Raw genomic sequence first — 1,153,433 nt, forward strand, 5'->3', positions numbered from 1 at the left:
TGCAGAGCTAAATGACATTTAGTGCGAATCTGGACGATGTTTTTTCAGTGATCATGATTGTTATTAGTAACAATTTCAAGCCATGTGCTTGCATCTTTTCTGCATGAAGAAGTTTATAAGAAAATAATCTAAGTTTTGTACGACGGTTAAGTTATTTTGAAGCGAAGCATCACAGCACCATCTTAATGTGCTGGATGCATTCTGAAGGACAGTTTGTCTGTTTATAGGACGAATGAACAAAGGGAAATTCAAGGGAAGAATTCTACACAACTATATGATACTGTACGCTAAACCAATCTGTGTCAGAATATTTATATTCGTGTGAAGAAGGTGCTAATGTTCGCCACCAATTTTGTCTCGCAGAGTGAGTCACGCGAAAGATAAACACCGGTCCTATTTGCATGCAGCACTAAGTGTGTACTAATGCATCGAGTGTTTATTAAATGATAAAGTTGTTCTGTTCTTGAATAAAATTAATGCAGAATAGAAAAATTCTGAGAAGTAACTTTGAAGAGAACGTTATTGACGTTTTCAAACTGCAAAGTATTTCGAATAAAGAATACAGAAAATTTTAAAATGGTCCTCTCAAACGAATAAAATAGGGCAGAAAATATAATTTAACTTTGCATATACTAATCAGGATAACACAGAAGCTAGGTAAAAATTGAATGAAGAACTCAAATCCAAAAATAAGAAAACAATTGAACATTAAAGAGACTATAGAAAAGCAGTCGCAGATGAAAAGAGTATCATCATAATTTAAAAGTCGCTCTGGATGAAAATAAAACATAGAACAAATGGATGTATTATCAACCGAGGCTATATTGTGCCATGTATAAAATGTCAGTAAATTGCGTGTTCTGTGGTAGAAGAAAAACCAAAGTTTCTGGGAGAAAAAAGCCATGCTACCCTGGCCTGAGATCGGCTAACTCAGCCACGTTGTGAAAAAGACCCAAAAAAATGTTTGTTGCGTCATTGACGGAATTCAAACTCAGGTCTTTTCCACCGTGTGAGGAAGACGGTTATAATTCCAACCGTGGTAGCCACTAGGGCACACTCAAGGTGGTGGAGAATGTAAAAGACTTAGGGATAGTTGTACAGTGCGAGATGAATTCTGAGCAATGCAAACGGGTCTCTTGGACAGCTCATGAGCTTTATCAATAATGTACAGGAGTTTTGCCGACAGGGGCAAGGAAGCGATTATGCCATTGTATAAGGCAATGGTTAGGCTGCATTTTGAGTAATGTATACAGGTCTTTACGCGTGAGTTTAAAAAGGATGTAGATCTACTGTAACGTGTGCAGATAAAAAAAAAAAAAAGCTTAGACTATCTCAATAGGATGCAACTTATTAAAAATCTTTGAGAAATCTATAATTAAACAATTAATGTTTCGGCCACCGTCTATCGTATCTTCACTCAGTCATCGAAAACAGATCAACTATAACAAACCTATTAGAGACAAGTTACAGGATCCAAACCGCCCTGAACAATAAAAGCCAGATGAATATCCTCTTTGTGGACATTAAAGCCGCTTTTGACAGGATAGCAATTCAACCTCTCCTCCATTCCTTGGAACCTCACCGTCGCATTGCAGGAAACTTATTCACTCTCCTTCAGGAGTTCCTTACAGAGAGGCACATTATTATTAAACATAAAGACTTAGCATCAATTACACACTAAATATAGGGGTTCCCCAAGGGGAGCTTTCTCTGTGACACTTTTCGCTACAGCCCTGGATCTGTTCCTCTAAACCTGCAGTAACATCCTAACCTACGCGGACGACATGAAAATTTTCTTTCCGTCCAGCAAAATTGTTAGCGAGCATAAAGTTGCTCTACAAGGCCCACAGCAGTTAACTAACCTAGCCAATTTCCTGGCTTCCACTGGTCTTGAAATAAACCCTCCCAAAATGGCCCAGATGTTCTTCTCCCGAAAGCATAACACTATACTCTTAAATGGTCAACCCATACAGAGAGTCGAATATCACAAGGATCTAGGAATTACCTGGGACAACAAGTTATATTTCGGGAAGAATTTTACTGCCAGAAAGGAAAAAACCCTTGCCTCCATCTGGCTCTCAAGAGAGGAATTAACTGGGGTCCATAATGTTCAACTGGTGAAAGAATACATTGTTAGTGCGTTGCTCCTGTTGCCTTATACGCTTCGGCCATTTGGTCATCAGCTCCAGAAACATATGTTAAAATCTTCCCAAGCATGGAATATTGGCTTCTTAGGGGTTAAATCGCATCTCCCAATTTCCGTTCACTGTATCAAGAGGCATTCTGTATGCAAATATGGAGTGGACACCCTGAATGTTTATTGTTATCAGGACATATATATATATATCCTAGCGAAGTTATTGACACGTAGATATGACCCGCCAGTCTTCTCCATCATCATCTCGCACCCACGATGTCTGAGGCAATCATGCAGTCTCTAAATCAAGCCACTTCGCTCCAAACTAATCTCCTTGAAAAGTATTAACAGAATGTTAATACTTTCTGCTAATGTTCTGCGTTAACAGAATGTTAATTCAGAATGTAGTACAATGGAAATCCTGAACCAGTTTCAAGTAAACTGTGAAAAATGCTCCAGTAAGAGCTATAGAACGACAATCTTTCAAGAAACAACTGAATCACATCAGAACTAACTGGAACAGTTAGTACTGATAATGTGTATACTCCTCGTTGGAGATACACAGCACGATGGACTTTTTTTTACTAAAAACTGTCAATATTTATGTAAATTTATTCTCTGTGTTGTAAATTTTTTATCCCCTCTGGCTTGCACTGTTAAAGGGGCGATTGTAACCAGCAATCAATTGAATAAATAAATAGTCTAGTCAGTGGCACAAACCGGTAGTATTACGAGACGCAGACTGTCCAAGGTTTTCAATCAGTTTATGGTATGGGATAAAACTAGCTACGAGAAGAACAAATTCAGAAGAAAAACGTACTCCACGATCAGATATAAAACTGCAGATAAATAGTGTTTTGGGACCAATATATACAAAAATGCAGAATAGAGAAAGTGTTACAGACTGTCATCAAAACTTCAGAACCGGATGACAGGAACATTTTTCCAGTAGTGTAGCACATAGGGAGTCGGATTCTATGCTACTGAACGACAGTTCGGAAGGAAAAAATATGAAAAATCGCTGGACGCGTGGATCTAATCTAGAAACTAGGGTACCATCTGGAAAACCGCACCTCACATGAGCTCAGCAACCAATGAATCTGATGGATGGAAGGCCATGCATGACTGGAATAACAACAGCAGGCGTCTGTTCACAACTAGTCGAATCCAGCTATTAAATAACCTGTATCTTCTATAATGCCTGCGCGGAGGTACAAAAGTTATAATCTCCGTCCTCCCCGCATTAGTAGGGTATATGATGCAAGAAAGCAAGCTTATGCAGCATCAGCCAGAAACAAAAAAAAAAAAATAAATAAATAACAAACATTTCCATTTCACCCCTCGGTTCATTCGAAATACCTGTCTAGCTGAGCCTTAAACTTATTTAGGCTATCAACTTCCACAACAAGGGATGGAAGTCTGTTCCACCAAACAACTACCCGCTGGCTAAAGGTAAATTTCCGCACATCTGTCTTTCCTCAATCTGAATTTATACCCTCTCAGGTGATTATTCTGAGCAAGAGGAAGAATCCCATCGGCATTGCTCAAACCATTCAAGGCTTTGTACCCCTCTATCAGATCACCTCGCCGGTGCCCAGTCTCCAGACACTGTTATTTGCAAAACTTAAGCCTTTCTTCGTAAGAGCAACACTTTGTTCCATTCACTAATCTTGTTGCCCTTCTCTCTACTGGTTCCAGGAACTCTACATCCTTCTTGAAATGAAGCCACCAGACCTGTATATAGAACTCAAGATGTGGTCTGGCCATTGCCTTATACAAGGGAATAATCACCTCTTTATCCATGCTAGAAAAATTCCTGTACATCATTGACAAGAGGCTATGAGCCTCTTGTCAATGATCCCACTGTATGATCCCACTGAGCAGTGCAGACTGCACTGCTCAGAGAACTTCATATCTGACTGCACAATTACCCCCATGTCCTTTTCATTCTCTACCACTGTCAGAGTAGTACCGCAGAGTTGATACGTTGCTCTGAGGTTACTGTTTCCCATATGTAGTGCTTTACATTTGTCGATGTTAAACTTCATTTGACACCTCTCAGCCCATCTGCTCAACCTTTCCAGATCCTTTTGCAGCAGCATAGCGTCAGTAGTGTCCTTAACAACCCTGCCAACCTTTGTAGCGTCTGAAAACTTGTACATTAAGTTTTATATACCATCATCAATATCATTTATAAATACAGAATACAATAATGGACCAAACACTGAACCCTGAGGGACTCCACTAATACACTAGTTCACGACGAGCAGTGTCCATTGATTACCAATCTCTGTCTTCTCCCCCTCAGCCATCCCTTTATCCATAGCAGCAATTTGCTTCTAATGCCACACTGCTCCAATTTGTGCAGCAGTCTTCCATGCGCAACAGTATCAAAAACCTTTCTAAGGTCCAAATATATAATATCAAAGTTATTCCCTGCATCCAGTTCTTTTCTGACTGCATCATAGTATCCAATCAAATTGGTCAGGCAAGAGTTTCCCTTAACAAAACCATGCTCTGTGCGAGCTATAACTGAAGTCTTGTCTAGATGATCCTACAGTGCTTCTTTAACCAGTGCCTCAATTAATTTTCCTGGAACAGAAGTTAAACTCACAGGTCTATAATTACTTCTGTCAGCCTTTGATCCTCCTTTGTGAATTGGGGTCACATTTGCACATCTCCAGTCTATGGGTACCTCCCCTGAATCCAAAGAAGAAGCTCTCGTAATTATGGCTAAGTGTTTGCTTACTTCTTTTGCTGCCTCCTTTAATAGAACTGGATAGATCCCATCCACCCCAGGTGCCTTTTTTATGCTTATCCTCAACAATTTCTCCTCCACTTTCCACTCAGTTATTACAAAATCATCTAGGTTACTGACAGAGTTCACTTCACCTCTGGCATTCCCCTTCCTGAATAACTCCTCACGTGTGAATGTAGAAGCAAAATACTCGTTTAATTTGTTAGCCACCTGAGCAGGATCCTCAACTGTTGAACCATCAATATCCAGTGGACCAATGTGATTCATCCCTTTCCTTCTAGAGTTTCCATTGGTAAAGAACTCTTTTCTGTTTTTCTTTGCATCCTTTGCCAATGATTTCTCATAATCTGCCTTTATCTGCCTAATCTCCTTTGTGACTTGGTTACAGATATCTTATATTTATCATAGGCTTCCATGTCACCCATTAATTTATATGTATCTCATGCATTTTTCTTCTCTTCCATATGCCTCATTAGTTCATCAGACATCGATTTAGGCCTAAACCTTGAACAATATTTCTTAGTTGGTATGTAAAGCCTAGTAGCTTCCAAGATAAGTTCTTCGAATGCTTCCCATTTTGAATTTGCTGTTCTAACATCATCAGTCGGTCCCACTGTATAGAATTTAAATACTGTCTCAAAGATTTAAATACTGTTTCGTAAAGGCGACTGCCTTTACGAAAGCAAAAACCCTTCCCTTTACCCCTGATGGTAGTTACCTCTTTGAGTAAATCCCACTTCAGCACACTGTGAACACCGCCACCTAGTGGTTCATTTATCTGCAGATTCTTAATGCACGAAGAATCACTACTGATAATCTAATCAAGAGTATTACTTCATCTAGTTGCCTCCCAAACATGCTGATGTAGAAAACAATCATCCAATAAATCCATAAAAGCTTTGCTAGTGTGTTAGTGACCAACCCACAAATTCCAGTCAATATCTGGGAAATTAAAATCTCCCATTATAAGACTCTCTGATTTTCTGGCCCACACTATTTCCCTGTACAGTTTCTTATTATACTCATCAGAGTCATTAGGCCTATTCTCCTACTCTCAATTTTGATCTCCTAATGCTTATGTCACACCAAACTGACTCGACACTGCACTGCCCAGCGATGTCGACTTGCTTCACTTCCTTGGATTTTATGTATTTCTTAACTAATACCATAACCCCTCCTCCCTCCCTTCCTATCCTTTCTGTACACATTGTACTCCCCAAATTCCAGTTATGCATTCCTTATATCTCTGTGACACCACGTCTCTGATATCCCAACAATATCCGCCTTTGATGCTTTCAGCAATACCTCAAATTCATCAAATTTATTTACTAAACTTCTAGCATTGGTTTACACGCAAGTATACATGCACCTGTTCCTATTCTTAGCTACCCCAACACAACCCATGTGCTTACTTGTACCGCAATGACTCCCAGCAGGCTCTGAAATACCTTGCATCTTGTTTTCCAGGCTGCTGCTCATTCCAATAGAAGCAGTGCAAGAATCACTTTCACCTCTGCCAGTGGCTACTATTAAACTATTAGCATTAGCATTAGTAGAGGCATATGATGCAAGAAAGCAAGCTTATTCAGCATCAGCCAAAAAAAAAAAAAACCCTCTCCCATTTCACCCCTCCGTTCGTTCGAAATACCTGTCCAGTTGAGCTTTAAATTTGTTTAGGCTATCAACTTCAATAACAAGTGATGGAAGTCGGTTCCACCAACCAACCACCCGCTGGCCAAAGGCAAATTTCCGCACATCTATCCGACATCCGTCCTTCCTCAATTTGAATTTATGCCCTCTGAGGTGATTATTCTGAGAAAGATGAAGAATCCCATTGGCATTGAGCATGCTCAAACCATTCAAAGCCTTATACACCTCTATCAGATCACCTCGCCGGTGCCTAGTCTCCAGACTCTGTAATTTGCAAAATTTAAGCCTTTCTTCGTAAGAGCAACCCTTTGTTCCATTTACTAATCTTGTTGCCCTTCTCTGCACCCGTTCCATCAGCTGTACATCCTTCTTGAAATGCGGCCTCCAGACCTGTATACAGTACTCAAGATGTGGCCGAACCATTGCCTTATACAAGGGAATAATCACCTCCTTATCCCTGCTAGAAAAATTCCTGTATATCATTGACAAGACACCATGAGCTACTCTTGCAGCTCGTCTGCACTGCTCAGAAAACTTCATATCTGCCTGCACAATTACCCCCAGGTTCTTTTCATTCTCCACCACTGTCAGTGTAGTACCGCAGAGTTGATACATTGCTCTGGGGTTACTGTTTCCCATATGTAGTACTTTACATTTGTCAATGTTAAACTTCATTTGCCACCTCTCAGCCCATCTGTTCAACCTTTCCAGATCCTGTTGCAGCAGCATAGCGTCAGTAGTGTCCTTAACGACCCTGCCAACCTTTGTATCATCTGCAAACGTAGACATTAAACTTGATATCCCATCATCAATATCATTCATAAACACCGAAAACAACAATGGACCCAACACTGACCATTGAGGAACTCCACTAATAACATTAGTCCACGTTGAGCAGTGTCCATTGATTACCACTCTCTGTCTTCTGCCACTCAACCATCCCCTTATCCATAGCAGCAATTTGCCTCCAATGCCACACTGCTCCAATTTGTGCAGCAGTCTTCCATGTGCAACAGTATCAAAAGCCTTTCTAAGATCCAAATATATAATATCAAAGTTATTCCCTGCATCCAGTTCTTTTGTGACTACATCATAGTATCCAATCAAATTGGTCAGGCAAGACCTGCCCTTAACAAAACCATGCTGCGTCTGAGCTATAAATGAATTCTTGTCTAGATGATCCTGCAGTGCTTCTTTAACCAGTGCCTCCATTAATTTACCTGGAACAGAAGTTAAACTAACAGGTCTATAATTACTTGTGTCAGCCTTTGATCCTCCTTTGTGAATTGGGGTTACATTTGCACATCTCCAGTCTATGGGTACCTCCCCTGAGTCCAAAGAAGCTCTCATAATCATGGCTAGGGGTTTGCATACTTCCTTTGCTGCCTCCTTTAATATAACTGGATAGATCCCATCCACCCCAGGTGCCTTTTTTATGTTTATCCTCAACAATCTCTCCTCCACTTTCCTCTCAGTTATTACAAAATCATCCAGCTCACTGCCAATGTTTACTTTACCTACATCATTCTCCTTCCTGAATAACTCCTCATGCGTGAATGTAGATGCAAAATACTCGTTTAGATTGTTAGCCACCTGAGCAGGATCCTCAACTGTTGAACCATCAATATCCAGTGGACCAATCTGATTCATCCCTTTCCTTCTCGAGTTCAAGTATGTAAAGAACTCTTTTCTGTTTCTTTGCCAAGGATTTTTCGTAGTCTGCCTTTGCCTGCCTAATCTCCTTTGTGACTTGGTTACAGACCAACTTATATCTATCATAGGCTTCCATGTCACCCATTAATTTGTATGTATCCCATGCATTTTTCTTCTCTGCCACATGTCTCATTAGTTCATCTGACAACCATTTAGGCCTAAACCTTGAACAATATTTCTTAGTTGGTATGTAAAGCCTGGTAGCCTCCAAGATTAGTTCCTTGAATGCTTCCCATTTTGAGTTTGCTGTTGGTAACATCATCAGTTGGTCCCACTGTATAGAATTTAAATACTGTCTCAGACCATCGTAGTCGCCTTTACGAAAACAAAAACCCTTCCCTTTACCTTTGATGGTAGTTACCTCCTTGAGTAAATCCCACTTCAACACACTGTGAATACTGCCACCTAGTGGTTCATTTATCTGCAGGTTCTTAATGCATGAAGAATCACTACTGATAATCAGATCAAGAGTATTGCTCCCTCTTGTTGCCTCACGAACATGCTGATGTAGAAAACAATCATCCAATAAATCCACAAAAGCCTTGCTAGTGTGTGAGTGACCAACCCACAAATTCCAGTCAATATCTGGGAAATTAAAATCCCCCATTATAAGACTCTCTGATTTACTGGCCCACTCTATTTCCCTGTACAATATATTATTATACTCATCAGTGTCATTAGGCCTATAGCACACTCCTACTCTCAATTTTGATTTCCCTATGCTTATGTCACACCAAACTGACTCGACACTGCCCTGTCCATCGATGTCGACTGGCTTCACTTCCTTGGACTTTATGTGTTTCTTAATTAATAGCATAACCCCTCCTCCCCTCCTGTCCTGTCTATCCTTTCTATACACATTGTATTCCTCAAATTCCAGTTCCGCATTACTTATATCTGTGTGACACCACGTCTCTGATATCCCAACAATATCTGCCTTTGATGTTTTGAGCAATACCTCAAATTCATCAAATTTATTTACCAAACTCCTAGCATTGGTGTACACGCAGGTATACATGCACCTGTTTCTATTCTTAGCTACCCTAACACAACCCATGTGTTTACTTGTACCGCAATGACTACCAGCAGTCTCTGAAATATCCTGCATTTTGTTTTTCAGACCTCTGCTCATTTGAATGGAAGCAGTGCAAGAATCACTTCCACCTCTGCCAGTCCTTTGTATCCTTGTATTAGTCCTTGTATCCTCCCCAAGCTAGCAGTTTTCCGACCCACCTAACACTGCCTCGATAGCATCAGCAAATATTTTTGCACCCTTTCTATTTAAGTGTATCCCATCCCTGTAGAAGCAATCTCTCCTGTTAACAAGTACAGACCAGGCTGAAAAAAAATTCTACCCCTTGAGCCTCGCACAGTCTTTCAAGGGCCGAATTGATCGACAAGGCTCTCATCATATACTCCCTCCTATCGTGTCTGGGCAGAATTGCAGACACTTTCAAATTCAACCCTAATTCACGGCTTTTTTTCAACAGTGACCTGTACTTGTTAAGTAATTCCGCCGGTCTCCTACTCTTAATATCATTAGTGCCAACGTGTACAACTATATCACCTTTTGTGCCCTTAAAAGATGATATTCGCTCTACAACGTCATCAACCTTTGCCCCTGGCAGACATACCCTGGTCCTGTTCCACGTATCATTTTTACATAGCATGGTCCCCGTTTTCCTGACAATAGAGTCACCAACAACTACTAGTTCCTGTGGGACCAGCGCATTCTGCCGTGGGGGTTGCCGCTGTGTTGCGTGATGACCAACATTGGATGGAGAAGTCTCACGTATGAATCCTGTGAATGATCCGAGGAAATTGCGGGCATTTTCACTCCGTGGCTGAGTTAGTCGGTCTCAGGCTGTACAGCAAGGTTTTTCTCCCGCACTCTCTCTCAATTTTTTTCGTCCAGCAAAACAGAAAAATCGCGCAGAGAACACCCGCAATATATGGAAATAATACACTTGCGCGGATGAGAGCATTCTCGAGTGGCCCGCTTTGTACCTTACTTAATATTTTAAGTATTAGCTATGTATAGTGCAAGGAAACCATAGGGTTTCGCTGCATTGGCCAAAAATTAAATAAATAAATTAATATAATAATAATATTAATAATAATACAATGCAATGCAATACAATTTATTCAGATTTTTTCATATTCATTATACCAATCGATTGGATTAGGCTTGGATTAGTTCGCATTGGATATTCAATAAAATGCAATAAAATAAAAATAATATTTTTATAAAAATAATAAAATAAAATGCAATAAAAATTCCTCGTGTCGTCGACAGGATTTGACCTTTCAGTCATTTTTTCACCCAGCGTGAGAGATTGCGATTATATCCACTTGCTACCCATGAGGGCAAAAACTTGACATAATGATTTAACCGAGAGATAAAAACTGTACAATTCTATCGTTTACTGTCAATAGATGGAACGAATAAATTAGGCAGACAGAGAGAGAGAGAGATGTGGTCTCAACTACATCAGGTCTCCGGAATTGAATATTTGGGGAATAATCTTAGACAGACAGCAGAGAGGAAAAGCTGTTGATAAAATAAATGATGAACGTGAATATGACTGACGGATGATAATTGATTTTCCTACGTTTCTGTACAATGGTCGCTAATGGTTTTGGTGGCATGTTGCAGTGAGTAGCTGTTGCAGCATTCAACATAATGTTGTAGTTTGTGAGTATTAAGTACATAAAGTATGAATAATAATTTCATTTAAGGAATAAACAAAGTAATAAGCAATGCAAAATTCCAAAACGATAAGACAATTTGTTCTCGTAAAATGTGTCAGGTGTTTTTTTTAAACTACTGTATTTTTTAAAAACAAAGCCTCCATAACACAAAGTACATAACGGGTGTTTACGACATCAGATTAATTCTCATATTTTTGTCAGCTTGGAGGTACATTCAGATATTAACATACAATTCCTGTTTATCCGAAAATAACCTTTTTACAGGAAAACTAATAACGTGTTCTGAAACCTTTAGCCTTCTTGAAAGCCTCTAGTCTCTCTGGAAAGCTTTCCAGCATTTTCTTTAAATGTCGTCCTATATCTTCCATCATTCGGCCATCAAAGCAGTAACCAATTCAGACACAACAGTCAAACTGGTAAACTACGTACCGCTACTCGTCAATCCAAAGCGCAGTTTTTCATTGGACTACAGTCCGATAGGTCTTTACACCAAGCAAGTCACGTACAGACCGATTAGTGCCTTGTGGGTAGTTACACGAACGTACTAACACATATCATGCAGCGTCCTGCGCACTCTGCTAGTGCTGACAGATGTTCCAATCGCCTCATCCAGGGCCTGTGTGCGCGCACGCGTGTGTTTGTGTGTACGTGTACTTTGCGACAACGTCAACCTGCGTTCCGCGCGGACAATTCTTTGCAGGCTCTTCTCTCGTATTCCGTCATTTTCTTGGTCGTTTCTAGACCAGCACCACTCCGCTTCCATTTGTAGATCACATCAGCAGTCGTTGACCTAGTGATCCTTAATGTCGTTTAAATGTCACGTACAGACTGCTTATGTAGGATCATTATCAACCCACGCTGGAAATCCGATAACTCCGTTATTTGTGACATCTTGCATTCACAATCACACTACTGTCTTCTATACGAGCATATTTATATTTGTGTGTGATGCGGTGCTTGGGCAGGACTTGACCATCTATGAACGGAAGGGTGTCCGGATATTAATGGTAGGGCAGTGCATTAAAAAGAAACTAAAATAACTAATAAGCTCAGACACAGTCAGATAAAAGAGATACCAGCTTTTTTTTTTTTTTCCTTTGCGAAGCCCTTAAAGGTTCGGCAACCACCAGTTACAAAAAGCTAGTGTAAAGAATAAAATTACATCCTAGAACTACTATTTGGCGTCTTAACTATTCTATTAAAATTTAGAAAATGACCTTACTTTCTATTATTCGCACTTATCCGTAAAGCAACATATTCTTTTATAAAAAAAAAATCCATTTAACAAAAGAGACAGCGTAGTTTGACGAAGATTTTTTTGGGTTCACTGTTAAAAATCGGGTATCCAATTGTCCACTTTAGAAATTGGCGATTATTAAACACAAGATCGCTTCAAAACATAATGTTTGCACCCTTACAATACTGCATTCCTTCTGCCTTTCTTTAAAATCGTGCAAGAGCAGCTGAAGTTCCCGGTTGAAGTTGAATCATTAATGACTTCGCTCGCTAAATGTTTAAAAAATGCCATTATCTTTTCGCTCCTTTGAAAACGCAATTTTCCTCTAAAGAAATAGAAAAAAAGAAAATAAAAAAGCATAACATTAACTGCAAAGAGAAATTAAGCCTTCTTCTGCTTCCTGCTAATGGTTAATGCACAAAGAGCTACCTCAAATTCACTGTATTTGTTTACTTCTAAATATTCCGGGAATCTTAGTGCGTGACAACTTAATGCCAGAACAATGACCTTTGATTTATCTTTGATTTTCTAATTGTTTTGTCTTGGTAATGGAAGAGGGCTGGCTGAAGGAACAAGAAAATGTTCATTATCCCCGCTCCTTTACAAGGAGAGAGCATCCATTAGGATTATTGCTATTGATTTTGGCAAGGGCCAACATGCGTGAATGTTAACACAATGGCTGTAGACAACTTTACGGTTCCCCCTGTTCGCCACGTCTTACTTAGAAGGTGACTGGCTCGAGCGTTAATGGAAAACGCAAGACCTTACTGTGGTATATTATATCGGCAAGTTCCTAAAATTATGTCTCTCTGTCTTCGATTGATACACTCCCTTGTCGGTATAATGGTTTTCTCGTTCGCAGTGTCCAGACAGCGAACAGCATAAAAAACACACGCGCTTCCCTTGTTCTATTTGCGATGGTAAGAATTCGTTTTGAATGGGGGTGTTTTGGACCACAGAAAAGGAAACGCAGGCATTATCCCCGCTCAAATTCTGTCTTCCACCTCAACTTGCGCTTTTATAGCATGCCCCAAAACCTGGAGAAGGATCCACTTCTCTTATCACAAGAATTTGCTTTAAGGATCTTACTCGTTATCAGATAAATCGCAAGTTGATTGCGGAGCAGGAGGCAGAAGGTCGGTTACCCTTCAGATTGGGATAACCTTAGAAGTTTTGGGGGTGTGATTCCCTCAAGGATGCATATACTTTTACCGCTGTTATTTCTGATTTTCTTAAATGACATCATCGAAAAGATACAGGGTGTCATGTGAAGACCGGAATAGCGGTTTCAAGAAACTTGTTTAAATGCAACAAAATGTAAGTTCTTATGCTTGGGGAATAGCAACCCACAAATAACTTAAACAGTTGGTGGTGTCGAATTAAAAACAGTAGAGAAAGAAAGGAACGTATCTTGGAGTTACAATATAGGCAGACATTGGGTGTGGTGTGGTGACATTTTGTTAGGGTTGGGGCGCCATCGGTCCCACAACTGCGCCGCTGTTTTTCATGTTTCTCATGAACAGAGCTCTGTAAATGCCAGAAGTGTGTGTAGAGTGAACGTGTGGTTTTGAAAGGAGTGGCGCCTAGATAGTCTATTCAATTCCGCCTCGTATTTCTGTGAATGACAGTACCACTGAAAAAGGGCCAGAAATTTGAGTGGTGTGGGTTTATGTGTATTGTGTGTGTGTCTGTTGTTCTGTTCTGGGCACTTGGCTACCCAGAAGCATTAGTCGCCCGGATAGATGATTCTGGGTCCACATCACGGGAAGGTGGGCCAGTCCTAGTAATGCACCTCCTGTCTGAAAAGAGACTCTAACCCGCCTGTGTTGCCAGAATGTGTGCCAGGATCTTCTGGGACCCATTCCAAAGTAAAAAAAAAAAAAAAAAAGGAGAAAAGGAACCCGTGGTGCAGGTTATGAGAAAAAAAGATAAAAACGAAAAAAAAAAAAAAAAAACAACTATTTTTTTAATAATATAAAAAGAAAAGAAAAATAAGAAAACAAAAAATGTAGATAATGATAAAAATATAAAAAAATAGAAATTAAAAACTAGTAAAAGTGCTAGTAAAAAAAAAAACTTTAATTGCTGTTTTGCAGTGAATGAGCACATCTATCGGTATATAAAAAAGGGAGAAAAAAACTGTGCGCGCGCGTGGTATCGCTGGTGGCTCCTAGGCATTGGCCCATCTCCACCTTGTTCATCTGTGGTAGTGCAGAACCTCTGCAGATCGGGTCCAAAAAAGTGTTGGCGCTCGTGTAAGTCTAATGTGTTGGGTTCACTATCACCTGCATCTATCTATACACCAGCGTGATCAGCGCGTGTAGCACAGTAGTATCGTCACCGGGTGGAAAAGGACCGGGTTCGAATCCCTTTGATGACGCGAGGAACTTTAGTGGGCTTTTTTCACTCTGTGGCTGAGTTACTCGGTCTCAGGCGTAGATAGCAAGGTTTTTCTCCCCAGAAACTGGGTTTTTTTTCGTCCAGCAAAACAGGCAAATCGACCATATGTAAAAGCGGAAATTAACAACACTCTCACTGGAGTCACATCTTACCTCTGCCACTTTGGGCTCAAGATCAATCCTTCTATCCGAATTCATGGTGTATTCACTGAAGCAAACTCCTTCTTCTCTCCAGCCTTCGGTCGGCAACACCCTCATCCCAATTGTGTCCAGCCATCGTGATCTGGGCGTTGTATTGGACTCCAAACTTCGATTCAACGCCCACATAGACATACTCCTCACAAGTGCTTCAAGATTCCGGTGGATAGCAAAACAGCATCGCCTTCATATCAGAGATAAAAAGACAACCGTGAGGTACATAAGAACATTTATCTTTCCACCTTTATTCTATGCTGCTGAAATTTAGGCGTCAGCGTCACCGTCAATAAAGAAACCACTCTTTGCCACAGAATTCTGGCTCCTAAATTGGGGCAACAGGAAGCACAACCTTCCAGCTCTGATTCGCACCACGCAGTTTGCCTACTCTCTCGGGATTCGACGGCTTCCCACCTTAGTCGACAACCAACGCCTCCTAGCAACAGAAAAGATGATAACAGGCATAATCGCAACACCTTCATTCTGGGATACCTGTGGCTGGAGGATTCCCCCTGCTGCGCTTGGGGCCAATCCCGAGCTCTACTCGCATTCAGCACGACTCCATTCAGCATAACCCCTGGCTTTTAGCCGTGAAGGGTATTGTGTACGGCATGTGCGTTTTGTATGCAATAAAGAGTTCTTCTTCCATCTCTCGGACAGGTTCCTCCCTCAGCAAATGCTCAAGCAAACCCAGGCACTTGACGCCGACCTGAACCAATTCGCTGTTGACCGGACTTCCGTAAAAAATTATGACTAGCAGGACTAATCAGCAATGACTGATGTGTACCTTGCATCTGTTCCTGTCTGATTGAGCTGGTGCTCTTATCTCGATGTTAAGCCAGCTCAATGAGACTTAACTCTCGTAAGGAGTTCTTTCCTTTGTATTAAAATATGTATTCATTTGTAAAATTATCTTTTTTTGTAAATAATTGTTCGATTTTCCCGGAAATATCGGGAGGCTGTAAACCCCTGGCTTTGTGGCCGTGAAGGGCAATAAACATTTTCTCTCTCTCTCTCTCTCTCATAGAACACACGCAATTTGCAGACACTAATACGGGTTAATGTATTCAATTACGGGCAACCCTAAAATAATAATTTGATTTTTTAAACATCAGCGTAGGTCTCACACGTCTAAATTTTATCACGCAAAACTGAACCGCGATCAACGATATTTGGCTTTCCAATCTTTTTTTTTTTTACATAGGCCCTATTCACTGAAATCTCAGGAAACTAGGTGGCAGGGCCTGCCATAGTAATATATGGGGGGAGACAAAGACCAATAGATTGACAGAAGCCACTGGCAGAGGTAATAGAGATTCTTGCACTGCTTCTATTAGAATGAGCAGAAGCCTGAAAAACAAGGTGCATGGTATTTCAGAGACTGCTGGGAGCCATTGCGGTACAAGTAAACACATGGGTTGTGTTAGGGTAGCTAAGAATAGAAACAGGTGCAGGTATACTTGCGTGTACACCAATGCTAGGAGTTTAGTAAATAAATTTGATGAATTTGAGGTATTGCTCAAAACATCAAAGGCAGATATTGTTGGGATATCAGAGACGTGGTGTCACACAGATATAAGGGATGCGGAACTGCAATTTGGGGAGTACAACGTCTACAGAAAGGATAGACAGGATAGGAAGGGGGGAGGGGTTATGTTATTAATTAAAAAACACATAAAGTCAAAGGAAGTGAAGCCAGTTGACATCGATGGACAGGGCAGTGTTGAGTCGGTTTGGTGTGACATAAACATTGGGAGATCAAAATTGAGAGTAGGAGTGTGCTATAGGCCTAATGACTCTGATGAGTATAATAAGGAACTGTACAGGGAAATAGAGTGGGCCAGTAAATCAGAGTGTCTTATAATGGGAGATTTTAATTTCCCAGATATTGACTGGAATTTGGGGGCGGTCACTTACACACTAGCAAGGCTTCTGTGGATTTATTGGATGATTGTTTTCTACATCAGCATGTTCGGGAGGCAACTAGAGGGAGTAATACTCTTGATTTGATTATCAGCAGTGATTCTTCATGCATTAAGAATCTGCAGATAAATGAACCACCAGGTGGCAGTGATCACAGTGTGCTGAAGTGGGATTTACTCAAAGAGGTAACTACCATTATGGGTAAAGGGAAGGGTTATTGCTTCCGTAAAGGCGACTACGATGGACTGAGACAGTATTTAAATTCTATACAGTGGGACCAACTGATGATGTTACCAACAGCAAATTCAAAATGGGAAGCATTCAAAGAACTTATCTTGGAAGCTACTAGGCTTTACATACCAACTAAGAAATATTGTTCAAGGTTTAGGCCAAAATGGATGTCAGATGAACTAATGAGGCATATGGCAGAGAAGAAAAATGCATGGGATACTTACAAATTAACACATGACACAGAAGCCTATGATAGATACAAGTTGATATGCAACCAAGTTACAAAGGAGGTTAGGCAGGCGAAGGCAGATTACGAGAAATCCTTGGCAAGGGATGGAAAGAAAAACAGCAAAGAGTTCTTTACTTATGTAAACTCTAGAAGAAGGGGATGAATCAGATTGGTCCACTTGATATTGATGGGTCAACTGTTGATGATCCTGCTCAGGTAGCTAACAAACTAAATGAATATTTTGCATCGACATTCACACATGAGGAGTTATTCAGCGAGGGGAATGCCAGAGGTGTATTCAACTCTAGCAGTAAGCTACAGAATCTTGAAATAACTGGGAGTAAAGTGGAGGAGAAATTGTTGAAGATAAACACAAGAAAGGCACCCGGGGTGGATGGGATCTATCCAGTTATATTAAAGGAGGCAGCAAAGGAAGTAAGCAAACCCTTAGCCATAATTATGAGAGCTTCCTTGGACTCAGGGGAGGTACCCATAGACTGGAAATGTGCAAATGTGACGCCAATTCACAAAGGAGGATCAAAGGCTGACACAAGTAATTATAGACCTGTGAGCTTAACTTCTGTTCCAGGAAAATTAATGGAGGCACTGGTTAAAGAAGCACTGCAGGATCATTTAGACAAGACTTCAGTTATAGCTCAGACACAGCATGGTTTTGTTAAGGGGAAGTCTTGCCTGACCAACTTGATTGGATACTATGATGCAGTCACAAAAGAACTGGATGCAGGAAATAACTTTGATATTATATACTTGGATCTTAGAAAGGCTTTTGATACTGTTGCACATGGAAGACTGCTACACAAATTGGAACAGTGTGACATTGGAGGCAAATTGCTGCTATGGATAAAGGGGTGGTTGAGGGGGAGAAGACAGAGAGTGGTAATCAATGGACACTGCTCATCGTGGACTGATGTTATTAGTGGAGTCCCTCAGGGCTCAGTGTTGGGTCCATTATTGTTTTCTGTATTTATAAATGATATTGATTATGGTATATCGGGCTTAATGTCCAGGTTTGCAGACGATACAAAGGTTGGCAGGGTTGTCAAGGACACTACTGACACTATGCTGCTGCAACAGGATCTGGAAAGGTTGAGCAGATGGGCTGAGAGGTGGCAAATGAAGTTTAACATTGACAAATGTAAAGTACTACACATGGGAAACAGCAACCCCAGAACAACGTATCAACTCTGTGGTACTACACTGACAGTGGTAGAGAATGAAAGGGACTTGGGGGTGGTTGTGCAGGCAGATATGAAGTTCTCTGAGCAGTACAGACGGGCTGCAAGAGTAGCTCATGGAGTATTGTCAATGATATACAGGAATTTTTCCAGCAGGGATAAGGAGGTGATTATTCCATTGTATAAGGCGATGGTCAGGCCACACCTAGAGTACTGTATACAGGTCTGGAGTCCTCATTTCAAGAAGGATGTAGAGCTGCTGGAACGAGTACAGAGAAGGGCAACAAGATTAGTGAATGGAACAAAGGGGTGCTCTTACGAAGAAAGGCTTAAGTTTTGCAAATTACAGTGTCTGGAGACTAGGCACCAGCGAGGTGATCTGATAGAGGTGTATAAAGCCTTGAATGGTTTAAGCATGCTCAATGCTGATGGGATTCTTCCTCTAGCTCAGAAAAATCACGTGAGAGGGCATAAATTCAAATTGAGGAAAGACAGATGTAGGATAGACGTGCGGAAATTTGCCTTTAGCCAGCGGGTGGTTGGTTGGTGGAACAGACTTCCATCCCTTGTGGTGGAGGTTGATAGCCTAAATAAGTTTAAGGCTCAGCTGGACAGGTATTTTGAACGAACAGAGGGGTGAAGTGGAAGTGGGTTTTTTTTTTTTTTTTTGGCTGATGCTGCATAAGCTTGCTTTCTTGCATCAAATGCCTCTACTAATGCTAATGCTAATGCTAATATGGAGCTACTGGGTATCTGGTCTGCCTCCACGCGGCCAAGTGTGAACAACGTTGGGTCTTCCATCAGGGACTCAGCGGCTAAATGGCCCAAAGACAACGGTACACAACATTACACATATACATGATCATATTTTGAAATCTCTGACCTTTACAGTGAACTGTTACACCTACAATAAAAGCAACGCAGAGATGAGGGACAACCCTGGTGTCCTTTGACACTAAATACACTTTACCGGTTCGCGATTTGCCCAGGACTTGGTCTCCAGAAGAAGAACACTATTAGCGATTCACGGACCAGACTAATTATAACAAGATAATGAACACCTTATAACTTGGATGCTAGGCTGACTCCATCCTTAGACCTCCCACGACTTTACTAAGACCGCAGCTCTGCTGCCACCACCAAAGAACCAAGAACGTCATCTCCTGAACACAGAAGTTGAGCACGCATCCTTCAGCCGATACGAGCAAAATGCCTGCAGTTGAAGAATTGAAATTGTCTTCCACAATGACCGACAAACTAGGACATTGACTTGACATGACCAAAACTGAAAGGAACAAGAAAAAATCCAAATTGATGAGGAAAACATACCCGCTTAAATGGACCAAGAACGAGCGAGAGTGAAAATCCACTAGGACAACTGTGAACAGAGGATATCATCAGATGATGATGGACGGAGTGCAAACTCCAATCCTCCGAGTTGCACCCTGGGACGCAGGGTTCGACCCAGGCTCATATGTTGGGACTCATATCTAGAACTGAAATAACCGGACTTGACCCTGAAACAGACTGAAATAACCTTAGAGAAAACGAAACATAAGACAACCAAGTGGTTGGAAACCAAAACATCACAACTGAACTGAACTGAACAGCAGCAATTGTTGCCACATGCCCTATTGGCGACCTGTGCTGGGCTCTAGCCCAACACACTTTCATTCCCTTCCCTGGAGGGGGGAGGCGACAGTGCTCCTGTCCCCTCCCCTCCTCGCCACTCCTATTTCTTCCCTTGGTGGGGCACGGGCATGCGCCACTGTTCTGCCTTGGGATATCACATAAAACACTGTTTCTGTATTAAGACAATATTCCTTCCTATAACTACGTACGCTGCCGGAGCCTGGTTCCATACAGTTAAAATAGCTACGTTTCGGGCTAAACTAAATTCCATACAACGCATCATGCTTCTTGGTATACTAAGAGTGTGCAGAACGTTGTGTCCACTACCGCGCTGGAGGTGTTGGCCCGAGCGCTACCCTTGGATTTACATTTGTTCTATCGTGGTTTTTGCTACCGTATTAAGTGGGAAATTCCTACAGAACTTTTTGGTATAGAGATCAATATTCACTCTGACTGTAGAGGCGAAAAGAAAAGATATATGAATGAAATAATCAATTTATGGCAGAAAAGATGGGATACCATACCTACTGGAAGAGTGACCAACTTGTTTATCCCGAATGTGACTTTTCTCAATGATAAAAAAAAGTTCACAATTGGTTTACACCTAGTTTGCAGTAGTCATTTTTGTTAGCATGGACCTTTTTTTGCAGGGCCATGGAAGGCTGTCAGCACATACTATATGATTGTCGAATATATGACAATGCCAGGTCAGCGATACGTGAAATTCTTGAGAGTATAGCTCCCGAAGAAGAAGCTGTATTTTTAAGAGACCCTAGAAAGTTTCTGATGTTCCAGGTATTTGTTAAAGAAGTGTTTGAACTAAGGAAAAGTATGATACCAGTGATTCGAGGTTGATAAATACATCTGGCTGGAGGCAGCGATGTGTTTTGATGCTGTCATTCTTAATGGTTGCACAACTGGAAAATCTACTCTTCTTTTCTTTATCTCTCTCTCTCTTTTTTCCCTTTCGGTTTTTATTATTATTTTCTTTATTTTTTTTTTCTTTTCTTTCTCTTCCTTTCGGGTTCTCCTCCCCCTTCTGGAATGGGTCGCAGAGAAGAAATGTTTTTATTTCATTTTTTTTTGTCTCATAGTCTGAGACCATAAGTGTCCCATCTACTGGAACTGGCCCACCTTCCCGTGGTGTGGATGAGTACTCAGAATCATCTATCCAGGTGACTGATGCTTCTGGGTAGCCAAGAGGATAGAACAGAACACACACATAATACACACAAACCTACGTCACACACATATCTGGCCCATTTGTAGTGCTGCTACTGTTCTTCACAGGGTACGTGGCGGAGTTGAACTGATGTTCTAGGAGCCGCCCCTTACATAAACACATATCCACATGTTCTGCCTTGGGGTCGCCTTCTCTATCGTCCCCATACTTCTGTCTTTCCCCCCAATCTTCAGTCTCCCTCCCTGTTCTGCCTATATCGCCAGCGAACGCCCTACACAATGAAAAAATGTAAGTGTCCAAATTCTCACCGCATACGTGAAACTCTGTCGTCCTAACTAGATTCTAGCGTCCATCACTCCCTACTTTTTTTTTCTCTACCATAAGCCCTAGCCACTGAAATCTCAGGAAACTAGGTGGAAGGGCCTTCCAGAGTAAATAATTTATCAATACTGGTGTAACTGGTCTGCCTCCACGGGGCCAAGTGTGGGCAACGTTGGGCTCCAGCAGGGGCCTAGTGGCTAAATGGCCAGAAGAACAACGGTACACGACAGTACACATTTACAACATCCATACACTTTTAAATCTCTGGCCTTCCCAGCGAACTGGTTAACCTACAATGTGAGCAACGCAGAGATGGGGGAAACCCCCCCAAGTGCCGTTTGATACTAAATATACGCTCCATTCAATGCCTCCTGTGATCTTCCATCAAAAGGATTTTGACGAATCTTGATGCTAAGAAAGCTCCAGGTCCCGAATGATTATTTCCTATATTCAATACAGCCTAAATTGCAGATTTCTTCTCTTCCCCACTAGAGAAATCTGCAATTTAGGCTGTATTGAAGATAGGAAATAATCATTGGGGACCTGGAGCTTTCTTAGCATAAAGATTCGTCAAAATCCTTCTCACATCCTTTTAAAGGCCAGAGATTTGAAAATATGATCATGTATATGTGTAATGTTGTGTACCGTTGTCTTCTGGCCATTTAGCAGCTGAGTCCCTGATGGGAGACCCAACGTTGCTCACAGTTGGCCTCGTGGAGGCAGACCAGGTACCCAGTAGCTCCATATATTACTCTGGCAGGCCCTGCCACCTAGTTTCCTGAGATTTCAGTGACTAGGGCCTATGTAAAAAAAAAAAAAAAAAGATTGGAAAGCCAAATATCGTTGATCGCGGTTCAGTTTTGCGTGATTAAATTTAGACGTGTGAGACCTAGGCTGATGTATAAAAAATCAAAGACCACTAGTATTGACAATATTCTCGTCACAACCTCAACAGGCATTCCTCAAGGAGCCGTTCTCTCCAGTACGATATTTTAGCATCTCTTCAACCACTTATACAAGAAAATCCCAATCTACTGGCATATGCCGATGATTTAAAGTTATTTATGATCTCCAAAGCCAGAGATGATATTCGCAAAGTTATCAATGATGCGAATTAACAGATTTGTGAAATCATCAAGTACCTGAAAGATCTCAATCTGAATATAAATGCAAGCAAATCTGCTCAAATTACTTATTCCCTTCAGAAACAACCCAACCACAGAGAAATAAAAATTGCAGATGTCCCAGTCCCAAATGTATATGGTCCCAAATGTATATGCTCACAAAGACCTTGGAGTTGTTTTTGATAAAAATCTCTCCTTTAATGCCCACTATTTATATGTTGCTCGAAAAATTCAAAAAGCAAAATGATTAATCAAACAAGAAGCAGCAGCGATTCAAGACAGAAAAACAGTCATTAAGCATGTTCAAAGATGCATCTTTCCCATTCTGTTCTATGCGTCCGAAATCTGGTCTGGTGCTCCTCACATGAGGAGCACCAGACCAGATTTCAAGAAATTATATATTGTGTTCTTAGATGGCTCAATAGTAAGCTTCGTTTTCCCCATAAAATTTCGCTCGTCCTTGGCATAAAGGTCTTCTAAACAAGCTCCCATCTTATGGTTTGCCAACTGATTTTTGTAATTGGTTATGCAGTTTTCTCTCTGATCGCTCACTGAGGGTGATGATAAATGGCTCTGTCTTCTAACTTCTCCACTAATGCTGGTGTCCCCAAAGGTTCAGTTCTTTCCCCCACTCTTTTCTTCTTGTATATTAATGACCTTCTTCCATTGACTACAAATCCTATCCATAGTTTTTCCGAGGATAGCATATTGCATTCCACTGTCCATTTTGAGAAACCTTGCCCTACTTAATCAGCTTCAACTTCTCGAATTCTCCTACTAATTCTTTAAATGCCGATCTCCAGGTAATTCTCCAGTGGGGCAAAGCCAACTTAGTTGATTTAAATCCTTCTAAAACTCAGTCTTGTCTTATATCTCTCAAAAAGGATGTTTTGCTCCTATGCTTATGTTTAGTGACTCCCATTTCTAGGCAAAATGATATATCTCTTTTGGAAATTACCCTGACTTCTAATCTCTTTTGGCACAAGCACATTACAGATATTGCTCCCTCTGCATCTAAAAAACCGTGTTTTCTCTTTCGCTCTCGGTGTCACTTTTCTTCCAAACAGCTGCTCACTCTGTATAAATCGCAAATCCGCCCTACCATGGAATATTGTTCCCACATCTGGAGTGGAGCCCCCAGATCTCTCAGGCTTCTTGATTCCGTTCAGAAGAGGGCAGTTAGGTTAATTAATGACTCCCCTCTAACATAGTCTCTCTGGCGCATTATAGCCTTAGTTGCTAATGCGCCAATAAAACCCAAAAACCAACCAACAGAGTCTCTCCATTTGCTGTGTCATAGGCGTACTGTTTCTGCTGCATACCTTTTCTACAGATACTTCCATGGGCACTGTTCTTCTGAATTTTCTTCTATAATTCCTGCTTTCTCTTTCAAAACAGTCCGAACACGTGCCGCCACCAGCCAACATCCATTTACTGTCCAACTTCAAACTTACAAAACCAACTTTTCATCTTCCTCGTTTATTCATTCAACTGCCGTTTTCTGGAACAACCTTCCTTCATACGTATTTCCTGAAAATTACAGTCTACAGAAGTTCAAGTGTAATATCAACTTCTCAACCTCCAACTCAAGAACGGTACTAAGTACTATAGGTTCTAATACCTCTCGTGTTTGGGATTTTCATAAAAAAAAAAGTTCCATTGTAAGAAAGTAAGCGTTATCTGGGTTTAAAAGAGCCCTCCATTTGTTTTCGAAGTACAGAACGTTTGTATCGCTCAAATTTACCTTTCCCCTTCTTTGGGATATGATTTCCCTGTATCCATCTCCTCATCAGTGAACAGTTCTAAAACCTGTTCGTCTTGGTTTGAATTATCTTCTGAATCCATGTGTTCTGTTTGGTTTGAGTCAGGAGTAGTAGATACGGTAGCATTCTGTTGTTGAATGGCATCTGGCTGTACTGTGATTGGCGTATTTATAGCTTTGCTTTGTTTGGTGTGTTGGTACTAGGGAGAGTGTTGACCTTGCCCATTCAGCTAGTGATTTGCTTGGTGATATAGTTACCTCCGTTTGGATAGCAGTTGGTGTGTGCTTTTTTTGGTTATAAGTTGGGCTGTTAGTATTCTGAACTAGTAAAGATATTTTAGCCTCTTGGTAGGTTACATTATGTTCGGTCTTTTATCGCTGTATGTTTTTTTTTTTTAAGTTTCCAAAGGTCGAATACGCCGGATGAACTTCTTTACAGTTAGGACAGTTCGGTTTTGCGGCTGTACAGTCTGTACTAGTGTGTGTGTAGTGGAGCCACATTTCTCACAGGCAGCTGCTCCTCTGCAGACTGTCTGTGAGTGCCCAAACTTCTGGCACTTATAGCAGCGTAATGGATTTGGGATGTAAGGTTTGACACTGCAGTTAAAGTAACCTGCTTTCGTCATTGTTGGTGGTTTCGTATTGTCAAATGTGAGGATTATGTTCCGAGTAAAATATAGTACATCGTACTTCTTTGTTAGAATCCGCCTTACATTGATCACACCTTCATCTCGCAATTCTTGTTTAAGTTCTTCATCTGACAAATTTATGAAGTCCCATTCAGTAATGATACCTCTTGACGTGTTCAAAGAAACGTGCGGTGAAATGGTGACAGAGGTTCCGCCGAAAATTTTTAGTTTTTGTAGTTGCTCGGACTGTCGAGCAGTGGCAAATTCAACCAGTAGGTCTCCTGATCTTAAACGACGAACTATCTTGGGAGCACCTATTGTGCTTTTTAGTCATTTCTGCATAGTTTTCCAATCGGTTGTTCTTCAGTGGAATGTATAATTAGGAAAGTGGAGTTCGGATTCTGTCTACGTCAGTCTTTTGACGTTTTGCTGCGACAGAACCAGATCCTCTTGTCTTTTCAGAGTTTCTTCTGTGTACCCAGTGGTTTTCTGGGTTTTGGGAACTGTTTGCTCCATTTCGCCCTGGAGAGGAGACCTTTTCCCCTCCAGGTTACTGGCCCCGCCATATGGAGGCGGGAGGAGTGCCACCTTTGTGACCAAGCGGTAGTGGGTCAGTAATAATATTCAAATAAAAGGGAAAGAAGAAAGAAGGTTATTTCTCCTCCTCATCAAGTAAAGTGATTTCTTTACTGAAGATTATTTAACTGATTGTTAGTGTAACGCTAAATAAAGAAGACGATTTTATTTATTTAAGAGAACGCGCTAATTCACTGGCAAAGACACTTGGATCATAAAATCGCTTGGCACTTGGGGCCAGGCTAGGTTGTAGGAAGTTTACTTTTAGCCACCGAGTCGTTTATTACTGGAACAAATGGCCTACGCACGTAGTTGAGGCTAATTGTTTGAATGAATCAAAGGTCAACTGGATACCTAGGTGAGTAAGGAAGCGCATAATTTGTATTTTCTTATCTACTTTTATTTTTTTGGCCGGTTCAACAAAAGACTGTGGCTTCCTTGAACTATATGGCTGATACTAACACTAAATCAACTAAGGCCGTGAGGCATCCGCATTCATTGTGTCGGCAAATTGCAGGTATTACGTGGCCGATTTTCTGGACAAAAAATCGAGCTTTCGGAAGATAAAACCGAAACCATTCAACCTTCACCTAACTGGGCCACATTATGAAAAAAGCCGACAAAAATCCTTCGCTTTATTGACGGGATTCGGTGCGGGAATCCAGGTCCGAGAGGAGGAGGAGGAAGAGGGTGAATATATCCACTGGGGTACCCCATGAGGGACCCTAGGCAGATACTTTCTCTTGGAAGTGACAGAGGCATAAGGTGAGGCATGGGTCATGTCGATAATTATCGAAAATTTCCTTTTAGAGATAGGGTGCCATTGTCCCATTGCACAAGGTAACTGTCGTTCGCACTTGGACAGCACTGTGTCCACCTATGGAGACCACACTTAACAGATGACATCCACTTTTTAACAGCGTCCGAAATTGAGCAACGTACCAGGTAAGATTGGCAAAAGAATGTCCGTATAAGTTTGGTATCTGGGTTCCTTAGAGGAGATCTCATTGACGTCTAGACGGCTCGGAGAGGGTATAGTAAAATGGATTAAAATAAAATGCTCACGGTTATGAACGATACTACAACATTTTTTAAATTACGCAAGATTTAGTGTTCATTGTGTGAAGTATCTTTTAATCAACAAGGTTTTAATTAATGGAATAAATTATCGCCTTGAGTAATTGAGGACGAAAGCATGGAGAAACCCGAAATTCAGCTGGATCAGCACCTATGTGAGGAGGGAAATAATAGGTAGGTTATTTTTTTTGGCTGGTGCATTAAAAGCCTGGAGCTTCCTTCTACCACATGACCCGCTTAAGTTTGAAAATGCCTCCATAAATTTCTTCGTGACTTAACGGTATTCGATTCATTTTAGGTGGCAGGGGATGAAACTATAATTACCATCCTGCCACCAAATTATATCTAATGGGAATTTACGGAAAACACACTCTGAGTTCTCGTGTTTTGCTTTGAATCAAACATCAGCTCATCTTGACATATGACCACTGTTACTCTTTACTTCTTTCGTGACCCCAGATAATTCTCAAGGCAGTGCAATGACTCTTTCCACCACGCATTTCTACAGCTCAGCATCCACCCAGCTGCTGTGGCATCATAAAAATAGAATATGCGGTGTGTGTTGAGGTTTCATCTATAATTTTTTATAGCCGCAATCATAACGAGTAATGTGCCCCTGTTTGTATTTTATTTCACCAGTGATTTAGATGTTAGACTCAATAAAATATTTTTTGGCCTTTTCTACCAAGTCTATTTGAGTTTAAATATCTACCGCTAAATAATTGTGACGTGTGGAATGGCCACAATAACTCCAATAGTCGAGCTGTCCAATACACAACGAGGGATTTATACGTTGCCATTAACGCGGGGTCTATTTCCACCAAATGCTTGGGGGAGGGGTGGGAATAACTCAGAGAAACCGCATAGAAACTATAATTTTAGGACATAGCTTTTCCATTACATATAAGAATAACGCCTCCTGCTTTCAAGAAACATGCCACTCCATATGGTTCGACTGCCAGTATTCGCTTTAAAATCGATGTCCGCTCCTTCAGGTCCCTGTGACTGACCATACGACACACGGGAAATGGATAGGCTCTGTCACACGACATTCTGGCAGAAGTCAAAGTGAAAATTCCCATATGATTACTTTTTTCCCCTCTTCTTCTTTCTCCAAGACCTTTTCTATGTGTCCAATATTCCTAGTTGATTCCACGAGGGAATCTTCGCAGAATGAAGCGGCTCAAACGCCTTTTTTTCACCATTTTTAACAACAAAAATGATCCCAAATGCAGCATTTACAGAAGCGTAGCAGCGGGTTACCTTCCAGTGTGAATGGTCAAAAGAAAGTAGTGAAAAATCTGAAATTATCTCGCAAATATTTGGAAAGAATTTTTGTTTTTATATAGATAAAATAAATTTGGAAATTCAAAATAAGAAATAGATAAAATAAAATTGTAAATTATAAACATGGAGAAAATTAATTTAATTTCCTACATTGTTAAGGATTTCTAATTTTCCAAATTACAATAAAAATGGAGAAACGTTTTGTTTAGAGAAATCATGCACATGTATAGAATATATTATTTAATTCATTTTGCATTCAGCGTGCGGTGATTACAGCAACGGAGGGAAAAAGGCGATTAATTTGAAGAAAATTGGCTAATAAACTGCAGATTTACTTTGCGAAGCAACACAGATACTGCCAATTAAAGTAAATGGAATCAGAAAGCAGAAAATAATATAAAGCATCCCATACGATAAACCAGATTTTATGTTTTTCTTTCACTTTAAACCACGTAGTGAGACTGCACCATAATTAGATAAATCATTGGTGTGTTTGATAGCGCCAGGACCTGCTCATCTTATCACATTTTCTTCACTAAAACTACACCCTTTATCATGATTAGGAGAGAACCACGGAAACCAAAGATGTTTATTCGCTTACTAAAGAGCTGCCGAGAGAGCCTTTCCCTCATTGGATGAGTAACAGGACGTCTTGTAGGGAAGGTTCGCAGCTCTGTTCCAAGTGCACAGGTAAGTCTTGATTAAGTTTGCACAAGAGGATGGCTGGAAAGCTAATGTTTACCGAGATTCCCGGCAGACATACAATATCTGTACACCAACAGAGAAAGGGTTATAAAAAGGGAGTGATGAGATCAGTGGCTGCCATTACTGCAGACTAACAGCAAACGTGAGAGTAAACAGATTTTTAGTTGGGCACATTACAATCATTGAACCAACTGTCAGCAATATTTGCCAGCACTTCGTGGTTTTAATTTGTAGTCAACAGACCCGTGCAGCGTTAAAACAGCAGGAATAAGCGTAAGACAGAAAGAATAGAGATTTATTTCACTTATATATTCAGTCTTTTTTTGAATAGAAATTATTTATTTAGGCTGTGTAAATAATAGGCATAGGAGCTGAATGATTTCAGCTTTTATGTAAAATAATTCTCAGAGAAGAAGTAGAGTAAATGGGGCGCCATTAGCCCAGTGGTTAAGAAGCGGTACCACCAATGCGATGTACACAAGTTAAAATTCAGACGCAAAGACAAAAATCGCGAAAGTCGCTTCATAGGACCTACCTACTTACCCAAAAGTCGAAGTGACGACTGAAGCAGAGATTCACGCCATCAGATGTCTCTCCAAATAACTACCACCCACCACTGGATGCAAAAGCCAAAGCTAAACAGTTCCATCTCTATAGCTGAATGAAGATGAGAAGCAGAAATATTGAACCTGCTACATCGAGTGTGGCGCAGGATAAAATCACTCGCGTATGGTTACAACAAGGAAACGGCAAGACCATGCAGCTCAACCATCAGAAGTGCTTCCTTAGCAACTGCGCTAGCGACCAGCTAGGAAGTAAGAAAAAGCCAACGCATGAAGTGGGGCATCGAAATGAACGCATTCATCATGCGAGCATACTAAGAAGCATCGATGGTAGAGACAGACATGGTATTTCTAAGATTACAGGAGCTATTAGGAAGAACCTAATATCTCCTGTAATCTTGTAAAAAAATCAAGCAGGAGGCGAGCGACCAACTACAAAGAACACGGACACAACGGAACCAGAACCGGAGGAGGAACAGCAAGTACAAGAACTACAACCTGGAGCAGCCACAAGAGCAACAGACGAGGTCGCCCTATCCAGGACAGAAGAAGAGTGAAAGAAAGTCGTATATCGAGATGCCGAACTTCGGGACGTTCTTCTGTCCAGCTGGTCCAGGATACATACCTCTATTTCATATATTAACAACTTAATCCCATACGTGCCATATGGGCCTAGGCCCATATGTGTACCGAGGCAGAGACCAAACAGAAACCTATGGCAAGACACAGGCCACCTCAGTCTGCGAATAATACCGGATTACCTCAACAACAACAACGAAGTGACACTAGAAACCATCAGCACAGCCATAATTAATTTTAATTTTATTCTGTTATTATTATAATAGTGTCTGCGCTGGTAGCACAATGGTCACGTCCTCCCACACCGGGTGGAAAAGGCCCGGGTTCGAATCCTGTCGATGATGCGAGGAACTTTAATGGGCTTTTTTTTTTTCACTCCGTAGCTGAGTTAGTCGGTCTCAGGCATAGACAGCAAGGTTTTTCACCCCCGGCAACTCGGGTTTTTCGTCCAACAAAACAGACAGGCAAATCGACAAGAGAACAGACGCAATTTACGGAAATAATACACACAGCACGGCAGATGAATCTAAATATTCGGGTGGCCTAAAAATAATAGGTTTTTTTTTTATTATTATTATAACAGACAATACCTAATCTAACAAATATAACAGTATAGATATTGGTGTTAAATTATGGTGTATTTGTTCGTAGATGTGTGTTCACAGGCCGATTTGTGCTGACTAAAAAACTCGAAATAGTTCATGGGGGACCCTACATCCCTCCCCCCCGCCTGAAATCGGTGAATCAGAGTCTCGAATTAAGATGACTTCTAGAAATTCCTCCAGCCGTCTATGGGAAGTTTGTTTTCTAATAATCATTTGCCATTTATTACGGTAATCCAAACGCAAAGTATTGGAATCGATTACTTCCTCTTTAGCAACCACACATTTATGTCATTCCTGAAAGTAGGTTTCGGCCATCATCTTAAGTGCAGTCGTAGCATTATGTTATAGCTCCTGTGAGTAGCATCGCTGTCTTTTAGAGACAGGTTTCCTTCTTTAAGTTGCTGAAATCATCGATATCGGCAATGTAACCATATTGATTGGATGTTGTAACCAATGGAAATTTATCGATTGAACAATAGTTACATTGTCCAATTGATAAAGTTACAACGATATGGGCACTGATATCCTCATTACATGCTGCCACCACACTGCCAATTAAATGACATCGAAGCTTATTTCATCTAAAGATTCAAGGAGGAAACGCCATCAAAAATGACAATAATAAGATGGGAACGTAAGCTGGTTTCCACGAGCAGTAGAAACCAGCTTACGTGAATAAGCAAAGGCTTGGATTTGCAAATTGCTGAGGTCGTTATTTTCGTTGAAAGATCTCCAGTAAAATCTCCCTCCACAAAAGGAGGGAGAACTCGATATTCCCGCAGTGATCAGTTTTGATCTTCGAACAAAAGCCCTCAAACCTATGTTTGTTTTGTCAACGAGTTGAATGACAGTGATTTTCAAAATGTGAGATGAAGCGTGTGTGTTTAAAGTATTCATGACGTTGTATGGACGTCATAAAATGGCATTTACCATCGGAGGAGAAGATACCAATTCTTGTGTATTCTAACCAAAAAACATTAAAATTGTTCGCAAAAAAAAAGATAATAATATGAGGAATAATATATAAGTATAGTAAACTCTGTAAAATCCGGCGCTTTAAAATCGAGAATTTTTTAAAATTAATTGAAAAATTTGGGCATTCTTTTAGAGAATCCCTCTCCCTTGATCTCCGTAACTCAAATATTGAGGGAAACTAGCAAAAAGTTAGTTGTCTTATAAAAGAGTTAGAAGAGGTTTTAATCAGTTAGCATTACTTATGTTTCTTTACAAAATTTATCTTAGGGATTACCAGTCCTAGAATATGCCTCACAGATCTGATCTATCCACGCAGCGTATCAAAAATTAGAAACAAAAAATATTCAAAAAGAGATAACTACGATACGTTTGTTTTAAAAGTGGATTACAGTATAATGAGGAATCTTATCAAGAGTGGGGCAAATTCTTGGAGCTTGAAACGCTGGAAGAAGACATTAAAGCCGATTTAATATTATTTAAAAAGCTGTTTAATGGGACTATTAATAGCCCCAACTTAGTCTCAAAAATAAACTTCAATGCACTGACGCACTGATCAGAGCTTTAAGAAATTGCAAAAAATAGTACTATTAAGGACAAATCAGCACTATAACAGGGTGGACTATTAGTCAACAAGGCAATTTGTAGATAAGTAATGCCCCTGGACACTTCAAGAAGCAAGTTACATCACGCATCTGTTTATATGAGCTTTAATATTTATTTTAATTTTGCATATTTCTAATGTAAATGAAGAAATTCAATCGCACACTTTTATTCCTCTGTGTTCACATCAGTTACACTGATCCCTTCTTTTCTTTTAAAATTTTATATTGCCATATAACTTGCAACAGCTACAAACGAAACGAGATAATCATTTTTATGCCCTCATTTTATTAAGGCAGTAGTAATAGAGTAGTAATAGAGGCATATGATGCAAGAAAGCAAGCTTATGTAGCATCAGCCAAAAAAAAAAAAAAAAAAAAAATCACATATCCATTCCCTCTAAAAGTTTGTCTAGTTCCTCCCTGAATTTATTTAAGCTATCAACTTCCACGAGATATGGAAGTTCGTTCCTGCAGTCAACTACCCACTGGATAAAGGCGAATTTCCGCACATCTATTCTACAACTGTATTTCCTCAAATTGAATTTATGCCCCCTCAGGTTTGTAATCTGAGCAAGAGGAAGAATCCCATCAGAATTGAGCCGGCTAAATCCGTTCAAGACCTTATATACCTCAATCAGATCACCTCGCAAGTGCCTAGTCTCCAGACGCTGCAATTTGCAGAACTTTACCCTTTTCTTGGTGAGAGGATACCTTCGTACCCCTCGCCAATCTTGTTGTCCTTCTCTGTGCTCGCTCAAGGAGCTCTACATCCTGCCTAAAATGAGGCCTCCAGACCGGTACGCAGTACTCAAGCGTGGCCTGACCATTGCCTTATGCAAAGGGACAATCATTTCCTTTTCCCTACTAGCAAAATTCCTGTATATCATTGACAACAACGCAGGACCTGCTCTGGCAGCCTGTCTGTATTGCTCTGAAAACTTCATATCTGACTGCACAATTTCTCCCAGGTCTTTTTCATTTTCTACCACCCTAAGTGCGGCGGTGCCACTCAGTAGTAGTAGTAGTAGTAGTAGTAGTAGTAGTAGTGGCACATGATGCAAGAAAGCAAGTGTAGGAGCTTATGCAGCATCAGCCAAAAAAAAAAAAAATCACACCATTCCCTCCAAATGCCTGTCCAGTTCCTCCTTAAATTTATTTAACCTATCAACTTCTACAACGACAGATGGAAGTTTGTTCCAGCAATTAACCACCCGCTGGCTAAAGGCAAATTTCCGCACATCTATTCTACATCTGTCCTTTCTTAATTTGAACTTATGTCCCCGTAGGTTGGTAATCTGAACAAGTGGAAGGATCCCATCAGAATTCAGCGTGCTGAACCCATTCAAGGCCTTATAGACCTCAATCAGATCACCGCGCAGGTACCTAGTCTCCAGCCACTGCAATTTGCAGAACTTAAGCCTCTCTTGGTAAGAGAATCCCTTCATTCCCCTCACCAATCGTGTTGCTCTTCTCTGTACACGGTCAAGCAAATCTACATTCTTCCTAAAATGAGGCCTCCAGACCTGTACGCAGTACTCAAGGCGTGGCCTGACCATTGCCTTATACAGAGGGACAATCACCTCCTTTTCCCTGCTAGCAAAATTCCTATATATCATTGACAAAACCCCATGACCCGCCCTAGCAGCCTGTCTGCACTGCTCAGAAAACTTCATATCTGACTGCACAATTACTCCCAGGTCTTTTTCATTTTCTACCACCTTAAGTGTACTACCACACAGTTGGTACGTTTCTCTGGGGTTACTTCTACCCATATGCAGTACTTTGCATTTGTCAAGGTTGAACTTCAGTTGCCACTTCTTAGCCCATCTGCCCAAATTATCTAGATCCTGTTGCAGTAGCACACTGCCATTAACAACCCTGCCAACCTTTGTGTCATCTGCAAACTTCGACATTAAGCCTGATATACCTTCATCAATATCATTGATAAATACACAAAACAACAGTGGACCCAACACCGAACCCTGTGGGACTCCACTAATAACATTAGTCCACGAAGAGCAGCACCCATTGATTACCACCCTCTGTCTTCTCCCACTTAACCATCCTTTTATCCATTGTAGCAACTTACCCTTAATACCATTCTGCTCCAATTTGTACAGTAATCTTCCATGCGCAACAGTGTCAAAAGCTTTCCTGAAATCCATCCAAGTATATGATATCAAAATTATTTTTTGCATCCAGTTCCTTTGTGACCACATCATAATAACCAATCAAATTTGTCAGACAAGACTTTCCCTTAACAAACCCATGCTGTGTTTGAATTATTGCTGCAGTCTTGTCTAGATGATCCTGCAATGCATCTTTAACCAGCGACTCCATTATTTTACCCGGAACAGAAGTTAAACTAACTGGTCTGTAATTACTCGTGTCACCCTTCGATCCACCTTTGTGAATTAGGGACACATTTGCACATCTCCAGTCCGTGGGAACCTCCCCTGAGTCCAAGGATGCTCTCATAATTATGGCTAAGGGTTTGCTTAGTTGCTTTGCCGCCTCCTTTAAAATAACTGGATAGATCCCATCCACCCCAGGTGCCTTTCTTATGTTTAACTTCAACAATTTCTCCTCCACTTTGCTCTCAGTTATTACAAAATCATTAAGCACACTGCTACAATTTGATAACCTTCTTCCATTTTCAAATTGTAATAATTCCTCACGTGTGAATGTAGATGCAAAATACTCATTCAGTTTGTATGCTATCTGAGCAGGATCATCAACAGTCGAACCATCGATGTCAAGTGGACCAATCAGATTCATCCCCTTCCTTTTAGAGTTTTTATAAGTAAAGAAATCCTTGCTGTTTTTCTTAGCATCTTTTGCCAAAGATTTCTCGTAATCTGCCTTCGCCTGCCGAACCTCCTTTGTGACCTGATTACAGACTAGCTTGTATCTGCCACAGGCTTCTGCGTCACCTGATAATTTATATGCATCCCATGCATTTTTCTTCTCTGTCACGAGTCTCATTAGTTCATTTGATAACCATTTAGGCCTAAACCTTGAACGATATTTCTTAATCGGTATATAAAGTCTAGTAGCTTCCACGATTAATTCTTTGAATGCTTCCCACTTAGAATTTACTGTTTGTAACATCGTCAGTTGATCCCACTATACAGAATTTAAAAACTGTCTGAGACCACTGTACTCCCCTTTACGGAAGCAAAAACCCTTTCCTTTACCTCTGACGGTAGTTACCTCTTTGAGTAAATCCCACTTCAGCACACTGTGATCACTGCCACCTAGTGGTTCCTTTATCTGCAAATTCTTAATACACGAATGATCACTGCTGATAACCAGATCAAGAGTGTTACTTTCTCTGGTTGCCTCTCGAACATGCTGCTGCAGAAAACAATCATCCAATAACTCCACAAAAGTCTGACTAGTGTGTAAGTGACCAACCCACAAGTTCCAGTCAATATCTGGGAAGTTAAAATCCCACATTATACGACATTCTGATTTACTGGCCCACTCTATTTCTCTGTACAATTGTTCATTGTACTCATTCAAGTCATTAGGCCTATAACACACTCCTACTCTTATTTTACCTTTCGCAGTGCTTATCTCACACCAAACTGACTCAACAGAGCACTGTTCATCCATATTAACTGGGTGCACTTCCTTTGATTTTATGTTTTTCTTAATTAACAGCATAACACCCCCTCCCTTTCTGTCCTGTCTATCCTTTCTGTACCCATTGTACTCCCCAAATTCCAGTTCTGCATTCCTTATATCTTTGTGACACCACGTCTCTGCTATCCCAACAATATCCGCCTTTGATGTCTTGACCAACACTTCAAATTCATCAAATTTATTTACTATACTTCTAGCATTGGTATACATGCAAGCATACATGCTCCTATGCCTATTCCTTGTTACCCTAACACATCCCATATACCCAACTATTCCATGATGACTGCCATCCGTCCCTGAAACCCCCAACACCCCTCGCTCCAGGTCGCTTCTTATTCTAATAGAAGTTGTGCAAGAATCACCTTCACCTCTGCCTGCGGTTACTGTTAAACTATTAGTCTTTGTATCCCCCCAAACTAGCAGTTTTCCGACCCACCTAACACTGCCTCGATAGCATCAGCAAATATTCTTGCACCCTTTCTATTTAAGTGTATCCATCTCTGTAGAAGCAATCTCTCCTGTTAACAAGTACAGTCCAGGCTGAAAAAAATTCTACCCCTTGAGCCTTGCACAATCTTTCCAGGGCCGAATTGATCGACAAGGCTCTCATCATATACTCCCTCCTATCGTGTCTGGGCAGAATTGCAGACACTTTCAAATTCAACCCTATTTCACGGCTTTTTTTCAACAGTGACCTGTACTTGTTGAGTAATTCCGCCGGTCTCCTACTCTTAATATCATTAGTGCCAACGTGTACAACTATATCACCTTTTGTGTCCTTGAAAGATGATATCCGCTCTACAACGTCATCAACCTTTGCCCCTGGCAGACATACCCTGGTCCTGTTCCACCTATCCTTTTTACAAAATATATTCCCCGTCTCCCTGACAATAGAGTCACCAACAATAACTAGTTCCTTTGGGACCAGCGCATTCTGCTTTGGAGATTGCCGCTGTGTTGCCTGATGCCTGGGGGCTTAGAGGGGAACAGGTATCCTGTGTGCTATCAGACACTCAGCCTAAAACACTGATGGATCCAATATCTCTCTATTACAGAAGATTTAGGAGAAGTCCGGTTGGCCTGCCTCCCTAAAATCCACTCATGCACACCTTCTCGATGGTAAGCCCTGTTACGTCACTTAGGTGGCAACGAACGTGTAGAGTGGTTCTCTTCAAGGTGCCTGGTCAGCATGAAGAGGAAAAGACCAACCCCTCCAGCAATATGAAAGCACGACGAAACAAATGGCCCTCAGTCCCCAGCAGCTTTCACTCTCCCTCTTACGGCAGCGAGAGGATTAGAGTGGAAGCAGAGGGTGCTAAGAATCTCTGGGTACGACCAGGCTGCCATGCACGGAAACTGAACTTGGCCTGTTATAACGTAAGAACACTCATCGGTGAAGACAGGATATTAGAGCGGGAAAAGGAATTAGAAAATGTGAATTGGAATATCATCGGTTTGGCTGAAACAAGAAGAAGAAATGAATCACTTATAAGTTTATCAAGTGGAAATCTGCTGTACACCAATGGAAACAGTGAAAGGAGTGAAGGTGGAATTGGGTTTCTGGTCCATAAAGATTTTAAAAACAACATTTTGGAATTCAAAAGTACATCACCAAGGGTGTCAAGACTAATACTCAAGATTTCTAAGAGATACAAGCTAAAGATTATAATGATTTATGCACCAACATCGAGCCATGATGATGAAGAGGTTGAAGAAATGTACACTGAAATTGAGAGTCTTCTAGATGAGCAGAAAACCCACTACACTATTATTATGGGAGACTTCAATGCTAAGGTTGGAAAAAGACAAAACAGCACAGAAAGGGGAACTATAGGAAATTTTGGAATTGGTGAAAGAAATGAAAGAGGTGAAAGACTTGTGGAATTTGCAGAATCTCAAGGACTGTCAGTAATGAACACTTTTTTCAAGAAAAGGGTGAACAGAAAGTGGACATGGAAGAGTCCAAATTTATTAACAACTAATGAAATCGACTTCATCCTCACTAACAGAAGATATATTGTGAATGATGTTACCGTCCTGAATAAGGTAAATGTTGGAAGTGATCACAGAATGGTAAGATGTACACTTGATATAGATGTAGGAAAGGAAAGGAAAAAACTGACTCGAGTAAATAATACAAAGGTCTTTAAAATAACAGAGGAGGAGAAAAAGCAGTATGTACTGGAACTTAAGAACAAGTTTGAGCTTCTGCAGACAGCTGAGGACCAAGATATCGACGAGGAATATTACAACTTTTTGAAAGTGATAAAGCCCAAGAAACCTTTAGGGAAAAAGAAATCCAAAGAAGAAAAAATTAGTCAAGAAACACTTGTCATGATGAACCGAAGACGACAAATGAAAAGCAAGAAAAACACTGACAGGGAGAAAATTGAGTATACTGAGTTATGCAAAGCCATTAGAAAGAGACTCAGAGAGGACATAAGAAGATTTAACACAAGAAAAGTAGAACAAGCATTAAGGGAAAACAAAGGATTTAAATCAGCAGCCATGAACAGTAATACAGAAAGACAAATAATACTGAAACTGAAGAATAGCGATGGTGTACTTATAAACAGCAGAGAAGGCATAATTCAAATAGCAGAAGACTACTATAGAGAATTATACAAGGAGCAGGGGAATGATGCCAGCAGTGGGGAAGATGGATTGCAAAGTAGCAACACATACGACATACCCAATATTCTTCCTGATGAGGTAGAGCATGCATTGAAGAAAATGAAGAATCAGAACGCCCCGGGGGAAGATGAAGTTACTGTAGAGTTGTTAAAATTGGGAGGAAGAGACATAACACAAAAACTGGCAAGGCTCTTCACAAAGTGCATTAGAAAAGGTGTGACGCCTAAGCAGTGGAATAATGCAATCATAGTTTTGCTGCATAAGAAAGGAGATAAATCAGAAATTGGAAATTATAGACCAATTAGCTTGTTATCCCACATCTACGAGTTGTTCACAAGGGTCATTACTAACAGATTAGAAAGAATACTGGATGAGAATCAACCGAAAGAGCAAGCTGGCTTTAGGACAGGATTCTCAACTATGGATCACCTTCATGTAATATCACAGCTAATGGAGAAAGCAAATGAATATAAAACACCATTATGCCTGGCATTTGTGGATTATGAAAAGGCATTTGACTCCATACAGCATAAGGCAATGTTTCGGGCACTGGAAAGACAAGGCATTGATACCCCATATATTATGATTTTGAAGAAAATATACGAGAGTGCTACCTCCTTTATTAGACTAGACAAAGACAGTAGGAAATTTAAAATTGAGAAAGGAGTTCGACAAGGAGACACAATATCTCCGAAGCTATTTACTGCTGCCCTTGAGGAAGCTTTCAGAAGATTAGACTGGTAGCAGAAAGGAGTCAATGTGAATGGAGAGTACCTAAACCATTTACGATTTGCAGATGACATTGTGGTCATAAGCCATGATCCCAAAGAATTAGAGGAAAATCTTAATCAGTTATGCACAGCTAGTAAGGATTTTGGACTAAAGATGAATATGGCTAAAACAAAAGTAATGATGAACAAGTATGCCACAGAAAGGGAAATAATGCTTGAAGGAGCAGTAATTGAAAAGGTGGAGTCATATACTTATCTGGGACAAGTTATTAGCTGTAATAATGATAAATGGCTGGAAGTCAAGAGAAGAATAAATTTTGGATGGATAGCATTCAGGAAATATAGTCACATACTGAAGAGCAATATCCCAGTTTGTCTGAAACGTAAAATAATGGACCAATGTATACTCCCCATCATGACTTATGGAAGTGAAACTTGGGCACTCACCAAAAGAATGGAAGAGAAGCTGAGAACTACACAGCGAAGAATGGAACGAATCATATTGGGAATCAGACTGTTAGATAAGAAGAGAAACACATGGATTAGGCAACAAACTCAAGTAAAGGACATTCTTATCAAAACTAAAGAACTAAAATGGTCTTGGGCAGGACACATAGCTCGAAGACATGATGACAGATGGACTAAGAAAATGACAGAATGGTATCCAAGAGGAGCTAGAAGAAAACCTGGAAGACAAAGGCGGAGATGGATAGATGAAATTCATGAGTTTGTGGGTAGTAAATGGATGTCCAGTGCTCAAAACAGAAGGAACTGGAAAGTTGCTGGAGAGGCCTTCATCCTGCAGTGGATTGAAAATGGCTGATGATGATGATGATGCCTGATGCCCAGGAGTGAGCTCTGGCGTTGAGTTGGGCAGCTGAGAGCCTGATGGGCCCCTCAATTTAGATCTTTCGAGGGCATCCACCCTGTCCTTCAAACTCTCATATAGGCCCATAACAACGCTGAGTTGTCGCCTGATTTCCTTACACTCCTTACATCGCGCACACACAAAGACATCCCCCATGGCAATATCATGTTCCGTTCCAGAGAGTTCGGCAAACATTGCACAAGTTGCACATTTTTTTAGGCTGTGATGCGTTGGAGAATTGCCCCCCTCAGTTCTCCCCCGATTCACAGCACTCCTGCCACTTTGTGCCCGTTGCTTTGCTGCTCTAGTCTGGGGCAAGGTAGTTTAAATTAATAAAATCAATAAATTAAATATCAATAGTATTTGAATAGAAACTATTAAATAGAAACAGTGAAGCGTATTACTATATAATTATGCGTTAGAGCTACCTAGCTACCTCAATTAAAAAATTTGAATTCCCTACCACTATATCCAAAAACAATGGCTACAAAATGGAACGAAATAACGGTTTTACCTATCGTAAGTAAAATCCACAAAAACTCTTTATCTAAATTAAAAATAAAAAATAACCAGCGTAACTATAACTATATGACTACGTATTAAGTACAATATAAAATAACAATCATGTAAATCAGTTGATACGTTACTCTGCGGTTACTTCTACCCATATGCAGTACCTTGAATTTGCCAATGTTAAACTTCAGTTTCCACCTCTCAGCCCATCTACCCAAATTTTATAGATCGTACTGCAGTAGCAACACTGCCATTACTGCAATCACGGTGTGTGGGCAGGTCCTGCCCGCTACCGATGAGTAAACCAACAAGCTCAGAAACGCGTCTGAGTGGTGGTGCCAACTGAGAATAAATAACAGTGGTCTCCTCTACTAGAGAGCGTTATTTATTCAGAGTGATGCAATACCTGGTATCTCGTTGTGAAGGTAGCCACAATATGAGATAAAATCAAACGATGCCGTTATACATTACTTATGTAGTTAAATTTATGGGTAAACTATGGTGTATTTATAGGTGATATTATATAGCTAATTTCAACCCCTAATATATTAGGGGTTGAAATTGTGCATCTAGTCCACAAAAATTATTAGTCGTATACGGTGCAAAGAAGCCCGAGGCATTTGCGGGCACTGGCTAAATAAAATAAAAAAAAAAAAAAAAAAAAAACTCCTACGACAACCAATTCTTTGGGAACTCTCCAGCTTATATCGGTCCAGCCTGAAGAAAAACTGTGAATCACAGATTTCTACCTCTTTCCCTGCAGCCCCTCTAAGAATTTTCTCTGTATTCCAACGTGTTCAGCTTATCGAATAACATTCCATGTGGGACCAAGTCAAAACCTTGCTTATATCTAAGTAATCCTAAATAAGTAATCTAAGATAACTTGTTGATATCGAAAATGTTCCCTACATCTACTTAATGAGCGACTCTCTGTTAAAAGTAGCTGACCAAGTTGGTTAAACATGATTTTCCTTTACAAAATCGTGCTATGTTTTTGAGACTTTGGCAGTCTGTAGGTAGCAAACCATAAATGTTCCACATATGAAATTTAGAAGAGACCGTGTGTTGACCAGAAGTGCCCAACTGAAACTCAGTAGATGATCAGTGGTCTTCACGTGATAGCTTCGTGGACCGCAGGATTAACAGCAGCGGAGTAATGGTAAGCGCTATTTTATAATTTAAAACACAGTCGCTTCCTTACTTTTCTTGCGGTTTACGATTTCGAATTCCGTCGCAAATGGACAAATAAATAGATTGCGCAAAATGATGACGAAATTTGAGAAATGGGATCATTCTTTTCGAGGAAATTTGAGAACGTTGTCCCGAAACTTATAAGGTTAAGGGTGAGCTTTATTGTGGTCTTCTGCGAAACCGCATAATTCCTACACTTCAAGATGGGAGATATTTGGGACACAACTGCTCTGATGCAGAATGGATCTCCACCACACATTTCTGGACTCGTGAAACAGTTGCTTCGAACAACATCTGGGAAATACCACATCGTCGACAAATTATATCTCTGTCGAGCAATTTATCTTCACAATCTGTCGCTTCTTCGTAATGTACTGTAACTTCATTAAATTGTGCTTTTTTTGTCTGTTGGAAACGTCTAAAAGCAGCTTTAAACCGCGTCTGGCATCTCTCTTTGAAGTACTTTGCTCTGAAGTATTTTTTTTTCTCTGCTTTATATATATATATATATGAATGTGTTTCGTTTCGACCTACTATGGACACTGTCTGTTCCAACTTTTATATCTGTACGATTCATGGTCCGTTAGTTACAGTGACCCCCTTTAATTATAAGCAACTTGAACTTATGCGATTGCAGATTATGGCCGGAATTTGTAAAAATCTGTAAAAATTATATAATCACGTATGTACTCGTATATGTGCTTTCGTTCATACATTTCAATTTATTTTTGCAATTATTTTAATAAACTGCGCAAGTTGGAGCTTACAATAATTAAGATTCTTCAATAAATTATATTAATAGTAGTTTTGCAAAGTTGGAGCCGTCGCTGTGCCTTGAAAATGTTCTGCAAATCATCTCGGAATCCCACTCAGACGTCATGTTGTTTCGTCAAAGTTGAACTTACCAAAACCTTCGGCAGTAAATATGGTTCTCTCACACCAATCAGAAAAAATGCCCAAGTTCGAATTCCGTCATTGAAGGCAGGAATCTGTATGTACTTTTTTCACGACGTGGCTAAGTTAGTCGGTCTCAGGAGAGAGCTGCATTTTTAATTTAATTTCCTATTTTTGTACACTGGAGAATGCACACAATTACAGACAATATACTGACGCCCCATCACCACCAGGACGTTCGTATTGCTTCTGGTGCGTTCAAGACATCCCCTATCCAAAGTCTATATGTCAGAGCAAATCAACCATCGCTTCCAAGAAAACAGTTGTCTCTACAGTATGCTTTTAAGCTGACCTCCCTACCAGATCACCCCACGTGGATATCCATTTTTGAGTTATAATGGGAAAATCTTTATAACCCTCGTCGGACTGCCAACCATCCATTCCGAATACGTGTCCAAGAGCTACTCAGAGAGCTTAACATCAGGGTAAACAGGGCTGCGCTATCATAAGCAGCCCCTTCCACCTTGGCATACTAAAATACCAGCATGCGACTTCTCCCTTCAGAATTGGATGAAGCTTGATACCGCATCTTCGATCTATCTTCAGCTCTGTTGTGGAATCTACTGCTGTCTTTTCAGACCATGCTATATCTGAATAGATTCTCCTGAATGCAGCATATACACTGCAGAGCCACACGCTCTGTAGCTAGCCCTGGATTACATAAGAACTCGCCAACACCATCGGTTTATTATATGTACCGATTCTTTGAGTTCACTGCAGGCTCTATCAGCGATGAGATAAACCACTCATCCCACAATATCCCGGGTTCAGCGGATGATATGTACTCTTTATGAAGGTGGATTCTATATCCGCTCTGGATCTCTCAGCCATATCAGCATTACCGAAAACTATTTGACCGATACTGCAACCAAATAAGCAGCCCAACGAATAATCTTCGCCTGTCAGTCCCCTACACAGACTACAGGGCTATACAGACTAAAATAATCCGTAATAAGATATATTCACAGTGGCAAGTTCGTGGTATGGGCAGCTAACCGATTCGCTCAGATTAAACCTGTAATCAAACCATAGCTGTGTAATCTGCGCAGGGGTCGTAAGGTTGTTTGTTCTTGCTGGACTCCACATAGAACGTAGTCATCTGCCTCATTCCTTTCTGTTGAGGCCCTACGACACTCCTACGTGCGAGCAATGTAATAATAATAATATTATTTGTTAATAAATCGTATACATTAGTGATTCCTCACACAGAAAGCCAGAGGAATCTTACAAAATACACTGTTTTTATACAAGTGAAGAAACAAGGAGATACAGAGTTAAGCCACATTGAGAAGTTGCATAAAATAACAAATAAAGATGAAAAAACAAAAAAGTAATAATAATTAAAACGAAGAAGGACTACAGTCTGAGCAGAACATAAAATGACAGCGGCTAACTAGGACCGGCACTTGCAAAATTTTCCTTTACAAACAGAAAGGTAGGCCAAGATGTCATCGCAATACGCTTTGTCAATACACCACAGGTCGATGTTGATCTTGAGCGAGTTGAGTGTCCAGAATCACATTTTGAAAATATCTCTTGAAATTCTGTAACCCCTGTAGCCTTGAGTACAAGGAGGGGATAGTGTGGAGATGTCTTTCTGGCAAACGCCAACCAACCAATCAACTGTGTCCCAGATGTTGATGTGATCATGCTTAGATGAACACAGATGAAGGAATGCCTTTATTTTTAGCACATGGGCTCTGCGGACTGTGGGCGTGTATTGCACCGTTTAATCTTGTAAGCATGTTTTACCCAAATGTACCAATTTTAGAAATGCACATTTTACCGCGTTTAACCATCTGACTAAGCTTCGTACAGTCAGTCAGATTTTATCCGACAATACGTCAACAGTTCTAATTTTTTACAAGCTATTAATATGTGTGCACTTATATAATATAGACAATTTGTTTTTACTCTTATACCGCGTTTCATTTATTTTTAAGTTACCAAAATCTTGATCTTTTTTTAAAATTTAACTGACGTGGTGCGCTATAACGCTACTCTTTTTGGACCATTAAAAAAAAAAAACGACGCCTCACAGTTGTAAAACCAATTTTACACTTCCGAAAATTATGTTTTAGACGAATATTCAACAATATCTTAATCCATCCAACGAATAATCTTCTCCATAAACTTTATTCCTTTTATTTATGATCGCCTTCCGGTAAGATGGGTGGCAGCATATTTCTCTATTGAAGAAAGTCTCTGAGTTCATTTGTTCTGCAGTAATTACGTCTTTTACATTGCATTTGGCAACTCCAAACTCGTTAGTGATTTGTGGATATTTTGTTGTGATTGTTATTAACGTCTTGCCAATGAGAAATGTTGGAAATTTGCCTGGCAGGCCAAGGTAAATTATGAATGCAGTCACGAGGACACCGATACAGTAGACAGAGAGATGTGATTGATACTCTCCTGAGACAAGAATAGCACTTGTGTTCCGGAAGCAAAGACGGTCTTCCCGTATTTTTCATTTTGTGAGTAACTGCTTCTGACAGCCATACGGAAAATGGGGAGGGCCGAAAGATCTTTCTCTATACGGAGATGTCGTTTGGCTCCATCCGAAAGAGCACTTTTCCATCTGTATTAATGATTTTATTAAATATGCCAATGGCAAGGGCACGGGATGATTCCCCATAATAGCCTTTATTTGCTCATTTGTCCAGGGTTGTTTGCAATCATTTAATCAGACAGGTTCATTCTGTATATGGTTTGATTATGTCAATAAATCTACAAGGGGTGTATTAACGTCAGTAAATCCTGAGGATGTGGACTGAATTAGAATGGTTCATAAAGTTAAGTTTATCATTTGTTTGTTCATTTGCAATAACTTCCGATAGAAGTTAGCACAGGTAAGAGAGTGATTAATTCTCCACGATGGCTTACTTCTGTGATCAATAACAGCCTCTACGACTGAATTAATCGGTCTCAAATGGAGATGTAGGGTGTGGGGGTGGGGTTTGACTGATTGAAAAAATCTATCTCTATTTATCCCTAGCTGGGTCGCCAATTGTGGGGGTGGGGTTTCTTCTTATATATACTTTTATATTACTTTTTATTTTGTTATTATTTGTTATTTATATTCCCCACTTTGCATCTGACTGGTTATCTCACAGAAGAATTCCGGTTCTGAGGGAGTTTCTATATTAGTGCACTCCTCCTTTGGGTTTTGCTGTGTGTTCAGAAATGACCAAACTCCATTTTCATTAAGTGAAATACAATCAGTTTATTATACATACTTACAAATAAAAGATAAGACAAATCATTACACATTATTCACTTCATATATAGGTACAGGGCATGGATCACGTTCCTGGTCATTAGGCTCCCCCATCCATCATCTTCTTACTATAGGCCCACTAACATCTCGTACAATCAGTTTAATTTGACTCTTTCTTAATTACAATTGACATTTATTATTTATCTATTTATATCTTTCTTTTTCATACCTATCTAGCACAATCCTACATTCTTCTTCATGGTTGATACAATTCTTCTTCTGGAATTTAATGTCCACTTTACAAGCTATTCTATTCTATTCTCTCCCCAGCACTTTAAAGTTACATGTTAATGAAATATACATGTGATTATTTATTTCTTCATTCCCTCAGGTAAACTCCAGCATTTAGCGACTAATTTCTCTACATCAGTGACCTTATATAAGTAACATACAACTGTACCTGCTCTATAGGCTAACCCGTCCAAAATTATTACTTTTACTCCATTAATTGATCGGTAAATAGACCACAACTGTAAACCATCCTTCATTAAACTATTTCTATGATATTTCCTTACTTATCTATACAACATGCATTTAATTAACTGTATGTTTCGCTAAATCTCACTTAATATTTATCTATCTTCCCTGCAGTCCTTTGCAATTACATAGAGGTAAATTCGTTGTTTAACCACTTACTTCTGGGGATTTGGATCTTACCGCTAATACAACGTGTGGCCTGTGACTTTCTGCTCTGCATCGGGTCCTCCATTGGTTTGGGAACGTTCATCTGGAATGCTAAACTCTGCCAGGGACACTTTTCGCTTTGCCGATCATCCTGGTCTCGTATCCTTCTTTGCTGCGCCGGATCATTCAGTAGGGGTCGCTTCCCATCGCTTTATTTCCACAGGACGGTACGGTGTTCTTCTCGCTGTCCTCCTTTCAAATATATCTCTCGGTGGACGCTTTCGGACTTCTGTGATTCGTCTCGAGAAAGTTCCCCTTTCTGTAACTCATCTATGCTTCATTAAAACTATCAGAATTTAGTGAACTCACCATAACTGGTTCTACTGGTGGATCGCTTCCGGGGACTGTTTCCTGGGCCTATCTTTCCAAAAAATCACTCTCGAAGAAAACTTTATCATCTTCCGAAAAACTTTATTATCTCCAAAAAAACTTTATCACATCTCGAAAAATCATCTCCGAAAAACTTCATCACATATCTAAAACATCTTATCACACATTTTCACACCCTTCTGCACGCGCTCTTCCCCTTTTATTTCCCAAAACCTAGTAACGCCCCTCCTTTCCTCGACCAATCATTTCTATCTGACCATCATCGTCCCCTTCCGGTGTAGAGATAACTTCCGTTTCTAGAGAATTCTCGAATATTCTGGAAATGACCAGAATTTTCTGGAGCTCGGTACCCATCCGGAAATCATCTGCGTCCATTTTCTTGATTCGTCTCGCCTTATTATAAAATGACCACACCTGCTCTGTTTGCAGTAAACAAGAGCGCCCCCGCTGGTACCCCTATTGTCATCTCTGGACCAAACCGTCCCTTGCCATACTATCAGTTGACCCCCCACTGTTCCGTCTTGCTATCTTCGCTTGCTATTTCCGGTGTGGGCACTGATCGTATATCTGTTTCTAATGTTTTTCTTCAAGGTATATTTGCTTGTACATTAAATTTAACCTTCTCTTAAATTAATTCCATTAGCGCGAGACCCATTATCTTAAACAATATTAGTGACTTTAAGTGTTTTCTTTTGTGGTTTACAATATCACTATCTAGCGTTCTTTCTTAAATTATATTTAAATTTAACTTGTAAGACTTTGTGTCTTACAAGGGTTTTGCATCCCGTAAAAATAATATCTGCTTAGATTTTTTCTAAACTTATTTATCTTATGAATTCTGCACATATTTTGTCGTATTTTTTGGAGTAAGGTTTATGCAGAGTATTATCACTTTTATTGGATTTGGTTGGAAGAAAGATAACAAAAAAAAAAATCAAATTATTATTTTAGGGTTGCCCGTAATTAAAATACATTAACCCGTATGTATGTGTGTAAATTGCGTATGTTCTATGGTCTTTCATTTGCCTGTTTTTGCTGGACGAAAAAACCCCAGTTACTGGGGAGAAAAACCTTGCTATCTACGCCTGAGACCGACTAACTCAGCCACGGAGTGAATAGGAAGAAAGATAACAATCACAGTTATAAATGCGGTGCAATCTTAGGGGTTAAAGGTAACCAAAACAGTTATGTTTTTAAAAAGATGTTTTACTTCCATTCACCGTTGGGCTGTTCGCTTAGACACATTATTCACAGTTTGGCATTATGTTCTAATGGCAGGATGATAAATTGCATCCACCAAGGTAAGGTACTGCAAAAGATCTAGAAAAAACTAGGGAAATAGATTGACAAATAGCAGTTAAAGTTTAACATTGGCAAATGTATGGTGCCAGTAATCCCAGATTAACGCCAGCTTTACGCAGCTGGCGTTAATAGAGTACTAGGCTCAGCGTATTAGAAAATGAAGACTTCGGGGGTAATTGTGCAATCAGATATGAAGTTCTCGGAGCAGTGTAGACAGTCTGCCAGGACAGCTCACGTGGTTTTGAATAATATATAGGAACTTTGCTAGTAGGGATAAGGAGGTAATTATCCGGTTGTACAAGAAAGGCAATGGTTAGGCCGCATCTTGAGTACTGCATACAGCTCTGGAGGCCTCATTATACAGTGGTGTGCAAAATTTAAGGACCAGTCAGGTTTTCATAGGAGTGGCCTGGATATGGGAAAAGCATACCAAAGGAACCTTGTGAGGTAAAGAAATGATGAAGGAAACAACACCGACACAACAACGGAAACAAAACGGTACAGAGGGACTTTATTCAAAAATGGCAACATAGCACTGGCTGCCATGATACAGATGCATCACTGCCAAAGATGGAACAAAGGAAAGAGGTGGTCCTCAGTAGGAGATATGGCCACCCCTAATGTCGATGCAGGCGTTCCACCGCCTGTCCATACTTAGAACAATGTTGTTGATAAGTTCTTGCGGTAACATCATCCATTCCTCTGTCAGTGCCATCTTCAGCTGGTGAACATTTTCTGGTGGGTGTGGATGTGCCGCTAGGCGTCTACCCAGAGCGTCCCATATGTGTTCGATGGGATTTAGATCGGTAGAACGGGCAGCCCAATCCATTCGAACAATGTCCTCACTTTCCAAAAGCATATCAACAGCTGCAGTGCGATGGAGTGTGGCGTTATCATCCATAAACACGACCTCGGGTCAATGGCACCTCGGAACAGACGCACATAAGGAAGGATTACCTCAATACAGTAGCGTTCATCGGTTACAGTACCGCCTTCCAGTATCTGCAGTTGTGTACGTTTATCCAGATAATGCCTCCCCAGATGAGAACACCTCGACCGCCATATCGATCTCTTTCAGTGATGTTTGCGGGGTGATACCGGGTGCTAACCTCTCGCCAGATTAGCTGACGTCCAGAATCGCTGCTGAGACTGAATATACTCTAATCAGCTAGATTGGTGTATTGAAAAAAAAAAAAAAAAACTGTGATCTTACTAAAGAATTGCTTCAGTCTGCAAATTGCAGCGTACGAAGACTAGGCACCTGCGAGGCGATTTGACTTAGGCCTTTAATGTCTTGAATGGATTGAGTAAGTTCAATTCTGATGGCCTTCTCCAATTTGCTCAGACTACAGATATGAGAGAGCATAAATTCAAATTGAGAAAGGTTGGTTGCAGGTTTGATGTGCGAAAGTTTGCCTCCAGCCTGAGGTGGTCGATTATTGGAAACTTCCATCTGTTGTTGTGGAAGTGGTTAATTTGGATAAATCAAAGAAGAACTATACAAATTATTTGAGGGGATGGAGGGGTAACGTGAGAAGTTTTCTTTTTTTTATTGGCTGATGCTTTATAAGCTTGTGGTCTTACATTGTTTGCCACTACTAATACTAACATAGATCACCCCAAGATGACAAGAGGTTAGTGAGCGTTGAAACAGCTGTTCTGGAGAAGTGTCAGAATTTTAAACTCATAGGGATTCACCTATTCTGGTGATTCTATACAATTTAAAAACATGTCAGAAACTTAAATGGAATAATAGATAGTATTTATCTCTAAATGAACTCGGATTGAGCTTAAATGAGAGCAGAAAGTCTTTGTACGATCGAAGTCGAAAGCGCATGAATTTTGATTTTATTTCAGCTACTGCAGCGATATACCTCTGCAATCCTATAGTCATAGATTACATACGCACCGTAAAACACTTTTGGGAAAGTGATGTTTTTGTTTAATCTGTATTATGTTATGTTCTATCTGCGCGAGACGTCCTCCCCACACCGGGTGGAAAAGGCCCAGGTTCGAATCCGGTCGATGACGGGAGGAACTATAGTGGGCTTTTTTCACTCCGTGGCTGAGTTAGTCGGGCTCAGGCGTTGATAGCAAGGTTTTTTTTTCCCAGAAACTGGGATTTTTTTTCGTCCAGCAAAACAGGCAAATCGACTAGAGAACACACGCAATTTACAGACACAAATATAGGTTTATGTAAAAATTTACGGGTGACCTTAATATAATAATTTGAATAATTATGTTATATTCTACAATCGAGGGCGCTATTGTAGTCAACTATGATAGATAATTTTGTGTTCAGTTTTAAACGTTAAATTAGTTATTTTTAATGGCTCTGAAAGAGAAGATGGCTAGTTGGATCGGAGAGAGGAATTCTACTTGGAGAGATAATTTTGTATTATACTGGGTAAGTATATAGTGAATAAGAGTGAAAATTGTGACTAGACGGTTAGAATAATCTAAAGCCATTTTTAAGACTTAAATGGCTTCCTGTGCTATAGAATAGAAAGCGGCCGTTAAAACCTCATTGGTAATTATTTGAATTACGGAGCTTCTTCCTATGGGAAATTTATTCCATGACGTGGGGAAGCATATGTGAACGATACATAAAACCATATGGGGCAATAAATTACCTGATTTGAAGTAATTACAATAATTACCTACCAATTTGAATGGCTTAGGGAAGAAGTCACTGGCGCCACCTGATTAGATGTGCAAAACTAAACAAATTATTCAACTATTATATGTGAACGAGGATAATAATTATGATTACTGCTTAAGAAATAAGGAAATATTAGAAATTGGTTAATTTCTCCTCTGCCATTTTATTTGCTTACTGAAAAGTTATTCAATGCCAGCTGGAATTTGAACAGCGAACTCCGGTTATTGGTAATTTGGCAACACCTGTTTTGATCTAGATGCATTAATCTATAGTGGGAGTGAGACAAATCACGGGAAAATGGAGACTGCGTTAGGGCAATTGACTATGGGTACTGCTTGCCAAAAAGATGAAAAAGCTGTAGAGCAACATGTAAATAGCAAGCACGCAGAGAGAAGTGCGGAAGGGATCAGGAAAATGGGGTCAAAAAATGAAAAATCAAAGAGAAAATTGGAGTACAAATGGAAGGAAGATTTCAGGAATACAAGTTCAGTGGGGAAAAAAAGGCGGTCAATTAGGAAACATACTGGAGCTAAATGCTGATATTGAAATGCGAGTGTATAAAGATTTGGAGGAAGTAGTCTCTGGGGCTGATCTGAAGGATATCCCATTGTCTATTCAAGATAGAACCTATGTTGACTTTCAGGAATTTACTTCAAAAAAAGGAAAAACATGTTGGACAGGGCACTTCAGTGGGAACTCCTGATACCGGCGAGGTCAAGTCAGAAGTGGTTGGGGAAAAGAGGTTGAAAAATAAAAAAATGAAAAAAACAAGGAGAAAATTGGAGTACAAACATAAGGAAGATTTCGAGAATAGCGATTCAGTGGAAAAAAGTTGGCCGTCTATCAGGAAACAAATCGGAGTTCAGTGCTGACATCGAAGTGCAAGTATTAGATAAAGTTTAAGGGGAAGTAGTCTCTGGGACTGTCCTGGATGATAGTCCATCGACTTTTCAACCCTACGATGATAACGTAGATTCTCAGGGATTGACTTCTAAGAAGGGAAATAAACTAGTGAATGTGGAACAGGACAATTTGGTGGGAACTTCTGATATGAGTGAGAATAAGTTACATGGGATAAAGAGGAATACAAGTAGCATAACTAGAAAAAGTATGTATCATGCACATGTGACTGGCTCACTTGAAAGGGTGAAACAAAATATAGCTTTAGATCTTACTTTAATGAATGGTGATCAGTATTTAATCAGCAATATTAACTTAGAGAAAGTAAGCGGTGTGAAGAGTCTTGTATCCTCGATCCAGATGTCTCCTCAAATTGAGGATCAAAACAAAATTTTCAGCCCAGATTTTGAGCCTGGAGAAAAATGAGTTTGAGGAGACTAGACAGGAATTAGAGTGTGAAGGAAAATATGATACTTCGCCAGAAAAATCTGATCAAGCATACTTATGTCCATCCACGAAATTCACTAGTTCGCTTAGAAGTAATCTGCAAGAATTCCTCTTAAGTGAAGACATTGGCGTAAACAGAACTGTGATAGCAGAAATTCTGTTGAGATGGGGTACATTAGAAAATGCGGCCATAGAACTGAGTGTCCAAAATGTATAATTTTGAAGAAACGGGTGTTTTTCTGCAAAAGATGGTTATGATGTACGAAGGACAGGTGCGTGACTTGCAAAAAATACCATTTCATAAGGCAGTGGGGAGTGAGAATTTGCAAGTAGGTAAAAGTCTGTAAGGCGATGTGGTTCAAGGAGAAGGGAAGTATATGTATCAAAAAAGTAATAAAAACCTAAAGAAACACATGCAAGTGGAGGCCATGTTGCTTTAGCAAAAGAAGATTCGAGCCAAAAAAGCAGTAAGGATGTTCAACTGGCTGTTGGTATAGCAATGTCAGGAATGCTGAAAACTGTAAGACTTCGGAACTTACGACAAATAGTGAAAATAGTTATTATACTGGAGTTGGAGGCTGAAAAGGATATAGATGAGATAAAGAAAAATGAACGGATTCGGCATTTGAATGTTTCATTTTCGAAGCCTAAAAAACTGAGTCCGAAAATAATTATCTATGATGTTGATGAAGGAATAAACATAGAGGAGGTTTTGAATGATATATATGAGAGAAACTTGAATTATATGAATGTAAACAGAACAGAGATAGAGGTTCCTTTTGGTTCATTTCGGAAGTACAAACAAAACAAAAACTGGTAGAAACTGGAGAATTGAGGTGTCCAGTTTATATATAAATATTTGATAAATCAGGGAAGAGTTTATATAGGAATGATGTTCTATCGGCTAAATGCATTTCATTTGGTCACCAGATGTTAAAATTGCCAGTCATTTGGCCACACTACAAAAACTTGCAGGCGGCAAGAGCCTGCTTGCAGCCACTGTGCAAATAGTGGGCATACATATCGCACATGTCCGGATATTCATAAGCAAGTTATGTGCGTGAACTGTTTAAATCGAGGAAATAAAGCAGATCATTCAGTTAGGGACAGGAAATGTCCAGAATTTGAAAGAGCACGGAAATTAATATTTGAAAGAACGGATATATCTGATATATTGAATGGAACAAAACGATAGCCAAAGAAGTTCAGATCAGAATTACTGTAAATATGGGAAGGGTACATGCAGCAATCGTGACGAACAGATTAATGGTAAAAGTAACATAAAAATTATCCAGCTGAATGCACAACAGTCAAAAGCTGTAGCAGCTGAGCTGAGAATAGCATGCAATCGTGAACAGGTTAATCTGGCGTGCATTCAGAAACCTTAAGAAGGTGGTGGAAAACTCATGGGGTTCTCTCTGTCTATAAAAACTGTGTCGTGCAATGAGCGTAATCTGTGGGCCGAAATCATTATATTCAATCATAACTTAGAGGTGACAAGACTGTATTTGTTTTGTAATTCTCATGCTGTATGTGTCTGGGTTGAAAGTGAGGACGTAAAATTTTACTTAGCGTCGATATACAGCATGGCGCAGATATTGAACCACACTTAGATTACATGGAACGCCTGTTAGAATATCTGAAAGGGCAAACAGTAATTTTGTGCTTGGACTCCAATTCCAAAAATACTTCGTGGTATAGCTGGTATACTGATAAGAGAGGACGTTTATTGGAAAAAATAATCAATCGAAATAATCTTGTAATCCATAAACAGAGGCCGGAGCATAGCACATTTTGGAGAGTTAATTGGAAATTGAATATTGATATCACACTCAAAAATAAGAGGGTCCAAGCATATAACAAGCTGAAACGTTGAGCTTGACTGGGTCTCCAGTGATCATAGAGTGATCAGGGTTTCTTCTGAGATCACTCGTCAAAATGGGTATATGCAGGGCCAATTGCGACGATTGTCTGTACGTACTGCTAACTGGAATCTGTTTGAAGAAGAATTGCGCAAACAGAAGCTGCAGTGTCAGCATTTGTGTTAAACGATTTGGGTAGTCCTCCACAGTTCAGCTGGTGCAAGGTTGGTTATACAATGCCTCTGCAGTTGCAATGAGGCGTTGTCCAACTAAACGTATGCCTGTTAAGTGGTGGACTCCACAGTTAACAACGCTACGCAAAGAAACCAATAAAGCTAGGAAGATATACCAAAGAAGTAAACGTCGTGGTGAAAAAGATAAAATGCTTTTAAGGAATGAGGATCAACGACAGAGAAGAAGATACACACGTCTGATCGCAAAAGAAAAATTTAATTCGTGGAAAGAACTTTTGAGGATATGTGGTAACAGTGACCCTTGGGGGCCTAATTCACAAATTACGTACTATATTATATTCTACAATATAAGGTGGTAGATGACTTTCATCAACCGGTGAAATACCACCACTTTGCTTATTGGAGGCTTGAAGTGGTGAAACCCATGTTTAGTCTCTAGAGCAAAGTTTCCGGCATCCCCCTCTCCCCATACTTCTCCTTCAACCCATGCACTTTACCCAAGCACGGTACTAAGTACTATAGGTTCTAATACCTCTCGTGTTTGGGGTTCACATAAAAAAAAAGCACGTAATATACTGGTTCACTGGATGATGAAATTGAGATTTGCATAAATTTGCTAAACAAAATAGTTCGACTCTGAGAATGTATCCTCACCAAGATAAAAGTGCAGAAAATATTAAAAGGATAAGAGAAAATTTGTGCTCGATATGTACATATGTCACGAAAAGCATTAGAATGAAAAAGAAAGACACGGGTGGATTTTAGAGCAGAATTTTAATACTGGAGGTCAAATTTTTTTGTAATATGTGTGTATGATATTAATACATGCCTATGGAAATATTTGTGCTTTCCTCCAGCAGAGCACTTAGTAATTGTCAAATAATCTTGGCCCCCATACAGTACTCACATATCTTTCCCATTCTTGATTACATCGCACATCCAGATTTGTGATTCTTGATTACATCGTATATCCATCTCTTGAAAAACGTAAAATTTGTATGCAATGTGTTATTTAGTTGTCTCAATACTTTTAGTATTACAGTGTACACGAATGGTGCGCAGTAAACTTCAGATCACTTTTAGAAAGCTTGACGAAGTCAGGTAGAGAAGCAAAATGCAGGCATCTGAAATATTACTAATAGTTTATGCGATTCGTTTAGAATTGGGCCAACGTTCCCACTTAGTGAAAACAACAATCCAAAGTGGAGAACCCAATTGCGAATACATTTTGGCCGTTAGAAACGAGCATTTATTTCTGTTAGCGTTGACTTCAGTCCTCTGTTTACACTGCACTTTAAGGTTTCCCGGAAATAGACGTGAGAACAAAACACAATCAGCAAGCCGTAGGTAGTGCCCTACAGTCCAGCAGGGTGTCTCTCATTGTGTGGAAGGTAAATTATACGTTGTGTGCGTACCCTTTGCCATTCGGAGCTCCATCCAACAACGCAATGAAAACGATGTCATATGCGGTATATATAAATGGAAGGAATATGGCAGCTTGATTAATATTTATTCAAGAAGGTCGACAGGGATAATATCTTATAAAGGCGAGGATGCCTCCTAGCGGCGCGTTGTTTGTCTGTCGGGAAAATAGAAACGCAGCAGAGGATAGTTTTGGAAGCCATCCAATTCTCGCTCTGACAGAAACTTATCTTCCTCGATAATATAAAATCTGCACGACTTTCCATCCCTTGATTCTGATAAGCTCTCTCTCTGCTCAGAGCGTGAATGTATTGTGCATAAAACAAAGCAACAAAAAATCATGAAAATTTTAAAAGCATTTCCTGCAACGTTGGACTCGAAATAAATGTTTCCGTTGCTGGCCAGAGAACATAACTTAGCCTGATTACTGCGGGACAGTTTCTCATAATGAAGTGCGGTTTCTCATTGTGTTCTCCGAATGGGGTGGCTTCAAAGTGATGGAGAATCGAGAGCTTTCAGACGATGTAGTTTCGTAAATGTGCTACGGACGGTTTTGGCAGATATTTACAACTATCAAAAGAAAGTCGCGCTTTTTTTTCTTTCCTTTATTTTGATAATGGAATAAAAAAATTAAAAATAACAGATATTTCCTTATCGAAATTAGAGATTCACTCTTCGTACCGCTCTAGTCGTTTCCAGATCTTTCTATCTGATTTTGATGCCTTTTTATAGACAAAGTTTCAACTGCATTTAGTGTAAACTTGCTTCCTTTATTTCTGTCCTTCTTTCTTTACCATTTTCTTTATTTTTATCTTCGCCTTCTTCTTTCCAATATTTTATATTATCTTTTCCGCTTTTCTCCATTTATTTTTGTCTTTTATCTTTTCCTTATCTTTTTCTTTTTCCTCATTCCATCTATTCCTCTCTGTTGGCTCCAATTTTTCTTCCTTCTCTCTCTCTCTCTTTCTTTCTCTGTTCCATTCCTTTAATCAAAGCGTATTCATATCTTTAAATTGTAGGGTTTACCATATCGCATCTACATAACATATCTCTAAATTGCGATTCCCTTTTGGAAAAAATACGCAGATTGGCGTCGATTCATCAAAGTTGATGAAATAAACACTTGAAAGATTAAACATCGATTACCCGAAGGATTAAAATTAAATTAATAATTAAAGGAAATTATCGTTTAATTTTAATTGAAATTAAAAATTTTAAAAATTGGAAATCGACTACTGGATGTGTTTAAATCAAAACTAAATTAATTTCAGACAAGTTGATGAAGGGGGCAAATAGTACACACCTCCCAAAAGGGCATCTTTTCAAATTTAACATCAAATTACTCTTCATCGAACTATCGGGTATAGGGCCGACCGGGCTAGCCGAGTGGGTAAAGTACCTGCCCGGCAACCCAAAGGTCGCGGGTTCGATTCGCGCCTCGGGCTTGGATCAAAGTACTGCAAAAACCTTGGGAGGTGCAATATGGCCACAGAAGCCGATGCGCCAACAACTACCAAATCAAAAAAAAAAAAAAAAAAAAATCGGGTATAGGCTACCTCACCACCCTCTGTATTTTTTTTTTTTTTATCTTTGTCTCTTCTTCTTTCCAGAGAACTTTCAACAGGAATACATATAAAGTGATGGCAGCTTCCTCCTAGTTGCGCAATCTTTACAGACCGGGAGTAATGGCCATTGTAATGTTTGGACATGAAAATGTTCGTCGGGGAAGCCAAGATTTTTTCTTTGAAAGTCAGAGAAAACTCCGAGTACACAACTGAGTGGGTTGTCATCCAGTTTTGACGAGTAAGTATAAAAATAATTTTTGGAGGTTGGGTAGGGAATTCCTCCTTCTCCATTGCTTCACAATCCGTCCTGTTATTAAAAGAAGATCACAGATTTCACACGAGAAGATCACACGAGGTATTCACTGCTTTGTTGGCTCCGCTTTCTTTGCAGAAACATCCCTAATGTAACGTTTCCACAGGTTTCGAAATTGGTTAATGCTCTAGTTCAAAAGGAAGCTTAATTTTAAGACACGCTTCTTCAGTTATGAACTACTGATTCCCAATAGGACGAGTAAGCGGTTAAAAACATCGAGGAAAGCTGTCAGTGGCAGGACAAATTGAACACAGACCGTTTGTGGGATTATCTTCAAAGGAGCGCAATTATCACCGCAGAATATTTACTTACGTTTCTGGAACGCAGAAGAAAAAAATTGCTCGATCAGGATCAGACGCCATCTAGAGGCCCGATTGAATGTCCCGTGAAGCGACTGAGTGAGAAACCCCAAACATTTTCTAGTTGTATTCTATTGTAATTGATGAATCGTGCACAATGAAAGGACGAAGGTGGAAGAAAGGAGAGGATTGAGGTGTTCACGACTGCGCAGCTCTCTTTTTAGCAGTTAAACACGAAGGAAAAAAAGTTATTTCACGATTAGCGAGTGCAGCTACTGATTGATTTGCTGAAAATGCTCTTATCTCATACGAGAACGGATGCTGCAGCCATACACAACTTCATCTTTGTCAAAGTGTTGGATGGTTGGCGTTCGTCCTGTCCTCGCGCAAAGTCACAGTATCTGCTATGGCCTCAGGATATGGGAAACTCGGCCTCTATTATTTACACAAAGCAGTGGCATCTTAAAAGAGGCGATATATCTTCGTGGCAAGAGCGGAAATGACACATTCCTCCACGTGACGTCGTAAGACTTAAACAGCCCCGAGTGAACAGAAGCTCGGAAATTTGTCTCTTTTGCTGCAGCTTCCAAGATTGATATTCGTACACCCGGATGTTTTCGGGTTTACACTGGACGCAGCCGACTATAATCCTTGCTTGTCGCCGCTGCACGTACGAACGAGATTAAAACTGTCCGTCCGAACGTGCGACCCACATCCAACAAACCGAGTGATCCTTTTGAATCGCGCGCAGAAAGAAAGTTGCTCGCCGTGGAATTCCGCATAGCCACCGTAGGAACAACTTTCCGTAAATCTACTTGTGCTTCATCGCCTTTGACCTGCAGGTAGTGTCCTGCATATATACCCAATTAAACTTCAACTAAAGCGCGGCTGACTCACCTTAGACCGGAACATAATCATTGTGACGTTCAAAACCTACAAGGATGAGCAAGAGAAATGTAATCAGAACACACTTGGTATTTAATGCTCGATGGTTCACTGTATTCATCATGCTGTACGTTACTTCTAACTTAGTTCTCGTACGTGTAATGAAAATGAATGTCCTCACAGAGCTCCCAAGTGAACCAATATCTGCGGGGGAGGGAGGTATAGGCAATATAAATGGTGATAGATTCCAAGGCATCAATAAAGTTGAGCATGCCAGGGATGCCCTTGGCAATATTGTTGGCAACTCCGCAAGACTGTGAATTGATACCTCCAGTACTAATTAACAGTTTCGTTCTCACTAGGATCAACGTCAAGCCAGAACTGCAGCTTACGGAGTTGACACGCCTTATCGATTAAATCAATAATCAGCAGTGGTACCATTATAAGTTCATGAACAGCCGGATATAATGTAACTTAACGGCATTAGATTTGTTTCCATTCTCAGTTTATTCCTGGTTTTCGCACTCCACTGTATTATTCTTGATTAATAGTAGTAATTACTACATAGTGGTCTGGAAGGCTAATTTAGAAAAGGGTGTGGATTTCTTGGAACGGGAGCAGAGAAAGCAACGAGATTAGTGAGGGAAACAAAGGGTGGTCTTATCAGGAAACGCTTCAGTTCTGTAAATTGCAGCGCCTGGAGATTAGAGACCTTCGAAATCTCCTTGAGGTGTTTAAGGCTTTGAATTGATTGAGCAAGCTTATATCTGATGGAAGTCTTCATCTTGCTCAGAGTACACAGATGAAGAGTATACATTGAAATTGAGAACGGATGGCTGGAGGTCCGATTTACGGAAATTTGCCTTCAGCCAGCGGTTAGTTGACCGATGGAACAACTTCCATCTGGTGTTGTGGAAGTACGTAGTGTGAACAAATTCAAGAAAGAACTAGTGGAAATTTTAGAGGGGATGGATAGGTAATATGGGAAGTATTGTTTTTTTTTAGTCTAATGCTGTATACAGTAAGCTTTCTTTCTCGCATCGTATGCCACTACTAATACCATCGTCAATGCTAAATCGGGAATGGAAATCTGAAATCCATATTAAAATAACAAGTTTAGGGAAACCGAGGTCATTAATCATCCTATGGAAGCGATCAACTTGATGAAATTCAAGCAATTAACATGTCTGAGGCTACTAAATAACAAGTCTAAAGTCAAAATAAGCTCCCATCGTAGGAGCCTACATGTTTTTCGCCATTGGGTATCCAGTTTTCAATCTCATTGTGGGTGAAGGTATACTGTTTATCTTTTAACTCCTCCACTGATGCGGTGTTCCCCAAGCTTCAGTTCTTTCTTCTACTTCTTTCCTCCTGTATATTAATGACTTTCCACTGACTGTAAATCATATCCACTGTCTTACTGATAACACTACACATTCCACATTTCAGTTTAAGAAACCTTGTCCAGCGCAAAGAGCCTCAACTTTCCGAATATCCACCGAAAATTCTTTAAATGCTGATCTCCAAGTAATTGCCCTCGTGCGTAGCACAACTAGTATAATCACCGTTCTCCCTACATCAGGCGGAAGAGACTCGAATTCGAATCTCGTCAATTATCCGATGATTTTTTATGAGTCTTTTTCAAAGTGGCTGAGTTTGTCGGTCTCAGCAGAGGAGAGCATGGTTTTTTCTCACTGAAACTTAGGTCTGCAAACAGGAATTCGACCACAGAATACACGCAATGTACAGACATATATACGGTACCCCGCAGCCGAATGGTCAGGGGCGGGAGTGCAATAGCACACGCTCTTTGAGTAGAACAGAGTTCAAGTCCCTGACTGCTAAATACGGTCGATCTGCCAACGCTCACCGGACCAGTGGCAGAGATATGGTCCATTCTCGACATGATTTCAGGAGGTCTCCATCCTGGAGTCGATTGACAATGGCTGCAGATTTATTATTATTATTAGTTTTATGGCCTAAGTTGCTAATAGGCCTAAAACCTTGCAAGAACAAAAACCAATCCTGGAAAATTTCCAATAGGGCGAAAAAAATGTGGTTAACTTTAATCGTTTTAATACTCACTTCTGTCTTATTTCTCTCAAAATGAGTCTGCTGCAACTATCTTCAACGATATTGACAGTTACAGACATGATCGCATATAAAATATCAAAAAATCTTTCTATTTGAGCCTTTAAACAAATCGAAGAAGTAGCAAGAAGTAATTATGATGCGAACATTTTTAATTATGAATAATCTGCTATCGCAAATTTAGTATCATGGTCGGAAGAATAAGTGTGTTTTAATTAATTAAGGGTAGTACAAAATGGGAAACCTACAATAACATCAGAATTTTAATATTTTTAATTAGTACCAAAATAAATTAGTGTAAAACTTGAAATTTAATTACTTTTCAGGAGACAGTTGAAAAATATTTCAGGAAACAAAAACTTACATTAATTTTAAAGGAGCAGCAGGTAAAAAATAATCGAGGTCTTGAACACTGTTTTCTAATAAGTATTATCAGATTAATCTACTCTGCTAGGAACCACGTACGGGATAATTCACAGATGTATTCTAATTACTATGTCGTTTTATGGTAGTTTTAAAATTCCTGATGAATACATCAGCCTTCGGGAATGGTCTTGACATTCAAGCAATGATTTTAAGCGGATTATTCTGTAGTGAATACATTTTTTTGCGATTCGATGGAGTTAGTTTGAGGCAAAGATGAATTATGGATAAAAGGAAATTATGGTAAAATTAGCTTAATACATTTCATCCTGCTTGGATCATCGCCAGCCATAGAAACATTGCAATCATCCTTCGGTCTGATGGCATCTCCGCCCTAGAAAGGGAAGCAAGGTTAAATTTTCAAATGAAACCATTTAATGATATCCAACTGTGCGAGGGAGGAAAAACGGAATAACTGAACTACTTCCTTTAAGAATTCAATATCCTTTTTTTGGCTCCTGGGATTCGTAGAAATTACAGCTCGAGACCGTCTTGGAAAACATTTTTGTACATTTGTGTTGAGCCCATACGAAACGAGTCGTTCTTGTAATCGTAATGTGTAATGGGATTTGCAAAATGCAAATCGTAATTTGAAAATATCGTCATATTCCACGCACTGGTAAAGCATAATAAGTGGACATTTTGGAAACAGTGATTTGTCTCCAGATGCTGTATTAAATCGTAGAGTAGAAATATGCCCGAAGATAAGCACTAATAATTTTAAAATTTTGATAATTTATTTTTTTTTAGCGCTGAGATTTTATCTGTTTTTGGGAAGTACAGTCATCAAGATGGAAAATATACGGATTTTGATGCTTTAGGACGTACAGATGCCAAAGTGTGAGAGATTTCCGAAAATACGAATCGTTAGGAGAATTTATTTTTAAGAAATCCTTTTGGTCCCCTTGAAGAGGATGTCGCAGCTCCCTCCACACCTAATCTCGATGAAATCAGAAAGCGAAATACTTCTCAGGTCTGTCTCGCGCCTCGCACTTTTACGGACTGTTCAAATAATTTAGAGGACACCGGTTCGCAGGCGTGCGCGCGCGCGAACACACACGCGTTTCTAACCACAATTAACCTTTTCGTGTCACTTCTACCTGGAGGAGAAAAAAAAGGAGATTGTAAGCAAGAGTTCCAAGAAAACGATCCGTCCCTAGATGGCTAACTTCCATTACTTATTCAAAGTTCCTCCGAGTTACAATGGCTTGCAGTTGTAGTTAATTCCACACTTCGCAACATATCAGTCATTCTGGCAACTCGAGAAGAAAACAAGTTAATTATTTAAATCAGAGGGGAAAGAATTGTGCAGTCTGTCTCTGCGTTTCGACCCCTCTTTCTTTAACTCGTTCGAGTTCACTTTCCTCTCTGACGCTGTTCCACTGAGGACCCCACAGTTTACATTCTTATTCGGAATTACCTGTAATAACAGAATTAAACAGAAGTCACATCGCATTTCAAACGAATTACTTATGAGGACAGACATACACAAGAGGCTGTTCAGATTCTCTCTCTCTCTGCTCGTACCGCAGAGAACAAATCGAACACAGATGGTTTTTTCCCCCCACTTATAGAGCTACATTTTTAATATTAACATTTTTAAAAGCATTTCTTCTATCAGCATTGCCTTTTTATCGATACAGTAACTTGCAATACTTGAAGATTTCGACGGAAACCTCAAGTAGTGCTTCTCAATTAGGGAATGTGCAGTTCTCAAAGTGTCTTTTCCAGTGTTGCTATCTGCAACGTGAAGCTCTATGCCATTATTTCTTTAATTTTAATTAATTATTTCCTAATTAATTTTTTTATCTCTCCCGGTAAGCTATTTAGCATTTAAAAATGTGAAACTGTTGCGCAGATCTATTAAACATAAATATAAAAAAAACATAAAAAAGTAAAACATAATTAAGCATTAAAAAAAGGTTGTGTTTAGTTTACTTTCCAGTAATCTAAATCCGTTTGATTTAGAGATAACTTATCAGCGAGTCTCTAATAAGTTTAGTGTTTACAGTCCGATTCAAAGCACATTACTCAATGGGAGAGTCAGATGGGTGTTCTTCTTGTTCCGCCAACTTGAAAATTGAGAACATCCATTAGTCACTGTGTTTAAAGAATTGGAGAGTAGGCCCTGGTATTTCTACAGTATGAGGATATCCACTTTTGTAGCTTATAAATAATTATATTTGTTAATTGATCGATGAATTAATTGATAAGCGGTCCTCCACGTGATCTTATCAAATCAGATGTCGCTACCCCCGGCAATGTGGGAGTTATAATAGTTTTATTACAGTTAAAGATGCAGCAGATTCGGTATGACGGAAGTAAAAAAAAAATAATAATAATAAGTCGCCTTTTTTTTTTTTAATTCTATACAAGGCGATCCCATAAGCTTTATGTATTTTCAAATTTTGAATTTAAAAATAAAATTCATTTAGTTTTTGTCAATTCTCGCAAATGAGAAATCATACCATACAAAGCAACTAGCCACTAAGTTGAAGAAAAAGAATACGACAGAAGTTTTTGTAGGGTTTTAAGCGCATCAGGGGTTTCTGGGATCAAAAACCATGCTACCTCGCTTGAGACCGACTAACTCAGCCACGTTGTGAAAAAGACCCATAAAAATTCCTTGCATTATTGACGGGATTCGAACTCGCGTCTCCTTCACCAGATGTGTGATTATACAACTGTAATACTCACGAGGGCAATATCATAATTCTTGCCATTTATTTCTCCCGTGTATCCACCAACTTAGGAAGATGAAGAGAAATAGGTTTAAAGGTTGACAGGCAGAATTTAATTGTGTTTTCCTTTCTATTTTCAAAAGCATTTTTCACTATTAAAGATTCATTATTTCGTAATTTGTTTTCTTGTCCTCTTTTGTCATCTGAAATTGAAGATAAAGTGGAATATATTTCATGTTTTATTAATCTTAAATATGCTAGTGGCCTCAGTCATTTTTTTTTTATATTCAGAGGACATCGTTTTTATATTCAATATTTCTAATTTTAGTATTTTTTATGATATTTTAACTCTTTTACTATAACAATCACAGTTACAAAGAAATTTCATCACGTGTGTTGATTTTTCTGTGATGAGTTACTCGAAAGAGTGTAAATTTGACTTACACCACTCTGATTCTCACCGACTCAGTAATAAACATATAAAAGCAGATCCCGCAACCGTGTGGATCATAAAGCAAAGATTTCGTAAGCCTGTGAAATCGGAAACAAATAAACTCATACATTCTAAAATGGCTTTTGCCAATTGCATTGTATGCCTTTGTTACCTGATCTTCTCCGCTGTCCAATCAGAAAAAAAAAAAATAAATAAATAAATAATCTTGCAGGACTCCTATGCAGGTATCCGGATATTAAGATTGGGGCAGTGTATTCAGGTGCCTTCACTGAGCACAAGAATAAATAGTAGTCACATCTGGTGACGATTCTACATAGGCCTCATATGTAACAGGCGACTCATGCACTCTAACACCCCACTTTTTGATAACAACAACTTGTATATGTAAACTACTGTATTTCTCCTTATCACAGAAAAGCAAGAAGCTTGATTCAATACATAACCTCCTTGCTAGTGTCCCTGTTCCAATCCGTCATAAATTAATGTACGGCTAAACATATTCTCGATGTTTCGAGCATAGTCTAAATAATCCTTCAGATATGAAAAATAATGACCTCAAGGGGAGAAGAGGAAGATCTGAAATCACCTTGGATAGCTTTGCTTCCATTGAGTGAGAATGATGACCTCAAATTCTTCATAAAGAAAAATTCAAGACTCCCTAATGTATGGATTCCATTCAGGCTGAATAAGCCAATGACTTATAGCATCATTGTAAATAATATATTTTCTAGAAGGCAAGGTAACTTTTGCCACCTGTGTGCTAGTTAAATTGATTCGTTCTAGCTCAATCAGGTATATGCATTTTAAAGTTACCCCAGTACTTGAGACCTCTACTCACGAACTAAACTGGGGCCGCGCCATAATAACGGACAAAACGATCCCACACAACTGACCAGACATAACCCTCGTCGATAAGAAGAAAAAGGCTACCTACCTCCTACATATTGGCGCCCAACACCAGCAACCTCCAGAAAACTTACGAGGAAAAGATCAAGAAGTACACAGACCTAAGACGGGAAGCCAAAGAAATATGGCATATGAGACAAGTAATAACCATCCTGATCACCATGTCAACTATCGGCATGGTGCCAAAAAGCCTCCAAATGAACCTAGCTGCAAAAGTCCTTCCAGAGAACGCATACATTATTATTATTAAAATCCGTTTATTAAAAATAGCAAGTGTTTGCCTTCACCCCTTATACACAGCCAACCGGCTAGAAGGGTGTACAAAATGCAAGAATTGCAATTATATACAATATAAGAAGGGTGTACAAAGAGCAAAAATTACAATTATTTACAGTATTTACAATATAAGAAGAGTGTACAAAAATGCACGAATACAATTATTTACAATATTTATACAAATTGTTTACAAATTCACTCATTGTCAAGATTATAGTTGAAGTAAGCTGTGCGCTTCTGAGATGCTCTTCACTCTGTACTTCTTGCTTTCGGAGTATTTCACAGCGTCTATTGTCAATGAGTTGAAAAGGTTCACTGCGTTGTTTGGGAAGAAGTTCTTCAGACAGCACAGGTTGGATAGTGTAGAATGCAACGGTAGGTAGGGGTTGTCAATACTGCGTCCAGCACGTGGAGTAGAGATAAGTCCTCGAAGACTGGGGGCGTCAATCACTCCGGTAAGCATCTGAGAAAGAAGAAGAATATTCCTGGATGCAATGTGAACTCTCCAGGGGGTGATATTTAAGTTGGTATATAACACAGCCCTGGAGATGGTGAAAGCATTGCCCGTGACCCTGTTCATCCATCGCATTACCCAGTACTCGACTGCGAGGAATCTATTTATGTACGACGTCGGGGCAGAAGACCAGATTGGTGATGCATACAATGCGATAGGTTGTAGGCACCGCTGGACGTATCCTCCGACTATATCTACGTTCAGTAACCCCGTCAGCTCTTGTCGAATTGCCCACATCGCCGAGAAAGTCTTCGTTTTCATGGTCGAGAAATGGTTCTGAAAAGTGAGGCCCTCGTCCCAAGTCAAGCCGAGGTCGGTGTGAGACTTCACTTTCCTTATCTGCACTCCATTGTGATAGGCTGTGATATCATTTTTTATTCTCTTTTTTGTAAAGGTAAGTTGAGCTGATTTTGAAGCATTTATTTCCAGACCTATTTGCAGTAGATATGCTACAAGGTTGTCGATCAGAACGGAGACTCGCTGATTAGTCAGATGAGTTTGCTCAGCTTCTTTAGACGTTATGTATAATTTGAGGTCGTCTGCATACGATGAGAAATCAGTATACCTTGCGAGGAAGGGTTCAAGGGCAGCAGCGAACAGTACACAGGATAGGACACCTCCCTGTGGTACTCCTCTCGTTATAATGCACTCCTGATGGAAGGATTTATAGCTGATTATGAGTTGTCTTGGCGTAAGGATGCGGTTGATGGTTTTTAGCAGGCGTACATGGTACTTTCTGCTTTCTGGAGTACATGATACTCCAGAAAGCAGCGATCCTAAACACTTGTAGGGTACTCAGAGAGTCCCTCACCAATAATACTAACCAACCGTAACAATCATCCACGCACGTGGTAAAGAACCGTGGCGAGATGGGAAAAATTCCATCAGGAGAAAAAGAGATAATAACAATCAAAAAATAATAATATTGAATTCAATGTGTTCTTGAATATCAATTGTTTTCAGAACTGCGCCCAAGCTATATAGAAGTAGGAAGGAAATGTAGTCTGTTGACCAAAATAAAAACAAACACGTACAATTTTCGATTTAAACTCATCTTTATAAACTGTGCGCCGTGTAAGATCGTGTCATTTTTATCTCTGCTCTGAGAGGAAACGTCAGCAAAAATGTAAATCATTTAAGATATAATGAAATGTTTCCCTCTGGAAGTTATTTTCTATTCGTAGCAATGGCTAATCTGCATAGAGAGCGAAGATAAATTTATTCAACGTGTGTTCACTGATGGTTTTAGAATCTTTGTCTAAATAACAGACACTCCTCGCGTTATTTATTTGCGTATAACACTAAAGGAACTTCCTCCAGAGTCTGTGATGAGTTCTCGAACACGAAATAATAAAATCCCTAAGGTTCGCATTTGCTTTGATTGTCTCAAGTTTTGCATCACAGCTCCGAAGAATAATGGAACTCTGATCATATGAAATATCGTAGCAAACGAAAATATTCGGACTAAAAATCCAAGGCACTCCTCATACTCGTCATTTCGGTTTTCGAAAAAAAGTCGAAAAAGGAGAAAAACTGAAAAATAAGACCGTTTGAGTTGCACAAAGTCCAATGGACTATTTAAACAATCCGTACATCTGTGCGTGTGTCTGTGGATCTCACCGCCTGCACAATGTCTTGATTGCTGTCTTTCAATTGCAGTAAGCAAGCAAAGTGTATCGCCAGCAGCTCGCACGAGGCGAAAAGTCTTTTCAAACTATACCTAATATAGCGGGTCTTTATAAGACTTAGTGATGACGTCAGAGAGTGATAGCGACTTGTGCTACGGTGTTATTCAAGAGCATCGAAGAGAAAGAGTGAGAGAGAAAGAAGGAAGCCAGCACAACGGAACTGCTTATAGCAGTTCGTCTTATTAGCCGTCAACGGCAATTCGCCCCTCAGATAGAGGGGGAACGGGGGAGGACGTAAGAGCCAGAAGGGCTGTATTTACTTTCCTCCATGAGCGAAATCACAGTGCAGGCGAAAAGATTTTCATTCATTTACTGCAAAGGGACTCTACCTCTAAGGGGCTATTGAAGTGCTCGAGCGAGATTAGAGTTTCCTTTTTACACACACACGGGCATTGGCATCCTTTCTAGTTTGGAGAATAAAACCCGAACAATGAATTTATATATGAGGTTGACGAACAGTTCCCCGGAGCTAGAAAGGAGTAACGGGAGAAATGGAAAACATTCCCAGCGGAATTAAAACGTCTTCAGACTGATTCTTCGAAAAGTTAAAAATCTTTTAAAGTGCCTTCGGAAATCCAAGAATTAAACGCCTTGGGTTTTTGCTACTCATTAGTACGGTTGGACCTTCGTATTACTTTGCATTATACACCCGAATCTTAATGGATTAAGTTATCACTTGATGCGATTTATTCACAAAGCGATCTCCTCAATTTGCAAATCCATCACGGAGTACAGGAAAGTTTCTTAATGCATCAACGCTCCCCTTCACTCGACAGGGGAAGGTGAATAAAATTCTATGGCGTAATTACTTGCCACCTCTGTCTTTGTCTTATCACAAATTTAGTTGGCGAACATCAAAATCGGCTGCCAGATTTGATTAAATTGATCTCTGTGGCTTTAGCACAGAGATTATAACCACCGTCCTCCTCCTCCTCCACATATACTAGAAAAAATAGACTTTGCTGGGGCGTTTGACACTTTATGGTGGCCAAGCGTCCTAGCCCGACTCCGGAAAGCCAACCTACTATCAAATCTGTATCAAGTCATCAAATCCTACCTGTCGAATAGGTTCGTGACAGTCAGAGCACCATATTGTTCAGTAACAAGAGAAGTATTCAGAGGATGCCCACAGGGCTCAATCCTGGGCCCACTCCTATGGAACTTGGTTCTAGATGGCTTTTTGAACCTGGAACTCGGCGACGTCGTTCCCCTAGCCTATGCGGCTGATGTGGTTCTGATGCTGCCTGGGGGATCTAGGGCGCAACTGGAGAACACCGCCAACAGAGCAATAGAAACTCTAGAGGACTGGGCTAACAACAATAACTTGAAGATCTCATCCTCGAAGACAAGATCTATATTATTAAAAGGAGCCCTAGACACCAGACGACCCCCTCAAATCAAGATACAAGGTAACACAATCAAGCTTACCACCGAATTAAAGCACCTCGGAGTCGTACTAGACAAAAACCTGAGCTTTACACCACATATAGTGCACTTACGGAAGAAAATTAGAGGATACTCCGCACTTTTTGCGCGAATCACACGCAAGGAATGGGGTTTGAGGCGGAAAACCCTCAGCCTCTACTATAAAGCTATTTTCCTGCCAGCGATTACATATGCTTCTGGAATATGGTATCGCAAGGCTACCACTGCAGTGAACCGGAAAAAATTGGAGACTACACAGCGACACATACTCTTAACCATCTCGAGAGCACGTAACACTGTAAGTACCCACGCAATCCAGGCTCTAACGGGATCCCTCCCTCTGGACCTGGAGATTGTTAAGCATGGGCTACTCTATCACCCGACCAAAGGGAGAACGGCAACATGCCTCGACTACACCATAGCTCTGTCAAATGATCCCAAAGTAGAAAGGAAACGTCTCTCCGCTTACCTCCAACAAACTTGGCAGGCCCGCTGGGAGACCTCCAGCAAAGGTGCAATAACTAGAAAATTTCTACCCAACATACGGCTGGTATACCCGAATTATCCACCGTGGCTCTCACCAGGACTCTACACCACCTACCTGCTGACGGGACACGGGGCCATTAGAGACAAACTACAAGGATTTGGACTGAGTGATACACCGTTCTGCCTCTGTGGTGAACGTGAAACGTGGGAGCACCTAATGTACAGTTGCCCACTATATGAGGACCTCTATTGCAGGTTCATTACTAGAACACAGCTTAACCTCCGTAATCAAGAAGACCTCGCCATAACTGAAGTTGACACATACAAGGCATTCGCGCAGCTGGCCCAGGACCTCTTCACAAGGAGAAGGACGCTCCCACAGCCTCAACCACTGCAGTAAACAACCATGCCGTGCAGGCCAGCAGAATGTCTACACAACCACGGAAACCTTCCCAGATACTACCATGCAAGGGCTCAGAGAAATGATTGCAGCACATTGCTGCCACCTAGCCATATGGCGATCTGGGCTGGCAACCTTGACCAGCCTGCTTTCACTCCTATTCCTTGGCGGGGGGGGGAAGATGGCTGGCTGTCTTCTCCTCCTCCTGCCATCCCCCTTTCCCTCTGGTGGGGCATGGGCATGCCCCACTGACTGCAGGGGCCATCTACCCTATCGGCCCCTTACTTCTGTTTCTTCCCCCCAGCCTTCAGTCTCCCTACCCTTCTCTTTGACTATACACCGCGAAAGCCCCACGCATCCAAATTTAAATTAGCACCAAAATTATTGCCCGCCCCATTAGGCCTCTAGAACTTGTCATTTTAGCGTACAATCCCATGGTAATTTCGGGGAACAAACCCCACATACTAATTTAATATCTTTTTTTTTTTTTTTTTTTTTATAGGACCCAGCCGCTGAAATCCCAGGAAATTAGGCGGCGGGACCTGCCAGAGTATAATAAATTTCAAGGTACACCTGGCCAGCCTCCTCGTTGGCATAGTACGGACAACGTCGGGGCACAACATACTACACAACACATGATCCACACACTTTTAAATCTCTGGTCTTGACAGAGTACTGTCCCTCGATACAGCGAACACTCGCGGAGATGGGAGAAATTCCTGGTGCCGTTTGACTCTCAGCATACTTTGTACTTGTACATATACTAGAAAAGACCCCGGTTCGAATCCCATAAATGACGCAAAGAATTTTTGTGCGCTTTTTCATGTTTTTTTTTCTTTTTAAACAAAAGTCGAGTTTTGCTGAGGTGTAAATAATTTTACGATAACAACCGTTAATCTAAGTACACTTTAAAGTTCCAAGATTGTAGTACACCGAAATCCTAATAGATTAAGGTGATCAGAGTTTTAAAACGCAAAATACTGGTCGTATTTACTGGCAGTATGGTCATGTATAGGCTGCATTAAGGAAGAATGCTCTCAATACATCTTTAATTTTCGTTTGCCTTATACGAGGGGTTTCCGAAAAGTAAGGTAACACATTTTTTTCTCTCGACGATGTTTAATAATACGAAGTTGAAATTACTCACCAAGAAATAAGTGAACATGCACTACTTCTCCACAAAATGTCCAGTTTTATTGATGGACTTGTCCCAACGATGGATTAATTTATCAATACGAGTACTGAAGAAATCCATGCCCTCACGCAATAACCAACATCGCACCACTTCATGATGAACTTCCTCATCTGTGATGAAATGCCTGAAAGGTCTTTCTTCAGAGGGACGAACAAATGGAAGTCTGAAGGCGCTAAGTCTAGGCTGTAGGTGGGATGTGACAGTTTCCCAACGATTACGGCGCAACCACTCACGAGTGGTGTAGAGTTGCGTTGTCGTGCAAAACAAAATCACGCCGCTTGTCAGGAGTCCTGGTCGTTTGCGTCCAATGTTGGCTTCCAGTTTTTCCAACGTTGCACAGTAAAGCTGTGCATTGATTTTTCCTCCCTTCGGCAAGAAATTCACCAACAGAACGCCTTGGCGATCCCAGAACACTGTGGCTATGATGTCGATCTTCAATGTCAACACAGCCCGCTTTAAATTCGTTACACCAAAAGCTTCTTTGTCATCACCTTTTTTCCATACACAGCAACCAGTTCACGGTGAATGTCACTTGGTGAAGATCCTTTTGCTTGCAAAAAGCGAATAACTTCACGAACACCTGTTTTGGACCACACTCGCACGGTAGCCGCCAATTTTAAACTGGAATTTGCTGTGAGGCAACATTACAGCAACACTGCACTGGTGCTCTTTCTGAACGTTATTAACGGGTCTATCTGTCCACCGCGTTTCATCTAATTCCCTTTCACCATTATTAAGAAAAAAAAAAGTGTTATCTTACTTTTCGGAAACCCATCGTACGAGTAGATTTCGGACTACATGGCTCAATTCTTCTTTGCCGAAAGACGGAAAGTCTAAAAAGCCATAAACTTTTCAAATGATGTTGCTTTCTTGCATCATTTCTGAGGGCAGAAATGATGAGTATAGTGGTTTCGCTATTTCGAGAGGTATAGGTTCGATACCAATCGACGACTGCAGGAATTTCTAAAGTCTTCAATCGAGGTTGTTATAGTTAGCTGATCTCAGCAAAAGAGAGTTTCGTTTTTCCTCGTGAGTTCCATCTTTTCCACCAGCACAACAATATATTCAAAATAAGTCCTCTTCAATCGGGGTTTTAGAATCCTCTTCAAGACGACTTTAAGAATTCTTTCAGTCAAAATTATAGTATTATTATTATCGTCTGTTTATTCACCTTAGGTACACCCCCCTGAACAGCCAGGGTGCTAGGAGGGTGTACAAATACTCATATATATATATATATATAATTTTTTTTATATTTTTGCAGCATACAATTTTATCGAAAATTTCGATATTTAAAATAATGAGCAACGATTAACTTTGAGTTAAAATTGATATTAAAATAATATTATAATTATATATGCAAGTTGACGTAAATATTTCTTCTGTAGTTGTCATTACAATTTGCTTAGCTTTTACAATATATTTTACATTAAATTATTTACATTTCTGATATAAATAAAGCTCAGATTTTATAGCAGTTCTGGTGATTTGGTCCTTAATTTGGCTTCTTTATGTTTTATTTTCTCCGAACTTATTTGGATCCAGGGAGAAGGTTTTGGATCATGTTACACGGGAACATTCATTTAAGGAGTCCAGGTTAGTGGGCTTCATCCTAAGTGGAGGATGCTGGCTCTGGTGGTTTCTATTCCTTGCTTTCGGGAGTGGGATAATGTCTTCTATTGACAGGGCGTCAATCTGTCGGGTTAGCAGCTTAGTGAGTGTGGACAGATTTTTTTTTTTTTTTTTTTTTTGAGAACAGTGAGCTTCCAGGGAGGAAACTCCCTGTCTAGGTTGACTAGAAGAATAGATTTCGAGATGGTTAACGGGTTCTCTCCCAGACGGTTCACCCACCGCAGAATCCAGTATTCCCTCATCAGCAATCTGTTACACTGAGAGGCATGTGAGGAAGACCAGATTTCAGAGGCAAATAGAGGTATAGGAGTGAGACGCCTATCAGTGCACTGACAAATCAATTTGATGTTGTGGCAGCCTACGAGCCCAGAATACAGTATAGGTCTTCTTTGTCATGAGGAAGTGATCTTTGAAATTTAAGTGTTCATCCCACGTTAGCCCTAGGTCAGCATGCAATGAAACCTTTGGAAGATCTCTCTCTAAATGACGGACATGTGGAAAGCACACTATTAGCATTAGCATTAGTAGAGGCATTTGATGCAAGAAAGCAAGCTTATGCAGCATCAGCCAAAAAAAAAAAAAATCCACTTCCACTTCACCCCTCTGTTCGTTCAAAATACCTGTCCAGTTGAGCCTTAAACTTATTTAGGCTATCAACCTCCACCACAAGGGATGGCAGTCTGTTCCACCAACCAACCACCCGCTGGCTAAAGGCAAATTTCCGCACGTCTATCCTACATCTGCCTTTCCTCAATTTGAATTTATGCCCTCTCAGGTGATTTTTCTGAGCTAGAGGAAGAATCCCATCAGCATTGAGCATGCTTAAACCATTCAAGGCTTTATACACCTCTATCAGATCACCTCGCTGGTGCCTAGTCTCCAGACACTCTAATTTGCAAAACTTAAGCCTTTCTTCGTAAGAGCACCCCTTTGTTCCATTCACTAATCTTGTTGCCCTTCTCTGTACTCATTCCAGCAGCTCTACATCCTTCTTGAAACGAGGCCTCCAGACCTGTATACAGTACTCAAGGTGTGGCCTGACCATTGCCTTATACAAGGGAATAATCACCTCCTTATCCCTGCTAGAAAAATTCCTGTATATCATTGACAATACTCCATAAGCTACTCTTGCAGCCCGTCTGCACTGCTCAGAGAAGTTCATATCTGCCTGCACAACCACCCCCAAGTCCCTTTCATTCTTTACCACTGTCAGTGTAGTACCACAGAGTTGATACGTTGCTCTGGGGTTGCTGTTTCCCATGTGTAGTACTTTACATTTGTCAATGTTAAACTTCATTTGCCACCTCTCAGCCCATCTGATCAACCTTTCCAGATCCTGTTGCAGCAGCATAGTGTCAGTAGTGTCCTTGACAACCCTGCCAACCTTTGTATCGTCTGCAAATTTGGACATTAAGCTTGATATACCATCATCAATATCATTTATAAATACAGAAAACAATAATGGATCCAACACTGAGCCCTGAGGGACTCCACTAATAACATTAGTCCACGATAAGCAGTGTCCATTGATTACCACTCTCTGTCTTCTCCCCCTCAACCACCCCTTTATCCATAGCAGCAATTTGCCTCCAATGTCACACTGCTCCAATTTGTGTAGTAGTCTTCCATGTGCAACAGTATCAAAAGCCTTTCTAAGATCCAAGTATATAATATCAAAGTTAATCCCTGCATCCAGTTCTTTTGTGACTGCATCATAGTATCCAATCAAGTTGGTCAGGCAAGACTTCCCCTTAACAAAACCATGCTGTGTCTGAGCTATAACTGAAGTCTTGTCTAAATGATCCTGCAGTGCTTCTTTAACCAGTGCCTCCATTAATTTTCCTGGAACAGAAGTTAAGCTCACAGGTCTATAATTACTTGTGTCAGCCTTTGATCCTCCTTTGTGAATTGGCGTCACATTTGCACATTTCCAGTCTATGGGTACCTCCCCTGAGTCCAAGGAAGCTCTCATAATTATGGCTAAGGGTTTGCTTACTTCCTTTGCTGCCTCCTTTAATATAACTGGATAGATCCGATCCACCCCGGGTGCCTTTCTTGTGTTTATCTTCAACAGTTTCTCTTCCACTTTACCCCCAGTTATTTCAAGATTCTGTAGCTTACTGCTAGAGTTGAATACACCTCTGGCATTCCCCTTGCTGAATAACTCCTCGTGTGAATGTCGATGCAAAATATTCATTTAGTTTGTTAGCTACCTGAGCAGGATCATCAACAGTTGACCCATCAATATCAAGTGGACCAATCTGATTCATCCCCTTCCTTCTAGAGTTTACATAAGTAAAGAACTCTTTGCTGTTTTTCTTTGCATCCCTTGTCAAGGATTTCTCGTAATCTGCCTTTGCCTGCCTAATCTCCTTTGTAACTTGGTTGCATATCAACTTGTATCTATCATAGGCTTCTGTGTTATGTGTTAATTTGTAAGTATCTCATGCATTTTTCTTCTCTGCCATATGCCTCATTAGTTCATCTGACATCCACTTTGACCTAAACCTTGAAAAATATTTCTTAGTTGGTATGTAAAGCCTAGTAGCTTCCAAGATAAGTTCTTTGAATGCTTCCCATTTTGAATTTGCTGTTGGTAACATAATCAGTTGGTCCCACTGTATAGAATTTAAATACTGTCTCAGTCCATCATAGTCGCCTTTACGGAAGCAATAACCCTTCCCTTTAACCCTAACGGTAGTTAACTCTTTGAGTAAATCCCACTTCAGCACACTGTGATCACTGCCACCTAGTGGTTCATTTATCTGCAGATTCTTAATGCATGAAGAATCACTGCTGATAATCAAATCAAGAGTATTACTCCCTCTAATTGCCTCCCGAACATGCTGATGTAGAAAACAATCATCCAATAAATCCACAAAAGCCCTGCTAGTGTGTGAGTAACCAGCCCCCAAATTCCAGTCAACATCTGGTAAATTAAAATCTCCCATTATAAGACTCTCTGATTTACTGGCCCACTATTTCCCTGTACAGTTCCTTATTATACTCATCAGAGTCATTAGGCCTATAGCACACTCCTACTCTCAATTTTGATCTCCCAATGCTTATGTCACACCAAACTGACTCAACACTGCACTGTCCAGCGATGTCGACTGGCTTCACTTCCTTGGTTTTTATGTGTTTCTTAACTAATAGCATAACCCCTCCCCCCTTCCTATCCTGTCTATCCTTTCTGTAGACGTTGTACTCCCCAAATTGCAGTTCTGCATCCCTTATATCTGTGTGACACCACGTCTCTGATATCCCAACAATATCTGCCTTTGATGTTTTGAGCAATACCTCAAATTCATCAAATTTATTTACTAAACTCCTAGCATTGGTGTACACACAAGTATACCTGCACCTGTTTCTATTCTTAGCTACCCTAACACAACCCATGTGTTTACTTGTACCGCAATGGCTCCCAGCAGTCTCTGAAATACCATGCATCTTGTTTTTCAGGCTTCTGCTCATTCTAATAGAAGCAGTGGAAGAACCTTTTTCACCTCTGCCAGTGGCTACTGTCAATCTACTGTCTATAATGCCATGACGAAGTTCTGGAGGCGTAATGAAGCAGTTGTTAGTTTACATTACCTGGAGTTGCACAAACAGAATTTTCGTGGACAAACTTCGAGAAAAAAACTTTTATCACGAAAGTTAATGCAATGAATGTCATGCATGGAAGAATCAGATGGAAGACATTTAGGTGTAGGAGCAACCCAGAGAAGGATTTGAAATGGATTGCCATCTACCCTACCACAATGCAATACGGTGGCAGCCTCGTGGTTTGGTCCTGTTTTTCGCAGTATCGTGTTGGACCTAAGGATTTTGTGGGTGCTACATTGGAGACGGAGTGCTACGTTACATTTCTGTGCACAGTTATTCAAAAGCACAAAGCTTTCTTGTCATAAAGATTGATATGGTTTATTTTCTGACGAACTAGCCCGCAAAGCTGCAATCTGAGTTCGACAGAGACACTGTAGGAAAGCCTTTCTCAACCTTTCTACCCTGCAGGAACCCTTGAAATAATTTTTATGTCTTATGAAACCGCTGTATAAAAATTATTATATCTGCAGCTAGCGTGATCAGTAAGTTGTAGATACAGAGCGTCTCAAAAAAAAAAAAATAATAATAAAATTGTATACATATTTTTACAGCCCACAAATAATTTTTTTTTCTTTTTTAGCTGTAACCAATTAAAACGAAACTAAACTTTGAAGAAAGGAAATTCATTCTAAAGTGCTACTGGAATTGCGAGAACGTAGTGGAAGTGCAAAGATGTTTCAGAAGGGAGTTTGAAAGTGATCCACCAACGCGCCTCACCATTGCTCGCATTAGGGATAAATTTGAAGCAGAAGGAACTGTTCAAGACGTCCAGAAGCATTTCCGGAAGACCGCGGACGTCCACAAGCCCTGTAACTGGCCCGCCGACCGGGCTAGCCGGGTAGGTAAAGTGCATGCCTGGCAACCAAAAGGTAAGTGTAAGTGTGTGTTGTTGTCTTACGGCACCAGGGGTTTCCCCCATCTCCGCATTGCTTTCATTGTGGTGAACCAGTTCACTGGGAAATGCCAGAGATTTAAAAGTGTGTGGGAATTGTTCATGTGTTGTGTTCTGTACCGTTTTTCATCTGTTCATTTAGCCGTTGGACCACTATTGAGGCCCAACGTTGTCCCACTTACGCCCCATTGAGGCAGATCAGGAACCCAGTAGCTGTAGATTCACTCTGGCAGGTCCTGCTGCTTAATTTCCTGGGATTTCGGCGGCTAGGACCTTAAAAAAAAATAATAAATAAATAAGTAAAATTTTTAAAAAATATATAAATAAATAAATAAAATAAAAAATAAATAAAATACAAAATAAAAAATGTATAAAAATAAAATAAATAAATAAAGAAAAAATATGAATAAGTGAAAAATCTGCGATATCGTAGGGGTAATATCGCTTTGGTTTGCTAGGCCGAGTTTTGGACCAAAGGTCGCGGGTTCGATTCCCGCCTCGGGCTTGGATCACAGTAAAATGCAAAAACTTTGGGAGGTGCATTATGGCCATAGAAGCTGATGCGCCAACAACTAACAAGAAAAATAAAAGTAACTGGCTCTGCAACACTGTAACTGGTGCCGTTTATTTGAACCTGCTGCAGGATTCCGTCATGACACGCATTCGCGAGATGTTTGCGGATGAAGGATGGAGCAGCAGGATGGAGCCCCTCCCCACTACCATCGTGATGTAAGTACCTTTCTCGATGAAAATTTGCCGAACAGATGGATTGGGCGAAGAGGTAGCATTGAATATCCCCCTCATTGACGCCATTGAACTTTTTCTTATGGGAATACCTAAAAGAAAATGTTGATCGCGAAAACCGGCAACAATCGATGAAATGAAAGCAGCCATTGAAAGAGAATGTTCCCATATACCAATGAACTGTTTCATGATGCTTGCAACTCTGTAGAACTACGTTGTCATCAGTGTCTGCACCAGAATGGCTACCAGTTTGAATACTTGCGATAGCTCAAAATAATTACACATCTGTCCTCTTTAATTTAAATTATAAATCTTGGATGTATCTGAATTGAAACTGTATTAATAAATATTCAAAGTGTGTATACAATTTTTTGAGACGCCCTATATAATAATCCAATAATAATGGTCAGGGCTCTTTGGAGTAGAGAATGATACTTTTCTATGGGATCTGTTTATTTTGGCCAACTTATTAGCCTACTCTTTTTGTGTGGTTCCCCCTCCCCACAAAAGTTATCAACTCTAATGCAAGTCAGTAGTGTAGGTAGAGGAAACTTTAGTTTTTCCTTTTTTTTCTTAATTTCCTACTTGATTTTTATTCCTTATCCCATTAGGCCTAAAAGTATTATCACACATTTCTGCTATACAAAATGCTAATGAGGTATAATATGTGCAAGAGTAGTTTTTCTTCGCTATTTAAACTAAAAATGACTTTTTAGCCAACCTTTCTTTAAAAAAAACAACAAAAAAACAGGTAGTTAAGCTTAGCTTTCCTTTCTTGAAATTAATCTTTCTTTCTTTCCTTTTCATAAATTTTAAAAACTCATAAGGCAAACATAATAAATTTCTCGATGGTAAGCCCTGTTACGTCACCTAGGTGGCAACGAACGTGCAGAGTGGTTCTCTTCAAGACGTGAAGAGGAAAAGACCAAACCCTCCAGCAATGAGAACACAACAATACAAATGGCCCTCAGTCCCCAGCAGCTTTCACTCTCCCTCTTACGGCAGCGAGAGGATCAGAATGGAAGCAGAGGGTGCTAAGAATCTCTGGGTACGACCAGGCTGCCATGCACGGAAATTGAACTTGGCCTGTTATAACGTACGATCACTCATCGGTGAAGACAGGATATTAGAGCTGGAAAAGGAATTAGAAAATGTGAATTGGAATATCATCGGTTTGGCTGAAACAAGAAGAAGAAATGAATCACTTATAAGTTTATCAAGTGGAAATCTGCTGTACACCAATGGAAACAGTGAAAGGAGTGAAGGTGGAGTTGGGTTGCTGGTCCATAAAGATTTTAAAAACAACATTTTGGAATTCAAAAGTACATCACCAAGGGTGTCGAGACTAATACTCAAGATTTCTAAGAGGTACAAGCTAAAGATTGTAATGATTTATGCACCAACATCGAGCCACGATGATGAACAGATTGAAGACATGTACACTGGAATTGAGAGTCTTCTAGATGAGCAGAAAACCCACTACACTATTATTATGGGGGACTTCAATGCTAAGGTTGGAAAAAGGCAAAACAGCGCAGAAAGAGGAACTATAGGAAATTTTGGAATTGGTGAAAGAAATAAAAGAGGTGAAAGACTTGTGGAATTTGCAGAATCTCCAGGAATGTCAGTAATGAACACTTTTTTCAAGAAAAGGGTGAACAGAAAGTGGACATGGAAGAGTCCAAATGGATTAACAACTAATGAAATCGACTTCATCCTCACTAACAGAAGATATATTGTGAATGATGTTACCGTCCTGAATAAGGTAAATGTAGGAAGTGATCACAGAATGGTAAGATGTACACTTGATATAGATGTAGGAAAGGAAAGGAAAAAACTGACTCGAGTAAATAATACAAAGGTCTTTGAAATAACAGAGGAGGAGAAAAAGCAGTATGTACTGGAACTTAAGAACAAGTTTCAGCTTGTGCAGACTGCTCAGGACCAAGATATCGACGAGGAATATTACAACTTTCTGAAAGTGATAAAGCCCAAGAAACCTATAGGGAAACAGAAATCCAAAGAAGAAAAAATTAGTCAAGAAACACTTGTCATGATGAACCAAAGACGACAAATGAAGAGCAAGAAAAACACTGCCAGGGAGAAAATTGAATATACTGAGTTATGCAAAGCCATTAGAAAGAGACTCAGAGAGGACATAAGAAGATTTAACACAAGAAAAGTAGAACAAGCATTAAGGGAAAACAAAGGATTTAAATCAGCAGCCATGAGCAGTAATACAGAAAGACAAATGATACTGAAACTGAAGAATAGCAATGGTGTATTTATAAACAGCAGAGAAGGCATAATTCAAATAGCAGAAGACTACTATAGAGAATTATACAAGGAGCAAGGGAATGATACCATAAGTGGGGAAGATGGATTGCAAGGTAGCAACACATACGACATACCCGATATTCTTCCTGATGAGGTAGAACATGCATTGAAGAAAATGAAGAATCGGAAAGCCCCGGGGGAAGATGAAGTTACTGTAGAGTTGTTAAAATTGGGAGGAAGAGACATAACACAAAAACTGGCAAGGCTCTTCACAAAGTGCATTAGAAAAGGTGTGATGCCTAAGCAGTGGAATAATGCAATCATAGTTTTGCTGCATAAGAAAGGAGATAAATCAGAAATTGGAAATTATAGACCAATTAGCTTGTTATCCCATATCTACAAGTTGTTCACAAGGGTCATTACTAAGAGATTAGAAAGAATACTTGATGAGAATCAACCGAAAGAGCAAGCTGGCTTTAGGACAGGATTCTCAACTATGGATCACCTTCACGTAATATCACAGCTAATGGAGAAAGCAAATGAATATAAAACACCATTATGCCTGGCATTTGTGGATTATGAAAAGGCATTTGACTCCATACAGCATAAGGCAATGTTTCGGGCACTGGAAAGACAAGGCATAGATACTCCATATATTATGATTTTGAAGAAAATATATGAGAGTGCTACATCCTTTATTAGACTAGACAAAGACAGTAGCAAATTTAAAATCGAGAAAGGAGTTCGACAAGGAGACACAATATCTCCGAAGCTGTTTACTGCTGCCCTTGAGGAAGCTTTCAGAAGATTAGACTGGTCGCAGAAAGGAGTCAATGTGAACGGAGAGTACCTAAACCATTTACGATTTGCAGATGACATTGTGGTCATAAGCCACGATCCCAAAGAATTAGAGGAAAATCTTAATCAGTTATGCACAGTTAGTAAGGATTTTGGACTAAAGATGAATATGGCTAAAACAAAAGTAATGATGAACAAGTATGCCACGGAAAGGGAAATAATGATTGAAGGAGCAGTAATTGAAAAGGTGGAGTCATATACTTATCTGGGACAAGTTATTAGCTGTAATAATGATAAATGGCTGGAAGTCAAGAGAAGAATAAATTTTGGATGGATAGCATTCAGGAAATATAGTCACATACTGAAGAGCAATATCCCAGTTTGTCTGAAACGTAAAATAATGAATCAATGTATACTCCCCACCATGACTTATGGAAGTGAAACTTGGGCACTCACCAAAAGAATGGAAGAGAAGCTAAGAACTACACAGCGAAGAATGGAACGAATTATATTGGGAATTAGAATGTTAGATAAGAAGAGAAACACATGGGTTAGGCAGCAAACTCAAGTAAAGGACATTCTTATCAAAACTAAAGAACTAAAATGGTCTTGGGCAGGACACATAGCTCGAAGACATGATGACAGATGGACTAAGAAAATAACAGAATGGTACCCAAAAGGAGCTAGAAGAAAACCTGGAAGACAAAGGCGGAGATGGATAGATGAAATTCATGAGTTTTTGAGTAGTAAATGGATGGCCAGTGCTCAAAACAGAAGGAACTGGAAAGTTGCTGGAGAGGCCTTCATCCTGCAGTGGATTGAAAATGGCTGATGATGATGATGAATAAATTTCTGTTAAATATCTGGCTTAGGCCAAAATGGGGTTTAATTTTTATAAAGATAGGCTCGGCAGATTTAATTTTAATAGAGGCTCTAAAGATGCTTTTAATTATTGTTATTTACAATGTTGAACAGTAAAGCCCCTGAAACCATAAGCCAAAGCAATATGAATAAAACTACCGCCAAAGACAATTTTTTACAGTACTTTGAAAAAACATTTTCTTAGTGAGTGTAATGATCAGGCTCAAATATAGGCCTAGCCATTACAAAATTATTATACACGTCCTGGTTTCTTGATGTCTTTTATAGGCCTATATGCAAAAAAGTGTTATTTTTGAAACTAAAAAATAAACAATGAAATTTAGCTCTTTAATGTGAAACTTGTGCTTGTTTTTTGCTGCACAAATAGTCAATTCTGGGTCGAACTTGAGATAAGCACAGAATTATTTCATCTTCCACTGAAATGACACGATTTCTGTCTTTGTTTGTTTTTGATGCTTGATGAACAAGAAAAAGCTTGCTCACGTATGTAAGAAGTTGAAAACTCCATCAAAATGTTCATTGCTCTCCTATGAATGGCAGGATACTCTTCTTTCAAAGAAATCCAGAGCTTGTCTAGGGGCAGATCAGTAAATCTCACCTTGAGTGTACGAATCAGACTGTAGCTCGCAAAGTTCTTCCTCTTCTCTCAAAGTCAGTTCTAGCCCTCGTGGGTAGTACAGTTGGTAGGATCGCCGTCCTCCCTACACAGGGTGGAAAAGACATGAGTTAGAATTCTGTCTATGACGGGAGGAATTTTTATGGTTAATTTTCACAACATGGCTGAGTTAGTCAGTCTCAGGTGAGGGTAGCATGGTCTTTTGTTCCGGAAACTTGGGTTTTTCATCCAGCAAACATAAAAGCAACCTCAAAAAAACACGTAATTCACAGACCGTATAAAAACGGAACTACATGGCCTTAGTCGCCTATACTCCTAAAACTCAACAATAACAATGAAAACTCAAGTTCTCAGGCTGATCAGAAGATTGAGAATGGGTCCCTCACCCAGTCATACACTTCTGTTGAAAGGGAGGGAAAATACTGTTCAATTTTGTTCTGCATTTCTTCCAGGTGGTGTTCAATAAGACTTGAGAGTTGCTGATATCCTTTCTCACTCTTAAGCCCAAGGAGCAGTGGAAACGTTTCAAGATTTCCTTTTGAAACATGATTTTTCCAAAGATTCAGTTTCCTTTAAAATTCAAGAATCTTGTTACTTCAAGTCAAAACAGGACTTGCATAGACTTGTTCAACTGGTTCATGTGGTGAAAAATGTCTGCTGACTAGGCTAATTTCTGTAGTCATTCTTTATCTTCAAAAGCACTCAGCAAAATCTGGCCTACTATTTTCTTGAAAGTACTCCTGAAATTCACCTTTCAGCTCAAACACCCTGTTGAGAACTCTTCCTCTGCTAAGCCACCGGATTTCTGTATGTAACAGGAGATTTATGTGCTCCTTGTCCAGGTTTTCACACAATTTTTTTAAACATTCTCGAGTGAACTGATCTTTATTTAATAAAATTAACCAATTTTGTAGCATCATCCAGAACTTTTTTCATTTCATCTCCAAGAGTTTTTGACACCAGCCTCTCTGCGAAGAAAGCAGTATGTTGTGACAAAGTCAGGATTTTCTCTTTTACAAGAGAGATGAAATCTCTCATGGAGCCAACCATTGATGGAGCACTATCAGTACAGATGCTAACACAGTTCCTACAAGACAAACCTTTTGTTTCCAGATATGAAGACAAAACATTAAATATATCTTGGCCTTTGCTTGTTTCGGGCAGCTCTTTGCAACAGACAGAAAAACAGTTTTCTTGAATTTAAGCATCATTTAAAAATCTTACAAATGCTACAGCATGACATTTATTGGTGAAATCTGTTGCTTCATCAACCTGGATAGGGAAGCTGTTGTTTTGCAGTTTATTACACAAAATATCTTCAGCATCTCGTGACATGTCACCAATACGTCGAGTTATCGTACGTACTGTTTGAGAGCGAAACCTTTTCAATTTCTCGTACTGCAGCTTGTCTTAGCATTTTACTCACTGGCATTATTAGGTTCCTTTCTGGGCAATAAGTTCTGCTACTAAATAACTCAATATAGTTCATTGTAAAGACGGACGTTTTGTGCCCCCTTGTTGCACTAGTGCAGTGGAAAGACCCAGAAGATTGTAATTCGTCATCACTAACCTAATCAGAATTGTGCGTAGGCCGTGACTCTTTCTCTTCCCTTTCACCCCTCGTCTACAAAATTCTCCACATTGGACAGTCAGACATATTTGTAAAACACAAACGCTAATAAAATATAAAACAGAAGGGCATAATAAATAACTAGCATCGCTCGGTGCACGAAGTTCGAAAAATGATTTTTTTTTTTTTTCAATCACGATCTCTCGCGGAACCCCTAGCTACATCTTGCGGCACCCTAGGGTTCGGCGGTACCCCCGGTTGAGAAACCCTGTTCTAGGGCTAACTAAAATTACTTCAGAGAGCTCTCTCATGGAAGCCAACATCATTTTCCCAATTAAAGTTATTCTTGAAGAATAGAGAAATATTCCATCCCGATGTATTATAAATATTAGAAAGGTTCTGTGCTGTATTACTAGCCGTAGAAGGATCCAGACAACGTTAAAATCTTATCTGACACCGTTACTTTCATTTCTCTTGGTGTCCCAATACTTTTGCTAATAGAGTATTTTCATTTTCATCAAAAATTTTTCTTAATGCTAGAAGAAGCGTGTCAGAAAATTTCAATTTTGAAAGAAACATACAAATACAAAGCGGCAAATCTTCCACCCCGTTTAACTTCCAAGAAAGAGAGGGGCGGAGATAAAATGGACTGTCATCTTTTCTGTACTATTGCCAATTATGAAATGCGACTTTGCGGGTCACCCTTGTTAACTAGAGTGGGTCTACCGTCAGTGTAGCTAAGTTTCCATGGTTATTGCTAATTAGAGCAGAGAATTTGTGCCAGTTAATTATAAAATGCGAATGGGGAATAACCCTCTTTATTGTGAAAGATAAAATCATGAATGGCGTATTACAATCTTTCATATTAAAACAAAAAAAAAAAGAAGTAATAGAAATCAGAAGGATCGGTAAGGTTTAGTTTTCAAGGTTAAATAAATGTTTTCTATTTATAGGGCAGCCAAACAGGGTGTCAGTGGAGCTTATAAACTACAGATTATAAAGATTACTACTACCATATTTTGCTATATCCGTGGATCTGAACAAGTGGCACGTGCAACTCTGTACTTTTTAGGCTGATCACTGGATTATGAAATGCCTCTGAAGTTTGTAAATTTGTTTTCGGCTACACATTTGTAAAAAAGCATAGCCGAAAATAATTGAACGTACAACAGAGAGCAACGACAACAGAGTAGGGAGTCTGTCAAACCTAATCCGTGATTTGGATGGCCTTCAATTCCAGCAAATATAGGAAGTGGACAAAATAATGGGAACATCTGTGATAAGAATTATAGGTAAGCACTAATATGGTATCGGACCATCCTTTGGTTTTAAAAAAGCTTGTATTATACATGGAATAGATTCAAATAAAATTTGGACTGGCTTAAGAGGAAAATTAGACCATTCATCATAAAGGACTGTTTCAAGCTCATTCAGTGATGAAGGTGGAGGAAATCTGCTTCTCCCTCTCCTTTCCAAATATTAGCATTAGCATTAGTAGAGGCATTTGATGAAAGAAAGCAAGCTTATGCAGCATCAGCCAAAAAAAAATAATAAAGTAAAATAAATAAATAAAAAATAACCACTTCACCCCTCTGTTCGTTCGAAATACCTGTCCAGCTGAGCCTTAAACTTATTTAGGCTATCAACTTCCACGACAAGGGATGGAAGTCTGTTCCACCTACCAACCACCCGCTGGCTAAAGGCAAATTTCCGCACATCTATCCTACATCTGTCTTTCCTCAATTTCAATTTATGCCCTGTCAGGTGATTATTCTGAGCAAGAGGAAGAATCCCATCAGCATTGAGCATGCTCAAACCATTCAAGGCTTTGTACACCTATCAGATCACCTCGCTGGCGCCTAGTCTCCAGACACTGTAATTCGCAAAACTTAAGCCTTTCTTCGTAAGAGCACCCCTTTGTTCCATTCACTAATCTTGTTGCCCTTCTTTGTACTCGTTCCAGCAGCTCTACATCCTTCTTGAAATGAGGCCTCCAGGCCCGTATACAGTACTCTAGGTGTGGCCTGACCATTGCCTTATACAAGGGAATAATCACAAAATATGTCTCCAGTGGCTCAATAACTTAAGTAATGTGATTGTACAGACGGCAGAAGATCCTTAGCCTCAGTTTCATGCTCCTCAAACTAAGATTGGACAAATCTGGCTGTATGAATTGGAGCAAGCATTAGCATATTTAAACTTAGAATAGTTTGTGGGAAACAATGTTTGCACCAAGGGAGACGTGATAACTCAGAATATCAAACGAACCATTGGCAGTAATTCACAGTTCATGATGATTATAGGACGTAAAGAATACCAAGGTATTGCTATCCAAACCATCGTTGATTTGAAGACAGTCCGAATGATGCTCGTTCTTTGGAATTCGTCAAACAGACACTCCCTAATGTTGGAAAAAGTATGAAATGATTCTTCTGAAAACATGATATGTCTCCAATCATCAAGTGTACAGGTTATGTGCTCCTTACACAACTGCATTCTCTTTCTAGCATTATCGTTAGTAAAGATTGGCCTGGTAATAGCGGCTTTATAAAGTTCTTGCTGGACTGGTTTTGCTAGAAGATGGATTGCTGAAACTCATGTTAAGTTTTGCAGTTATTTTTGAGTTAGAAGTAGCAGTTTTAGGTATTCGGGCTACAATCCATTTTAGTGTACAGCGGTCACTAAAATGGATTGTCACTAAAAGATTGCTTGGTTCATCACGACAAAATCCATCGCAGTCGTTGCTACTCGCACAGCTTTTTATTTGACTGAACCCAGAATCGCTCAGGTCCAGTAAACCCGTTTCTACTAGATCATGTCTCCACATGATATGTTTTTTTTTTTTTTTCCTAAAATGAAAACAATGATATGTAACCATATTAGTATTATTAATGGCAAATTATGCAAAAGCAAACTTAAACAGCATCAGGCAAAAATAAGAAAAGAAAAAATCTCCCACCATCACCTGCAACAATTTGTCTAGATTTTTGATTTATTCAAACCATCCACTTCCACAAGAACAGCTGAAAATTTGTTCCAACAATCAACCACCCACTGACTGAAGGTACACTTCCGGACATCTGTCCTGTAACTGTAATTTGTCAGTTTCGACTTTTGCCCCCTAGTGTGTGTGGTCTGAGCAAAAGGAAGAATACTGTCAGCGCTCAGCTTGCTCAATCCATTCAAAGCCTTAAACATCTCAGTCAGATCACTTTGCAGGTGCCCAGTCTCCAGACTCTGCAATTTGCAGACCTGCAGCCTGTCTTAGTGACTAAAACTAGCCTTTTGTACCCTTCACCAACCTCGTTGCCCTTCTCTGTGCTCGTTCCATCAGTTCAATATCCTTCCTAAAATGAAGCCTCCAGACCTGTATGCACTCGATATGGGGCCTAACTATTGTCTTGTATAAGGGAATAATCACCTCCTTATCCCCGCTAGCAAAATGCCTGTATATCATTGACAAGACCCCCATGAGCTATCCTAGCAGGCCTTCTGTACTGCTCAGAGACTTCATGTCAAACTGCACAGTTACTCCAAGTCTTTTTCATTCTTTTCTGCCCTCAGTGTACTACTACTGATGGTAGTGGATGAGAGAAAGCTGTGGTGTACTGCATTCAGGAAAAAATGAAAAAAAGTTATTATATAATTCCATTCGCTTTTAGAATGTTTAGGGAGGAGGTTATATCCTCACCAACAGAAAATTGGATAATTACGTTTCTGATTCTTGAGAACACGTTTCACTTATTTTTAACGTTGAATAAAAATTTGTCGTTTTAAATTCACTATTCAGTTTTAATTAATTAATTAAACCGGCAGCAGTTAAATTTACATGTTATCATTTATAAATAAATAAAATAATTAATGTTAAATGGGTTGGATTCCACCGCCTATCCAATGTAAATTGTATTTTCTTGCGAATTTTAACAAATAAATGAAACGCTGCTGGTGTTCAGCGGTTCTGTGGAGCGCTTCCCTTTCTAAGTTACAATTCACATGATTATCCAGAGAGAGAGATCGAGAGCAGATGGCGCATCTGAATAAAAAAATTTAAAAAAAAGATAAAAATTACATATTAGAAAAATTTCTAAAAGAAAACTTAAGGAGTATTATTGATGATCGAAATCGGACTCTTCATTCAAAACGAAGTCATGCAACGTATCAGGCCCCGAAAGTGTCTTCAACAACTTCCCCCATCCCTTATCTTCCCTTGTGTTGATCACGAGACAAGCCTGACACACATGATGCGTGCGAGACAGATTATGACGTCTGCACGGACTCCGTCAGCCACTTTGTGGTCACCAGATTCCCAGTGATGCGCGTGGCAGAAATGATTGATGGCTTGTCGCGCCACCTAGACAAATAGCGAAGTGCCAGATGATGGGGGCCAACCAAGCAGTGATCGATGGGTGGATGAGCGTCCGAAAGCGTGTAATCCCTTAATTCTGCCATCCTTCAAACGGCGACTCCATACTTTTCTACAAATGCTCGGAGATTAAAACGATAAATTCAGCCAATCCTGTTTCTAGAGACAAGTTTCGGAGATCACCTTACAATATGCTGTCGCCGCAATGCGATTGGGAACCGCTTTAGTGAGCCAACTGGCATATATGCTGGTCCGGAGATAGTCCGATAGCGCGCGCTACTCTCGATATTTGCCAGCAGCTACTACCAGCTAATAAATATTTTATGTTTGTGGTGCTTGATGTAATGGAAATTGGTTTGCACCACCATCATCGTAATGGATGTTTTAAGTCCCTGCACATTGTTCAAGAGGAAACGCCAATGCTTTTTGGAACCCGTCCGAGTAATGAACAAATATTTGTAGACATTAATTGGCAGACAGCGAGGAATTAACCTCCTGCGGTCGTAAACTCAATTATTTCAGCCTGTCTTTCAACTCCCAGCTGAATAAAATGCACAAAAAATATCTCGGAGACCATATTTAAAACGATAGCTCCGGGCGCCCATTTATAATCTGGAATGCCGCTCTTCCGTGATAATCATTCGAAATTAATCTGCCATTTCGAAGTCATCTACTTCGAAATCGGTAATTCACGTCCGTCACACAACCTGCTAACCACCTATTTTCAGTGTGGGATGAAAATCGATTTATTGACCGGGTCTCCTTGAAGTCAGTGGTCAACTTTGTTATCAGCGTTCTTGTCTATTAAACGTGTCCCAGTTCGTTGTGTGGATATCTGAGATCGGGTCTCTCGAGCAGACAGCAACTTTTATCGTTCACAACTGAGCTGATCGAGACAAGGTCGAATCTCGCCGACCTTTGGTGACATAAGGACAACTGAAACCACACCACCATGATCACGTTCGGATACATCCAGTGTATTTTGGGAATAAAATATTACCTCCCACCATCCGATGGAAGTCCGGGGGGGGGGAGACTGAAGGATGAGGAGTGACCTCTGTAACTAACTGCGTGGGTCCAATAACTCATTTTGTAACACCGTCTTGCTAAAAATAAATGGTTTCTATGGTTTATTAGTATTGATATCTGCAGAATGATACAAGGAATAAAGGTTATGTAACACCAGCCAAAATATATACAAATAAAATAAAAAAATAAAGTGACCAATTTTCCGCCTTTACTATTTCTTTCAAGTATTTCGATAAACTTCAAATCTCCACAACACTATATGTTATCATTCCAATAGTCAATCACTCTTTGACTAAACAAATTTGAACATCAAATGTATAAATCTTCCCCCCTCTCAATTTAAGTTTATGCTTCCTTCGTGTATGTCACATGACTAGGTGTAAAAATTCAGTTCATCAAACACCTTCCCGGTCAGGTCTTCCCGCAGCGCAGATGCCTTATTTTAAAACACTAACTTAAAAAGGTCATCTTTTTTATAAAAACATCTTTGTAACCTTAGAATTACTTCATTCTATTTTGGAAAAAAAAAGAAAAAAAGTTATTTTTCTTCCCGATATTTTAATTGGCTCTTGTGAAAAAATACAAGTTTCCATTAATTCAAAAATTTTAATCCAAACTCGATTAATTCGAATACACGTTAAATCTATTTTTTTTAAATAAGATTTCGCTTGTGAATTAATGTAAAATTTTATTTCGTAGTTGTTACGATCAAATATATTCAGAAAAGTTTTTATTTTATTTCTAAGATGGCACTTCTAAGGTGTAACTACAATCGGTGCCATAATTAACTTTGGCTTATTAGTTTTGCTGAATAAGAGTCGCATCTAATGCATGCCGAGTATTCACTTTTACAGGGGAGTGGGCACCAACTGTAAGCATGCTGTTTCTCTTTTCCCTTTCTGCACGGGGAAATCTGAAATAAGTTTTGTATTTAGTATTAGCCATATGGTGCAAGGAAGACTTATGCTTTGCGGCACTCGCTAAAAATAAAATAAAAACACTTAAAACCAAAGAACCTAACTTCTCAGTTTTATTCGTGTCGTGCGATTTTTCAACCCGAAGACAACTCATAAGATGCTCCACTAGAAATGTATACTATATGATCAAAATATTCCACATGCGGTACTTGCCAAAAAGCTTTTAATTTAAACCTCATACGCAGGGGTATCTTTGGCTTCTATGATAGTATGAACCTTCTGGGACACCTACCAACTTCCGGTAGGTGTCGGTCCGAATTCGACTGCATCCTTTCTTCCTGAGCCCATTCAAAACGTTGTTATGACTGCAGCCTTATCGGACGCTGCAATTAGTCCCACAGTGGGGTTGTAGTCTGAGCTGTGAGTCAGAAAATTCAACTTTAACCTGTTGCTGTGCTGATACAGGGGTATCTTTGGCCACACTGTAACAGTAAGGTCCTTAGTGGACTTTACCACTACAGTGTAGAATTAAAGTCCATTTTGAGTTTTCCAAATAGGTCATGGACTTACTGTTTCTGGCACTACCACTTCATTTATGGTAGAGACGATATACTCCGAGAAATCTCCATTCCAAAACACGTCCATACGAACGAAATGTTTAGAGAGATTCTGTTTATACGCAGGCATGACGACTAGGTCAGTAAAATTTACAATTAATAATTTCGGCAATGAATAAAACCGTTAACAATCATGTTGGCTTCAACTACAGTCCAATAAATCCTTGTGCTTCTACACTCTCGCGTTCCATCACTCGGATACCTCCATTGCACCTTTTACCACTAGTCTACAACAGGTGAACGACACCACACCAAACTCTGTTTCGCTGTGTTTAGTGACCGTGAACTAGCAATGTGAATCTACCATCGAATTCTTCCTTTTATTCGATGCGGTATCTTCTTTGAACAACATTCACCACAATGGATTTTGGGAAGCACAGATGAGTTGCGGGAGGAGAAAGGTTACATAAAACTATCATCCCATTGAAAATGTGTCACTTCCGATGAACTACCTAAAACTCTTTTCTACGGGGTCTGTCTGTGCATACTGCTAAGCACATTTATATTGGTATGTCCGAGCCGATGTATATGCGTAGTATTCGTACTTTCAGTCGCGCATTGTATATCCAACTTGTTTATATGTGATTCCTGTATCATTTACATGTAACAGTAAAAGGGTTTCGAACAACTCCCAATCTGGACACGAATGCTCATTCAGCTTTGGAGATGGTAAATGGAAAATTATAAAAAGATAAATATTACTCTAATAATTATAATATTATTGTAATTATTGTAAAGAAACTTTACATCTTTCCTGGATCTTAGTTTTATCTAGACACAAAAATCAACGCTTGATAAACGAGGGACAGAGTCAGAATTTGTGGTAATGCTGACTTTACCACGTATCATATAATAAAATAAAATTCTTGCCATACCGACTAAGCAGATTAGTTAAAACTTATTTAGTAGTAAAATTGAAATAAAATGCCATATTATCATTAAAACCGTCTGTATTTAAATAGGGAATAATAAATCGTCAGTGGCCAAAACGCATTCGGCAAGCCATCAGAAAAGCACGCAAAAATCAAAAGAAGTCATGACAGGCGAATTATGGATATATTTATTTTCTGCTTACAGGGGTCGCACTAGTGGAAGGAATTTTCCGAAGTAGCGAAATTCCCAAGACAAACACTTCCGTTCGTAAGAGATGTTAGTAAAATAAAGCGAGTATTCGATAAGCTACCACTTATTCAAATTTCCGTGCAAGATAGATGACTTTGTGTAATGTTCGACCATCTTCACAGACGTGAGCTGCCCGCAGGTGCGTGGCATAACGAACTTGGCTGGCCTCGGGAAAAGCCTTGCTGTACGAAGCAAGTAAAAAGCAGAATAGAATTAAGTACAATCACTGAGTGCAGCGTAGATATCTGCATTCCTCCGTGGGATTCTGAATTAAGCTAGAGGATAGCAAGCAGCGCTCGACCGGCCTGCTGTTAATGCAAATGAGAAGAGTGAAACTAGATTTAGGGAAATTTTGAATAGATAATAACCTCATCCTCTGGTCCGCTCCCTCACATATTTATTCAAATTATGTCGAAGCCCAAGAAAGCCACGGCAATCGGAATATTCGCAGACCCTTAAAGCAAAGTAATCTGTCTCTTCAGATAGCCTTTGTTGGGCAACAAGATCCATCAAACGATGACTTTGCTGCACGAGAATCACCTCCAGCGTTCTTTGCCGAACTGGATAATTAATGTTGGAACAACGGGCCTTCCAGTGGAACTTTTAAAAGAGTCTGAGTTGGAGCAGGTTAATCCCGATTAAAGAACCCCGGTACAGATCTCGTTATCCGAGCCATTGTGATCACGACTTCCCAAGTCTTCTAATGATGCTGCGTTGTACAGTTGGGCCAACGAGCACCGTGTAGCTTGTTTTCCAGAATGACTGAAAAAATATGCGCAAAAACCAATCGTACGTTTTGTACGTTGAGCTTTAAATGCGACAGACTAACTTTAAATTGTATCAATCAAAATTAACAATTCTTTATTTTTATTAACTGCACTTTATATATAAAGTTTTATACAGATTTACAAACACAACTGAAAGCATGTTTACATTTTTTTCTTCTCTCTTTCTTCTTCGATACATATTGGTTCTTATTGTCACCTTATCGGTAGGAGGACAGGTACCGAATTATATAAAAAAAGGGTGATATTACATAATAACTTATATTATTATATAATAAATATATTTTCGATTTCTTACTCTTTTAATGCCATTAAAAGAGTAAGAAACTTTAAAAAAGTAAGAAAATTAAAAGTATCTCCAAAGATAAGCATAGGAGCAGAAGAATCCTTTTTGGGAGATATAAGACAAGACTGAGTTTTAAAAGAATTGAAATCAACTAAGTTATCTTTGCCCCACTGGAGAAATACCTGGAGTTCGGCATTTAAGGAATTGATAGCAGAAGTTGAAGCTGATCGAGCAGGGAAAGGTTTCTGAAAGTGGAAAGCAATGTGCTATCATCGGCAAAACTATGGATAGGATTTGTAATCAATGGAAGAAGGTCATTAATATACAAGACGAAAAGAGTGGAGGAAAGAACTGAACCTTGGGGGACTCCAGCATTAGTGGAGAAGTTAGAAGACAGAGAGCCATCTACCATCACCCTTACGTGTCTTGAAGCCCTGTGGTAAGGGTTGTGAAACTGCCATTGTGATAATTCGATACCATTTTCCCAAAATTTAGTTGCTCTTATTTGACTACTGTAAAAAGATCGACTTCAGCTCTTTTTAATTACAAATACGAAAACCTGCAGAAACTAAAAGGTACATAATTTTGATAAAACTCGTTTGAGTCCTCGTCTGGCATTTGTTAGAAATCAGCTTTTATATATATTAGTATCACATCTCGCAATCTCTGATGACCTGCAGCTCTTCCAGCTACGTTTCCTCAAAAAGAAATAAAAACTGAACGAAAAATGGTTACGTAATCTGTCGTGGGACTGTTGTCACCCTTGGAGATGTTTTGAAGAGAGTGAGGTGACCTCCCTTTGAACGCAATGCGTATTTTTACGACCAAAGCGGCAGGATTTAGATATAAACACCAATTCAGGTGAACCAGATGACGATGAATGGCGGAAGGTTACAAATATCAAGGTGCGTTTCTCTCCTTGGTGATGAATCATCTCCTAGCGAAGGGCACGTGTCGTCACGAAATCCCCAAGCGGTTATATTTCTCTCTGCTAAGCACCTCGTGGAAATATCACTGGACGCAGGTAGTAGGGTCGCATTTATTCGCGCGTAACTCTCCTTTCGCAGTGAGGAATTATTTCTGAGCGTCGAAGGTGTATTTTATGATGTCGGGCCTCTTTTTTTTTTTCTTTTCGGGCCATTATATTTTGAGAACAACTAAAAATACTTCGCCGCGAAGCTAATTATCACTAACGACTCTCGGCCATTAGGCCTAATGTCACGTTGACGACCACGCTACAACAAATCTGGAACTATCCAAAAGAGAGGGTGAGAGAAAGAAAAGAAAGGGGAAAAAAAGATAATTACAAAAAATTAAAAGAAAAAAACAACCTGACGTCGGTTTTTTGCATAAAACAGGGAAGAAAAAAGAGAGCGTTTCGTTCTAATATCTAACCATCAACTGCTAAGTGTTAGCAAACATTCAAAGTTAAAGTTTTGTTTTTCGGTGGACAATGGCCAGTAGGTGGCGTGCTAATGCCCAAATTAAAAGAAAGCATGGACGGCAAACAACTTTCCACTACGTACAATTAAAAGTGCAAAATTCTTTTGTAGTGGAAGGAAAACAAAATAAAAACATTACAAAACTGTTCTGAAAAAGAAATAAAGACCGTTTTTAATAACAAAATGTCTGTCTATTTTAAAAATGTTTTTAATTTAGCTAAAGCTACACCTGACCAAACTACATCCATTACTTTAAACACGTTATTGTAGAATAAATTATTACCTATGAAATCGTAATTTTCTTTATGAAAGGTATCACACAACGAAATGGCAGACAGGGTACGACTAAGCTACAGGCAAGGACATATTTTGTTTTGATTTCTTAAACCCAGCTAACTTTTCAGTTAGATATTTAATTAGTATCTAAAATTCAGTTATCTAATTAAGGAAGAAGAGACCGCGGATAATCAGGAAAGAGAGGGGAGACCAATCTCATCTTTAGAGCTGGGAGCAGGAATATTCAAGCCTAAACCTTAAACTGTTAAAACAAGACATCTAATTAAAAGTTCAAAGTCGCTGAAATTATAAGGTTTAAAATATTTATGTATCAAAATCCATTACAAACTGTAACTGCTATTTTGAGAACGTTATCCTGCCGGTACATGTAAAAATAAAATAAAAAGTATTTTTATTTATATGCACTGTTTTCGTAAATAAAAATTCAATTTTGGGTACGCTAACCAGTAATTCTCCTGGTGCAGAGACCTAGGGCGGGTTCTGCATTTTCAAACAAACTTTATACAGCATGTACAGGAGGTGCCTAATTAGTTACACTTTTCATTATATAATGTTTTTAGCATACCGGAATAAAAATATATGTACTGTATTTTGAAGTAGGTCACAGCTGTAATGAAAGATGCTTTCAAAAGCTGGTTGAGATCTGGGGGCAGTACTTAATCAGCATATGAAATTAAAATACATATTCCTCTGGTCCCCTGTTGAACGGGATTCACCACTTCATCAGGCATTTGCAGTTTTGTTATCCAAAATGAGACAGATCATTTAATATGTCTGATAAGAACACAATACGAATTCATATTTAACAAGAAAGTACAATAAATAATAACAAAATAAGTACAAACGTTTGATTATCTTACAAAACATCTAAAATAATCATCTTAAAAATAAAAAAGAGGTTTGTGAATGAATTTGCATTTAATAGCTGTTAAGAGAAGATAAACTTACGTTTCATTCTCTCTCAATCAACTGAAGGATTTTTTTTTTTTTAATTAAAATTCATTCCATAATGAAGGGTGCCATCAATGCATTTTCACCATAACATCGTCTGCAGAAAATGAAAACGACAGGAAGACACGCGGAGTGCAACAGTCGACAATATTAATAAGCAGACGCACTAAACGTCACTTAGGAATCGTTTGGAATCAGATGTAAAGGTACTGAATCTATTTTTCAAATTCCAATAATGCAAAATCCCAAATGTTCTTTTGTTCAAGAATAGTTGCAGAGTTTACCAAAAAAAGTTTGCGAAAAGTTCGCTATTTGGGAGACCAACTATGAAAATTTTAAGAAACGGCATAGTGATTAAGAACAGAGAGAAAAATAGAGTATAAAAAAAAAAAAAAAAAAAAAAAGCTAAAAAAAAAAACTAAATGAAGAAAAGAAGCGTAAGAAAGCTGCTCTGATAATTACCTCCAGTGTTCAAAAACCATCTCTCAATTTGAGGTAAAAAGAAGGCAAACATCAATGTTCTTTCCGAATGCCGCAACTTCCTGCGCGCGCTACATTTGCCTCCCGACGCTTAGAACAGTGGGCGAAGAAAATTAGATTCGGCAGCAGCGGACCATAAATCCTGCTTTTCTTGCAGCGGCACCTTTCCTTTGCATCAGTGACATGTGAAAGGACACACACACACACTGCCGTGAGGTGCCGCTTTCCTCGAGACAGTGGTGGAGCGAACTAGTCAGCTTGCAGGCTCTAAGTTTAAGCTTTGGGGTGAAGGGTACGCACAGCGAAGACGGCCAATCCCTTGGAGACCCGTACAACTATAGCGAAGGATTAAAGATGTAAAAAAAGTGAAAGGAAAGCTTGAGGACTGGGCTTTGCTGCTTAAGTGGTAAGGTTCGTGCGTAGCTCCAAAGCGACAGGCTTGACATACACCTGGGGAGGAGTGACAAGGAGGGATGCACCACTTCTACTATTTTTTTTTTTTCCTTAGGATTCGACACACATTTTGGTTATTTCCTGTTCAAATTTGTACCAGAATTAGTACTTTTGCAACAGATTTGGGATTAGTCCTTTCTCAGAGGATTATGGGAGATAAGGAAAGCCACACGAATGAGTAGATGATTTATCGAATCTTCACAAAAGACTTGGAACGACCCGAAAATGCGGAATATTTGTCGAAGACGTTGTTTGCGGCCGAGATGTCTGATAGGTGGCAAGCAGATCACCTGAAGTCCATCATTAACTTAAACCGTTGTCTGAGAATATTTATAATGTTCTAACTGAGACGTACACATACGGTCAAAAAAACACACACTTTTAGAGAATAAAAGAAAAGAAAAAGTGGTTTCCTTGGATTTGAAAACGCGATCTGTATAACATTATACAGATCGTATTTAATTATTTACTGACGTCAATTTCAAAGGTTTTTAATTTTTTGGCCACTGAGTGCATATTTTTTAATGATATTAATCTAAGTATTTAATTTCGTTTAAGTCTGCCAATGACACAAATATGAGCAGGGCGGTTAATGACAGCAATCGGGGTTTGCCACTTCAAAGAAATTATAATTTGGATTGGTTGAGAAAAGGCTGTGGTGGAAAACGCAAAATCTTGCATCTAGACAGCAGTAACCTTACCACCAATTCAAGATTTTAGATAATGAAAAGGATTTGGGAATAATTATGCAGTCTGATTTTAAGTTCTCCGGAACGTACAGATAGCTCGAGGTTTCTATCATGTTTTACTTTCCCATATGCAGTACCTTTTCCAGTAGAGATCAAAATACAATTACATTATTCATTGAGTTTACTTTCATTAGTGCCATCTCTCTAATACTTCATATGGCTACCTTTTTGCTCATAATAAACTTACAAAATAAACTGCAATGCACCGACCAGGTAAGAAACTATCCACTGTTAAAACCATCCTATGCTTTATGGGTATTAAACTACTATAACAGGATGGCAAGATTAATTAACGAAGCAAATTTAGAGATATTTGATGGCCTGGACATTTCAAGAAGCAACTTAAATCGCTAAATGCATCTGTTACCTGAGCTTTGAAATGCATTTTATTTTATTAATATATTTTTCTAATGTGAGTGAAGAAATTCAACTGTTCACTTTTATTTCTCTGTGTATATATGTATATATCAGTCAGACTGACTGATCCCTCCTTTTCTTTTAAGACTATTCATTAATTATGTCTTTATTTTTTATAATTTTTACCTTTTTTATGATTTTCATTCCAAGTTTCTCTATGGATCTGCTCTGTAATTATGTAATTATTTTATGCAGCTGCATTTTGATATATGTGCGATTATTGTTTCGTAACTGCAAAAAAATATAATAAAAATAATAATAAAATAAATACCGTATGTATACGTGTTAGCATGGACTCGACACGTTGGCAAATGGTATCTTGTTGTACTACTACCCAAGAAATGCTCGCACATTGTCAAGAGGATGGTCATAGCAACGAATTCCTTTTTCCAGTAGGTCCCAAATGTAGTCAATTGGGTTGAAATCAAAGTATGTTGGATGGCCATGGGAGGACGGAAAATTCACTGTAACGTAACGTTCCTGGAACCAGTTAGAAACCTACCGGGCCTTGAGGCATGATGCATTATCTTGCTCATAGATGCCAGAGTTGTCTGGATATGTTGCGTCCATGAATGGGATTACACTTGGCTGGGGACGATAGGCGCTCCTATCGAGCCGTTGACTGGCGGTGATCAGAGGACCCAGGACATGCCACGAAAACACTGCCGAAACCATAACACCACCGCCTGCAGCCTGACGAACACCAAATGTGTATCCGCGTACCATGGCCCCATGTTGTTGCTTTCTCCAAATGCAGATACACCCACCGGTATGATAGAGATGAAAATGGGATTCACCAGAACAGACGACAGATTTCCACACGTCAGTGGTCCAATATTGTTGCTAACGTTCCCATGCAAAGAGGCAGTTTCTTGTGTCTTGCCGCGAGCATGGATACCCGTGACGACCGTCAACTGCCTCAGCCTATACGAGCTAATGTCTGGCACGTAGCCCAGATATTTGTCTTGCTGTTCTTATATTGTACTCAGTGGTTAGCTCGGCCACTATGTTGCGTCGCTGCCATGTTAGGAGGAACTAGACACACGAAGTTACTCGTGGCTGTCCCATGTAACCTTTGGAACAGTGTTCGACCGTTGTTCAGCCAATCACGGTAGACTCGTGACACCACACAACAGGAGCACTTAACCATGTTGGCTATTGTCTGGATACCGGCACCTGCATTGTCTTATCCTACAATCATTCCAAATTCAAAGTCAGAAAGATCTCGAAGCCAACCCATTCTTCCTCACAGACATTGAAAAACTCAATATATAAAGGCCACATCTTGAATATTGTGCATAGGCTTGGCGACACATTTAAAAAAAAAAAAAATGACTTTTACAGGGTGGGTAAAAGAGAAAGTCCTATTAGGTACAGTTGCGGGATCCCGGGCGTTTGAGGAATAACCCGGTTCAAGGCTTTAAAAAAGGTTGAATAAAACTCTGGCGATAGATTTGCAATAAATTATGTAACATATACAAGGAATGTAGATTTATGTAATTTGAGAGAGGGCCAATTGTATCATAGATGTCCGAAAATTTTCCTTTTGTGAAAGAGCGACTAACAGTTGCAATGAAACAAAGATAAGTTTAGACTGGAGAAATTCCCGTTAAATAATAATCATACTGTACAAATATCAAAGTTATAGTAATTAATTTTGTATGCAATATCCTGTAAAATTGGGAGTTTATTACTGGTCCGTGGTGCCATCTAGAGGAATATTTCAGAAGGATTCGGGGGAAACTGAGTGGGAAACTTTGGGATTCATTTTCAAGTTTCTAGGAGGTCCCTTTTTAATGATCTTGCATTATTCCTATTGCTTGGTGGCAAAGAATATGGCATTCTCTACTAAATGCTATGTATTGATTTACGAAAGAAAAGCTAAAAATCAATCTCTTTAGAAAGAAATTACGCGGAGGTATTCGAGAAAATAAGGTAGTTTTCCGCTTATCCTTCTTTGGTTACAATTACTGTAAGTGGAATATACTGTATACAATATCTGGATAAGTTCATTAACATGGTTTTAACAATTAGTTTGTGTAAGCAATTAACACAGAGTATCATTTCGTAGACATTAATCCAATATGGTAATTAGAGGTAATACTGAACATACCGTACAATGGCTTAAGTAAGGTGATGTTATCCAAGAACTAATTATCACAGTTTAATATGCTAATCACCATTTATCACGCATTAATCCAATGAAGTAATCATCGTACTTTGTTGTAAGCGTGATTTACCGCAGCTCGTTCCATAATTTATTAAACGATTTATTGTAATTTTCTCGATATATCAATGATCACATTACGCTCTTTGGAGTGAACGTTAGTGGAGGAACGAACTGTTGGAAAAGCTCCGGAAAGCAAGGTATAACTGCCTCGAGTCTTCTCCAAGACAGTGTTCCGTGATATCGTCTTGTTCTTTCTTCATCGGTTCGGCGTTGTGCAGTAGGGGAATGAAGTGCCGTAGCAACCAGCGGTGAAGTAATTTTCATCAATAAAGAAGATCTATTACTCGGGGCACTTTCAGGAAACTACGTCCCTTGGAACAGCCTTGCGGAGGCCACGCACTGCTGGCCACGTCTGCCTCCCCTGCTACTGGAAGCGTTTATTAAACGCAAACACATGTAGTGCAGACGCCCCCTGTTTCCTGGTGCTCTTACTAATTACCTCTCCCCAAAATGGCTGCGGTCGCAGAGACGAGGTAAATTTCATGGCTCGCTGGCTGTTGGATGGAGAAGTGATGCTTCGTCCGAAACTTGATATCAGCTTCTGTGTGTGTGTGTGTGTGTGTGTGTATTCCCCCCCCCCCGGAGCGACACGATGCCGCAGTGCACTGGAGCTTGGGACATTTTTTGCCTGACAGACCGTGACTTATGTCGCATTAAACATTCGATGGTAGTAAAGAACGGAAAAATCGCAATTTGTCCTTAACGTCCAACTTCGATACACCTCGTGAACGTTCACAATCTTCCCCTCATTGTGTCACTGTCGACTCGATTTTATATCCACTTTCAATGGACTCCAGTAATTTAAAGTTGACATTGGATTCTTTATTGTAGACTGTATATGACCCACTCTGCACCCATTTGCTGATTCCGTATGGTAATGTATTTCGGAATGGTTACGATCGGAGGGTGAATATTGGAATCCGAATAACAGCACGAATCTAGCCATGTTATCGTTTAGTAAAATATTTGTTATCGGGTTTAGGTCCGAATACCTGGCTGCGTTTATGTATGGCTGACTTATTTATTATGATCTTCCAGCCATTTCATGCTGGCTTCGGCTGTGTGAAAAGAGACAACCATTCTGCTTAAAGATGCAATCCCCCCCGATAAATGACGCATACTAGGGAATACGTTATTTATCGACGATAGCAATTTCTGCTGACAATTCCCTGGACGTCCGTTCCATATCGTGACACTAACTGGATGCTTCAGTGTGCAGTTGTGTATTACGGTAACACAAATTGTCAGGTCGTTGAAGCACGTTTGATACGATAACTGGCAAATGTGGAAATATGTCTCCAATTTACTGGTTGATGCCTCTATTTTTCATTTTGAAAGGTTATTTCTCGTTTTTCTCGCCTACAAACCAATTTTTCATTCATCCCCCCCCCCCCTAATTGTTCTGTTGACAATGTTCAATCCAGCTTTATTTAAAATTTCTGCAACCTTGTAGATTGATAATTTTTTTCTTAAATCTGAGACGTATTATTTTTTAGGTGTTCGTCTCGTTCTTGAGGGATATGTATGGTGCCAAAACGGGCAGTTTTAGTATTAGTATTAGTAACGGCCGCATGGTGCAAGAAAGCCTATGGCTTATGCTGCACCAGCCACAAAAAAAAAAAAAAAAAATCCGAACAAAACAATGATAAAAACAAAAAATAAATAAATAAATAAAATAAATAACTAAATAATAATAATTAATAAATAAAAAATAAATAAAAAGGAAATTAAACCTATCATCCTATGCGCTTCACTTACCCGAAAGTACTATCCAGATGACCTTTGAATTTCCCCAAACTGTCGGCCTCTACCACCCATGAAGGCAACTTATTCCAGTAATTTATAACTCGCTGGCTAAAATAAAACTTCCTGCAGTCCAATCTATGCAAGAGATGCGCAAGAGAGTCCAAGGATGCTCTCATAATTATGGCTAAGGGTTTGATTAGTTCATTCGCCACCTCCTTTAATATAACTGGATAGATCCTATCCATCACCCCATGTGCCTTTCTTATGTTTAGCTTTAACAATTTCTCCTCCACTCTGCTCTCAGTTATTACAAAATCATTAAGCACCCAGTTACAGTTTGATAAACTTCTGGCATTTTCCTCCTTTAATAACTGCTCATGTGTGAATGCAGATGCAAAATACTCATTCGGTTTGTTAGCTATCTAAGCAGGATCATCAACAGTCGAACCACTGATATCAAGTGGACCAATCTGATTCATCCCCTTTCTTTTAGAGTTTATATAAATAAAGAAGTCCTTGTTGTTTTTCTTAGCATCCTTTGCCAAAGATTTCTCATAATCTGCCTTCGCTTGCCTAATCTCCTTTGTGACTTGGTTACAGACTAGCTTATAATAGGCTTCTGTGTTGCCTGATATTTTATATACATCCCATGCACTTTTCTTCTCTGCCACGAGTCTCATTAGTTCATTTGACAACCATTTAGGCCTAAACCTTGAACAATATTTCTGAATTGGTATGAAAAGCCTAGTAGCTTCCACGATTAATTCCTTGAATGCTTCCCAATTAGAATTTAGGTGCCTCCGTAGCCAAGTTGGAAGGAGCAGCAGTTTGGTACGCTCAGAAGGCGACCAGAGAATGATGTACATTTTGTAAACGTAACACGTGTACATATACCACATTTTATGAGGAAAGAGAGGATTTTTAGAATATTATCCATTCAAAATTCCAGACTAACTCAAAAAGTATATTCTTCTTGATCTTCCCACACTAGAATATTCCTGTCCTCCTTAAATTTAATAAATGAAATTTAAAAAAAATTGAAATACGAATTATAAAATACATACTAAGACAGGGTGATAGCACTGCTTATCAAAATCACAAATATTACTCTTATCTGGACAAATAAAAAAAATGAAGAATTTAGTTTTTAGAAGATATACTCAAGGATTTGGATTTGTTCACAAAGTTATTCATTAATAAATGTTTAAATAGCACTATTTCATCAGGAATTAAATTTTCATATTCCTAGAAAAACTACACGTTTTCATAAAAACTTTTCTATTGAAATTTAGAACAGCTATCAGGAGGATATTCAGTTCCATTATGCCCTTCTTTATCATTATAACTTAGTCTTGTGGGCACAAAAAATCCTGGAAGTTCGAATTTTTCATCCAGCAAACAGGAAAATGGGCCACAGAATTCACGCAATTACAGACACAATACATTAACACCTCGTAGACTTAGTTGCTTTGCAGCCCACACACACACGCACGGACTCAAGTTGTGATGTCGTTCGAGAAAGAATAAGGAGATCAGCATTAGTTTACTTAGATCTTAAACACCTCAATCAGGTCTCTTCGCAAGTGCTTAGCTTTCAGACGCTGCAATTTACAGAACCGAAAGCCTTTCGCAATAGGAGTGCCCTTTTGTGCCACTGAGTAATTCTGTTGTTTTTTTCTGTATCCATTACAACAGATTTAAATTAGGCTTCTAATGCTGACTCAAGATGCTGCTTTATACAACGGTTTGACAGCATATTACTCCTAAATTTGCATTTTCTGCATATGAAAATTACTATATATCTTTGAGAGCCCCAATAAGTTATCTTAGTATCCTGTCTTTACTGCTCAGAGAACTTGATGTTAGCCCGATGAAGACAATAACTTCCCTCCAAGGCCACCACCAGCTGTTTTCCATTCTCTACAACATCGAGTGGTACTACACAGCTAGTTTATTGTTTTGGTTTGCTACTCAAATAAAGCACCTTGCAGATATACCCCAAATGCCACTTTTGTAAACTTTTCAGCCTATCTGCTTAATTTATGCAAGTCCAATTGGAGCACAACCCTTATTACTATCATTAACCATCCTGTCAAATTTTATGCTTCTGAAAATTCATGAGATTAAGTTTGATATGTCTTCGTTAATAAATATCGAAAACCATAAGGGTCCAGCACCGAATCTTGAGGGACTACACCAATAACATTCCAAGAAGAGCAGTGCCCATAACCATTCTTTTTTCCACTCAACTATTCCCTTGTCGATAGGAGAAACTTGCCCTTAATGCTCCAATTTATACAGAAGTCTTTCCTGCAACATATCAGAAATTTTCCTGAAATCTAAATATATGATATATATGATATCAAAATCATTTTTTGCGTGCAGTCCTTTTGTTACTGCATCATAGCAGTAACTCCATTATTTACACTGCTTATTACGTGCATTATTTATTTTTTTGTACATAAGTGAAGGCCCTCGTGGGTAGCACCCACAGTTGGTAGGATCATCTTCCTCCTCACACCAAGTGGAAAGGATCTCAGTTGGAATCCCGTCGGTGGTGGAATTTTTATGGGTCTTCTTCATAACGTGGCGGCGTTATGCAGTCTCAGGCGAGGGTAGCATGGTTTTTTCTCCCCGAAACTCGGGTTTGATTGCAACAAACAGAAAATCGACCTCAGACTACAAATTTAAATACAATATACACGAAGAAACATGGCCTTAGTTGCCAATGCTCCTAAAATCCAACAGCAGAAGTGAAGCTTACCTGGTAAAAATTGTTCTCTTACAATGAGATGATTAAACTCCTGATCATAAATTTATAAAATAGCTATAATTATTATGTAAAAATTAATTATATAACGGAGTTCTTGATTTCGTAGGATAACGTATTGTTCTATAAATATGAGAGTACATTACCTTTTCAATAAGCATAATGTAACACTATTTCTTATGACAATAGATAAATCCAACTTAATAGATAAATTCACTCTTCTTCTAACAGTAGGTAAAGAACATTGTTCTTGCTGTATCAATAAATAAGAGAACTGCTGTGTTTTAACCACTATAACAGTGAAGTGCCTATTATTCTGGTAATTTGAGAAGTTGTCTTCGACATGCAGACAGTCGCTGCATGTCGACAGTTCTGCAGACAGTCGCTCTAAACAAAAATCTGGTGCGATTTTGCAGACTACTTCAGTGACAGTTTATTGCGAGAGAAGAAAAGAACCTTTTAATATCTTTTTATCTTATAGTTCTCATCAAACTTGTGAGCGCTTCTTTACTCCAGTAAGTTTTCATCCACAGTAAAACTACTTCGGCTGCAAAGATTTTATTTACAAACTTCCCTCAGATTAATAACCGGTACGCGTTCTTCGGTACCCATGACAACAGAAAGCTTGCAACCGCCTTTTTCAGTTTTTGTTTCTGCTTTACACAAAATACTGATTTCCTTCCGAATGGGAAAATAAATTAATTTTAACCATAGGCAATTTTTCAGTGTCTAGATTTCACCATCTGTCTTACTGTTCCGTTTTCAAGTTCTCTTGATTAATTTGTCTCCGAGGACAAATATTTGGAGGATTTCCCATGCCATATTTTGTTTTAGGTTTTTGGCATTAGATGCCCAGAAAAGATGGCCTTTTCTTATTGCGATTTTTTTGTAGTGATTCTGCTCTTTGAGCAATAAAAGTCGTTTTTATCTGTACATTATTCTCTAAAGAACTATGTTTTGATTCTCACGCTGTTCTACATTTTCTTACATCTTTCTTCTCTGATTCACACGTTTACTGTTTCCTCACCAAAGTTGACATAAGAGGCTACCTAGAAACAGAAAACACTTTAGAGAGAACTTATTCACTTCGTTTGACAATCCTTTCGGGTTTTTTTCCTCTCTCTCTCCATCTGAGAAAAATTCTTGATAGAGCTGAGTGATGCCTAAGAGAAAGTTCTTTCAGGAATTTATGGAACCTTTTTAAGAAAATGCTGTTCTACCAAGCCAATATCCAAGTAAATATGATTTACGAAAAACTAATTAAATAGTGTCTGAAGCTAACTGTTATTGCTGAAGCAACCCCGTCTCATCAGTAAAATTCGCTCTCAATAAAGACGAAATTTTCTTTTCTCTCTTCAAATTAAATTTTCTACACTCCCAAGATATGTTAACAAAGCCAGCCATTTCCCTTCTCAGCAAAAAAATGGACAATACAGGAAGTTGTTTCTTTACACATTGTTCAAAATTGAATTAAGCCAAGATATATTACCTCGTCAGTCGGCCTTACGGCTTGCTTTATCCAATTATACCTATCACGGGGTACTGAGTTATGGCTTTCTTTTTTCGCTCCACTGTTTTCTTTTCTAACTAAGATTTATCTGCGTTTTTGTCAGCGGTTAGTCGCTTGAAGATCTTTGAGCATCTGTAAATATTTCTTATACAATCTTGTCCAATTTCTGATTGCTTCTTTTTTATTTGAAAAAAAAAAAAAAAAAGAAAACTTTTTATCCGCTACTAGCAACACAGTTTCTAGAGGAAATAATTGGCTATTTTTCCACTTTAGTTAAGATTGATGAAGGACCCTGACGATACTAATTTGGTCATGAAAAATCGCGGAACGTTCAGAAATAATCTTTCCCTTTTCATCTCGGAGATTTCAAAGATTCAACACAAAACTTCCCAAACTCCGATTCTCCAAATGTCTTGATTTGAAGATAATCTTAATTAACCTCGACGTCCTATTGTAAATCACGCATATTTCTTCCAAATTATGATTTGTTGCTGGGTAACGTCATCAGATCTCCAATGGACGCCTCCTAGCACGGGAATTCGGAACACTTAATGATTTCAGTTTAGAAACTTGGTTTTATTGCGTTTGATGAAAAGCCTCACCTTTAGGGCATCTTTGTGAGGCCAGCTTATACAAACAAAGTCCAAAAATTTATATTCCAAATATTTCACCGATATATGTGCAGTGTTCCTTGAAGATTCTCTCACTAGTTTCCTCGTTACTGTAGTCAGCTTATTACTATACTTGCTGCATTCATCGCGTGCTGAAGCGGCTGTTATAAATGGCACAAAGACGAGGAAAAGGGGTCACTGGCCTTATTGTTAATGGAATTCCCCTTAATCCACTAACAAAAAGATTTGGATGTATTACAGAGCAAAAAGGAGAGACCATTCTTTGGGAATGACTTAAAGACATCGTTGCACTCTCTGTCTGGGAGGTGACACCTTATTTTCCTAATGCACTGCGCTTTTCAACAGATGACTGCAATAATGGGAATGGATTTAGCTCCGTCCTACGGTGCCCAGCGTTACATGACTTTGTAAGAAGAACGTCCTTCTCTCTCCTTACCATCTGTCAACTGTATAACGAACAATGGAAGCATTTTCACACATCCTTGTAGGCTTCTTTCTATGATCCAAACTGCTGAAGTATTTACTAAATGATTATAATTAAACTAATATCCAACGTTGGTTATAATTAAATGAATTAACACGATAAGCGCCGTTGCACTTTTAATCTAATGAAATAACAATTAGGAAATTTGTATTAAAGAAACATAATACATTTAATTATATTAATGAAACGCTATGTTTCTTTAATACAAATTATTTGTTTGTATGTATATGTATTAGTTGTATATGCATATATTAGGATTCGTATGTGTTTATATGTCTCTACATTTTGCTTGTGTCACTTTATACATATAGGCACCTTCCTAGCTGAAGGCCGTTCAGGGGTGAAGCATATGCAATAAATTGAATAAATAAAAACACGATTTCGAGATGTTTCTTAGCATTTATGGCTTTTTGGATTGCCCAGATGGTCATTAAGAGATTAGACAATGTGGACCTTCTAGGAATAACAGCATGGAGATGCTGTGGTCGTCCGTTGTTGTAGCAGTGTTCGACTAAGATGGGTTGGATCGTTTTTTCTAAAACTTTTAGCAGCCCACAGGGTATGGAGTTTGCTCTGTAGCCTTTTAGGCCATTCGGTTTGTTAGTTTTTGGTACTGGTAGGGAATGATAGACATTCCACATTGTTGGTGCGAAACCAGACTGGATAATGCGGTTGAAGATGTTATGCAAAAGGTTGATCGCGTAGACACTGCAAATTTTCAGAATAAAGAGTGGAAATCCATCGGGACCAACTGTAGGTTTATTGGGTAGGCTGTTAATCGTATTCATTATTGTATCTCTCGAGATCTTAACACGAGAAAGTGAGGACCCGGCTGTATCTGTGGTGACCACTACAGGGAGGGGGAGGATGTTGTTCCAGATCAGGGCGGAAGGTTGACTGTGCCCACGTTTTGAAAGTTTCTTCATTCACTACGACCTGACGTCCACGTGTGGTAGCAATGCTTTTAGAATGCCTGAGCCTTCTTTGGATATGCAGAAGATGGGGTCCCTCCTCCTTACGCGCAGGAAATTCGCTCTTTGTTTGTTGAAGTTCTGAAGCATTTTTTGTTTTAGGTTGAAAGCATGTTTTGCCTCAGTGCTAAACCACCACTTGGTTTGTGAGGAGATTTTAAATACCTTCGACACACCAATGAGAGCAATGCGTTTCAATTCATTAAAAAGGGCATTTATTGCTTCGTTCACAGGTTTGGAGTAGAGGTTGTTCCAATTGAAAGCTTTAAGTTCAGTAAGGATAACATTTGGCTTGATCAGGTCAGTTGAGAACGTAGTTACAATACGGACCGAGTCCGCGGATTTGCTCAATGAGACTGAGGTTTCCGATACCTGTGCAGATTCAGAAACTATTGGAATGTGGTCCGATTTGAACTTGGAATTATAGAGGATGATTTGAATTTTCTGGAAATTGTGAAAGACACTCTCAAGGAACTGATTACCCCTGATCGGTGGAGTAAGCCCCAAGGTCAGCATGGTATCTTTCATGTCTCGTCTTGCCTCCTCAAACCTTAGCAAACGCGTGTTAAAATCCCGTAAAACGGTTGTTTGGATTTCGGGGCAAAGATGGGAAGATATCCATGCAAAAAGGTCTTCTCTGATTGATGGGGTGTGTCCTGGGGGGGGGGAGATACACGAGACCAATTTGGATCCTTTTGCCATTCTTGCGGAAAATTGCAATGACTGCTTCGTAGTGTGGTGTTTACTACTGTGATCATGTAACTGCCTGAAAGAGGTCTTGAAGCAGATGACAACACCGCCTCCTCTCTTATCTTTTCTGGAGTTTGCTAGATAGTAATAACGGGTGAATGAGAGGAGCACCCCGAGGTGTTTCCCCTCATCAACCCATGATTCTGAGATGCAGATAAAATCAATGTCTTCCTGGAGGAGCAGGGCTTGCAAGGTAACTTGTTATCGAGATTCCTAACATTTAGTAGAAAGAAAGTTAATGACATTTGGGAAACATCCATTTGTCTCCTGAAAACTGATTGCTATTGGTGTATAATAGGGGCCTTGCGGTTGGGGTTATTTTTGTTTCAATAAATGGCTTAATTAAGGCACCTGTCTGCCAGACTGCTGGGTTAAGAACCTCGTGGAGATGCGCCCTGGGGCAAGAGAGCACAAAAGGAGAATATGACGGGAATTTGATTTTGATGGCTCTAATCTACCTTAATGCCGAGCTCTCTGTCTAGGAAGCTTTTTATAGCAGTGGCCTGGGTAGTAGGCCCCAGCCTAGTGATGAATAGCTTGGCTCGGTAGTCATAACTGTAACGTTGTAGGTTTCACAAACATGCCTGGTCAGGAGAGTTTCACTGGGAGTTTCCATCCTCTGAGTGCGCTTATTGATTGATTCCATTACCTTCGATAAGTCTGGATTCAACATGCTACTTGTGATAGATCTACTCCTAAGAAAAAGGTTTGTGTTGGCAGCTGCTCTCTGAACGACTTTTGCAACGATCTATAGTCGCTCTAGTGGGTACTTGGGGATCAATCTTAGGTTCGTGTACAGTTCTCTCAGAGGGAAACGAGGTGGTTGAGTTTGATTCTCAGCTGTTAGAGTCGTAGGATGGTCCGAGATCTGTGGAAGGGGTAGTTGTAAAAGGGAAGCTGAGAGGTCCTAATTGGTCTCCTTGTGAATGGTTGTTGAGGGAGCGAGAGAACGGAGGAGCCCGAGTGTGTGGTATCTCGGTGCCGTGGTTTTGCCGGGCTTCCATAGGTTGGTTGGCAGGGCTTATTGGACATTGTGAGATTCCATTAGTTCAATTCTCTCAGCATCGGCTTTGGACTTATATAGCTTGACAAGTTCCTGTGATGAAAGGATGTTGGTAATGACCGAGCCTCATTTGGAGAGCTCTGAAAGGTTAACTAAGTCGGTGACTAGGAATGTTAGGTCCTTAATTTGTTCTCTGAGCAGTAACAGTTCATCTCTAATCTCAGTGTTTTGAATTTTGCGTCGATAGTTATCGCTAAGTAGTTTTGCCAGATTCTTTTTCATTGGTTTCACCATCTCTTCAAGACTGTGCCGTTCAGGAAGCATATCAATATTGTGAGATGGAGGATTCTCGTAGGTTATTTCCTGCGTGGGGGGAGCAGTTGTTTTAGTGGATGCGGGAGGGAGATCGATTGGGACAGTTTGCTCCATTTCATTCACATAAGGAGTTTGGATGTCATCTAGTTTTCGGTCATCGGCTTGTTGATACTCAACTTTTCCATTTGTTCCTAGGCAAGCTTCTATATCTGAGTTTGATATTTCACTTGGAACATCTAGACTCACCCTATTCTGTATTTGGTTATATTCATTTACCTTTTCAATACTCTTCCCACTGTTAGAACCAGCATCAGCCATGGTTTCATTATAATGCTGTTTGGAATATAGTATGCTTTTACTAGTACACTGCCGTCTACAACCATTTCTGTAGAGTTGCGTTCTGGTGACAACTGGCTTACTGGAGGCTGCAATATTTCCATTAACATTACAGCTCTCATTTACGGACGACTGTATCTCGATATCAAAATTCCTGCAATTAGTGCAGAAACGGCGGGTGTATTATGTTCGCCTGAGATTTTGGCATTCTTATAACCTTTAGGTGTTTTCTGCAGCATCAGGCCGCATATCATCCGATCTAGCTTTAAACCTTGGGCTTGGTGTCTAATGTATAAAGATTTCATGTATATTTAAGTAAACAGGAGTAGTCTCTATTGCTATCATAGTTTGGAATGCCAACTTGACGTAATCTGTATCTTTTAAAGTTTTATTTTATTAAACCATTTCAGTATAAGAATCAGAAGAGAAAGAGTTAGTGGCCAGAGTCGAATTACTTAGTTGAAGAAAACAATTTCATAAATTCAATTTTCTGGATGCGCTGTTTATTAAATTATCAACATGAATGAGAAAAGAGCAGCGATCTGTAAAAATATGGTCAAAAGCAGAAACAGAATTTACTCTAGCCATAAGTAATTTCACTATTTGAATCATATTAAATTATAATTTTCTGAGCATTCCTAAACGATACCATCTTACATTTGTTTGTATTTGTATAAACGTTTCTTACAGGTACTGAAGCTTTTCAAAGATGCATTGATTTACTGAACAGGATGATCGAGATGATCGAAAAGTCTCTCCGCGGTAGTACTGGACATAGAATATTTACTTGACAAACATTTTACATAATATTTCCGAAAACTACGTACACTACGTTTAGAGTAAATGCTGAAACGGCATTTACTCTAAACAGAAAATTGAAAACACCGACCAATATTATGTAAAATGTTTGCCAATAGCTACTGCGGAGTGACTTTTCGATCACCCTGTGAATATATTATATAAATTGCATACCGTCCACATAGAAATGCATTTTTGCTTTCTCAGGGCAGTGACGTATGCGATACTTGTTTATCCGGATAGACCCAAAATGGACTTTGAAAACAAGAGACCAATGTATAACTGCCCTCCAATTTTTTGGAGGGTACGTATAGATAGATCTCCCTTCTCGTAGAAACAATATATACACCTATATATATATATATATATAGTTTCAGCTTTCATTCTTTTTACGGTTGTACTTGATGACAGATCGACTTGGAATCTACAAAATCCCCTTTTTGTAAAGTGCGCGAGTTTTAGTATTAGAAGAAGAAAGAAGAAGAAATCTTTATTGTATACAAAATGCATATGCCGTACACAATACCCTTCACGGCTAGAAGCCAGGGGTTTACAGTAAAGGTTAACACAAGGTAAAAGTCTAATATAAAGGTTACAAAGGCTAATACACTGCAATAAACAAGGATGAGATAGGAGAAAAAATAATCTTATTACTAATTATACAAGTATAATGAAATGAAAGCAAATGGAAAATTTACATATGAACGTAAATACACAACAGCATGTTAACATGCTAATTTATCCTCCAGGGAGCAGTCCTCTTACAGTGTTGGAGTCATCTGAGCAGGCGCAGAAAGTTGGAGCAATGTAGTGAGGGATCCATGGGAGTGATGGACAGGTCCTTGGGAGCAGGTTCTAATGCCCTGTGACATGGTCCTGAGAAGGAAGTCGATGGAGTAAGTTCTGCCTGTATTTTTTATCCAATGCGAACTTGTAGAGGTCGCCATCCAAGGAGTATACGTACTGCAGCATTTGCACGGGTATGAAGCGATCGGATAACTATTAGTAATGTGAAACGATGTGCAAGAAAGCAAACTTATACAGCATCAGCAAAAAAAATTCCAACATCACCTGTCCATCCTTTCCAATAGCTTGTCTAGTTCTTCCTTGAATTTATTCAGATTTGACACTTCCACAACAACGGATGGAAGTGTCATCAATCTGTTGTTGTGGAAGTGTCCATACAGTGGGCTTCCAGACCTGTATGAAGAAGAGAATATTTATTGCAACCTAAGAAAAAGATGGTCACAGAGAACTGAATGTTGCAACCGACCTGTCACGGCACGCAGGCTAGGGGTTAACAATGTCAAGACATGCAAAGTGAAGATAAACTAAAAAAAAAAAAAAAGAAGCTCAGTCAAACTGATGTCATTGCAAGGAAAGCACCTTCTTTCGATATCTTTTATCACATGCGAATTTGTTAAGATCAGCATCAAGTTTGCAGACCTGGGAGAGCATCTGAAAAGGGAGGAATCTATCTGTCAGGAAAAGTCTCGAATTCCGGGCGGCCAGTCTAGTAGTAGTCCGCAAGGCAGAAAGGGGGATTTTCCAGCAACATGTATACCCTGTGGATGGCTCGGAAATATGCAATACTCAAGACAATCCGTGGCCTGATATTTCCTTATCAAACGGTATAATCACCTCCTCATCCGCCGATTGGAAAATTATCACTGACAAACCCCATGAGCTTTCCTGTGCACTGCTCAGTGAATTCATCTGACTGCACAATTACCCCCACCTCTTTTTTGATCCTCCATTACCCTGAATGTGGTACCAAATAGTTTGTATGTTATTCTAGGATTCCTGTTACCCATGTTTACTGTTACTCAAGGTTAAGCTCATCTGCCTAATTTTTCTAGATTTTGTTGAAGTATCATACTTTGATTTTTATCATTGACTACCCTGCTAACCTCTGTATTATCTGAAAACTTGGACATTAAGCCTGATATACCTTCGTCAATATCATTAAAAATACAGAAAACAAGAATAATGCAATGGATTCTGGGAGAATCTAATAATAACTTTAATCCAAAAACAGCAGTGTCCATTAATAACCTTCCTTTTATCCGTAGCACTAACTTGTCTTTAATGCCACACTACTCCAATTTGTATAGCAATCTTTCGGTATCATAATAATTTCTAAAATCTAAGTATATGATGTCAAAATTAATTTTGCATTCAGTTCCTTTGTGACTGTATCAGAGTATCCAATCAAAGTAACCAGACAAGATCGCCCCTTAACAAATTATTTTGTGACTGCAGCATAACTGCACTCCTGTCTAGATGGTACTAAAGTGATAAAAATTTAATACTGCATACTCAATGCGTTTCAGCGACCTTTGGCTAACTGTACTAATTAAAAGTCTATTACGAATGTATTCAATAAAAAAATATTTCATACTGTTATGCGATTAATTACGATCAGGTGATTCGAATTTATCAAATACTGCCGAGAATTTTCTTTTGCCTTTCAAGTAACTCTTAATAGGGCTGAAGATCCATTTATGGTATGCGGAATATTTTATATTTGGCTAGGGAGTCGTGGCAAAGACCTTTTTATCTTATCTGAACGTCCGTAGACAGTAAAACCATGTTTCCTTAATGGCATTTAAGATAAGCCGAAAAGACGTTACGCCGGGCCGTGTACACCCGCTGTAGTAAGTAAAAGGAGAGCCAAGAATTAAATCCAACTTAGTATATTCTGCGCCCAATCGATATCGTATTTGTGGCTAATGTGTGCGGCTCTGCTGAGTACAATCTCTTTAACTGTTCCTCAAGATCCGAGGCTGTTCGTCCAGTGATGGAGGGGCCTTTATTTTCCTAATGACCTCAGACGCAGGTAGCGGCATTTTCATAACGAGCTCCGCTTGTTAGGATGATTATGTGACAACTAATGTTAATATCAGATCGTTTTCTGGGGCGTTAAACTCCCACTTCTGATTCCCGGTTCTAATAAACAAGACGAGCAATTCCCAAAATCTGGCACCGGACATGTTTAGTGAAGAAATATTTCTCGGCTGTGGTGTGAAACGGAGACATCTGTTTTGATGCTTTTAATTAAAACGGAATATAATGATTAAAATTAAATAAGCCTCTTCAAAGATCACACTGTATGGAATAATTTTATGACTGAAATCGTGAAAAAATGATTATATTGGCTTTATTTGTCTGATGAATTGAATCCCCGGGCCTATATTTACTTTGAACCACTCTAACTTACTGTGACTCCATGACTTCAGCTCCCCAAATGCATACCCTTAAATTTAGAAGCATTATTAAATATTAGTTACCATTTTTCAGGCCATATATGCAACAGATCGAAACATTTTTGGAGCAACATGACTTCGATCGAATTGTTAAATCGTTAGGAAACTTTGACAGTTTATATAAAATGAGTCTTATAAAAGTATAAAAAAAATCTTAACTTTATGAACATTACTCATTAATATTGGGGTAACCTGTTTTAGAGAAGGCAATACACACAAAATGAGTTGCGAATTTGCTTTTCACTTGAACGATATTTATTTATTTTCTAATAATATAGTAATATCTGTGCGCAGTTTCCTATTTGTGCCCTTTCTAATGCAAAAATTATTCTGGCGAAGTTTTGCATTTTCATATTTGGAGTTTATGTTCGAATATGAATATTTACACTTCCCTGCGCATTCCGGATGGCCTTACCCTAGATGATGATCTTCACACTCGAATTAGATTATAAATTTCTATGTACAATCCTGACGAGACAATTCTCAGTGGAAGAATTAGAAACAGCCATTGAAGAGGTCAATGTTTCTAAATGTCTTGGCAGTGACCTTATTAAAAATATTTTCATCATCAGAGTTGTAAAAACTTTTCCCAATATTATGTTGCTAATGTTTAACAAATGTCTCTCGGAGGGAATTTTCCCAGTATCTTCGAAAATAGCTTTGCTGCATATAATTTACAGACCTGACGAACTGTTCTGTGACCCAAAAGCCCACAGACCGATTGCATTACTCGCCAACATGGGAAAATTGCTTGAACGATTAATATCTCTTAGAATCAACAAACTCTTTTACGACAAACAGATATTATCAAACGAACATTGTGAATTTTTTTTCCGGGATATTCGTGTGAAGACACCGTAGTGGACTTAATACAACGTATCAACTCCTCAACAGCCAAATATGAATTGGCCATTTAATTTAAATTGACTTTGAGGGCGCTTTCGATTCCCTTTGGTGGAAGAACGCCCTATAATGATTAAGAACAGCAAACTGAAGCTCCCAACTCTTCCCTTTAGCTCGTAACTATTTCCAGGATGACAAGTTTTAATAAAATCTAAACATCAATCTATTATCAGAGCTATCTACAGAGGATGCCCCCAGGTTTCCATTTTGGGACCTCTGATATGGAATCCGGTTTTAAACGACTGGCTACTTAGGAATTTCTCAAACACATTTAATTGCGTATGAAAACGATGATAGTATTATTATTAGTGGAAGATCAAGGGGAATACCTGAATAGAACGCCAAATCTGTTCTATACGATCTTAAAATTTGCGCTAAACGGAACAGGTTAAATATCAAACCACTTAAAACTAAAATGCTTCTGCTGAAAGGTAAATTAGATCACTATATATCCCACGGATAAAAACTAATTTACAATTACTTTTAATAACAGAAACGAAATACTTGGGTTTTATTCGGGATGAAAAATTAAAAATCAATGCCCATCTCTCTCATCTGCTGAGCGACTGAATTTAAAAATTTCTCCAGAGCACTCATACGTCTTACTCGAGGAAATCTAAATCTATATTACTCAGCAGCATTGATCCCTATGGTAATCTTCAGCGCTGGATCCTGGTGTCACAGGTTACAAAATAAAATAAATAAATAAATAAAGTAATTTCTATACAGAGAAGCATATTGCTTGCCATGGCGGGTGCCTGCGTACAGTCTCGTCAGCTTGTCTTCAAGTTCTAACAGGATCTGTTCCACTAGATCTTCACGTAGCTTACAGAGTGCAGCTTCTGTTGGTGTTCTCTGCTGGTTTTGGTAGCCGTTTATAAACACTGAACTTTGGGCCGACATGTATAATCAACTCCTTAATAACCTCGAAGGCGTAATTCTTTACAAAAAAGGGCGGTTATTTCGTGTACGCTGTCGCAGTGCTCCCTATGGCTTCGCTAATAGTTATTCATTTGCGTAATTAAATAGTGCAGAGAATGCTGAAGGTGCTCCCGTGGAGGCGAATGGAAGTCATTATTGGACGAAGGCATGCAAAACATTAAGTTATGTCTATTTTTCACCGACGAGAGTATGTCTGTTATTCAACAACCTCCTCGTATTACGAAATATGCTTGCCACACGGGTGACATCTCCGATTCATTCTCACTATTTGCCCGCGCGATAAATAACTGTTCCTGCACAGATTTTCCGAATGCCGCTCCGAATAATTTGGTAACATTAAGCAGCGGCAGAGCGCCATTCGCCTGTTGGATGCTGTCCTCAAGACAAATATCCCTCGACGTTTCTTGCACATCTTCGTCTTCTCACAAGTCACAGTCTCGCATTCTCTTAATATACTATCTCTGAAGTTTTCTTTCTTTGCATCGTGCATCACCTATCCTTTATCTTTTTTTTTTTCGGACGAATCCTTTTATCTCTGTGTTACATTTTCTTATTTCTTCCTCCCTCTCTTTCGTTCTTTCTCTTTTGCCATCCTCCTCATTTCTGTCCCATTATAATTAATCTTTCCCTTCTTCTCTCCTGCTTTCTAATCTGCTCTCGCTCTCTCTCTTTTTTTTTTTAAATACTTTTCTCCTCATTCCGCTTCCTTTCTCTCTCTCTCTCTCTTCATTGCTCTTCCTTACTTCTCTCCCTCTCCCCATTCCGCTTCCTTTCTTCTCTCCCTCTCTTCATTCCGCTTCCTTTCTTCTCTCCCTCTCTTCATTCTGCTTCCCCCCTCTTCTCTCTCTCCCCATTCCGCTTACTTTCTCTCTCTTTTTGTTTCTGTGATATTTCTGCTCTGGCAACCTTTCGAACTTAACTCTCGCTCTATCATTCTCTCTCTTCTCACGCGCTCTTTCTATCTCATACACGTGACTTGAAGTGAAAGTATTTTGTGTCTGTTGCGAAGTAAGCGTATCATTCTCACTTTTGTTACACAAACCCTGTACAGACTCTGTGAAAACATTCGCTGCCTTTCTCACTATATCGGCTAAATTCTTGAAGTAGATTCTGGGGGACTTCTTCAGAAATCTGCTGACTTGAACAAACTGAAGGTCTATAGGCAGATATTTTCCTGACAAGAATCCTCTTGCCCCCACCCCGTTCCCCCGTGAATTGATCGATCTGAGGAGGAAGTATGTGTTTCCAGTTTGAACATCCTGGAGTCGCTGTATTTGAAGAGCTATACAAACAGAGAAACGAGGCGTCAGCAAATCCGGAGCGTTATCCCTCCCCCCTCCAGTCTCTCTCTCTCTCTTTCCCTCACTTCAGCCGTCCAAGGGGTAATCTCTTCCCAATCAGAGGCAAAATTTTCTTGTCAGCCGATTCCGAAAATTTCTAACAAGGCAAATAAGAACACCTGCATATTTCTGCTCTAAACTTTTGTCGTAAATGACTACGGGGCATTAATTTCCACGAGAGAGTGTGGAAGAGTGTCTTTGATGACATATCTTGCAGTTTTCGCAGAGAACTTGCTTAAAAGACAGAAAAACTTCCCTAAACTTGTTCCCTTGAAACGTCAGTTTTGCTTTTATCGAAGTACAATGACCTGAGAATGGGCACTGTACACTGTTGGAGTACAATCATATCTCAGCATCTCTAAAAACAAACAAACAAACAAACGAACGAATGAATGAATTGGAATTGACAGAATGCTATTTATTTGCTAAAGTTGAATTTCTGTTTGTTTCTATTAATTTTTCAGACGCTATCAGAAGATGCTAGATTAATCATATAACAACAGTACCAGCAATAAATTAGACTTTTTCCGACTAGTTCTTGATCGAATTGGGGAAGCCTGGTAAGTTTTAACATTTGTAATTCATTTGTTTATTGTGAAGCGATTAACAATCAAATTGTGAAGAAATCTTAATGCAAGAAAGTTTATTCTCTTGTGATTAAATATAAAGACACCAGAGACAAAAAAAAAAAAAGGTCATTTTTGGTATTTAGGGCATATCGCAGATTGAACAAGTCTATCCTCTGTGCGTGTTTACTTACAGTCATACTAGATGTGTCTGAAGAAGCAATGGTTTCATCCAAGAAAGACTGGGCGCAGAAAAGATGGGTTTGTGGTAAAAAAGGAGTGTTAGCATCCGGCAAGCGTAAAGGACATTGTGTTAAAGAGCAGCAGAAAATGTTTGTTTTTCAGAAAGAACAGGAATTTTTAAAGAACGATGCGAGTCGAAATTTATCAGAAATCAGAGGCAAAATTATGGTCTAAATTCTTTGATAAGTGATCGTATTCGGCAACGAATATCGTATACAAAAAATGAAAAACGTTTTCAAACAAGACGAGAACTGCTGAAAATTTAACCAACCACAGTCGATTTCTCAGAGAAGAAGAGAGAATTTCATAACATGGGTATGTGAAGTAGGGTTCCCCAGAAAAGAAAAAAAAAAAAAAAAAAAGATCAGCAGTAACGGCTGGCATAAAAAAGCCAGACTAATATGGGCTAAAAGGCAGGAAAAAATCCAAAAACTTTTTCTGCGCTCTAATGATGCCCATCAGCGAGTTCATAGAAGAGGCAATGAGGCATTTCATTCAGACTGTGTGCAAGTTGTCAAACGCTGCTGGTGTGTCAGTGATGCTTTACGGATGATTTAACAAATATGAAGTGGGTCCCCTACTTTAAATACCAACCAGCATGAATCAAGCTGGCTACACAAATATTTCGGAAGATCAGTTTGCGCCTTGTGCTGAGCGTTTGAGGAACATACGAAACTCCTGTATTCTAGGATGAAAACTGTCCGATTCACGGGACCTCTACTGTTTTGAACTACCACAAAGAGCACGAAAGAATGGTAAGGCATTTAAATTGCCAGTCCAGTTGCCATATTTAAATCGTAAGGAGAACGTATGGGTCTATCTTGAAAGAAAATTGAATGAATGAATTACGGGATCAAGCGTTTTCAAAATGACCTGATACCGATATAACTGTTTGAGGTGTCTAGTTGAATCCGCACCAACCAGAATCCATCAAGTGATTGGTACTAAAAGAGAGACATTAATTGAAAAATTACACCGGTGACTAATTTTTTGTCCGATGACTGTACCTTTAAAATAACTGTAGCGTTCATATTATTAAATCTGTTTATTTCTCTGCTCAAGAGCCATCACGTGGACAACAGTAAGCTAGGGGGTTGATATTTGCATTCAGAGGTTAAAGCATGGACATGTGTCGTGAGTTACATGGAGCACATGTATGCTTAGCAGGAGGTACAGAATTTACAGTTTTTTTTTTTTTTATATTTTACATACTTGAAAATTGCGGAATACCGAAGTATCCCAAATTAAGAAGGATATTATTTTATCAAAAAGTGCTGTACTAAAACATGAGAAATAGGTACAAAAATATAAAGGATTGAAGAAGTCCATCACCAGTTGTGCCCGTGGCATCTCTTCAATCTATATAATTAATCTTATTGTATTTCAATCTATAGTTTATGTTTATTATTTTATTTAATAAATATTTTTCAACAAAATTGCATTGTTACAATTTTTTCAAATAAGCGTCAATTGCAACGTTAATATTGGTCAATTTAAACACATATAAACTAGCCGAAAAATTAATACAATAACATACATTTTTCTAGTAGAATTGTTTTATTCTTCAAACCAGTATACAATTTTTGCATCATAAAAAGTAAAAATATATCTACTGTAGGATGGAAGCCTCCTCAACAAGTCACATTGAGAGAAATGGTCCATAATCTGCCCCGCTGGTCGAGTTCGGGTTGGCAAATCGATCGTATTTAGCAGTGAGGGGCTTGAACCCCGGTCTACTCAAAGAGCATGTGCTACTACACTCCCACTCCTAACCACTCGGCTATGGGGGACCGTCATTTGCATTATAATCACCATTATAATTTTACTCAATGCAAAGTTAAATAATATGTTGTTCATTCTCCTCTAACTTTCCGTCTGATACGTATTTCTTTGCTGAATCTGCGTTGTCGTAGAAGGTGAGACTTTAGATCTTTTACTGCGTCACACATTGTTCCAAAAATTCTCATTTTAACCGTCATTTGTTTCTGCTACATCTAAGTGATTTGTAGTCTATATACCTCTATCATCGAGAGACAAATCTTCACTGATGATCTGCAGCTTTACAAAGTTCTTAATTCATTCTCTGATAACGCTGAGCCTGGTTCATTCTCCACTCTCTCTTGCCTTTCTGAAACTTTCTTCCTATAATTTCTCATTTCAAAAGATGAAAAAGTGAAGCTCAAAAGAAAGAGATATGACGGATGTCTTGGAAATTCAGCATAAATCACAAGAGACAGTTAATAGAATATATGTACAAATAGTTTCAGATAATACTTCAAACGGTGGAATAATTTCTAGGATCGATGTATTAAGTCCTCCTGAGAGTATTTTGAATGCGACATGATTCCAATTTAGTCAAGTTCAGCGAATCTTTGTTTTTAAATACATTCTCACGCTTTTTGGACAGCATCTCGTAATTATGCTAGTAAAAGTAAAGGTAAACTGCAGCTATTATCAACCCATTGCAGGATGGAAGCCACCTCAGCAATTCATTTTGAGGGAAATGGACCATAATCTGCCACGCTGGTCCAGTGCGTGTTGGCAGATCAACCGTATTTAGCAGTCAGGGGCTTGAACTCCGGTCTACTCAAGGAGCGTGTGCTACTGCACTCCGGCTCCTGACCACTCGGCTACGATTGTGCTAGTAGGACAGTTCTAAATATTCTCTAAAAAGGTTGTTCCAATAGTATCGGACACGAAGTACTGGAACCTCTCTCAAGCTGTTCTCTCCGATGGCAGTAGAAGCAAATCGTGATGACGTTGCAGTTGTTAATGGTTTACATCTGTCACATTCCTGAGAGATAAAAACTAAGGAACATTCAGCTTACAAACACAAATAACCCTCGAGTCTGATTGCAATTAGGCATAAACACTCCCGTTTAACACTAATTGCGTAATTGGAGAAAAATCTTTTTTTATTTTTTCTCTCTTTACACTTTTTCTTGAAGCTAGACACGCGAGGGTCCGTATATAATTACGGACTATAATTAGCGCTGTTTCACAATTACTTCGTTGTCATGTAAGGCAATTTAGGTCTTGTTTTTGTTCCTCAGTTTTAATTAAACACTGACACAAACGCACAAGTCTCCAAGTTAGCGAACTGACGCGTCTTTTGCACTTTTCTTCATAAATTGTCACCGAGAGTTGCACGTCACTTTCGCGAAAACTTAATACGAGGTGGCTGCAACCCCTGAATGTAATAAAATAAGATGTGTATCATTAAAAGCTAATTAGAGAAATCCGCAGCATTTAAATTATTTATCAACGTAATTAGTGACTTTCTAGTTATGGTTGACAGTGCAAAAGGAGGTTTTATTTTTTTCCTCGAGCCCAAAAAGAGTCCTCTGTAGTAAAGACATTTACAAACTAATTATGTAAGAGAAAAGACAGCTTATTCTGTAGCGAAAAATAACTCTTATTTACTCTGTATGTTCGGGGTGACATCGTAAACTTGGTCTTTGAGTGATTTTCACCAAAATGTCGTCAAATCTAATTTTCAAAATTATTTTTGTTAATGAGTATAGTTAATGTTCAGCAAGATAATCAAAAATAAATGAATACGTAATTAATTCTGTCACATGTCCAGTTTTTACTGTACGCCTTACAAAAGCGCTATCTATCTGGTATTCGCAACGCGACCCATTTTGGCAAACGGTGATTATAACCACCGTTCTCCACGAAAGAGAGAAAGAATAAAGACCCCAGCTGAAAGTATTTGCCCATAGTATTTAGAGGTGCAATAAAGATTTGTTATATCATAATCTGATAAACATAAAGTGTCACCCCTCAAACTAAATTCCAGTCAGACAACAACCAAATATGTTGTGAAATTTCCATATCCAATAGTGCAGGTGAGCAACGCATCGATGAGCAAAATCGTTAAACCAAGAAGATATACTCTCTTAAGTTCATGAGACATGAAATTATTTTAAAACATCTCAAGATCTACAACTGGAATATTCTATATAATAAACCGATGGAAAAAGCGATCAACTTGATTGAGAAAGAACTCTTATTTATTGCTGACCTGGGTGCCTCAAAAGAGGTAAAGGTTACTGACAAAACTAAACTGTGGTTCAACAAGTATTTAAAACAGGTGTTTGTGGCCAAGCAAAAGGCCTATAGGAAATAGAAAAATTCAGTATTTAATTAAGACCTCACGGACTACAAGAAAAGAAGAGCCATTTTCTTGAAAAAGGAACGACATGCACGCTAGGAAGATGTCATTAGAAAGCTTCGACATTCAAAAAGAATTGTAAGCAAAAAGGCTACTAAATTTGAAATGGTAGAAACCACATTAAGACACTGGGATAAGAAGTGCTTTGAAAAGCTGTCAGTTGCAGTTAAAGCAAAAAAATTGTCAAAGGATATCAGCTGGAGGATATGGCACAACATATTTTTGTGAGAGGAGAGATTTGTGGGAATGTTTTATCCGCAGTCACTATTTCTAGAGATCTCATCAATGCTATTAATTCCATGCCTAACAAATCCGTGATCGGTCCTGAAGGGTTCCCTATCTTTATTTTTAAAATATACAGCGCATATATTGTTGATGTGTTGTTGCACATATTCCAAAACATCCTGAAAGGTGGGGTCCTCCCCCGAGATATAATCACTACAGTCTTTGTGAGGGCGGTACCAAAAAAAGAAGACCCCCTAAGGCCTCTTCAAACTTTCGAACTATATCCATCAGTTTTTCTCTTTTCCAAACATTTGTTATTGGTGCAAATATTAGTTATTGGTGCCATATGGGCACCAAGACAAGAGATAACTGGGATTCGAAACCAGCAACTAGTGACCCAATATATATCCAAAGATGTATCGTTCCTGTATCCTTATATGCTTCGACAATTTGGTCCTCTGCCCCAAATACTTATATCAGGAAATTTCTCAGCCTGGAATATTGGTTGCTCAGTGGTTAAATAGGATTGCCGGGAAGCCCTTCACAATTTCAAAATCCATACTGTATGCAAACTTTAACATAGCTCCGTGGATTCAGATGGTCATATTACGTAACATCTGCACTCTAGCACAACTTCTGACTGGGAGTTTTGATGCCCCTCAAATTCAAAATCTTGTGGTCAGGCCCGCCCTGAAGCCCACCTCCACTATCCTCATAGTCTCCGTAGCGCTCTCCATAACACGAACGGATTAAGGCTGTTGCCATGAAAAAATTTACAGGAATAATTTTATGGCAACCGCAGTGGATGCCATGAAAGCAGCAGATCTGTAAACGAAACTACAAATATAATGATGAGTGCAATTCAAGAAAGACTTCAAGAGCCCTTGAACTCATAAAATCCTGAAATGAACGATTTATAGTGTCTTCAAAAGACCTGTTTAAGACCTGTTTATTCAACAGAATGACTATCAGAATCAATTCATAGTGTAAATGACTATGTAATATTTCTATATACGTATAATATTTTGTAATTTTTCTATGTACATACGATTTCTGTATCTAATTTTTCCTCTGTATTAGTTTATTTATTTATTTACAGGCAGTTCTCACTATACGAGTTCCTGGGTTTACTATACAATATATATATATTTTTTTTCAAGTGTCAAATATCAACAAAATCCAAAATATGAAAACATTAATTGCAAAAAATGAATGTTAAACATTCATAAATACCGCATTTCAAACCACGCGTGTAGCTATACAATACAATGTACCCCGCTTTACTATATTAATCGGTTACCATCGTATCGCGAAAATATCGTAATGTGATCCCAATAACGCATTACTTTTTGGTAATTCATTCCACGACCTCGAAAGTTCAAATTTTTGCTATATAGCTCCTTAAAAGGTCGTTTATACGGTGTAAATTGTATTAGTTACCAATTCAAATCACCACACTTTCATCGCACTATACATTCATCGTTATCATATGTTATAAGAACCAAATTTTGAACAGCTTTGTGATATTTTTTCTAAAGCACACTGGAAATCACGACCATAAAACAATAAAAACAATTTGCACTTTCCGGTTTATTGGGTTTTTCTATTACTGCAAGCAATTATAAACGGTAGTAAACGCAATGTTATTACATTTGTGAAAATACCGATAGCTGGAATTGTATGGGTTTTTACGTTATTATGGTGAAATGTGTTTGCCCTTTACTGAAATCTTCAATCGTATAAAAAACAAAAAAAAATTCAGAATCTTCTCTTCATTCCATTTTTTTAAAGCTTCGTAAACTTGTTACTCCGTGCAAATCGTGTTAGTTGCAATTTGTGCGTTCCATTAAAAATTGCTTACGCATTCTATTGAAATTTAAAGGATTTCTGAAGAAAGCGACTCCTTGTGCAACAAACCAACGAGTTCCGAGCCAATAATGAGTGATCAACGAGTGTGCATTTAATCGATGATGAAGAAGAATAAACAATCTTCAAAAAATTTGTAAGTCATAAATAAATTCTCTATTGTTATAATTTGCTTGATTTTACAAGCTACGTTTTCATTTCTTTGGATAAATCAATCATTGTTTAAACATAAACTAATTAGCTAACTAATTTCATTGTTGATAACGTAACCCTTATTTTTAACATAATGTCTATGGGAAATAAATTCCCGCTTTACGAGCGCGCGCTAGGAACGAATTAACTCGCAAAGTCGAGAACTACCTTTATTTTATGCATTTTCTGAGCCACTCTCCTATGTTTGTTAAATAAATAGATGATAATAATAATAAATCTGCTCATTCCAGTGTCATCGGCTAATTGCTGGAAGGTTAGGCTCCGTTTTCCTCTTGCATGGATAAGCTGTTTGCGATTACAGGATTGCCATTGCCTGTATGTTATTTGGTTATTGGATCATTCTGGACACATCCGAGACTCTATCCTAAGTTAAAACTTCACAGCGTTGGCGTTTTCGAGGTATCGGATCATACCGACGACTTTGGACTCAACCACCATCCCATATTCAAAGTTACTTCAATCTTTCGACTTGTCCATTCTTACACTGAACTGCACACGTACAGAATTCCAAGGTATCTGCCGCCTGCAGATAAATATATCTGATAAATGAAATAACGTTGCAACGTAAACTGTACATAGTTTCATTTTTATTTTAATGCCTCAATAAAGATGTGATTTATATCGCACGGTACAAACATGTAATGTTCTCACTGAACGAGCACTCTATTTAATGAAAAGAGTAGGTGTACCTGATAAAGTGGCCACTCAGTGCATTTGCTAATGCCCGTTTCCTTTCCTTCCTTCTCTATCAGGCCTGCCCCGTAAATTCCCTACTGAATTGGGCAGGGAGTTTACAGGAAACTCTTCGCAGTAAGCTTCACATCCCCGTGATTTTCGAACTGTCTTTAAAAATATCCATCCACTGCCGGTAAAAGGCATTATCATTTATTGCTTAATAATTATACATTTTCTTTGCGATCACTCTAAATATCTCCAACCCTTTTGTACTCCATCTTAAACAAGGTTTTTAGCGATTTGGACTTCCAAATAAAAAATATATATATATATTCATCCGGCGTCTCCCTCCTAGTAAATCGATTTTGTTGAATTAAGTTTTACTGTGCACTGTGCAGTTATTTTCAACTACTGCGACCCAATGTCTCTACGGGAATCGAAGACATCTAATTCCTCTGGGATAACTTCGGAACAGATCTAAAAGCCGGAAATCCTGAACTAGCTGGTATTTCATATTCCTCCACATCAAGCAGGTAAATATCCCCAGAGTCTAAATGGACACAGAAAGCATACTCTCTCATTAGAACTGCATACTCAGTGAACAACAACATTTGTCTAGAAACTTAGGTCCACACTCGATATTTCCTTTACATTTCCTGCTGAGATCTGGTCAGCTGATCCACATACACTTCGATGTATTTTAGTAGGCAAGCAAGCTATGTCAGTTGATCTATATCAAAGTACGGTTGTTGATTGGAGCTTGTTCAAACAATTGGCAATTTTTTTGTGGCTAACAGTATCCGTGTCATTCACAGACAATACCTTGAAAGTAACAACTATTTATCAGGTTTATTAACTAGTACAGAGAAATATATTTCAAAATAAAAGCCAGAAAGACGAAATAGAAATCACATGACACAGTCAGAGGTAAGCACTTAGATTCAACGAACCATGAAAATATCCTATCCAGAGAGCCCTATTAAAGTCTTTATCGTCCAAAGCGAAATTCAAGTCATACTTGTTAGTAAATTCCATAGTTATTTTAAAGGACTTCTATTTTCTTTTTTCTTTTCTTCATTTTTCTCTTATCTTTGGAACAACCTACCTTCCAAAGCTCCATATTCAGTTTCAGGTAGCTCCAGTTCAACTTTTGTTTAGTCTTGATGTAGCCGAATGGTTAATGCGAAATTACAATAGTACACGTGTTTTAGGTAACCGTACTTTGAATGTACACAACTGCCAAATACGGATAATAATATTCTTATCATAACTAGTTGCAAATTCCCATGCCTGGAGCATACGCAGAACTTTTATTTATTTATTTTTCTTTTTGCTTGGAACTTTCCAATCTACAGAAATTCAAATCACAATTATCTCCGGTCTTCTCAGTTTCATTCAATTTCCATTTGCGCATTATGACTAATATGCTAAACTCTAATTGTCCAATCATTAAATATCTCAATATGTTTTATGGTCATCTATATTCACTTAAAATCTCAGAGGAGTTCAGCGTTTAGATTCAGTTATTTCTCCATCAGCCTTCTCTATACAAGCAATAAGTGGTTTTTGGTCTCCTCAGAGACTGAAAAAAAAACCAGATCGTTATCTGAGAAAGGATTAGCTGTATAGCAGCGTCCTTCCACAGTTTTTTCCCTTAATGTTATTTGTCTTCCCTACTTCCGTCGACCCTTCCCCTGCATGATGGATCACTGGAGTTTTTGCCTTTCTGGTCAGAGCAGAAGAAAATTGCAAGTTTCATCACTGATGACAGAAAATTAGCTAATCACTCTTCAAACATTGAGGAAAAGAGTACTTACCTCGGTATTTTTTAAGCCATACTTCCGCTGTGATTCATCGTAAGGGCGGAAAAGGCTATTTTATGCAAGAGATATAATTCAAATCCAAGATCACTTTGTTTTAATATAGGTGATTGCTTTATGAGAGCGTCCATAAGTGAGCTTAATTATTTTCAGTACGGAAAGTATTTATAAACGCAAATCGAGTATTATATAGTTCGGGATATGTTTAAGAAAGATTTATTTTATTTGTTCTAACCGAGAAGATCGCGGGCTCATTTGTCTTGTCATAATTTAGTCACTGATCGCGCATTACGAAAACTTTTACAACTTTAATTTAGTAATTGTTCACAGTATGATCATTGATGATGCATTTTCTTAGAATCTTTCGCATTTATTTTTATTATTTTGCAAATACGATAACGTAACCAGCCTACGGTCCTTTTCGATGGTTATTTTAAGGAGTTCGTTGATCGGTCTTCCATTTCCGGTGATAAAAAGGCAGACATTACCCTCGATGTGGCTGGCTCCTACACGCATACATAAAATCGATTACATTACAAATTTAATATTTTGTTTTCGACTGAGTACGTTCAGTTTCATCTCCCTGTCCCCATTCTGGCTTTGGGGTTTATTATAACGGCAGTAATATGTTACAGAGTATGATGGGAGTGGATGTATTGGTTTCATTTTCAAACAGACGACTACATCATCTTCGTTTCTTTAATGGAGATCAATAGAGTGTATTCAGGCATCGATTGGCTCCTAATGGCTTTTTTTCATACTGACAGAGATGCGGCCCGTGGTTTTTTCTTATCGAAAAGGTTTCACTAGTTCGACCTGTGAATGAGAAAAATTTCGATTTCACTTTTAGAATGAAACTAATGAATTTCTCCACGTTTTCTCTGAACACAGTTAAGTTAATGGACTGAAATGGAAGACCCAGCAAAGCGAGAGGAATTTGTTCAATAATTACAGTATTTGTTTCCTGCTGAATTATAGCGTCGAGGACGATTTAAAACAGTGAAATTATGGACGAATATCTCACCCACCCCTACCCACCTGGTGAACTTTTCCATTTTGTTTGATAGTTACCATGGAGATGGTGTAATTCTTCATTACTTTGTCTTTAGGCTTCCGAAATGGATTTTAAAAAGTCAATAATGTTTTATCCTACAGCGGGAGAGTGAGTTTGCCTATCACACAGGCGAATAATCTGTTTACCGCGTTCGCTATTCAGTCAATCCTTTCGTTGTTTTGCCTATACGTGGCTCATAACCTCAAAGAGTCATAATAGTTCAAGGCTACTTTGTCGAAGCACTAAATGAGATTGCGTGTGGGCGTATGCATGTTACTTAGAAATATGATGTGTGCACACTTTTACTAGTTTAAAAACATCCATCAGTTTCCCATGGAGACGCACACATAATCCGTTCCGCTACACCAAAATAGATTCAATAAACTACGGTTCACCTCCCTCTCTTTGTTCAGGTGCTCTTTTAATGAAATAATGGATGCGGTTTTTTTTGGTACGAACATTATTAAACAATTTGGTCATGGGACGGAAATGCCGCGAGTGATATTCAACATTATCAAATACTTTGTAAGAAAATTACGACAGATTCCATTTTTCATGACACCATAAACGAAAACACTGACCAACAAAGCATTTATTTTGCGTAATAAAGTGAATGAGGTGTTTAGGGGACATTCATAATAAAAAAAAGAGAGAATTAACTGATTTTGACGTTTTTAATTTTGATACGTTGTTTACGATGTTTATTTCAATACGTCGTCCTTCCTAATCCCCCATCTTGTTGTCATAGCAACCGGCCATCTAATGTAATTATTTGATCAAACACACTTTTATTATTTTTTTGTCCACATCTTATCGCAGAAAGCTTTTTGATGGAAAAGAAGAAGAAAAAAAAAAGATACCTCATTAGAGCTACCAAAAGGTGCACATCTTCATCGAATATGATCGATTAGTAATCCCACTTCAAAAGTTAATCACCTTTATCTCAGAAAGTAGCAACTCTTCAGAGTGCCAGTCACAGCCACCTAAAAATATCTCTTATTTTCTTCCTGCAATGCCACACATAATTATGAACGACCTCTCTTAGAAGAGATGGGAGAGAGAGAAAGAAAGAAAGAAAGAAAGAAAAAACACGTTTGATTAAGTTAACAGAAGATTGAAATTCAATCCAATCGGATTATAGACAAAAGCAGAAGGGAAAATTGAACAACGTCATGAAAAAGCTTAAAGGGGAGGGCTAATATGTACGGGCAGCTTGCAAACAACATGATTGGTTATGAAGTAAAGTAATAGGCGAAAAGGCAGAATGAAGGTATCCAAGGGATAGCTATGCACAAAAGAGAGCAACGTAATTGATGACATCAGTAAACAGCAGGAACATAATGAATGTGTTTCGCTAATATTGTTAGCGAAAGATCAAAACACACACAATTCCGAACTATAATCTCAAAAAAAATTAAACAGAATAATGGAAAGTTTAAACAGAATAATGGAAAGTTTACCATATATTTTTGCGCTATTAATTAAAATAAAAATTAATTAAAACAAACAAAAATAATAATCACTACCCTCCAGTCGATAATGCTATTCCAGAGTGACAACGCACCTACCATTGAGTACACCAGTGTCGGTGAATGTTTGATGGAATTAACACCCAATGCTGTGCATTCTGTTCCATTATTTTAATGGATTCAAAAGCATCACTCAGTCTGTTAGACCAGTGGTATAATCTTCCTGTAATCATTACAATCTTTTTTTCGGCAACATAAGATTTACTTTTATGTCATATTTAAAAAATAAAAGTAAATTAGTGATTCATCATCTCATGGAGCATTACGAAAATTAATGTAGTATACTTGATGGATGTAATGCACAAAGAAGAATTCTTTCAAAAATACGATAACGTCTATTATTGTTTCCCAAGTATATCTGAAAAGAATATCCGCTTTTCTATTTGTTTATGGGTGCTCACAGTCTTCTTGCACATCTAAGAAGCATTCGAAAAAGGGAACACTCCTAGTTTAAAAATAGGCTAAATTGTTCAAATCAAAGTTTTGAGTTGTTTGGTTTTTAGAAGCATTAACAACTAAGGCCATATTGCTCCAGGAATATGCGGTGATCATTCCCTGACCCTTCCGCATCCTCCGTATGCTTTCATTATGACAACCAATTAATATGTAAGCTCATATATACGCTAGGTTGGCTTCTCAATAGCAACATCTGCCTAATACCGAGAGAGGCCACCTATTGTCATAATACAGACCTTAGACATCATGGCATGGACTCCACAAGGTGCTGCAGAATGTTCTGTGGTAATAGTACTACTGATGCGTTGCACAATGCGTCCAGTAATGTCAACATATTATCAAGTGGATGGTTGTAGCATCGATTGTACTAGGTCCCAAACATGCTCAGTTGGGTTGATATCTCTTAAGCTGGGTGGCCATGGGAGGACGGAGAATTCACTGTAACATTCCTGGAACCACTTAGAAACCTGCGGGCCTTGTGGCATGGTGCGTTTTCTTATTGATAGACACCGGATTAGTCTGGATACACTGTCATCGTGAAGTGGTGTACTTGGTTGGCATGGCACTCTTGGTCAGAGGACCAATTGCATACCACGAAAACAGTCTGCAAACCATAATACCACCGCCTCCAGCCTACCGAACACCCACAGCTCATCCAGGGTGCCATGGGTTCATGTTGTTTTCTTCAAATGCAGATACGCCATTCAACATGATTAAGTTGGAAACGGGATTCATCAGACCAGGCGCCAAATTTTTACACTTCGGCGGTCCAGTGTTGGTGCTGATGTGCCCATGTAAGGCGCAGTTTCTTGTGTCTCGCAATAAGCATGGGTTCACGTGACGGTCGTCGACTGCCATATCCTACACGAGCTAATGTCCAGCGCATAGTCCATCTCTTGCAAAAAAATATCCTCTTCAAGGGTACCTTAAATATCAGAAAGCCTACAGTGATCAAGATCAGGGCCACACCAATCGGCCTTATGACTTAGGTTAGATACCTTGGCATCATCATTGATACTAAACTCACTTTCAACACTTAGCAACAAAGATCAGGAAATTCATAGCCCTAGAAGTATTACTCAAGATGACTGGAGCTGCCTGGGCGCACCGTTACACTGCTCTACAAAGCCATATTTCTTCCGGTCATCTGTTATGGTGCATACCGAGAGCCATACTTAGCAAGAATTCGTTGAAAATCCAAGCATCTAACTAATTATGCTGGTGTGTTGTGTGGTTAGTACTCCGGTCCTCCAGGTCCTTGCAGATCACATTACCTTGGATTCGAAGTCAACTGCACAGGACTTAAATACAAATTCGAGCAGCATGAAATTTCTGCCAGCATCCTAAATCTAGCTAGAAAAACACGCTACAGAAAAAGGCGCCATAACTAATAAATGTTTACCCCAAGACAATTACCAGCCCAAAGCTTCTTCCCTGTTATTCTCCTTCCTTCTTACGGAACATTGACCTTTCAACTCAAAAGTAACCAGTACAGTCATAACCAATGATCCACTCTGTCTGTGTGGCTCGCGTGAGGATTGGGATCACGTCTTCTACCACTGTTCCCTGTATGATCAACTCAGGACAAAGCCCATTACTATTGTCCACATCCATGCGTTACATCATGAAATAGAACACGAATTTCTGCTTGATCAGGATAACTACCTCGCCTTTTCTACCTTCGCTCAGGTAGGCTTCAGTCTGCGCAGAATATTTGACCGCGATATTCAGACTAGAAAAGCTGCTGCTGTTACAATTGCCATAGCCCAGGAATGATAGCTCACACACTTGCTTCAACCTCCCTTAGTTCGAATTCTTACGTGCTTGCCAGAATTGTTCTCCGTAGCATCAGGCCCCTGCCGACAATACTTTCTTGCTGACATCGCTCTTTCTCGATGTGGGATCTCCCACTCTCTTTATGGGGACTGCTGACATTTATCTATCAATGTGCGATTGCCAGTATCTTCTGAACACAGGATGACAATTGGACATCTCATAGGTGGCCCTGTTCCTATGATTATCACGTGGGACTTTCTACTCACCCTCTGTAACCCTTTTCAAGTTTTACTTCGATGTGGCCAGCTCCTTCGGGTATCCGCATTCTCTACGACTTCCCCTTTTCCCCTAACTTTTACCCCTTCTCTCACAATACCTTTGTGCTCACCCCAAAAAAAAATTATTTTTTTAGTCTTCCCACCATGGAAAGCTAATGGGACTCTGTGGCGGACTAGCCAGAGTTTGCCGGCTGCTTGGCCTGCCTCCACGAGGTGGTGACTGGCAAAGTACAGTCAGAGTAGGGGCCTTGCTGTTAAAAGGCCAGAAGAACAACACAACACAACGCCACTACCACAAACCACACTTTACTCACCTTCTGGCCCTTATCAAGTTCTGTACGCTTCATAGAGAAAAAAAATGCGGAAATGTGGGTGAGTAGTCAGTGCCGCTAGTCATTCAACACCATGTCACTTTGGTTCGTGTGGATATTGATCTTGATATTCTCACCTTGTACTGGCTGATCAGCTGAGTTAGCGGTAACCAATAAAATAACATGACAGAGCTGGTACTACACTCACGGTGATAGAGAACTTAAGAAAGATGTGGGATCTCACATACTTCTTAAGAGAGAAAGGGCAACCAAATTACTCAAGGACACAAAGGGGTACCAGTCTTTCGTGGTACTCTTACCACGAAGACTGGTACTGAAAATTTTTAGTGCATAGAAACTAGGCTCTTGAGAAGAGAGCTGTTTGGCATCTTTAAGTTTAAGATTACTCAATCCATTTAAATCCTGATTTTTTAATGGATTGACTAAACCTAATGATGACGGTATTCTAACTCTTTTTGGGACAACATGCACAAGGGCACGTGTTGTTGTTGTTGTAGTAGTAGTAGGATTTTACGAGCATCAGCGACTAAGCCATATTGCTCCGTGTATATTGTCTGTGCTCTGTGGTCGTTTTTCTGTTTGCTGGACGAAAACCCGAGTTCCCGGGAGAAACCACCATGCCAACTTCGCCTGAGACCAACTAAGTCGGCCACGTTTTGAAAAAGTCCAATAAAGAATTCCTCCCATTATGGAGTGCCTCGAACTCAGGCCTTTTCCACCCGGTGTAGAGGACGGCGATTCTACCAACTGTGCTACCCACGAGGTCAAGAGGATGCAAACTTAAATTAAAAAGGAAGGCTGCAGGATAGATGTGCGAAAATTTGCTTTCAGCCAGAAAGAAATTTTGCCTGTCGGAAGAAACTAGCATTTGGTGTTGTGGATATTTATAGTATTAATAAATTTAAGGATTAATTAGGCAAATTATTAGAGTGGATTGGCAGATGAGGTGGGTAACTTCTTATTTTTATTTTATATTTTTTTGGTGGTGCTGTATCAACTTACTTCCTTGCACTACTAACAGTAATAATGTAACCTTGCTAATTAATCGAAATAGGTGTCGAATCTGTAATCCTCCTAGCGGAACCGTGTGCAGAGTTCAGCCAAATAAATTAATGAAATGCTATTTGAAGTACTGCAATAGCCAGGCAACATATCATGAAGTATGAGAAATCAAAAGAGATTAAAATTTGTGTTTCTTTTCTAATGCGAGCCTTGGTTTATTTGAATTAGTGCAATACCGAGTACACTCGCTGTGATGGTGAAGGCGAACCTGTCGATAACTCCTTTCTAGAGAGAGATGGACTGGCAATTAATTGGATAACTATTTCGTACATTCAAAACTGAGTAAACAGGATGGATACTCCTACTTACTACTTATTTAGCAAGAAATTCCTCTTGAATAAAAATTAATTAGTTGTATTTATATCTACAAAATAAAAATGCCGGTAAATCGCTAGGTCTTCACAATAACTCATAATTCTCACTATTTCAGTCACGTGTTGAATTCATAAAAATGAAATTACTATCACTAATGACTTTATATGAGAATTCTTTCACCGTGCTGTAAGGAACCCGTTGTTAAAGAATAGGAATAGTAGAAATTCTTTCTGTAGCCACCATTGCGAATGGCGTTAATGGTTCTAAGTTAGTTTTCTTCCGCTGTCTAATGAGTTAATTTGTAGGACGTCCAATATTAATGACACGAACATTTCATAAATTTAATTAAGATATCCTATTCCTGAAAAAAACAAATTTAAATAGCATCTGTATTTTAATATTATGACTATCTTAAAGATGTTGATAAGTTCCTTACATCAGTAATTTAATTCACGGTTGTAATTAGGTTCATAATTACGTTTTCCACCAATCTTCATTTACTGCCATACGTATTAATGTATGTGTGGTAGCCCAAGAGGTTTATTATCTACGGCTGACTTCATTAAATATTCTCGAATAACTTGGCATTCTTTCTGGAAAATTGCACAGCCAAAGACCAACGAAACAATTCTGACAAATTAAAAAAAATTGTATATATACTTATTAACATTTTAATCTGCTTCTATACTGAGATGCATCTTCACATTTAGAAACATGAAATTAAATTTTTGTCTCCTTATTTTCTTGATATTCTTGGTATCTAACGATTATTATTCAAAGGTCATGTTTTCAGCACGAGAATGGGTTGAGATATAATTAATGAAAGTAATACAGTTAAACATAATTAATTCAAGACTTTGTTATAAAATATATTCCACTAAATAGAGCCATAATACCAGAGAATTCAATTTTTTATTAAATATTTAGCGCAGGCTAACTTCATGTCTTAATAAATTTATAACCAATTAAAATAGAGGGTTTTATTTTAAATTAGCACCCATGAAAATGCAAATAGCTTCGAGTAAAATAGTGCTAGAGACAGGAAGTTTACAAGTAACATTCTCTGGCATCACTTAATTTGTCACAAAAAGCTTGGAAATTATTATCATTGAGATCACAGTATAACTAAGCACGACGATGTCGTGTTCGGTTAGGAATAACGTTGGACATAATGTTCGATATGCTGTTTTTCAATTCTTCCAGAATGTGTGGATTGTTGTACGCATTGTCTTTGACACAGCCCACAAAATGAAGTCTAATGATCACAAATCTGGAGAATGTGGTGGCCATAATCGTCTGAATTATGCGACCTTCGAACAAAAAGGACTGCTTAGCCATAGGCGCACTTGAAATGTTACTTGTTGCACTATCTTGCTGCAACTATGCGTTAACAGTATCCTTGGTGAGGTGCGACAAGAATTCTTGGATTATGCCTCGGAAGTTATGTTAAAACGATGGGCTCAATAATTCTGCTGCAGGTTATTTCACACCACCTCCGATGTTCACAGCATGTAAGAGTTCCACAGGTGTTTTCCATAAGCCACTGACGAGTATCCTGAGAGTTTACATATCCAAGTAGACGACAATAGGCTTCCTCGGAGGAGATAGTACAATCTAACATCTGAGGGCGCTGATCCACTCTTTCCAGTAACTATTAACAGAAATGGCTTCATTTTTCGCAGTCTGGTTTTAAGAGATTACCAGTGATACCAATGTTGCTGCATGACATGCAACTGCACGGAAACCATGATTGCTTCAGTTTTAATTTCCTCACCTGTGCAGGACAACTGCCGTACGAAATTCTCCTTTCTTGTGCAAGCTTCCGCTGCAAATTGCGTGGACATACTGTCAGGATTTGCTAAATGGTCAAGTGCAAATATAGACAAAATGCAAATTGAGGGCTACGCACGCCTTATGTTGGAATTCAACTTATGTTACAAACTTTCTTTAAAATCACTGTCTTGTGAACATCTGACTTAGTGGCCGTGCCGGAACTTATTTTTATTTATTAACAACTATTAAATTTATTATTTTAATACAGTTTAATTTTGGCTTGCAAGCCCCATATCTTTTGAAGCAGCAATGTTTTAATCCAAACGCTACGCTCTCTCAGAATTTCTGACTATTTCTTAACAAATGCACTAAATAGACAATTTATTTGGCATACTGAACTAAAGTACTTCATTCAGACCACAGAATAGCCTCATGTCTTCGGTGCATGGGGCCCCACAAAGTACCTAAAAATTTCTACAGAGATACCATTTATCATCTTATATTTTACCTCGGATTGAACTTCGGAGGATCCAACCTGCGGATGGATCAATCCACCTTATCCCGCAGATACTCAGTCAGGTTGAGATTCGCTGAGTGAAAAAGCCAACGAACTGTGATGTATCGAATTATCCTGCTGAAAATAACCCTTACCCACCAGAGGACGTGGCCGGCAGAAATGTTCAATTTGGCTGTGGAATTCAGAAATTTATAACTGGTGAACCAGTATTAGAGGTTCTGTGTCGCAAAAGACTCCTGACACCATTATTTCCGCCACTAGCCTGAGACTGCTGTTAGGTTTGAATGTGGGGTCGAGTGTCGGAGGTGTCCCTTGCCTGGTGTGAGGTCTTGATGTGAACAATGAGTGATGACTTTCGATGATGGGAGTTGTGGAATATTATTGTCAAGAACGATGTACTATGAACTTGAGATAATTCGTAGTTATTTTTTATATAATTTAAAGGAATTGTTATTAAGTTTGTTATTTTCGGCAATTTCTATCTGATAGAAATTGCCGAGTTTTATATTGAAGAGGGCGAGTCTCTTCTCCTACTTAGCTTGGGTTTGGTTCTTCAGTAGGGCTGGGGTGACGGATGCTCGCTCCAACTGCTCAGAAAAGGTGGATAGAGTGTTAAAATTTTTAGTTGATCGATCGATTAGGCAAAGGTTTCCTAGATGGGGCGATCTATCTCCTCCTGGTGGGAACGGTAATTCCAAAGGTCGTTGCTTCATTGTCCTTGAGTTATGTTGTTTTGTTGAACTTTGATATACTAACCATGAAAGATTAAGATACAGTTAAAGCTGAAAACTAGCGGCATATGGGTGGAAGCCCAGGTGGCAGTTAGAGGTTCATACAAATGACCAGCCTGAAGTATTGATATATACAATTTGTTCATTGATTACTGGAGTGGAACCTGACGACCAATTTCCACTCCTCAGATGTCCAGTCGGTGTTTCTGTGCCCAGTGTACCCGTGGCTGCTTGTGTTTTAGCTGACAAAAGGTGTAACCTGGTGAGGTCGTCGGCCAATAACTCCGTCCGGGACAGGATCAAATGCATCGTGCAAACCTATATTCTCCGATTCTCACCAATTGTGGACTTCTGTCATTTGAACTTGCGACTTGTACGTCAGACTGTCTTTCTACCTTTCATCAGCCATCACATCAGGAAGCTATGAATTTCAACGGAACTGGCGTTGGCTGGAGATTTTCTAGAGTGTTGAACCTTCTCGGTACAATCTATATGCTATTATGGGTTAAGGCCTAGCAGGGAAGTAGTTTCCATGGCTTGTGCCGACATATCAAACACTGGCAATCATATCAGTGCAAATTGCATACACGTTGGTTGACGCGCGTAGCCTAATGGATGGAATCTATCGTTATCAGAATTCTTGTAAACGTATTCCTCGGATGAATATTCGTAATGAAGTGGCTACTTAGAATATATTAAAATAACCGTCAAGGTGTTAAAACTTATCAAAATAATCAGGAACAATATCTTAATTTATGCGCTAAATAAACAAACATTTCCCTAGCAAAAATTGCATTCACTTGGTAAAATAAGCCTCGCATTCTGTTATTTTAATTTTTAATACTTCAAAATTCGCCGTGAATGATAATCTTGACTTTCGCAATGAATAACACGCGAAGAATTCTCAACAAAACACATTTGTTCGTTTAAGTTAATTGCCGAGGATGGTAATAGAATATTTAAAAGATGGAACTTTTCAGATTTGTGCAATGAGAAGAGAGCAATCTGAGAAAGAGTGTGTCAAGTAAAGAAGACATGTTTTTTCACCGAAGTTGTACATCATCAGTCATGATGTTAATTAGAAAAGAGTGTTCTGACAGACAGGGTAATTGAATTTTATCTACATGCTAACAGAAAGAGGAAGCATTGCTATATCCACAAAGCCTCACTTTTAATTAAACTCAAATTGCAAAGGTACATTTGCACGATACCAAAGGTTCGTAGGGAAGGAATATAATTGATGAAGGAAACTTCCCAGCACAAACCTACTGATAACAACCTATCTAAAATTAATAAGGATTTTTTGACAAAACTTTTTTTCCAATGCGGCGAATTAGTATAAAATTAATTTTTCTATTACCGCTATCGCTACAAGTGTCTTTCCTAAAACAATCTGTCTGTGGTGTTGTAAGGGATGCGTTTTCTTTTTTTTTTTTTAGAAGCATTTGGAAACCGATATCCAGAAATGATTCAAACACTTCGTACATCACTACGATAAAGAAAACAATTACCGTTGGAGGATAAAAAACGCATTTGAAGATCTGCTTGCTTTTATTATGGGGCGAAATTAATTACAGAAAATTTGAAAGGGATATAAATGGCAATTGGCGCATTTTATCGGGAGTCTGTTCCAAATCACCACGCAACCATTTAAAAAAGCGAAGAAATCAAGCACAGTTCGAGTTTATTCTTGTTCCTGTATAATACTTAAAAATAATGTAATGACACAGTACAGTGAACTCATACTTACTTACTTTGTAATGTTAAGAAATAGTAGTAGCAGTAATGGCAAATGATACAAGAATGCAAGCTTATATAGCATCAGCCAAAAAGCAAACAAAAAAAAAAAAAAAAAAAAAAAACAGTTATCCATCCGTATCCTCTAGGAATTTATCTGGTTCTCTTCTCCTTTAAATTTATTCAACCGATCCACTTCCAAATGAACAGATGGAAGCATGTTTCAATAATCAACCACCCGCTGGCTGAACAGATGCCTGGTCTCGAGACGCTGCAATTTGTAAAACTGAAGCCTTTCTAGGTGAGAGCACCCTTGTGTTCCTTTCATCAATCTGTTTGCCCTTCTCTGCACCTTTTCCAACAGACCTACTTCCTGTCTAAAGTGAAGCCTCCAGACCTGTATGCAATACTCAAGATGCGGCCTAATCATGGCCTTATACAAAGGGTTAATCACGTCCTTCTCCATGCTAGCAAAGTTCCTATATATCATTGACAAAACCCAATGAGCTGTCCTGGCAGCATCTGCACTGCTCAAAGAAATTCATATCTGACTACACAATTATTATTATTATTAAATCAGTTTATTGACCCGATAAATATAGTCTGAACCCCACACCCGGCTTTTTAGCCAAGAGGGCGATAATCCAAGTCTTTTTCATTCTCCACTATCCTGAGTGTAGTACTACGCAGTTGATAAGTTACTTTGGGGTTACCGCTACCCAAGTGCCGTATCTTGCACTTGTCAATGTTAAGCTTCGCTCACTATTTCTCAGCCCATCCACCCAATTTTTCTAGATCTTGTTGCAGTAGCTCACTCTGATGACTGTCGCTAAGAGCCCTGCCATCCTTTGTATCATTTGCAAACTTAGACGTCAAGTCTGATTTACCTTCATCAATACCACTGAGAAATATTGAAAACAACAATCGGCCCAGCTCTAGGGAACTCCACTAATAACATTAGTCCACAAAGAGCAATGTACATTAATAATCATTCTCTGTGTTCTTCCACTTAACCATCCGTTTATCCTTAGCAGTAGCTTGTCCTGTATCAATAACCTTTCTGAAATACAAATACATGATACTAAAATTATTTTTTTCTATCCAGCTCCTTGGTCACTGCATCATAGTAACCTATCAAATCGTCATAGCAAAGTAATAAAATGTGTAAAATCTCATTAATCTTCAATCCAATTAACAATCAATCTGCAGATGACTTGGAAATCGCACCTTTGTTTGGCAATTTTAACACGAATCGATATGTCGGACATTTATTAAAAATATGTTTGTTTGTGCATAGCTAAAGAATCTGAAACAAACACATGAAGTGTTTAAAACATTTACAAGAGGAGCAGTGTTAAGAATAAGAGTATTTGAGTTTTATAAAAGATCAAGGCGTGCAAGACCTCCATCGTAATGCACTAAGCAGTCACCATTCATTCACAGGAATGAAAATTTTGGAAAGATCGGAGAGTTCTTTTTCAGGATAGGCGATTAGTTGCGAGAAAGTGATGGTAAAAAAAGTTTAGATTAATTTAAACAGAACAAAGATTTATCTTGGAAAAAAAAAAACTTCAATGGTATGAAAATTTCTTCTAAGGTTATACCACGCATTTTAAGCGTTGAACAGAAACAGAAATCAATCACCATTTTTTCTGATCTTTTAAGTGAAACCGGGCAGAACACAATCGTGTAGAACTGATCCGAAGAAGTCAATCAGTCAATCAGGCTTAGGATGTAGAAATACTGAAAATGGCAGCGTCTGCATGACCCAAAACGTCTTGTGGCCCAGTGATTTGTTTCCTAACCGTGATAATGTTTCTATTTCCAGTGCACTTTCAATGAAACTCTTATAATTACAAACTCCATTATTCGTGTTGCTAATCCACCTTATTCGACAGATGTGGCACTGAATGACTTCTGACTAGTTTCAATAACTAAATCCGCCTTCAAAAATTAAGATTTCTACTAGTCGCGAGCTATACCTTCATGGGGCTCAAGGAAAAATGGAATAGCTTGGAATGGAACTTGGGGCCCATCTAAAGATGGGCCCGCCCCAAGTTCCATTCCAAGGTAGTCTTTATTTTTTTTTTAAATTAACTCAACTATTTAAGGAAGAACTATACATAAAAGTTCATCAAAATCGGTAAAACCACTTTTGAAAAAAAAAAAAAAAAAAAAAGTTATTTTCAAATTAAACTTCAAGTAAAGTTTATTGACCTTGGCAGGTAGAAAGTTCAGTTTCCGATAAAAATCACTTAAAGAAATATTAGTAAAAAACAGCAATGAGTTTCTGAAACAGTAATTTTGGGTCCACCTCTGATGGGGGCCCTAGGCAGATGTGTTTTTTGCGTATAGGATAACGCGTCACTGTTGGCTACAATTGATGATATTCAAAGGGATGCGGATCTCTGATGTCAGTTCTTAAGGAGGTATTCCAAAATTGAATCGATGTGCCCGAGGTAATAAAAAAAAATCTTTTCCTTTACGTCACAGTCACAAATTGCCCATCTTTACTTCTTGAATCTCAGTTTGATGTTTTAAGAGGGTATATATGACAGGTGGTACTTTTTGATAGTTATTGTAGGTATCAAAGTTTGTATTTTGCCAAAGACATCAACAACTGGTCTCTTATTTTATTTCTTTCCTCCTGTCCCCTCCTCTCTCTGGGGCTAGGAAAAATATAAAGAATTTTTCCTCTTCTAAGACAGTCTTAGAGAGCTATCTAGGAAGTAAAAGTTGACCGAGGGGTGAACTTGAAAACGTAATGATAATTGCACTCCTTTTTCGGGCAGTTACGATCATTCACTTTAGTATCTCTTTTCGGAGTTCTACTCAGATTGAAAAGTTCCAAGCGGTAGTCTAGATAAAATACCACTACAGTTTTTACGGAGTGGATATCTTACAGAAATAGAGAATCCGCTTTCTTTATACTAATTGGGTTCTTTATCTTAATCTTTCCATCCCTTTTCTGTCATTTCTTTTGAATTATCACCGTGCCACCAAAATTCAACTCCAAATCGATTTTGTTGTTTATCTACCATCCTCAGCCAATTTATTTATATATTTCCGACCATCTAGATTTATATATTAATACCCGGAGAACTATCTATATTTATCTCTAAATATATAATAGAGAGCGTTGGATATATATACATATAAGAAGAATATTGCTATTTAGAGAGCACTGATCGATTGTTCTTAAGAAATATAATTATTGGTGATCCGGATGAGAAAATGAAAATATTGATCATTCTGTCCTGGTTGTTAATTATTTTTTTGAAAGCGTTCCAGTAATCAAAAATTTCCTATTGAAAGGAACAGCCCTTTGTCTTGGTACATGAATTTTGCATGGAGTTGCAGACTCATTATTCCATCATCTTCCTTACAAAATGCAGATTTTGAAAAATTAACGTTTGGCATTTAATTTAGCTTAGCCGTTTAATCGATTGCATCAAGTTCAGAAAAAGATGAAAAAGCGATGCATCTTGGTAAGTCTGAGAAGCCTTCATTGTTTAAATTTTGGGCCTGTGAATAATTGAAACTTCAATCAATTTGAGGTTCCCTTGATTGCTTTAAAATTTGCAAGAAAGTTTAAGCGAGACACAATAGTGCCGAAACACTTTTTGTCTTGCAGTTTACTTCGCATTTTTCCCAGTAGTTAAGTAAATTACTTCGATACAAATTATATATGCCTATGTCCACTATCTTCCAAGACGTATTGGGACATCTCAACCCTGAGAACTGATGGGTACTTTCAAAGGCCACGTATATTCGCCAGATAAGAATAAGGATAAAGTGCCCAAAAAAGCTGTTCTACACATCGTTACGCCAACTGAATACAAAAAATAAAGCAACCATTCATTTCAAACTAGCACTAATGACTTAGAAAGGTCAGCAGTTAAACGGGCAGTGAGAGGAAGTGGGAACCGACTCCCAGCGGTGCATGCTACTTCTCGTTCTGGTGCAGAAAAACGAAAGGAATGGACATTATAACAGAAGTGGAGCATGATGTGAAGTGATGAATCATGCTACACAGTCCATTCTCCTGTTTGTCCGTCCGCATGTAACAACTAGACTCCCGATTTACGGATTTTCATGAAATTTTATATTTGGTTATTATAAAGAGATTTATTCAACCAGTTAGAATTTCATTAAAATAGGATACATAGAAATCTGGAAATTATTACTGTTTTTCTTTTTTTTTTTATAATTTGTATGGAAAAAATGAAATTTAGAGATTAAAATGTAGTTTAATGCATTACTGTTAACTTCAGACAGTCCATGCATGCTTTGCACACGTGTGTGCACGAGTGTTATTTTTAAAGATTCGTGAACGTGGTGTCGCTAAACAGGTACTTAAAATACCTGTTACAGCTACAAAACTTAAAGTATATGGGAAAAGAGTAATACATATTTTGCGGCTGTAATTACACTGAACGGCTAAGTTTCGAGAATAAAACTATAAAGATTTATTAAGTGTTCTATAATGTTAATATTTGTTATTAATTGATAAGAAGAATACTCTCAGAAAAAGAAAAAAAATCCATTAATTTTTCAGAAAAGGCAGTGCTTTTAATTAGTTTGGTGAACTTGTCATTTACAGCTCCAAAACTTGATACGAATTCGCACTAAGCATGCGGGATTATTTTGGAACAACAGCTAAAAACTAGAAAAAAAAAGTCCTAGTTCAAGAAACACTAGGACAACTCAATTAACTGTAGTCTGATTGGAATTAAGAAAGATTCTCGTTTACAGATAAGTATCAAAAACTTATGGAAAATGCTACTGATGTGACCGAATCCAATAAAAAAAAAGGAAACTCTTCCTCCCTCCCTGATCTAAATACTCGATATTAATATGTAGTTAGTTTTTCTAATTGTTTTTTTCATTTAGTGCCCCAATTCATGTAGGACGATAGTGTAGGTGCGCGCGACACACACACACAATCGTCCTACATTCTATGTACACACACACACACACACACACACACACACACACACACACACACACACACACACACACACACACACACACACACACAAAGTTTTCAAGTGCAATTGACAAAATCACTGATAACCTTCTCTATGCTAAATTTAAAGTCTTATGGTATCTACGTTTCACTTCTATTGGCCTAAAAGTGATCCCTTTTAATAAGTTCACTCAGTCATCATTAATATGCTCTAAATCATTCAACCAAGTAATTTTCATCAGGATTCTTTCCTCGGGCCACAGCTCTTTAATACACTGAGTGATCACTGAGGTGTCAGTGGTTCAGTAGATAGTAAAATTCCGAGCGTGATGGGTAAAAGGAAGGATTTATCGGACTTTGATAAAGGACAGATTGTGGTGCTCGACGAGCTGGTGCCTCGATTTACCAAAGGGCTGAACTGGTGAGGTATTCGAGAGCCGCCATAGTTAAAATGTACCAGGACTGGCGTCAAAATGGTCAAACAACGACCCAACGGCAAAACTGCAAAGGTCAGCAAAAGGTTGATGTTAGAGGTGAGCGCCGGGTCCGATGACTCGTCAGGCGAACAGGCACAGCACTGTTGAAGAGTTGACTGCCTACTACAATATGGGCCAACCCGGAATAATATCTGGCATGACCATGCGTCGCACGTATGGTCTATATCAGCAGACGATCTCTACGGGCTCCTCTCCTAACCAAGGTTCATCGGCGTAAAAGACTCGCCTGGTGCAAAGAGCATGCAAGTTGGACTTTAGAAAACTGGAAGCAGGTGTGCTAGTCGGATGAGTCACGTTATTTACTCCACACCGTGGATGGTCGTGTACGGATTTGGCGTCAACAATATGAGGCTCTTGATCCATCATGCATGGTATCAAAAGTGCAGGCCGGTGGAGGTGGTTGTATGGTGTGGGGCATGTTTCACTGGCAGGAACTTGGATCCCCTGGTGCATGTGGAACTACGTATCAGTGGTCTCCGCTATCGTCAACTGCTTGCCGACTGTGTACACCCTGCTACGTTACACTTTTTCCCATAAGGCGACGATGTCTTCCAAGATGACAATGCGCCAAGCTATCGGGCACTTTGTGCAGGGATGGTTTGAGGAATACAGTTCTGACTTCCAGCATACCGAATGGCCTCCGAACTCCCCGATATCAATCTCACAGAGCACTTGTGGGACACTATGGAAAGACGTATCAGGCGTCTGGATACACCAATCACCTACATACCTGCATTGCTGACCGCATTACACACAGCTTGGTTGGCCATACCTACCGAACGCTTCCGACATCTTGTTAATCAATGTCACTTCGGATAGCTGCTGTACTGAGCACAAAAGGAGGACCTACGACATATTAGGCAGGTGGTTATAATTCAGTGATCACTCAGTGTATGTCATCAATAGCACCTTATATATTACCGAAATGGGCGAATCCAACTATGGCGCACAAAAGGCACATCCCATCCCGCCCACTCCACTGTCTTTACGAAACAAATTCGTGGCGATGGGAATAAGATTACTATAATGGTGTGCCGATATTTTTTTCAATCCTGAGAACCTAATAACCAAAAGTAATTTTAGGAAAAACGTACACAGGAAAACAGTGTTTGCTATCCTGTTTGATGTAACTAACATATATGTTCTTGCTTCCGTAATCCTGGATCCACTTTTGCACTTAAGGAACTCAATTTCAAATTGCTGCTTGACCATGATGGCAAGATATACGCTGCCAGCTCAAACCAATACCTACAACTGAGAATTATCAACAAATTAACGTGCGAGCGAGTTGCCCCTACCACTGTAACACTCATTACCTCCTTCAAGGGGATTCGTAGACACCAAGTTTTAATCTGAATGAGACTATCAGTGTCATTTTTATCCTGCTGATAATTAAAAAATCTTTCAAACATGCTGGTCCAATAAAAAGGAATACATACAGATTCTTCAGTCACAGACGTGCAACCGCCTTTAAAAATCAACGTACTCCGCATTTTGGGCTATGCTTCAGTCATTTTAAATCTTTTTTTTAGGAAGTTCGAGCTCCACAAAATCGAAACTGTTCAGAAAAACTTCAGTTTTCTTACTGGTTTCGCTAATTTCTTGCATTATTTATGATGTTATGTATACACTTTGACTGGCTGCACCAGTACATATTTTATTGAGTGTTTCGGCTCTCGCGCGCGGAATTCACAAAGGAGGATCAAAGGCTGACACAAGTAATTATAGACCTGTGAGTTTAACTTCTGTTCCAGGAAAATTAATGGAGGCACTGGTTAAAGAAGCACTGCAGGATCATCTAGACAAGACTTCTGTTATAGCTCGGACACAGCATGGTTTTGTTAAGGGGAAGTCTTGCCTGACCAATTTGATTGGATACTATGATGCAGTCACAAAGGAACTGGATGCAGGGAATAACTTTGATATTATATACTTGGATTTTAGACGGCCTCCGTAGCCGAGTGGGCAGGAGCGGGAGTGCAGTAGCACACGCGCTTTGAGTAGACCGGGGTTCAAGCCCTGACTGCTGAATACGGTCGATCTGCCAACCCGCCCTGGACCAGCGTGGCAGATCATGGTCCATTTTCCCTCAGCATGAATTGTTGAGGAGGCTTTTATCCTGCAGTGGGTTGATAATGGCTGCTTTTTACTTTTACTTGGATCTTAGAAAGGCTTTTGATACTGTTGCACATGAAAGACTGCTGCACATATTGGAGCAGTGTGGCATTGGAGACAAATTGCTGCTATGGATAAAGGGGTGGTTGAGGGGAAGAAGACAGAGAGTGATAATCAATGGACACTGCTCATCGTGGACTAATGTTATCAGTGGAGTCCCTCAGGGTTCAGTGTTGGGTCCATTATTGTTTTCTGTATTTATAAATGATATTGATGATGGTATATCAAGCTTAATATCCAAGTTTGCAAATGATACGAAGGTTGACAGGGTTGTCAAGGACACTACTGACACTATGCTGCTTCAACAGGATCTGGAAAGGATGAGCAGATGGGCTGAGAGGTGGCAAATGAAGTTTAACATTGACAAATGTAAAGTATTACATATGGGAAACAGCAACCCCAGAGCAACGTATCAACTCTGTGTTACTATACTGACAGTGGTAGAGAATGAAAGAGACCTGGGGTGGTTGTGCAGGCAGATATGAAGTTCTCTGAGCAGTGCAGACGGGCTGCAAGAGCAACTCATGGTATATTGTCAATGATATATAGGACTTTTTCTAGCAAGGATAAGGAGGTGATTATTCCCTTGTATAAGGCAATGGTCAGGCCAAACCTAGAGTACTGTATACATGTCTGGAAGCCTCATTTCAAGGAGGATGTAGACCTGCTGGAACGAATACAGAGAAGGGCAACGAGGTTAATGAATGGAACAAAGGGGTGCTGTTACGAAGAAAGGCTTAAATTTTGCAAATTACAGTGTCTGGAGACTAGGCACACGTGCGAGGTGATCTGATAGAGGTGTATAAAGCCTTGAATGGTCTGAGCATGCTCAATGCTGATGGAAATCTTCCTCTTGCTCAAAAAAATCACCTGAGAGGGCATAAATTCAAATTGAGGAAAGACAGATGTAGGATAGACGTGCGGAAATTTGCCTTTAGCCAGCGGGTGGTTGGTTGGTGGAACAGACTTCCATCCCTTGTGGTGGAGGTTGATAGCCTAAATAAGTTTAAGGCTCAGCTGGACAGGTATTTCGAATGAACAGAGGAGTGAAGTGGAAGTGTTTTTTTTTTTTTTTTTTTTGTTTTGGCTGATGTTGCATAAGCTTGCTTTCTTGCATCAAATGCCTCTACTAATGCTAATGCTAATTACAAGTACAATAAACTGATGTCTCATAGCCTTAGTTACTTTGGCACTTAACACACGCCTGTTCCTTTGCACAGTTTATCCGTTGGAAATCTGACATTGTGCACAAATCTGCATCGCTTTGGTATGATTGGCAGCTTTAGACAGAGCGATTTGACCGTGCGTGCTCAGGTTGATTATGCACGGATACCAAGCAACGTTCATGGATACTAAATTTCATTGGCTTCCATCAATTAAATTGATAAGTTTTAAAATAGTTAGCAGTAACTTTAATTTTTGTTATTTATAACTAAACTTTTGTCCATCTGTGTACTTGTTAATGTCAGTAACGTACATTACCATGAAATTTAAATTCATCATTAAATATTCATTGTTGTCTTATGAAAAAGAAAAATTATTAAATTATTTTAATGGTGTTCATTGAAATTCTGAAAAAAACATCGGGCATCTATCACCGATTCATATTAATGCACAGTCGAAATAAGCAGGAATTCCACTGGGATGTTCAAATATCTAAAATCGATATCTGTAAAGCTTTCTTCTTTGAAGTTCACAGGAAATTTCTGTATTTTAAACTGTTTACATCAAAAGAAATGTACAGTAGTTTCTGTTTCCGTTGTTTATATTTATTCCCAATGTTCAGTGTAAATCCTCTTTACAACCGTACCTCCTAATCTTTCCAGGAATTCTGCTTGAGTCTTCAAAGGCTACTTATGTAATGCAGACTTAAACCAACATTTTCCAACTATGGAGAATAGGGTTTATTTATAAAGTAAACCAAAAGCTTACGCTGTTAATAGAATAGCCTCTAAAAGCATATTTTGTGAGACGAAAAAGCTTCTTTGTGTGTTTTCTTTGCGAATTTCCTTGAACAAAACTTCATTTATTTCTTTTCTTTCTCTCTTTATAATGACAAGATGTTTTGCAACTGGACACTTTACAAAGTTAACATTCAGTCTCGATAGTCTAAAAATATAAATTCAAATAAAGGGAATTTTCGTGAAGTTGGGTAGAAAAGTTTAAAATGAAATTTTGCATGCTGCCGATTTTAATACAATGAAACCAGGGAGCTCTGTAACTCAGCGATCTCTCATATCCCCTTGATATAATATGTTCCCTCGTGTATATTGTCCGAGAAACGGTTAGAATACATGATTAAATTTACAGCCTCAAACACTTAAATCAGGTCTCGTCGCAACTGATCTTTGCCGAGAGCTGGAATTTGCAGAACCAGATGTCAAGCTTACCTCTGTGTTCTTCACTAGCTCTTCCTGCATCCATTTTCTGTAGTTCCACATCTTTCGTAAAATGAGGCTTCCTGACCTATATGCAATACTCAACTGTGGTCTAACAATGGGATGATCAATTCCGTGTCCTTGCTGGAAAAGTTAATATACATCATTGCGCTGTTCTAGCGTCCTGTCTGAATTGCTCAGCGAGCTCTGTGTCGGACTTTACAATTACCCCCAGGGCTTTTTCGTTTTTCACTACCTTGAGTATGACATACCTAAAAGTAGTTATTCTGGGATTACTGCTAGCAATATGCAGTATCTTGTGTTTATCATTTTAAACCTGAGTTGCCACTTCTCAGCTCATCTCCATAATATTTCTAGATCTTGCTGCAGTAGTACATTGAGTGGACAGAAATCATGGATAACTACCTAGTATTTGTGATTGCCCTTATTATTCACCTATCGCTGGATAATAAGGGCAATCACACGGCGAGGCACTGAGTCAACTAGTTCACAAATGCATTCCACAGACGGTTTCATCCACGGTTGCTGCACCGCTGTACATATTTACGTCACATTCCTGGGTGGAGAATCCAAAACGGAACTTTCCACAGCATCCCAAAAGATGCTCCACAGGGTTCATTTCCGGTGAACGGGGAGGCCATTCCATGGTGGTAAAATTTTCGGACTGCTCTTTGAACTATGTTCTAATCACCACGGCTTTGTGGGGAAGTGCGTTGTCCTGCTGGAAGAGTTTATTGCCTTGTGGGTGCACGGTGACCATGAAGGGATGCAGATAGTTTGCAAGCATGGACATCTAACCTCGACCGTTCAGAGATGCGTCTAGACGTACCAGAGGTCCCAACGTGTGCAGCTGAATACGCTCCAGACCATTACCGACCGTCCACCTGCCAGAACAGCTCCTTGTTGACATGACGGGTGTATAGCGTTGTGCGGTTCCCCCAGATCGCATCCTCCCGTCCGCTCGGAATAACTGGACACGGGATTCATCGGACCAGAGACCTGTCTCCAATTATACAAGGTCCAGTGCCGATGTTGAGGCGTAGAGTCCTGTGTCGTAGTGTTAGCATTGGGACTTCTGGTGGGTCGGCGGCTCCCATAACCTATTGCGGCTAATGATCGCCCGGTTGTCTTGGTGGAGACGTTTCTGGCACCTCCCTCGTTGAAGTTGGCGGTGATTTGTGCCTCTGTCACTCTCCGGTTAGCTGCAACAATGCGAGACAGACGTCGACACCCAAGTTCATTCAACACCTTTCTCCGAACACAGCGCTGCCCAAAATGAGATGTTATTCCGGAAATGGCGTATTCCCGATCCACCTTTTATACTGTCGAACGGGGATAGTGCAATTTCTGTACCACCTCCCCGATAGAATGACCCATGCGTCGGGCACCCACTGTCATCCCTCTTTTAAAGTCGGTTAGCTCACGATATCCATACTCACATTAAATTATTGTCTACGTGAATGCAGTGATGCAGCGTACCTATATGCCTGCCAAGCGGGGGGTTCGTCCACTAGCGAGATGGGTTATAGCATCGCGTTGCCCAGGAACTAGGTATCCTATGAATTCTTTCCTTTCAACATATGTCTTGATATCTGTCATCATTCACCCTCCCAATTTTGTGTGGTCTGTAACCTTAGACAATAAGCTCGATATGGTAATTAGAATCGTTAATACTGTAAATAGTAAGGTGCTGGGCACTGAACCCCGAGGGACTATACTAGCAACATTAGTCAAAGAAGGGCAAAGCCCATTTATAACTACGGTAGTTATAAAGTATCTGTGGGTTGAAGACAGTGACAGAAGAGAAAGAGTCTGTCATCTGCCACTCAGTCTCATCCCTTTATCCATACCAGTGCTTTGCTCCCACTGTACAGCAGACTTTCTTTCTTGTGGGATAATATGAAAAGCTTTACTGAAATCTAAATATATGATGTAAAAATTATTCTTTGCATCCATTTCCTTTATTACTGTGTAATAGCAGTCAGTCGTCGGATTGGTCAGACAGTGTCTCCCCCCCTCTTAAAAAACCCATGCTATTTTCTCTAAGTTGGCCACATTTCATTGGAACTGCATATGTCCAACGTGATAGGCTTCACTGGATGCTTTGATTTGTATATTTACAATAAACATATATTTTTGTGATAATACTAAAATTAGATAACACTAAAACGTGTGAAAATAAAGTAAGTATCGATTTTAAAAGAACAAAATTCTTTAGTTTTCTTAGTTTTAAATGTAGAGTTATCGAAAAGTATGTTTTAAGTTTACTATTTACATTGGAGCTATTTTCGGCAGGTCGTGTTGTGTCAGCACATTGAAATCAAAACTCCATTTTGCAACGAAGTTTATTTTACAACATATAGCCCTTAAACATAAACAGAATCATGTGGATCTGAATAAACCATGGCTATTTTAACGATTATTAAGCGATTCGCCTTTTTTTTTTCATTAAATCATCTTCGTCTTTAACTACTACTGGGTGAATGTTGCCCCTAAAAATGCAAAGTGCAAGATATGCCATATTTATTCTTTTAATCATATACTCTGAGATCGCCCAATGTCAGGGAGAAGTCGACAGCTTCGTGGAAAACCCCCGAGGCAAGAACCGAAAATGGCCAATTCAGTATTTAGAGAAACGCCCAAGGGAAAAGATTCGCCTTAAAGACCCCAGATGGTGTTGAATCCCCGTCTCTCACTGCGCAAACAAATGCTCACTTCACTCAATTACAGGTTTTAATTAATTCGCAGATCTCCTAAATTGAATTGTATATAGCTACACATGGCTCAGGGACCGCAGTGAATGCTTTCATTAGCCCCAAGCTCCATGAAATTTCGCAAAGTCTGTTTTGCTTTTGTCTGTGAAAGCAAGATGCTGCACAAACTCGTTTCCCCTGTTATAATGATAAGCTGCGTCTGATTTTTGGCTGCACACAAATAGAATTATATTTAAATATTGCCTTCCACTTCGTAGCTTCTTATTTTATTGTATTTCTCCTGAATAAATCAAGTCTGTAAATCAATCTTCGTACTAGAAACCATTTCAGCACCAGATTCGCTATACGAATCACCTCTATTGGCGTGGTCCCATAAGAGGTTTTTAACGATGCTTTACTGTAATCAGGTGGTGGTCGTTTTCTTCTTTGAGTTCGCTTAAGAAACCATTATTGTACATAGTTTTAATTGCTGTTTGTAACATCCAAAGATATAGCAGCAAAGCGGATGCTTAACAGTTAAAAAATAATACCAAAATATGGGCTTAAATTTATATCTCAGCTTTACCTATTTGCCGCTCTATTGAGAAGCGTGTGGTGAAGTCATTCTTCTTGCATTTCTATAAATCGTTGACTTACTTTCATTTTTTTAAAGTGTTACGTCCTCTATTTCCTTTCAATCAGCAAGGTCGAATCAGAGCAGGAATCCTTAAATAAACAGACATCTCGTTTAATATTTTCTAAAATTCTGTTGAGTTCTACCGATTATTTTGGCTTCTACAGTACTCACTCCGTTAGTGGTCCTTTTTGCTTGGAGTAAGCATAGGGGAAGATCGTAAACAGCGATTTTTCTTTGGTTCTGTAAGAATCCGTACGTTTTGAATAAATACACCTAAGAAATCTGTAGCGAAACTTTCTAAACATAACCTCCTCGTTTCGAAACCTTTAGAAACATCTGCTCCCTGTTTTTTCCCTCTTGTCTTCCTGTGTTACAGACGGTATCCACAAGAGCCTTAACCTATCTGAGACTTAAGAAACAAAGTTTGTGAGCAATATCTGATAAAAAGGACAAGAAAATCTGCATACTTCTCCCTAAGAATATTGATTTATCTTCCTTATGTTTTTTCCCCCTTCTTCCTTTGACCATGTGTTCTACCAACTTTTTGCTTATAAGACTTCCTCAGATATTCTTTCAAGAAAGAAAAATCCCAGAACACTTCAAGAGGAGCGAACCACTGGACCGAAGCACTCCAAAAATGAGAATCATTGATTTTCTTCCTATAATCGATTGATTATCCTGTTGATAATATCGTGTTTCTCTAACATTATTTGAACGATTTGACATACGAGTTATTTTGTTTACAGTTATTTAACTTCTTAAAACAAAACTCCATTGTATTCACTATTTTTATTGAGTTATATATATATACATATATACATATATAACTCAATATACGCACTTCTAATCTACTTTTTTTTTGTAGGTCACATGGCACAGTTTTCTTATACCGACATATCAATATATTTTTGAGATTTTTTTTTTTTTTTTTAATAGCGGCAGTTTGTGAGGAAGATTTTTTCTTCAAAGTTTTGTATTTTTATTTTGGAGTATTTTCATTTTTTATGCTAGATGAAAATTTAAAGGCAAACAGAAACCAGTGGAGTTAGATTTCGTACCATACCACAGAGGTGGACTCCACGAAATACACTGTAAGGACATAATTCATGGGATACCTAGTTCTTGGCAGAACGACGCTGTCACCTCTCTCGCTAGCGGACGAACCCACCGCTTGGCAGATATATAGATACACTGCATCCACGCAGACGGCAATTCGATGTCAGTATGGATAAACATTGTGAGTTAACCGACTTTGAAAGAGGCGTGATAGTGGCTGCTTGACACATGGGTCACTATCGCTAAGGTGGTACAGAAATTGCACTATCCTCTGGTATGTCTAGACGCACCTCTGAACCGTCCAGGTTACGTGCGTTCATCCATGCAGATCATCTGCATCCCTTCGTGGTCATCGTGCACCCACAGAACAATGAACTGTTCCAGCAGGACAATGCTTCCCCCATTACATCCGTGGTGACTAGGACATGGTTCGAAGAGCATTACGCAGATTTTATCACCATGAAATGGCCTCCCCGTACACCGGACGTGAACCCTGTGGAGCATCTTTGGGATGCTGTGGAAAGGTCCATTCGAGCTTTGGATCCTCCACCCAGGAATGCCACGGAATTATGGACAGCAGTGCAGCAAGAATGGATGGAAATACCTGTGGAACGCTTTTGTGCACTAGTGGACTCAATGTCTCGCCGTGTGACTGCCTTTATCCGGGCGAAAGGTAGGCCTATCCGTTACTACAGTGGCGGACAAAAGAACTGCATCACCTTAAAAAAAAAAAGTAACATTTATAGTGAAGCGTATAAGATTGTTTGATTACAATCATTTTGTTTGTCGCAAAGCAGAAGATATTGCGTCAGATAACGCTTCTATTGCATCAGACAGTACTTGGAAGATATTGCATCAGCCGTTTCTATAAATACGGCGTTGGATGGGTATATACGCTCATTTGTATCCTGTTTTGCCAAGGTATAAAAGCATGGCTCCATATAAATAAGATCTTTATTGTACAGTTCACCGGTACACGCAGGTACCACGACCATACAATACCCTTCACGGCACCATGCCAGGGGTTAACAAACGACAGAGATAATAAAGGAATTGTAAAGATTAATTATAAGCAAATTATATAATAAAAAAAAAAAAGTACTCATACCAGATAATATTGACTTGAAAGGAAAACTAATACAAAATAACAAAAATAACAAATTGTGATAACAAAAGCTTTTCCTCAAGTCCAGTTTTCTGAGAGTCTCTTGCCCCGCCATAACGATCTGAGATCAGTCGGTAGTTCTGGAGACCACGTGCAGGTCTAGGATGATCCGTCTATACTTTTTATCATCTATGATTTTAAATAAGTCAGCATCCAGGGATTGAACCAAGTGGAGCTTCTGATAAGGGAGGAACCGATCTTTCAAATGTAGTCTCGAAGGAAGAGCAAGAAGCTTGGGAGTGGAGCGGAGACCTGGTTGGGGAATCCGCCAGCACACGGTGTCCCAAATTTTGGGTGCTGAGACTCTCCCGGCAATCATTTTTACGGTGAAGATGAGTCTTCTCTCGTGCATTAATGCTGAAAACCTGGTTAAATTCAGCGCGTTGGCCATCGGTGTTGTGCGCTGCTGTGGTGGGAGATGACACTTCCAGGTTGCCCACTTCAGGAGCCAGTATTCAGCGGCTTTTAATGGTTTAATTGTGGTGTCTGCAGCTGAGCCCCACAACTCTACTCCATACAGTACACTTCCAAAAATCATCATCCTGATATACATTTTTATCAGGTTTCCGTTGTGAATGTGTAGCAAGTGCTGCTTGGCAACCCACCGTTTCTTGTTGAATTTAGCACAGAGTTCTTCTATATGGTGATGGGATCGTAATTTCCTGTCGAAGATTACACCCAGATCTCTTTGCTTTTCAACGCAGGGGATCGGGACTCCGTCAATCACAGGCTGAATTATGGTTGGTATGGGTTTAAGAGAGAATACCATGATGGCAGATTTCTCAGGGTTCACTTGCAGGTCAAAATTCTTGAGGTACTGCTGTACTTCTGATAAGGTCTTGTTGATGGTTACTGTGGCGTTTTTAGCTTCATCGGTCAAATTTATTTTTGTGAAGATCTTTAAATCATCTGCATATGATATCATATCTGTTCTATATGTTCAGTTGATCCCAAGAAAAAAAGTGTAGATGTCGCTCTGTCCCAGGAAGGGCTTTCTACGCGTGCTATCGCTGATAAAATAGGCTGCCACCAGTCAACAGTATCCCGGGTGCTGAAATTAAAGCTTAAACCGGTGATGTGAGAAGACCTGGATCGGGCCGTAAGAGAGTGACTACACCTTCCTAATATCGATATTTGAAACGGCTATGCCTTTGTAATTGCCATGCTAGTGCTCTTCATCTAAAACTGGACTTTGAGATGGTGTCGAAACAAATGCGCAAACTATGCAAAGTCAGCTTTCGGAATGTGGTCTGCATGCCTATCGGCCCAAAAAGAAGCCTTTGTTGGCCCAACAAATGAGGAGGAAGCGACGTACTTGGGCTAAAACGCATGTTTCATGGACAAAAGAGCAATAAGACACTTCCATCTTTTCTGACGAATAGAAATTCAACCTGCATGGTTCGGATGGGAAGCGATATGTCAGAAGACGAAAATCGAAGGCATACCATCCTGATTGCATAACACCGAGTGTAAAGTCCCCCCCCCCCCGTCACATGGTCTGGAGATGCATAACAAGCAAAGGGGTGGAGCAAAGTAAGTTTATTAACAGAACGGTGAATGCAGAAACCTACACTGCTATCTTGGAGGAGTGCCTGGAACCCGTGTTAGGGATCACCATACAGACGTCCAAAACTGCATTTTTCAACAGGACTCAGCACCTTGCCACTCAGCAAAATTGGTAAATTTTATGCTATTTAGATTTAGTGATGAGTTTGTGTTCTTGTCTCACACGGCTTAAAACATACGTATTCACTCGTTTTTCTCCCTTAATGGGCAGTCATACCTCAGAAATGCTGGCATTGCAGTGTTGGACTGGCCCGGCAACAGTCGAGATTTGAACCCTATTGAAAATTGCTGGTACATAATGTCGTCTAAAATTGCTCAGAAGAAGCCAACAAGTAAGATTCAGCTGCAGGAGAACTTTGTAAGGGTGTGGTACCACTAAATTGGGCAACCATATATCCAGAAGTTGATTAACTCTATGCCAGATCGTTGCAAGGCTGTAATTGCAGCTCGAGGAGGAACAACAAAATATTGAGGACTTTTTTTGTTGATTTACAGTACATAATACTATTAAGTTAACTTGTCATTTCAGTTTGTACACGTAAATGCAATAAAATGTATGTTTGGTTGTCGTGATTTCCACTTGCATGAGTTCTCATATTTCCATTAATTACCCATTTTACCCTTTGGGAATATATTTATGGCAATTAGGTATATCAGGTGGAGTCTCCTTATTGGATTTCATTCACAAAGATATATATCAAATCTAACAAATGGATTTTGAACGTTTCTGCAACCCACAATGGGTTGCAGAAATTGCATCACTTGTGAATGTAAAATTCACAAGTGATGCAGCTTTTTTGCCCGCCATTGTAGGTAGGTATCTTATGATTTCTGTCCACTCAGTGGAATTACCTGGTGACGTTAATATTTAGCTTTATAATAATGTACTTACAAGTTATCATAAATATATTAATATCTATGATAACTTGGAAGAAGAAATATTTTGACCTCCACAGAGTGATCACTTTTTCACAGGGTCTATATGTTCCTTTACAATACTCACTTTCTTCGCAATGAAATAATCGTGACCTTATTTGTTTAGAGTGCCCTTCTTCCATTTAGCACTGTGCTTATTTTAATACACAAATTTTCGAGCTGGGGAAAAGACCCAGTTCCAGTCCTGTCGATGGCGAGTGGAATTGTTTGGTCCTTTTTCACATCGTGGCTGAGTTAGTCGGTCTCAGGCGATGGTAGCATGGTTTTCTCCCAGAAACTAGGATTTTTCGTCCAGAAAATAGAAAATCTATCTCAGAACACAAGCAATTTACAGAAAGTGTATAGCGTTAGTTGCTTCTGCTCCTACAACAAAAACACCCCTTTGTATCGTATTTTAGCGTTCTAAATTTCGATTTGATTAAAATACATATCAGTTAAAAATCGTAGAAAATTCATCAAATGTAAATTTTAAGTAGGGTGTTTATAAATCAAGAAACCTGGTACTAAATTAGATGAGCACTGTGTTCGCTGTTTCAATTTTTGTTTATACTCCGCGATGACCACAAAAGATCAAAATTGTTCAAAGGATAGAGAGAATTTATTTAACAGTCACGCAGGCTTAAATCACAGTCATGCAAAATGCGTGCACTTTTGTACCTTCCAGCTTAACCACGTGGATACTTAACCCCTTTCAAATGGCTACCAATTGAAGAACGTGTTACTCTGTTCATCTGGCTAACACGTTCCCTATATAAAAACCGGTCTTTTACCCCGGGATGCCTTAAAGCTTATAAAAGAGAAAGGAGAATAAAGAAGAGTATTGGTTCATGCTCAGCAAAAGATGCCATCGCTGTCTTGAAAAATTTTGAAGTATGCGTTATGCTCCCTACAAGTTACAAGACACCAACATCTGATGAGATAGCTGGCAATATATTCTAATACGCGGTGTAGGCATTTTCGGTGTCAGGGAAGTCGTTCTACCCCTGACTATTCCACACAGAACGGTTTTAAAAGCAATGAAGCAAATTTAAATCTTTAACGTACGTAAGAAATGTGGTAAAGATAGTATTTACCCACAACCCAGACTGAAATTAGTAGGATTGAAATAAGCAACTGAAAGATGATTTTCAATATTGATCCACAGCGCTTCTAAAACTATGCAAGTAATTTTGTTTCTCGACTATTCATAAAAAGAAAATTTCAGGGGACACTACGAACAAGTAAATGACGGATACTTTCCCACCACAAGAATTTTTTGTTAATATTTTGTGTTTCTGAGTAATAAATAAATATCCGATTATAAAATTTGAATTCGTTATAAGAAGTTATTTGCGTTCATCCTGTATTTCGATTTATCGAAGCAATTTCTGTTACACAGGAATAAACAGAAATGAGTATATTTAGAAAAGGAAACAAGGAGCTAAAAGTTAAACTTCAGCTTCCTAATGGTTAGACCTTGTCGCCATCCTTCAACAAGGCCTAATTATTCATTCACTCTTCGCTTTCCTAATATATCCTGTTTTCTTTCCTTTTCTAACTAGACAAAGTTTGAATGCTTCTTTTATATTTGTAAAACTCATTCAACTGAATGAAACTTGTCATAGTTTTCATTTGTTGAAAAACAAATTCCAGCTGTTTTCTCGCGGATTGCACACTGACTGTTTGTTTGCTTCTTTGTTGTTAATCGCGAAAGCAACTAAGGCTGTGAGGCTTTGTTGCTTATTTTGCCGATTTGCTGTGTTCTGGATTAAAAATAGCCTCTAGAAAGAAGAATCTTTCTCCCGAGGATTCGACTTCCCATACATATCGTTCAAGGTTTAGGCCTAAATGGTTATCAAATGAACTAATGAGACTCGTGACAGAGAAGAAAAATGCATGAGATGCATATAAATTATCAAGCGATTCAGAAGCCTATGGCAGATATAAGCTAGTCTGTAATCAGGTCACAAAGGAGGTTAGACAGGCGAAGGCAGATTACGAGAAATCCTTGGCAAAAGATGCTAAGAAAAACAACAAGGATATCTTTACTTATATAAACTCTAAAAGGAAGGGTGCGAAACTGTTGGTCCACTTGACATCGATGGTTCGACTGTTGATGATCCTGCTCAGTTAGCAAACAATCTCAATGAGTATTTTGCATCTACATTCACACATGAGGAATTATTAAGGTTTGAAAATGGCAGAAGTTATCAAATTGTAGCAGGATACTTAATGATTTTGTAATAACTGAGAGCAAAGTGGAGGAGAAATTGTTGAAGTTAAACATAAGAAAAGCACCTGGGGTGAATGGGATCTATCCAGTTATATTACAGGAGGCGGCAAAGCAACTAAGCAAACCCTTAGCCATAATTATGAGAGCATCCTGGACTCAGGGGAGGTTCCCACGGACTGGAGACGTGCAAATGTATCCCCAATTCACAAAGGGGATTTCGAAGGGTGACACGAGTAATTACAGACCAGTTAGTTTAACTTCTGTTCCGGGTAAAATAATGGAGTCACTGGTTAAAGATGCATTGCAGGATCATCTAGACAAGACTGCAGCAATAATTCAGACACAGCATGGGTTTGTTAAGGGAAAGTCTTGTCTGACAAATTTGATTGGTTATTATGATGTGGTTACAAAGGAACTGGATGCAAAAAATAATTTTGATGTCATATATTTGGATTTCAGGAAAGCTTTTGACACTGTTGCGCATGGAAGACTATTGTACAAATTGGAGCAGAATGGTATTAAGGGTAAGTTGCTACAATGCATAAAAGGATGGTTAAGTGGGAGAAGACAGAGGGTGGTAATCGATGGGTGCTGCTCTTCTTGGACTAATGTTATTAGTGGAGTCCCACAGGGTTCGGTGTTGGGTCCACTGTTGTTTTGTATATTTATCAATGATATTGATGAAGGTATATCAAGCTTAGTGTCGAATTTGCAGGTGACAGTAATGGCAGTGTGCTACTGCAACAGGATCTAGATAATTTGGGCAGATGGGCTAAGTGGCAAGTCAAGTTTACCTTGACAAATGCAAAGTACTGCATATGGTACAAGTAATCACAGAGAAACGTACCAACTGTGTGGTACTACACATTAAGTGTAGAAAATAGTAGAAAATGAAAAAGACCTGGGAGTAATTGTGCAGTCAGATATGAAGTTTTCTAAGCAATGCAGACAGGCAGCCAGGGCAGGTCATGGGGTTTTGTCAATGATATATAAGAATTTTGCTAGCAGGGAAAAGGAGGTGATTATCCCTCTGTATAAGGCAATGATCAGGCCACGCCTTGAGTACTGCGTACAGGTCTGGAGGCCTCATTTTAGGAAGGATGTAGATTTACTTGAGCGTGTACAGAGAAGGGCAATAAGAGAGGCTTAAGTTCTGAAAATTGCAGTGGCTGGAGACTAGGCACCTGCGCGGTGATCTGATTGAGATGTATAAGGCCTTGAATGGGTTGAGCACGCTGAATTCTGCTGGGATCCTTCCACTTGTTCAGATTAAGAACCTAAGGGGGCATAAATTCCAATTAGGAAAAGACAGATGTAGAATAGATGTGTGGAAATTTGCCTTTAGCCAGCGGGTGGTTAATTGCTGGAACAAACTTCCATTTGTCGTTGTGGAAGTTGATAGGTTGAATAAATTTAAGGAGGAACTGGACAGGCATTTGGAGGGAATGGTGTGATTTTTTTTTTTTTTTGGCTGATGCTGCATAAGCTCATACACTTGCTTTCTTGCACCACATGCCACCACTACTACTACATCCAATTATAGAAATTAATATCACATGTGACAGTTAAGATAGTTGGACACTAATAACCTCTTCTCCCAAAGACCATGATACGGGAACATTGCAAAGTCCGAGATTTAAATTATAAGAATCATTATAGGCTCCTTTCGTTTTCCTGCATCTCATTAAATTGCTTCTAAAAAACTCTCCTAAATATTCATTCTACCATATCCCCTCATGTTTGTAACCTTCCTTAACGACATTAATGAGCGTATAGAGGAGAAAGCTGTCCGAGTTGTGCTGATGATTTGAAAGGTGGTTAATGATCAAAACCAGGCTGTGATCCTTCAGAATGACTTGGATCTGTTACAGGTATAGTCTAAAAATGGTAACTGCAACTTAATATCTTCGAAATATAAGGTTTTCCACTAAATATTTTCTTTATATTCCGGGACGACCACACAAGATAGAAAGAATTCAAGATACAGCAGCGCGTTTAGTAGTCTCGGGCTTGAATCCCGGTCACTCAATGCACGTGTACTTACGTACCCTCGCAATTGACCATTCGGCTACCGAAGCCATTATGTGCTGCCATAAATACTGTCACAAAAGTAAGAGTCCCGTAAAAATAGGAAAAATTATATCACAGAGCTTTAAGTTTTGCATCACGTGTAGTAGTAATGTATGGTTTTCTTTAACAGGTATCATCAACTAGTAAAGGAAGCCAGTTAAAATGGAATGGAGAGATAAAGAAAACAGGACTACTGTCATAGGTCTTCATAAGGCAGGACATGATACAGCTACAATTTTCAATCTTCTGAAACCACTTGGAATAAGCCGAAGATATGTCTATAGGGCAATCGATAGGTACAAGGAACAACAGAGATTTGATGACAGGCCCTGGTCCCGCCGCCCAAAAACTGTAAGAACCCCTGCAGCTATGAAGGTGGTGGAGAACAGAATTTGTAAGAATCCCCACGAAAACAGAAAATCATGTCCAGAGAAATGAGAATATCACCAAGATCGATGTCACGCATAATCAAAAGTGATCTAGGGATGAGTGCCTACCGCAGGAGAACAGGACAGTTCCTAACTCCAGCTCTGATGGAACGAAGGCAAAAAAAGATCAGAGGCACTGCAGAGTCGGTAGGCGAATGGTAAGCATTGACAGATACTCTTCACAGATGAAAATATTTTTACTATTGAGGAGAGTTACAATCGTAAATATGACAAGGTGTTGCCCATAGCTCTGCAGAGGCATACCAGGCCGTAAAAAGAGTTGAAAGGGGTCATCATCATCCAGCATCAGTGATGGTTTGGTGGGGAGCCTCCTACGAAAGTGTAACAAAGATGAATTTTTGTGTTCAGGGGGTGAGAACCAGTGCAAGGGTGTATACGAATGATATTCTGGAACCTCATGTCAGACCCCTCAATCAGACTCTCTTGAATTGTCAGCACTGGATCTTCCAAGGACTCAGCGCCTGCCCACAAGGCAAAGATCACCCAAACATGGCTGACAGAGAATGTGCCTAAGTTCATCAAGCATGATGAATGGCCTCCTGCCAGCCCAGATCTTAATCCGCTTGCTTACCGTTATCTGTGGTAAAAGGGATGCCACATTGGATAGCTTGAAGAGATCACTGGAGCATGCTGTGGCCAATTTCCCGCTGAATTTTGTGCACACTTCTATTGATGAATGGCTGGAACGTTTGAGGTCTTGTGTAAAAAATAAGGGTGTGGGGCATTTTGAATGTGTTGTGTTGCTTTATTTGTTGGTGTTCAAGAAACCCACATAGTTTTGAGTTCCTGTGTCTTTTTATTTTGTGGCTACATGCAATAACACATGTGACAGTATATATGACAGTGCTGTGTATATATGTAATAGAGTTATGCATAAGCTATGGGGAGAGGAGATGAAAGTTGTTCAGAAAAAAAGAATTCGGGGTTATTACTGTGTTATAATAGAAAATGATGCAAAAAAGCAGACTTTTTCTGCGTCTTCCAAAAATCTTATCAGCGTCTTATACAAATGGATTAAGACATCCTTTTCCCCACTTGCAGAAGTCATGTTATAATCATAGACGAGATAAAGCGCCATCTTTGTTTTTTTTTTTTTTTTCTGAAAATACCAAACATGAGAGGTATTAGAATCTATAGTACTTAGTACCGTGCTTGGTTTTTTTTTTTTTTTTTTGATTTGGTAGTTGTTGGCGCATCGGCTTCTGTGGCCATATTGCACCTCCCAAGGTTTTTGCAGTACTTTGATCCAAGCCCGAGGCGGGAATCGAACCCGCGACCTTTGGGTTGCCGGGCAGGTACTTTACCCACTCGGCTAGCCCGGTCGGCACCGTGCTTGGGTTGGAGGTTGAGAAGACAAAAGAAGATATTTGTTGCCATTGGATTTGAACTTCTGTAGACTGTAATTTTCAGGAAATACGTAGGAAGGAAAAGGGTGTTCCAGAAAACGGCAGTTGAATGAACAAACGAAGAAGATGAAAAGTTGGTTCTGTGAGTCTAAAGTTGGACAGTAAATGGATATTGGTGGCATGTGTTCGGACTGTTTTGAAAGAGCGAGCGGGAATTATAGAAGCTAATTCAGAAGAACAGTGCCCATGGAAGTAACTGTAGAAGAAGCATGCAGCAGAAACAGTACGTCTATGAGACAGCGAGTGGAGAGACTGTTAGAAATTAGTCATTAATTAACCTGGCTGCCCTCTTCTGAATGGAATCAAGAAGCCTGAGAGAGGTTTTGGAGGCACCACCCCAGATGTGGGAACAATATTCCATGGCAGGGCGGATTTGTGATTTGTAGAGTCAACAGCTGTTTTGAAGAAAAGTAAAGCGAGAGCGAAAGAAAACACCAAGTTTTTTAGATGCAGAGGGAGCAATATTTGTAATGTGATTGTGCCAAAAGAGATTAGAAGTCAGGGTAATCCCCAAAAGAGATATTTTGCCTAGAAATTGGAATGTCACCAAAGATAAGAATAGGAGCAGAAGAATCCTTTTTGCGAGATATAAGACAAGACTGAGTTTTAGAAGGGTTGAAATCAACTAAGTTGCCTTTGCCCCACTGGAGAATTACATTACCTAGACATCAGCATTTAAGGAATTGGTAGCGGATATTCGAGAAGTTGAAGCTGATTGAGTAGGGCATCATCATCATCATCACGCGCAGCCTGCGCGAAATTCATTGCATGCTGCTGCCGAAAAAATCCGACGAATGGGCAAGGGAGCCCTTTCCACTCAGCCCTGGGTTCCCCTCCCAAACTGCTGCTTTGACTCCCACTTGACGCTGCCTTGCCCATTGCAGATTAGTAGAAGGCGGCATGTCAGTGACATGCTAGGTGTATTCCACCGAGCTTAATAAACGAAGCCATGCTGAAGCTGCTACTAACATAGGAGAGCATACTAATAATCCCTTGACAAGACAGAGAAACAGCAGCCCTTGTGCTACTCAACCGGACCAGTCCATCACGGGTGAACTAGACTTTATCATGTCTATACCAGTGGCTGCTTCCATCCTGAAGTCCCTTGCTAATGCTCCACCTGCATCAACTCCAGTTTTTTAGTTCCCACACGCAACACCAGCTCCCTCGGCTACTACAGCTATCTCCTCCAGCTTAAACACTGCCAATCCAGTCCAACGTGCGCCGTCTGCTGCAAATGAATCCTTGACAGATATGTGCAGGCCTCTCCTGCTACTCCAGCTTGCTCTCTCCTAGCTCCCACTACTGACAAAAATACTCTGTTAGATCAAGTCTCTGTACTTCGAACCAAGCTGGAAAATATAATGAAAGACAACAACAATAGGATCACTACGGCCGTCAGAGGAGACATAATAATCCCTTGGAACAAACTAGAAACCATCGTAATGAACGAACACCTTCAACAAGAAAAGACGAAAGCTAAGCTTGAAGCTTTCATGGAAGGGAGAGAAAAGCAAATGCCACAGCGCTCTCTATCTTACTCTGCTGCGCTGAGGACACCCGCCGCTCCCTCTCCCTCGGCAGATGTAGCACAAACAAAAAAGAAACCACCTATCCCGCGGCCAAATTTGGTCATCCTAAGACCGAAGGAGAGTGAACCAGCAATCACCAGTGAGGAAATTAAAACTAAAATAATGGAATCAAGACAACACGATCAATTCAATAAGGAAGATAAGAAGTACTGGAATAGTGATAGAAACTGAGACGAGAGAAGAAATACAAGGAATAATAGGGAATCCTTAAATCGCTACTTTAGGCTTAACTGCAGAGCTGCCAAAGAGAAGGGGACCAACTGCCATTATATTTGACGTTGGAAAGAATATTACCCCACAACAACTAACAGAGGAGATCTATACAAGGAACCTTCAGGATCGGCTCCCCGACCAAAACCCGCAAAAGTCAGTAATTCCAAAATATGCGACCAAGCCTAAAGACAGAAACGCCAGTAACTGGATTGTGGAGTTCTCCCCGGAGGCCTGGCGAGCGTTAAAAACCCAAACGACAATATATATCGGGTGGAGCTGTCACCACTTCAGGGAACATACGATTGTTCCCAAATGCTTTAAATGCTGCAGGTTCGGCCACACTTCCCACACCTGTCTTTAAACAACAACGACATGCTCCGACAAAGGGCACAACTTTAATAGCTGCCCAAACAAGTCCAAAGAACCCGTCTGTGCGAACTGCAAGGCAGAGAAAATGAATAGCAATCATTCCATAAAAGATCCTAAGTGCCCGTCGTACCAGAGTAGAACTGATTATGGGAACTAGGCCAAAACAGTTCAATACCACTGTTTTGGCCAAAAATGAAATCAGTCTTTCAGCACAACGCACAACCGGCCAGAGTAGTGGCTTCCCAGCTCACAGTGAAGGCTGACGAGGAAAATGACGATATAATTATTGTCCAAGAGCCATATTCCAACGCAAAACAGGTAAAGGGGTACCCTTTTACTTGCAAGACCATTCAGTGTGATGAAGACACTCCCTGGGTGGCAGTGCTCATCAGGAGTCCTAATATAACAGCTACCAAAGTGACGCAGTTATGTACGACCTGGGCGACTTGCGCCCACGTAATCACACCCATAGGATCCTTCTATGTGGTCTCCTTATATTGTAGACCGGGGGTAGAAATCACTTTTGCCATAAACTACTTTCAACACCTCTTGAATGTCCTTCCAAACCAGAAAATCATCGTCGGAGCAGATGTCAATTGCCGATCGCCTACCTAGCATAGTGCAACCGAAGCGAGGAGAGGAACAAATAATGACCAGCTCTTGGAAAACTTCCTTGAGGCGTCACCCCTATAGCCATACTCAACCAGCCGCACCAACTCCCCACCTTTTGCAATACGCTGTGGGAGGCAACGATTGATATCTCACTTGCATCCACCAACACGGCCGCCCACTCTCCGACTGGAGGGTGGAAAACTTCTGGACAACCTCCGATCACAATGTCATCACGCTGAAAATATCTAGGACACTAACTATAACTCCGATCTCAAAACAACTGGACAACCGATATGCAATAAACAAGGTAGACTGGAATCTGTTTGCTGAGAAGCTCCTCACAGCGGTAAATGCTGGACAGCAGGACCTGGTGCTGGAAGAGGATCCGGACCTCCTTCAACGAAAGATTAAGGAACTCATCACTAAAGTAAGCAAGATAGCAATTAAGAAGAAAATTCCATCCCCAGGAGCAGTGTCTTGGTGGAATCGGGATGCTAGCTGCAGTCACTGCGGAAGGAGGTCATCATGCGCAGGAAAGAATTTCAAAGAGCCCGGCGCTCTTGGCCGGAAGCTGAAGTAGAAGTCTTGAGACAGCGTTACAAGGATGCCAGAAACCTGTATACGGACTCGATCAGAAGAAGCAAACGAAACTCCTAGGAGCAACTCGTCTCCAACATTGGAAACACTGACCCCTGAAGGGGGGGTAGTATATAAAGTTACCACCAACAAACTCCCCGGGGGGGGAGTCCTTACTAATACCAGAACACAGCAGGAACTGCTTACAGCATCGTGGGAGCAGTAGATTGAAAACATCCTCAACTCTATCTTCAAGGAACATTTTTACCCGCAGTCCCAAGCACAACGCAGGCTTTGTAAAGAAAACGATGACTACGCCACTGACAACCAGGAACAGCCGTTCATTCAGGGAGAGCTTCAGAGCGCTGCCGCGCAGATAAAAACTAGGAAATGCCCGGGTAAGGATATGCTTGAATCAGAAATCATAAAGCGTGTTGTGGATTTAACACCAGGATTCCTACTTCGACTTTATAACCGCTGTCTGAAACAGGGATACTTCCCCAAAGACTGGAAAATTACCAATACTAAATTAATCCTAACAGGAACCCAACACTTTCGACTTCCTATCGGCCCATTGCTTTACTGTCGGTCTTGAGCAAGCTCTATGAAAGACTTTCATGCAAGCGGATCCAACAGTACTACTCCACAGCAAACCTCGAAGCAGCAAACCAATATGGCTTCAGGCCGGGACTGTCAACAGTCGAAGCCATCAGAAACCTTATAAATACTGCCAATGCATGCCAAAGTAAATACTTTGATGATCGCTGTGGATTTTGCTAGGGCGGTCGACTCCCTCTTGTGGCCGAGCGTCCTTGGCAGACTGCGCAAAGCGCATGCTCCCATAAACCTTTACAATACTATCAAAGCATACCTGTCCCAAAGAAGAATTGAAGCCATAGCGCCCTTCCAAAGAATAACAAGAAATAACCATAGTGGATGCCCGCAGGGATCCGTTCTTGGCCCCCTGCTTTGAAATACAGTCTTTGACGACTTCCTTGACACCAACTTGGGGGAAAAAAAAGTGTCAAGCCTTCGCAGATGACCTTGCACTGATGGTTGCGGCAGACTCCAGGGGCCAGCTGGAGATACAGGCAAACCATGCCCTAGAGATCCTACAACAATGGGCAGAAGAAAACCTCCTCAAATTGAACCCACAAAAACAACGTCGATCTTTCTCAAAGGATCATTAAATATCAAAAGACCTCCGCAAATTAAAATAAAAGGAAAAACGATAAAGTTTACCACTCAAATGAAATATCTAGGTGTCATCCTTGACAACAATCTCTCCTTCCAACCTCACCTCAAGCAACTAAGAATAAAAATTAGAAACTACTCTGCACTAGTTGCCCATGTTACAAATGTTACAAAGAGCGACTGGGGCCTGAAAAAGCGAACACTCTCTCTACTATAAGGCTACATTTATACCAGAAATCTCATATGCTGCTCCAATCTGGTTCCACAAGGCAGCTATGGTCGTAAATAAAAGAATTCTTGATTCAATCCAGAGATCAATCCTTCTAACAATAACCCGCGCATGCAGGACTGTCAGTATGGAGGTGCTCCAGGTGCTGGCAGGGGTTCTCTCGCTGGACCTGGAGATTGTCAGGTGTGGCCTGTCATACTACCTATCTAAAGGGATGCCCGTCACATTCATGGGGTACACCATCGAACCTACAAATGATAGAAAGACCGAAAAGACCCGATTATTGGGGCATCTGAAGCAAGAATGGCAAATCCGCTGGACAAACAGCACCAAAGGAGAAGTGACAAGGAAATTTCTTCCGGACGTACACAAAGTTTACCCTAAATCACTGCGTTGGTTCCACCCAGGTCTGCACTCCACTTACCTCCTGACGGGTCATGGACCTTTCAATTAAAAACTTGCAGCCTTTCAGCTCATGGAAGACTCACATTGTCCATGTGGGGAAGCGAGAGCTGGCAACATTTTATGTACCAATGCCCGCTGTACGACGACCTACGTGGAATCCTAATCACCAGACTAACTTACTTACCTCAGGACCGGGAACATCATCTCCTGGACAACTTCGATGAATATAGTGCGCTCACCAAATTTGCACAAAACTTATTTGCAAGAATGAGAACACAAATTGCAATAAATGATGTACCCCATTAGCCCCGGGGCTCCCTGTACATGAGCATCCAAACTGAACCAGACTATGATCGTTATGGTGGGATCTCACTCTCTCTCTCCCAGGATTGAATATTCATCTCAAAGGATAGACGATGCGTCACCATCTATGCGGACTCCACTAGACAATGATCTCTCTGGATGGGACTCTTTCTTCCATGTGCGACGCAACGACTGGTCATGACCACAGCAGCTCTGCTGCAGCAGGCCACCTGGCATTCTGAACTGGGCACCCTTGCCCAGTCTTTTAAAACCCCATCCCTAGGCAGGGAGAGGGAAGAGATGGCCTCTGTCTCATCCCCTCCCCTGCCTCCCCCTTCTTCCCCTGGTGGGGCTTGATCCACTGGCACTCCTGGAATCGTTTTCTCTTTCATGCTTCTACCTGTTCCCCCCAATCTTCAGTCTTCCTCCCCACTCTACCGACCGTGAATGTCCGAACTGCAAGCTGCTAAACTTCGATGTGAAAAATGAAAAATTAACCTAACCTTAATTTAAAACCTATCTCGGCCTTATCTAAACCTCTAGCGTCCACCCCATTTTTTTTTTAACATATGCCCTAGCCACTGAAATCTCAGGAAATTAGGTGGCAGGGCAGTTTGACAATTCATGGTGTATTCGATAGTAAGAAAAAAGATGGGGAGGGGTGACATGCTGTATGAAATAATGAAATTTTTGAATATGGCATACACATGGTAAGAATATACCCAGATCCTTGACATAATGTGGCCTCGACAATGCCCCCCGCATACCCACACTACTCGGACTCCCTCCAGTCACTATCTGGTAGAGTAGAAATAGCAAGATTATACACTAGCTTATCCGGAAATCTCCTAGAGAGTTACTAATAGGTTCGGTCCGGTGTACTAACTAGCAGCCGACCTGCGAATACCGTTTTAGAGCTGTACCCTCGAAATGTAAGGAAGATTGGATATCGCCATGCTGTTCAACATAACCTCAAAAGTTGTCAGTCATACTGCATGATGGAAGAGATGGGGAAATGTTGACGGGAACTTAGCTCTAGAGACTAAACATGGGTTCCACCATGTCAAGCCTTCAATAAGCAAAGTGGTGGTATTTCACCGGTTGATGAGAGTCATCTACCACCTCGTAACACAGAGTGGTGGCATTCCTCCATGTGGTGTGGGCGTTACACCTCGATCCCTGCTTATGTTGGTTCACACCTGGGTGGTCACCCACAATGTGCATGTGCATGAAGGTTATACGCAGTGTTACTAACAGTCCCACCATTGTGAAGGTGCTAGCATCTGCTGTTCCATTAGCCTGTTTACCCTGCTTGGACAATTTATATCTAAGCGAATCGTAATCACTGTCTTGTTCGTCCTGGACCACTCTTAACTCAATAACAACAAACTACTCGCATAACACATAGTACCCACATCGAATGGGTTTGCAAGTTGTGCATCATCATAGAGTATTTAAAGCGGATTTGTGGGAAACTACAGGAACTGCCTAACAAATACACTATATCTACTATGAATGTCTGAGCACTAGCAAGTTCACTTCAAGATCATTATTTTGACACTTTAGAAATAGTTTCTTAATGGAGAAGACAGCCGTTATTGGAGATCAGAAGCAGTGGAGAATATTTGTTCTGAAATTTAAAATTCAGAATTATTGCACAAAATTTCATTTCCACAAGATATTTCACTACGCTTATTCTCTATTCCTGTGCAAAACTAGCTCGCCATTAGTTTCCCAAATATTTGGGATGGCAGATGTATCAATTGAGTTGCCAGCAAAAGTCCATTTTAATCCAGTTATTTTATTTTTTTGAGCTGCATCAAAGAATTTTTTTTTTTTTTTTGAGAAAACCAAGCACTGTTTATCAATTGCAGGAAATTATCAGTGAAGGGACTAGAAGTGGTCAGTGAAAAAAAATGTAATAGTCAGATTGACGATAGTACTCTTTTCAAGCAACAAACTGATTTTGAATGACTGACAACGCTGATGCCTACGTTAAAATATTAATAAATATAAAGTAAATAGTTTAAAATTGGCTTCCGAAATTTCTTGATTAAATCTTTTATGTCCCTTTGTACTCCAACAGTAAATTTACGAGGGTGGTTCAATAAAGAATCGCCCTCACCTACTTGCACATATCGCATAGTCATGGTATTTTGTGGGTAGCATCATACATATCTCTGTACTAAATATGTAAAAGTTCAGCCATTTGTCTTAATTTATTTTTCTCTTACAGAGCTGAACGTGTGACGAAGTAGCATCATGGACAAAGTTGAAGCCAGAGCTGTAATCCAGTATCTGCTCTTGAAGGGGAAATCTCCTAAAGAAATCCACGAGGAGATGACTGCTGTATATAAGGATGAAACCCCGATCTATGGCATTGTGCAGCACTGGCATAGACAGTTTAGGTGTGGTCGGAAATCGGTAGAATCTGAGCCCATCCAGCCATTGATGACAGCACAATCAGAAAATTGGAGCCATTAATCATTGATGATCCCCGGATATATGTGCGTGAATTTTCCCAGAAGGTGAAGATTAGTGTGAGCTCTGTTGAAACAGTCCTTCATGACCAACTCCATTTACGGAAATGGAGTGTAAGATGGATTCCCTGATTATTGACTGGTTTCCAGAAGGCCGATCGACAACAGAAATCACAAGAGTTGTTAACTCTGTGCCAAAAATAAATGAGGAAGACTTTTTCTCTCGTCTAATCACTCAGGATGAAATTTGGATACACCGTTTTGACCCTGAAAGTTAAAAGCAGTCCATGGAATGGCGACATCATGGTTCCCCACCCCCTAAGAAGGCAGGAGTCAAAGCCTCATCAGCAAAGTTCTTGCTGACAGTGTTTTGGATGAGAAATGCGTAATAATGACTGATTACCTGCCGAAAGGTAGAACAATTACAGGTGCCTACTATGTCAAATTAGTCACAAAATTACGGGAGAAAATCAAAATATGTAGGTGTGGCATGCTGTCCAAAGGTGTGAGAACGCTTCAAGACAATACCCCAATTCACACTTCTGAAACTGCAACAACACACGCGGCCACTTGTGGATATGAAATACTGCCCCATCCAGCCTACTCATCCGATCTTGTACCATCGGACTTCTTGTTTCCTTCCCTCAAACCATTTATTCGAGGGACCCACTTCCCTGACGACGAAACACTCATTTCTGCACTAGAGTCATGGTTCAAAGGCCAACCTCACCACTTGTATAAAAACGGTATCCGTAGTCTCATCCATCGATGGGAAAAAATGTGTAAATCTGCACGGTGGCTATGTAGAGAAGGACTAAAACCTGTGCCAAGAATCAACAAGCTAGCACCTCTGCAGTTAGGTCAGGGCGATTCTTTATTGAACCACCCTCGTACCTTTAAAAATGGATAATGACTTTGAAGTCACTCGGTACAGTACGCAATTAAGATGTTTAATTAAAACCGCTGTGACCATAAGGAAATTGAATAGTTTCAGTGAAGATCGCGCTCATTAAAAAAAAAAAAGCAAACGAATTAAAACATTGTGCTATTTTCTACACTTCTTTTTGTTTAAATAAAGAATTATTATTACTGATCGTGGTCTACGGATCCTTAAACTACAATGTTTATTACAGAAGTAATAAACATTGTAGTTTAAGGTTACGCATAAACAGAAAGGATGAGAAGCATTTCTGTCATTTTAATATGCAACATAAAGTTGTTTTCACTGGAGTTAATAAGCTGCATTATTTTTTTATTTTCTTTGGCCCATGATAATCAAATAAATGGTCTCTGCTCTAGATTTACTCGAAGAAAACCTCGTATTATTTTCGCTCTTTCAGTTCCCTGCAGTGTCAATTTTCTCCATATTATTCGTCTATCACCAATCCTTCCGCATTGTACTCCGCTCTGCAGCAATGGTTCCATCCTGCAGCTCTCTCATTTACCGAATTAGTTGATTGTGTTTGGTTTATTGAAACCGAACTCCAACTGCAATTTGGTATTTTCGAATTGTGCAGAGGTAATCGAATGCCGTAACCGAAGCTGTTAGTGATTAAATCAGATTGATTAATACACCTCACATTAAACGAGCAGTAAGCCAGTTTCTGGTTATCTATAATTGAAAGACCTTCCACCGGCACATGCATTGGGCTCACTCCGTCAACCAGGGAGGTTTAATTTAACTAATGCCACCGATAGCCTTAAAATCTAATTATTAATCCTTTCGTGTCCTGAGCATACTGGAGCCCAAACAGATTACTCGATACGCTCCTCCAACGCGAGATAAGAACATATTTAAGCCAAGACCTTATCTATTGCTTTCAGAAACGATGAAAGTAAATACCTCCTTAATATCGCGAGGTGTAAGCTTAAATAATAGAAGGAATTATCCCTCTCATCCCAGAAAACTTAAAATGGAAACCCTCGAATTCCATTCAGAGAATCGTATGGGCCAGAAAGGGTTTTGTAACATCTTCAATAAACAAAGAGAACATCGCTGGCAAACAAATGGATTTTCTGGTCGTTTAATCTACTCAAATATAAACACACTTCGACATAAAAACTCTGATTGCGGACCGCGATTCTAATGAAATCTCTTCCATCATTTCATGCAAAAAAAAAAAAAAAAAAAGATCTTTCCGAGTCCATTGTTTGTATTCGAAATACGCCGTCCTTCGTTTTATAAATGAGGCACTGAAAGTAATAGTTTCACTGAGTAATTTTTAAAAACATAGGTGCATGGTGGGACTATCGTGTAATTGGATAATATTGAAAGAACATCTCTTTCGCTAGGGACGTTTCGATTCAAGATCTTAAAAAAAAATAATCGTACTTTCTGTAGAGAAAATGCAGTAATCTTAGAAAAATTCTGCAATAAAAGCATCTCTAGAAAAACTTATATAAATTAAAATTAGATTGAAGCAATGTTTTCTTGAACTTCCTACCCGACCACAATATATAAAACATGTTCTTTTGTTTCGATAAACTCAAATCCGCCAGGGAAAACACTGCACAAGACGATACATAATTATTTTATTCTTTTGCGAAGAGAACTTTTCTTATGGATGCTGCCTAAGCAGTGATGCTAAGCATTAGTAGTAATGTATTAATAGATACTCTTTTTTTCAAAATGGATTATATGCCGTTTCTAAGTCAAAAAAATAAATCCAATGCTGAAAATATTGAAATTAGCAGCGAGGTGAGGATGGCTAATTGGTTGAACAGATAATTGTTAGACGATTATCTTTCATTTGGGTTTGAACAGACAAATGTTGACGAATAAGTCAATCGGATATTATAATTTTTATCTGTCTACCGAGCACGAATTGAAAATTCCCCATAAGGATCGAGCTGAGACAGTGGTAAAAGAAGATTGTTGGATCCTAAAGAAGAGCAATACAAGCGTCAAGAAAATTTTAGAATATCGAAAATAAACTTTTTTTAGCAAAATACTCCAAATAAATTTTCGTAATTTGGCAGTTACATCTCACTTACCTTTGTTCTGTATGGTTTTCAATTTTACGGGAACAGTCCCGTAAAAGTATGGGCTTCTTAGTGAAGCACATTTCTCCACCACGATATTTGTGTCTTTGGTACGGTTATTCATATTGTATCTCGGGTCAGATCATGGAGGGAAGTCTATTCGTGAGAATAGTGCAGCATGTATCTCTATCTCTTGATTAAGACTGTTTTTACAAAAATTTCCTTTGGTATTCCAGAGAAAATTATCCTCTGTTGATACCATGCATTTCAAAGTTTTCAATTTGCTGCAATGTCACTTTTGGTTGTAGAAAATTTTACCCCGTTGGCTAAGGCTACAGATGAATAAGGGGTATAAATCTAACCTTTAGCTTCCGATACGAATTATGTTCGCAGTAGTCTTTGTGATTTATCTACGGATAATGAATTGGATTTATGAAGTTTTGTTAGTTTGGAAGTACCTCGTGAACTTACATAACGAGCTAATGTGTGCTTGTGATTCGTCGGTACCTTGGCCCAGAACGAAACGTATTTACTTATCGAGCATTCAACCTTACACCAATTTGTTCCAAAATCTAGAATCTATATTTGCAAGAAAGAGAAATATGGAAGGGTGCTAGCTACTGCATTTCAGCAGCAAGTAATCATTGCCTAAGAATTTATTGAGATGTAAATATGGAGCACATAAACAAATTAGTGAGGCATATATATCGGTACGAGGCTCTTTTGTCTATGCTCATATTTTATGAGACGTTTCTGGCACTTTGCGTGAGTTAACTTGTGGCGGATTAATCGCATAGCTGCTATAGTCCTTTGTCCTGGAGTTGACGAAATGTTGGAGAAAGTCCCTCATCCCATTTGAGGCTTAGTTGTATCTGATATTTAATGCCTACTATTGCTACACTAATTGTGCCATTATTTAATTCATTTGTTTAAGCAGATTCTAACGGTATGGTTTAGGGCTAAAGCCTCAGGTTATGTAGGCAGTTTAACTAATGTACAAGTTAGTGCAATTGCATCATTTCAGTACATAGCCAACTACTTAAGTAGTTATAAATTGGTATTATTAAGTATATCTCATATTGTGATACACCTTCGCAACGAGTTGCCACGATATTGCACTACCCCGAATAAGTAACGCTTCCCCATAGGAGAAGACTATTGTTACTTATTCTCAGCGGATAACATCACCCATACGGCACCGTTTCGGAACTGCTTTATAACCACAGAGTTGTTAAAATTAAAGTATCCCGGAGTAGAGGGCTCTGTAGTGAGTTCTAAGGATCGTACTGAAGAGATATGTGGACAACGGGTACAATAAAGAATGCTCTCGCCATTTATTGGGAAAAAAAATAGTTACAAAATTTATCACAAAATGGCTGTGGAAATACAAATCATTTGAACAGCGCTACAATTGTTCAGTGTGTCCTCCATTTTGGTCAACAACAGTTTCCATTCAAAGAACAGCATTTTCTACAGCAGAACGTAACATGTCAACTGGAATAGCCAGCACATGACGCCTAATGCTGTCCTTCAGATCTGCCAGAGTTTGACATCCTTCCCGATACACCTGGTTCTTCAAAAAACCACACAACCTGAAGTCGCATGGAGTGAAGTCCAGTGATCGGGGTGGACAAGATGTCTGGAAACAACGGCTGATAACCCGTTTGTCTGCAGAGTGTGCCTTAGCAATCTTTGAACACAAGGGTGGATGTGGGGTGGCGCACCATCTTGAATGAATATGGTATCCTGAAGGCGCCCACGTTGTTGCAGCTCTGGTATTGCGAAATTTTCCAACATTTCATAATATCGCTGTCCAGTGATGGAACAGGTGCGGGGTACAGTCGGTGTTACCTGTTCAAAAAATATATGACCCAATCATGAATGTAGCCGTAAATCCACACTACACTCACTTTTGGAGGATGAAACGGGACCTCTTGGATAACTCGAGGGTTTTCTGTTGCCGAATGCGACAGTTGTGCGTATTCACTCGTCCATTCAAGCAGAAGTGGGCTTGATCACTCCAAAGGATGTTCCATGGCCAAGTGATATATCCAGTGACAGAAACTGAAGTGCGTATGTGAAACGAATATCTGCATCACCATGCTTTAGCTGCTGTAGCATGTGCACCTTGTAAGGATAGTACCGCAACACCTGACGCATTACTAGCCTTACAGTGGAATACAGCATGTCCACTTCACGAGAAACAGCTGGCACACTTTCGCTACCACATGGTGATTGACTTGATGAATCCACGCCAGCCATAGCCACATCTTCAACACTATAGGAGTCCACTCGTTTTCGACCTCTGCATGGTTGAACACCAAGATGTCCTGTCGCTTCAATTTCGAAATCATTTTGCGGACAGCACAAACAGTCATAGGTTCACGTGGGCCTTATGCGCTTCTGACGCCGGAATTCTCTGATAGTCGCAGCTGCAACGTTGCTGTTCTGATAGTACAGCTTCACTAATAGCGCATTTTCCTGCAACGTTGTTGGCTTTGCTGCTGTAGTGCAGGCAAACATCTATTGTATGATTTTGAAGCAACTGCTTTGGTTTTATACAGTACAGTAGAGCTGAGTGGTAGCTCTATGGCAATAACTTACGATTATGCAGATAATCGTAAGTTATTTTCATAATCGTAACTAAGATAGTTACCCGCCATACAGCGACACAGCGCCATACAGTGATACATTTTGTAACTATTTTTTTTTTCCAATGGCGAGCGCATTCGTTATTGTACCTGTAGTCCAAATTTCTCTTCAGTACGCGCCTTAGAACTCGCTCCAGAGCCCTCTACATAAGGATACTTTAATTTTAACAACCCTGTACTTATGTAGTTGGCTATGTGCTGAAATGATGCAATTGCACTTTTTTTTTTTTCTTTTGATTTTTAGGAGCATTAGCAACTAAGGCCATATTGCTCCGGTGTGGTGGTCATTCCCTGACCTTTCCGCATGCTCCGTATTTGGTGGTGACGGGCTCGAACCCCCGGTCTAATCAAGAAACTTGTGCTACGCACTGCTGCTCCTTCCCACCTGGCTACGTAGGCGCTGCAATTGCACTAACCTGTACATTAGTTAAACTCTCCACATAGCCTGAGGCTTTAGTCCTAAATCATACCATAATCTAAATGACTCCACACCATCAAGCATCTCTCATATTGTGGATATATACTTCGTAACTGGGTTGTCATCATTGCAGCACCAGGGTACCTGCTCACCCACCGAAGAGAAGCCAACAAGCTTGGAAACAGTGCCGTCTATGGGGCCTGATGGCCACTGAGTTTCCTCGAATAGGTAACAACATTTTCTCTACTGGGGAAGCGTTGCCTATTAGAGGAATATATGAGCTTTGTGTGTGAGTTGAAGGAGTAACTGCCCCTTTTTTATTTCGACGGAATTTCTTCCTCTCCTACTATCACCTTCCTAGATGTTTTTTGCTTTCCTTAGTCTAATAGGGATAGTACGAGGATAACAGAGATCTTTGTCCCATGCCATATTTCAAACGGTGCCGAATAGGTGATGGTATCTGCTGAGAATAAATAACATTAGTCTTCTCCTATGGTGAAGCGTTACTTATTCGAGGTAGTGCAATATCTTGGCAACTCGTTGTGAAGGTGTATCACAATATGAGATATTTAATAATACCAATTTATAATTACTTAAGTAGTCTGCTGTTGTTGGTTTAGGGATTTATTAGGCGCATCGGCAACTATGGCCATAGTGCGCCAAAGTAGTTGGCTATGTACTGAAATGATGAAATTGCACTGACTTGTACAGTATATTAACTTCATTGAGGTGAGCCTTAAATTGAACATTACTTATGAACCGTTGCTCTATCGTTTTTCCATTTTAATGCTAACTTCCTATGTACGAAAGAGGTGGTAGCTCTTATCGCTACCGATTGATCCCCAAAATTTCTGCACAAGTGGGCACATTGAGTGGTCAAATGTGAGCAGAGGACCGCAACTCAAAATAGAAGTGAACATACTCAACTTACTAACCTAGCCACCAAATTAGAAAATTTAATAATAGTTGAAAATCCATTAGAAAATGTAATAAGTTAGATTTGCAGGTAACCCGGAAATTATTTCTTAGTCTCTCTAAGTCTCGTTTTAATTTGAAATTTTAATTATTATTTTTAAATTCTGATAATTATGAATTCGAGTTTTTTGAAAAACATTCTTCAATACTGTTTTCAATTTTGCTGGATTCATTTTATGTGCTTTTAATTTGATATCTTATTTGCCATTTCGCTTTTTTTTTTTACTGCAGAATGAACTATTCAACGGATTTGTGTTGAGAAGAAAGATGTTATTGACTAGAATGTGCGTAAGTTGCGTCCATGCACAGTATTATGGCTTTCAGTAGAAAACAAATCAAGCAGAAATTTCTGTTGTCAACCGATTTCGTGATTGAATGAATGCAAATTTCATTTACGAAAATATTTGCTCGCATGAATAGCTTTGAAACAAATGTAATTTTCTTAATAAAAGAAAATTCTGGTGGAAATGACGTCCGACAAGAAGGAAGAACATTAAGATGATTGCCTTCTTTCTCTTTTATCTTTCTTTCCTGTAGTTTGTGTGTATTATTATTAGCTTTATTTATTTTAATTTTTTTTTTTTTTGAATTTGTCGTTTCAAAGATGAAGTTCTAAAATCAATTAATTACATTTTAAACTACGAGAAATTCAAAATATTTATGCTCAAGAATATTCTTAGTAATTTCTACTGGTTGAATTGCGATACTAGACTTTTTTCTCAGCTCTTGTGAGTTGAGGAAAAAAAAAAAAAAAAAGCAGTTTTCTTGATTCCATTTGAAATCTTAAACGCTTCAATCAGATCTCATAGCAAGCCCGAGGTTTCTCGCAACAACTTACAGAACTGTAGTTATTATTATTATTATTTATTTTTTTTTTATTTTATTTTAGCTTCCTCGCTAATCCCCTTTGCTCTTTCTGCACCTGTTGAAACAGATCCAGGTCCTGAAATAAGGCTTCCATACCCGTATGCAGTACTCAAGATCCAGCGTTACCGCTGCCTTATACAATGGTATAATCATATACTTGTTCTTACTGGTAAAATTCCTGAATATCGTTGATAGAACCCCTTGAGCTGTTCTAGCAGCTTGTCTGCACGCTGCTCAGAGAACACGTCGGCCTGTACAGTTACCACCACGTCTATCATTCTACTCTACCTGCAGTGTGGTGCCACCTAATTGGTATGTTATTCTGGGATTACTACTGTTCATATGCAGTACCTAGCATTTATCGATGTTAATCCTCAATTGTCTCTGCACCCCTGATTCTAAACATTAGGGACCAGCCTCACTTGGATCATCTTTGCCCTGAAGCAAATGGTAGAAAATTTGAATATCAACTCTGTTTCACTATTTATCCAAACTACGCTTCTGTATACATCCAATAATAATAATAATAATAATAATAAAGTACAGTTTATGAGGCTTCTAATTAAGTTTATTTATTTCCAAACATGTATGCACATCTCATTGAAATACTCTAAGATCATAAGCATCTAATGTAAACTTTACACGAAGAAATTCTTTTCCCCTTTCAAGTTTCTCACGGCAGTGACTTCATCACCAGGTTCACTACCTGTGTACAAGTATCTACTTTGAACGCCAATTTTGACTCTTTGAAAACCAAAAATATGGTTGATCTGCGATAAAACTACTGCAACAGTTAGTATTCCTTAATTTATGCAACAAAGCGCGAGTACATAAATTATACATGCTTCGCTTCATATTTTAATTCAGTAATCGCAAACTGCTGATTTTCATACCAGTGGAACACGTGCGAAGAAACCGAGTGAGATCAATACCGATTCTGAGATCCCGCTGTATTCAGATTCAGTTCTTGATCCAAATTACACTACTTGTCATTGAAATTACTCCACCTAGAAGGAATGAACGGATTCACGTTTGCCAACATCATTGTGACTTATAAGGACGTAAATGATTAGGATATCAAGCATACAGGCGCAACAGAACTTGCAATTAATGTCTGTTCTCCCTCCTCACTTAGGGCAAGCTAAAGGTGTTATGTAAACTTTAGCCATTCCATCGTTATTAGTGTCAAAAGTGGTGCAGTGAGAGAGAGCTTCGTGAGGGCAATAAAAGGTATTGTGTCTCATTAGTGAAGAATCATTTCTGTGTAGAATCCAGTGACAGCCATATGCGAGCCTGGAAGCGTGCTGAGGACAGAGTAAAATATAGGTAAACTACTTATGAATGACATACAACATTTGAAAGTTATTCGATTACAATTCACAGTAATCGAGTAGGACATTGTTCTTCACTATCCTTCACTGGATACCCCGATTAGAATTCACAGGGTGTTCTTCACTGTCCTACTAGTTATCTAAAGGCTGGATACTCTACCTTATGCCGATGACTTAATGATACTTCACTAATCAAAGTTAATTAAAATTCTTGTCAAGTTACACAAGAACATATCTTTTCATCCATATGCAGTTAATTAAAAAAAAAAATTGCACTGCTTGCAAATCCAGAGATATCAGATATACTCTTCTCATCAGAACAGCTGAAAAAAAAAGAGTGTCTGGAAAGGAGGCGTCGCCTTACTTGTTATAAGGGATACTGACGTAGCAGACTGTGTTGCTGGAAGTTTAAATTATTTTGTCAATAACTGAAACTACTAGCAATACGACCACAGTCAGATACATTAAATTATTCCTCTGTCTTCCAGTATTCTATACGGCAGGGCATCGACAGTTCTCTCACCATCAAATCAGTGTTTGGTTCCTCAACTAAGTCATCCGCGAACTAAATTTATCAGCTTTCCCATCTCAGACTCGCAGAAAACTTGACAAATTGATTATTGGAGTGCTTATCATAATTGATACGCTGCTTGAGGCTCGACATCTGTAATTGTCAGCCACGACAACACTCAATTAACGTTTCTTTTCTTCTCTCATTTCATTATTCTATTATCATATAATAGTATCCCTCATTTATATATATATTTTTTCGTTTTAATGGATATTATTTACTCTTCCAACCTATTTATAAAACTATAAATGTGAAGAAACGCCACGTTATCATTGTAGAGTGTCTGAAATAGCTCTATTTCTGTAAAATGTACACCAGTTCGAACTGACTGATAGGTGATAAACTTATCAGTTCGAATTGGTGTTACATTTTTCATTACTTCTTTTTAGGTGAAAAACTTTTAAATTGTTAATATTATGAGTTAATTTCGTCTTGCTCGCGTTCCTTTATTCCTCTCTTTCCGCTCCAAATCACTAACACGATTCACATATCATGTTTTATTATCGATCCACAATATGTGATTTTCAAATACTTCCATTGAAACTTGAGGTCCTAAGAAAATCAAATATTCATATTTAGAGTTGCATAAGTATTTCCGCTCGTTCAATCAAAGAGAAGAGCAGGGAGTTAAAAATATTTGCTCGCATCAGACTTCAAGTTTTCGCTTGACTTACTCGTCGTTCAAATGTGTCTCTCTTCGTTCATTGACCCCCACTTTGTAAATCGTTCAACAAACCTCTTATATATCCGTTTGTGTACTAACTAATCTCACCTCCCCGCCTACCTCCAAATATACACCAAGCAACCAAATGTATAAAATTTTATTCCACAACTTTGGACTGGAAAACACGCTTTTCTGTCCCGAGTGATCTTTGTTGTCTTAGTGATCTGAAACTTTTTGTTCAGAAGAACGAAAAGATGCTTCACCAACTTCTCTATTCAGTGGTGCAAATAGAACATTCGTGGAAAGTTTGACTTGTCAAACATTTAATGGCGAATGAACTAAAGTTGATCTTTGTAGTGTGTTTCGAGCAAATGTGAACACTGAAATTTCAAACAGTCTTCACTACCTGTTTGTTTAATTATGGTCCAGAGAATTTGCATCTCTTCAAAGTCTCATTCATTGCCGAAATTCAGAGTTTATTCAATAAAGGCCGTGTTTGCTGTTTCTCTCCGTTTCGAAGCAACAGTCAAGAAATTTCCAAAAGGACTTGTGTAAACTGCTTTTGAAACGGCAAGGCAACTCCGTTCATGTGGCAACGCACACCAAACGGAACACCTTTACTCAGCTAGTGAAGCCAGTAACTTTTGACTTGCTTAATTCTACATCTCTTTGTAAAATTCACTGTCGCGAAAGGGTGAGTCATGCTTGTTCCCAACCGGTAATACGATTGTTTCCAGTTGCAGCTCCCACAGGACCTACTGAATCGTCCCTGGGCTCCAATACTACAACTATACGCCATAAAAATAACCCTGAAAAAGTATTCGGAATCTCCCTGAAACTAGAAGGGTGCAGTTGCAGGGCCAATATAATTTCTAGACACTTTCTTCTCCACCAAACTAGTATTAAGCAGTAATTGAAGTTAAGATGTGACTATAACGTTTTTGGCTCAATCGTAATGAATAGGAAAGCGTGCATGTGAACAGTAAGAATATACGTTACCATTTCTTGATTAATGTTAGATATTCATCCGACAACAAAGTATTTATATTTGTTATAAGATTCATGAAAAATACGAGTATATAAATTAAACATCTAAATTAGGAAAGGGAACTAATTCTTGGTGTCGCCTTTTTTAATTAAACTGCAACATAAATTTAAATTAATTCGTTTATATGATCTGCGAAACTGCAGGTTGAATGATAACTCTATGCAGAGTTGTCAGATTAACAGCGACGAATTCCAATCCTGTCCAAATTCCCTCACTCAGGCTTCAAAAATAGCACAGTTATAAAGTTGCTGAAATGTAAAATATCTCTCTTCCATTGCAATCTCTCAGTTCACCCTTTAGACACTTGACTTGTCATTTTAATGGAAAATGTTTTAATACTGATACATTTAAAGACTCTCTCAGTAGGTGTGTTTTTATTTTATTTATTTTTTTTTTTTTTTCGATCTAATCTCCAACTCTTTCTTGCCACAGAGATCTCAGATTTCCAAATTTGCTTGTTTAATCAAGAAATTTTCCTCGACTTATACTTCCGGCTTTTCATTATTGTGATATCATCTGGTTCCGATTTCAAACCGAATTCATTAAATTCGTATGCTTAAATCATCTTCTCGTTCCGCCCTGTGGGAGAAAAATGTATGAATAATATTTCCATCACGTGTATCTAGAGGAATATGTTTAGAATTATTGCGGTCAGCTAAGAATCCTGCCTAAAGCCCATCGAACACCTTTTGGAGGGTGGTTTTTTTTTTTTTTAGAAGGCTGTTTTTCTTTTAGAATGTAAACAATAAGCCCCACCTCCACTGACCAGCAGATAATTGCCTCGACGGGGTATAGGAAAACTGTCATCTGTCTACCACGGTATTTTGGTAAAAAGTACTCTCACAAAGGACCTTTATATAATATTATAATAAAAAATAAAGTGAAATCTGGAGCAAGCGTTATTAATTTTCAAAAAGTAAATGGGGACCCAATATTTTTCAGAGTACAGCGAGTGTCTCTCTCCAAAGTATAGTCCTCGACAGGAATATCCAGATAGCACGATGGCACGGCGCTTTATCGTCTTGGAAGATCCCGTTTCTATGGGAAAAAATATAACCTGGCATGGTGCACATGATCTACTAAGAGCTGCCGGTAGACTGATGACCCAAATTGCACTTGTGGCGAGAGTGAAGACTGGGCACACATTCTAAATGAATGTATAATTTATGACACCCTCAGAACACAGCTAATAGCACATATTGTCCCCCTACCAAGGGGAGAAGAACATCTGTTCATTATAGAAGAGGAAAATTATATAGCCTTAACAATCTTCACACAAAGTATTCGAAATGCCCAGATCTATCCTGAGAATGGCAATTCGGTCCTCCCAGAAATTAAACAATAATCAATAGTTAAAATTGCCCACGTCTCCCACCACGCCCAGACGATAACCTAATAACTGTCAGGACAGCAGTATTTTGCACCCTGATACGACAAAACCGGATTGATCTGGGTACCCCCAGGACTACCTCCCATTTGCCGATCCCCAGGAACCTGGGGGCCCCACACCAAATAAGTAACCGTGTGAGGGAGGAAGATGTACAGGCAGCCAGGGAAGCAGATTAATTGAAAAATATCAGTAAGCTAGTAACAAGGGAATGCAATATAGAATGAAAGAAGAATGAAAGACAATGAATAGGCTGATCACTGAGTGAAAGAGTGAATTAGAAATTATGGAAAAAGGGAATAAATGTCAGTTTTGGTGGAAAAAAAAAGAGTGACTCAGCAGGATGGAAGTAGAGTGAATGAATGTTATGGTGAATGGGAATGAGTGGAAGAACAAATGTAATTGGCTGAAAGAGTACAAAGTTAATAATAACTTATATTACTTTATAAATAATAACAAACATTTACTAACAACACAAACACTATCATTGCATTCTCCCCTGGTAGTAAGAAACTTGCGGCTTGGCCTGCACCACAACTGAAGTATAACAGTAAGTCGAGGTGCTCAGAGAGGGCAGTGCAGAAAGAAACAGTCGAACAAATGAAATGAAAGCCAGAAGAATAAATGAAAGTGTAAGTGTGTGAGAAAAAGAACACAAACCATAAATGTTACAGTTAAGTATACACTAACCTGAGTTTTAATCTTTTATATCCTTTCTTATTTAGCTTAATTATTAAGCATTAGTGAGTAATTACAATGCACCATTGCATCCTCGCTGGTTTGTGAGAAAGAGATGAATGAGTGAGTGAAAAAAAAAAAAATATATATATATAACCTAACAGGGAAAAAATATTATAAACTATAAGAAAAAAGTATAAAAATAGAATGCAAGCAGAGTGAGAATGCGGATTATGAATGAAGTAAATGTGTCTCTCTCACAACCCTCGCCTAGTGGGTTCCTCACTGCTAGCTATATCCCACCGCCAGAGCAGGATGGGCAGTTTGACTTTCTTACCGAATTCAGACCTAAAATGGACCTTGGGGCCAACATGCCATTTGCCGATCTGAACTGGGTAATCTAACCCAGTTCCTTTTAAAACTCCATCCATAGGCAGGGGAGGAAAGAAACGAGTCTGTCTCCTCTCCTTCCTGCCTTCCCAATACTTCGCCTCGTCCCCACTGACATCTTTGGGGATGCCTACTCTATTGTCCCCATCCTTCTACCTGTTTCCCCCAATCTCTAGTCTCCCCCCCCCACTAACTAAACCGACCGAGCACGCCCCTCACAATGCCACCAATTTCTAATCAACGTCGAAAAACTCAACCGCTTTCTCATAAACCTCTTTCGGCCTTTCCAAATTCTAGTGTTCCCCCACTCCCGTTTTTTTTTTTTTTTTTTTTTAAATAGGTCTTGCCAATGAAATCCTCGGAAAATAGGTGACGGGGCCTGCCAGAGTATTTAAATAATCTACTGGGCGCCTGACTTGCCTCCTCGTGGCAAACGTCTGTGCAACGGTGGATCCCAATAGGGGCCCAATGACTAAATATTCAGAGAAACAACAGAAAATAACATTACACAATAAACCACTCCCCACACACACACACAAACACACACACACACACACACACTTTTTAAATCTCTGGCCTCCACAGAGTTCTGTGTCACCTACAAATAATACAACGTGGAGATAGGGGAAACCTCCGGTGCCGTCAGACAATTAACACGCTTTACATTTTACTTTACCCATCACTGAAATGTCGATCCATACGGACCACGGGTCCCAGTACTTTCCAGCAAAGCATGCCGCACATTAAGCGCCCACCGCCACCTGCCTGGATGGTGGACACACCCGGTACGACGGGTCAGTGGACTCGTGTTGCATTTGCTACAAAAAGACGTCTATCGGCGTGTTGGCACCAGGTATTTAGATTCATCGGACCAGCAGACTCGTCTGCAGCCTTCTGGTGTCCAACCAACATGTTGTAGACATCACAGCATTCGTCATCAACGATCATCAGCGGTGAGCAGAGGGTGTCTCTTGGGTCGTCTGCTGTAGAATTCCCTAAGTCTGATTGGGAGGCGCTTCATTATTTGGGATATTGCTCTTGCAATTGCCATATTGTATTGCGATGTTAACATTCGCAAAGTGACTTGCCGTTGAGCCCGTAAAATGCGCTGTACCCTTCGCTCCCCACAAACATCCAGCTTGCGTAATCTTTTACAGTTCTGTCGGCGGCAGGTGATTTAACCCATTCGACACCTCTTCGACCTTTTATAGTATAAGCTACGCGTCATAGTCCATTACGAATGGGGTAGTCACAATTCAGTGATAATAACTGCTGTTATAATTAATAATCCTGATTTAGAGGTGACTGTTATCTGGTTGGTTGATTGGGGATTTTTTGGCGCATCAGCATCTGTGGCCATAGTGCGCCCTGTGTTATCTGGCATGTGTACTCAATGTGCTACTTGTGTTTATATTAATGTGGGAGTTATATCCTTTTATTGTCCTCCAAATCATGATAATCATGAGTCACTTCAATATTTGGTGAACTTGATGACCAATATAGGTAACAGTAATCTGATTTTAGCTATAGATACTAATGCTAAATCTAAATTATGGTATAGTATAGTTGTGGATAGTAGGGGTATCTTTTTTTGAATAATTTCTGTTAGGTTATAATCTAAATGTACTGAACTTGCTAGACCTTGTACATTTGATAATGTACATGGCTGTTCAAATATAGATGTAACTATTGCTTCTCAGCGGTTTGCTAGAAGGGTTTATAATTGGGATGTTTTAACAGACTGTACTAATAGTGACCACCGAGCTATTAGATTTGATATTAAGGTTAACTTGTGTCTCGTTACAGATCAATCTGTGGATGATCTTAAGACATTCAATTATAAGAAAATTAAATGGAATTAATTTAATAATTACATTAAAAGTTGTTTTCTTGAGAAAATGCTTAGTAACCTAAATAGCTTGAATGCCTCAGAGTATGCTTTTTATGTTCAGGAGTTCACTATTTAGGGCCCTGAAATTCGCAGCCATAAGGGGAAAAAAATGTGTTAGGAAAGTCCCATGGTGAACTGATAGGTTTAAGGAGGGAAGTTTTTTATTTAAGAAAAGTTTATAAAAGGTTTAGGAGGTGGGGATCAATCAAAGTATTCATATATAAAGAATTGTTAAGGATAAAAAGGAAGCTTTATCATAAATGAATTTATGAGTCAAATTTAAAATCGTGGAAGGAATTAGTTGTTAACTCTGAACCTTGGGGTTTGCTGTTTAGGTTGACACACGTAATAAATTAAATATTAACAATGTGTTAAGTACTGTGGTAGTTAATAATATCGAAGCAAATGATTGGTATACTACCATCAAGACTGATAGTTTGTTTTTGGATGATGTAGCTTATACGGATAACTATGAACAAAGTAGATACGGGAGGTTAACAGGTTTTATTTAGGTCCAGATAATATGGATTTATTTACAGAAAGTGAACTTTTAGCTGTATGCGACAAGATTAATACAAATAAAAACCCCGGAATAGATTTAGTAGAAAATAATTGTATTTTGAAGTTTGTTCAGATGTTCCCTAAAATTGCTCTTTCTATGTGTAATAATGTCTGTTGGAGGGAGTATTTCCCGGGTACTGGAAGACGGCATTATTAAAATGATTACATAAACCTGATAAACCATTAACCAATCCTACAGCATATAGGCCGATTTCACTCTTGGCAAATCTTGGAAAATTGTTTGAGAGACTACCGTTGTTAAGGTTGAATTCTTTATTTAATGAACATACACTACTTTTTGAACATCAATATGGTTTTAAGAAAAATCTGTCTGCTGAGGATGCCATGCATGATTTGATTACTTTTTGTCAACAATCTACTGAGAAGTATGTCTTAGCTCTCTTCATCGATTTTGAGGGAGCTTTCGACGGTTTGATACAAGAGTGTTCTATGCTCATTAAGACAGCTTCGGTGTCCTAATTTTCAGTACAAAACGATCAGAAGTTATCTTGATGAAAGGAAAATTATGGTAAAAGCAATGTGGGGGTGGCGTTTTAATGATGAAACAATCTATCTCTATTTATCCCTGGCTGGGTCGCCAATTGTGGGGGTGGGGTTTCTATCTTATATATATTTTTATATTACCTTTTATTTTGTTATTATTTGTTATTTATATTCCCCACTTTGCATCTGACTTGTTTGTTCTCAGAAGATTACCTGACTCGTAGAGGACCTTAATTACTTTAAGTATTTCTCCACAGGATTGGCTGAGTTTCGGAATGACAGACTCCAACACATGAATGTAAAATAAAACAATGTTTATTAACATATCATACAGAAACTAATAATAGTGACTTGTTATTTCATTAACCTTTATATGTGTAAATATCTTGTTCAAACTCAAATGTTTCATCATCAGATATCCTATTCTAATACACATTATTATTTATTATGCTATGGTGTCTCTTCATGTTCTTCACAGGGACTTCGATAGGTCGTGGCATACACTTTACATAGATTCTTCCCACTCTTCTTCTGAACAGTCTGTATAATACACCAACAATTACCAGCCAATGAACTGGCTTACAAAAACCTTCAGAGTTCGTGTCTCAATTTGTAAGAAAATTGCATTCATTCAATTAGACACCTTTACTGCAATCAGGTTAACAGGAAATATTAATCAATTCAATTTAACATTACCCTTCAGGAACGTTAATCCTCTATACCTTTATACATATCACTTTTAAGTAGCCCCTACTCAAATCAGAAATACTCTCCACAAATCAACTCATTATAAATCAAAATTTCAACCTTTAACTTCATATATAATATAAAGAAACTTTCCCAACCTTAAACAATTCTCAGTTATCTATTATACCCTCTCCTTCCATCAAGCATTATTATGAGGAGCTTCACTTCAAATTATAGGCTACGTCCGTCTTAAATACATTACACTTTTATACATATATTCATTGCTTAAATCCCCCTCTTTAATTATATATACATATTTCTCCTAAAGTCCTCTCCTTAATAAATTAGGTACACCTATTTCGGTAAACTCTATAGCACTTACATGTTTGGCCTGGAACTTTCCTCTCTGCTCGGCTTCCTTTCATATCGGTCATTCAGGTACTGGAATGCGGGGGCGCTCATTTGGGGATCTCGGTGATTTATGGTGTCTCCCTACCGGATACTGCACGGCTGGAATCAATCAGGGTCGTATATTCTTTACCGGTCAGCATTTCTTCTTCCGTGGATAGAGGAGTTGTCTAGTAGGTCAATGGTTCGACCACTCATTCGACTGGCTTTGCCTACATAATTTTCAGGATGTGATTCTTCCTTGCTACGGCTTCCATGCTTACAGGTGAACATTCCTACGGGCTGTCGGGATACGCAGAATTTCTATCATTGCTTCCATCTACCTCAGGGCTGCAGCTATCACCCAAATTAGACTACTGCTCTGCTTTGTATCGTTCTCCAACTCATTCAAATCATTCTCCAGACCGCTTCGAGAACTTCTTCCGACTCCTCCGAAAACTTCTTCCGAATGCCCCGAAACTTCTTCCGAATGCCACGAAAGCTTCTCCCTGAATGCCACGAAAACTTCTTCCTAATCTCCCTCTCAAAATTCCCTCCACTTTCTTCCTGGCCAATAGGAGATCTGCGCATCCCTTTTCCTGTGCTCTCATTTGTCTCCTCTCATCTTCCGTGGGCGGGTCTTCTTCCCAACTTCCGTGGCCTAGAATATACGAGAACCATCTAGAACGAGAGGCGGAAGTTCAGGTTAACTGAGAAACGTCACAGCTCTTCCCGTGACCTCACGCGCGCACACCTGGTGACGTCGCCCACCTCTAATGGCGTTTCACCGTGAAATTTCTAAGAGAGCCAACTTAAGTGCTCTTGGCCCTTACTATGGTGCATCTGCCTCTGTCTTAATGGGGATTTGTCACGGTTATTTACTTTTACTGACTCGTCAAAGAATTTCCATACAAACAAACTACAACTAAACAGGGAGTGACTGGAAGGTATTTTTGAATTCCAGTGCTACTTAACTGATGTTGTTTTTACCAGAAAACCACTATTCATATTACAGTTAAATTCTCATAATATTTAACAATTTTTATTAATTAATGTAAGGACGGGTCCTTACATAGCATTCCTCTTCCCCTAAAAAAAATTTATATTCCATATATAAATTTTTTTCTTTTCTGTCCTCAGACGGATATTCCTTTATCCCAGATCCACTTTATCGACAGCCAATCTCCTCTAATTGCCTTTCTATATTTTCTAATTACACTTATATACCAGACATTACTTAAACTTATATTAAGCTTCATTAACTACTCCCATCCCATATTTTCGTCGAATACTGCTCCTAGATACATTTGCTGCATCCTGTTTATTTCCTTTAGTTTGTGTGCCTTCTCCTCACTGGAAGCTTCAGTTCTGTAATTTCCTAATCCTTCGATTCCTTTAATTTCTGTTGCTCCATTTAATTTACGATCCTTCTCATCACAGCCATTCTCTCCCCCTTCATGTGTTTTCTCTCCCGAATGTAAACCGACCCTTTCTCTCGTTTCCAAAATTCCTACGTGTAACACCCTCCCCTTCTCTTGGCACCTTCCCTCATTATTCCTATTTGTTTTGGTGTTCTTATTTAATTTCCATTTGTTTTGTGTAACCAGAACTTTATTATCTGTGCTTGCCTTACACCCTTCTAATTCTTCCCCACTAGCTTCCTTTGGAGTTTCCCCTTTCTCTGGCTCATACTGGGCTCCGACGCCTGCCTTTCGCCTCCTGTCTACCTTTGGACTCGCCTGGGTATTACTGCCGAAGGTAATGCGGCCATTTCTCACATCTATCTTGGCTCTTAACTTCCTTAGGAGGTCCGTGCCTAGTATTGCGTCGTGTCGACGACTGTTTATTCTGTTTGCCACAAAATATGAATGGGCCACCAAGTTATCACACCCCTGTATTCTTACCTTGTCTCTGACAATGTAATCGGTGTGAATTTCTCCAGCACCTACCCCCTCCACAAGAAAATCGCGGCAACATCTTATATCTCCCTTACTCGGCCTTTTGCAGTATTTAATGAGGTAGTCCCACATTAAAATAGACCTCGAGGCTCCTGTGTCCACCATAAACTTACCTGGTACCCCTCCTAAGCTGCCTCTCACATATAATAGGTCGTTTCTACTGCCATTATCACTTACCGCACCTAAAGATATGGTTTTTCCTTTGGCGGTGTTTGAGTGTAATGATGGCCTCCCGCAGCGGGCATGTCTAAAAGATCCATGTCTCTTGACTACGGCATTGTTGATGCGCTCTTGTTCATTCCGATACCCCCCTTGTTTTGCGCAATGCCTTTCCTCCCTGTGCTTGTCCATGTTTCTGGGGTTTTTTACGTGTGGGTACCTGTCTCGTTCCCAATACTCTTCTCTTTCCCAGCTTTCTTTAGCACCCTGTTTCACTTTGCAGTAGCGGGTCCAATGGTCTGAGTCCTGGCACTTATAACACCATTTACGACCGCTATCCTTGTCTCCCCCCTCGTATGTTCGTGAAACTGTACCCAATCTTTGTTTCACTTCCGTTTGTTGCTGATTTTCTCTAGCATCATTGCTTAAAGAGAGCCTTTCCATCATCCACTCCATCTTTCTTTCGATGCTATTTAAATGTTTAGCTAACCCTTCGATTTCGCTTCTCCCAAAATTTTCGCAGTCCTCGCCGCGTTTCCTACCCTTTCTTGGCATTTTTTTATTTTATATCTATTAATCTCTAGCTATCAACTTTAACTAATCAATATGTCTGCCGATTAATCTTTCTACAATTCTTTAACTATATTAGATAATCCAATTCAATCTATCATTAACATTTACCTGATTGGTCAATAATCAATTAGTAAAAGTTCAACACCCAATAATTATAAAACTCCTTAAGTTTTACCTATCTATCCTTGAAGTTTCCCTGTTCGGTCTCACTAATTAATTCAATTGTACATAAATAATAATTTCCAGTTCAACACTAAATCAATACTTGCCTCTAAAATCCACCATTATTTACTTGTTCAATCTAAATTCATTCAACAATAATCAACTCAGTAATACATATATAATTCTAACTTACGCTTTCTGGCTCGCCAGCTGAATTTTACAGTTTCAGCAACTGATTATAATGAATCTTTGTTTTGTCATTTCTAAACACAGCCTTCCATTGAGGAGTTATCCTGGCTGGCTCGCCAATTGTGGGGGTGGCGTTTTAATGATGAAACAATCTATCTCTATTTATCCCTGGCTGGGTCGCCAATTGTGGGGGTGGGGTTTCTATCTTATATATATTTTTATATTACCTTTTATTTTGTTATTATTTGTTATTTATATTCCCCACTTTGCATCTGACTTGTTTGTTCTCAGAAGATTACCTGACTCGTAGAGGACCTTAATTACTTTAAGTATTTCTCCACAGGATTGGCTGAGTTTCGGAATGACAGACTCCAACACATGAATGTAAAATAAAACAATGTTTATTAACATATCATACAGAAACTAATAATAGTGACTTGTTATTTCATTAACCTTTATATGTGTAAATATCTTGTTCAAACTCAAATGTTTCATCATCAGATATCCTATTCTAATACACATTATTATTTATTATGCTATGGTGTCTCTTCATGTTCTTCACAGGGACTTCGATAGGTCGTGGCATACACTTTACATAGATTCTTCCCACTCTTCTTCTGAACAGTCTGTATAATACACCAACAATTACCAGCCAATGAACTGGCTTACAAAAACCTTCAGAGTTCGTGTCTCAATTTGTAAGAAAATTGCATTCATTCAATTAGACACCTTTACTGCAATCAGGTTAACAGGAAATATTAATCAATTCAATTTAACATTACCCTTCAGGAACGTTAATCCTCTATACCTTTATACATATCACTTTTAAGTAGCCCCTACTCAAATCAGAAATACTCTCCACAAATCAACTCATTATAAATCAAAATTTCAACCTTTAACTTCATATATAATATAAAGAAACTTTCCCAACCTTAAACAATTCTCAGTTATCTATTATACCCTCTCCTTCCATCAAGCATTATTATGAGGAGCTTCACTTCAAATTATAGGCTACGTCCGTCTTAAATACATTACACTTTTATACATATATTCATTGCTTAAATCCCCCTCTTTAATTATATATACATATTTCTCCTAAAGTCCTCTCCTTAATAAATTAGGTACACCTATTTCGGTAAACTCTATAGCACTTACATGTTTGGCCTGGAACTTTCCTCTCTGCTCGGCTTCCTTTCATATCGGTCATTCAGGTACTGGAATGCGGGGGCGCTCATTTGGGGATCTCGGTGATTTATGGTGTCTCCCTACCGGATACTGCACGGCTGGAATCAATCAGGGTCGTATATTCTTTACCGGTCAGCATTTCTTCTTCCGTGGATAGAGGAGTTGTCTAGTAGGTCAATGGTTCGACCACTCATTCGACTGGCTTTGCCTACATAATTTTCAGGATGTGATTCTTCCTTGCTACGGCTTCCATGCTTACAGGTGAACATTCCTACGGGCTGTCGGGATACGCAGAATTTCTATCATTGCTTCCATCTACCTCAGGGCTGCAGCTATCACCCAAATTAGACTACTGCTCTGCTTTGTATCGTTCTCCAACTCATTCAAATCATTCTCCAGACCGCTTCGAGAACTTCTTCCGACTCCTCCGAAAACTTCTTCCGAATGCCCCGAAACTTCTTCCGAATGCCACGAAAGCTTCTCCCTGAATGCCACGAAAACTTCTTCCTAATCTCCCTCTCAAAATTCCCTCCACTTTCTTCCTGGCCAATAGGAGATCTGCGCATCCCTTTTCCTGTGCTCTCATTTGTCTCCTCTCATCTTCCGTGGGCGGGTCTTCTTCCCAACTTCCGTGGCCTAGAATATACGAGAACCATCTAGAACGAGAGGCGGAAGTTCAGGTTAACTGAGAAACGTCACAGCTCTTCCCGTGACCTCACGCGCGCACACCTGGTGACGTCGCCCACCTCTAATGGCGTTTCACCGTGAAATTTCTAAGAGAGCCAACTTAAGTGCTCTTGGCCCTTACTATGGTGCATCTGCCTCTGTCTTAATGGGGATTTGTCACGGTTATTTACTTTTACTGACTCGTCAAAGAATTTCCATACAAACAAACTACAACTAAACAGGGAGTGACTGGAAGGTATTTTTGAATTCCAGTGCTACTTAACTGATGTTGTTTTTACCAGAAAACCACTATTCATATTACAGTTAAATTCTCATAATATTTAACAATTTTTATTAATTAATGTAAGGACGGGTCCTTACAGCAAATTACTCTGTTTTTAACAGGGGTATTAACTGGGGTTGCCCACAAGGATCAGTTCTAGGACCTGTGTTCTGGAATCTGATTCTTAATCAGTGGTTGATCAGACACGTACCTCACTTCCACAGGGTGGCTTATGCAGATGATTTAGTGCTATGCACAGATGGAAAATCGAGCCAGGTTCTAGAAGACAGATTAAGTTATAGTGAATAACTTTGAAAAATTGACTGCTTTTCATAACCCCAATTTCTGAAAATCGAACAGTCATGATGCTAATGAAGGGGAAGTTGAATTATGACAGACCGCCACGATTGCTAATTAACAATAAACAGATACCTTTGGTTTCTAGGGTGCAGTATTTAGGTGTACTTTTAGATGACAAATTACAATTTTTTGCACACTTGGATTACTTAAGTTTCAAGGTAAAAAGGTTTGCTGCCTCTATGATTCGTATTACTAGGTCAGATTGGGGGCTTGGAAAGCGAGTTCTCATTGTATATTATAAAGCTATCTTTTTACCTATTGTTACTTATGTTGCATCTATTTCGTATAAACGCATAGAAAATGTTAAGTTTTGTAAAAGAGTAATTTCCCTTTAAAGCTAGTGACAATAGTAAGAGTTTGTAAAACTGTATCTACTAATGCTGTGTAGGCTATTGCCAGGACTTTGCCCTTGGATTTGTGTGTTGCATTTCCGTCTTTTTGTTATTTAATAAGAAAGATAGACAAATATAGTTTATGGGTTTATATTATGATTGTACTGGACATAGTAAAAAGGAGAAGAGTAATATATTTAAGAGATTAGCATAGGCATATGATGCAAGAAAGCAAGCTTATGCAGCATCAGCCAAAAAAAAAAAAAAAAAACGCTCCCATTTCACCCCTCCATTCGATCCAAATACCTGTCCAGCTCAGCCTTAAATTTATTTAGGCTATCAACTTCCACAACAAAGGATGGAAGTCTATTCCACCAACCAACTACCGGCTGGCTAAAGGCAAACTTCCGCACAGCTATCCTACATCTGTCTTTCCTCAATTTAAATCTATGCCATCTCAGGTGATTATTCTGAGCAAGAGGAAGAATCCCATCAGCATTGAGCATACTCAAACCATTCATGACTTTATACACCTCAATCAGATCACCTCGCAGGTGCCCAGTCTCCAGACACTGTAATTTGCAAAACTTAAGCCTTTCTTCGTAAGAGGAACCCTTTGTTCCATTCACTAATCTTGTTGCCCTTCTCTGTACTCGTTCCAACAGCTCTACATTCTTCTTAAAATGAGGCCTCCAAACCTGTATACAGTACTCAAGATGTGGCCTGACCATTCCCTTATACAAGGGGATAATCACCTCCTTTATCCCTGCTAGAAATATTCCTGTACATCATTGACAAGAGGCCATGAGCTACTTTTGCAGACCGTCTGCACTGCTCAGAAAACTTCATTTCTGCCTGCACAATTACCCCCTCGTCCTTTTCGTTCTCTACCACTGTCAGTGTGGTACCAAAGAGTTGATACGTTACTCTCGGGTTACTGCTTCCCATATTTAGTACTTTACATTTGTCAAGGTTAAAATTCATTTACCAACTCTCATCCCATCTGCTCAACTTTTCTAGATCCTGTTGCAGCAGCGTACTGTCATTAGTGTCCTTAACAATCCTGCCAACCTTCGAATCGTCTGCAGACTTGGACATTAAGCTTAATATACCATCCTATGATTTTTAGCGTTTCTCACCAACCATTGAAGTAAAAACGAAAACCAAAATCTTAAAAAGCTTTCTATTTAAATTTAAAATAAATTTACAGTAGGAAGAAGGCAGAAGCCTTTGAAAGCTTCAGTTATTTTAGCGCTTTTAATCTAGTATATTTTATTGCATTTTAATTCAGTATTTTATTATCATTTTATTTGTACATTCACTGTAAACTACATTTGTTTTATTCTATCTTAATTCAGTATTTTATTATCAGTAATATTTTATTTGTATAATCACATTTATTTTGTTTGATCTACTGTAAATTTATTGTAAATTTAAATATAAAGCTTTTTGTTTTCGTTTTTACTTCAATGGTTGGTGAGAAACGCTAAAAATCATAATATGAATATACCCAACCCCAGAGGTCTATTTGAAGAATTAATATACCATCATCAGTGTCATTTATAAATAGAGAAAACAACAATGGACCCAACTTTGAACCCTGAGGGACTCCAATAATAACATTAGTCCACGATGAGCAGTGTCCATTGATTACCACTCTCTGTCTTCTCCCACTCAACTATCCATAGTAGCAATTTGCCTCCAATGCCACACTGCTTCAATTTATTAACTTCCATGTTCAACAGTATCAAAAGCCTTTCTAAGATCCAGATATATGATATCAAAGTTATTCTCTGCATCCAGTTCCTTTGCGACCACATCATAGTATCCAATTAAATTGGTCAGGCAAGAATTTCCCTTAACAAAACCATTCTGTGCCCGAGCTATAACTGAAGTCTTATCTAGATGATCCTGCAGTGCTTCTTTAACCAGTGCCTCCATTAATTTTCCAGGAACAGAAGTTAAACTAACAGGTCTATAATTACTTGTGTCGCCCTTTGATCCTCCTTTGTGAATTGGGGTCACATTTGCACATCTCCAGTCCATGGGTACCTCTCCTGACTCCAAAGAAGCTCTCATAATTATGGCTAAGGGTTTGCGTACTTCCTTTGCTGCCTCCTTTAATATAACTGAATAGATCCCATCCACCACAGGTGCCTTTTTTATATTTATCTTCAACAATTTCTCCTCCGCTTTACTCTCAGTTATTAAAAAATCATCTAGCTCACTGTCAGAGTTTAATTCACAAGATTACTTGACTTGTGACAAGAACGTTGGAAATCAAGTACCACAGGTGAAGTGACTAGACTTTTTTTACCTGATGTTTTATTTAACATTGATAATAAACTGAACAAGTGGTTTTATTTATCAATGGAAACCTCCTATTTAGCAACGGGTCATGGATCCCTTAACTTCAAACTGTTTAAATTTGGTTTGGCAGATCAGCCATATTGCAGGTGTACTTTAATTGATTCTTGGGACCATGTGTTTTATGATTGTTCCTTGTATATGGAATATAGACAAAAATTGAAGGAGATGATTCCAAATTTGGAAGAGGTTGTGAATATGTTTGTTTACAATCAGTTGTTATTTTGATAGCTTTACAGGAGTTTGCCAGATTGGTGTTCGTGAAAAGAAGTCGATTGTCTTCATTGACTGTTAGCATTAATTAAGTCTATTTTTATGACTCGTTGTCAATAATTGATGTTTAAAGTTTGTTTGATAGCTATACTGAGTTTTTTTTTTTTTTGCTGGCATCAGCTTAGTTTGCTGATGCGGGATTAATTTATTTATTTATTAAATTTGTTTTTGTTAAATTTATTTATTTATTTTTTTGCTGGCCCTCAGGTCTGGGCAGCCTTGGAGTGGGATTGCTGGCAGCCACCAATATGCATTACTTAGCTATTGATATGTGCAACAGCTGGTTTGCTGGATCTGCTGAAGGTTTCCACTTGCAGTACCGTTTCTAATTCATTGTAAATGAATTCCAGATGGCTGACGTGCTCATTAGAGCTGCACTCACCTGGTGAAAAATGTCGCAATTTTTAATATTTAGTCACGTACGAACCGGTAGGTTTTTTCTAAAAATGTTCGCTTCTTTTGAACGAGGAATGTACTGAATTTTGCGTGACGATCTTCCTAATAAATAATGGGCTTTCATAGATTTCATTTGAGCGGATTAAAATACTTTAAACGAGTGTTTGACTTCACCAGAACACACGCGGCTAAAACTTTTAATTAGGGAAAGTTGTTTATTTCGAAAGAGAGTCACGTGAAAAGTGAAATTCCGCTCCGTAATTATAATTTCGCTTCATCTCATTCAGCAAGTGCGTGTTTCTTTCCCTTTTCCATTATCGAAACGAATTCATATGGAAATGATTTCGATTTTTTAAATGCCCATCACACCAGAACTTTTTCTATTTAAATTTTACCGTATAATGAGCAAATGAATTGGCTATCAGAAGAAGAAGCAGGGAATACCAGCCACAAAAATGGTTTTGACTCTCTCTCCCATTGTAAAATTTATCACATAATTCACTAAATAGTCTTAATTTTTCTCTCAGGTTAGGCCTCAAATAATGAAATTGAAATTTTCAAAAACTGATGAACACTTTTTCTCTTCCACTAGAGTCTAATTTATTGAAAAATTAATATTTCTAGCCCTGCCACAGTCGAGACGTCAAATGATAACACGGGTGTCACAACTTTATTCCCGGTCCTTCTTTACACGCGGTGTCAATCAACTCTCTCTATGGTTTAGTCGAAGCTGTATCTTCCAAAATGTCGCCAAAACGTAATTAATGGTCCTAAGAAATCCCAAGATACAGTATTCTCAGAAGAATTGCTACATCGTACGTCACTTTCTGCCTCCCTCGTGTTAATACTCATTACTTCGTAAGCTGCACTTCGCCGATTTCTCGTTTAAGTACATTGGTATTTGAAAGGACTTTGGCTTAAGAGAACAAGTGTCTATTCGTTCATAATGGTAGTATGTGTAGCGAGAGGAGCCCAAATCAGTCATATCGTTTTACAATACAGACTTCTTGGTTACCCACCGAGGACTGCAAACACACGTTTCTCCATTAAGAGCTTTTTAAATGTCTATTAAATTAATCTTTAACAGTTTTATGATGCCTGTGTATCGGTATAGCTAGCAAATCGAACTTGTTAGAGCCTTTACTCTTTTAATACATAATTCTGAAATCAAAATATAAATTTAACTTGATATTTTTGTTGTAGTAGGGTTTTAGGAGCATCAGGGACTAGGACCACATTTCTCCGTGTACACATCTGTAAATTGCATGTGTTGTCTGGTCGATTTTCTGTTTGCTGGACGAAACACCCGAGTATCCGAGAGAAAAAGCCATGCTACCCTCGCCTGAGTAGCTCAGGCGGGGGTAGCATGGCTTTTTCAAACTTAGCCTAACTCAGCCACATTGTGAAAAAGGCCCATAAAAATTACTCACATCATGAACGGGACTGTAAATCAGGTTTTTCCTTCCCAGTGCGGGGAGGGTGGCGATTCTACCAACTGTGCTACTCACGGGAGCTTTAACTTGATGTAATAAACTTATGAAATTATCTAATTTCACTTATACCAGGTGTGAAAAATTATAAGTAACTGAAACAAATTATACTTGCTTAATATAAAAGTTTAATATTTTCACTTTATGTTTAATTATAATAAAAAAATGAAGCTTCAGATTCAACGCGTGTTGATTCTGAGGAAACAGTATTCACCCAGGAAGAAGGAATAGTAGAATGGAATCCTGCAAGGGCGAGGCGCAACTGTTGTCCGGAATAACACCAGGAAACCTCACCGATGCAGTAATCCCATAAAAGAATGACAACATTTCCTAATATATTAAAAAAAAAAGGGAAAACCACAAATTTCTCCCAATATTTAAATCGCAATTAAAAAAAAATGCTTTAAGTTTATGTAGCGCAGGTAATTCACCTTAACTGAGTTTTTTCAAATATGATATATTTTTAAAAAATCCAGAAATATTATAAAATTTAAATTATAATTTAGTAAACATTCTCCCTACGTTTCTCAATTACGTCAGGGATGAAGAGCTAGAGAAATGTTTCTGCTGTATTCCCGAATCGTTCGTTTGTGCTAGTAACAGTTTTTCTGTGGGAGATGAACGGAAAATATTTCGCCAGTGTCCTGAGACCAGCTAAATTAGTTATGAATGGAAGTTCCCCTCGGGACAGAGACAAAAATCAAACGACGATCTCCTAGTCTGCAATAGAACGTCTTTGATCCCAAGGATTTTCGATGAGCTTACGACAGCAAACAGCGAATATTTCGTTCCATTCCTCCTCCAGGTAATAAAGATTTATTTAGAATTGAAATGGATCTTAAAGGTGCCCTTTGCACGATGTTTGCCACAGAGGGAAATGTAAATGGGTGCTGTTACAGTTACTCTTGGTATGCATGGGCAATATTGCGTGCGCTATACTTCTGTAGTCTGTTCATGGAATTTCGGTTTAAATGTGATATACTATGCATGTTCATATTGTCTTACAGGAGCTAATCCCCTCCTCCGTCCCACACCACCAAGGAAGTCACTCTACGTTCATGAGTCAATGCTGTATGACTACGTCAACACATTTCAACTTATGATGACATTTCAATTTGTGTATGTGTGCGCACGCGTGCGTAGAGAGAGAGAGAGAGAGAGAGATGTGAGCGAAGCATTTGTCATGTTGGTGTCCCGGATCTGAGGTTGGAAACGCACTATTAACGACTTTCTGTTTCCTGTTTGAATGAGCGCAACTAGTTCGCTCTTCCTGCACACCGAGCAACTGTTTGACGCTTGTGGTTATTAGCACGAGCTTCGCTTCCCATGAAAACAGCGGAATTGTCTTCGTCACGCCAGAGATGCGATTAACACGTCCTTCAAGGTGGCCAGCCTGCTGCATCTCACTTGTTAGCCACGCTTTACCGGTTGCCAAGTAACAGTGCGTGAACCAGTTTCGAGTGGCAGCAATGAGAAGGCAAAGGCAATCGGACACATTCGTCTCATTACAAAAATGGAGCCACTTTGCGATTTTCCCACCAATTCAGGAATCAATTAGCAAAATTATTCCGCTGAAGAACAAAGCTCGTACATTTAAGCAGACAATTATGCAAACATTCAAATGCTCAGAATCTCTTTGGCAGCCGTTAGTGATGGCTTGGAAATATTTGATTTGAATAGATAAATCAAACCATTTCTTTTTACTCCTAGCAGCCAGAGGGGATCAAAAGAAGTATAACTTAATTGTTATGGCACTCAAAACAACAATTCTCAATTAACAGTGAACTTATTTTCAGTGTAAAGATTCGAACGTGCAAAATGCCTGTGAATGTGTAAGGTATAACTCCTACACTTATGCCTAAAGATTATTTCCTTTTTATTATTGATTACAATAGGCGTTTAAGTTACAAGGTCTCAATTTATTTCTCATAAAATACACAAAAGAAACATGCCATTTTTCAATATAATCTCCTGGATGGAACACACACAGTTGTCACACCTTCTCTTCTAATGCCAACTTTCCAAAGCAACAGTTATCGGAAAGGAAATTTTCTGCCGCGAAGTACTCTTCGTGGTATGGAGTATGGAGAATGTGGGAAAACCTCAATTTTGGGCGAAGCATTGTCCAGATAGAATTAAATGTATTTCAGTCTGTGTGGACATTTCTGAAATGCTGGGAGAAGCTTTTTCATCACAATATTTTCATATGAGTTTCTTTCCTTTCACTCTAATCTTTATCTTTTGATGCTATTGAGGAAGTGTTAGGTTGGTCGGAAAACTGCTAGCTTGCGGGGGGTATAGCCGCAGGCAGAGGGTAAAGCGATCTGTGCAGTGCTTCTTGGAACGAAGCAGCAGCTTGGAAAGCAAGGTGCCAAAGACTGGTGGGAGTCATGGAACAAGTAAATACATGAACTTGTGTGAGGGTAACTAAGATTAAGAGCGGGTGCATATGTACTTGCATGTACACCAATGCTGAGAATATAGTAAATAACGTTGATGAATTTGAAGGGCTAGTGAAGACATGAAATTCGGGCATTGTTAGAATATCAGAGACGTGGGGTCACACAGATATAAGCAGTGCAGAATTGGAATTTGAGGAGTACAATGTGTACGGAAAGGACAGGCAGGATAGGAAGATAGGAGGAGGAGGTTTATGTTGGTAGTTATGAAACAAAATCTAAGGCAGTGCACATGGGTGACGGGCGCAATGTTAAGCCAGTTTGGTGTGATATAAACACCGGGAAAACCAAAATGAGAGTTGGTGTCGTTATAGGCCTAATGACTCTGATGAGTACAGAGAGCAACTGTACAAAAAAAAGAGTTGGTCAGTAAATCAGAATGTCTTATAATGGGGGATTTTAACTTCCCGAATATTGACTGGAACCTGTGGGTTAGTCACTCAGACTAGCAAAACTTTTATAGATTTATTGGAATATTGTTTTTTCCTCAGCCTTAGATGGGATAACCAATCCACTTTAAGAATTCTGTTTCTATCAAATTTTGGGTATATTTGTGTAAGTATTGATTAATTGTATTGTCTGCGTACTGAGTGTACCTTCGTAGCGTAACGGCAGTCAGATGGATGTGATCACCAACCCATAAAAATATCACTCACAATAATAAGTAATAAATAAATACAGTATATATAAAATTGATTGTTAGCCACCATACATATATGCTGTATTACTTCAGAGTTTGTATATAATTTTAGATATAACTTCTCCACCAGATTTGAACCTACACATAAGTGGGTTCAAATCCACTGGACAAGTGGAGAAGTCCCAGCCGTGTAGAGGTCATATGTTTACAATACGATCAAACTCGATGTTCCCTTACTTGGAATGTCGTTTTCGAGTATGGAGACCGCAGCAACAAGATATCGAGCTTCTTGAAAAGTTCCAAAGACGGGCAAAGCGCCTAGTGAGATTAGTTAAAGGGTGCCCTTATGAGGAAATACTTCGAATATGTGGGCTGCAGAGCTTTATACCATGACAAAAGAATTAGAAATATCAAGCTGAAGTTTCTCCAAATCTTTCCGTTGAATTTGTCCAATTACAGGTAATATAAGCCAATGCATGTACAATTGTTGTTGCGTTTTAGGAGCATTGGCGACTAAGGTCATATTTCTCCGTGTATGCTGTCTGTAAATTGCGTGTTCTGTGATCAATTTTCTGTTTGCTGGACGAAAACCATGCTACCCTTGCCTGAGACAGACTGACTCAACCACGTTGTGAAAAAGGCCCATAAAAATTTCTCACGCCATCGACGAAACTCGAAATCAGGTCTTTTTCGCCTGGTGTGGGGAAGACAGCGATTGACCAGGGCGTATCTTCAGTGGTTCCATATCGGCGATCATTGATCAAATGGAAGGTTTCAAGGTGGTTTTGGAGTTGGCGGTTAATGGATTTCTCCGTTACTCTGGAAAGATTATGGGTATGTACAATGGGACGATAATTGATATTTATTGGCCGGTGCCGGCATGTTGCTTGCTTGCAGCCTACAGCAAAATACCAATACCTCCACGTTGGTGGTTATAACAGGCCCTAGGGTGTTCTGAAGTCGAAATCAGATGTTTTCTACTCGGTGTGGGAAGGATGGGGATTATCCAACCTACCCGCGAGGGTTTATAGCCCAAGCATAGATCCCATTATTCAGCATGGTAAAAGAAGCAGTGTAGGTTCTATAATTCTGTCGGGACTTCCTTTCGTACCTTATTCTTATTGGATATCCAGCATTTATTTATAGAATAGTTGAAGACTATTTAGAAAGATTGTGAATCAGATCAGATACCTGCAGGGGCGTGCAAATTGTCATAATTCGAAGTCAGACAACACGAAGTCGCATTAGGCGAGCACAATTCGAATTTATCAAAATGACTTCGTGATGTAAGTTTCATTTAAAGAAACTCAAGGACATTATTAAAATCGGTTGCACTTAGGATATTCCTAGTATGCGAAGTGCATCCATTCGTGACACTCACTGTATCACTTTTACCCCCATTCTCTTTGTCCTGTACGTCATCTCGTGTCTGTTTACCTAGAAATGTATCGATTTCGATTTTGCTACGATTAAGTTTCACTCAACACTTAGCGCAGTCAGAAGCTGGCACCGTGCATGATAATAATACGTAATGGAAAAATAGTAAAAAAAAAATATCGATTATGAAGACACAGCTGAATGGTACAGTAGCAGAAAGTGATACTTAAGGTTTTTATTGATTTCAGCAAACAAAAGGGGGAGTGATTTATTAATTTAAATCGGAAAAGCATAACCAAAATGGGCAGGTCTACTTCGACAATCATCAGTAAAGAAGAAACTCGCACTACTCGGTTAGAAAAACTAATTACTTATCAAAATTATAATGATTTGTTACAGAAACTGTAACGTTCTCCAACTGATTGCACTCATCTTTAAGCTAGAACTGTTTTGCTTTTCCCACGACAAATCTCTTTAGATGAAAGTTTCGACCGCACTGAGTACTTTGAATCACCAGTCGATATTTCCAACAAGATCAAAAGACATTGGCAAGTTTATAGACTTCTGATGAATTGTCAGTGGATTAGATTCGGAGGATTCATCAGTCGCGCTATTAATTGAGTTTTAATGTCGCATGATTCTCAATTTGTTACGGAAATTGCGCATATGTTGGAATGGCTTCCTGAGCTATGGTTAGCGAAGAACTCTGAATTATTTTAACCACCAGCGTTGAAAGAAATGAAAAAGCTTTTCGAATAAAACCATGTCTATGATTTCAGGAAATAAATAACCGGAACAGCAAATAGTAACGGAAAAAGAAAATAGAAAGAAAGAGCACCAAAAAAAGGAAGCTGATCGAACCATTCCAAATTACGTTGCTGAGATTTTATTGAAATTTCACACCCTAATATTTTGTGACAATAAAAGATCGGAGGTTTTTACTGCCTCTCACGTGCCTTTCCGTATGTTTAGAGGGCACGTGCACAATGCTTGATTTCTCCTTTTGGGGGGAGTGTGTGAGGGGATTGTATAAAAAGAAATGATGCTAGGGCCGGCCGCCACTACCTTTATCGTGTGTTTCTTTTCTCTTTTTTTTTTTTTTTTTTTTTTTTTGTTTTGAGGGGAGGAGGTTCAGTGTACCGTTGAAGGTTTTTCGTGCTGTTTACCGCCAGTCTGAAACTTTAATGGCATCGAGTAGCTTTCGCTTGGTCAGGTTTAGAGCAATCCGCATTGAAAAAAAAAAGTTTTGTTGTGTTTCAGAAGCTGCCATATATTTAAATGTTCAAACATAAAACTGTCCACGTGACTTGAGGCTTTGAAAGCCGGCTGTGAGAGGCTTTTATAGCGGTTACAGTTAGACGAATAAAATTCGATGTACCATTCCTGTTTTGGAAATGGCGCATAGTTGACCACAGCTTCCCGACAAACGTTTGAATACACACAGAGCAATGAACATCCAGAAATCAAAAGTTTTATACCGGAAACAGAAGCAAGTATAAGTAATGTTCATGAACCAAACAAATTTACAAGTTTTTTCTTAAAACATTTCTTCTAATTTCACCAAGAAGAAATGCTTAATAATTAAATTTCACTCCTTAGTGAACTTTTCAACGAAGTCTGAAGATTTGCCATTTTTGAATCCTATCGTTGAATATGAAAAAGAAAAAAAAAGAAGTCTTTCTTTTCCTCGTGGCATCCTTCATTCTTTCTCCCAGATACTTCTCTATCTGATAAAAAGATAAGTTGAAAAGAAAATAGGGTACAGAGTCTATTTTATCCACAAAGCCAAAGCTCAATGGAAGTAGGTCGCTTCACTTCAAGCTATTACAAAGAGCAGTCCTTTCTTTATAGATACACAGCGCTCTGCTAGAGACTCACCCATTCATTCTAAACTTGAACAAATTTTCCATATTTATACATTCCTTCAATGGAGAATCCTCCCTTTATTCATATTTCCGTTCAATAATCGGCCATAATAAAGGACAAAAAAAAAAATTGGTTGCCTTTATCCTCTATAAGGCTAGTGCTAAGGCAAATCCAGCTAGAGAACGCTGAGCACAGACCTGCCTCTGGGGAGGCGGAGAATCTATTTAAAACAGTGTGAAAATGTATGAATGAAGATAAAGGAATTTAGATAAAACTTCATCCATCATACATGCCTAAATTTCATCGACAGAAATATATCCTACCGATAAGTGCTGTTCAAGGTATAATCATACCTTGTGCGAAGCTGCTAATGTCGCAGTGAAGAACATCTATATTTCTGATGGTTTAATGCAGCGTGCTTTTTCGTCAAACGATGGGTTAATTTAAACACCTAAATATTTAATATAAGAATGTGTTGCCATTCAACTTCCCATTACACTGTCTCTATAGGAGACAGTTTAATCATATCAGCGTATGTTCCAACTGTATGAGGCCCACCGTACCTACCCAAGTTCCACCTTGAACTTTATCAGACACTGCCTGAACTACTACTGTCCTTTTACCAGGAAAAATTGGAAAATCGTCCACGCTACACTTGAATAGTCATTAAGTCATTACGACCAAAAGTGGGCGAACACGTTACTTATCTATTTGAATAAATGCACAATTGTTTTTATTTTTTTTTTCATGACGAAGAATTGTATTATCCTGGAGACATTAGCGATCTCACAAGAGAAAAATTATCTCCTTAGGCAGCGGAAGCATTGTTGCAGGTTTCTTTTCCATGGCTGTGGGACACAGCCTGCAACATCAAAAAGCCAAATCGAAAGAAATATTCCATGATTTGGATAGCACATGGCCAACATGTACATAAAAACTGTAAGGTATTAATTACAACCAATCATTATTACCCTTAACATTAAACGATGAGAACGTGATTCCCAGCACAACACGCTGGGAGCGGAGGACAATGGGTTTGTGCAGCTGCGTGACAATCAGCAAGCCTCTCGTTGTGATCGCGTAAATATCGGTAGTACACTGGAAATATATAACGTGATCAGACGAATAAGGGTGCATTCAGCAGAATGCCATGAATGATGGTTGTTTGTGGCCCTCACATAAATCCCATTGAGAACCTGTGGGATCATCTGAAAAAATGGGGATCAGCAATCAAGGAATCTGGCGGATCTGAAGGTCATCATCTAATGGTTACTGTTCCAATGTCAGTAAAGCTTGGTCATCATTTAGTAGTTCGATGACGATCCAAAGATTCCTTGGCTGCTGATGTCTATTTTTCCAGATGATCCCACAGATCATGTTACGATCAGACGAAAAATTACGCAATGCACGCTTTTACCGTCCCAACGTAATTTTTGGTCTTTTTTTTTCAATTAATTACCCAATAATGCACTTCCTACTTATGCGAAAAATAATTTGCTCTGAGTTAATCATTCATTACAATAATGAACTAAATTCATAATTAGAGTTTACAACTGCTTTTTTACACTAATTATAATATATATTTCGTTATTTTTCCATGTTATATCACTACGTTAATCATAAAATAGGTTGCAGAGAATATGCTATTTTTAAAATTTTGGGATCTTATACCAGTATAATGCACAAGGGCGTGCAGTCCTACTCCCAAACATATATCCTTTATATATGTATACAACGGTGTAATATATGCATTCGTCGGATGGAATCTAGCAATGTTTTCACCGGTTCCCTCAACGTTGAAACATTAAAACGCATCAATGTATAAAACATTATTCAAAGTTCGCATACTGCGGCGGCCAAACAATCATGACAAAGGCAAAATAAAGTTGAAGCAATTTAAGCGAAATCCAAACAGCATTAGAATAAAGAGATAACCAATATCTTCTTCCATTCTTTTGATGGCTACTTGCGTATTAAGAAACATATGCATGACGTAGCCATTAGTCACAAGGTTCCCCCAACAAAGAAAGAGCAAGAGTACATCTCATTAATGTGAGATTAACTGTAATATGTTTAGCCGTATTAGGTTGCAGGGATGGTAGGAAATGAACCGTGACCAGGCCCGTAGGATTATAAAGGGATGATGAATATTTATTAAGGAAGATATCTTTGTAATGAAAACGTTTGGAAGCAGATGGTTGGATCGAATGCGGCAAGAACAGATGCACGAAAAACAACAAAAGAAGTATTATGTATGTTAAAATTTACATGCAAACGCAAATTTATCTAGAACACTAAGCTTTTAAGATACTCCTTTTTAAGTTTCACAATGGAAAGAAAAGAGCAAAAACAGTTTCTAGAACGATGGAAGCTGACTCGATGCAAACTCAGAAACCCAAAGAGGTATTCCTTAAAAAACAAGGTTTCTCCAGTCATTATTAATTATACGTAAAAGTGGAAGGCTTTATTATAAATAAGATATTTTTCATATAAACATTCATAAAGCTCGAACTATCCATTGCTCCATTTGGTTGTCCTACCTATGATATCCACAGTTGTGAACGGGTAAAAACAATTTGATCGCGTTTACCATTTCACAACAATAATAAAAAAAAAAAACTTAATTAATTTTAGAGATTTTCATATTTTTCCTTTGTTCTTCGAATCTCCTCTTTTTTTTTTTTTTTTTTGCTTTTATTTGCAGAATAGCATCAAAATTGTGCAAAAAAGAAACCAATTTTCATTATTTTGAAGCTAATCATTTTCAACGCTTGTAAATATATATATATATTTTATTTTTTATTTTTTTTTCTCTTTTTCCTAAAAATCATAGAACAAATTTAACAACAAAAAATGGCTTCGATAAAATGAGAGAGAGAGAGAGAGAGAGAGAGAGAGAGAAATCGTTATAACATTAAGATTAAATATCAATAGATATAGCGACCAGTCAGATATGGCGTAATATGCTGAGAATTCAATCTTGTAGTAGTCCTGAAAGCTGGGGCAGGAAATCTCAAACAGGCATCCCGTATAGATGGTGTAGAGGTTAACTGCACAACCATTTTTGTTCCGATGACTAGTCTGAGAGTCAATGTAGGAAAGGCGTGTAATTGCACTTTGTAATGCTGCTATTCTGATTTCATGAGGCAGAATGGATTTCCAGTTGACCCACTTAAGCAGCCAATATCCAGGTGTAATGAGTCTTTTTGATCGTAAGGAAGCTGATATCCATACTTTAGATGTGTACATGAATAGTGAATAAATAATGTTCTCATGTATTTCTTGATGATAATAATTATCGAATAAATATTTATTATATTATTCGTATAATTTGAATTCCATTTATTATCCCCATAATAAATATAAGTTAAGCATGGGTCTGTGTTTCCCGAGTGCGAAACCTTAGGCTCTAAATATTAGCTGCTTTAAATTTAGACCTGTTACAAGCAGGGTTTGTAACTGGTGGAAATAATTTGGATGCACAAGGCCTGATTTTGTCATTACCATCCTCTTGAACTTCAAGTTATCAAGAAATGATATTTTGAAGGTGGAGGGATCCTTGCACTGATCTCTGAGTGGCTTCATTCACTACCTAGGCCCACCCTCAAGAATTGCTACTCTATCTCCTATCTCTTTGCAAAGTTCTTTATTATTTGTATATAGGAAAGATACCTCGTCCACGTTCACAGTTCTCTTTGAAGGCGATATTTTACATTTAGTTTCCAACTGCCTCCTATCACTGCTTTTGTAATAAAATATGCTTTTAGCTGACATAAAAAAAAAGAGTATCGTGCAGTCATCTATAACTATCCGTTTTTTTTTTTTTTTTTCCCTTGTCCTCAGTTAAATCTTTCAGCAGGCTTGTCACCAGTCAGTACTTTCTCTCTCATGCTGAAATAATTCATCTTGTAGTTCAAAATCGGATCCCACTTGGTGTATTGCCGGTTTGTGATTTCTCCAGTGGAGTTCATCACGAACTTGGTTCCTGGTGCTAACCTTAGTTTATTGGTCTGATGGTCATTTTTCTCTTTTCCTTTTGGGCCTTTCCCCCCGAGCTCTGAGTCCCAGTACATCTGGCATAGAATGACACGCCACTGCATTTCCCGTCAATAATAAGTAAATTAAAGTCTCTCACAATGATACTTATTTTTTTCATTCCAGTTGCCTAAAGAAATTTTATTATACTACTCGAAGTTGGTTGACCTCTATATGCCCACTCATCTTTCCTTTAGCACTAGTGTTAAAGGAAAGGTTTAGAAATATCCCTGAGGATAAGTATAAAAGCAACGTTAAGGAAAACTTTAGGGTGTTTTCAATGCATTTTGTGAAGACTTTGTAATGGGATCAGCAACTGTGTACAAGTTCGTATATGCCCTTGCACACGGTTAGATATTGGAATTCAAGGTATATCAATTCTGGGTGAAGTTGTAATGGTATCTGAATGAATTCTTGTTTCCAAAGTTAATATATACAGAGGGTTGAAATCTATATACAACTGGAATCATAATAGTTTGGCATTGCCTTCAGGCTTATTTCCCAATCCCAGTGAGTTTTCTTTGAATAGATTACTAGAGGAATAAACCGCGCCATAATGTGATAAGTTTGTGACGATATCACCAGCAATGGAGAGCGCGGATATGGTGGGGGTAAGGTGATATCAAAGATGGTCCATTGCTTTGTCTCTTAAAACATCTTCAAAAAAGAAGCTCAGTTTCAGAAGACCACGAATTCGCTCAATGGAATTGGTTTTCATGTATGAATGAAAGATATCTCCAGAACGCGTATTATTAATTTCTTTTAACAATTCTCCAGAGTATATTGACAACGATTTTTTTTTCCCAGCAATAGACTAACTCAATTCTGTGCAGGGATGTCTCCTAGCTTCTCCCCGTGGTGACAACAAAAGGAGAATCGAAAACGTACGGTATTTCCTCATTTAGCCAGTGGCGGCGCTTTAGCCTGTGTCAATCCATATCCGCATCTATCTGTCCTTATTTTATTCTATCTATTCATGTAGGTGACGCGATCACCGCATTCGTATTCAGAACGTCAGGATCTTGCGCACATATTGCTGCCCTATTGTGGCAATGGTTATCGAGTCATTTCAACTGCACGCGCCATTACACGATGTGCAGCAAAAGAATTGGCTGGTGAGTAATTGCGGCGATTTAGTTTGGAGTTGTTTCTGGTTAGAGTAGGCATTAGAACCGTAAACAATGACGGCGCCTATCTGCTTAAAGCAACCCATTACTGCTTAATTGAATTCTTAATTGAATTTTTAATATGTTAATTAAACTTTTACATCATTTGCTTTTATTTATATTTGACTCTACCCACGCTAAAATGAAATTTACTTATTTACCAGCTGTTCTCGTTAAGATATGTGGAGCATATCGTCGAATCTTTGCTTGTCTCGGGACTAATTTAAAATGGCTACCAAAAGAACTCGTGCACCTCGGAAGCTCTCCAATGATAGACTGCTCTGATATTCTACTCTAAGATATTTCCAATGGAAAGTTTGTAATCGGAGAATAAAAAAATAAATGAGTGAATGGTAATGAATTAGCCTTACTTTTCTACCCAAAAGAATTAAGGAGATATCATGAGATTGATTTTATTACATGATGAATTCGATGTTGTTGCTCCTAAGCTCTATAACAGGTAATTTTTAGTTTATGGAGGGGGGGGGGACTGGGGAGCGAAAACAAACGCATTCTAATAAACGAAAGCTTAGAAATATATAAATTGGTAATCCGTGCACCTCACGTAGACGTTAAAAACGAGAATCGAGTTGGTTTGTGGGTGCATTACACGCATCGTTCAATTGGATTAAAACCAGAATAATGGCTCAGGGAAGAACTATTAGTTTCACAATCCCAAAGCGGAAGGCACGCTTAGATACTCACACAAAACGATGCCGATTCTACAGCAATAAGTGGTTGTCATCTTAAAAACCAGATACTTGTTGAGAATCACGTTTCAAGATAAATTTCGATCTAGTAAATAGAACGTTGGATGCATTATTTACCAATTAATGCAAGCTATTGGCCAGCTGGCTTAAAGTCCTCTTCGAATAAGGCTATTTCATGTACTGTGAATTTCTATTCATGTTTTTTTTTTTTTTTTTTTTTTTTTTTACCAATAGTCACAGATAATTAATAATTCTGTTCAGCTCCAAGGCAGCTAAAACTAAACAGCGGTTGTCTCTTGACAAAAGAAATGGGGGAAGGCAGGACAGTGCCATGATGTTGTGTAGTATAGATGTATGACTAGCTTTGGCAACTCCGTCTTTTGTTTTAAAAAATTAACAAAAGTCTCCATTCTGTGAAGAGGTCTGGTTGTTTTACGTCCACTATCCTCCTTTTGTAGGGGGGGGGGGGGTCCCTGGTACAAGACCTTATCCTAGTATCTAGTGTTTTAATCTTTAGGAATCAACTGCAAAATTTAGTGATAGCACTTCACTACTTTTATTTTATTCCTATATTTTACCTATTTTTTTCGATGTTTCAAGGAAAGGTACCCCCTTTCCCCAAAACTGGTTTCCTCCACTGTACGCACGTATTATCTTATACACTAATTATTTTTGGCAACGTATTTAGGTTAAAACATCGACTTGTGTAACACGTTCCAGTTCTATGTACACAGGAACCAAGCAGATCTTTCGACTGGGATTGCTCTCTCTCTCTCTCTCTCTCTCTCTCTCTCTCTCTCTCTCTCTCTCTCTCAATTCTTTTTATATCTCCCCACTCCACCCTCCTGATTCCGTTTTATCTTTCTCGGAATGTTGACATTCTAATCTCGTCAGAAATCTCCATTACTCCCTTCCAGTAGGGAAACAAAGAATAGAGAGGTTAATCTCAGACTACTCTTCTTTTCATTTTGTCTTTTTCTTCAACTCATATTTCCTGATTTCTACTCCTTCCCTTTTGTGGAGTCTTCTGATTTCTACCAGTTGATTATTCTGTCAATTAGGCGGGAGATTTCTCGTTCCATAGCAAACAAGGATGTGCGAACAGGATTTACCTATCAGCCTGTCCTTTGTGTTGTCGATAGAACTGACACCGGGCGATCTTGAAGGCAACTTAATACTGGCTTCGGTGTCAAACAAGCGCTAATCATTGCCCGGATACGAGGCTATCCTACATCCTTTAATCTTTCAAAGGCGTCGGTAAATTTCATATGTGACAAAGAATACTCTGGGGGGACACGATCTGTGATGAATCTGACAAAAGCAAGTGGTGGCCATCAGTATGATTGATGAATAATTAAGGTAGAGGGCAGATTTGATTCATTGAAATGAAACCAACTGCTTTAGTGCATAACTGCTCTATGTAATAAATTAGATTTTATATAAACCACAATTGTTTTTCTACATTTTTTTTATTCTCATTTAATTACAAATGATTTTGTTATTGAAAAAAAAAATGGTATTTAATAACTGAAACATACAAGGACTGTTCAAAAAATAGCGGTAAATCAAACAGACAGTCATTATAACGGTTGCTACAAGCATTTCAGGTTTTTTTTTTTTTTTTTTTTTTATGAATCCCCAAATCAGGATAGCTAGAAGAACTTACAGTACTTGGTACCGTGCATGGTTTGAAAGTTTAAGAAGATGAAAGAATGTACTTGTTCACATTAGACTTGAATTTCGGTAGATTGTAACTATCAGGAAATATTTATGAAAGGAGGTTGTTCCAGTAAACATAAGTTAAAGGGTCATTACTAACAGATTAGAAAGAATACTTGATGAGAATCAACCGAAAGAGCAAGCTGGCTTTACGACAGGATTCTCAACTATGGATCACCTTCACGTAATATCACAGCTAATGGAGAAAGCAAATGAATATACAAACACCATTAGGCCTGGCATTTGTGGATTATGAAAAGGCATTTGACTCCACACAGCATAAGGCTAGAGGAAAATCTTAATCCGTTATGCACAGCTAGTAAGGATTTTGGACTAAAAACGAATATGGCTAAAACAAAAAGTAATGATGAACAAGTATGCCACAGAAAGGGAAATAATGATTGAAGGAGCAGTAATTGAAAAGGTGGAGTCATATACTTATCTGGGACAAGTTATTAACTGTAATAATGATAAATGGCTGGAAGTCAAGAGAAGAATAAATTTTGGATGGATAGCACTCAGGAAATATAGTCACATACTGAAGAGCAATATCCCAGTTTGTCTGAAACGTAAAATGATGAACCAATGTATACTCCCCACCATGACTTATGGAAGTGAAACTTGGACACTCACCAAAAGAACGAAAGAGAAGCTGAGAACTACACAGCGAAGAATGGAACGAATTAGTAATCAGACTGTTAGATAAGAAGAGAAACACATGGATTAGGCAGCAAACTCAAGTAAAGGACATTCTTATCAAAACTAAAGAACTAAAATGGTCTTGGGCAGGACACATAGCTCGAAGACATGACAGATGGACTAAGAAAATAACAGAATGGTATCCAAGAGGATCTAGAAGAAAACCTGGAAGACAAAGGCGGAGATGGATAGATGAAATTCATGAGTTTGTGGGTAGTAAATGGATGGCCATTGCACAAAACAGAAGGAACTGGAAAGTTGCTGGAGAGTTGCCTTCATCCTGCAGTGGATTGAAAATGGCTGATGATGACTGTTTGTAAATTGCGTTTGTTCTGTGGACTGTGTGCTGGACGAAAAACGTAAGTTTCCGGGAGAAAAAACCATGTTACTCTAGCCTGAGACCTTACCCTAACTCAGCCATGCTGTGAAAAAGGCCTATAAAAATTCCTTACCTCATCGACATGACTCGAACTCAGGTATTTTCCGCCATGTGTGAGGAGGATGGCTATTTTGCCAACTATACAACTATACAGAGCTGTTCACACTGCAGGAATATAGCCAAATCCTTGACATAACATGGCCTCAGCAATGCCCTCCCATACACACTACTCAGACTCCGTGCAGTTACTATCTGGCAGATCAGTGGCAAAGCGAGATTACATTCCTTTGAAGTAATCTGTAGCTTCCTAGATACTTTCCAATCACAGTGGCGTTGCCCTGACTAACTTAGTAGTGACGTAGGAGATAAAGTACCACACACATTATTTTTATATCGGCAAGAACGAAGTATTGAAAGACTGGTAAAACAACATATTGTAGGATAAAGGATGGATATACTATACAAGTCTGAGTCATTTGTTTATCCTGTGGAATGGATCAATATAAAAAAATACAGCAAAAAATATAATACAAAAAAATTTACATGACACAATTTGAAGTCAGTGCATGGTATGGTAGACTATGCGCGATACATAATGTATCTTATTGACAGAATCCCGATGCGGCTGGAAAATACCAGTTTGAAATGCATCAATGACCAAAAATATTTTTGAGTCTTTTCACAAAGTGGCTGAGTTAGTTGGGCTCAGGCGAGAATAGCATTGATTTATCCTCCCCGAAAATCAAATGTTTCGTCAACCAAATTTTTCATCCACGACCAGAGAACACACGCAATTCACAGACATTATATATGGTGCAATAAGGTCTAAGTTTCTTAACCACCTAAAACAGCCAACTAACCATCCTAAAAATTCATGTTTTCGACTATAAAAATAAATTTAGAACAAAATTTACTTCAGTTTATTGACGCTGCATTTATATACAGCCTTGACCGCGAGACACTGAGAACTCAACTGAGTGTGCCTGAGAAATCAGAAAAACAGTTATTTCTAAACTGATCTTGGATACTTCAATTACTAATCTGCATATCTGTATCTGCATACAGATTGTGCTCTGCAAATATTTTAAAAATCATATTCATTTTTCGATATGCATCGGCATTGCCATTAAAATATGATCCCCTAATCAAAACCTTGTCTTATCGTTTAAATTTTTCCTCGAGATGAAATTAAGAATGAGGAATAATAGTGACCAGAAATCCGAAAAGATATATAAAAATACTGACATTTTCAAGATAAACATCAGTAAAGATAAACAACACAATTTCATTGTTGTTTATCTTTACTTTCGAAATTAAACGAAGAAGGTTCTTAAAATGTCCAGCAGAGTGCAGTCTTATCCAGCTTGTTAATGAAAAAAAAAATACGAAGCACAGCTGATACCTCGGTCTTTATTTCAAAATCAATATTTTCAGAAATGTTGATGATCTAAACTGAAAATCCTGCTGTCTTCAAGCCAGCCCTCTGGATCTATTCAAGTCATCAGGGCTGTCCGCCTGTGAAAATTACGGAAAATTCAGTTTCCATTAGAAGGATGAAACCACACCTACTGGCCTATTTCTATTGCTCATCGAGGCCAACTGATTATCCGAATACACATTTATATTTCAGTACTTTTTGCAAGCAGGTCATTTGGCGATTTTTTCCATTCCAGTGTATTGATTAATTTAGCAGTAATTTTTTTTTTTAATTGTTTTTCTCCGAAATACACAATTCTTAATGTTAATATTCTTTCGAAGCAGTCATACCGAAGCGCACTCAAACTTTGCTTCTAATTTTTTAAGCAGAAATTTATCAGGAAAACTTGAAGACAGCACGCAACTTGGTAGCCGAGTGCTATTTCAGGTTTTCCTAATAAATTTTCCTACAGTACAAGTTGAGTTCAAACTTGTTAATCAGTATTCAGCATCCTTTCAGTATCGAAGTCGAGATTCACAGAATTTGGACTTCGACATAATTGGAATAACATCTATGGAATAACCTGTCTTCACATTTTTGCTGCCTGAAAATTCTAGTCTACCTAAATTCAAGTGTAATTTGGATAAGTGTCTTCTCTTAACTCAGACTTCAACCCATGCATGGTATTAAGTACTATTTGTTCTAATATCTTTAGTGTTTGGTACTTTAAGTTGTTAATCAGCATGCAAGAGATTGATTGTAGGGTTTCAGCCGCATCAGCAACTTAGGCTATATTGTGAACTGTAAATTAGATGTGTTCTGTGGTCAATTTGCTTTTTATTGTACGAAAAATTGACGGGATTCGAACTCTGTTCTTTTCCACACGGTACAGGGATGGCGATTGTGCCACCCACAAAGTCACAAGAGATTTTAACATTTCCTTTATCATTAATTAAGTGGCGCACTATAGCCACAGATGCCGATGCGCCTAATAAATCCCCAAACAACAATCATTAATTAAGTGTACTACAACTGAAATGTATGAAAATTGTGTTATATGTATGGAGATTCTGCCTTATGATCGTATTGAAACTTGTAATCATACACCTTTTAATTGGATCTTAATCTGTAAGGGGTATTTGATTATAATTGGAGAGTGGTAGGAGAAAAATCGAAATATTTTTCCCCATTATGGGCTTAGAATTTTGAATATCTGGACTGCAAAATAAAGCCATGTTTCTGACAAAGTGAGAAAGAAAATTCTTTATTGCAAAATTAAGATAAAATTCTGTACCAGGTGCATAATGTGTTCTGCCGCTAACATATTTAACGTATTTTACAAATAAGAGTCATCGGCATACGTTTTAATTATTATTAAATACGTTATTTATATTTATTTATTTATTTATATTTAAATAATTTATTTATTTATTTATATTTAAAACGTTATTAAATACGTTTTAATTTTCAGATATTAATAAAATTCATGGATATTAATATATTACATTACATATCGGTTACTGAAAGTACTGATCTGTGATGACTAAAGTAGGATATATAATTTTTACATTGAAGAGTTCGACTAAATACACCATCTATAGTTGTATTTATGTGTAGTATTTATCGAAAGATGTGATGGCATGTCTAAGGTGAAGAATGTTTTCATAAATGCGCAGAACTCTTTCCCAGCCTCACAGTTTAATTGTAAAGAAAAAAAATTACATTCAATCTGAAAACACCAGGTGACTTGAAACCAGATGCGTTTTTGAATTAACGCATTTCCCAAAGTTTTTTATATCTTAAAACTAATATTTCTGTTTCTAAATTCCTTAGCTTTCCAACGATATGCTAATGTCGACATTATTTCGTTTATTACGTGAGAAAATTTCCTTGATCGCATTTTACCTTATCCTGGAAAATCTATTGCAATTTTCAGAGGTTTGGAAGTTTTTTCTCTAGTATAGAGCTAAGATGAAGCTCCGTGAAAAATTTCATTAAATTTGGTCCAGTGAAGATAAATTATTGTTGCCGTCATACAAGTATGACTGCAACAATACAAGTTACAATAATTCGCTTCTGGCGGAAGTTGAAGATGACGTCACTTCCGTAACTCTTCGCATGACGATTTTTCGTTACAAAATCGTTTGGAATAACGCCAGTAAAAACGTTTTTAACGCCAGTAAAAACGTTTTTAACGCCAAAATATAAATACTGTATATACAATATTTCGAAAACTACCCATCACGATAGCATGTCAGGAGGATGGGTGTATAAGAAGTCAGTCTTACAAATATGGAAATTTAGTGGTTATGGGGAATTTTTGTAATTTGGGAAAAAATTAATCTTTGATACGGAAAGGAATTTGAAATTTAAGAGAAGAATACATGGGAGAAATACTACATTTAGAAAATAAGCGATTTCAGATGTGCAAACTGAATAGCAGTTAAATGGAACAGAAAGTAACATATAAATGTAGATCCTTGAGAAAAAGGGGTGAACTGACAGTAAACAAAGAACAGACACCCATACTAGGTATGGAGTGGTCATTAGTGAACGAGCAGAAAAGGGTTACTGGAAACAGAACAATGGGTCGGTGAAATGCAGGTAATTAAGACGTATCTGATCTATGCGACATCTGAACATAAGTCCCGATGGGCTAGTCTTTGGGTCGAAAAATGACCAGGTCACTGTTGTTGCTTTTTGGTAATTTGTCAACATTTTCCCAAATGTAAAAAGACGAAAATGGCTACCCTGGGAGACAACGGCAGACATGAAAGGATTGTGCTACCCTGAGAACTAAACAAGGAAATTAAGAAAAAGGCTTGGTTTGCACATGGTACAAAGTAATTATGGTGAATTCTTTAACGAATAGAAAAGTCGGACGATTAGGTGAATTCCTGGGATGGGTGGAGAGGATGGGGAAGGAGGTTCAAACGGTGGAGAAAAAGTTGCGGTCGTCAGGATGAAGAGAAACAGTGTGAGGAAGACAGACGTATCAAATGTAAGAGGGAGTGTGGCTAAAGGGGGATAGCAGAGACAGAGTGAGAAAGGTAAGTCGGGCAGTGCAGAAATGTAGGGAGTGCAGAAAGAGCCCTAGACAGAAAGGGGAAAATAGTTAAGAGTAGAAAAGTAACGGGAAGGCTAAGGATGATAAGCAAAGGGTTAGGGAAGACAGTTAAGTGAACTAGGAAAGGTAACGACCTCTTGGAGAAAGATACATCTCAATGATCCGTAGTAAAGGAGGAGTTGTGTATTTAAGGCAGGAGAAAGGAGGCTAGACCCATGCAGCCAAGAAAATCATCTGAAGTAGATTCAGGAGAAAGCAGATGAAGGAAAGCGTTACAAGATAGCCTGGAGAGCCTAAGATGGAAGCCTGAAACCTCCCTGGAAAACAAAAGAAAAAGATAGAAGTAGGTGAGCAATATATTAAGTACACTAAGTTAGCAAGAAGGACTGTTAGTGAAATAGTATAGTAATTAATGAAAAGGGAGTAGCACTAGAGAGTAAAGCGAAAGATAGTATATCTACTTCAGAGATAATTTACTAGAGTTTATTATGTTAAAAAGGGTTTGTGTATAATGCAAGGGAAACTACATGCAAGGGATGAAATTATTATAAATAGATATAATATGTTAGAAGGATAGTAAAGATTATAAAGAAGGATTCTGAATATGTTTGAAAGTTATAGATAATTAAGTTACATGAGCAACTCTGAATTTAGTGTTTTAGTTGATGAAGATTTGTTGGTTTATCTGAATGACTAATAACAAGTAGGGACTTTAGGATACTGAAGATTGGTTAATTAACAACTATATTGTAACAGTGTGGTGAGAACACAGAGCTGAATGATAAATGTAGCATATTTGAATTATTGTTAATATAAGAAACAGAGAGGGTTTCTTATATTAACAATATAAGAAACCCTCTCTCTATAAGAAACAGATCCAGGAGTAGATGAAATAAGTATAGTGAATGTACAAGTGTTAGAAGTTAGTTAGGGCAAGAAGAATGAATCAGGTGTTTTCATATAATGGTCAACTCAGTTTAGCTAGTGAATGGAAAAATTGTAATTAGAATAATATATAAATAAATAAATAAATTTTCTGTTTATACTCCGGGACGACCAAACGGTCAGAGGAGTTTTTACAAGATACACAGAATACAAGAAACAGCACCGTATTCAGCAGTCACGGGCTTGAACCCCGGTCACTCAAGGCACGTGTACTTATGCACGCGCGCCTGACCACTAGGCTACGGCGGCCTCTTTAAGAAATAACGGCGGCCTGCATTAAGAAATATGCAAGGTATCTCTGACTCGACTTTGTATATTAGGACTGTATGTTTTTTAATGCAATTGTACATTATGTTGTACATGTGTATGTAATAAATTTCATGTTTTGTTTTCACTTTGAGTCCTGTTATTCTAAGTAACACACGTCTTACTTGCTTAGTTAAGAGTTCGCTCTCCCACAATTTAGTGAGAGAATCCTGGTCTCTGATTAAGGGAAATCAAAAGAAATTACCCTCAAGATCTTGAGGGTCTTCTGTGATATATACAGAGTATAGCAGTCAGGTGGGGCTTTGTAGGTGTGAGGGCACCTAAGGTAAATAAATAAAAAAAAAGATAATAAATAACATTAAAATAATCTCCCACCCACAGGTGGGTTCATATATTAAGCCACGATATAACGAAAACAATACAGCTGATGTACAATGGTCCGGTGTAAGTAGCAGCTAGATAACTATCCAGACAGTACGTTCTGATCAGAATGATATTACAAACAAATGGAATATCATCTTTATCATATAATTGTGGATAGATTTTCAAATTGTATGCGCGGTCCATGTCTTTAAGACTTTGTTGCGAGGCTTCGATCCTATTTATTTACGTAAGATAATGAAGATATATTTTTTATTAGATATATAACTTTGCAAAGAAATTTAATGAACCTGTAGGAAATTTGTAACCACGAAACTTTCCTAGCTGAAGAACAAATCTGGAGCTTATTTAACAGCTTAGAAGTTTGAAAGATTCCAACAACATACTTTTCTTTCTAAATGCTGTACACAAACATTATACCATTTCTCTTTGTGGTGAATTTTATAATAAATTATACCCTCCACCACCTGCTTGCGTTTTAATGAAGTCGTCAAGAATGCTAACTTAGCGTCTAATTAAAGATATTTATAATATATATATAAAAAAAAGTGGTCATAAATGCGAACTCAATTTCCTTTCACTCCCGTGTGTGAATTGGTTGTAGCCTCCATCTGGCTAAACCTGTTCGTATTCACCAAACAACAAGGGGTGGGGGAAGGAGAAATAGCGTATAAAATTGAGTTGTCCTCGGAATGCATCGCTTTTCGAGTTCTCATTTGTTGGCCTAAATTACCCCCGGTTGGGCTCCATGCCAAAATGAACAACACACATTGTCCTCATCGAAATGCAAATTACTTTTTACACTTGATTATATTTAGTCGTTCATTCACGTGCAGATGGGACGAACTGAAGGGCAACAAAGACGCCGCCTGGAAGACTGGCGAGAAGGGGACAGTAGAGGGGGAAGCATTAAAGACAATTTTCCCTTTTTTTCCCTTAAAAATGGACCTAATGGTAGCCTTAATGAGCGCACGTGAGATCCGACAACACAATGACATCGACGTCACCAGTGTGCAAGGAGTAAACATTTGCCTTCGCGAGCGTGGACGAGAGTCTGCCTTAACCGCACAGTCGTTAATAATGTCGTGTTCTAGTTAGACCTCCGTGACCCCCACCCATTCACTTAATGCGAAGGAGGGGGGGCAAGCGAGTCTCTCCGATTAGAAGGTCGTATTGAAGAAAAGAGAACACAAATCGTCTCTCCCCTCATTATTTTATGCAACTTTGATGCAATGGAGAGTAATTGATTGCCTGCCACGAGGGTTGTTATTTATCTCGAGCTCTTGGCAACGAGAATAGGCACGTGGGACCTGCCACCAGTCAAGAACGGTTTCTTTAAGTGATAAACAGAGCGAAAAAGTCAAACTAACTTTCTATTTTCTTTGTTGAATATTTTAAAGTTGGCTTTTCACGACAGGGACAATTTTCTTTTTGTGGTGCTCTCTCCTCCTGCTTCCTTCGTCTGTTCCAAATTGTAAACAACCAAAGTCGATTCGTTGTCACGCTTTGCTGGGCGTTTGACAGGGCTACTGAATTCGCTTGAGAGTGAACTTTATTTTAAGCAGTCCGATGTTACCGAGAACTTGTCTCTCCAGATAATTCTCTTCCTGTAACAGTCCGCATCTTCGGTTAATTCTTTCTGGCTGACATATAAAACCAAAGTAGTTTTTTTTTGTTTTAAAAAAAAATTCCTTTTTTTCCCCACTGACATGTCTTAACTGATTCTCCTCACCTGTTTGTTTACCGATTCCTTCGGCAGCAGTAATCGTATTAGCAAAGTGGTCTGAAGACAACTTTTTTTCTCTTCCTCCCACCCTTTCCCTTCTAAACTAAGAAAATAAACTAGAAAAAAATATTTTTTCGGAGCATGGTTCTGAAAGCAAAGAAACAGAAGTTTTTATAATTTAAATTTTCTTAAAAACGCGAGAAGTGCATCATGCTTCTCGAATATGAAGAACCATTTTTGTACGGGATGAAAAATCTGAGATGGAGAAAAAGAATTGTGTAATATTCGGAGATCAACGAACTTGGCCTTGATGTCTAAAAAGACTAAAATTATTCTCATACAATTATTTCATAAAAGTCGACATAATCGAGAGTACTGTATATGATAATTTAAATCTAAGTATTATGTATGAGAGTATTTTAACTATATAATATCGGTGTAAATACACCATAGTTAACCCATAGATTTGAGCTACGATTGTAGCATAGAAGGCATCGTTTTAATTGTATCTCATAATGTGGTTGCCTTCACAACAAGATAGCTACTATTGAATTACTTCAAATAAATAACGCTTCTCTAGTAGAGAAGGCTACTGTTATTTATTTTCAGCGTACCACCACCCAGACGATCGTTTCGAAGCTTTTTGGCTTCGTCATCAGTGGGCGGGCAGGTAATACAATAAGCCATCTCAGTTGCGAAGTTATATCCACATTATGAGAGATGCCAGAAGGGTGTGGTGGTAATGTATTTGGAAAATTAAATGCACTAGGCATAATCCTTATGGGTTTTGATAATTAACTATATAATATCGGTGTAAATACACCATAGTTAACCCATAGATTTGAGCTACGATTATTTGAACGATTACTTGGCATATGAAACATGTGTGAGAGTATTTTAAATAAATAAGAGGTAATGTAGTGGCGCTATAAAAGAAAAAAAAATGGATTAAGTGTACATGAGAAGCATGAACTGAACAGAGCTGTTTTGGACAAACTGGAGAAATTTGAGAATTTGAAAGGCAGGTAAATGAAAGAAATTTGTGTTATGTAATTAATTAGTTGATTAAAGAACGTAAACCGTATTACAAGTACGACCCCAGGCTGTACTAGAGACCCCTACTCACAGACAATACTGGAACCGTGTCATAATAACGGACAAGACGATCCCGCACTGCAGATCAGGCATAACTCTCATCGACAAGAAGGAAATGGCTACCTCTACTTGATTGACAACACTAGCAACCTTCAACGTCTTTTCCTATGAGTAAAAGATCAGGAGGTATACCAACCCCAACCTGAGACAGGAAGCGAAAGAAACTTGGCATATGAAACATGTGATGACCATCCGATCACCATATGAATCATCGCCATGGTTCCAAAGAGCCTCCATAAGAACCTAGCAACAATAGGTCTCCCAGGGAACACTTACATGGAACTTCAGAAAACTGCATTCCTGAACACTTGTAGGATAGTCATAGAGTTCCTCGACCAATAATAGTCACCGGAGATTACAACTACCCAACGCAACTGGTACCAGTAACCATAGCGGGTTGGAAAAAAATCCATTAGTAGGAGAAAGAGATAATAATAATCAAATTCTGTAATTCACTGTAGTGAGCGTAACCACGAGTCCTAAAAGAAAGCTATTCTGAGAAATTTTAAAGGATGAATTTCAAAGAAATATATGCAATTAAAGTTGAAATAAAAAAAAATTCAAAATGATACCACTTAGCCTTATTAAAAGAAAAAAAAAATACACACACACACACACACACACACACACACACACGGTGGTCATTGTTTATTACCCCAGTCTTCTAGATATTGCTCAAAACTATTTATGGACTGTCAATGACGACATAGATAAAGAGCCTTTCATTTCTCCAGAGTCTGTTGAGGGGCTCTTGCATAATTCTAATCGGAGTTCTGGTGAATTTTAACTTATTATTTCCCAAATGACGTGTCTCTTCAGTTTAAAAGAGTGCCGAAAACTGCCTAGATCTGTAACTGGGATTAATATAGTTAGATTTATCTGAATTGAGTTAGAGTCCAAGAAATGTTGGCATTCGAAGACCTCCTTGGGTTATTCAGAGTATATGCAACATTATGATTGTTCTGCCATTATCCGGAAAGTTTCAAATCAGTGCCATCAACAAATGAAATAAATATCAACAGAGAATCCCAGCGAGGCAGAATTCCCTCCCCACCCTCTTTTTCTACACGCACATCCGTACATAAATTTATGTATTCATGCATTACGTATAGAATTATTATTTAGCATTGGAATAAACAAAAACATTACGCCAAAATAAAAAGAAATATGCAAATAAATGCGGTTTGGCTAATTATTTGAAAATGTTAGCTGGTTAATATTATGTGATAGCCGCAGCCTCATTCGTCTTGTTCGTTCGTGTAGTTATTCTTTACTGATCTACTTCCAGCCTATAAAACTGAATAAATGTCTTAACCCTATTAAAATAAAACATTCATTCCTGTCTCCGATGTTTGAAAAGTTGCCAAAACACGACGAGACCTCGTAAAGACGTTTGTTGCATGACCTAATGATGGCGAGGAACATTACTTTCCGGATGCTTGATTTCCATCCATTCATTTGCAAAATGTCCGCACTCTTTTGCTCCGTGAAACGAAACTAAAACTCGTTCACCGACTGCATTTACTACACTTGACTAAAACGTGCAAATAGTCCACCGCTATGTCTGGTTACGTCTTATAAAAGTGCGTTTTCCATTAGACAGAAGCGATCGAAGGGAAGAAATGAGAACCCCCGGTATCCTCCCACTGTGATTGATAGAAGGGATGAGGAAGTGAACGTATGAATGAAACATTATCCCAATAGTGCGATCCCGTGTTATTTGTCATGCCATCCACGCGAAGAAAGCAACAATGAAAGAATGCTATTGGCTAAAAGGAACACGGATGTCATAAATGGGCATCCTCATCTTGATTAGCTACCCTTTTAGTGTCACAGCGATGGCAACCATTAACCAGCGCGCGCTTCGGATGTCTGCGAAAGTTGGAGGTATTTCCGCGAATTTTTCGTTGCTTCATCTGGCGATCTGCGATGGTGAATACACGTCCGCGTTAATGCCGTTACCATGGAAACGATTTATTTTATCAAATCCTAATTATTAACGTAACTTCTTCTAAGTGGGTTGGAAGATTACCGACTTCTTTTTTTTCCCTTTTATTTTTTTTCAGAATATTTATACTAATTGCGTAATTTCGAAACTGGTTGCAGATATGTTTAGCCGGCCTCTGTTTAAAAATATGCTGAAAATCCGATTATTAACGCCAGAAAAGAAATCGAACTCTTTTGGAAAACATACTGTGTTCTACCAGGCAAAGAAAAATGTCGTCTAAACTAAATTGATTCTTAGACACGTCAGGAATATTTTAATCAATGGAGTAAAAATTTTATGCACCGAATACGGTTTTAACGAAAATGTTTTTGTCCCAGTCGACTTTCCTTTTTATTATGGCTTTCTAACACGTTTGAACGAAATAATTCTGCCAAAAAATTCATTAAGACGAATTATTTCCAAAGTACAAGGAAAAACTTTAATGAAAATTTATGATTAAAACTGAAGCGTATATTGTAAATATTTGCCACAGTTCTATTAAAAAAAAAAAATAAAAGATTATTATCACATTATTTATAGATTTTCTATTATTTGAATGATCACTTTCTTTCTCCTGGTACCTATATTTTCGCGTGCACTAATTCGAATTTTGTTGTTAATGCGATGGAAATAAAATTAACTCATTGAAAACAAAATTTACATGTCAAATATTTGAAAATTAACAATAACTTGGCTACTGGACTTTATTTCCGAATGCCTGGCATAAAATATACTTTCGAAACGATACTTACTCGATAAAAGCGATTTTGTAATACACAGACCCCTGATTTTATTTATTAATTTTAAAATCTATATTTAAGTAAAATGAAGCAGAGATTGATGTTTAATACTGTACTGTATTATAAAATACAGTACAGTATAAACATATACTGTATTATAAAATGCAGCAGAATTTATTTATGCAAATATTGATTCTTTTGAAATCAATTTTAATTATTTATTTAGAACGATATTTCGGTACAACCAAATAATTTCTGCCCTCCCCTGAAAGAAATTCGTTGTAACGCGATTTTACTATCTTAAATTATTAACAACTATATAAATTACTTATTTACATTATATTTTAATGCAGCGAAGAATTTTTATATTTGTATTAATAAGTTTATTTATGCGTTTTCCAAAAGTAAGTTACAGCTACATTTTTTTCTGAAAGCTAATTTCTGCAGCTTCAGACATATTTCTTCTTCTCACTCTCATAACATGACGTCAGTAATGCAAATGGCGCCTCCTAGAGAAGAATAAAAAAAACATCGATAAACGTGAGATATTTTAAAAGCAGCAAACCACATCGTGCTATCTGATTTCATTCATTTTTTATTGTACTTTGGATTCGGGAATGTAATTTGAACACGGTGTACATCAGAACTCGTTGTTCAAATGATTCTCCTGAAGATAAGAAAGTGCTGTTTCTTTATTTACACAATATAAATTTACTTTTCATCACCATCCTAATGATTTCTCGGTTCATTTAAATCCCTCAACTCATCAATCTATACTTTTTAAATCTCCCGTACTCCATTCTTTTTTCCTTGAGAATAGATAATGATTTTCTTGCTACTAAGGATTCTCATTCGGTGTAAGGATCTTTTTTCTTTCTCTTATATCGGGGAGAAGTGTTTAAGCTTGAAGTGCCGAGAACAAATCGAATGATCGATCAATATTAGTCTGATGTTTCCCTCAGCAGTTTCTGACGGACAGAGGCAGGAATAGAAATTGAAATCTGTATCTAAATACTAACACTAAACGGGATGTTAATAGACACTTGGCGCAGAAACTCGTACTAAAGAGAAATCGATCCTCGCTGTTTTCAAATGCTCTACCTTCATTACTAGTTCACATCACTATTTTTCGTTGAAATGGGGGGTGCTAAAAGAATTGAGGGAAGTGGAGGCGAAAGCCCGCACATAGTCAGTTACAATTTCATAAAGAGTTGAAAGAACGTTACAATATAGGCTTGGTAAGAAAGAGAACATTTTAATTGGAACGACGGGCTTCAAAGATGATTATACTCGTCTCTCAGAGTGCTGTTATCATCAGTTGAGTACACAACATCAATTTATTAATGCGTTTTGGCTCTTTTCATAAAAAGCAATATAAATGCTAATTATGAACAGACTATGGACTAATTACATGACTAACTTCAAGTTTACACCTCGTTTTCAGACTCCACTCTTTTTTTTTTTTGTTTTTAAAGAAAAGTGCATAATGTTTGTTTAATTATTTAAAATAGTTTGTTCAATAATTTTACACGATGACATTTACTTGGAAAAAAAATAAAAATACTAGGGAGTGCATCAACAAAAAATATAAGAGTTTATATAACTATTCATTTTCTTTTACTGATGGTAATAATTACTCATCAAACTGAAGTTGAATATGAAGCCTTCAGCTTCCAGTTTGCAATTTAAATATCGTTTAGGTCATGCATGCGTATACCGTTCCATGTAAAGCAGTAATAAACAGATACTGCAACTAATAATAATATATTTATCGGATTTAAACATATTTATAATAGTACAGTCGAGCTCAAGAAATACTGCAAGGTTTAGTTCCCAAAACTGTTAGATTTTTCGACTGTATTGACCAGAGCTCGAAATGGAATGTGAAAATGAAACGTCTTGAATAGACAAAAATAGATCTAAAGTCCACAAAACTTCGAATCTTTGAACTCACCTGATCTTGAAATTTTGCGGTAATTGTAAACCAAGACATATATTATCTCTCTAATCGTATATAGTGGGATAGTCCATTATATACGATTAGAAATGTAATATAATCCAATGGGATTTACACTACATGTGATTTACACTATTCCCATTTACAATATGAGTTCAACATGTCCACCCTGACTCTCCACGCATTTTCCCAGTCGGAGTACCGTGTTTGTTTTGGATTCTTCTCAGCATATTTCCTTTTCTTTTCTTTTTTCAGAATGTCCTGCACCGTGCTCTTGGGCACTCCGATTTCATCTCTGGTCCGTCTGACGGATTTCTGTGGGCTGACATGAAATTAGCAATCACTCCAATTCGAGCTTCTTCACTTACAGAAGGGCGACCACATCGAGGCTTATCGGAGACAGATCTAGTCTCTTTAAATTTCTTCACCACTTTCCCAAATGCTCTATGCGTTATTGGATTCATTTCAGGATGTCTAGCATTAACTGGTCCGCCACTTCCCTTTGGGTCCATCCCTGATGACGACTGCCATTTTTCGCCTGTAAATACAAACATATTTTTGCCTTTGGTTCCATACTCTTCAGACACCCTGTACAATAAATTTAAAATGCGTCAGGGCGAAATCGATTTAAATGCGTAATAATCTAGGATTAAAGAATGAAGAATTTTAAGCGAATAATGAAATCTATTTTGATGCCCATACTATTTATTTTAATAATAATTTTATTTTTCATGACTCTAATTTGGAATAATTTTTATGCATAATTTTATGCGAGAATGGTAATTCTTCAAAATTTTTTTACAGAAGCTATAATTTTTTTTTTGTTTGCAAATTGGTCAATATTTTGATATGCATGGCTATAATTTGCCGTTTGATTAGTAACACTGATGTCTTTGAAATAATGTGCAGAACATTTCAACAGTACATATGGTGAACCGCTTACCCTACAGGGGCAAAAAAAAAAAAAAAAAACAGAAAAGAAAATACAAATTATGCGCTTCCCTCCTCATGCAGATAACTATTATTATCATCATCATCATCATTATATTCACTAAGGTTATATTGCTCCGCGTATCCTGTCTGTAGATTACGTGTATTGTTGTAGTTGATTTTTTGTTTGTTGGATGAAAACCCCTATTTTTTTCGGGATAAAACCATGACAACCTCGCCTGAGGCAAACTAACTCAGCCACATTGTGAAAAAGGCCAAAAAAAAAAAAAAAAAAAAAATTACCGTCTTCGACAGAACTCGAAATCAGGTCTTTTTCACTCGGTGTGGGGATCCCAACAAGGATCGCAGTCTTCTCCAAAATTGGAGGAAAAGACCTAGTGCACTGAAAAAGTACGATACTGTTTAAAATTGTGCTACCCATAAGGGCTTTATTACAGAGCACGACTGCAAAGTGTATTAGTTGGCTGACGGCACCAGGGGTTACCCCAATCTCTGCGTTGTGTACTCTGTGCACGCCAAAGATTTTAAACGTGTGTGAAGAGTGGAAAGATGTGTAGTGTTGTGTACCGTTGTTCTTCTGACCATTTAGCAGTTGGACTCCATGTGGGAACCATTGCTACTGCATTTGGCAGCAGGTCAGGTACCCAGTTGATTTTATTTTGTACTGTGGCAGGACCGGCCACCTAGTTTCCGAAGATTTCAGTGGCAAGGGCCTATGTGGAAGAAAAAAAAGGTGGGGGGTAAACTCTAGAATATAAAAAGGCCGAGAGAGGTTTATGTAAGCGCGATTTAAATTTGGATGTTATTAATTTGATAAATTCTGTGGGGCGTGCACTGGCGAGTTAGAGTATGGGAGAGGCTGAAAGTTGAGTGGAAAGACAGAGGTATGGGGACGATAGAGAAGGCGACCCCAGAAAGTCGGTGAGACAGGCCCGTGCCTCATCGACTTTCTGGGGTCGCCTTCTCTAGGGGCGGAAGGGGGAGGAGACAGGTACCCATCCGCTACCCCGGTCGACGAAGGGAATAAAAGAAAACCAGGCGAGACTGCTCGGTTTAATTGCCAATATAGCTTGTGGCAGAGAAGCTGATGGTGACTACAATATCTGGGTTTGGAGTCTTGCGGGGGATCAGGCCCCGTCCGGGATTTGGGGTCACTTCCTTGTTTCTTCTAGTTATGGTGACAATTCGGTGGATTGGGTTTCATGGGACTGAGTCTCGTCCATGGTTGTTCTTCTTTTACATTGTCGCGTATTCACAATCCAGCCGTGTTGATATACTTGGGACAGAGTCCCATCCAGGATTTGTCGTCACTTCCCTGTTATCTCATCGCATTGTCTTTCCTGGGACATAGTCCCGTCCGTGATCGTTTGTCTTATGCTTTGTGGGATTTTAGCGATCCAGCTGCCTGACGATTTAGAAGTCGTGCGACAAGCAAGAGTTATCGATTGTTATCTCAGTCGGTATGAATTTTCATTATGGCTTTGGTTAGTTATACTAACAGAGGTTTTGGGGATGTCGATAGAGGCATCCTCAAAGAAACAATGAAAATGAATCCATCAGGTGAGTTTGGTCTGAGGATTGGGGGTAAAAGTCACGACTACAATGTTGTCCTAACCAATTATGTTCAAACTAAATTCCAGAAGTGCAACCTGTCCAGGCCTTAAATAACATCTTAGAGAGTGCCACCTTCTCTACTTCCAAGTATATATGTGCAATTTTCACCGATATCCAAGGTACTCTCGACTATCTGGTGAGCCAGTGTTAACCCGGATCGCAAACGAAGCTAGCTGTTCTACAGAGCTGTATCACTGTCTCCAGAGTTATTTCTCCAACAGGAAAATGACCATTTCGACCCGATTTTGCATCATTTCCAGACCCATCACCAGGGGCTGTTCCCATGGTTCGATTTTTGAACCATAGAACATGGTCCTTAATGAGTGGATTGTTCGCTAATCCCATAATGTGGCCATTACCTCTTATGCTTATGACCTGGTCATCGTTTGTGAATGGACCTTCTACAGCGGCCTTCTTTATGGTGTTATCTGCAGTGGTTTACATTGCAGATAACACCATAAAAGGCCGCTGTAGAAGGTCCATTCACAAACGATGACCAGGTCATAAGCATAAGAGGTAATGGACCTCTTAAGCTTAGTGTGTACAGATCTCCCATGACGTCTCTCCGAAACCTGTCAAACTTCTTGGCATTACCGTGGATAACAAGCTCACCTTCAATTCCACATGTCCAGCACCTCAGAACAAAATTGAAGTACACTACTGTTCTCGCCAAATTACAAGAAGGGATTGGAATTTTAAGGGCAGAGCTCTTCATTTGATGTATGACGCCGTTTTCATTCCTGTTGCATGTACGGAGCAGCGGTTTGGTTCCACATTATTATTATGTCTAAGGTGGCACCTAGACTTCCGTCTATCTCCACCTGATTAAGTTGACTTTGTGCAGAACCTCTGCAAAATAGACCTGTATGGAAGGTCTCTTCGCCATCAGGGAGAAGCTGTCACCTGCACACAGCCGCTCCCCGTTGGCGAATAGACCCTAATGGCCGCCCATATTCACTTGGTGCTGGGCCTGGTCTTCTATTTTAATTATTGTGGTTTGGTTCCACAGCGCACATAAACCCCTGTAGCTAAACAACTTCTTTACATGCAAAGAATCATCCTTCAACTTTCCATGGCGTGTCGAACAACATCCGCCGTCGCACTTCAAGTCTCTACAGGGGAATTCCCCCTTGACCTACACTTCGCCTATTGCGGTCTCTCTTAAGCCGTTAAACACAATCAAAGTGCAGAGAGCTTCAATATCATAACCAACACAGGTATCGATATCCGTCGCGAAAACAAATGTATATGGGAGAATCTTGTCAGTCGGTGGCAGAACAGCCAGCCGAAAAGGCTCCACATCCTGTGATTTTCTTTTCACAGGATATGGAGCCTTTAACAGTAAATTGAGTGATCTGGGAATCCAGGAAGATGCACTATGTTCTAGTGGGGATGAGGAATTGGCACGACGTTACGAACATTCGTCCAATCCATCTTGACCTTAGAATGAACATACTGCAAGAGCTGGGTATCGCAACATTGCAACTAGCACATCAGCTTATTGCATCCAAAGAATCCTTCCAAGTCTTGATCTCCTACGCTAAAACTATCTTCTAACGCCGCACCTTTCACAGACAAAGACTACATCCACATTCGATGCTTAGCGTCTGCTTACACCTTACCCAGTGCAATATTCCATCTGCAGTCCATGCCTCTTACCACAGGCGCTCGTGTTCTCACCACCGTCCGTCGGCTTTGCTTCTTTTTGTTGGTTTGAGACACCCGGATTGGTCTCTTGTGCCTAGCACTTCTGCTGCTGCTTCGCTCGGCTGGTGCTCTTGCTGTACACCTCTGCTGTCTTGGCCTCCTACCTGCTGACGGATTACTTCCCTCCTGGTTCCTCCACTTCGCTCGGGTCCCTTAGACCATTCCTGTGTGGTGTTCGATGATTTCCCTGCAAACACCATGGCTTTCTCTACCTTTTTTTTTTCTTCTTTTTACTTTTCTTGGTACCTGTTCAAATAATCTCTCCACTTCCGATTCTACAATTGAGATATACAGACCAAACGTTCCTGAAACTGCTCTGTCTCTCGTCGCATCTGCTCGCATACTCCTTGAAGTAAAGATGGCACTGATCTGAAAGCACCGTAATACACACTCTTCCAGCTAACCAGGGAATATCCTGGTGGGATTTTAAGTCCTTCTGACGGTCGACGTCTCTTCTGCTGCACCACCCTGATCATTCAATCAGAAAAGTCTCCTCCAACAGTGAATCAACTCTTCGATAGACAAATTCAACCGATACCCCAACTTTCCAGATGACTTCCGCAGCAGGCAGAACTTCTACTCACGCTTTGCAATTTCGCTTTCCTTCCCCATTCCACGCCGTTCTCTAGGGACATCGTCTTGCACCAAGCATTTTCCTCACCGCTGTTTTCGCTTTGGGATTGTCTTCAGCACTGCTGCCGCCATATGCCTTCGTCTTTTCTGTAAAATGCTCCTTTCTGCTGGCTCCCTTCATTCTCGCTATTGCACGAATGCAGGCAGCCCGACAAGCGTTTTTCTACAGTTCCTGTCGAGCTCCCCATACCGTCGAGAGGCTGGGAGGTCCTTTTCTGTGATCGTGCCTTCCGGTAAATGAGACGAGTCGAACAACACACTACTCACATTACCCACACCGATGGCTTCGCAAAGTTGTGCATCACAGAATATTTAAAGCGGATATATTCAAATTTAATTACAATACTCCTAGTATTAGTGTACATGCAAGCATACATGTTCTTACTCTTAGTTACCCTAATACAGCTCATGTATTTATTTGTTCCGTGACAACCCCAGCAGGGCTTGAAATCCCCGACACCTTGCTGCACGTTCCAAAAGACGAAAACTTCACAGCATTTACAGCATGTTCCAATCGAAATAGAGCTTTCAACTCTGCCTGCACCTCTAGTTAATCTATTAGTTTGTATCCCCCCCACCAGGCTAGCAGTTTTCCGACCGGCTTATCCTTGCCTCGATTGCAAGAGAAAATATTCTTGCACCTCCTTCTATTTAAGTTAATCCCATACATGTAAAAACATGCCCCTGTTAAAAAGAACAGACCACTGTAAGCAAAATTCTACCCCATTAGCCTTGCACATCTTCTCAGGGTCGAATTGATGAGAATTCTTTCAACACGTACTCCCACCTATCATGTCTAGGCCGAATTGAAACATGTTCAAATTCAGTCGTAACTCGTGACATTTTCCCAACATTCCCCTGTACTTGTTAAGTCAGTCAGTCTTCAACTCTACGCTTAATAATATTAGTGCCAACTCAAATGACACACAACATCACCTTTTGTGCCATTAAAGAGTATATCCACGCTGTTTATTTTAAATCTGGAAGACAAACCCTGGTACTATTACACCTATCCTTCTTGAACAATATATATTTCCCGTTTCCCTGACAATTGAGTCACCAACAATATAAGTACCTCTTTTGAGACCAGCGCATTGTGCCTTGGAGATTGCCGCTGTGTTGCCTGATGCTTTAGTGAGAGCTCAATGCCCCCACCACCGTTTTAATTCCTTCTAGGGAGTCCATCCTACTCTAAGTTTTCATAAACACCCGTCAGAACGCTGCGTTGACGCTTAATTCCTTCACAATAAGAGTAGGAGTGTGTTATAGGCCTAATGACTTGAATGAGTACAATGAACAATTGTACAGAGAAATAGAGTGGGCTGGTAAATCGGAATGTCTTATAATGGGGGATTTTAACTTCCCAGATATTGACTGGAACTTGTGGGTTGGTCACTCACACACTAGTCAGACTTTTGTGGATTTATTGGATGATTGTTTTCTGCAGCAGCATGTTCGAGAGGCAACCAGAGAAAGTAATACTCTTGATCTGGTTATCAGCAGTGATCATTCGTGTATTAAGAATTTGCAGATAAAGGAACCACTAGGTGGCAGTGATCACAGTGTGCTGAAGTGGGATTTACTCAAAGAGGTAACTACCATCAGGGGTAAAGGAAATGGTTTTTGCTTCCGTAAAGGGGAGTACAGTGGTCTCCGACAGTTTTTAAATTCTGTACAGTGGGATCAACTGACGATGTTAGAAACAGTAAATTCTAAGTGGGAAGCATTCAAGGAATTAATCGTGGAAGCTACTAGACTTTATATACCGATTAAGAAATATCGTTCAAGGTTTAGGCCTAAATGGTTATCAAATGAACTAATGAGACTCGTGACAGAGAAGAAAAATGTATGGGATGCATATAAATTATCAGGTGACGCAGAAGCCTGTGGCAGATATAAGCTAGTCTGTAATCAGGTCACAAAGGAGGTTCGGCAGGCGAAGGCAGATTACGAGAAATCTTTGGCAAAAGATGCTAAGAAAAACAGCAAGGATTTCTTTACTAATATAAACTCTAAAAGGAAGGGGATTAATATGATTGGTCCACTTGACATCATTGGTTCGACTGTTGATGATCCTGCTCAGATAGCAAACAAACTGAATGAGTATTTTGCATCTACATTCACACGTGAGGAATTATTACAGTTTGAAAATGGAAGAAGGTTATCAAATTGTAGCAGTGTGCTTAATGATTTTGTAATAACTGAGAGCAAAGTGGAGGAGAAATTGTTGAAGTTAAACATAAGAAAGGCACCTGGGGTAGTAGTAGTAGTAGTAGTAGTGGCACTTGATGCAAGAAAGCAAGTGTAGGAGCTTATGCAGCATCAGCCGAAAAAAAAAAAAAAAAAAAAAAAAAAAAAAAAAATATCACACCATACCCTCCAATTGCCTGTCCAGTTCCTCCTTAAATTTATTTAACCTATCAACTTCCACAACGACAGATGGAAGTTTGTTCCAGCAATTAACCACCCGCTGGCTAAAGGCAAATTTCCGCACATCTATTCTACATCTATCCTTTCTTAATTTGAACTTATGTCCCCGTAGGTTCGTATTCTGAACAAGTGGGAGGATCCCATCAGAATTCAGCGTGCTCAACCCATTCAAGGCCTTATAGACCTCAATCAGATCACCGCGCAGGTGCCTAGTCTCCAGCCACTGCAATTTGCAGAACTTAAGCCTCTCTTGGTAAGAGGATCCCTTCATTCCCCTCACCAATCGTGTTGCTCTTCTCTGTACACGCTCAAGCAAATCTACATCCTTCCTAAAATGAGGCCTCCAGACCTGTACGCAGTACTCAAGGCGTGGCCTGACCATTGCCTTATACAGAGGGACAATCACCTCCTTTTCCCTGCTAGCAAAATTCCTATATATCATTGACAAAACCCCATGACCTGCCCTAGCAGCCTGTCTACATTGCTCAGAAAACTTCATATCTGACTGCACAATTACTCCCAGGTCTTTTTCATTTTCTACCACCTTAAGTGTAGTACCACACAGTTGGTACGTTTCTCTGGGGTTACTTCTACCCATATGCAGTACTTTGCATTTGTCAAGGTTAAACTTCAGTTGCCACTTCTTAGCCCATCTGCCCAAATTATCTAGATCCTGTTGCAGTAGCACACTGCCATTACTGTCATTAACAACCCTGCCAACCTTCGTGTCATCTGCAAACTTCGACATTAAGCCTGATATAACCTTCATCAATATCATTGATAAATATACAAAACAACAGTGGACCCAACACCGAACCCTGTGGGACTCCACTAATAACATTAGTCCACGAAGAGCAGCACCCATTGATTACCACCCTCTGTCTTCTCCCACTTAACCATCCTTTTATCCATTGTAGCAACTTACCCTTACTACCATTCTGCTCCAATTTGTACAGTAGTCTTCCATGCGCAACAGTGTCAAAAGCTTTCCTGAAATCCAAGTATATGATATCAAAATTATTTTTTGCATCCAGTTCCTTTGTGACCACATCATAATAACCAATCAAATTTGTCAGACAAGACTTTCCCTTTAAAAAACCCATGCTGTGTCTGAATTATTGCTGCAGTCTTGTCTAGATGATCCTGCAATGCATCTTTAACCAGTGACTCCATTATTTTACCCGGAACAGAAGTTAAACTAACTGGTCTGTAATTATTCGTGTCACCCTTCGAACCTCCTTTGTGAATTGGGGACACATTTGCACATCTCCAGTCCGTGGGAATCTCCCCTGAATCCAAAGATGCTCTCATAATTATGGCTAAGGGTTTGCTTAGTTGCTTTGCCGCCTCCTTTAATATAAGTGGATAGATCCCATCCGCCCCAGGTGCCTTTCTTATGTTTAACTTCAACAATTTCTCCTCCACTTTGCTCTCAGTTATTACAAAATCATTAAGCACACTGCTACAATTTGATAACCTTCTTCCATTTTCAAACTGTAATGGGGTGGATGGGATCTATCCAGTTATTTTAAAGGAGGCGGCAAAGCAACTAAGCAAACCCTTAGCCATAATTATGAGAGCATCCTTGGACTCAGGGGAGGTTCCCACGGACTGGAGATGTGCAAATGTGTCCCCAATTCACAAAGGTGGATCAAAGGGTGACACGAGTAATTACAGACCAGTTAGTTTAACTTCTGTTCGGGGTAAAATAATGGAGTCACTGGTTAAAGATGCATTGCAGGATCATCTAGACAAGACTGCAGCAATAATTCAAACACAGCATGGGTTTGTTAAGGGAAAGTCTTGTCTGACAAATTTAATTGGTTATTATGATGTGGTCACAAAGGAACTGGATGCAAAAAATTATTTTGATATCATATACTTGGATTTCAGGAAAGCTTTTGACACTGTTGCGCATGGAAGACTACTGTACAAATTGGAGCAGAATGGTATTAAGGGTAAGTTGCTACAATGGATAAAAGGATGGTTAAGTGGGAGAAGACAGAGGGTGGTAATCAATGGGTGCTGCTCTTCGTGGACTAATGTTATTAGTGGAGTCCCACAGGGTTCGGTGTTGGGTCCACTGTTGTTTTGTGTATTTATCAATGATATTGTTTCGAATATTGCATATTTTATATTTTGCATTTAATGTTTCATCTTACCTTGCATATTTAATTTTCATTTTAATATAAAAAAGAAATTTATTGTTTTTACTGTTAATTACAATGGCTCCGCAAGTGCAAATTATTTGCCATATGTGTAAAAAGAAATGCAAATACTTCCTCCAGTGCAATGCGGAATGCGGTCTTGTGTACTGTATAAAATGCATAGATTTGTCAACCGTAAACTGGAAAAAGATGTCACAGGCAGCTATCGACTCGTGGAAAGGTCCCTGTTGCATAAATTACAGGCAGACGAAGAAAAAACAGACGAAAAATGAAAATAACTCAGGATCAACCCCAACGGATCTTTTAAGTCTTTCCGACGGCGAATCTCAGTGTTTCACCTCATCGTCAAATGGCACTCAACAGAGTGGGCCATCCGAGGACATACCTCATGACGTGATATCAGAGCAGACAAATTGCTCCTTCTCTCACCTTCTTAACCACGAAGTCTCACAAGTTGAAAAGCCAAATGAGATGACCACGAAAATGATTTTTCAAATCCTGGGCACTCAAAAATTCATGATGGCTTCTCTTCTTGACGAAACTAAAAAAATCAGGTCAGAAAACGCCCAACTTCGCGAAATAAATTATATCTTACTACAAAAAATTTTGGATTTAACAAATCTTATCCAAAACTCCAGTAGACTTATTCAAAACTCCAGTCCTACAAGAAACTTGGCGAAATCTATGGCAAATCCCACATTTCAACCGACTCCTATAGCAGAAGCCACTTATGCATCTATTGTAAAGGAACCTCCACATACTCCAGTATATGGTCCAGTTACTAGTCACTCTCAGAAAGCGTGTAAATATGGCAATAGATCTGTCAATCCACTCCTAGAAGATGTCATTTTCTCCAGGAGGCAGGCAGATAACATCAGAGGACAACGGAATCAATCTGCCTATAATCAGGCAGGAAGACATCGACACACCCCTGCTGTTGTGGGAACAGCTACCAACTCTTCAATCAGAGCAGTCCCAAGAACTAAAAGTTCAACCAAGAGTATTTTCGTCTCGCGACTCGAACCCCAACTGTGCGGTATAGAAGTAGAGCAGCATATCAGAACTCAACTGCAGATAGAAGTAAACGTAATAAAAATGAATTCCAAACACGATTCGTACAGCTCTTTCTATATTCAGTGTCAACAAACGGATTTTGATCTATTACTAAAGGATCACTGCTGGCCTGAGGGAGCCATTATTCGGCCTTTCTATGGACGCCCCCCTCTTCCTCGTACTGGGGCATCAGCCAGTGACTTAGCAATCGAAACTAGTCAACGGGAATGACATATCGAGCATTTTTCAGATATTCTGGAATCTCAACTGGGAAGAACTTCTATAAATGATTCATCTATCTCTTCATCCTACCAAAATTTGAATGACTCTAACTCTTGTGAAAATACCTTTCTGCCATGTCACTTGCCAACAATTGAACCAAATAACTTATGCCTTACTACAGCATCAAAAGATGCAATTACTGTATTCTATATGAACGCACGCAGTCTTGTAAAACATAATGATGAAATCCTCGCGCAACTGACATCATGGAATCTCCATCCAGACCTGATGGTTTTTACTGAGACCTGGTTCTCCCCTGAAGTTTCAGTCCGATTTCAAGACTATGCTCTCTTTCACAGTTGCAGATGTGATTCTAAAGGGGGTGGAGTTGCTATTTACGTTCACAATCATCTGCGATGCTCTGCCTTTCCTATCACAAATCTGCCTGATCAAGCTTGTGAAATCACTTTTATCCGCATTGCTTCTCTGGTGATTGGGTGTCTATACCGACCTCCCTCAGCTTCAGTCAACAGTTTCCTTGTAACTCTTGACAATATTCTATCTCACTTCACAAGCAAATCCCTTAGTCTTCTGCTGATGGGAGACTTTAATATTAACATACTTCAAAGCTCTTCCTCTCAAGTGCTAGACCTCCTAGATGTCATTTCTTCCAATGGTTTTTCTCTTCTGACTGACGGAATTATCCCGACTAGAATGGGAGAGTCCCACAATTCCCTTCTTGACTTCGCAATTGGGGAATGCTCACTAACCTATGCAGTACTGGATGCAACCATTTCTGATCATCGTCCCATCTTAATGGTAATTGAAAATGAGGAAATTGTGGAAGAGATCATGCACACTTACAGATCTGTGACTCCAGGCTCTCTCAATCAGCTCTGTTATGATCTCCAGCAGTCTTCGTGGGATGGAGTGGCTGCTACAGATGATCCTGAAATTGCGACGAACTTCTTCTTTGAGCATATCCTAAATAGTTACGAAAAATGCGCGTCATACATCAGGATCCCAGGGAATAAAAAGACCACTAGGCCAAGATGGAAAATTATGCCCATTTATGTCAAACAAAATTTGTAACATGCTAAAGAAAAGGGACAAACTTGCAAGAATTGCTAGAGAAACAGGAAAGGAAGAGGATAAAAACAAATACACAACGTACAGAAACAAAGTCACCGACAGTATTAGGTCAGAGAAAAGGAAATATTATAGTTCCCAACTTAAAGGCGTCATTACAAGCAAGGAAAAGTGGGCAGTCTTGGACAAGCTACTACCTGGAAGAAAAACGAAACCACAGAGCTACGTTGGAGATGTAGTTGAGAACGAGGTACTCATTTCGGATGACCAGGAAAAAGCCGAAGCATTCCGTAATCACTTTATCTCAAGCGTGAATAACCTTTTTAAAGACGAAGTTGACTCTAGAGATAATGCAACGAAAGAATCTGTCAAGCACTCAATGAGGAGCTCTTTTTTCCTCGCTCCGCTCTCAGATCAAGAGATTTTAGAAGCAGGACATCAATTAAAAGAAAAGGGAGCCCCTGGCTTTGATGAAATATCTCCTGCTCTGCTGAAAAAGGTCCTCAACTCAATTCTAACACCACTGAAGTATATTTACAATCTTTCCTTTCAATCTGGTAAATTCCCGTCTCAATTCAAAAAAGCAGTCATTGTTCCTGTTCCTAAAGGGAAAAATTGTAACTCTATCAACAATTTTCGTCCAATAGCTCTACTCTCAGTTTTTGCAAAATTATTCGAAAAAATTCTTCACGGCAGACTCATGGGCTTCCTGGAAGTCAATCAGCTTATCCATCAACAACAGTACGCTTATCGTTCAAAAAGATCCACTGACCTGGCAATTGTTGACTTCTGCTCCAGGATCACGGACTGTCTTGAAAAGGGTCACTATGCAATAGCACTGTTTCTAGACCTATCAAAAGCTTTTGACTGCATAAATCATAATATCCTACTCAACAAGCTCAACAATCTTGGCTTGAGAGGAAAAATTAACCTTCTCCTTGAAGACTACCTTAGTGATAGGCCATTTGTCGTTAAAACAAACCAGTCTTTTTCAGACATTTCTTATTTCTCTAGGGGAGTACCTCAAGGCTCACTTCTCGGACCGATACTATTTGTTCTTTACATTAATGAATTCCTCTCTCATCTTCCATCTTCCCACCTAGTAGCGTATGCCGATGACATTTCTATTCTAATCACTGATAAAGACCCTAACCAACTTCAATGCAAGATCTCTGCCCTGCTCTCTGAAATGCATAGTTGGCTTCAAAAGAATCAGCTGATACTAAACCCAGAAAAATCCAAATATATGGTGTTTAGGACGAAAAATAAACCATTGAATATTGATTTCGAAATAACATACAAAGGAAAACAACTGGAAAGGGTGAATGATACCAAGTTTCTAGGAATCTGGCTAGATGACAAGCTGAGTTGGGATAAACAAATGATCACCTTACGAAAGAAAACTTCGTCACTAGCAGGAATACTCGCCCGAGCCTCTGCCTGGGTACCTACTTCCCTTCTCAGACTAGTATTCCTTTCCTTAATACAGCCTCACCTCACATATGGAATTATCTCATGGGGTACGACCAGTCAATATAACCTTACGAGAATCAATTCAATTGTCAATCGATGTGTTCGTTCAGTTTTGGGCCTTCCCTGGAATGCATCGGTGACTTCGAGATATAAGGAAGCGAGACTCTTAAGCATCTACCAACTGATTCAAAAAGCTGAAGCGGTCTTTGTCTACAATGCTTTGAAAACACCAAACTTTCCTCCTCTCTTCAGATCCTTTTTTATAACAATAGAAGAAGAAGGAATAAGATATAATTTAAGAAATGAAGCGAACCTGAAGGTTCCGCTTTTCAGAAAAGCCATAGGCCAGAAAAATATAAAATACAGAGGCGCAAAAAACCTGGAATAATCTTCCTGAAAACATCAAAAATGCCATTTCACTAAACAAGTTCAAGAAGCTCCTGACTGAACACATCACCAGGGAGGTCTGATCTAAATCACCTTCCACTCAACTCCTGAACTTTCCATAATGCATACCAGTTTGGAAATTGTGTAAACAAGTTGAAGGAATAGCTGTCATAAATTGTAACATTCTATGCAATTATTTCATAATTTTTCTTTCATACTTGTTATTATAAAAGTACTCATAATGTAATTATAAGTACTGTTGTTAACCACGCGACATGTGTGGTTGGTTTACGTAGTCTCGGTAATGGAATGTAGAAACATGTCCGATTCATGATGTATCTGTTTTTATTGTTATCTTTTTTAAAGGGAACACCCCCTAAAAAGCCTCTGGCTTATGTGTTCTCCCTCCCTTCTTGCTGTTATCTCCCAACAATTGTAACACAAAATAGGGATAAATAAATTATTATTATTATTATTATTATTATATTGATGAAGGTATATCAGGCTTAATGTCGAAGTTTGCAGATGACACAAAGGTTGGCAGGGTTGTTAATGACAGTAATGGCAGTGTGCTACTGCAACAGGATCTAGATAATTTGGGCAGATGGGCTAAGAAGTGGCAACTGAAGTTCAACCTTGACAAATGCAAAGTACTGCATATGGGGAGAAGTAACCCCAGAGAAACGTACCAACTATGTGGTACTACACTTAAGGTGGTAGAAAATGAAAAAGACCTGGGAGTAATTGTGCAGTCAGATATGAAGTTTTCTGAGCAGTGCAGACAGGCTGCTAGGGCGGGTCATGGGGTTTTGTCAATGATATATAGGAATTTTGCTAGCAGGGAAAAGGAGGTGATTGTCCCACTGTATAAGGCAATGGTCAGGCCACGCCTTGAGTACTGCGTACAGGTCTGGAAGCCTCATTTTAGGAAGGATGTAGATTTGCTTGAGCGTGTACAGAGAAGAGCAACACGATTGGTGAAGGGAATGAAGGGATTCTCTTACCAAGAGAGGCTTAAGTTCTGCAAATTGCAGTGGCTGGAGACTAGGCACCTGCGCGGTGATCTGGTTGAGGTCTATAAGGCCTTGAATGGGTTGAGCACGCTGAATTCTGATGGGATCCTTCCACTTGTTCAGATTACCAACCTACGGGGACATAAGTTCAAATTAAGAAAGGATAGATGTAGAATAGATGTGCGGAAATTTGCCTTTAGCCAGCGGGTGGTTAATTGCTGGAACAAACTTCCATCTGTCGTTGTGGAAGTTGATAGGTTAAATAAATTTAAGGAGGAACTGGACAGGTATTTGGAGGGAATGGTGTGATTTTTTTTTTTTTTTTTTTGGCTGATGCTGCATAAGCTCCTACACTTGCTTTCTTGCAACATGTGCCACTACTACTACTACTACAATCTCTGCAATGAACACGTATGCCATGTCTTGTTACAGAAATCCGCAAATATTGCACATTTCCGTGATTCATAGGAAAATCGCCCCCTTCAGTTCTTCTTCATGCCACTGCAATTCCACTGTTCTGAGCCTGTTCCTTTGCCGCTCTAGTTTGTGGCAAGATTTCCGTTTAAATTCAATTAAATTTCATTTTCAAATCAAGAAAATTTAATTATTCAGTTTCAACAGTTATTCAAGCATTTAATTCAGTTTAATTTTACTTGGATATAATATTCCAAATGCGGACTTATACAATAGGATTATGACCTCGCTATTCCTCCAGGATATTGATCGATAAGTCAGCGACATGATGCCATGGCATTTCCTGGCCTTCTGTTCACTCTTCAGAAAACTTCATGCCTGTATTATAACCCTTAGATCCTTTCTTCCTCTACGATTTTTAATTTTGCCCTGCAAGTGTATCAGTTTTTTTGGAGGTTGCTATTCTGCTGCATTAAAACGTAGCTTTCACTTTTCTGACCATTTTTTAAGTCTGTGCAAGGAATACCTTAGATCATTCTGAAGGAGTGCTGCTTAGCACTGATCATTAATGACTATCCCAAACTTTACGTTTGCTGCAAATTTTGACATCATGCCCTCAATCCTTTCGTCGGTGTCTTTTATGAAAATCAGAAACAACAAATGGTACAAAAACCACTCCTTGGGGGTCACACTTCTGATGTTACACCAATCTGACGAATATCCATTAATCGCCGCTATCTGTCTTCTGCTGTGCAGCCATTCAACAAACCACACAATATTTTTCCAGTAATCCCAACGTGTTCCAGCTTATCCGGTAACCTCCCACGAGGGACTGATTCAAATGCCTTGTTAAAATCCAAATAAACTATGTCGAAATTGTTCCCTACATCTTGCTCATGAGTAACTGTATAAAAATAGCCTGTCAAATTAGTCAAACATATGCCCTCGTGGATAGCACCACAGTTGGAAGGATCATCATCCTCTCCACACTGGGTGGAAAAGACCCGAGTTGGAACTCAGTCGATGACGGGAGGAATTTTCATTTTTTCACAACGTGGCTGAGTGAGTCTGTCTCGAGCGAGGGAAGCATGGTTTTTTATCCCGAAAACTGGGGTTTTTCGTCCAGCAACAGAAAATGCCTCAGAACACACAATTTACAGACAATATACACGAAGCAACATGGCCTTAGTTGCCGATGCTCCTTAAATCCTGTAACAACATGGTTAAACCAGGTTGTGTTTCCCTTAGAAACAAGTTATGTGTCCTTCAGAATGTAATATTTATCTATATTTCCTTGCACTGCGCTTTTAATCATTGCCTTTAAGATTTTACCTATCACTGAAGTCAGGCTAACCGCTCTGTAGTTACTGACTTTACTCTTAGAACCTTCTTTACTTCTTGGCGATACGGTGGTACTTCTCCAATCCGTAGGATTCTCTGCAGAGTCCAATGATGCCTTCATCATCGATCTTCGAATTATAGCTAGAATAGAAGGGATGAAATTACTTTGGAATATCCTGCGAGCCGGCAATGAGCATTTCCAGTTCATTGGCAATGTACATAGTTTTCTCTGGAAACTAAGTACTTTTTTTTTTTTTTTTTTTTTAACTCCGTAATGATAATTCCAGTGAGATTCTGGAAGACAAAAGCATACAGAAAATAAAATGGTGAGGGAAATTTATGTATACATCCTGTATAGAGATCTTCAGTAAACACAAGAATGCCCACCACTAGATGAAAACGAGACTATAAATCATTGTCTTGAATAGCGAAGTCTTGACCATGCTACTTACATCGCCTGAGCTGACCTAAATAATTCAGGATTTTATCTCATTATGAACTACTCCAATCCAGATTGAAATGAACAAATGACTTTTAGCACGTTGTAAAATACATCCTGAAACGCAAAGTAGCCTTTGCCACCTGTGTGGTCAGTTCGATATGCTTTGTTTTAACTCGGTGAGGTAAACTGTAACCATTATCAACCCACTGCAAGATTGAAGCCTCCTCAACAATTCATGCTGTGACAACAATTCACCTCAGTGAGGTACGTACATTCAAAATTATGTAATTTATTCTCTCTTTTTCTCATTAATATCTGCACATCTTCCTAGCAGAGATACATGTCCGACCTGAGGTTTTGTAGGCAAATATTGCCTACAAAACGAAATAAATAATATCAATGGGAACCTTTTCATTCAGCGAGGACAAGCAGCACTTTCTTCTTTTATTCGGACCATTAAAAGTTTTAAAAGACTGCAAATTTCTTATTTGAATCATAGCCTGGCTCATCAAATTCCAGATCATGTTACTTTTGTTGTGGGGTTAACTCAAGGACAGAATTCATTCCAGGTAAGCCTATCGACTATGCTTTCATCTTCAGATTTTTATAATTTATTCCAGGTATTTTTCGAATAAACTTTGTATAAATACATTTGAAACATCAACACTGCACACTAAATGGCAGGTTTCAATAGAAGAGTAATATAATGTAAACCAAGAGTATCATTCTGGAATCCTCAGTTCATCACACTCGACAAAAATATTGGAAAATAAAAAACTCAAGTTTCATAAAACCGTCATACACGTTAGTGTTCATTAAAATCTTTAAAAACTCTTAAAATAAAACTACGTAGACCCATGCAACATCTTCATAGCACCTGCCACGATGAAAGAAGAAACTTTAATGACTTTCTCTACAAACTGATAAATGCCAAGGTAGATTGTCCCTTACTGCTCATATCTGTCAACATTAATGCATCTCACTCTGGCATCCAACATTGCTCAACCTTCCGGCCGGCCATCTATCGTACCAATTATGGACGATACAGTCCGTTAACTCGCTTGATGTGGGAGGCGAACTCTATGAAGCTTGACTTCTTCGAAGAAGGAAGGCTCTTATTTCAAGAGAACTCTTAGATATCAGGTTACACATGTTCTTATGCTTAATATCTGCACATCTGTTTAAAGATCTTTATAATCTTTAAAAAGATTATGAAAACCTATATCTCTGCTATACAATGCGCCTCATTAATTACATTAAATATGATGATGGTATGCTCTGTGTGCTCAGATGGACTTGATTTGCCCAGGAACATGTTCTCTTTGCCATGGGTCATAAAGATTACCGGGACCACCACAAGGCGCCTAGGTGTTGACATTAGAAGCCACAAGCGTTCGTAAAATTATTCAAGAATTTTACAACCGCATTTTGTACAATTTGACAACATCAGCATTCGTAAAATTCTAGAAGAATTTTACAAATGCTTATGGCATTTTGATCCCTAAAGGAATCCTTACCTTTCTACACTGCTCAATAAAAATAAGAGAACAAAAGGTTTTTCATGAATATTTCATTGTCAACAGTGTCGCCTAAGGCGAATATTTGATATAATAGCCATTCTAGCATGCAAATTCCGAGTATCCAATAGAAATCGTTCAACCACCTTACAGAGCCACGCATTATATGCAAATTATTCATGCCCATAAAAACACAGGTTGCGGGATAGCCACATCTCCAGTACTCAGCATGGCACGGCAAGTAATCGTTGTTTACGAGATTCTTTGATATGGCAGGCCGTTGGACGATTTGAAGCCGGGCATTTGCAGTGGCATGTTGACATAATGTTTCACGCAGTGTCGTCTCGGCACTGTGGAAACAATTTCAGGAGACAACCATTACAAGAAGAGGTAGACAAGGTCACAACGAGGTCTACGTCAACCAGAACGGACAGCTATCTCGCTCTGACAGCAAGGCGGAACCTTACTATATTCTGTGGTTGCAGCAATCTCTGTTGAGGTTTGCTGCGGTCACAGGTGAAAACATTTCCAACTGGAATGTGAACACTACGCAAGGAAGCCAGTGGTTTATATCCCATTAACCCCAAATCATCGCACAGCTCGTCGAAACTGATGGCAAGAACATATGACTTGGAGCCCTGACAAATGGGTACTGTTGTATTTTCTGACGAGTTCTGTTTTAGCCTAAAAACAGATTCTAGACGTTATTTCATCTGGAGGCAACGAGGAATGCCCTACCATCCCTCCAACATCAGAAAAAGGAACACCTACGGTGGAGGCGGTGTTCTCGTGTGGGGCCGAATAATGATCAACGGCTGCACCCCTCTTCAAGTTTTTTATAGGGGTTACCATAACTGCACAGAGGTACTGAGAACAGATCCTCGAATTCTATGTGCGACTCTTTAGGGTGCGATTGGCAGAGATTTTCTTTTCGTGCATGACAACGTCATCGCACATAGAGGTCAAGTGCTGGAGGAATACTTTGAAACTGAAGGTATCCAACAACTGCCTTGGCCGGCACGATCAGCAACATTAAACCTGATCGAACATGCATGGGGAACCCTTGGGTGTCGCAATGCACGCCGACAGCCAACTCTTCGGTAACTCGTTGAGCTAAGGTCTGCACTGGTGGAAGCATGGGATTTGTTGCCACAGAATATTATAGATACCTTTATATCGAGCCCGGTTCACCGCTGTCAAGTCTGTTTAGCCGTTGGAGGGGACCACATGCCGTACTGATGTGATGTGATTATATTTTTGAGCATCTTGTATCGACATCTGTAATGTGACATTTTTTGGTAATTCTTATACAACCCATATAAGTGCCCCTAATACCTGTCTGAAGTTTCTTGCTCTCTCCTCGTTTTATCATTATTCTATGGTACACTACCATACTAAATTTTGTACAGCTTCATTGCAAGCTGCACGAGTCACTCCATAGTTTCTACGTGTTGTGCTAATTTTTCGTGCACTGTATATGAACGCTTATGGAATCCTTAAAGGAATCTTTCCCAATCTATGTGAACAGAAGAGAAAGGAGCATTAGCTAACCATGCATCAAAGAAATTATCTGCAAATTTCCATGAATTCAGCATAGGTGAATAAAGCAATTTGGAGACAAATACAGCGGCATCATGCACATAATTGCCTGCGCCCTTATAATAAACAACCCAATTTTCTGCTCTGTATAATATTTATTATATATATGCTGACTTGATTTTGTAAGTTGTTCAGATTACACTGTTTAAGAAACTAACTTCGTTTGGGAAATAAATTGACTTTCGCTTTCAATTTCGTCCCTACAATTAACTCCTATTCACAATTGCATATCCAACTGCTACTTCTCCCAAAGGAGAGAACTGTAATGAAGGAAGAGAAGCAAATTTTAGGCAAAATGGAAAGAAGACAAAGAAAATTTACTGCGCTTTAGTCTTTAAGAACTAAGATTTCATTATTTAAGACATCTTAACTTGCTCCCGAGCAGTTAAGAGTAACATAATTTTATTATCTCCCTGCATGTTTGGCTCTCTCTCTCTGGTATTTTTTCAATACATCTTTGCTGTATTGAATTGATTATCCACCGCTAGATGGCATTAGACTCTTAATTATTTCTATTTCATTAAATCAACTGTGCGCCGAGCACAATATTAGAAAAGCAAAAGTAAAATAAAAAATAAAAAAACCTGAGACCTTCATTAACAGAAGAACGCATTTATGCAATTTAAACATTCGTTTTACTGAAAGAAAATAAGAGAATTAAAGCAGATGCGAATTTAAGAAAAAAAAACAATTATAATTATCCGCAATATACTTATGTTCACAGGGTTCGTTAGTCCAACTCAGTTATTAGGAATTCGCAGTCAAATAACAAATATGGGGGAGTCATAATGAACTGCTAACAGTTCCTCACAGATCACCGATTCTTAGCGTAACTATCGGATCCCTGAGCCATTAAAACAGAGCAGTTCGTTCCAGGACATTCTTATTTCTTTTCTTTCCCCCTCCCCTCTCCTCTCCTCTCCCAACCCCAGTCTCTCTTTCAGCACCGCAGTGCTCTGAACATTCCTCATTAAGGAACAAAATAGCTGTTTCCTTTTTCAGACTCGGGCACAAGTTAAAAGATCAGGTGGGCTTTTGATGTATATTGGACCTCATTAGAGAGCCACTCTTCCATAACAATGGTCGCAATCACAAAGATTTTGGTGGACCTTCTGTATGTATAATAGGCAGACTTTTCTTTTCTAACTAGATTTTCTTTCCTCAAAGAGGATGAAAGGTCTGCACTAATGTCCAATGGGGTGTTTCAAAGAGTTCTTCAACGAAGCTGATCCTTTACCGTTTTCTCTTCACATAATTTAGTTATTCGAGACCGTTAAAGACAATGGCATCTCTTCTGTTTCAGGGCGCAAAAGAAAAATTGTAGAACGAAAAGAAATGTTCAGATCATTCTACGGAAGTTGTATCGTGTACAAACTTATTTCGTTGCAAAACCCTTCAGACAAAATAAAATAAAAATTATGCTATTTTATATATTCTTTTATTTAAAAATGTTTTAATAAAGAAATAAGCTTAATGGCATGGTCGTTCTGTACGTATATTAGTTAAAACTTTGAAAAATGGGAGGTTAATCCCCTCCAAAATAAATTCCTTCAGCACTTAGACATACATACATTTTCCAGCATTTGTGCGAGTGCTGAAATCGCATTTAAAACTCAATTTTAGAAATCGTAAAAAAGCTACCTTTCAACATTTTTCCAAAGACACGCACACAAGCGCGCATGGCATTAAGCTAGGTATAGTAGCCCGAGTATATTTCTGTCTCCTTCGGCGGTAGAGGATATGCTCAGGAGTCAGCGAAAACCTCTTTTCTTCCTGGAAAGAAAATGCCAGCCCTGGCTTGAAAGAAGGGCCATTTAGATGGCACCCAAATACGTTGTTCCAATTCACTCCATTGGTATTCAATGGCATTAAGGTTCGAGCTGAGCTTGCCATCTTTCCGACGACATTGTCTACAAATGTGTGACTCTGCTCGTTGCCGTTCTGATGTTAAGAGAGCCTGTTTTCATTTACTGTTACACTGTAGGTAGCGCGTAATTGTTCGAAATGTCTAGGTGGATCAGGAAATTCATGGTTTCAGGCTAAAGTAAAATATTAAACCGATGGATCAAGTCCAAATAAGCTCAACCCTTAGATACCCCCAAACTTCATGGAGGAGACGGTACTTCAATAGGATGCGCTCGCTGGGCAAATCTGATCACCCAAACACGTCTGTTAGAATGAAACATTTCGTAGTGAGATTGGTCACACCATAATACCTGCTGGAACTGTTTTAAAGTCATGAACATTGGGTACACCCCCCACCACAAGCACAGTTTTCAAACTCACAGAACCAACTTTTCATCTTCCTCATTTATTCATTCAACTTCCGTTTTCTGGAACAACCTTCCTTCGTACGTATTTCCTGAAAATAGCACTCTACACAAGTTGAAGTCCAATATCAACAAATATCTTCTTTCGTCTTCTCAACATCCAACCCAAGCACGGTACTAAGTACTATAGGTTCTAATACCTCTCGTGTTTGGGGTTTTCATAAAAAAGAAAAGAAATATTTCACATGGTGGCCGTGATATTAGGCTAGTGCGCAAGTCCCTATGGATGCGTGTCGGACTGGCAGATATTCCTGTGGCTGTTTGTCCTTACTGTTTGATATTTTCCCGCAGATGACATACGTGAGGTACGAGCTACCATAGCATGTACCTCACGTATGTCATCTGCGGGAAAAATGTGAGGTACGAGCTACCATATTATGGATTGTCGAACTGCATTGGGATATAGGTTTAGGGTTATATTTTGTATTGGAATTTTATTGAACTTGAATGGAAATCATGACACAGACCAGAGCAGCAAAGCAAAAGGCTCAAACTAGTGGAAGTGCTGTGGCTCAGGGGAGAACTGAGGGGGCGGTTGTCCTATGAATCAGTCTATAGAAATGCACTGCTTGTTTGATGTTTGTGGGTAATCAGGAACGGGACATGATATTGCCAAGGGGAATGTCTGTGTGTGCGCGACGTAAGGAGTACGAAGAAATCAGGCGCCAACTCGACATTGTTATGGGCTTATACGAGAGCTTGAATACGACAGGGTGGATGCCTTCGAAGGATTTAAATCGAGGGGCCCATCAAGCTCTCAGCTGCCCACATAAATGCCAGAGCTTGCACTTGTACATCACGCAACACAGCGTCCCAAAGGAACTAGTTGTTGTTAGTGACTATTGTCAGGGAAACATTGTGCAAAAATGATAGATCGAACAGGACCAGGGTATGTCTGCCAGGGGCAAAAGTTGATGACGTAGGGTAGATATCATCCTTTAAGGGCACAAAGGGAGATATTGTTGTACACGTTGGCACTAATGATATTAAGAGTAGGAGACCGGCAGAATTACTTAACAAGTATAAGACAATGCTGAAAAAAAGCCGTGAGTTAGGGTTGAATTTGAAAGTGTCTGCAATTTTGCCCAGACACGACAGGAGGGAGTATATGATGAGAGCCTTGTCGATCAATTCTGCCCTGGAGAGATTGAGCCTTGCACAAAGAGTAGAATTTTTCTCACAGCCTGGTCTGTGCTTGTTAACAGGATAGACTGCTTCTACAGGGATGGGATAATAATAGAAAAGGTGCAAGAACATTTACTTATGTTATCGAGGCAGAGTTAGACGGGTCGGAAAACTTGGGGGAATACACGGACTAATAGAATAACAGTAGCTGCTGGCAGAGGTAAAAGCGATTCTTGCACTACTTCTATTGAAATGCAATTGAACAGCAGCCTGGAAAGCAAGGCAATGGGAATTTCCAGGACTGTTAGGAGTCATAGTGGAACAAGTAAATACATGGGCTGTCTTAGGGTAACTAAGAGTAGAAATAGGTGCATGTGTACTTATATATACACCAATGCTAGGAATATAGTTAATAAATTCGATGAGCTTGAAGTGCTAATCAAGACATCAAAGGTAGATATTGTTGGGATATCAGAGACATGGTGTCACACAGACATGGTGTGTTGTATCAAGGCTGGGCCCCTCGACCACCACGATCCCTCTTTCCGAGTTTCCATGGGTCACGACGCGCGGCTGCACACGCCGGATTCGAATGATGTAACCCTGGAACCAAGGTATGGCCGTTGTATCCCAGTAGCATCACTGGGAGGTCTCCTCACCGCGTACAGGTACCCACGTCGAGGGGCCCACTACTCGGCATCAGAATCTATATTACTTTGTACCGTTCATGGGTTCAAGGCTAAGTTCATCAGCGGTTTATTTATAAAAGACAATGCGAATAGGTAAAAAATATACATATACACATAAATAATAAAAAAAAAAAAAAAAAAAAAATACGAGTAAATAGGCAATTCTGGCGTAAATCTGATATAAGAAAAGTCTTCTGTTTGAACGAGAGCCAAGTTTCTCTGTTTTGTGCTATTTGGAAAATGTCAGGAGGAGATAACTGTGCAGGTTTATTAAGGATTTTGCTGATGTATTGCCAGAATTGAATTTCAGTTCTCCCTCGTTCCCGTTTGTTTGTTTGTAGAGAGCAAGCGGAATGAAGTGGGCTGCTGGTGGATGTCTAGGTTGGTGTCCCATTTGGCTTTTTTAGAGAGTCGTCTCCAAAGGCACGCACATGCAGGCTTTCTCCTAAAATTGTTGCATTGGTAACATGGTCCCTCCAGGAGTAATCTAATAAAGTTCTAAGGCAGGAAGTCAAAAACAACTGATGATATTAGAAGGTTTTTAGTACAAACGTTCCAGATTTGTGCGCCATATAGGAATAATGACAAACTAGTTCTTTTATATAATCTTATTTTTGTGTCTGTAGTAATTAGAGGGGATTTCCATATAGTGTTTAAAGTTGAATGAAATTGCAAAGTCTTATGCTGTTTTGACGATGGCATTTACGAATGCACCTATGCATTGAAATTACTTCTTGTAGTCAACATTTCATTTAATTGAATGAATCCTTCTAATTGGTTTATAAGAATTTTTGTTTTGCTACCATTGATTTTTAGTTCAAAGGTTTCTGCCATTTGGCAAAGCGTGTCAAAAATTTTGTGCCGACGTAATGCTGTCGTCAATAAGCACGATATCGCTGCAAAATTCAGATCATGTAAAGGAATCTGTAGAATCCTCTAAGATGATCCCGAATTCATCCCCTGTTAGCCTTAAAATATAATCTAGGGTTATTATAAAGAGAAAAGTAGCTAAGGTATCTCCTTGTAGAAATCCAGTTGTGATGGGATATTTGTTTTTTCACCGTTAATGAGGACTCCAGAAAAATAATCTTGGTAGGGTGTTGCTATTACTTTAGCAATTTTATTCAGGAATTCCATAAAATTTTAATGATTCATACATCCTTGACCCATTTAACTGAGTTAAATGCTTTGGAGAAATTTACAAAATTTAAAATCAATGGAAGATTTTTGTCTTTGGCTCCAAGTAATCTTCTAATCCAGTGAATATGTTCAAGATTGCTGCAGTTTAAGAAATGCAGTTGATTCGTGCAGATAGTGGACTAATATGAGATTATATTGTATAGGCTGAGTTAACAATGAATTACAGATGAATTGGAATAACAGATGCCAATTCAGAACAGTGCCCATGAAAGTAACTAGAGAAAAGGCACCCAGCAGAAACTGATCATCCATGAGACAGAGTGTAAAGAAACGTTGTAAGAGATGGGTCGTTAATTCGCCTGATAAACCTTATTTCAATGCAGTCAAGAAGCATGAGAGAGAGAATTATGGGGTTCATTCTAGGTACAATATTTCATGTACCTACTACATGAAAACAACTACTCTATTTTGAAAAATCGAGTAGAGAAAGATTGTTAATCCCTAATAGAGATATATTATTGTGAAAGAAAAAGAACTGAACCTTTGTAGATCACTAGTATTAGTGGATAAGTTAAACGACAGTGTTGTCTAACATCGCGTAGTGAACGGTCAGAGGGAAAATTACTAAAAACAGTTAGCAGGCCACCTGATGGAAGGGTGTTCAGAAGAACTTTATGCCAAGCAGGATGGAAACATTCGGAATATCAAGAGCAACTGCTCGAGGTTTCACCAAACTTTTCCATCGAATTTATCCAAAGATGTAAACATAAGTCAATATTTCACCAGTTGGTTGACATGGACAGAATCCATACTGGTGCTCACTGATCAGATGGAAGGTTTTCAAATGTTTTAAGAGTTATATCCATTCTTGTTGAATCGATATGCACAGTCTTTGGATTACATACAAGGATTGTTGTTATTGTTATTTGGTTTTAAGGAGCATTAGCAACTAAGGCCATATTGCTCCGAGATATGCGGTGATCATTCCCTGACCTTTCCGCTTCCTCCGTATTTGGTGGTGACGGGCTCGAACCCCGGCCTAATCAAGAAGCATGTGCTACGCAGTGCTGCTCCTCCCACCCGGCTACGGAGGCGCCTACATACAAGGAGTAAAATACACAGCCCAAAAATGATTCAAAAACTTAAATTAGGGTCACTTGATGACATTTTGTGAGAAATGACCGACCGGCATTGATGACGACACACAGAAGTCCGCCATTTTTATATCGGATTCAATCCAAACATTCTTGAAGAATGATTTAAAGTGATGAAACCATTAGTATTAATTGGAATCGACTAGGAAAGGCAAACAAACTGAGCAAACTCTGGAATTTGTTTGAACAAACTCCAGAGACACTTAGTTTGCTTTCGTGTCACAATAATGAGCTATGTTGGAGCAATTCTAAGGAAAACCGACATATGTCAGCAAGATAAAACGCTTATCACTACTTATCATCCTCTGAACCCGTGCCGCCTAAATCGAACTCTCGCTTTAACAACAAAAATTTGTCTGGTGGAATACATCACTTCATCCACTTCGAGGTTCTATTCATCTGGTAAAATAAATAAATAAATAAATTCTTTATTGCTAATAAGTACAGGACATGTACTAGAGACAATAATACTCAACACGGCGACATGGCCAGGAGTTTTACATTATAAATGAAATTATAAATGAAATTAATTGGCAAAAAGGAAAAAAATTACCGTTACATGTAAATTATGAGTTACAAACATGTAAAATGATCAATAGAACACAATAGGTTTAATTTTTTTTTACGTATGCTTTATTTTTTCCTAGAAATGTCCATGAACTGTTTTCATCAGCAGAACAAAAATGTTGCTTATCAGCAGAATGTAGTTTGTAACTATTCTCGTGCCATCGCTGCTTCGATGGACTGCGTAGAAGATTTTCTCATTTAGAAAAACCGAGTCAATTTCAGAACATGTGTGGACTCTCTTTTTAGATTTTTTTTTCTTTGCTTTTAAAAGCTTACAAGTTGTCTTTAACTCCTTAAATATCCCTCGCTTGTACTCAAATGGATACGAGCGAAGATACGTACAGAGCCTATCTCTGTTGTGGCGAAGCACCATCCATAAAGTTCAAGCAATGCGTGACTTAGAAAAATATTTTTCGATGGAGTAACGACGCTTAATATTTTCTTCAATCGGTCTTATTATTTGTGAATTTCCACATCAATTAAAGCTTTAATCGCCCGAGAAGAACCAAGATATGTATTCGAAATCGAATATACGTCTTAGTGCCTTCTGGCGCAGCAAAATATTTAGAGAGTCAGACTCTTCGGTAAGTTTACTTTATGATAATTGCTAAAAAGTGCTTATTTTCATTTCGAAAAAAAAATCAGATATTATTAATATCGTTCTCCCATAATTTGGAACTTTTCATTTAAATGAAAAAAGTTCGAAATCATGGTTGAACGACATTAATAATGATCGATTTACGACATAAGCGTTATCCAAGCACTTTTAAAACAAACGCCGTAGGACATACACCAGGTATAACTTTCCCCTCCCGCTGTCTTCTACAGGATCGAAAATTTTAGCCAAGTTTCTATACTGTGAAAATTTTCAGCAATCCTTCCAACTATGCTACTCACGAAGGCACCGAGCGCGGGGAACCATAAAGATAAAGCCAAAATAAGAAATTTGCATAAAATTCCTTTTCACCAGCGCCTATTCTCGTAATGATACGCCACTGGATAAATACTCCCCTTGCAGAAGTCTAAAAGATATCTTCTCCATCTTCTGCAGAAAAGCGCACTGGCTGGGATTCATGATGAAGAGCATATTTCAGAGTTTTATTATATTTGTATGGACTACCACTTCTGTTTAGCATTAGCATTAGTAGAGGCATTTGATGCAAGAAAGCAAGCTTATGCAGCATCAGCCAAAAAAAAAAATAAATAAATAAAAAATAACCACTTCCACTTCACCCCCCTGTTCGTTCGAAATACCTGTCCAGCTGAGTCTTAAACTTATTTAGGCTATCAACTTCCACGACAAGGGATGGAAGTCTGTTCCACCAACCAACCACCCGCTGGCTAAAGGCAAATTTCCGCACGTCTATCCTACATCTGTCTTTCCTCAATTTGAATTTATGCCCTCTCAGGTGATTTTTCTGAGCTAGAGGAAGAATCCCATCAGCATTGAGCATGCTTAAACCATTCAAGGCTTTATACACCTCTATCAGATCACCTCGCTGGTGCCTAGTCTCCAGACACTGTAATTTGCAAAACTTAAGCCTTTCTTCGTAAGAGCACCCCTTTGTTCCATTCACTAATCTTGTTGCCCTTCTCTGTACTCGTTCCAGCAGCTCTACATCCTTCTTGAAATGAGGCCTCCAGACCTGTATACAGTACTCTAGGTGTGGCCTGACCATTGCCTTATACAATGGAATAATCACCTCCTTATCCCTGCTGGAAAAATTCCTGTATATCATTGACAATACTCCATGAGCTACTCTTGCAGCCCGTCTGCACTGCTCAGAGAACTTCATATCTGCCTGCACAATCACCCCCAAGTCCCTTTCATTCTCTACCACTGTCAGTGTAGTACCACAGAGTTGATACGTTTCTCTGGGGTTGCTTTTTCCCATGTGTAGTACTTTACATTTGTCAATGTTAAACTTCATTTGCCACCTCTCAGCCCATCTGCTCAACCTTTCCAGATCCTGTTGCAGCAGCATAGTGTCAGTGGTGTCCTTGACAACCCTGCCAACCTTTGTATCATCTGCAAACTTGGACATTAAGCTTGATATACCATCATCAATATCATTTATAAATACAGAAAACAATAATGGACCCAACACTAAGCCCTGAGGGACTCCACTAATAACATTAGTCCACGATGAGCAGTGTCCATTGATTACCACTCTCTGTCTTCTCCCCCTCAACCACCCCTTTATCCATAGCAGCAATTTGCCTCCAATGTCACACTGCTCCAATTTGTGTAGCAGTCTTCCATGTGCAACAGTATCAAAAGCCTTTCTAAGATCCAAGTATATAATATCAAAGTTATTCCCTGCATCCAGTTCTTTTGTGACTGCATCATAGTATCCAATCAAGTTGGTCAGGCAAGACTTCCCCTTAACAAAACCATGCTGTGTCTGAGCTATAACTGAAGTCTTGTCTAAATGATCCTGCAGTGCTTCTTTAACCAGTGCCTCCATTAATTTTCCTGGAACAGAAGTTAAGCTCACAGGTCTATAATTACTTATGTCAGCCTTTGATCCTCCTTTGTGAATTGGGGTCACATTTGCACATTTCCAGTCTATGGGTACCTCCCCTGAGTCCAAGGAAGCTCTCATAATTATGGCTAAGGGTTTGCTTACTTCCTTTGCTGCCTCCTTTAATATAACTGGATAGATCCCATCCACCCCGGGTGCCTTTCTTGTGTTTATCTTCAACAGTTTCTCCTCCACTTTACTCCCAGTTATTTCAAGATTCTGTAGCTTACTGCTAGAGTTGAATACACCTCTGGCATTCCCCTTGCTGAATAACTCCTCATGTGTGAATGTCGATGCAAAATATTCATTTAGTTTGTTAGCTACCTGAGCAGGATCATCAACAGTTGACCCATCAATATCAAGTGGACCAATCTGATTCATCCCCTTCCTTCTAGAGTTTACATAAGTAAAGAACTCTTTGCTGTTTTTCTTTGCATCCCTTGCCAAGGATTTCTCGTAATCTGCCTTCGCCTGCCTAACCACCTTTGTAACTTGGTTGCATATCAACTTGTATCTATCATAGGCTTCTGTGTCATGTGTTAATTTGTAAGTATCCCATGCATTTTTCTTCTCTGCCATATGCCTCATTAGTTCATCTGACATCCATTTTGGCCTAAACCTTGAACAATATTTCTTAGTTGGTATGTAAAGCCTAGTAGCTTCCAAGATAAGTTCTTTGAATGCTTCCCATTTTGAATTTGCTGTTGGTAACATCATCAGTTGGTCCCACTGTATAGAATTTAAATACTGTCTCAGTCCATCGTAGTCGCCTTTACGGAAGCAATAACCCTTTCCTTTACCCTTATTGGTAGTTACCTCTTTCAGTAAATCCCACTTCAGCACACTGTGATCACTGCCACCTAGTGGTTCATTTATCTGCAGATTCTTAATGCATGAAGAATCACTGCTGATAATCAAATCAAGAGTATTACTCCCTCTAGTTGCCTCCCGAACATGGTGATGTAGAAAACAATCATCCAATAAATCCAAAAAAGCCCTGCTAGTGTGTGAGTAACCAGCCCCCAAATTCCAGTCAATATCTGGGAAATTAAAATCTCCCATTATAAGACTCTCTGATTTACTGGCCCACTCTATTTCCCTGTACAGTTCCTTATTATACTCATCAGAGTCATTAGGCCTATAGCACACTCCTACTCTCAATTTTGATCTCCCAATGCTTATGTCACACCAAACTGACTCAACACTGCACTGTCCAGCGATGTCGACTGGCTTCACTTCCTTGGTTTTTATGTGTTTCTTAACTAATAGCATAACCCCTCCCCCCTTCCTATCCTGTCTATCCTTTCTGTAGACGTTGTACTCCCCAAATTGCATTTCTGCATCCCTTATATCTGTGTGACACCACGTCTCTGATATCCCAACAATATCTGCCTTTGATGTTTTGAGCAATACCTCAAATTCATCAAATTTATTTACTAAACTCCTAGCATTGGTGTACACGCAAGTATACCTGCACCTGTTTCTATTCTTAGCTACCCTAACACAACCCATGTGTTTACTTGTACCGCAATGGCTCCCAGCAGTCTCTGAAATACCATGCATCTTGTTTTTCAGGCTTCTGCTCATTCTAATAGAAGCAGTGCAAGAATCTCTTTCACCTCTGCCAGTGGCTACTGTCAATCTATTGGTCTTTGTCTCCCCCCAAGCTAGCAGTTTTCCGACCCACCTAACACTGCCTCGATAGCATCAGCAAATATTCTTGCACCCTTTCTATTTAAGTGTATCCCATCCCTGTAGAAGCAATCTCTGTTAAGAAGTACAGTCCAGGCTGAAAAAAATTCTACCCCTTGAGCCTTGCACAATCTTTCCAGAGCCAAATTGATCGACAAGGCTCTCATCATATACTCCCTCCTATCGTGTCTGGGCAGAATTGCAGACACTTTCAAATTCAATCCTAATTCTCGGCTTTTGTTCAACAGTGACCTGTACTTGTTAAGTAATTCTGCCGGTCTCCTACTCTTAATATCGTTAGTGCCAACGTGTACAACTATATCACCTTTTGTGCCCTTAAAAGATGATATTCGCTCTACAACGTCATCAACCTTTGCCCCTGGCAGACATACCCTGGTCCTGTTCCACCTATCTTTTTTACAAAGCATGTTCCCCGTTTCCCTGACAATAGTCACCAACAACTACTAGTTCCTTCGGGACCAGCGCATTCTGCCTTGGGGGTTGTCTCTGTGTCACGCGATGCCCAAGTGCAAGCTCTGGCGTTGATGTGGGCAGCTGAGAGCTTGATGGGCCCCTCAATTTAGTTTCTTCGAGGGCATCCACCCTGTCCTTCAAGCTCTCATATAGGCCCACAAGAACGCCGAGTTGTTGCCTGATATCGATACACTCCTTGCATCGCGCACACACAAAGACATCCCCCTTGGCAGTATCATGTCCCGTACCCGATTGATCTGCAAACATCAAGCAAACAGTGCATTTTATAAGGCTGTGAGTCAGAGGAAAACTGCCCCCCTCAGTTCTGCTCTGAGCCACAGCGCTTCCATTAGCTTGAGCCTTTTGCTTTGCTGCTCTGGTCTGAGTCATGATTCTATTAATTTATTAATTAATTATGTTATGTTATTAATTATGTTAAATATAATTAATTATATTACGTTTGTAATCTAAGTCGTTATATGTATTTATTTAAACGTACAATTTAACTCCTAACGAAGTTCAACTAACGCTATCTAGTACGGCATACAACTATCGTATCACAATGGCGGGAAAATTACCAATATTTGAGTCTTCAAAGGTGTTAAGTTAATTAATTAATTTTAAGTAATTTTTCTCAAACCCCATAATGGTTCTTGGAAACTTGTATCTCTGGAGGTATATACAGAGAATCTGTATAAGGAGTACGAATGAGGAAAAATGGAATAAGACCTCTGATTTGGGATGAAATTGTCCATGAGATGAAGTCATGAGTAATGAATGGAGCCAGGGAAGTGGGAAATTGGAGGGGAATATTCTGATGGCTCTCTCAAGACCCGTGGCCTGAGAGATATAGAGACATTACAATAGTTGTTTTAAGGTATGTGGTGGCAGCTGTGATAAAGCTGGTGATAATTTTGTTAGTTTTTATCCTAGGTCTCTTATATGATGTTTTTGTTTGTCTTGGGATCTTTCAAATAGCATGAGTATTTACCAACGATATTACGTTACTGCGTAATTCTTTTTTTTGGATAGAATTCCATTTTCAGAATTTTAAAATCCATATAATATCTTTCCATAATTATAAAAAAAGTGAACTGTTGCCATTTTGACTATCGGCCTCAACTCTGAGCATTTAATTTTTCGGTATTTTGATTGTCGGTAATTTGAACAAAACCATGCCTAAAATTCTTCAATAAATCTAAATATGTAAATTACCGCTTAATCTATGGTCACGATTTAAAAATCTCTAAACGGGCTAAGTAAACTTGATGATGATGATGATGATGATAAAAGAGGATAAATTATTATGAGCAAATGAAATGGGAATTTTTGCTAATTAATGCTTATACAGCAAAATTCTTCCCTGCATAATTTTGCCAATGTTTAATATGATTTAATGGAATTTTTTTTAATCAAATCATACTTAAATTAGGCAAATTATTGAGATGCAGTAGAATTTTGTAGGCGGTCAATTGTTAGAAAAGATTTTTTGTAGTAAGAATAAAAACTTGAATCTGCGAGGTTTTGATCGAAAAGTATTGAGTTCTCTTGTTGTGCTCTGGCGCCCTGCAGCCAAAGTCCAGAACACAACAGAACCCAACATAATACTATTCACATACCACACACAACACTTTTTTCTGGCGTTTTTAGTGTACTGTATAATTCACAAGAGTAAATACGTATGATGCAGTTGCGGGAAACCATCGGTGGCGCCCTTCCCCAAATACCATGTACTCCACCAAGATCAGCAATCACTTCATTCTGACTTACACAATGAAGGTCTGGATGCCACATATTTGTTCCTTGTTTTTGGTGCCTAAAATAAGCAATGCCATCGATATAAATACTGCAAGTAGCAAGTTTCTATGAACTTTCCTTACTTTCTTCCCCAATGCGCATCGCCAATTTCAAGTAAAAGTTATAGAAGGAACACATTTCTTCAACCATTTTTATTAGATGCCGAAAAGAATCGTTATGAACATACATTCTGACCTTTACAGAAAATGAAAATACTGCAAAAGAAATAATTGGTAACAACCTGGAACTCGCCATCCTCTTATTAACGTGCCTTGGTTTGCATGGCATATTAGTAATCGTAGCCAGAAATAAGGGAGATGATGTATTTTGTCTAATGTAAATCTAAGAAAATTTGAAAAAGGGAACGATTCATATTTAGTGTATCAGCTGTTGCTAATGCATTCACTAAAGCAGGGATAGAGAAAGAGAGTGCGTGTTAAGCCCGAAGGAAAAATCAAATTGGAAGTGAATGCGTCCTCTGGAATTTCATCGCATGCTTGGAGGTTGGCGCTGGCAATTAATTATTCCACTTTCAAATAACGTACTACACAAGCGTTGCTAATTAACATTCCTGTTCAATGTTCATGGATTCCTCTCTAAAAAGAAGACACGGATGACTTACTGGGTTTGCCGCAATAAGAGTAGAAAATTATCTACAATTATTGCTTAGGGAGCTGCCAAGAAAAATAGCAAGAAAATCTGCAGTAACGATTTGTTTATGGAGCTCAAAAATTTTAATTATTTCACTTTGAATCTGAATTTATTACTGTCGTTCCGCATAAATTCATTTGGAATAATTCAGTTAAAATGAAGAATAGACGAATTTCAACTGTGAAAAGCAGTTAGCCCCTTTACTAGCAAATGTAGAAGTTTGGTCCAAGTTCCGAGAATTAGGAAGATCCGACAGTCGTAGAAATGGAAAATTTTACATTTTGTTTAGCCAGTTTTTAAGTCTTCAGCTTTTAAAGATTTGCCTTCTCACAATCTAAAGATAAAGATCCGGATATTTACAAGCTCAAAAATATAGTTAGCCTATTTTTTACTAAAAGGGAGGACATACTTGAATTGACTGAATTCACATTATTGAATTTGCAAGTTTTGGTTGCTCTTAACCAAGAAACGAGCTGTAATGGGGCAGAAATGTAAACGGGTTCTATTTTATTAAACAATGAGAACCAATTTACTAAAAATACAAGCAATTATCTTTTTCCCGACTGATCTGGACTGAGTTTATTAAAAAATCTTTATTGTAACAACAGCAGACACAACAAGAGAGAATCTTCAATATGACCCATCAGGACAGGGGGTTAATGTGATATGAATTAAGATAACTTCCATGACAGAGTCACATCTTTTAATCTCAATGGACGTAGAGATAATCCTAAATATATCTTCTAAACGAAAAATAGCAAAGTAATGAAACCAAACTGTAATGAAGTTTAAACGTATACTGTCTTCTTCGTCGAAGTAATCTTTAATGCACGCGAAGTCCAAATTAAACGTTAAGTCTGTAAATTTTTGAAAGGTTCTTCGTGTATCTCAGTCATGTACAATAACTTAACGCTAATGCTGCTTATGCCAGTGAAAAATCAGCGAACTTACTCTATTTCATGTAGCCACTAAAATAGAGGCCACCATCAGGATAGCCAATCTAGTAATGGTAAAAATGATATTTTTTACATGCTTTTGGTAGAGTGATGTTCTAGAGTGAATCCTCTTGACACTTAGTTAATAGCCTGGCAATCCATGTGACTAACTAGCAAGTAGCTAAAACGAGGCTCAGAAGACTTCGAGCGGGGCGGTCTTCTGAAGAAATATTTTTTCTACCCTGGGCGTAGCACAGTCGTTATAATCACCGCCCTCCTACACAGAGTGTAGTTTGTTTCAGGCGACGGTCACACGTTTTTTGCCGAAGGATACAGGCAATTACAAACAGTATACTGAGCCTTCATAGCACTAGTTGCTTTTATGCTTAACACTGACCTAACCTGAGAAATGAACACTGAATCGTGGAAGTTTCTTATTTAGCGGACATCACGTTAAAGTTAGTTACGGTAGTATTTAACACCTTCGGTTCTGATGCGATTATGAAGGCAAAACAGGGCTCCTGGGGTAGATGGTACTTACCCAATTATTTAAAAGCTTTCGACTAAATCCTGCACAATAAATTGCTGATAAAGTGGAATGGTATCTGGAATGGAATGGAATGCTGATAAAGTGGAATGGTTGTCATTAAAAGTTAATCTTCGGAATGGGCTAGAATTAGAAGTGGGCCCCTCAGAGAGGAGACGCTCAAACTTATCCATTCGTATTTTTTTTAAAATTATATTGATGAAGGAATACAGGGAGTGATATTAATTGTGAATGACGTGAAGATCGGAGAATGTTAAAAGACCAGTGCCAATCAACAATTGGCACTGGCCTCATCATTTCCTTTAAAATTCAAATGTTACTTTTGGGAAATAACTCCTAAATTAATTTGCACACTTGGAGGGTTCGATTTAAAAACGGTAAAGACAGAATGGGATTTTAGGTGTTTTGATTCAAACAGATAAATTTTTCCGTTTAATGCGGACAGGGCTGTAAGATGTGCCCTTAGTAGTGTACGACGATTTCCCGAACAAATGCTTGTAAAGATAGTTTGCGATAATTCAACTGTAACAGGCAATGCTGAGTGCACATTTTGGAATGCTGTATCCAAATTGTACCTAAAAAAACAGAAAGTTTCTTTATTCCCGGTGATATTAACTAGTCTCTTAAGTCCTAGTAACATTACCCGGAAGACGCCCATAAGAGGAAAAACTCGAACGTACGGGCTCCCGAGTTTGGTAACTAGATACCTTAGAGAAGATCTGATTGAGGTTAAATGGGCTCTGAGAGCAAATAGTAAAATAAATTACGATGACATATTCACGGTATTAAATAATCCTAAACTAAGGGGCATAAATTCAAACTGAGTTGAAGTTTCCGTTTAGCCAAAGAGTGGTTAAGCCTAAGAGTAAGTTATTTCTGAGGATTTAGCTTTCAATGGCTTGATCGACTTTACGTTTTACCAAGGGAAAAGTTCAAACGCCAGCTGAGAAAAGGCTATTATATGTTTTTTTTTTTTTTTTTCTTTATTTGGCTGATGCAACGAAAACTTGATTGTATTAATACTTTAGTTTTGGCTCATTCACTCGGCGATTCAAAACTCAGGAACAAATCAAATATAGAACATTTGAACGTGCTGTGTCCGAATTATTCAGAGATAGCATGGGTTTGTAAAGGGAAAGTCTTGTCTAACAAATTTGATTGGTTATTATGATGTGGTTACAAAGGAACTGGATGAAAAAAAAAATTGAAAACATATACTTGGATTTCAGGAAAGATTTTGATACTGTTGCGCATGGAAGACTACTGTACAAATTGGAGAAGTATGGTATTACGGGTAAGTTGGTACGATGGATAAAAGGATGGTTGAGTGGGAGAAGACAGAATGGTAACCAATGGATGCTGCTCTTCGTGGACTAACGTTATTAGTGGAGTCCCACAGGGTTCGGTGCTGGCTCTTTTGTTTTGTATATTTATCAATGATATTGATGAAGGTATATCAGCCTTAATGTCGAAGTTTGCAGATGATACAAAAGGTTGGCAGGGTTGTTAATGGCAGTGTGCTACTGCAACAGGATCTAGAAAATTTGGGCAGATGGGCTGAGAAGTGACAACTGAAGTTTAACATTGGCAAATGCAAAGTCATGCATATGGGCAGATGTAACCCCAGAGAAACGTATCAACTGTGAGGAACTATACATAGGGCGGTAGAAAATTAAAAAATATCTGGGCGTAATTCTGCAGTCAAATATGAAGTTTTCTGAGCAATGCAGACAGGCTGCCAGAGCAGGTCATGGGATAGTGTCAATGATATATAGGAATTTTGCTAGTAGGGAAAAGGAGGTGATTATCCCTTTGTATAAAGCAATGGTCAGGTCACGCTTCTAGTACTGCGTACAGGTCTGATGGCCTCATTTTAGACAGGATGTAGAGTTGGTTGAGCGTGTACAGAGAAGGACGACAAAATTAGTGAGGGGAACGAATGGGGTTTACTTACGAAGAAAGGCTTAAGTTCTGCAAATTGCAGCGGCTGGAAACTAGTCACCTGTGAGGTGATCTGATTGAGCGGTATAAGGCCTTGAATGGGTTGAGCACGCTGAAATCTGATGGGATTCTTCCGCTTGCTCAGATTGCGAACCTGAGGGGCCATAAATTGAAATTGAAGAAAGACAGTTGTAAAATAGATATGCGGAAATTTTCTTTAAGCCAGCGGATGATTAATTGCTAGAACAGACTTCCATCTGTCGTTGTGGAAGTTGATAGCTTAAATCAGTTCAATGAGGAACTGGACAAACTTTTAGAGGTAATGGATGTGTGAATTTTTTTTTTTTTTTGACTGATGCCACAATCTCATAAGTTTGCTTTCTTGCATCAAATGCCTCCATTACTATTACAAATATTTCTCTAAAATGAGAAACTCATTACTTGTGTTCATTCGGTAGTGTATGTTGTTAGGAAGAGCTTCACGAGAACTGAATTACAAATTATATTCCTTAAATAAATCAATAAGAAATTATTTGAAAAATTCAGAATAGATCGAAAAAAATAACCGATCGAAACTACATTTTGCTCAGCCAATTCGTGTTTCAGAAACCTTTTCAGTTTTCTAAATGGGAAAACGCTGGCACATCTGTTTGACTGAATATTTTTGTATATGCTGGTATTGCTTTTGCATAAGACAGTTGAACAGTACCTTTCAACGAGAAAACAACGCTGCTTCAAAATCATTGCCACTGTGTTGACCTCTTATTACTAATGCACAGTTGGCTAAGAACACCATGCCACCTGTTATTGGACATAACAGCTAGCATGGTGTGCCACCTGTTATCAAGAGTGTTCTTCATCTTCTGTGTTAAAGTTATGAGGCGTCCTTATTTTGCATCTGTATTTGGGTGTATTCTTTAGACGGTTTGCTGAAACAAAAAAGCAAAGTTTTTTTCTTGGAGAAAAACCATGCAATCCTCGCCTCAGAGCGCTGACTTAGCAACGTTATGGAAACATGCCATAAAAATTTCTCGCGTCATTGACGGGATTTGAATTTCAGTGCGAACTCGAAGGCTCGTGTCGCATACAATAAACAAAACATTTGGCATCCCTGATTTTTGAATCGTCTTGTATGTATCCATTAAATCAAGTAATAACTTCTAATGACTTTTCGTTTTGTTTATTATCAGATTAATCGTAAAATTTATCAAGGTTTATACAATGGCAGTTTCCGTCAAATTCCTTTTGTATACTGCTCGAAGCAGCTTAACCTATCGTAGATTATCTCCTTTTTTTAAGAATGGTGGTCATTTAGACCTAATTCAATCTACTAAATTTATCAAAAACAAAACAAAACTAGTAATTCTGAAAAGTTATTATTAAGATGCCAGCGTGTTCTTAGTTGTAAAATCTCAGAGTACGTTTCTATCGACATTTTTATTAGCGTTTTCAGCTTCTCCTTCTGCTACGTTAAACTGCAATGTCGTTAATCTTAATTTTCAGCAAATGTAATGCCCTAATGAACATATATGACTTACAGGAGGTTGGCTGTTAATAGAATGGACACCGAAGTCAAAATCAGAGAGAAAGAGAGAGATTTGGGGAACGCAACTGGATATTAAAGGTCGTTCTTTGTGAACAAATTAATGACCATTAAGGACATTAATTAAAATATTAAAGAAGTCATTTTACAGCTATGAATGGGTTTGTGTAATTAAGAAATTAATCTATTCAGACGTCTTTGAACAGCAATACTCTAATTAGTTCCATCATGAATTCATCTGTCTTACAGAGCATGTCGGCAACCTTTGTACACAGAAAATATCACGAATGTTTTAAACTATTCCTATGCCATTAAAAAGGATCTGAACTTCCAGAACGCCAACTAATTAGTTTGCTTGGAATAATTGTTAAATAAACATTTACCTTTCCAACACTGTGCCATTCAGGAGTTAATAACAGTTTCGTTTCCTAATCTTCCGAAGATGGCGCTGGGAAACATTGAAAATATGGTTGGACAGCGCTGTTTGAATTGAAGACAGGGAAATGTAGTCCAGGAAACTTGGTTTTATTATTTCATGTGGTGGGATTGGCCTAAAAATGGATGCACAATTGTGTTAAACTTCACAGAACATAAATATATTTTGTACACTCAAGTAATAATAAGTACTCGCTAGTACAGAGTTCGTCGGTTACCATCAAAGGAGTCTCCTTTTTGGAAACCTCGGGTTCTTCATTCACCAAGATGGAAAAAAGAAGAGTGCTGTCGTTCTCGGAAAATTTTGTGGTCGATTATTCTTGTGATGGTGCGACATCTCTTAATTAGATTTTTGTATATTCGCGGATTGATTTGCATGTTGTATGGACCAAAAAAAAACTCACTATAAGTCCAATTCTCATAACCTATGATCTGAGAAGCGAATACTCAAAAGGAGAGGAATTGATTTAAAAATGGCTATTTACAAAACAGATAAAATAAAATTTTCCTTCGGTAAAAGAGTAACTGGCTACAAAAATATCCTTACATAACTGGAAAACATGTGAAAATTTGAATATTGATTGTATAAATACCAAGATGAACTTAATAAATGAAAAGAAGGATGCTTTTTAATGTCTAATGCCACATCTGCTTTTGTTTCTTCCATACAAATTTTAACCCGAACAGAAATCACAAAACTTAAAATGCAATTTTTTTTAAATGTTTCGTAAGCTTTCTGCGAACTACATTTTTTTAAATATTGCTACTGAAAAACTCTTAAAAACTTTGGCTGCTCTGTGGTGATTGTAGAAGGCGATACACAAAAGCACCTTCAGATTCTGAGTGGATTTTTTTCTAACTATAGATAAAATACCTGTAGTTAGAAAAAATCCATTTTGTACATAATTCTCTGAAGTATGAGAATGCTTGTTTAATCCAGGAGGGAGGCGGGATATATTGAAATTAAAACCACTGAGATCTATAGAACCAGCTCATTTCAGTTCATTGACCAGATAAACATCGAAAAAATCGATGTGGATATTATTTTCCATTACTAAGTAGAGGCAAGTCGGAGTACAAATAAAAGTAAAAAGATTTTTAGTTAAATAATAAAAGGATTTTATTATTTTCAAGTAACTGCATTTTAAAAAGGACATAAGCCTTTTTACAAAGTGGTAACAAAACACTCCAAAGTATGAAGTCCACAGAAATTGTACTAGAATGAAATTGAATTTTTTCTTTGGCAGATACACTTTTTAGTGTATTTGTTGTGAGAAAAATGCAGAAACAGCTCTAAAAGTTGCATTGATGTCTTCTCTTCCATTGATGAAAGAGAAGTGAATCACGAACACCAACCTTCCGCTTTCTTGTTTCTCTGTGTTCTTGAAGTGAGGAACTATTTAATGCTCACCTTCTTGATTACAAATGAACGCTAACAGCTCAAGGTCTTGGCTAGCCCCCACTCCATCTCCCCTCAACTTCCGGTTAGTGGTGAAAGCTGTTACATCAGAAAGTGGAAAGCGCTGTAAGACACAACCTCAAGGAACAGTCGGGGTACGCAGAAGAATCGAAAGCAGCTTGCCGATCACTGTAACGCTCTTATTTCTATGGCAACCGCGTCTGTAGAGTTACGGAATCAATGCGTGTATGTCAGTGCAAATTGTGACGCTTGGTGATGACTCCGTAGAAATCACTTAGTTCGGCTGACCTCCATCAAGATCGATGAAAGACCAGACAACTCCGTCTCTCGCATCCCCAAAAGCATCCTAATGAAGGGGGAAATTCCTTTTGAAGAGAGCGTGATTATAAAAAAAAAATTTACCGAGTAACAAGTTTGGATTGCTGGCATGCACAATTACCCCAATGAAAGAGAATATCTTGAAAACAACAAAGAATCGGCTAAACCGAATGGGATCGATTTCTAACATCCATACCGGGATGTGGTGAGGAATTTATGCAATGTCTTGAACTGGATGCCAAAATAAAAAAAAAAAAACACATCTTTAAAAAGCAAATTAATGATTTGAATTCCTCAAGTCTCCGGCTGCTCAGTGAAGAAGTATTCTGCAAGATCACATAAATAGTCCCAAGATTAAGTGATACTTTGTGGTTCTTCTAATAGTAAAAAAATATATATAACCGGCCATTGGGTTTTCGGAATTTACTGATTCTTCTTAAATAATAAGTGATATTAATATTTTGCATTATCTATGATGGTTCTTGTTTTGCTTTTCCCCAAAGGAAAAGAAGGCCATGTGGTGTCAGTGTAGTGTCTGAAAATTTAGCGTGTTCTTTGGCTGGCTTTTTGTTTGTTGGATGGTTACTCCACATTTCCGGGAATTCTCATACAAAACTTCGCCTGTTGATTAATTAAAAATAAAAAAAAAAAACAAATAAATAAAAAAAATAAAAAAAACTAAACTGTAAAGGTTCCTGCCTTTAGTTTTTTTCTACATGGTATGGAAGGTTGGGAATCATATCCACTGTGGTAGCCGCGAGTTCTTCTATAAGTTTTACCTCGGGAGTTCTTGTCAGCTGAAGCCAAACATGAAAAGATAGCTGCTGATCCTTCAAAGCTTGGAAAGGCAAAAATTCGTCATGACTACTTATCAAGCGAAGTGGACATTTAATCGAGTGACTTTACTGAAAAACGTCAACATTAATTGAATTTATCAAGTGTTTATTGCGCATTAAAGAGATCAAAGGAACCCGGTATATGTATATAATACAGTACTGGCCACGGAGAGTTGCCAGGAGCTTACAGCAGCAGATATAAAAGAGCATGCAGACATCTTGACTACGATGTACCTTCTGAAAATCTAATAATATGGAGATAAATGACTGCTGTTCACTGTTATTTAAAGCAGATCATACCTTAATGAAGATAAATTCAATTCATTTTAGTTGAACGTCTTAAAATGTAACATTTCAGGTTCGTTAGTAGGACTTCATTTTTATAAATGACCTATCCAAACTATACATCAGACAAAGAGTTCATATTCTGAGGTTCACTGATGACATGAAGTTTTTTTAATGTCAAGAAGCTAGTCAGAAGACACCATCGACTTTCAAGACAAATTCTCTTCTTGGACTAAACCAAACAACTTAGAAGTAAATATGCATAAAACATTTTCCTTTGCAAATCAAAGAGGGAAAAAGATACTCGAATCACTATTTTATGACACAAAATTATGTCACACTGGTAACCCTGAAGTGGTAACGCTAATAGTCAAGCCATACCATGAGTACTGCATACTGGCCTGGAGAACTCATTTTAGGAAAGATGTTTAGCTACCAGAACGAGTACAGAGAAGGGCAACGAGACTAGTGAATGGAACAAAGGGTTGCTGTTACCAAGATAGGCTTAAGTTCTGCGAATTGCAGCGTCTGGAGATTAGGCACCTGCAAGGTGATCTGATTGAGATGCATAAGGTCTTGAATTGTTGAGCAAGCTCACTGCTGATGAAATTCTTCCTTAGATGTGTGAAATTTGCCTTTAGCCAGCAGTTGGTTGATAGTTGGAACAAACTTCCATCTGTCGTTGTGGAAGTTGGCGGGTTAATATTTTCAAGGCTGAACTTTTGGAGTGAATGGATGGGTGAAACGGAAAGTTTTTTTTTTTTTTTTTTTTTTTTGGCTGATGCTATATAAGCTTGTTTTCTTGCACCATATACCCCTACTAATGCTAACACAAGCAACTGATATAAGGATTACATTGCACTTTTGTTGTGTTTTAGGCGAATCAGCGACAAAGGCCATAATACGCCGTATATACTGCCTAAGTTTGTGAAACGTCCAAAGATGTCCCGCACATGTTCGATCGTATTTAAGTCTGCTAATCGTGCTGGCTACGGCAGTCATTGGATATCTTGTTTCAAAATATAACTCCACTACTTGAACTATGTGCAGTGGCGTTGTACGGGATGAAAAGCCTGGGCCAACCGCACCCCAACAAACTCGCACATGTTCGAGGATCTATATTTTCGGTACCTGTGCAGTTATGATATCCCTGTCAAAACACGAAGAGGGGTGCGGCCGTTGATCATTGTTCCGCCCCGTGCGACAACACCGTCTTCATAGTAAATGTTCCTTTCTCTGATGTTGGACGGATGGTACTTCATTCCTCACTGTCTCCAGATGAAATGACGGCTAGAATCTATGTGTAGGCTAAAATGAGATTCATCAGAGAACAGAACTGTACCCCACGTGTCGGGCTCCAAGTCACATGCTCACGGCACCCGTTGCAACGAGATCTCCTGTGGTTTTGGGCTAATGGGATACAAACCACTGGCTTCCTTGCATAAAGTCCAATTGAATTGAGCCTGCTTAACACAGTCCGGTTGGAAATGTTTTCACCTGTGGCTGCAGCAACCTCAAGAGACTGTTGATGGCAGGCCATCGTACGGTTTCATCTTGCTGTTACAGCCCGACAGCGGTCTGTGTACGTAGCCCTCGGGTGACCTTTGCCATTGGGAGTATCTGATTCGGGAGAAATTTGCTGAAGGCAGAAAGAGACTACTGAAACATGGATGTGAGATTGGATTTTCAAGAAGAGCGTGTTTGGAAATCCTCCAGACGTGCACATTCCAAAAGTTCGGAGAATGATCTCTCTGTAAACATTCTTACAAAAAGAGCATTCTTCTGCACATTACGACTCTATTCTTTTGGCATTAAGGTGGGCATGATATGTTAGCGAAGGTCCCAGTGGAGCTAGTACTCTTCAATGAAACCTCTTTTAGCTATTGATACAGCTGAGGCCTATATCTCTGCGCTCTACAGAACATGTGGGCAAATGCAGGACATTTTTTTTTTTGACAAGTTCACCGCCGTTTGAATAGGAGGTCTACATATCGTTGGAAGATCAGTTGAGTCGAACCAAGATAGTAGTGTGATGACACAATCTTCCTGTCGATATTTCGATGATTGAGACAAGAGTAAAAAGAATTTTTTTCTATGAAAATATCTGCTTTGATTTCTTTGGATTGATGGGCAGGCTAAAGGTAAAAATAATTCATGAAATGAGCCAGCCTGTGTTAACGCGGATTTGAATTTTAAGTGGGTTCTAATTAAATTGATTAGCTTTACATCCTGAGCATTGCTCAGGATGTAAATCAGGATATAAGGCACCAAACAACCCCTGGTTGCATCTGACTTGAATGCAAAATCCCCTTCTGGCACAGTGCGATTGCCGATGGCCATGGCCAGCTTCTTGAGGACTTAGTCTTCAGCCAAAATCTTATTACCCATAACCAGCCTAGACAGTTCACTACTTGCTCTAGCTCCACTGGTGAATCTAATATTGACTTAACCCTCTACAAAGGACCTACGTCAGTCAGTTAACTAGCTGCTGGGAGATAACTCCGGATCTGACTGTTAGCGACCATAAAGCCATACTGTTCCATCTTGACTTGGTTTCACCGAGAAACAACAACGGAGCAAGGGCAAGTGACTTCATCAGATTTTCTTCGAGAAACGTCAATTAGGAAGCATATGACAGCTCCATAGAACTGGACTTTCCAACTACAGACCCTTCACAGATGGACTCGCTAAATGCAGAGGATTTGACCACATTTATCCGGGACTCCATACTCAGAGCCTCATACAGGTCCCTCAAGGAAGAAAGTGTTCCTCTGTAAGAACCCAATTCTTACACTTATCCTAGGGAATGTTATGTTATAAATATTATAACATAACAAGAAAATATATGTATATATTAAATAATATTATTTACATAGGATGATTTTCAGCTTAGATTGCGATCGCTCTGTACCGTACAGTTAAGTAGGGGAAGATTAGCGTAACAACGGGGGGTAGCTGGACAGGGCACAAAAGTACAATGGGAGCACTGTAAGGGCAGTTCAAGTTGCTATAAACAGGAAGTGGGCAGCTCTTTGGAAAAAAAGAACAAGGGAACCGACTCCCCCTTGTGGAGAGGAAGAATTTTAAAGACTAAGAGGGTGGAGGGAACCCTGGATGCGGCATATACCGTGTGGAAATAGCTAGCCGCTAGATAAAACTAACCGACTTCTTGAGCACTTACTGATTTCAAGGACGGTAGAGAAAAAACAGAGTGGACTAATAAGGGGTAAGTGCATCGGAATGATCACAAGGAAATATCTAGAAATTTCTAGACGTCCGGAAGTTCATCGAAGCTTCTAGAAATTCGAGAAGTCGGATGTTTCCCAGGAAAGGGAAGGGCCAAGAAAACGACGAAAGTGGGAGAGAGCGAATGAGAATAAAGGGATGATGAAGAACGAACTACGATTGGATCAGAATAGAAGGGGTGGCTGAAGCAAAAAGGAGATGGAACAGGAGGAAAGGGGGACAGTTACAGTTTTTTGGACAGTTTGTGCAGTTTTTGGAAGTTTTGAGAGTTCCTGTGGGTGTGCCTGAGTGATGTGCGGCTGGAAAGAAATCCCGAGAAGTGCCGGGAGAATCGCTGGAGAGTAGCGGACAGAGAAATTAATTTAAGGGAGTTTTTGCAGTGAGAGAGTGAGTTTTCTGGAGTTGTAGGAAGTTTTGAAGAAGGTAGGAGTTCTTGTTGTTGTTATTGTTATTTTGGATTTTAGGAGCATTAGCAACTAAGGCCATATTGCTCCGGGATATGCGGTGGTCATTCCCTGACCTTTCCGCATCCTCCGTATTTGGTGGTGACGGGCTCGAACTCCGGTCTAATCAAGAAGCGTGTGCTACGCACTGCTGCTCCTTCCCACCTGGCTACGGAGGCGCCCAGGAGTTCTTGTGAATTGCTGGAATGTGGTAGTGGGAATTGAAGCAGTTTGTCGCAAAGACAATTCGTTAGGCAAGTTCTGGGAGAGGTCAGTCGCAACATAGAAATAGGAAGGAGATGTCCAATGAAAGATGGAAACACATGCTGGAGCTGAGTGATAAGGATCGAAGAGTCTCGGTATAGAAAGATAAGGAAGAGTTATACAGTCTGGCTTTTCGATAAAGCAGTAAGGAGAGTCTTGATAATTTTATTATGCACCCCAGTATCGTCGAGCTGATCAGACGCCCAAAGCGGGCCAGAGCAACACATTTATGGAGAAAAGAGTGAGTTCCTGAACGAAGAAGAATTCCTGTAGATGAGCAGCAGTTCCTTAGCCGATGACTAATTCCAGTAGGAGCCTGATGATGCCCTATATTGATGATGATGGCCGCCCCTGAGCTGAGAAAAAGGTGTGTAAAGAGTGATCCCCTAAGCTGTTATGTAAGTACCAGATAATAGTTAAGCTTGAATTGAAGGAAAGGACTCTAAGGAATGTTTTAGATTAGTTGATAGTTGATTTGATATTGTTTAGCATAAAGGGAAGGAGAAAGTTCATAAGATATAGATATATGTACTTCACCACAAAGATAAGTTAATAAGCAAGGAAGATTTAGATATATGTACTCGAGACTAGTATGTTTTAAGTTGAGACTAAAGAGTGTTCTAAGCACATGTAATTATTTTGGAAGGGATAATTATGTTCTATGCACATGTAATTATTTTGGAAGGGATAATTAAAGAAAGATTATAGAGGGGATTTATAAATCTAGGAAAATATACATATAGGTGTTATGCTCACTGCTGTAATCCCGGTTGGGAAGTTTAAATTGTTAGAAGACAAGAGAATGTTATGAGATGTAACCTAAACCAGAAGGAGAAAAGGCAGAAGACATGAAGAGGCATGATATATGAGTTGTGGTTATCTTTACGTCTTAGCACACATATAATGCTATTAATTAACATAATACCAATTGACGATGTATGATATATTCTTTTAATGTATATACTGTGAATAAACAATATTGTATATGTTTATCAAGTGTAGTATAAGTCATTCTGAATATTCAGCCAGTCCAGAGGAGACATACACGAACTTCTATTCCCCCAGAATCTGTGATCTTCTGTGCAGTATACAAATCAGGTGTTAATGTGGAGGGGGTAAATTAGGGGGAAAATAAACTGGAAAATACCAAGTTAAGAGAGGTGGGTCTGAAAGTTTAGCGAGATTTATTAATTACAGGAATTATAGTAATAATAAAAGGTATACATATAATAATAAAAGTTTTTCCATCTCCCCCCGCCCCCACACCGCCTAGCAATCTGCCCGTGGTGGACCCGGGAACTTAGCCACTTCGCAAGTCAGTCGACACTGCACGCATGAACTACCAGCGACACTGTGATTGGCCAGCTCCTAATGTCGAATGCCTTCATAGGGATTATATCGCCAAAAGGAATGAGTATACCAAGGCAATTGCAGCCAGAAAGAGAGAAACTTCAGCAAATTTCGTAAAAGAAACACCGTACAAATCCATGGGGCCTGGCATATAAGATCTTGAGATAGAAAACCTTCTCCCCGGAAATATTCAACGCTGTTTCAGTAGACGCTCAGGAAACTAAGTGTTGGCAGAATTCTGCTAACCTTGTTCTAGACAAATTGTTTCCAGCTGATGACATCTGAGGATCACACAGAACATTCAGCAATTAGAGCTGCCAACAGTAATTATATAGCAAAAGAGCAAGCCAATCCATTCACACTAGAAGAACTGGAAGCAGTCTTTAAAAACATTAATATCAAAAAGTGTCCGGGCCTTGATCAAATAGAGTACATCTTCATCATCCGCTTTCACAAACTGCTGCCCCACCATCTACTCCTTTTCAATAAATGCTTGGATGAAGGATGCTTCCCAAAAGAATGGAAGCTGGCCTTCCTGCGCCTTATCAAGAAGCCTCACAAACCACCAACAGACCCCTACAGCTTCTGGCCTATTGCCCTGCTGGCTAACCTTGGTAAGATAGTTGAGCGACTCATGGCTCTCAGGGTTGGTTGTCTCCCTGCTACAGATGCATGATTTGGTTTCACCATGCCAGTATGGCAACACCAGTGGAAGGTCGTGTGAAGAAGGTCTTTTCGATTTGGTCTTACATATTGTCTGAAGAAAAATTCGATTTGGTCATCTTCATAGACTTCGAGGGAGCCTTTGACACCGTCTGGTGTGATAGTGCCTTGGCACGCCTTCGAACTGCCGCTTGCCCCCGGAAATTATACAGCCTCTTCCAGAATTATTTTTCAGACTGAGCAGTCATTCGTAAGTCAAAATTCCAGCAGTTGTCCCCAAGGGTCAGTCCTGGGACCCCTCATTTGGAATATAGTGCTCCAAGACTGGCTCTCCCGCACCTTCACGAATGCGAAAATTGTGGCTTTCGCTGATGATCTCACAGTGGTGATGTCAGGGCATTCACGGAAGGCCATCAAAGAAAACGCAAACCAGGTTCTCGACGATCTCTTAACTTGGGCCGCATTTAATAAGTTGCACATCAACCCAACAAAAACTAAAATGATGCTATTCAAGAATAGACTGGATCCTAGGCGCCAACCGCAGGTAAAGATATTTAATGCTGAACTGCCAATCGTCACCGAAACCAAGGTACTCGGTGTGATTATTGACTACAAACTCAGCTTTTTCCCACATCTTGTTCATCTAAGAAACAAAGTTAAGAGATTCTCAGGAACCATCATACACATCTCTAAAAATGATTGGGGACTCTCCAAGAAGTCCCTGCGGTTGTATTACAAAGCAGTATTTTTACCAATTGTGACCTATGCAGCCAGAGCCTGGTTCCATCGGGTAACTCTTGTAAAGATGCGAGACAAGTTTGGAACCATCGAGAGGTGAATGTTAATGGCAATCGGCTGAGAGTGTAGAACGGTCTCCACTCCTGCCATTCAGGTCATCGCGGGAGCACTTCCGCTCGATCTATAGGTCATCTTTCGTGGGTTGTGCTTCCGCATTACGAGAAATATCCCAACAAGGATCCTCGACATTGAGATTAACCTGAATGCTGACCGCAAGGCTGAGATGACCCGTTGCTACAACGAACTCTTCAACATTTGGCAAACTCGATGGATAACTCAACACAGGGCATTGTCACAAGAAGATTTCTACCTGATGTAACCTACGCAGCCACTAAATCTGTACAGTGTTGGTTTACCCCTTCACTAGAAACGTCGTACATAATTGCCGGGCACGGATCCATGAATGAAAAATTACACCATTGGGTCTCCACTCAATAGATCTCTGCCATTGTGGAGCCAAAGAACTAGTGGCACATACTATTCGAGTGCATTACGTACCCATCTCTTAAAAATGATTGGGGCACCATCCCGCCTGGCCCACCTTCCCGTACGCGGATCTGAGACACAACCTTGTCGGCTGAACACAGATCTCTGGCGATCATCTAGAGCTCTCCCTACAGAACCCTAGCAACCTCCTTGGAACTGAAAACCTACTCATCTGAAGTCTTTAAGCGCACACTGAGGATTAACAGGCCCCCCAGTGGCCAACATCGATGACCTAGCAGTGAACTGAAACCGACCATGTATTTTGAACCCCCCCCCCCCTTGTCCTGCTACATGGGCTTTGGAGCTTATTTCTGCGACCTGTGTGTAGGACTAAAATCGCTATCTCTTTATTTATTTATTTTTTTTTTGTTTTTTATTTCTTCCCATGTCTTCTTTTTTCTTCGCGTTCTTCAGTGTGGCAGTCACATCGTTTTTTTTTTTCTTCCCACTCTTTTCTTTTTGCGTTCTTAAGGGTTGCCGTCACACTGTTTTTTTTACTTATTTTTAATTTTTATATTATTTTCTATTTAATTATTTTATTTATTATTATTTATTTTTTTTGTTTTGTTGTTTCGCGCTCTACAGTGATATCTTTTTTTTTTTTTGCACCACGAAAAATTTTATTTCTCTCTCTCTCTCTCTCTCTCTCTCTCTCTCTCTCTCTCTCTCTCTCTCTCTCTCTCTCTCTCTCTGGAGTGGACCCCTAGAGGAATCTGGCCCACCTTTTGACAACATCAGGTGGGTCAGAGTCTCGTATTGAGACAGTACGTGTTCCATTGGGACTGGCCCATCTTCCCGTGGTGTGGACGAGTACCAGAATCATCTGTCCGAGTGACTGATGCTTCTGGGTAGCCAAGCGGCCAGACAGAACAGAACACACAAACCTATCACACACATATCTGGCCCATTTGTATTGATACTGTTCTTCACAGAGATACGAGGAGGAGTTTAACTAACGTTCTAGGAGCCGCCCCTTACAAAAACATGTCCACATGGATAGAAAAGACTTGAACTTGAACGAGTCCCATCGATAACGTCAGAAATTTTTATGGGCCTTTTTCGCAACGTGGCTGAGTTAGACGGTCTCAGGCGAAGGAAACACGGGTTTTTCGTCCAACAAACAAATTCGACCACCATCAATTTACAGACAGTATACACCGAGCAATATGGCCTTAGTATCTGATGCCCCTAAAATCATACAAGAAAAACACCAGTTGATGGAGTCAACTGTGCTAAGAGATTTAGCTCATTCATTTGACGGAGCCAAGTCTCTTATTAATGGAAGGAACTAAGGCAGCCATGAACAAAATCGGCGACATGACACCGGTATTAATGTCCTTTTTATTATATTTTGAAATGTGATCAGTGAATGTTTTCAACCAATGATTATCTACAATGGACCACACGGTTGATTTAGCGCATATTTGATATATATAAAAACATAGAAAAGAAGGAAATCAAGTTGCTGCTTTGAATATTTACCATGAGGCATTTGTTGGGTATGGTTAGCTTCATTTCTGACTGCTGATTATAGAGTGCCGATCGCTTTGTCTTCAAACTAGCTAATATCGGAGTGTTCACAGCTCTCTTTTCCTACTCCCCGGCTTTTTTGGATCAACTTTCCTCATTTGCCTGAAAATATTATCCACAGTTTTGTTGATGATCGTACAGCACATCTAACTTTTCAGCGTGAAGGTTTTTTTCTGGTGGTGGTTTATGTAGTTTGCATAAACAAAAGGGTATTTGGCTTTCGATTTCATTACCAGCACAATGGCCAATTCGATTGTCCGGGACAATATAGGTTCGTCTAAACAGCGACCTGTTGTCATTTAAGGAGAGTCTAAATATGTTTTAAGCTTTCCTAAATCAACAAAAAAGCTGATAAAGCCAGAGTTGGCCCCGATTTCAACACTTCCATGTTTGGATTACTATTAGTAAATAAAAATAAAGAAATAATAAGCGTATTAAATAATAAGCCTACCCTTATTTGTAACAAGGTGTTCGTTTCCTGTACTTAAATATTCGCCCCAAGTAGTAGACCATCTTCCCGTATTTTCCTCGCATACACAACCTTTAAATCGTCTCACGCTTTAAACTATACGCATTTGCAGGCACACTCGTGCCCTGGTTTACGGTTCTGTGAACCGCAGGCGGCAGCGACCACAGTCGTATGTAAATACGAGGATTTAAGGAGAAGTGTAAATATTTATAGGGCAAGCAAGGAATTTATTTCCTGTTTACTCTAAACAACACGAACCGGATGCTAATACGGTGCTGACTTTCTGCTTTATTGTGACAACACATCCCCATGTGTGCGTTTAGATATGTAGTCGGGTCCTCCGCTATAATCTCTCCAAACACACCGCTCAGTAACAGATTTCCCTCACAAGGGTATGAACTCCTCGACAAACGAAAGAAAATAACATGGAAACAGACGCGCTCACATTGAGTGAGTGAGTGAGTGAGAGAGAGGGAGAGAGAGAGAGAGTTCTAGGTACGCAGTAAGCAAGCAGGCCTTCTGTGACCAGCAATTCAATCAGGACCAGATCGTGATTATTTGTGCACTGTAGTGGAACAGCATATGATTTAGAATGCTAGGAAACATTAATAGGGTATCAGTTATTGGTACTTGTGTATAAGTGTAAGGATTAAATTCAATTTTCTTTGTTTGCAATGTTTATTCTAAATTTTAGAGATCTTAACTTGAGCATACAAACTCAAAAAGTTTGTATGTGTATATACCCGTGAAAAAAGCTTATGTTATCCGATACTTGTCAAATATTTCAGAAACAATATTTGCGTGATTAATCAAATTAAAATTATGTGAGTTTCATATTGGAGCTAAGAGGGCTTTTTTGAAAAGTAAGATGACACGTTTTTTTTATAGAGAAGTAGTGCCTTGCATGGTAGTGAAGCGTTGCACGAAAGAAAGCACAATTTTTCAGTTATTCTATTAGCCTACATCCCTTTTTGATGTTAGGTGACTCTGAGAACTAAACAAAAATGGCTGTGATTACTGTTGTGTTTTAGCGACACTAGTTAGTGTTCCGGATGAGATGTACTTTTGCATCCAACCCAATTCCGACTTTGCCTCTTTTGACTGTTTGGGTCTTTGAAAAAAATAAAAAGAAACTGCCAGGGGAACCAATGATCCGGTGACTATGGAGTTAAATGATATTTAAAAACGGTTGAAGGGCCCTTAATTTTACAACAAAGGTACGGCTGCACTATTCACACGATGGGTTACGAACCAGCAGCCCTCCTCAAATTCAATGTCTGAATGGGAGGGGGGACTTTTATGCACCGTTTCATTTATGAAGAAAAACGTATATTGAGAAAATGTTTTCTTGACACACATCCGGGGATATATATATATATATATATATATATATATACACACACACACACACTCCAGGATGTCTTTAAGAATTACTCTTGCCGGACAATATGGCAGCTGTTAGAAATCATTATAGTTAGTCCGACCAATTTTCCAATTGTTGGGTGTAATTTTTTTCACTTGGATATTCTTGGTGGGTTGCAGTTGATCCATGAAAGCGAGTCCACTAACCGATTGATTCTGGAAAAGTCACCCTTTTTGCGAAGCAGAGAATAAAATGGCAAGTTTTAGACGGTTTCTCAACAAGAGCCCCCACCCATTTCGGCAGCCAGGCAAGTTCCAACTAAGTTCTACGTATATAGCTAGTTAAAAAAAAAAAAAAAAAAATTCCTTTTGGTCTCTAGATGGCAGGCCAGAAGAGTTTGCAAATGCCTCATAATTGCATACATATTGAATTATTACAGAAGCTGGACTTTTTTCACCAAAGTGACAAGGGCCGTATTTTTTTTCCTTTTGGAAACGTACTAGCTGAAAACCACAATTCCTTAATTGTGGCCGTGCACCTTAACCACTGAACCACGGCGAGCCATCTCAGCAGAGTTTGTGTGGGTGCTCGTTTATAAGATACCCTTTTTTAAATGAAAGCATCTTTGAATTGAGGTAAACGCAATGTGTAGTTATTGAAATTCACTGTGGAAGATGCATCCAGGATCACTGCCATGCTCCAGGAAACAAGAGTCAGTCCAGGGAATTTCATCATATCATCTCCACGTTAAAAAATGAAATAAATAACATCAAAGTATTATCAGCCGACTGTTTCTTGGGAATGTCACCTTTTTGGTAAAAAGAAAGCACAATTAATTCAATTGGTACGTTCAGCCATGGGCTAGTTCAAAAAAAGTATATATTAATAAAACAAGTAGCAACGTTGCTTCGACACGAAACCGCAAACAATCAATGCAACCGTTCAACACCGGCAAGAGTTTGGTCGCTGGAAGCTGAAGTTGTTCAACACCCCCCCCCCTATAATCCACACGTTTGGCCTCAATCGACAACTTTATTCCCAAAGCTTTAAGTTTTAGGAATAAAAAAGGGAACATTTCCCCCCCCCCCCCCCAAGGCAACAGTTACGACCAGCCTGATGGATTTAAAGTAGCCATGAAGAAATCATAGCCAAAATGGTGTCTTTGCCAATATAATTATATTTGAACGGATACAAAATATGTTAAGCACTGGTGAAACGTGCCCAGTTAAGTGGGACGTATGAATAAAAAATGCTGTAAATCAAATTAAATACAAGAATTTTCCTTGTTTGCAGGTGCGTTTTTGTTTTCTTCTTTTTTGGTTAGATGAATCGTAGCACCGAATATCCTTTTCCCCTAGGTCACAAATACGTTCATTGGTTAAGTGGTTAGTTGGGCGGCCACGGAAGGGCCGAGAATTCATTGTCATGTTCCTGAAACAGTTAAGCAACACGTCAGGCTTTGTTGATAGATAACGGAGTTATTTGGATACGCTGTCACCGTCAAGGGGTTTACTTGGTTGGCGACGACAGAAAGGTAGGCGTTTCTATCGAGTCGTTGATTAACGGTGATCACAGGATCCAGTGCATGCCACAAAAACAATCCCCAAACCATAATACCACCACTTTCAGCTTAACGAACACCCATTGTATCCAGGTGCAATAGTTTCATTTTGCTTTCTCCAAGTGCGGATGCGCCCAACAGCCTGAAGTTGGAAAATGGGATTCATCAGACCAGGTGACAAATTTAAACATATCTGAAGATCCAGTGTAGGTGCTGACGAGCCTATGAAAGACGTAGTTCCTTGGCATCGAGATCTTTCCGACTTCGAACGTGGAATGACTGAGGGGCAAGAGGAGCAGGTGCTCGACAATAGCCAACATGGTTAAGCGGTATCGCCACTCTACCGTGACTGACTTAACTACAGTTGACCAACCAGGCTTCACACTTGGAACAGACCTGGATACTGACCCATTCTTTCTCGCAGACTCTTAAACTAATTGTCAAGTGTAAGAATTACAATATTATATATCAATTTGGTTGCTGTTGCCGAATCTGAGCCTTCACCAGTGTCAGAGATCAGTCCATTCACAGTAGGGAGGGGAGAGGCTGATAATGCAAAGCAACCTCAGTGTTTGTGTAATCAATTTATTTATACTTACTCAAAAAAAAAAAAAAAAAAAAATCAAACTGTAAAACGAGAAAAAAAGGCGTGGAAAAAAGTATGCATTTTTAATTTAACTAAATGATGATATGCGAGGTTCTTCTATTAATATCGTTATTAGTGAGGAAACATTTATACAGATGTCTGTTTGCATCTGAAGACAAGTGTAACTGAAAACATCGCGCTTATGCCGCTAAATAAACATCATTTAAACAAATTGCCTAAAGTAGAGAAGAATATAATATTAACTGAATGGAGAAAGTTGGAAAATGTATGGTCATCATTAATTTTAATAATTTTCAGCTAAGAGAAAAGCACGTTAATAATGCCTCATTTGAAATGAAGTGACAAAGAAGTCGATATTATTCTCAGGTCGCTCAATTATCAAGAGACACAAAAAAGCCTCACGGATAAACTAAAGATCCTCTAAAAATCCCAACAGAAATTTTAGCATTTTAAGACGCTTTTTGATCGAGAAATTCAAGGAAATTTGGCTCAATCTATCTTCATAAAACTTCCCAACTTGCATTAGGCATCAACCTTGAAAACGGGGAGCTGGTGCTTCAAATAAGGAATGCCACTTAATATGTACGGAGATCATTTGGCGCGTTTAAACTTCGCTAATTTCGCAAAAACCTTAACACGCGTTTCCCTCGAGGATTCAACATCCATCTCGGGGCAACTTCCTTCATTTCCGCTCGGAATTCATTAACAATGAGTCTCCGCTGCATTTTCCTCTCAAAAAAGAAAAAGAAACGCGGAATTAAAGATTATTCTACTTTTCGTATCCGCTCCACTTTCCGTCGATCGTCCCGACCGCGCACGAGGTGTAAATCGTCTGCAGCCGCAGCGTCTAAAGAGCTTCGTTCACGGTGCATTGGTAAGTAAGTGATGCAGAACTCCTAGTTTATCATATTGCTATTCGCTCCACACACAGACACGTGGGTCGATAGTAGACTCATTATCACAGTCCGTTTTCTCGCGCAGCTAAATTTCTTATGTCCTGGTCGCTGGAGAAATCGCTGGTCTGGAGAAATTTGGTGAGGTATTTGGACGCGAAGTGGTAAAGTAGGAGTTGCATATAATGGCATCCACTGTAGGAGCTAAGGATGCGTATTCAGGTATGAAAGTCGAAGAATATATTTTAGCGATAGGAAATAGTTCGATAAATGGTCGAGCACAGATTAAAAAGAATGGAGTTTACTCTATCCTCTCAAGAGCTTCCTCACCACGCATGCAAAAGGAGACGACAGTATTGCCATCTATTGGCCGAGATTAAATCTAATGCATCTGGATTTGCTGTGAAAATCTTTATAATAAGTGGACACATCTTCTGATCGAGCTAATCGGTTGTTAAATATCGCTTTAACACCAAACCACACCTAGCTATGTTAGAATTTGACAAAAAAAAAAAAAAAAAAAAAAAAAAAAAAATTTCCTTTAGAAAATGGCTATTTCCTAAACGAAATTTTCGTCTATACCGCATGAAAGGCGGTGACCTCTATCGGTTTAGAATTTAAGATCCAGTGGCATTTTAAAGTCTATTTTATGTGGTTGATCTCTGTGGAATTCAATCTAATAGAATATGCAAAAGAAAGTGAATAATATAAGATGATTCATTTAAACGTTTCTGTTCACCCTCGCTGAGAAGTTCTAATGCTACAATTTTGCAGGATTAGAAATTCTAAATAGAATTGAGTTGATAGGTTTCCCTTTTCTACAAAGTAAATAAAACTATGGGCGTCAGTGTTATGATTTCTTGCACTTTATAATCAGTTTCCTTGGATGAAAAAAAATAATAAAAAAGACTTTCTTGGATCAAGAACCGTGCAACCTGGTCCAAGGACCACCTGGTCACCTGGACCAAGTAACTTAGCAGTGATAAGAAAGACTCCTGTCTTGATAATAACGCACTGCAGTTATTGTACTGTTTTTAAAAATAAATTATGCACAAAGACTAGCCGCAACTATTGGAATATGTACCAACAGTTCTTTTTAAGTTGATCTCCGTTAGAAAATATCTTAGTACAAATCATCACAAATACCCTCCTATGCAATAAACAGACTGGCTTTTCTCTTTTGCTCCTGCATTTATATCTTCTGAGATTATGTTAATATATAAATTTTGAATATTATAGTATATAACTGTACGCAAATTTTAAGTTCTTCCCATGGAATTCTCCTCCTAAAATTCCTAAAAACCCAAACTCTTTGCAAAAGAGAACAATCGGTTCAATCATTGATACCCCAATCATTACACCATAAATTTAAGAGTTAGTGTGTTTTTGAAATAAATTAAAAATATCGGGTAACACGGTTCAAATAATTGCCAAACTTGGGATCACTAAAGCAGCAACACATTGGGTTCATTCACGCTCAAGCAGCAATTCCAGTAACTTGAGGTTTAACAAAATGAAAAATGATCAGCGTCTTCAGAACGAAGCTCTCTTTATGGGGGAATGCATGCTTACAGATATAGCTACTGTCAAGGGTAAAGGGAAGGTATTTTGCTTTTGAAAAAGGTAACTACGAACAATTGGTCTTAGTTTTCAAATTATTTTCAGTGGAACAAATCAATTTTAACAACAACTGCAAATTCTAAACGGCAAATTAAGGGAAATAATGATAGGAGCTAGTAAGTTTTTTCTATCAACTAAGAGATATTATTCAAGGTATTGTTTAGACCTAAATGGATGCCAGATGAACTGATGAAACTATTAAAAAAATGCAATGGTATTCAAGATTATCAGGGGACACAAAAGCATGTCAGTCTTTGGCTAAGTATGCAAAGAGAAGTAACAACGATTACTTTCCCTATGTTAAACTCAAAATGAAAGGACTAAACCACATTGGTACAGAAGATATTAGCATTAGTTGAGGCATATGATACAAGAAAGAAGCTTATACAGCATTAGCCAAAAAACCCTCATTTCTAACATCCGGTCACTGCAAATGTTTGTCTACTTCAGTCTTAAATTTATTTAACCTATCAATTTCCACAGCAATATATAGAAGTCTGTTCCACCAATCACCAACACGCTGGTTAAAGGCAAACTTCGGCATATCTATCCTACAACTGTCTTCCCTCAATTTAAATGTATGATCCCTCAGGTTCTTAATCTGAGCAAGATGAAGTATCCCATCAGCATTGAACCTGCTCAAACCATTGAATGCCTTATACACCTCAATGAGATCATCCCGAAAGTGCCTAGTCTCCAGATGCTGCAACTTGCAGAACTTAGACTTTCCTCATAAACGCACTCCTTTGTTCCTCTCACCAATCTTGTTGCCCTTCTCTGTACTCGTTCTAACAACTATATATCCTTCCTAAAATGGGACCTCCAGACTTGTAAGCGGTATTCACGGTGTGGCCTGACCATTGTCTTATACAAAGGGATAATCAGCTCTGTCTCTGCTAGCAAAATGCCTATATATCATTAACAATACTCCATGACCTGCTCTGGCAGCCCGTTACACATTTCTGACTGCACAATTACACATTTCCCCCAGGTCTTTTTTTTTTTTCATTCTCCACCTCCCTGAGTGTAGTACCACACTGTTGATACGATTTTCTTGGGTTACTGCTACCTATAGGCAGTACTTTTCATTTGCCAATGTTAAACTTCAGTTGCCACTTCTCAGCCCATCTGCCTAACTTTTCTAGATCCTGTTGGAGTAGCATACTGTCATTAACAACCCTGCCAACCTTTATCATCTGCAAACTTGGATATTACGCCTGATATACCTTCATCGATGTCATTGATAAATACACAAAACAACAATGGGCCCAGCACCGATCCCTGGAGGATTCCACTAATAACATTAGTCCACGTAGAGCAGTGTCCATTTATTACCATTCTCTGCCGCCTCCATCCCACCATCCCTTTATCCATTGCAACAACTTACCCTTAATACCATTCTGCTCCAATATGTACGGTAGTCTTCCATGTGCAACAGTATCAAAAGCTTTCCTGAAATCCAAGTATATGATATCAAAATTAATTTTTGCATCCAGTTCCTTTGTGACCACATCGTAGTATCCAATCAAATTGGTCAAACAAGACTTCCCCTTACCAAACCCATGCTGTATCTGATGTATTACTGCAGTCTTGTTTAGGTGATCCTGTATCACCTCTTTAACCAGTGACTCCATTATTTTCCCCGGAACAGATGTCAAACTAACAGGTCTATAATTATTTGTCACCCTTTGCACCCCCCTTTGTGAATTTGGATACATTTGTGCATCTCCAATCCGTGGGGAGCTCCCATAATTATGGCTAAGGGTTTGCTTGCTTCCCTTGCTGCCTCCTTCATTATAACTGGATAGATTCCTTCTGCTACAAGTGCCTTTTTTTATGTTTAACTTCAACAATTTCTCTTCCACTTTGCTCTCAGTTACTACAAAATCACTTAGCTCCCTGTTAAAGTTTGATAAACTTCTGGTACTCCTCTCATTGAATAACTCCTCATGTGTGAATGTAGATCAAAATACTGATTCTGTTTATCAGTTATTTGAGCGGGATCATCAATGGTCGAACCATCTTTGTTAAGCGGATCAATCGCATGACTGTTGATGACAAACTAAACAGCCTCATTCGTGCTTGAAAAAGACTTTAATCATTCTTCTTGGGCTAATGAAACTCAAATTATACTAAAAGTATCAGCAAAAGAGGCAAGAAAACCTCTAACCATAACTCTCAGAGCATCCATTCTCAGTGGATATGATTCAGACTAAGTCTGCAAATACCTCTTCTACTCAAAAGAGGGAGATCAAAGAGCGAAGTGAGTAATTAGAGACATGTAAGCTTGACTTATGTCAGAAGTAATATAATTAGCATTAGTAATCACAAATAATGCAAGAAAGCAAGCTCATACAGCATCAGCCGAAAAAAAAATATATATATAATAAAAATACTTCCCATTTCACTGATCCATTCCCTCCATTTAAATGGAAAAACTGAATTTAAAAACTAAATTCAAAACCACTGTAGGCTTCTTTACGAAAGAAAGAAAAAAAAAAAAAAAAAAACACCTCTCCTTTACCCTCGATGGTAGATCTTGAAATAAATCCAAATCAATACACTTGATCCCCGCCACCTCGTGGCTCTTTTTGTCTTCAGATTTTTTAATATATGAAGAATCACCGCTCATAACCAGATCAAGAGTATTGCTCTCTCTCCTTCTCCCTCTGTAACATGCTGCTGTAGAAAAATGTCATCCAATAAGTCCAAAAAAGTCTTACTAGTGTGCGAGTTATCAATCCAGAGGTTACAGTTAACACGTATCTGGAAATTTAAAATCCCCCATTATAAGACATTCTGATTTACTGGCCCACTATTTCTTTGCACAGTTGTTCGTTGTACTCATCGGAGTCATTAAGCCTATAACACACTCCACTCCTACTCTCATTTTTGCTTTCCCAGTGCTCATGTCACACCAACCTTACTCAACATTGCACTAGCCACCAGTTTCAGCTAAATGCACTGTCTTAGATTTTATGTGCTTCTTAACTAACAACATCACTCCTCCTACCCCTTCTATCGTATCTATCCTTTCTGCACACACATTGTACTGAATTCCAAATTCCAATTCTTCATTCCTTATCTGTGTTTGACATTATGTTTCTGATATACCAACGATGTTTGCATTTGATATCTTGACCAGTACGTTAGATTGATCATTCAAGAAGTTTATTTGCTGTGCTTCTAGCATTCATCTACTTGTAAGTTGTGTGTAATGCCGTCAGCAATGCAGGTAATTATGACTCTGCACTTTTAATACCATGCATGATGGGTCAAGAGCCTCATGTTGTTGACGCCAAATCCGTACACGACCATCCACGGTGTGAACTAGATAACGTGATTCATCCCACCAGCACATCTTCTTCCAGTCTTCTAACGTCCAACTTGCATGCTCTTTGCACCAGGCGAGTCTGTTACGCCGATGAACCTTGATTAGGAGAGAATGCCGTAGGGGTTGTCTGCTGGTATTTTTTTTTTTTTTTTTATAGCCATACGTGCGAGCGTGCGACGCATGGCTATGCCATGCGTCGCACGCTCGCACGTATTGGGGTTGGTCCATGTTGTATTGGAGAGTCAACTCTTGAACAGTGCTGCGCCTGTTCGAGTCGTCGGACCCGGCGCTCACCTCTAACATTAACCTTTCGCTGACCTTTGCAGTTTCGCCGTCGGGTCGTTGTTTGACCATTTGACGTCAGTCCTGGTACACTTTAAGTACGGCGGCTCTCGAACACCCCACCAGTTCAGCCGTTTGGAAAATCGAGGCAAGAGCTCGTTGAGCACCCACAATCTGTCCTTTATAAAAGTCCGATAAATTCTTCCTTTTACCCGTCACGCTCGGAATTTTACTACCTACTGAACCACTGACACCTTATCTATGCTACGTAGGTCAATTAACTCCGCACCTTACGTGGTCAACGGGTCGCATTCATATTTCATAGGGGTGGTCATAATTCAGTGATCGCTCAGTGTTTATTAGTTTATGTATCTCCCCAAGCTAGAAGTTTTCCAACCCACCTAACATTGTCTTGACAGCATCAGCAATCAAAATAATGACGCCAATGGTCAAAGGAGTGGTTCAGGATCATCTTGACAAGAATGTAGACAACAATCACAGCATGGATTTTTTTTAGTTTTTAGGGGTGAACTTGTCTGACTAATTCGATTAGCTACTGTGACGTAGAAACAAAGGAACCGGATGCAAAAAAATAATTCGACGTCGTATACGTCGGAGTTATTTTTGATGTTAGAGTTCACTCGAGCTGATATCGTTTTTCATCAAAGACTGTTTTACAAGTTGGAATAATGTAGCATAAGAAGCAAGTTACTATTGCTAAAGAGATGGTAAAGTGCCAGTTGTCGTAGAGTTTTATGCGCACCAGCCCCTGAGACCATATTGCGCCAGTGTCATGTCTTACAACAGCGTGTCCATCCGGCCAATTTGCATAAAACCAAAACTGGATCTTGTCTCCCTCAGCCTGAGGTCGGCGAACTGCATCCTCGATTGAAGAAAACTTTATAAACTCCTCCAGTTACAGACGCGTATCTAACCCAGATTACTCGAAACGAGTGACGAAACCACTATATTTTCTAGCAGGACGCTGATTGCGCGGAGTCTGTTAATAGTCACTGGTCTTCATGTTATTGGTAAAAGCCCTCGGGGTTCAGTTGGTGTCGGGAATCGAGGCATGAAAAAAAGAGCTACACAAATAGTGGCAATTGACGTTTATCATTTATAAATACAAGGCATTGCATTTGGGTAGCAAAATGCCAGACTAGCGTACCAGTTGTGTGGTATGATTACGCATACAACACAATTGGTATGTGTAAATGGAAACTGTCATGGTAGAATGGAAATGACCTAAGAGAATTGGGCAGTCCGACATTAAGTTTTCTTAATAGCGCAGACAGACTGCTAGAACAGCTCATTGGCTTCTCTCAATGATTTGCAGAAATTTTGCCGCCAGCGACAAAGATGGTGGTTATCCCATTGCTTAAGCCATGTTACAAGTTAGGCACATCCTCTATGTACGCAGCTATGAGCTTAAGGACTACATGCAGGTCTGAAAACCTCGCTTTAGGAAGGATGTGGATCCGTTGGACTGGATTCACAGAAGAGCAAAGAGATTAAATTTGGGACAAAAGAGGTTATTCCCATCCGGAAATACTTTACTTCTGCAAATCACAACGTCTGTAAACTAGGCACCTGCAAAGAGACCTGTCTAAGGTTTTTAAGGCTTTGAATGGATTGAGTAACCTGATGGAATCTATTTTCTTGCTTAGACCACGCTCAAAGGGGACACATTTAAATTGAGGAAAGATGATTGCAAGACAGATGTGCGAAAATTTGCTTTCAGCCAGAGTGATTGATTTTTGAAGCAAATTTCCATTTGGTGTTTTCGAAGTGGATAATTTTAATAAATTTAAGGAAGAATTAAACAAATTATTAGATTACTTTGTTTGACGCTGTATTAAATTTGAAAATAAATTTATATTCATAAATATTTATAAATAGCAAGTTTTCTGCGCACGTTGTCAATAGCAATGTTTAACATGACGAGCCTGAAGCATTTCGAGGCCAAAGTATTTTGACAGATATCATCTGAATCTGACGATATTCCTGATTATTAATTAAATTGCAATACGGTTAATATTTGTTTGGTTGTCTTTCGAAGATCCAAATAGCATGAAAGCTAAAGTTACTGAAGATTAAAATGCGTTATTTATATTCCTCTTCTTAAAATTGAAATTCTTACTTTTTTTTATACTTCTTGATGAGCCTTGCAGAACTGCGAGAACTAGGCACATGTTTATTATTCGCTCCATAATAGCGACTAAGATAACAAAAATACAGCTGGAATGACGTTGAAGATCAAAAACTAGATAAGATTTTAAATTATGAAAAATAAGACATTTTAAACGAAATTAGGTTAGCACAAACAACAAAGAAATTGTTGACAGCTGGTTGTTCAGTACAAAAACTCTGGGATAAACAACTGCTCATATCTTTCAAATTTTTCAGTTTACACTTCAGCTTACATTCTAACGTTAATGTAACAACTCCAATCTGAATCTTTAAATCTAATTAATTGCGCAAGTCTGCACAGATTTAGACGTTCCCACAAAATTGACAGGTATAGCGTGGTTAGACTTGTCGAAACCTGCAAGTCAGGTAATTTCATAAACTTAAGTGTTTCTTCCGCATTCAGTTGTTTTCTGGTGGTCATGCTAACTGGTGTCTGCTTCTAACGTGGTTTTCACATTTAGTGTCTTTGGCACTGGAACCCAGTTATGTGAGCAGTCCAAATATATTTTGTTACATTTCTAGTAACCATATTGCAGCAAAAAAGGCAGGATATGACACCATTGTGGAAAATGAATATGCCGCATATTTTGTAATTAAATTGGGTGAACAAGATAAAAGTTCGTCTCCCCTCATAAGGTGTTCCGTAAATATGTGGAGATCTTGTGATTGTGGAAATTGTGGTAAAAAGAAAGATTATGTTTGCCATTCCAATCGTGTGAAGGGAATCTCGAAATCATATGCCCTCGCGGGTAGCCTATTTAGTATAATCACCGTCGTCCCCGCACTGGCGGGAAAAAGACCAGAGTTCGAATCCACTCAATGAGGCGAGGAATTTTCATGGCCTCTTTTACAATGTAGCGAGTTACTCAGTCTCAGGTGAGGACAAATGGTTTTTCCTCCTGAAAACTTGAGTATTTCGTCCAGAAAACGGACCACAGAACATCCGCAATTTACAGACATTATTATAGTGAGCAATATGGCCTAATTTGCTAATGCGCCTTTAAAAAAAAAAAAAAAAGAAAAACCCTAAAATATCAGATCATTAATGACTGCTCTTTTGTTCCTTAAATGTAGCATCTCATAACGAAGAACAAGCACAAGATTGTGTACCCAACGATATTATTCCACATGTAAAGCCAGTAACCCCATAGACCTAAACTATCAGGACTACCTCAACCACTTGTTTCTTAAAGATACGCAATCAGATCTCGAATCTGTCATCTAGAGGATGATATAGGCTACTGTGACGATGAAATTCACAACTGTGGATAAATCTACCTGAAGGGTCTGCCGAGCTTTTAGGTCAAGACTAAAATCCAAGAACCTGCTGGCCCCAAGAATACTGTTCTCGTGGTATGGAAATCGTGAATTGGTTTCATGGTATAGAAATCGTGAAAAAGAATTGGTTCCTTAATGCTGTTGCAATATATCATTGAGCCTTCCGAAGAAAGATCAATAATATATTTGCATCAATATTCCTGTAATTATGAACTTTTTTTTTTTATTTTCTACCAACCAGAGTGGTGGCTATTTATTGACTCGTCGTAGCAGACCCTCAAAGGGAGGGGGGGGGGGGTTCTCCTTCATAATGGAAACAAGTATGCATATATTCCTATAACCCATTTAGCATACTTAATAAAATGTTAAACGCTTTTTTTGTAAAGAATTCGTTTCAATTCAGGATCATAGTTGGATCGTCGTATTAATGACTACTTCTAATGTCAGAACATTAACTCAACAACATTACTTCAGCTTACAGGTTTGCTACTCGGCTAACAACGTCTTTGCACAAAAATCCCATGCTTTCTGTGCTAGTGGGACAGTCAAGCACTAAGTGAACGTTGTGAAAAGGAAATTATGACACCAATTTCAAAGAACATAAACAAGAGCCACTAGTAGATCGAAACAAAGTACTGTTACCATCTCTGCATATAAAGCTAGGATTAATGAAACAGTTCTTAAAAACCCTGAATAAAGAAGAAAATTATTTCAAGTAAGCTTGGTCTAAATTCACATCGCTTGCATACGAAAAATCCAAGCAGGAATTTTTGTTGGACTTCAAAAAAGGCAAGCTGATGCTAGACTTTGTATTTAAAGAGTCCATGAACTATTCTGAAAGAGACGCTTGAACTGGCTTTAAAAAATATGGTATGCAATTTTCGCGGAAACAAACAGCCAGACTACGAGATTACATGAAATGTATCGACAGTCACATGCTGGAGAAGTTCAGTTAACTAGGCTGTAATATCGTTGTTAAGGTACACTTCTTGCACGCTCATCTTAACTATTTCCTAGAAATTTAGGGACTTTAAATAATTTAGGTACATAAAATTCAGATCGATGTTTCTGATATGATGACAACTGTGACGTAATAGTATTGCACATAAGAATAAACATATTCTTATGTGCACTACTGTCAAAAGACCTAACAGGACACTTCCGAATGCAAGGAGTTGTATTATTTTGATCTATAAAAAGGTGATGATGTTTACGGCGGAAACAAATGCATACCATCGATTGGTTGGGTGCTAGGCTGGCAACATACCGAACCTGGACTGTCGATCAATATAAATCGGTCCAAGTGAGCAACGAGTGGCACTACTGGATGTACTTTGGTGTGGATGGAAGATGTATTCACCCAACTGTGAAGTGGCAGGAGGAAGTGACGCTGGTTAGTGGTGTTTCTCATGGTCCTGATTAATTTCAAGCTCCGAGTCATGAATACTGCGGCTGTGTTCTTTTTTCCAAATAGTTTTGTGCCCAGTACTGTGGCTGTTTTATGTTGAGTGTCCTTATACGTTTAATGTGACGGAACATGAACTGTGCGCCAAACAATATCATTCAATTAAAAATACGATTGATTTAAGAGAATAATATCGGAACATTGCAATGACCATCACAGAGAACCGGCCTCATTCCAGCTGAAAATATTTATAATGAATTAGAAAGCAGAATTAAGGAAAGACTAAGAGGCACTCTTCGGTAGGAGAGGTCACGAATACTTTAAAGAGTAGACTATATAATAACGGTGTAAATACACCATAGTTTAACTACATAAGTAGTGTACTAAATTTAACTACATAAGTAGTGTACTTATGTAGTTAAATTTATGGGTAAACTATGGTGTATTTACACCGTTATTATATAGTTAATTTCAACCCATAACATATTATGCCTTGTTCATTTAGTCTTCAAAATATTATCTATAAAGAGTAGAGTACAAAACCACTAGCTGTCTCCCAGAAATTATAAAAAGTCTTCTATTGCATATTGGAGCAAATTGTTACCACCAAGGTAGGTCAGCATGCTATTTTCTTTGAACAAATACATGATCTGTTCTTAAATACAACTTCTGAGAGCACGGTATATATTTAAAACCCAGTATCATGCTAACGTTTGAATCTGCTGAATAATATGGGGTGATTCTATTCTATACTCAACACAAAAGACAATGATAATTATTGGTGAATTATGTGACCTTTGTGTTTCCTCGTTGAATGAGTTGTACATGTGGAAGGGTTTGGGGTTTTTATGTTCTCAGTGCAGACGATGTGAGATCGGCAAAAAATTTCATCAGAAGTTTCTGCTGACTAATGAAGTTGTCATGGAGAAATAATATTTGCTGCGTGGCGCGGCGATGGATTCTTATCTTCCACAGCCGAAGGAATGGGGCCATTCGCTGCCAAATGAACCTCTGAAATCGGCAGCAATTTATGTTGTTATTGCCTGCGATTATGTTCCACGTGTGTTTCCGATGAACGTCGAAAGAACGCTGGCCTGTTACCAAGTACATAATTTCCTGGTGTGTCGTGGGGGAAGGCAGACCAGCGCGTAGTCAGTCGGCAGTAAATTACGCTAACTGCCGGATGTCTTTTCGCTTTTTAGTTGTTAGCATACAGACGACTGTCCTCGTGCGACTTTTGTCTTCCGCAGTGGAAAGCAGCAAACGCCGACTGCAGACGGCGCTATGGACGCAGAGGGCATCGCAAAAGCGCGGTAACATCCGCCTAGGAAATAACCATCCCGAAGTTGTCGGCAGAAAAATGTAAAACACGAAGTACCGCGAAGGTGGTGTCCTCATGCGTGCACAGTGATGACCACATCGGAAGGCTATTAATTAGCGAATACTCAGACACTAAAGAAACCGTTTGGAGGAGGCTTGCGTTATTGGGATCCATTTAGATTTGCTCTGATAACACAAAGAACAGAGAAGTAGTAAAATTCCGAGGACCTGTTTAAGGAAATAGACACAGAGTAAAATTATATACATTTCGATGACATCCTCACTAATAATTACTAATTCTATAAGTACTATTAATCACCAGGAGACTACAGTTGTTGAGAGAGAAATGCCACATTGTGGAGTCTTCTCTGGTCTTCTGTTTTAGCCGTATTGAAGCCATTTCTAGTAGTACAATTTTGTTCTTATGCAGACGACCTCATGATGTACATTAACTCGAATGACGCACGGGACAGAGAATCCTTAAATCGAATTAATAAATAAGCGCAACCATTCTAAATCTTGAGAATGGACCGTCTACACATAGCCCTTGATCTCAGTGAGAACAAGTCTGCCCACATTTTTTTTTACAAAAAGAAGAATAAAGTTGGCCATCAAGGTCATGTGAAATGGAACTGGGTTCAGAAGGTGGGATCTCATACTGACTTGTGGCTCTAGGAATATAACTCACATTTAAAAACACTTTTGCAATGGCGAAGAAAAAACACTTTTGAATCCATTTGGATGATATGGCAGAAAGTCGCCAATAAAGAACTCTTAACTAAGTATATACAAATGTACAGCATTGTCTTTTGCCAATTCCCAGGTATGCTTTAGCAATATGATCATCTGCTTCCCTGACATACATCGACATCTTTCTATCGGTAGAACACTGGATACCGAGGTGAATGAATACAGTTGCTATAAATCCTTTCACAATCGCCAGGGTAACCTCGATACCAACTTTAATATGAAATCCTGGAAAAAGAAGGGTAATAAACAATACATAATATACTTAGTGGCTGAACTGATTTTAAACCAAATTGACTCGTCCTCTGTAATTAGAATCATCACTACTCCGACAGCAGGCAGGAGCCAGGGCAACCCATACCTGGCTCAATGTCCCACGCTTTACAACTTATCCACTCTTAATAATATGTTCCCTAATAATACAATTAATCTTTTTAATTCCCTCCACATAGATCCAAATAAATTTAACAGCGAGGCGTACAGAGTGGAATGACAGTCAGGATGGAATACAAACTGTCTGCGGCATTTCTTCCTTTTGGAGCTGCATTATCGTTTCGGCTTCCACTCATTGTATATTTTTCAGAGAATTACTTTTGATACGCCATTGAATGACCTTCTTTGTTTTCTCAATTTTGGTTCCTGTTAAACGTGCTCCAATAACAACATTCTGAAAATCAGAAAGATCAGCTGTCTTGCCCATGACCAGAACGACTAATTTGCATACAGTACCTTTATCACTTGACGCCAATTGAAAACTTTCTTTGGCCAGTGAAATTATGTTATAATAGTATTAACCTAATATTATTTTGCAATTATGTCACGACGTACTATGTAATACATAAATGAGTTATATTCATACGTTTTGAATAGTATATAATATTCTATTTAATTATGGGCCATATTTTTAAAACACTCCTAACCAGATAATTGTACTTGGGGCACACCTTACAGGCAATAAACAGATTTAATAAACAAAACATTTTGAATATGTTGATCGGCTGGATTATCACAGGAGTTTTGTGGCGAAGGAACACCGTTGAATGTCCAGAGGTTATTTAAAGGTTATACGATTATGGTTTATGAAGAATTGACACCATTTGTCGTAGAAGCTTTAATGCAAAGTTCCATTGAGAATGCAAAGGGGATATTTCTTAAATCTGTTAATTCTTTAAAAATGGTTTACAGCAACACCTCAGAGTTATTTTTTAATAATATTGTCATCCAGAACTTAAATATCTCATGCCTCTCCCCCCACTCCAGTAAGTTATACATCCACAAAAGGCAAGTCTACTCTTCGAGAAAAATGTTTGGAATATTTTCCCCAAAGAGTAAACATACTGACACACAAAAAAAAGGAGGAAAAAAGTTGAAGAGCGACGTACCTACACATTCATTTAGTCATTGAAACATACACTCAGTGATCAGCGAAGAATGGTCAAGCCATCTCCAGCCGAGAGAACTGTGTGTGTTATGGAGATTTAATGGCGCATAAGCTTCTGGGGCTATAGTGCGCCTGCCGAGAGAACTGTAAATGATTATGCTGTATTCACTTCTAGACTAGCTAGACTTGCGGAACTCAAAATAGAACAACGTACCACCCCTGCGAACTCTAACTGGGGTAGGATAATACAAGCACCCTGGGTGCAGGATTTCACTGACACTAGAAGTTAATACAGCTGTGGCGTGTTATGGCTAGGTATGTGGCCTCTTCCTGTAGTCAAGTCGACTCCTGATTGAGTGGGTTTTCTTGTATCTCTGTGAGGAATTGATGTCTGCCAAAAAAAAAAAAAAAAAAAAAAAATGCAACATAGCAGGGTGCACATGGCCTCCTAAGTGCCGTCGGTATGTTGAATGTTTTGACAGAAACGGGATCTTCCAAGATGGTGATGCGTCCTGTCATCGGGCCCGCACTGCGCACGAGTATTTCGAGGAACACAGTGAAGATATCGCCAATCTTGATTGGCATTCAAATTCGCCAGATCTCAACCCAATTGAACACTAGTGGGATGATTTGGTACTAGAAATGAGGCGTATGGATATGCGACCGTCATCAATCCGACACTGTGGAAAGTCACGCAGGCAGCATGGCTCGAGATCCCTATGGACATGTAGTAAAGTCGATGCCTAGACAAATAGCGGTTGTTATCCTCGCGAATGGTGGCCCACCACAGTATTACGAAGGTGGTCATAATGCGATGATCACTGAGTGCATATTAAATATATTTTACGTAATTAAACTTTTCACGGGCCATCTCAAATTCCTTCATGGCCCATTAGTTAAAGGAACATTAGTTTACAGGATACTGGCTCTGAAAAGTAATCTTTCTAATTTATCGCAGACAAAGCATTTTTTTCTTAATCAATATTTTTAATATTGATTAAAAATATTGATTAAGAAAAATTCTTTTAGTATAACCTGTGTGCATCTTTAAGTGACGCAAAGATGCGAGAATCTACAAAAAAAAAAGAAGAGCAAAATGAGAACTGTATGGCATATGCAATAGGTCTAAACTTGGGCTTCCTTAAACTAAGTCCCGGTGACGGATTCCAATGTTCCTTGGACAAAACTGAAGAGACGAGCACTGATGGCGCAATACCAGTTGTTTCAACCAAAACTTCATGCCACTTGAAAACGTTTTCGTAGATAAAAATAAAAGAAAAATGAATCCCCATACTTTCCCCTTAAATAAATAAGAATTGTTTTATGGTAGACAGTACTTATTAAAGAGCGATTGATATTTTGATGGGAAGGGGTTACCAATATTTCTAGCCGTGTTGCAAATACCACAAGGGCACTTTAAGACGATAACTATTGATGTCAATCTCCCGAAAATGTTGACTATATTTTCTCTAGAATGTTCGGAGCATCCCTTATAACACAGTAAACATCCATGTTTCCCTGAAAATCTCTTCACACTTTTAAGACGGCGATCTTTCCGAAGGGCAACCAAAAACCCACTACTCCTCTGTTAATAGACCGCTTCGATGGACGATTTCTCATTTATAGCAACATTGCGAGTTCCTGTGATCGCTTGGCCTTATGGTAATTTCACGGACACATGAGCGGCATCTGGTTCGTATACTCAAGTGGACAGAAGACCAATTTCACCCCGTGTTACTTTTTAAAAGTTCTTTCATGTATTTCATTTCCCCAATTTCGAAATTGTCATTTTTGTGCACCGAACCGTTTTCAGCCCGAATGTAACCAAAGTACCGCAGTTAACCTAAACAACTCTGTGTATAATCGATATTTATGTCCTCGAACCACGGAAATTCTACTTATTTCTTTACTTTCGCACTGTACTACGCTAAATTTTTGGTGATGAATTGCATTCCTCAATCTAAATTCATTTAGAAAGTCCGATTAAAGCTGTCACAAAGACTATTCGTATATTTGGTTACGAGATGGTATTAGTTACAATACACCAAAAATTAAAAAAAGTACAAAGCATTGATGTCACAATAAAGGGAAAATTGATGTTTCCTCCAAGACAATTCTTCTAACAACCTCATCTATCAGCAGAAGAAACCGATGCATGCTGTATCGTGAACAACTCTCTTTATTAGTTAATATAGTAAAATCGCTATTTTATTTTTCTGCAACTCAGTTTAAAATAAAGATACGGCTTTATCATTCCTTTTTGAAAATTTAAATATTAAAAACCTCTGCGCACACCAAGTTTTTATACCGATATATTTTGACTAAAAACTTAATTTTTATTTTTGTGTGTGACCTTAGGCCTCTTCAGACTGCTGATTATTAAATGCGCGCGCACACACACACAATGGCCACATCAGAAGTACACCTACCTAATAGTGAGTGGAATTCATCGTAGAATGGACAAAAGGAGATATCGAAAAGAACCCATTGTCACAGATGGATTCACTGAAGCCATAAAAAGATGGAATTCCCAGATATCCTGTGGTATCCGGTATCCACATGTTATTCCACATGTGAAGCAGTCACAATGTGAAACATGAAAACTTCCCTCCACTATACCTCTGCTTGGATGGATCCATGCTGTTTTGGCCATATTGTCCACGTCCGTTAGAGTGAAACAGCAGGAAATGAGATACTTCCGTATTGTATACTGGAAATATCTCTTTGGTCACTGCTGTACTGGGTTGTAATTTGATACGCTACCATTTCTGTTACCTTGTCCAAGTCTTGTCAGTCTTTGTTGACCTCTCGCGGTAACGAGCTGTTACCAACTGCAATATCCCCATTGACTGGGTATTATTGGACCAATCTTGATACGCCCAAGGTACAGTTATTGGTGAAAATGCCTGCAAGGTTGTATTTTCTGAGTTACTCGTAGAGACGCATCCGGCACCGACTAACATGCCATAAATCACTTAAATTTTGTCTCTCGATTATCGCACAACTACAGATCTGAATTCCAATGATCTGTTCACTGCTTTATATCGCATGGTTTAAACACAATGATGTTACTGAAGAAGCACTCCATTTTTGAAAGCCAGGCGTATCTAATAAAGTAACCATTGAACTACTTAAGACATGTTTTTTTTTTTTGCTGAACCGAAAAGAATTGTGGGCCTTTCAAAGCCACTGGAATTCGAGAACAGCTTGTGAGTAACAAAGAAATGAATGCGAACACAAACATATAGACTTGTATAAGTAACAAATGAGCACTGAATTGGCAAAAGAAACGCTTCCTTTATTTTTACCGCTTACCTGATAATAATGCTTAATCGGCCGCATGTGGCAAGCTTCACATAAAGTCAAACATCCCCTATAGATTCCACAGGCGAGTGTTCTTAGGAATAGCCACACTCGTGAATACTCACACGAAGTCGAACTCATCAGAACGTGCACAATTAATTTGTAACATACTAGAATTAAAACGGACGTTGCACCAATAAAATGACATGGTCCTGATAGTTTCCAGAGTCCAACACCAGGAGAATCGATGCATTTACTTCAGAAGAGATGCGCCACCTGACGACGAAAATGAAAGGAGTGGATAGTGAAGACTATGAATATAGGGGGGAAGATGGTGTAGCAAAAGTCTTCACAGTGCGAATGCTGCTGATAAAAGTGACCATCAGCTTTACGTACGTTACTCTAGTATGAAGTACGTCATTTATTTTTGAAGTTTAATATTAACAAGTCCTCTCAAAGATTTCGAGTCACATCCCGATTTTGACACCAAAAAAAAAAAAAAAAAAAAAATTAAATGAGGCACAAAAACATGAGGAATAATTTGAACGTGTATTTTATTTAACATATTCTTTTTTTAGGTCTTTTTAAGCAGTTCACTGATTATTGAGGAAAATTCACTTGAAAAACTATTCCAGCCCTTTTGAGCTTGAGAGCCCAGTCCTATTTACTCCACCGATTGGCCTTGACTACTATTTATAATGGCAAACTGATGGAACAGGTCTTATTCAACTTAGAGATTAAGAAGGTTACATTTACATCGAGTTATTTGTCTTTAACTTTGCATAAGCGTTCTAGCTTTACAAGATTAAGTGGAAACTTCTTCCAAACAATAAGGACCCTTTGACTAAAAGAGAATTTCCTCATATCAGTCTCTAACCTACTTCCATTTAAGTGAAAGTTTATGATGCCAGCGAAAGAAAGAAAAGAAAAGATATAACTCTATTATTTAATTTACCCAACCCTTTCAAAGCCTCAAATACCTTGACTAAGTTCTCACGAAGATGTTTCATCTTGATATGTTGTTTGACAAACATATTAAAATTAGTTAGAACATACCTATAATGTATTGAGGCCTAGAAGCGTGGTTATATTACCTGACGTGAACGCAAAGTCTAATTTGTGGTCGGTAGACATTTGGATGCTCGAGGAAAATTATTAGATTTCATAATGAACTATGATTTAGTTGTATTAAATAGACTTGATTATCTCAGCATTTATTAAAGTCACTTTGGGAAAACTAATATTGATATAGCTGTTTCTAATCATGCCTTTGCAGAACATATTAAGGATTGGAATGTGGTTTCAAACTGTACTTCCTGAGATCAAAGAGTTAACTTTTTCTAAAGTGAATCCCTGGATTCTGAATTAACTTCAACTCCCTATCAATTTGGGATTAATTAAATTACTACAAAAGTCATTAAGTAAAGCGTCATATAAGGCATTCAAAAAAGAAGAAAATTAGGAGGATCTGCTCATAGTGGTCTCAAGATCTTACTTATATACCATCTAGACAGGTATAATAAGCACTCGGAAAATTCCAACGGCATCGTAATTGGCCTCCTGAAGAGGTACAAAGATATTACAGTCAATATAGTCAAGAAGCAATGCGACAATGCAATTGCTACTAGTAAGAGAGAGTCTTGAATCGGCTTTGTTCAAATCTACGGTAACAAAGACCCGTGGGGAGGGGGGAGTCAAGGAATGAGGTATATACTTCCAATTACATTGGTATAATAATTGATAACTCTGCATAGATTGGGAAGATACCGTTAATACTATTTTGGATAAGCTGTTTCTAGATGATCAAATTGATTCTGATTCTGAATATCATTCACAGGTAAGAGAGAAAACTTACAGTGAACAAACTTACAGTGAACGTCCAGTTTGAATGTTTCTCCTTTCCTAATGGACTAGCTTACACAGGTTGCAGGTAAAGTTTACTAAAGGTGACCAGGCGTAGATCTTATTGAGAATATTTTCATCCTAAGTACAAGGCTAATTGAAATAAGACCAAAAGTAGTTTTGCTTTTGGTCTTCTTTTAATTCAATAATTCAATATTCAATTCAATACTGAAGTATTCAATAAGTTTCTTTCTGAGGGAGTTTTCGCGAACATATGGAAGACTTCATTGTTAAAGTTAATAAGAAAGCCAAATAAGCTAGCAATTGAACTGAAATCATACAAGACAATTGCTCTCTTAGCAAATCTGGGGAAAACCCTAAAAGGTCTTAGTTCATCAAATTATTAACTATGCATCATATCCAGTTTAAATTCACCAGATCAGTACGGTTTAACTGCGGGGGGATCCTGCGAAGACGCCCTTGCTGAATTTATGCTTTATAATTTGGCCTTATTAAACTAGAAACCATATTAGGGCCAAAGCCTCAGAAGAGGCTTTAGCCCTAAGAAGTTACCTGATGTTCAAATTACAAGTTAGTACAAGTTAATGCAAAGGCATCATTTTGCACTAACTTGTCCGTCAATTTGGCCTTATTCATTGACTTCGAGGTCGCTTTCGATTCCCTTTGGTGGTAAAGTGCCCTCGAAAGACTCAGACAAACTGAGTTCTTCGGAAATTCTCTCTCTTTAGAATTAAATTTAGTGGTCATTCCAACTGTACTAACCACGAGGGTTATTAATTTTAGTGACCGAAGAGTAACAGTTAGTCAAATCCAAACGCATGCTAGTTTCTAGACAAATCGATCGGGATGTCTCCAGGCATCTGCCCCTAGCCACCATATATGAAACTTTGTATTGCAAGATTGGCTATCCAGAACACTCGAAAATATAAATGTAATAGCTTATGCAGATGATCTAACAATCTTGATGAATGGGGGACCTTTAAATCTTCATTATAAAGCTCTCTCAACTGAGCTATTTCGGCTTTTTTTTATTAATGGAAGTTCCCGTCAAGCTCTTCAAAACACAGCTAACAGGTTCTAGCTGACCCTGTATAGTGATCATACGCTAACAAATTAATCATAAGTCCTACGAAGGCTAGAATGATGATATTTGGTTCAAAACTTGAAGTCAATCGACTTCCGCAAATAAATTAATATTACTCAGCTTCCTTTAGTGACTGAAATAAAATATCGAGGCCTTACGATAGATAATAAGCTCAATTTTACTTTCAACATAAATCAGTTATCTATAGTGGTGTGCAAAACTTAAGGACCGGTCAGGTTTTCACCTGTAGCTTCTCATACCAGTGGCCTGGATATGGGAAAAAGCTTACCAAAGGAAACTCGTGAGGTATAGAAATGATGAAGGAAAAAACACCGACACAACAACGGAAACAAAACGGTACAGAGGGACTTTATTCGAAAATGGCAACATACAAATTTGTAGCATTGGCTGCCATGATACAGATGCACCACTGCCAAAGATGGAAAAGAGGGAAGAGGTGATCCTCAGTAGGAGATATAGCCACCCTCAATGTCGATGCAGCCTGTCCATACTTAGAACAATGTTGTTGATAAGTTCTTTCGGTAACATCATCCATTTCTCTCTCAGCGCCATCTTCAACTGGTGAACATTTCCTGGTGGGTGTGGACGTGCCTCTAGGCGTCTCTGCAGAGAGTCTCATATGTGTGTTCGATTGGATTTAGATCGGCGGAACGGGCAGACCAATCCATACGAACAATGTCCTTACTTTCCAAAAGCATATCGACAGCTGCAGTGCGATGGGGTGTGGCGTTATCATCCATAAACACGAACTCGGGGCCAATGGCACCTCGGAAGAGACACACATGGGGAAGGATTACCTCAGTACAGTAGCGTGCACCGGTTATAGTACCGCCTTCCAGTATCTGGAGTTGTGTACCTCCATCCAAGATAACGCCTTCCCACACGAGAACACCTCGACCGCCATATCGATCCCTTTCAGTGATGTTTGCGGGGTGATACCGTGTGCCAACCTCTTCCCAGGTTAGCTGACGTTCAGAATCGCTGCTGAGACTGAATCTACTCTCATCAGTAAACAGTACCTTAAGTAAAGGTTTTGTGGTTTTAACCTTTATAAATAGTGTTGGTGCTTAAGTTTTGCACACCAGTATATTAAGATCAAAAGATTTACAGGAGCTTATCATACCTTGATACTCTATATCTATAACTGGATACTCTATATATCTTATATATCTTGATACTCTATATATCTTATATATCTTGATATTCTATATATCTTATATATCTTGATACTCTATATCTATAACTGGATACTCTATATCTATAACTGGATACTCTATATATCTTATATATCTTGATACTCTATATCAAGAGCGACGCTATGTCACAGGAGCATGGTTCCATAGGGTATTCATATTCATGATTCTGTTGTATCGTACCAACTTCACCCAGCAGTGCTTCCTATTGGCAATGGATTAGTTCAGGACAACAGCGCAAATATCCACCGTACAAGAATTTTATCTGAATGGTTCGAGGAACATTCCCAAGGTTTCCAATATAAATCCTCGCTGCCTAATTTTCCAACTAAATATTTTGGATATGTTTGAAAGAGCAGTTTGTCTTCTCAGTTCTCTGTTGACCACAGTACAGCAGTTGACAAATAACCGGATGGAATAATGAAATATATCGAGCTAGACTTCTTCACCTAGTGGAATCCATGCCACAACGTGTACGGGCTGATTCGGGTGGCACTAGTAGATGTTAAATAAATGTTTCTAATTTCTTGGCCAGTGAGTGAATAAATATTTATGATGGAAATGAGAGATCAGACGCATACTGTTGGATGCCACATTTGGTTATAATACATGTGTTCCTACACTGAGTGTAAATCGGCTGTGTTGGAATTCTTCAGGACAGGAAAATTTGGTTGGGCCTGTTTCAGGTGGCCGAGTTAATCAATCTTGTGTGTGAGAGGTTTTATGAAAAATTGTACTTTTTCATCAAGAAAGGCTGAACAGATTTTGAATACCGTTATTGAACGTTGCTAATCGTAGAAGGAAGAATTTTCCAGAAGAATACGTTTGCATGAATGAAAAGATGAAGACAAAAGATAAGCCAACTCCTCGTTTTTTCTTAGATTAGCAAATTTAGCAATTTTTTTAGGATACTTGTTGAATACATCGGTGATATTGCGTCAAAGGTATTGCAAACTTTAAGAACAAAACATGGAAGTTTTTATTACTAGAAATATTAGCAAGCAGAACTTTTTTTATAACCCTTTCATAATAAGAAGTGAGTCAAGCGAGATAACTTCAATATTATTTGTAATCTAATGAGGAACAAATACAAATTAAGAGGATTAATGTCTAGTAATATGTAGAAAACATTTTTAATGGCCTAATGAAAAACATTTCTTATTTTAGGATAGCTTCACTTTTTTAGAAAAATATTCATTGTTCTTATTTAGATAGAAAGATAAAGAGGACTCCTGCCTCTTAACATTCATCTGGCATCTCATTATAAGGATTTTTATATTTCTTTCTAAACTGCTCCTGTTTTAACACATAAAGGCGGCATTAAGATTTTTATCCCACTAAGACATAAAGAAAAGGTCAGGTAGAACCTGTAGAAAACTTGCCCAAGGCCAAAGATCTGAAAGACGCGAAAGAACCCGTTTTATTTAAGAACGTTGAAAGCGGAAGACAAAAAAAAAAAAAAAAAAAAAAAAAAGTCTTTTTTTTTTTTTTTTTCTTTAATAATAGGATTAATTCGGTTCAGAAGCCGTTGCAAACATTCTACTTCAAATGATTTCAGAAAAGATATTTCGAAGATTTGAATGTAGACAGAGGTCCTTCAGTCTTGGCTATGATTGTTGGCTAGGAAATTTGAAGATGCAATAGCCAAAGATTAAATTCATTACCATGTTCAGAATAAATATTTATTTGAGTGAAATTGATATGTCTCAAAGATTCAGGATTCATAATAAGAAGTCTGTACTCTGAGTGGACAGAAATCATAAGATATCTACCTAGTAAAGGGTAGGCCCAACTTTCGCCCAGATAAAGGCGGTCACACGGCAAGGCATTGAGTCCACCAGTTCACGAAAGCGTTCCACAAGTATTTTCATCTATGCTTGCTGCATCGCTGTCCATAATTTCGTCGCATTCCTGGGTGGAGGATCCAAAGTGGAAATGGACCTTTACACAGAATCCCAAAGATGCTCCAAACGGTTCATTTCTGGTGAACGGGGAGACCATTCCATGGTGTTAAAATCTGCGGTATGCTCTTCGAACTATGTTCTAGTCACTACAGCCGTGTGGGGAGGCGCATTGTCCTGCGGGAAGAGGTAATTGCCCTGTGGGTACACGATGACCATGAAGGGATGCGGATGGTCTGCAAGGATGGACACGTAACCTGGGCCGTTCAGAGATGCGTCTAGACATACCAGAGGTCGGTCCCAACGTGTGCCAGTTGAATACGCCCCAGACCATTACTGACCGTCTACCTGCATGAACAGTTCCTTGTTGACCTTACGGGTGCATAGCTTCATCCGGTTTCCGCGAGCTACGTACCCTCCCGTCCTCTCGAAATAACTGGACTCCGGACCAGGAGACCCATCTTTAATCACCCAAGGTCCACTGCCGATGTTCTTTCGCCCAGTTGAGACGTAGAGTCCTGTGTAGTGGTGTCAGCAATGGGACTCTGGCGGCTCCCATAACTTATTACGGCTCTTCCAGGATTCTTACCGAAATATGAATCGGCTGCAAAGTAGTAGTAATGGCATGTGATGCAAGAAAGCAAGTGTATGAGCTTATGCAGCATCAGCCAAAAAATAAAAATAAAAAAAATAAACAAAATAAAAATTCACACAACCATTCCCGCCAAATGCCTGTCCAATTCCTCCTTAAATTTATTTAACCTATCAATTTCCACAACGACAGATGGAAGTTGGTTCCAGCAATTAACCACTCGCTGGCTAAAGGCAAATTTCCGCACATCTATTCTACGTCGATCTTTCCTTAATTTTAATTTATGCACACATAGGTTCGTAATCTGAACAAGTGGAAGAATCCCATCAGAATTCAGCGTGCTGAACCCATTCAAGGCCTTATACTCCTCAATTAGATCACCGCGCAGGTGCTTAGTCTTCAGCCACTGCAATTTGCAGAACTTAAGCCTCTCTTGGTAAGAGGATCCCTTTATTCCCCTCACTAATCTTGTTGCCCTTCTCTGTACACACTCAAGCAAATCTACATCATTCCTAAAATGAGTCCTCCAGACCTGTATGCAGTACCAAGGCGTGGCCTGACCATTGCTTTATACAGAGGGACAATCACCTCCTTTTCCCTGCCAGCAAATTTCCTATATATCATTGATAAAACCCCATGACCTGCCCTGGCAGCCTGTCTGCATTGCTCAGAAAACTTTATATCTGACTGCACAATTACTCCCAGGTCTTTTTAATTTTCTACCACCTTAAGTGTAGTACCACACAGTTGGTACGTTTCTCTGTTGTTACTTCTACCCATATGCAGTACTTTGCATTTGTCAAGGTTAAACTTCAGTTGCCACTTCTCAGCCCATCTGCCCAAATTTTCTAGCTCCTGTTGCAGTAGCACACTGCGATTACTGTTATTAACAACCATGCCAATATTTGTATCGTCTGCAAACTTCGACACTAAGCCTGATATAACTTCATCATTATCATTGATAAATATACAAAACAACAGTGGACCCAACACCGAACCATGTGGGACTCCACTAATAACATTATTCCACGAAGAGCAGCACCCATTGATTACCACCCCTGTTCTTCTCCCACTCAACCATCGTTTTATATATTGTAGCAAGTTACCCTTAACACCATTCTTCTCCAATTTGTACGGTAGTCTTCCATGCGCAACGGTGTCCAAAGCTTTCCTAAAATCCAAGTATATGATATTATTTTTTGCATCCAGTTCCTTTGTAACCACATCATAATATCCTATCAAATTTGTCAGACAAGACTTTCCCTTAACAAACCCATGCTGTGTCTGAATTATTGCTGCAGTCTTGGCTAAATGATCCTGCAATGCATCTTTAACCAGTGACTCCATTATTTTACCCGGAACAGAAGTTAAACTAACTGGTCTGTAATTACTCATGTCACCTTTCGAACCCCTTTGTGAATTGGGGCTACATTTGCACATCTCCAGTCCGTGGGGACCTCCCCTGAGTCCAAGGGTGCACTCATAATTATGGCTATGGGTTTGCTTACTTCCTTTGCCGCCTCCTTTAATATAACTGGAGAGATCCCATCCATCCCAGGTGCCTTTCTTATGTTTAACTTCAACAATTTCTCCTCCACTTTGCTCTCAGTTATTACAAAATCATTGGGCGCCTTCGCAGCCAGGTGGGCAGGAGCAGCAGTGCGTAGCACACTCTTCTTGATTAGACCGGGGTTCTAGCCCATGACCACCAAATACGGAGGATGTGGAAAGGTCAGGGAATGACCACCGCATATCCCCGGAGCAATATGGCCTTAGTTGTTAATGCTCCTAAAAACGAAATAACAAACATAACAAACAAAATCATTAAGCACCCTGCTGCAATTTTATAACCTTCTGGCATTTTCAAACCTTAATAACTCGTCATGTGTGAATGTAGATGCAAAATACTCATTCACTTTGTTTGCTATCTGAGCAGGATTATCAACAGTCGAACCATCGATATCAAGTGGACTAATCAGATTCATTCCCTTCCTTTTTAGAGTTTATATATAAATAAAGAAATCCTTTCTGTTTTTCTTAGCATCCATTGCCAAAGATTTCTCATAATCTGCCTTCGACTGCCGAACCTCCTTTGTTTCTTGATTACAGATTAGCTTTTATCTGCCATAGGCTTCTGTGTCGCCTGATAATTTATATGCATCCCATGCATTTTTCTTCTCTGCCTCGAGTCTCATTAGTTCATTTAATAACCATTTAGGCCTAAACCTTGAACAATCTTTCTTAATAGGTATAAAACTTTTAGTAGCATCCACGATTAATTCCTTGAATGCTTCCCACTTAGAATTTGCTGTTGGTAACATCATCAGTTGATCCCACTGTACAGAATTTAAAAACTGTCGGAGACCACTGTACTCACCTTTACGGAAGCAAAACCCTTTCCTTTACCGCTGATGGTAATTATAACTTTAAGTAAATCCCACATCAGTACACTGTGATCACTGCCACCTAGTGGTTCCTTTATCTGAAAATTCTTAATACACGAATGATCACTGCTGATAACCAGATCAAGAGTATTACTTTCTCTGGTTGCCTCTCGAACATGCTGCTGCTGCAGAAAACAATCATCCAATAAATCCACAAAAGTCTTATTAGTGTGTGAGTGACCAACCCACAAGTTCCAGTCAATATCTGGGAAGTTAAATTCCCCCAATATAAGACGTTCTGATTTACTAGCCCTCTCTATTTCTCTGTACAATTGTTCATTGTACTCATTCAAGTCATTAGGCCATTAACAGACTCCTCCTCTTATTTTTGCGTTCGCAGTGCTTATGCCACACCAAACTGACTCAACAGTGCACTGTCCATCTATATCAGCTGGATGCATTTCTTTTCATTTTATGTTTTTCTAAATTAACAGCATAACCCCTCCTCCCTTCCTATTCTGTCTATGCTTTCTGTACACATTGTACTCCCCAAATTCCAGTTCAGCATTCCTTATATTTGTGTGACACCAAGTCTCTGATATCCCAACATATCCGCCTTTGATGTCTTGACCAACACTTCAAATTCATCAAATTTATTTACTATACTTCTAGCATTGCACCTATCGTTATTCTTATTCTTAGTTACCCTAACACATCCCATATACCCACCTGTTTCACGATGACTGCCATCAGTCCCTGAAACCCCCAGCAACCCTCGCTTCAGGCCGCTGCTTATTCTAATAGAAGTAGTTCAAGAATCACCTTCACCTCTGCCTGCAGCTACTTTTAACCTTTTAGTCTGTGAATCCCCCAAAGCTAGTAGTTTTCCGACCCACCTAACAGTGCCTCGATAGCATCAGCCAATATTGTTGCACCCTTTCTAATTAAGTGTATCCCATCCCTGTAGAAGCAGTTAACAAGCACAGTCCAGGCTGAAAAAAATGTTACCCCTTGAGCCTTGCACAGTATTTCCAGGGTTGGATTGATCGACAAGGCTCTCATCATGTATTCCCACCTATCGTGTCTGGGCAGAGTTGCAGACACTTTCAAATTTAACCCTAACTCACGACTTTTTTGCAACATTGACCTGTACTTGTTAAATCTGCAGATCTCCTACTCTTAATGTCATTGGTGCCAACGTGTACAACAATTTCACCTTTTGTGCCCTTAAAAGATGATATTTGCTTTACAACGTCATCAACTTTTGCCCCTGGCAGACATACCCTGGTCCTATTCCATTTTTCCTTTTTACACAATATATTCCCCGTCTCCCTGACAATAGAGACAACGTACCAAAGAAATGTGAGTAAAACCGAAACTTTCTGCTCTAAGAACAATAATAATTTGGTCAGCTATTGACTGGTAAAATATACCTTCCCTAACAGTTGTGTAAATGTATAAGTAATATTTGGAACTATTGCAAATATATGATTTGTTGTAAATATATGATTGTAAATATTGTAAATATATGATTTTTATAATGTATGTACACAATCATTAATGTGTAAATACTGTATTAAATATAAAATGTGTATATAATATTTCGGGACGAGACTACGTGTGCAGTATATGTAACCCACTGCCCGTAGTATCTCGTACCCTGACATGTACTTAGCACCCTCCTGGCACTTTGCCGTCCCGGGGTGATTTCCTTTTGTGGAAGAAACAGATAATGATAATAAAATAATAATGATCGCCTGATGGTCTTGGTGGAGACGTTTTTGGCACCTCTCTCGTTGAAGTCGGCGGTGATTTGTGCCACTTGCACTCTCCGCTTGGCTGAAACAATGCGAGACAGACGTCGACGCCACGTTCATCTACGAACTTTCTCCGGCCACAGCGCTGTCCACGATGAGATTTTATTCCCGAACTGGCATATTCCCGATACACTCTTGATACTGTCGAACGAGGATAGTGCAATTTCTCTACCACCTCCGCGGTAGAGGGACCCATGCGTCCTGCACCCACTATCATCCCTCTTTCAAAGTCGGTTAACTCACGACGTTTATCTATACTGATATTGAAATACCGTCTACGTGAATGTAGTTTACCTATATCTGCCAAGCGGTGGATTCGTCTACAGCGTAGCGTTTCCCAGGAACTAGGTATCCCATGAAGTCTGTTCTTTCAGTGTATATAAATAAATAAATAAATTTCCTGGGAACAGTGGAGCCATTTTCTGACTGTTTGGTCGTCCCGGAGTATAAACAGAAAATGTATTTATTTATTTTTGCTAAGTGTAATGATTCCGTCTGGTCATCTATTACAGTGATTCGGTACTTTAGGGATATATACATAATCTTTATTAGAAGAAGAAGAAGAAATGCATACAAAAGAGATATATATAAATATACCTATCACAGCAGCAGCAGTGCCAAGTGTTTTGCATTAACTTTGGGGAACAGGGCCCACATCGAGATTCCGGTTCATCCTCCTGCGCCAACAACAGAACCAGTTTCAGATTATTTGCAATAAATATTTTTAAAGATATTATACTTTTGACATTATTTGCAATATACAGTATTAGACATTATTATCCTTTCCGTGTAAAAATGTGAAATTTGCCTGGTTGAGATTAGGCTCTTAACGATCGGTCTCCGGTATTTCCGATCCTTCGCAAACTTGTAGAGGTCGCCGTCGATTGCTTTTACTGTGGGGAGCATCTGCTTGGGTAGGAAGCGGTCACTAAGGGCAAGTCTGTTAGAGCCCTAAGCGTGGGAGCTGACCTCAGTGTGCGTTGAGGGATTCTGCAGCCGCACAGTTCCCAGGTATTTGGCTCCGAGATTATTGGGGTAGTCATTTTGGCAGTGAGGACGAGGTGTCTTTCCCTTACATGATTTGGCAGTCGGGCAAAGTTTGGTGAGTTCGCCATCGCAGTTGTTCTTTGCTGGGGTGGACGACGATGTCTATGTGTAATCCAACGAAGGAGCAAGTATTGGGAGGAGTACACGCGCTTGATGTTAATGGAGACAGCAGACCCCCAAATTTCTGAGGCATGTAACACGACTTTGTATGCAGAAGTGTATACGTACCGACGAGTCACATCCAGATCCATAACGTGGTGCAGTTGTTGTTTGGTAGTCCAGCGTATTTGGCAGAATTTCATTATAAGCTTGTCAATGTGGGGGTTGAACTCAGTTTATAGTCGAAGATAACTCTGAAGTCCGTATGCATCTTGACCACTCGAAAGGGAATACCGTCTAGATAAGCTTGGACTTTAGTGGGTTGGTGCGCGAGAGAAAAGATAATTTAGGCTGATCTAGCAGGGTTAATCAGGAGGCCAAATTGTTAGAGATAGGATCCTAAGTCGTGTTACATTTCATTGATGTTTCTATTAATGTTTGAGATACGTTCGTTGTGATTAATCTGAGTATACATGGTGTATCAAAAGTAATGGTCAATAATTGTAGTCTGTACAGGTGAACTGTACAGACTACAATATGCAAAAAAAGCCTAGTAAACATGGGTCCTTAAGTGAATCGTTTTTGAAATATTGCACATTTCTAGTTGGGATCCACCACTGACTTGTTTGTTTAGGTTAGGTTATGTTCATTCTCTCTCTTTCCCTTCTCTCAATGCTCTGGGACGTAGCAGGCATACTAGTACTTGTCAAAGGATAGTCAACGTGGAAAGTGGTTACAGCAACGAAGAATATGCGGACATGCACTTCACGTACGGTAAAGCCAACGGCAGTGCACTCGAGACTGCACGTTTATACCAAGAAGCGTTTCCTCGCCGAAGGCAGCGCAATAGGCGCACATTCATCAGGGTACATCAAAGCCTTAGAGAACATGGGAGCTTCGCACATGGAGTACGAGCAGGTAGGCCCAGAAGTATAACACCTGATGTTGAGGAAAGGCTGTTAGAAAGAATACAACAAAATCCAGGAATTTTGACAAGGAGGGTTGCTCTACAAGAGCGTGTACTGAGTCATAGCAGTGTGCGGCGAATTTTGCATCGCCAATTAGTGTACCCCTACCATTTCCAGCGTGTACAAGGTCTCAGCAATACAGACTACCCTCCCAGATGCTCCCATAGTCAGTGGCGGATCGTAACCGACAATATGCATTATCTTGAAAACGGCTCATTTGCAGCCCGATGTTCACTGGGACTTTTTTGCTTATTTTAGTTTGTACTTTTCACCTGTCTGCGCGCGTAGCACAGTGGTATCATCACTGTCTTCCCCACACCGGATGGAAAAGGCCCGTGTTCGATTCTTGTCGATGACGCGAGGAACTTTAATGGACTTTTTTTCATTCCGGGGCTGAGTTAGTCGATCTCAGGCGTAGATAGCAAGGATTTTAACCCCAGAAATTGGGGTTTTTGTGGCCCAGCAAAACAGGCAAATCGACCATGAACACACGCAATTTAGACACAAATACGGGTTAATGTATTCATTACGCGCAACCCTAAAATAATAATTTGTACTTTTCACCTTTAAATTATTGACCATTATTTTTGAAAACCCTGTATTGCTGAATATCATCGGCATAGCAGAGTATGTCTTTTCTCTGTTGCACAAACGGAATAATAACTGCAGTGAATAATGCTCCGGAGAGGAATCCACCTTGGCGCAGTTATCTTTCTCGAGATTGATTGGCTGTAAGAAGTATGGTTCTGTTGGAAAGCAGGGTTGTGATAAACCACATGTTACATTTTATGTAGAAGAAATATTCTAGGAGGTGAACAAGAGAGGGGATGCTAATTATGTCGAAGGCAGCTTCCAAGTCGACGTATGTGACGGCAAGTTTTGCTTTAGCTTCTAGTGCTCTCAGAATGGTGCTGGTTATGGATGTTAAATTGGTGACTGTGGATCTTCCGGGAAAGGCATAGTGAATCTGTGGGGATTTTTGAGTCATGATTGGATTGGTGATGGTTGAAAGTAATGTCTTCTCCATGAGTTTCAAAGGCTGGAAGAATGAGAGATTGGCCTGAACCTGTTTAATGAAGATTGAAGATTGCCATTTAGGATGTGGACTCTCAGCGTTCCAGAGAGGGGGAAAGTAGTGTTGCGTTAAGACACAGTTAAAATTGATAGTAGAGGATCGATGATAAAGGTGCTGAGGCATTTCATCAGGAATTTTGGCACACGGTTGGGACATGCAGTTGCAGTGGGTGGCAATTCATTTATAGCATTATAAGCTGCTTCCTAGTGATGCGAACGGTGGCGAGGATAGTTGGACCTGACAGCAAAACTAGTTCCGATCATTAGTCAAGTGATCATTAGCCAGGCGTAATAGCCAAATTACGACAAGAAAATTCGGACAGGTATAAGGGACAAAAACATGAAGAGGAGTACGTCTGTCGATCATTATTCCACCCCACATGCGAACACACCGATTTTCCGTAATTATCCCTTTCTCTGACGTTGGAGGGACGGTACCGCATTCCTCGTTGTCTCCAGATGAAATGACGCCCAGAATCTGTTTGTAAGCTAAAACGGAACTCTTCAGAGAACAGAAATGTACCTCATTTTCATGATTCCAAGTCACATGCTCATGGCACCAGTTTCGACGAGCTCTGCGGGGTTTCGGGATTAATGGGATACAAACCATTCTTCCTTGCGTAGAGACCACTTGAATAGAGCCTTCTTAACCCAATCCAGTTGAAAATGTTTTCACTTGTGGCCGAAGCAACCTCAAGAGACAGTTGATGGCAGGTCATTGTACTCCGTCTTGCTGTTAGAGCCAAATAGCAGTCTCTTCTGGTAGACTTAGTCCTCTGGCGACCTTGACCAGCTCTTCTGGTAATAGTTCTTGTCTCCTGAATCTGCTTTCATAGTGCCAAGACGACACTGCGTGACACATTAAACCAACCTGCTGAATCCTCTTGCGAATTCAAGTCGTTCCTGGATTTTGTCTAATTTTGTCGAGCAGTGTACTTACTAAATCAAAATGTGTGGAGGTTGAAAATTCCTATTCTAATACTCTGTCCATTTTTGTAAAGAGTGAGACGGAAAAGAAAGAGTGCAATTCGTAAATGCTTTTATGCAATACGAAGAATATCACTGTTGCATGGCAACGCACGGCCTCATACAGCAAGCGTGACTGATGAGACCACTTATGATATGGAGTGGGTACTTCTGATGTTTCTCTGCAGCCCTGACCTTGCCATTAATGACTTCCATTTGATTTGTACACTTAAGCAACAGCTCGGTGGAAAGGTTCTTCTGGCGATGCAGAGGTTGAAAATGGTGTATATCACTGGTTACTACAGCAACCGATTTTTTATATTATTATTATTTATTTAATTATTAATTAGTGGGTTTTTAGAATTTGCTAAAACGATGGAACAAGCGAATAAATGCTTTTGGTAATTAGGCTTAAAAATAAATACTATGGCTAGACTAATTTGCAACCTTACTGAATACTCTCACTTTCGTTTGTGACTGTTCTCTCGTGGATTGTTTCAGTGTTTTTATGTATATATTGTGTTAACAAACATATTAATTTTGTAAGTAAGCGTCTACAGTCTGCACCTGAAACAAAAACGTCGGAGTATGAATGTACCCTAAGATGATTCGAGAGTTTTTTTTTTTTTTTCTGTGCAGCTTTGTTAATTTTAAACGCCTATTGAGATCACCAGTTGAGAAACTTTCTGATCCGGCAATAGTAAAAATTTCGCCAACTTCTTTAGGATGTGAACAAAATTACCATCGTAATAAAATTATTTTGTTACGATGTTAATATTACTTAATAACTGCTCTCTGTTGCTCACATTCTGGGAGTCACCACTCAATGTAATGAAACTTTTTGATGCCTATAATCTAGAAAAAAAAAAGAGAGAAAAAAAAGCATTTCATTCAAAATTACTGGTTTCGTACTAATGCTCTTTGGGAAACTTTATATTGCAAATTAATATTTTAGTGTTACATTTAACCTTTCGTATGCTTCAATTCCAGTAGTGCAATCGAAATATACGAAGAAAATACAAGTTTGAAATTGTGGGTAATTGCAAATTAAGACGAATACGAACATACATATTTCAGGAACGTGCAGCCACTCTCACTGCGCCTGTTCCTGTCTGGAAAACAGCTGGGTGAAGTACGTTCATGAAGCTTTTGGATACATTATGTTGCTGAAAAAAGATCCATTGAGGATTAATATGGGTAAGAATAGTTGGTAAGTATAAAATAGTCACCACTGTTGTTACTACACATTGGGGAAGGCGTAACATATACAAAAGTATTCACAGTAGATGTCTGTAGATATCTTTTAGGAAAGTTCGGATTATTCAGTCAGTTTAATCAACGAGCATAGACCTAACGAATCCGAGTGGTTAGATTAGGGCGAGAGAATGATAGTAGAAGCGTAATATTCTTGTGTTCTCTCTTAACCCCCGCTCTATGTAGCCATCTCGAAGTTTTTTTTTTTTTTTTTTTTTTGTCCTCATTTTTTCCCATTATATATGAGGTCAGCGTTTTTATTGTTTTGGCATGAAATTTTTGCGGCCGGATGCCCTTCCTGACGCCAACCCTCACCCTCTATCCGGGCTGGGGAATACAGTGGTCATTTCCTGATCTTTCCGCATCCTCCGCATTTGATGGTCACGGGCTTGAACCCCGGTCTAATCAAGAAGCGTGTGCTACGCACTACTGCTCCTGCCCACCTGGCTACGGAGGCGCCATGTAGCCATCTTGAAGTATAAACAGAAAATTTATTTACTTATTAGCATTAGTAGAGGCATTTGATGCAAGAAAGCAAGCTTATGCAGCATCAGCCAAAAAAAAATAAATAAATAAATAAAATAAAATAAATAAATAAAATAAAATAAATAAAATAAAATAAATAAATAAATAAAAAAATAATAACGACTTCCACTTCACCCCTCTGTTCGTTCGAAATACCTGTCCAGCTGAGCCTTAAACTTATTTAGGCTATCAACTTCCACGACAAGGGATGGAAGTCTGTTCCACCAACCAACCACCCGCTGGCTAAAGGCAAATTTCCGCACGTCTATCCTAAATCTGTCTTTCCTCAATTTCAATTTATGCCCTCTCAGCTGATTATTCTGAGCAAGAGGGAGAATCCCATCAGCATTGAGCATGCTCAAACCATTCAAGGCTTTATACACCTCTATCAGATCACCTCGCTAGCGCCTAGTCTCCAGACACTGTAATTTGCAAAACGTAATTTACCTTTCTTAACTTGCCTTTTTTCGTAAGAGCACCCCTTTGTTAAATTCACTACTCTTGTTGCCCTTCTCTTTACTCGTTCCAGCAGCTCTACATCCTTCTTGAAATGAGGCCTCCAGACCTGTATACAGTACTCTAGGTGTGGCCTGACCATTGCCTTATACAAGGGAATAATCACCTCCTTGTCCCTGCTAGAAAAATTCCTATATATCATTGACAATACACCATGAGCTATTCTTGCAGCCCGTCTGCACTGCTCAGAGAACTTCATATCTGCCTGCACAACCACCCCCAGGTCCCTTTCATTCTCTACAACTGTCAGTGTAGTACCACAGAGTTGATACGTTGCTCTGGGGTTGCTGTTTCCCATATGTATGTTTCCCATACATTTGTCAATGTTAAACTTCATTTGCCACCTCTCAGCCCATCTGCTCAACCTTTCTAGATCCTGTTGCAGCTTGACAACCCTGCCAACCTTCGTATCGTCTGCAAACTTGGACATTAAGCTTGATATACCATCATCAATATCATTCATAAAATACAAAAAACAATAATGGACCCAATACTGAACCCTGAGGGACTCCACTAATAACATTAGTCCATGATGAGCAGTGTCCATTGATTACCACTGTCTGGCTTCTCCCCCTCAACCACCCCTTTATCAATAGCAGCAATTTTCCTCCAATTCCACACTGCTCCAATTTGTGCAGCAGTCTTCCATGTGCAACAGTATCAAAAGCCTTTCTAAGATCCAAATATATAATACCAAAGTTATTCCCTGCATCCAGTTCTTTTGTGACTGCATCATAGTATCCAATCAAATTGGTCAGGCAAGGATTTCCCCTTAACAAAACCATGTTGTGTTCGAGCTATAACTGAAGTCTTGTCTAGATGATTCTGCAGTGCTTCTTTAACCAGTGCCTCCATTAATTTTCCTGGAACAGAAGTTACACTCACAGGTCTATAATTACTTGTGTGTCAGCTTTTGATCCTCCTTTGTGAATTGGGGTCACATTTGCACATCTCCAGTCCACGGGTACCTCCCCTGAGTCCACGGAAGATCTGATAATTATGGCTAAGGGTTTGCTTAGTTCCTTTTCTGCCTCCTTAAATATAACTGGATAGATCCCATCCACCCCAGGTGCCTTTTTTGTGTTTATCTTCAACAATTTCTCCTCCACTTTACTCTCAGAAATTACAAGATTCTCTAGCTTACTGCCAGAGTTGAATACACCTCTAGTATTCCCCTCGCTGAATAACTCCTCATGTGTGAATATCGATGCAAAATATTCATTTAGTTTGTTAGCTACCTGAGCAGGATCATCAACAGTTGACCCATCGATATCCAGTGGACCAATCTGATTCATCCCCTTCCTTCTAGAGTTTACATAAGTAAAGAACTCTTTGCTGTTTTTCTTTGCACCCCTTGCCAAAGATTTCTCGTAATCTGCCTTCGCCTGCCTAACCTCCTTTGTAACTTGGTTACAGATCAACTTGTATCTATCATAGGCTTTTGTGTCACGTGTTAATTTGTATGTATCCCATGCATTTTCTTCTCTTCCATATGTCTCATTAGCTCATCTGTCATCCACTTAGGCCTAAACCTTGAACAATATTTCTTAGTTGGTATGTAAAGCCTTGTAGCTTACAAGATAAGTTCCTTGAATGCTTCCCATTTTGAATTTTCTGTTGGTCCCACTGTATAGAATTTAAATACTGTCTCAGTCCATCGTAGTCGCCTTTACGAAAGCAATAACCCTTCCCTTTACCCTTAATGGTAGTTACCTCTTTGAATAAATCCCACTTCAGCACACTGTGATCACTGCCACCTAGTGGTTCATTTATCTGCAGATTCTTAATGCATGAAGAATTATGTTATGAGAACTTTCCAGATAATTCGTCACCAGGGCTGCTCAAAAAAGTAGTGGCATCCCTGGCTCGCGTATGTACTAACGAATGAGATACTGTACTGAGCAAATGTCCTCCTCTATTTGTCTGCGCATAAAAGAAGACCGTACATTAGAGTTGCACAGCACAGCAGTTTTGCAAGTGACTGTGATTGGGAAAGTTGCTTCGCTGCACGGGAAATTGTAAGTTTTGCTGTTGTAATTGCTGTCGCTGCTTTGAGTTATGCGTACGAAGCAAGATCAGCCCTCCCTTTGGATAAAGACTGAAGTCGTACAGGAGTGAAAAGCAAATAAATGTTCCGCCTTTTTTCTATTGTCTTATTATACTGTGATCTCATGGGTAAAATCGTTTCGATAAGAAGAGCTGTGTACAATTTTATGTGAATATTACTATGAAGGTGGCCCAGCGTCCTTAGCCAGATCTCATCGAAACTCTACATTTGCCTCAGCGACTACCTAACCAATAGAAGAATTCAAATCATCCTACTTACAACAGTGTGACGAGTGACGACACTGCCAGTGTCACTCGTCAGGTCCACAGCAGGTATCCCCAGGGCTCTCTTCTGGATTCCTTCCTGTGGAACATCATGATTGACGAGTTACTCAATGTGGATCTGGATCTAGTCACAGAGCAAGCCTATGCTGATAACCTTATCCTGGCCCTCGATGCCGATTCCAGATCATCACTCGAAGCCTGCCTCAGAACAGCGCCCTACAACAAATTTAGGACTGGAGGGATCTATATATGCCCTCAATTTTCTCAACAAATCCAGAATCAGCAATTTTAAAACGCACCCTGCTGATCACAAAACCTTCAAATCAAATTAACGGAGAAAAGGATCAAACTTAACACAGAAGTGAAGCATCTTGGCATTGTCCTGGACTCTAAACTGAAGTTACAACCCTATCTTGTTATTAATAAAATAAAATAAAAATATAGATTTTTATTTTATTTTATTGTGTTAGATTTGGGATAATTAGGGGGATGCTGTCATATACGACGGGTTTCCGAAAAGTAAGATAACACATTTTTTCTCTCGATGATGTTTAATAATACGAAGTTGAAATTACACACCAAGAAATAAGTGAACATGCACTACTTCTCCACAAAGTCTCCAGTTTTATTGATGCACCTGATCCAACGATGAATCAGTTTATCAATACCAGTACTGAAGAAGTCCGTGTCCACACGCAGTAACCAGCATTGCATCGCTTTATGAACTTCCTCATCTGTGGTGAAATGCTTTCCTGAAAAGTGTTTTTTCAGAGGCCCAAACAGATGGAAGTCTGATGGTGCTAAGTCTTGGCTGTAGGTGATATGACAGTTTCCCAACGATTACGGCGCAACCACTCACGAGTGGTGTGGGCAGTGTGTGTAGTTGCGTTGTCGAGCAGAAAAATCACGCTGCTTGTCAGGAGTCCTGGTCGTTTGCGTCGAATGTTGGCGTTCAGTATTTCCAAAGTTGCACAGTAAAGCTGTGCGTTGATTGTTCCTCCCTTCGGTAAGAAATCCACCAACCGAACGCTCTGGCCATGCCAGAACACTGTGGCCATGACTTTCGGACACTGGGAACAGTTTTGAATTTTTTGCGCACAGGAGATTGTGGATGTTTCCAGGTCATGGAGTCGTGTTTGCTCTCTGGGGTAAAGTGATGAACCCACGTTTCGTCTGCTGTGACTATGCGAGCGAGAAAATCCTCGCCTTCGTAGCTGTATCGCAATAGGCTCTCCAGACACATCCTCGTGCGTTTTGCTTTGTCCTCCTCTGACAATTGTCGGGGTAACCAGCGGTAGCACACTTTCGAAAGCCAAGGACATCGTGAACAGTCGACTTACTCACGTTCATTATTTGTGCAATTTCACTCTCCTGTTTTCAAGAACGATACCTTTAATACGCGAAATGTTGTCTTCTGTCTTGGTCGATGAAGGCCTGCCCGCCCGATGTCGATCTTCAATGTCAACACGGCCCGCTTTGAATTCATTGCACCAAAACCACACCTGCTTCTTTGTCATCAACACAGCAACCAGTTCACAGTGAATGTCACTTGGTGAAAATCCTTTTGCGTGCTAAAAGCGAATAATTTCACGAACACCTGTTCTGGACCACACTCGCACGGTAGCTGCCATTTCGAAACTGGAATCTGCTGTGAGGCGACAGTACCGCAACACTGCACTGGCGGTCTTTTTGAACATTATTAACGGGTCTATCTGTCCACCGCGTTTCATCTCATTCCCTTTCGCGAATATTAAGAAAAAAAATATGTTACCTTACTTTACGGAAACCCCTCGTATATCCATCACCCTAACCCTTTTCATCCCTCTCTCTGCGTACACACTGTACTCCTCCAACACACTACTTTTTTTTTAAACTTGGTCTCCGTCTAGGAAGCGTAGGTAACCATGACGGTGTAAGAATAAATCTTACAAATAAAATTGAAATATTTGTTTTGCTAAAATAAATTCAGGAAGGCGATGGAAAGGGGGTATTTAGTTTTAAAAGTAGTAAGTGTTAAGATTGAATATTTAGTTTGAATGTAATAAAGGTTAAAGTTGAATAAACACTGGATTTGAGGATGGGGAAGTTATAGACGTATTTGTTAAATAGCGGCTAAATGGAACCAAGTAATTTCGAGTAATATAACAGAGCAAACGAGGAAGCGGTCAGCACTAGGTGGCTGATATTTGGGTAAGTTCGAAATATTTAGCAGAGAAGGTGTGAACACAAAACTGGGTGCTTTGGAGGTGACCAGCATACGTGAAAGGGCCATACTGCCGTGTGAAAAAAATAAGAAATTTCTAGAGAAGGGTTGGTTTGTGCGCAAGGAAGACGGCTGTGCTCCGATGTTTTAGTAAATATAAAGGAGTGGTAAATTAAGCAGAGAATCGGGATTGGTTGCGAGTCCTGTGGAGGCGTTCCAAAATTCAGAGAAGAAAAGGTGCGAAAGGGGAGTTAAGTGTGGTAGAGAGAGTGTTGTTTTTTTTTTTTTTTTGTTTTTTTTTTGAGGTACATGGGTAAGAGTGGAGAGTGATGTTTTTTGGCAAGTGCGCAGGACAGAGTTAGATAGACGAGCTTATAATGTAGGACTTGTAAAAAAGGACTGAAGAGTAACTCGGGTAGGGAACTGCTCATGGGTTCTATCTCCGACCCGTAGAGAATGAGCCAAGCATGTACACACGGGCATATATAGCCTACATGAGAAAGTGCGTCCTGTCACGAGACCTGTAGGAAATCAGCGTGCCCAAGAAATGAATGTACGCCTGTCCTCCCAGAGTGCCACATAACTGGAGTATGCCTGTCAGCCTCGAAGGAAACCCAGAGTGCCCCAGAAGTGAACGTAAGCCTGTCTGCCCGAAGGAAACCTGAGAGCAAGGAATGTGGAAGTAAGGGCAAATCCAGAAAAGTAAGTCTGTTCCTGTTTTTTTTTTTTTTTTTTTTTTGTCGAATCCTGAACTCAAGGACTCATAATCTAGCTCTGCAAGGAATTGAGTGATAGTCCTTTTAAAGAAGAACATTTCTGTTGTATTGGGCAAGTTAATTACTGAAGTTGAGATAAATGGTAATAGATTTTATTGCTCATGGGTAACGAAAGGTTGGTACATGGGTAAATAAAGGGAAAGTAATTAGTAAAAAAATTATATTTATAGTGGTAGTACTGTAAGGATATATTAACCTATATCATTAAGTTAGGGCAGGTGCCAACACAAGACAACGTACCAGATGAGGTGTAAAGAGAAAGAAATCTTATTAATAGAGAAACCTCATGAGTAAATAGGGATGACTAAGATGGTAACTAGAGAGTAAATAAGGTAGAATGAGTGATTTATAGTGAATATTACTGAGGTAAGAGGACATCAGTTGCAATACACTTCATGTGTTAAAGGTTAGAAAATATAATATATAGAAAGAGTTGAAATGAGTTTTACTGATGTAAGTGATAAAAATTGGTAATGGAAGAGAATGATTGAGTAATCATTGATGATTCATTTTAAGTAAGATTCAACTGATGTTAATAATTTGTAAATTGAGAGTAGTTGATGAGAAAGAGAGATAGTGTAGTGTACTGTAGTATGGTTCAAATATATGGAAATTGGTATGCTCGTATGTATTTATTTGTTTTTTATGTAAATGCTGTATATAATGTTCATTAAAGGTTTCAGATTTTTATTGAATAAATGTGTGTCTTTAATGTTCTGCTAACCACCGCTTTACACACCCTGGATCTAGAATTTTCTGTGAATTGCAGTTATATGTGCGTTTTGTGGGCTGTTTGAAACTTCAATAGAGTGGAGGTCTAAGAAAAGGGTAACAAAAAACAGAACCCCCACAACTGTGACCAGCCAGGGAATAATGGGCAGCCTGGTTTACTTCCTAGCAGTGTGTGCGGCCAACCTGGGGTTTGATCAGATCAGGGCCCTGCTGCCAAAAGTCAGAGCACAACATCAGAACCCAAGATAATGCTATTCACTCACAATACTCAGAAAAGTGTTTGGCTTTTACAGAGTACTGTATACTGTACTAAGAATACTTATGGCTCAGCTGTGGGAAACCACCGGTGGTGCCCCCCCCCACAAAAAAAACACTGTGTACCCTATTACTGTGAAGGCGTTACTGCAGCGTCAGCAATGGGGAATCCTTGTGCTTCCATTCTTCGGACAAATTATGTAACCTTGATTCGTTTCACAAGATGAAGAAGCTAATCAGAGGTCAAGGTTGTCGTACTATATACAACAGATGTTGCGAGCAGTAGGTCGGTCCTTCGTACCTCAAAACTTGGCTGCTAATAGTATCAGATGCCCTCGCATGTTTGGAATTAAAGTTGTAGATGAGATTACCTTCAGGGAATATAAAAAAGAAAGTCTGTAAATGCCGTTTTGACGCATTCGAATGACCCTTGCATGACCCTTTTCGAATGATCCTTGCATGTTCGAATTTATTGACTTGGGTATACAAAAATGTTTTGATATAAGAAGGAGAATTTGCTGTCGTTCTATCACGGAAAACTGTAGATTCTGCTTTATAAAACAGGAAGCATCTGGCTATACAAGTAATTTGTGCTTTCTTTTTATTTCCTCTTAAGATTTGCAAACTTCTGATAATTAGGTGTCAAGTAAACATGACACCTCATTATCAGGTGTAATCGTAAACTTAGAAGACAAGCCGCTTTAAGTTACTAACTAAGCACATCATCTTGGCGTCTTCATTATAGTACGTTCCCACTCTTGTGTTTTTCTTATTTTAATTCTCGCACTTTTTCCGTATTCCGTCAATATTTGTGTAGCTGATGCACACGACACGGATGTGCAAAGAAACACTCAAAAATAATTTTACAAGAATCAAAGCTTGTTTGGCTCATCCACTTACGAAAAGCGCATAAAGTAAATATTTGTGTCCTTCACATCAATACACTTGCAAAGGGACCGCATAATGAGAAAATCACAGGGGCCAAGTAACTCTAAGGAACTGGAAACAGCAACGAATGAGGCTAGTGATAAATTCCCGGACCACTCAAGAAACGTTTCGCAAACTGTCTTTCCCAGATAAGCACAAAATTAAACAAACAAATAAGGGGGAACTTTAGAGAATTTATCTTTACAGTAATATTTCTTAAAGGCCAAAGAGTGCGAAACAAGTATAAAGAAACATAACATAAGATAAGCAATTCAACCGAAACAGAACATGCTCAAAAAGATAAAAGATTTTCAATATTCAAAAGATTTTCAATATCTGTTTGCGAAGAAATTGTAAAATCATAAGCAAATAGCTGAATTTATTAATTTTAAGCAGGCAAAACTACAAAATTTTAAAAGGTTCTCTGACTTAATGGAAATTCGTCAAAGTTTATTCTTAGATGTTCATATTTAGGTAAGTGTGGAAATAAGTTCACGCCCTACCAATTTGCTGAGAATCCACCTTTCTAATATCGGCATGTTTTTCGCTGTCGGCAAAAACTATCATATTATGGCCCCTCGAGAATAACTTCATCCATCCACGTATATTATTATTATTATTATGTGGAAATAAGTGTTTTGTCAAAGTCGCCACCGGTGGTTTCCCACATCTGTGTCATGGTACTTTGTGAAGAAGCACAAAATCTCTGTAAAGGCCAGAAAAAGTGTAATGTCTGGTTTATGTAGCATTGTGCTTTGTTCTGTTGTGTCTCTGGCCGCTTGGCCGCAGAGCCCCTAGTGGGACACCCACGTTGCCCGCCACCACCACTGGGAGTTGAGCCAGGCTGCTCATCATACTCTGACTGGCCTTTGCCAGGGTTGCCTTAGTTTCCTCACATAGGCCAAGTTAAAAAAAAAAAAAGAAAAGAAAAGAAAAAGAAACATATAACGGGGGGGGGTACAGGTAAGAAGGGACAGAAAGAGGGGAAAGGAGGGCGGACTGAAAGTTGAGGAAAAGTCTGCTCTTTTTGAGGCGAAAATAGGGATGTGGGAGTGGGAAGTTTCAGGGAACAGGAGTCCCTGCATGATCACCAGAGGCCAGTGGACTCTATATCCCGCACTTAGAGAGTGCCAATAATCCCGCACTTGTACCCTTTTGGGTTGGAGTCTAAATCTCGCACTCTGGAGAACTCTTAAGTGCGGGATTTAGGAACTATAGTGGTACCTAGACTTCCATCTATCTCCACCTGAAAAACTCAATTTACGCAGAACTTCTGCAAAACGAGCCTGTATGGAAGAGGCCTCTGCGCCACCGGGGAGCAGCCAGTACCCGGACATTCAACCTCCGATGGCTGTCCTGGAAGCCAGCAAAAAAAAAAAAAATAAATAAATAATAATATATATATATATATATATATATATACATATAGGTCCCATCTATAAAGTGCGTGTGTTTTCTGGTCGATTTGCCTGCTTTCTCTACGAAAAACCCAGAATATACTCGCATGAGCAATGATTCAGCCGCAGAGTGAAAAAAGCCCATAAAAGTTCTCCTTGTTGGCAGGATTAGAATCCGGGCTTTTCTATTCTATGTGAGGACGATGGTGATTATAATCAGTGCTTCCCTCGAGACCAGTGCCATGGGGGCTCTGTCATATTAGGGGCGCCCAAGAACTAAAATATATGCCCATAAATTGCGGTCGAGTTGCGTATTTCACTTGACCAAAAACCCGACTTTCCGAAGGGATGGGGGAGAACCTTGCCATCCATGCCTAAGACCGACTAGTTTAGCAAAATTTGTCACGACATTGATGGTATTCGAGCTTGGGCCTTTGATTATAACCACTCTGTGTTTATTATAGCCACTGTCTTTGGTTAAAATTTATAAACATAATTTACTTTTTTATAATTATAACCACTGTGCTGCGATTATATCCACAGACCACCGCGCAGGCACAGTACCATGGAAAAGACAGGCGTCACCAAAGCCCACACGTGATACATGATCGTAAGTGTTTGTGCAATGAGAGCATTTCTAAGTCCACATTGTATCGACACTGACTGTCTAGGTTTTCAATCAATAGCTACTGTGGTATAGAACAAAAACAAGTAAAAGTACCGTCAGTGGGAGATACACCATGGCCACAGACGTGTGACCCATTATATATGAAAAAAAATCGCACAACACCATTGGAAACAATCGCCAAACAATCTGCGAAGTAAACTGGAACAATGCATCCCAGAATGGATTTAAAGGTTCTCGAGCAGGAGTGGACTAATATTACCAAAGGAAACCTGTGTAAGCCTAGCAGAATCCATGCCACTTAGGAATGCCGGTTTCATTTCCCCTAAAAGTGGATCTCTGTTTTATTTAGTCCGCATTATAATATAATAGTAGTGTAGTGCATAAGCTATTCGAAATCGGGGGTACAGGTATGTAAATAGGAAATTCTCCTGAGTTCACTGGCAGATAATAGTCCATGTGCAATAGTAATTAGTGACAGAAAAATATTCTGTGACTTTTTGCGGTATACGACTGGTGGGGATGTCGAAATAAAGAACGTAAATCTGAGGCAAACAGTTCGAGACGCAAGTCTGTGATAGGAGTAAAAGCTAGCAACAGGATATAGAATTCAAAGTGCATTTCATAATTAAAATTTTCATCAAAGAAGAATAATAATCGGAATGGAATTATACTGGGTTTTTATTATGTTATTATTTTTATGTTGTATTCTGAGCTGTCTTGATTTTAAGTTTGAGCCAAGTAATAATACTTGTATAAAATTCGAAGGTTTTCTTTTGGATATATTCAATATAGAAGTGCACAGACTTCAGCACTCCGAATAAAACTGCAGCCAAGTTTTGCAGAGGGATGTCCTGGTTTCCTCGAGGATTATTTGACGAATAACTTGCAAAATCCGATTCCGATTTTGCGCATCAATCTCATCATTGCAATACATGCAAGCGATTATGCTCCCCCCCCCCTTATATAACTGTACATAATAATTGTAGGGTATTCGCGTTAACCGGAAATTTGAATGGGGGAGCTTTGTCTCGCTTATTTTAAGGTTTGGGCTATTTGTCATAATCAGGGCGATATTTTTAAATTTTATGTCAAAATTGGACTAAGTGTTTGGATTTTATCGTTTCTGAATTTAAATATTTTGTCCACTCAGCTGTCTTTGTTTTTTTTTTTTTTTTTTCAATGAGAAGATTGTTCCCAATTAACGGTTTCGTTTAAAAACGCCATCCAATGTAAAATCCGATTTTATTTGAGAAAATGAAACATAACAACACATTTGGGTTCCTTACGTGGTCGGTCGCTGTTCGGTACTTTTCATTTTAAAAGGGTAGATATGTAGCGTCTCCTCATGCTTAAAACTATCGTGTTATTCTTTCCCTCAAATAAGCTTGACTTACGTTCATTCCAGAAGGAACGATGACCTTTTTTAAAATAAATCGAGGAAGGGGAACAATTTTCCCGTTCAGTAAAAAAAATCAACTGATTAGGCAAATCCTACGTTTAAAACTCGTAAATTCTAAACGGCAATACGTAGTCCAATTCTAACATCAAATTAAAACATTTCAGATCAAATATGATAAAAATCTCTAGAAGAAAAATCACATAAACATAAAAACAAACGAGGTAACCCCGATATCTCCACTATTCGTTCAGGTTTTCTTATGACTCGTGCAGCATTTTTATCAATACTATATGAATAAGTTTTCATATAAGCTCAGTTTTATGATAAAGTATTTACCAAATTTATATTATTTTAATAATTATTAAAATTAAATAAATAATTATAATATTATAATTTTTGCGTTTGCTAAAACTATAATATCATATACTGTGCACATTTCGGTAAATAAAATATTAACGGAAACTTATCTTCAAGTGTATGCAAAGACTAGTTGACACCATCGTTGGACCGTTAGTGGTCTGCTCTTTGGTCGTGAATATTTGGACGTCGCTGGACGTTGAGGAGAATTCTATCGTGGAGTGTAGTATCGGTCACAGGTCCTGAACTCATTAAAAATGAAGTCTGGCTGAACTTTTTAACGTAACTGGTTTTCCTTAGTTTATGGTAGCATCACACTCCCATTGGTAATTTGCGTCCTTTCTGAATACATGTTTTTCAATTTTTTTGTTAAATATGCAGTAGATCTTATGTATTAGTGGGGGTTATTAAAATGTAATTCTTCATTTCAGTAGATTCGTCATCGCATTTATTAGCAAAGTTGCGACAAAAGAGCTGCGTTTCCCAACCTCCCAGATTCCGGTTAGTTCTCTAAATAAAGCAAGCCCCTTTTTTTGAAGAAGGTTTTATTAATTCAATTTTCAAGCAACACTTGATTTAATACACCACACACGATTGCTTGTACAATCATTCAGTCCTATCGTGTGAACTTCCTTTTTAATCAACGTTACAGAAATAAAATCTTCGATCGAAGAAATGTCTATGATATTACAAAGATGGCAGTAGACAGCTGAAATGGTGTTCGCTCTCTGCCCTTAACATGTATTCTATTTAATCTACCCCAGCATTGCGCATCTTCTCTGACACATTCAGTATTTGTTCACATCAGAAAATAGGCATTTTTTTTTTTAGAAAATAAGTCTAATATGTAGAAGGGATTACAAACAGAGAATGCTAGCAAATTATATTCGTCTATGAGAATGGGATTACATCGAAATTCAGTAGGAATCCACACTGTGTACAATGTTAATATGAAAAAAAAAATAATAATAAATTTGAATGTAACAGTGCTCAAATTTCTGTAATCTTCAGTAAAGAAGATATCCCAATTGAGTCTTATAAACTTTGTAAATAATTTCGAAATTAGTGCAGACTAGAAACATGACTTAGATTAATAGTTAAGAAAACAAGATACTCACTTTCTCAGATAAGAAACACAAATATACAAAGAAACATAAAGAATATCATAAAATTACACAAAAATTGTGGATAACTGTAGATGATAAAATAAGATGATTCATAAGTACTCGTATGGATCTTTTATTTTTATTCATGTTATTTGGCATACTTGAAAAGCGGGTGATTGTCAGGACTATGCTGAAGACTAAAATTAATCGAATATTAAGCAGTGTGTACATTTACAGTTTGGGAAGTGAAAACTAATCATGCAAAACCATAACGATTTTAATATCAGCTTGCAACTGTAGTTTTGTGTCTGAGCTATTCACATGGCTAGGACAAAATTACATACTTAAACATATCTGCATGTTTTATACAACTGTACAATAAAACTGGCCACACTGGCTTATATTTCCTAGTTGGTATATATTTTTGGTATTTTTTTTACAAAAGCATAAGTTTTATGAGTTTATCTCTCAATATTTGAAGCGTTGGTGAACAAGATATGATATAATCGACAGAAAAGCAGTCAGCATGTCTCGAGATAAAACTGCAAACACATACACACGCAAACATATCTATATGAATGTCTGTTGTCAACAGTGTCTTTGTTCACCGAAAATAACTGTAGCTCTTTGAATAAATTTTGGTGGGAAAAGTTGACTAGAGAGAGAGATAGAGTTAGAGAAGAGATGGCTGAAGTCTATAGTTGGAAAGAGTCGATATGTAGTGATCAAAATCTACTTCGCCAATCACAATGTCGGTTTTGTCTATCTCTTTCTTCACTGGTCGACACAGTTCTACTCTTTGTTCTTTCACTCTCTCTCTTCGGCATTTTCCGCTTGAGTCTTCTTGAAGTGGAGATACACTGAATTCCCAAAAGTCTTCATCATAACTATAAGAAACAGTGGAAAAATGTCAAATTGAATTCTTTATCTACTAGATCATTAATCTTTGTTTAACTATTCTTTATTCTTCAGATTATTCAATTAAATAAAGCCTAATATATGCATTGCTGTGAAGGTATTAATTATAAGTTGGAACAAGGACATCATGTGGGCTGCCGTCTTAAAGATTAAAATAAAATAATAAAACTGCAAGGTTGTACCACGTGAAAAAAGATTAATTTTCATTGATCATTTTAATTAAAGTTAATCAGCTTCAATACATAATCTTAAGGCCCTCGTGGGTAGCACAGTTAGTAGAATCGCCGTCCTATGCAGAACCGGTAGAAAAGGCCCGAATTCACGTCCCGTCGATGATGTGAGGGATTTTTATGGGTTTTTTTTCACAACGTGGCTCAGTTAGTCGGTCTCAGTCGAGGGTGACATGGTTGTTTCTCCAGGAAACTCGAGTTTTTCGTCAAGCAAAGAGAAAATCGACTACAAAACAAACGCAAAACAATCTCCGGTTTTTCATCCAGAAAACAGGCAAACCGACTACAGAACACACTCCATTAATGCATACGGCTCAATATGTGCTAAGTCGCTGATGTGCAAACAAGAATATGTATAGAGAATGTTTCTTTAAAAAAATTCTTAATCTCTTTTACGTGGTATAGGCGTGCGTTTTTATTATTATTATCTTATTATAAATAAAATTTTATTAAATTTTTATTATCTTATAACTAGTCAATTTTCAGGATCCACCCTGAAGAGTGACCATTTATACAAGTAGAGTCTCAGGAAGTGGTTTTGGATCCCATCCTATTTCTAATTTTCATAAATGCCACTGACGAAATTATCCAAGTGTCGCTGTTAAATTTTTTTGATGATTTGCAGGTGAGAGCTTCAATCAGACTAGAATTTTTAGAATTAAGAGCGGCTGTGAAATTCTGCGGAATGTTTTATTATAATATAGCTAAAAAGTATTAAAATACTTCAAATGTATTAATAGAATTAACATATAAACTGATCGCATAAATATAAAATACTTCAAATGTATTAATATAATTAATAACATATAAACTGATAAATATTTCATTAATTTTATATTATAATATATACAGTACTCGATAAATCATTAAACTATGCCATTCTACAATTCTATATTAAACCAAAATATTTGTCAGTATATTTGTATATTGTTTGCATATTAAAATCAGGCTATTCCCATTATTTTTCCTTATACTGCATTGAAACTCACTGTGCTGTGAGATTCAATGCCTGTTCACGTACTCAAAGAAATAAATTTAGTTTAGTTTTAAATATATAATGACAATCATACGCAATTAAGTACGCTGGCGGTATTTCGATGTACTTTTAGAAAGTGGCTACTTCCTCCGAAGCAGTTCTATAGGCCTAATGGTGTTTATACGATCTTCATGATACCGCTTACCACAGTGGTGTATTGATCGCATAATTTGATAACATGGCACGAGTGAATTCAATAGCGTATTTCATCCATCTTTCTGCTTACTTGTATGCAAGAGAAACGATGAAATCTCTATAACAAATTACTCTGAAAACTAATGCGAGTCAGGCTAACCGTTATTAACGGAAAAATAAGGCAAAGCGCACTGTCTACATTATATGTCCGCTCGGAGTGGAATCCACTGAATGGATCGAACTGCAAACCCATTTCCCCACGAGGAATGTGTGCTGTTGTGGCGTTGGAATTGATGGTTTTTAGAAACGTACCAGAGAGCCAGAGAGGCATTCGAAATCAAGAATCGAAAACATGCATAAGAAAGAGCAAAAGGAGATTAGGTGGGTATTAAGTAAAGATGTTATTGACCTCCGCTGGAGAAAAGGGCTTTAAATTTAATCCCAGGAAACCTTCCGCTAAAGTATGCTTATTCTTTGGGTATCCAAATAAAGTGGAAAAATATAAACATCTTACCGTAATGCAACACACAGGGAGAAGTCATCAGTATCAGGGCCATCAGCGAAGCTTCTTGGGATATCTTCGGACAGCCATTCAAGTAATACGGATGCTGACCAATATCTACATCAAAGATAAAACGAGAAAAAAATGTCAGTAACGAATTTACGCTTTACACGACTACCATCGATCGACTGGGGAAAGCTCCTCCATAAATATTTATCAGAGCAGAGCGTTAGGTGTAATGATTGGAAAGCATGCATGATTCATGAGACGAATAATATCTGCCATTCATAAGAAGCCTTAAGAAAATGATCAATTATAGGCGGCAAGTCAGTACGAGCGTTAATGTAATGGCTCCAGGCTATAATCAAGGTGTCGGCACACCCGACAGTAAAATGACTTTTCATTGTGAGATGCAAATACCTGTTTAACTCGTTATTTGAGGATGCACACAGGACAACCGACATCATATGACGGAAGGAATCCACGATCATGTAAGACTAATGGAAGCGTTCTTAAACCAGCCCCATTTACCCCTCCCTCAAGTCAATTCTATAGAACGGCAGTGTTTTTCATAGGCAAAAATCCTCCAATATAGCGCTGGTGGTCATGAATCTTGGATCTCAACCCGACTATAACACAAGATTACTGAATGTTGGGAGAACTCAATTAGAATATGAATGTGACAGTTGCTTACCATATTATACTTCCAAAATTTAAATTTCAGTTTAGCTAAAACAAGATCTAAAACGTCAGTGTATTAATAATAAATATTCCACATGCGTCTGTCTTCAGAATGTTGCCATAAAGGCTTTGCTACGATAACAAATATGCCTGATGATTTTTGACTGATTCTGATTTAATTTTTAATCATCCGTTAGTTCATTTAGATCTATTACTTATGAAGGTACAAGGTACCATGAATACTTGCTTGGAGGGGATTCGCAGACAAATAGATTAACAGCAGCTGCAGGCAGAGGTGGAAATGATTCTTTCTCTGCTTCTATTGGAATGAGCAGCAGCCCGGAAAGGCAGTTGCTGGGTATTTCAGGAACTGCTGGGAATCATCATGGAACAAATAAATACATGGGCTGTCTTATAGCAACTAAGAGTAAGAACAGGTACATGTATACTTGCATGCACACCAATGTTAGGAGTATAGTAAATAAATTTGATGAATTTGAAGTGCTGGTTAAGACGTCCAAGGCGGATATCGTTGGGACATCAGAGACGTGGTGACACTCAGACATAAGGGATGCAGAATTTAGATTTTGGGGAGTACAATGTCAGGATAGGAAGGGAGGATGTGTTATGCTGTTAGTTAAGAAACACATAAAATCTAAGGAAGTGCATCCAGTTGACACAGTTTGGTGTGACATAAGCACTGGGAAAGCAAAAATAATCAGTGTCTTAAATGGAGGACTGTAACTTCCCAGATATAGATTGGAAGGTGTGGGTTGGTAATTTGCACACTAGCACGGCTTTTGTGGATTTATTGGATGACTGTTTTCTACAGCAGCATGTTAGAAAGGCAAAAACAGGGAGTAACATCCTTGATCTGATTATCAGCAGTGATTATTCATGCATTAAGAATTTACAGATAAAGCAGATAAAGGAACCACTACGGGGCAGTGATCACAGTGTACTGATGTGGGATTTACTTAAAGATCCATGGGGGATAAAGGGAAGGGTTTTTGCTTTCGTGAAGCGACTACCGTGGTCTCAGAGATTTTTTTTATACAGTGGGAGGGACCAACTGATGATGTTACCAACAGCAAATTCTAAATGGGAAGTATTCAAGGAAGTAATTTTGGAAGCTACTAGGCTTTTTGTTCCAACTAAGAAATACTGCTCTAGGTATAGGCCTAAATGGATGTCAGATAAACTAATAGGCCTGACGTAGCCCAGTGGTCAGGAGCGAGAGTGCATAGCACGCGTTCCTTGAGTGGACCGGGGCTCAAGCCCGTGACTACTAAATACGATAAATATTTGTATTGACGATTTATTGTAAACTCTACTGACTTGGTTGTCGTGTCGGCGTATAAACAGAAAATTTATTTAATGGGACTCATCGCAGAGAAGAAAATGCATGGGATGCACATCAATTGTCAGGCAACATAGAAGCCTATGGTAGATACAATAATGGAGCCACTGGTTAAAGAGGCGATACAGGATCACCTAGACAACACAGCAGTAATAGCTCAGACCAGACACAACATGGGTTTGTTAAGGGGAAGTCTTTTCTGACCAATTTGATTGGATATTATGATGTGGTCACAATGGAACTAGATGTGAAAAAATAATTTTGATATCATTAACTTGGATTTCAGGAAAGCTTTTGATACTGTTGCACATGGAAGACTGCTGTACAAATTGGAGCAGTATGGCATTAAGGGCAAGTTGCTATAATGTATAAAAGGATAGTTGAGTAGGAGAAGACAGAGAGTGGTAATCAATGTGTACTGTTCTATGTGGTCTAATGTTATTAGTGGTGTCCCTCAGGGTTGGGTGTTGGGCTCATTGTTGTTTTGTATATTTATCTTTTTTAATGGATATATCGACAAATAAGTGGTTCTCTATGAGCATGTTCAGCTCTTATATTCTTCGTTAAATGATAAACTAAAAACTATAAAACTATAAATCGGAACCATTGCAATACACCTCTCTGTTTTTGTGTTGAAGCCCAGAGTTGGAGCTATGTTTTATATGACGCTCCACAATATTTGGACATAGTGGCATAGTGTTTTGTGAAAGGCGCCACCTGTGGTTTCCCACATCTGCACCCAGCAGGACAGAATTCGAAACTGCTGTGGGAACAATTTTTCCTGGTAAAGAGACTCACCTTATTGAAACTCCCTGTAATCTAAATGCGCTGAATGGGTTCGCCAATCAGGTGAAATTTTCGCCAAAAGGCGAAAATTTCTGCTGATACGAATGGCTTTGGATAGGTCCAGAGTGTTGTAAAATTTGACTGCATAACTAATAATTTTTATTAAGAATAATAATCTATAGTACAAATACTTTATGAAGACAGTGCATAAGAGTTCAGCAAAGGGAAGTGTTATTAAGTTCTATTTTTTTTCTCTCTTTCATTTTTTCCCTTTTTTTCCTTTTTTTTTTAATTCTCTTTTCTTTTCTTTTTTTTCAATTCCCCTTTTTTCTTTTTTTTTAATTCCCCTTTCTTTTCTTTTTTTCCTCTTTCTTTTTTTTTTTTTTCCTTCCCCCCACCTCTGGAGTGGACTCCCAGAGGTATGTTATTTTTTCTCATAAACTGAGATCCTAAGCGTCCTACCTACTGGAACTGGCCCACCTTCCTGTGGCGTGGAGGAGTACTCAGGAGCAGCAATCAACAAAACACGCGCTAACTACACAACCCTTACATTACTACATGTCTGGCCCATTTTTACAATCTGTAAAATTACAGTGATACGAGTGTGGCTTTGAACTAACGTTCTAGGAGTCACCCTTAACAATAACACATCTCCTTTCCGGGCTTTGTTCAGTTTCTCAATGGCCTACTTCGGGTAGTGTTAGAGGCTCTTGGTCATCATTATCCTAGTCGATCTTATAATCTAAACCACCTCAGTATTGGTCCAATATATAATCTCGAAGGAGTTTTGTTAAAACTGGGCCTTCGTAAATGTTTGCGACCCTGATCATGGTCCCATAATTGAGCTTTGCTTTCACAGGTCTCTGATCGTATTTCTTAGTCAGACGGCCTTTGCTCCGCTTGTGTTCTCGATGTGGAACCTACATGGTCCTCAGATATTTGTAGATCTCTCTTCTCATGCCTTCAATCTCTTTACCGGTCTGTAGCTCGTAGTTTAGCCGACTGTATTTCACTCATCCAATCCATGGGTCTTGCATTTGTCTAGGCCAAATTGCATACTGATGTAACTCTTCGGTGATTCGAAGTAGCTACTGGAGTTGATTCTCTGTTGCTGGATAGAGTTTGATATCGTCCAAGTACACCAACTGAGAGAGGGAATACAGATTCTTCCTCCCTTCTTTTAGGGTATATCCGTACTTGCTGTTGTTGAGCATGGTGAACAGTGGGTTGGTGCTAGACACAAGCACAGTGGGCTCAGGGTATCTCCCTGGAAGACTCCTCATCTGATGGGAATCAGTCTGGTCGCGATTTTTTGACCTTATTTGTGGTCCTCCATTTCGCTACTGTTTCGTGAAGTGTGTCAGAGTCAAGGTGACTTTGTAGATCTTCAGCGTCTCTATCAGCTAGCTAGGCTTTTTAGATCTTCAGCGTTTCTATCAGCTAGCTCTGCTTTGTAGATCTTCAGCGTTTCTATCAGCTAGCTATGCGGCTCGGAATCGAAGGCTTTGCGTAATCAGTGTAGGTCATGTACAGGATGCGATTCTCCTTGAGGCTTGTTCCATAAATGCCGCGTCAACGTTTAACTGCTCATTGCGTCCTTTGCTGAGTATCCTGCATCATTCCTACAGGAAATCTGGCAGGAGGATGCTCCTTTTTTATGATAAACTGATCATCATATTTATCTTGTTCGGTCCAACATCGGAAATGTTGCAGTGCTATATCTGTATGAATTGGTAAATGATCTTGAATGCGTCTCTCCTACAGCTGTTCTCTTTGTAAAAACTGTAGGGCTCTATGGAAAGCACCGAGAGACTAATTGTGTTGGATGTGAACATGTTTATGAGACAGACTAAATTGTTAGTCTGTCTCATAAAAAGACAGCATATTGTACAAGACTCCCTTTCTTGTACAATATGATGTCTTCACAGTTGGGTTGAATCATGCCGAAATATGGGGGGAGAGATTTAGACCACCTTGTATGCTGTGTCAATAGTCACCTGCCTTAGTTTTTCAGTGAGGCAATGTCATATCTCATTAGCTACCTGAGAATTATTAATAGAAAAAAATTTGTTTGGGCGATTTTAACTCGTTTTTCGAATTCGTTTTCTAACTAGAAAACACCTGCCAAAAGGAGAATGTCTGACTGGAACTTACTAACAGTAGACCTTAATTTAATCTCTTGGAGAGTGTGGAAGATTAGGTCAAGAGACTGACGTCGGTCATAAGTGAGAGGGTCTTTAGTCAGCCCTTTTTAGTCCCTAAACAGGGACTAAAAAAGTGAAATCTAAAAATAATTAAATTGGAGCAATTACGTTTCAGAGTGTTCGCCATCTGTGTGATTAATTCTATTCTTCAGTGTGGTCAGGTGATATTTAAACTCTATAAATCTGAATGGACAGGTTAGCCTTTTCAAACATAGTATATCAGGTACATTACGAAAGATAATACCCTCCCCCCCCAAATGATTTTTTTCTTATTGCTTTCTCGAAAATCCAAAGTGTACTTGGTCTGGCAGGACTCCAAATCTGGGACTTGGAAAAAAAAACCCTTCTTTTATTGGTCTCACAACCAATAATTTACATCAGAAAATTTCTGAATTAAGGTGGGGTGTTTTTTCTTTTTTTTTCAGTTTTCGGAACAACTTTAAGTTAATTTTAGATATATCTTGCCAATAAGAGGTGTTTAATCAATCAATTCAAATCGAGCATTTTTATTCGATTTGATTAGATTACATAAAGGTGCCTTAGTTTAGAAAACAATTTTAAGACGATAATTTATTACAGATAAATTCGTTAGTAGTAAAAATACGAACTCCTTGGTTCGATAAATGATTATTGGCGAACAACTCAAAAACACCTATCTGGGTGAGAAAAGGAAACAGTCATTTTAAGCTTTCAACAAGTGATTTTCTCAACTTTCTAAATCGAAATTATTTAAATCAATCAAAATTCATTTATTGCTATTGTTATGCATATACATAACAATAGCAATAGGCAAAAATTCAAATCTAACACACGGAAAACTTCCCGAAAGCTACATAACACTATATTCACCAGATGGAGTAAATCCCTTCCTTCCTCACACTCTATTTCAGAAAAAAAAACATGTTTACGACAAGTAATCTATGTAAATAATTTCATTCTCTACAAAATGCGATCCAACTCTTTAATCTACACGATGCTGTCCCCTGTCTCATGCAGGTCCTGCTACTGTCTTTACGTAGTTAAATGAGCAAGTTCCAAAGAAATATTGGTTCTACCAGAGATGTAATTAAGTTAAACGAATCAGTGCTACCAGAGCCATTAAGAATCCTCCCCCTCCCCAAACAGACCAGATACCTGCAACCGTGAAAGATATCGATAGATTTTTGAAGGCTCTTTAAATTACCCCAGCCAAGTACGGAGATGGTTAAACATTAAGAGCACCAGAATATATCCTAAGGGTAGGGTGGATAAAGTTAGAATAATTTCCGTCGACCGATTGATCTAGCTGGGGCCCGCACTTAATCACATTATCAGATGTGGGGCAGTAGCAAGAGTTCTCTGGGCATTAAAGGAGAGAAAGAAGGGCAGAATAGAAGACGATGCAATCTCCGATATAATTAACTTTCCAATTCCTTCAGAAGACGACAAAAATCACGCATGCGTACTTTTCAAGGATCCCAATCAAATTCAGGTAACAAAAACTTACGTCCATACATCGAGGCAGTAATTAAAAAAATACTCAAAAAACCAAACTTCAAAACACGAGAGACACCAATTTTCTGTAGAAATTACAAGCACACTTGAATTCTTTCTTTTCGCACACTCACTTTGTTTGAATATTTACAATCAACGAAAGGAACTTTGAATCATGCCATTGAGAGGGATAACGAAGCAGAAACGTTTTTTGAACTCTAATTTTAGCAAAAAATGAATCAAAACAAAGAGCGCAATCAGGGATAGCGATGCTCTCATTCTTAAAATCCTTTCGGTCGCTTTATGTATTAATAATTATGATGGTCAAAGTCCATAAAATTTAATCCAAGTATTTTCATAACGAATGTTAGTTTACAGAGTTAGAATTTTGAAACTAAGGGCAGGCATCAGTTCATCGAATCTTTAAATAAACCTTGCCCTGGATCAACTAACTCAACCACGGTATTATAAATTCCTACACCAAAACTAGTTGTTCTCCTCCAATATACTGTTAAACGTCAATTAAAAATAGCAAATAAAAGTAATGTTCCATTATTTTATTTGTAAACAACACGAGCGGTGGTTTTCTAATATTTAGGTAAGTGTATGCTTCTCAATATGACCGTACGATCATGCAGAGAAGCATTTTTTAAAATCGAAATAATCTGCCCGTTGGTTAACATCAGCTAATAGTTTAGCTTCCATTTTCAATATGACCAGCTGCAAGTTTTCAGATGAAATTGATGAAACAGTTCTCTAAGGAAACAATCGTCAAATACTTCAATTTTCTTCTTATATAGCGAGGACACATCCAGGAGACTTACTTTATAGTGTTCACGTTGGCCTAGTTCGATGCACGACGAAATGCCAATATTTATTTTACGATCGTTAGACGCGAGACTTATGAAAAATGTATACCCCCTAGTTACTTATTTATTTATCGGTTCTCCTCGTAGCTGATCCGTGACATTGCACACCCAGAGAGGAAATCGAACGGGATCATAAAGAATGATGGAGATCTACGAAGGCACTTTCCGATAAGTTTAGTTAATATTTAAGGCTTTCGTAGCATTCGATTAGTATTTAGAAGCTCAAAAACATATCGATGGGAGGGCTTCTTAGATCTATAGCCAAGTTTGTGCATAGTAAATGAAGACGTGGTTTTAATAAATATTCTCAAGATGAATTTAAGATTCAATACTTTAAACTTGCGACAGGTGGGGAATCGGTTGACTTTCAGCGAGCTACTGCAGTTTAGCTAAATCTACACTGATGATTTTCGAAAACATGTACTGTATGTATAATACATAACATCCGTTATGCTTGAAAGTAGACTAATATGAGCTCTATAAAGGCTAAAAGAAGTGCTCCTGGTATCTAAGTTATAATAAACTGAAAGTAGTCGAATATTGTTTCCTTGAAGAAATTTTAATCGACCACTGGAACCAGAAACTAAGAAGAATGGTTCCTTTAAGGACATTTAAGATATTAAATATTGAATCTCAAAGCTGCTTCTCTGTATCATACAAGGCTTTTATAAAGTCTTTTTCCCATTGTTATCATTTAATACCTCAAAAACTACAGGTTGTATCAATAAACGGTGTTTTGGATCAGCATATGCGAAATATTTTCAAATAATAGAAAAATTAGTTCGGAATTTCGCCGCAGAGCGGCGTAGAGTGTTTCATTTAGAAAAACAACAGAAAGGAAAATTTTTCATCAATCTTTACTGATTATCAATTTCCGCCTATCCAATATTGTTTTCTTATAAACAATCATAAAGGTAAAGTGTTCACCAGAGCTGCCTTCAAAATTTGCGATGGATCGTTCAATAATTCCAGACAGATTGAGTCCTTCACATCTTAAAGAGCTGAAAGGAAATCTCAGTAATTATTACTTCAGATATATTCTCTGATGGAGTTATGTTGGGATCTTGCAGGCCAAGGATGTAGAAAATGGAGACTGATATTTCGTTCTTCCATGAAGGTTTCTCGTAGGAGATGACAGATATTATTGTCAATATTAGTCGTAGCACCATCCTCAATAAAATTTATGCTTTCATGTAAAAAACGTTCGTAATCTCTGGGATAATTTTGTTCCTCAACAGGCTAATATATTGTACAACTTTAATTGTGCATATCTCAAATATGCTTTCGAATATTAATGTTTCAAGTAAAAGAAAAATGTTGTTTATTGTTTATTGTTTTGTTAAAGTTAATAAATTATATTGAAAACTCTTAGCCTCAGCTGCTTGTCGCTTAACACGCACACGCATCTAACATAACTACTTATGGGCTGTACGTTAAGAAAACAAAAGATATTTGTTAGCCTTCAGTTTCTGTAGCTTGTAATTTTCTGGAAGCACATTTGAAGGGAGGTCGTCCCAAAGAACAGAAGAGATAAATAATGAAAAGAAAAAGATTCTAGGTGTTTTTGAACACTGCACAGTCCGCTATCACAGTCAACTATCCGAAATGCATTTCGACTATCTGAGGAACACGTTCGAACTGGAATTCATGATTGTAATCCAGAAGAACAGTGTTTTGGAAATATCTACACAATATTCCACGATAGGAAGATAACGATTTTTACAGAATCAGGATCCTTTTAGAAGAAAAGTAACGGCGAGAACGTAAAAGAAAATCTTTGTTTTTTGATGAAAAGAAAATGACATTTATAATATGCTTCACACCAAAAAAGATCAAGTCAGGATTATCTACATTAAAAACATAATGTTGTTCAAAAATCTGAGTTATTAAAGATGAGGGCGGGAACAGTGCCCTCTTTTTGGAGAAATAACAAAAGACTGATAAAAATTGGTACTAACTGCACTCTTTGCATCATGATAAAATCACTTATTACTCAGTACTCAGCATAAATAAATAAATAAATATTCATTTATTGCAACTACAGCAAGCCCATCACAGCACTAGGCTAAGGGGGCATAAATTCAGTACAAAGAAGACAAATATATATATATATAAAAATACATAGGATATTCTGTATATACATTAACAACGAATATGAATTATAATGATCAAAAATATAAATTGCAGAACATCACATGTGGCTCTCGGATGTAGTTACTGGGTTGCAGGCAGGCAGGCAGGCAGGCAGCTGTTTGTATTTCTCATAATTTGTTTGGAAATGAGACTCCTGTAGGCTTCAGAGTTGAGCAACCTCTTACAATCAATGTTGTGATAATTTATGAGGTGAAGGAATGCATTGGGGAACATCCTGTCCATTTGTTTTAGTCTGGAGAGTTTGGATTTGAATTGCTGTTGGTTTCTTGAGTTTTCTCTGTTGTTGGGAGCTATTATGTTGGCTAGGTTTGGTGAATTGGTTGCAAAAGTAATTAACTTTGCAAGAAGCATGACTCCAGACTCGTTGATCATCTGTAGCAGAGGCTTTGTTTTTAAGTTTTTATAAAGCTGTTGCCTGGATATTGTACGGGGAAAACGAAGTTTATTGTTCAGCCCTCTAAGAACCCAATACTCTAGGGCAAGAAATCGGTAACTTGAGGAGCGCCAGACCAGATTTATTTAAGCCTTGCTCACTTGCAAACTGGATTAAACGCAAATATTCGTATAATTCTCCAAAGAGGCCTATGATGTGTAAGAAGAATCTCTAACTCAGTGTCCAATTTCTCAACTGCTTTTTAACTGGTTAAAATTTCCTAAACCTCTACCCTGTTTGCCATCTCTCCCTACGCATCGCAGAATTCTTTGGGGAATTATATTTACGTTTACCTGGCTTTTAACCGGTTTTCAAGTTATTGAGACTCTGGTAAATGTGCTGTAAAGCACTGCTGCATAATAAATGAATTTATTGTGGCGTCAAGAGTGTAAGTAACTAGTATCGAAGAAAAGACGTGGATCAAACTGGATTAGGATAAGAATGAGTTTTATAGAAGGACTGAAGTTAACTAAATTTTCTTTGCGCCATTGGCGGTCGACATTTGAGGTGTACGCATTCTGTGCTCGATATGTCACTTTTTCTGGATGAAACACCTGGCGTTTTGAGAGGAGGGGAGGATGTCGTCACTCCTCCCACCTCGAAGGAATTTAAAGCCAGCTTTTCCAACGAGATGTGGAAGGACCACGATTGCATAATCACTGTGCACAGAGATCTAAAGTTGGAAGGCAATCTTTATACTTAAAACTTAAACGATTATATAGAAATATTTTGCACTGACTGAAATAGAAAACAAAAGAACATTGCTTTTATTCTTTGCTGAATAATCAGTTCTGCTATTTCAAAATGTGTGTCTCCTCTTATAGCAGTGAATGTATCCATCCAATATCAAGCAGCACAAATTCAGCATCATAAGTGTGTTTTGTTTTGTTTTTTTTATTCGACTGCAGTCGGGTGAAAAACACAATTAAAAATTCAATACAATACTCCAAAAATGTTTCATCTCATTAGTTATTAAGTTAATTATATCTCACACCCTATTTATACTTGACTGCTTTCGTAAAATGAGAGGTCATTTTTCCTTTTTGCTTGTAATCACACCAAAGGGTAAACACGTCCTCTATAATGCATTCTAGATGTAGTCTGGACTTTCAGCTGACTCATCAATATGTAAACATCCCCCTCAGATCGATACAGTAACATTGAGCCAGTAACAGGATTGTGAGGTACACAACAGGCCCTTGGCATGTAGGAAGATTGCATCTCTCCAGAACATGGTGTTTCTCCAGATTTGGTGCTTAAAACTGTTCCGATTCAATCCTATTTGACTAAACAGCACAAGCCTGTGGCGGAAAAAATAAATCTCTGAGAAGTGCAAAAGAGTGATAATGGTTGGGAGCACCGTAGCGGTGAGGATTACAATAACTGCATCCCTGTTCAAAAGATAATCTTGTTTACCCGCGGACCCATTCCTATTTAAATAGTTGGAAGTCGAATGCAATTTTACACAGACTCGCCATCTGTTCAGTAATGTTGCTACTTAATATAAAAGGAGAAGATTGTCCACGGAGCCAATCCTGCTTAAAATATCACTGAAACGAAAGTAAATAGACGCCTCGATGCTTAAATTCTACTCGCATTGCTTATTGCAATGCTTTAGTTGGTTTTGGTTTTCTATTTACATTCCTGCGTTCACTACACTAAGAACAAACCACTTTCAACTTCCAACAATTTAGTAGACTGAGGGACTTGATGTTTACTTTTAAAAATCTTTAAATCAATAAATAAGTTTTATAAACATTATAAAAATCTTTACTGAAATGTTTCTTTGTTATAAATGATCTATCAGTCCTCAAGAAGACCATTAGCAAGCGACCTTATGAATGCTTATCAAAATTCTTTGTTCCTCTGCGTCTCCCATTTTTTCCACTTTATGTGGTTCATTAGGAAGGCAGCGCACAATTCTGTCATCTGTTCTGAGATGAAGCATTCGCAATGACCATCACAAGCCTATCAGTACACGACCGCTTCTGGTATTATTATAAGTTCTGCCCTGTGTAGTCAACGGTGACGCGTTTAAGTAATGGGGAGTAATGCAATGAATGGATTGTGGGGCAAATGGAATAGGGAAGACAAAATGATCCTCCCCAAATGTAAGCATTTTGAGGAGCTAAGTGATATTTGCCATTTGTCACAGATAATGGCCACCTGCTATCCATCAAAAGTATTTCTGCTGGAAGTGAAGAATTCTCAGAGGTCCAGGGAACTGGCCGGAAATTTCGCATTAAAGAATTGTCTACGATCTTAAGGTAGTTTGAGGAAGGCACTACGAACTTAAGGGAAGTGGATTGTCCGTACGCCTAATGCATGTGCTGAAATATTTTATTGTTTTATTTTATATGGATTATTTTCTGTACGTATAAACGTTTTTTGTTATATATTATGTGTGTATATTAATATGTATTCATGGGAACGCTACTTCCTTCCCCCACCGAGATAGTTATCCTATCTTGGTGGTGGGGGGTTAGCTGTTTTAACCCAGAGGCCACAGTCTTCGCCGCGATTAGAATTCAAGACTTCTCGAAACGAAGGCTTCTTGAAGCCACTCTCACCGATTCTTCAAACTGCTCTCGAGATGTTTAACTTTGTGCGTTGCACAGTAAATGCTGGGTGTGGAGGAACAGAGGGATCAATATCTATAGAGTGGAGAGTATATATGAATAAGAATTGTGAAGAATTCTCTAGGGATTTCTTTCAGTGGGCACTTAATTTCGACTTATTTTTGTGTAAATCTCCACGTACTTGTCTCATGTAAAACTGACTTTAGTTCTAAACATTTATTCAAACACAATGAGCAGATTGTGGTATATTTTTTTTTATGTCAGTGACCAATTTTGGGCACCCGTTTACTCATAGGATGAGTGTAGGGCTTTGGACGTTGGGCTAATTTCACAAAGATATCCATCCACAAAACTCTGATTTCGTTGGTTATCGCCGACGTTCACAAGAGCGAGTATTTGATCATGTCATCCCCGATTTATCGTGAGGAGAACCTTTTCCTTAAATGAAGCAAAATGATCGAGCAGTACACCCATATTCAGAAACGCCAGAGAATCGAGGAAGAAACTTTGCTTTGCTCCTTATCAATACTTGTAGTCCACCTCTCTTTATCAGTCCTTGTAGTCCAGGGACTGCATGGCTGATTATCCGTTTTCTCCCCTTACATTAGTTCAGGGCAAGTTCACTATAAAACAAAAGAACAGCAAGCCACGTAATTATTATTATTATTGTTAACAGTTACAAAACAGCAAACAAACGTACGTGCCTGAGGGTGCAGCTACAAGGCATTATTACGCAGCTTCAAAGCAGAAGCTTGGAGTATACATTTACCAAAGTAAAGAAAAAAGTAAATGTACAGATAAAATAAAACTAAGTAAAAGTAGGACTCATCCGTCCTATTTAAGTGAACAGGTAGGAGTAAGGCAGAGCACTGGCATTTCTTCACACACATTACACAATCAGAGTCTTTGAACTTGCAAGAAGAGTCCATTTTAAGTCAGGTACCGGATGAGGTTAGCAATTTCAGTTGCCTCTTGACGTGTCCGGGGGTGTCAAATATCTCAATATTTGTTTTGTTCATTGATCTTGCAGTCCTGTTGTAGAAGTTGTAGTATCCATAATTTGTTCTCGCATAGGATGGTTTCTTATCGCTCTTGTCGGAGCGTTGAAATTTATTTGTGAGACGAGATGAGGGCAATTCAGGATACCATTTAACAGCTGGTTAAGAAGGAGTAAGTCGGCTTTATCTCTTCTTTTTTCAAGCGTTTCGAGTCCAAAGAATACACACCACTCTTGGTAGGATTTCTCATTGTATTCAAGGCCACTTTTAAAGCAAATGTATTGGATTGTTCTTTTTTGAATATTTTCAATTTCTAATTTTTGATAAGCAACATGTGGGTACCAGACCTGTGAGGCAAATTCTAGGGCTGGCCTAACATAGATTTTGTAAAGAAAGATGAAAAGTGCCAACTGATTGAAGTCTCGGTTAATTCTTTTCAGGAAACCTAGTTTTTTGCTAGCTGCCTTCACAATTAGAGACAAGGAAAATGATTCTTTAATAAAAATACCTAAATTTTTTGGCTGTACTAACATTTTTGATTGCCTTGTTGTTGATACAATAAGAAAAATTAAGTTTGTTTTTCTTGTGTGCATTAGCAAAGCTCATCAGCTCACACTTGTTTTCATTGACTGCCATTTTGTTCGGCTTCAGCCACTGAATAACTCGTTGAAGAGCTTCGTTTAGGATGTTGCAGTCATTGGTACTGCGAATTGATTTATAGATTTTTATGTCGTCTGCAAATATGTTGATTTTGATTTGGTAGTCTCCAAGGGTGCTTGGCAGGTCACTGATGTAGATAAGAAATAATAGCGGGCCTAAGGATGAACCCTGTGGGACACCAATTTCAGGACTGAAAGGATATGAGGTTTTACCTTTAAATGTCACGGACATTTCTCTACCTTCCAAGTAGTTTTCAATCCAGTTTAGTGCTCGTCCTCTGAGACCATAGTGATGCAGTTTGTTGATTAGTCTCTGATGGACTACCTTGTCGAAGGCTTTGCTTAAATCAAGGAAGATGGAGTCGACTTGTTTTCCTTCGTCAAGCGCCTGGGATATGTTCGAAACAAAAGAGATCATATCTGTGCAGGTGGAACGACCCTTGATAAATCCGTGAGAGTAATCTGACAAATTAAGTTTCATAAAGTTAAATAGCTGCTTCATTACAATGGATTCAATTATCTTTGAGAGTGTATTCAATTGACAAACTGGTCTGTAATTGTTGGGTGAGGATGGGTCTCCTTTTTTAAAGAGTGGTAACAAAGGCCTTTTTCAATTGAGCTGGATAGATTCCACTCTCAAATACCAATTTTATTACTCAAACAGTAGCGAAACTACAAATTCTCTCCCACCCGCGAAATTTTCAACTGCCCTAAGCGAAAGGGGTTGACAACATCAAAACTTCAAACAGTGATGCAAAGCAAACATTCTTTGATTTTCTGGGAAGATTTCTGCATTTGGGTCGCAATGCTTAGTATTTTTGCTTCACTTAAGTAATAACTTCATCCTAAAGAAGTTTAAAATAAATCGGAGATGACATAAACCTGTACTGCCATTTCAGGTATTCACGATATTATATTAAATAATGCTTAGATTTCCCTGAGCTTAGCAATCTAAGTATTATTTGGTACTCAGGGTGAATAAATCTATAAATCAGTCCTGGGTGAACTTCTTACTCTGAAATGGCAGGTGCGTTTTATCACCGCATTTTGGTGAATATGCTCTCCGAAAAAAGGGGGAAACATATGATGTTATTATTCTAAGCTTGTTCCTGCGATTTATTTAATTTTATATTTTTTTACTGTTAAACCCAATTATATCTGACAAACAGTTTCCCTGGGGTGAACGGCCGCTTTAAGAGCAAGAATTTTCAAGGGCCCGAAATCATTATATCAAAGAAAAGCACTGAAATGTATTAAAATGATCGTTTAATAATAAAAAATTACTTTTGGTTTTGTGTACGTTTTCTTGTTACTCAATTCATAAAATGTTTTATTTTATTTGCAATACAATATTGTATTGCAATAACATAATACAATGTTATCAATAAAGAGAGCTACACTGAGTGATCTGAATTATGGGCCTTCATGGGCAACAGAGTTGGTAGAATCGACGGCTCCCCACAATGGGTGGAAAAGACCTGAGTTCAAGTTCCATCGATGATGTGAAGAATTGTTATGGACTTTTTCACAACGTGGCTGGTTTAGTCGGTCTCAGCCGAGGGCAGCATGGTTTCTTTCTCCCGGAAATACGTGTTTTTCGTCCAGCAAATAGAAAATCGACCACAGAACACACGCAATTTGCAGACAGTATACACAAAGCAATATGGCATTAGTCGCTATGCTAATGCTCCTAAAACCAAACTACAACAATTGGATTATGACAAACTACTTAATACCGTGTTGGGCCACCGTTTGCACTGATAATAACCGCTATTCGCCTAAGCATTAACTTCACTAGACATACAAACACGTCCCTAGGAACCTACAGCCATGATACCTGCAAGCACAGTGACGGTTGCGTGTCCATACGCTTCACTTTCCGTTCCAAATACCACAGGTATTCAGTTGGATTGAGGCCAATCAATCCAATTGATTGGACTCAATTGGATTGATTGGGTACACATGGTCTCCTGTCGGTAGATTTCACTAGTTAAACGTTGGTCCATACGCACCAGGGGTCCTAGTTCCTCGCGCATTATAGCCTTAGTAGCTAATGCGCCAATAAAATCAAAACCAAACCAAACCAATCCTAGTTCCTGTCGGAAAAACATACCGCATATTAAGAAACCACCGGCACCATGCACGATGGGTCCATGAACTCCTGTTGTTTGCTCCAAACACCAAGGTGTCCGTCGGCGTGTCTAGAAACGAGCACGCTTGTTTCCAGTCCTCCTGTGCCCAACCAGCGTGTTCTTGACAGCACAACATTTGCCGTCGACGATTATCAGCAATAAGTAGAGAATGTTTCTTGGGCGTCTTGCTGTCGAACCCCATACTTCTTAGTGTATGCGGCGCATTGTCAAATTGGAATATTGTTCTTGCATTGTCCATGTTGTGTTGAGATATCAGCTGTCGTAGAGTGATGTATCCTCTTACAACGTGCTGCACTCTTCGCTTACCACCAATATCCACCTTGCATAATCATTTAGAGTTCTGTCGGTGGTTTCACCCGTTCGACACCATTCTTTGTATACTTTACGCACAGTGGGCTGCGAGCAACCGACAAGGAGTGCAGTTTCCGATATGGAAGCGCTCAACGCACGAGTGAAACTCCGTAATATCTTTAGTAGGTTTCGTAACTGCTACTTTATCACTTTGACTTGCACGGTCAGATGTATATTACCACTGCTCTAGCGTAGGAAGCTGTTTTGCGTTTTATATTGCGATATGTGCGCTATAATCCATCACGGAGAGGGTAGTGATAATTCAGTGACCTCTGAGTGTAAGTACACAAGCGTCAATATGCTAACTTCAGTTAGTAAGCTCAATATTAACTGCGGCCTGTCCCTAAATCATTCTACGCTTAAAACAAAGTTAGGAAAGGAAGGCAAGAACTGGAACTTAAAAAAAGGAAAAGAGAGAGAGAGAGAGAGAGAGAGAGAGAGAGAGGCTAGTGAGGGTGGGGAGAAAGACAAGGACATGAAGAAAAAAAGCGGAAAAGAGAGCAGGAAGGATGAAAGGGGAAAGGGAGAGCATGCTCGGCAACACGCTATTGGAAGTGTACATTATTAAAATATTGAAGACAGTTGACTGAAAAAGCCGGGGCAATACCACCGACAAATGATCCATTTGGCAGCTGAAAAATAGCATGTCTTCCCTCCTCGAGTCTTAAGCAGAGAGACGCCAAGTCGCATTAAATATTTTCAAGTTGATTCTCGGGAACCACACCCCAGAGAGCATTTGTGGGGAAGACGTGTGGCGTGGTAGCCATCTTTTGAACTGCATTAATGGAGTCCACGCGAAAGAAGAAATGGTAGCGTATTGAATTAAGAGTCTGCAATACAGTGTGTCTATCGCTCTTCCAGGGGAAGAAAGTAGACACTTTGTTTCGGGAGAAACGAGCGGAGGCGCCTCCTGCAAAGTGACTTCGCCTAACACGCGGACGGCAAATGATAAAATATAAAACATCGCTTTGTCGTACCAAGTTCGCCAGCGAAGTACATTTGGAGAAATATTTTAAAACAAGTCTTACAGAGTTGAGAAAGTGCACCTACAGTAGTTCCCCCCCCCCCCGACGCATACCTCGGAGAAGGTAGTATTATGATCAAATAGAGAGATTGAAAAAAAAAGAAACTTCTCGCGCTGAAGAAATGCCTTCATTTTTCAGACTTTATTTTATGAGGTATTTCGATATGGGAAAAGAGCACGCGGGTGCACATCTCTGAAGATCAAAACACGTAGAAACAGAGGGAAAAGAGAATATTCCTAGCAGCCAGCGCAGTCACGCAAGAGGAAGTTGTAAAAGGTTCCAAATTGCGGAGCAGTGCTGATGCACCCCCCACAGTGTCGTCGTGCTTTAACAGTCCATGCTGGGAGATTCGAATTCCGTTACACGAGTCTCTTTGGCGCACCGAAACTGCAAGTGAGAATATCTCGAAAGGTAAGTTTGTTTTATTTGGGAGGAAGGCAGCAGAGATTACCGTGTGGCCAAACTTTGATCTCTACAGAAATAAACATGGACTCCTTGTTTTGAAATGAATCTCTAAATTCTGTAAAATCATTTTATATTTATAATTATTATTTAAATGGAAAGTTCTCTCTTCAATTTAGGTTGTATTCGGTATTCCCAGAAAAATCTGAAAGTCCATTTTAAGTTACAGAGAAGCTTGAAAAACGACATCACTTTCTATTAAAATATATTTATATCCTAATTGCTATTATAAATGAATTAGGGTGGAAAGCAAGCAATGATTTTTACGTTTGTTTTACTAAAAACAAACAGTTACCAACTATTATCTTTCCTTCCATGAATCGAAAGACTTTAGTAAATAGTAATCTGATAGTTGAAGGTCAAGAGAATATGATGGGAGAGACCATTTCTCATTTTCGGATCGCAAATATCCTGGCATTATGTGAATCGAAGTTATCCTAAAGGAATTATACATATTTGTACACACAAAGATTTATTAAAGGATCATTAGAATTTTTTCCTGACCCGTAAAAAATCCCAGTTCCAGTAACAGCTAAAATAACTGAAGGATTAATTATAAAGAGTTGTATTTAAACTTTATTTCTACGACAATACGAATAAAAAAACATTAACTCTAAACTTATTTATTATTTAAAACGTTCAGTTCTAAATTATGTGAATTCTGATAGTTATGGAAGGACGTGACGTGGGTGTTTTCCCATTAAGATTATTACTAAATATAATATCACTCCTATACCACGTGAAATTAATAATACATTTTATTAAGCTATTCACCTAAACTGCTATACATTAATGTAACATTTCAGGCATCCTACCGATACCCATCATCAGACCATGCTGTTTGGGGAAGAAAAATAGAAAGGGTTACAAATTTGAATACACAAATTTGAATGAAAGGGTTACAAATTTAAAGTGTATTCAAATTTGTAAAAATAGAAAGGGTTAAAAAATTTTTGTTCTCCCACAGCATGGTCTGATGATGGAGGTCGGTAAGATACCTGAAACGTTATCTTAATGTATAGCAGTTTAGGTGAATAGCTTAATAAACCATATTATTAATTTCAAGTGGTATAAGAGTGGTATTATATATAGTAATAATCCTATGTGAATTCTTTTAAAGAATTAAATTGTAAAGGCAAGCCGCTTTCGTGCCCATTAAAATGATATACGATAATACCAATTCTAAAAAAAAAAATAATAAAATACGCCCCTATTCCACAAAATTCGATCAAAAAAAGTTAGTTGACATTCTCTGACACTCCGTGAGGAAGCTTTTATGTGCGCAATTTATACCAGCGGAGTAGTGTACGTCACTAACGCCATCTTTTGACAGATTTTTATCTTCAACGGCTTAAACGACTTGTTTCTCGAACACCCTAATAGCTGGCATGGCGTATTTTTATTGTGTTCGCTGGCGATTCTCTTTAAAACGGGAAGCGAGAATGTCTCTTTAGGAAATGGAGCGCCTAAAACATCCCATCTAGTGTAGAGTGTTTCGGTGTTCCCTGACAGAAGCGAAATGAACGCAGGCTCGCATGAAAACCAACACAGATTACATCTTCAAACTTTCCGTCCGTCCACATTTCCTGAAAGCACTCTTTTCCAAAAGGCGATATCCAGAGATGAAACACGTTAGATAAATATGCAAATGACCGCGTACAAAGGGAGCCTAAATGGACCCTATTTGGCACTGGCAGGGGATATTAATTTTGTTTCCAAATGCGCGAATTTATTTCTCAGAATTAGCGTCACAAAAGTAGCGAGAATAAAAGAATAAAGCAGGTTTATATATTTTTAAATTCTCTTTCATTACATATTCGTCTTAGCTGAATCTCAAGGACGAAATATGGTTAATGACTGTATTCTTGTAAAAATGATGAGTCGTAATCTCTGACCTGACATTTGTCGTTTTGAATATCAGATTGTCAGGTGATGTTAATTGGATGCCTGTCCTCCTACCGATGAGTGCCAACAATCATCGAAACGGTAATAAGTATAGTATTGGTGCAGCCTTAGGCGAATTAGCATTATATGAAAAGTGCTTTAAAATAATACGGTACGTAATGGCAATATTCAAATAATTATTCAAACAGATAGCAATGGCTTGGGTAATTTAAAGTGTTTGTCAGTTTGCATTAGCCTGTTCAGTTTGTTTTGTAAATTCAACTTAAAGCCTAATTTGTTCAGGAATTTGAATTTTTTTGTGTTTAGAGCAAAGCGAATGGCTCTATATCATACAAAAGACCCGCAATATTGATTTGCAACTTTCTATTAAATAAAAAAGTCATAAATCATAACAGATTACAGGAATCCTTTCCCAACTGTGAGTTTGCCAACGGTGGATTTCAGATACGATTTTATAATTGTATCAAAACCTTATAATCGTCCTTTTTCTTGGAGCATCTTCTAAATACGGTCTCATCATCGTCTTATATAAGTACTGTACAATGATATTCTTTTCTCTACTTGCAAAGCCGATGGTGAGACAGATCGGTTTTACGTATGGTCTGAAAATGCCAGCTGGAATTTGTGCTTCTAAATGCTTTACACCCGAGGAACAAAAATGCAGGCTTTGCTTCTTCACCTGGCTTATAGCCAGGTGAAGAAGCAAAGCCTGCATTTCTTCACCCTGGCTTATAGCCAGGTGAAGAAATGCAGGCTTTGCAGATAGAGTACACTGCATGGTAAATTACATATCAGATTGTACCATAAGTAAAAGCCTTTTTAAATGAACCACTTTTAACTCTCTCCCTTAGCTTATAATAACTGTTTCCCAGGAGCAAAGCCCTTCATTTAGAAGAATTAAACCACACTTGCCCATTTTCATCCCATATGTGCAACCAACTGAAGTCATGTTTTAGCAAACTGGCCTAAATCTAGTAATTAACCAACCTTCTTCCTATCTCTAACTTGTCAGCAAATTTTAACAACTTCTCATCCACTCCTTAATCAACATCATTAAGGAAAATTAAAAACAAGGCGGTTCCTAACACCGATCTCTATGGAATTCCACTTTTTTTCACCAATCCACCCTAAAGCATATCTAATTTACGATCTCTCTCTCTCTCTCTCTCTCACTCTCTCTCTCTCACTCTCTCTCTTGCTTTTAGTCACCTCATCATCCAACAAAGGATTTTACTAGTAATCGAAATTTGCTCCAGTTTATATATCGCTTGGTTCAGGCCATACCATGTTGTATATAATAGCATTCAGTTGAGTTGGAGAACAGAACCATATTAAAAGCTTTGTAGAAGTCAAATAAGTAATGTCAAAAGTAAGTTCTTTTTGCATCGAACGTTTTATGACTTTTTCATAATAATTAGTTAGATTGTCCCGGAAAAACTTCACCGTCACGAACTGTACTCGATTAAGTGCTGTAAGCTATTAAGGATCCCAACCTAATCATAAACACTATCATCTTTCTTACTAATGAAGTCGCATTCAATGGTCTATAATTGCCCACCAAATCATTGGCACCTGTTTTGTGGATTAAGAAAACATTATCGTTCAACTATCCACGAGGATCGCTCGGAATATAATAATCATCTCATTAAATTCCTCAACGGGATGGCGCACCGCACTCACCTGCCCCCTCTTTAGCGTAACAAGATTTATACCGTCTCGTGGAGCCTTACCTTTTCTCAGCTGCATTAGTCTTCCCCTCACAGTGCCGTCCTACATAAGATACTATACATGTCTACATGTCTACATTCCCCTCACAGATTCTTCTGCAAGACTGAAATATTACTTAAATTACATCAGTGACTCCTTGTCGCTGTTCCTTCGTGGTTCGAGTGGTATTTCAATATAATAATTGAGTTTGTCTGCGCAGATTTCTATGACTCTTCCACTTCGATTAAGTAGTAAGCCTGCCTAATTTATTCTCTTCTCTTTTTGTATTAATCTATGAAAAGAACACTTTGCTCTTTTTATCTCGATATATAGCTTGTCTTGCTAGTGATTTCTCGTATTCATCTTTTGCCCATCGTTCTTATCCGTCATTGGTTTTGCTACATTTATTCATATAAATCAGTATCTCGCGATAGTCCCCTTAAGTTCCCATGCTATATTATTTTGTTCATTTAAACCCTTAAACTGTCTTGTCATCCGCTTTGGCATTTTTCTTTTGCGAAATTTGAAGATTTCAACAAAGATGTTTGTGGTTTCCAGGATAAATCCCTTGAATACTTACCAAAATCAACTGGTATCCAACAGCGTATAGACGTCTCTCCAGCTAACAGAGCCAAAGAAATACCTAAACCCACTATAATCCCCTATCTTGAAATTGAGCTCTCACCCTCTCATAGGAAAAGGCTTCGCTTCTACTTGTTCAGGCCATACCCTGTTGACAGAACTCCGAATATACAATTTTCCATTTACTTCGAGAGAGTAGGGTGAATATACCTCGTATATTCACTCTACACTACCGTTCTAGCACTGCCGGACTTCTTCCTCTTTATCAAGGTGGAAATTGCCCTCGAAGGAAAGAGATTTCCGGATGTTGAGGACATAAAGAAAAACCGCCGAACTGAACATCATCTCTTTGGATGGCTTCACTGACTCTTTTCAGAAGCTTTTAGAACGATGTAATAAGTACATTCACTAAGGTAGTGATTACTTTGAATAAAAATAAAACCATTTTTGAGTTCCTTAACTTTATTTTCTTTTTATTTCAGCAATCCTAGACCATTTCGTTTATTCGCACATCCGTCATATTTACCACTCATTCCTCTAATCGGCACACGGAAACAAACATAATATCCAATGTTTCAGCACAACATCAGTATATGAATAGTCAATGTGATATTTATGCAAAAAAAATAATAATTTCCGCATTTCTGTTGGTTTGATTTAGTGAATTTAGAATGGCTCAATAAGTCGTTTTAGAAGATCAAAATATAAAATTTTAATGGCGTCAATCCAGTGAGAGTACAGTTATTATATGCAGATGGATGGGCAAAGAAAAATAATAATTGCCGAATTCCTGTTAGTCAGATTTTAATGAAATTTAGGAGGGCTCAACAAATCTTTCTGAAAGAGCCAAGTATGCAATTTTATGAATTTTATTAAACTCCATACACTAGAAGTTCAGTTATTGCATGCGGAAGGATGGACAGACATGGCAAAGACATCTGTGTATGCCCCCCTCCTGTGGTCATTTCAAGTAGAAGTAGTAGTGTACTGTAACCCTAGCTGAAAACTGTTGACCTTGACCGATCACAGACTACATCATGCCCTTTTTAAAGGAACTTATTCACGGGGCAATGTCGCTAATTGCAAATGGACATGAGTGCTGCAGTGAATTGTGATCGGAAGAGGAGAGAGCCAGGGGAAGGGAGAGTAGAGAAAATAAAAGAGGCAGCGAATGAGAGACAGAAAGTAGCGAGAGAGAGAAAAGGTAAAAAAAAAACACAAGGAAACAGAAAGATAAATGTAGTGAAACATAAGGGCAAAGAAAAAGAGAAAGAAAGAGAAAATCAGAGGAAAAGTTCGAAATATACAGAGAAAAGAGGGAAAATGATAAACAAAATCAGAACAACATAAAAAGAAAAGTTAAGAAAACGAAAAAGAGATAGAAAGGAGAAATGAGAGGCAGCGAGGAAAAAAATAGATAGGAGCACAGAGAGCAGAAAAGTAAACAGAGAGGAAAAGGACAAATTGAGAGAGAAAGACAGAAAATATCACAGGGATAGAGAGAGAGAGAGAGAGAGAGAGAGAGAGAGAGAGAGAGAGAGAGAGAGAGAGAGAGAGAGAGAGAAGGGGGACAAAACCAAAAGGACGTCAGAGGAAAATGGAGCAAAATCTAACACAATTTTCTAATCATTTGAAAGCATTCTTTCAAAAATGTTGAGGTTTGGGACATTCCAGATCCATTTCTCCAAGTTTCACTCGCTTTGCTGTCGTTTCTTGGTGTCGCCTTGCAATTCCTTGCCACTCTATTTAATTTCGTTCTCTCCATTCATCCGTCCATCCATCTACGTCATCCACTAGGCCTAACATGTTACGTTGCAAAAATTCAATTGTGCCGCATGTGGGAGCACACACTTTCCCATCGCCGGACCAGCTCTTAATGTGTGCCTCAGTGCTCGTGCTTATTAGTGATGCTACTAGAGGGAGGGGGGGGACAGCGAAGGGATCCCTTCCTTAGTGTGCATGACTGCTTGTATCAGAGATGTTCCAAATTCAATTTGCAGCGCGCCCGCCTTGTGTTTGTCGTGAAGTTAAAATGGCAGACTTCGGTCGGGAAGCATTATTGATCCGTGATTGTTGAAGGAGTGACCCCCTAATGATAGATAACAAGGGGTCACCGAGAAGAAGCGGACATCTCTGCACAACCAGCTTTTAAAGGAAGAGCGCGTAATTCTTTCGCGGTAATTAAATGATATTTTTCATCGTTTTGGTGCAGTTAATTTAAAAATAAAAAAAACATAAATAAATAAATAAGCTTCCAAGCGTAATGAGAAGTCCTTGAAAGTGAATATTAAGATCGAACCAAGATTACTGAAGATCGAGTTATGGCAGAAGGTGGGAAATACCATTAAAATGCAATTTAATATTTCTTGAAAATTTCTTTAAAAGCACATACAGATGAAGCAGATCAATAGAGAGAGAGAAAACAAAGAATAATTTGAGAAACAGAGTGACACACAGGGGAGAGAGAGAGAGAGAGAGAGAGAGAGAGAGAGAGAGAGAGAGAGAGAGAGAGAGAGAGAGAGAGAGAGAGAGAGAGAGAGAGAGAGAGAGAATAATCAGGATTTTTTGAAAGGAAAAGAAAATTCTCTATTTAAACCCTTTATTATGAAAATTAAGTTTATTTCACACCTCCTCCCAACCAAGGCATAAAAATCTGGACTACTGGAGATCCTTTTAGAAACTACTGAATTGGTCCAGATCAATCTAGATCAGTCTTCATAATTAGTAAGGTCATTTATGTAAAAAGGTAATTAGAAAACTTAGAGAATTACATAATTTTTACGTTATTATTCAGAAAATAATTTACTGAATTTTTAAACCTCTTATTTTAAATTTCGATTTGCATGATTATTTATATATTATATTAAAATCATTAATATAATATACAAATAATCACTTGAATGTCTGCTATATTTCAATGACTTGAACTATGCTAAATCAGAAATGACCACACACTGCAGAGTGCTTCAAATGTCTGCTATATCATTTCTGGCTTAGAAAGGGGAAATTTTTCACTCTACAAAATATGATGACTCACTAATTAAAACTGTCAAACGGTCTATTAGTAATCCTGGAGTTCGCTGACACTTGTGAAAAGACATACAGCATAATTGGCACAGAACATCACGCCTGATGAATATTAAAGTTTATAATCAGACATACGATTAAGTTTTAAGCAGAATGAGTATTGGAGCCAAATCCATAGAACCTTCTTCCCTCAAACAAGACAGAGGATCAATAACAAGACTGTCAGTAACTTTATGTATTATATTTCTTCATATGTGAAATGATATATGTGCGAAATTTTTATAATAAAAATCGATAACCACTTTGAAAATGCAGTATGACGTTAAGCAGAGGTCGCGGGGAAAGGACAAATTTAAAACTCGATGTGAACAGCAGAACTAGGGGGGGGGATCCTGCGATCTCAGAGTCACAGCGGGTCTCCTTGAGATTTCCCGAAATGATGGAGAAAGAATGACAACAGCGAACCTGAACGGGACTACTTAATCTACTCATCCCCACGAGATGTTTCTGAAAACACACGCTAAAAGGAAATCAATTAACACGGAATATTCGTGCCCACCGAATCGGGACTTCTTCAGCAAATACTCTCACAATTAACAAAAGCCAGTTCAATATTTGTCGTAATCATTAACATACTTAGCGGCTGTGTAGTCTTCGCATTGGGCATTTTCTCCCTCTCTGTTCAGCTCAACTCTTTCCTGCGAGTAATGCCCGCTCTCGCTAATCAATACCCCTTCCCCCAACACGTACGACATCATCCCTCGGCACTCCTCCCCTCTTTTCAGCTAAGGCGAACAGTGCTGAGATATTCTTCATTTTCGGGCCACAGATTGTGTCTTGCCTTACGGCGACCTCTTCGATCCCTCGCATCTAATCCTTCTGCCCAGCCTCCTTCGTCTTCAGAAAAATCGCTCGGCGAGGAAACCCACAATGCACGGAGATCTAATGCGACCAGAAATTCCCGAGATATGAGTAAAGCGGAACGTAAGGAGAGCCCCGGAGGTGAGGGAAGAACGGCGAAAAGAAGTTGCGGAGAAAAAACAGGGAGTGTGGGAGATCAGGGCTGAGAGACAACGTCTTTTTGGTGAATCTCTCAAGGCAGTTCTGTTGGGGTAAAGTTCTAACGGTTTGAAGTTTTCCAACGTTCACACTTAAACGGAGCTCTCCACAAGAAGTATTTATTCCTTTCTCCACGTAGGTCCACCAATAATATCCAAAACACGAGAACTGTCATTCAGCTTTCGATTCGGTTTCGATCTTCGTTCTGGAAATCAGGTTGCAAGATCACAAACTTTTCGTTTAACAGTCACAAATTACTAAAAGTTTTATAGAAAGGGTTAAATAGGAGAGAGGGTTAAAGTAGTTGGTCTGTGTCGAGAGAATCGGAAATCATAAATTCTTGCAGCACAACATCGGATGTTAAAGTTTCGTATTCTTAATAGAAAGTGGAGAATGTTCGAGTAGCACCACTCATAAATATTTACAAATGTTAATGTTTTTGGGGTTTGCTTATTTAACAGCCACACACGTGAAACGTAGGACATATCAACCGAAAATTTTCAGTGCAGTTCACACGACTGTTTGCTTTGTATCCCTGAGGAACAAGAACCAGAAAAGTTGTTGGAAACTATTAACAAAAACTATGTATGCGCGAAGGGCAACTTTTCAAATATTAAAAAAAAAGCAGCAGCCGTCAGTATATACAATAAACAAAGGAAAAATATAAAGACATTTTGCTGTTATTGTACATAAGTACGATAACAGCAAAATTAGTGAAGCGTACGAACACGTTTTCATAATAAAATGTGACTTGTTCAATTCCTGCTCCATGAAACCACTTTTATTAGATACGAAAGAATTAAATTGGCACAACACGCCAAAATAATTTTAAAAAAAGGGGAGTATTAGGAAAAAAGTTTTACAGTCTTTTTTAGAGTTTTAAAAACTCTAAAAAAGACTGTAAAACTTTTTTAGAGTTTTAAAAACTCTAAAAAAGACTACTGAGATGTCAAAGTACAGACCAAGCAATGAAATCGGTTAATTTTGGTGACTGCATTGATTCGTGCAATATTTCTACAAGGTGTTCTTTTTTATAAAAGTGTGAATATTGACTTCATATAAGAATCTGCAGTTACAAATCTAAGAATTCATCGGATACGAGTATCTTGTTTCAAATCACCTAAAAGCTTTGTTAATTTTTGGAAGAAGGTAATCGATATTATGTATTTCTAATTTTCATACGAATATTTAAAAGATTCCGGAAGAATTGCAAAAAAAAAACATTGAAGAACTGCAGGTCTGAAGAACTGGAAGAAGTTGAAAGATACGTTTACATTGGACTAGAAATTTCAACAGATGGAATTTCGGCGCATAAAATTGGGATAGCATTTGGATAGCTTAATATTGTCTTGAAGACAAACTTTCCACTGTATGAAACGAAAAGTTTTCGATCAATATATCCTCCCTGTTCTAACATATGTTTGTGAAGGATGGACACTAAATGCCAAAGCTATACAAAGACTGAGGGTCACACAAAGAAGTGTGGAGAGCCGAATTTTGAACATAAACAAAAGAGACCGAAAAACATGTGCATGGATTCGCTAACAAACCAAGGGCTGTGAAATCATTGAAAGAATAAAGAGCTTAAAATGGAAATGGGCAGATCACATATCAAGAAAAACTGACGATAGATGGACCAAACGGATTTTGGAATGGATACCACTGACTGTAAACGCCCAAGGAACAGACTAAAGATGAGGTGGATGGATGAATTTGTTAAATTCGCTGGTGTACAATGGCAACAGAAAGCACAAGACCGCAGTTGCTGGAAACTTGTTTCGGAGGCCTTCATCCTGAAGTGAATCGACAATGGCAGAAGATGATGATGAGTTAGAAAAATATTTGTTCCTAACTTCTAGAAAAAAAAAAAAAAAACAGATGTGTAAATCTTTAGTCATATGTTTAACAATATTTAAGAATAAACGGCTTCAGTTTTTCAAAATAAAATCAATGAAATATCAAAATAAAATGGCAAATTAAATGTTTTTATTTTTTCCAATATAAAACCAGTTTAATTCATAAGCGAAATGTAGTCTCTTTTTTACGTTCACCAAAAGAGGGAAAGCTTTTGCTTATAGTTTTTTTTTAAATGTCTATTATTAGCAGTGGTGCAAGAACTGAATGATGCAAGAACGCAAGCTTATATAGAATCAGCCAAAAAAAAACCAACCCTCCCAGATCACCTGTCCGTCCGTTCCAATAATTTGTCTAGCCTTTTCTTTAATTTATTCAAACTTCCCACTTCCACAACAACAGATGGAAGTTTGTTTCGACAATCAGCCATCCGCTGGCTGAAGGCAAACATCCGCACATCTATCCTGCAACTATCCTCCCTCAATTTGAATTTATGCCCCCCCCCCTTTATACGTGTGGTCTGAGCAAGAAGAAGAATGCAATCATATTGACCTACAGTGTTTCAAAAATTCAGTTATTTCTACAAGAAATCGTAGTATATTCATTCATAAAAGTAAAACAAGCAATTTCTCATATTAACAAACCCTTCAATAAGCTTCTTAAAACAAATTCTCGCTTGATGGTGTAACAACCTCTTATTTTTATTTAACTTCTAAAAGATCCCAGCTCGATCCAAAAGAGAGAAATCAGGTTAATTACCGATCTTCTCTCTTCCATTCAGTCAAATATCAACAAATTTATTTTGACATCCAATCTTTACGGTAAATTTCAAAGAGATTAGGGGAATACCAACGCTAAAGGCATTTCAGATGTTTATAGTGTGCTAGAGCTTTTCAAGACGAGTTGAAGCTCAATTATCTTCAAGCCAAAGCATTCTAAGGTATGGTTGTCAGTTTTCGAGATCAAACGAGAAAGTTCTGCAATTCAGCCAACGACTAAACACTTACCAACTGCTGGTTTCTAAAGATAATCTCTCAGAAGAAATAATGGTAACGTTACCACTGAAATAAGTTGAACAAACTGATGTCGGTTCCTGATAAGACGTCACAAAATGAAATCAGCTGATTTTGGCGCGAGTGTTTCTTCCCCGAAGATTAGTATTCCACCTCAGCTACTGCATTTCATTATCATTATTGAACGAAAGAAAATCTCAAACCTATATTCGATCTTATGTTCCAACAGTGAAACTATACATAATTAAAAGTGTTATGACATTTGTTTCTTAAACAATTCGAATGCTTCCAATGTGTGTTGGTGACTCATAAAAATAAACAAAAGAACAGTCGGTTGTATCGAATGAATCTTCCCTCCCTCATCTTTGTCTCGGTAAGGTATCTACCTAATTTCCATCCCGCGATGATTCCAGCACTCCTTTCGTCACTATTGTTCTCATGAAAATGAATGGAAACTGAAGTTTTCAGACAAACGCCAAGAAAAAGAAGAAACTGTTATTGTGTTAGAGAAGAGAGTAATCTTGAAGCCGAACAGGTTCAAGGACCTCGAACTTCTTTCTTGCCTTTAATGTTCTATTATCTTTATGATGTACGGGCTTCCGTTTTCAAAATCAGATCAGTGAAGTATCAAAAACGCATTTATTCTCATTAAAATCAGTTTGCTTCTGGCCCACTAATATCCATGGTCACTATTAATGCCTTGATAGCTACCTTCAAACTATCGTTCTGCTCAAAGACCATTACTTTTCGTTTCATTTTATCTAGATGGAAGCCTCATTTAGAACGCGAGTCCATTAATCCTCATTTTCTATATCCGGCTGAGTCTCATTTCAAGGGTGAAGATAAGACTTGTGTTGCAGTACTCTTCTTATCAACACCAGGTTGCTGTCGATCTTCGAACGAGGCTAAGGCATCGGCTAGAAATGTGCTGCCATCTTTCATCGCCAACGGGCACTAAACGACTTCGGATGGAACAGCTCTGAGAAGCTTTTGTGCAGGAGTTTACAGACCGATGTTTATGATTTTTAATTAAGGAAAAATCAGATGCGTCGATGATTTTCTTTTAGTTCTTACCGTCTTGCATCTTTAGCTGCAAACACGGTTTAAAAAAAGCGACTGTCTTTATTTTTAAATTTCCAAAATGTTGCGAATTTAAGTCGGTGTGCGAAAACAAATGAAGAATGATCATGAATAACCCCGAGTTTGGCCCTGAAGTGATTAAACATTTACGGAACATTAGCCCCGTCATCTTGGGTTCTCTGGAACTGAAGACTACGCAAGTAACTGTTCAGTTTTTTTGTTAATCGGAAATTCAAATTTCTCAGGAGACTTTTGGCAATAATCTAGCAGAAAGAGACAAATGATGTTTAGTATAAGTTACCTTTCCCCCGATCTGCTGTTGTTTCTTGATCCGAGAAGCAACGAAATGAATTAAAGACCTTTTATAGCGTAGTAACGAAGCGCTGCTGCGATGGTAAACTCGAATGTGCTATGCCACGTGCATTAGAATGACTCCTGAAAGAGTCTGATCTCATAATCACATATAAATCATGTCATACGAGAGGGAATTTTCGATATTTGCATTTGTTCTACACCTTCAACGTGTTTTCTCTAACTTTATTATGTTTGTCTTTGATAATTGAAACACGATTTCCCTGCCCGATCCTTAGCGTGCGTACATCGCAGAGACACGCAAGAAAATGTAGAAAAAAAGAGCCCAACAAATCGGAGTCATAACTTGCGTGCGGATAAGAGTTAGGTGGCATGCGATGTTCATAACAAGTTGAGCGGGATGGTAGACAACGCTTGGATCTGTGTACTTTGCAATTAAATCGCAGTAATGGAGGGAAAATGTGGTATCGTGCTGGAAACTCTATCAAAACTTTACAAAACCTGCGGTACTTTTAATTCCGGGTGATCGCAGCGTTAATGGCCCCACCTAAGAAATCTTAAATTTCTTATGGCAGTGTGGATGAAAGGATTCGACTGTTTGTCTGTTCTTTGTACGATTATTCTCGCAGTCACGCATCAGTGACTATTTTTTCTGATAAATTTAACATTTCTTAAAAAACAAATTTTCTTATTAAAAGAAAACAAGAGTTTTATTTATATGCGGGGACGGCCAGACAAGAAGAGGATTAGGATTAGTATCCGTACACTGAGTTCAGTGTATGGATTCTAATACCAGTCCTAATTCAGTTGCAGCATATTTTTATAACTTGGTGCGGATTTGAACAACTCTCATAAATGCAAACAGTTATATTTGATCAGGTCTAAAGACAGCACAAAAAGAATCAGACAAATAATAACCCAAAGTGTGCATGGCTATGCTAAGAGTAAAGGAAACTAAGGCTGTGAGATATCAAAATACGTAATGTGTCTGTAAATTTTGTGTATTCTGTAGCAGAATAACCAAGGTTTTTCTGGACGAAAAACCTTGGTTTTCTAGATAGAATTTAAGTAATACTCGCCTGAGACCAGCCAACTTGTAAAAAAGCTCATAAAAATCCTTGCGTTATTGACCAGATTCGAAACCAGTCCTTTTCTGGGTGGGAGACCAGCGATTATAACCAAGTACAGATAATTAAAGTGAGGTTAATGCTGACTAGCCTCATCAGTACTCATATATTACTCAATTTGCAAAAGTAATTTAGAAAAAGAAGGGAAAAACCGATATGGGGAAGGAAATTGAAAAGTGGAGTTGAAATCAACTCCAAAAAGAGTTGGTATTCAACTCTGCAATTGTTTGAAACACATGCCTAGATATTAGGATGGTGCGTCATTTGAAAAAAAAAAAAAAATCAACAATTCCAATTTAAGTAGCGAGCATTGAATTCTGGAAAGATGAGGTCTTTAAAACTTTGATGCAGTTATAAAAAAAGAAAACAATGGGAACCATTTCAGTACTCGTTCGCGAAAATAAACTCCTCTTTAACAATAGAAAGTTAACCAATCCCGCGGAATAATATTCTTTGGGTTCCTATAATGTGGCTCTTTGTAATCTGCCACCCCTCTGAGATACGAAAACAACAAAACAGCGATGCCGATACGCGGCCCCAACGCAGCTGGCTCTTCTCTATCATCTCTGTCAGCACATCGAGTTCTGCGTGTATCCACTCATATCTGCAGGATGTCGTCTTGTTAAACGTTTCCACAGATGTTCAGCATTCCGAAGATGCCGAACGTTGGTTGTAGTTGAAGGGAATGCGTGCTAACTCAGGGTGCCGCTACATCAGGGCAATGAAAAACAGTTTCAGTCTACAAAAAACACGAGAGCAAAGACGGAGTCGTGTTTGGTGGCGCCATCTCTCGGCTGAAGTGTTTACTATATTTGTAAAGTGCATGCGGTCTTTTTTCTTTTTTTTCCCTTCTTTTTTTTGCACTAGAGGGTTCTCTCTTTCATGACATATTTGTGTACATATAGTGGTTGGTTTTTTTTTTGTTTCTTGCAGATGTCTATTTAGAGATGATATAAAAAGATAGATGAAGAAGATGACGGACCTGTCTGAATTCTAAAGAAGCCAAATTGTTGGTTCACATTTAACAGGGATATCGGCTAAAACAACGGAGTTTTTTTAACTTGTTGTCCATCGAAATAGTAATAGAATTAATATCGAAAGTGATGCTTGCATTCATACAGAAAAATAAAATCTGATACGACAAATTGTAGCAGAAAATCGGAGCTGGCTGAAAGAGACCTCCGCACTCTGAAAAATGATCGTAGCCTGAAAACAAAGCTACTGCCTCAAAAGTAACTGCATAAATTAATGTTTTAGCAATCCAGATTCTAATAAGACAGTTCTGCGAGAATTTGATAAAGCTGAAATTTATAGCAGAGACGCCAATGCCAAGAGTTTAGAAATTGTGTAAGGAACACAAAAACTGGATAATTGGAAACGTCATATTTTCAGACGGAATCATCATTCGCACTTTTTACAACATCAGGGAGGGAGAGCTTACGATTTTCGAATATCAAAGGAGACGCGTCATTCAGACTGTGTTATTCCGACGGTTAAACATGGAGAATGGTCAACAATAGTTTGGGTGTTCTTTAAGTCCTATCATCACCATGAACGGGCGAATTACTGCCATCAAATAACCTTGATATTCCGAGTTACTGTGTTCATCCCATTGTACAAACAATGCATTGTTCTCACAAACGATGCCATGCTTCAAGATGATAAATGCGCACACAATACAAACACAGCTAGATGTGTCTAATTTTGGTTTTAGGATCGTGAAACTGAAGTTAAGAACCTCCCATGGCATGCAGAATCGACAGGCGTAAACATTAGCGAGCTTCATCACCCAAGGAACTTGAAACGTTGTGCCATTAAGAATGATCCAATATTCCTCTGAAAACAGTTCAAGATTTATTTGAATCTTTTCCACCTAGAATACAAGCTGTTTTAAAAGAAAAGGATGGTCCAACATCATATCAGTGCACACCTATAAATATTATCCCAGGTGCTCCCATTATTTTGTCCATCCTTATATATAGTAATTCTTTCATTTGATACATATATTAAACGCAAGAATCTAAGATTATCGTCTCTTTCCCAGCGAACCTTTATTAAAAAAGGCATTCGTTTAATGTATATTCCTCACATTCTTCTTTAAAAAATTAAAATTAGATTTTCACCACCCTTGCAAGAAAAAAAATAGCAGAGAGGCGCAAGTATATACATGTCATAGTCAGAATGCCACATTAACCATCTCGTAGCGCAACCTGTCTACACTGCTCCGATAAAATATTTCCTCGAGAGAGCGGGCATAGCTTGAGTAAAGGGAGAGGCAAGAAAAACGTGCTGAGCGAGTAATGTTCACTAATGCGATATGTACACTGTTTTTTTTAAAGAATCATCGCTTAAAGCCGAAAAAAATATGCAAACGCTGTAAATGAATATCTTTAGGGGTAACAAAAAAAAACAATAAATGAATAAAAAATTACAAATTATAGCATATTACACAGAGTGGCGTGTTTTATTTATTGAACAACTGAATGTAACAGCTCTTTATTTATTTAATTGCTGACCCATTAATGCACCAGTGCAATTTATTCACCAAACTGATGACCAACTAATCTATTACCGGAAACAAGTGTTTGGCCAGTGAGTTAACTGTTCATTGGCACACTAAAGAATTCCTTTTAATAGTCAGTTAATTTTAGCCAAATCGCAGAGAAAAATTATGTCGAACATCTAACAGATGAATTCAATAATAGATGAACATAATCCGGGGATTTTTGTGCATTCTTTCATAGATATCATGGAGCTGTTCTAGACCTGAAAGGAGATAAAAATGAATGGCCGCAGATAGAATACCTGGCTCATGTAGCCAATCCGCTGCTTTCATCTATATTAAGATAAATGACTCGTCACACGCACAAGACGCCGTTTTCTGGGGAGAAGGGGGGAAGAAGAAAATGGGTACTCTTTGGAGCGGCAAAAAAGTGGCCAATAACGTTGATTTGAGCGCGATGTCACGTCCAAGTTTTCTATATATCACCATCTTTGCTGTCGCATTTCCAGGTGAGGTGTCGTGCGAGAAATTCTGCTTCTGTACCTAGCAACAGCACGCGACTTATGAGAGGAGATTTTTTCAAGCGCACTTGAATTGCGAGAGTAATGGGGCGTTCTGAGATAGGGGCCAGGACGGAGAGTGGCCGTGGGGAAGAAGGGGTGGATCTTGAAAATTTTATTACATTTCATATAGGAATGACAAATCATCGATGCGCTGCAGCGAGCTTATATAATTAAGTCGTCTTGAGAGACAAGCGTAGGAATATGGATGGGGCACGTACACTTAGCTGACAGTGAGAAACAGGACAGCCGCACACAAACGGGACTTTTCTGGAGCATCTTTATCATGCCGTCATGCGGAAAACACTAAGCAGGACATATCTTCTGGCTGCAGCCCTTCAAAGAGCCGTTCGAATGAGACATATCGCATTCTTCACAGACTTCCCTACGTCTTCCTCGTGCGCAGAAGATTCCTCTGAAACTGGTGAATTTCGTCATGGATGCGTCCCTCCCATTACAATCCATAAATTACAGCATCACATCTGAGTAATAGGGGGAGTCTACATTACCTTGCTTTCCTCCTCATCTGACTATCCCGTGTCTGATTTGATCTCATTTATTTATTCCTAACTATATACTCCTAGGATTTTCATATAATTAAGAATCACGAACAGCAACATCTCTCTGACATCTGGTTTTATCAAGATAAAAATTAATCCAATTCTTTACCGCTTGATGTTGTTTATTTATACCAGCTTCTATTTAATTTGGGTAAATATTTACAGAAGAAAACGCAAAGTTAGCCCTCAAAGACAACTCAAAAATTGGGGAACTTTACACGAAATACAAACTATCCTCATTTGCTGATTCATTAAGATTAGTTTGGTTTTTAAAATAAATAATCAAAATTATGTATTCTCTTAACAGTAAACTAAAACTAAAATATTGCATACGTGAGGTGTTCATGAAGTGAATTGATTCACTTTTCTTGAAAAATACAATAGATAAACAAAGGGATAGTTGATTTACTAAGCAGCCTGCAGGATATCATAGAATTCCGAGAGAAGTGATGGTTGGGTGAGGAGAAATGAGAAAAGACAGTTGAAGTTAGCTGATTTCTTGAACATCAAAACAGGGGGTACTGAGCTTCGTTTTAATATTTCGCATCACAGCTGCCAAAATACCAACAGAATTTTGTGTCACGTCACAGAGTAAAGAACAACCGGAATCGGTGATCCCTTTCTCTTTTCTTGTCGAAGTGTCACAAACTTCGTTTACGGACCACCTGCCACACAAACTTTAACAGCATAATAACCCTCGCCCATTGGTAAATTCGCGACTCCTTGATGCGCGGGCTTTTACGTTAGGTAGATGGCACCGTATCCAGCCCAGTTCATCACCCGAAACGACCAAGCGAGACAGATAGGAGTGGTGAACCCTATTCAGGCTCCTGTCATCGGAGACCGCAGAGAGTCTTCTGTGTCACTGCACATGACATTTTTAGCCCATCCTTAGGGTGGCGCGCGATGCGTTGGCATACGAGAGAACATATAACCTATATTTACTTACGTATTATGTCTATTATCGAGTGACAGCATCTTTTCACGCGGGTTTTATGTCAGTACCAGGAAAGGGAGGAATCCAAAACAACGATGGAATCTTTCGGATAAAACAATGACCTCTAGAAATATTTTAGAAAGGCAAAACTCCTTTAAAAGTGTGTTTGTGTCAAAGCTGCCTATATAGTTGTAAAAAGGTTACCAATATGTTTAGTAATGTAAAGATTATGGCTCTGTAGGAATTTTTTTCCCATTATCCCAACGTCTTCAAAAGTACGATAACTGAAATTACAAATCAACATCAGCTATGATCTGAAAAAAATATATTTCGGTCTTATTAACCTAACAAATCGCGAGTGGGATTCACCCAAGCCCCGATATATGCATAATTTTCATCCCTCTCCGTTATATTTTAATCACAAATAAATATATAAAAAATGAAAAATATATTTATGTTATCTGTCGATAGATGGAGCCACTAACACACCCGCGCAGCCATGCAGGCGTTTACTAAGATCTCGCTTGAACTAGTACTCCCCAACACCGCACGCGCTATTTTTTATCGTAGATAGTTTCTATATTTGTCTTAGAATTGTTTAACGATAATTACAGATATATGAATGGCCCCGAAATAGGCTCTCCCTTGCAAAATTTGTGCGCAATATTTCTCCGCATAGGAGTGATTTTATTACTTCACGCTTTAATATTTTTTTATCTCCAGTGCCAGCTGGCACATTACGGCACCAAGAAGAAGATCAAAACGAACGTGACTTGAATATATGATAGCGGCGTCCCTGCTTCGGTGGGAAAAGTTATTTGAATGTTAAACTCTCCGTCTGGCGATAAGTTTTCTTTCCACGCTTCTTGTAGCACCCCCTGGCCTGCCCGTGATCGTAAATCTTAATCTGTTCTCTCTCAGCGACGAATTTTATTTATACGATTAAACGGTGTTTCAGGTGGTAGACATTTGCATTTTTATTGTACGCCCACGTGTATTATTGCCTTTCATATTGCCTTGTCAATTCTCTTTCTTTTCGGTTTAGAAAAAAGAATCGAAATTAGCCGCTGATGGCTTCGCTGGAAACAATAAAATGAAGATGGTGAACGGGAGCTTACGCGGAGACAATAGTTTGGGATGAATCCATGCTGGAAGGCAATATTTCTTACTTATTTGCATGTAAAATGTGGGTATGAAGTGGTTGCTGACTACTTTTCGAGAAATCTGAAAGGTGATTAAATGCTCCGACGACCTCAAATCTCCGTGCAGAAGAGTGGCAGAAGATTTGCGTTTTTACAGCACAGATTGACCAATTCTCTGTGCATTATTAAGTATTGCCTTGATGTATCTTCTTCAATAAAAGATCTGAAATCAAACGCAAAACGCTGGGTATGATTTTTCACCACAATACCATCAACTATCTAGAGATCTCGTTGTCAATATACGGCACCTCCCTAGTGGATGTTCAGCGTGACACATTTCCTTCCCTTCCATTTATATAGGTTCCAAATGGGGGATCTGCGAAATGCCACAAAGCTTATAAATCCACTTCTAATTCCTTTCTGTGGCAGTCCATCACTTGTCCATGTTGAAATCCGCTAAGCTAGTTTTATAGTGGAAATTTGAAAGCAAATAAATCTACCTGTGACATCATTTATATCTATGTGTCCTCTCCAATATTTGCATCATCAGAAACTTTACATAATGTTGTGTATTTCCAATAATTTTGGTAAGTGTATATAATATTTTTGGTAGGCTGTATAAATATGTAATCCTGTACTGATTGGTCCCATAACCAAATAATCCTTCATTATCTGAAAATGCGATAATTTTACATTTGATCTCATCCGTTTTGGTTTCCTTAGAAAATCTGGAACTTAAAATGGATTATGTCCAATCCTTCCTTAGTTTCAAATGCAATTTATTAAGTTGCGCAAAAGTTATACTGACCATATTATCCTTTTATGTCTATAATAAACACGGGCATTACAATTATCGATAAGTTTATCCACGCGTATGACTATCAACCAAAATTCACTCAACTAAGTTTAAGAAAGGATTTGGTTCGAGATAAAATTGAGATTTTTTTTTAGAAACGAACTGATTTCCTGCGGTATAATATAGCCATCCACAAAATGTATTCAAACAAATTCGAATGGATGGGTCGCTCTTGACTTTCCTATTTCAATCTCGGGTTTTGTTTGAGTAGAAAGGAGTGGAAAGAAGTGATCTGGAAGTTCCAAAATTTCTTTGGTATGAACGTCTGTTGATGCGCATCAAGGAATTGTTTGTGTCAGAGAGGCTGGGTAGAAGAAGAAGAATGAACGTTATGATAGATGTGCAAAGAAGTGGAATATTTGCAGAGATAGGTGGGGACTTCGAATGTCAAAGGGGACGAAGGATGTCCTAAGGGAGTCGTTTGAAGTGCCGAACAGGGAGGAAGAATAAAAACACGCGGAGTTTGCCATCTGCGGAGATTTCGTTCAGCAACTAGAGAGGAAAATCTTAGCAGTCGCACGAGGCGTATTGCAAGCCTATATCAGGGGGAATACCTGCTCCCTCTGTAGGAAAAATAAAATTTAGGTCTAGCATGTTAAACCGTTTAACTAAATTAACAATATTAGATGGTATTAGGGTATCTCACGGTTTTATTATTCAGGCAACAAACTGAGTACAGATTTCATGTAGGTTTTTAGCTAGAAGTCATGCCTTCCCCAATAGTGACATAACGCTTCAATAAAGTACATATGTAATGTTTCTTTTCTTTTTGTCACAGGATATACACCTTTCTTGACATTGAATCAAATCAAAATGGTTTCTCTACAAGAAACAGGCAAAAAAAGAAGAAATGTACTGAGTTATCCGCTTTCCGCACACAAAGAGACTGAACCGAAAGTATTTTATCAGCAACCGCTAATGTATGGTCGGAAAGCCATGTCCAAGAATCAAGACAGGTTTTTTTGTGTAATCAGCTAAATTAAGGTTGGCACTACCAATCCATCACACAGTCTCGACCTTTTTCTTTTAGACAAACATCTGCTGTATTTTTTATTAATAAAATGATTAGTATTATTAAGATACATTTAGTCCCTCTCTCATCTCATCAGACAGATTCCACCCATTGGCATTATACAAAATTATGATGTCCAAACACATTAAATTTGACCAAACGAACTAAATTGGTATAAAATGTTTGGAAGATTTTATGACCAGTAAGACTAGTGTATAGTGTAATTTAGGTATAGCCTAGTGTAATAAAAATTACACTAGGCTATAGTGTAATTTTTATATATTATATTAAAATTCAAGTATCCTTATGTAGAGGGGCTCTGGAGCGAGTTCTAAGGCTCGTACTGAAGACAAATTTGGACAACAGGTTCAATAAAGAATGCGCTCGCCATTTAAAAAAAAAAAAAAAATAGTTACAGAATTTGTGACTATATGGTGCCGTGGAAATATAAATCACTTGAACAGCGCGACAATTGTTCAATGTGTCCTCCATTTTGGTCAACAACAGTGTTATTTCATGTGAAAAAGCGAGTTCTGCCTTTAATTCACCGACAAACTTCCTATTGGGAACTCGATCAGTGAACTGGGAAGAAAAACAATTACCTGCCGCCATGGGTGGAGGTTAGTTGTTGTTGTAAGGATTTAAGCGCTTGAGCAATTTAGGCCATATTGGACCGTATGATATACACTGATGAGCCTAAACATCATCATGACCACCTACCTAATATGATGTTGGTCCTCCACGTGAAGCCAAAACAGCTCATACCCGGCGAGTCATGGACGCTACAAGATTTCTAAATGTGCCTTGTGGTATCTGGTACCAACCAACAGATCCTTTAACTCCTGTGAGGTCGTGGTTGAAACGCCGCAGATCGGAGTTGCGGTTCCAACACAAACCACAAATGCTCGATGGGATTGATGTCTGTGGAATTTGGAGGCCAGGGCAATACCTCGAAGTCTTCCTCATGTTCCGCGAACCAATCTCTAACAATACGGGGGGGTGTGGCATGGCGCATTATCCTGCTGAAAGAAGGCACCAGCAGAGGGGAAGACCGTTGCCATGAAAGGGTGTACCTGGTCAGCAATAATGTTTAGGTAGGTGGTTGACGTCCTAGTGCTCGACACAAGGATGACTGGACCCAGGGTATCCCAGCAGAACACCGGTTTGTTTTCGTCCCACGGTGTATCCAGGCGCCATCACTTCTCCAGGTAAACGACACACGTACCCAGCTGTCCACATGGTGCAACAGAAAACGTAATTCATCGGACCAGACGACCTTCTTCCAATCACTCAAGGTCCAGTTTCGCTCGCTCATTGTAGCTTGCCCATTCTAGGCGCTGTCGCCGGTGAGCCGTGGTTTGCATGGGAACTCGGAGCGGCCTGCGGCTACGCAGCCCCATTTTCATCAGGGTTCGATGTACTGTGTATTTTGACACATTACTCCCGTCACCAGGGTTCCAATTACCGGCGAGTTGCGCCACAGTCGCCCCTTCTGTTGCAATGTACCATACGGGAGAGCCTTCGCTCACCTCGAGCATCGATGAGCCGTGGTCGTCCAACACCTCGCCGGAGGTTCGTGGATTCCCTTCCTCGGACCACTTTCTGTAGTTACTAACCACGACAAACCGTGAGCATCCCATTATTCATGCCGTTTCGGATATGCTCTAACCCAGTCGTCTGGCCATTACCATTTGGCCTTTGTCAAACTCGCTTAAGTCCAATGCCTTTCCCATCTGAAGATACAGAGTAACACTTAGTATTAGTATTAGTATTTAGTATTAGTAACGGCCGTATGGTGCAAGAAAGCCTATGGCTTATGCCGCACCAGCCAAAAAAAAAAAAAAAAAAAAAATCCGAACACTTTTTTTTTAATACCGTGTCCCGACCCGCGCATGCGCCGTAGTTCACCTGCAGTTGCTTCGATTTGTATAACGACTCGCTGGTCATAATTTTTGGGCTCATTGGTGTATGTATGTGTGTTCTGTGGTCGATTTGCTGTTTCTCTGGACAAAAGAACCAGAGTTTCCGGGAGGAAAAATCATGCAACCCACATCTGAGACCGACTTACTCTGCCACGTTGCAAAAAGAGCCACAAAAATTCCTTGCATCATAACAGGATACGAATTCATGCCTTTTTTTCATTCGGTATGTGGAGAATGGTGATTATACCAACTGCGCTATCCACGAATGAAATTGGTAGAGAAAAGGAAGTCAGTTATGCAAGAAATGACTTGAGATGTAAATATTAAATCTGCAAAAGAGAAAACGCATCCCACCACACACAAACTGGCCGTCTGCTGTGATACCTTTCTGTTAGGCATATGTGACATCAGCAGGGTGCATCCCGTAATTGATTTAAGACATTCATCGCGTAAATTCCCCTCGCCGTACGTGTCAAATCGTGCCCCTTGATCAATGAAGACATCCAATAAAACCCAAACGAGCTGTACCACTAACGCAGTTAGCGTTCGGATTTCTGTATGCAGACTCGTGTGACAGTCTTCAGGGTCAATACGGCATCGTTTAGAGACGTACCGCAGTGTCATATGACGGCAATTCATCAGTCGCACTGCCATTTGGGATTACGAACTTCACAGGAACGAAACATGACTTGTCAAAGAAATGAGATTAGTAAAGATTAAGCCAGAAGGCGCAATGAATTTCTATTATTTATTTATGAATACGTATGAAAAATTCTATCTTTCGTAAGTTAATATATTTAATATAAAATAATTATTATTTTTGTGTAAAGTTTTATTCTTGATTACTAGTTTCATTTGACCAGTGTGGTCTGATTGTTGTCATGTAAATATCTAAATGTTGTCATATAAATATCTATTGTATATTTTATTTATTCATTTAATAAATCAAAGCCTCAGCACTTCCTAGATCAGGGAACTTAATCTAAATCGATTCATAGCCACACCAAATATACAATCAGCAGATTAAAATTTGGTTTAAGTATAGATGACGCCACGGATGCGGTTAGAATTCTGTAGCGGCGGTAACTTTTACTTCTATAAAAAGTAAAACGACAGAAATGAAAAAAACGAGAGAGAGAGAGAGAGAGAGAAAATACAAAGCCTGAAGGCCAGGTAGCGCAGCTTGAGAGCATCTCGATTCTCTTCTCAACGACTCTGGCGTGAAGGAAAACTGTTAACAAGTAGGACCAATCAAACTCCTAACCTATTCTTTACAACTTGGACGTGCAACATAGAGAGCATAAGCAAGTTTTCGATCGCACTACAAAAGATTTGTAAAAGGACACGACCAAATTCCGGTTTAACGGAAACCAATTTTTCAAAGGAAAATGGCATGACTACAGGAGACTGAAAGGAACCGGAGACCAAACGCTATTTTGCAAAATAAAAAGAAACCGTCTAAGTTTTGCTTCAAAGAAAACTCGAAGGAACAAACCCAACTGGATCTTAAACCAAAACAGTTATGAAAAGAACAGTTCAAAGAAACAAGTGAGTACTACAGATTTTACTATAAAAACTTCCAAACCATCAAGAAAAATCTTTAATAATAATCTTTAACAAAATTATAAAAATAGACAAAGAGTGGTTATCAACGGGCACTGCTCTTCGTCGTGGATTTATTGCTATTAGTGGATTCCTCCAGGGTTCAGTGCGAGGCCCATTGTCGTTTTTGTTTTATATTTATTATATTGATGAAGGCATTCAGGCATAATGCCTAAGTTTTCAGATGGCACGAAGGTTGGCAGGGTGGTAATTGGAAATAATTACAGGAGCGGCCTCCGTAGCCGAGTGGTCAATAGTAGCATATGCTCTTTGAATAGACCGGGGTACAACCCCCTAATTGCTAAATATGGTCGATCTGCCAACCCGCAATGGACCAGATTGTGGCCCATTTTACTCAACATGAATCGTTGAGGAGGATTATATCTGCCTCTGTGAAGTGGAGTTGAAATTTAAGGTTGGCAAATGCAAAGTACTGCATGGAGGTAGTAGCAATCTCACAATAGCATACCAATTGTGCGGCACCGCACTCAGTCAGGGTAGTGGAGAATGAAAAAGGCCGAGGAAAGAGGGTTAATGAATTTTTCTGCCTCTGCAGAAAAAACTCTTTCATTTTATTCACATGGCCAGAACCTCAAGAAGGAAACAGGAATTGGTTAAAAGTGCCTCAAGGAAGAATTGGTTAGGCTCTTTTATTCTTAAGATTTATTATACTGTTATGCCCTAAGATTTACAGGTGTGCCCTCTGGTTCGTACCTCACTCACCAGTGATAATATTCTCCTCTCATTCAGCTTGCTAATCTTCTCACAGCCACTTCAGTCAAGTGTGTCTAATATTCTAATAGATGCCTAATAGTTAAATTTTGGGAAACACATCTTGCAAGCTGTTCCTCTTAAGGATAACCTTATCACGCCTTACTAATATAACTGGCACTTTTTGCAACGTCTCTAGAAGTTCCATATCTTTAGATGCGACCTATAATCCTCGATATAATATTCAAAGCTTGGTGTCATCGTCGTCTTATAGAGGGGAATAATTGCCTCCTTTTCTCTAATTACAGAATTTTAATTACTCATTACAATGCCATGAATTGTATCCGCCTCCTGGTTAAACTGCGTGTGAAACTTCTTTTCTTTCTGTATCATAATCTCCAAGTCTTTGGTCATGCTGAATATCTTTTGATTCCTTCCTTGGCCCCTCGTCTATAACCTGCTCCCGGATTTCTGGCATTTGGTAGCGTTAAACTTCGATTCCCATTTTTAAAATCAAATTACCATTTTTTTTTTTTCAACCAAACCAAAGAATTTGGCCAATTGAAAGAAACTGGCCCAAATTCGAAGCGTCATAACCTGGTACCGATCGTCAAATATCCTTCCAACCATTAAGCAGTCGTCAGCAAAGGTTCATAGAGTCCCAGAGATTTCCTCGTCGATATAATTTCTAAGATTAGAACAAGAGAAATTCGAGAATTGATCCTTGAGTGAAACCCACTTGCTGTTCCAATCCACTCTGAAGGATGCCCATTTACAACCAGCCCTTGTTTCCTGTCCTTCAACCAAATCCTAATCCTTGCATCCTTAACCAGTGTTTCTATAATCTTACCAAATACAGAAATCAGACTGCGTGGTCTTTAATTGTTCATCTCTTGTGTATCTCTTCCCTTATGTATTGAGCCCCCTTGTACTATTAAACAACATATTAAGCAACCACAACGAATTTGTATTGAACAGGAAAATAAACTCTGAAACTAATGATAATCTCATTATCACTAATAATGATTGGATGCAATCATTTTCTGTCTTTTTCAATATAAATGGATGCATACAATCCTTACATCTATCGTTACGTCTCAAAAGTTTTTCAAATAGATGATTCCCTGATATCATTATGTCCCTTATTTTACAGTGGTTCAACTCGACTTCACTATTACACATGGTAACAATATGATTTTAGCAGTAAATATCATTGCGGTTGGTTGTGTGTGTGTGTGTGTGTGTGTGTGTGTGTGTGTGTGTGTGTGTGTGTGTGTGTGTGTGTGTGTGTGTGTGTGTTCCCCAAAGAAAACAAGGCTTTAGTATGGGGCGTTCGTATATTGTACATGTATCTGTATTATTGCTTGGTCAGTTTGCCTAAGGGTGGAAAAAACCAACAACCCCTGTCCAGAGACCGATTATCTCAGAAAAGTTGTAAAAAAACCTTATCGTACACCGATGTACGAGAAAGGTGATTATAATCACTGTTCTATCTGCAAGGACAAGATCTTTTCAAAACACATATTCAGTAGGGTAACCATTTTGGCCATATTGTCGGAACAGCTAATGAATTTTTCTAGTAAGTGATCTGTCCAATTTGCTCTCCGCTTCTTTTTATCCCCATTAATATTTGATATAATCTCATCGTGTCCTTAGCTCTCTTTGCAAGCAGTTGTTCATACATAGCTCGTCTCACCCGGTCAACGATTTTATTACAAATATGCTTCTTATCGGTATCCTATAAAGCACCATCGCGCGAGAGCATTAACTATAATAAAATATTTTCTTCTGCTCAATCAAATATTTCAGCCCTCTTTTTATCCGTTCTAGCATATTCTTTCAGAATACTTTTCAACTGGAACAAAGCTATTTATGGTGTCCAACATTAGTAATAAACGAGAATAGTTTCAGCTAATATATCATCAAGGAATACATATATCCGAATTGGAAGGAAGAGAGCGAATAAGATATGTCCAATCGAACTGGAAAGGCGTAAATACATTCAATACGTACTTTTCAGCAATCTTTACAATTAAAAGACCATTTCAATCTCAAGGAATCATTAAACACCAGGGAAATCCCCAGTAACTGGAGAGCACCGATGTCTCCCCAACCCACAAAGGAAGTAAAAAGACATGACGGGTACTAGAGACTAGCGGGTTTAACTTTAGTGACGAGTAAGATAATCGAATCAATGGTATGTTCAATGGATCGCAGATGGGTTCTTGAAGAGGAATCTTGCCTGACCGATCTAAATATTCAGTATGAGGAAGTCATAAAACAGTTGGATGCAAGAAACAACTTTCAATTATTTGTCTTGACTTCAGCAAAGCTTTTGATATGGTTCCACGAAACTGGAACAAATTGGGATTAATCAGCATTAGCATTATCATTAGTTGACGCATATGATGCAAGAAAGCAAGCTTATTCAGGGTAATCCAAAAAAAAAAAAAACACTTTCCTATTTCACCCATCCATTCGCTTCAAACATTTGTCTGCTTCTTCCTTGAATTTATTTAAGCTATTAACTTCCTCAACGATAGATGGAAGTTTGTTCCAGCAATCAACTACTCGCTGGCTAAAGGCAAACCTCCACACATCTATTCAACAACCGTCTTTCCTCAATTTCAGTTTATACTCCGTCAGGTTTGCAATGTGAATAAGAGAAAGAATTCCTTCAACATTGAGCCTGCTCAAACCATTCATACTCTCTCTCTCTCTCTCTCTCTCTCTCTCTCTAGATTGGTGCTTACCAAGCTGTGGTCCGCGAGATTTGACAACAAAACAGAGCTATTTTTGCGGTGGCTAACAATCCAATTACAATAATAGGAGATATAGGTATTTCTCTAAAAACCTCAAGTACACTGCCTTTCATTAATATCTGAACAAATCTACAAATAACTTTCATTTACAGGAAAACTAGTAACCTGTTCTCCAACATTTAGCTTTTAAGACAGCCTCTAGTCTCCTTACCACCAGTTCTTTTAAATTTCCTCCCTTAAAAATAAAAACAAGCATAAAAAAGATCGTAAAATCATCTCACGAAATCTCACAAAACCTCGACAAACTCTGATGTAACCTAATTTGAAAAACATATGCTTTAGAGGAAACGGTTCCAATACATTTGGTTATACAGTGTATATAAAGACAAATGACTGTTGTTAGAGCTGATTAAAATTATATGTTATTCTCAAACATTTCAGTGACTTAACCGAACAATAATTCCTTTATTAATAGAGTTAATCCAAATTATATACACGTCTAGAATCCATCATTTAGTTCCCTCCCTCATTATCGCGAGAATCCACCCCTTTCCTTCAAGCCAACGAATTTCGATCGCTGTGAATGAGAAATAGTCAATACATGTTAAACCATCATTAGTTCTTTAACTAAAATAAAGTTTAAAAATTCGATAATTAAATCTTCCTTTTAGTGGAAGACATGATGGATTGAAACCATCAAAACCCAGATAAAAATTAAGGTAAGACGGCATTTTCCGTAAATATTCTACTTGCCTTGTTAAACCAGAAGGCGAAAGCAACTTACTGTCTGTAATCCTCCACAGGAAAAGATTAATGCATTTTAAACGCACTTGTTTAAGACAGAAAGAAACAATAATTTCAGACAGTAAGAGTGGTGCACTTTTATCTCAATGTCGTTCTAGACATCTTGGTGTGTATCTGAAGGAATTACTGAAAATATCTTCCTTTTCTTAATCGCATTGGGAATGACTTTCTTTCGATTTCAATAAAGATGTTCTCAAACTTCGAAACGGAGTCTTAATTATCAGAGATGCCCGTCTCTCTGCTGAGGGCAGTCTTTATTTGCCTGGCGATGTTGCGTCACTACAATGATCGCAAAGCTAACGGAAACCACCCAACCGAATCACTTGATCACAAAATACGTACTTAAATCTTTATCAGTGTCACGCGTTGTTTGTCCGCTGTGACAAATGGTACCTCTCATTTTTCTTCCAGCGCTGATTCGGTGTGGGCTCCATCACCTGGTTGATCTAATATGAGAGCCAGCGTAGCGCGATCGGCCGCTGTGCAAGCCGGGAAGTGTTTGCTCTCAATATTGTGTAACTCGATTAGATTCGCATTTGTAGATTAAGCGATGGATTAGTCGCTTCTGGTTCCTCTTTCGAAGTTCTCGTAGAAACGTTATTACTTGGCGAACATTAATCTTGAATGCACAGCGAGGGAAAGTAAAATGAATGGCTCTGCCTAAGGAGTTGTACGAAGCCTTTTCTACAAAGTTATTATAAAGTGAAATTCAAATTTAATTAATTCTAGATTTAATCAACGAACGTTTCTAATTTGCTTGGGAATAATGCGATGTGGGAGGGACAGTAGATGCTACCTGAACATAATGGAGTTCGCGATTGTTTTGGATTAGTGCCAAGGGTACTGGAGTTCACGAGACGTCACTCTACGCTGTCTGTAAACTGTGTTCTAAGGCCCCTTTATTTGTGCTAAAAAAAGAAAGAAAGACTCTGAAAAAAATCTAAATCTAAGAAGAATAACTGTGCACCTTCGAACCGCACGATTCATCCATTTGAAAAGGACATTAATTCCCAATAAGGTGATGGAATTCAAACCTTGACCTTTTAAAACTGATGGATAATGATGAATTTATTCGGTCACGGAAGCACTGCATGAGTTAGTGGCTGTCTATGCTCTGGTATTTTATATTGCCTACACAAGCTGCGGTGTGCTTGACAGTAAGATGCACGTTACGAAATTTGATCCGCTGGTCAATTTAACAATCTAATTTTCCGTACAGCACGTTCTGGTCATGACCATCGGGCAATATTCAGGTAACGGGGGCATTAATTTATTGTGCCAGGCAGCTTTTGCAATTTTTACCACTTGACATTTCACCATAAAATGTCAGGTTTCCACAAAATTGCATCAATAAATTAAGACTCACTTCCAACTCTAAAAAAAAAGTTGCTATCACATAGAAATGAATTTGGTTTTCATCTGGTATGAGCGGCGTGTCAAACCGTCAATGTTATGAACTATACACGGAGTGGCCACTTTATTAGATATATCTAAAATAGGGCCTAGATCCTTCTTCAGCCCTCAGAACAGCTTGAATTCATCGTGGCACATGGACTCAACAAGTAGCGGAAATTGTGCCACAGAGATGGTGTCCCATACTGAGCCAACTGCTTCTCAGAGTTATTGCAAACTGGATGGTTGCAATCCTGTTCTACCCACTTCATCTCAAAGGTACGCAGTTAGACTGAGGAAGCCGCCGCAGTAAGTTGAATTCATTTTCATATTGCCGGATCCAGTTCTGTACAATCCTGCCCTTGTGACGCTGCGCATTGTCCTGTTGGAAGAACTCATTAGCAGATAATGGGATTTCTCCATATTACTCACACTATCTCCCTTGCGCTCCTTTCCTATAAAAAAAAAATATTTATATATTATTTTTCTTGGGCCTTCTCTGGCAAGCTTAGGCGAAGCCAGGGTTCACACAACCAGAGCCTTTATCTCTACTACCTGACCCACCTCCCTGTGGCGCTTTACGGTAACTTGGGGCGGGTGTTGTTCCATAGGCCCTAAGGCCAGAAGAACAAAAGCATACAAACACAACCTAACATTAACACTACACAAACATTCATTAATCCATACAATCTAGCCTTCACAGAATTTATACCCGGAGTTGGGTGGAGGGAATCCCATGTGCCGCACTACTCTATACACTGTAACAGTACCTTCTTGTTTTTTGCTGACAGGATCCACTTCAGTCGTTAGGTGCAATACCCGATACGTGACAAGTTGGGCATTTGCTATTTCCAGTAAATTGTGCGTTTCGAAAAGGATCTTTGGTTAGCTTTGTCGTACTGGGTTGTCATTTGACTGGCTGTAACCTTGCTATTAGCTGAACGAGACTTGTTAGCCTCCGTGTTATTTTTTTTTTTAAAGAGTTCCATGGAATTGAAAATTGAGATCAAATATACAAAAAAATGTTACATGTCACTGCCACTTTATACACTTCTATACATTCCAATTCTCGATATACCTACCACGCGCTCTATTTCAATTAAATATATATATATATATTTTTATAGGGTACTCTGCCCCTATGATTTTCACTTTCATTCGTATCCTAGGTTCTTCCCTAAAACCACAATCGCCATCCCCTATTTCTATTCTTCGCCTGGTGGGTGCCTCTTTCTCTTATCTAAACCTTAACCTTCCAACCCTACTCTTACCCCTCCTTGCGCCCTGTTTCAATAAAAAAATATCACTAATTTAGTAAATATGCACACACCCACACTTTCATTTATGTATTATTATTTCAAAGCGTGAAACGTATAATTATTCATTTACAATGCAATGATCATTTTAACTGTTTTTAATTTCAGACACATTTTGAGTGTACGTTTTTGGAATTATAAATTATTTTGGCTTCATCTGTATGGACAATTAATTGAATTGGTTCCTGCTGGTTTTCAAGAACGTGCCTTGGTTCAGGGTTGATCTCTAAATTTTATTTTATTATTTAATTTTTTTTTTCAAATTTATGCCAATAAAATATTATCTGTATGTGAAGTTTAATCTGCACTTAATGAATTAATTTTTTATTTAATCTATGGATTCGTCTCCCGATAAAGGGAGAAGAAACTGTAAAAATAAAAAAAGATATTTATTTTATTGTTAGTACAATTTAATAATAAATTAAATCAGATAAGTTGACAGGAGAGGTAACGATTTTGTAGATGAGGACTCTGTAAAACGCCTTGTTTTCAATGGAAACAAGTGTGCCAGGATTCATTCATATTTTTTTAGAAGCTTTTACAATATTATCACCTTCATTTTATTAGTATTAGCAATGGCCACATGGTGCAAGGAGGCATATGGCTTATGCTGTACCAGCCAAAAAAATAAAAAATAAATAATAATAATAAATAATAAGAATAAGAAAAAAAATCAATAAAAGAAAATGAAATAGACAACTTATGCGTTTCTCTCCACCCGTAGGTCCAACTGATCATTGAATTTCCCCAAACTGTCAGCCTCTACCACCCATGTAGCTTATTCCAATAATTTATAACTCGTTGGCTAAAATAAAATTTCCTGCAATCCACTCTAAACATCTCCCCCCGTAACTTGAAATTATGGCCCCTAGTCCTAGAATTATTTATAACTGTGAAAATTTCGTCCTTATTCATTTTACTAATCCCTCTCAGAGCCTTAAACACCTCAATCAAGTCTCCTATAAGGTGCCTAGTTTCCAAGCTCTGCAACCCACATATTCGAAGTCTTTCCTCATATGGACGACCTTTTCCGACCATCTTTGGACCCTGTCAACAAGCACAATGTCTTTCTTTAGGTGCGGTCTCCATACTTTAACAGTATTCCAAGTAACTTGCAATTAATGTCCAATAACTTGCAAACAGTAATCTACATTAATAGCCCTTTGCTCCAATTCTACATTAATAGCCCTTTGCTCGGCATCTGAGAAGGCCTCTGTCATATTTTCACGAGTATAAAATTGCAACACCATACACCACTTATATACATTTATGATTGTCACAAATACACATCACTGTACGGAGCTTTAAGTCCTGATAAAATTTTCGACTAATTTCATGTTTTAATATGACCAAAATTTATAACAATAAACTGCGAAACAAGATTATTTGAACCACCCTCTTATATATAAGAAATCCTGGGTTTTAGCTGGAGAGTATTTTATCAGATGATATTCAGAGCTATTTGGTGACTAGCACTAATTTGGTTGCACTCTGCTCACTTGTTCGAGACCCAGGAGAGCAAAAGGAACGTACTGACCTGGCTCTTGAACCCCAAATTGTGTTCAGGTATATAACACTCAACCTAGAACAATTTGAATAGTAACGAATAGGCCTGGGGTCCATGGTTGAGAAAAATAGATACGTATAATGATAACCCAGTTTATCATTATACGTATCTATTTTTCTCAACAATTTGAATGTTTTTTTTTCCGAGAAATATTTTCAACTTTATAAAACAGAGCTCCAGCTACGATCAGACGCGAATGCTCTCTGAGGCAGCCATGAAATTCTTTCTTTGGTGCGTGCGTGTTTTCTTTTTCGTGTTGTGCAAAAAGAACCGTTGTCAAGCTATTAACTCTATTTTACCTCGAAGACGTACCTTTCTAATTCTCTCTCCAACGCCATTTTCCTGAGCCCAAATTACCAGGCGTACATAATTTGTGGCGTATTGTAAAATCCACGAAGCTGATAAGCCACTGATTTGGAGTCGTGAAGCTCTGACAAAAGCACTTCCTTCTTTGCACGTCGGCTTCTTATTAATAAATAATAAAGAGAGAGAGAGAGGGTCGCGCAGGCATGCGATTCCGAACGAGCTGCGGTTTCGCTTAATTTTAACTTTAATGGCGAAGTGGGCTGGAAAAAGGACAAGATAGGATCTGTTTATTTGCGCGAACAAAAGAGTCTGCTACGTAACTTCGATCCCAGCGGTGCGGGGTGTCCTACAGTGTGGACAATGCATACATCGACTGAATACCACATAAGACCAGGGAGAATAGTGATTGTTTTGGGGGAGTTGTTAGGGTACTGTTGTCGGTGTGATTCGACCGTGTGGGAACGAAAGTGAAAATTAATTAAACAAGACCAACATAATCTCGCTATCCTTTTGTGACACTCATAATCTCTAACTCAAAATTATTCGAAGTAGTAGAGGGCCCTGAATGTATCGTTTTAAATATTTCGTACGATTTCCACGTCTTCCCTAAATATTTTAAGAATCGAAAAAGAGGACTTAACCCTAATACCTTTCTTTATTGCATCGCTCAAATGAGCTATATTTTAGATGATAATTGCCTTCTGGAGCTATAAAGAAGCTTAGCAAACAATCCTGTTTTGTCGGACCAGAAGGGACTTCAGTCTACAAGTATTTCATCGTTCAGTGGCAAACTGGCAAGTCCTGCATTTACCGAGGTAATGTCTTCTCCGATAATTGCTGTAACAGAGCCAATTAGGAACTGCCATTTTCAGTCTATCGACCAGAAGGTGTAACTATTTGCAGCATTAGAAACAATACCGCACTAATTTAGCAGGACTCAATTTTTGCAAGTGTTAGTACTTAGCAGTCTATGATAAGGCAAGAACATACTTCGCATGACACTGGCATATACTTCTTTCGAATAACTTATCCAGGATTCGCTGACAATGTACATAATCAAATGTACGCATGTGATTATTACACATTTCCTTCAATTAAAATTATAAAAGGAAATTTTAAACGAATGTTTCGACAGAAATCCCTTAATGGAAAAAAAATAATAAAAATAAATTAGATAAATTGTAAACGTCTGCGAAGTTTATCCTTCTTTAATTTCAGGATATCAAGAAAAAGGTGCGACCTATTATATGACTACCAAGGATGAACGAATGTGTTCCAGCTATTGTAAATAATACGGCACATCTCAGTTGTTTAAAACTTCGTCTCCCAAAATGAGACGAACCAAGCGTTTCCCATTCAAGATCTCTGGAGAAACTTCTGAGTGGGTCGCGAGAAAAATGTTTAATAATGACACTTTTTTTTACTCCTCTATTTTTGCAATTATTTATTAGTTTTGTTCTTTCTTGATTTACAAGAAAGAAGAAAAAATAATTAATAATTGAAAAAATAGGGGAGTAAAAAAAAGCCATCATTATTAAATATTTATTAAGTATTTTTGTCATTATTAAGTATTTTGAAGGACGCACGAGACCTGAAACCTTGGGATAGTGAGTACTAATGAAGGTCAAAAGGAAAGAAAGGGCTACCGAAAAGTAATTTTTTTATTTATGTATTTTATTTTATTTTATTTTTTTTTACTGGATGTTAGGCAGGTTTTCGAAGAGGCTGGAACTATCCGAGATTTTTCTTCGTATATCTTTCCACTCGAACCGGGAAGATTTGGAGAAAAAGAATAATCAAAAATAATATTAGTACTAATATTATTAGTATATGTCGTAATTTGCAAGGAACTTCTGGGCTTTATTTGCAACGACCTATAAAAATAATAATAAACCATCTATTTAATCGCTATCTATTAACTGGGCTATGAATTTTCCCAAGCTGTTAGCGTCAACAACCCTTGGAGGCAACTTATTTCAATAATTAACAACTGATTGGCTAAAAGAAAACTTCCAGCCTAATCCTATTCTCCCGTAATCTGAATTTATGACCCCTAGTTCTGGAATCACTTATAACAGTAAAAATTTCATACCGCTCACTTTACTTTCACCTCTTAGACACTTATACACCTCGATAAAATCTCCTCTAAGGTGTCTAGTTTCCAAACTCTGCATCCCACATATTCGATGCCTTTCCTCAAATGGACGCCAATTTGATGATCTAACAAGGTGTATTGCCCGTCTTTGGACCGTGTTGTCTTACAGTTGCTTTATGCAGAGTATCATGACCTCCCTATCTTCACAAGCAGATGTTCGATAAGACAACCAAAGGCCCACCTTGCCGGCTGCCCACACTACTCAGAGAACCTCATATCCGACCGTATCGTAACTCCAAAATCTCTTTCTTCCTGTACTGTTTTAATTCACCCCCACTAAGTGCAAAGTTATTTTTTGGGGGTGCTATTCTCCAGGTACTCTTCTCTTGCAGTTTGCTGCATTAAACAATGGCTGCAACTTTTCGATCATTTTGTAAATCTCTCTAAGATGCCCTGAAGAGCTGGGCTTGGCGCTGATGATCAATATAATTTAGAGGGATATTGTAGAATAATTGAATCTACATTTTTAAACGACTGAGAAATTCATAGTCTATTTATTGAATATATATATATATATATTTTTTTTATTTATTTATTATTATTTATTTATTATTTATTTTTTTTTTTTGTTTGGGCACGCGCGTGCAGTGTAAGGTTGTCTGTAAAGTGAGCCCTTCATACAATATGCAATTTTAAAGTGATTCTTATTTTCCCAACCAAGTATGAAATTTATATCAGATGGTCCGCCTCATCGTCGTTGATCCGATGGTCACGTCCACTGAACTTGATAGTTACCAGCTAGCCTTTTATATTAATTTTATTTAAGACTGTTGCTAAGCATATAGAAGCTGCTGTATTGCGTTGGTCTATAGCAGGAGTGGCCAACTTAATTTGTGATGCGATCTACTTTTTTCCTTCAAAATTGCCGCGATCTACCATCGCAAAAGTTTCATTGCACAAGGTGCACAAATCGAGGGATGACTGTATACAGTATTTAAAATTCGTCGTGATCGACCGAAATTAAATCCGCGATCGACTCGTTGGCCTCCCCTGGTCTATAGCACAACGTCAAGCTGACACCTTCTCTGTACGCTGGAAGAACAAGCTCTAAGTTGTGACTAATACACTAATTCCCAAGGATAACCTGCTAAAAGGAAGTAAAGTTAATCTTCGCCTCCAGCTCACTTAACGGAACACTCCCTTGATTTGGCTAAACCTATCTTCGATCATACTCTTTGTGGAAACTGAACGTAAATCTTTGGAAACAGAACACAACAAAATGACGAACAATGAAAGCATCTGCTCAATTTGTAAGGCAAAATCAGCTGTATTTCTCAGTTTCCTTTTGTACAAGAGGTGTTTTTGTACGCCGTGTATCCCCACAGTGTTATGGAAACTGAATAAAGAAAGGTGAAAAATGTGGACATGCGATTTTTGTAATGGAAAGAGTGTAATCAATGCAGATAATGAATCTGTAAATCCACGGAAAGAAGACGGCAGCGTCCCACCCAATGACCACGATAAATCCCCATCACTGACGTCATTACAGCCTGTCCAACCTCCTCATGACTCTGTTACTAATGAAAATGAAATGGAACCGAGATTACGTCTCATGAATCCAGCACACAAACCATTATGCTCGAAAGCCCGACGGTCAATATAAACGAATAGTCATCAATGACGTAGCCGAGTGGTCATGAGCGAGAGTGCATAGTACGCGTTCCTTGAGTGCAACAGGGTTCAAGCCCGTGACTACTAAATACGATAAATATTTGTATTGACGATTTATTGTAAGCTCTACTGACTTGGTTGCGCCTGACCGCCGTATTCGAGCGGTCAGGCACGCGGGTGCATAAGTACCCGGGTTCAAGCCCGTGACTGCTGAATACGGTGCTGTTTCTTGTATTCTCTCCACCTTGTGAACTTCTCTGCCGTGTGTTCGTCCCGGAGTATAAACAGAAAATTTATTTTTATCTAAAATCCTCACTGAGCATACGAGAACTATCACAGCCCTACAAACAGATAATGCAAGGGTCATATTAGGTAAGATGGAAAGAATTTCTGAATGCATCACTGACCTCTTCACTGAAAACCAGTTCCTACGGTCGCGTAACGTAGAGATACTGCAAGAAGTCCCAACTGAAAAGTCGACTTGAAGAATTTAAGAACACGACTATGAATTGTACCCCTTTGAAATCTGGACGATAATATAGGACTCCCGTTTGCCTCTTCTCTGCCAAACAATGAAATGAACAAAACCTCACCACTCAGTTACAGCGGCAGTCCAATAATAACCCCAGTCAATCAGAATGGGATTACACTTAAGGAAGGTAATGTACCTGAACACACTGACAAAGAACTCAACGCGGAATTGTAAATAAACCAATGAGGAACCAACTGATAAAAGTAATGTTGAGAGTGAAAATCCCTCTGCTTTTTCTGCAACAGGTCTAACACGCGCACCTCGCCAAATCGACACACGCCTTGGATGGATCTATGATAACACCTACTAGTCATCCCAATTATGTAATTAATAATTATCAGGAAATCCATACGGAAGCTAATCGTCATACTCACTCTGGCCCCCCCAGTCCTGTGCTGAGGTTGTTGCTTCTCCGTCCCGTCAAGTATCCAAAGGGAAAACAACTAAGGAAAACTGCAAAACCAACGATGCAAGAACAGTACCGCAGAGTCGAATAAACAAGACGTTCACATATAACTGGGACAGCGCCTACTACCTGTCTCCAGTTCAGAGGGAAAGCCGTACATGTCGACCAACAACCCACTCGCAGAAGCCTGTTCATTTCACGATTAGCTCCACACACAACCTCGAAGCAGGTTAAAATGGTATAAAAGATAATCTGAACCTATCTTGATGTATATCAATTAGCAACAAAATGGCCTTTCTATACATCTTTCAGATTAGATTGTGACGTAACCCAATATAAAATCTTAATTAAACTATCCACCTGGCCTCCTCATCAAACCCTATTTTCAATCCTTCACCTCAAGACCTCAGCAGCACAACCAAATACTGCACAATCACATTGAGTCCATTAAGAGTTAACCCTACTAGCTGAATTAGCACGGATATCTTGGATGGAAGACAATACGCAGCAATTTCTGTGAGGATATCTCCAAGAGACATTTCCAGAATAGACAGAAACAGACCACAGAGACTAAATATACTCTGTGGTCTGTTTCTGTCTATTCTGGAACAGACCACAGAGGCTGAATATACTAAGGAAGATCCCAAGACATAAAAGCCTACCTATCTCTAATCAGATTACCTGTAGCATCCGTAATAAGCTCGAAACTGTAGAAGAGTTTTTACTTTCACACAATTATGATGTTCTTTGCATAACAGAAACGTGGCTTGACCATAATGAAGAGGACTTTCCATTTTCAGTGTCGGCTGGTTATAATGTAATTCTTTGCTCCCGACAGGATAAAAGAGAGAATGCAGTGGGACTCTTGTATAAAACATCACACATGTTTGTAACTAAGAATTATAAAAGCCATTCCACTACGTTCGAAGGTCTAATTGCGTCATGACAATTTAAATCAGCCCACATTGATATTGCAGCTATCTACACCCCCCCCCCACTCCACCAGGACCTGATGCTGAACCCATCGATAAGATAACTAATTGGCTCATTCATGGGGTTCATCCTTCGGCAAGGCATGTAATCTGTGGAGATTTCAATTAATCCCCTCAACTTGGGCATCTTCAGTCCAGAATGCTAAATAACCTTCATCCGTTAGCAATCTATCTAGTACGTAATCTCCCGATAAAGGGTGACATCCGTCTTGATCGTGTGCTATCATCAAGCGACTCTGAACTTGATTCAACAGCAGAAATGGCCTTTAAATCTGACCATATGGCAATTTTCATTAACATGTCTTTACCGATTACAAATGACAATGTCTCGACTCGACTTAGTCCACACTAAGGTAATAACAAGCCCGAAATTAATCAACATTAATAAATGCCTTGAAGCAGCAACTGCAATCCCTTGGAATGCACTTGAGCAGTGTGATAATCAACTTGTCTTTTCTAAATTTTTAACTTTGCAGTCTCAAATAAAATAAGGATCTTCGAACGCACGAGAGGATGGTGAACCCCTGAGCTGAACAACAGCTTTAAGCTTAAACAGCAACTTTACAAACAATAGAAAAGGACAGAGCAAACTCAAGACCGAATTGCATACTCCAAAGCACGAGCAAGCTTCAATCACCTAAAGCCTCAAGCTATAAAACATAACGCCGAATCTACACTTTGTAAGGGCGCCGTATCATTCCGACAGAAATACTGCGAACTCTCCTCACAGATCCTGAAGTTTGGATGGACTTTATTGCACGATTTCATCAAGGTCACCACGATTCCAGTGATATTTTCATGTTTTATGATGATGATGATGTTCCCAGAGATGCACTTGCAACCATCTTAATCACAAGACATGATCGCATATCTGCGATTAATCAATTGCCTGCAACTAGTACTTCAGGGAATGACAAAGTTCCACAATTTATCATTAAATGTTTGAGCCCATATCTAATTGATCCTCTCTTAATCATTTTAACACCATATTAAAAGGAGAATTTTTCTCTCCAACATGGAATATGTATTCTTTTAAGCCACTCCCAAAAGTTTGCCAGCCAACTGAAGCCAAGCATTTTAGACTCATCTCACGCTCCTCGTGTTTACTGAAGTTGCTTGAGAAAACGGTGCTGAAAACATTTACTAAGCACATCCTTCCTCACAGGCCTTAACAAATTCATTATGCTCTGCAAGATAGATCGACGGTTAGTAATCTACTTATGACTACCAATGCCATCCTTGAATCGTTTGAGGAGAAAGAAGAAATTGCAATCACTTATCTAGATCTACAAGCTGCTTTCGATAGTGTTAACATCCCAGCCTTGCTTAAGCTCCATAAAAATTATTTTCACATCACAGCAAATTATTGAAGTTTCCTACATCCCTTCTTCAAAATAGAACCATCCAATTGTCCATAGGAAAGCAGGAGTGCCACAAGTGGGAGTCCTGTTTGGCATTCTTTTTACAGTTATAATTAACCTATTAATACACAACAGAACAGATGTATTATCATATGCGATGACTTGAAGCTCTTAACAAAAATAAAATCGGCCGACGGAGCAGTAGACACTATAGCAACCATCAATAAGATCTTCTCAGAAATACAGCAGTACCTCACGAGATTTAACTTGCAAATTAACCCTGAGAAATTCGCTATCTTGGTCTTCTCACTGAAACTCACACCAACAATAATTCAGCCGGCGATTGAAGGAGTTTTGATACCCCGCGTCGAAAAGCAAAGAAATCTTGGTGTGATCTTTGACCGAAAACTAAAATTCCATCTTAATATATGGAGAAGGGAGACTCTTTGCAGCGGCAGTGTATCTCTGCCGCTTCTTGTTAACCCCTGGCTTAGTGCCGTGAAGGGTTTGAAAAGTTAGCGTACCTGCGTGTATCTATCGACCTTACAATAAAGATCATATTTATTTATTTATATATTTTTTGCAAACTTTACAGAGATGAGATAAGATACGTTTTACCTAATACCTGTAAATTTACTGACGATTGCTAATCCTGCTGCACATTTAACTGCAAACTAATGACAAAGATCAGAATTCAAATTTTGTTGTAAATGAATTACAGTGTGTGTTAGTGAATCTTTATTTTTTTATTTATAAGATATTCATTACGTTTAAAAAGATATTTTGCTTTAAAATTTATTACTTGTTAAAAGTTATTCGCTGGGTTAACTACTATTATCCAAGGAGACTTCAAAGAGAATCACTGACCAATACCAATTATGATGAGCGATCAATAACATGTCAAGAACAGCGGAAAACAAAATAATCCGAATTCCTGCAGAGACCTAAAATGCATTTAAATCTAGAACAGACACTTGTACTAAGCTGGGTAACATACTATTGCCCGGGAAACGAGCCCGGGGAATCAATAATACCATCAAACGTCTTAGCTAACAAAGAAATTTTTAAGCTACTTAATCCTCGTATCTAAGATATTGAAGATAAGAGAGTTGTAAAAGTGTAATCCGCTTCAAAATTTTATATTGAGTATAAATCAATATACGTTCTGTAGTAAAGCATATAAGGATTAACAAGGTACCGCAGGGGACCAAAAATGGAACATTAATTTAATCAGGATTCCAGTTGAAGCCAACAGAAAGAGCTTTATATTTTAAAGTGCTATTCCAGATCAATGCAAGGTTTTTGATGAAATAATTCTATTTTTTTAAAAAAGAATTTTAAAAAAAATTAAACTACTTCGGCATACTCCAAAAATGAAAGCTAATCTCGGATCTCTTACAGCGGAGAAGTGGAATTGCAATACATCAAGAACTAAATTCACTCAATAAATATATTTCTTTCTTGTGTAATATCTTGAGTTATTGGTTACGATCGCTGACTTTCGACCATGGGGAGAAAGCTTGGATTCAAATCTGATTGAGAAAGGATGAATTTTTATGTTTTTTTTTTTTTTTTTTTTTTTTTTTAATACAGTGGCCGATTTAGTCGGTCTTGATCAAGGCTTTCATCCCAGAAAATTGGTTTTGTTGAATAAGGATAATTTGAAATAGCACTTCTGAAATCTTTTTTTGCTTTAAATATTTGCAAAAAGGTATTGCAAAAAAAAAAAATAAAATAATAAATAATAAATAAATAAATAATAAACACCGAAGATCCTACACGTAATACAGGGTAATCAGTTTAAGTGCTCAAGGAACTGTGAATAATTTCGCCTAAAAAGAGTCTTAGATTGATAATATTTACAAATAACGTTCATTATTCTTTGCATGGTGGCCATCTATCGATAACTCATAAAAGTTAAAAATTGTGCATGCGCAGTTCAAGCAGCAAGATATGGTCATGGTATTAATCCTAAAAAAGCGTGTATTTATGGCGGAACATTACCTCAAGACAAAGTTCTTTACAACTACTCAACGTGATTTTTACAGTCAATTTCTCTGTCGTAAGGCACGCCATCAAAATCTGCGATATGGAAGCTGGCGAAATCATCAGGGAGACTGGGAAGTGTATATTCTGATCCGCTTGCACACGAATTTGGTGATTCAGGAACGTTTAGCAGAGGGCCCATAACTACTCAGCGACATACTGGCATAGTACACGAATTCCTGGAACACTTCACTGAGGAGAAGGGGATTTTTAAAGGGTGGCTTCAGCACGACAGGCATAAAATAATAATAGATATTTGTATATTAACAGCTCCAAGCGTGCGCCCACAGCCCTAAGCGTATTATATTGCTCAACTTACAGAACTTCTAATGGAGAAATTCAGGTAATATTTTTTTCAATTTGTTAAATTTGCGTGCTAAAAACAAAGTCTCTCTCTTCTCCATGACGTTGCTTAGTCAGGTTCTCCTATTAGCGGTTTTTTAATGCATTAATGGAGTTGGATCTTTGTCGGAGTCACACCCTAGGGCTGTTACAAACCCCCTTCACTTTCTCGTGGTGGACAAGCTATACGACTAGTTGTTCGTTGTCAGACCAACAGTAGTGAAGCAGAAAAGCTAATTGTCATTTATTTTTTTCATTTCTACTATGGATAAATAATCTTAAGGGAGGCGGCAAGCGAGTGCATTGAACCATTGAGGCTAATTATGCGAGCATCACTAGACTCTGGGGAGATTCCCTTGGATTGGAAAAGTGCAAATGTATCTCCCATACATAAGGGTGGCTCTAAAAGTGAAGTTGGAAATTATCGACCTGTCAGTCTGACTTCAGCAGTAGGGAAAATCATGGAGGCAATGATCAAGGGTGGAATTCAGGATCATTTGGATCGAATTGAAATTCTCAAGGATACTCAGCATGGTTTTGTAAAGGGAAAATCATGTTTAACAAATCTGGTTCGCTATTTCGAAAGGGTCACTCACGAGCTGGATTTAGGAAATAATTTCGACATTGTTTATTTAGATTTCAGCAAAGCTTTTGACTCAGTCCCACATGAGCGGTTGCTTTATAAGCTGAAACAGGTTGGAATCACTGGGAAAATCCTTAGATGGATAGAACGATGGCTTCAGGGCAGGAGGCAGAGGGGTTGTGATAAATGGCTATTCCTCAGATTGGGTTGATGTAAGAAGTGGGGTTCCCCAAGGATCAGTATTAGGACCACTGTTGTTTTTAATTTTCATAAACGACATTGATGAAGGGATAGATGGCGTGATGTCTAAATTTGCAGATGATGTTAAAATTGGTAGAGTAGTTAATGATCACTGTCAAGCTGAGCTTCTTCAGAGAGACCTAGATAGACTTCAAGAATGGTCAGAAAAATGGCAGCTGTGCTTTAATCCAACAAAGTGTAAGGTATTACACCTGGGAAACAGTAATCCCAAAAAAAAACTTATTCACTTGGTGGAGTTCAACTAAACCCAGTACTGGAGGAAAGGGACTTGGGTGTTACGATACAGTCAGACATGAAATTCTCTGAGCATTGTAAACAGGTTGCAAGGAAGGCCCATGGTGTCCTATCGATGATCTATCGAACTTTTGCAAGTAGAGATTGAGACGTGATAATCCCATTATATAAGGCTTATGTTAGACCACACTTGGAATACTGTGTTCAAGTATGGAGACCGCACCTAAAGAAAGACATCAAGCTTCTTGAAAGGGTGCAAAGAAGGGTAACTCGCCTGGTGAGATCGGCAAAAGGGCGTCCTTATGAAGAAAGACTTCGAATATGTGGATTGCAGAGTTTGGAAACTAGGCACCTTAGAGGAGCTTGATTGAGGTGTTTAAGGCTCTGAGAGGCATCAGTAAAATGAATGAGGACGAAATTTTCAAGATTATAAATGATGCTAGAACTAGGGGACATAAATTCAAGTTACGGGGGGAAATGTTTAGATTGGACTGCATGAAGTTTTATTTTAGCCAGCGAGTTATAAATTACTGGAATAAGTTGCCTTCATGGGTGGTAGAGGCCGACAGTTTGGGGAAATTCAAAGGTCATCTGGATAGTACTTTCGGGTAAGGGAAGCGCATAGGATGATAGGTTTAATTTCCTTTTTATTTATATTTTATTTATTTTTTTTTATTTTTTATTTATTAATTATTATTATTTAGTTATTTATTTTTTGTTTTTATCATTGTTTTGTTCGGATTTTTTTTTTTTGGCTGGTGCAGCATAAGCCATAGGCTTTCTTGCACCATGCGGCCGTTACTAATACTAAATACTAAATAAATCACTTGTCTTAGCTGTTTGCAATAACCAAGTTGACTATGCACTCTAGTGTACATCCTGTCATGTCTATTATTGTGAATCATGATCTGAAAAAAAAAAAAAAAAAACTCGTGATGAAAAAAAAAAAAAAAAGATATATACATTTAATATATTCGAATAAGATTAGTGAAAACACAGAGCTGCAAGGATCAATAACTTCTACGTTGTTACAATATATTTAAAAGATTAAGAGATTACCTCAGACTTTTGCGTAGAATGTGTTTCGGGGTCTGGTGGGGGCTCTCGGCTTTCGATTCCGATGCGCGTCGAATCGGTCATATCTCTATGAGTGAAAGAATTTATCAAATTATTTTATCCGTTTATTTTATTTTATTTTATTCGTTACATTTGGAGAGCATTGACTGGAAGCATTCTACGCAAAAGATTGAGGTAATCTCTTACTCTTTTAATTTAATATATTGAAAATGTCAGCTATGTAAGAGTGGCAGTAATTTTAATGACTCCGTAAATGATGCAGATATCAACACAAGCCTTCTCTCACTGAACTTGGAAAACATACAGCGTGAGTGATGGCGAACTCTTAGCACAGATTAAAATTTCGAGAAATTCAATTTTTACAAGTATAAAGCAACTCTCAAATGAGTTCCTTCTCTTTAAGAAAGAACACACAAATAAATCAGATATTGTGGCTAATAATCTCAATGAACTCCTTGACTTGACTAAATAAGGACGGTGTGACTACTGACAGAATCCCAAAGATAGCTCTCAGTTCTTGTAATCAGAAACAAAAATAGAGGAAACCCTGACTTCTAATCTCTCTTGGCACAAGCACATTACAAACATTGCTTCCTCTGCATCTAAAAAACTTTGTTTTCTCTTTCGCTCTCGGCGTTACTTTTCTTCCAAACAGCTGCTCACTCTGTATAAATCACAAATCCGCCCTGCCATGGAACATTGTTCCCACATCTGGGGTGGTGCCCCCAAAACCTCTCTCAGGCTTCTTGATTCCATTCAGAAGAGGGCAGTTAGGGTAATTAATGACTCATCTCTAACAGAGTCTCTCCACTCGCTTTCTCATAGACGTACTGTTTCTGCTGCATGCCTCGTCTACAGATACTTCCATGGGCACTGTTCTTCTGAATTGGCTTCTATAATTGCCGCTCTCTCTTTCAAAACAGTCCGAACACGTGCAGCGAACATTCATTTACTGTCCAACTTCAAACCCACAGAACCAACTTTTCATCTTCCTCGTTTATTCATTCAACTGCCGTTTTCTGGAACAACCTTCCTTCATACGTATTTCCTGAAAATTACAGTCTACAGAAGTTCAAGTCCAATATCAACAAATATCTTCTTTTCATCTTCTCAATCTCCAACCCAAGCGCGGTACTAAGTACCATAGGCTCTAATACCTCTCGTGTTTGGGGTTTACATAAAAAAAAAAAAAAAAAAAAAACTAAGAAGATCTCTGAAGACAGGTATGCTGATGCTTTTGCTAATCTTGAACAAGAAAGCATTCTCCTTAAAGAGCAGCTACAAGAGATGAGGGAATATTTCACGGTCCTGCATAGGAAAAATAAGAAGATTAAGCTTATCATCCAGGATATATTTAACAACATAGAAATAAGAAATCCCGACGATCCTGCTAATCTAACGAACTTCTTAACTCAACCGAGCTTGTATAATTTTATAAAAGCTATTTTAAATCCACCGTAGTTTCAAGTCGTCCTCACTGCACACGAAATCAGTTGATAGCCACTCCTCTCTTGTTGTCGGAGGGCTGACAAAGTTAATGAATGCCCACTTCAGCATTCCTCTGACTTCTTGAAGCAAAATGGACAATAAATCTGTTAAAAAAGCTACCGCCTCAGCACTGCGAAGAAAGAATCCAATAATAAATCAGAAAAAAAAAAAAAAAAAAACACGACGGATTAGCTCAATTAATAAGAAAAACATCTGCAATACTGTGCTTGCTGGAGACAGAAGACCAGGCCCTATGACAAGCAAAGAAATTTCGAAAATTAAAGAATCGTATGAGGAAGTCGTAAATGCAGATAATAAAAATGGCAATACAATGCAAAAAAATACATATATAAATAGGCATAAAATGATCTTCATCCCCAATTTCTGGGTGGCACCGCGTTCTGTTATCCCTATTATATCAGCATTAGTTGATATAATAGGAACAAAAATTCTTGATAATACTTTAAAGTTATTTCTTCCTTGGTTATGACGTTAGCAGCAGCCGTTGAAAATTATCAGCATGTAAAGTATAGTGTGGAGTTCCCCTTTGGCCATTGTGACTCACCCTAGCTTCTTAGGAAGGCTTTCCACTAACGAAGGATAGAGAACAGCTGATGAAGTTCTGCATTCCTCCTGTAGAAGAATGACCAGACGAGCTAATGATGCGGTGGGTATAGGTTTGGCTCTGACCCGATGTTTCCTTTCATTCCATTTCCACAGAGTTTCTGTGGGGACTTTGCACCGGCCATTTCAAATTTTGCACATTCATGGAAACTGACATAATGCAATACGGTGGTATGGCATTATGTCATGAAAGGTAATAATGCCATACATATAGAGATGTATGCCATACACTGGTCATCTCTACATGTCATGACCAGAACAACTAACTTGTGCGATTTATACCCCTTTCTTATATACCGGTCTGAATCCTTTCTTTATTCGGGAGAGCACAATGATCTATAAAAAGAGGGGTTCCGGATACTTTTTAGGAGGCAGTATGGTAAATGTAAGAACAGAAGCACGACATTGTTTAGTGAAATTGTATCATGACTACATAGTTGAATATTAAGACGAACCGAATTTTGTACTTTAGACATCATTATTATAAGATCTTCACAGCGAGTTCTCTTCCTCTTATACTTTAAGAAATAACACTTTCCTAATAGAAGAGCTGTTACTGCTGCTACTTAACTAATAATTAAACTAATTTTTAAATTAAACTAATTATTAGTTAAGTAACTCCACCCACATGGCACCTTGTCGAAGCAGCTCGCATTCGTGGGCGGATAGGTGATGAAAGATATAAGACACGACTCACTTCTGACTTATTTGCACAACACGAGAGCTGCCAAAAGGTAGAATAGAAGGAAAGAAAACAGAAATATAATGAGGAAGAGTAATTATTGTTTCTTTGATCGAAAAGATCTGTTTTGTTAAAATTTACACCGATATTTGTTTGGGTAAGCATAAGTCTCGCATATTACTGTCTTGGTACACTTTTAAGCCAACAAATTCGTAAAATATGCAAAGAAATTGTCTCCACTTTACAGCCTACAAAGACACTGTAAGAGGTGCTTTTGACATCGGCTTCTTGAATTAAATTGGTACGCAAGGTACGCCAGCAATCCCTTCCCACGCCTCTGATATTTGCAATTAACTTCATGACCGTAATAACGGTTTATTTACAGCCCCACAAAATGTTTCCACACATCCCTCTTACGGGCTTCCTGAGAAGAATAGGGAGCTAACCAGGGGAATGGTTGGTGGTTCGATCTATCTTCGTTCCCACTGGTATCCGAAATATAACACTATAAAAATTTAATACGCTATAAATTAAGAGTAAATGTCCACATGAAGCATTAATGTTCCATAAGGGGTAGCGATTTTCAGGGTAGCAGATGGTAAAAGTGATTAGGACTGCAAATTCAGCCATTCTGGCAGAATCTGGTGTCTGAGTAAAAGCTGGATTTTAATTCCTTGGGAGATTTTCATGACAGATTGATTGTCGAGAGAACAATCAGAATAAAGTTGAAAGTGTGTTAGATTTTATACGTTTACAATGAAATATTAAATGTCAGCAGCTATTTCCAGTCTGGAATCTCCCTGCGGTTTATTTTAAACTTTCAAGGTTGATCAACCGCATGGAATGCTTTGAAGCGTACTAATCTGAATAGGAACACCCTTGAGATGATAAAGTAATTGTGTTATGCACTAAGCGATATCGCAAATACATCTGTTTTTAATTATGGAGAGCTGTTGTGCATCCTTCCGTCTTTATCCTTACTGTCTTCCGAACAAATTAACAAAAAGGGCACTTAAGAACGAAATAAGAATGCTGCTGTAACCGAGTGCTCAGCGCGAGGATGCATAAGTACACATGCTTTAAGTGACCGGGTTTCAAGCCCGTTGCTGCTAAATGCGGTACTGTTTCTTGTATTCTCTCTATCTTGTGAACTCCTCTGCCCTTGTATAAACCCCGAGTATAAACAGAAAATGCTCGTTGCTTGACGAGAAGATATTTCTGAATTTACTGTATTCAGTTCGTCTGTCTGTCTGTCCGGCTCTTTATAGGTATGCACAGAGACACAGATATTGACTTGGTGACTCATGAAAACCATGCTATTTATTTATTTTTAACAGCTTAATGATCAGACTAGCGCATGAGTCCTCAACCTAATTTTAATTGAACGAATTATCCATAAAATATCTGCTTGGACCGGGGATAACGGATTTCTCAAGTAGAAACTTGATATTCCAATAATTCATGTGTACATATTCCTGGTGTATTACTTTGGGCCTTAAATTAAAAACAGCCACGAGCAACCTGCAAAATGAAAGGTCATTATCAAAACCAAAATGGCGACGAAATTATGAGTTTTATAAACAGTTAACTCGCTGCGAACGGGTATTTTTTAATTCGCTGCCACCATTTTTGACAGCTTTTCATCCTTGATACTGATAAACTTCGATCCCATCTACATTTAATTAAAATGCTTATTCGGACTTGGCAGCTACTTTTTTAATGGAGAAAAAATCTTCTTTTATACCGTGTGGGTTGATTGAAAGAATTTTTAATGAAACACCGATCGAGACAATTTTTCTAAAAAGATAACAGTATCTCTGGAGAGCTCTTAAAGGGGAATCGGACAGAAATACACCAAGACACTGTTACCTTTTTTTAAATTAATTACACACGATGCACTTACCTAATTAAGGAGTTCCAATCCATTTTTTTTTCGATATAATTGATCCAAAGAGAAAAAAATAATAAATTAGTCACTTTCAATCTTTTATCTGTCCGGTAGGACCCACTTGCCCTTTTCGCACCAGATCGGAAGAGTAGTTCCATTTATACTCTACCCTATCAAAAAATGAGGATACCTCTCTCAATGAAGTGAATGTTTACAAAGCAGGAACAGGCTGAGAGGTGCAGAATCAGAAATATCACAAAGAAGCAGAACAGTTGCGGCAAAGACCCTTTTAAATTGTTACAATGAGGTTTAATCGTCGGATGTCACATAAATAATTCGTCACTGGCATGCACAACATCGCAAAATCAACCCTACATGATATACCGAAAAGATAGAAGAAGGTATGCGATACAAGTGTGCTCAGTTAGTCTTGTTGGGCAAGAAAGTAAAAAGAAAACCTAGGAACGACGTCCATGGAAAACGTAGCTCCTGATGTTCACAGTAAGTGCGTCCATGGTGGGCAGGGGGCTTTTCACATAACCTCTATCAGAACAACGACTGCCAGACGTGCCCTCACAGATAGCACTGTGCATACAATGACTATCCTTCCCACAAGGGATAGAAAAGGCCCAGAATGGAATCCCGTCAATGACGCAAGGAATTTTTAAAGGCTTTTTCACATCATGAGTGAGTTAGTCACTCTTAGGCGAGGATTGCATGTATTTTTCTCCCAGAAAGTCCAGTTCTTTGTCCAACGAACAGGTAAATATACCACATCATTTCGTTTCTTTATTTACTTGGACTTCATATTCATTCATCCATTTATTAATAACACACAATAATATACAGTCTCAAGATTATGTACATCAAAGTATATACATGATTTATATACCAGATATATTCACATATAATTATATGCCCTGTACATATCATTAAACACTCGTGTAAGTGTGTTCTTTAATCAGGGTAGCTCCCAGCATAAGTCCAACTCTACCTTGAGAATTTGTAAATATATAGTCTTTACAAAGCAGTCCTGGAAAAGTATGTTGAATTACCTGGGTCTGATTTTACTGTAGCGCAATTCGCGAATGAAATCCAGCACCCACTGGAGGTAGTGCAATACCAGTGAGTGCCAGCAATACCGTCCCCGGGTTGCCCATACCAGGGAGCCGAGTGTGGTACAGCAAAACGACGCTTGCAGTCAATAGGAGAACTCTGGATATGATACAAAGACCATTTTATCAACAATCACACGAGCATGCAGAACAGTTGTAAGATTAAAAATCTTACAGAATAAAAATAATAATAAGTTGGTTTTTATTACTTAAGAAATAGGAGTTCTTGTTGCTAGTGAATACGAAAGTAATATCGTCTGATTTCAATAAATAGGATTTTTCAGCATGGAATATCAATTTAATGGGTAGTAAAAGTAATAAAAGCAGAGCCATTAGCCATCAACTTCCGTTATAAGCAGGGAAACTACTGTAAAGCGGCATGGGTCCAAACAACAACAGACAAATTAAGCTTTATGCGGGGTCGAACCTAGTAGGTCGTAAACAGGCAGTGGTTTCTTGACCAGCACATAAGTTTCCAAATATAGGTGCTGTGATTTTCGTGGTTTTAGAACGCTACGGGGACAAAGGCGTTATATGACAGGGGAAGAGTTGTTTTTTGGATAATCGGCAAACAGTATGGGAGAAAATCTGGTAGAATTGTAAAAAGTGGGTGTATGGTAACACGTGCTACTGGGCAGGCTGAGTATAGGCCTTCTAACAAATCAAATGAGAAGAATTCGTAAATGAATATAGGATTGGAAGGAGTCACTGAGAACAGGCGTGGAGAAATCGGGAGTAAGATGAAGGAAAAAGGCAGTGAAAGGATTGAAAGGAGACAAAGTTGAGATTTTGGCGGTGTGAGTTAAAATGGTTTAGGAGGCACAAAGTTGAGATTTTTGTCGGTGTGAGTGAAATGGTTTAGTCGGTCAGAGTTGAGCAAGTGCTGACCAGTTTAAGATGGTATAGTCAGTCAGTGTCAATAAGTTGAGTAGTTCTAGTATAAATTAGTGTTGGAGAGAAGAAAGGGGATCAAGTTAAGATGTAGCAGTTAGTCAATCCGTCAGCCAGTAGCAGACACAGTTTTGTTTCAGTAAAGAGAGTTCAGAGTTTTTTAGAAAGTTCAGTAAAGAGCAGAAGGGAACTAAAATAGTTGAGAATACGGCGAAGTTAGCTCATTGTAGGATAAACAAGATGTCTGATGCCCAGGAGATAATGGAGCGAAGCTGGTAGAATCCGGAGCCGCCGACCGGGCTAGCCAGGTGGGTAAGGTGCCTGCCTGGCAACCCAAAGGTCGCGGGTTCGAATCCCGCCTCGGGCTTGGATCAAAGTACTGCAAAAACCTTGGGAGGTGCACTATGGCCACAGAAGCCGATGCACAAACAACTATCAAAAAAAAAAAAAAAAAAAATCCGGAGCCGGACCGAAGGGAGAACAAACGTGCTGACCAGATGAAATGAATGGTTTTTTTTTAGGAGCAAAGGTACTCGAAACCCAAGAAGCAAACCCGAAAACTCCTGTCGAACTCTCCAAAGTTTGTAAGATGCGTTCCAGATGGAATTGGCCTGCTGTTCACTGCGAGAAAGATGAAGGACATGCCGCAGAGCCCTCGAGATAACTAAGTAAGTGGCTAGTTACATAAGTATTCTCATACACACTAAGAACTGTAGGAACCCCGAAATTTAAGTAGCAGGACTTTTAAAAGATACTGTGTATAAGAATTACTCAGTTGTAAGGATAGGTTATTTTAGGATATGTGCTGAAGGACATTAGCCAGGGCAAGTTAATAGATATATAAATAATTTTGGAAGGGAATACACATATATAAAATATTTGAAGTAATTGATGCCTTATTTATAATTGCTTGATAGGCTACAATTAAATATGTTTTGGATGAGAATTAGAAGTGAGTGATACCTGTTAATAATTATTGTGATAAGTAAATGAATACGTATTGAATTATGTAAGAAATAATAGAAGGAGAATTGATATTTTGTTATTAATGGTTTTAATTGATGCATGATCAATATATGTAGGAAATAATAGAAAGGGATCGATTTTTTGTTATTGATGGTTTTAAATGATGCAGGAGTGAATGTATACAGAAGGGAATTGAACGGGATTGGTATTGTTATTAATGGTTTTAACCGATGCGTGATTAAGATATATGTATATAAGAAGATGAGACTAGATCATGTTGTCAAATGTTTGGGTTTAATCATTTTGGTTTTGAAGTATTCATGTAAATATGTACAATAAACTGAATTTTATATATAACCTTTGTGTGTTTTTTTTGTTGTTCTGAGTACCAGCCTATCCGAAGGGAATTAAATACATCTCAGAGCTTTTCCCCTTGAACCTAGAATTTTCTGTGAAGTTAATAGTCAGATGCGCAAGTGGGGAGTTATTGTAAAGGGGAACTAATCACAAGGGGATAGATAAAAATATATAAGAAAAAGGATATACAAATATAAATTAAATAAAGGAAATATAAAATATATGTAATAAATAAGCTTCGTAAAACCCCACCCCCACAAGTAAGCACACCGGCGTTTCAGGTGCTTGCTGGAGCGCTCCCCCTCGATTTGGAGGCTGTAAAAACTGGCTTGCTGTTCCTGCACGCCACGGGGGTCCCTGCCACCTTCCAGAATTTCATAATTGACCCAGCGATTAGTACAAAAACAGAAAAAGTCCGATTACAGGCCTACCTATTTCAGGAGTGGCAACAAAGATGGACCGATACAACAAAAGGAGAAACCACACGAAATTTCCTCCTCGACCTCAGCAAAATATACCCTAAGCAACTGGCCTGGTACTTTCCGGGGAAGCACTTGACTTCGTTGCTTACTGGTAATAGCCCCTTTAAGGAGAAGTTTCTCGGGTTCGGCCTTGTTGAGGACCCCAAATGCATGTGTGGGGAAGTCGAGAACTGGAACCACTTGGTCTACGACTGCCCAGAATACGAAGATCTCAGAGGCATCCTGATCACAAAGATACATTACCTTCCGACAGGACTGGAATATCATATCATTGACACAGAAGAGGAATACAGAGCACTTTCTCAATATGCGCAGGACCTCTTCGAGAGGAACTAATTACGATAAATCGTGTCTGACGATAAATCGTCAGACACGATTAGCAGTTTTCACTGAGATAAGAAAGTGAAAAACACAAGGACGGGGCTTAACCCATGAGCGACTCGACACTGAACAAAAGAGACTTAACGCAGCGCAGCTGCCAAATGCCATTTGGCGACTTGAAGAGGGCGCCCTAGCCTCCTTCATCTTTAATACCCCTATCCCCGGTGGGGGGAGACGGTCTCACTATCTCCCCCCCCCTCCTCGCCGTTACCAGTTTCCCTTCTGGTCGGGCATGGGCATGCCCCACTGTGACTTGGGGTCGCCTCCTCTCTCTCGACTCCATACTTCTGTCTTTTCCCCCAGACTTCAGTCTCTCCACCCACTCTACCTACACATACGCAAGCGAATGCCCTACAGGTCGGAATTGATTTAATCATCTCCAAATTATGTTTTTCGCCCATACACTCGGCCTTTCAAAAATTTAGCGTTATTCCTCATCGAATTTATCAAAATAAATAAATATATATATTTTTTTTTCTCTATCTTTTTTTTTTTTTTGGTCCTAGCCGCCGAAATCTCAGGAAATTAAGCGGCAGGACCTGCCAGAGTACATCTTAGTCTACTGGTGTTTCCTGGTCTGCCTCCACGGGGCGAAAGCGGGGCAACGTTGGGCCTCATTAGGGATTCAGCGGCTAAACGACCAGATGAACAGCGGTACATGACACTACACATACAATGTCCATACACTTTTAGATCTTTGGCATTTCCCTGCGAACTGGTTCACCCACAATGAAAATAACGCGGAGATGGGGGAAACCCCTGGTGCCGTTTGACCCTAAACACACTTTACACTTTAGCAGGGAGCCAGCAAGAACAAAATATACGGACTAGATCACACGCAAATAACAGAATAATACATAAGACATACGTAATAAGGTCTAAGTTTCGGCCGCACCTAAAAAACCTATAAAAATAACCGCCAGAGATTGTTTACAGCGGTGTCAAATTTATCGTTTTTGGACAACAGAACAGTGAAAACGGATCCTGTGAAGCGATGAATTATTTTACTGTCTTCAGATCAGCGACGACTGTAGTTGCTAAGAATGCCTGGGGAACATCATTTACTATATAGCATTGCCATTGTGTTATTGATGAAGTTTGGAGGAGGTGGGACTGTGTTCTAGTGCTTCGGATGGGATTCTCGTTTGAGGTACCTAAAATCATCAATTCCGAGCTGTACACTGACATCTTGGACAATTCTATGGAAACAGATACCCTCACATTCCAACACGACATTTCTTTATCCATAATCTCCTCTTCCTCCTCCCAAATTTCCTTTCATCCATACAACTAAGCACGTAAAAAACTGGTTTGAGGAAAACAAAATCTAACCACTCTCAAATTTTCTCTACATTCCAGTTCTTCGAGATTACCTACAAGTTAGTGCAAATGCATCATATTAGTACACAGCTGAACTGTGAATTAGCAATTTTTTTGCAAAGGCGGCATCGTTTAAGATACATCTCATATTGCACTACTTCGAATAAGTAACGCTTCGCCAAATGAGAAGACTGTTGTTATTTATTCTCAGCGGTTACCACCACCCAGATGACACCGTTTCAGGGCTATTTTGTATAGGGGGTGGGATAATAACTCGACTATCCAGTTGTCCCTATTAGACTTAGAAAAGCAAAAAAGTAGAGGGGAAGTAATAGTAGGAGTGAAAGAGGAAAAGAAACGGTGTAGAAGAATGAAAGGGACAGTAACTCCTTCAACTCGCACCACTCAAAAACTCATAACCTCCTCGAATAGGCAACGCTTCCCTGTTGTTACCTATTTTCGAAAATTCCGGACATCATCAGGCTCCCCCTGGTGCCGTTTTAGGGCTATTTGGCCCTTCTTCTGTGGGTGGGTAGGTACCCTAGTGACGTAATGATGGCAACAGATATGAAGTATAACTCCACAATATGAGAGATGCCTGATGATGTATAAGATGAATTAAGACTAAGATGCATCAAGGCATCTTAGTCTTAATGACATCTTGGTCTGAATATAATAGGCTTCTTGTGCAAGATAACCTTGTTTAATTTATTAATTAATATTTTATATTTACTTCAAATTTACTCTTTTTTACATTTTACATTCCATATACAAAGAATTAAGATTTCACTTCTCATTTTGTTTTAAATTTTTAAATTACAATTAAATATACGATTTTATTTGTCATTTAGTTTTAAAAATATATTTTTGGATTTTGTTACATATTATGTGCATAAATATTTTGGGTTATTTCTGTTTATTTATCATGTAAAATATACACGCCTACTGCAACGGGGATCGTCACCTGTAATGCGCAAATAAAAGAAAATATATAATAAATAAATAAAATATCTGAGAAAATGAGAGCATATATCCAATTCTGAGAAATGTAACTTGTATAGAATTAATTGTGCTGAAATACTTGCCGAACTTATACACTTCTGGACTACACAGTACTAAATTATAAACATTAATCGCATCCTTCTTACTGGAAATGATACCAGGTGAAGCAGAATGTCCCCGTATTCTAATGACCAAAAACAAAATCATGTTATTTAGAAGAATTTATTATTAAGAAGGCCCAAATGAAATTCCTTCACATATATTGATAATTTAGGTTTGTATGAAGTTGTTACTAGGACCTGTTTTTTTTATTTTTTATTTTTTGTTTTTTTTATCATTTTAATGACTGGCCCATCCGCTTCAATGCTTTAGTAACTGTAGTGAATAAAAGTAGTATATTTTTATTCATGGAAGAAAATGTGATCACTGCAACACTCTGGAATCCACTAAATAATATCCATTAAATTACAAGTAACTTGGCATATTTCGGGGCAAAGTTCTGAATTAGTTTGACACCTAACTGAGAATATTTTCTAGTTCTTTATCAGTCAGATAGGTCGCATTAATCCATCAATGTTGATGGGGTTGACGGTATCAACATCAGGTACAATAATATACCCTTAAATCCATAAATGAAGGCACGTTCAATTCTTTCGAGTTTCTGGAGAGTTTAACATGTATATGTTAAAACTTTCCAGAAACTCGTCCGGCAAAGCAAGTAAGTTTATGAGGCTTCAATATACTGTTTGCTTTCTGTGGTGGATTTTTCTGTTTTCTGGACGAAAAACTTGAGTTTCCGGAACCAAAAAGACCATGTAACCCCCCCCTCCCCCTACAGAGACCGACTAACCCGGCCATGTTGTGGAACAGTCCATAGAAATTTCTCGCGTCATTCACATGATTCGAACCTGGGCATTTGCAACCCCGTACGGTAATTATATCCACTATACCATCCGAGAGGGCTCTGGAGAAGGGAAAGAGAAAGTTTTTTTGAGTTGTTTGTACAATCATGGCTGCATATGCTTGCTATCCTGAAGGGTATAAAATATATCTTCATGAGAAGATATTGACAAGTTCCTATTGCTCACACCTGTCTTCTTTTAATGTTAATAACAGCGAGCCAAAGATAAATAGGTTAGCTCAAAATATACAGTTGCGAGTAGAAGCCTGACGTGAATCTTTTAATATTCATGCGGCAGAGATTAGAAGACGCCATAAAGTGAAAAGTAAATTATCTCACCGTATTACAGGAGACTATTAATTAAGGCAAACACACTGCCCAACTACCACATGGCTCTTTTCTCACTATCAATAACGTGAGAATAGACTTGTATAATTGCGCTAAAGGAATGAATCTAATGAGACGATGAACTTCGATTAGCTAATCCTAATGTCTTAAATTGTTTAATTTTTTTTCAAAAATTCGTCTAAATTAAATATTTTATTCTATAAATTTATTTTTATTTGTGATATTCAGTTGACACCTAATTCAGGGCAGGTGCTGTAGACAAAATCAAGCACAATACCTTGGGCGTTAAGATGTACCCCTTCACTAAGTGCTGCATGCCTACATGCATTTCGGAGGGAGTCCCTTTGACTACTGATAAAATCGATCATAGACACGTTGCAGCACTTCAGTGCATCTGTCACAATGGAGAATATATGGAAATCGCAGAGTAATAGAGTCGAGTTAGAGGGAGGCTACTCCGACACATTCCATCGAATTCCACGAAATGTTAGGGTTTAGGACCTGGGATACTACAAAATATTTATCTAATGGTGGTTGTTCTTTGCGGGGAGGAGCACTTGTCTAACCCAAGTCTTCACTAGTAGCATAATGGTTATAATCACCGTTCTCGCCAGGGTAGAAAAGGTTCTGGTTCGAATTCTGTGAATGACGCAAAGTAACTTATGTTTGCTTTGTTTTTATTCCCCCCCCACACACTCCGTTGCTGAGTTAGTCGGAACCCCTTAAACTATAGTTTCTTGTCCAGCAAAAAGGCAAACGGACCAAAGAACACACACAATATACAAACATCATACACGCGAATAGATGAGGTAATTTAGAGTTTTGGCTCTAATATGACAGGTTTTTTTTTTTTTTTTTCTTTGGACTATGCAAAATTGATGAGGAAAATTGATGAGTTGGCATATTAAAATTACCAGGGAACAACCGCATCAACCCATATGTATTAAAGTTGCGTGCCTTCTCTGGTTAGTTTCCTGTTTTTCTGGACGAAAAAAATCACTTGAAAACCTTGTTCTCCTCGCTCGAAACCGACTGACTCCTCCACCAGTGGAAAAAGCGTCACTGATGAGATTCCAACCCAGAGGTTTTCCGCTCAGTGTGGGGAAGAAGTGATTATGACCACTGTGCAATGCGCACAGACTAAATGTATATGGCGTAAATTTTTGATTGCCAACGTGTCATACATTTAATCCCTGATCTGAGGCACGTCACATGATACGCAGCCGTCTAAATTGCTAATGAAAGCATGGTGTGGGATGATGCTTTATGTTGAATGCCCAGCTATAATAGATTTCTATTAAACTTAAGTTCTTGTTATGTTTCATTTAAGTTTCGCATTCAGTAAAGGAGAATTTCTAATCATTTCTGCATGTACTCGTACATGATTAAGTCTCACTCGATTGCTCTCGGAGCTAGCATAGTGGTTATGATCTCCACTCTTCCATGCAGTGTATAAGAGGAGGCCTAAGTTCGCCGTCCAGACAGGAGCAATTTTATGGGTTTACTGCACTTCACCCCGAACCTTATTCAACGTTTTTAAGGATAATGAAGCATTTACATGCCCATTTCTTCAAACCAAGTCAATACAGGCTGTAAAGTATGACATGGTGCGATACTGTAAACAGAGATTCTCCACCCCATACTGCTGCCACAGTGTAGGAACAGCGAATTGTCAAATTTGTCAATGTACCATATGGCATTCCAGGAACGACAACCAATGGTGCAACTCCAAACGGTAACAGTATCTCCGCCAAAACCTAACCGATGGGATGACACACCACTAGTATACAGGGTGTCTCAAAAATACACGGCATAACTTCAGGAATGACTTCCTCATATGTAGACAATAAAAATATTTTATATCAACATAGTTCAGGAAATGTTTGGTTTCCTAGTTTTGAAGGTCTGTCTATGACACTTAACTGTTCGCATCATCTTATAGTAATTGTTCAAAATGTCCACCTTCTGCCTGAATACAGGCCTCACATCGACGTCTCATGGACTCCTGAAGACGATGCCAAATTTCTGGCATGTTTCGTATTGTCTCACAACCTACCACAATTCGATTGCGGAGAGTTTCCACATCAGCTACCGGAGTCCAATACACCAATGACTTTAAATGGCCCCACAAGAAGAAATCTAGTGGTTCTAAATCAGATGAACCTTTCGTGGTACAAACGACGAGCCTCCAGAGCATTGTTGCCCACCAAACCGTACATAAAGTGCATATCCGCTTGCTCCTGATTTGAGTACATGGTCCGAATGGAAAAACCACCAGATTCTGTCAGTACCTTGTGATGAAGAAAATCACCTGTGGGAGAGAAGACATTCCGGTTAATAACTCGGGAACCAAGCATTTCCGGAACTATGTTGATATAAAATATTTTTATTGTCTACATATGAGGAACTCATTCCTGAAGTTATGCCGTGTATTTTTGAGATACCTTGTATAACCTTCTGTCATCAGCCAGATACAAATGCGGCCATTAGATGGGAAAAATGTGTATCGTAATTGATCACACTGTCCCTGGAAGTTCCTGGGGAGGTGAATATGTGTTAAGTCCAACAACTAAGCCTATGAGGCGAAAGTATATTGGATTTGTAAATTACGTGTATTCTATGGTCGATTTGCTTGTTAGGACGAAATGCCCGGATAGTCTAGGAGAAAAACCTTGCAACCCTGGCCTGACACCTGACGAATTAATCTGTTATTTTGTGGAAAAAAGCTCATCAAAATTCCTCGTTATTGACAGGATTAGAACTCAGGCATTTTCACATGGTGATTATATCCACTCTGTTACCAACGAGGACGCCAAGGGAACAGATAGAATGAGTTGTGAACGAAGCAGGTCAACACTGTATATTGCATACCTTGATTTCGCTTGTAGATCATTTCTAAAATCCGAAGGTGTACAGCTCTAAGTTTCTTCCTTATATTAATATCAGTTCCGGTGGCCTCCGTGAAAATTTGTCGACATTATTAGATGAGCACTAAACGAACCTGAGTAAAACTCTTCTGTTCAACGCCCCTGTCTCTTTCCTTAATTTCTGCGGTGTACCCGAATGTTTTCTGGTTGTGATAGCACCAGGAAGTTTCTATTTGGTAATTACGTTAGCCACCATTGATCTAGGGTGTGGCAATTTTACTTCAATGGCAAGACCAGATTGATTGCTATGTAAAATGGCATCCTATTCTGACTCCCCCTGCTCTCGCGGGTGGCACAGTTGTTATAATCACCGCCCTTCGTACACTGGATGGAAAAGACCTGAGTTCGAATCCCATCAATGACGTGAAAATTTTAGGGGTCTTTTTCGCGTGGCTGAGTCATTCTGTCTCAGACGAAGCCAGCATGGTTTTTTCTCCCGAAAACTCGGGTTTTTGTTCAGAAAACCACAAATCGATCACACAATTTACAGACATATGTACAACGTAATAGGCCTGAGTTGCTGTTGCGCCTAAACTCTTATTACAACAACAACAGCAACTGACTCTCTTAGAAGTCGCTAGGCTCAATTCCCTAGCCGATGTTTTGTACTGTATTTCGTAAATATTTTTACAATGGTATAAGAATGGGGGATGTGGTTCATTTTTCCCAAATTACTTTTGTCAATATGGTGTATATCCTCAATGGAAATTAAAAAAGAAACAGAATATTTTGAAAATTTTAAAATATGATCACATATCCAGATAATGCTTATATAATGCAAATGATTTAACTCTAAAGCAAACAACCAGTTATCATTGGTTGTTTGCTCTAGAAGAAAATTAAAGTTAGTACTCGTATCTTTAGTATTTAAGCTATTGATGAAAGTGCAGTTCTTCGAAAGTGCAGTTCTCCGCCATAAAATTTAACCCGTGTAGGTTCAACTTCATTCCTGATTTATTCATTCTCTGTTTATTAGGATAAATAGAAGCCATTATCGATCCATATTTAAAGTGACTTAACCGAAATCTATCCACATCGAACCAATAAGGTTCTCATGTATAAACAAGCGAATTTTGCATAGCTCTGCACTCTGACTAAACAAAAAATCCAACGGCACGTTTCAGAGGCATTTAAACGAAACCATATTTATATTTGCCCATTCCAACTTCTATTTAGTTCACCCATTGCATGTGGAGTAGCTAAAATGATAATAAATAAAATGTGTATAAGGAGTTCCACATTTTTCGTGTCTTCTACTTGGCTGCTAACTTCTGAATAAAATATTGGCACGCTCAACCTCATGTCACTAGCGTATGTAAGAAAAACCACGCAAAAACGAAGTAATATCTCTTAAGGCTCATGATGCAATGCTAAGATTGCGGGACACTTTCTCTGAAGGAACCACTGCATAAGAGTAAAGAGCAGTTGCTATTGCCAGGCCAAATTTACCTAAGCTGCTACTCCCACTGCTACGAGTCCCCCGATGCACGCTTTGCTTTATGGACTCTATTTACAGATCCACTACGGCCATTTTATGATTATGGTTTACATAGGTGGCGCACTATTTGCGCCGTATTAATAGGTCGGTTGGGATTTCTCACATCTTTGCAATACGTGCGAAAAGCAAAGCAGTAAGGAATGTGAAATGTACTCCATTAATAAGTACCAAGAAGCTTTTCAAACGCGAGGTGGTATTAGGCCATCGTGACTGTATTAAAGCAATGTGACGCCCTGCTTAGTTCTTTAAGCTACACTCGGTAAAGAAAACGATAAAAACTAAATTTTACTAAGATCTGAAAACGTAGGTTGAAGGATAAAACTACTCCTTAAACAAAAATGCAAAGAGGGGCAAAGAAAAATCTTATTTTTGGACAATGTATACTGCTCGCAATTGAAATTGAAATGAAAAACCGAACTAAAAGAGGTACTATACATGTATTGAGATCAAAAGCGAAGTGACGCAAACACGAACGTAAACAAGAAATAATTAAGTTTGTGTATCAATTCAGCAGATAAAATATCTGCTGAATTGATACACAAATCAGGTCACACAGAAGCCTATGGCAGGTATAAACTAGTCTGTAATCAAATCACAAAGGAGGTTAGGCAGGTGAAAGCAGATTACAAGAAATCTTAGGCAAAGGATGCAAAGAAAAGCAGCAAAGAGTTCTTTACTTATGTAAACTCTAGAAGGAAAGGGATGAATCAGATTGGTCCACTTAACAGATGGGTTGACTTTTCATGATCATGCTCAGGTAGCTGATAAACTGAATTAGTATTTTGCATCTACATTCACACATGAGGAGTTATTCAATGATGGGAGTGCCAGAAGTTTATCAAATTCTAACAGGGAGCTAAGTGATTTTGTAGTAACTTGAGGAGAAATTGTTGAAGTTAAACATAAGGAAGGTACCTGTGGTGGACGGGATATATCCAGATTTATTAAAGGAAGCAAGCAAACCCCTTCGCCATAATTATGAGAACTTCCTTGGATTCAGGAGAAAGGACTGGAGGTGTGCAAATGTATCACCAATTCACAAAGGGGGTTCGAATGGTGACATAAGTAATTATAGACCAGTTCGTTTTAACTTGTGTTCCGGGGAAAATAATGGAATCCTGGTTAAATAAGCATTGCAGGATCATCTAGACAAGACTGCAGTAATAGTTAAGACACAGAATGGGTTTGTTAAAGGGAGGTCTTGTCTGACCAATTTGATTGGATTCTATGATGTGGTCACAAAGGAACTGAATGCCAAAAATAATTTTGATATCATATACTTGGATTTCAGGAAAGCTTTTGATACTGTTGCATATGGAAGACTGCTGTACAAATTGGAGAGTTATGGCATTAAGCGTAAGTTGCTAAGGATAAAAATAGCGAAATGCTTAAAGTATACTGTTGAGATCCTATTGTAAGTGTATGCCATTTCTTGATGTGTCGTTGTTCTACATTATGGATGGCTGCGTTAATGCGTATATCATTAAAATTGGAGTACTCTGTCCAGATTTGGGTAGACATTTCCCTTTTAAGATGAAATCTTAATTGATGTATACTGTACTCTGTCCAGGTTTGGGTTGACATTTCCCTTTTAAGATGAAATCCCAATTGATGTATACCGTAAGTTGCACAATGGATAAAGGGATGGTTGAGTGGGAGACGGCAGAGAGTTGTAATCAATAGACACTGCTCTTCGTGGACAAATGTTATTAGTGGAGTTCCCCAAGGTTTGGTGTTGGGTCCATTGTTTTTTACAGAATTTACCAATGATATCGATGAAGGTATATCAGGTTTAATGTCCAAGTTTGCATATGATACAAAGGTTGGCAGGGTTGTTAACAACAGTAAAGACAGTATGCCACTCCAACTGGATCTAGATAAGTTGGGAAAATGGGCTGAAAAGTGGCAACTGAAGTTTAACATTGACAAATGCAAAGTACTATATATGGGTAGCAATAACCGAAGAGAAACGTACCAACTGTGTGATACTACACTCAGGGAAGTGGAAAGTGACAAAGACCTGGGGGTAATTGTGCAGTCAAATATGAAGTTCGCTGAGCAGTGCAGACGGGCTGCCAGGGCAGGTCATAGAGTCTTGTCAATGATGTATAGGAATTTTGCTAGTAGGGAGAGGGAGGTTGTTATCTCGTTATACAAGGCAATGGTCAGGCCACACCTAGAGTACTGTGTACAGATTTGAGGCCTCATTTTAGGAAGGAAGTAGTGTTGCTAGAACGAGTAAAAAGAAGGGCAACAAGATTGGTGAGGGGGAACAAATGGGTGATCTTATGAAGAAAGGCTTAAATTCTGAAAATCGCAACGCCTGGAGAGTAGGCACCTGCGAGGGGATCTGATTGAGGTGTATAAGGCCTTGAATGGGTTGAGCAAGCTGAATGCTGATGGGATTCTTCCTCTTGCTCAGATTAAGAACCTGAGGGGGCACAGTTTCAAATTGAGGAAAGATAGTTGTAGAATAGATGTGCGGAAATTTGCCTTTAGCCAGCGGGTAGTTGATTGATGGAATAGGCTTCCACCTTTGTTGTAGAAGTTAATAGCCTAAATAAATTTAAGGCTGAACTGGACAGGCATTTGGAACGAATGGAGGGGTGAAATGGGAAGGGGTTTTTTTTTTTTTTTTTTGGCTGATGCTGCATAAGCTTGCTTTCTTTCATCGTATGCCTCTACTAATGCCAATGTATGTTAGTCCGTAAAAAGCTGTATACAATTCTAATGGGAGGCATCCGAGAATTACTAGCAGTACTGGGGTCTATGTCGTTCTACACTTTCTAGTCATCAAATGTAGAAAGAGTGCTGCACTTGGTTGAGCTAGTTAGCGAACGTCACTTTGGCAATGCTTTGGTAACACACTGGGGCCCCATAGGAGATTATGGAGAGGAACACTGCCTTGTAAATCAGCCGAAGAACGTTCTCTTTAAGACCCCAGTTAGTCCTAGTGACACGGACAAGCATTAAGGTGTATACTTTGATCTTTTCTATCACGTATTTTAGATCCCTTGATTAGAAACATCTTGGTTGTTGTTGAGACAACTGTTGAATAACTGTGAGCTTGTTAGTTTTGATCCAGTCAGAGAAATAAGAAAGAACTAAATTTGCTTGCCTCTCCATGGTGTACCGCGTCGGTCCTCCAACCAAGAGGACCAGATCATCCCATTGTAATAGGAAGTTGATGGATAATCGTTATCCAACACTGTGTTCCACACAGCTCAGCCTAGGATGGAACCCTGTGGGAAGAGCCTCTAGATATATTCCTAGTGATATGGATGGTTAGTTTCCTGTTTGTCAAGTAATCTTCTCATTAGGAGCTTCAATGAAGCTCCTGATGAAAAGTTCCTAGCTGTTTGACTCGTCTGATGACACTAGGCCAACAGACGGATTCAACAGTACCTTCGAAATTTATGAAGATTCCAACGACATATTTTGTGCTGGGAATTGGCAGCAGTTAGTCCTTTGTCTTGTTATGTGGTATGGAAGTTTGCAGAAGTCTTCCAGAAGTTTACCCAGAATGGAAAGAAGTGTAATAGGGTGGTATAATAGGAGTAGTAACGGTTGTAGAGATCTTTGGAAGTAACCTTAGATTAGCGTGCTTCCACTCACTTGGGAAGACCCATCACAAAGACATGAGTCGTACAGTCCTTTTAATATTTCCGGGGCAATAGCGCACATCCGCCTCATGGTTTCCTCTTCAATCCAGTCGAGCCCAGGAGTACATCACCTGATATACATTGGGATCAATATATGATATTACATTTAGACCTCTGTCGCCTACCTGACGAGATCAGATGCAGAATAATAATGCGTTTACTCTCCATTCTGAATGACACTACTTGTCATTCGTAATCCCCTACCAGACCTCACCAGGCAGGTGAGGTCGAGTGGGGTTACGAGAGAGAGATCACATAGCAGTTACACAGGGATCAAAAGATTCCTTTGTAACTGATGTGATCCATGTGGATTTCTTGGACTAGCAAATGTATCCCTTTGAATAAATATATGTATATATATATATTGTGTGTGTGTGTGTGTGTGTGTGTGTGTGTGTGTGTGAAAATGTTCGGAAATTTGCCTTCAGCCATCGCGGTGTTATGGAGGTAAAGGAAGGAGCATACAAACTATTGAAGCGAAATGAACAGGTAATATGGGGAATGTTCTTTTTTGTTTTATTTTTTATTTTCGCTGATGGTGTATAAGCTTGTGTTCTTACAACATACTAATGCTAAGCTTTTCAACTATAAAATCGTTTTACATGTTGCGATCGCTCCCACTTACCTGTTAGGTGTGTGTATTATAGTGTAGTCGAATCTAACGGCACTAGGGGGTTCCCCCATCTCCGCGTAATATGCGTTGACATGCGAAACAATACTCTGTTGAGGCTAGAGATTTAAGAGTTTGTGGGCTTTGGGAGATGTGGTGTTGTGTACATCTGGCCATTTAGCCGTGGAACCCACTAATGGGACCCACCGTTGCTCACACTAAACCCCGTGGAGGCAGACCAGGTACACAGTAGCTCTATATTTTACTTTGGCAGGCCCTGCCACCTAGTTTTCTGAGATTTCAGTAGCTAGCGCCAAAAAAAAAAAAAAAAAAAATCATGGTGATGTGGGCGAGCGCTAGAAAACTGAGAACGCGATTTAGTTTTGATGTAATTAGATTTTGCAGTGTTGGGCGTACGTTGGCGAAAAATCTAACTACATCCAAATTAAATCGCGTTCTCAATTTGTGTGTGTGTGTTAAGCGCCAAAGCAACTAGGGCTATGAAGCATCAGTCTATTATGTCTGTAAATTGCGTGTAGGATCGATTTCCCTGTGTGATGGTTGAAGAACTCGAATATTCAGGAGAAAAATAAGTCATGCGCCCTTCACCAGACACCGACTAACTCGGCCTCTCTGAAAACAAAATCCCATAAAAACTCTTCACGTCATTGACGAGATTCGAACTCGCGCCTTTTCCGCCCGAAGTGAGAAGGACGGTGATTATATTATTATATCGACTTCGGTGATTGTATCAATTGCCAGATGGTGATTATATCATTTTTTTTTTTTTGTTAGTTATTGGCGCATCAGCTTCTGTGGCCATAATGCACCTCCCAAAGTTTTTGCATTTTTACTGTGATCCAAGCCCAAGGCGGGAATCGAACCCGCGACCTTTGGATTGCCATGCAGGCACTTTACCCAGCTGGCTAGCCCGGTCGGCATTATATTAAATGCCAAAATGACTATAATGTTTTCCACAACATATCATGAGACTCTTCCATAGGAATATCTGCTCCTAAATGTTCGGGTAACAAACAAACCTCCCTCGTTGAAGAGAATTATGCACAATTTAGGAGATGCATACCACATGGAAGTGAACTTTGCCTAATTTATGCAACAAAGCAGGAAAATGTTTTTAAGTGAGGCAACAGAAAAACACACATTGTCGTGCAAACTCCTTTTATGAGAGGTATGTATGCCAAAAAAGTTCCTTTCTGATGGCAATAACATTAACGGATCGCGTCTTATAAAGTTTTGATATCAACGTCGTAGTAATGCACAAGAGGCTTTGCCAACCTACCCTTCACTTAAAGCACTCTGTGGATGTCAGCTTTCGTCTAATGGACTGTCGCAACTTCGTCGCTATTTGTAGCGAAAGGATCACGGGAGGTTTAAGAGTAGAAGGGGTCGAAAGGAGGCTGTTGAAATCTTCATTAAAGAAATCAGAGCACGCTGTAGCAGCCCAACAGGAAATGATAGATAATGCGTGTAGTACTTGGAATGTACACTTATACAACAAGTTGACGTGTTCTTATCTATCGTTGTCTTCAAATATTTTGTTTCTCCAGTGAACAGTTTACAATGTATAACTGCTGAAGAACACTGTCCCGTTTACTTTTACCACTCCGCTACATATATCCTAAGAATAGTTTTTCTGTAAACGGAAACCCAGAGACCCCAGAAAAAAATCGGATTACCACGGAATGATAATGATGAACAAACGACTGAAAATCATAATAATAATAATAAAATAAATAAATAATAATAATAAATAATTTATGCAGGATTCTCAGTGCGATTATCGAAGTCCTAATTCCACGCGGGTCACAGTAAGGCAGTTCATATGGTCATTTATCGTGTAATATTTCTATAGAGATGGGCTTATTTTTGTGCAAAGCAGCTGAAAAGACGAATATGGGTCCTCGTGGTTGGCACAGTTGGTAGAATCGCTATCCTCCCCACACCGGCTAGAAAAGACCCGAGTTCGAGTCCCATCGATGACGTGAGGGATTTTTATGAGCCTTTTTCACAACGTGGATGAATTAGTTTGTCTCAGGCATGAGTAGCATGGTTTTTTTCTCCCGGAAACTCGAGTTTGTGATCCATCAAACAGAAAATCGACAACAAAACACATGCAATTATACAGAGAGCAATATTACCTTAATTGCTGATCCTACTAAAGCAACACAAACCGTATTTTCCTAAATAAACTTACAATGGACAGCACAAAACTAGAACACAATTGCGAGCACCGTGATTCATAATCAATGCAATACAAATCAGTCAGAATCGCAAAGAATGAGTGAGAAAATACTTTTATAATGCTGTCTGCTCTTCCATATCAACCAGAGTTGTCTTCATCGAGTTCGCATTAAAGGCTGCAGTTTGTATGCTACGTACTTTTTTCTTTCTTTCTTTCTTTTTTTTTTTTTTTTTTTCTGCATGAAATTCGAAGATCCATTGATAAGAGAAACTATCTCTCTTTCTCTCTCTCTCCGGTCCGCATTTGCTGCAGATCAAACAGGGCGGGAGGAAGACCGTTGTTTACAATCAAACACAACTTAGACAGTCTCTTATAACTGTCACAAAGCGTCACTTAGGGAGATTTATGTGCTTGTTTTAGTTTTGTTTCCGCAAGTGCCTCGCTGTTCTGTTTTTCCTAATTCAGAGCCAACGTAACAGGAAGCAGTTAGGGGCTTCTGTAATAGATATCGACTTTGAGCTTTGGATACAAATATCGGTTGCGGAAGCTGGAATCGATTACGTCAGCTTCTATATCTTACGCCTTTCAGAAACAATCGATTTATCTAGATACTTAAAAGATGAACACAAGATGGCGCCACAAGCAACTTGCTTAAATTTCTCGACAATAATTGTTTTTATTTTTCGCGAATGCGTTATTATTATATTTTTAAATTATAATATTAATTAGATTAATGGCCTATTTAATAAATGGCTTTAGAGTAAACAGGATTATCAATTTTTATTTAATATCGAATCACTTAAAACCACGAAGAAAATAAATTAACAAGAAATTAATTTAGAGATACAGTAATAAGTGAGAAAACAGCCTGTATTTAGAAACCATAGCGGAAAATGAGCTTTCAATTGTATACCATGAAAATAGGATGTAAGCTCTTTTTCAATTTTTTAAATTAAATATATATTATTAAATACATAGTGCACAAACTACGAGATCTTCAAATTTGCATAATTAATTAATTTTTAAAGGCAATTACTACTCGTAATTTGCTTCGTTATAACGTTATTCTTTTACTGTAGTTCGCGTCTAATTCCAAAGGCAATGAATTTAATAATTCATTGACTTTCGCTTCACGATTGTGCTAGTAAATGATCCATTAAATTTGTCACGTGTGGGCCTCTTTTTTCTAACTCCAACTTATTATTGTGATGTTTACGGCCATAAATAATAGAGAATTTAATCCTTCTTTTCAACACCGACTTTACCTCAATTCCCTTTCTTGCGGACGATTAACGTTTAAACAATAATCCTAAAATAATAAATCGTATTAAGCAAGGATAACAGCATAAAGTTAAGGATATCTGTTGTACTTTCACTAAGCAAGGATAATAGTATAAATTTAAGCGTATCTTTTGTTCTCTTATGTGTGTATACCTACACACATAAAAGAACAACGCAGCCGCTTAACTTAATATTAAACATTAATCATTCGGAAGGCCAGACTTTTGGGGTAAAGTCGGTATTGAAAAGGATTAAATTCTCGACTATTTACTTCTAAGAAGGTAAAGATCACAATAATAAGCTGGAGTTTATAAAAAAGTTAAGTACCTGTTGTTCTTAGTATTATAGGAATGTTATTAAGTAGAATTCGATTAACAGGAGAGTGTGCATCCATTTCCCTCCATAATCCTATTATGCAGGGCCAACCTAGATGTGCTACTCCACAACTGGGGGAATCTTAGACAAAGATTATTTCCAACAAGATGCTAGTCTCACCACTGCTTTTTTTTTTTTTTTTTTGAGTGCATTAGAGAGGATCCATTTCATTGCTGCCATATCAAATGAGCAGATAACAGAAGACAGGGTAAAGTTGGTGATTCGTAAATAAATATATAAAATAATCTATGGCTTAGTATAAAACAGTAAAACAATTGGGACCCTTCGCAACATGTAAGTAAGTAAAATTAAGTAGTTAGTAAAATTAACTAACTTTTGATTCTGATGTAACGAACAACTACTGAATATTTTTCATTAATTGGCACATACATATAAAAAGAGATACTTTTTTTTAGTTCGGAGGGGTCACAACTCCGAAACACAGTAATCTTTTTGATGATGATAGATGAGGTCTGGTGGGAGTTATGACTGACCATCGATATCATCCAGTATATACTGTAACTGCTCTGCTATTCTGCGCCTTTAGCTATTTTCCGATGCATACCTATTCATGTCCACCCTGTGAACTTTAATCATGTGGAGCACTTATGCTGGTACGAATCGGTCGCATTGTTTTGTTCTATGCATCCTCGAAAGCAGTGTGGGGCTGTTCTTAGTCCGCGATGGGTGTGTGATGTGCGCAGATATCTCAGAAGTAAGGGGAGAAGATAACACCTGCTAACAGTTTCAGTGCAGTTTTGATCCTCATACTATTAATGGTTCTTACAGCTTTGATACATTCACTAGCGTGGCTATTTGAGTGGTCTTCGCACGTGAAAGTAGATGATGCTTGTATGTTATCCATTTCAGGAACCAATACGCTTCTGTAAACTTTTTTCTTTAGTGTCGGGACAAAAGACGCCCAAATTTCAGCTACAAATAACACAGAGGGTAGATAAAGGTCTGCATATATTTATTCGTGATTTGTGAGTCATTAACATAAAGAAGATATTGTTTGGCATGCCATCTGAGGCTTCTCATTTTACTTACAAGACTTCTATGTGGTTATGGAAACGAAGTTTGGGGTCGAAAATGAATTCCAAGTCCCTTTATCAATGGAACAGGGTCACCTGAAGAGATTGCAGAATCTTAGTTGGCTTTTGTTTTCATGAGAACAGCCTTATTGCCGATTTATTTGGGTGTGTCTTTAGTCCAAAGTTTTGCAGGTAGTCTGCGCATTGTTTGATCTTGTTTTTTAAGATGGATGTCATCGCTTCAGGTTCGGCTTCGGGTGGAATGGAAGTAAATAGCTTAATATCATTTGTGTACATCAGTATATCTCGTCTGCCCACTATAAATGGCATTGGCGTGCCTACAAATAATATTCCCGACAGCATACCTCCTTACGGCAGCTCAGCATTTATTCTTCTTATGTAGGTTAGGTTGTATTTAAGGAAAACAACGCTTAAAGATTAAAAAGGCCTGCATATTACTCTTGATATGGAAACATCTCTCAAGCTATTTCCATATCAAGCTCTCAAATATAGTATGTGTGAGTTATGATTTCTTCAAATTTGCATAACTAATTATTTTTTTAAAGTTAAGTCCCTGTATGAACTAATAAAAATTTTATTACGGTACGTTAGCGGCGTCCTCAAATGCTACCAGCCCTTTTCGTAATTTTGAATATCTTCTCACAGTACGAGCAAAGAAAGATGCCTACAAGGAAATTTCTTAATGGTTACAAATCGGGGCTGCACCTTACTCCCGCAAAAACTTCTCCTATTTTACCCGGGTGAGTACAAAATACAAATTTCAGATCGCAACTAAATTTTCATGCTTAATTTCAGTGGAATCCCCATATTATGGATCTACTTAAAGGTGACGTCAGCGGACAAGAGAAACACGTCCTCTCAGATTTCTACCAGCTTTTATGGAAATAATGCCCCACAAGAGTTTCATTTTTGATTTTACTTTCTACAATTTATTATAACTTTTACCCTCTTATATCATTATTTTTCAAGTATATCAGATGTAAACAATTTGTTTTCCTTAAGTTAAAAATGAACTTTTAATTAAAATGATACTGTTCTCTTCGAGCATTTTTTATGATTCATTGTCAAAGATAAAGTTTAATAAGTTCCCTCTTCATCCTGACATAACAGGTTGGAAAAATAGAGAAAGAGAGAGATTGGTCTGTAATTGCTAAATGCCAGTCTTGCTTCAAATTAATCACGTTAAACCGAGATGACGAAATGTTTCTGTAACTACAGAAATATTTCTTATCTCTAAAGAGATTCTTAATTAAGAATGAGGGTAACTCAAAAAAAAAAGGTAATAATTGTAAAGAAAAGAAGTAAAAGATTTGATCTGAAGCAAAGTTGATAGACACACATTTCGGTTTTTATGAGCATTTCTAATTGTGTAATTTCGTTCGAATTCCCTAAAAAATTACCGTTTGCGGGTTGAAACTCTTTCTTCTTTGGTAATGATCGCTAACAAGACACATTCGAGCTACTGGCACTCATAAAAAACACTTTTCTACCAAAGACTATTTAACTTGCCATGAATCCAAACTCAGTTAGTTGTTAAAAGGCTTTTTTTCATCCGCAATCCACTAGGAATGATCCGTTACCTTCAATTGGAACAGATCATTACTGTAATGAGATATACTTAGTTACATCCACAACTAAGCCCCGAAACACGATTCTTCAGAAGTGTGTGTAATGGCGCGCAGTAAAAACACCTACGGTTTGCACACCTTTTTAATGTCGAATGATTGTGTTTTTTTCCCTCCTAAGTGCGCCACAGGGAAGTTTCTAAAAAGAAAACGTCCTGAAGAAAGTACACCAATACTCAAGAGAATCCGCGTAATTTTCAATTAAAAACAAGCTGTGTTTTTTCAGTGGATTAGCCTACCTTTTCGAAAGATTGTTTAACAGTGTAACCATTAACTAATTGGATAATTTTCTTATTGGCGTAGTAAATATTTAAAATATCCTCTAGGATTTTTAAATTTTTTGGCGAATCTTAAATTAAAGAAGGGGAGTAAATTCTATTTTTTACACATTTTTGAATCTAATTCTGCATCTAGTTGCTTAAACCTGAAAAAGTTCAGGCTCAAAATATCCGTGCTTGATCTATTCGTGGGCGAGCAGGTACATCTGCTTAGAAAAACTATTCGTCTAGCGAAGAAACCCATAACATCTCCACCCCCCCTCCCCCACGAAGTAAACCTGGCGTTTCTACACAAGTCCTATAGGTGCGTGCGGCTCTTTGGATGGTAGCGGAGGTACAGTTCGTGATTTGGCTGCAAAGTTTACAAAACAGTCTCCGTAAGCCATCTGGCACCTTGCGGAGCTACGGCAGTGAGGGTTCGCGTGTCAGGACGGAGAATGTGACGGAGCTAACTTCAGCCTTCCCGTGACAGCTGAAATTTGTCACCTGAGCACCCAGAACAGCGCATGCATCACGCGTTCTCTCGACCTTAGCCACGCTCGCATAGAAACCCCTCAAAACTTTCTGTAAAGTTGAAGAAAACAATTTTGAGAATTTCTGTGAGCTCCTTAAAAAACAAACTCTAATTCGGCTGGTCTTGTTGAGCAAACCCGTAACCTCCGTACGTGGTCAGAATGAATCCTAGCTCTTAGCGTTAGATATATGTAAGCATCTGCATTTTCCAAGTTTTCTGCCAAAATATTTATCGGAGTAGATGTTGCGATACTTCTTTTAGTTCGTGTTTTTTTTTTTTCTCATTCCTCCAGGACTGGGTTTGTCCCATGTGAAATCATTCGAAAGGATGAGCCTAGGCCCATATGAAACCATTTGAAAGGATGAGCTTGGTCCCATTTCAAGTCAAAGAAATATGTTTCCATTATTTCGATGCTAGTATCTAAGACCTTTAAGCTTACTTTTCAGTTATTTATATGTTTTTAATGTTTATATTTATTTATTTTTTTTTTATTTTGATATTCAAGTTTAAAAAAAAGAAGTTAAAGAAGGAGAGGGAACTAAAATTTCTGAACAAAACTTTTAAGATCACATACAAGTGACCACTGGACAGCAATTATTTACGTAATGAAGTGATCATAACTTTATAAATAAAATCGATGATCACATAAATTGATATTAATAATACGACACCAATTAATTCTCAGTAAAATTTATTTCCTACCACAACCAGAAGGCGATGCATTTGCCTTCAAAATAGCCCAAATTTCAAGAGCATACTTCTTTCACAAATACGAAAACCGAATACCAAATTATTTTGCGATTATATTTCGCATGGATAGATTTTAGATGCTCGTACTTGTTCAGTTAAATCTAACGAGAATAGATTCTTTTCCTTCTGACATGAATAATAAATTTCCAGATAGTCCAATAGTTATATAATATAAGCAAGAAAATTTGCAGCCTTCGAAAACTACCAGGCATAATTTATTTATGACACTATTACTCTAGTCCTCGGCATTTCAGATCCGTTGACCGAAAACGAAATTTAAACGCCAGGTACATGTAATAATAGTTATCATAAAAAATAAACTTTTTCCGATAGGTGTCGCTTCAGTGTCATTGATATCAGAGAAGGAAGAGTCAATATCGATGGGAAGCAAGAACTGAATAGGATGCAGTTAGAAATAGGACAGTCCTTTGTCATTTCAGTACGGGACAAAGCGACAGAAAGCATTGATCACTTGTTAACACCCTCGAAGGGAAAAGTTCCGCGTTGTTCGGATATGGAACTACAACTGGAATAGATGAAATCCATTCCCGAAACGAATAAATCCCTCAAAATATAATGATGAAGTACAGGGGTTGTACTTCTGATGATTCTCCACCTATCTAAACAAGCCCATGCAAAATAAGAAACTTTTCTGACATTTGGAGACGTGAGCAGTAGCCTATGCGTGAATTGAATCTGTGTTTGGTATTAAATAGTATCAATGCACCTTTTCCAAAGTAAATTAAGACGGACATTTGTTGTCCTCAATTTGAACTTCTGTAGGTCAAATCTCCAGTGATCTGATTCGAAATCTAAAAGGAGAATTCGATCATTTCTATAGAGAACGATGAATTATAGCTAAAATGCAATAAAGCTGGGGATGTTATTAGTATACTTGGCGAACATAAAGAAAGAGAAAGACTACCGAACTACGTCGAATGATACGTGTACTCGGAATATTCTCGACTATCGTATTATTGGAACCAAACAGAATGCTTCAAAGGAAAATTCGAGTAATAAACATGAGCAGGCGAATTTGGATTATATGGAGAACTTTTGACAATTTCATCTTTGAATAAATTATTTAGAAAATGCATGCAAATCAAACATTCGCAGCGTTTGAATCAATCTAAATTTTAATTTCAGAAACGTGGGTTACTACCCGTCAAAATAAACCTTCGATTCTCTAAAATCGATTTGCTGGATAGGCGACCTCTAGCGAAAGATTTATTAACGACTGGAAGAATAAAAGATGGTCCGTAATTTGCAGTAAAAAATTATTTTCTTCTGAGATTTTAATCGCAGAGCGCTTTATCCAGATATTTAGAAATTTAATTTGTTCTCGAAAGAGATTATTTCTTTCCCGCTTGTACTAAGAAGGAGAGCAAAAGTGCAGACGTGATGTATTTTCAAGATTCGAACCCCTGGAAGCGTGGGTCCATTTCAATTCATCACCGAAAAGCCCCATCCTCTTATCCGGTGATAGGATGTTTTCCAGAATATATTTTGGCATCGTACTGCATTGGATTTGTGGCTATTCGCAGGAAAGTGTGGCTTTAATTTGAAGAGTGTCCTCTATCTGAAGGTTTGACGTTTGCCGAAGATATCCAGACACTTTCATTTTTCCCTTCTCGATGCTCAGCTCACGTCCGTGGGCACGCTGAGCGCATTTAGCAGATGTATTTTATCAAATGGTGCAAGCTGCGCGATTGGCTGCATCACACCATGTACGTTACGGCTAATCAGAGGTAGAGGATGAGGATAGCAAGATCACTAGGTTTGATCTTCGATGACGTGACTGAAAATCTTAAATTACTCTCGCCCTCAAGGCATCGCGACACAACTGTAGAGTCGTAATTAAACTTTCACTAGAAATTCCGCTTTTTTTAGTCTCTTAGCAACCTCTCTCGATCTCTTCCATTACTTTCTAAATGTCACCAGATAAACTCCTTTCTCGAGTTTTAAGAACGAAGGGATGCGGAATTCATACCAAATTAAGAGTCACTCGTGAAATGAAGGTATAATGAAAGTATGAACATTAAAGCGGCTGACTGCCTTCCGAATCCTACCCAAATCGAAAAGTAACTACTGCGGAATTCTCTTCAAATCCCTTTCCCCCCTCCCTGCTCTCACACACAAAATACTGAACTAAATTTTAGCAGAAAATTATCATGCCAACTATGTATCAACGACATACTCTGCTTTAACCGCTCATATCCTAAAAGCAGATATTTTATTCATTGTTCGTGAAATGCTATAATAAATTTTAGATTAAAATTATTTGAAATGTAGTCTTTTATTATCTCTGAGATCACGCTTGTTGCACGATGGATAAAATCTCCATTCTTCCTACACTGGATGGAAGAAGGCCTGGGTCTTAATTCCAACAATGATGCGAGGAATTTTTATGGATTTTTTTACAAAGCGACTGAATTATTCAGGGAGGAGAGGGTTGCATATGTTTTTAGACAACGTTTCGGATTTCAAAACCAGTCTTTAGGCCTAATGAAATGCTATAAAGGGAAAACGGTGGCAGGAACTAGACTTCAAACAGGGACTCGTTGAAATACAGAAAGGGATGGGGTGTTAACAGCAAAAACCAAATAACCGAGACTGAGCTCTTTCTCCAACTGAAATTAATGCTCAATTGAGAGCATATCAACAAAAAGTTTTTTTCAGTCCAAGTTGACTAACAGTGTAATTTTTTTTTTAATTTCCACTTCTTAGAGTGATGAGATGGATATCATCCTTTTGTTAGAGTGATGAGTGGAGACTCGTGAGAAGTGATTGGCCAGATCTGAAGAGTTCTGATCAACTTAAAACAAATCTGAACAAACGGATTTTCATTGAGTTTTCAAAAAGGTACTTCAGTTACTGTTTGTTAAGGGATGGGATATCAGTTATGTGGGAAGTATCAAATAACAAGCTTTGGAGAGTGAAGCAAACGACTGATATTTTGAGATTGATAAAATAAGAAAGTCAGATTAATGATAGAGAGAAAAATAAAATGTTAGATAAATAGAAGACATAATGATGAATACGCAGACAGATGAGTGAGGGTATGTCTACCAAGGTTGTTTCTCAAGATTCATTGCATGTTTTCCCTTTATAAATTCCTCAAATATTTAGATATTTCGAAATAAAGCCATTTCTGGAAGATTCAACCCAGAGGATTTCTAAGTTTACGTGGACATCCAACGAGCTGGGACTTCCTGTAATTAGCAAGGTTTTGAAATGATCTTTCTTTATGCATGTCCGTACGTGTGTGTGCAGGAAACCTGCTAACGAACGTCGTATTAATTAATATTTAATTAGCGCAATGGCAGAGATATCCACACACTGAGGGGATAATTTGTCCCGTCCTTTTGAAATTCATTATCTGCTCGTGCAAGCCATTTGCAAGGGTGAGTCTACGGCACGTAGTGCACAAGAACACAATAAGAGGTCGGCAGTTATCACAGAGAGTTTGTCAAATTAATTTGCCCATTGCGGAGGCTGAAGCAAAATGCAGAGGAAGTGTTGGCGAGATTAATGATGGCGTTTGAGTGAATGTCCTGTGACGTAGTTGCATGTAGTGGCTTGCACTAGTAATTAATTACTCGATAGTTGAGTAATCTAAACCCATATTTAATTATAACAAAAACAAACACTGTTCACCTGCTATTAATCACGTGGAGCACATAACTACCCTGTTAATTAGCCTAACTCCATTAGTTTTCCAATAGCCACGCGCCAAAGACCTTCCTAACTTAACTTCCCTCAGTTATTTATTCGTCGTTTAGGCATCCTATTCATTACGTTATATCAGTGTTACGTACAAGACCATTACTTGCACCAAGTTAAAGCAACCCCACAGTTTAAATTATGCAAGCCATAAACGAAATTTCTAAGACTTGCAATTCATTATCTTAAAGATGGTAATTAACTGCATAAACGAAAACGGTGGATCCGCGATCTAATTATGCAGCGTATGAGCCTTGAACTCAATTAGACTGCACACCATAGTTTCGGTGACATGGTGACTATCTGTGTCTCTTTCCGTTTGTCTCCTTCCTTCTCCCAGATCACTTCTTCAATCTCTCTCTCTCCTCCCCATACGCAGCGATAAAACAATTGATAACATTCTTGCTTTGGTTTCAGAAAGAGTTGACAATGCGACAACATCGTCGACTGTGCTCATCTTTAAGCTTGCGCATGCGGGGACATGTCCGGATAATCAATGAATGTTTCTACATTGAATGTTCATTCATGCTCTTCAGTAATGCATGCCCAAGTCCGCCCTCGCGGGTAACACAATGGTTGCAACCATGGAATCCAGGCTTCTTCCTTCCACTGTGGGTCGAAAAGGCATGAGTTTGAATCGCGTCAAAGATGCGAGGATGCTTCCATGGGCTTTTTATTCATAAGGGTTGGCCGAATTAGTCGATTTCGGATAAGGATTGCACGATTTTTCCTCCAGCGAAAGAGCAAATCGACAGAAGAAATATATGCACAATATATTGACGCCTCAGAGTCTTAATTGATAACGCATCAATGCCAGAAATAATCGCTGATTGCATCTTTCGGCTGCGTTTAAAAAAAAAAATCCGAACGTTTTGATTCTACCAGGCATCTCGGATCACTTCTTGGGTGTCCATGATAATTTCATTAAATACTTTAATAAAATCGATAAAAACTGCTATTTTCAATTATCATTACATATATAAATTTTAATTGCCATTTTCCCAAAATTATAAATTTTAATGTTTGCTGTTTTTAAATATCTTTAAAAATTGAATTCATTAAAAATAGCAACACTTTTTCTACAAAATTAATTTTTAAATGAATCGTGCAACACCTCCTAAAGTGTACAATGTACTAATATCCAAGTTTTGCTTTATTTTTGTCCAGTGCAGCAAAAGCCTGTGGCTTCCTCGCACCGCATTGCTGATACTAAGTTGAGCGTGGTTCAGCGTGGCCTTTAAAATCTTATATCTCTTTTTTTAATAAAAATATCCAGTGCGTGTTCTCTTTCCTATATTCTATTGCCTCTGTTAAAAAAAAAGCCGATTCTCTGTCTGTTCTTCCTACAACTGCCTGAACATATATTTATATGTATATTTTTTATTTGTTTTTTTTTTTTTTTTCCATTTTTTAAGAGAGTCTAACTTAGATGTGCGCGTTTGAAGCTCGCATTGAGTTTCTCGTTTTCGTCCGTAGATTCTGCAACGAGCGTTGTATCTCTCTGCATGCGCCGAGGCGTCGTCGACCTATTGCATAACACCAATAAGGATGGGCTTTTAAAGAGGAAGCAATTCAGACCCAAATTACATAATTGCATCTCGGTCAGCGACACGACTCAGAGGGAACGGTCGCGATGATTAATCGCCGCTTCGGGAATGGACCATGAGGAGGGTGGTGTGAACCACGGGACTGGCAGCGAATTCTCACTGCAAAAACATTTATTAGTTTCGAGTTAGGACAACGGATGACACGCGGAGAATACATAATTGAACTCCTCGTGCGCAACGAAAAAAAAAAAGTAAGCACGTGATATGAACGCTGGTGTCAAAAAACATGTCGCGCGATGATCATTTTCCAACATTGGAGAATTGCAGTTTAAAGGGAAAATCGCCACTTTTTTTTTTCTTCGGATCATCGGTGTACATAGAAGGGTAAATACAAAATGAACGCCATCAGGAGCGTTAACAATCCCGATATTGAACGCTCACTGGCTACGTATTTTTCATTAAATAATCCTTAAGTCATTAGTCTGTCCATTCATGCTATGTTTATCGTAAGTCGATGTACAAAAGTAACCTGTATTACAGATTACTTTTTGAATCAAAAAGTACCAGTTTAGGTCTTTCTTTCGGATAGTGAAGTTAATAAGGTTTTTTTAAACCTAATGTGAGTGTTACTACTACAGTGGTAAAAAAGTGCTGCCGTAGACTAGTGGTCAGGCGCGCGGATGCATAAGTACACGTGCCTTGAGTGACCGGGGTTCAAGCCCGTGACTGCTGAATACGGTGCTGTTTATTGTATTCTGTCTATCTTGTGAACTCCTCTGATCATTTGGTCGTCCCGGAGTATAAACAGAAAATTTATTTATTTTTATTATATCATACTTCGGTTCTGACCCTAGCTGATATAGAATTGGTCAACTTTAGTGTCTTGTCTGGTTTCGACTTGAATAAAACTCATCATTTTCCCCTTATTAATATTCCAGGCAATTATGATTCATTTGAAAATTATGTAATCAAAACTATTTGAAGACTATTTTATTATTATTATTATTATTATTATTATTATTATCTGTTTATTTCACAAAAGGAACCATCCCGAGACGGCTAAGTGCCAAGAGGGGGCTAATTACATAGCAGGCAAAGAGGCACCTTTACAAATCAGTAATTCCATATATAAATCACATATGTACCAAATATTATTTTTCTTAAAATAGAAACTTTCACTTATGATGCATTAAACACAGTTTCATTTAGTCGCAACTCTTTAGTATGTTCTCACATTACAGCTGATTCATATTTCGGTAAGCTCTGATAGATCTATTTCCGGAATGTTGCATCCTCACAGAGTTTTTCGGCATCTATCTGCAGAGAGTCAAATATTTTTGTTGTTTTTGATGGGAAGAATCTTCTTACGCTACCAAGATTGTTCAAGATTGGGAAAACTGCCTACACCAAAGCTCGCAACAATTGTAAAGCAGTTATTAATCAGTCCAAACTAGAGTTTGAACAGGCTAAGAGCAGAAAACTTGTTTCTTGCCCTAATGGTAGCCGAGCATTCTGGTCTCTTGCCAAAGCTACTGGCCGCAACTTTTGCCCATCTCTGCTCCCACCTCTGTCCAAACCAGATGGTTCTGTTCTCACTTCAGCCAAGGATAAAGCTGACCTGTTAGCGTCCCATTTTTCATCCAACTCATGTATTAATGATCTTGGTAAAACACCTCCCACCATTCCCAACACGCTCCACTCAATGCCTCCTGTGGTCTTCCGTCAAAAGGATGTCAGAAGGATTTTGACGAATCTTAATGCTAAGAAAGCTCCAGGTCCCGATGGCATTTCTCCACTTGTTCTCAAAACATCTGCTCCTGAACTTACTCCTATTTTTTGCCGCCTTTTTTCACTTTCTTATTCCAAAGGTATTTTTCTTTCTTCTTGGAAATTTGCTCATATCCAGCCAGTTCCTAAAAGGGTGACAAATCCCTCCCATCCAATTATCGTCCCATTGCAATTACTTCTACTCTTTCTAAAGTAATAGAGAAATCAATATACGCCAACTCTTAAACTACCTAGAAACCTTCCGTCTGATCAACGATCGTCAGTATGGATTCCGTCAGTGTCGATCCACTGGTGATATTCTGGCTTATTTTACCCATTTATGGACTAATTCAATGGAAAGGTTCGGTGAAACACAAGTAGTTGCTCGTGACATCTCAAAGGCTTTCGATCGTGTTTGGCATAAAGGTCTTCTAAACAAGCTTCCATCTTATGGTTTGCCAACTGTTTTTAGTAATTGGTTATCCAGTTTTCTCTCTGATCGCTCACTGAGGGTGATGGTAGATGATGGCTCTCTATCTTCTAACTTCTCCACTAATGCCGGTGTCCCCCAAGGTTCAGTTCTTTCCCCCACTCTTTTCCTCTTGTATATCAATGACCTTCTTCCATTGACTGGAAATCCTATCCATAGTTTTGCCGATGATAGCACATTGCATTCCACGTTCCATTTTGAGAAACCTTGTCCTGCTCAATCAGCTTCAACCTCTCGAAAATCTGCCACCAATTCCTTAAATGCCGATCTTCAGATAATTCTCCAGTGGGGCAAAGACAACTTAGTTGATTCCAACCCTTCTAAAACTCAGTCTTCTCTTATATCTCACAAAAAGGATTCTTCTGCTCCTATGCTTATCTTTAGTGACACTCCGATTTCTAGGCAAAATGATATCTCTTGTGGGGATTACCCTGACTTCTAATCTCTCTTGGCACAAGCACATTACAAATATTGCTTCCTCTGCATCTAAAAAACTTGGTTTTGTCTTTCGCTCTCGGCGATACTTTTCTTCGAAACAGCTGCTCACTCTGTATAAATCGCAAATCCGCCCTGCCATGAAATATTGTTCCCACATCTGGGGTGGTGCCCCCAAAATCTCCCTCAGGCTTCTTGATTCTATTCAGAAGAGGGCAGTTAGGTTAATTAATGATTCATCTCTAACAGAGTCTCTCCACTCACTGTCTCATAGACGTAGTTTCTGCTGCATGCCTCTTCTACAGATACTGTTCTTCTGAATTGGCTTCTATAATTCCCGCTCTCACTTTCAAAACTGTCCGAACACGTGCCGCCACCAGCCAACATCCATTTACTGTCCAACTTCAAACTCACAGAACCAACTTTTCATCTTCCTCGTTTATTCATTCAACTGCCGTTTTCTGGAACAACCTTCCTTCATACGTATTTGCTGAAAATTACAGTCTACAGAAGTTCAAGTCCAATGTCAACAAATATCTTCTTTCGTATTCTCAACCTCCAACCCAAGCACGGTACTAAAGGTTCTATAGTACCTATAGTAACTAAAGTACTATAGGTTCTAATACCTCTCGTGTTTGGGGTTTACATAAAAAAAAAAAAAAAAAAAACTGGGAGATTTACTCCTCCACAGTGTCTAGTGGTGGCGCGCGGTTTGGCTGGAACATTAACCATGGCCAGCACGTTCAACCTGCCTGTGAGCATTTGTGCGAGAGTGAGTATATTCCTGTTGATTGTCCGCTGCATCCAGATTGTGAAGCTAAGGTTTGAGTAAAGAATGGCCCTTGAGATAGTAAAATGATGACCATCAACCCTATTAAGCCATCTCAAGATTCTGTACTCGATCCCAAGGACGGACTTATAATGTGAACCAGGAGCTGAGGACCAAATTTGAGCTGCATATATTCGAACTGGAAGGACATACTTTAAAATGTACTTGGTCGCTAGTTTGAGAGTCTAAATTCCTACAAGTTCTTGTCTGGTAGCCCATAAAGCAGCGTATATATTTGTCTTCATGTGAGCGAAGTGCTGAGCAAAGGTGGATCTTTCGTCCCACTTAAGACCCAGGTCCAGGTGAGAGTGCACTTTTGTCAAACTAGCCCGTTCACAAAGATCGAGATGTCATTTTTCTTCTGCTTGTAAATTACAGTCATTTGGGTATTTATTTTGATTGCAGTACAAATTCGGAAATGTACCAGCACTTAAAATCATTATGTGGCTTTTCCGTTATTATTTTATGAAACATAAAAAAATATAATCTAAGAAATACATGAAATATCCTTCCACGTCAACAGATCAAGATTAGAAGTTTATAATAAGACCCTTTTTAAAAGAAAAATGCCGATTGTGGATGAGTTTGATCAGCATTTATTATTGAACAGCAAGGAATTTAATAGGACTTTTTGGGTTTCGTTATCTTGACTGACTGCTGTTGTGAAAGTGTGCAGTGAATTTACCTGTGTTGGGCGATTTTTGATGCATCTCTGCCTTTCTTAATTGGGGATTACATATCTTTCAAACAACAAAATTAGGATTTACAAACTTAGTAAATAAGACTGAGCTGTTCTTGAAGTTTAAAAACCACGAAACCCTCAACTGAGACAGACCAGACAAAATAATGGTGTGGAAAGCCAATGAGTTCCTCCTATTGAAACAAGATTCGAAGCGAAGCGTCCACACTTTTTCATCTGGATATATTCAACGCTCTAGAAGTGAGAACGAGTGTAATACGATTATGGGGCCGACTCCATAGGTGTATGCAGTTCAATTAATACTAGAATCGCAAGGATTAAATGTAACGAGACCGCACTGGTTCAAATACATGGAATTTGGCTTATAATGACAATTGGGTTTAGGGTTACTGAACAGGAAGAATATCAGGTTATTTCAGGTGTTTCTTTTTATTCTTTTGATAAACCTTTAAATTTGTTTGTTTTATATTGCTAAAAAGCAAGCTTCTGTGTTATTGAGGGATTTATCTTTTAGAAAATATCGGTAATACCGAAAATACTCCATATACAGCTGTCAAGAAACACGAGAAGTCACTTACGTCTTACATCGTCGGTTGCAATCGGAAAATATGAAAGTACCCATTCAAGCGGCTGCTGTTCTTAAGTTTTGTCTCGCGTGTCTTGTGCAACTTTGGACGAACTTTGGGATGCTTCTACTTCTGTAGGAAAAGCTTCAGAGAGTTCATAATAGACTGCACAGATTTAGCTTCCTTTTCTTATTTAATTCAATGTCGAAGAGATTTTATTCTTTAGACGAATGAAAAGCTCGTGGTGGTTTCTAATTTAACTAGATAGCGGTCTACAGACTATCAGAAAGTTATATCTAAACTTTCCGTGGATAAAGCAATCTCTCCTTTTAATAGGATCGAAATGAAATGTAAACCCATTTAATGACAGAAACTAAACACTGTAAATGAGATAACTTTTTCATAGAATTGATAAAATTGTAGAAAAAAATTACCTAAAATTTACTTTACTCTCGTTGAAATACTTACTCTTGTTTACTTGTTTAGGTTTAGATCGTGTATTATAATGATTGGTTCTCTTTTTTGGTTCCACTAAGGAGGAAATACTGTATTTGGTAAACACGATAAATAATTATGCATCCTATTTTAAACGTTTGTTTTATCTTTAATTTAAGTAACTGAAACATGTGGAAATAAAAAAAAAATAAAAAAAAAAAAAACATGTGAGATGATGATGATATAGTTAAATCTGAAATATAAACTCCTAGATCCGTTCCAAACTTGTCAAGAATCATGACTTCAAAGTGATGGCAGAAAGACCAAGAGATCAGTTTTTTTTTTAAAAATATATTCTTAACTTTAAAACCGATATACTTTTTAGATATGTCGTTTTAATGTTTAGACCCAATACACACATTCTCTGTATCAGATAAATTTTCAAACTGTAAAAAAAGGGTCTTTCATCCGGCAACCAGAATAGACTATAAGAAATTTTACAGACCCAATCTGTGAAACTATCGCCTCATGGCCTTAATTTCTTAGGCTCAAAAACAAAAAGGTGATTGCTGTTTTGAAGTCTAGGCAACTTCAATTTAACATCTTTATAATATCCGACTTTTTAGTATAAACTACTCTTTGTTATTTTTAAAAAAAAAAAAAAACAATCTTTGTTTTTTTTTTTTTTTTTAGAATTTACCAGAATAAATATTTCCTATTTATTCTATCTTGGATCTGTTTTAAAGTTCAGCAGTTGTTTGTTGACGTTGTTCTGCAGAATGTTTTCATTTTCCGCAGTTTTATTTAATAAGAAACTCTGGAGTCGTTCGGCTGTTCTGAGTGTCTAAGCTTAGCTACGTGCTTATGGGCATTTTGCACGAAGCCAACTCTCTCAGAACACCTCGCTGACAATTGCTGGTGCACATGTGGATGTGTGTATGTGAGTGGAGGACTACTGTTCCATTCTGTTACCAAGTCCTTAACTACCTGTGTTTGCAACAAGTCAGTTGCACGCTTCGGTGGCAACAAAGTTGTAGCACAACCCCAGTGCGGCTCGGTGGTAATTTAACTTGCGAGTTAAGATTAATTTGCATACATCAAGGTGCTCACTGCTCGTGACAGGGCTGGGAAACTGTGGCCAAGAAATGAATGAAAGTTCAATGACCTTGTACGAAGGTTACGAACTGTGAGAGGTATCTTTTAAGCTATCATAAATACACGTGTTGCTCAATTAGAATGGGAAACTGCTACGGATTAATTCAAATTATATATATATATCTCTTTTTATATCAAATAAAATCCTACAGCAGATCTGATATATCGATTGTGAAACGTTCAGAAATATTGGTTGAGATAAAAAAGAGCATAAGGAAATTTCAAAAATGAACAAATAACCAGATGCCGTTTGACTGGGAGGTTTAATTAATCATAGATACACTGACTTCCTTTGATATTGCTTCGTACGGTAGTCTCTTGGATTTAATGGCTGCCTAAATCAAGAGTTTTTTACGCAGTACATTTAATGTTGCTGAATACCGTTTAAGTTTCCTAAATCTAATACACATTATCAAAATCTTTCTCGAATCGACTGTTTGTTCACGATATTGGTACACGACAAAGATAATCATTTACAAAGATAAACCGTATATCATTTGAAAAGTCGCAATTAGAAATCTCATTTATGATATTAAACCTGCTTTAAGAAGGTTTGAACCAATAGCATAACAGCAGATATACTACTGGTTCAAAACTTAAACAGTTCAGTGCATGTTTTATAATGTGGAATTTTATTCAGTGAAAAGTTCCTCTCAACCATTTATAAGTCTTTTACCTTTGCGCCTGTAGGAGTGTGCCATATGGTGATTCTGTATTTTAGAGACATGGTGGGGTATGACCAAAGAAGTCGCATTACGGGCGACATCCCCATCTTCCCAATAACAGACAAGAAAAAACGAAAATCAATTTTGTCAATGGAGCGAGTGCCAGAGATACCAATAACGGTCATGTCATTTTTTTTTTGAAATTTTCTCCTCTGTCACTGCTGCCAATTTCCTAGTATATAATTTTAATGAGCCAATTCGAAATCTCTACATCATGTATTAGCAATGAGGAATCTTTCGCTAGTTTTTTGTGTCAGCGGGTGTTCCGTCCCCTTCTTCCCTCTGTGATTAAGCCTCACTTGGATTAAGTTGGTAACAAAAGACTGGAATGAGAATCGTGTTTGTGTCTGGTGATTGGCATATCTGACAGTCACAACGTCATGTGAATGTCAAAGGGAAGACAAGTAGATGTAACACGTGGCGTGCCAGGCGAGGGAATCCAGTAAATTGAAGGTGGAGAAGAGAAGAGTGTCACTGAGCTCCTTTAACAAACCCTGGCAATAAACGATCCCATCGATTGGAATGTTGAGATGGATCGATGCGTTCCCAATTATCTCCGGTCTGTGTTTGCAGCGAAGGGCAAAAGGATAACCAGGCTTAAACAAGAGTGTGATTGGTCAGAAATGGAAACAAATTATTTGAGCTCACAACACACAGGCAAAAACCATCCTAAGTAAGCTCCAATGACGTTCCCAAGCCCTTTTGTTTTTTGTCATTGCGCTGCTCTTGAATTACTAATTTGGACGTCTCCACTTTTTTTCTTCTTCTTTTTTTTTTTTTTTTTTGTTTTTGTATTTCACCCTTCACACTCCTAGTTTCGCAATTTCGTTCTTCCATCTTTCTGTTTTTTTATTCCTGCTTGTTCCGGTTTCCATTTATGCGTTCCCTTTTTTATGGTTTAAGTTCGTCAGTTTCTCCTGTTTGTGATTTTCTCTTCCCGTTTTTGTTCTTTCTCCTCTCCATTTCTACTTATCCTGTTCAATCTTTCTTTTTTGCTCGAGGTTTTCCTGTTTTGTGACTTTTTTGTAGTTTTAGTTTTACAGACACCGAGTTATAGCCATTAGCCAAAGATATATATTCTGTGGCACAATAATTCTAATATATATTCTCCCTCTCTCTGCAATCACAGATGCCACGTAGCCTCTTAAACCATCATAATCCCTTTTTTCTGAAATTAAAACCCGCACCTTTACCTTTAACTACTTCAATACCTTCCTTTATCTTCCAACTAAATAGTGATCGCTACCTTGTTTTTCTTTACTGTAAGGCATGCGATGTCATCTGATTGGTGAATAATGATGCGGTCTAGAATATATTTACCCCAGTACATATTTTCTCTAACATGCTGATAAAAAAAAATAATCATCTAGTAATTCTAGCTAATTTAAAAATTCTGTTCCCTCACACTTATTCCAGTCATTTAGGGACAAATTCACACTTGATCGCCCATTCCGTTTTCATGTAGAAAATCTCGTCATACGCTTCACAAACTTCTGGTCCGTAGATTTCTCCCACTCTCATTATACTTTTGCTTCCAAATAACTCACACCACACAGATTCCATGCTAGCTAGCAGTCGTAATTTCAGACTCTGTTTAAAGCCCTTTTCGCACTCAGGCTGCTTGGATAAGAAGCATGATTCCACCACTCCTTCTATCTTCCCTATTCTTCCTGAATATATTGCACATAACATGGTGGGTGAAACTCATCATCCACGATTTCCGTGACACTACATTTCCGTTAGACCTTCTATATTAGTATTAATTATCCTAAACAAGAGTTCGAATCCATTCATTTTATTGGCAACACTCCTGACATTACTGTAAGCAGAAAAAAAAAAAAAAGCTTACCACCCTGACACACTCGTCGAAGTGTTTAGACTGTTTCCGTAAATTTATCTTCCTGCTCTTTTGAAACGTTCCCCCCCCCCAAAAAAAAAACATCTTGCCAACATCGGCTTGTGCGGCTAGAAACAAGGTTTCTTGAGGTGCACTTTGATCCATGTTATCACACAAACGCGTGTCTATATTACCCTTCTTCCCTCTAACTAGCAGTTTTCCTGAACCCTTAAGGCAAATCTCGTGGATAGTGTTTACCAGAACCCTTAAGGCAGACCTCGTGGGTAATCACCGTGTCCCACACACGGTGGAAGAGACCCGAGTTCAAATTCTGTCAAACGGGAGGAATTTTTATGGGTATTTTTCAAAACGTAGCTGAGTTATTCGGTTTCAAGAGAGGGTAGCATGGTTTTTTTCTCCCGAAAAACTCAGGGTTTTCGTCCAACGAACAGCAAATCAACCACACGCAGTTTACAGACATATTATATACGGCGCAATATGGCCTAAGTTGCTGATTCGCCTGAAACCCTACAACAAATAATCAACTACCCTTTAAGTGTCCTCAGTGATGCTGCCAAAATCCCTTTTGCCCCAGCTTCAAATGAATACCGTCCTTACAAAACAGATTACTTCTACCTTCAATCGAGTAGTATATGAATTAATTTAGATGGTGTTTAGCTTTTATACACTTCTTATTAATAATAGCAAGAAATGTATAAAAACATCTAAAGATATTTTTAAAAAGATATTAAACATCTAAAGATATTAAAAGTGAAAAACACATCGGTATTTAGAAATGCTTCACAAAATGTTGTCATAGGCGCCACCAAAGTAATAAGAACAAGAAGCAATATCATGGAAAGAACAGAAAACTTTTAGACAACTGAATTAAGGATATAAATCGACATGCGCCTATATTAGCATGAGGATAATTATGGGCAAGGCACCGAGTTTATATACGCTTGTAGAGCAAAAATTTGGCGAAAGTGCGAAGGAAGAAGCTTTATACGCTAGTCATGGATCGTTTGAGCGCTTTAAATGCAATTTCCTGTTACAAAGAACTTGAGGAAAAGAAAGAAAAGGAAATAAAACAACCAAAATTCAGTTCTTTCTTTAAATTAGGTAGCAGTACTTTCATCTTTGCAGAAATAAAGTGGTGACTTCTTTCGTTTACTTATAGTTTGCATTACGTGAAGTTTATACTAAGGGGAGAAACAGTTGCCCACTTGAGAACGCGAATTATGTGAAATAATTTATTAATTTAGTATTTCCCCCATTTAATTCTATTTTATTCTTGTCCTTGAATTTTCTTGTTTTATCTACGTTCTTCGGTTGTTCCATATAAAAGTATCGGAAAATCGATTCGGAACTTCTGTTAAAACGAGCCTTCTGTGGAAGGGTGTGGGAAAATATTCTCTTCGAGTAATCGCATACATTTTTTTTGTTAAAGACTTAATAGTGAGCTGTTGTTGCATCAACGCAAAGCAACGTTTTGGACAACGTAACGCACGCGCGAACCTTTCAAATCACAAACTTGTTCTACAGAGTTTACCTGAGTAGGCAACATAATGAATAGCTGCACATGGCTGCTTTCTTCTGCTAACAAACACTTCACTTAATAATTAATCCATTACTATTACTCTAGAGTACTAGTAATGGAATTTTATTTTCATCACTGTAAAACACATAATGAGGTAACGTCCATTTAGGTACACGCGCAAATTAAGGTCTACCCGCCCAACTGAGAGGATGCGCTGGCAGCATGTTTTACGTATTCATAGAGTGAACGCCTCACGCATAAGAGAAAAGCTTCCATTCATTGAGCAGAGTGGAACTCCCCCTCCCCCAGCGAATAAAACATTGCTCCTGTTCCAATTGGCATATTTATTCAGTCCAGAACTATCCTGCCGTCAATTTGACTTCAAATAATTTATCTGCAACAGATCCAAGCAGGAGGTCTGTGTCCGAGCGTACCATTACACTTATTCGAAGGGCTGAGGCTGTCATGTATCGTTAAACATTTATGGGCGCTGCCCATTTATTGTTCATATGAAAATTAAAGGTCCCCGCCCAATTACCATAGCGTTGAGTTTAGCCAGTGTTTAAGATAATTTCTGTTGCTGTCCTTCCTATTTATCATTTGATCAACCAGACCATTACTTATGTAAAAGCCTCTTCCGTGAAGCGTCACAAAAACTTCACCATTAGTCATCTGTTAGCTTAAAAACATGTCATCGAAACTTAAAAGGGGGTGATAATCAGCGAATTCAGTTTCTTTTTATAAGGAAAACGGCGATGACTATATCAAATCGGAGGCCTCTCAAGTGACACGGTGGTTATAATCACTGTCCATCCTCATCAAGGGTGGAAAAAGTCCCAGTTCTAATTAGGATCAATGATGTGTGGATTTATTTATTATTTTTTATCAATGTATGGAAGATACTGGGTACTTATATAGTGCATTGCATTTCAACAAGACATCAGCAGTAATGAGTTAGGGAATTGACAGATAAGTTACAAATTATAAGCTAAAATTTTGGCTTCCTGATGGTATTTAAACCTCAGTTTTAACAAAATTACCTGAGATATTCTTTGAGATTTAAATTCTCTTTGAGATTTTAAGTTCTATCTATACTTGTGTCCTACAACAGGTTTTAGTTGTGAAGAAAACCCGAAGAATACAACTGCATTGAGTTCTTTAATTTATAAAAATGTAACCCCCCCCCACTAGCATTATCTGCCTTGAAGGAGATATGCCCTCTACAAAACTGTAATAGTTAAGGTAAAGGCAAATAAAGATGTATTTGATAATCAGCCTTACAGTTCCTGGGACCGACTAACATTACCAAAGCAGAAAAGCCGTAATCCTCCCTCCGCTCAGCAAACAACACACTTACAGTTAATCTTCAGATTAATGTCCTAAACTGCAGTACTCACACTTGAGTGGCCTAAGGATTCTTTTCTTATTTTATAAATTGCTAATAATAGATCGTGTTTTGTGATACAACCCTGGCAGTATCAAGTAAAGACGTTAATATAGCTAAACACAAAAGGTATTGAATGTTTAATTGCCAGGAATAGACCGGATTTCTTTCGTATTACCAATTATTAAACAATAATGCTCAATTTTTAAGATAATTAATTTCTTTTTTTATTTATTATAAGTTTATCAAATTTCATCATTTATGCATTTATTAATTGACAAAAGACGTCCTCTAAAATTTTTAGACGCGTTAACATAAGTTCCCCATGTTCGTCCGCCATCCATGTAGTAACTTGGTTCCTAGTGGATGAAATCTAATATCTGGGCCTTTTAAAAAGTTTTTACAAGCAATCCGAAAATTCATTAAAATTGGACCAAAGAGAAATACGGAAATTATTATTTATGTATTTATTTCAAAATGCCTGACTAGACTGAATGTAATAATCGACTAGGAGTCGATTATTACATTCAGTTTAGTCGTATTTTCATGAAAATTATTTTTGGGCAGGCTTTTATAAAGATTTTCAATCTATCCCAATTTTCAATAACACTGGACCAATAGAAATTCCACAGTCATTTCTTTGCGACCGTCTTTGACAGTATTGAGCTTGCTCAATCCATTCAAACCCTTAAACATCTCAATCAGATCACCTCGCAGGTGCCTAGTCTCCAGAAGCTGTAATTTGCAGAACAGGAAAGCCTTTCTTGATGAACGGAACTCTTTGTCCTCTTCACCAACCTTGTTGCCCTTCTCTGTACTCGTTCCAACAGCTCTACATCCTTCCTAAAATGAGTCCTCGAGACTTGTATGCAGACTCAACATGTGACCTGACCATTGCCTTATACAACGGGAACCTTCTTATTCTTGCATAAGCAATAATATGTATACATGTTCATTTCCTCTGTTGGTGTCCTCGTGGGTAGCGCAGTTGGTAGAATCGCCGTTCTCCCACACTCAGTGGGAAATACCTGACTTTGAATACCGTAAATGTCACGAGGAATTTTTATTGGTGTTTTTTATAACATGGTTGAGTTACTCGGTCTCAAGCGAGGGTACAGTGGTTTCTTCTCCCGAAAACTCAAATTATTATATTAAGGTCACCCTAAATTATTACATAAGCCTGTATTTGTATATGTTAATTGCATGTGTTCTCTGGTCTATTTTGCTGGACGGAAAAACTCCAGTTTCTGGGGGGAAAAACTTTGCTATCTACTCATGAGACCGACTAACTCAGCCACGGAGTGAAAAAATGCCCATTAAAGTCATCGACGGGATTCGAATCCGGGCCTTTTCCACCCAGTGTGGGGAGGACGGTGGCGATACCACGGTGCTAACCGCGCAGACATCCCGGAAACTCAAGTTTTCCTCCAGCAAAGAGAAAACGGACCACATGATACACGGAATTTACAATTACAATCAAAACCTATAATTATAAAATAACCTTTGTTGGTTATCTTCTAATTAATTCGACTTTAGTAGCTCAGTATAATCAAATGTTGTAATCAACTGAGTTAAGTAACGTTTTCTTTATATTATCAATAATTATAAAGTAGGCTGACAATTTTCTAAAAAGTGGAAGGTAAATTATAGTCACAGTACAAATTTGCGATATTTAAATTAAAATTACAGACAAATCAGAAAAATTGCACCTTCCTTCAAGTAGCCGAAATGTTTCATCTAAAATGCAAACCAAATGTTATCACAAATTGTACTAGATCCCAATTAGAAGTTCTTCAATAGGGCTGAAGAAGCATGGGCGCTCATTTTGGCTGGTGGGCAGCAGCTTTAGTCTTCATCAGTAGGATAGGAAGGCAGAACACGCACAGACAACGAGTGTCATCTGATGCGTTGATCCATTTATACATTGAATAAATCGAGGACTTTCTTGTGATTCGGCGTCTATATCTGAATGGGTTGCAAATTTATGCATACCCTCCCACCTGATTGCGATATTTGAATGGCTGGTAGTGACTGCCCAGGTGTGAATCCGTCGTTCAGTTTAAGTCTGTAATTTTATCAGCAGCGTTCAGGTTGACCTCAAGGATTCTTCAGGGGTACGTCGGGTATAGAAATCCCAGAGATTTTGGGATGAAATTACGCTACTTAGCAGTCTAGTAGAAGTTGTGAATCATCTGCTGTTTCTCTCTCGCCATTTGGGTCATCCGTACTGAAGAATCTAATGTTTGCGAAGGGTCACCTGAGTAGCCAGTTCTCTTCGGCACAGTTTTTTCTTTACTGTCGGGGGTGCTGATGTCCAAATATTTCTGCTGCACAGAGCACTGAAGGTTAAAGTCTGGATATATTTTTCTTTGCTGTTTTCAAGTCAGTACCATAGGGAATGTTTCAAGGAACCTGCTCAATTTCCTGATGTAAAAGGCTTGCTTCTCTTACCGTATTATTATTATTTTTTTTAAGTCTCCCCTCAAAGCTGTTCCTCTCACTATACCTGGGCAAATTTGACAAATTTGTAATTTTTGTTCTGTTCTAACTCATTGTACACGTGAACAAGAACTTAGTAACCTGATACTCATGCATTAAAATATTTATCGTTAGAAAGTTTATTTCTTGATGGATCACCCGCGAAGAACACGTCTCATTCCACCCCGTTAGGTGTAAAGCGCTGTAATTACTACTATGCCGGAAGCCAGGAAAGGGATTTAACTACCCCTTTAATCCCTGAGGCTAGCAGAGTGGATGCAATCATAGTCAGTGTGTCTCAAAGATTAAATAGGCGGGGTCCTTCAGCATGACAGTGTTTACGGCACTTTCCATTTATCTGGTGAGGTATGACGGACAAATCCGTCAAATATTGACAATCACATCTCTGTATCCTTGGCATTAATTCTAAATAATCAAACACTGCCCCACTCTGCTAAATTCAATCAAGGATTCCTTTTTCATTGTTTGGCTACCAAAATGGATTACTGGATTATTATTCGAGTTATACTGGATTATATTCGACTGAAAATAATCCAATCTAACTGGAACATAACCAGTACCATCAATGGTTTTTAGCAATACTTAAAATGGCGACACCAATTTTTCCTTGCGTAACTACAGAGAAGTGTTTGATTATCTTGCCTCCAAGTCATGACATGCACTCAGTACTGCCCGTAGCGTGCATTCCAGCCTCTCTTAAATCAATAATTATAGCATCGCTACAAGAAAAAAAAAAAAAAAAAAAGTCCACCATCTAATTCTCCCTCACAATCAAGTGCTTAGTGTGTAATTTACGGGGCCTCCCATTAACGTATCTTAATTAACATTATGCTTCACCGAATTAAGTTGGTCGGCACGTATCGTGTTTCGTTACCTGCGCCTTCTTTAAGACTCGGTCCCTGCAGGTGCAGACCGATCAAAACAGTCTAGTGATTAGTGTGTGCTCCGCTTTTAAGCTGCCATTGACTAAGTTTTCAGTGCAAAAAGCCAATTAAGAAATCAGGAAAAGTTTAAATGATTTAATAGGACTCTTAGCTCGTTCTTCAACATGCTGCGCTGAAGTCAGTGTTCGTAGTTGGGAGAAATAAATACAACACCAAATATGATCATTGCAGCATTGTTAATTAACAAAAAGCATCGCTATGCCCAAGGGTAAAGAGGAATAGTTATTCAATATGATGAGTGCCTATAGTGGAAGTGGGGAAAGATGGTTAGATGGACTGTTTGATACGGAAAAAGTTTTATTAAAATGTTTTGGATAGATGAGCACAAAAGGCACAAATGTTTGCAACTCTTATCATAAATGTTTCTCCAGGTCATCGGACTGGAGCTAATTCGCCTGCAAGAACGGGGTGGAGGGAACACCCTTTATTGACCACCCTGGGTTTGGGAAAATGAACCACACCCTGGAACAAATTTATCATTGGACAGTCGTATTTTAATCTCAAAGCAGCCACTTCTGGTAAAAATGAAGCAATACAGCGCATATGCAATTCTTATAACTCACACATTCCGAGAAGAACTACTGAAGTCCAAAATTTACAAATTTTCATATTACATATAATAATAAATAAATTTTCTGTTTGTACTCCGGGACGACCAAACGGTCAGAGGAGTTCACAAGATAGACAGATTACAAGAAACAGCACCGTATTCAGTAGTCACGGGCTTGAACCACGGTCACTCAAGGCACGTGTACTTATGCACCCGCGTTTGTGAAAAGTGTAAATTATTGTTTGGTAATTTCAATTATGAGCAACCACAAAAAAATATGTCTACGTATGAATAGTATTAATCCGGAAAGGGAGAAAAAAAGATGAAGATTTTTTACTTGGACATTTTGTATATCGATTGTAGTAGGGTTTTAGGAGCATCAGCGAATTAGGCCATATTGTGTCATATATAGGGTGTCTCAAAAATAATGGTACAAACGTTTAGGGGAGGTAGGTAACATCTAAAGGAATGTGAATCGCAAGGAACCATAACCGGAAACGTCACGGGAAAGTAGTAGCAGAGGCACAAGAAGCAGAAATGACACAAGACAGTAATTAGTGGCAAACATTTATTTCACATAATATTAACAATGGACTACGACATAGATGCATTTCATGATGTTACAACAGATGCTCCAAGGTTCCACCATGAGACGCGATGCATGCGTGACACCGACGCAGCATGGATTGGCGGACACGGTCGAACACACCTGGAGTTTCTTTGACAGTAGCAGCAGCGCAGACGAGTCTCGCCACGACATCCATTTCCGTCTCCACAGGCGATTCATACACGATAGATTTGAGGACCCCACATAAAGAAATCAAGGCTCGATAAATCAGGTGAGCGTGAGGACCAGGCAACGGGTTCACCAGGGCCAATCCATCCACGCCCAAAACGCCTGTTCAAATGGCCACGAACACACCTTCCATAATGGGCAGGCGCCCCGTCATGTTGAAACCAAACGTTGCGTCTCACATTTGCTGGAACATCGTCAAGTAACCCTGGTAGAACTTGTTCAAGAAAGATCCGATATTTTGCGGAGTTCATGCGGGATGATAACAGGTATGGGCCGACTAAGCAGTCACCGACCATACCTGCCCACATATTTATTGCAAAGCGATGTTGTGCCGCATGGGGGCGCACACCGTGTGGGTTATCGTGAGCTCACACATGAGCATTGTGCTGATTGAATAAGCCTTCCCGATTGAAATAAGCCTCATCCATGACCAAAATATAGGCTGGAAAATTCAGATCTTGAACACTTTCTTGGAGAAACCACTGCGCAAAAGCCACACGTGCAGGATGATCTTGGGGGAGCACTGACTGAACCCTTTGGAGATGAAAGGGGTGTAAGGAATCGTCGTGCCAGATACGCTGTACACTGCAACGAGACACTCCTAAGGTAGAGGGAACGGCACGTGTGCTGGTAGTAGGATTATTCTGGACAGCATTCAACACGCTTTCTTCCATGGCGGGAGTTTGCGTCGATCGTACTACTCCTGGTACCTCTAAACGACCCATAATCGCACAAATTTTGATGCATACGCGAAAACAAACGGTGGTCCGGTACAGGTCTGTCTGGGAAGCGTTCTCCATAAATTCGTTGAGCGGATCGTCCATTGCTCTCTGCTAATCCATACACTAGGTGCATGTCTGCCAGCTCACAGTTCGTATATCGATGCATGCTCTTCGTGCAGCGACTACTGCTTGAATGAGTAAACCAGAAATTTTCCCTCTCGCGAACTGATGAACAGCGCCGTGTAACGACTTACGGTGACGTTTCCGGTTATGGGTTCCTATGCGATTCACATTCCTTTAGATGTTACCTACCTCCCCTAACCGTTTGTACCAATATTTTTGAGACACCCTGTATATTATATCTGTAAATTGCACTTGTTCGGTTGTCGATTTGCAAGGTTGCTGTACGAAAAAATAGAGCTTCTGGGAGGGAAAAAAAACAAACAAAAAACATGGCGCCCTGTTCTGAGACCAACTAACTCAGCCACGTTGTGAAAAAGGCCCGTAAAAATTCCTCACGTCATCGACGGGATTCGAACTCAGGTCTTCTCCCGGAAGTGTGGGGAGGGCAGAAATTATGTGAATCTATGCTATCCGCGAGGGCCCTTGGACATTGGTGCCTTTAGAAACAACAGAGAAACCTTGTAGTAGTTCTGCTCTCTCTAGAAATAAAAATATTTGCTAAAGGTGTTACAAACGAGTACAACAGTTTGAAATCAGCAAACTGGTTATCACAGCTATTCATATAAATTAATAATTAAGGGTCATATCTAAAATTCCATTCATTCTGTCATTGAAATGAACAAGAAGACATTAAGGCTGGAACCATCCATACATGATCAATATGTTTCTTTAATCAGAGCTGCAAGGAGTTTTGGGATTTAAAAAAAAAATTGTGCCCAAATGTTTCCAAGAATTCCAACCAAGAAGAAGTGAAGCTTGCAGATATAACAATAATTAGCGTGGAGAAGACAAAGCTGTATACATTTGTTTATAAAACTTCATACGACGAAAACTAAATATTTTAAGAAGTACCAATCAGTAGACACCACTGCAAAATAAACGAATTACCATTAACGAATATTAAAAGGGAAAAAAAAAAATTGCCAGACCTTCTCAACACTAACTATTACAACAATTTTAACTATACAACTTACCTTAATCATTTATACTTTTCTATGATTAAACAATTAAAATGTTCCTAAATATAAGTTACAGAAATAAAAACTAGCTTTTATTATGTTCCTAAGAGTTTATTGTCATTTTATGTCACAAGTCTGAAAACTATTTATCATGCACGAAACACGTAAAAATATTTATCATGCACGAAACACGTAAAAATATTTATCATGCACGAAACACGTAAAAATATTTATCATGCACAACTCAAATATCATTTGTAACTTTTCGTATTTAGGGGAAGAATTAAGATAAAATGAAGAGGACGAAGATGTGCAAGTTTATGCTATTGCGAATCTCTATGTCATAATTATAAACTAAACCCAATACTCATTATAACACTTATCCTGTTAGTTAGAAGAGGGCCACATGAGAATTATCTCATATGCTGGTGTATATTATGCCCATAAATTGCACGTTCTCTGGAGCATCAGCGACTAAGGCCATATTGCTCCGTGTATACTGTCTGAAAATTGAGTGTGTTCTGAGACCGACTAATTCAACCCCGATGTGAAAAAAGCCCATAAAAATTCCTCACGTCATCGAGGAGACTCGAACTCAGGTCTTTTCCACCCGCTGTGGCGAGGACAGTGATCCTACCAGTTGTGCTATTCACGAGGGCGAAAAAAAACCAATTCAATCAGTTCCTATATCGTATTCTATAATCCGTTATAACAACTATCTAACAATCATAGATGCCACACAAATTTTACCGACTTTGCTATTCTGTATTACTCGTACTCTCTCTCTCTTTAGGAAGATGTCTGCACTGATTGATCTGCTTTATAAATCTCGGACGTGTCGCAAAGTGTAATAATTCTGCCGTTCCAGACAAAAGCTTATCAAGTTTAATTTGAATCACAGATAAGCTCATTTAATAACCAAATTATCATTTGTGGATATTTAAGATTACTCAGAAGGCATTGCTAGAACCAGTGTTGTAGTGTATGGTCCAGCATCAGCCAAGGGCTAAAGCGATGTGTCTGCCAGTGAGACCATTTCATTCGTAGTGCAGTAATTGCGCGCATCGATCGCAGCTCAAATGTAAAACTTATTGATTACCTGTACACTTAAGCCTACTTAAGATGAAGAGGTGATTCTTTTCGAGGAATATTCAAACATCTCATTTGACCTCAGCTGCAACTAATGTGGTAGGATTAGTGTCAGGTCCAGGACACGATATAAATCAGTCGCTCAAACTACGCATATTTTGTTTCGGCAATTCATGATGAAACTCTAGGAAGATTAAACCAATGGGTATATAAGGATAGCACACGCAATATAAGGAATGATAGAAAAAAAAAAAAAATAGTGTTTTCAGTTGTGAATGAGATATAAATCTGCAAAACCCTTCATTAAAGAAAAGACTCCGCTGTCTTTAAAAATCTTGCGATCTTCATTTATTCATTTAGATAATCGATATGAAAAGCTGAGTCTCAAACATTGATTATTTATCGCATCTATAAGCAATGGGGGAAAATGGAAACATGAACGGATTTGGACGTGCAACTTACGTGCCAAGTATGGGGTTCCGTAACGCCTGACAACGTCCATTTGTGGACTCAGTGGTGCATTAAACATAGACCACAGACTGTCAAGTAGGATTCAAGTACAGCAACAGGCTAAGAAGCACTAAGAGCGCGATTTCTTGGTCCCAGTGGCGAAATGTTTTAGCAGTTCCATAATGCAGCAAATTTATTTTAGGGCTATGAACGGAGAGCACTCATTTCGCTAAAAGTTTATGCAGCGCTGTATGTATACTTTTTAAAATATTTATTTATGTTTCTCGCCCACAGCACAACCCGCCTCTAAAATTTGGAAGCAAAGTGCAGAAAATACATGGGAATTTAGACATTCCCACCTAAAAATTTGGTATCACAGAGAATGGCAACAGTTTTTCTTTTTTTTGAATGAGCATGAACTATGACAATATAAAGTTCAATATTAAAAAAAAAACGCAATACAAAGAATGTTAAGATTTTTATTAAGAATTGAAAATTTTACAGTAAAAAATATTGACATGATTAATATTAACAATTAACAACTATACTGATTTTTCGTCAAAAAACATCCTCAAAGATTTTATCACATTTTGGCGATTAATTTTATAATATTGTCTTGACTAATATTATTCTAAGCGATCTGTAAGGTTTCTCATACATTTTGTGAAGTTGATCGGATCTAACAGTCTACATGATCCCGTACAAGCTCTATTGGGTTTGAGTAAAGCGATTGGGGTGGCTATACCATAATTTGCAATATTCCCTCCTGTTCTTTAGTTTTTAGAAAATCCCTGAACAGCTTACATCATGCTTCGGGTCATTGTTTTGTTGTAATATAAAACTTCTTCCACAAAGTCCTGAGGCAGAGTAATTAAATCAATTAGCCATGAGTAACTTTGTCTAAACTTTCTCATGTACATTCTTAGAGTCCATTAAAGAACCAGTGTTACAGTGCTGAAAGCTTTTGAAACATATTAGGCAGCACTAGACAAGAAGGGGAAGCATATAGGATATAATAAAGTAGTAAATTATTAACATTTGAGAGATGAGTTGAATCTGTTTAATCAGTCAAACAGGTTGTGAATTTCGACAGAAGAGAATCTCTGTATAACTAAGAACTAGAAACACTATTGGAGGTTATGGAGGCGATGTGAGAAGGTTTTTTTTTTTTTTTTTTCTCTGGATTGGTTGACATCGTCACCCACTCCAGAAAAACAGAAGCAACCCCCAGATCATGATGGAACCAAAACGGTGCTTGACTGTAAGCACTAAACAATGTGGCACCATTTTTTTTCTTTAGTTGATCGTCTCACATAAACTCTAGTCGATCCAAAAATTTCAAACTTAGATTCATCCGCTCACAGTGCGTTTTTCTATTCTTGAACTGTCCAATATTGATGGCTTCCGTAGCCAAGTGGCCAGGAGCGGGAGAGCAGTAGCACACGCTCTTTGAGTAGACCGAAGTTCAAGCCCCTACGGTCAATCTGCCAACCCGCACTGGACCAACGTGGCAGATTATGGTCCATTTAACTCAACATGAATCGTTGAGGCGGCTTCCATCCTGCAGTGGATTGATAATGGCTGTAGTTTACTTTTAATGAGGCCTCCGTAGCCGAGTGGTCGGGAGCGGGAGTGCAGTAGCATATGCTCTTTCAGTAGACCGGGGTTCAAGCCCCTGACTGCTAAATACGGTCGATCTGCCAACCCGCACTGAACCAACGTGGCACATTATGGTCCATTTCCCTCAACATGAATTGTTGAGGGAATTGTTCCATCTGCAGTGGGTTGATAATGGCTGCATTTACCTTTACCTTTTAGTTACCCCAAACCAAACCTTTCTTTCGATTTCCGATTTTCATAAGAGGAAGTTTTACAGCAGATGTAGACACGGGAGTTTCTCTGTTCCTATTGAACTCGGCTCAGATTTCAGGTGAAGTAAGTCGTCAATTGTGTTTAGAAATCAGTGTTACGGTCTTGTCTTGTGCTTTCTGTGTCCTGATCGTGGTCTGTCCTTTAAACTGCCAGCCTCCTTGAATTGCCGAATGAACAACTTTTTTTATACAGAGTTATAATAGCACGTCTTTTTTCAACACTAAGTTCTTTATTTTTTGTCATGTTTATCACGAAACACACAAAATGTACACGAAACACTATTTCTAAATAATGAAGGGTATCCAATTTTATAAGTTACAGTTCTTACTCCTCAATTTATATCATTGCCAAACACTCTAGAATAATTTACAATATTCTATAGTATTTAGAATAATTTACAATCTTCTATAGTATTTAGAATAATTTACAATCTTCTATAGTACTGAAACAATACTCTTAATTTCTAGAATTTCTGCCACATTCGCGAATCTTTTACACCTTTCTGGAATTTAGAATATTCTAGAAAATTTCTTAAATATCATTTCACTTTTTGATTATTGTACATAATAGAAAATATTTTAATAAAAATTGATAAACGAGATAGTCCTAAGCGTATTTCCTTACAGGTAAACATCGATTTCATGTTCATTTAGTACCTGAAAGAAAAGGAACAAACGATTAACAAGTAAATGATGGGTACGAATAACAAGCACTAAGAAAGATATCTGTTGCAGAAGAAACGTAGAATCAATAATAGGGTGTATAATATTGTTAACCCAAGTGATCTACGGAGTTGTCGTATAGGGCAATTAGGAGCTATTCTAAAACAGTGGAAAAGCGATTCAAAGTTTCGTTGGTCAAAGACCAGAAGACTTCGAAGGGTTATAAATTTGAGGAGTATCCTTTTACCATCTCAAACCAATTCAGAGTAACCTTAAACCTCAAGTCATAAAGCTTAGCAATAAAGAACCTAATATCGCTCCTCTTGCTAAACTGATCCCTGAAAAAATCAATTTCCTTAACGAGGGAGGATGGAAGATACACCACTGTACAGAACTCGCCTCACCAGACTGCAGAAAATAAATAGATTATTTTCCAGTTCAGTGTTACATGTAATCAATTCCTCAAAGTTGACTGCCAGCAATGTATACATAACAAAAGTTGCTGAAAAACCATTTAAATGGACAGCGCTACCAAATCTGAGGAATTAAAAATCATGATCCAAGCCGTACACTTCTGATATGTGTTGAACTATTCTCATACTTGCATTTTAATCTTGCTTTAATGCATCTTAATTGTATCACAATCTTTTACTAGTCCGTAGTAATTTTAAAATTGCTAGTTTTGGATGTACATTAATGAAAATAAATTATTTAGTTATTGTTTAATTTACAGTCCTGAGGGATCTTGATAGAGCGCGTGTCCATTTGGAACAAAACTGAGATAGCAGTTTCAAATCTTAGTTGCTTCACGCCACGTCCTGAAGGCAGCTAACGTCACACTGAGTGATATTCTGGCGCTATTTTTTTCCCATGTTTTTGTCTAGTACGTGCATATCAACTCAGTGCTGTTCTCCCATCCACAAAACAGTGGGTATGTGGAGAAATACCAGCGCTGCACTCAGATGGCGCTACGCAGAAACAGAACCCTGCTGCGATTTGCAAGCTCATTCCCAACGAAACATCATAAATAATCTGTTGAAGGCAATTTTCAAACAAGCGTAAAGCAGCGTAAGAGAAAATATTCTAAAATAATTCTGATTTATGGGAACGCTGCCGAAAATCACGTTCCAATATATTTTTGCATTCATTTGTGGCCTTTACATTGCTACTATTTTGATTACGAAAAACTCTCTCGATGTTTAAATCAAAACTGAAAGCACCAATAAAGATCCGAGAAAGAGTGGGTATCGGATACAGGGAGAGGCTATGAGCACGTCAGACAGTCAGCGTTTTCCATTGAAATGTTGAACTGCAGCATCCATCCATAAACATTGAAAGCAACATATGGATGGACGTTTATAGAAGAGAAACACGGAAATAAATGATGCTGCATTCAGAATCTTTCTCCTCCATTGGTGGCGCCATCTGTTGTGTCAATAGCTGTAAACGATCGCTCTCCGAAATAGCGCGTAGTGACATCGAGAGGAAACCATTTTCATCCTTTGCATCGAGCAACAGTAGCTTCATCTCGATGGTTTACCGTAGTGCTGTAGCACGTCTCGAGCGTGCTGTGGAACCCTGGAGTAAAAATTTTTAGTGGAATACTTTATTTATGAATTTATCATTCAAAAAGGTCGAAGAAACCGTAAAACCAGATGAAAGCGTCCTTTTTCTGCCTTCGAATGATATTTCTGTCGTCCGTTATTGCCTGTCTGTGCTTTCTGCGATTATTCAGACTGGGTCATCCAGTGGGTTCGCATTCCGATTACAGTGGTGTATTAATAACCATCTACAAGGAGCAAGCAACAGCATCCCAATACAAGACTGCTATATGGTATTCTGCTTAGCCTAAATTTACAAAACCTCGATGGAAGATGCAACACGGGAAACCAGAAAAAAGATCAAGAGGTTATTTTTTCTCCATCGAATCTTCCTAAAATTAGATCGTCCGCTTCAGCTTCTTGATGAATGAAATGGGCCTGGTCTTTGAATAGAAACCTTTACTGCATCACTGAAACATTTTAGAGGAAAAGTTTAGGAAAAATGCAGAGAATGAAAAACACAAGAAGGATTGGACAATATCTTGTATCTTCGTAAAATCGCTAATAAAGTGGTATATATATATATATACAGGGTGTTTCAGTTAAACGTTTCAGAACTTCTAAGAGGGGTAGGGTACATCCTGACAACTCGAAATCATATAGCAATGTGGGGTCGGAAATGCTTTCCTGAAGCGGTGTTGTACACAGAAGCACCATAAAGAAAAGAGACCGTAAGTGAGAAATCGTTCTAATAATACATGAAAAGAAGCAAAAGGTACATGGATTAAAGTAAGTGTTCGAAGTTTCTTCCACGGGCTACAATGCACGCCTCACATCTCCGACGCATGGACATCCGAACATTCTGGAATACTCCAGGCGAATTTCGAATTTCTTCGGCAGCTACTGCGATTCTTGCAACCAGCTCCTCAGCATTGTCAACAGGGGTGTCATAAACTAGCGATTTCATATGACCCCAGAAATAAAAATCAAGACATGATAGGTCGGGTGACCGAGCAGGCCAACGCACGGGACCACCACGTCCCGTGCGTTGGCCTGCGAGATCACCTCATCGGACCTTACCTGTTACCGTGTCGTCTAACCGGACCTATATACTTGATCTTTCTCCAGCAAGTATTGCCACAACTTTTGAGAGATGAACAGATTTCTGCATCGACGCAACAGACAATGTGGTTCCAACACGATGGAGCCCCTGCCCATTATAGCGGAGATGTTCGTAACTACCTGGATGTCACATTTGGTCAACAGTGGATCGGACGTGGTGGTCCCGTGCGTTGGCCTGCTCGGTCACCCGACCTATCATGTCTTGATTTTTATTTCTGGGGTCATATGAAAGCCCTAGTTTATGACACCCCTGTTGACAATGCTGAGGAGCTGGTTGCAAGAATCGCAGTAGCTGCCGAAGAAATTCGAAATTCGCCTGGAGTATTCCAGAATGTTCGGATGTCCATGCGTCGGAGATGTGAGGCGTGCATTGTAGCCCGTGGAAGAAACTTCCAACACTTACTTTAATCCATGTACCTTTTGCTTCTTTTCATGTATTATTAAAACGATTTCTCACTTACGGTCTCTTTTCTTTATGGTGCTTCTGTGTACAACACCGCTTCAGGAAAGCATTTCCGACCCCACATTGCTATATGATTTCGAGTTGTCAGGATGTACCCTACCCCTCTTAGAAGTTCTGAAACGTTTAACTGAAACACCCTGTATATAAATAAACGAAACAGACCTGCACGAGCAGAACTATCTTTGGTTCTTACACCGAGAAATTCAGATCGTGAGGCATTAACTGTACCGTTTTAACAAAAATTGGAGAGAAAAAAATGTAGGTTTGTCTGGGATTGGATAACTCAGCTAAAGGTTTATTTTATTTATTTTTAGGTTTTTCCCATATTTATTGTTAACCCCTGACCAAAGTAGGGTGATGGACTATTGAACAAGCAATGTTTGTTTGTATCCTTTCCTTTTATAGACACCATAAGTAACATTAATCACACCTGGGCTAAATGGAGTTCTCTAACGTCCAATTTCATTAGATAACTTAGGATCAATCTGAAAGAATGTTTTGCCATATTCCTCAAGAACGCCGAAAAATCGGTTTAGATGGGATATTTTAAATTACGTGACGGTGTAACGTAATGAAATGTTTGTCCTTTCAAGGATTCCATTTTTTCTATCCATGTTGTTGGTGGTGGTGGTGGTGGTATTGGGTTTAACGACACAAGGGCTACTAAGGCTAAATTATGTCTGTTCATCGTTTATACACAAGGAGAATATCGTTAGAGATGTTAAATTATATGCTTCTATACAAGCCAATGTTTTAGATACAATAAAAGTTCTTCAATATTTGCATAATTTCCTAAGAAATGAGATAAATCAGGTGATATATTCAATGTGGAGAGTGACTGAAAATGTTTGACCGTATGGTTGAATGTAAGGGACAGTCAACCAGAAAATGACGAACTGTGTTGTAACCATGTGAATCTTTTATCTAATTCACTGCGTTATCTTTGCAGATATGGAATTTGCGACTAGAAGGATCTGTACAGGCGTAAAGTAACAATGCTGCAGATTAAAAGTAGCTTCTTAAAAAAATTTAGAAGAATTATTCTTGGCGAATTATTGTGGAAACTTTAATGAATTACAAAAATAATTCTCCACAACAGTGGACAAGTTAATTCCACCTGACCATGACTACTCGGAAGGGTAGTACACAAAACAGACAAATCGACCACAGAGCCCACGCAATTAACAGACAGCACTGCATATGAAGTTGAATATTCGGTGGCCTAATATAATAGTTTGGTTGGGTAGTACGATAATCTCGCCAGGTCTCCCTGAAAAACATTAACCAGGAGTATAGAGCACCAAGAAGGGGTTCAGATTTCTATCAATATTTACGGACTGTGCTCAAGAGCCTCGGTTTTCATTGGAGACAGCGGCGGCGCATAAACTGAACATCACCAACCGCAATCATATGCAACAGCTGTAGAAGTTTGTAACGCTGTAATTTGTTTAAAAAAAACAATGGAAATCGGTTTTATGGAGTGACGAATCTCACTACACACTATTCCAGAGAATGGGCAAGTGTGAGGGTGGAGGATGACTGGAGACTATGGTGTGTGTGTGTGTGTGTTAAGCTGAAAAGCAACTAAGGTTATGAGGCGACACTGTACTGTGTATGTAAATTTCGGTTGTCGGAGTCATTGTGCGAATAAGGAGGTGGAAGTTACTGCGTGCGGCTGTTTCTCATGGTATGGCCTAAGATCGTTGGTGTTTATGCGGGAACAATGAACTCCGACGCCTACCTAAAATTTTGACAATTCCATACCTCTGTTGCTGTTTGAGAATACTTCATGGGCATGGATATACAAAAGTTGGAATGATCCTGCAGAGTTCCAATTTGAACTCTATGGAACGTCCTTTGAGAGTCAGACCAACACGTTCATCGGTAACTCAATTGGTTACCGTTCTCTAGGAGGAATAGAGGGTTGTGCCCCTTGCTGTCCATCTTTCGTTGTAGAAAGTCTATTCAGGAAGGTGGGGTACATCATTCGGGAGACTGACAGGCTATTGAAGTGAGCAGTTATGATGTCAATGTGAAACCTAGGTGGGTCCGGATACTTTTTTGGCGGGTAACTTATAATAGAGTGCCCAGACACTTCAGTTAATGAAGGCAAGCTTCTGGATCCGTTGCACGCATGTAGAGTATGCTCAAATAGGTTCAGAACACGGCCGGTGGGTCTCCAGAAAGATATTTTCTCCGTCGTTTCTTCAGCCACATAAGATATTCTGAGGCAACGTAAAAACCCAATAAATCAGTCAATTGCGCAACAGTTCCTTCCGAATCTCGTTAAGTGCGCATAATATTAAATTTTCTTGGGCTTGAGCAAGACGTAATGCAGGGGTTCTTAGTCATTAAAGTGTCGTTAAGGAGTGTAAGATACACGTAAAGACGGAGATAGCTGGTAATTATATTTTGATGTTGTCTTAGACCTTTCGCAGGAAGATAATTTGCAGCGAAGGAAGAAGAATTGCCACAAGTACACCGTTATCACATACGAGTTGCATTATCTTTATTTCCAGTTTCACAATGCATAAATCATTAAAGAATGTCCGGACGCCACTGGTGTGGCTGGTTCACATCTCCTCTCGTTCCAAATTAACGCTTACTTCAAATGCCTGATGATATCAACCCCTCCTTTAAACACCCAAGTATTCGGAGACTTTTCCCAAGATTCAAAACAAGTTATTTAAGAATTCTTTTTGTTCAATGATTGCACGGCGATAACAATGCCACCTTGTGGTCATTTAATTATAACCTAATAGTAGTTCCGACAGCCATTGAAATATGCTCCGAGGATAGCAATACCCCGTAGTCATCTAAATACGTCCAATCGCAGATCACCTGGTGGTAATCCGAAAAATCCTTTGAGCGCAGTGCCTCCTAGCTACTATTTAAATACAATTTAAAAATCATGCGCCGAGCCATCGGGCACCTGATGACAATGCGCCGATGGCTCGGCGCATTGTCATCTTGGAAGACACCATCGCCATGTTAGGGGAAACGTTCGGGAAAAAGTGTAACAGCGGGGTGTACACAGTCAGAAAGCAGTTGACGATAGCGGAGACCACTATACGTTGTTCCACAATCAATATCTTATCAGCTCTATGAGTCATTTAAATATATTCTGAGGGAAACTTGCGTCTGGTAGGTAACGATTTTAATCAGATATTAGCAACAATTTTACCTTAATGGGCATTTTTTTTGTGATACCATGAGGTTTTAAACATCCTGGAGTAACACTGTGATTACCATTGCTATCGTTCTATACTGTGTGTAAAATGCCAAGGTTTGAAGCATGGGAGGATTTCTTTCATCCAAAAAAGTCGAGTTTTTTATTCCAGCAAAAACAAACAGATCACAGAATATATCTTGCTTATAGCCGGTATACACTGACGCATCCAGAATTAGCTGACTTCTTGTGTAAACTAAGGTGTATAAAGTACACTGTATTAGAATTAGTAGTGAAAAATGATGCAAGAGAGTAAACGAATACATAATCATGTAAAAAAATAAATAACAAATAACTTCCCGTCACTTTTCCATTTCCTCTAATCTAGTTCTCTTTCCTTGAATTTAATCAAACTCCTTACTTCCCCTACACCAGATTGAAGTTCGTTCCTATAATCAACTAACCGCTAGCTGAAGAAACATTTCCACATATCTATCCTATTTTAATTTGAATTTATGCTCCCTCACCTGTGGCTAGTCTGAGCAAGAGGAAGGATGCCATCAGCATCGAGCTTACTCAATCCATGGAAGATCTTAAACACTTAAATCGGTCTCTTTGTATGTGTCTAGTGTCCAGACGCTGCTATTTGCAGAACTGAAGCTTTACTGATAGGAGTACCTTCTTGTTTCCTTCACCAATGTCGCTGCCCTTCTCTGAACTCGTTCCAATAGATTCATATCTTTCCTAAGATGAGGTTTCCAGATCTGTCTGCAGTACTAAAGATGTGGCCCAACCATTACCCTACAGAACGGGGTAATCGCCTCCTTATGTCTGCTGGAAAAATTCCTGTATATCACTGACAATACCACATGAGCCGTCCTGGAAGCTTGTCTGCACTGCTCAAAGAACTTTACATCTAAACGCACAATTATTTCTTTTTCATTCTCCACTATCCTGTACCCGATAGCTTGTAAAGATCTCTATCTCTTTTAAAGATCTCTATCTGGTAGGTAATTTCTACATGGCCTGATTCAGACCATGTAGATATTACCTGGTTGTTATTAAAATGTAATTTGAGAACTTCATGTATATACACTGAGTGATCACTGAATTCTGACCACCTACCTAATACTTCGTAGGTACTCCTTTTGCCCTCAGTACAGCAGCTATCGGACGTGGCATTGATTCAACAAGATGTCGGAAGCGTTCGGGAGATATGGTCAACCAAGCTGTGTGTAATTCGGTCAGCAATGCAGGTATGGAGGTGATTGGTGTATCCAGACGCCTGATATGCCTGTCCATAGTGTCCCACAAGTGCTCTGTGGGATTGATATCGGTGCAGTTCGGAGGCCAATCAATATGCTGGAAGTCAGAACTGTGTTCCTCAAATCATTCTTGCACATCAAGTGCCCGATGGCTCGGCGCATTGTCATCTTGGAAGACACCATCGCCATGTTGGGGGAAACGTTCAGGAAAAAGTGTAACATAGCGGGGTGTACACAGTCAGAAAGCAGTTGACGATAGCGGAGACCACTATACGTTGTTCCACATGCACCAGGGGTCTAAGTTCTTGTCAGTGAAACATTCTCCACACCATACAACCGCCTCCACCAGCCTGCACTTTTGATACCATGCATGATAGATGAAGAGCCTCATATTGTTGACGCCAAATGTACACGTATGGACACGACCACCCACGGTGTGGAGTAAATAACGTGACTCATCCGACCAGCACACCTTCTTCCAGTCTTCTAACCAACTAGCATGCTCTTTGCACCAGGCGAGTCTTTTACGCCGATGAACCTTGGTCAGGAAAGGATGCAGTAGAGGTCGTCTGCTGGTATAGTCCATATGTGCGAGCGTGCGACGTGGTCATGCAAGATATTGGTCCATGTTGTATTGAGTAGTCAACTCTTGAACAGTGTTGTGCCTGTACGAGTCATGGGATCCGGCACTCACCTCTAACATCAACCTTTCGCTGAGCTTTGCAGTTTTGCCGTCGGGTCGTTGTTTGACCATTTTGACGCCAGCCCTGGTACACTTTAACTACGGCGGCTCTCCAATACCCCAACAGTTCAGCCTTTTGGGAAATTGAGGCACTAGCTTGTCGAACATCCACAATCTGCCCTTTATCGGTGCCTCCGTAGCCAGATGGGCAGGAGCAGCAATGCGTAGCACACGCTTCTCGATTAGACCGGGGTTCGAGCCCGTGATCACCAAATACGGAGGATGCGGAAAGGTCAGGGAATGATCACCACATATCCCCAGAGCTAATGCTCCTAAAAACCAAATAACAACTGTCCTTTATCAAAGTCCGATAAATCCTTCCTTTTACCCATCACGCTCGGAATTTTACTACCTACTGGACCACTGACACCTTATCTATGCTATCACACCTTATCTATACTAGGTCGATTAACTCCGCACTTTCGTACTTCACGTGGTCAACGGGTCGCATTCAGTTTTCATAGGGCTGATCATAATTCAGTGAACTCTCAGTGTATGTGTGTGTTTTTTCGGTTGTTATTTCCTTGTATCGATTCAAGCCATTACCATAACGATTCAAAGGTACTGGCCAAATTTACAAAAAATGTAACCACTTAAGTGCACCCTGACGTCACCTACCTGACATAGTTTTTGACTTTTTCCTTTATTAAGAAATGCGATTTTAAACTGTTAGAAATATTTTTGAAGGAAAATGGAAAGAATGCACGTTTCCTTAAATTTATTAAGTGAGAAAATCCATGATTTCCGGGAGTATTCTCTGTTCATTCTACTCGTTAACTCGAAGTTTCTTGGACATCCTTTTATGGAACAATGCTACACGTGAAGAGTGATATCCCTGTCCCTCCCTTCTTCCCCCTTTGCAAGTTGAAGCACACTGGTTGATATTTCCATGCAAGTCCTGTCTAAGTCATGATGACAGCCGAGTGAACAAATCGCTATCATTTCTTCCCGTTGAATGGACTGATTTCCTTTGTCGGTAGCTACTTATTGAAGTAATAAATAGCGTCTGTTAAGCCACAGTGCGATGGCCCACAAGAACAGAAGACATTCAGTGCTATGCAAAGGTCGAGAGTGTCATTAATATTGCGATAATTAATCACCAATTGAAGCGCGCACAGAACAACATTGCGCTCTGCTGCCTCTCAGATAGAGGCCTTTGTGTCTCATCGATGATGCAGTAGAAACGATAAAAAGACTGCCTCTGTATCTTAGCTCCTCCTTAGCTTTTTGTCTATTAAGAGACGTGACATGCTGCCCTATAGACAAGACAAATGGCAGATGGCCAGATATTAACGTATGTTATCCTGATAGCTCACTCAGCGACATTCGTGGACAGATAGCGAGAGAAAAATTGGACCTTATCGTTGCCAGCGATAGAGTGAGAACCTTTTGTCGTTATTCCTAAATATCTTATATTTCTGATTTCTTTACTCTAATGACTTAACCTTTTCATGAAAGATGTATCAGCACTGTCAATGGAACAGTGGCTAACTTTGAAAGTATTATGGAGGTTTTCAATTCATCTTTCATTTAAAAAAAAAAAAAGTTTACCTAAGTACAAAATGTCCCTCTCATGAAAAATTTACACTTTGGATAGTTAAGAAAGAATCTTCAATATTTCAAAACTTTTAATTTCTTTAATGTTCAGAGGAGCGACGCTTAAGCATGTTATCTGAGACTGGTAATTAACAGTAAAACAATACAGGGTAGGTTTATTGGCCGCTATATTTAAATTGCAAAGTCTATTACTAGGAGGTGTTACAGCAGTACAATCACAATGGCGACTTTAAATGGCCACCATTGTTAGGTGCAGAAAGAGCTCACTGTTTTGGATGTAGAGGTATAACTCGCATAGCGTGTAATTTTAAAACGTTTTTTCTTTTGTTGTTATTTGTTTTGGGTACCGCATAAACTGGCTGTTGGTTGAATCACGCGAAGAACGATGGCAGAACAACGGATAACGAAAAAAGCTTCGAAATTGGGGGAATTATTCTGACTATACTCCATTCAGATCAACTTATTAAGTCTATACCTCACAAACAACAATCTTGAGAATGGAAAAGTCTATTCTTCAAGTTGTATAGCTGAAAGTGGTCACCTTCTGTCTGAATTGCAAAGTTGATAAACGCAGGATAAGATTCTGGGGCTTTTTGAACCCGTCATGACAGTTTTAAATATAAAGAGTACCAGGATCAAAGAGACCGTTTGTGATGTCACACTTGAAATGTTGTCACCGGTGTGGATGCAGATGCACGGGTGGAATCAGTATTGCATCACTGGTGGACGTCAGCACACAATCAAATTCACCGTTTTATACAAAAAAATTCGAACCTTTTTCGCCTTTATCGCATACGTATGTTTAAGTTGGATACTTAAACATACGTATATCGAGTGCTTCTGTTTATGTTTACTGCTTTTGTATATATCAGAGTTTGAAAGAGGCGCAGGGATTTTCTATCTATACATATATATATATATATATATATATATATATATATATATATATATATATATATATATATATATATTATCCACAGACAGATGAACAGCTTTGGAACACACGAAGTGTAGAGAAATGACAACCCGACAGAGCTTACGTTGCCTTGGCGATAATTCAGACGCAGCAAAGCAGCTTATTTTGCTGACACACTGTATATATTTCTATAAATCGATCCAAGCATTTGCGCGCTGAACGCTAATAAATAATGGAATAAAAATAGACTATCCCTGTCATCTCGATGTTTTCTTCGCATCAGTCTGGAGTTTTAATTTCCTGATTGTTTGGAACTATTAAACACTTTCTCCAGTGGGTCTCCAGCACCTTCAAATTAATACCTTCGCAAAGTGCAGGTCAATTTCTAAACACCTCCTCATGGGAATTTTATCGAGCTCGCTCTACAATGTTCCAGCTTAAGCGGATGACAGTGAAATTCATTATAATGCAATGCAAATTTATGTTCTGTACGAATATGAAATTTCGGCCTCTTTACACAGAAGAGAGAACATCTATTTGCCTAGCGCGCGCGCTGTTGGAAACTGCACTCTATTTACAGGATCGATGCTGCATGTTCTTGCTTACCTTCCACAATGTTTATAAAGTTCTTAACGTTATTTTTCTTATCTGTTTTGTATCAAGAATCTTTTGTACTCTTGAGCAGATGCGAAAAAGATTTCATTACATTTCTTGCTCTAAGGGATAACTGTATGCCTTTACGGGCATCTATCCATCAATCTATTCATTAAACCGGTACTATGTATATAGGTGCTGTGCATCCATCAATCTCTCTATCTAAATATTTATTCATTTTGCGATCTGTGTGTCTGTTCATCCATTTGTTTATCGATTTCTAGTCAACTTATTCCACCTTCCTCCAGATTCTGATTAGGCTTCCCAGAATAATTCTTTGTTTTTAAGATGATATCCTTAGTGTTTTTATTTAAATTGTTATTTGAGTCGATTCCTTTGATTATCCAAGAGAATCAAGGTACTGGAAGAAGGTGTAACTCATGCGTATTAGTTTATTTTTTATTCATCAGAATATTTTAATGATAAAACAAAATTTACCTTAAAGCTACTGAAAATGTTCCGCTTCTAAGTTTAGCAATATCAGGTAGCAAATTAAAATGAGAAATACTTCTATCTACTTTTAAGATCAGCAGCTTCATCCGTGGTAGCTCAAAAATATCTAAAAAATCGTATCGTGTAGAAACAATGAATTTCATGTAATTGAAGAAAATTTATTACTAATTTGCAATTTCGATTACAAAAAAAAGGGGGAGAGTCATTTTAAAACTGACTTCTTGCTAACTAGTCGATAACCAATTAGATCAGATAACTGAGCAAATATTACTTATGTGTCATAATTTGTATAACAGAAATCTTGAAATTTTAATTTCAGCTATCATGCTTCATTAGTTTATGAATATGTTTAGAATACATCCAACTTTTATAATTTTTACCTGCGCTTCTATGTTCTGGTTAAAGAAAATAAAACATCGAATTCATGTTGACGGAGAAAAAATGTATTTACTGGTATGTATTTGAAAGAAAGTCAGACTAAAGTATGTTTTAACCAAACAGCCCCCACCATGAACGTTTATAATTAAACTACTGTAATTTATGTAAAACAACGAATGGATATGCATAAAAATAAACTACCGCATTTTCAAATTTAATCTTATAAGAATTGCGGCCGTGTATGGTTAACTGGAAGTCTGGGATCATAATTCGGTTGTAGAATAAACAGATTCTACACAAAATTTGTGCAGACAGTCGACATTTCCTTTATAAGGCAAAGAAGTTGTGGGGTTTTACTCTTTTTTTTCTTATTACGTTGGAAATCTGACTTAGATTTTTTTAGGCACCCTCGCACCTCCATGTACCACGTTTTTCCACCTGACTGACACTGTATATCTCACGGAAGATTCTCAGGATCATGAGGGCAATTTCTTTTGTTTTCTTTAATCAGTTTCAAGGATCGTCTCGGCAAATTGTGGGAAAGCAAATTTTAACTAAGCTAGCAAGGCGTGTGTCACTCAGAATAACAAGATCCGAAATGGAAATAAAACATGAAATTTATTACATACATATACGGGGAGTCTCGAAAATATTGGTACAAACGTTTAGGGGAGGTAGACTAAAGGAATGTGAATCGCATAGGAACCCATAACCGGAAACATCACCGTAAGTCGGTACACGGTGCTGTTCATCAGTTCGCGAGAGGGAAAAATTCTGGTTTACTCATTCAAGCAGTAGTCGCCGCACGAAGGGCATGCATCGATATACGAACTGTGAGCTGACAGACATGCACCTAGTGGATGGATTAGCAGAGGGCCATGGACGAGCCGCTCAACGAATTTATGGAGAACGCTTCCCAGACAGACAGACCTGTACCAGACCACCGTTTCCTTGGGCGTGTGCATCAAAATTTGTGCGATTATGGGTCATTTACAGGTACCAGGAGTAGTGCGGGCAGACCACGATCGACGCAAACTCCCGCTATGGAAGAAAGTGTGTTGAATGCCGTCCAGAATAATCCTACTACCAGCACACGTGCCGTTGCCTCTGCCTTAGGAGTGTCTCGTTGCAGTGCACAGCGTGTCTGGCACGACGATTCCTTACACCCCTTTCATCTCCAAAGGGTTCAGTTACTGCTCCCCCAAGATCATCCTGCATGTGTGGCTTTTGCGCAGTGGTTTCTCCAAGAAAGTGTTCAAGACTTGAATTTTCCAGCCTATGTTTTGGTCACGGATGAGGCTTATTTCACTCGGGAAGGCTTATTCAATCAGCACAATGCTCATGTGTGGGCTTACGATAACCCCCATAGTGTGCGCCCCATGCGGCACAACATCGCTTCGCAATAAATGTGTGGGCAGGTATGGTCGGTGACTGCTTAATCGGCCCACACCTGTTACAATCCCGCATGAACTCCGCTAAATATCGGATTTTCTTGAACAAGTTCTACCAGGGTTACTTGACGATGTTCCAGCAAATGTGAGACGCAACATTTGATTTCAACATGACGGGGCGCCTGCCCATTATGGAAGGTGTGTTCGTGACCATTTGAACAGGCGTTTTGGGCGTCGATGGATTGCCCGTGGTGGACCCGATGCCTGACCCCCACGCTCACCTAATTTATCGAGCCTTGATTTCTTTCTGTGGGCCCTCAAATATATCGTGTATGAATCGCCTGTGGAGACGGAAATGGATGTCGTGGCGAGACTCGTCTACGCTGCTGCTACTGTCAAAGAAACTCCAGGTGTGTTCGACCCTGTCCGCCAATCCATGCTGCGTCGATGTGACGCATGCATCGCGTCTCATGGTGGAACCTTGGAGCATCTGTTGTAACATCATGAAATGCATCTATGTCGTAGTCCATTGTTAATATTATGTGAAATAAATGTTTGCCACTAATTACTGTCTTGTGTCATTTCTGCTTCTTGTGCCTCTGCTACTACTTTCCCGTGACGTTTCCGGTTACGGGTTCCTATGCGATTCACATTCCTCTAGATGTTACCTACCTCTTCTAAACGTTTGTACCAATATTTTTGAGACACCCTATATATACAACGTAATATACAACTAAACCAGATATCATATAATCATGACATACAAACTTAAATCAGAGATACCTTGCATATATTAGTCTTATTACAGTTACCCTTCACTAGTTAATCTGATTAGACAATTATATAAAATATGATTCATTCTTCTTGACTTGTTTCTTAATTAACTCCTAACACATACATTCACTTTACCTCTTTTTCTTTACTCCTTGATACGCCGACCGGGCTAGCCGGGTGGGTAAAGTGCCTGCCTGACAACCCAAAGGTCGCGGGTTCGAATCCCACCTCGGGCTTAAATCAAAATACTACAAAAACCTTGGGAGGTGCATTATGGCCACAGAAGCCGATGCGCCAAGAAGAAAAAAAAAACTCCTTGATACAATACTGTTTCATATACTAATATTCAAAATGCTGCATTCATCATTCAACTTTTTATTTTCAATATACTTGTAGACAAATCTTCAGTATCCTAACTTCCCTCCTTGTTACTAATCATCCAAATACACTACTTGTACACAAGTAGTGTATTTGGATTATATACTAATCATTTATAATAGTATAATTAGTATATAATACCTTGCATTATATACTAATCCCTTCTAACATAATAAATTCCGTTAGTATATCTACCTCAGAGATAAATTATCTTTCAAACTTTACTTTATAGTACTTCCTCCTTTCGTTAATTACCCGTTTATTTTACTAACAGTCCTTCTTGTTAACTTAGAATATAGTTAATATATCTCCTACTTACTTCTATATTCTTCTCCAGGGAAGTTTCAGGCTCTCATCGTAGGCTCTCCAGGCTGTCTCTGCTTCACATAATTTTCCAGAACTCTTGGCTGCTTAGGTCTGGCATCCTTGATCTCCTGGTCTTTCTGCTTTGACAACTCATTTACTACGGATCCCACAGATGTATTTTTCACAAAGAGGTCGTTACCATTCCTTGTTCACTTAGCCATCTTTCCTTATCGTACTTAGCCTTCTCTTTTCTTTGCTATTCTTAACTATTTTTCCCCTTACTGACTCGGGCCCCTTTTCACTCCCTACATTTCTGCACTTTCCGATTTACTTTTTCCACTCTGGCTTCACGATCACTTTTTCAGCCACCTCTCCCTTCCATTCCACACTGACCACCCCAACCTTTTCTCCGTCATTTGAACCTCCTCCCACAGGACTCTCTACCAATCCGAAGAATTCACCTAACCTTCTTTCCTATTTGTTAAAAAAATTACGACGTACCATATCCCTTTTCCCCCGTGTTCAAACCAAGCCTTTTTTCCCTGTAATTTTCTTGTTTATTTCACAGGGCAGCATAAACCTTTTATATCTGTCGATCGCCTCCAAAGATAGCTATTTTCGTGTTTTCACATTTGCGAAATGTCGTCAACTTACCAAAACGTCCGTCACAGTGGCCCGGTCTTTTCAGACACAAACGCCAGCTCGTGGGGACCTATGTTCAGATGCCTCATACATCAAACGTTTCTTAATCACCCGCATTTTACTGTCCCATCGTTCTCACCCGTTCGCAAATGAATACTCCTTCCCTAGGTACGGGCCACTATTTTTGTTTACTCTCAGTTCACTTCTTTTCCACGCATCTGCATTTACAGTACTAATTACTTCTCTTCCTGGTATTCAATATACACATCTACAAGCTCTTATTTCTAAATACAGTATCTCCAAACGCTATCATATCATATGAACATTTATTATATTCAAACTAAATATTGAACCTTAATATTTACCATTATATTTGCAGGATCTATGTCTTACAAAGTGTACTAGACGAATCTTTTTAGGTTAAAAAGCTTAAGGTACCATGAATATTAATGGTATCATTTCTGGTACCTTTAATCGTAATAAAATACTATTAATAACAAGCATGCATCCAGAAAAGCTTTTATATTAGTTTGAATAATTCAATGGAAAAACAGAGACCTGACCTAAACCATTTATAAAGTTCACATCATACTGTTTCTATGGTGACAGTTCATGCATACTTAACAGGTCTTCATCATCCATCTTTACCTGGATGATTGATAAATGTCTCTCTAGATGCTTCTACGTCTCCTTCATGCGGTTTATAAAATACTGAGGTTCTTTTCATCGAGATTTTAGTGTTTCGATGTTTTTATTGGAATTCTTAGGAGCATTAGCGACTAAGGCCATATTGCTCCGTATATACTGCATGTAAATTGCGTGCGTTAGATTTTCTGTTTTCTGGACAAAAAACCATAGTTTCCGGGAGAAAAATTCATGCTACACTCGCCTGAGACGGACTAACTCAGCCATGTGAAAAATGCCCATAAAAATTCCTCTCGCCATCGAACCCAGGTCTTTTGCACCCAGTGTGGGGTGGATAGCGATCCTACCAACTGTGCTACCTACGAGGGCATGTTTCTTTGCAATATTTTCCTACTTTCTGAATATACAAATCAATTTTTAATTTTGAATATATCAAGCTGCCAGGAACTGTTGTTCTGACAATCGGGAATATCGCCTTATACCTTCCGCCTATAGTAAAAAGATACAATTAACTCATTTTCCATATTTATAAATTAGTTAAATTAGTTTTTATCAATATTATCTCGTTAAAAACGGTGGACATTAAAAATGCGTCTACAATGACAAATATTTTTACAGACAGTTTCATTTTCGAGTCAGTTTAAAAGCCATGGCCAAATAGCTTCCCTTATGTGAAGCGGCCTCAGCCACATTTTCAGGAGCTAATTATCGGAAAATTTTCCCATAAAATTCAATTGCATGGATTTTAAACTAATTATTTCTCCATTGTTGTATGTAATTACTGCAGCTAGTGGAATTTTTTTTTTTTCTCTTTAGGGTTGTTACTTTTTCTTTTTGATAAAAATTAGAATCCGGTTGTCGTAGCAACGAGTAAAAATATGTTTACAATTAAAATACAATTTTCTTAGAACTTTTCAGCTTGAAAATGCTGCAAAGGAATTTCTGGCGTATAACGACGCATTGGGAGAACCGGGAAGGGAAGATAGTGGGAGAAAAAGCCAGCCAGCAATGAACATGTTATCTACAAAACTAGACAAGGCAATAATTAATTCCACTATAAAGACGAGACAGAAAAAAGCTAATTTGAACTTTTTTCTCCTTGTTTTTTTTTAGAATGTTCTTGTAGGAAGGAATAATTAGTGTGTATACTTTCTGTTCTTCTTACAAAAACTTCACCCCTTTCACAAGAAGACTTTTCTTTAGCGAACGCTTCCTTACCACAGTTCTAAGACAACTCGCCTTAATTTCATGCGGGATAATAACAGCACTTTCCTGGGGAAGGAAGATCAGTCTGTGTACTACAATATAGATCAGTAATTAGGTTTTTCTGCGGAGATGTCTTTAAAAGAACGCTTCGGTGGGACGGCTTACAATTAGGCTAATTGTAATTAATTTCTGTCAGCTACATTGGTACTGAGATCGGCAAAAAGATCAAGAATTTCTCTCCCTCTGGCATAAATATGGCACACAAGCACAAAAAAGAGAATAAGAAAGATCCGGCGAACCTTCTTTCTAATTTACCTTCTGCAAAGGAAAAAAAAAAAGCTATTTTTCTTGTTCCCGTACGTACCAAATTTCCGGGTTAAGAATCGTGCCTCTAAGACACGAAGAAGTTCTTAAAAATTACTTACTGGACGTTAATCAAGTAACTGCCCTGTTTTTCTGAACCTCGAAAACGATTATTGTGCTATAGTTTATATAAAGTTAATTGGAATTATTGGGTAGTCACGACAGCGGGGTGCCTTGATTACTAAATGTCTAAGTGGGCGCTTTATCTTAAATAATTGAAATATATTCTGAGACACTGCAACCCAAATTGTTGGTTTTCAAAATAGAAAACTTAGAAACGTTTGTAGAAACCGTCAGGGGGTGGCATAATGGACGGCTTCGATCTTTCATCAATGTGGAAAAGATATCAGTTCGTTGAGAAATATTCCTGTTGAGAAGCAGAGAACTTTTCATGGACTCTTTTTTTTTTATATCCGAATTAGTCACATTCGATAATGGTGCAGCATGATTTTTCAGTTTTTTCATCCAGGAAACATATAAAGAATCAGAGTATTGCAAGCAGTGGTGTTTCTGTGCGAGTTGTATGCGATAGATGAAACTGCTCACAGTCCTGCGCTTAGAAATGTCTCGCAAAAAAGCCTGACAATTTCAAACTATGAGAGTGGAATGAAAAGATTTAGAGCAAAAGCCATGAGAGTTTATTTCTTTGCAATTTGTATTTTAAAGCTTTTATTATGACTGGTGCAAAAAGTTCATTTAAACTAATTTTATACGTATTTGGAACAATAACTCATGTACACGACTTACGAATAAATCTCTGTGTTACATAAGATGATTTCGTGGTTTATAAATCGATTAATTCTCCCTCCCTTATTTTTCTCTACTTCTGTATTCGTAAACGACTAAATGCTATCGTACAAACCAGAGATCAATAAAATATTTATTGGCAGTGGATGGTATTTCTCAACTTGTTCTCAAAACCTGTACTCACTCCTGTTCTGCGTCAGCGAAATTATTCTTGTAGGGATGGAAACCTTTATTCCACACGTTACCTCAAAACCTTGTCTTTTATCTAAACCCAGGTTTTCCAATAAATGTGGTAAAGGCAAGATCATATCTCTCCAGTGGGGATTACCCTGACTTCTAATCTCTCATGGCATAAGCTTATTACAAATATTGCTTCCTCTGCATCTAAAGAACTGGATTTTCTCTTTCGCTCTCGGCGTTACTTTTCTTCCAAACAGCTGTTCACTTTGTACAAATTGCAAATCCGCTCTACAATCGAATATCCGCGGTGGTGCCCCCAAAACCTCTCTCAGGCTTCTAGATTCTATTCAAAAGAGGACAATTAAGTTAATTAATGACTCATCTCTAACAGAGTCTTTCCACTCTCTGTCTCATAGACGTACTGTTTCTGCTGCATGCCTTTTCTACAGATACTTCCATTGGCACTGTTCTTCTGAATTGGCTTCTATAATTCCCGCTCTCTCTTTCAAAGCAGTCCGAAGGCGTGCCGCAACCAGCCAAGATCCTTCTACTGTCCAAATTCAAACTCACAGAACCAACATTTCGTCTTCCTCATTAATTCGTTCAACTTCCGTTTTCTGGAATAACCTTCCTTCATACTTATCTCCTGAAAAGTACAATCTACAGAAGTTCAAGTGTAATATCAACAAATATCTTCTTTCCTCTTCTCAACCTCCAACCCATTCACGGTACTAAGTAATATAGGTTATAAAACCTCTCGTTTTTGAGGCTTTCATAAAAAAATATTTAAAAAAATAAAAATAACGTATAACGTTGTAAAATAAAGAAAAGAATCAGCATGAAACATCAGCGAATCAAAATGGACTGAGTCCGCGTCATCGATATAATCTAAGTACCCTAAGTTTCTTGGTGGGAAAAAACATGCAACACTGGCTGAAACTAATTAACTCAGGCATGATATGAAACTGTTCATCAAAGGCTTTTCTGGTTGTAGACTCTGGTATGAATTAGGCGTGTGCGTTAAGAACCAAAGCTACTAAGGCTGTGAAGCAAGCGTATATCAAAAAACGCTTGGCTTTTTGCTGGACAAAAAGTCATGCATTTTCTGTCCAGAAAAATCATATGGTTTCACGCAGCCCTCACGTGAGCACGGGTAACTCAGCTGCGCTTTGAAAAAATGCAGTAAAAATTGTTCCCGTAATTGAAGGAATTCGAACCCAGATATTTTCCACACAGCATGAGAAGACGGTGATCATAACCACTGTGCTACTATGAGGGCGACAGCAGCCAAAGAAGTAGTAGTAAAAGCGTTAATTTTAAACATATTGGTATAAATAAATTACTAGATTAAGTAACAAGAACTTAGTACGGTAACAAGGAATTTTACAAAATAATTTTACGATTTCGAACAGCAAACAAAGGAAGAAATGTGAGTGAGCGAGAGTGAGTGAGAGAGAGAGAGAGAGAGAGCTGTTTTATAAATAAAGAATAGGCACTACTCCGTATATTACCTTCCTAGTGCCCAAGGGAACAAACAGAACTTTCTGGAAAGGCTCACATAATCTCTACGATGGTATACAATAAACAATATCTTTATTGGTACTGGAATGACACGCAATAGCGCAATACGCCTCGGTACAACATCAAGACTGTGATGGGAATTATCTCCCTGCCTGGTTTCACATTAAAATAAAAAGCAAACGAAAATAAAGACATTTCCTGAAGAAACATTAAAAACTTTGTAAATAGTTGAGAAATTAAACTAAAAAAAATGGTTATATATAAATATATGATATAAAACGGCAGAACTTAGGTTAGGAGATATTTCAAACCAGGTTATTCTTTACCAACCAAGAAACGATTAAATTGAAGCCTGTCAAGCATGTATTCATACACATACAAGCGTATATCATTACACACTTTTTTAATATAAATATACAGTATATGTAGAAGTGTGCATTCACGAGCCAGTTTGCACGATTTGGGGGATGAAAATCCCAGAACAACTGACGAGGAAAACTATGTGCATCCTTCTGAAATTGGATAATCACAGTCCGTGATGAAAAATACTTTCAGAAGGGACCGTAATTAGAAACTGTTCTTCCACTTCTTCTGTGGTTCGTCGTTATATAGATAAATAGATCATTGGAAAATGCACTGCGATACTCATCAGTAGATCTTTGGACAATTTCATATATTTGGGTCAATGGATCCTTTGAAAAGCACATTGTTCTTAAATCAAAGCTCTTTAAAATGATCTGAATCAGTCATCGAATACCATTCTTTACTTCTGACATGGATGAATCTATCTCCCTCGCAATATGCACCAGCTAAAAATAATAAAATAACAAGAATCTTATATAGAGTAATTTGTAATGTTATAACGGTTTCAATAACAGCTCAAAATCGTTTGGGAATTGCCATGTTCAAATATCACCACAATTATGGGTCTTCATGGTGGCTTCACTCGGGGTTTTATTTGGCCAATGCGCGAATAAATTATTATTGTAGAGATCGATGCTTCAAGCACAGGTTGCTGATTCATGGGTCAGTGCACCGTTAAACAATTTGCTCTCGTCATCACGTAGATCAATTCTTTGTAAGTTGTATAGGCTCTCGTGTGCATCACAGTTGGTAGAATCGCCCGTAGTTCGAGTCCCATCGATGAAGTGAGGAATTTTTATGGGCCTTTTTTACAACGTGGCTAAGTTAGCAGGTCTCAGGCGAGCATGGTATTTTCATCCAGCAAACAGAAAATTGACCACCGAACACAGGCAATATACCTTAGTCGCTTATGCTCCTAAAATCCCACAACAACAACGTTGTATACGAAGCTTTTGATTTTTTTAAAGCATCACATTTCTTTACAGAGATATTAGATATCTTCAAGACAAAAGATCCAGTTTATTCAACAGAAATTATGAACGACAGAGGAACCAAATTTGCATATATCTGTTGCGCCTTCGTTCCCAAGCCCTGAAGAGAAGCATTCTTTTAGAGATGTGTTTAGCGCAATGGCACTAGATGTTGCTGATTGTCTTGTAAACAATCTCACACAAAGCAAAATTTTCGTTGTCAGAACTACCACAAATCTCTTGGGTATGAGGTTCAGTTAGTATGGAGTGCTCAATTTTGTTTTCCATAACACCCCTTGAAGATTTCTCGGGCAGGACTGTTGTTCTCTATCGCGGTGCCCATAGGAATACACTGAGTGAGGAAGATTCCACCGCCGACTGGGCTAGCCGGGTGGATAAAGTGCCTGCCTAGCAACCCAAACGTCGCTGGTTGGAATCCCGCCTCGGGCTTGGATCAAGTACTGCAAAAACCTTGGGAGGAGCATTATGGCCACAGAAGCCGATGCGCCAACAACTAACTAAAAAAAAAAGAAGATTCCACCAGTATACTATAAAATTACGACTATCATTTTGCACTGCACTTGTATCAGCACGAAACTTCTTCGTTAAATCAATGTTTCCATCGGGCAAGATGGCACTTGATTTTCGAAATTAAAGGAATAATACGCGTGAGAATCTATATAGTGACAAGTGCGGAGAAGAAAAAATAATTGCAGCATCTCGCGTAAGCATCACTTGGAACATGTTGAAACTTTTTTTTTTTTTCTGTTTCTGTGTTAATAAAGTTTTAATCAGTGGGAACACAATGATTAAAACAATTAATTTGACAGACTCTTGAAAAATTGTATGCGGATAGTACATAAGTATGATTAACAGCGCTACAAGTCCATCAAGTTCATGTATATCGTTTGATCTACATAACTTTTGCCCCAATACGGGCAATGTCTTGAAATAATAAGCTCGATGTCTCGATTGACATGTTTCGTTTTCATCCTATTCTCGACCATCGGGGGAGCTTATGCTCCCAACTTCTTACATTCCCCATCTGTCAGACCTTCAGTACATTTACCAATGAATATTATTATGATTTTTCTTATTCAGATGGAAACATTTGATAACATATTGGTTTTTGAAAGGAAAATGAAGCTGTTTCAATGACCACACATACTTCCACTGGAGTGGTGGTCAACAAGTTTCCGTGATTTACATCGTGCTGTAATATAATAGGAAATACCAAAAATAATTAATCAACATTATAACAGCGATGGCATCATATTCATTAATACATTTTTGAAATATAATTTGAGGCTTTATATTAAATATAAATTGAACACCTTGTACTAAAGATATCCTGGGCAGGAGTGTTGCCTACTGGTAGCAAAAATATTAGGAAAATAAAATTGAAATTGAAAGTTTAGGGGAGTGAGAAAACTTAGTGGTTCTTCCTTGACTTAGTGGGAATATTGGGGGCTTATGGGGAAAAATAATTTAGACAAATTAAGCCTAAAGCGAAAACCTATTTACGAATGCCTCCTACTTGTGATAAATGGCTATTCCTCAGATTGGGTTGATGTAAGAAGTGGGGTTCCCCAAGGATCAGTATTAGGACCACTGTTGTTTTTAATTTTCATAAACGACATTGATGAAGGGATAGAGGGCGTGATGTCTAAATTTGCAGATGATGTTAAAATTGGTAGAGTAGTTAATGATCACTGTCAAGCTGAGCTTCTTCAGAGAGACCTAGATAGACTTCAAGAATGGTCAGAAAAATGGCAGCTGTGCTTTAATCCAACAAAGTGTAAGGTATTACACCTGGGAAACAGTAATCCCAAAATAACTTATTCACTTGGTGGAGTTCAACTAAACCCAGTACTGGAGGAAAGGGACTTGGGTGTTACGATACGGTCAGACATGAAATTCTCTGAGCATTGTAAACAGGTTGCAAGGAAGGCCCATGGTGTCCTATCGATGATCTATCGAACTTTTGCAAGTAGAGATAGGGACGTGATAATCCCATTATATAAGGCCTATGTTAGACCACACTTGGAATACTGTGTTCAAGTATGGAGACCGCACCTAAAGAAAGACATCGAGCTTCTTGAAAGGGTGCAAAGAAGGGTAACTCGCCTGGTGAGATCGGCAAAAGGGCGTCCGTATGAAGAAAGACTTCGAATATGTGGGTTGCAGAGTTTGGAAACTAGACACCTTAGGGGAGATTTGATTGAGGTGTTTAAGGCTCTGAGAGGCATCAGTAAAATGAATGAGGACAAAATTTTCAAGATTATAAATGATGCTAGAACTAGGGGACATAAATTCAAGTTACGCGGGGAAATGTTTAGATTGGACTGCAGGAAGTTTTATTTTAGCCAGCGAGTTATAAATTACTGGAATAAGTTGCCTTCATGGGTGGTAGAGGCCGACAGTTTGGGGAAATTCAAAGGTCATCTGGATAGTACTTTCGGGTAAGGGAAGCGCATAGGATGATAGGATTAATTTCCTTTTTATTTAATTTTTAATTTCATTTTATTATTTTTATTTATTTATTAATTATTATTATTTATTTATTTATTTAATTTTTGTTTTTATCATTGTTTTGTTCGGATTTTTTTTTTTTTTTTTTTTTTTTTTTTTTGGCTGGTGCAGCATAAGCCATAGGCTTTCTTGCACCATACGGCCGTTACTAATACTAATACTTAGTTATTCACCTCTAACGATCCAGCAGAAAATTTGGGGATGAGGGTACCTCTGCGTTAAAGAAAGACATTCTAAAAGAAATGCACTAAAATTACCCTGTGGAATTTGTGCGTTCTACCTGTATGTACAGCATAAAGTATAGCGGGCTTCTGAATAAATAAAAATCCGGAATGTTTTCTTTTCATAAGTCCTTGTACGGATAAAGCTAAGGGTCAAACGTAACCGCATCGCGAATGAACTAAGAAAAAACAAGTTTCTCTTCTCCAATGAAATTAAAGTTTCTTGGAAGAAATTTTATTTTCTACCACTTTTCCCTTGTGTGCGAGTTAAACGAGATACAATTAGTGGCGGAAAAACGTTGCGTTGTTCAGTTAACGAGGTCAACAAGCTGACACCCTCTCGACGTCCATTACAAAATGTCCCGAGGTGTGAAGAAAAAAAAGAAACCCAAAACCTCTCGGTATTTACAATGTTTCCAGAAGACAAATCAATAGCATGCCAGAGCATGTGTGTATGTGTGTGGGCGCGCGAGTGTGTGTCTCTCATTCTCTCCAATGGATCTCTTAAGAGGCTAAGACGTTGCACATGACTGTCATAATACTTAATCATTTCCGGTCCCTGCTGCATGTCTTTGCATAAATTCCGAGACAATGACTTGACTTGGAGACTTGCTTTTCCCTGGGCGAGGATTAGCGCAGTTCCCGGCTGGAAGTTTCTTGTGTTGGGAGCGCCATAAATTGTGGCTGGCTTTGGGAATGCAGACAAGAACGAGCCAAAAACAGAAAAGGGGAAAAAAAAGTACTTTGCGTTATGGCACAGCGTTGACTTAAAGACTATAAATGCAAAGACACACGCGTATCAATTCTCGGTGCCAGATGTTATGTGGTGTGAAATACAGGATGTTACCAGACACTCTCATTTCGAGGAACGACTTAAAAATAATACAGATCTATGATTCGTTTGGACAGAGGAGGCAAATCCTCTCTATGAATATGTAATAGCCCCGCTCTCTTGTTTAGATCTGCCTCGAGAAGATTAAACAACCGACGTTTGCTCGGCAGTTATTTCTCGCTTTGCTGGGGCGACAGAGACTCGATTCTCTGTCGCCCCAGCAACTCGTAAACATATCTGTTGTTTTATTTTCAGCGAGAATAAGTTAAGAAATAATTGCATCAGTATTTTTCTTTTATCAAAATCTCTTCGCCAGAGCGGATAGGCTAAAAAGACGACATCACGCGCATCATTCGGCCGGGAGCTTACAGTTCAAATAAAGTACTCCGAAGGCAAAGTCTCTGAAGTGCCAATAAAAGGCAAAGAGTTGCAATAACTCCAAGATTGTCTGCTCTGTGATTATCTTGCTCCCACCTAACCCAGATTCCTCCAACTCGTACGCCTTACAGATCTCTCTCTCTCACTCTCTCTAGTATATGTTATCGATAAGTCAAATGTTTCAATAGTCAAGATGCACCTGCTTGCGAACTGATTGACTGGTCACAAACCGTCATCAATATCTGTTCGTTCTTCATCTTATATTTTAATGTACGAATCAGAAGTGGGTGATTTCGCATCAACGGACCTTAGTACATATTTTAAATCAAGAGTTATTTTAACGAATAAGAGTACAGATAAGAATAAAGAGTATAAAAGTAAAGTTTGCATAACTATGTATATAATTATCAAGCATAAAACAAGCATTATGTGATAATTATTCAACATAAAACAATCATCACCTGATAATTATCCAAAATAAAACAAGCATCATGCGATAACTGTATACAACATAAAAGTCTTTCATAAAAATTAGTGATTTCAAACACTTCAAACAAAACATTTCAAAACGAAGTTGTACAAATATTTCCATGGTATTTGTCCAAACGTGAATGCAATAAGCCAAGGGATCTCTGTAGATCCACACAGATGGAATTTACACTGCCGACATGTAACAAGAACAAAACATAAAACAGCTTATCTTTTGCAAGGTATAATTAGATGATTAGAATTCATTAGCCCTGAATCTATAAAGGTTACCAGATGGAGAATAATATGGAGTTCGATATATAAAGAATTACTGGTAGAGGTTTAGAATGTTTTGCTTTCAGAGCAGGACCAAGTTTGTAGAAATTAAATGTGGGGCGGAACCTACTACTACCAGCAAATCTAGAGACAGAGTTTCCAATATCCAAAATATGTAAACTTGATGTAAGGAGAGAAACGTGAGCGAGTTAATGCAGCTTGAGCCAATACGATTGATTTAGAAGACAGAGGAAGATTCTTAATGAAACTGAAGTAAACTACTAGCCACTAGCAACTATTTATTCGAAATAAAATGGATATCTAAGGTAAAGCACATTAAAAATCAAGAACACATCAGTTACACATAAATGGTACATAATATTCGTAGTCCAAGAAGATATCGAATGGGATGGGTTGTACTTAGGAGGCCCTTTATACATATTAATTCTTATTACTTGAACATGTTTAGAGCAGGTTTTAAAACAAAAAATTGCTTGCTGCGATCGGCCTTCTAACGCATTTTATTTAAATTATAAATTGGAACCCGACATTGTTGGCAAATGTTACCCGTTAGAGGCTCGTAATTTTTTGTGCCACTCTTCCAATAAATTAGGTAACTTTTTTGTTACCTCGCTTCGCAAATTACTGGGAACTGAATGGTCTGCGAACCTCAATGAAAAGCTGATGCTTACTGCAGGCTTCCCTTATGAGTTTGAGAAACCTAGTCTGAAAAATTTGCCCGCGATTTTTCAACCATTTCCATGGTATTTGTCCAAACTTGAATGAGATAACCCAAGGGATCTCTGCTGATCCATACTGATGGAATCTACACTGTTGATCACCAAAAATCTGAAATAAAGAATCAGAGGGCTTAAATTTGACTCCTGCCTTAGGAATTAACTGGGTCTAGATAAATTTCTATACAGCTGTTAAGGACCAAAACACCTCAGGCTAATATTAATGAAGTTAAGGCATATTTATTCCCATCTCTTTTGCAACCATGGTAAAAAAAAATACAGGAAATAAGGATATTAGGAATATTTAATATTAATCTTGACTTTAATAATGATTTGTTTGTAATTACTTGGGAGCTTTAGAACAGAAACGAAAGTGGAGATTTATAATATGCTTCATTTACTTGAGATGGTCTTACAAGTAGTAAAGCAATAGGAATTTTCTAAATCACGAGTAAATGTGTAGGAGAAGAACTTTCCTTTTGTAACGGTGTTGAATAGTTAAAGTGGCATCATTACGTTCGTATCATCAAGAAACATTGCACCCTGCATAAGTGGATGTAGTTTATGATTTTGGTTCTTTTTAAAGCTCTATACAGGCCAGCTTAGAAAAATAACTCGTTAAAAGAAAGTTCTGAAAGGTCGGAATGCACGCTGGAATATATTTAGGAGAAGAGGAGCTCGTTAATATAGCTAATACGAAAAGAAACTGGGACGGATTTTAACAAGATAATTGGAGCGATTTTAAGAACGAACAACGGTAGTACTTGAAAGCGCAAGGTCATGTACAAGAACCATAGGCGCACATGATATATGAACGCTACGATGATGATCATGAAGCTAATAATCAACTACAAACTAGGAAAGAATTAAAAAGGCTGAAAGAAGCGAATACTGCAGTGTAATAAACATGCAGAATGGATTAGTTTAGATGTTGTTTGAGGTCTGTAATGAGGTTAGGGAACTCGCATACCTGATGGGAGCAATGCCTTCTAAGGGATAATTTGGTGGTTAGAATAATTTCCAAGTGATGTCAGCTTTCATAGCGCCATCTATTAACAACTTTGCAAAAGGTCTGACCGCTTCATTTTGGTAATAATTAATAAATGCAAAAAGATTCTAGAAGTGCAACGGAAAATTTGTACATTCAAACCGTATAAAAATACGTTTCCAAAAACGCGTTTCTTTAAATATTTCATGTAGAGTTTCCGATTTTCCAATTTTAGGTGCTTACCGTGGCAATCTATTTCGAAGGACAACGTATAAATTTAGGCCACAATCCAAATAAGAATCCTCCTTCAAAGTACTCTGCACTTAAGCGGCATAAAAAAATTGTCGCGACGTTCTGTTGTTCGAGTCACGCGAAGAAAAGTGGCAGTTCAAGAGTTAGTGATGAAGCAGTCGAAATTATAAAAGAGGCATTTTTCCGGCGTCCACAAATCGACTTCTTGCGCTAGACGAGACTTTGAAATGCCATAGACAAGAACCAGAGAGTTTCAAGGAAAAAACTTTTATCTTTCAAGCATTCAAGAAACTATAAATGTCGCCAAAGCCAATGATAAGGTGCTGTTGTCAGTAGTTCTGTACGTGCAGCCACCCTCGATGTAAAAAAGGAAACGAAGGACTCGTCCGAAGTATTAGTTTTAGTACTGAGCGCACCTTTCATAAGAGTGACAAAGTTCATAAACATAATGTAAGGGTTTGGAACTCTGAGGAGCTACATATGATCGAAAAGCATGTTTACAGTTTTCAAGCCAATAGATATGCGCAATAAGAAACAGCAAACGTTATAGTCTGTGTTCTCTTTTAACAAAAAGTGGTGGAGGTCGGTTCGATTCCCAGACCTCTCTAAACGGAGAGGAAAGGTCTAGGAATGGGAGGAATAACACTCTCTTGAATTGATGCTGTAATTAGCCAATCTCAGGAGAAGAGCGTTATAGTTCCTCTATAAGTGTGTGTGTGTGTGTGTGTGTGTGTGTGTGTGTGTGTGTGTGTGTGTGTGTGTGTGTGTGTGTGTGTGTGTGTGTGTGTGTGTGTGCGCGTGCGCGCGCGCGCTCAGATATGAGCCACAAGCTCCAGTGCTGTAAAATAATAGCATTACATTTATCTGAACGTAGACTTACTTTTTTTTTTTCACTGAAAAATGCCATTGTTTTATAGTCTTACAATTATTTATGGCCTACATTTTCCAAGAGAGAAAACTTTATTTTTCTTGAACTTTGTCCATCTTTGCGTTGTTGTTGCTTTTAAAGCATTTTCGTGTCCTTGTGTAGTTCCTTTAAGGTAGAGAAGAAACTTCCCTTTGCGAACAACATTCTCAAAGGTACTGCACTCGTAGGGCAATCCCGGTAAAAACTAAACTCTTATTGGTTTAAATATGGTTCCGCTGAGAGAGCCAACGTGAGTTTCTCTGCCAAAATCAGTTCAAAAATTTAAACACTGCCAGCGCGTGTTTATTGTGAGGATCCTTCCTGCTCACGAGAACTGGTTGACGAAATCTCCAGGGGCATCCATTCGGTTGCAGCATCGCTGTGTGATGGAGTCTCGCTACTACCGTCGGCATTACCCATAATGCACTTGGTTCCATAGAAAATCTGACGCAAATGGCTACTTCTTGTGAGGAGCTATCATTACCAGAACTGCCGTTCCTTCCGCACCCACGCCCGTGGACGATTAACCTTTAGTCTATTGCCTAAAAATACCTAGAAGAACTTTTTCCGGTGTGAACTGTCCGTGAGCAAAAGGTGCAATATGCCTGGTCAGCTGAAGCCAACCGCTACTCGATCTGGGAAGGTAATGACCGCCTGATAACAGACAAAATGTTCCAAACCGATTTTCCACTTTTAGGCTAAAATAACAAGTCTCGATCTCGAACTGGTAGCGCCATGCAGTTCGCACTGCTGATTTGGCTTGGCTACCACAACAGGAAATTCGATGTAGCAGGATAGGCAGACAGATTTACTTTATAATAGGTTTTGTTGGTTTTTCAGTGAGCAGTATTTTCACTTAAATCGGAGCACAATTGAAATGCCCTCACTGAACTGCCCCATTCCACATAAACAGCAAATGCAGAACCCGGCAGAAATCTCGGAGATAAGAAAATTGCAAATAAAATATTTTTCAAACTGGTTTAGCACGACAGAATATGTCCACATATAATAACAGAATTTGTGAGGAACCCAAACTTTCGGGACATGATAATCTTGGTTGATAATTTGAAACACTGCGGATAACGAAAATAAAAAGACAGATCTTCGAAAGAAAGTTAAAATATACAGAATTAGAATAGCAAATGTATCAAAGATCAGAGGGAATGGAATAAACAATTCGCAGGGGATATTAAGTAATAATGTGCAAGTCAAATTAGATCTCCACGCCTCCATTTTCCTACTTGCGATTACTAATACGCATTAAAGAAAATCTATCAGACCACGAGGATTTTTTTACACTTTCTTGGGAGTTTCAGCTTGCTTAGTACAGTTCGGGTTCGAGCGTCCCCTATTTTTGAGGCATAAAAATCTGGTAACGGCAATTTGAAATTTTAAATTAAGGCTACCAGAGGTTATAGACATTTATTGCGTTTCTTTCAAAGCGGTTCATGTGTTTCTCTGGGATTTCCGCCTAAATATCTTTCGAGCAAGAATTGTATTTAAATGAGCTTCTGATTCCTCATGATATAAAATTCCTCTGTCTGTTTTATGATTAAAATTAACATTATCCATCTATTGACCTCTCACATTTGCCGTTTAAATGCATTGTATTGGTTTTCAAGAGGTGAATGTCGTCAATAGAAAGAAGGCAAAGACTCATGAAACGGCTGCAGTGTGGAAAGTCGCATTGCATTAATAATAAGCAACAGATTCACTTCTTTGAGAAGAATTGTCTATTAGGTTGCAGCATATAGCAATAATATCGCATCATGTGAAAAAACTCAGTGACATCAGAATGATTCCATTTATAGTTTTTTTTAGCAATTTGTTCGCTTCTCTTGGAGTACTGCATAAATAATGTTTTCGCAAACTTTAATTGAAATACACCGTATAGCCTCGGCGGAAGAAGTTTGATGGTTATTATTTTATTAAAATTAGTGAAAAAATGATCTTGATTGTTGTCCATATTGGAAACTTTCCGGTGTGATTAAGGGGAGAGGGAAAATTATAAATTTATGTCCAGAGACTACAGTACTGTCTTGCGATATTGCTTTCCAAACATCCAGTATTTTTATCTATCTTCTTTTATTCCTTACACAACCATCAACAGTTAATTTTGATTAAAATTTCCTCATCACTCAATTTTAGCACGATTCCAGCGTGCTTTCTTCTCGCACCAACAACCCATCACTCATTCCCAGACTCCACCATCTTCTTGCAAGTAACGATTCAAGCCCTAATGTGACATCCAGCATAAGCACAAAAGTGCACTTATTTAATAACAACGAACTTGCTGAAGCCCTTCACTACTAATTTCCAACTCGATTCTTCACTTTACTTTTTATGCGTAGCTAATGAAATAAAAATATGTAATCTTGGAAACGTCTTCGTCTTTTCTCCTGTAGCTATCCACCCGTTAATTGACAACTACACAGAAACAATCGTCTTCACTTGAGCCTTCCAAGTATTTTTTTTTATCTTTAAAAAAAAGATAAAAAAACAAAACAATTGTACAGATTATACTTTACTTTTATCACGCCTTGATGGAATAAACATACCACTATTTACAACAGACAGATCCTTGTTCGTAATGAATTAATGTTTAATCCAGAAAAAGACGGGAATTATTTAATTTTAAACTTTTTCAAACTATAATTGAATTATTAAAAGCGAATTATTTAAATTATAACTAGTAAATTATTATTTAATTATTTCAATTATAACTAGTAAATTAAAGTATTCGTTATAATATTTTTGTACACAATAAAATTCACATGACAATTCACTGTTAATTAATATGAAATATTATTCAAATTTCATATTAATTACTACTTTTAATTACTAAATTTCATTTTATTTAATAATTAAATTAACATTAAATAATTTCTATATTTTTTAAATAAGTTACCTAATTCTAGTGCAAGAGAAATATTTTTATTTATGTAATTATTTAGTTTAATTAAATGATTTTAAATTCTTTTAATTAATTTGACTATTGAATAAATTAACAGTTCATAAATTATTTACATAAGCAAATGATTTCATTAAATTGAACACTTAATTATAGTAACTTAAAAATAAGATTCAAGATTCTGAACGGTTTCACGGAACATGGAACTATAGCAGTTTGAATTTTTAAAAAAAAATTCCTATATAGTTTTGAGCAGTACAAAAAATAACACGAATTAATTATTTTATTACTTTTACTCGGACATATAGTAATATGAACTTTCACGCGTAGAATCAATCATTCGAGGAATTCCTGAAGTATGGTAGATTCCTCTTTGGTCACACTCCGTATAATGCTATTTATTCCTTAATGTCCATTGGCCCATAAGAATTCTGATCTGTATGCAATAAAAAAGCAGAATTTAAACTTGAATTAAAAATATAAATGAAAGGTTGGGATGGTTTGATCATGCTGAAAGATTGGTACACACGAGCTGCATAGTGCGTCACCTCCTGCGCAAAAGAACTTGGCGATGTGCGAGTTCCAGAGAAACACACATACAAAGGTCACCTTAAACAAAAAAGAAATGTCCCATCGTTTTTTCGTCTCACGTATTTCACATTTGATCTTTAGGAGTACGCGGAACTGTGGCAAAAATGACAGGACAGCGGAACACGAAACCCATCAAAAGGTGGCGCATTTCTTCGTGGCAGTAAACGTCCACAGTCCTTTTGTTTGCATTTTATTTATAATTCTTAAATGTTTGTTCAGAACTCTCTCGGCGTGCAAATATTGCATTGGATCGTCGGTGCACGGCAGCCGCTTGTTTCTGAACAACGCGAGCGGAAGAAAACCTGAGCGCCACAAACAGTTAGAAATCCAGATGCAGACATCACGCATTGAGAAATGTTTTACACGCCTCTTTTCTTAATTTCTACTACACTCATCTACTTAACAACTACAACAAAAAACAAACATATATTTCAGTGAGAGACAGTTGCCTCACAAAAGTATAAAATTCAGAAGAGAGAAACACAAACTGACGCATTAGCGAAGCCCAACTAATTTATTGATGTCCCCAAGAAATGACAACGCAATGGAAATATGACATAGGGAGAGTTGCAGAAAAGAGAAGACAGACAGATAGGAGATAAAGAATGCAAAATAAAAACGAAATCTCAGCACGATTATATTCCGTGTAATGCATCTTTTGAATTCCTTCGTACGATTTAAAAATGACCTCAGAAAAAATGTGAACATAGGAACTAAAATCTGACTTCCATGGAGAGTATTTAATACGAATAAACATTCCAAACTACAAGATTTCAACTCGATCCCAGCTCGTTAGTTTAACATCTGTCATGTCTACAGGTAATGGTATTTTATTTGTTCTCGGACAGATTCATGTTCTTAGGCAGATTGGTGCAATATAAAAGACACGAAATGGACCCAGTGGAGCGTCTTTTTGTGACGTCACCAGTCACAATTCCAAGAGGAAAATCATTTCCCTAATAAACACGACCAATAAAACCTTTTCCATCTCCTTCCCAGATGCATAGCGGTGTGTTGGCGAATAGTATTTTCTTGAACGCCTCATCTCGTGACACTTACATCCCTTTGAAGAGGACACCACCAGCACGAGAAATAAAATCAATCGATTATTCTTCTTGCTGTTCGTCCGTTTTGGTGGAATATTTCGATAACGAGATGCTCGCTTTTCTCCAAAAGCAAATCACCGTCTTCTTGATGCTTTTATGGAAAATTAACTCCACTACGATAGGGTAGAGCGGAAATAAAATAGGGGATTGATTGTCGGTCATAGGCAAAACACACTGAAAGCTGGTTGACGTTGGTTCTCAAATTAGATGCCCAAAAGAGAAACGTTTGTTGACACTAACGGTCTTGTCTAACTCACTAAAAGCAAGAAAAGAAATTAACGTGATTCCGAGTTCCTAGAAGTTCCGACTTTACGATGATGTAAACGAAAGTCACCATCGCCTTTCAACCAACACACACTAATGACCGTAAAGATACGAAATAGCTGGTCTATTCGCTGGAATATATTTTTTCACTGATATTTTATACACTTGTTAGCGAGAGACAGCTCCTCCTCTAATATAAGAAACCTGACTCTAATCTCAGTTACAGGTAGGACTCGTTAGTGGTTTTAACGAATCACAACCGTGTGCGAAAAATCTTATAACTCTAAACAACGTTCATTTCAGATACAACAGTAACATTTTTTGAAAGAGTCAAATAAAATTTTGATTCCACACTGAATAGAAAAGCATCACGTTATTTTTGTAAATTGGACGTTTTCTTCTTGTTCGTTTATTTCTAATTTATAGTTGAACGCACATCTTCGAAGTCTGCGTTCAGGTTTCCTTATCACTCAATTAATTGAATATTATATTTTGCAAAGTTTTTATTTGAATACTGTAGTTTCAAACTAACCTTTGTAACTAAGCAATTGACTTTTGTAACTTTAGAAAAAAACTTGAAATAAAGTTGCTTTTAAAGTTCATTTAAAAATTGCGATTGGGCCCTTAGAAATTATTCCGATTGTCGACAGGAATCGAACCCACACCTCTCCACACTAATGGCAGACAGCGATGTATCGTGCGACTTGGCTGTTACGGAGGGCTACTTCTCAACATAATGCACACTGCTACATGAATATAAGTATTAACCATTTGCTTTCAAAGTAAAATTATAGTCTTTAAGTTTCTCCTCTTTTCAATAACCACCTCCTTTTGTTCGTTTCTTTTCAAAATTCCGAAACTCCTGAATGTTCTGAAAATTTCCTCCACGGGCTGGTTGTTTAAGGATCTATAAATAGTGGAAGACAGGTTAGCTGATATCAGGACTGAAGGGGGGATGTGGAAGAACCACTCATCCATATTTTTCCAAGAGCGTAGCGACAATTGTTCAATGAGGATAAGGTCACTATGCAATTCAGTTCGATTCTTTCAAAATTTTTGGCATATCTTGTTTTGAATAAATTTAATGTAGTAGGCAGACAAAACATATTCTGTGAGATACTGTATTTTTCGCTGGGATGTAGTCACAGGCTTCTTTACGTCTGATCGCTGTCGAAGGCACATTTTCGGACAAGGCGGCAAATGATCTTTCCACTGCATGAACTGAGAACTGAGTTCTAGTTTCAAATCTCAAAATACAATAATGTTACCACACGTAAAACGAGTTTTACGTATGGTAACAATAGTTTCTACAAATTCCTTCAACTTCATAACAATAACTGTTGCACAAACTGTTCAAATGTCATTAGTAATCATCTTAAGGTAAATGAACACAAGGCATATTAATTTATTAACATGCCATATGTTAACCTGCAGTATATCCAAATAGTTGGTAAGGATTTTAATGTGTGTGCGCATCGAATATTTTGATCATAATGGACCAAAAAGTTCGTGCGGTCTTCGTCCTGTATTATGCCTGTGGGACTGTGTTCCTTGGGAAATTTGCATATTATGAGAGCTGCAAAAAGTCAGAATAGCGCAGGATAAAACCTAAGATGAACGAATTCAATTTTTTTGAAGAGGGGGCTTTTTAGAATTGAACCAATATAATGTTATGGAGGACTTTCCAAAATGGTGGGTTACACGATAGCCACTGATGTCTTTTCCGTTCATGGGAATGGCCTACTACATTTTTTTTTTAGTCTGCAATGCTTCTGTGAACTTTTCGATATACTGGATTTGAAACAAAACAAGAAACCACTGATTGCATCAAACGTTACCAATTTATGCTGTTCTTTTCACACAGAATTTCAATTTTAATGGACAATTTCTCATCATCAAGCGATGAACAGCGGTTATCCTTACCGAATTACTTATCCAATTATCCTTGACGAAATACTTTCCTCCACCATTTCGTGGAGGATAGATTTTTGGTAAAGATAATGCCCTGGTGGGTGATGTAGTTAGTATAATCACCGTCTTTCTCACACCGTGAGGAAAAGACGCGAGTTTGAATCCCGTCAATGACGCCACGAATTTTTATTGTTCTTTTTTACAATGTGGCTGATTTGGTTTGTCTCAGGCGTGAGCAACATGATTCTTTCTCCCGGAAACCGGGTTTTTTGTCCAGCAAGAAGCAATTCGATCATAGAATAAAAGACTTACAGACATTATATGCAGTGCAATATAGCCTACGTTGCTGATGAGCCTGAAACCATACAACAACAACAAACCACCATAAATTACCATGCAAGAAGAAAATGTACGAAAGAATCTGCTCACTCGTATATACACAGAGAACACACTTTATTGGAGTTACCTAAATAATACCTTCCCCTTTAGCTCTCAGAACAGCCTGATTCAGCATAGCATACATACAACCGGGTGTCGAAGTGTCAATGTTGCCATGTTGACTCAATTGTGTCTCACGATTACTTCAAATTAGATCCTCTACTTCGAAGTGCTCGTTCCACCTTTACAGGTGCTGAAATGAATTCAGATCTAATGATTGGGGAGTTTCCGCTCTGTCATGTTCCCGGAACAACTTGTGTGCAAATCTGGCCTTACGACATGGAAGGACCCATTCTCATATGGATTATCTTGTTGGAAGGACCCATTTTCATATGGATACACCACGGCTGTGGAGGGATGCGCCTGGTGAGAAACGCAGAATGCACACCAGTAAAACAGTTTACACATTATCACACCGCTACCACTAGCTTGAATTTTTGACATTTAGCAGGATGTTTTGCTTATGCTATTTTCTGGTCCCCAATATACCTGAAACAGTAGAATATGGATACGTCAGATCAAGCAGTGTTTATGCAGTCCACGACACAGTCCCCTGCTGGTTGTTGAGCCCACTATAACCGTACTTCCTTTTTTTTTTTTTTTTTTTTTTTGATAATAGGGGTAAAAACCGAATCAACAGTCAGTTGCGATACTTCATCTATAATAAGGTACTTGTTTGTGATATGAAATGTTTCTTTTGTAAGCAACCAAGGATAACAGTGGCAACAAAAGAAGCATTTCATAAGGTACGTATTTGCCTTTTTGTCACACTGCATTGCAGAATTTTTGTCAGCCTCCTTTGTCCTCTCGCATCAACGAGCTGTTTCCGATCACAGGATCGACGTTGGTTAGATGTTATCTGGTCACTGAATCAGTCTCGATACATCGGAGACGGTCGTACGTGAAAACCCAGCAGGGTTGCAATTTTGGCGCCGAATATCACGATACGTTCAAAGTAACTTCGTCTTGTCTATTCTCTCACTGAATTGAAAGAGTGGGCAGAACCTGCTTTACAAAGCAACTTATAAAGCACATCGCCTAATTTATATATGCGGTAATAAAGCACTTGGATATCTGCCCCATCTTCTTTGTATCGTATGGTACGAAAACGTGATGCTGTTATTGAAGGGGTCTCCATTTCATGAAAAGACTAGGTGCAGCTAATAAAGTAACCACTCAGTGTAGGATAAATGAATTAAACACCATGCAAAAAGTGCTGAACTGAGAACAACCAAAAATAGCGTATCCAAGGTCAATTTATAACGACCAGCCTATCTACCCCAAATTAATGTATTCTGGAAATATCTTTCTAAAAAACTGCACGCCCGATTTAGTTTTAATTTCAGTTCGTTGTCAGATGAGTAACAATACTGCTTTGTCCAATGTTGGATATCTTGAGTATTTTCGACTCTTTTACTCATAGTCTGGCATGAAGTGAGAGCCCTCTGTATTCTTGAAAAGAAAATAAAGTTATCACCATAAGCAATGTTTTTTGTTCTTTTTAATTCTCACCACCGAAATGCATTCTGTCCCGCACGGGCTTATTTGTTTATTGAAAAAGTATAAATAACTTAACTGGCAAGGAGCGATAATGAAGTTTAAACAGTGACAGATGCAAATAGCGCATTTGCACGTTATTACTCTCTCTTGAATCGTTGATAGATTAAAACGGAGAGTGGGGGACTAAGTGAGTTCCCACTAGAAAAATGGAAGAAGGTAATTTAATTACGACGGCTCTTTTGGAACCGATTTCTGCTAAGTCTTTCTCTTATCTAAAATGACATCGCTGAAAAGTGACGTCATCGCTGGTTATCTGGCAATGTTGCGAGAGGGATAAGGTGTTCTATTATCTTTATGAAGCCGTTAAATTGGCTGGGCTTAACGAGATCATATTAGACGCCTCTGCCTTACTTCAACTGCTTGAAAGCATTACGATGTTTTAAACTGAACTCGCACGAAAAAAGTGATTTTAAACACTTTCATTTTTTTCAGTGGGTTATCAAGTTTTCATTTCTACTGCGCAATCATCGCGGAATTGAACAAAATATTACGAGCCAGTTTTTGCGAAAACAGCGAGCGCTGGGTTTATCGAACTATCTTATACTGGATCTTGGGTGTCATTTCCATTAAGAATTTGGATTCGGAATACTTTTGGCCATCAACTCAGGGATCTATCAGTGTGCGCCTTGTTCCACGTTGCTATATTTTTAAATTGCAAGGGCGCCTCCTTGCTGGATGGATATTGCTGCAATCTGATGTCCTAAATTAAATTCATCATCCATGGTTTTTTTTTTTTTTTTTGTTTTTTTATACATTTAGTATATTGTTCAATGCCACGTTATATTATACGAGGGCTTCTTCAAAAAATTAATTGAACACGGCTATTACAAAACAGCATGAACTTTATTTACAAGTATTTAAAGTTGGAGATTACTTTTAGGGTATGTAAACTCTCCATCAAAGTAATCTGCTGTCCCCTGTATAACTCGATCCCAAATACCCGGAAGGAAGCTGTGTATGTCTGAAAGTCTTAGTAATCAAAGTAATTTAAAATCAGTATTACTCCTATTAATCTCCTTGGAAGTAAAATATAATAATTATATATAGATTCAAAAGAAATGGTTATAATTTGCTGATTAGTGGTCTGTCTAAAAGTTCAGTGAACCCCTGCCGTTCTCGTTCATTGAAAGAGGGGCAGCTGTAAATAAGCTTTTTTTTTTTACTTTACAGTGAAAAAAAACATTGCTATCTTCGTCTAAAACCGACTAACTCATCCACAGAGTGAAAAATGCCTATAAAAGATCCTCGCTGCATTGACGGGAGAATCTTTCATCGGGTGGAAAAGGACCAGGATTCGAACTAGGGCCCATTTGAAGCCGGTGTGCGAGGAGACTAATTATAATCATTGTGCTACCAGCGAACAGAAGAGTATCAAGACAGACCAATCTGCGAATATTTGCATTTTCGTATTTAAAGCACCTTCGGGGGGGGGGATAGTATGTAACTCATGGCCTTATTGGGCAGTGAAGGTAACCAGCTAAAGGTAATTATGGGCTGAAAGTATGGATATCATTTGTACTGGGGACTAGATTCCAATCCGTACTAACAAATGTTCGTTTTAAAGGTGCCACTCTTTGTAATTTTATTTCAGAACAGGTTTCTTCTTTTCTGAACTAAACAGCTAGGCATCGGTTCAGTACTTGGACTCTCTCCACCCAGCACGGAGTGCAAATGGACGCCAAACTATCCAGCAAGAAATAAATGCACACGGAAGTGGGACGCAGGATATCTAATCACCATACCCACATCTTCGCCAACCTGAAGCATGAGCGTAGGGGTGGTGGCACCGACACTTTTGGCCATTGAAGGTCAACCCACTATCCGATTTACAGTGGGCAAGCAATCCCAGGAACTATTATTGAAGTATGATCCAGAAGCTCTTGTTGAAGTGATCCAGAAGCTCTTGTTGAAGTGATCCAGGAACTGTTGTTGAACACGGAGTAAAGTGGTGTCTTGAAGTTAGATTTTTCAACCATTACTTTTCCCTTTATCCTTTTATCTATTTTATTATCTTTATGACCTCATATGGAATATCTTTTTTATTTTCGAGGATTTCGTTAAAAACGAAGTGCTTTTTTTCTTATTATACATTTAACTCAGGTTTTCTTAGATTCCCTCACACCTACAAGACCCCACTCTTTGCCACCTGACTGCTATGCTCTGCAAATATCACAGAAGATTCTCAACCTCTTGAGGGTAATTTCCATTGTTTCCCCTTAATCAGAGACCAGGACTATCTCGCCTAATTGCGGGAGAGCAAGCTCTTAACTAGGTAAGCAACGCGTGTGTTGATTAGACTAACAGGACTCAAGTGAAAACAAAACATGAAATTTATTACATACACATGTACAAAATTATATACAATTGAATAAAAGAAAACATACATTCCTAATATACTAAGTCGACTCAGAGATACCTTGCATAATCATTCTAATTACAGTTTTCCCATTATATGAAAACACCTGATTCATTCTTCTTGCTCTAATTAACCCCTTGCTCTAATAACACTTATACATTCACTATACTCATTTCATTACTCCTGGATACAATTCCGTTTCTTATATTAACAATAAAATATACTACTTTCATCATTATGCTCTGTAGTCTCACCACTCTGTTAAAATATACTTGTAGACCAGTCTTATCTTTCCTAAAGTCTCTACTTGTCACTAGTCATTCAATAAAACATTACATTCAGAGTTTCTCATACGACTTACTTGTCTATAACTTTAACACATATTTAGAATCTTTCTTTATAAGATTACTACCCTTCCTAACACATTATATCTGTTAAATCAATCTCATCTGCTATTCATTCCTTAGTTTCCTTTCCATTATACACTAACCCCTTTTAACATAATAAACCCTGTTAGTATTTCTACTTCAGAGATAAATTTTCTTTCTCTTTACTTTCTAGTACTACCCCCTTTTCATTAATTATTATACTATCTCACTAACAGTCCTTCTTGCTAACTTAGTGTACTTAATAATATTGCTCACCTACTTCTATCTTTTTCTTTCCTTTCCAGGGAGGTTTCAGGCTTCCATCTTAGGCTATCTTCCATGGCTCTCCTTCATCTGCTTCAGATAAATTTCCGGAACTCTTGGCTGCATGGGTCTGGCGTCCCTTCTCCGTTTTGAATGCGCAACTCCTCCCTTACTAAAGATCATTCTGATGCATCTTGTTCCAAGAGGTCGTTACCTTTCCTGGCATACTTACTGCCTTTCATAATCCCGTTTTCTTATCATCCTTGGCCTTCCCGTTACGTCTACTCTTAACTATTTTTTTTTTCATTACAGTCTAGGCCCCTTTCTATCACTCCCTACATTTCTACACTTTCCGACTTACTTTATCTCTCCTCCGACCTTTTCTTCTCCCCCCCCCCGAAAACTCCTTCTTTCTTGTGTTTCGAGAGAGGACTGCTCTTGTTTTTCCGAGAGAGGACTCTTCTTATTTTTGTTCCCCTGAATTCCATACCGCCCATTTTTACTGACCCACCTCTGTTCGGGACTTCAACTAATCTTCCCCTTTCTATTTAAATTTACATTCCGTTTCATTCGCTAATATCATTTTCCCATGCTGTCCCTTTAGCGCGTGATCCAACCTCCTTTTTGAATAACTTTACTTTCTTCCCAGGCCGTATGCCCCTTTGATAGTTATTCTCACGCTTACCTCATCCCTTCATTAAATTTTCTCGTGATTTAATTTCACCTTGCGAAAAGCCCACTATCTTTATTTTATTAAATTTGTAACATTTTTTCATCTTTCAATATCACTATATCTAACGTTTTTTTTTTCTAATTAATCTCTTAGTTTGCGAAAGACAACCCAGCTTTCGTTATTTAAATTAACTTGTAAGACCTTATATATTACAAGCTAAATTAGTTTAATTTAAAAATAGCAATGAAACGATTTACGTCCTCGACAAAAGTTTGTATTCATATCAAACATGTATGCCAGCATTCATTTTATTAATTATTTAATATTTTTTTTCATTCTTGTTATCCGCTTTAGATTTGGTACACCCAGTTTGATCCCCACTCTAGAAATTCATTATTTTGGAAGAATTCAAAACACATTTATAAAATTTGCACTAAGAATAGACGATCAAATATTATTTCACTATCGGTTTTATCCCCAGGATCTAAGACGTTTTAAATGAATAACTTTGAGAAATTGTCGTACTTACAATGAATCTGCTCCTTAATTTGTTTACACACCCCTTCTAAGTAAACACGACTAGTACACTGACTAAAGATAGTCGTCTCACTCTAAATTATAGCCCTCGCGGCTAGCAAAGCTGTTCTTCCAGATAGTGTAGGAAATGCTTGGATCTTTATTTCGTCCGCAGTTGATAAATATTTCACTTCAGAATAGAGAACAGTGGAAATGCGAAACCCAACAGTAGAATAAACATGGTTTCTGCTTTTACTTTCAATTCATATGCCCTTTGAAGCCGTGTACATACCGTTATTACAGCTGCATAAAACATCTCTAATCCAGCCGAAAAGCGGGTGCTAAATCTAAATTGAATCAATTAAATTAACTTAATGAGGTGACGAATGAAGATAATTACTTATGACTCAATGAAGCCCTTCCTAAATGCGCCTAATTCAGTAGAGGAATTTGTAGAAAGATGGCCGTATGCAAATGGCCCATTTCTCTTGCGAGTAACCCATTACCCAAAGCAGCGTAATGCAATAATCAGTTTTGTTTATGCATCTTTTGAAATAATATCAGTGAATAAGGCAGCAGGATGTCTTTCAATGTTAGCACTCGCTGGCAAGTACCTTTAATAAAGACTTTGGTTTGTGACCTACAAGAAGACTCGAAATCGGCTGTGGGGAGATGGGAGAGATAATTGCTATGTAATTACCTTTGTGAATCTGCTACCTCAACCACGCCTATCTGCCAAGTGATAAATTTGTTTCGTGCGAATGAAAGTTGTGTCCCAAGAGATGCAGATAATAACAGGGATGGTGGATTGTTTCAGAATGCACGTGGGGTAGGTGATCTGTTGGATCTAATTGGGCACACAGTAACTCCCTTCTTTCGAAAGGAAGCACGGGGCAATTATAAGCATTCTCTATATTAGGCGAAAGAACTTAATGTCTCTAATTTATCTAAACTTAATGCCGAACACGAGAACTTCATTTTTCGATTCTCTATATGTGTGTGTGTGTGTGTGTGTGTGTGTGTGTGTGTGTGTGTGTGTGTGTGTGTGTGTGTGTGTGTGTGTGTGTGTGAGAGAGAGAGCCTGGAATTAAATTTTTAGTTTGTCCTACATTGAAAAGGAAAAAACAAAATATATCGCTGGTCATTTACATTAGTGGTAACTCCATTTTCGAACGAAAAAACCATTGCGAATTCTTAAATTAGCAAATATAAAAAAAAAAAAAAAAAAAAAATATATATATATATATATACAATTAGTTTTGAGAATTACTTTGCGATGCATTTGGTATGCTACAAAAACGAGAAAATCTGAAAACCGCGAAACCACGGCGAAATATGGAGGATGCCCCCATCGTTATTAATCAGTTTTAATCTTGCACATCTTACAGCTTTACTCATCGTCCACAAGGCTTCGTGTATTGCGAGGAAGGATTGATCCATATTCAACTATCAAGGAATAATAAAGCAGGACAGCGAGAAATTTAATGACCGAGTCCTGATCTATATGGTACATGAAAATGACGTAGGCTCAAACATTAAAAAAATCACGAAGGATGGGATCTCCTACAAGTTTCATAAAAAATTCGAGCATTCAGAGATCGGAAGCAACAAGTCTCGAGATTATATAGGGCTTTTATTGTTCATTATTTCTTTGGAGTAGCTTTCTGGTAGGGATGCTGGAATGGACTCATATGGGCATTGATTTAGGTCGCAGATCCCTTCTAGACTTCTTAGGTAGTTTAGAAGGGCTCTGTGAAAAAGGAGTTATAAGAACTTAGATGAACTGTAGTTCGATTTTTCCAAATCAGCCACTTTCTATATGAATAATGATCCACAGTTTTGAGTCATTTTTTTTCCAGTAAACCATTTAACTAGATAAATCTCATCAAACCAGAGGTGATAGCGAATTTCACTAAAGAAACAGAAAAGAGAATTCGTTCAACTTGGGCGAGATGTTCCATTCCTGCTATGTAGCAACGTTTGCCATTCAAAAGGATAACAGCTGCATAGTTAAATCAGAAAACAAGACGGAGAAAAAACATATCATATAACCCAAAGAATACATCATCTTCATCGGTCTCAATACCACCACTGATAAAACGAACAAGTTTAAATTCCAACATACAGTCCACTGTTAACGCTAAAATAAATGCGAATGCAGTAACAAAGAAAGGGGTTGTATTGAAGCGAGGTCGTTGTTTTTTATATTTTAAAAGAAAATCACAGCCTCTTTCAACCCTTGTTGAAATACATCAGAAAAATGACGAGTGGTGAAGGAATTCAGAAGGAACTGTATAGAATGCTCAATTACTATAACATAAAATCGCAGGAAGAGCAGAACCTCAAATCACGCCAGGAAAAATTGTGGGGTAAGTACTATTATAGAGTTGATTTATCTTATCGTTGCGAATAATGTTCTGAGAAACTGCAATGGATTACGATATATCTTTGTTTTGGATGAATTCTGATAGTTGCTATGTTTGTGTATGTTCTTGAACTGAATATAAAGCTATCTACTGTATTTCAATAAATGAAAAATTCAAGGAACGATCAAAAACGCAAGCGGTTTAACATACACACAAAAATTTATAATGCATAATTTTAAAATATATACAGTATATATTATTCTGAAGAAAATCCCTGAAAATAATTGAAGAAACAGTTCTCCTTTCTAAATCGGAGCTTGTGCATGACTTGACAGTATTTGAACCTTCTGACTCGAAGGTAAATACAGACACAACTAACCCTTTTAAATCACGCACTAAATTGATGGCCTCGAGGTAAGCCAAATAGATGGCCTACCACAAAAACAATGTTTATTGAAGACTGCGAAATAATCCCATCTTGACTTTTATCTTCTCCTTAGTAAGGAACCGAAGGTCAGAAAAGAAAAAGTCACCGCGGCAGGCGCACATACCCCAATAAATTTCCACCGACTCTTTCCTCTAAGATGTTTTCTGACCTCAAAAAACGCGAAGATCGCGATATAAAAAGCTTTTCTACCACTCAAATACTCTGGCAGTGTACAGCAGCTAAGGTGGCGCACCGCCCGAAGAAACAAGCCACCACGAAACAGAACTAACTGTTAGCGCCTCATTTATTTATCGGAGATATGCAATTTAGGCCGCGGCAAACCAATGTTATCGACTGTTTAATAAAAAAAATAAAACAAATATTCTTCGCTTTGCTCTGTTTCCATTACGCATTTGCAAACAAGTGGGCTTTGATTATTATTGTTCAATGCGAGTTCTTCTTTCTTCGCAGTCGCGTGAAGCATTAGTCTCTCAACATGTGATTATCTACACTTTACTGTGCGCAGTGGAGCTACGTTTGTGGAGAAAATGCCTTGGTAAGCCATTTTGCAAGATCAGAAAATGAGATTGTCGAAGTGGTTCGATACTGTTGTTCCAAATTAGGCACTTAGTATTCTCCGGATAATTACGTCCTATTACACCATAGTGCCAGACCTCTTTCACGCCTAATTTGAATGCATATAGTTCGCTCGATCGCTGGATGCTGTTTTTGGAAAGTAAGGACTTTAAGAATGGCTAACATACAGAACGTGCTTTGCTTAACAAATCTGCTCGTTCGTTTCCGCTCAACCGAGCTTGTTACTCGCCTTACAACGAAACGAATGGATTTATTCCCTCTTAAAAGTTATTTAAACGCATATTCCAATAAATTATAAACTGTATTAACCTTCGGTTTTCAAAGCATTTATTTTTAATCTGGTTGTTGTTAAGAGAGGGCCGGTTAGTTGAAATGTAAGTCGCGAGTCTCCTCCATTTATTTGTCAGCCCGTTCTGCTCGTAATAAATAGAAACCCACGCTTCGTCTGGCACGAACAAATCCCATTGGATTATTATAATGTCATTCATGCAAAGAGTGTTTCTTCCCTGTAATTTCTAAAAACCACAAATACAATTTGGGAATAAAATTACGCCGTTTCTTGTGTTTATATATATGTTCGTGTAGATAGCAGCTAGATAATATGCGTATTACATGAATTGCGCTAAACGTAAACTGGGAAAGCCATTTACAAGCTTTCTCATGAATTTCCTAGTTAGAAAATCAAACAGTGAATAACAAAGTAGGTTTTTTAGAGCCTATAAATGTCAAGCAAGTTTTGATTTACAGTTTCAATTTCACGTAAATCAAAGCTATCAATTCAAATTCAAAAGTACCCACGTTTCTTTCTTTTATTTATTTATTTTTTGCAGTCCCTTAATCAAGACTTCCCATAAAAAAGTTTATCGTTTTCTACAAAAGACGGTATATGATTAAATCTCAAACTTCAGACTGCGCAAAATAAAACTGAAGTCTATTCTATCCAATACAAAATTGTCTTTGAATAATCTTTGCATTCTTGATCAGGGACATTTGACGATATGCAAATATCAACGCTAAAATTCTTCAGATAAAAATAGGAAATTCTTAATCAAATTATACGCAGACCATAGAAACGGCGCTTGAACCAAAGGATATTTATAGTTATCTATCTCCAGCTTAAATGACTTTCTTTGTTCCTTCCCTATGAAATCAACTTTACTACACCCACTGATTCGGTGCAGGTTGCTTATATATAAAAAAAAAAATAAAAAAAAGCGAATCACTCCAGACTTCATTCGTTTCCAGACCCTCCATCAGATATCCACCGTGGATAGATTAAGCACCGAAAGAGAGATGCCTGACATGAATGCCCACACATATAACCAACTTTTCTTCTTTTCCCAATAATCTCCCCATCAACGGTTCTCCTGTCCTACCCCATTCACCGCAGACGAAAATCAATGGTGCCCAAGTGGGGAATAAAATTTTTCGTACTGCAATTCAAATAAATGTCTTATCGATGCTCTGTAAGCCTTGGTTCAAGTAGAAGTTTTAAAGACTATTAACGGTTTCCTAGAGGAGTCTCATTGGTAAGTGAAGTGGGGGAAGGAGGGGGAGTTATCGTTTTCCATCTCCAGCACAATTATCTTATCCCCATCATTTCTGGAGCATAATGTTCAGAGCCGGACATATGGCTTCATTTCTTGCAGCACACTGTCCGGCGAGAGAGGAATTCAACTTTCATTTAACTCATCGAGAGGCTCATTTCTGGGACAAGGTAGAGTTATTTCTATTACCTTTACAGACAGGGCACCACGAAAAATTCCAGTTCACATACGATGGCGGCATACCTCCCATAGCTTGATCAAAGATAACACATCTGGAGCATGTGGGGACCTATAGAATGGCTCGTCATCCGACCACTTTCATTAAGTAAACTTTTTATGGACCAATGAAGGCGAACAAAAAGAAAATAGGCCGCAAATACCAATAAATACAAGAAATATTTAAGGGGCATGGAAAGGAAGCCAGGTATTTGATCTATGGCAGTTCATTTAGTTTTGGTTTATTTGCTGTGACGTATTTTTATTTTCATAATCCATTTTAGGTGGAGTATATTGACTAAAACATGAATTTAAATCCACTTCAGTGCAGTCCGAGGACAGTATTTTAATATAATTTTTTTATGAAATTCCCCGAAACGAGATGTATTAGAATGTAGTGGTATGCAAGTTTTGAAGATTAAGAAGATAACTGTTGAAATTAGACTTGGATTTCTGCAGATTGTAATTTTCGGGTAACACAATTATGTCTGTAAATTGCATGTTGTTCTGTGGTCGACTGCACCGCGAGAGTGCAAGTGAAAGAAGATTGTTCCGAAAATCAGAAGCAGAAGAGAAAGAGAAAAATAGGTTCTGTGAGTTTGGAGTGGACAGTGAACAGTCGTTGACTCTTTGCAGTACATACTTTTGGATTGATTTGGAAGAGAGTAGTGGGATTACAGATGCCAATTCGGAAAAACAGTGTCAATAGAAGTATCTATTGCAAACATATATAGTGGAAACTGGACGCCTATGAGACAGGATGAAGAGAGTTTGTAAGAGACGGATCATTAATTCATCTCACTGTCCTCTTTTAAATAGCCTAAGAGCTTCAGAGAGATTTCGGCAGTACAAAAACAGATGTGAAAACAATAATCCATGATAGGGTGGATTCATGATTTGTATGGTCAGTAGCTGTTTAAAAGAAAAATAAAGCGGAGAGGAAAAAAAGAAAATCCCGTATTTTAGATGTAGACGAAACAATATTTGAAATTAACTTATGCCAAAAGAAATTGAAAGTTAGGATAATTCCTACAATACTTGCCTAGAAATCTAACTGGAATCAAATAAGAGCAATGATATTTTTGCAAGAAATAAGACAGGACTGAGTATTAAAAGGATCGAAGTTAATATTTAAGGTTTCTTCGCCACATTGGAGAATTACCCAGAGACCGGCATTTAAGAGGAACTGGTGGTGGATATCAGGCTGAATGTGTAGGAAATGGTTTCTCTAACTAGATGGTGGAATGTGCTGTCATCAGGGAAACTATGGAGAGGATTTATAGTCAGTGGAAGAAAGTAGTTGATATACAAGAGGTTAGGTTAGTTGTGAATTAAACTAAGGCTATGAGACATACGTTAGAATATCGTGTCTGCAAATGTGTGTGTATTTTTCAGGTAGTTTGCTGATTGTTGGACGAAATGTTTGAGCTTTGGGAGCAAAATTATGCAAACCTCTCCTGAGACCGACCAGCTCAGCCAGTTATGAAAACGTCCATACAAATTCCTCGAGTTGGTGATGGGATTCAAACTCAGGCCTTTTCCAGACGGTATGGGAGGAATATGAAACTAATAGTGCGTACAGATGCTCCCTTGCAGAAATGATATCTGGAATGGGTAATCCATAATGTGTATATTCTAAGAGTGACATCAGTAATATTTCTCTGTGCAATGTATGTGCGAACTATTCAGTGCATATTTTTCTCAAATTTAAAACTTTAAACTCCCTATAATAACTGAAATCCCAAGTATACCAGACTAAGGAGTTGCAAGAATATTAATATGTTTGTGTTTTTTACCTTCGGTATTAAATTCTTAACTTCTGGCTGACAGGCTGTGTCAGGCAGCAGTTAAAATCTAGATATAGGTGCCAATCTGTAAATATTTCTATTTCCTTTTACTCCTAACAAATCAGTCACGAGAGTACGTTGCAAACTGTATTCCTATTTCTGAAATACAGAAATTTAGAAATTAATAATCCCAAGCCCACCATTAGCCTTAAGGGCAATTATACTTGTTTCGGAAACAATTTCATTGATTTCGACATTTTTTTTTTTTTATTTTACTCCTCCTTTAAATCAATTTTTACTTGCCCAATTGACTATTTCGGGGTGTTATTGTGTTGCATATGCACCATCTGTTCTGTAGATAATGCATGCACCAAAATGCCATTGGATACGGGTTGTAGCTCCTACAACCAACAGTTACAGTAAAAACTATGAGAAGCAAACCCACACCACAACACGTTTATTATTGAGAAATGTCTGGCCAAGTGTCAATTTCCTCACAACCTACCGAAAAATTCGAATCCACACTCAACCATTTGACACCAGCGGTGAGTGAATACAAATTGTGAAGTTGTATATCACCCTATGATATACAATTACCGTCATTACAGAATCCAAACACGATGGCAAAAAATGACTCCACGTAATGTTTATTGCACGTTGGCATTTGATTTTTGAGAACTACTACCATGCAAAACAAGCATGTGCAACTCAACGAGGGTTGTAATTATTATTCACTATAAGGTGATGGTGAGGCTACATCTAAAAGAGGACGAAGAGCATCTGAAAGATGTAGTATAAAATATTAAGGAGCGCAGCAGACTTAATCTCATGAATTTTACCATCGGACAGCGTTCTGTAGATCATCGCAATAAATTACTTCCCAAGGTCGTCAAGGTATTGGGAAAGATTATTATTTTTATTGGGATATGAATGATTTGGAAAGTTTACTTTTATTTTATTTATTCTTGGAAGAAAAACCACGGAGCCCTCACTGAACTAATTTAGCTACGGTATTGGGTATGTTTGTTTGTTTGGTTGGTTTTTAGGAGCGTTAGCAACTAAGGCCATATTGCTCAGGGAATATGCGGTGGTCATTCCCTGACCTTTCCACATCCTCCGTATTTGGTAGTGACGGGCTCGAACCCCGGTCTAAATCAAGAAGCGTGTGCTACGCACTGCTGTTCCTTCCCACCTGGCTACGGAGGCGCCATTGGGTATGTTGAGGGTCTAACGGATCCTGGGATTTCTCCCATCTCCGCGTACGTTCTCTGTAACGAGTGACAGTGCCCTATCAATGCCAGAGGTTTCACAGTGTGTGTGGGTCATGTAGAATGTAGTACGTTGTGCCCATTGTTCATCCGGCCTGTCAGCCGAAGGGCCCCGACGTTACCATACCCAGCAACGGGGACGCCGACCGGGTGCACCAATAAGACTAATTATACTCTGGCAGGCCCTGCCACCTACTTTCCTGAGATTTCAGTGGCTAGGACCTTAAAAAAAAAGAAAAAAATATATTTGCGGTTTGCTTAATAATACAATTTGTTTAAACATTGAGTGGGGTTTTCGCTGAATGAGTTTCTCTAGAGGTCTAATAGTTCGGGCAGTAATTTTGGTGCAGGAAACGTTTTGGGAGGGGAGGCACCAGACTGGGGTTTAGAAGTAGAAGGAAAGGACTACGTTTAGGCCTAAATGGTTATCAAATGAACTAATGAGACTCGTGACAGAGAAGAAAAATGCATGGGATGCATATAAATTATCAAGCGACTCAGAAGCCTATGGCAGATATAAGCTAGTCTGTAATCAGGTCACAAAGGAGGTTAGGCAGGTGAAGGCAGATTACGAGAAATCCTTGGCAAAAGATGCTAAGAAAAACAGCAATGATTTCTTTACTTATATAAACTCTAAAAGGAAGGGGACGAATCTGATTGGTCCAATTGACATCGATGGTTCGACTATCGATGATCCTGCTCAGATAGCAAACAAACAGAATGAGTATTTTGCATCTACATTCACACGTGAGGAATTATTAAGGTTTGAAAATGGCAGAAGGTTATCAAATTGTAGCAGGATACTGAATGATTTTGTAATAACTGAGAGCAAAGTGGAGGAGAATTTGTTGAAGTTAAACATAAGAAAAGCACCTGGAGTGGATGGGATCTATCCAGTTATATTAAAGGAGGCGGTAAAGCAACTTAGCAAACCCTTAGCCATAATTATGAGAGCATCCTTGGACTCAGGGGAGGTTCCCACGGACTGAAGATGTGCAAATGTATCCCCAATTCACAAAGGAGGTTCGAAGGGTGACACGAGTAATTACAGACCAGTTAGTTTAACTTCTGTTCCGGGTAAAATAATGGAGTCACTGGTTAAAGATGCATTGCAGGATCATCTAGACAAGACTGCAACAATAATTCAGACACAGCATGGGTTTGTTAAGGGAAAGTCTTGTCTTACAAATTTGATTTGTTATTATGATGTGGTGACAAAGGAACTGGATGCAAAAAAATTATTTTGATATTATATATTTGGATTTCAGGAAAGCTTTTGACACTGTTGCGCATGGAAGACTATTGTACAAATTGGAGCAGAATGATATTAAGGGTAAGTTGCTACAATGGATAAAAGGATGGTTAAGTGGGAGAATACAGTGGGTGGTAATCAATGGGTGCTGTTCTTCGTGGACTAATGTTATTAGTGGAGTCCCACGGGGTTCGGTGTTGGGTCCACTGTTGTTTTGTATATTTATCAATGATATTGATGAAGGTATATCAGACTTAATGTCGAAGTTTGCAGATGATACAAAGGTTGGCAGGATTGTTAATGACAGTAAAGGCAGTGTGCTACTGCAACAGGATCTAGATAATTTGGGCAGATCGGCTTAGAAGTGGCAACTGAAGTTTAACCTTAACAAATGCAAAGTACTGCATATGGGTAGAAGTAACCCCAGAGAAATGTACCAACTGTGTGGTACTACACTTAAGCTGGTAGAAAATGAAAAAGACCTGGGAGTAATTGTGCAGGCAGATATGAAGTTTTCTGAGCAATGCAGACAGGCTGCCAGGCAGGTCATGGTGTTTTGTCAATGATATATTGGAATTTTGCTAGCAGGGAAAAGGAGGTGATTATCCCTCTGTATAAGGCAATGGTCAGGCCACGCCTTGAGTATTGCGTACAGGTCTGGAGGCCTCATTTTAGGAAGGATGTAGATTTACTTGAGCGTGTACAGAGAAGGGCAACAAGATTGGTGAGGGGAATGAAGGGATATCCTCTTATCAAGAGAGGCTTAAGTTCTGCAAATTGCAGTGGCTGGAGACTAGGCACCTGCGCGGTGATCTGATTGAGGTGTATAAGGCCTTGAATGGGTTGAGCACGCTGAATTCTGATGGGATCCTTCCACTTGTTCAGATTACGAACCTAAGGGGACATAAATTCAAATTAAGAAAAGGCAGATGTAGAATAGATGTGCGGAAATTTACCTTTAGCCAGCGGGTGGTTAATTGCTGGAACAAACTTCCATCTGTCGTTGTGGAAGTTGATAGGTTGAATAAATTTGAGGAACTGGACAGGTATTTGGAGGGAATGGTGTGATTTTTTTTTTTTTTTGGGTGATGCTGCATAAGCTCAACACTTGGTTTCTTGCATCACATGCCACTACTACTACTAATAGGGAAGGTAGTCCCTCATTTTTCAGCGGGCATGCCACACCAGAAGAAAAAGTGGGGTGGCAGGAGGGGAGTAAACAGCGAAAGCGTCTCCCTCCCTAGCCTGGGAAAGGGGGAAAAAGCAGGCTGGAACGGATGTTCAGCCCCGTTTGCCAGATGGCCTTACTTGGCTTTCAGGGGAGCCGTCCAAGGTTCAGAGTATGTCCATTCCAGTCCTTGTATTTAGGTAGTCCTTTCAGGAGTCACCACACCCCGGAGCACTCAGTGGTGCACGGGGAAAGAGACGGTTTGTCGTTTTCATTTAGTAATTGCGGTTTTCTCGTTTTGTCTAGGCCGGTTTTCTGGTTGTTGTCTTGTCTGGCTTCACCTTGGGAGGATTGATGAGAGCGTAGGAATTTTGTTGTGTTGTTCTTTATCACCATTTTTATGTCACTCTGTGTAAGGCGATGAGTGTTTTTCGCCTGGTGAAGAGCTGCTGAACAAAGTTTGTTAGTGCTCCATATTCTTCACTCGAGTCCAGCAAGTGTGATTCCATACTTTTTGGGAAATACTTTATTGTAGTCATTAACCTACATCGCAGGTCTTCATAGTTTGGGCAGTTATACATGACGTGTGTCCAACTCTCCGCTTCACCACACGCTCATCTCGGGTCTTCTTCAAATCCCATCTGGGCCAGCTTTTCTTTGAAGACTCCATGGCCTGTCAGTACATATGATGTGTGAAGTCCTGGTTTCAACCAAGTGGGCGTTTGCGGGAATATTTTCCCCAGGTCTGGGATGAATTTTTTGGTGATACAGCCTTTGGTGGTTTCAGTCCAACGACGTTGCCAGATCCGGGTGAGGTGGTTTTGAAGCCTATTCTTTTCCTATTTGCATGGCGTGCTGTTGTTAACCGTGTAATCTAGGAAGGTGCAGGGAAGTCCCTTCACAATATGGTATTTGATTCCACCGTTTGCAATTTCCAAGTCTAGGGGTAGGACCCCCGCCAGGACCTGCAGGGCGTTAGTGCTTTTGGTGCTACAAGCTCTCGTGATAGTGGGCAGCACAGTTCTTTGAATTGCGTCCAGGGTCCTCCGATTTACAACCATTGCTGTTTTGGTGTACCAAGCCGGAGCTGCGTACAAGATGGCTGGGAGGAAAACTATGTGAAAAGTTACTAAAAGTTCCTTCTGTGGATACGTGATTCTAACACAGTCCTTTTCCACACGACAATAAAGAACAGTGATCGCCGCTAGTGTGGTAGCCCCATCTACTTAGGATTCCCACATACGCCTACCTTGTATTTCGGGATCCTAAGTCGGAGTTTGGGAATCCTTACACTTCCAACTTTGTAAAACTAACGTTCTTACTTTAATTAATACGACATTTTCACTGCAGAAAAGGAAAACAATGATGTTACTCTCACAGGCTTATCAAATTCTGTAATTTTAATTACTATGCCCGGATCGTTGTCGATGAACTGTGTGAAACTATTGATACAGCATTCCTGTAGCGAACTTACAGCAGTTTTCCATTGTTCGAGCTAGTTCAGAACATTACAGAGGCCGTTCATCGATCCCAAAACACATTTGCATCTGTTCACGTTTCAGAATTTCTTTTATTATTAATTAACAGTTTGTAGAACTCGTAAATGTCAGGTGATTTTGCCAGACATTTACGAGTACGAACAATTCCGGATCAGTTTATTGGGAACGCATCGCAATTTAATACGTATTTAGAGTTTTAGTCGAATGAACCCAGTTTCTGCACTGTTTCATTAATATCAACGATGTTAAAAGCCCTTTCGTGAATGGAACTCCTCACAAATATCTCGAAAAGGAAAATTGATTGAATGGCTCAATGGACAAGCGCCCTATGGTTCAACATAAACCTCAAACTGCAAATTAAACGTCTTTATTGTCCCATTTCTTTTCACCTTACTTATTTAGTACTTGAAAACAAAACTTGCTAAAGTCACTTTATTCGATATATCATACTTGGAACATGGTATTCTGGAAAGAAAGGTTTTCTGGACTGTAGTGTATCTATACGATTCTTCGATTTACTGGGTCACTGAATGAAAAATAAAAACATCTGATTGAAAATATAAATATATACACACACGCAGTTCTGCATCGAGACCTTGTTTCGCTCCTATGGCTAGTTCTCAACTGTTGGTCAAAACATCCCAGAAGTATTAGATGCAATTCAGATATGACCTCTTTCCAAAGAATTACCAAAATATAGGCAAGCCAGAATTGTCCAGAATAACACAATGGACAGTTGAATTTATGATTCCACTGATAGTCATCAGTGGACCAAGCACAATCCACGCAATACAGTCTCTTACTATAACACTGAAACCTCCAGATTTCACTGTTGGTGAAATACAATCTGGATGAAACCGTTCTTTGGGCATATGCCACACCCAGGTGAGTCCATCTAATGCTTGGACTATGTAAGGTAAGGTGCAGCCATTATCAACCCACTGCAGGATGGAAGCCTCCTCAACAATTCATGGTGAGGGAAATGGACCATAATCTACCACGCTGGTCCAGTGCGGATTGGCAGATCGACCGTATTCAGCAGTCAGGGGCTTGAACCCCGGTCTACTCAAAGAGCGTGTGCTACTGCACTCCCGCTCCTGACCACTCGGCTACGGAGTTCATAATTCTGTATCACGTTATGTCAACGTCGTAATGTCCTTACCAATTTTTGCTCTCTGCACCAAAATAAGGGGTGACACGTATAGCTGGAAGACAGCTTACGATCATCTGCGCAAACATGATGGTCCCCTTATACAAAGCGTTTTTCTGTTGGGTCTGCTCTTATCTCAGTTCTATCAACCGTCTCCGGAATCAGCTCACTAAAGCGCCTTTACGATTTGCTCTCGCTATCTGTTCGAACTGTCAACGTACTGTGGGATCATTAATAATGATGGCAGCGTACTGATCTTTAATCAGGGTTGCTTCGGCGGTATCGTTAATGCTTCGCTATGATAAATGCGGAAGATATCAACGTGTTCATGATAAGTATGATTGTCGTGTCCGTGAAGTGGAAACAATCTTAAAGGGCGACAGTGGACATGATATATGTATTAGTACAGTCGATATAAGGGTCTATACTGTGTCAGTGAATGAAGATATGCAGGTGTGCGGCCACATGACTCATTAAGTCCAGAAAGTCATCTGTCCAGCCTTCTAGTAGTTGCTTTCCGGTTTGAAGGAAGATTTCGTAGTTAGGGGCTGGTTCTTTTTTCATCCTTGAGGTTTTTGCCAAAGCATTATCGGAATCCAATTCCTTCTAAATTATTGACATCGGGCCCATATAATAATGGAATGTTCCAGGAAGACAATTCAACTGCGCAAAGTACAAGGATTGTGTAATGATGGTTTGAATACAATTCCTAATATGCGTGGTATTCGTCTCAACAGGCCCCCACGTTTGAATCCAATGGAGATCCTGCTGAATCGTATGGAAATATGCATTGAGGGAACTAAAGAGTGTACACTTCAAGGAATAGATGTTATGCATGTTTTGTACATTGAATGACATGGTAGCCTGAAAAAGTTGGGAGTAGGAGCTAATATCACTTTCTAACCTTAAACTTACAACTACAAATTTATCTACTCGGTTTAGACTGATTTTAAACTAATCAAGTCACGCTCATAATTAATGTTGTTTCTTTCCTAGAAAGTGAGGTCCAGAAATTTCTTTCAGCTTTCTGGTGCGCCTTTAGTTACCACAAGCGAAACAATCTTCTTAATGGATCTGAGCCCTGTGTGTGTTTACCTGTAACTAATTTAATATTATTGTTCTTAAACACGGCACCTCCCGAGTACTTCCTTACGTGGCTAGAACTGAATTACTTCCAGGTGATCAAGCGAGAACCGCTTTTGATTCGAAATAGGCCACACAGTGATACCAGCTTCTTTTTTCACACGTGACTCTTTTCCTAAACATAAAGGATTTTCAATCAATAAATATTGTCCAAAATTATTTCAATAAATATTGTCATTTCTTTTTCTGGTGATAAAAATGTCTTTAATAGAGAGCATTAAACACAGAGAGGGAAGATGCATAATCTTTACTGAAGAGCATTAATGAGACACCTTCCCTCTCTCTTCGTACTTGATCCGAAACAAAGAAGGTTGCGTTCCATTACAGTTACTGTCTACTTAAAGATAAGAACAGAATGGGCCGAGATGTTAATTAATATCTAACTTTTGGCTGGGGATGTCCAATTACTTTTGGTATGTGCCTATTGTGTCGGCATAAAAGAAATCGGAAGGAAAGTACTGCTTTAATGTATCTTTTAGATTGTGCATGTGTGTCATATTGACTAAATTTCGTAAAGATGAAGAATATACCTGAAATGCTGAACAGTCCTCGAAATTTGAAGTTTGGTGTATGGATCTCATGTATGGAGACGGTTCGTACATGGTCAGACAGATGGGACGCTCACACGCTGCGTTATCTGTTTCAATTCCTTTTTACACTTTTTTCTTTTCTTTTTAATAGAGGCAATGACTGTTAGCATGAGGCAAATCTCTTCATTGAAGAAATATATTCATATACTGTACATTGAGTAGTGTTCGAATTAGCACCATCTCCATAATACTTCATAGGACAGCTTTTTCCCATAATACAGCACGTACACGTCTTAGCATGGACTCGAGAAGGTTTCCTCGTGGGTAGCACAGTTGGTAGACTCGCCATCCTCCCCACACCGGGTGGAAAAGCCCTGAGTGCTTGTTCCGTCGATCGTAAGGATTTTTTATGGGGCTTTTTCACAACGTGGCTGAGTTAGTCGGTTTCAGGTGGGGGGATAGCATGGTTTTTTTCTCCAGAAACCTTGGGTTTTTCGTCCAGCAAAACATAAAATCATAATTTACAGACAGTATACACGGAGCGATATGGCCTTAGTCGCTGATACTCCTGAAACCCTACTAATACTCCAGAAGGTATTGCAGAGTGTCCTGTGGTACTGCTACCCAACCGTTGCACAACGTGTCCAGTAATTTTCGCACGTCACTCAGATGGTCGTAGCATCGAATATTATTCCATTACAATAGATCCTAAACATGCTGAACTGGGTTGAGATCGTGTTAGTTGGGCGGTCATGGGACTGCAAAAATTCATTATCATGTTCCTGAAACCATTTAGCAACCTACCTGATCATGTGGCTTGGCGCATTTGCTAATTGATAGACGCCGGAGTTGTCTGGATACACTGTCATCATAAAGGGGTCTACTTGGTCGGGACGACAGAAAGGTAGGCGCCCCCATCGAGCCGTTCATTAACGGTGATCAGAGGACCAAGGGCATTCCACGAAAAGTCCCCAAACGATAATACCACCGCCTCCAGCATACAGAACATCAGCAGTGCATGGCGTCATTTACCAGGTACCATGGCGTCATTTGCTTACGCTGAATATCATGGAGTTGGAAAGGGGATTCATCAGACTAGATGGCAGATTTCCACATGTTGTTGGTCCAGTGTTGGTGCAAAGGCAAACTGACGGCCCTGGGAACCTGTGGTGGAACTGGGAACTTGTACCTGTGGTGGAACTGAGAGTTTGTCCCACCTCATGTACGACTGCCCACTGTATGAGGATCTCCGATGCACCTTCATCACTTCCTTGACCTACATATCCAAAGATATAGAAACATACCTGCTTTATAGTAGGGAGGAATATACAGCTTTTACGCGTTTCGCACAACAGCTGAAGTGGAACTGTACCAGCACCACAACGGTCCCAAGGAAGACAAGAGACGGTTTGAGACCACAATGGGCTACTATAGAGACTAGACACCCATGAATTTGATCGTAACACCATTAAACGGGCAACTATCAGACGATTGGAGTTTGATAGCTACCATTGGATTGACTTAAACCCCTGGATTGGACACCATCCGGACTTGACAGAGGCGCCAAATGGCGATCCTATCTGTGTTCTGTATTTCTTCACAATGTATATATGACGCAGATGTGGGAAACCACAGGTAGCGCCCGACCCTAACACTATTCACACTGTGTTGGTACTGACGTGTCCATCAAGATGCAGTTTTTTTGTGTCTCGCACTGAGCATGGGTGGACACTCGAGACGGCCATCGATTGCCATAGCCTATACGAACTAATGTCCTCGGCATAGTCCAAGTGGATATTGGTCTTACTATTCCTACGTTTAATGGGTGGCAATCTGGTCACTGTGTTGTCCCACATGTGACCTTTGGCTGGTTGTTCGTCCACTTTTGAGTCAGTCACAGCAGACTGGTGACACCACAGAAAAGGAGCATTTAACCATGTTGGCTGTTATTAAGGTTCTGGCACCTGCACGTCTTGCCCCCACAATCAATCTCGGAAGTGAAAAATCTCGAAGCCGACCCATTCTTCCTCGTTCGGTACATTCGTCTTCGTAGACACTCAAAAACTGATCACGCGAGCGAACTAAAATCTTATATCAGTCCCGAATTTGAAACTTCACCAGCATCTAAGACCAGTCCATTCCTACATAAAGGGGGTTGGGATGTTGCTAACGCAAAGCTTTCTCAGTATAAGCTCAAAATGCAAAATCAATTTACTTCATTTTAAAAAGAGGAATCTACTTAATTTTTGCAATAAAATTTTAGAGTAAGATAATAATTTTATAATGAATTTAGCAAAACTAAAAATAGAACAGAATAAAGTACAATAATAAATTAAAATAAAGTAGAATGTTGTTTTTTTGCAATAAAATTATTGAAAATAAATATTTTATTTCATTTTATTCCTAGATATACTTCAGTACAAGTACAAATGAAATTAATACAATAAATGTAATTGTCAGAAGAAAAGTGAGGTGCAGAAATAAAGTTCCCGCACTGGTGAAATAAAAAGAACACAAAATGAAGGAGCTCAAAGTTTTAATCAAATTAATCACTACCTGACAACGGTACACGACACTACACATGTATAAAATTCATACACTTTTAAACCTCTGACATTGACAGTGTTCTGTTTCACACCCACAATATATAGTATGCGGAGATGGGGGGGGGGGGAAGCCCCTGGTGCCATTTGACACTAAACATACTTTATCTGATTGAATGCACTTATTACACCGTTCTAAAAGTTTCTGAAAAGAGATGATCAGTCGCCATTTAAGCTTTTCTTTATTTCCTCAACGTTCTGAAATATCTTTTCTATGAGGTCAATTTAAACTTGGGAAAGAGGAAGAAGTCCGCTGGTGCTAGATCGGAAGATTAGGGTGGATGGTTGATCTGTACAACGCCCTCTTTTGTCAGAGATGTCTCAACAACAAGTGTAGAATGTGTTACTTGCAACTTGTCAGCCTACTGGACAATCTTTATACCACTATCTGTTGGAGGAATTAACAAAAAAAAAAAAAATACCACTTCCGTTTATTTTCAAACTCATCGAACATGACCGCACCAGCACCAGTCCGGGACCTTTATTACTATACATCGTAAATTCTTGAATTTAGCAGAATCTACAAATAGCTGAATATTCTATTTGCATTCAAAATCTGTGTGGATTTTGTCTCAAGTAAGAGGCACTGATTGCGCTAATTGCTTAGTAGATTACATCGAGTGAAAAGTGACAATATTGAAGCTATAAGCTTCAGTATGGATGAAGAGAACAGCCAATGAAGAATCCCAATTGCAAACGGCTGCTGTGGAAAAATACATAGCAATAGTTTACAATCATGATTATAGTCTACACTTTCAGTCCTACCCCAGTTTCCATAGCAGCAGCTATGGAAAAACTGAGACTTGTAGCTCATATAAAGAGAGAGAAATAGGGATACCCCCATAAAAGGGTAAAAATGGAGAACATGTGGTAGACTTGATAGAGAAAGGTAGCATTGCTTTTCTTGTGATATAATAGGAAATTCTGAAGACAATATTCGAGGTAAGCTTTAATTAACGTTTTGAAAAATAAATGGAATTCATTTTGAACAGAAACCTATTTGGAGGAAAAAGTGTGCTCTAAGAAATACCGAAGACATTGGACTTTCTGAATCCTAGCTCTCGGGACCAGAGCATCTCAGTCCCCATATTCTCAAAAATCTGCAAGGGGTCTTGATTTCCTTTCTCTCAGTTTCTATACAAATATCTGATGAATTGCCTTTGCTTTCTGATAATCATAAACGTATAGTTGTATTTGGCGTGGTAATGAATTGGCACTTGGGGTCGTAAGCACAAGGATTGTCGTTTCTTAATCAACATCTGCATACACGTAGCGTGCATCCACGGCACTTTGGCATCACCGTCTTCTCCACATCGGGTGGAAAAGATTTGAGTTCGAATCCCATGAATGGTGCGAGGAATGTTTATGGGGCTTTTTCAAAAAGTGGTTGAGTTAGTTGGACTCAGTCAAAGATAGCATGGCATTTTTCTCCAGGAAACTAGGTTTTTTTCGTCCAGCAAACAGACCATAGATCATACATATTATATACGGGGCAATACGGCCTAAGTTTCTGATGCCTAAAGCCGTACAACAACAATAATATCCTATGACAGAGCGATAAATGCAGTCAATAAAATTCATTGTGTTAGTGTAATTGGTAGTAAATTAGATAATTAAGCATAATTATCTAATTACGATTAAATCCAAAGATCACTATTACATTTTAGTTATACAAAGCATATAAAATATATGAATGCTAAATGACAGATAGATGGAACAACACGCGACTAAAAAGGGACAAAGAGAGTTGCCTTCACAAGAGGTGCAATAGTAGGTTGTCAGATGGCATGCATGTCTGCTCGTCAGAGAGAGAATGAGTAGGATACCCAACAAAAGATAACGTGACCATTCATCTCAGGTCAAGTAGATCACCATTAATGACTGCCTATTATGCTTAGAGACCGCAAGATGTACTTGCCTGTCGCTATGCTTGATCAAAGCCTCCCTTGTTTAAAACTAAGAATAATGTACAGCGTCTACGCAACAAAATAGTTCAGTTATATTATAAACACGAGAATACATAAAAATAAAACTTGCACTGCCTTCTCAAGGCACGAGCCACAGATTTATAGTATTAGTTCCGCAAACACGGGGTAAAGAGAAATTTCATTTATTATTCGTGATCCACACATGTACGGCTGTATTACTTCTGCTGGTTCTCCATTAACAGACCCAGCTAAGGCTACTGTCTCTTCCTGCAGTGCTCATCCCGAAGTTGTTTCACCTACTTTCCGACATCTGTTAATAGCCTCGCAAACTCCGCTAATTCAGCTATTTCGCTTGAACGATGACAACAACTGAAACAAAACCTAGCAACGCAGACAGTCCTGTCTACGCATCTCGAGTGTTACACGCCGTCTCCTAGGATTGCGGAGATGTCAGACAGTTCACTTTGCTGTAAACGGGAAGGCCTGAACCCCGTCCAAATGCGACATTCAATCTCCCAGTCTAGAGTAACAGGTAATGCTGCAGTTTGTTGCGTCGAGGCTGAATTACACCCCGCTAATGACCGCATGGAGAGGAGACAAGGCGGATGCAAGCAACAGCACATCTATTAAGGTCCATTTCAGCCTAATCACGAAATGTACTTCCGCGCGGCCTCCTTCTACGGATTGATAATAAGATCCGAACTTTCCATTACCAGCCAGAAATTAATGCTTTGTTTCCGCCTGGACATTAGCAGACACGTTGGCCGGAAGTGTTTCCTCAAATGACACGCGTGTCCTTTATCCTCCTCTTGTTTATTCTTTCGGCAGTAAACTGTGGCTTGCACGAGGTTTAATATCGCGCGTGTTCTTAATGACCTTGGTTCTAGTCGCGATCGATTGTCACGATGAGGTAGACGGGATGACGCTTGAAGAATACGGTCGGTGTGTTAAGATGTAACGACATTCATCCACTCCACACACATGTCACGATTGTTTAGTTAATCTCACCTTTGACTCAACACCTCATACGAGCGACATGCGATGCCCATCGAAAATAACTTCGAGCAGCAAGACATGACATCGGATATGATCTCACTACACTGAATTACTGTTTCGAGCCCTGTTTGAACAAAAGAATGATTCAACTAAATACCAACATTCTGTTCGTTAAAAGGGTACAAAGCAAGGGATGTGTCGGACATTAGAATATTTACAACAGACGATCCTTAAATTCATTTTGGGGTTAATTTGTTTACGTGTTTGAATCTTCAAGAAACATTAAGAAAAGAAATCCAAATAAGCATGGAGCAACAAAATATACACTGAAAGTTTTGGACCAACGATCTGACTGTTCCTTCTCGAGTAATACTAGAACATTCAAAACTAATATACATTTGTGTGGGATCTCTCGAGCCAGAATTGATTCTAAGATCTACCTTCGAAGACACTAACAGAGCATAATGTGAAATTTTTCTATCGATCTAACTGTTTCTTATTGAATTACTCCCGAAATAAACTTCCCTTTAAGGACTATACTCTCGCTGAAAGTTTGTAATCACATTTCATTTTTCTTAATTTTAAAAGTTTTTTTATTAAAATAGGACCAACTTATTTACCAATTTTTATTAAAATATTTTCTGTTATGTATAATAATACAAAAAATTAAATAAATTTAAAAGATTTCTACAATATTCGATAATATTTCAGAAAGGTGTAGAAGATTCCTCAATATGGTACAGTAGTACCTTGTAGAGGATTCTAGAATATTCTAGAAAGTGGGAACATTGTTTCACTACTTTAGTAGATCTCAGATGATTTTAGAAAGAATGTTCGGTGTGTTTCATGATAAACATGGCAAGGAATAAGTCACTGAGTGTTGAAAAAATAAGTGCTATTATAAATCTGTATAGAGAAAGTTATTCCATGAAAAATATTGGCAAAAAAACTAACTGTTTTAGTTAAAGGAGTACAAACTACCATTCGAAGATTCAAGGAGACCGGCAGTTTAAAGGAAAAAGCACAATCCGGGCTAGCCGGGTGGGTAAAGTGCCTGCCAGGCAACCCAAAGGTCGCGGGTTCGATTCCCGCCTCGGGCTTGGATCAAAGTACTGCAAAAACCTTGGGAGGTGCATTATGGCCACAGAAGCCTATGCGCCAACTACCAAAAAAAAAAAAAAAAAAAAAAAAAAAAAGGGAGCCTCAGATAAGACCATAAATACTGATTTCTAAACGAAATCGACGATTTACTGCACCTGAAATCCTAGCTGAGTTCAATAGGAAGAGAGAAACTCCCGTGTCTACACCCACAGAACACCTTCGTCTTCAAAACCAGGACTTCAAGATGGCATGCATGTCCATTCGTCAGATAGTAGAATGAGTAGGATACCCAACAAAATATAACGTGACCATTCAAAAATCAAAAGTAAAGGTTGGCTTTGGGTAAGAGCCATCACCATTGGACAATTCAGGAGTGGAAAATCATACTGCGGATGGATGAATCCAAATTTGAAAATTTTGGTTCCAAGATAAGAGTTTATGTGAGACGAACTGAAAAAAAAAATGGTGCCACATTATTTAGTACTCACAGTCAAGCACGGTGGTGGTTCTGTCACGATCTGGGGTTGCCTCTGCTTTTCTGGAGTGGCTGACATTGTCAGAATTGAAGGAATTTTCAGAAAAGAAGGCTACAAAAACATTCTTGAACATAATACAATATCCTATTGACTTTGAAATTGTACTTTGTGGAAGAAATTTTATAGACTGAGACACAAAAACAACTATAAGCTGTGCAGGGAATTTTTAACAGTAAACAAGAGGAGGGGGTATTATGGTATGGTCATACCCAACCAAGACTTAAACCCAATAGAGCTTTTATGAATCATCCAGATAAGGGGTTCACAAACTACTGCCCGCAGCCGTTTTTATGATGTTATGAATAAATGTGAAGAAAATCTTTATTCAAATTTTATAGAATCAAGACTTTTGTACTAACTACATTGGAAACCGGTTAATACGGAAAGCGCAGGACTTTCACAAATATTTCCTGATGACTGATTCCAATTATGGAGAAAAACGGAAGCAACTGAGCATATAAGTGGGGATTGGCTGCAGAAAATAATTAGTTGATCAGTACCGCGAAAATCCCAACTATTACAGACGCCATAGAACGATGCACCTGCAAATCCATCTCTTTCCAACCTTTCATGCGAGGATGGTAGTGATATCACAGCATTAACCCGCTATACGGCCTACCCACAATTTATATCGTCGTATTTTCATCTATTTAAACCCAGGGGCTCACATTTGGTGAGTATGGACTTGACAAACCCAGGGTCTTGAGGTGTATATTATCATTCTTTTCTTTCTTGGTGATTCCACTCTCTCTCTCTCTCTCTCTCTCTCTCTCTCTCTCTCTCTCTCTCTCTCTCTGGGTAACTCGGGAATTTTTTTTTTTTTGGCTGGTGCAGCATAAGCCTCAAGCTTCCTTGTACCATATGGCTAATAATAATATTGGTCCGATGAGGGAAAAGTTTGAGAGCCTCTGATATAATCCATCAAGTCCATGAACACATCTTCACAAAATTTATGGGAAAACTTGGAGATCGCTTAGAATATTGCTTTCTTATAATAAAATTGACAGAATGGCGCATCTGTGTAAGACATATTTTGACGGAAAATCAGTACAGTTAGTAATATTAATCATTTCAATATTTTTTGCTGAAAATTTTTCAGTACTCAATAATATATTTTAAAATTATTTGTAGTGTGCTTTTTTATATTAAACTTTACATTGTCATATATAATTTAAAAATAATAATAACGAAAACTGCTGTCGTAAACTGTTTCCTTTCCACAGTAGTTATTCAAAAATACTGGATGAAAATCGGAGTGTCTTAATCATAACACATGTAGAAAAAATCTGTAGTTTATTTGATCACATGGAAAAACCAATTTTTGGAAAACTATTATGCAAAAATAAATAAATCAAAATAATCCGAAGTCCAGAAAAAGCGAAACTCGTGGAAATTTGAGTCAAATATTGCAGAAATTAATATTTATTTTTGCAGAATGAAATTAGCTCAGAAATGACCTCCAATTTCGTGAAAGGCGCATTTTAATGAGGTCCGCAGAATGGCAGATGTCAATCGTTCGTTTAAAAAGTTAGTCCGCTTGGAAACTGCCGCTATCGGGTTTTACGTTTCGCACACACGTGAACGTTCCAAGATCCGGCAACTTCCGGTTTACGAAACGCCTTCGTTTCAGCGTTGCTTCTAGATAAGGCTCCGCACCGTTTTTGTTGGTTCTGTCATATCAGACGTGTTCGCTAAAGAGCACAATGGGACTGAGCCATTTCTGGATAATATGTGTCGCATCTGCACAATACAGAATGCGTCCTTATCTAACGGTTATGGACCTATCGGATCTCCCTGGAAATCAGAAACCTTAGCAATAACAGAAGGAACGTTTTTTTCTGTTTTGTTTTTTCTTTTTTCTTCCTCGCAAATAAGGGATTTGAGTTCCGCTCGTTATTTTTCTCTCTTTAAAGCTCAGGTGGCGCTGCACGCAATAGCTATTATGTTTGTTTCGGTAATACAGCGGCTCGCGCTTTATCGGTCATTCGATAACGGCGATTGTGAGCCCCCTCCGTTCGCTGTTAGGAAACAGAAGCGCAACAGCAAATTGCTACAGAATTTCCTCCGGTTTCGCAGTTACACAGTGTCAGGTTATCGCAAAATTAAGTTGATAATTGAGTGATAATTTCAAATTACATTTAATTTTGGCCGTTCAATACTGTCGTCTTTCAATTTATGTCGTCCGGCTGTTACGGGGAGGTGACAGTGATAGGTAATTATTGGAATTCCGGGGAATAAACACGAGAGCAGTAATGTGGATAAGCGGGAAATGATTTTTTTTTTTTTTTTTTTTCCGTGAAGTTAAAATTTTCTAACACCGAGCATCTATCGCAATGCGATTTTCAATAAATTAATGGAATGGCAAAATAAATGCGATCTTTTATTTGGAACGGCTTCTTCGTATTTTATTCGAGTGGAAGCTTTACACTGAGTGGACAGAAATCATGGGCTACCTACCTAGTAACGGGTAGGCCCACCTTCCGCCCGGATAAGGGCAGTCACACGGCGAGGCATTGAGTCCACTACTTCATGAAAGCGTTCCACAGATATTTTCATCCAAGCATGCTGTACCGCTGTCCATACTTGCGTCGCATTCCTGGGTGGAGGATCCAAAGCTCGAACGGACCTTTCCACAGCATCCCAAATTATATTCCACAGGGTTTATATCCGGTGAACGGGGCGGTCACTCCATGATGGTGAAATTTGTGGAATGCTCTTCGAACCGTGTTCTAGTCACCACTGCTCTTTAGGGAGGTGCACTGTCCTGCTGGAAGGTCTGCAAGGATGGACACGTAACATGGACCGTTCAGATGTGGCTCTAGACGTACGGGAGGTCCCAACTTGTGCCACTTGAACACGCCCCGGACCATTACCAACCGTCCACTTGCCTGAACAGTTCCTCATTGACATGACGGGTGCACAGCTTCGTGCGGTTTCCGCCAGATACGCACCGTCCCGCCCGCTCGAAATAACTGGAAAGGGATGTGTCTGGTCTGTTGTGGAGGAGGCCCGTCTCCAATCATCCAAGGTCCAGTGCCGATGTTCTTTCGCCCAGTTCAGGCGTAGAGCCCTGTGTCGTGGTGTTAGCAATGGGATTCTGGTGGGTCGGCGGCTCCCATAACTTATTGGAGCTAATGATCGCCTGATGGTCTTGGTGAAGATATTTCTGGCACCTCCCTAGTTGAAGTCGTCAGTGATTTGTGCCACTGTCGCTCTCTAGTTGGCTGAAACAATGAGAGACAGACGTGGACGGCCATGTTCACCCACCACCTTTCTCCGCCCACAGCGCTGTCCACGATGTTATTCAGGAAATGACGTGTTCCCGATACACTCTCCATACTGTGGAAGTGGATTAGTCGGGCACCCACAATCATCTCTTTCAAAGTTAGTCAACTCACGAAGTTTACCATACTGACATCGTATTACCGTTTACGTAAATGCAGTGTTCATACCTGCCAAGCGGTGGGTTGGTTTCACTACAGACATGGGTGATAGCGTCATGTTGTCCAGGAACCAGGTATCCCATGAATTCTGTCCGTTCAGTGTATTCTGAAGATGTTTTTGACCACCAAACCTACTTTTCTTCGGCAGCCCGATATGTTTGTACTCTCTCAGGGTGGCCAGCAACACAGCCGTTGCACAGCGGACGAGATTGCAGAAATAACAGAACAAAAATTGTTTTTAATTTTTTTTCCTTTTTTTCTTAATTCCCATTTTCTTAATTACGGTTTATTAATTTTATTAAGCATTTTCTTAATTATTTGATTAAGAAATAGTTGCTGTTTGTTAGTTTTACGAGACATAAAAAAGTAACCACCATTTTTATTTTATTTTCTCTGCTCCAATGGGTGTTTTCCCAACCGCGACGGGTATTGGTACAAGGTATGTGGGGTGGTTGTTTATTATTATTGGTCCAGGAACTCTCTGACTATCCTACAGATATTCAGAATCGAGGATTTCTTGAGTTCCATGTAAGTGTTCTCTCGGAGGTTCTTATGGATGCTATTTGGCACCGTGCCGGTAGTTGACACGATGATCGTTACTTGTTGCATATGTTACATCTCTTTGATCTCCTGTTTTAGGTCCGTGTACTTCCTGATCTTTTCCTCGTGGGTTTTGCTAGTGTTGGGCACCGCTATGTTGATCAGACAGGTTGCCTTTTCCTTCTTGTGGACAACGGTTATGTCTGGTCTATTGTGGAGAATTGTCTTGTCTGTTGTTATGGAGCGATCCCAGTACAGCTTGTGGGTTTGGGTCTGTAGTACGGTGCACTTTCTTTGATCAATTGGCATTTCCTTGCTAGTTTCTGATGTCTATCTGGTCATGTCTACGAATGTACTCTGAGTGATCACTTTGCATCCTGGAGTGATGTTTTGGATCGTTTCTGAGGCCAAATGGCACTGTCGACATGTGTCATCGGACACTCCGGGTTCTTTGCAATGTATTTGCTATAGTTTCTGGCATTGATTACCTGGTCATGGATGGCGAGCCTGAATCCTTCTGTCTCGGGAAAGAGTGTCCTCCTCGTGACTTGGAGCTCATTGTAGTGTCTACCATGGAGTATCTTTTTTGTCCATCTTTCTAGCTTCAGTTGTTCCGCTTGGGCGGGAGGAGTCTCCTCGCTTAGGTTGAGTGGGGTATGCCGTTTGTCTATCTTCTTTATGGCCTGGTTCAGCGACGGAGAGACCAATAATAGTTCGGAAAGGAGGAGGACTAAACTATTTACAATCATATCTCTACTATATTGGGATGATGGGTTCCTTCATCAGCTGACATTAATATACAAAAAAAAACGTGACAATTGATCATCAAATGATGCCGTCATTTATTAAACAGTGAAGCACATGTACGAGGTCGGTGAACGTTAAATGGAAGGAACGCAAATAGGCTACTGGGCAAAATTAGACACCTGCCGTTGACAATGTAGAGCGCGTACATGGGGTACATCCCAACGTTTGTCGCATTGCAAAACAACTGCCACCATAATGGTTTTGTAAAGGGAAAATCATGTTTAACAAATCTGGTTCGCTATTTCGAAAGGGTCACTCACGAGCTGGATTTAGGGAATAATTTCGACATTGTTTATTTAGATTTCAGCAAAGCTTTTGACTCAGTCCCACATGAGCGGTTGCTTTATAAGCTGGAACAGGTTGGAATCACTGGGAAAATCCTTAGATGGATAGAAGGATGGCTTCAGGGCAGGAGGCAGAGGGTTGTGATAAATGGCTATTCCTCAGATTGGGTTGATGTAAGAAGTGGGGTTCCCCAAGGATCAGTATTAGGACCACTGTTGTTTTTAATTTTCATAAACGACATTGATGAAGGGATAGAGGGCGTGATGTCTAAATTTGCAGATGATGTTAAAATTGGTAGAGTAGTTAATGATCACTGTCAAGCTGAGCTTCTTCAGCGAGACCTAGATAGACTTCAAGAATGGTCAGAAAAATGGCAGCTGTGCTTTAATCCAACAAAGTGTAAGGTATTACACCTGGGAAACAGTAATCCCAAAATAACTTATTCACTTGGTGGAGTTCAACTAAACCCAGTACTGGAGGAAAGGGACTTGGGTGTTACGATACGGTCAGACATGAAATTCTCTGAGCATTGTAAACAGGTTGCAAGGAAGGCCCATGGTGTCCTATCGATGATCTATCGAACCTTTGCAAGTAGAGATAGGGACGTGATAATCCCATTATATAAGGCTTATGTTAGACCACACTTGGAATACTGTGTTCAAGTATGGAGACCGCACCTAAAGAAAGACATCGAGCTTCTTGAAAGGGTGGAAAGAAGGGTAACTCGCCTGGTGAGATCGGCAAAAGGGCGTCCTTATGAAGAAAGACTTCGAATATGTGGGTTGCAGAGTTTGGAAACTAGACACCTTAGAGGAGATTTGATTGAGGTGTTTAAGGCTCTGAGAGGCATCAGTAAAATGAATGAGGACAAAATTTTCAAGATTATAAATGATGCTAGAACTAGGGGACATAAATTCAAGTTACGCGGGGAAATGTTTAGATTGGACTGCAGGAAGTTTTATTTTAGCCAGCGAGTTATAAATTACTGGAATAAGTTGCCTTCATGGGTGGTAGAGGCCGACAGTTTGGGGAAATTCAAAGGTCATCTGGATAGTACTTTCGGGTAAGGGAAGCGCATAGGATGATAGGATTAATTTCCTTTTTATTTAATTTTTAATTTCATTTTATTATTTTTATTTATTTATTAATTATTATTATTTATTTAATTTTTGTTTTTATCATTGTTTTGTTCGGATTTTTTTTTTTTTTTTTTTTTTTTTTTTGGCTGGTGCAGCATAAGCCATAGTCTTTCTTGCACCATACGGCCGTTACTAATACTAATACTAATAATGTTCACCAACCTCGTGCACGTGCTTCACTGTCTAATACATGACCACGCCCAGCATCTATTGATGTTTCATTGTAACATTTTTTTTGTATATTGATGTCAGCTGATGAATGGACCTATCGTGTCGATATAGTTTGTATATTTTTAAATAGTTTAGCATTTTGTAAATATTTAAAATATTTGTATAGTTTGTATGTAAATATTTTAGTTCTGCTCTTTCGGATGCAACAATTTTCCTCATGCATTATGGAACCAGAAGCAAAAGGCTTTTTCCTAAGTGACTTATGTAAACGCAGTGATATTTACAATTATATAATGATATTTATTCGACCTTGAGAATGCCGCGTGGTGGGGTGAGGTTTGTTATGTTATTGTTATTTGGTTTTTAGGAGCATTAGCAACTAAGGCCATATTGCTCCGGGGGGGATATGCGGTGGTCATTCCCTGACCTTTCCGCATCCTCCGTATTTGGTGGGCACGGGCTCGAACCCCGGTCTAATCAAGAAGCGTGTGCTACGCACTGCTGCTCCTGCCCATCTGGCTACGGAGGCGCCGGGGGTGAGGTAGCCAATGGGAGAAGAAGGATGCGGGTCACGTGGTACAAGTGAGCAGGGCGATTACGTCACTACAAATGCACAGGTAAATAATTACATAGGTCATTTCCTGGGTAGATATCGATCACTGCATTTCAACAGGTGTCTTTTATGTAGGAAAGAATTTGACTTACTCCATCATACCTCTACATTTTGCGTAGAAAACCATGGTGGGGTTGGCGAGCAAAGCAAGCAGGGGCGAATCCCCTAGTTATATTATTTTCATCATCTATTATTGCTCTGCCTATGAGCATACATCTTTATCTATTGTTTCGTGTACAGCATTCCCTATTGGTCAATTCGGACATACAGTAGTGAACGCGTTTAACTTAATGTTTCGAGCCTAAGTGACCACCAAATACAGTAAAGTTCTTGCATTCTGTATCTTGTAAACTCTTCTGACCTTCCGTGGCTTTCCCGCAGTATAAGTAGATTTTTTTAATATTTTATTTTAGTCGTGTTCATTTGCATCTAGTAAAATATTGCTTTTTTTCCTTCCTTTCTTTTCTTTTTTTGTTTTGTTTACGGATTTCACTCACGAAGCCGTTTAATCCGTAGGGTTGGATGGATTAATCCTGATTCCAGCCATTATTTGTTTACAAAATACAATGTTATTCCGGGGGTAAAAATGCAGATTCCTCTTTGTACATGAAATACATAGATATGGAAATCCTAATAAAATATAATTCGAATTAATTGTGTTTTCAACTATTCGGAATAATAGTTAGTGGCATGTTTGTTGGACGGAAAACCCCAATTTATGGGAATAAAATACATAGAATTATCTCGTAAAGCTGAACGAAATTCTGATCTCTGGTGTCAATAATTCATGATGGTGGCGACGGTGCTCGTGTAATGAGCATTCTCGTGGTACATCTGGGTCCCTTCATACCAGTGGATGTCACATGTTATCTGTAATTTGTTTCTAACTAGGCAAATCCATTCACGGCTGCGATGCATCAATCTGTGAATGGGTCCTTTCAACAGGATAATGTGCATTCCACAAGGTCAAAATCTTACAGAACCTCTCCTGGAATATGAACGCGAATTCAGGCTACTGTGACTTCCCCAGTCAACAGATCGCAATCCAACTGGAACCCTATGCTCATCATCCATTTTGGAAAAACTGTGGGATTCGAATCAACATGGACCAGCAACTCAGTGACACACTGTTCAGTGCATTCCTATATTCCTGTTGAGTCCATGCCAAGAAGAATTCATGCTGTTCTGGGAGCTTAAGCGGAACCTGCTAGCTATTAGTTAAATGTGAAGTGATCTCCGGTGTACGTTACTGCAAATTTTTATTCGCTCTTGAATTTTTTGGGTTCCACTATTTTTTTAACAGTGTTAAGTAAGAAAATTTAATCACAGACACTTTACCATGCTAAATATTTAATTAATTTACGGGTGTGAAAGGATAAATTGATCCATTTAGGCCCAAGCAGTTCTGAAAACCAAATTTAACTTCACAGTACTTTTTTTTCCCCATTTATTGAGTAAAGTGGCCCCTAGCCAAAAAAAAATCTGACAAATCCGCCATACATATAGAAATAGTATAGTACAGTATACAATTATTTACAATACGAATTTCACATTACAAATCAACTGTACTGTGCAATGGTCATCCCCCTCGGGTGCAGCACAACAAACTGGCATGTAGGCTACAACAGAAACCGATGAAGGGTCACTGTCCACAGATGAGCACAAGCATCACATCGTAGAGACTAATCATCACAACGAGCTGGACAAGTAGGCTACAACAGAAACCGCTGAAGAGACACTTTCACAGCGAGAACAAGCATCACATTCTGGAGATTGATCATCGCCGGTATTCTCCAAAAGACAAAGAGTTCAACGAACAGCCATCTACCAACGAGCAGCCAGAGAGCTCAACAGAAGTTATTTATATTAACCCGCAAAACCAAGCTGGAAGAAGGTGCTATTTCAGGATCAAATCCAAGAAAAACAACTAAGGCTTCTTGCCAACTGCATTGGCAGGAACAGAAGTACTGTGTATTCCATTCAAAAACAATCAGGACTCATAACATTGGAAAGGTAAATATTCAATAAACATCATTACAGAAACGGATTTGGCAGCCTCTGCATCATTTATGATTTCTACTGATTTTTTTTATGTTATTTCCACGATTTCTACAACTATGTTGGCTCAAAGCCCCCCCCCCCCCCCCCGCATTGACAGTCCCACGCTCCTCTGTTAACATTAACAGGAATTGGGGGATTCGAATCCTCTCATGCCATCCTTTGACATAAAATTCCTTTTCCACTGTAAGAACGCTATTTTGGTTTCCTTACATGATCTGCTTCTCCGTTCCTGTTAAATTTCGCTGGATCATATGCCTATTTAGGTATAGTGCTTTCTGAATTTAGAAAGACACCTTTAGTGAAGGATTGTAGAGTCGACAAAGACGGGATATGTCTCTTAAAATCTACTGTAATGAAAAGAATTTTATATAATCAGCGATTCTAATATATAGTGCGTATATTTTATAGTACCCAACATACCTTTCACAGAGAGTTTATCCTTGTCCATTCCTATCGCATTCAGCTTTCAGATGTTTCGATAAAAACTCCTACTTTCTTATGTTTTTTCAGTATAGGCAAACCAGCCTTAATACATAAAAAAAATTTTTTTTGCAGTTTCAATACTTTTCCAAAATTCGCAACAAAAAATCTGTCTGTGTGTGTCTACAAAGTTTCATTCGATCGCGAACAAGACACATGAGACAACTCATTCAGGGGCAACCACACGTGGGCGAGCAATGCATACTATACTATACTATACCAACTGCATGTGACACTGACTACAGTTAGGCATTTCAACCGCCTACAGACCTTAATGAACTTCTCATGACATCCCAGAACTCACCAACCTGCGTGAGCCCACTTTGTTAGCCGACCACTGTGGCTTTTGTGAGCCAATTTGACCTCCAGTCAATCCATCATGTTTGGGAAACACAGATGAATGTAGGGGTGCGGTGGTGCTTTGTCACGATAGCCACACAGACACACACACACACGCACAACTGTAGTCCATATGGATTGGAGAGTTTCATCGATTGTACTGCATTTCAGCTGTGGTTAAGGTCTCAGTGTTCAATAGAAAGGTTTTTCTCGATTTGTCCACCTAAAGTGGTATCTGAACTGAAATATTTCATTTCGAAATATTAAGAGTAATCTCATTTATGATGTACTTATGAGCTATCACATGTATTTTCCATATATCTACACTCCATGTAAGCAACGTGCCCGCTTGGCATAAGAGCAGTCACCTGCTACAGTTATAATCGAACAGTAAATTCCAATAACGGCTAGAATTTTCTCTGTGTTTAGTTTTCTCGTTTTCACCGCGATCGATTTAGTGGATCTTTTTCTCAGCTTGATGCTCACAGTGTTATGTAATCAATGTATGTACATAACTATAAACAAGAAATATGGTGCTTCAAAACATCCGCTGTTCTCTGGACAAGGGGAAAATTCGAAACTACAATTATGTGAAGTCAAACTAATACGATTGCCGTTAATGAACACCATTTTTGTTTTCATTTTCACTCAGCGTGGTGACCGATTCTTATTTCAAAAATAGTTCGTGATTGATCCAAAATGGCTGACACAGAATGCTGCTATTTATGTCCCCATTCCTAGAAGGTAAAACAAAAATTCAAATTAATCTTCTGTTTTTTTTTTTTTTTTTTTAATTTATGATAAAATAAATAAAATGTCATCCTCCCAATTGTCGAGTAAAAGGGTAAAAGAGACAAGACAAAGACATTTACAGGTAAGTGTCTTTATTCTTTGATGTCGCAAAAGTTATCATCGTTGTGATGAACATAAATGGACACGACGAAGCATGCTACAAAGCACAACCAGCGGAGTGTCGGAGTGAAGCTGAATATGACTTTGGTACGTTACTTTCCAGTTCTTCAAAAGTGCGTGGGTTGCAGGCATTGTATTGGACATGGCCCCGTAAAAAGTAGACTAATAACAACAAATCTGCGAGCGTGTGGCTATATTCCTATTAAAATTATGCAACCTCCTAGCATAGCTCGGCCATAGCACTACATTTTCAGCTTGCTGACAGTAAGCTTCAACAATCTCATTCTCGGTGCGGGGTCCCGGGAATTCATGGAATACGTTAACATGCCGCTGAGAGGTATGGTGCCTGAGAAAATGGGCCACTTTACGCTACACTTCATTTTTCACAGGTTGTATTGAGTTTCTTCTGAATAGGGATTTTCCATACACGACAAATGAACTTGGATAGTTTACATCCCTAGCTATTAGAAAACAGCCTCATCTGAGAAGAAAGCCCGGTCTAACTTCTAAGGGTATTCATCCAATTTTTCTAGTATCCATCCACAGTATGGGGGCAAAATTTGCAGAATAACATGCCCGTAGTAAGGAACATTCTTATCAAATCTAAACAACTAAAATGGTCTTGGGCAGGACACATAGCTCGAAGACACGATGATGATAGATGGACTAAGACAATAATAGAATGGTATCCAAGAGGAGCTAGAAGAAAGCCTAACCGTGCTAAATGTTCCTTAGTCACAACAGTCAATGTGCAAAGATAATTCACAATATTCCCATTCTCCTGAAATATTTTCACAAGTTTCCATATTGCAGACGCCTCGTGACATCGAAATTTCCTACAAAATCACGTTGAATAGTTTTAAACGATTCTTTAGGTAATGTTTCATCATGAACGCATGCTGAATTCCATATTCATTTGCTGCTTGCATTGAGTCAGCGAACTCTAGTTTTGAAAGTTGTCGACGGATGGAGATACCATGAACAGAACAAAAATGTTACCCTCAAATTTTATATCTCTGGCATCATTTTACTCAAAGTTATTTGGATTTTCAATAATTTTCATTTAAAATAAACACCTGATATTTTAATGTTGCTTATCTATTGTGAATATTTCAAACTGAAGTAAAGATAAATGTACCTCTCACCAGAAATATGTTCGATTTTTTCAAAAATTCCGTCTTTCTGTGATCCGCAAAGAAACAAACAGTAAAAATCACACAAAAGATACCAAATTGTACTGGAGGGTAAAGTAAGTTAAAATCTTCATTAAGCTGCGATTTCAAATGCTCTCACATAAATTAGCATTGGCTGGACACATAACCAAAACGTTACTGTTATCAAACCCCTACAGTACTAAGACAATTAAACACAGTTATGAAAATTCGAAACTATTTTAGAAAGATTAACGTTTCAGAGCACCGAAGCATAACGAGAAAACACTTTGAAGGATGAACTTTGAAATAAGATATGTTTAAAACAGCCTTGGACACGTTCCAAGTTCAAAGTTATGGTAAATATTTTATTAGAGAGATCTGAAAGATGTTTCAGTGACAGCTTTAAAGAGTAATAAATGCCGCCTATGTCAAGTTGCGATCGTACTGTATAAAACGTTATTAACTCTAGTTAATCTAGTCGCTATATTTTATATAAGCAGCGCAGTCGGTATTGCAGAGCTGTCAGCACATTGCCACCTTTTATGATTCCTCTGAGGCGATCAGAACCTAATCAAACATTGCTACTTCTCTTTGCATTAGGAATTTATGGATTTATTTACAAACGTAATAAATCATTCATTAAAATTTAACAGCTCACTGATTAGCACCAACAAAACATGCTCTTCAGGATGAAATTCCCACGTTCTAGTCCAACCAGCAATAATTAAAAAAAAAAAAAAAAAAAAATTTTACTTTCCATGCACAGCCAGCATCAAAATCACTTTGTGCTCTGTTTAAAAATTTATTTATTTATTATTTATTAAATCAGTTTATTTTCCAAGAAACCTTGGGTCACCCTGGGACGGCTCTGTGCCAGAACGGTGTGAATATTTATAGACTAAGGTGCGAGGAACACATGCACAATAAACAAGAGTACATGCGTGCTCGACCCGAGACATTTACAGGATTAAATATACAATAATATACAAAATATACAGTAATATACAAAATAAAAAAAAAAAAACAGTCTGTCATGTCCAGAAGCAGGGGAGTATTATAATTTCATTATCTAGTAGCAGTTCTTGAGGATTTCCTTCCTGTAAGGCTTGTCTTCACAGAACCTATCAGGGTGGATCCTAAATTTATTGAAGATCCGAAGACAATTGGCTGGAAACATGTTCCTCAGGGAATCAATGTTTGACAGCATAAGACGTAGAGGGAGACAGGAGTATTAATGTGGATACCGATGGAGCATCAATTCGCCTCATTATAAGCCGTGCAAGCGTGAAGACATTTTTTGTCATGATGATATGTCTCCAGGGAGTGGTGCCCAGATTTGCTTGTAGGATAGATCTGGAGATAGTTAGGGGGTGGCCTACCACCCTGTTCATCCATCTAAGCAACCAGTACTCTAAACTGAGATACTTCTGAAGGTATGAGGCAGGGGCAGATGACCAAATTTCTGAAGCATAGAGAGGAATCGGCGTAATACACCTCAGGATGTGCCGAACAAGCAGCGCTGGCTGATGAATACCAACGAGCTCTTGACGCACTGCCCAAAGAGCAGCGTACGTCTTCCGCCTCACCCTGGCAAAGTGAGGCTGAAAAGTGAGTCCAACATCCCAGGTGAGGCCAAGATCAGTATGAGAGGTCACCTTTTGCACCGGTTCCCCACTAACAAAGATTTGGATATCATTTTTGACTTTCTTCTTGGTTATCGTCAGTTGCGCTGATTTGGAAGGGCTCAGATGCAGCCCAATTGTGGCAAGATAACTTTCCAAGCTTAATATCTGCCTAGAAGCTTGTTCGTTGATATGATCAATCTGATGACTATGATCTGAGCTCACGTAGAACTTCAGATCGTCGGCATAAGAGACAAAGTTCGGATTCTGAGCAAGGAAATGCTCCAAAACGGCTGCAAACAGGATAGCTGACAGTACACTTCCTTGTGGAGTGCCTCTTGAGACGTCAATAGTTACCTGAAAGTCATTGTGGGTCACAGACAGATGTCTAGGAAGTAAAATAGACTTCAAAATTTGAAGTAAGGTATCTGCCAGGCCGAAGTAGTGTTTCAGAATGGTAAAAAGAGCTGGGAGGTGTATTCTGTCATAAGCCGATTTTATGTCGAGGAATATGATATCAACCTGTGATTTGTTGTTAAGGGTGCGCTGAATTCTGAAGAGGGTATCAAGAAGATTGGTAGTTGTCGATCTCCTTTGTAGAACGGTATGCAGGTACTCAGGCCTGTCTGCAAAGCAATGCTGGGCAATTGTTGGCTGAATTACTTTTTCAAAAATTTTGAATAAAGAACAACTGATGGATATTGGTCGCAGGTCTTTAGGAGATTTGGGTTTCTTGATCTTTGGAATGGGCTTAACATGGTAGGTTTTCCAAATTGAAGGAACTATTCCAGATTGCAGAATTTGTCGGAAAAGGTGAAGGAGAAGGTCGACTATATATGGGCTGCAAATTGTGATAATAAAGAGTGGGAAACCATCTGGACCTACAGTGGCTTTGTTGGGTAGTTTATTGATGACATCAATTAGGGTCTCTCTAGTTATTTCACGAGAGAGCCTTCTTATCTGCCCATAAACTGTTTCAATTTGTAAGATCTAAAATCTTACAGATATAATATTTTATAAAAAGTGAGATTTATTTAAAGTAAAGCTTATGAAATAGCAATATGGGACAGCAAACATTACCAGTCACTAATATTACTAAGGTTGGTCACTCGCAAAGGATTAAAATTAGACAAGGTTAAATTATAGAAAGGGAGCGGTAAACAAATGCTAATGGCAATGAAGGGGTGCGTTTCGGTTCCCAGTGCGCAGAACAACCATAACAACGGGAACGGTAGCAGAGACTACTGGCGAGTATGTATGAATAATTAAGGCTCTGAAAGAACAAAGGGCAGTAGACTGAATTTTGTCGGACATTTCTTTGATCGGTGACATCTGGTCAAGACACAGGTAGTAAATACGGGTCAAAATTGCTCGGATTAGAAATTAATCTGGCGTCTGGCTGTCGGCGATGGCAAGTTTGGTAGATCGTGTAAAATAAATCCGCTAGTTTAACCAGGGGTGGCGAAGATGGCGAACTTCAAAGCAGCGGACTGCCTGGGAAAATTTTCAAATTTATTAAAATGAGCTCTGAAGGGACAAGCCTGAGAAAAGTTAAAATGCACAAATAGAAAAAAATGAAAGTTTGGTAAAAAGGAGAAGATTGGGTAAACTCGGAACAAAGACGAGCCTGAATTATGAGGGGCGTTGCTGAATTTAGAGAAACAAAAAGAGAGTGCGCGCAGTCAAGAGGACACACAGTTGAGAATTTGGGAGTGTTTTGCGAAGATGAGTTAGTAACATGGACAGTTGAGGGTTCTGTTGTGGTAGGAAATATGTGTCAGTTAACAATTGAGTGTTTGGTCGTGGTGGGAAAAGAGAGGGGTAGCGCCCTGGGAAGTTTTCTTCTTGAAAGAGTTCTTAATAGGTGGAACGGAAAAACGAGGGTTACACCCTTTGAGTTTTTCCTTGTGAAAGGTTTTAATAAGGTGGAGGGAAAGGGAGCGAAATCCGCAGAATCAGTAGCTCGAGAGAGAGGAGCGATAACTCGGAATTAGTAGCTCGATAAAGTGGCGAATGGAAGTAGTATAAGGTGGAGAAAGGCCGCCAGGAAAGATAGCAGTCCCCGAAACGACGGAGTATGATCATACCGCTAAGTGCCAGTCCACTCCAGATAGAACAGTAAGATCAGCAGAGTACCAGAATTGTGACCCGCACGAAAATTCCGTTGGAAGTCCGAAGATGAATGCCCTTGACATATGATGATGCCAGTCCCGTCCAGTCCAGATAGAACAATAAATTCAGCAGAGTACCAGAATTGTGACCCGCACAAAAAATTCCGCTAGAAGTCCGGAGATGAATGCCTTTGACATATTATGATGCCAGTCCCAACAAGGAGCTGAAGCCCCCAAAACAGAGGAGCTCGATTCGAAGAATTAAGTAAGTGACTAGCATATAGTATTCTCATTTACCCCTAAAGGACTGTAGGAACCTTAATAGCAGATTAGTGGAAGTTTAGAAGGATACTGTGAGGTATGTATATATATATTTATATATAACTTATACACATAAAGTAAAGATAAATTAGATAATAATTGTAATTTGACAGGTATAACTAAGTAAATTGAGAAAATACGGGTGTTTAATGATAGTAATGACTTTGATTATTGTATAATTAGACATTTGTAGGAAGGCAAAGAAGAGAAAATTGGATATTTGGTATTAAGTTATTGTCTGAAATATATGTATGATATATTTTGGAAGGGAAGGGTAAGGAGACACAGAGTAAGAGGTAGCCTTCTAAATGTAACTGGGACAAGCATTAGTCCAGAAATTTATATCAAATGTATGATTTATCCTAATTAGAGAAGTTTGTGATATTATAATCTCCGAGACAAAAAGGGGCACTAAATAAGTCAGAAGAGCGAAATTCCTAAATCAGTTACAGGGTAAGAATTTGATTTACATAGGTTGTATAAAAGGGATGTTAACTAAACCTCTTAAGTATTTATGGATCATGTGTAAAGAAGAAGAAACTATGGCAATTTTCTGTAATGATATTGATTGTGTTCTTTAGAAGAGGATAACCTTGCTAGAGTAAACCAATGTACGTAATTGCATATATATATAACTGAAACTACATAGGAAAAATTGAATAATAATAGTATGTGCCTGAGAGTTGATAATTTTCATGTTGTGTAAATAAACTATGTTTTGTTATATATTAATGTGTGTGTTGTTTGTCATTCTTGAACACTCAGCCTTTCCGAAGGGAATTATAAATAATTGAGAAGTTCCCTTGAGCCTGGAATTCTCCTGTAAAGCATGGTCAGATGCGTAAGTGGGGGAAATAAGATAAAGTGGGCAAACACACTTAAGGGAACAAAACAAAATAAAAACAAGAAACAAACAAATAAGAATATAATATTAAATAAGATTAAAGAATAGAACCCCCCACAAATTCATGAAAGCGGCTAAATAGTCCACCATATCAAGGGGTTCACATGGAATAATCAATGGTAAAAAAAAAAAAAAAAAAAAAAAAAAAATGTAGATTGACTCATTTATTACTGCTGCCCACTGGAACAGCACTTCCTCCAATGGGAACAGGATTGTAGTCCTGTTTTGTTCAAGGCCGTACAGTAGAAAAGGTTGCATTTCCATGGGGTTTGGGGCAGGGAAGCAGTGATCCCTGGTGTTTAAAAGGTCATACTCCCAAGGCAACTGTGTAAGACCACATTTGAAATACTTTGTTCAAGAACTAATTCGGGGTGATTATTACTCGCGAAATGAAGCACACTTGCATTCTGTGGCTTTCGAGCATGGCCTGGTTGACACACAAGGTTGAACGACTAGTCTTTCTGTTCCAACCCCGCGTCTGGACCCCAAAACTACACCCCCAGTCAAAACCTCCACTGCGCTTGACAATGTTATTGTTTCTAGCCTCGAATTTCAGAAAGACTTGGAATTCCCTTTATGGTCTCGTAGTTAAAAAGTTAGTGACCAGTATCCTTAAGAACGACTATAAGATCATAAAGGTCAAGTCATTTAGAGCAACAGAAATCGTGAAATAATACTGTAAGCTGCTATACAGGAGGAACTTGGCACCATTCCCCCATCAAAACTCTCTTACTTCCGCTGGAGTGTCTGTTACTCCCTATAAGAAGGCAAACCCATCGATACTGATTTATGATGCAACTTCTGAAGAACTTCTCAAATGAAGTTCTTCAGGACCTTCACCTTAAGAACCTGCTAGACTTCAGATTCATTTTGGATGAAGTAAAGGCAGAAACAATTTTTAGATTCGCCACTAAATCAAAATCCAATTCAACGGAGCATAAAGTAATCAGCTCTACACCCCGGATATATAAGAATATCTTGTAGTCTGACAGAATCTCCCTTGGCTGCAACGCTCACAGGTTTCGTCCTTTCACTGTGGTAACCAAGTATTTCCTGTGCTTGGGCTATGGACACACCTCCCAGTCTAGGACCCATAGCTCTCCATCCTGCGGACATGACGAACGGCCAAAAGGCGTAAAATGCAAAAGTCGTAAGCGAGAGACGTCTCATATCCGGCTTACCAACATGCGTTAGCGCTTGTATACGGGAAAGGACGGTGAATCCTAAATCTACTACCAATACCACTAAGGAAATACTCTCCAGTCAAGCTCTTTACCATGGAAGCCCAAGTCATACCATGCAAATCAACGGCCAGAGGTCACGCACTGTTGCCGATGAAACCCTTCTCGCAGCTGAGGAGCACTCTGTAGACATTATTGTCATTCAGGATTCCCTCGCTACTGAAATTCAACTTGGTCAGTCATCCAAAATTATGGGATTTTCCTTGCAAATAAGGATCATCCAGCCAGTTCCAGATGGCCCGAAGACTTGTACTGCGGTCCTTATCAGCGACTTGGACGTCCTTGTCGCCCACGATCTTTGTAAGAGATTTGCAACCTGTGTTCACATCACTTGCTCCTCCTGGTCTTTCTTTCACTTTACTGCCCTCCCTCTGTGAATTCAGTGACACACACTAAACTATTTGGAATTTTTATTCAACTCTCTCGGCTCGGGGTCTTTGCTGATTGCCTTGGATATCGAGCTAAATCACAATTCTGGTTTAGCCCTGATGCAAATACTCGTGGCCTATTCCTCGAAGGCTTTATGATTAACCTCCAAGTGAATCAAATATTTATATTAATTTGTCCACCAAATACATCAGTCCCCTGGTTGCCGACTGCAATATTATTCCTAATTGGACCCCAGAGTGATCACAGAGTCATCCTCTTTTGCCTGAATTTAAACCCCTCTAAAACTAGTAACGCGACCAGCATGCCTGACTTTGTTCTGTTCTCCACCAATAACATTGATTGGCCAGTATTTTAAAATCTCATTGTTACATATTTCCCACAAAGCAAACTAAGCCAATATAATTCTTTTGCTGACATTGAGCTGGTTGACACTCTATAAAGCTCGGTAATCAACACTTCCTATAAATCAGCCGAGAATAAATCCATCCGGTCCAATGTCTGCTCCTGGTACAAGAGTGAACTCACCAATTCGCAAGTCTTTCCGAGCTCATCGCCACTAGCAACGGCATTGCTATTGGTCTCCCCTGAAGTAGAATAACTCCACAGTGAATACATCAGCAAAAAAAAAAAAAAAAAATTATTACACCAAACCCATTGAAACAGGAAGAAAGCCAATTTTTTTTAAAGATTCAGGAAATTCTAATCCTTTATAAAATATCGGGGATAAAACTTTTACCGCAGACATTTCTCCTCTGTAGATGACAACTCTTGTGAAACCTCCAACTGGCATGACTCTGTCCACCTTATCCATGACAAGTTAAACCTACCTGATAATCCTGTAGAGGAGCTTTCCGAACTCCTGCCTATAAGAGCAGCAAACAGCAAGTATGATTCTGTAGACATCACTGAACATTTACTTTACAGGAGTTGAATCTCTCCTCAAAAAATTAATACCAAAAATGTATAGAAATGGACCTGATTGAATACGTCTTCATTCTTCGCCTCTTCAAGTTAAGACTTCTGTACTTACATCTGCTCTATAATAAACGTGTCTTGGAAGGCCCTTAATCCCCAGAAAACTGCCCTCTTGCATTTTACTAATAATGCGACACAAACCGCCAACTGATCCTCGCTCCTACCACCCAATTTCTCTCCTTGCAAATTTCGGAAAAATCCTTGAACGACACCAAATTGACAATTCAGAATCCAAATTCGGATTAGCTATCTTTGTAGACTTTGAGGGCACCTTCACAGTTTGGTAGGACAGTGTTCTGAAGCGTCTCCGTTCCTCTCGCTGCCCCTACCAACTCATAAACGTATCCATAATTACTTATCTGATTGCACAGTGCTAGTCAAGTCCAAATTTCTTGCAATCACGAGACCTGTTTTTCGAAGGTGCCCCTAGGGTTAAGTTCTGGGGGAACATGATACTTCACGATTGGCTTTTCCGCAATTTTGAAAATAGCATAACAAGATTGCGGCTTTTGGTGATGACCTTACGATTGTGGCTTCTGGTAACTCCCGGCAGGCTATTGAAATCAATGCAAATCGATGAAATAATCATGATCATTACTTAACAAACAGACTATAAACCCGAAAAGAACCAAATTGATGCCTTTAAGAGTAAGCTGCACCTTAGATAACCGTCCCAAACTAAGGTCTTTGTTATTATATTATTATATTAGGATCACTCGTAATTTATTACATAAACCCGCATTTGTTTCTGTAAATCACGTGTGTTTCTGGTTGATTTGTCTGTTCTGCTGGACTAAAAAAAAAAAACAAAACCAGTTGCTTGCCTGAACCACAGGCCGGAAAAAGCCCATTAAAGTTCCTCGCTTCATCATCGACAGGATTCGTACCCGGGCCTTTTCCACCCGGTGACGATACCACTGTGCTACACGCACAGAAGTTAAGGTCTTTGGCATTCAACTTTCTACTGTAACTCAAGCAACTGTCACCACCTTCTTCGCCTCAGCTCAAAAGGAAAAAAAGTCTCCGCTTACATTATAAGTATCGCAAGAAACGAGTGGGGACTTTCTAGACGGACGCTCTCTCTTTACTATAATGCAGTATTACACCCAGTCATTTCCTATGCGTCGGGAGCACGGCTCCATCTAGTAGAACTCATCAAAATGAGAGACCAACTAATTTCAATGTAACGTGCAACGCTACTCTCCACCCATAGAATCAGCCGGACGGTCCCACAGCAGCCATTCAGGTGATTGTCGGGACCCTACCCCTTGATCAGTATGTTTTTCTCCGAGGTCTTACTTTAAGAATCAAAAAAGAAAATTCCGACCAAAATCCTCAGTCTCTAACTCAACCTCGATTCTGATCCTAAGGCAGAGAAGACCAGTTACTATAACTTGGCCTACGTTCCCGTGTTTAGGGACGAACAACTGGAAGCGGTTGTCATGGTGATTGCTGCTTCTGGGTAGCCACATGGCCAGTTTTTAAGCACACAACTGGCCCGTCACTGTGAACATCTGCATGTTCACAGTGACGCGAGTCGGAGTTGTTGCCCTCTGTTCTAGGAACCGCCCACACATAAGATACATACATACATATTAAGGTCAAGTAGGGAATTGAACGTCAACTCATTAGGTAACAACCTGGAATAATGATTATTTTTATGGGCTTTTTTTTCAGCGTGGAAGAGTTTTACGGATAACAGTCTTTTAAAGATTAAATATACTGTTCATCATAACATTAACATTCTTTATACAAATAACAAAAAACAGCAAAACGTAAATCAGGTTGTTATAAACCCGTTTGTCTCTTTGTACAGATAGAGAACATTTTCGTAAAAAAAAAATTATATTCTTATACGCAATCGTATATGAACGATTCGAAACGGTTGGGAAATTATATTGGTACCATTAGTCTATCATGGAAAGAGGTGGGGGAAATGGGGAGAGAGAGAGAGAGAGAGATTTTAATTTATATGTTTAATTTATATGTTTCTCCTTTAAACAAGGCAATTTAGCCAAATAATATAGCAATTGAGAAACTGGTCAGTTATTTACATTTATATAACTTCATACTGCGTTTGTTTAACAAGATTTGAACGAAATTATTTTAATTTTTCCTCAGTTGAACACAGAAACAGAGTTAATATCCAAAGTGGCTGACATTAATGATGTTTCCTCGCACAAATATCTGATGAGTAGCGTTCAGTCCCCTCTCTCGTCGAAAATTCCCTCGAATTGCTCAATTAGTATTTAAAAGCGCGTTACTTGCGAGGATTTTAAAGTCTTAACACCACGCTCGTGTGGAGTATTGGAAGTTTCGTGCTGCATTGCTTAATTTTCATCGATTGTGGCGGCCTCTGCCGCAACCATTCCGGTTGTTTGGTTCTGTTTGTGGAGAACGCTTCGTTTGCCAGGTTGGTTATCAATTCCCAGAGATTATATCTGACCGTCTCCAGAGCGTAAATATAAAGTTCTGCAAGAAAACTGCATAAAACTATGTAATGAATTTATTCGTATTTAAAACTTTAGCAACAAGCTGCCAAGACGCATAAATATTCAACAAGAGGCGACGAGGGTTTAAGCTAAGGATTGAACTGCAATGAAGATTTCAAAGTCGGTTCAGCAAATTTATGCTAAATTGTTACCGCTTCGTCAAATCAAATTATTCGACGTCCCTGGAAGGCAGGATTCATTGGAGTGAAATTATCAAGGCGATAATCGAGTTTATTTTGCACGGAAGTAGATGAAAACTTAATCTCAGTATTAACAACTACACTCTTCCTAACCTTCGTGAAAAATTTACGCCCTCTCTCGTCTACTAATTGCAAATCCTAATTTAGATTAGCGTGTGTTCGACGTACAGACTAACAGCAGTAACTGGATAAAGCGCTTGGAGTTGGGTACCGCAAGCCAATATCAGAAATTCTCTCAGTTCAAGTTTCGCTCGTTCTGGAACTTGGCAGATAAAATTTAAATGGGAAAGCAGCTGCAGACAAAAGCACTGGATTTGAAACGATGTTCACTTTATTAATTCTTAAATTAATTGCATTCATCATCATAATAATGAAAAATGTAATATCACGGTTGAATGAGAGATAAACATATCAGAGAATGCAGAAGGGATTTTGGCTGGCATTTTGTAAAAATTGTCAGATATGAGGAAGTTTCGGGAAAGTGAAATTCTGGTTGAAATTTAAGATTCAAAATATAAAAAAAGAAATAATTCATTCGTGTTTCATCACTGATTAATTAATAATTCTCCTTAAATTATTTCGTCAACAACTTAGATAGAGACAGCATATTTCTTTTTAAATGACCAGAGAAGATTTGTTTTATAAGGTCGTGTTGAAATGTATTCAGCACGTGAAGTATCTCGGTAAAACCGAAACTACACATATTGATACGATTTCAGTTATATGATATTATTTGTATTTAACAGAATGATCTTAATAAAAGAAATAAGTCGATGACGATCACTTAATAGTTGCGGTAAATATTTTTGCATTTCTCCAGAAACATTTGTCTTATAGAGTTAAATTTTATATTCAGCGCTTATATTTCAGCCTATGGACACAAAACAAAAAAATATGAATATTTAACTGTTGAACCTCACAATCAGAATATTTACATTTATAGTTAAAAATCTTGGAATTTTTTTTGCAAGAATAAGAATTCCTATTGAACAGGATTCTGTATGAATTTACAAAGGGTATGCTTTATTATACATACTCAGTATCGGAGTGGTTCTTACATCCCATTTTCTTTGCATTCAAGGTGTTTGGACTTGAATCCAAAAAATTAGCAATTTTTAAAATTCACTTTGATATATATTTTTTTAAATTCTGAATATCGATATTTCATGAAATATTAAAACTAACTCTAGTGGCTTTTCTTATTTCATATTTAACAGATGCAAGAAAGCAAGGTTATGCAGCATCAGCCAAAAAAAAAAAAATTTCCCATTCCACTATCCATTCCCTCCGGTTTCGGTTTCTACTTCAATTTATTTAAATTATCAACTTCCAGAACAACAGATGGAAGTTTGTTCCAGCAATCAACTACCTCTGGCTAAATGTAAATTTCGCCACATCTATTCTACAACTGTCTTTCCTCAATTTGAATTTATGCCCCATCAGGTTCGTAATCTGAGCGAGAGGAAGAATACCATCAGAATTGAGACTGCTCAACCCATTCAAGGCCTTATACACCTAAATCAGATCACCTGCAGGTACCTAGTCTCCAGACGCTGTAATTTGCAGAACTGAAGCTTTTTCTAGAAAGAGCATTCCACTGGTCCACTCACCAATCTCGTTGCCCTTCTCTGTTCTACTTCCAGCAGTTCTGCATCTTTCCTAAAATGAGTCCTTCAGACCTGTATCCAGTACTTAAGATGCGACTTTACCACATCTTCAGTACTGCATAACAAAGTGAGCAACATTACAGAACGAACTCCAATTAGAATGTCTCCGTTGTCGTGGTCATGAGCGAGAGTGCAGTAGCACAAGCTCTTTGACTAGACCAGAGTTCAAGCCTCTGACTGCCAAAATACGGTCGATCTGCCAACCCAAACTGGACCAGCGTGGCAGATTATGGTCATTTCCCTCAACATGAATCGTTGAGAGGCGTCCATCCTGCAGTGGATTGATAATGACTGCAGTTTACCGTTTTTTTTTTAATTAATGTTTTGTCAAATTTGCGTAATATTTCGAACAGAATTAGCATAGAAATATTCCGTTCGAACATCGAACGGAATATTTCTATGCTAATTTAGATAGATGGCAGTTCTAGAAGTTAGCCTGGGGAAACTCCAGTTAGACGATAACAACGACTTGCCGCGTTGATCATCCAGCTCTTGACAACCAAATGATCCGATCCCTTTCAAAGTTATTCAGCTGAACATATCGAACATCGGAAGGTGCGCAATGCCTTTAACACATTTACGTGTATTAAAGGTATTGCATGATCTTAGGTGGTCATTCGTTCACAGTTTTATAGATTCCTCCGTCAGGGCAACAACCAACAAGTTAAGCTTTCTAAAGCCTAAGCAGCTTGACATGCTAATAATTTATGTGGATGGACATCACAATTCCTTATGCAGATTTTCCTGTCCATTCCTTCTGGCAGAGTCGATTTCTGCTTATACAAAGTATGCAATGTATGCAAAGTATGCAAACTTCTGCGATCATACATATACTTTGTATATGTATGATCGCAGAAGTATTTTTATTTATTAAAAAGAGGGAAAAACGATCATTACTTTAAACGATGACTTAATACAACAATAAAAAACCTAAGAAATAATACTTTCGACATACGTTTCAATGACATCTTACAGTTGGAAATGGGACGAACTATTGTTGTGTAATTTCCCTTGTGAGCGGAAGATTTACGAAATAGCACCTCTTGCAAGAAAAAAGTATAAAACATCGCTTAATTATTCTCAGGTGATCAAAACTCAGTTCGTAGGTCCTAAAATCTTAGTCTGCTTCTGTTATCCATTATCCTGGTGGAGATAAGCATATGAATTCAATGGTATCATACACTCTGATAAATAATGATTTTATCTAGTGGGAAAGCTATGCATAGTGAATGATGCCGGATATTGCAAAAGACACCCAGAAAATAAACAAACTATGTGAATGATAGCAAAGATGGTCACAGTTAGAGCAAACCAAATGATTGAATCTCAAATGGTATATATTTACGGATGGAGTCAGTTGGGGAATAAGAATGGCAGTTGCAAAAGATAAAGAAGACCTGGAACCATAGTCAATGACATCATCAAATCAAGATTGCAGACATGTAGGATTCGAATGGTAAACAGAAGCCTTTTCTTTGAATAGCCACATTAACTCCTGGTAACGGATGTATGATTGCCCGTTGCTTGGAAATAATGCGGAGAATGTCTTGAAAAAAAAGAAGCGTTAGCTTAACGAAAAGTAAATTTAACAAGCAAAGAATGAGAATCTGTCTTACCTGAATAATCTATCCTCTCCTGTAGTCTGTAGCCAGTGCCAGGGATTTCTAAGAGACACTGAAATATCGTGACTCCACTAGAGGATAACTCAGATCTTTTGAATGCTCTCTCCAGGTAAATATCGTACGTCGCGTTGATCTTGTGAGTCTCTGTGTAAGCATCTTTCTGGGCGACGGGATTTGATGACAAATTCGGCACGACAAATAAGGTCAGTCTGGGTGTCGGAAACACGCCGCTCGCCGAACACATCACTCTCACCCCTGTGGAGGATGATTCGGTGTAATTTATACGGAAGTGTTTCGCAGGAACTGCAAAGAAAATAAATGTTTTATTAAATTTCACATCGAGTAACTAGATGACCTCATGCAGATAAATATTCACCGTGTTCAGCTGTAAAAGTTTCAATTTAAATTTCTAGATGGGCGAAATTATTATCACTGACTACAAATATACAAGAGACAGAGAGAAGAGGACTTCTGACGACCATAGCCCCAAGAAAACGCTCATCGTCTACATTCTTTCCTTCATCCGAAACAAATAGATCCGAAAGTAAACAGAATAAAGGCTCGCGACAAGGAATACCTCAGGAATTTAATTATAGATCCGGACAACTGGAGAAAGATGCTGAAGAAAGAAAGAAAGTGTCACAGTTTATCAAAGCAGTTAGAAATCGCGAAAATTGAAGTAGTTGACGGCGAACTGGAATTATATCGAAATAGAGATTGGAGATGTCACAGTTCACAGTTTAATTGGGACACTGTTGAACAGTGGGAAGAAAAAAGAAAAAAACGAAACGAAAGCCGAAGAAATGAGCAAAAGGAATGTAAAACAGAGACAAATTTGTTTTTATTACACTCCATTTATATTTCTTTGCATACTTCATTTAATTTAGAAGTGTACAATCTTATTTTTTTTTAACCGGCAACCCCTTCCTTCTGATAAGTAAACAGAAAAAAAAAAGAAATAAAAAAGGAAAATAGTACATTAAGCAAATTAAGTAGAAATGAATCCGCTGTCTGCCAATTCTTCAAATATTTCGCCCAATTTGAATATAATTATTGTAGCGAACAATTTCTTTTCTAAGTCACATGTCTTGACGTCACTATCGGATTTAAATATATCATTCTGAGTTCCCGTAAAGTATTTTAATGCTAAAATACCTTACTTCAGCTGCATTCATTTCTCAGAGTGGTAGAGAAAGTTTAGAGTGTCATTTCTTAGGATGTTTTTCCCTTCAGAAAATGAGACTTACAATGAAAACGAAGATCGCTGTTCAAACATATACAGAACGGTGAACTATTTTTACGTGTTGCACTTACTATGGACAAAAACAGGTATGGAGAAGCTGCGGGCTATAAAGATGGTGCGTGCAGACAGAAACTCAAACAGACAAAGCCAAACTAATCCAATAATAAGCTTACATTTCGAAAAAATGGAAACAATAAATCGAGGGAAAAAGAAAATGGACTGGAAAATATTAAATCATATATTTTCGTGACGGTTGTATCCTCACGAAGATTCCATCCAGAACTCAATTTAAAATGAGGCGCTCCGAATTACTTAAAGGAGGGTGATAATGTTTGCTGTCCTTGTAAAAACTCCATCGCTTTATAAAAATGAACTTGATGAACTTTGGTGGGCAATGGTACTAACGTGAAACCGAATAACTACACCTCGATACTTCTTATTCAATTTATTCCTGTTATAGATGATGATGTTTGTGAGATACAGTATACAATTTTTAATTTCCACTCCCTGCGTAGCTGTCTTTCCTGTATAACTCTAGTACAATACGGGGATGCTATCTTCAAAGACTTATTCACATATTCCAATAACATTGCTTTTAGTATCTTTCCCTTTTAGTAGTGTTCCAGAAATATCGACGCTCCTCTTCTTTGGGAAAAGAACTTTATAAAACAAAATAACATTAAATCTAGACAGATAGTTTAAGAAAATTGCTGTTTGGGATAAATTTAAAGAAGAATTAGAGTATAAAAATCGTCTTAAGCGATAAATTTTTCAGAGAGAGTATTGGGAAACTTCTTAAACCTGTGAATAGCACTTTCCACTTCGGAATTATGTGAAAATAAAGAATAAAATGTGACTGAGAAGTACTATATCTTCAGCTGCCAAGGGGGTTTTGCTGCGCCTGGAGTTATTTTTAAAAATCTTGTACCATCCATTCATTCATATATCTGCCAATAAAAATACAATTTTCTGTACTCATCCAGAATAATAAATAAAAAAAAAAAGTGATATTCCCAGCAATGCGCATATATCGATGCAATATTAGACATTTCACTCCAATAGCTACTTAAACCTGTTTAAAGTTTAAAACCACCATGGTGGGATGGGAATGTTACCGTATATTGTAACCTTGTAAATGTTTCACGACGGCACATCTAACATTGAATTTGGCTGTTTCACTTCTTGCCAACGGTGAATTTGAGATAAGAAACGTTGAAGTCAGCAAGCATCCTCCCATGATTAATTCTCAGTTAGAACCTTCAGAGACATCTCCAGTCTCGCTTAGTGTGACTTATGTGCCGTATTTTTTATATCATACACTCTGTTACAATTCCTTTTTCCTCGCATGATATACGCGAGAATAAGACAGCAATGGAAGCCTTCTGTACACATCGCCTGGGAGAAATTTGTTTCCCGTCTCCAAACGTATACAGGCGGGTAGTTCAGCGATGCTGCAGCAGTCTGAGATGAATAGGAAATTGTTTCTTCATGAGGGTACCTCTTGGGTTTCCTTTTTAAATTTTGGTGGAAAACGGACTAAACTCTTATTCTGGTATATCCGGCTATTAGTTTTTTTCCCATAGTTCTGATCAGAAGAAATAGAGAAACCCAGTTAGATAAGAATTTACTCTTCTGTTATTGACTGCGCTAGTCAAGAGCAACTGTACATTTTACTGTTTTCCCCTCAAGAGTAGTTGTACATTTTATTATTTTCTAGTCACGAGTAGTTGTACATTTTATTATTTTCTAGTCACGAGTAACTTTACATTTCATTATTACACTAGTGGAGAGTTACTCTACGTTTTATTACCACGAGCCATATATTTATTTCATTCATCAATTACGCTCTAAAGAGCGTTAATAAAGGTTACTGTTTTTTGCAGTTCTGTCTATATTGCCAGAATTGCTATTGATTTGTCTGTTGACGAAGCGAAAAAAAAATCGAGAAAATTTTCTCTCTCTAAATAATTTATTCTAGTCTCTCAGTGTCTGTTTCGTTTTTATGCACGGGGGCAAAAATCACCCTGCTCTTTCCGTTTTCAAGTGACCTATTCGTTAATCTCATTGAATGCGTGCCAAGTCCGTATTTTACAATAAGTAAAAGAAAACCGAAGTATCTTTGAAACATTTCAGCATTGGCTAGAACATTGGAATTTCGTAAATCATATTATCGCTAGAAAGACTTCTTAAATGCGATCCATCTGCCGCTTTCCCATCTGTCCCACGCGGGAGAAAACCACAGATGTAGAATTGGAAAATTTATTTCCTATAAATTTCCTTGCTCGTTGCAAACACACACACACACAGACAGACACCGCAAGTATTCAGAGGCGAGGAGGAAATTGATGACATTTTTATTCACAAAGAAAGCTAAACTCCAACACCTAAGCAGCCCTATGCGGAAAGGGTCGTTTTTATTGCGGTGTGTGAGGTGCAGATATTCAAATCAGAAGTGTATCTTTGAAGTCAAACATCCAGTAACAAATTACTGCCACAACTTGCTTGGCTAATGATCCCGAAATTTTCTTAGAGCAAGGAGCGGAAATAAAACACAGACTTGGCATGCTTTCAGTAGAAAATGGTTGAACGTGCAGAGAAGGTTTTAAACTCGCCTTTTTATGGCTTGGAAAAATAAACTTCTGCTGCCACTTCGCTTCTTAATTCCGGATGAAAACTGCCGCAATTATAACTTAACCTTATGCCAGATAAAAAATCGTATTTTTGACTCTCTCTCTCTCTCTCTCTCTCTCTCTCTCTCTCTCTCTCTCTCTCTCTCTCTCTCTCTCTCTCTCTCTCTCTCTCTCTCTGCAGAAATTCATTTTGCATTATTAAACCTGCAATAACCCTATTATGAAAATAATTCAAATAAGTGTGTCTATAAATTTCATCATTATCGTTACATCTGCATCTGCTGTATTTTCTGTCTTTTCTAACCGGTAACTGTGCTGTCTTCTGAAACTGCAATGAGGGTTAAGATCAGCCTCAGCCGCCTGTCTCCTTCTGAAGCAGCAAAATAGGTTTTGACACTTTATCCTAGGAGTTATTTATTATTATTAGTAGTATATGATGCATGAATGATAGCTTATATAGCATCAGGAAAAAAAAAACCCTCCTACATCACCTGTCCATCCCCTCCAATAATTTGTCTAGTTTTTTTCCTTGAATTTATTCAAACTGCCTACTTTCATAACAACATATTGGAGTTAGTTCCAACAACTAGCCAACTGCTGGCTGTAGGCAAACCTCCGCACATCTATTCTGCAATAACTTAAAAAGGTATAATCCCTTTTGTAACATTATTTCAATGTTCTTCCCGACTCCCATCTAATATTTCAGTTGGTTATTCCAAATGTACATCTTTCAAACCTTTGGCTATCTGGGTGAAATTATAATTTATATACAAATAACGGATATAATAATACAGTATATACAATCCATATTTGATCACAGTGCATTCAGTAATTACATTTTAACTTGTGAGACACGTGTTCAAGTGCTGAAGTTTATTTAATTGTTATTTTATTTATAGGTGCTGAATAAAAATATCAGTATGATGAACTTCATCACATGGCAAAATGAACAATGAGACAAACTTAGCACGTGCCAAAATAAACAATGAAACAAACTTAGCACGTGCGAAAATGAACAATGAATTACAGTTGATACTTGAATAAAATAACAATGAAATAAATTTCACGTGACTAACACGTGCAGTTATTTAATTTCAAATGAAATTACTGCATGTTCTGTGATTAAATAAACATTATATTATTATCTTTATCGGATAGCTGCTTATGTTTCGTAATGCTCATTTTAACGCTCATTTTAACTTGTGTTCGCTCTTGAGGTGCTTATTTCACTTGATTAAATACATAACGTTTGCAGATCGTTTGTGCTTGAAGGGAAATAAAATACTATGTATGAAAAAATGAGAAGATCATAAAACATAACATCCAACCCAAAAATGCATTTTATCATTTCCGAAGAATAGTCAGAACAAAGGAAAGAAAGAAATGGCGCCGTGAGATCAAGCGCTAACGAAACATCCTGCGAGATTCAAAGAAACAGAAACAACATGTTTTCTCTAAGGACAAAAGAACTAACAGTTACATAAGAAGCTTCTGGAAAGCGTGTCTGTGAACACACTTTAAATAAAACAATGGGGCTGCTACTATTATGAGAGAAACAGTGCTCCCTGCTTAAAGGAATAGACGCTGGAAATTACACTGAAGAAAAAAAAAGTGTTTTAAACAGAAAAAAAGGGTGCGAGCGCGGGTGTAAAGCACAGCGATTATCTTTAATAAAAAGGAAGTAGATTATGCTATCTTCTGAACTCCTGTGACAGTTTTAACAGAGAAACATTAATTATTTGAAGAAATTAAACAAGGCGACTCACATTTGAATAAAAACCTCATCTACAGTCTAATGGAAAGCAACCGCAGAGATTTCGAAGAAGAAAAATTTACACGAACAGTAGCATTTGTGATGAATAAACACGTCATAATGGTGGGAAGGAGCACATGATGAAGGAGTGAGGAAGAGAGAAAAGACAAAAGCGGAGTCATTTATTTTTCCAAACAACAAAATAGGCAGTATGGAAAGCCTACAAATCCACACGAGGGTAAACGATGAAACTGAGAATATTACGAGGAAGAAAGAAACAAAGACGAAAAAGATATATATTTCTAAAAATAATACGATGTACGAGATTCAAAACATCAGGAAGTAAAAATTAGAAAAAGGCTGCCAACTTAGCCTTGTCAATGACTCATGCCTATGGAAAATTTAAAATGCATTTGAAGTAGCTAAACCCTATATGTACTAGTATGGAAAAATGTAGCTTGGCATAATAATTACCCCGAGAATTCAGAAATTGCGCTTTCCAGGTGGTAAACAGCAAAAAGAACAAAGATTGTTTTTTATGACACTTGAAGAATGGTGTAATTGCTTCATTATGCGTGTATTCCATCTGCCTCTTACAGATTGAAACAGTGGACTAGCAATATGTCATGGGGAAACAGATTTTTAAAACTTGTTACAGAAAGTACAATCTAATATCCTCGGCTTGATTATAACCATGGATCGAAACTGCATCCAAATTTGACAGTGCGAGAACCAATATCGGGTAATAAAGTAATTTCTGTTGTTAAAGCAAAAGGTGAAGGCTTCAACTTACCATTAGTACTGCACTCAGGGAAGTAGAACGTGAAAAAGACCTGGGGGTAATTGTGCAGTCTAATATGAAGTTAGCTGAGCAATGCAGACGGGCTGCCAGGACAGGTCATGGAGTATTGTCAATAATATGTAGGAATTTTGCTAGCAGGGACAGGGAGGTGATTATCCTGTTATACAAGGCAATGTTCAGGCCACACCTAGAGTACTGTTACAGGTGTGGAGGCCTCATTTTAGGAAGGATTTAGAGTTGCTAGAACGAGTAGAAAGAAGGGCAACAAGATTGGTGAGGGGGAACAAAGGGATGCACTTACCAAGAAAGGCTTACGTTCTGAAAATTGCAGCGCCTGGAGAGTAGGCACCAGCGAGATGATCTGATTGAAGTATTTAAGGTCTCCTTGAATGGGATGAGAGCTGAATGCTGATGGGATTCTTCTTCTTGCTCAGATTAAGAACCTGAGGGGGCATAGATTCAAATTGAGGAAAGACAGTTGTAGAATAGATGTGCGGAAATATGCCTTTAGCCAACGGGTAGTTGATTGATGGAACAGGCTTCCATCTTTTGTTGTGGAAGCTAATAGCCTAAATAAATTTAAGGCTGAGCTGGACAGGCATTTGGAACAAATGGAGGGGTGAAATGATGATGCAAGAAAGCAAGCTGATTTAGAGAAGGGGGAGAGATCACGTCAATTTGTTGTAAACAGTTCGGTGCATTACAGTTTGGTGTGTGCGAGACAAATTGGTGAAGGACATTTCGCTGTATGTGACAATTCGGTGAAAAATAATTGGTGATTACGACAATTCGGTGATTGCTTTGAGCGATTTCGGTGTAGAGCAGAGCAAGGCAGAAAATGCTTTAAATTGTGAATACGTGATCACAATACTGTTCTAGATGATGCAGCTTACTATCCACCTTCGTTTCTTTTAATGCACGTCGTTTGTTTAGCAGCTTCTATTCAGAGTTCCTCTTATATCCCAATATTTAACCTATTCATAGCACTTTTTTACTACCGCGGGCAGGTTATTTTGATACAGTTGCAGTGGTCATTGTAGATATTGTAGCAGCATTAGTCCCTACCGACTTTTGTATCATCAGCAAACTTAAATCAAAAAAATAAGCGTATGTTTAACGAATTCACCGTTGAGGTAAGAGATGTGAAAGCTGAATACGAGAAATCAATAAAAAGTGAGCTAAAATAGAGGCTTCAATTTTGTGAATACAAAAATAAAAGAAGAATGAGAATCAGATAGGTTCTTAACTTGATCGAAGTGGATTTCCGTTGAATAGGCATTTTAAAACGATCTTTACAGTTGAAAGACTATTAGAACCACATGGGAACAGTGACAAGGAGTCGGACTGCTGTAAATTAAACGATACAGCAATTGCATCTACGGGTAAAATATAAAAGCTGATCGATGACACTGCTCCAGGAAGAAAAGGTATACATGCTTTTACTAAACAAGTTTGCAAGAAAGAGCAGCAATCTGTTGGGAATGTTAATATACTCATCATTAGAATGGAACGATTCCTTTGGGTTGGTGATTGGGAAAACTGTTTTACATTTTTAATTTTTTTGGTGAATGCAGAAAATTCCCACTTCCTTTTTTTGCACTATTTATCCATTATAATACTAATGCTAACATTATTAATAATGCGCGATTGTTAGAAATAACAAGAAGAGATATTTGTGCAATAATTTGCTTCTTTTTGGGAATGTTAACGATAAAAATTCTTGGGTAGTTAGTAGAAAAACTTCAGAACAATCCGGGAATAAAAATAAATGGAAGCTGCCTATTTTCTATAATTGTAGCCGAGACGACTAAGGAGAAAATCTTATACGTGAACACTATAGAGAAGATGGCCACTATTTTTCTCTGATTTCCTGTCACTTGAGCTTGGCTATAAAAGTATCAAACTAGCAGAGCACTACTGAAAATTATGGGCGGACAATATAGTAAACAAGAATGTCAAACTACATTTATATGGACAACGAAGAGTCACCGCTCTTAATTTCTTTCTTAATTCACGAACCTCTCTAAAAGCGGAAAAGAGTTCCGTGTGCGGACTTCCAACCTATCTAGAAGTAGAGAATGTTTCTGTGTGCGGACCTCCAAGATCTACCTTGTGTTCTGTCTAGTATAATTAAGGAAAATGCTTGAAGTGGGGCTGAAATATGAAGGAGAGGAGTATCCCCAATGACCTGCAATAACTTCTAATGGATATAAATGCAGTAAACTCTACCCTCGAGGATCTTGTTTCAAAAACGAAAGTATGCCACGAAGGTCACAAAGATTTCGTTCACGCTAATAACAGTGTGATTGATATCCTCCTTCTCATAAAAATGAATCCGCTTTCCGTGGTCAAAACCTCAGATGATCTCCGATTAAGTACAAAAGTTCGCACCATCATCATCATCACATTGGCGACCTAATTTGCACCGAATTCCGGCGCATGGCTTTCGGTATGTTCTGAGTGGGGTGTACAAGGTCCGGTATGTGGAGATAGCGCTCAGACGGATAATTTGCTCCGAACTGTTGTAATTAACGTAGTGTGTTAGACAGTGCGGCATCAGTCGCTTGACACTCATTATTTTGCGTGTCATTTTCAACACAGCGCGGGTTCCAATGACTAGTTTGTGAACTATGTGAAAGTTCACACAAGCCACAGATAGTTCCCTAGATGGGATTAAACAAAATATCGAATAACCATGCGTGTTTATATAGAGAATCGCCTTGTCATGACCATTCCTTAATTATTCGTGTTTCAAAAATATATATCTCAAACAATGAGCTTTTTTGCTAAAGACAGAGAGATACTGACCACTTGTTGGATCTAATACATAACAGAGAGTCTAAAGAGAATACTTTTCACTATGTTAGAGAAAACAAATTTATTCTGAGAACGGCTTAAAATAACATTTTAAATCTGTTTCCAGTTATCATTGTCAAATAACAAATGGTTAAATAACATTTTAAAAAATCCTTAAATTTTAATTCTTAATTCCTACTTAGCTCCGTTTTTGAGTACTTATATCCTTCATGGTTCACATTCTTCCACGTCTCAAAAGTATCATATGGCATCAAAATGAAAAATAGGCAGCAGCTCCAATTCCGAAAAAAAAAGAAAAAAAAAACTGATCTTCCGATCTGTTTTTTTAATGAATAAGATTTAAACCTAATATTGTCTTCTTGGAAACTACCTATAACATCCGAGGTGCAGCATGACTATTTGTCTAGCATGTCCATAATGTCAGACCTAGCTACACACTTTTACTATGTCCGTGCTCTTCTGCATTCCTGGAACCAAATAGATATTCTCTTTCCAGATACATTTAAAGCTTTAAAATATACCTCACATAATATTATCTATTTATCTATTAGCTGAAACTGTTTAGAATCAATTTTCCAGTGCCGTAGATGGGAACTGATTGATTGACAACGGAAAGGAATCGATCGAAAACAAATATGAATTGATCGATGAGGGGATAATTGTTGATGATGCTACCTTCGCACCTTTCCCTATATTTTATGAGGTACCCCAGAGGTCTTCCTTGGGACCTGTTTATTTTTAATCTATATCAAGATTGTTGTTGTTGTTGTAGGATTTTAGGCACATCAGCAACTTAGAACATATGGCGAAAGACAACCTGATCCTGCTGGAACAGGTTGTCTTCGCAGGTAGTTGAGGCTGACAGTTTCAATAAATCAGTCGAGTTGCTGTTTTCTGGATGAAAAACCATACTACCCTTGCTGCAGACCAAAAATACTACCCTTGCTGCAGACCAAAAATACTACCCTTGCTGCAGACCAAAAATACTACCCTTGCTGCAGACCAAAAATACTACCCTGCCACATTGTAAAAAAGAGGACGGACAATGATCATACCCACGAGGGCTGTACATCAAGGATCACCGAACATCTATTAATAAATTTTATTTGGAGTTACTTCTAAATCGCTAATGATATTGAACTCTTCAAATCTATGTGTGCCTTTCACTAATGTTTACTCCTCTTCTGATTTTCCTTTTGTTCATGGGTCTAACAACAAACAAAGCTTTGAAGAGTATCAGTGTTCCTGGTATTCTTTATATACAGTTAATTATCCAGCATTGGACGTTGAGGATGCAGTCTGGTTCTACAAGCAGAAATTATATTAATAAGATATATCTGCTTTAAACATCGATTCGACTTCTATAGAAGTATATCCTGCTCTTTGAAAGCACTACAGCTTGCAGTTTCGAAAAATTTGAACAGTTCTCAATGGAGGTTTTGTTTGTTTCTTACGTAATTAACTTCCCCATCAAAACAAGAAATTTCCTTGTACGGACTGATTTCAAAATCACACAATACCATGTTTGTCACCTTTGAATTTAAAAATGTGATTTCCCTTCGCTGGCCATCTGACACACTTAGCGTTAGTTAATAAATATGAACTAAATGTTTTCACATGACTCGTTTTAAAAACCAAGCCTTATCTAATCTATTAATACAGTATTTTATATTTGCGGCATAGTAACGCCAAAGTAAATTATACACTCTTCTTGGTGGGGTTGGAATAAAAACAGTAAAGAAAGAAAGGAATGTGAGAGTTATAATACGGCCAGTCATAAAGTTCTCTGAGCAGTGTAAGTAGGTAACCAGGAAGGCCATGGTGTCCTATCGATAATTTATCGAACGTTATCCTGTGTAGATATGGAGATCATAGTCCCACTGTATAAGGCGGTTGGAAGATCACATTTGAAATACTGCGTTCAAGTACGGAGCCTGCATCTGAAAAAAGACATTGAAAAGTCCAAAAATGGAAAACTCACATAGTGAGATCGGCAAAAGGAACCTACGAGGAAAGACTTCGATTTGTGGGCTACAGGGCTTGAAAACCAGGCACCTCAGAAGTGACGTTATTGTGGTTTATAAGGCACTGATAGGGATAAGTAAAATGAATGAAGGTAGAATTTTCATTGTTACAGAGAATTTCAGAGAATTTGCTCGGGGGGTAGGCGCATAAATCCAAATGACAGGGGTAAAGGTTTAGAATATACTACACTGTAGTAACTTTTATTTTAACCAGCGAGTCGTTGATTGCTGGAACAGGTTGTCTTCGCAGGTAGTTGAGGCTGGCAGTTTCAATAAATGCAAAGGTCAACTAGATAGTTATCTCTATGAAGAGGGTAGCAAATATATATTTTTTAATCTAATCATTTTTTTTTTTTTTTGGCCAGTGCAGCAAAAGCGTGTGGCTTATTGCATGGCTATTACTAATATTTTATATTAATGTGGTAAAGTTTAAAACTCTCCTCAAAATTTGTATTTGTTTGTCATAATGCACATTTGTAATTGTGTCAATTCTACTGTATTCTACTGTATTCTACTGTAATTGTGTCAATTACAAGTGCTACACTATACTTTCCTGGATTTTATAATAGACTTGTTCTTGATGTGGAACTGTTTTCAGCAGAATAGGTATTTATTGTATAAGGAATTTTGCTCTACTCATCGAGATATTATTTGGCCTTTAGCGTTTCATTGTTTTTGGAATTAATATTTCTTTGTGAGTGACATGTGACCACTGTGACTTTTCATATTACAGACTTTTCCTAGTAACTCTGTTATCAACTATCTTGGATGATTATCTTAGACTTTTTGGGCTCTCTTAGAGCTTGTATTTAGGCAAGAACTTTTTAAAACATAATTTTGAACCCTGCCTAATGTGATCTCATCTAGGATTTGGACATGTATATTACTTTTGCGTTAACCCTGAAACATTTTATTTATTGGGCCAGGTTATGGCATTACCCTGGCATTACATTGGACGAATCTGTACATAGTGTATATTCTGCTGTGTTCCTGAAGAAGAGGATATTGTACATATTGCACATAGTGTCTTTCTGTGGAGCTTTTCAGAATTCGTGGATTTGCTTTCACTGTGTTTTTTGTTAGAAGATCAATTATTTCTTCAACAACTGAAGACGTTCTGCCTACAAGGGGTTAGGCAAACTGTAAATTAAGATGTTTTGCTGATCCTAGTTCCTAGGATGGGATTTACCATGAGATAGGTCTCCATGGTTAGAGAAGTTAGTCCACTTCTCCCTACTTTATTCTTGCTTAACTTCTTCTCACTTCTAACTATTGGAGAGTCCCTCTGTTGATTCTCCTCTATTCTATCTATTTACCTCCCCAGATCCCAAACTTCTCCCTCTGTATTCCTCTTTTTCCACTTCATTCTCTTTTCGGGCACTCTCAGGTGTTATGCCCTGGGCTTGCCCAGCAGGAGATAATTGATCCTGGCCGCCTCCACGTGGCGGGGATGGGGGGTGAGACGTAGTGACCAGGTGTTACTGCTTCTTACCTGCTAAGAGCCAGGTACCGGCCGATAACATAACAACAGAACACATCATAACACTTACACGTCCAACACACTACATACAATTGGCCGGTCTTGGCATAAGCTTCAACACAAGAAGTACAATAGCGGCTTATGGGGGAAACCCTGGGATCCGCCACAACAACACATGAATATCCCTGAATATCCCCCCTGTGTCAATTCTTTTATTTACAGATTTACAGTTACTTGGGGCTTGACCCCGTTATGTTCGATTTTAAATACTTAGTGTATTTTGTAAGGAACACGTATAAAGATTTACGAATGGTATCTAAATCATGTCACTGTGTGTGTGTGCCAAAGAAGTTTAGGCCATGAGATTCAGTACCTTGTGTCTGTGTTTGCGTGGGCTTCGCAGTCGGCTTTCCTGCTTGCTGAAGGAAAAACACGAGTTTCCAGGATTTGTCCAATATGACGTCCAGCTGTCACTTCTTTGAAAGTCTTTTAACGTTTTCCCACAATCCATCCCATCCTGCTGAACATAAAGTGTTAATTCCTGTAGCGCTCTGATCAAATTTATAGTGCAACTGATTTGCATATATTTACGTCCGATTCAATTTCTTCCAATCAGAAGAATGAACCAGTACTTTTTACAGGGTCAAGTGTTTTATTTCATAAAGCCAATTAAGCAACATTATGCAGTCTAGCTAATATTTTCCTGAAATTGCTCTGAAGAAAGAAGAAAAAAGTCGTTTGTGTTTCTTCCAACATTTTATACAATATTTAGCCGACTTTGTCTACAACTTTCTCTTATAATCTCTTAAAAATGTCAGTCATTCTATGAAAAATGTTATATGCTACAAAGAGTTTTGTAACTATGAATAAAAATTGCTGTTTCATCAGTAAATATTTCAAAGATTATGGCGAAAGACTGGATGACCGTGGACTGAAAGCTTATGCTTTCGGATTTCATTTCAGTCCACGTTCTTATGCTTTCTCTCCATGACCGCAAATCTTCAGACGGTCTAATAATCTGAGTAAGGAGTGTACCGATTTGTAAACAACAAAATTAATTTAACTGAGTACTCTATTCATTTTCTATTTTATCAGATTTAATGAGAAAGCCTTCACTATACTTGATTCCTACCGCCTGTTGATTGCAGATTAATATGATATGGGTGGTCATCCGATATCGTATCGCTGCTCATGTTTACGGAAATTATTCGTTTAGTAGGGAGTCTATCATTTAATCCCAATGCCTTCTATTTTCATTACAGCGCCATAAGGTTGTCATTTTAACGTAAAATTACTTGAAAAGGAAAATTAGATGCAAAATTCGTACCTAATCACTTTCATCTCGTCAGAAATAGAAGAATATTCCTTTTACTTTTCCTGCAGCTGTCGAAAGGAAAATTATATTAGAAGAAGCGAGAAGGAAGGTATCGGCTGCTTAGCTAATATTTAATAAGAAATAGGATGAGAACTCGTGGAATTTGCCATTGCTTTGACACTATTTTTCTCTCGTTAATAATTAATCCGTTTTCTCCGATGAATTAAATATTAATTCGTGTCGAAACGTTTTCGTGGAATACTGCTGACAAATATCCCCATTGGAGGTGTTTTCGAAGTGAAAACTTCACAGTTGATAATTGGTTTATTTAAACAAATCAATTTACATCAGGAGAAAGGCAATGCTTTGGTGCAGAAAGAAAATGCAAAGCAAACAAAATAATCGCACGAAAATTAATAATATCGAACAATCAATGTGGAAGAGAAATCACAAGAGGTCTCCTTTATTAACAGACTTAATTATGGTGAGTAGAAATTAATGAGTTCGTAATTGTGGATGTTGTGACGAATGCTCGCATGGATGGACAGGCCGAAAGAAAGAAACATTAACAAAAGATAAAAGGTTATTTTAACAGAAGAAACAAGCTGTTCAGAGCAAAGTTTTTAATACAGAGACCTACTGGAGTAACAATAATTTGAGGCCTCTAAGGGAAGTATCGATACACAAACATGCAAAAATAATAAGGCACCTTATGCTACAAACCCTGTACCGTATTAGTGGCATCATGTTTATCATCGCACCTGTCACTTCAAGGCTACTCGAGAAAGCTATCATTCCTCTGATGGTTACTCAAATCTGACAGAATCACCTATTCGTCTTCCTGATTTTATAAGGGAAAAAGATTTTTCGGTTAAGATGCCGATTGGCTAAATCTAGGATGTTTGGTTTTGGAGGATCCCCCACTGTCTTGTTAGATCGCCTCCTTCTTTGATACGATACACTGAGGAGTGTACTTATCCTCCGCGAATGATCCCTACTGACTCAAATGTTGTCTAACATCGAAAATCTAGAAATTCGATGTACGAAGGCCGTAGTTTGTTTCCTCTCAATCTGCTCGAAGTTTTTTCTGACTTTGCTCTCATATAATATCATCTGTTTCTTATGGTGCTTAAGAACTCCACTGTTTCCAGTGGATGCACCTGCCAGGTTTAATTGAAAGCCATTGATCTATTTACCAACTCTTAACGTGGTTGGTTTAATATTTATTCCAACCATGCCATGCTTTGTGAACCTAACGAACACCATGAACCTTTCATTTGTAAATATTTGACCGTTTATTTGTACCACACTACGTGCTCTTTTAAAGTTATAGAGCTCTACAATAAGCCTACAAATATAACAGCGAGTTCATCAAGTTCATTGCTGCTTGTTGTTTAATCCCTTCTTCATTTAAACTGTCTATTGCTCAAATAAGCACTGTTGAAATAAATCCATCAACCGCGGTCCATCTGTATAAACTGCTTGCTTCTAAATATCTTCGACAAAACAAATCAAAACATAAACAAGAACTGTTGCCAGTTCTATTCCCACGTTATTAAGAATTTAAGATTGCAAAAACATTTCTTCACTAATCTGTTCTTGAATTCAACATATGTTAAAATTGGAAAAAGAATTACATTCTCAGGCTCTAGTTGAAGGCTTTCAAAATGTGATTGATTTATTATTACAACGATAAAATGCTCCTATAATGTATGATGTTGAGTATAATAATTGTAATTGCTGCCATAAAAAATTAATAATAATAAAAAATCCTGACTCAAAATTCCAAAGGTTCCCTACTCTTGTACAAATAAACTATTTCTTATAAACGAAAAGCGTATAGTGGAGTTTCTCAAAATGAATCACGCAACTGAACAAGGTTATTTTTTCCTTCATAAAATCTCCCCCATAAGACTCCATCATCACAATTTCGTTCGCATCTAGATTTTGTATTTCGCCGGTAAATCTCTTGCATTTCAGCCTCTTGGCATGTTTGTTACAGCTGTTATCAAGCGATTGCCCGATGCCAGAGTGGTACAGAACATTCAACCATTTGTAATAAAAAAACTCCTTCATGTAGTGTCAAAGATGAAACTGTTGCAATAAAATCCTTTTTCGTCTGGCCAAATCCTTAAATATTACGCTTGTAAAGAAACTTTACAGAGAGAGAGAGAGCCTCTCCCCGCCAATACCAACATAAAGAAAAATTTTCGGAATAAATCAGCCTTGGCAGTCCAGTAAAACCCTTTTCGCAGTGCGACATTGTATTTCACTTAGAGCTGCGATTCATTTATTATTTGTTAGGTAATTATACCTGTACAGAAATCTTCTGCCGTGGAGAGCGTTATTTTAGGGATGGGAGAGAGTCCCCCTATTACGGTGCAACATGCGTCGTTGTTAAATAAATTCATGACTACACTTTCATTTCTTTGAGAAGCTCCATAATTCCGGCTCTTTCATGGGGACTTAGGAAAACGATTTCTGCTGATCATTCCCTATAATCGTTATCACACTTGGAGCACCAAATGATGCCTTGGGTTTCGAATTCCCTGAGCCATCGAAGTTAAAGAGCCGATATAATTCTTCTACAGAATGTTGCAGTTTATGTGTCTCTCCAAAATAGCATCTTAAAAGTTAATTCTGCAACTTAGGAAAGGGCTCAAAAGATTAAAACAGCGTCGTATTTCACCAGTAATTAGTTTTCTTGAAAGTGTTCTTCTAGCACAGTGTAAGAAGTTGTACGAAAAGGTGATAATTTGTTTTGGCAGGAAAGGGTTAGAAGCAAAATCTGGGTTCGGTCTCTTAATTTATTATTTTCTTCCACTCTAATGCATTTTTACATGACCTAACTTCTAATTAACGTGACTTGAGAAGCTGTAGTTCCATTGGAGTAATAAAATGCCGATGTGGGTGTTAAGAATTTCCAGAGAACCAGTCAATTAACAAACGAAAATGGCATAGTAGATGTTATTTTATTCAACAAGACATAACAGAACGCTTGACATTCTTAAGAATATACTGTCTTGTCATAAAATATGTCTTCATTAATTAATAAATCACATAGTCTAAGATGGCTGTCTATTTATTAAACCCATTTCATTGGGGGCAGGTTCAGATATCAGATTATTATGTCACCGAATGTATTGATCTACTAATATATAAAATTTCGAAAATATTGCGGAAAATGCTTAAATATTACAGTATAATTCTTTGTTTTGAAAATTCTTTAATTGTAACTGGACATACTGTGTATCTGTCAGCGGTGCCAGTGGATCCCCCCCCCCCCACAAAATCGCTCTTCAATTGTAAGATAAGTAAGGCCAATCGAAAAGTAATAAATTTATCATTTTATTCCATATTTCGTGCAGAATTTACAGGGCATCTTCAAAAGATTTGCTGAAACATTCTCCGAAGAACTTCACATATCTTCGATTACAGATGCCATTTTCACATACACTGGAAGTGGACATTAAATTCAGAAATATTGATTTTAACATTTTACTTAACAATTAATTATACGAAATACTTTTCATTACCTACATCAATAAAATTAAAACTTTTGGATTGTTAACTGAGCATAGATAAATATGCAGGTCCTTGAATTCCTCAGCTTCCAAAATTTCAACGACTTTTCTAGAACCCTCTATATTGCAGTCATTTTTGCAGTGATTTCTCTTTGGTTTTTGAGATAAAAAATATATCTAAATGGTCATTCTCGAAGGATTTAATTAATTGCCTATTATGTTATGGATCCTTTGGATATTTTAACTGAAGGAAAATTTTTCCTTCCTTAGGAAAGATGTACGCACTAAAATATAGATTATCCATGGATCGTAGGGAAACTAATTACCAAGAAAAAATTTAAGTAAAAATTTCATATCTAAACAATGGCGAGTTCAAAAATCTAAGTGAATTTGGAAGATGAGGTTTTGTCTTCAGCGAACATATAAACATTCACGAATTTCCAATGGGTATTTAAATTTTTAAATGAATTTAAAACGACCGTATTAAAATGATCACTGAATTATGACCACTTACCTAATACTTCATAGGTCCTCCTTTTACCCTCAGTACAGCAGCTATCCGACGTGCCATTGATTCCAAAAGATGTCGGAAACGTTCGGGAGGTATGGCCAGCCAAGCTGTGTGTAATGCGGCTAGCAATGCAGGTATGGAGGTGATTGGTGTATCCAGAAGCCTGATATGCCTTTCCATAGTGTCCCACAAGGGCACAATGGGATTGATATCGGTGGAGTTGGGAGGCCAATTGGTATGTTGGAAGTCAGAACTGTGTTCTTCAAACCATTCCTGCACAAGTACCTGATGGCCCAGCGCATCTTGGAAGACACCATCGTCATTCAGGAAAAAGTGTAACAAAGCGGGATGTGCACAGTCAGCAAGCAGTTGACGATAGCGGAGACCACCGATATGTTGTTCCACATGCACCAGGGGTCCAAGTTCCTGCAAGTCAAACATGCCCCACACGATAAAACCGCTTCCACCAGCCTGCAATTTTGATACCATGCATGATGGATCAAGAGCCGCATGCTGTTGACGACAAATCCGTACACGACCATTCACGGTGTGTAGTAAATAACGTAACTCATCCGACCAGCTTTCCAGTCTTCTAACGTCCAACTTGCATGCTCTTTGCACTAGGGGAGTCTTTTACGCAGATGAACCTTGGTTAGGAGAGGATGCCATAGGGGTAGGATGCTGGTATAGCCCATATGTGCAAGCGTGCGACGCATGGTCATGCCAGATATTGTTCCTGGTTGGCCCATGTTATATTGGGTAGTCAACTCTTGAACAGTGGTGCGCCTGTTAGCCTGTACGAGTCATTGGACCCGGCGCTGATCTCTAACATCAACCTTTCGCTGACCTTTGCAGTTTTGTCGTCGGGTCGTTGTTTGACCATTTTGACGCCAGTCCTGGTATACTTTAACTACGGCGGCTCTCAAACACCCCACGAGTTCCGCCGTTTGGGTATATCGAGGCAGGAGCTCGTCGAGCACCCACAATCTGTCCTTTATCAAAGTCCGATAAATCCTTCCCATCACGCTCGGAATCACACTACTGAACCACTGGCACCTTATCTATGCTACCTAGGTCGAGTAACTGCGCACTCTCTTACCTCACGTAGTCAACGGGTTGCATTCAGTTTTCATAGTGGTCATAATTCAGTGATCACTCAGTGTACATTATATTTTAGGGTTTCTTTATACTACAACACTAAGCATTTCCTGCAGTCAAATAATTCTTTTCTGTAAAAGACTGTTATATTTTTTCGAATAATAATGCACGTGTTCTCCCACTTTCAACAAAGTTGAAAGAACTATAGTTCTGATTCCAGTTTCAAGTGTAACAGCATTTTTCAAGCACTTTCGAGTAAGTAAATGGAGTGAAAACATACCTGATTCCTTTTCTTTATTTTCGTTCAATCAGAAATTGGTGTTCAGTAATGCTTTATTGCGATCTGTATAATTTTCAATACTTTAATCTTTGTGTAACTATTTCAGTGGCAACTGATGTTTCCCTTCATTTGCAGAAGGAATACGCTTTCTCTTTAACATTCTGAACTGAAATCACTGCTCAAATTGCCCTTTTGTGGCAGTTTATAAATCCGAATTCTAAATCTAGTTATCAAGATGCACAAATTAAGTTCAAATTATGAAATAGTTCGGAGAGAATGGATCTCCAGTCCGCATTAAATCACAGACAACATCATTGCTGATTTCCCTGAAGTGTTACGCATGAGATTTACCGCTGTTCTAAAAGCTACACATTAAACCTGCCATTGGCACCTCTTCACTTAATTAGATGCAACTATACAATTCACTTCCATCATGAGCAGCAGCCAACGAAATATCCTCAGAAATTAATTGCAGCCGACATGAAAGAAAATTGGATGTCTAGTTTGAATATTCTCCATCAAGTACTCCACTATCTCTATGCAATGGACACCGTTGAATGACAAAACTGAAGGATGTTTATCGTGCATTATGTTCATAATACTGAAGGTAGTTCGTACCGAAGTGTCATTTCACTTTATTTCCATGATATGATTCTACACTACATTATCAAAAGTTATAGGGCAGTACTGAAATCGTTAACGATGTAATTTATTTTTCATTATGGCAGAAAATACATCTATATATATATAAAACGCTTAGGTATGCTGCCCAAATTTTTCAACTGCTAATTGTTGCCAGCACCCATTCACGCGGATCACCTCGCATGACCACCATACCGGGCATGTTTTATCAATTTTTGTACTAAAGTTTGTCGACTGAAGAAAGGCAACCTATGCCTGAAAACTATCGATGTATGTTTATTTTATCTGTCTTCAATTTTAATAAACCGCTCTAAGTTTTAAGATGTGTAAAAATGGCTGAACAGTGTGTAAGAACTTTGAGAAAATGTAGAAGAAATGCTAATGAACCTTTAGAGGAGAGATCTAATAGGGACTCTACGACTACGAAGCCGGACAGAATTGGAAATGAGAAGACGCCGTAGGGCTAAACAAATAGAAGTACCAGATGCGAATAATCAACAAGATGTAATTAATGTGGAAGAGCACGACATAGGAAATATGTGTTACAACTGTGAGTATTGCAATGCAAGATATTGGGGACATAAAAGTTACACACATCAAATAAATACACTAAATGCTGTCACGATGGAAAGGTTTCACTCGATCCACTGTCTGAGACACCTACTCTATTACCAGAGCTGCTTACAGGGGATAACGTGAAGCAATTAACTATAGAGAACATATACGAGAGTACAACTCAGCAATGGCGTTCGCATAATGGACGAAGAGATTAAATCACTGCCTGGAAATAGTCCATACTATTTTAGAATACATGGCCAGATTTACCATTTGGTCGCATCGCTATATCCAAACGAGGCAAATAAGCCAGGATATGGACAACTTTTTATTTTCGATTCTGCTGAAGCAACAACAAAATGACTTGAAAAACAATCAAACTAGGGTGCATGGCCAAAGTAATGCAACGATTGGACGAGATGCTGCGACAAGTTAACCCATCTGCTGAGTCATATAAATAAATGCATTAAATAACCCAGGCCAATCCAACAATTAATGTGCGCATGGCATTTATAGAAGACCTTGACTTAGATAAGAGACAATATAATGCACCTATATTCAAAACGGAGGTTGCTGCAATATTTGTTGGAGAAGACTGGGAACCACCTACAAATAGAGATATATGCATACACTCAGTGATCACTGGCGACCCGTTGACCATATTAGGTACGAGTGCGCGCGGTTAATTTACCTACATAGCATAGATAAGGTGTCAGTGGTTCAGTAGGCAGTAAAATTACGAGCGTGATGGGTAAAAGGAAGGATTTGTCGGACTTGGATAAAGGACAGATTGTGGCAGCTCGACGAGCTACTATCTCGATTTCCCAAACGGCTGAACCTGTGGGGTGTTCGAGAGCCGCCGCAGTTAAAGTGCACTAGGACTGGCGTCAAAATTGTCAGCGAAAGGTTGAAGTTAGAGATGAGCGCCGGGTCCGACGACTCGTACAAGCGCAGCACTGTTCAAGAGTTCACTACCCAATACAACACGGGCCAACCTGGAACAATATCTGCCATGACAATGCGTCGCACATATTTTATTTTTTATTTTATTTTATTAATAGCAAGATACACAACAGGTAACCATTAACAGTGTATCTGAGATCAGATCAATAAACATAATAACAATAATATGAAATCCAACAGGACGATAAACATTGATATAGATTCAAACAATAAAAGCATATGTACAAAAGAGGATTGTATTAAGTTAAGTTACCGGTAATAATTAATCCGTTAGAGAATAGAAAAATAATAAAACACATAGTAATAATAAACTACAATAATTAGATGTGAGCTAGTCACTTTGCAGTTTAAGAGAAGAGGCAAACTTGTGGATGGAGTTCATCAGTGATTGGGAGTTGTCAAAGAAGTCAATGAGAGAGTCATTTGCTGATTTGCTGATTCTGTTCAGTGGACTGAACTTCATAAAGTCCGTGTTGGCAGAGTCAAGGCGAAACGGTGTAAGGTTCCTGACTTGTCTACAGGGAGCATTGAAGTTTATTTTACTCAGGATATGAGATGCTTCATAAATTCCAGTGATTACTTTGGCTAGAAGGGCGATGTCAGCAGTAACTCTTCTAGTGCACAGCGGCCTCAGATGAAAGTAATCACACAGCGATTCATAATACACTGAGTGATAGAATAGAGGATTGCGGTACTTAAGGTAACGGACAAAATTTTTTTGGACTGCTTCAATTTTTCTTCGTAGGGGTCGTCTGCTGGTATGGGCTATACCAGCAGACGACCCCTACGGCATCCTCTCCTAACCAAGGTTCATCGGCGTAAAAGACTCGCCTGGTGCAAAGAGCATGCATGTTGGACGTTAGAAGACTGGAAGAAGGTGTGCTGGTCGGATGAGTCACGTTATTTACTACACACCGTGGATGGTCGTGTACGGATTTGGCACCAACAACATGAGGCTCTTGATCCACCATGCATGGTATGAAAAGTGCAGGCCGGTGGAGGCTATTGTATGGTATGGAGCATGTTTCACTGGCAGGAATTTGGACTCCTGGTGCATGTGGAACAACGTATCAGTGGTCTCCATTTTCGTCAACTGCTTGCTGACTGTGTACATCCCGCTATGTTACACTTTTTCCCGAATGGGGATGGTGTCTTCCAAGATGACAATGCGCCGAACCATCGGGCACTCGTAGGAATTGTTTGAGGAACACAGTTCTGACTTCCAGCATAATGATTGGCCTCCGAACTCCACCGATATCAATCCCATAGAACACTTGTGGGACGCTATGGAAAGGCATATCAGGCGTCTGGATACACCAATAACCTCAAAACCTGCATTGCTGGCCGTATTACACTCAGCTTGGTTGGCCATACCTCCCGAACGTTTCCGACATCTTGTTGAATCAATGCCAATTCGGATAGCTGCCATACTGAGGGAAAAAGGAGGATCTACGGAGCATTAGGTAGATCAGTGATCACTCAGTGTATATCCCACAGGTGACTGCTGTAGAATTATATCACCGCTAACAAGAATGGTAATGACTGAAGGAACTATACTAAACTATTTGCGTCATAATCAGAAAGATGTTGTATGTAACGCCGGGTATGACGAGTACTGTATATATATATATATATAAATCTCGTATGCGAGTATGATTGGGGCATATTCTCATCATGAAATATTTCCATCATATTCGCATAACACTCCTAATCTCATTACAACTCTGCAGCCAATATTAAAGAGGACGAACTAGTCTATTACTCTTCTTGCAAAAGGAATGGAACTTCGTTGAAAGATTACAGGAAACTTTGTAGATAATTCAAATCAAATGCATGATCGAGAGAAGAAATCGGCTTATCCCATTTTTAAATGTATATTAAATTTGTTGCTGCTTCAGCTGTCAGAAAAAGTATTATCTCAGTTCCTATTACAAACTGTCAAGATTGTAATAGGCACTGAGATGGGAACTGAGATCGCGTATATTTGTAAAACCGATCTTCAGGACGTTTAGATATATTCGCAGATACTTTTGTTCTCTTAGTTGATTCATAATACATTCAATAGTAAAAAAAATGTGGCGACACATTTTCTATGAAGTAATTAAATGTTTCGATATGGTGTGGTAATATAACGCAGTAAGAATAAAACCAGTTTCTTGACATAACGAGGCCTCAACAATGCCCCTCGCATACTAACTACTCGGACTCCCTTCAGTCACTATGAGGCAGAGTAGAAGCAGTGAGATTGTACATTATCTGGTCCAAAAACCCTAAAAGTTACCAATAGGTTCCTTCCAATGGACTCTCCAGCGGCCAGCCTGGAAACAGTGTTTTAGAGCTTCCCCTCGAAATGTAAACAAGATTTGATCACACCATGATGTCCATCATAACGTGAAAGCACTTCAATCATACTGCATGTTGGAAAAGACGGGGAGGAGTTTTCCGGAGCTTTGCTCGGGGGACTAAACATGGGTTGCACAACTTCAAGACTCCAATATGCAAGGAGTGTTATTGTCCGGTAACACAGAGGGGTGATACTCCTCTTTGTGTTGTACACTCCACACTTCAAACCCTGCTTACGTGGTCACATCCAGTATACCAAGTGCTATATTTCAGGACGCGCACACGGGGGTTATTGTTAATAACCTCCGTGCGCGCGTCCTGATTGTTAATCAGGACGAGCGGGATTGTTAATAACCCATAGTTATTAATAATCCCGCCATCCTGAAGGTGCAAGCCGAGGGTTTTGTTGTTTCAAAACGTCCATCCACTTGATTTAAGTGCCACCTGAATACAAGTTCCATCATCGATTTAGACACCCAGGTAGTAAGCCCAAAGTTATCATAGAGAATATCTGTGACAAGCCTCAATGACCAACAGACAAGAAACTTGTGGCACCACAAATTACAATTAAAAACAGTCCATAGCACAGAATCGTAAAGAACTTCACTAGTACCCAAATGTGACGCTGTATAAATAAGGGGTGCTACGATCTCACTGATGAAATCGAACACTATTTATAAATCATCTTTATCTTCTATCACTTAACCATTCGTTTTATTCAACGTGGCACCACCCTACCCTCTAATGCCAATCTTCTCCAAGTGATACACGACAGATCCACGTGGGTGTGTGTAAAAGACTATAAAATCTAAGCAATAACATCACAGTCAGTAATTCTACACTTAATGGACAGAATTCATGGGATACCTACCTAGTAACGGGTAAGGCCCACCTTTAGCCTGGATAAGGGCAGTCACACCGCGAGGCATTGAGTACACTAGTTCAAGAAAAGCGTTTCCCAGTATTTTCATCCATGCTTGCTGCACCGCTGTCCATAATTCCGTAGCATTCCTGGGTGGAGGATCCAAAGCTCAAACGGACCTTTCCACAGCATCCCAAAGATGCTCCATATGTCCTGTGAACAGTTAGGCCATTCCATGGTGGTAAAATCTGTGTCATGCTCTTCGAACCATGTTATAGTCACCACGGATCTGCGGTGAGGCGTATCGTCCTGTTGGCAGAGTCCATTGCCATGTGGGTGCACGATGACCATGAAGGGATGCATATGTTCTGTAAGGATGGACACGTAGCGTGGATCGTTCAGAGATGCCTCTAGACGCACCAGAAGTTGCAACGTGTGCCAGCTGAACACGCCCCAGAACATTACCGACCGTCTACCTGTCTGAACAGTTCCTACATAGTTTCGTGCGGTTTCCGCCAGATACGCACCCTCCTGTCCGCTCGAAATAACTGGAAACGGGACTCATTGGACCAGGAGACGCGTCTCCAATCATCCAAGGTCCAGTGCCGATGTTCTTTCGTCCAGTTCAGGAAGAATCGTGTGTTGTGATGTTAGCAATGGGACTCTAGGGGGTCGGCGGCTCCCATAACCTATTGCAGCTTCGCCAAGACCACCTGATGGTCTTGGTGAAGACGTTTCTGACATCTCCCTTGTCGAAATCGGCGGTAATTTATGCCACTGTCGCTGTCCGATTGGCTGAAACAATGCGAGAGAGATGTCGACAGCCACGTTGATCCGCTACCTTTCTCCGCGCACAGCGCTGTCCAGGATGAGATGTTATTTCGGAAATGGTGTATTCCCGATACACTCTTGATACTATCGAACGTGGATATTGCAATTTCTGTACCACCTCCGCGATAGAGTAACCTATACGTCAGGCACCCACTATCATCCCTCTTTCAAAGTGGGTTAACTCACGACGTTTATCCATACTGACATCTAATTACGGTCTACGTGAATGCAGTGTACTTATATACCTGCCAAGCGGTGGGATCGTCCACTAGCGAGAGGGGTAACAGCATCGCGTTGCCAAGGAATCAGGTATCTCACGAATTCTGTCCTTTCAGTGTACATCCAGTTCCTCAACACCTTCATATGGCAAAATCCTCTCTTAATAAAATTATTTGATTCTGTTACAATACCCTTACTATCTGCATTCATTACCACTATTAATTTCCTCCGAGAGAAGCCAGCTTACAAGTTTGCTTTTACTTCGTTCGCTCCTAGAATTCTGGCCATCACCCTTGATGCTGATTTTCAATCTTCTGTAAGTTTACTTGAGTCTAAGAATTCCACTAAATAAATGCGATTTTACCGAGATCTCAGAGTATGGAGCGCTAATTATAACTACCTATGCATAAGACAAATATATAATCTTGACAGTTGTAGTAACATAATTGAGATCACTTTTTCATGAAAGATGCGACTAATGACGCATTCTTTGTCCTCTCTTTATGTGTTAAAGATACATTGAATGTGTTCTTGTACAGGGAATTTTGAAAACTGATCCTGTTAATTATGTAGTTTTCAATGACTAGATCTATAGTATACAAGCTAACAGAGAATAATCACAACATTCTCTGTCTAGAGATAGGAAGATCTTCCATAAATCTAGTATCATGATGTCTATATAACATCTAGGGTTTCCAAAAATGAATATTAAAAACTTTTAATATTAAAGTTTGTGAAGCTTTGTCATGTTTTGCTCAAAGTAGAAACTTCACGTATAATGTTATACGGTACACCCCTTTATGTACGAAAGCAAAAAAAAAAAAAAAAACAAAAAAAATGTAGAAGACATCTAGACAAATCTTCGATAGGAGCAGAAAACGAAAATTAAATTTTAGACAAAATAATTCTTATAATTATATACACCGTGTAGCCGACAAATCTTAATTAAAAATAAGAAATTTTAAACCTACCAAGTTGCAAGTAAGTTGTTAATAACTATGTTCACTGTACATTTTATATACAGTGAATATGATTATTAATAATCGATCCAATTTTAAACTTTGCTCCTAATTATCAGAAACATTTTTCAAGTAGTACTTTCGAGCTTAAAGGCGAAGAGGTGTGGTATCAATAATTTATCTTTGCAGAGTTAGGTGAGTCATAATTCCATTGCATAATGCAAATTTTTAATCTGCACTTGGAATACTGTGCCCAAGTGTGGGGACTGTACCTAAAAAGAGATATTGAGCTTCCTTGAAAGACTCCAAAGAGGGGCAAACTGTTTGGTGAAATCTGCAAAAAGGAATCCATTTAAGGAAGTTCTTCGGATATGTGGGCTACAGATTTTGGTAACTAGACGTATAAGAATGGACCTAATTGAAGTTTATAAAGTTCTGAAGGGGAAGATGTCACTGTTGCAGAACTAGGCGCCAAAAATTGAAATTACGTAGAAAGATGTTTAGATTGGACTGTAGGGATTTTCTTTTATCCAGCGAGTGTGAATTACTGGAATAAGTTGCATTCTTGAGTAGCTGAGCTGACAGCTTGACAAAATTCAAACCAACCAACTTGAAGAGTTAGGTAGTTTATTTTCTTTTATTATTATTATGCATTGCTTTTCATCAAACGCCCGCGTAATTAAAATTTCTCGTCATGGCATGAATTTCACTCAAAATTCCGAACATCATCAAATCTTTTTTTTTTACCGTAAATAAATTAAATTATAATATAATAGCAAACACGAAATATACAAAAATACAATACAACATGCTATAAAAATTATTTTCATGACTGGTCTGGGATGAGAATAAAATATTTTGTTTTTTCCAACTGATATTGCTAAAGCAATGCTCATGTAGCCTTCCCATTAGCTGTAAGTGTCTTTGCCACTTTCTTGTTTCGTATAAAGGACGCCTTACATAATCATTTATAAGAAAGTGCAATATAACTACTCTCTCTGTAATGTACGACAATTCCTTCTGCTATTAATGTAATTTATATAATACCATGATATTAGGAAATGTTTGTAATTTACCCGTGTAAATAAATGTATTTAGGTAATGCCCTGTGTCTCCCGTAATGAACTTCGTAAATAAGATATAATTCTCTAAATGATTACGACTTAATAAGTGATTCCAGTGATAAAGAAAATCAACAATATCTCTCAGCTATCATTATAAGATGCTCCTCTGCCTGAAAGAAACAATTCTGAAGGCAATATTAATTTTTATAAAAAGAATTGTAGATTATTAACAAAAATCCTTGGTGGGCACTTCAACGCCTTGGAAACATCCAGAAGTAACTCAAGTTTTTAATGAAAAAAAATCAAGAAATACTGATAAATATGAACTTAAAAACAGGGCCCCAAAATCCTCTATTCCATTAATTACCATTTCAGTAACCGAGCTCTGATCTACTTACTTGCAGTTACAATAACGAGACCTAATATTGGACAGGAACGTACATTGAACACATGAACCCGTTCCCAACATCGATGGGGATAACCAAAACTAATTGTGTTCCAGGTGCATGTATACTGGGGTTAACTAAATGGATTGAATGGAAGTTTTGTGAAGGGATGGCACGAAGGGTGACAATATACGATACCTCATCATATTGTATCGTACGAACAATGCCACTCATGAATGTCACCTTAAGGAGGTTGCGCCGATAATTCCCGTAATTCTCGTGCACAGTTCTCATATCAGCTCATAGATTTCGCGCGTTTCCTTTAATGCCGATTGCGACCAATTAGCGTCGTTAGTGTGCGACGAAACGCATTAATGATTTTCGGGGATAATTGCTGTTGGGATGCCTCCTCAGCTGCTAGCCAGGGTAAAAACAGCAACTCCTAATTGGCGACGAATTACCAAAGAAACATTTCCATCTATTTGTTAGGCGGGGATCGTTACAACAATTAGCGCGAGCCTCTATTCCCTGCCTCCTTTATGGCCATTAAGAGGAATTTAAAATCGCTTTCCACCAACAAAGGCATTACGCGTTTATCCACCTTTGCAGTTGCGAGCTTTCTTTTTTAACTCTGTGGGAGGCTGCGAGTTGGGTCACTCGTTCCTCATGCTGATCTAATTATGGCCGCATCAAACCATTTTCTGCTTATTTATGACTGCTAATCTCTAAGGTAATCTCGAACTGAGCGCACTTTTCTTTTGTGTTAGTCTTTAACGGAAACTATTTTATACCACGGAAACATATCAAGGTTGAGGGTATCATTTAGGAAGTATTTTCCAACTGTGTGTTTGTTCAACAGAATGTTTCGGGGTTATTTATTCCATTCTGTTTTCTAGAAGAAGGAATGGAGTCGCGCTCTAAAATTTCATTTAAGTTTCGCCTAACGATCACCAACATTTTTAATTCTTCGTTTAACGGCTTACATCCACGAGCAGGTTTTAATCCCAAATGTGCTCGGCTATCTGTTTAGCTGATGTAATCGCCGAGTTTATCCAACCAAAATAACTTCAAAATAATTTGCTATTCAGTGCTAAAAACTGAGTTCGATCAGATGACCGCATCTTCATTACTTATGGATATCTGCAGCCTGCATTAACTGTAATTAATGGAAAATTATTGATTAGCACCAAGATGTTAAACTTCATTACTCGCATTAGAAAATTATGTAAGTGTGTGGTTTAAAATATATTTTGAAAGCTCTGTTAACAACGTACAGTACACCGATATTATTTAGGAAAAGATATATACAAAACGACCAAAAGCATTCGGATACATCACTTTTAGAAAAACACAAATTTTAACGAACAAATCAATAAAGTGATAGCCCACCTTTATTACAGTTCGTTCTAAATGTGCTCGACTGCATTGACGTCTAGCCTCCAGGCGGGCCAGGTGAATTGTTGGACTTCATCTTCCACAAACGAGTTTTAGACTGCTTGCTATAACGGATGGAACATAAAAGAACTATTTCCAGAGAGCTACGAGAGACTGCACATAAGTAATTGTCGAAGATGTCAGTGTACAACTCGTCACTGATGATCTTTTGGCACAACAACCACAAATGATCTGAATCCGAACTGTGTGTCTTTAGGTTAATTTATTAATCTGCAATAACATAAAATTTAGGTAATGTAGAAATTGCGTCTAGCATTTCAGACACCTTCGATTATCAAATAACGTGACTGGGTGGTTAAAACTTCTAAGGTCGTTTTGCATCCTACAACTTTACCCCTTGATGGTACATCAAGGAGTAAAGTAACATTGAAGTAAGATTTGTTAGCATATCTTACCCGTAGCAGTGAGGTAAAATTTGTTAGCATATATATATATTTTAAGGAGGAAGGGTTCAGGGAAAATGGCTTAACCTATCAACAATGAATTTGGTAAAAGTGGTCTCTATGAATATTATAAATAAGTACTGAAATTTTGAAAAGGATCGGGAATTCTCGATTTATAGCAATGTTTCTGTAGGAGGAAACCGGGAAGTTGTGGAAGCTGAATAGGACTTACAACATCCCTTAGAGAATAGCAAACCGTGCGTTTAAATTTGTAGTTATTTGGTGGGGTGCTATGGAATCGCAGTTGGGTGCAAAGTTTTCAAGGACCAACGAAATCTGAAAATTTGGTGTCGATTCAACTTTTCTTCTCGATTAATGCTCGAACAACCGAAATTATAAACAGATTTCTGTGGACGAGGAGGAATTAAGGAATTAGAATATCTACTTCGTATTCATAATAAAATAAATATTTATTATTGTAGTGATATGTCATTCTGGATCTACAATAATGACTCAACACGGCTTGCAGGCCAGAGAGCTTCGGTAACAGTAGGTTTTGCCATTTTTCATCATTCGTTTACAGAGGTCTGGGTTTGAGTGCCGTCTATGACTAGATGAATTTCCAAAGTCCTCTTCAATCGAGGCTGTAGTTAGTCGATCTCGCAGAGTTATTTCGGATTGTTCCCTGTGAATTATTCCGATTTTTCAGACCGCACAACATGCAAATCGGATCGTGAACACATACTTGTACAGTCATAATAGACAACAGTATGGACTATCTCCGGAGTTACAGACAGTGCAGATCTTTATATCATCAGCATTTGAGAGGAAATTCTACTTTTTTAATGAAGGGAATTAGTGCCACAGTGAAAAGAAGCCCCGAAAGGTACTTGTGGAACACTAATGTGGATGGATTTTTGAAGAGGTGTTCCACAGCTTCTAGGTTGAATATCCTTTGAGTCAGGAGGCTATAGACAACGGACAGGACATGGCCACCAATGGAGCAGTATTCTTTGCCAAATTTGGGAAATAGCCCAGAGATTAATATCATCAAAAGCTGCACTTATGAGTGTGCCTAACCTGTATCATGGAAGGAATCGAGGATTATCTTTGTAGAGCAAGGCAAGAAAATTAGTAACTATAGTCTTGTAGGAAAGGCACGGTGAAGTTGAAGAAGATGTGTAGGTAGGATCTGTTGAGCCAGCGCTGGAAGGAAGAGGAGCTTCTCAATAACTTTCAGCAGATCTTTACAATTGGGCGAAGTCCGAGAACTGCACTTATGTATGGGATTTTGGAGTAGATGTCATCTTATAGTCGTGCCAAGCCAGGAGAGTGTAATTTTTATTTAAGTTGATTAACTTTGATTTAATTAGATTACTGCTTATGGACACTAATCCATCTGCACATTAGGGAGTCTCATTCTTAAAAATAAAGGCTGAAATGCCATCACAACCTGAGAAACTGGAATTTGGAAGTGAATTAACTGCTGTGATGAGTTGTACGTGGTGTTGAAATTAATGGTACAAAAGGTTTGGCTTACCGTTGTAAAAAAATTGAACATGAACAGCAGATAGATGAATACTGATTAATACGGCATTTTAATCGATGAAATTTATCATATAACGCATTCAGTTTAGATAATATGATATTAAGATTAATTTAAATACATTATCCAGGAGCTTTAAGCGCACTGATAGCGCGAGTCTACAGTCCTATGCCCTTCTTGGGGTTAAAGGGCATACGGGTAGCGAATCTGCATTCAACCAATTTGCATTTTTTTGTTCTATGTTATAATCTGTTTTCATATGTAATTCCAGAAGATTAGATTAGTCAACAGATGTCTCGAATATTCTCCACATTTAATTCAACCATTCTAAGACAGTGCTTAAACTTTGGAATTTGAGATGGTCATAAAAATATTAGATTTACACGAGAAGTTTCACTTCTGGATGGGTTGCTTTTACAAAATTCCGCAAGAATTTTATACCGTTTGAATTTAATTTGAAATGCGTTGGAACAGTCACAGAATTCTTGTCAGAATTTTAATTCCCCTTTCTTCTGAGTTCTTCTGTGGTCTGCTGGATTTTTTATTCTGTTCTTTTTTGTATGAATTTTCACTTTTCCTCTTTCTTCGAATTTTATAATTTGTTCTCTAACTGTGATGTTCAACTGCGTAATTAAAAAGCAACTAAAACAATTTTTTTAAAGAGGCAAAACATTATTTTTCATTTAGTTGGGTTATTCGAAGGAGGCACATGAATTTTTCATGTTGCCAGAAGGTGCTATGAGCTGATTAAAATGGTAATTACTTAATGCAACCGATTACTCAAGTTATTTAAGAACAACATACATCTTAGATTTTCCTCTTTCCTGATCGAATAATGTAAACAATTTCAACGCGATCGTACTTTCTGATCATTTTATTAATTTTGTGATTTTATAATAGCGTAGAATGAAACGCGCTATTATTTATGTCTGAAAGACATAAATAATAGCGCGTTGATTCAGAAAGAGGTACCTTTCTGAATCAAAGTAAATTTAACTTTATAATTATGAAGTTCCGTGTAATGGTGTGTGTGTGATAAGTGCCAAACCAAAAATGGCTAGCAGGTGTTAGTATGTTGTGTCTGTAATCGTATTTGTTTATCGGTCTTCTGTGCTGAATCACAAACCCAAACTTCCGGGAGGTTACATCCCAGAAATTCGTTTTGTTTTGTTCTTTTAAACATGCAATCGCCATCTGAGATCCGATTGACTCAGCCACATTGTGAATAAAGCTATTAAAATTCCTCTCGTATTAACGGAATGCCTTCGTGAGTAGCATTTGGTAGAATCACCGTCCTCCCCACACCTGGTCGAAAAGACCCGGGTTCGAGTCCAGTTGATGAAGTGAGTAATTTTTATGGGCCTTTTCCACAACGTCGCTGAGTGAGTCGTTCTCAGGAGAGGGTGTCGTGGTTTTCTCTTCCGGAAATTCGGGTTTTTCGTCCAGTAAACAGAAAGTCGACCACCGAACACGTGCAATTTACAGACGGTATATAAGGAGCAGTATGGCCTCAGTGGCTGATGCTCCAAAAACCAACAACATTAAAGGGATTCGAACTCAGTGCTTTTCCCACTCGATATTGGAGGACGATGATGATAATCACTGTGCTACCGAGATAGGTGGTCTTTAAAACCCGATCATAATGAAGTTGATAGTACACAAAAATATAACATAATTAATCATAGGATAAGGATAGTATCTTGACATTATAATTAAATAAAATGAAATTGTGACTCTATAGAAATATTTGTGACTCAATCACAATTTCAATACATTTGTAAAAATATACAACCCATAATTTATCATTGCTTTGTTAAATCTGAGGTCAGTGATGGAAGAATCACAATGGTGCTTTATAAAGTTGTAATGATTGCGGATCAAAATAAAATTTTAATCATGAATATTGTAAGGATAATTTTATGGAATATTGGATCGTGATTATGATTCCTAAAGTCATTACTGTGTCAGCCCTTGTGGGTAGCACAGTTGGTGGAATCGCCGTCCTCCCCACATCGGCTAGAAAAGGCCTGAGTTCGAATCCCATCGATAACGGGAGGAATTTTTATGAGTGTTTTTTTACAAGGTGGCTGAGTTAGTCGGTCACGGGTGAGGATAGCATGGTTTTTTCACCAGGAAACTCGGGTTTTTCGTCGAGCAAACAGAAAATCGACCTCAGACCACAGACAGTATACCCAGAGTAGTATGACCTTAGTCGCTGATGCTTTTAAAGTCCAACAACAACATTAAAACGTTATGGTTTACATTAAAATTATTAAGTGAATCATGACTGCACACTATCCTGACTCAACTTTCTACAAGATAGTGTATATGCGTGTAATTCTTTCGGATATGTGAGGATAAATTTAACAAGTAGTAGTAGAAATTAATCATATCATAATTTTCGGGAGTAATGTAACAGTATTATATTATAATTACAAAAGAATGATTCCTTCATATATATATATATATATACTAATTAATTTTTAACCAGGGGTATTGTCAGTATAAAGAGCGGATAGTGAGGATACATGATTGTTATTGGAAAAGTTATTGGAAATGTTATATTTTGTTAAAATGATTAAGTGAATTGAATTTATTTAATTTATAATTATTCACAAGTTATAATCAATTTTAATGGATGCTGTCGTGTAAGCAGGAGTTCCTTGTAGAAAACACCACGCTACCCTCGTCTGAGAACGACTAACTTAGCCACGTTGCAAAAAAAAAAAAAAAATCCATTAAAGTTCCTAGTGTCATTGACCGGATTAGAACTCAGGTGTTTTCCACTCGGTGTAGAAAGGATGGTGATTATACCAACTGTGCTATTTACGAAGGCTTGCGGATAGTGTAAAGATAAATGTATACCAGGTGATCTCATTAATAATATCATTTTTTCATTTCACATTGACAAACCTGTGACACTTTATAAGCTTATCTCTGCTTACCATGTTGAATATTTTATGTTGATCTCTATGCATAAATTAAGCTTCAATCTACTTGTAGTTTTAACGAGTTAATAATTCCCCCGTTTTTTCTGTTCTTTTTTTTCCCATTGCTTAAAATCAAAGTGAAGATTCCCGAATAAAAAGGTAGGAATATAATGATGCATATAATTAGGTATAAAAATAAAGTTCTGCTTTATGAATTTTAAAAAGCGAATAACACGACTGCATTCTTGAAAAATATTTGGGTTGTGTGTATGTTGAAGAAATTTTGAACGCAAAGATAACAGGTATAGAATTTATTGAGTTAAAGCTGAAGTGTTTAGATCCCCGATGCGGCATCGGTAATTTATATGTGGTATTCTGTGGTCGATTTGGTTACTTGCTTGAAAAACCGGAGCTTCTGGGAGATAAATCCATGCCATCCTCGCCTGAGATAGACTAACTCAGCCACATTGCGAAAAGAGCCAATAAAAATTTCTCGCATCATTCACGGGATTTGAATCCAAGCTTTTTCCAACCAGTATGAGAAAGGAAGATGATTATGCCCGGGAGGAAACTGACTTCAAGAGACATTTCTCAATCAGCTCGTTGTGAGGTATGAGAAATGAGTATATTGTGATATTGAACTTCCTTAAGAAGGCCAATAAAATAATTATTACAGTAAAAGTCAACTAGCAGCATCTAAGTTCAAGTACTCTACTGCAAGGAAAAATCCTCGTTGGAGCCATCTTCTTTGCCAAATCTTGCTTCATCAGACTGCTACCTATTTAGAAGTCTAAAAACTATCTCGATTGAAAAAACTTGATATATGTCAAGAGAGAGACTACTGTGTTTATAATAAAGAATTAATGAATTATTTTTTATTATTCAAAAGAGTTGTAAATGATTGTCAGTATGTAGGATGCTTTCATTCAAATACATTATTCATTGAGGTATTTATCGGATGTCCGGTTCTAGTATCGATGAACCCTTGGAAACGCAAGGTGTTTTATTTTAATTGTAAGCAGCCACTAATCACAAATTGAAAATGTCAAGAATTCCTCAATATGCAAAATGCTTCTCCAATCATCCTTCCCCCCCACTCTAATTTCCACCATGGTGACATCGGAAAATTATCTCAAAGTTTCATTAGTCCTGCTGTTCCAAACTCGTGTTGTATTTCCTTTAGCATCTTATCCTATCACCACACCAACATAGGGCCATCTGAACCCCCCCCCCCTCTCTCTCTCTCATGCTTTAGAATAACGACTTAATTACAGGATGCAATTTACATTATTGACGTCGGTCATTGTGATGCGGAGGCGCTGTTTATTTACCATATTCACAGCTAGTTCAGTTCCGGCTCCCTCATGCCTGACATGTATGCATCTATTTCGTTCGATTTCCATTAATATAAATTGCTTTCAAAACCTAATTAGACAAGACAATTTGTTCAACATCGGGAGGTTAGTGGCCGACTAACTACAGTGGGAACTTTATTCATTAATCACCGGTGGGGGGATTACTATTTGAACGAAGATAAAAATCTCTAATTAGGAGCAAAAAAAAATCCAACAAGATGATAGCTGACAAAATGTTCTACATCACCTACGAGGTCAAAGAGACTTTATTTTTATGACGAAGTATATCTCTTGATTACAGATAATGGATCCCTTTATTAAATTATTTTGTCCCGATTTGAGTTTTTTGGTCCGTATCATCAATTTTGTTCTGATTACTGCCATACCGTGTACTAATTAATTTGTAAGATGAGGTTCGGTTTATTTTTTAATTAATTGATTCCGGGGGAACTATATTTTCCATTGCTCTTCTGTTATGTTTCGTTCCAATCAAAAAAATGATCCACGCCTCTTTCTTTTGAGACACTTCATTTTATACTCGAACCATTTGCCTGCCATTTCTTTTTTTCTTTTCGACAAACACCTGAATAAGGCTTACTTTAATGACTTTATCCATTATTAACGCTAACGTTGCACATTTACGCATACCCGTCGTGGAATTTTTAACACGGGCACATTGAAATTCAGTTCATCGATAAGGCGCCAGATGGCACGACAGCAGTTGCAATGTGTGAGCAAAAAAAAAAAAAAATATATATATATACATACAATACAATACCGAAATAAGATGAAATTAGTATCTGGCTTTTTTACACTCACTTTTTTTTTATTTTTTATTCTGGTTTGAATAGAAAGTCAACGAAGGTGGCGTATCTAACTCTTAGAACTGCTGATCGTATCCCCGGGGACATCGGCAGGCAGAACAAAAGAGAGAAAAACGAAACGGAGATAGCTGATAAAGAAAATTCCCATTTGAAACACGGATCGCTGAAGCTTCCCAGCTGCGACTTTTCTAAACTAAGAAAAATACTTGAAATATTTTGAGATTAAAGAGAAAAGTTAATCTTCCTGGTGGGCAAGGATCGGTACAGTCACATGGCTCCTAATTTCCTGAGAGAAACCTATCGGAACGACTGTTATTTTTTGAGGCAGTGCGAAGGGCTTGGGGTGAAAATGAAAGGGGAAATACTAAAAATAAAAAAGAGATTACAAAAAATTATAATTTGTTTTGGGTAAACAGAGCAATTCACCTGAGGTGGGGTTACTTAATTAAGTTTGAAATCATCGTGGACCAAGTTTCTGCTCATTTCTCTGCTTTTTTTATTTGTAGAACTTTCGACTGATATATTGCAATGGCACTTAAGGGTATGCTATATTGGATGGCGTAATGAATTTAGTTACTTATGAGTAGACTGTGGTTACCTAACGGTACACAAACCAATCTTAATAGTCAACTGACAGACATACGTCCATTACATCACAGATTGGAAAAGAGGAGATTCCTTCTTTAATTAGAAATATATGCAGAAGAAGCTTAATATTTGGTTTCTATGACGTTCTAATGTTCATTTGCTCAAACTAAAGTCCACTCTTCGCAAACTCCCAGTTATTTTCAACATTCTTCTACATAGCCGTTCAGGAGGTTTGTAAACCTACTCACCTGTTGGATTTAAACTTGTTTTCTTCGTACTTTTCATGGCCAACTTCTTCTTCTTCTGGCTCGATGAGACGTACAAGTGTTGTTGATGGTTAAGAATGAGATACCACTCATTAGACTGGTGGCTCTACTTTTATAGTAGCGATCTTTAAGTTATTCTACAGCGGTTTTATCAAAGGTTCTGTGCAGTGACGCGTGGACACCTTGTTAAGGCTAGTATTTCAGAACAGAGAGGAGTTAAATAAAATCGGGATGTGGCGATTCCCAGAGAAAATGGAAGGTTTATAACGAGCATTAATAAAATAAAAATACAGGTTCACTCAAGAACTGATAACTCATCCCATTGATATAGGCATTAGAGGACAATGGATTCCAAATGCTAACAATAAAAGACAGATTTTTATAATTAATATCCAAAAAAATATTTTACTACATTTTAATTTGGCACGATAATTCCCACAATCAATAAACAAATTAAGAGAACTGAAATTGGCCAATTTGATTCTGGCAGTGAATGAAAACTGAAATAAAAGAACGAGTTGGTTATGAAATAATTCTTTATATCTCAATCTTCACTTTACTGTGGGACTCTTAATCTTCATTTTATTTATTGTGCATAAGAACCAAGGCGTGAGAAAAGTACAGGACAAGCTTATTTAAATATGAAATTCCAATCAGAACTCCATAGTTCTAAATATTTTATATCGAATAAGCATACTGAAGATGCTATTGAGTTCGTTTTAAGGAAATTAATTCTATCGTATCCTTTTAGGAATCCTCAAATGGTTGCTACGTCACATTAAATCAATACTGATTGTACTAGACTGTGCAGAGAAAACAAACAGTTTCCTTTTTCTTTTTTGTTTTTTAAAGTTCTAAGATATTTCTTGTGTTTTCTTCGGTAACTTCCTTCCGGCGAAGAAATTAAAATAAGTTCGATAGCGAACAGTGTTACTCCACAAAGCAAAGGATTAGCCGAAGACATCAAGAGGGACTCACCTAGCAGCTCATGGCGTCGATGTATTTTGCCATCCAGAAATTGTGTCACTTTTACGGAGGCCTGTAAAAAAGCACGCGGGGGTTATAATTCCGCTACTGTCCAGACGTCATTAAATGTTGCACGCCTCAGGATCAACCAATAATTGGTGTACGCGTCTTCGGAAATAGAGGTGCGGGACGGTGGCAGTTTGATGAGCGTGCCCAAAGTCCTTGTTAACAATAAAGGAAGAAATATGGCGACAAATGGGAAAGAGGGATCAGAGAAGGTATTTACCAGCACCGGATCACTGACACTTTCCAGTCACAACGACCATAGCAGTCTTCATTCAGTATCGACTACTCGTGCCAAGAAATGTATCAAGAAAACTTCCGCACTCATTAAAGTTCGTTATTTAAAACATTTTCTGGGTCTTCTTACTTTCTATTTTTCCTGCTGCATTTCTCTTGTCTTTCTTCTCTTCCAACAACTCGCTGCGGGGTTGAAATTTATGACTTCTGTAACTAATTCACAGATTAGTTTATAAAGAAATTCAGTTTATCATTTTTATATAAACAGCCAAGAAAAATCAACTCGGGTAATCGGATTTCATTTTTCATCATCATGATAACTGCTTTCGAATGTAGAAATTGTTCAGGATGCAATAGAAATAGAAACAAAATGTTTCCCAAAAAGGTCAATTGATGGAAAGGGGGCAAATATGATGGAGACAAATAACGTATTTTTTCCCCATCATATTTTTTATACAATTTCAAATAGGTTTTCGCTTGAACTTTTCACAGCTATTCGTCAAAATTATACTTTTGAATTACAACTATATATATATATATATATATATATATTTTTTTTTTTTTTTTCGAAAAAGGCAGTGCTATCGGTTTCCCGTGTTCCTTTGGAGATTAACCAAGGGCAATTGAGTGACAGGGCTTCCAGGGTGCATTAAGTCTAGCAGTTAAAACAGCATAAGATTTCAAGGTTTGAAATTCAATTTAAATCACTTCATCCTCTTAGAAAAAGGCCCTCGTGGGTAGCGCAGTCGGTAGAATCACCATCCTTCCCCCCATCGGGTGGAAAAGATCCGAGTTCGAATCCTGTCAATGACGCGAGGAATTTTTATGAGCGTTTTTCAAAACGTGGCTGAGTTAGTTGGTCTCAGGCGAGGTAGCGTGCTTTTTTCACATAGAAAGTCGAGTTTTTCGTCCAGCTAACAAAAAATTGACCCCAGAACACACGCAATTACAGTCATATTATGTACTGAGCAATATATCATGTGTTGCTGATGCGCCTACAACAACCAAATAATCAACAAAAATAAGCCAAATAAAGACCTCCACAACTAAACGTTTTTATAAACGTAGGGTCTCTCCCTCTCCTATTTAGCTCTCCCTTTGCCTCTTCTAACTTCCCCCCCATCTTTTATTTCTCTACCTTTTCCTTCACCTCTCTCTCTGTGTGTGTTTTCCTTCTCTTATATCTCCCTACTTTCCTTTTTCTATGACACACTTCCTCTCTTGGTCATAAAATTTAATTTTTTTCTAATTTTGTCCATCTCTTACTGATACACCCCATTTTCCTCTTCCCCTATTTTCCCTTCTTCATTTCTTTCCCTTGCTATTCTTCTGACTTTCTCATCACTGCCGTTTCTTCCCCTTACCTATTCCTGTCTGTTTCGCCCCCTGTTTTTTCCCTCTCTTTTTAATTCCTTCCATCCGTCTTCTCTCTTCCACCGTAATTTCTCATCAGGATTTCGTTTGCTGCATCCTCTCCTTCCCTAATGAAACCCTTTTAGCACCTGTTCAGCCACCTTCGGCGAGTGCTTCACGACTAGATTAATTTACTATTAAATCTTCCATCAAATGCCGCTTCCACCGAAACCCACGTGTCCGTGAGGAGATTAAGCAGCTTAAAGTTGTACTTCGCACCTTCTGAAGGCAGCTTCATAAAAAGCGCCTTTCCGCTGGTGCATCTATTTACGGTGTATTGAACATTTTAATAACAACCTCCCGTTCCTTAAGAAATGAACTGAACATGAGAGATGAGGGAGGAAAAAATTGCCAGGTTCACCTACTGCACCATCTGTCTGGCGTAGCTCTTCTGAAAGCAGATTTTAATGCTCTCTCCCAGCAGCAACACGACGAGAAAATAAGAACGTAATCTCGCATTTACTGCAGCGGACAGTGCATCATTATTCTAACTAAAGGAAATGCATAATAAGAAAATCGCCAAGGGTATGCCAGCTACACGACTTGATGGCTTTCCATCGACTGCTGCGAATGGAAGACAACGTTATCAGCACACATCCATCTAACTTAAGAACGTGATTCTATTTGGCCGAGGCCCCGACACGTTCCTGGTAGTTTAATTTCATTTTAAGCGCGCACTTTGTAATCTGTACAGTACGCGCATGCTCATTAATAAACTAAGAAAAATGTTTCTTAAGCCGGGCAATTATCAACCGATCAGCAAGTATCTGAGAACGTGTGGCGATGCCCACATTGTCCTCGATGTATTCCTTGAAGTAATTTTAATTATTCCACACCGCACTTCGATAATTTCATTCGAAACGAGTCAGGAAACTTCGTAAAACTTCACAGCCATGTCTTCGATCAAAGTGTGCTTCGCAACTCCCTGCAGACTTCAACGCACACTTTTTATGCAAAGCACTCCAAGAAAGTTTTAAGAACTACATTAATATTTCATATCGAACGCCCATTCTTCCATCTCTACTTCTACCTCTTTCGACACATCTTAAATCGATCCTATTTTCAGTGTCAAAACGCTTATTCAACTAAGCTACGATCGCTTTCTGCAGTCCACGATACCTGGACGCATATACTGCGTTGATTCGGTTAACATTTCAAGCTAACGTGTTTACGTATATGCCATGAAGTTTCTAGCGTAGCTTAGTCAGTAGTGACCTTCATCTGCTTACAAGAAAGAAGTTTACTTAGTATTATTAGTCTTATCCATATGGTGAAGGGAAACCCCGACGACCGGGCTAGCCGGGTGGGTAAAGTGCCTGCCTGGCAACCCAAAGGTCGCGGGTTCGAATCCCGCCTCGGGCTTGGATCAGAGTACAGCAAAAATCTTGGGAGGTGCATTATGGCCACAGAAGCCGATGCGCCGACAACTACCAAAAAAAAAAAAAGGGAAGCCCCATGATTTTGCTGTGTATATATATATATAAACTACGCATTTCGCCACCATATTTACAAACTTAGTATTTCACTACCACGGTATCCGGATGCATATACTGTGATGATTCGGTTAGCACTTCAAGCTAACTTGTTTACGTAAATTTTCGATCATCCTTAGTTGTCCAACCAGCTGAACTTTTAATTTCCAAAAGCTGCCAGCCTTAACCGTACAAGGAGGCAACTTATTCCAGTAATTAACAACTCGCTAAAAAAATACTCCCCACAATCCCAGTCTAAACTCCCCTAGTCATTCGAATTTATGAAGCCTAGTTCTGGAATCATTTATAACAGAGAAAAATATCACCCTCGTCCATTTCACTTGCACCTCAAACAAATATGATTGAGGTGTAAATCTTTGGAACCAAGGGGCCTAGTTGCAAAGCTCTGCAGCCCGCACATTGGATCTCTTTGTCCATATGGATGCCATTCTGCCGATCATACCAGGCGCGTTGCTGTCTTTGAACTGTTTCAAGAAGATCGATGTCTTTTTTTCAGATATGGCCTCCATATCCAGTTACCATGCTCCAAGTAAGAACTTACAATTGCTTTATACAGAGGTATTATGACCTCTCTATCACTACAAGCAAATGTTCAATAAATCATAGGATACCATGGATCCTACTTTCCACCTATCTACACTGATCGGAGAAGATCGAGAGTATCTCGTATTCTTGCCGACCGTATCTTTCTTCCTCTACTGATCTTCCACTATTTCATCTTTCTCTTGATGAAGCAGCTGAAGCTGCTTCACCAAGAGGAAGGAACCTAATACATTTTCCGATCTACATGCCACTTTTGACTACAGTAATCCATTCCTGTCACTGGGATGAAGGTGAGAATGTTGCCGTTTATAAATGGCATCGCCTTGTCACTGTTCGATGTATGAGAGTAGAAGAGCAATGGGTGAAAACTAAAGTTTTATTCAAATTCGATAAAAGTGAATCTCCACTCTCGTAACCAATTTATTTAACATTTTAAGTTTATTATACATTTAAATTGTTTAATACTGCACCGCAAACAGTGGCAATTATGTAGATATGGAAGAGAGAGGGAACAAAACAGTATAATAAATGAGGTAATTTTAGAACTATCTATAAATGAGGAAAAAAAAATAGTTCAAAGAGAAATCAGCGTTACAAATAACTATATCCAGTTACATTTTTTCGTTTTATTGGAAACCTGAAATGTATCGCACCGACGAACGCGACAAAAATCCATTAAAACAAAACGGCAGCCTTTTTGGTGGGGTGAGAAACCAAAGTTTACACCAGAACAAACCGTAAACCAGTTACGGCGTAAAAAAAGCCAATAAGTTAGGTCTATTTATGGATAGACAGAGAACTAACCTGTTAAAAACATAAAATATCCCTTTAAAAAATGTTATTTTACCCAAAATCCATGGATTTGATCTTAAATCTGCTTTAGGAAGCTTCAGTAAAATCCCATTTGTCCTACGACCTCTTTATTTATTTATTTATTTATTTATTATCATGAAGAGTCGCTTCCGATTGGTAAAAATTCTTAAAACTATGTAATATCTGTTTCATCTTCAGAGATGAAAGAAAATAACAGAAACAGTAGTTATCAGTTATATATTACACATTTACTAAATTAGTATAATTATAATATCATTGAAAAATATGATTTATAAAAATTATCCGAGTACACAAAAAGAACAAAAAACATTACATCTACCTACCGAGTAAATTCACCTACGTCTATCAAGCACATCCAGAAACTAAGGCTTGTTTATCAGCCTACAATGAGAATGATAAATGTTTCATGGCGATATTACAATCAATTACAAGATATAATTACCAACTTGCCTTTCTAACCGCGCTAAAGCTGTCAGTAGCTGTAAATAAAACTGTTCTGTTTATATCCAGCATGATCACATGGGTGAGAGGAGTTTACACTTAATCATTTTCACAATGGATGTAACCGTCAATCGTGTTTAGCAGTTATGTGAGCTCGAACAGCGGTACAGTGCTAGCAGAGGAGACAAACGCGTATGCTACTGCACCCCCCACCCGAATGCTAGCAGCCACTCTACTACATTAAACTCGCAATTGATTTCCCCCCAAAAAAGTAGAAAGTAGTTTCATCATTTTTTTTTTTTTTTTTTTTGTTCTGTTGGTGAATTGACTGTCAGCAACAATTCCATCTGTAAATGAACCAACTTTCTTAAAGACTCCATAAAAACTACCAAGAACGCTAAAATATAATTTTTTCTCCAGTTCCTGCATTTGATGATTTTGCCAAACTTCACCTTCAAACTTCTTTCCAAACCTTTCTACTCAATGCACCTTTCGTTATTTCGGGCAATGACAGCGCAAGAATCCTGATCTTCATACCAGCTGGCTTCCTGGTTTGGCTAGCATTTCTCCAGCTGTTCTTAAAACCTGATTTCCAGGGTAAATTCTTGTTCTGAATTTTTAAGCTATTTCACTCCACTGGAGAATTTCTTGCTACATGGGAAACCGTCCGTATGCATACAGCCTAATCCTTGAGCAGAGAAATCTTTATCGTCCTATTTTCCGTACTTCAAGCTACGTTTCCAAAAGCACTGATTCCAATACGCCTGAAATATTTTTCTCTAACATCCAATGGAAAAGACAGAATGAACTGTAATGCATCTTGACATTTCAAAGATATTAGATTGAGAGTTCAGCATAAAAGCCTTTGAGCACCCTTCCTCCATTTGTACGTTGTCTTCTATCTTTTGCAATTGGATGGCTTTTGGCATTAAATCTCTGCATTAAATTCCTTCCTGCATGCGATATGAATAAACTAGCCATCATAATGATGGCACTTGATCATTATGTTTCTCAAAAGAAACGCTACTATCTCTGTTATCTCGAACCGGTTAAAAGCTGAAAAACATTTCAAAGTCTAATTTAACGATTCCGGTAAAAAATCCACTGTTAGAATGCCTTGAAATTAAGGTAATGGCTATGTCAGCCATTCTTCTGCACCTTTTGCCGAAACACCTATGGGTTTTGAAATTGTTAATGTTATAGGATTTTCTGGAGTAAGGGCTACTTAGATCATATTGCTTCTATGAGAATGATTGAGGCTACATATGATGACTGTAAGGGAGCAGTCAGAAACGGATATAAAGTTGAATTTGTTTTAGAAAGGAAAACTATTTCGGAGGATTTAGCGTCATTGCCTATGATATGGGAGAACGGCAAAGATATTTGTAGATCTGAAAGGAAACTAAAGTCCTTGTGGGTAGCACAGTTGGTAGAATAGCAGTCTTTCCCCATAACAAGTGGAAAATACCTTGGGTTCGAATCCCGTCGATGATGTAAGAAATATTTTTGGGTTTTTTCACAAAGTGGCCAGGTTATTTGGTCTCAGGCGACGTTAGCATGAATTTTCGTCTAGGCAAACAGGAAAATCGACCAACTGGATGTCACAGAATACGCACAATTTACAAACATAATATATACAGCACAATATGGCTTAAGAGGCAGATTAATCTAAAACCATATAGAAAAACAAAAAAAAAAATCAAAAACAAATTTAGGAAACTGAAAGCAATGCATCAAACATTGAAGAAGGCACATTCATAAGTATATAATTTACTGTGAGAGCAGTCAAAAAGCACGTACACTGTGGAGGATCATTTCCTGTTAGCAGAAACATATGTGTGAAAGGAGTATGACCTATTAGAGTTCTTCCATAAAAATACGAAACAAAAAGTAATTCTCTTTTGTATTTTTACGAAAAAATACGAAATAAATAGAAACTGCTTATTATTCGTTGGCATTTCCCACAGAAATGTCCAATGTTCAATGCATATTTTCTGTATATTGCATCTGTAATCAGTATATGGGAGTAGAACATTCGTCGTGGGCGGTGTTTTGCAGCGTGCCTGCGCAATCATTTCCTGGAATCTCAGCGTGGCTTGGGATCCAACAGAAGATAACTATTTGCTGATTCTCGTCGAGATTAGTGTTAGTAATAGTAGAAGCAAATGATGGAAGAAAAACAAGCTTACGAGCTTTAGTCAAAAATTATAGACTAAGAGTAGAAAACTTGCTTCTTGTCCTAATGGTAGCCGAGCATTCTGGTCTCTTGCCAAAGCTATTGGCCGCAACTTTTGCCCATCTCTGCTCCCATCTCTGTCAAAACCAGATGGTTCTATTGTCACTTTAGTCAAGGATAAACCTGACCTGCTAGCATCCCATTTTTCTTCCAACTCATGTATTAATGACCTTGTATATATTAAGTGCAATAGCATATTAGTTAAGGATCTTGTTAAAACACCTCCCACCATTCCCAACACGCCCATTGTGGTCTTCCGTCAAAATGATGTCAGAAGGATTTTGATGAATCTTAAGCAAAGAAAGCTCCAGGTCCTGATGGTATTTCTCCACTTGTTCTCAAAGCCTGTGCTCCTGAACTTACTCCTGTTCTTTGCCGTCTTTTTTTTTCACTTTCTTATTCCAAAGGTGTTTTTCCTTCTGCTTGGAAATTTGCTCATATCCTACTAGTTTCTACAAAGGGTGACAAATCCCTCCCATCCAATTATCGTCCCATTGCAATTACTTATACTCTTTCTAAAGTAATGGAGAAATCGATTACCGCCAACTCTTAAACTACCTAGAATCTTAACGTCTGAACAACGATCGCCAGTATGGATTCCGTCAGTGTCGATCCACTGGTGATATTCTGGCTTATTTTACCCATTTATGACTAATTCAATGGAAAGGTTCGGTGAAACACAAAGAGTTGCTCTTCACATCTCAAAGGCTTTCGATCGTGTTTGGCATAAAGGTCTTCTAAACAAGCTTCCATCTTATGGTTTTTCCAACTGTTTTTTGTAATTGGTTATCCAGTTTTCTCTCTGATCGCTCACTGAGGGTAATGGTAGATGGCTCTCTGTCTTCTAACTTCTCCACTAATGCTGGTGTCCCCCAAGGTTCAGTTCTTTCCCCCACTCTTTTCCTCTTGTATATTAATGACCTTCTTCCATTGACTAGAAATCCTATCCACAGTTTTGACGATGAAAGCACATTGCATTCCACTTTGAGAAACCTTGCCCTGCCCAGTCAGCTTCAACTTCTCGAAAATCTGCTATCAATTCCTTAAATGCCGACCTTCAGGTAATTCTCCAGTGGGACAAAGACAACTTAGTTGATTTCAATCCTTCTAAACTCAGTCTTGTCTTATATCTCGCAAAAAGGATTATTCTGCTCATATGTTTATCTTTGGTGATACTCCGATTTCTAGGCAAAAGTGATATATCTCTTTTGGGGATTACCCTGACTTCTAATCTCTCTTGGCACAAGCACATTATAAATATTGCTTCCTTCGCATCTAAAAAACTTAATTTTCTCTTTCGGTCTAGCGTTACTTTTCTTCCAAACAGCTTTTCACTCTGTACAAATCGCAAATCCGCCCTACCATGGAATATTTTTCCCACATCCGGAGCGGTGCTCGAAAAACCTCCATTGGGCTTCTAGATTCCATTCAGAAGAGGGCATTAGCATTAGTAGAGGCATTTGATGCAAGAAAGCAAGCTTATGCAGCATCAGCCAAAAAAAAAAAAAAACCCACTTCCACTTCACCCCTCTGTTCGTTCAAAATACCTGTCCAGCTGAGCCTTAAACTTATTTAGGCTATCAACCTCCACCACAAGGGATGGAAGTCTGTTCCACCAACCAACCACCCTCTGGCTAAAGGCAAATTTCCGCACGTCTATCCTACATCTGTCTTTCCTCAATTTGAATTTATGCCCTCTCAGGTGATTTTTCTGAGCTAGAGGAAATATCCCATCAGCATTGAGCATGCTTAAACCATTCAAGGCTTTATACACCTCTATCAGATCACCTCGCTGGTGCCTAGTCTCCAGACACTGTAATTTGCAAAACTTAAGCCTTTCTTCGTAAGAGCACCCCTTTGTTCCATTCACTAATCTTGTTGCCCTTCTCTGTACTCGTTCCAGCAGCTCTACATCCTTCTTGAAATGAGGCCTCCAGACCTGTATACAGTACTCTAGGTGTGGCCTGACCATCGCCTTATACAATGAAATAATCACCTCCTTATCCCTGCTGGAAAAATTCCTGTATATCATTGACAATACTCCATGAGCTACTCTTGCAGCCCGTCTGCACTGCTCAGAGAACTTCATATCTGCCTGCACAACCACCCCCAAGTCCCTTTCATTCTCTACCACTGTCAGTGTGGTACCACAGAGTTGATACGTTGCTCTGGAGTTGCTGTTTCCCATGTGTAGTACTTTACATTTATCAATGTTAAACTTCATTTGCCACCTCTCAGCCCATCTGCTCAACCTTTCCAGATCCTGTTGCAGCAGCATAGTGTCAGTAGTGTCCTTGACAACCCTGCCAACCTTTGTATCGTCTGCAAACTTGGACATTAAGCCCGATATACCATCATCACTATCATTTATAAATACAGAAAACAATAATGGACCCAACACTGAGCCCTGAGGGACTGCACTAATAACATCAGTCCATGATGAGCAGTGTCCATTGATTACCACTCTCTGTCTTCTCCCCCTCAACCACCCCTTTATCCATAGCAGCAATTTGCCTCCAATGTCACACTGCTCCAATTAGATAATTGGAGCAGTGTGACATTGCAGTTAGATAATTCATGACTCCTCTCTAACAGAGTCTCTCCACTCGCTGCCTCATAGACGTACTGGTCATGGTGCATGCCTTTTCTACAGACACTTCCAATGGGCACTGTTCTTCTGAATTGGCTTCTATAATTCCCGCTCTCTCTTTCAAAACAGTCCGAACACATGCCGCCACCAGCCAACATCCATTTACTGTCCAACTTGCAAACTCACAGAACCAACTTTTCATCTTACTCGTTCATTCATTCAACTGCCGTTTTCTGGAACAGCCATCCTTCATACGTATTTCCTGAAAATTACAATCTACAGAAGTCCAATGTCAACAAATGTCTTCTTCTCAACCTCCAACTCAAGAACGGTACTAAGTACTATAGGTTCTAATACCTATCGTGTTTGGGGTTTTCATAAAAACTAGTACTAGCAAATGATGCAAGAAAAACAAGCTTACGAGCATTAGCCAAAAATTACACTTCCCATATCACACGTCTATCCTATCTTATGGTGGAGACGGTGTTCTCGTGTAGGGCGGAATAATGATCAGCGGCCACACCCCTCTTCATATTTTTTTGTAGGGGTAAGGTAACTGGGTAAATGTACCAAAAACAGTTCCTCAAACCCTATATGCGAATTTTTAAGGATGTAGTTGGATTTTCTTTTCATGCACGATAACGCCACTGCACATATAGCACAAGTGGTAAAGAAATATCTTCAAACTAAAAATATCAATGACTGCCATGGTCAGCACGATCAGGTGACTTAATACGACTAAGTATGAGTGGGGCGTCCTTGGGCATCGCATTGTATGCCAATAGCCAACTGGTAGGTCACTTGGTGAGCAAAGATCTGCGCTGGCAGAAGAATGTGTTTTTTTTTTTTTTGTTTTTTTTCACAGAATCTTATAGACGCCATGTCATGTGGCCTTATTTTCGAGCATCTTTTATCGAATTCTGTAATGTGACCGTTTTTGGCACTTCTTATACAACCCCTATAAATGTCCCAAGTTTCTCGCTATTATATGATAGAACACTACCAATTTTGTCTTGCTTCATTCCAAGTTGCACGAGTTTCTATATATTCTTTTAATTTCGATAAGGTGTGTAGTTTTTATCATTTCAATACTTTCTGCAACTTAATATATGTAATATCGATATACCTATAAATGTTTCTTCATAATTCCTTGCTACAGTGTTCTTCAACAGTAACATTTGAGAAAATATATGTACTTCACAAATGTAGTAGTTGAGATACAAATATCGATTTTTACCTGAACTGAAAAGAGTGAAAGATATAATCTGTATCCTATGATAAACGGCTGGTTAATCTACTAAAGGAACATAGAACCTGAATAAACTAAACTATTGAATAACTTTCATCGCCTGACCACGACGCACGTAGAGTTCAAATATAACATGGGTAAAAGATCTATCCTTTCCAAACCAGGATGAAATATTTCTACTTTCAAATGGGAACATATATAAGTCGACAGCATCATCATCAGATTTGCATAACAACTTTGATAAATAGCTTACTTGATACTGTAAGTGCAAAATAACAGCAGTTATGTTATTTTCTGGGTTATTATGCAGTTTGTTTTTGTAACATTAGGTTAGGGAAACCTAATGCGCTAATAGCCATTTTAATGGTTACTCTTCATAAATCTCAATCGAAGAGCCTTCCAACAACGGTCTTCTGTTGATAAGATTCTTCAGGAACGAAGTAATCAAAAGTTCCCACCGCCGAGAGCTTTGAAACAAGTCCAGGTTGAATTGTTTGCTAGACTTTATAAACAAATAGACAGATCACGCAGTTAAAGTAGTTGAAAAATAAAAAAGCAATTTATTTTTTATTATTTTCTTTCTTGCCCGCCCAGTTCTCTGTGCTAGGAGGAAAGGTAACGCGAAACGCTTCGGCTCTGATAAACAACACGAGAAATTCATTTCGCTGATTTGAATTATTGCTGCTGGAATGTCAGAGAAAACATAACTCACGAGCCAAAATGCAGCTGAGCAATTTGAACAGAAACCTAAGCAATCTGGAGAGCAGTGTCAATAATACAAGTGTTTGGTTGCTGTTGTGAATACACGGCAGATAAGATATGGAGTGTTCCGACAAGCACCGCTCGTTGCTCCATTTATAAAGTTAAAATGATGTGCGGAAACAATCGAAAAGATCAGTGAGAAATGACCTGACTGCAAAAATACAAATGCGCGTGCAATGAAACTGGCCACTAACTATGAATTTAAAACACAAAATATCCTTAATTATTCATTAGTGAATAACGGGAACATCTAATTTTTAAAGTGGTGCGAAGTAACTAAAATTATTAATTAAATGAGATTGTTAGATGGCGCATGTTGTCTTCTTCGCAAGGTCGATGTTTTCGATGTATGTCTAAAGTTTATTCGGTCATCTTGGTATTTATATCATTGTATTTATGCTTCCTGTTATACGGCGTCTGAACAAGAGTTGTGTCAGGTTTTCCCTTTCCTTGTCATTCACATTAAATAAGCTTCATAAATATTATTATCGATTAACTCCTTCAATTACATTAAATTTATCCGCTGACACTACATATCCAAGTTGTTGTTGTTGGGGTTTAGGAGCATCGGCGACTAAGGTCATGTTGCTCCGAGTATATTTTCTGTACATTGCATGTTCTATGGTCGATTTTCTCTTTACTCGATGAAAAACCCTTGTTTTCGGGAGAAAAACCATGCTACCTTAGACTGAGACTAAATAATTGAGCCACATTGTGAAAATGGCCCAAAAAATTCCTCATGTCATCGACGGGACTCAGGCTTTTTCCATCCGAGTGGGGAGGACTGCGATTCTACCAACAGTATCATCCACGAGGGCATTTAAGGCATTTATGAGCATTAAATGCCCATAGAAATTCCTCATATCATCTACAGGACTTGAACTCAGGTCTTTTTCACTGGTATGGCGAGGATGGCGATCCTACCAACTGACTATCCACGAGGCTTAGAGGGGAACAGGCATTTTGTGTGTTTACAGACACAGTCTAAAATACTGATAGATCCAAAGCTTTCTATTTCAGAAGATTTAGAAAAGGTCCGGTTGGCCTGGCTTACTAAAATCCACTCGTGCACACCTTCTCGATGGTAAGCCCTGTTACGTCACTTTGGAGGCAATGAATGTGCAGAGTGGTTCTCTTCAAGACGCCTGGCCAGCATCAAGAGGAAAAGACTAAACCCTCAGCACATGACAGTAAGACGAAACAAAGGGCCCTCAGTCCCCAGTGGCTTTCACTCCCCCTCTTACGACAGCGAGAGGATCAGAGTGGAAGCAGAGGGTGCTAAGAATCTCTGGGTACGACCAGGCTGCCATGCACGGAAACTGACCTTGGCCTGTTACAATATAAGATCACTCCGTGACTGAGTTAATCGGTCTCAGGCGTAGATAGCAAGGTTTCCCAGAGAAACTGGGGTTTTCGTCCAAAAAACAGACAATTTACCATAGAACACACGCAATAAAAAGACATATAGCACAGCAAATGAATTTAATTATTCGCGTGACCTAAAAATATTAGTTTTTTTTTTTTTTTACAACGTAAGATCGCTGATCGGTGAAGATAGGATATTAGAGCTCGAAAAGGAATTAGAAAATGTGAATTGGAATATCATCGGTTTGGCTGACACAACAAGAAGAAATGAATCACTTATAAGTTTATCAAGTGGAAATCTGCTGTACACCAATGGAAACAGTTAAAAGAAAGAAGGTGGAATTGGCTTTCTGGTCCATAAACATATACAAAAACAACATTTTGGAATTCAAAAGTACATCATCAAGGGTGTCAAAACTACTACTCAGAATTTCTAAGAGGTCATGGGAGATTTCAACGCTAAGGTTGGAAAGAGACAAAACAGTGCAGAAAGGGAAACTATAGGAAATTCTGGAATGGTGAAAGAAATGAGACTTCTCAAATTTGCAGAATCTCGAGGAATGCCAGATTGATTTGATTTGGTAGTTGTTGGCACATCGGCTTCTGTGGCCATATTGCACCTCTCAAGGTTTCTGCAGTACTTTGATCCAAGCCCGAGGCGGGAATCGAACCCGCGACCTTTGGGTTGCCGGGCAGGTACTTTACCCACTCGGCTAGCCCGGTCGGCTAGGAATGCCAGCAATGAACATTTTTTTTTCAAGAAAAGGGTAAACAGAAAGTGGACATGGATTAATAAATAATGAAATCGACTTCATCCTCACTAACAGAAGATATATCGTGAATGATGTTACTGTCGTGAACAAGGTAAATGTTGGAAGTAATCACAGAATGATAAGATGAACACTTGATATAGATGTAAGAAAAGAAAGGAAAAAAATTGACTCGAGTAAATAATACGAAGGTCTTTGAGATAACAGAAGAGGAGAAAAAGCAGTATGTCCTGGAACTTAAGAACAAGTTTGAGCTTTTGCTGTTCAGGACCAAGATATCGGCGAGTAATACTACAACTTTCTGAAAGTGATAAAGCCCAAGAAACCTATAGGTAAAAAGAAATCCCAAAAGAAAAAAAATAATAATCAAGAAACACTTGTCACGATGAACCGAAGAGGACAAATGACCAAGATAACAATTGACAAGGATAAAAGTGAGTATAATGAGTTATGCAAAGCCATTAGAAAGAGACTCAGAGAGGACATACGAAGATTTAACAGAAGAAAAGTAGAACAAGCATTAAGGAAAAACAAAAAAACAAAGGACTTAAATCAGTAGCCATGAGCAGTAATACAGAAAGACAAGTGATAATGAAACTGAAGAATAGCGAGGGTGTACTTATAAATAGCAGAGGTTACTATAGAGAATTATACAAGGAGCGAGAGAATGATGCCAGCAGCGGGGAAGATGGATCACAAATTAGTAACACATACGTCATACCTGATATCCTTCCTGATGAGGTAGAACATGCGTTGAAGAAAATGAAGAATCAGAAAGCTCCGGAGAAAAATGAAGTTACAGTATGGTTGTTAAAATTGGGAGGAAAATACATGACACAGAAATTTGCAAGACTCTTCACAAAATGCATTAGAAAAGGCGTGATGCCCAAGGAGTGGAATAATGCAATCATAGTTTTGCTACATAAGAAAGGAGATAAATCAGACATTGGAAATTACAGACCAATTAGCTTGTTAGCCCACATTTACAAGTTGTTCGCAAGGGTCATTACTAACAGATTAGAAAGAATACTTGATTAGAATTAAACGAAAGAGCAAGGTGGCGTTTTGGACAGGATTCTCAACTATGGAATATCACAGCCAATGGAGAAAGCAAATGAATATAAAACGCCATTATGCCTGGAATTTTTGGATTATGAAAAAGCATTTGACTCCATACAGCATAAGGCAATGTTTCGGCAATGGAAAGACAAAACATAGATACCATTATATATTATAATTTTGAAGACAATATATAAGAACGCTACCTCCTTTATTAGACTAGACAAAGGTAGTACAAAATTTAAAATTGAGAAAGGAGTTCGACAAGGAGACTATCTCCGAAGTTGTTTAGGCTTCAGATATGTGATTCCGTGAGTGAGAAACTTCGGGATTGTCTCTGGGTGCCTTATTATTCCGGTGAACTGCTCTGCCAGTGCTTGTGTGTGCAAGTGAGCTTCCAATAGTTGGGGATGTTATCTATTCCTGGAGTTCGCCAGTTGTGAGAGTTCTTAATCGTTTGTTTTACTTCTTCTTCCCGAATCTCCCACCCTCTCATTTCTTGTACGTCCTTGGTTTTCTTGAGTTCTAGTTCTATCCAGGGGGGTTCAGCTGTTATGTCTTACTTCCCTGCTCCATATGTTTCCCCAGAACTCCTCAATCGTCTTCTGCTCGGGTGGTCCGTTCCTTTCTTTCCCGTCTTCTCTGAGACTCCCGTAGAAGCCTCTTTGGTCCTCATCGAAGATTCGGTTGTTTATTTTCCTCTGGGAGCTCTCTTTTTATCGGCGTAGTCTCTTGCTGGATGTACTTCAGTACATCCAGCAAGAGACTACGACTTGCTGGATGTACTTGCGTAGTCTCTTGAGGATGTACTTCACTTTTCCAATTAATTTCTTACTCCTATTGCTCCATTGGTACTGGGTCAATTGGCCTATCTTGACTCTTATTTTCTCTATCTTCTACTGAAGTGAAGTCTTCTTTACCAAGCTGGCAGTTCCTTCTGTTTTCGGTTCTTCTGCTGCTGGTCTCTCGTTTCTCTTCCATTAATCCTCGTGGCCGCTACCGCAGAACACTGGAGGCCATCCACACGGCTGTGTGGATGGCCTCCATCGTTGCACCACTGCTGTCGAGGTAATGCGGTATTATGTGCCGATTGAGGTGGTCGATGACTCTCCACAAGGTTCTATTCGGCCTCTGCTTCGGTATCACGTGAGTCTTTGTGGGGCCCATTGCTTCCAATTCTGTTAGGGCCTTCTATCAGGCCCCTTCCTCCTTCTTCCCGGACAATTGTCACTCCACGACAGATTTCGGCTGGTGTTGGCGGCTATTGGTCATCATTGTCCTTGTCTTTCTTATGATATCCTCCAGCTCGGTGTTAGTCCTCTCTCTCTATAACCCCGAAGGGCTTATAGAGAGATCACGGCCTCCGTAGCCGAGTGGCCAGGAGCAGGAGTGCAGTAGCACACGCTCTTTGAGTAGACCGGGGTTCAAGCCCCTGACTGCTGAATACGATCGATCTGCCAACCCGCACTGGACCAGCGTGGCAGATTATGGTCCATTTCCCTCAGCATGAATTGTTGAGCAGGCTTCCATCCTGCAGTGGGTTGATAATGGCTGCACTTTACTTTATAACCCCCGAAGGAGTATGTTAGCACTAGGGCTGCATAGGTGTTTATGGCTTTAACTGTGTTCCCTCCGTTATTATTATTATTATTCATTACGATTCCTTCCAGTCGCAGGCTATCCAGAAGAGCCTATAATCGATGGAACTGTAAGACTGTTTCCTCTCCCTTAAATCTTCTAACAAACAGACCAGATGAACCAGCATTTCAGATTTATGTTGCAATGTTAATTCTTCTACTAGTTCTGTTACTTCGAACGCCACTTCCGAGCACAGGTAGAGTCAGTCATTTAGATAATCTCGGATTATTTTTTTTAGTGAACTAAAATCCATGAAAGAACAATGTGACGCTTTCAGGAGGCACCGTCGTTGGCAACAGCCATTGTCAAAATCTTAATTTTTAGTTCTTACACAGAAATAAAAATGAAGTTATCTCTACAGAGCAGTAGTAAATCTTTATTACCAGCCTTCTTTGAACGGTAATTTGCTATTTCATGGCTTCTATGGCCCGATTATTACAATAAAGTGGAAATCCCATTTCACCCACCCAGGATAGATCTCAACCAGTGTCAAACTAATTCTTTTCAATCTATCCCAACCTCAGATGGAAAAGACACTTCTCTAATCTCATCTGCTGCTTCGTCCGCAAGCCCAGTCTGACTTCTCAATATTTCATCTTTTCTCATGATCCATTTGTAATATTCCTGATCATTATCTGTTCTTTTACAAGTACAAAGAAGTGTTTCCAATGCTTTCCGTCTTTTAACTGTGAGGTTACTCTCTGCTTCATCCAACAAATGCGATTAATCACCGTTCAATTTCAATACGCTGAAAAGAGAAAGAATTGGTCAAGAAGGATTTCACAACGTTTGCATTGTTTGTCCTAAATTCCAGTCACCTTTTCTGTAACGTTTCTCACAAATCTGCCGCACCCACAATAAGCGTAAACTCTGCGGCATCATACTGCATGGCAAGTGCAGTTAAACATTTTATCCCATCATACATTACAACCAATTCAAAAAATCCTCTATCACATTACTCCATGGAGATCTCTGTTGCTCTTTCATTCAGAACATCCATTTCTATTGCTTCCTTTGGACACTACGTGCTGAATGAAACGAAAAATGCTAAGCATGTATATCTTTCCATCATTTCGATAGATCAGTATTCCTCATTAGTTTCACACAAGAATTGTATATCCACTAGCCTAATGCCACATCTATCAAATTCACAGTCATTAATATTATCGGAAGCCCAATCTAATCTACTTATTGTAATTGGTGCTAAATGAAAAGCAGCTCTCTTCGCCTTCGGAACCAAACGGAATTCAAGATTCCAATCTATTCCTTGCCGAGTTCGTTCTTCTGTTTATTTCAACCTTTTATCCCTTTTAGACAGCTGACCGGCTAAAAGTGTTCGCAAAAATGCACGGTACCAGTTATTTACAATATTTGCACGGAAAAGTTATTTACAAACACACATTGGTTTAACGTTCGTTTTATGTTTCATGATTTTAGACTGAATAAAGATTTGATGAGGTATTGCATATTATTATAAACACAAATGAACGTACAAATTCTTCTATATGTGGTACATTAGTCATCACTGCTGATGATGCAAGTCCGTTATTTCTCATTTTAAAAACTTCGACTGTTCCAGGTCCCGAAACTTTGACTAGCAATTCTCTAGCATCAATTCTTACCGACCTCTTCACGACTCTTATGAAACAGCTTTCTTTCAAAGAGGCCTACATCATCCCTCTATATAAAAATTAGGTGATAAAGGTAACTTTATCACCGACACTTTACTATGCTTAACAATTTGCTATCATTATCAAAACTGTACTTTATAAATATCTTAGTTCCTAAGATATTAAAAACCCTTTGACAATAATCACCAATATGCTTTTCTTCAAAGAAAATTCATACTTAAAAATCTAGCCCTTAAAATCTTACTTCCCAAGAACTGATCTGGACAAAATAAACGAAATAGATTCCCTATTCCTTGATATTTCTCATGAATTTCCCTCTGCTCACATACTTTCTTTTAAACGTTTCATCGTATTGTACACCCCCTTCCCTGATTTGTTTGAATATACGTATTAGTAATCGTCAACTATCTGTTATAATTGAAGGTACTACATCTTCATTTACTGCTCTCCTCTCGAAGGTGCTACCTTTATACTCCCCCTTTGTGTATCTTAAGGTAATGCCTAGTACGCTAGATTCTCCAAGCAAAAAAAAAAAAAAAAAACACTTCTACCATTATGCTGTAAACAAATGTATTTATCGTAATGTTTAAGTTGTCGATGGATAACTCCCAAGAAAATAACAATTCTTTAAAAGGAATAGTTAGATTTGAAATAGTCATTACAATTCGAAGAAAACATTGAACTTTATTTGAGACTATACTGAATATCAAACATAAATCACTAATGATAAAATCAACTGGAGGGTATACAGAAACAGCTGAAGAGTCGTTTCTCAAGAACCAACTTGTATACCGCCTCAACAATGCTCATAAGGCCTTAATCATTTATGTTTGGAAGAAACATAATAGAACACGTGATTCTAAAGATTTTTAAGACTTTCTAGAGTTTTTAACCTTCCCCCCTCATTCTGTATAGTTTATTTTGGATACATCAAGCGGCTCTCTCTCTGTGTAATAATCGATTTTTTTAAAGAAGTGTCAACATAAAGGTTTCCCAAACACGCAGTAAATACACGAGGCATAAAATAATTTATAGAATTTTCTTCTGTGTATAATCATCTGGCGTGTTTATGTCGTTTTCGGTTGCCCAAAACACAAGGATGACGTCAAGAGCAGGGCATAGTACAACTTTAATGACTCGAAAGTAGTTTGTTGTGAGCCTTTGAATAAAAGTGTAAAAGAGCCTGCCTTTACGTTTTCTTGTGTTGCAGCTAATATTTCATAAGAAGCGATGTGGAAAGAGCTTGCAGAAACACGGAACGTGTGAACAGCTACACTAGCAAACACTAGTCTGGCTTTCCTCGTGAAATCCATTAGCATTCTAGGAGCTGCGTTGTATTTCTAATGTTGTGTAAAGTTGGACGAACCCCTCTTCCATTTGGCGAACTGCAAAAAAGTGGAGTGTAGGAGCATGCAGCAGTCCCTGCGGAATACTCCATATTTCTTGTACCAGACAAATAGCGGTTCTTTCTGTAAGGCCTCTAATGCCACTAAAACCGCGACATTCTTTCTATATCTACCGTGTGTCACCGAAAACACAGTAAATGTCACGTGCGAGTTGTATATCCACTCTTCCAGCAACACTACACCTCCCGACATGCTACGTCAGTTTAAGATTGTTAGTGCTTTTTGTGTGCCCTATTCTTTCCTTAGATATAACCTTAAGAAGTCGAGACGACATATCACAGTCGCAGTGACGGACTGAAGGCCTCCGTTGGCGTCTTATTTGTCACCATGCATTCCCTTCAATCACTTTCCTCCCCTCCCATAAGTCTTTCCAGAGTCCAGGAGATCTGTTTTCAACAAAAAAATCAATTCTACATAGGGAGAACTCGTATCGGGATAAACGATGTTAAATAAGCGCGTGTATCAGAGGTACGCGAAGGCCAAGCAGAAATTATTATCCCTGAAGAAAGTGGGTTTGTGTGATTTAAAGCGCAAATTATATAAACAAACAGCAATTTTATTATTATTATTGTTTTTTACTCTTTGATCTCATTCAACATCTCTTATAATGATGCACAGCGAGCTTTGACACCCCAAGGTTTTATCAAATGGCAATAAGGCATCCCACAGAATATTTTGTTGTTATAGTGAGTGAGGAATAAAGATGCGCAGAAGGCAGACAGAATCAGTGCAACACCTACGCGCAGGAATAAGCCCGTATGACATATTTCTGAAAATCGTGATTATATATTATTTTAGCAGTTCCCATAACGCACTGCGTCACCTACTAATTAAACAGTAATTATCAAATAGTCATGCATTAGGTGAACACAGAAATAGAATCAACAAATACTACTGCAATGTATGATGGGAACCTTAAAAAACAATGGAGAAATGAACTTAAAAATTACTTTTGTTTAATTCTCATTTCAGAATATTTTCCAGAGCTCTTAATACTGGATGAACTTGAATATAAGTATATTTATGTATAAACATGTACAAGACTGTGAGGAAAATTTCTTTGGGGTATTGCATTCGATATGTAAATTAGGGTGACATTCTGCGAAGGAGTTTATTTTTATTGTTTATAATTTGTTTAATCAATTAGCATATTTCGATTTTGTTTGATTTTGTCTACTAGGGTGTGGAATACATGTAAACTATTTGTATTTAACAACAGAGTGTTCTACAAGACATCATAGAGGTAATTCCTCCGTTTCTTAACTAATTAGCATATTTCGTATTAGTACTAGGACATCGATTAACACCTTACGATCAACCTTGTTGCCCTTCCCTTGAATCCCTTCTAGAAGTTCTGTGCCATTTTTCAAGTGTGGTCTCCAGACTTGGACATAATATTCTAAATAAAGTTTCACTATCGTTGTATTCAAAGGGTCAATGGCATTCTTCTCCTTTACTGCAGCCGTCGTGGTAGCACAGATGGTAGAACCGCTGTTCTCCGGATGGAAAAGACCCGAGTTCTAGTCCCGTCGATGACAAAAGGAATCTTTATGGGCCTTTTTCAAAGTGGCTGAGTTAGTCGGCCTCAGGCGAAGGTAGCATTTTTTTCCCCTGCGGGAAGCTGGTGTTTTTCTTCCAGTCAATGGTGCCCATAATTGTTCACGACGAAAACAATTATGGGTACTGTTGAGATGAATGGTCCTGTGTCGAATCTTTAACTACAAGTTCCATTATTTTACCCAGTCACTGGTGTAAATTTTCCCATATTAGCATTAGCATTAGTAGAGGCATTTGATGCAAGAAAGCAAGCTTATGCAGCATCAGCCAAAAAAAAAAACCCACTTCACCCCTCTGTTCGTTCAAAATACCTGTCCAGCTGAGCCTTAAACTTATTTAGGCTATCAACCTCCACCACAAGGGATGGGAGTCTGTTCCACCAACCAACCACCCGCTGGCTAAAGGCAAATTTCCGCACGTCTATCCTACATCTGTCTTTCCTCAATTTGAATTTATGCCCTATTAGGTGATTTTTCTGAGCTAGAGGAAGAATCCCATCAGCATTGAGCATGCCTAAACCATTCAAGGCTTTATACACCTCTATCAGATCACCTCGCTGGTGCCTAGTCTCCAGACACTGTAATTTGCAAAATTTAAGCCTTTCTTCGTAAGAGCCCCCCCCTTTGTTCCATTCACTAATCTTGTTGCCCTTCTCTGTACTCGTTCCAGCAGCTCTACATCCTTCTTGAAATGAGGCCTCCAGACCTGTATACAGTACTCTAGGTGTGGCCTGACCATTGCCTTATACCTCCTTTGTGAACTGGATAGATATTACCATTTCTTCGATCCAGGAAAATCTCCAGGTGGCGTACTGTTAGAAACAAGTCATGCCTTCCAGATAAGCCTGATCGCTATGTCAACATTTCTGGTTTAAAACTTAAACATTGGCATACTTTGATGGAGGCCGTTTTCAAAAGTTTTACCGTACACAGCCTAACTCTTTGAATGCTCCAACAGAAGCCATTTCCGGAAGACCGAAATTGGAATTTTGTCAATGGCGTGAGAAGTTTGGCCTTTTTCACAACATGAAAATTGAGTTGTCTTCAAGGGTAAAATGGGTGTTTCTCTCGGTTTTCTCGTCCAAAAAACAGGCAAATGGACCATAGAACACGCATCTTATGGGCATAATATACTGAAGAATATTATGTCCATAAGCCATAGCCAGCACGAAAACTAGACTTAAATTCAATCGAACATATGTGGGATGGCCTTAGGCGCCGCATTGCAAGCCAACAGCCAATTCTCGGTCAATTGGTGAGGTAAGGTCTGTACTGGTGGAAGAATTGAACTACGCAATCTTATGGACACGCTTACATCTAGCATGACTCACCGCTGTCAGGCCTGTTTAGCCGTTGGAGGGGATCATATGCTGATGTCATGTGACCATATTTTTGAGCATCTTGTATCGGCTTCTGTAATGTGACTTTTTGGTAATTCTTATACAACCTCTATAAATGTCCCTTATACCTGTCCTGAAGTAATTCTTATTCAAAGTCCGAAGTAATTGTTATAAAATCGCTATAGATGTCTCAATATACCTGTCCGAAGTTTCTGGCTGTCTTCCAATTTCATGGTTATTCTATGGTACACCAGCATACCAACTTTTGTCCCGCTTCATAGCAAGTGCTCCAGTTACACTACGTTTTTTACGCGTAATTTTGTCAAGAAGTGTAGTTGATATTATTTTCTTCTGGGTTTAAAGACACATTAAAAGATAACACTATACTGCGCAAAACTGGCAAAGCTTCATTGTCATAAACAGTATAGAGTAAAACATCTGCAGACAGACTTGATACATCTTGTGGCGAGGTTTGCGTCTCTGGTCTCATGTCCGTTATTAATGGACCGTGTTGCATAAGCAAGAAAGGCGACCAGTCGCGAATACCGCAACTTTTGAACGTGTACGACATTTTCAGGCGTTCTTTCTTGACTTGTGACATTTTGCTGATTTTAAATTATAATTAAACAAATTTGAGTATATGTGAGAACGGATTTCAGCATTCCAGTATAGTTCTGAAATAAAGTAAACCCATCCTGGAAATGGAGGCACATCGAAATTAGTGAATGGAACAACGATTCATTTAAACTACTGAAATTTGCACCTCATGTGAACCCCGATTTTCTTAAATAGTCTACAAATATCAAATTAACAGCATATACATTGGTGAAAACAATGTTTCTCTAAATATGACGACGTTCGCACCTTATGACGAATGTGAAGCTAACTTCCGATATGTTTGAAACGTTCAAAGCAACAGCAAACTGAATAGTAACTAGGGAAACTGCTATTTAAGCCTTTAGGAACAGTTTTTATCACCGTTGTGGACAGTACAAGCACAAACAACTATTTTATTATGAATATATGTTTCGCAACTACGCTGTATCGATAAAATGAAGGACGCGCTCGTAAGGATTCAGGTCTGAAGAACAGGCAGGCTAATCCAAAAGGACGATGCCTTCGCCTTCCAGCATACTGTTGTCCAACTGTGCGTTGTTCCATTTGAACGAAGTCATTGTCGTCCGAGCAACATAAGGAAAGCCACAAGGTGCTGGATCTTATCTCTATACCTGAATGCAGTGAAAATCTCGTTCCTGATGATGTATAATTGCTGCAGTAAAGCGATTATAACAGCCCTCTCCCACATGGTGTAGTTAAGAACTGCGTTTGAATTCCGTCAATGAAGCAAGGAATTCAGATGAATCTATGCGGATGACATAGAAAATCATCCGTATGGATTGCTCGTTTCCCAACTTAAATCTTATCGAATACGTCTGAATATTCTTAGGACTCACAGAGAGAGAGAGAGAGAGAAACCGATCCTACCTCGGTACTGTAGACGGTCTATGACCGTGACCTGGAGTATACTAACCGCTTTGGTTTAGAAACAGATTCAAACCTGCTGTGACGCTTTGTTACAAGCCACATGGCAACTTGCACGGTGATTGTCCCGCTTCCAATCGCGACTTATATACTGGGACAAATTCGTCTGAGATGACATTTTTAGATACTTCGGTAAGATAATCGAGAGGTGTGTGTCCTTTAGAGATTTAGTTCGCAAATGAGTACCACATTTCCATATCTCATTCGTGAGCGTCTGCGATATGGGCGAGTATTTAAAGAAACGTTGCACTCCTAAATTTGAGTGTTCTCGGCCTCTGGGTGTTACATATGCACGTCAATTAGTGATATGTGAATTTCACTGCAACAACAGTTCATGTATAATCTTTATTGTATATCAACAGTATATTATCTAATGGAATTGCAGTGATCTGCTAAATGTTTTCACCAGTGTATAAATTTCGATTTCAATTACGCAAACTCTCTCCCTCTCGTTTGTTCCTCGTAAAATCTGAAAAATTATCTTGCTGTATCTTCAGATCCCTCCATAAAAACCAGAATTCAACAGCCTCAAATTTAACGGCGAACGTTCACCTGAAATGAATGGCGCATCATTGATATGCCCGATACATAACAAAAACTGGTCTAAAATGGCTCTAATATAATCACGCTATCTAATATGGATGCCGACCCATTATTCTTATGCCAAGCTCCTAAGAAGACTATTAGAAATAATATTTAAGTACTGATATGTAATCATGTGGTTTCTTTCACTTTATCAGCAGTTTTCTGTAACAGTGTACTTCGGCAATTCTTGTTCAGTGTCTGTGAACCAAAAGCAACCTAAAAGAATTCCTTGGAGAAATTCTTCTAATATTATACTGAAGCAGAAATGAAAAAAAAATAAGACGTTCCCGTTCAAATGAACCTTCATAGGATTGTGACAACGATGGAATCTGGTGCATCTCAAGGGAGTTCCATTGAATCAGTGGTTCGGGCCACTGGCAGCCTTTTGTGGGTGAACAGATTCGTCGTTCCGTTATTGTCGAATCTTTCCAGCGATTCAACTTCGCAGAAATGAAATGTATTCACTCGTTGCTCACTATTTCAATAGCATTTTTCCCTTCAATCTCCCAAAGGGGTACATTCTACAAAAGAAAGAAATGTCAACAGCTCACAACGACCAGAAATGCACATTCCAGCAGTACTTTTCCTTTCGTTTGTTTACTTGGTAAACTAACTGTCACTTGTCAGCAGAATTATCAATATTGACTCAGAAATATCATTCAACTCAATATCCATATTTCTAATATTCACAGGAGACAGAACTTCTAGCTCAGGAAATCAATTGACAGTAGAAATTTGAACTATGTTTACTGGAAAGAATTTTAGTATCAGGTTGCATACGTTTATTTGTGAGATCAGCAAAAGGGCGTCCATATCAGGAATCAGTTAAAATATATTGACTACGGAGCTTGGAAACTATACATCTAAGAGGAAACCTGATTGAGGTGTATAAGACACTGGGAGGAGAAAATAAAATGAATGAGGGTAAAATATTCGGTGTTATAAATACTTCCAGAACTGGGGGTCAAAATATTCTAATTACAAGGGAAGAGGTTTAGGCTAGATTGCAGCAAGTTTTCTTTTAGCCAGTGAGTTATTGATTACTGTCACTGATTACTGATTAGCCAGTGAGTTTGAGGCTGACAGCTTGGGGAAATTCAAGTTTCAAGTCTGCAATTTGTAGAACCTTTCTTGGTAAGCCCACCCCTTTGTTATTATTATTATAAAGTAGTCATAAATATTTCAACGATTTTTTTTAAGGTTGGAGCGGTTCTTACTGGTGACTTAGTCAAAAAGGAATGACAAAACTATAATTCTAATTCGATTTAAATAATGAAGAAAATCCCGTTTTTGAAAATTTATTATCACACCTCAGACATGGTTATATTTTAAGACACCTGTCTTAAAATATAATAACCCAATCCCCACCGACTTCTATTCATCACCGCAGAATCCACTCAAAACTTTTAATGGAGATTGATTTTATTCTCCTAGAAATATTCAAGTTTTCGCCCATCTTTCCAGCAAACTCGAGAAGTAGACAGGACGCCACTTAAGAAACAAAATGGACCTAACTATAAGTAACTTAATTTCAGGAGTTCTTTCCGTAACCACCCATCTATCCAAATTAGTAAAGATCGCTTACTAGTAAAAAATGTGTTGTGTGGAACTGCAGGATAGAAAAAAAAAAAAAATCTTTCAGCAAGCCAAATTTCAGCAAGGGAGGCTGTTTAAAATTGTACAGTTCTGGAGTAATGAGAAGTCCCAATATGCTAAAATAGATGACAAAAATACAGCTGTATAATTAATTATAAAATACGGCGATATAATAATTTCAGCTCCATTCGAACACAACAGAAATGAAATATCCGTATACTCTTTTACTTACCGTACACAGTCATTTCCTGTTCCCGAGAATCCTGGCCTGCCAGTGACGTCACCAGGCACGTGTACTTCCCACTTAACTCCGTAGTTGGGTTTTGAATGCGCAGAGCCCTGTATCGAGAGTACGTGTCCAGGGTGTTGACGGAGAACTCTTGATCCAGACGACCCTGCAAGACTCCCGCAGAATACCGAACTCCGAGTTCAGGGATCCACTGGTACACCGGCTCCCGACTGTCATTGAAGAACCACTTGACAACAAGGCGGAGATCATTCTCGGTGTAAATATATTCACAGTCCAGCACGACCGCATCCTCAGTGCCGTTTTGGACCCAGCGAGGGACTGACAATCGACGAATATCCACTGATACCAACGCTGCAAAAATATGTAGAAACTTCATTAATGAAATAAACCTAAACAGGAAACAAAACTACAGTGTGTAACGCTCTGACACTCAATCATCAAGCTCACATCATCAGATATGACACGCTCTGACAATCAATCATCTTCATCAGATATAAAAATACTGAATGCTAATTAATGAAAGAGATAACCAACAGCACGATTCGCTTATCGGATTTCTCATATTAAGAGTATTTTAAATGTGATACCTATTTGCAATACCCGTATTTCCTATCCTTTATAAATTTGTGATGGTAGGAGTCTATGGTGTGAGTTGTGATTTCGTAATTTAGAAATTTGTTTGATCAACAGGTCCTCTTTTTGATGGATATAGGGGCTAAAATGGTCCTTAGGATACGACGGGAATTCCTCCCTTTTTGGGTACCGACAATTTGTATTCTGTGAATGCGTAAGGGCAATCGGTCATTTAACTTGCTTTTTCACTGTCGAAGGTGTGAACAGACGACACAAAACAAAAGTTAATCATAATGAAGAAATTCCGACTGGCTCTGAAGACTTATTGGTATCAAGATTGTTCGGATTATCCTAATGTATTTATTTATTTTTTTTCCTGTGGATAATCAGATTCAAAAGTTAGTGGGAAAGTAAGGTGCTAACAGGTTATCTTTAGATAATTCAATCTTAGAACTCTGTTATAACCAACGCGACGTAACAGAGTTGTAATGCACGGCATTCGCATCCAACAGCTTTTTAAAGAGACCTGAAAGATTGATTCTAATTTGGACAAGAAATGTAATGCAGTATAGGCCGAAAATGAACATAGAGATTTGGATGTCATTGCAAAATCATGGTTTGGAAAATGGAAGAGAGAGATTAGACTGCAATGAGGCATTTCACCCTACAAGGATAATTTCGCTTACGCAAATTAAGAAAATTGGCAAGAAAAGAGATTACAAACCAACAGATCATCCCATTAGGTATTCTTTTAATGTCAAATGACAAGAGGCGAAATCAGCATGAGATGGCGACTACATTGGAGAAGATTTCTTCACTAATTTAAGAGTTATCTGATTAGTGAAACATTGAAAAAGATGAAGACCAGTCATTGATTGCAAAGAAGTTTAAACTCAAGAATGGTATACCAGCTCTGAATATATAAATGCAGCTCGTAATCAGGCTCTAGTATCTGTAAGTCATAATAACCTGCTACTAGCAATACTTCGAATTATGTGCAGGACATGATAAAGCTATAATTCAACGTTCTGTCGTGGTACTTTTACCATAGAATGTCCTTCCATTGCTATTCAGTACTGGATGAGATCGAGAGCTGTATTCCATTCATGCCATGCTAAGAAGAAAGGAGTGCAATGGATTCGCTAAAATTTTTCTGGAATGAGGCTTTAACCAATCGGCTACTGCACTGCTGACAAGTGAATCCAACCTCAGTGGTTTTGAACAGGCATCAACTAACGTGCACCCACTTGGCTTAAGTTTCATTGAAGGATCTGTTTATACAAAAAGAATAGGATGCAGTCCTTTGTTCCTTTGTTTCAAGGTGCAGTTAGGGAACTTCCATAATCATCCATCTCCTCCAAAGATGGAAATCTAAAGGGATCATATTTGATAAACTTAAGAACGATGCTCGAAAGGCTTTCAAATGGTATAAAAAAATCTGTCTTGTATTTCTTATTTTTTTATTAATAACATCTGGGGCCCTTTCTTCAATCTGTGCGGTACCTCCATTACTTCCTTCTTAAGATAATTTTAAGAATCTTTTTGAAGTCGCCCTCGAAAGTAGTACAGTTGATATAATCACCGTCCACCGCGTGGAAAACACTCGAGTTCGAATCTCATCACGGTTTCTCAAAAACATTGCCGAGTTCGTCGATCTCAGGCAAAGGTAGAACGGTTTTTCTCCCGGAAATTTTGGTTTTTCGTACAACGAAACAAATCGATCACAGACCACAAGCAATTTACAGACATAATGTACAGGCCGCAATATTATCTAGGTTATTGATGACCCTAAAATCCGACTAAATCTTTCTGAAATGAATAGGTTTCCGTGAGGTAGACTAACTTGATAAACATGTCAATAAACAAATGAAAAACACTGTTTTACACCTGTAAAGCAGAAACACCAGCACTGCGACAAATTCAATTAATAGACTGAAACTTATTTGTGCTAATCTAATCAAGCCATCCCTATTAAATCTAACTTTGATACTGTAAAAGGCGAAAGAATCTTCAACTTTAACAAAATGTAACCCCAACAGAGAATCCTCATCAAAAGGAATGTATTTTTAGAAAAATAATAAATAAATATCAAAATAGCTTTCAGAAGGCGAAAAGGAAAAATCAATACATTATTATTAGGGTTTAGAAATTTTTGAGATCATTTTTAAAAGAAAGCTTTCGAATTACAATGTTTATTCATGAATATTCCGAGAGACCGAAATCAATAGGAGATTGAATAATCACCAACACAATGGGGAGTGATGATATTACCGAACAGCCTTACAGGAACACAGATAAAATGTCATTATTTTCTGCGAGCAAAAATTAGAATATTTTATCGCAAAATCAATTACGAAGAGAAAAATTAGATCCGATTAAACTAGAGAGTACATGAATTGAAAAATAAAGATATCGGAGAAAAAATATACGCCAAAAATTGCAAATTACTCCGAAAGAAAGCAGAGTGAGACGAGTGAAAAGAAAAACGGGTTGCAAAAACCGAATGCGATGATCGGAATTAAGAAGCTGGAACGGCAGGCACGTTCTTAATTAAAGGAGAACTCGCAGGCTTCGTTTTAAAGAGAAACAATCGAGGCAACAACTGTGATGCAGTGGGAGGTTAAAATCCGGGTACGAAAAACTCGCATTTTTGATACCGAAGTGATTAAAATTAGAAAAAGATGCATATTTAAAATATTAACGTGAATTTTGACTTTTGTTTAGTTTATCAATTTCGTTATTAAGTTTTCCAGCTTACGAGTATTTACCCAATAATTAAATTCGTGGGATGGTGTTTATGACGATTATACAAATTACAACTAATTGAATATACGAATAATTAAATATTATCGTAATTGAATAAAGATTCATTTTAGCGCTTTATAAACCGTCGGATATTTCAGCAGAGATATCAACGTGGAATGGATGAAGCTGCTTAAGATTAATTATCCAAAACATGCGGCCCAATGAGAGGAAATAAAATGTCCAACAAGAAGATAAACAACGAAGCTTTAAGGGGCTACACTCTCGCAGTCGCAGTCATCGTAAGTTGCAACTGCACATGCGCTTTTTACAGCTCAACCCAATCACTCTAACAAATTCGAAGCTTCAGCAAGGACTGGACAGGGCAATCTTTACAGTCATTTTTATTTGCTTTCTTTTTTTTTGAGAGAATTTTCTTATTTCTCTCTCTCTCTCCAGCTGCCTATTTTCCTCATTGTTTCTGCTTTCTTTAACGCTATTTCTCTCTCTCTCTCTCTTTTAATTATTCCGCTCCTATCAATTTCTCACTATCTTCTTGGTCTCGTTTCTTCTCTCATTCGCTCTTGTTGAATTCAATTTCTCTCTAGATGAAATTGAAATACTGATTAAGACGCCGAATGCAGACATTGTAACAATAGCGAAGACCTGTTGACATTCACACATAAGTGATGGTGAATTTGAATATTGGGAGTACAATGTATATAGAAGGGACACGCAGAACAGGAAGGATGGAGGGGTTAAGAAGAATATTAGATCTAAGGCAGTGCATCTACTTGGCTTGTGTGACAAGTGCAATTTTGAGTCAGTTTGGTGTGACATAATCACTGGGAAAACAAAATTGAGAATAGCAGTGTGTTATAGCTCTGACTCTGATGAGTATACCAAACAGCTATACAGAGAAATAAAGTGGGTCAGTACACCAGAATGTCTTATAATACGCCATTTTAACTTTACAGATGTTGATTAGAATTTGTGGGTTGGTCACTCACACACAGACTAGCAAGACTTTTGTGGATTTCTTGGATGACTGCTTTCTACATCAACATGCTAGAGAAGCAACAAGAGGAAGCAATAATCTTGATCTGGTTATCAGCAGTGATTCTTCATGCATTAAGAATCTACAGGTAAAAAAAAAAAAAACACTGGATAACAGCTATCACACAGTGTACTAATGTGCAATTTAATTAAAGGCATAACTACTGTCATTGGTAAACGAAAAGGCTCCAGCCTTCGTAATGGTTACTAACCAACGGGAATTACCAACTGGAAATTCTAATTGGGAAGTATTCAGGGAAGTAATCAAAGGAGCTATTAAACTTTTCATACCAACAAAGAAATAATGTTCAACGCTTTGGGATAAATGAATGTCAGATGAACTATTGAGACTCGTGGCAGAGAAGAAGAGTGCGTGGGATGCATATAAATTATATAAATATAAATTATATGCATCCCATTATATGCATAACAATGCATATAAATACAGAAGCCTATGGTAGATATAAATTAGTCTGCAATTATGTCACAAAGGAGGCTAGGTAAGCTAAGGAAGATTATGAGAAGTCTCTCGCAAAGAATGCATAGAAAAAAAATATTAAAAACGTCTATGCTTATATTAACAGTAGAAGGAAGGGACTGAATCATTGGACCACTTGATATCTATAGGTTAACTATTGATGAGCCTGCTTAGGATGCATGCGAACAAATTGAATAGGTATTTTCCATCTACATTCACATATGGGGAATTCTTTAGAGAAGGAGATGCCAGAATTTTATCAAACTCTAACGAGAAGATAATACATTACTTTGTGATAACTGAAAGGGGAAATTGTTGAGAATGGACATAAAAAAGACACCTGGGTCGGATGTAATCTATCCAATTATATTAAGGGAGGTAGCAAAGGAGGTAAGCAAACCCTTAGCCATAATTATGAGATCATTACTGAATTCAGAGAAGGTTCCTATGGACTGGAGAAGTGCAAATACCCCAATTCATAAAGGGGGATCAAAAGGCGACATTAGTAATTACATACTTGTTAGCTTACCGTATGTTACATGGAAAATAATGGAATCACTGGTTAAAAAAGTAATGCAGAACCATTTAAACAGGCATGCATTTATACTGCAATCACAGAATGGATCTGTCAAGGGGCGGTTTTGTCTAACCATCTGATAGGCTACTATTATGGATTAACAAAGGAACCGGATGCAAAAATAATTTTGACGTCATATACTTAGATTTAAAGAAGGCTTTTTGATACTGTTGCACATAAAAGACTGCTGTACAAATTGGAGCAGTGTGGCATTAAGGGCAAATTTCTTCTAAGGATAAAGGGATGGTTAAGCGGAAGAAGACAGAAAATGGTTATCAATTGGCACTACTCTTCGTGGACTAGTGTAGTTCCCCAGGGTTCCATGTTGAGTCCATTGTTGTTTTCAATATTTTTCAATGAGGTTGATGAAGGTATATCAGGCTTAATATCTACGATGATACAAAGGTGCAGATGATACAAAGGTTGGCAGTGTTAGTTAATGACTATCATAAAGGTGAGCTACTGCAACAGGATCTGGTAAAATTGAGTCGATGGGCTCAGAAATGGTGCATACATGCTGCCAGGAGAGCCCGTGGAAATTTTTTTAATGATATAACAGAAACTTTGCCGGCAGGGATAAGGAGGTGATTATCCCTTTTACGAAGGACGTGGTTAGGCCGCATCTTGAGCATATATATAAGTGAGGCCTCCAGACCTGTATACAGATCGGGAGGTCTCACTTTTGAAAGGATATCCTGCTGGAACGGATGTAGAGTAAGGCAATCAGATTGGTGAAGGGTCCAAAAGGGTGCTCTTACGTAGAAAGGCTTCAGTTCTGCAAATTGCAGCGTCTCGAGACTAGGCACCTGTGGGGAGATCTGATTGAAGTGTTTAAAGCCTTGAATGGATTGAGTAAGCTGAATGTTGGCATTCTTCCACTTGCAGAGACAAAACGCATGAGACCGCAAAATTTCAAGTTGAGGAAGTATGGTTCCAGGATAAATGTGCGGAAGTTTGCCTTCAGTCAGAGGACGGTTGATTGTTGGAACTGGCTTCCTTCTGTTGTTATTATCTGTTTATTTCACAAAAGGAACCACCCCGGGACGGCTAAGTGCCAGGAGGGTGTTGTGGAAGCGGGTGGGCTAAATAGTAATTTCAAAGGAGAACTAGACAAATTCTTGGTGGATACGGATTAGTGGGGAATTGCGTTGGTTTTTTTTTTTTTTTTTTGGCTGATGCTATATAAGCTTGCTTTGTTGCATCATTTCCCATTACTACTTTCTCTCTCTCTCTCTCTCTCTCTCTCTCTCTCTCTCTCTCTCTCTCTCTCTCTCTCTCTCTCTCTCTCTCTCCCCCACTTTTTTCCATTCTATTATTCTTTCACTATCTCATTATTCCTTTAATCATTCTCTTTCTCGTTTTCTTCGCAGTGTCTCTTCTTTTTTCACTCTTTCTTTCTTTGTGTGCTTTCTTTTCTTTCCTTCCCCTCTCTCTCTCTGATATATATTGTCTGTTCACTCAATCTCTTTTATCCCTCTTCTTACCCACTTGCACTCCACATATTTTTCCGTTGAGTTGTAGCTCTTCCGTTTTGTCTTTTTCTCTTTTTCACACCGCTCTCTCCTCTCAGTCTTTCTTTCTTTCGCGTTTCTATTTTTCTCTTTCAATCTTTATTTGGTTTATTCACTCTCTCCCCATTTGTATTTCTTTCATATTTTTCTTTTCCTTTCAATCTGTGTTTGTCTCTCTCTTTCTCTCTCTCTCTCTCTCTCTCTCTCTCTCTCTTCCTATTTGTTTTCTTCTCTCTGCTTGAAGCCATATCTATGTATTTACATCCAAAAAGAATGTCTGTATCGAACAGCAGCAGCATCAGTCACATTTTCTCTGCTCCTGCCAAAAGCGAGCAAAGACAAACCGGAGAAATTTTAACGATGTTAATTCTTTCGAAGATGAAAGTTAGAAAAGAAAATCTCTTCACTTTTAACTTGAAGTTGGAAATTACGCTGCGGACTACGTGTCTATAAATCTCAAGCACTCTAAAATAGATTTACCCGAAGCACTGGATAAAAACATATTTTGGAATATTTATAATGGAACAAATGCAAAAACTATCGGAACATTGTCATTCCTTTGCCAGGAACACCTTCCAAAAGTCAAATTTTATCGATAGTAAATGTGGTGTTCTATTTCGGCAGCATTTCCATAAATTCCAGCATTTCAGATGCAGAATCCCATACACATTTTCCAGTTTGTTTCGTTTTTAAAGGAAATCTTAGATTTCTAATGCACTCTAAGTGCGGATATTAGATTACGTCAAGAAGCGCCCATCATGCTTAGGTAGACTCTAACAAGGGTTGTCGAAATATCGATCCATCAATACGTAGACTGATGGAAAAGTCCTTTCAATTTCTCTTCACACTGAATGGGGTGTCGAAGCACAAGTCCTTGACCAAAAGACAGACCGTGTGAGTGCAAGTGTACTCGAGACTCCTCGACATTTAGGTAGTTTGATTTCATTCCTAGAATAGCTGATAGAGATCATCAGGGTATGTGGTGATAAATTTTCCTAGAAAGCTTGTAAATGATGGGAAGAATTTTTCAGAGGATAAGAAATCGATTTCAATTCACAAGAGAAACACACTTTAAAAGGGGGAAAACCGAGCAAACAGGACCTGAAATATATATAGTGGCTAACATCCTGAACTCACAGTTCGAGTATATGTGGAATGCATTTTACCAAATTCTTTGGTAAAATGCATTCCACATATACTCTATCGTATTTGAATAGGAATGAAACAAATAAATTTAAAATTTGTCATACTACATTTAATTAATAAACAGAAAAAAAATTATATAAAACTGTCTAATCACACAACGAATATATGTCTATCTTCAATGCTGTCTTCTGTTGCCTCCGTTGGATTCTGTTGTGTCCATCAAACTCTACCCAGCCTCCATTACTACATTATTTTAGTCCATAATGATCTTGTAATGACAGAGTTTTCGGTCATATGTTTGTTCCGACATCGCGAAGTTCATTCCTTTACAACAAATGTAACTTTGTAGCTCTTTTCAGTTACGCTGATAATGAGATGTAAGTATTCCTGAAACGTATAGTATTAAATTACTTTTTATACAACGTTTAGTTTTCGTCATGACCACTTCGCCTGTGTCTATCAATAAATGAATTGAACACGAAATCTTTACAATGGCTTAAACATGTTCATCCTTTTAATGTAAATAAAACTAATTATTGATGCTGTCTGACTGAGCAGTCATACTTTTGAAAATGACATCCGCAAGCCACTGGTGTGAAAACTGAAATATTCTTTTATCACAAAGAATACTACTCCAGACGTTTTTGAGGACAGTACACAGGAGCTCTCAGGAGCTTGCATCAGTTTATTGAAGCTGACTGAGCATACAATGAATATGTTTTCAATTAAAGATTTCAATTTAAAAAAAGGTTGTTTACTTTCATTTTTTTAAGTATCAATAGGTGTGGCTTGCCCGCTGATGGCTTTGGCAGCTAAATTTAGCATTGCATAGAAGCTTAAATTTTGGAGGGTAGTAGTAATCCCAAAAATTACATACCAATTGTGTAGTAAAAAAAACCCAGAGTAATGGAGAATGAAAAAGACCCATGGGTAATTGCACAATTGGAAATGAAGTTGTTTGAGCAATGCTAACAGGGTGTTAGGACAGCTCATGCGGTTCTGTCAGTGATAAACAAGAATTTTTCTGGGAGGAAAATGAAACGATCATCTCGTTGAATTAAGCAATGGTTAGGCTACATCTTGAGAATTACACAAAGGTTTGGAAGCCTCAGTTTAAGAAGGATGCAGATCTCTTGCAATGGATACGATACTGAGAAGAAAAATAAGATTAGTTAGGGGAACAAAAGGTTATTACTCTTATCAGGAAACGCTTGAGTTCAGTAAATTGCAAAGTGTGAAAATTAGCATCATTTTGCCACTGCTAATATTAACCGTATCTATCGTTGTCTGAACTCTGTCGTTCTCTCTTGAAATTTATTAAGAAAAACAACAGTTCTTTAAAGTTAAATTTCTCTGGGATAAACTAGTTACACTGGTTGTGTGCTAAAGTCCAAAGTGTTATTATTATTTTTTTGAATTAGACCATATTGTTCCATTGTGTATTTATGTTCTCTCTCTCTCTCTGTCTGTGCGTGTGTTAAATAACTCTGGACACCAGACTCCTTCCGCCTGAGATCCACTAACTACAGTCTCAATTGAAGAGGATAGAAATGAATATAGTCAGAAGGGAATCGAACCAAGACCTCTTCGAACGAATGACAAGTAGCAAAACCACAATTTTGTCACAGAGAACCAAAAACTGATAAAAGAGCCTGTGTGTCTTTCGGTTATAATATATGTATCATGCAAACCACATGCACATATTTTGTAGTAGAATGACTGGCGCGGTCGAAGACTGTAATTAGATCACTTGTTCTGCGACGATCGTCTTGAATTAAACGATAGCGAAGAATTGAGGCAGCTGTTGTTGTTATTGCTTTTTTAGAAGCACTAATAACCATATTAACTTAGGCCATATTGTTCGGTTGTGTATTATTTTTGAACAAGTGAGCCACTTTACACATGTGCGCACTGATAAACCAAACAGCTCAGGGGAGAGGGACCGACTCCCTCCTACTGAGATCGGCTTGCTACATCCCTGATTGAAGAGACCTTTTAGATATTCCTATAGTCATCGACAAGACTCGAACACAAACTTCTCCAAAAGAGCGCCACGTAGCGAACTGAGGCGAAGCCATTACAGACCATTCCCACAAGAAAGCAATCTTGGAATAACGAGAACATTTGTAAGAAAAATCCTGAAATGGTGGTCCTTAAAGCCTGAGTGAAGACCAGCTTATTTAAATACAGCTGACAGAAATAAAAATATCCCCATCATAATCCTTTTTAAAAACTTTTAAACCTCGTCACACACATTGTCCAGTTTAAAAAGTGTATCATAATGTTTTTTTTTTCATTTAATTATGCTTTGGCTAAGATATAAAAAAAACAAAAAGGTTCCCATGAACTGATTGAAATGCAGAAGTCGCACTTTTTAAAACTAAATTAAAGAAATACTAGCAAGGAATTATATTTATAATCTATGTTTTCCAGTTAAAATATAAGATTTATATTCATTTTTGTTTTTAACAGTCTAAAGATTGGAAACCATTTATGGTGCTGTTTGATCAAATATTTTGAAAATTTCGACCAAATATCAGGGATTTGTTAAGTAGTTCATTGGTTTGGAGAACGTTTTATTGACGAAATAAGAAAACATACCAATAGAAAAACGTATTTCCAGCCTAAATATATAAAAAAAAATCTTTCAATAAAATGAGCGAAATAAAATCCGACCTTCTGTTATTCCTCCATCAGTCGACCAAGAAAAATAAGTCGGATGCAGTCCATCGTTGTAGGGGAAAGATATAAATGTTATTTTGAACGATGAAACTACCTATTGAATGGCTGTGTGCGGGAAGAAACATTCAAAGTACGCTGGCAAAGTGCCAAGAAGAAAATAGGGCAAAAATAATCCGCCACTTCCTTTCCAGTACAGCTAAGAAGCGAAAAAAACCGAACCGAATAAAAATAGAGAACAGAAATTAATTATTTTCGATACACGGACACAGTTCCGGCATACGTGTGAATCCCCACTCACAGGTTCTGAAAATATAATCGCTAAGCAGCACCCTTATTCACAGACACTCAAATGAGGTCGTGTTTTACAAGCTTCGATTTGAAACTGCAGCGGCATCACGTTTGACTCGAAAGAGTTAAAGATTTCTGTCGATCACGGACAACGAGAAGAATTAATCTTCCTTGAATACGAGGATTTATGGAGTTGCATCGCTGGGATTCGTCATCAGCCTGTTCATGGGGGAAGAAGAAGAGAGAGAGTCGGGCTCTCTCTGCCTGATGATGGATGACATGAATAATGCCCAGAGGATACTATTTGCATCAATGATGGCGAAACCCATATCTCATGTGTTAACAGCAAGAAGGAAATGTACTTTTCGAATAGGAAATGTGTGGCTACGCGTGTTGGTTTCGCATTTGCCATGCTGGAATGAAGATCTATGGACGTTTCAAATATACAGAAAATAAATTCTAAAAATGGATTCTAGTGACACGTGGGCATCGAGGTTCGCACATGGAAATTATTAAGTTATGTTCTGCAATAGGTGAAACATCATTGGTCAAATAATTATTCGATCTATGATTGAAAGAAGCCATCTGCTGATCTACCAAACCATCAGAGAATCAGATCAAAGAAATCGAATGACATCATCAGGGGAAATGCACCTGATAGATTCAATAGCAGGAAGAACCGTTGAGGGAGAACTCGCTACTAGTAGTAACATCGCATAATGATGCAAAGAAACAAATTCATTCTGAAGCTGTCAAAAATAACACTCTCATATTATTTTCATCGTCAAAAAGTGGACGACCAATTCTTTTTTGAATTCTGCTAAACTATCCGCTCTGACTATTTCCTTGAATTTTGACAAACTCTCATCATCGGCCAAGTGCAGACAATTTATTCCAACGTTCCACAACATGCTACCCGAAGTTTTACCTTTGGCTAGCGTGTTTTGGTACGTCGGAATAAATTTCGTTCATAAAATAACTTCGTATTCTTCTGGTGGGAATATCCCTCCTTCACTCATTTTATTAATCCTCCATCAGGAATTTATGCACCCCCCAATTAAGTCTCCATTAAGGTTTATAGGTATAGGTTATAAGCTCTCCAGATTACGCCTTTCATGCCATAATTAAATAACAGTGTTCTTTGAGTTTTATTATGTGACAGTGTTTAAACCCAATGGCGGTTTCTTGAGATATAATAGATTACAATATCCACGAAGCAGCTTGAGAAACTTTTTGGACTTTACTGGAGTCTTGTATCTGGGTAATACATTGCTAAGTCAGAAAATATCTTTCTTAACTGGCTTTTATGTGAATAATTTTGTGCACATGCGGCGGGATTCCCACGGGTTAGCAGGGACTGCCTAATACAATAAACAAATAAAAAAAATCCGATATATCACAGATGGAATAGTTCCCCGTTTTGCTGTCTGCTTACGCTGCATGTTTAACTTCTTGCCTTTTTGAATTGTAATCCCAAGTCTTTCTCATCTTGAACATAAATTAATACATCTCAGTCTAGTTTTTAAAGAACTACCGGGTTTCTCTCTCCCAGGAGCATTATATTACCTTTTCGGAAAACAATAGCTGCCATTTCACACTTCCAAACGGTCCGAATCCTTCGGAAGACGCATAACCTGATTCGATCGTTAACCATCCTCCAAACGTTTAAGCCGTCAGCAAATATTGACAGCTTCCCTGAACAGTTTCATAAATGAAACTGTTGAGGGAAGAAATAAGAAATAGATTGAAGTACTGATCCCCGAAGCACTCCACTTGCTACTTAATATACTCCATTCATGGCCACTCTCTACCTTTCAGAATCCTTAAATCACCACTTATGGATCTTCCCCTGTTATTCCAACTTTCTCTAATTTATACAACTTCATGAACAGCATTAAAAGAACCCAGATACATAGTTGCAAAGTTGTTTCTTTTAACAGAATCGCTAATATTTTGGCAAGGCAGTGTAGTACAAATTATCGCTCATATACTGAAATACAGTGCATAAAATCTCAGTTTGCCACTACAATCAGCCCCGTTTTTCGCTCTAACATTCGAGAGTAGCCACAAATCGTGCATCCACGGGACCCCAATTCCGTAATGATTCTACACGTGCCTCGCTTTCAGAATTTTTTTTCTAATTCAGAAAAAATCGTTTTGTTTACAATCAGAATATGAGAATTTATTCGGCTTCGTTCACATTTTCTTTACGTATTCTACGCGATCTTCCCAGAATCGAAAGAACAGATTCATTGTGGAGAATAAACAGCTCCATCCGTGGCGCCTTTTGAAGCCCATTTATCGATAACGCTTTTTATCCGCCACTCGAAGACACCTGCAAAACCGAAACAGATCGCCAATTATCGATCGATGATTTCGAGATGTAATTTCCCGCGCGCATCTTCCGAACACTTAACACATGCACGTGGATCGAAACTGCGTTCCATTTTCCTTTATAGCGGATTTAACGAATTTTGTACACCGAGAAAAATATTTTTTTCATCTAAAATCCTGTTCAGCGTTTCCACGAAGAAAAATTTTAAATTCTTCCTTTGCAGAAAGTAAAACGTTGAGATCGTCCCCTGAAGACACTGCTTTCTAATAGCTGTTTGTCCAAGACCAGACTTCGTTTCGCCTGAGAAACCAAACTATAAAAACAAACAAGATATTTCCACGGCAAATGGGAAAAACAAGAAAGTGGAAAATAGGCAATTATAATGTATTTAGACTGTTACGAATTTAACTGTTATCTTGTTGAGAATAATCCAAAAGTTTACTGCTATACTTGTCAATGAAACTACCAAAGCATTTGCCGAAAATAAAACAATGTTTTCCTTTGATGCGCAGTTTATTTATTATCAGCTAATAAATATTAAGTTGACGAATTTGCAAATATGAATTACCCATTCCATACAAAATAATACACTGCCTGGCTACGTAATTAGGACCACGGAGGTTTGGACTATAATAATCTGTCTATGCAACAACCTATGCAAGCATACCCAATCGAAGAGATTTCATAGTGTGTGACAGCGAGGTGCTATAATATCGTGTGACCAACTAGTGCCAAATCAGTTCACTGGCAAGGGGGAACATACAGGCTCACATCGACTTCCAAAGAGTTTAACTGTGAATGCTTGTTCAGCATGTACTACAGCAGAAAGGTCATCTCTACTTGCCGACGTTTAAAGCTAGTGTTATTTGACTTTTTAAAAAATGGGGAAAAGCCAGAAAAACATCTGTGAACAGGCACAACTACAGCTCAAAAGGCTGGAATGATTATTCTTTAATCGTAGGTAGAAGACAGAATAATTCACTTTTGTATTTAACGCAGGACTGTTACAAGCCATCCATACGCATCAAACAAAGATCCTATAAAGAATGCGCTACGGGAGTAGGAGACCCGGAAAAGCCACTGATCTCGGACGTCAACCGGAAAATAGAGCTATGTTGTTGCCAGAAACGTAAAGGTTGAACGCAGAAGGATTGAACCCAACTCATGTAGTTCGATGAGTCCCTATTTACACTTTTGGAAGAATGCATACACATGTAGGAAACTCCAAGATACACTGCACTGGAACCATCCTGTTGTGTATTGGGTGCTGGAGGAAACTTATGGTACATGGACGTGTTTTCGTGGGTATTCTTTCCTTGATCACACTCGAAGGCATTGTGAACACCAGAGCATATCGGAACATCATTCCGGATCAGGTACTGGACAATACTGCATGCTTAGCCCTATGAACAGGGATACTTTCATCATGCCAATGCAACCATCCACTGGGTCAAATGTGGTTTGAGGAAGATTTCAGGAATTTGCGCTGGGTAGTCCAATTATCAGATTTCAATCCCACTGAGCCTCTGTTGGATGAACTGTAAAAGTGCTTCCCTCAATCCACATTACCCAAGAATGAAGTACAGTCCTGTTAGACGAACGATTCAAAATTTCTCATATCACTCCTGAACAGCTTGTTGACGCCATTCCGCGCAATTTAGGAGGTGCGATGGATTTAAAGGCGGTCGTACACGCTATTAAATCATGGCCTAATAAAATTGACAAAAATTATTTACTTATTATAAATGCATAACTAAATAATCTTTATTGTAATACTAGAGTGCAATATAACAAAATACATCTTGCATTCAAATCACTTTATTCGTGCCACGAGACATTCAGTAAAAATATCCAAAGAGGTATCTATCAACTAAAAATTAATCGCATTATACAGAGCTTTCCCGAAGCAGGAAATGCATATTTACTCCAGCACTCACCTCTAACAGTTTTAATTAAATTCTGGATTCATTTAACTTTTGTGGTATTGCAAAGGAATTGCTTTTAATTACATTATTGCAAACTAAGTTGCCTTTTAAGTGGATTATTGCAAATTAAGTTGCCTTTCAATTGCATAACCTATATATTGGGTGTAGGTTATGCATAGCAGTAGGGTGGTCATAAAGTCGCTGAAGAATTTGATTATTTAATAATGCTTGACCCACATAATAAAACGAAATAATTTCTTACATGTTATCACTGAAACGTTTACTTCCATTGTTTTATTTTTTCTTTCTTGGTGGTCCATGTAACCGAAGACAAATTGCATAGGAAAAAGATCAGTGAGTCGCACGATTTACAGGAATCAAATCAGGTATCCAAACCAAACTAAACCCATGCGAAAAATGCTGCAAAAAACGCTGTCTGAAATACATATTGAGAAATGCTGGTCTTTCTGTGTTTAATTCAACGGATTATTTCTTTTGGCTACAAGAAGATATATTTTAATTAAGTGCAATCAATTTTCTTTTTTTTTTTGAAATTTAAAGAGTTGAGGGAATTTACTCTTTGCATTAGAGAATCACTGGTTGCTTTCTAAGTCGGGAAGGATATCTCAGTTAGAGTCAGATTTTCCGAAAGCTGAAAACCCAGCGCTGCTTCCTTATTTATAATTCTTTTGGGCGTGGAACTGATGATAAATTCATCTCAAGAAGGGAACAGACGTCAGACAAGAATATCTTACATTTATACGGAGTGGTCACTTCGTTACGAGGAGATTCGACCAAAGGGACAGTTGCTTGTTTATGTAACTGACAGATATATCCATTCCGAGACTGTTTTCAACGTGAAATACACACGAGGATGCCACATTAAGCGGAAAGTGTCAACATGTTCACACTCAACTCCTTTCATGTTTAAATGTAATTTTTTTTCTAAGACCAATAAATAATAAAGGCTACGAAAGAAGTGAAAACGCTGGAACTCAGAATCTCTCAGGGAGTTTCACGAGCACGGGGCATGAATTACAAACCATACTTGAGAAAGCTAATTTGCAGTACCAATGACGTGTGGAGAATATATTTTCAATCACTCTTCTGGGATTTATGGTTTATTAATTCATCTTAGCGTGGTGATGATATTGCGCAGTGGCAGTTGCTAACTGTGTAGTGGATGCTGGGAATTGTGGTCTATGAAAAGAAATACTTTTTTATTTATTTTTTGGAACGTATAAAGTCTTCTTTCTCTCTCCAGGTTTTGCTGGCCTTACCCAATCCTTACCACAAATACGACTACAGTGAGTATTTATACGATGAAAATAGAAATGATTTTTTTTTAATCGGCTTATCTTATTTTATTTTGCATTAACCAAAATCACAAAATTGTGTTCCCCGTGATTTTATAAAATTTTACAAACCACAAAACAATCATTAACTGTAATGCGTACAACATCCGTTAAGGAAATTGGCCATTGCCTCCAAGACCGCTTGAGAACCTCTCAAAATGGAAGATCCATCTCCATGCCAACTTTTTGCGGCGCAATGACAGCCACACAGCCCTCTTTGTTACTGCACCTCATGTCCATTGTTCAACGCAGAAAGCATACAAGTTTAGCTGCGCACACTCACAATCAGTGCTTATAAGGCATTTGATTGCTTCTCAAAATTTGTACATTCGATGTCCTTCTGCTGTGATGATGTATTTTTCGGTTTCATCTGTTATTGGAATTATTATTTGCGTCTGTTTTTTTTCCTGGAAACAATTCCAGGAAAAAAAAAACTGAATTGAAAACAGAGAAAATTTTCTAATGTTGGATTGCACTTGGCTGGCGCTTTTTCCGTTAAATTTTATTGACAAGTTCATCTTTAAGTGATCCATTCATTTTTTTCCATGGACAATCTTTACCAGAGAACAAAATAAGTAGGAAATACCACGAATACAACTATTACTGTATTTGTATTTATCGATATCGAATATTTAAAGTCTTCAATGATCGAAGTATCCGTATTATCAAGAATTTTCTAAATTTTATTTTGAAAATTAATGTCCGGACGTTACTAAGAATATTTTTACTTCTTAACACGTTAATTTTCTTATTTAATTTTCAATCTAAGGTCCTAAAAACAACAATGTTGATGATCCTTCACATTCTACAAACTGCAATCATGTAAGGTAAAATGATGGAGCTGATGCAGCCATGGTTGTTAGAGTCATCACGCAAATTTCGGAAAAACTTTCTAAACTCAGTTTCTTAATTAAAACTTATCTTCAACAACTACGAAGGCCCATTAGAATTTGCACGCTTTATAGCGTTTTTCAACACGTTATTTTCATCATGTGATGTTTTTACAACATATATTGCATGTTGCAAAAATCGGCAGTGCATATTCTACTTTGAAGGTGCTTTCAAGAAGGCAGATTAAGTACGAAAGGAGGTATTCGCTTGCAAAATCCTAACTCATTAACGAGATTTGTTATTCTACCATCGGTCTATACAACAGAAACTACAGGAGATGGATGCGCACTCAAATCGTGGAAATGTGAAATCTTTAAGACAACCACGGTAAGGAAATCTTTCTGAAATTTTTAGGAAAAAACTTTCAGACAAAATCCTTAAAAAAAAAGAGACAGCGTATATTTATACTTTTTATACAACCTTCTGATTTATTGATGTGATCTCACGCGCTCCGATATTATTACAACCTTCTCGAGAGCAGCACATAATCTTTCATCTCTATCAGCAAGCATCGCGAACAAAAAACAGGTCAGGAAAAAAAAATGCTCCGTACTTGGAATGAGGTCAACCCCCTCATCAGGTAAAACTGCTCTTTCTTTCTTCTTGTTCTTCTATTCAGCGCTACGGCAGAGGGGGGAAAGTCGAAGTTCGCCAAATATCGGTTGAATTTCTGCCCAGCCACCAGCGACGAAGCGGAAGCGATATAGGGGTAGAACACGAGAGAATTCACAGTCCTAGCGTGTACGCTGCAGGTAATTTGGAGTTTATCATTTCAATCTTCCATTAAGATTGTTTCTGAACGTACGCATGCGTCAGAAAATTAATTAAAGTTGCATCCTAATGAAGGTAATGGGAAACGTCCATCGTCCGAAAGCTGGCATATTTGAAGTCTTGATTTTTATGTTGAAAGACGTGCAAACATTTAAAATTCGATTCAGAAACTAATTAAATTGGGCCACTATTAAAAGTTCGGTTAAAAACAATTATTCCGCTGTTCATTCAATTATCCTGTTGTTTCGAGCCGGTTACACATTAGCCTTAATGCATAAGAAGACCGCGTTGGTGCGCAGAAAAATCCATTTTTAAATTGAGAATTTGAAGCAGGCCATCCGAACAGTAATTCCTCAAGAGTGTTTTTATTTCCAAGACGCCGACCGTTAAGTTAAATTTAAAATTCAATATATTAATGAAATTTGCGCTAATTCTAATATTAATTCTTAGTTTCTCTTTTTGAGATTTTCACGATTAAATTCTCCCTTTGTGGTGTCTGTGTTTATTGCAATCTGATGTAATTAAACACCGAAATTTTCAATGAAATCACATTTCTCATTTTTGTGGAAATGCATTTTCCTCCCAATTGAAATCTTATGTATTAATAGCATCGACAAAAATTCAAACTCCTTTGTTAAGTTGAACGGAATACATTACATACACGAATTAAAGGTAATTTTTAACAGACATCATATATCAAGTTTTAAAAGACAAAAAAAAAAATTCTAATTTAAAAAAAAAAAAAAAAAAAAAAAAAAAAAGCTTAAAAACGCGCTTCCCACTAATTTTGATTTTTTTGCACGATACAAAAATGAATCGCATGCAGTAATATGCGAACTATCGCATTACGGACAGATTAGTGAATGTGTTAAGGTCCTCCCCACCCCCAGAGGAAGGAAAGTAATTGGCCAAGATCAGGTTAAAGTGCAGAGTCATTAGCCAATTAGGTTTTTTATTCCGCAAAACATTTAAAACGGTCTGTGAGCAGACGAATTTAAACGCACATTGAACAGTCTAAATATTATAAAATACCGCCTACCTAACAGGGGGTATGCCCTTCTCTTGCCGTCAGTACTGCCGCCACACGGTGAGACATGCATCCTATAGGGTCTCTGAACGTTGCAGGAGATATGTTTTACCATGTCGCCAGGATTGCATCTGTAGGAGCGGTGGAGGATCCAAATTCCCGATCTGTCGATTCACGTAATCGCGGAGATTTTCTATGGGTTTCATATCCGGCGAATTCAGCAGTAAAGATAGCATCTGAAAGACGCATTTGTGTTCTGCAAACCACTCTCGAATAATACAGGCAACCTGGTAGGGCGATTGTCCTGCTGGAACACACTTATGCATCCAGGAAAAAAAAAAAAGTCACCTATACCTGATAAGCCACAATGGATTATGAGGGCTCCAAGGGATTCCCAGAACTGCCGCTACCTGCCTGCCTGTTTCTGTTGGACCAAAACTACTTCGGAATGATTCCCATTTGCAGTTTTTCTCAGTACCCTCCACTACGGTACATATGACATAGCAAGAAACGTGATACATCTGTAAAGACAATTTTTTTCGGTGAATGTCCAATGATGCTGTTTAGAAGTAAACTTTAGGCAACTTTGGCAATGAGTGGCCGTGAGCCGTAAGCATGGATAACTTAACCGGGCGCCTAACACAGAAGCCCATAAGGAGAAGGGTTCGTTGGAACGTGGGCCTGGAAACACTACTCGTTGTCCGTGGTTAAATTCCGTCCGTGGTCAGCCGTTCCACTGTTTTCTGCCTATCGGCTCGCCCAACGCGAGTTAGCCTACGTTCATCGATGAGGCATTGGCCATGAAACTGCTGCTCTGGCCACTATCCAACCACTCTTGGAGCACCTTAACTACAAAAACTCCGCAAACATATCACAAAATTCGCAATTACCGTAATTCTTTCACTCTTCGACAAGTACCCTGCAATCAACCCTTTTCTCTAAGGCCATCACGTCCTTTGTCCGTGTCAATAAAGTACCTCGTATTGACCACATGCCACGAACCCGTAGTATGACATTTACTGGTTTTCGCTGTGATACATGTGCTACCAGGCTGAGGGCGCAGCCTGGAAAGTATATATTTCTCATACTGAACGCACTCACGAGCCTGTGGCACTTACTGGTTTCGGGAAACAAATACAAACTGTCTGACGTCATAGAGAAATCGCTTCATTCACTGTTAGTGATTTGCCTTTAATTTTCGGAGAATTATAAGTGGGCAATGCGACAGTTTCTCATTATCTGGTGCACCGGGAAAGAAAAAAAAATCTTGTGTCAAGTCATAGGGAATTAAATTTTACAGGATGATTTTTTTTATTCATCACACCGTTTCGTTCACCTGAAGAACATAAAATATTGTTTAGAAATAGAAGTTAACGCTTGAACTATATTCAGCAGTATTGGGAAACCCATGCAACATGTTCAGTATGTTCTCCATATTTATCAATTTGGTGTTGCAGTTGGAGTGTGAAGTTGCGAAAATTGTGCTACAGAGTTTCTCCGATAGAGAATAAATTTCATCTTCAATTTGATTCCTTCAGATCAGAAACGGTTTGTGGATTCTTCTGCACTAGTATCTTTGAGGCGCAATATGGCCATGGTAGCAGTTGAGCGAAAAAAACCACTCCAGCAAAATAACAATAATAACTACCTTTTAGATGAACCCCAGACAATATACTCCCAAAGATAAAAAAAAAACACACACACACATGGGTTTAAAATCAGGTAACACTGGAGGCAAAGCCAGTTCGTGCTAGGACTGCACTTCAGAGTAGTGGTAGCGGCTATCAATCACTCTGTTGTCAAAATTTTCGTCTAGGAACTCCAGGACAACTCCTGCAGTCAGGGAGATTAATACCTAATGCTGTGTTTAATGCCTAAGACGTCACTTTGTCTAAAGTAGATGTTACTTGCGATGTTTCCATCAACGGAGTCTGGCCAAAAAATGCCAAATGCAGAGAGCGAGAGAAGTGCACACTGTAAATGGATTGTCAACAATAACGTGAGGGCTTTCCGAAGCCTGAAAGCTTGCGTTTTTCTTATTATCCCCTCCTTTCTAAATGCAAGTGTGCTTCATCAGATAGAATATTTGCATTTAGGCAGCTTATTTTTACTTGAAAACACGCCGTTCTTTCGCATCTAATATTTGTGGTTGGTAGAGATGAATTGCAGTCCTCATCAAATGAGGCATACCTATGTAGGCTTCATAAAAGCAGCTTTCGACTCAATAAACGTTCCTGCAATGCTGAAGCTACTTTCAGACCATTATCAAATCAAAAGAGGCACTCTACAGTTCCTCACTTCACTCCTTCAAAACAGAATAATCCGGCTTACTGTCCACGAACAAACATACGAGCGATGTCTCTTCACGCGTGCCGCAGGGTGGTGTCTTATCTGGGGTCTTGTTTACAGCGCTTATCTATCCGCTTGTTGGGTCCAGGCATCATACTTTATATTATGTTATGCTGATGATATGAAACTTCTCACACTGATTTCTCCACATGATCTTATTATAACAGCATCAATTAACATACTCCTGGAATTTGCAAACTACCTCAACCAGTTCGGCCTAAAAATAAATCCAGAAAAGTCTGAATTTATGATATTCTTATTAAAGAAAACTCTTTCTTATATTCAGCCAACACTATGTAATTTTCCTCTTCCCATCGCCAATAAACATGCTGATCTCGGGGTTGTTTTTGATCCTTAGCTCTGCTTTGGTAACCACATTGAAAAGCTGCTCACCCAGGTAGCCCGACTCCGATGGATGGCCAAACAGCATTTGCATTATATTAATGAAGTAACGACTATCAGAAGATATATAAAAACCACAATATACTGTCCGCTTCTATATGCTGCAGAGGTATGGGCATCTTCTGCCCCTGGCCCGGTTCGAGCACTCTTTTCTACTGAGCTTTGGCTCTTAAAATGGGCCATAAACAAAGAAACTTCCTCCACAGTTAGGAAAAACCGAAATGCCCAGTGTAATAAAAATTCACAGGCTCGCCACTCTGATTAGAATGAAACGCCTGGCTACGACTGTCAAAATGATCACTGGAAAGATTTCGACACCATCATTCTCGAATCTGTGCTCTTGGAGAGCCCCTCAGCCGTCCCTCAGAGCGACTCCAACTCTGTGCCCACATCTCAGCCGTCTCCACCTATCTGATAGGTTTTTGTCATTTCAGCTACTTTCATATCCCCAGTCTTTGGAAGCTGACCTTAATAAGTTTTCTTGTGACAGGAAATACAGACGCCACATCCTTAAATTGTACCTCCTTGTCCCTGATCCTTCTCCTCGAAGCTCGCCTTAATGCCGCAAGCCAGCAATATAACATGAAGGTGGCTTATTAACCTTTGTACATTGTGATGTATATAATTATATTAAACTTTGAGCTGTATTTACTTTTATTCGTCCACATATGTATTTTCTTATGTTTAATTTATTAATTTCTTTTTCTTACATATTGTACTATTACTGTTAACCCCTGGCCTTGTGGCCGTGAAGGATAACATTGCAATTTATCCGTTTGTATTATTATTGCAATAAATATTTCTAATTTTGCAAGGATATGCAGAGAAGTCACTTCGATAAACCTTCCTTACTGTGCAGTAGGAGATCTTCCTCTGTCTCAAAAATTTACCCTTCCTCGTCCTATACAGTAAAATTTTTTGAGTTTGATCAACCTTCTCTGGCGTTATCAATAACGGTCGGTCTGCATGGCTCTACCTTTCGTCTAAAATATGTTTAATAAAAAATGTATTTCCTTTAGTCTAAAAAAAGCCCGTCATGGACCAACAAACCAAATACTGTTTGGTTTGGTAGTCCATGACACACGCGTTTTCCATTCAAGAATTTCTTGAAAAGCACTCCATCATTGTAATCCGCTACACCCATTGCATTTACATCTTGCCGTGAGTTTTTTAATTTCTCAAGCTTAGATTCCTCTCGAAAGGTCACAAATTTGCAACTACTGAAGAAATTATTCAAAACGTGACAATGAAACTATTAGCAATTCCAAAAGAAGCCTATCTGGGATGCCTCCACAAGTTGCAAAAGCGTTGGAATCGGTGTATGCAGTGTCAAGGAGACTGTTTCGAGGGGCGATCCATCCGAAGAGCCGTAAGCCTCATTATTTCCTAAATATTAGATCAGCCCCGAAATTTTAGATTACACCAGCATGTATAAAAATTTCGTATGCTGAAAAACAATCCAATTTTAGAAAAATATCCTCCCGAGATGTTGATTGATTCATCTGCTGCCTTGTGCAATTAGAGGTAAAAAAAATTCGTGTATTCATTTCAATTAAGAAACATTCTGCGAAACTAGTAAAACCTTAGCTGACAATTTGAATAGTGCAAATACTTTTGTTAAAATTCAAATCTTCTTTGAAATATGTAAATTAAGCCTCATGTGGAAAAGGACTACACAGTTCGCATTACCTTCAACAAAAAGCTTTTAAAAGTACGTTCAGTGTGTGCATCACATAACAGGTCGACTACGTTTCTTACATTGAGTCTTTACAAGGCTGAAATAAAAGAAGTAAACTGCAGGTTCTGTGCAGGTGAACAATTGTAGCCAACTGAGCGGGTAATAAGATCTTTTTGTTGTTTTTCTTAAGTGATACGAGTATTCAACCGAAGAGTTAGCAATTCCGGGGAGAAATGCCGAAAAACTAAATGAATTCTCACGCGTTACAGCTATACAGAGAAACACGAAATGCGTGATGATGTCTCCTATGATGGCTTTGTATGCGCAGTGAGAGACTTGCCACCTGGTCTGGGGTAATGTGGCTCTGGCTTGATCTATAGCAATAATTACGAGAAGTGTTGGTTAATCCAGATGTCGAAGTTTCCTACTGAACCAATTAGTTAGGCTTAGTATAGCGCAACTGCAGGTACGCTAATGAAATATAAAGGCAGTATAAGCCTATTAAATCGTATCAGGTGTGGCGGTGTTGCATTTTTTATTATGACTTTTGTAGCTATTTATTGTGTGCCTGAAGAGAAACTAAGCTATTCTCCTATCTGCCAGCTTCTATTATTTGGAAGGAGCAATTCCCAGAAATAAATGAGGCGCCATATATAGAAAAATATGCCGGAATGCACAAAGAAACATGTAAGAAATTGTAAACAACTGACTGCTTTATCAACTACAATTAACACTATTTAAAAGAGAAGGCATTGAATCACTTAATAATCGGTGCAGGATTTATTTGAACCAATTAATTACCCTTCGTAATAACTTTACAAATTAATTGATATTTATGTTAATTGGTAATTAAAGTGCTGATTTAAATGGTAATTTTTTAATTGGTAGTTATATAAAAATTATTCATTAAAACACATCAATGGTATTACTTCATAGATAGGGCCATATTTATGCTTGAGCGAAAGTGGAGGCAATCCGGGATAAGAGAAGACACTGGGTTACATGAATGAGAATTAGAAAAGAAATAATTAATTAAAATACACTATTATATCAACATTCAAGATAAAGTGATTATTTTCGTAATTTGCAGATTAAAATAATGGATTTAAATTGGGCTGTTAATCAGTTAACCTCTGTAGAGGTGAATTTCAAACAGAGCCAAATAAGAGGGGGGAGGCGTTTATCCCTTCATTGTATTAATATTGGCGACGTCGTTCAAGGAAGCAAAGCTTATGCAGCATCAATTTCCCCAAAAAAATTATTTCTCCACTTCTTCCATTAAATTGAGAAACTATATGAGGAACATGGTTAACTCGAAACAAGGAACCAAAATACTTATTTGGGCCTTTTTCGTTGAACGACGAAACGAACTGTACTGGCAGCAAAACATCCTCAAAGTTCTCGATCGTACAATCAATTTCTTATTATTAGGAACAGAACTTATAATTTAAAAAGAGGTTCCCTTCCACTTCTCATACCAATGGAAAAATCTAACGATTCATTAGATATAACAAAACACAACGTACCCAAATGGAACTTAGATGATATTTGAATCTACAATCCTAGAAATATTCTTATTCGCTTCTAGATGAATAGCGTGACCAGTACTCTACATCGATCTGTCTGTGTTTTGCCAATCTAATGGTAAATGAAATTGCGATCATTTGCAAAGAATTTTTTTTTTTTAAGAAACATTCACATGAAATTAATATTGCCTGCAGAGTAAACTTTCATTTTTGGAAAATAATGAATACAGTACACTGTGCTATACATAAATTATCCTCCTATTTAATAACCTGAATTGTTCTTGGATTATTCAAAGTAGCTCTTCAAATATGAACAAGATAAATGTGTTAGAAAAAATGAATTCTTCAAATTCATCTATATCTATCTTCCTCTATTCTGTAGATAAAGATAGAAGATTAAAATTAAAAGAAACGTGGGTCCAAGAAAAATCCAAAAGCGAGTAGCGCCACTCTGTTTTACATATAATGTATCACTAGAAAATTAGCGCCTAAGATAAATGGAAGTATTCCTGGTACCTCAAACTTTTTTAAAAGTGCGTTAATAAAATAAAATGCATCAGCATTATATGTATTTAGCATTATGTATTGACTGTAGGAGTTCTATCAGCGGTTGATGGTAAATGCAATAGTCCGCAACTTCCTCTGTTTCAGCCTAAAACCTGATTTTGATTTAATTTTTAAATCTTATAATTGACATAATTCATTTGAAACGGTTGTTGTTGTTGTAGGGTTTTAGAAGCATTAGCGGATAATGCCATAATGCTTCGTGTATACTGTCTATAAATTGTGTGTTCTGTGGTGGATTTTCTATTTGCTGGACGAAATACCCGATTTCCCGGAAGAAATACCGTGCTACCCTCCGCCTGAGATCGATTAACTCAGCCACGTTGTGAAGAAGACCCATGAAAATTCCTCATGTCATGGACGGGACTCAAGTCTTTTCAACACGATGTGGGGAGGACGGCGATTCTACCAACTGTGCTACCCACGAGGGCATTTGACCCGGACTATGTCAATTTGAAAAAGTAGGACCGTGTCCAGAATTCACGACATGCCACTCATGAAGAACACGAAGGAAAATGGAATTTTTCCTGTATTACTAAATAACAGTATTTTAATAAATCAAATACATATGCAGTGAGGTGAAACCAATACTGATATGGTGCCAAAATTTTGGGATACCCTTTTAGAACACGAAAAAACACCCACTTTGAAAAGCTTTGGGTTATTGAAGTAATTATGTCCAGGGCAGAAGCAAATCTTCGTTTACTTAAATAAAATTAAAAATAAGAAAATTAAAAAGATTTAATTAAATATATATATATAACGCGAGTATCACTCCGAAATCGGGAGCTAGTAAAGCATAGGAGTGTGCCCTTAGTAGTTCCGCTAACGCAAACTAGTTGGGCTTAATTTCGTTTTTTGTGCGAACATTCTTCGTGCATCGTGTCTGAAGTAACTTTCAAAAACCAAAGAAGGAAATAATGGATCAACATCCAGTTTTGTGTAAGCTTGGAAAGTGTCCAACTGAAACACAGTAAATGTTACGAACAGATTTTACGGATGCGGCTCTGTCCAAAGCACAACCACTTCTATGGCATAAGCATTTCAAAGAGAACAGAGAGGATGTAGCAGGGGATCATAGAAGTGGACGAGTGAAAATGACCTGCAGCCCGAAATTGTGGACAAAGTGCGCAGTTTACTAGGAAGGGACCACCGATTAACAATGAGAATGCTGACAAGTGTTCAATGTAAATAAGAAATCGATAAGTTCCACAATTACCACAGACTTTGGAAAAAAAAAATTCGTGAAGTTTCTTCCCCACTTTTCGTTGATGAAGAAAAACTCCAAGACATTTTTGGCTCACAAGTAGGTTGTAGTGCCCAACCATTCCCTTACTTTCCTGACTTGGCTCCTACATACTTTTCTGTTCCCCAAATTGATATTGAAGGGGGGCTGACTTGATAGTATTTAAGATATTCACAAGAATATAACAGCAGACGAATTTCTCAAGCTTTTTCCAATGCTTATACTAACGCTGTAACAAGTGTAGTCCGTCCCTTAGGGCATAAGAAAATATTTTCCTAATCCATATTTTGCCTCATTTGAATTTAGTTTCATTACCTTTTTACCGCACCGTACATATTTGGCCATAAAGTCGTATTTGTGATTAATCCCAATTCGAAACTAACTTTGCATTGCACACACTATCAGGTTTTTCTGTTACCCTTCAAGACAGCACTCGCTGTGTCGTCAGTAGACAGTCTTAAGGAAGCGAATGTCTTATCAGCAGAACTCTAACAACAGCATGTTAGCGCGAGAAAGAGCAGTTATGACAACGCTCGTACCTATCGAAATCTCCAACTCCGGCAACTCACAGGAAGTCAAAGGAATGTGTGTGTGTGTGTGTACTAGCTATTCAGATAGTAAATCAAACCACCGTATGAGCACTGTCAGTGACACAAAGGATTAGTTTCTTCTTCGTTACGATAATATGAACCTTTATAACAGAAAACCTGATTTACGTTGAAACAGCAAAACGTTTTTAATGTTTCGTAATACAAAATGTCAGAAATGTTATAAAAGATTATGGACAGTCTATGATCTCTTATTTGTTAGTGAAAGCAGAAGCGAAATCAGATGTGCTATATTAATCTGATCACATTAATCTGATTTATCGATGCGTAGACCGTCTATTTGCTTAAGCGTGTCCGTCTGTCCGTTCGCATGCGACAGGTCCACTCCCAATTAATGAATTTTCATGAAAATTTTAAGCCTGGGTTTTTCAAAAACATTTATTGATCTGCTATACACGTCTCAATACAATAGAAACGATAAAAATCCAGCAGTTTTATTCATGAAAATCGAGTTATTTGCATAGAGTGTGGAAAACTGCTCTAAAATAAATGTCGCTATAAATGGGTGAAAAGAATTCTCTACTAGCAAACAAATTTTACAGAGTATTATACTCTACTAAGACTTTGAAACCGTTCTACACGAACGACTTTTGCATAAATTGGAACAGTGTGCCATTGGTTGGAAGGAAGAAGGGAGGTAGGGAGATTGGGGAAAAAAGAAGAGTTTCTACAGAAGGCCATTGAGTTGAGTAGACCGGGTGGAGTCCCACAAGGATCGGTAATGGATTTGTTGATTCTAATATTTGAAAATGATAAGCCTTTTTCACTGACAAAGGCTTAACAGGCTGCTTCTCAATGTTTGCTAGTGATACAAAATGTGTGGTAAACGATAGTAATCACGGCATTCAGCTTCGACAACAACGAGATAAAAATTAGTTTGGCTCAGCTGGGGTTGAACACTGGAAATGCAAAGGCTTACCTCTAGATAGCAGGAATTCTAGATTAGTATAAAATATATAACGCACGGCTTGGGTAACACTCAAGGTAGGTCTTGATTTTTTGGTTTTGAACGTATGAAGGTCTCTGAATAGTGTACACAAGCAGCTCGGACTGGAATCACTGTTAATCCAACTCCACGAACAACTAACCTTATATACGAGGTTAGTTGTTCGTAATCCAACCCCACAAACAACTAACCTTTACTTTCCGAAAAGTAAAGGTAACACATTTTTTCTCTCGATGATGTTTAATAATACGAAGTTGAAACTACACACCAAGAAATAAGTGAACATGCACTACTTCTCCACAAAATCTCCAGTTTTATTGATGCACTTGTCCCAACGATGGATCAGTTAGTCAATACCAGTACTGAAGAAGGTACTAACCACGGCTGACCGTGAGCAACCCACCAGCCGTGCCGTTTCGGATATGCTGTGACCCAGTCGTCTGGCCATTACAATTTGGCCTTTGTCAAACTCGCTTAAGTCCGCTGCCTTTCCCATCTGAAGAACAAGAGTAACACTGATGAACGGAGCTCAGTATCAGGTGTTTTTTTATACCGTGTCCAGACTAACGACTATATTAATATAAAATATTTTTATTGTCTACATATGAGGAACTCATTCCTGAAGTTATGCCGTGTATATGAATATCATATGTAACTCTTTAAAGGTAATGTTTAAAGAGTTACATAGGATAAAAAGGTGTTCGGTTGATGAAATGGTTTCAGTAAATGAAAGACTGAGTCATATATATTTAGAGAGAGAGAGAGAGAGAGAGAGAGAGAGAGAGACTACAAAAGGTCAGACTGACAGTTCTCTGCTTGATTGGCGAAAGAGGACGTCTGCAGGTTTAAGAGCTCTTTCTTGGACAACGCAATGTAGACTATTTTGAGATAGCTGCTTTAATTCCCATTCTAGCAGTTGCTTTTATTCTCTACTAGCAAACTGTAGTAGTAGCTGCATAGCGTTACTGTTCGGTGCTCAGCGGCCCTAAGTATAAATGAGGATGTATTTATACTACACTGGTGTCCAAAATTAAAGGATACAGGCAATGACATTATGGTACGTAAATATACAAAATAACTTTTCGCAACAACAAAAATCCTTATAATAAAACTGTTATGAACAAAAAGGCAAAGTAAATGGTACTATTTTGCAATATTAAAAAAAAAGTCAGCTTGCTTTTTTTATATTTTATATTTTTAATCATTAAAAACTCCACAGTCATTTTTTTTAAAAATTCAAATAAGCATAGCTTCATAACCACTAACATCGAGCATGTTTTATGACTTTTTCTCCCTATTAACTTTGAGTTACTTATGGCAAAAAAACCCCCCAAACATATTAATTTTTTTAAAATTTCTTTAATAAGAAAATATTTAAAAATTCTCGTATTAAATTGGAATATGCCCCAGATTTTTTGCACATTATTTTCAAACACCTTGTATATTCGACCATCTTATAGCTGAATGTGAATGGTAGCTGCTGTTCAAAATGTGATGTCATTTGCAACAGACGGAAGCTGCATCGAAACACCGAACATGAGCGACCTCTAGTGACTCTTTTCTTAGAGATGATGCAATGTCGCATTAATAGTTAATTAATTCATAGTATGTGGTTGTGGGATATTGGTAGGAATTTTTTCATTTCAGAGTGGATTGAATATGTTCGGCTTGTGTTAGACGAATCAGACGAACAATAGTCTGCGTACCTCTGGTCGTTTGGCTAAACCAGCGATGTCTAAATTGGTATCAGGAACATCTTAGCAAGGAGCAAAGTTGGTGAGCCTCTCAGTTTCATTACTTTTTCTTGCAAATTGATTCATTGTTAGATTAATTTGTAAGGGAAGAAGGCTTGGCGACAAGAATCCTGGAAACATGGTGGAAAGAGGCAACTCTAATTGTGGTAATAGTTCAGGGTTCAAAACCTGCAGCACTAGTGCCAAAAATGGAAAAATAGACTCCACTATATGGTAAAAAAATAAAGGTAAACTGCAGCCATTATCAATTCACTGCAGGATGGAAGCCTCCTAAATAACTCATGTCGAGGGAAATGGAAGATAATCCGCCATGCTTGTCCAGTATGTGTTTGCCAATTCGACCATAGCAGTCAGGGGCTTGTACTCCGGTCTACTCAAAGAGCTTGTGCTACTGCACTCCCACACTTGACCACTCGGCTACGGATTCTTCCTACTATATGGTACCACCAGGTAATTTCCTCGATCTTGCACAAGTATAAAAATGTTTTGAACCCGCGTTGGGATTCGTGTTGAATTCCAGAAAATTAGGGAAATACTTCAACTCAGCAGCTTGGCATAGAAGTTTCAAATGCGCTTTCTAGTTTTGTAAAGTCTGTATCAAAGACTTTCTTCAATGTAATCAAGAGATCCCACTAAAACACACCCATAAGAAACGCAATTCTATTGTATTGTTTTCATTGTGCTTCGTAACACTGAGTTGCTAATCTGATGTAAGAATAATATTACCTCCGAAACGTAGATGGTAATAAACAACGTATGTTTTATTACATCATGGTGTATAATACCATGTTACGGTTGCATTATATATTTTATTTATACAATTCAGAAAAATATCTATTGCATAAAAGTTATTCTTTCGTGCTTGAGAGCATGTAAGAATTTATCCTTCAAGGATTTAGCAATACAGTTTTCTTTCAACTTCTCGAAAAGATTCTTTTTAAAGGCTTTAAGATAAAGTTTGATTTCTGTACTTTAAAAAAAAAAAAAAAAAAAGATGATATAATGGTTTCGAATGAACAGTAATGAGATGTACTTATATTTAAATGCGTTCGGGGATGTAAGGAGTGCTTTAGCAGACTTATATTGCAATGGAAAATTCTTTTTTGCGGGTCATCGAGTCGAAATTATCCGTAGGATACTTCAAAGTAATTTGAGAATGCGCTCAGCGATAAAAATGAAAGTTAATAAGTCAAATTAGATTGAGTGAAGTGGATGCAACAACCTTCTTCGCTCACACTAGCAGAGGGAGACAGGAAAGAAAAATGTAGCGTCATCAAAACTCACTACCAATCTTCCTTAGCGCATTCATTTGCAACCTCACAAGGCAAAATTAGTTTTTATCGTGTTATCAAAGTTGCTTTCGATGGCCAATTACGCAGTGAACTTCACCAAGACAAACGTAAAATTTTAAAACGAGTTCGCATATTTATGGATTTCAAACGTGATCCTTGAAGAGGTACAGCTACAAATTTAATCATGACTGACTCCCAACCAGTGTATTTATCGTGAACATTAATTAGTGACACCGTGTGATTTGCACGTGACTCAGGAAAATGGGCGATGAACTCAGTTAGCCTGGATAACGTACAACGGCTTCAACATAACTAATGTGATTCTCATTTTCTTCTCGATTACTGCAAAGACGGGATTTTAATAAACACGTTTCTTGATTAGAATTTTTATATCCTCTAAATTAAAAAAAAACAAAAAAAAATAAAACGAAATGCTCGCTCTCTCAATCTCGCTCTTACCAAAAGTGACACTGCATTACCTTTAAAATTCTACGTCTTAAGAACTGCACTTATTAAATGTAAGAATTGATGAGCCCGCAAAATAAGACAATTATTTTTAAATAAGTATAATTAGTTGTTCCTACTTAACACTGTGTGGACAAATATTATTCAAATTGCCTCTTTTGCCTCATAAGAGCTGGTTTCGGTACTGCAAAACTCATTAAAATGTAACTACATTATAAAAACAGCGCCCTGTCCAGAAATGGCTGAATCAAACACGCAAAGAATCGTTTAATAAAGCAATAATATCCATGCTTGAATTTTAATAAACTGGATTTTTATAAAAAGCAATGTAATAATAATTGTAATAAACTATAATTTCCGTGTTCATACTTGAAAAAAAAATCAATAAAACACAGGATGAGCTGAGATGCTGAGCTTAGCGACTTCCAAAGGGCAGTTACCATAGGATGTTGTATTGCAATACAGCATCAAAACTGCAGCACCCTAGACTAACGGCTGCAATCTAGGTTTGTTTGCTTGTTAGTTATTTGGTTTTCAGGAGCATTAGCAACTAAGGCCATATTGTTCCGGGATATGCAGTGTTCATTCCCTGACCTTTCCGCATCCTCCGTATTTGGTGGTGACGGCTTGAACCCCGGTCTAATCAAGAAGCGTGTGCTACGCACTGCTGCTCCTTCCCACCTGGCTACGAAGGCACCCCTGCAATCTAGGGCGGCAGCCATGAATCGGCTGCTATATATCCATCTGTGAATATGTTCTTCCAGCAAGGTAATGCGCCTTGTCACAAAAAAAGGTCAGAACTGGTTCCAGGAACATGAGAGCGAATTAGCGCACTGAGGTGGCCTTACCAGTCACCAGATCTCAATTGAATTTGCATTTGTGGGAGGAAACATACAAATTTACCATTTGGGTGTTTGTAGGGGCGAAGTGCTTTTAGGAGTTGATATAGGCAACCATCCCATTTTCAAAGCTATTGGAAGCAATTGAATCGACATGGACTAGAATCTCAGTTGCACACTTTCGACATCCCTATGAGTCTATGCCACGAAGAATCCAGTATGTTATAAAGGCTAAAGTTGGACTTACTGGCTATCAGGCAGCTGTACCTAAAGGGGCTGCTCAATGTATAATGTCTTCTCCTAGTCGGTGGAATTGCGTCTCTGAAAATATTGCAATTTTTGTTGATTGGTTTTAAGTTATGTATTGTACAAGTCAATTTTCTCGCGTAGGAGACAAAATTGCTTACAGAGTACGGAATTTAACCCTTCCCTGTCTCTCTTGGAGAAAAATCAGTAATTTGGCCAATTACTGATTTTTCAAAATACACCGGACTAGTTCGCCAGGCTACTGGAATATTCCACGGGGTCCACACACACCATAGCTGCAAATCATACTGAATATATATTCGAACATTTAAACTTTATAAATAAATAACCTTTACTGAGCGCTGATGAAATACAGCATGGCAGCCTAACCCAACACGGCTTACAAGACTAGCAATTTTACATATAGTTACCGGACAAAGAATTAGAAACCTTTTGCAATTGTCGTCAAAGACAATTGCAAATTGTCTTTGACGTACGATATGAGAATCTAAGTTGTCAGATGGTACAGTCACAGTTCCTTGGTATCATATAATTACTATAAACTTTCCTGGAAAATTCTAGTCAATGTATTCATGGGGAAGAGAGATGTTTCCGAATTTTAGAAAGATTGAAGGTTATTGAAGCACGTTTATCCACAATTGAGAAAACAAAGGGAAAACACTGGTGTGTCAAAAGTATACAAGGCATATCTCAAATGTATACAATGGGTGAAAACGAAAGGAAGAAATGCGGTAGTAAGTCGTACTCCTAGAGGGTTACCGCAGGAATTTAAAGTGAATTGTGCATCAAAATAGAAGGTCCAGCGCTCAGCATTTGAAGGGAAAATTCAGCTCAGTTTAGGCAAAAATTGAATCTGAGACTTGATACAGACTGGACAGGTCATGCCGTTCGAAGATTGCGTTATCTTCAATGAATACCTTTCTGCAGCATCAGACCAACTTCAACGAAAAATGCTTCGTTTTTACTGGGATTTTAATGGATTCTTTCAGCGCACAAAGCAAAATTGCATAAACGGATCGAGAACATTTCCAATAACTCTCGCTCACTCCAAATTCAAGATCTGAATCCAGTTGAGAATGTCTGGGATATGTTGGAAAGGTGTAGTTCGACTTCAGAGTTCTCGGCCAACCACAGTACAGCAGTTAGCAAGTATCCTGATAGAAGAATGTTAAAATCTGGAGCTACACTCGCTCTGACAGCTATGGGACCGCATGCCACCACTTTTCTGGGCTATAGTTCAACAAAAGGTGGTCTCGCTAGATATTGAATGTTAGGTTATAGGAGCATCAGCAGCCTAGGCTATATTTCGCCGTATATAATATGTCTGTAATTTGCATGTGTTCTGTGGTTGATTTGCTGTTTACTGGACAGAAAAACTGACATTTCGGGGGGGGGGGGAATACTACTCTCGCCTGAGACCGAATAACTTGGCCACGTTATTATGAAAAAAAAAAAAAAAAAAAAAAAAACGTTCCTCGCGACTTTGACGGAATTCAAACTCCGGTCTTTACCACGCCGTGTGTGGGAGGACTGATTATACCAACTGTGCTACCTACAAGAGGCAGACATTGTATGGGTTTTTAATTTTTGGTTTAGTGAGTGTAGAAACTAATGATAACATGAAATATCGTTTATATATTTAAATGATATTTCATGGAAATGTGCATATATCATTTACGGGAAATAAATTGGCAAATACTTTGCTTAACATTTAAAAGCATGTTACTGCTTTACACATACTGTCTCCTTTTGTTGGTGGTCTCTTGGGTGGTTTTCTCCCATTTGGGAAACTGCTATGTTAAAGTGCAGGTTCTTCAGTATTGGCTGTCTAATTACTGGGTTGATTTGAGGATGATATGATAAAGATTTACATATTAGTTCGCTTCCTATAAGACTGGTAAGTCCCATGTATCGTCTGGATGTAATCTAGGTACTGGATAGGCAGAAGTTGCGCTGCCATAGAGGTTTAGCCAAGCAGTCATCGGATATAAAGTTGTTGTTAACGGGATTGTAACAAAATTCTTATAGGCAACGTAAGTCACAGATACTGGAAGATGATATGATACCCATATAGAGTTTTGTTATGATTGTGGGCCTTCCGTTTTTGATTGCCGCCATTCATCTGGAAAGTTTCTGCCAGAAGTACGAACTTATGGCGGAGAGTAATACTTGTATGTATGACAAGAATGTATGTATTACAAGAATGACAACCCGAATGACAAGCCAACATTCTTTCTAGAATATTTTCTTCATTGGAGTTGCAGAGGCCATATTTAATATCCTTACACTATCAGGAAAAAAAAAAAAACTACTTTATAAATACACGTGCTTGCTATTTTCACATTAATTACGTGATATTCTCGTTGCACACCACCTCATGGTCATCCTTCCTTTTGTCAACGTGTTGCTGTGATTATGCAAGTTCAGTTTCGAATTAAATATAATTTCAAAGTTTGTTGACCACTGACATTTATACCCCGTGTATTTCTGGCTGAATCCTGACTGGTGTGAACTTTATAGAATAACTCATAACCTTGGCTGGATTCGAGCGGAAACTCAGCTGCTTATAGTGTTCTTTGAGATATTGATATTTTGGTTGAGGGTTGATATACATGTATTTGAATCTGCTCGGTGTAATGGTGGTAAGAAACTTAATATCGTCCGCATACAGAATATCTTCATAAATGCAGTTGTAAAAAACGGACGAGAGAGGATATATACCAGTCTGCAGAACTTCAGAAATGAAGGTTCTAGGGTAAGCTCTTTTATTCATTTATAGAATGCCTTGTCTTGGATCAAGAAGAAACTGGCAGAAGGAGAAAGAGTTACCTTTTATACTGAAGTACTTTTGATGAGGATAATGAGTGCTTCCGCTTGGATGCCGTCAACGGCCACTTGACATCGCAGTAGAGTACCCAACGATCAGTTCAGCTTTGTCATCAAATACTTTTATGATGCGATTTTTTTATATCGAGGAGGTTAGTTACAGTGTACCTGATGACTTTGCATAGCTTGTGGCAGTCTACAAAGTGGATGTGGTTTTGTTAGTGCAGAAAGTATAGACTTTTCCCTTAATTTCAATCGTGTTGATTGACTCGGAGGAAATTGACCGAGGTGTTTGAATATTGGCGGAAGTTTGAACCTTTTTGATTAACTTAATCGCATATTTTTCCAGGCTGTGGCAAGCGTTCGCGTGCTTATCAGCTCTTATCCGACCCGACTTCTGACACTGATACATTTTTAAGCAAGACCTTCGTAATATAAATATCACTGAATTCACGAAAGTATGTGTCTGGGAGGTAAATTGTGTCGTTTCCAGTTTGATCTGTGTCCTCATCATTTAACCTAGCGATACATTCAACTGCTCTTTTGGACGGATATTTTCCAATGTGCTTTCTGAATAATTATATAAGGTTTCTGCTCCTCACACTTCAATCCCTTGGATTCCGGGGAGGTCCCTTTGGACTAGAGATGTGCGAATGTATCCCTAATTCATAAAGGGAGATCAAATTGTGACATGAATATTTACAGATCTCTTAGCTTGACTTTTGTTTCAAGAAAAATAAAGGGTCGTTCGTTAAAGAAATAATGCAGAAGCATCTAGACAGGAATGCAGTTATACTGTAGTCAGCGCATGAATCTGTTAAGGTGCGATCGTGTCTTACTAATTTTATTGGACTACGAGGCAATAACAGAGGAAACTAGATGAAAAAATAATTTGACATATACTTAGATTTCAGAAAAGTTTTTGATACTGTTGCATATAAAAGTGATTTGGTGCTGGATTCATTGTATTACTATTTTCTATACAGGGTGTTTCAGTTAAACGTTTCAGAACTTCTAGGAGGGGTAGGGTACATCCTGACAACTCGAAATCATATAGCAATATGGGGTCGGAAATGCTTTCCTGAAGCGGTGTTGTACACAGAAGCACCATAAAGAAAAGAGACCGTAAGTGAGAAATCGTTTTAATAATACATGAAAAGAAGCAAAAGGTACATGGATTAAAGTAAGTGTTCGAAGTTTCTTCCACGGGCTACAATGCACGCCTCACATCTCCGACGCATGGACATCCGAACATTCTGGAATACTCCAGGCGAATTTCGAATTTCTTCGGCAGCTACTGCGATTCTTGCAACCAGCTCCTCAGCATTGTCAACAGGGGTGTCATAAACTAGCGATTTCATATGACCCCAGAAATAAAAATCAAGACATGATAGGTCGGGTGACGGAGCAGGCCAACGCACGGGACCACCACGTCCGATCCACTGTTGACCAAATGTGACATCAAGGTAGTTACGAACATCTCCGCTATAATGGGCAGGGGCTCCATCGTGTTGGAACCACATTGTCTGTTGCGTCGATGCAGAAATCTGTTCATCTCTCAAAAGTTGTGGCAATACTTGCTGCAGAAAGATCAAGTAGATAGGTCCGGTTAGACGACACGGTAACAGGTAAGGTCCGATGAGGTGATCTCCCATAATACCGGCCCATACATTGACCGAAAATCGAATCTGTGCTGCACGACGTCGTATTGCATGCGGGTTCTCGACCGCCCAGATATGGTCGTTATGCGTGTTGAAAATTCCTTCCCTTGTGAAGGATGCCTCATCGGAAAACAACACTTCAGCAGGAAAAAGGGGATTTGTAGCACATTTTCCAAGGTACCACTGTGCGAAAGCAATACGAGGTGCATAATCCTCCGGTTGCTGTGTCTGGACACGCTGCACGTGAAACGGATGCATGTCTTGTTCTCGGAGAATCCTCCAGACGCTGCAATGGGAAACCCCGACTGCGTTTGCTAGACTTCGTGTACTCGTTCTTGGATTCCCCTGTACATGCTGCAGCACATTCTGTTCGACGGCTGGAGTCCGTGCTGTTCTTACCCTGTCCCTGTCAGCTCTTTCAAATGAACCTCTCTCAGCTAACCTCTGGTGCAGTCTTGCAAAGAAATTATGACTGTGAATACGCCTCGTCGGATATCGTTCCGCGTACAAACGCTGTGCGGCTGGCCCACTACAATTTGCAGCCCCGTACGCCAAATGCATATCGGCTAACTCTGCGTTCGTGTAATCATCCATCCTACTAACTTGGCGTTCTTGTTCAAGAAATTCGAAATTCGCCTGGAGTATTCCAGAATGTTCGGATGTCCATGCGTCGGAGATGTGAGGCGTGCATTGTAGCCCGTGGAAGAAACTTCGAACACTTACTTTAATCCATGTACCTTTTGCTTCTTGTATTATTAAAACGATTTCTCACTTACGGTCTCTTTTCTTTATGGTGCTTCTGTGTACAACACCGCTTCAGGAAAGCATTTCCGACCCCACATTGCTATATGATTTCGAGTTGTCAGGATGTACGCTACCCCTTTAGAAGTTCTGAAACGTTTAACTGAAACACCCTGTATTTATTAATGCTATTGATGAAGGCATATCGGGCTTTGTGTGCAACGGACACAAAGGTTGGCAGGGTAGTTAATGATAGTAATAGGTTTAGTTTATGCTACTACAAGGACTAGACAAATTAGTTAGATGGGGCTGAGAAGGGGCAATTGAAGTTTAATTTCGAGAAACGCAAGGTACTTCATATGGGGAATTGTAATCCCAGATTATCATATCAATTGTATGATACTACACTCAGGGTAATGACCAATAAAAATGACTTGGTGAGGGTAATTGTGCAGTTAGATATGTTTCTGAGCAGTGAAGACAGTCTGCCAGGATGATAGGTGGTTAGGCCGCGCGTCCTGAGTATTGAATATCGATCTGGTGGCCTCATTTTAGGTAGGACGTGAATCTGTTGTAATGGATGCAGAGAAGAGCAACAAGATTAGCGAGAGGAACAAAAGGGCACGCTTACAAGGAAAGGGTTCATTTCTACAACTGCACCGCCTGGAGGCTAGGCACCCGTGAGGTGATTTGCTTCAGGTGTTTAAGACTTTGAATGGATTAAGCAAGCTCAATGGTGATGGAATCCTTCCTCTTGCGTAGACCACATACATGAGGGAGCATAAATCCAAAGTGAAGAAGAATAGGCGTAGGGTAGATATGCGGAAATTTCTTTCAGCCAGTGGGTGGTCGATTGTTAGAACAAATTCTCTGGTGTTGTAGAGGTCGTAGCTTGAATAAATTGAAGAAAGAACTAGAGAAACTGTTAGAAGTGATGGACAGATGATATGGGAAGTGTGTTTTGGCTGATACTTTGTAAGCTTTCTTTCTTGCATCATTTGCTACTAATAATACTACTCAAAGTGATATTTAATTCCACTCGATTTTAGTCAGTAATGCAACGTTCTTGACCCTGACTATGCGATTTATCGTCTGCATCTCATGTTTACTTTCAGATTCTGGGGCGCGACTGCTTGTTATTGGAGCTTTGATTTAACTGGGGTGTCCAACAGGCACGTCTTCTTGTCGTGATTGATGATTTTTTTTTGGGTGGGGGCGCTGTAATGTGCTACAGTATTGATTCAATTCGTGATCAGATGTGCTGTCAGATCAGGTTGGCATTTTTCAAGTACAGACGAAGAAATATTCTGAGCTCGCAGACTTTTATTGTTCCGCACATCAGCATTTTGATGATGCTCTATTGGAATCAACTGATACATATTAAAAAAAAAAGAGCATAATCTCTTATTAACAATGGATTATGATCAAAATAATCATTTGCAACTATTTATGGTACGATTATTTCACAGAAGAAAAAAAAAAAAGTTGCAGAATATAAACAAATTAAAAAAAAAAAACATTCTCAACAATACATAAAATGAATAAGATATAAAACTGAGAATATGTAACAAATACGGTTTAGATTTAGTATTTCATGATGGAAATTTAGGATGTAAGCTGACATCACGCACGTGAATTTACTATATGTTTTTCAATTTCATGTGATCATATGACTGCGCATCGTTCTTACCACGTCATCGCAGATTTTTCCTGGTCTTTTGAATTTGATGCCTTTTCCGTCTATCTCTGAGTGACACCCAAAAAGATAGAAAGAAATAACAGATGTTCTCCAGCCTGCAGCTCTAAAAGTGCTTCGGATTTTAATTTACATTTTTTGTAACGTTTCCAGGCCTCGAGGAAATGGCTCACCAATCCTACAAGCGGTAGTTTCGGAACAAAGAGAAATAATAAAAGTGCGAAGGAAAATATTAAAATGCATTCATCATACACAATGAAAAATTACGATTGCAGAAATAAATCCGACGGAATGGCACATTGCGGTCTGATCATAAAAATTGGAAAAGAGGATTAAATGAACAGAGACGTCATCTGAAGAAGATGAAATATAAGCCCCTTGAAAACAATCAAGAAGCAGCAAACCCACTTGCGAATTGCACCTAGGGGATGTTTTTTGCAGCCAGAACACAATAAAAGCGCACTTTGATTAAAGCACCACCTCCGCCGGTTTCAAAAATGAATGAACCATGATGCACAATTGCCGAATAACTTCCCTTCAAGGGGAGAGACGGGGGGGGGTGCTTAATGACGAAAGTATGTCAAGAGTCGCTCGCTATTATGGGAAGACATTAGCCCTTTAATCCGGGAAATCCCCTTACTCTAATTACCAAATATTTGCTTAAATTCTTTTTTAAGGTAGTTTACGTCACCTTAAAACATTCTTCAAGTTTTTAGAAGTTTGCGTTTCCTTTATCGAATGGAGCGTGTCTGTTATTGATCACCATCTTCCGTACGCCGCTCATATACACACTTGTATGATCGAACGTGCCCGCACAGTAATGCCAAAATAATCCGTTACACCCCTGTACGAGAACATCTATTTCTATAAAGTCATACAGTCACGAACGATCGCAAAACTATTTTATATATTTATAAATCTCAGCGCACATGCATTTTATCTCATTTCTCTTGTATGCGTAACATATATGTGCTGGCACGTCACTGAAATACGGATATCTGGGAGCGGTCTCTCATAGCACTGTGACGGTACAATAAAAAAATCGACGTGTCCAAACACGTACAGCACTCGGCAATCAATAAACCTGGCCACACGCATAATGTGAATGTCGGCCGTCATCGACACCTGATTCAATGAACTTTGAAATAGGTATGATCATGGGAGCCAGCAGAGCATACGCGGTGCTACATACTGTGCAAAGTATGAATGTTGGGATATTTATTTAAACTCGTATATCTTGAGAGGTACACTGGTCGAAACGATTAGAGAGCCACTGCACAATCTATTGGACATTTGTAAATTTCATGCGAGACGGATTTGCGCGAGTCAACTGCTAGGATAGAAACATCGGAAGGTATAGCCGCAGCTAGATTCTTGTCGGGTCCTAGGGTGGAGTGAAATAGGAACCCGAAACAACCGTGTATGTATAGAAACAATATTAGTTCGGAAGAGGTGAATTGCTGGTATGCGGTGGCATTAATCTCTTGGTCATAGTCCCATTAGTTTTGGTGATTGTGGTTTCGTTTTTGATGACTTCCACGTTGCCAGCAATGGGACCCAGATTGTTCGCAGGAACAGCAATGAAATCCTGTGACTGACGATCCTTCCCTGTACTGGTGCTGTAGGCAAAGAGTAATGATGGATGACAGTGCTCAACTCTTCGGGGCACAGCTGGTACACAATACTTTATAAGATGGATAGGCCGACCTGAATCCGTCTGAGACGCTCGAAGAAGATGTACTGCAGTTTGTAGAGACTGTCCAGTGATTTTTAATCAGAACTTCCACAGATCGAGTCTGCATAACTCTTCAATACCTTGACCAATGCATCTCAGGTATGAAATATAATATGTCTGGAGGATTGTTCGAAACCACACCAAAGTTGGGCTCGTGTATGTGCCATCCATAACGGTAACAAAAACTGTTCCTACAAGCTTACAGTACTTTGCTTCTATTCGTATTCCATTCTGTTCATATTCTACCTAGTAAAGCCGCAATTACTGTTCACTTTGCAGATGCATTGAACTCGCGCTATATAACCAAACTGAAACATTTTGCATATTTTTCCATGCATCACTGAATCTCTTTCAACAATTTTTAATACTCTTTGGACGTAGGAATATAATTTGTGAATATGAAGTAAGCGTCTTTTGAGATTATAGTTTCTTTGTAAACATTGTTTTTCTTCATCCCTTTGATAATAAGAGAAGGGTTTACCGAGCAACCTTTTTATGAACATAAGTGTACTTTTTTACTCTTCTAGTGCTTCTCCTGCTTTCAGTTTCTTGTCTTTTTTATCGGTACTGCCGCTTTGTGTTGTTCAGAATTTAATTTCTCACTGTCTGATTACTAAAGTGAATTAGTAACGATCTTTGGAATAAATCAGCTTAATGATTTTGTGTTCTCTCGCTAAACTTGCATTGGCTGAGTTTAATATACCAAATTTAATTACTGCAGATCTCCTTGTAACGAATAATAGCCTTTCTTAATTCTAAGTCTACATACTTTATTAATAAGTGTAGCTGCCGTAGAAATTGGATTCTTCTTATTCGTCTTACGGGTCTAGACAAGTTTCGCAAGCCGACAGATAAGTTAGACATACAGAACTTATCGTTGCACGAAAATTCATTTGCGTTATCTTAGACACAGGATCGCAGTCTGCCATGGCTGCACGGTCTCTAACTTTTAATGGACTGCAAGATAATAAAGCAGAGGCTTTATCTGAAGTTTTTAAAACACACTTAGTTAATAAGGTATAGTGGTTCATCGTATAAGTACGGATTATTTAATTTATACTTCCTAGATCATACAGCATTAGTGATTTTATATTTTTCTTTTTAATTTTATAATTCCTGGATAGTTATTACAGTTATACACACACTGGCCAAAAAAATAAACTTTATTCAGTATCGAATCGGGTCACCTTTGTGTTTCGAATTCACGCATGGATTCTCTGAGGTGATTTAGTTCGTTCTGGTTTAATTGCAACCATTCTTCCAGCGAAATATCGCGTAGCTGCGACAAAGTTGAAGGAAGAGGACATCGTTGTCAAATAGCTCTCTCTCTCTCTCTCTAGCATATTCCACACATTCTCGACATGATTGAGATCAGGAGAATGTGGGGTACAGGGAAGATGGTGGAAATCCGTGTCATTCTCAGAACCATTCTAACACAAGTTTTTGCACTGTCATCCATAAAGAGGTCATCGCCTTCGGGATAAAAGTGTAACATTGCATGGTGCAATATATCTGATATAAAATTCACGTACTACCTGGATGACTGATGACCTTCCATTGGTATCTGGTACCAACACGCAACCAGCAGATCCTTTAACTCCTGTAGGTCCGTGGTTGAGACGCCACAGATCGGAGATGCTGTTCCAGCACAAACCACAGATGCTCGATGGGATTGATATATGGGGAAATTGGAGGGCAGGGCAATACCTGAAAGTCTTCCCTCATGTTCCGCGAACCAGTCTCGAACAATCCGGGCGGTGTGGCATGGCGCATTATCCTGCTGAAAGACGGCACCGCCAGAGGGGAAGACCGTTGCCATGAAAGGGTGTACCTGGTCAGCAATGATGTTTAGGTAGGTGGTAAACGTCAGAATTCCCGGCACTGGTTGACTGGACCCAGGATAACCCAGCAGAATATCGCCCAAAGCATGACACCACCGCCATCGGCTTGTTTTCGTCCCACGGTGCATCCAGGCGCCATCAATTCCCCAGGTAAACGACGCACACGTACCCGGCAGTCCACATAGTGCAACAGGAAACGTGATTCATCAGACCGGACACCTTCTTCCAATCACTCAAGGTCCAGTTTCGATGTTCGCGTGTCCATTGTATCTGAATACAATTTTTAATGGAGATAACAAAGTAATCATTAACACCTTAACAGCAAAAGAATGTTTTTCTGGTTCAATATCATTTATATCAAGCGATGGCCTACTCGACGAAAAGAAAACAGACAGGAAGAACTTCTGTCCCATGGTGGTCTTCGACACTAGCTGAATTGAGACAACAAACTCAACAAGCACGAAAAGCATACCAAAGGAATAGGCATCTATCGGACGCAGACACTCAGGCTTTGAAAAATGATTACAGAGACTTGAGGAAGAGGTACCATAAAGCAATTGCTGATAGCAGGCAAAATTGTTAGCAACGTCTGGTGAAGGAAACAGGAAATGCTGACCCTTGGGGTATAATCTATAAGCTTTCAAGAAATAAACCTTTGTGTGGTGAAATTTACAACACGATAATTAGAGAGAATCAAGAAACTTCGGACTGGGAATCTACAGTCGAAGGGATAGTAGGTAGCCTATTTCCGGAAGATTTGCCGTTTATGGACAGCGCTGATCAAGCGGAAATTAGACGCATTAATCGTGAATATAAGGGGACAACCGAAACTGCCATTTTTAATATGCTTGAGCTAGGTGCTGCAGTAGCTAAATTGAACCATAAAAAATGTCCTGGCATTGACCTCATTGAGAATCAAGTAATTGGAAAATTTTATGAATTCTTCCCTGAGATTTTATTAAACTTATTTAATAAATGCCTGCTAGAAGGGCTTTTCCCTCTCGAATGGAAGCTTGCGCTCTTAAAAATCTTGCATAAACCGGGAAAGCCAAAAACAAACCCCAGAGCATACAGGCCAATCTCTTTATTGGCAAATCTTGGCAAATTATTTGAAAGGATGATTGCCCCAAGGATTTTTAAATTATTTACAGAACATAATCTCTCCTCTGATTGCCAGTTTGGATTCAAAAAAGGACGTTCCACTGAGGACGCAATCTCAACCCTGCTGACTTACATTCAGGAGGCAAACAGCAAATATGTTCTTGCTGTTTTTAATGACTTTGAGGGCGCTTTCGATTCCCTTTGGTGGGAGAGTGCTCTCAGGTCACTGCAACTGGCAAAGTGTGATGACTACCTGTTCAGAGTCCTCAGATCTTACTTTAAGGATCGACAAATTAGAGTATGTGCAAAGCATTTATCATACACGACTACCGTTTCAAGAGGATGCCCTCAAGGTTCAGTCTTGGGACCTCTCTTTTGGAATGCAGTGCTAGACCAGTGGCTCACGAAGGATAGCGATGAGTTCATCAAAGTTGCATATGCAGATGACTTGGTGGTGGCGGTGCAGGGAGGATCAAGACAAATTCTCGAACAAAAAATTCAGTCAGTTTTGAATAATTTAGTGGCATGGGCGGGTTTGAATAAACTAAAGATTTCTGTCACCAAGACCAATTTCATGGTGTTTAAACACCACTTCGATTATGGAAGGCCGCCAAAGGTAACCCTATATGGTACTCAAATTCCATATGTACAGAACACCAAATATCTGGGTTTAACTTTAGATGATCGTCTCAGGTTTCATGTACATGTCACTAAAATCAATGAAAAAAATCAAAAAGTTCGTAGCTGCAGTTGTTAGAATTTCCCGCAAGGAATGGGGTTTATCCAAAAAAACTCTGGTATTGTACTACAAGACGATATTTCTTCCCATTGTAGATTATGGTGCTGGTATTTGGTTTGCGGCTGCTACCAAGGTTACAACTAAAGCCAAGCTTCTGTCCCTGCAACGTACAATGTTGCTTACAGTTATACGCGCTCCAAGGACAGTGTCGACAAATGCCTTACAGGTTATTGCAGGTACCATCCCCTTGGATTTACACATTATTTTCCGAGGTATTGTATATAACTTAAAGAAGGGAAGGGCGTTACAAATATTGAATATCACCTCTAATCCAAATAACAACATAAAGGAGGAAAAACGTAGAATTTGGGGCGAGCTTGTGAATTGCTGGCAGCAACGTTGGGATTTGAGTGAGTATGGAACCATTACAAGAGGCTTCATTCCAGCCGTAAGCTTTGCAATGGACAGGAGGGTGTCGTCTTGGTTTGCTCCCACCATGACAACGAGTTACTTAATCACTGGACATGGCTTAAGGGCCAAACTATTTGAAAGAGGATTAGAACATGACCCCTACTGTTCGTGCGGTGAGGTGGAATCTTGGAGACATGTCATCCTTGAATGCGGACTGTATACTTCAGACAGGCAGGAATTACTAAATAGGTTGCCAAACCTCACGGAGAATAATTTACCTCTCTTGGTTCAGAGGTGGGACATCTTTGCTTTGCTTCAGGAATTCTCGGCCAAAGTTTTTAAAAGAAGACAGGAGCTAAGAAATCTATTGCAGGATACCAATTAAGGGAAGTGCTGCACATTTGACGACAGAACACTTCGTGTAATGTCATCTTTATAGGATGTTTCTTGTCTACAGCGAGATGATCTTCTGCTCCTGGACACCCAATTCAGGCTTGCAGGTGTGGATGGACTCTAAAGTGGAGATAATGTTAATGTTTCTAAGTGTTAAGTTAATGTAAGTGTATGTATTTGCTATTTGCATGTAAATAATCGTATAATGTTGCTTTTTTTTTCAACAAGTGTACATTGTTCTTAGTTGGAAAATTTTTATTTTTATTTTTTATTTTATTTTTATTTTTATTTTTTTTTTATTATTTTTTTTTTTTTTCGCTGGCCTCCAAGTTTGGGCAGCCTTGGGGACGGGATTGCTGGCACCTACCAGTATAGCACTACTTCCGGTAGGTGCAGGATTTGTGCATTACAGCACACATAGAGAATGGTGGATCCAGGTGTTAGTTAATCCCTGGTGGCGAAATGGCCTGACATAATGCTCTTTTTTTCAGGCCTGTCTTGCAGACGTTCTGAGCTTTCTCAGGAGTAAAAGGTGGAGATGGGCTTGTGTCTAGGAGCCACCCTTCATATCAGGACACACACAATCAATGTACAGAAAGACTACAGTATATATAAGAGCATGTATATAAATCTGTATATAAATATTGTATATAAATTGATTAATATTGTATGTAAATTGATTAAGATAACTTGAGAATGTATATACAGTTGTGTGTTAATAAATAAAAAAAAAAAAAATGTCCATTGTAGGCGCTGTAGCAGGTGAAGCGTAGTTAGTATGGGCACTCGGAGTGGCCTGCAGCAACAAAGCCCCATTTTCAGCAGGGTTCGATGAACTGCATGTTGTCACATATTACGCCGGCCACCAGCATTCCAATTACCGGCTAGTTGCGCCACAGTCGCTCTCCTGTTGCCACGTACCATCCGGGAGAGCCTTCGTTCACTTCGAGCATCGATGAGCCGTGGTCGTCCAACACCTCGGCGGCGGTTCGTGGGTTTTCCCTCCTACCACTTTCGATAGGCACTAACCACGGCTGACCCTGAGCTTCCCACCAGCGTGCCGTTTCGGATATGCTGTGACCTAGTCGTCTGGCCATTACAATTTGGCCTTTGTCAAACTCGCTTATGTCCGCTGCCTTTCCCATCTGAAGAACAAGAGTAACACTAATTAACGGAGCTCAGCATCAGGTGTTTTTTAAACCGTGTGCCGACTCGCTTACGCGCCGTAGTTGCTTCGATTTGCATAACGACTAGCTGGTCATAATGTTTTGGCTCATCGGTATATTTTAGAAGTTTAAGAAAAGTATAAGTGGTGAAAGACGCTAGGGACAGCATGTTGAAAAGATATACAATAATATGTTTCGTTATATATTTTTGTCTGAATCGCATTCCAATCTAGTCACATTTTAGGAAAGCAAATAACTTTATAAGATTCGTCTATTTCAAAACTAACGTTATGCACAAGTGGCCACGTGGCAGAGGATGATGGGCACAATCAGCCTCGGCACGTTTTCTCCTCTCTGCAATAAGCAAGAAAGGGCAGCCAGTGTCACGTTTTATGAGCTACGTAAATGTACCTATCTGGTTGAAACGTGTCCGCCATAGCCCACTTGAGACTTATTTTTATGCGCTAAGAAGGTCCAAAAGCTCTGCGACAATCTGGGAGTTCATTCAGGCTTTAGTGGTGGTCATGATGGCAAAACAAAAAAGTAGCAAGAAGTTTTCTCTGATAAATCCCGCCGTGCGGCATTAGTTCATTAGAGACCACCCCACTAAGAGGTATCTTGCGTGTGTGGGTGGGGACTATTATATACACTGGTTAACTTGGGGAAGACAATCTATCGTGTATTAGGAGTGATATAAATAATTATATTTAAAATAAAACAAATGACTACATTTCCATTGTAATAGAAAAGTGATTTTTATAATTAGTACATAATTACTATATAGTAATTATAAAAATTTGTACACTTAATTTGTTTTAAACTGAATATATTTTTATCTTAATATACTGCATAGATGTCTGTTTTTCGAAAATTAAACAGTATACAGCGAAATATGAAGAAATCCACCACCTCCATTGATGTGAAAACCCATCTTCATCTAGATATTCATCCATCTGTCTTAAGGCGCCTCCGTAGCCAGGTGGGAAGGAGCAGCAGTGCGTAGCACACGCTTCTTGATTAGACCGGGGTTCGAGCCCGTCACCACCAAATACGGGAGATGCGAGAAAGGTCAGGGAATGACCACCGCATAAACCCGGAGTAATATCTCCTTAGTTGCTAATGCTCCTAAAAAAAAATCAAATAACCTGTCTTAAAAATGTAATAATTATTATTTTTTTAAATTATTATTTTGCTTTATTTTTTTTTTCTGGCCTCTTGAACTTCACTCGAGGTGGAATTTTGTTAGTGCCTGGGTTTGGGCATCCTAGGTGCGGGATCCTGGCATCCACTTGTATTGCACTCCCCCAGAGGCCGTTGGATGGTTTTTTTTCGAATGATCCCAAACTCGTTTTGGGAATTCAGTATGAGTTAGCCGGGGTGTGGCCTACTTCCCTGTGGTGTAGATGGACACTGGGCAGGCTTACCACGTGATCGCCTTCCTGGTGACAAAGAGGCCAGAAACAACTAAACGACACACTGAGGCGGAGTTCAACTGACGTTCAGGTGCCGTCCTATAGAAGGTTCTGTACATGTCAATATGTCTTAATGTTTGTCTCTATCTAGTCATTCCTACATATCACTTTTTTTTTCTTTGTCTACAGCTGGTTACAGTTTGATAAAAAGAACGAAAAATAGAAATCTGATTCTTTCACAGCCGTTTTGCAATTTTTTCTAGACATGCACATCTTTTCTAGGAGAGAAAGAATTTTGTCATAGGGGATCATGTCCTTTCGTAAATAAAACGTTCTGATTTTCAGTAAGAACCATATATCATAATGTAGTTGGCTGATTACACCGATTTTCCTTAGTGATAATTTTATTTAAGCCCAGTGTCCAGGGAATCATTTACTAATTGTGTGGTCTCAACTGTGAGTTTGGTGGAAGATCTATCACCCTCTGTGGAAACAGTATGGCCTGGTCCTTATCTGTTTCCCCATGACAATGAACCATGCCATGATGCATAGCCCGTTGTCATTTGGTCTGAAGCATGGGCGCCTAAAAGCCTCACTGGCCTTCCTGGCTTTAACTCAATTGAACACCTTTGGCATCAACTGGATCATTGGCTTTGGGACAAGCTAATACGCCAGTAGCTGAATTGACTGCCGTGTTGAAAGAGGAATGGACCAAAATACCGCCTCTCTGTTAATAAAAACAGTGGGGATAAATCATGTAATTACGGACACGTTATTAAATATCGTATTAATACAAGCTTTTTGTTTGAAAAACGAAGGTGTCCCGTTATTGCATGTATTAGTTGGCCATTGCAATTGTACCTTCTGAATTCTCCCCCTCCCCCAAGTGGCATGTGATGTGTTATCAGCAAGGCTGGCCACTCCTCGTATATGGTCTTTTGGGGAAAAGTAAAATGGCGTTTTCTTAGACTACAACTTTCACAAGGCTTTGGATAAGCAGTACGGCTTTCTGAAACAACAGTGCCCTTTGTGTCCCTTCTAATATAAGGAAAACAAAACTAAGAAACTGCGAAACCTACTGTTTTATTCAAGTAAGCGACACTATTTATGTGCACAGAGCAATATATATTTATTATTAATTTAAGCCGTCGCAATGTTATAATTATTGGCGAAGTCCCATTTCCAGAGATTGCCGCAGCAATAAATGCGGCTCACTGCGTTGTGCTGATTTCTAAAATAATATTAAATTATGCATTCTGTTGTTCTATACTCCGGAGAAATGCTCTGACGTCACGTGTTGCGTAACATTGGACTGTTGCCAACTTTCTCGCTCTCCACCCGCAATCATTCGGTGGCACCAAAATAAAAACCTCGCAAAATAAACGTCAGATGAGAGCCGCAAGCAACAGAACATAATATTTGGTTCTATTTAAATACGCGATTACTGTAAAACTTCCTTGTTAGGAAAGGAATCGGCGAATGTTCAATCGTGTTTTCCGAGTCCCTCGGGCGGAGGATTTGTTCCTTAATCCTCTCTGTGAGTGAATGGATGGATTCGGTTTGTTTTTCACTAAAAAGGCGTGAAATGTTGTCTCGGTTCCGTTCGCTCGGAGAAAGGGCAAGGTGATGTTTGACTGCATTATTTTATTGATATTAATTAGCCTCATTCTGTTGGCATGGAGATGTTTAGATTTAGTCGTTAATTAGCGTTGGCAATAATGACCCTAAATTACTATTATTGAGTTGCGAGTTGCGTTCAATGTCTTCCTGTAGCAGATAATGGTGCCGAACGTGTTCCTCCAACCATTTCGAAACAGTTCTGTGAACAAACAATACTCAGTTCATAACAGCAGTTTGAATTATTATAAGCTCGGAATTTAATGCCGCCTGGTGGGCGACCGCGCTAAAATTATACAGTACACTGAAGTATACAATATTTAAAATATTAATTAAATACGCTATTTTAATTAATCGATGTAATTCAATTACAAGTAGAGTACAATACTATACTATGGTATTGCATCCATTAAGCCCTCGTGAGTAGCACAGTTGGTATCGCCGTCCTCTCTATATCGGGTGGGAAAGACCTGAGTTCGAGTCCCATCGATGACAGGAGGAATTTTTATGGACCTTTTTCACAAGGCTAAGTTAGTCGGTCTCAAGCAAGGATAGCATACTTTTTTTTTTTCCAGAAACTCGGGTTTTGCATCCAGCAAATAGAAAATTGACCATAGAGCACATGCAATTTACAGATAGCATATACGGAGCAATATTGCCTTAGTCGCTGATGCTCCTAAAATCTTGTTCCTGCAGCAACAACAGTAGTGTCGATTAAGATCGAATCTGCGATATACAACTCCATCTCGGGAACCCCATCCCGATGTTATATTATTATTATTATTATTATTATTTGGTTTTTAGGAGCATTAGCAACTAAGGCCATATTGCTCCAGGGATATGCGGTGGTCATTTCCTGACCATTCCGCATCCTCTGTATTTGGTGGACACGGGCTCACACCCCGGTCTAATGCACTGCTGCTCCTGCCCACGGAGGCGCCCCATCCCGATGTACAGCTCCATTTCTTGACGCACTCATAAAAAAGGACAAATACACACCCATTATTGTTGAAAATTACTGAATTTTCGTTGAATATGCTTCATCATTTCGTCCTCAAATGCAGGGGCGCCTCCGTAGCCAGGTGGACAGGAGCAGCAGTACGTAGCACACGCTCCTTGATTAGACCGGGGTTTGAGCCCGTGCCCACCAAATACGGATGATGCGGAAAGGTCAGGGAATGACCACCGTATATCCCTGGAGCAATATGGGTTTAGTTGCTAATGCTCCTAAAAACCAAATAACCAACCAACCAACCAATCCTCAGATGCATTCAGATCGCTTGGGCAATATTATACTAGGACTTATGGGTAATAATTCTTAAAGTTCATGGTGCGTGTGTGAGCGTTCTGATGCCGATTCGCACGTTATCTAATTCACTGGGGAAAACTCTTTCCACCTAAGATCTAACTATAAGAACCTCAGTTAAAGACCTTTAATATTCCTCTAGTCTCTGACGGGTTTCGAGTTCCGGCTTCTCCACAAGAGTGACAAGTGAAAACCCAGTAGAGAAAGTTGAGGCAAAGTGATTCAGCTTAAATTACTGCAAACGAATAAGAACGCTATAGCACGTTGTATTCTGCCAGCCTTTGTTCACCAGCCATAGCCCCGGGTGCTGAAAAGCTTACTTTCTGATCACAGCATTAGGCTGAAGTGCGCCCTTTGTTTTCACTCAGCTTCCCGCTTACTCTGCTTGCCGTACTATTTCGACTGTGCGGAAAGTTCGCAACCCCTAGCCCGAAGCCAACTCACAGCAAGACATCCACGTAGATTACGCAAAAGCCCGTCCATTGAATATCCCCACTGCTTTACTCCCAAATATGAGCAGAAACGGAAAACCCCTAAACTCGACACAGAAATGTGCCCTTTGCTATCATTTGGCTGTTGACGTCATCCTCTGTACCAGCTGTGATAACCCCATCTGTCCTGGATGTTCGGGCCTGTCCCCATCCAGCTGGAAGAAACTTTCCATGGCAGCCAGGCTGAAATTCAAGGGATCATGCTGCAAGAAGCTACGCTCATTAGGCCACAAGGACAACCCGAAAATTTTCAACAATAACTCACAGAACTCGCCACGCAGAGCCCAAAGTGGAAAGCAAAAACAGCCCAGTGAGGTTGATTTCACCGAAGTCGCCACTAGATAATACTCAGCACTATGCCAAGCTGCAAGAAAATATGAGCGATAATACCTACGAGACTGACACCATCGCTACAGATATAACGCCTCATACTGACGCCTCCTACAGACCAACACCAGGCCACCTGAACCTGCCCACATCGCATGCAAGCATCTATGCATCTTCAACAACCCCTCAGACACCTTAAATTATGCCAATATCTGAAAATAGCCAAAGCACACCTGCGCGGAGGTCCGAAAGGTGCCAAACCGAACCAGAAATTAACATCCAATACTTAAATTCATCCCTAAAGCAAATCTTCGACAGGATTGTTTGTTTGTTTGTTATTTGGTTTTTAGGAGCATTAGCAACTAAGGCCATATTGCTCCGGGAATATGCGGTGATCATTCCCTGATCTTTCCGCATCCCCGTATTTGGTGGTGACGGGATCGAACCCCGGTCTAATCAAGAAGCGTGCGTTACACACTGCTGCTTCTTCCCACCTGGCTACGGAGGCGCCTTCGACAGGAAAATCAACAAAATAGTAGAAGTCCTAATAGAGAAAATAACTAGTTGCCTAAAAAGTCACGAAATCAATGCCAGTCCGCAAGCCAACTCTCACACACTGGAAAGCATGACGTGCAAATGTGCTGATACATCAGCACATTTGCACGTCACATTTGCACAGCCCTAAGAAACATCCATGATGCGCAACCTTCAGAGTCCCCCCGGGATAAGCCATTGCAGAAATCCTGGTCACCGAGGTGAGCAATAGTGGCAAAACCATCAAAGGTCAAACTCCAACATGCACCGCGATAAAATTGCACAGTTCCCTCCAAACTTCAATCCCTGACAGTGACCTAAACCCATCGCTGACTTCCCAACGCAGTCAAAAAAATATACCGACAATCTCATCAAGCCACGTCAACGCCCAAGCGAGCTCAATCGACATAATTCAAAATCAGACGAACAGCACTGCCCAATCTGTAACAGCTTCACTAAACGGCGATACCAGACAAGAAACCCGCACTCAGAGAAACTCTATAAAGTACGGCATAGCAATAAACTCCAAGCTACGAGCTTCCAGGACTCAAGACACTATGAGAAACAGTACAACCAGCCTATTCGTATCTCGACTGGATCCATGCACAACCCCTGAACTAGTCAAACAGGTTATATATGAAGAGCTGAATCTACGGCCACCTGTAAAGTGAAGGTGTGTTTAGGGTCAAACGGCACCAGGGGTTTCCCCCATCTCCGCGTAGTTTAGATTGTGGTGTGATACAGTTCAATGTAAAGGCCAGAGATTTAAAAGTATATGGATCTTGAGGTGTGTGATGTTGTGTACCGTTGTTCTTCTGGCCATTTAGCCGCCGGACCCCAGCTGAGGCCCGACGTTGCCCACACTTCGCCCCGTGGAGGCAGACCAGGTACACTAGTATTACAGTTATTTACTCTGGCAGGCCCTGCCACCTAGTTTCCTGAGATTTCAGTGGCAAGGACCTTAAAAAAAAAAAAAAAAAAAAAAAAAACGTTTGCGTGGGTTGATCGCTAGATTGAAAGACCGAAATGTGAGCGAACTTAATTTGGAGCTATTAAATTTTGACCTGTGGGATATACGCTGGCGAGCAGGTAGAGAGGGAGAGGAGACTGAAGACTGGGGGGAGAAAGACAGAAGAAATGGGGTCGATAGAGGAGGCGACCCCATTATAAGTCAGTGGGGCATGCCCATGCCCCACCAGGAGGAAATCTGGGTTGGCGAGTAGGGGAGAAGGCAGGAGGAAAAAAAAAAAAAAAAAAAAATCCTGTCTCCTCCCCTACCGCCGAGGGAGGGGGAAAGAAAGATGGGTCCAGCAAGAGCGCCGGCACCGATTGCCATTATGGCTGGCATATGCAGAGCGGTCTCATTGGGCTGGTTGGAATTCAGCTGAATAGAAAGTCACTCGTGAGGCTGTGTCCTGTCCGAAGGAGGTCCACATATCATTTCATGGTTGTTGTTGTGGTGGTGGATGCGGGAGAGTCCGCCTTCTTGTGAAGAGGTCTTGCGCATATTGAGTGAAGGCACTATAAGTATCTTTTTCAGTTAGTATCAGATATTCCTGGTCTCTTAGCATTATTTGGGTGGTGGTTATAAATCGGCAGCGGAGATCCTCGTACAGTGGGCAGTCGTACATCAAGTGCCCCCATGTCTCGGGTAGTCCGCAGTGGCATAGAGGGGTGTCATTCAATCCGAATCCATGGAGTTTTTCTCTTATGGCGCCATGGCCGGTCAACAGGTAGGTGGCGAGTAGTCCAGGAGAAAGCCAAGGTGGATAGTTTGGGTACACCAGTTGTAGATCAGGAATAAATTTTTTAGTTATTTCACCTTTGGTTGATGTCTGCCAGCGGGTTTGCCAGCTCTGGTTGAGATGTGTGAGGAGACGTTTGCGTTCCAATTTGTGGTCAGTTTCAGGGTCCAAAGTGAAGTTCAGATGGTTAGCCTCGCGTCCCTTGGAGAGTTGATATATTAGGCCGCGGAAGACTATTTCAAGGTCTAGGGGAAGAGTCCCTGTCAGGGCCTGGAGGGCGTGTGTGCTTACAGTATTGCAGGCTCTTGTTATTATAAGTAATATATACCGTTGCGTGGTGTCCAGTTTTCTTCTGTTGACGGCCGTGGTAGCCTTCCGGTACCACACTCCAGCGGCATACGTTATGGCAGGCAGGAATACGGCTTTATAGAATAGCTTGAGGGTTCTCCTCCGCAGGCCCCAATCCTTGCGGGAGACCCTCATGAACAGAGCAGAGTATCTTCTGATCTTTTTCTGAATGTAGGTCAGATGAGGGGTGAATGAGAGGTTATTATCTAGGACAACCCCGAGGTGTTTTAGTTCCTTTGTCAGCTTAATTGTAGTTCCTTGGATGCGGATTTGTGGTGGTCTCCTGATGTCCAGGTTACCTTTTAACAGTATTGAGCTGGTCTTGGTTGAGGATATGCGGAGATTGTTTTCGTCGGTCCACTTCTGTAGGATGTCAATGGCGCGAGTAGCAGAAGTTTCTAGCCTGGCTCTGCTGCCCTCTCGGAGTACCAGGGTCAGGTCGTCCGCGTATGCCTGAGTTGCCACACGACCTAGGTCTTTTTTTTTTTTTCGCTAGCGGGCTGCCGTTGTGAACAGACGTGTGTTTCATCGCTCCGCGAAATTTCAGTTTAAAAAATGAGTTTTACTTCCGTCAGTGCCATGAAATGTATCCTCACTTGAAGACAAACTGGACTGGACTCCACTGGTGAGAAACTTTTGCCTATATATTGGGAATTTGGTCAGGTTGAAGCGTTATTTATCTGTATCCTTTGTTGCCAGACCGCATGGTCACCATGTCGCTGACAACAGGGCTATAGAGAGGCTGCCGATATAACACGGCGGCCGCGTTTCCACCTGACACCTTGACTGGGGAGGTGCCCCAACTAGTGCAAACTGAGCAGTTGTGCTCTATCAATCTGTGCCTTTACCGAAAAATATCACCAAAGAAATATGACTTTAATGTGTCCCCCCCCCCCCACCATAAACTCTCCATGGAGAGAGAGAGAGGCTATCTTCGCACCTGTGCTTCTACCAGGAATTTGAATGCCATGAACGTCTTCGCCGCTACTAGATATCCTGCTGGGAAACTACTCCCGTCCTTTTAGGAGCATTTCTATATCCGGCGTTTCCCCCCCCCACCATAAACTCTCCACGGAGAGAGAGAGAGGCTATCTTTGCACCTGTGCTTCTACCAGAAACCTGAATGCCACGAACGTCTTCCCCGCTACTAGATATCCCGCTGGGAAAGTAGTCCCGTCCTTTTAGAATTTATATATCCGACGTTCCCCCCCCCCGCTCCAAGTGCTGTGGGGAGACCCAAAACTTCCACAGTCCACTGTGTGCCTTCAAATACACCCACGAACTTGTGGTTGGCATCAATCGCCATCATTTTTAACAAACTATCTAACCCCAACATTGTGAACCCGATTAACCGAACAGTCCCGGTAATCCGGAATCTACGGATATGGAGGGGAAAGACAAGCACAAACACTCCCTGACAGAGACACAAAATGATGATCCCATCATTATTGATCAACTGGAGGATATAGAGGACACCCGACCTGGGACCCCCCCAACCAAGCGGAAAACCCGCAAGCGATTGGTTCCCGAACCGGAACGCGAAACACGATCTCGGGTTGAAACAAAGGAACAGCCAGAAGCCAATGCATCGCAAAAAGAAAGAAATGATGAAAAACAACAAGAACTATGTCTGGATCATACCATACCAGAAGGCTCCGTATACGAGAAAACTCTCTTTCTGAAAACGGCCCTCGAAACCATTTTTAAGGAGAATCCCAGTAGGATATCGTCTGGCCTGAGATCACAGATTGTCACCATCTTTCACAAGATGGAGACAATCCTGCATGACACACATGTTGAAAACGAGAGAGCCATCACACGGCTACACGCCTACATCGAATGCGGGGCAAGACAAATGCCACAGCGCGCCCCGACATATTCGGAAGCGCTGAGGACCCCAACGGAAACGCAACAGACAACAACGCACCAGACAATAACAACGCACCAGAAGAGGAAGACGCTCCTACCAACACCAAACCTGGTGATACTTAGACCGAAACAAACAGGAAAAATTCCCACAAGCGAAGACCTCAAAGCAAAAGTAATAAATAACATGAAGGAGGACCTGAAGCTAACACGAATAAAAGGGATGAGAAAGATGAGAGACGTAGGACTGGTAATAGAGACAGAGACGAGGCAAGAAATCCAGAGCATCATTGAAAACCCCAAGATTGAAGCCCTTGGATTAACGGCCCAGCCGCCTAAAAGGAAGGGACCAAATATATTAATTTATGACGTTAGCCCAGAAATTACAGCCACCCAGATAGCTGAAGAACTTTACCACAGAAACCTCCAACGCGAGATCCCGGACAAGCAGCCGCAAGAAGTGATAACACCAAAGTTCCACATAGAGGCGAGAGGAGGCTTAAAAAACAGCTGGAGTGTGGAACTAATCCCGGAAGCGTGGCAAGTCCTAAAGGACCGGACAAGGGTCTACATAGAATGGGGAAGCTATCGTTTTCGTGAGCGGGTGGCAGTACCGAAATGCTTTAGATGCTGTAAGTTCGGCCACTCCAGCCACGTCTGTTCCCAGACAGTCCCAACATGCGGACATTGCACTGAAAAGGGCCACGAATATAAAGAATGCCCACACAAAGACAAGGAAGCCACATGCGCAAATTGCAAAACAATGAAACTCGAATACACACACTCAATCAGGGATCCTAACTGCCCAATCTATATAAAAGCCAAGAGCACCTACCAAAACAGAATCGATTATGGGTACAAAAATTAAGAAATATAACACAACCATGATCAAAATAATGCAAACAAATGCCCAGCGAGCAAAAGCGGTGGCTGACCAGATTCGGGTCAAGGCCGATGAAGAGAACATAGACGTTATTATATTACAGGAGCCGTATGTCCATGCAAGGCGGGTGGCGGGCTACCCATTACAGTATAAAGTGATCCACACAGAAGAAGACACCCCGTGGGCGGCGGTATTGGTCAGAAACAAGAATATTACCGCAACAAGAATAACGCAACTATGCACGGCTTGGGCAGCCTGTGCCCAACTCATCACAGCACTGGGTTCCCTCTACGTGGTGGCTCTATACAGTAGACCGGGACAAGACATAGAGATCGCCATCAACTACCTACGCTACCTACAGAACATCCTGCCAAACGAAAGAATCATAATAGGCGCGGATGTAAACTGCCGCTCCCCGCTATGGTATAGCGCTACAGATGATAGAAAAGGGACAGCAAACGGACAGCAGCTTGAGAATTACCTGACAGGATCACAGTTAGCGGTCCTAAACCAGCCACACCAGTTACCGACATTCTGTAACACCCTATGGGAGGCCACAATCGACATATCCTTAGCCACTAGGAACCTGGCGAACCACGTGGCCGACTGGAGGGTGGAGGAAGCCTGGACCACCTCGGATCACCGAGTTATAACTTGCACAATAACAAGAACAATGACAAGAGCAACAACGATCAACCAACGATGCCATAGATATGCAGTTGCCAAAGCGGACTGGCCGCTATTCAAAGAACTACTGACCACAGCGATCAACAGTAACCCACTAACCCTGAACCCATTGAACAGCCCGGACGACCTGCAGAAAGTTACTACGGAACTGATGACAACTATCAGTAACCAAGCAATAAGAAAGAAACACCCCCAACTGGGGGCAGTACCCTGGTGGACTCGAGAAATTGCCATGCTCCGGCGGCAAACGATAAAAGCAAGGAAGGACTTTCAGAAGGCCCGCAGATCATGGCCTGCAAACGAAGTCGAAGTCCTGAGACAACAATATAGGGAGATAAGAAACCGCTATACTGATGCCATTAAGAAGAGCAAAAGACACTCTTGGGAGCTCTTAGTATCCACAGAAGGAAACACTAACCCCTGGGGACTAGTCTACAAGGTAACCACCAACAAAATGCCCAGAGGGGAGGTGAATGCCACCACCAGGACCCGGCAGGGAAACCTTACCACGACCTGGGAGCAGTCGATGGACAATATACTGGACACAATCTACCAGAAACCAGCGATGCCGATACTACCAGCACAGAGCGAAATATGCGAGAGCAATGCCAGTTACACCAATCAGGCAATGGAGCCCCCCTTTACCAATGACGAGCTCAGCGTGGCAGCTAGTCGAGTAAGAAGCAAGAAATGCCCAGGTCTCGACATGATTGAGCCTGAAATCTTAAAGAAAACTGTTGAATACGCACCGTACCTATTGCTCACCCTATACAACAGATGCCTGGAAGCCGGCCACTTTCCAAAGGCATGGAAAACGGCCAACTTAAAACTAATTCCAAAAAAACCCCAAAAAAACCCAGAAAGCCCAGATGCATATCGACCCATCGCACTGCTCTCGGTGGTAAGTAAAGTATTCGAAAGACTACTTCACAGAAGAATAATTGCTCACTATGGAAAAGCTGGACTCCATGCCGCGAATCAGTATGGCTTCAAGCCAGGGACCTCGACAGTGGACGCACTGGGAAACCTACTCAGGACGGTACAAGAATGTAGAAACAAGTACCTGCTTCTCATCTCGGTTGACTTTGCTGGGGCGTTTGACTCACTTTGGTGGCCAAGCGTCCTGGCGAGGTTGAGGGAGGCACGGGTGCCAACAAACCTATTCAAGGTCATGGAAAACTATTTATCACATAGAAAAGTGGAGATCAATGTAGAATACCATAAGATCACAAGAGAAGTACACAGAGGCTGTCCGCAGGGGTCGGTGCTGGGACCACTCCTGTGGAATATGGTGTTAGATGAGTTCTTAGTGATGGATCTGGGACCCGTCAGGACACAAGCATTCGCTGATGACCTGATATTGACCGTGGGAGCGGATTCCCGGGCCCAGTTGGAAACCCAAGCAAACCAAGCACTGCAGCAACTCCAGCAATGGGTCGCAAAACACCAGCTAACAATTTCACCCATAAAGACCTCTTCAATCCTGCTTAAAGGAACCCTGCAATTGCGACGACCACCGCAAATAAAAATTGGCAATGTCACTATTAAGTTTGTAAACCAACTTAAGTACCTAGGCGTGGTACTGGACAACAACCTCTCGTTCCAGCTGCACCTAAAGTACATAAGAAAAAAAATCAGGAGCTATTCTGCACTGGTAGCCAGAGTTACTAGGAAAGATTGGGGACTCAAAAAAAGAGCCCTGACGCTATATTACAGGACAACGTTTCTCCCAGCAATTACTTACGCCTCAGCAATTTGGTTCCCAAAAACTGCACTGGCAGTGAATAGAAGAATTCTGGACATGATCCAAAGGACCATACTCTTAACTACGACGCGTGCGTGTAGTACAGTGAGTACTCCAGCACTACAGGTACTCGCTGGAGCGCTTCCTTTGGACCTGGAGGTTGTTCGCACAGGTCTGCTATACTTGCTATCCAGGGGAGTGGCGGCCACACATCTGGACTACACAACTGACCCAACGAACAACCTAAAAACGGAAAAAACTAGATTACAGAACCACCTGCTAAAATTATGGCAGAGAAGATGGACGGAGACCACCAAGGGTGAGATAACCAGAAGATATCTGCCTGACCTCCAGAAAATCTACCCAAAACAGCCGACCTGGTACTTCCCAGGGTACCATTTGACATCTCTAATAACAGGACACGGACCCTACAATGAGAAGCTGCACGGATTCGGACTCACAGAGGACCCAAACTGTACGTGCGGGGAGACAGAAAGCTGGAATCACATAGTGTACGAGTGCCCACAATATGAAGACCTCAGAGGGGTACTTATAACAAAAATAAGATACCTACCAAAAGGATTGGAATCCCATTTCATAGATACTGAGGATGAATATAGAGCATTATCCCAGTTCGCACAAGACCTCTTCATCAGGAGAAGGACATTAATCACCATCTACAATGACTGACATCAAGTACTACTATTGAGACACCAGCCAGCACAATGTAAAGGCTGCAACTAAAGATGAGTGACACAAGCACAAGGACGGAGCTTGCCCCATGAGTAAAGAAACTTGAAACAATAGCTGCCAATAGCCATATGGCGATCTGAAGAGGGCACTCTAGCCCCCTTCACCTTTAAACCTACTTCCTTGGGGGGAGGGGGGACATTTTCGTCCTCCTCTCCTCTCCACCCTATATCTTCTACTCTGGTGGGACATGGGCATGTCCCACTGAAAACTGGGGCTACCTACTCTATTGGCCCCATATTTCTGTCTTTCTCCCCCCAGCCTTCTGCCTCCCCCCTCTCTATCTATACGCTAGCGAAAGCCCTACCCAAAAACTTAACATATCTAAATTACCTTACGCCCATAACTTGGCCTAGCAAAACTAAGCGATTCTACCCCTACGTCGACGCGTTTCTGTCTTTCTTTTTTTATTTTTTTTATTTATTTATTTATTTTTATTTATTTTTTTTTAAGGTCCTAGCCGCCGAAATCTCAGGAAATTAAGTGGCAGGACCTGCCAGAGTGAAACAGACTACTGGGTTCCTGGTCTGCCTCCACGGGGCGTAAGTGGGGCAACGTTGGGCCTCAATAGGGGCCCAGCGGCTAAATGACCAGATGAACAACGGTACAAGGCATCACACATATACAAAGTCCATACACTTTTAAATCTCTGGCTTTTCCAGTCAACTGGTTCACCCACAATGTAAACTACGCGGAGATGGGGGGAACCCCTTGTGCCGTTTGACCCTAAACACACTTACACTTACGACCTAGGTCTAGATTTAGAAAACCGTCGAGAACCATGTTCCAGAAGAGCGGGCCCAAGATTGAGCCCTGTGGGCAGCCTCTGAAGATCTGTCTGGAAATAGAATGATATGGAGTTTCTACAACGACCATTCTGTTGTCAAAATATGTTTTGACGCATTGGTGTAGGTTGGCCGGGATGTTGGCCTTCCGGAGCCTGCCGAGGACGCTTGGCCACCACAGGGTGTCAAATGCCCCGGCAAAATCTATTGCGATTACAAGTAGATATTTATGGTTTGTTGTTTCAGCAGCTCTGGTAATGTTTTCCAAGGCATCCAGAGTGGAGCAGCCCCTCCTAAAGCCAAATTGATTCTGTGATTCTAGGCCTGCAGCCATGTAGCACGTTTCGATTCTAACTTTGAGGAGGTGTTCAAAGAGTTTACTTAGTACAGAGAGAAGGGCTATTGGTCGGTATGACTCCGGAAGGTCCTGTTGCTTGTTTGGACTTTTCAGGATTAAGCGCAATTTGGCAGTCCTCCAAGCTTGTGGAAAGCATCCCTCATTAAGGCAGTGATTAAAGAGGGTGAGTATTACCTCTGGAATTGTCTCGATGGTCTTCTTGACGATTTCAGGCTCCAGTAAGTCGATACCCGGTGATTTCTTGTTGCGCAGTTTTGCTTCAGCAGTATGAAGTTCGGTGATGGTAAGTGGTTCTTCCTTATTGGTGGTAGTATAGGTATCATTGTCTTGACATAATTTTTGCTGTTCTGGTGTAGTGGGAGTAATATGTCCAGAAAACATGCTGTCCAGGATGTTGTTGACATTATCCTGCCAGGTCTTGGTATAAGTGCCTAGCGGCGTCTTTGTTGCAGGGATGACTTCTCCCTTGGGGAGTTTGTTTGTCGTTATTCTGTAGACAACCCCCCAGGGGTGCTCGTTTCCGGTTGTAGAAACAAGTTGCTCCCATGAGCGCTGTTTTCTGAGTCGGATTAGAGCCGTGTACTCATTTCTTGCGGTGCGATAGTGGTCGCGGAGTTGGTCTATTTCTGCTGCTGGCCAGGAAAGTCGTGCTCTCTGGAATAGTCTTCTCCTTGTGTTCACCTCGCGTCTGAGCTGTTGTAGTTCCGGCGACCACCAGGGGACGGCCCCTGGAGTTGGGTTTTTCCTTTTAATTGAGCAGTTTGCAGCGGCAGTGATGAGATCCACCACGGCGGTTTGGTGCTGGTCCGGGCTCAGCCCCTCTATTTGGAGGGTTTGTGCTGCTTCTCTTAAGGTAGTCTGGAAGAGAGACCAGTCTGCCTTCTGTATGGCATATCTATGTTGGATTTGTCGGGTTGGTTGTTGTCTGTCTATGGTGCGTTGAAGAGTGAAGGTTATGACCCTGTGGTCCGATGTGGTCCAGCTTTCCCTGACCATCCATCCCGAGAGGTGACCAGCCAGAGACCTTGAGGCGAGTGTAATGTCAATTGTGGCTTCCCACATTGTGCTGGAAAAGGTGGTGGGGTTATTTGGCTGATTGAGTATAGTGAAGGTACTGTTTGCCAGGAACTCCTCTAGGTGTTGTCCATTTGTGGCGCTGTGATGCCCTCGGGTTTGGCTGAACCACGCCGGGGATCGACAGTTCACATCCGCTCCCACGACGATCCTGGCATTCTGGAATTCTGTGAGTAAACTCTGCAGGTACCTGGTAGCTGGGAGGATATCTCCCCCTGGGCGGCAGTACAGTGAGACTGCATAGAGTTCGCCGAGCGGGGTTATAATATGGGCACATGCGGCCCAGGATGTACAGTAGCTGGAAATCTTGGTTACAGTGATACTAGGGTTCCTAACCAGGATGCAAGCCCAGGGGTTGTCTCTATTATCCTGAACTATTTTGTAGGATAGGGGATATCCTCTCACCCCCCGGCTGTGCACATATGGCTCTTGGATAAGTAGGATGTCGAGGTTCTGTTCATTCGCTTTCTTGGTGAGTTGTCCGGCCACGACCTTAGATCGCTGTGCGTTTAGCTGCGCGAAGTTTACCCTGTCTAGGTTGAAAGGTCTAAGGCGTGCGTCCATAATCAATCCTCATTTGGTATGCACCCTTAGCTTTGATGTAGATGGGACACTGATTGTCCCTGAGTGAGTGGTCCGCTGGCACCTTCTGTGATTTACAGTTTACACAGGTGGGCGGATCATCTTTTTTAGGGCAGGTGCCAAATTCATGGCCTTTCTCTGCACAGTGGCCGCAAGTAGGCTCTGTCTGGGCACAGGTGTGCGTCGTGTGTCCAAATCGACAGCAACGGAAGCATTTGGGAACAGACACATGCTCTTTGAAGCGATGGCTGCCCCAATGTATGAAAACCCTGGTTGTTTGTGCAATCGTTTTCCATGCCTCTGGTGTAAGTTCAACTACCCAATTTGTGTGGTCTCCTGTCCTGGATTTTGTTTGGAATTTTGGGGTGATTAGTGTCGTTGGTTCCACGTTTGGGTACTCATGCTGAAGGTTCCTGGAATATAGTTCCTTCTGCAGAGCTTCTGGTGTTAGATCCTTGCTGGTATTAAAAATAACTATACTGGGGCCCTTTTTCTTGGGGGACGCTGCCTCTAAGCCAAGTGTCTGGATCCTTGGGTTGTTGAGGATTTCGTTTGCGTCTTCCTTCGTCTGGGTTTCAATGATGACACCTGTATTCCTTATTTTTCGGACAGATTTGATTTTTGTAGTCTTAAGATCCTGTGAGAGGTTCTTCATAATGGTTTGTTTCACCTCTTCACTAGTCTGGTGTTGTGCTGTTGAGGTAGGTTTTAATATTACTAGGTGTGGAGTAGGCAGGAGCGTTTTGCGTTTCGTAGTAGTTGCCACACGTGGCAGTTGTAGAGAGGTATCTGGAGCAGTGGTCCTCAGCGCATGTGCATATGTGGGTGCACGCTGTGGCATTTGTTTTGCCCCACATTCAGCGTAGGCTTGCAGTTTAGCCTTGGCCCTTTCGCTCTCGAGGTAGGCTTCGACAAGGAGTGCATCGAGTTTGTTCCACAATGTTATTATTTGAGCCCTTAGTGCAGTGGTGACTCTGTTTGTTTGCTCTTTAAAGAGGGATTCTAGAGCAGTTTTCAGGAACAGGGATTTTTCATACATTGTACCTTCAGGTAAGGTAGGATCCAGGAAGGTTTCCTGTGTCTTGTCCTGTGTCCTGTCGTCGCTAGTCTCCTTTGTCGTAATCGCTGTGAGATTTTCCTGCGTTTCCCTTATCTCCGTCTGGGAACGGGTTTCTATCTCAAATTTTGGTATAGAGCCTTTTTTATTTTTCTTCTTACCCGTTTGGGGGGTCCCGGAGCGGGGATCCATCCCTTCGTTCTGTTGGTTTGTGATGATTATGCATTCGTCGCCCTGGGTTCCCCTAAGAGGGTCTCTGCTTTTGTCCGTATTCCTCTCCATATCACTCTTTCCGGATGACCGAGACTCGTCGGTTTATCGGGATTTCCTTTCTACTATCAAGAAGCAGTGTGCGCGTTATGTAAATAAAATCAGCCACAAGTGCGAAGCACAAAAAGAATTTGAGTTGTGGGCCTTTAAGTCATTGGGCTATCCCCTCAGTCACATGTGGGGAGGGAGATAGCCGGGTGTAAAAATAGACCTAGAACAACGGGACTACTTCCCTGTGGGGTTTCTGGGCGCGGCCAACACGATAGTGGTATTTAAAGACAGTAGAATCTACCCTAGAAATGTTCCGCCTTTACCATGATAAGTCTATGGCAGAGGGGGGGGGGTGCACACAAATGTCATTAGTTTGGGTAAAACTCGCACACAGTTTAGTGGAAAATGTTGGGACACAAATGTTGTCCAAGGTTACAAGCACCGTTGCACCTCCCAAGTCAAGAGCAGGGTAGAAGCATGGCGATCGCTATATCGGTCGCCTCTCTATATTCCAGATGTCAGCCACAAGGTGACCTTGCGGTCTGACACAAAGAATACAAATAGTGACGCTTCCAACCAGCCAAACTCCCAACAAAGCACAGAAGGTTTTCTCCCCTTGAGAGTCCACTGGAGTTGAAGAAACACTGTGTATACTCTTGCTGTGAAAAACACTTTAAACTGAAATCTACGAGCGTGAAATAAACAACGTGTCTGGCAGCCATAATGACGATCGTGAAGGCAGCCCTATTGGCTCTGCGCATACGGGCTACGTGCAGGCACAACGCTGTCAAGTGTAAAATTAGTAACACTCAGATAAGTTCTTTAAATCCACGCAGAGTTTTACATAAAATCACCTGGTAGTTCAGTATCATTAGTTCTTCAAGTCCAGATCTTTGGCGAACAGTAATTCCATGTTTAATCGGCACTAAAATCACTTATTAATCAGAGCACAAAGAAACGTGACCGCACGGACGATGCGCCTCGCAAATATCCTCTGTACATAAACTACAAACTAGGAGTCAACAATATGCTGCATTCAAAATTGACTGTATCCGACAGCAAGTAGACCTGATAGGAAGCGTCGCCATTTTGCCTGTCGGAACGAGGATCAAGCCATTTGTTCACTATCAATCAACCTTGAAACCTAAAGCGACTACTCAGATCCGACAAAAGTACTCCCACCACAGTCGCAGCTGAATTGACGAGTATAATTGCCTGCCAGAAAGGATGCCAGCACCAGAATCTTCCCACACCAACATACTGGAACAAACTCCGCCCAAGGTTGGTAATACCATCCTCCAACGCGAGAGAACCCGAGGTCGTCTCATTCCTGTCCTGATCTCTCATTATCGAGAGCCTCTACTTGTTCACAGCCGGGAAGCAAGGCTCCCTCCTGTGAGGATAAGCATTACAACCTCTCCTACCATCCGCGTAATGTTCCAGAATACCAGGTCCTTAAGAAATAAACTTAATACACTAGAAGAGATTCTACTCTCAAACTCACTAGACATATTGTGCCTCGCTGAAACGTGGTTAGAGGCGGACCAGACAGATATCAGCTGCTCCATTCCTGCAGGCTTTCATGTACTGGCTGCCTCTCGCGATAACTGCAGAGGGAGTGGAGTTGCTATAATTTTCAATACGACAGTTCTCCATCGTACACTCTGTCTCAAGTATCTCTCAAGACGTGGAAGCCTTAATGATAACTCTGGAACATCAAGGTACCACTATAGACGTCGCATCCCTGTACCTTCCTCCAACACCAATTATGATGGCCATTGACGCAGCCACTACCTGGTTAATAAATAATCGCCACCCAGCAGCCACTCACATCGTATGTGGGGACTTCAATCTTCCGCCATCTACCCAACACCTCAAAAGTCGTCTCACAGAATCTCTCCAATCAATCCAAATATTCCAAGTTAACTACCAGCCAACGAGAGACCGAAACCTACTGGACATAGTCTATTCCTCGGCAACATGCCAAGTCGAAGAAACCACAGCCGACATGTTTCAATCAGACCACCAACCAATCATATTTACAGCTCTTCTACCCAAAAAATATTTCAATACCCCCAAAACCAAATCTGTGAAAAAGGTCACCGCCCTAAAATTTCTGAATACAGAACTCTGCATTGAAGCCGCATCCACAGTCCCATGGAACATCTTAGATGGATGTGAACTGAGCCTCGCAATCGATTTAATGACCAAATGGATCAATACCATAGCCCTTCACACCGCTACCAAGACGGTCACCATTACTCCGCGCTCCAGAGCATGGTCGACAACCACTACAAACAATTGCTACACGCCAAGTGGAAAGCTTCCGGCGATGTCCAAGACGGCATTTCATTCTCCAAAGCCAAGGCCGAATTCAACAGAAACAAATCAGCTTCAATTAAAAAGCACCTCGAAAGAACCCTAAAAAGGGGAAAACCATTCTACAAAACAAAGGCTAGTTCTTCCAGCAACATCGACCCAATTGACTGGCTCAACTACGTTGCCAGATTTTCTAATCAACCTCCAGCTCTACCTAATCGGCCACTCCTCAACCGCTCTCATCTCACTGATAGTCTCGCTACGATCCGAATTTCCAAGCAACAACTGATGCAGGCCATTAATACTCTCCCTCTCACAACAACCACCGGTGACGATGGCATCCCCCACTTCATAATCAAATGTTTAAGTGTCTTAATCATCGACTCACTCCTCAATGTATACAACAGATGCCTCGAAGTTCATTTATTTCTACCCCAGTGGAACAGGTACTCTGTCTGGCCCCTTCCTAAGCACCAACAATCGACGCTCCCAAGCCAACATAGGCCCATCTCTTGCGCCTCTGTATTGCTAAAAATTCTGGAGAAAGCATTTCTACCGTCTGTCACCCATCAAATTCTCCATGACAGTCCTCAGCAAATACACTATGGGATATCAGGAAGGTCAACTATAACAACCACTCTGCACATCTTAGATGCCTTCGAACAAAGACAGGAATGGTCAGTTATATATCTTGATATCCATTCCGCATTTGATGCTGTCTATATACCTAATCTCCTACGTCTCCAGATCTACCCTAAAGCTCCAGCATGGTACAGCCCAGGGTTATATACCACTTTCCTGATTACAGGCCATGGATCTATAAATCACAAACTTGCCTCTATGAACATCGTGGATGATCCTTGCTGTCTTTGTGGTGAAAACAAAGACTGGGATCACCTATTCTATGTTTGCCCGCTCTACGAGGACCTGCGAACGTTGCTCATATCAAAAATACATGCCTTGCCTCGAGGAAATGAACATTTTCTGATCAATGAGGAAGACCAGTACTACGCTTTTTCTGCCTTCGCCCATGATCTCTTCACCAGAAGAAGATCACTGGTACAACGTCCTGGAACTGATGCACATTGATGAACACTCTTTCTCATATACTGAACATCTTCACCTAGATTGTGACCACTTCTAGCTACTGGACACTCAGGTCGCTTGAATTGTTTCATCCGTGTCTCTCTTGATACGTGATTGCCTTCCCACCCTCTCGAGAGGCCTCTTCTTTCACTTCCGCTTAGGTGAGAGAATTCCCACCCAACCTGTGGAGGATGCCTTCCCTTACATCCTCCGTCGCTCTGTCTATACTTCCTTCCTTTACCCCCTCCAGTACATCCTGTACTCCCTGTACCCAATTATATTATTTTATATATATCTTTTTTTTTTTTTTTTACTTGATCTTCCCCCAAAACTATGCATACTATGCACACTATAACTGCCTTTGTACCTCCAGGGGGGTGGGTCCTGTCTGGCATTCTCTTCTCAGCAATCATGGTGCCATTTGTGACCAATAAGTGCAATTGGATCACGTATGCTGATGATGTCAAGCTCCTTACTAGAATATCGCCATCAAACTCGGCAGCCGAAATCACTCAGCAAATCATTAGCAAACTGCAGGACATGGCTGACTACCTCAATACCTTCAACTTCCAAATCAACCCCCTAAAATCAGCACAAATAACTTACTCTCTAAAGGGCAGCCCAACAATTGGAGCCTGTGCTTAATGGCTCCTCAGTTCCAAGTGTTCAAACACACAAAGATCTGGGGGGTCGTTTTCGACTCCAAACTATCTTTCAACGATCACATAAACCTCATACGGTCGAGGCTGAATTCACTACGCTGGATTGCCAAACAACAGCTGCTGGACACCACCGACCCACAACTGGTAAAAAGATACATCGTATCACTCCTTTACCCGACAATACTGTATGCTTCAGAGATATGGGCCTCGGCCGCCGAATTCAACATTAAAAGAATATTCTCTGCCGAATTCTGGCTTCTAAAATGGGCCAACAGCAAACTCCACCTTCCCCCAGCTCTCAGATCAACGCAGTTAGCAGAAGCTCTTCAACTACGCAGGCTCCGGTCCTACATCGCAGAAAGAAGGCTGCTTTTCACCATCAAGATGGCCACTGGTAAAATTACAGAGCCCAACTTCTGGGATCACTGCTCTTGGCGCATTCCTTCCCCTTATCTCCGGTCTTCAGCACAGCTGCTAGCAAACCGCAACCGATTAGTACTAACCGACAGATTCCTGCCAAAGCAAATGCTGCCCTCATTGCAAGCCTTCGACGGGGACTTTCAAGAAGTGGTCAATAATAAAAAATACAGGAAGGGTATCCTCGTCGAACTGAAAACTGTGCTTTGTTAATAATCTGATGTAACTTATGTTTTTCTCATGTATAACACTTTTGTAAATATGTTTTGTAAACCCCTGGCACCACCATGCCGTGACGGGACTAATTGTATGTCTATCATTGCTGCAATTAAAGATTCTATTCTATTCTATTACTTTGGATTTTGATCTGTCGTAAAGAGAAGTTACCTCAGTTGTAGGATTTTAAGCACATCAGCGACTCCAGAGACTGATTTGCATGTTATACGATCTGAAATCCTTCAGCAGTAGACGGGAATCGAACCTAGACATCTCCAAACGGGTGGCAAGTGACAAAACTACTATACCATCAGGGAGGACCCTTCTAACTCAATTGATCGGTAATCCATATTTTTTGCTTATTTTTCCCTTGTTAAAAAAAATGGAAAGTTTTTGTGTATCTTGGTTAAATTCATCAGAAGTTACGTAATACTGAATTATTCACAAAATAGACAGAAATGAGTTTGGTAATTTTAAAATATTATTCTTAATTTTATATCGATTTGATGCGTACGTTTTGCGTATTGGAATTAAGTCTAATTTGCTAATGAATTTTAATTTAAAATTTTCCTTGTTGGAGTAAACGAATAATCGATAATCATTCAAAGGATCTGAAATATTCATTTGGATTTTTGCTTTGAATATAAAACCAGATTTTATTTTAGTAGTAAAAATTTACATTTTTTCATTAACATCCTCATTTCTTTATATTGAATATTTATATCTGTGCCGTATTTTTAATTCAGTTTCGTTATTTATACATGTTTATTAAATTAGGAATATTACTCTTTAGGAAAATGATATTAATCTCGCAATATCCAGGAGAGAATCACTTGCCACAGATTTCAAGCGAGAGGATTTGAATCCCTTCGATGATCGAAGCTACTTAGTGAGGACTTTTCTGGTTGGTTGGATAAACTAGTCGGCTAAGAAACAGAAATGAATGTATTACTAAAATGTTTCCGGCGTTTTTCGTGCCTCAAACAAATAAACTTTAGAAAATTCGCAGTTTATAAAAATGACATATTGGAACCTTGTGGTCTGAGTTACCTTGGCAGTAAATCCAAAGGTTTAACGAAAGCTTCAGGGGATTAATTAGGTGGTGTTCGAACTCAACTTGAAATTCTTCTTGCGCGTACCTAGAAGAGACTCAGCGTCAAGTTGACAAGTTCCATAAAATTTGATTTGAAATTTTTGCTGTTGTCGACATCCCAATTCTGAAAATGATCCAGAATTTTTGGGAGATGAAAATGCGTCAAGTTAGAAAGTCTTTAACTGAAGGTTTTTTTTTATTCCAACTGATATGAAATGGTGTTTTTTTCTCTTAACGTCATTCTGTATAGTGAAATATTTTTCTCCCTGTTCGCAGCACCTGTCAAATAACTTTCTGTAAAGGCTTTTCAACTACTATGAGCCTTGGGAACTTCATCTCCGCTTTCATTTTGTGTAAACGAAGCGAAGAAAACTCCTACGATTGCTCTGAATTGATATGCTTGTCCGTTTCCATTGCTAGTGTCCGAAAACTCTCCTCACCTCCTGGCTATAATAAACAGAAATGCGTTACATCCATTTCTTCAAGAGCAAGCTTCTACAGTACCTTGTAGAAGTTATTGGTAAAACCAGCAGCCAAACGGGAGCCAATAATTCAAAACTGTCGCAATCGTAATTTAGTGGGAAGCGTCGGTAGAGAACTGGAATGACTCACAGAAATCCTAGAAACACGTCATGTGCCGTTACTCTATGCTAGTTTCTGCAAAGGTTATCCTCTTACTACATCTCCAGCAAAATCCACCGGAAGATAGATTGCCGAAGATATTTTGTTCACTCACTGTTTACTAAGGCACTCCGCGTCGCCATGGCAACTGGCCAATTAAGCCGCATTCCACTCGAAGGAATATCGCCGAAGGAGTGTTATGCTGTTTGGACCACCCTGTAGAGAAATTACCCGCACTTGTAGAGTGAAGCAAAACTTTGTCTCTTCGAGAGACATCGGTAATGTTTCCTCGCGCTGTACACAAACCCCAATTTATCTACTAATTGACATGAAATTACAGGAAAAGTGGATTAAGTGCCGAGATGGAAACTACAAATCCGACTCTCTAATTAATAGGATGGTTACAGTTGCACGAAATTTAGTAGTTTTAGAATGCTTCGAGAAACCATGCATATCAGGTGAGCCATTCACCCTTGCTATTTCTTTACTTCACCTGATTAATTTAGAAAGGGTATTGAGGGTTCCAAAGAATTGTTAATGAACTTAAAAGAATTATCACTGCTCTTCGTGTGTTGAAATGAAAGAATTTCATTTCTAATCCTAAGGTCTTCGACATTTATTATTATTTTTTTAAATTTTCCGATTCTGTACTTCCCAAACTTACAGTATGACTTAATCTCAAAGCGAACTCAGATAGAAATCAATAGTAAAGGCTAATGATGCAAGAAAGCAATCTTATATAGCATCAGCCAAAAAAAAAAAAAAAACTACAAATGTTCACCCATCCGTGCTCCCCCAAGAATTTGTCTTGTGCTTCCTGGAATTTATTCAATTCATCCACTACCACAACAACAGATGGAAGCCTATTCCACAATCAACAACCCTTTGGCTGAAGGCAAACTTCTGGAATCATCCTTCCTCAACTTGAATTTATGCCCCCTCATGTGTGTAGTCTTATCAAGTGGACTCAGCAAGGCGTTCCACATGTCACAATAGATGAGTATTGCGTGTCCATACGCCTAACTTCTCGTTCAAAAACCCTACAATTGTTGAAATGGACCGAGGTCACGCCAATTTGAAAGCCAATCAGGACGGGTGATATCTTCACTGTTTTCCTCGAACCACATGTGCATAGTGCGGGTCCCATGATGACACAGCGCATTATCATCTTGGAAGATAAAGTTTCGGTCCGGGGAAAAAAATGCAACATGGCAGGGTGCACATGGTCTCCTAAGAGCTGCCGGTATGAATATGTATTCATATCTAAGGTGTGTGTGTGTGTGTGTGTGTGTGTGTGTGTGTCAGTGATACGCCACTTTGCTACCAGGAAACAGCCAACACCTGGGTCGCTGCTTCCTGGTGCTCGTCCCTAGGTAGGTGCAATTTGCACGGTCGTGCAAATTGCACCAAAATCCAGCATCCAGACCGATAGAAATGCTAGACCAGTGGGTGCTAGCAGTCTCACTCCCAGGCTGCCCAAACTTGAGAGCCAGCAAAAAAAAAAAATAAAAATAATAATAATAAGAGAGAGAAAAAAATAATAATCCCGCACTCTGCCCCAAATGGGCACGGCACAAGTGCCAGCAAAACAAATTAAAATAACAAAAAAAAAAATCATCCCGCACACATGCTTAGCCCCGAGTGGACAAGCCACAAGTGTCAGAAAACAAAACAAAAAAAAAATAAATAAATAAAATACAGACAAAATGTAATCTCCATACAGACAAATAATAATAATATATATATTTGACGTCCTGAAAGACATCCTTTGCAAAATCCTGCAAAGGATTATACATTTCCCTATTTTATTCACATTTCTTAAATCTTGTATAACCCCTTTTAAAAGCATTCTGAATTGCTCGTAGATTTAACAATTATGTACAATGTGACACCACGATTCTTCACACGAACAGAAGCAAATGGATTCTCCAGCAAGCCAAAATGATACAATTTCATATTAAAAGAGCCAGTAAGAAAATGTCTCCAAAGGTTGGCAGGGTCGTTAAGGACAATACTGACGCTATGCTGCTGCAACAGGATCTGGAAAGGTTGAATAGATGGGCTGAGAGGTGGCAAATGAGGTTTAACATCGACAAATGTAAAGTGCTGCATATGGGAAACAGTAACCCCAGAGCAACGTATCAACTCTGCGGTACTACACTGACAGTGGTGGAGAATGAAAAGGACCTGGGGGTAATTGTGCAGGCAGATATGAAGTTCTCTGAGCAGTGCAGACGAGCTGCAAGAGTAACTCATGGTGTCTTGTCAATGATATACAGGAATTTTTCTAGCAGGGATAAGGAGGTGATTATTCCCTTGTATAAGGCAATGGTAAGGCCACATCTTGAGTACTGTATACAGGTCTGGAGGCCTCATTTCAAGAAGGATGTAGAGCTGCTGGAACGGGTACAGAGAAGGGCAACAAGATTAGTAAATGGAACAAAGGGTTGCTCTTACGAAGAAAGGCTTAAGTTTTGCAAATTACAGAGTTTGGAGACTAGGCACCGGCGAGGTGATCTGATAGAGGTGTATAAGGCTTTGAATGGTTTGAGCATGCTCAATGCCAATGGGATTCTTCATCTTTCTCAGAATAATCACCTCAGAGGGCATAAATTCAAATTGAGGAAGGACGGATGTCGGATAGATGTGCGGAAATTTGCCTTTAGCCAGCGGGTGGTTGGTTGGTGGAACCGACTTCCATCACTTGTTGTTGAAGTTGATAGCCTAAACAAATTTAAAGCTCAACTGGACAGGTATTTCGAACGAACGGAGGGGTGAAATGGGAGTGGTTTTTTTTTTTTTTTTTTTGGCTGATGCTGAATAAGCTTGCTTTCTTGCATCATATGCCTCTGCTAATGCTAATCTCAGGAAAAAAAATCGTTAGTCTTATTATCCAACGCTAACTACCTTAGGTATAAAGAGTCTGGTCACTAATCCAATATCACGAAAATTTTATTTTGTTTCTCAGAGCAAACTAAACTAGAATTACAATTAATAAGCTTTCGGCTGGGAGGCAGCCTTCTTCAGATTGAATACATGAATGGCAGTTGGAATCGAGATGTGCACTGCCAGGATGGTGCGTGAGGCGCGTGGTTAATTGTTTGTTGATGTTTGTGGCTGTGACATATGGTGGTGACGTGGCCAGCGTTTGTCTATGGATAGAATTACTGCCTCTGTGATGGGGTAAACTTGGCAACCACTGTTCCTGTTCAAAGAGGCGTCCGAGCATTTTATATTTAACGATTCCAACTAGGTGCGCTTTAGGTAATGGTGGGACCTGTCCACAACCACGACATCGCGGTGTGGGTCGATGTCGTGGCGGGTTGTCCAGACATGCTCGGCGATAGCTGAGTGTGCTACATCTGCCAAACGGATCGCCCTTTTATGTTCTGAGAGACGTTTCTCGAGTCGACGTCCAGTCTCTCCAAAGTAGCAGCTGGTGCAGTCACGGCAGCATTGCCGTGACTGCACCACGTCGGACGCAATGTTGCCGTGACTGCACCAGCTGCTACTTTGGAGAGACTGGACGTCGACTCGAGAAACGTCTCTCAGAACATAAAAGGGCGATCCGTTTGGCAGATGTAGCACACTCAGCTATAGCCGAGCATGTCTGGACAACCCGCCACGACATCGACCCACACCGCGATGTCGTGGTTGTGGACAGGTCCCACCATTACCTAAAGCGCACCTAGTTGGAATCGTTAAATATAAAATGCTCGGACGCCTCTTTGAACAGGAACAGTGGTTGCCAAGTTTACCCCATCACAGAGGCAGTAATTCTATCCATAGACAAACGCTGGCCACGTCACCACCATATGTCACAGCCACAAACATCAACAAACAATTAACCACGCGCCTCACGCACCATCCTGGCAGTGCATATCTCTATTCCAACTGCCATTCATGTATTCAATCTGAAGAAGGCTGCCTCCCAGCCGAAAGCTTATTAATTTTAATTCTAGTTTAGTTTGCTCTGAGAAACAAAATAAAATTTTCGTAATGAATCCAGAGCACGTAGGCCTTTTTTACTAATCCAATATCACTCATATCCCATCTGTTCTGCCACAATTCTAACAAATGACTAATTTTCCTTTTTTTTCCCTTTTCCAGTATATTAGTTATAATTCCCATAAAAGTGAAGTACCCTTCGGTAAATAATAGCAAAAAGCTCTATATGCCACATAAGTCATGTGGTATGAAGCCCGACAGAACCTGCATGGCCTTTTCAGACACAGTTCTACAGATTTTTTAACAATGACAAAATCATTTGTCTTTGAATTGACAGTAATTTTTGCTTAAATTTTACACGGAAAATTTTGGGAGACCCGATATTTGCACCAAACACTACAATTGGCAGAAATACTGCCTTTACCTTGCAGTATAACAAAAAAGCCTTCTTTCTCAAACCCCACTCAGTTCTTGTTATAGGAATTATTACAGAAGAAAATTTCTTAACTTTCTCACTTAAGTATTTTAAATGAGACAAAAGGGCCAGTCTATTATCTATAATTATACCCAGATGTTTTGTAGTAGTGACCATTGGAATCCGGTTCCCCCAATTAAAACTATGGGTTTCCTTTCAATACGAATTTTACCCTTAAAAAGAATCGTCAGAGTTTTATTACTGGATATTTTCAATTTATGTTTACAAGCCCATTGAAATAAACTATTCATGACAGATGTAGCATTGTCTTCTAATTCTCGCCTGGGACTTCTGGGTAGACACAACCAGATCATCAGTATACGCAACTTTATGACATTTTGGTATTAACTCAGTTAGCCACAAATTTAAAACAAAGTCCCAAAACATGGGGCCCAGGACAGAGCCTGGGGACACCGACGAATTACAACTTTGGGATATGCTGTGACCTGATCATGATCTCCCTACCGGTAAAATAACTGACAATGGCTTTATACAGCAAATCAGTGCACAAAACCTATCTTAGGGAGCAAAGTATGCTCTGAAGCCAAGACACTATCAAAGGCACACTCGAAATCTAAGTATAGCACCAAAACATACTTGCTAACATTGATATATATATAATCTACCAGATCTTTAATAGCACCTCTGCTGAACTTTTTTTCTTAAAACCATACTCATGAGGCAGTTGAAACCCAATTTGACTCAACCAAATCATTTAATCTTAATAAAGCAAATCTTTCATACATTTTGGCTTAATTTGGAAGCAGAAAAATTGGCCTATATCCCCTTGGGTCAGTGACCATCTTACCTATCTTAGATAACATTTAATCAGGACCACTTTCCATAAACCCTTCAAGATAACATTTATTACAGACATTTAATAAATTGTGGGAAAACTTCTACCATATTCAAAATTCAATGGCAAGTAATTGTAAAATCATAATATTGGCAATTTTAGTGGTAATAATGGCAATTGTAATCGTAATTATTGATAACTGCAATATTAGCAACTGTATCCAAATTTGTAACCCTTTCTATTTTTGTTCCCCCAACAGCACGGTTTGATGATGGGTATTAGTAAGCTCCCTGAAACGTTATCTTCATGTTTAGGAGAGTAGCTTAATAAACTATATTATTGATTTCACGTGATATAAGAGTGGCATTAAATATAACAATAATCTTAATGGAAAACAACCATATAATATCCTTCCATAACTGTATTATAGATATCTGGTTTGTTAGATAATGCATGATAAGAAAGCGATATTCCATTTAAGATTCATCTGTTCTTATTTGCTTTCGATTTTAAGTGTCATAATCAGGTTGTTGCAAATCCATGGATCCTGGATTCATAGTCTTGGTCAGTGGGGGATCCAGAGAGGTGTGTTCCCTTTCTGGATCTTTTCATCTAAAAGAAGGAAACATATCTTTTAGTAGGGATCTCTCTTACATCGCTTTGGCCACTGAAAATCGACTTGCCCTTTCAGAAGTAGACGATTCTGATTCCCGCGTATGCATAAGCTTATGTGGAGTCACAAAATTGTTTTATTCTTGTACGACAGAAATGCCAGCTCCTTGTGCTAGCATTTCTGTTCTAGGCAGCTACTTGTGGCGCAGGTTTTTCTCAGAGGAGTACTTGGTTCCTGCAGATTCTGCGATTTTGCTTCTTGAAGAACATCTTGAAGTCGTGGACCTTGAATTGGACTGAAAATTATTTATAATCTGGAGTTGGGCACTTTAACGCGGACTTTGAACGGTTCTATATGTACCTATTTTTGTATTATTTTAATATGTCGTTTTGGAGGGTCTTCCCATCCTGGAATTCGGCAAAAACAGGGGAGAAGTACATTATAATTATCGCTAAAATATCGTTAAGATAGCGGTGTTGCCAAACTTTGGAAGGACCGCCTAATACAATAAATATAAATTTATCATATATAAATATATTGTTACGTTGTAGCAACCTGACATGACAGACCATGGATAAAAACAAGCGCCATTAGCTCAAGAGTGGAACAGCACAGAATTATGGATCGCTTATTCAATTATGCAGGTTCTCTAGATTATCGGGGGGTTAAGAGTTACAAAATATGGCAGGTCAGCGGAATTTTCTGCCATAAAATTGAAATGAAGATTCTCTTTTAATGCACACATAAAAGAAGGTACACAATAATGAAAACCTTTGCTTAAAACTAGCCTTTCCAAGACAGGTAGATAAAAACAAAGTGGATTACCTTGTAGACATCAGTATGAAGAAAATTCGATTTGTAAGTTTCATTAAAAATTTATATTCGCCTCCAGTAAAATAAAAAGGTTATTTAAAATGTTTTTTTTTTTTCTTGCTACGTAATGAAACGAGCTTTCATTTTATTCAAGAAAAATATTAACACGATACACAATATATCAATATGGGAGCCTCCAGGCGTGCTCTAAAATAAATTACTGTCCTTTTTCATAAACATAATTTACTTATACGGACAAGATAATTCGTATCAAAATCAACAAGAAGCAGCATACACAATGGCTTACAACTGAAGCATTAGCATGACGTTAGACTCCCTTCAACGAGACAATCTAACGTTATAATCTGAGTGTCCCCTGATTACATTCACCATAAAATTCCAATGTATACCTTTGATGAACTTTGCATACCTAATGCACATCGATTTTGTTATAGAATACTTTAGATGAAATTTGCATATCTAATGTTGCCCTCATTATTGCCATATTAAGTTTTAAAAGAAATATATTTCGATAGGAATAAAGGACATCTGAGTTGACTATTTCTTTTCGTTTGATTATCATTGAAAGATGAAAACAGGGCTGCAAAAATTTATGAAATAGAAAACCTGACAATAAAAGCATCACGTTGATCCTTTTTTTCTCCTAAAGAACTGGCTCAGATTTCGATATCCGATACTTTTGTTAATCTTCTTAATAATATTGAGTGCAAGTTTAGCGAAGATGAGCCGTGCTTGTGACCTGTACTACAAGCTTTGAGAAACTGCGTTTCAACCGTGTTCTGAAGGTGACCGAAAATGTAAGTCAGAGAATCGCCATAAATTTTTGATGAAACCGAACCAACATGCCAAAAACCTTTTTAAAGAAGTTTAAGACGTAAATTTCCTTTCCTTTCCTTTCAAAAGCACCTCTGAAATTGTTCAGAGGTGCTTTTGAAAGTAATTTAAAAACACACTCATGGGCATATTACTTCACGTGAAGAAAATACGCGCTAAACATAATTGGAAAATTCACAATAAATCAATAGTATACTGATTTAAACTGGAACATCGTTGTCGGACCTCGATTGTAGCAACTGAATCCATTACTTGCTCATTATGAGCTTATCAGCGAGAACCCTCTTACAAATTGAATACTATGAATTTCATAGTAGTTTGTTCCGCGTTTGCTGTTTAGCTTGACTTAGTACAAACAACTCTAATCGCCTTGAATATCTAATGTTTAAATTTGGTGTAGGATACAACGGCTTAAAATAGACTTGGGCCACTGCATACCTACACCCTACATGCGAAATCAATGAGATAGCCGGCTCGCTGGTAAACTAAACGAAATTGTAAACAAACATTCAGAATCAACAACACCTTGTGATAAGTCATAGCTCTTGTGAGCGATGGACATGTTTGGAAGTAATCCAATAACATGATAGCAATACTCTTCACTGAATCAACTTAATTCATTTGAAGTGATTCAGCAGTTGCTCAATAACCAACAATTTCTCAATGCATATATACATCCACTTGTTATGCAAATATCTTTGAAAATGTTGCAGCCTTCCAAGAAATTAACTTATATCAACACAATTGTGGCTCTGAAGAACTAGAATACATTGTGGCCAGTGGAAATTCAATCCTTGCTTTAAAATACGGTTAACAAACAACTATCGTATATGATTAATAATTGATATTTTTATAAGCAAACACCAGTTGAATTACGGTAGCCGCTATGCTTTATAGCCAAGACATCTACTGTAAGTCAACTGGTTTTGTAAATTTGAACGAAAACTCCATGGAATTTGTGCAGTAATCTACTAGTATGCATTAGTTAGAAATATAATCAGATAGATATATATAGTATTCGATGAATCATTAAATTTCGTCGATATATTCGCAAATATAATAAAGATTAGGTATCGTAACCTTAAATAAACTTTAAAAAAAGAGTGGTATTTCTTTCTTTATAAGCTTGGAAGACTATTTTTCCTGTAATCTGTTTTTGCGTCCAGAAGGATTTAAACTGCATTGATAATGCAATCTTAATTCTCACAGACGAAAACTGAGCAACTCTTTGCAACGGCGAAATCGCCTTTGCAAAGAGTTATTCTGGCATTGCACTACTTTCAAACAGACGGCCTCTCCTAAAGGCCATCCGTTAAAAAGATGAGACTGTCATGACAGCCTATTTCAATGCTAACTGGTCCCTCATCAGATTGCAGGTGGTCTGTAGTGACAACACAGACAAATAATTTGTAATTAACTTTTCGATGGGAGCTTCGCTGCGATATACGAAATAAGTTAAGGTTGTATTGCATACGCTCAGTAATCACTGAATTATGACCACCTGCCAAATACCATGTTGTGCACAGTTCAAGGATTACAGCCGTTATTCGCGTAGCCATTTACTCCACTATATGTTTTCCAAGCATTGTAGACAAATTTGGATGTCAATCAAGATGGATTATATCTTCACTGTGTTCCTCCAACCATTCGTGCAAGGTGCAGGTTCGATGACACGGCGTATTATCGTCTTGGAAGGTTCGTTTCTGTCTGGAAAAAAATACAACATAGTAGGGTGCACATGGTCTCCTAAGAGCTGCTGGTAGACTTCACCAGTAAAACATTGGTCCATATACACCAGGGATCTTAGTTCTTTCCAGTAAGCGGTGCCCCATATTAAGCAACCGGCGCCACCTGCATGGACAGTAGGCACCATGTACGATGGGTCTATGGACGTGTTGCAAGCGCCACACACGAAAGCATTCCTCGAAAGGAAAGCATTTGGACTCATCCGGCCAACACACTCGTTTCCAGTCCTCCAGTGTCCAATCAGGGTGTTGTTGGCGCCACATCATTCTCCGTCAACGATGAGGTGGTGGTGTCTCTTGGTCGTCTGCTGTAGAACCCCATACGTCTGACAGTGCGGGGCCATGAGATGGGGGAAGCCCCTGGGTTCCATTTGACACTAAACTCACTCTACATGTGCGGGGCCATGATCATTTTAGATATTGCTCTTGCATTCCCATATAACAGTAATGTATTGTGATGTCAGCTGCCATACAGTGACCTGCCGTTGAGCCTGTGTAACGCGCTGCACCCTTCACTTACCGCAAACATCCACCATGCGGAATCGTTTACAGTTCTGTGCGGGAGGTGGTTTGACCCGTTCGACACCACTCATTGTACACCTTAACCACAGTGGACAGTCAGCAAAGAAGACATTTCGGATTCGGAAGTACCCAACACACCCGCTTCCACAGCCACGTTGCATAGTCCATTATGGACGGAGTGTTTGTAATTCAGAGATCACTGAGTGTAGCTAAAGCCATTTGTGGAAATTATCACAATATCAAGGCAACTTTACAAAGGCAAGTCTTTTCTGCTCTGAGAATTAAGATCATTGCATTATTAACATGCAGTTTAAATCCAATCACTTTTAAAAACGTATCAAAGGACAAGAATGCAATCACTGTAAATGTTTAAATAACTTCAACTGATTGCGCTTGATGATCATTGAAATATGATCTTTAAAACCCAGCTTACTCCTCCTTTATAATCTCTTGTCCACCAGATAAGGCAACTCGCCTACAAGACGTAAGCGCCTGGCCAGTAGGTACCTTAGTCAAGCCCTACAGAGACAGATGGGCCAGACCACTGGTTAAAAATGATGCAAGGAATCGGGCTCAATAGCAATCAAGAAAACTACCCCCAGCTGGAGATGCAGAACATCACATCCACCTGTTTGCACAAAACGTGAGGAGCATCTCAAATAAGCTCCACACCCTACAAACGATGATGATGTACGGGGACCTGGATTTCATTTGCCTAATCGAAACCTGGTTGGGAAATGGAAAACAGTTAGATCGGCTAACTGCGGCAGCAAACTGCAAATGTGTGGGAACCGGAAGAACAGATAGGCGAGGAGGGGGAGTTATAATTTGCTATCAAAATAAATACCAGTCTATAAGAGAACGAAAAACCAATTCAAATAATTTTGAAGGGATTTGCGTTACCTTTTCAAAAGAGCACGTGAAAATACAGATATGCATCATATACCTCCCACCTGAGCACACAAAGGAGACAAGAAACGAACTCTATGCTTGGCTTGCTGCAAATCTAAAGCCATCAGTCGACACAATAATAGCGGGAGATTTTAATTTGCCTCTTCCGAAACACAGGGCGGCCAAGAAAGAGCTGGATGCTACATTGGGTGCATTGCACTTAACGCAGCTTCCGACACCAGTAACAAGGGGAATGCAGCAACTTGACCTGTTGTACCATAGTTCCTTAGACATAAGGCTAACGCAAAACTGCATAAAATTTAAGTCGGACCACAATCCTATTGAAATAGAAGCAGCACTGAAGATACACAAATACATGCAGGGTAACCACACGAACTGGGAAAAGCAAAGTAAGTATCTTTTCTCCGTGAAGTATATTAATGCAGAGGTCATTCTCAGTCACCTGACTAGTTACAACTGGAATGACCTGCAAGAAAAGCCAGTAGACGAAGCTTTAGAAATGATCACTAAAAAGCTATACCAAACAGCATTGGAAGGAGCAGCAAAAGAAATCAAAATATCTGAGAGAACAAAAGAATGGTTTAACCCACAACTGAAAGCAAGTTTCCTCAGGAAGCAAAAACTGTATAGAAAATGGCAAAGAACGGGTCATCCTGCCGATCACATTCGTTATAAGAAAGAAAGAGCACATTTCATCAAAGCAAAACGACAGGCACACTGCAGTGTTATTCATAACAAACTAAAACGAGCAAAAAGAATTACTAGCAATAGAAATAGCACAGAGAATATGACAGAATGCATTTTCAAGGAATGGGCTAATAACACTTTTAGTAACCTGCATGGACTGAATCAAATTGAGAACACTGATAATGGTAACAAAATTTTGGAATTCCTGAAAAATTTAAACAAGCGAAACTATTCGGCAAGAGAGGAACCAACAAGACCTCCATTGAGTGAAATACTAATCACCAAAGAGAGCGTAATGAAAGCAATCAACGATCTACCCAATAAGGCCACTGTTGGACCAGACAAATTTCCAATGTTCATCCTTAAAATAAGTAGCCCATTTATAATAGATCTATTACTGCACATCTATCAGAAAATCATCAGGTCAGGAGCTTTCCCGCAAGCTTGGAAAAATTACATTGTAACCCCAATACCAAAGATTAAACACCCAAAATTGGCTAAGGATTACAGACCAATTTCTGTTAGTTGCACCCTACAGAAGGTATTCGAAAAAGCGCTTCTTCCCACCATCAATCAACACTGCTTCAGCCATAGACCACCACATTTGCACTCAGTTATTTCGGGTAGATCAACAATAACAAACTTACTGGAAACCCTTTTTCGCGTGCAGAAAGCACTAAATGAGAAAAAGCAAATTGATATTATTTTTTTGGATATCTCCGCAGCCTACGACAACGTCTCAATTCCAGCGCTCATTACGATTTTGAAGAATTATTTTAATGTAAGAGGAAATCTGTTAACTATAATAACCAGCCTGCTAGAACATAGGAAACTTATTGTTAAGCACCAAAAGCTACAATCTTGCTTTACCATCTCGCAAGGAGTGCCTCAAGGGGGAGTTCTTTCGGCTACTCTCTTCGCGGCCGTCCTGACGGTACTACAATTTTATAACATATGCTGACGATGTAAAATTCTTCATCACTTCCAAAGACCATGAATCAGCAGAAAGTATTTGCCAGATGGCAAATAGCACAATCCGAGAATTTGAGAGCTACCTGGATTGCATCGGGCTCCGTATTAATGCACAGAAGTCTGCCCAAATGACCATAAGTTACAAGCAGAATAAAAATGACATCTCAATCTCTGTGAATGGGTCTAGTGTGGAAAAAGTGCACTCTCACCTGGACCTGGGTCTTAAGTGGGATGACAGACTCACCTTTGCTCAACACTTCGCCCATATGAAGACAAAAATATTCGCCGCTTTATGGGCTACTAGGCAGGAACTGGTAGGAATTAGGGATCCTCAGCTAGCGACCAAGTACATTTTAATGTGTGTCCTGCCAATTGCAATGTATGCCTCGCAAATCTGGTCTTCAGCTTCAGATTCACATTATAAGTCCGTCCTTGGGATCGAGTACTGGTTCTTGCGATGGCTTAACAGAGTTGCTGGCCACCCTTTTACTATCTCAAGGGCCATTCTCTACTCAAACCTTAACATCACACCCTGGATGCAGCGGACAATTAACAGAAACATACACACTCTCGCACAAATGCTCACAGGCAGAGTGGATGCTCCAGTCCTGGATAATATTCTAGTTAAACCGCGTGCCACTGCTAGACGTTGCAGAGAACTAAATAATCCACTGCGTTCAGTCCTGAACAATCTTAGTAGCCTGCAAAGATTCTTCCCATCAAATGCAGCGAGAATATTTAACTCACTACAGATAGATGCCGAAAAACTGTGTGAGGATGCAGCATACCGGAAAGAGATCTTCCAGGATTCGTACAGACTTACCGAAATATGAATCGGCTGCAAAGTACTAAAGAATTGTGAATAAAAGTGAAGCTTTCTGCTTTAAGAACAATAATAATTTGTTGACTGGAAAAATATACCTTCTGTAACAGTTATGTTAATATGTAAGTTATAGATGGAATTATTAGTGAATTGTAAATATATGAGTTGTAGAATGATTAATGCGTAAATACTGTATATATTAAACATAAAATGTGTATATAATATTTCGGGACGAGACTACGTGTTCAGTATATGTAACCCACTGCACGTAGTATCTCGTACCCTGATATGTACTTAGCACCCTCCTGGCACTTTGCCGTCCCGGGGTGGTTTCCTTATGGAAATAAACAGATAATAATAATAATAATAAAAAAAAAAAAAACTGCGCACCACTAGATATACTTCTCTACAATCTGGAAAATTTTAAAATCTGGCGTCAATCAACCACCGAAAGTGGATTTTTAAGATTTTACTGCGCATTATATTTGATTTGTATACAACACGGAGACTATTTTATTAATTGTAAATTTTCCAAGCGCCTACATAACATATTTAAGAACACATGTCAGACTGAGTGAAGATTTTAACCAATTGCAAATGTGTATCCTTTTGCTAACGGCATTATTCCTTAATGAGGAGGCAGATTACGATGTTAACAAATGCGCTTAATCATTAAGGAATGATGTTTATCCTTGTTAGTATATTCCCTGATGACAATACACTCCTGCCAAGTCCACAGTAGATGGGGTTCTATTTAAGGAATAAAGATCAAAAACAATCTTTTGTGAAAAGATTACAAAATTTCACTAAGAATTGTTTTATTACTTTCCGCAACCAGTTAAGGCAATACGAGTCAAATTTAAATTGTGCCAGCAATGCAGACTTACGAGATAAAATTTAAGAAACGCCAGATATCACTGAAACCATTTGTAGGGCATAATGAAACGCTTCTAAAATTCGTCCGCTGGCATCTGGAGGCAGGAAAGATGGGGTGTGTTTTATTATTTTCATCGCAATCAAATCGATGAGCGAATGCAGACAGCTTGTTGTTCAACTACGCCGGAAATCTTCAGGCTATCTCTTTAATGATCGAACGGTGTTAGAGTGGCAATAAGGCTGCCGATACAATAAACAGAGATAGCCGGACCTGATCCCTTTAATAGGTAATTGCCAGAATCTGAGATTATTTCCTCATTTTGCTGATGCAGACTAATCACGATAAAAGTGATCCTAAATTAGCAGAAAATGGCATTTAAAAGTTTTGTAACACAGCACTATGAAACGGGTCTCAACTGTGTAAGTGCACAACAGCTGGGTATCTACATCACTTCATTAACGCCATCTATCAAAGAACAGAGGGGTGATAAGCGTTTCTATCAAGTTTGTTGGACTACGGCTTTCTTAATGTCCATATAATGTGTCGATAGACGCTTGCCAAACCATGGAGATAAGGAACATCAATAAGGACAGACCGTTAGTGTTTTTTGGGGGATGCAGTACATTACAGAAGGGGGTTCAGTTTATCGTCTTGGCCTTTTACCATAATAAAAACAAATATTGCGTAACATTAGTGGACACTAGGGATTACTTTATTAAAATGGATGATAAACACAAAGATTCCTTCGGATAAAGTCAAGGGCACGTTAATATCAGTCGATAAATTAACGCGTGGACTTCAGAAATAACGGCTTCGCTTACAGTCGAATAAAGAATACACATAAAATCAAAGTATAAATTAAAAATTACAACAAAAATGGATAAAGAGCAACTATTTAAATTAAAAGTAATAAAATTTTATAACGAAAATAAACCAAATGATGCAAGTAATTCAGACATGTGTAGGGCCAGCTTTAAAAATGGGGTCATTGTGATGCACGCATTCTTTATCTATTTTTCCTATTTCACATACGCAGTATCAGTTTCAGGTTGCTGAAACTGATATTCAGCGGGAGCCTTGTGTCCAGTTGACGTCTTCCGGCAATTTGGGGAGTTTTTATTAGGTCACTGATATCAGGGGTATCAAGTCATCCTGTGATTAGTCTGGCCAGCGTAAGAAGGTTCGCTGCCACAATTCGTTGTTTCCTTGATGGAACTTCGAGATTGATGTTGAGTTGGGCCCTATAAATAGTGAAATGGTTACCAGTCGACCATTTCAGGAGCCAGTCCAGGCTGAGGAACATGTTGAAGTGTGTTTTAGGGGCCGATGGCCAAATAGTTGCTGCATAAAGAATAATGGGGTAATGACATCGAAAGACGTATTTCTTGACCAATTCAGCATTGTGTATCCCCGTTAGTTCCTGGCGGATTGCCCAAATAGCAAATAGATTTTCTGTTCTCGTGTTCAGGAAGGGTGCCTGGAATGTCAGACCCTCATCCCATACTAACCCCAGATCCTTGTTGGAAACATTGTTAGACGCATATGAACTTATTGCCATCAATACCTTTTCACATTTTTTTAATGCCCTCTACAGCGTGAATTGGTGTTTGGAGAACAAGATTTATTCCAAGCAGATGAATCATGAGAATAAAAGGTGGTTTAACACCGCAATCCCAAACATTGCCAAAATCGCCTTGATAATATGAGTAAATTATAATCTAGCGTTGTTGTGCAACAGGAATTCAATGAATTCTTTTAAATTAAACGATCCTTATGCCTATATTATCTTAAACAAATTACTTATAAATGATTCCCGTGCTGTACTAGGAATTGTTCGACATCACTTTGGTATTTTATTTTCGAAACCAAAAATTTTTGTTTCTTCAACAGTGAAAACCACGAACACGAATCGATACCGTATTACCTAGTCGTAAATTTCAGTCGCACATTTCCCAAATTGAAAACAAACTCCAATGACAGGACCTTTAACAACACTACAACTCTGATGAATACGTACTGCTTACGGTACGCAATGACCTTATAGACGGAAACAATAATGTAGGTCAGCTGCCACAGTTTTAGTCCTGGAATGTGTTTTCAAACCTTAGTAATCTAATTCGCCCTTTAGCTAGTTCTCTAGATCCACAAGGTAGACGTTTGTTTCAATAGTTTAGTCTTTGGAAAATCTTTTTTTCTTATGTCTTGTTGTTTGTGGATTTATGGCGAAAGAGCTGCTTTGGCTATATTGCGATCTGGTCTGTAGCTCTCCTTTAACTTAAATGCTTGTCCTCTAGTTTATTGATATTATCACCTGAGAAAGAGAAGGATCCAGCTTATTCACCCCTTTAAAAACTTTTATCATGCTTTTAAAAGGTAAGGTGGTACACTACTAAAAAACCTTTCAATTGAATAACATGTTACTTTTCAGAAAGGAAATTTCTCACATACTTTCTGATATGAAGTTTCCAGACCTACAGACGATACTCCAGACAACATCTAACCATCACTTTAGACAAAGAAACGCTACTACCACCACCATTTTTGTGCTTAGTGGAAATTTTCCATAGATCAATATAAAGCCACGTATATCCTGGCGGCTGACTACGCTGCTTAAAAAAATTCTTATCAGTTAAAAACAAAACATTAAATAGATTAAAATGAAACATCGAACAAATATAAATTAAATTGAAACGAATATATATATATATAGACATGTATAATAATTTTAATAAAAATTAACTAAAATATTAGTGAATATATCAAATTGTTTTTAATGAGGTAGTTAATAAAATTGCAAACCAACTTGAGACAAAATCAACAGAAATGAGCTGAAAACGAAGTGGGGGTTTTTGAGTTAGCAAGACAGGATCCTCAGCTGAATAAAACATCAACATTTTAGCTTCTTTTACAGTTGCGCATTCATTAAGCTAACAGTTTTTTCAAGCCAAACAACTCCTTTTCCAGCCAGCGGAGAAAGGATCGTTCAACCGATAAAAATTAGCGACAAATCAGAGAAAGATTAAAAGCAAACATTCCTTCATCTTTAATGTCATCTCCGTTCAATTTTCTTAATAGTCACTTGACATAACGCCTCTTCGCTGTCTCCCGTGTCGTGCGCACATTAAACTTAACTGCCATTTCGGCAAGATCAGATTACAGACACGAAGATAAATAACCTTAACGAACTATTACAATTATAAAGAATCCCTTTCTGTTTACACGAAATCAATCACATCATAGAATCTCCATTCCTGCCATACCCATATTAACAGCACACGCCAAAGCATCGACTTCGAAATGAATACAGTATTACCGAGGAAAAACTCTTTCTATAAATATAAAACAGTCCAACATTGCAGTATATACTCTTTATAGAAATTTTCCAATCTTTCTGTTTATCTGTGTAATATTTCCCATCCATCCATTTCTACAAGTGGAAAGGGAGACTCCATTTTAATACTGGAATAAATATTTTAATACACAGAGTAAATAATCAAATTCATTTTAATTAAACATACAATTCAGCAAAAACTGTGAATCAGATTACATGAGTAAAAACAAAACTAATGAATGAGAGATAGCACTTAAAATAATTTAATATTTCCTAACTTTTTTTCTTTCCCACTGGTTTTTCAATATGACCAAAATAAAAATTCAAATCAGGCATAACAACAAAGGTAAAAATATTAATGGCTAAAAGTACGTTCAAAGAGCAAAGCGCAGAATATAAAAGCCAGAATATATTGCAATACAACTAATTATTGTGGACTGAGCACATAAGGCAGGCCTTGTGAGTTTAGTGAATTCCATTTATGCTACTCATCATTATGAAGGTGTCCATCTCGAATATACTCCGCACAATTGGAAAGCAGCTGTCTTTAAGAAAAAAAACTTTACAGAAACTTGTATTTGCCAAATAATCATGTTGAAAATTGCCAATGCATTACGTTAATCACTGTTCCTCTCGACTACTATATTTACGTGAAGGAGATGAATGCCGTGGCCAAGAGCAGTTTTCCATTTACAAACTGTTCACAAAGCATTGTGTCAACAAGGATTACATCGGCAAGCTGGGTCCATCATTTCATGACAGGCGAAATGATGTCATGGTTTGAAGAACTGACCTCTTAAACAGTGGAAACAGTTTCTCTGGAGCAAAGAATCTCGATAAACTGCATTGTATATCGTTTTAATCAGATGGAAGAACCTTGATATGGCATCAACGAGGAGAATATTTTAAATGGATTATACTCGAAGCTTAGTTATGAGAGTATGATGAGTTTGGTATTAATTTCGTGGGGTGGCATTGCTCTATACGACGAAATAGTTTTTGTGGTAAATACCATGTAGAAGAAACAGCAACATTGTGACATACAAAACGCCGCTATTTCAACGTTAAGTTAACAGCAATGGAGAAAAGGATCCTAATGATGATGTTATTATTATTGGGTTTTAGGGGCACCGGCAACTAAGCTTATGTTGCTCCATGTATATTGTCTGTAAATCGCGTGTGTTCTGAGCTCGATTTTCGTTTTGCTGGCTACCATTGCCTGGGACCGACTAACTCAGCCATGTTGTGAAACAGGCCCATAAAAATTCTTCTCGTCATCGACAGGATTCGAACTCAGGTATTTTCTACCCGGTCTGGGGAGGACGGCGATCCTACAAACTGTGCTACGCACGTTGGCAAAGGACCGTGAAATTTCACATTCAAGATAAATAATGTCAAAATTCTTGCTTGTAACCAGCTGTTTAATGACTTCAATAAAAAAAAAAAATAACTAGATTGCTCAGGCAATGCTTCCCACTAATAAACCCACAATCTGATCTAATAAGGATACCATTCGTATCGAGATGATCTTCCATATGGTATCCTTAATGAAAGGGACCCATGATGTTACCAGCCATGCAGTCAAACTCATTGGTCTACAACGTCTTTCCACCTCCTTTGTGGATTGAGGGGGTCGTCAGCGCTTCTCCAGTGTAGGGGAATTCTCCGCTCAGTCTAATAATAATTTTATTAACATCCTCAACGGGATGATGCGTCCACATGCAGTTTTCAGTACAACAGAATGTATACCATTTATTTCCTTCATTCTTATTCAAGTTTTTTTTCCGTGATTAAATATCAAAATTTACAGCAGTTTTAACTCCTTGTCCCTGACAAGGAGTTAAAACTTTTCCAGTTCGATCAAGTAAGAGGCCTCTCATCCGATTCACTCTCTTGTGAATTTTTTTTTTTTTTTTTTTTTTTATTCACGTAAGATAAGAACTCTTTCTCCATTTTAAGTCTTTTTGCTGGTGATTTCTCGTACTCAGCTTTCGCCTGTCTTTCTTACTCCATCAGTAAAATTCGAGACAAAAATTATCATCACCTAAATTCTAACTCTTATTCACTGAACAGAAAACTTGCTTATTTACTGATTAATTTATTTACGAATGTTTTCAAAAATAGTAGTGAAAAATGAAGTCTTTGCACGCCATAATGCGAAAGTTCGGAACTCGCGTGAGTCCAATGTTGTAGGCAGGGAAGAATACCGACTCCCTACAGACCAGCAATTAACATGCCATCCACGTCTTCACTCTAGACTGGGATGTTTTCCTCTATGATTAGTGTATGTCTTTTTATTGTCACGCAAAGATCTCATTGTGAAGTTACAGTCGGATATTTCTACGGGTTCTTCGATGTGTTCAGACTATTGCCAGTCTTGTAAATCAGTGTGTTTGTTATGGTGTTGGATGAAAAGTAAGAGCACAGCAAAAAATAGTACGCCAGACAGAACTCCTCCTTTGAGCGAAGCCAATAGAAGTAGTTTTTGAAAAGTCTTGGCCTCGAACAATATTTTGAAATACTTTTCTTACCAAGAGGGAGTTCATGTAAATCAAGGTATGTTTTCTCTGTTATTAAAATAGCTTTTACAAATAAGTAGGAGAGTAAAAGTATCAGCAGGCTCAAAACATGTTGTCCATGTAAGTGACTTTTAGTTATGATATTCCCTTAATAGATCCCTAGAGGAATTAACCATTAGTTTTGATTTTAAAAGCAAGTCACTCACTAGTAGGAGACTCACTAATTACACTTAACTTGATAATACTTGTAGACTTGAGAGACTTGACTCACTAATTATACTTTTGATAATACTTGTAGACTTGAGACTTCGCAAAACGTCTGGGAGAAAATTTATCCTCATTGCGTACACTAGGTTTTGTTTTTTTTGTCTGTAAGAAATATGCTTTTTAAAGATTGAATTCATTTTGGCAGAAGCGCAGGTATTAGAGAAGTCATTAGAATGACCATGCGAGTAACATAGGCCAAATATCACAAAGTGCATCCTCTCTGTGAATGTGTCCGAATTATAATTACCTTATGCAGAAAAGGAAACATTGTGATTGGTCAAAAACCACAAGCACACACATACTACAAGGAAAATCGTTGGCAGGTTAGTCGTTGTGGGGTTTTATGTGTATCACAGCCACTTAGACAATAAAGCCTGTATGCATTATGTCTGTAAGTTGCGTGCTTTCTGTGGTCGATCTTTTTGTTTGGACGAAAGACCCGAGTTTCCGGGAGGAAAAAAAAAAAAAAAAAACTATGCTACCCTTGCCTGAGACCGACTAGTTCAGCCAAGTTGTGAAAAAGGCCCATAATAATTCCTCCCGTTATAGACAGAATTCGAACTCGGTTTTTTTCCACTCGGTGCGTGGTGGACTGTGATTAACGACCAGAAACCCACTTTGTTTCAAAATGACTTATATCGCTGCACAAATGGTCCGAAAAACGGAAAATGAAGTTTAATGCTTCTAATGCAAGGTATACACCTAGAAAACATAAATGTAGGAAATGCTTATATGGGCTGTGGTTGGGAGGAATTAAGAGCTTCGAAAGGTCTTAAAGGTTACGATTCTGTCGGACATAAAATTTTCCATGTAGTGTATCCAAGCGGACAGGAAGGCATATAGCATCCGGTTCATGATATACACGATCTTCACAAATATGATAAAATTATATCATTGTCCCTTTCTAAGATCGAATTTGATCGAATTTTGAAATGTTGGATTATTATGTTTAGAACTGGTGCTGTGACTACAATTGAAGAAAAATACAGAGCTTATAAGAAGGGTTGGAAGAAGGGTAACCAGATTGGTGAGAGCTGTTAATCGATGTCCATGATAACAGCATAAATGGTGAGGAATGCAAAGCGATCCTGAAGGGAATTAGTAAAATGAACGAGAGGGGTACGCTTTCACTAGTAGAAAAGCATGAACTGGGGATCTTTTGGAGTAATTTCTGGATCTCATGAAGTTTACCTTTGAGCAGTACGTTGTAGATCACTGGAATAAGTGCTTGCTACAGTGCGGAGCCTCTGGCAGACAATTATTTCAATTGAAGAGTTTGGTAAAGTGCAGAGGGGAATTGGATAGCCACTTTAGGCAACAAAGGGAAGGTAGTTGAGGAAATTTCTTTACTTATTACTTTTTCTTTTCTTTTTAAATCAAATTCAGAAAAAGTCCGAATCAGCCTATCTAATAACTAACTCTTTTCATGACCATCTGCTGTTTTTTTTTTCTCTATACAATCTCTATTAATTTTTAGAATTTTAATTTCACTGTCCTTTTGTCCCTTCTTTTCAGCTTTTAAGTATCTAATGGTGTATGCAAGTATTAGATGACCTAATGAAGCCAAATCTTTTATAGAATATTTTATTGCCTAATAAAAGCAAATATCTTTGTATACACTACTAGATGATCTGAACACGATCTGATTAAATTGATTTCTGTTGTAGTAAACTAAAAGATGGCCAAGTTAAACCGAATATTTTTTGCGTTCCATTTTAGGCCACCTGAGAATTGACTTATTTTATTAATTTCGTAGCTAATGTAACTTGAATTCTTCCTCTGATCCGTCTTCGAAGAGTTCCTTTCTACAAGAATTCTAACCAGCTGTAAAGGGAATAACGTCTCAATTTAATTAGCAAACTTAAATTTGCAAAATTCCATTAAGATTTCGCTCGTGATCTAATTTAAATTCCAGCAAACATCTTCGCTCCAAACGATCTTCTCATTGTGATCCTGCAAAGAAAAGCGACCAAGTTCAACCATCGTCTCCGCTGTCACCGATAGCTTCTCAACCTTCCTGGGAAACTGTCAAGGATCGATTGTTACTTTCTTATCCTTTTCCGAGCAAACAGGTTTTGTCTGTGGTTTGCATGTGTATCGAAAAGTGTCGGCTCTCGCCGCACAATGCGTTGCAATTGAATAAAACGCTCGTTCATCGGCGAGCCCGTGTTCGTCTGCTAATTTCCGTATGCCGAGGCCATCCAATGCTTTTCCATTTTCCACTCTGTCACAGGGTTGATGTTATTGGATTTTCGTTCAGTCTACCTCCGTAGGTTCTGAGTCTCCGCGCGCAGTTTGTCGACACTTACACAGTTAGACTTGTCCCTGGATGCCCCAGTAATGTATACCATGTCCCGCGCATCTCTCGCTCTGCTGGGGAACGTAAAAAGAAATTCTTTCTCAGAATTCTGCATAATGCTATCTCTTTTCGGAGACCTCATGTCGGTCATAAATCATGCTTAATATGCCCTTTGACTTCCTTGTTCATCGTGTTTCGTCAAAGGCTTCGAATCTACCTTTTCAACTACTATTTTGAACCCTCATGTCGTCCCGTTGGAAAAACAGTTAAACAGCCCATGCTGATAATAAATTGAGCTTTTTTTTAACTGAGGAGTTTGCTAACACATGGAATTTTGGGCAAATCTGTTTCTTTTAGTTTGGTCTAGATGCGAAATCGATTCAAAAGAGTTAAATTAGCATCTCTCTCTCATCCTCAATCTTTTCTTTCTTTCGGATCCCTTTCTGTGTTCGTATGTTTTTCACCCATCTTTTCTCTTTGGCTCTCACTATATCTGAAAAAAAAAAAAAAACATCGCGTTTATTATCTTTTGTTTGTAGTTGTAGTTATATATTTTATTAAAATGCTTTGGCGCCTTGATATTATGGTCTGCCCAACCTGCGGCTGCTCAGTTTGTATCTAAATAAAATAAATATGCTAATTACACATTTTAAATAGATCATTTGTTTTTTTTTATATAGAATTTCTAATTATATAGTTAACTCAATTCGCTGAACGTTACACATATAATGTAAACTATGAAATATAACTCGTTAGTTTTCATAGTAACTCAAGTCAGCATGAAGTGAGATGGCGTGTGACATGCGTTTGCTAGCAGAGATAAGGAGGTGATTATCCCTTTGTATAAGGCAATAGTCAGGCCATACCTTGAGTACTGCGTACAGGTCTGGACGCCTCATTTCAGAAAGGATGTAGAGTTGCTTGAGCGAGTACAGCGAAGGGCAACAAGATTGCTGAGAGGAACAAGGGGGTTCTCTTACCAGGAGAGGCTTAAATTCTGTTGGTTGCAGCATCTGGAGACTAGGCACCTGCGAGGTGATCTAATTGAGATGTATAAGGCCTTGAGTGGTTTGAGCAGGCTCAATGCTGACGGGATACTTCCGCTTGCTCAGACTAAAAACCTGAGGGGGCATAGATTCAAATTGAGAAAAAGACAGTTGTAAAATAGATGTGCGGAAGTTTGCCTTTATCCAGCGGGTAGTTGATTGATGGAACAAACTTCCATCTGTTGTTGTGGAAGCTAATAGCTTAAGTAAATTTAAGGCTGAACTACACAACCATTTGGAGTGACCGGATGGACGAAATGGGAAGGGTTTTTTTTTTTTTTTTTTTTTTTGGCTGAGGCTGTATAAGCTTGCTTTCTTGCATCAAATGCCTCAACTAATGGTAACGTGTTTTTTCAGTGGAACAATGCTTTGTTAATTTTTTCGTAAAGAAAGGTTAATAAAAAAAAAGATTAATTGATGTACTCATACAGAAAAATAACAATTGTGAATTAACATCAGTACTGACACCGTTCTCAATTCTTTACTTTTGAAAGTAATCATTCCAGAAGAGATAAGGCATTGCGATCTCTTAAATCGACTATCTGAAACCAGCTCTAAGAAAAAAAGAGGCGATCTCTTTTTCCAAATTTATTGTTTTCCTCCATATTTCGCTAATCTGACTATAAACTGATTGCTTGAACTTGAATGGCATGCTCTTCCAAACCTTCTTACAGTCTGATTTTTAAATCAGTGTTTTCCACTTGTTTGCGCTGCTTAGAGGGCACAAAAATCAAGTCAAATGAGAGGGCAAAAAGTTAATTAATGTACACAGCGCGTTACATTTCAGGCGTGTTCGATGTGTTTTATTACATTAAAATAAGTTTTCTTTTTCTCTGAATAACAGAAGTGAAGAGCAAATATAGTTGTCTCCTTAACAATTAATTACTAAGATTATAACTTTATAGAAGATTTTTTTTCCAGAATGATCTAGGTAGATTTCAGGGGTTGGTCTGAAAACAAGGGCTTACACCTTGGGAACAGTAACCCCAAAATAACTTATACGCTTGGTGGAGTTTAAAGTCAGTAGTAGAAGGATGGGACTTAGGAATTACGAAAGGTCACACATGAAGTTTTTCGAGCATTGTAGACAGGTTGCAAGGAAGGTCAATGGTGTCTTATCGATGATTTATCGAACAATTGCTAGTAGAGATAAGGACGTTATAATCCCATTGTAAAAGGCTATTGTTAGACCACACTTGGAATACTATATTCAAGTATGGACACCGCACCTAAAAGAAAAACATTGTGCTTGTTAAAAAACGGGTAACACGCCTGGTGAGATCGGCAAAGGTACGTACATTCGAGGAAAGATTTCGAATATGTGGGTTGCAGAGCTTGAAAACTAGACACCTTAGAGGAGACTTACGGGGGAGATGTTTAGACTGGATTGCAGAAATTTTTATTTTAGCCAGCGAATTATAAATTACTGGAATAAGTTATCTACATGAGTGGTAAAGCTGACCGTTTGGGAAAATCAAAGTTCAGCTGGATAGTTGCGTGCGGGAGGAGAGAAAAGCATAGGTTGACTATTTCCTTTCCTTTTTTTTTTACTCTTTTTTTTCTTTCTTTTTTCTTTCTTTTTTTTGGCTGGTGCAACATAAGCCTTAGGCTTCCTTGCACCATATGGCCATTAGTAATACTAGAACCTTAACTTTCTAATTTTCAAGCAATAATCACATTCTAAAACTTCTTGAAAAATTGAAATACGTAAACTACCAGAACTCCTGGACAGATCTATTACAAAGGAGGGAAGGTACCTCCAAAACTGACTGCAATTTAATTTCCTGTATCAACTGTATGATTAAAAAAAAGGCAGTAGAATGAAAATATGAATTCCATTCACCGTATTTCACATTCCGTTTCTTGTTGCTTCATGGCTCAGGTAGAGGTACTATATTATTGTGGGTCACACAACGACTGTTTTCAAACCATCTCCGCCTTTTTACCTTCTAACTTTCTCTTATTTTCAGTATTTTTCAAGTCTCGATCTTTCTGTCTTTCTCGCTCTTTCACACACACACACACACACAGATACGTGTTGGTGATTAATTCTATGTGAAGGAGTTCGGTATCTCTGGAAGCAATATCTTCGGCTACAAGGTCGTGTCCTTACGTGGAACAGGGGCCCGCTAATGTGTTTCAGGGAAAGGCACATCGTTTGGTTACTCCGCTTCACGCCCATTTGGAACCCATTTTCACATTTGGTCACTTCGTAATATTCCCACAAAAGACACTTTGGAGGCGCCTCAAGTAAGACGACGGAAATGACGTTTCTGATAAGACACAATGAACTGCGGCATAAATCAATGGGGTGGGCGAGTAGCTCGCTCCATGAAAAGAAGCAGAAATAGTCTGGCGAGCTGTTCTTCTGGGGTAAACGTTGGTCTATTTAACGAGAACTAATAACCCTAATGGTATATCAGCAGTGCCAAGCTTTACACGCTAACTATCGGTATCTGTCTGTGGATCACGTGATCATTTTTCCTGACAGAAGGCCTCTACACAGGCTCTTCCATTTTTCCTTACGTGGCACGCGTTAAACTGCAAGGAAATGATGATGATGGCGCGTCTTCTATAATTGCGACTCCACGTCTTCATACAGTCTCTTCACAAAAGATTCGGATCGCCTCTCCATTAAGGTTCGCCAAATGCGCTATCTAAGAATATTCGTACTGTCAAATATCACAGGAGATATTTTATTGTGCAATGCATGCCCTTCAACAAGGGGGAAGGGGCATTTCCATTAAAGTAATCAGAAAGCATTCGCTTTAACAGTGATTTCATTAAATTATTGTGTTTTACTTTTGAAGGTGCTCTTTAGGATTCATACATGAATCAGAGAGGACGTTTTTCGGTTAACAACGCCAAATGCTGGGATATCACATCTACGATTACCACAAGAAACCTTATAGATATGATGCGCACTCGGATAATGTGGGTATTTCTAGATTATAGAAATAACCCATATCAAGCCTAATCTAAAATTATTGATTAGGCTTATTTATAAGTTCCAAAACGGAACTTATAAATCAAATGTTTTTGCCATTATGAGAAATGCATTAAAATTCTCAGAATATCAAAATAGTGTTTTAAGAAGCTCAGAATGTTTAGAACTATAATTCTTCTTATTCCTGAACATGGCTTCATAACGTACTGGATCACCACAAGGATATTTAAAGGGCAGAAAGATAAGATATAGTTTGTAGTGAAACATATCTTACAGACGTTTTTTGAATAATCAGCCTGACTCTTATTCGTACAAATCTTGGTTTACCACTTTGGCCTAATCTCTTAATTAGGTCCTTTGTACAAAGGACCTATTTTAATTGTAATTATTGGCATAAGATAATAAACTTACCTAATCATGACTTCAAAAGACTCCTATCATTTGCAGGTTATTTCCATTAAGAGATTGATACCAATTACCACACTTATTATACTGCGATGATTACCCTTGTTAAATGCATCACGTTTTGGAACTTCTGCCAGCCCCTTGGTCAAACACACTACTCATCTCGGTGATCAAAATGTCCAGGAAAGAAGGAAAAATAAGATTATGTCATAAGAGAGTGATGAACCCATTACCTATAGAAGATATATATATATATATATATATATCTTGGCAAAAGTCAACTGATTCCGAACTGACCTTTATATATATATATATATATATATATATCCTCTAAAGGTCAGTTGTCTTGTAATTATAGGAATTGATTTTAATCTAAGATTAAAAAAAAAAAACATCGAAATTTTCATTTATATTCTGGTATCAAATGGCTGGAACTATAATACATCTATATTCTTTCCAATATTTGTATTTATCGTATCTCGATTTTTCTTATAAACATTACTTCATCTTTCTTTTGATAAAATTCATTTTTCCCCCAAGATTTTTTTATATTTTTTTATGTAAATATTTTTAAAAGAATTAATTTTTAGATTAAAATTTTTATTGTTAGCATGGGAACATCTTAAACGTGTTCGGATACGTCCAATTTTCCATATTACCCTTTTCTGCATGTTTACAACGTTCAGCAATTCGAATTTCAAAGAACATCCTTGTCTTGCATCTGTACGTTGTTTTACAGTCACATGCACTGCGTTGTGCATGATACTGCAATTTTATGAAACTTTCAGTTTCATAAAAATCCATAAGATGTTTCAATGGTTACGATTTTGAGCTTTTTATTAAGTTTTAAATAATTCAAAATATAAGTTAAATACTTTTATAAATAGGAATGAGACCAATAAAAGCCGATATATATATATATATATATATATATATATATATATATATATATCTCCTTTCCGATGTCAGAAAGTGCATGCACTAGACCCTGCTGACTTTGCCCACCGTGTCGAGTTCAACTTGCAGCCTGATTTTGCCAATAATGTGCTTTACACTGATGAGGCATTGTTCAACAGCCTCAACAGTCGTGTGTGTAGAGAATAATCCCCATGCAATGGCTGAACATGGCTACCAATAAAGGTTTAGCGTCAATGTATGGGCTGGTATTGTGGGAAACGTTTTAGCTGAACCATACATGTTGCTAGAGCAAACATGTATGGTCTAGTTTTCTAGAGCAAACACTTCCAGAGTTGTTGGAGGATGTTCCTTTGATTGTCCGAGCACAAATGTGCTTCCAACATGATGGCGCACCACCACATTTTCACAAACGTGTACGCACACACTTACATACAACCTTTCCACGCAGATGGATTGGTCATAGGTGGACCTGTAGTCTGGCCAGCAAGGTCACCTGATTTGACTTGTTTGGACTTTTACTTTTGGGGATACATGAAGAATCTTGTGTATGAAACGCCAGTGGAGGGAACTTATAACACAGATTGTCGCAGCAAGCGCAGAGATACAAGACAATCCTAGGAACTTCCAACGCCTACAACATTCAATGATGCGTCGGTGCGAGTTATGCATTGAACATCATGGTCACTAGTTTGAGCACTTCTTATGAATTGTTTTTTCTATTTTGTGTGCAAGAAGAGCAAATGATTTCTATGCATTAAAAGACAGCATGGGTATCTCAGTAACTGCGTAGATTTCCATATATAACTGTGTGTAACAAGATTAGTCCAATAACGAAACAGCATAAGTCAAAGGCGATGCTGTGGTCGGAAACAGCTACTTGATGTAAGAGGCCAACATGACTAATGTACTGTAACAGAAAGGCTACAGTCAGTCAAATAACAATCCAGTGCAACAGCGGAAATTAAACAGGCATTCCATAAGGAACAACCCGTACTCCCGAATTGTTATTATTGGAGCCGACGACCGATTCGGATTCCACTGTCAAAAATAGAAGGTTAAGTTATAGTGGGCTCATGAAAAGTGAATAGCGAAAGACGATATTGTTTTTTTTTTTTTTTTTTAATTATTAAAGAAGGCGATCCCCACCCAGCTTTCCTGGCAACCATACCATCTCTTGCAAATACTGCATAAGTAATTTCTGGCATAACATATACTACTAGTAGTAGTTGGTTATCATTCCTGGCGTATGAATACGGCCAGAGACTGACGATCAGAAAGGTTCTGACGAATCACAGTTCCTGTACGCTGATGAGAAGACTAGAACATGTCAAAAGACCATGAGTCTATAGACGCGGCCAGCCCGATATCTCAACAATACATGAGGCTGATGGTGGAGCTGTAATGGCGCGAGTGCATATTGGATCGATACCAATGAAGAAACATTTGCATGCTACAGCGTATCTAGAAATGTATCCGAGCAGGTACATCCTTTAATGGCTGCAGTGCATTCACTTACATTACAAACGTATTCTTCCAATAGGAAATGCTTCATGTCACAAAGCCAGAATTGTACATAACTGATTCCATAAAATGGGAGTGAATTCAGTCTACTGCTGTGACCACCCCAGTCACCACTGAAAGCCAACTGGGAACCTCTTGGAATGAGGTGGAACGGGTTCTTCGGAGTAGAGATCCGCAACAATCCGTTATATAACGATTGTAGGAACAGTGTCAACATGGATCAGCATCCCTGTGTATTCTTTCTTGTTGCGTCTATGTCAAGATGATCCGGGCTGTTCTGAGAGTTGAAAGGGGATCTAGTCGCTATGGCAGTGTGCCTATTAAATTTGCCACTCACTGTACGTTACAAAGGCTTAGTAAAATTATTATCTAATCTCTCGATACGTGGAAAACCATGAATTCTCATCAGCATAGTGTATCGCGTTATGCTGGAAATTAGGCCGATTTTTCAACTAAAGCTGAAATATTTAAGGAAACTTCCGCAAGCCTTTTGACTGTGAAAAAAAAAATTACATTAAAACGGGGATTAACCATTAATTAATTATAAACGACTAAGTTCATATAAAATATCTTATCGACCAGATTTTTAAAGACTCTCGGAGGTTCCAAATGTGTTGTGATGTCTGATTAATAGCTTGCAAATGAGAGAAGAGTTTTTTGGAGGGACGAAAAAACCAACAGCAAAAAATGACTGCAGAAAAAGCTAACATCAACTCGTGTGGCTGAAAATTGCATAAATATTTTAAGGATAACAGAGCCTCGTGAGCGAATATGTAGGTCATGCTTCCTTCACTGCAGGCTTCTGATGTTAAAAAAATAATATACAGTAGTCTGGCTCCATTCCAAAATGCTCCTTCCAAGCAACACGTGGCAAGAGATTTGTTCGCAAAGCAAGATGCTAAAAAGCAAAGCAGTTGGTCAAAAAAAATTCTTTGTATACAATTAAGTTTTGTGGAAAACTGGTTATTAAATAAATCTGTGCATTAGTATAGAAAAGTACCTTGAGAAAGATTAAACATCGAGAGTTTATTAAAAAATATTTACTATTTTTTGCTTACAATATTAATTTATTTTTCTGCTTAAAATAATTACTCATAATCACTTTTAAAATCTAAATTAGTTAAATATGCTTTTAATTTCTTTATTGATAGATAATAAATCGCTCGCGACATTTACTGCTCAGAACATATGACACAATTTCACTTGCTGACGTGTTTTACTGGGCTGACATCGATTAAGCCCAATTTGAATTTGGATTATTTGACTATCTTAGACTGGTCGAGAAGGGTAGAATCGGATGTGACTACTATGGGGTAAAACGTTTCCTTATTTTTCGGTATATAAGATGCACCTAAAAAGAAGGGCTATTTGGTTTCGAAATTAAATACTTCTGTCCCAGAATTCACCTTAAGATGATCCACTGCTCCATCGTGCACAGCACAAGCGTTGCGTGATAGAGTACGATATGGGTGACGCAATAGCTGATGTTATTGTAAACTGCGCATTTACATCAGAACATCAATAAACGTAATAATGGTATTTGATAGAACATCGGCTAAACTAGGCTTATAACTTAGATTATTGGAAATGTAAAAATAAATATGAAATTTGCTGGTATCCCTCGGGTAACTTTTCCAAAAAAAAAAAAACAGAAATGCATAAGACGTCACGATCACTATGTTCTTTGGTTCCCCTGATGAGTGAGCGACACTTGACATAAAACAGGCAGAATCAAACGACAGAACCATCCTCAGATTTTCGAATTGCATATCAAACAACATACAATGGGTGTATCTGATATGAAAAGTATAAAAATTTCAACACAATCATATGAAGCACTAGTATGAAGTGAGAACAGGTAGCCACCAATTTCAATAAATTATACGTTTTTTATCTGTTGGTGAATCTACAGATGATATTAAGGTCCCGTTATTAAAAAGGGAGTTGTTAATGAACGTATTAAGACTTATTAAATATTAAGGAATTAAAAACATAAAATAATTAAAACTTATTAAATATTGTCAGTTGTCACTTTTTTGTTAAAAGGATTGAAAAGTTGAAACACATTCACAATGGATTTAAACCCGACACAAAGTGTGTTATTATTCATTCTTTTGATTTCAATTATTTTTCGAATATTTCAATTAATAGATTATTTATATATAATTAATTTAACTTAAAGTTTTTCTCTTATAGAGAATAAGCTTCTGATGACGGTGCTGTAGATTGCGAAAGGAGACAGAGGATAAACCCAATGAAACAACTTTTGAGTAATAATATTATGATTAAAATATTGGAAGTTATATTTCGATAGTAAAAATTAACTTAAATTATCTCCTTTTTAAATAAAAACAGTGATATTTTTAATACAAAACTGATACCTCATATATAAAAAGACCTTTAGTAAATATGCGAGCGTGTTTGTAAATGAGATGTGAATATCTCAGAAGCATATTATCCCTAACTTTTAAATTGACTAAAAAAGGATTGCTATTCGTCATTGATAAGGGCAAAGAACAGTTTCCACAGATATAACCTTCTCGTGCAGACACTAAAATATCTTTCAGAAAAAAAGAGTGGTGCATATATATATATGCAAGTACATGCAATGGAGGTTTTTTTTTTTTTTAAGGAATCGCAAGGATGGGTACTATTTCGATCAATATTAGTGCTGCATATGTATTAACAATAAACGGAATGTTTATGGTACTGATAATGCGTGATCCATTCCAAAAAGGTAATCAATACAGAACGCAAATGTAATAAGCTCGGTGAAATTCTGCATTAAAATGAATTTACCATTCCGATTCCAGTAGTCTACCTTAATTTCATAAACATCCATCCTATCGGCCACCTGATCCTAAGTGGGCGTTCCCAGAAATTATCGAACTGCCGAACACGAGAAGTTTGCCCAAGTTTGGCGATTGCACATCGGAAATGCAAGCGAGATTTCCCCTTCTGCAAACGAAGCTACAGGTCACATTGACATCTCTATCAATTATCTTCCGCATAAATTCCACTTTGGTGAGTACACGGCAGAGCTATCGCCACTACTTTTATTTTTAATGGCGTTTTGTTTCTTAGAACAAGGGCATGTCTGCTAAGAAATCTATCAACTTACTGTGCAGCTCGCGTGCGAGAAGATTTACAGCGAACGGAATCAAGAGTATAATGAGAACAAAGAAGATAAAAAAAATCATTAGCAGGACACACCGTTCTCATAACACAACCGGCAGTTCTGTGACAATAATCTCCAGATTTCTGCATCAACCCCACCTGGCATTAAGTCCATATAGTCGGCACGCGATACGTGGTATGCCAGCCAAGATAATCAGAGGACCTCGGTCGCAAATTCTTGCAGCAAATCAGGTGTAGAAGGAAAAGCATCCGAATATCCGCACTAATGTGCGCCTTCAATTGGAAACCCCGAGTTTATTTTTAGTATCATCACACGGACAACAGAAAGACGAGATGTCGCCTTTTATTGACGTATGTACTCGCAGAGAAAGATCCCGGAAAGTCCGTTGACAATTATTGATCTCTGTGCAATACGGGCGTCAGATATTGTACCCTGCAATCTGAAGTCGAATCAAAATGATCATAAATAATAAAAAAGACATTTTGGAATATGACTGTTAGTATTTATAAGAAGGGATTTCGTAGTACGCACGCCATTCGTATGCTCAAAGACAACACGATCTCAAGCTCGGGTAAGGGTCTAAATTAAAGGGTTTAAATTTGAAAATGGGAGCAAAAATGAGAGCAGAAAAGCACGCGCTCGCCCAGAACCTCCGCCTGGACTTTTTACGTCACTGAAAAGGTTTTTATCGATGCCGTGAGCAGGGTGCAGTCACGTCACAGGCGCACATGCTAAGTGCACGCGGGTAAGAATGCCATATATCTCACCAGGCGGGTCGATACATCATCTCATCCCCACCTGGCTCTACATCACACCACATGCATGTTTTCTAGCCGTTGCAAATGCTACTTCCTGCTCCCAACCACCCCTCTCTAATAACAGAGCAGTTTCGCCAATTCAGCTATTCGCCTTCACTTTGAAGGTAGGCATCTTTTTCCGATATGGAGGTAGCGAAATATGATCAGCATACTCTGGCACATCCATTTCACCGCTACTGCACCAGAAAGGTAAAAATGATGGAAATATTCGCCATTATGAGAATGTGCTTTTCATTCTTTTAAGGGTTTAAATGGGAGCACGTTATCGACTGTGAGAGATAACAGACAAACATGAACTGCGTAGCAATCATATCATATTACGAAAGAGTACTGGGCCTCTCTAATAGGATATCTAACGCTTTACAAATAATGCAAAGTATTCCTTATTTTAAAGGTATGCAGAAAGGTAGACAACTCAAATCACGAAAACGAGCTTACAACCTTTAATTTGGAATCATTGCCCGCAGAATGGACATAAGTGTTCACGTGTGGTTCCAGGTAGGGGCTTCAGGGGATGTAGCACTCTTATGACCAAAATAATGCGTATTTTTGTTGTCTGCTGCACGATTATTAAAGCTTAATGATTCCTCGGAATACTGCTTTCTCCCTTTCTTTTAACTACTTTAGCTCCCCCTTGGAAAATCCTGGGACCGCACCTGTGAGTGCCCGTGCGAGTTTGCTACTTTGGACTCTCAGAGGCAAGCTGAAGATGGATGATCTACCAGTTGTTTTCCAACAACTATGGTGAATACTATTGTGAGTTCCTCAGAGGTCGTCTCTAGAACCTACGATTTTTTTATGTGAAGCAGTAACGAACGGCTGTCTATTATCTCATTATCTGCACTGAGGTTATAGGCACATGAATACATGCAGGGTGTCCTGCTAATTAGTTTAAATAATTATAATATTTACTGTGTATTATGTCTGTATAAGTATGTTGTGCAATAAGAGTTGTGCTCAAATTGTGTAAGATTAAACATATGAGGTTATTCTCACCGAAATGTTACCTATTGAACCGACGAATCAGTGATACTGATGGTGTGTTCGTATACTCGTAGGCTATTTCTGAAATGTTCATCGCGTTACCCTATAATGTGCATCTCCCAGGACCTTTACATTTAGTCCTAGGTGTTGGCGACCGTGAAAATATGAAATACTGATGCAAAGTAGGCTGGCTCAGGAGATTTCCTTTGCTTCTTTGTTTTTGATATTGGCCTCTTTACGATACCGACCTCGGGAAGGAGGAAAAAATAGGGAATTTGTTGCAATTCCTCCTTCAGCACATTCGTCAGTTTAGCGGCAGAAGAGAGATATTTGCAGCGCAGTGATCTGTCGTTTAAGTTATCCCCATATCCTTCGATAGGATTCAGGTATGGAATCTGGATCGGGCAGGCAAGTTGTTAGACTTCTTTATTCTTACTCCATGTTTTTATACTTCTTGCCGAAGTATTACCGTGCAGGATCATGAAGGGTGCATTTTCATAGAACTGCCAGAGTGTGGATACCATGGAATTGAACAAGATATTAGTGTGAACTCGGCATTGATGGTTTTTGGGAACTTACGAGGAGCAACTCTACCACAAGGTTTTGACGTAGCCGAGTGGTCAGGAGCGCGAGTGCAGCAGCACACGCTCTTTGAGTAAACCGGGGTTCACGCCCGTAACTGCTAAATACGATTAACATTTGTATTGATTGATTTATTGTAAACTCCACTCACTGGCTCACTCACTCAATGGCAAGAAAATAAAGATCGACTAGGTCGACTATTGAACTGCAAATGGAAGTAGACTGGTGCTGAAAACTACGCAAACCCTTAAATCCTCCGAAGCTGAGCCCTGCAAAGCATCGTCCGCTCCAAACGCAGACCTCGGTAAGACAAATGTCAGAACCAGTACAATGTGTACAGGACGCTGCATAATATGGGTTGCCACGGTCGGGCGCCCTTCCAGAAGCTATTATTTCACTCCGACTAATACTAGATGATTTTGGAGTGACGAGTTACGGTACACCAGTCTGACAGTCATACCTGGGTATGCCACATTGTATCATCCCGACAATGAAGTTTAGATGCAGTGTAATGGTCTGGAGCTGTTTTACATGATTTGTCCTGGATCAATTGTGTTGGTTTTTTTTTTTTTTTTTTTTTTTTTTTTTGGACAAAGAAATGAAGGCCAAGATGTAGACATCCAGGATAATAATTATTTATCTATATCGTGATAATACGCTGAGGAAGGCCCACATCTTTATCAGCACGACAATGCCCTATGTCAGGAGTGGCCTACTTAATTTGTGATGTGATCTACTTTTTTCCTTCAAAATGTGCCGCGATCTACCATCTCAAAAATTACATTGCACGAGGTGCACAAATGGAGGGATGACTGTATATTTAAAATTCGTTGTGATCGACCGAAATTAAATCCGCGATCGACTGGTAGATCGACTCGTTGGCTACCCCTGTTCTATGTTATACTGCTCATGTTGTGACGGACTCGTTTGAGGATAGCAGCATCGAAAAGTTTGGCTGACTAGCCTTGATCTCAATCCTACAGAGAACCTCTAGTGTGGACTGGACAGTCGGGTGCTTGTGAGGAGACAGTACCCAAAAAACAGAACTAGGGCGGAGTGCGGCAACGTTGGGTCCCATTAGGGGCCCAGAGGCCAAATGACCAACGGTACGCGACACTACACATATACAAGATCCATACACCTTTAAACCTCTGGCAATCAGTGTTATGTTTCACACCCACAATGTATACTATGCGGAGATGGGGGAAAACCCCTGGTGCCGTTTGACACTAAACACATTCTACACTCTATATATATATATATATATATATATATATATAGTGGATATGGCCAAAGGTTACAGCTATAAACGTAAGATAATTAATTTTAATGGTAATACGGTCAGTGAAAACCTAAACTCAGAACTTGACAAGGGAGAGAAGAGCTGATTAATGCCATCAATGTCTAGATTAAACATTACATCAGTCTTAATATCTATGAATGTTTAGTGAAAGAGCAGGTGATAACTAAGTGCTGTGATAGCTGTCATATATATATGACAGCTATGACAGCTATCATATATATAAAAAAAAAAATATATATATATATTTTATATATATATATATATAAAAAAAATATATATATATATATATATATATATATATATATAAAAAAAACACAACTGGTCACCGCTTTGAAGGATGAGTGGCAGAAAATATTAGATGGTGCGATCGGTCTTGCAAGCAGGAGAGTCAGTATATTATGTCTGTAAATTGCTTGTAATCTGTAGTCGATTTGTCCATTTACTTGCTGTAAAAGTAGTTTCCAGAAGAAAAACCATGCAGCCCTCGCCTGAGAACGACTAACTCAGTCACGCTGTGAAAAAGTCGATAAAAAATTCCTCGCGTCATTGATTCGAACAGAGGCCTTTCCCATTCGGCATAGAATAACGGTGATTATATATACTGTGCTACCCGTTTGGGAGGGGTTTAGTGAAGGTAGTATCTTAATGTGTTAAATCTCGATAGTACCGGATATACTACAAGAACCCTTCATTTAAATACAATCTTCAGATACAAAGATTCATTATTGATCACCAAATACGGAAAGGTCAGGGAATGACCACCGCATATTCCCGGAGCAGTATGGTGGCCTTAGTTGCTAATGCTCCTAAAAACCAAATAACAACAGCAACAACATCATTATTGATAAAATATCGCGCAATCGTAATTCACAAATAGATCATAATATGCCGCCTAATACATATAGGATTGAAACGCAAGGACGTGATCACACATTATCTTTACCACTCCCAAACTTTTGGCATGATGATCTTTGTTTGATTTCACAAATGTTTGGTTCATAAAACCCCTTAGTGAACAAAATACTTTTTATAAATCTTTCTGCTCTGCATATTTAACTCTGTTAGTGCCAAAGAAAAACTGCTTAAAGTTTCAAGATATGTTTTGAATTTTTATAAAGTCTTTCTTGTAAATATTTCATATCAAGTTTGAAGGGCTTCAATAAATGATCATATATTAAATGTTTATTAAGACCACGATACAGCAGAGAAAACCCGGAGAAGCGCTAACATGAAATGGGCGGGTCTTTATAAGATAAGTTTAATGGGATATGTTTCCTGATGGCGGCAAAGTTAGTTCGCCAGCTCCTAATCACAAAAAACGATTCTTCTACAGAAAACGTTAGAAGTTAAACCATTAACATGTGTATTAATTTTTCATTTGGTAAGTATCTTTGGTACTCTGTTTAATTGTAATGAATGCAAGAGAAAAATTTCTTCCCTTGTTCCACTCTTCTGAAAAATACGTCAGTACTGCCGAGGAAATCAGAAATATAGCACAAAACGATTCTACTTTCCATCAATCCGCCTACATAACATTTGATTCATCAAACATGTGCATGGATACATCTCTGGTGTAGAGGCAAATCAAATTTATGCAAAATAAATTATTAAATATATACGAATAAATTATAAACTGCTGGTTTTGCTTGGACAGGAGTATTACAATACCAGATGACAATTAGGAAGAACAGAACCCTTGAAATATCTGTAAACACAGCTTCCATCGGAAACTCAACAGCGTGATATGGAGTGGAGTAAGCTCACGAAACATACATCACTGATTAACTTCATTTAGCCGAGTACGAAAGAAAAATTAGAAGGAACATTAAATCGAACTTCAATGGAATTAAATACGGGAGGATAAATTATTAAACCAAAGGCTGATAAATGAAAAAAAATATTCTCCACTCTTGCTTTCCAGTGATGGAATCTTAACTGTTGTAGTTTCCAAGTGTGGTTACTCATAATTAAACTGTTACTCTAGGAACCGCTTAATCATTCGTTAAATTTTTATTTCAGTCTTGCTCCTTTTGTTGAGAACCAGGTGTGGATGTACATATATCAATATCCTTTCCTCCACTACATTCTGATGAGCGCCAACCCCTACCTGTCTTAATCTTTTCTACTCTTCTGCTGGATACTCCGAACCTCTTCGAGTACGGTCTCTGAATACGAAATGAAGTAGAAATTAGGCATGGGGCGATTTAATTGATGCATCTCCAGAGTGGGGTTCTGTTTGTGACAGAAAGAACAAGTGCGTGAGAAGGAAGCTGTCCGAGGGATGATAACCCCCAAAAGCATCACCACATACATTTAAATAACAATGGCTCATATTCTGCTGCCAAAAAGGGCGTCTGCAGAATAAAGACGATGGAGCGTCACAGAGCACCTACACAGAATTCTAAACAGCTCCCGGCTGACACAGCAAGTTCGGGTTGCATAACGAAGGGTAACGAGTAGGTTTCCCAAGGGCTTTTAGCTAACTTATCGATAATGAGCTCAGTTAACCCGTTTCTACTTTTTTGCCGTACAAACTTAATTCGAAGATACGAAATCAATGTAAACTCAGACAGTTAAAAAACATAACCAGTTACTAAAACAGTTTATTCAATATTCTATGGAACCCGTTTCCTTCCATTATTTTGCGAGCATTTTAAGTCGATTATAAAAACGTACGATATCAAGACATTTGGCTTTCTACAAACTAACAGCTCCTCAGCACAATTTTTTTTTTTTTTTTTTTTTTTTTTAAATCGAATAATTTTGATCGTTTCACAATTACAGTTTGCGAAACCGTGAAACGATCCAGATTAAAACACCAGTAAAAGATACCATAAAAAATACAACCGCTTTCTTTAACATATGAAGTAACGCCATATTAGTTTCCTCCTCGCGTAGTATATCCTCTTGAACATGCACACACAGCGGAAGTGTCAAATATGTTTTAACTCAAGTGCACAGATTGTTTGTTTGGGCATTTATTAGGAGAATCGGCATCTGTGGCCATAGTGCGCCACATGTACACTGAGCAACTAATTCTGTATTCAGAACAAGTTAACCCAGAAGTAATTTGTATCATAACTAGTAATGTAATTACCAGCATAATAACCTGTATGAATAATAACAAAGTAGAATAAATAACCCACATGAGTGTTACGCTCCTTTTATTACAATAAATAAAATTGAATCGCCATTGAAAAAACCCAAAGTTATTGTGGTGTGGCATGGCATAGTTCATCCTGCAAGATACCATCTACAAATAACAGCAATTAAGAGAACTGAGGCCAAGACTACTAGGCAGTGAGAATATCCTCAAGTTTTTGATCGCTGGAATGATACAGTTCTTTATGGGTTTTTTTAAGTAAATCATATTCACTTAAATAGAAACCAAATTCAAATAAATCAGTTAAAACAATAAACTGAAAATAAAACTTTTGGTAATACAGTATATTTCTTTAGTACATGTTGAGAAATTTACAATTATGTTCTTCGTAACCAAAGTTCTGTTGTTTCTATGGGGTGAGGGGGTTAATTCCAATTTCCACAACTTTATTAAGCAAATATAAAAAAAAATCTTGTCGTTGCACATCCAGTTCCTTCAGTGAGTACATCCGGGTAGCTAATCATATTGATGGGACAAATCTCCTTAACAAATCCCTGTTGTATAACAACATTTCTGTGTAGATGATCGGACATACTTCTCTAACCAGTGACTCCATTAATTTCCTTGGAACATAAGTAAAGCTGGAAGGCCTGCAATAAAAAAACATCTAAACTGTATAAACCTCCTCTTAACCCAAGTCTGCTCTCACAATTATGGCCAAATGGTTTTCTTAACTCTTTTGCTGCTTATTTTAATATAACGGGATGGATTCCATCAGCTTCAACAAATCTCTTTCCTTTTCTTTTCAGTTATCGTAACAGTTAGAATTAGCTATGCTTCTAGTATCCCCATCCCTAAAACATTCTTTTCGCTGGAATGTAAATGTAAAATATTTATTCTGTTTGTCAGCAACCTGAATAGGATCATCAATAATTATGCCATTCGCATCCAGTGGGCCAATGTAGTTCAATTATTTAAATTGCATAATCTACGGATGTGTGCATTCACACTAAAATTCGATGGTTAATATTTGCTGGTGGCGACTCCTTGTGTTTACTGTACAAACTTTCCAATATCTTCTCTAGTGGTTGTAACGCGTGAAAGTGTAATCCATAATATGATTGTAATACTCGAGAAAGCTTGCTGCAAAGCCCTCATTAGTTCGAGACAACAGTCGAACGTAGCAGAAAAGACCATCCATGTGAATTAACAACGTTTCAGGATTATTGTTCTGGGAGAGTTTGGATTGTCTGACTTCAGAAAGTGAGTCCATATTAACAAATGAGCTCCGCTGCTGCAGCAAGACATTTGTACAATCACGCAACATGAGGAGGCAAATAAAGGAGTGATTTTATGCTGCCGCCACCAGAAAAGCGTTGCATCCTGAATACTCGTACAGTAGGGATCTTAATTGCATCCAAGTTATACATTATATGCATATATGCACACGCACAGTTACCGCAGTCTTAGAGAGCACAAGGTGATTAAGACACCGTTCCGAGTGGAACAGAATTCCGAATTTATACGAGCTACTGCCACTAAGTGAAGTGAATTAAATGCACCTACCTACAAGTTTGCAAATAGTTGCAGCCAAGGGACGTCCACAGCAATTTCAGCGTTGTTCGCTCAGCTCATTGTGACAATTCATGTTGTAAGAGTAGAATTTAGAAAGGCCTAAATGAAAAGCTTTTGAATGTTTTCTTAAACAAATCTTAGAGATGTTCGCAGTTTCTTAGAGAAATGCAAACAAGTTCTCTAAAGACATCGCACGACATCTCTTTGATTATATCCAGTGAGTATTATTAGAGGAAGAACATTAATTTGAATGTATTGTCTTCAACAGCTGCACGGACAGTTTTCCATGCGAGCATTAATTCGCTTTCTCATTCGTATTCATTTCCCATCGCGCATTTATTTATAATATCGTGGGCAGCTATTTGTGCTAACAGAAAGGCAAGACTTATAAAGGAGATATTTCAGCCAACCACGAAAAACTATTTTTCTTCAGACACTTTCCCCTATATCCCATCAGTCAATTGTGCGACCGCAAATCCGAAGCCGCAAAAGTCATCCTGAAATCAACGCCACCCTCGCAGTAGAGTCCAGTGAGAACCGAGAACGAAACAATAAATCAAAATTGAAGAATCATTCATCTTCGGCTATTTCTCTTCGCTGTTTACTTTTAGGGGATGTTTCTTAGCTGCACCTTATAATCAAAATCGCCGCCTGAAAGCATTGGCAGTTCACCGTGTACCTGTGAAATATTTCTTTTTTTGCTCCGGTTTTAATTTTCCACAAGCTCATTTATTTGAACCAACTTCTTATTTTCACCAATATGCTATATTGGTGAAAATAAGAAGTTGGTTCAAATAAATTAACTTTATTTGCTTAATCAGATATACATTCTTTCTCAAAGTATTCTCCATAGCTGTTTAGCCAACTACCCTTCTATTCCCTATTACTTTTATACATGTATTTTCCTATATTTATGATAGATGTTTCGTTGCTGTTAGATCCATTTCAGGGTAGTTTTATTTACGTCCTTTCGTCAATGAAAGTAATATAATAGAGTAATAGATCTAAAACAATACAGGTTTTCATCTATTATGTTTGTACGGGACTGTGTTTACAAGCTTATTTGAATATGTTGAGATATAAAAGCTACACGCCCTCCGCCTGAGATGGACTAACTACGGCACTGATCAGAGAGAGACCTTTTAGAACTTCTCACATTCCACAACGGGATTTGAATCGCGTGGTCAATCCACTTGCCACTCAGAAGAATGGAAAGTATTTTTCCTTTATTAACAGATTAGCATTAATACTGAAATGGCATAACGATGCAAGGAAGCACATTTATTCTGCATTTGTCGGGAAAAAAATATCTGATATTATTCTCATCGGCAAAAAAAACAGCCTATCCAATTCCTCCCTAAATTCTGTCAAATACTTCGTACCTCTTTGCAGGCAACTTACTCAAATGTTCCATAACATGTTGACCCGAAGTGAACTTCATAAGGTCTGCTCTGTTTATTTGTAAGATTTTATAATTGTGCCTTCTAGTTCTTATCTCACCCACCCGTAAGAACATATGCGCCTCATTCAATTTCTTCAGATGTGAGAGGCAGCGGACTTAAGCGAGTTTGACAAAGGCCAAATTGTAATGGCCAGACAACTGGGTCAGAGCATATCCTAAACGGCATAGCTGGTGGGATGCTCACAGGCAGACGTGATTAGTACCTACCAAAAGTGGTCTGAGGAGGGAAACCCGCGAACTGCCAGTGAGGTGTTCGACAACCATGGCTCATCGAGGTGAGCGAAGGCTCTCCCAGATGGTATGTGGCGCAACTTGCCAGTAGTTGGTAGATGACTTTCATCAACCGGTGAAATACCACCACTTTGCTTATTGGAGGCTTGAAGTGGTGAAACCCATGTTTAGTCTCTAGAGTAAAGTTTCCGGCATCCCCCTCCCCCCATACTTCTCTTTAAACCCTTGCATGGTACTAAGTACTATAGGTTTTGATACCTTTCGTGTTTGTGGTTTTCATAAAAAAAAAAAAAAATTAATCTCTCTCGGGATCTTACACACTTCAAGAAAATCTTCCAAAGGTGTCTAACAGCTAAGATATGCAGATCACATCTTCACAGAAGGACATCATGGATCCCTCATATCGATGATGTCCTTCTGTATTGTAATTCCAAGTCTTTCTCATCCTGAACATCCTTTAAGTCCCTTCCTCCAGTTTATAAACTACTCCTACCTCTCTGTCCGCCAAGTGCAACACCCTGCATTTGGTAACATCCAACTTCAGCCGCCATTTTCAGACCGCACTTTCAATCCTTTTGAAACAACAAATGGTGAGAAATAAGTTAAACCAATCTTTGAGGGAGCTCACTTACTACGCCAATCTACTCTAAAGAACATATTTGTGAGGACCCCAGTCTATTGTCCTTTGACAAACCCCTAATCCACTGATGGATCTTTCCTGTTATCCCAAACTACTTCAATTTATGCAATCAAAAATCTCACTAACGTGATTTAAAGAATACTTTAAAAGTTATGATTTAAAAGATATAATTTAAGAGTAGTTTAATTTAATTTCATTCATAAATTTCACCAAGCATTTATGAAAATAGAAAACATTAAAAATAGTCAACGACCTTTATTTAGGAACTTTGACCTCAGAGGTCTCATATATGACACACAAACAGCACGACGAACAGAAGTTAATTGTAAGGGTGTTCACCTCAGTTGTCAATGTGCTCTCGTTCGTTTTGAAACATGGCCGCAAAATCCGGAACTGGACCGGAAATCGAGCTTATACACTGCCGTGTTCCGAATGTTGAGCTTCGCCGAACTTCTAATGGATCTTTGTTTTTGCCGTGCGCACATGTGACAGCGTAATACTCTAGCCAGAGAAGTTTTTGCACAGATAAATATGTTGTGAGGAAAAGGTAAAAATGGAATGCGAAACACTCCAGATAACAAGGTCTCAAAGACGTCTCTTCAGAGCAAAAACACAGAGACAGCAGGATCAATAAACATCATAATATTTATTAGGCTGTTTTCGGTTCGGTTCATGATTAAGCACTGGCCGTCACATGCATAGGGAAGCGAGTACAGTCGGTAATAAATCGTAGTTGAGAGAGAGAGAGATTTCGAGGGAGTTATCTTTTTTACGATTATCTTCAAGAAAAACTTCATTTTAAAACTTGAAAAATTCTTAAGTGGATCTGACCAAGTTTCGCTACTGAACTTGGCATGAGTCTAAGGAGAGGAGGCTGCGAAAAATGGTACCCATCGTTAATATATAACCTATGAATAAGACGAAAGCATGAATCAATCGTAATTTATTCGCCTGATACCTTTGCTTTCTTGTAGGTAGTCATATTTTCTTCCTTCTTACTAAGAAGCTCCCTTCTTTGTCAAGATTCATTAAGATACTGTAAATGCATCATTCATCATTATCGAAGATCCCTTAACCTTTTAAATGAGTATTATTTGACCTCGACTTTCAGTCCTAGGTTAGTAAATATTTTCGATTTTGTTTAAAGACGAATTGATCGAATTCACAAGATTTACATCTTAGTGCGAATATTGATATTTACGACGCATATGTTGCTTTATTAATGAGTTCATTTGAATAATTCTAAAGAATAAAGTAGATAACTCAAATAGAATTGAGCAAATATGGACTACTATGGACCCTTAAGATTAAAGATGTCTCTGAAGATGATTATCATACAATAATAATCAATTTGAAATTAAACGTAAAACCTATTTATTTTTATGATAATCAACGTCAACATCCCAACAAATTGAATGCGATTATTTCTCTTCTGTTACAGCAAGTGCTGGGTTTCCTGGGATGTGTTCATCATGCACTGAGGATTCTTCCATATTTGAATTGTTTAAGAAATCTTTATTGCAATAATACTGATGATAATACAATTCGATATATTGCAATGTTGCCCTTCACGGCCACCAGGACAGAGGTTTATACCAATTTTTAAATATACTACTACTTTCTATTGAATTACTCAGTTATTATGATAAGTTATTAATAATAAATAAGCTTTGCTTTCATTTACCTCATTCCAGAAATAAGTTAAGAGGTCGAAAGACATTAAACAATTATTTGCTTTCAAGATTGCATGATGACGTTTTCAGAGTGCCGGAATTGCGAAGTCTGCAAGAGAAAAGGGTACAATGATCCTTTAAATGGAACATAAGGATGAGTAATACTTCATTCAGACCGAATAAAAATCGGCACCGTTTTGACCCATACCTGTACTGAAGGCAGATAAGTCAATTGATATTGTCAACTCTATGGTATTCATCTTCGGTATTGTTGCCAATTGGGAATCCGCTTATCTTAAGGGAGTATTTCATTAATGTCCACAAAACAGCGACTCTCACAATTGTCTTGTGACATTGAGTTAAAGATCATATCACCAGTGACGGCGCCTCTGGAAAAAGAAGAAACTGCATCTCTATATCTTACTTGCCATCCATATTTCTTAGCAATAAAGACCAAATACACTCCCTCAAGAGCAGCATCTTCTCACGGCACGTTACAGAGCGTCACTTTCTCTAAATCATCTCCATCGGCCTGTCGTATAAAGCAGAAACTTTCCGTTTTCCAACTCTGCCACCCCATTAACCTTCCTGTACCGTCCTGCAAAGGGGGGTTCCCCTGTTCCATCATGTTAACCGAGTTAGGGTGTTCCTTCGACGATCTCAACAACGGATATGCTCGCGAACTTCGTGTCTTGTTCCTGTAACGCCTCACTGCTCTGTTCTAGAAATGCCATCTTTTTCTTTCCCACGCATGCTGAGTTACGACACAAGAGCCCCCTGCTTCATGCCGACGCCGTTTATATATAGATCATCGCCAGGACGGAAAGCGATTCACACCAAGCCTTCATTCCTTATACCGCCCACATGATCTTGAAAATTCGACCCATCACTTTTCTTTGACCCTTTGCAATCACCTTTGACCCATGCTAGAATAAAGAACGTAAATTAATTTTACTTTTCACTCCGATAAATGTGAAAAATAACCACCGGAATTGCTATATAGATTTCAAAAGATACTGGGTACCGTTCGTTGGCCATTTTGCTGATCTGCATATTACATAAAAATAAGTGCGCATAGCTCTAATCGGGCATTAATTTTAAAAGAAACTGTTCCTTTTATTAGAAATACATTTTAAATTTCTTAAAGAAATTTGAAATGTCTTTCCTAAACAAAGTCTTCCTCTTAGCTAGGAAATACACCTCGAAAGAAGAAAAGAAATGTCGATTGATACATGTTAGAAATAACAGATCAATTTATTTATGTAAAATAAATAAGTAAACAAATTTATTGTTGGTTTTGTTTACATTAAATAAAGTGGTATCTTTTCATTCGCGTTATATTAATTATTTGTCAACTGCTGGCATGTTTTGGGCTCGAAATAATTTCAGCCCTGAGTCTTTCTAACTCTGAGAATCTCCTTGAGATGATATGAGCATTCAGGTATTAAAAAAAAAGAAAAAAAAAAGTCTTCATTTCTTTTAATTGTTTCTATCTGGGTTTTGTGAAAGCAGCTTCTCTGCATGCCGTGAAGCAAAGAGGGAATGATACTTCTACAGGAACAAAAACGTCATTAATTATAATAAATGTTTTTTACCTAGCCACTTATGAACGTCAGTTTAAGACATTCATAAAAGAATAAAATACAACCCGAATGCAAATAAAATTCTCTTGTTTTATATAGTTCTTTTTTGCTGATAAGTACGCATCAATTTGCATTAATGGATTCCATAATGAGAACTTTTTTAACTCCACTCTATCCAAGTTTCATTAACCGGGAAAAAATGAAAATGGTAAATATGAAAGATATTAAGAACATAATTTCAGAGAGAGAGATTCTAACTCGGTTGTTCTTTAACTTTCCATGTAAGTATAAAAGGGCAAACTGAAAGTCTGAGACTTTAGTTTCTTACCTTGAATAGAAATGAATCTTGGTAAGGTGGGTGTTTAAAGTTCATGCGTTAAAAACGCTTTGCCCTTTCTTCATCCCAAAGGATACTGTTTAGAGCTTTACAAAAGTAAGTCGTTAAAGTTTTGGCATTGACTGTCGGTTAAAGAACGCAACATTCCTTGAAAAGGAGTAAAAACTTTTACAATCATCCACGGAAAAGCTTCAAATACTGATATTCTCAGAATGAAGGTTAGAAAAATAAAAGTAGTTCTCGTGTCGAGTGAAATAACTTTTGCTATTTAACAAGGAATGGGAGCGGGCTCTTTGCTTGAAATTCTAACTTTTTTATTATTTCAATGTCGAATGAGACTTAACATGAAAAGTTTCGAATGTAAGAAGTTTTCCAGGTGTATATCTAGGTGTGAGAAGTTTTCCAGGTGTCTTATGTATTGCCTAAAAACAGGCCGACAGCTGAACACTTTTGAGAGGCTCTCTGCAGATAGGTATGTATCCTATTTTTACACAAGTTATTCGCTATACGACATCCGTATGTCTGGGTTTGACGAAAGATCAAACCTTGACATATACTGTTCCATGCAATAATGGCAATACTATTTAAAATATTATTCAGTAGAGTTATTAATGAGTGGATTGATTATTTTCTTATAATTTTAATCTTAATATATTTAATGTAATTTAATATATTTTTTAATATTTTAGTCTTATTTGAGTTTCGATTTATTTATTTATTATTTTTGCGATTCACATTTCATGGAATCCATCCCCAAAATAGAATGAGTGTTTAGTTAAAATAAAATTATATTTAATGTAGTAGAACTCCTTGTAGTAACACTGTACAAGGAGATATTTCTCATCATGCAAGCACGGTCAGGAGCCATAACAGTTGAATTTGAGTCACTGAAGAAACAGATAATTTGAGTCGCTGATTGAAGAAACAGTTTCCCTAAGGATAAATAAAAGTTGCGCCTGGGCAGAGATTGAAGTAGGATAGTAGTAACTTGCCGAGAGAGTATCTGCAGGCAGCAAGTGACAATTTTACTTCCAGAATGCCCGATTTTTAGGTGGTGTTAAGAGGGGCTCATTATTCATTATCCAGATTAATTATCTTAAGTGCATGCTAACTGACAGTTTGTTAGACTAATATAGAACCATGCTGAAAAAAAAAAATGTGAGTTACATTAGAATGCAAATGGGTCTGCAGTTCTACCCACCAATGATAAGACGTATCTGAAATCTTTACGGATTAATTAAAGACTTGACTCTGCAGTTCTGTTTAGATGAATTTTTATCAGCATAGTCCGCATGTAGGTAGAAGGAATCTATTTTATCGAGATGGTATACATTTGAACAAAGGTGGCGGGAGGGATTTTTTTCAATATGATTAAGGAAGCCATAAGGTCCAGAGAAACAGCTAGTAAGGGTGAAAGATGTAATATAGACAAACATTTATTTTATGACATGAGTCAAAGTATACAATGCAAGAGCTCGTGTTTTTGGCCAAAAATGCCGATATTAGCAGAATGTAGCGAGGATAGCGATGCTTCACACGAACGAGTAACAAAATGCGAGTGAAAAACAAGCTTAAATAACTTTCAGAAGTGTGCTAGGGTAATAAACTAGATAAGAACACTTAATTCTGTAATAGCACCACAGAAAAGGTTGGGTCGGCAAAGGCTCAGTATCAGAAATCACTGACTGAGGAAGCAAAGTGAAGAACGACAAGTTTTTCATGTATGTGAATATAAATAAAACAAACCTGATCGATTCTTGCTTAATGCGTGTGTGGAAAAGTCTCAAATAATCCAGCTCATTTTGCTGAAGAATTGAACAGGTACTTTGCATTCTCTACTTCCATAGTGAGGAGAAGCCGTGCATGTAATTCTTAACAGAATTAAATTATTGGCATTGAAGTTGCAGACGATTGTTTGTTAGAAAAACCTTCCAGCTTGAGGCAATAAAGGTGGCTTACACCAAATAATTTTGAGGGAGGCGGCTAGAGAGTTTACCTAACCGTTAAGGGTAACGGCGAGGGCATCAATGACGACTAAGAAGGTCTTTTGATTTAGAGAAGTGCCAATGTACCGTCAGTACAAAAATTGGCAACTACAGGCCTTGGTAGTAGTACGCAAAATCACGAGAGCAACGATAAAAAGAGTGCGAGGGACATATAAGTAAAAATGGAATTCTGAATGCTGCACAACAGTTTTCTTAAGGGAAAATCGTGTTTACTAACCTGCTGAGCAATTTTTTTACACAGTTATTTATGAGCTAGATTTAGGAAATAACGTTTGCATCATTTGTTTGGAGTTTTCAAAGAATTTGACAGTCTATCCTGAGAGATTATAAGCTGGATTACACTGGGATCACGGGAAAGATTCTACGATGGATCGCAGGGTGCATTCAGGGTAGGAAGTGGAGGGTTATGATTAATGGTTATTCTTCAGATTGGGCTAACGCTGGAAGTGAGGGACTTGAGGATCAGTTTTTGGGCTACTGTTGTTTTGATTTTCTTAAATGACACCAACGAAGGGACAGTAGAGTGATGGTTGTCAAGATTTTCAGATGCCAAAGTCGATAAAATGGTTAATAATCAATGCTAAGCAGGGCTTCTTGAGGATGACAGATAAATTTCGGAGATGGTCAGAAAAGTTAGTTATATTATAATGCAGAAAAATATCAGGTTTTGAACTTTGGGAATAGCAGCCACAAAATGACTCATATACCCACTACGATTGAATTTAAAACAGCAGAGGAAGAAAAGGAGTAACGATTCAGTCGGACATAAATTCTTCCGAGCAATGTAGACAGGATGATAAGGCAGGTCCATGGTGTCCTGTCGATGGTTCATGGAATATTTGCCTGAGAATAAAAAATACACATACGTAGTTCTTCCTAATTTTTCATATATATTTTATTATTAATTTATTTTTGATTGGCCAGGAAAAAAAATTCTTCTGACTTCCTTGCACTATGTGAATAATATTAATACTAATTAAATTATTGAGATAAATATGCAAATTTAAGTTGATATAACTAAATATCAAAAATGGCATAGAATTAATATTTGCACATTCAGGATAGGTTATGTATTTAACAAACAGTTACTGAAATGAAAATGGACCGGGTTCAGCACGACGATCCATAATAGTTGTATTGAGGCAGCTGGTCATAGTGAGTGAAATATGGCGGACGTGCAGAAGCGAAATGCCTTCGGTTGGTGCACAAAAGTCATTTCTGTTTGCTGATTTTCATTTTTTAAATAAATCATGTATTATTAGGTAACAAGCCATAAATGTAACGCACTGCTAACATTACCTAATTTGTTATATTCGTACTGGTTCTTCGATATAATTACTTCTTTAACCGAGACAAACTGTGGCAGACAGTTGTGGTTGCTATGTTCATTATAGTCTAACTGTGAAAAGAAGAAACACCGCTGTACTCTTTGACTACACATAATCAACAAAATAATAATAATTGGCATAAGTCAAAGAAAAGAGGCGCAGCATAATTATGCTCAAGTCTGCGGCTGCAAAACCAGAGAAACGGTGGCCTCTTATGATGTAATTAGACATTATGGCTGTTAATTCTGCTAATAATTCGGTTCTCTCAGAGTAAAGTATTTAGTCCTTCGGAGGCCTCCGTGGCATAATCGGTATGACGCACGCTTGCTAGTTAGAACGATGCAATTTAGACAAAAACACGCGGAAAAACGATGGAAGTTAATCCCATATACATGGGATACTGCTGTTTTTTCACAAAAAAGAAAAAAAAAAAAATAAGGCTTATGTTTATAATCGGCTTTGCTAAAATAAATGACATCAAGAGATATTTTTTTCTGGCTTCACAATCCTCCAAATATGCTTCCCCATTTTCTGGCAGTTGGATTTTGGACTTGGCTTGTTTTCCTTGGACGTGCTCTACCCGGAAAAAAGTTGTTCTTTTCGGGTTTTTAGCCTCAGATTCCACAGGAATTATATATTTCTTCATTCCTTCTTAACCAATAATATTCGTCTTTCTGCGCGTGTCATTTACCGCCATTCCCGATACGATTAGCACCTGGTCGTACAATAACCTTCCCAAGATTCGCTGCTCCAGGAACGTTCCATTACCATGGACTCGCGGAACAGCGAGTGCCTTAACAAGGCAGAATATTCTCTCCTTCGCCCAATATCCAGCAACCCACATACTCAGCTGTCGAAGAGAAGGTAATCTATCCGTTTCCCATCACGCCCGTTTCCTCCAGTTATTATGTGACCATTCAATAAAGAGGCTGGCGAGAGGTACTGCATTTCCATCTACAAGAAACTCCGGCCCATTGCCGTATGAATACTACACTTTCCTCCCAATATCAAATGTGCTGCGGTGTACGTTATTATCGCCAATCCCCCCGTAATGCCACCCCCACCGGTCTGCGATCAGCCGTTACTATTATTTTCTGAGTGAAGTTGCAGCTGCTTTCTCCGTATGCAGGATTATATTCACAACTATCCTGTACCAACTCTGCTCTCGTTCAAACCAGCTGACATTTGCGTTCCGCGTTTGCATTCATATTTTATAAACTTTCACTACGATCGTCTCTGAGAATTACCTGCAGCAATCATTAATTGCTTACCCCCACTACGCTTCAGAATAGTGATTAGAGATTAATGTAATAAAGCGATCCAATATCACGATAACTGCAATTCTTGCAGCGTAAAATTTTTCTTCAATATTCTGCATGACCTACTCCTTCGTATCCGTCAAGTGTTTGAGTTGTGTAGTTTAATAAACAAGGCACGTAACTGCTGTTACGTAAAAAAAATAGATCAACTTATTTTCGTTTATTTTCCTATAGAGAAAAATAAAGAAATTTAATTTTTCAGGTTAAAACAGACAAATGACTTTACATTATATTACCAAAAGTATCAGGACCCTAACAGAGATGAGATTTTAATTTTGTATGTCTCCTTTGGCTTATATAATACAGCAAAATCGCTCATAATAATTTTATTAGGTTTAGATCGGGACTTTCAGCGGCAAGTCAGTGTCACATTATTCTCCCCCAGTAAACAATATATCTGCAAGTTATCATTAAAAAAAAAAAGAAAACCAACATCGTTCCAACACCTTAACAAAGAAAATTAGTTCCGGCCATCAGACTAAATATTCTTTAGTTAGGATGAAACAGTCCTTTCTAAAATGTCCTCTGCTTGGTACCGCATAAAAGTTTTTCAATTTAACGAAAACAGCGTATATCGAGGTATGTCGCCACAAAAAATCTTTTCCCCTCCCAAAAAGTAGATCCGCCTCTGATCGTGACACCACTGCGGTTGTCGTTTTGCATTAACTTTGACGATGAAAGTTTTTCGCTTGACCACTGATACATGGAATGCCTATTCATATACACGGATCATCGTATGGAATGTGTTACTAATAACCAATGAAAATCTTCGTCTGAAATATCAACCTTAGCACATGATTTCTCTCTTGGAAATTTCCCTTATTTCAAACCAACACAGTTTCATTGTCTTCTAAAACTTTTCCAAGAAATGGTTTGAAACACTTGACCAACGAACTGCGAATTCTGGAGCTTCAACTATTCAAATAGTTCTATGCAACAAAATTACCATAACCAGTCTACATTCCTTCAATGTCTTGGACTTCCTTCTGATGAACTGAATACTCACCACTCTGCTACGCTTCAACATATTATTAAGGAGTATATCGTCAGGACTCTATGGGAGAATGCCTTTGGCCTGCACCTGCTAGCACCACATCGGTGCGAGACAGCTGGAAGAAAACATCTGTTTGGCGCGCATTAGCATTAGCAGAGGCATATGATGCAAGAAAGCAAGCTTATTCAGCATCAGCCAAAAAAAAAAAAAAAAACCCACTCCCATTTCACCGCTCCGTTCGTTCGAAATACCTGTCCAGTTGAGCTTTAAATTTGTTTAGGCTATCAACTTCAACAACAAGTGATGGAAGTCGGTTCCACCAACCAACCACCCGCTGGCCAAAGGCAAATTTCCGCACATCTATCCGACATCCGTCCTTCCTCAATTTGAATTTATGCCCTCTGAGGTGATTATTCTGAGAAAGATGAAGAATCCCATTGGCATTGAGCATGCTGAAACCATTCAAAGCCTTATACACCTCTATCAGATCACCTCGCCGGTGCCTAGTCTCCAAACTCTGTAATTTGCAAAACTTAAGCCTTTCTTCGTAAGAGCAACCCTTTGTTCCATTTACTAATCTTGTTGCCCTTCTCTGTACCCGTTCCAGCAGCTCTACATCCTTCTTGAAATGAGGCCTCCAGACCTGTATACAGTACTCAAGATGTGGCCTTACCATTGCCTTATACAAGGGAATAATCACCTCCTTATCCCTGCTAGAAAAATTCCTGTATATCATTGACAAGACACCATGAGCTACTCTTGCAGCTCGTCTGCACTGCTCAGAGAACTTCATATCTGCCTGCACAATTACCCCCAGGTCCTTTTCATTCTCCACCACTGTCAGTGTAGTACCGCAGAGTTGATACGTTGCTCTGGGGTTACTGTTTCCCATATGCAGCACTTTACATTTGTCGATGTTAAACCTCATTTGCCACCTCTCAGCCCATCTGTTCAACCTTTCCAGATCCTGTTGCAGCAGCATAGCGTCAGTATTGTCCTTAACGACCCTGCCAACCTTTGTATCATCTGCAAACTTGGACATTAAACTTGATATCCCATCATCAATATCATTCATAAACACCGAAAACAACAACGGACCCAACACTGAACCTTGAGGAACTCCACTAATAACATTAGTGTATTGTCCCTCTTTACACTTTATTTCTTCCCTTTTCATAATCTTCTATCCTTGTATGCGTGTGATTTTGCGTGCGTTTGTGAGTGTGCATAAATATGCTTCCATTCTCGGATGAGGTGAGACACTGATATCTCTGGGTTGAGCCCAAAGATGTGTCCCACCAGTTAGTTGAGGCATCATAGGAGAGTACGCGTATAATTGTGGCCCGTCTCCTCGTAGTATTGACGAGTACTGGGGAACAGCCTTCCTGGTGATCGTTGCTCCCCTAGTAGCAAAGTGGCCAGAAACAACTAAACAAAATGCACAAGCACAGTATAACATAGCGATACGCTTATTTTTGGCCACTTTACAGAGTTCTGTATTATCACAGAATACAATTACGGAACGGAACTAGTGTTCAGGGACCGTCCTACATAAGATACACCAACCACACATTCACAATATTTTTTGTTTGTGAGCTCCATGGTCCATACTGAAATTGAATACAAATATTCAATAAATAAATTTTTTGTTTTTATACTGCGACTACACGGTCAGGGGAATTCACAAGATAGATGGAATACAAGAAACAGCACCGTATTGAGCAGTCAGGGGCTTGAACCCCGGTCACTTAAAGCACATGTACTTATGCATCCTTGCAACTGACCACTAGGCTACGGCAGCCTTTAAAAATGGCCATTGCCTTCCACCATTTATTTATGATCCTTTTGGGAGGCTTTGAAGTTTAAATCCTCGAAATCCGCTCCCTTCCCAATCACATCCCAACATCCACAACGATGGACCTCATTTCCGTGCAGCATCTCTATTATAAAAGTTACATTATTTTTTTTATTTCATTTTGTACCTATTAACTACGAAAGCTGTCTTTGCATCATTTGTATAACCAAAAATTTGTAGAAAATTTACTTAACTGGCATTGTTTCAATATTTCTGTTGACAGCGTAAATTTATTCGTCATCGAGAGAGGCTGCTCAGCATGGCAGTGCTGCAGTGCATGCGTTTTAGTTGACCGTGGTTGCGAAATACGGTTAATGATTGTATTCATCGTAAAAGGGAAAAAAGCGAATTCCTATGACCCGGAGATCGTGCCGGCGTGTAATAGAATGACTGACTCAGTGAGAAAGAGAAAATAAGACAGCAAAAGAAAAGGAACAAGGAGACTAATATTTCTTTGTCTAACCAGCAGAATTGTTTCTTTTTTTCTTCTTCTCCCGAAAGGTGTTCCTGTTCTTGAAGATGACCTTCGAGCGGGCTTAATGTCAGTACTTGTGAAGCATTATTTCCTCTTTCTTTCTCTCTGGTAGACCGATTCTTTCAACTAATACGAGCGCAGCGAGGACGGAAGAAATCAATCAATCCAATCCATCTCAGAGTTTTGGTTTGAGCACCGTTTCATTTTCTTTCACTAACTTTTATGCCTGAATACCCCCTCCGCCCCGGGTGATTAGGTTACGGCTGCATGGGCTGATGTTTTATACTCCAAGGGTGGAAGTTATTATTCCGGTGATGCAGCCGTTCTCGTAGCTTATTACATGACCCAGATAGCCACGATGAGCCCGTAATAAAGGTATTTTTGTCATTTTGCCTGCACGTTTCTGTCTCTTTCATTTGTTTTGCAGTTCGTTCAACTTCAGAGAGTCGTTATCGAGGTTCTTCCAAATCACCCTTTTAAGCCCCTCTTTTAACAATTTTTTGTTGCGCGCGTGCACACACACATTGCTGTTACGGTAACAGTAAGTAAATATTTCTCTGGCTGCGTATCGCATTTATGATTCTAATGAAATGTTCCTCATGAATCTGTTTTCGGAAGCATAATGTCAGGATGAGACAGAAAGAGCAAATCTTCTCTGTCTTAGCCAGAACAATTTGAAAACGTTTGTTTGTAGAGCAAATACTGAACATAACCGAGGCAGTACAGCGCCTGTACTTTTTGTGCCAGAGTCATTCGTGTTGTTGTCAGGTCCCATTTATCTATTTTCGCGCCTACGCTTCATTAAGGACAAAGAGCTTAATCTTTAACCCTTATCGAGCAAGGACCTAACGCTCGACGTTTATTTTATGTTTTTAATTAACAACACTTTTTTGTTTTTTTCCCCCCAGATTGTGCAAAAATAAAAAAACGATGCAAAAATCCGATGAAGATTTCGGAGAGCAGTCGAGAGGGCGCTACTAAAATTCGAATATTTCTGCAGAGATGAATCATGTGCACGGTAATTTTTGCCCATTCCAGTTTAATTTAGGGGCGTCTTATATGGATTAATGTGGATAATGAGGCGGTAAGTACTTTATTTTTGCGAAAAGCACTTTTAATTTTACCCTGTGTCAATATTAATCTCGGGCTATTCATGGTTGTAATGCTAAATATATGACTATTGATTACCAATGAAAAAGGTTTCGCTCATAAATTACAAGTTATTATTTAGCGCAAGACTTATCCGGTGTTTATTTTTTTCTTGCCATAATCATCTTCGGAAATCACCACAATATTAAATCAGAAAATAAGTGTAAGAGTTTTTTTTTTTTTTTTATCAATATTTATCTAACCCCCCCCCCCGCTTTCTCCTATGTTTTTATATGCGATTCATCATCATCAGGAAATTCTATAAATGGTCTTAACATACGACTTTCACGGTAAATGAATCCTAAAACGTCAAAATCTTTACTGCTCACTCACTTCGGTGAAAGGTATTCAAGTACGTTAGCTAAGGGGTCTGAAGAGATAATGAAGCCAACAGTTATGTCTAAAGATCCACTGACGCATCTGATTAGTTTGAACCAATGTGAAATCAATGGGCATCGGCATTCATATAGCACTGGTGAACGTTTGGCGAAATAATTACAATTAAATAATATAAAATTAAACTGTATGTCTGAAAACATGCAGTTTAATTTTACCCCTTTTCTTTAGCAACGCAACCTATAGTTTCTTCTATCCCAATGAAACCTATATCTAAACTCCAACCGCAATTTACTGCACATCGAACAGTCACTACTTCCAGTCCAAACCCGTGAATTCCATGAATGGGTTGAAAAGACAGAAGATAATTTTTTATGTTCTTCTTAAACTTCTACACACTGAGACTGAGTAACATTGAAATTAAGTGAACTTAATAGACGGTTATGATTCATTTTCTTGTGTGCTTCAGTTTGGATCAAAGAATACCCAAATTCAAAAACAAAAACCATAAGGCGTCACCTACGTAGAAAAATGGAAGGCAAACATATGATGACAGTAGATGACTTGCACCAACTAGTGCAATACCACCACTTAATGAAGTTTCATTAAGGAATCTGTTCTTTTTGATCTCCTATAGTGTGAAATCTTTTACCCCATCCCATCCAATGCCTTTATTGCCTCGGAACTTTTTAACTTTCCTTTCTTTTAAACTCGAATTTTCCAATCTCCTTAATAATAATCGCCTTACATAAGAATTTACTTTTTATCTTTTCCTCACCAAAATCCTTTAAAGTATACAGTTAATTATCCTGCAGGTACGTGAGAAAGCAACAACTTGATGGTCTTTTCTTCAATGGAGTCTATTAGATGGCCATTCCAGGCCTTACCAGAAGGCCAAGTGAATAAGCTAAGCTTCATGATTTATATTCCTCTTTTAGTTGGCAGAACATTGTTTTAAATATTCTGATCCTAATATTTGCTGAGATAATGGCAGTGAGATTATTTTTCCTGGGATGAAATTCTTTTTTTCCTCCAATTGGGAAAGTTTACTCCGTCCTTTATCTAATCCAATTTTCTTTTTTCTTTTTAATAAAAAAGTAGGCAGGCTGTTCAAGATAGAAAGTAACATATAGCAACTGCCTTGTATCTAAATCTCGAGCTTTATTTTCCGCCTACACAATCTCGTAACAATTGTAAATAAGAAAGACATAAGAAGGACATTGCCTAAGAATAGGAAACTTGCTTCTTGTCGAAATGTAATTGAAGCTTCTGGTCTGTTACCAAAATGACTAGCTGTAATTTTTGTCCATCCATCTCTATTACATATTAATGGTTCTATTGCAACCTCATCTAAAGATTAATATGATTTATTAGCGTCTTACTGTCTCTTACGTTTCAAAAGTTCAGATTTTTTCAATATTAAGACAGTGAGAATTGCTACTGTCCAATTGCAATTTTTCTTCAATTTTGATTTCACTAATTTTCTTTTCTTTGGAAAAGAGAAGTACAAAACGACTTCGTAAAAATAACTAACTCTTTGAGAACATTGCAATTGTCTTTCTATTGTCATGCTTTGGAGTGAAATTTTAGCAAATAAATGTATGCTATGCGCGTAGTTTGTGGATGGATGTGTGCAGGATGAAATTTGCACGCAAAGACACGAAATACTTACATCCATTCGGAGCTAATGGGTTTCTCATGTGTCCTGTGTGCAGAATTATCCAAACATAATTTGCATATTTGTTAATAAGATCATGTTTTGTTACTCTTCCTGTGTTGTTTGCAGTTATGCATGATGGCCTCATGTTTGCTATTGTTGGCGAGATTAAACACAACCGGAAAAAAAAATAGCGAGTTTTTCTAGTTTGGAAAAGAAAAATATACAGGTTTCTGCAACAACACTAATAACCCAAAACTTTTTTTAACATTAATGAATACATTAACAACAGCAAAATAAGTACTAATTAATTACTAATTGATTAATACAAGCGATAAAATGAAAACAGGAACAAGAGATTGATATTTCTGAGGAAAAGTGTGGCTTTTCGACTGGACGCTCACGTATAGACCATTTATTCACTGTTAAGAAAAATTCTAGAAAATGTCAGGCTACAAATAAAGATGTAAGTGATAATGTGCCAAGGAATTCTGTGTGGAAGGCTATGAAAAAATGCCAATAAGCCAGCAATGAATTGAAATATTACAAGAATCTACAAGAACAATACATGGTGTATAAAAATTGGTTCAAAAATATCAAAAAAATTTAAGACTTCCAAAGAACTACTTCAAGGATGCTGTTTGTCACCAACTTTGTTTAAGCTGTACCTGGAAGTTGTTCTAAGACCACGATCACAGAAGTGCATTTCAATGGGTGTTTCCCCTTGGTCAAATTAAGTACATTTACAATCTACTATTTGCAGACGACCAAGTTGTGGTAGCACAGGACGATGACGACGGTTAGGTTAGGTTATGATGTAAAACTACATGGGCAGAAAGTTACTATAAGAATGTAAAACATGGAACTGACCGTTAATTTTAATAAGACGGAGTATATGAATCGAAGTGAAGAGGTTCTGGATTTAGGTGGAATACTGTACAGCAATTTAAATACCTGGGTGCAATTATCCAGGCTGATGGATCATCTGCACAGGGAATTGAGAGAAGATTGGGTGAAGGTAGAAAGGTCATAGAAATGCTTAATTCTGTGCTATGGAATAAAAATATTATTAACAAAACTAAACATCAATGTTTTATTATATGGATGTGAGATTTGGATCTTAACTGTAAGACAAAAAATAAACTACTGGCCGTTGAAATGGATTTTTGGCGAAGATCGGCAAGAAAGTCTAGGACTAAAAAGTTAGAAATGACGTGATAAGGAATACAATGAATGTCCAAAAAACCATCATTAATAAAATTGAGGAGAACAAATTGGAGTGGTTTGGCTATGTGAAGAGAATGGAGGACGACAGATTGCCCAGAGAATCCATGGAATAGATGCCACTGATACGAAAAAAGAGAGAAAGACCAAGACGAACGTGGGTAGAGGGTGTGAGAGCAGACACAAATAGATGACTGGTGGACGAAGATTGGGAAGATGGAAGAAAATGAAAAAAAATAATAAAATAAAGGAATGACTTTTCGATGTTAGGTTGAGGAGAACCATTGTAATAACGGAATAAATTCTAAGAAGATTAATTAACAATAGATAAAAGTAATTGGTTTCGCCTCACTGCACTTTAAAATCTATCACAGCACATTTAACAAAAAAAAAATGCAACAAAATATTAAAAATGCAGTCCTGCACTTCTATCAACGATCACATGTCTTTAAAGAGCCGTGTCGAGAGAGATATCTTTCTTTAAGGTACTTGTGGGATTATTATTATTATTATAGAAATCTATATCAAGAGATTTCTATAATAATCTATAATAAGAGATTTCCTTTCTATACATTAAAATAAATTTTACTCCTAGTGATATTTATTCAGCCAATGGGCGAAGAGAGAGATGCAGGTTACGTAGTAATACGTCACAAATACTAAAATACGTAATAGAAGCTTGTTTTACTGTGGTAAAACAAGCTTCTGTTTAAGCGTGGTGGAACGCTATGTTTATCTAACATGACCACGAGGTACCATTCTTGATTTTCATGGGTAACGTATTTATGTATTCATAGCAGAGGAAGAGAGACACCGTGTCGAAAGCTTCTCTAAGTATTTTATTTTACTCTATCAAATTAAGCGAGCGCAACGAGCAGGGGGAAAAGCCGCTAGTTACTAATATTGAATTTTAAATTCCAAAGCTATCAATCTCCAAGGGCTCAGGATTTTAAAGAATTTATTGTACTTTTTAAACAACAGCTCAAATACCAAACTACGTAATATCTAGTGCTTTAGCTACGACGTGCAGTGTATAGAAAGCTTACGTGATATGTATACTTAAAAAAAAGGAAATATAATTTCTGGATTTCTATTGGCCAATAAGGAAATTTAGGAAGGCTCTATAAATCTAAAATTGATAAGTATAAAATTTTCTGAAAATGTTCCGATGAGGATAGATGTCTCGAAAAATATATTTCTGAAAGAACAAATATAAAGTTTTATGGAAATCGATACACCAGAAATCGAATTATTACATGCGGATGGACACAGAACACCAACAGTTGATTTGTGCATAATATGCTAAGGCGCATATAAACGGAAGCAATATTACCACAGGAGGGAAATAGGTACGACTACATGTATTGCACAGATATTTTCAACAGGTTAGAGTGTTTTAGTTATTTTCTTACAACTTTCTTAGACAGCATCCTATAGAAGGCAATTAGCTAATAAGCATTCCAATTTTACCACGAATAGTTGTTAATTATCAACTAACTTTTATTTTCGCACTCAGGCTGCTTTTGATAAGAAGTGACCCCACTACCCCCTTCTATCTTCCCTAAAACATATTATCCATACCGTAGTGCAACTCGTCATCCCCAAATTCCGAGTGACACAACGTTTCTGTTGTCTTTGTTATATCAGAATTAGTTTACCTAACCAGTAGTTCTATTTTTTGACAACACTCCTCACATTATTCTAGATACAGTTAAGCCTAAGTATTCTTCTATAGTTTACTACCTTGAACATACCCCTTGAAGTTATTTAGGCTTTTTCTCCAGCTTTATCTTTCCGCTCGGTTGAAACGTTACTACCCCGAGAACATTTTGCTAACATCGGCTGTTTTGCCAACAAACAAGAATTCTTGAGATGGGTGCAAGCATCACTTTGACCCATAAGATAAATCCGGATCAATATTACCCGTCTATCCTTTAACAGTTTCCCCGAGCCCTTAAGGTACCCTCAATGATACTAGCATGAAACTTGAAAACTTTGTAATTTTTAATTATTAGAACCTTATCTATCCGCATTTCAAAAATGACCGTTTGTTTCCATCCCTAGATGGAAACAAACGGAAGCCATTTTTGAAATAAGCATTTGATAATGATTCAGAAACGGCCTTTTCTGAGAAAACTGATTTTTTTTTCAAAATGCAGAGTAGTGTAATCAAAGGAAACATCAACGTAAAATTATCTGTACTTGTCATGGATTGCAACTTCCTTGAGGTGCAGAAGGGGGATGCTTACGCTACATGTTCAAGCCCTTGATTTGATAGATTAGTCATGGTGGTGGCGCTATGGTTCATCTTCCATACCAGTGCAGAAAAAAGAAGATATACAGGGGTTTTTTCATAGGCAATATTCCTTATAACGTCTATCATTTGAAGCTGAGGTTTGTTCACTTCTGTCATCACCATAAAGAAGATTATCCCACGATGTTCTGAGTTGGATATTCTTCAATACTGGGTTATGTACTGTTTACAATAATGTCAGACTGTGTTTAGAAATGTAAAGATTCTTATAAAAACAATTAAACTATTCAATGATATTTTAATTTCCAATTCTGAACGTAATTACATTTGAAAATTTAAGCTAACGCTTTAAAGGCTATTTATAAAAATTCCACAATAGAATCAGCAGCGGCACCTGTTATTTTAAACTAATTTTACGCAGTCGCATAATATTGTAAGCCTTATTTTCCAATATCATCGTGTTATTGTGTGATAGCACACATGCTAATTTTAGTAATAGTTTAAACTTATCCAGTAATGATCTGAGTTTTGCTAAGGTAGTAATAATGTGCAATGCTCAATTGGCGCATTTATTTTGTACGTCAAAGAAAGCAATTCACCAGTGAGGACATACGTCGAGATCTTTATCGTTTTCGTTATTTTGTTCTCAACCCCACAAACATATGCTGAAACCACATCACGAAAAGTTAGATCATTGAGTTGTTTCTCTAGATCATAAATATACCGATAGCAATCCCCCTTTAAATTCATAATCGATGTTCGCTCATCAATAAGCAGATGGCACAGCCGAGCTGTAGGCCGCCTGGAGACAAAAGCTAAAACGAGGACAGAGAATTGGTCACTGAACTCGTCAAATAAATATTCATCAAAAATCGGGTTTATTCTGCAGAACACACTCATGTTTAAAATATGAAATTCTCAACAATTTCCATCGGTTTCAGGAAGTACATGGAACAGCTGGAAAATAAAACCAACCACGGAAATATGCTGTAATATTTATAGGCAAAATCAAAATATGTTTGATCGATTGATAAATTCACTTCGCCAGTGAGACACGTTGATCAAAATCACAGTTCTTCCCTCAAGTTAAATCTATCCTTCGTAAGATGCATATCTTTACTTTTAAGAAAAGCATACTGATTTCTTATAATAATAAAAAAATGGAATATCAATAGAAATTTCTATGGGCAAACATTCTAAAACATGCTATTCTCTCCCTTCCCATTCCCTGAAGTATACTGACCGGCAATAACTGTAAAGCCAAGTTTGTCGAAATTTCCTTCGCGCCGCATCCAAATGACAGTTTATAACTCTGCATCAAGGCTGTAGCGGATTTTTTTTAATCTTCTCCATAATAAACTCGGCATCGGGGTGGGTCGTAGCTTATAATCTAATCAAGAGATGCCTTTCTTCTGCAGATATTAAATTAAAATGGCATTTTGAAGTTATTATTGGAAGCGGGAGATGACGAGGCATTTTTTTTAACAAGTAGTAAAGGAACGAACTGCAAAAAATGAGAATATTAAGAAACCTGGCTGGTGTTGTAATGCAAATGTAGAGGATTGATTTCAGAACTAGCTTTTTTCGCATCATTTAGAGCTTGTCCGTTTTCTTTATTACCTGTTCCTCTATTGGAGAAGATGGGAGTCGGGGAAAATTTTACAAGAGCTTCATAAATGACTCGCTATTTGCTTAGTAATCGAGCCCCGCATTACAGGAAAATTTTATTCAGGAAGTAAATGACTTGAAATGTAGTAATTGTAACGAAGTTACTAAGCATCGATAGACGTAATATCTTTTTTATTTACTTCTTTTCAGAAAGATGGCGAATGAACTAGCAAAGCTGAATAGTTGAGTTTTTTTATGACTATCAGTGTACACACATATGGCGATCCATTTAATCTCCTGCGGCCATGTCTTCGGCTAACTTCCGCCACTTTTCATTATGGGGCTTCCGCTCCAGTAGAATCGACCTAATGCTAAGAAACCACACGCAGTTATTTCATCACCGCCTAATACAATTCCGGTCTGAATGTTTATTAAAGGTATTGCCTAAGAGCGCGAGCTCAATATCTTTTCAGCGTCGGTGATTACTGACCATGTAATATCTTCGGTGATTTTTGTTGCCCATGTCAAAACGTGGGTTACTAATGAAATTTGGCGACCTCTGGTGGAATTAGCTAGCGGTATATGGGTTCCATTCGCATGACTACTTCTTAAGGTCGACTTCCGATGTCTTCCTTCGTCTTCTAACGACACTTGAAATGACCAGCGTTCTTTTTGTAAAATATTGAAAACTGTAGCAGTATATGAAATTCATTTTACTTTATCGAGTGTACACCCATATACAGAATGACCCGAAAGGCCAAAAAAAACCAGTGCAAAGAATTGAGCAATTACAATAAGGTTGCCTTTAGCCCCCTTAAATTTTTTTCATAAATTTCACGCGCGCCCGAAGTTCGAGAGAAAGTGCAAATAATAATCGCACATGACATACAATTTATCTATCAATATACATACTTTTATAAATTAATATATACTTCGATACATTTAATATAAAAAAATAAAATACCAAATTAATATCAAAGAAATAATTATTCAAAAAATCATCCTCACAAAAAACCAAATGTGCCTAGGGGAAGGGGATGGATGCACGTCCCACACTTTGAACTTATACACTTTGTGGGGACGAATTAAAAACAGCAAAGGAAGAAAAGGATCTGGGTGTTAAGATACGGGCAGATATAAAGTTTTCTGAGCGAAGCAAACAGGCAGCCAGGAAAACCCATGGTGTCCTTTCGATGATTTATCGAAAATATCCTCTAGAGAGAGGGAGATCATAATCCCACTGTACAAGCTAATTGCGTGACTGCATTTGGAATAATGTGTCCAAGTATATGGATACCTCATCTGAAAAGAAAAAAAGACATTGAGCTTCTCGAAAGAGTTTGAAGACGGGCAAGTCAGGCGCCTCCGTAGCCAGGTGGGAAGAAGCAGCAGTGAGTAGCACACGCGTCTTGATTAGACCGGGGTTCGAGCCCGTCACCACCAAATACGGAGGATGCGGAAAAGTCAGGGAAGGACCACCGCATTTCCCGGAGCAATATGGCCTTAGTTGTTAATGCTCCTAAAAACCAAATAACCAACAAACGGGCAAATAGCATGGTGAGATCTACGAAAGGGCGATCGTAGAAGGAAAGACTCCGATTATGTGGGCTATAGAGATCGGCAACCAGACACTTCAGATGGGACCTGATTGAGATTTTAAGGCTGTGAGTGGGAATAATAAAATGAATGAAGGCGGAATTTATTGTTAGAGATTTTACAGAACTTGGTGCCAAAACTTCAAATTACAGGAAGACGTTTATACTATATTGTATGAATTATTCTTTTAGCCAGCGAGTTGGTGATTACTGGAACAAGTTGGCCCTAGAGATAGTTGAAGCTGACAGTTTGAAGAAATTCAACGGACAACTGGACAGTATCATACATGAAGAGAGAACATTTGTATTTTCTAATCTACTTTTTTTTGGACTGTGCAACAAAAGCCTGCGGCTTCCTTGCACTAAATGGCTAATACTAATGCCTATACTATTGATTTTATCTTGTACTAGGTTGTGTATAAAAGGACCAATTTGCACAGTGTTAGATGAAAAACTTGGGATTAGTCATTACGAAATATCTACTTCTTTAATATAATTATAATATCTTTATATTAGGGAGTAGTTATTATTATTTAATAATTATAAAAAAATAAATTAAATTTTATTAATTTTTAAAATTAAGAAATGTAACTTAATATATTAAAATAATTCATGTAATTTTAATATGTATTATTATATTCATAAAATGAAATATATTTTATCATTAATATTCATTTCATTTACAACAGTCGTCCCAGAACTCGTTAATGGATATATGGTATTTATTATAAATTTATTCATTGCATTTTAAATTGAATATTTTTTAATAATCTTCAGTGTAGGCAAAATATGATCCGTCTACATTCTAATGAATTTTTGTTTACGGAATACATTGGCAAATAAACCTAATTAAAGATGAAGAAAATAAGAAGGTGAACTTGACTCCTCTGAAAGGTGCACGTGTGAAAGATGGGATGAACCTTTAGTAAAGTAGTGATGTAATTATCAACAGGGTTATGCAAACTAGCATAACGCTGTTTACACTATTTGTCTATTAGACAGATACATCCTCAGTAAACTTTCCTTTCCATTAAAAGTTAGGATTGATTAGCCTTGTTAATTAATGTATTGGTAAACACACTACATACCGTAGGGCGAAATGAGGGCTATTAATCAAAATGATAAACAAAATTTAAAAGATGCTGACGTGCCTTGTCTTTTGCCTGGGTGAGTATGCTAGATTAGATAAACGGAGAACCGAGTAATTAAGGGTTCGTAATGCGGAGTATTTTTTCCCCTCACTCAGCTACTACATGATATTCGGCCTTTTAACGTAGGAAGAATAAGTAAATCATTTCTGAGTAATTAGAACCAACTGGAGAAACCAGGAATTTCCACGTACTATCTGGAAAAAAAAAAAAAAAACATTTTTTATTCTTAATGTAGTATGCACTCAGGGAGAGGTTATTAAAGACTCTAACCTATAGGGGAGCCATGATGCAGTAACTTACACTGATGTTTTTCAGTTTTTTTCTTCTGAAAACTGACACCTCAACCGAAAAAGCCTAATGTTACATATATTGATAAAAAGTCTTTACCAGGTACATTTAGTGTCCTGCTGCTAGCATATTTAACGTGTTTTACATTTAAGAGTCATCGGCAAGCGTTAAAAACGTTTTAATTTTCAGATATTAATAAAATTCGTGTATAATAATATAACGTTGTTTTTATTTCATTAATAATAATTACATATCGGTTACTGATGACTAAAGTAGGGTATATAATTTTTACATTGAAGAGTTCACGACTAAAAACACCATCTATAATTGTTCCATTACGATTTATCGAAAGATCTGAGGACATGTCCAAGTTGAATGTTTTCATAAATGTGCACAACTCTTTTCCAGCCTCAGAGTTTAATTGTAAAGAAAAAAATTACATTCAATCTGAAAACACCACGTCACTTGAAACCAAATGCGTTTTCGAATTAACGCATTTCCGAAAGTATTTTTGTATCTTAAAACCCTAATACTTCTGGTTCTAAATTTCTTAGCTTTCCAACGATATGCTATACGTCCACATTATCCAGTGAGAAAATTTCCTTGATCATATTTTCCAGTATTGTGGAAAATCTAGTGCAAGTTTCAAAGGTTTGAAAGCTTTTACTCTAGTATAGAGCTAAGATGAAGCCCATGCAGAATTTCATTAAATTTGTTCCAGTAGAAGATAAATTATTGTTGCCATCATACAAGTATAATTGCAACAATACAAGTTACAAGTATTCGCTTCTGGCGGAAGATGAAGTCACTTCCGTAACGCTTTTGGCATGACGGTTTTTCGTCACAATTTTTGGAATAACGCGAGTAAAAACGTTTTTAACTTCAAAACCATAAATGCAGCGAAAGCAATGGAAATCACTTGATTATTTTTTTTCACTTAAATAGTGAAATAGATTGTTTTTGGTCTCGATGTCTTGGGCCAAGAAAACAACAGGTTGTTGAGGGCGCACACAACAGTCCTGTACGGTGGGATTTTCCAGCATTAGTGCCGAAGACCGAACACTTTTTTTCTGTAAGTCGATAGCAGTGGTTCATTTTTATACTTGTTGATTGTTTGCTTGATTAAATTTTCGTCAGGGCTGCTAAATTTATGAAGCGCCAGTGAATTGTGTCTGTAAGTTACATGGGCGGTTTGTAACTTACAGACGCAAAAAAAAATGTTTTCATATAATCTCATAAAAGGTCCTTCGGTTGAAATTGGATTAGAACGATGTAATCTCAATGTGAAACTTAGTTTCTATGCAACTAACTTTTTCGTTTTCATTAAATCCTCAAAATTATGCAGCTACGATTTTCACCAACCAAACAACCCCAATTGCAGGGTTCTCAATCTTTATTCAAAGTTTCAAGGTGTGTTCATTTCGATGGTCAATAATATCCTTCTGGTCAAAAGTTCCCACAAATTCGATAAAGTTCAACTTTCTTAAATGTTTTACATCTTACTTTAAAATTATATTTCTTCCGGTCTTTGGGTAACAAGTTTTATTATTTTTTTATTATTATTATTTTATTATTATTATTTTTTTTTATTCGTGTCGAGAAATAGTCGGCGGGTAACTAGAGTTACAAAAGAAGGAAGACATTAGGGTTGATAATTTCCGGGATCGGCAATTTTTTGTTTAATATTTCAGTACAGTATATTCAAACTCATTTTTTAACCGTCGTTTAACGATGCAACAATTTTCTTTCATTATCTACAAATAATTGAAGGACATTAAGGTGTGTCCAGTTCGTCTAAATGTGGGCCACCGAAGACAGACATTCCATTATTTACTAAACGAGAATTAATATCCCCTTCTCGAATTTGTGTCTGACTGATATCAAGAAATATAATCAGCAGCTGCTATTAATTGATGCCATCAAACCTCCAGTCATTTCCGATTCTTAAGTATTTTAAAAGCAAAGAAAGAAGAGCAAAGCCGACAAGAGACTTCATCAATAATTTACCACCGAAATAAAGAGATGGGAGAGCCGCCAACGCCTACGGTGGAACGAAAAGTCACGCACCCACTGAAGAGTTGAAAAGCTCTCTGTACAGAAATACAGGCGTGAAAAACGCAACCTCAAGTAGAAAGGTCTGAAGAAAATGTCCGGTGTTTTTGGCGTACCCCAATGACTCTCTCTCTTTCACACACCTAGATGGCCTTTTCATTTTAAGAGGCTTTTTGTTAACAAACTTGGCAGCCGTTTCTGCTGACACTATCTTTAACAAATTATACTTCGTGATCAATAAGAGCGATGCTAAAATTCAAATATTACACTTTTGATTAAGCTTCCAGATATTTCTAATAGTCAAATAACGGTTGTCTCAGGTATTTTACTTTTATAACTAATTGTAATTATTAATGGATACAATTAATATAATTATTGATAATTGTGTAATTAATAGTTAATTACATATATGTCAATTACATTTTATATAATCTAATTATAATGTTCCGTTATATATACTTAACCATGATTAGTAATAATATTAATTTTAAGAATAATCAGCAAGTTAATAATTAAATATTAATTATCAACGACCAGTTGTACTTATTCAGTTGACTCTTATATACAAACAGCTCGTCTGAATGGCACCGTAGCATGAAAAGTGGACATAGGAGAAATTGGCCATTGTCCCCATCACCGATGAGTCGAGATACAATCTCCAATCTTACTCTAGACGCACTTTTATCCAGAGGGAATTGGAAACTAGATTTCATTCTGCTAACGTCGCACAATGAGAAGCGTTTGGAGGTGGCTGTTTAATGGTGCGAGTGCTGGAATCGCTCTCAAAGGCGGCACAGTTCCACGTGTTCCGTTAAGGAACTCTCACCTTATATCAGACCTTTTTCAGCAGAAATTTTTCCAGATCATCTTTAAATGAACTATAAGGCATGTCTTCACAGAGGTCTCCTAGTTAAGTAATATCTTCTGGAAGGAGAGTGTAGCCGGTGCATGCGAGGTCCCTATATCCCGATTTAATGTATCTGGGATATGCTCTAGTGTTTCCAGTCGATCATAAGCTTTCACAATAATGACCTTGCATATTGTAATCACAATAATGACCTTGCATATTGTAAGACGTTAATGGGAATTGATACTTCAGCAGTAATGAACAGTTCAGATATCGCTGAACCTTATGAAGCTATGTTTCCCTGGATTTTCGACTCTACCTTGTTGGCCGCTCCTGGATTAAAAAGATTTAAAATGAATAGCGAAGTAATATTTCGCCATAATACTGGGTGGGCCATATGTCAATTTATCAAGATGCGACGCAATATCCTTGATTCTGTTGATTAGCAAAACAAAAGGGATCGCTGGCACCCACAGTTATAGCACTACTTCCGGTGGGTGCGGGACTTGAGTGCATGAGGCACTGTCAGAATGGTGGGCTCAGACCAGGTACTATGTGCCTGGGGACGGACATCGGAGGGGAATGTCCGGGTGCCCGGTGGCCTCTTCCATACAGGCATGTTTGCAGATGTTCGCGTAAATTCGGCTTTTCAGGTGGAGATACACGGAAGTCTAGGTGCCACCGTAGACATGATAATAAAAATAATACAAAAGATATAAAATGTTAAATGGTTATTGTATTCATATGAATAAAATAACGCCTATTTCGCGGAGGAAACAAATTTAAACTGTTTCCTCCACAACACAATACGACAAAGTGATTGCAATTGTTCAACTATTGTATAGTCCCAGTCTTCCCATTCATGCGCACAGTCAATAGTAACGTTCCTATTATGTGTCCCAAATTCGGTTAAGGCAAAGATCCCTTTTCTTTATTTGACCGGGATCTTTGGTGGGAACTCTACCCTGTGTGCCTCTAGATTACTCCGCTATTATCCCTCTGTGGAAGTTAGGGAAATACGTTTTTCTATGAATTTTAGAACTACGGAAGCATTGCTGATGATGATATCTTCGCTCCATCTGCAATTGATTGGGAAAAGTCTGCTTATGTAAGCAGAGCCATGACTAACTATCCAGCTCAATAAACTATAGATGCGTTTTCCTTAATTAATTGATCCGCCCTCTGAAGAGGAAATAAATTGATCTTCAAGAAACTTACAGTCCCAAGACAATAGGATACGAAGAGAAAGACAAAAACCTTCCTTATTTTCAGAAATGCAGCAAACAGATAATTTAGAAATTTCAATTTATTGTAAATTTTCACTTTCGAAGATTTGTTTTTAATTATAAATTTCAACCTTGTGTTTTTTCTAAATTAGTCACATTATTTTTGTTAAAATAATCCAGGAAATCTTTTATCTTTACAATATCCATAATTTTAATGCAACTAGTTTTCCTCTTATGAATCCTTTAAAAGGAAAATATGTTCACTGCCAAACGAAGGAGTTTCCTATACTTTTTCCTTTGGATTTAAGCATATCCAAAGGAAAACTTTTAGGAAACTCCTTCGTTTGGCAGTGAACATATTTTCCTTTTAAAGGATTCATAAGAGGAAACCTAGTAGATTAAAATTAACTAGAACAAATTCCATTTCTAATCTGCACAATTTTCTTTCCACGTGTGTAGCGAAAGCTTAAATTTTCTGAAGTTAAAACTTCGCATTAAGGTACCCTTGCTGGAGAATACAGAAAGTAACCGAAATAGAACTTCATCGAAAGCGTTAGAATTCGTCTATTTCCTTCCACTCAACTTGTCCTCCATGTACATGAAAGAGATCGAAGGCCCCGAGACGATGCAACCCCCTCAGGGATACTTTCGCCTCAATGCTCGGGGAAGTCCTAATGTGCAGGGAAACAGAGTTACAGAAAGGACAGATAGTTACTGGGTGATCGGCTGAACCCTTGGGGGCACTGCTTGTGCTGTCTCGGACAGCGTTCTGGAGCGGTGCTCGCCTTCCACAAAATCAGCAAATGTTACGGGGGAACAGGGAAAGGGGAAGGGGAGGAAATGAACGGACACTATCTTTTGTCACGCTGGATGACCAGAATAAGAACACTCTCTGCATTTGGACGATTATGTCTACTCGTGAGCTTTCATGGTTCTCTTTCGGTAAGCCATTTGCGAGAATGGCTAGGTGTAATTTCGACCAAATAAAAGAATTGAATCACCAGAAATCGTGGCGATATTTCCGCATCGCCTTCCTAAAGAAATTTCGAAACTTTATGGAAATAACTGCCTCAGTTTCACTGCTAACTGGATTTCGAGAGAGGACAGATAGATGATCAGTGGAAAGAGAAATGAACAGAATGGAATATTACAAAAGATTGACAAAATAAACACGAAAAAATCATTTATAAATTATTTTTCAGAAGGGTAAATATTATCGGTGTTCTCGTCAACGAGTCGGATACTGAAATCCAATTAACACAACTGGCGACAGTTGAGTGATTACATACTTCGTATCAAATTTGTATTTCCAGACAAAATTGAAACGATGAGACCGCTCACACCCATCGTTTTAATAAAACTTTAATGAGAAAGAGAGATCACTGTCCCGCTAATGTTCAGTCCTGTGGTGATACCGATCATTTCGAAGAGAATAATCCGGTTATTTAATATATCTTACGGACACTAGGTGGCACTTATTTCATTCATCAAAACAGTAACTAAGTGCTTTGAAATCTGTAATTGTACTTCAAATGCAATTTATATCTGTTACTAATGAATGGCAGTAGACATTCCACTTAGAAATGCGAGAGAGAAGACAGAAGAAAATTTTCATCACTGAAACAGTTACCCAACATATGAACGAAAAGAAATGCAATAAAAGTTCACTATAAAATTATATTTAAAAATATACTGTTATAGGTAAATTTAGGATCACAGAATTGTTCTTTTTATTTATATGTGCTAAAAAATCCAACTAAAACATTCCTACAGTGTTTATTTATTCCTAAATGAAGGAAACATAACTTAATCAAAAATAACTGATCAAAATCCATTACGATAGCACTACTATTGCAGTCGTTTCAGTTTTATACTTTACTCCATTGAAGTGTCGACATAAAGTCTCATTTATAATAAATAAAAATTTAAAAGATGTAACTTAAATATAGCAAGCATTTCTTAATAGCCAAATAGAAGTAATATACAGAAGGTTATACTTCAGGCGCATTAATTTTTTTTATTAAATAAAAACGTTTTTTTACCCTGTGTTTAACAGAAATGAAAAAATATATAAATAAATCTCTATTAATTAGTAATTGGTTAATTAATTCTTTTCATTTCACAACAGATACCTCACATTATAATATTGCTCAAATTTTATATTATTTATCTCCTTTTGGACTTTTAACAGAAATTTATATTGACTCCTTTTTTGCGATTAATATAATAAACACATGATGATAATCAATTACTAATGTTCAGAAATTCATACCAAAAACAGCTAAAAATAAGACTTTCAAACCGTGCTTAAACCGAGAGCTCTAATTTTCTATGCATCCTCCATATTGTTCATCGATTCCTCCATTTAGCGTACGGTAAGAAATCTGGCAGAAGTGGTAGATTTAAGTTTGTCCGAAGTTTACATAATTTGGAATTGCTCAGCAAATCATTCTAAAACCCAAACATAAGTGTAATTAAAAATCCATGTACTGGAAGTTATATGGACTGGAAGGGTCAGATAGAGGTAAATGAAGAAAATAGGCGTTTTTAGCATTATTATTAGTAGTGGCAAATGACGCAAGAAAACAAGCTCTTAAAGCATCATCCAAAAAATATATAAATTACTTACCAGGATCGCCTGTCCATCACTTCCAATAGTTTTAATTCTTCCTTGAATTTATTAAAACTGCCTAATTCCGCAACACCAGATGGAAGTATGTTCCAACAATCAACCACCCGTTGGTCGAAGGAAACTTCCGCACATCGATCCCGCAACTATTTCTCAACTAAATTTATATTCCCTCATGTTTTTAGTCTGGATGAGGCATATATCAGCACTCAGACTGCCCAATCGTTCAGAGACTTAAACACCTAAATCAGGTACCTAAATCTTCAGTGGTTGCAATTTGTAGAACTGAAGCCTTACTTGATAACATCACACTGTTTTTACAGAAGATCCATATCTTTCATAAAATAAGGCCTTCAGACCTGTATGAAGTTCAGGATGCTACCTAATCATTGTTTTGTATAATGGGATAATCACCTCCTTATTCCTGTATATTATTGACAAAACCCCATGAGCTGACCTGGCAGCATGTCGGCTTAGAGAAATTCATACCTGTCAGCACAATTACCCACAGGTCTTTTTCATTTCCACTAATCTGTTAGTACGTTAATCTAGAATTACTGCTACTTATATGCAATACCTTGTGCTTGTCAATGCTAAACTTCAACTGCCATTTCTCAGCTCCTCTGCCTAATTTTTATAGATTAGTAGCAGTAGCGCACCCTGATTAGTATCATTAACCACCCTGCTAACACTTTGTATCATTTGCACACAGACATTAAGCCTGATATGTCTTCATCAGTAACATTAATAAATATAGAAAAAAAACAGTGGGCTCAGCACTGAACCCTGGGGAACTCCACTGATAATGTTACTCCATGAAGTTGCTTAGTTGCTGATGTCTATTAATAAGAACCCTGTCTTCTCCCACTCAATCTCTTTATGCATAGCAGCAACTTTCCCTTAATGCCACAATGCTTCAATTTGTACAGCAAGTTTTTTTTTTTTTTTTAATACAACATTATCAAAAGCTTTCCTGAATCGAATTGTACATACCAAAATTAACAGTCTCTAATTACTCGTGTTCACCTTTTGAACCCGTTTGTGAACGCGTGTGAATGGGATACATTCGCAAGTCTCCCAAACCCACAGTACCTCATTAAATCCAAAGATATTATAAAAATTTTGGCTAGGGTTTTACTTACCTCCTTTGCTGCTTTCCTTAATATAAGTGGATAGATCCTATTCACACCATGCCTTTGTTTAGTTTCAACAATTTCTCTTCCACATTCCCCAGTTATCACAAAATCGTTTAGCTCTTTGTTAGAATTTGATACTGGCATTCCCCTTCCACTTAAAGAATTCCTCATGGGTGAATGTAGAAGCAAAATAACTATCAGTTTGTCAGCAACCTGAGCAGGATTACCATCAGTGAGACCATAGATATTCAGTGAATCAATGTGATTCCACCCTTCCTTCTTCTTTTAACATAAATAAATTTTTATTTACTTTTATATTTTGTGTAGCCCTTGTGGACAGCATAGTTGGAAGAATCACTGTCCTCCATACACTGGGTGGCAAAGACCTGAGTTGGAGTCCGGTCGATGACATGAGGAATTATGGTCCTTTTTCACAATGTGGCCGAGTTAGTCGGTCTCAGACGAGAGTAGACTTTTTTAAATCACGGAAACTCATGTTTTTCATCCAGCAAACAGAAAATCTACCACAGAACACTCAATTTACAGACAATATATAAGGATCAATATGGGCTTAGTGGCTGATGCCCCTTAAACCCTCTTACAAGAACATTTGCGTAAAGGCACATGCAGCAAAGATGGTTTTACGCATGCGCAAACGAGTTCAAAAATTTGCTGCTTCCATTATGTGATTAACTGAAACCGCGTAATTCCCTTGGCGTTCGGAAATACCAAGAAAACTGAATTTTTGCCCTCCATCGCCGGTAGGACGACGAAAGACGCAGACAGCCATCGGGAATAAATCTAAATAAATGAATATTGTTCATTGTGGTTCATAAGTAGAAAAAAAAATGTAGTGATATTTTTATAAAATGAGTTTGTGCCGATTTCTGTTAATCGTCTATTTATTTATATTATTTTAGCATATTGATTCTTTTGCTTTGTATTAATGTATCTCTGATTAAAATAATCAGTATTTTTATTTTCAAAATATACCAGAAAAGCTGTAGTAAATATGCACTTTGTCATCTAAAAATGTATTTAAGACTATAAAGATTACTTTTAAAATTTTTCAAACTATCGCTAATTTTATTATATATTTACGTATTTAATTGTTAAGAAAATATAAAGAAAAAACAAACAGTGAACTAATTTTATTTGTGAATTGTAATGAAAGTTAATTTTTTGCATTCTAAAATATCTGAATTTTAAACGAATATAAAAAGTCCAAGAAGCTATTTTGAAATAAATATCCGTATTTTATTACCAGTCCAGTGTACATGTTGCTAATAGGCATCAAAACTTACCGCGCAATGATTTTGTACCTGTTCATTACTCTTTCAAATCTAATTACCTTCCCAGAACCAAAGTGATAAAATATTCATCGTTAATGTGACCACGAAGAAAAAGCGCGATTTCATCTGTGTAAGTAGGAACGTTATTTAATTTTTTTTTTTTTTTTTTGCTTCTCCTCCTCAAAGTGTTAAAACCGAGGGGAAGTTCGTAGCGTGATGTGCTTTAATGACCTGGACGATGACAATTGTTGTATGCATTAGTTACACACGAGAGGGTTCATGCATCATTGCATGCCGGCAGACACTGATAACAACAAGGCTTTCAGCTCCTGCCCAACCTTGCACAGAGAGTGGGTTTTAGCACGGACTTCTGACAGCCGCACTTCATCTTGACGAGTTGAACTTTTGCCATTAAGGCACCACTACCAGACCACGATAAACCGCACTCTGTAAGATGAAAGATGTCCGTTCCCCAAGACTCTGCTCCTCCGTGTATATTTTAACTTTCAGATATTTCACCAGAAATTTGTATTATCAAACCACCGACTGCTTCAAGCATAACTGGTTCATGGTAAGCCTAATGGAGCATTAGTACAACTGCTAAATATATTCTCATAGTAAAGCATACCGACATCTGGTGTCAGCACGAGAAAGAAGTCTAATTATACGACGTAAGTTTAAAAACTACCACCGCTTTAATTAATTATCTTTCCCTATATAATAACGTCAATTGGATCTTGGAAAATTACAACCTATTAGCCAATAATCTTATAGTTAAGTAAGCTTAATTTCCGAGCGATCCGTTTTATATAATCCTCTTATGGTGTAGCAGAAACTGATAATTGATCTTTGTCCATTCAGTAAAAATCAATACAGCTTACTCTTTCCATCCCCAAAGATATAAAGAGCAAGGCCACAGAAGTGCTGGTAAACAGGTGGGTTTCCATGTCGCAGCACAGAATTCAAATCTTATGTAAGATCACAGTTTTCCTGCCGAATTTTAAAATAAAAGAACACACGAACTGCAAGGAATTCATTTCATTCAGGATACATCACTGACAAAAGTTTCTCGTGTAGAGACTGAAGCTATTGGTTTATAATGTTTAATTTCCAACCCACACAACTTTCCACTAATTTTTCAATAAATACTCTTAGGGCCATCCGTATACAGGGCTGTCTTTTCTTTTCTTTTTTTTTTGTCAGCAAACTCATTAGTCTAAAGCACATACCAAAGTAACTATAGAAACAGAGTACACGATATCATTGGAAATGGAGTGCGATATTTTGAGATAGGCAGTAGAATGTAAATCCACCAGGAACAGAACCTCGTCTACTAGCGCGGTGCGTAATGCAGGTATTTACCGAGAATAGCGTGCTATTTGACACCGAATGGTGTCAAATAGCACGCTATTCTCGGTCAAATTAATCACGATATTCATACATTTGGTAATAAATATCCACTAGAGTGGGTTTTTTTTGTCTCTGATATTTTTTGCCTTTTGGACCACGGTATAACAGTAGGATACAATCATGAACAAGCCGTATATAAGCACCCTCCGAAAAGTATGATTTATGACGCTAATTTTCTGGCAAAGAATCGAGAGAGAGAGAGAGAGAGAGGGATTAGAAAGTTTTTCGAATAGATTATTTTTTCTTAAAAAAATTTTAAATAGTAATAAATTTAATTTTAAAAATGAATACTAATTCTGGGGATTAAAAATCAAAATTACAAGTTTCTCTGAAATAGATTCTTATTGATTACCTTGAAATTCCGTATATTAAGCCAAGGAGAATGACGCATTACCTGTCTCTAGTATTGAGATTTAAATGAAGTCTTATAATTTTTTTATTAATTAGTTAAATGTTTTTCTTTAAAGCTGCATTTCTTGTTATCAGTTCAAATTTGTTCTCTCTATAATAAGTATTTCCACAAGCTAATTCTAAAACTTTTATTGCAAGCTCTATCAACGTTGCTTATGTCTAAAGTGATAGCATTCTTTGCACCAAATTTCGGAGAGATTTCAAGACATTTTATTTCATTAAGCACGCCATTTTTCGCTTGGGATGAACTTTTCGCTGTAAAGTAAGCGGTACTGGGAAATGCCTCTCCATTTGATCTCACTTTAGATCCTCCCAATTTTCCATCCGCGTAAGTGTCCCACCTGTATTGATCACCTGAACCAAGTTGCTCACACATTCATCAACAAAGAGTAAGTTTGATTAGGGTAGCAGACAGCAGAAGAAAACTCAATTTATAGCTCGGTTTTTCTCTCGTAGCCCTCATAATCTTGTTCCCAAAGTGCACTGCTTAGTGTCCTATTATAAGTAAAGTGCTGATTTGAGTATCTCGAGAGTGGAGCTTTGAATTATGTGAAAAACATCTTCCTCATGGCCAAAGAAGGCGGATACCTGATCTTTATTGGAGGAAAGTAAAGCAAACGTGTTGCTTTAGTTTGTTCGAATATTTTACTTTGCAACTGGAACTTTGGACACATAATTGAATAACGGATACATATGAAACTTTTCAGAAGTTTCAAAGAAAAAGCAGCCAACAAAATATGTTCAAAATAATGTTAAGAAATGAAAATATGAATAAAGATGAAAAAATATTTCTCTGAGGGAGGGGAGATTTCATTCTTTAGAAATATAAAGTATATACACTACCCTACCATTAACATCGGGGCACATGCCTTTAAACAAAAAAAAGCTTTTATTTATGATGAATCTTCGCGGCATACCAGCTTTTTATAAATGTCAGGTGATATGTTCCTCCACTCGGCCTTTAACGCAGCCACCAGTTCGCCTTGTTCTTTGAGTGATCCTGACGTGAACGTACCCGACAATCCAATACATCCTAAAGATGCTCGATAGGGTTCAGATCAGTACTCTTGGCTGGCCAATACAACATTTCCACACCCATGTCCTCAAACCACTCTGTTACAACCCGAGCAGTATGGCATGGCGCGTTGTCTTGCTGATATAGGCCTTCCCCGAAGTACTGCCATAATGCTGGAGTGCATAATTGTCCAGGTTGTCCTTGTATTGCAAAGCATTCATGATTTTGTCGATAACGACTAATGGGCCCAAGCAAACCATGAAAAGCAGCCCCATACCATGACACTGCCTCCATTAAACTTCATTGTTGGGAAAATACAATCAGGAGGGAACTGCTCCCCTGGCATTCGCCACACCCATGAACGGCCACCAAGAATGATAGAGTGCAAACCTCGACTCCTCTGTCCATAGGACTGTTTTTCACTGCTCCACAGTCCAGGATTCACGCTTCTTACACCATGTTTATCGGAGTCTAGCATTTGTTGAGGTGATCAATGGCTTGTGAACTGCACGATCATTGTAACCCATATCATGGAATGTCTTTCGTATTGTACTAGTGCTGAAATTAGTCCCAATACTCTCACAAAGGGTTTGTGTGACTTGAGACAATGGCAAATCACGATTTGCGCTCACAGTTCTTCGCAGAATTCTCTTGTCCCGTTCTGTTAGTTTTCGGGGTTTACCAGGCCGTTTTTTTTTTTTTTTTTTTGACAGATTGAGTTCCATTCCTCTTCAATTTGCATATGACGCATCTAACCACTGACCTAGGGATCACTAGGTTACACTGATCCACAGAGTGACTGCGATGGCTCGTACAGAAGGTGCTTGGTGGCATCTCGTTATCATTCTGTTAATCGTGTCATCTTCGATGCCCACTTTTGCAACTGTCTGTTCCAAGACCAGTGTGCATATTTATTGCAGATTCTGTGACGTGTTGCATGAATATGACCTGTTTCCTCATCAACGGAGGGTGTCCGGATATTAATGGCAGGGCAGTGTAGATAGCTTCTGTGATATGTATGAAAAATACTAGATTTATAGATTTCTATTGGTCTGATTTTAATAAAATTGGGAAGGCTCAAAACATCGTTCTAAACAGAGAGAAATATAAAATTTCATGAAAATCCATCCACTGGAAGTCACTTGTTACATGCAGGTGGACAGAGCCGGACATGGTGAACACCACAGGCGCATGTATTCAAACCTTTTGACTTTCATCCATTTGCGTATATGAAGAATATAAAACTGGATGTAAAAGTAGAAAAATGCAAAGATGAGAAGGTAATACGTGAATTATCCCATGTGGGTAGTCTTAAATATATCAATGAAGCAATTTAACGAAGCCGTATTCCATTCATCGTCCGCGATAAAGAAATAACCAGACCTCTTGGCAGACCATTCACTCTGACCATAACAACACAAACGACGAAAGAATGAAGCTCTTCGCTCTTTAAAACTCCATATTTTCGTTATCTTTACGACCTCTAAGCAGAGGAGCAATATTGCGAGTGGTGCTGGCTGCTAACCTTTATATTGCCGTTTGTCTGCCACGAGGGTACAACCAAGGCCAGTTGGAACTGCTACCATTACGTGACTGTCTGCCAAAAATGGAAACAGAAAACGCTCCTGTCTGCAGACTTTTTTTTATAATCCTCAAACATCATCTCAGTGGATCATTAGAGGCGTTGCTACGAATTCAGATCTTTCTTTTCATCAGCGGCAGTTTGGAAGAAGAGAATTGTGATAAACGATTCATATTTTATCAGCTGAAATGACCCGTTCACATGGAATATCCCTATTATGTTCGCGAGCCTAATAAATGAAAAATCTAAAAACACAACGAAATAAATAAAATAATAGGAAAGAAACTCAGATGGTAAAATAAAGAAACTTGTATAAAGCCATTGTCTTGATAATTTTACATCAAAGTAAAAGTGTATATTTTTGTTATAAAACTGCATAATATGGTATCTTTATCTGTCCAATATATGAGGCAAATACCACTGTCTAGACAAAAAAATTCTTAAAATATATGCTGGTCACAAAGCTGTATCATATGACCAATTTAAACATTGTCAGTTTTCGCCGCCTGCTACTCGTGTGGAAAGATCAAGCTCAAATCCATTTGGAGATTGGAGGAATTATTAAAGGCCAGTTAAACCGAGGCTGTAATGGCGATCTCAGACAAGGAGTAGAGTTTTCCATCCAGTTAAAACCACATGAAGATAGTCCATTCCAAATACACTTCGTGACATGGACAAGATCTTGCTATATCTGATTCTGGGATTGTCTTGTCCTCAATGGCTTGAGAGCTCTTCTGCTGCCCTTCAGAATCGGGATTCATCAGAGCTAACCCCACCTCTAACTGGAGTGGGCTATTCATGTGCTGATCCTGGCTGGGATTGCTCTTGCTGGCCCCCGCCACAAGAGTAAGATTCCTCTGTGCCTACGCTGAAACATCTCCCTATCTAAATCTTCGCTCACTCCATGAGGCGAGGGCATTGGAACTTTCACCATTATGCACCCAATGAACAAACGATAATTGAAGTCTGAGAATTCCTTTCATCAGTTCATATTCCTTTAAGGCATTAAAGATAGATTTTATTCCTTGAAGGTAAATGTACTTAAAGTTTCACTATTCTCCATTATGGCTTCCCTGCGCACCATGCCACTAGAGCACCAACTTAGAGAAAACGATTTTGTTTTTTTCATGAATGGCGAATCTTTCCTTGAAATGTAATTCCTTTTTTAATATTTAAGTGAATGCGCTGGAATGCTGGCATCATGCATAAATTTGCATAGGCTGTCTAGAACAAAAAAAAAAAGTCCAAATGCTAAGAGCCTTAGTAGAAATTTATCCTGAAAAAAGTGACATTTTAAAGCAATTAGATAGACGATTCGTTTATCCGCAATCTCTAGACTATCTGTAAGTTCACAGGAAGCAATAAATTAATCCAGAGAGCGTTGGAATACGACATTGATTATTTGGATGCTTTCTTTTGATTATTTACAATTTAAACAAAGACGAGGGAAAGAATTTCCGTGCGAAGTAATTAAAAATCTCTATAATGACAAAAGATCGTTGACGCAAAAAGCTGGAGATGCACACGCGAGACGATGTTCAGTCCTTTTCGCATTTATATCCTTTGTTTTTAAGTTGAATGACAAGATTTTTGTGTGTAGCTTATATTATTGATGTATAATGTGACCACTTGACAGAAAAGCAAAAAAAAAAAAAAAAAAAAAACACACTGAAGATAAAAGAACAGGAAGGAAACAACAGAATTATTTCTATTGTTATGGATATTATGATGCAGCTATGCATGCTTACCGTATTCTTGTTTCTTTTCATAAATTGTACCTACCTTTTATACGAAACATCGAAAACTTAAAAATGTTACGTTAGAAATGCTACTACAAAAGCAATTTTTTTTTTTGAATTCTTTAAACATTTAATGTTTACTTTATACACACCGTTCAGCTATTCTTATGTATTATAAAGATTCGTGTTTACAAGGAGACATGACATGCTAAAAAAAATTGTTTAATTTAACTCTTTCATTCATAAAAATTATAAAAAAACCATCAATTATAAGAAATCATCAAGAAAGTTTAAATTCATAAGCAATGCTTTGATGAACGAAATCTATCAGTAGGTATTAAATACCTATTTCCCGTGGTATATTTTCAGTTTAACTTCAATCATTATTATTAATATGCTTAGAATAGAAGTTGCAATAACTTAGTCTACCCTCTCCTTAAAAGCATGGAATATTATCGCAACACGCATTTCACGTTTCTGCTGCGAGTCACATAAAGACTAATACTTTATTTATATATTAAGTAAACTGATAACAAAAATGAGCCTTTCAACAACGTCTCTTGCCTGCGCAGTTTTAAACCAACAAATTTTATTTTTTGCTCATCTTTTATATTATTTATATGTAAGAAAAAAATAACTGTCACATTTCTATTCGTCCGATTTTAACGAAATTTGGAGGGACTTCGCAAATCATTCTACAAGACCTAAATGTGAAATTTTATGAAAATCCATCAATGAGTCCAGTTGTTAATTATTTCTAAACTAAAACAATTTAAAATGATTTAATTTTTTTTTCTTTTTTTTAGAAATATTAAGATGTAAAATAATTTAAATCTTTTTGTAGTTTACTTTTCCGAAGACAATTGAGATTCGTTGAGAGTGCAATTTTCTTATTCCATTTATTCTCTGAACTTGCTTCCGATCGGTGCTGATAAGAACCTTGCCTGCAGTTCTCTAAATTATTTCCGCCTTGCTTCTGATTACTTATATATTCCACACTTCTAAAGTACTGAGTGAGTCGTGTCCAGTTCTGCCGATTTCCTCTTTCATTTCTACACCACACGGAAATTGCCGTTTCCTCTGACGTGTTAATGTGTAATTACCTTCAGCAACGCCGCCACTCCCTTCATGTTGTTTCTCCCATTTTCGGACCGATAAAATCATCGACCTAGACTCTGAAAAAGCGGATGAACAATTATGGATAACCTCAGAATACAGAAGTTCGTGTTCTCCTATAAACAGTTAGGGCCGACTCCATTAACTATAACTCCAGTATATTTTCCCACTTTTCATGTTTAAAAAAAAAATTCTTTACTGCTTTTATTCTGTTAATTCTTTATAAGCCCCCTTCTGATATATGTGTGCCAAATTATTTCTTTATTTAATCCACTTTTCTTTTAACATATACACACTATCCTTATAGTTTCAGAGTGCTAAATTATACATTTCATCACATTGAGAAAACGGAAGATTAGTTTCATAAAAACATAAATGAAATTCGTTTTTCTTTTCAGAGGTATCGCTGCCATTTAAAAAGTGCGATTGTTTTGATTTTTTGGCATACATTAACGTTATAGTAAGAGCAACAGAGTGCAATGAAGCTGGAAGCTTTAGTTGCACTTGCCGAAATAAAAAGCGAGTACATAAGAAAAGCACAAATTATCTGCTTCCCTCCTCATAAAGATCGAGTTGCCTTTTGAATTTATTCAAACTGCCAGCCTCAACTACTTGCGAGGTAACAACTCCCTACCAAAAAGAAAAAAAACTCCTACAATCTAATCTAACCCTCAAGCCCTGTAATTTGAAATTATGACCCCAGTTCTGAATTCTTTAGAACAGTGAGAATTCCACCTTCATTTATTTTAATAATCCATCTCATCCTTATAAACCTCTGAAGTGCCTGGTTACCAAGCTCGGTAGTCCATAACTGGAGTCTTTCCTAATACGGTCGCCCTTTGCCGATCTCACCATGCTAGTCGTCCGTGTTTGGACCATTTCAAGGAGTCCAGTGTCTTTTTCAGATGGTCTCCATACTTGAACACAATTGCCTTATACAGTGAGACCGTGTCCTCCCTATCTCTATAGGATATTGTTCGATAAATCATCGATAGGACACCATGGGCTTTCCTGGCCGCCTGTTTACCCTGCACAGAAACCTCCATATCTGCCCGTATCGTAATTACTGATCCCTTTCTTCCTATGTTTTTAATTCAGCCCCAATCAAGTGAATGATTCATTTCGGGTTTGCTGTTCCCCAAATGTAAGACTTGGCATTTGCTGCACTGAAACATAGTTGCTACTTTTCTGGCCATTCTTGCACCCTGAAGGAGGGCCGCTTAGTATTGACATTGCGCATTCTAGCCCATTGTCAATGTCATTTATGAAAATCAGAAACAATATTCGCACAGTTTTCTGACATTCGCACTTATTTCGCTGTAATTCGAAAGCAGTTAAATCCTGATATGGAGTATTTGATGGAATGGTGTTATTTAATAATATCGGATTTTTCGCTCTTTCTCAAATGGACATTAACAAAGCGAAGATGTAGGAATGACTCGGAGAGCATTACGAGCAAAACACACCGGCTCTCTCTCTCTTTTAGGAAGAACGGGCAAGGTTAAAGAAGTTAATGGGAAGGTAATATTCGAATTAATTAACTTTGCCGGTTAGTTAAGTGGGGCAAATAAAGCAGTCCACAAAGGCAGAAAGGAACTACGCTCGAAGGAAAAGTAAACACAAAGAACAGCAACAAGCAATTTGGTTGTTGAAGAGAAGAGAAATGAATGTCAACGTTTAAAAGATATTTAATGGAATTTTCCACCTCTCTGATGTTGGCATCTGAACCTTCCTTTGGTGCCGCTGGAAGACAAGAAAAGAATGATGTTGAAATCAACGGGAAGCATCTCTGAATCACAAAAGTCGGGAGAGTAATAATTCTGATCCCATGCCTCTTGCCGTCATTTAGCGTTGGACTTTTGTCTACCTTTATTCATTTACTGGTAACTATGGCAACCATTACACCACCGCAATGCAACAATTAATCACGTGACAGTTTCAACTGTTTCGCCTGAAGTGGATAATAACTGTATACGAGAGAGTTGTTCAGTAGCAATCCAAATTAAACTAGAAACAGCAAGCATAAAAATGGATTTATTCAAACAGGCCATATTCAATAGCCTCATGGCAACTAATGCCATAAATTGAGGGGGTTCTAGGGTCAATTTTCCTGTTTAACAGATAAGTAAGCAGAATTTTCCGGAGAAGGCATGCAACCGAGACCAGATAAGTCGGCCATGGTGTTAAAAATCCACAAATCTTTCTAATGTCTGAAGGGATTCGTACAAGCCTTTTTCCCACCGCTACTTATTAACCCTACCTGTCCGATTTTTTTTTCCTTTTGGGAACGCTTCTGTTCTATTATAGAATCGATAACAAGAGAAGGAGAACCATTTTGAATAAGTCCACTATTAAGCGTTTCAACACATTGGTCTTCCTATTTCTAAGTAAATCCTTACTTATTTGAAACCAAAATTGACAGGACCCACAACACAAATCTGAAACTCATTTGTGCTATAAAAAAAAAAAAAAGTAAATTGCAGGATGGAAGCCTCCTCAACAATTCATGCTGAGGCATTTGTGCTACAGAATACACTGAATATCATCGGGCTAGTTACATGCCTTTATTTAGAAACTTTCACTTCCCCCTATATAAATAATAGTAGGGTTTTAGGAGCATCAACGCTAACGCCATATTGCACTGTGTATACTCTGTAAATTGTGCGTTCTGTGGTCAATATTTTGTTTGATGGACGTAAAACCCGAGTTCCCGGGAATAAAAAAAAAAAAACCATTCTACCCTCGCCTGAGCCCGATTAACTCAGCTATGTTCTGAAAAGGCCCATAAAAATTCCTCACTTCATCGATGGGACTCGAACTCAGGTCTTTGTCACCTGGTGGGGAGGGACAGCGATTCTACCGACTTTGCTACCTACGAGGGCTATAAAAAGCGATTGAATTATCAATTAGAATTCTTATATCAATTTGTACACTATACTGACAAAAGTAACCGGACACCTGTACATTTCAAAAAACTTGTATTGATACAATTTTAATGGACTCTGAACAACCATTTTTATACGGAAAATATTTTTGAATCATTCAACACAACAGTTAGTTCAGCTACTGGCCGCGGACATGCTTATCTGGCTCGAAGCTGATGTTCGAGTTCATAGCAAAGGCTTTTAGGTCGGCTCTTGGCAGGCCAATGTCCTATTTCGAGAAGATAACGCACAGCGTGTGGTCCCTTAAATAAAATATAACCTAAAAGGGCCGCTTATATTATTTATCATATTAGGAATGTTCTGCTCATACGAGCCTATTCTGCTCATACACACCCACGTAATGATGTAGTTTGTAATAACTGTGCACAAATATTATTACTGAAATATTAAGCTATTTTGCATACTTTAAAATTAAATGGCATTCTGTTTCTCTGTCAGACAAAGAAAGCCTTTAATCAATTAGAATCGTATACCCGGGAGTTGACCCAGTGAGGAAACCAGATGATGTTTCCAGATGATGAAATCGCGAGAAGGAAATAATTCAGTATTGAACTAATAGCACTATTCTGAGCCTTTCTCAAGCATCGCAGTTCGAATATATTTCCGAAGATAGTATCTGGTGAGCAGGGATGCGAGTTTTTTGCTTCCTTCTGTAGCCTGATAAAGTCAAAGCATCGCCGAAGCACTCACCTTGTAGTGTATTGATTTTGTGTGGGGGTTGAGAACATGCTGCACTTCGAGGCAGTTGAATGTTTTTCTTTTTATTTTCAGTCGCATAAAATCGAATGTTTTATAAACTAAAATGCTTGGCAGTAGGGAAGGTTGCGAAGTGGAGAGAAATCGTACATTTTGAAGCAATTTCTATTAAACTTGTAATGCAGCTCCCTGCCTGATAAGTTATTTATTAAGTTTTATTAGGTTGTTTTGCAGCGTTCTTGAAGATGTCGATGTAAACCAAAAGTTTGAAGAAAAACTTATTTTCATATTTTATAATAACGGCTGATTGTTCCATTTGTGCTTTGAATATACAATGATAAGAAGAGAATATAACGTTGAGAAATATTTAAAATTTTAGCCTTTAAATGAAAGTATAAAGATTTAAATATTTAATAAAAATAACTTTGAAAATAAAATTAACAAGAAAGTTAAAAATTATTTTTGAACAATAAAATTGTGAAATTTAAATTCGGAATTAAGAAATTAAATTTAAAATTTGAAATGTAATTGATAAAAAAAATAATTTCGAAATTTGAAATGTAATTGAAAAAGTAAATTCCGAATATTTGTTTCGGAAATTATTTTTTGTATTAATTTTTGAGAGATTTTTATACAAAGTTTATGATATCGGTAAAATTGTAATTTTATTTAAAAGTGCTCTTATTCTCTTGGGGGAATTATAAAATAAAAGTAGAGCAGAAAATAATTTGTTTTTGAAAGTGGTGAAATTTCACGAAAATACATTCAACAGTATTATGCTGGTAGTGGTAGATCATATTGTGCACTCTCATCAAAATTCCAAAGATATCTATTACGCAGTCCAATGTTTTGAATTTTATTGCAATGCTGAATTTTATTTTAATCTCTTATGCACATTTTGCATTGGAATTCAGGGTATGTGGAATTCATTCAACTTTTCTCAAATCTCAAAGACTACCCACCTGTTTTCAAATCTTTATAGAAATATCAGATTGTAGTTTTTAAAGCTCAAAGTGCAGAAAAGCAACATCACAAATTCACAACAGAACATAATGCGTGAAAGGCATTTCTTCTTTTGGGGGAAATGCTCAAAATTTTTTCTCTCATGAAATTTATTAGCACAAATGAATAGAAATCAGAGTTTCTCCGTTAAGGCTCTTGTACTGCATATCACTGAATTTGATTCACCACTCTGGAATCCATACAATATCACCTAAAACACTAACTAGAACAAGTTCATCAATTACCTCACCAAAAGAGGGGCCATTGTTCTTTTACAGGATATTTCACAAGCAGATATGAAGCCACTTCTGTCTACATCCACTTGAAACTCGCTGCTCCACAAACCCTTCACCGGACAATCCTCGTACCAGACCTCAATCAGCATCTGTTTTCCAGCAGTGGGCAAAAGACAACAATTGACCTTCCATATACGCAAGGCCTCCGTAGCCGAGAGGTCAGGAGCGGGAGTGCAATAGCACGCGCTCTTTGAGTAGACCGGGGTTCAAGCCCCTGACTGCTGAATACGGTCGATCTGCCAACCCGCACTGGACCAGCGTGGCAGATTATGGTCCATTTCAATCAGCATGAATTGTTGAGGAGTCTTCCATCCTGCAGTGGGTTGATAATGGCTGCACTTTACCTTTATATGCAGATCCCGCTCGACATACATCATAACAGTTTTCTTCTCCGATCAGAGCTATTAAAATCGTCGTCCCTCAACCAGTAGGAAAATGCTCGAGTTCGAATCCCGTTGATTACGACTTAATTTTTATGGACTTTTTTCACAATGTTGTTGAGTTACTTATATTATTATTAATCTATATACGCTACAGGCATGTGCCCAGTTAAGATGTACCCCAGATTCATGCAGATAAGATAAGCATTAAGTTATAAATAAACTTTAAAAAGTAAATTATACAATAAAAAAAAAGCACAATACATACAATGATAGTACATTTTATCAGGAAATCAATCCAAGACTAGGAAAAGAATACAAAATGTCCATCACTTTCCTTTTAACCTCAATCAAGAAAAAAAAAAAAAAAAAAAAAAAAATCACAAGAAACATCACATATAAGAAAGCCATCCCAGATAATTGGTTCCAGATAGCCCACTGAAACACTTTCTTGACCAAAGAAAGATCCAGGTCATACTAGTTTATAAATGCCATAGTTTTTTTTTTTTTTTTTTTTGTTAATGTAAGAGCTCTTGGATATTTCTAACTTGATCTACTGATGTAAAAGGTAATATTCTGCTTAGTAACTGCTACCGGTGCATGAAAGGTAAAGATGGCATAGATCTGGCAGATAAGTTGATAGATAGAAAATATGATAAAACAACTTAAGATTGTGGACGGTTGTGCTTCCAAAGATTGCAGCTCGAAGGAGGAGCACAGCTCAGGATAGTAAATTTAATGACAGAGCACAGGATTAGGTCTGGACAGATAGTGTATGAATTTCATTTACAATGATTTTGTTTGCCGTATCCAAACAGAATTGTTATAAACGTGAGGGGTTCATATCAGGGCAGAAACCTCCAATATGGGAAGGACAGTTGCTTTCAACAGAAGCACAGAGGACCTTTCAAACGTATGTCTGACGTTCGATGACACTTTTTTTTTTTTTTTTTTTTTAAATATTCCGGATATATTTATCAGCATCTCACCCTGATGTAACTCTGACTCCCAGATCTTTAGAATCAATCACTTTGGGAGAAGAATCCACTGATGGGACACTTTTTTTCTATAAACTTTGTTCTCCCTGATCCTACGAACGTAAGTGAAGAGCGTTTCCTAGGATTGCCCCCCCCCCCTCTCTCTCTCTAAAGTGCGGCGAGTTATTGACAAAAATCGTGAATAAAAGAGACCCAAGAACTAATCCTTGTGTAACTCCTTTATACTGGAAGAACTCTTGCGATTTCCTGCCCAACGATAACCCCATGTTCGCGATGGTAGATACAGTTCATCAAACAGGAAAGTACCGAGCAATCCAAGCCGACTTAGTTTTTACCGAGATGATACTTTGGGACACTGCCAAATGCCTTGTTAATGTCAGTGTAGATAATATCAACCTGTCCAACTATATGACGGTATGTAAAACCAGCTGCCAGATAATGAGAAGATTAATGATAGTTGAGCGACCTCTAGTAAAAGCCATGTCGACTGTTGCAGTAGTAGTAGCAACAGCAGGGTTCTAGGCACATCAGAACTTAGGCCATATTGCGCAATACGTAAGTCTATAAATTGTGTAAATGTCTTCGCTGGTCAATTTGTTGTTTGCTGGAAGAAAAATCACTTTTTGGGAGAGAAACACCATGCTGACCGAGGCAGACTAACTCAACCAAGTTGTGAAAATTAGCCATAAAAGGTCAGTTATAATCCCTACTTGCAGACAATAAACATAAGATTAAATTTAATTCAATAAATCGCTTAAGTCTTAGTCACGTTCATTAGCTTATTTTTAAAATTTATCTAAGATTTTGGAAGTTACGACTTAATATTCTTAGAGCCCTTTGTATCGATGATTTGGCGCGAATACCGTAGCACGCATGATAGTGGAAATGTAGTGTTCAATTGTGATACATACATGTGGCTCGAAGGTTCTAATCACATAGGTCGGTATATATATTTTTGTTTTTAGCTAAGAAATTTTACTTTTAGTTTGTTTATTTGGTTTTTAGGAGCATTAGCAACTAAGGCCATATTGGTCCGGGAATATGCGGTGGTCATTCCCTGACCTTTCCGCACCCTCCGTATTTGGTGGTGACGGACTCGAACCGCGGTCTGATCAAGAAGCGTGTGCTACGCACTGCTGCTCCTTTCCACCTGACTACGGAGGCGCGCATTACTTTTAGTATGGCTATAGCTAATTTATATCTACGAATGTAAACTTCATAGCGTAAAACGTATTATTGCATTTAGGTATATATTAGCTTAAGGTAGTATTGCCAAATTAAATTGAATTGAATTTAAGCAGAAATCATGCCCAGACTATAGCAGAAAGCAACAGGCTCAAAGTACTGGGAGTGCTGTGGTTCGGGAAAGAACTGATGTGTACGATTCTTCTATGCATCACAACCTAACGAAAATATGCTACTTGTACAATGTTCAGGCTTTTCTGAAACAGGAAATGATAAGTCAATGGGGTGTGTGAGTGTGTGTGTGTGTGTGTGTTTTTGGAGACAGTGGATGGCCAAGAAGGAATTAGAATAGGGGCCTCATCACGTTTAGCTGCTCACATTTGTGCAACAAATGTGATCTTGAGGTTGCCACAGACATTCTCTCAAACAAGCTGTACTTGCTACCTGGGAGTCTAAAACGCTGATAGAACAGATATTCGGGTGATATTCAAGTCAAGTGGACCCAATTTCGGCAAAGTCCCGACGGTGTGTGACAGCAAAATCCTCTGCTTGCACCTTCACGATGGTAGGACTATTAGTAATCCTGGGTATAACCTCCATGCACAAGTACACGGTGGGTGACCACCCAGGTGTGAACCAACGTAAGCAGGGGTCGAGGTATGGCGCCCACACCACATGGAGGAATGCCGCCCCTCTATGTTACCAGGCAGTACTAGGTGGTAGATGACTCTCATCAACCGGTGCAATACCACCACTTTGCTTTTTGGAGGCCTAAAATGGTGGAAACCATGTTTAGTCTCTAGAGTAAGTTCCGATCAACCCTTCCTCATCTCTTCCATCATGCAGTATGACTGATGACTTTTGAGGTTATGATGAACATCGTGGCGAGATCCAATATTCCTTACATTTCGAGGGTACAGCTCTAAAACGGTGTTGCAGGCCGGCCGCTAGTTAGTACACCGGACGGAACCTATTGGTAACTCTCTAGGAGGCTTCCGGATCAGCTAGTGTATAATCTTGTTACGTCTACTCTGCCAGATAGTGACTGGAGGGAGTCCGAGTAGTGTGTATGCGGGGGGCATTGTCGAGGCCAGGTTATGCCAAGGATCGGGGTATATTCTTACCATGTGCACGCCATATCCAAAAATTTCATTACTTCATACAGCATGTCCCACCCACTTTTTCTTACCATTGAATACACCATGAATTTTCAATCTAATAGAGCAAGCTTATCTGCGAAAAGATCTAAACCTCCCAAACACTTCCTAATTCATTTCACAAATATACGTGGTCTCAATTCTAATCTCAACGATGTCTATTTCCACTTGCAGTCTGCCAAACCCCATGTACTTTTTCTAACAGAATTTTAGTTATCGGTTGATTCAACTACTGCTCATCTCAAATGCCCAAATTATTTGCTGTATAATTCCTTTCGCCTCAAAGGTGGTACTTCTGCATATTTCCGTTCTGATGTTCCCTGTCAGAGACTTGGAAATTTGGAATCTCCTCTTTTCATCTTCTCTGGCTTAAAATCTTTCTACCTCTGTGTCAAATTCATCTGTTGTCTCTACCGTTCTCCCAACTCCACTAATCACGTAGAGCTCCTTGACTTCCTCTCTTTGCAACTTTCCTAACAGTGAGGTAATTTTCCTTGGTGATTTTAACGTTCACAACTCCAGTTGGCTTCCGTTTTCTAGTCACACCGACCCAGCTGGTCGAGATGCTGAGGCTTTTGAAATTACTAATGACCTTGCACAGATTGTTCATTTACTTACAAAAAATACAGGACAATCCTAATCAAAGAGCCAACACGCTTGATCTTTTTTCTCACAAACAACCCTTCTAAACACACAGTCAAAGTGATAGGTCCTTTAGGCACTTCAGATCACAACTTGGTGATTGTCTCTTCTCCGTTGGAGACTTTATCTGATGGCTATTCCCAACCTCGTGTTGTTTGGCATTACAAGAATGCAAAATGGGATGACCCGCGAGATTTCTATTCTTCTTTTCCTTGTTCGGATTACTGATGTCAACGTTTGCTCAGATCGTGTCAGTGAAATTATTCTTGTAGGAATAGAATCCCACACTCACTTTAAAATCTCGTCTTTTATCTAAACCTTGGTTTTCCAATAAATGTGCTAAGGCTGTTCAAGAGAAGAATGTTGCATATCGTAATTGGCTTGTTTCTAATTTTTCAGTTTCATTTTCTGCCTACACTTTTCTGCTCGCAACAATTGTAAAGCAGTTATTAATCAGTCCAAACTAGAGTTTGAACAGGCTAAGAGTAGAAAACACGTTTCTTGCCCTAATTGTAGCCCAGCATTCTGGTCTCTTGCCAAAGCTATTGGCCGCAACGTTTTGCCCATCTATGCTCCCACCTCTGTCCAAATCAGATGGTTCTGTTGTCACTGCATCCAAGGATAAAGCTGATCTGCTAGCATCCCTTTCCAACTCATGTATAAATGATCTTGGTAAAACACTTCAAACCATTCCCAACACGCTCCATTCAATGCCTCCTGTGGTCTTCCGTCAAAAGGATTTTTGACGAATATTGATGCTAAGAAAGCTCCAGGTCCTGATGGTATTTCTCCACTTATTCTCAAAACCTGTGCTCCTGTTCTTTGCCGCCTTTTTTCACTTTCTTTTTCCAAAGGTGTTTTTCCTTCTGCTTGGAAATTTGCTCATACCCAACCAGTTCCTAAAAAAAATGTGACAAATCCCTCCCATCCAATTACTTCTTCTTCTCTTTCTAAAGTAATGGGGAAATCAATTAACTGCCAACTCTTAAACTACATAGAAACCTTCCGTCTGATCAACGATCGCCAGTATGGATTCTGTCAGTGTCGATCCACTGGTGATATTCTGGTTTATGTTACCCATTTATGGATCAATTCAATGGAAAGGTTCGGTGAAACAAGTAGTTCCTCTTGACATCTCAAAGGCTTTCGATCGTGTCTGGCATAAATGTCTTCTAAATAAGCTTCCATCTTATGGTTTGCCTGTTTTTTGTAATTGGTTTTCCAGTTTTCTCTCTGATTGCTCACTGAGGGTGATTGTTCTGTCTTCTAATTTCTCCACTAATGCCGGTGTCCCCCAAAGTTCAGTTCTTTCCCCCACTCTTTTCCTCATGTATATTAATGACCTTCTTCCATTGACTGGAAATCCTATCCCTAGTTTTGCCGATGATAGCACATTGCATTCCACTTTCCATTTTGACAAATCTTGCCCTGCTCAATCAGCTTCAACTTCTCGAATATCCCCTACTAATTCCTTAAATACCGATCTGCAGGCAATTCTCCAGTGGGGCAAAGACAACTTAGTTGATTTCAACCCTTCTAAAACTCAGTCTTCTCTTATATCTCGCAAAAAGGATTCTTCTGCTCCTATGCTTATCTTTGGTGAACCTCCGATTTTTAGGCAAAATGATATATCTCTTTTGGGGATTACCCTGACTTCTAATCTCTCTTGGTACAAGCACATTACAAACATTGCTTCCTCTGCATCTAAAAAACTTGGTTTTCTCTTTCGCTCTCGGTGTCACTTTTCTTCCAAACAGCTGCTCACTATGTATAAATCGAAAATCGGACCCTACCATGGATGTTGTTCCCACATCTGGGGTGGTGTTTCCAAACCCTCTCTCAGGCTTCTTGATTCAATTCAGAAGAGGGCAGTTAGGTTAATTAATGACTCCTCTCTAACAGAGTCTCTCCATTCGCTTTCTCATAGACGTACTGTTTCTGCTGCATGCCTTTTTCTACAGATACTTCCATGGGTACTGTTCTTCTGAATTGGCATCTATGATTTCCGTTCTCTGTTTCAAAACAGTTCGAACACGTGCAGCCACCAGCCAACATACATTTTCTGTCCAACTTCAGACTCACAGAGCCAACTTTTGATCTTCCTCCTTTATTCATGCAACTGCCGTTTTCTTGAACAACCTTCCTTCATAAGTATTTCCTGAAAATTAGTCTACAGAAGTTCAAGTCCAATGTCAACAAATATCTTCTTTCGTCTTCTCGTCCTCCAACCGAAGCACGATACTAAGTACTATAAGTTCTACTACCTCTCGTGTTTGGGGTTTACATAATAATAAAAAAAAAAAAAAAAAAAAAAAAAAACAAAACACAGCGGCAAACCCTCGATGCAGACTGCGCTGGTTCCACAGGAGGTAGTTATTTTGCGTGAATACCATCAGGGTAAAAGGGAAATATAACGCACAAAAAAGATAGGCGGAATAGGACCAGGGTATGTCTACCAAGGACAAAAGTAGATGACATTGTAGAGCAGATATCATCTTTTAAGGTGATATCACTGTACACGTTGGCATTAATGATATTAAGAGTATGAAATCTGACAACATACTTTAGCAAGTACAAGGCAAGGTTAGAAAAAAGTCGCGAGTTGGGATTGAATTTGAAAAGTCTGTTATTCCGCCCAAACACATAATTTCTACCCATGCAGCATTAATATAATACCCTAAATTTGGAGGGTACATCAGTCCATTAGTTTGTGTGCGAATGAAACAGCTATTTCGCATTAAGACCATCAAACAGGACAGGAGGTGATTCTCTTAGTTAAGAAGCATATTAAATCTAAAGCAGTACATCCAGTGGATGTGGGTGACATAAGCACTGGGAAAACGAAAATGAGTATGCTGTAGTCCTAATTACTGTGATGAGTACATCAAACAACTAGCCACGGATAGACTTCGGCCTAGGGAATAGTTGAATATATGGTATCTTAAGTGGAATCTGAACATTCAATTGTGAAACAAATTTTAGTTCTTTATATTTCATATACCAAACAACTGAACAGAGAATTAGAATGGGCCAATAAATCAGAATGTCTTATATTTTGAATTCCAAATGTTTACTGAAATTTGGTGCTTGGTTACTAATAAACACTAGCAAGACCTTAGTGGATTTATTGGATGACTGCTTTCGACAACAGCATGTTGAGGAAAGCAACAGGAGGAAACAATACTCTTGATCTGGTTATCAGCAGCGATTCTTCATGCATTAAGAATCTGCACGTAAAAGACTCACTGGGCGGCAGGAATGATAGTTTGTGGCAACAGTTCGTCACATGATTTTTCTCCCAGCTCACATTTTCCGACCGAAGGATACAGACACCTCACAGCCATAGTTTCTTTGATGCACACACAACCCTAAACTATTACAGAACATAATTTTTCCCAGTCCTGCATGGTAGCCTAATCGTCACGATAGATCGCTGTCTGCACAATGTTCATTTGGACAGGTCTGGTTTCTATTCCCCTCAAAGATCGGAGGAATTTCTGAAGTCCTCTTCAACCGACGCTGTAGTTAGCCGATTTCTGGCGAGAGTCAGGCTTTTCCGGATTTTTAAGACCCCTATCCCCCCAACACACACACTCAGATAAAATTCGCAAATATGAACAAAAGCGCTGGTGGCGTTAAAAATAATAAATTTTAAAAGTAATAATATAAACGTGTGTGCAGTTCCTGATTGCATTGCTGTTTACTTGTAGAAAAGTTTACAGCGATAACACACCAATTGATTTGGTTAAACTGTTTGGTAAAATGTTTACTCTGATTTCCTACTTAATAATAAGGCAGATTAAAAAAAGAATAAGAGAGAGACAGATAGATAAAGAGAGAGAGAGAGAGAGCTCAGTATTAATATCCAATTATTATAAGTGGACACAGGACAAAGCATTCTGTTGTAAGTAATATTCGATGCATTCCAAGATGTCATATTCTAGAATGTCCAAGATCCATTCCAAGATGTCAATTATGCAGATATTTGTTGCGCAAGTTTCTACTATTTAAGGCCTGTTGAATGTGTATATGTCTGAGGTGGGGGGGGGGTTGGAAATCGTTTCTTTGGAATTATTTCCAACTGCAGGCGGAATATTCACTTCGTTGGAATTGTGAACTGTCTTTTTCCGCTCTTGCGATTGTTAGCGGGGCCCTCTCGTAGTTTACTCGAAGTTGCCAAAAGTTCGCTAACTTGGTGACAAACGACTCAAACGTACAGTTGAAGCGCGTGCAAGTGACACCAGCCTCTGTTTTCCCGCTGACAAGCTCTTCGCTGTGTAGCAGTCACAGACATATCAAACCTACAATTATACATGGCCGTCGGCAGAAATCTTGCGAAATGCCCCATTACTTCCGCTTCAATAGCGTGCGTAAGGTGCTGGTGACAGGCGCGAGAAGCTCTCGGTGACGCTTGGTAGGATAACCATTTGTTGCTGTTCTCATATAACGACCATTAGCAGCGGCTCTACAAACCCGAATGCCTTTGTGCTGCAGAACTTTATGGGGTCGCACGTTTCGCGCGGGAGTTCCATATCGTTCTGGCTGACCCTCCGCATCACCTGGTGCCGGAGTGGATGGAAAATGAGTTTGTTTTTCTTGCTCACCTGCTGGTCGGGTTGCCGCTGCGGAGATGAGAAAAGTAAAGCGTTTCTTTCTCTCTCTCTCTCTCTCTCTCTCTCTCTCTCTCTCTCTCTCTCTCTCTCTCTCTCTCTCTCTCCTTTTCACGGCACGTGCGTTGGCTTGGCAACAAGAGTTTCTTAATTACGACACTGTGGGGTATGGGGAAGGTGGGCGAGGGAGGGTTAGAGATAGATCGTCATCGCCGGCCAGGAAAGCAATTTACGAATGAAGAAGTTTTTAACCGCCGGATTTTTATGTTGTAGTTGTTCTCTGCCCATTAACAGCGATGCGCTGAACATGTGGACCCAGACCAGCAGAAATGCGTAACGTCTCAAGAATGAAAAAAGAAAGAAGCTTCTATTAAGAAACGGAATCTGTTTTCTCTTATGGTTTCGGTATTTTTGGACTCATGAGAAGAGCGACCTTGATGGGTTGTTTGCATACACAGAGGAAGATCTCATTTCAGAGCACTGCAACTGTTCAACATCTTTAAACCACCCCAAATGAACAGAGGAGCAATTTACATATCTCATGTACCAAATGATCATCGATCTAGTTTTAACACAGAACTGGGATGAACGTTAAAAAAAAATTTTAAATATATTTTTTCGCTGCCACTGCAACACAACTTCTTGTTACACATTTTTAAACAACATATAATTGCATATACAATTACCACTCTGCGATAATTGTACAGTACATTCAAATCCCAAAACTCAAGCTCAGAAAAGCAGGTCCCTCCGATAAAATCATCAATATTCACAGAACAAAATAACCTCCACCTTTGGAACTCATGCTGAAGGAAAATATGAGTGAATAGTCTAGATTTGCATAAAGAAGTTTTTACAACATATTCATATGACCATTTAATCACAACTTAATATTTATAGGATCATTTAACAACGCTGAATAACCCAAACTTTCGCTGAAACGGGCATATTTTAAATAAATTTAGACTATAATAGCATTTTTCTATGGAGTAGCGAAGAAATTCTCAGGTAGTGCCAGCAAGAGTAGCGGTGGAGACATTTGTGACAGATGAGTGTTTACTAGTTTTTAGGAACACACAGAGGGGAGTGACGTTTATTTACATCTACACTTACAGTTTCAAAATAAAGCGAAGGAATTCAGATCACGGAAAAAGAAATCCAATAAAAGTCACCCCTTTTATTTCTCTGTGAAAACTTCAATAAAGTGGAACAAACAGTTACTGAAGCGCCATGGGCCTTAGTTTCTTCTAAGCTCAGGAAAAAATCCGAAGAGAACAAATAGCCCGAAGGCGGTTCCGGAGATTCCTTAAGATCATATGTGTATAAGCAGCGGGGGAACGAGTATAATACATACTTCACCCGTGGAATCGTTCATCCGTAGCTCGAGACAGAAACATGTTGTGCAGTATGCACATATTTATGGATACGTTTATGAAGGACAATGATTTGTCGCGGAACTAGCTCAATAAGAAGCGAACGAAAAACTAGCTTAATTACGTATCCAAAGCATATTTTGGAAGGAAATGTTTTCCGTGCATTGAAGTGCCAACAAAATTAAAAATCTCTACTGGAACAATGGAAAATATCAATTAATTAAATGTAAAATATAGATAAGTAAATAAGATGAAGATAAATAAAAATCGAGAAAGTAAATTTAGTATTAGCCATAAAATAAAAATTTATTTCATTCAAAATTTGTTGATGCCTTCAAAGAATAAATAATAATGAATAAAAATAATGAAATAAAATACATAAAAATAAACTGCCTATTTTTTTTTCCCAGCTTAGCTCTAAATTTCCCCAAGCTGTCAGCCTCTACTACCCACGGAAGTAACTCCAATAACGCAGACTAACATGATTTTTACCATCACTAATAATATCAGCTGTTTAAAGTTAACTTTTATGCGCAGATTTAAAAAATAATTCTTAATTACGTCACAATTTCTACATATACAGGTTTTTATGTTTATCCATAATTTAGGGACTTTTAGGGAATATGACACTATCTCTTGAATTACCTGTAAATAATAATATTTGCAGGTGTCCATAGATGGCAGTAAAGTTGAGGAGAGTTAACATGATCCGATTTGTCTGTCTCCCTCCCATCTCTTTCGAGCAATGGGAGGACAGTTGAGTACCATCTGCTGCATATTGTTTGCATTTCGGTTGCAAGACTGTTGACTAGAATAAACTTGGGCTCCACATATGTCCTCTATTAGCTACACCACAAATCGGAGGATATGGCTAATAGGAATACAAAAGTATGGCTTTTATATATAGAAAACGTCAAAACATATGATTAATGAAGATTGTATAAGTTTCTGTAAACATATTAGTAGTCTCCTAAGCGAAATGGGTTTTGAAGACAATCCTAATGTATGAAATATTTATTAATGCTTCAAAATTAAGTTAAAGTGGAGTCTTGATGCACAATGGAAATGCATTACCACCAATTCCTCTATTCCCATCAGTTCCGCTTCATGCTGTTCGCTTGCAACAAACATCGAAATTATGTTTTATGACCAAGATTCTGAGTGTAATAAAATATCATGACTTTGCTTAAAATGTGTGTGGCGATTGGATTAATCACTGGACTACAGGGAGGTTTCACAAAATACTGTAGTTTTCTATGTTTGTGGAACAGTCGTTCAATAGAGAAACATTATATAGTGCGAAAAGATTTTTTTTCAGGGAGAAGTAATATAAAATATATTCAATTGGTTCAACCAAGAAAAGGGTTATTCGACTTTTGCATATAAAACTTACATTAATGGAGTATTTTGTTATGGCTCTGTATAAAGGAAGTGAATACCCAAGGGAACATTTCCCAATTTAACAGATTTCACTGGGTCTCAAAATAAAGAAACTGCTTATAGATAATCTATCTGAAAAAAAAAACAAAAAAAAAAAAAAACTATCGAGTTCTCAACTAGCAGCTTTGTGTTCGCTTTAAATAGTGATCGTTTTAAGCATCGATTTCTTGAATGAAGGAAAGAAGTTAATTACAAATTTCCGGTGTCAAATTTACTGCAACCTTATAAAGATATGGGTTGTCGAATCCCTTTGAAAATTCATTTTTCTCATTTACTTCTCAGTTTCCTCTGGGAGATGTAAGTGATAAGCAAGGGAAACTGCCACAATGGCAGCTTGCTACCGAGTTAAGAAGGAAAACAAAATATATTATGAAAAACTAAGTGGCAAACATTGCTGAGGAAACAAAATCAAATTTGAAATATTTTAAAATGAATATTACTGTAAGCAATTTGTACTATTGTGTGACCTTTGAAATTGATATTTCATTCAGTTACTAGAATTTCAGCAACTCTCAATGGAGAACTACGATTGATTTTTTTCCTTTTTTTTTTGTTGGTCAGTTTAATTTAACAACTCGCAGGCTAAAATAAAAAAAAAACTTTTTGCAATCCAGTCTGTTTTCTCTGCTATTTGAGTTTATAGCCTGTAGTTCTGGAATCATTTATACGGTGAAAATATCGCCTTCATTCATTTTACTACCCACTCCCAGTGCCTTATAGAATTCATTAACGTTCTCTCTCTCTAAATTGCCTGGTTGCCAGGCTCTGCAACTCACATATTCGAACTCTTTCCTCTTACTGGTGCTATTTTGCAGTTTCGCCGACACAGTATTGAAAGTGCCGCCTTACCAATTGCCTTACACAGTGAAATCGTGACCAACCTATCTCTTGCAAGCAAATGTTCAATAATTAAAATGGGTCTTCCTTGCGGTCTGTCTACATTTCTTGGAGAAATTCATATTCATCTGCACCATAACTCCTGAATCCCTGTCTTTTTCTACTGTTCTACTTCAACTCTACCAAGCGTAGAGGTTATTATGGGGTTGCTGTTCCCAAGTGAAATAACTTGCCGTTTTCTGCATTAGTTTACAAAATAATATCGTACGGAGTGCCACGCACATTTTGCGTTTCAAGTCCTTAGTTCTTTCGGAATAAAACTGCCAAACACACAGGTTCGTCATCTGCTATTTGATTTATTAATGAAACACTTAGTTCTATAATACTGGAACAGTCCTATTGCTATATATTTTTTTTTCCTTTTTCAAATTGCAGCACAACATTATTGCATGGCCTGCTATTACTGCCAACATTAATAAATCAAACTAGAGTGTTTACGAATCAATTAAAACAAAATCAATCAAACTTCAGCCATTTTTTATCCAGCAACTGAACCGATATAATACTTCTTAAGTTCAAATACAGAAACCACGAACTTATTTCTCACGTGAAGTCCTGGTCCCTTTTGTATATAAAAAAAGGCAAAACTGGAAAAATCCAAACCATTTACAACAAAATTATGCATAAATACATTTTTCGATTTTTTTTTTTTTTTTTTTTTTCGTTTTGGCGTTAAAAACGTTTTTACTGGCATTATTCCAAAAAATTTTGTAACGAAAAACCGTCATGCAAAAAGCGTTACGAAAAATTAATTTATCTTCTACTGGACCAAATTTAATGTGTGTGTGTGTGTGTTATGCAGGTTTAATGGCGCATAAGTTGCTGGGGCTATAGTGCGCCTAACCAAATTTAATGAAACTTTCCACGGAACTTCGTCTTAGCTCTATCCTAGAGGAAAAATCTTCGCACCTCTGAAAATTGCAGTAGTTTTTCCAGGATAGTGGAAAATATGAACATGTGATCAAGGAAATTTTCTCACGTAATAAACGGGATAATGTGGACGTATAGAATATCGTTGGAAAGCTAAGGAATTTAGGAACAACAATAATAAAAAAAAAAAAAAAAAAAAAAAAACTTTCGAAAATGCGTTAATTCGAAAAAGCATCTGGTTTCAAATGAACTAGTGTTTTCAGATTGAATGTAAATTTTTCCATTAGAATTAAACTGAGGCTGGAAAAGAGTTCTGCACATTTATTAAAACATTCTTCAACTTGGACATATCATCAGATCTTTCGATAAATAAAACACGTAATGGAACAACTATAGATGGTGTTTTTAGTTGTTGAACTCTTCAATGTAAAAATTATATATCTTACTTTAGTCATCGCAGACCAATAGTTTCAGTAACCGATATGTAATTATTATTAATAAAATAAAAACTGTTATATTATTATCCATAATATTTTATTAATACATGTATCTCAAAATTAAAACATTTTTAATGTTTTAGCGGCAGGACACATTATGTACCTGCTACAGAATATTTTCTTACAAGAACACTGCTTGGGGTAATATATATTTAAATATAAAAAAAATATAAATTTGGTATATATTCGTGAAACATAATATGAAGATATAAAGAATGAAGGAAATGCATGCATACGTATAAAATTTCCTACCTGATTATGCCTGCCCTAACTCCAATTCAACAAATATATGTTAATGGATAATAATCTCGTGCAACACAAATTTTCTGAAGCCTATTTCAAGCCCAGTTTGCTTCTCAGTAGCATTATCTATAATTAATATCATTATTATCCATATGAATAGCGTACAGCAGGCAATCTGAACCCATTTTTACTGTTCCGAAACAACTAGTCGACGAAACATCACGTGACATATTCCCTGTTAAGCTACTATTTATGAATGGCCCAATAAACAATCCGTAAAGGGTGCACAGGAACATGATAAATGGAGATGCAAAGTTTGGATGCTTTGTTAGTGAACGTCACCGCTTTGATTAATAGCATTTGCAGAATGGAAATTTTTAGAGGCTCTTAAAGAAAATATAGCAACAAAAAGCTGTCATCTGCTGGAATATTAAGCCATCTATCAGCGTACCAAAGATTACACCAGATAATGGTTTCTTATTTTGGGATATGCTGTCTTTCTTTCCCTCTGTCTTCGAGCAGGACAATGAATAGGCTGCTTATCTCCATCTATGCCATTCATCTGGCCATCTCCCTTCCATTGTGTCCCGTGGGTTCTTTTCAAAAGTTGACCTGATGCCCAGAGATGTGCGCAGTACGCGAACTTCCTAGCTATTCTCCCCTGATGGGTATGACACCCATTGTAAGATTTTTATCTTGGATATTGGCTTCAACAGAGGGTAATTGTAAACAGACGAAGACTGGAGAAAAATGAAGGATCTACTTGTATTATTAATTATGTATTAGTTCGATTAATACCACATGTCAAATGTCCATCAAAGAAGGTCCATAAAAGCGTACAATGGTACTATATGTAATACAGATAATACGAATTACACAATGCAATGTATTATAGGAGCCATGTGAAAAACTGGACGGGAATAGCAAAATAAGTCCCCGTGAATTATATTAACATACAGTAGTTCATTCCACATCCCATCTTTGAATCATAGAATTATATATATGCCCATTGTTCAATTAAAGCATGTTTAAAGCTTTTAGACATTTTGATAATTTATTTTTTTAAAAGTAAGTTTTAGCATTTCAACGCAGGTCCCAATATTTTACTAGCTTACCCTTCTTCGAAAGATTCTGTCGGCTGTTCTGACTTCAGAAATCCGAACTGAAATGTCCTTTTAAAACTTTTCTTTTAAGGAAGAAAAGCATGAGACGTGTGGTTACGAATCTGGAATGTATGAGGATGTTTAGAGTGTTTCAACACCCTTTTTGAAAGCAGAGCCTGGCTCGAGCTAGCTATGTGTAGGAGGATTGCTTTATCACGAGGCATGATTACTCCTTCTCTCATATGTATCGAACGTTTGCGTTTGAATCTGAGGCGCAGGCGGTTCAAAGTTTCGATCTACCGTTCCAAATTAATGTTTACATCGGGTTCTTAAAATTATAAGAGCAAACGATCACGGTGATCGAAAAATCGGTTACCATAATTGTTCTTGCGAGAATCGGAATCGACGTGGAGACTGAAGATTTCTACTACTTTTTCGTCAGTTTGCGACAATGGCTTTTGAGTAGCAACCCTCACCATGCACACTCAACGTACTCTTAGGCATTTCTTGGAGTTCTTGCCTTTCAGCGATTTTGGTATCCCATTTATTTTAAACACCATTCAAAAAATTAAATACGCAACTGTCACACGTGGAACATTTTATTTGATCAATACTTTCTACATTTTGTAGTTTATTTTGAGACATTTATATAATGTCTGGTTTTATACATGTTTGCTCAAGACCTTTGCCTAGAAACCGCTACGAAAAATGGAAAATTCTCACACAGATAGCTCACGACCCCCAGCATTCCACAGTAAATAAATCATGAATTAAGATGCAATGACCTATTTGTTAAAACTTTAAATGCTACTAAAAAAAAAAAAAACAAAAAACTTGCACTTCAAGTGCTATTCTAACCAAAGGGTTAGAATGGGAGGTGAAGTATCCCCTACTGATATTCAAGGCTACACACCTAGGAAATACGATAACATGTATACACCACCGCTTAAAAGACGGAGTGAAAAATGCCTGCATATCCGTTTATTTAGATACACAAGAAAAGTAAAATATACTATAATAACGGCATTAATATAAATTAATTAAAATCAATGATTTAACTTCAAATTGTGTTTTGATATAAATCGAGCAACGTCTTTTGCCTGCGAAAAGCATACTACAAGCCTTCAGAGGAGAGGGATGAAATCTCTCTATCCCTATCTGAAACACTAAAGTTTAAACGCATAGTCTTTGGTAGGATTATCGAGGTGAGAAGGGAAAAAAAAAAAGTTCTTTTCTCCATTTTTCATTTTGCCTTCGCTGTTTTGTATGGTTTTCAACCAATTAATTAAATTCACCATTTCTTTAGTCGCCGCTATCTCCCATTTATTTTTACCTTCACAGGTAAGAGCAACTGCTCCATTTGCTTTCTCTCCCCTTCTCACAAGAGGCGACCTCGAATTCCATTTGGGATGCTGTTGAAGTGAAATTCATTTACTGCGAACTGTTTTCTGTATTTTCTCATCTACAAAAAGTGACTAAAACGTTACCTTTCGTTAGCAACACGCGACTGAGAAAAAACAGATTCTTGTTTACAATTGAATTCATATTTCAGTTTTCTTACAGCTCACGACACCTCCTGCACTTTTTCCTCGGCCTGGACTAAATTACATCATCGACGTTAAATTGAGTAAAAACCAACATCCAAAGGGAAATATTAAAGCATAAAAAAGATTCCACGCCGAGAACTTTAGAAACACTGTTAAACTCATCTGCAAAGGTACTCTGTGTAAAAGAAATACTTCCAGAACAATTTTTAAAGCCATGCTAAGAACTAATTATGCATTCAGTAATTTACAGAAAAATGTGTGGCTGTAACTCATTTTCCTTTGTTCTACCTTTCTTTATTTCATAGATCTCCCCCTAACAAAGTAGTGCTGGTGACAATCGATCTATTTAGGGCTGTAATCTCGCGAAGACTGGCAAAAGATAAATCTCCGGTGAGCTTAACTTGGATTGAGGCCATTGTGAATTTAATCTCTCTCTTCAATAAGCTTTCCCTTAGAATTTCTACTGTTTTTCTGTCGCTTAAGATAATCTCTCTTGTTTTTATCAATAATTTTCTCGCAGGTCACGTCTCAGTTGTCTCCACTGCGACCAACCAGCATGGCTATTCCAGACATGCTAATGAAATTGTAGTTTAGTCGATACGGAATAATGGAAAGACCAGCTAGGAGTAATAGAATTCGTCCCCAAAGTACATAAAAACAGTTGATATGGGGGAGAGACATTTCTAAATTCAGACTGCATTTGAGAAACTGATCCGATTTTAATCCACTAAAATGAACACAGTCGACACTGGTGACCCAATTATGCCAAAACTTACACCTGCTCATTAAAACCTGTTGACTAATGTGCTAGTAGTAAACTTGGCTCGGAGTGCTGCTAGTAATCCGTTCGTGTGTGTGTTTTAGCCTGTCTGCCCTGCAAACGTCTTGAATGGCAATATGTTTCTGCCAATTACCTCTGGCACAGACACCTCTAACTTGTACTCGGCTCGCATGCTTAGCACAGCTGAATCAAACTCCGACCAAATGTCCTCGTTTCTTCCTAATTTATGAATGTAGTGTATTTCCAAATGAGATTCGTGAACTCACGATAACATAGATGCTTATTAATGTTTAAAGTTCGATTTAGGTAATTTCCCAAATGCATGGGCGTTATATTTAAAATTTACAAGTGCGCGTTCTTTAATTCTGTTTGGATGGTTTCCGATTTCTTTATCGCGAAGTCTGTCCGCGAAATCTTAGCGGACAAGGTATTTTGTAAAATTATACACATAGTGGAAATAAACTGTTTACTGATAATTAAACATGCAGTTGAGGTGGAGAAACCTACTCTGCTAACAAAAATTCAGAAGTTAACATTTCATTTCATTTTCACGTTACACACATGACTATCGGTTTACTTCTTAATCCATTTGAATAACAACTGATGTGACATTTCGTGTCTTTAAGTCACTGATATTAGTATTATAATAGCTAAATAATGCAAAGAAGCGAGCTTCTTCTGCATCTGTCAAAAAGTCGATCCTTTATGACTTCTCGTTGCTTGCCAAAAAGAACATGTCCAATTCCGTGCGCCTAGCACAGTACTTTTAATCACCATTATCCGTACACTGGATGAAAAATAGCGGGATTCGATGGTCGGCAATGATGCAAATAAATTTTATGGACTTTGTTTTCACTTTGTGGCCGAGTTAGTCGGTCTCAGGCATGGAGAGCAAGATCTTCTCCACCGAAAACTCAGTTTTTTTTCGTCCAAAAACACAGACAAATCGACCAAAGAACATACAGAAGTTATGGGCATATTACACCTACAGACGAGTTTATTCTCCAGTAGTCTTAATACGACAGTGTTTTCAGCATCCCCCCCTCCCCAAGAGGTCTAATATCAAGCTCTTCAGGCCACACTTCTTAAGATGTTCTTCATATGGACATCGATTACATCCCCTCACCAATCTAGTTGGTGAGGGAGATATCAGAGATATCCTTCTTTGAACACTTTCTAGAAGTTCTATTTTTCTTCAAATGTTTCTCCAGCCCTGAACACGATATTCTAAAAGCGGTCTCGTCTATTGCAAGGGACAATGGCATCCTTTCCTTAATTGCAAAGGTCCTGTATACCACAGATAAGGTCCATGCTCCTCCCTAGTTGCCGGTTAAAGTGCGTGGAAAATTTCATTTTTGACTGAATCGCAACCCCTAAATATTTGTTTCCAGGATTCATCGTACATTCGTACATTATGCACTTACAAATGGTAAGTGCATAATTTATCTTGGTGAAAAAAAAAAAAAAAGAAAAAAAAAAAAAAACAATTCACAATGTAACTGAACTCCAAAGAATTTCAATCCACTTTGCTGTATTAGATCAAATATCGAAGCTTTCAGATACATCCAAAATTTCCATTCTTTCTGCAATATGAAAACATGCGTATGGAAATTTTGTGTTGATTCATCTGGCATTATCACAAGTTGCAGTTCCATGGTGATTCAAAAAGAATTAAATTTATTTCTAGAAATGAACAACTTACAATGAATATAACAATACATTCTCAAACACCAAACAATAGATAACACTGTTTTTTTTTTGTTTTTTTTAAAATCCTATCCGAAATATAATTTACATCACGAAAGACAGGCTGAACACCAGTCGGTGGCGATATAAACAAGTTATCAACAGAAAACAGCACTTTTATGCTGTTCAACCAGTTTCAGTGGCCAGATTTATGACCAGCAATCCCCAATGTTAGGCCCTCTTTAAGAAAATCGTAGCATGACATGATAGTGAATACAGTGATGTACGAAATGCATGAATAAGCTTATTAACGCAATGCGTTTTCTCTTGAGTTTCCAGTTGCAATAATTCTTATGCACGCCTCAAGGGCCCAACTTTCCCTCACCTACCCACTTTCTTCAGCGCATAAGTAAACCACTGAATTTCTACAAAGAGCGATCCAAACCGTTCCTCAACACCTCATTTACGTATTTTGTTAATTTAGACATGAAGTTTTCAGAATAATATTTGCTCACTCTATACAACGTCCATCATCTTTAACCCTTAGAAAATGGCGCCAAGGAAATTCAATACTCAGAAATCCCTCCGATTTCTGAATACAGAAATTTCATTCCGAATCCCAATACATTAACCACGGATTTCTGAAGAAGCCCACTACGGAGATGGCTTACTGGAAAGTAGTGGCAATGATATTTCTCATATGCAAGCCGTCTGCGAAACACACGCAACGTTGGGCTCAAAATAAAGAGTTCTGCAAATTGCCAGTAGTTCTATAATTAAGCTATGACTTTCTACGCTTGAAGAGAATCGCTGACTGAGCATTCCAGAAAGCAGAACTCGCTGTTCGAAAAATAGTTCTCTAAGTAAGAATTAATTGAAATCTCAGTGAAATAAGAACTACATCTTCAGTATTACAGACGTCTCTCGTTTCCCTTTCTTATTCTCCCACAGTTCGCTTGAGTGTTGTGGATGGACGCGCGCCAGAAAGATTGCCATCATATGCATAAAGGCAGTCCGCTGCAGGTTCCCATAGACCAGCATTCTATGCTAACGCCGTATTGCATAACATAAGTACAACTTTATTTATGCATTGATTCCATTGAATACTGCGGCATGCTATTTTCATAATAAGCGATGAAGAGATTTCTTGGCATTGTAATAGCCGAACCGATCTGTCGAGATACCATGCATACGTCCTAACAGAGCAAACCCCAAAGCTAATATCCTCATATACATATATATTGATAGAAAGAGAGAGAGAACCGACGATATCCTGGAGGCCCGAATGTAGTAGTAGCCCTTGATGGGATTCATGTGCCGGGGTCATTGTTTACAAATTGCAGATTTACTCAAACATGGCTCCAAGCTGAAAGTTAATGCAGTGGGTTAAATTAGACACAGAAAACCGAAGAATACGGCTGAATGGATGTAATTGTATCGATCTGTTTTCCATTAAAACTTGAATAATAGACAGTCATGTCCCTGGCAATGAACACATTTAACCGCTGCTCACAGGTCAAAGGCCACTAGCAGAAACTGCAGTTATTTCATTTTAGTAATTATTAGAAATGAATTTCTTAATACGCCTTCTACTCGTAACAGCTGATTTTGTAAAGTGCAAAAACTGAAAACATTCAAGAGCCAACTAGCGGATCTCTGTATTTAACTTTTAATTTTTTCCCCCCTAGAAAAATGCTGAAAGGGGAAGTCCAACATGCGAATACGCTATCGTTCGATATCGAACAATTATCACCGAAATTGTGAATTTTTATCTGTATAAAAAATCCCTATAAAAGAACCCTGCTCTTATTCATTTCTCTCATCACAAACTTGTGCATGAATCGAGGTCGCATCATTTACCCAAATTTCCTTTGTGATCTTCTCCTTTCATCAAATGCTCGTTAAAAAGTGCAGTTCATGTATGCCATTCACGATGAAAAATGTTCTTCTCCAAGATTACAATATGCGTAGAGTGAGCAGCTTACAGACAAGAAAGGTTTATGGTTGAATTAATTAATCCTACCTATTATAAGAATTCAAAGTCGAATGTTTTTAGTAGAATCTGCTTTGTAATCATTTAGCATCTGCTCCTCTTTTGCATTATATTGCTCGCGTTCACCTATTTTAAATATCATGCGGAGAAGTAGAATATGGAATGATGTAGCTTATTTAATTTCTATTTTCTTCGCTGGAAACCAATAAATCTTTCTACCGAAAACATTCATGGCTGATACACCAAAATAGAATTCTTCAAAGAAAGTTGTTGTATCATTTGCAGTGCGTACCCAGAGAATCTATTGATTCATTGATCTTAATCTTCGAGGACTTCACAATTAATTTAACCACAGAAGTCTAGTAAATGCACCAGAGATGAGTAATAAGTAATTAAATAAAATAAACTACTGGGTGGAAGAAAATTGTATACGTCGAAAACGGTTGCTATGTAGAAGACACAGGAACTCAGAACTGTCCAACTACAACTGTTCAATTTTATCGGAAAACATTTCTTTATAAAGTTTGTGTGGGGGGGGGGGGTCTAAGGGAGCTATTTTTAAACCTTTCCAATCCACGGTTAATAAAAAAAAAAAGAGATAAAGGATGAGAAAGAGTGAGAAAAAAGAAAGGAAGGGGTAAGAGATAATGAGGAAAAAAAAAAAAACAAATGAATCATAAAGGGATGTAGCTGTACAGCTCAAAATTCCGTCATCGGGTGTCAAACCGCCGGAAGTTCAAGAAATAACAGAAATGGAGACACGATATTACTGTTATTCTTGCAATTTCGGCGGTTGACACCTGATGAAGACACGGGGGGGGGGGGGCGATTTCTACAGAAACATTCCTTCATGATTTATGCTTTTCCCGTTTTTTGCTCTTTATCTCTTAACCCTTTCCTCATCTCTCTCCATTTCTCACCCTTTATCTCTTATTTATTTACACACACACACACACACTAGAAATAAATTTATATTTTATTTTTATTAAATATAAATAATATTAGGTGATATTAAACAGATATATTAGTAAGGAATGCAATGAATTTTTAAAAGTAATAAAGTTGATAAAAGTAAAATTAATTATAAATAATAAAAAAGTAATGGCTTTATCGTGTTTTTTTTTTTTCCCAAAATTAAGTTCATTTTTGTAAAGTTCTTACAACACCCTATTGAAGCATCCTGTATGTTTAATAAAATGGTTCTGTTAGAAGGGGAACAGCTACTTCAGTTTTATAGTTTAAAAAATCTTGTTATTGCATTATGCATTTTTGTAACGAAGCCAGCTATTTAGTTCGTTAGTGTTCATTAGAGGATATAATATTCAATATTCTCCAACATCTCATAAAATAGAGAAATCACAGATAAAATGTGAAAGTTCATTCAAAGAAATATCAATAATAATATTACAAATTGTAACTTTTTTGTAAAAAGGAAATGTAATAGTTAAAAGCTCATTATTAGTCCAGAAATACAGAGCTGTTGTGCAGCCATGTTGAAAAACACCCTTTAGAGGGGCCATCATATTAAATCGATATATTTTATGGAATTCAACTACATTTTTTGCATTTAATGGGAAAAAATGCACAAAATTAGTTATAAAGGAATATACTTCATCTTGAATATGATTTTAAATTATTAGACTTCGGTAGGATTACAATTCTAGCCTAGTCAGATTTTATTGCGTTCTATCAAATTGTTTTACAAAGAATTAATTATCACATCAAATTCTTCTGTAAAGTACCAAATTTTTTAAAACCTATGAAACCTTCTTAAAAACAAGGCACCGCGTTTTCTTCTTATTAAAATGTCATTTGACCAAATAAAAATAGCTCTTTCCGTTATTCATGCCCCATTTTGTAATTCTATTTTAAAGCCAGGCGGCTGTCAGCTGCCTTGATAGGTACACTCCTTACGAAAACGATCATTATTGCTAAATTTATCGTTTCTGGCAAATATGCCAATGTACTTCTCGACGCTCCAACAAGATAAATTGCAACTCTGGCAAGCATATTATAGTTTCCTATGATGTATTTGTTTGGCGAAGCCATTTTCCCAGCTCGCTCGTGGGATCCTCGCTGATTTTCGTCGTATTTTCAAAGATAACAATTGTAATTTTACTTTTCGTGTTTCATGATTTACTTTCGGGAAAGTTTCCGGGTTTTATTTGGAGAGAAATAACAACCTTCCCGCATCCCTACCCACTATCATCTGCCATCGTCGATATCGCCATATTCCTTATCTTTACTATCATTATCGCCGTATGCACCATCAAAATAGATCACGGTTATTCAGCCTTTCTTTCGCCCCCAAGCTGGTGGTTGTTATCAACCGTATTTCGATTTTTAACAAGCATCTACATTATTAACTTTTTGCCACATATTTCTCCGTTTGCACTCTTGGCTAAAGAACGCGAGGTTAAGTTGTTTTGCTTGTGAGAAAATATAAAAAAGTGCGCGTCAAGTTTTTCCAACACTGATTTAGCACTTCCGCTCTCTTCTACATAAGTTTCTTAGTACTTTCAAATAAATACGTGAACTTCAGTATACGAAATGATGTCTGAATGCCGCAAAAGTCTAGCTAAGTGCGCATTTTCTCTCTTGCATTAGTGCCCTCAGAGAATAAATTTGTCTGCAGCAACGTAGTGTAGAGAGAGAGAGGGGCAAAACAAGTTGCATTAAAACTCATAATGGTTAAACTTGTGCATTAAGAACTGTTCAGCACCATCTAGCAAAACATACATTTGAAAATTCTCTATTTTCCACCGAGATAATTCGGCTCGCAATGTCAAACATGTTAAGCATAATATCACAGAATAAACAATACGACACCATTCCCATTGCTTTTTAAAATACATAGCGCCCTCTTACGGATTATGAAATGTAAATAGTTGGTGGTTAAACAAACCCGGTTTATTGCTGTACTAAAACGATCAAAAACACGAGTCATCTTCCAGAGGGTGTCATCTCCGGATATCTCTAAAATGGGAAAATGTCACATCTTCATTTTTCATAAAATTTCTTCCCACCGAGTGATTATCACTATAATACTATTTGTATTTCGTCTCTAACCAAATTATTCAAATATTGATTAGACATTTGATATTTACAATCTAAATGTTTATTTAATAATAGAATATGCATCAAGGAATAACCAATTAACAAGCTTAATTGGTGTAGTTGTAATCATTATAATGGATTACATTTTAATGTTGGTATTTGGTTTCCAGGTCCAAAGGGATCGCGTACAGTTTACATATTCTAAAATAGACTACATAAAATTTAGTTTAGATATCAATGATATCAGATAAGATAATAAATAACCGTCATTACACTGGTTTATATAATAAAAAAAAAAAATATATATATATATATATATATATATTCCAACTATTATAAAAGTTGTTCGGCTCTTTAGAAATCGTACCGATGCAATTGCTTAGCCCTTCTTAACCTGATAAATCGTAAAGAACCACCTGCTGGAAAGCACGGGGTTCTTTACGATTATAGAAGGGTATATAGAGAAATATAATAAAATAAAATATAAAAAACCTGATCAAGCGAATAAGACAAGCTTTTGAGTTCAAAATAGGGGATCATGATTTCGGTTCATTCCAAAAATATTTGCCAAGAGTAGAATGCTAAATACCTCTAGGGGTTCCTAGAGAATATTTCAGCCTTACTTTGTCAGGATGAGGCAGAAAACATACGCGGCTCTTTGGGCAGTGCATCAGGAATACGTTGGTGTGCATCAGCCAGTGGTGCTTGTTCGGCACATCCTGAGGATGTATTACTCCAATCCCTCGTTATGCATCCGAAATTTATTCATCTGCTTCTGCTTAATACCTAATCAACTATCTCAGTTTGGAGTACTGGTTGCTTAGATGGATGAACAGGGTGGTAGGCCTAACTATCTCCAGATCGGTCCTATAAGCAAATCTGGGCACCACCCCCTGGAGACATCTCATCATTACAAGAAATGTCCTCACGCTTGCACGGCTTATAACGGGGCGAATTGATGTTCCATCGGTATCCACATTAATTTTTAGCCCGAAGAATAGTGGAGCGCCCCGACTCCTGTCTCCCTCTGCGTCATACGCTGTCAAGCATTGATTCCCTGAGGAACATGTTTCCAGTCTTCGGATCTTCAATAAATTTGGGATACACCCTGATAGGTTCTGTGAATACAAGCTCTACAGGAACCAAATCCTTAAGAACTGCTACCAGATAATTAATCTTTGATGTTCACCTGCTCCTGGACATGACTGACTGCTTTTTTTTTTTTTTTTTTTTTTTTTTGTTTTGCTTGCCTATTTGTATATGACAAAGATTTTTTTTTTTTTTTGCTTCCATTCAATTGTATGTTTAATCCTGTATATCTCTCGGGTCGAGCACGCATGTACTCTTCAATATTGTACATTGTATTCCTCACACCTTCTGGCACAGTTTTGTCCTGGGGTAGTAGTAGTGCCATGCGATGCAAGAAAGCCAGTGTATGAGCTTATGCAGCATCAGCCAAAAAAAAAAAAAAAAAAAAAAAAACACACCATTCCCTCCAAATGCCTGTCCAGTTCCTCCTTAAATTTATTCAACCTATCAACTTCCACAACGACAGATGGAAGTTTGTTCCAGCAATTAACCACCCGCTGGCTAAAGGCAAATTTCCGCACATCTATTCTACATCTGCCTTTTCTTAATTTGAATTTATGTCCCCTTAGGTTCGTAATCTGAACAAGTGGAAGGATCCCATCAGAATTCAGCGTGCTCAACCCATTCAAGGCCTTATACACCTCAATCAGATCACAGCGCAGGTGCCTAGTCTCCATCCACTGCAATTTGCAGAACTTAAGCCTCTCTTGGTTAGAGGATCCCTTCATTCCCCTCACCAATCTTGTTGCCCTTCTCTGTACGCGCTCAAGTAAATCTACATCCTTCCTAAAATGAGGCCTCCAGACCTGTACGCAGTACTCAAGGTGTGGCCTGACCATTGCCTTATACAGAGGGACAATCACCTCCTTCTCCCTGCTAGCAAAATTCCTATATATCATTGACAAAACCCCAAGACCTGCCCTGGCAGGCTGTCTGCATCGCTCAGAAAACTTCATATCTGATTGCACAATTACTCCCAAGTCTTTTTCATTTTCTACCACCTTAAGTGTAGTACCACACAGTTGGTACGTTTCTCTGGGGTTACTTCTACCCATATGCAGTACTTTGCATTTGTCAAGGTTAAACTTCGGTTGCCACTTCTTAGCCCATCTGCCCAAATTATCTAGATCCTGTTGCAGTAGCACACTGCCATTAACAACCTTTGTATCATCTGCAAACTTCGACGTTAAACCCGATACACCTTCATCAATATCATTGATGAATATAGAAAACAACAGTAGACCCAACACCGAACCCTGCGGGACTCCACTAATAACATTAGTTCAAGAAGAGCAGCACCCATTGATTACCACCCTCTGTCTTCTCCCACTTAACCATCCTTTTATCCATTGTAGCAACCTACCCTTAATACCATCCTGCTCCAATTTTTACATAGTCTTCCATGCGCTACAGTGTCAAAAGCTTTCCTGAAATCCAAATATATGATATCAAAATTATTTTTTGCATCCAGTTCCTTTGTAATCATATCATAATATCCTATCAAATTTGTCAGACAAGACTTTCTCTTAACAAACCCATGCTGTATCTGAATTATTGCTGCAGTCTTGTCTAGATGATCCTGCAATGCATCTTTAACCAGTGACTCCATTATTTTACCCGGAACAGAAGGTAAACTAACTGGTCTGTAATTACTCGTGTCACCCTTCGATCCCCCTTTGTGAATTGGGGACACATTTGCACATTCCAGTCCGTGGGAACCTCCCGAGTCCAATGATGCTCTCATAATAATAATATAACTGGATACATCCCATCCACCCCAGGTGCTTTTCTTATGTTTAACTTTAACAATTTTTCCCCCACTTTGCTCTCAGTTTCCTTAAACAATTTACAATGGGTGAAACAAGGTTTCTTGTGGCAATGAACTGATAATAATAATAATACCAAGAAGAGATTATGCATATTTAATGAATTTTATAACAAAATACAGTAATTAAATATATAATTTTATTTAAAATTAAATAAGTTTAATAACAGAAATACCAAATTATTAAATCTAAAGTTCAGTCAAAAATTAATATCTTTTAACTAAATTATAATTGGCTTTTTTTTCTATATAAGGTGCAAAAACAGAGTTAGGAGATAATTTATTCATTTTGTCGAAATGTTATGTCATGTAGTCACGGGCAACTGTACAGGAATTTTATTTTTGATAACAGGAGACGAAATTAGAATAGAAATACACGCCCCTACCGTCGACAACAAATTGAAGTTCAAATAGTCTTCATTCGTATACGTTACATTTTCCTTAAACAATTTACATTGGGCGGTCAAATAAGCATTTATATTTATCTTCACCGAGAGGTATTTGAAACTTGGCTGGCAATTTATCTTCTAAAGCAACCTTTTTCCCATATGTGGTTAAATAAAACTCCTCACTTCGAGCAGAAAACCAGGCTTCTACTTCATTAATTACTACTTTGAAATCTGCGGCCCCATAATGGTTCGTTAATTTTAGGAAGGAGGAAGAAGTGTGACCGTAAGAGATCCAGAATATAATAAGGTGCGGTTTGTAGACGTTCAAAGCTAAGTCTCCTCTGAGGGCAGACTTGTGAACTGTCGGCTAGGAACTAGGAAACAGACATCTTTGGAGAGCTTCACGCATCTCTTCAATTTGATAGCCTCTCTTAGCTCTCCAACAAGATATCTGCAGTATTCCTGAATGATGCTGTTGCCTTTTTGGGAGGTAATATGTAAGGATGATACTTTCCAGAAGACAACAACCTTTTCGTCAAGGCATTGAAACCTTGCCTTTTTTGGACTGGTGACGATGAATGTTTTCATTGTTTGCTCATCTGTTTTGTTTCTGGCTCACAGTGATGTAACAGCATTCATCTTCAAAATTCAGTCAGACAATCATCACCATTCTCCGCGAACGTCTGTAACCCTGCATGTGCAGAAACTCGTGATTTACGATGCATGCAACAGACCTATGACTAATGTTAACTTCATTTGCTATAAAATTCATATCTATCTTAGGACTAGCTGTTCCACTTTAGCCATAATAGTAGAGTCGGTGGCTGAGGTCTTCCTATTCTTGGATCATCATGCACCTGCTTCACCAACACTTGAATTGTCTTCTGCAAGTTTGCGCACTCTCATATGATGGTCAATCTTCCCCACATACAGTTTTCATCTACTCATGGATTAATTTGGTTTCTTTGCCTTGCAAATGAAGTAATTTTATAATGGACTATACTTAAACCTTCACGAGCGTATCACCTCTCGCTGCATTTACGGCAGGCTCTAGTTCAATCCCACCTGAATTCCTTACGTAATTTCGCTTCCTTTTAGCAAAAACTGCTATACAATTGCATGCGACCACTTAATATTCAGACCAAATAAATAAATACATGTTCATACATTAAAATGCTTATATTTATTATTTAATTTATTATACATTTAATCACGTAATGAGTAATATGAAGAAATACTTGTAATAAATAAGCAGGAAATATCTTTACAAATAGAAATATAGTTATCAGTTGCAAGAATCCTTGTTTATTTATAGTCTAAAACTGAGGCAACTTGCGATGATTTTCGTAAAATGTCATATATATTTTACGCAAATTATCGTGACTCTAAACTTATATAGTTTTCTTTTTTGCTGTACAGGAATAATGCTTTAGTATTACTTCTACAGAATTACCATATTACACGTCGAAATTTATTAGCCAAAGTTTTATCACTCACACCTTTCTTCTTCCTTAAACATTCTTGAACTTATCAACACTGTCAGGTCTTAACATCAGTCAAGTCCTGCAATGACAGTGCTTGGTTACCTGCTGATGAGGGGAGGCAATAATCCCCGAAACCACATCTGAGTAATCACACGCATTAAAGATCAATACTAACATACTTCTTATTTTACATTTACAGTGCGAATCATTCTGATTTTTCTCACAAAAAATATGCTTGTGTTATTTCATCAATGCGATACAATAATATTTTATTACTTTAGTAAAACACTAAATGGATTCGATGAACTGAAATTAGTACGTTAACCAAATTGTGATTATTCCAGCAGTTTAATCTGACCGGTTTCATTACCAGAAAGATATGTGAGGAATAAGAATTGCAACTTCTCTCTCGATTCCAATAATTGAGATAAAGTAGTGTTTTTCTGTTTTAATCACTGAAAGTTCCCCCTTTCATGTCTGCTAGAAACCTTCAGCAATTTTAGTTACGTATCAACTTCAATAAAAAAAAGTGGTAGAATTTTATTTAGCTTATTCAGAACATGAATAACAGATAAATATTCAGAAGAATCCTTTTTGCGAGATATAAAACATGTTTTGGAAGGATTAAAATCAACTAAGTTATCTTTGCTCCAATGGAGAATTACCTGAAGATCAACATTTAAGGAATTAGTTGTGGATATTCGAGGAGTTTAAGCTGTTCTCTGCAGGGAAGGTTTCTCAAACTCGAAGGTGGAATGCGATGTGTATCAGCAACTAACTATGTACAGGATTTCTGGTCAATGGAAGAAGGTCATTAATATACAAGAGGAAAAGAGTGGAAGGAAGAAGTGGACCTTTGGGAACAACAGCATTAGTGGAGAAGTAAGAGAAGATACAGAGACGTCTACCATCACTCGCAGCGAGCGATCAGAGAGAAAACTGAATACCCACCAACCAAAAACAGTTGGCAATTCATTATATTGAAACTTGTTTAGAAGAATGCCTTTGAAATGGCAAGAGCACAACCTTGAATTTCGCCAAACGTTTCTATTAAATTTGGCCACAGATGGGTAGTATACGCTAGCATATATACCAGTGGATCGACACTGCAGGAATTCATATTGGCGATCATTGATCAGACGGAAGATATAGTTTGGTAAATTATCTAGTGATAGATAGTTTCGGATTGGATGCTAATGGATTTCCCCATTATTTTAGACAGAATAGAAGTAAATTCAATGGAACGATAATTGGATTGGAGGGATTTTTCACTCGTTTTGGGAACTGGCTGGATATGAGCAAATTTCCACACAGAAGGAGAAACCAGTGGAATAATAAAAATCAGAACAGAAGTAAGCTTAGAGCACAGATTTTGAGAACAAGTGGAGAAATACCATCAAGACCGGGTGCTTTCTTGGCATCAGACTGTTCAAAATTCATATGATATCGGTTTGCATTAGACTATTTTGCAGAAGACTACAGGAAGCATTGAATGGAGTGTACTGAGAATGGTAGGGGTGGTTTACCAAGAACATCAATACACGAATTAGAAGAAAAATTGGATGCTAGCAGGTGGGTTTTATCTTTAGCTGAGGTGGCAATAGAACGATCGGGCTTTAAGAGCGATGCGAGCAGAAATGGGCAAAATGTTGCGGCCCAATAGCTTTGGCAAGAGACCAGAATGCTCTACTACAGTGTGAACAAAAAACAAGTTTCCTACTCTTAGCCTGTTCAAAATGTAGTTTGGACTGATAAATAACTGCTTTACTATTGTTAAGAGCTTTAGTGTAGGCAAAAAATTAACCGAGATTTGGATGTAAGCCAATTGCGATATGCAAATTGCAATATTGATAAAAATTAAAATAAAAGTGATTCATCCCATTGTTCGAACGCTTAACCTTACCTAGAAATCTGGATTCATCAATATTTTAGATAGCCCGCCTAAATGCACAGTATTTTAAAAATAATACGCATAAAAATTTACAACAACTAGTACGCATAAAGATGCAATTCTATAGATAGGTCTATGTTTAAAAAGTTCTGAACGCTCTCATGTGCGGTTTGAATTTTATCGCTATAATTAAAATTGAATTACAACTCACCTAGCACAGGGAAATAAAGGGGAATACTAATATGCTAGTTATTTATCTTACTACTGCACGAAAGGATTTTCTGCTGAAAGATATTACTGTTCAATCCTTTGGAATTTCTACATTTACCTGCCAAAGATTAGTTAATCGGAGATCAGGATGTGCGAGCGCTTTATACTGAATCTAAACAACCCGGCTTAGTGATGTGTGAAAATCAGCTTATCTATGAGAAGATTTGCAAAGCCCCGGTGTCTGGAAAAAGAGAACAAAATATCTGCGAGGTAACAAGGTTGGTCGACTAACAATCACACGCATTGGTATAGACAGTGTCGAGGATATATAATCAGCAGCGAAAGGTATACCGAAAGCAAGAAGACTGCATTCCACAATAAAGATTAATGACTCCTTTCATGTGATATAAGTAGAGTAGAAAGCCATCACTAAGTAAAATCGCATATACTAAGTGTGGAGAAGAAGTGCCCATATCAGCCAGAGGAAAGGGAAATTGGTCTACTTAGATTCATTCTTCCTCTTCAAGAGCCTTTTATATCTAAGCATATCAAAGATATTCTTTATCTTTATAATAATGGTATTATAAATGGCAGCAGTGGAAACATGTGGATCTACGAATAATATATATCAAGCTTTACTACGGGATGCATATAGGAGTGGAGAAGCTACACGATGCAATATCCTTGAGGGTATAAAGTCCATAATCCAAGTAATTGGTGGCAGGGTTCTGGCGTGTATGTGTTAGTATACTTATCCTTTCATCATTCTGGAAAGCTGTCATTTCTTGGGTGTACTAATTACTGAAGCGAGCCAGGTGCTGTTATCATTGCACCCGAGTAGAACAAACACTACAACTATTAACCCTGTAGAGTGCATACGAAACAGATTTTGGTTTCTCCGTTAAATTTCCTTCGCCGTTGGTAATCTCGGAATTGTATAACACCAAGTCCATCCATTGAATATCTTTAACGTTCCTCTTTCAGACGTAACTTACCATTAATAGGCCTTCTAAAAGAGTCAAACTATCCAACTCTCCTTCAAACCATCGTATTAAGCAACAGAAATGGGTTTAAGTTCCTTCATAAAGAAACCTTTACTGTTATGATCCTGTTGGAATGCCACACTAAATACCATCCGAATCATTAAAGTACCAGCAATCCTGAGCCCACGAATAATAAAACAGAAATAATGCCGAGCAAATTGATTTCCTATTCAACAGGATGCGTGTTTTGTTGACTGTACTATCATCCTGATAATCAGAAATGTTTCTCAAAGCTTCTCATATTGAATGTTATAAACACGTGGCGCGCTAAGCGGAGCGGGAAGGTTTAAAGCCAATTCCACGAATAAAGGAAGAATCATTATCGTGAGAAAATGACTACTAAAATCTTAATAATGAATAGAAATAGTGCTAATGTACGAGTCTCGAACAACATGCTGATTACACCCAGCGTTATAGACGCTGTAAAGAGGATAATACTACAAACCAAACAATCATTCAGCAGGTCTTTGAAAGGCACTCAATATCTGAGAAGCGTGATCATATTGAATCACACCTGGTTACGAAGCCAAGCGTGTTCCGCTGTAAAGGGATGGACTAAGCAATTAATGGGTTTCCATAATTAAGGTCATTAATGGACAGAACGTATTTGACTACTTTACATTGTGTAGGTGTGATTGTTAAAGGATGTTTGGCATTTTCATTAGTCCACGATGGTTGGAATGCTACAAGATACTCAACGCGAGAGCAATTTATAAACCCGAATTAGCGTTGTTCAAAGACTGCACGAATTTTATACCAAGGGAAGATTGGAAAGATAGGGAGCTAACTGCTTTACGTTAAAAATATTAAACATACGCCAGTACTCAAGGCTCGTTGAAAATTGCTTTTAGATTCCAAACTAAAAGTCTAATATCATGTTATATCTAAAATAAGACCACCAGAGATAAAAAGAAAAATATATATTAAACTTAAGCAGAAAACTATTTTTGAATTGAAATAAATCCAAAGTACTCTCATTTTAACTTTTTTAGATGTGGTCGAATCTCTGTCATGCATAAAACCATTGCTGTAGATCATTTCCTTGAAGTCCTCTTATAATACCGTAAGATGTTTTTTTTTTTTTTTTTTGCCAACAACATTCATATTTTTCTGTTATGAGAATATAAAGTCGCGTGAAATGTAAGAGCGGATGGTCCAACAGTTTTTTTTTTTTTTTTTTATCTTGGGTAATAGTCGTCAGAATTCATGGCACATGGTGTAAGAGTTCCCCATCGGAAAGTTTTTTGACAAGCACCACTCCAAATGTCGTTTGGAGGGTACCTTGACCATAGTCATTGGAACTGTAAAGAGATACTACACAGTCCTGAATGCTCAGAAAGACTAGAAAGTGCAACATGAAGTTAATTTATTCTACATAACTGAACGTGGTTGAAGAAAACTATTAAAATCGCCTTGAATATACGAGAATCTTGATCTAAATCCCCTAGATATTTTTATTACGAACCGAAATTCCCTATTGGAAAGACCACTATGGTTCACTTTAACTACACTGAAGGGGTGCGCTGAAGATTTGCCTTTTTGATGGACGAAAAACTCGAACTTTGTTTGAGAGACAAAACCATGCAATCCTCGCCTAAACCCTACTAATTTAGCCAAGTTGTGAAAAAATTCCTTCCGTCACTGATGGGATCCAAACTAAATCTTTTCCACCCGGTGGTGGGTGGGACGGTGATTACAGTATATGCAATGTGCAAGTTTACTACAAGGACACACGAGCACACATTCAGAACAATGTATCATCAACCTGGTAAGAATATTTACGATGTTTAAAACAGGTAACATTTGATTACTATGGAATAACTTTCTGATGCTGTTTACAGCAGGCTGATTGACTGCAATTTATTTACATTTGCACGAGTCACATCAGCCATTCTCAAATTTTCATCAGCGGGCCAATATTGATGAAAATATGACGACAGAAGTTGTGGATGGGGATCAAGGTTAATGCTGTGATATCACTACTATCCTCTTAGGAAAGAGGAATGATTACGAGTGCATTTTTTTATCGCGACTACGAGTTGGGATTTCCACAGTACCCTCGTCAACTAATTATTTTCTGCGAACCAATATCCACCTGTATTCCCAATTCCCTCCGTTTGTTTCCATACTTGGAATCGGTCATCCATCAAAAATTTTACCACGGATAATGGTTAACGGGAAATATTTGTGAAAGTCTGTATTTCGAATTAACAGGTTTACACAGAAACCTTATGATTCTATAAAATTTGAACAAAGATTTTCTTCCCATTTATACATATAAAAACGGCCGCGAGCCGCACTTTGTGAACTCCTGGTTTACGTTATATACGTAACGCACTGTATACGGAGATTCCCGAATATTTCAGATTTCATCGAAGTCTGGATACTGGAATAAAAGATAGGCAGCTGCGAAGGAAGAAGATCAGTCATTGAATATCGAAATAATGAAAGAAAAAAATTAGCTATGTAATTAGGAGACAAATTTTGAATATAATCCCAATACAGAGATTATTCTGCATGCGAATCTGTTGTTAAATCCATTATAAAGAAGTTCATTGGAAACAGGTTGCTTATATCGAGGTTCGCAGTAACCGAGTTAGATATGAGGATCTGTTACTGTACATGCTTTGGAAAAATAAACTCCATTTGAATATTGCGCGCGATTTTTCTGAATGAGTGTTCATTGCGTAATTGGTTTTGTTGTTGTAATTGGGTTTTGTTTCCATCCATCCGACACTCACTATGATTATTCTTGTAACCTATCTAGGAAAAAGCTAGGTCTACTCTCAATAGAATTTCCAAAGGGGGGAGAGAGAGAGAGAGAGAGAGAGAGAGAGAGAGAGAGAGAGAGAGAGAGAGAGAGAGAGAGACTTTTATTCCCAAAATGTGTCTTCAATCGGATAAAATTGAGGGCGGAATTCCAGGAATCCCAACTGTGCAATCGTTTCTACCTCGCTGCGATCTGCTGGTCCTGCGGGTCAGATTTAATTCATGCCCGCGCGCTGTGGTGACCCTCTTCGAATAAGCTTAGTGCATCACGCGAAACGTCTAAGATTTCCAGCCATACTAAAGCTGGGTCTGGATAATTTCACTCGCTGGTGTACATTTCTAATCTTCTACCATGCGCGCATCGGAGCGGATACGGAAAGAAGCAATAATTCTAGAACCGGCGGAAATTGTAGTGATATCGCGGAATGCTAAAACGGAATTCTGTTTCGGTTATCAACAGGATTTTAGAAGGCTACTGAAAAAAAAAAAAAAAAAGGCAGCAGCAGAAGCGATGAAGAAATCAACCAGAACAACTTCATTGTAGCAAACAATTGTCTTCCATTGCCGAATTTTAAGACACACACACGCTTGCATTTGGAGATAAACCAAGAAAACACACATAAGCATCTTTTTTAATTGTTGACTATAGCACATAGCACCCATAGCACAGTTGGTAGAATCTCCGTCCTCCCCACAGAGTGGCAAAGACCTGGGTTCGATTCCCGTCGAGGAGTTTTTCTGGGTTTTTTTTTTTTTTTTTTTTTTCACAATTTGGCTGAGTTAGTCTGTCTCAAGCGAGGGCAGCATTGCTTTACCTTCCGGAAACTCGGGTTTTTCTTGCAGCAAAGAAAAAAATCGACTACCCAACACATGCAAATTTGCAGAGTATATACGGAGGAATATGGCCTTAGTTGCTAATGCTCCTAAAACCCAATAACAACAACTTAATACAAGATGGGATCGATCATTAATTAACAACAATTTTATTCCTGTAAGTACATAACAGATGCTGTGAGCACTGTTATTACATCCTAGGCTATTAATAGTAACAACCAAGTACATCAAGATTCGGGAACAATTCCTCAGGATTGGACAAATGCCAATGTATCGTCAATACACAAAAGTAATTCCAAGAGCGAGGTGGCTAACTACAGACAGGTCAATCTAGCTTCAGTTGTAGAGAGAACCTTGCTGTCCACGCCTGAGTCGGACAATGCGAAAAGGATCAAAGTTCGTGGCGCATAGACGGTTGGTTGGTTGGGTGTTATAGGCGTACTTATTAGCGTATATCAGTGACTTAATGGCGGGGGGTATACAATGTTTGTAAAAATGGCGTGTGCCCTGTGGTCTATTTGTTGTTTGTTGGACGAAAAATACGAGATTCCAGGAGAAAAAAACCGTGCCACCATCGCCTGAGAACAACTGACACGGTCATGTTGTGAAAAAAAAAAAAATGAAAATTCCTCGCATCACTGACGGAATTCAAATTCAGGTGTTTTCCACCATCTACACACGAGGAAGCCATTGATGTGAGTAAAACACTAGCACTCCACCCGGTGTGGCAAGGTCAGCGATTAGAACTCAGCTGACTGCGAAGACAACTCATAGGGAAAATAAGTGACATCGAAGAACGGATAGTGAATGTAATCATAAAATCTGCAAATGACGTCATTGATTATTGAAACAAAAGATATAAAAGGTTAGTTGTATAACTGAGGAGACAATAATTTTGAATATAATCCTATATCGAGGTTTCACTCTGTACGAATCTGTTGTAAAACCAATTATAAAGAAGTTAAAAAAAAAAAAAGGAAAAAATCTGCAGATTATTAATGATCAGGGCCAGCTGCCACTTTACTGACCAAGGATGGTCAGTGAAGTGGTAGTTATGTATGTACTCGTATAATGAATCAAGTTGTAAAGGTTTACACATGGGTAAATAGGATTTTATTTATTTATAAATATTTACTTACAATTATTTACTTACTTATTTTCCTTCTGCAATGCAGCATATGTGTAATTCTGGCACGCTTCATCGCGGCGTGGAGGGTTATTGGGAAGCAGCTTTCCTGGAGAATGCTGCTTCCTGGTAGTTAAATGGCCAGAAACGACTAAACAACACTAATTGCACAAACATATACTGGCCATGGATCCATTAAAGCCAAGCTACCATCACTGGGCATCACTGAAGATTCATCCTGTGCTTGTAGCGGGCTGGATAGCTACACCATCTTAGGTATGAATGTCCCCTGTACGAGGACCTTCGTTCTATATTAATCACCAAAATCATGTACTTACCCAGAAATCATGAATTCCGCCTACTGGACAATATACATCTCGAAGAGCAATCATTGGATAGTGAATAATAGACACCCAACTGCTGACATCAAGACCTACCAATGTGATAAACACCTAAATGCTATTAAATATCTTGATGTGACTAAAATCCATGAACACTGCTGAGAACCTCCAACTGTGACAAATACCTGGACATGACTAAGCCACTGAAGGAACTTTGTCTCCCAACCAAGAACTGCATATCTTCAATTGTGACAGTTACCTGGATGTGGTAAAACCACAGAAGAGGACCTTGCCCCTCGATCATGACTTGTGCGCCAAGTGGCGATCAATACAAGACTCTCCTCTATGGTATCTTTCGATTCCAATTCCCTTGTCCCACTCGCCTGGTGAAGTTTACTCCAACTAATAATTTTAGGGGAGCCTTCCTCTACGCCTCAATATTTCTTACTATTTCCCTCCCATTTGACTTTCATGTTTCCCAATCTATTTTTTTTTTTATAGGTCCTGCCACTGAAAATTCAGGCAATTAGGTGGCAGGACCTGCCAGAGAATAATGGGCTGCCTGTCTTACCTCTTAGCGGTGTGTACAGGAAACGTGGGGTCCCAATTGGGGCCCTGCTCGCAAAAGCCAACGTAACACTTCTCATATACCACAAAGTATTTTTGTGTGGCTTTTACAGAATAATGTATACTTACAAAGAGAACCTACGGCGCAGTTGTTGGAACCACCCCGTCAAAACACTGTACACTATTCACAAATATATCACTACACTCATTACTGTTCATTTTCCTGAGTTTGGCGTCAGCGCAGTATACCACAGCAACACGACTAATATTTTTCACAATCTGTATAGTTGCTAGGCAACGCTCATATTGCCGCCCACATTCTGGTAGATTTTATATTCTAGTTCCTTATTCGCACGCCCTCGTGGTAGCACAATTCGTAGGATTGCCGACCTTCACACACTGAATAGAAAAGACCTGAGTTCGAGTCCCGTCGATGAAGTCAGTAATTTTTACCGGACTTTTTCGCAACGTGGCTGAGTTAGTCTGTCTCAGGCGAGGGTAGCATGGTTTTTTTCGTCCAGAAAACAGGACATCAACCTCAAAACGCATGCAATTTACTTTTTGCAGTTAATAGTACTTCACTTTGCTTTGTGAAGGCACGTGAGCTATCTTGGTTTAATATTTCTGTGCCACCGATGTGCATATATATCTCTTGCATTGGCTAGCTGATACTGTACTGTGAATTGCTTATCGATTTGTGTGACGGTGAAGCGCAGTGATTCCACTTTTTTTTTTTTTTTCGCTAGTGCTGCAAAAGCCTGTAGCTTTCCTGTATATGGCTAATAGCAATGCCGGCCACCAGGTGCCAGAATTTATCCAAATTTGGCTACACGTTTCGTAGCTGTTTGCAAATAGAGAAGCAAACAACGTTGTGCACGGTAAGAGATCCGTACTGTTCTTTGATTTCTTTTATGAATGAAGATTAAAAGCTATATATTGCGCTCTAACTAGTAAGTTAGAGGCATAAAATACGCAGGAGGAGAATTGGATCGCGGACAAAAACTTTTCGTTTAATATTTCTGGCATTTATAGGCAGCAAAACATAAGTTTTCACAAAAACACTGCAAAGAAAGTTATCAGATTGGCAATGACTATTTCGTTGAACACAGAGTAAACCAGAAGTAGTTGCACACATTTGGAAGCTTAAAATTTAATTATGTCTACAAAGTTGCAGTCAAATAGCAGTTACACCATTCTGATCTGGCTTCCAAATTTTATTTGGCGCACATCCACAGAAAATCAACCTTTTTAAAAAATACAAGTGCCACACGTACTATAACATAGCTGGTGTAACTGTGTTTAAACCAGCCATGACACAGTTATCGAGACATTTGTCCAAAGCGAGTCTCATCTACTTTAGGAAAAGCCACTCCAGCCACCTGACAACAGTTGTCGAGAGTGGCTTTTACTTCTCTTCTGAACACAAAAAGAAGTCCACTAGTGTCAGGTTCAGTGAGTTCTCTCGCCACAGAATTGGACCTCTGCACTCCCATAGACCTGAAATGCGGAATTCCATCAGCCTGCTTCAAATCGTTGTGAAAATGAGCAGGAAGTGTGCCATAATTTCGGGAGAGCACATTGCCAGAATCATCTTGAGAAATTTGGGGATCGATCAGCTAAAATCTACAGCATAACTCGACACGTGGAACACAAGCGATCGTTCTTTCTGCAGCAAATTATTATATGCAGTGTGGTCATAAAATCCTGTTTTAAAATTTTAATAAATGAAGTTATATAAATGATAGAACCATTTATATAACTTGATTAATATATAAATTTAATATATTAATATTATATATTAATATATATAAATGATAGAACCATTTAGTAAAAATTATATGAAAGTTCAAATCTTTAAAGTTTTTTTTATTATAATTTCATCGATTATCTGATTTTTCTTTTGTTGTATTTATATTTTATTAATTTTTTCTTTTATTTGCAGATATTGAATGATCCCAAATAATGGAGAGACAATTGAAGAAAAAGTTAACTGCGTGCTTTGGCTTGCAGAGTTTAAAACAATAATAGCTATGAGAAGAAAGTCCACTACTCAATTTAAAAAACATGCACCCCTAAAAAGTCAATAAGTAACTGGATGAAAAGTTTTAAAAGAAAGTTTTAAATTTGGGAAGGCCCCGAATCAGTCAACAGGGATGGCAGCCAGGTTGAAGTGTGAAAATTAAAAACTGCATTAAAAATAAAACTTTAAGACTTGAACTTTCATATCATTTTTACTAAATAGTTTCATTATTTGTATATTTTTAGTTATTAAAATTTTTGGAACAGGTGCAATGCAAGACTTTAAGACCACCCTGTATATATATTTTTAAAGAATAGCCCTACAACTTTCTGCAAATTGCAGCGGCAAATACATTACCTCCGAGACTTTCTCGGAGGTGTTGGAAAATCATTTTTAGTTTTTCACTTCCCCATTCTCTTCGGTGAGGGGGGGGGGCGTTCTCACCTTGCCCATGCGTCACAGATTTTTTTTCTTCTATATCCAAACCACGCATCGTGATCTTTCTACACCACTCTGTCGCCATTTCTGTTTACTCTACAGTAGCGCTGCAGGTGGTAATAGCAATCAATAAAAATAAGCATGAAAACTGCGACTATCGGTTTTTACCAGTATCAGCATGGATTGACTGTACTGAACACATTTAAGGTTTTTAACGTCATGAATCTACTTTTGACTCACCCTGTCTGTCTAGCTTATCTGTGAAACAAACGTAGCTGAAGGAAATGTCCATTTCTTATTCGAGGCGAAGAAATCAAGATTTATATTGGCGTGTGTGCAAGAGAGAGAGATGGAAAGAAAAGAATTCCATCCAATAACAAACGAAAAACTCTAGTATTCAATGATGAGGGAAGATTCATTACAATATTCTTCAATGGAACTTTGACCACCCGATGACGCAACTACTTGTTGAGAACAGGTGGAACTCAACTTGCCAATGAGTTTAACAGCAGAAAAAGACAACAAAGTCACTAGTCCAAAAGACATACACTTTTCCCCCAAACAGTCTTGCCACAATGATGATGTCATACGTGGACTTAGACTTAGCCCAGGGTGTCGCAGCAATCAGAATCGTCCGTATTCCTACTCTTACAATTTCACAATATTCGTGAATGATGTCTTATAGAATATAATATTCATTTCTAAAAGCTAGAACTTTATACCAGTGTGCGACTGTTTTATCCTTGAGTGTTTATGTGGTATTAAATTAAAGTGGTTCTTTCACGTATGTCTCAATTTTATTTTATAATTCGCTTAAAATGCAGAAGAGAGAATCTAAGGAGATTTTACGGATAGTTACGTTAATAATTCATCTATATTGTAAGAGCTTTCATTTGCCTGGAAATAATAATCAATCACTTACTCCTGGTGTCTTTTTCTGTTTATCCCTCGCAGTGCACTTTCCATAATTAAACTTCTTTTTACAGTGTTGATTTTACAATAACTCTTCTCCACCAATTCGGTAAGCATCGCTCAAATGAGTAAGACTGAAGTTAACACGGTAACACTGCATTTCTTTTTGAGGTGAACACAGGTTAATGGAGGGAATGGAAAATTCGAGATGAGATGGAAGTTAAATGAGGATATTACAAGAACAGAGTTTTTCATAAAAAAAACGTTGTTCATTTTAGATGTCTTGCACAATAATGCTTTAAGTTGCGCCAACACATAGGGCCATATATGTCTCTGCAGGACAACGTTCCATGATGTAATGTTCGAGTTCGCGTTGAAGGTTGAGAAGATGAAAGTAGTTGTTTGTTGATATTGGACTTTAATTTCTGTTGATTGTAAATTTCAGGGATTGTAAATAGTTGCTTCTGTGAATTTTAAGTAGGACAGTAAATGGATGTTATGTTGACTGGTTGCTGCACGTGTTTCAGCTGGTTTGGAAGAGAGACAGAAGGGGGATTAAAGAAACCAGTTACGAAAAACAGTACCCATAAAAATATCAATAAAAACAAAACCTATGGAGACAAAGAGGGAGACACTTCGTAAGCAATGGGTTATTAAATTACCTAACTGCCCTCTTCTAAATGGAGTCTAGAAGCCTAAGAAAGGATATGGGGGATTGTTGTTGTTGTTGGGGGGGGATTTGATGGCGCATAAGCTGTTGTGGCTATAATGCGCCTATTCATTTATAATATAAGGATATGAGAAATTTTTATAAGATCAGAAATGATTAAAAAGTCGACTTTGCTTGAGGTACTTGAAAAATTCGGAAATATTTCCCTTGTTCACCAATAAGATTCTCTAAAGTTATTGATTTATCAAGATTTACCAGTGATAGCAGGGTTGATGTTCTGTCTTGTCTATAGCAGGAGAGTAATTCACCCAACTCTGTTATCCAAGAGGGCATGTTATGAGAACCCTCCCCAGATATGAGAACAATATTCTGCGGTATGTGGGACTTGCGATTTAAATAGAGTGAACAGCTGTTTAGAAAAAAAACAAAAAAAAGGCCGAAGAGCGTTAAAGAATCCCAGCTTTTTAGATGCAGAGGAACCAATATTTGTGATGTGTTTATGCCAAGAGATGTTATAAGTCAGAGTAATTCCTAATAGAGATGTGATCCTATCTAAAAAAACTTAGTGTCGTCGAAGATAAGCATAGGAGCAGAAGAATCCTTTTTTGCGAGAGAGAGAGAGGATAAGGCTGAGCTTTACAAGGATTGAAATTCAGTAAGTACATTTTCTTTGTCCCATTTGAGAATAACCTGAATAACGTAATTTAAGGAGTGGGTAGGGGATATTAGATAAGTTGAAGCTGTTTATACAAGGAAAGGTTTCTCAAACTGGAATGTAATGTGATATCATCTGAAAATCTATGGATGAGTTTGCGATAGAAATCTGACATATTAATATAGTAGAGGAAAGGAATGAGAGAAAGAACTGAACCTTGGGAAACATCAGCACTAATGGTGAAGTCAGAAGATAAACAGCTAGTTACCATCACCCAAAGTGAGCGGCAACAGGGAAAGTAGATATGTAATTACAAAAGCAGTCGGAAATCCATAAAATGGATTATTTGGAAAGTTTTATGCTAAACACAATCAAAAGCCTTTAAAATATCAAGACTAACTGCTCGAGTTTCACCAACATATTCCACTGAATTTTTCACAGATAAGTAACAAACACTAGTAAACTAAAAGGACAGAATTCAGGGGATACCTAGGTCTTGGACAATGCGACGCTCTCATCCCCATCTCGCTAGTGGCCAATCCCACCGCTTGGCCGGTATATAGGTACAATTCATTCACGTAGATGGTAATTCGGTGTCAGTATGGATAAACGTCGTGGATTAACCGACTTTGAAAGAGGGATGATACTAGGTGCCAGATGCATGGATCACTATCGCGTAGGTGGTGCAGAAATTGCACTATCCCCGTCCGACAGTGTCAAGAGTGTATCGGGAATACGCCATTTTCGGAATAATGTCTCATATGGACAGAGCTGTGGACGGAGAAAGGAGATGGATAAACGTGCGGTCGAAGTCTGTTTTGCATTGTTTCGGCCAACCAGAAAGCAACAATGGCACAAATCACCGCTTACTTCAACGAGGGAGTTGCCAGAAACTTCTCCACCAAGACCATCAGGCGATCATTAGTCGCAATAGGTTATGGGAGCTGCCGACCTACCAGATTCCCATTGATAACACCACTACACAGGACTCTACGCCTCAAGTGGGAGAAAGAACATAGACACTGGACCTTGGATGAATGGAGACGAGTCTTCTGGCCCGATGAGTCCCGTTTCCAGTTATTTCGAGCGGACGGGAGAGTGCGTATCTGGCGGAAACCGCATGAAGCTATGCACCCATCATGTCAAAAAAGAACTGTTCAAGCAGGTGGACGGTGGGTAATGGTCTGAGGCGTGTTCAGTTGGCACACGTTGGGACTTTCTTTTGGTACGTCTAGACGCATCTCTGAACAGTCCAGATTACGTGTCCATCCTTGCAGACCATCTGTGTTCCTTCATGGTAATCGTGCACCCACAGGGCAATGGACTCTTCCAGCAGGACAATGCACCTCCTTACAGGGCCGTGGTAACTAGAACATGGTTCGAATAGCATTCCTCGTTCAGCGGACATGAACAGGGTTCATGTCCGCTGAACGAGGATTATCTTTGGAATGCTGTGGAAATGTCCGTTTGAGATTTGGACCTTCCACCCAGGAAATTCGACGGAATTATCGACAGCGGTGCAGCAAGTATGGATGGAAATACCTGTAGAACGCTTTCGTGAATTAGTGGACTCAGTGCCTCACCGTGTGACTGCCCTTATCCGGGCGAAAGGTGGGCCCACTCTTTACTAGGTAGGTATCCCATGATTTCTGTCCACTCAGTGCAAATCACCAGTGGAGCGATACTGACAGAATCCATATTAACGATGATTGATCAGATTGAAGATTAAGGTAGTTTTCAGGAGTTGCCAGTTAATATATTTCCCCATTACTTTAAGCGACTAAAAGTAATCTTAAGTCCTCGTGAATAGCGCAGTTTGTACAAACGTCGTTCTCCCCATCGATTGGAAAGACCAGAGTCTGAATCCCGTCAATGGTGCGCACTGTACCTGAGTTAATCAGCCTCACACGAAGTTGGCACAGATTTTCTCTCTCGAATAGTCGGGTTTTACATACAGCAAAAAAGGAAATTGACCACAGAACACACGCAATTTACAGACATGTTACATATGGCGCATTATGGACTAAGTTGATGATTGGCCTAAAATCATATAACAATACTCATAATAGACTATAATTGTGTGGGAGGGATTTGGCACCATTTTAGGAACTGGCTGGATATGACAATTTCCAAGCAGAAGGAAAAACACCAGTGTAATATCAAAGTTTAAAAGGCGACACAAAACAAGAGTAAGCCCAGGAGGTTTTGAGAACAAATATTGAAATACCAGCACCTACAGTTTTTTTGTCATAAATATTGTTCAAAATTTTTCCACCTGAGGCATTGAGTGGCGTGTACTGTACTACTAGGAATGGTAGGAATTGGTTTACGGAGATCGTTAATACAAGAAAAGTAGGTGCTACCAGATCGGCTATATCATTAGCTGATCCCAACAGAAGCCGTGCAGCCAAGTGCCAGAAAAAAAAAACAAAAAAAAAAAAAACACACATACTACCGCACTACACGATACAAACCACACATCACTGCGCTTCTGGTATGTACAGAGTCTGTAATCTTCACAACAGTACTAACGGTGCAGTTTTCGGAAACCACCGGTGGCATCCTTCCTTCAACACTATGTCCACTAAATCACTAGCTGAGGTAGAAATGGAACCATCAGATTTTAAATGAAGTGGAATACAGATGGACAAAAGTTGAGGCAAATATATTCGGCAAGAGATTAGAATGCTCAACTACCGTTTCGACAAGAAGCAAGTTTTCTACTCTTAGCCTGCTGGAGATTTGGATGAAGGTCAATTGCAATATGTAACATCTTTATCTTGAACAGCCGTAGCACATTTAATGGAAAACCAAAGCTTTCCAATAAATAAAGGACGAGATTTTAAGTTGGAGTATGAAATAGAGGATTTTATGCTTACGACAATAATTTCATGATCTGAGCAAACATTTACATCAGAAGACAGAGATTTAAAACTGTAATCCAATAAAGGAAAAGAATATAAATCTCGCATGTAACCCATTTTGCATTCTTGTAATGCCAAACAACAAGAGGCTGAGAATCACGACAAGAGAAAGCCACCACTGTAGATCAAACCATCACCAATTTGTGATCTGAGGTACCCAGAAGACCTCTCACCTCGACTATGTACTTAAAAGGGTTGTTCGTTAGAAAAAGATTAAGTGTGTGTTGGTTATGCGCTATGGATGGACTGTCGTATTCTGGTAATTAAATGAACAATCTGTGCAAGGTGATTAGTAACTGCAAAAAGCTTCAGCATCTTGGCTAGCTGGTTCCATATGAGTAGAAAACCGAAGTCAATGGAGATGTGTACAGTACAATCGCCAAGGAAAATTACCTCACAGTAGGAAAGTTGGACTGAAGAAAGTCGAGCTTCAGAGAGAGGAAATCAGCACATGTTATTAGTTAGTTTTTTTCTGTGAATAACGGTTATTTGTAGATATTTATGTGCCTGGATATTAATGATAGGCCATATACATTATGCTAAAAATTGTGATGTACACTTATATCATTTATATACTCATTTTTAAAGAAATTGAAACTAAATGCAATTAGGAACTGTTTATATTTATGCATGCACTGCCGACTTAAATAGATTGCGAGGGAGAAATACACTTTAAAATGTACTTCGCGTTCTACTTTATTTTATTCCGTGGTGATCGGTGTTAGATTAGTTTCATAATAATGCTGTACATCATTCTTTTCATTTTGAGAAAATGTTCTGCCTAAATATGGATTTAGTTTTGAGAATAAAAGCGGATATTTAAATACCATACCCATTCATTAAAACGTATAGGGTTGCCATGGATGATTATTTCTCCCCCTCTATACGAGGAGGAGCTTACAATAATAAAGTATTTATCGTGAGGTACACAAACTACTTTGAATGCAAATGGCAATGTAGGCGATTTTATGAAACAAGTTGACTTTCGTTCGAGATTCTCAGGCTTTCCAAACAGGAAAAATAACAAATGCTTGAATAAAATAGACTATTAAGATTTTACAATTTGGATGAAGTCATTTTTATGGGAATATTATTCTGGTGACATGTCGGAAATGCCTGGATTTGTGATAGTTATGCTAATAAAACGTTACGCATACATAATCCTAAAATTGGAGGAACACAAATATGCAAATATATTTATGCTCATAACGGAAAATGCTATTAATATTTATAATTAAATGGAATAAAACTGGCACATGATTTTACAATAAAAGGTGCATACTCCATATCTCTATAGGATACTATTCGATAAATCACAGATAAGACGCCATGTGCTTTCCTGGTTGCTTGATTACACTGCTCAGAAAACTTCATATCTGCCCATATCGTAACTCCCAGATCCCTTTCTTCTTATACAGCAAGGGTATAAGTTATTTCGAGTTTTCTATTTCCTCAAGTGCATTGAGGAAAGTGCATTTATGACCATTCTTGAAGGCTGTTCAAGTCCTCCTAAAGGAGCGCTGCTTGGCACTGATCGTTAACGACCCTCCCAATCTTTAAACAGTCTGCACATATTGCTATCAGGACCTCTATCCCTTCCTTCGTCGATGTATTTTATAAAAAAATAGCCCTAGTTATCAGTCTTAACCAATCTTCTCATTTTATCTAACTTTCACTCTGTCCTATTCGCTCATTTTAATTTTTCTCAAGCTGTCTCTTCAGTGCTCTATCCAATTCCTCCACCTGATCGGCTACTAATTCCGCGGCTACACTCCGTCTGATCGGGCTGGCAGTTTGCCCTCACCTCCTGTTAGTTTCGATACAGGGGCTGCTTCCTACCGTCTGGGACATGAGAACTCGATGCCTTCATCGAAAGTGGCTTCCTCCTTTTCCAGGCACTTACGCCTTCGCTGATTTCTATCACTCCATTCCTTTACTTTCTCCGTTACTTTCGTCTCTCCACTTTTTAAAAAAACACATTCACAAGAAGAAACCTCAGAGACTCTCCTTTCTCATCCCGTTCTTTCTTTTTGTTTATCTCAATTTCTGTACCGCCCCCCATATGTGAGGGTCGCCCTAGGTCTCACTCTTAACCAATCTTCTCATTTATCAAACTTTCAACTCTGTCCTATTCGCCCATTTTAATTTTTCCAACTCCTCATTTTAAGAAATTTGTAAATTTTCCCAGGCAGTCCGCTGCTTTGAAGTTCGCCGCCATCTTTCTGTTTCACTTAACTCTTTCTTCCTAAGAACCCAACTTGCTATCACCGACAGCCAGACGCCAGTCTTAAATCTCACCCGAGCATTTGTGCCGTATTTACTACCCATCTCTCCTCCAGGTGTCACCGATCAAAGGATTGTCCTGACAAACTCGGTGCTTTGCCGTATTGTTGTTTCGGGGCCATAATTATTCACACGTATTCGCCAATAGCCGCTGCTACCTGTTTCCATTGTTTTCGTGCGACCTTACCCTTTGTCGCCTATTCACCGATGGCTCTGCTACCCGTTTTAGACCTTCAGATTTGTTTACGGTACTTATAGCTGAGTGTTTATCCATCTGTTGATAGAAATTTCGTGCAGTAATTCTCACGACTCTCCCTTCCCTCCGATTAGCCCCTTCCTTAATTTAATCTCCCCCCATATTTTTTTTACGATCCACTTTGTTCAATTTATTTGTTTTGTTATATTTTATTTTACAATATAATTATTCCTAACGTATCCTTTCTTATTAAATTCTCAGTTTGGGAACGACGATCTGTTATCTTTATGTACAATTTACTTGTAAAATTTTACATCTTACATTTTGATACGAAGAATTATCCCTTCTTCAATAAATTATACATATTATAGTGGAAATCGCCGTATCCAATTTTCGGGCGGCACCATGTTTCGGTTAGCTCGACTGTGTCCGAATTAGTTGTATTTATAATAAGTTCAAATTCACCTATTTTATTGACAATGCTCCTGATATTCTCTAGACAAATAGAAAATTAACTATTTTATACAGTTTACTACTTGACACACCTCGAAGTTCTTTAGGCATGTTTCCCCTAGCTTTACCTTCCCGCTTATTTGAAACGTTGCCTCCCTCAAAACATCTTGGCAACATCCACTGATACGATAAAAAAAAAAAAATTGTTAAGATGTCTGCAAGAATTTTTGACCGATGCCATCAAAAAAAAACCGGCGCTTATAGTACCCTCTCCCTAACCATTGATTCCCTGAATCCTTAAGCTATCCTCAATGCTACTGTCAAAAACACTTGCACCACCTTTGTTCAAATGAATAACATTTCAACAAAGTAGATATCTTCAACTTACAAGTGCGGGCCACGCTAATAAAAATTCCGCCCTATAACTAGGCAGAGTCCCTCAAGTCTTCAATTAATCCACACAGCTTTCAGCATATGTCCCTCTTATCGTGTCCGTGTAGAAATGCTGACACATACATTCCTAAATAGCTAGCGGCATTTTTTCAGCATGGTCCTACATTTATCCAACAAATCAATAGATCGTGTTCGTTTAATATCGTTAGTCCCACACATGTATAATAATGCTCTTTACCTCCTTAAAATCTGACAATCCGTTGGTAATAGCATCAACTGCTTCTAAGGGAATACATACCCTGGTACACCTATGTTTATCACAAAAAATATTACCCGTTTCCATGACAATAGAATCGCCCAATAAAACTAAATCACATTCAACTAGAGTATTCTATTCTGGGACCCAAATCGGGGCTGCATCACCTGGCAGGTCACGAGATACTCGAGTCCCTGACGTGCTTTCCAATTACATTTGTTTCTTACGGTAAGCATCCATTTTATCAGTGACCCAGATTCTTCTTATAATGCGCCAAATTTTAATTTGAGATCTGTATACATCTTACACTGGATGCAGAGAAAAAAAAAAGTCATTTGAGCTTGCTTTGCTTACTAGATCGCCTTAGAATACATCCCAAGGAAGCGACGAAATCACGACTCGCACTAGAAATGCCAGTAGGCATTTCCAACGGAGTCATAGTATCCTTGGACGATGCATTGAAAGTAAATCTTGTAATAACCATTATTTGGTTAAATCTAAACTTAAGAAAGATTACAAAGAATTTAACTTGGCAGTCACATCAATCCAATTAGAATCCAGTCAGAAATACGTCTGATTGTATTCTATAATTCAGGGTCTCTCTCTTTCAACCATTCAACATCCATTTACTGTCCAACTTCAACCTCACAGAACCATCTTTTCTTCTTCCTCATTTATTTATTCACCTTCCGTTTTCTGAAACACCTTTCCTTCACATGTATTTCTTGAATATTACAATCTAAGAAATTCAAGTCTAATATTAGCAAGTATCTTCTTTCATCTAATCAATCCATGCGCAGCACCAAGTACCACAGGTTCTAATACCTCTCGTGTTTGGCGTTCTTATAAAATAAAAAAAAATCATCCATAATGCATCCATAAATAACATTGTAACTAAAACTTTTCGTCTTCTTCGTCTCATTAAACGTATTACCTCCGCTTTTAATAGAGGCTGCTATTTTGGCCCTTTTCAAGCAACTAGTTTTACCTGTCCTTGATTACTCTTGTCATCTGGACTCCATCCTAGAAATATCTTTTGGATCAATTCGAACGTGTTCAAATCAAATGAATTAATTCCCTTTGTTTCATGAAACATATTGAGTTCGATTGCAAAGATTACAATGGTCTATGAACGGGTTTCGGTTAACTTCTCTTAATTTACGATGTGACCTTCAGTATTGGTCTTCCATTTATAATTTAGTCTACACTTTTGACTTTCCTGCACTTTAACTCTTATTCCTTGGCACGTTCCTCGAGAAAGTTCCCTTTATCAATACACGTTCTCCTTCCCTCTTCTTAAAACGAATTATTCATGTGCGAGTTCGATATTTCACGGAAGTTTGGTATTTTTGTTCCCGAAAATTCGTTAAGGAAGTTGACTGCTGGTATGCTAAAGCAACTTTGTTTTTAATTATATATATATATATTGTTTCTTAGCTGTAAATAGTTGTATGTTTATTGATTATTGCGCATTCATTGGTATTAGAGCAGTGGCAATTGATGCAAGAAAGCATCAGCAAAAAAAAAAAAAAAAAAACACACCGCTACCCACCTCACTCGTCGATTCCCTCCAAGAATTTTTCTAGCTCTTCCGTGAATTCATTCAGACCATCCACATCAGTTGGAAGTTTGTACCAGCAATCGACCACCAGTGGGCTGAAGAAAAACTTCAGCACATATTAATGTTCTTGTTAATTCTTATTTTATATTTTTGCAGACAGGTTAATTTGTGTTTAAACATTGCAATTTGTGCATTATTCCAAATAATTAAATGAACACTATTAATATAACCATGGAAACAACTGTTTCAGCCAACACCGTTGGCTAATAAAATACATTGGTTGGTATATTCGCATTGCAACGAACTTAATACTATTATATTTACGTATATTTTCATGCGATATTTTCATTCCTCGATTAGCATGGTGCAAGGCACACCAAAACTGAACTGCAGATTGATGGATCGATCTGCAGTTCAGTTTCGGTGTTATGTAATCTGAGAGTATTTCCTTGGTATGGACGAGGTCTACTGGTTGCAGAGTTCTTTGATAATGGATAGTTATAAGTAACCTACATTGTGGTAATCAGAGTATATGAGAGCAGCAATTGCAATTTAAAATACGAAAATACCACTTGTCAAAATGAAAGGATTTTGAAAACGTAGTTTGAGAAGCTTACCGTTGTAGTGGCCAGTACAAAATGCTGACTTAAACCCAACTGAACACTTTTGGATTGAAACGAATCGGAACGCAGTATTAGGACAAGAACGAGACAATCCCCTTTGTTAGTAAAATTGAAACAGTGGAGCAATGCTACCAGAAGTTCTCCATGGCGCACTGAAGCAGTCATTTTGACCTGGGGTGGGTTTAACTACAAATGTCTTTGAATAAATATATGTTCTCTGTATGACCACAAGAGTAGCATGAATATTGTAGAATAGTGTATTTGCAGTTAATGAGAAAATTTTTGTATTTACCATATATACTTACATCCCTTATACCGTTTTTCTAAACCAAGGCAAAGGCGCTACTGAGAGTGAACTGTGCAGACAATTTTTTTATTTTTTACTCCTTACAGACAATCGAATGTTCTAGAGAGAACACACTGACTGTTAAATATGCCTGTTCTCGCACCAATCATCTTTTACTGTCTCCAACTCAATCAAAATAGGAAAACATCTTAAAATAAACTGCGGGCAAAACTAAGCAAAAAAAAAAAAAAAAAAAAAAAATGCACTTCAAGAAACCGGAGAGAACAAGATTGTCTATTTCTCACGCGCTGTGACAACATGCTGAACGACATGTTTGTAACAGATAGTTTAAAGTTGATCTTTACAATCGCCAATCAGACTTTACTGCACTTGATCGATACAGTGGAAACAACGGTGAGTCAAGGGACCGATTATTTTGAGCGTTGTCTCTCGAACACAAGATCCCATTTCTGCTTTGGCCACTCGATTCAGCCGAATGGGATCCTAAATTATCACCTCTCTCCTGCACGGCGGATTGGATCTAAGTGTATTTGCTGGTCAAGAACGATGCAAAAAGTAGCACAATTGCGACGATGGGCATTCACTGAAAGGAAATGCCATATTATAAAGAGTAAACCCATCTCTCTATCGATTTGGTGATTCTGTGACAGCCTCCGAAGCATTTTCCTTTACCCTACTGAAGTAAAGGAAATAATATTATTTGACCAGAATCCATTTGAGTATTTACTAAGGGCAGCCAGTTGAACACAAGTAGAAACGGTGTTTATATCACCTCTGCAAAAAATTATGAGCAACAACCAACTGAAGAGAGCGTTGAATATAGAAACGTTAAATTTGAATATTAAAAATGGAATATTAAAACTATATTTAATTAATTGCAATAAAATTAAAGTCGCTACCTCTGAAAATCCAATTTTAAGTATATGCAAATGATATAAATGAGGGCTGTTTGTAAAGTAAGGTCTCAGAAACAGTAATGAAATAATAAAGCATCGCGAAAATAAGGGAGCACATATGTTTCTTTTCTTCTTGGTATTAGACTAAATATATCTTTACTGTTTTTAGGCAACTATGCCGAAATGGCTGTTCTATTTGAAACTGTAGGATTACTATATACCAAATATAAAGATTCTGTATATAAGAGATAAAGCTCATAGAAATTAATCGGCAAGCCAACCTGTGCATAGTCCAACTAATGTCCGTTTTCGGTGCAATTAGTTCAATCATATCAATACATATAATTTAAATTATGCTTTTCAAATTACACTGCTGTTTAATTAAATAAATGCTGTTTAATAATTAAAATATAAATAAGTAAAATAAATATATAAAAGATTTAAAATTATTACAATTTTATATTATGCTACAAGGGATAGCATGGCGAGCACAAGTGGCATTTCGGCCACTACTGATCTAACAAATCTACCCACGAAACTAAGACGGGTGAGAGAGAGACTAAATGGACGATGTACTCTAATTTTAGAGAAAAGAAAGATGAGCCTACAGAAAAGCACCTTTAAGACTTTCAGTCTTAAAGGTACCTTGCAGCACCACTCCAATCACAACCAAGTTCCAGGCATTGCTTGACTTGCATCTTGTATATAAACCTCTTAAAACATTTCCGATGTTATCCTGGATTCACAAACAGAATCTAATCAAATATTTTAAAAAGCAATTTTATCGCTAGTATAGACCAATCTCTTCTGCTTTAGAAGCGCTAATCGTTCCTTGCAAACCATTAACCCACTTTTATTCCACACGTAACCCATTCCACAAACTTTATCTTTGGTGTTTACTCACATTTATTACGTTCGCGATTTCTAAGAACCAACAACACGAAATCAGCTTCCGAAGCCATCACGCAATTATAGGGGGATCCTTGTAAACCCAAATGTAATTTCTTCCCTTATCTCCGCAAGGTTATTAGTCTGTTGACAGACTTCATGGTGATTTGGGGCTCGAAGGATAGCATCAGTTAATAAAAGTAGATAGAGTGAGGTTACTGTGGGGATTACACGCATTCATCTTTATTGGAAAATCTACGTGACGTGGGGGTAGACCCAGTTTACATAATAAAAGTAATTCCCTTCCTTTATAGCATAGAATATTGGATAACTGCCTTCATAAAGCAGGCACCACTCTCTGGTAAATTAGGGACTCCAGCCTTTAAAAACAGAGGTGCAAGAAACAAAAGGGAGTAGGGGAAGAACAGCGTTTTCAAATCACCCTAATGAGTGCTATGGAATGAAATAAGGCGAAGACGTTTAAAACCGATTTATTTTCAAACTTTCATGGTATTGAAAAATCAAATAAAAGTGTCTTCCATCCCGACAAAGTATTTCTCAACTTCGTTTCCGAATATCTCCTATGTTCATTATCTAATAGGAATATGCAATGCAAGTCTCGGTTCGCTGCAGTTGCATCAAATAGCTAATTAAAGTTTGGCAAGATGCGCGTAAGGAACAGCCATATCCCCGCATGGATAACAAAAATAAAAGAGTTCAACGCTGGTATAGCATCTCGCACCCATAGGACGATCATAAACGCTTAAATGTCACCTTGTGGCCACTGCTCGCGCGCTGGAAGCCACTATTCCGAAGCAGACAGTAGAGGCTGCAGTGTATGATGTTAATACAGTGTAGTGTTCGCCGCAAATATTGACAGATTGGTGGAGGGCCAGATGGCGTCTGACACGATCGCTCTTTACTGGAAATGGATGAAAAGTTTATGCATTGACCAGATGGCGTTTGAAGATGCAACTCTTTGACAGTTTCGTGACCCGTTTCGGTGTGAATGGAGAAGAGTGTGTGCTCGGGAATTATCATTGCGCCTGCTAGAACAGGCAATTGTAAGGGAAGTTTGCGGTAAGCACCAAACTTGAAGAGACATAAGCGCCAAAATTACTTCATATCTTGTACCCATAAACAGAAATAAATGCTGTGAATTTTCTGTATAGTTACCAGATTATGTTCGAATTGTTTCTTGAACTTACTTTTATGAATCGGCTATTTTTTTTTTTTCACTAATTTGACTATCAATTTTTCTGTTTGCGAGTAATTTGATATCCTATTTTAATATTTAAAGATCGATAATTATAAAAGATATCGCGATACAGCAATAGACTATGAGAAGGATCACCATCATATGTAATAAAACGAAGTTGTGGATATACAGTACACAATACTAGAGTATAATAACGGAATACAAAATATAACCATGCACTCCTCAGATGCTAATCCTCTGCAAACAACAATTCCAGAAAGATATTTTTTTTTTTCATTTTGAAATGAAGATTCAACATTTTATATCTGTTTAATACACGCATTAAGGAGTTTAATACCAATTTAATCTGAAACCGTTTCGTCGAATGAAACGTTGGTTTCTGTTGGGAAAATTTTCTGAAAAATTCATACCCCTGTCAAAGTCATTATTCAGAGCCTACGTTATTTGAATGAGGATTTGAATTAGTAGCCTCTAAGGTCATTCATAATTGTTATGGAGGTATTGGAAAATTTTCCGTAACCAAAAAAAAAAAAAACACGGAAAATTTCCAAGTCGGGTTTCGTAGACTCTCATAATGGCGTCCACAAGTCGCAACCAGTATCACCGTTCTTTCTGTAAAATGTGGGGCTGATGGATATAAAGCTTGAGATTGATTGACTAAATTTTCTTTTATCCATTGCCGCACTGAAATTTTACACTTTCATGTTTTGTATATAATTTCGCTATTCACATAATTTCCTCAAAAAGGTCTTTTCTTCCTTAGTGTAACCAAATTTCACAAAAATGAAAGCAACATTCATTTATAAGCATTTTGCATAAAATAATGACAGAGAATAAAGTAATTTGTTTCGTGACTTACGCACTACCCTGTGTATACAGGGTAGTGCGTAACTAATCAGGTGAATAATTTATAGACTACCCTGTATACACAGGGTAGTCTATAAATTATTCACCTGATTATGAAGCTTGGTTAAAACTTTATTGCAACAAGTATTTTAAAATGGCTTTCAATGAGTTTTTTTTCTCATGCGGTTAGCAGACTTCATCTCAGCAAGCTTTGAAAAAATACAGCATTAAAATCTTGACAATGCAGGAGAAAGCAATGTGTGTGTTCCAGCTGTTGGGTGCCACATCTCCAGTGACTGTAACGATACGTTTTAACAGCCATTCCAGAAAGATCCACCTACGGAGTAGTTAGGCGATAGTTGAAGCAGTTTCAAGGAACCGGCAGTGCGCTGCACCACAAAGGAGCAGGTAGGCCTAGTGTATCTGCAGATAAAGTTTCGGAAATTTAGGAAATGTTGCCCTCGTGGGCAACACATCTGGTATGATCGCCATCTTCCCAACGCCGGTTGGAAAAGACCTGAATTGAAATCCCGTCGAGAACGGGAGCAGGAATTTTTATGGGCCTTTTTCACAACGTGGCTGAGTTAGTCGGCTTAGACGAGGGTTGCATAGTTTTCTCTCCAGAAAGCTGGGGTTTTTCGTCCACCAAACAGAAAATTGACCATAGAATACACGCAATTTACAGATAGTATACAGGAAGCAATATGGCCTTAGTCGTCGATGCTCCTAAAAACCATACAACAACAGGAAGTGTTTACCTGAAGTCCTACAAACTCTATCCACTGGCTAAGCATGCAGCTGCACAAATACCGTGAGCAACTTTCAGAGTGATTTTCAAGAGACCGAAGCTTTATGCTTACAAAATGCAAGTTGTCCGGGAAATTAAGCCTCACAATAAACTACAACGAGAGCAATTCGCTGTTCACATTTTCAATCGTCTATACGGTTGAGAATGCAAAAGTATAGATGAACATTTTCTGGAAAATGTTATTTTCCGAAAAGTTAGACATAATTGTCGCATATGGGAATCTGAAGATTCCCACTCAGTTCGTGAACACGAGTGTGATAGCCAAAGTTAAACGTGTGGTGTGCACTGTCCTTCAGCCAGGTGATTGGGCCATTTTTCTTCCACGAAAACACCAAACAGACAATTCGAATTCTGGTTTGGTCATCCAGTATAGGGGAGGATTGTAATCACAATGCTAAGGCAATATTAATCGAACAGGCGATTTTTTTTGTGTTAAATTTCAGAAATCTACAATCACTGTAAATGAATGAAGCCTCAGAATTGTATTTATCGAACAATTAATGCAGAAGTCATACATCGCAAAACGAACTGTAGGGAAAATAAAACTGCAAAAACAAAGAAAAAAAATGTAAATATTCAAGAAATGTTGGCATCCTAAAGCCTATAAAGGAGCAAACCTCAATAAAATCAAAACGTTAGCATATTCGAAATGCAGTCATGAAAATACGCTAATGTCAGATGACATTTCACGCCCGATTGTTCGAAATACTTAAAGACCCCATTGCATTCCTAGAAATTTTGGGCGTCCGGTCCTGCCCAGTTGGGCAGACGGTTATAGCCAGATTTTATCATCTGAACCGAGGTATATCCGTGATGAACTGGACATCATTTGACAAGGCCAACGGAGAAATTCTGAGAAAGGTAGGAATTTGTACACCTTTTTATTCTTTGTTAGTGCTGCTGACCAGGCTGTGGTTGCAGTTTGGGCTGTCGGTTTGCTGCGTCCTGACTGGATATGGCTTGAGGTCAAGGCTGTTTCAGCTGTGCCTAGCCGAGTCAGACTTTTGCTCCTGTGGAGAGCCGGAGACCGGTCCTCACATCATATTGCTATGTCCGTTGTATTTGGACTTGCGTGCTCACATGGAGCGAGGGACGCTCGACTGAATGAGGACAGCCTGATTGAGCTTTTCCTGAATAAATAATTTTCCCCTAAGTTTGTTCTTACATAACTCTACTTCCAATTAAATTGATTTTAATGAAATTTTACAGAAATTTGTGGAGCTAGTCCAAATTTCATTAAAATCGTACTAATAGAAATCGGTCAATTACTACTACTTTGTTTGTTCTCATGTAATAACCAAACTCTCAGTGGATGGAATTTCATTTTATTGGCTCTTTTCGAACTATTCGTCAATCCGTCTTTTGCCGAATTTAATTAAATTAGAACCAACCAAAATGCGTAATTTGTTTTTCATGCATATTACACAGGCTATCTATGTACAGTACGTTGTAGTGGAAGCACTGGATATTATGTTTGTTACCTGGTGCTGGTTGGAAGAATGAAAGAATGGAAAATGTAGGGAAAGCGCAGAAACGAATTGCTTTTGGTTCGCGCATAAAATTCGTTGCTTTTTGCTCTTTCTCGTTGTTATAAATCATGAATTATTATTATTTGCTAACATGCTTAAAATGTAGCTCACTACGTTCATTAACTAACACGTTCATGCTTGTACTTGATTTATGTAGAACGGAGATTTTTCTTAAATATTTAATAACAGTTCTAAAATTCTTCCAGTGTGGTTGTGAAACTATCCAGAAGAAAAACTTAAATACAAACGAAAACAGTGAGACATTTTTTCCCAGTTGGATGAAATCAGTGAATATTCTTTCGATGAATTTTTATCGAGGTAACAGTAATAGAAAATCTTTTCTTACCTTCAAGCACCATAGCCTTTATAAAACTACGGATGACTATTCTAAGAGGAGAAAAACAGTGGCGTATTAAAACTATTTTAATGTGCTTTTTAAATCTGGTCGGAAAGTTGCAATAAAGTTAAATTATTTGCGTATGTTAAGGGCCAAAACAACTGGCGATATGAGGCATCTATATACACTCGAGTTTCCGGGAGAAAATACCTTGCAAGGGACCGAATTACTCGGCCATGTTGTGAAAAAGCCGATAAAAATTTCTCGCGCTATTTATGAGATTCAAATCAACCATTTTTTCCACCCACCCGTTGTGGGGAGGCCGATGATTATATCACGTATGCTACCAGAGGGCTTGGGTGACGTAAAACGTGGCTATAAATTGACCAAATAGCAACAGCATCTCATTAAATTGCATGAAGGCAGAAACTACTCAATATTCTTATTGTGTACTCAATGTTCTTGTTCTTATCAAGTGGGACCAACTGATGATGTTACCAACAGCAAATTCAAAATGGGAAGCATTCAAAGAACTTATCTTGGAAGCTACTAGGTTTTACATACCAACTAAGAAATATTGTTCAAGGTTTAGGCCAAAATGGATGTCAGATGAACTAATGAGGCATATGGCAGAGAAGAAAAATGCATGGGATACTTTCAAATTAACACATGACACAGAAGCCTATGACAGATACAAGTTGATATGCAACCAATTAACAAAGGAGGTTAGGCAGGCGAAGGCAGATTACGAGAAATCCTTGGCAAGGGATGCAAAGAAAAACAGCAAAGAGTTTTTTACTTATGTAAACTCTAGAAGGAAGGGGATGAATCTGATTGGTCCACTTGATATTGATGGGTCAAGTGTTGATGATCCTCCTCAGGTAGCTAACAAACTAAATGAATATTTTGCATCGACATTCACACATGAGGAGTTATTCAGCGAGGGGAATGCCAGAGGTGTATTCAACTCTAGCAGTAAGCTACAGAATCTTGAAATAACTGGGCGTAAAGTGGAGGAGAAACTGTTGAAGATAAGCACAAGAAAGGCACTCGGGGTGGATGGGATCTATCCAGTTATATTAAAGGAGGCAGCAAAGGAAGTAAGCAAACCCTTAGCCATAATTATGGGAGCTTCCTTGGACTCAGAGGAGGTACACAGACTGGAAATGTGCAAATGTGACCCCAATTCACAAAGGAGGATCAAAGGCTGACACAAGTGATTATAGATCTGTGAGCTTAACTTCTGTTCCAGGAAAATTAATGGAGGCACTGGTTAAAGAAGCACTGCAGGATCATTTAGACAAGACTTCAGTTATAGCTCGGACACAGCATGGTTTTGTTAAGAAGAAGTCTTGCCTGACCAATTGGATTGGATACTATGATGCAGTCACAAAGAACTGGATGCAGGGAATAGCTTTGATATTATATACTTGGATCTTAGAAAGGCTTTTGATACTGTTGCACATGGACTGCTACACAAATTGGAGCAGTGTGACATTGGAGGCAAATTGCTGCTATGGATAAAGGGGTGGTTGAGGGGGAGAAGACAGAGAGTGGTAATCAATGGACACTGCTCATCGTGGACTAATGTTATTAGTGGAGTCCCTCAGGGCTCAGTGTTGGGTCCATTATTATTTTCTGTATTTATAAATGATATTGATGATGGTATATCAAGTTTAATGTCCAAGTTTGCAGACGATACAAAGGTTGGCAGGGTTGTCAAGGACACTACTGACACTATGCTGCTGCAACAGGATCTGGAAAGGTTGAGCAGATGGGCTGAGAGGTGGCAAATGAAGTTTAACATTGACAAATGTAAAGTACTACACATGGGAAACAGCAACCCCAGAGCAACGTATCAACTCTGTGGTACTACACTGACAGTGGTAGAGAATGCCAGGGAGTTGGGGGTGATTGTGCAGGCAGATATGAAGTTCTCTGAGCAGTGCAGACGGGCTGCAAGAGTAGCTCACGGAGTATTGTCAATGATATACAGGAATTTTTCCAGCAGGGATAAGGAGGTGATTATTCCCTTGTATAAGGCAATGGTCAGGCCACACCTGGAGTACTGTATACAGGTCTGGAGGCCTCATTTCAAGAAGGATGTAGAACTGCTGGAACGAGTACAGAGAAGGGCAACAAGATTAGTGAATGGAACAAAGGGGTGCTCTTACGAAGAAAGGCTTAAGTTTTGCAAATTACAGTGTCTGGAGACTAGGCACCAGCGAGGTGATCTGATAGAGGCGTATAAAGCCTTGAATGGTTTAAGCATGCTCAATGCTGATGGGATTCTTCCTCCAGCTCAGAAAAATCACCTGAGAGGGCATAAATTCAAATTGAGGAAAGACAGATGTAGGATAGACGTGCGGAAATTTGCCTTTAGCCAGCGGGTGGTTGGTTGGAACAGACATCCATCCCTTGTAGTGGAGGTTGATAGCCTAAATAAGTTTAAGGCTCAGCTGGACAGGTATTTTGAACGAACAGAGGGGTGAAGTGGTTTTTTTTTTTTTTTTTTTTTTTTGGCTGATGCTGCATAAGCTTGCTTTCTTGCATCAAATGCCTCTACTAGTGCTAAATGCTAAATTTGCTAATTCTGAGAGAAATTCCAAAAATATTTCTACGGTCCGAGAGAAACGAAACGAAGACATTATAAAATGGCTGAGTAATAGGACGTTCACGCACGAACAAGATATTTTCACTTCTTCAAAAATTAGGGAACGCGCATGCACAGAGAGAGAGAGAGAGAGAGAGAGAGAGAGAGAGAGAGAGAGAGAGAGAGAGAGAGAGAGAGAGAGAATCTCACTGGCAGACTTTTTCTAACATTCTGTTGTTTTATTTTGTTCACAGTTTATATAACACGGGCTCTTCTACTGCTTAAATATCCTCCAATTTTAGTGAGTCAGTCACGAACTTGTTTGCTTTCTTTTCAAAGACATTCAAAAGCCATTGTACTTTGTCTTTTCGGTACTACCAAGCATATAGCTGAGAGATAATGGTTTCAGTACTTGAAAATGAAAACCATTCGGAAGCTTGTCTCTCAGCTATATAATGAAAAGCAACATTGCAGATGTCAACTAACTACGTCTTCCACCGAGGTTGCCTTGGCTCCAGAATAAACTAAGACTGGAGGTGCAAACAAGCCAGTTCCGAAAGTGAATCTACCATAACGGTAAACGATATAACAGTACCTTGAAATCCTTCGAGACAAATTGCGCCCTCTTTGAACTGCTGCATCAACCCCTAAGACAGGTGTTCTCTGCCACTGAAATATAGTGTATAGTTGGGGGAAGGCTTCACACATGACTCTTAAGTAACTCCATGCCCGCAGGGGCGTCGAGAGGTAGAAATAGGAGGTTCAGCTTCCCCGAATCCGGACTTTTAGGAAAGGGAATCGGAATTAACTCTGCGGGATCCTCCTCCTAGAAAAGGCAGACCAGGTCAGTGAGGAAGTTTTCCCCAGGTCCTATGCAGATTCTCGATACCTGTGCATGTCTGTCGTCCAAACCATGATTGTATTTTACATCTTCAAAGCATACGGGAAGTGTTTACACACTTGACTCTTTCCAAATACATGAGGATACAGATGTAATTTAGTGATTACAGTACCTGCGTGTACCGGTGAACTGTACAATAAAGATCTTATCTTATATAATAGTATTTCCCTTAAAAAGAGTTCCCTTAAGTTCACACTCCGGATCTTAAACTCACTCCTTTGAGCTCAATAATCCTAACAACTCTCATCTGAACATGGGATCCAGCAAGAGATTTTTTATTTGACATAATGTTATGAAACCCGTTGCTATCTTGGATCGGACGAAACTCATGACTGGAAAACACCATAACCATATATCCCGAGAAAGATTGCATTTCAGAACAAAACATCTCAAAGATCAGCAAAACCGTGAATCAACCTGAAATCAAAAGAGGTCTTTATCCGAAAATTAGAAACTTTTCCAAAAACGGAAGAAAGCAGAAAACATTATGATATCTGCATAACTTAATAAATAACATCGACTAATTCATTATGCAAATTAGATCATTCTGGAAATCAAATCCATTCTTTTTTCTTTTATCCGCCCGTAAACATTTCAGTTCTAGTGGAGTTACTTGTAATTTGTTGTTTTAGGAGAGAGTGCATCTAATAAAAATGCACTACTATCAAGATAGCTTAATATCTCTCCATCTGGATCGAATTGCAGAGGCAAATGTTTTATCGGGAAGATGAAAAGAACGCATGCTCAAACACTTAAGAGTCCGTTTTATTTCGGAATCTAAAAATGATCTTGAAAAGTATCTCTAAATAAAGTTGATTTTAAATAAAGGCCTCGGCAGCGTGAATGAATTTAATATTTCAACTATAAAGCCAGTTCTAACTCTAAGTCCCATACTGGATTCTTGTTTCTGGAGATTGTTCCTAAAGAAACGGCCACTTCCGGAATAAGAAATTTCTTATTTTTGAAGCGTTAACCTTTTAAAATTCTCTCTTACAGGGGGTGAAAATTCTACGAATGGAGCATTCGAAATGTATTTAGTTTCCCCAGTCCATCCTTGGATTTCCTCAGTAATCTCTCAAGCAATAACCGAGTGGGTTTTGGTTATTTGGAGTTCCTAGTGGAACACTGTTTTCAGCTGCCTCACAAAGCATCCATCCTAAAGAAAAGGAAAAGAAATTTAGATATTTTCTGTATCGATATCTGCTGGTCATTCTCTTATTTCACTTCCCTTAGAGAAAGTCCGTCTTACATTTTCAGAATTCCTAAGCAAACGAAAACATTCTGAACTCCCTATGCTCACACACGCAAGAATACAATCCACTTTAAAAGTGATCCCTGCATTTTTGCTTGCAGTTGCCATTTATTTTATATCCTTATTGTGTTTATTTCGGAATTTGTGGAAGCGGTTTCAGAAAGCATCTTTTCCCCCAGAGAATGAGCAAACTGCAGTTGGAAATCTTATCACAGAATCCAACTTAAAGATAAGAACATTCATCGTATACTTTTCTCTTTGGCTTTAAAATTCAGTTGTCTATTTGTTTGTCACAGCGACTTCCGATTGGAGCACGAATAATATCCTTGCCCCTTTCCTATCTCCACATCCCCACTGGATTCACTTAACAAAACACAAATTACAAGGACGGGAGAAAAATCCGAAAGTAGTCTGGTTTTTTTGTATCAAGGCATTCCAGAAAAACATAAAAAAATCGTTTTTATAAAGACGCAATCAGCCAAGTGAAAGCTATCTTTGTATGCATAATGCATTAACGTAACTCAATGGGAAAATGTCCAATTCGTCTTCAACAGGGCACTAAAAGGAAACATTTGTTTTTGAGAGCAGAAAAGAGCTCATGACACCTATAAATCAAAACGACTTCAAGTACTCCGGGAAGGAACAAAGACAGAGTAGGTGGTTAATTCCCTTTTGTCAATAAGTGACGGAAGCACTCGATATTCTTTATTAAATATTAATTAAAACTCCGATGGCATGAAAGTCATTAACTCTCAGTAAGATCATTTTATTTTTATTTCGCAGAAAACGTCTTGGCCTTTATAAGTCACGTAAGCTGTTTCCTCTCCCTAAAACTATTTTTGGCTTCCACTTTGTTCTTCTGTTTGCATTTCGTCAATTCCCCCGCTGAGAATCTTTTTTTTTTTCTATCCTTGTCAGTATATTACTTCAAGAAAAATATTCATCACTCTTTCTCTCGCTCTCTCTTCTTTGCACTCTGTTCAACAGCGATGTTTACTAGAGGGTTTGGAGTTTATTTTCCACCTTCAATGCCTGGAGGGTATTCAGCGATCAAAATCTATCTCCTGCATCTCTCTCTCTCCCCTCTTTTTCGGTTTTCGGAATAACTCCCGTCATTTTTCTGAATGCCCCGGCGACGCTTAAAGAAGAGATAGAAGCCTCCCTTCGATAGTCAAAAGATGCGGCGGAAGAAGTAGACATCATAAGCCTCCCATCCTTCTATTTACGTGTTACCCCGAACAGCCGGTAAAAAAAACTGAACTCTAAAAACGTTGCTTCTGTAATCGATTTGAAGAAGGGGCAAATATATTGTGGCCTGTCCCCGAATCAAGCATATGCAGCAAACTATTTAAAAAGAACAAATATTTTTGCCTTCTCAAATCCGCACTTCACATGCGGATTTGCATTACTTCTTTTTAATTAGGATCAGATTAAATTGCTTTTATCCCATCGCTTCTATTAAATCTTAATTTAAATAAATATTTAAATATTATCTCTTTTAAGGGACAGGTTATTAGCTGTAATAATGATAAATGGCTGGAAGTCAAGAGAAGAATAAATTTTGGATGGATAGCATTCAGGAAATATAGTCACATACTGAAGAGCAATATCCTAGGTTGTCTGAAATATAAAATAATGAACCAATGTATACTCCCCACCATGACTTATGGAAGTGAAACTTGGGCACTCACCAAAAGAATGGAAGAGAAGCTGAGAACTACGCAGCGAAGAATGGAACGAATTGTATTGGGAATCAGATTGTTAGGTAAGAAGAGAAACACATGGATTAGAGAGCAAACTCAAGTAAAGGACATGTTTATCAAAACTAAAGAACTAAAATGGTCTTGGGCAGGACACAAAGATCGAAGACATGATGACAGATGGATTAAGAAAATAACAGAATGGTACCCAAAAGGAGCTAAAAGAAAATCTGGAAGACAACGGCGGAGATGGATAGATGAAATCCATGAGTTTGTGGGTAGTAAATGGATGGCCATTGCACAAAACAGAAGGAACTGAAAAGTTGCTGTAGAGGCCTTCATCCTGCAGTGGATTGAAAATGGCTGATGATGATATCTCTTAAGAATTAACAGTTTTCCATATTGTACTGCCTACTCTACTCTTATTGTCAGTTGTTTTGAAAGAAGTATACACCCATATTTAAAATATGGTTTCTACTTACTGTTTTTTGACATCTTATTTAAATTTTGACTCAGTTATACTGAGTTAAAATTTTAGAAAAAATAAAAAAATTTTACCCTATTTTATTTTAATAAAAGTTTTGATCATATGCGGTTAGTGTATTCAATTGCAGTTAGTAAATCTCGCCATGAACATCGTGGCGAGATCCAATCTTCCTTACATTTCGAGGGTACAGCTCTAAAACGGTGTTCGTAGGCCGCCCGCTAGTTTGTACACCGGACCGAACCTATTGGTAACTCTTTAGGAAGCTTCCGGATCAGCTAGTGTATAATCTTGCTACCTCTACTCTGCCAGATAGTGACTGGAGGGAGTCCGAGTAGTCTGTATGCGGGGGCATTGTCGAGGCCACGTTATGTCAAGGATATTATGGTAAGAATATCCTTGACATAACGTCATGGTAAGAATATGGGTATATTCTTACCATGTGTACGCCATAACCCCTTCCTGCCGACTTGTTTTGTTACTAGATTGCATAGTTGTGGTTGCTCTTTGATCTGATAAAGTCTGTTATTGGCTTGTGCCTACCACATTTGAAGCCATTTGCTTTTACAAGTTATTTGTATTATCATTCTACTGTATAATCAATGTTGGGTTTAAAAAAATAAAAATTAAGCTATATTTGGTGTAGTTAAATATTTGGTAGCTTTGTCCTCATTCCCCGAGATCCCAAAAGTACTGGGTTTTTTTTTTTTTTGTTTTGTTCTAAAAATCCATAAATAGATTCCAATTTTATTGCGTTATAGGATGTATAGAACAGGAACTATTTTTTTTTTTAATGCTGATACTGCACTCAGAGTTAGCATATCTTAAGATCTGGGAGGTGGACAACGTATTGACGTGCTTTAAAGCAAGATGACCTCATGAACAAATTTTCTGCTGGTTTTTGAAGAACACTCCAAACAGATTTTTGACAGATGTTGTTTTATGGCTATTCCTTTATGAAGCATCTTCGCAACTCAGTCCATCCTCTGCACATTAATACATTCATCAAATAGTGACTTCTGGCACCACTCTTAATTAACAGATTTACATTTTGATTTGAACTTGTTCCTGTCTTGCTGGACTTTTTTTTTTTTGATATCTTTACTGCTGTTGTTTAATTTAAAACTACGTTGAACAGTACTGGATAAAGACAAGGTCATGCAGTATCGTTTATAGCACGTCACTTCTTACTGTTTTGCAGATTGCTTCTTTCTTCGTTTTTTGCTGTTTTTGTCTCCGAGTGAAAGTGAATGATTGATGTGTATGCGCGCGATGGTATCTGTATCTGCTTCTTGCAGGCAGGGGATTCATTTGAATGGTTATAAACTCGCTTTGGACATTCAGTAGGTGATAGTCGAGGATGGCCAAGGCACGTGCTTAGTTTTGGCCCACCTCCTCGTTGTGTAAACGGCACTGGGCAGGCTTTCCAGGTGATTGCCTTCCTAGAAACAACTGAACAACAACTTGCTGCCCTTATAGTACTCAAGCATATTGCACACATTTCTGACCTTTTTACACATTCTGTATTCAACGAAGTTTACTAAGGCGGATTTGAACTGATGTTCAGGTGTCGCCCTGCATATATGCCATTGCGGCATATAATGGAAATACTGAAAGGATATTTTCGGAAATTCATAAATCACGTTTCAAAAATTATTATTACTGGCCATATCAGCTCTACCTGTAATGAACCCTCAAATTACAGTTGACAAAAATCTATAACTGACTTCAAAGATTTTAATTTATAATCAACTAAATTAAAAACTATCCAAAATTTCTTGAAAAAATAATTTTCCCGGAATAAAATTTGAATATTTCACGTTAAAGTATGTGCTTGAAATGCTGTCAATATTAATTGTTCGGATAGACGAAACAGTCTGGATTTAAAAACTATCAACGCCATTATATTATGTAAACTAAACAAATTTAATGTAAAGATTTTTGATCAAAATACCAATGTGGCAAAAAGAGGTTTAAAATAAAATACGATTGAGTAAAACCTTCGGCTCCTGATTTACTTTGCTGCAATACTATTTAATTATTCCTCAAATATATTAATGCAATTATTTTACGATAATGCAATGCAATATAAATGCAAATATTTACATCACCGTAAATTATTTACGATATATCAATGCAATTATTTTTTCTCTTTTATAAATATTTATGTTTTATTTTTAGAACATATATTACTTAAACATGATGGTCTTACTGTCCTTTTTTTCTTTTCAGTCTTCAGAAGGTTCGATTACTCCCTGACGATAGAAACCTACGGGGTTTCTTAACATGAGTCTGTTGAGACTAATTTGAGTCATTTAATTATCATCGTTTAATTCTCTTGGAATCTAGGGTTTTCATCCCGAAATGTATGATCAGGGCATATACAGAAAAACTATTTTTAGGCTACACGAATAATTAAATTCATCTGTCAGGCAGTGTGTCTTATGTCTGTTAATTGCGTGTGTTCTATGGTGGATTTGTCTTTTTTCTGGACGAAAAATCCCAGTTTTTGGAGCGAACCTTGCTATCCACGCCTGAGACCGACTAACTCATCCACGGAGTGAAAAAAGCCCATTAAAGTTCCTCGCATCATCGATGGGATTCGAACCCGGGCCTTATCCACCTGTGAATAAGCCCCGGGTTCGAATCAGTGTCCTCCCCCGGTGTGGGGAGGACACTGACGATACCACTGTACTAAGCGCGCAGACCATGGCATATATACATGGGGACATGTGTTTTTGTAAGGGACGGCTCCTAGAACGTGAGTTCACCTCCGCCTCGTATCTCTGTGAAGGACAGTGCCACTGTAAGAGGGGCCAGAAATGCGAGTAGTATAGGTTTGTATGTATTATGTGTGTGTTCTGTTGTATACGGCATGTAGAAATGTACAGTATCTTATGTGGGACGGCACTTGAACGTGAGTTCAACTCCGCCTTTGTACACTGTGATGGTTACAGATCACTGTAACAGGCCAGAAATGTGTGTAATGTTATGTTGTTTCTGCCCTCTTTGTCACCAGGCAGGCGATAACCTGGAAAGCCTGTCCAATATCCGTCTACACAACGGGGAGGTGGGCCACAACTACGTATGTAATGTGGCGGACCTCGAGTAGCTCGTACTGAATGCCAAAACGAGTTTGGGATCATGCAAAGAGAAAAAGAAACGTTAAAAAAAAAAAAAAAACCATCCAAAATCCACTGGTTAAGTGCAAGACTAGTGGATGCCACGACTCGTACCTAGGGAGCCGAAACCCAGGCATCAGAAATTCCCGCCTCAAGAGAAGGGCAAGAGGTCAGGAGAAAGAGATCCCGCACCTATAGACAGTAATTAAAGTCATTGGGTGCCGGCAAAAAAAAAAATATATATATATATATATATATAAAAAAGTAATAAATAAATAAAAATAACAATAAATAAATAAAAATATCAACAACAAAAAAAAAAAAAAAAAATCAAAGTCCACTGGTTTGGTCAAGTGCAAGACTAGTGGATGCTACGATCCCGTACCTAGGGAGCCCGAACTCAAGGACCAGCAAAATCCCGCCTCGAAAGAAGGGCAAGAGGTCAGGAAAAAATAAATCCCGCACACATAGGCAGTGGGTGCCAACAAAAAAAAAAATAAATAAATAAATAAATAATAAATAAATAGGAAACAAATAAATAAAAAAAATAGGAAACGTAAATAAAAAGGAATCAAATAAAAATAAATAAACAGGAAATAAATAAAAATAATTAAATAAATTAGCATTAATAGAGGCATATGATGCAAGAAAGCAAGCTTATGCAGCATCAGCCAAAAACAAAAAAAAAAAACCCCTTCCACTTCACCCCTCCGTTCGTTTGAAATACCTGTCCAGCTGAGCCTTAAATTTATTTAGGCTATCAACTTCCACAACAAGGGATGGCAGTCTGTTCCACCAACCAACCACCCGCTGGCTAAAGGCAAATTTCCGCACGTCTATCCTACATCTGTCTTTCCTCAATTTGAATTTATGCCCTCTCAGGTGATTTTTCTGAGCTAGAGGAAGAATCCCATCAGCATTGAGCATGCTCAAACCATTCAAGGCTTTGTACACCTCTATCAGATCACCTCGCCGGTGCCTAGTCTCCAGACACTGTAATCTGCAAAACTTAAGCCTTTCCTCGTAAGAGCAACCCTTGGTTCCGTTCACTAACCTTGTTGCCCTTCTCTGTACTCGTTCCAGCAGCTCTACATCCTTCTTGAAATGAGGCCTCCAGACCTGCACAGTACAAATAACAATAAACAGGAAATAAATAAAAAAATAAATAACAATAAATGAATAATTAAGATAAAAAATCCAAAGTCCACTTGTTAAGTGCAAGACTAGTGGATGCTACGATCCCGTACCTAGGGTGCCCAACCCTAGGCACCAGCAAAATCCCCCACTCACAGACAGTAATGACTCCTTGGGTGCAAGCAAAAAAAAAAAAAAAAAAAAAAAAAATAAATCTCGCATTCATATGGAGAAAGCAGTGAGTGCCAGCAATCCCGTACCACAGGAGACCCAAATCCTGTGTACCAGCAAGAGAGCTCGCCTCGTGAGGCCACAATTTCTGCCCTTCAGGAGCTGTGGAGAAACAGAAAATAAAAACTCCAATCAATGGAAGGAGAAGGCAAGTTCGTATTGTCAGATAAGTGTAGCCAGTAAAGTCCAATCAGGTAGTCCAGTCGGATGAGTCCTATCGAAAAGTCATTCTGGTTTGAAATTAGTTTTTCTCGGAAAATAAGAAATATCATAACAAGCATTCTTTATTATGTACGTCCTATCAGGTTAATAGGTCTATTTTATTATATAACCGTGATAGGTGCGCTGAATACTAAGTATTTGTTTCAATAGAGTCCAAGAGCGTAAATCAAGTATCAGCATAAGTTTTTTTTTTTTTCCCCTTCTCTCTTTTCCTCTTCTCTATTGTTTGAAGTTTGGGATACATTTATAGATAAATGCGAAAAACGTATTGTACAGTTAACATTCACGTAAGCTAGTGGTCGGAAGTTTCAGAGTTTGTTGTAGCAGGAGATGGAGCAGCCAACATCTCTTTTTTTTGAGAATGCTTCTAGTGCAAATCTTTGAAATGTCTGAAATGATTCTTCATTTTCCACGAATATAGCTCATTTCCCTCAGCAAAATTATTATGATAAGATTTTATTGTTGATCTTTGGTCATTGTAGTTGGAACAGTGATAAATCACATGGGCCCAAGTTTCCTCGAACCCGCAGGAGCAAAGCTGTGAGTTGGCAAGGCCGAATTGAAATAATTTGGAATTTAGGGATCCGTGACCAGTGATTAAGTATGAAGAGTACAGACTAGGGATGAACGATTTCTTAACATCTCTTCCTGTGGCAAAGGTAACATCTGATATAAAGTTTCGTGTCACATGCCCAGTTTGCCAGATGTTTATCAAATTTTTCCATATTCTGAGTTTTTCTTGCTTTACATCTGCATCTATATTACAAGTTATGCCAAGAATTTCAGTGGGAATTTTGTTTTATTCGGTAGCAGAGACCTTTGTACACGAGATGAAGGTCCATTGGAAGCACACCTAAGACCTGCGAGTGCAGCAGAGGATACTGTCCTGCAAGCGCAAAGCATGGAAAGGAGCTAGATCTTTGATTTGTGATTAGTTTAACTTTAAATTTGATGTTTGTTGCCCTGTTGTTGTTGTTATTTGGTTTTTAGGAGCATCAGCAACCAAGGCCACATTGCTCCGGGAAGATGCGGTGGTCATTCCCTTGACCTTTCCGCATCCTCCGTATTTGGTGGTGACGGGCTCGAACCCCGGTCTAATCAAGAAGCGTGTGCTACGCACTGCTGCTCCTTCCCACCTGGCTACGGAGACGCCTTGTTGCCCTGTGAAACCACGCTCCAGAGGGAGTACGTGGCCATTGGGACAAAAACAGCCTTGTAATATAGGGAAAGAGTTTTCTTATTTAATAGCCATTCAGCCTTGGTAATTCTGATTAGAGCGTTAGTATACTTTTTGATCTTTGAAGTTAGATAGTTGACGTGGACCACAAAATTTAATCGGTCATCCACAATAACTCCTAGATATTTGAGCTGTGGAACCATTGGGATGGAACGGCCATTAATTTTAATGAGCGGAGGTCTACAGTAATCAAATTTTCCCCTGAAAGCCATCATCTTGGTCTTTGAAGGAGATATACTCAGTTTATTAGTGGCTGCCCAAGCAAGGAGATCAGAGAGGACCATGTTGGTGAGAGATGCGAGATTTGCTTGCAAATATGAGAATCAAATCGTCGGCATAAGCAATGCGTGTGTCTTATCAAAACTGCGAAGTAACCAACTGTCTAGGATGATGGGTCCCAAGACAGAAACTTGTGGACACCCTCTGGAAAGTAGCTTCTAATTACGTGGAACAGTTGTCGGGAGCAATTGGCCTTGAAGAGTCTATCTAGTGCGCTTTCCGACCACAGGGAGTCGAAAGCGCCCTCGATGTCAATAAAAATGGCTAGTGACAAATGGGCCTGGAGTACTGGGGTCCATAGTTTCAAATACAGATATATACAGTTATACCCAGATATTTATTAACAAATAAAGTACAAATAAAATAAAATATAAGTACAAAAAACAGTAGCTTTCGGAACACGTGTCCCTTTATCAACTGATAAGTTAATATAAAATTTGAACTGGTTTTTGTACTTATATTTTATTTTATTTGTACTTTATTTGTTAATAAATATCTGGGTATAACTGTATATATCTGTATTTAAAAATGGCTAATTCATATTTAGCCTAAGGGGCCCCAATGTGATGGACGAGATAATTCTTAGAGCAAGTAGTCTTTCAAATAATTTTCCTAGGTTTGCTAGCAACGAAATTGGTCTAGAATATTGTAATCCTCCACTGCCTTTAACTGTTCAAGTGCCTTTATTCGTGACCAACCAAAACACCTTGAAGTTGTCCCTCATATTCGCCATGACTACAGATGGCTTTTCTACTGAAAGTAAAATGTCTTTTTAGGTTGAAACGCTGAAAATGTTTTCTTGGGTTCAAGAGATATAAATAAATGAGAGAGATATATATTTTTTGTCTGTTTCATTTTTATTTTCACTCTCGGTTTCTTTTTCATCTAATTGCCCTCTCCTTTTTTGCATCTTTACATTACAAAAACTCCAAGACCTTTTTACTAATACTTTTAGTCAAACCTGCTGAACGTCTACACCCATCCACGTGATGTAATGAAACGCTGCGACCGAAACGTTAAACGAATTGTTACATTTAGAATATTTCTCTACCAAATGTCAACAAACACAGCATTTGTTGGACCTAAAGATTCATTGTCGAGAAGACTTTTTTCCTGTGCCAATCCACGCCTTCTGATAACGATTCGCATCTTTCTCCAAGTCAGCTGATTTGCTCGAACTTATTTTTGTTCCGTTTCCACATTTCACTTATCAGCCGATCCCCCACTTTGCCTTCATCCATTCCATTACTTCTATTTCAATTCTCCCGTTCTCTGAAAGGCGTCTCCATTTTACAGTACATTTCTCACCCTATTACCTTCTTCCTTTCTTCTTAGCGCCTCTTCATATCACTAAATCCAACAACAAATGGCTAACACTGGCGACTTCACATTTTATGAGATACAATGGACGGACTGATTCCCGGTTGGATCTGGAAAGCGTAAGACAGCTCCCGCCTCGATTTTCCCCTAACAAGAAGAAATAAAACCGTATTCGTCTATTCCATTCCTGTAATAACATAAAATGAGAGAGAGAGGACTCCGGCTGCGAACCTCGTGCAAAACACTTCGAAAAATTGTTTTGTGACATAGGAGTCTCATTTAAAATAAGAAAAAAAGAAATGCTTCAGGCATAAGGGACACTTTCTAGACATTACCCAATGAGTATGGAACACAACAAGAACAACAGTTGGTTGCTCATTTTTCTACTTCTGCTAGTACCGGTGAATTCAGAAATTTTTCGGTGCTTTATCTCGGGCAAAGATTAGCACTTTTATTGCAAGGCTTTCAAAAATGAAGTCCTCAAATTGGAAACATTAAGTTAGAACTTGCTGCACAGTCTTTATATTTTCACATATACTTCGTTCTCAAAAGGAGATACACTTGTGATTTTGAAATAATACTCCCGTCCTCGAGTCCGGAATCGGTATAGAAGCGACTACATTCAGGCTAGAAGTAAGCTTATAAAAAAAATAAAGTAGATAAGTCGAGGTGTTTAGCTTAACGACTTCCAAGCGGGAGACATTGCAGGATGCAATACAGTATTAGCCTGGTATACTTCATCCCAAGTGGCAACTGGACTGATATTTGGAAACGTGGGACGCTCAGGCTGAATTTCACGTTATGTTTCTGGAACTAGTGCTGATAATTTTTTGTCCCCTACATGGTGCATTATTCTGCTGGAAGAAAAGCATATGCAGGTGGATACACTGCAGTTATGAGGGAATGGGCCGGGGTAGAAAAAAATTCTAGATAACTTGTGGCATCCAAATGTTCCTCCATTGGTATCAAGATGCCCATTGTCCACCACAAAAAACACTCTTCACACCATTAACACCGTTGCCATTCGGCCCTGTAATCTTCATATTCTGTTCCAGGGTGAAACATCAGGAACTGAGATTTTTCAGACTACGCAAAAGGTTTTCCAATATTCCACTGAGCAGTGTTGGTGTTCCTGAACCCACTTTGATGGGACATATTCCGGCTTATCGTGTGATACAGTATATTTACTTATTGCAAATCTGGACTGTTTTAATTCATTTCAGGATTTCTCAGCTGCTGTTTTTGCAAGAACTGTTTTTAGAGCCTTTCTTTGAGGAGTAAATTTGGTGACTGGATTATTTTCATGAAGTTTCTTATTCGACCCGATTCCTTGTGTCGGTTCTGTGATTTTGGAAAAATCACAGCCTTCAACCTCTGGCTGGCGTTTGGAGTGCTGGACCTGATTCATGGTGTTGAGTCTTGTGCTCTGGTTAGTTATCTTTTGTGCTGCGATCAGGAACACTTCTGGATTCTGGGGTGATGGACTTGATTCATTGCATCGGTCTGGTGCTCTAATGGTTCAATTTTCCATGGAGGACTGTTGGACAGTATCTTTATTGGATTTTGAGGTTCTAGTGCTTGTGGAACAGATATTTAGTTGAACTGTGATTTTTGAAGTTTTAACGGTGCGATCAAGAATATTGATTATTAGTTTGCGCGTGTGTGTCCCCCTTGCCGGCTCCGTGGTATGGGAAAACAGGGAGCCGGATTGCTGGCACCCACTGGTATTGCAGTACCTCCAGTGGGTGCGGGATTACATGCGCGAATTGCGCTACAGTAAATCAAATCCAGTTAATTCAACATACTCTTCCAGGGCCGCTTTGTAGAGACTCTAGCCATTCACAAGTTTTCAAGGTGGAGTTATGCCTGCGAGCCATCCTGATTAAAGAACACGAACACAGATGTTTAATGATATGTAGAGAGCATCTAAATATATATATATTTAGATGTATATTGTATATACTTTGATGTACAAAATCTTGAGACTGTATATGGATTCAATGCTTGGATTGTTTACTTTAAATACCTTATAGAAAGCCATTTAAGAAGTGGATGACAATAATAATAATACCAAAACAAAAAATTCACGCTAGTCCAGTTCAACCGCAGATCAACTGTATTTAGCAGTCAGGGGCTTTAAGGCCGGTCTACTCAAAGAGAGTATTCCCTTGCATCCCGCTCCTGACTACTCGACTACGGAGGCCTACCTTTAGGCGTTAAGCCAGAATATTTCGTTTCTGTGTATCCGCCATATTCAGCAAACAATATCCGGTTCTCCAGCTACAGCACATGGTTAGTCTATGTGCTATTTATGAAAAAAGTTAAGGTAATGTAGGCAGTGCCTTATAGGCGTCTCAGCAAATAATAATAATCCATGACGTATAACAAAAAAGGGAAGAAAGCAACGACTTTTATGCGCGAACCAAGAAAATTTGGTTTATTCCGCCATATTGTTCGTACATTCTGCCCACCATGTGTTAAATCAAAGTTAATTAGTATCCAGTGTTTTAACTACGATATATACGGTATATGGATACCCTATGAGACACGTGAGAATACAATAATGATTGTTGAATTTCTATTGGTTCGATTTTACTGATAGGATGGACAACAAATCTTTTCATGAAATATAACATTAAATGAAAATCCATCTATTGGGACCCGAGTGATTACATGCGTGTGGACGGACAGAAAAGAAATAATTATCGGATTTATATTAGTTCGAGTTCAAGAAAATTGAGAATAGCCGAACAAATCTTCTAATGAAATATAATATTTAATTAAAATCCTTCCACTGGGAGTCTAGCTATTACATATTGAGTCGGACGGGCATGGCGATTGTCCTCATCGGCCAACTTTACCACGAAACAGAGGAAGCAAGTAATGAAACTTTAAAGAGACAGTAAAAAAAAAAACACAGAAAAGCAATAAAACAATATTTACTACATTATTTTTTAGTTACATCCGATTCGGTCATTTCAAATTTGAGTCGTCCGCAAGAACGAATGAAACTTTTGATCTTGATTATAGCTCGAACTATAAGCAGAGAAGAAACAGAGGAAGAAGAAATTCATCTATATTCATTAGTAATCTGCATTAATGAATTTAATAATTATTTAAATGCTGATAACTTTGATGATTAACTATAAACAAAAAAAAAAAAAAAACATATGTTCAATTAGAACTATTGGGGTTCCAACTCAGTGTAGGAGTTCAGAGAATTTATTGCCACCAAATGTTGTGTATTTTAACAGTGAAAGGCCGAGTACAGAAACGTTTCAGTTTGACATTTTGATTTTTAGCACTGACCATTAGCGTAGGCATACGATGCAAGAAAGCAAGCTTATGCAGCATAAGTTAAAAAAAAAAAAAAACCGGAACACAAGTTAAACTAACTGGTCTATAATTATCCGTGTCACCTTTTGAACCCCCTTTATGAACTGGTGATACAATTTGCACACCTCCAGTACAGGGAGAATTCCCCTGAATCCAAGGAAGCTCTCATAATTATGGCTAAGGGTTTGCTTGCTTCCTTCGCTGCCTCCTTTAATATAACTGGATAGATCCCGTCAAAACCAGGTGTTTTTTTATATGTTTATCTTCAAAATTTCTCCTCCATTTTGCTCTCAGTTATTACAAAATCACTTAGCTCCCTGTTAGAGTTTGATAAACTTCTGGCACTCCCCTCATTGAATAACTCTTCATGTGTGAATGTAGACGCAAAATACTCATTCAGTTTATCAGCTACCTGAACATGATCATCAATAGTCATTCCATCTATGTTAAGTGGTCCAATCTGATTCATCCCTTTCCTTCTAGAGTTTACATAAGTAAAGAACTGTTTGTTTTTCTTTGCATTCTTTGTTGGAATGAAAAGCCTAGTAGCCTCCAAAATTAAGTCCCTGAAGGCTTCCCATGTAGAATTCAACGTTAGTAGCATCATAAGTTAATTCCACTGTACAGAATTTAAAAAAACTGTCGGAGACCCTTGTAGTCACCTTTACGAAAGCAAAAGCCCTTCCCTTTAGCCGTGATGGTAGTTACATCTTTAAGTAATTCCCACATCAATACATTGTGACCACTGTCACCCCGTGGTTCCTTTATCTGCAAATTCTTAATGCATGAAGAATCACTACTGATAAAAGATCAAGAGTATTACTCCCTCTTGTTGCCTCTAGAACATGTTGCTGTAAAAACATGTTATCCAATAAATCCACATAAGTCTTGCTAATATGCGAGTAACCAACCCACAAATTCCAGTCAATCTCTGGGAAATTAAAGTACCCCATTATAAGAAACTCTGATTTACTGGTCCACTATTTCTCTGCACAACTGCTCATCAGGCCTGTAGCACACACTACTCTCATTTTTCCTTTCCCAGTGCTTATGTCACACCAAAAAGACAACATTGCATTGTCCGCCAACATCAATTCGATGCACTTCCTTAGATTTTGTTTTTTCACTAACAGCATAACCCCTCCTCCCTTTCTGTCCTGTCTATCCTTTCTGTACACATTGTACTCTCCGAATTTTAATTCTACACTGCTTGACTAGCACTTAAAGCTCATCACAGGCGCCACCTGTGATTTCTCACATCTGAGCCTACGTACTGTGTGAAGAAATGCAGAACTACTGTAAATGCCAGAAGAGTGTTGTCTGCTGTATATGACATATTGCGTTAGGTTCTGTTGGGTGTCCTGGCATTTGGCCGCAGGGTCCCTGGTGGGCCCTCGCGTTGCCCGCACACACCGCTAGGAGGTAGCCAGGCTGCTCTCCGGCAGGGTCGCCTGCGCGTCCTGGACGAAGACCAAGTTAAAAAAAAAAAAAAAAAAAAAGAGAGAAAGAAGAGAAGGCCTGGGGAACAAGCTAAAGTGGACAGATAGAGAAGGCAGTCCACCCGAGTAAGGAGAGTATACACGCAGTTGTTTCTACTCTTAGTTACCCTAACACAGGCCATTTATTTATTTGCTCGACTATAACTTCCAGCAGTACTGGAAATTTCCATCGCCTTGCTTTCACAAGGCTGCTGCTCATTCTAAATAGAAGCAGCGCAAGAAACACTTTTGCCTCTGCTTGCGACCACTGTTAACCTTTTAGTCTGTGTATCCCCCCAAGCTAGCAGTTTTCCGACCCACCTAACACTGCCTCGAAAGCATCAGCAAATATTCTTGCACACTTTCTATTTAAATGTACCCTATTCCTGTAGAAGCTATCTCTCTTGTCGACAAGCACAGACCAGGCTGAAAAAAATTCCACTCCTTCAGCCTTGCACAATCACGTGAGGTACGAGAGTGCGCAGTTAGTCAACTACGTAGCATAGATAAGGTGTCAGTGGTTCAGTAGGCAGTAAAATTCCGAGCGTGATGGGAAAAAGGAAGGATTTATTGGACTTTGATAAAGGACAGATTGTGGGAGCTCGATGAGCTGGTGCCTTGATTTCCCAAACAGCTGAACTGGTGGGGTGTTCGAGAGCCGCCATAGTTAAAGTGTACCAGGACTGGTGTCAAATTGGTCAAACAACAATCCGACGGCAAAATTGCAATGATCAGAGAAAGGTTGATGTTAGAGGTGAGCGCCGGGTCCGATGACTCGTACAGGCGACGCACTGTTCAAGATTTGACTACCCAATACAACATCGGCCAACTGGGAACACTATCTGCTATGACCATGCGTCGCACGCATGGGCTATACCAGCAGACTACCCTCTAAGGCATCCTCTCCTAACAAAGGTTCATCGGCGTAAAAGACTCGCCTGGTCCAAAGAGTATGCAAATTGGACGTTGGAAGACTGGAAGGTGTGCTGGTCGAATGAGTCACGTTATTTACACTACACCGTGGATGGTCCTGTACGGATTTGGCGTCAACAACATGAGGCTCTTGATCTATCATCCAGGCCGGTGGAGGTGGTTGTATGGTGTAGGGGCATGCTTCACTGGCAGGAACTTGGACACCCTGGTACATGTGAAACAACTATCAGTAGTCTCTGCTATCGTCAACTGCTTGCCAACTGTGTACACCCTACTATGTTACACTTTTACCCGAATGGCGATGGTGTCTTCCAAGATGACAATGCGCCGAGCCATTGGGCACTTATTGTGCAAGAATGGTTTGAGGAACACACTTCTGACTTCTGGCATATCGTTTGGCCTCCGAACTTCACCGATATCAAATCCACAGAGCACTTGTGGGACACTAGGGAAAGACATATCAGGCGTTTGGATACACCAATCACCTCCATACCTGCATTGCTGAGCGCATTATACACAGCTTGGTTGGTCATACCTCCCGAACGCTTCCGACATTTTGTTGAATCAATGCCACGTCGGGTAGCTACTGTACTGAGGGCAAAAGGACCTACGAAGTATTAGTTGGTGGTGATTCAGTGATCACTCAGTGTATATAATAATACTTAAACTTTTGGAGATCAACAGTTGATATATTATTTCTATTGAGACCTAGGTGTGCACCTTAGCAAGAAAAACGTTTTTCTATGATAGGTGTCAAACTATACAGAAAAAAAAAAAAAAAAAAAATCCCGAAACTAACATAGAAATACGACTATCACAAATGCGATATGTCCACTTTAAGAGGAAAGTCTTCCATTTTGCTTAATGAGTCACCACAGCCAAAAAAGGAAGTTCTGTGGATACCATAAATTAACAGAAAGAGATCGGAACTCAGAAGAGTATTGCCTAACGAACATTTTTGGATTCAAAACAACAGAAACTTAAAAAATAAAAAAATGAGTGAAACAGCCGAGGACGCGACCTGATAGGCGAAGAATCAAGTTGAAGGAAGTCCCAAAGTTGATGGTCGTCTATTAAAAGGCCTCAATGCGGTCCAGCAGTCATAGTCACAATGGATTTTCACTCAAGTCTACCATTCCCTCTTCCATTTTTGGCTCGGCATCTTATACGACGGAAACCGCGCCCAGGCAACTCTTGAAAGATTAGCAAATGTTTATCTCGCCTTACTTAACAATTATTCAACGATGAATATCTTTCAAAGCTTCGTACCTCTGAACATTTCAATTTACCTAATGTTACTGAAATTCTAACTATTTTACAATTTTTTTCCCTTGTTACTTCACCAGTTTAGTGTTCTGAAATAAATCTAATGCGGTTTTGAGAATATCGGTGCAGTGCGCATCATAAGATTGCGCTGAGTTCTTCGGTTTATAAATATTTAGGGAGTACCGTAACACCACTGCTCTCCTCACTAGCTACTACTGGGCGCGCGCCATCACAGTACTTTCCCTTCTGGCGATGCTAATCCTATTCTCCCGATGAACAAAATAATCTACACGGAAAAACTCCGAAAAAGTTGGGAACGGGCGACCTACATCTAAGACGATACACCGTCAAGGTGTTCACTTTCCGCTAGAAATTATTTGGTCTTTCTTCTGGACCTTGTATAAGTAAAACAAATAGAAAACTAAAATATTTATACTTACTGTGCAGCATTAAAAGAGTGGAAAGCTTCCCAGAAAACAAAACTGTAAACTTTAGAATCGCATATTGGCTAAAGAAACTGCAAGCGTCTTTTGGAAAGAAAAAAATATTTTCGAAGAAAGGTGGTGAAGATTGCGAGCGTAATTTCTCTCGATTCTTCTAGCAAAAGAGAGCAAAGATGGGAACTATCAAATTACATGAAGTTGTTTGCTTTTGATAGAACTTGGGGAAACTTATCGTAGTTTTGTTGCTAACTTCGAAGGTGGTGCAGAATGAAAAAGACGATAGCTCGTGGGCTGAAGCAGATACGCACAACTGAAAGAAAATTCTCTAATTTATCACATCCAAAGCGATCTAGAGAAATCCAGAAAAAAATTCTTGCGGTGTTCATCGTGTTGTATTGCCCTCCTTTCGAGTAGTGAATTATACACTACCAGGCTGCAGTTTACTTATTTATTCCCTCTAGCGAAACAAAACAAAATGTGAGATGTAATGGATGTTTATACCGTTTGTATTTATTTACGAAGCAGATGAATTTTGAGCAAATATATATCATTACAGGGAAAGCATGATCCCTTTTCGATGTTTTAAAAATAAATAACTTTTAATTAAATTAAAAATGGAGAATCGTAATAAACTCCCTTTCAGGACAGTCTTAGACGCATCCCCTTCATAAGTGCAGTGCACTGGTATGAGGTTGGACTTCAGGACAACAGCTCTAAATTGTAGCGATTGTAATCTGAATAGCAGCCATATCGGGCGCAATTCAGTGCAATCAGTCTGCAAGAATAGCTCATGGTGTCTTGACAATGATATACAGGAATTTTGCTAGCAGGGATAAGGAATTGATTATCCCGTTGTATAAATCAGACCACACCTTGAGTACTGCATACAGGTCTCGTTTTAAGAAGGATAAACTTCTGGAAAGTACAGAGAAGGGCAATGAGATTGGTAAGAAGCACAAAGGGTTGCTCTTACCAAGAAAGGCTTAAGCTCTGCAAATTGCAGGGTCTGAAGACTAGGCACCTGCGAGATGATCTGATTGAGGTGTATAAAGCCTTGAATGGATTGAGCAGGCTCAATGCTGATGGGATTCTTCCTCTTATTCATAAGAAGAACCTGAGGAAGCATAAATTCCAATTAAGGAAAGACAGTTATAGAATAGATGTGCGGAAATTTGCTTTTAGCCAGCGGATGGTTGATTGCTGGAACAAACTTCCATCTGTCGTTGTGAAAGTTGATAGCTAAAATAAATTCAGTAAAAAAAAAAAAAAAAAACTGGACAAATATCTGAAGGGAATATGTGGATGAAATGAGAAGTTTTTTTTTTTGCTGTATAAGCTTGCTTGCCTTCTTGCAGCATATACCTCTACTAATCCTAATTCGTGAGGCTTAAACTCCCCTATATTCAGGCGAGAAATGCGACTTTGGATAATCACGTGCGATTAAATATTATTGTGTAAATTGATTTTATTATTTAAATAAGACAGATGGGACGGAGAAGTAGGAGAAGGAGGCTAAGATCAAGGGTTCATATTGTTTTTTTTTTTTTTACAACCACCTCAAGTCCGTTATTTTCGATTCAAGATTTTTAAATGAATTCCATGGCCGAAAATCCAATTTTGCAAATATCTTATTGTTGAGAGCCACAATTTCACATCAGTTTGAAAAGCAAAAAAAAAAAATGTTTAATGGCTTTCTCACCTCCCTGGAACTTTACCCCCCAACCGCTTTGGTAAAGGAACTATACAAAACAAAATAGTTTAGTCATGATTTTTTTTTTTTAAATCAAAATTAGATTAAAGACTTGCGAAACTAAAACAGCAAAATCATACATGTTCCACTATTTAGTCTTCGTTAAATTTCAAAACTGAATTTTGAAATTTAACAGAAATTGACCCTTGCTAATTTCATTGGCTTATTGCGATACAATTTCGTCCCTTAGGCTCATTTGATTTTGAGAACTCAGTGCGAAGAGTGAATGTGGGGATTTAGCAGCCATTTTGAAAAATGATTTCTTATGGAAATTTGGGTAATCCTAAATGGGAAGCCGCGATTTGATTGTTTTTTCCTATATGGCCATAATAACCCGAAATTAAGTTCTAGAAATTTCTGTCCAACAAATTATTTTTCCATGCCAGTACAGCGGGTTTTCTAGCAGTTTCGGGAGATCTCGAGCTGAGATGTCGTATTTCTATGTTAGTTTTGGGATTTTTTTTCTGTATAGATTGACACCTATCATAGAAAAACGTTTTTCTTGCTAAGGTGCGCACCTAGACCCCAATAAAAATAATATATCAACTGTTGGTCTCCAAAAGTTTAAGTATTATTATATACACTGAGTGCAGTTCGTCATAGACTGAAAAATTGTCTAAACACTTCTTCAATGGGATGTAGTTAGCTGATCTCGGACAGAGAACAGTGTTTCGTCCTGTGAGCTCATCATTGTTTATCTAACTGCACAACATGCAGATCGGCAAGTGAAAACACTTCTGCAGATATGATACACAGCGGCGGAATATCGACATACTGTGCCTAAACCGAACAACTACTATAAGTTTCCCAACTTATGCATTTATTGGTTTATACTGAAAGCTAAGCCAGATTTTTTTCGTGCTCGTTTAAAAGAAAGTTAACACCTATAGGGAAGCCCAAAGCACTTTCAGGAAATGCTTGAGTTATTTCGAATGGCTCGTAGAGCCAGCCAGAATAGCTGAAGATCCACGGTAGCTCGTGGGATACACGTTGGGAACTCTGATTTAAAAAGTTTACCTTGTTTACGTAAATAATTGAGAAGTTGAACCATTCTTTTCGTGACACGTGGCGTGGGGCGGAAAGGCTAAGAGCAATAGTTACCATTCCCCTTCATCAACTACAGGGTCTCATTTTAAGGAGGCCTGAAAATCCCAAACGGAAGAAAGTCTTTTCAGGTGAACTTAATCTCAGAGGACCGCAGGGCACCTAGTTGTCGGAGAATTCATTAAAAAAATAAAAACTGAAAGCATTTTTTCGTTTGATTTCCTTAAAATTTTAAATTTCCCTTTAAAAAACAACAACAACACTTCGCATTTATAGTTCTCCTGTCGTATCAAGGAAACCATGTTCTAAAATTCAATGGCTTGCCGCCCTTTCCTTACTTTTCAACTTTTCCAAACCAAAAAGGTCCGAAGGCAATAAAGCTTTAGCCTTAAGATTTTCGGCAAACGAAGTTATGAAATGGCAGACCGGTTTACACTCTCATGTCCTATTTTTGTTACCCACTTTACAAATTCAAAGTTCCATAACAAAATAGGACCAGAGGGTATAAACTACTGTGCGATACCTATAAAAATTACGAATATCTAAATTTGAGGGATATTGAAAGAATCTGCTCATTAGAAATTAAATGGAAAGAAACATTTAAAAAGAGAATGGCAGCAAAATACCAATTCAAAACAAAATTTTAATTCATTACTGCAATACAAGAGTAATGCTATGAGATTAATGACAAACCAAAACGTACAGCATTATGTATTAGAATTTTTCAGCAAAAAAGATTGAGTTTTCTGCCCAAGAAGAATAAACATACAGAATTTCGCAACATAACTATGTAAAATATTAAAGAAGGAAATATGAATTAAATTCGCCCAGTTTTTTCATTGAGAACACAAAAATCAAATAAAATCTAAGAAAAGTTGAAAAATTTAACCTTTTTTTGGTCAAAAGAAAGAAAGGCCTCTATCTGAAACGATTATATATCCAACATCCGTACGAGCATCCGCATACATACCGATAGCGTGACAAGATTAAAAAAATAATTTAAGAAAAAAAATCAGTTTCTGAACATAATCGGAAAAATATAGTTCTTTTTTAAAAGGCGAAATATGAGGCAAGAGGGAAAAAAACGGCAAGCGATCGACTGGAGGAGGATGAAAGAAATAAGGAAAAAGACTGAATGAATGAATATTTGGCACACTCAAAAAGCAACATATGATAGAAAAAAAAGCAAGAACGTTTGTCACGGAAGTCTCTGTGAAATGCGGGTTATCTTTACTTTGATACTGCAGGCTTTGATTTCGGATAGAAGAACGGAAGAGGCATTCTTCGGAGGATGGAAAAAAATTAAGAAAAATAGCACAGATATGGGTTTACCCTTAAGCTATTTTTGGTGTGGCAGTCTTCGGTTATTTTTGCTGTTTTCTTATGGATTGTTTTCAAGCTCGATTCTTACAGCCGAATGCACTTTCGAAATTGAACCAATATTTTAAACAACCCCGAATGTTAATGAGAGTAGTTCTTTTGATTAAAACAATTTATAGTTCTACCATTTATAAATACACTACAAATGTTACAAATATCGGAATATTTATTAAAGTTCAACATATCGTTGCATTTTAAAATAATTCTACGATCAATCGATCTTAGAATTATTTTAAAATCGATCCAACTTTTATTATATTTGTAGCCGATAAAAGGTGGATTAAAAGTATTAACTACAAAATCAGAAGTTCATAAGATCAGTATTGATAATAAAATTCATAAAAACAGCAACCAAATAAGACTTACTTCAGTTTAAACAATTCTATCCTACCAACAAGGGTTAAAATAAGCTGAACTCTTCGGAAACATGAGCAAATTGGTTTCCAGTATGCACTGACAATCACTGAAAATGTAAACTTATCTTTCCTGTAACTATATTGAATTTATCGTATTATAGTACGTACACACTTTAAGAATAGTTTAGTTTATCTTATACTATACAGCGGCCTCCGTAGCCGAGTGGTCAGAAGCCGGAGTGCAGTAGCACACGCTCTTTGAGTAGACCGGGGTTCAAACCCCTGACTGCTGAATACGGTCGATCTGCCAACTCGCACTGGACCAGCGTGGCAGATTATGGTCCATTTTTCCCTCAGCATGAATTGTTGAGGAGGTTTCCATCCTGCAGTGGGTTAATAATGGCTGCACTTTTATACTATATATGTTTACTTGATCTTCGATTTTCCCAGCTGTATTGGGTTGTAAACAGAATTTACAGGGCTTTCCTTTATCTGTTCTTAAAAGGATGAGGAAGTCCAAAAGTTGATGACCCTTGTGCTGTTTCCTGATGGAGATCCATGGAACACGAACTACCCTAGTTTGTGATTCACACTTCTTTCTTTTACTGTTATGCTTGGATTAGGCTTATGATTTCTAAACTGATGAAACAATTCTCATTGAAACGCGTGGGTACATGTATGCGCGTTTAAACTGACCGTGGTTTAAGCTCGCGTGACTGCTAAATACGATGTTCTTCTTCTCTGTCTTTATTTGGAAAAACTTCACATAATACTGTCACTTAAACATCCCGATGTTGTGACCTTGGGCGAGTTCCGATGTCTGACGGTCTTAGCTGTTCAGTCGATTAAGTGCAAATGTTGACTGCTACTACTTATCTTGCTGTCAAGCTTCTTATGTGTGAATAGAGGATTTGAAGGTGCACGACGCAATTGATTTATTAATTGTGAATAGAACTCAACATTTGCAAAACCTTTTGTGCTAAGGAAGAGCGTATAGTATATAATAAATGCCAGACATTTCATCCAAAGCGTGTTACGACAGATTTTAACCAGACTTAAACCAAAAATAAAACGGCATCAAAAGAGATTTTACTTTCTGGCTTGCTTATCTGAGAAGAAGGGTAGCCAGTTGCGATAAGTTCCAATTGAAAAAGCCAAACTAGAAACTGAAAGCACTAACTAGATCTAATCAAATTTAAACAAATCTGAAGAGCACGGAAAACCTGGAATGAACCAACCAAGGCACATTCTCTACTGCAAAAGATTTTCGTTTATTTTAGAGTGCATTAAAATTCCAATATCTACAGAGTTATTGACGCGCATACAATCCGAGCTACTTTAAAAGATTATACAGTGAAACATTGAAATTCAAAGATAAAACACGAGTTACTTAAGTTTGCGTCTCTTGAGAAGGGTATAAATAAATTTCGAATCTTGATCAGCAAAATGGATATATCAGATTGCCAAATAGTCCGAATTCATCTTCCATCCCATTAGGAACGAAAGATTAGATAAGTTTGCTACACGTAAATCTTTCTCTCTCTCTCTCTCATTATTTCAATTTTTCGTTTTTTTTTTTTATTTTGACTTGCATTTAGTTTTATTTTCTCTCAGTCTACCAGTTTCAATATATGGAAATCACATTTATCAAAAATCCATCGTTTTAAACCTCTTGTCAACCACTTTAGGACCAAAAAATGAAGTAAAGACAAAAAGAAATTGTCCCATTTTTAATAAATTACCGACACATTCTCGAGATTAAAGCGAAATCCTTAATTACGTACCTCCATTTTATTTTTTAAAACTGGATATCGACTTAATCTTTTCAAATGCGGAAGACACCTTCTCCCCCTGGGAATTATTTCTTTTAGCAATGTCTTTAAGTAGCACACTCAAGCCTTTCAAAGAACTCTATCATATAATTAAACTCAAAGTAATGTTTTCTCCTATTCTACAGTAAGTTGTGCAACACGAGTACGCCAAAATTAAGAATATCTCTGAGAAATATTCAAGAAAAGACAGACATCAATAAGCGCAACTGTGTGTAGGGGTACATAAGCAGCTGACAAAATACATAAGCAGCTGACAAAATTACTATAACATGAATCGTTCCGGGATCCATTACCATACCAACATTGTTTCAACCTAGACTGAGGTGTTATCTGCCAAACAATTAATTTCCCAAATGATCCCTGCAAACCAAGACGTTATAGTATCGATCTTGTACCAAGAAACCAGGTCACTAAGCGGGCAAAGGCCTTCCACATACTTTTGTACCTATAATGGCATTTTGTTACTTGATATGACGGAACCTAATACCTTATCGGATCTACGATTGCTTTGGATGAATCGCTGTTCATCCAAAGGTTTCCTTCCGTCTCATTATTGCCAATTACTGCTGGATGTTTCTTTTTAAATTCCCTATTAAAAGTTTATCAAAATTATACTTAATAAACATCTTTTTATTATTATTTTTTTTTAATTAAAGCGGAACGTATTTTAGATTTGCACTCAACAGCTACATTGAAAAGCCGCACGTCCCAGATACCGTAAGTGCTACGATCCCAAGGTCAATGCAGTAATCAAATACAGTCTGTGTCTAAAATACTTCAGTGAGAAAGGCAGACAGTATTTGGTTTTCCAAGTAAACGGCGGGTAGAGATATTTTGACGTCATTTCTTCGATCTCCGCAACGTCCGTCCAGTTCGGCGAATGCTGTGGCGAAAAATTAGAGGCGACGTAATTTATAAAACGTTAAGGTGTTCTTTTACAAGCACGTGCTTGGATAAGCTTGGGCAACATGCAGCAAGTGGAACGCGGAGCAGATTTCGCTACCTCCCCCTCCCCCATTTCACGCAGTTTCGAACATCGCTAAACTCGAGAAAAAATTCTCCCGACGATTTGTATTGGTGTCACCAAGGGATTTTTTAGCCAAAGCAAATTCTTTCAGTATTTCTTGTGATGCCTACCAAGTGATACCCCCCTCCTACTTTTGACCTTTACTCTCAATTTCCTTTTCTCAGTTCTATTTGCTGGCGCTTTTCCTTTGGCTACACAAAGAATATTTCAGAGGGGAGAACTTAATAACGCAGTCAATAAACACACTCTTGCAGTCGATCCGCGGATTATAATTAGGAGGCACGTGAGTTATGGCAGCAATTTTCTACTTGAGATGGAAGGAAAAAAAACAAATTCCTCCAATAGAGAGATGGAACGAAAGGAATAACGTCCTGTTTCTAACCAGTATATTTTAACGTAATGAAAGCAATTTCTTTTCCACTTCTGTCATTCAATTAGGGGCCGTGGCACTACTACCCTTAGTTCAGTCACATTAACGCACCCTCCCCTACAAATTAGGAGTTTCCTGTGTTGGCTTAATTATCCTATCAACGCGAGTGTCGTTTAATGCCAATAAAATGCACTCACCTTTAACAAGCAGAACAATTATCACTGGGATACTTAATCCAGACATCCGAAAAGGGGAGCACATCCCGTACGTCGTGGGCCAACGCTATATCCCGGACTCCCACCGATCTTCGGACACGAAAAACACCATACAAAAAGGTCAGCTTGAAGGAAAGTTCAGAATGTTTGGCGGCAGCGAAATTCAGCGTGTTCCATGACGGACACTTCGTCATCAAAGAGATTCTCTATCACACGTGAACGACGTCCTCACGGCGACCAAGGAACAGTTTGGCTGTCCGACAGAGAGAGGGAGAGAGAGCAGCAAACGGCAGACCCGAAGCTGTTGGAAGCTGCGAGCTTCTGGAGGTGCAGACGCACAGCGCGAGAGCTTAGACACCACCGGCCTCTCTCTCTCTGTGTGCGTGACTCTCTCGCGTGTGGCGAGTCGACTGCGGCTGCAGGGGAGGACAGGTGACGACGGATGAAGGACTTATCTCGTGTCTCTGGTTAAGTAGCGGATGGAGTTGAGCAGCTTTTCCTGTCGGAGATCTTTAGTCCACGCTCTGGACGATCGCAAGATGACGAGCATTGTGTGTATCCGGCGCTGTTTTGAGCCTCCTTCCTCCTGCTAAGAACAAGCGCTTTTCTCCGCTTGTGCAAGTCAATAGCGACCCGTTATCTACCGCTACCTCCGTGTTATTTCAGTATTTTTTCTTTTGGAGGGGAAAGCGCACAATTCCTTGTACCCTCTCTCTTAGGGAAAAAAAAAAAAACTGCGGGTTAGCAGTTTTAACCTAATAAAGAATTATGGAGGATTAATAACAATAGTTTTATGCGTGTGTAGCACCCTCTACAATTTTCGTTCCTTAGTAAGATTTATTGCTTTTGAGTTTACTGAGTTTTCCAAGTTCTTTTTTTTATATATAAATAAATGCGGCAGATTTTACAGCATCACATTCGTCACTATCGCGATGCTTTGTGCACGGGGGAGCAGATTTAGAGGAAATGCGAAGAGAGACCCTGCATCTGCCGGTTCCCGGACGCACGATCGTTTTCATAATCTAGCCACTTTTACTGATGACCTGTTCTTTCAAATCGTAGAATATCACCGTTCGTTACAAAAATAATTGAATAAAAATGTTCTTGTAATAAAGAGTGCTAGTAAAGCAAACATTCACCCATTTATTTGTAATATTTCAAGCAACATACATTTATTAAAATTATTCTTCTGTGTGTAAAGTATGTTAAATGAATCTATTATTATTAAGCTACTATATTAAAACTCCCATAACTTTAGCAAATACTGTCCATTGCGTATAAAATTGAGTTGCATAAGATCAAAAAATGATTCGAATTTAAAAAAAAAAATGCTTTTATTTGTAAAAAACAAAAATTCAACACTTCCAACAAATCTTTGTTCGAAAAGCCAATCCAAGACAAAGAGAAAAAGAAATGAGTGGAAAGCAACAACACCAAAGAAGTTACGCAACATTATATTAATGATTAAAAGCAAAAACTCGAAAACTGTTTGTCCAGTGATTATTAATAAATTAATGGCTGTTTGTGCAATATATCACGCAATATAAAATAGATTAAATTACTGCCCAAAGTACACATAGGATTATAGATTGCACGTAAAGTCTTGAATAATCAAGAACGTAGAACGGATATTTCTAACACGCCACGGTTCTTTCGTAAAATTTGCCTCATTTCCATGAATTTATGACTAGAATTGAACACAGTATTCAAAAAAGTCTGCCTCTAGTTAAGATATTGTGTTCGACTGACACTACCACCACACAAAATATGTTTTACAGAGTGCGAAATCAAAAAGTTCAAACAACCAAAAATGTGAAACATATTTTACGTACGTTGAGAGCTTTCTGGAGACGCTAACTATTTGAACATTTTAGCATGGATATTCAAAACAGCTCAGGAAATCCCAGACTCCGATATTCTGTTAGATCAGATGAGCTAAATTCATGTACCTAAAATTTTAATAACTGACAAAGACTCATGGAATTTAATGACATCAGTAACCCCCTGGGGTTACTTTATACTTTATACGAGTGCTTGGTAGTGCAGACTGGAATATTACTCAATCTCCTGTAAAGCAGCAGTTTCTGATTGTACGAGGGGGTATCAAAAAGTTCGTATTCTTACCTAGAAATAATAGCCCTAGATGAAACTTCGCAAGAACTTTAATCCTTTTCTATGTACTCTCCATGTTTACTGACACATTTCTCTCATCTGTGGATCAGTTGTTCAATGCCTTGATCATAGAAGTCCGCACTTCTTGCCCGAAACCACGGTTCCACTTCATTGATGACTTCCTGAGACGAATCAAAGCGCCGCACACGCAATGGTTTCTTCATTTCTCGAAACAAGAAGAATTCTGAAGGTGCTGGGTCAGGAGAACAGGGTGGGTGCTGCAGTAGTTCGAAGCCGCACTGGGCAACACAGTTAATGGTGACAACGGCCTCTGCAAAGGCGTCAGCAAACTTGGAACCCATCGTGCGGAGACCTTAGACATATGCAGATGGTCGTGTAAAATGCTGTGGGCAGACCCATAACTAATTCCCACTGCATTCACGATGAAATGAATCGTCACACGTCTGTCACTCAGAACCAAGTGCTCAACCTTTGCAACCGTCTCACTGTCTATGGATGTTGATGGCCTTCCTTCTCTTGGCTCATCAAAGAAACTTGTACGACCGCACTGGAACTCCTGTTTCAACTTTTTTTACAGTGTCGTAGGATTGACAATTCTGCCCGTAAACAGCTTTCATTTCTTCGCCAGTTTATCAACCATAGCGTCCTTCGTCAGATTCCGGGTTCCACCTCTGGTGTACGATCCTCTACAAGAATGAAATTTTACATGTTAGTTATTGAATATGTAGACAACTTATATTAAAAACGGCATCTTCCTACTGATGTTTTATCTAGGTCAGGGTAAGAACATTTTGATACCCCCCCTCGTATAGAACGCCATGGATGGGTTTCCATTTGCTGTTCAAAAACATTCCAAAAGTGCTGAATTGGAATCGAGATTTGCTTCTGGGATGGAAATGGCAGTTTCACCTTATTATTTATCTCAGACCACTGAAGTACTGATCGTGCTTCGTGATACAGTGAAGGTGATGTAGAATTGTTTAGAACAACACATACACAGTACATTCACGGTTTCATCGATGACAACCTATATATCAAGTCCAAACAACGTAAACAGACCCAAAACCACCTTTCTTCCTTTTCCATTCTTCTTCCTCTTTGTTTTATGTGTATTCGAGAGGAATCTGGTTAAAATTTAATCAACGTTTCTATTGGATCACATAAACAACGACGCCAGTCAGTCATTTTGTAGTAAAGTTTCATCTATATGTAATGACATCTATTCTGCAAAGCCATGAATATTAGTCAGTCACGTAAACACTACATTAAAACGTTGAGAAGCTTATTCTGAACAACTTCGGCATTTCTGTAAGTGAAATCTCACAACGGGTTGTTGTGAGATTTCACAACAACCCGTTGTGAGATCCCATCCACGGCGTTCTATACGCAAGTGGCAACTGAAGTTTAACCTTGACAAATGCAAAGTACTGCATATGGGTAGAAGTAACCCCAGAGAAACGTACCAACTGTGTGGTACTACACTTAAGGTGGTAGAAAATGAAAAAGACCTGGGAGTAATTGTGCAGGCAGATATGAAGTTCTCTGAGCAATGCAGACAGGCTGCCAGGGCAGGTAATGGGGTTTTGTCAATGATATATAGGAATTTTGCTAGCAGGGAAAAGGAGGTGATTGTCCCTCTGTATAAGGCGATGTTCAGACCACGCCTTGAGTACTGCGTACAGGTCTGGAGGCCTTATTTTAGGAAGGATGTAGATTTACTTGAGCGTGTACAAAGAAGGGCAACAAGATTGGTGAGGGGAATGAAGGGATCCTCTTACCAAGAGAGGCTTAAGTTCTGCAAATTGCAGTGGCTGGAGACTAGGCACCTGCGCGGTGATCTCATTGAGGTATATAAGGCCTTGAATGGGTTGAGCACGCTGAATTCTGATGGGATCCTTCCACTTGTTCAGATTACGAACCTAAGAGGGCATAAATTCAAATTAAGAAAAGACAGATGTAGATTAGATGTGCGGAAATTTGCCTTTAGCCAGCGGGTGGTTAATTGCTGGAACAAACTTCCATCTGTCGTTGTGGAAGTTGATAGGTTGAATAAATTTAAGGAGGAACTGGACAGGCATTTGGAGGGAATGGTGCGTTTTTTTTTTTTTTTGGCTGATGCTGCATAAGCTCATACATTTTCTTTCTTGCATCACATGCCATTACTACTACTACTACAAGAAGTCAGTATCAAAATGTAAAGGTAAGACGGGATCCTTCTTTAACTCTCACCTTGTATTGTCAATAACACCATTTCAAAACACAGCAGTGTAGGTTGAAAAAGAGTCTGACCCCCTCCCCCTTTTCAGTCCAAATAAGTTCCCTTTAGATTTTCACCTTATTGGACCAGAAACAGGATTTTTTGGAGAGCATGAGTTTTACAGCAACAAGGCAGTGCAAATGTGTTTCCCATTGTCTACGAACCCATCCTAAATGATTTTATGCATCATGGATGGTATCATCAAGTCAATGGGACAAACCAGTGCGTATATGGGAGTGGAGGAAGAGTGGAGCAACTAGAAGACTGTTTAGTGTGAAACAGGTAAGGCGATTCATTTACAGGCTGATTCCGAGAGTTATGGCAAGTCCGTTGGATTCTAAAAATAGCAAGTTATCGGCTATTTTAGCTGAGTTATTGTAGGTGAGTAATCAAGAGGAAAGGTACAACAGTACACACGGTTTGAATGACCGTAATTCAAGCCGGTGTGGCTGCTAAATAGGGTAATGTTTTTGTATTCACAACAGATTTGCAAAAAATGAATTTTTTTAAAAAAATTTATCGTTCTATGGTGAAAAATTAAAATTTGTTTAACTACCATGCTGCGAAATCTCATATTTTAATCACCATCACTAACAGACCATATAGTCCTGTCGATGAAGTTTGGCGGACGAAGCGTGATCGTCTGAGGATATTTTTAAGGGTTTGTATTGGGACCACTGGCTGTTTTAGGCAAAACAATGAATGCTGAGGCCTGTCTATGTCCTGGACAATAATGTGTTATCTACTTTGCGGCAGCATGTTGGGGAAGACCCTACCTGTATCAGCAGTACAACGCTCCATATCATACTGCTCGCCTCGTGACGGATTGGTGTGAGGATATGAGCGGCGAAAAGTTGAACTGGCCAGTCCATAGCCTGACTTCAGTCCTTTAGATAACATCTGGGATGAACTGAATCGTTTTGTGGGAAACTACAGGTGGCACCTGGCCCTAACATTATGTACACTATACGCACTATGTTCATATCTGCCTTCATATCTGATTTGTCTCTGCCTTTCAGATGGTGTCAGTGTCCATTTACTGAACTCTGACCTAAATAAGTCTGTCTATAATAGAGAACACAACAGGAGATTCTTTTATCTGTACTGCTGATCTCCTCTCCCATCTCCAAGTACGTCATCTCTACTATCTGCCGATGATAGCTATATATATATTTATGTTAACATCATTTGTGTTATTACTTAAAAACAAAAAATAATATCTTATAGTAATCAAACAAAATTAACACTAAAGGTACAACAATAAAACATTCAGAGCTACATTGACAGTGAATCCCTTAAATTTTTAATTTTTACATTAAATTATTATTTTTTACTATTTTGTTCAGTTCTTTAGGAAATTACGTCCCCGAAGCATCTTCTTTCTACTAGTACACTGGTGTGCAAAATTTAAGGACCAGTCAGGTGTTCACCTGTAGCTTCTCATAGGAGTGGCCTGGATATGGGAAAAGCATACCAAAGGAACCTCGTGTGGTACAAAAATAATGAAGGAAACAACACCGACACAACAACAGAAACAAAACGGTACAGAAGGACTTTACAACTTGTTTACAACTTGTTTTTTCTTGATTTGGTTCAATTTCTTTCTAAAACTCTACAGTCACAAGACTGTAGAGTTTTAGTTCCATTCAAGAAAGAAGTCAGTCCCAGTAGTCTTATCCATTCTGCGCTAGCAAAAATCTTAAAGACTCTTCTTCTGATTGTTTTCTTTTACACTGATCCTTAAATCATGGTGTGCATGATTTAAGGACCAGTCAGGTTTTCATCTATAGCTTCTCATAGGGGTGGCCTGGATATGGGAAAAGCATACCAAAGGAACGTCCTGAGGTACATAAATGACGAAGGAAACAACACCGACACGACGGAAGCAAAACGGTACTGATGGACTTTATTCAAAAATGGCAACATAGCACTGGCTGCCATGATACAGATGCATCACTGCCAAAGATGGAACAAAGGGAAGAGGTGGTCCTCAGTAGGAGATATGGCCACCCCCTAATATCGATGGGGGCTATGCACCGCCTGTCTATACTTTGAACAATGTTGTTGATAAGTTCTTGCGGTAACATCGTCCATTCGTCTGTCAGCGCCATCTTCAGTTGGTGAAATTTTCTGGTTGGTGTGGACATCCGCTAGGCGTCTCCCCATAGCATCCCATATGTGATCGATGGGATTTAGATCGATGGAAAGGGCAGACCAATCCATACGAACAATGTCCTCACTTTCCAAAAGCATATCAAAAGCCGCAGTGAGATGGGATGTGGCGTTATCATCCTTAAACACGAACTCGGGCCAGTGGCACCTCGGAACAGACGCACATGGGGAAGGATTACCTCAGTACAATAGAGCCTTCCGAAGTTCTGGAGTTGTGTACGTCAATCCAAGATAACGCCTCCCCAGACGAAAACACCTCGACCGCCATATCAATCCCTTTCAGTGATGTTTGCGGAGTGATACTGTGTGCCAACCTCTCGCTAGTTTAGCTGACGTGGAGAATCGCTGCTGAGACTGAATCTACTCTCATCAGTAAAGAGTACCTTAAGTAAAGATTTTGTGGTTGTAACCTTTAGAAATAGAGTTGGCCCTTAAGTTTTGCACACCATTATAAGATGATTGTAAAACTGCATGCGCTTTACAAACGAACCCAAAGATATACCGAAAAAGAGAGACATAGACCAATGGATTAAGGTTAATCACTTTTATTATATAAACTAGCAAAAGTTTTTTGTATTTACAGAGAAAATTAAATTTACGAGCTATAGTAATATCAGTCTATATGTCAAAGAGAAATGCTGTCCTTTCTACGAGAACCTGGGTTGTCTGTGGGAGCGAAAAATATCAACACGAAATTAACACAGCGAAGGATTCAACTACTGGTGTCTTACATGTTGTAGTCCTTCTTCTAGTACATCCCTCTACTGCCTTGTAGTCTGATGACTTAACCAATTCTTTTGAAATAAATCCTATTTGAAGTATAATTTATCAAAGGCCAATTAGAAAACATAACTGAATCATTAATAAAGTATGTAAAACCCTTCATATTAATAACAGATCGTCAAAGGATATCTCGCATTTCTTTCTGCTTTAATAAATTACTTGAAGATGAGTAACCTTAATCCGTAAGTATGCTGCTGACAAAAATGAATAATGAAAATTTTAGGCTTAACATTTTTTTTTTTTCAGGCTTAACGTAACAAAACTAATACCTTCATATTAAAGATATTGGTTTTGTTTATAAATTTGGTTTCAGTTCACTATCAAAGTCGACTAGAAATGGCGGTGATCGCTTAACACCATCACGGAATATGTTAAGAGATCAATAATAAAGGGGAATCAATAATAAAGGGACCCATGAAAGAAGAGAGAAACTATGAATAAAATATACGTTTAATAGGCCATAATTTTTAATAAAGTGTGATCAATAGGGTTAAACACATTTGAGCATACACTCAGTGACCACGGAATTGTGACCATCCATAATGGACTATGCCGCACAGCTCGCAATATAAAAATTCGAACAACTTCGTACCCTAGAGCGGTGGTAATTTACGTTGTAAAGATATCACGGGGTTTCAAAAAGGCATGACTGTGGGAGCTCGTGCGTCGGATGCTTCCATATGGGAAAAGGCATGTCATGTCATGTCGGATGCTCACGCCCACTGTGGTTATGAGACACAAAAAATGGTGTCAAACCATCTCCAGCCGAGAGAACTGTAAAGGATTACGCAAGGTGGATGTTTGCGGTGAGCGAAGAATGCAGCGCGTTGTACTGGCTCAAAGACAGGTCACTCTACGTCGCACTTTCAGACGTATGGGGTTCCACAGCAGACGACCCAAAGGGGACCTCCTCTCCTCACCGCTTATCGTCGATGGTGATTGCTGTGGTGCTAACAACACTGTAGTGAATACTCGTCTCAATTAAAATGATAGTGGGAGAAATTAATACGCCAAGTATTTGGGAGATCTGTAATTGAAGAATCTTCCCGAAACGCTCAACAGCCCTCCCTTCTCTAGTCTGCGGAGTTCAGGCTCAGGAAAGGCGACAGATTTCTGCCGATGAAGATGCTCCAAAACGTAGAGGAGATGAATGTTGACTACAAGAAATTCATTGAGGACAAATTCTACAAAGGCGTATCATTAGGGAGCAGCTCTCATCTTGAGCTGAGTGACTGTCATTGTTTTTCTTTGATCGGTATGCTGTCATTGTGTAAAAAAAAAAGGAACAAAAAAAGGAAAAAAAAACTGTTTTCTCATTTCCCGTGTTTACAACTTGTTTTTTCCTGATTTGGTTCATTTTCTTCCTAAAACTCTACAGTCACAAGACTGTAGAGTTTTAGTTCCATTCAAGAAAGAAGTCAGTCCCAGTAGTCTTATCCATTCTGCGCTAGCAAAAATCTTAAAGACTTCTTCTGGTTGATTTCTTCTACACTGATCCTTAAATCATGGTGTGCATGATTTAAGGACCAGTCAGGTTTTCATCTATAGCTTCTCATAGGGGTGGCCTGGATATGGGAAAAGCATACCAAAGGAACCTCGTGAGGTACAGAAATGATGAAGGAAACAACACCGACACGACGGAAGCAAAACGGTACTGATGGACTTTATTCAAAAATGGCAACATAGCACTGGCTGCCATGATACAGATGCATCACTGCCAAAGATGGAACAAAGGGAAGAGGTGATCCTCAGAAGGAGATATAGCGACCCTAATGTCGATGCAGGCTTTGCATTGCCTGTCCATACTTATAACAATGTTGTTGATAAGTTTTTGCGGTAACATCGTCCATTCCACTGTCAGCGCCATCTTCAGCTGCTGAACATTTTCTGGAGAGTGTGGACGTGCCGCTAGGAGTCTTCCCATAGCGTTCCATATGAGCTCGATGGGATTTAGATTGATGGAACGAGCAGGCCAATTCATACGAAGAATGTTCTCACTTTCAAAAAGCATATCAACAGCTGCAGTGTGATGGGGTGTGGCGATATCATCCACAAACACAAACTCGGGGCCAATGGCAGCTCGGAACAGACGCGCATGGAGAAGGATTACCTCAGTACAGTACAGTGCACCGATTACAGTACCGCCTTCCAGTATCCGGAGTTGTGTACGTACATCCAAGATAACGCCTCCCCAGATGAGAACACCTCGACCGCCATATCGATATCACTTCCTTTCAGTGATGTTTGCGGGGTGATACCGTGTGCCAAACTCTCGCCAGATTAGCTGACGTCCAGATTCGCTGCTGAGATTAAATCTATTCTCATCAGAAAAGAGTACCTTAAGTAAAGATTTTGTGGTTGTAACCTTTAGAAATAGTGTTGGTCCTTAAGTTTTGCACACCACTGTAGCTGTTGAAGACTTTTCTAATTATTCTCTTGTTTCCCAGAATCCGAACTGATAGTCTAAGGTATAACGTAAAACTAGATAACGTAACACGAAACACTGTATGAGGAATCTGTTAGCTTATTGTAGTATTATCAATTAATCAAAAATATTTATTAATCTTATTAAATTTCATTGTTAATTAAACTGTGTATAAACGGAAATCATAACCCAGACAAGAGATGGGAAGGTAAAATCCCAGACTAGCAAGAGTGATGTAACTCGGGGAAGAGACGAAGGGGGCGATTCTCCAACGCATCATTGTCTCAAAAAAAGTGCGAAATGTGAAATATTTGCTTAACTTTCTAACACAGGACATGGTCTAGCAAAGGAGGATGTCTTTGTATGCGCTAGATGCAAAGATTGTCAAGAAATTAGGCGCTAACTCAGCGATCTGATGGGCGTCTATGAGAGCTGGAGGTGTAGGGTAAATGCCTTTGAAGAAATTAATATGAGGGGCCCATCAAGCTCTCAGTTGCCCAGCTCAGCGGTAGTGGTCACTCCTGTACACCAGGCAACACAGAGGCAATCTCCAAGGCAGAATGCGCTGATCCCACAGAAACTAGTTTTTGTTGGTGGCTCCATTGTCAGGGAGACTGAGTATACACTATGCAAGAAGGATAGGTAGACAAGGACCAGTGTATGTCTACCAGGGGAAAAAGTTGATATCTGCTGTAAAACATCATCAACTTTTGCCCCGCACAAAAGGTGATATTGTTGTACACGTTGGAATTAATGACATTAAGAGTAAGAGATGTGCGGATTTACTCAACAAGTACAGGTCAATGTTGAAAAAAAGTCGTGAGTTACGGTTGAACGTGAAAGTGCAAACAATTCTGCACAGACACGACAGGAGGGAGTATATGACGAGAGCCTTGTCGATCAGTTCGGCCCTGGAGAGTTTGTGCAAGGCTCAAGAGGTAGAATTTTTTTCACCCTGTTCTGTGCTTGTTGACAGCAGAGACTGCTTCTACAGGGTTTTTAGGTTTAGTTTAGATTTTATTGGCGCATTAGCAACTAAGGCTATAATGCGCCAAGACCAGGTAATATGTAAAAATTTAACCTCTCAGTGACCTAATTAGTTAGGCCACCATGTCCAGATATATAATAAAAAATATATCAATAAAAGAAACAACAATAACATATAAATTTTAAATACGAGTAAAAGCCTTTATTGATTTAAAAAAACTAAAAACAGCAGACACATTGTCATTGTCGGATAAATTCTGACTGAGTGTATACGGTTCAGTCAGATGATTAAAAGCGGTAAAACGGATATTGCTAAAATCTGGACAGTCAACTAAAATGTGTCTGATTGTTAAAATTGTGCCACAGGACTCACACATAGGAGGGTCATCAGCCCTCAGCAAAAAAGAATGAGTCAAATAACTATGTCCTATGCGGGTCCTGGCAAGAACAACTTCCTCCTTACGATTCCTGCGCAGACTAGACTGCCACGGTTTAATTACATTCTTTATACGATATAGTTTATTCCCAGTCTGTCTATTCCACGAATCCTGCCATTGGGAATATATCTTTTGGTGTATTATTTGCCTGTAATCTGTATAGGGGACTGACAGGCAGCGATTATTATTGGGAGTTGCTGATTTGGTTGGGGTGTCAGCCAAATCATTTCCCCTAATCCCAATGTGGCTGGGAATCCAGCAGAAGCGGAAATCATATTCACGTTCACGAAGGAAATGAATCTTCTGCTGAATGCAAGACAGAACTGGATAAGAATTATTGTAATACGCTTAGAGAGTCGGAATATAAAATGAACCGTTGGTATTGGCATTCAGTAATGTGATCCAGGGCTAACTCTATAGCGTGCAGCTCTGCAGTAAATATGCTGCATTCAGAGGGAATCTGCTCCGACGTAGTGCTGTCTGTAAAGACAGCAGCAGCAGATCCCACATATGATTCCGACTTCGAGCCGTCTGTGTAAACTGGCGCGAAGTCAGAATGTTCAGCTCGGTGTGCTGAATAAAGCTGCAGGTAGACAGACGATGGAGTGTCCGACTTTTCCCAATTTCTAAGAGACAAGTCACATGCCGGGACATGAGCATGCCAGGGTGGAAAGGGTTGCTTTGGTGTTTGGGCAACCTTGTCTACCTTGATATTAAGTTCTTTGAGTAGCTCTTGGAGACGAATACCAAAAGGTCGGTTGGCAGTCTTACGGGTGTTGCACAAATTTTCCCATCGTGGCTCAAAAACGGATGGCCACGTAGGATGGTCTGGCAGAGATTTCAGTTTTAAAGCGTAGTTTAGAGACAATTACTTACGTCGAAGCGATAACGGCGGTTCGTTTCCTTCGACGTATAAGCTCTGGACTGGAGATGTTCGATATGCTCCAATAGCGGTACGGAGAGCCAGATGATGGACAGGATTCAGCCAACGAAGTACACTGTTTTTGGCCGAATTGTATACCAGGGACCCGTAATCTAGTCTGGCTCGTACAAGTGCTCGGTAGATGCGTAGTAGGGTGCATCGATCCGCACCCCAAGATGTAGAGGAAAGAGAGCGCATAATATTCAGCCCTTTTGTGCACTTTGTGCGGAGTTGACGGATGTGATCCAGAAACGTCAACTTTTTATCAAATACGAGTCCCAAAAATTTTATGTCCGCCGCTACTGGAATGACATTTTGTCCGAGCCTTAATTCAGGTTCAGGATGAAGATTACGCTTAAGACAAAAGTGTACGCAAACGGTCTTCTCCGGCGAGAACCTGAAGCCATTAGCAAGTGCCCAGGAATTAAGGCGATCAATGGCTTTTTGCAGTTGTCTTTCAATAACCCTCATGTTGCATGACTGAAAAAAATATGCTAAAGTCATCAACATAGAGGATACTGTTTACGGTTAGAGGAAGTTGTTCTGTGATGGAATTTACTTTGATGGCGAAAAGCGTGACACTTAAAACTGATCCCTGTGGTACTCCCTCCTCTTGGCTAAAGGAACGAGAGAGTGAGGATCCCACACGAACTTGGAAAGATTGGCTAAATTTTTTTAATAAAAATGGGGAGTTGCCCCCTAAGACTAAGGCTATGCAGATCTTTTAAGATGCAAAATCTCCAAGTTGTGTTATGCGCTTTCTCCATGTCAAAGAACACTGACACCAAGTGTTCGCGCTTTAGGAAAGCATCCGGGATGGATGTTTCCAATCTAATAAGATGGTCCAAAGTGGACCGGTTCCTTCGGAAGCCGCACTGTATGTTGGAGAGAAGCTTCTACAGGGATGAGGTACACTTAAATTCACTGGTGTGCAAAACTTAAGGACCAACACTATTTCTAAAGGCTACAACCACCAAATCTTTACTTAAGATACTCTTCCCTTTGTTCCATCTTAGACAGTGATGCATCTGTATCATGGCAGCCAGTGCTATGTTGCCATTTTTGAATAACGTCCCTCTGTACCGTTTTGTTACCGTTGTTGTGTCGGTGTTGTTTACTTCATCATTTCTGTACCTCACAGGGTTTCTTTGGTATGCTTTTCCCATATCCATGCCAAGTATATGAGAAGCTGCAGGTGAAAACCTGACTGATCTTTAAATTTTGCATACCAGTGTAGAAAGGGTGCAAGAATATTTGCTGATGCTATAGAGGCAGTGTTAGGTGGGTCGGAAAATTGCTAGCTTGGGGATAGACGGACGAAAAGGTTAACAGTGGCAACAGGCATAGGTAAAGTGATTCTTGCATTGCTTCTATTGGAATGAGCAGCAGCATGGAAAGCAAGGCAATGGAGATTTCCATGACTGTTGTGAGTCATAGTGGAACAAATAAATACATTGGTTGTGTTAGGGTAAATAAGAGTAGAAACAAGTACAGGTATACTTGCATGTACACCAATGCTAGGAGTATAGTTAATAAATTTTATTAGCTTGGAGTGCTAGTCAAGACATCAAAGGCAGATACTGTTTGGATATTAGAGAAGTGGTGTCACACAGAATATGACAATTTCAACAAAATATGCCAATTACGCATAATCTAGCCAGTACTGATTTGTATTTTAACAGAATAAAAGCGAATTCTCTTAATTTTAGCAATCGAAACTGAACCTCGGTTTTCTTCTGATAATCAGGCTTCTACCTATGGTTCTTAGTTTCAAATTCCAATGCAACAATTTACGATTTGAAGAGAGCACACTTCACTTAGCATTTTTGGTGAGGATTTTTGTAGGTTGTGCCAAGGTTTTCCAAGTGATCGTGCATGTTCTCAGAGTTGTAAATCTATTCTCCAAACATAAATAGCCCCTCGAAAGTAGAAGCGTGTGCCGCCCCCTTACTCTCGAGGGCCCTCCTACCACTTCACAAGATGTCGACTATCAGCCAGTAAGTTCAGGTATGAGGTACATTTAATCAATCAAGATGAAAAAACCAAACTATTATTTTTAATCCACCCTAATAATTAAATTCATCTGCCGTGCTGTGTGTGTCTAATGTCTGTTAATTGCGTGTGTTATATGGTCGATTTATCTGTTTTGCTGGACGAGAAACTCCAAAGTCTGAGGGAAAAAGCTTGATATCTACGCCTGAGATCGACTAACTCAGCCACGGAATAAAAAAAAAGCCCATTAAAGTTCCTCGCGAACCCCAGGCCTTTTCCACCCAGTGTGAGGAGGAAGGTGACGATACCACTGTGCTACTCTTGCAGAAAATCAAACAAGATGAGTTGAATGATTTAGTTCGAGATTTAAATTTGCTGAAAGAGCAAGCTGAACTGTTAGGTTCTAGGCTACAGCAGTGGAATGAACTCGAAGCAGGAACAAAGATTTCAACGTTTCGAAAAAGACATGAAAAATTTTCAAAATATTTTGCTACGGAGGATTGTATGTGTATTTGCAAAGACATTGCAAAGACATTGGAAGAACTAGGTGTCATGCATAAGTCAAATAAACGGCGTTTATTCATAGATGCTTCAAAATTAAGTTTAGAAGCAGTTTTGCTTCATAATGGCAACGAATTTCCATCAGATCCTGTGGTCCATTCAGTTGGACTTATAGAAAGTCATGAAAGCATGTTTAAGGTTCTATGTTATAAAATACCAGGATTATGGTTGGAGCATATGCAGTGATCTTAAGGTTATTGGTTTGCAGGGGGTTTCACAAAATATTGTTGTGTTTTATGTTTGTGGGACAGCCGTGTGACAGAAGAACGTTATGTTGTGCAACATTGAGACAAGCGGTAGGAGTTCATAGCAGGACAAAGTAATGAAAAATGTATTCCTTTAGTACAACCAAACGAGGTTCTTCTTCCACCCCTGCACATCAAACTTGGATTTATTAAAAAATTTCGTGAAGAGACTAGATAAAGAACTTAACGGATTTGCATACTTGAGAAGTGTGTTTCTTATTTTACCATATGCCATATGCTTATGGCATATGGTCTTATTTTACCATATACCATATGCTTTAGGAAGTAATTTTCGTAGGATCCGGAATTAGGAAACTCCTGAAAGACGATGTGTTTGAAACCCAGTTAAAGGAAGTTGAATTGGCAGCTTGGCGATCATTTAAGGCGGTAGTACATGGTTTTTTGGTAACAAGAGAGAAAAAAACTATGAAATGTTAGTGTCTAATTTACTTGAGTGCTACAAAAACATGAACTGTCGAATATCGTTGAAAATTCATTTTCTTCATTTCCATCTCGAATTTTTCTCCGAAAATCTGGAGATGTGAGTAATGAACAATGGGAGCGGTTTCATCAAGATACTTCCACGATGAAAAAGCTGTACAAAAGTCGCTGGAATCCTGTAATGTTGGCTTATTACTGCTGATTCCTTGTGAGGAAGAATAAGCAGGAATACAAGCAAAAATTTGTGTGTGTGTGTGTGTGTGTGTGTGTGTGTGTGTGTGTGTGTGTGTGTGTGTGTGTGTGTGTGTGTGTGTGTGTGTGTGTGTGTGTGTAAATGTGTTCTTGAATCGAGGTGGCTCCCAGGCGTAAATCCAACTCCACCTTAGATGCCCATATGATAGTATTGAGCCTAGAACAAAACTCTAAAAGTCACAGTTCATTTAAATATCTCTCTTCATTTACTATCCCTATTTCCTAAAAAGGATTTCAAATCCCTTGCATTCAATTATCGTCCCATTGCAATTACTTCTACTCTTTCTAAACTAATGGAGAAACCAATTAACCGTCAACTCTTAAACTACCTAGAAACCTTTCGTCTGATGATCAACGATCGCCAGTATGGATTCCGTCAGTGTCGATCCACTGGTGATATTCGAGCTTATGTTACCCATTTATGGACTAATTCAATGGAAACGTTCGAAGAAGCACAAGCAGTTGCTCTTGACATCTCAAAGGCTTTCGATCGTGTTTGGCATAAAGGTCTTCTAAACAAGCTTACATCTTATGGTTTGCCAACTGTTTTTTTTTTTTTTTTTTTTATAATTGGTTATCCAGTTTTCTCTCTGATCGCTCACTGTGGGTGATGGTAGATGGCTCTCTGCCTTCTAACTTCTCCATTAATGCTGGTGTCACAACGGTTCAGTTCTTTCCCCCACTCTTTTCCTCTTGTATATTAATGATCTTCTTCCATTGATTGAAAATCTTATCCATAGTTTTGCCGATGATAGCACAATCCATTTCACTTTCCATTTTGAAAACCTTGCCCTGCTCAATCAATCAGTTTCAACTTCTGGAATATCCACTACCAACTACCAATTCCTTAAATGCCGATCTCCAGGTAATTCTCCAGTGCGGCAAAGACAACTTAATTGATTTCAATCCTTCAAAAACTCAGTCTTGTCTTATATCTCACAAAAAAAGTATTCTTATGCTACTATGCTTATCTCTGGTGACACTCCTATTTCTAGGCATGATGATATATCTCTTTTGGGGATTACCCTGACTTCTAATATCTCTTGGCACAAGCACATTACAAATATTGCTTCCTCTGCATCTAAAAAAATTGGTTTTCTCTCTTTCGCTCTCGGCGTTACTTTTCTTCCAAACAGCTTCTCACTCTGTATAAATCGCAAATCCACCCTGCCATGGAATATTGTTCCCACATCTGGGGTGGTGCCCCCAAAACCTCTCTCAGGCTTCTTGATTCCATTCAGAAAAGATAAGTTAGGTTAATTAATGATTCATCTCTAACAGAGTCTCTCCACTCGCTGTCTCATAGACGTACTGTTTCTGCTGCATGCCTTTTCTACAGATAGTTCCATGGGCACTGTTCTTCTGAATTGGCTTCTATAATTCCCGCTCTCTCTTTCAAAACAGTCCGAATACGTGCCGCACCAGCCAACATCCATTTACTGTCCAACTCTAAACTCACAGAACCAACTTTTCATCTTCTTTGTTTATTCATGCAACTGCCGTTTTCTGGAACAATCTACATTCATATGTCTTTCCTGAAAATTACAGTCTACAGATGTTCAACAAATATCTTCTTTCGTCTTCTCAACCTCCAACCCAAGCACAGTAAGAAGAACTGTAGGTTCTAATTCCTCTCGTGTTTGGGGTTTTCATAAAAAAATTTAAAAAATAAATAAGATAGTATATAATCTCTACAGAGCGGGTTTGGAAAAGTATATTGTGTGCCCTTGGTCTACTATCACCATAGCGCAATTCGCGCATGAAATTACGCACCCGCCAGAAGTAGTGTAATACTTGTGGGTTCCAGCAATCCCGATCTCCCCAGTTGCTCATAGCAGAGAGCTAGCTAAAAAAAAAAAAAAAAACCTCTTAATCTACTCTCTGGAAGGGACAACCACAAACTTCATATTGAATCCCCTAGAGCCTAGAGTAAAACTGCAAAACTCACAGTTCATCTGAATATCTCAGAGCCTGGACAAAAACTCCAAAAGTCACAGTTCGACTGAATATCTCTTCATTTGCTATCCCACAATCACTGGAACATTAGAGTCCAATAAAATTACCATACAGCAGTCTACCAGTAGCTCTTAGGAGACCATATGCACCTTGCTACGTTGCATTTTTCCCGGACAGAAACAGAATCTTCCAAGACGATAATGCGCCATGTCATCGGGTCCGCACTGTGCACGAGTGGTTCAAAGAACACAGTGAAGATATAATCCAGCTTGAACTGAAATGAAGATATAATCCAAATTCGCCTGAACCTCAATCCAACTGAACACCTGTGGGATGTTTTAGAACGGAAGTGAGGTGTATGGACACGCAACTATTCTATTCTGACGCTGTGGAAAGCGTTGCAGGCAGCATTGCTGCAGATCCCTACGGATGTCTTCAGACATCTAGTGGAGTCAATGCCTAGGCAAATAGCGGCTGTTATCCGTGTAAATGATGGCCCAACACGGTATAAGATAGGTAGTTATAATTCAGTGATCACTGATTGTAGGGATCTGCAGCCAAGCTGCCTGCAATGTTTTCCACAGCGTCAGAATAGAACGGTTGCGTGTCCATACGCCTCACTTCCATTCCAAAACACAGAACAGTGGCATAACACACAGTAAAGTGGCAGCTATTCCCTCCATTGGGTTCCACCACCGCGTATACTAAGGGAAGCTAAGAACCTCATTATTATTACCAGCCCAAGTGTACTAGTTTTTCAATGGAATTTTATGTTACTTAAAGGATTTCGGCTAAAATGATGTTATGACGTGTGTTTCTCCAGCCGTCTTAGAAAAGAGAAATGTAATGCATTTCCAGTATTTCAAAACATGAATAAAAGTAAGAATGGTTTAGTTTATTTCATAATGAAGCCAATCAATAATGACTTAGTGCTTACGACGCATCAGAATTTTTTTTTTTCACTCGGTTTTTGTAATGATAAAAATATATTAATTTTTTTCTGATGAAGCAGTTGGGTGCCAACAATTCCTCCACGGAATAGGCTGCTGCTTTATGTTTGTCACCTTCAATTTGGCAAAACAAAACATTAAACGAAACTGCGCAAAGAAGCAAAGTGCATTAATGGCATTTTTGAAACTAATAACACTGAGAATTGCATTTTTAAAATTTGTTTAAAACAATACTCTTTTAAAAATATGAAAATTAGGAGACAGTGAATAAACTGTATAGAATGATTTTGAGAAGAAATTCACAAGATATTAGAGGCTTATTGTAGAGACAAATCTCTCAAAAAAAGCTAAAAAACAAACATTATATATCCACACGCGTGTCTGAGAGAGAAACATTTAGTATTACGAGTAATCTGAACATTTCGTGACAGTCTACTACGAACGACAATGATTCCCAGCTCTCGCGAATAAATGTCACCGAACTTCGACAGGTATTTACAGTTTTGTTTCCCAAAATGACAGACTACGATATTCCAAGACAGAAGGTACAAAGGGTACTAGGAAAGTTTTGCAATACAGCTTTGTTTATTTAATTTCTTCAAAGTAATTTCCTCTACATTCAATACACCTCTCCATCCTCCGAAACCAATCTTTAAACCAGTTCTGCCAAGTTTCACTAGGGAGTAAAGCACACTCGTTGTCCCAAACCCGTAGAAGGTCCTCATCACTGGAAAACCGCCTCCCTTTTAGCTTCATTTTCACATGCGGGAACAGTGCAAAGTCGCAGGGAGCAAGGTCTGGGCTGTAGGGAGGGTGCTCCAGAAGTTTCAGTCCTGTCGTGGTCAAATATTCGGTGCAGGCTTTGGCGCGGTGACCTGGAGCATTATCGTGATGGAGGTACCATGTGTCCATTCTTGACTTTGGCCGCAGGTTCTTCATAGATCCAATGACTTTAGGCAGGCATTGTTCAGTATACCACTTAGCTGTGACTGTCTTCTGCGTGTTCAAAACGACACGTTCCACAATTCCACTCGATTTGAAAAATACAGCTATCATTTTCTTCTTTACAGATCGGGATTTTCTGACAATTACGGGTGTGTCGTCATCATCAAAGACCCAAACTTTGTTTTGAGCCTTGGTCGGCAGATCGTAATAGTACAGCCAAGTCTCGTCACCTGTCACGATGTTGTCCACATACCGAGATTGTCCCTTATCAAACTTTTTTAACATCTCCCGGCACCAAGTCACACGTCGTGTCATCTGCTCTTCAGTCAGTTGATGCGGCACCCAGAGAGAACAAAGTTTCTTCACGTGCAAATGATCTTGCAGAATCGAATGAATTGCTGGTGCATTTAGGCCCAAAGTATCCTCTATCTGTTGGTAGGTCACTCGCCTGTTTTCGTCAAGCATTTTCCTCACAGCAGTAACGTTTTCCTCCGTAACTGACGTTCGTGGCCTTCCCGGCCTCTCAGAATCCTCCAGAGTGAAATTTCCCCTTTGGAATTCTCTATACCACCTGAATATCGTTGTACGATGTGGACAATCATCATCTAGTGCAAGAGTCATTTCTTCTAAGCACTGGTCTATGGTTAAACCACGCACGAAATTATACCGCAAAACTGTCCTTATCTCATTTCGTGACCACGATGCCATCGCAAGCACTTTACACTCTCACTACTAATGAATAACTGAGCCCATCGACTTGGCGCGGCGGCTACTGTGCACGTATGAACATGTCTCAACATGCAGCAACAAGCAGCATCCTGTGATTCATTGTTGCGTCATATTGCAAAACTTTCCTAGTACCCTTTGTATATGCATAAAACTACAATGAAACATTACAAAAGACCGAAAACCTTCAAAAAGAATCAGTGATATGTTGAATGTGTTGTTATTTTCTTCTTCGCATCAGAACTGCGAGTTTTGGCATCCATATTAGCATATAAAACTAGGTGACGCTTCTGACAGTCGGAGAAATTATGCACTCTGTTACGTTGCTGCGAAATATAATAGTTGCGCATTTTTGCAGGAGGACCACCGAAAAGTTCTTTAAGTAAACATAGCAGCCTGGTTTAAACAGCTACACAGGTCGATATAAATCACACCTTGGGCGTAGTTAGAAATGAGATAAATGCAGGTGGCCGAATCTCAGAGCAGAGAAGAATATTTGCTTCAGCCTTGACAGCAGTTGTTCCTTGATCTCTGACGGCGCACTCTTCAATTAAGGAACCAAACTGATTCTCCGCAGCGCCGGTTAACCAACTAAAGTGATTTCATTGGTACTCAGGTGGCGAGAAGGGAAGCGTCTTAGGGTTCTTTCGTCGCATATGTTTTGTGTATTTATTCAGTCAGCGGTCTCAAATTGAACATGTTGAGAATTAACCGAAGCCCTATCGCAATGGGCTAGCTGGAGTTCTTAATCTTCGAATAACGTATTGAATTCAACGTTGCGTGCCACTGCGTATCAGAAATAAAGGTCACATTAGTAGTTCTTTATCCAGTAATATTTCAACGCAGAACCCTAGAGGAGAAAGAGGAGTTGCTAAGCAACGCATTATAGAGAGAGATGATGCTTCCGATTCCTGGTATAGTGAGTTAAATACGTGTGAAACTGCTTGTTTCTCAGTTTTTGTAACATGCTGTGTGTTCAAAGAGTAGTTAATTTTGTTTAGGAATGCTCAGATAACGAACTGTCTCAGTTCATCAATTTGCTACTTTTCACTACACTGTGGTGGCACCCTGGATATAGAATTCAAGTGATATCTGTAAAGATGAAAAGTGGAACAGAAAGGAACTTCGCCATCGATCATTGTGCTTGGCAGTTATCGTTTTGATGCTAAACGACTAACTGGTTACTACTCCCAGGTCGCGTTTTGCAATGGATAAATTATTCATGGACCATTCACAACTTCATCTTAGTTCTTCCGACTCGAAGCCGACAGGAAGTGAATAATTCTTCCACTGCATCAGTGCATACACCTGTCCGCTCCGTTCTCTGTTTTTTTTTTTTTTTTTCAGTCGCAGACATCCATAAGTCGTGTTTGTCTGTGGACAATCAATACCATAAAGTGACAGCCAGGCCGTAACTAAAAAAAGATCTCCGTCTTCTTAACGGGGCCCCACCTTCAGGGTCAAAATATTTATTTCAGCAATGTCACCGATGCAATTGAGAATACATCCCTCTCTTTATGGGAAGGGTCATAATGCAAAATGTGACCTTTCCCGTAAAAAGAGGGATATATGATTTTAATTTATAAATTATTAATTATATTTAATTTATAAAATGCTTTTTATATTTAATTCATTTATATTATATATATAATATTAAATATTATTATAATATGTATAAAAGTATATTTTATAATATAAATTATAAAAGTATTTTACAGTTTATATTTTATATTCTGTTAATTAAAATATAAAAATATATAACTACATTTACCTATATCTGGTTGGCTAATGATTAAATTTGTTTCTAAAAAAACTGGAGAGAGTTTTAATATGTACTGAAAGATGCGACTTCAAGCTTCGTGCGATTCTTAGTCTACCGTTGAGTCCGACGCCACAAAATGAAAAATCATTATCTGATTTTGACCGTAGTCATAAATGCACTGAATTCTAGGAAAATTCCTGGTTTGTAACATTTTGGATTATTCATCAGCTCCATATATTATGAGGTAGAGGAAGAGCTCCAAAAGCAGAATAGCTTGGCTACTTACGTGTGTTCATCGTGGAAAATATCATCACAATCTGTTCCGTTTCAGAGGAACAAAATCTAAAGCATCGATCTTGAGGATCAAGTTATCAACAGATAAGCACATACACAGGGCAGCATTGTCAATTCTATTGGCTGGCAACTATTGATTATACTCGTCTTAGTTTGATGATATTTTCATCGATTGTAAACCACATGCATAGATCGATCTCCGTAGTAATTTCGATCAAGCGGAACCCATACCACATTCTTAAGCTACTGCCACGCTACTTGGTCAGTGCGATGCAATCCCTTAGAGATTCCTCTAGCGAGTTAATGCAGAAACACCTCAAGGCAGCTACACAGCTATCTCTTTTCCAACTCATAGATGAATCTCGTTCATCACAAGCCAGATCCCTCCCTCCCTCTTTCCCTCACTCACTAGAGGCCTCGAGTATCTCACGCCGAAGATGCCGACGTGTTCGTTACTTAAAGCGAATCTTTATAATCCAAAAATATGTCAAGAGAGATGTATTCGCGACATTCCTTACATTTTCAAGTGCGCTTTTGAAGATTTCAATCGCCATTAGAAACAAAATCATATATCTTCCAAGGTTTCTTAACCGAGTTAAAAACAGATTAGCCAACCTAATAGTCACAGAGGGAAAAAACTCCACGAACAGCCATTTGCTGTTTTGGAACGTGGATCTAAAATTCAAGCACGCAGCAAGAAACGCTCATCAGCTATGCGAACTTTGAAAAAAAAACATGAAATTATCTTTCAATAACCAAGGCGAATGAACAATGTGCGGCAATCATTACATCTGATTGTCTGAAACTGCCTATCTTCCTCTTAATGGCTTAAGTTTCTAATGTATTTTGTTTTTATGGCCCATTTCGTGATCCGTCTTGTTTGAATCGAAGGTACACAAAGTCACCGGACTGGAATACTGAAATTAATGATCTGTGGGGTCGTAATTTCTCCAGTTACCTCCAGCCATTTCCATAAACATTAAACTAGTGAAGAACAGAAAGAATTTATTTAGTTGGTATCTATTAGATGGAATGTTTGCTGCTAAGCACCAACCCACAATCCAGTAGTCTTCTGATTTGCCAACATCCTTCGCAATGAATTCTTTTAACCTATTTATTGATTCATCAACCTGTCATTTGCAAAGATGTTGTAGTTTGTTTTTTTTTTTTACTTTCACCAGAACAATATGGCGTTTCTCAATGTTTCCCCAATTTCAAGGCCTAGGCCACCGCGTAAATGACCTTCATAAAATTTATTTAAGAAGAAACTTCGGTTCAGTTCAGAGGTTGAAATGGAAAAATTTAAGAATAAAATAAAATAATATTATTTTAATTTATTAATACTTATTAAAGTACTTTATTTTAATAAAAATAAAATACTTATTAATAAAAATCTTACTTTTAATGATCACGCGTGCTTATCATTAGCGATGCGTATATTCAACCGGAAGGGTGTTCCAGTGCACTTCCGATTCTCCATTCCAAGCCCTGGTTTAGTTGCTTTTAAAGTGAACAGGAACTTAGCAAGTACCTTTTTTAAATGAACTGGAATTCATCATGTTTCTTTTTTAATGGAACTATTAATTCAAATAAGTCATATTTTGAGCAATGAACTGGAGATAGTTCATTGCACAAACTAGTTGATTAGTTTTAGGATCTTTACAAGCAAGTGACATTTATTTTTTTTTAAAAAACCCCGGGAGTATCGGGATATTTTTGGCAATATTTAGAATAATGAATCGCCCTGCTTATCAAAACTGGTTCTTGCCGATAAAGTGTGTAAATATGGAGCGATTTGAGATTGGAGAGTAGATATCTTTAGAGAAAAAGCGATTTGATGATGTCAATAAATCAAAGGATGACGGTAGATATGACGAGGATCACTTCTGAATAATTATTAATTCTGTATAAATCCTAAATGCATCCTACAATAGAATCAAGTTCCCATATCAGCTTCCCCCTGCCTAAATATCCCCATGAATCTTTCACCATGTTTAAAAGGAGAGCAATATGGTTAACAGAGGAGGCCGTAGCTCTTTGGGTGAACGTGGTTCAAGCTAGCGTGCTGCTAAATACGGTACCGTTTCTTATCTCTCTCTAACTTGTTGAACTCCTCTGACCATGTGGTCCACCCGGAGAAAATTTACTTATTATTTTTTAAATAATTTACTTAATAAATAAGTAAATAATTTATTTATTATTTCCCAATCACATGTCTAATTTTTGCAATTAACCCTCTTCCCTTCAGTCCGAACACATATAATAACCACCCGATCGAGTCATGGTTCTCAGCAAACTGAAATTTACTTTTATTTCTCTCCATTTATTCTTTCCATTTCCATTATATCTCCTAAAAATTAATTCCCTCGAGGGCAGTAATGCCATCCACTGAGATAATTGGGTCACCACCAAAAGAGCTGATAAGAGTGTCCCGAACCCTGCAACTCTACTGGAGTTTTCAAGCATGATTGAGTGTATCGATACTGATATAACCACAAAACAACATTGAACCAACAGAAACCTATGGTTGTAACAGCTCATTTATGCCAGAGGCCAACTGAGGCTGGCAAGACTTCTGCAGAGTAACAGAAAGGATATAGTCAATCTAATAACTAGCCAGTACAATAGTGATAACCAAAGAGGCATTTCACAATGAACAATTTGTCGTACCTTGTCACGGATGGGGATATCGTAACTGAAAACCGAACCGAGTTCTACTCCTCTCAGCAAACAACAAGTGAATGCGTGAAAAAGGTTTGGATTCAAGGAACGTCACTGACTAAAGTAGAAAATTCAGATGGAGAGAACTTTTTGATACGTCGTTTTTAATTTTACCAAGATGTGAAGAAAGTGAAGTCTCTGTAAAGATTTTTTGTTGCTTTCAAACAGCTAAGCCATGAGATTTCGATCTATTATATCTATAAATTATACAGGGTCCAGTCTGAAATTTGGAATCATGTGTCATTTTTTTAATTTTCAAAGAGTTTATTAAAACAGGACCAACTTGCAACAGCCCACCGTAGCCTAGTGGTCAGGCGCGCGGATGCATAAGTACACGTGCCTTGAGCGACCGCCGTAGCCTAGTGGTCAGGCGCGCGGATGCATAAGTACACGTGCCTTGAGCGACCGGGGTTCAACCCCGTGAATACAGTGCTGTTTCTTATATTCTATCTATCTTGTGAACTCCTCTGACCGTTTGGTCATCCCGGAGTATAAACAGAAAATTTATTTATTTATTATTTTTTATTAAAATATTTTCTATTATATATAAAAAATCAAAAAAACAACTAATGTTTAAGAAATTTCTAGAACATTCAGAACTTTCCAGAAAGGTGTAGAAGACTCCTGAATGTGGTAGAACGTTGTAGATGATTCTAAAATATTATAGAAAGGGGTAGGACTGTAACTTATAAAGCTACTACCTGTCATTCAGAAAGAGTTTGGTGTAAGGTTTGTGTGTTTCGTGAGAAATAAGGAACAGGGCAAGAAATAAGGAGCTGAATGTTGAAAAAAGAAGTGCTCTTATATCTCTGTATAAAGAAAGTTATTTCATGAGAAGTACAGTATTGGCAAAAATCTAGTTATTTCATTTAAAGGAGTACAGACTACCATTCAACGATATACAGGAGACTGGCAGTTTAAAGAAAAAACCACGATCAGTACGACCGCGTGTGAGAAGAGAAGCACATGATAAAACCATAACATTGATTCTAAACCCATCGACGACTTACTGCGCCTGAAAGTTTAAAATCCGGGGCCTTCAGAAGAATAGAAAAATTCCAGTGTCCACATCCACTGTAAAATTACACCTTAAACAAGCAGTATTTTATTGTCCTGTAGCGGTTGGAAAACTGTTATTAAAACCGGAAAATCGAAAGAAACGGTTAGCTGGGCTAAGAGCCATCAACATTGGACAGTGAAATAGAAGAGCCATCAACCAAGTTCAAGTTGTTGGTGTTTGGTTTTTAGGAGCATTAGCAACTAAGGCCATATTGCTCCGGGAGATGCGGTGGTCATTCCCTGACCTTTCTGCATCCTCCGTATTTGGTGGTGACAGGCTCGAACTCCTGTCTAATCAAAAAGCGTGTGCTACCCACTGCTGCACCTTCCCACCTGGCTACGGAGGCGCCGAGCCATCAACATTACGGTTTTTCACTCTTTAATGTTGATGGCTCGGCGCCTCCGTAGCCAGGTGGGAAGGTGCAGCAGTGGGTAGCACACGCTTTTTGTGATCAACTGAAGATAAAAACGGTGCCACACTGGTTCTAAAATAGTCCGGACACATATCAAAAACCACCTGATCCATGGTCCACAGCAAACTCAAATTTACTTTTCTTTTTCTCTCTATTTTCTTCCTTTCTTTCCATTTCATTATATCTCCTAAAAATTAATGCCTCGAGGTTAGAAGAGTAGATGCAATATTCTGCGGCCTTCGATTGTCTGGAAAAAAATTTAAATAACAAGGCAATGATCCGAAACACAGCAGTAAGCTGTGTAGGAACTTTCTAGTAACCAAATAACACTAAGTGGTATTACAAATTATGGTTTGGCCACCAGAGTGGCATTACTTAAACCTAACAGGCTTCATCATGGGATCATCTAGAGGTCAATCCACCCACGTTCACATAATTTATCGGAGACCTTGCGGATCGTTTGGAATAATGCTAGTCAAGACACTACTTTAAATATATTCGCCATAATGGCACATCTTTTAATGGCAGACAAAATCTAGTGGAGGATATTTTGGATGAAAAATCAGCATAGTTGTGAATATACCAGTGTGCAAAACTTAAGGACAACTCAGGTTTTCGCCTGTAAGTTCTCATAGGAGTGGCCTGGATATGGGAAGAGCATACCAAAGGAACTTCTTGAGATACAGAAATGATGAAGGAAACAACACCGACACAACAATAGAAACAAAACGGTACAGAGGGACTTTATTCAAAAATGGCAACATAGCACTGGCTGCCATGATATAGAGATGCATCACTGCCAATGATGAAACAAAGGGAAGACGTGGTCCTCAGTAGGAGATATGGCCACCCCTAATATCAATGCAGGCTTTGCACCGCCTGTCCATACTTAGAACAATGTTGTTGATAAGTTCTTGCGGTAACAACGTCCATTCTTCTGTCAGTGCCATCTTCAGCTGGTGAACATTTTCTGGTGAGCGTGGATATACCGCTAGGCATCTCCCCAGAGAGTCCCATAAGCGTTTGATGAGATTTAGATCGGAAGTACGTGCAGACCAATCCTTACGAACAATGTCCTCACTTTCCAAAAGCATATCAACAGCTGCGGTGCGATGTGTACGTCCATCCAAGATAACGCGTCCCCAGACGAGAACACCTCGTCTGGGGACCTTTTTTTTTTTTTTTTTTTTTTGGCTGGTGCAGCATAAGCCATAGGCTTTCTTGCACCATGCGGCCGTTACTAATACTAATACTAATACTAATACTAATACCTCGACCGCCATATCGGTCCCTTTCAATGATGATTGCGGGGTGATACCGTGTGCCAACCTCTCGCCAGATTACCTGAAGTTCAGAATCGTTGCTGAGACTGAATCTACTCTCATCAGTAAAGAGTACCTTAAGTAAAGATTTTGTGGTTGTAACCTTTATAAATAGTGTCGGCCCTTAAATTTTGCACACCAGTGTATTAATCATTTCAAATTTTTGCTGTAAAATTTTTAATGCTTTATATTAAAATACTTTGCAGTACGTTGTTTTTATATTAATTCTTACATTGTCATAGATAATTTCAAAAAAATATAACGAAAACTGTTGTCCTACACTGTGATTCCAAACTTTTAAGCCGAAGTTTTTTTCTATGGTCATTATCACTTACTAGATGAAAAACAGGATTTCAATGAGAATCAAAAAAACAAAAAAAGGACCTACCCTCCCGAGACCGATTGACTCGGCCAAGTTTTTGAAATAAAAGCCTAGCTTAACGCTTTGATGTGTGCTTTTATGTGCTATCGATGTATTCTTAGACGGCCTATCAGAACACAGTAGCAATTTTGATAATGTATTGAAAGTTTAATCTGCGACTAATTTTCATGAAAAAAAGGGGATATAATCATCTCATAAAAAGGAGATATGTTAGTTTTATTTTTAAATTTCCAATGAAAAAGTCACATTTCTATCCACAGAAACTCTTTAAAAATATAATGCGCATAGCGCCAATATTTATTCGGAGGGTCGGTGGGCATATAAGGTGTTATTTAAAATTACAAACGGCACATCACGTGGTCCAGTTTGTTTCACTTGCTATCGCGTTCGCACGTGCGAATATCATTGACCCATAAAAAAACCCTGGTGTCGATTTTATGCCACTCTCCACGACACCATCGAAAAATTGTTTTTATGGTTTTTTTACCACAACCATTTAAGGAAAACCCTTCTTTTTTTATATGTCTGACAACACCGTCATGCTGATCCCTACTTTCCTGCATCCCACATTCCTCTTCTTCTTCAAAAAAAGTAAATAAATAAAAAGAAAAAAAACAAAGCCATTTCCTGCAGGGGCTGCAAACTCAAGAAAGAAACGATTGATCTCTTGTGCCAAATTCATACATACTAAGAGAGAATTTCCATGCCAACAGTAGCCTTTTCGTCGATCACCTGATATGCACCTGAAAAAGCAAAAATGCGAATAACGTGCGGAGTGCTATGGACTTCAAAGTGCCCCATTGCATGGTGGGATGTTTATTTAAAGAAGATCGAGATACAGTAACGTGTACGGCATCAGTCAAGTAAAATTATGGAAGGAAATTTGTCACCACAGCTTTTATAAAGGTTACAAATTAACCATAGAGGGAGAGAATTGAGACAACTGTTGTTCTAAAAGTCCTATCTTTTTTACATGTCCAATTTCGCAACACAACGGCACATTTTGGTCGGTCATTCTTTTCAAAGATTTTGTAGAAACATTGACGCGAATGCTTTTCCCATCGACGTGTTTATATTTGAATACTGCTGACTAAAAAATCTGTCTGGAATTCAAAACCAGGGTTTAATTCAGAATTGTAGACACACAGAAGAAAATTAAGTAATGAAAGCTATCGTGGAATCGTCTATTGGTGGCTTTTATCTTGAAGTTCTCTCCGTTCCCAGAGTATTTACTGTTTTTGCTAAATGAAACAACAAAAACTGAGTTCAACATCCTCAGACTCTCTTCTGAGGGATTTAACAAAGGCGTGTCTGCCTTATATTATCTAAAGTCGGGCCTCACGTGAAAAGAAAGAGTAAAACAACAAATTGACTTTAAACAATTCTTTCTGAACAGCAATGCATAAAACAATTTTACCAAAACATTCACAAGTCTTGAAGTTACTTCACCATTTGCTTCCATGGCAACGGAGCTATGTCGAAATACTGGTTTGCGGCTGATCACAAATAAAGCTCTGAAAGCTAAATCCTGATTCTGAAAGCTTAGAGAAGCGATTTTGTTTCACATTTTACGGTTACAAAAATACTGCAGATCAGGGGTTCTCAACCTGTGGGTTTCTGTCAACAGAGTAGGAGGGGTCGCGAGCTCTTTCCAAGAAGAAAGGAAGGATTGCAATGATTTGAACAAATTAAGTTTATTGACCGGGATGGCAGGAGGAAGTGGTGATGGTAGGAGCAGAAAAAATTCTCAGGCCGATTTATTACCAGAGCAGAGCGGATCGAGGGGAGTTCATGCAACCCTTACATGGTTTACGTTCTTTCGAAAATTCGGGTTTTTCATCCCAAAAAGGCACAAAACAGCGCTTCATTACTAGTCTTAAATTACTAACCTCGCATTTCAATCTAATTTATAAGAATATGCAATGATCTATTGAAGAATATACCATGGCATATTCTTGATCCTCAGAAATCCTGATAAATTAATTCATGATGATATCGGAATGGTTCCTTAGTCGAAGCATGTTTTAGCATTACTCTATAAGCAGACTGACGCTAAACGATATTTCGATATTTACAAATGAAAAGCCTTTTGTGGCAATGGGAAATTGTGGGAGCGAAGTTAAAAAATATGTAATTAATGATATTGAAATTTCGGAAGATTATTTAATGAAAAAACTTTCGAGCCTACAGACCAGTAAGGCTCCTGAAGTTGATGGAATATACCCTATAATCTTAAGAGAGGCGGCAAGCGAGTGCATTGAACCACTGAGGCTAATTATGCGAGCATCCCTAGACTCTGGGGAGATTCCCTTGGATTGGAAAAGTGCAAATGTATCTCCCATACATAAGGGTGGCTCTAAAAGTGAAGTGGGAAATTATCGACCTGTCAGTCTGACTTCAGTAGTAGGGAAAATCATGGAGGCAATGATCAAGGGTGGAATTCAGGATCATTTGGATCGAATTGAAATTCTCAAGGATACTCAGCATGGTTTCGTAAAGGGAAAATCATGTTTAACAAATCTGGTTCGCTATTTCGAAAGGGTCACTCACGAGCTGGATTTAGGGAATAATTTCGACATTGTTTATTTAGATTTCAGCAAAGCTTTTGACTCAGTCCCACATGAGCGGTTGCTTTATAAGCTGGAACAGGTTGGAATCACTGGGAAAATCCTTAGATGGATAGAAGGATGGCTTCAGGGCAGGAGGCAGAGGGTTGTGATAAATGGCTATTCCTCAGATTGGGTTGTTGTAAGAAGTGGGGTTCCCCAAGGATCAGTATTAGAACCACTGTTGTTTTTAATTTTCATAAACGACATTGATGAAGGGATAGAGGGCGTGATGTCTAAATTTGCAGATGATGTTAAAATTGGTAGAGTAGTTAATGATCACTGTCAAGCTGAGCTTCTTCAGAGAGACCTAGATAGACTTCAAGAATGGTCAGAAAAATGGCAGCTGTGCTTTAATCCAACAAAGTGTAAGGTATTACACCTGGGAAACAGTAATCCTAAAATAACTTATTCACTTGGTGGAGTTCAACTAAACCCAGTACTGGAGGAAAGGGACTTGGGTGTTACGATACGGTCAGACATGAAATTCTCTGAGCATTTTAAACAGGTTGCAAGGAAGGCCCATGGTGTCCTATCGATGATCTATCGAACTTTTGCAAGTAGAGATAGGGACGTGATAATCCCATTATATAAGGCTTATGTTAGACCACACTTGGAATACTGTGTTCAATATGAAGACCGCACCTAAAGAAAGACATCTAGCTTCTTGAAAGGGTGCAAAGAAGGGTAACTCGCCTGGTGAGATCGGCAAAAGGGCGTCCTTATGAAGAAAGACTTCGAATATGTGGGTTACAGAGTTTGGAAACTAGACACCTTAGAGGAGATTTGATTGAGGTGTTTAAGGCTCTGAGAGGCATCAGTAAAATGAATGAGGACGAAATTTTCAAAATTATAATAAATGATGCTAGAACTAGCGGACATAAATTCAAGCTACGGGGGGGGGAGTTGTTTAGATTGGACTGCAGGAAGTTTTATTTTAGCCAGCGAGTTATAAATTACTGGAATAAGTTGCCTTCATGGGTGGTAGAGGCCGACAGTTTGGGGAAATTCAAAGGTCATCTGGATAGTACTTTCGGGTAAGGGAAGCGCATAGGATGATAGGATTAATTTCCTTTTTATTTATTTTTTATTTCATTTTATTATTATTATTATTTTTTTATTTATTAATTATTATTATTTAGTTATTTATTTTATTTATTTTTTGTTTTTATCATTGTTTTGTTCGGATTTTTTTTTTTTTTTTTTTTTGGCTGGTGCAGCATAAGCCATAGGCTTTCTTGCACCATACGGCCCTTACTAATACTAATACTAAACTTTCAACGTATATATTCTGTATGTCCCCGGAAAATGTTAGGATCAGTTTCATAGTATTACAGTATAATTTGCTTACTTATTTTGCTTACATAAATCTTACCCACAGGGCACGCAGACCCTACATCTGGTGAGAAACCTGCGAATCACAGAGTATAATACGTTGAAATTAATACACAATTAAAGTTAATGAAACAGAGTAGAAAGTAATTTCTTATATAGCAAAGGTGGACTAAAATTTGTACGTGCCGAGAGTGCGATCAAGAACTTTTTCTGGGTGACACAAATTAGATGGGCTAAGCGTATAACTAATGCGGTGATTTTATTACCTTAAGGAAAAGAAGAGAGGGAAGACTACAAATTAAATGTTGGTAAGGAGAGACAGGAGGAAGTCAGAAATACGTTTCATGGCGAGAATTCGCGCAGGGTATAGTGGAAAATACTTGTTCAAGAACAGATTGAAAATCAGTAACAGAAATATGATATTGTAAACACAAATTGGCTCATGAAGTTGTTGTCTGATGCTTAATAATACTTTTAATCTTAGTGATAAATGATTTAAAAATAACTATTTTTGATAGGCTTTTTACCTTGTAACGACTAACATTAATTAAATTTAGAAAATAATATTAATTAAATAAATACAAATTAATACAAATATGATAATAACGAATCACTAATATTTTAATAATCTATACAATAGCATATTGTACGTTACTAAAATGGAAAAGAAGTGGCGAGAGAGGAATTAGAGAAACACTCGGCAGTTACATCCTTGTCTTTCTAAAAAATAAACAAATAAATAAATAAATAGCTACTGAAATTTATTTTTATTGTCGGTTCTGTATCAGTATAAATAAAACTATCAGCTTCCATTTCTCCAATCCATGTTTCATTTCGTTATTTATTTATTTTTTTTTTTTTCTTCGTTCGTTCCGGAAGTATTTTCGTGCTCCCCTTATCTTGTGGTGACAAAATGGTAAACGTTGAATCAGAAAAGAAAAACATAATAAAATGAAGCCAACGAACGTCACTTGCTTTTGTTTCTTAAATCTCTTTTTAGTTGGGTTTAAAAGGAAGCAGAATGCAGCAGATGCGATTAGAAAGACTGCCTTGAGGTTTGCTGAACATTAGTTACTGGCTACCGCCAGAGAAAATTCAATTAAACACACCACCACCACCATATTACATTTGTAACAGTGAAGTACAGCAATCGGCCACACTGAAATACTGAGCACTGCTCTTTTTATTTATTTTTGTGCCTTTTTTTTCTTTAGCGCGCTGTTGAAAATTTTCTACGTTGTCTAAAAATATACTGCACGACCCGCTGAAGAGAATTAAAACCAATTACAGTCGGTCCTCGTATAACACGTGTTTGCATTACACGAATTCGATCATACACGATTTATAAATAGGGGAACGTTATCTTATATAACACGAACCGAATTCGCTTATACACGATTCGCCTTTGTGTTTACAAGAAATGGCAGTCGAATGCGGAATCACCCCACTGAACGCAACACGATAGGAACGAAGAAGATTCTGAAAATGTATTTATGTGTTTTATATCAGTGAAGGGGAAACACATTTCACCATAATAACGTAAAAACCAACACAATTCCAGCAATCGGTATAATCGCAAATGCAATTAGATGGAGTTTACTACCAGTTTATAACAGATTCTACTAGCAGAAACGCAACTGGAAATTGTTTTTATTGTTTTATGGTAGTAACCCCCAGAAATGTGCTTTAGTAAAATGTGAGGTGTTAATTGTGTATCTCGGCCTTTACGGTGTTGTTTATTCAGTTGCTACACGCGCGCAGCTTTGTTTATGTGTATCAAGCGTGCCGCCTCGTTTGTAATTGTGCTTTATTCCCTAAAAATTAGTAAAATACTTAACAGGTGTGAAAAGGAAGCGTCCTGGCTAAGACACTGCAGATTCAGAGAGAAAAAAAAAGAAGCAATATCGATAAACAGAGGCGGACTGGGTCCAAAATTCTTACCCGGGAAAATTTGTAGTGGCCTCATACTACGGTTTATGGCCAAAATCACACCGGCCTCCGGCCCACCGTCGTTTCCCCCGTAAGGCTTATGGCCAGTCCGCTTCTGTCGATAGAGAAAAAATATGAAATTGTGAAACGCTTTGAGCGAAATGAAAGACCATGTGATATTGCACGTGCTACAGACCTAAATGAGGCAACGCGGAGAATTACAAAGAATGCAGAGAAAATAAAAACAACTTTCATAGCGGGAACAACTCAAAGTGTAATTAAAATCCATTAGATTAAGACACAAAGAATTGGAAGAGATGGAACGGCTGTCATCTCTTTGGATAGAAAATCAAACAAAAAGCAAGTTTGCTTACGATAGAAGCAAAAGCATTAGCAATATTTTATTACGACTTAAGTATTATAATTTATACTTAGGTATTATAAAATACGTAAGTATTTTATTACGACTATTTTATTTAATATAATACATTTTTTTACGAATATACGTATTTTATCCGTAAAAAATTCTTTTTTAGTATTAAAAAATACTATAAATACTTTATTATAATATAATATTAATTTTATTACGTATTTTTATTTTACGTTATAAAATACGTAAGTATTTTATAACGATTAAAATTACCCGATTATTTATTGTGTTTGGTAATGTTTTGGTTCCAAATGTGTGTTCGATCTTGGGTGGTCGGCACCTAACCCTACTTTACCCATAGGGTCTGTTGTTTATATTGCACGATTTTGCATTGCACGAGGGTTTCTAGGAACGCAACTATCGTGCTATACGAGGACAGACTGTATTCTACAACACCAATCAGCGATTGGTGTTGTAGAAGACTGTTAAAATGATTTGACATCAATTAAAATGATTGTTGTGGACAACAATCATTATAACTGATGTCAAAGCTCGAGAGTGGCGTCACAATGATCCACGTGTGTTTCGTTTCATGGGACGAACCTTCGGGATTGGACAACTTGAAATGAAATGAACAAACAGCGCGAGAATAATGGGCGCCATAACGTTTCACGTGCAAAATGCCACGTGAATGAAAACGGCTTCGAATCGAATTTCGAATCTTTTTTCAATTGAAATACTGAGGGAGCAATAAACAAAAAATGAAGCATATTTTTAAACGTTCGAGGCATTTAATAGAAGTTGATGATTTATTTGCCTCCGGATATAAATCTTGTAACAAAAAAATATATAACATGATTCGTTGCAGACACTTCCTCTGTTTAAGTGAAAATCTAGAAGCTGCAAATTTATGGTTTAATTTTACACCCCATGTTACATGGCCATTCCGGAACCTATTTCGTCGTTATGGCTCTGTCTACGAAGGCGACCTGCTCGGCTGTAAACGGTAGGGGTGGGTGCTGACATTTCTGGCAGTCGCCAATAAAGCATCGGACCTACAACCAGTTTGTCCGCGAACATCACGCTGGCAGAGGCAACTATGTTTCCATTAGCACGTCAGGCCAAAGTGCTCACGAAAACTGACTTACGAACGCAAAGTGTAGAATTTGATTTGACCTGATTTATTTCCTACTCGTTCGCACATTGAACTGCCGGATGAACGCTGTGGAATGGCGATTGCACGGGAAATAGCGAAGGTGGACTAAAATTTGTACGTGCCGAGAGTGCGATCAAGAACTTTTCCTGGGTGACACAAAACTGTTTATGGTAGTCCTTTTATTATTTTCTCTGTCCCTTCAGCGCCATCTAGTGGGTTTGTTTGCGTGAGTAGGTTTATTGACGTAATAGACAGGATCTCAAAGATCCTGCCAGTGAGCGCCAAAGCGATTAAGGATATGAGGCACAAAACCAAGAAGTCCCTCCTGTGAAATTTCAATAGGAAGTTCCGTCAATACGGATTCGAAATCGGGACTTTTAACTGTGGAAGGACAGTGATCGTAAATACTGAACTAAAAGAAAGGGATATGGTTAAACAAATACAAGATATTTCCTATGGTTCTTAGGTAAAGCTAAAATACTGTTCCAATGTAAATGTACTCTATTAACCTAAACGATAATTCTCTTTTAACTTTATGTGGTATTTATAAATAAAGACTGATTTAATATTAGCATCAACATTCGCATTACTAGAGGCATATGATGCAAGAAAGCAAGCTTATACAGCATCAGTCAATAAAAAAAACACCTTTCCAATTCACCCATCCATTCGCTAAAAACGTTTGTCCACTTCTTCCTTGAATTTATTTAAGCTATCTACTTCCACAACGACAGATGGAAATGTGTTCTAGAAATCAACTACCCTCTTGCTAAAGGCAAGTTTCCGCTTATCTGTTCCACAACTGTCTTTCCTCAATTTCAGTTTATGCCCCTCAAGTTTGTAATCTGAGCAAGATGAAGAATCCCATCAGCATTGAGCCTGTTCAATCCATTCAAAGCCTTACACACCTCAATCAGATCACCTCGCAGGTGCCTAGTCTCCAGACGCTGCAATTTGCAGAACTTAAGCGTTTCTTCGTAAGAGTACCCCTTCATTCCCCTCACCAATCTTGTTGCCCTTCTCTGTACTCGTTCTAGCAACTCTACATCCTTCCTAAAATGAGGCCTTCATACCTGCGTACAATACTCAAGGTGTGGCCTGACCATTGCCTTATACAAAGGGATAATCACCTCCTTGTCTCTGCTAGCAAAATTCCTGAATATCATTGACAGGACACCAGGACCTGCTCTGGCAGCCTGCTTGCACTGCTCAGAAAACCTCATATCTGACTGCACAATTACCCCAGGTCTCTTTCATTATCCACTACACTAAGTGTAACACTACACAGTTGTTACGTTTCTCTGGGGTTAGGGTTACTGCTACTCATATGGAGTACTTTGTATTTCTCGATGTTAAATTTCAGTTGCCACTTTTCAGCCCATCTGCCTAATTTTTCTAGATCCTGTGCAGTAGCATACTGTCATTACTGTTCTTAACAACCCTGCCAACCTTTTATCATCTGCAAACTTGGACATTAAGCCTGATATACCTTCATAAATATCATTGATAAATATACAAAACAACAACGGGCCAACACCGAACCCTGAGGGACACCACTAATAACATTAGTCCATATACAGCATTATCCATTGATTACCACTCCCTATCTACTCCCACTCAACCATCCTTTTATCCATTGTAGCAACTTGCCAATAATACCATACTGCTCCAATATGTACGGTAGTCTTCCATGTGCAACAGTATCAAAACCTTTCCTGAAATGCAAGTATATGATATCAAAATTATTTTTTGCATCCAGCTCCTTTGTGACCACATCAAACCTTGGTGTGGAAAACTGAAAGACCAACACTATTTTTAGAGGTTACAACCACAAAATCTTAACTTATGATACTCTTTACTGATGAGAGTAGATTCAGTCTCAGCAGCGATTCTGGACGTCAGCTAATCTAGTGAGAGGTTAGCACACGGTATCACCCCGCAACGTCACTGAAAGGGATCAATATGGCGGTCGAGGTGTTCTTGTCTTGGAAGGCGTTATCTTGGATGGACGTACACAACTCCAGATACTGGAAGGCGGTACTGTAACCGGTGCACGTTAAAAGTGTAAAGTGTATTCGTGTCTAGCGGCACCGGAGGTTTCCCCCAACTCCGCGTTGCTTTCATTGTAGGTGTAACAGTTCACTGTAAAGGCCAGAGATTTAAAAGTGTATGGATTTTGTAAGTGTAGTGTTGTGTATCGTTGTTCTTCTGGCCATTTAGCCGCTAGACCCCTGCTGGGGCCCAACGTTGTCCACACTTAGCCTCGTGGAGGCAGACCAGGTACCCAGTAGTTGATATTTTACTCTGGCAGGCCCTGCCACCTAGTTTCCTGAGATTTCAGTGGCTAGGGCCTTAAAAAAAAAAATTAAATAAAAAAATAAAATAATCGCTGAAAAAGGTTTAAGCCGAAAGAGTTTTGCGTGCGCCGTTTCAATTTGGACATATTTTAATTTTTTAACATTGTGTAGAACGTTCGCTGGTGTATAGACAGAGTAGGGGAGGGAGACTAAAGACTGGGGGGAAAAGCCAGAAGTATGGGGACAATAGAGTAGGTGTCCCCAAAAGCACCGGTGCACGTTAGTGTACTGAGATAATCCTTCCCCATGTCTGTCTGTTCCGAGGTGCCATTAGCCCGAGTTCGTGTTTATGGATGATAACGCCACATGCCATCGTACTGCAGCTGTTGATATGCTTTTGGCCACACCCACCAGAAAATGTTCACCAGCTGAAGATGGCGTTGACAGAGGAATGGACGATGTTACCGCAAGAACTTATCAACAACATTGTTCTAAGTATGGACAGGCGGTGCAAAGCCTGCATCGACATTAGGGGTGGCCATATCTCCTACTGAGGACGACTTCTTCCCTTTGTTCCATCTTTGGCAGTGATGCATCTGCATCATGGCAGCCAGTGCTATGTTGCCATTTTTGCCGTTGTTGTGTCGGTGTTGTTTCCTTCATCATTTCTCTACCTTCACGAAGCTCCTTTGGTATGCTTTTCTCATATCCTTTTCCCATTTCCCTATGCTTTTCCCATATTTTCCCATTTCCCATATCCTATGAGAAGCTACAAGTGAAAACCTGACTGGTCCTTAAATTTTGTACACACCAGTGTAGTATCCAATCAAATTGGTCAGACAAGACTTCCCCTTGACTAACCCATTCTGTGCCTAAATGATTATTGCAGCCTAGTCTAGATGATCCTGCAATGCTTCTTTAACCAGTGACTCCATTTTTTTCATCAAAACAGAAGTTAAACCAACAGATCTGCAATTACCCGTGTCACCCTTTGATCGCCCCTTTGTGAATTGGAGATTTATTTGCACATCTCCAATCCCTGTGGACCTCCCTTGAGTCCAACGATGCTCTCATAATTATGGCTAGGAGTTAACTCATTTCCTTTGCCGCCTCCTTTAATATAACTGGTAGATACCATCCACTCCAGGTGCTTTTCTTTAACTTCAACAATTTCTCCTCCACTTTATTAATTCATTTTACTTAACTTTCACGATGTGTCTGAAAGATATCGTTATGAAAAAGCCTCTTAATTTATCATTTCGAGGAAGTGTTTGTACAATTTCTATTGTGAATAAATAAATAAATAAATAAAATAAGAGGTAGAGTATGTATACTAGAAGGAAAAACAAATCTTGGAATTCCTAACTGCTGCATGCGGTCTGTGGGGGGTGGAATACATGATTATTATTTTTATTTTATTTATATTAATTATTTTGTTTTTATTTTATTCCCTTATATGAGTTGTTGTCCACCTTATTTTAATTTCCCCACTTACACATCTGACCTTACTTTACAGGAGAATTCCAAATTCAATGGAACTTCTTAATTTAATTCCCTTCGAACAGGCTGAGTGTTCAAAATGACTAAACAAAGACTTCGTTTAAAATATACACAAGATTTTATTACATATATTTACATAAATGAAATTGTTCAATGATCCAGTACATATTATAATTAGTATTGTTTTATTACAGTACAAGCATAAAATCATTGGTTAAGTTTAGTTATATTCTTGTACAACTTCCTCCATTATATCACAAGGCTAACAACATCTTTCTTATGCGACTCCTTTTATACATTACTTAGTAAAACATTCTCTGAATAAATCACTTTTTATTCTAATAGATCAGGCTTGTCTCTCACATTCCAATCTTCCCTTTTTAACAATAAGATTTCTCTGTTTGCAACATTAAGGGTAATCTCTTTCTAATTAGATTATTTATCTTTTCTAATACATTAGCATTCATCTCTTAAATCAAATATTTATCTCAATCCCTAAGTTATGCTAACAACCTCTTTTGACTAGTCAACTTGTGACAGTTCAGTGTATCACATATATAATACTCTTTCTATAAGCCCTCTGAATTATCCCACATCCAAAACTGTTACCTTACTTTATGTTACTCAAGAAAATTTTCCACATCTATGAATCTCCATCTCTTTACCTTTATCTAGAGATCCTTATCTTAATTACACATTTTTAAGTACATATCTCTTATTATATATGTTATAATGTCCCTCTTATAATTCCTAACCCTTGTTTAGAGTCCTATAATTTACAAGCGAATACTCATGTTAATTAAACACTTACTTCTGATACTGAACAGGATCTTTTTGTAGGGCCTTTCGTTCCTCAATGGGCTGGTCTACGTCTTGATAGGGCATCACTGTGTCTTTTAGGAATTTATGGGCTCGTCCTCGATATTGCTACTTAACTTCGGTTCAGCTATTCTGGCGGACTAGGAATTACAATTCTATCTTCACAGCTCATTTATCTGCGCCTTGTCTTTATCACTGCCTTCAGATGATCGCCTAGGTTTATTTTTCTCCTTACATTACTTATTTTCACGCTGGCCACTTTCACTACTTTCCTATAACGGACAAGTTTATTTCTTCACACACTTCAGTCGTTTGCATACTTGCCTTCCGATAACGGGCTATTCGACTGTCCTTTTCTATTATGAACTCCACTAACTTTTCTTAACTTACGACTGCACTAGACTTATCTAACCTTTCACTATTCCATCTTAACTTCTTAACTTTTTTTTCTTCAGATCTCATCTTCACCAAAACCAACAAAAACTTCTCCGAAGCTCACAGCATGGCACAGCACAGGACAGTACAGGACAGTACAGTACAGCACAGCACAGGACAGTTTTCATCAGTTATTCCTTTTTTGTCCATCTCAATTACGCACCGCCCCCTTCTTCTAGCTTTTAACCAATCTTTTCCTTTATATTCACTTTCATTATCTCCTATTTGTGCATTTTAACTTTTCTTCAGCTGTACCTTCAGAGCTCATTTTAATAAATTTGCAAAATTTCCCAGGCTGCCACTGCTTTGAAGTTCGCCGTCACTTTGTTAGTGCTTTTAACAGATTTGTTTACACTCTCTTCTAACCTGCGATCGCCGACAGTCAAACGCCAAGGTGATTGCTAACCCAAGCAAAATACTACCTGACCGATGTCACCAGGTGTCCCCGGATCAAAAGGAATGTCCGACAATGTTCAGTCTACAGCCCTTTGTTCTTTACCATGGTGCGAAGTGAAATGTACCTCTAATTGCTAACAGCTTACCGCTCCCTTCTCTAATTCAACCTTGTCTAATTTTTAATCCTTGTGAGTGACCCAGAATAATATTTGTGACCAGTAATGTTTACTGTCCTATTTTGCTATTTCCTAAACTTTAATTTAAATAAATCTCACTCATTTCTAATATATTAACGTGTAAGATTTTTCATCTTACAGGTCCTCACCGAATCCAAGAGAAATCTGTATTCTTTCAAAATTGCTTTGAGTCTAGTGAACATTTTTACTGTTTAATGAAAGTTATTCTGGTAGTATCAGTTCGGATTTCACATTTTTTTATCTGATACAAATTTCAGACATGTTTCTGGAAGCTGCAATTGCTTACGAAAATGATTTCAGGATTCTGCACTTGAAAACTTTTTTTTAATGGTGTGTTATTTTTATGAATTTTATAATTATGAATTGTATGTCTTACTTTCTCTTTGGTTATCGAATATCGAGCTGCATTTCTCTGCTTTCTCCTTCAGTTCGTTGTTCGCTGATAGTGACGAATTTATCCTTGCTACCTGCGGTGATCCAGACTCACTTCGGTTGATAAAATTTAGAAATACAATCTACGAACGTCACGATTGGTATATTATGTGGTCAGTTTTAAGTTGTGAAAGTCGTTCACAAATAATGTGAACAGCAATGGCCAAGCGAAGATCTTTGACTGCTAAATATGGATAACGATTGATTGATTGTGATTCGAGTTCATTACAGTGTCCCAATACTTTTAATAGTAAATGTACAAATAGATCGCGAGAGAGAGAGAGAGAGAGAGAGAGAGAGAGAGAGAGAGAGAGAGAGAGAGAGAGAAATGCACCTATCTCTTTACAATTGTTCATTAAAGCAATTATAGAAATATTGACGAATGCAGCCCTCATTCTAATAAAAAGTCTAATAATTTTTTTTGGATTTGTTCCAATACAATACCGGCGAATCGAATAATTTCCAAGAAACTTTATGCTGGGTTGTTTTCTGAGAAGTATTAATTAAATTTCAGTACATATATTTATTTAAAAGAAACATCCCTTTGTCAGAAGTTTACGTTTGAAGTCATTAAATCCTTTTACACTTGTGTCAACCTATTCAAGTTCGTGAAATTATTTCACGTGTCTAGACTGTCTTAAAACTAGTTTATTCACTTTTTTCGCATCACTGTTGACTAGACTGGAACACTTATTTCGTGTTATTGTTTTGTACATATATGTACGATGCAAGACTGTACCTCTTGCATGAAGAACATCCAATTTGCATTACTGAGTTCCGAGTATGTTCCACGGTTCTTCAAGCGAACTCACCGCTTCTTAAATCTGGCAATTCTTTGTTTTGCTGTCCAGGTCACAGTTAGTTTTCATTCTGTGAAATAATACTTCCATGCAGTACTTCCACAAGGAGAGTTTCTAAGCTTTGCCAATATAAATGGGTATACGAGCAGTATACTTTATGATATTGTAAGGGCAGTATTTATCGTCAAACTACGTTTTATATTTTGAAAGGAATCAATTTCTTGAAGATGATTAACTATTGTAGGGTTTTTAGGCGCATCAGCAACTTATGCCTGTAAATTTCATGAAGATGAATAACTATTGTAGGGTTTTTAGGCGCATCAGCAACTTATGCCTGTAAATTTCATGCGCTCTTTGGTTGAACTGCCTGTTTGTTGGACGAAAATTGCTGCCCTCGCCTGAGACCGAGTAATTCAGCCACGTTGCGAAAAAGTCCCATAAAAATTCCTTGCGTCATTGATAGAATTCGAACTCAGGTCTTTTCCATCCAGTGTGGGGCGGACATTGACTACACCAACTGTGCTACTCACAAAGGCCCTTTCTTGAAGAACCATAAACTATCGGATATCCTGGATCCTTCTTAAAATGTATAGTACACATTACGATTGCTGTCCTTCTACATCGTTTCTGTCAATCACACAGTGTATGTTGTCATGCAATGTAACGATTAAGAAGTTGAGATTGATTTATTCTTATAGAAATTCTAAATGTTTTTAGAATTAGACAATATGTTTGGCTTTAATAGCGTGGCCATAATCTACAAATTCGACCAGGATAATTTTCTTACCGTCTCGAAAAGACTATGCACCACCCTTCCTGCAAAAGGTGTTTGTTTGATCCTTTGGTTCACTGAGGACCCATGACACTTGGTGAAGCATCTATTACTTTCACGTAACAGATGCTTCACCATACACATGGATAATGCATGTTGATTTCTCTTGGTTTCTTTAGACCATAAAACAACACTGACGGCTAGGTTAGGCCGAAGCAAATGAGGTTGTGTGGTTATGTGGACTTGTGTTGTCTTAAATAGGGCGGTCCCTAAACGTTAACTCAACTACGCCTTGTTACACTGAGATGATATACAAAACTCTGTAAAATGGCTAGAAATGAGTGTGGTGCTATGATTGTGCAATATATGTGTGTTGTTTAGTTTTTTTTTTTTTTTTTTCCTGACTTCACATCTGAGAGGAAGGCAGTAAGACCACTTTCATTCAATTGTAACATTCTGTTAATGTTCACAGTTACATTTCTATTCTACATCTAATTTTTCAAATAACAACAATGGATATCTTACTTTAATATTTTTCTTCATATATACACCGAAATACTGGATTCGGTACACTATTCATGGTCATATTCCAGTACTTTAGTGGGTATACAACGATGTCAAAATCTTCGCTATACCTTGATAGTTATTTAAAGGGAGACATTTTTATTCGTACTTCTTGTGATGGATCTCACTATCGGAGAAGAAAGCAAAACACATAACAGTAACTACGTCTTAAAGGAGAACATTGTAACAAGCTGGCTGCTTCCTGGAGCCTTACATTATGAACTTAGACGCACCGTCGGCAACTCAAAGCGTCGATCGTCTATAAATAGTTCTGAGATACAGCGAAGGTTGCAAGCAGATTCAAGGTGACCTCACATGTTGAAGTACCCCCGGTGCCATAGCAAGACAAGACGTTCACAATGACCTTGTCTCAATGTCCTAGTGAAACCCTTTAAATTTTTCCAGCCTAGAGGAATTTGATTTAAAAATATATGTTTCTTTCGCATCACTGGAGTACTGATACACTAGAAGTAGAAGAAGAAAAACTCTTTATTGTATACACAAGTTACATTTCTATTCTGTTCAACAAAGCACATTGCACACCTTTCACTGCTACAAGCCAGGGGTTTACATAAAAGAAATAATACAACATAATAAACAAAGATGAGGAAAAAAAAAACCCAGCATTATGACTAAAGAAATGTTTGAACACTGGAGTGATGGATCTATGGCAGTGATGGTCAGGTCCTCGAAAGCAGCTTCTAAGTTCTGTGACGTAGTCCTGAGAACGAAGTTGATGGAGTACGTTCTACCTATATTTCTTATCGACTGCGAACTTGTAGAGGTCGCCGTCCAAGGAGTGTATGTACTGCAGCATTTGCACGGGTAAGAACAGATCGGATAACTTTAACCGGTCTGGGGTGGCCTGAAGGATTGGATTGGCCCTAAGGCTTGGGACTGGGATACTTCATCTGCAGTTAGCACAGAAGTCTGGTTTAGAATTAATGCCAACCCTCATTTTGACGGCAAAGACGAGTCTTCTCTCATGAATGAAGGCAGGAAGATGTCTGATACTGAGAGCTGCTGCCATCTTGGTGATCCTTGGTGCAGGGGAAAGCCGAAGTTTCCATATGGCCCACTTAATTACCCAGAATTCACCCGTGAAAATCCGTCTAAGATGCGTCGCAGCAGTTGAAGTCCAGACTTTGGCGCCATAGATCATGACCGAATATATACATGTCTTAATGTATCTGCACCCAACATGTCTTAATGTATCTGCACCTGGTCATGAACATGTGATAGTTGTTGCTTAAGCATCCACTGGAGTCGACATAACTTTATTTGTAGGTGGTCTATATGTGGTAGAAAGAAGAGCTTCTGATCAAAAATAACGCCCAGATCGGTATGTTGTTGGACAGGAGAAATCGCGGATCCCCTTAAGTAGTCACTGTAAATATCAAATTATCTTTGGACAGTGTCTTTATGTAGTTTAACTATTAAGGGGAAATTAAAAAAATTACGCCACTTCATTTTATTGCTTATTTTCAAAAAAGTTCTAATATCATACCTCATTCAATGTCTGTACTAAAAGTTTGATCTTTTTCAATCAATGCGTAAGACAGTTGGTTGGTTGGACGTTTAGGGACTCTTTGGCGCACAGACTAGTTTCATCACACTTCGCTAGTTTATATTAGGGCTGACGTAGCCGAGTGGTCAGGGACGCGAGTGCAGTAGCACGCGCTTTTTGAGTGTACTGGGGTTCAAGCCCGTAACTGCTAAATGCGATTAACGTTTGTGTTGATTGATTTATTATAAACTCAACTAACGTGGTGGCCATGCCGGAGTATAAACAAGAACATCATGCTGATACGACCTTTCACTGTGTACCATTTAATTAATAGCAATCGAAGTGGATCCTTCTGTTTACCCTGATCTGGGGTTTCAACTCGGTTAAAAGGTGTTCTGAATGATTCAAATGAGAACGCTGGGGCAGCCAAGGCAGATCAGGCCAATCGTTGAATCTCGTTTTCATCATACCAGTGAGCACGGATCTTGTTTTATGAGACTGGGATTGTTCTTGCGCTGGAACGTAAATGGCAAGTAATGGTACCACTTCGGACAGCTCCGAAGCAGTTTCACACTACGTCGCTTACACATCATTCTTAAAACACCACACTGCGGAGGTAAACATCGTTCTTAAAAACACAACTCTTCTTCACCAGTCATCGAGCAAAACAGGCAATCAGTTTAGTTCCACTGCAAATAAAAAAAGAGCAAATTTCAAAGTAATGAACGCCAACACTGGAGAAGAAACAGAAATTACAATTCTCCGCAAAAAAAAAAAAAAAAAAAACATTAAATGCTGTATTCTAACACCCTGAACTAATTTATAGTATTCCTGAGTGTGGATCTAGAAAACCCTCAATTCTCTATTCAGTGCGAGTCTCCATGGAGCAGTTCAAAGCCGCCACATCTCCGAAGTACGTCGTGACCTTATTCTTCCACCCGTAAGGCTGCTGGTAGTGCACAGTTTGGTTTCACCCCATTTAACATGATTATCGTGTCAGAGAGATGGCCGTTTGTGGGACAACAGTACTGCATTCGCCCCGCATTAAGAGGACACCGATGGAAAGAGCAAACACCAGAACAAGAGGGACAAAGAGAATCTCGCACTGAAACCAAACAGCCAAAGAACTGAAATAACTCCTTTCAAGGAAGGCACACGTCTGACTTCTATCAAGGATAAAGAAATCATAAAAAAGTATAGGAAAAACAATGAATAAAAAGAGAGAGAGAGAGAGACAGAGAGAGAGAGAGAGAGAGAGAGAGAGAGAGAGAGAGAGAGAGAGAGAGAGAGAGAGAGAAGAGAAAGAGGCTGAGCATAGACAGAGAAGTACAACAAGAGAGAGAGAGAGAGAGAGAGGAGAAAGGAAGAAAGGAAAACAGAGATAAAAATAGAAAAAGTAAATGTGAGAGAAAGACATAAAGTAAGAGCAAGAGAGAGAGAGAGAGAGAGATAATTAATACCGCTCAAATACCACGTGAAGTTAATAATATATTTTATTAAGCTAATCGCCAAAATTACTATAAAATTTAAGGTGAAGTTTCAGGCATCTACCGATACCCACTCATCATGAGACCATGCTGCAGTCAGAGAGCAAGAGGAGTTTGACAGCAGCATGGTCTCATGATGGGTATCGGTAAGATGCCTGAAACATCACCTTAAATCGTATAGTGATTTTGGCGATTAGCTTAATAAAATATATTATTAATTTCACGTGGTATTAATTATAGTAATAATTTTAATGGAAAACAACCACGTAACGTCCTTCCCTAACTATATTATGATCCAGTAAGTAAAAGAAAACATTTTTGTTACATTTTAATGAAGTTTAGTTTGTTATGGTGTGGGGGGGTGGTAAATGTGTTTACTTATTGTATCTTCTTTTTTTTTTTTTTTATTTATTATATTTATTTTATTTATATATCCCCTTATAAACCCCTCCCACTTTAACACCTGACTTGATTGATCTCAGAAAATCCCAGACTCACGGGGACCCCAAATATATTAGGTATTCTTCCACTGGACTGGCTGAGTTTCGGAATGACAGACACACACACATGAATGTAGAATGATACAATGTTTATTAACATATCATACATAAAAACTTGCAATAATATCTAACTGATTATAATATTTGGTTGGAAACTTGTTATCTTTCTAACTTTTAAATGTGTATATATCTTGATCTCAAACCAATTATTTCAACAACAATTATCCAATTCTAATACATATTCTTATACATTATATCATGGTGTCTCTTCATGTTTTTACATGGGCTTCGATAGGGCGTAGTATTCACCTCATACAATCCGTCTCACTCTACTCCTAAACAGTCTGTATAATGGAACAACAAACTACCAGTCAATGAACTGGCTAACAAAATCCTTAAGAGTTCGTTTCTCAAACTTGTAAGGAAAGTACATTTATTCAATCAAACATTTTCTTGTAGCCAGGTTAACAGTAAACATTAATCAACTCAATTAAATAGTACCCTTCTGATCAATTAGTCCACAACTCCTTAATAGTTCACCTGTTAATCAACTCCTACTCCAATTAGATATACTCACAATAATTCAACTTTCATAATAAATTAAAGTTCAACCTTTAACTTCACACTAGTTAGAAAACCTTTACTCAATCGTAACAATTCTTAGTTAATTATTACCTCTTTTCTTTCTATCAAACTTTAATATATAGGACTTCACTTCCAATTACAGATTACTTACGCCTTAATTATATTACACTTATATACATATATTCATCACTTAGACATCCCTCCTTAACTATATAGCATTCTCCTATAGTCCTTCCCTTATTAATATAGGTACATTTATTCTCAGTAAACTTCCTAACACTTACGTGATTGTCTGGACTTTTCTCCCTGCTCGGATTCCTTTCCTATCTGCCCTTCGTGTACTGGAATGCGGAAGGCGCCCATCCGGGATCACGGTTATCTTTCTGATGTTTTCCTACAGGGTACTGCGCGGCTGGATTTAAATCTGGATCCTATATTCCTTTCTAGTCGGCATTTTTTTCTTCCGTGGACTGAGGTGCTTTCTTAGTAGGCCAGTCGTTCGACTGCTCATTTGATTATTCTTTGCCTAAAGAATTCTCAGAGTGTGTTTCTCTTTTCTCCTTCCATACTGCTTCAATGTCTACAGGTGAACATTCCTCCCTATTGTAGTCGTACGCAGAGTTCTTATCACAACTTCCATCTACCCCAGGACTTAGACCACGACTCCAACTTAGACCACGACTTTCCTTCCTAAGAAAACTCCTCGAATCTCCTCAGTATCAATTTTTTTTCAGCCCTTCTCTACGTTCTCTCAAAAATCCCTCCGCTTTCTTCCTGGCCAATCGTTGACTTCCACATCCTTTCCTTCGTGATTCTTATTCGTCTCCTTTCATTTCCGTGGGCGTGTTTTTTCATCCTTTTTGTGTCCGAACTTCCGTTGGTCTGGAAATTACGAGATCATTCTAGAAGGTAAAACGTAAGTTCCGGTCAACTAAGAAAGTTTCAGGCTTTCTTTGTGACCTCACATTCACATCCATTACTACCTCGCCCACACCTGCTAGAGTCGCACCGTGAAATCTTTAAGAGGGCCACTCCCGCACTCAGTGCCCTTTCTATAGAGTATATGCTCCTGTCTTAAGTGGGATTTGTTTCGGTCTATTATACTTTTACTTACTCGCTTAAGGAATCCTTTACAAACAAGATATAACTAGAGCTAGGCTTGGCTGGAATAAACTTCCAAATTCCAGTGGTTCCTAACACATATATTTGAGCTGAAAACTAACTATTTACACTACAATTAATTCTTCCAATATTTAACAAAACTTTATTAAATTATTGTAAGGATGGGTCCTTACAATGGCATGTAATTTGCAAGCGAGTAAAATGCGAATAGTAAACGCTGTGGATTGGTTCTGTTTTGTATTAAACAAGTCCTCAACAAAGGCGCAATTTGGCCATAGTGGCCCGTGCGCCATTAAGCCGCAACTCCAACAACAGCGTCCTCAGCAGTTAAAAACTAAAATCCAGGTAAATAAGTAAATCTGAAAGAAAAAAAAAAAAAGAAAGAAAAAAACTGGAACAAATATCCGCACCTGAGAAGCGGATATTTGAGTCTTCTGCACAGAATGGAGGTAATTATCATAACTTCGTAATTTAATATTCCCAACTACACCTCTGTGCACAGAAATCTCATTATTTCCATCTTCCACTCTCATTGTTTCTGCGTGCGTGACAAGTCAGGTTTCTTATCTCTAGCTAACAACTGCTGCGCATTCGGTCTTTAGAGGGGGCAATAAAGATCTTAGTTATCTTCGTAAAGACAAGCTTGTTGGCTGCAATGTCTTCCAGGCATCTCACTCAGTTTGCTCGATATCGGGCTGGCATCTTGCATGGTAGACAATTACGTCGCATCCTCCCTCCTTTAAACTTCCCTATCTGCAAGTATCAAGTGCCTGTTCGCTTGCAGCAGATCACGCGTCCAGTTATCTCCAAGTGTTTACCTCGTTTAAACTCGCTCTTTGTTTTCCGAATGTGCATTTTGTTTAACCTTAAAATATTCATTTTACTTTCTTTGCTTTCGTATTTTTTTTTTTTTTTTGGCATTTTCTCGTCGTCGCTTCTTTACTTTCTGCACGCGCCAACTGCGAGCGCTGACGTGAAGAGATCAAAGGCAAAGATAACCACCCCCCTCGTGCGAAGGACCAATTGACGTCAATTATTCAATTATGGTGAAAAGAAACGAAGGCAATTAAACTTTGGCTCATTAATAGACAAACAGTTCGCGGTGACAAGCAATAGCGGGCCCTCGTGTTTGCTCAAGATAAGACGTTGCGCTGAATGGACGGATGACGACACTGGTAAACACCAGTAATTATTGCGATTTCGCAGACTGCTGCAAATACACAATGGTTTTCCCTTCGCACAAATTCAAATTAGATACTGGCCAGCTTCCCTTCAGTCAAATGATTCATTATCCGTAATGGTAAAAGTGCGGATAATTACACATTAAAGTATTTTAATGAATCCTCCGCTCGTCAACGCGGTGACCCGGCGCGCCATCTGGTGGACAACTGTATAATTAGCTTATCTTTAAGTAGTTAACTGTAACGACGCCTAACTCATTATGCTACTGATATTGTAATCTTCAAAAACGAAGTGGAAAACTGCATATTTGTGTCGATTAATTTCGCAGGAAAAGCACTTTGGGTTTCTTTTATCCGTTGGCGACGTTTAGCAACCGATATGGGACCATGGAAGTTTGAATTTAATAAAATTAAATTCAAACTTTGTGGAGTATGCCATACAAGCCACGAACGATGGACCAAATCAACAAGTTCAAATAAGAATTCGCTGATAAAAACATTAATGTGTATAAAAGAAATTTATGCCACAGTTTTTGGTGTAGAGCCAAACAAATACCGTTTGGCTCTACATCTAAAAAAAAAGAGGAACTCTAAGCACTGAAGTGTAAAGATATCACTCCCAATATCACCATCTTCAAGGAAGAGCACCATAGTACATGTTAGACCAAGAAAAGAAACACCCCTTTTGATGTTTCTACGCTGCACTCTACTCATGGTCTCATACATTTACGCACGCACACATGCAGGCTTTTTCATTCGGCACACAATCGATAAACACAGTCAAAGAACAAGAAATCAAAAATTCTGATGTAAGAAAACATGTGTCATATCCTGAACTGTGAAAGTCTTAAAGACTACTGACGCAACATGCTGTGTAATATTCAGGGGGGGGGTTGGACCCGTGCATCTCGCTAAAGTCAACAGTGTCTTCAGAATTCGAAAGACTCAATATAAAGGAATAAATAAGATTTGCTGTTCGAAATGCGAAGTCTCTTTGAAAGGAACACGTTTCCGGGTATTTTATGAATATATGAAACGAAAACCTCTCTCTCTCTCTCTCTCTCTCTCTCTCTCTTCGTGTCCTATTTTCGTTCTATAGCAAGCTTTGATAGAACAAAGTAAAGATTACATCAACCATTGTTGACTGTACCAACCTAAACAAGACGTCTAAGAAATGGTGGGATTTTCCCAAACTCCAGTTTCCGGGTTTGAAAATGTGAAACGAAGTCCAGTTGCAAAGTATTTGGATCATTCTCGAGAGCAGAAAAATATTTCGTTCAACTATCACGACCCAAAAAAAGAACGATACTGATTCCCAAAGGATAAAAATATTTTTATGATCTATAAATTAAAAAAACAAAACGACAAAAATTTGAAAACAGGCAATGCAGTTCTTTTATAAAAATATTTAGACAGTATAAACATTCTGAAAGAAAAATAAAATCTGTTGAAAGTTTCCTACTCGAGAGTTTGTTTATTTTTTGATGTTTGTTAAAAAACAAAGAAAGAAAGACATACACAAATCTAATAATCGTGAAAATAGAAATAAATAGACAGAAGGTCCAACTCTCTGAGAAAGATTATTAAACAACCGAAAATTATTATTCATCCTACTGAAGTTTAGGAAAACGTTTAGTAAGAAAATAATTTAAGCTTTCATACATAAAACATTTATACGAATTAATCGGCCGATTAATATTAATAATTATTTATGGCATTATGCCTACATATAAGTAGTTCACATTTTCATATTTTATTTTATATCGTGTTAAGTTTATTTTGTTATTAAATTTATTGTAAAGTGCGCCAGTCAATCTGTAAAAAATTGTTTTAGAAGTTGATGCGATCGCAGTACACGCGTAAATTTTTAATTTGTTTGTATGCTTGCATTATGTATCATATTTAACTTTATACGCATCAAAGTTTATGCATTTTAGTTAGAACAGCCCAAATTGATTTGCAAGTCTGTTCTGTACTAAGAAAAGTATAAAAACAGATTTCATTAATGCCATGTGACATTTTTGATGAGAATAAAAGCATGAAAGTCAAATTCGAATTAATGTGAAAGCTTTCTCACAATATTTTTTTTTGTCTGGCAAAGCGTAACCGTGCTGAGTGATTTGCATACATTTGTTTAACGGAAACATGGCCATTAAATTCCACTTATTCTTTCAAATAAAATAATAAATTTATCTTCGATTATTTCAGGAGCCACCAAGACACACAGATGAGAAAGCTGGCTGCCTGAATTTGAATTAAAGGTGGGATATTAAAGTGTTTACTTGTGATGTACGCATAAATATATATCTTTGCTTAGACCGTGACAGAAGACAAGTTACGATGTCATGCGCTTCTTTACAAATTTTCAGGGGTACCCTCTGCCAGCAGAAATGCAGAATTCATTTAATGTTTCATTTTCAAACAGAAAATTGGGAACCACGATATTTACATTCTGAACAATGCAAATAATCGTTTTCATTGCCTGATTGATTGGGCCCGCAGCAAAGAGGTTGCTTAGCAAAGTACCGTAACATAAGTAAATTAAGTGAGAACGTTGTATAAAGGTGTAACAGCAAACTAGTTCGATTGGTTTGTTTTGGATAAGGACGGAGGCATCGTAAGGTCATGGGGCCTCTCCATATCGTGTCGATGAATTGATTTTATTCTAAGGTGTTTTGCCTGTTTTGTGTCCTGTAAAATCTGATTAGCTAGAGGAGAAATGCTTTCTCATATCAACTTAAAAGGCCATCTACTTTCCGAGTTCTACCACGGCCGAAGGGTATCGAAGCCAAGGCCATCCAAACGGAATATCTCTTGGACCCTTGTATTATGGTCTAGAAGACCTTCAGATGAGAATATTAATAAACTCAAAGTGAAGTAATATTGTTGAAACAATGTTGTTGTTGTAGTAATATGGGTTTTAGGAGCATCGGCGACTAAGGCCATATTGCTACGTGTATACTGTCTGTAAATTGCGTGTGTTCTGAGGTCGATTTCTGTTTGTTTGCAGGACGACAAACCCGAGTTTCCGGGAGAAAAAGCAAGTTTATATATTTTGCAAGAAAGCAAGCTTATATAGCTTGCTTTCTTGCATCAGCAGAAAAAAAAAAAAAAACACTGCACACTTCATCCATCATACCCTCCAAGAATCTGTCTTGTTCTTCCTTGAATTTATTAAACCCATCTACTTCCACAACCCTAGCAACCCAAAGGTCGCTGGTTCGAGCCTCGGGCTTGGATCAAAGTACTGCAAAAACCTTGGGAGGTGCATTATGGCCACAGAAGCCGATGCGCCAACAACTACCAAAAAAAAAAAAAAAAAAACTTCCATAACAACAGATGGAAGTCTGTTACAACAATAAACTGGCTGAAGGCAAATTTCCACACATCTATCCCGCAACCATTCTTCCTCAACTTGAATTTATGCCCCCTCATGTGCGTAGTCTCAGCAAGAAGAAGAAGAATGCCATTCACATTCGCATACTCAATCCATTCAAGGCCTAACCCCCCCCCCTCACTGAGATCAACTCACAGATGCCTAGTCTCTGGACATTGCAATTTGCAGAATTTAAGCCTTTCTTGGTAAGAGCATCCCTTTATTCCCCTCACCAATTCTCGTTGACCTTCTCTGTACTCTTTCCAGCAGGTCTACATCCTTCCTAAAGTGAGGCCTCTAGACCTGTATACAGTACTCAAAATGTGACCTAACCATGACCTTGTGCAAAGGGATAATCACTTCCTTATCTCTGCTAGAAAAGTTTGTATATCATTCGCAAAACCGCATGAACTGGTCTGGCAGCATGGCTGCACTGCTAGGAGAATTTCATATTTGACTGCACAATTATCCCCAGGTGTTTTTAATTCTTCAGTACTCTGAGCGTAATACCGCACAGTTGATAAGTTAATCTGTGGTTACTGCTACCCATGTGTAGTACCTTCCATTTGTCAACGTTAAACTTTAACTGCCATTTCTCGGCCCATTAAATACTATATGAAAGAAAAAAATAAAAGATGATGATTACTTCAATGAGACGATCTGCTGATAATAATGCGTTAACTTCAACGATACCACATAAATTAACATGTATCATTAACATGAAAAGTTCATTAAAATTAAAAAAAAATAATAAGATCAGATGAAAATACAGCAGCTAACGAAGGAATGAATCAGAAAATTATAAAAAGTTTCGAATATGAATTCAGCATATTCAAAGAAAGGGTCGCTGATCCAATAAAAAGGTTTAATGAGCAACTCATGCTAATAAATTTCCCAATAAAGACTACTGAGATTTTCAGTCACACTCCATAATTTTATGATATCAACAAACTATAAATATTTATGGTTTAAAATTAAATTCCCATTTCTAATCCCCAAACGGAGATGTTTCGCCTTTTGAAGAATAAAGGCCGATTTTAACCTACTCAGGAAGTGTGCTTGTTTCACTTTCTGCAATTATAATGCATAGATAAATCGGTGTGTAGAAAGCAAGCAATATGCAGTAAATAGTATCTGCGCATTAAATTCTAATTCAGTTGAATATTTCCTTTTGATTTTCTGAAATATCGGTTAATCTAATTCGTCCATATTTTAATGATGGTTTTTAAGAATCGTTTAAAAGCTATTGGGCGTCATTATTGAGTTAAAGTGCGTTTCTCTGATTACATATTCCATTCATTTTCGAGTAATGAGTCTTAAAATGAGAAGTCTCTAAGGCATAAATCATAGTCAGAGTTCTGTTTAGCAATGGTGGTGTTGTAACTAATCGTAGCATGCATGCAAACATAAAGTGCTTTCCTATTCCAGGTGCTTCCAAATTAGAGACTCCAGCAGTAATGCATTAATCAAGATGTCGCAATTTCTGTGACAGCAGAGACACAGAGAAGGTGGAATATCCGAGTGCTAACAAAAGGGGAAATGAAGTGAGCAGGCAAATAGACATGATACGTTCCCCGTTAGACTGCCAGAGAGAGAGAGAGAGAGACGAATCAAAAGTTAAATCCAGTCACATGTTTCCTTCCATGCTATGACACTAAGGAGAATTAAACCCACATTACCAGTAACGCTAGTTACACGCACTGTCACTGCATAAACACTATTAAAATTCCCAAGACCCTACTTCGACTCGATTTCAGCGCAGTTCGCTTAAAGTAAACCGCTTTAATAATTAAAAGTGCAATGGAAGTTTGCATGCGGGCTGAAGATGGGAAGTATTCCTTCAATATTTATGTACATCCATCATCTTACATACGCGAATGGTTCACAGATAATAGATACAGCGATTTTTTGAGGGTACTTTCTGCTTATCTTAGCGAATTGCGTCTATATATCATCGTGGTCCAGCCTAATGAAGAATTCGTTAATAATGCGACCTATTTATGCAAATGATTTATTATCCGGTACAGGTATTTGGTTTCATTTATTTAATTTTCCCAAAATAAGCGTGATACGCATATTTAAAAATGTTCTTCTTTATAAATTCGAAAGATTGGCTGTTTCAAATGTTTCGGAATTTTGGTTTTGTTCTGCTATTTGTAAGATAATTGTCATTTAGTTTCCTGGAAGGTGGAAGGGAGCAGAATTACTTTCATTATTTTATGTGTTTTTAATACGCAGACCGATTTTTCGGCCTGCGTATTAATTTTCTGGAATGATGGATGATACGCAATGGAGGCGGACAATTCAGAGAACACAGTTCCTAAGGCATTTGCAATATCTTCTGGATTAGAGATCTCCTTCCCATTCCAATTAAAAATAGGTGCAGGTAATGTAGGGGTATTTACCGTTTAGCTGCCTTATTTTTTTCCATATTATTCTGGCTTCAGTGTCTTTATTGATTGATGAAGCAAATTTTATCCAAGAGTCCTTTTTAGCCTTTCTCCTGATGTACCGTGCTTTGGCTTTAAGTTTCTTATAATTGATATGGTTGGCAGTGGTAGGGCATTTTCGGAATAAGTTTCATGCTGCATTCTTTTCTCTTTTCACCTTATTACAATCATCGTTCCACCAGTGATTCGTATGTCTACGATTTCTTAATTGAGACTGTGGGATGGCAACCTTTGAAGCTGATAGTATCTGCATTGTGATATGTTTTGTGACAGTATTGATAGAGGAAGACTCAATGATGTGATCATCAAAAGAGATATGACTTTTATATTTTGCCCAGTCTGCTTTAGAAAATTTCCATTTCATTTGTGGATCAGTTGTTTTGGAATTCGTGGTTTGAATTCTGCATATTACTGGATAGTGATCACTGTTGAGAGGATTGTCAAGTGTTGTCCATTCGACACTTGGGAAGAGGATCGGAGAGCAGATTGAGAGGTCTATTGCAGATGATGCTCCAGTAGGAAAATGAATGTAAGTGGGTAAACCTGTGTTCAGTAATGTTAAATTCTGTCTGTCTAGTAGTGTCTTAATGAGTTCTCCGCGTCTGTCTGAGACGGGGGATCCTCATAGTGGATGGTAGTAGTAGTAGTAGTAGTAGTGGCACTTGATGCAAGAAAGCAAGTGTAGGAGCTTATGCAGCATCAGCCAAAAAAAAAAAAAAAAAAAAAAATCACACCATACCCTCCAATTGCCTGTCCAGTTCCTCCTTAAATTTATTTAACCTATCAACTTCCACAACGACAGATGGAAGTTTGTTTCAGCAATTAACCACCCGCTGGCTAAAGGCAAATTTCCGCACATCTATTCTACATCTATCCTTTCTTAATTTGAACTTATGTCCCCGTAGGTTCGTATTCTGAACAAGTGGGAGGATCCCATCAGAATTCAGCGTGCTCAACCCATTCAAGGCCTTATAGACCTCAATCAGATCACCGCGCAAGTGCCTAGTCTCCAGCCACTGCAATTTGCAGAACTTAAGCCTCTCTTGGTAAGAGGATCCCTTCATTCCCCTCACCAATCGTGTTGCTCTTCTCTGTACACGCTCAAGCAAATCTACATCCTTCCTAAAATGAGGCCTCCAGACCTGTACGCAGTACTCAAGGCGTGGCCTGACATTGCCTTATACAGAGGGACAATCACCTCCTTTTCCCTGCTAGCAAAATTCCTATATATCATTGACAAAACCCCATGACCTGCCCTAGCAGCCTGTCTACATTGCTCAGAAAACTTCATATCTGACTGCGCAATTACTCCCAGGTCTTTTTCATTTTCTACCACCTTAAGTGTAGTACCACACAGTTGGTACGTTTCTCTGGGGTTACTTCTACCCATATGCAGTACTTTGCATTTGTCAAGGTTAAACTTCAGTTGCCACTTCTTAGCCCATCTGCCCAAATTATCTAGATCCTGTTGCAGTAGCACACTGCCATTACTGTCATTAACAACCCTGCCAACCTTCGTGTCATCTGCAAACTTCGACATTAAGCCTGATATTCCTTCATCAATATCATTGATAAATAAACAAAACAACAGTGGACCCAACACCGAACCCTTTGGGACTCCACTAATAACATTAGTCCACGAAGAGCAGCACCCATTGATTACCACCCTCTGTCTTCTCCCACTTAACCATCCTTTTATCCATTGTAGCAACTTACCCTTAATACCATTCTGCTCCAATTTGTACAGTAGTCTTCCATGCGCAACAGTGTCAAAAGCTTTCCTGAAATCCAAGTATATGATATCAAAATTATTTTTTGCATCCAGTTCCTTTGTGACCACATCATAATAACCAATTAAATTTGTCAGACAAGACTTTCCCTTAACAAACCCATGCTGTGTCTGAATTATTGCTGCAGTCTTGTCTAGATGATCCTGCAATGCATCTTTAACCAGTGACTCCATTATTTTACCCGGAACAGAAGTTAAACTAACTGGTCTGTAATTATTCGTGTCACCATTCGAACCTCCTTTGTGAATTGGGGATACATTTGCACATCTCCAGTCCGTGGAAACCTCCCCTGAATCCAAGGATGCTCTCATAATTATGGCTAAGGGTTTGCTTAGTTGCTTTGCCGCCTCCTTTAATATAACTGGATAGATCCCATCCGCCCCAGGTGCCTTTCTTATGTTTAACTTCAACAATTTCTCCTCCACTTTGCTCTCAGTTATTACAAAATCATTAAGCACACTGCTATAATTTGATAACCTTCTTCCATTTTCAAACTGTAATGATTCCTCACGTGTGAATGTAGATGCAAAATACTCATTCAGTTTGTTTGCTATCTGAGCAAGATCATCAACAGTCGAACCATCGATGTCAAGTGGACCAATCATATTCATCCCCTTCCTTTTAGAGTTTATATAAGTAAAGAAATCCTTGCTGTTTTTCTTAGCATCTTTTGCCAAAGATTTCTCGTAATCCGCCTTTGCCTGCCGAACCTCCTTTGTGACCTGATTACAGACTAGCTTATATCTGCTACAGGCTTCTGCGTCGCCTGATAATTTATATGCATCACATGCATTTTTCTTCTCTGTCACGAGTCTCATTAGTTCATTTGATAACCATTTAGGCCTAAACCTTGAACAATATTTCTTCATCGGTATGAAAAGTCTAGTAGCTTCCACGATTAATTCCTTGAATGCTTCCCACTTAGAATTTACTGTTTGTAACATCGTCAGTCGATCCCACTGTACAGAATTTAAAAACTGTCTGAGACCACTGTACTCCCCTTTACGGAAGCAAAAACCCTTTCCTTTACCCCTGACGGTAGTTACCTCTTTGAGTAAATCCCACTTCAGCACACTGTGATCACTGCCACCTAGTGGTTCCTTTATCTGCAAATTCTTAATACACGAATGATCACTGCTGATAACCAGATCAAGAGTATTACTTTCTCTGGTTGCCTCTCGAACATGCTGCTGCAGAAAACAATCATCCAATAAATCCACAAAAGTCTGACTAGTGTGTGAGTGACCAACCCACAAGTTCCAGTCAATATCTGGGAAGTTAAAATCCCCCATTATAAGACATTCTGATTTACTGGCCCACTCTATTTCTCTGTACAATTGTTCATTGTACTCATTCGAGTCATTAGGCCTATAACACACTCCTACTCTTATCTTTGCTTTTGCAGTGCTTATGTCACACCAAACTGACTCAACAGTGCACTGTCCATCTATATCAACTGGATGCACTTCTTTTGATTTTATGTTTTTCTTAATTAACAGCATAACACCTCCTCCCTTTCTGTCCTGTCTATCCTTTCTGTACACATTGTACTCCCCAAATTCCAGTTCTGCATTCCTTATATCTTTGTGACACCACGTCTCTGCTATCCCAACAATATCCGCCTTTGATGTCTTGACCAACACTTCAAATTCATCAAATTTATTTACTATACTTCTAGCATTGGTATACATGCAAGCATACATGCTCCTATGCCTATTCCTTGTTACCCTAACACATCCCATATACCCAACTATTCCAGGATGACTGCCATCCGTCCCTGAAACCCCCAACACCCCTCGCTCCAGGTCGCTTCTTATTCTAATAGAATGGTGTCCATTAAAGTTTCCTAATAGGCAAACTGGTGACGGTAATTGCAAAACAAGGTTTTCTAGTTCATGAATCGTACATTGCTGATTGGGAGGGAGATATATTGAAACGATCGTTAAAGAAATGCCAATCATTACACGAGCCGCAACAGCTTCTAAGGCAGTTTGAAGAGGGATTTGTTCACAAGGAACCCTTGAGTCTATGAGTATGGCCACTCCACCATGAGCACTGTTTGTCCTGTCTTGTCGAAAAAGAGTGTAATATTTAACTGACACGGACACTTGTGGTGTTAGATTTGTTTCTTGTAGGCATATGCTCACAGGATGATAACGATCAATTAGTTCATATATGTCGTCTATTTTGTTACGAAAGCCTCTGCAATTCCATTGAACTATGTTGCTCATCGTGGTGGTTTTGAATTAGAAGTTGAATCTGTCTGTTTTTTAATGTTGCTCTGCTTGTGACGGTCAATTTTTATTTTGTCCTTTTTTGAAAAGAATGGACGTGTGTCCATGTCGTCTTCTGCATGAAGATCTAGAATGGGTTCATTACAAGTATTGTTTTCTGCAATATCCATAGCTGTGTTATCAGATAATTTCTTTCTAACATGAACTGAATTTTCCTTCTGATCTGCAGTAACTGGATCTAATTTAGCAGTAGATGGTATCGAGATCGGGGTATTGTTTGTCCTATCTACTGTTTGGTGTTTTGTTGACTGTGATGCAGGTGATAGCAATGATCGAGCCTAATCAGAAATTGACACTTTTGGTGGGACTGATATATCTGTTTGCGTTGAAACTGTTTGTTGTCTTTTGGATGCTTCATCATATGTACGCTTAGGCATGTTTTGTAGTAGGTTCTTTCTGGCTTCAGGGTATGTGACCTTGTTCTCGACTTTGTATTTTTGGATTTTTTTCTCCAGCTTCCATTGCTCACAGGATCTATAAAAAGCTGAATGGTTGCCTTTGCAGTTTGGAAATTGTAATGATTCAGCATTACAATCAGTATGGACATGTTCTTTTGATCCGCAGTTTGAGCAAACTGAATCTCCTCGGCAGACAGTTTGGGAATGTCCAACCTTCTGACACTTGTAGCATCGAATAGGATTGGGTATATATAAGGACGGATGCGACAGTTTAAGTATGTTGCTTTTACTGATGAAAGAAGGTTTGGTGTGGAAAAAGTGAGAATGATGCTACGAGTAGGAACAAATTCTCCATCTTTCTTCACCATTATTCTTCTTGCTTCAGTAACTTTCTGGTCTTGGAGTTCTTGAACAATTTCCTCCTCTTTGACGTTCAACAGATCATATTCGGAAATTACTCCTTTGGAGCTATTCAGGGTAGCATGAGGAGATACTTTAGCAGGAACTACACCAAACGATGTAAGTTTCAGAAGGGACTCAGAATGTTTACGATTGGTGGTTTCGACTAATAGGTCGCCAGACTTCAGTCTTCTTACCATTTTTGGTGATCCGGCTACACTTTCTAGACATTTCTGTATATAAAAAGGAGACAAAGTACCCAAAGACTGATTTGTTAGGGAATGCAGTATGAGGAAAGATAGATATTCCATTTGAGGTACATCTGTTTTCATCCTTTTCCGTGTTTGATAGTCAGAGTCAATTTGTTGCAAATCCAAAGAAGCAGGATTTACAGTCTTAAGAGGGGGAAAATTTTCGGTTTCCATAATTGCTCCTTTTGGCCCCGGAAGGATAACTTTTCCTTTCAGGGTTCCGGCCCCGCCACGGGGAGGCAGGAGCAGTGCCACGAGGTGACCAAGCGGCTTTTAGTTGTGTTAATGAGAGTAGAAAAAGAAACAGAAAGGTGACTTTCCTTTCTGGACCTTTGCCAACTACCTGTAGTGCGAAAGAGCTACTCTAATAGAAAATGAGGAAAACGGTATTTAGAACGAAAAAGAATCTATATCTGGCAAAAGCTCTTTGGGAGGATCGCTTTAACGAACGCACTGAAATCGCTTGGCCACGGAACGCTTGGCACCCGGGGCCAGCGCACTTAGTTTCTTCATATCGAAACAGATGCTGACTTCCTTCGCATCTGATGGGCCGCTGTTTTAATTTTCAACGATGAAAATTAAAGACAGAATGGCTGTAAATTCGAAATAAACTAGTGCAAGGCACAGAATTTGATTTTATCAAAAACAAACTTAGAAAAAGAAATTATACACTTTTAAAAGGTTCAACTTTATTTATTTATATACACGTTTCTCATACACACGGCACACAAACCCTAAATAAAGGTGAGAACGCTAGGAATTACATAAAATACAAAACAGTAGTAATCAAAATAGAACTAGAATTAAAATATATACAAAATATTCAACTCGGAAACGCTTGGCACCCGGGGCCAGCGCACTTAGTTTCTTCATATCGAAACAGATGCTGACTTCCTTCGCATCTGATGGGCCGCTGTTTTAATTTTCAACGATGAAAATTAAAGACAGAATGGCTGTAAATTCGAAATAAACTAGTGCAAGGCACAGAATTTGATTTTATCAAAAACAAACTTAGAAAAAGAAATTATACACTTTTAAAAGGTTCAACTTTATTTATTTATATACACGTTTCTCATACACACGGCACACAAACCCTAAATAAAGGTGAGAACGCTAGGAATTACATAAAATACAAAACAGTAGTAATCAAAATAGAACTAGAATTAAAATATATACAAAATATTCAACTAGAATTAAAATATATACAAAACATTCAACTAGAATTAAAATATATACATTTACATTAAGAAAAGAGAGTAAGGAGCAAATTCTTATAGATATGAATTAAGAATAAAATCAATATTGTACTTATTCATTAGTATTAGCATTAGTACAGGCATTTGATGCAAGAAAGCAAGCTTATGCAGCATCAGCCAAAAAAAAAAAAAGACCCCTTCCACTTCACCCCTCCGTTCGTTCAAAATATCTGTCCAGCTGAGCCTTAAACTTATTTAGGCTATCAACCTCCACCACAAGGGATGGAAGTCTGTTCCACCAACCAACCACCCGCTGGCTAAAGGCAAATTTCCGCACGTCTATGCTACATCTGTCTTTCCTCAATTTGAATTTATGCCCTCTCAGGTGATTATTCTGAGCTAGAGGAAGAATCCCATCAGCATTGAGCATGCTCAAACCATTCAAAGATTTATACACCTCTATCAGATCACCTCGCTGGTGCCTAGTCTCCAGACACTGTAATTTGCAAAACTTAAGCCTTCCTTGGTAAGCGCACCCCTTTGTTCCATTCACTAATCCTATTGCCCTTCTCTGTACTCGTTCCAGCAGCTCTACATCCTTCTTGAAATGAGGCCTCCAGACCTGTATACAGTACTCTAGGTGTGGCCTCACCATTGCCTTATACAAGGGAATAATCACCTCCTTATCCCTGCTAGAAAAATTCCTATATATCATTGACAATACACCATGAGCTACTCTTGCAGCCCGTCTGCACTGCTCAGAAAACTTCATATCTGCCTGCACAACCACCCCCAGGTCCCTTTCATTCTCTACCACTGTCAGTGTAGTACCACAGAGTTGATACGTTGCTCTGGGGTTGCTGTTTCCCATGTGTAGTACTTTACATTTGTCAATGTAAAACTTCATTTACCACCTCTCAGCCCATCCGCTCAACCTTTCCAGATCCTGTTGCAGCAGCATAGTGTCAGTAGTGTCCTTGACAACCCTGCCTACCTTTGTATCGTCTGCAAACTTCGACATTAAGCTTGATATACCATCATCAATATCATTTATAAATACAGAAAACAATATTGCACCCAACACTGAGCCCTGAGGGACTCCACTAATAACATTAGTTCACGACGAGCAGTGTCCATTGATTACCACTCTCTGTCTTCTCCCCCTCAGCCACCCCTTTATCCACAGCAGCAATTTGCCTCCAATGCCACACTACTCCAATTTGTGCAGCAGTCTTTCATGTGCAACAGTATCAAAAGCCTTTCTAAGATCCAAGTATATAATATCCAAGTTATTCCCTGCATCCAGTTCCTTTGTGACTGCATCACAGTATCCAATCAAATTGGTCAGGCAAGACTTCCCCTTAACAAAACCATGCTGTGTCCGAGCTATAACTGAAGTCTTGTCTAAATGATCCTGCAGTGCTTCTTTAACCAGTGCCTCCATTAATTTTCCTGGAACAGAAGTTAAGCTCACAGGTCTATAATTACTAGTGTCAGCCTTTGATCCTCCTTTGTGAATTGGGGTCACATTTGCACATTTCCAGACTATGGGTACCTCCCCTGAGTCCAAGGAAGCTCTCATAATTATGGCTAAGGGTTTGCTTACTTCCTCTGCTGCCTCCTTTAATATAACTGGATCGATCCCATCCACCCCGGGTGCCTTTCTTGTGTTTATCTTCAACAATTTCTCCTCCACTTTACTCCCAGTTATTTCAAGATTCTGTAGCTTACTGCTAGAGTTGAATACACCTCTGGCATTCCCCTTGCTGAATAACTCCTCATGTGTGAATGTCGATGCAAAATATTCATTTAGTTTGTTAGCTACCTGAGCAGGATCATCAACAGTAGACCCATCGATATCAAGTGGACCAATCTGATTCATCCCCTTCCTTCTAGAGTTTACATAAGTAAAGAACTCTTTGCTGTTTTTCTTTGCATCCCTTGCCAAGGATTTCTCGTAATCTGCCTTCGCCTGCCTAACCTCCTTGGTAACTTGGTTAGAGATCAAATTGTATCTATCATAGGCTTCTGTGTCATGTGTTAATTTGTATGTTTCTTCTCTGCCATATGCCTCATTAGTTCATCTGACATCCATTTAGGCCTAAACCTTGAACAATATTTCTTAGTTGGTATATAAAGATTAGTAGCTTCCAAGATAAGTTCTTTGAATGCTTCCCATTTTGCATTTACTATTGGTAACATCATCAGTTGGTCCCACTGTATAGAATTTAAATACTGCCTCAGTCCATCGTAGTCGCCTTTACGAAAGCAATAACCCTTCCCTTTACCCCTAATGGTAGTTACCTCTTTGAATAAATCCCACTTCAGCACACTGTGATCACTGCCACCTAGTGGTTCATTTATCTGCAGATTCTTAATGCATGAAGAATCACTGCTGATAATCAAATCAAGAGTATTACTCCCTCTAGTTGCCTCCCGAACATGCTGATGTAGAAAACAATCATCCAATAAACCCACAAAAGCCTTGCTAGTGTGTGAGTAATCAGCCCCCAAATTCCAGTCAATATCTGGGAAATTAAAATCTCCCATTATAAGACTCTCTGATTTACTGGCCCACTCTATTTCCTTGTACAGTTTCTTATTATACACATCAGAGTCCTTAGGCCTATAGCACACTCCTACTCTCAATTTTGATCTCCCAATGCTTATGTCACACCAAACTGATTCGACAATGCACTATCCAGTGATGTCCACTGGCTTCACTTCCTTGGATTTTATGTATTTCTTAACTAATAGCATAACCCCTCCTTCCTTCCTATCCAGTCTATCCTTTCTGTAGACGTTGTACTTCCCAAATTCCAGTTCTGCATTCCTTATATCTGTGTGACACCACGTCTCTGATATCCCAACAATATCTGCCTTTGATGTTTTGAGCAATACCTCAAATTCATCAAATTTATTTGTTAAACTCCTAGCATTGGTGTACACGCAAGTATACATGCACCTATTTCTATTCTTAGCTACCCTAACACAACCCATGTGTTTATTTGTACCGCAATGACTCCCAGCAGTCTCTGAAATATCCTGCATCTTGTTTTTCAGGCTTCTGCTCATTCCAATAGAAGCAGTGCAAGAATCTCATTCACCTCTGCCAGTGGCTACTGTTAATCTATTCGTCTTTGTCTCCCCCCAAGCTAGCATTTTTCCGACCCACCTAACACTGCCTCGATAGCATCAGCAAATATTCTTGCACCCTTTCTATTTAAGTGTATCCCATCCCTGTAGAAGCAATCTCTCCTGTTAACAAGTACAGTCGAGGCTGAAAAAAATTCTACCCCTTGAGTCTTGCACAATCTTTCCAGGGCCAAATTGATCGACAAGGCTCTCATCATATACTCCCTCCTATCGTGTCTGGGCAGAATTGCAGACATTACCTGAAGGAAACGAAACAGGGCTATCAAGTAAGTGATGGGAACGAGGAACAGGCAGTGAGAAATTAATTTTATAACGAGAATTCAAACGGGGTATAGCGAAAGGTATTTGTGCAAGAAGAGATGGAGAATCGATAACAGAGTTTGTGATATTGTAAACAAAAAGTGACCTATGGAGTTGTCGTCTAGAGTGAAGAGTAATGATTCTGAAGCGACCACAAAGAGTTCCATAATTTCGACGGTGAAAGGCAATGTGATTTCGATAGCATAAGAATTTAATTAATTTAATTTGAATTCTCTCAAGTCTGTGAGAAAGATGTTGTGTGGACCAAATAATATCACAATAATCAAAAATGGGGGGAAAAAAATAAAAAACTACATTTAAAATTGCTCCACATTGACTCTGTAACTCTTAAAGTTAAATATTTTAATCAAGTCAGATAGTATGAATCAGAGCTGTACTACTCATTTTAATTTCTGGAGGGTGTCATATGGAAGTAATCTACGCACTATATTGAGGTAAACTCCTCTTATTATTTTACTAATTTAATCAAGTCAGAACGTTTCAGAGCATTTGACTCACAAAAAGCATTACTATTTTAGTAAATGTGTTCCTTGTGCTGCACGACTTCAGGTGAATTATTTATTGCTTATCTCAGAACATAACATTTCAGATGGTTCAGTAGTTATATGCAGTTCTTTGTGCTGTGGCAGACTCACTTTGTTTCCGACTTGTACATCGGACGATTTCAATAAGATCACACAGTTCCTTGTACTGCAGAAATAACAGCAGAAATTACACCTAAAATATGGATGGCACTGCAGGAGCAACAGATAATCTATGTTGGCTGGATCATCCATAGATTCAGGGAACACACAAAAGTTCCCCATACAAAAGTGTTTTAAATGTCATAAGTATGGTCATACTGCCAGGGACTGCAGTCAAAAAGAACCTGTCTGTGGTCACTGGGCACGATTCGATTACAAAAGCGGCAAAAATAAGTCTCAACAGCCAAAATGTGCTACTTGCAAGGCCGCACGGCTGCCTGACTGTGCATACAACATCAGGAATGACAAATGCCCCTGCTATAAAAAATGGTAAAACTTATACAATCTAGGACCAATTATGAGCCAGATTGAAAATATAAACGTGGCAAGTGCTCTAAATCTCGTCCAATTGAATGCTCAGAGAGCAAGAGCTGTTGTAGATCAGATTAAGCTCAAATTATAAGAAAATGACATAGACATCTTGGTACTCCAAGAACCATACACACACCCATGAGTAGGGTTCAAGTTGTTGTTGTTTGGTGAAAGAGCTACTTAGGCCATATTGCACCTATCACGGTTATGAATGTTACATATGCATGGTGACTGTTATGGCATTACTCAAAAAACGATCATATATTCTATCTGTTTCGTAAAGTGAAAGAACCAAAGCAGATTAGGTGGTTACCTATGATGTGGCAGAGTGTCAAGGTTCTTTAAGGTTTGGCAGAAGGCTAAAAGACACTTGGCGGGCAGTGGTGTATAAAGTACACTCAACAAGAATATGCTTCATTGTAAGTGGTGAGTTGCACTGTGTGCATACACTGTCCCTCTTCTATAAGGCAGTTTTTATCCCGGTTATCACCTATGCCTCTGGAGTCTGGTACAAGAAGGCCAATACAGTAGTAAACAGATCGCGCCTAGGAACTATCCAGCGCTCTCTTCTCCTTCTATCCTCGCGTGCCTGTCGCACTGTCAGCCCCCATGCGCTCCAAGTCCTCACTGGATCTCTTCCACTGGACCTGGAGATTGTTCGTCATGGGCTGCTCTATCAAATAGCCAAAGGAAGAGCAATTACCTGCGCAGGTTTCACCACTGACCCAGCAAATAATAGACACGCTGAAAAGAAGAGACTTAATGAACATCTAACATACACCTGGCAAGAAAGATGGCAGACCTCAACTAAAGGCGCTGTCACAAAAAGATTCCTCCAGGATGTCAGGGCCTTCTACCCCCTCACACCTGTCTGGTTTTCACCGGGACTCTATGCTACCTATCTCCTCACTGGAAAAAACTACCTCCTCCTTCCAGAAAAAACTACGACTTCAGAATTTCAGACTCACCCCGCTGTCACTGTGGAGAGGATCAGACGTGGAAGCACCTTGCCCACAGCTGTGAAATCTATGATGACTTCAGGAGGATCCTAATAACGAGACTACGCTTCAACTACCAAAATCAAGAACACCTCACCCTACAAGAATGAAGAAACTTACAGAGCCCTGACTCAGTTTGCAATGGACCTATTTACCAGGCAGAAAGCGCTACCACCACCTTAGCATCCAAATCAATAGGTCATAACCACCATGACTGCCAACTGTTGCTGCGCATCATTGAGCCATGGATGCTAACGCCTTGGACCAACTTACACAAGACTTGACCAACAAACCATCCGGAGTACAGAACCCAATTGAACCCTCACATCTCAAGTAGTCAACTGGTCTCCCCACTTGGTTGGGACAATACTAGCAGTGCAATCAAAGACAGGGTCCACTCATACCTTGACAAATTCCTCATCATTGATTCCTGAACCAACATCTCCCGACCAAACGTGACACATCTCATCAAGAAGAGACCTACCATCGATCCCTGGACTTGACCATCATATCTTGGACTCCCGGTTTTGACCACCCCACTATTCGTTATCATGGACTACTGGACCAGTCTTCAGTCTGGATGCGACACAGACTCACCAAATGGAGTCCCAATGACGACACCTGGACTAGACCTTCCGGAAAAAGGACCCATCCACCATAGCAGCACTCACACTGCTGAATTTCGACCAAGTGTCGGCTCCAACTGACTGACAGTGCTAGCTGTACCTACCCTGCAGTTGCGGGGTATCTCTCTTTCTCTCTCTTTTTTTTTTTTTTTTTTTGGCTTCTTTCTTCTGTTTCCTACCATCTGTCCTTTTACCCCCCCCCCCTATTTTTCTCTTACACGATGATTTTTTTTTTTTTTTTTTTTGTCCACCCCACTCCTTCTCTCTGGTGACGCACTGATTGTTGTTGTTGTTATTTGGTTTTTAGGAGCATTAGCAACTAAGGCCATATTGCTCCGGGATATGCGGTGGTCATTCTCTGACCTTTCCGCATCCTCCATATTTGGTGGTGACGGGCTCGAACCCCGGTCTAATCAAGAAGCGTGTGCCAACGCACCGCTGCTCCTTCCCACCTGGCTACGGAGGCGCCTTGTGAAGCACTGAGCATGCCAAACTGTCATCAGGGGCCTTCTTCCCTGTCGGCCCCCTTCTTCTGTTTCCTACCCTCCAGTCTTCTGCCTACCTCCCTTACTTTTCTCTTGCACAACGTTTTTTTTTTTTTTTTTTTTATATATGTGTACAGGGTGATTCACTACCAGTGCGACAAACTTTCAGGAGGTATAGGGGGGCACAAAGACGAATCGGAATCACATAGCATTGCAGGGTCCGAAATGCCTTCGTCATGCGGTAGAGGACGTTGAACGGGAGAACGCGTGAATAGCGATCCCGCTGGAAGTCAGCATTTGCGAACCGGTTCCCGAGGCAGTAGGATGGACGAGTATTCAAACGTTGAACTGGCCGACATGCACCTCGCGTATGGAGCTGCGGACTGTAGCGGGCGCGCCGCTCTGCGCTTGTACCAGAAACGTTTCCCGCACAGGCGTGCTCCTCATCATATGATTTTCGCACGTGTGCACAGAAGGTTACGTGAGACTGGTTGTTTCACGAGGGGTACCATGAATTGAGAGCGAACGACGAGGATGCCAAACAATGAGGAGAATGTCCTACGTCTTGCAGAACGCAATCCGAGTACGAGTACTCGAGCGATAGGCCAAGGATTGGGTATTTCCCAATCCACTGTATGGAGGATATTGTCAACAAACGAAATTAGTTCATACCCACTGCAACGCGTCCAATCATTGGAGCCTGCGGATTATCCACTCCGGAAGACTTTTGCTACTTGGTTTCTTCAACAGAAACGATTCGCAAATGCTGACTTACAGCGGGATCGCGGTTCACCCGACCTCCCGTTCAACATCCTCTACCGCATAACGAAGGCATTTCGGACCCTGCAATGCTATGTGATTCCGATTCGTCTTTGTGCCCCTACACCTCCTGCAAGTTTCTTGCACTGGTAGTGAATCACCCTATATATATGTATATATATGCCCCACAGGTCTAAATCTAAATACATCAAAATTATTGTCCGACCTATTTGGCCCTAGAACAAGTTATCAGCGAACAACCCTACGCTCTGTTAAAATTACAACCGTTGCTCAAGACCATCTCATTCTCAAAACTGGTCCTAGCCACTGAAATCCCAGGAAAGTATGTGGCAGGACCTGCCAGAGTACTCTAGCATCAGTGGTGCATCCGGTCAGCCTCCCCGTGGCATGGTGTGGTAACGCAGGGTCCCACTAGGGGCTCTGCAGCTAATAGACCGGAGGAACAAAGGGCACAACACAATATACAGGACATGATCCCCCACATACTTCAAATCTCTGGCCCGATACAATGTACACCCGCGGAGATGGAGAAATCCCAGGAGCCGTTAGACACTAACATAACACCTTACACCTGTGACTGCGGTAGATCGCCAATATGGCCGCCTTACTGTTCGGACGTGCTATTCATCGCTCAGTGAACTTCCCTTTTAAATATGTGATTTAAGTGTATTTTATCTCCAGCAAAGTGCTTTCAACTAAAAAGTAACATCAGTGGATTCCTCCGGTGAGATACTTTTGGTGCTTTACTGGGTTTATCGCCAGATATTTACGTTAGTATCTATTTCCTTTGTTGTGAGACTGCACTGGTCACCATGTGGCACACAACAGGGAAATAGAGAGGCACCGATATAACGCTGGCGCCACGTGCCCATCTAGCTCTTGACTGGGGTAACGTTCAGGGAAAGTTACTTTGGACAGTGATTGTGTCCCAACTAACTCCTATCAACTTAGTGAAATTCCAACTGGAAACGATTATTTTTGTTCCCTCCCCCCCTCTTCTACCATAAACTGACCATGGAGAGAAGCTACTTCTGTTCCGATGATCCCTTCAACAAAATACTACCAACGTCTTCGCCGATATAAACTACTCAATAGGAAATTAACCCCATTCTTCTAGGGGCATTTCCACATCTGGCTGTTTCCCCCCATCCCAAGTGACAGAGGGGGACAGCCCAAAATCCTCGCTGAAGGACTATTCAGCTCCAAATTCAAAGAGAGACTTGACGAAGGTGGCCTCTTGCTCATTTCCACGAGCTCTTTCACGCGGGACCTCATAAACTCCGATTATCCGTAAAAGTTCGATAATCCGAAATTCGCAAAGATGGATGGGAAATTGAAAAAAACCACAGATGCCGCGCATTAGAGTCAATATGACAACCCCCTCGTCATAGACCAACAACAGGAGACGTCAGAACCCCATTCGGGGGCCCCGCTAACAGGAAAACGCAAGTATAGAAAGCCAACACATAATCCGGAGCAGTAGATGCGCTCCCAAACTGAATCAGAAGACATAACAGAAAACCAAAAGGACACCAGCGAGGAGAAGCCACCGGAGGCTCCCCTGGATCCCTCCTTGCCAGGGGCTACAGTTCACGAGAAGTCTCTGTTCCTCAAGCTTGCCTTGGAAACATTATTTAAGGAGCAATCTAACAGGGTAACCACAGGGCTAAGGGAACAAATCGTGAACCTGTGGAACAAGCTGGACACTCTCTTGACGGAAACTTACCTCGAGAGTGAGAGAGCCAATGCCAAGCTCCAGGCATACATGGAATGTGGGGCAAACCAAATGCAACAGCGCGCGCCCACATATGCCCAAGCGCTGAGGACCACAATGACAACGGAGCGACCACCAACCCTCGCTGCTCCTAGCAAAAAAGAAAGTACCACTACTACCAAGACCCAACCTGGTCATACTGAAGCCAACAAACACCGAGACTCTTCACACAAGTGAAGAAGTAAAGATGACTGTAATTACTAACCTTAGTGAGGAATTCAAGCACACCAGAATAAAATCGATAAGGAAGACACGCAACGTCGGCGTCATCATCGAGACAGAAATACAGGAGGAGGAGGAGGCGAACAAAATTATAACAAATCCGAAAGTGCCATCCCTGTGCCTACAAGCAGAAACTCCCAAGAAAAAAGGACCAAGCATTGTAATCTTTAACACAGGAAATGACCTATCCCCAACACAATTGCAAGGTGAGATATATCACAAAAACCTGCAGCAAGCATTCCCGGAAAAACCACATCGATTCGGATAACATCCAGATATCAGACAAAACCCAGAAATAATAACTCAACTAACTGTGTGGTAGAACTAGCTCCCAGAGCGTGGAAAGTACTAACGCAGTAGGCAAGAATCTACATCGATTGGGGCAGTCATCGCTTCAGAGAGCACGTGGCTATTCCAATGTGTTTTAGATGCTGCCGATTTGGCCATACCACACACAAGTGTACCCAACCGCAAACTTCTCCAACCTGTGGGCACTGCGCAGAAGTAGGCCACAATTACAATTCCTGCCCAAACAAAACTGCTCCACCAGTGTGCGCAAACTGCAAAGCCCTAAAGTTACCAGCAGACCACTCTGTCAGAGACAGTAACTGTCCCGTGTACTCAAAAGCCAAAAGCACTCAACAACAAAGAACAGATTATGGGAACTCTTTGTAATTATAAAGATTCTAACACAGTGAAATTTGCACAGCATAATGCACAACGGGCAATTGCAGTCACTGCGCAACTAAAGAAAAAGGTAGACGAAGATAACCTTGACATCCTCTTCCTCCAGGAACCCTACACACACACACACACAGAAGAAAGAGGTGAGAGGATATCCACTTACGTACAAAATTGTACAACATAACGGCAACACCCCCCTGGGCTGCCCTGGTCGTCTGCAACCCTGACCTCACGGTTACTAAAATAACCCACTTTTGCAACGAATGGGCTGCCTGTGCCCAGATCATCTCTCCATTGGGAGAATTTTATGCCATATCGCTATACTGCCGACCTGGCGAAGATATTCTCCTCGCAACCCAATACCTGGAAAATGTCCTCCACGAGCTCCCTAATACTAAAATAATCGTCTGTGCAGATGCAAACTGCAGGTAACCAGCCTGGCACACATAATCGTCTGTGCAGATGCAAACTGCAGGTAAACAGCCTTGCACAGTACAACTCCCGATCGACGAGGAACTGCCAATGGACAGCGCCTGGAAGAATTCCTGACCAAGAGCAGCTTCACAGTATTGAATCAGCCAAATAATCTACCGACCTTCTCAAGTACTCTTTGGGAGGCGACAATAGACATAAGCCTAGCCACTAGCACCACAGCAGGATACATATCCTCATGGAAGGTCAGAGAGGACTGGACAACATCTGACCATAGAGTAATAACTTTCCAGATGCACCGTACCCTCAATAGACCACCCACACCCAGAACAATCCTCAACAGATTTGCTATATCTAAGGCAAACTGGGAACAATTTCGGGAGGCATTGACATACTCTGTTGAAGCATTCGACAGCACAAACCTCACCCTGGACCAGCACCAGCGTGCTATAGCAAGTCTAATCACAGAGGCTTCAAACATAGCTATAAAAAGAAAGAAACCATCCGCAGGTTCAGTCCCATGGTGGTGCGTTGAGCTTCAGAGACTGCAGAATGAAGTAAATAGACGCCGTAAAAGCTTCCAGCGAGCGTGAAGATCCTGGCCGGCGGCAGAGGTAGAAGTTCTCAGACAACAATACCGTGAGATCAGAAACAAATACACAGCCCTGATAAGAACCCAGAAAAAATGTTCATGGGAGACACTAGTCTCAACAACAGGAAATAAGGACCCCTGGGGAGTTGTATACAATGTGGCAACTAATAAATTACCAAAAGGAGAAGTAATATCTTCGACAAGGACACCCGATGGCCACTATACCACATACTGGCACCAATCTATAGACAATATCATGAATACCACCTTCCAGAAATTCCCCTCAGACCACACTCCTGAGCAACTTCTTCTCTGTGAGGAAAATGCTAATTACTGCCCATCACATCGGGAGGACCCATTCACACTTGAAGACCTCCATCTGGCGACAGCAAAAATAAGAAATAAGCGAACACATGGCGTAGACTACTTGGAGCCAGAAATTGTAAAAAAGGCCGTGTAATATATCCCAACAACTATATTAAACTTATATAACCATTGCCTACCTGCAGGATATTTTCCCCATGATTGGGGAGCAGCACGAATTAGACTAATACTGAAGAACTCGAAGAAACCACAGGAACTCCCGGAGTCATACAGACCCATAGCCCTACTGCCAATACTGAGTAAATTGTATGAACACCTACTACACAGCAGGATACAAGCTCACTACCAAGAAGCAGGCCTCCCCTCTTCCAAGCAATTCGGCTTTCCACGAGGATGTTCCACCGTGGATGCCCTGGAACGTATAATAAATGCAGCTACACACAGTAATAGTAAATACTTCCTTATTATCTCCATCGACCTTGCAGGGGAATTTGACTCACTTTGGTGGCCAAGTGTCCTCGGCAGACTCCAGGAGGTAAACATGCCCAGCAACTTATACCAATGCATTAAAACCTATCTTTCGGACAGAAGGATCTCAGTATCTACACCCTATAGCCAACTCACCCGGTCGGTGTTCTGAGGATGCCCACAGGGATCAGTCCTGGGGCCTCTCCTCTAGAACCTGATGTTGGACGGCTTCCTCAACCAGGATCTAAACGGAGCAGATGCTCAAGCCTTCGCAGATGACCTGGTCCTGATGGTGGAGGCGGACAATCGTGTACAACTTGAGGCTATTGCAAACCGGGCCATAGACACCCTCCAAGAATGGTCAAAAAATCATCACTTAAGAATATCACCTTATAAGACATCCTCAATACTTTTGAAAGGCTCCCTTGATATCATGAGGCCATCTCAGATAAAAATAGAAGGAAAAACCATAAAACTGACCAGGGAATTAAAATACCTAGGAATCATCCTTGACAAAAATCTTTCATTCACCCCACACCTCGTATATCTACAAAAAGAGATCAAAAACTACTCAGCCCTCATAGCAAGTCTCGTGAAATGATTGGGGCTTAAGGAAAAGAACCTTGACCCTCTTTTACAAGGCCTTCTTCATTCCAGCCATCAGCTATGTAGCAGGGATCTGGTTTAAAAAAGCAATCACCGCAGTCAATAAAAGAAAGCAAGAAACGATACAGCGCAGCATCTTACTCACCGTCTCCAGAGCATGCTGCACGGTCAGCTCACACGCACTGCAGGCCATTGTGTGGCCCCTACCCTTGGACCTGGAGATTGTCCGCTGTGGCATTCTATATCAACTATCAAGAGGGAACAGTATAACTTGCATTGACTTCACCACAGACCCTACCAACAACAGCAACGCAGAAAAGAAACGACTAACCAAATATCTTCAACAAACCTGGCAGTCTCGATGGGCGGACTCAACTAAAGGTGAGATAACCCGGAAGTTCATCCAGGACATTACACAAGTGTATCCCGAACAGCCAAACTGGTTCTCACCGGGGCTCTACACCACCTTTCTTCTAACAGGGCACGGCTCTTTTAATGCAAAGCTGTCAACTTTTGGCATCAGGGATTCCCCATTATGCCACTGCTGAGAAAACCAAACATGGTCACATCTAATGCACGATTGTCCCCTCTTTGAGGACATCAGATGTCATTTCATCACAAAGATACGCTGTAATCAGAAGGAACGGGAACACCTTATATTACACGAGGAGGAGCATTACAAGGCCCTCTCGTGCTTTGCACATGAGCTGTTTACCCGGCTATGGGCAATGACTCAACCTCTCCAGGCCTGATGCAGGACCTGACTACAACTACAACTCATCGAACGGGACTCTGCTCTCATGAGTGCCATTATTTGTTAACTGAACCAGAAAGATCAAAGTACCACGATATCGGACGAGACTTTGCTCTCACGAACATCACAATCAAACACGGACACCCTGTCAACTGGACCTCCAGCGCATGTAAATTACCCAACAAACTACCTCAGAATGTGACAATCACCATATGCAGGAGTGACAACACTGCTTCGGCGCCCAGATAACAGAACAAACAGTGAAAGTGACCACATACCACCAATGATCACCCAAAATGGAAATAGAAGGACCATGACCACGACCAAACTAGATGAGACCTTGATCCCATGACCAACGCCTGCATTCAACCGATCTGTGAACAAGTCGGTAGAGACCTTGTCCCTGGATGTACCTCCTGGTGGGGCCAGTGTTGTGATGCTGTTCTGAACCTGCTGACCTAGCCACTCTGCATCCAGGCTGCACACACGCCATATTGGTGACCTGTGCCGGCTCCCTTGTCCGGCCCTTTCTACCCCACTCCGGCAGGGGAGAGGAGACGGTCATACTGTTTCCTCCCCTCTACCCCCATTCTTCCGTCTGGCAGGGCATGGGCATGCCCTACTGATACCAAATTGAGGCTTCCTACTCTATTGGCCTTATCCTTCCTCCTTTAACCCCCCCAGTCTTCAGTCTCCCCCTCTCTATCTTTACACAAGCGAAATCCCCCCACACATAAATTCAATGAATCCAAATTAACTTACGCCCATATTTCGGTTTTTCCTTATTCAAGCGACATCACCCTACGAAATCGAGAGATATCACACATATATCTATACATATATGTTTAAATATATATATATATATATATTTTTTTTAAGATCCTAGCCAATTAAATCTCAGGAAATTAGGTGTCGGGACCTGCCAGAGTCAACTAAAGACTATCGGGTATCTGGTCTGCCTCCAAGGGGCGTAAGTGGGGCTACGTTGGGCCTCAGAAGAGGTCCAGCGGCTAAATGGCCAGAGGAACAACGATACAAAACACCACACTTCCATAATCCATACACTTTTAAATCTCTGGCCTTCCCAGCGAGGCGCTTCCGTAGCCAGGTGGGAAGGAGCAGCAATGCGTAGCACACGCTTCTTGATTAGACCGGGGTTCGAGCCCGTCACCACCAAATACGGACGATACGGAAAGGTCAGGGAAAGACCACCGCACAACCCGGAGCAATATGGCCTTAGTTGCTAATGCTCCTAAAAACCAAAATAACTAACTTCCCAGTGAACTGATACACCCACAATAAAAGCAACGCGCAGATGGGGGAAACCCCTATTGCCGTTAGACACTGAAAACACTTACTTACTTACTTACCTGTGACTGCTTATACTTGCTTTTGCGGTCACTAGTTGGCATTATTTTTTTATAAATTTATTATTATTATTATTTTTTAAGGTCCTATCCACTGAAATCTCAGGAAATTAGGTGGCAGGACCTGCCAGAGTAAATAACTATAATAGTGGTATACCTGGTCTGCCTCCACGAGGCAGAGTGTGGACAACGTTGGGTCCCATTAGGGGCCCAGTGGGTAAATGATAAAGGGAACAACGGTACACGACACTATAAATGTACAAAATCCATACACTTTTAAACCTCTGGCATTGACAGTGTTCTGTTTCACACCCACAATGTATAGCACGCGGAGATGGGGGTAATTCTCTGAGCATTGTAAACAGGTTGCAAGGAAGGCCCATGGTGTCCTATCGATGATCTATCGAACTTTTGCAAGTAGAGATAGGGACGTGATAATCCCATTATATAAGGCTTATGTTAGACCACACTTGGAATACTGTGTTTAAGTATGGAGACCGCACCTAAAGAAAGACATCGAGATTCTTGAAAGGGTGCAAAGAAGGGTAACTCGCCTGGTGAGATCGGCAAAAGGGCGTCCTTATGAAGAAAGACTTCGAATATGTGGGTTGCAGAGTTTGGAAACTAGACACCTTAGAGGAGATTTGATTGAGGTGTTTAAGGCTCTGAGAGGCATCAGTAAAATGAATGAGGACAAAATTTTCAAGATTATAAATGATGCTAGAACTAGGGGACATAAATTCAAGTTACGGGGGGAAATGTTTAGATTGGACTGCAGGAAGTTCTATTTTAGCCAGCGAGTTATAAATTACTGGAATGGGTTTCCTTCGTGGGTGGTAGAGGCCGACAGTTTGGGGAAATTCAAAGGTCATCTGGATAGTACTTTCGGGTAAGGGAAGCGCATAGGATGATAGGTTTAATTTCCTTTTTATTTATTAATTATTATTATTTATTTATTTTTTTTTTTTTTGTTTTTATCATTGTTTTGTTCGGATTTTTTTTTTTTTTTTTTTTTTTGGCTGGTGCAGCATAAGCCATAGGCTTTCTTGCACCATGCGGCCGTTACTAATACTAATACTAATACTAACCCTTGGTGCCGTTTGACACGAAGCCCACTATACACTCCACCTGTGACTGCTTCTGTCGGACTGGACCGTGCGGGAGGGCTGGTCCACCTCACACCATCGAGCCATAACTTTCAATATGTACAGATCGATCACTCAGTCCACAATTCTCAGATAAAAGCAACACAGATACGCTCTGAACAAAGCTGACTGGAGCCTGTTTAAAGAAACACTCATCAATGGGATATTGCGCCTACAAACAGAGAATGTGCCAGTTCAGCACACAGACTCCCATCAGCGCAAGGTCACGGACATAATTACGAACGCTGCAAATACAGTAATAAAACGGAAAAATCCCATCCCTGGGGCGGTCCCTTGGTGGTCATGGAAGTTTCAGGCCCTCTGACGTGAAGTAAACCAAAAGAGGCGTGCATTCCAATGGGCCAGGCGATCCTGGCCCCCCGCAGAAATTGAATACCTCCGCCAGGAGTACAGAGAGACTCGAAACGCCTACAACGCGATGATCAGGCAGCGTAAAAGACTGTACTGGGAGCACTTGGTATCAACAATCCGCCTCCCTTAAGATTATAGGGTATATTCCATCAACTCCAGAAGCCTTACTGGCCTGTAGGCTCGAAAGTTTTTTCATTAAATAATCTTGCGAAATTTCAATATCATTAATTACATATTTTTTAACTTCGCTCCCACAATTTCCCATTGCCACAAAAGGCTTTTCATTTGTAAATATCGATGCAAAATAACTGTTGAGTTCATCTGCAACACCAGCTCGTGTATTTAATACTATCCCCTTTCCCTTACGTAAAGGTCCGAACTGGTTTGTCCTGCTCTTCTTGGCATTTATATATGTGAAGAATTCTTTATCCCCCCTCTTTGCTCTGTTTGCTAGTGATTTCTCATAAACTGCCTTTGCCTGTCGAACCTTTTCTGTGGCTCTATTACACATCACCTTGTAGCTGTTATAGGCTTCAGTACTGTTTATTGCTGTGTAACCTTTCTATGCCACCTTTTTTCTGCTCAAGTAATGCGGCAACTTCACTATTCATCCAACTTGGAACCCTTCTCGTGGAGTATTTTTTAATGGTATATCCGCATTCAAGGCATCTGTGATTAATGTTTTAAAAGCGTACCACAGTTCAATTGTATTCATTCTCAGCGCGATATCTACCCAGTTAATAGAGGCCATGTAGTACCATAAGGCATCGTAATTTACTTTTCTGAAATTAAAACCCATTCCTTTGCCTTTTACTTCTGCTACCTCTCTCGTCATCATCCACCGTAGAACTCCGTGATCACTTCCTGCTACTGGTTCCTCTACTGTCAGCCCTGTTATGTCATCTGATTCATGTGTGATGATGAGGTCTAGGATATTCTTTTCTCTAGTACATTCCCTGACATGTTGATACAAATAACAGTCATCTAGTTGATTTAAAAATGTTGTTCCCCATGTCGAGTTTCCTTCCCATTTACTCCAATCAATTAGAGGCAAATTGAAATCACCCATAATAAGGCATTGACGCTTACTTGCCCATTCCATTTGCATGTAGAGGCTTTTGTCATAATCTTCACAATCACATGGTCTGTAGATTACTCCTACTCGCATTATACCTTTGTTTCCAACTATCTCACACCATACAGACTCTATACTAGCATGTGAAATGTCTGAATCCAGGAAAGCTATCGTCGCACTCAGGCTGCTTCTGATAAGAAGCATTACCCCACTACCCCTTCTATCTAACCTATCCTTCCTAAATACATTATACAAGCCGTACTGAAACTCATCATCCCCAATTTCCGGGTGGCACCACGTCTCTGTAAGCCCTATTATGTCCGCGTTACTTGTTTTAACCAGCAGTTCGAATTCGCTCATTTTATTGACGACACTTCTAACGTTACTGTATAAACAATTAAGATTTACTGTTCTTGTATATTTAACAACCCTAACACAACCCTTGAAGTTTTTTAGGCTCTGTTCCCTGATATTAGCTACCCGCTCACGTGAAAGGTCTTTGCCCCCAGAACATCTAGATAATACATCCAGTTGGGGTAACAGATAAGAACTCTTGAGGTATGTGCAAGAGTTACTTTGACCAATATTATCAGATAAACGCGTGTCAGTATTACCCACATCCCCCCTAACTAGCAGTTTCCCTGAACCTTTAAGGTATCCTCAATAATACTGGCAAAAACTTTTGCACCACCTTTGTTTAAGTGTATCCCGTCTCTACAAAACAAATTCCTTCTACCTACAAGTGTGGGCCATGCTGATAGAAATTTACCCCCTAAAGCCTTGCAGATTCCTTCAAGTCTTGAGTTAATCCACAAGGCTCTTAACATATAATCCCTCCTATCGTGTCTGGGCAGAATTGCAGACACATAGACATTATGGCCTAGCTCGCGACATTTCCCTGACATGTTGATACAAATAACAGTCATTTAGTTGATTTAAAAATATTGTTCCCCATGTCGAGTTTCCTTCCCATTTACTCCAATCAATTAGAGGCAAAGTGAAATCACCCATAATAAGGCATTGACGCTTACTTGCCCATTCCATTTGCATGTAGAGGCTTTTGTCATAATCTTCACCTGGTCTGTAGATAACTCCTTCTCGCATTATACCTTTGTTTCCAACTATCTCACACCGTACAGATTCTATATTAGCATGTAAAACCTCTGGGAAAGCTATCGTCGCATTGAGGCTGCTTCTGATAAGAAGCATTACCCCACCATCCCTTCTGTCTACCCTATCCTTCCAAAATACATTATACAAGCCGTACTGAGACTCATCATCCCCAATTTCCGGGTGGCACGACATCTCCGTAAGCCTTATTATGTCCGCGTTACTTGTTTTAACCAGCAGTTCGAATTCGCTCATTTTATTGATGACACTTCTAACATTACTATATAAACAATTAAGGCTTACTGTTCTTGTATATTTAACAACCCTTGAAGTTTTTTAGGCTCTCTTCCATGGCATTAGCTACCTGCTCACTTGAAACGTTCCTGCCCCCAGAACATCTAGATAATACGTCCAGTTGGGGTAGCAGATAAGAACTGTTAAGGTATGTGCAAGAGTTACTTTGACCAATATTATCAGATAAACGCGTGTCAGTATTACCCACATCCCCCCTAACTAGCAGTTTCCCTGAACCTTTACGGTATCCTCAATAATACTGGCAAAAACGTTTGCATCACCTTTGTTTAAGTGTATCCCGTCTCTAGAAAACAAATTCCTTCTACCTACAAGTGTGGGCCATGCTGATAGAAATTTCTTCCCTAAAGCCTTGCAGAGTCCTTCAAGTCTTGAGTTAATCCACAAGGCTTTTAACATATCCCTCCTATCGTGTCTGGGCAGAATTGCAGACACATAGACATTGTGGCCTAGCTCGCGGCATTTCCTCACCATGGTCCTGTATTTTTCCAGCAAATCGTCATATCGTGTACGTTTAATGTCATTAGTCCCCACATGAATAATAATATTCTCTTTACCCCCACCTTAAAATCTGACAATCTGGTGGTGACGTCATTAATAGTTGCTCCCGGCAGGCATACCTTGTTTCTACTCCACCAATCCTTATTACAAAAAATGTTCCCCGTTTCCCTGACAATGGAGTCTCCTAATAAAAAAAATGTCCTTTTGAACCAGAGTAATTTGCACTTGGTTTTTCTGTTTTGAGGCCCGAATTGGGTATGTATACTTCGTATATTGCTGGAGTATTGACGAGTCCCTGACAAGTTCCCACATGCATTATTTTCGAGGGCAAGCACCCGTTTTTTCAGTGATTCAAATTGTTCCATCAGTGCGCCAAATTGTAATTTAAGATCGATGCACTCCTTACATCGATCACAAAGAAAAGAATCCCCAGGTGAGCTATGATTAGTCACCAAGTCGACCTTGAAAAACATTCCACAGGTTCCGCAACGGATTAAATCATGACTCACCCGTAAATCGCCATCGGCTATTTCCGTGTGAATCACGATATCCGGTGACGTGTTTAAGGCAGATCTCGAAACTACCATTATAAAATTAGCTAAATATCAATGAAAATTAACTTTAAAATATTATATCTATAATATTATAAAAATCAAGCTGTTACAGAAAAACCTATAACAAAAAAATCCAACAATATCTAAATAAATCAAATATTTAAAAGCAATAATCAACAGCAATCCAATCCACTTAACTGAGGAGCCCTAATGAAGAGCGTCCCCTCACCTCGAATGCCAACACTCGAATCTCGTATGGTAACAGGCCGAATGAACAAGGGCACAACATGCTACATACCACACGGCCCATAGACTTTTAAATCCCTGGCTTGTCCGATACAGTGTACATACGCAGAGATGGAAGAAATCCCAGGAGCTGTTAGACCCAAATATACCTACACCTCCCTGCCTACCCCTATACTTTGCCTGGTGGGGCTCGTCTCCACTGACCTCTTTGAGGATGCCTACTCTATCGTCCCTATTCTTCTATCTGTTGCCCCTCCCAGTTTTTCGGTCTCCCCCCCTCTCTCACTAAACCGACTGAGTACACCCCTTAACAATGCCACCAAATTCTAATCAACGTCTAAATTCTACCATTTTATTGTAAATCTCTTTTGGCCAAATTCTAGTGTACCCCCTTTTTTTTCAGGCCTTGCCACTGAAATCCTTGGAAATTAGGCGGTGGAGCCTGACAGAGTACTTATATAATCTACTGGGTGCCTGACCTGCCTCCTTGTGGAAAATGGTGAGTCCCAATATGGGCCCAATGGCTAAATGGTCAGAGAAACAACAGAACATAACGCTACTCAACAGACTACCCCCACACACTTTTTTACATCTCTGACCTCCACAGGGCTCTGTGTCACTCACAAAGAATACAACGCGGAGATGGGGGAAACCCAAGTGCCGTCAGGCAACTAACACACTCTTTAAAAAAAAGTTCCTTGTACTGCAAGTGATTTGGATTACTCATTTCTTCTTGGAGGGTTCTTGCGCAGATGGACTTTGAACATTGTTGACTACTCTGTTTTCTATTGTTGAATCTCACAGAAACCGGACTCAAGAAACTATCTTTTGTTTTCGCAATTTGTATAATTTAATCTTTATACTTCCGGCGAGATTATCTCTGCCGCTTGTTAACCCCTGGCATTGTGCCGTGAAGGGCATTGTAGAGCTATGGTACCTGCTTGTACCGGTGAACTTTACAATAAAGATCTTATTTGTTTGTTTACTTTTGAATGGATGTACCAGAGAATGACAAACAGATTGGTGAAGGGGACAAAAGGGTTGCCCTCTAACCTAGAAAGGCTTCAGCTCTGCAAATTGCAGCGTCTTGAGACCAGGCACCTGCGGGGAGAGCTGATTGAAGTGTTTAAAGCCTTGACTGGATTGAGTAAGCTGAATGTTAATGGCATTCTTCCACTTGCTGAAACCTCACACATGAGAGGGCACAAAATCAAGTTGAGGAAGGATGGTTGTAGGCTAGATGTAGGGAAGTTTCGCTACAGTCAGGTGGTTGATTGTTGGAACAGGTTTCCATCTGCTTTTGTGGAAGTGGATGGGTTGAATAAATTCAAGGGAGAACTAGACAAATTCTTAGAGGATACGGAGGGGTGAAAGATTTGTTTTTTAGGCTGATACTATATATAGACTGGCTTTCTTGTGTTATTTACCTTTACTACTGCTACCAACTCATTCTTTGTACGATGTATAAATTGTGCCTGTAATACTGCATATATGATACTGTAAATATACTGGGGGGGCAGAATTTTTCAGGGACCACTTGGTACAATAAATAATAATAATAGTAAAAAAATAAAACGTCCAGGGATGTGTAGATATACTTAGTGAATACTTAGTGCGACCATGAGCGCTCACTAAATTTGTGGAATCAATATCAGATGCCTGCTGACATCGAGAAGCTGAATACTGGTCATGAGCTTACCACAGATTACAATCTAAATTATACTTCTCAATGCTTCTCACTGGGAGTTTCGAATAAGTCAGGCCACCATATCACATTATATGACCGGAACTCTGGATGTAATATTTTACTGGGGGAACATGAATGCAACAAAGACCACTATTTTTTTTTCTAGGTATTGATATGGAGAGAACAACAGTATCTATTATAAGGAAAAATATATTTCCTAGAAATTCCACTCAAAGAAATAAGAAGTCAGTAATAACACTAAACCGTTCCCTGTGGTCTGCCCCAATACGTGTTGTATTGTAAATTGGCAAGTTTAAGTTCAGGAGTAGAGGTGATGAAAATTCTAATTACTCTAACTGGTTTAATCAGGGTGTTGCTTTATTAGTGCGTCTCTTAGGGATTAAATGGCACGTGATATCTTACAAAACTCATATTTCGTGTGTTTGCTGACGCACAGAACGAGCATCAATCATGGCATAGCTTTATCTTATTGAATGGGCCGCAAGTGCCGAGGGTTCAAATGCGGTAAAATCCTACTTATTAATGCATTATGTTTTGTGTGCGTGTGCGCGCGTGCAAAGAACGTGACTGGTGATATTAGTTACGGTTCCATTTACTAGGCTTAATCACCAGTTTAATTACTCTTACTTAGCGTTGTGAGAATACGAAACAGCAACGCCGTTCCATCTCCACTCTTGGTTTCTTCAAATCGAATTATTTCCTTGTAACAGCAGCAACGTGCTATTCTTAATTATCAATTTATCTAAATTCACGTTTCAGTAGTTCATGTTTCTAAAATCACTTTCCTACAACGATATGCAGCTGAAGGATAATTTTAAATTTCATACGTTACCTACTGCTTTATGGGTAGAAATCATTCTACCCATAAAGCAGTAGGAAAATGTGAATTTTCTCGTACAGAAACTTTAAATTTCGTCGGAAGTGTGCGCTAATATTCTTTCCATCTGAAGGAAAAAGAACTAGCGCACACTTCCAGCCATTAACGCTTTGGCTTGGCCACAAGCGAGGCAATAATTCCTCACAATATTTCTATTTATTGTTCAGCATCCGGACACATCGTTCAACGATGCGTGTTACTGGGGGATAGAAAATGACAGTGGGATAAGAAAATGTGCATTTTTTCCGCTCCTAAACGACAGTCTTTGGAGAGTTCTGTACGGTCAGCGTTTTTAAAATCTGCAACGGAGATCAGAACCTTCAACTTCAACCTTATAGTCATTGCACAAAGAAGATAAAAAGCCGATGCTAAGACGTCAATCTGCGGTAGCCCGTTCAGGTCCTTTCTCCGCAGATTTCAACGCTGCACGTGCCAGTGAGCATCTCCCCGTCTCCTTATTAGAAATAGACGTTGATATAAAGTTCAAAGGGACGGCTGCTTAGAGACAGATATCAGGTCTCTAACAAAAAATTTTCGAGTTAGATATTTTGTGTAAAACATTTTATGTCATTTAGTTTTACATCGCTCACTCTCGGTTTCCTAGCCGCCCTTTCCGGTTGGTAGTGGTAGAGCAATCGATTCGTTCCACTGAGCCAGAGCAACTAAGGCTATGAGGCGTCACTATATTTTATCTGCAATTGAGTGTATTCTTCGGTTGATCCTGGACGAAAGGCCACAGTTGCAGGGAGAAAATCCAAACCATGCGATCCTCGCCGAAGATCGAATAATTCAGCAACGTTTTTAAAAAAGCCACCAAAATATTCCTCCTAGTATAGAATGATGGATTACCACCATTCTATACTAGGTTATAATTACCATTATAATACTCGGTTATAATTACCATTATAACCGATGGCTGCAAGCAAGGGCCTATCCAAGTTTCAAAAACTAAGCTACTTCCGATTTAAAAAAATTACTTTAATGAACAATGTGGTGCTGGTTATAATATACGTAGACGTAGCATATACTGTCAATATACCCTGGGAATTCATACAGATCCGGATCTTTGTCTTATTTTTTTAAGTGAAGGAAACAGTATTCATATGTAGGGGAAGCGTAAGAAATACTGTCCTGCCGGAAGTTTCACAACCAAGTTATATATTTACATTTTTATTGTCAGAAATGACGCGTTTCACTCGGTAAAATATAGGCGCCAAATAACAATATTTATTTAATTGTTCGATTTCATTGAATTAAAATAAAAATTGAATGGCTAATTTAGTAATAGTAGTAATTTTTGGGTTTTGGGCTCACAATTTAGTCCGTATTACACCACATATAATATGTTTGTAAATTGAATTTCTGTGATCGATTTGCTCTTTTCTGGATCAAATACCAGAGTTTCTGGGAGAAAAAACTATGAAGTCCTCGCTCTTCGTTATTGGTTGTTATTGGGATTTTAGTAGGATCAGCGACTAAAGCCACGTTGCTTCGTGTATATTATCTTTATAATTGCGTTCTGAGGTCGATTTTCTATTTTCTGGAAGGAAAACCATGCTACCCTTTCCTGAGACCGACTAACTCAGCCACGTTGTGAAAAGACCCATAAAAATTCCTCCCATCACGGGATTCGAACCCAGGTGTTTTCCATCCGGTACGGGGAGGACGGCGAAACCATCGCCGAAGACCGACTAACTCAGCCACGTTGTGAAAAATGCCCATAAAAATTCCTCTCCCTATTGATTCGAACTCAGGTCTCTTCCATCCGGTGTGGGAAGGAGGAGGAAGAGGAGGGCAATTATACCAACTGTTCTACTCACGAGGATATTTAGTGATACACCAACCTAAAGCGACAAGTAGTCTCGATTGAACCCTCACGACAGCCCGCATTCGTCATGACATAAATTTAATGAATTGTGTAAAGCTTGCCACAGGGATCTTAATCCATGCTGACAGACCTGTTTCCTGCAGTTCTTGAAATTGAATAATTAAGGATCTATACTCGGAAGAGCTTGTTCAACCTCATCCCACAGGTGGTCCATTGGATTAAGATCTACGGAGACCAGCGCACTAAACTGAATTTGATATCCTCTTCCTGGAACCAGTTATGAATAACCCAATCTTGAGATATAGCGCACTATCCGGTTGGAAGAACCCATTCACAGATGAATACTTGCAGCGTTGAAGGCTTGAGCCTGGTCGGATCCAATTTCCAGTTAAGCTGTCACATCCAAATGATGCTCCACTGGCATCAAGAAGGCCAAATATGTAACACAAAAACACTCCCCCATACCAATCTGAGAGGACTAGAATATGTTTTTCGCCATATTCTGGGCTTCCCATCAAAAAACCAAACTATTATATTAGGGTCATCCGGTAATTTCTTACATACTCCCGTATTTGTGTCTGTAAATTGCGTGTGTTCTCTGGTCAATTTGCCTATTCTGCTGGACGAAAAACCCCCAGATTCTGGGGAGGAAACATTGCTATCTACGCCGGAGACCGATTAACTCAGCCACCGAGTGAAAAAAGCCCCATTAAAGTTCATTGCGCCATCGACGGGATTCGAACCCGATCCTTTTCCACCCTGTGTGGGCAGGATGGTGACGATACCACTGTACTACATGTGCTGACTGGGCCTCTCATCCAGGAATCAGGTTTAGTTAAGTGAGGAAGAGTTTTTTTTATTATGCGGTGTTGTTCTTGAGCATACTTTAACCGCACCTTATTTTTATTTTTTTTTTTTCTGAAAGGAGTTCGATCCAGTTCGGTCTTCTGCTGCGATAGCTCATCCTTGACAAGATATGACGAGTTGAGCGTTCTGAAATGGCTCTTTTGTTATTACTGCTGTACTAGGTGATTGACTGCAGCCTTTCTGTTACCAGCATGTCTTATCAACCTGCGATGAACTCGCCCATCACGAGTTGTCTTCAGCCAGAGAATTTCAGCTGGCTTAGTATTAATGCTAATATTAGCATTAGTAGTGGCAAATGACGCAAAAAACTAAGTTTATAAAGCAACAGACAAAAAAAAAAGAAAAAATTCCCACATCACCTGTCCATCCCCTATAATAATATGTCTAGCACCTTCCTTGATTTTATTTAAATTACCTATTTCCAATACAAAAGATGTTTGTTCTAACAATCAGCCAACCGCTAAACTTCTACCCATTATCCCGCAACCATTCTTCTTCAATTTCAGTTTATCCCCCTCAAATGGAAGAATTAGAAGGTCAAGAACAAGAACAAGAATACCATCGGCCCGGAGCTTGCTCAATCCAATCAAAGAATGAAACACCTCGACCGGATCTTCTAGCAGGTGCCTAGACTCCACACTCTACAATTTGCAGAACTGAAGGCTTCCTTGGTAAGGCCACCAATTCGTTCCCTTCACCAATTCCGTTGCCCTTCTTTGCAGCCGTTCTAGCAGATCCACGTTCTTCCTAAAATGATGCCTCGAGACCTGTACGCAATACTCAAGATGTGCCCTAACCACTGCCTTGTACAATGGGACAATCAACTCCTTATCCCTGCTGGCAAAGTTCCTGTATATTATTTACAAAGTCCCATTAGCTATCTTGTCTACCACACAGCTGGTACTTAATTTGGGTTTACTACTACCCATACGCAGTAACTTGCATTTGTCAATGATAATCTTCAATTGTCATTTCTCAGCCCATCTGCCTAATTTTTCGAGATCATCTTGCAGTAGCATACCTTGATTACTGCCATTAATTATCCTACCAACCTTTGTTACGTCTGCAAACAAATATGGTATGTTATACCATACTTTTTTATGTCATATATGTGTAAATAGCTTGTGTACATTGAAATGCAATGATTAAGTATCATCGTACTATTACTCAAGTTTATATTATGAGTCTCTTATGTGATGTTTAATCCGGGTGTGATGGGTACGTTTGCATTGTTTTCTTCCTACACTCTTTGTAAAGATTGAAACAGGGAATAAAGGATTTAATAATAATGTGTTTTGCTTTGATTGATTTATATGAAAATGTGCTTTTATGTTGCCAAGAGAAAAATATTTCAAAAGTATTTGGAGTAGTAACTTTGCAATTGAAAGTACATTATTTAGAAAATGTTTTTCTTCGATTTTATTTTAAATAGAGTGCGCAATAATTAGCATTAACACGACTTTTACTTGCTTTCACAAAGTATAATGTTCGAGTTTATTTAAGCCCCATTCTTATTCTGACATTACAAAAACTGCTGGCATCGATGAACCATAACAACTGCAGCAGAAGGTGACGTCATGTTGACTTCCTGGATATCTTAACCTATTGTTACTGACTCCTTTTTTACGCTGTTGGGCCCTGTATCTTCAAATGGATCCAGCCTCCCTCTAATAGTCCGTTTTCACTTTATTCGATTAAAATATGTACACACTTCCTTTGGTAGAACATGACAAAGTGAGAAAGGAAATGTGTGAAGCAAAAACTCATTTCCTCTGAGACTGATCATTCCATTTTCCCAACAGTTGGATTACACTTTTGCAGAAATATTTCGAACGACGGCCAGTCATATTTGAAAGAAAACGACACAAGCACGAAGCAATAAGTCCTAAAGAATGGCTATCACCGAGTTCATAATCAATCATTCATACTCTGAGGGTTTTCTAAACCCACCTAATTTCGTCCTTCACATCCGTTCCTAGACAAGACACTCATCAACCCTAAAACTCGAGGGAGAGACAAGGTCTGTGAACCTTGCACGCGCTTTTTATCACCTGTACTCTCCTTTCTAGTTTTGTCTTTTAGCGTTGTTCTGCTGTGCCCTTCCTTTATCGGATTTATGTCTCCCAGGAGGGGGAGGGGGTAGCTGCAATCACCACAATCTAACGGCAGCAGTTTCAGATCCCCCCCCCCCCAATACGAAAAATCGAAGCGTTTCATGATACACCCTATAATTCCTTCCTGACGACTGTGAATATCAATCGATCTCTTGTAAAATCCTACTTGTAAACTTCTCTCTCTCTCTCTGGCGCGCTATCATTTTGTTCTTTTAAAGATTCGAAGTCTTCCGACATAATATTCTTTGCTGGATAAAACTCACGTAATTCCCTCTGCTAATTCCGTTTGCCCGTGTCATAGTCGAACGGTTGAAGCAATGGAGACACTGAAAAGGATGAACGTCTGATATGCACTTCGTGAAAATCCATCCAGCTAACAGTCTGCAATGCAGAACAATACATCCGCGTGTTTATCTGCTCTTGTAGCAAAGTATGGATAGTCGCACACGCACTCACATACAGAGGAAGTGGAGAAAAGACAAAGCGAAGCAGAAAACTATGAATAACAGAAAGAGAAACAGAGAGGAGTTGAAGGAGCTGGAAAAGAAAGAAAGTAATAACCAGGATTGGATGTTGCAGAAAGATTTCAAGGAGAGAGAGGGAGAAAAAGAAAGGAAACAACACAATGCAGGAAGCGAATGAACAAGACAATAAAGATAAAGAATTGGTAGTTGAGATAGTTTAATGAAAGTCGCTTTTTTTGTCATTCCATTATTGTTTCTTCACAGAGGTGATTGCTTTATATCTTCGATAAAGAGGTAATGAGTCAGTAAATGATTCCTCTCTCTTTTCCACGTGGTACACAATTGGTATAGACTGGGGTTGGAAACCCGCCAATGACACGAAGACCTTTTATGGGTCTTTATTTATTGTTATTATTATTTTCATTCTGCAGCTGAGTTAGTTTGTCTCAGGAGTAGATAGCAAGGTTATTCTCCTCGGGAAACTCTGGTTTTTCGTCCAGCAAAAGGCAAATCGACCAGACACAATTTATGGACTAATACGCGTGGACATATAGGTTAGTTCTGCGGTACCCCTAATATGACTTTTTTTTTTTTTTTTTCAGCAGCCATAATATTTGAAAGTCTTTGTGAGTCATAATTTTGAAATGGGAAAAGAAAGAAAGAATGATGAAAAATATTCGTTCCTTTGAAAACTTATCTCTGGCTAAAATAATGTGGTTGACAGAATAATCACACCGTGTGGATTGGAGAGTGACATCACAGCACTGACAGATGATAATATATAAATTACTGTTGAACACCCGAGAATGAAAAAGATCTAAAGAATCCTGCAGAGATTAATAATGGGAAAAATTGCTGAATACCCTAAAAAAATTTGAAATTGTCAGCTTAAGCAAAGAAGGTACATCGCAGTAAAGAAGGTACATCGCAGTTCTTGTAAAATAGGCTAAGTCATTGTTGTAAAGAGAAGAGTAGCGAGGCCTAGCGAGGAATCTCGGGGGACTCCATCATATAGTGGCTTGATTGCCACTCACTAAGACCCTGTAATGCAGATGGTCTGAGTAGCTATGGATCCAATTTAATATAGGACCTCTGACCCATAAAAACAGTTTTATACTGATCAGTTTACCTGGTTTTACGAAATGAATGAAAGGCTAGTCTCCACGGCGGAAAACCTTAGATCCGACCAAGAGTGACTAATAAAGATATCACTTGAAAATGCATTTTAGAAGTTCTTGCCATCGCCGATGGAAATAAATCATTTCAGTCGAGCGAATGCGACTAGCCACATTCAGCCACCATTTCAGGTTGACTTTTTATTGCACCTATTATCGCTATTGCTCTCCAACTCAAATCATTCAGCTGTCTTTGTCACCTTTTCACAATAATATATGACATCGCGAGCGATAAAAAGGAATTACAGGGTTCAAAAAGTTAATTAGTTATGCAGTGCATTACATTTCAGGCCCGTTATCAAACAGAAATAATTTATGATTCATAGCAAAGAACAGGAAAGAAAACAGAACAAAAAGTAACGACTTATATATGAATCGTAAGAACTGAGATCATTTCATTTCTGTGCATCCCCATATCCATTCCTCCAATCAGCGCACGGCAAAAAAACATAACGTCTACTGTTTCTGCTGAAATCTTCGGTGATATGTATGAAACATAAAATACTGCTGGTTCAATTTTAATAGCATTTGAAAAGGGTCAAAAATCGTTCCAAACGAGAAAAACAAAATTGTATGAAAATCCAACCGCTGAGCATCGGGACTAAGCATGTGGATGGACGGACAAACAAATGATAATTGCTGGATTTCTCTTGGCTCGATTTTAATCAAATTTGGGATGGCTCGACAAATTTTTCTTTAAAAGCTAAAAGTAATTTTTTCATATAAAAAAACTCCATCCACTAGAGATCTAGTTGTTACATGCGGACGAACGGATGGGCAGGCAACGGACGTAGTGAAGATAATAGGCGCATTACGCATATATGCTATTATGCTTAAAAAATCGGCTTTTATACTTCGTTTCCATAAGACAGTCAGGAAAGAAGAGATACTGCGGACAATAACTCGTGATGATCTGCCTCGGCCAAAGAAATCCTTTATATTATTGTATATATATTTCATATTATTGTACAGCACATTCTTGATAAAATAACATCTTTCTTCATTTGGGATACTTCGGTTTTCCACAAAATGGAATTTAAAGTATGCAGAAAAAAAAAAAATGTCTGTAAATACTGTGCCTTTCAGGTTAAGAATACGTACTGCTCCATGTAACCCTGTACATATGGCCCTGCCTTAACCTTCGAATGTAAATTGTGGGGGTTGTTCTCGCCAATTGTGGGGGTGTGGGTATTTATTGTTTTTCTTGGTTGCCCTAATTTGCTTTATATTTTAATTATTGTAATTTATCCCCTTTTTTATATGTATATCCCCGTAGTCCAATCCTCCCACTTAGCATCTGACTTGTTTGTTCTCAGAAGATTACCAGACTCAAAGGGGACCCCAATTAATTTGGGTACTTTTCCGCCGGATTGGCTGAGTTTCGGAAAGACAGACTCCAACACATGAATGAAAAATAAAACAATGTTTATTAACATGTCATACAGAAACTAGCAATAGTATTTAGTCAAACTATATTTAGCTGGTGACTTGTTATTTCATTAACCTTTATATGTGTAAATATCTTGTTCAAACTGAATTGTTTCATCATCAGATATTCTACTCTAATACACATTATTATTCATTATGTCATGGTGTCTCTTCATGTTCTTTACAGGGACTTCAATAGGTCGTGTCATACACTTTACATAGATTCTTCCCACTCTTCTTCTGAACAGTCTGTATAATAAACCAACAACTACCCGCCAATGAACTGGCTCACAAAAACCTTCAGAGTTCGTGTCTCAATTTGTAAGAAAATTTCATTTATTCAATCAAACACCCTTTCTGCAATCAGGTCAACAGGAAATATCAATCAATTCAATTTAACAACAGTTAATCCTCTATACCTTTATATATCACTTATTAATGAGCCCCTACTCAAATCAGAAATACTCTCCACAAATCAACTCATAATAAATTGAAATTTCAACCTTCAATTTTATACATATTATAAAAACCTTTCCCAACCTTAAACAATTCTCAGTTATCTATTATACGTTCTCCTTCCAGCAAGCATTTATATGAGGAGCTTCACTCCAAATTATAGGCTGCGTCTGTCTTAAATACATTACCCCTTTATTCATATATTCATTACTTAAATATACACATTTTTCTCCTAAAGTCCTCTCCTTAATAAATTAAGTACACCTATTTCGGTAAACTCTCGAGCACTTACGTGTTTGGCCTGGAACTTCCCTCTCTGCTCGGCTTCCCTTCATACCGGTCATTCAGGTACTGGAATGCGGGGGCGCTCATTTGGGGATCTCGGTGATTATGGTGTTTCCCTACCGGGTACTGCACAGCTGGAATCAATCAGTGTCGCATACTCTTTACCGGTCAGCATTTCTTCTTCCGTGGATAGAGGGGTTTTCGAGTAGGTCAATGGTTCGACCACTCATTCGACTGGCTTTGCCTATATAATTCTCAGGGTGTGTTTCTTCCTTCTTCCTCACTACGGCTTCCATGTTTACAGGTGAACATTCCTACGGGCTGTCGGGATATGCAGAATTTCTATCACTGCTTCCATCTATCTCAGGTCTGCAGCTATCACCCAAATTAGACTACTGCTCCGCTTTGTATCGTTCTCCAACTCCTTCAAATCATTCTCCAGACCGCTCCGTGAACTTCTTCAGCCTCCTCCGAAAACTTCTTCCGAATCTCACGAAAACTTTTCCAGAATGCCTCGAAAAACTTCTTCCGAATGCCCGAAAACCTTTTCAGAATCTCCCTCTCAAAATTCCCTCTATTTTCTTCCTGGCCAATAGGAGGTCTGCACATCCTTTTTCCTGTGTTCTCATTTGTCTCCTCTCCTCTTCCGTGGGCGGGTCTTCTTTACTCTTTGTGTCCCAACTTCCGTGGACCTCGAACATACGAGAACAATCCAGAAAGAGAGGCGGAAGTTCCGGACAACTGAGAAGCGTCACAGTCCTCCCGTGACCTCACGCGCGCACACCTGGTGACGTCGCCTACCTCTAATAGCGTTTCACCGTGAAATCTTTAAGAGGGCCAGCTTAAGCACTCTTGGCCCTTACTATGGTGCATCTGCCTCTGTCTTAATGGGGATTTGTCATGGTATATTACTTTCACTGACTCGTCAAAGAACTTCCATACAAACAAGCTACAACTACACAAGGAGTGACTGGAAGGTATTTTTGAATTCCAGTGCTACTTAACTCATGTTGTTTTTACCAGAAAATCACTATTCGTATTACAGTTAAATTCTCGTAATATTTAACAATTTTTATTAATTAATGTAAGGACGGGTCCTTACAAATATCGCCCCCCCCCTACTTTTTAAGTCACCTGTGTCCCAAAGGTAAAAGTCTCTCAAGTATGAGACAGTACTACCTCAAGTACTACTTCCTTCATACCTCAAGGAAGGAAGGAAAAACCTGTACACCTTCTCCCACGTGATGTACACGAATGGTGTCAAGCTCTAAGCGGTAACAGAGATGGAACTCCTCAAAATCACCGAAGAATTCAGCAATCATATTAGGATGGAATTTGGTCTAGACAAATGCAAGACCCACACACTGCACCAGGGAAAATTAGTTAGCCGAAACTACCAGCTGCTAACTGGTAAAAAGATCGAAGCCACGACAGGGGAGAGACCTACAAATACCTCGGGATGATGCAGGCTCAGCGGTTAGAGCACAAGCAGATCAAGGCCTGCTTGACCGAAAAATACCACCAGAGACTCAGAAACCTACTTAATGCAAAGCTGAACGGAGGGAACACATTAAAGCCATATACACCTATGCAGTAGATCTAATGCTAACATATTCCTTCGTGATCATAGATTGGACTAACAGAGATGGAGGATATCATGGGAAAGACAAGGACATTAATGACCAAGACCCACCAACACCACCGGAAGGCAGCTGTGGAAAAACTGATAATAGTTCAGAAAGGAGGAAGGGGCCTGACAGGCCTCATTGAGCAACAGAAGACAGCGATAGCTAACCTGAAGAATTGCATCCAGAATAACAAAGCAGCAGTCTACATAGCAATAAGGAAGAGAGACAAGTGGCACACCCCACTTAACCTAAGTGAGGAGTTCCCTCCCTCCCCGACGGAACAAACGAAGCTAGAGAGATGGGCAAAGAAAACACTCCATGGTAGATACTACAATGACCTCCATCAAGACCACATAGATAAAATGGCTTCCAATGCATGGCTCACAAGCGGGACACTCTTCCCCGAGACTGACGGATTTATACTCGCCAGCGATGACCAGGAAATCAACACCAGAAACTATACAAAATACATCGCAAAGGAGCCCTGTGTGTTGGATGATACATGTCGACGATCGATGCCACTTGACCTCAAAAACGATCAACACATCACCGCAGACAGAGTACATTAGTAGACATGACCAGGTAGCCAGGATAATATATCAGAAGCTAGTGAGGAAATACCAGTTGAACAAAGTGTACTGTATTACAAGTACGAACCCCAGGCTGTACTAGATCCCCTAACCCACAAGTTGTACTGGGACTGAACCATAATGACAAACAATCCTGCACAAAAAACTGGGCATAACCCTTGTCGACAAGAAGGAAAAGACTACCTATTTGACTAACATTGCGGTGCCCACACTGGCAAGCTCCAGAAAGCCCACTAGAGGAAAAGATCAGGAAGTACATGGACTTTAGATGGAAGATCGAAGAGATGTGGCATAGGCAACTAATGACCATCCAGATCATCGTGTCGATCACCGGTATGGTGCCAAAGACCTTACATAACATAGGAGACCTATTCCTTGTAGGTGTTCTCCGAGAGACCTATTGCTGCTAGGTAATAGACGTGCTTTGGCTAATTTAGTTATTATTTTACGATTACCAGCTGGTAGCACGCTATAAAAAGACTCCCTTCCGAAATACTTGTGGGGGTACTGCAAAGAAGTTATCTTCATGTATTCGGTGATTTTTTTTTTACTGCAACTATTCAACGTGAGCCAGGTAGGTTACAAAAAGATACCGGATTATACTATTATTATCTTTCTATACATTAAAAAAGTTTTCCTTCTGGTGATATTTATTCACCTTCAGAATGTCGAATGGTGGGGGTAGCGTAGCCAATGGGAAAAGAGGGATGTGGGTCAGTTGATACAAGTGGGCGGGACAGTTCCGTCGCTACAAATGCACAGGTAAAATTACATAGGTCATTTCCTCATTAGATATCGATCAGTGCGTTTCGACAGGTGTATCTGGAAGAGCACGGACAGAAAATATTTCTTAGCCATCTCAGTGGACTTTGCCGGAGCGTTTGACGCACTTTGGTGGCCAAGCGGACTCGGCAGACTCAGTACAGCAAATCTCTCTAGCAACCTGTACCAATGCATAAAAAATTATCTATCGCAGAGGAGCATAACCGTCAGGACACCGTATAGCAAAGTTACGCGCCAAATCTACAGAGAATGTCCTCAGGGCTCTGTCTTGGGTCACCTACTATGGAACATCGCACTTGATGAGTTCCTGAACATAGACCTGCAGAATATCCAATTTCAAGCAGACGACTTAGCCCTTACCCGTGCCGCCGATACTAGATCCCAACTGGAAGCTGCAGCAAATAGACCACTCGCCACTTACAGGGCTTGGCACAACCACCTGGAAATTTCACCAGTAAAGACAAATTTCATCCTGCTTAAAGGCTCTCTGAACGTAGCGAGGCCACCACAAATCAAAATCCAAGGGAGAACTATCCGGTTAACAACTGAGATGAGATATCTTGGAGTGATCTTGGATAGGAACCTCTCTTTCACACCACACCTGAAATATCTACATACCAAGATGCGAAAATATACTGCACTAGTGGCAAGAATCGTACGTCTGGACTGGGGATTGAAGCGACGCGCGCTCACCCTTTTCTATAAGGCTATGTTCACGCCCATAATCACTTATGCATCCGGTATCTGGTTTTCGAAGGCCACCACAGTAGTTCACAAGAGGAAGCTTGACTCGATTCAGCGCGTCATCCTGCTCAACATCACCCGGGCCTGCTGCACGGTCAGCACACATGCCTTGCAAGTGCTGGCCGGCGTGCTATCTCTAAATCTAGAAATAATCAAATGTGGTTTGCTTTATATGCTTTCCAAAGGTAAAGCCATCTCCTTTTACCACCAATCCATCGAATAACATCAAGGCCGAGAAGAAGCGCCTCGCTGCATACTTGCAGCAGGTCTGGCAGTCTAAGTGGACACAGTCTACAAAAGGAGAAGTCACCAAAAAAATCATTGCTACAATAGCAACAGTATACCCGAAATCTCCCGCATGGTTCTCCCCTGGCCTATAAGTCATCTTTTTGTTAACTGGCCATGGATCTATCAGAAGAAAGCTCACTGCACTCGGGATCACCGAAAACCCACAATGCCTCTGTGGTTCCCTTGAATGTTGGGAGCACCTGCTGTACGAATGCGAAATATATGAAGATTTGAGATGCCTCCTCCTGACTAGGATACATTACCTTGCTAAAAACCAAGAACAGCACATCCTCGAAAGAGAAGACTATACCGTCTTTACGCAAAACGCACAAGACTTATTCGCACGACGGAAGACCGTACCATGGATATAGTCACTATCCAGATCATCATCAAAACCAAGAGAAGGCAACCACCTATAATTTTGGAATCAATGCTGAGGCCTACCAGCAATTGAGACTACACCACCACCAAATCTGAGAAGATCCAGTATAAGACAGCCACAGCTGCATTCCTATTTATTCCTATTCTGGTGATCTGTGTCTACTGACTTAGATACAGATCATCGGATACCAAACTGGACATCACCACTGAAATTGACATCAAGACCAGACCTGAATGAAAAGAGCAAGAAGATTGTGCCAAATGGCGATCACGCTTGTACAGCAACTTTTCTCCCATTCCCATCTCCTACTTTCGCCTGATGGATGTATTCCATTGTACCTGGGGGACGCCTTCTTCTCATCCCCCATATGTCTACCTGTCCCCCCTTTTCTTGACTCTAAAGGCCACCCGCTCTAACTCTATCTTTTTTTTTTTTACATTGGTCTCTGTCAGGAAGCTTAGGCGACCCTGCAGAGACTAGCCAGAGAATAATGGGCAGCCTGGCTGTGTGCGGGCAACGTGATGTGCGGGCAACGTGATGTTCCACAAGGGTGTGTGCGGGCAACGTGATGTTCCACAAGGGGCCTTGCGGCCAAATGCCAGGACATCCAACAGAACCCAACTCAATACTACATATTCAACACAGAACACTTTTCTGGCATTTACAGTAGTTCTGTATTTCTTCACAGTGTACATATGGCACAGATGTGGGAAACCACAGGCAGCGGCTGACCCTAATACTATGCACACACTATGTATCTGGAAGCTGTGAGGTTTGTTTTGCTAACGTAGTCATTATTAACACAGTGCCGCGACCTCGATTGCCATTCACCGATTGGGAGAGAAAACGATGCTGTCAGGAGTCTGCATGGTAATACAGAGAAATATGCCGAAAGGTTACGAACTAAACAGAGAAACATGCCGAAAGGTTACAAACTAAACAGAGAAACATGCCGAAAGATTACAAACTAAACAGAGAAACATGCCGAAAGATTACAAACTAAACAGAGAAACATGCCGAAAGATTACAAACTAAACAGAGAATAAGTTCAATGACGACGGAGCGAGTATAAAATCAACGCAACACGAAGCCGGTAGCTAATATGGATGAAGAACTGGCCGAAACTCAGCAAACCATTAAACTGTTCAGATAACCTAAGATCGTCACAAGATCCTGATAATGAAGAAACCACTGAAGTATCATATTGCAATTTAGGTGATATGGTAGATGAGTGTCAACATCGCGGCAGATTATCTTTTCGCGGCGAACTCGGAAGAGCAGCACATTCGTGTTGTCACTGAGGAAAGGTATGTTTGCCGACGTCAGATACCTATCCCGACAATTTAAAGACTGTTGTTTGACAACACGGGTGTGGGGGAAGGGGGCCGAGGCTTCTAGTTATTATTGTTGTTGTTATATATTATATTATTTCTCTGTGATGAAGAGTTTCACCCCGTGACGAGTATTGCTGCCAAGTACATAGGGTGGTTGTTATGTCTGGTGTTACTATTGGTCAAGGAACTCTTTGACTATCCTATAGTTGTTCAGGATTTCGACTTCTGGAGTTACTTATAGGTATTGTAGAGATTGTAGGTATTGTATTGTTCCTTGTAGAGACCTATTACCTAGCAGCAATATTACCTATTGCTGCTAGGTAATAGGTCTCTCGGAGAACACCTACAAGGAACTCCAGAAAGTCGAAATCCTGAACAACTATAGGATAGTCAAAGAGTTCCTTGACCAATAGTAACACCAGACATAACAACCACCCTATGTACTTGGCAGCAATACTCGTCACGGGGTGAAACTCTTCATCACAGAGAAATAATATAATATATAACAACAACAATAATAACTAGAAGCCTCGGCCCCCTTCCCCCACACCCGTGTTGTCAAACAACAGTCTTTAAATTGTCGGGATAGGTATCTGACGTCGGTACATGAAGATAATTTCTTTGCAGTACCCCACAAGTATTTCGGAAGGGAGTCTTTTTATAGCGTGCTACCAGCTGGTAATCGTAAAATAATAACTAAATTAGCCAAAGCACGTCGTGTGTTCTTTAAAAAAAATTAAATAATAAAAAAAAATAATAAATAAAATAAATGAAGATAACTTTCAAGTATCATGTGACTCAAGAAGCAATGTCGCTCTATGTTCTGTTTACAACTGCAATCGTAAGAAAACATTGAGTGAAAAGAAAGATATCACAAACTTCCTAGAAATTGTCTACTTTGAAATTTTAATAAAAGTTCGCAAAGTTTCTTGTGAGGAAGTTCTTTTCTGTTGAAGAAAAGAGCAACTCATAACTCCCTAAATGAGTCGAATAACAGAAACTTTATCTCATACCACGACAGGGAAAGCCAAGATACCTCGTAAAATAAAAGAAATAAATGTTTATGCCTTGTTGGAAACAACATCTTTCTTTATTTGTGTCGCTGCTTTTGTATAAGTATTCATAATCATAACCAGGAACCGATTATGGTTCCTGGTTATGATTATGAATACTTATACAAAAGTATTAAATATAAATATTTTTCAATAATCTTCCTGTCTTTGTTTTGTTTTATAATGCTATTTAATTTCTAATAAAAATTAGAGAACTCTTACCCTGTATTCCAGCCTAATTGGGCTAATGTCTAGCAGCATTCAGTCAAATTAGGATGTATTTATTCACCATGATAATATTCTCATTCTGGGATCAGTCTTGTATTGATTCCATAAGCCATTCCTCAACCCTTGCCCAAAGCTCCTCTCATTTGAGACGAAAATTTAAGCAAAATCTTCCTATTTGAAGAACTTTACAAACAAGCAACAAACCCCACTTTTATACTATGCAGTAATACTAATCCTTTCCATTTCTCCTTGGAAAACCCACAGAATCCCCTCTTACTCTGCTCATTCTGCCAAGAAAAGCTGTTATAGCCAGTAGGCACTTACTAGCTCAGGTAAGTGAGACCATAAACTTTTGAGTACTCTTTAGGGACCAAATTCTCAAGTCTTATACTCCGGCTAGCCATAAATTTCTTTAATGTCCCTGCGAGAAAAGTTCAGTTCTCATTAGAGGAAACTCCTATTGCTGCTAATAAGTCTTAAGTTGACCTGTTAATGTTTGCATATTAATGGCGTACGTGAACTCGTTCATCCTCATGGGAATACAAATAGACTGTGCAGAGGCTTTAAATGTCTTCGACCATTGAATAGTATATTTGTAAACTCATATATTTATATCACTGAACATTACAAAATAGAATCGTGTAGAAAGTAATCGCATTGGGTTAAATAATAAATATTTTATTTAACCCAAAACTCGCCTTTAAAAAATATTATCGCAAATTAAATATTTTAAAATTGATAGCAATACTTTTTGCCATAATCCACATTTTCTATTTTCTGCTATAAATAATAAAACGTTCTAAAAACGCATTAAAAGTGGCTTCGTGTATTATTTTTACTTTTAGAATTGGATTCTTTTGTAGATTTAAATTATTTCGTTAATTCTTATAAACATTTTTAATTTCTTTCTTATAATTTCAGTTTGACATTTTATGTTTGCCGCATGAGCGTTGTAATGCATATGTATTTTCTTTCACAATGTAAATTAAAGTTTGCTGTACTTAATAAAGAAACTCAGGGCACCTTTGGTAGCACGTAGAATGTCAAGACGTTAGCCGATTTCATTCCAAGTGTCATTACCTGTTCAACATCATCATCAGCCATTTTCAATCCACTGCAGGATGAAGGCCTCTCCAGCAACTTTCCAGTTCCTTCTGTTTTGTGCAATGGCCATCCATTTATGACACACAAACTCATAAATTTCATCTAACCATCTCCGCCGTTGTCTTCCAGATTTTCTTCTAGCTCCTCTTGGATACCATTCTGTTATTTTAATAGTCTATCTATCGTCATGTCGTCGAGCTATGTGTCCTGGCCAAGACCATTTTAGTTCTTTAGTTTTGATAAGAATATCCTTTACTTGAGTTTGATGCCTAATCCATGTGTTTCTCTTCTTATCTAACAGTCTGATTCCCAATATAATTCTTTCCATTATTCGCTCTGTAGTTCTCAGCTTCTCTTCCATTCTTCTGGTGAGTGTCCAAGTTTCACTTCCGTAGGTCATGGTGGGGAGCATACATTGGTTCATTATTTTACGTTTCAGACAAATTGGGATATTGCTTCTCAGTATGTGACCATATTTCCTGAATGCTATTCATCCAAAATTTATTCTTCTCTTGACTTCCAGCCATTTCTCATTATGACAGCTAATAACTTGTCGCAGATAAGTATATGATTCCATCTTTTAAATTACTGCTCCTTCAATCATTATATCCCTTTCTGTGGCATACTTGTTCATCATTACTTTTGTTTTAACCATATCCATCTTTAGTCCAAAATTCTTATTAACTGTCCATAACTGATTAAGATTTTCCTCTAATTCTTTGGGATCGTGGTTTATGACCATAATGTCATCTGCAAATTGTAAATGGTTTAGGTACTCTCCATTCATATGGACTCCTTTCTGCGACCAGTCTAATCTTCTGAAAGCTTCCTCAAGTGTGCAGCAGTATCAACTTCGGAGATATTGTGTCTCCTTATTGAACTCCTTTCTTAATTTTAAATTTGCTACTGTCTTTGTCTAGTCTAATAAAGGAGGTAGCGTTCTCATATATTTTCCTCAAAATCATAATGTATGGGATATCTATGCCTTGTCTTTCCAGTGCCCGAAACATTGCCTTATGCTGTATGGAGCCAAATGCCTTTTCATAATCCACAAATGCCAGACATAATGGTGTTTTATATTCATTTGCTTTCTTCATTAGCTGTGATAATACGTAAAGGTGATCCATAGCTGAGAAAACTGCCCTAAAGCCAGCTTGCTCTTTCGGTTGATTCTCATCAAGTATTCTTTCTGTTCAACACGGCCTTTTAAGTGACTTTATCTGCAGATAAGCTAGTACCTACTCGTTTCTTCTGCAGCACACTTCCGGTTTCCTGAATCTGTTTCACCTATCGCCTCACTGTTTGTTCTACAGGTGAATCGTTCTGGAATTCCCGTTGAAAACGTCTCTTTTCAGTCGTTGGAGATTTGGTACCCAACAGTCAACAACGCGCACATTGCTCTCCAAGAAATGATTATAATAATTAAAAATTATTATTTATTATTATGATTATCAACTGAAACGCAAGTAATACAATAATTCTAAATAAAGTGGTATTTATTGCCGTGCTGCAATTTCGAAGCCTTCGCTGCTAGCATAGTGGTTATAATCGTCGTTCTCCAACATCGGTGATAGTTTCGAGTTTCACGGTTTTACTTAATACAGATAGATTTTCTTAATGCAGACTTCGGCTTGCATGAGTTTATATAAAAGAATAATGCATGGCATTCACTCATCTAACAAGTTAAATGACGGGAACAATTTCGACATAATTTATTTCGATTTTAGCAAGAGATTTGTCGAGTCCATCATGAGAGGTTACTGTACTGTATAAGCCGGAGCATGTTATTACTGGAAAGATTCTAAGATGAATTGCATAGTGGCTGCAGGGCAGAAGGTTGTTATTAATGGATATTCTTCAGATTTGTGTAACTCGGAAGTGGTATCCACCCCCAAGGATCGGTTCTTGGACCACTGTTGTTTCTGATTTTCATAAAGGACATCGACGAAGGAATAAAGGGTGTGAAATCAAAATTTGCAGACGACGTAAAAATTGGATGAGCCGTTAATGATCAGTACCAAGCAGCAGCCTGACGTAGTCCAGTGGTTAGGAGCGAGAGTGCATAGCACACGTTCCTTGAGTGGACCGGAGTTCAAGCCCGTGACTACTAAATACGATAAATATTTGTATTGACAATTTATTGTAAACTCTACTGACTTGGTTGCCGTGCCGGAGTATAAACAGAAAAAAATTATTTATTACTTGAAAGGCTTCAAGAATGGTCAGAAAAGTGGCAGAATGGAGCAAAATGCAAGGTTGGGAAATAGCAACCCCAAAATAATAAATACAATTGGTAGGATCAAATTAAAAATAGAAGAAGAAAGGATCCTGGCAGTTACGATATGGGCAATAAAGTTTTCTGAGAACTGTAAACCGTCGGCCTGGAAAGCCCATGGTGTCCTATCGATGATTTATCGAACAATATCCTGTAGAGATGGGGAGGTCATAATCCCAGTGTACAAAGTAATGATGTGAATGTCACTATATTTGGAACACTGTGTCCAAGTATATGGATACCTCATCTGGAAAAAGACATTGGGCTTCTTGAAAGGGTCTAAAGATGGGCAACTAGCATGGTGAGATCAGCAAAAGGGCGACCGTACAAGGAAGGACTTCGATTATGTGGGCAACAGAGCTTGGCAAGCAGGCACCTTAGAGGGAAACCTAGTTTAAGTTTATAAGGCTATGGGAAGTGTTTATAAAGCGGAATTTTAACTACTATAAAGAATTTCATAACTAGAGCCCATAGACTATATTGTAGGAAGTTTCTTTTAGCTACGAGTTGTTGATTACTGAAACAAATTGCCTGCGCATGTAGTTGAGGATGACAGTTTTAAGGAATTCCAAGGTCAACTAGATAGTTACCCTAATACTAATATAACAAAATGAACGGGTTTAAGATTTGACGATTTTTTTAAAGAGCGGTGCCTCGATCGTCGGTCTGGCTTCGCTCTGGACAATACAGAAGTGATCTGTTTTTTGACATAGGTGAAATTTAAAGCTTTACTGTTGCTTGAATTGTTGATTTATCTTAATGCCCTTGAACAAATTAGTAGATTCAAATCTGCCCCCTTCATAAACTCCACCATGAGTTAACGGCCTGTTATTAACGTCAGTATGACCCACCTGTTTAAGCAAACTCAGCAATGATATATTCTGCGGGGAGATTCCCACGGGCTTTATTTAGCCCGTCTCCAAGGAGACATGCCATGAACTGTCAACATATGAGGCAGATGATAAAGATATTTAAGTGAGTCATCCGTGCACACGAGCCTGCATCGAGTGCTACCATTGGATTATTATTTTCCGAAATGCATAAATCTTTGAGGATCTTTTGATTACTTTTTGTGGTGCCCATCGTGTTCCAGATCGGTAGTTGATTCAATTTCGAATCACTGAATAATTCGACAGCTCACGCATTTCAATGTAGTTTTCATAACTGACCTGCGGTAGGCGATAGATGGAATCCTTCGTATCACGCTAGCGCGAGATCTGTGAAGCATTTCAAATTTTCCGACGGTTACAATATTAATAAGATGCAGTTCTCTGAATACTTTCTATCGAATCACTTTTTGCAGACTAAGGGGAAATTGTAGCGACCATTTATGGCGATTGCTGGGGGACGCTTAAAGGCACTTGCAGGTTTCAATAATTCATATCCAAATCATCTGGATCTACGTGAGGTTGGTGCGCAGCAATACCATTTATTTTTTCTTCGTGGTACGATCGGGGCACATCGCGAGCAAATTCGGCACCTGTCTTTCTCGATGCGACGTTCATTTCGTTTTATATTTGCATTGATTTTGCCATAAAACATTACGAACCTGATTTGTCTTTCTGGTTCTCAGCATCAACCGTGTTGGAATCTGTATCTGACATAAATAGGAAACGCTTACGTAGTCGGCATTTAGATGCATTGAGAAATCGCCAATGTCGACACTAGCGCAGTCAACCATAATGTTTTTTATAAACAGTCGAATTTCAGATAACGGAATGTCTTCATACACACTCCTTTGGGAAAAGTAACTGGATTTCATAATAACCGAATATTTGGATGTTGTTCCACTCTTACATTAAACTGTTCGAATTGCCTGTCAAAAAATTCTTTCGGGAGTACATATTCAACGAGTCCCTCAATCAGTTCCTTCCATTATATCAAGTGGGGTTCGTTTTATGTTGCATTCCTTTTCTTCAGATATTTTCATGGCATCTATAATTTCGACATGTCCTTCTAAATCAGCTAAAACGGTCAACTAGTCACCATCCATGCCCGCATAACGTGTGTAATAACGGAGGTTGATCACAAACTGAAGTTCAATGAATAATTTCCAACTGTTTGCTTTTATCTTTTTCTAAAAACAAATATAAGGATATACGCAGTGCATTAATATAATATACGCAAATTGCGTATATAGAATATACGCAATTTGTTTTTTTTTGTTGGAGGAAAAACCCCGAAACCCTCACTCGGCTAACTCAGTGTTTAAATTTTTATTTAAGCACCAAGCTAACAGACGTTTTAAATTTTATGGCCATGGTATTAAAAATGGCCATAAAAATTCCTCCCGTCTTGACAGGAGGTCTTTTTCAGTTTAAAAAGAAGGCAGTCGTCACAATATGTTATGCTATTCGCGAGCAAATGTGAGATTAGACACCCTTCGTTAATAAGCTTTTTTTTTTTTTTTTTTGTATACATTTTCACAATTCTTTGATGAGGAAACATTTTTCAGTAATTGTATGATAATGTATATCTTTAATAAACAACCTGTATGCTTTTTGGCGTCCCATGATAATTGTTTTCTGCTGTATGCCGAAGATGGCAACGTTTTCTCTTGAAAGCACATTCGACTATAGTACTCGATCTCTTTGATGATCCACACATAACTTAATTATGCTTAATCCATCTAAATGCTCTTTAATGAGTCTTGATCATGCTTGATTATTTGATTATCAGCTAGCCGGGTGGGTAAAGTGCCTGACTGCCGACAGAACGGTCGCTGGTTCGAATCCCGCCTCAGACTTGGATCAGAGTAGTACAAAAAGTTTGGGAGGTGCATTACGGCCACAGAAGCTGATTCGGTAAAAAAAAAAAAAAAAAATTTGATTTTGATCTTGTCAAGAATGGCTCCTAACTTTGTTTCCTATTTCGCAATTCGGATTTCCAAGCAACTTTTAAATTCATCCGACGTATTTTCTACGATTGCCGCTTTTTGTTTTATCCGTTTAAATCCACACAACTCCCTTTCTCCACTTTGGCATATCCAAAACTTCAAAAATCTAAACTAGCTTGATTCAATCTTTAAAAATGTATTGGTATTTTCGGTGAAGGTCTACAATTACAATGAACTGAATTCTACAGAAAATCAAAATAACCACATTCTTTCTAAATATAACTTCTTATCCACTATAAACAGATATACATATTTTGGTTTATTTTTATTAGTTTATACATAAACTCTTGAACGCGCATCTTATGACTGATTCCACGTTCTTGTTAGTTTTCATTTTATTGCTAAATTCATTTTTCTTCTTGTTATGCTATTGTAATTTCTATAGTTGCAGAGACCGTGCAATTATGGCCCATTTACTAGGGAAAAACTGAAAAATTCTCTATTCCTTTAATATATGCATGTGCATCTTTTTATAAAAAAAATGACAGAAACGTGTTCAAGTACAAACTAGTTCAAGAGAATGAGACGAGCCTCTATCAGCGTGTATGTTTTTTGGATGATCTCTCGTCCGAGATCAACTAATCCAACATTGAGTGAATTCAAATCTACGCCTTTACCACACCTGAAAGGTGATTATAACTACTGCAACCATGTTGAGGTCCTTGTTGTAAGGACCTCAACTTGGTCCTTACAACAAGGACCACGTTGTAAGGTTTTAGACGTGTCAGCGGTTGACCACATTGCACTGTACATATTATATCTACAAATGCCCACGCAACGCTACAAATGTCCACGCCTCAGACCGATTAACTCAGCCACGTTGTTAGAAATCAATATATTTTTCAATCCGAGTTCAGATGATTAATATTTTCAAGCAAAATGTTGTGCAATTCCATTCCTGATTTGCTGTTCGCATCTTTTCATCGTCAGCTCGTGTTATTTCGAAGTAAACTTTGGGTCAGCGTATTTTTCAACCGAAAACCTTCAGTTCATATAATAATTATTCTACAGTCTGCGAATTTAAGATGCGATGTAAAATTCCTATAATGGACCCAGAAATAATGGAAAAACACGGTTGTTCTTCAATTTATTTATCTCACAAGCATCTGTACAGCTCCATGCCTCACAAAGATCAAGAGAGTATAACGGGGTGTATCACAAGTGCGGATGTGCATGTCATTGACAGTAATAGAAACTGCAGGAGGATAAAAAAGAGAGTTGTTATCACAAGGCATAGAATTAAGGATGGCCTAAAAACGATCATTGTCATGCAACCTAAACATCCCAAACATCTGTAATGGAAACAGAACGAAAGAAAAAAACTCTTGTATAAGCATGTAGGTGGACGAAAGACGTGTTTCTGACATATTAATGTCTCCTGCTGTTTTGGTATCATAAAAGAAATACGGGGTTAAGAAAAGAATTTTTTTTTACATGAGTGAAGGAAATTTTTGCTGACAGGTACAATGCTAACAACTTTACTCCTTTATTTAAAAAAACTAGCTTATTTATTGAAAAATTAAAAAGTTCGAGAGAAGAAAAGAGTGGTGATATTTTAAACCCGCTTCCTCCTAATATCCCCAAATAAGGTCGAATTATGTAGTAACAGTGGAATAAATCCAGACAAATCAACATTAATAAATTATTATGGGAATAAATAGGAAACCTACACATATTTTAAACAAATTATGTTTTAAGTAACTCAAAATTCTGATGAAACTATAAGCCCAAATAGAGACCACTCTATTTGGGCTTGTAGTAGTAGTAGTAGTAGTGGCATGTGATGCAAGAAATCAAGTGTATGAGCTTATGCAGCTTCAGGCAAAAAAAAAAAAAATTACATACCAATTCTCTCTAAATGTTTGTCCAGTTCCTCCTAAAATTTATTTAATCTATCAACTTCCACAACGACAGATGGAAGTTTGTTCCAGCAATTAACCACCCGCTGGATAAAGGCAAATTTCCGCACATCTATTCTACATCTGTCTTTCCTCAATTTGAATTTATGCCCCCTTAGGTTCGTAATCTGAACAAGTGGAAGAATTCCATCAGAATTCAGCGTGCTCAACCCATTCAAGGCCTTATACGCCTCAATCAGATTAACTCGCAGGTGCCTAGTCTCCAGCCGCTGCAATTTGCAGAACTTAAGCTTCTCTCGGTAATAGGATCCCTTCATTCCCCTCACCAATCTTGTTGCCCTTCTCTGTACACGCTCAAGCAAATCTACATCCTTCCTAAAATGAGGCCTCCAGACCTGTACGCAGTACTCAAGGCGTGGCCTGGCCATTGCATTATACAAAGGGACAATCACCTCCTTTTCCCTGCTAGCAAAATTCCTGTATAGGAAAAGGAGGTGATTGTTCCTCTGTATAAGGCAATGGTCAGGCCACGCCTTGAGTACTGCGTACAGGTCTAGAGGCCTCATTTGTGGTTCCACTTCCTTTATCATATCAACTTTTAGCGGATCTATTGTTCGGTTTTAATACCAGGTGGCCCCCCCTTATGTTAATTATGAAAGGATTACATCGTCTCCTTTAAAACTTTATATATTAATTAGTAAAAAAAGTTAGAGCTACAGGGCTCAATAGCTTCCACGATTTTTTAATATATTAAAAAGTAAGAGATTACCTCAATCTTTTTCGTGGAATGCTTCCAGTCAATTTTCTCCCATATGTGACGAATAAAATAAGATGAAAAAAGGTGAAAAAACGAATTAATGAATTCCCTCACTCATAGAGATACGATCAAATCCGATGTGCAACGAAATCGAAAGCCCCAACCCGACCCCGAAACACATCAAACCACGGCAGCAAGACCATGAGTGCGAGAAGACATTGTGTCAAAATAAATAGTTAAAACTGTCTCCGGTAATAAATAATTAAAATCACAATTAAAAAGATTAAAAACTATTAAAAAAACGGATTAAAAGTTACGATTTGGATGAATACTCAAATTAAACAAAATCGTTTATTTCGTTTAATTTGAGTATTCATCCAAATCGTAACTTTTAATCCGTTTAATTTTAATAGTTTTTTATCTTTTTAATTGTGATTTTAATAGCTTTTAATCTTTTTAATTGTGATTTTAATAGCTTTTAATCTTTTTAATTGTGATTTTAATACTGATTTTAATTATTTATTATCGGAACCAGCTTTAACTAATTATTATGACACAATGTCTTCTCGCACTCATGGTCTTGCTGCGGTGGTTTGATGTGTTTCGCGGTCGGGTTGGGGCTCTCGGCTTTCGATTCTGTTGCGCATCGGATTTGATCGTATCTCTATGAGTGAGGGAATTCATTAATTCGTTTTTTCACCTTTTTTCATTTTATTTTATTCGTCATATATGGGAGAGAATTGACTGGAAGCATTCCACGAAAAATATTGAGGTAATCTCTTACATTTTAATATTTATATATTCATGAAAAATATTTAGCATCTAATCAATTCTAGTTCCATGACTAACTTAACATGCTACGGAAACACAGAGATACAAAAATTGTCAACAGATTTTCAAGGAGAATGAAATACATTTCAATCTAGAACGCAGGATCCTTTTTAAGACAGGTGACCGTTTAATTCGCGGAATGAACCACCACAATTTTAACCATCGTCCCTTATGTGCTCTCTCATTTTCGAAATGATCTCCTTTGACGCTTGCACCATCGTTGAACCCACTCGTAGGAAGCATCCCCCGAAGCCATTTCTTCATAAGTTTTTGGGAGCGCGGTCGTTTTGGTCACAGATCCTTGACTTTTATTTAAGGCTCATGTGCCACTTGAAAAATGTTTCAACCACTAAACCTCTCACATTTCTCTGTCTCTGTAACACGCATACCATGTCGATACAATAGCAAACAACAAAATGTTTCTCAGTCTTCAAGTCTTCCATTATGCAGCTCACAAATCATTACAGCACATAACTTAAGGCCGCCTTGAACTATCAACAAATTGCAATTATCGACACAGTTTCAAGAATGTGCAACTGAGTCAGTATATCTTAGGCATACAGTCTCGTGCCATCTACTGTCAATTCGCCGAAACTTGAGGGCTTGTACAGCAGTGGCGCTGACATTCCGATAATTAAACGATCACTCCTAGATATAATTATTATATCTAACATTGTTAAACGAATTTTACTTGATGTTACGCAACCTTTATGCATTCTGGATGATTTGCTGGAATGGTCTAGAATAAACAAATTAAAAATTTCTGACACGAAAACTAAAACGATGATCTTTAATAATAAACTGGATTATAACAGACCTCCTAAACTTCATATAAACAATACCCAAATTCCTTATGTTTTTTCAAAATAAATATCTTGATCTCTTAATTGATGATAAATTTTCTTTTATCCCCCACGAAAAAAACTTATCTGAAAAGATTAAGATGTTTACTACCAATATGATTAGGCTCTCAAGAGCTGAGTGGGGTATACAGCACAAAACTTTGGCATCATATTATAAGGCTATATTTTTGCCAATTGTAGTATATGCGGTTCCCATATGGTTTCCTACGGTTACTCACGTCACAATGAAGGCCAAACTCTTATCATTGCAGAGAAAGATGATATTGGCAACACACAGATGCTGCAGAACAACATCAACCAATGCATTACAAGTGAACTCAGGTTGTATTCCGATTGACCTTTATGTGGCATACCAAGGCATGATTTCTAACTTAAGAAAGGTTTGGCAACTCAAATCCTCGGCATTGCAAGTAATCCGGCCACGGACATTCGGCAGGAGAAAATTAATCTTTGGACAAAATCCACTGAGAAGTGGAAATACAGATGGCAATCCAGTGAAACAGGACTCACTACCAGGGAGTTCATTGAAGATGCAACGTTTGCTGTAAATAAGAAAGTTATGGGATGGTTTTATCCTTCAATGACAACGTCGTATTTAATTACTGGACATGGTGCATTGCGGGATAAATTGTGTAAATTTGGACTTGGACCTGAACCTTTGTGTTTTTGTGGGGCAGTAGAAGATTGGAGGCATGTTCTGCTTTATTGCCCGGCTTATGATGACTTCAGACAAGAACTATTTAACAGCATTCAACCTATTAGGACTGATAACCTCGATACGTTGATTCAAGATGCCAAGAACTTTGCAGCATTCCAATATTTTTCTGACAAGGTGTTTAAAAGAAGACGCACCTTGTTTACTAATTCTAGAAGTGGACAGTAGACCAATGTATTCATGAAGTTATATTTCTATCTTACTAGGTCAAAGAGCTGTTAACTTAGAAATTAAATGTTGTATTCTTAAATTAGTAATAATATAGAATGTATATAATGGTATCAACTATACATAGAATAATTTTTTTCTATTTATTTATTTTCTTTTATTTTTTCCCCCTCGGGTTGGGCAGCCTGAGGGCTCCTGTCCTTTGGTATTGCACTCCTTCCACTGGACGGCAAATTGGTGCAGCAGCACTAGATAATAGAACCAGGCACAACTGCTCATGCTTAGAAATGGGCAGTGATTGACCGTGCGTTGATCCCTGTAGACATCAGAGTTACTTTTTCAACACAGATTTTGCAAGGTGGAGTTCGACTAAAAGTCTAGGTGCCACCCAAAACACATGCATGCATACATACATACATAGTATATCTTTTATTGCGTTTTACTGCTTGCAAGTGAAGCTGTATAATTAAAATTGTTTCTTACGCAGAATGCGATGATTGTAAATGGAAAGTGTTTGTATCTATGTATACATGTAATAAAAATGTATGTAAATAAAAAATAAAAAAAACCTTTATGCATTCAGCGCATAAGTAATTTCACCGTAAGTTTAGAAATGTACCTAAGGATAAACATATTAAGAAATTAAGCAAAATTTTCGGAGAGGTTATATTCCCATGTCGTTGTTAGTACAGTTGACGTTTTAGTATGCTGCACTTCATTTAATATCCTAATGTATTCATTGTGCTTTATTTAATTCAGTTGTTGTCGAGAAATTGTCAGTAAGTTATTCCCTAACTGGCTATAAATTTTAATAGATTTTGTAAACCGTTAATATTAGTTTATTACCGTAGCAATATTGTTATGCCTAACTCAGGAGTCGCTGACTGCCTCGTTTAACCCTAGTTGGTTGTTGGCGTATCGGCTTCTGTGGCTATAATACACCTCCCAAGGTTTTTGCAGTACAGTACTCTGATCCAAGCCCGAGGCGGAATTTGAGCCCGCGACCTTTGGGTTGCCAGGCAGGCACTTTACTCACCTGGCTAGCCCAGTCGGCTATTTAAACTAGGGCGCTGAATACCCTGACCAGTGTAGTCACGTGAATAGTGAGCTCCGTAAAAAAAGTTATTTTTATTGTGAAAAACATCGAATTTCTGGTTGCAGATGGTGTTGGAAGAAAGAGGAAATTGGACCTCTGTCCAATTTCCACTTTCTTCGTTAACTATTTTTAGAGATATGAACGTTTTTAAGAAATTTTCCTGTGTAAACCAGTACAGCAATATGCTGGCAGCATATGTTTAGAATAATCGTTTTGATTAGAGCGGACCAAACTTTGGAAGCCCTAAACACCTACAAAATAATCTCTCTTTACCCTATATGCGTGTAGCAGGTATTGTTTACCAGCATATTACAGCCACAAACTGATAAAAATATTGACAACCCCGATAATCCGCACATCCGATTATCAGGAACCTTTGCTGATATGGATAGCAGAAATCACAAACTGAAAGAAACTCAGCCAAAAGGGCAGGACGACGAGATACCCCCCCCCCCAAACAACAGGAGGACACAGAAGACGCCTGTCCAGGGACCTCTCAAACACAAAGCAAGCGTAAAAACAAAAAGCTGTTAACAGCGAAAATAGAGCGGGGAACACGCTCCCAAACTGAGAATAAGGACGCTCAGGAAAATGTCAATGCGAACAAACAAACAAACAACGAAAAGCAGCAGGAAACTCCCCCCATGGATCCCTCCCTACCGGTGGGCACTGTCTATGAAAAGTCACTGGCACTCAAAACAGCACTGGAATCAATATTTAAAGAACCGAATAACAGGATAACCACCCTTGTGAGGTCGCAAATCGTCACAATCTTTAACAAGATGGAGACTATCCTTTTCAAGACATATGTTGAAAATGAAAAGGTCACCGCGAGGCTGCAGGCCTATAAATACTGTGGGGAAAATAAAATGCAACAGCGTGCTCCCACATATGCTAAAAAGCTGAGAAGTAACCAAAATCAGGGAAAACAAACTCAGAGCGGGCCCCCAAAAAGGAAGCAACTTCTCTTGATGACACCCAACTTGGTTGTGCTTAGACCTGTGGCCACAGATGGCCCCCAGGAAAAGAGAACTAGTGAAGAAATAAAGACAACTGTGATGAAGGAACTAAAGGATGACCTAAAAGCTACTAAGATAAAGTCCATCCGGAAAACGAGGAATGTAGGACTCGTTATTGAAACGGAGGGAAACGAAGACATACAGACGATAATGGATAACCCAAAAATTGCCACCTTGAGTTTTACTGCAGAATTGCCAAAAAAGAGAGGACTTGCTATCGTTGTCTTTGACATTGACAAAGATCTAACTCGGGAACAGTTAGCCACAGAGATCATAAACAGAAATCTGAGCCCGACCCCCCAGCAACTACAGGAACAGCGAACCCTGGTGCAGCCCGGGTACTCCACCAGATCTAGGGCAGGACCAAACAGAAACTGGGTTCTAGAGCTGGCCCCGACTGTCCGGCAGCAAGTAGAGAATCTACATTTCAATGGGGATCCCACCGATTCCGGGAGCATGTGGCAGTCCCGAAATGCTTCCGGTGTTGTAAATACGGCAACACAACCCATACGTGTACACAAACAGAATCAACCTGCGGTCACTGCTCTGGCAGGGGACATGAATATAAAACATGTCCAAACAAGGAGCAAGATCCAATCTGTACAAACTGCAAGGCAGGGAAAATGGACCATTCGCATTCTATTAGAGACCCGAACTGTTCAGTTTATCTTAGAAGTAAAAGGGTTATACCAGTCACGAACCGACTATGGAGAGACGCCCTAAAGAGTACAACAGATCCAAAATTGCAATAATACAGCATAACGCGCAGAGAGCTAGAGCAGTGGCCTAGCAACCTAGAGTCATAGCGGACGAGGAAGCAGCTGACGTCCTACTACTACAGGAACCATATACCCACTCAAAACGAGTGTGCGGATATCCGGCTGCATACAAAATAGTCAATGACGAGAATGACACCCCCTTGGGCTGGGGTTGTGGTCCGCAATCCCAATTACACTGTGACTAAAGTAACACAGCTTTGTGCACCCTGGGCGGCGTGTGCCCACATCTTAACGCCACTGGGCCAAATCTATGCTGTGGCCCTTTACAGCAGGCCGGGCGAGGACATCGCACCCATCACCAGGTACTTGCAGGCCTTGACCGACATGCTCCCTGATCAAAGGATCATAATTGGGGCAGATGTAAACTGCCGCTCACCAGCCTGGCACAGTCTGACCCCAGACAGGAGAGATACCAGAAATGGACAGATTTTAGAGGACTTTCTCTCGAACTCCAGGTTCACTATTCTGAACAGACCACACCAGATGCCTACATTTTGTAATACCCTGTGGGAGGCGACTATTGATGTCACATTGTCCACGGGAAATCTTGCAGGTTACGTTGATGACTGGCCCGTCAGAGACTCGTGGACATTATTATTATTATTTCTAAGGTGGCACCTAGACTTCTGTCTATCTCCACCTGATAAGCATACTTTGTGGAGAACCTCTGCAAAATAGACCTGTATGGAAGGTCTCTTCGCCACCAGGGAGCAACTGGCACCTGCACAGCCGCTCCCTGGTGGCGAAGAGACCCTAATGGCGACCCATATTCACTTGGTACTGGGCCTGGTCTTCTATTTTAAGTGCCTCATGCACAAAAATCCCGCACCCACCGGAAGTAGTGCTATACCGGTGGGTGCCAGCAATCCCGTTCACAGGCTGCCCACACATGAGAGTCAGAAAAAAAATAAAATAAAATAATAATAATAAATAAATAAATAAAATAAAATTATATACATATATACACACACACATATAATATAAACAAATTAAAAAAAAAAAAACCAGATAAAATGTATATAACCAAATCTTAATTAGTAATCATTAGATTATTCCAATGTCTTCTCCGTTGAAAAACAGTTACACAGAACTCTTGCAGTGCTTGAAATTTATCCTGATTAGCAATAAGATCACTTTCACAGCCTCTAACTTAATTACCAATCTTCACTTTTAGCCTTTCTCTAAGTTGAACATACAAACTACAATCATATAATAAATGACACAAGTCTCAGGTTGACCGCAAGTGCATAAAGGAGAGCTGACTAGACCAAAGTAATGAAGTTTAAAATTCAATGAGCCATGGCCAGTTAAAATAAACGATGTTACCATAGAAGGAAAAAACCATTTGTTATTACTATCATAAGTAAATGTAACTGTTGGAATGAATAATCTAGTCACCTCCACAGTTACACTAAGATCACATCTCTGTTGCCATATACCAATCAACTGTGTTAGAAAATTTTTCTTAGCTTTAGCTATCTCTATAGTGACATCAGATGTAATATTCATAAAAGAAACCACTATGCCTTTTTTTAAGTAATAACAAAGGGCCCACAATGTACAAGTCCAGAGGCAAATGCCCGGCCAAAACCTGCATAGCATTCGTTAAGACTGTTCTACACAAATTAGAAATAACATAAAGAATTGAGCGCTGAATCGATAACAATTTCTGTTTAAATTTAACGTTAGTAACTGTGAAGTACCACGCCGATGCTCCATACGCAACTATGGATAAGAAGACTGCCTTGTAGTATAAATTTAAAACTTTCCTTTTCAACACCCAATCTGACCTAGTTAAACGAATTATTGCTGCACTAAATTTTTTAACTTTTTCGTGTAAGTAATTTAAATGTGGGAAAAACGATAATCTATTCATCAATTCTTATACCTAGATATTTCACCTCAGATACTAGAGGAATCTGCCTCCCCTTAATTAAAGCTTTTGGCGGTCGCGCATAATTTAGTTTCCTCTTAAGAAGCATCATAACAGTTTTAGTTGTAGATATCAATAGTTTATGCAGTTCAGCCCACGACACTAGACTTTCTAATACCTGGCCACTCTTATTTCAAGCACAGACCTGGATTTACCAGTAACACATAAAACCAAATCATCTGAATAAGCAATCTTATGCAGATGTTCAACTGATTGTTCTAGCCATAAATTAAGTACTAAGTTCCAAGAGACTCGTGGACGACTTCCGACCACAGGGTGATTACCTGCCAAATCAGAAGATCATTAAACAGGCTACTGATACCTAAACAAACACTAAATCGCTTCGCCATCCGCTGGGCGAACTGAGAAAGGTTCAGAGAGGTCTTAATGCCCGCTGCGGCCCAACACCTGGAAACAACAAATCAGAATGGGGACCCAGACGAGAATCAAAAGAGGGTAACGGAAATAATACTTGCGGCGAGTGAAGCATCAATGAAGAGGAGAAATCCCAAACCGGGAGCAGTCCCGTGGTGGACTCACGAGATCCAGCAACTCAGAAGGGAGACCATGAGAAGAAGAAAACTCTTTCAACGGGCAAGACGCACATGGCCTGCTGCTGAGGTCCAGATACTAAAGGGGCGCTATAGAGAAGCAAGAAACAGATATACGGATGCGATAAACAAGAGCAAACAAAGAGCCTGGGAAAACTTGGCAGGCATAACAGGAAATAATGAGCCATGGGAGTAGTCTATAGGATAATCACAAACAAACTCCCCAGGGGGGAAATTATTTCTACCACACTGACACCACAGGGGAGCCAAACCACCAAATGGCAACAGTCAATCACAAATATTCTGGGCACTATTTTCCCGGAGACTGTCATGCCTACTTCACCTGAACAGCATAGAATATGCCAAGATAATGACACATACACCAGTGACTCCCATGAACTCCCGTTCACGCTAGATGACATCAAATCCGCGGCAAATCATGTAAGAAATAATAAGTGCCCTGGCCTCGATTATCTCGAACCGGAAATTATCAAAAAAGTAACGGATCTGACCCCCGAACGTCTCCTAAATCTGTTTAATAACTGTTTGCATCAAGGCATCTTCCCAAGAAACTGGAAGACTGTGGGACTGGAGCCGATCCCAAAAACACCCACGAAGCCACCAAAACAGCCAACCACCTACAGACCGATAGCTTTGCTACCAGTGATCAGCAAACTATTTGAGAGAATGCTCTATGCCCGAATTGACACACATTACAAGAGTGCTGAACTGCACATGTCTACCCAGTTCGGCTTTAAGCCCCAGTCTTCGACAGTAGAGGCACTTAGACATCTGCTGCACGGTGTGGCCAGTTCCAACAGTAAATACTACCTAATCATCTCCATAGATTTTGCCGGGGCTTTCGACACCATTTGGTGGCCAAGTGTCCTGGCAAGACTAAGGCAGGCCAACCTTCCCTGCAATTTGTATCTCACTATCAAGTCTTACCTTACCGACACGAGTATTTGTGTCGTGGCACCCTATGGTAGGGTAAACCGCCGTGTCTGCACCATAGCGTACATACGGCGCAGATGTGGGAAACTAGTGGTGGCGCCTTCCCCAAAACACTATGTCCATTTGTGTGGACAATGCCAGCAAACAGAAGGTATATACCAAAGACTGATGCGTCAAATTGTTTGTGGGCGCGCGATATTCATTGGTGCATACACATTACGATGTTGCTGCGTTCCTTTCTTAAGAGCTAGGTTTGTCTAGGCATGATCGTGTTGAATAAAAGGTCAGCATGCCGCAGACCAGTGACCGTGCAGGTTTCCAAACTAGTGACAATCTTCTTAAAATTAAAATGGCCTAATAACAGACGAAGCAATAAATCCACACCACACTACGCCACTACTTTCAGTGTATCGGTACAGCAAATTGACACAGTGTAGACACGATCAGGCAGATCTGAATGTTGCCATCTCCATTTAAAGAAAAATGTTCTTGTTTATAACAACAACACGACCACCAGGTCAGTGGAATTTACAATAAATCAATCAATACAAATGTTAATCCTATTTAGCAGTCACTGGCTTGAACATCTGTCAACTCAAAGAGCGTGTGCTATTGCACTCGCGCTCCTGACCACTCGGCTACGGCTTCATTTGTCCAAAACAAGTTGAATAACCAACATATCGAATTCTCTACCTTCGGTAAATCGTGTAGTAGTAGCTGACAGACGCTGGATTTTGTATCATATTTTTCTGGCTTACTTAGAATGCTCGATTTACGCGAAACTGCACGAGCGCTGGCTGCTCCGTCCACCGATGAAGCGGTCAGTTTATCGATGTGTTCTTCAATATTAGACACAATTGGAATGGATATTGATGGTCATCCACTTCGGGAACGAGCTGCCGGTATCTTGCCCCCTCGAAACTAGTCCAAATAATTTAGACATTGATCCAGTTCCACCTGTCATATGCCTTTTCGAACCAAACTTCTGTCAGAAACTCAGAATATTACATTTTAATCAGTACAGTTTTTTCTGCAAAATATTGCATGATAAGTAAAAGGAAAATAATGACCGATATGCCTTTTGCCGTAATCTATACACTGCTCTAACGCAACTTTCTGCATCAGCACCCTATTTCCGTGATATCTTTCGAACTAAATGAAGTCTTGTTTAAAAATCCTATAAACTTGTACAGTATTACTGCAGAATCTGCATTCCTCTGAGTTCAGTTTTACCATAATCGATTTTTAAGTTGTTGCCACACTTTTGGATTACCCTGCATATACATTAGACAGCGGGTGCGTATGCAAAGAAAATAATACAAAATACAAATAATTTATATGGAAAAATGAGTTTTGTAGGGTTTTAAAATAATAAACAGCTGTTTATTATTATTATTATTATTATTATTATTATTATTATTTACTAAATTTATTGCTTATGCTTCACCCCTGAACGGCCTTCAGCTAGGAGGGTGCAATATATGCAACTATCATACACGCACATATACATACAGATAACTTAAAACAAACTAATTCTCCTCAGAAGAGGAGCAAAGTAGGGTTAATTAAAAACAAATTCCATCCTGAAGGGAATGATAAGGAAACTGTTACAGCTGTATGTAATGGTACATGTCCTGTATCTTCTCTTGAAAATCATTACAGACACATTCGAATACAGTACTCGATTTCTTTGATGATCCACGATGTGTATCATCGTGGATTTCGTATGTATCATCTCTTTGATGATACATACCAAACTGAGATATGTACGCTTTATCATTACAGAACCTGTGGGGGATCAATCTTTAGGGTGTTGTACGTTTGGAGGATGTTAGCCGGAAAAAATCTTCGAAACATGGTTAAATTCTATAGTGAGCTTCTTACGGAAATCCAGAGTCATTGCAAAGGACGCGGAACATCCTAAGGCCTGCAACGACTGTAGACATTTGGAGCATCAAGGCGATTGATGAGGAGCTAAGACAGGTGCATAGCTTCCCTGCCATGAGCAACTGATTCCTAGAGGTGCAACCAAAGTTTGCATACATTATAGATGCGAGATGGTGAAAGGGTGGCTATTAAGACGGTTCAACCACCTTGAAATCCAGTACCCATGATTTTTTGATGTTAGTGAGGGAAGCTGGGGACCAGATCGTTGAGGCATACATGGGAATCGGAACAAGTCATGTTTGTATATAGTGAATGGAAAGTTTGTGATTGTTTACACTAGTAATTTCCTGTTTACAAATGTACTCTTTATAACTTAGATATGCAAAAAACGAAATAATGTATTTAAGTTATAAATTATTGAAGCACAATTGAAATTTTACAAATTTTGCAAAATTTAAAAATTTTGGTAGAGAATGAAAGGGATTTGGGGGTGATTGTGCAGGCAGATATGAAGTTCTCTGAGCAGTGCAGACGGGCTGCAAGAGTAGCTCATAGAGTATTGTCAATGATATACAGGAATTTTTCCAGCAGGGATAAGGAGGTGATTATTCCATTGTATAAGGCAATGGTCAGGCCACACCTAGAGTACTGTATACAGGTCTGAAGGCCTCATTTCAAGAAGGATGTAGAGCTGCTGGAACGAGTACAGAGAAGGGCAACAAGATTAGTGAATGGAACAAAGGGGTGCTCTTACGAAGAAAGGCTTAAGTTTTGCAAATTACAGTGTCTGGAGACTAGGCACCAGCGAGGTGATCTGATAGAGGTGTATAAAGCCTTGAATGGTTTAAGCATGCTCAATGCTGATGGGATTCTTCCTCTAGCTCAGAAAAATCACCTGAGAGGGCATAAATTCAAATTGAGGAAAGACAGATGTAGGATAGACGTGCGGAAATTTGCCTTTAGCCAGCGGGTGGTTGGTTGGTGGAACAGACTGCCATCCCTTGTGGTGCAGGTTGATAGCCTAAATAAGTTTAAGGCTCAGCTGGACAGGTATTTTGAACGAACAGAGGGGTGAAGTGGAAGTGGTTTTTTTTTTTTTTTTTTTTTTTTGGCTGATGCTGCATAAGCTTGCTTTCTTGCATCAAATGCCTCTACTAATGCTAATGCTAATGCTAAAGTAATGGCAATATCAACACTTATTTATGGTTCTGAAACATGGATACCGAAACAAAGAAACATTAATAGAATACAAGCTGCAGAAATGAAAATTTTAAGATATGTTAAAGGATGTACAAAATTAGATAAAATACCAAACGTAAATATTAGAAAGGAACTAAAGATTTACTCAATTAATGAAAAAATTGTATAATATAGACAAAGATGGAAAGAACATGTAGAAAGAATGTAAGATAATAGATTCCCTAAATTAGCTTACCCATATAGAGCAAAAGGGAAAAGAGACAGAGGAAGACCTAAGAAAAGATGGGCAGACCTCTTCGAGATCGGAACAGGCGGATCGCCTAAACCGTGAAGATAAGATAACAATTATGCAATCCATAGAAAGGACAGAGGATCTTGTGGAGGTGGAGTAGCTATTATCCATTCTAACCACATACTCTGTGAAATTGCATCAAATTTCACAAATATTGAATCATTATATTGGCTTCTCCATCTTGGCAAGTTAAAAGTTTTATTAGTATTACTTTATTTTCCACCTTCCTTAACTAACAGTGACCTTCAGTACTTAAAAAACTCGCTGGACTCTATCTTCCCGATAATACAATCTGCTGACATAGCAATGTTTAGGCGACTTTAACTGTCAACTGGCCAATTTAGGCTCTTCCTCTCCATCACTGCAGACTGGGGCTCTCTTTAATATGCTTCACAGCTATGGTCTTGAACAATTTTTGCAATTTTCCAGCCAGAAAATTTGACTGGCCTCTGCTCAACCTAGCTCTCAGTAATATGGACAGGCAGCTCTTTAATGCTGTTGATGACATCGATGTGCTCAGCAATAACCTGATCAACTGTGTCCACTCAGTTATATCTGACACTGTTCCTCAATTCCATCTGACGGCACGATCTACCTACCCGCACTGGTACAACAGCGAACTAATACATAAAATTAAATCCAAAGAATTCTACAGAAACAAGTATAAGCAATCAGGGGACAGACAATACTACGAAATATTCAGCCAACTCCGCAAAGAAGTGAAAACCCTAATATTAAAATCTTACAACATGTATACAGAATCAATTCGGGATAGTCTACTTACTCACAATGATATTAAACCATTCTGGAATTTCATGAAGCATAAGAATATAACCAGTAGAAAGTTACAACTGCATAATGCAGATGGACTTCTCTTATCGGACGAATTCAATATTGCTCAAGAGTTTGCCAAACATTTTTCCAGAATCCAAACAAACGATACATTGAGACCTGCCTCATTTCCTAACTTCACACCTGTTAAAGATGATATTCTCATCAACATCTTTATCACAGATGAAGATTTAGAGTCAGCATTAAAAAGCACGAGAAATGGCTATACTATAGGTCCAGATAACATTCTGTTATCTGGCTGTCGCTACCTTAAAACTCTTCATACTGCAGATCTTCAACTTGTCTCTCAGGCAGAGAAAGTATTCTAAGCACTTTAAGCAGGTCAATATAGTTCCAGTTTTCAAGAAAGGCGATAAAAATTATGTAAATGATTACAGACCCATATCTTTGCAAAACAGTTTGGCTAAACTCTTCGACACAGTAGTTCACAAACATTTCTTCGAATTATTCAGGCCTTTCTTGGATCAGAACCAACATGGTTTCTGCAGTGGCAAGTCAGTAGTCACAAATTTGCTTCCTTTCTGGCAATACTCCTGAAGTCCTTGATAGCCACCTTCAAGTTCATGCAGTCTACACAGATATATCTAAGGCCTTTGATAAAGTCCCGCACGAACAACTTATGGAAAAACTCAAGCTATATGGTATCCGTTACCCTTTGCTCTCATGGCTACGCAGCTATATTACGCATCGTTCCTTGAGCGTTATCGTCAATCAAATGAACTCAGACCGTTTTATACCACTAAGTGGAGTACCTCAGGGCTCTCCCCTAGGTCCTCTACTTTTCATTGTTTTCATAAATGATCTTCCTTCTTTCATCTGCACCTCCAATATTCAAGTTGCTCTTTATGCAGATGATCTTAATATCTTCTCAGCAGTGAAGGAGACAACGGATTCTCAACAGCTTCAATGCGCCCTCAATAAATTCTCTTGTGGCTATCTCTGAATGGATTGTCTGCTAATCCCTCGAAGTGCAAAGTAATCTCTTTCTCATCCTGCAGATCTCCACAAGTAATAAATACGGAGTACACAATTAACTCTGAGATCATCGAAAGGTCTGACCAAGTTAACGACTTGGGGATTCTTCTCCATCAGTGCGAAATTTGATGCCCATGTCCTTAAAACCACCAGCAAAGCATTGAAAACACTGGGATTTATCAAACGGAACACCTACAAGTTCAAAAAATACAGATATGCTGTCATCCTTTATAAAACTATAGTTCTCCCAATCCTGGAATTCAGCTCACCCATCTGGAATCCTCACACGAAAACTCTAATTAACAAAATTGAAGCAGTCCAAAATTTTTTTGTCCGTTACCTTACATTCCGTAATCCTCTATTTTATCACACAGTGTACTATGAATCGCTGTCTGATTACTTTCATTTGAGGCCTCTGTGCACTAGAAGAGTTATTGCTGACATCAGTCTTCTAGCCAAAGTAGTCACTGGAACTTATGAAGCATCTGATATCCTTAGTAAAATAAACTTCAATGCTACTTGTAGACAAGTCAGTAACCCTACACTGTTTCTCCTTGACTCTGCCACCACGGACTTTATGAAGTTCAGTCCACTGAACAGAATCAGCAAATCAGCAAATGACTCTCTCATTGACTTCTTTGACAACTTCCAATCACTGATGAACTACATCCACAAGTTTGCCTCTTCTCTTCAAATGCAAAAGGAGTAATCTAATTGTTGTAGTTTATTATTATTTTTCTATTATTTAACTAATTAATTTATTATTTATTTTACTGGTAAGTTAACTTAATGCGATTCTCTTTTGTACATACGATTTTAATTTTTAAATCTATATCAATGTTTATCTTCCTGTTGGATTTCATATTTTTGTTATTAGGTTTATTTTTCTGCTCTCAGATACACTGTTAATGGTTACCTGTTGTGTATCTTGTTATTAATAAAATAAATAAAATAAGTTATAAATTATAATAATGTATACTGAATTTTAATTTAGGATAAAAATGAACTTGCAAAATGAAAGAAATAAAAAAAGAAATCTCTGAAATAAATACTTAAAATAAGAAGGAAGCATTTATAAAGTATGACAGGTAAGCCGCCTTAAAAGTTTATTATTACAGTGATTTGGCCATGAGTATCTGGCTGCACTAAGATAGGGCAATTTGAGCTTCCATCGCGTTTCCAGTTCTTTCTTCAGATATCTAAGAACTAAGCTTTTGACATAATGGATTCAGTAAATGCACCACTTGATGTAAAAAGGTCCTAAGTAAAATTTACTGTGTCTGTATTTAATGTACCCTTATTGCTATCATGCCTTTCCATTCACTGCCCTCCATTATTGCCTCTTCTGGTTTCGAAATTGGCTCTAATTCTCTCGAGTGTTCCATAGTAACAGCAACTTCACTGTGAAAACTGGCAACCACCCTTTCTGCCAAATCTGGAACAACTCGACTAAAGCTTTGTTTATACTATATATTAGCAGCTACACTATTCCAGAAGTTACTTCTTCTGCTCAATTATGTCGGTTTTTTAGCAGTACTGAAAAGAGGTATCTTAATTTTCTGCTAAGATACCTCGAACCTTTATTTATTTATTTATTTAAAATACAATCGAGGAACTGAGTTTTGTATCACGCCTTTCTATTCACTATTAAAATTCGAAAAGATTTCAAAGTACATACTTTTGATCGAGCCTGGATTCGAACCCAAGCGTTTGTCAAAACAAAAAATACAGGCTTGAGGTGATCTTTTAGCCGATTAATAAGATGGAGGAACTGATTTAAAGATCTGACAGCAGAGCGTAATAGAAGGCATATAATATACAAAAATATGTGTAAAATGTGGCAGAAGGCACACAGGGAAGATTTGAAATGTGCGTAGATGAACACAGAAAACACGCAGCTAAAGGAAACGCCAAAGAATCGGAATTGGCAGAACATGCATTGGAATGCATTCAAATATACAGCGTCCCCATCTTATAGTGAAAGGAACTCTGCCGTAATGCGAGAGATGAGACGTTGAAAAAAAAAATAAAATAAAAGAAGCCTTATATTAAAAAATTTAGCCACGTGATTTAAAGAGAAATAGAGGACGTTTTCAGCAATAAAGTTAAGTAGGGACTAATGGAGCATGATGGGAGGCCGAATAACGAAAGGCTGTGAGACGGCCAGACACTGGAATGGAAACGCCTCTTATAACATGACATCAGCAGTCAGAGAAAGGTAAATCCCTAATCCTTGTTCTGACTCATTGGGCATGTGAACTAGGACCTGCTAAAGGGTTTATGCGTGACGCTGGTTTTTAAAATTAGTTATCAGGATATACAAAGGGTTTGATATTTCACATTATCTTCTCTCTTGTTAAAATAAAATATCATCAAGGCAATGAAACTTTCCTGGAAGGAACCATAGTGAAGTTTAACTTTTACATAGCCTATCACCAAGCTCTCATTCTTATATGAAGAGGGGGGGGGAATAGAATTATAGAGACTGATCGACGTCCAACTCCTCCAGTATATCATGACAGTTTAGAATATAATCCGGAAACGAAATAAATTATCATACTCACTTGCTTCTTAATCAACTTCGCTGCTGTATACTGGTTAATAAACTGATTTATTACCGCTTCATAGAAAGTTTCAGTGGAGAAAGCGGGTGGTCGTAATCAGTACATAATTGCAAATTATTGGTTTCTCGCGATAATTATTTTTCCTTTATAAAAACACGATATCGTGCACCCCTTCAGCCCTTTGCAACCCACCAGATGGACCGTGCAGGTTCTGATAAATCGAATTATGTAACAACCACATGGTATTGTCTCGTTCCCTTCGTGTATCGACAGAGAACCTTTTTTGCAAGCACTTTCGCTCTCCAGCGACCATCAAACCCCAAGCGACCTGACGAAGGTTTCTTTTACCTTAGTAAAACTTGTTTTCTTTTGTGATGCATGAAACGCGTCTCTTGCCTACATCTCTTAGTCTAATCACATCAGATATGGTAGCAGGATGCGGACGACAGAGTTTGCCGATAGATTGACAGCTGGTATTGACAAGCACCCGTAATTCAAGAAGGTTAGCCAACTAATCACACCCTCTCTCTCTCTCCCCGTGAAATGTTTAGCCTTTCCTTATTGTCAGGGCCGCGTTAAGGGACATTAGAGAGATAATTAACGATATTTAGAATATCTCCTTTGAAAGTTTAAAACAGCCGATTACAAGCACCAGGGGATGGTCTAATGGCATTCTGAAGCCATTAATGCTTTAAGGGTTTAGAAAATCTAAAGCACTGCTTATCATGTATTTTTTCTCACTTGAAAGGGTCATTCGAACGCAAACCTAAACGATGTTTAATTTACGTAAGCGTGTGTGGAACTACTGTGAGAAACACTATCTTCCTGTTTCCAGCAGAGAACGGGAAACGGTTTGGGATATCAGAGTGAACGCATTTAGTAGAACGAAGTCTCGCCACGTACCCACACTACATTCATTATATAAAGAAGGAATTCAGAAGGGGGAGTACAGGGGCATATTCTGCTATTTAACCTCATCATCGTCTCCTTAATTCAAAAATTCAAGGCATGATTTGTACATTTTCATCATCATTAAATATGCACTGTCAGTACTGTTATATGATTCTCATATTTGGTCCTGAGGGCCTACTTGTCAATTGCAAACAGTTTTATGACTGGAATGCTGGCTCCTGATATATGGATGAATATGTCTATACTGGAACTCTAAAAGTCGAACCCCATCAAGCCCTAAAAGTCTAGAATAATAACCAGAAATTTGCGCAAGCACGCTAGGCGCCTCCGTAGCCAGGCGGGAAGGAGCAGCAGAACATAGCATTCTTGATTAGACCGCGGGTTGAGCCCGTCACCACCAAATACGGAGGTTGCGAAAAGGTCAGGGAATAACCACCGCATATCGCGGAGCAATATGGCCTTAGTTGCTAATGCTCCAAATAAACAAACAAAAAGCACGCCCACTTAGATGCTCGAAAGGTAAAAAGCATAATTTTTTCTCACGGCTCAATGCGAGGGCCTCTGCTGGCCCTAGATTACCGCTGCACCCCTTCCTCACTCAACATGCTTGTTGAGTGAGGAAGATTGGCGTGAAAATGCAAGGTTGAGGTTTGTATGACCAATTATGAGTATGCGCAGGGTAAACTTCTTCCGGTCTCCTTAATCGTAAGTGGTATTTCAAAGGTTTAATCTTTGTTTTTGGTTTGTTCCTACCAGTTTGTCGTCCAGCACATTAGAGAATAATTCTGTACCAAGTCTACATACGGGATTGTAAAATCATTTGCTGAAATTGTAGTACACTTTACAGATTCTTCTCAACAAATATATTTAAAGCATTTAAGACTTGCAGATTGGCTTCAGGAAGCTTTATGAAGAGCCCGTATACAGAAGAAACGTTTTTGAAGATTCGTTTCTTCTCACATATTTATTAAGAATTCCTCCTCCCACTTTATGACCTTATGAAACGATTCTGCTATAATTCGATGAACCCAAATGTGACAGGGCTATGTGTGTGCATTACTCTTTGTACTGCACTTTGGCAGACGTTAATGTTGCGCAGACTGCTTTTCAAAAGCAACTTTTGAAAAAACGAGTTACCATGCACAGTCTGAGAAGTCTTGATTTATGAATCCTTTCTCATTTTATAAATAAATTTACTTTGTAATACAATAAAAAGATTTAAATAACATCTTAGTAAAAATTTTACAGGTGGAACCTACACGTAGTTCAATGTAACCTTAGCAACTATCATCATTCAAAACTCTGAAATGTTTATTTAAAAGTCTTTATAACAATAATACCTCTAACGTAATACAATATTCAAATGCCAAATAATAATACAGTAATAGTATAATATAAGGAGGGGAAAAAGGTTTTGTATGTTCCTCAAATTATACACTTTAAGAGATTTCACTTATTGAGTCGATAAGCCTCATTTAGACTTACTGGAAAAATAGAGTAGAAACACAACAATATTGATTATTCTATTTTATAAGGTAAAAAAGAAACATCAGCAATTGATATTGACTTGGAAACTGCACCAAGCATACTTGACATCAAAGCTTAAAAGTATAACAGATCCACTTTTTGTGCCAATCAAATGAAGAACAATGTAACAAAAGCAATAAGCAACATTTTTTTAACGAATTTCTCTTTCTAACTATTCAATAAAGCTAGTGGGAAGTCTGAAGTGAAGATTGACAAACCATCAACGCTAATATTAAGTTAAATAGCATTCGAATGCTAGAAGAAGGAGATCCATAAAGAACATAGTGTGAGAAGGAAGCATCAATAGAGCCATATAAAATAAAAAATGGTGTTTGTGCCATGATGTCAGTGCTGGGAATAAACAGACAAATGATGGTTATATACTACAATCTGCTAAGTAGTTTTATCGTAATTTTTCTTGTGTTTGTGTCAGAAGATACATAAAGATCGTCACGCATAGTCGAGAAAGAAATGGAATGGTGTTCCAAATTAAACTTCCTATAAGCTAGAACACGACGGTTAGCGGGACATTAAGAATTACACCTTTCTTCTTGGCTGTCCGATATTTCTTCATATCCATTGGAACAGATGTATGATTATTGTATTTTAGTAACGTTTTGTTAAGAGTAAAAATGTCTGAGAAATAATAGCCCCGCTAACCGGCAGCCTTTGCGTGTGAAATGGACATAACTTTAGCTCCAACCAGCAACGGCAGCACGCGATCTAAAGCGACCCCTTCAAAGAGGAAGAATTTTGCAACGTGAATGGATCGCGGAAAATAAACAGTTCTTGGAAGCAGCTCAAAAAGGAAAATAATGTTTTCTGTTTAACCTTCGAGTCTTTGCTGCACAGGCATTTTTCCCCAAGCCGATGAAACCTCAGATTCGATGCATGAAGTCCTCAATTTTTAAAGATTTATCTGAATTTAAAACAAAGAAAATAAATCCTACTTTAAAAAATGATTCCTTTACTTCAAAAGCTATTCTCAGGTGATTGCCCAGTTTTTAATCGGGAAAACCAAGCCAACCGACCAATGAATACCCACACACACACACTGACTCTTCAAGGTTCAGTTGCTTTGGCTGTTGATTGGTTAGTTGGTTTGTTGTTTGGTAGCGAATCAAACTTCTGTGACCATGATGAACCTGGAATCGATGTTCATGGATATGTTTATTTGCTAAAATGTTTTACTTTAGATTTTGTTAAACACTGCAGCTTGTTAGTTTCTTGTTCAAAACTGTTTCTGATATGTGGAGTATTTCTTCGTTTATTTCATATTAATAAGATAATGGCAGCAGCTCCTTACTTTCAAAAATTTTAATACATCAGTATGTCATCCATATCTCCGAGCATTTCTTTGAGAGTAAGTGGCGCATGTATGATCCGCCTTTATAATCTCTTTCAAAAGTTGGATAATCTATTGATACGTGTTTAACTGTAAAGTTTGTGTCGCAAATTAAGCACTGAGTCAAATCATCCGATTGGCGTGAAAATGCAAGGTTGAGGTTTGTATGACCAATTATGAGTATGCACAGGGTAAACTTCTTCCGGTCTCCTTAATCGTAACTGGTATTTCAAAGGTTTAATCTTTGTTTTTGGTTTGTTCCTACCAGTTTGTCTTCCAGAACATTAGAGAATAATTCTGTACCAAGTCTACATACGGGATTGTAAAATCATTTGCTGAAATTGTAGTCGATTTGGCATCCTCGTCGACTGCTGTACTGCCAGAGATCTCTTTATAGCCTGCTATCAAGCAAAATGGTATTCTATCCTGTTTAGAAAATAGTTGGGATTACTTAGATCTGCCACAAAATCGAATTGCAAGTGTTGAAGGGGTTTTTCAAGCTTCCAGCAGACACTCATGAAATCTGTATAAATCACACATACAGATTCATTGATACTCCTTTGAACTTGAACAGTTTGTATATGCTCTAAGGTTAGTTTTATTGTCGTGTTTTGGCGAATAAACGAAATCAAATGAAAACACTGTGATCAAAACTAAATTTATAAGCGTCTCTTCATTGAGTTTTTATATTCAGTTCAAAATAAGTAAACACGGCTGCATTATAGATGAACCAGGAATCATCTCCTTTGACCTCCTTGTTTCAAACTTCCTTATACGGTTCTGTGAATATATATATATTGTTATCATTGCCTTGCAATTCTGCAAATCATATCTGGACAATAATAAACAGGTAGCTAAATGTACTACGAGTAAAATAAAGTACTGTAGTTTCAGCCAGCCGTGTCCTGGCTGAAAACTGAAAATTAATAGTGTTACAACCACATAAAACGCTACTAATTTTGTTTTAAGAGTAGTATGGGTGATCATTTTTCGGAATCGCTTCCGAAATTACAATCAACAGATATTCCAGTGAAATGAAAATTATCTTCCACAATTCTAATTTTAACCAATCCATATTGTTGGAGTTTGTTATATTCAACAACCTTTACTGTGCGGGATTACAAAAAAAAAAAAAAAAAAAAAAGTTTAATTTTAAAGCAGGTTCCCAAATAGCCGAAGGTTCAGAAATTCTGTTGAAAACGTAAGCTTAAATTTGAATTCTTTATTTGGTAAATAAAAAAAAAATCACAAAATTTAACTTAAGAAATTTTCTAGAAGTATAATAAAACACTTCATGTTTCGATTGATTAAACCCAAGGAAAATTCGTGTTTTTCATTAATCCAATTTGAAGTCTACACTATATTACCTTCTGGAAAAAAAAGTCCTTCATTTGAATTAATTACTTTTTATATTTATTGCTATCCTAAAAATGGTACTCAGACACCAAAGGGAAAAAATATTTAAAAAATTCACTGCAATTGCTACAGTACGAGATAAAAATATAAAACCGCTTTCACTTGTAGCGTATGCTTTGGTTGATTGATTCGTGATTTTACTTCGGCAGTAAAATTTTTAACTTCTGTGTTTCCAAGGAAACTTAATTTCCTCTTCTTCATGATTCGATCGTGAGTGATTTTTTTTAGGTTTAATCTTCTAATCATACATTCATGTTTATAAATCCAGTATAGGGTGGTCAGCTAATTAATTATTTTGTTCTTCATTTAAGATGAAGGATCGCATCGCTAAATTGAAGATTGTTGTTCAGTTCTCGACTTCTTCAGTGGAGGCAACACTTTATCTTTGCATTCTTTTTGAAAATGCAAATGTCAATTGTTTCATTGTTTATGAAATAGGGTTTGGTATAAGGAGTTATCCAATAAATTTGTAGATGATATTCTACATTATATAAATGCAATTTCGTATGTATATACTTACTGACAAGCCTGCATGACACTGTGAAACACCCAATACCTTTAGTCGGTCGATGCATTGCAAGTGTATTCGACAGTATGAACTAGACCTATAATGCTCAATGCGTTCTTATGTTGATATCGATATTTGTAACCGAATAAGAGAAGTTTACCTCAATATGATACTCTCCAGAAACTAAAACGAAAACAATTGAAAAATCGAAAATCGTACATTAGAGTAAGAAATAATTAAAAATTAATCGAATGCAATTAAAAATTAAGAAAAAAATTAATTTAACGAAAAAATTGCAAAACGATTTTTCTTCCTGAAGCTGACAACACTTTTCGACAGTATGTCGTGATCACAGGATTGAAAATTACCGAATTGGGGAATGGAACTTAAATAGGATGAAGCAAAATAAAACGTTAACCACGTATCGAAAAAAATAACTACATGACTATGTCTTAGTTAAAGGAATTGAAGGCCAGAACATACAATATTCCTGCACTTCGGTCAGATAAAATCACACAAGACCGGATTTCCTATACGGCCTATTGTTTCCTACAGAAACTCGGAATTTTCATCCTTGGCCACACATTAGACTGAGTGATCACTGAATTATGACCACCTACCTAATACTTCGTAGGTCCTCCTTTTGCCCTCAATACAGCAGCTATCCGACGTGGCATTGATTCAACAAAACTAAAATTACCGTAAAATTGCTGTAAAATGTAGTTTTGATAATGAATCCAGAGCACACAGGCCTCTTTAATCATATTGATTCAACAAGATGTCTGAAGCGTTCGGGAGGTATGGCCAACCAAGCTGTGTACAATGCGGTCAGAAATGCAAGTATAGAGGTGATTGTTGTATCCAGACGCCTTATATACCTTTCCATAGTGTCCCACAAGTGCTCTATGGGATTGATATCGAGGGAGTTCGGAGATCAATCGATATGACGGAGGTCAGAACTGTGTTCCTCAAACCATTCCTACACAAGTGCCCGATGGCTCGGCGAATTCTCATCTTGGAAGACATCATGGCCATTTAGGAAAAAATGTAACATAGCCGGGTGTACACAGTCAGCAAACCGTTGACGATAGCAGAGACCACTGATACGGTTCCACATACACCAGGGCCCAAGTTCCTACCAGTGAAACATGCCCCACACCATACAACCGCATCCACCAGGCCTGCACTTTTGACACCATGCATAATGGATCAAGAGCCTCATGTTGTTGACGCCAAATCTGTACACGACCATCCACGGTGTGGAACTTAAATAGGTGAGTCAATAACGTGACTCATCCGACCAGCACACCTTCTTCCAGTCTTCTAACGTCCAACTTGCATGCTCTTTTCACCAGGCGAGTCTTTTAAGCCGCTTCGTTAGGAGAGGATGCCGTAGGGGTTTGCTGGTATAGCCTATACGTGCGACGCATGGTCATGGCAGATATTTTTCCCGGTTGGCCCATGTTGTATTGGGTAGTAGACTCTTCAATAGTGCTGCGCCTACTCGCCTGTACGAGTCGTCGGACCCGGCGCTAACCTCTAACATCAACCTTTCGCTGACCTTTGCAATTTTGCCATCGGGTAGTTGTTTGACCATTTTGACGCCAGTCCTGGTAACTACGGCGGCTCTCGAACACGCCACCAATTCAGCAGTTTGGGAAATCGAGGCACCAGCTCGTCAAGCACCCACAATCTGTCCTTTATCAAAGTCCGATAAATCCTTCCTTTTATCATCACGCTCGGAATTTTATTACCTATTGAACCACTGACACATTATCTATGCTACGAAGGTCGATTAACTGCGCACTCTCGTACCTCACGTGGTCAACGGATCGCATTCAGTTTTCATAGGAGTGATCATAATTCAGTGATCACTCAGGGTATTTAGCCCTTTAGACGGGCAATACAATTTGGGATTAAGAACTACGATACATTATTTAATAATCTTAAAGACTAGATAGACTTGGCGAAAATGACAATTTATTCTCACTTGATGTTACTGCGTTATATACGAATTGAAACGTTGAATACATATTAGATATTCTTTGGGATATGTTAAATAATAACTCGATACCGATTAATTATACGAGCTGCCTATTAAGGAAATTTTTCATTTAATTAAATTCTTAGTTGAAGACACCTATATCACCTTTAGAGACAAAGTTTGCAAATAAAGTTTTGGGTTGGCAATGGGGTTAATCTTGAGCGGCTTAATATCGGCGATCTATCTCTCAACGATTGAGCCTTTTGAAGCCTTTTATACCCCGTACCACATATTATGGGGGAGGGTATTTAGACGATGTTCTAGTTATTACCGATAGTAGCAATATCCAAGACAATTTACATTCGTCTCATAATATTCACTCCAGACTCAAATTTACATTGGAGAGGGATAATACGGATACTAAGTCATTAATTTTTTCTAAATTTCACACTTACTCGGGACTCGAATAAAATCCAATTTAACATCTATCTGAAATCTACAAACACCGGTATGCTTCTGCATTTTTACAGCTATCACCCGTTCACCTATAAAAGATCGATTATCTTTAATCAATTTCTCAATGCTTATAAATATTCAATGGCGGAATCTTAGAAATACAAATATTAACCAGCAGGTTCTTAAACAGGAGTTACCCCCTTGCTACAATAAACCGAATTAGGGTACAAGCTAAGGATAGGATGCAAAAAAACTACACCAACAAACAATAGTAATATAAAAAAATACTTTATTTCCATCCCATGTTGAACGGTGGTAAAGAAACTTAACAGATTCTTTAGAGATGCCGAATTTAAAATTGTAGTCAGGCTAATACGGAAATTACACACTATACTGAACAATCGCTCAGTCCTTTCTTTTCGTAACACAAATAAATGAACTGGTATACAACATTTCTTGCGGCGATTGCGACTCGTCTTACCAGGGTTCTACGCTGTTTCCTCTGAATTTTCGTATTAATCAACACGCGGCCTGAGTTCGTGCTTCTTTTTCAGCAGCGTCAGAATTAGCCTATTTAACGAGGCCAAAATACTTAGTGTCCAACGTAATTATAAGAGACTATTAATCGCAGAAACCATCGAAATGAAATTACATGAGAATTCTGTTAATATTCGCCGGCTATATCTAATCTCCGATTCGTGGTCTTTTACGCGCATGCGCGAAGACAAATAATCCCTGTTTAAGTTTCATGCTCACCCCTATTCTGTAATTTTCATTCCGGTGATCACGACATACGGTCGAAAAGCTTTGTCAGCTTCAGGAAGGAAAATCGTTTTGCAATTTTTTCGTTGAATTAATTTTTAACTGCGTTAAATTGATTTTTAATTGCGTTCGATTGATTTTTAATTATTTCTTACTATAATGTAAGATTTTCGATTTTTTCAATTGTTTTCGTTTTAATTTCTGGACAGTGTCATACGGAAGTATTCTACGTATAATATTGAAGTAAACTTCTCTTATTCTTTTACAAAATTACAAGTGTATTCATATTTTAACTCCAAAATATTTACGGTTCTTAAGAAAAACGTGCACTGGAGAAAATATTAACAAAAATAATCGAAATAATTCATATTTGAACATTAACCAACACAATCATACTTACTATAGCAAAGAGAGTCACCAAGGCGTGGTGCCCATTATTACTGATAAGAAAACTCACATTTTGGTTCTCAACATTCACAAGGACAACTAATGAACTACTTATCTAACAATCTATTCCCACCATCATTTTTCATGCCGATAACGCTTTCGACTTAGATTACAGTTCATTTGCAACACATGAATGAGGGATCCAGCGCCCCTTGCAGATTTATGTGTTTTTAGATTTCTCAATGAGCAGTTAATGCTTAAGTTAAATTTATTTTGGTATGGGACATCGAAAAGAATTCACTTTAAAGCATCGGTAGAATTAATTCATGATAATTCATTTTCATTTCGATTAATTAATTTATTTAAAAATTAAATTTATCATAATTTAAAATTTTCTTGCGAAAAATTTCACAAGTATTCCACACAAAATTTTGAAAAATACGCGCCCTCTGCTGACATAAAATGAAAATCTTTAGTAATAATTGGAAGTTTCGTTTTCTGTATAACTCAATGAGTTTTAATACTCCTACTCTGCCATACATCTAAGATTTTACAAAAAAAAATGTTTTTTAAACTTTCAGAGTTAACAACTGACAAAACAGAAAAGTCTGCAGTGACTCAGATTTAAGACAAATACAAAACAAAGAAAAACGTGTTATTTTCTCCGCTTGTTCTTTAAACTTCGGCTGCAGAGAAAATTCTTGTGTCACTTTTTTGTCGTCTCTAATTCCACTGATGTTTTTCTTCTGTGTAGAAATTTGCTCATATTGGGCCAATTTGTTCAAAATGAGTGATAAATCCTTCTCTTCCAATTATTTTCCTACAGCGTTTACCTTAGAACTTTAAACAAAATAATATAGAAATCTCCACCTCCAACTCTTAGATAACTCTACCATCTATTGACAATTTCCAGCATGGCTTCCTTCAGGAGCAATGCGGCTAAGTGGCTATCTCTAATGCCAATGCGCTGTAAAACTAATGCTAACAACTGGTGATATCTTGGCTTCTGTTACACATCTTTGGAGATATTCTGTAAAAAAAGTACTCAAAGGCCAAAGCAGTTGGTTGCTTTTAACATTTCTAAAACATTGGATTCTTATAAGCAAACGTCTATCTTATCAGGAGTCGGGCGCCTTCCATTTTTTTTTAATTGATTTTTCTAACTGACGGTTCCCTGAGTGTGACAGTAGACAGCTCTCTGTCTTCCAACGTCTCAATTAATACTGAAGTTCCCCAAACCTCTGCTCTTTCACTATGTTTTTTTTTTCTTCATACCGTATATTAATGATCTTCCATTTACCATAAATCCTCTCAACAGTTCTTTTATGATAACACTACATTGTACCCTGCAGTTCGATGAAAATTGCTCTGAACAAAGGGCTACTGCCCCTAGAATATCTATCGTTGGTTCTTTAAATGCTGGTCTCTAGGTTATCCTTCCGTGGTGTGAAGAAAGAAAACAATTTAATCCTACTAAAATTCAGTCTTTCCTGATTTTTTTGAAAAAAAAAAACAGTCTACGACGGCCATACTCACTTTCCTCAACACTCAGACACGATTACGTATCATTATGAGGAATTTGAGTACAAATCACCTCAATGTTTGAATACTGTTCCCACATCTACGCTCTGTAGGTGTGCTCCAAAAATATCTCATACTCTGCCCAAAAGAAGCCAGTTAGGTTAATTAATTGACTAACATTTGCAAACACCTCTACTCAGGGCGTTCGTGTGTGTGTGGTGTGTGACAGAGAGTGGAGAAAGCATTTGTAAGTGAGAGATCATTTTCGTTTTTTTTTTCTTTTTTCCTCGAAGAGTGACACTCTTTGGAAAATGTATGGCATTTTCCAAAGATTATAACATCTTTATAAACCATTTTGAAAATCGTTTTGAATACATTTTAAAAAATCTTAGCATAAAAAAAATTCTAATCTCATTGGATCGAAATGAATTATAAAACAAACTTTTAAAAGTGATAAGAAAGTATTTATTCTCTAAACCTTCATTTGAAGAAGGATTGTAAACATTCGACTGTTTTCCATCATAGTCAAATGGCCGCTTATTTTATTAATACTCAATCATATACGTTGTTGTTAAGTTACATTATGAACAAATCATTACTTAAACCTGATCGAAATGTCTTATATTATTTATTGCCAATATAAAACCCATCCATCTACTGTTCTCTTAAGAATGAGCAATAACATTTTAATGCTAAGTACAAAATGATCTTTTTCTGAAAATTTTATTCTCCCAAAGAATGTTTCTTCTATCACATAAATTAAACTGAAACGTAATTTTGTAATGGAATGTCAAAGGCAAAAGTTTTCGCCGACGCAAATTCTGTACAAAAAGAGCAAACTTGACTTGTTGTCTAGACTGAGTTAATAGTTTTCTTTTCGATAAATAAGTTCTTAGAACTAACTTCATTTTTTTTTTTCTTATGCATGATGATTTTGATTGGAATTTATTCTACAACCCAACAAAATTACCAGCATTTCTATATTCCTCTTCGCATGAATAAAATTTTAGAGAATAACGAACATTTCTTGGAAAAGTGCAAATTTGTGTGTTTGGTCCAGACTAATACAGGAATTACTCTAAATGAGAGATCGCCATCTTTTCATATATATTTTTGAGCAGATAACCACGTTATGGCCTGCATGTCTTTGAGCACATACGGCTGCAATCACGAACAGAGATCGTTATAGAAATTAGGCTTTTTTAAAGTAATAAAAAGTAAATAAAGGCTGTAATTTAAGGATAATTTCGATAACACTTAATAAAAAATCAGATTACCTCAAATGCTTCTTTAACTTTTACCCACCCAACCAGCCACCATTTTCTACCTTCAAATTACTTCGAGCTCGTGCCCGCTGATGGTTTCCATTACAAATAGCAGACTTGGCTGAGAATTGCCGTTAATGTTAAGGAAATATAAACAAATGATAGGTTTGCATGTGCCCCGTGAATGATTATACGTTTGGCTCCAAATACTTAGTCAAGTGTCGTTCAAGTAAGCCAGTGGCATGAGCAAAAGTTTAACAGTTTCTTTTTACACTTGAAAGTTATTTATTTATTTTATTTTATTTTTTGTTTATAGTGCTTGAAGAATAAAAATTAACACCTTTAGTTGATTAACATTCTCTCTTCTGGTGTGCAACATATGTGAATATTCTTAACAAAATATTTATTTGCAGGAAAATAAATAAATCTTCACACCCACGTAGTACGCAGTTCTTACTGCTGAGGTGTGGAACCATGATAAATAAAGTATTATAAAACTGACAAGAAAAAAAGAAGGAAAAAAGGTATATGTATTTCCTAAAGAAGCAGATTCTAAGAATAAAATCAATATTATGCTGATAATTATCTGCAGAAAACAAAACAGACATGTTAAAATCACTGCAGGAAATAGAATAGAGGCGTTAAAATCACGGTGTTTCTCTTTTTCTGGATAAAAAAAACCCGAATTTTGTTTGTATGGGTTATAGCGTACCTGTTAAATTTGTACTACTTGTTAAATCCCGTCTGGAAAAATCATTTATTTAGTTCATCTGCTATATTACCAAAGCTGTTATTTACTGGGATCGGTCTCTTCATTTTAATGTTTACGTATTCAAACAAATCACTTATTCATACCATCCCTTATGGATAGCTTTGAAAAGGCCAGTACCAATACTAAGAAACAACTTGGCAAAAATTAGGTCACTATTATTTTTCTCCCATTAGCCATTTTTCTAGCTCCGGAAATTTGAAATTTGAAGTATGATAATACATCCATTTCTGATTCTCCGTCCGCTTCTTTGTATAGATTTTAAACCTATTCATTGCACTATTTTGATTTGTAGAATAACGTCAAATTTTAATCCTACTTTTCCTTCATTTATATCTCAATTTATTTAAAAAGAATGATTATACTATTCACCTATTGATGAAAGACGTCTACTTCAGGAGTGAATACTTAATATGCAGTCAAAGAGTATTTCTAAATCTCTGTGAGCTGGGTCTTTCTGGGCCTCTATATGAATGAATGAATTTGTAGATGCTGACGTTGTCGTGTTTCAGAATTTATAGTTAGTGAAACGTTTTAGAATTATGAGACTATTGAGATTTTGGTTCACATTTATATAAGTATAATAAACCCAGCCCCAGAAACTTTAGAGACCTGAGAGACGAATTAGATGTTGTTAAAGTTCTTACTTCACAGAGAATCTTATTTTTTTTTATTTTTTTTTTTTTTTTTTTTGACTTCAAAAAATATTGGACAAAAATTTCATGAATCAATACGAACTTCAACTACTCTGGTAAGAGGCATTTGTATTTTTTTCATAATATGTTTTCTTATTGGGTCTTTTCTTGGCTAAAAAATGTCTTACTACTTTCTAATATTGATTAGATTACATAATTATCAACTTTCATTATATTGCATCCAATAAAGATTTAATAAATTAGCCCAAATAAAAGAATGTCCAGTTCAATGCAATCGTTTGAATGATTTTTACTAATTTCTCATGCGAATTGGAATCTGTCAAACCATAAAAACTACATGATGTTATCATGCGTGAGTACTTTGTTTTTAGAATCCAAAGGAAAAATATAAATTTCAGATATTATTCTAAGAGACGGTCCACTTGATTATAGACAGAAGAGCTTAAAAGAATTATTATATGACTCGAAATTTAAGGACAAATCAAACGAAATTTATGTATACTTTTTCCTTAACAGTCAAAGCTTCCAAGAGCCAAAGCTTCAATCAATCTACCAGTAGCCATATTCATTCCCCTGGTGAATGGGCACTATCATCTAACACTCAAAATTCCACATGCAAATCCAACAATTTCCTCACACTTTACGAGAACGTCAACAAAAAATTTACGTTTGCGGTGTGTGTGTGTGTGTGTGTGTGTCGAACCTTAAAAGTTCACACTTCCCCCGTTCTATTTTCAGAAAACACGGTAGCTTTTAGAATTTTGGACACGATTGCATCCCATTATAACCGGAAGGGAAGTTCTACAGGACTGAAGAATTGTTAAAAATGAATATTTCCTCGACCTCCAGCAGAGCTGCCACTCTAATATATTTAAGTGATTGATGGATCTGTTTTCGTGACATTTAGCGGGCGATTACTAAAAATCTATTTGCCGAGTGTAGGTCATACACGTAGAACATGCCGTTCGTGTCTTCTCCGTATAAATTATCGTGCATGGTGAGCGACGGAAAAAGGTAATTGAAGCGGTGCACGTCAAATTTCCGATCGTAGGGGAAACACGTACATACTGAATAATAACGAGCAATACAAGGGGGCGAGTGGGTGGAAAGCCTTCAGTTTGGGTTCCCATAATACTTCACGAGGGACGACTTGCTCTGTAGATGTTAATGGAAACACTGACCTTCGACACGCAAGGGGCACTGCAGGTCACCCAGCTTGAAAGATTTCAATATAAAAAGCAAGTCGATTTCATAATCAACACGGTTTGAAGATCTTTTTGCATTGTTTCCACAAGCATGCATTCATAAAACCAAACTTTCAATAACTGATAATTATTAGTAGCACTACGCATAACAGAAGCTCCGCTGATCAAGAATGCAATCGCCAGTATCGATATATCAAATTCGAAATCACTTGCTACTGAGAAGCTCAAGGTTTAACTGAAAATTTCACTTTCATCCATGTAATAATCGTTGGAGAAGGAGACGAGAGAAGGGTTAGTGACTTTTCAGTGACCCCCTCCCCTAAATATGATATTTGTATACACTATCTCTTAAAGCATTCTAGAATGTAGAACCAATCCGCGAAATCTTTTGCAAGTGGATGTGCACAGACACCTCGCATCAGTTGTTTTAACACTGCTCCAGCATAGTGTTCCACCATGAAGAGCCGCCCCTCTATGTTAAACGCCATGACCACCTAACTGCACATTCGTAGTTTTACAAGTAGTCGGCAACCTATATATTCACGAATGCCGAGAATAAATAATATTACCTGTAACTTTCAGATTTCTAGCAGCATTCGCAATTTTACATTTTTTTTTTTCTAGAATCATGGTCAGGAGAAATTAATCATGGTTTAGAATCATGGTCAGGAGAAAAGCGTTTTTAATTGTGTTGCATGCCCTCGTTGGCAAGCACTATGTTAATGGTTTTGTATGTTCGCATTGGAATAGTTATAACTCCCGATTAAGGAGATCATCAGGCTGGTCTCACCATAAGGAGACACCTTCTTCTGGATTAATCCAAAATTTCAGCCATCATTATTGAGGAACGGTACAGTTACAAATCTATAGAGAATCGCGATCTCTCTCTCCATAGAATTTGGTGCTTAATTTCCGCATCGAAGTGTCCACCAAAGCTTCTGTGAATAATTCGAAGACTGTTGTGGGCAAATTAGACATTAATGCTTTGCCACACTGATTTGATTTGATTTGTATTTTATTGGCGCATTAGCAACTAAGGCTATAGTTATAATGTGCAGCCAAATCCAACTTTGTCACACAGGATATGCAGAACGCTCTCTCTCGGAATCCACTAATCACTGCCACTTTCCCCAGTTCCCCCTATTATCTCGAAAATTATCAAGAGAAGTAGTTTTGACTTGCAGTGCGTCGAACGCAGTATACGAAGGAACTTCTTGAAAATTTCTAGGGCAAGAAGAACCTCTTGAACATGATAGAAATAAGATCAGTGAAAGTGTTATATTTGAAATCGAGTGACGTTGGGTAGATGAAAAAAGAACTCATTATTTATTCTAACACATGAGAAATTAAAGGCAGGCGAAGCGAAATTGAATGTCAATTGCATTGTGAACCACTTCATCGAAATCGAAGGCTCCTTAAATTCCACTTGGTGCCCCACCGTGGTGAAGCGCATCACAAAGGTAAATTGTTCTGTTGAACTTTACAGTTGTATTCGAGGCTACTTCAATTGTCGCAGAAACATGGTGTGGACTAGGTACCTCCGTCTCATCCAGGACATTACCAAGGGCTGTTCACAAGGATCTGTTTTATGCACAGCCATGCGAAACATGTTATTCGACGAGTGGTTGCACCTATCCTTCGATTCACCAAATTGCATTATTGTATGACCTGCTCATTATTATTGAGGGGAACCCCCACCACAAAAATAACAGGATGAACTTGACAAGAAGGAAAACGATATTTTGAAACAAGCTAGCATTGGGCCAAATAAACAATTTTTATTGTGTAAAGAAAAGCATACAAATCTTTTCATGGCTCAATAATACCAGTGGTTTATAATCTAAGTGACGCAGTTATAAATAATACATAAATCGACAGGACAAGGCTTTAATAGAATAGAAATCACGGATAACAATTATGTTAATAAAAGAATTACTACATGTGAGACATATACAAATATACCTTGAGTCAACACGGACAGCTAAACTAATCTAGTCCCTTGGATTGGATGATTGTACATTGTATACTATGTATCAGAAGTGGAACACGCCAGATTTCATCAGTTCCAGGAACAGACATTATTATGTTTCCACAGGAACTTCACCAAACAAAGCAGAAGAGTGCAGGCTATGGAAAGATCGATAGTGTGGGCAACGTAACTTTTACTGTGGAGAAGGCGTCTCTATGGTAAGGAAAATGTTAATAAAAATTGAGGAAAATGTTAATAAATTTCGATGTCGCTTTCTGCACTTTTTCTCTTTAATTTGCGCATGTCGGCATCTACTTTGCGGAACGTGTTGACATTTGGTTTGGGAGGAATCTATCAGCTAGAGAAAGTCTGTTGGTGTGAGTGAAAAGCTTCGGAGTGTATTTGAACCGAGGTTGGGAATCATCCTGGAGCACGCGTCCCAGACAGATCCAGCAGGGCCCTGCTGAATTAAAGATTTATTAATGAACATTCTGTCCCAATGTCAAGTATCTCGAGTCAGAAGAAAGAATTGGGGCCTAAAGAGAAGTTCGGTTAACCTTCTCTGGAAGGCGGCCTTCACCAGCATAATCAATTATGGGATCAGTGCCTGAGCTCACAGAGTGGACAAGATCGTCATACATAGGCAAAATGTCATATTAGGGTTACCGTCCTAATTACAATCTATGCTGCCAGCCTTTGGTTTAGACGTACTGCACTTAAAACTGTACAAACTAAGTTATCCACTATTCAAAATTGTTTTCTCCTTAGCCTACTTCACGTTTTCCGAACATAGTGGACATAGTAGTGGACATAGTGTTATTGTTATGCGGTTCCCGTGGTTTCCCACAAATCCGCGTTAAGTACTGTGTTAACATTGCAAAGCCAGTCAGTGTGTGTTGTGTGAGTAGTGTGTTGTTTGTGTTGTTTGACTGTCCTCTTCGTTACTGGGAGGCGCGATCACCAGAAGGATCCTCCCAGCATCCGGCCACTGGCATGAGGAGCCGAACCAGGGAGTAAAAGCCATCTGGGCCGTCCACACTCCTACAGGAGCGAGAGTGGGGAGGGGGCCAAGGAAAGAGAAGAGACAGGAAAGTGGAAGACAGGGAAGATAGCGGGGAATGACAGAGCGTAGGCATCCTCCCAGGCGAAAAGCAGCAGGAAGAGTGCTAGGTGCAGTTCTGGGAGTTCTGGAGAAGGACTGTGGGTAGGAAGAAGAGAACAGGTAAATTTAAAATTAGAGAATCCAGGATCGTTACAATCGAGAATCACGGAGCGGCGTCGGTAGGACTGGCCTCAATTTTCAATTTCATGACTGGAAGTTTCGGTGCTGGTATCAGTTGCTGTGTGGAGGAGGTTATCTAGGAGTAGTGTTCGGGAGTTGCAGGTGATGCCAGCGACGACGAAAGAGCTCGTTGGCATAAGTGGTTAGTGCACGGAAATAATCGTTAGATTCCAGTAACTTGGTTTCTGGCCGAAGTGATGTAGTGTGCTGGTCTAGGAGTAGTTGGATTCTTAGGTCTAAGAATACGTTGTATTAGTGCATCACATGGTCCCAGTGTTCAGGTTCTCTGCAGGTACAGAGGGCATCCTCGACTAGGCCGAACTCTAGACACCTTCTAGGGTTCTAGGCCGAACTCTAGAAGGCGTCTCTTGAAGGACCCGTGGCCAGTTTATAGGAAGGAAGCATAGACGTTTACGAAGAACCAAGTGGAATGTTATTTGTTGATGTAAGTTACCTCCGGGAGGAAAAGTTTAGTAGTTACACCAGTTGTGGAGTTATTCCAGCGGGTTTGCCATAGGTTTATCAATTCTAGCCACACACGTTTATGTTCCTGTTTGATGTCGGTATCGGTACTGGTTTGAATAGCGAGGAATTCTGCTTCCTTATTCTTCTTGATGGCATGAGAAAGTCCGATAAAAGCTACGTGAAGGCCCAAGAGGAAATGTGAATTTGCTTTTAGCCAGCGGGTGGTTAATTGCTGGAACAAACTTCCATCTGTCGTTGTGGAAGTTGATAGGTTGAATAAATTTAAGGAGGAACTGGACAGGCATTTGGAGGGAATGGTGTGATTTTTTTTTTTTTTTGGCTGATGCTGCATAAGCTCATACCCATGCTTTCTTGCATCACATGCCACTACTACTACTACTACTACTACTACTACTACTACCTGTAGGGCGGCAGTTGATGTTGTTCTGCATGCGCGGATCATTTGTAGTAGCATAAGTCGTCGAATTTGCTGAATTTTACGTTGAGCACGCACTAAAGTCATTCGGTGGTACCATGCTGCAGCTCCATATGTGACAATGGGTATGAATACTGCTGAATATAGAAGGCGTTGAGTTGGTCCTTTAGGACCCCAGTCCATGCGGGTAGAGCGTGTTAACACAGTTACGTAATTTTTTATCTTTTCTTTAATAGCTTGGATATGGGGGATGAAAGTTCTCCTGTCATCCAAAATTACTCCTAGGTACTTCACGGGTAGTGTTTCAGTGGGCGGCTATAAAAACCTATGGTAGGAGGTCTGGAGAAGTCCAGTTTGCCTTTCAATAGGAGGGTTTTGCTCTTCTCAGTGGAGACTGAGAGTTTATTTTCCATGGCCCATACGGACAGAGCAGAGAGACTAACTGCAACCTGGATTTCAAAGGTGGCGCGGGTGGGGCCCTCGATGTTGATAACCATGTCGTCGGCGTAAGAAACCTCAGTAGTGTGTGGGTAGTTCCTCAGCAGTCAGTTGTCGAGTATCATATTCCAGACAGCTGGGCCCAGGATGGAGCCTTGGGGACAGCCTCGGGTTAGATGTCGGGTGATTCAGTAATATTTTGTTTTTATACTGACCTTGCGGTTATAGAAGTAGCTTTTGAGGCAGTAGTACAAATTCCAGGTATAGTTAGAGACTCTAGCCCTCTGAAGAACGCCCGGCCACCACACTGTGTCAAAAACTTCTTTGAAGTCAATGAAGATTGCCAGTACATAAGTTGCATCCGACTGTTCTGCAACTTTGAGGGTTTTAGATAGAGCATCAATTGTGTAGCACCCTTGTTTGAATGAAAATTGAAACGGCTTCATATCGGGGTTGGAAGCGGGAGAGCAGCATTCTCTCATAAACCTTGTCGAGAATGGGAAGCAGCGCAATTGGGCGGTATGCCTTGGAGGTACCTGTGGGATCCTTAGGTAAGAGCCTCAGGTTAGCATGTTTCCAACGTTATGGAAAGTTACCCTCATTCGGAGACCATAATAGCGGCCAGTGAGGCTGCGATGAAGCGAAAATTGCCCACACCTGGTGCAGTCCCTTGGTGGACTCGGGACATTCAGAACCGCAGACGAGAAGTCATAAAGGCAAGAAAACAATTCCAAAGGGCAAGACATACCTGGCCGGAAGTGGGAGTAACAGCACTCAGACAAAGATACGCAGCAGTGAGAAACAGATACACTGAGTTAATACGAAAAGGTAAGCAGAAGGCCTGGGAGCAATTAGTCAGCATGACTGGAAATGCCGACCCCTAGGGGTGGTGTACAAAGTCACTACAAATAAGCTCCCCAGGGGTGAGGTCATGACCTCCACCCGTACCCCGCAGCGAACAATTGCCACCACCTGGGAACAGTCTATCATCAACATCCTCAATGTGATTTTTCCAAAAACCAGCACAACCGCAACTACCAGAACAACTGCAGATCTGCGATGGAAATGAAGCATATCACATAGACAAAATGGAACCACCTTTTGCCCTAAAAGAACTACAACAGGCAGAGCAACAAATAAGGAATAAAAAATGCCCAGGCCCAGATCTTCTGGAGCCAGAGATTATTAAAAAAGTAGTAGACATCTCTGCGCACACTTTACTAAACCTCTTCAACACATGCCTGAAGACTGGAGTCTTTCCAACTGACTGGAAAATGGCTAACGTCAAATTAATTCTAAAAAATCCTATGAAGCCACCCGAACAACCCGAACCATACCGGCCAATTGATCTGCTCCCAGTTGCTAGTAAACTCCTTGAAAAGATGCTTCACAAGCGACTCCTGCACCACTATGAAGCGGCAAATCTGGTGATGCCCACACAGTTTGGGTTCAAACCCGGAACCTCAACAGTAAATGCTCTCAACAGCCTCCTAAGTTTGGCTGCTGCCTGTGATAGGAAGTACTTCTTGGTTATTTCGGTCGATTTTGCTGGGGCGTTCGACACCATCTGGTGGCCGAGCGTCCTGGCCAGACTGCGGAAGGCAAAAACACCCATCAACCTTTACAAAATAATGAAGTCATATTTATCCAAGAGAAATATACAACTAGTGACTCCGTACAAGAAACAGACCAGGCCTGTTTACAGGGTTTACCCCCAGGGCTCGGTACTGGGACGGCTCTTGTGGAGTGTGAAAGTGAAAGTGTGTTTAGGGTCCAACGGCACCAGGGGTTTCCCCCATCTCCGCGTAGTTTACATTGTGAGTGAACCAGTTGACTGGAAAAGCCAGAGATTTAAAAGTGCGTGGGAATTGTATTTATGTGGTGTTGTGTACCGTTGTTCATCTGGTCATTTAGCCGCTGGACCCCAGCTGAGGCCCAACGTTGTCCCACTTTCGCCCCGTGGAGGCAGACCAGGAACTCACTTGACTTAAGTTACTCTGGCAGGTCCTGCCGCTTAATTTCCTGAAATTTCGGCGACTAGGACCTAAAAAAAAAATTTAAAAAAAAAAAATAAATAAAAAAAAATAATAATAATAAAAAATTAAAAAATAAATAAAAATTGAAGATATATAAGTGTATATATATATATATATATATATATACATGCAGTTGTAATTTATTTTTGAATGTTCGCATAAAGCGCATAGCGTCCATGCATTCAAACGGCAGGAGTAGGGCAATGCATGTGATAGACCGAGACTGGGCGAAAATTATTTTGGATTTGATTAATTTAGGATGTAGGGCGTTTGCGTCGTGTATAGGTAGAGTGGGGAGGAGAGGCAGAAGGCTGAGGGGTAAAGGTAGAAGTATGGGGGCGACAGAGTAGATGTCCCCAGGTGGTCAGTGAAGCATGTCCATGCCTCACTAGAAGGAAAAGCAGGGTCGGCGGAGAGAGGGGGAGACAGGTGTCTCCCCTCTTCCCGCTTGGGTTTGGTTTAAAGTAATCGAGTCAGGTGCTCGATTTTGTTCGCCAATATGGCTTGGTGGCAGCGAACTGCACGATCCAGGTCGGTGTGTTCCTTTGACAAGTCCAGGGTTGTGGTCATTCTAATGGTTGCATGCCGTGTCCTTTATTCTTAGTAGAAACGGTTTCCTTGTAGGGTCCACGATGCGGCAGTCATGACACTTCGTCGTTATTAGTTCTCAGCTTTAATTAGTTTTATTGCTGTTGGTCACGGTTTGGTTGTTGTACGATGAGGGTACGTGTCCTCTTGTAGAGGTCTTCTGCGAATTTGGAGAATGCAATGTATTGCTCTTTACTGTCGAGTAGGTGCTTTTCTCTGTCTCTGGGCAAGAAGGTGATCCTGGAGATGAGCTGGCCGCGAAGGTCATCGTAGAGCCGGCAATCGTACATGAGATGCTGCCAGCTCTCGCACTCTCCACAGCAGCAGGCAGGGTCCTTTGTGATACCCAGGGCTGTGAGTTTTGCCTTGAATGCTCCGTGTCCGGTAAGTAGAAAGGTTGTATAGAGGCCCGGTGAGAACCACAGCGGGGCCTTCGGATGCAATTTCTCCACGTTGGGGAGAAATTTCCTAGTGATTTCTCCCTTGGAAGAGTTGTCCCATCTAGATTGCCATATTTGCGTGAGGTGTGCAGTGAGTCTTTTCTTTTCGGTCGCTCGGTTAGCAGTGGGATCTGCATTGAAGCCCATGAAGGTGCAGGCGTTCCCCTTAGATATTTCATAGAGAATTCCGATTCTGGCCACTTCCAGGTCGAATGGAAGGGTTCCAGCCAGCACCTGCAGCACATGTGTGCTTACTGTGCTGCAGGCCCGTGTGATGGCTAATAGCATGGCTCTGTGGATGGAGTCGAGTAACCTGTAGTTTACTGCCATGGTGACTTTAGAGTACCATGCTCCCGATGCATAGGTTGCTATTGGTATAAAGGCTGCTTTGTATATGAGCTTGAGGGTTTTGCTGTTTAGCCCCCAGTCCCTTTTTGCGACCCTGGTGATGAGGGCCGTGTAGCCCCTAATTTTCTTCCTGGTGTAGTTGAGATGCGTTTAAAGGAAAGGGTGGCGTCAAGTATTACACCCAGGTACTTGAGCTCTTTTGATAGTCTCAGTGTGGTGGTACCAAACTTGATCTGAGGGGGTTTCCTCGGATCAAGGAAGCCCCTTAGGAGGATAGAATTAGTTTTTTCTTTGGAGATCCTGAGATTGTGCTTTTCGGTCCATTTCAGAAGAATTTGTAGGGCATGGTTTGCCTTTGTTTCAAGTTGTAGTCTGCTGTTTCCGGCGACCATAAGGATGAGGTGATCTGCGACGGCTTGCGAGGATGCTTCACCAATGTCCGTATTAAGGAGTTCATCCATTGTAATGTTCCACAGTATTGGTCCCAGTACAGAGCACTGTGGGCAGCCTCTGTGTATTTGTCTTGTAAGCGTTCTATATGGGGTGTTTATCGTGATACGTCTATCAGACAGGTAGCATTTTATTACGTTATATAAATTTTCTGGCAAGCTGGTCTCCCGGAGCCCGGCCAGGACGCTTGGCCACCAGAGGGTGTCAAACGCCCCGGCAAAGTCAACAGAAATAGCCAGGAAGTACTTTTGATCAGTGGCTGCTGCTTGCACCAAGAGATTTCTCAGGGCATCCACCGTTGACAGCCCCTGACGGAAGCCATACTGTTTTGGCGATGCCAGGTTTGCTTGCAGGTAGTGGTTTTGTATTCTAGTCAGGAGGAGTCTCTCAAGGAGTTTGCTACAAACAGAGAGCAGGGCTATTGGTCTGTAGGAGTATGGTAGTTCCGGCGGCTTTTTAGCATTTTTGATAATTAGTTTTACGTTGGCCCTCTTCCACTCTGTGGGGAAAGTTCCAGTCCTGAGGCATAGATTATAGAGGTTTAGGAGTATGTCTGGGACTATCTCAACAATATTCAACACGATGTCCGGCTACAGGAAATTAAGAAACACATAAAAACCAAGGAAGTGAAGCCAGTCGAAATCGCTGGACAGTGCAATGTTGAGTCAGTTTGGTGTGACATAAGCATTGGGAGATCAAAATTGAGAGTAGGAGTGTGCTATAGGCCTAATAACTCTGATGAGTATAATAAGAAACTGTACAGGGAAATAGAGTGGGCCAGTAAATCAGAGAGTCTTATAATGGGAGATTTTAATTTCCCAGATATTGACTGGAATTGGGGGCTGGTCACTCACACACTAGCAGGGCTTTTGTGGATTTATTGGATGATTGTTTTCTACATCAGCATGTTCGGGAGGCAACTAGAGGGAGGAATACTCTTCATTTGATTATCAGCAGTGATTCTTCATGCATTAAAAATCTGCAGATAAATGAACCACTAGGTGGCAGTGATCACAGTGTGCTGAAGTGGGATTTACTCAAAGAGGTAACTACCATTATGGGTAAAGGGAAGAGTTTTGCTTCCGTAAAGGCGACTACGATGGACTGAGACAGCATTTAAATTCTATACAGTGGGACCAACTGATGATGTTACCAACAGCAAATTCAAAATGGGAAGCATTCAAAGAACTTATCTTGGAAGCTACTAGGCTTTACATACCAACTAAGAAATATTGTTCAAGGTTTAGGCTAAAATGGATGTCAGATGAACTAATGAGGCATATGGCAGAGAAGAAAAATGCATGGGATACTTACAAATTAACACATGATACAGAAGCCTATGATAGATACAAGTTGATATGCAACCAAGTTACAAAGGAGGTTAGGCAGGCGAAGCCAGATTACGAGAAATCCTTGGCAAGGGATGCAAAGAAAAACAGCAAAGAGTTCTTTACTTATGTAAACTCTAGAAGGAAGGGGATGAATCAGATTGGTCCACTTGATATTGATGGGTCAACTGTTGATGATCCTGCTCAGGTAGCTACCAAACTAAATGAATATTTTGCATCGACATTCACACATGAGGAGTTATTCAGCGAGGGGAATGCCAGAGATGTATTCAACTCCAGCAGTAAGCTACAGAATCTTGAAATAACTGGGAGTAAAGTGGAGTAGAAATTGATGAAGATAAACACAAGAAAGGCACCCGGGGTGGATGGGATCTATCCAGTTATATTAAAGGAGGCAGTAAAGGAAGTAAGCAAACCCTTAGCCATAATTATGAGAGCTTCCTTGGACTCAGGGGAGGTACCCATAGACTGGAAATGTGCAAATGTGACCCCAATTCACAAAGGAGGATCAAAGGCTGACACTAGTAATTATAGACCTGTGAGCTTAACTTCTGTTCCAGGAAAATTAATGGAGGCACTGGTTAAAGAAGCACTGCAGGATCATTTAGACAAGACTTCAGTTATAGCTCAGACACAGCATGGTATTGTTAAGGGGAAGTCTTGCCTGACAATTTTGATTGGATACTATGATGCAGTCACAAAAGAACTGGATGCAGGGAATAGCTTTGATATTATATACTTGGATCTTAGAAAGGCTTTTGATACTGTTGCACATTGAAGACTGCTACACAAATTGGAGCAGTGTGACATTGTAGGCAAATTGCTGCTATGGATAAAGGGGTGGTTGAGGGGGAGAAGACAGAGTGGTAATCAATGGACACTGCTCATCGTGGACTAATATTATTAGTGGCGTCCCTCAGGGCTCAGTGTTGGGTCCATTATTGTTTTCTGTATTTATAAATGATATTGATGATGGTATATCAAGCTTAATGTCCAAGTTTGCAGACGATACAAAGGTTGGCAGGGTTGTCAAGGACACTACTGACACTATGCTGCTGCAACAGGATCTGGAAAGGTTGAGCAGATGGGCTGAGAGGTGGCAAATGAAGTTTAACATTGACAAATGTAAAGTACTACACATGGGAAACAGCAACCCCAGAGCAACGTATCAACTCTGTGGTACTACATTGACAGTGGTAGAGAATGAAAGGGACTTGGGGGTGGTTGTGCAGGCAGATATGAAGTTCTCTGAGCAGTGCAGACGGGCTGCAAGAGTAGCTCATGGAGTATTGTCAATGATATACAGGAATTTTTCCAGCAGGGATAAGGAGGTGATTGTTCCCTTGTATAAGGCAATGGTCAGGCTACACCTAGAGTACTGTATACAGGTCTGGAGGCCTCATTTCAAGAAGGATGTAGAGCTGCTGGAACGAGTACAGAGAAGGACAACAAGATTAGTGAATGGAACAAAGGGGTGCTCTTACGAAGAAAGGCTTAAGTTTTGCAAATTACAGTGTCTGGAGACTAGGCACCAGCGAGGTGATCTGATAGAGGTGTATAAAGCCTTGAATGGTTTGAGCATGCTCAATGCTGATGGGATTCTTCCACTAGCTCAGAGTAATCACCTGAGAGGGCATAAATTCAAATTGAGGAAAGACAGATGTAGGATAGACGTGCGGAAATTTGCCTATAGCCAGCGGGTGGTTGGTTGGTGGAACAGACCTCCATCCCTTGTCGTGGAGGTTGATAGCCTAAATAAGTTTAAGGCTCAGCTGGACAGGTATTTTGAACGAACAGAGGGGTGAAGTGGAAGTGTTTTTTTTTTTTTTTTTTTTTTTTTTTGGCTGATGCTGCATAAGCTTGCTTTCTTGCATCAAATGCCTGTACTAATGATAATGCTAATGCTAATGCTAATGTAACAGAAGATCCGGACCCGGGCATTTTTTTCCTTTGATACAGTATGCGGCTGCTTGGAGTTCTTCCAAAGCAAAAGCCCGTTCCTTTTCATCCGTTTGGTATTGGTCGTTCTCCTGGCACATCCGGAATTGTTCTGGCGTTTGGGAGTCAGCATTTGGGTGAAAGGTTACGTCAAGGATGTTGTTAACTGACGCCTCCCATGAGTTTGTGACTCTGCCTTGTGAAGTCCTGGTAGCTGCCAACACCTCCCCTCTGAGGAGTGTGTTTGTAGTCACCTTGTAGACCATCCCCCAGGGGTCAGAGTTCCCTGTAGTTGTGACTAGATTCTCCCAAGATTGCTGTTTACTACGGCAGATAAGTGAGGTGTATAGGTTCCTTGCCTCTTTGTAAATTTCGCGTAGCGCATTTACCTCTGGAGCAGGCCATGACCGTCTGGCCCTATGGAAGGCATTCCTTTTATTTTGGACATCCTTTCGAAGGCTCTGAAGCTGAGAATTCCACCATGGAACTGTACCTGGGGTGGGGTTTTTTCTTTTGGTTGCAGCATTTGCCGCTTTGGTAATAACTGCAGTGACAGTTTTTTGCAGTAGGTCCGGGTCTAGTTGCGAGTCCATTTCAGATTGTTTGGTATTTTTTCTATAGCTAGGTGGTCTCTGTTTAGTTGGAAGGTCAGGGCCCTGTGATCGGAGGTTGTCCAGGCGTCCTGCACCTACCAATCGGTTATGTTGCCTGCGATGTTTCTAGTTGCTAGTGAGATGTCTATTGTGGCTTCCCACCTGAGGTTACAATAGGTTGGTAGGTGGTTTGGCTTGTTTAGTACAGTGATGGTTGATGTTGCAAGGAATTCTTCCAAGCGCTGCCCATTCCTCGTTCCCTGTCTATCCGGAGTATGGTTGTACCAAGCCTGCAATCGACAGTTCACGTCGGCTGCTATTATTATTTTTTGATCACCGAGGATGCTGGTTACATTTTCCAGGTATCTAGTGGCAAAAGTTATGTCTTCGCCGGGTCGGCAATAGAGTGCAATCACATAGAATGCACCCAGTGCTGAAATAACATGGACACAGGCTGCCCAGGCTGTGCAGAGATGTGTAATTCTAGTGGCTGTGAGATCTGGGTTTGTAATCACTATTGCGGCCCAAGGGGTTTCATCTTCGGCTTGTATGACTTTGTAGTGCAGGGGATAACCCCTTACTTGCTTAACGACCGCGTACGGTTCTTGAAGTATAATGATATCTGTATTTTCGTTTTCTGCTTTTAGCCTAATCTGGTCAACCACTGCCCTAGCCCTCTGTGCATTGATTTGGAAAAATTTCACTATGCTGATATTAAATTTTTTATGGTGTGCTGCCATAATCGGTTCTTGCTTGGTTTAGGCTCTTGTACTTTTGACATACAGGACAGTTGACATCTCTAAGAGAGTGGGAGGCATCTAGCTTTAGGTTTCTGCAGTTAGCGCAGACTGGGTCTGCGCTTTTGTTAGGGCAGTTGCTGAAGTTGTGGCCTTTGCTAGCGCAGTGGCCACAGGTCGGCACAGCATGGGCACAGGTATGCGAGGTGTGGCCGAATTTGCAACATTTGTAACACTTGGTGACAGCCACGTGTTCGCGAAAGCGGTGGCTGCCCCAGTTTATGTATATTCTGGTCTGGTTTGTGAGTACCTGCCAGGCCGCCGGGCTAAGTTCCACGACCCAGTTGACAGTGGTTGCGGATTGGGTTCTGGTGGTGTGTTTAGGCACCACATGGTCGATCCGATCTTGGTTGAGGATATGGTCTCGTAGGTTTCTTTCATATATTTCTCTAGTGATCGCATCAGGTTTGGTGTTCTTGTCTATATCGTAAATTACGATCGAGGGCCCTTTTCTTTTTGGGGGTTCGGCTTTAAGACCAAGAGTTGCAATTTTGGGGTTTTCAAGTATTTGCTTTATCTCTTCTGTGGTCTCAGTTTCGATAATCACACCTGGATTCCTAGTCTTTCTTACTGCTTTTATTTTAGTGGTTTTTAAATCTTCAGAGAGTTTAACCATGAGTACTTGCTTTATGCCTTCACTAGTTTGGTTGTCCTCTTTGTTTAGAGGCCTGAGCACCACTAGGTTGGGTCTTTGGGTGGTGACTTTTGTCTTTTGCTGGGTTGCCTGTGTGGCGGTATGGCCGCTCTGTGCGGGTATCCTCAGCGCATCAGGAGTATGGTATTGGATGAGTTTCTGTCCTTCGACCTGGGGGAAGTCCACTCACAGGCATTTGCAGCTGACCTGATACTGACTGTTGCCGCAGACAATCGACTTCAATTGGAAACCCAGGCAAATCGAGCAATTCAAATTCTACAAGACTAGTGACATAGTGTTTTTTGACAGGCGGCACCGGTGCTTTCGCACAACTCCGCATTTGAATCTCTTGTGAAGTAAGACAGTACTGTCAAGGCCAGATAGCATATGTTAGTGTATGTTGATATTTGCTTAGTGCGAGTTATGTTGTTCATCTGGCCGATTAGCCTAGGGTCTGTGGAACACCACAGACTGCTAGTTACCGTCACTGGAACTGGGAGCCGGACCAGGTATGTGGGAAGAGAACTCTGGCTGGCCGACCCTGGGATTAGCCTGAGCTTCCAGGGAGGGCCAAACAAAAAAATAAATAAATAAAAATAAATAAATAAAAAAATAATAAATAAAAAATAATAATAATAAATAAATAAATAAATAAATAAAAATAATAATAAATAAATAAATATTCACAAGACTGGATGAAGGTCCATCTTCTTAAGATCTCACCGGGGAAAACCTACTCAATGCTACTGAAAGGAACATTAAATCTCCGTAGACCACCGCAAATTAAAGTAGAAAATACAACTATCAAACTACTCAGTGAGATGAAATATCTAGGAATCATATTGGACAGGAACCAATCTTTCAACCCACACTTGAAACATATCCGAGAGAAAACCAGGAGATATTCTGCCCTCGTCTCAAGAATAGCTAAAAGAGATTGGGGACTCAAGAGGCACACCTTGGGACTGTATTACAAAACGACATTTATACCAGCCATAACTTACGCGTCACCCATCTGGTTCCAGAAAGCAACTACTGCAGTTAACAAACGGATACTAGATTCCATCCAGCGGACAATACTCCTCTCTATTACACGGGCCTGATGCACAGTGAGTACACATTGTGGGGGGTTGAATAAAAAGATGGGAACTCTTTTTTTTATTAATTATAATTCCCTTCGGAAAGGCTGACTGTTCAGGAATAACAAACTCACAAATTAATAAACAACAAAGTTTATTTACATATGTATATACAACAAAATATACAATTGAATAAGAAAAAACATGTAATATGCATACAAGGTTAAGTCAAGGATACCTTGCATATATTATTCTTATATTAACAATCAATATGCTATTTTCATCATTATACTCTGTGTTCTCGCCATTCTGTTACAATATACTGAAGACCAATCTTAACTTTCCTAAAGTCTCTAATTGTCATTAGTCTTTCAGTTGGACCAACAATTCTTCATCAATACAAACACTATATTCAATTATCTATCCTTAGAACATTCAAAGATTCTCACTATATTCAATTATCTATCCTTAAAACATAGTCAAAATTTCTCATATAAACTTTTTATCCTTCTAACACATTATAATCATTTGAACAACAATATAATCTATTACTTATCTTTCGTTTTTCTTGCATTTTACAATAACCTTTTTTTTAATTAATTCAACTCTGCTAGTAGATATATAATTTACTTAATAGATAATTTATCTATCAATTTACTTCTAATGCTATCCTTTTTTCATTAATTAATCACTATACTGTTTCACTAACAGTCCTTGTTAACTTACAGTACTTACTATTATCTTTTTTCTTTCCTTTGCTTTCCGGGGCGGTGTCAAACTTCCATTTTTGGCTCACTGAGGATCTCCTTCATCTGCTTTCACCTGAATTTGCTACAGATAATTTTTTTAGGAACTCTTGGCTGCATGGGACTGGCGTTTTTTCTCCACCTTATTCGGGCTACCATCCATTTGCTGCTTCCTTCCTTCTCATCGAGCTACTAATTTCGCATTTTCGCTCCTTTCTCTCGAGCTACTGATTCTGCAGATTTCGCTCCCTTTCTCTCCACCTTATTAAAACCTATCACAAGAAAAACTCATAGGGCATCTCACTCTAACTCCTTCTCCACTCCACTTTATTAAAGCTTTTCACAAGGAAAACTCATAGGGTGCTACCCTCGTTTTTCCGCTCCACCTATTAAGAACTTTTTCAAGAAGAAAACTTCCCAGGGCGCTCCCCTTCTCTTTTCCCACCACGTCCAAACACTCCACTGTTAACTGACACATATTTCCTACCACAACAGAACCATCAACTGTCCATGTTACTAACTCATTTTACTTATCTCGACGAAAATCTCGACTGCTGTGTCCGCTGACTATTTCATTTTCCCCAGCACCTACAAAAACTCAACTTAGAATCCCACTAACACATTTTCCTAAACACCCACATAACTCAACTCGGGGATCTGTGTCTGTCTCCCCCTGTTCACTCACTTTTTGTTCATCTCAATTTCTGTACCGCCTACATATGTCAAATACACCCTAGTTTTCAGTTTAACCAATCTTACTCATTTTATCAGCTTTCTCTCTGTTCTTATTCGCTAATTTTGATCTTTCTCACGCTGTCTATTTAGTGCTCTATCCAACTTCTTATTTTAAGAAATTTGTAAACTTTCTCAGCCTGTCTGTACCTTTGAAGTCAGCCGCTTATAGTTATACTGTAGCAGACTAATTTCCCACGATCTAAACACTTGCCATCACCGACAGCCAGACAGACTTAAACCTAATTCCCAGCATTTGTTCCGTTTTCACTACCCTGTCTCCCGTCCAGGTGTCACCGATTAAAGGAATGTCCCGAAAGCACATGGTCCACCGCGCTATTGTTTACCAGAGTTGACATCTTCCACTAATAGCCATTGCTACTGGTTTCTATTGTTCTGGTTTGCCTGTGTGAGCTGGGAGTCGAGTTTACCCAGGTTGCTAATAGCTTTTCAGCCTACCGCTCCCCTTGTATAGACGTTGTCTAATTTAATCCTTGCCAGTGATCTTAGTAATATTCTTGACTTGTAATGTTCCGCTCCCCCATATTGCCATATTATAAGTTTTACTTTAAATAAATCTCACTTTTCTATAAAATAATATATTTGTAAGATTTTACATCTTACAACATGCTCTGCAGGTTCTGGCGGGAGCACTCCCCTTGACCTCGAGGTGGTGCGTTGTGCCATGGTGCAGCATCTCGCAAAAGGGCTTCCCTGCACCTTTCTGGGCCACTCCATTGACCATACAGAAAACCTGAAAAGAGAGAAAACAAAACTCGCCACCCACCTGCAGCAGGTCTGGCAGGATAGGTGGTCAGAATCCACAAAAGGGGAAATAACGAGGAAATTTCTGCCTGATGTTGGAAGATTATACCCAAAAGCACCATCATGGTTTCACCCTGGACTGTACACTACGTATCTTTTAACAGGTCATGGGGCCCTGAATGCCAAACTAAACAGTTTTAAATTAGTAAACGATCCCCACTGTGTCGGTGGGGAAGTGGAGACATGGTCTCCATAATGTACAACTGTGAAAACTATGAGGATCTCCGCTGCCTCCTGATGACAAAGCTGACTTACTTCCCTCGCCACAGGGAATCAAACCTGTTGGACTAGCAAGAGGAGTATAAGGAGTTGACAAAATTTGTCCAGGGACTGTTCACCCGAAGGAGGGCTCTTATTGCTATCTACAGGGATCAAGAACAGGCACCACGACTAAACTAACCATCCTTGGACTCAACGGAACTGGCTCTCACCCATATACAAGACCTTCCTTTGGGACTCTATAGAATTTTTTTTTTAAGCCATGCTCCCTTGCGTGGCCCTTTGCCTCCACTCCCCGGGCGTGAGGAGGAGGTCACTCCTGGGCTCCTCCTCCCCTTGCCGCCTCTCTCTTCCCTCTGGTGGAGCATGGGTCTGCTCCACTGATTTGGGGGTAATCTTCTCTATCTCCCCTTATTTCTGTCTTTTCCCCCCAGCCTTCAGTCTCCCCACCCCCTCTCTCTCTTTTAATTATAATTACTAGTGTCTGAACCATGGTTAAATTGCTTGAGCCCTACACCCAAAAACTTAACATTTATTTGCATAAATAGTACTTCTTTTTGGCTGACCCATAACTATAACGGTTTTTATTTTATTTTATTTTATTTATTTATTTTATTATTTTTTTATTTTACTTGATTTATTTATTTTATTATTTTTTATTTTTATTTTTTATTATTATTATTTTTTATTTTTTATTTATTTTATTTATTTTTTATTTTATTTATTTGTTTATTCATTTTTATTTTATTTTATTTATTTGTTTATTTATTTGTTTATTTATTTATTTTTATATATTTTTTTAAATTTAATTTAATTTAATTAATTAATTTTTTTTAAGGTCCTAGCCACTGAAATCTCAGGAAATTAGGTGGCAGGACCTGCCAGAGTAAATAACTATATGTAATAGTGGTGTACCTGCTCTGCCTCCACGAGGCAGAGTGTGGGAAACGTTGGGTCCCATTAGGGGTCCAGCGGCTAAATGACCAGAGGAACAACGGTACACGATACTACACATGTACAATATCCATACACTTTTAAACCTCTGGCATTGACAGTGTTCTGTTTCACACCCACAATGTATAGCACGCGGAGATGGGGGAAACCCCTGGTGCCATTTGACACTAAACACACTCTACACTCTACCCTCCTTCAGACAGGTGTTCAAGAGCTGAAGTATCATTGGAGCTATGGCCCAGAGACGTTGCACAGTCTGGCCTTCAATAAAATCCAGACCCGGTGCTTTACCTTTTTTGATTTTTTTTAATTGCTGCATCGACTTCCTCCTCTGTAAATGGTTCCTCCATAATGTCTGGCTGGAAGCTGGAACTTTTTACTGCTATCTTCCTGTGGATGTCAGTGTCAAAGTTGGTGTTGTCCTGATATATTAGTTCATCCAGAATCCGGTTGATTGTATCTTCCCAGTGCGTAGTCTCAGATGAGTCATCAGACCAGACAGATGTATGACATCCATGGATCGCAGCTTAATCCTCACGAGTTTGTGGACTAAACCCCACGGATTCCGGTTCCCCTCAGTTTCGACAAGGGAACGCCAGGAGCTCTGCTTGGCATGGTAAATTTTGTCAGTATATTCACGGCGGACTGCTTTGAATCGATCTCTATACTGTTCTACGATGTGAGCAGGTTCAGTCCTTCTCTAGCGTTGGTACTCTTTGCGAGCGCGCTTCAGAGAATTGCGCAGGTTAGTGAGTTCCTGCGACCGCCATGGTACAGATCTTGGGTTCCTGGAACATTTTTTCATGGAAGCCTCTGAAGCTTTCAGAAGCAGACTCTGCACAAAGTCTGTTTCTGCACACTGTTCATTGATTGGTTGGAGTTGGTAGCTGGGTCATGAAGAACATCTTGAATTACATTGTCAAACTGGTCCCAGTGCGCTGTTTTAGTAGAGAAAATTACAATATCCTGGATAGACACTTGACGAGGAAGGGTAGAATCGGTGACCCTGTAAGTGATGAGGCGATGGTCGCTAGTAGTGGCCGTGTCATGCACCTGCCAATGAAGGAGTCTGTTGCGAAGAGAAAAAGTAGTCAGTGTGATGTCCAGGTTAGACTCTCCAGTTCCCGAAGAGTAGGTGGTTGGTAGTCCTGGTCTGTTGATGATTTCAAGGCCGCGTGAGGCAATGAATTCATCTAACATGTCTCCTCTTGCATCGGTAGAGGTATTGAACCATCGTGTCGACCGGACATTCGAAACTGCTGCTATAATGACATCAGTGTTCTCCAGGAGGTCAAGAGTTTGTTCCAGTCGAGCTATGTGCGGGAGGATATCTGTACCAAATTGGAAATATGCTGTTAGGACCGCAATACGGCCGAAGCTGCCTTCTATTGTAGCCCCAGCAAGGTGGGGAGTGCAGAGTGATTCTATCTGTGTAATGATAGCAACGAGGCACAATTGATTTGTCATCTGGATTTTACTGAAAGCCAGGGGGTAACCAGAGACCCTTCCACGGAGGCAGTATGGTTCCTGAAGGAAAAGAATATTTAGATTCAACCGTCCATTAGAGGATGAAGCTATGTTGCCACTGAGATGGATTTTTGGCCATTGATCTGAGCTATACGAAGTCTGGGAGGGGGGGGGTTGAGAATCCTATTTTCCATAGTTAGTCTTATTGCGTACTATATCTGATGCTCTTCTATATACAAGGCACGCTCCATCCCGCACAGAATAATCGTATGGTTTGCTAATTGCTTTGCAATTTTCGCATTTAGGAGATGAGGCTTTGTTGGGACAGTCCTTGTAGACACGTTTTCTGAACAGCATCAACTCCAGCTCTACAGACTCTTGCAGGCACTATACCACTTAACCTGCATGTTGTGTTTAGAGGGCTTTGCTTTTACATCCGCAGGGGCATTTATACGGAATTTCTCGGAATCATAGTTAACCCTCAGGCTGATCCCAAACCTGAACGAACCTGATGCTGGAATTTGTTAGTGAACACCTGGGAGAATAGATGGCATTCTACCGAAAAAGGAGCTATTACCAAAAAATTCATTCCCGACGTAACTGCACTACATTCATCATCCACCAGAAAATGGTTTTGACCCTCACTTTTTATCTCCTACATAGTAACTGGTTACTACATAGTAACCAGTTACTCTACCAATTTAGGCTTTCCGATACAGTCTCCTGTCGATTTGGGCTACCGGAAGACTCTCCTCACGTACTTTTTGAATACTCAATTTACGAGGACCTAAGATTGGCTCTTAAGGCAACAAGTACCAAATTTGTGTCCGGGAGGTGAGAAGATACTCATTCCTGTCAACAATTTTCAGGCCCTTCAAACCTTCTGCAATGCTGCTTGTAATCGCAGGAAGGCTTTCAACCTCAACGTTAATTCAAGAAATCAAACTGAAAACACATCATAAATCATAATACAGCCTGTTGCCTCGTCTGTCGTCCTGATGACGTCATAACAAAATTGTTGTGGTTTTAAAGAACACGCAAAGGTTTTAACAGATGCTGCACTTTTCTGACTCTTCCTTTATCAAGACTCTCTTCAACTAAATCCTTCCTCTGCTCAGTGATACCGTCATCGACCAGAGACTTCTGACACCACTCCAGATTAACAGAATTCCGAATTATATCTAAAACTTGTTCCTGCTGATCTTCTTTGAATGATATTACTACTTCTGTTTGACAGTACACCTTTTCTCTTTGTGGACTACTTTGGGCAGCACTGCATAAAGACGTGGGCAAAGACAGGGATAAAGATTTTATTTATTTTTATTTTATATTTGAATTTTTCTTTTGTTTTATTTGAATTTTTTTTTATTTTTGTTTCATTTGATTTTTTTTTTTTGTTTAATTTTTATTTATTTATTATTTTTTATTATTATTTATTATTTATTATTTTTTACTTTATGCCACCTCTTCCTTATTTCTTCGTCTTCTACTATGTGTGTGTGTGTGTGCTGTTGCCGGCTTGCTAGCACGGGGTTCTTTTGAATGGCTCCAAACACTCTTTGGACATTCAGTACGTGACTGTTGAGGTTGGCCATGGTACATGCGTAGTTGTGGCCCACCTCCCCGAGGTCTAGACGGACACTGGGCAGGCTTTCCAGGTGATTGCCTTCCTGGTGACAAAACGGCCAGAAACAACTAAACAACAACAACACACACCCTGCACGAACATAATATTACACACATTTCTGGCCTATTACAGTGCTTTGTAACCATCACACAGTGTACAAAGATAGAATTGAACTTTCGTTCAGGTGCCGTCCTACATAAGATACTATACATGTCTACATTAGGGTTACCGAAGAACAAATTCATCCACTTCTATGTAATATGTTCATAAATTAAATGCGTACTCTGGAAGGTCTGTTTGTTTTTCGACGAAAAATCGAAGTTTCTAAGAATAAAAAATTGCCATCAGAGACTGATTAATTCAGCAACACAGTGAAGAAAATCAAATAAAATTTCCGCTCGTTTGACGGAATTGGAACCCGAACCTCGTCCATTCGATGTGGGGAGGACGGTGATTATAACTACTGTACCACTATCTCTAGGCGGCTGGAAGAGTCTGAACAATTCAATTTATTCTCTTGCAGCTATCACGTGCCTGTAGGACGAAATTGTAAGACTGTCTCGACTTTCCCCCTTCGTTACAGGTCTTTATGGATAAAACCTCCTACCGCTCCGATACAGGTCTTCATGGGTAAACTGCTAATCGACCTCCATGTTACCTTTGCCGGATTCGCTTACTACGGCATATCAAGAAGTGAGAACACCATTCTTGGCGTCTACATCACGGCGAATACTGATCTAAAACAAGAACCACTTCGAATGAAGGCTCGAATCAACATGTGACAAACCAGATGCGACACGCCAGATCATGGCTCCATAACAAGAACTTCTTTCAGGATGTCCAATTCTCAGGAGGACAAGGAAAACGCACAAGTGCACTAATTCCGGATTGTAGACGGCATAAAACTTTTCATCTACAATTAAGAAGAGTGCTTCCGTAGCCAGGTGGGAAGGAGCAGTAGTGCGTATTACATGCTTCTTGATTAGACCGGGGTTGGAGCCCGTCACCACCAAATACGGAAGATGCGGAAAGGTCAGGGAATGACCACCACATATCCCGGAGCAATATGGCCTTAGTTGCTAATGCTCCTAAAAACCAGAACAACAACAACAACAATTAAGAAGAGGCAACCTCTTGGCCTCTCAATTCTTCCTCTTCACCATTATTTAGTATTAGCTGTAAGGTGCTCTGGGCTTTTCTTCACTGGCCGAAAACAATAAATAATAAAATAAACTAAACGACACGGCCTATTTGACTCTCTCTCCTCACTTAGCTCTTTATCCGGCTATCTTTCTATCAGCCTCAACCACCCATGGAGACAACTTTTTCCAGCAGTTAACAACTCGCTGGAATACGGTGGCCTTTTTAGGTCCTCTTCCTCCATTGTTGTGCGCCTTGTTGACAGCCTCCCCCCCACCAGGGTGAAAAGTGATCCTACCCCTTCTGGAAGTAGGATCACTCCTCACCCTGGTATTCCCCATGTAATACCAAAGGTGGGTAATGAAGCAAGGTTCTCTAGCGCGAACCTTGCTTCATCAAGGTGGGATCAAAGATGTTCCAGGCTACCACCAAGGCTCTATCACTATACATTCCCCCTGCTCTGCGGTTTATTACTTCCTTCCAACCCTAATGCTTTAACTCTTTGTTCTTCCTATTTTGTCACTTTCTTTACACTCCATTCTTGTGCATTTAAAAGGAGCCTCATTCCCGTCTTCACATCGACTGGGTGGGTGAGCCAGAATAGTACATAATACACGTGGTCTTATACACTTGTGTGCAAAACTTAAGCACCAACACTATTTCTAAAGGTTACAGCCACTAAATTTTTACTTAAGGTACTCTTTACGGATGAGAATAGATTCAGTCTCAGCAGCGATTCTGGACGTCAGCTAATCTGGCGAGAGGTTGGCATACGGTATCACCCCGCAAACATCACTGAAAAGGATCGATATGGCGGTCGAGGTGTTCTCATCTGGGGAGGCATTATGTTGGATGGACGTGCACAACTCCAGATACTGTAAGGCGCTACTGTAACCGGTGCACGCTACTGAGATACTCCTTCCCCATGTGCGTCTGTTCCGAGGTGCCATTGGCCCCGAGTTCGTGTTTATGGATGATAATGCCACATCCCATCGCACTGCAGCTTTGATATACTTTTGTAAAATGAGGACACTGTTCGTATGGATTGGCCTGCCGGTTCCCTCGATCTAAATCTCATCGAACACATATGGGACGCTCTGGGTAGACGCCTAGCGGCATATCCACACACACCAGAAAATGTTCACCAGCGTTGGTGGTGCTGACAGAGGAATGGACGATGTTACAGCAAGAACTTATCAACAACATTGTCATAAGTATGGACAGGCGGTGCAAAGCCTGCATCGACATTAGGGGGTGGCCATATCTCTACTGAGGACCACCTCTTCCCTTTGTTCCATCTTTGGCAATGATACATCTGTATCATGGCAGCCAGTGCTATGTTGCCATTTTTGAATAAAGTCCCTCTGTAACGTTTTGTTTCCGTTGTTGTGTCGGTGTTGCTTCCTTCATCATTTCTGTACCTCACGAGGGTCCTTTGGTATGCTTTTCCCATATCCAGGCTACTCCTATGAGAAAGCTACAGGTGAAAACCTGACTGGTCCTTAAATTTTGCACACCAGTGTACGTTCTGACTTGGATGGCCCTAAGGCAGTTTTTAATCTTAACAAGAGCTATTTTCATCTCAGCATTGCTTATTGCGGGTGTACTAATTTAAATCATTATTTGTTAAAAAGGGGAGGAAAATTTTAAATGGAATAAGTTATATGGTGCACATACACTTAATGCCATGTTCTCTGATCTGATAAGCAAGACTTTTCAAAATCAGCAAGATTTACTTGCTGATTTTGAGAATCAGCAAGTAAATCGGACATAAACAGAAAGCACTGCGTCAAAATATAACTATAAATAATCTTCACTTTTTATTTTTAATTTCTACCGAAAATCAAACAGTGAACATAAACATTGAAGCTTACAAAAAAGCGCCACGATTTTTAGAACATTTTCCAGACTGTGATATATCTTAAAGTAAGTCCCTATCGTGGAGATGCAGATTTAAAGAGATTAAGACATTAAGATGTATTAAAACGTCTCGCACGATAACTATTATTCATTATTCGTAAAAGTAATGCAGAAGGTCTAAGAGTATTTGCATATACTCTCCAGAGTTGCAATTCGAATTGTGCAGCGCTATTTTTTATTAATAAATTGTTCGTGTGTTTCTTTCAAAGCTTAATTCAGTTTAAGGCAGACTATTGTCCGAACTGATAACCTCATGTGATTGAAATACACTTAAAACAAAAATGGGGATGTAATAAAATTAGACAGAGAACGGATGACTCTGGATCAAACAGATGAAAGAAACACAGGACAAATGACAAAAACAATCGCACGAAGTCTTGCGAAAGGTCAGACAGCCTACAAAGAAACAAATATCGAACAACAAGAATGAGTAAGGAATTATCATGTGGAGATTAATTAGGAGAAATTGGATCGATCGACGAAGGAAAAGCAGAAGTATCGAAACTGAGCACGTGGGGTTTGTACACACCTAGGAATAGAACGATCGACCCAGGAAAATGAACAGAGCTAAAATAAATCAAAGACAACTGCGTTTAATATCGGGATGGGTAAGAAAAATTACGATGGAGACAGCATGGATTTATTGACTCAAGAACAACCCAACGCGCATCCAGGAAAAAAATATTAATTGAAATAACTAAAAGTTTAACAGATTTTCTCTCTGAACTTAATTTCTCAGCGTTACCAAATTGAATCTGGCGGTTCCTTTTTTTCGAATAAACAGATGATAATAATCACAACAGCAATAGAAGTCCAGTTACTTCCACGCTAATTTCATTACTGAACAGGTTTAAAAAAGTGAGATGAAAAGATAAATACCCTGGAAAGGACGTTTTAACTGGCATTTTCCATCAGAGGCCTTCTGCGTTTCGGATTAACTCCATTGTCTTGTCAGTGCCGTTTTACATCTGGAGAATGGTGATGCTTGAAACCAGCACAAATGATGCAGTAAATGTTCTGGTGGGTGACATTTGCGTCTCAATTAATTGTAAACATGATCCCCACTCAAGGGATAAGTCTCCCTCTAATTGAATAGTTTCTCAGAGGAACTCAAAGAGTGTGGTAGTGACGTATCAAATGACTTGAATGTCTTAATAGTCGGAATAATAGAACGGCTTTCCGAGAAAAGCCAATCGTAACTTATAATGCGCTATTTGTCAAACGACATTAAAAGTTTAACTTAAAAAAAGGGTGCATTTGCAATGAATAAGCAATTAAATTAGAAATAAACAGTCCACAAGGAAAACAAAGAAGATTGCTAAGTAAAAATAAGAAACTTCCTTTAAGCCATTCCCCACGGTGTGGTGCTTGCATTCCTTTTAATACGATTCAGTTTTAGAACGATCAGTAGAAAATAAGAGTAGTAAAATGTTCAGTTAATCGAAATGTGCTTATTTCTCTTTATTTCAGTTTGAATTCATTCTTATGTCCCTCTTTCTTTCCGTTATTTTCTCTTCTCCATATTTCTGCGCAGTTCCTTTTGCAGTGCATTTCTCTTCCAAATAACACTTCAGTTTTATCACTGTCTCGTGACATTTGCACTTTTATTTTTTTCTTATTATTAACATTTTTTTATTTCCACATCAGTGGTCACCCCCAGAACAGCCTGGTTCGGCTAGAGGGGTGTACATTATAAATATTCAAACCAATTAAATTGGTTGAATTAAAAGAAAGGAAAACATATTGTATTTAAAAGTAAGCTCACATAGACACTGAAATTTCAAAACTGTGAAAGTGGTACTGTCAATAGTTCTACTTTATACACTTCAAACAGGATGTCCTGTCTGTAGTGCTTCGAGCTGCAGAAAGCTGAGGCACCAATTCCCAGGGAGTTATATGGTCCGAACGTATTCGCCAGAAACACTGATTCTAGGTATTGCAGGTTTTGTAGTGAAGATCTAAGACAAGGTGTTGCACTGGGTTCTTTCGATAGTCCGTGGGTTTGTCGTCACTTCCCAAATGTCGGGTGAATCCATTCGGCCACAAAGCAGTTGTGCCAAAGTGTGAAAATTCCTCTCCATGATGACGGTATCCCATGGTTTCATGCCGAAGTTTGCGTACAGCACGATTCGAGAGATGGTAAAAGGGTAGCCTATCGCCCTGTTTAACCATCTCAGGAGCCAATACTCTGTTCCAGGAAATCTCTTGAGTTGAGCAGAGGTGGCTTCTGACCAAAGCACAGATACATAAAGCGGTACGGGGATCAAATTTCTTTGAACGTAATCCAAGAGAAATGTCGATGCCCAAGACCGACATGCTCCTGTCGGATTGCCCAGAGGGCCGCGAGCGTTTTCTGCCTGGCCATATTGAGGTGGTCTTTGAAGGTCGGTCTGTCATCCCATTTCAACCCCGAATCGGTGTGAGAGTGAACTTTTTAAATGACGGACAGGCGCCTCCGTAGCCAGGTGGGCAGGAGCAGCAGTGCGTAGCACACGCTTCTTGATTAGGCCGGGGTTCGAGCCCATAACCACCAAATATGGAGGATGTGGAAAAGCCAGGGAATGACCACCGCATATCCCTGGAGCAATATAACGGAGCTATAAATGTTGAGCGAAGCCCACAGATGAAAACAAAAGAGAATTCAGGAAATGAAGAATGAACTGGTCGGGATTGTTTTTACTCCGCACTGGTGCTCCTGTTATGTTTATATTATACATCTTGTCTTTCTGTTATCTCGCTGTAAATGTGAACATTCTCTAATTCCTTGTAAAATTGCAAATTATGCTTGTGCTTTCTTTCTATCTGTCTTTCATGTAAAAATAAGGCAATGATATGTATAATATAATTAATTAGACAATGTAAAATTGTGTATAATTTAGACAATGTAAAATTTTGTATAATTTAGACAATGTATAATTTGTATAATTTATAAAGACGATGTATAAATTGTAAATGAATAATTATGCATATAACTTATATTTGTATATATGAATGTGCAACCCCCTGGTTAATAGCTGTAAGCGGGTGTCTCTTAGGAGAAAATAAAGATAATAATAATAATAATAATAATAATATGGCCTTAGTTGCTAATGCTCCTAAAAACCAAATAACAAACAACAACAACAACAAATCAATGACGGACCCGTCGATTTTGAGTGTCATTATTTTATTCTTTGTTTTCCTTTTTGTGAAGGTCATCTCAGCTGCTTTCTGAGGATTCAGCTTTAGCCCGTGACACCATAGATAATCCTGGAATTCAATCAGGACGTTCTGTGTTTCAAAGACGACTGCATTTACTTTTGCTGGCTCATCTGATGTGACGAGCATCTTGATATAATCAGCATATGAGAGGAAGTTTGGGTGCTTCGCAAAGAAGAGCTCTAAAGCTGTGGCAAAGAACCATGAGGAAAGAACTCCCCCTTGTTTGGATGCCGAAAGAGGTCGTGGTGGTGCTCTCCAATATATGGTTGTATTTGATAAGAATTTTCCTGTTGTTGAGAAGTTGATTTAGAATAACAAGTAGGTTTCCTTCGATTCTGAAGTAATGTTTCAAAATTTTCACCAGCTCTGTCGTGCAAAGTGTGTCAAAAGCTGCTTGTATGTCCAGGAATACGATTTTGAGTTGTTTTTTTATAATTTAAGGCTTTTTGGATTGCCCAGCTGGTCATTAAGAGATTAGACAATGTGGACCTTCTAGGAATAACAGCATGGAAATGCTGTGGCCGTCCGTTGAAACAGTGTTCGACTAAGATGGGTTGGATAGTTTTTTTCAAAAACTTTTAGCAGCCCACAGGATATGGAGATTGCTCTGTAGCCTTGTAGATCATTCGGTTTGTTAGTTTTTTGTACTGGTAGGGAGTGACAGATATTCTACATTGTCGGTGTGAAACCAGGCTGTAGAATGCGGTTGAAGATGTTATGCAAAAGGTCGCTCACGTAGACACTGCAAATTTCATTTCATTGGCACTTTCTTTCATCGTCTCTCTCTCTCTCTCTCTCTCTCTCTCTCTCTCTCTCTCTCTCTCTCTCTCTCTCTCTCTCTCTCTCTCACACACACACACACCGAGCGGCCAGTTTATAAGATATACCCAATCATTCAAAGAACGCACCTTTCCATCACAGAAACTGTCACGTCTCCCTACCAGCTTATATAAAGTAGTTAAATATCGAGAAATTCTGTGCGTGTGTTGCCAATGTTTCCCTCTGTATGTTGCCAAATTCTTTACCAATTCAGCGTGGACAGATATGCTGGTGCAAATATCAGGAATCCGGTGACCCAGCTGCGGATTTGGACCTCATGGATAGCACAACTAACGCTGATACAATAGGGCTAAAGAAAACGTAGTACAAGCTCGAAATAGGGGATGATTAGTTTCACTCTGATACACTTTGGATACATAGGGCAGTAACAAAATTGATATAATCACCGCCTTCTCCACATCGGGCAGAAAAGACCCGAGTTCGAATCCCGTGAATAATGAGAGGGATTTTTATGGGCTTTTTCCACAATGTCGCTGAGTTAGCGGTATCAAACGAGTGTTGCTTGGTTCTTCCTCCAAAAACTCCGGATTTTCTTTCTGGATTTTTCGTTCAGCGCACAGGCAAATCCATCCACGGAAGATAGGATATTTACAGCCTAAAACATTTACAGCCAATATAGCCTAAATCGTTGATGCGCCTAAAACCATATAACAACAACAAACAACAGGAAGGATAGGGAAGATAGAAGGGGTTATGCGCCTCATCAAAAGAAGCCTGAATGCGACGGTTTCGCTCCCAGATTCAGAAGTTCCGCATGCTAGTATAGAAACTATATGGTGCGATGCAGCAAAGGTATGGCAGCTGAAGATCGACTTGGACTCTGTAAACTGAGGAGATAGCACATAGACCTCGAATAAATTAGAATTATGGTATATCTTTAAATTCATATACAGTATACCATTAGGAAAATATAGCGTGATAAGGATGCCAAGAAGAATGAACTTGGAGTTAGCCAGTTTAATAGAGCAGAAAAGGATGGCAGTCAAAGTCAAAGGGTGATGAAAAGTACCAAACCTATAACGGCTACAAGTTGATCTGTAGTAGCACACACGGAAAAGGTTAGGCTAGCAAAGGCAGGTTATGAAATCTCTGGCGAAGGGAGCAAAGGATGGCGACAGGAAGTTTATCACATATTTCAATATAAAAAAGAAAAGAGCGAATCAAATCGGAACCTCAATAATGGATGCGGGAAAATTTTAGATAACCCAGCAGATGTGGATCGATTGAACAGTTACTTTGCACCGCCATTTACAGACGAAAGATGCTTCACATATGGGAGAAACAATGCGAGCGAAGCTGAGAAGCACCAAATTAATGATATGAAATTTCAAAGGATTATTTATTTGTTAGAAAACTTGAGAACGTAAACGTGAGTCGGGCTTCTGGAGTTCGTCGCATATATCCACTAATTTCGAGGGTGGCAGCAATAGAATGCACTGAATAATTAAACTTCGTTAAGAGTGCAATACTGAACTCAGGCGATTGGAGAAGTGTGACTATCTCTAGGTAACTACCAACCTGTCAATCTACTCCGGTGGTAGGGAAAATCATGGAGGCAATGATCAAGAGTGCTATACAGGATCATTCTGATAGAAATGGAATTCTGAAGGAAATACAGCATGGTTTTGTAAAAGGAATACCACGTTAAACCAACCTGGTTAGCTTTTTGACAGAGTCACACTTGACCTGAATATATGAAATGATTTTGGCATCGTTTATTTCGTTTTAGTTACTTATACCAAAATTAATTATACACTTGGAAGGGCTGAATTAAGAATAATGGAAGGAGAAAGGGATTTGGATACGGTTAGACATTCTCCGAGAAATGTCGACAGGCCGCCAGAAAAGCCTATTATTGATTTATTGAACATTAGGACGTTCAATAAATGTTAATTTTTTTTCACGAGGGTATCCTATTATTGATTTATTGAACGTTAGTTTCTATTGATAGAGAGGGCATAATCCCATTGCATACGGACATTGAAAGACTTCACTTTGAAAAGTATGGAGACAGGATTACACAAAAAAAAAAAAAAAAAAAATCAGCAAATAGTAGTAGTAGTAGTAGTAGTAGTAGTAGTGGCACATGATGCAAGAAAGCAAGTGTAGGAGCTTATGCAGCATCAGCCAAAAAAAAAAAAAAAATCATCACACCATTCCCTCCAAATGCCTGTCCAGTTCCTCCTTAAATTTATTTAACCTATCAACTTCCACAACTACAGATGGAAGTTTGTTCCAGCAATTAACCACCCGCTGGCTAAAGGCAAATTTCCGCACATCTATTCTACATCTGTCCTTTCTTAATTTGAACTTATGTCCCCGTAGGTTCGTAATCTGAACAAGTGGAAGGATCCCATCAGAATTCAGCGTGCTCAACCCATTCAAGGCCTTATAGACCTCAATCAGATCACCGCGCAGGTGCCTAGTCTCCAGCCACTGCAATTTGCAGAACTTAAGCCTCTCTTGGTAAGAGAATCCCTTCATTCCCCTCACCAATCGTGTTGCTCTTCTCTGTACACGCTCAAGCAAATCTACATCCTTCCTAAAATGAGGCCTCCAGACCTGTACGCAGTACTCAAGGCGTGGCCTGACCATTGCCTTATACAGAGGGACAATCACCTCCTTTTCCCTGCTAGCAAAATTCCTATATATCATTGACAAAACCCCATGACCTGCCCTAGCAGCCTGTCTGCATTGCTCAGAAAACTTCATATCTGACTGCACAATTACTCCCAGGTCTTTTTCATTTTCTACCACCTTAAGTGTAGTACCCCACAGTTGGTACGTTTCTCTGGGGTTATTTCTACCCATATGCAGTACTTTGCATTTGTCAAGGTTGAACTTCAGTTGCCACTTCTTAGCCCATCTGCCCAAATTATCTAGATCCTGTTGCAGTAGCACACTGCCATTACTGTCATTAACAACCCTGCCAACCTTTGTGTCATCTGCAAACTTCGACATTAAGCCTGATATACCTTCATCAATATCATTGATAAATACACAAAACAACAGTGGACCCAACACCGAACCCTGTGGGACTCCACTAATAACATTAGTCCATGAAGAGCAGCACCCATTGATTACCACCCTCTGTCTTCTCCCACTTAACCATCCTTTTATCCATTGTAGCAACTTACCCTTAATACCATTCTGCTCCAATTTGTACAGTAGTCTTCCATGCGCAACAGTGTCAAAAGCTTTCCGGAAATCCAAGTATATGATATCAAAATTATTTTTCGCATCCAGTTCCTTTGTGACCACATCATAATAACCAATCAAATTTGTCAGACAAGACTTTCCCTTAACAAACCCATGCTGTGTTTGAATTATTGCTGCAGTCTTGTCTAGATGATCCTGCAATGCATCTTTAACCAGTGACTCCATTATTTTACCCGGAACAGAAGTTAAACTAACTGGTCTGTAATTACTCGTGTCACCCTTCGATCCACCTTTGTGAATTGGGGACACATTTGCACATCTCCAGTCCGTGGGAACCTCGCCTGAGTCCAAGGATGCTCTCATAATTATGGCTAAGGGTTTGCTTAGTTGCTTTGCCGCCTCCTTTAAAATAACTGGATAGATCCCATCCACCCCAGGTGCCTTTCTTATGTTTAACTTCAACAATTTCTCCTCCACCTTGCTCTCAGTTATTACAAAATCATTAAGCACACTGCTACAATTTGATAACCTTCTTCCATTTTCAAACTGTAATAATTCCTCACGTGTGAATGTAGATGCAAAATACTCATTCAGTTTGTTTGCTATCTGAGCAGGATCATCAACAGTCGAACCATCGATGTCAAGTGGACCAATCATATTCATCCCCTTCCTTTTAGAGTTTATATAAGTAAAGGAATCCTTGCTGTTTTTCTTAGCATCCTTTGCCAAAGATTTCTCGTAATCCGCCTTCGCCTGCCGAACCTCCTTTGTGACCTGATTACAGACTAGCTTATATCTGCCACAGGCTTCTGCGTCACCTGATAATTTATATGCATCCCATGCATTTTTCTTCTCTGTCACGAGTCTCATTAGTTCATTTGATAACCATTTAGGCCTAAACCTTGAACGATATTTCTTAATCGGTATATAAAGTCTAGTAGCTTCCACGATTAATTCCTTGAATGCTTCCCACTTAGAATTTACTGTTGGTAACATCGTCAGTTGATCCCACTGTACAGAATTTAAAAACTGTCTGAGACCACTGTACTCCCCTTTACGGAAGCAAAAACCCTTTCCTTTACCCCTGACGGTAGTTACCTCTTTGAGTAAATCCCACTTCAGCACACTGTGATCACTGCCACCTAGTGGTTCCTTTATCTGCAAATTCTTAATACACGAATGATCACTGCTGATAACCAGATCAAGAGTATTACTTTCTCTGGTTGCCTCTCGAACATGCTGCTGCAGAAAACAATCATCCAATAAATCCACAAAAGTCTGACTGGTGTGTGAGTGACCAACCCACAAGTTCCAGTCAATATCTGGGAAGTTAAAATCCCCCATTATAAGACATTCAGATTTACTGGCCCACTCCATTTCTCTGTACAATTGTTCATTGTACTCATTCAAGTCATTAGGCCTATAACACACTCCTACCCTTATTTTTCCTTTCGCAGTGCTTATCTCGCACCAAACTGACTCAACAGAGCACTGTTCATCTATATTAACTGGGTGCACTTCCTTTGATTTTATGTTTTTCTTAATTAACAGCATAACACCCCCTCCCTTTCTGTCCTGTCTATCCTTTCTGTACACATTGTACTCCCCAAATTCCAGTTCTGCATTCCTTATATCTTTGTGACACCACGTCTCTGCTATCCCAACAATATCCGCCTTTGATGTCTTGACCAACACTTCAAATTCATCAAATTTATTTACTATACTTCTAGCATTGGTATACATGCAAGCATACATGCTCCTATGCCTATTCCTTGTTACCCTAACACATCCCATATATACCCAACTATTCCATGATGACTGCCATTCGTCCCTGAAACCCCCAACACCCCTCGCTCCAGGTCGCTTCTTGAAATGGGTATCCATATCAAGAAAGACTTCGAATATGTATGCTGCAGAGGTTGGGAACAAGGCACCTTAGAGAAGACCAGTTGAGGCATATAAAAGCTGAACGAGAATAAAGTAAACTGAGTGAAAGTGGAATTTTCACTGTTACACGTGAATCCGGAACTAGGTGCCATAAATTCAAATTACGGGGGAAAAGGTTTAGACTGGACTGATGGTACAATTTAGTCATTATAAGGCCCTTATTTTCAGGGAGTTCGATCACATTCTCCCGTAACGTGTACTGTTATTATTGCCCAATACCTCGGACTCCTCACCAAGCATGTCATCGCAAGCCTTGAAACCAGAAGCTGCTTGGATGCAATGGCTTTCGTGCAGTATGAAAAATCATTGCATATTGCTCTCCCAGTAACACAGTTGCTTGGCAATACATTTCCAAAATACCCCATGATCTTCTGTCTAGTTCAAACTGCTTTGGCTACCTAACACACCTAATCTCATCTGACGCGAGTTTTGGATGTGAAGGGCTATTGAAGGGCTATTTGAAGAACTATTTGAAGGGCAAAATGTACCGGAACAATAATAGAACTCCTGACAGCCATAAACGAAATTGCAACAAGGCATGCTAGGCATATTCCGAAGGATATGTTATGATTGATAATCGATCACATGTTTCTGTGCGTCTTGTGACGTTAATTTTAATAAACATTAACATAAAAACGCAGATAGCATATGCCATATAAGTAAACCTGCTTCACAGCTATCCACTCCTGTATAATATCCAGCATGAATATTCCCTGATGGCATTTGTGGTACTGGAAAAGAAAAAGCCTCTTCAACAGGGGGCGTTTTCCTGCTACAGGCCTTGAAAGGGATGCATTTTTATTATAACCAACGCTGTTTGTAAAGTATCATATTCCTTGGCCGATAAATAAATTATTCCTCAAGATTTATGCCGTTTCTTTGTGTAACAGTAAACCTAGACTAAAAATAACGTATGTTATTTATAGAAATCGAGGAATTTATGTCTCCGATGGCCAGTCATTAGTAGTTTGATGACCAGCCCTTAGAAATATCTGTGTGGAGAGATCACGAAATATCTACAGCTGTCAAAGTTCTCGCACAGTTTCCTAGAGAATCTTGATGGAATATTCATGTTAAAGAGGAAAGGTTACTATCTACGTAGTCGTCTTTAGTCTATCATGGTTTCCTGTGTACATTCAACCATTGTGCACGCGAATCGCTAACTCTGCGTGTTTATTTTAGAGACACCAATTATGAGTGCACTCGTGGTTCTATCATGGTGACATTCGCAGTACACAACTGACTGTTTTAGCATTCCGGGTAAGCTAACTGCTTCCTAGCACGTGCCTCCATTGTGGATAGCTATCCTCTTACATGTGGAGCCGACCATATCAACACACATAATCCTGTTTACGGCCTAAGCTAAGACGCTGTTAAATTGTTACAGCAAATGAATTGCAGCTGTGCGCTTCTATATGTGCTCGTGAAATGCATCTATGCACGTATCGATGAACAATCAATAACTCGGGCTATCTTTTAAATGCGCGTGCATGACGCAACTTGAGCAAAGATTGCGTCATCCTAAATAAAACGAAACTTATCAGGAAAAGAAAATCGTTTAAGATTTATGTTAGCTTTCAATAATACGAAAGTCGTGTAATTTCGCTTTCTGAAGAAAAAAGCAGTAACGCTGTCAGTGTTCTGAGAATTTGTATCTGCAATCACATCTCCACAGACGTAAAATGGTAATAAATTTTTGCAAGACTCCTTACGATCGTAAAATAATCTCGTTCTTGTGTAATGTTGGCCATTTGTTGCACTTAAAATCCAATAAAGCACCCATACATCATGTCTGACAGTCTGCGATTTACATTGATCTTATGAGCGCTTCGTCAATTTTGTCTTCAGGTGTACGAAGAGGATTTTAATTTAATGTTCACTTTGAAGTGCTGAACACAAATGTTAACGATTGCTTCAAGCTCTTAGTCACTTACCTTGCCGTTAATATCAAAGAATATCTTTTTTGTGTTATTATTATTGTAATGTCAAAAAGTGCCACAAATTTTGTTTTCTTTTACAAACAGGTGGCATGAAATATCGCAGATTGGTTTACTAATCTTTTTCAATTATGCATACATAATGAAAATCAAGCCATTGCAATTACGTTCTATTTTTGATCACAAATATCTTTCCATACATATTTGTAATTATGACTTGGGGGTTACGATGACCGTGAAATAAAATTACATTTACAAGTACTAATGATATCAGTTTTTCAATTATAATTGGTCTGATATTCCAAGGAATAGAACTTTGTCACGCACTTTCTGTTTTAATATATGCTGACATGCTAACAAGACCTATTTTTTGGATGCCCATAATAATTATGGAATCAGTGAAGTAAACAGAACCAGTTAAGAACTTTTGTTAATAATTATAATCCGATTAGAGAAATAATTTTAAAAATTAAATTATCTGTCACAATTGATTAATAATAACCAACAAATAAGCTGGTTCAGCCCTGGCTTAAAATTTTTAAAACAGCAATTGGATTTCTAATCACAATGAAGAATTAATATACTTGGCATTTTTCCGTCTGATATTCTCCTTTGATTGTGCGTTGTACAATTCAATATAGTTTGTTTTTATGCCCCTTTCTATTTTTGTTTTACCGATGTGCTTCATCTGTTCTTCTGTAGTAATTTGGTGTATTTGGGTCATGACTTTCAGACTGTTGGTGAGAGCCCTGACTTCAAATACAAGAAGTTATGTTATAAAGCCTACTTTTGGATCACCCTGTACGTCCAGTTCAATAGATGGGGTGCAGAATGACAATATCTTCTTCACGATATTAGAACACAGCCTTCAATGACGTTTAATGTGAGCTGTTATGGAAATAGAAATACCAAAGGATATAATAGCGTCGTTGCTGAGAATGCAGTTTTTGACAAGGACCTTATAGGCTGATGTTGATTCAATATTTGCTTCTAAATCCTGACAGTCATCCTTTTCTGCGAGCATCTCTTCTGACGTACACTTGTGGCTTGTTTCAACCACAGTATCTCCCATAACGAAACAATAAAAATGACAGTGAACGTCTGGCTATTAGGATATTTATCAGTGACAACAAATTCAGCGCTCGTCCCTCAGACACAGACAGAAAGGCAACGGAAGACATCAAGATTAAGGTTCCACGCCAATATTTTACACTTCATCAATAAACTTCACAGATTCCAGTGATCTCCGTAATCTGCTTAAGACGAATAGTAACTAAGACTGCGAAGGAAATGCATGCTCCGACCACTTGAAGGTATTTAAGATGTATAGATCGTTCACACGCAAATTTCAAATAACACTATGTCTTCGGAGAATCGTGGAATTTCCGAAATTATTTCTACGGCGGGTGTGATTATCTAGCGGCAACAGAAGAAGAAAATAACAACCAAAAGATGTAACCAGGCTTTCTTTTCTTAATATCCCAATTATGTTAGAAAGTGAACAGCTCGGTCGGCTACGGGCACTAATGAAGGTTCGTTTGTAAAGTCACGCAATGTCTTCAAACAGCGTGGGATTAGAATCCGTCATAAGACCCTTTATGAACGTCACAATTATACAAATGCCATTAATTTCATTGAATCCATGTTGTTGCTAAACGAGCCTCTTTTACTACATCTTGTTTAAGGCATTCTTTTCTTCGTTTAATAAATAGAAAGGCAGATCACTACATAAAACAAGTAATTATGGCCGCCTCCTGAACACGCTAATGAAATGTTAAGCCGCACATTCGCTTTCGAAATATTTTAATTAGAGGGGGATTTTTCGCTATTGTTATCAACAAATCAACTGGCTTCGCTCCATCTACGCATCGTAACAAAGGAACAGAATGTTATCTTTGAACTTTATTTCCGATTCTTTTACAGATGATTACATAGCGCCGTGCAAAATATTAAAAGTACTCTACAGGCAAGTCCAGCTTTTTCAGGATTTTTAATAATGCGTGATTAATGCGGCTAAAATTAATTTCGGATATTATTGCAACGGTAATCAACAATACAGTTTTTCTCTTTCGTTCCTATAAATACGCAACCCACAGAAATAAAACTTCTTGGTATAAGGAAAAAAAGGTTTTCATTACCGTTTGCGCTGTTCTGCCATTGCATTGGCTGTTACGTAGTCCACGGATATTTTGAAGATTCCGAGTTGCTTTCGTTGGAATGATAATCTGCAGAAGTATATTGTATAAAATAGCAAAAACTTGCATTTCATAAACAATGTATGAAAATTCTAGATCATTTGATGATTAAATATGAAGTGGTCTACTCTAGACTATAAAGTATTTAGAGGCAAAGGCCTCATGCAACGAGGTAGAATGACTAACATGTAGGTTAGCGCAAATGCATAATTTTAACATAGCTATCTACCAAAGTAGTTGAATTAATTAATTAAATTGGCATCGTTTTGGTTATATCTCATAAACGAATTTAATTAATTAACTCAACTACTTTGGTAGATAGCTATGTTAAAATGATGCAGTTCCACTAACCTACATATGAAGTGGTCTTAAAGTATTTGGGAAGAAAATGATTTGCAGGTATTCTTTCTAGCTCTGAAATCTAGTGCTGTATTTAATCATAAACAGGAAAAAAAAATATATCTATAAACAGGTTCGTACCATTCCAAAAGCGTTCATCACCTGAGGAAGGTACTCATGTCCCTGCATGTTCGTTCCAGGATCGGATAATAATCCTTCAGATGATATCAGTGTCCCCATGAAACCGATTTATAATTGGTGTTTAGTGGCACTATAGTAGCTTATAGAATGTTAGTGAATCCCCTGGGCATGAATATCACCGTGGATTAATGCGCTCTGCTGCCTCCCATGTTATCTCACCTCCAAGCTAATAAGGCACTAAATTAGTGCCTTCAGGAGAAATGGTAATTTTATTAATAACGGACCAAGAGCACTGATCATTCTTAACGTTATTGGCGGTAATTTCCGCACAATAACGAGGATTTCCAAAGAGTAGAAGCGTCATCAGAATACGCGACTTTAGAAACGTTGGGAGTTGAACAGAAAAGCCACTCATCTAGAACCTAATCCCAGACGAGTAGACCGAGTACTGAACCTTGTGAGCATCCACAAGAGAGAGAGAGAGAGAGAGAGAGAGAGAGAGAGAGAGAGAGAGAGAGAGAGAGAGAGAGAGAGAGAGAGAGAGAGAGAGAGAGAGACAATGAGTTACCAGAAATTACTTGGACAGGGCAGTGGAGAAAATAGTTATAGGTTAGGTTATAGAGTAGTGATGAGCATTGGGCAACCTTAAGGCAAGCAAAAAAGCTATTCCACCAAAGGCAGTCAAAGCCTCCAGAGAAATCTACGAAAATAGCCATATCATTTTTAAATGTGCAGTTGTTTACTATGGAAAGAAGTTCGACCAAGGCCTCCTCAGTGCCATATCCTGGCCGGATGAAAAAGGCTCGTGATTCGAACCCGAGCCTTTTTCACCTGCTGCGGGGAGGACGGCGACGATGCCACTGTGCAACCCGCGCAGATAGTATAACAAAAACAGATGGAAAAAGTTTACGTAATCGTTTGATAAAAATCCCTTCGAGGTTATCAAGCCCAGGAAAGCTATTATTGATTTTAGAGCTCGCCGAATCAACATCCGCCTGGCTGAAGCAAGTTGTTGTTGCGGGGGTTTGATGGCACATAAGCTGCTTTGGCTATAATGTGCCTATTCATTTAATGTATGAATAGATGAGAAATTCTCCTAATGTCAGAAAAGGCTGAGATCAGAAATGATTAACAACTCCAATTTGCTTCAGAAAGTTGAAAATTCAGAAACATTTGCGTTATCACCGATAAGATTCTCTAGATTTAGTGGTTTCCAAAAGTTAACCAACGATACCAAGGTTGATTTTCTGTCCTGTTTATACACTCGTGTGCAAAACTTAATGACCAACACTATTTCTAAAGGTTACAACCACAAAATCTTTACTTTAGGTACTTTTTACTGATGAGAGTAGATTCAGTCTCAGCAGCGATTCTGAACGTCAGCTAATCTGGAGAGAGGATGGCACACGGTATCACCCCGCAAATATGTGTGTATGTGTGTTTTGTATGTATATGTATTAGCTGTATATGCATATATTAGGATGCGTATGTGTTTATATGTCTCTACCTTTTGCTTGCGTCACTGTATATATTTGTATCTGCTTTATTTGCTCACTTTAGATGTTATTTTGTTGGAATATAGAAACTAATGTTTATAATATTATATAGAAACTAATGTTTCTATAAAATAGAAATAATAATAATATGCGTAATTTATGTACGATTTTTATGTTTGCTCTCTAACTTATAATGTACAAATGTATATAGGCACCCTCCTAGCTGAAGGCTGTTCAGGGGTGAAGCATATGGAATAAATTGAATAATAAATAACATAATATCACTGAAAGGGATCAATATGGCAGTCGAGGTGTTCTGGTCTGAGGAGGCGTTATCTTGGATGGACGTACACAACTCCAGAACTGGAAGCGCTCTTGTACTGAGGTAGTCCTACCCCATGTGCTCTGTTATGAGGTGCCATTGGCCCCGAGTTCGTATTTATGGACTATAACGCCACACCCCATCGCACTGCAGCTGTTGATATGCTTTTGGAAAGTGAGGACATTGTTCGTATGGAATGGCCTGTCCATTCTGTCGATATAAATCCCATCGAACACATATGGGACGCTCTGGAGAGACGCCTAGCGGCACATCCACACCCACCAGAAAATGTTCACTAGCTGAAGATGGCGCTGACAGAGGAATAGACGATGTTACCGCAAGAACTTATCAACAACATTGTTCTAAGTATGGACAGGCGGTGCAAAGCCTGCATCAACATTAAAGGTGGCCATATCTCCTACTGAGGACCACCTCTTCCCTTTGTTCCATCTTTGGCAGTGATGCATCTGTATTATGGCAGCCAATGCTATGTTGCCATTTTTGAATAAAGTCCCTCTGTACCATTTTGTTTCCGTTGTTGTGTCGGTGTCGTTTCCTTCATCATTTCATCAATTCTGTACCTCACGAGGTTCCTTTGGTGTGCTTTTCCCTTATCCAGGACACTCCTATGGGAAGCTACAGGTGAAAACCTAACTGGTCCTTAAATTTTGCACACCAGTGTAGTATGGGCATTCAATGAGAATGTGTTTAACAGTTTATATAACAATGTGGACACTGCGGTGGATCATCTCCTGTGAGTAAATGAAGATGGGTCAGATGTGTATGACCTATTCTTGCTCTTGAAAGGACTATTTCTTCTCGTCTTGATGTACGGACACTGGAACGCCAAATTTTCTGATCCTCTTTAAACTGCAAGAGTTTATTATTAGTTTGAGAGTGCCAGAGTGCTGTCCATTCTGATAGGCATGCAGCATGAATGATTTGTGGATAATATGATGCTGGAACAGGGATATTGGTTAAATCTAAGGTAGTTTGATTTTTTGCAGCTTTATCAGCCAGTTCATTACCAGAAATTCCGGAATGTGCGGGAGTCCAGCAGAAGGTGACCCGTTGGTGGCGTTTTTCAATCTGCAGTAATAATCTTCTAATTTTATTTAGAACAGGGTGAACTTTATCTAAAGAATTACATAATGCTAAGATTGAGCTGAGGGAATCAGTGTAAATAACAAATATTAATGAGCAGTCAGAACAGACATATTCTAAGGCTAGTTTAATTGCATATAATTCTGCTGGGAAGATACTGAATTCAGGTGGAAGGGATGCTGAAATAGTAATATTTAGGAACACTGCTGCTGCTTCAAAGTTTCAGTGTTGGATTTAGAGCCATGTGTATATATTGGAGAAAAATCAATATATCTGTGAGTGTGAATTTTATGAAGTTGTTTCACATTTAATGCTTGTAGAATATTTTTCCCCAATGGCAGATTTAAGGTCACAGGTCGGCAGAGGAGGAGAAGTCCATGGTGGTTGAGCGCACGTTACTATCCGTTGTACAGAATGAATGGAAACATTCGAAACCTGCATCAGTTCAAGAAGACGGAGACCAGCTGGTTTTATTATGCTAGGTTTATTTCTGTAGAGGTTTTCTAATGGTGGATTGAATGGGTATGACCGAATTGGATGCGAGGCACAACTTTGTATTTTGACAGCATACTTCAGTAGCAGTTTTTTCCTACGTAAAGTAAGCGGGGGCTCATGAGCGTCAATGTAGAGGCTATGTGCTGGCGATGTTATGAAAGCCCCAAGAGCAATCCTCAAGGAACTGTGCTGAACTGGATCAAGCCAGCGCAAAGCATTTGCTCTGGCACAATCATAGACAGGAGCACCATACTCGAGACGGGATCTCATTAATGCCTTGTATAACCGAAGCAGTGAGGTACGATCTGCATCCCACGTTTGGGCGGATAAAGTTCTGAGTATATTTAACTTATTTTAATACGGTCTAAGAAATTTAATTTGTTTTCAAGGATTAATCCTAGAAATCTGAAGTTAGTAGTGACTGGGATGGAGACATTGGAAATTTGAAGTTCAGGATCCAGATGTAGTTTGCGTTGTCTACAAAAATGAATAGCTACTGTTTTCTGCTGTGAGAGTCGATAGCCGTTAAAGCTGACCCATTGTTGTATTTTATTAAGTGGTATCTGAAGCTGTCGTTCAATAGATCTCATGTTTTGGAAATGGCAGGACATAGAAAGGTCATCCGCATAAATGTACGACTCAACTGTGTTTGGAAGCTGTTTAGGGATGGAATCGATTCTAAGAGCAAAAATAGTGGCACTGATCCGTGTGGAACACCTTCTTCCTGAATGAAAGTTGCAGAGAGGGCATGTTGGTATCTTTCTTGAAACTACCTAATGTGTAGAAAGTTCTGAACAAATATGGGAAGGTTGCCCCGACGACCGAGAGAATGAAGATCATTAAGTATGATATACCGCCATATGGTGTCAAAAGCCTTCTCTATATTTATCGAAATCATTACTAGATGTTCGTCTTTAACGAAGGCATTGCAAATGGCAAATTCAGCCTTGATCATAAGATCCAAGCATGACTTCTTTTGTTGAAAGCCATGTTGACTTTGGCTCATTGGAGACTCAATGATCCAGACAAGTCTACTGTAGACAATTTTTTCAATGATTTTGCTGAGGCAGTTTGCCAGAGATATTGGTCTATAGCTATGGGGTTGGATGGATCTTTTCCAGGCTTCACAAATGCCAAAACAATAGAGTAATGCCAAAAAGCTGGATAAACATTTTATTAAAAAAATGCGGTTGTAAAAGAGCAGAAGGAGGCGCAAAGCTTTGTCATCAAGATGTTGCAGCATGACATAATAGATCCCATCTGGTCTGGGATCTATTATATGGTAGAATGAGGGCAGTTTGGAAGTTAATATAATGCTGTTCTCTACTGTTTTTTAATTCGCTGAAAAGATGTAGTATAAGCTGATGTTGCTGAGATTTCAGCATAAGTATTGGCCAAAACATTATCTATATCCGAGGGAATAGATAAATCTCGCCCATTCCAGGAGAGGAGTGGTCGGAAACTTACCAGAAAGCTGTCTAATTTTTTTACAAATTATTTTGCTGTCAGTGTTTCTGTTAATTGTTGATGCAAAACGGTCCAGGATTCTTTTTTGGTTTGTCTTTGTATGAAACGTGCTTTTTCCCTTAATTTCTTATAATTTATGAGATTGGCTGTGGTTGGATATTGCCGAAACAAATTCCAGGATTTTTTGCTTTTTTTGCATTCCTCATTCCACCAATAATTATAATGCTTTCGTCCCGGGGGATTTGATAATGTTATTGTATCCTTGGCCACATTTAGTAGATGCGACGTGGTGTAATCTGTCACATCATCAATAGGCTGGAGACGGATTTTTTTCTCATCGAAAGAGATTGATGACTGAAATTTTGCCCAGTTTGCTCTTGAAAATTTCCATTTCCTGCAGGGTTCAATTATGAAGTATCTGAAAGAAGTATCTGAAAAGAATGACTTAATCGCAAAGGTAAAAACTCTGTGATCACTAAAGCAAATGTCGGAGTTAACACACCAATCAGAAATAGTGGAAGTATTAGCATATGAAGTCACAGTTATGTCAATGTTACTCTCTCCAGAAGTAGAGCTAAGAGTAAATGACATATCTGGCTGGTTGAGAGTAACAAGATGATGATGAGAGAGAGAGAGAGAGAGAGAGAGAGAGAGAGAGAGAGAGAGAGAGAGAGAGAGAGAGAGAGAGAGAGAGAGAGAGAGAGAATTCTTCAATATGTCTGCTTTTAGAGTCAGAAGAAGAGAGAAAACCGGTGTAAAGGCTTCTCATTGACATCTGGCATGATGAACCGGTGTGCAGAGCCAATAGTAGAAATAACATTATGAAAATATTAAAGATAACAGCGATACCATAAGTACGTCGACAGTATAAAAATATGAAAACAAATAAGAGACTAAAAATATATACTCGAAATATGAATACAGACTGGTAAGGCTATTGATTTTGACAAAATTCAGATTATAATTTATTATAACAAACGAACAGCGCGGCTCAGCATGGTCAGGCCTATGATAAGCATGGACAGACAGTAGCCAGGAACTTTACCTTGATGATAATATGGTTCTTCAAGGATCAATATGCAAAACTGGTGAGCATCCAGATATTGCCAAATTTCATCTGCAACTAGATGAGACCTAGGTGCATTACATTGAAGGGTAAGTCAGAAGTGATAGAGCTGTCTGCAGTAGAAGAATGATTATAAAATGTATTACTCATAGTTGGTTCTTAAGCATATCAGTTCTTTAACTCCTATAAACACTGGGAATTGTGGATCATGGCCAGAGTGTGTGGAATACTTCTTCCTAGATTTATAGTTTGCGTATACTGGTGGTTCATATTTACCTTGGCGTTCGCTAAACATATAGCCCCGCTTGGAGCTTGCAGGAGACTCCATGCAACACGTGGTGGGGGTTGCGTGACCGAAGCTTAGGCAAGTGTAACTTCAGTAACCACCACAAAAGATCTAAATTTGTGGATAGTGAAACTAATGAATGAATATCGTTCTGTCGTATCGGAACAATTTCAGCCTTCGGATTACTATGGATTCTTTCAAGACAACAACGCAACTATCCGTCGTGCAAAAAATGTATCTGAATGGTTCGAGGAACATATACAAGATTTCGAACATCTAATCTGGCAGCCTGATTCTCCAGAACTGAATGCAATTATGAATGTCTGGATAATGTTGGAAAGGGCAACTCAGCTTTACAGTTCTCTACCAACCACAATACATCAGATGACAAATATCTTGATGGAAGAATGGCCAAATCTTATGCTAGACACCTCAGCCTCTTAATGTAATCCATCCATATTGCCAATAGACTCCTTCCACTCGTATTCTTTGAATGTCTTTGTAGCAGCCAATAACCATATAAACAGCTGCATTTCTCTAGAAAAATTTTTACAGATTACGAGTAATTCTCTTAGTTGCCTTATCTGATGTGCACCTTATCTGATGTGCACTATTCAATGTACAGAGTTACATCAAGTACATTGTGTACAGAGTTAGATCAAGTACATTGTGTACAGAGTTAGATCAAGTACATTGTGTACAGAGTTACAGGGTATTCATCTTGCAATGCTAGCCAAATACTTTGTCTGGCACGCTGATTACTTGAATTGATTAGTTTTCGGTGGTTATGGCGCTTCTACGTTGACTACTTAGGTCATAGTCAAACAGTTCATACGGTTTATCGTATGTGCCAAGTTATATACTATGAGCACTGAAAAATCCGGAAAGCTCAAGAGGAAAGTCCTGTCTCCTCCCTGCAGAGATCGGCTAACTAAAGCGCCGATTGTAGATGAATTCAAGAATTTCTCTAGTTTCCGACGGAATTTGAACCGATCAAATATAGTTGAGGATTGATATGCAGGATTGATATAGCTGTCTTGGGTTTTAGGTCCATCAGCAACTTAAGCCATATTGCATACCATGCAATATATCTGTAAATTGTGCATATTTGTTTTAGTCAATTTGCTGTTTTCTAGACGAAAAACCCAAGTTTCTGGAAGAGCACGCTATCCTCGCCTTTGACCGACTAATTCAAATATGTTGTGAAATATACCCATGACTTCTTCATGTCATTCACGAGATTCGAATTCAAGTCTCTTCCAACCAGTGTGGGGAGGACAGTGATTGCAATTAAAGTGATTAAAGTAATTATTCCAAATTCCAGTAAGTATAATTGTCACTGTGTGTGTGTGTGTGTGTGTGTGTGTGTGTGTGTGTGTGTGTGTGTGTGTGTGTGTGTGTGTGTGTGTGTCCGATCGACGAGGCGACAAAGTAAAAAGGAAGAAGCAAAAAAAAAAGCATTTATTTCTTATGGACTCGTTCCGACATCGAACAATTAATGCACAAAACACTGTTGCCATTATTGGCTGTTTAGTGGAGGACTATCGATTCCACGCCGTGGATGCAAAAATGTAATGTGAGTACATTTGTGGAAATTGCATTATCCTAACCGCATTGTGCAGCCATGTACAGCAAGCCACTTGTATAATAGATTCTCGTTCTCACCTCGGATATCGCAGCAAGTTGTTTAACGTATGCCATATTAGGTTTGATTATTTTCCTTTCTTTGCGCCGAGATAATCTTATTACAACCATCTCGGCAGCCGATTCTTCAGCGGGCCTTTAATTAAAACGAGTCGCTACAATAATATTATTCCATTTTCTTCTTTACGCTCAAATAATAAGAATGACTTTCTGATCTCTGCTTTATTATCTTTTGATTCGTTCTTTAGAATTCTAATGAAGTGCATTTGCATTGCAGTCTGAATTTCTCGATTTAATGAAAGATTTCTTTGTCTGACGAAGATCCGGTTGCGAAAAAATAAAAAGAATAACTGTCGCATCACTTCGTTTTTCCCTTTCTTTCAATTATTTCTCTTTCAATGCTTGCCGCCACGTTTAATCCCACAGTACATCCATTCTGCTGGCCCCCCTCTCCCTCTCTCTCTCTCATTCAGTTTCTTTCACTTTGTTTCCAAGTCTATCGTCCGATTTTCATTTTGTGAACATATGTTTATAATTCTGTAATTTCATGTTATTGTACATACTTCTCTACAAGAAATTTCCATTTACTTCCGTTTTTTTTACCGCAACAACAACAAAATACTATAATTTGAAATGTTTCTTCGGTGGGTCTATGCGCTGAAGTTCATTTTCCTGCAATATAGTATTAAAATGGCAAAACGATGTAAGAAAGCAAAGTTTATGTAGCATCTGCGGTCAAAAAAGTTTTTCGCTCTAGTTAATAAATTAAAAATATTATACATTTTTAACTAAAAGCAACTATCTTTTAGTCAAATCAGATACTGTAAAAAAGAAACCAGCTAATCAATATATGATTTTGTAAGACTAAGTAGTAACTTGTTCCAAAGACGATTAGTCTTTTACCAAAAGGAGGTTTTCTTACACTCACTCTACAATTATCTTTCCTTAATTTTATGTTCCCTTGTTTGCATCGCTTAAAAAAAAGAAAATATTTACTTCCTTCATTAAGTTCAATCAATCTTTTAGGGACAAAGACAACTCAATCGGATCTCCACGCAGATGTTTTGTTTTCAAACTTTTAACTCAGGAACTGCAATTTATGTTAAAGAATATCTTTGATTTTTATAGTGCGATCATTACTTCTTTATTTACTGGAAAAATTCCTGTCTATCTCATCGGGTTCTTCACCTTCGAAATGGTTGTGGCTGTCTTATAATATCATTACTATTGAGGTGATCCTGAACTACAAACTTTAAATTTCCCTACCACAAATCAGACTTAGAGGGAAGTGATCTTGCCTGGATTACCCTTGATCTTTCCCCTTTGTGTATGGTAGTAATGGCAAATGCTGCATGAAAGCAAGCTTATATAGCACCAGCCAAAAAAAAAAAAAAAAAAAAAATCTACACAGTTCACCCATCCCTACCTTCCAAGAATTTGTCTAGTTCTCCCTTGAATTCATTCAACCTATCCACTTCCACAACAATAGATGGACGCCTGTTCCAACAATCAACCACCGGCTAGCTGAATACAAACTTCCGCACATAAATCCAACCATCCGTCCTCAACTTGAATTTATCTCCCCCCCTCTTGTATGTAGTCTAAGCAAGTGGAAGAATGCTATTAACATATACCTTACTCAATCAGTTCAAGGCTTTAAACACCTCAATAAGATCTCCACGGAGTTGCGTAGTCTTCAGACGCTGTAATTTGCAGAACTGAAACCTTTCTAGGTCGTAACTTCATAATTCAGGTTGCCGTTTTTGTACCCGTTCCAGCAGTTCTACATCCTTCCTAAAGTGAGGCCTTCTCCAGACCACTATGCAGTACAGTGCTCATGATGCAGCCTAGCCATGCTCTTATAACTCTTATATATAAAGGGAAAATCACCTCCTCATCCCTGCTAGCAAAGTTTCTGTATATCAAAATGTACCTGCGTTCAAGTGCACTCTCATTAATTGTAAGGACAGTCGTTCAGATCGGCATGATCATCTTCCGCGGACGTTATCCACTTGGCCCAGAGATAGTGTATGGATACAATGCTGCAGTCGACAGAATTGTACCCATACACTTTCTGCAATAACTTAAGAATATTTCTAGTAGTTACTTCTAACACGAAGAATCCAATAATAACAGGCTCCTTCTGAATGACCTCACAGAAGAATTTTTGTGAGGTCATTCAGACCTCATGGTATTTTTATGGCCTATTTCTTTCTCGAACGAGGATTCCATTATTTTATCGACCGGAAATTCGAGTTTCACCAAAGAGGAAACAGACCATAGAATACAAGCAGTAGGGAAGCGAAAGTAGTTCGTTTGTATATTACGGATGTAAATCTTCGCTTGCTTTTTATCCCCTGAACGACAGTAAAAACAAACAAAAATCTCTGCACGATATTTGCTTATTTTTGCCAAAATTATTTTTGATAATACTGATAAACTGTATCAAAGTTTATTACTTTTTGATAAAGTTATTAGTCCTTGAGAAAAGTAAATTAAAAGTATATTATTTTGATAAACAGTAATATCTCTGCACGCTGCCATCCATTGTTTGCATGAAGTGATAACACGGGATGGGGTATCAGTTCTGGTTTGCTACAGCCACTGAACCAAACTTGCTTTTCTGCATCTTGAATAATACAAATGACCTATAAGTTGAATGCTATAACATTAATGTCACGCATCAATCAATGCGAATCTTGTGTGCGAATGCTATTCCAAGTGAAGATATTCAACAAATACCGTTTTATCACATCCTCTGATGTCCGATTATATGTAGTTTTGTTCTGAAACATTTCCAGGACAAACATATCTACGAGACCAAGTTGCAGGCACTAGCGAAGTGTGTCACGCGATAGTTGTCAAGGAAACCTACACGTTCCATGGCTCCACACATCTGGTAAGACATCAGGATCTAGCAGAAAGATGCCTCTTAGCGTTTTTAATTTTTTTTTTTTTTTTTATTATTTTGCAAACGGAAAAACAAAATAACTTCGTGTATGTTGATCTCACAGGAAACACGGAGTTTACTTCACTACCCCACGTAACGACCGGACGTAACGAAATGAGAAAACAAAGAGTTCAGTCACGCTATTTTAGCAATGTTTCAAATGATGTGGGTGGGGTGTAAATCATTCAAGAAAAGATTGCTGTAATCGCATTATTCGAAGTTCTTAGACGAACTTTGATTAATGCGATTTTCAAAATCGAGAGCCTTTTAAAATGAAGCACACAATGTCTGACTTTATATAAGTATAGGAAGATATAAGCGAAGAAAAAGTGTAGGAGCAATTGACCTAATCACAAGTGTCCAAACATTACGTCACAACGAGATGAACGAGGAGAACTTACAATTAATTTTAGTTCGTCTTGCTGTGTGCGTATTTCATATGAGACCTCCTGAGATCAAAGTTCCTAAGCGAAGATCGTTGACTACTTACTGTTTTCTTTTGTTTTTCTTATTGCGACGTACTTCGAAGTGAAATATTGAACAATAAATAACAGAAATATATTAAAGACTGATAGTATCGATTGCTATACAACTCATTATTCTCCAATTTTCGATATCTCCCTAAAATTCAAGTCGTTTTTAGTCTTCTCTTACATTATATCTCTTAAATCAGTAAAGTTTTTGATACAGTTCCTCATGAAAAGTAATTGCAAAAATTAAAGTAGATCGGGAAGACCCATTGGTGATTAGGGGACTATACATGCCAGGGGTTTTGCATTTTTTGGTGAAAAATGTGTATTCTTCAAAGTGGAATGGAGTAGTAAGTGGGATACATCAAAGAACCCTTGGAACTTTCTTTTTTCTTACCTTCCTAAATGGTAGTAATGAGGTAATACAGAGAAAGATGTCCATGTCTGCTGACGACTTCCACCAGTTGTGAGGATAGTTTATGAGCAGAACTTGGTTAAGCTGCTTCAATACGATTTAGACCGAATTTTTTTATGAAAATTCCAAACACAAAAGGTATTAGAACCTACAGTACTAAGTAATGTGCGTGGGTTGAAGGTTGAGAGAATACTTGTTCACGTTAGACTTGAATTTCCGTAGATTGCAATTTTTAGGAAATAATGTATGTGTTCATGGAGTTTGTGCCAGAAAACTAAAGTTGAAGGGATAGATTAGGAAGATGAAAAGTTGATTTTGTGTATTTTAGGTTGGACAGCAAAAAAGATACTGATTAGTTGCGGCAGGTGTTCGGACTGGTTTGGAAGAGAGAGCGCTAATTATAGAAGCCAATTCAGATGAACAGTGCCCGCGTAAGTATCTATAGAAAAGGTGCAGCAGAAACAGAACGCCTATGAGACAGTGTGGAGAGACTTTGTAAGAGATGGATCATTAATTAACTTAACTGTCTTCGTTTGAATGGAGTCTGGAAGCCTGAGTAAGGTAATGTGACACCGCCCAATATGAGAACAATATTCCATGGCAAGGCGGTTTGAGATTTTTATAGAATGGGGACTTGTTTAGAAGAAAAGTAACTCCGAGAGCGAAAGGGAAAACCAAGTTTTTTAGATGTAGAGGGAGTAATATTTATAATTTTTTTTTTTGGTTTTTTTTTTTAGGAGCATTAGCAACTAAGGCCATATTGCTCCGGGATATGCGGTGGTCATTCCCTGAATGACCTTTCCGCATCCTCCGTATTTGGTGGTGACGGGCTCGAACCCCGGTCTAATCAAGAAGCGTGTGCTACGCACTGCTGCTCCTTCCCACCTGGCTACGGAGGCGCCCAATATTTATAAAGTGCTTATGCCAAGAGAGATTAGAAGTCAAGGTAATTCCTAATAGAGACATGTGATATTGTCTAGAAATCTGAGTATCATCCAAAATAAGGATAGGAGAGAAGAATCTTTTTTGAGAGATGTAAGGCAAGACCGATTTTTAGAAGGATTGGCATTTAATGTTATGCTTTGTCCGGTCAATGGACAAAGGCATTAACATACAAGAGGAAAAGCGTGGGAAAAAGTAGACGCAATATGGCCCAAGCAATGTAGGCCATATTGCGCCGTATATACTTTGTATATATATATATAATACCCATAGAAACTCCATCATTGACGGGTCTACAACTCAGGTGTTTTCCACCCGGCTTGGGGCAGATGCCAATTATACCAACTATGCTGCCCACGAGGGCTAGAGAATCAGCAAGCGTATAGCTAGCCGAACTCCAGAACTATACTGGGTTCACCAGCGTTACAAGAGGTTGCTCAGGGTTGGAGCTCCTATTCGTAGTTTATAAAAATGATATTGTCGAGGGTATCCGTGGGACGTTGTCAAAATTTTACTCTGATTATTTGAAGGTGGGAAGGACAGTTGACAATTTGAGTCAGTCCACGTTGCTTAAAAATGGCTTGATCAGTTCCAAAATGGAAACTAAAGTTTAATGCTCTAAATATACAGTTATACATCTGGGTAACTGAAATCCAGTTAAGTATAAGTTAGGAGTAGATTTTCTAAAAGTGGTTCAAGACGAAAATATCTTAGGAATTACGATCGACCTTACATGAAACTCTTTCCAAGCAGTGTAAACAGGGCAGCTAGGAAGGCAGGACAGGGCGATCTATCATGCATTCGGAGAGGGTTCAAAGAAGGGCGACCAGATTATTGACGGGAGCAAATTGAGGTATATATGAAGAACGGTTTAGAAGGTGTGGTCTGCAAAGTTTGACAACTAGACGTCTAATCGGAGATGTGATCTTGAGAACATTCAAGAACACTGTATAAGAACACTGTATAAGGTATATAAGGCGCTGGAGGGTTTGTGTAAAATGAATGAGGAAGAATTGTTTTCCCTCCTAGGTTAGCAAGAACCAAGGGGCAAAAATAAAGGACTGAGGGAATAACAGGAGACCGGATCTCATGACGGTCACCAATGGGAGCGGGTTGTCGAACACAGGATAAGGCTGCCTTTCAACTGGGCAGAGGCAGTGAGTTTGAAGTGGAATCCAATCGTTACTTTGTGGAAATGGGAATAGTGTGATATTTTGTTTTATTATTTATTTACTTGGCCTATACATAAAAAAATCCGCTCCGTTACTTCATTTTGGCCTGTTCAGAAATTCCCGAAACACAAAAAGAAAAAAAAAAAGGAAGGAGAGAATTTTTCAACAGTCGAGTTAATTTTATGAGAGAATAATTCCGAGAATATAAAATTACATCCGAGTTTAATTATGTGGTTGAATTGTACCTGGGTTTAGTACAGGGTCGAACAGTTATTTTTTTTTTAGTTTGGACATCCAAAATTGATTCCGAGAATATAAAATGGCATTAGAGTTTAATTGGTCCTTGAGGTTGTCACAGACATTCTCTCAGATATGCCAGACAAGCTGTACTTGCTACCTGGGAGTCTAAAACGCTGATGGAACTGATATTCGGGTGACACTCAAGTCAAGTGGACCCAATTTCGGCGACGTCCGGACGGTCTGTGACAACCAAATCCTCTGCTTGCACCTTCACGATGGTGGGACTGTTAGTAATCCTGGGTATAACCTCCATGCACAAGCACATGGTGGGTGACCACCCAGGTGTGAACCAACGTAAGCAGGGGTCGAGGTGTGGCGCCCACACCACACGGAGGAATGCCGCCCCTCTATGTTACCAGGCAGTACTAGGTGGTATATATATATATAATCTTTATTGTATACAAACGTGGTATATACAATAGACCCTTCACAGCAGCAATGCCAGGGGTTTTACATTGGATGGTGTACAATAATAGCCATGGGGAGACGGGGCCCACATCGAAGTTCGGGCTCATCCTCCAGAGCCAACAATAAAATAGAATCAGTGTCAGATTATTTACAGGATATTATGCATTTCACAATATTTACAATGAAATAAAAAGATATTCAGATTTACATTATGTTATATTAATATTTATATTCATAAAGATATTGACTTTATTTACAACATATTCATAAAGACATCGTCCTTTGAACATTATTTACAATATATTGGGCATTATTATGCTGCCCTTATCAATGTGCACTTTGCCTGGCCAAGGTCAGGCTCTTAAGGATCTCTCTTCGGTACCTCCGATCCTTCACAAACCTACAGAGGTCGCCGTCAATTGAAAGGATTGTGGGGAGCATCTCCCTTGGGAGAAAGCGGTCACTGAGTGATAGTCTGTTGTAGTGAGCTGTGAGCGTGGGAGCTGACCTCAGTCCGGGTAGAGGGATCCTCCAGCCACACATTTCCCAGATGCTTGGCTCCGAGACCATTCCGGTTGTCATCTTGACAGTGAGAACAAGGCGTTTTTCAAATACAAGATCTGGAAGTCGGGCAAAGTGAAGTGACGTCGCCATCGCAGTTGTCCTTTGCTGGGGTGGACGACGATGTTTTTGCGTGATCCAACGAAGGAGCCAGTATTCGGCGGAGTACACGCGCTTGATGTTGGTAGGGGCCGCGGACCCCCGGTGAAATACCACCACTTTGCTTATTGGAGGCTTGAAGTGGTGGAACCCATGTGTAGTCTCTAGAGCTAAGTTCCGGTCAACCCTTCCCTATCTCTTCCATCATGCAGTATGATTGATGACTTTTGAGGTTATGATGAACATTGTGGCGAGATCCAATATTCCTTACATTTCGAGGGTACAGCTCTAAAACGGTTTTCGAAGGCCGGCCGCTAGTTAGTACACCGGACCGAACCTATTGGTAACTCTCTAGGAGGCTTCCGGATCAGCTAGTGTATAATCTTGCTACCTCTACTCTGCCAGATAGTGACTGGAGGGAGTCCGAGTAGTGTGTATGCGGGGAGCATTGTCGAGGCCACGTTATGTCAAGGATCTGGGTATATTCTTCCCACATGTACGCCATATCCAAAAATTTCATTACTTCATACAGCATGTCCCACCCACTTTTTCTTACTATTGAATACAATACACCATGAATTGTCAAACTAATAGAACAAGCTTATCTGCGAAAAGATCTAAACCTCCCAAGGATTTCCTAATTCATTTCACAAATATACGTGGTCTCAATTCTAATCTCAACGATGTCCATTTCCACTTGCAGTCTGCCAAACCCCATGTACTTTTTCTGACAGAATCTCAGTTAGCGGTTGATTCAACTACTGTTCATCTCAGATGCCCAAATTATTCGCTGTATGATTCCTTTCGCCTCAAAGGTGGTACTTGTGCATATGTCCGTTCTGATATTCCCTGTCAGAGACTTGGCAATTTGGAATCTCCTCTCTTTGATCTTCTCTGGCTTAAAATCTCTCTACCTCATTGTGTCAAATTCATCTGTTGTCTCTACCGTTCTCCCAACTCCACTAATCACTTGGAGCTCTTTGACTTCCTCTCGTTGCAACTTGACTTTCTCCAGTCCAACTTTCCTAACAGTGAGGTAATTTTCCTTGGTGATTTTAATGTTCACAACTCCAGCTGGCTTCCGTTTTCTAGTCACACCGACCCAGCAGGTCGAGATGCTGAGGCTTTTGCAATTACTAATGACCTAGCACAGATTGTTCATTTACCTACAAGAATACCGGACAATCCTAATCATACAGCCAATACGCTTGATCTTTTTCTCACAAACAACCCTTCTAAGTACACGGTCGAAGTGAGAGGTCCTTTAGGCACTTCAGATCACAACTTGGTGATTGTCTCTTCTCCAATGGAACCTTTATCTCATGGCTATTCCCAACCTCGTGTTGTTTGGCATTACAAGAATGCAAAATGGGATGACCTGCGAGACTTCTTTTCTTCTTTTCCTTGGTCGGATTACTGTTTCAAAACTCCTGATGTCAACGTTTGCTCAGATCGTGTCAGTGAAATTATTCTTGCAGGAATGGAATCCTTTATCCCACACTCCACTTTAAAATCTCGTCCTTTATCTAAACCTTGGTTTTCCAATAAATGTGCTAAGGCTGTTCAAGAGAAGAATGTTGCATATCGTAATTGGCTTGTTTCTAATTCTTCAGTTTCATTTTCTGCCTACACCAAAGCTCGCAACAATTGTAAAGCAGTTATTAATCAGTCCAAACTAGAGTTTGAACAGGCTAAGAGTAGAAAACTTGCTTCTTGCCCTAATGGTAGCCGAGCATTCTGGTCTCTTGCCAAAGCTATTGGCCGCAACTTTTGCTCATCTCTGCTTCCACCTCTGTCCAAACCAGATGGTTCTGTTGTCACTTCAGCCAAGGATAAAGCTGACCTGCTAGCATCCCATTTTTCTTCCAGCTCATGTATTAATGAACCTGGTAAAACACCTCCCACCATTCCCAACACGGTCCATTCAATGCCTCCTGTGGTCTTCCGTCAAAAGGATATCAGAAGGAGTTTGATGAATCTTGATGCTAAGAAAGCTCCAGGTCCTGATGGTATTTCTCCACTTGTTCTCAAAATCTGTGCTCCTGAACTTACTCCTATTCTTTGCCGCCTTTTTTCACTTTCTTATTCCAAAGGTGTTTTTCCTTCTGCTTGGAAATTTGCTCATATCCAGCCAGTTCCTAAAAAGGGTGACAAATCCCTCCCATCCAATTATCGTCCCATTGCAATTACTTCTACTCTTTCTAAAGTAATGGAGAAATCAATTAACCGCCAACTCTTAAACTACCTAGAAACCTTCCGTCTGATCAACGATCGCCAGTATGGATTCCGTCGGTGTCGATCCACTGGTGATATTCTGGCTTATGTTACCCATTTATGGACTATTTCAATGGAAAGGTTCGGTGAAACACAAGCAGTTGCTCTTGACATCTCAAAGGCTTTCGATCGTGTTTGGCATAAAGGTCTTCTAAACAAGCTTCCATCTTATGGTTTGCCAACTGTTTTTAGTAATTGGTTATCCAGTTTTCTCTCTGATCGCTCACTGAGGGTGATGGTAGATGGCTCTCTGTCTTCTAACTTCTCCACTAATGCCGGTGTCCCCCAAGGTTCAGTTCTTTCCCCCACTCTTTTCCTCTTGTATATCAATGACCTTCTTCCATTGACTGGAAATCCTATCCATAGTTTTGCCGATGATAGCACATTGCATTCAACTTTCCATTTTGAGAAACCTTGCCCTGCTCAATCAGCTTCAACTTCTCGAAAATCTGCTACCAATTCCTTAAATGCCGATCTTCAGGTAATTCTCCAGTGGGGCAAAGACAACTTAGTTGATTTCAACCCTTCTAAAACTCAGTCTTGTCTTATATCTCGCAAAAAGGATTCTTCTGCTCCTATGCTTATCTTTAGTGACACTCCAATTTCTAGGCAAAAGGATATATCTCTTTTGGGGATTACCCTGACTTCTAATCTCTCTTGGCACAAGCACATTACAAATATTGCTTCCTCTGCATCTAAAAAACTTGGTTTTCTCTTTCGCTCTCGGCGTTACTTTTCTTCCAAACAGCTGCTCACTCTGTATAAATCGCAAATCCGCCCTGCCATGGAATATTGTTCCCACATTTGGGGTGGTGCCCCCAAAACCTCTCTCAGGCTTCTTGATTCCATTCAGAAGAGGGCAGTTAGGTTAGTTAATGATTCATCTTTAACAGAGTCTCTCCACTCGCTTTCTCATAGACGTACTGTTTCTGCTGCATGCCTCTTCTACAGATATTTCCATGGGCACTGTTCTTCTGAATTGGCTTCTATAATTCCCGCTCTCTCTTTCAAAACAGTCCGAACACGTGCCGCCACCAGCCAACATCCATTTACTGTCCAACTTCAAACCCACAGAACCAACTTTTCATCTTCCTCATTTATTCATTCAACTGCCGTTTTCTGGAACAACCTTCCTTCATACGTATTTCCTGAAAATTACAATCTACAGAAGTTCAAGTCCAATGTCAACAAATATCTTCTTTCGTCTTCTCAACCTCCAACCCAAGCACGGTACTAAGTACTATAGGTTCTAATACCTCTCGTGTTTGGGGTTCACATAAAAAAAAAAAAAAAAAATTCAGCAACTCTTTCTATCTCTTACGTTTTTCTTCCTTTTATCTATCTTATGTTTTATTCGAGATTATTTCTTAAACTGCGTTGGGTCGTTTGCGACGGCCGTAATGAAAGCTAATCGAGGCGGCGGAGCCGACACTTCAACCTGTTCCGGTACTCTTCGAATATGAATATTAACTTTTGAAATCAAGTTTTAATTAACACGCGATCTCAAGGAGGATATGTGGGTTAATTTCGAAGCACCGGCCACTGCGTTTAGCCACAGAAAGTTCACTTATAAAGTCACATGATCTCTCATTCATAGCCTGTTCATGACACACCGCGGCTTTAAACACACACTCAGAAAACCGTCACCAAAAAAAAAGTAGGTCGTGATTCGGGCCATGTTCGTCCTTCAGATAACCTTCCTGCATCCCCCGCGTGACAATACCATCAGTGTGTAAATGAATTCATAAAAGGAGGAGAAGCGAAAAATTAATTACTCGCAGGAGCTACTTGGGACGCTGCATATGACGCAAATGTTCATTAAGGTATTTAAATTTAGAGCGCTGAAGGGAAAAAGATTTATATTTTAGACACCCTCCGGAAGAGACTACGTTCGTGATGGCCATAAAGGGAAATAATGGACTTACATTGATTCCGGAATTACCATAAGAAACGAGAAGATAAAATAAAAACGTTCTTGAGAAGGAAAAACAAGGTTCGGTGTTTACGGAAACCAGAAACTGAATTTTCTTCATTTAATTTTTTTTTTCTGCGCAGGGGAATGAACTCCAGCTATTTTTATCGGGGAGATTGAATAATTAGACCTTTGACATCTTGTGATTCATTCATTCTTCATAACCTGCAGAGGTGAGCGATTACACTACGCAAGCGTGCAGTATGATCGCAAAGAGGATGCTCTACAATTAATGAGGAGGCTTATCCTGGTCCAAATTATAGCTTAATTTCTGAATTAAATAGATGAATTAGAAATATAGTTGAATTAGTTTAAATAATATACAGTAAAATTGTTTAAAAAAATCTCACTTTACTGCTACAATTAAATCTAATTTTATCACATGAAAAGTGGCTTGTTTAATTATATTAAATAATTTAATTATATTTATTTTATTTAATTATTTGCTATATCCTATATTTAATAATAAATTAATACTAAATAAAATATCAGGGCTTTTTTTTAGGATTTTGTAATCATAACGAGTTGCCCTTGAGTTGATTAGGAACAAAAGACATTTCTCCAATGTGAAATAAAGTTGTGGACAAAAAAAAAAAAAATTGCATCATCTAACAAAATTGAAATTGTGCAAACAAATCGCAAATATAATCACAAATAATTTCTTCACATATTATTATTGTAAAAGGCCCTGCGGGTGAAATCGAGACTCCGGCTTCCTTTTTTTGATCAGGACATTTTTTTTTTTTTCATACCGAAGTTAAAAATAAGTAAATTGTACTTGCTTTGTTTTCTCATAGCGAGGAATAAACATCTTAAATTAACATATAAAAATTTAAGTTATTCCCAAAGGTTAATTGCTGAGAAGACAGAGAGTCGTAATCAATGTACATTGCTCTTCGTGGACTAATGTTATTAGTGGTGTCCAAAAAGGTTCGGTGTTGGGCCCATTGTTGTTTTGTATTTATCAATGATATTGACGAAGGTATATCAAGCTTAATGTCAAAGTTTGCAGATGATACAAAGGTTGGCATGATTGTTAATGACAGTATGTTACAGCAAGAGGATCTAGAAAAGTTGGGCAGATGGGCTGAGAAGTGGCAACGGAAGTTTAACATTGACAAATGCAAAGTACTGCATATGAGTAGCAGTAACTCCAGAGAAATATGCCAACTGGGCGGTGTTACACAGGATAGTGGAGAATGAAAGAGACCCGGGGTAATTGTGCAGTCAGATATGAAGTTTCCGAGCAGTGCACACAGGCTGCCAAAGAAGATCACGGGGATCTTCTTGTCAATGATATACAGGAATTTTTCGAGCAGGGATAAGGAGTTGATTATCCCCTTGTATAAGGCAATGGTCAGGCCACACCTTGAGTACTGCATGCAGGTCTGAAAGCCTCATTTTAGGAAGGATGTAGAGTTGCTAGAACAAGTACAGAGAAGGGCAACAAGACTGGTGAGGGGAACAAAGGGGTGCTCTTACGAACGAAGGAAGGCTTAAGTTCTGCAAATTGCAGCTTCTAGAGATCAGGCTCCTGCAAGGCGATCTGATTGAGATGCATAAGGTCTTGAATGGGGCTGATGGGATTCTTCCTCGTGCTGAGATTACGAACCTGATGAGGTAGATTCAAACCGAGGAAGGACAGTTGTAGAACAGATGTGCAGAAATTTGCCTTTAGCCAGCGGATAGTTGATTGCTGGAACAAATTTCCATCTGTTGTTGTGGGAGTTGATAGCTTAAATAAATTCAAGGCAGAACTATACACACATTTGGAACGAATGGATCAGTGAAATAGGAAGTTTTTTTTTTTTTTTTGGCTGATGCTGTATAAGCTTGCTATCTGGCATCATATGCTTCTACTAATGCTAATGCTTCCAAAAATATAATTCTATAATTTTTTTCATGGGCAGCCAAATTAAAACAGGATAATGTGTCAACAAAAGGTTGCAGTGATAGAGGGAAAAAAGCCACCAAGCCCAATCAAGATCGTTAGTTGCATCGGCTTTCTTTTTAAAAAAGAAAGTAAAAACTCCAACTCAGCTCAGAAGTAAATGCGAAGACTGTTAAAAACTTAAGAAATAGAATACGAACTGGGCACTACGTAACAAATGGTAGAACACTAATTCATAGGTATAATATAAAAAGTATATTTCTACGCCACATCATATAAAAGCACATTCGAATTGGAAGAAGAGGCCTCTGGGATATCTGAGGCATCAGGGAACAAGGATGAAGCAGGAGAACACAGTGACTGTCGATATTTAATCAGATTTTAATCAGTTAGCCCCGATTTCAACGTTTACGTCCAATTATGAGCATAGGAAATCCATATAATAGAGTTTCATAAGGGAATAATAGTTGGATGTCGTGTGAAAATGAGAAATGGAAGTCCAAGGGTGACACTGAGTCCAAAAAGTTAGGTATGCTAATGTGAACAATGCTCTGTACTTCAGGCTTGTTTCATGTGATTAATATACGTGAAGAACTAATAACTAATTATTTTTTACCAATTAATTACTAATTAATTAACTGATATTATATATGAAAGTAATTGTTTCTTATCACTACTTATACCTCGCAACATAATATTCACTCAATTTTGTAATACTTTATTTATTTCCTCTTGAATTTTTGTAAAAATAGAAATGCAACAGTATTGCATTGTCTTTTGTGATTTAATAAAATAAACAAACAGCAACAAACGTAGTGGCCATCATCTTTGTAATAACGTTGAAGGATAACACGCATTTCACATTTCTTAATGAATAATATTATAAACGCTGCGCTCTAAAGTTTCATATGCAAGAACCAAGGACATTTGGAGTCCAGATCTGCCATATTACCCATTCACTCCAACAATCATCTGACCAGAACAAACAATATTTAGTGCTTCAGCTTCAATGTACGGTATATGAACAGCCTGTTATATGCATAAAAATGAAATAATAATTTCAGGATTTTAATTTGTGCGAGTGTAATGATATCTGGTACAGCTCAACAAATCTTTCTAAAAGAGCCCAAACAAAAAATTTCATGAAAATTCGTCCACTGGGAGTCGCATTATTACGTGCGGATGGACGGACATCGCGAATAGATGCTATACACATATATGAGAACGACCAGGTAGATGAAACATGCTAATTGAAAGCAGTAGAAGCGCTTTGTGACGCGGGTTTCTGCTATGAGACTCTAGAATAACCCGGTTTAGAGCTGGAGGTGACCATAGGTCTTGTGTTCCCAAGGCCAGTATATGACCAGTTTATGTATGGCAAGGCCAGTGTATGTATGACACGGAAATTATAAGTAAAATAACCCTACACGTCAGACCATATTGGATAAATTATCTGCTCTTAAAAATCTTCAATAAATTTTTCGTATCATTAGCAGATTCAAACCAGAACCTCATTAGTACAAGGTGGAGAAAAACTAGTTGGATGGTTTTATCTTTGTCCATATGAAGGGCTTTAATTTAACAGCACTATATAATATAATATTATATTATATTATATTATATTATATTATATTATCCTGTGATAAAATGTCGCATAATAAATACTTAAGTTTGATTTTAATATTTTCCATATTTAACCTGTATAAAGTTTTGGCTTGAAGCCAGAGTACTTCAGTAGTTAATAATAAAGTATGAAATATAGCTCGAAATATATTTGCAGATTGTGCCAATAAAAACATTCTCCTTCACAATTGCCTTTTAATAAACAGTTTTAAAATTTGCTCAAACTTTGTTTTTATTATACACAGCTTCTGTTGTATGAAATCGAATGTTGGTATCTTGTAAGCTGACTTTATCTTCATATTTTCTAGGCAATAATAAGATGATAATAATAGAACAGTGTGCTTTATATCTTTATAATAAAACAAGAAATAAGATAAAAATCATGAAATCAGGCGGCAAGTGCTCCCACCGACAAACACGTTATATAAGTCAAGTTAACATAATGTTGCATAATAATAAAAAGCAGTTGTACGAAACAGCTACCAAATCTCTCATGACTAGTTTGTGAAAGAAATAAATAAAATCTGAGAGAGTGAATGTATTTTTATCCTTTTGGACAGACCGTTTCTTTGAGAGGTACGAGCCCCGTTAAGGAATGGCTATGGGTGCTCTTTGAGCTCCATAAATTCAGAAGAAGCTTTTCTAAACAAAACATTATATATTTATGTGAAATGGGACTTGACTGGGTGTCATAACCAGGCCTCTGCTTCGATGGCCCACTTCACGAAAGTGCACAAAAAACATTACTTCGATCGGATGATATCACCTCATAAAAAGAAGAAGCGATTTTTTGTTGTTGATCAATCATTTTCAATATACTCAGTAAGGTAATAACTGTCCTTTGCACTTTTCAAATTTCTGCAGTATTCTTCGAATAAATCGCATATGTTCAATCCTGCACGAACGAGCCTGCCTCATGCACAATTTTAACCGTCAATTTTGATTTCCTGCAATTCCTTCTTTCTGTTCTCCAGAATCTCGTCCAAGTTGATTCATCATCAAACTTCCCCCCAAGGAAGGCGGGAGGGTAAGTGGGGGAGAAAGAAGGGTTAAGGGAGGCAAAGAAATTCGAAATCACATGCGTCGATTGTGCATTGAAATTCCAAGAGAAAAGCAGTTTTAGAAGGAAAGTTATTATTTAAAATAAATTTTCGTAAAACGTTTCTTATTGATCGATTATCTTTCAATGGCGAATAAAACTGGCATTCCTTCGGGGTGAAAGCTGGTAACAGGTCAACCTTAGGGCATTTCCACTGTTTCCTCTTTTCAACAGATTATATTCATTTCTTAAAATGAGAAATAAAGGGGCACTAAAATCACTGTCATTAAATCCAAAATGAATTACAGCAAATCTTAAATTACTTGAGCTCTTGTGTGTTCCTTTATCGTAAAGTCATCCAAATCAAGATGATATCTATAGTGAAATCATGTGATGTGTGTGTGCGCTAAAAGCCTACTGTTGTGGGCATCGTAGTTTTCGCATCTGTATTTGAACCAATCACATCACTACGGCCCACGTTTCATTTTTCACCCCACGTGGTAATTCGTTGTTCTTTTGCCACACGGACCACGAACATGGACGCACGTACCAAAACAAACGAGAAAAAGCTCTTCCAGCCCAAGTTCAGTGTTAATTGATACAATTTTTCCAATTATCCACCAAACTGAACTGTTTTGCGGGAAGAAGATGAACAGTCCCGTTTCTCCGGTGCGTGCGACTTCATCATTCCTCCCTCCCCTTTCTTTCTTCAGTCCATATCGGGCCAAGTGGAGTAAGTCGGGTAATGAGTATTCCCTGGTGGCGCGCCTGTTACGTTGAGTACCTCTTAGCAGCACGTGCGCGAGGGGTGTGCTGGGAAATCATGCCTACATTGTTCCTTGTCGTTCAGCAGTCGGTGGCCGAGGCTCCTAACGAAGTGTTGTGAGGGTCGGCGCTGCAGCTCGAAGCTCGTACTCTTATTTAATTACCACTCCGACATGCTGTGGATATGGCCTCTGGGGGGAGGGGGTTGAGACAAAAATAAGCACCGCGGCTTTGCCACTACAGAGAGATAGAAGAGAGGAAGTGTTTATCCCACTCCAAACATCTGGCAAACCCCTCAGGTACTGGGAGTCTGTTATCAGCCTCTAGCTTCTTTCCACGTAAACTTATTTCTTTCTTGACGAGTTCGGCACGCCCTCTTACGGCTAGGTGCTGTCATTACTGTTATTACCACCGTTATTCTGTAGCGCCTTCATGGGAACGAATCAATCCAATCAGTCTCTCTCTCTCTCTACCTTGTGTGTGTGTGTTTGTCTGTCTGTTGGGACGTAATTACGGTACATAATTGCCAATGTTTGTCAATATCTGTAGCATCTCAATATTTTGGGAGAGTAAACTTGAAAAAGAACAGAAAAAAGAAGCGCTTACATTGTGTGCAGTGAAAATAATGTAAGTAATGGAAAATAATAAAAGTTCATCTTTATTACAGAGCATTAAAATAATGGTAAAAATAAATGAAAGAAAACATGTATAAATTATTTAAAAATAACCATAAATACTGCATTCAAATAAACTTTACTTAGACATTTAACACAGGTGGTAGATGACTTTCATCAACCGGTGAAATACCACCACTTTGCTTATTGGAGGCTTGAAGTGGTGAAACCCATGTTTAGTCTCTAGAGCAAAGTTTCCGGTATCCCCCCCCCCATACTTCAACCCATGCACGGTACTAAGTACTATAGGTTTTGATACCTTTCGTGTTTGGGGTTTTCATAAAAAAAAAAAAAAAAAAAAAAATGTACATGAAGTGCATAGCACGGTTTCCTAACGCTGATCAAACTAAGTTTGCAACTCAGATGCCATTCCTTTTTTGATAGTAAAAATTCAACTATGCATCTTTGATTATTCATTGATTCATAGCGGCGCAACCTAGAAAGGGTGGCTGCCACTCTGAAAAGAAACTTTAAAGGTCACTATTTCCATCTTTATATATCTTTGAAGCCCACAAGCACGTGTGCAGTAAATTAAAATTTTATTATGGAGTTAATAATCAGATCTACCATGAAAATATCAATGACTGAAATGTACCATTAAAAATACTTGATTTTTTAACTTTAAAATAAAATAAGATACTGAGAATACACTGAGGAACCATAAATTTCGCAAACAATATGTAGTTTCCGAAATTTCTCCATGTGGGTTTAAATTATGGAAGCCATTTTAGACTGCTACTGTTAATAAACTAAACGCACGTTTATGTGAAAATGGACACCAACAGCATACTTTCATTGCAATTGAAATAAATTTATTCCTCTCAGGTGAGAGATTGCAGAAATTCAACAAGAAAAAAGGCACTTAAACCTTGAGGCAATCCTTCTTAAAACAAAAAAAAAAAAAAAATATGAAATACACTTACTCTAATGTTCTTCGCTCCGATTCCAGAAGATTATGTAAAACACCAGATGGCACTAATACACAGAAGTCATAGCATTTTCCGATGTCTGTAATTGCTCTGCTAGGGCAGGGATTTTAATGGATTCTCCACAGAGTCGATACTCAACTATCACAGACCTCCTCTCATAACATGCTTTTGTTTCAATGTTGGTATTGAAACATTAACGACACAGCATCACACGCATATAAACTGAAATGAAGGGAATTAAGTAAAAAATAAATGAACAAGAACAATTCCAAATTGGAAAGATGAGTAATTTAAATTAATTTCTAACATTCCCCTGAGAAACTCTGCCCGCTAATGTCCCGAAATAAGAGAAGTTAAATTGATACAAAAATTACATCGGATTTTTGTACATTAATTTTATTTCATTATTCAGTGTTAAGAAAGTCATTCTATACGTAGCATATGAGCTTATTCTACACAGACACCCTTTAGAAATTAAGATGCACGTAACTACACGTTTCTTCTCACTTCCTGGAGAATTCTTAACAAAATTATTTTGAAAACGCTTGAAAAAATTCAATTAAAATGTATATTTAATGTTACCCATAGAATTGTACGAAGCTGCCTTTAATTTATCTTTAAGTGACTTAAAGAGTGCAATAAATTGATCTTGCAAATTCGATTAACCAGCAAAATTCATTCGTGAAATGTTTACCAAACAGCTCAATTGGATTCCTGCGAAATTTTTCATCTTAGTTTAAACACATTACTCAAACAACTCCTTGTGAATCTAAAAGACAGTAAAATGAATTATAATCAAGAACTTCCGCCTGCTGAGCGTGTCTTTATTTCAGGGAAATTTTTCTAGAGAGAGAGAGAGAGAGAGAGAGAGAGAGAGAGAGAGAGAGAGAGAGAGATAGATGAAAGTCTGGAAGAAATCATCCTCTTAAAATTGAAACATATGATCACTTCCTCCTCTACCGCTCCCTCACCTTCATGCAAACGGAACATACCCTGTTATGTTTTATATTTAAGTAACTAAAGTGACGCTTTAATTACCTTTTTAATTGGCCCTGCGTTTCTTAAAGTCGCAGTGATAAGTGATTCTAAGTGGGACTTATGATCCGAGTCAGTTGACTTATTTGCATACATGAAGGACAGATGTTGTAGATTCTAATTACACCGATGTGCTTCGCTCACATCCCTCAGCCTCGCAACATCACTGTGTTATCTTAAAATGACACTAATTGCGAATCTACAGGGAAATGATCCGTTCAGAGCAGGAAAAGCAAGGACAGGATATTTATCAACTACTGAACGAACTAATGAGTAATGCCTATATTCCTTTGATGTTTTATTGCGTCTGTTTTTCTGGAGCGAATTTTTTTGTAACCGGCATAATCATAAACTATATTACTTAGCTACTTTATAAGTACAATTAATATTTTGTTTGAATTTGAACTACTCAACAAGAAATTTCAGCTCTTACAACCAAAGAAATTTTGGCCAAATCGTTAATACTGCTTCTTATTATATGGTCATGTTTCGTAGGTCACTGAATAATTTCTTAATTGGAGAATATTTCAATTATCCGATGAATATATTATCATAGACTGAAGGAAGCAGTTATTGTCTATTACATATGAATCTGTATTTTATTTATGTAATGCAGCATAGACTGAATTAACAAGAATTTATAGTTCGCTTAAACTAGAATTAACACCTTTCCAATTTGATAGTCTTACTGGAATTATCCAAATTTCTAGAGCCATCTTTTGGGTATATTTAAGGGCATTTTTGGACTCAGAGGAGATTCCTTTGGATTGGAAAACTGCCAATGTATCACCAATACCTAAAAGCTGTTCTAAGGGTGAATTTGGTAACTACAGACCGTTAGTCTGACTTCAGTGGAAGGAAAAATCTTAGATGCAATGATTAAGAGTGCAATTCAGAGATTCAATAATTAAGAGTGAAATTCAGGGACGTTTAAATAAATATGGCATTCTGAAGGACATAAAACATGCCTTTGTTCAGGATAAATCATACTTAACTAACTTAGTAGGCTATTTTGACAGAGTTATCCATGACCGATTTAAGGAACAATTTCGACATACTTTATATGGATTTTAGTAAAGCATTTTACTTGGTCCCTCATGGGAGGTTACTGTATAAGCTTGAACAGCTCGGTATTACTGGTAAGATTCTAAGATGAATTGCTGGGTGGCTGCAGGGCAGAAGGCAGAGGGTTGTGATTAATCGATATTCTTCAGAATGATAATTGTATTAATTTAACGTGAGCTTATTATTATTAATAACAACTTCAAATTGATGCAACGTCAGGAGTGGGGTCCCTCAAGGATCGGTTCTTGAACCACTGTTGTTTCTTATTTTCATAAATGACATCGACAGGACAGAAGGCGTATATCAAAATTTGCAGACAGATAACGTAAAGGTTGGCAGAGTCGTGAATGATCAGTGCCAAGCAGCGCTCCTTCAGGATGACTTGAACACTTAGGAAATAGCAATCCACAAATACATTATACACTTGGTGGGGCTAAATTATAAACAGTGGATGAGGAAAGGGATCTGAGCGTTACAATACGGGTAGATATGAAGCTTTCTGAACAGTGTAAACAGGCAGCCAGGAAAGCCCAAGTTAGCCTATCCATCATTTATCGAACGTTATCTTGTATGATAGGAAGGTCATAATTCCACTGTCAAGACCATATTACGGAATACTATGTTCAAATACGGGGACATTATCTGAAAAATAAGACAATGAGTTTTTTGAAAGAGTCCAAAGAAGGGCAACTCGAGTGGTAAGATAGACAGAAGGACGACCATATGAAGAAAGACTCGAATTATGTGGGCTGCAGAACTTGGCAACTACGTACCTCAGAAGTGACCTGATTGAAAGAAAGTAAAATTGCTGTTTTAAAAAATTCCAGAACTAAAGGATGGCCTTTAGTTCTGGAAATTCAAATTACAGTTTAAATTTAGATTGGACTGTAGGAAGTTTTCTTTTAGCCAGTGAGTCGTTTATTTCTAGAACAAGCTGCCCTCGCATGTAGTTGAGGCTGACAGTTTGAATGAATTCAAAGGTCAACTAGATAGTTATGTGTGAGGAGAGAAGCATATAATTTGTATTTTCTTATCTACTTTCTTGTTCTCTTAGTCATCACTGTGGAAACGCGAATATAAAAGCTGCAACCTTAATAGTGCCAGAGCAAAAAAACTACTCGGAATTAAAGACTAACTAACTCTTAAAAGTGAACATTGCATACTGCTTCGAAGTGATGTAAAGACCCTAAATCAGGCATGCTACAGAATCAGAATAACTTGCAACAATCCGTCTGCCTAACCTGCCACTACGGGAAGGAACCAATCATTCGTTGTCATATATGCAAAATAACGTTTTGTGCCCACTCGGTAAAAACAGACATCACACATCTGTCCAAACAATGTCGGAGAATATTCACATGTGACAAATGCCTTGTAAATGTCTCTGAAATATCTGAGCTTCCTCTCTCCCAGACTGAAACTAGCCATATCAACGAGACAATCACTGATCCAAGTCAATATTCTCAGTGAAATACTGGTTTGCCTGAACCTTCACTCATGACCGCCGCATGTGATAAAGCAGTGGGAAACGGAACACCACCTGATGGCACTGCCAACCACGTTATATGCAGCACGAATCAACCAAATTTTCCATCGGAAATAAATTAATGATAAAAATTGTGCCTCGAACGCTAACGCATTCTTCACCTCAAACCAGTCAATACTCACAACAGATACTTTCCAAGATGAAGATAATTCTCCAAGAATTAATGCCGAAACTAGTGTCGACGCCTCCTCTACAGCCAGAGAGTGCAGATTTCTTGATCCTCCTAATTTACCAATTGAGGTCCCAAATTGAGGATCTCAGAGATGAGGTCTACTCGCTGAGGAACCAAAATAAGCATATCACTCATATGCTCTCGGACCTCTGTTTTTTGGCGAGCCAAAATGGCAAGCTAACATCTCAGCCATCAATAATACTTAAACGGACAAAAAAACTACTCATCTAGTAAAACCTCCTAGCCTTATAGAGCCTGGCTCCCACACTCAAATCCATTCAAGACAATTAGTAGGCAGATCTGCAGACACTCCGACTGAGCACGTTAGCAGGGACCGGTCATGCACTCAGCAGAAAGACATACTCAGACCCTCCGCGCAATAGGGTGCAGCTGTGGTTGTGAACAACCACAGCTGCATCCTATTAAAGACGTATCCCAGCCAGAGAACTGACCAGGAAATAACAAAGACTCTCACAGGCCCAAAAACTAAACAGTAATTTAACTAACGACCGTCATGTTCTGCCCAACTCATATGAAAGTGAAAGTGAAAGTGTGTTTAGGGTCCAACGGCACCAGGGGTTTCCCCCATCTCCGCGTAGTTTACATTGTGGGTGAACCAGTTGACTGGAAAAGCCAGAGATTTAAAAGTGTGTGGGAATTGTATTTGTGTGGTGTCGTGTACCGTTGTTCATCTGGTCATTTAGCCGCTGGACCCCTATTGAGGCCCAACGTTGCCCCACTTTCGCCCCGTGGAGGCAGACCAGGAACTCACTTGACTTAAGTTACTCTGGCAGGTCCTGCCGCTTAATTTCCTGAGATTTCGGCGGCTAGGACCTAAAAAAAAAAAAATAAATAAATAAATAAATAAAAAAAATTAAATTAAAATAAAATAAAATAAAATAAATAATAATAATAATAATAAAAAAATAAATAAAATTATTAAAAAAATAAAAAATAAATAAATAAAACAAAATAATTAAAAAAATAAAATAAAATAAAAAAATAATAATAAATAAAAAAAATAAAAATTGAAGATATATAAGTGTGTATATACATATGCTGGTATGCTTACCAACAGCTCTTCTAGCGATACCTACGTTCCATCTGGAAATATGCAAACTTCTGGAGATATACAGCCAACCCCGCCTCAAGTTCCTCAAGATGCCTTCGAGCTACAAATATTGATCGCCCTACCTATCATGCTGTTATTCCTAACTAGACCTCCTTATCCCGCCAAGTAACAGCTTCGAAATCTCGTCTTACACTGGCCAAGAAATATATCTCTGTAATTCCCACCAGAGCGAAGATTTTCGCCTCCAGATTTGGACCTAGAACATCTCCTGAAGCTATTAGGAGAATGTTTATTGAGGAACATAACCTCTCAGTTCAGGATAAACGGCTTAAAAGTCGGCAAACAAGATGTTCCTTCTTCCTCATAATGTGTTCACCCGCTGTCTACCAAAACGTTGTAGATCCTGCCTCCTGGCCCGAAGGAATATAAATCAGACCCTTTTCTGTGGAAAAGAGACCCCCATCAACAGTCTCAACTAATCCACCCTCCTCGATAGCAATCAGTGCTTCAAGGAGATAAGTATGAATGCTACACACTCCAGGTATTTTCTCAAAATGTGCGCAACATAAGTCGCAATTATACGGGTAGATCTGAGCAATTAGTAGTGACCTACATCAGCATCATCAAACTGATACCATCAAGAATTGACAAACTTGAAAGCCTACCTTCAATAAAAATACTAGAGGTATGTGCCTTAAAAGGTCCCCAGGAATTATACAGTCAGAGTCTTGTACCAGAATGTCAAAGGCCTTCGCAACAAACTGGATACCGTTGACCAAATTCTCCTCGCCAGTGATATCGATATCCTCTGTGTCACCGACATCTGGCTTGATAAAGACCAAGATTTTTTTTTTTATATCCTGTGCTCCAGCTCGCTATAAATCTGCATTTACTTCTAGAGTTGGCCAAAGAGGAGGCGGTGTTGCCGTTCTCTTTAAGAGATCACAGGCTTCACTTGTTCATCAAGTTTCTAGCCAAACACCAGCATATGAAGCTATTACTGTAATTCTCAGCTACCATAGTGTCCTCATAGACGTAATTGCTATATATATATATATATATACCCTCCTAGCACCTTCGTATGAAGCCATCCACGAAATATCACATTGGATCATCAACCAGCTTCATCCTTCAGCCTTGCACTTTGTCTGTGTAGACTTTAATCTTCCTTCCCAGCCAGTTAACCTTCAGTAAATGCTCCTATCAAACTTATCTTGTACAGTGCTACAAATGATCAACGATCTCCCGACCAGAGGTACATTTTTGTATAACAACTAACTAAATTCCATCCTTGCATCTTTTCCTTGCACACCTTATTACCTACCAGAGACTTATTTCGATTCGCACCACAAACCAATTGTTCTTTTTTTACACCTACCTGCTCCAAACTTCAATGTTGTCATTTCGACTAATACCAAAGTAAACGGAGCAATATGGCCTTAGTTGCTAATGCTCCTAAAAATCAAATAACAAACAAACCAAAGTAATATTTCCAAGCTTTTGAGTATTCCTAAATGTGCTGAGGCTTCTTCTGTCATCCCGTGGACAGAGGCAGCCTCAAGGCTTAAGACAATTGAGATCTTTGCAGCATCAAAGAGAATTTCCATCATGCCTCGATCCAGAGTATGATGGACTCCCCATCTTAATATGAGCTTCAAATTAAAACAGTATCTGCACAAAATGTGTAAGCAGTCGTAAAGGGCCCAAGACATGATAGCTTATTCTAGAGCGCGCGCAACGTTTAACAAACAGAAATCTCAAGCAATTAAGCATTATATGGATATAAGCCTTCGTAGAGGAAAATGTCCCTACTCTGAGCGGTCTTCTGATTACCCGTAAATCTTGAACCTGACCAGTGGTTTGACTTCATATCTAGATTTGCCTCGAACACGGAACAATGTCCTGATCTTCATACACCAACAACTGGAATCAGTATCAGTCTGCAGTATAAATCTCCAGCGAACAGCTTATTGCTTTATGTATGCTTTATGTCAAATTCGGGGCACAAAAGAGCTCTCTTATCCTATTTGTGTATAATTCCCATAAATTTCGTGTGTGTTCTGGTCGTAATTCCCATAAATTTCGTGTGTGTTCTGGTGCTCTGTTTTGCAGGACGAAAACCCGAGTGTGTGGGGTCGGGGGCTTTCTACTTTCGCTTTACACAATGGAAAAAAAAAGCAACCATCTGAAAATTAAAATTTTATTTTACTCTTAAACTCTTTCGATTATAAAATCACTGTGTTTAACTGAATTCTTTAATTTTTCTAATTTTATACCATTATTCAAATTGTCCTAATATTTTAATCTCTGCTTTTTCGACCTCTTTCTTAACTTTAGAAAATTTAAGCAGCATAAATTGAATCTCAGTTTTGTCTTGGTATTACGTTTTACCGTTTGTACTGATTAGTAGGCTTTTTGAGAACAATTCAGATTTAATGTGAAATTCGATCCAGTATTAAGCTTAAGGAAGAAATCAGTAGTTTAACTCCAATAATCCTTTATACCATAACACAACCCAGAGTCTGTTTTTGGAGTGATATTATTCCTTTATATAAAAATAAACATAATGATTTATAATATTAAATGATTTTAGCGAGGGGAATTATTCAAAGTTATTGCAAAGACACTTTCCCCCAAAACATTGTCGAAGTTATTCTTAGAACAGCCTCTTAATTCTGGAGAATACCAAGACGAATAAATTTTAAACGATCAGAAAGTAAAGGCATTTTAAGAAAGCATTGCAATAGCTGAAAGTTGTCGAGAAATAATTTCGCATTTCAGGAAAAATCGGAATAACTGATCACCTTGATGTGCAGATAAATGTCACATCCGATGACGGCTAGGTGAATGCAATATCTTCTACTCTTTGACTTGCGTCTGTCAGTTCTCCATTCAAGTCTCTCTCTCTTCAGACATTTCATGTCTACCTTAGAATTGATAGTGCTCTAAAATTGCGGCTCGTCATTGGAGATGGTATCGGACTATTTCATTTGATTTACGAGGAAAATTATGAGATTTACGATCAAATAAAACACGATCACCATTGTGATGAGCAGAACTTGAAGGGAGGCAACAAATTGTGCACTTTATTAAGCCATCAACGTCCAAATAGGCACATCCCAACGATTTCGCATTGGGGAAGCGGCTATTGGTAAGAGACCAGGAAATAAAGAGATTTTAAGACCTTATGTTGTGTGCTGCTTTACACCCAAATGATCTGAAAAAAAGATTTGTTATATTAAGTCTGCAAAGTAAATAAAAAAGGTTTTTAGCAAAATTAAAACGTGTTCAAAACTTTCCTTAATATACTTGAAATGAAAGAAGCAGTTCGGCGAGCATAAGATACAGGTGGGATCGAGACCAGAGGAATTGAAGAATTCTGAGTTTAATTTATATCCTCAATTTTCTTTCCACCTTGATCTGGTGATGGGTGACTTTCGCTGCTGGCAGCATCGAAATGTCAAAACTCAGAACCGGTAATCGACTGAATGATAAAGTGCAAAAGATTTCATCATTTTTCTTCGGTGTGTTTCTGACAGAAGAAAGAACGGTCAGCGTTGTCCTCTGATTTAAAACAACACTGCCATAATCGATAACAAAAATACATCGTCCATCACTAACGGAAGTATTTAGCCAATGAAGGGCTTGCTTGATAGTCGTAATTCATCGTAATGTGACAGCAAAGATTGACGAGCACCCAATAGGGGAGCATCCAGAAAAGGCGGGGGGGGTGCTGCTAAAAGTTCTGCTAAGTGGAAAATTTACGGAATGGGCTGAGACTGTCAAGGCGAAACTTAAATCCAATGAATATTGTAAAAGCAAAGAAAATGGGCTTCGAAGAAACACACGGGAAATTTCAGGGTTTAAGCGCTGACGTGGAAAGCGTACTGCCGTTTATCTGAGAAGTATGATATTAAGTGAGCACGAATGCTCTAGTCTGACCCCCTCCCCTATTTCCATGGATGCATGCATATATATACCGCTGTTATTATTAAAGTTCGCCTATTCGGACACATCTTCAGAGAAACTAATTGATATAAAGAGGAGTTATTTTGTCCGTGCACTACGAAAATAAGTGAGATGGGAACTATGAAACAAATATAATTCCTGAAGTCATTACCAGAAAAAGGAAGGTATTTTTTTAAAAATTTTCCTAATATATCTTGTATCATATTCTATAAATACAAATCAGTGTCAATAGGTTTAAACACACAAAACTCCCTCTCTTCGGCTGTTCAACAGTAAGCATGAATCAAGTATGCTTTAACACGAGATGAAGGAAAGACCTGCACTGCTTTGCACATGGTTCACTCACCAGAAGATTAATCGCAGTTCCTCTTGAGTCGCCTGAGCTAAACCCCTTTGACTTTGGAGATTTCTAAAGAAGTGCTCGAAGTTGCAAGAAACCCACAACACCTATACTAGCAGCATTTTAACCACAGAGTATACCAGGTGTGGCTATTAAAAAAGGAGACTGCGCACAGCCCACTATACACCAAGCAACCCCTGTAAAACAAAGGCACAACGGTTCACCTTGAAACGTTCCCTAGTTGTCTGCCACGTTACGTTTCAATGAGCTAATTCGTTTTGCAGTGAGACAGGTTTTAATTAACTTGTGTTTTTGCAGTTGCATGAAAATGACAAACAAAATAATTAACAACGAGTCAACCTCAAATTTTTAACAAAGCTAAAGCAAACACCAGATGAAAGTTATAAGTTTTTACATCACGTTTATGGGGAACATACTATATCAAAAGCTCGCGTGTGTGAAAGGATACAAGACTTTAGAACAGGGGTGGGCAACTTTTTTCGTCAGCGGGCCGAATGAAATTTTCGTATCATGATGCGGGCCGAATGAAATTTTCGCATCATGATGCGGGTCGGCATAGATTGAACGATTTAATAAAAAAAATTAGAACCTAAAAAATGTTATATTACTTGAATTACCAAATTATTAATGTATTTTAAAAAAAAAATATCTGAATGTCCAATTATCATTGAAAATGCTGCATTCGGCATCAATTTTTCTTTTTTTTTTTTAATTGGCTCATTTTATGGGCTATAAATTATATTAAATTAAAAATTGTAATAATTAGAAAAGGCATAAAACAAAATATCTCGCACCAATATTATTTTTTTCAATAAGAAGTCAAACCCAAAGGCACTTCATTCGATCGATGCTACAATAATAATAGGAAATAACTCTTTGACGCTGCGTAGAATCACTTGGTTACCGTTGTACTGGCCGCGATTCCCGATTGAACCGAATTAAGCCGAACGTTTACGGCGAGTGTAGTCAGGTATGGATTTTCTATATTTATGCATTTACCGAGGGGGCCGGATTCAACATCGTCGCGGGCCAGATGTGGCCCGCGGGCCGGCTGTTTCTCACCCCTGCTTTAGAAGGAGGAGAACATATGGAAGACGATGAATAATCGGCATCCATGAAAACTGATGAAAATGTGAACCAGATAAGGACATTGATCAGAAGTATTTAAGCATTAAAATGGTTGCATCAAAACTTAGTATGGACAAAGAAACAATTAGACAAATTTTAATCGAAAATTTAGGAATGAGAAAAGTACATGTCAAGATGGTGGCAAAAAATTTTGAATGGAGATCAAAGAATGAGAAAACTCCAAGTTTGTGAAGATTTATTTTAATAAAAATAAATCTTTATTACAAAAAAAATTTACGATGATCCAGACTTTCTGAGTAATGTAAATTACTTGCGATGAAAGTTTGCTGTTCCAGTACGACCCAGAAACTAAAAGAAAGTCGATGCAATCGAAGGCAAAACAAACCACAAAAGGCAAGATTGACAAAATCAAACATGAAAACCATGCTTTTTGTTTCCTGCAATGTTAAACGAATTATTAAGGCTGAATACGTCCCACCAAACCAGACTGTCAATAAAGCATACTACATTGAGGTTCTGACAAGGCTGCGCGAAAAACTTTGAAGGAAGAGACCTGAATTGTGAAAGGACGGTTAGAGAGACAATGGTCTCCATAAAGACAATGGTCCAGCACACATCTCGCTCTCTCTTCGCTAGTTTCTGACCCAAAAAAATAAATCACTGTGTGCATGAGCAATGCACCCTACTCGGCAGAACTAGCCTCATGTTATATTTTTCTCTTCCCTAAACTGGAAAGTGTACTTAAGAAGGGAACCCATTTTCATGTTCATCTTCCATTGAAGACTTTCAGAAAAAAACATAGCGAAGTGTTAAAATGGCTTAAAGAAATGTGCTTGGAAGAAACGCGTAAAACAGTGTGTGCAAGCACTAGGCAAATTATTTAGAAGGGGTTAACTTGCAAGTTACATAACATTTCATTATATGTATTTTCTTGCCACACCTGCTATGAGACCAAGAATCACTCATTTTTAGAGTCCGTCGGTCTCATTAAGCCAGCTTCGGATTTACGGCAACAATTCATCATATCAGATTTTGGTTTTCAATACTTGGTGGATGCACACATCATTTCCATACAGTTGCTCTACATGCACCAATAATTTGAGCTCTTTGGTATTCAAACAGGTCAGTCATTTTTATATACTTTTTCATATTGCCTCTAAATAAACATTGGCTTTTATCGTCATGCAGTACTATCTGCAAGAATAAAAAATATCATCACTGTATGTTCATAAATGCATCATACAGTCAATGCAAAAATTACTACTTGTTATTGGATGTTTCTATTATTTTGTCCACTCTTCCGCTTTAGAAACATAGTCCAGTGGTGTGAACACGTGAGCAAGATAATCCAACATTCTAGACTCCTGTCAATCTCAATCTCACTCAATACACTACAATCTCAACATCCTACATTCACACTTACATTTATCAATGCAAGTGTGAAATGTTTCATGCTTCACTAACCTGCTCGCAAATTCTGTAACCTTTCAACACATTGAAAGGTTCCAGAACGTCCATATTGTGCATACAAAATATGGACGTTCCCCACCAATCTACTTTCTCAGTAGATGCAGCAGAATGGAGTTGTAATGGTGGCTACTCTGTAAGGCAGATAAACTGTACAGTGCAGCAATGAAACAGAACAATGATGCCAATACAACTTTTTTACTGTGACTCACAAATATTTTAGGACTGTAAAAAGGCCTAAAACTTTTAAAGTATAAAAGAAATTCTGAATATTATTGTATTTTATATTGTATAATTGCATATAATACAAAATACTGATTTTATATTGTATAAAATCTTTGCATACAATAAGATAAAATAAACTGCAGTCTGCGCATCATTGTATTTGAATAAATTTTACCCAGTCACTATCAAAAACACCAGGCCTTTAGTCTTAAGGCTGGTTGTGGATATTTTGGCGCAAAGACAACTTTACTAATATTGAACCAGTTCATATAATCTTTATCGTGTATTATGTCTTACTTCAAATATTATACAGTATCATAATTTTAAAGTACGATCATAACTGTCTTTAAAGCTGTGCAATTTACCTTACGATCATAACTCTATAAATATGAGTAATTATCCTCATGATCAAAATAGTCTAAATCTGTGTGATTAACCACGATTAGGATCACGCCATTTTACAGTATGATCAGTTATTTTGCCTTGTGATTCACGGCTGTTAAACTTATGTGTTTATAACTAGTATTAGTCATATAATGCAAGGAAGCCATAGGCTGAGCCGGGCAAAAAAAGTAGATAAGGAAATAAAAATTATGCACTTCCCTCCTCATGCAGGTAACTATTCAGTTTACCTTTTAATTTCTTCAAACTCTCAATGTCAACTATCTGCGAAGGCAAATTCTAGCAATCAACATTTTCGCTAGCTGGAATCTAGTCTTCTCTGTAATTTGAATTTATGACCCTAGTTCTGGAATTATTTATAACAGTGAAAATTCGCCTTCATTTATTTTACTACCCTCTCTCAGAACCTTATAAACCTCAACCAGGTCCCGTGTAAAGTGCGTGGTTGCCAAGCAAGCTCTGTAGTCCACACACTAGAAGTCTTTTCTCATACAGTCATCCTTTTGCCGATCCCACAATTCGAGTTGCCCCCTCTTGGGACCCTTTCAAGTAGCTCAACGTCTTTTTTGAGATGAAGTCTTTATACTTGAACAAAGTATTCCGAATGTGGTCTTAAAATTGTCCTGTATGATGGAACTGTGACTTTTTATCTCTACAAGATATTGTTTGATAATGTTAATAAAGAATCTTATGATTATTATAAATCGATAGGACACCATGGACTTGCCTGGCCGCCAGTTTACACTGTTCAGAAAACTTCATATCTGCCGGAATCATAACTCCTAGATCCCTTCTACTATTTATTATTTCGACCTCACCAAGTGAATGTTATTTTTGGATTGCTCTTTCCCACGTGTAAGACCTGGTATTTTGCTGTTTTAAAAGATAGCTTCCACTTTTCTGACCATTCTCGAACCTTCTTTAAGGCATCCTGAAGGAGCACTACTTGGCACTGATCATTAAAGACACTCCTAATCTTTATGTCGCCTGCAAATATTTACATCACGCCCACTATCCCTTCGTCGATGTCATTAATGAAAATCAGAAACAACAGTGGTTCAAGAACCGATTCTTGGGGGGGGGGGATGGACCCGCTTTTGACGTTACACCAATTTAAAGCACATCCATTAATCACAGTCCTCTGCCTTCTGTCTCGCAACTACTCTGCAATCAATCTTATAATCTTTCCAGTAATGCCAACATATTCCAGCTTTTACAATATCATCTTACGATGGACTGAATCAAATTCCTTGCCAAAATCCAAATAAACTATGTCAAAATTATTCTCTACATCCAGCTCTCGAGCAACTGTTTATTTATTTATTTCTTTTTTGTTAGTTGTTGGCGCATTGGCTTCTGTGGCCATAATGCACTTCCCACAGTTTTGCATTTTATTCTGATCCATGCCCGAGGCGGGATTCAAACCCGCCACCTATGGTTGCCAGGCAGGCACTTTACCCAGCTGACTATCCCGGTCGGCTGAGCAACTGTGTCAAATTAGTTTATCAGGTTACTTAAACGTGATTTTTCCTTAACAAAACCATAATGCGTGCCTCCTTCAGAATGCCATTTCTATCTAAATGTTCCTGTATTGCAATTTTGAACATCGCATCTGAGACTTTCCCTACCATTGAACTCAGATAACCGGTATGTAGTTACCAATCTCACTCTTGGAACCACGTTTATGTATTGGTGAACGTTAGCACTTCTCAAATCCAAAGAAATGTCTCTGACGTCCACAGATCTTATCTTAATTAAAGTCCCTCAAAATTCCTCTCGATATGGCATGATTATCCTGTTCTGGCATCGTCCAGTCCCCAAGGCTAGTCTATTATTTGGCACCGCTTTTAAAGCTCAAGTCTGACCAATATTCAGAGTTTTAAATGCAGAATTCATGAAGTTGAAGAAGCGCATATATATTTATTGTGGTTTCTCGCATATATTCTGGCTTGTTATTGCGAATTTAATGAGTATCTTTTGTTACGTGAAACGCCTTAAGGACAATTGTGATCCTTAGAAGTCGTGTAAAACACTTATTGTTTCCGAAGTCGCTACAAATTCAAATGAGTTCTGAGAAACTCCAACCTGTTACCTCCTAGCTATCACCGCGCAAATGGCAAAAGAAAGCGAAACTGGGTAAACACGCGAGGCAAGATGCCACCACCTTGGAGAATACGGGAGGTGATTCAGCATCGCAGTTTGCAGATTTAGTCAGCGAATACGCGAAGGCACTGAAAAAAAGTAGTTTTTCTGCTTACCAAAAGACCTACGGCGACAAATACCTGATGTTACACTCTACAACACTACGCAGTATACTGCGAATGTGAACTTTTTTCCTCCCCGAGTGTTGACACCATTTCGTTAGGAAATATCCTCGCGAACGTTTGCCACTTTCCCTGAAGGGAGGGGGAAAAGCGAACTGTTAGCAATACTTGTTTTTCACTTTGATAACGATTTTCCATCCTTCCTGTATCATCTGTCGTATGACGAACTACGATGCCAGATGTTTCCATAGCAATCTCGCGAGACATCACAGTCTATAACACAGACTGCTCTCACAGATATAAAGCGCAGGAATGGGACACGCTGTGGGAATGAATTTTAAGCGTAATTCGAATGACGACTCTGAGAGTTGAATGCAACTTGACTCTCACTCTCTTTCATTTCGACCGTTGTTTCGGATTTTCTGAAAACAGATCTGGCTGCAGGACATAAAAACAGTAATCGGGAAGACCCTTATCTACAGCTCAAACGCATTTCGTAGATATTGGGTGGAAACTCACAAAATGTTACGACTTTTAGTAAACACAGTGCAGTTGTAGAAATTGTTTCTGTCACCTCTTCTTTGATAGGACATTTAATTTTGTTATGTGGTGATGTTTTCTTCTCTCTTTAGTTCACTTTATTGATAAAAACTACTAAACTGCACATTTTGCAGGCCCTACATAAGGTGCAGTTTAAACATTAATGCATTTTGTAATATTCGTATAAATAAAACTGTGTCAATAAATAAAAGTTAATTGAAAACAATACACTCTTCTACCATATCTGAGTCCCTCACGGTAGCACACAGCTGGTAGAATTGCAGTCTTCCCATACCAGGTGGAAAAGACTTGAGTTCGAATTCGATCGATGGCGTGAGGAACTTTTTATGCACCTTTTTCACAACATGGATGAGTTAGTCAGTCTCAGCCGAGAGGTAGCATGGTTTTCCTCCGTAGGCACATTGACCTTACGAAAGACAATGTGCCTCCGTAGGCACATTGACCTTAAATCTGTAGTTTTAGCAGAATACCAAAACGCTATCAAAATCTCCTGTATTAAGATGATAATATTTCAATAAACAACGTATATAACCTCCCACATGGTAAAAAATATTATTTTAATTATATTTAGGAAATTTCAAACATTATTAGAATATTTTCCGTAATCCTCCATTTTATCATTCAGTGTACTATGAATCGCTGTGTGATTACTTTCACCTGAGGCCTCTGTGCACTATAAGAGTTACTGCTGACATCACCCTTCTAGCCAGAGTAATCACTGGAACTTATGGAGCATCTGATATCCTTAGTAAACTCAACTTCAATGCTCCTTGTAGACAAGTCAGGTATCTTACGCTGTTTCGCCTTGAACGCTGCTACCACTGACTTTATGAAGTTCAGTCCACTGAACAGAATCAGCAAATGACTCTGATTTACTTTTTTGACAACTCATAGTCACTGATGAACTCCATCCACAAGTTTGCCTCTTCTCTTCAACTGTAAAGTGACTAGCTCTCATCTAATTATTGTAGTTTATTATTATTATGTTTTATTATTTTCTTACTCTCTAATTTATTTATTATTTGTTTTACGATAACTTAACTTAATTTTGTACCTCTTTTCTATACATGCTTTTAATGTTTGAATTATATATCAATGTTTATCTTACTGTTGGATCTCTTACTATTTTTATCAAATGTGTTCATTGTTCTGCTCTCAGATACACCGTTATTAATAAAATACAAATAAAATATGTTTTGTTTTGGTTTATAAAATCCAAAAATATATATAAAAATAAATAAAATCCTAAAAATACGCCAGGATGTTGGGAAACATTTAGAGCTGGCATTTCATTTTGGAGATAATTTAAGGACATTCAAAGTTTCTGTAAAATCGAGTTTTTTTTGTAAGCAAACACTCTTACAAACTTTTGTAACCAAACAAAGGAGAGAGAGAGAAATCATATGGGAAATACAGTAAAGAGAGAAAATAAAAATATAAAAGTAAATAAAAACTTAATAAAACACAACAAAAGAGAGATAGAATAAAAACAAACGCTGGTAATGATTGAACAAGAGAGATTTTCTTAATTTAGACTTCTAACGTCGACATGTTCGTTCATCCGTAAACTCGCTTATCCAAACTCAGATCTATCGCCACTTGTTCGGATAAGTAACTTGATTGTACCTTAATCTGAGATCTTTGTATGTGTTGCATCGATGATAGTAAACATAAAAGACTCGAAAGAAAATATATTTCAAGGGCCACGCGCCACGAAGACGTCATTAACAACCGCAAAAGAGCTCTTCAGTCAGCGTCGAGACACATACGTCGAGTGGGTGTTGCTGTTAAGAGAGCAGCGATAGCCGTGTTCCCTGGAAGCGAATCGCCAGTGTCCTTAACAATTCCACAGAATCTAATCATAATAAAAACTTCTTTCCATCCAGAGAATTGCGCAACAATCTAGTTAACGTCCAATGGTTCTGGTGCACTTACCTAAGATTTAAGGGAACCCACTAAACTGGCTAAATGGGACTTCTTCGGCCAGTAATTTCCCCATTTGCAGCTGTGAATGTCGTTCCACTCATGTAATGGATATCAAGGCTGGAATCATTTTTTACTCGAACGTCCTGCGAGTCGAATAAAGCTCACCACACTTCCCAACACGAAGACCCGAACACATCGAGGTTTGTCCGCTGTGCGAACTCTCCTCTCAAGCAGCCCTAATGACCAGCGCTCCCTGCTGTTATTAGTAGCTGTTTTAAAGAATAGCACTAAGAAAGAAGATTATTTGTTTCTTGAGTTTGTTCCTGTACTCCTTAGCCCAATGTAGGTCTTTCCTTTTCGCCTTTTCATTGTGCGTTTTCTTCATTTCTTAAGTACTTCGAGTACAGCGCTAATTGCAGTAAGGGGCGTCACACACAGTTCATTTGTTGTTCTCCGGTCCGTTCTATTTGATATATTTAATTTTTGAAAAAAAAATTCATTCGTGTTGGAGCGAATTTCAAGAAATGAATGTGAAGATAAAGAAAAACCTAGGAAAGTGCGAATATTCTGGCGCGTTAGGCAACTAAAATACGAGTGTTACTGAATTAAAACAAGTTTCACGCTTTTAGCAAGAAAGAGAACATCGAACTTGCATTTTATAACCTTCTTCAATTCGTGTACTCTTTGTTACAGTTGCATGTTTAATTTTTATTATGAAAATTCAAATAGATAGTGAGGCCAAAACGCGCTTTGCATACTTGGTGTTATTCGAAACAAAGGCGGTCTGATTCGATAATGAATAAAGTTTCGTATTTTTTTTGGCCAGTGTGCGTATAATATTATTATGTTTTATCTATTAGAAACAGGTTGGTACTGGCTGTTAATAATCCCATTTGTCTGGAAGACAGGATTCCAAGATAATCCAGAAATTGCCAGTTCATCTTCTAACGGCTGCTTTTGACTATACTTGCAATTAATTTATTAATTCATACTTAATCGACCCACCTAATGTCCACCTTCATTCACTACATTAGTATTCTGTGCTCACGCATTAATAAAAATAAGAACATTGCATCAAGATCAGAATAAAAGTTAAAGATGGAAAGTAGGGTTAAAGGTGGAAATCCGTCATTATTGAAAAAGTCAATAATTTCGGATTACTGTATTTTCAAGAAGCGTTTATTTAATCATTCTTGGAAGTATTTTAGCTTTCAAATTTGTCCCTAGAGAGCCAGATTTTCTGCGCACAGAAAAGTAACCCCACTCGAGAACAACGTTACAAATGGATGCAACGCTATTTACACTGAAGCATCGTGCTTGCCAGCTTACTGTCATGTGACTTGGACTAAGCACATAGATACCTAGTAGCATACGCAGAAATAAATAATCATAACGCCAATAAATTTTGGCACCACATTTTCGATTTAATGCTGATACCGTGCTTTAAATTTAAGCCTAAACGTAGACTTAGAGATCGGAGGTATGGATTCAAAAATTTATTTAGAAAGATTTTCATACTTAAAACCGATAGTTGAGTTCAGAGCGAAGCCAGTAGCTCCTGGATACAAATGAGCAGAGAAAAATCCGGATTACTTTTCTCCATTTCGATTCGATCCTCTACTAGGAAAATTCTAGATGCGAGCTTAAAGCTGTCCGATACTCACCAGGGGATGTTTACCTGACATGACAGGTCCTAATAGAGACATGCCGGGAGGGCCAAGTCCCGTCTGACATTCGCATGTCGCCACATTACTTTACATTCGTTCGATCTGTGTGGTCATCGTTCAAACCTTACTCCACTGCGAAGATCTCGCTCCTTGCTTTACTGACAGGTTTGTGACAACTCGCGCGCTTGCCAGAAAGAATCGAGAAAAAAAAAGAAAAAAAAAAACGCGACGGGCATCGCTTTCATTTCCCAAATGTATTTGTTTTTGCATCGCAATACGCGAGCCATTAGACAGAACAGATCACCGCGCACACGTTAATATCCGACAGAAGACATCCACCGCAGACACCAGGGGACGCTGAAGTAGAGTGGTGACAAACGAAAATGTCAACGTAATCACGCGAGGTGGATGAAGCGCTCTTCCAGGCTATCCGTTTCGCCGACTAGGTGGAACACGGTGGATATGTCGTGTCCCCGCTGATCCCCTTTGAAGGAGTGGGAGTTGCGCGAGAGCCAGGGCAGTGGACTATGCCGTAAGCTGACATTGGAAAGGGATTGGCAATACTCCAGTCGCTCCTTTAAATAAGAATTTGTCAAGGTTGTCACGTGAGGGATTTTGAGGATAAAACATACAAAATTCCACAGGTCCTCTTTCTCCCCACGGGAAATTTCACTGGGACCAGATTGAATCCCTTTCATGCAAATATCACATTAGACGTCGGTTCGGGGAACAGCGAATGGAACTGAGATTCAGCTTGGAAATCGGATGGGAACCCTAGTTTTATTGGCCGTATGTAGAAATTCTACATACGGGCAATAGTCACAGTACCCTGGACTACAGAAAGTGTCTTAAAAGGGTAATGATAGACTAAACGCATAAAACGCGATCCTGTTTCATTTATAAAACAACTCTAAGATTAAAAAAAGCCCAACAAAAATGTGTAGGGATTTATATTGTGCTATTTTCTAAAATATTAACAAAGTGCCTTACTTACTCTACGTATCACAGTGCTTTGTCTATTCTAAAACTTTTGTTTTTAATTATTCTTATCATAATTTGTTCTATATATATTTTTTTTCAAATACATCCATTGGTTGTAAATAACGTTTGCGCTGGAACTTCACCTGGCATGATTCTTCTACACTCTTCCAAGCATCAGGCATAACTTTCAACAGGCGAAAATTTCACAAAGGAACTTGAAATCAGTGACTTATAAGTAGTAGCTCAACCCGCAAAACAGTTTTAGTAGGAGCCTTTCAGATACTTTATTAACTATTTTCCACTCATATTAAGATTCTTCTAATCTGCCTTTTCAATGACTTCAGCTTTCCTATCCTGTAGCTCTTCATGCTATCCCACTTGGCAGCCAATAACCATTCAACAAAAGTTTAATCACGTCCCATAGCTTTTGCAAAGTCAGTATACACAGATAAAAGCATGCGATGAGCTCGAAGCACATCTTGGATCGTTAAATCTTGTATTTAGCTTCCGCTGTTCTTACAAACAATGAGGATGGATGAGCCGGGAGCGGATTCATCACCTCCTTTAACGTAGAATAAAAAGGTCTTCAACGCATTATGTCACTGGAGTGTCTACTTTTTCTTTCCATCACGTGATAACTAAGCATGCCAGAAGAAGAGTGGCTCGTCTAGGTGCACTAGAATATGTTTTTTCCTTCTTTTTTCTTTTAACTTTTTTTGGGTCTTGAGCCACTAAGCGAGCACATCTCTCCTTACATCCTTAATACAATAAAGAGCAACTCTGCTAAGGTGCATTCCTCGCATATGCTAAACTCCAACAAGTGAAAGAGCTTGAGGAGAATTTATGCCGAAAGAAATTCTTAGTGTGAAAAATTAAAAAGACAGAGATCGATCTTGATATTCCTTTGTTTAGCGTGATGGAAGAACAGCAAATGGTGTTAAATTTTAAAGACTATTGATTATCTGTTGGCGTTGTGAGAGAGAAAAGGAAGCAGTGTACACTTCCAGTGGCAACCAACGCTTTATCAAGCTCTTTAGACGGAGAACTATGATTATGTGTCGCACAGGGCAGTCCGGGATTTTATTGATTCACCACTAAACGTAGCTATTTCGGTGCATGGTTTACTTCTAAGAAACATTTTAAACACCCTTAGCTATTACCCGTACTTAACAACCGAGTTGGACAACCCAGTTTGGACTATGTAAGTGCAACCAGTAAAGCGGATCCTTTGTGAGTTATGCCTCGCCTTCCTTTCTCCAAGTATAAATTACAATTCTGATCCATCAACGAGAATTTAGTTTGTCAAACCGCACGATAATGGAATTGAACGATCCTTTTTTTATTGTCTTTCATGAATACTTAATGCCCTGCGGAGCGTACAGTCTTATACTAAAGCGATCATTTCTAATTCTCTCACGTGCCACGCCTCTTGCCAATGGGAAGATCAAAGATATTCGCTGACTAAGATCAGTCCGATCGAAATAAATACATGGTTAAGCCCACAGTTAACGCGAGGAAGCCTAATATAGAACAAACCATCTTGGCAGCACATCCACAATGATCAATAACACTCAAAATGCATTGGTATTATCAAAGGTAATTGCACATCAGTACATATTTATCATTCATGAACACATTCATTTAAACCAAACCTAGACCAAAAGCATATACTATAAGAAACAGATATGGTATTGGAAAACGAAAATTCAATTATGGACTATCCCCAGTCTAGTGGGTGGGTGTATATCTGAAGAGACACCGATATTTAGTCGCATTCATACATGATTTTTTTAGCCCATGTAATCTGTTTTTCCTTGTAAACATACAATGAGGGGCTAATTTATTAGATACACCTAAATCCAGAGCCAGATAAGATGATTATGAGTATCTCGAAAACTGCAACCACTGCTGGGATTTTTATGCAGAGCGTGTATCGGGTGCATCGAGATTCACATTGGTTGTAATCACTATCCTCTCCCCAAACTAGGTGAAAAAGGCCTAGATTCGAATCCCTTAATGATGCTAGGAACTTTTGTGGGTATTTTTCACCCCGTGGATGGGTTCGTCGGTCTCAGGTAGGGGAAGTCAATGTTCTCCTTCCCAGGAAACTTCGGTGCTTCATTCAGATAAACAGCCAAATCTTACACAATTTATGTACAGGAGCAAATGAGACTTCTCGGGTGGCCCTAATATGATATACATATATATATATATATATATATATATATATATATATTTTTTTTTTTTTTTTATCGAACAGCGATCCTATGGTCGAAACCAGTTCGATGATCCGACACACTAATGGAGTTTTGACAAAACGACCTTTGCATGGTTCTAGAAAGGTTACAGTCGTTCAAATTACTACACAGTACAAAAGCGGTAACTAAAGAAGCAATTCAGAATGCAGAACTCGTTCTAAAATGCCTCTTTTTTTTCTCTGTGACCTTATCACGGATGGGTTATTCCAGCCAAGAACGGAACTGGGTTCCACTCCTGTCCACAAACACCAAGAAGGTGCTGTAACAGTTGGCTTTGAAAAAATGCTGCCTGGACTGAGGAATTTGCTATTTCACGCTGATATGGCAAAAAACTGAGTCCATGGTCTCATCCTTTCAGTTGTCAACAATGCAGGGTGGCGGTGACAATGTAATAGTGTGTGGAATATTTTAGTTGCCGCATTCATTATTCAATTTATTGCTTTTTTACAATCATCCTCTGTACAGCAAACGAGCTAAAGTTGTGCAAAAAGTGTAGTTATATAGGTACTTTGTATAGTTACAATAATATATACAATTAACAGTATTGATATTTAATAATATTTAAAATTGTTCTTTGATATTTACATAAATGTAAGGAAGCTAAAATATAAACAGAACTGGACACTTGAGAGTTCAGACAGGAAAGATCTAGAAATGTGGTAAGTTGAAGAGGGGTTACGAAGTGCAGTTACACAAAGTGAACATCACTGTTTCCTGGATTTAGTGGGATTACACTGTTGGTTCTTCATTGCTCCTGTATGACCTACGGGCTACCCTGAACCTGTGTGACAGCAAACAACAACTGCATATCACAGGCAGGTTTATTCCGACTTAGATGCTTAGCCTGGTCTAACAACTGGACTTTGATTTCTTGAAATTCTCTAAAGAGCCAAGGTATCGAAAAAGGAGCTCATCCATGAATTCTAATCCATTTTTAGTTTTCACCCACTGTACCGATGCTCTTTTGTTGACGATAACCTGCCACCTCACTAGTAAAGAAACTACAAACTTGAGCGAATGTTACATGCTGCGTATATCGCCCTCGTGGGTATCACAGTTTGTAGGATCGCAGTCCTCCCCACACCGGGTGGGAAAGACCTGAGTTCGCATCCCATCGACGACGATGGGAAATTTAATGGCCTTCTTTTTTACAACTTGACTGGCAGGGTTAGCGTGGTTTTTTTTTCTCTCGGAAACTCGCGTTTTTGGCCCAGCAACCAAAGAGCCGACCTCAAAACACACGCAATTTACAGATAATATGCAAAAGATGCAATATAGCCAAAGCAGCTCTTGCGCCATAAACAACAATATGCAAAGCGCAATATGGCCTTAGTCGCCGATACTCCTAAAACCCTTCTACAAACACTCCTGTAACCTGCGACTGGGAGGGGGGAGGGTGTCTAACCTGTTTTTAATGGGTAAAACAAGATAGTGGAAGACCCGCCTCCCTGCCGCATGGGGGCGAAGCCCCATGCGGCAGGGAGGTTGATGAGTTTAAATATGTATTACGTGACAGCATGAGGCCAAGTGGTCTTAAAATAATGGTTTTTTTGTTGTTTTTTTTTAATTGAATGTAGGTCCTTAACGGGGCGAGCCACTGGTTCTGGAAATAGTAAGGCGGAGATTGCGAAAAATGTAAAATGAAAATGTAAAATTCCCTCCTACCACCTTCCTTTATGACCTTCACAACTCCTAAAGAAATGCTGAATAGCGATAATACCACCTATTTAATGTCGCGAGGCTTCCAAAAATAAGACCTCTGCAGATTTGCCAGAGTAAACCATATTATTTAGCTTCGAAATATAATTACTTCTTAAGACTACATCATTAAATCAATCATTTTCTCCCTTTGTTTTTTTTTTTCTTCTTTCATATCTGCAATAAACACTATACTAGGATATCATTATTACTCTTATGCCTAACTTTTGTACCACAGCATTTCCTCATTTAATTCCATAATTAAGAAGTTTATTATTATTATTTCTCGTGCATTTTTTTCGCTTCAGAAAAGTAGAAATCTGAAGCAAAAAAAAAAAAAAAACAAGAACAAGTCTGATTAAAGCAAACCCTAATGTCTGACTTTTTCCCCCTCCGGAACATTGTCTATCGAACATTCGGTCGGTCGGAAGCCATCCCCAGAAAACTCGATCTTTTGGAGTGCCCTATAAGCGATAGCATCGGGAGTCGTTTAATTGGGTACTAACACTCAGTCTATAGAGCTAAACCCGAGCTCCCCGAACGAGCGCAACACCGGAGGCTTGTGTTCGATTTCCAGTAAGGCACAAGCAGATCCTTTCCCATCAGCTCGGCGATGTCACGGACAGGCCGATAACTACTTCTCGGGCTGCAGGTGACTCCAGAAGCAGGTGTGAGGTTGATCAACATCGATTATATCCTTACCAGTTGCTCGTTCTACATTGCCCTTCCAATCGCTACTCAAAGAAAGTTTTGTAGAAGAGAAAGAAAAGAAGCAGAAAGTAGAAATGAGCCAACTTTGGGGTTGTATAATTATTGGAAGGCAGCGAGAAGTGTTTGGATCAGACAGCTCGCAGTCAAAGAAAGAAAGTTAACTGACAGGGCGAAAGTTTTTCCTAACTCTTGCGACCTCAGAAACTACCAGAATAAGTCACACGGAAAAAGCAAACCTTCAGGCGCCTTAGGACATCCGAGGAAAGACAAATACGTTTAGTGAATGATGTCATGCAAAAAATATCAAATTCTTACAACTGGAGAGAACTATTGGTAGAAGAAACAATTAATATCTTTCGAATCTCTTTTAATTTGCGCAAGCCGGTGTTATTAATAATTGGTAATGTTTCATAAAACATTCCTTTATTTAAACACCATCATCGGTATCATGATCTTTAAGATTATTTATTTAGTGTCGCCTCATGTACTTGAATATCTAGCCATAAATTGGAAAATGACCAACTAATTAACTAAACAAACTCTCTGGAATAGATGGTTTGTTTAGAAAAAAGAAAGTAAAATTATTCCTTACATATGATTAATTTTGTTCCTAATTAACATCCTCAGTTTCTACTCTTTTAGTTTTCACCCATGGATTGTAGCCGTAGAGGGTGTCGTGTACGGCGTGTTTCTTGGATATACAATAAAGAGTTCTTATTCTTAAACCAGTTCTTGTCCTTTTACGCTTACAAGTAACAAAGATGGTATAGAAACCTATAAAAATAGGAGTTGCAAAATAAAACCATAAACGCAATGCATGTCAGCAATCATGAAATAGCTCTCGGGTAGCTGAGTTGGTAGAATCGTCGTCCTCCCCACACCGAGTGGAAAATACCTCAGTTCCTGTCTCGGCGATGCCCAGAGGAATATTTTTGGATCATTTTCAGAACGTGGCCAAGTTAGTCGGTCTCAGGCGAGGTTGGCATAGTTTTTTTTCTCAAGGAATTTTGGGTTTTTCGTCCAGAGAACACTCGCAATTTACAGACAGTGTATACGGAGTAACATGGCCTCAGTCGCTGATGCTCCTGAAACCGTACTACCACCACAACAATCCTGAAATAGAAAAGTGTGAATTATTAAAAATACTGCGTACTCTAAAATACGAATCCTCACCCTTCAGTTCATTCTATATCTGAAGATTTGTTTGCTATGATAGAAAATATCTGTCAATATATTCTCAGAAATGTGCAGAGGCAGAAAGCGTTGTCAGCTGTCATTACACAGCTATATCTTAGAACTGTGTAATGACAGCTGACATTACACAGCTCTAAGATATAGTACACTGGCCGATGAACTGATAGTTTCGCAATATGCTATATTTTATCATTGAATTGAATTAAATTGTGGTAATGTATTAAAAATAAAGGACATATATTTAGAAATTTTCATGTAGAATATTTCAGAAATGATGGCATAATGGCTTCATGCTATTATCAGTACCATAATGTCGTAGAAATATCCTCATCACATTACTTTTTAAAGGGAATTCGATACAGAAGCACTTGTTTGTTGATACCGATGCGCGTACTAGTTGACTTCCTTATATTTTTTTGAATAGCACAATAAAATGCACTGCTGTCCATTAATATCCGGACATCTTCATGTCGACAAATAACTTCTAATTACAGGAAAATGTCCGCTGAAACCTTTAGCCTTTATTACAGCTTCTAGTCTCCGAGGTACACTTTCTACCGGCTTTTTATAAGAAAACTATAAAAAATATCCTTCAAACTTTTCCTCCAGTCAGCCTTCAAAGCAGCGACCTGATCAGCGCTGTTTTTTTTTTTTTTTTTGTGTAGTCTCTCCTCACATGCACCCACCGATATAATTTATCCCAGAGGTTCTCTATAGGATTGAGGGCAGGGCTTTCGGCTGCCCACTCCAAATTTTCGATGCTTGTCCTCAAAGAAATCCGTCATAACGCCGGCAGTATTGTATGAAGCGTTTTCCTATTGATACAGGAATGGGCCTTCTCCGACGATGGTAACGCATTATTGTCTAGAACGTCTAAATAGAACTCAGCATTTGTCCAAAGCAACCAATAGACCGAGGTTAAAGCTTGAGAAACATCCTCAGACCATAACGCTGCCTACACCAAACTTCATTGTCGGGACGATATAGTCCAGCAGATAGCTTTCTCCAGGCAATCTTCAGATTGAGAGACCACGTATCGTGACTAGTCACACCAAGACACAACTTTCCATTGGTAGACAGTGTCTGTCATTAGTCGGGATGATTAGAGGCTTTTGGCCTGCTGCATGACCGTTCTAATCACTGTACTGATGCCGACATTTGTTCTAATCACTGTACTGATGCCGACATTTGTTCTAATCATCTCAGTGAGGGCCTGTGCGTACTGGGTCAACGGTGTTTACGAACGTTGAGAGCGGACAATTCTTTCATGGTAATCCTGTCATTTGCTCTGCTTCGGAAGTTTTCCGGGTCGTTTCAGAGACAGTCCGCTTCCATTTGTAGATCACATCACCATCATCGACCTAGGTATCTTGAGTGCAGTTAAAATGTGACGTACAGACCAACTGCTTATGTGACACCCGATTATCATTCCCTGGTGTAAGTGAGTTACTTCCGTTGATTGCGGCATCTTGCAAGCACAATGGGACTATTTTCTCCTCGAAGACCTACGAGCATATTTATAGACTTAATTTTGTACACCATCATACGAAAATTTGGAATGATGGTGTACCACAGAATAACGATGATACGAGGAGACGGCGAGAACCTTCTGACAGGTATAACGGACATTTATAGGAGTTGTACAAGAATAACCAAACAAGTCACATTACAGACGTCGATAGAAGATAATCGAAAATATGGTCACATGACATCAGATCGGCGTATGATTTAGCCTCCAACGGCTAAACACGCCTTACAGGGGTGAACCATGCTCGACATAAGAGCGTCTATAAAATTCTGTGGCAACAAATCCCAATCTTCCACCGGCGCATACATTAGTTCACCAAATGACACGTTAAGCCAACGTGCCACCTCGGCCTGCGATTACCCTGCTTCAATTCGTCCAATGACCCGCCATCTCAAAGAATCATCCAAACGACGATCACTTGCAATTCTGAGTATGAAGATATGACTTTCCCACTGAGCAAACCAAAAAAACGAGAATTAAGCGATGTGGTGGCAATCCGTGTTTTTATTGGCATGAACAATTTGCATAATGTGCGGCTCTGTAAGGTGTAGATCGATTTCTATTAGATACTCAGAATTTGCATGCCAGGATGCCTATTATATCAAATATTCGCCTTCGGCAACACTGTTAACAATAAAATATTAATGAAAAGCATTTTGTTCTGTTAATTTTGTCGAGCAGTGTATTTGTCTGACACATAATGCCGGGTAGGAGAAGAACAACTATCAACAGAGGAGTGTCTGGATCTTAATTGCAGGACAGTGTATATTGATCTGGATGCGATATCGCATGTGGTTTATATGATCCAGATCCAAGTTAGTTTTATTGTTTTTTTTTCTTTATTTCACGATTAAACAAAACGCTACAGACTCTAGCACAACATTAAATATATCTGTTTATATCTCGTATTGTGTTTCTTGAAAGGTGACCGACGGGTTTCAGAGCGTAAAATCCAGAATATCTCTCATAGGAATGTAATTTTAGAAGTGATAACTGAAGATGAAAATGCCTCCAAAAATTTTCTCAATCCTTTCAAAAAATTTCGATAATTGTCTCCTATAAGATCTTATCTGAATGAAACTCTTCTGAATCGATCAAATGTATTCCTTGAGCACCGTGATGCGTAGGTAAACTTATTATGCTTATTTCCGAGTTGGAAATATGCACACAATGGAGTCAAAAGTTTCTTGTTATTTTCTTACCATTTTTTTACTGACAACTGTTTTTGCAATATCACCATCATAAAAGATCACTTCGGTCACAAGAACTTTCTTAGGAAGTTCAATTGAGTAATAATATATTTCAGTATTTATTATTAGTTATTTTAAACCTTTAAATAATCTTAAATATTTAATTTAAAAAATTCGAATTTTAAAAATCAGAAATAATAATAATGATACGATACAATACAATATTTAACTCAATACAATAATAATACAAATTAATAATCATATAAAAATAATATATTTATAAATTATCAAGATCGCAAAGAAAATTACGAACAGAAGAGGGGAACCGCTACATCAAATCACTGATGCAATCGACAATCCTTCTTGACGGTGTCACAATTACACTCCAATCAACCAATTGCTTCTGACAGCTCTGCAGTTCATCGGATCGCATTGCGTGGCATGCTTTCCTGATAATACATCTCTTAAGCAACCAAACTATTTTGCCAGCAGTAAGCAGCAAAATTTATGATGAACACTTAGGAAAAGACACTCTCCTATGGTGGCTTTGTTTGCTAAAGGCTTAATGTGCTTATTAATCAGAGCACAGGCTCTTGGATCTCTTTGCCAACTACCCTAACCCACATACAGAGAGTAATTACATCAGATTCTTAATTGGGAACTTTAACGGACACATTACAGCTTCCTGGGTTAGTGCTGGTCATGATAAATTATCAGGATTAGCCGATAATTGGAATAGATTGCTTCTGTTTGGATACACAGCTAAGGAAAATACGTAATATTCATATGAACTGCCATAACTATCACAACAGAGTTATTGGGTTAACCACAAATTGCTCTTCTAGCAGCTAAGGTGAGTCGGGATTTGCTGGAAGCAAGACTACAAATTAAAATAATGGAATTACAGTTGAGAGATTATAATTTAAAATCCTTTTAATTTCACATAGGGGACCAAAGAATCCTGACAGTGAGCCGAAATGCGTCATTTGAACGCACAGTTTCGGGAGCCACAATGACACATAAAATGAGATTAGAGACATCAAGTTAATGATTGCAGAAACAATAAAACTGGAATCTGTGGGCCACTTCGTTCAAAATGTTCACGTCATGCCATCTGGGCGATTAGTGCTTAAGCACTCATAGGCTTCATTAGTTAACCCCACACAAATATTTTACGATCTCTTTGTACTCTACAGTATTATAAGAAACTGCTCAAGCATTTTAAACAGTTTAATCAAGCTCCTTCTACTGACGTTCTGCTTTAAAAATAATGCCATTTAATAATGGGACTTTATGATTTCTATCTGGCTGTCTCTATTTCTAGATAAAATGATGATATCTAATTTATTTTTCCTAGTGCTGCACAGGAATTAGTATTACTAGTGACAAATGATATAAGAAAGCAAGCTCATAAAGCATCAGTGAAAAAAAAAAAAAAATCCCACATCACCTTTCCATCCACTCTAATAATTTGTCCATTTTTTCATAAATTTATCCAAACTACCAATTTCCACAACAACAGTTGGAATTCGCATATACTGCCCATACGCAGTGCCTTGCATTTGTTATATTAAGTTGCCATTTCTCAATCCATCTATTTAACTGTTTCAGACCCTGTTTAGGTCTAGAACAGTTAGATAGATGAATTGGTGAATAAGCATTATTGTTGAATTCACCAGAATCGTCATAGCCGCCAATTGTCTTTCACCACATGGTGAAAAACAATTGTTGACATACAGCGAAATGCCATTCACCAAACTGCCATGCGCCGAACTGTCGTACAACGAAATAGCTTGCAACGAATTGGCGTAGCCCCATTTGGTATGAAGTCCTACCTGCTGAAATATATCTAAAAAGTCATAAATTGTAGCTTGTTGTTTGTTGCAGTAGTAGGGTTTTTTAGGCGCATCAGCTACTAAGGCCATATTGCTCCGGTATTATTGTCTGTATATTGAGTTGTTCTGAAGACGGTTATTTGTTTTGCTTGACGAAAAACCACGCTACCCTCGTCTGAGACAGACTAATTCATCCACGTTGTGTACAAGGCCCATACAAATTCCTCCCGTCATCGATGGAACTCGAACTCAAGTCTTTTCTACGTGGTGTGCGGCGATCCTACCAACTGTGCTACCCTCGAGGATTCGTTTTTTGTGTGTGCGTGTATAACTGAAAGTTTCAGAGGTATAGAGATCGTTATAGTACTTTAGTACCATATGACTAAGTGTCCGTTAATTGAACTAATAATTAATTAAACCGATTAACATTACTGCCACTTTGATTAAAGTACCGAAAACCATGTTTTGCCCCTGAACAAATTTGTAGAATCCCTTTGCTTTCTTTCATGTGGAAAGAATCATGTCTTTTAATGTTAATGATTCGACACATTTCGAGGGTGCATCTTTAAAACGGCTTTCGCAGGCCGGACGCTAAATAATCGATCGAAACGAACTTACTAACAACACTGTAGACAGCATCTGGATCTGCTAGTGTATAATTATGGCTACTTCCATCTATAATCTGATAAGCATCACTTACTTTTCTAGCACAATTCAATTATTGGTTGCCTCGTGCATTTCTCGTGTCAACTGATATCCTTTGTCACAAATTTCCTAATCTGGAATCTCCTCTTTTTGATCTTCTTTATCTCAAAAATTCTTTACGCCATTCTGTCATTTTGTTTTCTAGATGCTGAGACTACTACTTATGCTGATAATGCTTATTGCAACTGACTTTTATCCAAATCATGGCTGCCTGCATAAAAATTCGCAACAGGTTCAAAAACATTAGTAATAAATCCAAACTTGACTTTGGATTAACATGTAGAAGTTGCGATCAATAACTTTGTTCGCAACTTCCCGATAGTTCTGTTGCAACTTCATCAAAAGATAAGCCAATTTATTTTCACAGTTTTTCCTCTCGCTCCTGCACTGATGATCTGGCAAATCTCCTATATTAAATACATGCCATTCAATGCTTTCTTTTACTGCCACATTGCACCAGTTTTAAACTCTTTCAAAGTGAGGGAGAAATGCACAACTGTAAAAACTTACACTAAACCTTCAGTCTTATTAATGATCTTTAATCCTCCTGTTTCGCCTTCAATTAACCTATTAACCCATATTGCATTGTTAAATCCTAACTTCCGTTTAACTGTGAATGCTTTATTATCAAAGTTCATTTATTTATTTCATCTGCGGACAGATCTTTTGAAAAATTGGAGAAATTCGAACAGCTCTTCTTGAAATTCTGCATTTGCTTTTGATCGAGTTTGGTATAAAATTATTCTCAGCAAGCTTCCATCCTGTGGTCTGCATTCAGAATTTTGTAATTGCTTTGCAGTTTACTCCATGACGATTCATTGTGTGTTCACGCTCAAAAGGTCTGCCATCTAACTTCTTCATTCCACAGGGGATCAGTTTCTGCTTTGCTAAAAATATTTCAGTTGTATATTGTTCTGGATTAGCATCTGTGTTCCCATTTCTTCCTTTCAAGCAGTCTGCTCGCGCCCTAGTCGATAGAACATTTGGTCGGATCGCCATCCTTCCCACACCTGGTGGAAAATACTTGAGTGGAGTCCCATCGACAGCGTGAGGAATTTTTATGGATCTTTTTCACAACCTGACTAAGTTAGCTGTTCAAGCGAGGGTAGTATGGTTTCTTACTCCAGGAAACTCGGGTTTTTCGTCCAGAAAACAGAAAATCGACCTCAGAACACGCGCAATTTACATACAGACAATATACATAGAGCAATATGGCCTTAGCCGCTCATGCTCCTAAAATCCTAGTACAACACCAACAGTGAACGCGTGCACTGAAAAATTATCGGTTCCAATACGTTTCACTGTTGGGTTCACAACAAAACATCGCCAGTCATACGAAACTTTTAATTTCCAAGAGCAGGTACCTTTCTGAGATTGAATGGCCAGTCATGCAATACAAATCACATTATGCAAACCCTTGAGCCCTTTGGAGACAGAAATACAGACTTAAATACTAAATACCTGTAATTGGCCATGCAGTAAAAGGCCATCCGCTTCTGAGCAGAACACGTGAAATGAGGGGAGTTTTTATATCTGTGTTGGTCTACTCCATCTCCTCATTGACAAGAATGAAGAAGTGTTAGAAAGTTTGCTATGAGCCTTACGATAGTAAGAATCAACGTTGCGTGATGAACGGAGTAAAGATTGAAAACGTGTCATCCAGAAGTCTGCCGCCGCGTATCCAGTGCACGTGATCCCATGACACGCTATTTTCCGGCGACTTCTAATTCTGAGGAGTTTTGTTCATTTGGTACCCAGCAAGTGAAGGAAAGTTTGTGATAGAATCTATGTAAGAGGCTTCATTGGTCGCTTTTTCCAAGCTTTATTTGTCATGTCATTTGAAGCATCCTTCCAGTGGACTAAAATGAAAGCTTCAAGGCAGTACGTTGACTGAAGTATACAATCCTAGTCAAACAGAGTAAAATAACAAAAAAAAAAAAAAAAAAGAATTGAAGTCTCTATTTCAGTCTGCAGAAATATGACAAAATAAAAGTTTATTCACTGTTTACCAAACACGAGTATCTCAAGGCTTATCTGCCGTAAGAAAAAATTAGAAACAACGAAAGGAGTTCAAAGATCGATTCGGTTCAGTTGAGTTCAATTTATTTGGATTAGATTTATCGGATATATTTAATTAAGCATATTCAATGATTATTTTATAATAATTTATTATATTTACTAAACTACGTTCTATTATTCTGAATCATACGCTGTTATTGGATTCACTGTTGTGTATGATGTTATCAACAAAATATCGTAAAACATATTAAGCTTATGGCACACGGTTAGACGATTTGATGCGACATCGAATCTCAAGATCATTTATTTTCTGCTTTGACTATTCAGTTTTATGATGGCAGTCGGGGAAGTTAGAGTTACCTATTGTAACTTCGAAAACGACATGCTGTTTGTTTGTTTGTTTTAGGATTTTATGGCGCATTAGCATCTAAGGCTATTTCTCTCTTAAACCCATACCAACCAAAATTCAGCCTGCGATTGACGGAGTCCCGATCCCCTGCGTTGAAAAGCAAAGAGATCTGGGTGTAATCTTCGACAGAAAATTACGATTCCATCACCATATAGAAGAACTCTGTGCTAAATTCAACAAGAAACGGTGGGTTGCCAAGCAGCACTTGCTACACGTTCACAACAGTAACCTGATAAAAATGTACATCAGGATGATGATTTTTGGAAGTGTACTGTATGGAGTAGAGTTGTGGGGCTCAGCTGCAGACACCACAATTAAACCATTAAAAGCCGCTGAATACTGGCTCCTGAAGTGGGCAACCTGGAAGTGTCATCTCCCACCACAGCAGCGCACAACACCGATGGCCAACGCGCTGAATTTAACCAGGTTTTCAGCATTAATGCACGAGAGAAGACTCATCTTCACCGTAAAAATGATTGCCGGGAGAGTCTCAGCACCCAACGTTTGGGACACCGTGTGCTGGCGGATTCCCCAACCAGGTCTCCGCTCCACTCCCAAGCTTCTTGCTCTTCCTTCGAGACTACATTTGAAAGATCGGTTCCTCCCTTATCAGAAGCTCCACCTGGTTCAATCCCTGGATGCTGACTTATTTAAAATCATAGATGATAAAAAGTATAGACGGATCATCCTAGATCTGCACGTGGTCTCCAGAACTACCAACTGATCTCAGATCGTTATGGCGAGGCAAGAGACTCTCAGAAAACTGGACTTGAGGAAAAGTTTTTGTTATCACAATTTGTTATTTTTGTTATTTTGTATTAGTTTTCCTTTCAAGTCAATGTTATCTGCTATGAGTATTTTTTTTTTTTTTTTTTTTTTTTATAATTTGCTTATTTAATCTTTACAATTCCTTTATTATCTCTGCCGTTTGTTAACCCCTGGCATGATGCCGTGAAGGGTATTGTATGGTCGTGGTACCTGCGTGTACCGGTGAACTGTACAATAAAGATCTTATTTATTTATTTATTTATTTATTTATAATGCGCCGAAAACGACATGCAGAGCCTTAGCTTAACTTGAGCAATACCTTTCTTTTCATTAATCGGTGGCTTCTACTAGACAGTTGCGCCTCCGTAGCCAGGTATGAAGGAGCAGCAGTGCGTAGCACACGCTTCTTAATTAGACCGGGGTTCGAGCCCGTCACCACCAAATACGGAGGGTGAGAAAAGGTTAGGGAATGACCACCGCATATACCAGAGCAATATGGCCTTAGTTGCTAATGCTCCTAAAAACCAAATTACAAACAAACAAACTAGACAGAAAATTGACTCACATCAATAAATGAAGGTTAGAATATTCCAAAAATTGTTAAAATGCATGGTATTTATAAATACATATGATTTGGAATACGCTCTTGATAGCAAGAAGGTTGATAGGACTATATAGGTTATGTTATTATTATTATTAAAATCAATTTATTACAAAAAGAAACCTTGGGTCACCCCGGGACGGCACTGTGCTAGAAGCGTGTGAATATTTACAGACAAAGGTGCGAGGAGCACATTTACAATATAAAAGAGTACATGCGTGCTCCACCCGAGAACTTAGAAGATTTAGAAGATTAAACATACAATTGCATGGAGACAAAAACAAACTCTCTGTCATATTTAAATAGGCAAGTCAAAAAAAAAAAAAAAAAAAAAAAGAAAGAAAGAAAAAGAGCAGTCAGTCATGTCCAGCAGCAGGTGAACACCATAGATTCATTATCTGGTAGCAGTTCTTAAGGATTTCGTTCCTATAGAGCTTGTCTTCACAGAATCTATCAGGGTGTATCAAATTTATTGAAGATCCGAAGACAATTGGCTGGAAACATGTTCCTCAGGGAATCAATGCTTGAGCGAAGACGCAGAGGGACACGATGCTCCCACCTCTTGCCTTCTTCGGGCCAGAGAATAATGTGGATACCGATGGAGCATCAATTAGCCCCGTTATAAGCCGTGCAAGCGTGAGGACATTTCTTGTCATGATAAGATGTCTCCAGGGAGCGGTTTCCAGTTAGAGGGTGGCCCACCACCCTGTTCATCCATCTAAGCAACCAGTACTCCAAACTGATACTTGTTTAGGTATCAGGCAGATGACCATATTTCGGATACATATTTATCTTGACGGCTACCTGAATCAAAGTAAAGCTGGATTGATATATCTGAAATTTTAAATACTTCACTTCTACACATGATAATTTGACACCTGTCTGCAGGGTATTCTGGATAGAAGAAAACATAAATAACAATAGGAAGGTAATTGATTTAAAGCAAAGAGCTTTCGGCATTTTCTTCAGACCTGACTATGTTGCATATTTATTTGTGGCAATGTAACAGTACACGAGTTCCCCGTAAATGATTACATCTACCCATATATTTATTTTGTCTGTAAATTGTGCGTGTTCTCTGGTCGATTTGCCTGTTTGCTGGACGAAAAATCCAGTTTCTGGAGATAAAAACCTTGCTATCTACGGCTGAGACCGACTAACTCATCCACGGAGTGAAAAAAGCACATTAAAGTTCCTCGCATCATCGCGGATTCGAACTCGGGCCTTTTCCATCCGGTGTGGGAAGGACGGTGATGATAAGATGACACCACTCTGCTACCCGCGCAGACCAATTCTGTATATAGCCAGGAGAAAAGCTTGCTACCATTTTTTTTTATATTTGTTAATAAGTTTGTTACAAATGCATGAACCTCATATTGAAAAAAAGTCGCCATAAGTTGAAATCGCCTCGAACTTCAAATAAACAGCGCTTTTTATGGAGAAGTGCTGTTTATTTTAAGAATTGTGTATATATTTATTTGCAATGTGGACAATTGCCCAGATGGCTGTTTCTGTGTTCATTATCATCTCAGGACCATTACGAAATACACTCCGTGACACTGAAATTGCGGCTCCCTAAAGAAACAGGAATACAAAGAGGTTACTCAGACCTAGCCCAGTGGCCAGGACGAGAATGCAGTAACACGTGCTATTTGAGTGGGCCGTGGTTCAGGCCGTGATAGCTAAATATAATTAGCGATTGTGTTAATGGTTTATTGTGAACTCCTCTGATCTGATGGTCGTTCTGGAGTATAAAAAAGAACATTTTGGAGTTACGGAATGCATGATAAATCAGCAAACGCTAATATGCATGAGCACATTTAACGACACAGAATGATGCATCCAATGGGCAGATCAAATATGATTTAAATCCACCGATTTCGGGATACATTGCTCTGGCTTTCGGGATACATTGCTCAGACGTTCTGGCTGTGCTTCAAAGTTCTTCCTGCAGCTCCTGTTGCCAACATCTACGCACTACAGTATTGCCACGACAGTACGTACTGCTACACGACGAAGCGAGCATCCAGCCTCTTGAAGGACGATAATCCGTCCGTGTCGAACTCGCTGAATTGCTCAGATTGGTGTCGAACGTGACGTCCCGGCATTCCCTACAATGTCCTTGCACTCTAAAGTCAGCTTCTGCGAGACAGAAGTGTGTTAACTACGTCACACACGCGCTTCTTTCAACTCCACGATCTCCACCTTCGTTTTTATGTCACCTGAAGCTTCCGCCCGATTGGTCCCGTATTTTAATCATTTGTACATCTCGGCGCAACTCATCCGCCTGTTGATTTGCATGCACTTAGCGATCATTCCTTCCTTCTGAGTGCTGCAATTTCAATATCACAGTACGTATTTCTAAAATGTGGCAGAAGGTTTTTTTTTTTATTAGTATTATTATTAAAATCAGTTTATTTCCCAAGAAACCTTGAGTCACCCCGGCTCTGTGCCAGAAGGGTGTGAATATTTACAGACTAAGGTACGAGGAACACATGTACAATAAACAAGAGTATATGCGTGCTCGACCAGAGACATTTACAGGATTATATATACAAAATATACAGTAATATACAAAATATATGATTGGATGAAGACAAAAAGTCTTTGTCAAATACAAATAGGCAAGTTAAAAAAAAAAAAAAAAAAAGTCAGTCATGTCCAGGAGCACGTGAGTATCATAGATTCATTATCTTGTAGAGCAGTTCTTAAAGATTTCCTTCCTGTACAGCTTGTCTTCACAGAACCTATCAGGGTGGAGCCTAAATTTATTGAAGGTCCGAAGTCAATTGGCTGGAAACATATTCCTCAGGGAATCAATGCGTGACAACGTAAGACGCAGAGTGAGATAGGAATCGAGGTGCTCCCCTCTTGCTCTCCACGGGCCAGAGATTAATGTGGATACCGATGGGGCATCAATTCGCCCCGTTATAAGCCGTGCAAGCGTGAGGACATTTTTTGTCATGATGATATGTCTCCAGGGAGTGGTGTCCAGATTAGCTTGTAGGATCGATCTGGAGATAGTTAGGGGGTGGCCTACCACCCTGTTCATCCATCTAAGCAACCAGTACTCAAAACTGAGATACTTCTGAAGGTTATGAGGCAGGGGCAGATGACCAAATTTCTGAAGCATAAAGAGGAATCGGCGTAATACACCTCAGGATGTGCCGAACAAGCAGCGCTGGCTGATGCACACCAACGAGCTCCTGACGCACTGCCCAAAGAGCCGCGTACGTCTTCTGCCTCATCCTGAAAAAGTGAGGCTGCAAGGTGAGCCCAACATCCCAGGTGAGGCCAAGGTCAGTATGAGAGGTCACTTTTTGCACCGACCACCACTAACAAAGATTTTGATATCATTTTATGACTCTCTTCTTGATTATCGTCAGTTGAGCTGATTTAGAAGGGCTCAGGTGCAGCCCAATTGTGGCAAGATAATTTTCCAAGTTCAATATCTGCCTGGAAGCTTGTTGGTTGATATCATGAATCTAATGATTATGATCTGAGCTCACGTAGAACTTCAGGTCGTCGGCGTAAGAGACAAAATTAGGATTCTGAGTTACAAAAACTGCTGCAAACAGGATAGCTGACAGTACGCCTCCTTGCGGGATGCCTCTTGAGACGTCAATAGTTACCTGAAAGTCATTGAGGGTCACAGACAGGTGTCTAGGAAGTAAAATAGACTTCAAAATTTGAAGTAAGGTTTCTGCCAGGCCGAAGTAGTGTTTCAGAATGGTAAACAGAGCTGGGAGGTGTATTCTGTCATAAGCCGATTGAATGTCGAGGAATATGATATCAATCTGTTAAGGATGCATTGAATTCTGAAGAGGGTATGAAGAAGATTGGTAGTTGTCGATCTCCTGTGCAGAACGGTATGCAGGTACTCGGGCCTGTGCGCAAAGCAATGCTGGGCAATTTTTAGCCGAATTACTTTTTCAAAAATTTTGAGTAAAGAACAACTGATGGAGATTGGTCGCGGGTCTTTAGGAGATTTGGGTTTCTTGATCTTTGGAATGGGCTTAACATGGTAAGTTCTCCAAATTGAAGAAATTATTCCAGATTGCAGGATTTGTCTGAAAAGGTGAAGGAGAAGTTCAACTATATATGGACTGCAAATTTTGATAATAAAGAATGGGAACCCATCCGGATCCACAGTAGCTTTGTTCGGTAGTTCATTAATGACATCAAATAGTCTCTCTAGTTATTTCTATTTCAGTCAAGCGTGCTCTAGGTAACCAGTCCTCCTGCGAGAGAGCGAGGAACCAGAGTCAGGAAAATCTGCTTGCTGTAAGCTGAACTGTACCCATTCCTGGACAAGTTTTGATTAATGGCTAGACGATGATGATACGAAAGGATCCTTCTACCACTCTTCAACCTATCGGGAAGAGCTTGGTTAAGGACCTGCCTTTTCTTTTTCAAGAAGCATGCTCTTTCTTTCTTAAAGATGGAAAGGTCTCAGGGAAGTTGAGTTTTCTGCCATTTCCGGTAAGCCTTCTGCTTCTTGACGAAAGCCGTGTTAGTTTCCTTATTAAAGCCCCGATTCGACCTGTTACCAATCCTGGTGATGATTTTGGCTGCACCACGTCGTACAATTAACTTCAGTTTTTAGGACAGGAGCATAATGGCATCCTCCAACGGCTCAGGATAGAGGCACCCCCAGTCAAACCCAATCAAGCATTGGATAATGATCTCTGGCTTCAAATATTTAGTAGAGAAGGCTAACCTAGGCAATTCAGCGGGGTACTCGTCAGGGAACCCAAGGGAATTGCTCTGTAAGGATAGTTTACATGCAATTGGCGAGTGATCAGATTGGAATCGAAAGTTGCTAGATAGGAGTTTGATTTCGTGCAAGTTGTGGAAGGTTAGGTCCAGCGCTTGACACGCTCTAGTTGGTTGCATCGCCGCTAACCGTGTAAGGTTAAAGGCCCCGAAGATTGGCCTCAAGGCCCGCAAGGGCATCCCCATGCCTGGGCAGTGGCAAGTTAAAATCGCCTGCTACAACAGTTGGAATTTTAGGCACTAAGTTGGTTGCTAACCACGTGAGCAGCTCAGCTCTAGGGTCTTCATTGTGGTCTGGTGGAGGAATGTAAACAAGGCAGCATTGAATTTGGTGAAGAGGACTCCTCAGCGTCGTGCAGACTGCCTCAAAGTTATTTGACTGGTTCACTCGTGTCCATATTGCCTGGAATCGATCGCTGAACAGGATTTCAACACCTCCGCTCCGTCCGCTAATCCTGTGATTCCCTATGTGTTTGTAAAGGGTGTTAAAAGGGACAAGATAAGGCTGTATATCCGCCGTTAACCGTGTTTCTGTAAGGCAGATGACAACAAACTCATTAAGCAATAGAAGAGTCTGGAGACAATTAAGCTTGTGTTTTAGGCTGCGTACATTCTGCATAAACCAAAGAATCTCTCCTTCGTGTGAACCTGGTAGCATATCATCCTTTTGTAGTTATGGCTGTTTATCTCGACTGGATCCGCTGTAGGCGATCGATCTGCTCCTCTCTTGAAACGGCTTTATGAGGGTGCCTACCGGCCAGCAGCTATAATCCAAGACGATATGCTTTGCATTCGCAGGGCAGGAGATGATAAAGGAAGAATAGGTCGGATGCCTAGTTTTGATAGCTTTTGCGTCTAAGTTGATCCCATGCTCTTGGGCAAAAAGTGCCCTGATACTTTCCGCTTTTGTTGCTGGTCCCAGTCTGGAAACAAAAATTCTCTCTCGGGATCTGGGCAGCTGAAATATTATATATCTCCTCAAGTCTCCTCGACAGAGGGACTGAGGTAGGTTCAGTAGGAACTGACCTATTAGGCTCCTGGGATGGAATGCTGTTACCCTGTGTTTTCACAGTCAAAAGACTTTGGGCGAGGGGCATTTGTGGGTTATGCCTGGGAAATTGCGCATGAGAGTTAAATTAATCAGAGAGACAGGAAGTACCTGTTTATTTGAAATGCAAGTGCATAACCTAGAAAATTCTTGATGACTTGCTTCGCAATATATTCGTATATTTTGTAGCAAACTTAGTTTGCTGTAAAATACACCATTTAAGAATTGATTTTTCTTCAAACAGCTGTCTCTAAACTTCTGTAATTTTAAATACTAATACTAATATCACATCGAAAGTTAGTCAAATGGGCTGAGAAATTTAAAATGAATTTTATCATTACTAAATGCAAGGTACTGCATACGACTAGCAGTAATGCCAGATTAATGCACTGTGTGGTACCGCACTCAGAGTAATAGAGAATGAAAAAAAAAATCTGGGGGTAATTGTGCAGTCAGATATGAAGTTCCCTGAGAAGTGCAGACAGGCTGCCAGGACAATCCATGGGGTTTTGTCAACGGCATACAGGATTTTTGCTAGTAGGAATAAAGAGGCGATTATTCCTTGTAAAAGGAAATGGTTAGGTTGGGTACTCATATTAAGAAAGGCTTCAGTTCTGAAAATTTAAGCGTCTGGAGACTAGACATTTGCGATAAGTCTCGCTGAGATGTTTAACTTTGAATGTATTGAGTCAGCTTGTATTGAGTAGCTCCATTGGCATTGAGCTATGTATTGCCCAATGCCAATGGAATCCTTCCTGTTTCTCAGACTACCTACATGAGGGGGCATAAATTCAAACTGAAGAAGGACGGTTGGAGGAGAGATGTGCAGATGTTTACTTTCAGCCAGCGGGTAGTTGATCGTTGAAACAAATTTCCATCTGGTGTTGTAGAGGTAAGTAGTTTGAATAAATTCAAGGAATAAGCAAGAACAAGACAAACTGTTAGAGGGCAGAGATATGTGACATGAGAAGCGCTTTTTTTGGCTGATGATGTATAAGCTTGCTTTCTTGCATCATTTACCACTACCAATACTAACACAATAGTGTTCAGTGTTCAAATCTTCCATTACGCCGCTGACAAAACTGCTCGCAGTAACAGCACATAGCTACTAGGCAACACGTCACAACTTGCAACTATATCAGGGTATTATTGGGCACAGACTCTCCTGCCATCTACGGGCAGTTCGCCAAAACTTGAGTGGTTGTACAGCGCCACTGTATTGATAATAATTAATAATAATTAATAATTTACACATCTTGTGTAAATTATTAATTATATAAATATCTGAAGTGTATGATTCATCCAATATTTTAAAACTGCATCTAATCCTTATGGTTAATAAAATAAAATGATATATCCGATTATACAATGTGCATACCCCTAAACAGGAGAGATCAGAATAGTTTACATTAGTGAGGTTATTGCAATCGCATTCCTATGCTGAAAACTCCTAAAACACAAAGAAAAATCAATTCCATGTCTATTGAGAGCTCAACTGCTGCTATCAGTTACACCCGATCAAACATTTCAGCCTTGTTAATTTGATTCGAATCTGATGAAAGCGGCATGTCAAGTTTAAATGACAGTTACCGTGGTAGCCATTATTATTAAATTATTGCAATCACACTCATAATCCCACGTCAGTAGTTTAAATTTGATAAAACTTGAAAAGAGAAGTCCCTCAAATGGATTCCGAAATCAGCATTAAAAAGCGACCTTTTTTCTCTTCATCGCGATGCTTTTTTGCTTTCTGCATCCTTCTAAACCTCTGATGGGTTTAAGTAGAACTTTCTTCCAACATAAAATAATTCCCCTACTTTTGCAAGGAGCACCTTTTTTCAAGCATCAGAGTGTTGATTAAATTAAGTAAGAAAACATTCTCGTCAGCATTTTTCTGCATTTTTTTCTCAGAAAGGCAATTCTGGAGACCATCCCGGCCATGCTAGGTTAATAAACTCCCGCGTCAACGGAATATCCTCTAAATCCTTAACCTAACCTTACACTCAATTTATTAAAGTAAGCGCCGACTGCAATCAATATTTAAAATGGGCAGCTTTCCTCCTTGAGATGAAGAGGATAAACCGGTCGACAAAATTATTAATTTCTGTGTTCCTAATTATCTAGCCATTAAACTATTGTAAAAGCAGACTGAAAAAAGGGAGACGCATTACTGCAAATAGTGCAACTTCACAATCGTAACCTTCACAAACATAAATCTTGCGAACAACTTGCAAAGGTCTTCATAATACATTGCTCTTAGACTTGATGCGCAATGCTAGGTCAATATCTCTTCTCTTAACATCCCCTTAAAACCTTAGATGAAGGTGTAAGGACGCTGCCAGAACTTATCTGCTTCTAACAGGCTGTGGATGTGCCGGATTCCCCATACTAGGCAGTGACGTATCTGGACCAGGCAGATGACCCCGAAACAAGCCCGCCGCAATTCTCCATATTGGAACTAACGCAGCACCAAATGAACAAACTTTGTGAAAAAAAATTGCTTATTTTCTCGCCTTTGTTTCGCTGAGTAAAACTAGCGGTGATGTCAGGGATTTCAGATTATATACACGGCCATGTGGCAGCGCGACACTGCGGAAAATTAGTTGTGTGCCCAACAGAAACCGGGTGATGTGAACTGTGTCATCTGGGCTGTTTTTCGCCTTTTTTACTTCCGCCAGAAATGACAATTCTCCATAACAACCCCAGGGAACAACAATGATCCATAAATCCAATAAAGTCGCTGGAAAGGGACAATAATACCAATTCAGGACTCTTATCTTCCCTCACTTCAATACTTTTACAAGCGGTTGATATCTGCAGTCGCCACAGCAAATGACTGTCAATGATAACAGGAAATTCGAAATGTCTTACTTTTTTTTAAAGTCGCTTCTTCATTGGTTTCACACATGCACGCGCACACACATACAAAGAAAGCAATAGGCAGAAATCTCAGGACATGGATTTATCCAACGTCCACCCGTCCTTGGAACAATACTCAATGTAAAAGTAGTTCTAATTTCCATTAAGCATGCCAGAAGGCAAATGAAGTGGTCCCTTAGTAGACCATGGAGATCACTATATCGATAATCCTCGATTGGCTTAATGCCAATCACAATTACCCACAACAACTTGATTCTTGTTTTAAACTTTGTAATAGACGTAAGTGGAGTGGTATTATAATAAGAATGGACAAGATTTTTTATTCCTGGCTGATGCAATTCAACCCTTGCTTCCGTATATCTTCAGGAATAATCCATATTTCACTTCTTATTTATGGAGATGATGTGAAACTATTCATTTTGATGACCTAACAAGATGCCGATAACCTTTAGTTATCCCTTTGATGGATTATGAAGTTTGTATATCGGATAAAGGGTGCGCCTATTAACTTGAGAAAGTAGACCAGTGAATCAACCATATTTTGATAACTGATGCCTGCTGGGCCCGGTTTTCGATGAGGCTTACAGGACCATAAATTCGGACGCAGCGATGCGATTTCTTCTCTTGGCAGTGGGCGGAGAACAACCACAGGAAAGGCTCTTTATAGATGGTTAGTTGGCGAATGAAAATAAAAGAAAAGCCACTCTCGAGGAAAGCCAGGAGAGGTAAAAGAGTTGGAGTCTGGTTCGCAGAGAGAGCGGAAGGGTTGTAAAAAATTGAGAGTGTGCAATAAGTTTCAAGAGATAAAAATGCATGCTCTTTAAATGTTGTGAGAATTAGAACAAAGAAAAAAAATCTGGCAACGTGAAACGCACAAAGAACAGCCGTGTCGGAGTAAAAAAAAAATCAACTATTTCTCACCCATAACTTTTTATCTGCGCGTGTCTGTTTCTTTTCGTAGTATTTATTATATTTATTTTCTTATAGATATTCCAGTTTCATCTTTTATCTTCCCACTTAGGTATTATTTTCTCTTTCAGTTTCCGCCTCTCGTTGTATTTTTGTGCAACCCCAAAGGGATCATTTCAGAGAGAAGGAACTTCAATTTTTATTCTTTATTTCTCAATGGCATATTTTTATGTGGAAAAAGAAGCTACGATTGTTCGATGCCGTTTAACCGCACGAGTTCCTGCTTCCGTTCTTAATTCCAAGGGCGAATGCCTTCCCAAATGCCAACCTCTCATCTGTGTGCCCGCCGCAGATGACGCTGTTCGCCCGAAAGGAGGGCCCTATCCATAGGGTCGTCGTCATCACATAAAACATGCTTCTTTGCGTGGCCTCGGCGAAGTCCCCCTGTTAACGATCAGTTTGCTCCGCATCCCCGAAAGACAACCCTCCTTTCTGTGCAAAAGGCAACCTTTTGACTTCACCGATAACTGGTGACAGTAAATTATACCGGAGAGTGCGAGTCCCTTCTTTCTCCCGGGTATCATTAGAAGAAAATGTGCCCTCTTGAAGACTTCTGGAGTGTCATAAAATAAATAGAACGCTGATTCCAGACACCATATTTCTCCAGGGCCAAGACAGATTGCAAAAGACGGGTAATTGGATAATAAATTCTTTTCGGAAGTCTACGGAAGATCTTTTGCTTGAATAATGGCGGAGTCTTTGTAATAACTTATTAATTAGCCACCATCGTCAACCTGGCAGAGTTTGGTAGCGTGGGGAGGGGGGGGGGACTTAAAAGATATAAATTGGAATTTTCAGCCAATTAACGACTCAAAAATTAGAAGAAAAACGTGTAAAATTAGCGGCCTTAACTTCCAACGTAATGCATAAATAAAAACTATTTTCTGAAAAATTAGTTTTTTTTTTTGTCTTAGGGTAGACCATCTTTAATAAATTTAACGACTTTCGAAGTAATGAGTACAAGAGGTGCCAACACATTTAGGTGATAAAAACTTAAGGAGATTAAAACAACTATAAAAAATTAAAAAATAAATAAAATAAGCATTGAAATCCGTCAATAAGTACAGCATGTTTAAAATTTTATCTAATCACACCATGCATTAATCAAATTATTGCAGACGATCCCGGAATTAATTCGCTCAAGGATTTGAATCTGAAAACCTTTTTCTTTATCTAACAAAGCAGCTGTTAAAATTCTGCATATCATTTTTCTTATTCACATTCAATTCTTCACCGTTCCTAAGTAGAATAACAATTCACTCTCACCATTACTATGCGCTCATTCTCTCTCTCTCTCTTTCTTTTCCCATACATGTTTTTATGAATCTTCAGGAAGCATTCCCCTCACGACAAAGAATAAGATGGGTTTATTAGCACTCTCACAGAAAAATTTAATTATTCATCTTCAGTGTGTTTTATGAGGCAAACTTTCAAGATGATTCCATCTCTTCTGCTGCTTTTGTTTCCCTCACCGATTTGTTTAAAAATAAGTCCTAGAGACACGCTCAAAGATGCGATTGTTTTGCTATATAAATTACAAGAAACTTCTCTACTTTCTAAAGGCATCTTCGACGTGGAGTTTTCTCGAGAGTAAAGAAAACAAACAAGACGTCTTCTCACGTCACCGACTGGTTGGGACGACCACCCCCAAGGAGATCATTGCTTAGCAACCGTGAAGAAAGTGCTGTTACAGGCAGCATCTCCCCAGGGACATTCTTAGGAGTGTGTAATTACTTCAACCCACCGGGGTGCACAGCTGACAGCTGATTGCGTTCTTCACAAAAAACAAAGACCATTTCGAATCTGTCATTTAAATAATTTCACATACATAAGAAATATTTCTTATTGAGTTTCAAGACGTTTGTCCTTTTTTGTGCTCAAATTACTAGGTAGATTGTTTGCAGAAGTCATAAGGGAAATTATCACGCCACGCTGAATTCATTCGATGCACACCTACTTCAGAAGACTCTCAGGACGTTTTTGGATTCCAATAATGAAAGGGTTTTAGGCTTTATACAAACAGGAATCATTTCTTGTATTGTTCTCTTCGGTGACATTATCGCAAATTTCCAAGTCCTCAAGTTATTTTATTAAAGTTTTCCGTAACTTTTGCTAACCTAAACTTTCCGTTAACAGTTCCGCTCATTTTTTCCTTAGTTTGCTCAACATTTTTTTTTTTTTTTTTTGTCCTCATTCCCTAAAATTCCATTCCCCCAAACCTCCTTCTAGCATTCTCTATTCCTATCCTTCTTGTAAGTGATTGTAATGTTTTCTTTACAATCACGCTTTATTTCTAGAGTTTCCATCCATATTTCTTTTCAGTTCGTTCTTCTATTTTTCCAATTTCTCTCAACTTTGTTTGGTTTCTCATTTTTCCAAGGTTCCTTTTCTTTCACAGTTTCTCAATTTTCAGAAGTTTCATATGTATCTTGTTTAGCACAGACAGTTTTTAAAAGAAATCATGGTCTGCAAAGTTTGGCAATTAGACATCTAAGGAGCGAACTGATTGATGTGTATAAGGAGCTGAGAATGAGGAAGGTTTCCCCTCGTAGGTGAGATAGGAAACAGAGGGCACAAATATAAAATATCAGGAATAACAGAAGACTGGATCTTAAATCATATACACGTACACATATATAAATTAAGAATATGTTAACAGAGTGATAAGTCGTGCGGGATGAGAATAATAGTAAAACAATACAATACAACTGATATAATGAAGAAACTAGCGTTAAGAATAAGGATGTTTCAGAAAGAGGGATACGTCACAAACAATTTCGAATAATTAATTAGCAGTGAATCCGGCAATTTTATCAACCAGTTATAAACAAATTTAGACCGGTGTTCCTATGTACGCCGAAAGTGAATATGGTGACATGTTACAGAAAAGATACCAACTGCAGCAACATGATCAGAACAGGAAACGAATAAAAATAAATAGGAACGATCATTAAGTCTCATCTCTTCAGAAGGCCACAAGACACCATTAATCACAGAATCACCTGCGTTTCGAAGGTAAACAAATCAAGGCATCAGATAAACAGTCTATTAGTCCGTCGATTCAATAGATAGAGTAGTGGCCCTTACGCAGTGAGAAATAAAACAATAGCAGCCGAGAGCCCTCAAAACGCAAAGCAAAACTCTCCACAGAAAATAAAGTTAAACAAAAAATATATAGAAGGTGCTACTAAAGTGAAACGAGAAATATATTTTTTAAATCGTTTATGCAGAAAAGTCCGTTTGCTTGCCTATTTTTGTCTTACTAACACTAATTATCTGCTCCTCATGAGCTGCAAATCCATTGATTGCATTTAATCATTGCATATGATTAAATGCAAATGACTGCATTTAATCATATCTTTAAATCAGACAAAGTGAGTGTATTCTCATTTTGCATCCTTTCATGCTGAGTGGATTCAAACTAGTTAAAATTTTAACCTGGCAGCTAGCTGAGTGGTTACGATCACTAAAACGGCGTACGATCGAGTCTCGTCTAAACGAGAGGAATTTATGTGCCAGAAATTCGGGTTTTTTTTTTTTTTTTTCGTAAAGCACAAACGAGTACAGAATGCACTGATACCAGAGTCATTGGCATAAAATCAAACAACAGCTTGTATTTTTAAGTCTTATTTCATCATGCGCTTCACTCTGTATCTACCAGTTGTTGATACTCAGCTTTTCTGAAATTGCCATCAAAGTTCTGTGATTGTCTCCAATCACACTTTTTCTTTAGATATTTCGAATCTCTGAGTTTTAAAAGTTCAAAGTGAAGTTGATGAACAGTGACCGTTTGGATTCCATATATTAGAAATGACTAACCTCTGGTATTCCGATGGCATGAAAGGATTTGTGTGGTTTCTCTTTCCGTAATGAAGATTATACAACATGTATTTATCCAACAAAGTATTTTATTTTTACATTACTTCTGGTCGCGAGTCTCTCTTTCGGTATCGTTGAACCAGTGTCAAAAGATGTATAATTTCTAATAATTTTAAAGTTGATTTTTATTTTATTTATTTTTTTTTTTTAACGAGCAACATGTGGATATCCCACTGTACTGTCACGGAAGGTCATAGTGAAACAAAAAATATGGTTTAAAGAGATGAAACCGGTAACGTAAATTAATACGTATAATTTCCATTTCTATTTTGGAATTTTTACTTGAAGGTGGGGAGAAGAACGGATAATTGGCCTTTAAACTATTTCCCAATACTAGCTGCTCACATAACCTTACCCCCGCGAACTTTGCTGTTTCCAGACATCAAACTGCACATAAAGGGGACATCGCTTTTTATGCAGAGCTGCTTTAGTCACAGATTTTTCAGTGGTGAATACCCGTACATTTTCCTAAAGGAAGGCCTTCGCCAATTTTTTAACAAATGAACAAAACGGCAGAAGTAATTGAGTCGATGTAGTGGCATCATAATTTGTATTTACCATCTCTACCCTTTAAAAAACAAATAGAGAGAACTGTTCAGTGCAAAATCAAACTAGATCGAAGTTCTTTTTTATGAAACAAAACCCACTTAGAATACTAACCGACCTAAAAATAAAAATGTACATGCAATACTTTGATAAACACTTGGACAATAAAATATTTTAACTGAAAGCGTAAAAGTAATCTGAAATCTAGTTTTAGAATCATATGAGGTAGACCAGATGAATTTGTTTACTCCCTTGAACTGCACTCGGCTAACTACAGCTCTATCAATGAATCGTTAAAAATTCTATTCTTCAAGTGTCCGATCGAACTCAAATCCAGACTTCTCCAAAGAGTCACAAGTGGATAAGCCACTATGCTGTCTTGGAGATCCATAATAACTCAAATAAAGCCATTTTGAAAGAAATAAAACTCAGTATCCTTCAATTACAATGAAAATGAACCAAAACTGGATTAAAAAATCTTACTTAGAGGGCGGGGAAATAACATATCAGGGGTTTATTAGTCAAATATCCGTACAGCTGAAACCTAAATCCAAAAGTAACTTGAATAACCTACGAAAAACACAGGATGGTAGCAAAAAGTCTTTACTTAGAAGCACCAAGAAAAACACCTGAGATATATTTGAAGTGGAAAACCACTCCAAATATACATCTTGAACACTGCTTCATTCTTAAGTTTAAGAGTCTGAATAGAATAATGCCAGAAACGAAAATTATTATTATTATTATTATTATCAGTTTATTTCTCTTAGGAGAACACCCGGTTACAGCCACAGGCTAGAGGGTGAACATACATATACAACTATGTTACAGTTATAAATTACACGAAATACATAATATCTGATTTATAATTATCTGGAATATAGAATATTTGAGTTATTAATTACTGGCAAAGGCTTTTACTACCGTAAACTGGTAAGAACATACCGTGACAATTGAAGCATACCTTCTGCTTAAACACATACAAGTGGGCGTTTCACCGTATTTACATAGACACAAATATTTACAGCCAAACGTACAGCATTTGAAACAACAGGAATGACCGCGATACAGTAGAATAAAAAATTTGAAAGTTCAAATTTCCAGCAGTCGTCTTCTGTGGGGATTAGAGTAGTGTAGGTAGGACAATCCTGACATCTATTTCTTGATGAGGTCGGGTTTCCTAAAGCCCAGTGGCTTGTGTCTGGCCGAACAAGGTGCTGAAACTGTATCCTCACATCTGTATTTGCAAGTAAGAGTTTCTGAGAACTTCCTTTCTGTAGGATTTGCAATTGCAGAGCTTTTCAGGATTGATATTGAGGTTGTTGAACAGCTGGATGGTGTTTGCTGGAAAGAATCTTCCGAGGCTATCTAACTGCGTAAATGCCGATTTCAGTTGTGGTTTCTTATCTGCAACTCTTCTTGGTTTTTCGCCGGGTATTTTTATCCACTCTCGGGCTTTCGATGCGTCCAGTCGTCCCGTTAAAAGCTGAGCGAGGGTCATTATGTTCCTTGACGTGATTATTTGTCTCCAGGGTGTGACCTCTAAATTGGAGTATAGTATAGCTCTTGAGATGGTAAAAGGCTTAGCTGAAATTCTGTTCAGCCATCTCAAGAGCCAGTATTCGAGTCCTAGAAAGGCTTTGATACTGCATTCGGCAGCTGAAGACCAGATTTGTGCCGCGTATAGGGGAATAGGAGTAACACATCTGTTGATGTATTGCTTCATCAGACCGGGGTCTCTAATACCGGTGAGCTCCTGCCTGGTTGCCCAAAGCGCCGCGTATATTTTGTTACGGATGTATGCGAAGTGCGGGCGGAAGGTCAGGCCTTCGTCCCACTTGAGACCAAGATCAATGTTTAACTGTGCCTTTTGGACGAGGATGCCGTTCACAAATATTGCCATTTTGTTTGGCTTTATTTTATTTGTGAAAGTCATTTGTGTCGTCTTTTTTTCGTTCAACTGCAGTCCGATACAATCGAGATACTCTTGAAGTTCTTTTATTTTAGTATTAGCCACTTGGTTGTGGTATTCAGCTGATTTCTGATCTCCTGAGGTAATAAAAAATTTATATCATCGGCGTATGTGATGAAGTGCTTCTTGTTCTGGGCTAAGAAGGGTTCGAGGGCTATGGCAAAAAGTGTGGCAGACAATACTCCTCCTTGCGGGACACCTTTATCAACCTCATACGTTGCGCACATGTTTTCGTTTGTCACCGCAATTTGTCTGCGCCAAAGAGTGCTCTTTAATAAATGGAGGGCATTTCCTGTAATGTGAAAGTAGTCCCGCAGAATGACTATTAGAGTTGGGATGGATATGTTATCATACGCGGATGCCACATCTAAATAGACTACGTCCACCTGCTGCTTACTGTTTAGTGCTTGCTGGGTCCTTACCAGTGTCTCCATGAGGTTGGTGATGGTCGATCTCTGCGGAAGTACTGAGTGCAGGTATTCTGGCCTGTGCTTAAAGCAATGCTCGATGATGGTGTGCAGGATTGTTTTTTCAAAGATTTTTTGCAATGAGCATCCGATAGCGATTGGTCTGAAGTCTTTTACAGATTTTGGGTTTTTTATTTTGGGGGTAGGTTTTACAAAATAGCTTTTCCACAGCTTCGGGAAGTTCTCCTCCATCAAAATTCTCTGGAATATGTGTAGTAGAACATCGATGATGTAACAGCTACAGATTTTGATCATAAATAGTGGGAAATTATCTGGCCCAATCGTTGCTTTATTTGGGAGGCTGTTGATTGCACTTTTTAAGTTGTCTCTGCTAATACTGATTTCCTTTAGATGTCCATTGTTAGTGACAATCCGATTACTATTGATAGATTCCTTAAACCCCTTGATTACATCTTGTATCCTGTTATTGTTTGCTTCGCTGTGAATTTGGTTTTCCTTGAGCCCTTAATTACATCTTGTATCCTGTTATTGTTTGCTTCGCTGTCAATTTGGTTTTCCTTGAGGGGTGTTCCAAAGTGGCTTCGGTCCATTCCTTAAAGGATGCCTCAGTCATTTTATGCGCGAGGTTTTTTTTGCTGACAATTCTTTTGCCTTTTTTTAGTTTTGCTTTAGCCATATCCATGTGTGCCCGTTTCTTCTCCTTCATGAACCGTGCTCTTTCATGTTTGTACCGGGTGTGGTCCTCTGGAGGAGCACACCCGGTACAAAATGGAATACTGTACTAGAAACACTAAATTCGTAAAAAATATATTTCAGAAAACTGAAATTTATTCGCTTTGCTGTTTGCATTACATCGAATAAAAATCTAAAAAACGAATTTCGCTCGCGCAATTAGTGGACATATATTCTTTAAGATTAAGAAAAGAAATTGTCTCAATTCAAACAAAAGTTATTAGCGTAACTGTCTTAAATATTGCCGATGCGACCCCTACGTCTTAAAAACCCCTGTTCGTGATTCAAAGTATTTAGTCTTTAATGTAACTGCCTTGAGTAATATTCTCTGACAGCCATTGCGATGTTTGCTTTCACGATAGTAAATACGAAGAGAAGATCACAATACCCGGAGGGAATGTTTTAGATTTCTGGAAAAGCTTTTCAACCAAATGGCTTTCCACTTAATGTTCAAAGTTCTTTATGCGCATTCTGCAATCATACAAGCAATCAGAATGTTATTACATTAATAGACCTGTCATTTTCCATGGAGAGAGAGCAGTCGAAACCTTCGATATTTTGCCTCTAAAAAGCTAACACATTCAAATTGCTTTTATTTATCCCCAAATGGGATTCTCGTTCTTTGAATAATTTTGCAAATATGCTTAACAATCCACAGAACGATGACTTTCTTTGGAATATTATTTCAATTACGTAAAAGTTTTAAAGCAAATATGATTTTGCGTTTCTCTGGAATCTATTTTCAGTTATGGATTTCGTGCAACGGAAAGGTAATCAAATATCAGACAGAAACAATAACAAGGTTTGATTTCCCATAAAATTGCTCCAATTTCGCTGCTTCTTTTATGTTTATTTGTCATTTTGTGTGGAGGGAAGCGCTAACGTTGCACATTCTCTTCTCACAATGACGGCAATTTATCTCAAGTAGCGCGGTTCAAAGCCCAGACTGGGATTCTCTTAAAAATGCCATTCATGAAGATACGTGGAGATGTCTAGAACAAACTTTCTCAAGAAATCATGAAGATCACCGATCAGCTGAACTCTGATAATAAGAGTTCACCAAATATTAATACAATTCGACACTAAATATGTTCTAAGAAATTATGTCAGAGTATTAACATGAGGAATATTCGAAAAAAAAAAAAAAATAGGTTTTAAAACACAGTAAAACTTCTGGGGTATATCGCAGCTTTAATCATGTTTTTTTTTTTTTTTATTTCCAGTAAAGTCAGGGATTAATTGGGAAGGTTTGTTACAGGAGGCAGTCAATTTAAATGATGAATGGAAGTTCCACATTAATCTTCCAGAATGTGAAATAATGGTGATTGGAAGGGTGGAGCATGAGGTGTGTCGGATGGATGAATGCGAATCGAGGTGAAAACTTTCTGGAAATATTTGCTAAGATAATTAATGACTTTTTCCTTTGCATGAAAGACCGGAAGATGGTCCCTAACAAGAGGTGTGGTCAGATGTAAACTTAAACCATCAAGCCGAAGATGAACTGTAAAATATTACTGAATTAGGTCCATAAAGGGGAAGGGAGCGGGATTCAATAAATTCTGTCATATACTATGTAAGAATGCAAATAAGGTTTCACCAAGGGATACTGCATCCATAACAATTCTTTTATATTGTATCGTACTATGAGGAGAGAAGAAAAAATAATTCTGTTCCTTTTTATATGTGCACAGAAATTCCACGGGGGTTTTCGTGTTTTCCATGTAGCAATTGTATCTGTAGTATTTCTACGTAGCAGATACGACAGTTGATGGAAAGCGCGACAATTGACCACGACAATTGAAATACGACAATTGACCATGTGAAAGCGCTCTTCACATGGTCGAAGTACGATAAACCAGAATTTTATTCTTTTGAGAGCGAATGGTATCGTTTGGTTTTAATATTAATTGGGATGAAAACTATGCTTCACGTATCGAAAGACACTCTAGAATGCACAGAATCACGATACTGTTTCTCATAATCATTAAATATACAGAATCCAACATCTTTCAATAGTGTACATGAAATAATGCCATTGCGTCAAGATACATTTTATCCGATGTATCATAATTATACTGGGCGGAACACTGGCTCAGCCATATGAATCTCAATTGTAAGGGCAATCCGATGAGCCGTGCTAACTACAGCCCCCCCCCCATCTGTCCTAAGAGACTCTCGACAGTTGGTGTTGTTTGCACAAACTCGAGATCTCAGTCGTAAAGACGAAGCAAATGCTATTCAAGGGGCGGCTTGATGTTCATAGACCACCAGTTCTAAAATTGTATGGTCAGTCCATAAAACTTGTAAATTGTTATAAATATCTTGGGATCATGCTGGACGATAGATTAAACTTTGTTCAGCATGCGAAGTACCTGGTTCAAAAGGTTCGTGTTGTAACATCAAAATTAGTTAAGATAGTTAAATCTTCTTTTGGTCTGAAGCCTAGTGTTCTGAGAAGATATTATAATTGTTTGTTTCTTCCGATAATTTTTTATGCAGCTGGGGCCTGGGGCCATAAATGTCTTTCGGCTATGGTTTCCAGATACCTGCTTCAAGCCCAGCGATTCTTTTTGTTAGTTATTTCTCGTTCTTGCAGGACAATTTCTACCTCAGCTCTTATTGTGCTCAATGGTAAACTTCCAGTATATTATGAAGTGATTTTAAATTATCTGTTGTTCTATTGGAGGCATGGGCTGGAGGCTGAGGTGTTTGGTTTTTCTGTTAGTTTGCAGCTTTCTAAGAAGGATGAGATCACTCGTTTACGAGCTCTTTTTAAGGCTGAGTGGCAGAATCAGTGGGCCGCTGATTCAAAAGGTAGAACTACTTTTCTTTTTCTTCCCTCTGTAGATTTGGTTGATGATTCCCATCGTTCTTGGTTTTCTCCTGGTATGTTTGCAACATTTTTGCTATCTGGTCATGGTAGCCTTAACTCCAGGCTTTGTGCTCTTCGTCTTGTTGGGTCACCTAATTGTTTTTGTGGTGTTGAGGAAACTGTACCTCATATTGTTTTGGATTGTCCTTTGTATTTGGACTTGAGGTTGCCTCTCCAGTTGGTCACTGGAGTTTATTCACTTAATGATTTCCCTTTGTTGATTTCTTGTCCGGAGAATTTTGGGGCTTTCTCTTCCTTCGCTGATAAAGTGTTTAGGCGAAGGAAGACTTTGTTAACCTAATAACCTGATTATGTTTAGTGTTTTAATTGGCAATCTAAGTGTGTCTCTTGGAGTGCTGGTGTCACTGTTGTTAATTTTGTATATAGGCTATTTGTAATTAATGCTTCTTGTCTTGTTTTTTAGATGATGTTTAAATTGTGTAGCTTGTAATGTATTTTTGGCTCATGATGAGTTAAAGCAGTTAAGTTCACTGCTGTATATACCATTAAGTCGTACCATTGTCAGTTATTTACAAAATTTATTGCTTAGGTTATGTAGAGTACTTTGGGCTACTGATGTCTGGGCAGTTAAGTTTACTGCCGTACGTCCCATTATGTTGTACAGTTGTTAGTTATGTAAATAACTAATTGTTCTGTTTATTTTAATTTCTCCTTCCAGGTCTCTGGACCTGTGATAAAGTAATTGCTTATTTTTGCACATAATTGTTTTTAGATTGCAGTGTTGCTACTAAGTAGTTGGCATTGTCTTCTATGATTGTTGTGTTAATTCTTATGATTAATGTTGGCTTTGTTCTGCCTATTTTGGTTAACTTAATCCTGTTTTTGTAAATTACGTTATTGTTTGTTATTCCGCTAGTATGGAGGACTCTTTCCCTCCACAATTTTCTATATTTTTCCTGCTATCTTTTTTCCTACTAACTTCCTTTCCACTATTTCCTTGATGTTTAGCGTCTTTTAGATAGTAGTCCCTGGCTACCTCCTCGTGGTTAGGGACGGGAGTCCGGGGGTAGAAGGAAATTGCTTCTGCCCCTGGACTGCTAAATGCCAGGAGCCAGCACTCAACACACAACATAACATACACAATACTACATTTAAAGTACAAACATTTCGTTAGACGTTCTCTTCCTTATTCAACTCTTTTTTTTTTTTTTTTTTTTTTTTTATCTATTGCTGGCTCAGCAAAATTTGCTGTTAGATTACACAGCGGAGTAATAGGGGAAACCCTGGATCCCGCTTTTTAAACCCGAATACTTGAATACTTGTCCTAAGAGACTTTCATAACAGAAATCATGTAAAATTAGGGTCATGCTTATCGTTGTTCATGATTGCGAGGGTGTCACTTCCACAAAGTAGGACTACTAGTGATAGCCATTATAGCACCTGCTCGCATAAGGCACAGCATTTCAAGTCTGGATCGAGGAAGCTGGAGAGCGTTCCTCGCATCCAAAATATCCCCGATTACCGTCCAGTTTTAAAGCCTGATACTAAAGGAAACATCGAGGTCAAAGAATGATCCACGATCTTATCGACCTGTTGTCCTCCTAATGCTGGCGAGACGGATTACTGATTATACTGAAAACATCTTACATTGGTCTAGCAGACAATATGGATTTACTCCAGGTCGTGGAACAGAAATGCGCTTCGGGAATTGCGGAATTATATATTAGGCTCGAACAGTAAGTATGTCCTTGGAATCTTTATTGACATTAAGGGAACTTTTGCCTCCATTCAATGGAGTCAAAAGTTCCCTTAAAGTCATTAAAGAACGGCGTTCTTATAATGTTGCGATTTGCAGGCTGTTCAACTAAGATCTTTAGGGTGCTAAAAGACTACTTCACGCTGTTAAGTCGTCGGTTGGTTAATGATCGACTCCATTTTATATAAATAAATAAATAAATATGATCTTTATTGTAAGGTTCCTACGTACACGCAGGTAGTAGTAGTAGTAGTGGCATGTGATGCAAGAAAGCAAGTGTATGAGCTTATGTAGCATCAGCCAAAAAAAAAAAAAAAAAAAGAAAAAAATTACACCATTCCCTCCAAATGCCTGTCCAGTTCCTCCTTAAATTTATTCAAACTATCAACTTCCACAACGACAGATGGAAGTTTGTTCCAGCAATTAACCACCCGCTGGCTAAAGGCAAATTTCCGCACAACTAATCTACATCTGTCTTTTCTTAATTTGAATTTAGCCCCCTTAGGTTCGTAATCTGAACAAGTGGAAGGATCCCATTAGAATTCAGCGTGCTCAACCCATTCAAGGTACCCTACCTTTACAAACCCTTCACGGCACTAAGCCAGGGGTTAGCAAGCGGCAGAGATATCATCTCGCCGGAAATGTAATAAATACATAATAGGATAAATAAATAGCATACAGCAAATTGAATTTAGTTAAAAATAAAATATAATAACAATAATACATCAGATTAAAATAATAAAATAAATTAAAATAACACATGACAGTTTCTTGAATTCCAGTTTCCCTGAAATTCTTGCCGAGCCGGAGCGATCTCACATCGGTTGATGGTTGTGGAACACACGTGCAGATCCAGGATGCGCCGTCTGTACTTTTTGTCATCGACGATTTTGCACAAGTCGACATCCAAGGACTGAGCTAAATGGAGCTTCTGATAAGGGAGGAACCGATCTTTAAAATGTAACCTCGACGGAAGAGCAAGAAGCTTGGGAATGGAGCGGAGTGCTTGTGTACACTGTGAAGAGGTTACCAGGGAATGCCCATAAGGATCGGTTTTTGGACCGCTAATGTGGAACCTAGTTTTGGACGATTTGCTGCGCAGGGACTTTGAGTATATAGAGATGGTGGAGTATGCTGACGATCCTGTGCTGCTTACCCGAGGGAAATTCAGGGACGCAACATGTTTTGTTTGAACTTAAGTGGTGTAGCTTAGATAACCTGTCTGTATTAGGAACCAAAACAAGGAAAATGGCCATCAGGGGTTATTTTTCGGGTAGAAGACCACAAGTTGTGAGAATAAATGGGTCGAGCCTAAAATTGACAAGTCAATTAAAATATCTAAGCATTATGCTTGACGGATCTTTGATTTTCAACTCACAACACGGCAGAAAAGGTAAGGATTACTCGAATCATTAGGGTTGGCTGGGGAATAAAAGGTAAGGTGCTGAACTTGCTATATGAATGTGTATTTATCCCCATGGTAATCTGCGGTGCACCAAATTGGTCTGAGGGTAGAAAAGTATTTATTAAAACGCTCAGTTCCATTCAGAGTAATGCTCCTTAGGACGTGCATGGCATGCAGAATTGTGCATAGCGTCAGAGTCAGACGCCATATGTACACTGTGAAGAAATACAATACTACTGTAAATGCCAGAAAAGTGTTGTCTATTGACAGAACTGTGTCGACTCCAGCTTTGCAGGTTGTGACCAGAAAATTTCTATTGATCTGCATTTGGTGCATTGTGTGTTGGCTTACTCCATCTGCCGTGGCATTTCCTGTTCTTTTATGAATATAGAGAATGAAATTTTTGGTAGATCCCAGGTAGGAAAAGGCAAGAATCTGGGCCGCTCTGTTAAATGTCTGGCAGGAGCGTTGGAGGGTTTGTGATAAAGGACGGATTACGCTCTTTTTTTTTTTTCTCTCAGACATAAGAAATGCAGTCTTGATAAAGTTTAAATAGTTTGCACCAAACTTACAAACTATATTCTTATTGACTGGTCATGGTTCGATTAAAGCAAAGTTGCACGATTTAGGAATCAGTGAAAGATCTAGTTGCTATTGTGGCAAAAGGGAATCATGGGAACATATTATGTACAACTGTGAGGGGGTACAGTGATCTGAGAACTGAATTGGTATCTCGGGTAAGTAATCTCAATCTTATGGCAGACGGCTACGAGATGATTCTAGTTGATAAACTGGAGAACTTCTTAGCTTCCAGGCCTCTGTAACTGCTATGTTTGTTAAGTCTAAGACTCTTCTGCAACTGAAAGCCATGGATTGGTAATGCGGTATGATGTAGTACCGGATTACCTAAAGTTCTGTGGAATCGTTCTGAAAGGCTTTGCTTCGGTGGAGGCATGAGGCTGCTATATCCACTGCAATTCCCGCTCACCTGCTGGTATTTCTGTTCTCTACAGCTCCTTGTGTTTTGGCTTTCCAAAAAGACTCTGAACAAATGTAGCTCATTACGATGAAGTTTGGATTTTGTCTAAAATTTAATTATAAGTATATTAATTTTTAATGCAATTTGATTATTCTCAGTTTTTGCATATATATTTGTTTTGGTCGTGGCAGTTTTTCTTTCCCTGTATTTGGGCAAACAGGAGAGGGAGTATATTAGAGTACTGCTAAATTATGTGTTGCCGTAGAGCGACATCGGGGTTGCCGTAAAACGGCTGGGACCGCTTTAATTAATAAATAAAAAATAAAAAAAAAACACCCTGTGACTGCGATCTTTTTTTTGAAAATGAAAGAATCTCTTTCATTTTCAGAAAGCGACTCCCCACTACGGGGAATATTTCTTTGCAAACTATATCATTTTCTTCTACATGTTAAGCACATGCCAACCAAGTAGTGTAATTATCAAAGATATTTAAAGAAACCTGGTAGAGAAACCTTCTATACTACCATTCTATCGTTAATAACATCAGATTTTGCTCTTCCTTCAATGTTGATGAAGATTTGTCCTTTTTTCTCCTCCATTGCAATACGTTTGGAAACAACTCGTTGATGGCAGAGGCTAACGGAGGCTCATATAGCTTGTGCAGAGTACAAGCAGTAGATAACAAACGGGATATAGCAGTTCACAACCGAACCAAGTTCCACTCCAAACAGACAAAAAAATACGGTAACAATGTGTTCCGGAAGGCCAACACTCTGGAAGATTGGAAAAACGTTGCCCGGTCTAACGAATCCAAGTTTCTTCTGCTTCATCATGACAGGACCAGGTTATGGCACAAAACGAATGAGTCCATGGACTCATCACGTAAGGCGTCACCATTGTGGAGTGCTCATGTGTTGACAAAGTGGAATCATTTTTATGGTGATCGTTGGACTCGTGATAGCATTAGGGAAACATTTGGATGCCACAGGTTACCTGGAAAAATTGTTTCTGACCAAGTGCATCGCTTCATGGCTGCAGTACATTCACCTTCGAAAGGGATCTTCCAGCAGGGTAATGCTCCATCTCACAATGCCAGGTTTGTATAAAACTGGTTCCAGGCACAAGAGAATGAGTTCAGCCTACTGCGGTAGTCTTCTTCGTCACCATATCTTATTCGAATTGAGCACCTGTGGGATAAGCGGAATGAAATGTTCAGAGTAGAGATCTGCAACCATCTAACTTGTAATCTAGGCTGTTCTAAGCACTAAAGAGCGACCTACTGGGTATTAGTCAGATGTACCTAATAAAATACCAATCAATGTATATTACGTGGCTTTAAAATGCGTATCTTGGCTTTAAAAGGCTGTTTCAGGCCAAGAGTCCAGTGGGAGCACCCGGACATGTGGTAGTAACACACACACACGTTGGTGAATACCACACCCAATATCCAGAGAGTTACTACAATGCATTTCACAAATTTCTCTGTAATGAGAAGTTTAAAACTCTGGAAAAACCGTCACTACTGCAAATAAAACTGGTAGCATATGTAGTCATGGTGACCACAGAAACAGCGAGAGTAGATTGCCTTCTGAACGTAAAAAAAAAAAAAAAAAAAAAAAAATTAGAACCTGTGCTGACTCACCATTCCGGTCACTTTGCACTTATTCTAACAATCATAACTCTATTTCTATTTTACTGTGACTTACTAAGGATAAAAGATAAAACAGATACTAGTAAAATGAGAAAAATTAAGCCTTCTACAGGTATGCAAAGACAACCCAACATGCACAGAAAACAGTCAATAAGTGTTAAGAAGCTGTCAGAGATTACCAGAGAGAGAGAGAGAGAGAGAGAGAGAGAGAGAGAGAAGGTCAAGGGATTTCAGGATCTGGAAAGCTAAATCGATTTACTGATTTAATTTATCGGCTGTATGGTGTCTAGTTAGCGGGAAAGGATTTACTTCACGAGATACCTGCCTATGGCCACGTGATGGACGGTGAGCTTTCATCAGACCCATCCATCACTGGCTGACGCATATAGATGTGTCCGGCAAGGCTGGAAATAAACCAGTAAATAAACGGTTGTTCAAAAAAAAAAAAAAATGGATTCCAAGATGGTTATCAATAAATTATGTAGTATCCCCCACACCCACATAGCATTGGGGGAGTAGAGCAGCTGGTAACTGTGCAAAAGTTGGTTAGCCCATAAGCGCTGCATCTAATAATTTCCCAGAAGATATTTCTCGTGAATCTTTTCTTGTATTCTCTAGCTATAGTAAGGTTTAATGCTGAACACACTAAGAAAATTAGGCCAGAATATTTGAATATCTAAAAAAAAAAAAAGAATTTTCCATAAATTACTGGACAGAAATCGCCCAAGATATATAGGTCGAGTCGATTACAATATTAATAATATTGGATTAATATTAATGCGATATTAATTGTATTAATAAAACACATATGAAAACAATTCAAAAGTTTATTGGTTGTCATAAATGTTTAGTATCGATGCTCGCAGAAAAAAAGAGACTTGATTGGTAAAAGTTGAATTAATCTTTTTGAAGGTTATCTTTTAATTCACCGACCACTTTAGGTCAATATTACTGCCAACTGTTACAAAACAGGTTACAATATAACCTGATTTGTAACATTGCTTTATGTTTCAAAAATCTATGAATTACTTGGAAAAAACTATGTAAATATTTTGTACTGCAGAGAAAGTATTCTTAAAGAGAACAGCCATGGCTGCACACATTTCAGAGATTAGCATTATTAGCATTTGTTAGCATTAGTAGAGGCATTTGATGCAAGAAATCAAGCTTATGCAGCATCAGCCAAAAAAAAAAAAAAAAAAAACCACTTCCACTTCACCCCTCTGTTCGTTCAAAATACTTGTCCAGCTGAGCCTTAAACTTATTTAGGCTATCAACCTCCACCACAAGGGATGGAAGTCTGTTCCACCAACCAACCACCCGCTGGCTAAAGGCAAATTTCCGCACGTCTATCCTACATCTGTCTTTCCTCAATTTGAATTTATGCCCTCTCAGGTGATTTTCCTGGGCTAGAGGAAGAATCCCATCAGCATTGAGCATGCTTAAACCATTCAAGGCTTTATACACCTCTATCAGATCACCTCGCTGGTGCCTAGTCTCCAGACACTGTAATTTGCAAAACTTAAGCCTTTCTTCGTAAGAGCACCCCTTTGTTCCATTCACTAATCTTGTTGCCCTTCTCTGTACTCGTTCCAGCAGCTCTACATCCTTCTTGAAATGAGGCCTCCAGACCTGTATACAGTACTCTAGGTGTGGCCGGACCATCGCCTTATACAATGGAATAATCACCTCCTTATCCCTGCTGGAAAAATTCCTGTATATCATTGACAATACTCCATGAGCTACTCTTGCAGCCCGTCTGCACTGCTCAGAGAACTTCATATCTGCCTGAACAACCACCCTCAAGTCCCTTTCATTCTCTACCACTGTCAGTGTAGTACCACAGAGTTGATACATTGCTCTGGGATTGCTGTTTCCCATGTGTAGTACTTTACATTTGTCAATGTTAAACTTCATTTGCCACCTCTCAGCCCATCTGCTCAACCTTTCCAGATCCTGTTGCAGCAGCATAGTGTCAGTAGTGTCCTTGACAACCCTGGCAACCTTTGTATCGTCTGCAAACTTGGACATTAAGCCCGATATACCATCATCAATATCATTTATAAATACAGAAAACAATAATGGACCCAACACTGAGCCCTGAGGGACTCCACTAATAACATCAGTCCACGATGAGCAGTGTCCATTGATTACCACTCTGTCTTCTCCCCCTCAACCACCCCTTTATCCATAGCAGCAATCTGCCTCCAATGTCACACTGCTCCAATTTGTGTAGCAGTCTTCCATGTGCAACAGTATCAAAAGCCTTTCTAAGATCCAAGTATATAATATCAAAGTTATTCCCTGCATCCAGTTCTTTTGTGACTGCATCATAGTATCCAATCAAGTTGGTCAGGCAAGACCTCCCCTTAACAAAACCATGCTGTGTCTGAGCTATAACTGAAGTCTTGTCTAAATGATCCTGCAGTGCTTCTTTAACCAGTGCCTCCATTAATTTTCCTGGAACAGAAGTTAAGCTCACAGGTCTATAATTACTTGTGTCAGCCTTTGATCCTCCTTTGTGAATTGGGGTCACATTTGCACATCTCCAGTCTATGGGTACCTCCCCTGAGTCCAGGGAAGCTCTCATAATTATGGCTAAGGGTTTGCTTACTTCCGTTGCTGCCTCCTTTAATATAACTGGATAGATCCCATCCACCCCGGGTGCCTTTCTTGTGTTTATCTTCAACAGTTTCTCCTCCACTTTACTCCCAGTTATTTCAAGATTCTGTAGCTTACTGCTAGAGTTGAATACATCTCTGGCATTCCCCTCGCTGAATAACTCCTCATGTGTGAATGTCGATGCAAAATATTCATTTAGTTTGTTAGCTACCTGAGCAGGATCATCAACACTTGACCCATCAATATCAAGTGGACCAATCTGATTCATCCCCTTCCTTCTAGAGTTTACATAAGTAAAGAACTCTTTGCTGTTTTTCTTTGCATCCCTTGCCAAGGATTTCTCGTAATCTGCCTTCGCCTGCCTAACCTCCTTTGTAACTTGGTTGCATATCAACTTGTATCTATCATAGGCTTCTGTGTCATGTGTTAATTTGTATGTATCCCATGCATTTTTCTTCTCTGCCATATGCCTCATTAGTTCATCTGACATCCATTTTGGCCTAAACCTTGAACAATATTTCTTAGTTGGTATGTAAAGCCTAGTAGCTTCCAAGATAAGTTCTTTGAATGCTTCCCATTTTGAATTTGCTGTTGGTAACATCATCAGTTGGTCCCACTGTATAGAATTTAAATACTGTCTCAGTCCATCGTAGTCGCCTTTACGGAAGCAATAACCCTTCCCTTTACCCCTAATGGTAGTTACCTCTTTGAGTAAATCCCACTTCAGCACACTGTGATCACTGCCACCTAGTGGTTCATTTATCTGCAGATTCTTAATGCATGAAGAATCACTGCTGATAATCAAATCAAGAGTATTACTCCCTCTAGTTGCCTCCCGAACATGCTGATGTAGAAAACAATCATCCAATAAATCCACAAAAGTCCTGCTAGTGTGTGAGTAACCAGCCCCCAAATTCCAGTCAATATCTGGGAAATTAAAATCTCCCATTATAAGACACTCTGATTTACTGGCCCACTCTATTTCCCTGTATAGTTCCTTATTATACTCATCAGAGTCATTAGGCCTATAGCACACTCCTACTCTCAATTTTGATCTCCCAATGTTTATGTCACACCAAACTGACTCCGCACTGCACTGTCCAGCGATGTCGACTGGCTTCACTTCCTTGGTTTTTATGTGTTTCTTAACTAATAGCATAACCCCTCCTCCCTTCCTATCTTGTCTATCCTTTCTGTAGACGTTGTACTCCCCAAATTGCAGTTCTGCATCCCTTATATCTGTGTGACACCACGTCTCTGATATGCCAACAATATCTGCCTTCGATGTTTTGAGCAATACCTCAAATTCATCAAATTTATTTACTAAACTCCTAGCATTGGTGTACACGCAAGTATACCTGCACCTGTTTCTATTCTTAGCTACCCTAACACAACCCATGTGTTTACTTGTACCGCAATGACTCCCGGCAGTCTCTGAAATATCCTGCATCTTGTTTTTCAGGCTTCTGCTCATTCTAATAGAAGCAGTGCAAGAATCTCTTTCACCTCTGCCAGTGGCTACTGTCAACCTATTGGTCTTTGTCTCCCCCCCAGCTAGCAGTTTTCCGACCCACCTAACACTGCCTCGATAGCATCAGCAAATATTTTTGCACCCTTTCTATTTAAGTGTATCCCATCCCTGTAGAAGCAATCTCTCCTGTTAACAAGTACAGTCCAGGCTGAAAAAAATTCTACCCCTTGAGCCTTGCACAATCTTTCCAGGGCCGAATTGATCGACAAGGCTCTCATCATATACTCCCTCCTATCGTGTCTGGACAGAATTGCAGACACTTTCAAATTCAATCCTAATTCTCGGCTTTTGTTCAACAGTGACCTGTACTTGTTAAGTAATTCTGCCGGTCTCCTACTCTTAATATTATTAGTGCCAACGTGTACAACTATATCACCTTTTGTGCCCTTAAAAGATGATATTCGCCCTACAACGTCATCAACCTTTGCCCCTGGCAGACATACCCTGGTCCTGTTCCACCTATCTTTTTTACAAAGCATGTTCCCCGTTTCCCTGACAATAGAGTCACCAACAACTACTAGTTCCTTCGGGACCAGCGCATTCTGCCTTAGGGGTTGTCTCTGTGTCACGCGATGCCCAAGTGCAAGCTCTGGCGTTGATGTGGGCAGCTGAGAGCTTGATGGGCCCCTCAATTTAGTTTCTTCGAGGGCATCCACCCTGTCCTTCAAGCTCTCATATAGGCCCACAAGAACGCCGAGTTGTTGCCTGATATCGATACACTCCTTGCATCGCGCACACACAAAGACATCCCCCTTGGCAGTATCATGTCCCGTACCCGATTGCTCTGCAAACATCAAGCAAACAGTGCATTTTATAAGGCTGTGAGTCAGAGGACAACTGCCCCTCTCAGTTCTGCTCTGAGCCACAGCACTTCCATTAGCTTGAGCCTTTTGCTTTGCTGCTCTGGTCTGAGTCATGATTCTATTAATTTATTAATTAATTATGTTATGTTATTAATTATATTACGTTTGTAATCTAAGTCGTTATATGTATTTATTTAAACGTACAATTTAACTGCTAACGAAGTTCAACTAACGCTATCTAGTACGGTATATAACCTACGGTATATCTAGTACGGTATCACAATGGCGGGAAAGTTACTAACGGTAACGGTAGTTACGAACACGTGGAAACCCTTACCGATACTTTTACAAGGCCGAGTAAAGAATAAATACACCAAATTAATCAAAAAATCACAAAATAATGTTATAATACTAAATTTAAATCAAAAGTTTTAGAAAAACAATAATTTCAAATCAATAAATAAGAAAAATCCACTTAGCGGCTTTGAACACGACCGTCACTAGTTGCCTCGTCAGCAGACTTTGACTTACTCCATCATAACTCTAATTTTTCAGATGAAATAATCCATTGCGATAAAATAAAAACTAAAAATGAAATGGATAATGAAGAATGTCAGGTCCTGCTACATGATTTTATCTCTACTTCCACTGAAGAGCAAATGCATCGCATTTCCATTCTTCGGAGCTATTTATGACAAAAAAATAATAATAAAAGCTGCGGAGCAACTTAGTTTTCGCAATACCCAAATTCATCTCACCATAATTGTCACTCCCAATAGACATCTCTCATTCTGCACACGGCGAAATATTCACTTTGGTTTTCTTTTTTTACCATATTTATAAAGCATTTGTGACATAACAAGGCCAGTTAGAGATGTCTGCCATTTGTCGTCTGCTTACTTGCCTTGATGGGAAGAGTCAGTAGCGCGAGAGGCCTGCAGCGCTTTCCATCACAAAAGCAGGCTTTCTGCCAGAGAAATGAGCAAGTGGCAATAATGGCATCGCAGAAACGTTTTTCATGGCCCTAAGTGGGGTATATGTGTCAGACTGTTGACTTGTGCGGCCGAAATGTGGGAAATTTCAGACAGTGCTCTACTCAACCTGAACCTCAACCTTGTGCAAGGATGCCTCGGAGATTATCGCGATAAATGGAGGCTCACTGCTGCTGAAGGAATAGTCAGAGAGAAAGAGATAATCGAAGAGCGCACAGTCGAGGGCAATTACCACGTAATATTTTTCTGCGTTGAAGCCTCTCCTCAATTGTCTCAATTGTCTATGAAAGGAGAGAAAATGTCTAGCATTTTCAAGAAGGCAACTGCAAATTTCTTATACAATATTTATAGAGGTCATTACAACAGCTCAACTGAATCATGAAATTTGTCATGATGCATGACCTCATTGGGATTACGTCATCAACTATGCATTGGTAATATCATAGTAACATTGATGGTGATGACGCTAACCTACAGTACCTCACCAAAAGTAATCAAGCATCCCTCGGTGTGAAAGAAGTACATACAAAGAAGGAAGGGGTTTCGGCCAATTACAGAAGCTACAAAAAGCAGAGAGAAAGCGAGAGTAGCGGCTAAGCGCTTGCAGTGTTTTGTGGCTTAATTGTCACATGGCATATCAGCGCTTTGCCACTGAGTGCAACCGTCATATGTTTGAACCTCGCAAAGTTAACGGTAACTGAAGCAATTAAAAAGATGGAAAGGCGAGAGCGTATTGAGTGTACACAAATGGTCAGGTAGGTCAAAACAAAAAAAAAAAAAAAAAAAACACTGACAGAATAGTAGTGTATTAGTAATGGCAAATGATGCAAGAAAGCAAGTTTATATAGCATCAGCCAAACGGAAAAAAAAAAAAACCTACACAATTCACTAGTTAGAGTAGCCGGATATACCTTCATCAATATCATCGAAAAATATTGAAAACAACAATGGGTCCAGACTGAACCCTGGGGATCTCCGGTAATAACATGATTCCAAGAAGAGCAATGCCCATTGATAACCACTCGCTATCTTCTTACATTTAACCATACCTTTATACATTGTAGTGACTTGCCCTTAAGGAATCGCCGATGACTGAGGAAAGTGGTGAAAGCGAACGAAGTGATGCCCTTATAAAACGTTATGCTGCACCTTTTGATACACCGGAGTGCCCAAAATGCTCCCACCGTTCTTAGGGAGGGGCGCGACATGAGTTTACATGCAGAGTAGCTACTCTGCTGCTCTCAGACCGTCATCATCATAAGACCGCAAACAAGTTCGCAGTGGTACCTGGCCACTGATTTTCGGACCATAGCAGTAGGAATAGGTCATATGCAGCGAGAGCTGCATTGCACAACCTCCACATCAGAGCGTTGGTGTCGATAATAACCGTAGGATGTTTATTTTAATGTACTGTTGTGCCCATAATGAAGTTAAAATAGCGGCCATTCTGCAGAGTTGCTTCTTGTGGTTCGGACTCGGCACTTTGGTGCCGAGTCCGAACCACAATTATATCAATGTCGAATTTGATACCAAATTATATCAATGTCGAATCGTATATCTTGAATAGTTCTATTGTGTTAACACTCTGGCAGTTCTGTGTAAATGGCCCATCAGTATTCCAGCACGAAAATGACATAACTTGCAGTGTAAAAACCAAGTTTGAAGAAAACGAAATTCTATTAGATTCGGGTGCGGACTCTGGACATGTCCAGTCTATCCACCTGAATCCAATAGTTCTATTGTGATCAGAGCATAACAAATAAGTTCCACTTTTACAGCTGAACTGGCAATTACTCTAAGGGAGGAACGAATACAATTCCCTGCAGACTGCTGTAAGATATTGGTCGAAGTGTTCCACGACGGATCGATGTTGTCATTTGATCCAAAGGTGTATCTGCATCTTATTAATTTGTTTCTCCAAAAGCAATGATGTATGAATACTTTGGGTAGAGTGGGGTAGTGTATATACAGTGGCTCTATGTTAAGAGTGGAGTAAACGAAAAGGAACACTCCCATCTCCATTTTACATAGTCCGAAAGTGGGCTACGTTTGACATCGCCCCACAATTTGGTTAGAGGGATGTGTATGAGATTCGTATTTTCCTTTATTTTCACTAATGCATCTGTACCTAACACGCTGTCTTCACGGATAGAACAGGGATTATAATCACTGTCCTCCCCAACATCGGATGGAAAGTGCCCGGGTTCTGATCCCATCAATGACGAGAGGAACTTTTATAGGTTTCTTTCACTCCGTAGCTCAGCTAGTCGTTCTCAGGCTAGAATAGTAAGGCCCAAGAAACTCGGGTATTTTGTCCTGGAAAAACCAACAAAGAACACCAACAATTTACAGACATAATACCCACAAGTAGATATAGTTCTCAGTCTTAAGATGACAGTTTTGTACCTAACGTACATTATATTACTTTTCACTAAATGCTTCATTTAAACTTTATTATTATTATTAAGATTAATTTTCTTTCCCTGAATTGAAAACTTATTTCTTCCTATTAGTGTAAGCTTATAATGGAGTAATAACCACTCTCAGTTTTCTGTCATCCAGACTCTCCCAGACGTTCTGCAACTTAAATACAATAACAACTTTTATTATAAATAGGTTGAGTTCTATCTGAATCGTTTCAGTGTAGATCATAACTGTTGATATGACTGCATGCAATTAATCCAATCCAAATTTACTCTATTATATGCCCTCGTGGGTAGCACAGTTGGTAGAATCGCCTTCCTCCCCATACCGGGTGTAAAAGACCTGAGTTCGAGTCCCGGCGATGATGTCAGGAATTTTTAAGTCTTTTTCACAACGTGGCTGAGTTAGTCGGTCTCAGGCAAGAGTAGCGTTTTTTCTCCCGGAAACTAGGGTTTTTCATCCAGAAAACAGAAAATCGACCACAGAACACTCGCAATTTACAGATAATAAACACGGAGTAATATGGCCTCAGTCGGCGATGCTCCTAAAACTCTACTACAAGACAATGATCTGCTATATTACAAAATGCCTGTTTTTTTATTATTACAAATTAGCCTTTTCAAATAGTGGGAGATTAAAACTATAATAAATAATGGATACACGCACGAAATAAGGACTACAGCTGACGTGCAAGCAATATTCTTTCTTAGGGAACGAAACAAATATAAATCTTAAAAGGATATGGCATAATATTTAAAAATAGAATTCAGAAAAAAAAATTCAGTAAATGAAAGTATAAACAGTTATACACATTGCGTTTAAGTTACCTTCTGTTTGATTTAATTAATATAAAAAAAGAAAGTGGAATTTTGTATTCACAGAAGTGATCGTTTAACAGGATAGCATATTTTCTTTCTTTTAATTGGCCCTCGTCGGGAACGAAGTGGATATAATCACCATCGTTTCCACACAGAGTGAAAAAACTTGAGTGTGAATTTAATTACTCGAGGAATTTTTATCCGCTTTCCATAACGTGGCTGAGTTAGTCGGCTCCGGCGAGAGTGGCGTTGTTTTTATCTTTCGGAGACAAAAACAACGCTGTACGAACAGGCAAATCAACCGCAGCATGAACGCAATTTTGAGAAGACTCGCAGCCTTAGTTGAGCTTGAGGCACACACACACACACTTAATTTTTTAATTCCTAGGTTCTGAAGTTAATGCATCGAATCGAATAAAACGTAATTAGAAATCTAACTTCGCACGCACAACCTTCACAGTTTCCGTTAAAATAACGAAAGAAATAACTTTTCTCATGTGGTATCATTGAATCTTTATCTTTAAAACCTGTTCTGGTGTTTGGAACAGAACGTAATGTTAATTAATATAGGTGGAATAAACAGAAAGCTTTCTGCATCCTTTTTTTATTAGTGACAGACTGGTCTTTTGTGTCTCAACACTCCTGTGATGAGTAAATTGAAGCGGCACTTTGCAACGGCAGTCCGAAGAACGGCTCAAAATGATTGATATAATCTCTCCCAATGAAGTAGAGAATGCGTAATTTTGGGAGAATGGTTTGCATTTGTTGCTAACACGCTTTTTGAAACGATTACAACAAAAGAAAATATTGCTTTAGTGCTCGTAACCGAAGCGATGAGAGAGAGCAACATTTTTAGCTTCAACAACAGCGAAACATAATCATCAAGACGACTTAGCGGAAAGTTTCCGCCTAGAAATTATTCCACGGCTGCAATTCTGCGTTCCTCGTTGACGTGTGAAGCCTCCCCTCTTATTTACCACCACGGCTCCAGAAGTAATTCATCGTGGAGAAATGACAGCAATATCATTTGAACAGAGCATTGCTTTTAGACTTTAACCACTCTGTCTCTGCTACTGACGCTACATGAATGAATTTTGATGCTGCTATGAATTATGCCTAATTTCCGCGTGCTCTTCCTCCTCCTCCTTCTGCCACCGCTCTCTCTCTTATTTCCTTCTCATTCTGTCACGGATGCCGCAGGTTTTTTTTTTTTTTTTTATTCTTTTCAAGAGAGAGAGTCAAAAGCGGCTTGCTGATCAGGTATGATTGCTGGATGCACTGAAGTTTCCAGTTTGCTTGGAATTCTAATGCATCTTTGGCCGATGTCTACAATTTTTTGGAGAAATCTTTCTTTCCATATTATTAATAGTTAATACTTTTTCTAGAACTTTTCTCACTTAGATAAATTCTGAGACTAAAGGAAACTAAGTAAAATGGAGGGGTCCCATACTTCCTTAATATACCTTGTAAATACAACCGAGAAATATTGGACATGGGAATCAGTTGCTGGAATAATTCATTACCAGTATGAAACGCGAGTACATTTCAAAAAGTTTGAATATTTTCTTCGATAAGGAAAACACGCATTTAATGACGAACAGAAATGTGGAGGAATAAATATGTACCATGCATGAAATAGTCGCCACGTTCGGATAAGCTTAATTTCTAGAAAGGGGTCTCATATTACACCCATGATTTTATAATTTTTACAAGGAATCTGCATAACCAAATCCTAACTTATTAGTTGCATTCTCCTCTTCAGAATTCGAAGAGACTTTGAACTTAGGGCTGATTTTCTCCATTAATTAGATAAACTAACTCACCTAACAGAGCACCAGATAAGATAAATCAACATGTATATATTTACAATACACAAAACTGGAGAATTCCTTAATTATCGGGTACTGTTGTTAAGAGAGGATAGACGAACTAAGAGTCACCATAGCTAATTTAGTGGCGCCTAGAGCTAAAAGCATTACTGGGAATATAAGAGATGTATTGTACAGTATAATTATTATTACTTACTGCTAATTTAACTGCTTGATGTCTCTGTGTGTATGGGTACGTGGGCAGATAATTGGAACTCAGGATAGAAGCAAAATTATGACATCACTGTACTTGAAGAGATTTGGAAATTTTCAGTTGGAACTCGTGGGAGTAAATTGTGCGATGTTTATAGTCATAGATTTCTCTTGTTTAATGTACCAAGTGATTAAAATTCGACTCGCAAATTTTGGTGGCAAATTTAATATAAAAGAAATTTAATATTAGCAGAAAAATTGTTTTCAAGAAGTTTGTTAAAAAAAAGAAATAAATAAAAATTGGTTTCAAAGGGAAGCATACAACCACAAGTTAAGATTTCCGGTGTTCTGTGGCATATTTTTCTTGATAGAAATGAGACCTAGTTAAAACTGCATTATGACATGATTTACTGCCGATTATAGCATATCAGAGGTAACAATTTAATTAAATACGGATTCTATTATTATAGATATGGATTCCCAAAATGGATTCAATCGCTGTTAATATGGATTCTCAAAATGGATTCAATCACTGTCAATATGGATTCCCAGTATGGTATCCATAAATTTTTTTTTTTTTTTGGTAGTTATTGGCGCATCGGCTTCTGTGGCCATATTGCACCTCCCAAGGATCAAAGTACAATACTTTGATCCAAGCCCGAGGCGAGAATCGAACCCGTGACCTTTGGGTTGCCGGGCAGGTACTTTACCCACTCGGCTAGCCCGGTCGGCTGTATCCATAATGTCGATATGGATTATACACCAGTATAATCCATACTAGTGTATAATCCACCAATTGATATACACCAGTACTTTCCAATCTTCTGTCACTCAAGTCACATTTGAAATTAAAAGACACATATTCACGGCTCACCTAAGTAGTGATTGCCATTAAACTCAATGGTAATCACTATTTTTTTCCAATCTCGTGGTACACACGAAAAGGGTCGCAGCACGCCAATATGCCGGGGCACACCGATTGGGAACCACTGATCGACACCATATTGCGAAAAGTAATCGAACAATGAATATTTAAAAGAACCTTTTGTTGAACAATACTTAATAATATGTCAACCTTATTTACACCCGTATCCTGGTCAGCAGACGTATTAAAAATTTCTGATTACAGAAATGAGGTATTTTGGCCCATTCCTCCTTCAACACAGCGGTCAGTTCAGCTGCTAATTGCGGGTGTGTTGGTCTGGCCCAACACACCCGCAATTAGCAGCTGAACTGACCATTAGTACTAGTATTATACCTATAAGGGTAAATGACACAGGGAAGCGGACTTTTCTGCGTCTGCCTAAAAAAGGGATTTTTTTTTTATCATTCATACTTGCCCCATCTCCAAAATATTTATCTTCGTCATAAAGACGTTTATGACGAACTTGAATATCTTCAACTCAGGTCGGCGCTCTGAGCAAGACAATGAAGCATTTGCATGTCATTGTCTTCACAGCAAGCCACTACGCCTGTTTAGTATGACATGACTCACTGACAGATGGCACACTGATTATTCACCTCATAACACAGCTCCACTCCAAAACTGGTTTCCGGAACCAATTACAATGGGTTGTGCAACAGAAAAATCAACGCTTACATTGCGTGCTGTGACGTTCGGTTGGCATGCTGAACTTGTCCGCAGAACCCGATGTTATGCAACCCTACGTACCGTTCTTATATTACTATCAGTTCCTGTGACCAACTTTAACTCTTGACACTATATGATGAGGATTGTAAGGGTCAGCGAACCACTCTTCGGTACGCCCTCTGGTCTCTTTACGTTAATTCCTGCAGTCTACTTTAACGAGTTTTGCTTGTAATAGCATTTTATGTATCTATTTATCGATAACTGTAGCGAGAAAGAACCGTTGATCTAGCTACAATGGCATGAACAAATTAATTGCTAATGTGGCATCCTATGATTATTCCTCGTTAGACATCGCTTAGCTCAGCGCCACGAGCTATCTAGTGTATTTCGTTGATCTGCTTACTACACAGTGAGTGCTATCACTTTTATATCCATTTCATGTGGATGGTACCGGACAATTTTCCCAAATACCACGAGTGTCCGGATTCTCTGGCATTATAACGCATATAACAAAGGAAATGCAGAAGTTTTGGATTTTTTTAAATGACAGAGTATTTAATGATCAGCGCAAAGCAGAACTTCTTCAGGATAAATTATATAGACTTCAGGTATGGTCAGGAAAGCGGCAGCTACCTTTTAATACAGCAAAAAGCTCTTGCTGCAAGTCATCAATATTATGGGATTCAACTGAAAACCAGTAGAGGAAGAAAGGAATTTGAGCGTTATGATACGATCGGATATGAAGTTCTCCAAGTAGCAAACCCAATCGGAAAAGATGGTTCTTGGCATCCTATCGATGATTTATCGAACATTTGATGTGGAAATATGGAGCTCATAATTCCATTGTATAAGGCAATTTCAAGATCAGACATGGAACACTATACTCAAGTATGGAGCACATATAAAAAAATTCGAACTTCTTCCAAGGATCCGTAGACGGGCAAGGCACATGCTGAGATAGTAAAAATGGTGTCCATACGAGAAAAGACTTCGAATACATGGGTTGCGGAGCTTGGAAACAAGTACCTTTGAGGAGCCTTTCACCTCTTGGAAGTGAAAGTAACTGGATGAGAGGGGAATATTCACTGTTATAAATGTTCCACAGCTAGGAACTATAAATTCAAATTACAGAGGACTGGACTGCACAAAGTTTTAACCAGAGAGTTGTTTATTACTGGAATAATTTGCCTCCATGAGTCGCTGAGGCTAACAGCTTGGATATATTCAAAGTCAGCTTGATACCCACCTACATTAGGAATTCCAGCGCCCAGACTATCAGTAAGCACGTCTAGACCGACCTTTTGAGCATACTGACGAACCTCTCGGAGGAAAATGTATGTCTCTTGTTAGAAAATCCTAGAAACGTTAATGCTCTACAGACCTTCCCAACTTCTGTGTTCTCTAAAAGGCTGGAATTGAGATCTCTATTCTCACAGAGGTTGAATCTAGGAATCATAGGTAAACAACTAATTAAGGTTTAGTTTTAATCATCATATTAGTTTCCCAGTGAAAAGAGCTTTTGTAGTACTGCTGAAGAGTGTAAAATTATACAAATACAAATTTTTATATGCAAGCAACTCTACCACACTAAGTTGCTTAGGCAATAGCCCAAGCTTATGAGAATTTTTTGGGCTACTAATGTGCTACAATATTATTCTTACATAGTAGGATCCAAACGAATAAAAATTAATAGTTGGTTACTTTGGACTATTTTTCGAACTGATTTCAAGTCATTGTATCTTGGCGTCTATTGTTCCCTTTTTTGTTGAAACTTTAAAATATAGAATTTTTATTTAATTAGTTAATTTACATAAAGTTTGCAGTGCCACTTGGCGAATAATTTGTAAACTACAGAAACTCCAGTTTACAAATTCTTGAAACTATCCTCAATTTGAAGACTCGCTAAGACTGGCCACTTATTGTTAGCAAGCTATAAGGGAATAAAATATGTTTTTAAAGTGATTTAGAGTAAAACTTGAAGAATTTTTTGACTTATTTTGAGACACTTGAAGTATAAGTCATAAAATATGGTGGCTTTTTTTCTCTCTGGTAGGAATATCACATGGTTCTTTAAGTTGCTCACTAAACATTTTATCTACCTGTGACTACAAAACGGCAAGTCAACTAGTTCACTACATACAATTCAAGTATATAGTATAATGTCTTGGAATTAGTTATTTGAGATTACAATGAAATATACATGAAGATTGGTTCTGTGTGATTATGGTTTTAGGGTTTGCCGAGACTCTGCAAGGGTATTAATTGATGGAAGAATTCATGCAGGATTACCTGAAGATCAAGAGTACATTAACTGACTTTTCGGCCTCTAGAGACAAAGACTTGAATTTGGAATAACCTTCTAGGATGAGACTGTTCCAAACGGTCTCTCAGACTGTATCTGATTTACCTTGTGTTCTCCTTGCGTCAGTAGTGATTCCACATCTTATGGACACAGAAAACTGTACATATCTAGAAGAATGTTAAGTGCTTAAGCAAATAGATGGTTCTTCAACCAATGTTTGTTAGAAATTGAAATGACACAGATTCCTCAATGTAGGAGCTACTTAATGTTTGGTCTTGAAGATTAAGACCAAATAATGTAATTTACCACATTTTTATTTCTTTTATTTTGTTAGTATCTGGGTTTGGGCAATCCAGATGCGGTATTATTTGCTGGAATCCGTCGGTATTGCACTACCTCCGGCGGACGCGGCCTTGTGAATTCAGCACGTAAACATGATACACGCAAACAGGACCGGCTCCTCGTGCCAGGGTTGGGCACGAGGCAGCAGCTGAGCAGGTATTGGCTGCTCCCTGGTGGCAAAGTGGCTTGACACAAACATAACACACATATATATTTACACCCACAACACTTACACTTGTTCAGGCCCGCTGTACAAATTTTCTGTACCATCACAAAGTTCAAAGGTAGAGTTGGGCAAACGCCTAGGAAACACCCCGATCATGAATCCCCACACATCTACATGAGGAGAGAATCAAATACCTATTTCGTGAATGAACTGAATTCATCTTTTTAGAAATTCACTATTAATATTAGTCATGTGGTGCAAGGAAGCCCCAAGATTTTTCTTCACCGGCCAAAAAAAAATAATGATAGATAAATAATGACTAATATTAATAGTGAATTTCTAAAAAGATGAATTCAGTTCATTCACAAAACATACTTTACAATTACTTTTATAGAAAGTATAAGATATAAAACCGAATATTAATATGTATGTTGAAAAACATATGATTTTTTTTTTATTTTAAACATAATGTCAATTTAATTCTGAAACAACAACAAATATAATTTTAATATAACAGTCATCAGCCAGCGAGGGTTGCCAGTGTGTCACCCTCACACCTAAATTACGAATACTTTCCACTATTACACACGTTGGTCAAAGAAATACCAGTCTTTATTCAGTAGCGAATCGGGCCGCCTTTGTTTCGAATAACAGCAAGTTTGCGGAGCAGCATGGATTCCATAACTTGTTTTAGTGCGGTTTGATCTAGTTGCAACAATTCTTCCAGCAAATTATCGCCCAGCTGTGACAAAGTTGAAGGAAGAAGACTTCGTTGCCGAATTGCTCTCACCAGCATATCGCGCACATTCACAACAGGATTCAGATCAGGTGAATGTGGGAGTGGGGTCAGGGAAGATGGTGGAAATCCGTGTCATCTCCTTGGTTGTTGTGGTAGTAAGGTAGAAGTATCTGTGACTAAGACCATATTGTTCCGTGTATACTGTCTGAAAATTGCATATGTTCTGTGGTCGATTTTCTTTTTTGATGGGCGAAAAACCCCAGTTTCCGGAAGAAAAAAAACCATGCTTCCCTCGACTGAGACCGACTAACTCAGCCACGTTTCGAAAAAGACCCGTAAAAATTCCTCGCGTCATCGAAGGGTCAGGGACTCCAACTGAGATCTTCTCCACCCGGTGCAGAGGAGGACAGCGATTCTACCAACGAGGGCCATTTTCTCAGAACCATTCCTGTCTGATTTGACATGTCCATGATGCGCATCCATAAGGTGACCATTACGTTCGGGATAAAAGTGTAATATTGCAGGGTACAGTAGATCTCATACAAAATTCCCTGATGATATTCGACTTTCCACCAGTATCAGCGGACCCAGTCCGTGCCAAAAAAAAAAAAAAAAAAAAACAACATTCTGTATACTATGATATCACCTCCAAAAGCTTGGGTTGTCTTAACAAGGCAAACAGTCCATCGCTTCATGAGGTTAGCGCCACACTCTCTGCCTACCATCAGTGCAAAAGTGTATCATGATTCGTCTGACTACATGACTTTTTTCCATTGTTCCACTGTCCAATCACGAAGTTCTCGGCACCACAGCATTCGGATTTTTCTGTTGTTCTCTGAAATAAGTGGATTCCGAATAGACAGGCGACTGTCAATACCCAATTTCTTCAATTCCCTGCGCATAATGCGTGTTGAAATAGGGCAGTTGTGGAGTTGGTTGAATTCAGATGCTATTTTCTGCACATTGGATGTCCTATGTTCTCGTATGGTCCTCCTCCTTATTGTTTTTCAGCCATATGTAGGCCTTTGAGATGTGGAAGAATCGCTTGCTTTCCAGGCATTAAAAATATTTCAGATGGATGCTGTTGAGAAACCAGTTATGTCTTTCATTTCTTGAATCATGACTCCTGCTAAATGTGCACCCCACGATAAAACCTTATTCAAAGTCCCATTATGATTTCAGATTACTGCATTCGAACAACACGTGCAATCTTTATTCTCAACGAGGCAAAACGTCAGCAGCCCACATCACAGTTTACTTGGAATTTATTCATACTGATTTCCATTTATTCTGAATGTGTCTAATACAAAAGTTCGTATTTTTTTGGCCAGTGTGCTTTATGTATTATGATTGCATTATATGTATGTATTATACTCTGGAGCTCTTTAGAGACTTCGAAATCGACTCGAACAGGTACTGCCATGACAAAGCCTACAGGAAGCTGATAGCAGCGGACTTGTATACTACACTACAGATTTAATGAAGAGAAGAGTGTACATTTGTGGAATTTTTGCCTATGAACTCTTAATCATCTGTAATAAACGATTCTTGTGTCAAGTGACTGTTGATATATTTATTGATTTATTTATTGTTATGTATTTTCTGATTTTCAATGTTACCGTCTAATTTGTTGTAGGATGTTTGTATTAGCCACTCTCCTAGATAATGTCTGTACAGGGGAATTAGATAAATAAACTAATAATAATATTTGTAAATTCTCGTTTTAATTCTCAATTATGTTGTCCTTTCATCTACATCTGACTATAATTTTCTTTCCTATTTGAAGTCAGTAAAAAGCTATACAATGAAAATAATATGAAATAATTGGATGCTAGTGTTGATAGATAACCTGGGTAACTCGTTCTAAATGGCAACTCTATCTTATAAAAAGTTCCTCTATTATCAAGGTTCTCTACAGATTTTCTGAAGTGTAGTAACTAATCTCTCTTTTTTATAGACATATCCTACTCACTGCTTATTTAGTATCCAAAAGTTAGCTTTTTAGGCACGTTCGAAAATGTGTAAAGCATCTGTTTTTTAACCATGGTTGAATATCAGACCATTAAGAATCGCGTGTACGTAAAAACTCGACTCTTAATGGGCGGATTTTCAACAACTTATAAAAATTGCCGAGCTTTTCCAAATTACCTTAAAAACAGACAAATATAAATCCTGATTTTTTTTTGTTCGTTCATATCTCTAGCTATCTATACATATAAATGAAAGTATGATCCGAATGCTCGGACATTACGCGACAACGACATCATATTTTCAGAGCATGTTCTGTGAAATCCCAGGGTAAGTTTTAGGCCCACTTAAGGTTCCATAGTCGCCCAATTGTCTTCCCTTCTCATAAAAAATACACACATAAATGCAAGTACGTTTCGAACGAGGAGGAGGAAAATTCCAGAAGAAGAAGATCGGATTCAGACACTCTTCTTGACTTTATGTGATTATATACGAGTATCTCTCCTTTTTAGCATTAGCATTAGTAGAGGCACATGATGCAAGAAAGCAAGCTCATACATCATTAATCAAAAAAAAAAAAAAAAAAACCTAATTTCACTGATCCATTCATTCCAATTGTTTCTCTAGTTCTGCCTTGAATTTACGTAAATTTCGACACATTTATTCTACAACCGTCTTTCCTCAGTTTGAATCTATGCCCCCTCAGGTTTCTAATCTGAGATACAGGAAGAATCCCCTCAGCATTCAGCCTGCTCAATCCATTCAAGGCCTTATACACTTCAATCAGATCCCCTCGCAGGTACCTAGTCTCCAGAAGCTGCAATTTGAAGTACTGAAGACTTTTTTCGTTTGTAAGAGCATCCCTTTGTTCCCTTCACCAGTACTCGTTCTAGCACCACTACATTCTTCCTAAAATGAGGCTTTCAGACCTGTACGCAGTAATCAAGGTGTGGCCTGACCATTGCCTTATATAACAGAATAATAACCTCCTTGTCCTTGCCCGCAAAATTCCTCTTTATCATTGACAAGACTCAATGACCTACTCTGGCAGCCTGTCTGCATTGCTCAGGAAACTTCATATCTGACTGCACAATTACCCGAAGATCTCTTTCATTCTCCACTAACCTGAGAGTGTAACACCACACATTTGGTACATTTTTCTGGGGTTACTGCTACCCATATGCAGTATTTTTCATTTGTCAAAGTTAAACTTCAGTTGCCACTTCTCAGTCCATCTACTCAACTTTTCCAGATCCTGTTGCAGCAGCATACTGTTATTAACAACCCTGCCAACCTTTGTATCATCTGCAAACTTTGATATTAAGCTTGATATACCTTCATCAATATCATTGATAAATATACAACATAACAATAGGATCAACACCGAACCCTGAGGAACACGACTAATAACATTAGCCCACGTAGAGCAGCCCATTGACCACCACTCTGTCTTCTCCCACTCAACCATTCTTTTATCCATTGTAGCAACTCGCTCTTAATGCCATACTGCTCCAATTTGTACAGTAATCCTACATATGCAACAGTATCAAAAGCTTTCCTGAAATACAAATATATGATATCAAAATTATTTTTGGCATCCAGTTCCTGTATGAACACATCATAGTATCCCAATAAATTGGTCAGACAAGACTTCCCCTTGACAAACCCATGCTGTGTCTGAATTACTGATGCAGTCTTGTCTAAATGATACTGCAATGTTTCTTTAATCAGTGCCTCCACTATTTTCCCTGGAACAGAATAAAACTAACAGGTCTGTAATTACTTGTGTCACCCTTTGATCCCCCTTTGTGAATTGGAGATATATTTGCACATCTCCAGTCCGTGAGGACTTCCTCCTACAAGGATGCTTTCATAATTATGGCTAAGGTTTTGTTTAATTCCTTTGCTGCCTCCTTTAATATAACTGGATAGATTCCATCCACCCCAGGTGCTTTCTTATGTTTAACTTCAACAATTTCTCCTCCACTTTGATCTCAGTTTTTACAAAATCATTTAACACTGTTACAATTTGATAAACATCTGGCCCTCTCCTCCTTGAATAACTCATGTGTGAATGTAGATGCAAAAACTCATTTAGTTTGGCAGCTATCTGAGAATGATCATCTACAGTCAAACCACTTTTTGAGTATAGTTAGGAAATTTTAACCCTCAGATAAGTTATTTCATAATTCAACGACGTCTGAAATATAACAAAATGAGTACATTTTCTAACGTGTCTCTTTCGCCACAGATGTTCTCATCTGAGTAAAGCGGAACTGTGGATGAGAAGAGCAAGCACAAATCCAAAACCCACCCGCTATTCATTAGTGTTCCCTGGTCTAGGGTGGTGACTCAAAAACTCTCTAAAATCCTCGAACTCTGTTTGAAATAAATCAACTAGATTACATATTGGCATTTTGTCAAAAATAATTTTGTTATCATATGCACATTCAATTTTCACTCCTCGTCTGTGTGTTTTTTTTTTTTTTTCCGAAAGTATTCTCCCGATCACACAAAATTTTCTGAATTCAGTTCAAGAGGTACAGATTCAATGCTAATATTCTCTTTTGGCTTTCTATCCCGCAACTAGCGTTTTATAAATTTCAATCCCCTTTGCTTTTGGGAATATCATAAACACAATAATCTAAATAGAGGCATGCTCAAATGAACATTGCAAAACTATCGTTGGTATCTAATATAGGCACCTTGCCAAAAGTAATTTTAACTTCTATATACGACAAAAATACTAAAAACGAAATGAAACGGTACAGTCATTCGTGGTAATAACGATATAGGAAGACAAGAAAGAAAGAGAAAATAAAGAAAACATAAAAGAAGACAAAAATTATAAAGTAAAGTGATAATTATAAGGCCTGATTTTGATTACTAATAATTATTATAGAAATGAAAAATTAAGAAAAATGAGAATTGAGGACAATAATTAGTTGCAGACCACTCAGTTTAATGAGGTAATCATTAAACTGAGCAGTCTGAAATTAAAGTAGCGAAATGTTTCCCATAATTATATACACTGAGTGATCACGGAATTATGATTACCAACCTAATACCATGTCGGTTTTTTTTTTTTTTTTTTTTTTTATGAAAACCCGAAACACAAGAGGTATTAGAACCTATAGTACTTAGTACCGTGCTTGGATTGGAGATTCAGAAAACGAAAGAAGATATTTGTTGACATTGGACTTGAACTTCTGTAGATTGTAATTTTCAGGAAATACGTATGAAGGAAGGTTGTTGTTCCACAAAAAACGGCAGTTTAATGAATGAACGAAGAAGATGAAAAGTTGGTTCTGTGAGTTTTAAGCTGGACAGTAAATGGATGTTGGTTGATAGCGGCACGTGTTCGGACTGTTTTGAAAGAGAGAGCGGGAATTATAGAAGCCAATTCAGAAGAACAGTGCCCATGGAAGTATCTGTAGAAAAGGCATGCAGCAGAAACAGTGCGTCTATGAGAAAGCGAGTGGAGAGACTCTGTTAGAGATGAATCATTAATTAACCTAACTGCCCTCTTCTGCAGGGGACCCTGTCCAGAGCTCATTCCTGATGCACAGGAATGAGCTCTGGCGTTGATTTGGGCAGCTGAGAGCTTGATGGGCCCCTCAATTTCTTCGAGGGCATTTACCCTACACTTCAAACTCTCATAGACGGCCATCAGAACGCTGGGTTGGCGCCTAATTTCTTCACAGTCTCTGCACCTAGCACACATAAAGACATCCTCCTTGGCTAGATCATGTCCTGTTTTAGGAAGGTCTGCAAACAATTCACATTTCGCCCATTGTTTTAGATGATGCATGGGAGAATCGCCCGGTTCGGTTCTCCCGCGAGGCACAGCACTCTGGCTGTTCTGTGAACGCTGCTTTGCTGCTCCAGTCTGGGTCATGATTCCGTTTAAATATAATTTAATTAACAATGAAATTTAATAAGATTAATAAATTTTATTGATAATACTATAATCATCTAACAGATTTCTAATACACTGCTATGTATTTCGCTATCTAGTTTTACGTTAAACCTTACGCTAATCCGTATCGTATAACAATGGCGGCGAGTTACAAACTTAAATCTAAATTAAAAATAAACAACGGAGTTTGGCTAGAACTATAAAGGTACTTATATAAAATAATTTAGTGTAACAATTTAGTCAATAAAACGGCTAAATATAAATGAAAACTCAGCGTTCGCCGGAGCCGAAAAAATCTTGACCAACGTGGTAGTAACCTCGCACCCGATATCAATACATTGCATTGACATCAGGTATGTATACATTACGTACGTACGTACGTACGTACGTATTGTGTACATGCATACATGTTTTTCTTTGGAGTCTTGAGTGTTTTATGTTTATTTATGGATTTGTATGAGATGGTCTCCAATCAGAAGGAGTTTTTCTGCAGAACCGGATGATTGTATAAGAAAAGTGTTTGTATATATGTTAATAAAAAAATGAATGTTACCAATCGGTTTTACTTCAGTCCGAAAAATGAGTAGGTGCGTCCAAAGATGTTTTCACGTCAAAAATGAAACACGGCAGGGTACACATGGTTTCCTAACAACTGCCGGTAGATCTAACAGTGAAACGCTTGTCCAGACGCACCAGGGGTCCTAGTTCTTGCCACCAAAACATATCCCATATTAGGCAACCACCGCCACCTGCCAGGATAGTGAGCACCATGGACTTTTAAACATTATAAACATGGACTCGTGTTGCTTGTGCCATACACGAAGAGGTTTTATTTGCTTGTGCCATACACGAAGAGGTCTGTGGGCGTGTTGCACCAGGTATTTGGACCCATCCAACAGCCCACTCGTTTCCAGTCCTTCAGTGTCCAACAAGCGTGTTGTTGACACCACAACGTTAGACATCGACAATGATTATCGGTTAGAAGAGGATGTCTCTTGGGTAGTCTGCTATGGAAACCCATAAGTCTGAGTGTGCATCGCATAGCCATTTGGGATACTAATCTCGCATTCTCTATATTGAACTTTGATATTTGCTGTCGCACAGTGACCTGACGTTGAGCCCGTATAACGCTGAACCCTTCACTCACCACGAACATCCTTCACAATTCTGTCGCGGGAGGTAGTTCTACGCGTTCGACGCCATTCTTTGTACCACCTTTTAACCTCCTACAAGATGTACCGTTTCCAATAATGTAGCGCCCTCCGCACAAGCCCCCACAATCATGCCCTTTTGAAACTACGTGATAGCTTTACAACGTCCCATAACTGTTACTTTATCACTTTTTTACTTGCACGACCAAATGGAAATTACCACTGGTCTAGGGTGAAAATCTGTTCGGAATTTTATACTGTGAGCTATGTGGCATAGTCCATTACGAATAGAGGTAGTATAATTCAGCGATTACTGAGTGAACGCTATAAAATATTTTCGTAGATCATTTAAGTGTAAGCAAATATAAACAAAAATTTGCGTATTCGAAATTAAATGAACTATTTTTACGTGTTTACCATCTTACACCTGGAAAAATGATGTCACTCCCAATGTAAAAAAATAATAATTCTGGGTTTAAAACGGACTAATAAAGAGGCATGTTTCAGATCCAGTTTGTCTTTTTCTTCAGCTGTAGCCCGAAATGGGAATTGAGTTCCTCTTCCTTAATTTCATTATCACCCACTAAATACATTAAACTGCCCTTCCGATTTTTGTGATGACTGTAACCACGATAAGGCTGTTCTGTGCACAAAGAGCGAATATAATGGACATTCAGGGCTGCAGACAAAAGCCATAATTTACTCTCCCTTTCTACCGCAGAATACTTAATTTCATTTTCATCCTCCCCATACCTCATCCATATACCGTGCTCTATCGGTAAGCCATCAATTGCAGACTTTTCTCTTTCCTCCATTTATTAAGAGCCAATTCACTTCTAGTGTTTAATGCCTCATTATCCAAAACTAGGTCAGAGGATGTGCATGTACCTAATAAATTTAACAGAGCACCACACCATCCATCATCTCTCCTTTCTATTAAACTCTCCAAATAATGCTTCCGAGCCCCCGGTAATTGTCCCCAATAATATACTTCCGTATGACCGTTAAGTTCCCGACGAAGACACAGAAATTATTACAGAGGAAAAATTCTTATTAAATATACTCGTTGGCTTTCCACATCGCAATTTCGGTCGCTGAAGCCAAACAGATAACCGTGAGCCTTCTTTTCCTCAACACAGTTTAATTGCTAGAACTTCTACAGCTCTCTTTTTTATTGCTGTCTTGGATTTTACCATCATCATTCAGGCCATCTGCCCAGGAGTTTAAATCAGATATCTATTCTTCATCCTCTCTCTCTCTCTCTCTCTCTCTCTCTCTCTCTTAAATGAGGTAAGGGACCCTTGAGAAACTAATTATGCAAATACGGGCTCAATTTGTATATCTCAGCTACATCAGAGAAACCACAGGATTGCTGAGGCTAATAAGTTCACCACCGTATTCCCAAAGCTCCTCCATACAGAAACCTCTCGGAAGGTTGGTCGATGGTACCGCCTCCACTACTTTGCCAAAAACGACACGAACTAATTATGCTTAAAATATAGACTGAAAATAAATAGAAACAGATATTTTATTGGCTTGTAATTCCACCATATTCATCACTATATGATTAAAATTGCAAAATATTTCTTTTAGATTATCATATAATAATAATAATAATAATAATACAATACTGAAAAATACACTATTTCCCCAAATATGTGTTACATTTCTCATAAAGCAAAATTTAAATAAATAAATATATTTAAATAAATAAATATATTTAAATAAATAAATATATTTAAATAAATAAATATATTTAAATAAATAAATATATTTCATTTGCTAATATGTTTTGTAAAGGAGATTTATATCACGTACAGTCTATAACCTGAAATCGGTTTCAAGTGATAGAGGCTATATTCAAGTTTTATTCACCGACTGGAAAATGTGTGCACTGCAGTAGAAGACAGCACACTCGCAAAACTGTAATCATGACAGCGTTTAGTTTTTTGTGCGATGAGTTTCAATCAGATACCACATAGTGTACGAATTTGTATAAGTGTGACTCGAAATCTCTTCCGCATAATTTCTGGCCAGTTACCTTTGCTAAATTCTAAAACAAAAATTCTTCACGTTATGGTAATAAAAAGATTGTTTTTTTTATAGTTCAATATTTTATTTTCACCTTTCACTTAACGGTGTCCGGTCTAGAGAATGGATTCTAACTACTTTGTAACAGATTTAGCAAAACACTATGACCAAGCTTGAAGGTGGCTTCCTGGCTGATGTCATGTACGCTGATCTGAGTGGAACCTTCGACTCTGTCTCGCATAAAGGTAGTAGTAAAACTGAAACATTAAGGAAAAACATGAACCGCCACTTAGCAACTTCAGAGCTGTGTTCACGATAGATTATATCAAGTTTATGTTAAACAAGCAGTTCCCAATATCTTTTCTTTAATGAAAGGTGTTCTGCAAGGTTCCGCCCTTGGGCCATTCCTGTTTAATGTGTATTTATTATTCTTTTAAATTAATAATTTTACTACAGTAACATTCTATATATATATATATATATATATATATATATACACTGTATATTATTGATGGAGTTTAATCTATAAACTGCGTTAATAATATACAGTATATATAGAGTATTTTATTTTATTTTTAATTTAAATTTATTTTGAATAAAATTAAATAAGAATGTTTTTGAGAAGCAGTAAGAATAACCGTTATTCTTGCCTCTAAATCATACAAATTCTTTAGTTTGCTACCGTAAATGACTTCTTTAATGTTCAAAATACACTAGATCGGTCATATTGCATGATGACCGAGAATTGCTGCTTTTTAGAAAGGTCTCACTATGCACTGGTCCCCCGATGTCCCGACTTCACACCTGGTGACTTTTTTTATGCTGATGTGCCAAGGATGAAGTAACCACACTAAACTAAAGAATATGGATGCTGTTGTTGTTGGTTTTTCTTGTTTGTTTTTTTTTGCGCAAGTGTTATTTTGGCCATATTGCGCCTGTTCCTGTGGAGAGACGCTGTACGGATTACTAAAAGGGTTTATATGAGCATAAATATATTAATATGTTTTAGATAGTGGAAAAACTCAGGTAAATTGGAGTTGTCACCAATAATATGTCTAATTCGAAGAGGTTCGTTTAAATTAAATTCGAAGAGGGATCGGAATGATGTGGTTCTGGCATACTACACTCTATAAGAATATACTTTATGGTTAGTGGCGAATCACAGTGGAAGCACAGTGGTTGATTATTTCCTCGCAATAAATATAGATGTGTAAGATGGGTATGACCTATACGTGCTCTGGCAAGCATAACCTCTCGTGTCCGTTTGAGCGGAAACTAGATTTCCATAGCCGTGGATTCAGTTTCGTATTGCGTAACTTGTTATTTACCTGATTATGCCAAATCTCTCTCCATTTTTCATTGCATATTCGGCGTATAACTGATTTATAGTCTGTGTAAGGAATCTCGATGTGGTTATTATCAGTAGGATTTCTTGCTGCTTTATCTGCACTCTCATTTCCTCGTATTCCAGGAAATGGTTCATATTTGATTTATAAATGGATGTGGAGAGCGAGAATTGCCTCGGAGGGTTGTCACTGCACTCAAAGAGTCTGTATAGATTATAGTCTTCGGAATGAAAACATGAGCAAGTAAGGTCAAACCCGTCTTAATGGCATAGAGTTCTGCAGTGAAAACGCTGCGTTCTTGTGGTAACGAAACAGAGATTGTTGATGTTGGTAGCACTACAGCAGCTCCCACAGCTGTGTCACTTTTCGAGCCGTCGGTATAAATTTGCAGGATGTCTGTGTTTGCCAAAGGGTAAGCTGCATGTAGTTTCTGAATGGTTTGATTGTTCAGGGAGTGTTTCCTACAATGGCGAAAGTAGTCATCACATGAAGTTTTTCACACTTTCCATGGAGATTGTACAATTTCTCTGTCTTGATGTAAATTGGTCAACTGCATATTCCACTGCTGAATCAGTTCTCGTAGACGGATTCCTGTAGGTTTGTTTTCAAGAGGCTTTTGTTATTGTTATTTTTTTGGTTTTTAGGAGCATTAGCAACTAAGGCCATATTGCTCCGGGGATATGCGGTGGTCATTCCCTGACCTTTCCGCATCTTCCGTATTTGGTGGTCACGGGCTCGAACCCCGGTCTGATCAGGAAGCGTGTGCTACGCACTGCTGCTCCTGCCCACCTGGCTACGGAGGCGCCTCAAGAGGCTTATTTCTGAAAAGGTTTACCCATTGTGGATCATAGAGGTATGACCAGATAGGATGAGAAGGAAGGCTATATATTTTAACTGCATAATTGAGGAGCAGCATCTTTCTCCGAAGATGGAGTGGAGGTTCATTGGCCTCTATATATAAGCTTTGGACAGGCGAAGTCCTGAACGCCCCAAGAGAAATCCTGAGGGCACTATGTTGTTTTGTGTTGAGACAGGTTAACGGATTCTTTCGGGCAGAGTCATAAACAGGGGCACCATTATCTAATCGAGATCTGATTAAGGCCCGGTATAGGTGGAGTACAGTATAGCGATCAGCTACCCCATGTCATAGATGAGATGACTTTAAGTATATTCAGCTTTTTCATACAGACAGTTCGAGTTTGTAGTATGTGTTTCTGGAATTTCAGTTTAGTGTCAAGGATCATGCCCAAGAATCGGATATTGCTGGTAATTGGTATCGTTTGATTTTCCAGTGATAATTCAGGTTCTGGATGTAGTTGGCCTTTCTTACAAAAGTGAATGGCTGCAGTTTTGGTTGCCGACAGATGATAACCATTACGTGAAGCCCATGACACTATTTTGTTTATTGCAAGCTGAAAATGTCGTTCAATGGAACGCATATTCTGTGAATGGCAAGATATTGCAAGATCATCAGCATAAAGATAGATTTCTGCGTTACCCAAAATGTTCTGCGCTAAACTGTTTATCCTAAGAGCAAAGAGTGTAGCGCTGAGTACAGATCCCTGTGGTACACCTTCTCTTTGGATAAGAGCTTGCGAAACAGCATTACGATAACTCACTTGAAAAGTTCTATTTTTAAGGTAACTCTCTATGATCATTGGGAGTCGACCTCTGAGTCCTATGGCATACAAGTCTTGCAGAATACCATAGCACCAGGTGGTATCAAAGGCTTTTTCAATATCCAGGCACACCATGACAAGATGTTCTTTTCGAATAAAGGCGTTCCGTATGTTACACTCAGCTTTCACCATAAGGTCTAATGTGGATCGGTTTTTGAGGAAGCCGTATTGATTAGAACTGATGACTGAGTGGGATTCCATGTACTATACAAGTCTATTGTGTACCATATTTTCCAATGTCTTGCCCAAGCAGCTGGTAAGGGATATCGGTCTATAGTTGTATGGATTCGTCTGATCTTTTCCAGGTTTTGGAAAAGCTAGCACTGTTGAATGACACCATGAGAGAGGATAGTAGCTTTCGGAGAAGACCCGATTCAGAAAAAGCAATAGGGAATTTAATACCTTTTTGTCTAGGTGTTACAACATGAGGTAGCAAAGTCCATTAGGTCCCGATGCCCCATTTCTTGATTTGTTTAGAGAATCCTGTAGCTCCAAAATTGTAAAGGGTTGATTATATGGGAGTACTATTCTTGTGCTGAAATTTAATTTGCTTTGCTCAGTCTTTATGTTGCTGAAAAGATGGTTAATATGCAACTATATCTGAGATTTTGGTAAAGTTTTCTACCAGAGCATTAGCTATTTCAACTGGAGATGATAAGTCTTGTCCATTCCATCTCAGTATTAGAGTGGATGCTGGAAGAAATCTACCATTCAGTTTTTTTTTTTTGTTTTTTTTAATCCAGATTTTTCTGCTGTTTGTGTTCTTCGTTATAGTAGAGGCAAACTGGATCCAAGAATCTTTTTTTGCTTTTTTCCTTATGAATCGCGCTTTTTCTTTCAGTTTTTTGAAATTTATAAGGTTCTCAGTAGTTGGGTGTTTACGAAACACGTTCCATGCCCTGTTTTTCTCTTTTTTGGCAAGTTGGCACGCATCACTCCACCAAAGATTGGCATGTTTAAACGAACCAGTACGGATTTTTGGTATGGCCTTGGTTGCGGCATTTAGAATCTGAGATGTGATGTGCTGTGTGGCATCATCGATGGATTTGAATTTGATAATTTCATCATTGAATGAGATACTTGAAGCAAATAACTTCCAATCGGCCTTGGAAAATTTCCATTTTAAGCGGGAATTATTTGCCTGAGGGATTATAGTTGTTTGGATTTCACAAATTATCGGATAATGGTTGCAGTTTAGCGGATTGTCCAGAATCGTCCATAGGATGAGTGGACATAATGTTGGAGAGCAGATTGTTAAGTCTATAGCTATAGTTGTTCTAGTGGAGAAATGAATGTAAGTATCATCACCAGTATTCAACAGTGTTAGATTGTGTTTGTCAAGCAGCGATTCCAGAACTTTTCCTCGTCTGTGGGGAGCCCCAGATTGGGTGGTGTGCATTAAAATCTCCAAATAAACAAAATGGAGAAGGGATCTGTAGCAGAAGTACTTCTAGGTCTTTATAAGTATATTCTTTGTTTGGTGATTGGTAAATTGAAACTACTGTAAACATGATTCCTAAGGAGACACGTACTGCTACTGCTTCTAAGGAAGTTTGCAGAGGAATGTGTTTCGTAGGGACTCTTGAGTTTACTAGAATGGCCACACATCCACGCACAGTGGTATTGTTATTTCTAGTATGCTGATATACAGTATAGTTCTTGATTTTGGAATTACTTGCGGTGGTAGATTCGTTTCTTGTAAACATATGCTTACCGGATTATACTGTTGGATCAGATCATGGATATCATCGGTTACGTAGACTTTTACAGTTCCACTGTATGATGTGATCCATTATTTGTTTTTAGCAGTTGTGTTTGATTCAGTCTGCTTTTTAGGTCCAGTCTGTTTTTGTCTTTCTATTTTTATTCTTTCCTTTTTCGAGAAGATAGGACGCGCTGTGTTCATGTCGTCTTCTGCGTACAGATCTAAGATTGGCTCATCCGGGTTGATGTTTTCATTTGTATCCATATTTGCTACATTTTGCCAACTTTTCTGCATTGGGACTACTGTTTTAGTTTTTATGGTTTCTGAGGAAGACTGCAATGCAGTTGTCGGTGCTGTAATTGGTGTGTTGTTAGCACTAACTATCGCTTGCTGTTCCTTAGTAGATTGCTATGAGGTTGAGAGT

The 1,153,433-nt window shown here is 38.8% G+C and overlaps 1 protein-coding gene across 1 annotated transcript; it reads right to left on the reverse strand.

Moving 5' to 3' along the window:
* Positions 1-331,305: 331,305 nt before the first annotated feature.
* LOC150080046 (uncharacterized) lies at positions 331,306-857,296 on the reverse strand. The gene is made up of 5 exons (XM_090381794.1): positions 856,921-857,296; positions 609,577-609,945; positions 544,376-544,684; positions 334,008-334,112; positions 331,306-332,061 (listed from the first exon to the last, which is right to left on the reverse strand). The coding sequence occupies exons 1-5, from the start codon at positions 856,982-856,984 to the stop codon at positions 331,982-331,984; spliced, it is 927 nt and encodes a 308-aa protein (XP_090237920.1). The 5' UTR covers positions 856,985-857,296; the 3' UTR covers positions 331,306-331,981.
* Positions 857,297-1,153,433: the final 296,137 nt, after the last annotated feature.

This window comes from Mastigoproctus giganteus, chromosome 9 (assembly GCF_048544385.1).
Source record: "Mastigoproctus giganteus isolate SK-2022 chromosome 9, ASM4854438v1, whole genome shotgun sequence".
NCBI lineage: Eukaryota > Metazoa > Arthropoda > Arachnida > Uropygi > Thelyphonidae > Mastigoproctus > Mastigoproctus giganteus.

Coding starts and splice junctions, on each gene's coding strand:
- LOC150080046 (XM_090381794.1), bottom strand. CDS start 856,984: ATGTGCTCCCCTTTTCGGATGTCTGGATTAAGTATCCCAGTGATAATT. Junction 609,946..856,920: donor AATTGTTCTGCTTGTTAAAG/GTGAGTGCATTT, acceptor ATATTTTTGCAG/CGTTGGTATCAGTGGATATT. Junction 544,685..609,576: donor ACAGGAAATGACTGTGTACG/GTAAGTAAAAGA, acceptor TTTTCTTTGCAG/TTCCTGCGAAACACTTCCGT.